The 1,153,433-nt window shown below is 41.5% G+C and overlaps 2 protein-coding genes and 1 long non-coding RNA gene across 23 annotated transcripts; all 3 read right to left on the bottom strand.

The window, feature by feature from the left end:
• Positions 1-14,277: 14,277 nt before the first annotated feature.
• LOC140464920 (uncharacterized) lies at positions 14,278-121,653 on the bottom strand. 4 transcript variants are annotated; one of them, XR_011955018.1, is made up of 5 exons: positions 121,287-121,653; positions 37,486-37,575; positions 36,779-36,957; positions 33,092-33,186; positions 14,278-18,563 (listed from the first exon to the last, which is right to left on the bottom strand). It is a non-coding gene; the product is annotated as an uncharacterized lncRNA (long non-coding RNA). The 4 variants fall into 4 exon arrangements; XR_011955020.1 differs by lacking the exon at positions 37,486-37,575 and adding an exon at positions 39,853-39,960; XR_011955021.1 differs by lacking the exon at positions 37,486-37,575 and adding an exon at positions 98,455-98,528.
• A 59,860-nt stretch (positions 121,654-181,513) lies between these two features.
• Positions 181,514-794,270, bottom strand: fhod3b (formin homology 2 domain containing 3b). 17 transcript variants are annotated; one of them, XM_072560537.1, is made up of 30 exons: positions 793,735-794,270; positions 744,705-744,811; positions 725,011-725,075; positions 503,405-503,472; positions 481,073-481,178; positions 424,964-425,058; positions 370,372-370,483; positions 355,078-355,172; positions 350,369-350,512; positions 342,643-342,890; positions 341,259-341,354; positions 320,192-320,296; positions 319,317-319,745; positions 315,804-315,875; positions 307,890-308,015; positions 294,785-294,919; positions 288,140-288,190; positions 284,350-284,561; positions 267,604-267,891; positions 264,150-265,033; positions 236,670-236,828; positions 231,877-232,059; positions 230,766-230,885; positions 225,742-225,903; positions 221,662-221,852; positions 214,701-214,893; positions 203,090-203,113; positions 194,160-194,340; positions 191,906-192,067; positions 181,514-188,636 (listed from the first exon to the last, which is right to left on the bottom strand). In XM_072560537.1, exons 1-30 carry the CDS (start codon positions 793,897-793,899, stop codon positions 188,554-188,556), a joined length of 5,061 nt encoding a protein of 1,686 aa, XP_072416638.1. In that variant the 5' UTR covers positions 793,900-794,270; the 3' UTR covers positions 181,514-188,553. The 17 variants fall into 17 exon arrangements, with proteins under 17 accessions (XP_072416638.1, XP_072416643.1, XP_072416641.1 ...); XM_072560542.1 differs by lacking the exon at positions 307,890-308,015; XM_072560540.1 differs by lacking the exon at positions 315,804-315,875 and having other exon boundaries at positions 793,735-794,269.
• A 74,037-nt stretch (positions 794,271-868,307) lies between these two features.
• Positions 868,308-877,840, bottom strand: vstm2a (V-set and transmembrane domain containing 2A). 2 transcript variants are annotated; one of them, XM_072560555.1, is made up of 5 exons: positions 877,547-877,840; positions 876,255-876,424; positions 873,065-873,115; positions 871,113-871,479; positions 868,308-869,196 (listed from the first exon to the last, which is right to left on the bottom strand). In XM_072560555.1, exons 1-5 carry the CDS (start codon positions 877,623-877,625, stop codon positions 869,111-869,113), a joined length of 753 nt encoding a protein of 250 aa, XP_072416656.1. In that variant the 5' UTR covers positions 877,626-877,840; the 3' UTR covers positions 868,308-869,110. The 2 variants fall into 2 exon arrangements, with proteins under 2 accessions (XP_072416656.1, XP_072416657.1); XM_072560556.1 differs by having other exon boundaries at positions 868,308-869,315; positions 877,547-877,839.
• Between the last annotated feature and the right edge of the window lie 275,593 nt (positions 877,841-1,153,433).

The raw sequence follows: 1,153,433 nt of genomic DNA on the forward strand, positions 1-1,153,433 counted from the left end.
TCCAACCCACCAACCTCCACACAAACTGCATCATCCGCTGATATTTCCGCCACTTACAAATGGACCCCACCTCCAGGGATATATTTCCCTCCCTACTCCTTTCCGCTTTCCATGAATACTGTTCTCTCTGTGACTACCTGTTCAGGTCCATGCCCCCCTACAACCCACCCTCCCCTATTGGCACCTTCCCCTGCTACCACAGGAATTGCAAAACCTGCGCCCACACCTCTCCCCTCACCTACATCCAAGGCTCCAAATTGAGGGATACAAGGTAATGAAAGACATGGATAGATTCAATAGCCAGAGACTTTTCCCCAGGGCAGGATTGACTGGCACGAGGGGTCATAGTTTTAAGATATTAGGAGAAAAGTAAAGAGGGGATGTCAGAGGAAGGTTCTTTACGCAGAGAGCTGTGAATGCATGGAATGCGTTGCCAGCAGTGGTGGTAGAAGCAGAGCCATTAGGGACATTTAAATGACTGCTGGACATTCACATGGATAGCAGTGAATTGAGGTGTGTATAGGTTAAGTTATTTTATTTCACATTAGGATTAAGCCTCGATACACCATCGTGGGCCAAAGGGCCTGTTCTGTGCTAGTGAAACTGAACAGGTCAAGCTGCAACTAACGGTTCACTAATGTCCTTTAGGGAAGAAAACTGCCATCTTTACCTGGTCTGGCCTACATGTGACTCCAGACCCACAACAATGTGGTTGACTCTTAACTGCCCTCTGTGAAACTGGGGATGGGCAGTAAATATTGTCTAGCAAGCGATGCCTTCATCCTGTGAATGAATAAAGAATAAAGATCTGTCGAGAGAAAGCAGAATTAACGTTTTGGATCCCGTGACTCTTCTTCAGACCCTACTTTGAGAGGTTAGTAACAAAATTGACTGCACCAACAGACTGAATGCAGCTAAAACACTCATAGATTCAGCTCAGGGAGTCCTGTGTTTGAGATGACAGAATATAGGTGGGAAACAAACTCTAAAGTGTGTTATTTGTTTTGAAAGTCATATGAAACAAGGGTCAAAAGGGACACATGCAAAAATAATCAAGTAGTTTGAAACTTGAAAACATATTCTTGCAATTTGTTTTACTGAACATTCATACTTCTCCAAATAGCTGTGCGCTTTATTACGTTAAGAGATAAATTTGGATAGATCTGATCACACATTGAAAGTTTTTTGGGTTGAAGGCAAAAAGACTAAATATTTGAAAAACTGACTTAGAAATGATTCAGTTTCTCTGAGCTTGCCAGTATCTTCCTAATGTTTCACAACTGACCTCATTGAATGCATCTATTTTGTATGTTGTATCATGTGTGACCATTTTTTATGTTTTGCTTGTACATAGTATATCTTTATTTTATTGCATTTTTTAAAAACCATGACATATTCTAAATTAAAAGAAATGGCAGGTCAATCACACTGGGACAAATTCCTACATATTTTCCTGGCCAGCTTCAAACAGCACTGTTAACCTGCAGTTAATGTTGAATGAAGCAGAAGAGGAAGAGAACAACAAAAACAAATTAATATGACTAATGTCTTTCATTAAATTACACATCTTAAATTTCTGGGATGAATGTACAAACCAGTATAGGCATTGGATAATGCACAAGACTATTGATACCCACAATAGCATTTGTTATATAATGTTACAGCTCAGTTGGTTGGACAGCAGGTTTGTGAAATAGTGATGCTAACAGTGTGAATTCAATTCGTACGCTGGCTGAAGTTACCCTGAAGGACTCCCCTTTCCAACCTCTTCCATAGTCAGAGGCATGGTGACCCACTAGTTAAATCACCCCTAGTTCTGTCTCTTTCTCTTTTTAATGAGAGAGCAGACTGATGGTTTGAGTTTGATAACTTTACCGTTTTGCACTAAGTTGTGGAAATGACATCAGTATTTGCTCCAAGATGTTGCCAGTGATATGTATATACTGGAGGCCGTACTGGTGAGGAGCTTAGTGCACAGATATTGCATTGCCACCAGAAGTATGTGAAGTCGGCTGATCATATAGACAATTGATGGGAAGAGGCAACCCCAGTCCCCAAACAAAAATTAACAAAATAAAAGTAATGTCAGTTAATTGTTGTTTGATTGTTCAGATTTGCACCAACTATAACTGCAACCTCACAGTTTGAGGAGGACTGCATTGGCAGTAATTGCGAAAGTGACCATGTCAATAAGCTTCTACGTGTCTGGTTCCTTCCAATCTGGAAGTGCAGATGTTTCCACAGTCTCACAATATGGCATGAACTGCTGCATAAGAGAGGTGACTGAGGTTTTTGATTTACTGACAGCTGATTGCATTTCATTCAATTCAGATAGAGAGGGACAAACACTGTAATTCCATTGCTGTGTCTAGAATACAGGGATCCCCATTGCTCAGAGTGCCATAGACTTAATGTACATTATGTTGTGGGTGTTCTATTTTAGCTCTGCACTTTAGCAGAACAGAAAAGGATTATGCTCTCCCAATGCTAAGTGTAATATCCTTGGCCTCATTGTGCTGTTAAAGAATACTTATGGAGTCTGCTGATGTAAGGAAACATTATTTAATGAGCTTTTAAGTTAGAGAAGAATCTTACTCATGACAAGGCTGCAAACCTGCAAAATTATGAGGTGTTTCATCACTTCCTATGATAATGATGTATACCATGTCTCATTAGCATATCACACAATTACATTTAACCCCTAATACTACATCCAGCTGCTGAATGGCTTTTGGCAGAAAATCATTCCAGTAAATGCTGTAACTTGGTAGCTCTCTTGATTCTTGCATTCTGCAGCCCTCTGATGCATCATCTGTACTTGAACCAGAACATCAAACCAGAGGAAGCCTACAGGGAGGCTGTTGATTCAGGTGTGCAACCCGTGCACACATACATCAAATATAGACAATGAAAGCTGTCACATGAAGTAGGATAGGGGTATCTGCCCGGGGGGTTGGAACTATGCTCCTACTGTCTCTGGAGGAGTTCTTAAGTACTCAGAAGGGCAGATATCTAAATCTGCCTGCTGCACAATTTCACCATCACATGGGAACAGGTCTTAATAGTGTTCAATTGAGGAGCTGGTGGTGGAGCAACAGGAAGCAGAACGGATGTGGTATCTTAAACAGACCCTTTCTACCTGAGTAACTCATCCAAGTACAACTGCAATTAGCATGACCCCAATTCTCCATTCATCAAGTCTCCTAGCTTATATTCCCTCTGCCACTGCCCTTAAAAACATCCACTTGACCACAATGCAAAAATAAAAAAATTCCAGCATAAAATAAACATTCCAAACTGAATTCACAAAATGGGATCCTGCCATATTTCATGGAAAAGTCAGTAATTATTCCATTCCAGCCTGTTTTCTGTGTGCATTTGCCTGTCTTACAGCTCCTACACTGTACTGCCTCAGCGGATGCTATGTGGCTAATGGAAGGTTGCTGGAGTTCCATGAGGGAGACTGTAGCTGACATTGGAGGATGACACTGACCAACCCTGCAAGTATAACTGGGCTTAGAATAATTAGCTGCTTGTTTTTTGAATGGTGCAGACCCAAGAGACCGAAGTGTCTTCTTCCGAGCTAAAGACTTCTACTCTACAAGAAGGCTTAGCTTCAACTGCTCCCCATCTCAGCGTGGACATGTCAGCAGGCAACAGTGAGGGCACTGGCAGAGTCTAAAGCATGGGCAGATGAATGCTGCCATGCTGAGAAAGGACTGCAGGTTTGTGATCCATGGAACCACTGCAGCCTTTCCTTAGGGTGGCACCTCAGAATTTTGAGGCAGCTGTTGGAGCTTGCTGGAAGGCTGTGAAAGCTTTTGTGAGCCCTGATTGCATAGCAGCTAGACAGCAATCTGAGCTGCAGGGGCACCACTGAGATGCTGCCTGCACTGCAACAGGACCCCAGCATTCAGTCAAAGCATCACTGATGGACAATAGGAATTGGCCGCCACTTCTGAGTTCTGTGCAAAACCCAGTGTCGAGCTCTTCCTAGTCCTCTCCACGCTGCTTGACTAGGTTTCCTGGCAGGTGTACCACTGTAACATACATTCTGAGTTATGGTGCATGCTGTCCCATGTCATCTAAGTCCAGCACAGTAAAATATATGTGTGACCTCTCCTTTCAATGAGTTGGTACCTTTGCTGTCTTTGGCCCTGCAAGTGTTGCAGGTCACTTGTGCCCTCAGCCTTCTATACACACATGTACTGTCTCTATTGGGAAAATGGAAACGTTAAACCCATTGGTTTTGGTTCCTGCCACAAACCTCCTCCCTCACCTCCTTTTCCATTCCATTCCTTCAATTTTTTAGTTAAGACTGTTCTCAGCCTCAGCGCTATATTTTACCCTGAGGTAAACTTAAATTCACATATCCCTGCCAATACTACACTCGCTTATTTCCACCATTTTTATGTTACATGTGTAATGTTGCTATTCCACCAATCAATGCCTTGGTTACATCCAGACTCAACTATTCTCATTCACACCCACGTTTATCACACCTCATGTTTATCTTCAATAAACATGAGGTCACCCAAAGCTCTGCTACCAATTTCCTGCTGCCTTTCACCAGCTGTCTTCATGCTCACTAATCTAATCTGTCTCCCAGTCAAATAAATGTCCCAGTTTTAAAATCCACACCTTTCAAATGTTCCCATGGCCTAACCCCTTCTTACCTGTAACTTCTTCCAGCGCTACAACCCTCTGAAATTTTCACTCTCATTAAATTCAGGCCTCTTTTGTTATCCCGGAGTTTAATTGCTTCAAATTTGGTGGCCCTTCCTCCAGTTGCTTAGGCCCTAAGCTGCAGAATTCTCTCCGACACATCTTCCTTTCTCTACCTCACATTTTTCCCTAAGATGGTGCTTCGAACCTCACTGACTAAACCTTTGGTCACCTGCCCTAATATTTCGCTCTGTGGTTTTGTGACATGTTTCGTTTTGGAATACCTCAGTAAAATGCCTCGGAGGTTGAAATAAGAATTATAAAATATGATGTGGAGGTGCCAGTGTTGGACTGGGGTGGACAAAGTCACATGACTAGGTTATAGTCCAACAGGTTTATTTGAAATCACAAGCTTTTGAAGCACTGCTCCTTCACCAGGTGAAGTGACTTCACCTGACAATGGATCAGCGCTCCGAAAGCTTGTGATTTTAAATCAAGCTGTTGGGCTATAACCTGGTGCCATGTGATTTCTAACTATAACATAATTTTGAATAAATCAGTAAGGACTTCAGATGAAGCATCTTTATCCATGATTGGTTACATCATGGAACTTGCCACCATATGCTGAAGTTGCGGAACAGTAATGTATCCCAGTGGAAGTTGGTAAACTGATGAGGATGGTACAAGTGAAGGTGTATTCAGATATGTTTAGATGAATGGGTGGAAGGAGGATTTAATGGAGCAAAAACATTGGTATAAGATAGACCTGCTGGTCAGAATAGTCTGCTTCTCTGTCGTAAGTATTATATAATTCTGTGCTTCTTTAAATTCCAATGCATGTTATCATTTGAGGTTAGGAGAGGTTGCATTTATTTTTGTGTAAGAACAATACCAGAAAAAGGTGTAGACTCAGAGACAACCTATTGTGTAAATTGCTTTCTCCCCAATTCCTTTGCCTTTGCTCTCACCTGGCGACTCTGACATGGATAATATTTTGTTAGTTTCCATATATTGATTGGTAATGCACAAGGTCTTTTAATATTTTCTAACGAATCTGTTCAGTGATTTTGCACACCTCTGGAGCAGGTGGGACTTGAACCCGGGCCTCCTACATCAGATTTAGGAACACTGCCACTGAACGCAAGAGTCTTTCACAAGACATTTCACAACCCCTAAATTGATTTAGATTCGAAGGTTTCCAATTAATGAAGTTTTCAATTATGTACAGCTGGCATTGTTACCAATCCAATGTTATTTTAGATACCTCTGCTTTTCACCCCTTCGCTCACACTATGCTTCCCTGTTGTAATGCTAAGGAAGTGCCCAATTCATATTCATGTAGCCTTGGTACCGAATGGAAAATGCACTCGTAATATAAATGCAAGTGATCTGACTTCACATTCATTAAACAAATAAAAACAAATAACTGTGGATGCTGGAAATCAGAAACAAGAAACAGAAATTGTTGGCAAAACTTAGCAGATCTGGCAGTATCTGTGGAGAGGAAGCACAGAGGGATCATTGGACCCAAAACCTTAATATGGCTTTCTCTCCACGGAGGCTGCCAAACCCAGAGTCATACAGCATGAAAATAGACCCTTCAGTCCAACTCATCCATGCTGACCAGACATCTGATCTCATCCCATTTGCCAGCATATGGCCCGTTTAAATTCTTCCTATTCATATACCCATCCAGATGCCTTTTAAATGTCATAATTGTACCCACCTCTACCAGTCCCTCTGGCAGCTTGTTCCAGACATGTACAACCCTTTGTGTGAAAAAATTACCTCCCAGGTCCTTTTTAAATCTTTCCCCTCTCACCTTAAACCTATATCATATAGTTTTGGACTCCCTTACACTAAGAAAAAGACCTTGGCTATTCACCTTGTCCATGCCTCTCACGATTTTATAAACCTCTATAAGGTCACCCCTCATTCTCCAATGCTCCAGGGAAGAAACCACAGCCTATTCAATCTCTCCCTATAGCTCAAACTCCCCCAGTCCTGGCAACATCCTTGTTAATCTTTTCTACACCCTCCCAAGTTTAACAACATACTTCCTAAAGAAGGGCAACCAGAACTGTATACAGTATTCCAAAAGTAGCCTCACCATTGTATAGCCACAACATGACACCACAATCCTATACTCAATGTTGTGATCAATGAAGCAAGTGTGCCAAGTGCCTTCACCACCCCGTCTACCTGTGATCCACTTTCAAGCAACTATGCACCCGTAACCCTAGGACTCTTTATTCAGAAATACTCCCCGGGGCCCTACTTACTGCATAAGTTCTGCCCTGATTTGCCCTACCAAAATGAACCACTTCACATTTATCTAAATTAAACTCCACCTGCCAATCCTTGACCCACTGGCCCATCTGATTAAGGTCTAATTGTACCCTGAGATAATAATCTTCACTGTCCACTACACCACCTATTTTGGTATCATCCACAAACTTACCAACAATACCTGTAGTCACATCCAAATCATTTATATAAATGACGAAAAGCAGTGACCCCAGCACCATTCCTTGTGGCATTCCATTTGTCACAGGTCTCCAGTTTGAAAAACACCTCTCCACCACAACCCTCTGTCTCCTACCTTCAAGCTAATTTTGTATTCAATTGGCTAGCTCCATCTGGACCCCATGTGATCTGACCTTACTAACCAGACTACCATGCAGAACGTTGTTGAACATTTTACTGGAGTCGCTGAGTCCATGCTGAATTTTGTCAGCAATTTCTGTTTCTGTTTCCTATCCATTTTGGTCAGTTCATTTGTGGAGCCAAACACAGTACCTGCTCAGCCCTATAACCTATAAGTGATGTCATGGGATGCATAGATTATGGACAGAAAAATGGAGGATGAGTTAATCCTGGTAGAATTCCCAGCCTCTGACCTGCTGTCCCAGCCACTGTAATTATATGGATGATCAGTTAAGTTTCTGGTCAATGGTAACCCTCAAGATGTTCGTTTAAGAAAGTTTGTAAGGAGAACTATAGACTTGTAAGTCTGACTTCAGTTGTCAGAGGTGATTATAAAGGACAGGATTTATGGACATTTAGAAAGGCAAGAATTGAATAGGAATAGTTAGTGTGGTATTGTGTAAGAAAATTGTGTCTCATGAACTTGATTAAGTTTTTTAAGGAAGTTACTGAAAAGGTTGATGAAGGCAGAGCAGTAGACATTGTGTACTTGGACTTTAGTAAAGACTTTGACAAGGTTCCACATGGTAGACTAACTTGTAAAGTTGGGTCACATGGGATTCAGGGTGAGCTTGCCAATTGGATCCATAATTGGTTTAATGGCAGGAGACAGAGAGTGGTTGTGGAGAGTTGCTTTTCGGACTGGAGCTCTGTCACCAGCGGTGTTCCACAGGGATTGGTTCTGGGTCCTCTTTTGTTTCTCATATATATAAATGATTTAGATAAGAATATAGAAGGCATGGTTAGTAAGTTTGCAGATGACACCAAAATTGGTGGCATCGTGGACAGTAAAGGTTTTCTAAGTTTACAAAGGGACCTTGATCAAATGGGTCAATAGGCTGAAAAATGGCAGATGGAGTTCAATCTGGATAAACATGAAGTACTGCATTTTGGTATAACAAGCAAGGGCAGGACTTACAAAATTAATGATAGGGCCTTGGGAACTGTTATAGAACAGACGGATCCAAGGGTTCAGGTACATAATTCTTTAAAGTTTGTGTCATGTGTAGACAGGATGGTTAAAAAACGACATTTGGCATATTTGCATTCATTGCTCAGCCCTTTCGGGACATTGTGTTGAGGTTGTAGAGGGCATTGATGAGGCCCCTTCCAGAGTACTGTGTCCAATTCTGTTCACCCAGTGATAGGAAGGATATTATCAAGCTGGAGTGGGTTCAGAAGAGATTTACCAGGATGGGTATGGAAGTTTTGAGTTATAAAGAAAGATTGGATAGGTTGGGACTTTTTTCACTGTAGTTTAGGAGGTCAAAAGGTGACCTGAAAAAAAATTCATAAAGTAATATGAGGTATAGATGGAGTTGATGGTAGTTGCCTTTTCCCTAGGATGGGGAATTTCAAGACTTGAGTGAGAGGAGAGAGTTTTAAAAAGTCATACAAGGCACAATTTTTAAACAAAAGGTGGTTTGCTTGTGGAATGAACTTCCTGAGGAAGTGGTGGATGCGGGTTCAATTACAAAGTTGAAAAGACATTTGGATAGATACATGAATTGGAAAGGTTTGCATGGATATGGGCCAAGAGTTGGCAGGTGGAACTTGTTTAGTTTAGGATTATGTTTGGTATGGACTAGTTGGCCAAAAGGTCAGTTTCCATGCTGTATGACTATGAATATGACTGTATGTTAATGCTGAGGAATTCAGTGCTGTCAATTATATTAATGAGAAGGGCAGACTGCTAGATTATTGAAGATGATTGTTGCCTGTAACTTGTGTGGACAGAATGTTACTTCTTCTTCATCAGTGCAAACCCGAATCTTGCTGGATATGGATTGTTCAGAGGCTTGGTGGTTGTTAATAGTGACACTATGTGACCATCAGTAGTTAAACTTATGATGGAGAAACATTGAAGAAGTGGCTAAAGATGGTGCCCCTAGTACACAATCCTATATAACTCCTGTTGCAATGTCTGCAGTTTGAGATATTTGGTGGCCAGCAGTCACATATTCCTTTATGCTAGGTGTGACAGTAACCAAAGAAGAATTTTATATTGCCTCTCATTGACTCCAGTATTGGTAGGGCTGCTTCAGGTCACACTGAAACAAATGCTAACTCAATTTCAATGGTAATCTCTCACCTCACTTAAGCAGGCAGCGTTGTATTAACCTCCTGTCATATATGGTGCTTGATATTCTATTCTCTGGGAATCAATAAATATTATTGGGAAAGCCTAAAGGGTGATCTCACTGATACAACTAATTATATATGAAGCCCAGGATGAATATTCTACTAAAAAAAAGGCTATATTTATGGGTATGTAACAGCAGTCCTCCAGTACCTCCATCAATCTCAACATACTGGCAGATATTCAATAATGGAAAACATCACAAGCAAATGGCACCACAGTCCCTTTCCTTTCCTTGCCTCATGTAACCTTCACACCAGGCACCACTGGAGAGTGAGCTCTTGCCTAGGTCTAGCACAGTGAAACCAACAGCTACTTTCTAATCGAACTCCTCTTCATGACGTTGTTTGGAGCAGGTGCAACATGAACCAAGGCTACCTGGCTCCTAGGTAAGGACACTACTACTACACTGTAAGAGCCCTTTTTTAGCCAACTGCTATGCTTTTTATAATTAATTCAAGAGAGGTCAGCATTTAATGAGGGTGACCCACCATGACTAGATTCATGATCAATTATGTATGGAATGACCAAATACAACTGGAGAAAAATGTACGAGAAAGTTAACAAAGTATACTGCATTTTTTAAATTACCGGAATTGATGGAATGTCATTTTTCGCACATCTTAACTTCTGATGGAATCTTCAGGATAACACTCAAAGTGTCTTTTTGATTTAAAAAAACTGCAAAAGCAGTAACAATTATAATAATTTTTTAAAAGACATTTTTCCTTCTTCCATAGACCTGTGTGATGCATTGCACAACACTGGACAGTGCCTCAGTGGATATCATATGTTGAATGCAGTTTTACACTTAGGGTGTAAGAATGCTAATGACAATTTATTCTATTTCCTAATCTTTGAATATTTATTTGACTCCGGAAACACTGTTAATGACGTTTATTGACAAAATGATATCTTACTGATGTCATCCCAAAACTCTTATCACATCACATTAGGAAAATACTTAGGCTCCACATAGCTTTGAATTTACATTGTTACACCATTAAAAAAAAAGCAACTGAAGATGAGGCATAAAAAATGACTTTTGGTATTTAATCTAACAATCACATTGAACACTCTTGCTTTTAAATATTGAAGTGGCCTGGTGGCAGCAGTTTTGAATCCTGAAGGCATGTAATTGTGTGTTGGTGTCAAGTAATGCAAGCTGTTAAGGACAATCTTAGCATTTGGTTTTCCAACTCTGAGATGGATTACCAGCTCCTGCAACACTATCACAGGAGAAAGGAGGAATAGACTCTGCAAAAGATTTTACATAGCACCAAAATGGACCCTTATTATGGTTATAGAAAATCTTAATGAGTACTCAGATCATCAAAATATAGAGTTGATTAAAAGCAGAGATGAAGCAGTGAATAAAGCATTGAAAAAAAACACTTCATATTGGGAATTCAAGTAGTTATTTACTGGGAATATTGAAACATTGGCCAATGATGTTAATGTAATGTTGTTCACATCCAGAAGAAAATGATCATTGAGCTTTGTTTAATGATATTGGTATCACGCAAAACCTTGCTGCAGTATACAGAAGAAAATACGCATGCTCACAAGATGTTCTGGTGTGTAATATTGCAAGTGTGTGTCATTAACCCTTTGAAATCTATAATTTGCATAAACAGAACAAATTTAATTTAAACTTAATCACCAGATGTTGGTAACATGTAGAGACATGAATCTTTGCTATTTTAAGGTAACTAAAGGAACAGATTAATGCTGAATACAGTGTGTTATATTCAGATCTGTAGTCAACTTAAAACTGTTTAAACTGTTTTTGTGGGAGAAAAAAAACATTCAACTGTTGTCCGTTGTTACCACAGTCCTGAATGTCTAGTTTTCAACGAAACTGTCTAAATTTAAAAAATCATTTAAAAAGAGTAAACAGAAAATGTGTACTGTTAGCCAATAAATTACTTCCAATTGGCAGAGCAGACTTAGTGCATTCATGCAACATCCCTTTGTCCATATTTTAATGTCAATTTTAATCATTTTGTCTTAAATGAGTTAGCATAGTCATTGAAGCAATTGACAAAAGAACATCAAATGAATACCAAAGTGTTTAGTTTACTAAGAGTAATTTTTATCCTAATGTCTGAAGCATGAAGTGATTCCTTAAAAAGAAAAATGAGAAATTTAACCTGATCAAAGTGAAAGAAAAAAGCATTGAGTGTAAGTTGTGAACTCTAAAGTGTTACACTTCAAGTGAAGCATATTCCAGGGATAGAATTTAAGTTAGTTCTTAAGGCTGTAGGAGCAAATCCTTGTTTGATTTTGCAATCTTCGAATTAATATTGCCCAATGTTGAATTGCTATTCCACAGCACTATTTAAGGTGGGAAAATCCTGGTTAAAAATAAAGTAGTTCTGAGGTGACTGTAACAATGTGTAGCCCCTTCTATTACTCTGGTATTTTCCAGACAACAAAATGGTGCTGGAAATTTGTTTGCACCGTCTGTACTGAGTTGAATTTACTGTGTTTTCCATGAAAGCGTACCACAAAGAGCCACTGAGGTAGATTTTCAACTTGCCACCTAGTCAGTAAATTGGGCTTGCGGATCAGCCGCCCATTATAGAAACTGCCCTATTCTCATTTCTATTGATTTCAATAGAAGCAAGTGGTTTCTATGAAGGGCAATCAATCCACAAAGCCAGAAAATAAAATCTTGCTCATTGAAGTTACTTTACTTTATACATCACAGCATATGAAACATACTAGCACTCTTCCAACTGTAACTTAGGAGTATAATATAGACATATTCAATTGGTACTGTCACAAAGCTGGTCCCTTTTTCTAAAAGCTGTTTCTTTTCTCAAGGATAGTGTCCTTGACTTTTTTTAGAGGGGTCGTAAATGGGCCAGGCTCCAATTAGACTAGTTTTTTTACAGAGATGAAAGGATTTTGAGAGGCCTTTTGATTTTCAGTAAACAGATTAGCTTCAGGCCAAAGTGGTCATGTTTTAGAAGTGACCTATATAATGAAAGAGAGTGGTCAGCTCTCTAGCTTTTTTTTTAACTGACCTGGACTGCACAAGGCTGTAGTTAAATTTTGCCAGACATATCATACATGTCAGCTAATTGCGGGCAATACTAAAACCTGCATCTTTAAAATCTATTCCAGCATTTGAGGAACCTTTCACAAGATTCTTGACTGATTGCATAGGTCCGCTACCTCAAACAAAAAGTGGGAATATTTATTAACAATAATGGATGTGTCAACAAGATTTCCAGAGGCAATCCCATTATGCATTATTACAGCAAAAAGAGTTGTAGAAGAATCACTTAAATTTTTTACTAGATATGGACTACCAATAGAGATCCAGTCAGATCAAGGTTCAAACTTTGCATCCAACCAATTCAACAAGGTTTGGATAACTTGGGAATAAAGCAATTCAAATCTACTGCATACCATGCTGAATCACAGAGAACGATGAAGAAATGTCATCAAACATTAAAGACCATGTTGAGGGCTTATAGTCAGGATTATCCAGATGATTGGAATTTGTACTTCTTGCCATCAGAGATGGTCTGAATGAATCGACCAAATTCAGTCCATTTGAATTAATTTTTCGCCATAATGTAAAAGAGCTGTTAAAATTGATTAAGTCAGAATTCAGAGACCACCCATTTGGACAATGTGTCAAATTTTAGAGAACAATTAAACAGAGCTGGAGGTTTGGCTGGACAGTATTTAAAAGCATACAATGAAACAAGAAGCGGGAAAAAAAATCACAAATTTGCAATTTTGCAACGGGGATAAGGTATTGGTGTTACTTCCAATGAGAGGTGAACCTTTAAAAGCCAGGTCTAGTGGACCTGATCAAATTGAGAGGAAATTGAGTGAGGTGATAAGGATTCCAGACAGGAAGAAATCTCACAGAGTGTATCAAAAAGTATACTCAATATGCTCAAAAAGTATTTTGATAGGGAAGGAAAGTAAGAGGAGGTGTCCATGATTACAGCACAGAAGGAAGAACCATATTCAGAGGAATCTGAATTGGACATTCCTCAAATCAAATTGGACAATGAGGAAGTTCTCAAAAATTGGGATAAATTACTGAGCTACCTTCCACAAGAAAATCAAAATGACCTGAAAGAGTTATTGCTATCACATGGGGAAATATGTGGAAATAAACTGGGAAGTACTAACCCAATTGTGCATGATGTTGAGATGTTGTTCTGACTAAGCAACATCCTTATTGGCATATCCCTCTAAAGTTGGCACAGGTTCAGAAAAAGAGAGTGCATGCTGCAAGATGACATAATTGAAGTGAGTTACAGTGACTGAGCTCACCCATAGTCATGGTGCCAAAGTCAATGCCATTACAAAGACTGATGCATATCCAATTTCCATGGTTGAAGGACTGTGTTGAAAAAGTGGGACAAGCAACTTACATTTCTCAGTTGGCTTTGTTACTGGGGAATTTCCCATACTGTTGATGCAAAAAGCAGTACTACGGTTCCTTGGATTGAGTGGATTTTACCGAAAGTTTGTGCCGAACATTGGCAGTGTGGCTGCTCCACTCACCAAATTACTAAAAAAAGGGCAAGAAATTTCAGTGGACAGCGGACTGTCAAAAGGCATTTGACAGCCTAAAGACTGTGTTAACCACTGCTCTAGTATTAGCCATACCAGATTACATGAAGCCTTTCAAGATTGTTATTGATGCCAGTGATGTGGGTGTGGGTGTGGGTGTGGGTGTGGGTGCGGTGCTCCTGCAGGAGGATGACGAGGGAATAGAAAGACACATCAGGTATTTTTCCATGGAGTTGAACATTCATTAACAGAAATATTGAACCGTGGAGAACGAGACTTTAAGCTTGGTGTTGACATTACAACATTTCAGTGTTTATATTACCAGCAATGCATCTGAGACAATTGTATACACTGATCACAACCCATTGACATTTGTGGACAAAATTAAGGACAAAAATGCCAGACTGTTTAGATGGAGCTCGTTGTTGCAGCCACTCAATTTGACAATTGTGCACGTGACAGGTCGCGAAAACGTGATTGCCGATGTGTCGTCAAGGCTCAAATGAGATACAAAGGCATTCTGTGGCGGGTGTATCACGGCCTGAACTTGCATGTGGTTGTGCATGTTTGCACGTGTACAGTTAGTATAGTGTATATGTGTGTTTAGACTACTAACCGAGTTTTTGAAGGGTTTTAAAAATGAAGCCATGTTTTGATATTGATGGTTCATCTTTTTTAAGGGGTGAGATGCCACAAAGCTGATCCCTTTTTACTAGATTAGAGTGGTGCTGGAAAAGCACAGCAGTTCAGGCAGCATCCGAGAAGCAGTAAAATCAACATTTCGGGCAAAAGCTCTTCATCAGGATGATCCCTTTTTACTAAAAGCTGGTCCTTTTCTCAAGGATACTGTGCCCATGATTTTTTTTCAGAGGAGTCGTAAATGGGCCGGGCTCCAATTAGAATAGTTTTTACAGAGATGAAAAGGATTTTGAGAGGCTTTTTGTTTATATATAAACAGATGAGACTTCAGGCCTAAGTGGTCATGTTTTAGAAGTGACCTATATAATGAAAGGGAAGTGGTCAGTTCTCTAGCTGAACAGTTCCGTCCAGAACTAGTTAGGAGTTCAACAGTGAGCTGTGTGGAAACCCTCTCTCTCTCCTTCTTCCCTTCTAACTTCAACCTGTGAGCATTTGTTCCCTTAGTACTGTATTTTAAAGGGGGTTTGCTTATTGGGACTATTGTATATACTTGGAACAGCATAATTAAGTCTGGTTTGGACAGAGTGAGTTCTGTACGGGTTCTTTATGTTTCACTGTGTAATTTTGTGAATAAATTTTTGTCTGTTTTAAAACCTGGTAGTCAACCTTGCTATCTTACTCCTGCGAATTTTCATTGTACACTTACTGAAACAAATTACAAAGTTATGCTCTGGGCTGCCTGCTTAAGAATGTTTAGAGTGGTCTGGCCTAGTCCATAACAATACCTAAGATGTAGATCAGTACAAGATGTGCCAAAACACATTTGGCACAATTGGGAAGGATAAACCAAAAAAAAAATCAACCATTTTGCATAGATACTAGTAAAGCCTAATTTGAACAAAAAGATATCTTGAACCATACTATTCAATGCCATCTCAACGTTTCTTGACTGCTATGCGGTGGAACTGTCCTATATTCAATAATACATTTGCTTATTGCCATTTGTTGAGTAATGTTACATTTGCAAGTTCTACGTTACATTCGCTTCTTGCCCTGTGCTTAGTAATGTTTCATTTACTTATTGCACTTCCAGTCAAGTAACATTTTCATTAACTACCACAAAGTTTATATTTGCACATTCTATTAGACCAAATATAGTTGATTAGCACATCTTGAATATTGCATCAATTATTAGGAACTGAATCTAACAAGTAAAGCTACAATTCTGAGTCTAATGTGCCTGTTATGTAACACACACACATTTAGAGTAAGGTTAAATAACTTTAAATTTTAGTGAGGAACAGGTTTGTTAGGCTGTGCAAAGTTTAACATAAACATCATGCTCAGTGATGCCTGGAATCAGAAAATTCTGACTGCATACTCCAGTTTAGCACACCACTAAAAGCCAGGTAACGCCTTTATAATTGGTGTTGTACTTTGAATGAGAGGCTAAACTAATGTCTATTCTATCTTAGTGTTCTTCCAGTGTCCCCACTCAACTTTCCTCCCTCAACAAATAAAAGCAGATTAAGGGTTCATGCAGATTTGACTGGATCCTGCAGTGCACAAAGATACATACACTTGTGTTTGCACATGTAATAAACGTTGTATTGTGAAATAATTCTCTGTGTGTGTGTGTGAGTGAGAGAGAGAGAGAGAGAGAAAGAAGCGGGGAAAAACATGCCAGGAAATTGCAATCGTGGACAGAAAGAATATGCTGGATTCTTCATATTCAGAGTTAGTAGTGAGTTATAGAGTCATAGAGGTGTACAGCGTGGCAGCAGACCTTTGGTCCAATCCGTCCATTAAATAAGAAGACTATTTCAAGTGAGATTAGGAAGATCTTTTCTGGCAAAGGTTCCCCAAACAAAGGTCCTAAAAGTGAGTTTAAACTGACACAACTGTGGAAATCCAAATAGACCAATATATTTTTATATCAATATGGATCATTCCCTGAAAAAAATGTAGCATCAAATTTTATGTTTGTATTGATGATGTGTCATGGTTCTGGAATGAAAGCTAGTCAATTTGGTTTATTAAAATAATAGACTTGACTGTTCTTCATTCATTTCTGTGTTCTTCATGCTAAGGTTAGCTGAGGATAAAGAGCTCTTTGGGTCATCCAATGCCATCAGCCAATCCCAGATCAAGAACCGTCCAAACAAAATGAAATATCCAAAGTCAGAAGTGTTCCTCCTCATGCATCACTGTTAATATTTTCTCTGTTTCACATCAGCTGTTTGTGTACTGGGAGAAATATTGCAAAATTTGTGTTCAGGCATGTTTTGTGCTGTCAACAACTCATTAAGAACTGAATTAATAAATATCATTGGACTTGGGATCCTTACCAAGTAACAGACAGCAGGATTCCATTTAAACCAAAAGTATGGACCTGCAACAGTACCAGTAAATCTCGAGTTTGCCAAATTTTGTTTCTTTCTTATATACTGCTGACAGGCAATGTTACAAGTAAATGTACCTGCTGATATTTACCATCCATTTGTACAAACGTAAACTTTTTTTGAACTTTTGCGATCAGGATTTATTGTGATTTAATCTTACACAGCAGTCAGTGAAGTGAAACAAAAAAAAGTTTCGTTTCTTTCTTGAGTGTTTCATTCGCTTTGTAAAGACTGAATGTTCTTAGTAATGTTTTGTGTGGTTTTCTCGTTTATATTTGTTTCTGCAAGTTCCTGAATAACAAGTATGATAAATTATTGAAACCTGTTGACTGTTGCTCGGCATAAAATGACATAGTTCAATTCATTCCATTAAACATCAAGATTCAATGACTATATTGAACTCTGGAGCTTAATCATCATGGCCTGATATTCTGTTCATATCCCTTTAAAAACATTACAGCTTGATCAACTTCACTGGCAATTAATGATTTTGTCTTGAATTGCAAACTGCCACAGACACTGTTTAGTAAAGCAGCTCCAGTTTCACTGAGAAGCTATAGAGCTTTAAATCTTTAACAACAAATACACTATATTCTCCACAATGCTCACTTCTATTTGAATCCAGTAGCCATCTCATTGGAACAAATGTTCAGTGAAGTTTTAAATTATTATGAGCTGTTATCTTGTGAAATTCCTTCAAAATCTCATACGAATTATTGCAAATATTGAAATTAAATCAAGGTATTGAGGTAGGTTCTAATGCAAAGGTGGAGGCCAACTTGTAAATATATTTGAGGGTCAATGTTTTGAGCATAAGCTCTTCATCAGGCTCTACATTCCTGATGAAGAGCTTACTCGAAATGTCAACTCTCCTGCTCCTCGGATGCTGCCCAACTGGCTGTGCTTTTCCAGCACCACACTTATTCACTCTGATCTCCAGCATCTGCAGTCCTCGCTTTCTCCTAAATATATTTGAGGCCCTATTTTGACAGTTTGGTACACAAGTTGTCATAAGTCAAGAGAATTTTGACATGTGTTGACCATGTTTTAAAATGTAATGTTTTATGAAGCGTTCTCACAATTACAATATGTTGGACACTATTTTAAAACCACAAGTACTTTTTGCCTGAGACATGGGGGTAATATGTGTAACTTTATTTTTCCAATAGTGGTAGAGCATGAATTTACTGAGCAACAGATTTAAGGATTGACATCAGACTTCCCCAAATAGCCAAGCTGGCTAATATATCTGATGCTGTTAAGTGCAGAGTTTAAATAATTAATATTTAAATCATTTTGTCCTGTTGGTGATATCCCATCTTCAATTTACAGATTGAAGTAATCTTTCATGTTTGCGTTCCTTTGGTGTCATCTCTTGCCTTTGCTGCAATTTATTAGGTCTTTGACAATTCCTTCATCTGTTAAATAGTCCCACACCATGATCTCTCAAGGCATTTCTCCACCTGCACAGACAGAACAGCTTGTTAGAAAGTAAACGTAAACTTGCGTCACAAAATGGAATGAACAATCTCAGCTTCTGACTTTGACATCCCACAAAGTGTGGTACTCAGAAGCAGCAGAGTATAAAGCAAGGTGAACTGTAAATGTAGGAGAAAACAACAAAAATGCGATCACAGCAGGTTAGGCAGCCTCCATGGAAAGAGAGAGCAAGCTAACATTTCGAGTCTAGACCACTCTTCATCAGAGCTGCTCACTATGAAGTTCAATGTGGTAAAACATAGAAATTATTGATACCTGTTAAGTATGTCTATTTATTGAAAATGAAATGACCCTACTTCTTGATGTCAAATTCCTACATGAACACAATACCAAAAAAGTGTTACCTCAGCAGCCTTATGAAGGTCACTGGACCAGAAATGCTAACACTGCTTTCTCTCCATAGATGTTGACAGAGCTGCTGAGTGTTTCCTATAATTTTTGTTTTTGTGAGTGCTATGAACACCTTTGGCACTTCAGGATACAGTTCGCATGGTCAGATAAGTGTATTTGGGCAGCTGTTTTATTTTTGAAAGCATTTAAGTAGATTAAGTTGAAATAAACACATCAATGTGATAGTTATTAATATATATGGAGGAAAGACTTGGTTAGTATCATGATTTTGTCAACCACTGGATGTCCCAAAATATTTTGTAGACAATAATGTGCTTCTTGATGTGAGATCACAATCGTAATGGAAGCATGGGCAACCAATTTGTATGCAGTGAACTCCAACAATTAGCAATGTGATAATTATCAGATCAACTTGTTGACGGCAGGGTAAATATTGGCCAGGACAATGGGATAATCTTAGTAATAGTGCTATGGGATCATTGTATCTACTCAAGTAACCAGCTGAGTCCAGAATGTAATGTCTCACCGAGGCAATGACAACACTGAAGGTGCAGCATTCAGTCAATACAACACTAGAGGGCTTTGCCTTTTTCACTAAAGCTTGGGACAGAATATAACAGTTAGGGAGTGAATGGTTTGCGCCCGCAAATCCAACCCCACCCACCCTTAAACAACAATTCAAAAGACATGTAGTCTGCCAGCAATCGAGAAGAAACCTGTCTCACAGACACACAGCAGGGAAGGTGACCTAATCTGTTTGGGAGTGGGATTTCTGACATTCAGTGGCAGAATATCCTACCCTTTGGGACAGTTTCACCAGTCCTAGCAGTGTAGAATTTGGTAGAGGATGTATACGGGTCTACAATCGCTCCAAAAGAAGGCCCAATGCGTCCTAGACCAAAGCACTGCCAAGGAGGATGTGCCCACCTTAGAGAACAGTTGGTGCAAGGACAAAGGGAGAGAGATGCTATCTTTTTTGTTGGAGGTGGTGGGTTTCCCCCTACTGCACAAAAAACAACCTTCTACAATATCTACAAAAGAAAAAAATGGGTCTCTCGCTCTTGTTTTCCTGCCCAAGCGAATGGTATGATGGTGCCAATGGATAACACATTGGGGTCAACTGAGCTTTTCACATGCTCAAATATAATGAGTTACTTACATATGGTGGGCATGCTGCTGATTCTGACACTCATCCATTATGGGGCTGACCTCCCAATCAGACAGACAGAGCAGGGACTCACAAAATGTGGGCGGCACGGTGGCACAGTGGTTAGCACTGCTGCCTCACAGTGCCAGAGACCCGGGTTCAATTCCCGCCTCAGGCGACTGACTGTGTGGAGTTTGCACATTCTCCCCATGTCTGCGTGGGTTTCCTTCGGGTGCTCCGGTTTCCTCCCACAGTCCAAAGATGTGCAGGTCAGGTGAATTGGCCATGCTAAATTGCCCTTAGTGTTAGGTAAGGGGTAGATATAGGGGTATGAGTGGGTTGCGCTTCGGCGGGGTGGTGTGGACTTGTTGGGCCGAAGGGCCTGTTTCCACACTGTAAGTAATCTAATCTAATCTAAAAAAAAAATCAGCCTTGAACTCAGACAAAAGGGTGGTACCAGCTGGGCCAGGCTGTGGGCACCAATCCGAGTCACACCTCCCATCCAGCTTCCTTGTGGCAGGTAAGAGACTACAACTAGCTCTGTGTGAATCCAAAGACTTTCGTGTTGGTGCCTAAAGGATTAAACAATGAGAAGGTTGCACAGATTGGGTTCTGTTCCCTTGAATTCAGAAGGTCAGGGGTGATACAACTGTGGTATTTAAAATTCTGCAGGTATTTTAGGGGTAGCAATAGAGAAGTATTTTCTTTTCGTAGGGAATTCCAGAACAAGGAAGCATTATGTGAAAAAAGAAACAAGGAAATTTAGGGATGGAATTAGAAGCCCGTTTTTACACAAAAGGTAATGGAAAACAAATATTCCCTCCCCGCAATGCTGCAGATGCTGAGTCAACTGGAAGTTTGTATTATCAAAGTTTCTTCTCAGATTTATCCTTCCTTTAACATCTTGCTATGTTGTCGGCTTCTATTTTAGACAATTGGTCAGTAATTTTGTGAATGGTAATCATTTATTTTTTATTCCCCCACATACTCTAAACTCAAAAAAAGTGGAGAGGAAAGCAAGACAAATCAAACACAAAGTGATCAATTTAAAAAGTCCTTGAAAGAATGCAAGGATCCATAACTGCCACTCATCTCTCTCCACGACCGAAACACAATTGGTTTTGTATAGTTTGTGGGGAACCACCCCACACACATGGAGTAAGGTGGGGAGGCAGGCTTTCACGAACACCACAGCCAGTATAAAGACTGAATCAGGCTGTTGGCTTTTATTTTACACTCTAGTCATCCAGCCAATTGAGGTACCTGATCAAACTGATCCCACTAATCCAGGTATACAAAACTGGAGACATTTTGACAAATGAACCGCAATAATATGAGACTATGAAATTCCTCAAGTGTTTTATTTCTTATCACACTATTTGACGTGCTGTTTCTGGCATTAAAGTTTATGGAACCATGGGGACATGCCCATTTAGGCACAAGTGATCATTCTTTTACCTTTTGGGTTTCCCTTAGTTTTATTTGTACAAGTATCCCATGGATCATAAAAATAATAGCAGCGCTGCAATTATTTATCATAATACAACGATCAAAAATCTGGGGCTTGAAGTGTTCTCTTCCATATGAGAAAATGATGGTTTAAAAGTATTCACTTTTCCTGGTGCATGAGCACAATGCTACTGTGACGAAGCTGCTGGAATGCACACGTGAGGCAAGAAATTATTAGCAATGCCTTTCCTGTTTTAATCATTGTTCTGGTTAGAAAATCACACAGAGGCACTTGTAGGAAAGCCAGCTCCGAAATCCATCATATTTACTCAGTTAGATGAGAAACCACTAGCAAAGAAATTCTTCTTAAATGAAAGATAAGATAATGGAATTTCCTGCTTCTGTCCTTGCAAGTCCATGGGCTGAAACAGCCAGGTAATGAGAGGATAAGCAAAAAAGCCAACCAACTTTTTATTCTGCATCCACAATCCATATCATTAAACTGAACCTGGCTTTTACAAAGCACTTCATCAACCCCCCTGAGAGACATAACAAAGAGCTTTTCATAGTTCGGGAGGTATTTTATATGACACCCCCAACTCCCTTCAAACCCTTCCTCCCCCCGACCATGGCAAGCTGGAAAGTTGCAAGTTGACAGTGGAGGAGAGGTGGTGTGGTGGGGGAAACATAAAAGCAGTTAAGGTCCAGTCAAGTAGAGGTGGGCTCACTCCCTGGCTTGCGAGCCAGAGTCTAGGGCCATCACAACTGATTAAAATCCTTTAAAAGTCATAGTTGTTGTTAAGGACACCAAGGATTACAGTCATTTTTCAAGCACTAAACAAAACTGGCACAAATAACCAGTTCAGAGAAACGCAAATTCCTGCAGATATTGGATATCTGAAATAAAAACAGAAAGTCTTGGAGAATCTCTGCAGGTCCAACAGCAGCTGTGGAGACAGAAATAGAGCGAATCTTCTGAATCTAATATGACACTACGTTGGGACCGATCTGAAGACACTCTCCACAGGTGCTATCAGAGCTACTGAATATACATTCTCTGAATAACAAAACTTTTCTTGGTGGTACTATATAGATGAGAAATATCAAAAACAATAGCCCTGTTGTTTAAGTTCTGCCATAAAATCTTTTGTGTCCACTGATATGATAGGAACAGTTATACTGGAGCTTGGTTTAATGTCTCATCAGATCTCCACTACCGAGGTAAAAACAATGACTGCAGATGCTGGAAACCAGATTCTGGATTAGTGGTGCTGGAAGAGCACAGCAGTTCAGGCAGCATCCAAGTAGCTTCGAAATCGACGTTTTGGGCAAAAGCCCTTCATCAGGAATAAAGGCAGTGAGCCTGAAGCGTGGAGAGATAAGCTAGAGGACGGTGGGGGTGGGGAGAAAGTAGCATAGAGTACAATGGGTGAGTGGGGGAGGGGATGAAGGTGATAGGTCAAGGAGGAGAGGGTGGAGTGGATAGATGGAAAAGGAGATAGACAGGTAGGACAAGTCCGGACAAGTCATAGGGACAGTTACTAAGCTGGAAGTTTAGAACAAGGGTGAGGTGGGGGAAGGGGAAATGAGGAAACTGTTGAAGTCCACATTGATGCCCTGGGGTTGAAGTGTTCCAAGGCGGAAGATGAGGCGTTCTTCCTCCAGGTGTCTGGTGGTGAGGGAGTGGCAGTGAAGGAGGCCCAGGGCCTCCATGTCCTCGGCAGAGTGGGAGGGGGAGTTGAAATGTTGGGCCACAGGGTGGTGTGGTTGATTGGTGCGGGTGTCCCGGAGATGTTCCCTAAAGCGCTCTGCTAGGAGGCGCCCAGTCTCCCCAATGTAGAGGAGACCGCATCGGTAGCAACGGATACATTAAATGATATTAGTGGATGTGCAAGTAAAACTTTGATGGATGTGGAAGGCTCCTTTAGGGCCTTGGATAGAGGTGAGGGAGGAGGTGTGGGCGCAGGTTTTACAGTTCCTGCGGTGGCAGGGGAAATTTAACAGTCATTCCCTCCACAACTGAAGCATAGTGGCAGAAGTGTTGCAGTATTTACAAGATGCACTACAGCAACTCACCAAGGCTCCTCTAAAGGCACCTTTGAAACCCATGATCTCTACTACCTCAGAAGGACAAGGGTAGCTGTACACGGGGGAACTAGCCTCTGCAAGCTCTAGTCCAAGCTACTCATCCTCCTGACTTGGAAATGTAATGTCATTCCTTCACAGTTGCTGGGTCAAAATCCTGGAACTCCCACACTATCAGCAATGTGGACATCCTTACATCTCAAGAACTGCACCAGTTCAAGAAGGCAGCTCATCACCACGTTCGCCAATGGAATCAGGGATGGGCAATAAATATTGGCCTAGCCAGTGATATCCACATTCCCCAAATCATTTTTTTTTAAAAAAACTACATTTCAGAGAATACAGCACTCTATCAGTACTACAGCATCAGTCAAATTATATATTTATGACCAGGAAGGGGACTGAATCCACAAGTTTCTGACTCCGAGGCAAAAAATGTTACCAACTGGTACGCAATTACATACAATCGTAACTCCTGGATTTTTTTGTAAATTTGTTCGTGGGAAGTGGGCATCTCTGGCTGGCCAGCATTTATTGCCCGTCCCTAGCTGACCTTGAACTGAGAATATTTCAGAGGACAATTGAGAGTCAACCACATTGTTATGGAGCTGGAGTCACGTGTAAGCCAGACTAAGTGTGAATGGCAGATGTCCTTCCCTAAAGGGCATTAGGGAACTAGATGGGTTTTTCCAACAGTCAGCAATGGCTTCATGGTGATCAGTAGATTCATTATTCCAAACTATTTTCCCTTTACAATTGAAATCAAAATTCCACTATCTGCCTCGATGGGACTCAAACCCAGGTCCCCAGAACATTAGCTGAGTTTCTGGATTAATGGTCTAGCGATGATACCACTAGGCCTTCACCTCTGCTCAATTTCCCAACATTAGTTGAGAGATTTCATCATCATTTCTTATTTGAGGAACAGTGTAAGGCAGAACCTGAATTATTGTCAGTCCATGAAGGCCACTATTTGCCAACTTGCACACTGCAGTGCACAAAGCAGCCGTAAATCGAAGAAGATATTTGTGATTAAGTTCAATACTAGCTTTGAGCTATTTGACATAGTTATAGTTTGCTATTTATGTATATGAAGATGGAAAAAGCAGATTTTGAGAATTATGAATAGCAAAAATGTGAAAAAATTGAGGTTTTAGTTCCCTGTCTAATATTAAGTATTAACCAAAAATAGTCGGCTGTAAGGCATGGGGTTTCACCTGCAACCAAAAGCAGTTGCCCACCCCCACATGGTAATCTCCCTTTGACCTTCAATTACCCCTATCAGGGGTTTCTAACAGATACAGTTGAAGTACAGAACAACGATAATCCAAGAAATCTGAATCCATTTCTGACACATTTATATGGATGGTTGAGATTACTTCAGTCTCAGTGCTCAGTTTGGTTGTGTTGTTTTGGAACCAGGCATTGTCATAATTCTCAGCACTCCTCCAGTTTTACTTCATAATTCAACTGAGCAACTAGTTTTATTATGCAAAGTACATTCCAATTTAATTATATTCCTCACCGAGAAGAATATTTATATTTTGCTCCTGATCAATACTTCTCTAAAAACAAAACTTTAACTACGCAATCTTTCTATTCCAAACCTCTTATCAGAAATTGAAACAATTATTCTCAGTTCATTCTGAATGTTACATGTATGAACTGAAATTGAAATTCACCAACTACTTCTCATTTAAAACTTAAAATAAACAAATGAGGCTGCTTTTACAAGTCCATGGAAAGAAATAAAGTCATCTGGGACATCTGAAGTGTCCATATGAATTCCCTCCCTCATTAAAGATGCAGTATGTCACAAATCAGGTGAAAGGTCATTAAATAATGCTTAATGGATTTCTAAATTGACATACTCAGTGCCTTAGAAAAATTGAAACAAAAAAGAAATCTCGTCAAAGTAAGTCAAAACCAATTTGTTTGTTTGTCTCACTTTATTGTTATTACCTAGCATATATTAGACATTAACTATGAAATAAATTCATTAATAAATTACTCTATCCCAATCCAGACACAGCTATCTCTTTAAAAAAGTTAACACTACATAGATGGAAATTTTTTTTAAAAATCTGATCTGTGAGCATGACATTCATTTGGAGATAATTTTTGCTATATCAGTCAGACGACAAAGTTAGAAACCATGTGCTGAAATTTCCTGAGGGTTTATGGTACCAGCAGGTGGCTTGGTGGAAAAGCACAATGGAAATTCAAGGGAGTCAACATCTGGGAAGAATATGACACAGATGAATAAATCAGTCAGATCTACAGGATAAAGTTAAATAAAATAGGAAGTGATAGCAACATCATGGTAACGAAAGTTTTCAGTAAATTGAAATTTCCATTATTTCAATTTGTATGTATTAATTAATAACATTTCAGTTAAATGCTCTGTAAAATAAGTTGACTTTTGCGCAAGAAAAATCGCTAATTATTGAGTAAAAACTGAAAGAACTGTGGATGCTGTAAATCAGAAACAAAAACAGAAACTGCTGTAAAAGCTCAGCAGGTCTGGCAGCATCTGTGGAGAGAAATCAGAGTGACCCTTCCTCAAAGCCAAATGTTAAGTAGCTGATTGGTTTTTATTTATTTAAGCTGGTAGATCATTAGTCTAACAAACAGAAGCATGGCAAAGCAGCTCAGACTTGTGAAATGTGTATCATATTCCATGTGGGATCCTTACATGGGCAATAAAGATATCAGCTGCAGCAGCTTAACTTCTGGGTTTCAGAGTCTGAGTAGGAACTGGAGACACTGTGGCTCAGTCACAAGAACGATGCTTATCGATACATACTGCATATAATAGTAAAGGTTGATCTCATGTAAAATTTGACCCCCTATTTTTGGCCAAATAACCTGGAATTTTCCATATATCACATGTAAAAATCGACCCTAGTTCTTCGCAGATAACAGATCAATGTTTATGACTCAGTGCGCCGACGATCATGTCCCACTCCAGCTTTCCAGTCTGCCGGTTATTCCATGCTGCTCCCAGTCTTCCAGTCCACTGGCGGTTGTATTCTGCTCCAGCTGTTTGGATTTACCATAATTCATTTTTTTTGTTCCTTTATTCGTTTAGAAATTAGTTGGGCTTCCGCTAATAATACGGTATTAATTTTGATGGGCCTGGTTTTCAGCCTCTCAGAAGTAGTTTCCATGTAATAGTCAAACTAATAAATTTAATTTTAAAAAGTAGTCAAAAAATTTGACTATTACTCAAGTGTGTACAGTAAACACATGCCAACCAAAGGACTGCCAGACACTCAAGAAAGACCAGGCAGCTAGTGCAGGATTCCATTGAATCTCAAACTGGTTCAGAATACCAATTGCTCCTCTGGGAGTGCAGCAAAAGCCATGTACAAAATACCATTTTTGACTTTGCTGAGCAAAGGGTAGGAGGAAAACTGAGAAAGCAACAGTGATAAGACATTCTATAGATAGGGAGCAGGCAAGCCTTGCTGCAGTGGCAGGCGTAAGTCAATGATGCACACTGCCTCCCTGATGCCAAGGTCAAGAATATCACTGAATGATGACACAAGTGTCCCTGGCCCATTTCAGTAACAAGGTCCTATCTAGAAAGTGAGATGATGTCCTGCAAGTAATGCTTAGGGAACTAGGAAAGAAACTAGCCAGTAGACCTCAAAGTTAGTAATCTCTAGCATTGTACTCAATGAAGTATATAAATAGAAGGATAATTCACATTAACAATAATCATGAAGCTGCCAGACTGCTGTTAAAAACAAACATGGAGGGCCTCTTATGGCATAGTGGTAGAGTCTCTACCTCTGATTTAGGAAGCTCAGGTTCACATCCCACCTGCTCCAGAGGTGTATAAGGCCATCTCTGAACAGGTCGATTAGAAAATAGATTTGGAATCACATGACCTAATTGGTAATGTTCACCAGATTTATTGCTTCAAACATGTCATATCTGCTCTTCTATTTTTTTCATGCTATTCAATGTTCTAACAGCACAAGCGTTCCCCAGGTTTAAGACTGGATTGGGCTCAAGGCCCCATGGGAAATGATGGAAGAAAAACTCACTTGTATATATTGGAAACTTTCTGATAAACAGAGTCATAAAGTACTGAATTATAGGTAAATCAATACCAGGACCAAAAGGCCTGGAATGTAGCAATAATGACTGTATTTATTCCTGACAGAAATAAGCACTGCATTTTGAAAGAAAAACAAAACATTCTAAATATAGCTATTCAAAACAGCAAGAATGGCCTGAAAGAAAATGGGTGCTATACTTCCTTCCTTAGATACCTCAGAACCATTTCTGTATCTTTAACGAGTTGACAGGAAGATTGCTTGAAATTATGATCATCCAAATTCGAAACACTGCAGATCGATATGCTACCTTCTTATGAGCGTCCTATCATTTCAGCAATGAAGAAAGTTAATTTCAATTCTTGTGGGAATTTCACAGGAAAGCCTGGGTGCAGCTCTTAGTTTTACTTCTATTTTGTGAAAGTTAGCAGAAAATTAATTTACAGTACAGAAACATAAATAAAGTGCGTTTAAATGCAACAATTCCACCCCGAATAGTGAACATAGCTTACAGATCTTAAAACACTTCACAACTCACTTGCTTCCATTAGAGTCTGTGTTCTTTTTGCACTGAAAAAGCAGATATTCCTTGAAACTGCATGTAATTAGTGAAGTTTACTGGAGCATAGAGATTTGCAGCTAGTTCTATATCACTGCCTTCATATTCTCCATTGCTGTTTCCTGTTCTGAATATTAAGCCACAGATTAAACATGTGATTTGGTACACAATAGTAGCTGATGAAATATAGTAATGCTGAAGTTTCCTCCTTCATATGGATATTTGGAAACACTACAGAAATAAAACTGGGGAAGAGTATGTCACCAAGGCAGGCACAAGCAAACTGACTGGAAAAACTCAGCAAACCCAGTGCAAACCTTTCTTGCAAATAGTTATTGCTGAGCATTGATAACAGTGATGTATTGGTATTACAAAATGGAGCATTCTTAGAAGACAAACATCAGTCCGATAAAATGTAAAGCATTTTCAATGCAATCTTCAGCATCACTAGATTAAACTCAACGATGTGGCTTCCAACAACCACCTGATGAAGGAGCAGCGCTCCGAAAACTAGTGCTTCTAAATAAACCTGTTGGACTATAACCTGATGTTGTGTGATTTTTTTGTTTATTATCAATTTAGATCCAATTCACAGAATCATAGAATCTGCAGAACAAGAGACCCTTTGGCCGACTGAGTCTATACAATCAAAAATACACCACTACTTACATCAGTACCACTTTCCCAAACTAGCCCTGTAGCCTTGCATAATATGACAATCAAGGTCGTGTTCTTGTTGTGCTGAACCTACCAACAGTAAGTGTCAACAGCTAGATCAGGAGCTAGAGTTACATTATCTGCTCAGATCAACATCAATCATGTATGGCAGAGCACGTGAAGCATTTGTATTCAAATTCACTCACACAACAATGCTTACCACTAACCACAATTATTTTCACAGCTTATAGGGCAATCAATTCATTTTAAGTAGGCAACTGGAAGAGTTATTCAAGAGGATTCTTCAATTTCCAAATTCTTTTTAAAAATGTTTGAAGTCAGTCTACATAGGAGCGGGAGCAGGCATTCCATTCAATAAGATGATAGCTGATCTTCCTCAACATTCCTGCATTGTGTTGCATAAGATAATGGTCCTGAAGCAGTTAATGTTGGAGACTGCATTAAGCTCCACCAATCTGAAGATGTCATAAATATCTAGTTGGGGAAAGGGAACTTATCTTAGGACCTTGTAGAGTAAAGCCCTTTTTCCTGGGTCTTCTCAGTCCCACCAACAGTGCCTAATTTACTGATATAACTTGTACTTGATTGCCATCATGCAATAAACGCATAAGCCTCTTCTTAAGTCATACTACTGGCTTTCCTGTACCACTGTAAACCTAGAGATAAATTTATCTCTCCATCCTGGAGGCTTCCTGCCTCTATTCCTGATGAAGGGCTTTTGCCCGAAACGTTGGTTTTCCTGCTCCTCGGATGCTGCCTGACCTGCTGTGCTTTTCCAGCACCACTCTGATCTAAACTCTGGTTTCCTGCATCTGCAGTCCTCACTTTTGCCCACTGTAAACCTAGTCAGTCCGTAGACCCAAATTAGTAAATGACTGTATATTTCTAAGAGGCATCATGATACCAACTCCTACAGCTTAAACCTCAGTAATTGACACTACTAATAGAAACTGTACAGATTTGAATGATGTTACAAATATAGAAGGTGCTCTGATATTATTTCTTGGTAAAAGGTAATGCTAGGAAATAATCTGAATTCTTGTTGCTTTGCTCTTACCTTTTAATTTGGTGAATAACTAAAGTATGTAAGTCAACTCAAATGAACATTATCTTAGTGTATCAATTGCAGATCCTTTGCACAGAAGAACATCTTGCCCTGCCCATGTGTCCTGGGTGGGTGTTCGCTAAGGCTTGAGAATTGACTTGTTCTGTCACATGAAGAGTCATAGCAGAAAACTGGGACTCTGAGGAGAGGTCTCCCAAAAATCAAGGGACAATGGATAAATAACAGCATTAAAAGAATGCCAAATCTAATATAAAGCATATAATGATTTTGTATAACCAGGTAATGGGTCTAGTAGAATGTATGAAACAGTCATGCATTTCATTGCCTTGAATTATGTTATTTATTCCTATTTATTATTGGTTGTCATTAGCAAATATTAAGTTAGTGAACCAGGCATCATGTAGTTGGCAGTTACTGTGGTTAACTACAGATTCAGTTTTGATTTGGGTGTTTTCAGTATAACCAAGAAAAAAAGTAACATGACTGTTCTGTTTTCAATTGTGTTTCTAGATTCTCGCTACTTCATACCCTCAATCCATCAAGTTCTTTCCTTTCACTGGCACAATCTGCCATTCAGAACTCATCAAATTACCTGTTACCCGGTTTATCTCCAGCATTTGTTGGTACCATTTTCGTTGAAGTGGGTGGACTCAGGGAGGAAAAGTGAAATGGAATTGCATCAAAATTAAAAATTATGGACATTATCCCTGCATTGGTACTGTTCAAATAAAACTAGCCAAAATATGCTGGTGCCAAACAGAAGTATTTCCTTTTAGGATATCTGGTCGGCATGGACGGGTTGGACCGAAGGGTCTGTTTCCATGCTGTACAGCTCTATGACTCTATGACTCTACCCTCGAGCAAAACGAGAGCGTTAGTGTTTTCGATTGGTTAATTATTTTGTCTTTAGGTTGGATCAGAGAAGATGTTTGCTGTCTTGTGAGGTTCCGAATAACTGAATTTGACGGGTCTTCAATATGTTATTCACTCATTAAAGGTGACAGTTTTCTAAGTTAAGATGATTTTGTTGCTACTCTTGGCCTCACAAAGGATTATTTTTCTACCTGGACAACTACTTTGTCTTTCTCAGGAGTTGCTAACTTACTTCAGCTAGTCACCCTTAGTTAGCATTTCAACAGGATTTGATATCACAGGAACCTGATGAGCAATTATGCATGATGCTCCTGCTCAATTCCAGTGAGCAACCCATGTAATGACGTTACAAGTTAGAAATTAGCAGGAATGGGTGGGAAATGGATCTATTCCATTTTAATTGCGCGAACAAGGAGGAGTTATTTCCCCCACGCTGTGTGGTGAGATACTAGAACAGGAATTCAAGTGGTTTGGTCAGGAAACATTGGTTGAGTTTAGATTTTTGGTATGGCGTAGATACCAAGTTCACAAATCTGAGCTGCAGATTTTGGATATGCAGTACATACAGTTTTGGGGTTACAGCTGCTGCGTTGAGTGCAAAGTGGGCAACATACTGCATACACACATGTCCCATACAGCCTGTGACATCATGTTGGTGAAGCTGTTAGTACAAGAATTAGGAGCACACTTTGGACTATGCAAAGTAGGCAACTTGTGAGTTCAGTCCATGTGTAACCCTGATGACTCGAGAAGAGTCATTTTTGTCCTCAATGCTCCAACTAAGGCCTCTCTATTAGCTTTGCTAATGGGTCACAGACCTGAAATTCTAATTCTGCTTCTCTCTCCATAGACGCTGACAGACCTGCTGACTTTCTGTTTTTATGTGCAGGTTAGTTTTTCACTGTGGTAAGGGGATTACTTAGCTCAGTTGGTTGGATGGCTGGTTTACAATGTAGAGTGACATCAACAGCATGGGCTCAATTTCCACACCAGCTGAGGTTACCATGAAGAACCTGCCCTCTCAAACTCCGCCCTTCGCTTGAGGTGTGGTAACTCTCAGGTTTAAACCACCACTAGTTGTCTCAGTCAAATGAGAGAGCAGTCCTGCAGTCTAGTAGGCAATGGTCACTGTAACTTCACCATGAGTTTCTCGTTGATATCTACCAGCCCCTGTTGAAGTGCTGAAAGGTAAGTTGGTGAAATCTGCAGGGAGTGTTGCAAGCAAAGACAGTATGGTTGGTCAGTGGTTAGCACTGCTGCCTCACAGCACCAGGGTTCGATTCCATCTTGGCCTCCATGTGTCTGCATGGGTTTCCTCTAGGTGCTCCGGTTTCTTCCCACGTCCAAAGATGTGTGGGTTAGGTGGATTGGCAATGGTAAATTGCCCATAGTATCCAGGGATGTGAAGGCTAGGTAGATTAGCCATGGGAAATACAGGGCTGTAGGGCTAGGGTAGGGGTTTGAGTGTCAGTGGGAAGCTCTTCACAGGGTTAGCGTGGACTCAATGGGCCGAATGGCCTGCTTCCACACTGTAGGGATTCTATGATGTCTTGGTCCAGATTTCTCCAGGGTTGATTCAGAACATTTGCTCCCAGCCATGTGTACTGACCTTGCCATCCTCCTTCACCTGCAGGTCAGAAAGACTGAGAAGAAATTGGAAAGAGGAGGACAACCTGTTTTCAGAGGGAGATAGAACAAAGGTAGAAAGGCTCTCAGCCGGAGGTGTTATCATTTGAGCGTCTTTAAGGAGTAATTCACTTATATGAAGCTCAGTGAGGAGTAAAGCATGCAAGTATTTCCTGAAATTTGCTGGTGTTGGCAGGCAACCTTTCAGCTCTAGAACAGTAAAGCGAGTAGCTGTGAAGGTGAGCTGTGCCAACATTCAATAACACGCTTAGCACCAGATCCACAATACGATCATATTAAGCAACCAGCAAGAAATACAGTAGCGCCTCGACTTACGAACTTAATCCGTTCCGGGATCCAGTTCGCGAACCGAAAAGTTCGCGAACTAAATCAATGTTTCCCATTGCTCGGATAGCATAAGAATGCTTGGACGTAGCAACAAACGCTGTTCACAGCACACGCGCCAAAGACGAACTGAATGAGATACGCGGGGCCAGAGATGCTTTGCGTTCAACAAGTGCGCAGCAAAGCAGAACAATGAAACCACGTGGTCGCACACGGGCATTTTGCGTTTGTACCTTTGTTCGTACCTTGAATTTTGTACGTACGTTGAAGCAAACTTTTACATACAATCCTGTTCGTAAACTGGTTTGTTCGTGAACGGGGTCGTTTGTATGTCCATTGCCTTAAAACATGAAAAAGGTACATGTTAATCACACATTGCAATCTGCATACCTAGTTTAAGGTCTTAGGCAATTTCCTCCCTTTGTATCTACACACACAATAACAAGTACTAGTATGGTGCCTTTGCATTATCACACAGAATTTGGTACTGAGTCATATGAAGAGATAATGGGGCAAGTGACCAAAAATTTAGTCGGAAAAATAGGTATAATTTTAGCATCTTAGAGTGGGGAAGAAATGGAGCTGCCAGTGTTTAGGGAGTGAGTCCCAGCGCTTCAGGCCTTGGCAGTCAACGCATGTCCAATAATGGTAAATCAATTCAAGAAGCCTGAATGGGATAAATGCAGGGATCATGTCAAGGCTGGAATACAAAATGTCAATTCAGAGAAATCAAAGGGTCAATTTTTGAAAACAAGGCTGCAATGTTTAAAATGGAGCCATTGTTTAACTTGAAAGTCATTTTAGACTGTTGAGCGTGTGGATGATAAGTGAATGATTGACCTCAAATTTTAAAGGTTTGAGTTTGGGAGGAAAGTTAGGATTGCAGATGAATTGGTTTCGGGCATAAGTCAGGTGAATTGGCCATGTTAAATTGCCCATAGTGTTAGGTGCGTTAGTCAGAGGGGAAATGGGTCTGGATGGGTAATTCGGCTTATGCCCGAAACGTCGATTCTCCTGCTCCTCGGATGCTGCCTGACCGGCTGTACCTTTCCAGCTCCACACATTTAGACTCTGATCTCCAGCATCTGCAATGCTCACTTTCTCCTTGCTTTGAGACAGTCAAGCCTGGAGGTCTCAAACATCGGACGGCAGATTTTAGCAGAAGGAAAATAGTGGTTGGGGTTACTATCAGATGGTGTTAGAGAGGTGAATTGATGGCACAGATATTGGTGAGAAGCTCATCGTAGGGTCAAAACTGACCAATGTTGCAAACAACTTGACTCACCTCTGACAGCTGTCGAGTTGGAGGATCATGTCGGTTGACAGGGAATGGAATTTAAGGCAAGGGACAAAAGATAATGGCTTCACTCTTCCTAATATTTTGATGGAGGAAGTTGCTGCTCATCAATGGATACTGGACAAGAAGTCTGATAATTTAAAGACATTAAAAAGGCTTACAGAGCTGGTGGGGACATAGAACTGTTGTTGATGGACTGATGTTTGGAGTGATTTCACCGGGGGCTAAATGCAGCTGAGAAATAAGAGAGGGGCAAAAATTGATCTTTGGGATCACAAAAAAGAATGGTGTGGGAATGGGAACAGAAACCATCGGAGGGAGTTTTGATTGCAATTGAATCGATACAATTGAAACCAGGTGATAACAGTCTCACTCAGTTGGATGTTGGTAAAGAGACGTTGGAGAGAGATGACGTAGTTAACCATGTCAAAGGCTATAGCCAGTTGAGATGGATGAAGGAGGATAGACTACCTTCATAATCACATAGGATATCATTCATGACTACTGCTTAGGCACTTCCAAACAAATCTTTATAGTGGCCCAGAATTTATTGATAAAGTAACATTAAACGTAATGTATACACTATCCTCGATGCTTAAGTAACTAGGCAATGTGGGATGAGGAAGGAAACCCTCTGAGTTGCAAACTATACAAATTCAGTAATTTCACTATGAAATTCATGATCAATGTCATGCAATGGGGGGAAAGGGGAGTCAAGGTTGCTAGAAAATTAAGCCTCATTAACTATATCAAGCAAATCAGTGTTGACTGTACACTGAGTTCTGACAATTTGCTAATATTGCATTAGTCATATTTTCATGACCATAGGCCCCTGAGGAGCCTTTAGGAAGTTCCATTAAAAGTGCTATACAAATAAAAGTTGTTGTTGCTGCTGCTGGGCGTAAATGATCATCTGGGGTCAGTCCATGGGGCAAATTCAGGTAAGCAGACCTGCACACATGTAATTTAACCTGTTTGACTTAATCCATGAAACAGAAGTGGAACAAAAATATTAGGCAAGCTTGGTTTTGTGTATGTGATCCTCTGCTCTGATGTCTATTCATGCTTTATGCATGTGATTTCTATACATGTCTGAAATATAAGACAGACAGATAACTGCTCAACAAATGGCACAAAAGAAAATAAGTTGACAGAAAGCAAAAGAAAAACAAACTGCCAAAGAATACTGAGTCATCACCTGCATTTGAAAACACTTTCTTCAATACTTTAAATTCTCTTTTGCTATTTTCTTAGCAATCCGATTATAAATTAGTGCAAATGAGGTGGTTATGATGGATAATTAGATTAGATTCCCTACAGTGTGGAAACAGGCCCTTCAGCCCAACCAGCCCTCCAAAGAGTAACCCACCCAGACCCATTTCCCCTCTGACTAATGCACCTAACACTATGGGCAATTTAACATGGCCCATTCACCTGACCTGCACATCTTTGTCCCGTGGAGGAAACCAGAGCAAACCCACGCAGACACAGGGAGAATGTACAAACTCCACACAGACAGTCGCCTGAGGCTAGAATCGAACCTGGGACCTTGGTTCTGTGAGACAGCAGTGCTAACCTCTGAGCCACCATGCCGCCACAATGATGGGACTTCTTACATCATTAAACATTGGCAACTCTTTTCACTGGCTGTTAAGAAATTAGGTGGCTATTAAAGTGGGCAGGGGTATCTCACTCTTATCACATTACCATCTACCTGAATAGCATGACCTAATCAGGCAGGCAACTGCTGTAGGCTTTGAAAGAAAAACAGAAATTGCTGGAAAAGCTCAGCTGGTCTGGCAGTATCTGTGGAGAGAAATCAGAGTTAACATCTGAGTTAGCTCAGCTGGTCGAGCAACATCCGTGGAGGGAAATCACAATTAAGATTGGAGTTAACTCTGAATTCTTTCCACAGATGCTGCTAGAGCTGCTGAGCTTTCCCAGCAAATTCTGATTTCCAGCATCTGTAGTCCTTTTGTTTTTTTAGCTGTAGGCTTAGATTTTCTTTGTGAAACAGCATAACTGGGACTTGGAAAAATGGTCACATAGTTTAAACAAATGTAGGGAACTTCAAACAATCAAGGGAACCTGATCAGGAAAGAGCCATTAAATGGATGAGTAGGTAGTAGTACACTCCAAAGATCGAGAAATGTTTTTTTTTTGTCATCCATATAGCTGCATGGTAATGTTGTGACCATTTTGATGATGGTAGATGATATAATTACTTGTTGCTGGCATTTTCTTCTCTGTCCCAACACCTGTTATTCCTTTTTGGACATGCTATCAAAAATAATACAGGAGGCTGACATGTTGTGCATGTCTCAAAAGGTAACAATCTGCAGACACACAGCAAGAAATTACTGGAGAAACTCAGTGGCTTTGGCAGCAGCTGTGGAGCGAAAGCACAGTTGACATGTTGAATACATTGGTACTTTTCAGAACAAGAACTCAGGTCTCTGGACGTGAAATATTAACTCTGCTTCCTCTCCAAAGATGCTGCCAGACCTGTTGAGTTTCTCCAATAACTTCTGTTTTTGTTTCATATCTTCAGCATCCTTTCAGCATTCTTTGTTTTATGAAATTCTCATATCTTCCCAATAAATCTTATGCAAACTTTGTACAAATAAATCAATACCTTAAATGGTACTTTGTATGTCTGATGAAGTCTGAAGAGTCATTTAGACTCAAAATGCTAGGTTGCTTTCTCTGCATGGATGCTGCCTGATCCTCTGTGACCTTCAGCATTTTGGTTTTCAGTCATTCCTACCATTGATTTGGGGATTTCAAACAGCTGCCAGGGTCAAAGACTGTAATCTATGGAAGAGAACAAAGCATTAACTACATAAACTCTGCCTCTTACTTTGTCTCCCTTTACTTTCCTTGTTTTGTATTGTTACTTTGTTTTCAGATGACATTTCCGATTCTGCCATTCACACTTCCTTTTGACACTTCCTTTCTTTTTGTACCTGTTCTACCACCACTACCTTTTGCCTTGCTTACAGTTTTGCTGCTTACTTTCTCTCTTTTTGTCTTCTATCTTCTATCACCCTTTTGGCCTGTTTTCCACATCTGCATTATCCAGCCTCTGCACCTCACTGGCCAAGTGCGACTTTCTCACAGACACCTGGGAATCACTAGAGCAAAACCGTCCAAAGTGGAAGAGCAGCATTTGAGAAGACATCAAACACCTTGAGACTTGCTATCAGGAAGAAAGCAAAGCCAGGCGAAAACAGGGAAAGGAGCATGCTGCCCCACCCACCCCTTCCCATAACTACCACCTGCCCCAAGTGTAACAGAGCCTCCAGTAGCCACAATAGTCTACACAGCCACCTAAGCACTCACCCCGAAAATGGAAGAGAGTCATCCTTGTCTGTGAGGGACTGCTGAGGATGACTTGCTTACAACTTGAAGTCTTCCTAAAATCTCACAACCCTGATGGAAAAAATCACACAGTTGAAATTTTGGGATGAATCTTCCTGACTTATTGGCAATGGTTTGGGAGGTGGGAGAAAAGGTGAAATGATGAAAGGAAGGAGTGGGAGGGGGTGGTATCTGGAAAGAAGGATGACATCTTCCAGTGGTCATACCATACTGCTAGGGGCAGGTAACGTGGTAGGTGATAGGCAGGAAATATGGCGACATGTGGTTACTCATGCAGTTTAAGATGCTTAAAGGATAAATAAGTGCAAAAGTCTGATTTGGCTTTATTTTCACCAAGGGATATTAATTTGGGCAAGTCGGTGGTGCTGTTTGGTCCCTTGAAGTTATGTGACATAAAAGGCAGCTAAAATAACATTACAACGACATTTATAAACAATTTAGGATTTGGAAATTATATGTTGTTCCATCATTCATTGACCTATACAGCAAGACACTTTTGAGTTTAAAAGACTAATGATATCTCTCAAATGGTCAGTGTTTTTGATGAAAGATGACCCACATTGCTTAAGCAATTAGTATCAGACACATAACAGGGTAGTGTGACATACTCCATGAAAGCAGTAGGGTTTTCCCTTGTTTTTTTTCTTGCTTCTCCCTGAAGTATACATAGTGTGAGGGTGAGTAGGAGTTGGGAGGATGGAAGAAATGCGTAATCATAATGCTAGTCGTTTTTCTGGACATTCGTTTCTCCATGTTCGTTTCGCACATTGTTCAGTATGCAGAGGAGAATCTGTTAATTGGTGTGACTAACACAAACAAAGTATGATCTGGCTATAATATTTGTTGAGATTATTTTTAAAAAAAAACTGGCAGGTACTGGAAATGTGGAGCAGATAAAAGTTTTGGAAATACATTGGCATATATAGATTACATCTTTTGTTCAGAGTCATATAGCACGGAAACAGACCTTCAGTCCAACTGATCCAAGCCAACGAAGCTAGTACCATTTGCCTGATTTTATTGAATTCAAATTCTGCCATAATGGCATTTGAACCCTGGTCCCAGGACTTTACCTGAGTCTCTGAACATAAGAATATAACAATATAAGAACTAGGAGCAGTAGCAAGCCATCTGGTCCTTTGAGTCGCAAGTGTGGTGCTGGAAATGCACAGCAGGTCAGGCAGCATCCAAGGAGCAGGAGAGTCGACGTTTCGGGCAAAAGTCCTTCAAGGTATGCCTATCTTGAAGAAGTTCCTCTTCTGCTCCTCAGATGCTACCTGACCGGCTGTGCTTTTCCAGCACCACACTCTCGACTCTGATCTTCAGCATCTGCAGTCTTCACTTTCACCCATCTGGTCCTTGACGTCTGCTCCACCGTTCAATAAGATCATGGCTGATCTTTTTGTGGACTCAGATCCACTTACCTCACTCTGACCATATCCCGTATTCCTTTATTGTGCAAAAAAAATCTACCTTAGCTTTAAAAAAAGTTTACTGAAGTAGTGTCAACTACTTCACTGGGCAGGGAATTTCATAGATTAACAACCCTCTGGGTGAAGAAGGTCCTTCTCAATTCAGTCCTAAATCAGCCCCCTCTAATCTTGAGGCCATGCCCTCTTGTCTTGATTTTACCTGTCAGTGGAAACATCCTCTCTACTTCTATCTTATCTATTCCCTTCATAATTTTATATGTTTCTATAAGATCCCCCCTTAATCTTCTGAATTCCAATGAATATAATCCCAGTCTACTCAGCCTCTCCTCATAAACCAACATCCTCAACTCCGGAATCAACCTAGTGAACCTCCTCTGTGAACCAGAATAGCACTAATTTATCCCCACTGTTAGCTTCTTGTCAGTCAAACACTCCTCTATCCATGCTAAAACTTTACCCCTAACAACATGCATCCTTATCTTATGCAGCAGCCTCTTGTGTGGCACCTTGTTAAAATCTAGATAAACCACATCCACTGGGTCCACTTTGTCAATCTTGCTTGTAATGTCTTCATAGAATTCCAAAAGATTTGTCAAGCATGGCCTGCATTTCATGAACCCATACTGTGTCTGCCCCACAGGACAATTTCTATTAAGATGCCTTGTTAATTCTTCCTTGATAATTGACTCAGGCATCTTCCCCACTACAGAGATTAAGCTAACTGGTCTCTAATTCCCCATCTTTTGTCTACCTCCCTTTTTAAACTGTTTTCCAATCTGCTGGGACTGCCCCAGACTGCAGTGAATTTTGGAAAATTACCGCCAGTGCACCTGCTATTTCTCCTGCCATTTCTTTAGCACCCTAGGATGCATTCCATCAGGGCCAGGAGACTTACCAATCCTTAGCTCCATTAGCTTGCCCAACACTATCTCTTCTTTAATAATGATGGTTTCCAGTTCCTCATTGTCTTTGTCAATTCCTGGCACATTATTAGTGTCCTCCACTGTAAAGACCAATACAAAATACTGTTCAATGCCTCGGCAATTTCATCATATCTCATAACTAAACTCCCCTTCTCATCCTCTAAAGGTCCAATGCTTACTTTAGTCACTGTTTTTTATTTTATATATTTATAGAAACTTTTGCTATCTGTCTTTAATATAAACTTTTGTTATCCATCTTTAATAGAAACATTTGCTATCTGTCTTTATCTTAACTTGTGCTATCTCTAGAATAGTAGCCCAGAGATAATATTACCAGGCCATTGCCTCTTCATGTGTGATGGTACAGGCAGCATTGAAGTTACTTTTAGATTTTGTATGAATGTCCAGGAGGGTATCTTGAATCATAGACATCTCAGGTTGACTGAGTGGAGTCATAACTCTCTAATCTACAAGTTTAGCAGCTCCTGGGCTTGCGGCAAGTTCCAAAAAGCATTTGTGCAAAGCAGATATGGATTTTTAAAAAATCTACATTGGGTAAGAAAAACAATCTCATGAAGTTCAATTGAAATTCCTTTTAAAGGTTTTTTAAATATATTAACACATTTAGGAGAGATTTGTTTACTGAGAGCAACAAGAATTTTTTTTATTTGTTAACAGGATGAGGCCATAAATGGTCAGGTCAGTTTTTATTACCTATCCCTGAGGGCAGTTAAGAGTCAACCACATTGTTGTGGGTCTGGAGTTATGTGTATCCCAGACCAGGTAAGGATTCCCTGAAAGACATTAGCAAACCAGAGTTTACATGGAGGCCTTGCAATTGTATTATTAGATATTAAAAGGCAATGTCAACTGTACAGAATCAATGGGACTCAATGCCTCCTTGACGATGTATTGTACTGTGGACATAAAGTTACTGCAAAGCACTCGACGTTCTTGCATAATTCCTCTCTTTGCCTGCTGGTGCTCTTGCACCTCAAAACTACTGTCACCCTAAGATAATCAGAGACCAGCAGTGGCCCATTGAATTCATGAGCAGAAACTTAAAGTGGTCTGGATGACGTTGACTCTGGCAAAATTTGTGACAGAACTGGATGAGAAGGGTGAGGCTGAAGTCAGGACCATCTTATTTTATCTTTTATACTTTTGACAAGCGATGCAGTGAGTTTCTTGTTGGGAAGCAGGGAGTTGCCAATTAAGGGCAATTGCTGCTTGTTAAATGCCTTGTAAACAGCCCCCTTTGCCTCATTAATATTTAGTTCCTATTGTCCAAAATGTACAAGACAAGCTAGATGTCAATAGGGAAATCAGCTTGCCATTGCTCTGAAGGACCTCCCAATTGTACATCACCAATCAAATCTCAGGGCATGCTCCTTGGTCACAGACCACGCATGAAGCCTATGTCCACCAACCCTGACATCCAACGTTCCAGTCTCTAAGAACCTTCATGGCACATCTCTGATGCACTTATAGGCTTCTGCACTTCAATACTGCACCTTGGCTGAACTGGCAACCAGCAACCCCTCTGGAGCAACTACACAAACCCAGCAGTCAATGCCGTAGTCAGTGTGTTAATGCCAATCATGCGTGGAATCTTGGAGCGGCTATGCAGCTTCAAGGGATCATTGCTGACAACTATAATTGTAATGCTGCAGCAGGCTTGTTGTGCATTCAGGAACACATACTCAGCTCAGGAACTGAAACAGGGTGTATCTCCCAGCTCTTCACTCACTCACTTTCATAGCATTCACTTGCTCTGAACATACCCAGATACTCAGTAGTCTTACCCTGCCTTACCTTTTAGTGCTTTGACCACCCCCCATCTTAGCCAAAGATATCAGGCTCATAATGCTTCTGTCATTCCTTGCCATTTCGTACTGGCACAAAGCCAAGAAGTTTGATATCAAAGTCAACAGAGATAGTCTTCGGTCAGGGGTTCAGGCACAGTAAGTCAAGAGCAGCCATCATTAGCAGTGCAGGGGCTCGGAAACCATCACTCGGCTACTTGTGGTGGTTAGAGTCAGGATGCTCTCCACATAATGGACGAGGTGCCAAACATTGGGCAGTGTACACCTGTCCTAACTCCTCCTGCTCTGCTGCCAGCCGTTTTTCTACTGGAATGAGGGGCAGGCAGGTACTATAGGAGGTGAAAGTGAGTGGAACAGCTATTACTTTTGATGCACGTTGGCCCAAGCAAGTGATCAAGGCCGTGCAGAGGGCAGACACGGTTAGTGGCGGCAGGAGTCAAGCAGAGAACCTAGGCAGGTAACAGCGAGCGAGGAAAGATACTGCAGGCAATAATGAGAGTGGGGAGCCTTACCTTTTGTAGGAAGTGCATACAGTAGCAGAGTGAGGCATTAGAAAGACATACCCTGCCATGTGAGCTTCTTCCCATAGTACTGGGCATCTCCCCTAAGACACCAGAAACTGGGTGGCAACCTCAGACCAGTTTGGAATTGTGACCTCCACCTGCTGGTCCCAGGACACGAGGAAGGTCTTTGTTTACACCTCTTCATCCAAAAGGAAGTCCAGGCCTCCACAATAAAATGGGGCATCAAAATTCCCATGTCTTCCAAGTCCAGAGCAAATATCAGGAACCATGCAGCCTGCTCCAGACTGACACTGCTTGGCCAGATGGACAACAGGTCAGATGGACAACAGGCCAGGTGGACAACAGGCTCTTAAAGATGGTCAGACATAAGGGATGCTGAATACAGGGATATCAACTGGGTGGTGGCCTGTCTGGGAACGGATTGTGGTAAAACTGGACCAGAATTAGACGTGAGAGACACCATTGTGCTGGGATAGGTACTTGATGAGGTTAGTTTGGTAAGACATAGCAAGAGACTTGCAAGGCTTAAATACAAAAAAAAACTTGATGGGTCTGGGATTTTATAAAAAGGTATGATTCAGCCCCATGAAAATATATCATTGGGCCTCTACTGATTACCACCTTTGTGTCTCTGATGTCTGGGGTCTGCACACCAATCATCACTGCCAGTTGCAATATTAAAATGATTTCAGGCAATAGATGAGGGGCCACCTCAAAGCAACATTCTTATGCAGTCCTATCAACCTTCTGTGATTATTGTACGTCATTGTAGCAACGCCCAATATTCTCGTGGAGTTGCTCATTTTTATGATTAGGTGGTTAAAGACTTTAAACAATTGGGGTTGGAAGCGACATGTACAATGTTGTTGATCAACAGAGCCAACACATTCATAAAATAAGAGGGTTGAGATTTCTAAAATAGTAGACACGAATTTTACGCAAATGGATTCCTGCATTTCTAAGTAGTATCACAGAAGATACTAGCCTTAGTGTTAAAGTCACTGGGCTAATAATTCAGAACTACAGATTAATGTGCTCTGGAGGCATGGGTTTGAATCCTGCCCACTGCAAATGGTGAAATTTTAATTGTAACCATTGTCCATTGTTGTTCAAATATCCTTTAGGGAAGGAAACCCGCCATCTTTGTCTGGTCTCACCCACATGTGACTCCAGATCTACACCAATGCGGTTGGCTTTTAACTGCCATCTGGGGTAATGTATGCTGGCCTAGCCAGTGATGCCTAAATCCTGTGAGTGACTTTTAAAATGTTAATGCAACATTTATTTTCTTGCAAGTATAATAATCCATTCACAACAACCTGCTCAGCAGCTTTCTGTGTGATGAGGAGAAAGAACTAAGGGAATTCCGTGCAGCAATCACGTGAACAAAATATCTGAAAATTGTACTACCACCTATTTTGCGAATTAAACATTGAAATCGGTTCTTTATTTTTGTTGAAACAGAAGTTCTTCTAACAGGTCCTCGTTCTACCCACACAAATTATTGCAGAAAGCCTACACTTGATTTGTAAAAAAAGGAAGTTGTGCTAATCTTCCAACATACAGTGTAATGACATCATATTTGATAAACTACAGTAAGGGCAGCAACAGGAAACAAAAAAAGTGACTTTTAATCCAATGCTGAGCACTTGATCATAATTAACTCAAAACCTGAGAGGTATATTTTTTTCAGTGCTACGATAGAATATGCAGGTACTAAAAACCAGAAAGGAACAATACACCATCGCTCTATCTTTTTTCCATCCCAGGATAATTGAAAGAATAGTGGGGTTCGGGGTGGTTAGTCCTGGTGGGAGCAAAGCAGGCATTTTTTTAACGACAGTAAAAGCAATCAAGCGACAACTGTGCCAAATTGTCTGTGGACCGCAAAAGGGTGGAGCACAGAAGAAAATGAACAGATAAACAAACAAAGTCTGAGGCAGAACCAGCAGAAACATACTGAATGACGGGCAAGCTGCAGATAACAATGGTTTAGTTAACAGTTCATGAACTCAAAAGGGGTAGCTCCTGCCTGATCAACACCCACAAACTTTTTGAGGAACTGGCTACCCGATTACAACTTTGGAAATCCCTGTGACGTGGTGCACCTTAACTTCAAAACGCCCTTTTTAATGTTCCAAATGAATGAATATTAAGTCAAACCTTTGGGAATTCAGGGTAATCCCTGGGAATAGATGAGAGAGTGTCTAAAGGACACAATACAATGCGTTTGTTTGAGGAGTTATTGGAGGTTGTTGAGGTTTCTGTGGGATGGAGAGGAGGGACGGTGTTCTTGAGTTATAGATAGGAGATGGAGGATGTGGGATATTGGGGTGTGGGGGTGGGCGTGAGGCGCTTGTTCTGCAACCTCTATTGTTTCTAACTTACATCAACGATCTGGGCTGAGAAGCCAAACTGTTAAACTTTTAAAAAATGTTAAACAATGGAATAGGAAGAGGTAGACCAGAAGTTAGTGCAAGTTTGACAAAATATGATGACAGTGGCAGTGAAATCAGAGAATAGATATATTCTGTGAAAAGTGATTGATGACAAAGAAGAACACAATGAGACCCGTTCAGGTTATTGTCCATTACATTGCCTATTCATGGGAAATCAAGGAAGATCTATATATCGGTGAAATGTTCTTAATAGATCTATAAAAATCTGCAGTTATTAGCTTTAAAGTTCTTTGCAAAATCTTTAATTCCTTCTTTCACTTCTTATTTATTTGCACCCTTACGTTTTGTAGCTTGCTCCGTTACTGTCTCTCACAACATTTGTTGACTATGGCTGCTTAACTACACAAGTGAAAGAGTTGGGCATGACTTTATCATAGGTTTTGGGACTTTTGTTATGTGCTGCCCTAAACTGTGTATTTCCAAATTACATCATTCCGATCAGGAGATCTGTACACACTCTGACTCATCTTGCATCTTTTGTTGTTCCAAAATATGTCACTAGATTGGCAGGCTATTTACCACATACATATCTACTCCACCTGCCATCATTGCACTGTGGCTGCAGTGTGTCCCATAGGTAGAATGCACTGCAGTATCTACGAAGGCTTAATATCTATCCCAAACCCCATTCTCCACATTCTAAAAGATCAAGGCCAGCAAGAGAAAAGGAACCTTATCAAAGGCTTTACCGAAGTCCATGTATACCACGTCAACTACCCTACCCTTATCTACATGCTTGGTCACCTTCTCAAAAAACTCAATGAGGTTTGTGAGACACGACCTGCCCTTGACGAAACCATCTTGACTATCTGAAATCAAATTGTTGCTTGCTAGATGATCTTCTAAACAATATGGAAGAACTTCCATAGCTGCAATGTCCTTTTTTATCAAACAGGACAGTAATTTCAAGAAGGTAGCAATCCTGTAACACATAGGCACATGGTTTGCAAATTCCACACCCTAATTACTAATTCCAGCCTCCATTCCCACAGTTGTCTTAACAGGATCAAACTCAATGTAACACTCAGCTTTGAGCTGGCCCATCCCTACTTCCTGCACCTCTCCTCTGCCTGTTGCTACTGCAGCCTTCAGTCCTTCAGTCTTTCAGTGCCCTCCATATTTCACTGTTCAAATGCTACTGTGATTTGTTTCCAGCTACTTCCTTTGTAAACGCAAACATATTCAGAATTCTGCTTCTCCATGAATCCTGGCTATTTAAGGGTTCCTGGCCCCCAGTGGCTCAATGTTTATCCTCTGTGTTTAAATATCTCTAATATCCTGACTCCATTCATCTCGGTAATTTCCTTCGCCTCCCCAGAATACCCTGTTCCTCTAACTCTTGTCTTTTGCATATCCTCTATTCACTCTATAATTATCCTCTTATTCAGTGCAGTTTCCAATATCATGCCTCCATCTTTGAGTGGGTCTCATATGAGGGTCCTTTCTCAAGTACCACTTTCAGACACAACTTCAATGTTTGGCTGAACACAGTTGATAAGTCTCAAGGAACCTGAATGAAATATTCCCACTATTATCTGTGAATCTGTCAGGCTCTCCTGACATATCAGGACCTGATCCCCCCCAGCCTCTTCAGTGGATTGGGGAACCATTCTCTCATCCACTCATGTTAGGACAGGATCTTTCTGCATCTGTCTTCCATCCCCACCTCTGGTATCAAAACTTGTTTGGAGCTGGGCTATCCGCACACTGGAGATCCTGTCCACTAACAGAGAAAAGTGCTGGGCTCTCGGTCTGTTGATGAGTCCACTTGCTTAGCGCACTGCCACTATTTGTCTGCCATTTCCTGCTCTCCAATGCCAATTGATCCCTATGTTTGATCTCAGAAGCAGTCAGGTCAGAAACGTAACTCACACTTATTACATGACAAGACTTAATTTCATCATTTCGCAAGCTCCCACTTTTAACATTCAGTTTTTCAGAAGCACATCATGTGCAGTAATTAAAGTAACCAGATATTGGTAGCAGTGTTTTTTTAACCTGGTTAGGTTCCAACTTCTGGAATTTCTTCCTGAAACCCTCTCATTTTCCTTCTTTAAGATATTCGAAACCCATATCCTTATACCTCTTAATGTCTACTTCTTTGTAGTTTGCTGTCTGTTCCTCCTCTGAACTTGCATCAACTTCCATCACTCCATTTCTTATACCTTTCAGGTAGCTAGGGACATTTCTTGACCTTAAAAATGCTGAACAAATGCTCAATTTTTTCCATGGTGGTTTTCATGTTGTTGTATTTGAATGGCGATCTAAAACTTGATAAATTCTTAGAGGGCCAGGCAACAAAAGCAGCATTCAACGAGACACTGGAAGGACTGCAGAGTTGGGCTCAAAAAGCTGGTATTAGAGAGGTGAAAGTCTGCAGGACAATTAACCTACTTCACATCCACTGTTGGCCCTGGGATAGTTGCTGTGCAGAATGTCCAATGCAAAGGTCTGAGGGCAGCCAACACTGGCTTCCAAGTCTCACTCATATTACTTGAGTGAACGGCCAATAGCTTTCATAGCTCCAAAGGCAAATTGCTGATTTTAATACAGTCAGGACTAGGAAGTCTGTGGACAGTAATCTCACCTCTTGTCTCCCCAAAACCTGTCCACAAGGTACAATGGAATATTCTCAACTTGCCTGAATTAGTGCAGCTCCAGAAACACTTAAATTGCTCAACACCATCCAGGACAAAGCAGCCCATTTGGCAAGCATACTATCTGCCATCTTCAAAATTCACTCCCGCTACCATAGCTCACTGCAGCAGCTGCATCTCACATTTCGTGTAAAGTGCACTACAACAACTCGCCAAAACCATTTTCAAAAACTGGTGACCTCTAAAACCTAGAGGGCAACAGGAACACTACCAGCCATATGTTTCCCTCTAAGTCTCACATCATCCTGACTTGGAACTCTATTGCTGTGTCCTCAGTGTCACTGGGTTAAAATCCTGGAGCGGCCTTCTCAACTGCACTGTGGATTTTCTGGGAACAGATGGACTATGGTCACTGAAGAAGGCAACTCCCCAGCACCTTCTCAAGAGCAATTAGGAATGGGCAACAAAAGTTGGTCTTGCCAACAATACACACATCCTGAGAAAGCATTTTTAAAAATGGTGCTATTTGCTTTACTGGCAACAATGTTACGGTATGTGCCAGAGTGGGGAGTTTGTGAGAGACAAATGGGATGGAGACAGTCTTCAGATCCTCCTGGATCCACAGTTTGTAGACAGAAAGAAAAAATTAAACTGTCTTTTTGGTGACCTCCACTTCATGGCATGCTGCACAATTTTGTAACTCAGAGGACACCACCTGGGCAGGAAAAGTGGAGGAGGAGAAGGAAGAGGAAGAGCAGCAGGAAGAGAGGGGGCAGCACACCCACCTGTCCCCTTAGCTGCTAAATTTCTCAACGACTCATCAAAGAGGGTTTCACCTAAAACAGCCCCCTCATCTCCCTTACACCAGCCATCTGCCCATAGAACAACTGTCCTCTTACTCACCACTCACGCACGCTCACATTTCTAGTCTTATTTACACTAGCACCAAGCTCAGATGAAAAACAATTGCGAGAACTCATTTCCTATTTGGTACCAGTCAACATGCAGAATTATGAATCATTTTGTTGCTCATTAAACTTTTCTTGTGCTACTATGAAGTGTTTGATCAGGAGACAGAATCTAATCATCTCCCGTTGACATTCAATGGCATGACCATAAATCCTCCACTATCTATATGACTGGGAATTAACATTGACCAGAACTTGAGCTGGACCAGTTTTATAAATACTAAAGCCACAAGGGCAGGTCAACTTTTGAGAAATCTGGATTTATAATTAATCTTCTGTCTCTCCAAAGCTTGCCCATCACCTAAAAGTTACAAATCGACAGTGTGATGAAGTACTCTCCACTCCCCAGGCTAGATGCATCTACAACGGAACTCAAGAGGCATGACATCATCCAGGGAGAAAGAAGCTTGCTTCAATTGCACTCCTTTCTGCTTCCAATACCAATGTACTGGAGAGAGATATCAGTGTGTACTATCTACAAAATGCACTGAACAAATTTACCAAGGCTCCTTTCTCAGCACATACCAAACTCTAAAATCTCCCACAAGCAGGACAAGGACAGCAGCAGTATGGGAACATGACACCACCCTACAAGTTCCCCTCCAAGTCACACATCATCCTGACTTGGAAGAATACTGCTATTGCTTATTGTCACCGGGACAAAAAGTACTGGAACTCCCACCCAAACAGCGCAGTGGATGTAATTCCACCTGTGGAGTGCAGCAGAAGGTATAATTACACCTCGATAGAGTGCAGAAGTGGGTATAATTACACCCCGATAGTGTGCAGAAGTGGGTATAATTACACCCCGATAGTGTGCAGTGGTGGGTATAATTACACCTCGATAGAGTGCAGCAGTGGGTATATAATTACACCCTGATACAGTGCAGCGGTGGGTATAATTACACTCCGCAGAGTGCAGTGGTGGGTATAATTACACCTCGATAGAGTGCAGCAGTGAGTGTACTTACACACCGATAGAGTGCAGCAGTGGGTATAATTACACCACGATACAGTGCAGCAGTGGGTATAATTACACCACGATAGAGTGCAGCGGTGGGTATAATTACACCCCGATAGAGTGCAGCAGTGGGTATAATTACACCCCGATAGAGTGCAGCAGTGGGTATATAATTACACCCTGATACAGTGCAGCGGTGGGTATAATTACATTCGGCGGAGTGCAGTGGTGGGTATAATTACACCTCGATAGAGTGCAGCAGTGGGTGTACTTACACCCCGATAGAGTGCAGCAGTGGTTATAATTACGCCCCGAGAGAGTGCGGCGGTGGGTATAATTACACCACAATAGAGTGCAGCAGTGGGTATAATTACGCCCCGATAGAGTGCAGCAGTTGGTATAATTAGACCCCGATAGAGTGCGGCGGTGGGTATAATTACACCCCGATAGAGTGCAGCGGTGGATGTAATTACACCTCAGTAGAGTGCTGCAGTGGGTATAATTACACCTCGATAGAGTGCAGCAGTGGGTATATAATTACAGCCCCGATACAGTGCAGCGGTGGGCATAATTACACCCCAATAGAGTGCAGCGGTGGGTATAATTACACCTTGATAGAGTGCTGCAGTGGGTGTAATTACACCCCGATAGAATGCACCAGAGGGTGTACTTACACCCCAATAGATTGCAGCGGTGGGTATAATTACACCTCGATAGAGTGCAGCGGAGGGTGTACTTACACCACAATAGAGTGCAGCGGTGGGTATAATTACACCTCGATAGAGTGCTGCAGTGGGTGTAATTACACCCCGATAGAATGCACCAGAGGGTGTACTTACACCCCAATAGATTGCAGCGGTGGGTATAATTACACCTCGATAGAGTGCAGCGGAGGGTGTACTTACACCACAATAGAGTGCAGCGGTGGGTATAATTACACCTCGATAGAGTGCAGCAGTGGGTATAATTACACCTCGATAGAGTGCAGCGCTGGGTATAATTACACCCCGATAGAGTGCAGCAGTGGGTATAATTACACCCCAATAGAGTGCAGCGGTGGGTATAATTACACCCTGCAGAGTGCAGCAGTGGGTATAATTACACCCCGATAGAGTGCAGCGGTGGGTATAATTACACCCCGATAGAGTGCAGCGGTGGGTATAATTACACCCCGATAGAGTGCGGCGGTGGGTAAAATTACACCCCGACAGAGTGCAGCAGTGGGTATAACTATACCCAAATAGAGTGCAGCGGTGGGTATAATTACACCTCGATAGAGTGCAGCAGTGGGTATAATTAGACCTCGATAGAGTGCAGCGGTGGGCATAATTACACCTCGTTGGAGTGCAGCAGTGGGTATATAATTAAACCCCGATACATTGCAGCATTGGGTATAATTACACCTTGATAGAGGGCTGCAGTGGGTAGAATTACACCTCGATGGAGTGCAGCAGGGGGTATATAATTGCACCCCAATAGAGTGCAGCGGTAGGTATAATTACACCCCGATAGAGTGCAGTGGTGGGTATAATTACACCCCGATAGAGTGCGGCGGTGGGTAAAATTACACCCCGATAGAGTGCAGCAGTAGGTATAACTATACCCCAATAGAGTGCAGCGGTGGGTATAATTACACCCTGATACAGTGCAGCAGTGGGTATAATTACACCCCGATAGAGTGCAGCGGTGGGTATAACTATACCCCAATAGAGTGCAGCGGTGGGTATAATTACACCTCGATAGAGTGCAGCAGTGGGTGTACTTACACACCGATAGAGTGCAGCAGTGGGTATAATTACACCACGATAGAGTGCAGCAGTGGGTATAATTACACCACGATAGAGTGCAGCAGTGGGTATAATTACACCACGATAGAGTGCAGCGGTGGGTATAATTACACCCCGATAGAGTGCAGCAGTGGGTATATAATTACACCCTGATACAGTGCAGCGGTGGGTATAATTACATTCGGCGGAGTGCAGTGGTGGGTATAATTACACCTCGATAGAGTGCAGCAGTGGGTGTACTTACACCCCGATAGAGTGCAGCAGTGGTTATAATTACGCCCCGAGAGAGTGCGGCGGTGGGTATAATTACACCACAGTAGAGTGCAGCAGTGGGTATAATTACACCACAATAGAGTGCAGCAGTGGGTATAATTACGCCCCGATAGAGTGCAGCAGTGGGTATAATTAGACCCCGATAGAGTGCGGGGTGGGTATAATAACACCCCGATAGACTGCAGCAGTGGGTATAGTTACACCCCGATAGAGTGCAGCGGTGGGTGTAATTACACTCCGATAGAGTGCAGCAGTGGGTATAATTACACCTCAGTAGAGTGCTGCAGTGGGTATAATTACACCTCAGTAGAGTGCTGCAGTGGGTATAATTACACCTCGATAGAGTGCAGCAGTGGGTATATAATTACAGCCCCGATACAGTGCAGCGGTGGGCATAATTACACCCCGGGGAGTGCAGCGGTGGGTATAATTACACCTCGATAGAGTGTTGCAGTGGATGTAATTACACCCCGATAGAATGCAGCAGAGGGTGTACTTACACCCCAATAGATTGCAGCGGTGGGTATAATTACACCTCGATAGAGTGCAGCGGAGGGTGTACTTACACCACAATAGAGTGCAGCGGTGGGTATAATTACACCTCGATAGAGTGCAGCAGTGGGTATAATTACACCTCGATAGAGTGCAGCGGTGGGTATAATTACACCTCGATGGAGTGCAGCAGGGGGTATATAATTACACCCCGATAGAGTGCAGCAGTGAGTATAATTACACCCCGATAGAGTGCAGCGGTAGGTATAATTATACCCCGATAGAGTGCAGCGGTGGGTAAAATTACACCCCGATAGATTGCGGCAGTGGGTATAATTACACCCCGATAGAGTGCGGCAGTGGGTATAATTACACCCCGATAGAGTGCAGCAGTGGGTATAATTACACCCTGCGGAGTGCAGCAGTAGGTATAATTACACTCTGATAGAGTGCAGCAGTGGGTACAATTACACCCCGATAGAGTGCAGCAGTGGGTGTACTTACACCCCGATAGAATGCAGCTCTGGGTATAATTACACCTTGATAGAGTGCAGCAGCGGGTATAATTACACTCTGCGGAGTGCAGCATTGGGTACAATTACACCCCGATAGAGTGCATTGCTGAGTATAATTACACCCCGATAGAGAGCAGCAGTGGGTATAATTACACCTCGATAGACTGCAGCAGTGGGTATAATTACACCTCGATAGACTGCAGCAGTGGGTGTACTTACACCCCGATAGAATGCAGCTCTGGGTATAATTACAGCTCGATAGAGTGCTGCAGTGGGTATAATTCACCCCGATAGAGACCTGCGGTGGGTATAATTACACCCCGATAGACTGCAGCAGTGGGTATAATTACACCTCGATACAGTGCAGCAGTGGGTATAATTACACTCCAATAGAATGCAGCAGTGGGTATAATTACACCCCGATAGAGTGCAGCAGTGGGTATAATTACACCCTGCGGAGTGCAACAGTGGGTATAATTACACCCCGATAGAGTGCAGCAGTGGGTATAATTACACCCTGCGGAGTGCAACAGTGTGTATAAGTACACCCCGATAGAGTGCAGCGGTGGGTATAATTACACCCCGATAGAGTGCAGCGGTGGGTATAATTACACCCCGATAGAGAGCAGCAGTGGGTATAATTACACCTCGATAGAGTGCAGCAGTGGGTATAATTACACTCCAATAGAATGCAGCAGTGGGTATAATTACACCTCGATAGACTGCAGCAGTGGGTATAATTACACCTCGATAGACTGCAGCAGTGGGTGTACTTACACCCCGATAGAATGCAGCTCTGGGTATAATTACAGCTCGATAGAGTGCTGCAGTGGGTATAATTCACCCCGATAGAGTGCAGCGGTGGGTATAATTACACCCCGATAGAGAGCAGCAGTGGGTATAATTACACCCCGATAGAGTGCAGCAGTGGGTATAATTACACCCTGCGGAGTGCAACAGTGGGTATAATTACACCCCGATAGAGTGCAGCAGTGGGTATAATTACACCCTGCGGAGTGCAACAGTGTGTATAAGTACACCCCGATAGAGTGCAGCGGTGGGTATAATTACACCCCGATAGAGTGCAGCGGTGGGTATAATTACACCCCGATAGAGTGCAGCGGTGGTTATGATTACACCTCGATAGACTGCAGCAGTGGGTATAATTACACCCTGCGGAGTGCAACAGTGGGTATAATTACACCCCGATAGAGTGCAGCGGTGGGTATAATTACACCCCGATAGAGTGCAGTGGTGGGTATAATTACAACCTGCGGAGTGCAGCAGTGGGTATAATTACACCCCGATAGAGTGCAGCAGTGGGTATAATTACACCCCGATAGAGTGCAGCAGTGGGTATAATTACACTCCAATAGAATGCAGCAGTGGGTATATTAACACCCCGATAGAGTGCAGCAGTGGGTATAATTACACCCCGATAGAGTGCAGCAGTGGGTACAATTACACCCCGATAGAGTGCAGCAGTGGGTATAATTACATCCCGATAGAGTGCAGCGGTGGGTATAATTACACCCCGATAGAGTGCAGCAGTGGGTACAAGTACACCTCGATAGAGTGCAGTGGTGGGTATAATTACACCCCGATAGAGTGCAGCGGTGGGTATAATTACACCCCGATAGACTGCAGCAGTGGGTATAATTACACCCCGATAGAGTGCAGCAGTGGGTATAATTACACTCCAATAGAATGCAGCAGTGGGTATAATTACACCCCAATAGAGTGCAGCGGTGTGTATCATTTCACTCCGATAGAGTTCAGCAGTGGGTATAATTACACCCCGATAGAGTGCAGCAGTGGGTATAATTACACCCTGCGGAGTGCAGCAGTGGGTATAATTACACCCCGATAGAGTCAGCGGTGGGTATAATTACACCCCGATAGAGTGCAGCAGTGGGTATAATTACACCCCGATAGAGTGCAGCGGTGGGTATAATTACACCCCAATAGAGTGCAGCAGTGGGTATAATTACACCCCGATAGAGTGCAGCGGTGCGTATAATTACACCCCGATAGAGTGCAGCGGTGCGTATAATTACACCCCGATAGAGTGCAGCGGTGGGTATAATTACACCCTGATAGAGTGCAGCGGTAGGTATAATTACACCCCGATAGAGTGCAGCGGTGCGTATAATTACACCCCGATAGAGTGCAGCAGTGGGTATAATTACACCCCGATAGACTGCAGCAGTGGGTATAATTACACTCCAATAGAATGCAGCGGTGGGTATAATTACACCCCGATAGAGTGCAGCGGTGGGTATAATTACACCCCGATAGACTGCAGCAGTTGGTATAATTACACCCTGCGGAGTGCAGCAGTGGGTATAATTACACCCCGATAGACTGCAGCAGTTGGTATAATTACACCCCGATAGAGTGCAGCAGTGGGTATAATTACACCCTGCGGAGTGCAGCAGTGGGTATAATTACACCCCGATAGAGTGCAGCAGTGGGTATAATTACACCCTGCGGAGTGCAGCAGTGGGTATAATTACACCCCGATAGAGTGCAGCAGTGGGTATAATTACACCCCGACAGAATGCGGCATTGGGTATAATTACACCCCGATAGACTGCAGCAGTTGGTATAATTACACCCCAATAGAGTGCGGCGGTGGGTATAATTACACCCCGATAGAGTGCAGCAGTGGGTATAATTACACCCTGCGGAGTGCAGCAGTGGGTATAATTACACCCCGATAGAGTGCAGCGGTAGGTATAATTACACCCCGATAGAGTGCAGCAGTGGGTATAATTACACCCCGACAGAATGCGGCATTGGGTATAATTCCACCCCGATAGAGTGCAGCAGTGGGTATAATTACACCCTACGGAGTGGTGCAGCAGTGGGTATAATTCCACCCCGATAGAGTGCAGCAGTGGGTATAATTACACTCCAATAGAATGCAGCAGTGGGTATAATTACACCCTACGGAGTGGTGCAGCAGTGGGTATAATTACACCCCGATAGACTGCAGCAGTGGGTATAATTACACTCCAATAGAATGCAGCGGTGGGTATAATTACACCCCGATAGAGTGCAGCAGTGGGTATAATTACACTCCAATCGAATGCAGCGGTGGGTATAATTACACCCCGACAGAATGCGGCATTGGGTATAATTACACCCCGATAGACTGCAGCAGTTGGTATAATTACACCCCAATAGAGTGCGGCGGTGGGTATAATTACACCCCGATAGAGTGCAGCAGTGGGTATAATTACACCCTGCGGAGTGCAGCAGTGGGTATAATTACACCCCGATAGAGTGCAGCGGTAGGTATAATTACACCCCGATAGAGTGCAGCAGTGGGTATAATTACACCCCGACAGAATGCGGCATTGGGTATAATTCCACCCCGATAGAGTGCAGCAGTGGGTATAATTACACCCTACGGAGTGGTGCAGCAGTGGGTATAATTCCACCCCGATAGAGTGCAGCAGTGGGTATAATTACACTCCAATAGAATGCAGCAGTGGGTATAATTACACCCTACGGAGTGGTGCAGCAGTGGGTATAATTACACCCCGATAGACTGCAGCAGTGGGTATAATTACACTCCAATAGAATGCAGCGGTGGGTATAATTACACCCCGATAGAGTGCAGCAGTGGGTATAATTACACTCCAATCGAATGCAGCGGTGGGTATAATTACACCCCGATAGACTGCAGCAGTGGGTATAATTACACTCCAATAGAATGCAGCGGTGGGTATAATTACACCCCGATAGTGTGCAGCAGTGGGTATAATTACACTCTGCGGACTGCAGCAGTGGGTACAATTACACCCCAATAGAGTGCAGCAGTGGGTATAATTACACCCCGATAGAGTGCAGCAGTGGGTATAATTACACCCTACGGAGTGGTGCTGCAGTGGGTATAATTACACCCCAATAGAGTGCAGCGGTGGGTATAATTACACCCCGATAGAGTGCGGCATTGGGTATAATTACGCCCGGATAGAGTGCAGCAGTGGGTATAATTACACCCCGATAGAGTGCAGCGGTGGGTACAATTACACCCCGATAGAGTGCAGCAGTTCTGGAAAGCAGCCCATCACTACCTATCCAGTGCAACTATGGATGGTCGATAAACGCTGGCCAAACCAGCAATGGCCACATGCCATGAACGAATAAAACAAAATCTTCTTACGACTAACTGAAGACTGGCCTCAATTAACAAAGCATGTACGATTCATAATGGATTACTCCGAAGTTACGACAGTTCAAGGTAGGCCCATACGCCTGCCGCCAACAATATTGTGGGAGTTCCCATTTCTCTGCATCAGAGAACTAGATACTCATTTCTCCCAATAGATTCTGGAGCTGCATTTGGTGGACCCTCCCCCACCCTCACATTTGGGTTTTCCACATTAATTTGTTTGCGGTGTTCATCTTTTGAGTGGCTGTGCTCTACCCAGTCAGTTCGATCTCTCCAGTCCCCAAGGAGGTGCGTGGGGTGGAGGTGGGTGAAGCAGGACCAAGTCAGAGAGGCAAGGGGTAGTCGGATACGTGACTTCCAAATAGGTATGCTCTGAATATCCATACTCCCTTAGCGGGTATGGTTGTACGTGAGGATAACAAAGGACAAAACCACAGCTTGATAACTAGACGTGGGATTAAACTTTGAAAAGACCCATTTTAAATGCCTGGTTTCCTGTTGATAGTGCAGTGACTTACATGAATACTGCTGCACTCTTTTGCATGCTGCTCTGTGCTCAGGGGTCACTGCCAAACTTTTGACCCGTTTAGACCAGATAACATCTAAGAACTGTCCCCGGTGGGAGTTTATAAAAAGAGATAGTATGCCGCATGAGTATCATAACCACATGCTTGGCAGTTGTATTTGTTAATCTCTGTTTAAAGGGGCACTGTTTTCAATAAAATCAGTTGGCAAACAATTTTTATTTAGCCATGAGGAACTGTTTGGTTCTCTCCATGACCGCATTTTGTTCTGAGTCAAAAACCTGGAATTCCTTCCCTAGCAGCACTGTAGGTCTACCTCCAGCACATGGACTGCAGCGGTTGAAGAAGGTGGCTCACCACCACCTTCTCCAGGGCAATAAGGGACAGGTAATAAACGCTGGCCCAGGCAAAGACATGCACATCTCACAAGTGAATTTTGAAAATGTGAAAATGGCGAGCAAATGTGTTTTGGCACAACAAAAACCAAAAGAATCATCGATGCTGCAAATCAGAAACAAGAACAAAAATTGTTGGGAAAACTCAGCAGGCCTGACAGCATCTGGGGAGAGAAAGCAGAGTTAATGTTTCGGTTTCAATGACCCTTCTGCAGAACAGTACATGTTGATATAATTTGCGTGTTGTGCCTGAAAATAAAGCAAGACCTACTAAACATTGCTATAAACAATGTGCTCCTTTAAATTTTGCAGACTGGAAATGAGGCACTAAATGCAGTCAGCACATTAACAACATCTAAAAGCAACATACTTCATAATCATCAGATCTCTCATAACATTGGTCATAAAATAGGAGACAAACAGTCCAGACCCAGCAGTGTGCAATTTACACATACCAGTGCAATACCTCTTTTGTTCCTCAGCCATCTCCTGGGACAGTCAGAAAAAATCCTGAGGAAAAAACCTTTTAGCAATTTCAGAAGAAAGAACACAGGGAAATTCCTTTCTGAACTACGATGGCAATTAAGTTCATGCCAGAAGATAACTGTGACATTATTGACAGAGCTACCCATCTAAAGCTTGAGAGATTCATCATTCTCAGAATCTCATCTAGCTTTTTCACAGTGAATGGGAGGATATGCTCTTTCATAACAAGATCATTAAATCCTGCTGTAGCCATTGTATTTATTATATTATATCACTGATCACTTTGTTCAAAGAGGGATTTCAATCAAGTCACCTTTTCCCTGCTGCTTTCTGGCTGAGATTTCTGCCCTCCCTCATTGAGAGATATTTTTGTGAACAAGGAGAGGGGAGTGAGCTGCATCTTCTGACCTCACGGCCATTTGAATCAGCGGCTGGCTTAAAGATTAGATTAGATTAGATTGCTTACAGTGTGGATTACTTCAGCCCAACAAGTCCACACCGACCCGCCGAAGCGCAACCCACCCATTCCCCTACATTGACCCCCCCTACATAACACTATGGGCAATTTAACATGGCCAATTCACCTGACCTGCACATCTTTGGACTGTGGGAGGAAACCGGAGCACCCGGAGGAAACCCACGCAGACACGGGGAGAACGTGCAAACTCCACACAGTCAGTCGCCTGAGTCAGGAATTGAACCCGGGTGTCTGGCGCTGTGAGGTAGCAGTGCTAACCAAAGGAGGTAGGGGTATTCTGAAATCAGAAGTGTGTTGATTTTTGCTAATTGTATAGTGCTCATTCCTATTTGCAATTTTTTAGATAACAAAACCATCTTGTACCCATGTGCAGTAAGCTTTGGATAAGAAGCAAGCTTGTGCTGCAAAGTGGTTATTAATACTGCACACGAGCACCAGTCAATGACCATCTCCAACAAAGGAGAGAATCTCACCACCTCCCCTTGACATTACCATCACCAAATTCTCCACCATTAGCATCCTAATGGTCACCACTGGCCAGAAACTGAGCAGGACCAGCCATTTAATATTGCAGTGAGACCTTTTATGGTAGTGTCCCTCCCTTTGGGTTTCTGGCCTGAGTGCAATTCCCACCTGCTCCAGACATATCTTATCATGTCTGCACAGTGAGCTTAGAAACACCTACAAATACTGCAGATCTAGAAGTGGACCAGAGATTGGATAGAACACAGCATGTGGATAATCTTGTCAAAGCCTTTTGTACCACCTCGAAGGCACAAGGCATGAGTATGGTGGAACATTCTCCACTTGCCTGGACTTGCGCAGCTCCAACAACACTCAAGAATTCAGCATTGGACAGGACAAAGCAACCTGTCTGACTGTCACCCCACTAACTAGCTCACTTACTCCACTGCAGTCTTACGATTGACAAGATATAAATTGTCAAGGCTTCTTCATCTGGATCTCCCAAACCTACAAATTTTACCAGCTTGAAGGACAGGGCAGCAGATTCAGAACAATGGACAGAACACAGGTTGCCACGACGTGATATATAAATATATTACTGATTCTTCAACATTGACGAATTAAAATCTTAGAATCCTTCCTCAAAGCACTGTTGGCTAACCTACAACAATATATGGCAGTGGTTCAAAAAGGTAGCTCACTGTCACCTTCTTAAAGACAATTCGGGATGGGCAATATATGGTGGGCTTGCCGCAATGCCCATATTGCAGAAATGAATTTTAAGAAAGTATAATCTTAACTGAGCCTATCCATTTGAGAGCAACAGTTATCTATTATAAACTACATATGAGACGGAAAAATTCAAAAGGCAAATATGTATTTTTTTTGTATATGTTTAGATTCTGACTCATTGTTGCTGAATTAATGCACTTTGAAGTGAAAACTGTTAGAAGCATAATTGGATCAGAGGACTGAGAACTGACCTGATAATTCTTATGACAGAAAATCAATCCATCCTTTAACTTAGATTGGTTTTCACTTGTCAAGAAAAATAGTGCAGTTATCACCAGTGAATACCACCATGGTTGAAATGTAAATATCTGACAAGATGGATGCAGAAAGGGTGTCCCTCTCTAGAACTAGGGGAGCATATATTTAAAATTAGAGTTCACCCTTTCAGGCCAGGTGTGAGAAAAATTTCTTTCTTAGCTACTTTGGAACTCTCTGCTTCAAAAGGTGGTGGAGGTGTGGGTCACTGAGCATTTTTGCAAGAGAGACGGATAGATTCTTGTTCAGCAGGAGAATTTGGGGTTACCAGAAGTAAGTGGAAATGTGGAATTCAAAGCACAAGCAAATCTTATTGAATAGCAGAGTGGCCTTAAGGGTCCAAATGGTCCACTTCTGCTCCCATTTCATAAGCTTTAGAGTTATGTTGACAAGAGTGTTCATACTAACAATTTTGGAAATTAAAGTAAAGAAACAAGCATTGTGGCATTAATTTGACCAACTTCAAATCTCTGGGATTAAACACGATTAAATTCCAGTGAAAAACTATGCCTGCAAAGAGCTGTGTTCAGATTATTTTCATTAAAACCATTGCTTGGACCATGTAGGTGCCTGCTCACAGTGCTGTCTGATCTGTGAGTTGAGCTATGTTTGTGTAGGAGCTGATGAAACACAAATGCATACTTTCCTCGGTCTTTCGATAATGCCATCACTTAAGGGACTTAAATATACACATGGAGCCAACATGATTTTGCATTAGTGCAGCAATGAAATCTGTAGTGTAAAGATTATATAAAAGAGTATTCAAGGTCTATGATTAGATTCCTCACAGTGTGGAAACAGGCCCTTCGGCCCAACCAGTCCACACTGACCCTCCGAAGAGTAACCCACCCAGAACCATTTCCCACCTAACACTAACACTAGTGGGCAATTTAGCATGGCCAATTCACCTGACCTGCACATCTTTGGATTATGGGAGGAAACCCACAGGGAGAATGTGCAAACTCCACACAGGCAGTCACCCGAGGCTGGAGTTGAACCTAGGACCCTGGTGTTGTGTGGCAGCAGTGCTAACCACTGAACCACTGTGCTGTCCAATGACCTTGTAACCAAAAGTTTAGTCCAGGAGGTAGTTTTTAAAGAGTGACTCAATTGTAAAAGAAGTTATAGAGTCATAGAATCATACAGCATAGAAACAGACCCTTCAGTCCAACCAGTCCACACTGACCATGCTCCCAAACTAAACTAGTCATACTTGTGTGCATTTGGCCCATGTCCCTCTGAAACCTTTCCTATTTATGTACCTGCCCAATTGTCTTTCAAATGTTGTAACTGTACCTGTATCTACCACTTTGTGTGGCAGTTCGTTCCACATATGGTTAGAGAGGTAGAGACATTCAGAAAGAGAATGCCAGCCTTAAGGCCTAGACAGTCAAAAGCATGGCTGTTAACGGTGGGCAAAAGGAAACTGGGGATGTGTAAGAGGCCGCAGTCAGAGGACTGCAGTGCTTTGAACTGTCAAAAGTTTGCGAGTGGTTTGAGGCCTAATAGTTCTTACAAAGCTTCTCTATAACTACAAACCTTTTTTTGTTGCATCCACTAATTTTTCCCTAATTTTAAAATAACCCATTTTTTGACAAGTGATCTGTCCACAAGCCAATGATTGATCTAACCACCTTGAGCCAGATGTGTGACTCGCCCACTGATTCACTGAACTATCCAGGAAGCACCTGGCATTATTCAGCAAATTTCCAGCCTGAATGATGTGGAGGTGACAGACAACTTCAGTGTGCTACCTATTCTGTTAGCCTGGCTTATTTCCCTTAACCTTTGATCTAGACAAGAACTCTGGTGAACTGGGAAGGAGGAGCACTGGGAAAGAATATACAAGCCTATTAAGTATTTCCTCAGAATTATGCTAATTGAATGTAGCTGCATCAAATAATTCTTATAAGAGGAAATACATGGCTTCCTCAAGCTGTATAAACAAGCTATTTTTTCTGGTAGCTGTGTCATGTTTTCTTAATGATGAACACATATTCAATGGTGAGTCAAGTGATTCATTCATGCTTTAGTCAGCATAGCCTATAGCAACTTTCCACATACGTTTTGAACAATTCAGTATTTGATTCTCTTATCTCTGTCAGCCACATTTTCTCCCAACACTAACCTGTCAGAATACATGCAATTTCTAAGCATAAGGATTTCAAGATGTCTACAATCCAGTGCTAATCGCAAAGTTTGAGGCTACCCAGGTCTTTTTTATTACTGGATTAGCGGGTTCAACAGTTCTGTCTTTTCCCAAGTCAACTTTCCCAGCAGCAATGTTCTGATCACTAGTTCTACTGAGGTGATTTATCCCACATCATCAACTTCCCAAAGCTACTGGTCTCTTCGGAATTTAGGCATGGCAGGAGACTCTAAGAAGGACAGTGGAAATGGTTTGAGGACTGTCGTTAAAGCTTCCTTGAAAGAAATCAAACATCCCTACTGGGTCATGGGACACTGTGGCTTAAGACTGACCAAAATGGAAAAGGCTCATCCAGGAAGATTGCTAACACATCAAGGCTTTTTTGCTAACATGTGGAGGCCTGACTAAACTGTCTCCCAAATACTTTAACCATCCTTGTCACCCGTGGTGCAGGCTGCAGATTCTGCTTTGGATTTGTCAGCTTTCTCGGATCCTATTGAACCAGAATGAAGGTAAGTCATTCACGGCATCCAAAGAGAAATTACACAGAGGAATTACTGCCACAGCTTTTGATTTTAAGCAATTCAGATGGAGCGTAAACAGTGGTGTGGGCCAGTTGGAACAAACAGCTTATTTCTATGCTGTATATTCAATGGGATTCTAGACAAAAACATTGATTCCCAAAGGACAGGCAGTAATTTCAAAGCTACTTTGAAAGAAACAGACGCATGTGAAGCTGGAAATTCATCTCAGGCACTGACATGGAACAGACAGCAATGGATCAGCTGCCTGGCATTCAGTAAATATTCAGTGCCTGATATTCAGTCCCACTGACTGCAGTGGGGCAAAGGAAAGAGAGTGGACAAGTGTGAAGGAATGGGAAGCGTTGTTGTCTACAGTAAGCAGTGACTAGGAGCTTAGGACTTGGGTGGGGGGAATGAAATCATGGTGAATGAGAACCTAGGAGAAAGGTAGACCATGACATGGATGTTTATGCAATGTGCAAAAGGCCAGTTTTATATTTTGGACTGTGGTCTAAAAAAAGGGGAAAAGATATTGCTTCAAACCAACACAGTTAAAAATCACACAACACCAGGTTATCATCCAGATAGCTTCCCCTGATGAAAGACCAGTACTCTGAAATTTAGAACTTCCAAATAAACCCATTGGACTATAACCTGGTGTAATGTGATTTTTAAACTTTGCCCACCCCAGTCCAACAACGGGACCTCCACATTATTAAACCAACACAACTTCGGAAAACGATGTTTGCAATTGTAAAATGAGTCACTGGTACACATTATGAATTGTATCTATAATGTTACCTTATTCAAGCAGTAAGGGAAAATTCCAGGTAGAATGGCACTGCCTGTCTAAATGCAGTGCAGTTCTGCCCAGAGACAGTCTTTTGATTGGTGCTTCAATTCTGTGCAGTGACTGTAGCCTATGTGCATTAATAAGCAGATGCTTCCAGTCTGCATAGAGGACACACTTAAACCTCTCTCTCTCTCTCTCTCTCTCTCTCTCTCCCCTTCCTGTGTGGAGAAGTAACAGACAATCTCTGGTTAGCTTTTCCCACTCCGCATTTTTCTGTGAACTATTATCTCTGCCAAGTTTCCTTGTTTAAGGTAAAGGGGGAATAAACACCTTTGGAATAAATGAAAGAGAGAATCCTAAACCAGTAAATGAATCAACAAGAACTGATATATCCACAGCCACATGTCATTAGCAAAGTCGGGGAAGGAATCAAAAGAAAGGTTTATTTTTTAATCATTGTTTTAAAACAGCTTGATACAATAGATAGTTTCTTGATTATGTAAATAAAAACATGGTGTGTATAATCTTTTAATCCAAATTAGAGCTGGCAAAATTATAATATAACCATTATATTATAATGCCTTGCATTATTCACAACCTGGTAGTTTAGATTAGATTACTTACATTGTGGAAACAGGCCCTTCGGCCCAACAAGTCCACACCGCCCCGCCGAAGTGTAACCCACCCATACCCCTACATCTACATCTACCCCTTACCTACACTACGGACAATTTAGCATGGCCAATTCACCTGACCTGCACATCTTTGGACTGTGGGAGGAAACCGGAGCACCCAGAGGAAACCCACGCAGACACGGGGAGAATGTGCAAACTCCACACAGTCAGTCGCCTGAGGCAGGAATTGAACCCGGGTCTCTGGCGCTGTGAGGCAGCAGTGCTAACCACTGTGCCACCGTGCTGCCCAAAAATAAAAGTTCTTACAAATAAAGCAGAGTAGGCAATCAGAATAAGGGCAATAGCTCAAAGGAAAACAGCACAGATTAATTGGAATCTGTAGCTGGGATTTGAAGCAACAACTGTAGATAAGGTTCCCACATACCATTCAAAAACAGAAACAGTGATCACAAAAGAATGTGATTTTTCCATCCAATGTGAAACTCTGCCAACTATCAGCTCAACTGAAACAGATTGCAGGAGCCTAAGAAAAGAGCCTGTCCTAGTGACTGTGACATGAATATGGAATCAAAGTAAGAGTTACAGTCTCGTTAGTGTGAAAGCTTCCAGGGGGAAAAAAAAAGCTTTCAGATGCAAGTTAGCAATCTTTTCATTTCTTTTTAAACAGTGAACATATAGCAGAACATATGGAGTGTTTGTAGGTCTGCATGCTTAAGAATATTGGTCTAATAGGTAGGTGTTTAAGAAGAAATTTCAATCTAATAAGCAATTGGATAATATTATATAATACTTCTACAGATTACATATGATTTCTGCAACAGGAATAGACATTAATGAAGTCTTGTAAAAACACACTCAATATAGGTAGAACATTATTGTGATGTATATGTTTATAAGTGGTCTATACTTTTTTAATCACTTAGAAATGGAGTACCAAATTAATATTCTATTGCACTGACCACTGTCTATATGTATCTATGAGCAACATGCCAGCTCATTTCATCCTCACTAATTCCTACAAATTATGTAATAATTATCACAAATGACTTTGAGGACAGAAATATTTTTAAACTTGGGGTTAACCCCCACATTGAATTTACTGAACAGAATGCAAATAGCATATAACTGGACACCTGGCAAAAATCTTACGAAAGCTTAACACAGTTTAAACCAAAACCACACTTGATCTGACTGCCCTGTTCAACTTTACAAAGTATTTTTTTAGGCCAAGGGTTTTTTCAGTGAAAATCTATAAATGGGAGCGGTCAGCAGAACGGATTTTTCGTTTCTTTGGTGGCTGAGGATATCCTGACAGCTTGTTTAGGGCAAGCCTGCTGTTAACATCTACAACCAACATGATTGGTATTACAACACATTACACAGCAATGACTCATTTCACGCTTCCATTTACCTTAAATTGCCAACCAATTTCTGTGCCTGTTCTCTCCCATTAGAAATAAGCACAAATGTAACAAACTTAGCAACTTTTTTTTGCAAAATGAAAATGCCGTTGAACAGAACTTTGCACGATATGTATATTTTAAGAATTAATCTTTGCAGCAATTGCCAAGGCAAAACTAATTTTCAATTACATTGACAACTTAAAATAAAGTTTGTACGTGTTTAAATTGTATCAATAAGAAGTATTTGCAAAAATGTTATTTAGCAGAAAATTATTAACATAGACATTTCAGTTTTTGGCATTAAGGAAATATTGTTGATCCTGGAAGTAATGGAACTGCATCTGTTACACAGTAGCTATCAGGATGCCCCCAGACACCCTGAACCTCTGCCTCATTATGATTCAAATGGATCAGTTTTCTTTTGTATTTTCCTTACATTTATTACTTATATTTAATTGTCTGCCCATGAAATTCAGTTATATAACTGCCCTGGAGATAAATTTATTATACGCAGGATTTTTTTGTCACTTACGTTTCCTTTTACATTATTTATTCAGTTAAAATTAGTTTGTACAAACCACTTGATATTGTACTTTGGATATTACTTAAACTTATTGTAAAATCCACTTTGTGGAACAATTTAGCATAAATGCTTCTAATGAATTTGGGGTAGCACTGTAGCTGAGGTGGAACAGCGGCTCAGTGGTTAGCACTGCTGCCTCATAGTACCAGGGGCCCAGGTTCAATTCCAGCTTTGAATGATTGCCAATGTAGAGTTTGAAGGTTCTCCCCGTGTAAACATGAATCCTTCCGGGCGCTCCGGTTTCCCCAAAAGTGTAAAGATGTGAGAGATAGGTGAATTGGCTGAGCTAAATTGTCCATACTGTCCAGGTGATGTGCAGGATAAGGAAATGCAGGGACAGGGATGGGGTGAGTCTGGGAGAGATGCTCTTCAGAGGAACAGTGTGGATTCAATGGGCCAAATGGTCTGCTTCCACACTCTAGGGATTCTATGATATTGACAAAGAGGATACTTATGGCTGACAGGTCAGTGTAACGAAAGTAGCTACCAGCAGAAAACTAATAGGTTCTACACAATACAGCAAATTAGGTGCATTCATCGTGTCTACATGCATTGACGAATTACTGAAACCACTTATATGCTTGTCACCTAATATAGACAGTGATAAGGAGAAATCAATTAGAATAGGAAAATATCTTGAAATCTGAAACATTGATAAAGTTTCTGTTATGAAATTGCATAGCCATTTGTACTGCACAGTATTGTTTCATTACCGCAACTGCACCAAAGTACATTCTTTTGGAGGTTACGAAAAGGATATAGAAACGGAGAACAAAACACTCTCTACCGAGAGATATATCTGGATTCTTTCAGTTGTGATCATGAGAAAGTTAGGATACACAACATCAAAAGCAACTGCAACCCAGATTATTCTAAAGTTACAATATTCTGCAAATCTCAATTTCAGCCATTTCAGAGAATACATTGTAACTGATCCTACTTCACTGAATACAAAATAATGTGGAATGCTATAAAATTGGAGACATTCATCAAACATGTTTTATCAAATATACATAACAATTTCATTATTAGTAGTAAAGTTTCATCAATTATTATCCTTTGTTGTTACTTAGTACCATATATTCTTTAATTTAATTGTTATTCTTGGTGTGTTAACTATTGAAAACTAATTGTTAATCTATAAATCACAGGAATATTGAGTCTTTGAAAGCACCAACTATTACATCCCCACATTCAGCTTATAAATTTTTAACATCTGTTCATACAATTTACAGTCATGGTGTTATTGTAATAATTCCAATCTTGTAGATTAAATTTTACAAAGCTTACCCAGTTCTTAATAAAATCAAAACATTTAAAATGAACGTTAACCAAATACTACTTCTGCTATCTTTGACTACTCAATCTGTCAATCCTGTCTTCTGCTTACTATAATCACCGACATTTTTAGCACTTCAGTACAATGACTCAGCTTTTTGTTCGATCACAAATATAAAACATATGATCTAATTAGTTGTGAACAACAATGTAGACATATAAATATAAGATTTTGAAATAATAATGCCTCTCTCTACTATGACTGAATTGGAAAAAAACATTAAATATTTACAACACTTTATTGGAATTAAGTGCACTTGCTTGGAATCATATTGCAGATTTTCAAATACGGATGCTTGCTAAGAGCATATTTGTAAAGTTAGTACAGGTGCAGTAAAAAAAAATCTAACGTGTAAACTACAGTTCAAAGCAGAACAGTTACTGAATCTGAGACAGTCTTTAGAACTATTTTCAATCATAAAAACACTTTACATACCATAAAGTTTTGCAGCTGAGAAAAATATAATCACATAAATATCAAAATTATAGTAAGCAACAGATTTACATTTATTCCCAACTTAAATATTTGTGTTAGTTTAACAGAAAACTTGAATATTTTTTAAAAATTGAAAATAATGGAGTATCAGCAATTTGGACAAAATCTACATTTCACAATATTTTGATTGCAATGCTTTCAATACAAATTTATTGTTACAACAATTGTGGAAACATAACTTTTGCAAACTGTTTATATGTTATTTGAGTTCCTAACTCACTCAGAATGAAATATTTTGGATTTTCAAGTTGCAAATTTAGAGAAATTTGGGGATTTAACTTACAAGCAAATAACTTTGCAGGCAACCACATTCAAGTTTACATTTTGACGTTCACTAAATCTCATGAAAGAAAGAAAAATAATTTCCTCTATCGAAAATATTTTAATTGATCTTAATTATGTTTTATTTAGCTATTTACCCTTCTTACAGAAATTGCCTACAGCAATCCTGGATAAGATGAAACAGAAGTGATTCAGAATTCATCAAATACACCAAAAACTAGTAGCAGTTTATTGAATAATTATTGATGAGATAATCAATGTACAGGTAGACAACCCTTTATGTGGGCGGCACGGTGGCACAGTGGTTAGCACTGCTGCCTCGCAGCGCCGGAGACCCGGGTTCAATTCCCGCCTCAGGCGACTGACTGTGTGGAGTTTGCACGTTCTCCCCGTGTCTGCGTGGGTTTCCTCCGGGTGCTCCGGTTTCCTCCCACAGTCCAAAGATGTGCAGGTCAGGTGAATTGGCCATGCTAAATTGTCCCTAGTGTTAGGTAAGGGGTAGATGTAGATGTAGGGGTATGGGTGGGTTACGCTTCGGCGGGGCGGTGTGGACTTGTTGGGCCGAAGGGCCTGTTTCCACACTGTAAGTAATCTAATCTAATCCCAAAATCCGTAAAGCTCCAAAGTCCGAAGGTCTTTTTGTGAAGTTTTTTCCTCATTAACAAGGTTGTTTAGCATGAACACAATTAACCCAACTCCACATCCACTCGATGCGTGTCAGTCAGATGCGACATGAGGGAGCATGGCCTCGCACTGGCAGGCCTCAGTTCTGTCTCAAGGCCCACGTTACTCAGTGAGTCTGCTCCTCCAGTAAGATTTTTTAAAAATGTCACCATCTAACTGTCACCTATTCTGAAATTCGAAAAATTCTGAATTCTGAAAACCAGCTGGTCCAAATCATTTCGGATAAAGGATTGTGCACCTACATTGACTTGCATTGAACACAAGAATACCCACACAGCAAAGGGCTACATTGAACTATTTAAATGTCCCATTTTTAGCTAGAGAGAGGTTCATTGATGTTGCATTTTCAATTATTATTTAAAGGGTATTTTTGTTTTTAATTGCTAGATTTATTGGCACTTGTTCTACAAATCCAGCAAGTTCTGAAAAGTAACTAGGAGTTTAGGGAAGGGATGACCTTGGAGCTTTACAACAAGACAGTGATAGTAAAACAATGAGCAGTTTTTGGAGATATGCAGCTTCTTGCACATCTCTCAATTACCCTGCACAAACTGAATAATTTTCTCTATAATAATGGTGTAATAGTTGTGTCCAGAGAAACTTGTCCCTACAAACATATGTTGTCTATTGGCACTACGCATCAGTGATGGCAACAATTCTATGATGAGAGATGGCTTTCAGATTTGGCATATTGCACCAGTACTTCGGATTCACTCAACTAAATAATCAATATGTGACTACATTAATTATTATAGATTTGAATATTCAGTATCTACATGGGATATCTCAATGGGCTTTACCTTGTCTAATAAAATGACCTTGTAGCACAGTGGTGGTATTGCTCCATCTGAGCCACGAGGCTTGGGTTCAAGTCCCACCTACTCCAGAGGTGCGTCGGGGAACATGTCTAACAGATTGATTAAAAATATTAAGTGTTAGAGAACTAATTGTTGAACTATTTTGATGACTACTAGTGTTCAGAAACACTGCACAAGTTGGGACTCTATTCCCCAGGAAGGCAGATTCTGAGTTGGGATTAATAGAGGTCTTTAAAATTGTGAAGTACAAGAGAGATATTGTTGAGTCCAAAACTAGGAATCATTAATTTAAGATCATCACTAATACATCCAAAAAATGAATTCTGGAGAAAACTCTTACCCAGATTGGTTAGAATGTGGAGCTTGCTGCCAAGTAAGTTATTTTGGCAAATAAAGAACAAGAAGAACAGTACATCAGAGGAACAGACCCTTCAGCCCACTAGTCTGTGCCAACACAGAATGCCTTTCTAAACTAAAAAACTTTTGCCTTTACGCTGTCCATTTCCCTCTATTCCTTGCCTATTCATGTCTCTCAAGAGGTCTCTTAAACGTTGCTATTGCATCCACCTCCAACATCTCCTCTGGTTACAGGCACTTCCCACCCTCTCTGCAAAACACCATGCCTCTCACATGTCCTTTAAGCTTACTCTATTTTACTTACACCTATGTTCCCTAGTAATTGACATGTCTAGTCTCAGAAAAAGACACAAACTATCCATTTTATCCATTCCTCTCATCATTTTGTAAGCTTCTATAAGTTGTCCCTCTCTCCTCACAGCTAATATCCTCCAAAGCGGGAAACATCCTGGTAAACCATTTCTGTCCCCTCTCCAAAGCCTCCACAGCTTTCTGGCAGCATGACGACCATAACTGTACACAATATTCCAAATCCGGCCTTACCACAGCCTCAACATGACTTGAAAATGTGTTGCTGGAAAAACGCAGCAGGTCAGGCAGCATCCAAGGAGCAGGAGAATCGACGTTTCGGGCATGAGCCCTTCTTCAGGAAATTTTCAACATGACTTGCCAATTTTTATACTCTATGCCTTGACTGATGAAGACAGCATGCCATATGCCTTCTTGACTACCTTATCCACTCGTGTTGCCACTTTCAGGAAAGAGTGGGCCTGTACGCCTAGATCTCTCTGTATTTTGATGCTATTAAGGGTTGTGCCATTTACTGTATACTTCCTTTGTGCATTAGATCTCCCAAAATACATCAACACACATTTCTCCACCCAAGTCTCCAGTCTACCTATATCCTGCTATACCTCTGTCAATTTTCCTCACTATCTGTAGCTCCACAATCTTTGTGTTGCCTGCAAACATACTAATCCGACTACCTACATTCTCCCCCATATTATAAAGAACAAGGGTCCCAGGATTGATCTTGTGGATCACCACTGGTCACAGATCTCCAACCTGAAAAATACCCTTCCATCACTACTCTCTGCCTTCTCTAACTAAGACAGTTCTATATTGTGACAATGCTAATATTTTAAGAGGTGTATTTGGACCTTTCTTTTAAATAAAGGTTGAGACAGAGGCACTCATCAGTCTGCTCAAGGCCAATAAAGTAAACAGCTTGAGAGACCTTGGGCTTTTGTTTAGAAAAGTTAGAACGATAGAAGCAGCCTGAATGCCCAGAGAACCAGGATTTTCAGCTTTCAGCAGTTGCTGGAGTCTTCAAGCTGGAAGTGGAATCTCTTTTTCCTCTCTCTGTTACAGCTAAACCTGGGGTTCTCATCCTGCTGTGAGAGTTGCATATGAGAATTTTTACTGACTTTGCCTTTGCTTTTGGGAACATACTACATTGGAAAGTAATGAGTAGTCTATTACTTTGTGAAGTATTTCAATAGAATTATATTTAAACCATTTTATCCTTGATTTCAATTTTGTATTTTAACTATAGTGTATGAATAAAATGTGTTTTGCTTCAATTGGTAGTTTGACCAATTGAATTGTATCCACAAGGCAATTCCTACAAAATAAGAAAATGTTCGGATCCAGGCTATCTTCCTAATATATTTGGTGGTGGGGGGGGGGCATTGTGTGGTCCATAATAAATTGAGGATTCTTTCAGGATCAAAATCTCTAAGTCCAGGTTGGGTCTAGGATTTTTGGATTCAAAGGCAGTCAAAAGAGTGGGGAAAGTTGGTGTTGTTTTTTGGGTGTTGCATTCCGTTGGTTTAAACAGGGTTTGTCTTGTATAATAATGGGCTCTTTCAGTTGTTCAGAATTTCCTGGCGGTGCAAGAAGTCACTTCGGGTGTTTTACAGAAAATTGATCAATGCAAAACTTTCAGAATTGGCAAACATGTTAAAGTTGGAGTTGCCTGCGCCTGTGAGGGCAAGGGAAATACCTGCAGTAATAGCTCTGCATTTACAACAATTGCCAGGAGTGTAATCAGAATCATTGGGAATTTCTAAACTTCACTTGCAAATGAAGCAGCTTGAGTTAGAGGCAATGGCGTGGAAAAGGAAAAAGAATGCATAGCCATCGCCGAACAGAAAGAGAAAAGGAAATGAAGCAGTTTAAATTATGATTAAAAGCAGAGGAGAAAGAAGACGAAAATATAGCCCATGGCAGATGAAAAAAGGAGAAAGAAAGACACAGTTTTTAAACTTCAGAGGTTGTAAGTGAAAACTTAAAGTCAGCTTAAAATGGTAGAGGTAGAGGTGAAAGGTAGGAATAGTGATGGGGACGGTGATAGAGAGAAATCCCATTATAGCCAAAGGCCTGGTGGGAATCTATTTAAATATATCCAAGCGTTGCCTAACTTCAATGGGAAAGATGAAGAAGCCTTTTTCATTTCATTTCAGAAAATGGCTAAACAAATGAAATGGTTGGTGACTGTATGGGTATTGTTGATCCAAATGACCTTGTCAGGTAGAGCAAATGAGGTATTCCCATCACTATCAGAGGACATATCTGGGGAATGTGATGAGCTGAAGTGCATATGAGCTAGCACTAGAAACCTACAGACAATCTTAGGAATCTCAGGATGGGAAAGTGATCAAACATACAAAGCATTTGAAAAGATCAAATAAGTAATTTTAATAGGTGGATAAGGGCATTGCAAATAGATCAAATATATAATGCTCTTAGGGAGCATTGTTTTGGAGTTCAAAAATTCACTTCCTGAAGTAATGAGAACTCGTGGAAGAGCAGAGACCGCAAGATTAGCAGTGGAAATCACAGACGACTATGACTGGATTCAAAAATCAAAGTTTGGCTTCTGACATCAATTTCAATCTATGATGGATAGAAATTGTGGAGAAGAGAAATCTTCAGACAGTGAGGGAAAAGGAGATCTGTTATGACAAAGCAGTGAACTCTTCTGCTAGTTAAACCAAACACTCAGAATGGCTCACCTCGCCTCATAATCTGTTAAAGTCTGAGGGACTGACAACTCCCAACTTCCACTATTTAAAGAATAAATATCAATGTATTCTTTAACTCAAAAACTGAACATTAAACAACAGCTAAGCCTCCTTTCTCTTAAAGGTTTATTATCTACCTCCAACTCTAAAACAATATACTGTTCCAATAAACGTCTCCACTTAAATTACAGCAACTTAATTTTCAAAACCTGACAGGTGCTGTTGTCTCCAGTGTCTGTCTTCCTCTGGCTGTAGATCTCCCTGGGTCATCTTCGGTCTTTTACTGCAAAGATGTTTCATATGAAAAGGTGAAAAGGTTTTTAATAGAGAGTGTTTTACTCACAGTTAGTTGCTTTCTCTGGCTAACTCCCAAAATGCTACTTCTTTATACTCCAAACATCAGGTCGTCTCATTGGTTCGATGTTGTCAAAACATTAAATTCAAATTCGATTGGGTTGTAGTATCTTGGGGTATAATTTAAACTGGTTGGTTACTCCAGTATTTGTTTCACAGCCAAAATGTTAGCATATTTTCAATTTTCCATTATACTCTGAGATTGCTGGTCAGTCACATGACATGAGTCTGCAAGCTCTCAGTGCAAAACAACTTTCACTCTTTCTTAAAGGTACAGTAGTCTTTCAACTTCATAACAGATCTTATTGAAGATAATAAAGATGGTTTATCATAGGGTAAAAAGAAAACCCATGAAAGGGAAAGAAAAGTAAAAAAGCTCAGGTATTTTCACTGCAACAAAGTAAGCCACATGAGGTCGCAGTATTGGTGGTTTAGAAAAAGCACTGGGAAGACAGAAGCAGGAGAAGCTGTTGAGCTTTATTGAAGTGGTAAAGGAAAGCACAGTGGAAGCTAAAAAGCTGCAAAAGGATTTTCAACCTAATCAGGAGTTGGTTGAGAAGAAAGTGCCATTTGCTTTTAAAGAATTGACTTGCATCGGTAAGTTTTACTCATATATGCAGGAGGTGTAGGTAAGAAATTAAGAAATGAAGCTAGTCAATCTTTGACGGTGAGAGATGAGGAGATATGTAAATCAAAAGGAGTACTGCCAGAAAAAAATGTGGAAAAATGTGGAAATCATGGGCAGAAGAACAGGGATCCATTACTCAAAGCGAGGTTGGAGAGAAGGTGAAAAGTGGTGAACTGGTGGTAGGAGTATTCGGGAAATTCTCAGTTCCAGAAATACAGTTTATCCTTTGTAATGATTCAGCTGGATCACAGGTGGGAGATCTGTGGTTGAAAAGCCAGTGGGAACTCAAGCAACTTGGGGTGTTATTGGAAGTATCCTAGGATCTTTCCTAACTGTATAGTAACAAGATCACAAAGCCACAGTTTGAAGCAGAAGGAGAAATCAAGGAGTAACGATAAGGAAGTTAAATTCAATTATCAGAAACAGTGTTTGCTTAAATGGATGAGAGGGAAAAAAAAACAAGAACAGGCAGAGGACAAAGTGGATATTTTTTAGTTCACAGAAATTAGCTGAATCACAATGGAAAGAAGAAAAACTTAAACAGTTGTATCAAACAGTATATACAGAAGAATCAGAGGATATCCAAATGTTACGATCTGAAAAATGAAGTCTCAATGAGGAAAAGAAACCATCACATATTCAGGTGGAAGGGAAATGGGCAGAAGTTCATCAAGCTATATTACCGTTCAGTTATAGAAAGATGATGTTGCGGTTAGCATATGAATTAACAGTAGGAGATCATTTGGGAGTGAGGAAAGTCAAATTAAAACATTTTTTTATTGGCCTGGACTGCATAAGGATGTGGTTGAATTTTGCTGGATGTGTCATACATGTCAGGTCATTGGAAAAGGCAGTGATAAAAATGGCACCTTTAATATCCATTCCCACATTTGAGGAACCCTTTACAAGAGTCCTAATTGATGCATAAGACCGCTACCTAAAAAATGAGAATCATAATGGATGTGTCTACTCGATTTCCAGTCCATTTTGCAGTAATGAGGATTGTAGAAGAGTTACTTTTTTTTACTTGATAGGGACTCCTCACAGATACAAATGAGGTATAATGAACTATAATGGTCAAATTTTAATCAACGTTATTCAAGGAAGTTATGGATAGCATAGGAATAAAACAACTCAAATGCACTGCAACTGTACAAGGTATTGGTGAGACCATACCTGGAGTAGTGTGCGCAGTTTCTGTCCCCTTATTTGAGGGGAGGAGTACTGGCATTGGAGGCAGTTCAGAGGAGGTTCACTAGAATGATCCCAGAGGTGAGGAGTCTGTCATATGAAGAGAGATTGAACAGTTTAGGCCTAGAAGAATGAGGGGGAGATCAAATTAAGATATTCAAGTTGATAAAAGGTATGATTAAAATAGACATGGAACAGCTGCTTCCTCTTGTGGGGCATTCTTGGAAGAAAGTTCATAGTCTTAGGATAAGGGGTAGCAAATTTAAGTTGAGGAGAAACTACTCTCAAAGAGTTGTGAATCTATGGAATTTGCTACCCCAAAGTGCAGTGGATGCTGGGAAAGTGAGTAAATTTAAAGAGGAGTTAGACAGATTTTGAATTGGTAATGGGTTGAAGGGATATAGAGAGAAGGCAGGAAAATGGGGGTGAGGAGCATAACAGCCATAATTGAATGGCAAAGCAAATGCAGTGGGCCGAATGGCTTAATTCTGCTGCTATATCTTATGAACACTGTGTACCATCTAGAATTGCAGGGAGCATTAGAATGGTGGCATCAGACTATAAAGATCATTTGAGGGCTTGTAGTCAAGACTATCCAGAGGATTGGGATAGGGGAATTCCATTTGTATTTTTTGCAATTAGGAATGCCCCAAATGAATTTACCAAATTCAGTCCATTTGAATTCATTTTTGGGCTTGAGGTGAGAGTACCATTGAAACTAATTAAGGAAAAATTGGCGAGTCAGAATTCAGAGATTATATATTTGGACTATGTGTCGAATTTTAGGGAAAGATGAAATAGACCAGGTGATTTGTCTAGACAGCATTTGAAAGTAGCATAGCATGTGATAAAACAGGAAGCAGACAACAAAAAATTGTAATTTTGCTTGTGGAGATAAAGTGCTACTCCCAGTGGTAGATGAACCTTTAAAAGCAAGGTTTAGTGGGCCTATCCCTATCACAATTGCATCCACCTATCACCTTCCCCACCCAAGCCCCGGCCTTCCTAATTATCTCTCAGCTTCCTTCCCCCTCCTCATTCCTGATGAAGGGCTGATGCCCGAAATGTCGACTTTCCTGCTCCTTGGATGCTGCCTGACCTGCTGTGCTTTTTCAGCGCCACACTTTTCACCTCTGACTTTCCAGCATCTGCAGTCCTCACTTTCTCTTTATCAAATCAAAAATAAATTGAGTGAAGTGAATGACTTGATAAGAATGCCAGACAGAAAGGCATCTTACAGATTATGTCATGTGGATATGCTCAAAAGGTATTTTGATAAGGGAAGAAACCTGAAGCAGAATATGTTACTTGTGACAACACTGAGTGAAAAATAAGTTCAGAGGATTCTGAATTGGACATTCCTCAAATGAAATTGGACAATAAGTAACTTCTCAAAAATTGGGATAAATTATTGAGTTACCTTCCAGAGGAAAATCGCAGTGATCTGACAGAGTTATTATAATCACATCGGGAGACATATGAGAATAAGCTGGGAAGTACTAATCTAATTAAACATGATGTAGATACAGGAAATGCTGTTCTGATTAAACAACATCCTTATAGGCACAACCCTCTAAAGTTGGCACAGGTTCAAAGAGATTGAAAACATGCTCAAAGATAAAATAATCAAAATGAGTTGCACGAATGGAGCACACCCGTAGTATTGGTGTCAAAACAATATGGTACTCAATGATTACATGTGGACTATCACAAAGTCAATGCAGTTACAAGATCTGATTCATATCCTATTCCACATTTGGAAGACTGTATTGAGAAGGTGGGATAAGCACGGTAAGGAAATTTCGGCTTTCATGACACTGAACAGAATGTACCAGTTTAAAATCATTTTGTTTTGTATGAAAAATGCACCAGTCACATTTCAAACAATAACCAATAAACTCATTTTGGAATTACACCATTGTGTGGTGATTTTTAGTAAGATGTGGCAGGAACATTTAGAGCATCTATCAGAATTGTTTGATTGACTTCAGGAGGCAGGCTTGGTGATAAACCTGGTTAAGACTGAGTTCACAAAAGCCCAACTCATGTTCCTGGGTAATATTATTTGACATGGACAGACAGCCCCACAGGCTATGAAAACAAAGGTTACTGGGGAGTTTCCTATACCATTGACAAACAGGGAAGTACTCCAATTCCTGGGACTGAATGTTTTGTATTGGATATTTGGACTGAATTTTAGCAGTGTAATTGCTCCACTGACTGATTTGTTGAAGAAGTGCAGAAAATTTCAGTGGAAGGAGGAACATCAAGAAGGCATTTGACAACTTGAAAGCTTTGTTGATCACTGCCCCAATATTAGCCACAGTGAATTACGCAAAGCCATTCAAAGCGGTTATTGTTGCAAGTGATGTGGATGTCGGTGCTGGACTCCTGTAAGAAGACAGATAGTTAGCATTTTTCCAAAACATTGAATGATCGTCAGCAAAAATGTTCCACATTTGAGAAGGAGACATTGAGTTTGGTGTTGGCATTGCAATATCTTAACCTTTATATTTCCATTAATGTGTCTTAAAGTTTTTGGAAGAATTTAAGGATAAAAAGTCCAGACTGTTTAGGTGGAGCTTATTATTGCAGCCATTCAATTTGAAAATTATACATGTAGCAGGACAAGAGAACTTAATTGCCAACATGTTGTCATGACTTTGATGAAGAAAGACGGAGGTATTCAGTGGTGGGAAAAAAAAGGACTGAAATGGACTGTAGTAGTGACTGTTTGCATATTTAGAATCAATGTAATGCACATGTATACTAACAGCATAAGGCTAATGGGTTATAAAAATGAAGCCAACTTTATATATTGATTGTTTTTGTTTGAAAGGGAGTACATATGACAATACAGTTTCTTTAAGGGGTGCATTTTGTCCTTTTTTTCAAAATGAAGAAGAATTGTTACAGAGGTATCGAGCAGTTTGTTCAAAGCTAATGCAGTAAACAGCTTGAGAGGCCTTGAATTTGTTTAAGTTGGAACAACTGAAGCAGCCTGAATGGGTGGGGTCAAGCTCCCACAGAACCAGGATTTTTAGTTTTAGCTTTTAGCAGTTGTTAAAGTCTTGAAGCTAGATGTGGAAGCTCTTATTCCTCTCTCCGTTACAGCTAAAAGGCTAAAAGCTCTTCCTGCTGCTAGAAATGCATGTGAGGCAAACTATTTTACTGAATTTGCCTTTGCCAAGGGTGTGTTTATGGGATGTTACTATTTTGGAACAGTTAATAAATATTATTCCATTAAGCATTTTAATAGAGTTAAAGTTTAGCCAATTTTTTTCTTTTATTTTATTTTGTCATATTTTAACTGCAGTGTAATAATAAAGCGTGGTTTGCTTAAAGCCGATAGTTTGACCAATCGAATTGCATCTGGAACGCAATGCCTTACACTTACCTTTAAAATAAGAAAAAGTTAGGGTTTAGACTTTCTATTTAATATATTTTGAGGGGGTTTGTGTTGGTCCATAACAGTATCTATCTTACCAGCTCACCACAGATCCCATGTCACATCACCTTTTGTACCAACCTGCCATGAGGAACGTCTTAAAGATCTTGCTAAAGTCTAACCTTTATCGCCCAACCCTCAATCATCTTTGTTACTTCTTCAAAAAACACAATTGAGTTTGTGAGACATGACCTTCCCTGGAGAGAATTATACTGCCTATCGCTAATAAGTTCATATTTTCCCAAATGTGAGTAAATTCAATCTCCTCAAATCTCCTCCAATAATTTCTCTACACAAATACATTGAAGGGAAAGATAGAAAAGTACCTGAGGATGAAAAGAATTGCAGGATATCCACATAAGGTTAAATGAAGTAGGAAGCTCATATGGAACATTAACAAATGGAGCCAAATTGTCTGTTTCTGTATTGTAAATTCTACATAATGTTCTGTATTCAACAATCCACTGCTAACAGGAAATACAGATAATATTAACAACAAAGATGCTTCTGTATATGCACACAGAATACTGTTTTAAAGTAAAAGGCTGCACATAATCAGGTACATTTAGAAAAATATTACACACTTGAAGGCATAACTTCACACATGCATATGCACAATTTTTGAAGAGTTGTTTTGGGGCCTATAAACAGATTTCTAACTGGCAGGGTGGAACCTCTCTCATTCTATTTCTAGTTCCCATGTGGATTACAATTAAAAACGTGAAGTGCTGGGAGAGATGGGAGAGATATGTAATCACACAGACAGGGGAAGCTTTTCAGGAATGACCCAATGTCAGCTGACCATGGAGCAGGAGAAGACGGGCTGTAAAAGAGACTCCTGGAAAAATAGGGAGGACTGTTTACCAGGGTAAAAACAATGACTGCAGAAGCTGAAAACCAAATACTGGATTAATGGTGCTGGAAGAGCACAGCAGTTCAGGCAGCATCCAACGAGCAGCGAAATCGACGTTTCGGGCAAAAGCCCTTCATCAGGAATAAAGGCAGTGAGCCTGAAGCGTGGAGAGATAAGCTAGAGGAGGGTGGGGGTGGGGAGAGAGTAGCATAGAGTCCACCCTCTCCTCCTTGACCTATCACCTTCATCTCCTCCCCCACTCACCCATTGTACTCTACGCTACTCTCTCCCCACCCCCACCCTCCTCTAGCTTATCTCTCCACGCTTCAGGCTCACTGCCTTTATTCCTGATGAAGGGCTTTTGCCTGAAACGTCGATTTCGCTGCTCGTTGGATGCTGCCTGAACTGCTGTGCTCTTCCAGCACCACTAATCCAGGACTGTTTACCAGTCCACCTCCATTCGCATCAACAAGACTTTTTCAGAGCATGAAGGTCATATGAATATTTTTCAAACTTGAACTGCAATTGTAAATACTTCACATTATGTTGATTCATTTTATTCATGTGTGCAACATTGTAATTTACTGAGAGTAGTTTCACCAGGCAGCTCAAATAACTGGCCTTGCCTTATGGTTGGTATACATTGATGGATACAGGGAATTTGGGGGCAATTCCTTTATTACTGAAGAAGTGATGTTGTGCTTTTGCATTACTCTTTGCTAAATGTTCATGTTGGTTTCCATTGGTGTAATCTCCACTCTATGGGTGGAATATGTAGGCCAGCTGGCCTCACCTTATACAGATGACAAAGTCCAAAAACAACTGAAACAAAGCCCTGTAAGGATTCTACCAGTTAACATCCTGAGATGGATGCAGTTTTGGACAATACTGACACCACCTTTAGGCCCTAACCTTCATACCTTGACTGACTGTCCCTACCAAAGCTCCATCATACTCAGTATGTCAGACCTTTGTCAATTGACTCCTCCATGTGTCTGATTCCTTTGTCCTCCACTCCTCCATGTCCCCAATCTCAGCCAGCCTTGCTGTCAACCACTAACTGGTATTGAGACTCCATGCAAACTTCGTGAAATCCTTCACACTCATGTGTAACAAATGCCCCAATCTAATGAAATTGTCATTGTGTTAAACAGAACATTGTCACAGATGTAGTTGGAATGCATGACATGAGCAACCAGAGCAATTGCTTCCTTCATAGTTAAAATCTTGCCATAGATATGCAGGCCAACAGAAAATGGTTTAATAGAATCAAGTCTGACAATTAGAATGAAACTATCAATGGGAGTGCACAATATATACAGCACAATATCCATTTTATCCCATTCTCTTTCATTTTTAAACATACATATATAGTTTTGATTTTACTGACAGCTTAGTCAAAGTAGAATACGATAACAATCTAACACAAGCCTACACAGCTGCCACCAGAAGAATGAAGACATTTTTATTCACCGCATGTGAATAATTATGTGGGCAATATAATGAACTTCAATGACGTTTTTCACTTTTGTACATTTATAACTAAACTTTAAATCTTAAACTTTAGATCTTAGAAGATGCCCTAACATGATGAATAGATGGAGAAATTAAAAGTAAATTCCTTATTATAATGATTGCTAAAAGTGCAATCTCAAAGTTGATAGCAACTTCAATATTATATTCAATGTGAACCCTTAGTTTATTTTTCACTTGGTTTTCAATAAATCTTCCATTAATTGAACTTATAATGGGTCTGTTATAAAGCAATTACAATATTATCTTCTAGTGTAAGAGTAAAACAATATAATTAAATGGTTCATAAGTTTTAAGTTGCGATAGTGAAGTTTGATTACTTCAAATAGGGTCATTTAAAAATAGACACCAGCTTTGAAAGAATTTCCTGACACTTTTTTCTCGAAGTTACATGCATGGAAATGTGAGAAGGCTGTTAATCTTTTGTGCTGCCAGTTTATATCGAAATATCAAAAAATATTCAAGAGAAGCCAATGTCCCGTGATATTGTGATGTTGCCAGACTGCAGTAATTTATTATCAGTATTTTTTTGTACCTCATGTTAACAGAAAGGCAGCAATGTAAATACATTCAACAGCAAAATGACCATGCAATTTTTGAAAATGAAAGTCAGATTTTTGTCAGCACAAACTGGCAAGAATAGTTGGTACTTAAAGCAGTTAGTCACAATAATGCTCAAGGGTAACTGGATCTATCAGACACTAAGAGATAATTGCGATTCTACCTTCTGACCTCATAGGATAAACTCAGCAGCAGCTAAACCAACAATTCCCAAAGGGTAGAATCTGTTCATATCAAAATAGCGATCTTTTAGGCAACTTAAGACATGGCAGAACAGGAATAACTAAGATCCTGATTCAGATATTAAGAATTACATAAGACAATTGTTAAAATTTCAAAACCAATTTTATCCAAAACTCTTCCTATTTCATTTTTATATAAAGTCAATGTTTGCCATTAACTTTCCATACGTATAAAAGTCATTTTTCTATCAACAAATTATTCTTTGTGCAATACAAATGACAGCAGAGTGAAAGACGAATCTTTAGAACTAATTTTGCTGATTTCGTTCAGCGGGGGTGTGGGAAATTTAATCACAGGTTTGCTTTTATGCAGACTTATTACCAGAAACTTTAAAGCTCTGGAGACTAATTGTTCTTGAGGGGACTTAACCAATGTCATTGAGGCACCACATGAAACTTGCTTCTTTTAAGTATTTCTTGATGAGTTAAATACATATTTTGCATGTAATTTTATCAATTACTTTTTTTTCTGGCAATAATAAACATGTTTTTCCTCTCATATTTTAGCAGACTAATATCTCCCATTTTAATGCTTTTTTAGAACCAATATAATGTGCCTGATTAAATTAGCAAAAAACAAATTTTGTAGAAGAAATGCCACTGAAAAGAGACCATGAAATATAAATATAGAACACCATTTTCTATCTCAACACTGAAGGCAAGAGGGAACATCAAAAAAAAAAGAAATAAGTACAGTGAAGCCAAAAAGAGATAAAGGCGAGATACACTTGGAAATGTGAGACATCGGTGCATTTATAACAACAAAGATATGTTGAGATAAATTTGAGCTAGAAGAAATAAGTCTTTCCAGCAACCAAACCTAGAGAATGGCAGCTGTTTTAGATTCAATTTATAGCCAGTTATGCAAGACCCACACTTCTGTAGTATGGCTGCATCGAAACAAATCTCATTACATAATACTTCATTAAGTCAAAATTCTAACAGCATGCTGGGATGCCTTTGCTCTTTTCTGCAGGATTTTGAGACTCCACACTGAAACTCACAATGTTTTGATCAAAAAAGAATTTTTTTTTTGATAGTAGCCTTCAAAGTGAATGCCTTCTCCTTTACAAAAATCATCAGTAATTTTAATATTTCTGGTGGAGGTATTTTTGGTCAGTCAGTCAGATTTCTGGATTGTCAAGAATGATAATTCAGGCCTGAAATGCATTCTTCCAACAAAAAATGGCTAAAATAAGTGAGATTTAGTTTTACCTGCATTTCTAGGTTTAGCAAAGTCAATAGATAGTAGGAATGCATATATTTAATGTCATTTTCAGCATAAGCATTTATTTCTGTGGATAGATTCAATAAGAAATACCAAAATCTAATTATTTGGTATTAATAGATCCAATATATATAAATATTTTTGCCTGAAAGCTTATATTTAGGCACCTGCACCATTAACCTGAAACCTGTACTGAAAACTTTACCGGAAAAAACAACCGGATGGTCTTTACTCCTAAAACAGAATTCATGTCCATATTTGCAAGAAAAACCAATACCATTGAAACCCCATGTGTACTTGCCTTCCTAAATAAGGCAACAAGATTTGAACATACTCATTCAGACTTATTATTAGTCCAGTGCAAAGTGGCACATTGTACAAGGTGGCTGATTGAAAGATATCCCATAAAGGGCAGGTTTCAGTAAGACTATAATCAGAGCAATGGACTCTAACTATTTTTTTCTTGAATGCTGCTCTTACTAATACATCTGCTGATCACCTTTTCTTTATGCAAGTCAATTTGCGGAATATTATCCAGACTGTGCTTGAGTTTGATTTTATTTATTGTAGAAGTTGCATCAGTGAACTACACTGGAGCATAAAAAAATTCATTTTCCTAACTTTAAATATAATGCGATTCTTCCTGAAAATATAGCTATGTTCACTTGTGGTGGACATTTCTGAAACAAGGCCTTTCGTTATGAAATCTTGTGCTGCAGCACATGAAACACACAATAGAAAACTTTTATACTTTCACCTACTCCGGTACCTAGGACTTCAGTGTTTCCCAACTCCGGTCACGAGCCAATCAAAGCATTGGTTTTGATACTTGCATGCCAAATCTCAAAAGCAGAGAACACTGTGGCACTCAGAACAGAAGGCAAATCTTACCCTCATGATTCAGAAATAATACTTGCATTTAAATAAAATCAAACATCTCAAAGTACTCAACTCAAGGAATTGCCAAACCATGAGCTATGACCATCTCTGTAAGAGCAAACACCAATGTTCCATAAATAACAACAGGATTAGCAGTCAGTTCATTTCATTTTAAGTTGCATTGGTTGAGGACTGTGACTGCATTTAGAGAGATACAAACAGAAACAACAGACTTGCATTTATATAACGCCGTTCATAACCACAGAACTTCCCAAAATCCTTTACAGTAAAAAAACTTTTGAAATGTAATCACTGTTGTAATATATGATACACAGCACCAATGTGCACAAAGCAAACTCTCGTAAACAGCAACATTATTGACCAGATAATCTGTTTGCTTAACTATATTTAATGAAAGATAAATGTGATCCTGAACTCTCCTTCTCTTCTTCAACACAGTGAGATAGAGTGCTTTCATGTCCACCTGAGTAAGAACATGGGCTCTCATAGCTTTTTTTGCTATCTCATTTGAAAGAATGTTCTCCATCAGTACTGAACTGGCGTGTCAGCTTAGGAGTCTCTGAAATCAATTTAACCTACAATCCTCTGATTCTATTCAGACTCCTACCCCATCCCATTATTCCAGCTATTACACAGCCTATTCAGGCTCACTGTGCTACAGTCCAGAATGCAGACCCACACTCTTAAGAATATTTTGTGAAACAAAGAAGAAAAGGAGCATTAACCAACTGATGTAAACCAACAGGCATATCAGATAACACTGTAATATAACATACAACACTATCAAGGGACCACAACCAATCTTAAACTCTGACACAACTGCTACAATCAAAATAGAAATGATTAAGGGCAAATATGATTTGCAATTCTACTTACTGAAATCAATACAATTTTAATTCACCTGAAAAACCACCACTGCACCCAGAAACATTGACCACAAGACCAACACATCAGGAAATAATTGAGAGTTTAAATAATTAAGTAACACATTTATTCAACAAGAATAATGCAAACGTAAAGACACAAAAACATCAGAGGCAACTGCTTCAGATTGGATTTATAAAAGCATTAAATTTGCAGTCTGCACATCCAGCCTTTCACATCTGGAGTAAAGTTCACAATTCAAGGCAGAATAGACCAAAATAAACCATACCAACAAACTAAAGCAGTCCATACATTGTAAAGTGGCATTGTACAGACAAATAAATGACCAATGCACCCATACAATCACACAGATATTGCTGAAACAGCTTAAGAAGATTCCCACCTGATCAACGACACCTCACATGGAAATTAAAACAGCCAGATTTAAAACTGGGCTTGGTCTCAAGGTGAAACTCACTTGCAGCTAAACTTTGGCACTCTCAATTTTTACTGCTTATTCAATCCCATTGAAACTTTTTGCTGCGATGTTATGATTTCAAGATTCCGTTTGTTAAAAATGTGACAGCAGCCACTGTACCCTCTATTTTCTGACACTCCAAGATACACGCAGCCTTTCTGCACACTGCAATCACCAAGTGCCACGTGACTGTCCCACAGTACAGAAATACTGTAGTGCCCAGTACAAAACAATCTGATGAGACAGTAAATCTCCTCCGAATACAGCTAAGGCAAAATGTTTTTAAGTCTTTGAAAATCAACTGAGTGACAAGGATAAGGATTCATGGACCAGATTTGATTCTGCACCAAAGCCTAAAACATCATTTTATCATTCAATCTTCAGGACAAATTTAAGAGGCTATTTGTCCCTGTGCTTCATGCCTGCCATATGACTGTCCAGCTACAAAACAATGGAGAAATGGAGTGGCAAACCTTGATGTTAGATCTCCACCTCCATTAGGCTGCTTGTGTAGTTCCGGGGATGGAACATTTGTACTCATAGCAGGAGCAAAACACATAATAACATGCTAATGAAGCAGGAGTGACGTTGCCATAACATCTGCTTCTTTTACCTGGGCCTTCACTCAGTGCAGGTCTAAACAGCAATGAGAACTAGTATGCCTTGATGCAATACCTAGGTTCCATCAGAAAAATCAGTCCAGCGCACAAAGGCTTTGTTGAAGTGCATCATGACAACTCAATAGTAGATGCTTCCCTTCAACAGGATTCAATGTCCCCAAAAAATGCAGTCAGAGAATCATTGACCATTATGAATAGCTCAAAACATGGAAATCAGAGTGACTTTCAATACATAGCATGACCTGTGCCTCCAGTGGAGGCAGAAGGAAGGCCATCCCTACAAATTCTGCAGTTTCACCAAATTTATAGCATATGTACATGAAGTACTGCAAAAATTCAGCAGGTCAGCCAGCATCTGTGGAAAGAGAAGCAGAGTTAATGTTTCTCATGTTGGTATGAGACAGGCTTGCAACATATAGAAAACTATTTTCCTCTGCCTTTGTAATATTCACGTGACCATTTCCCAGGTTAGGAGGCCTGTGGGTGGAAAATGCCCAGATACAGCATCCAAGGTTCCGAATGTGAGAACCACAAGAAAATTGCAATTTTTCCCTCATATTGTTTTGTTTCATCTTGTAGATTTTGCAAGCACCAGAATAAATGGGTTGCCTTCGAGAGTTTGGGGCCACTGAGGGAATTGTCCTGAGGAGTCCAGAACATTCTGACAGATAAGTGTTACATGTATTGACATTTTCAAACGCTGCAGTTAGATGCTGTTTGTAAAGTAGTTGTAATTTATTGTGATGATTCATCATTAGTTTCTGCCCTACATTAGCCAACTTTGTATAGCTATTGAGATTCATAACAATACTTTTTCAATTTCAGAAAGTATCATGATGTGTTCAAAAATGTAGAAAAATAGGTCAGTAAACATTTTTGCCATGCTTGGTATCATAATTTAAATGCACATGCAGCTCTGACTTTGAAAACGTTTAATAAAAATCTATGTACCTGCTTTCATCCATTAATTATGAGCATAATGCTTTAAAATGAGAATGTATTGATTACTTCCTGTACTATGCAGTTTCAGGGTACTGCATCTTGCAAATGTGACAGCTATGACCACTATGAAGACATGGTAAAAACAATGACTGCAGATGCTGAAAACTAAATACTGGATTAGTGGTGCTGGAAGAGCACAGCAGTTCAGGCAGCATCCAACGAGCAGCGAAATCGACGTTTCGGGCAAAAGCCTTTCATCAGGGCTCGTTGGATGCTTTTGCTCGAAACGTCGATTTCGCTGCTCGTTGGATGCTGCCTGAACTGCTGTGCTCTTCCAGCACCACTAATCCACTATGAAGACATGGCTGTGTTTCAAATATTTGATGGTCTGAGCTCAGCAGGTCTATTGACACAGCTGCTTAGGAGAATTATTGGCAATTTTAAGAGATTGTAATAACAATTTGCCTTTTATGTGGTTTCGAGTTATATAATTGCATCTTTCACAATATGGTACCACTCAAAGGATCTAATTTCATCAATAATGCAAAGATGGTTCTTCAGAAAAAATAACTTGTTTTTAAGTGAGTTTTATTAGATTAGCACAGGTTTAAATGCTTCAAACTGCATTTAAATTAAGATGCTTTACTTCCTGCATTGCTCTAAATTACTGTGCCAAGCAAATTCTGGTTCAGAGACTCTGCCAGGACCTGGGAGAATCTGAAGGCTCAAGGAGGGGGCATGGATGGATGAGGGTGTGAGATTCTGTCAGCTTTTAAATGATATTTGGAGCTGGGCTCCTGTCTCCAAGAACTGGGGCAAGCCTTCTAACCAGCCTTCTAACCAGTCCCTTCCCTCAACCCAGCACAACTCTGAACCCATTGTGAAAACATCAAAAATCCCAGCAAAGTCAGTCATGCGTTGACCCTGTATTTCGAAAATAGGGAAGAGCGGAACTGGCATTTCCAACACCTAATTCAAAAATCCAATCCAAAGTTTGAATTTGATGGTAATCACTCAGCTGAATGGTTAACCTTATTCTCTCCTCTCGGATTTCCATCACTATCAATTTACAACATCTGCACTGTTTTGCCTCGATGACAATGTATGATCTAATTCACTAAATTAGTGAATTGGAATAATTGAAACAAGGTCAGTCAGGTGAACATCATAGAATGAATTCCGTCATTGGGGCTGTTAACCTGGTCCAATCAGAGAGTCCTGCATTATTTCCCCCTCCAACTCTATTTTGATTTAATCCCTGCCCTCCCCTTCACTGTCTGATCACACAGCATTGCCCTTTGATGTGAAGGGCACTGCTTGTCATTGGCCACTCGGGTGTTTACTTTCTTCCTGGTGGTGGAAACAGAATAAAGATTTGTGCACCTTGTGTCTTTCACTATGTCTCACACCTGCACACACACATAGGTGCTGGGGAAAAAATAAGCACTACCGCAGTTAGGCGGTAGTGTGGGGGTTAAAAAAAATAAACAGGAGGGGGGGATTTGAGGCTTGTTCTCATTTCCCTGTAAACTGGTTGAACAGTAGGGTTTGGGGCCTGGCTTTGCTGCTCTTTTCCCTTGTAAAATTGCTGCTTCGTTGTATACAGCTGTAAATGTTAGCTGGTTTTTGTAAACTGTTTTGTAATTGTTTAATAAAATAAAAAAAAACAGGAGGGTTCCAACTCTATTTTGATTTAGTCTCCTCCCTCCCCTTCACTGTTTGATCACGCAGCATTGCCCTCTGAGAAGGGAACTGCTCTTCACTGGCCACTCGGATGTTTCCTTTCTTCTTGGTAGTGGAACATAAATAAGGAATTACACACTTGTTGTTTTCACTGTGAAAAAGAAGAAAAAAAGAGAGAAAAAGAGAAAGAAGAAAAAAATACACAGGAGGGTCAGTAGTTCTGCTCACTCTAGTTCTGCTCTGAGCTAGCCGGGTCAGCATCATGTACCGTGCATGTGTAAATAATGGGTGACTTGGTGATGAGTTACTGGCCTTAGAGGAGTTTCTTCAGTCACCTTCATGGCGAATATATTCCCACCAGGTCATGCTGTGATTTGTTTTATTTTTGAGTTGGCGATTGGGATGAACAGTAGATACAGTAAAAATACAGTAGAAATAAACAAATCAAAAAATTATAATTAATTACTTGATCCTGCAAAAAATAAAATTTCACTGGGCTGAATCTTACAATATTTCGGCTCAGTGTCAATTTCATTAAGCTTCACAAGATGTTTCTCTCGAGGCCCAGTGAGATTTCTTGCCATAGCATCACTCTGCTCCAACCGCACCTCTCTCGTTCGATGGTATCTGGATTTTACCATCTCACTGTAGTTGGAAGAGCTCACCAATACTGAGATATTCTGGATTAGACCAGCTTTCTGGATCCTGTGACATCTTTAAAAAGCCATGTGCTCTTGGTCAAGCACCGTCAGTCCCGAGTTGCCCTGTACAGATTGGGGCATTCACTCTGGACTTGCCAGATAAAGGGAAAGTTGGCACTCTGCTTTCGGAGCAGGTACCTGGAGGTCCAGAGAAGCTAGCAGTGAGCTGGATTTGCCCAGTAACCGCCCTGACTTTCATGTCAGGAAGTGCTCGTGTCTAGTTCCCTCGTGTTGGGAAAGGAAGTGATGTTTGCAATTAAAGAGGCTGACAACAGACACTGGTCCCTATTAACATACATCTTTCTGCTCCTGAATGAGAATTGTGTCTTGGTGTCTGGAACTCTGTTTGAAATTGGAAGCAGTTGCTCCTGACTTTGAGAAAAGGATTCACCCAACATCTCATGCAATTCTCTCAGATTTCTGACCATAGCCCACCTCATTCAGACCTCTATAAAAGATCCAGTCCATGATGTGTAAGGGACAATCTGAAGAAAACACTGATTCTCAAGTCTTTTAATATTTAATCTTTGTGTCAAATCAGACTAATCTCTTACTAAGCACTAGCTGGCCATCAGTGCCATAGATATTTGTAATCAATTTGTTCTGGCATTTTTATGCTTGTCTGGGCAGGTGGGGCTTAAACCCAGATCTTTTAGTCCAGAGGTAGAGGCACTACCACTGTGCCATTAGATTCTTAAGCCAGCTGTGCTGTAAACAGAGACTTAATTGCTGATGTTAATATAGGGTCTGCACTCGATAGCATTTATAAGGAAGGGGGGATAACTCATTAAAACTTAGAAAATACTAAGAGACCTGGATAGAGTGGATGTGGAGAAGATGTTTCCACTAGTAGGACAGACTAGGGCCCAAGGGCACAGCCTCAGAGTGAAGAGACAACCCTTCAGAACTGAGATAAGGGGGAATTTCTTCAGTCACAGAGTGGTTAATCTGTGGAATTCATTGCTGCAGAATGCGATGGAGGCCAAGTCATTGAGTGTCTTTAAGTAGAGATAGATAGGTTATTGATTAGTAAGGGGATCAAGAGTTACGGGGAGAAGGCAGGATAACGGGGCTGAGGAACATATCAACCATGATTGATGGGCCGAATGTTCTAATTCTACTCCTGTATCATGTGGTCAAAACTGCTAAAAGCAACAAGTGGAACCACAGTACATTTACAAGCAATCCAACAGAAAAATGGAAGGGGTTATTGCTTATTAGTATCATTCTCTATGTGGAAACATATCTTCAGCATATAAGCTGCAGAAGCTTGGTTGTCCCCTGCTGGTAGGTGATTAGTCAACAGCTGAAGATCTTCAAGTTATAACACAGGAGTTCATGACCTGAGCGGTGGCCTGGCAGATGTCTTTCAAGATAATCAAAGCGTTTGATCGAACTGTTGTGGAGATAATTCCCCTGGCAGGGGAGGCAGTAGTCTAGTGGTATTATTATGGGACTGTTAATCCAGAGACCCAGATAATGTTCTGGGGACCCAAGTTCAAAGCTTGCCATGGCAGATGGTGGAATTTGAATTCAATAAATATCTGTCTAATGTTGACCAAGAAGCCATTTGCAATTGTCGGATAAATCCATCTCGTTCACTAATGTCCTTCAGGGACGGAGACTGCCATCTTACTTGATCTGGCCAACGACTTCAGAACCATAGCAATGTGGTTGACACTTAACTGCCCTCTGGGTAGTTACGGATGGGCAATAAATGCTGACCTAGCCAGAGATACCTTCATCTCATGAATGAATTAAAAAAAAAGGTGAGACCAGAATCAGGGCACATAAGCCACAGCTACTGACATATCCAGTAGGGAATTCAAAAGAAAGTTCTTTATCTACAGAGTAGACAGAATGTGGAACTTGTTATAATAAGGGTTGGTTGAGATGAATAGCATTAATGTGTTCGAGGAGAAGCTAGATACACATGAGGGTGAAAGGAATAGAAGGACAAATAGGCAGTGTTAGAAAGAGGACAGTAGGTTAGTATACCAACATAGACTTGTTGGGCTGAATGGCCTGTTTCCGTGCTTTAAATTCTATGTTAAGACTATGCCAATGGAAACTCAGCAGAGGACTCAAATCTCAAAGGAAAGCTAAGCCATTTTTATATACTCTTATTATAAGCTATTGGCAATGTAGAAAATATTAGCAGCAATGTCTTAATCACACAGTCAAAGAAATTCACAGACAACTCACTTAAGGGCTGTCCCCTATTTCATCTCAAGGTTTTCCCTTGGGGCCAGATTATTTAGCATGACATACAAGCTGTGCCTTTGTACTCAGGGCGCCACTTGCTGGATTAGTTCTACTTCCACACTGTAGGGAATCTAATCTAATCTAATCTAATCTAATATACTTGGTATTGTGATGATCCAGTAGGAATGAGTGAACAATTTTTTTTAAAGATTAAACTTTCTCATAATCCTATCTCACTTTGAGCCTTGCATTATCACTTTTATTTCTAGAACACTAACAGCCGAAAGAAAATGTTTGAATGACATAAGACATTTGTTTCATAATTACAAACATCCAGATGAGTAATGAAGTTTTGGAAGCTGACAGGTTTATAATAGTTCACTTCAATTAATACATGATTTACATAGGTTCAGTTTTCCTCAACTCAACTGCTTCTGAATATTGTGCTCCACAGTTTTGAGACTTTCATCTAATATAGCAAAACTGCAAGTGGTTCAAATTCCCCTCTAGCTATGTTGCTATCTCAGTAGTAAACTTGTGTCATCTTCACCAGCATGGGCAGAACATCACTTCAAGAAACAGTCTAGCTGCTCTCTGCTCTGTAATGTAACGTTTGTTATCAGTGCTTTCTGACGCATCTTCAGGCTGCCTAAACATTGTTAGACATAATTGACCAGCATTGCTGCAGAGGTAACAATGAATTCTCAGTGCCTGGCAGCTATTAATGTGTAAAAATAAATTAAATTTCTGACAAAACAAGATACATCATGAGTTGCTTTTAGTTATTCTATGAGGTGGTCAATTTGAGGATTTTCTCTGTTAGGCTCATAAAAATGGATCTTGTCCTCAATCTTTTCATGAATAGGGTCATAGAGATCTATAGCACGGAATTGCTGGATTTATGTCTTAGATATAAATGGACATTGCCACAGATAATTGAGATTGTTATTGCATGTTTGGAAGACCCTGTTAATCAAATGAATTCTGATCCTGACATGAAACCAAAGCCATGGTGGCCCAGAAAGAGATCAGCTGAAACCACGGAGTTTCATTCCTGCACGGAGTAAATTGTTCACAGAAGTTTAACTCAATTTATATCTTGTTTCTCATCTTTCTTTTATCTTTTTCTCTAAACCTAGCTAATCATTCTTTCCCTTTCTTTCCTTCTCTCTGCACTTCTTTTTGACTTAAGTTCATGCTATTTCCTGCACAGTCATTCAGTTGACTTCCTTTGTTACTGTGATATTTAACTAATCACAGACCCAACACTCAACATTTTTATCATATACCCAGCTGATGTTGCTGCGTTAGTATCAATCCTCATTAACATGCAGAGCAAAAACAAAATTGTAAAACAAAGGGCGAGGTTAAAATAAATCTAACCCCGATTACATTTAGATAATGCCTCTAATGTACTCAAACGTCCTGAACACTTCACAGGAACTTAATTGGGCAAGATGTAACAGATTCAGATAAGGTGATATCGAGGAGTTGTGGAGGAATGTCTTGAGCAATGTGAAGCAGACAGGTTGAAAGAGGCTTCGGGCCTTGTTAGCAGAAGGCAGAGCAGCGAGTGATGAAGCAATTAAAATCAAGGATTGGCAAGATGCCAGAACTGGAGTAGTGCAGGTGTTACAGATTTGTTGCAGGGCTGGAGAAGGTTTCAGAGGTTGCCCTCTTGTGGTGCGGTGGTAGTGTCTCTACCGCTAGACTGGGAGGCCTGGGTACAAGTCCCACTTTCTCCAGAGATGTGTAATAATATCTCTGAATAGGGTGATTAGAAAAATAACTTTAAAAATGAGAGGTTTCAAAAATAAAAAGGAGCTAAGCTATGGGAGGATTTGAATTTAATGATGTGAATGTTAAAACCGAACCATTTCTAACCTGGGGGCAAGCGTAGGGTGGAAGTGGTGAATGAATTTGATGAGATTTACGATGTAGACAGCAGAGCTTCAGATCAATTTATGTTTACAGAAGATGAGCTCCTTGCACAAAGTGGTAAATTTCTTGTGTGAAAATGGCCACAGAATCAATTCCTACACTATGTGAGAAACGGCTGCATTCCCCAATGATCATTTCAATCCTTTGACAGTCAAACTATTGCAAAAGGTTCCCTCCCATTTTCATGTCTCATTGATAACTGCTGTGTTAAAAATTCTGTTACAAAGACAGATCAACGCTGCTGAGATTGGTCTGCCAACTGAATCTGATGCTGAAATCTTCCAAGCTTTTAAAAGGCACAGGAAGCCACCCAAATTGTAATAACCCAAAGCAAGTCCATGCACTACAAATGGTGCATCTCTCAATTCAGAGAAAGTTCACCAGGGTGATCCCAGACTAGAGAGATTGTCTTCTGAGCAAAGGCTGAACAGGTTGAGACTCATTGGATTTAGAAGAATGAGAGATTGTCATTGAAACATACAGTATTCTTAAGGGGCTTGACTGGGTAAAAACTGACATGATGTCTCCCTTCATGGGAGTATCTTGGACCACAGCATATAGTCTCTGAATTATGGGACACCAATTAAAGATTGAGTGTATTTGGAACAGCTTCCCACAGAGAGCTGCAGGGAAAAAGTCCTTGTGTACATTTAAGGCTGAAATTGATTCTTGGTCAGAAGGGAATCAGGTTTCTGGGGGAAGGACAAAAAAGTAGATATGAGGAACGTCAGATCAGCCATGATCCTTTTGGATAATACAGCAGGCTCGAGGGGCCAAATAGCCTACTCCTGTTATAGAGTCACACAGCACAGAAACAATTCCTTCGCCCAACCAGTCCAAGTCGAATACAACGCCAAACTAAACTAGTCCCCCTTACCCGCTCCTGGACCATGTCCCTCCAAACCTATCCTATTCATGTACTTATCCAAATGTCTTTTAAACATCGTAATTGTATCCACATCCACCACGTCCTTAGGAAGTTAATTCTACATGGAATCCACCCTCTGTGTAAAACATTTTCCCCTAATGTCTTTAAAATCTCTCTCTTCTCACCTTAAAAATGTGCCCCCCGTCTTGAAATCCTCCACCCTAGAGAAAAGACAACTATCATTAACCTTATCTATACGCCTCATTATTTTTAAAAAATCTGTAAGGTCACCTCTCAACCTCATATGCTCCAGCTAATGAAGTCCCAGCCTATTCCATTCCCAGCAACATCCTGGTAAATCTCTTCTGAACCCTCTCCAGCTTAATAATATCCTTCCTATAACTGGGCAACTAGAACAGGACACAGTATTCCAGAAGAGGCCCCATCATGTCCTGTACAACCTCAGAGGACTTCTTAACTCTGCTAATCCCGCAAAGTCCTCCTTACTTTGGCTAATGCTAAAATTGGGAGAGCTCTCTCAGACTCGCCAATCCACAGCCTGGCATACTCAAAACAAAAGCACACTTACAGACAATATTCCAGGCACCCTATCCCTGGGTATCTTGTCCTGGGGCAGGACAGACTCAGCAGGGGTGTTGGCTTTGTGGTTTGCACTCAGGAGTGAGTTGCCCTGGGAGTCCTCAGCATTGACTTTGTACCTCATGAAGTCTCTTGGCATGAGCTTAAACACAGGAAAGGAATCGTCTCGCTGATTACCACCTCCCCATCCCCACACCTACACTTGGCTCATGGATTAGTACATTTTCATGTTCAAATCACTTGCAAACAACACTGAGTTGGTAAGGCACTGCAATGTACTCTGGAGAGTGTACCTCAACATCCATCACAAAAAGGAGCACAGCAGCAGCAGCAGAGACTAAGCTATTCAAGTGCTAAATGACATAGGTCCAAGACTGAGTCTGCATGGTGAGGGAACTAATAAGAGGGGCAGACACGCTTGACCTCATCCTCACCAATTTACCTGCTGCAGATGCATCTATCCATGACAGAACTTTTAGGAGTAACAACCACATCATCGTGGTGGAAGCTGTGGCTTGTTTCCACACTAAGCACTAGCCATGTAGTGTTGCATGATGCTAACACCATTGCTCAATGGGATAGTTTTCAAACAGATCTAGCATCCGTATGGTACCATAGGCTATCTGCAGTAACATACAAGCATGGTAGACTGGTTAGTAAAGTTAGATCACGTGGGAGTCAGGGAGAGATTGCCAGTTAGATACAAAATTGGCTTGACAGTAGGAGACAGATGGTGTTGGTGAAGGAGTCATTTTTCGGACTGGAAACCTGTTATCAGTGGTGTTCCACAGGGATCAGATATGATTAGCAAGTTTGTGGATGACAAAAAAAAGGTGGCAGATTAGACAATGAAGAAGGTATCTAAGATTACAAAGGGATCTTGAACAATTGGGCCAATGGGCTAAGGAGTGGCAGATAGAGTTTATTTTAGATAACTGCGAGGTATTGCATTTTGCTAAGATGAACAAAGGCAGGATTTAACTGTAAATGACAGGGCACTGAGCAGCGTTGTAGAACAGAGAGATCGAAGGGTGCAAGTACATAGTTTCTTGAAAGTTGCATCACAGGTTAAGGTGGCATTTAGTGTATTTGCCTTCATTGTTGAGACCCTTGAGTGTGTAGGTTGGGATGTCGTGTTGCAGTTGAGAGGCCACTTTTGGAGTATTGTGTACAGTTCTGGTCTCCCCGCTATAGGAAGGATATTATTAAATTGGAGAGGGTGCAGAAAAGATTTAAAAGATTGTTACTGGAACTGGAGGGTTTGAGTTCCAAGGAGCAGCTGGATAAGATGGAATTCTTTTCCATTGGAGAGCAGGGGGTTGAGGGGTCACCTTGTAGTGGTTTATAAAATCATGAGGGGCACAGGTAAAGCAAACAGCAAAGGTCTTTACCCTAATGTAGGGGAGTTCAAAACTAAAGGACACAGGTTAAAAGTGAGAGGAGAACAATTTAAAAGGGAGCTGAAGGGCAACCTTTTTTCACACACAGGGTGGTTTGTATATGGAATGAACTGCCAGAGGAAGTGGTAAATGAAGGTACAGTTTCAATGGTTAAAAAACACTTGGACAGGTAAATGAATAGGAAAGGTTAGAAGGATAGGGGCCAAATGCAGGCAAATGGAACTAGGTTTAGTTTGGGAGAATTGGTCGGCATGGACAAGTTGGATTCAAGGGGCTGTTTCGGTGCTGTATGACTCTGTCAACAACCTCATGGTCCACTACATCCCCCAGTCTACCCTTACCATCAAGCCAGCAGATCAACTTTGGTTCAATGAAGAGTGCAGGAGAGGCATGCCAGGAGAAGCAACAGGCATAAATAAAAATGAAGTGTAATCCTGCTAAAGCTACATCACAGGGCTGATGGTGTGCCAAATAGCACAAGCAGCAAGTGATAGCACAACAAACCAATCAAATCTAAGGTCTGCAGCCCTGCGACATCTCAGACATGAACAGTGATGAGCAGTTGATCAACTTATAATAGGAGGAGCCTCCAAAGCTATCCAAAGCTTCATAGATGGAGGAGGCCAGCACATTAGTATGGATGATGAAGCAGAGGAATTTGTAATGATCATCAGTCAAAAGATGCCGATCTTCAGCCAATTTGATTCACCTCGTGTGATACCAAGAATAGACTGGAGACACTGGATACTGTAAAGGCCAAGGCTCTGACAACATTTTGCAATATACCCCAGAACTTGCCACACCCCAGCCAAGCTGTTCCAGTATAGTGACAACACTGGCATCTATCTGGCAATGACAAAAATTGCCCAGCTATATCTAGTACACAAAAAGCAGGACAAATCCCACTTTGCCAAATACTGTACCATTAATCTACTCTCAATCATCAGTAAAGTGAGGTGTCATCAACAAATCAAGTAGCATTTGCTCAGCAACAACCCACTCAGCAATGCCCAGTTTGGTGCCGCCAGGGTCACTTAGTACCTGACCTCATTATGACTGTGGTCCAAACATAAAAAGCATGTTAAACTCCAGAGGTGAGGTGAAAGTGATGCTGTCTAGACCTTTCAGACACAGGTTGCCTCAGCAGCTAAGGAGTTGTACATCCCAACTTCTGACCTGATGATGGATGGACGATCATTGATGACTAGGTCCCTCCTGCAGCAACACATTGGATCTGACATGACCAAAAAGATCTTCCTTTGTACCTAGAATGTCTCCAACTTCTGGAGAGATTTCTTCCTGATACCCACCAACTTCAATCTTTCTTGGGTTTCTAAGGCCACACAGAGTCAAATGTTGCTTTGATTTCAAGGGCAGTCACTCTAATCGTGCCACTGGACTTTGTTCAGTTTTAAGCAAGTTTGGGCCAAGGCTGCAGTGAAGTCTGGAGCCAATACCACACTGGAATGCAAAATAGATGGCAATGGGCAGCTTATTCCAGTGTATCACTCTCCTTAAACCTCTTTGCTGATGATTAAGAGTAGATTGACAGGGTAGTAATTTGGTGAATTGCATTTGTTCTGCTTAGATTTGTCTTACTTTTGAAGGTGATTGCAGGTGATTCAGACTTGCTGTGTTTTGCTTTTATTGAGGATATGAACTTCGTAGAATGACCAGTTTAAAATTGTCCAACAACATTCTTTTCTGGATGAGGCAGGACTCTGGAGGTGTGATATGATCTGTAGGCTTTGAAATTGTTTAGCTGTCTATGCTATTTCTGCTGTCTACCATGCATTGGTTCCTGTATTGTAGCTTCATCAAATGGCATCTCATCTTAGGTACTTTGGATGATGCTCCTGTGTGTCTCTCAATGAATTGCATTTGGGATTGGAGAGAGTGCCAGGTGACAAGGTTATAGCTTGTGGTTGCAGCTGATGGCCCACAGTGAGCTGCAAATCTATTCCCATTTAGCATGGTGGTAAGTGCAGACAAAGCTTTGTCTCCACAAAAATTACACAATGGTCACTCCTATCAATATTGTCATGGACAGATTCATCTGTGACAGGTAGATTAGTGAGGATGAGGTAAAGTAAATCTTTCCCTCTGATTGAAATCTCTCGCCCTATGTTCCCCGCCATTTTTTGTTTTGTTGGGTTGACCTCCAAGATCCAATCATGACAGTAGCTTATGCAACCAAGCCTAAACTTAACCCATCAGAATGTTAACTGGCATGCACAGAAACTCTGAGCAGTAACACTGCACTCACCCAAAGTACATTCTGTTCTCTTGCTTCCCTGTGCTGAAGTGCTGAATGTGGAATTCCAAGTACAGATTCACCAGCTGAGGAAGGATAATACATGGCAATTAGCAGGAGGTTTCCTCCCACATTATGATCGGATTCCTTTAGACTTCCTTGGGTCCACAGCCATTGTGGAGGAACTCAAGGATCACTTCCTCACAACTGGTCATTGTGTTGTAAGTGCATCTGAACAATAAAGCAACCTTATAATGACACCAGGAGCTGCACATCCTTGAGGATAAATACCACAGTGTGAGGAGAGTTAGATTGCCCTAGAAGGAACACCCTGGAAGAAGTCCACAACACTATCGACTCTAGAACAATGGACTGAATCAGGCTACATCATGGATGCCATATGTAAACATAAGATTGGAGCCTTGTAAATCTGATTATCATGAACAGCAGTAGCTTGAGAATTAATATGTAATAAAGTAAGCCCGAATACAGTCCTTGACTTTGCCTCTTCCTCAACAAGGCTCAAAAGAATCAAAACTCATGGAATCGCATCAAGCCAAATGATAAAAAGCTTTGTCACTGTGCCAGTAACTCTATTGAGTCTGTTTTGTTGGTGGATTGGCCAGTAAGGTATTAATCACTGAGTATGACCAAGTTAGGGTGCTACTTGACCAATCTGGAGATACCTCTCCTATATTTGGCACAAGCCCCAGTTGTTAGTGACAAGAACTTAGTTCAACTGGGCAGAGGGAGTGCCTTTGCAATTGATCCAGTTTTGTTCTTTCTTAGCTTTTCTGTAACAGTTCTGCCTTCAATTGTAAATAAAAGCAGCAAGTGCTGGAGAAACTCAGCAGGTCTGGCAACATTCATGCAGAAAGAAAGATAGTTAACATTTGAAGTCCAGTATGACTCTTCGTCAGAACTTGCATTTCTCCAGCACTTCCTGATTTTATTTCAGATTTCCAACATTTACAGTATTTTGCTTTTGATTGACTGTATTCAACCACATGGTTGAGAGGCTGAAGTCACATTGAGGCTACTTTGGGACAGCAGATTACCTTCCCTGAAGAGCATTATTAAAACAAATGGACTTTTATGAGAAACTGATTTACTTATTAAATTTCTCCAGCAGCTGTGGTGAGTTTTAAATTCTTGCCTGTGGAGCAATAGTTCAAAGTGCCTGATGACTATTGGATCAAAGGGTGTGTTTCCGTGCTGTACATCTCTATAACTAGATGACTAGCCCAATAACATTACCACTACATCACTATACCTGGGACGTGGTTGGAAGAGGCTAGAAAAATGGTTTGGATGTATTATTAAGATAGGAAACAATGTTGTCACACACCATTAGGTACAGACTTAATCTAATGGTTAGAAATAAGATTATGATCACAAAAACAAATTGTTGGAAAAACTCAGCAGATCTGGCAGCATCTGTGGCGAGAAATCAGAGTTAACATTTTGGACTCTGTGACCCATCCTCAGAACTGGGTCACTCTGGGCAAAACATGTTAATGGTGTATTAAATTGCATGATTAAGATTAGGGATACACAGACTAAGAGTGGTGAATGACTAAGTATTGCAACTACAGATATTAGTGCTCTGAGATGCAGTGATGGTGTCACTACCTCTGTGCTAGGTCACCCAGATTCAAGTCCCACCAGCTCCAGAGGTGTGTAATAACATCACTGAACAGGCTAATGTATAAAAAAAGTCCCAAAGACATATAGACGGCTCTTGCAGCATAGTGGCAGTTTAAGTGCTCACTGCCCTTGATGTATGTAATGTCTGAGCATGTTGATTAAAATGTCAATTTCAAGCACACATAAAAAGGTCACCTGTAGGGTATTGCATGTTGCAGTCCCACCGAAGGTGAAAGTACTTGGCTTACTATCCCTGTTTTCTTCTCAGAGGGGCCTGCTTTGTACTTTTGTTTTGGTTTTGCTTCAGCTCCAAAACGTCTAAATGTTGGCTGCGCAGTGCAGTGTCGGGCAGCAAAATCAAAGGACCTCCTTGTGGGCCTGCTCCTGGGTCTGGCCACTGTGGCTACAAATAGGTCCAGGCAACAGACTGAGCAGGGAGTGGTTATACCTGACTGCCTACTTCCCTTTTTTGGTTATGACTGTACCGTGCTGGCCGCGGAGAGGGAGCCCACGGTGTCCATTAGTCCACATCAGGCCTTCCACACCGAGTTTGTCTTTTACAATCTAAGTGTTAGTGCCACATTAAAGGTCTGTCACAAGTCAATTTTATTTATTTCACGTTTTTTTTCCATTTGGTTTGTAGAAGGGTTTAAAAAGGAGAGATTTTCCAAAATCACAATTTTAATTTAAGTTAACAAGTTTCTGTTGAAGTTGTCTTTGATGTTTTGAAGAGGCTTTCTGCTGAATATCACCTCCAGTGTCCCACTGTTCCACCTCGGCAAATGATTCAGTGCTTCCCCATGTTAAACATCACTTGGAGGTATCTCTGAGGGCGGCAAAAGCACAAGTACTCTGGGTGTGGGGTGGCGGGGTCGGGGTCGGAGGGAGGGGTGTGGAATCTTCAATGTCTGTCACAAAGGCTGACACAGCAACACCATTATTGGCCAAACTTACTGGGTCCTTGAGTATGCACTGCTTGATTAATGATTGCTGTCAATGACACGTGGATATGAAGCCAACAATCTACTTGACCTCATCCTCGCCAATGTATTGTCAAAGATAAAACCATTTGTGAAACTATCGGTAGAAGTGACCACTGCACACAGTCATTATGGAGACAAAATTTTGTCTTCACATTGAAGATACCCTCCCATCATGCTAGGTTGCACTGCTACCATGGTGAATGGCATAGACGTCAAACAGAGCTAACAACTCAAAATTGGGCATACATGAGCACTGTTGGCCATCAGCAACAGCAGAATTGTATTTGCCCACAATCTGTAACCTCATAGCCCACTATATCCCTCACTCTACCATTACCATCAAGCCAGGAGATCAACCCTGGTTCAATAAAATGTGGAGGAGGCCATGCCAGTTCTTCTACCAGCCATACACACAGGTGAGGTGCCAATCTGCAGCAGCTACAGCATAGGACTACTACTTGCACATCAAATAACAGAAGCAGCATGGGTTAAATGATCCTACAATGGATCAGTTCTAAGCTCTGCAGACCTGTTACATCCAAACAGGAATGGTGGTAACAATTAAATGATTTGCAGAAAGTTAAGGCTCTACAAATATCTTGCTTTAAATGACTGGAGAGCTGAGAATATCAATCAGCTGTGCAAAGAAATGCTTCAATGGGTTGCAGATGCAAATGTCTCAAACATGTGACCTAATATTGGAAGCATTCAAGGAGTAGGAGATTAGTGCTCATTCCACTCTAGTATTTTTATAATGGTAACTGACAAAGATTTGATCAAGAGTTGGCCAACAGCTAGTCCCTTTGCAATACCATGGTTATACGTGGGTCGAAGAATGTGGTGCTGGAAAAGCACAGCTGGTCAGGCAGCAAGCGAGGAGCAGGAGAATCGATGTTTCGAGCATAAACTGTTCATCAGGAATGAACATGTGGCTTAAAGGTGCTGACAGATAAATGGGGGGGGGGGGGGGGAGAGGGGGGTAGCTGGGAATGTGATAGGTGGAGGAAGGTGTGGGGGCAGGTGATAGGTCACAGAGGAGTGTGGAGCAGATAGGTGGGAAGGACGATGCAGGGGTAGGACAGTTCAAGAAGGCGATGCCGAGTTGAAAGGTTAGATCTGGGATAAGGTTGGGGTGGGGGTAGCGGAGGGGTATGGTGGCGTAAGATGAGGAAACTGGTGAAATCCACATTGATCCCATGTGGTTGGAAGGATCAATGTGGATTTCACCAGTTTCCTCATTTCCTCTCTCCCCACCTTATCCCAGATCCAACCCTCCAACTTGTCACCACCCTCTTAAACTGTCCTACCTGTCCATCTTCCTTCCCACCTATCTGTTCCACCTTCCACTCCGACCTATCACTATCACTTCCCCCCACCCGCATCTACCTATTGCGCTCTCAGCTACCTTCTCCCCAGCTCCCCACATGCCCCCATTTACCTCTTGGCCCCCTGAGGCCACTAGCCTCATTCCTGATGAACAGCTTATGCTTGAAGTGTCGATTCTCCTGCTCCTCAGATGCTGCCTGACCGGCTGTGCTTTCCCAGCACCACACTCTTTGACTCTGATCTCCAGCCTCTGAAGTCCTCACTATCTGCATGGTCATACAGGGCGTTGTTGAAACAGAAGTCAATTGTGTGAGTTGCCAAGTTTGTGAGCCCAATGAAAATGGATTCAAAGATCGACAGCACATTTTAGATCATCACCATATAATGATATAATGCAAATATCTAAAGCTTCCTCAAATGGTTTATTGAGGAATTGGCTGACAAAGTCAAACATTTGCATAGATATGCTGTTGCTGTCAAAATGTAGGTCTTGGGTACTCTTTGCGAAAGGGAAGGAATCCTCTTATCACAGATGGAAAACTCAATTAATACCAGTTGCATAGCTCACTCAACTGTTTGGCCAAATCATACAGTGCAGAATCAGTCATGGATAAAATAGTGCAGAAAGGGACATTGCTTTTGTGTCTTAGGCAGCACATGAATACAGTAATCCATGAGGACAGATTCTGTCATATATCATCAGGCAGGTCACCACGTCTACACAAGTCCAACAAACACTTCTGCAACTTGCCTTTGAGTGTGGTTTTGCAGTTGTGTACAATGGCAGATCTTATTGGTATCATCATCAAACCATCATTGAGGATAGCATTTCTTCAATGTAGTCATGTTTGTTGAGTATGACTACTTCAGTCACTTGTTGGTTTTCCAGGTAGTATTTTCCTTAAGCTTACTCAACACCACCAGGCATTCATGCTGCATATGAACATCTGCCAAGTTGGTGTTTGTTCCACAATATGCACATATTTGATTTACTAGGCACACTATCACTGTTTAACATCAGCAATGAACACTAGCTTGTGGTGAGACAATTGATAATAAAAGAGATATAACTCAGCAAATATCTTGGCCTGTTGAGGTGATTCTGCTATTGGACAACATTTATTAAATAATCCTGACCGAACTAAGAATTACGCCAGTCTAAGATTAGCAGTCAGGTTAGCCATTTTCATTTGTACACACTAGGAACTACATAAATTCACACATCAAATCTGTCCAAATGTTGGAGCTTTATCTTTGAGCAAAGGATCATGAAGACTATCCATCTCGGTTGCTGTCTATCTTCTTGGTAAGAGTTTAAAAGCTAACAAAGATTGACAGTTAACAGTTCCTGCTGCATTTCCATACCAACCTTGGTCTAACCAATTACCAGCCTCTTGTCATGTTGTATAAATTGTTGTTGTCTTTATAAGTTGGTTTCCTTTGTTTCAGTCCTAATAACAGCAAGATGGTAGTGTGGTGGAACAGAGGGTCCGAGAGATTCAGGTATATAATTCTTCAAACGCTTGCCTTCTGCTCAGTCCTTTGAGTATAGAAGTTGGAAAAACATGTTGAGGTTGTACACGACACTGGTGAGGCTCTTCAGCAGAAGTGCGTCCAGTTATAGGAAGCATATTATTAAGCTAGAAAGGGTTCAGAAGAGATACACCAGGATGTTGCCAGGCATGGAAGGTTTGAGTTATAAAGAAAGGCTGGATAGGCTGGGAGTTTTTTCACTGGAAATTAGGAGGTTGAGTGGCAACCTGATAGAGTTTTATAAAATCATGACGGATATAGATAGGGTTAATGGTATCTTTTCCCTAAGCTGGGGCAAATGAAGATTTGGGGGCATATTTTTAAAACATGTGAGGGGAGAGATTAAAAAAAGACATAAGCAGAAATTTTCTTTATACAGAAAGTAGTTCATGTATGGAAAGAACTTCCTGAGGAAGTGGTGGACGTGGACACAGTTACAACATTTAAAAGACACTTAAATAAGTACATGAATAGGAAAGGTTTGGAGGGATATGGACCAGGAGCAGGCAGGTGGGACTAGTTTAGTTTGGGATTATGTTTGGCACAGACTGTAGGGTGTGTTTCCATGCTGTAGGACTCTATGAAAAGCAGATGTAAATTATTCCAAATACAACATTTTTTTAAACAGGACCACAAACAGCAAAAAAGCCACTTTTCACATGTTCTTTTTTTAAAAAAGATAAAAGCCTTGATTTTATTTTAAACTTCCATTCACAATGACACCCCCACCCCCTTCCTGCTGATGTTCTTAGATTTAACTTGTCCATGGCTTAAATATCTTACCTCTCACTGTGTTCTTCCTCCAATACTCCAATCATTTTCACTGTTATCTGACCAATCTCACATATTGCAATGGGTTTCTACTTTCTTTTTGCAAACAAATTTATAGAAAGAACATGGAGGAATTGGGGGCAGGCGGGGGAGGGACTTTGACTGTTTGCACTCAGCTTTCATGCAATTGGCAGAAAAGATCATTGAATTTACAACAGAGGTGAATGCTATCCACTTTTCTGATTGTGTACACTGGCTCAAGATTCAGTTCACTCAAACTGGGCCCATGCCCACAAATTCATGACAAAATTGCTAGATTTTTATGATAACACTGATCTTGGAAGACACTTCAAATTAAGCTTTGTTTTTGAATGCACAAGCACAAGTAGGCTTTAAGACATTTTTGTATCAAAAGATATTTACAATGAAAATTAATATGCCAATAAAATGCTAAAATGGTTTGATACGATTTTATATGATATATGATCTTCAATAACCTTATTGGCAGGTGGTGGACTGGGCATCTTTCTGATTCTAAACTCTTATCTTTGAAGACAATTTGCTCCTGCATTTCTTAAACTGCATTAAGGAACGTTTCTTAATGAAATGAAAACTAAATGACTATGTTCTAGAATTTTTCCAAATTCTATTTTATGGAATATTTTACCATTGTAATTATGCAAACACATTTTAGCAAAAACTTAAAGCAAAACATGTTGAGTACAATTTCAGTTGCATTTCAAATTGTGCGCAAAGTGGAAACTCTACTCCCAAATGTTTTATCTGGTGTACCATACATGTTAGAAAACATGTTCACATCTGTAGAATTATCAGAAAATCCAACAAATGTTTAAAGTATTTCCAGAGCACCTACAGTGAGGTCTTGTGGCATACTGTTACCACTTTGCATCTGGGCCAAAACTTGTAGCTTTAAGTCCCACACTAGAACATGTTGGCCATGAAAGATGCATTTGTAGCATGGTGAACATAATGACAGGCTGTCTGCATATCCTTCCTATCTGCCTAATGACAGGTCGTAAGAGCAGGAGTCTGCTGGTTAGCCATCTTGCATAGAAATAACTCCAAATTGCTGCAGTGGTTTACCCTGAGGGATCAATTTAATGGAAGTCTTCTGCTCAATTGTTGAAAGTGAGAGTAGGAGAAAAGATAGACAGAACCTGCATGCAACACAGATGCCAAGGCTACTTCCTTTATCAATGCTTAAGGTGATCAATGGGTTCTCCTAAGTACACAACACAACAAATGCTTTTAAGAAAAGGAGGAAAAAAAACTAATTTGTGTAAAAGGTCTTTGTAAGAACAACTAATTTTGTCCCACTTCTAGCATTTTACCCTGCAGTCCTACAAAATATTTTTTCTTCATAAATGAACCAAGCTTCTCAATTTTATTCAATTGTTTCTTGAATCTATTTGTACTACTTGCCTTAATATGTTTTGAGGACATATAACTGCTTGGAGAGAGGGCTGTTTGATAGGAAACAGTTAGACTAAAAATGGAGATTGCGCACCCCAGGGGTCTATGTTGGGCTCACTTCAGTGCTCAACATTTATCAATTATCAATATTATCCACACGGAATCTAAACCTTACTGATGATTAAAAAAAAGCTGGAAGTTTACTAGAGTATGTACTGCAAAAATATTGAGGAATTCTCAGATAAAGTGCTCCAGCCTGTTCATTCTTTCCCTTTCTTTATCCTCTAAATTGTGGTATCATCCTTTCAAAACTTTTTTTTTACAATTTCACCAGTGCTTTTAATTCTATTTCACGCCACGGATACTAATTATGTCACTGCAATAAAAGTGTAGTCTAACCATGTTCCTATGTAGCACCAACATATTTTCTCTGCTTTCAAACTCGGTTCGCTGGAAATGAACCACATTGGTTTATACAGTCATACAGTTATACAGCACAGAAACAGTCTCTTCGGTCCAACCAGTCCATGTCGACCATAATCCCAAACTAAACTATTCCCACCTGCCTGCTACTGGCCCATATCCCTTCAAACCTTTCTTACTCATGTACTTATCCAAATGCCTTTTAAACATTGTATCTGTGCCCGCATCCACCACTTCCTCAGGAAGTTCATTTTACACATGAACCACCCTGTGTAAACAATTTGCCCCCGTGCCTTTTTAAAAATCTCTCTCCTCTCACCTTAAAAATGTGCCCCCTAGTCTTGAAACCCCCCCATCCTCGGGAAAAGACACTTACCATTAACCCTTATCTATACCCCTGATGATTTTATAAACCTCTATAAGATGGTCTCCCAACCTCCTACACTCCAGTGAGAAAAGATCCAGCCTATCCAGCCTTTTTTTAATATCTCAAACCCTCCATAATCGGCAACATCCTGGTAAATCTCTTCTGAACCCGCTCGGGCTTAATAATATCCTTCCTATAACTGGATGACAAGAACTGGAAATAGTATTCCAGAGGAGACCTCGCCAATGTCCTGTACAACCTCAACATGACTTCCCAACTCAGAGACTCAAAGCAATAAAGGTAAGCGTTCTAAACGCCTTTTTAATCACCCCTCTACATGTGACACAAACTTTATGGATTGGCTAAGCCACATAGTTTAGTGCTAAATAATACTGTATTGTGAATCTGTTCCTGAGATCCCTTTGTACCTGCAACCCTTTAGACTCACTGGGATATAAAGAAGTGATGTGGGGGAGTAGGGAGAAAATGAGTAGGGGAGAAGGACCAATTGGGGAAAGGCAACTAAAGGAAGTTGGTGAGAGATTTCAGAAGAAGTAGTGGAGTGAACAAAAAGTGGGAAGTGGCAGATGAAGGGGCAATACTGGAAGGGATTAGAGTTGGAGCGGGTGCATCACATGTTTAAAATATGATAGAAGTAGTGAAAACAGGATCCTTCAAATCTGTCTTCAAGGTTGACTGTATTTTATATCGCACTGGCAGCTCAACAACACGATGGACCCACTACATATCATGAGTTAGATCCCACTCAGTGTCATATAACATTACATTCACTAGCCCCATTGTCTCCCGGGGCAAGTTGACAGGCCAGTGGGAGGGGAGGGGATAAGAAGATTGGGGGCTGTGGCAGCAAAGAAACCCTAAGCTTTCCTTTCATTATGGATCATGGAGGCTTTCTGTTTCTACAGACCCAACTGCGGCAGAGGGATACCACTGGGGATAGAGATCTGTTGGGAGAAGTGCGTACTGCAGACACTGGAGATCAGAATCTAGATTAGAGTGGTGTTGGAAAAGCACAGCAGGCCAGGCAGCATCTGAGGAGCGGGAAAATCGACGTTTTGGGCAAAAGCCCTTCATCAGAGCTTCCACCAAGTTGATTTTAACCTTACTCTGAATCCTCTTCCAAGGATGCCTACCTTGACGTTCTCCCCCTGTCTCTACAATTCCTAATGAAGGGCTTTTGCCCAAAACGTCGATTCTCCTGCTCCTCGGATGCTGCCTGACCTGTTGTGCTTTTCCAGTACCACTCTAATCTTGAGTCTAGAGAGCTGTTGGCCAGTTGATTGCTTGGGACTTCCATTTAGATGGAAGCAGAGATCTCTCATTGAGTCAGTCAATCAGTGACCCAATGGTCATTAAAGTGCTGTAGGGCTTCCCAACCAGGCAGAGATGGGTTTGCACTTGACTTTTCAACTGGGGGAGGGGTCAAGGCCACTGTCACTACGTAACTTCTGACAACAGAATCTGACATGGGTACACTAAAATTAGAACTTCGTGGCCGACTTTTGTTTTATGTAAATTACGTCATTGAAGTTCTTCCTAGCCATCCTATCAATGATGGATTTAAAAGTGAACATTACTTTCATGTCCTGAATCTATGCTGCCATTTGAAAGGGTGAGTGTCAACCTTTATTTCCCCTTAGACCATATGAGTTTCAACTTTTTTTTGTTTAAACATTTATTCATGCATGCATGGGAGTGGTACGTATCTAAAAATGTCTTACAGCTCAAACCTCTATTGCAAGAACAAAGATTTTACACTTTTTTTAAACAGATAATAAACTTCCAATCGGCTATTCCTACAGATATTATTTTCCAATCAAAAGATTATATATTTACTCACCTCTATCTCTAACCAATCGTGTTCACATAGTTTACATTCCAGATGTAGTGATTGGAAAACGGTTGGTCTGACACTTGTAACCCTGACACCTTATACGTGACCAGTGCAGAGTTCAATAAAAATGCACCAAGAGCTGAACTCTGCATTAACTAACATGGCCAGTTCAGTAGGCTGCAGACATGTGCACAAATGGAAGGTGTAAAAGCGACATGCTACATCTATGGTCATATTATAGATACAGTATATCCATCATCAGCAAACAAGCAAGTTATCCTGAGCAACCCGATCCCAGGAGGCAGGGCCACAACTTGCCTCAGTGCCTGTGAATTAGAAACATAGGGGAAAGAAGAAAATCAGCCAAAGTTCTCATTTCTGATGCCTATGTTACAAAAGAAAAAATGTTTAATGTCAAATGTGGAAAAAGGCAGGATCAAGTTTCATCGTAATAGCATCATTTCCACATTAGGGGTTGAAAACAAATGCAGTTTATTTTTACTCCCAGTGTAACACCCACCAAAGAGTAAATCCTTGTGGACAGAAATGATATGGAGAAAATTGGCAGAGTAATCTGAAGAAATGTGTTTTAAGAGAAATGTATTAGTATTAGATAGAAAGGAATTAACAAACGAAATAATATTTCATTGTTCATTAATTAGATGTTACCAGTGTGAAACGGTTGTGGTTGAGATTGATCAAATACATCTTAACAGCAATTGATTATAAGAAGGATTGTTTTATGTTTACCATAACCCACGGTGGTGCTAACCATTGAACAACAATCTGCATTTACATTATACCTTTAATACTGAAAATATGACAAGGTACTTTAAAGAGGAGAAACAGATGTTGACATGCCATTGTTCAAAGAGACGATCAAAAAAATGGTCAAAACTTAATGACACAAGAGAAAGAAGTTCAGTGATAAGGGAGGGAGCCTAAACTGTAGGGCCAAGGGAACTAAAGACTTCGCAACCACTCAACCAGTACAGAGACAATAAGGACATCAATTGTCATATTGACAGAATCTGTAGTGGTTAATGATGTTAATGTCCACCTTTAAGAATAGATTACTTTGTAACTGAACAAGCATAATCAAAATGACCTAAATGCTCACCTTACATAAAAAGACATTAGAATATAGTGAGCGAGGCTGAGATTGAATTAGCAGTTAGAAAGCAAGTCAGTCAGAGGAAGCATGGGATAGATAAGAACAAAGTAAGTTGAGCAAGGCTAAATAGAATATAGTTTAATCCAAGGAATCTGAGGAATAAGACAGATGAATTTATGGCACAGACATATGTGAGTATGTTATCATACAATGACCAAGACTTGGCTGAAAGATGGGCTGGTTTGAGAGATCAACATTCCTGGTTTTTAGGATATTCAGTCGAGATAGGATGACGATAGAAGAGAGGAAGAGGCACTGAAATATTGCTGAAAGAATTATAGCAGTGAGGAGGGATGAAATCTTGGAACGATAATAAAATGTGGCCAACTGGATAGAAGTAAAAGACACAAAAGGGGCAAACATGTTGATGGGTGTGTTCTCGAAACTCCCAAACAATAAAAGGAAGAGAGAAAGGATCAGAACATGTAATCAAAGTTCCAAGGAGTACAATAATAAGGCAGTAATTGTAGGGGAGTGTTCCCAAATATTAAATGGGAGATGCGAGGCAGGGGCCAGGAATAAAAATTCTAAGCTGGGGAAGGGCTAATTTTGTGAGGATATGATTTAACCCAAGTGGACTGGGAGAAGTTTACAGACAAATCAGTGTCAAAGCAGTGGGAGGCACTCAAGAAGAAAATACTGATAGCGCAGAGTTAATATGTTCCTGTAATGACAAGTTATTATATGTGGAGCCAAAACTAGAGAACCGGGTAAGTTAAGGGATTGTTAAAATCTATAAATAGGAGAATACTAAGGAGAGAATAGAATGCATTCGGGACAACAGAAGTAAACTGTGTGTGGACTCAGAAGTGATGGGCTTAATGTTCAATGAATGCTTTGTATCAGCTTTCACAATGGAAAACAACACAGTGTAGACATCAGGGGAGCAAAATGAAATATGATAAGAAATTAACATATATAGAGAGAGCAGTACCAGCAGGTTACACAATCTTAAAAGATGTTAAATTCACAAGCTCAGATGAGGCATTGAGGGAGGACATACCAGGACCCGAGTGGTAATTGTCAAATCCTCTTCAGCCACTGGGGATGTGTCCAAGGACTGCTAACGTTGTACCATTATTAAAATAGTGAGAAAGGGATAGACCAGGAAATTATGGGCCAGTCAGCATAATAATGTAAGGACATTATTAGAAAGAATTGTGAGGGACAGAATATATCTGCAGTTGAAGAGACACGTTTTAAGCAGGTATGGTATGAAAGGATTTGTTAAGGGAAGCTCACATTGGAAAATCCTGATCATAATTTTCTTCTGAGGTGTTAACAGTGAGTGTTGATGAGAATTTGCATTTGATTGGTCTACATACATTTTAGTAAGTATTTTTGATAAGGTTCCTTGTGGCAGATTGGTGAAGAAAGCAAAAGCCCATGGGATCCAAGGCAAAGTGAAACGCAGGATCCAAAATTGGCTGAGGGGCAGGAAGCAGTGGGTGATGATACAGGGATGGTTTTTGTGACTAGAAGTGTATTTTCAGTGAGGGTCAACAGGATTCAGTACTGGGGCCCTTGCTGTTTAGACATTAATCATTTTGACTTAATTTCGCTGATAGCACAAAATCTAGTAAGGTGCTAAATGGTGAGAAGAACAGCCATAAACTGCAGAAGGACATGAAAGAATTGATCAGATGAGCAGAGTTGTGGCAAATGGAACTTCCTTCCAGAGAAACCTGAGATACTGTACCTGGGAAGGGCTTCCTAAGCAATGGATTACTCTGAATGATGGGTCCGTGGAAAACACTGAAAATCAGAGAGATCCTCAGTGTACATTATGGTGTGCACATCCTCAGATCCCTGAAGGTAGATGAGCTGTTGATTAGATGGTTAAGGTAAAAAAATGACTGCAGATGCTGAAAACGAAATACTGGATTAGTGGTGCTGGAAGAGCACAGCAGTTCAGGCAGCATCCAATGAGCAGCGAAATCGACGTTTCGGGCAAAAGCCCTTCATCAGTAATAAAGGCAGTGAGCCTGAAGCTTGGAGAGATAAGCTAGAGGAGGGTGGGGGTGGGGAGAGAGTAGCATAGAGTACAATGGGTGAGTGGGGGAGGAGATGAAGGTGATAGGTCAAGGAGGAGAGGGTGGAGTGGATAGGTGGAAAAGAAGATAGGCAGGTCGGACAAGTCAAGGAGACAGTAACTGAGCTGGAAGTTTGAAACTAGGATGAGGTGGGGGAAGGGGAAATGAGGAAGCTGTTGAAGTCCACATTGATGCCCTGGGGTTGAAGTGTTCCGAGGCGGAAGATGAGGCGTTCTTCCTCCAGGCGTCTGGTGGTGAGGGAGTGGCGGTGAAGGAGGCCCAGGACCTCCATGTCCTCGGCAGAGTGGGAGGGGGAGTTGAAATGTTGGGCCACGGGGCGGTTTGGTTGATTGGTGAGGGTGTCTCGGAGATGTTCCCTAAAGCGCTCTGCTAGGAGGCGCCCAGTCTCCCCAATGTAGAGGAGACCACATCGGGAGCAACGGATACAATAAATGATATTGGTGGATGTGCAGGTGAAACTTTGATGGATGTGGAAGGCTCCTTTAGGGCCTTGGATAGAGGTGAGGGAGGAGGTGTGGGCACAGGTTTTACAGTTCCTGCGGTGGCAGGGGAAAGTGCCAGAATGGGAGGGTGGGTCGTAGGCGGGTGTGGACCTGACCAGGTAGTCACGGAGGGAACGGTCTTTGCGGAAGGCGGAAAGGGGTGGGGAGGGAATTATATCCCTGGTGGTGGGGTCTTTTTGGAGGTGGCGGAAATGTCGGTGGATGATTTGGTTGATGCGAAGGTTTGTAGGGTGGAAGGTGAGCACCAGGGGCGTTCTGTCCTTGTTACGGTTGGAGGGGTGGGGTCTGAGGGCGGAGGTGCGGGATGTGGACGAGATGCGTTGGAGGGCATCTTTAACTACGTGGGAAGGGAAATTGCGGTCTCTAAAGAAGGAGGCCATCTGGTGTGTCCTATGGTGGAACTGGTCCTCCTGGGAGCAGATACGGCGGAGGCGGAGAAATTGGGAATACGGGATGGCATTTTTGCAAGAGATAGGGTGGGAAGAGGTGTAATCCAGGTAGCAATGGGAGTCGGTGGGTTTGTAAAAAATGTCAGTGTCAAGTCGGTCGTCACTAATGGAGATGGAGAGGTCCAGGAAGGGGAGCGAGGTGTCAGAGATAGTCCAGGTAAATTTAAGGTCAGGGTGGAATGTGTTGGTGAAGTTGATGAATTGCTCAACCTCCTCGCGGGAGCACGAGGTGGCGCCAATGCAGTCATCAATGTAGCGGAGGAAGAGGTGGGGAGTGGTGCCGGTGTAATTACGGAAGATCAACTGTTCTACATAGCCAACAAAGAGACAGGCATAGCTGGGGCCCATACGTGTGCCCATGGCTACGCCTTTGGTCTGGAGGAAGTGGGAGGATTCAAAGGAGAAATTGTTAAGGGTGAGGACCAGTTCGGCCAAACGAATGAGAGTGTCAGTGGAAGGGTACTGTTGGGGACGTCTGGAGAGGAAAAAACGGAGGGCTTGGAGGCCCTGGTCATGGCGAATGGAGGTGTAGAGGGATTGGATATCCATGGTGAAGATGAGGCGTTGGGGGCCGGGGAAACGGAAGTCTTGGATGAGGTGGAGGGCGTGGGTGGTGTCTCGAACGTATGTGGGGAGTTCCTGGACTAGGGGGGATAGGACAGTGTCAAGGTAGATAGAGATGAGTTCAGTGGGGCAGGAGCATGCTGAGACAATGGGTCGGCCAGGGTGGTCAGGCTTATGGATCTTGGGAAGGAGGTAGAACCGGACAGTGCGGGGTTCCCGGACTATGAGGTTGGAAGCTGTGGGTGGGAGATCTCCTGAGGTGATGATCTGGTCCTCACCCTTAACAATTTCTCCTTTGAATCCTCCCACTTCCTCCAGACCAAAGGCGTAGCCATGGGCACACGTATGGGCCCCAGCTATGCCTGTCTCTTTGTTGGCTATGTAGAACAGTTGATCTTCCGTAATTACACCGGCACCACTCCCCACCTCTTCCTCCGCTACATTGATGACTGCATTGGCGCCACCTCGTGCTCCCGCGAGGAGGTTGAGCAATTCATCAACTTCACCAACACATTCCACCCTGACCTTAAATTTACCTGGACTATCTCTGACACCTCGCTCCCCTTCCTGGATCTCTCCATCTCCATTAGTGACGACCGACTTGACACTGACATTTTTTACAAACCCACCGACTCCCATAGCTACCTGGATTACACCTCTTCCCACCCTATCTCTTGCAAAAATGCCATCCCGTATTCCCAATTTCTCCGCCTCCGCCATATCTGCTCCCAGGAGGACCAGTTCCACCATAGGACACACCAGATGGCCTCCTTCTTTAGAGACCGCAATTTCCCTTCCCACGTGGTTAAAGATGCCCTCCAATGCATCTCGTCTACATCCCGCACCTCCGCCCTCAGACCCCACCCCTCCAACGTAACAAGTACAGAACGCCCCTGGTGCTCACCTTCCACCCTACAAACCTTCGCATCAACCAAATCATCCACCGACATTTCCGCCGCCTCCAAAAAGACCCCACCACCAGGGATATATTTCCCTCCCCACCCCTTTCCGCCTTCCGCAAAGACCGTTCCCTCCGTGACTACCCGGTCAGGTCCACACCCCCCTACGACCCACCCTCCCATTCTGGCACTTTCCCCTGCCACCGCAGGAACTGTAAACCTGTGCCCACACCTCCTCCCTCACCTCTATCCAAGGCCCTAAAGGAGCCTTCCACATCCATCAAAGTTTCACCTGCACATCCACCAATATCATTTATTGTATCCGTTGCTCCTGATGTGGTCTCCTCTACATTGGGGAGACTGGGCGCCTCCTAGCAGAGCGCTTTAGGGAACATCTCCGAGACACCCGCACCAATCAACCAAACCGCCCCGTGGCCCAACATTTCAACTCCCCCTCCCACTCTGCCGAGGACATGGAGGTCCTGGGCCTCCTTCACCGCCACTCCCTCACCACCAGACGCCTGGAGGAAGAACGCCTCATCTTCCGCCTCGGAACACTTCAACCCCAGGGCATCAATGTGGACTTCAACAGCTTCCGCATTTCCCCTTCCCCCACCTCATCCTAGTTTCAAACTTCCAGCTCAGTTACTATCTCCTTGACTTGTCCGACCTGCCTATCTTCTTTTCCACCTATCCACTCCACCCTCTCCTCCTTGACCTATCACCTTCATCTCCTCCCCCACTCACCCATTGTACTCTATGCTACTCTCTCCCCACCCCCACCCTCCTCTAGCTTATCTCTCCATGCTTCAGGCTCACTGCCTTTATTCCTGATGAAGGGCTTTTGCCCGAAACGTCGATTTCGCTGCTCGTTGGATGCTGCCTGAACTGCTCTGCTCTTCCAGCACCACTAATCCAGGATTAGATGGTTAAGGCCACATACAGAATACTTGCTTTTATTCGCTGAGGCATAGAATACAAGAGCAGGGAGATTATGTTGGAACTGTATAAAACAATGGCTAGGCCACAACCGAAGTACGGCGTGCAGTTCCGGTCACCACATCATAAGAAGGATGTAATTGCATTCGAGAGGGTGTAAAAGATATTTATCAGACTGCTACCTGGGTTGGAGGGTGGGAGCTATGAGGATAGGTTGGGAATTGATTTAAGTTTCATTGTCACGTGTACTCAAATATGGAAGTACCGGAATACAGTGAAAAGTATACAATGTTGGTGTCATCTTAGATAGAAAGGTATCTATTTACAAACTTTGGAGCAAGTAGTAACATAGAGAAGCAAAGTTAAAAGTAAAGCATTACCATTGTTCTTAGTATAAAGTAGAAAAATAAATAAATTGCAGCGAAGGTTGAGAGGGGGCCTGATAGTGGTTTATAAGAATATGAGGGGCATAGCTTTAAGGAAGGGGTCGAAAGTTATGGGGAGACGTGAGGACAAGTGTTTTCACCCAGTCTGGAGGAAGTTTCTGGAACTTTCTGCCTGAAAGAGTGGCTGAGTCAGAAATCCTCATAACTTTTTAGTAGTATATAGATATTCACCTGCAATTTCCAGGGTAATGAGCCAAGAATTCGAAAATGGGATTAGTATAGTCCAATCTGCAGACTCATGGGCCGAACTGTGATTTTCTGTGCTACGTATATCTATCAGGCTGTAATATTTCCTCCACTGATTTTGAATTAAGAGAACATCCTTTTATTCAAGCTAACATTGTTTAATTTTCAAAAACAATCGTTTGACGATTTAGATATTTTTGACCTATCGAGAGTTAGAGCATTTAGCATCCCTCATCCTGCCTCCATATCTTTAAATCTAGATCAAGATGACTGCAGCTCACCGTTTGAACAATGTTATGGTAATGTGTTGTTGTTTTCTTTTAGAAAACAAAATTGTTTTGTGAATTTATTTTGATCTGAAACAGATATTCTTGTGAAACCTATTTCCTTTCCTTGTTGTAGCATCTGTTTGAAGTTTCCTCATTTGTCCGCAAGCTGTTCACAGCTAGTCCCAGTGCATATGGTAAACTGGCAGAAAATTCATAATTGTCAAAAACATAAATGTAACAACTCTTGCTTAATCTAAACCCTTTCTCTAGATCAAGGAATGACTTCTGTTTTTAAAGAAAAGACTCGTGACCTGAAACAATGCATTTAAAACAATACAATTACTGTGGTAATGGAGATAATTCTCAAACACTTAAGTGCTATTGCAATGCATAGACCTAAATGGGATTTGCAATACATATATCTGTAACCAAACATAACATGACTCAAGAAACATGCAAATTTTACTGCATTAGACAAAAGATAAACACCAATGTATTTTCTTTAATAGAACTGAAACACTATAAGGCCCACTTTCTGAATGTTCATCTCTGGCCTGAAGACAATGGGACATAATTTGGGGAACTCACAGCTGTGCTGTCTGCAATTTTCACTACTTATCTTCTGGGTTCCACTTGTTGCGGTTTCACAATTGAAACGTATACTCAGAAAATCAGTCTTACAGATGATGGTGCAGCAGGTAAATGCAGGGTATGCTATAATACTGTGCCGCACAGATTGAATCCCTCGTCTAGGCTACTTTGGCTGATTTTAGCCAACATCACTGCCCCTATACCAAAGGTACTAAAGAGCAATCTGAAAATGACCCTCCGGCTGGCAAATGGGCAAATATCAATCACATTAATCTCTCAGGTTTGATATCATCTAAAATTGACCAAACTAGTGACACAAACCAGTAAACATGGAGAATCGCTGATTATTACACAATCATCCTTGATGGGAAGTACACACACACAGATGTCGGATGTGGTGAGCATTAGGATCGGTGATGATTGCCAAAGAGCTTGCTGTGATTTACTTGTCGAGAGGCACTCATGAATCAAACTTCACGATCAGCCAGTGGTCTTGGGACATGAGGGTAGATAAAGATACCTTGTTACCGATGGTGACAATATTTCAGTAACTCGGTCAAATGATAATTTCCAGAACAGGAAGAAATGAACCATTTCAAATCCACTCTGAATGAGATTTGGAAAGACCTTATATGCTATTGTTAACCTGATCACTTTCATTCAGTCTCACTGACTGCCATGATGCTGCAGATTTCCCGGAGATCAAAATTTCGAAAGTTACACGTGCTTTCAGAGTCATAATAGCACAGAAAAACACCATTCAGCTCATCATGTCTGTGCCGGTCATCAAAGATCTATCTATTCTGATTCCATTTTCCAGTAGTTGGTCTGTAGCCATTGTATGCTATGGCATTTCAAGTGCTCACCTAAATAGTTCTTAAAATATTTTCAGGGTTGGGAGTTGCAGAGATCCAGTTCCAGCCCTCTGAGTGAAAGGATTTTTCATCAAATCCCCTCTAAACCTTACCTTAAAACTCCGCTCCCTCGTTACTGACCCCTCTACTAAGGGGAAAAGCTTCTCCATCTCTACCCTGTCAATGCCCCTTGAAACTTTGTGCCCCTCAATCAGACCCACCCCTCAGCCTTCTCCGCTCTGACGCAAACAATTCCAGCCTATCACGTATATTATATAGATATGTCTATGATAGAGGTTCCACCTTACTGTCCATCACATGCCTGACCAGGAAGCTTCCACTCTTACTGCCTGCCACTGGTATGCGGTAGAAGGTTTATCAATCTGATTGACCATGCTATGAACACACCTTGTTAAGCTTCCAGTTCTTGCAATTGACACTTCATGGTTAGCATAGGTTATCTATCTAATATTAGGGACTGAGGGCAGGTGAATGAAGTTGTGGTACAGATTAACCATGATCAAAATTGAGGCCTTTTGTCGTGCAGTGGTAGTGTCCCTAACTCTAGAACAAGAGGTCTCGGTTCAAGTCCCACCTATTCCAGAGGTGTGTCATAAGATGTCCGAATAAGTTAATTTAAAAAAAAGATCTAATTAAACAGCATAAAAGGCTCAAGGGAATGAATGGCCTATTCTTATTTCTGCATTCCCCAGTGACTCAGTCAATCCCTAAGTTCAAACCATGGTACAGAATTGGTTCAACCTGATTTAACAGATCTGATTTCTGGTCCACACTGAGTGTTCCAGTTGCAACAAGGTTAGCAATGAAAATGTAAAACTTGGACTCAACTAGGAGAAAGGAAAATTAAAACCAGAACTAACTTTGTTGATTATTAACTAATGAATGTTTGTTATAGAATGCACTGATGTGAACGTTGAGGGAGAAAAGGATGAAACTTAACATTGACAACTCACAACAAAAGAGACTATTGATCCAGATTAGAGGATTTCTGCCATTTATGAATCTTGCCCCAGAAATGTTTAGCCCCTGCCTTCCAGAACAAAAGGTCAAACAGTCAAAATCAAAAAGGAAAAAATCTGTAATTACTGCCATTCAAACTCAAGGCCTATAAGTCCTGGAATGGCTGCATTCGCTAATTGTTTATAGTTAATGGCGACAATGCAGGCCCAGACAGGGCATACTCAACATTGCCTTTTCTACAGGTGGTAGAATACAAGCCAGATATAAAAGAAATAAACAGCAGGTCAGTCATGTCTCCAACTGGACTGCTGTCAACCATCCAGCCCCTTGAAATGACAGCCACTTATTGTCATGACCTACCAGAGAGTTGGGAAATAAACAAACAGGAAACATTCTGAAGATCATATCATTTCTTTTAGCAAAGCAATGATAACAACTTATTCTAATGAGAAGCAATCCCTTCATTTGTCAAGATCATTGGTTCATTCCATGTTTGTCATCATATTGGAAAACTATTTGTTGCCACATTTGTACTTCAAACTGGGCAAGTGTTTGTTCTAATTCATCCAAGGAATATCAGGATGGTTTGGAAGGGGAACTTGCAGATGGTGATGTCCCCATGTATCTGCTGCCCTTATCCTCCTGGGTGGTCACGCGTTTCGATCATGGGGCCTTCTGTTGATGGGTTATTACAGTGCACCTTGCAGATGGTAGTCACTGCTGCCACTGTGGGCCGAGTTAATGTTGAAGGTGGAAGACAAGGTGCCAGTCAAGTGGGCTGTTTTATTCTGGATGGTGATGAGCTTGAGTGTTATCAGAGCTGCACTCAGCCAGGCAAGTGGAGAGTATACTATCACATACGCATGGATGAGAGGAATATATCACTATCAGAGACCATGTCACACATTTAATTTTGTTACTTGATTTAATGTCCAGGGATGGAGTTGATCTCATGTATTTTATTCTCTTCTTTGTCCCCTCACCACCTCCCCTCCTATCCCTAAATATACATCCATCTCACTGATATGTTAGTCATTGCTCAGGGGTAATACAACTGCCTCGAGACTGGATTCGAGACTGAAGTTCTGCTCCAGGGTTTCTGCTATTCCACTGCAGTACTGAGGGAGTGCTACACTGCCTGAGGTGTTGTCTTTTGGATAAGACATTAAACTGTGGCCCTACCTGCCTGCTCAGGTAGATATACAACCTTCCGAAAGATGAACAAGTACTGTTCAATATTTATCAAATCACAAAAACAGATTATCCATTTATTAACAAGTTGCTGTTAGCAGGTGTTTGTCAATTGGTTGTCATGTTTCATGGAACACAAGGCACACTATGAGTTTCCTTCTCAACCTCTCACCTCCCCTGAGGCATGGTGACCCTCAGGTTAAACCATCAACACTTCCTCGCAGCCCTATGGTCCCAGGCACAATGGCAACTTTGCCTTTACCTTTTCATACATCAATTGTCTTTAATCAGCTGAAATGCACTGGGAATATCCAGAGATTATGAAAATATAAATGCAACCAACAATCCTTGGTTTGTTACCCCTTCCCACCTCTTTTAACACTAAATAGATAATTCTGCGGCTACTTTTTGCACAGGGTGAGATCCAGCAATAAAGGGCGTTTATGGTGCAAAGGTGGTGTCGCTACCTCTGAACATGGAGGCCTGAGTTCAAGTCTCACCTACTCCAGAAGAATATAATAATATCTCTGTACAGGTTGATCAGGAAAATATCTACAGTACATTAGCTAAGATACTAAATATCTATTACAAAACAAGCTTAGCTGCGTGGTACTAACAATGTTTTTGTTTAAAAATCAACAACTTGTGGACCAGAAAGGATTGATAAAGAGTCAAATTATTCACAATAATGTAATCGGGGAACTGGTTAATTGGGTTCACACACAATCCGGTCCCATGCCATCAGCAATTAATCTTAACCGAGTGTGGGTTTCGTGTTACCTTTCGTATTTAATGTGGCCGAGAAGGAAGTATTTATTTTCACCCTTCAATACGCTTGATCAATTTGATCAAACGCGTGAGTGTTAAAAGCAAGGCCAGCAACATTGAATATAGGAGAGGGGATTCGAGCTCTGAGCAAGTCTACTATTGCTCACATTAACTACTTCTTATCAATAACAAAAAAAATCAGTTTAAACAAGCCCCGAGTCTGCCTTCCAATTCCTTGCTCATCAACGACTCTTATTATTTACAAAAGACTGAAAACACACGACCAGACGATAACACAAAGTATGTCAAATAGTTGGGGAGCTGATGTTCGAAGCAAAAGAAAATTGATATTTTGATCTTCGAATAATAACCTGCAAGGATGTGCAAACATTAGAAATTAGAGGCGATCGGAATCAGAAAATATCCCCTTTATGTTAAAAAAAACTTCCATGACACCTCTACACAAGAAAAACAAAACACTAGGAAACGCTTCAGCAACTGACTCCGGCAAGGAGCATTTATTCCAGTTCACACTTCAGATACTCACAAACAACAAAAGTGCATTTACATTTTTCCCTCTGGCTTGACGTGACTACATGAATCCAGTAAATGTGTACAAAACAAACGGATTCCTCACCTTGTTTCAAGCGCTGTCCATTTGTTCCTGTGGTAATGCTTGCGTCAACGTAGAGACGAAGGGGATTTTTCTCTCACTCGCTCTCTCTCTCTCTCTCTCCACGGCCTCAAACCCTTTCTTGTTTTTGTATCCTGAGTGAGCCGTTTTTTCCGCTCGGCTGCCTCTGCCCTGAACTGCACTGACGTGCACCTCCGCCCTGCCTCGTTTCTCGCCTTTCTTCTCCGCCTCTGCAGACTTGGTCAGGGAGATACAGTTAACAACATCATCTTTTACTGGTAGCTTGTCCCTCCTTCACGGCCAAAATACCCCGACAGAAACTGTCCAGCCCATTCTCTCTGGGCTGGAGAAGGTCAGCACACAGACTGTCACAAAGCCCCCACTGGACACATTAGATGTTGCAAGGCAAAACAAGTGATTTTCTAGTGTGGCATCTGCCTCTGCATTGATCTTGCTGGTGTTTACACCTAGATTCATAGTCATAGAGATGTACAGCATGGAAACAGACCCTTCGGTCCAACCCGTCCATGCCGACCAGATATCTCAACCCAATTTAGTCCCACCTGCCAGCACCCAGCCCATATCCCTCCAAACCCTTCCTATTCATATACCCATCCAAATGCCTCTTAAATGTTGCAATTGCACCAGCCTCCACCACATCCTCTGGGAGCTCATTCCCACGCTCGGGGAGCGTTCAATAAGGTACCCCATGACAGGCTAATGCAAAAACTACGGAGGTATGGCATTGAGGGTGCATTAGAGGTTTGGATTAGGAATTGGCTGGCTGGAAGGAGACAGAGGGTAGTAGTTGATGGTATAGGTTCATCTTGGAGCGCAGTTACTATCGGTGTTCCACAAGGATCTGTTTTGGGACCATTGCTGTTTGTCATTTTTATAAATGACCTGGAGGAGGGGCTTGAAGGCTGGGTGAGCAAGTTTGCGGATGACACGAAAGTCGGTGGAGTTGTGGACAGCGAAGAAGGATATGACAGGTTACAGCGTGATATAGATAAGTTGCAGAGCTGGGCAGTAAGGTGGCAAATGGAATTCAATGTAGCTAAGTGTGAAGTCATTCACTTTGGTAGGAGTAACAAGAAGATGGATTACTGGGCTAATGGTAGACTACTTGGTAGTGTGGATGAGCAGAGGGATCTTGGTGTCCATGTACACAGATCTTTGAAAGTTGCCACCCAGGTAAATAGTGCTGTGAAGAAGGCATATGGTGTACTGGGCTTTATTGGTAGAGGAATTGAGTTCTGGAGTCCTGAGGTCATGTTGCAGTTGTATAAGACTCTGGTGCGGCCTCATCTGGAGTATTGTGTGCAGTTTTGGTCGCCATACTATAGGAAGGATGTTGAGGCATTGGAACGAGTGCAGAGGAGGTTTACCAGGATGTTGCCTGGCATGGCAGGAAGATCGTATGAGGAAAGGCTGAGGCACTTGGGACTTTTCTCATTGGAGAAAAGAAGGTTTAGGGGAGATTTGATAGAGGTGTACAAGATGATTGGGGTTTAGATAGGGTTGACAGTGAGAACCTTTTTCCGCGTATGGAGTCAGCTGTTACTAGGGGACACAGCTTTAAATTAAGGGGTGGTAGGTATAGGACAGATGTTAGGGGTAGATTTTTTACTCAGCGGGTTGTGAGTTCATGGAATGCCCTGCCAGTAGCAGTGGTGGACTCTCCCTCTTTATGGTCATTTAAGCGGGCATTGGACAAGCATATGGAGGTTATTGGGCTAGTGTAGGTTCGGTAGGCTTCAGTCGGCACAACATCGAGGGCCGAAGGGCCTGTACTGCGCTGTATTTTTCTATGTTCTATGTTCCATACACGTACCACCCTCTGCATGAAAAAGTTGCCCCTTAGGTCTCTTATATCTTCTCCCTCTCACCCTAAACCTATGCCCTCCAGTTCTGGACTCTCCAACCCCAGGGAAAAGACTTTGCATATTTATCCTATCCATGCCCCTCATAATTTTGTAAACCTCTATAAGGTCACCCCTCAGCCTCCAACGCTCCAGGGAAAACAGCCCCAGCCTGTTCAGCTTCTCCCTGTAACTCAGATCCTCCAACCCTGGCAACATCCTTGTAAATCTTTTCTGAACCCTTTCAAGTTTCACAACATCTTTCCGATGGGAAGGAGACCAGAATTGCACGCAATATTCCAACAGTGGCCTAACCAATGTCCTGTACAGCCGCAACCTGACCTCCCAACTCGTGTACTCAATACTCTGACCAATAAAGGAAAGCATACCAAACGCCTTCTTCACTATCCCATCTACCTGCAACTCCATTTTCAAGGAGCTATGAACCTGTACTCCAAGATCTCTTTGTTCAGTAACACTCCCTAGGACCTTACCATTAAGTGGATAAGTCCTGCTAAGATTTGCTTTCCCAAAGTGCAGCACCTCGCATTTATCTTAAATAAACTCCATCTGCCACTTCTCAGCCCATTGGCCCATCTGGTCAAGATCCTGTTGTAATCTGAGGTAACTCTCTTCGCTGTCCACTACACCTCCAATTTTGGTGTCATCTGCAAACTTACTAACTGTATCTCTTATGCTCGCATCCAAATCATTTATGTAAATGACAAAAAGTAGAGGGCCCAGAACCGATCCTTGTGGCACTCCACTGGTCACAGGCCTCCAGTCTGAAAAACAACCCTTCACCACCACCCTCTGTCTTCTACCTTTGAGCCAGTTCTGTATCCAAATGGCTAGTTCTCCCTGTATTCCATGAGATCTAACCTTGCTAATCAGTCTCCCATGGGGAACCTTGTCGAACGCCTTACTGAAGTCACTGTCAGCACTAATTATTCCTGATATCTCTCATAATGGTGTGAAAATCATTTAAAACTTACCCTCATTGAGATGATTTAAAATTATGATTGCAAGTTTCTGAATTTACCCCAAGTTCAATATCTCCATCGCCTCTGTAGTCATTAACTTACATTTGGCTCCGAGTCAAGCGACGTCTTGATTCACCTTGTTTTCAACACCCTTAACCCTTCACTGTCATCTCCAGCTCAGATTCCTCTGGGATATATGCTCTCCAGTAATACTGGCTTTTTGAACACTTCTCATAATTGTTCCATCTTTGATGGCCCTACCTTTAGATGCTGTGGTCTCAAGCTCTAGAAATCCTGCCCCTACACCTCAATCTCCTCCTTGAAGCCATCTTTAAACCAACGTCATTATCAAAGTTTTGGTCAGCTGAGCTAACATCTTTACGTGGCTCTTAATTTTTTTCTGTTTTATAGCTCTCACGTGAAACATTTGTGATGCTTTGTTGCATTAGTGTTTATATATACATAAATATAATCCATTGTCATTGTTTTGACAAACTTGCTACATTGTCCATCAAAAGCATCTTTTTCTGCACATCTTCCAATGGAATGCCACACTCCGTAAAATTTTTGTAAAATATAAAAATACAGAAATTCAAAAATTATAGATAAAATATAAAATTCACATCATTAAAGACAGGGTGTGATTGCCTTACAGAATTTAAAAGTTGCAATAAAGGACACAGGAGATTATGAAATCCAGATAACAATTTTACAATTACCTGAAAGTGGCAGGAACAACAGGGAGAAACTGTACAATTCCTTTGTTATCTGCTCAGCATCATGTCTTTCTCATTCACTCTTAAGATGAAATGTACAGGCTAATAGATATGATTAGAATTGTTGGACTACTTTAGTCTAATTATACATAATTAAAGAAAAGTCAGTACTTCATTTTGTTAAGTCATCTTGCATAACTTATCAGAACAACTGTTCCAAGTCTGGAAAAGAACAATCAAGGGGTAAACTTTACAGTGAAAATTCTGACAAAATGAAAATATGCAGTTACACAATTCAGACGTTCCCATTGAGATGTACTGCTTCACTTTAAGATGTATTGGAATAGCATTACAATGTTTAATTCTCCATTCAAAAACATCAAACTTTGCATCTTTTCACGCACTGGCACCATGGACATTGTCTGAACTCACCACTGTATGTCATTTAGTCTAAATAACTTTTTAATGATTTATTAATGCTTAATTGCTGCCAAAACTTTTGATGCTGAAAATTAATTTTGAGTGAGTGTGGAGTTCCTTTCTTTTGATTTTACAAAAGTCAAAAGTGTTTTCTTTACATTTCTCATTCTGTCTCTTTTGTTTCTATCAATCTAATCATTCTCCCTCTTGTGTTATATGATTAGACATTGAACTCATCATTCTAGCTGAGATTTCCTGGATCAGTTTTGCTCATTAATCATTCCTCAATCTATTTGATGAAGGAGCTATCCAATGCCTTACCTGTTCTCAAAGATCCCAGATACCATATAGGAAAGTAATTTGGATGTTTGGCTGACAGTAGCTGGCCAGACAACAATCTGAGAAACGTCTCCAGCCAAGTGCAAATCATTGCTGCTCGTGGCAAAATCCAGTCCAATGGATATATGGTGTTCATGCGTTATGGAGGAAAGCCATCAAGTTACTACAGTTCAGTCGCTAAGAAATCTAACTTCAAGTTAGCATTTCAACCACGCTTTATCTTTTTCTGGACTGCCGAAAGCATTGTGGTCCTTTATCATCTAAAAAAAGTGGAAAAATGGAAAAGGCATCTGGATGGGTATATGAATGAGAAGGGTTTAGAGAGATATGGGCCAAACGTTGGCAAATGGGTCTAGATTAATTTAGGATATCTCATCAGTATAGATGAGTTGAACTGCAGGGTCTGTTTCCATGCTGTACATCTCTATGACTCTGTCACTCCAAATTGCAATGACATTGAAAACGTGATATGGCTATTTTAAAAACAAGCAAGAATATTTGATATTGATAAGAAAATTACAAGAAGAGCCAAAATTGTCAACTTGAAGTCCCCATTGTCATACCAGATCAGAGGGCTGCTCTCTCATCGGAGAGAATTAGCTGATGGTAGTTCAACCTGAGGGTTACCATGTCTCAGGCGAGGGGAGAAGTTGAGAAGGACACTCTTTCAAAGTAACGTCAATCACTGCAGGAATTGTTGCTATTATTCTGCATTGCAAACTAATCATCCAACCAACTGTGCTAACTGTTCCCCATCATTGACTTATCATACCTGTGCTAACTGAAGTTAGAGAGACAAGGGATTGAGGGTATAGGTTCACAGGATAGAGAGCAGAAAGCACCAAAATAGTGACAAGGGCAAGGAAATTATGATAGCCTAGCAAGCACAAGGGAGGAAAGCCAGAGACAACAGTTATTGAATATTAGAGAAAGTAGAGACTATAACTACAAAGTCACCATTTGCTAATGCACTTTGGATGTTTTAACCTAATGCAGCAGGGGGATGGGAATGTGAAGTGTAGTTCCAGTGTACAGGAGGTTGAGGGTAGTGAGGTCAGGGATAGGTTTACAAGGTCGCGAGAGGGCACCGGCAATCAGGACGTTCATTTGAAATGTGTGTACTTCAATGCCAGGAATAACGTGGGTGAACTTGCAGCATGGGTTGGTACCTGGGATTTCGATGTTGTGGCCATTTCAGAGACATGGCTAGAGGAGGGACAGGAATGGTTGTTGCAGATTCCAGGATTTAGATGTTTCAGCAAGAACAGAGAAAATGGTAAAAGAGGTGGGGGTGTGGCATCGTTAATCAAGGGTGGTATTACAGCAGCTGAGATAACATTTGAGGACTCATCCACTGAGGTAGTTTGGGCCGTGGTTAGAAACAGGAAAGGAGAGATCACCCTGTTGGGAGTTTTCTCCAGGTCTCCCAAATTGTTCCAGGGATGTAGAAGAAAGTTTGGCAAAGATGATTCGCGATAGGAGCAAGAGTAACAGGGTAGTTATTATGGTGGACTTTTACTTCCCCAATATTGACTGGGAATACTATAGTTCAAGTAGTTTAGCTGAGTTAGTTTTTGTTCAATGTGTGTGGGAAGGTTTTCTGACACAGTATGTAGACAGGCCAACAAGGGGCGATGCCATATTAGATTTGGTACTGGGGAATGAACCTGGTCAGGTGTTAGATTTGGAGGTAGGTGAGCACTTTGGCAATGGTGACCATAATTTGGTTATGTTTACAATAGCAAATGGCAGGCAAGGGTATATACCACAGGGAAAGAGGTATAACTGAGGGAAAGACAATTATGATGCGATTAGGCAAGATTTAGGATGCACAGGATGGGGAAGGAAACTGCAGAGGATGGACACTCTTGAAATGTGGAGCTTAGTCAAGGAACAGCTACTGTGGGTCCTTGATAAGTATAAGCCTATTAGGCACAGAGGTAGTTGTTGAGAGAGGGAGCCATGGTTTACTAAAGAAGTTGGAGCTTTTGTCAAAGAGGAAGAGGAAGGCTAATGTGAGGATGAGGCATGAAGGCTCAGTCAGGGGTCTTGAGAGTTATAAGTTTGCCAGAAAAGATCTAAAGAGAGGGCTAAGAAGAGCCAGGAGGGGACATAAGGTGATGTTGGCTGATAGAATCAAGAAAGGCCTAAGGCCTTCTATCGGTATATCAGAAATAAAAGAATGACTAGAGTAAGAGTAGGCCTATCAAAGATAGTAGTGGAAAGTTGTGTGTGGAATCTGAGGACATAGAGGAAGTGCTTAATAAATATTTTTCATCAGTATTCAGATTGGAAAAGGACACTTTTAGTGAGAATACAGAGATACAGGCTACAAGATTAGATGGGATTGAGGTTGACAAAGAGGAAGGTTTAGCAATTTTGGAAGATCTGAAAATAGATAAGACCCCGGGGCCAGATGGTATTTATCCTCAGATTCTCTGGGAAGCCAGGGAGGAGATTGCAGTGCCTTTGGCTTCGATCTTTATGTCATCATTGTCATGTACCAGAATAGTACCAGAAGACTGGAGAATAGCAAATGTTGTTCACTTGTTTAGGAAGGGGAGTTGGGACAACCCTATTAATTATATGCCAGTGAGCCTTACTTCGGTTGCGGGTAAAGTGTTGGAAAAGGTTATAAGAGATAGGATTTACAATCATCTGGAAAGGAATAATTTGATTAGGGATAGTCAACATGGTTTTGTGAAGGGTAGATCATGTCTCACTAACCTTATTGAGTTCTTCGAGAAGGTGACAAAACAGGTGGATGAAGGTAAGGTGGTTGATGTGGTTTATATGAACTTCAATAAGGCATCTGATAAGGTTCCACACAGAAGGCTATTGTATGAAATAAGGAGTTTCAGAATTGAAGGTGATTTAGTGGTTTGGATCAGAAATTAGCTAGCTGAACAATGACAGAGGATGGTGGTTTATGGTAAATATTCATCCTGGAGCTCAGTTACCAGTGGTGTGCTACAAGGATCTGTTTTGGGGCCACTGCTGTTTGTCATTTTTATAAATGATCTGGAGGTGGGCGTAGAAGGATGGGTTAGTAAATTTGCAGATGACACTAAGGTAGGCAGAGTTGTGGATAGTGCCGACGGATGTTGTGGGTTACAGAGTGACATAGGTAAGATGCAGAGCTGGGCTGAGATGTGGCAAATGGAGTTTGATGCACAAAAGTGTGAGGTAGTTCACTTCAGAGGAAGTAACAGGAATGCAGAGTACTGGGCTAATGGTAAAATTCTTGGCAGCATAGATGAACAGAGAGATCTCGGTTTCCAGGTGCATAAATACCTGAAAGTTGCCACTCGGATTGATAGGATTGTTAAGAAGGCATATGATGTGTTAGCAGTTATTGGTAGGAGGATTGAGTTTCGGAGCCACGATGCCATGCTTCAGCTGTACAAGACACTGGTAAGGCTGCACCTAGTCACTGCATTATAGGAAGGAGTGGAAGCTTTGGAAAGGGTTCAGAGGAGATTTACTAGGATGTTGCTTGGTATAGAAGGAAGATCTTATCAGGAAAGGTTAAGGGAACTGAGGCTGTTTTCATTGGAGAAAAGAAGGTTGACAGGTGACTTAATTGAGACATATAGATAATCAGAGGGTTAGATAGGGTGGACAATGAGAGCGTTTTTCCTCAGATGGTGAAGAGTAACATAAGGGGACATAACTTTAAATTGAAGGATGATTGACATAGGACAGATATCAGGGGTAGTTTCTTTACTCAGAGAGTAATAGGGACATGGAAAGGCCTGCCTGCAACAGTAGTAGCCTCGCCAACGTTAAGGGCATTTAAATGGGCATTGGACATACATATGGATAATAATGGGACTGTGTAGGTTAGATGGGCATCAGACTAATTTCTCAGGTCAGCACAAAATTGAGGGCTGAAGGGCCTGTACTGCACTGTAACAGTCTATGTTCTATGTCATCAGTACGAAAGGTATAGATGACAATGTGTTACATTACAAAATGTGAAATTAGGAAACTTAACATAGTTACAATCATAGAGACTCATAGCATGGTTATTGCACAGAAGGAGATAGATCCATAGATATGCAGATATTGAGGAAATCACAGAATTTGTGGATAATGCAGGAAAATGTGGCTGAGATTGGAGATCAGACATGATCTAGTTGAATAGTGGAACAGGCCCAAGGGACCAATGGCCTGTTTGTGCTCTGATTGCCTATGTTTCTAGGCCAATTTGTTCATCATAGTCTGCAAGAGTCTCCTACCTTTTTCAGAAATGAGGAGGACAGTAGCGTAGTGGTAATGTTATTGAACTAGCATCCCAGAATCTCAGGCTAGTGTTCTGAGGACATGGATTCAAATCTCAACAGTGGAGGTGGTGAAATTTGAATTTAATAAAAATCCAATAGAGAGACCTTGCAACCTAATACTAACCAAAAGAATTGAGAATGGTGTTTGATAATCAGTATATAAGATGGTTGAAAAAGTCTGTGAAAAAAACTTGGGAGGATGTGGAAAGTGGTTCAGCTAAGGATTAGGAAACAGGAATACCTTCCGGCCAAAACTGGGACTGAGGAAGGATTTTTTGGGAGCTTAGCAATGTGGTATAAAGGAGACAAAAAAGTTATTTGTAAAGCTCTGTAGAAGAAATTTAAAAACTGTAAAACTTAACTTCTATACCTTTGCTGACCCGTGGAGGTTTGGGTGGAATAGTGGCTCAGTGGTTAACACTGCTACCTCACAGCACCAGGGATCCAGGTTCAATTAACGTATGGGTCACTGTCTGTGTGGAGCTTGCAGATTCTTCACATATCTGCATGGGTTCTGTCTGTGTGTTCCAGTCCAAAGATGTGCAAGTTAGACAAATTTGGCTATGCTAACTTATCCATAGTGTGTAGGCGAGGTGAATTAGCCATGGTAAATCTGCTCCACCACCCATTCAACCATCCCCACTCAGACCTTGTGATGAAATTGCAGATTGAGTCTCAATCTACTAAATTAATGGCTAACCCCACTTCTTTCCTGCTGGCTTTCTGCAAGATCAAAGCGAGTAAGTGGCTCATCATATTGCAGTAGGCCAGGTTCCCAGTTTGCCTGTGGTGAAGAGAGTTGAAAGGTGGCCTACATTTCAGCAAACTTCAAACATGGAAGGAAACATTGCTGAGGCTATCTTTGTTCTCACACAACATCTGTGCAAATGTTTTTCTGTGTCTTAGACATTGTGTTAAAGGATGCATTTATGATGCATTCACAATAAGATGTTCTTTCTATTTCTCAAAATTAATCAAACATTGTGTAAAATGCTGAAGCCAGGTTTACATAGGTTTCTTAAGCATGTAATGTGTGTGGTTATACTTAACCATACGCTTAAAATAAAACCAACAACCACATCAGATTTTTGTCATATATAACGCCAAAGTCTGGAACTAAAAATTTAGGCTAATGGGATCCTTTGAGTCTAAATGTTCATTACTATTGGTCACTTCGTAATTCCTCTTTCAAGTTAAGTGAATTTTTCATTTCTCTTGCCCCTGGTTTGTAACCCTTATTATTACATAGTTACATCAAAAAAATTGTACTTATCAATACTCAAATAAACTACCGTTCTTACTGATAAGCTTTTTGACCATTAAGCTAAATAATTAGGTTAACTCCTTTTCTGTTGGGCATTTCTTTGCAGTGCATTTAATTTAAGTTTTAAAAAGTGAAATTATCAGTACTAAAGGTGTTTTTGATTCTGCATCATTCGAATTTGGATTGCTTCAAAACCCTCAGTGAAATCACTTGATTTTGTGCTTCCACTGTCACCCTGTTTGAGATCAGTAAGCTGCAAGTACAACTAAACCTGAAGGAAAGGATTTACACAAAAAAACAGACCTCAGGCTGGCTTAGAGAACTTTCTAGCCAATGAAGTACTTTTTGTAATCCAGCCACGATTATGATTTAGAAGATAATACAGCCAAACTGTGCATCATAAGCTCCTACAAATAGGAATGAGACAGCAGTCAGATCTGGTGGGACTTTGGTTGCCTGTCCCCATATTTCTTTGTTTGGCTCAGTGTCAAATTTTGTCATATAATGCTCTTATGCACCAACTTGGGATGTTTTATTAGGGTGATGTTTTTAATGAAATACAGGTTTCCTGTGCTTGATTAATAGTGGCGGCTAGAAAGCCCTGGAGAACCCCCCTTTTTTTTAGTATGGTGTCATGGTGTCTTTCTTGTCCATCTGAGAAGGCAAACAGAACCTGAGTTTAGCATCCTCCGTGTGACGAAAATCACTGCCTTATTTATGAGAGTGCCCATCTAGTGTTGCATTCACAGTCATAAGTGATTAGATCAGTGAACTGATAAGTTAATTCAGGGTAGTGACTGGCATAGAACCCTTGACAGTCACAAAGAGAAATCTCTTTGAAAAGAACAAATGGCAGAATTAATGAGGAATTGTACGTTTTTGTGGTTTTGTTCACCTCTCAGGCTGAGATTCCTATTTGCATTTTATCCTCTTTGCAAAGAGCAGTTACGCCTATGGAAGTTTCCACAGACCACTTCAAAGTGTTAGGTTTCACCGGTGTGGAAAAGAATCCTTCCTCAATCTCTTCTCTCCTCCAGACGGCCACACAAGACTTAAAAACGTACCCCTTAGGGAAAGTCCAAGTTTAAGCACCAACGGATATTGGAAACTACTTTCAGATCGCCTAGCAGAGATTAGCACCTTATCATAAGAATTGCACTTAATAATATTAATAAATGTTAATGCACATTAAGAGAAAATGTGTTATACTGAACAACAGGTCAGAGGAACAATATTTTACTGAAGTAAATATAAATTTCAAAGAATACATGAGAGAATAGAACATAATTTTATTGGAAATGTGAGTCAATATCCCCGCTGTCTTGAAAACTGAGTCAGAAAGTTTGTATTATCCCCATTGATTCATGGAAATCTCTAACCCAGTTGGAAAAGGAGAATCTGTGAAGCATTCAATCAATCTATGCGTCATTGACAGACACTGCTGAAGGCCAAGTGCAAACAGCAGAAGGAGCAGGTGGAAAGTCAAGCATCCCATCCGCCTGCTTCAGCAAACACCACTCCCTCTTCCAGTGGCACAGTTTGTGAATCCAGTATTGTCACTGCTTAGTTGCTGCAGGACCCATAATACAGAAATGAAAGTATGTCAACCCCAATCCCAAGGGACTGCCTAGGTGAGAACCAAGACAAGACTTAAATTAAAAGGACATGTCATGAAGGTAAATGGTAAAGAAGAGGGTTTTATTGCTTGAAAAAAGAGAATTAAAATGGTGTTTAATTAAGTTGTTTAAGATAATTAAATGATTTGATAAGGTAAATCAAGAAAACCCTCAGAGTCTAGAGCAAAAGGGGATAATCTTAGATCTAGAACTTGACTGTTCACAGAATATGCAAGAAAGCACTTCTCCACACAAAGCTCAATGGGATTCTTACCTCCAGTCAGCTGTTGAAGAAAGGCTTCAAAGTAGAAAGCAGAACATTTTAATAGGCAAGTGTATCAAGAGTTGGAGAACCAATGGAGTGCCCACAGGCCATTTCCTTCTGGTAGAAATTTATTTCAGGAAACACAGTAGTGGAACAGACAAGCAGCTTTAATGCAACAATAGATTACCAACCAGGAAAGTGGACTTGGAACCTCCATTTTGTGCAAAAAATGGAGAGTTTTCCAGCTCAGATGAGTTTGGTGACTGAAGGGTCCATTACTAATAGGGAAATCGGGAAGAAAGGACAGGTCGCAGATCAAAGTTGTAACAAATGGATGCTGTGAGCTCAAAATAGGGAGAAGATTGTACATATATTGAAAATTTAAGACATGAGAGGATTTGAAGATGGGAATAAAGATTTTGAAATTAATGTGCAGGGGCAGTTGGAGACTGGCAGGGTTAGCGGTGATGGTGGTGTTGGGACTTCATGTGATGTGGGTTACAGATTATGGCATTTTAGGTAAAAGTTGCACAGTAGTCCCTAACGTATTGTACTAGAGGGAGGGGCTAATGAAAATTATATTCAACATATCCAGAATTTTGGTAATAAGTGTTTAAGGGGATAAGATGCAATGTGACAATTGCAATTGAGTAGGTTTCAATGGAATGGACTGCACTATGACGAGGTGAATAGGAGAGTTGGGTGAGATGTTCAGTCAATCTCAACGTTGAGATCACCTTGTGGCATCTTGTTCATCCTTCACAAGCAGTGTGGCAAGAACCCTGTGAGGAGAAGCCAGTTCCCAATTGATGCTAATCATTGCTTGTTAAACACCCCTCCCTAGCTCACAATGCTGGGGAGAATGGCTGCAGAGGGACTCACAATGGGCAGGATAAGTGAGGCAACTCATGTGGGAGGAGGCTGCACCAGCAACCAGTCACTGGCCATTCGCACGGGCACAACATTATCCTTCAACACGTACTATCCAGGCAACACAGTCATGCAGGCCTCCCCATTCCCAGCTGTCCTGTAGCATCAGCCTTCTCAGTTGAACCTCCCTGTCATCATCACTGCTGGTGAAGGTATGCTGGTGCATTTCCATCCACCTGCACACACAACCAAATAAACAGTAGGCAATAATGGAAGGGTCTTAGGTTGTCGTAGTAAGCTAATCCATGCACATGCGTTGCTACCCTACTCCCGCATGCACCTCCAAAATCGCACCTCATTAATGGCCTGGAAATGACCCTGCAAGGAGCCAAAACAGAGATGGAGACAGCAGTATGAATAATGAAATATCAAGGTTCATGAGGGCTCAGTGGTTAGCACTGCTGCTTCACAGCACCAGGGTCTCAGGTTCGATTCCAGCCTCGGGCGACTGTCTGTGTGGAGTTTGCACATTCTCCCCGTGTCTGCATGGGTTTCCTCCGGGTGCTCCAGTTTCCTCCCACAGTTCAAAGATGTGCAGGTTAGGTGAATTGGCCGTGCTAAATTGCCCATAGTGCTAGGTACACAGGTCAGAGGGAAATGGGTCTGGGTGGATTGCTCTTCAGAGGGTCGGTATGGACTTGTTGGGCCTAAGAGCCTGTTTCCACACTGTTGGTAGTCTAATAAAAACAATTCAAATAACCATTGTTTAAAAACTATACTTACAAATGATGTTGCTTGCAAAACAAACTGTTTTATATGTTTAACAAACTATTTACATCACATCGTTTGGTGAACTAGTTATTTACAAGATTTTTCCCACCATTGCCCACATAGTCCATCAATGAAATAGAAATCTTTCTTTGGTGCTCTGCACTGAGCTCTCCTGTTCAAAAGATTGGATGGAGGAAGCCTGGGGCGGATTTGTGTCTGGGTAAGCCATGCTTGCTGAAGGTTGGCCCCACTTGACTGGAACTCCCAGCAATCAGAGGGGAATAGGAAGGGGTTATCTGGAGAGTTCAGCCACCTTCGTGGTCTCATGAGTGGATATTGTGGAAGGGCCTGTGTATAGCTGCTCTGCTGGGTTCTTCAGTCATTGCCCTGACTCCGTGAGAGTGGGGTGTTGGGGGTGGGGTGGGGGCATCCAGGCTCCCCATCCCACACTCACCCTGCCTTTGGTCCTGAGAACAAACATAAGTGGTGATGGAGTGCCTGTCCAGCAGCCCTTTACTGTTGCAGCCATTGGTTAGCAGTGGTGTTCGATTCCTGGTGAATATGACCATTAAAGGGGAATGACAAGTTTTATATACTTAAGGATTGGGACATGGAGCATTCCACATCCCCACAGGAGCAGTCTCTGTCTTCTCCTGCCAGATCAAGAATCTTTCCTTTGAGGGGTAAGGACACAGATTTCTGGCAACCTTACCTGGACGCTTTATGGGATATCTTCTCCTGTAATGACCTAAAGCAGCAAATTAGCAAGTCATAACTGAGTGGCCCAGCTGTAAGGGATGGTACATGTCAGAGAAAAGTGTTGAGGTATTCCCAGGGATTGGGGAGACCATGCAAAGGTCCTGCACACTCAGTGGTGTGGGAGCATAAGGGTAGCAACAGCAACTTTGGAAAGGTCTTACAGGCAAATGAGGTGGAGTTAGAGAATAAACATTGATGGGATCAGTGGCAGAGATAACTGCAAGGTAGCAGAGCACAACATATTGCACATACCCTGGTGAAGCAGAGAACATTATTGACATTCTTCCTGTACTGCTGCCCAGTCCTCCTTAGCTTGGAGATGGCATTGACCAGTGGGCGATGTCTGACCAGGCTGGAATGATATGCCAACATGGCCTCCTCTGCCAGTCCTCTCTCATCCAGTGCTCCATCCTCAAGGACTTCCAGGATCCTTTTTGAACAGCATGGTTCCCATATCCAATTCTCTGGCACCTCTCTTCACTCATTCCACAAGCCGAGCAGCACATTCTGCATGTGCTTTGGAAGATGATGCAGCCTGCAAGAGATGATCATCTTAGGAAGGACCTCTGCTGAGTGGCAAGCTGCCCCAAGAATGTTGTGTAGTTAAGGTAGGGTAGAAATAAGTTGTGATTCTTGCTGTAACAGCTTAAGAGACAATCAATGTGGTGAGTTGATAAGACACAGTGGGAAAACTGTTTCAACCTCACAGCAAGAATCACTCCACAGTCAATGACATGACTTGGACTGAGCAAAAATAAGGTAAGATTTAGATGAATAATACCTGATAACTGTGGCATTGTTTAAAAGCAAAACCACTTCAGAACAATATTAAAATTATTTTGTAAGAAACACTTTGTCACTTCTTAAGCTTTATTCTCTCAATTTATTGCATCATCATTTGAAAACTTCAATTGGATTACTACCTTTAATTCTTTTACTTGTTATGCACATTGTTTGGGTTGGGTATCTGTTGTAATGTTCAAATTGAGACTCATAACAGATTTAAGGTCCACAATTTACCATTAACTCTTTCATTTGTGACTTACCCACAGTTTCTATTTTAGTGTTGTGTACTTTTTTGACCCATTTCACCTCCGGCAGTTTTGACCAAGTTTTGGAAAAGAAGCACAGGTTGGTCTTATGTCTTACTAGTCAAGTTTCATGCTTCAAAGTTCAATTTGTAGTTTCATTTGTAACTATCATTGTAAACAGAGGGGGTGTTATAAGAAACTAGAAGGAATTTCTATAACATTAAAAGGAATAATTCTTTGAACTAGTGCACAACGACATCCTACTTGTAAAAATAGCTGCTATTTACCAGTTTGTAAGTGTTATCACCTCTTTCTTGTAATTTCCCTTTTAAGAATGAGAGCAAAAATAGAAACTATCTCATAGCTGAACAAACAGTTTTCATGTAAATATGAATGATGAATGAAAAGAGAAACTGAGGGTGCAAGAAATACAAATTTGTAAAATTAATTTAATTGTGGCTGCCACTCAGCGAGTAGGTGGTTTATTCAAAATTGATTGTTGTGATAATTTTTTGGCCACGTCTTGCTATATTTCACCTTCCATAACAAACTCAAATCTCCATGTTTAAGTTAATCTTGATAGGCACACGTCTCATAAATGTAAAACAACTTTGCTGAGAAACGTTTTACTTAACTGGCGATTTTGTGTTTTCTTTACCCCTGAATGTATCAGAGTCGACTTTGATTGTTGGCTATAGTTCAGCTGGGAGCACTTTTACCTCCAAGTCGCTGCGTTGACTTGGCTTGAGCATGAAAACCAAGACTGGCTCTCCAGTCCAGGTCCGTGGGAGCACACCCTGTTGCAGGTGCTATTTTTTTTGGATGGAACAGAATTTGTAAGACCTCACGGCCTGCTCAGGTGGATGTAAGAGATCTCATGTCACTATTTTGAAGGAAAGCAGTAGAGTTATCGTTGGCATCCAGGCTAATATTTATCCTTCAAACATCATCGCAACAACAGATTATTTTGTCTTCATCGCACTGATTAAAATTCATGTTTGAAATGGAACAGTCAAATGAGCTTCTTTTCCTCAATATTCAAGTTGAGGGTTCTCTACTATCATAAAAGAAAGAATGGCACATGCTGGGAGATCTGAAACAAAAAGAAAAAAGGATGGAGAAATTCAACAGATATGGCCCACCTGTGGAGAGGAAAATAGAGTTAACAGTTCAAAGCCACTCATCCTTCTTCAGATCCTTCTGACACTAGATTCGAAATGTTAACTCTATTTCTCTCTCCAAAGATGCTGCCAGATTTGCTGTGATTTTCCAGGCCTTTCTGTTTTTGGTTCTCTAATAATGTCTCTTGCAAACCTACCTTCATTGGTCAGTATACATGGTGGGATTTCTGCAGTTCTAATGCTATAAGATTACCCTTATTGGCAAGCTAGTGATTAGGGGCTGAGACAAAAAAGTGCAGATGCTGGAATCCAAGGTAGACAAGCAAGAGTCTTGATGAACACAGCAAGCCAGGCAGCATCAGGAAGTGGAAAATTCAAGGTTTGGGTGTAACCCTTCTTCAAGACTAATTCAGGACTGAGCTATTTGCAAATTTTGATGCTGAAACATGGTGGATCAAAGCCATCCTGCAGAATATTGCCTATCCTGATCAGATTATTTCTCACGGTATATCGTGCAAACTGATGGAAGGTACCAAGGTGGTCACTTCTGGTCCTGAAAAATGCTCAGACTATCTCGGATACTTTGGAAGTACCTCAAAAGTTAGAGCAACATCTGTTTTACACTGTCGTTATTCACCATAACAGGATGCTGCCAACATGTCAGAAAAGATGTTCTGCATTTCACATAAATGAGTAATGTGGTATGTGAATTTCAGTGCTTGTACATGGGTCATACATCACAACGAATGGCAGATTATATCAATCAGCATGCCCAGTTTGCAACAAGCAACATGTTCTCTATTTCCAACCAATCCATGTTTGCAAAACTTGCAATACTCTCTCGAACAGAAGATCCAATTCTGCAACTGGGCAACATTTGCTGGATAATCCTGAGTTTCATGAGGTTCATGCTGACAATTAATTTACGATTGTCAGTTGGGCTCAGAGTGTGGAAAACCAGCTATTTGGATACAAAACTGGCTGGAAGGTAGGAGACAGAGGGTGGTGATGGAAGGTTGTTTTTCAGACTGGAGGTCTGTGACCAGTGGAGTGCCACAAGGATCGGTGCTAGGTCCACTGCTCTTTGTCATTTATATACATGATTTGGATGTGAGCATAAGAGGTATAGTTAATAAGTTTGCAAATGATACCAAAATTGGAGGTGTAGTGAACAGTAAAGAAGATTACCCCAGATTACAATGGGATCTTGATCGGATGGGCCAATGGGCTGATAGGTGGCAGATGGAATTTGATTTAGACATACGTGAGGTGCTGCATTTTGGGAAATCAAGTCTTAGCAGGACTTATACACTTAATGGTAAGGTCCTAGGGAGTGTTGCTGAATAAAGAGATCTTGGAGTGCAGGTTCATAGCTCCTTGAAAGTAGAGTCACAGATAGATAGGATGGTGAAGAAGACATTTGGTATGCTTTCCTTTATTGGTTTGAGTATTGAGTACAGGAGTTGGGAGGTCATGTTGTGGCTGTACAGGATATTGATTAGGCCACTTTTGGAATACTGTGTTCAATTCTAGTCTCCTTCTCATTGGAAGGATGTTGTGAAACTTGAAAGGGTTCAGAAAAGATTTACAAGGATGTTGCCAAAGTTGGAGGATTTGAGCTATACGGAGAGGTTGAATAGGCTGGGCTGCTTTCCCTGGAGTGTCAGAGGCGGAGGGGTGACCTTATAGAGGATTATAAAATCATGACGGGCATGAATAGGATATATAGACAAGCTCTTTTCCCTGGGGTGGGGGAGTCTAGAACTAGATGGCGCAGATTTAGGGTGAATGGGGAAAGATATAAAAAAGACCTAAGGGGCAACTTTTTCACGCAAGGAGTGGGACATGTATGGAATGAACTGCCAGAGGAAGTGGTGGAGATTGGTACAATTGCAATATTTAAAAGGCATCTGGATGTGTATATGAGTACAAGGGTTTGGAGTGGTATGGGCCGGGTGCTGGCAAGTGGGACTAGATTTGAAACGAAGGGTCTGTTTCCATGCTATACATTTCTATGACTCTATGACTTGCATGTTTTGAAAACTTTCGGTATTAATACAAACTTTAGGTATTAATACTTTTTTTCAGCTGTAAGGAGCATGTACACATAATACACCTGTTTCATCTCATTCAAAAAAGTGACAACCATTCTCTGGGACATTTTTCAGGGCAATGCCCTGATTAGTCAAAGTCAACCTCCCTGGTTTAAAATTTAACAAAACCTGGCCGTTATCTGCCAAACAGAATTAATGGGTGCATTCACCATGAAAATGCTTCTACCAATCAGAATCACTTGCCAGGCAGTCAACAGTCTCCTCTCATGCAGTATAAATGGTGGGTTTTTCCACTGAATTTGCATTCTTGCAAAATGTCCCGATACGCACAAGGCAACAAGCCTTGAGAAAATGAGTCTTTTTCCAACAATTTTAAAGATACCCTATACTTTGTGTTGAAATAGTAATTGAACATCAATTTGAATGTGAAGAGCCTCATGATAAAGAAAAAGGATGCTACTGCCCATTTTAATATACTTTTCTTTATAAATATTATTATCCATTCAGAAATGTAATAGCCTGAGATATAAAAGACCAGAGTGTATTTGGGGATGTGGCAGAATGAAAAATTAATTCTGGTAGATGCTGATAAGCATAACGTGCAATCCAATAACATCAGGAATCCAACTTGAAGAATCTATTGGAATTTCCTGACCTACTATGAATGAGGAGTAGATTTGTCCATCCTTTGGTAGCCTGCCACATGGAAAAATGATACGAGAGCTAGGATCACACTACCGCATTGGAACTTACATTGTTCCTATCTCCACTACTCCAAACAAAATGAACAACGGCAAGATACCAGAGCCCAGTTGAGTGGTGCAAGACCGTCAGACACATTGTGTGTCAAATTCCTGAATATAAATGATTGCTCAAATGAAACCTTTAGCTTGATGCTACGCCAATGAACCAACTTTGATCACAGCAGCATTGTCAGTGTGCCATACCATCAGCATGTGCTTGCCGATAGTGTAAGATGTTGAGGATATTTGTCTTCAGGATTCTGAGGCTGGCTGTTGTCCACACTCCTTGGGAGACATGCTTTCTTTGGGTAGATTATACTGGGGACTTGAGAATGGATTTTGTGTGGTCCTGGGAGAATCCGACTCGCATACTTTCACACCTTCCAAACAATCTCTTTGTGACTTTGTCCCGGAATCTTGTCTTTTCACGTGAGTGTTAGGTTTGCATTGCAACTTGTGAACCACAATGTTGAGCGTGATGAGTGTGGGTTTCAGTGCAGGTCTGTTTGAAGGCCCAACTCTATACTCCAACACGGCACACCAGCATGGGGATCCGCTGGAATGCTGGTGGTAGCTTCCCCTTATCTTCTTTAGGGAATGCCTGGCTGGTTAAGTGTTCTTGTCGCACATTTAACTGGGGAAGATGAATGAAGGCAAACAGAACCCCACCCCATCCCAAACCCAGCCAGTTTCTCACTTATTAAAAACACCAATTCCACTATAGAAGAGGACATTTAAAATTCCACCAAGGACCTGCCAAAAGATCACATGAAAATGACAAAGGGAAATTGTTTCTCCACTGAAAAAAATCCACGTTGAGCATTTGCACATCAGTTGGCACCTTCATTACAGTCAAAACTCCAAGTTCTGCCGTTTAGAAGTCAGTAACCAGACAGTGCATCCAGACAGTAGAAAGTTAGCAAAATAGCCCAAGGTGATTATCTTTCCTTTTCGTGGTGGGGGGGGAAGCACCTGATCTCTGCTTGGGTGCCTCCCCACGTTATAGTGGTTGATATCAGGTAGAACAATCAAAGGCTGAGTCATCCCATTTTATTTTACTGACTGACTACAGAGGAACATTCACACAGCCTTGCATTCTCAGGCCCTTGATTGGTGTGTAACATCAAAAAGTGGGCAATATCACAAATGCGGCCTTGTAGAAAATGGAATTAAAGCAAATGTTGGGTAATCTTTTAATCAACTATTAAGTTTATAAATTACTGAATCATTGGAGGACTAAATCTCTGACTTGCTTCCAAATTGAAAATAATGAAAAGGAAAACGTGAAAGTGATGAAAAAACTCCCCAACTGTTGGAACTGTAAACACAATTGAAATTTTTGATGGAAAGAGCAGATACCTTTTGCCAAAGTTTTGTGACTTGAACCTATTTTCAACTGAGTTCTTGCAGTAATTTCTAGGGCTGAGGGAAACAACACCGGAACTGCCTTGTTGCAGAGCTGGAGGCATTTAGTCATCAGACAGCAGCAGCTCCTCCCCCGTGTGCTATTTTTAAAAAATGTTTGTTCCCCCTCAAAATCAAAGGGTGTCTGAGACACTTACTGGCAGTCTTGGTTTTTATAAAAATACATCAGTGCATGAATTTGCCAGAATAACAACACAATCAGGATGCAGATCAATATTATATCAAAGTCTGCTGACACATGCATCTCGTAATATGTAATCACGTGTAGTAATGTATGCCACACCAGAAATAAAATCACCATTTAACAAATGTACACATTGAAAATAGCCAGCACAGCGGCTCAGTGGTTAGCACTGCTGCCTCACAGCACCAGGACCCAGGTTCAATTCCGGCCTCGGGCAACTGTCTGTGTGGAGTTTGCACATTCCCCCTGTGCCTACATAGGTTTCCTCCGGGTGCTCCGGTTTCCTCTCACAGTCCGAAGATGTGCCATTTAAAATTGCCCATTTAGTGTGTTAGTCAGAGGGAAAAGGGTCTGGTTGGGTTACTCTTAGGAGGGTTGGTGTGGACTTGTTGGACCAAAGGGTCTGTTTCCACACTGTAGGGAATCTAATCGATAACATCTCTGTGCTGGAATCAGGCAAATTTGAGTACTAAATAAATGCTATTTTGAAGCATCTTTAAGTTTGTTCCCATGGTAATTGTGATGAGCTATATGACCAAAGAAATCTCACATTGTTATGACTTATGATTGTAGCCATTGAGATGACAGGATAATTATTGAATTCTTTTTTAACATAAAAAAGATAGACTTTCCTCTGTCTCATTATGCTGGATTCTTCCCATTATATCCACAACTCTGACAAAACTGTGGAAAATATGTCATTAAAATTAATGTAAATATGACAACTTTTCCATCATCAGTGCCTCCATTGCACTGAACATGAATCTTAACACAATAAAATTAATACAAACAGGGTTTTTGACAATAAGAGGAGGGTATAGGTTTAAAGTGCCATGGCAGACAACTTCTAAACTTGTTTTGTAAACTATTTTTCTTTCATTCCTTTGCATTGTGGACACCTTTGTGTCTGTTCATTTTGGAGAGAGGAAGAGAACCAAAACAGAACAAGCTTCCTGGGCACCATCAGAGGTAGATGACATTTACTCACCTGAATACATTGATCAAGGCTTCAACTAACCCAGTTTCTGTAGGCAGCTAACTGACAAAAGTACCCATGGTCCTGAATCTTTACGTGGACATTAATATGAGAACATCAGAACTATTAGTCAGCTCTGTCAAGTAAATATGTAGCAGCCTGAAAGAGCACAGCCATCATTATTGCTTTGACCCCTGTAGGGACCTGCAAAAACAGTCTGAATTTCCAATTTAAAAGAATCACAATTTAAAATGCCAAGGATTAGGATTATTACTGCAACAAATAAACTGAAATCAACAACAACTAAACATTACTTAGTAAGTAATTAATATCCAATCTGCAGAAATGATAATCCTTATTAATGTCTTAATGTGACAAGAAAATCCTACACTGTCCATACTTTATAGCACATCTTCTGCAAAACTGTTTCCTTTTCAGGAACAGCCCAAAATCACTCCCAGCTTCCAAGAAGTTTACTTCTCTGAATTTCACCAAGTTGTAATGTCCAGCAATCATTGAATGTCCTTTCCCTCAGTCTTCAGAGACATTCTGAACCAACCTGTTGCAGGGTGGCTCACTCCGCTGATTCCTTTACCCCAGTCATGCTGGAATAAGGGTCCAAAAATTCCCATAGCTTTGTCTCTTTAACCTGAGAACCTCTTCTCACTAAGGTTTGGAAGCCAGCAGTGAACACAAGCCTTTGACCCTCTGCTGACTGCCATAGTTGCTTCCTCTCTCTCCTTCTCTAGGACACGATCTCTCTGTTTGAGGCTGTGAGACTACACCTAAGATCTGCAATAGCAAAAGCATCTATTGCTCTCATTGTGTTTAACTACTAAACTACTACTAACTACTAAACTACTACTAACTACTGAACTTCAATAGCATTTGATCTAGGTTCCTGTTCCCCATGGTAACTAGTCCAGTCAATGGGCAGAACCTGGCTGAGATCACATGTCTCTTCATCACCTCATTTTACCTGAAATTAAAAAGACATTTCAAAGCATAATCTTCTTATAAACCATTTTTCAAAAGTAAATCTCAAATATGGGCATTATTATACTGTATATGGTGTTAAAGTTCATGTTGCATTGGCTCCATCCATTCTACTGATGCCAATTACAAGACTGTGAGAGGAATTTGACTTCAGTTTATGGAGGGAACAATATATCTGTACCACCTCTTTAAGGTCCAAATAATTATGCCCCAACAAACATAGTTCTACTTATTGCTTTCATACAATAAACCTTTTTTGTTTAAGAACAGTACCTCTTCTGTCAATACTCTATGGTATCCTCTTCCACCAGTGATGAGGTCTGCCCAAGAAAAAGCAAAGCTTTCTGGGAAATTGCTTGGGCATCAATTTAAGATCAATAGTTATTAGCTGGAAGTTAGGTTTGAACCAACGGAAAGCAGATTGAAAATGTTTATGAGCAGACAGATTTGCTTAAATCATAATTGACTAAAATTGACTGGTGTGAGTAGATGAGATTGGGCCTTCCCCTCGGACCATATCAGTTCATGTGGTGAAGGTGTCCACAGATTTCTGCTAAATAATGGTTTCCAGGATGTTGACACCCACGCAGAGTGGGAACTCCCCACATGGGTGCGTTTCAATGTAAGGTTAGGAGTAATATAATTGACTTTTAATTAGATCAACATTCCCATCTCCAGTCAATTTTCCCCAAGGTAGGTCATTACTGAAAAAGTCTACCTGTCTAGCAGTCGATTTGTATATTGGTAGAGTCCTCTGTTGGGATATTCCCAACAGTGGATTGGCCCATTTTTTACTGAAGAACATGCCTGGCATGTGGCTGGAGGCATTTTGCTGTTGATGGTGGGTGAGTGTGGTGGGTGGGAGTGATTGAACTGTAAACATCAGCCTTGCAAATGCAGCCAATATTTACTTAATTATTTGGGCCTGACATCTTATGGTCCTGCCTGCGAACCCTAAATGGATGTCAATTCTGGAAGGTGGAAGGTGGTGAAGTTGATTGCATCTAGAAAGACTCTACAGAACCCCATCATTCAAATTGGGCCCATGTTCTGAAGGAAGAGATTCCACCCAATTGGGGCATGCAATATGGATCCAAGCTGAAAGTGTGTTGCTGGAAAAGCGCAGCAGGTCAGGCAGCATCCAAGGAACAGGAGAATCGACGTTTCGGGCATCAGCCCTTCTTCAGGAATCTTCAGGAATATGGATCCAAGTCAGGATGGTGTGCGAGACCTTGGACGGAGGTTTTGAGACTATGGTGCTCCTAATTATTTGCTGGTATTCGTGATGGTGAAGGTCATGGATTTTGGAGGTGGCACTGAGGGAGCTTTGTGGAGTTGCTGCAGTGCTACTATAGGAAATATTGCAGTTATGGTACTGCCATTATTTAGGTTTATGGTGAATGGGGTGCCAATCAGGGGCATTGATTTGTTCTTGGGTGGTGTCAAGCTTGTTGAGTGTTGGTATTGCTGCACTCATGCAGTCAGAAAATGCATTCACTTGGTGATATGTACTCACTTCATCAACCCCCACCCTCTACATCAAATGAACTCAGTTCCATTCAATCAATGTTTATTACTGGCTGTTATGCCAGCAAGGATATGCTTTCCTGCATTTTCAGACAATTTGCATTGGCCAATCGTTTTCAAACAGAAAAAGCAAGCACCTGCGTGGTTTTGAAGAACATTAAATGAACACAAAGCAAAATTCTGTTTACCAATTAATTTCAGAGCATATTCTTAGAATTTTGAATTCAAGGGCATGAATTGGTCTGGTGTCACTTTGCAATTCCACTGGCTTGCTTTCAATGATGGTGATGGTGAGCTGAAGGCTGCACAAGTGTTTCCTTAAAAAAAAAGATATTACCCCAAATGAGGGTGAGAAGGCTACCAAATGTCACAATTCAATCAGGCGGCCAAGTTGCATTAACATAAAGAAGAGTTAGATGTCTTCCTATTCCTCATTTACACCAGTTTAGTAGAGGAGACATTAGCTTGGCTATCATATCTACCCAAGGCATCAATGGTCCTGTATTGGTTGAAGTAAGATATTAAGAGAAATCTCTGCTCTTGATTAAGAAGCACCAAGGATCTTTAATATCCACGTAAGCAGAAGGACTGAGTGTCATCATTTAAAGTCTCATTAAAGGTTAATATGAATGGGTATTGCTGTACTCCAGTAGTACTGGAGTTTCAACCTTGATTACATGTTTAAATCTTGCTGCTGAGTGCGTGTGTTGTTTCATTTGTTCTGAGTCATCTGCAGTTCCTTCCTCCACTTCTGCAGTTTCATTTCCCCATCCTCCTTCTCAAGAAGAGTTGGTGGAATCCTTAAAAGATACCCAGAGTGAAGGTCAAGCTGCCTCAGTCCTAGAAGATGGCTAAGAACAAAGAGTTCACATTTGAAACAAATACAAAAAGACTACTCTATTTCACAGTAAAATCAAACATTTCACAAACAAAGAAAACAAGAAAAAGAAAATACATACGCACAGACATCAGGCAAGAAACAAATCCAGTTGAGTCAGAAAAGAAGAAAAAGAGGTTGCCGCAGTTGCAATACCTACCAGTGCCTACCATTTTAGTTTATTCTGGTACTCGAGGCTAACACTGCGCTAGTGACAGAAAGTAAACTAATCCCCAGCACAATCTTCAAATACCTTTGGAATGTCTTGACATATATTAAAAAATAGTTTGCAGCATGAAGCAAGATAAGAATCTTTGTCCCTGGCGTGCAGACATAGCACAAAAAAGGTCACCTGTGTGGAAATCAATGGTTGGAACAGTCTGCTGTCTCTTCACTGTTTTCTTTATTGGATTTATTGTTGATTATCTTACATCAATGCTTCCTATTTTCATACTCAAGATCAATCATATTATCTATATCAATCCTATCAAATCTCTTCATAATTCTGAAGACTGCTTTTAAGTCACCTCTCAGCTAATCTTTCCTTGAGATGGTCTATTCAAATTTTCCTGATAGTTGCAGCCTCATATTTTGGTCCTGACATCACCATTATAAACCTTTTGTTCACTACAATGGCTGGAAGCTGAACAGAGAAGATTCACTAGATTAATTCTAGAGATGAAAGGTGTTTCTAATGAGGAGAGATTAAGCAGTTTTGGCCTCTAGTTGCTAGTGTTTAGAAGGATGAGGGAAGACCTAGTTGAGGTGTAACAGAGATTGATAAAGCAGACATAAAGAGGATGACACGGTGGCACAGTGGTTAGCACTGCTGCCTCACAGCGCCAGAGACCTGGGTTCAATTCCTGCCTCAGGTGACTGACTGTGTGGAGTTTGCACGTTCTCCCCATGTCTGTGTGGGTTTCCTCCCACAGTCCAAAGATGTGCAGGTCAGGTGAATTGGCCATGTTAAATTGCCTATAGTGTTAGGTAAGGGGTAAATGCAGGGATATGGGTGGATTGCGGGTCGGTGTGGACTTGTTGGGCCGAAGGGCCTGTTTCCACACTGTAATGTAATCTAATCTAATCAGGATGTTTCCACTTTTGGGGCAATTGAGAATTGTAGCTTTAGGAGAAGGGGTGACAGATTTAAAACAGAGATGAGGAGAAATTACTTCTCCCAAATAGTCGTGAATCTGTGAAATTCACTGCCCCAGAGTGCAGAGGACACTGTGACACTGAATACATTTAGAGAGGAGATAGACAGATTTTTAAATTAGTAACATTTGAAGAGTGGGCAGGAGAGTGGAGTTGAGGCCAAGATGAGATCAGCCATGAATGTATTACATGGTGGAGCAGGCCTAAGGGTCTGAATTGCTGACTCCTAATTCTAATGCTCTTATGTTCTTTCCCCAGAGTACAGCATTCCTTCTAATGTTCATCCTGGCAGCACAGGCCTCCAAAGATCATGTGCAGCAACAATGTCTGGAACCAGAGGTCAATGCCATGTTCAACATATGGTGCATGGAACATCAGAGCCACTGCACATGCAGCTTAGAGGGAACATTGCCAGTGCCTGCTACATTCAATTTATAATGAAGAGCTTCGCACAATGCCCCCAGAGTAGTTTAACCCTCGGTTCTACGCAAGTTTATATAAACTCTTTAATTTATTTCTACTCTGCTAGAAATTCTTCTGTGTAACCTATCAAAAGGAGTGGTGCTGGAAAAGCACAGCTGCTTAGGCAGTATCCGAGGAACAGGAGAGTCGACAGTTTGGGCATAAGATCTTCATTATGAATGTCCTGATGAAAAGCTTATGCTTGAAATGTTGACTCTCCTGCTCCTCGGATGCTGCCTGACCAGCTGTGCTTTTCCAGCACCACACCTTTTGACTCTGATCTCCAGCATTTGCAGTTCTCACTTTCTGCCTGTGTAATCTATCATATATTTAATAGTCTTAATTTCAAAAGTATCACTCTTTTACTCTTTAGTATTCAGGAAGTGCCACCTATCCTTAAATTAATCTTTTTTAGCTTAGGATCTTGCAGGTAAAGCTGCAATACACCCTCTCCAAGGCCAATTTCTGAGATGCAACACACAGAAGTGAATCATACTACCGCTTCCTATAAAGGTACTGTAATTTCCACACTTTCATATTCCAATCCTCTTAAGTGGCTGTTGATTCTAAATGCTTATATTTCATTGCCTTTCAAATTATTTTTCGTGTTAGTCCACCAGCTAAAAATGATATCTGTGCATGGATCGCTAAATCCTCCAGTTCCTCCTTAGTATGCAGCTTCTCACTGTTTAGAAAATGCTGTTTTTCTTAAGTGCCAGGTGGATGACTTCACACTTTCCCACAGAGAACTCAATCTGTTATAATTCTGCCCATTCATTTAATCCAGATATACAATCAAATGTTACAGATAACATTACCAGCTGCTTCAGTTTTGACTTGTTGCATATTTTGTGTTAACAAGTCAAAGCCGGTTTAGAAATATATATTTAGATCAATCTGCCACGTTTCAAAATATAATGCCAGAAAAATGATTTTTGTTTCCATATTTAGAGTTTTCTATGGAAAATGGAGGCAACTGTAGGTTTGCTGGAAGTAAGTGAAGCAGATTAGGCAAATTAATGTTTGCCACAAATTTCAGGGTCAGAACAAAGTGACCTATGCTAGCTTCCAGTGCTGTAACTGTTTTCCAATAGAAGCGACAAAGAGAGAAGTGTAATTTTCATCAGAAGGAGTTAACTACCTCAGGGAGACTTCAGGGAGACTTCCAGACTAACGGATCAGAAAACGTCCACGCATACAACCTCAACATCTTCAGATGTGTTACTTTCCCAGCACGCATTTGTCGACTTCTAGGTGACTCAGTGCTAATAGCTATTTTACCCCCTTGGTTATTGCGATATGACTCTGCAAATATTTTGCAATTTAACCAAAGTTTGATTGAAAATAACGTCTTGGCTTTTGTATGCAAACTGAGTTGGAGCCACAGTTAATGAAAATGATGTCCCTGATATCTGAATTAAGTCATCTCATCCTGCTTTAATGGCAGCTGCCAACTGTTGATGTATTACAATTGTGTAGCCTGCCTGAGTAACGAACAGCAGTGAATAAGCCCATAACAAGTGCTCTGCAAAGGTTCTTCATGAATCTGTTTTTCACTTCTTCATTTTAATCCTCTTCTTTGTTTTTATCTTTTTTTAATTGCTCTTGATTTCATTTTTAGTTCAGTAACTGTTAACCAATTTTAAAAATTTTACCGAATCATCTTGTGGGAGGGGGTATTTTTGAACTGTTGATAAATTTTATCACAACTTGGCGACATCAGAGACAGTGTTAAGATACATGAACACATTACTAATGAGGAGTCATACTTTCCAACATACTTTTAATGTTAGATTCTTTCCTTTAGTTGAAAAATACCAACTGAGCCGATTATTAGATATTTGATTGACTGATGTGCTGTTTTTAAGAGTTATATAACATTAAGAAATTGCCAGAAACAGCGCACTAAGGCGAAAGTGTCAAGACTATGGGCTCATGTAAAGGGTGCATGGGAAACCATTGATCAATTGCTCGCTTGAGGTCCAGGCAATTTTTACTCATGGGCGTATTTCAAGCATTGATGAGCTGCCAATGTCATCTCCATGCAATTTCCAGATGGGTTTGCAAGCCCTGTTTAATTCAGGAACTAACTTCCTGAGGCATTTTTTTCTACTTTATGTGCTTGTTGCAAATTTACAAGAAGGCTGAGGTAGAAGAATGAATAGCTGGGCAACTCTCAGTTTTTTGTTTTGGATGCCTCCCAGCGATCCTGGTAAAGGAGACCGAGGAGGGACTTATTAGGCTCAGAGCGATCAAGGCCATCCCCAGCTGGTTCTAGACAGAGATCATTGATGGAACCCAACTTCCTTGAATGAATCGGCTTTATCATTGAACCATAGAATAGTCTCAGTGCATAAAGAAGCCATTCAGTGCATCCTGTCCATCCCACCTCTCAGCAAATGCAACTTAACTGCATCAGTCTGCTGTCCCTTCCCTTAACATACAACATGAGCTTCCTGTTCAGGTGCTAACTGTATTCCAGAATGAACGCCACAATTGAATCTGTCTCCATCTCTTTCTCCGGCAATGTATTGATTGATTGGTTTGTAAGAGAAACTAACTGCTTAATGTTAAAAAAAAAGTTCTGCATGTATCCATTGCCTTTTTTTTGCCAAGCAACATGTTTCTTGACCTGTTTCCCAATGAAAACAGTTTCTCCCCATCTACTGTATGGAAATACCTCATGATTTTAACAGCTCAAACAAATCTCCAGTCAGCCTTCTGCTGTTTTGAGGAAAACAGACAGTCTTATTTTGTCCAATTTAACAACACAAAGTTTCTCGTCCCTGTATGTATTCACATATATTCTCTCTAAAGCCTTCCAAATGTTGCAGGTCCAGAATTGGACACACTTTTCCAGATGAACTTGGTTTAATGTTTTATGAAGACTGATAACATCTTGATATCATTTCATTTTTTTTTACCCACCTTTGCTCCCTATGAGCTGTTCCCTGAAATACAGTTCATTTGTGAATTCCATTGTTTAGTGGGTTTTTTTTCCAGAGCTGGATGATCTGCAGGTGACTTTTTTCCCAATGTGTAAATTCAATAAAGATATTCAATTGGGAGATACAGATCTGACTTTTAGTGGTTTTGGAAATTATGTAAATTTTGGCTCAGGTTAATCTTTGTTTCATGACAGTTTTATGAAGTTGTCTCAACTTGGACTGGGGTGGCACAGTGGTTCAGTGGTCAACACTGTTGCCTCACAGTGCCAGGGACCCGTGTTGATTCCAGCCTTGGGGGACTGGCTGTGTGGAGTTTGCACATTCTCCCCGTATCTGCATGGGCTTCCTTCCACAATCCAAAGATGTGCAGGTCAAGTGAATTGGTTATGCTAAATTGTCCATAGTGTTAGGAGCATTCGTCAGAGAGAAATGGGTCTGGGTGGCTAACTCTTTGGAGGGTTGGTGTGGACGTGTTGGGCTGAAGGGCCTGTTTCCACACTTCTGGTCAGCAACCATTGCACCTTTACGAAAAGTCACTTTCGTCCATGAAGTTGAATGTTGATGGTGTATGATTACCATCATCGTAAAATTTTTATAGAGAATGGAAGTCCTAGATCCACTTTGTGTCTCTTAACAACATTTCTCTGAGAACGATGTCGAAAAACAGTCACTATTCTTCTGTGAGCAAATAGTACCTCCAAATTCCATGTATTAAGATCCCACTGTTGGCAAAGAAATGAAGAAACGGTTAATGCGTTATCACTAGTGGTTGCTAAGGGAGAAACGTTGGCCAGGATAAAAAGAGAATTATTTTCTTTCACTACTGCAGAAGATTTTTGGTAGCCACCAACACGGCCACAATAAGCAAGTCAATCCTTGGTTTAATGATGCATTCAAAAAACTGTTCTTCAATTGCATTTGTTCAGTATTTCTCCCATAACACGCTAGTGTGTCAGTTGAGTGTCATAACATGGACTGGGGCTTAAAGGACATCTTTCAGACCAAGAGGTAAGAGATCTATCATCTGAACAAAACTATTAAGCATTGACTTTGTAAGTGTGCCTTAAAATGGACACACAGAAAATCAGAAGGCCAACAAAAAGGAAGAATTTTAAGTTGAAACCATGTGATGGGAAAGATGAAGGAATATGCCTGGGATAAAACAACAAATCACAATTCATGTAAAAGCACAACTGCAACACAAAACATAATGAGTAAAATCATTGTGTAAAGTATTGGCTCTAAAGGGACTAAAAATTAATTTAAAAAATTAATTCACAGGATGTGAGCATTACTGGACAGGCCAACATTTATTGCCTGTTCCTAAATGCTGAGGGGTCAGTTAAGAGTCAACTGCATCACTGTGGGTCTGGAGTCACATGTAGGCCAGACCAGGTAAGGGTAGTTTTCTTTCTTAAAGGACATGAGTGAACGAGATGGATTATTCCTGACAATGGTTCCATCGGTCATCATTAGACTCTTGATTCCAGATATTTATTAGATTCAAATTCCACAATATGGATTTGAACCTGGGTTGCCAGAACATTACTGGCATCTCTGGACTAATAGTCGAGCGATAATATCAGTAGGCTACTATCTCCCCACAATGTTCATTACATTGGCCCCAACCATTCTATTGAGGTTATACCACTCTCAGATTTCAGCAGAGCACTAGACTTTTACGACAATAACAAGACATCGTGGTATGTTATGCAGTAGCATAAAAGGCCTCCATATTACTTTCGGCAGAAATGCTTCCATATTACTTTCAGCTGTCAGTCTGATCAATTGGTACAGTTCAATTTAATTAGTCAACTATGAATATAATTTAATAGTAATCAAAGTAAGATTGGTACCCAGACTGTGTAGGTGAGTCTGAGACATCATGTCAATGCACATAGTTCGTGTTGTTAATAAACTTCAAGATAACTGTTTAAACAAATATCCAATCTATCTGCTGTATGCTATTTATTTATTCATGGAATGTGGGTTTTTCTGGCTAAGTCAGCGTTTCTTGGCCATTATTGTTATTACCTATCCCTAATTGCAGTCAAGAGTCAACCAGAAATTTTGCTGTGGGTCTAGAGTAACATATAGGCCAGACTAGGTAAGGATGGCAGATTTACTTCTGTAAAGTGAATTAATGAAGCAGTTGGGCTTTCACATCAACGGTTATATGGTCATTATTAGGCGAGTTTTTAACTCCAGGTATTTTAAAAATCTAAATCTCACCATTTGGATTTAAACCTATGACCCCAGAACATTAGCCTGGAGTTCTGGATCACTATTCTCATAACATTGTATTACACCACCGTCTCTTCATATAATGTGAACGGGACAGACTACGTGAATGACTCGTGAAATTCAACATAAAGACTGACAGCAGCAAGGGAGTCAGTTTAGAGGAAATGGAGGTTTTAATATTCCCATGTATTTGAGGCTAGACGCTGGACAAACAGTCTGGCACTAAAGCTCCCAGTTATAAAAAAGGCCATCATGTGACAAGAACCAAAATACTTTTCTTGGTTTTCTTGTTTATTTAAATAAAACAAAGTAATACGTTATGTTGAAGTTTCGTTGATATAGATTATGTTTCTCTTCTTCTACAAAAAGGATGATCAGTGAGCAACTGAAATCTGGAATACAGTAAATAAGGTTCACACCTTGAGCATTTGTGTTTTATATTGGTTACTGAAGTTATTTTCTCTTTAGAAACAGTAGTCACTGGAAACTACTCTTGTAAAAGTGATAACTTTCTCTCTCTTTTCCTGCTAGCACAACTTACAGGCTCCCTCTAGTGCACAGAAAAATAAACTGCAGCACACCGTAAAATGAGAAGGTGCTCGGTCAGCAAGGAGGTTTTGTTAGAAAGAGCAGAACTTCCTGCATGTCAACATGTGGGTGATTCCCACAATAGTGAAAACATGATACACTAAATAACACCACTATCATTGTGTGGGACAGACTGAGCCTCCATGGACAAAGCGAAAATCAACTACAGCTGGAATATTGTGAATAGTTTTGGTCCCCTTAACTAAGGAAAGATATACTGGCAGAGAAGGCTCACTCGGTTGATCCCCAGTTTGGAGGGATTTTCTGATGAGGAGAGGTTGAGTTGGGTTTGATTGTACCATTGGAAATCTAAGAGGAGAACATACTGAAACATTTAAAACTCTCAGGAGCTTAACGGGGTAGATGTTGAAATAACTCCACGGAGGTCAAAATCCCATCATCAAGTCTTCTTTTATTTACTGGTGCTGAGTACCTCACACTGGTCCAGCTTTTTCAGAACCAGCTCTCAGTGTGACCAGAATCTCTGTCATTCCAGTTCTTTTTATTCTCTTTTTTTTTCTTTTGTCCCCTTTTTTCTTTTACTCTGACACTCCTATTTCTGACATTCCTATTTATTTATTTATTTATTTATTTATTTCATATTCTCCCCCCCCCCCCCACACACACACACACACTACCGTCTAACTGTGGTAGTGTATATTTCTTCCCCAGCCCCCATGATCATTCTACTTTATATCTGTCAGCCAGGGATCCCTGATGGACCAGGTTAACAGCCCCAAATAGGGAATTCATAATCTATGAGGTCCACAGGGCTGACCTTGTTATAATTGCTATATCCCTCCCCTTCTATGTCCAGAGATGTAGGCCTCTTCTTCCTGTTGTAGCTTTTGCTGAGGTGTTTTCGCACTAGGGCCCATTCCTCTGACTCAGTTACGGCCGGCGTGTACCCGACTTTAGCCCATCCCTTGAGCCCGGAGTGTCTCAGGAGAAACTCATCCTTTCCTTCAGACAGTAAAGGCATCGAGCCCATTGGCTTGTTCATCTCGGACTCAGATTTCTTCAGCACTAGATGGAGGGGAAGAACCCAGGAGTCCCGAGAGCTTGTGCGACAGCTGTTCTGAGGGGTCAGGTATGTTTTGCTCCTGTCTTGTTAGCAAGGTTACAGATTTCACATGGCTGTTCAGGACCGCCTCACCTTTCCGAACTTTGTTTGTTCTGGGACTTGACCTTGCATCAGCCATGTATCTTACCAATTCAGGACCATTTCTATGCTTTCGGCATCAGACTCCATTCCCTGATATAAACTGTCTCTCTCGCTTAGCAGAGTCTTGTGTTCAGCACTGGCATTTCTCATGCCGCTTCACCCTCTCCTCTTAGGTCTGGGAAGATCAGATTTAACCTGATGCAGAGTTTTCTCCCTGTTAGCAATTCTGCTGGAGCTATCTCTAAAGTTTTGAGAGAGGTGGGGCTGATAATCAAATAGGAACCAGGACAGTTTGATATATAGGCTGCTTCTTTAAGTCTGCCTTCAAAATGTGGACTGCTGTTTCCACAGACTATTGGACCATGGATGGTATGGAGCTGGATGGTATATTCGGCCTATATGCCGAATGCCATTCGACTTTAGGAAATATTTGAATTCCCTGCTGGTAACTGATGGCCTTTTGTCTGTGATCAACACTTCCGAGAGCCCGTGTCTTGCAAAAGCTGCTCGGAACTGTTCTTTCATGTTTGATGAATGAACTCGATGCACTTCTAACCACTTTGAGTGGGTGGCCACAATGACTAAGAGCATTGAGCCCATGAAAGGACCTGTATAGTCGATGTGAAACTGAGTCCAGAGTTTACCCGGCCATTTCCACAAATGAGGGGGAAGCTGCTGACGGTAACCTTTGTTCTTGCTGGCACGCTGGGCACTGCCCCATCAATGCAGCTACATCTGTATCCAGTCCTGCTCAAGAGACATAACTTCTCGCCAACATCTTCATTTTGGAAACCCCTGGATGACCCTGGTGGAGTTCAGCCAGTATCTGGCAGTGATGTTTGCTCAGGACAATCACTCTTGCTCCCCATATAAAATGCCACCCTCTATGGTGATCTGGTCTCACTGGGCCCAGAAAGACTTCCATTCGGATGGCCCTTTTGTTTCCCCCATCACCACCAGATGTTTTAGTTTTTCCAGAACCGGATTGTTTTGGGTCCACATTCTGCTCTTGTCAGTGGTGATCGAAAGGGTGTCCCAAAAGTTTCAAACCAGGATGGACGTACATCTCTATGACTCTATGACTCTTCCAGCAGTGGTTGTGATTTGGATGTCAATGAGCAATTGAACTGCTCCAAGCCAAATATAGATGGGCTTTCCAGGGTGCGCACTCTCCTGGATATTGGCCCACGAGTTCTCTTACTCAATTCAGGCCTGGCAGCACTCTTTTTTTTCTGTCTTGAGTCGGCACACTAGCAGCAACTGCAATGACTTGTCTGCCTGGATTCTGAAGAAAATATTAAACATTTGACTGAGGGTTGGCTTTCTTCAGGGTTTTGTTGTGGGCTGACCTAGAGTCCCTCTGTTCAGGATATGTCCTGAGTGAAGCTATGCAATTGCATTCACTCATGTGGTGTCTCCCAAGCTTAGTCAGCATGGCAAGGGTGTCCATTTCATCAGCATACTCTCTAACCCATATATTCCACTTGCCGTATTTTCTAAAGACAAAGTTAGTTGTAGTGCTTGTTTGAAGTCCAGTTGGGCTTCAGCTACCAAGTGCTTTTGCATCATCACATCATTAATCCCACATATCAATTGGTCTCTCAGCATCTCATTGGTTTAACCCTTAAAGTCACATGCGTCTGCCAGTTGTCTTAACTTTGTCAAAAATCCCGACAAGGATTCACATGGTTCTCAAACTGCTAAGTAAAACAGATAGTGTCTCAGAATTAGAGGAGGCTTGGGATCATAATATTCCTTAATCAAATCCATTAACTCTTCAAAGGTTTTAGTATCTGATGCTTCAGGAAAGGTTAGGCTTCTAATAACCAAAAAAGCTGAGGGTCTATAAGCTGTCAGGAGAATTCCTCGTAAAAAATAAATGCTCAGCCCTGGTGCCAGGGCTTGTGGGTGAGATAGGGTTCACCAATAATTATAAACTTTGTGTAAGTATTACCTACTCTGTCATAAACCAGCACTAACCTTTTCAGATATTTGTGGTGTGGAACTGTTAGACAGTACAAGTTCAAACGCCTCATTTATTTGAGCATCAAGACCTGTGGGAGGAGCAAGATATTCAATAGCAACCACTGAGTTTCACATTTATCTGGACAAGTGTGAACACTGGAAATTGCTTTTTGATTTACCTCAGAATATTGACAAATTACGTCCACCATCAAAACAGGATCATTTGTTGTTCTATTGTGTAAAAGAAGTTGCACCTTCATGAAATGATACAAAATCCTTTTGCTTAGATAAAAGCAAAAATCAGGTAATGATGCATAAATACTGGACAAATTTGAATTAAATCCAATTTTTCAATATACAAATTCAATTAATGTATTGCAAAATAAATGCATATCGCACACAATGTGCAACAATGTTTAAAAAGCAAGTTAATGAGCTGATATTCTAAGTGTTAAACCTCTTTTGCCAGGAGGTGGTGATGGCCCTAATGGCATTCTCACTAGTTTACGAACTGGGGATCAGGGTTCACATCCCACCAGAATAGATGGTGGAATTTGAATTCAGTGGGGTGGGGGATAAAAATGCCTGGACTTAAGGGTGAAATAATTGTTGGGAATAAACATCTGATTTGCTAATGTTTTTCAGGAAAGATAGCTGTCATCCTTACCTGGTCTGATGTGACTCCAGACCCATAACAATATGATTGACTCGTAACAACCCTCTAGGTGATTAAAGGTGGCAATAAATGCAGGTCTGGCCAACAGTGCTCATGTCCATGAGTGTTTGTGTTTTAAATACAAACTTGAGCACTCACCAAACTTTTGATACCATTTCCTGGAGGGTGAAGCAGCTCCATGTAAAGGGTTGGAGTCAGAAAGTCATGCCTCAAGAAGCACATAGGAAGCCAGTAAATGAATGCTCCACTACAAATAGTGAGTAAACAAGCTGGCCAGTTTCGCTTGGCAACTTCAGGTGGGCCAAGATTCGGACGTGGCAGTATGGACTCCAGTAAAGACCTATCTTGACCTGTTTTGTGCACAAGCCACAAGTACATTGCTGTAGCCACTACAAAAGGCACTGGGTCACAAACACCTGAACACTTACCATATCACAACCAACATGCCCAATTGTTTAAATGTCATTCGGAGATGGCAAGTGATCAAAGCAATAGTTGGGAGGTGTCGATCAAATGTACTGTCAACAAAAAACAGGTTGATAGAGGTCGACAGGCTAATATTCAAGACATAATTACTGAAGAGACAGTGGGCTTGTCTCAATACCACTGGCCAACATTAAAATGATGCAGATCCAGCTTTACTAAGGGAAAAGTATTTATTAAAAACTATAAGGTCTACTGGAGTAGAGTGGGATTAAACCACAGCATATAATGAAAGTAATAATTACAGCAGAATTACCTTTCTAGCAAAATAGATCACTCCACATAGTGTCTGGAGCTCCACAGCAACAATGAATCCTGCAAACGGATGCTTCAAGGCATTAATTGATTTGATATATTTGCACTGGGTAGTGCTTTTCAACATCACCACTCCATTGCACCTATTTGATATTTTTCTTTCTCGTCATGGTCCTGCTACGAGAAGATCATGAAGTACGATCAAAAACACGTCCTCACAAAGGAGGCTACATTGGTCTCAGAGTTAGAACAAAAATGTACATAGCAGATGTAACATTTGATCTAGACATACACGGTATAAATCACTGGCTATCATAGTCACAGAGTCAGACAGCATGGAATCATATCTTTCAGTCCAATCAGTCCACGCCAACCAACATCCCAAACTAAACTAGTTCCACTTGCCTGCATTTAGTCCATATCCTTCCAAACATTTCTTATTCCTGATCTTATCCAAATGTATTTCAAACATTGTAACTGTACCCACATCCGCTATCTCCTCTAGACATTCATTTCACACATGAACCGTGCTCTGTGTAAAGAATGTTGCCCCACATGTCTGTTTAAAATCTTTCTCCTCTCACCTTTGAAAATATGCCCCCAGTCTTGAAATCCTCCACCCTAGAGGAAAAAAAACACTTGCCCTTCATCTTATGATTTTATAAACCTCTATATGGTGACCCGTCAACCTTCTATGTTCCAGTAAAAAAAGTCACAGCCTATCCAGCCTCTCCTTATAAGTCAAACCCCCCATTCCTGGCAAATCCTGGTAAATCTTTTCTGAAATTTCTCTGCTTAATCATATCTTTCCTTTAACAGAGTAACCAGAACTGGACACACTACTCATATCATAATTATCAAAGTTGGCACATCTGAAAATGTACTCACAGAGGTATTGGATCTTAGAAATGTCAATCATGGAGTGCGCTTTCTTGAGGTAAACCTTAACACTTTCCAGTTGATGGGGGCGGGAAATCAAATCAAAACATCTGATTGCTTACGATAAGCAACATTCACATTTGAACGTGCTGTGCCTCCAAAATGTTATTTTGTTGCCTTATTTATCTCTTCATTCCACAAACCATTCCCCAGTCAAGAGGAAAGCAATTTGCCTTGGATAAGTTAGCATGGACTACTATGAGATCCTGCAATCCCACATTAATAGGAACTTGTGTCTCCAATAGCAAGAAGCTACACAAGACTGTCAACAATGCTCAAAGCCCTGGACACACAAAAGTCATAAACACAGACTTGCATCCTGCCCATCATCTCAGATCTAAGCACTACACCCCCATTCAACAGATGTCATGTTTTCTACATTAGTCACACTACAATACTTACATTATGAGTGCAAACATTTCTGTGGAAAACTTACCTAATTCTGAATCCTTAGATTAAGATTGCTAATACCTCTATTAAAGTTCCCAATAGGTAACAAAATAAGATGCAAACTATTTTACTGCAATATTATTATTTTGAAACTCTTACAATTAAATACACCTGCAACTTTAAGGAGTCCTAGTTTTATTAAAACATACATCATGATAGCTGCTACTGGCTCACTGATGGTGATCTATCTGTTCTTCAAATCATTCCTCAGTTCTCTCAGGATTTATACAAGTATTAAAAATTCACAATTTTCCCAGAAAACAAAACCATACTGCTCCCACTGCAACATACTGGATACATGAAGTCCACCAGGGTGCACAAATTGGGCTAATTTGAACATTTTATTTAAATTCCCTGAATACATTTCATTTGGAGAGGAAGTGCTAAATAATCTAGTAGGAGAACAATACAAATTGCAATAGCTCTGAACATCCCAAAAATTTTGCTATGTAATAGTTATTTTTCAGACGTTCATTGGCCCCGAAGTTTCCAATATAGTTGGCAGGAAGTGCAAGTTTATTGCAAGTTGCAAGTGTGCCACTAACCATATGGGCAAAACAAAACTGCTTTGTGTAGCAAGTTACTTAACAGTTGTTGAAATCTATTGTCCAGTGATGGTTTGCTTTGAGGTAGCTAGTGCTGGAAAACCACGTCTGCATATGGTTTAGCAGGTGGCCCTTGGAGGAAGTAGCTAACAAGGTAAAATGTGTTTATATATATGTGGAACATCCCAATTTCACAATAGAGGTACATCGGCTGCTGACATCGGGTGACCAACCAATGTCAATCATCATTGCTAACTCCCACCACCCGATTGCCACTGCTAACCTCCCCTTTGCCTCCTGACTACTATCACTTTCCAGAACCAACACATGAATCAACTGCTCCTTTTACCAAATTGCTTGAGGACAACTCAATCCTCAATTTCTCTTTCCCCTTATCTGGCAAGAACATCAGAACATAAAATCATTTAAAAACAGGAACAGGAGCACCCCACTTTGTGGTTGGGTCTTTATACCTTTATGCCCATGATTGATCTTCTGCCTCAAATTTATTTTGTGCCCCCTTCCCATATCTATTTATTCCCTTGAACGTTAAAAAAATTGTCTTTTGCAGCCACAAATACAGGAAATGATGGCGCCTCCACAACTCTCTACAGTGGAGAATTTCAAAGGTTTATAATTCTCAAAATGAAGAAAATTATTCTCAAATCAAACACAAACACAAATTGACCTATATCTATGCTCCCCTGTCGGCAAAACTTAGTGTCTACCTTGTTGAGCCTCCCTCCAGCATCTTGTTTCAAAGAGATAGTCTCATCTCATTCTTTTAGACTGCAGAGCAGCACTGCTGCCTCACAGCACCAGGGTGTGGAGTTTGCACATTCTCCCAGTGTCTCTGTGGGTTTCCTCCGGGTGCTCTAGTTTCCTCCCACAATCCAAAGATGTGCAGGTCAGGTTAATTGGCCATGCTAAATTGCCCACTCGTGTTAGCGTTAGGAGGGAAATAGTTCTGGGTGGTTACTCTTCGGAGGGTCGGTTGGGCCGAAGGGCCTGTTTCCGCACTGTAAGGAATCTAATCTAATCTAATCGGTAAAGAGGATAGGCCCAATTTACTCAGCCTCTCATTGTTGGTCAATGTTTACATCCCAGGAACCAATCTAGGGAATCTTAGCTGTATTGTGTACAATGCACGTCTATGTCTCCTTAGCAGTGGAGACTAAGATCTGTACACAATGTTTCCGTTGAGGTCTTACCGAAGCCCCATATAAATGCTGCAAGACGTAGTTATACTCAATACGTCAGATCCACTGAAATAGAGATCAATGTGTTGTTTGACTTCCTAATTACTGGCTGTTCCTGCTTGCTAACTTCTTGTGATCATATCTGTCAGTGTCTGTCTTACAACTTATATTCCTGCACATATTATTCTCTGTTTCAATTGCCAAGCCATGAGCATAGGTTAGTATGGATCTTTGTGACACTCACTAGTCGCAGCAGCACTTCTCAAATGTTTTCTCCTTGTGACGCTATTTGGGCACTTCAAAGTTGATATGACACAGATGCCAACAGAAGTCTGTATTTCGAATTGCTGGATGAGCCAAAATGGCTATGAATTTTCCAACTCCTTGTGCTATGGCAATGAAAGGTGAAATAAGACACAATTGGAAATTGAAGTCTCAATGGCCAACTTATGAAATAGCACCATTGAATAGAGCAGTAGTATCACTAAAGTGTGGAAGCAGGCCATTTGGCCCATTGAGTCCACACCAAGCCTCTGAAGAGTATCCCACCCAGATCCCCTCCCCACCCCCTCCACCAATCCCGTAAGCCTGCATTACCTATGGCTAATCCACCTAGTTTATATACTACGGGTAATTTATCATGGCCAATCCACCTAAACTGCACATCTTTGGATTATTAAAAGCTTGTGCTGAATTTTTCCTTTTGCAAATATTATTTGTGCTGAAACCTAGAATTCTGTGAAAATGATAAAATTGTAAATTTCAGGGGGTATGGAGAGCTCCAGGGCTAGTAAATTTTCAACATCCAAGAAAGGGGCTTCATGCAATGCTTTTAATATGTCACCCAGGATTGTTATGGGGTCAATGAAAAGCAGTTCCAAGAGTACAGTTTAGTGTAAGAAAGAGACTCTATGTCAGGAGTAATGATTCTTAGCTGCTCTGAAAGGCAGGAATAGTTCTGTGCTATTGGAATTAACTCAGGCAGCTGTCAGAATCAGAACTCAGAAGTCGTGCTGAGGAACTGGAAATGTGGGAGGGTTGCTGACTCTATATTGGGGAAGCTATGAAGGGTTCAGAAGAAGCTTGTAGGGATTAATATTTCAGAGCAGCTAAGAGAGTGGGATTGAAAAGTTACAATAGTGTCTGCTCAAGTAAGATGGGAGCTAAAAACACAAGGGGAAAGATTTAGCTTTGTGAAGTGAGCTGTGGGTGGAAATCTGTCATCATGCGTGTGAATGATCGCTGGAATGCAATTTCAGAGTACAGAGGAGGGTAAATCCTGAAAAGGGAGGGTGATCAACCAAAATGTGAGCAGTCATTGAGGCAGCCCATGATTTTAAGAGTGGCTTTTGAAACAGAAGTTCAAGGATAGATTGAGGAAGGGGAAGAATTGTGATCTCATATGATGTTTAACGTTTTTTGGCGATCCATCATTTCGTAATGTCTGGGGGTGAGTTGCTGAGAAATCTGTGAGATCTATCTTGACCACTTGACGTGTGCTATGGGTGTTCAAGTACAATATATTACCCATGTGTACTATGTTAATTCTGTGCTCTAGAAATAAGTTGTACATATATTGTAGATTGTAACCTATATACTGAAGTATTTGTGTTTGTTCAAAACCATGGAAACTTGTGGCTTTATTCTCTTAGCAAGTCTCTTGAACCTTATCTTTTGGGCTGAATCTTACCAGAAATGGGCCAAGTGTCATTTTTTTTGTCGCATTTCATGATCTCTCCATGAAGACTAATGAGTTTTCTCATATGATCATTCCAAACATACCTCATCAGTTACCTGGTCCTGTGGTGCCCCTCTCATCTGAAGCTCTCAGTTGCAATAGCCAGAAGTATTCAACACTGGCTGAATGGCCCCAGATCCCTGTTGCTGAATTATCTTCGAGACTCTTCTGTTAAACGTTAGCAGCGTGGAGCTACCCTTCATTGTAGGGGCACTGCAGCTTCTCATCGCACATAGTAGCAAGCTGACACTTTCTTGTACAAACATCTGCACATTCCTACCCTGTCCACAGTGTAAGCACTAGGGCACACAGTTCACTTGTCTTTGGCTACATCCCATCTTCCATTCCTCTCTTTCTCCAGTGCCTAATGTAGCCCAGCATATTATCAGTGTGCAATGTGGGACAATCACAACAGGAAAGCCTTCTGCCAACTTTAAAATATTTACAAAGACCAAAAGTGAACAGAAATCCAATAAACGGATGATGCCTTTGTCTCTTGAAACACAAATGAACTGCTTGCCTGTTGAGTGCCAATAAGTTTACAGTCAACGATCGATCACTGCACCCTGCTCTCACCTACTGGAATCCAGCATATCCATGTGGTTTGTAACCCCTGACACTGGGGCAGTCCATCATACAGAAGGTAATGTTCTATCTGCTCGCTTTCCTCTTCCTGCACCTCCTCAGAGGATTGCTTGCGCATTCCCAATTTGTCAGCAGCCAGCATCCATCAGATGTCCTCATTGTCTGACCTAATTGTGCACAGTACAGCATCCTCAGATTATACAGCACACTGTCTGGAGTACATTGCAAGACCCCACTTGTCCGATCCAAGTAGCAGAACCCTGCACCCTGGGTAGACTAGCTATGTGAATGAAACCTACTGTCCAGGCTGCACCACTGACCCAGTCACAGGCAATGAAACAGTGGTGAAGTGACATAGATGGCATAGGCAACAGTCTTGATACATTCGTAGGATGACAGTTGAGATATGGGAATGCCATGCAGGTCACCATTGGAGAGGTGTCAGACAACGAATCCAATGAATCAGTCTACATCATCCAACAGGTTGATTTGGTCAGGTCCAAAGGTGATAAATGTCTTGTGACAGAATGATGACTGAATGAGGAGAGCATCAAGTCAGTGGGAAGTGCCAGATGGATAGCTGTGCTTCATATAAAATCATGAGCTCCCCAAACCTGCACAAAGTGGTACAGATGGTGGAGCTCTTGAAAATAAAGTTGAACCATTCTGACGGGACACTACCCATCCCAAGCTGAGAGGCCAATGTAATTGGAAGAACATGAGAGGCATTGTTAAGGCGAATAGCCAAGATGTTTTCCCCAGGGTAGGGGAGCCCAAAACTAGAGGGCATAGGCTTAAGGTGAGAGGGGAAATATTTAAAAGGGACCCAAGGGTCAACCTTTTTCACACAGTGGATGTATAATATATGGAACTAGCTGCTTGACGAGGTGGTAGAGGCATGCACAATTATAACATTTTAAAGGCATTTGGACAGGTACAAATATAGGACAAGTTTCAAAGGAACATGGGCCAAATGCAGGCAAATGGAACTAGTTCAGTTTAGGAAACCTGATCAGGAAGGATGTTGGGCCAAATGGTCTGTTTCTGTGCTGTAATATGGAATTCTATAACATAGATCTACACTTCCAAGAAAGTAGACATTAAGTAAAGTCTCTTGTCTCAACTGAATCAAGTCTATTACTTGGATTGGTAATCCCACACATGCCGGAATGTATTAGTCCCATCTCCCAGGTCACTTATCACTGACTGCTGAACAGATCCTAAAATATTACAAAGATTTCTTTTTAAAGTTATGAGGTATCTTTCTGATGAATATCATATCGAAACAGTATCTGCCAAGAACAGTTCCAAAGTCTTCTGGTCCATCCTGAAATAGAAGTTATGAAAGATGCAAAAGAAGGGTGCAATCAAAATAGTGCCACTTCCTATATACTGGATTAACACCATGGTTAGAGTGAAAAATCCTGGAAAACTGGGTGTAATAGATAAAGTGGACCTCAGTAAAGCTTTGAAGAGATCTTACTACCTTGTGCAATCCATTGAAGAAGTGCTGCAATCTATGGACTGAATTGGTTTAGGATCTCTGGTCAGCATGGATGAGTTGGACTGAACGGTCTGTTTCCATGCTGTACAACTCTATGACCATATATGGGAAAGGCCAAGATCTTCTTCATCCTTGATACAGTGCTCAATAAATGCATGTGGTTTCCTAAGATCTCTAAATGGTCTCAAAATGCTACTTTAGCTTATTTGGCTTCAAGCCCTCACAAGACAGCACTTATGAATATTTGGGCATTTTGTCCTTTCTTCAGATTTGGCTAAAACATTTGTGAACCCACACTCAAAAAAAGCCTCATCGCACTTATGAACATACTCCTTACCTTCTTATTTTTGATTTGCATGGAATCAGAAGATTGGCTACTAGTACAGTTTCCCATAAAAATGTATCCATGTTGACAGTATCAAATTACTGTTAATTATCATAATGTCTCTCAGCATACTCAGTTCAAGATTTGAGAAGCACCGTGTAAGTGGGGAGTTCTGAAACCTTCTACACACAGGTTTGCCTTTTTGGCTCCACCCCCTCACTCCTACCCTCCAATTGCAGCACATCCTCCCTCCTCCACTCACAAAACTTCAAATTTGTGACCTTGTCAAGCCAGGATCATCGTGCCAAGAGTACTGTATCTTCACCCCACAGCAAACTGAAGGCCAGAAACAAAGTCACCTGGGACCCCATTCTCTTTCCTCCGGTGTCAGGGAACTGGACCCAAATAAAAAGCCATATAAATATCAAACCTACAGCTCAGCGAGCAAACCTACACCCTAAGTTGTACAAATGCATAGAGTTGGGTTTCAGAATGGTTCCAGGACTATTCTCAGATATTGCAATTGCTGCCTCAAGCTCACAATCCTAGTTGTCCATCCTGGTGGGGGCCCAACTCCATAGTTTAGAAATTCCTAAGTTACTGCTTGCCAATTTGAAAATACCTCATACCCTGATACTGTTTGCTTCCCTCCCTTCGTTTAGGCTAACTTCGGTGAACTCTCATCTTGTGTGTTAACCTTCTGTGCAGCACCTTAATGAATGTATACCACTTCGACTGGCTCCCCTTTATCTGTCTTAATTATATCTTCAAACAACTCTCACGTGGCTTCCTTTTGAAAAACCATTTTGACTTTGATCAAATTTTGACTTTCTAAGCATCCATATGAATACATTCCAGCAATTTTCTGATGATTGGTGTCAGGCTATCTGGCTTGTTTCCTCTCTCCCTCATTTCCTGAATAGTGGTGTTACGTATACATACCTCCAGTCAGGTGGGGCCATTCTACAAGGTGAAGAATTTTGGGGAAATTATAGCTAGTCTATATGTTGTCTCTGCATCATTACCCCTGCTCCATCAATTCCTTGGGATTTGCATACTTTTCACTCTTAGGAGCTCCTTAAGTGAGACATGAGGTTTAAAAGTAGCCTGGCTTGAATGTCTGCATAATTTGTTTTTTTATATATCATAACTTAGAGAGTTATAACTAAGGCATGTTGAATCTAAGAAACATTGGTCTTTCTTGACATCAGTCTCATTTGGGATGTATCCTATTTATCACTGCTTCTATAATATGCACATCACCATTTCTCTTTCCTCTATACAATATTGGAATTATTTATATTGATTCTCAAACATATGAACTAGGAGCAGGGATGACCATTCTGTTCCTCAATCCTGCTCTATTCAATAAGATCATGACTGGTTTGATGTGGCTTCAACTCTACATTTTCACCTACCTCTGAAAACCTTAGATTCACAACTATCAGGAGAGTCAATCTACATAAAAACTGAAAGAATGGTGGATGCTGTAAATCAGAAACAAAACCAGAAATTGCTGGAAAAGCTCACAGGTCTGGCAGCATCTGTGGAGTGAAATCAGAGTTAATGTTTCGGGTTGAGTGACCCTAGCTCAGAACTATTGTGAGAAAGGGTCACTCAACCCGAATTTTTAATCTGATTTCTCTCCACAGATGCTGCCAGACCAGCTGAGCTTTTCCAGCAATTCTATGACTCTACCTACCTCTGCCGTAAAAATATTCAATGACCCCCACCTCTACCATTTTCAGCGGAAGAGAGTTCCCAAGGCACATGGGCTTCTCAGAGAGAAAAGAAAATTCCCCTCTTTCTTCACTTTAATGGCATACTCCTTACTTTAAAAGGGTGTCCGTTATTTGTTTCATTCATGTATTTTATTTTACCAAACTTTAATTACTAGGAGAAAGTGAGGATTGCAGCTGCTGGAGATTAGAATTGAAAAGTGTGGCACTAGAAAAGCCCCACAGGGCCTCTGCCCAAAACTTCAACTCTCCTGTTCCTCGGATGCTGCCTGACCTGTTGTGCTTTTCCTACTTTAATGTCTGCCCTGTTCAATTACCCCAACTCTCCTTGTTTGGAGCTGATGGTTAGTAATAAATGTAGACTAACCCTTGGACCCTGTGCTGTGGTCAGCCCATTGCTCATCTTCTACTGTGTTTTGCCATAGCTAACCCCCTGATATTTTCCAAATGAAAGGTTTAGGGTTTGCTTTCCATTAAGGTCAGCGCATTTTTAAAATACATAAGAACATGAGGAAAATGTGCAGGAGTATGGCCTATTAAGCCTGGTCTGCCTTTCAACAAGATCATGGCTGATCTTTTCGTGGACTCAGCTCCACGACCCTTAATTCCTTTACTGCTCAAAAATCTATTTATCTTTGCCATAAAATCATTCAACGAGGTAACCTCAACTGCTTTCCTGGGCAGGCAATTCCATAGTTCCACACCCTTTTGGGTGAAGTCGTTCCTCCTCGACTCGGTCCTAAATCTGCTTCCATTTATTTTGAGGCTATGCCTCCTAGTTTCACCCACCAGTGGAAACAACCTCCCTGCTTCTATCTTATCTAATAGAAACATAATTTTATATGTTTCTATCGGATCCCATCTCATTCCTCTAAATTCCAAACAGTATAGTCCCAGGCTACTCAATATGTATCCAATTGAATTCGTACATGAGTAATTACCTCCAACAGACAACAATGTCTTCATCTTCAAACAGCATTTGAGGAATTGTGACAGAGAAGATTTAATTGATAAATGCAATCATTTAAGTTGATTTTACTGTAGTGGAGAAATTTTTGAAACAAGCAGAAAATACTTTAAAATCAAAGACATATTAGTTAGAAATTAAATAGTTTCAAGTCAAGATCATGTGTGGTTGGAGGGAGACTTGCAAGTGGTGATGTTCTCTTGCCTCTACAGATCTGTCCTTTTAGATAGTAGAGGTTGCAGATGTGGAAGCTGCTGTCTAAGGAGCCTAGGTGAGTTGTTGTAGAGTATTTCATTGTCTACAATTCATTGTGCTGTCTATGTGTCAGTTAATATTGAAGGAGTTAGCTGAGTTCCAAACTGTTTTTCATCGTGGATGGTGTTGAGCTTCTTGAGTGCTGTTGGAACTGCATTCATCGAGGGAAGATAGAAGTTGTGACTCACTTCAAGACAGCCAGACTCTGACCTCTCTTGCAACCATTTATATGATATGAATGATACTTGCTACATGTCAGCCATAGTCTAAATTCTGTTCAGGTCTTTGCATTAGGACATGGACTGCTTCAGTATCTAAGAGGTTACAAATGGTACTGCACAATAATCAGAAAACATCCCCACTTCTAACCTTATGATGGAGGAAGATCATTGGTGGAGTAGAAAAGAATATTAAACCTAGGACACAGCCTGAGGGGCTCTTGCAGACATGTCTTGTGGCTGAGACAACTGGCCTCCAACAATCATAACCATCTTCCTTTGGTAATGGGTAATGACTCCAAGCAGCAGAGAGTATTCTGCTTGATTTCCATTGCCTCCAGTTTGGTCAGGCTTTCTTGATGGGACAATTGGTCAAATACCAATTAATAACACTGTCAATGATACCTTCCAACAATCAGCTGATGTCTAAGAGTAGAGTGATCGGGCGGTAATTGGCTGGATTGGATTTATCCTACTTTTTGAGACCAAGACATAGAGGGCCATTTTCTGCAATCCAGGTAGATGCCAGTATTGTAGCTTGGCTAGGAGTAGGGCCAGCTATGGAGAACAAGTCTTCAATCCTATTATCAGTCTATTGTCAGTGCCCATTGCCTTTGCATATAATAATTCCAAGCTGTAGTTTAGGAAGATTCAGCTAGGGGCCCTCTTGTGGCACAATGGTAGTGCTCCCAACCCTGGGCTCGGAGGCCTGGATTCAAGTCGCACCGGCACCAGAGGTGTATAGTTGTTGTGGTTCTGTTCGCCGAGCTGGGAATTTGTCTTGCAAACATTTCGTCCCCTGTCTAGGTGACATACTCAGTACTTGGGAGCCTCCTGAGAAGCGCTTCTGTGCTGTTTCCTCCGGCATTTATAGTGGTTTGTCTCTGCTGCTTCAGGTGGTCAGTTCGAGCTGTCCGCTGTAGTGGCCGGTATATTGGGTCCAGGTCAATGTGTTTGTTGATAGAGTCTGTGGATGAGTGCCATTGATCCACAGACTCTATCAACAAACACATCGACCTGGACCCAATATACCAGCCACTGCAGCGGACAGTTCAAACTGACAACCTGAAGCGGCAGAGATAAACCACTATAAATGCCGGAGGAAACAGCACAGAAGCGCTTCACAGGAGGCTCCCAAGCACTGAGGATGTCACCTAGACAGGGGACGAAACGTTTGCAAGACAAATTCCCAGCTCGGCGAACAGAACCACAACAACGAGCACCCGAGCTACAAATCTTCTCCCAAACTTTGAAGGTGTATAGTAAACATAGGTGTATAGAAAATTAGATTGATAAAAGAAGAGGTAAGATCCAGTTTCATGAACATGTCTGTGTTGTGCTGGATGATTTACATCAGGTGATTCCCATCCTGACTTTGGATGGGGAAAGTCAATAACAGGGTTCTGATCCTTGATAACGCCTGTGAAAGTACACACCCGACAGTCCGATATGGATGGCACCATACTTAAAGGCCAACATAGTTAAATATCTCATTCACAGTCACTTCTCAGGGACAGTAGTTAGGCCATTTTTTCTGCACATTCGATCAGCTCACGTGATCAAAAGATTGAACTTGCTCTGGCCCAAGATTGCTTCAACTGAGTTCAGAACTGACTAAACTCCGAAGTTCCTAGCTGGGAATTACTTTTCAAATTTACACTAGAAAAAATGTGACTAATATCGAAGAATCCCTCCTGTGGGGAAGCAGGCCATTCAGCCCATCGAGTCCACACTGACCCTCTGAAGAACCTTGCATCCAGACACATCCCCTTATGCTATTCCTGTAACCCTGCACTTACCATGGCTAATCCACTTAACCCATACATCCCTGGATACAATGGGCAATTTTAGCATGGCCAATCCATCTAACCAGCACGTCTTTAGTCAGAAATACAGAGTAACAATGTTCAGTTTAACTTCTATACAAATCTCTCCAATGTTGTATGGTACCAACTTGAAGAAAATCCTCAGGAATGAACTTGTGAAGTCAGTAAGTAACAACCTACTAATTGTTGTAAACCAGCAATGTCTGTTTACTGTTGTTGTTTCATACTTATCTCATAAATCTTTAGCCAGCTACTGGCATTTAGATTTACTGGATTCCATAAAATTTGTGACAACATTACAATGCAATTGCAGAGAATATGTTATCAGTGTATGTGGCTTATGTTGACGCATCTGTGGCATAGCCCTTTTCCAGTAACACTGGGCAGCTTAAAGGTCGTCTGAAAGATAGGGAGAAAAATCCCCTTTATTTGTCAATGAAGAATGTTTAGACAGTACTGTTCATTTGCAAAATGTAGCTAGGTGGTAACATTTGTAAGCAAAGTGCAGGAACCAGAGTGGAGGAGGGAGTGGGGGTCACAGATCTTGCAGCTATTTATTCTGCCTGCTGCAGGAAACAGTGGTGAAACGTGCAGTCTGCTTTGTGGTAAATATAAGTCACAGTATTTGCAACTGTGAGAAACAAGAGAGAAACACTGTGTTAAGCAATACTCAGGTGGGTGCTCAGATCTGGGGGTGTGGGTATCCCAGCCCACATTACAGAAGCACTTGAGAAATTTATTTCCATTTAACTTAATTGTACACATCTAAGTGTCACATGAGTGAGGCAACTTTGGGATTTTCAGAGGAGTATTTTCACAAATAAATATCATGGTGTGCATTGTGCCTTTTGCTGTGTATTATGACAATTGAACAAACTTTTCAAACTATAATTTAAATGCAAACATGGGTGCACCACTGGAAGAAGTATGGTCGGACAGTGAACCTTGACACTGATCTCATTCCTAAATCCCAGGGACAGCACTGCAACCCCATTTCATTTTGCAGTTGATTCTCTCATTGTTTTGATGAGTGAAGTGACAAATTGTTGACTTGACCCTGAATGACATCCTAACATAAGTTAGGATGCACATGGGTTCAGAATGTAGTGCTGGAAAAGCACAGCAGGTCAGGCAGCATCCGAGGAGCAGGAGAATTGACGTTTCGATGATGAAGAGCTTATGCCCAACACGTCGATTTTCCTGCTCCTCGGATGCTGCCTGACCCACTGTGCTTTTCCAGCATCACACTCTGGACTCTGATCTCCAACATCTGCAGTCCTCATTGTCTCATAATAGATGCTCAAGGCTTTCTCTTCTGCCCTGGCTGTGAGCGGACAATGCTGACTTGAAGGCTACCTTCCAAAATAACATTTGACGTAGCTGGATATGAAACAGCACATGACTGAAACTTGTGCAATATTTGATAATCATAACCTTAAGCATAAGAACAAACATGGCCCCTGTTTTTGGATAATCCTCTAAAGTGAAATAATTTATCTTTGTCAGTACATATGTCTTGCTCATAATGGAACTGCAAAACCTTTTCCACCCTTCAGTTTCATAAGCTTGTATGTTCAATTATGGGTGAGTGAGAGGAGAGGTGCAGCCCTTGACATCAAGGAGCCTGAGCAAAACTGGAATCAATGGGAATTCAGTGGTCAAACTCTCCACCGGTTGCTGTCATATCTCCTCCACGGGAAGGTTGATTTAGTTGTTGGAGCTCAGTCATCTCAGTGTTCAGCACCATTCATCACTCCTCAAATACTGAAGTTGTCCATGTTGAAATACAACAAATAAAACAATCCCCTGGTGAGGGCTCGACACCTGAAGCGAAGCAGCTGAGGGCCAAAATGGGGACAGTTGTTGGACTGGGGACCAGTGTGGGTCATCAGACCACATCTGGAAGGCCCCTGTGCTAATGTACTGCAACATAATGTTTATCTGTAATTTGTTTATCTGACTGTAATGTGTAAACCTTAACTTTACATTTCATTACAGTGATTCATAACATAAGTTAGAAAATAGGAAGTAACCTTTTTTCCCCCTTTATTTCGCTATTTTATATCTAAGATTTGTACCTAGGTACAGAGGAACCTCAATTATCCAAAGGCAGGAAGTATTTTGTCGTATAATTGAATGCTAGATAATCAAATGCTGGATAACAAAGTTTAGCAAGGCATTGGGACCTTGCGATCTTGTTCGGATAATCCTTAATTTGGATAATTGAATGCAGGAAAATCGATGTTCCTCTGTACTTGTACCTAAGATAGTGCTGAGGGGTGATGTTATAGACTTTTCACTGTACTCCTGTACTTGACTACACATGACAATAAACCTAATTCTAGTACGAACAATGTCCAGACTTGCGCTAACAGGTGGCAAGTAACATTCATGCCATATAATGACCATCTCCAATTACAGATCATCCAATTACAGCCCCTTGACAGTCAGTGTCATTACCATCATTGAATCTCCCACTATCAGCATTCTTGGGGTTACCTTTCAGAGTTCAATGGGACTTATCGCATAAACACAGTGACAAGAGTGGGTTAGAAGCTAAGAATACTGCAGCACGTAACTCACCTCTCAACTTCTCAAAACTTGTTTACAATTTACAAGACACAAGTCCGGAGTGTGATAGAATACTCCCCAGTTGCCTGGATGGGTGCAGCTCCAACAATACTCAAGAGGCTTGACATCATCTAAGATAACGCAGCCCTCTTGATTGGCCACATCCACAAGCAGCCACTCCCTCCACCACTAGTGCTCAGTAGCAGCTATGTGTACCATCGACAAGAGGAACTGCAGAAATTCAAAGATCCTTAGACAGCACTTTTCAAACCCATGAACACTTGCCTCTAGAAAGACAAGGGCAGCAGTTACATGGTAACACCACCACCTGCAAGTTCCCTTCTCAGCCACTCCGCATCGAGACTTGGAAATATATTGCTGTTCCTTCACCGTATCTGGGTCAAAATCTTGGAATTCCTTCCCTCAAAGTATTGTGAATCAACTAAAGCACCTGGACTGCCACAGTTCAAGAAGGTAGTTCTCAAGGGCAACTATGGCAATTAATACTGGCCAGCCAGCAACACCAATGTCCTATGAATGAATTTTTAAAAAAATGTAATGTATTGCTTCCTCTCTAGCCCTGATGAATGGTACATCATTTTGAGAATTCTTTCATGGCAAAGCCACCATTGATTGCCCATTGATCCCTAATTACCCTTGAACTGAATGGTTTACTAAGGTGTTAGGAGTCACATGTAGGCCAGACTGGGTGCAAGTGGCAGATTTCCTTCACAAAAGGTATTCATGGGTTTATACAACAATGATATTTCATGCTCAATATTAGCAAGACAAGCTTTATTCTCATTTTAGTAACTGAATTTATGTCCCAACAATCACTTGGGCAGAATTTGAACTATGAATATTTCACCAAAGCTTTAGTCTGGGCCCCTGGTTTACCATGTTGCACCCCACCCTGGCCCCAGTATATAATTCATACCTCAAGCTCAATTTGGTACAGTGCTGATAGTCAAAAACAACTTGCACCTGTATAACGTATTCAAATTTTAAAAAAGTCTTTGCAGAACAATTATCAGATGAAGTATAACATCATTAGCAGTGATGAGTTAACATGCCATCTAAGCAGTGTGTTTTCAAAGACTTCACATGAGAGTGGTAAAAGGCAGTTATTTTGGGAAGGATAGAATATGAGCAGAAGTGCTTCACATGCACTGAATTTTACATGGGGCAGATGAGAGAGGAAATTATGCATGTGCTCTCATGTCAAGCTACTCCACCCACCAAAAACACATCACTTCCACTTTTAACTTCCCATTGAAGCTTGACAGGAAATTTCCACTTTAATCTGTGTGAAACCTGGGTTTCCTGGATGAATTATGTACCGAGTAAACCATCTGTCCGATCTGGTGCAGTAGCTTTTGTTTACACCGGTCATGTGAACTGCCTTTTTGATGCCCTTCACCATCCAAGGAGAAAGGCTTGCTTTCAGCAATCATATCCTATTGCAACCTTGCACAGAAATATGGGACACCAAAGCAAAAGCGAGGTCATGGAAGCACTTTCTGGAAAGCCTTAACACTTCTGTAACATCCAGATTCTTAGCGGAATCCAATCAATTTGTGAAAGTTTTGAAAATTCTTTATTGGTTTGAAGTGAAAAAAGTTTAAAAGGAGAGTCCAGAAATGTAACATACCAGAAAAGTTTTGCCATTACGCCACTTCCCAGGATAGAATAAAAGATTCCTGGCTCGACAAAGGCTTTAATGGAACTTTAATGTGTTTGTGGCAGCTTCTAATATTTTCCAGTGAGCGATTCAAATGCTTCATACCAAGCTTTGTGTTTGATGCAACAGTTCACTGGAGCTATTTCAAAAGAAGAAGCCCTAATCTAGGTTTGCAATCATTCATTCTGATAAATGTTTTTTTTTCATGAAAGGCTATTAGCAAACGGCCTCACAGTCTTATCCAGGAGCCAACTTTAGTGAAAATACTTATTGGCACATACCTGGTGGCATAGTTTAACAGAATGACTCATAATAATTCAAAAAACGTGGCTAACTCAAAAATAAATGTAGGTTAAGCTCTGCTAAGACCAATCATTTTTGGTAGGTGTTATGAATTACACATGGAATTTCAGGGAGGAATTCTTGATCATTAAATCAGAAGACCATGCAAAATTCAGCATTTCTTTTGTATATGGATTGGTTTAGACTCATCATCAGAGGGTTTTAAGTTTAGTTGAAGATATATATTGTGCTCCGCAGCAGTACATTAGTTAATGTTCCTCAAAACATCAGTTCGTCTCATGCCAATGATAAGAAGTTGATTTCCTCCTGTTCCTTTCAGTGCCTTCATGTGAGAGAGCTTTAGCTGTGGACTTTAAACCCTTTGATATCTCCCTGCTGGAATCCAGCCTCTCAACAATTCAGCTTCACCAAGGCAGTGTCAAATCAGCCCTTGGAACTGTCCACAGAAACCCCTTACCTCCTCAGCTACATCAATCAGTGAGCCCCTTCTGGAAGAATAGCAACTTATATTCACTAGCTAGCAAGTATAAGTGGGTGGATGCTGTGAGAAGATGCAATTGTGTCTGAACTATTTAAAATTAATAAGGGTTCATAATGAATCCACCAAGATAAACACGGTGACCACGTAATCTTAACAGTGCATGTACACAGTTGTGAGATTGAGTTGACTGATGAAAATTGGAACTTTTTTAAAATTTTGAAAGAGACCTTCAGCTGTTTTAGAAATAGGAGTTTTACAGAACTTCGGCTCAGTTGGGTGGAGGGGAGAGAATCCAGGAAGCATGAACATTTTTAATTGATATTTTAACAGGTAATGACTTAGAGTTGGAATTGTTACTGTTGCCTTTCTCTAACTACAGACTAGGAGAAAGTGAGGACTGCAGATGCTGGAGATCAGAGTTGAGAGTGTGGTGCTGGAAAAGCACAGCAGGTCAGGCAGCATCCGAGGAGCAAGAAAATTGACTTTTTGGGCATAAACCCTTCATCAGGAATCCTGCTTTGCTTTTCCAGCATCAGCACAGGCTGGTGGCTCTCACTCCATCTTCTCTCTTCTGCAAGGTATTTTTCGAGACTCGTTACAGCAGATATTATGGATTTTCACACATTAAAAGTTTCATGACCACTTTCTGGTTAGTAGGCATGGATATATAGAATCAGATGATGGGTATCACATATACTAGCTGCGTGTTAATATGAGACATGGCATGTCAAAGGCAATTTTCAAAGTCACCTGTGTGCTGTTAATTGCCAACTGATTGTATACTTAAGAAATAATATTACATACTTTTTTTTGTACATTCAATTCCAAATCTAAAAAAACTCTATAAATGTGCTCACATCGTAGGCTTCATTATTAAGGCGAGCTCCAAACTCCTACAACGCGAGTCATCCAAATCGGCCTGGAAGTGCAGTTTTGGACATTTCAAGGGCTGAGATATTTAAAGACCTCTAAGACTGGAACAGGTATTAATATATTTCAGATGAATACCTTCCCTTAGTTTTCCCATCTCACCACTTCATTTTCTTCAGCCAATATCATAGGAAGAAAGTTTCAATTAGGAAGTCAATATCCTTACTTAAAATTAAGTCACTTGTCCTGCTCTAGTATGTAAATCACATGACAACTGTCCAAGCAAGTTCTAGAACTCCAAGAAGCTATTATTGTTCCAGTAAGTTCTACAGATATGCAGCAAATTCTGAAACAATGGTTGGTATTAACAATCTGCAGAAAACTCCTATTATTCACATGGCATTAGATAAGATATAAAAATTGGAAGGAACAAAGATAACTTAGTTATGCTGATTGAAGTTTTGGTGGCCATTCTTTTGATATAGGGCTGCGATGGTAAACCACAACACCCAATCTCCTGGATTCTCCTGCAGTTTTGCACAGAGATGAACTTAATTCAGAGGGAAGTGGAAAATGGGATTGTGGGTCAGCCTATAGCAGATAGACTGCAGTAGTTCAAGGCGGCAGCTCACCACCATCTTCTCAGGGCAACTAGAGACGAGCAATAAATGCTGGCCCAGCCAGAGACACCCACATCGCCTGAGTGAATGAGAAAAAGGCAGAATTTTCCCAGCATCTGAATGATATGATCAATGCAGGTAAGTTGGGTCAGAATGAAATACTGAAATACTCAACACCAAGAAACAAAATCCAATATTCCATTAAGGTTTATTGGAACCTTAATGGAATACTGGGTTGAGGATATTGCTCAATATTCTCAATATTGAGAATTGCTAGTAAATAGAGTAGGCCTTATTTGCATACATTAACACACCATTATTACCTAATCTAACCTCATTTATATGCAGGTTGTTGTTCCTCCAGGTACTAGTTAGAAACTGGTTGGTTCTAATTCCAGACTTGAAGCTGCAGCTCACCAGCTTCTTACTTGTGCCTCCATGTTGGCCCACGTTTTCCAACATCTCAAGGGACAATCTCTGGGCAGTGATTGCCTGCACCTTCAATCCAGAGAAGTCATCACGGGCAAAACACTGCATCATTTTCAATAGGACCCTTTGGAGTTCACTGACATTTTATGGTGCAATGTGGCTGCCAGGCTACTTTGCCTGTATGGATAAACACCCATCTTAGGCTTCAGAACACGCTGCATCACACTCGCACCACACACACTGATGTTCACAGCATCACTGCCGTGCCTTTTTACAAATTTCTACTTCATCCAGGACTCAGATTCGCAGAGGTTCTGTCTTGCCCTTCTTTTCAATGCTGTCAGACAGCCACTCAACTGGTCATATTTGCCAGCACTGAAGTGTCAAGAATTCAAATGTTAATAATCTGCTACTTCAATAACCAATCTACAGCAATGTGCCAGCAACTTATGTGGCAAACATGTTGCATATGCTCCAACCAAGTGGCCATATCTGAAAGGCTAAAGGGACAGATCCTTCGCATAGTCAATGGATGCCACCAGAGTCAGGTAAGGGCATTATCTAATCCCTCATCCATCACTGGCCAGGAAAGGTGGTAAATGCCTGGATCAAGTGAGCAGGAAGTGTTCGCTTGTGAGAGAACCACTGAGGGAAGTTACTGCATGCCCTGTAGAGTGTGGTAGGCTATGAGCCTTGGTGGGAGCTGGGTGCCGTAGCAGGGTTAGAGCAAGTGTGAGGCAGCAGAGATATGGTAGCACTTAACCTTGCAGAGTGCAGAAGGTCATTAGCTTTCTCGTATCATTGCTGCATGTCCCTAAGTCTGTGGTCACTGCACTGAACTGGGTGGCTCAGAATAGGCTGAGGACGTCTGGTACTTCCCAGGTGCCTGCAGGCAAAGCAAGATGCCAACCTGCTTCTCTCATCTATGTCATTTGGAATTACACAGCAACACAGAGGGCAGTTCCTAGTTTGCAGAGTTTGAAATGGTGTGCAACTGCAGATGAAGTATGGCACTCATGGTGAGAAAGTCACAAGTTCTCTGCTCTGTCAACTATTACTATCCAGTGCAAGATAGCATGAGAATGGTGCTGTGGAGGCAGGATGTATAATTAATGGAGGCAAGAGACAGAGAATTACGCCAGAAATCTTGCTGGGGCTTGGGGGGGGGGGGGAAGGGGGAGTCCCTCCAATAAACTCCCCAAAATTGACACTTGGCCAAACCGTGGGAAGATATTTATATTCTCAATATTTATAATGGAGGAAATTTCTGCTCATCCAATACAGGATGTCAGAGATAAGCAATGACATAATTAAAACCAATACAAATGATGCTGAGCAGGAGCTAGAGGTCATCAGCTTAGGAGTCTCGTGAGATCAAGTCCAAAGTATTATATTCAGTTTTGGTTAACACCACCTTAGGAGGGTGCAGCTAGCGTAACAGTTTAACAACTTGACACCGTTCAGAACAAAGCAGCCCACTTGATTGGCACCACATCTACAAATATTCACACTCCCGACCACTGATTATCAGTAGCAGCACTGTGCATCAACTGCAAGGCACATTGAATTTCTGCACAAAGACCCCTTCGAAAGCACCTTCCAAACCCCAGAATGCTTCTACCTAGAAGGCCAAGGGCAGCAGATACATGAGAACATGACCACTATCAGGTTCTCCTCCAAGCCACACACCATCCTGACCTGGAAGTATATTGATATTCCTTCACTTGCAACTGGATTCAAATCCTGTAACTCTCTCCCGCATAGCATTGTAGGCCTACCTAAACCAAATGGATTGTAGCGAATCAAAAAGATAGGTCCACCTTCTCCAAGGTAACTGGGGCTGGGGAAATATATGTTTCCCCAGCTAGCAATGCCCACATCCCCTGAATGAATAATAAAAAAAACAACATTCGGGTGAAGCAGCATAATAGCAGGATTTAGGTGGTTAATTCATGAATTTAACTTGCCTTCATGAATGTCAACCACAGATGGAGGACCAAGATCACAGAAGTACTAAAGTAACACATTAATTGAAATCAAGTGGTAGTGGTTTCAACAAATAAAATAAGTTGAGGTACAAGTTACTTCTCAAGTCAAACTAATTTCATATAAAACCTTGGCCTACACAAGGATTGGAAGATCTCACTGGACTCAAATGGAAACTGTTTTGTGAACCATTGTTCATTTTGAGATTTTTCAATGTTCATTTATGAAATGTGGTGAAAATATCCCCAGTAGCTTCTATAATTAGCCCCAGTTCTTCCAATATATTATTCAAGTTCCTCCTAAACATTACCCTTTTAGTTTTGCCATCTGTTAATTCCAATTATTGACTCTGTTCTTTCCATAAATTACCCATGTTCTATGAAAGAGTTCGAACTCCTCCTGCAAATTACCCTTTGAAGTGGTGGTGGCAGCCTGCAATTTTAAACTACTCCTATCCACGTTCATAGGTCGGGACTTCCAAGATTAGTTGTGGCCCAGCGTCAATGAAGTAATCAACTTCCAAGTCAAAGACGTCATACATCATCTTGGAGGCAGACCTTTGAAAATGATGATGTGCCAATGAACCCACTGCTCTGACCTTCTAGGTAAGAGAGGCTGAGTAGTGTTTTCAAAGAATTGTTGTACAGTCACTACAGTGCATCTTGTGGATTGCAGACAATGCAGCATACATTACAGTGGTAACTGATGGTCCTTCATCTATGGTTGACTGTTATGAAGGCAAGTTATATTCATGAATATAAAGATGGTCTAGGATTTCAAAATTTAAGGTGGCAGATGGGTGCTTTGTGCTGGATGGTGTTGAGCTTTGTGAGTGCTATTGAAGCTGCACCCACTTAGTCAAGTGGAAAGCATTCTATTGCATTGCTGACTTGTGCCTTGCAGGTGGTGGAAAGACACTGGGGGAGGTAGATGAAATTATCTAGCCTCTGATTTGCTCTTGGTAAAGTTTATGGTCAAAGGCGACCTCCCCAAATCTTGCTCCTCCCAAAACGTGGTGATGAGGAATTCAGTGAAGATGGTGCCACTGACCTTCAAGGAGTGCTGGTTACATTTACTCTTGTTGGAGACTGTCATTGCTTGGCATTTATGACCCAAATGAATTTACCACCTATCAGATCAAACTCAATGTTGTCCGGTTGCAAATAGAATTGTTTTCATTGAAAAAAATCGTTCAATTAAATTGAACATTTTGAAATCATCAGCAAACATTCTTACTTATGACCTTGTAATGGAGTGTGGGTCATTGATGAAGCAGCTGAAGATGGTAGAGCCTAGGGCACTATCCCGGGGAGCTCCTGCAGAGATGTCCTTGGGTTGAGATGACTAACCTATAAATAAGCATAACCATCTTTGAATTGAGAATTCCAACATCCACCATCAACTTGCATTTCCCCAAGATCAATAGGGTTCCTTAACTCTACACTCGATTAAAGGTTGCATTAAAAGGCCAGTCACCCTGACTTCACCTCTAGAGTTCAAACTTTCTGTCCATGTGTGAATCAAGATGGTAAACAACAGTTAGATCTGAGCACTCAAAACAGATACCAAAATTATGAGGGAGACAATTTTTTCAGAACATTCAAATCAAATCAAATCATTCAGACAAACAGATCAAAATAAATGACTGACATTTCAGACTGAAAAGAACAACGAACAGCAGGAGCACAGGAACACGATTTTCAGATCTCCAAGCCTATGCTAACACTCCTCCTACAAGCTACACTCAAATGGGATGGTTAGAGATGAACTTCCAATATTGTAGCCAAATCAGGGTTCTGCTAGAGATCTGTTGGGAATGCCGGATTGTAGAAACATCACGTTAGGTCAGAAAAAGTAACAATATTTAGAAGTTAACTGCAGATCCAGTCCTGGAAAATTCAATGCTACAGGATTACACTAGCCTCTGAATATTTCATTTATTGAGCTTGACAAAACACAGGACACAGGCAAAGTATGCTTAATAAAGCTTTATTTCCATATGTTTGTACACTTTACTGTTGCTGCAAGCTATTGAACTGTGAGGGTTGTGATGAAAGTTAAAATGCAGGGTTTTGCAGCTCGTTTCACAGGTTTACTTTGAATGGCACTGGAAGTTAGTCAGAGAATATTGCAGTACTAGTTGAGCAGGGAGTAGGGCAAATGGACGGAAAGATGGATAAAGTAGACAGACTTTCCTTCCCACTAGTATTAGTGAATGCAGCAACAAGGCTTCCTAAGGCTGTATATATGTTGGCTGTGGAGTGAATGGTTTAATAACAGTAGTTTCATGTCCTTAAAATAAAATTGACACAACAAATGTAGTTTCAGACACACAAAAGTAACAGATAACAAACTCCCTTATCTATAATGAGCAATTTGTGAAGTAAATAATTGACCATGCATGGCTTTTTAAATTACAATTCACAGATTAACACTGCATTCAGCATGTCTGATTTATTTTACACTATGCTACACACAAAAAAAATATGAATAGCGACATTTACACAACTGTACAGCATTGCCCTTCTTTTATTCTTATTGTTCTTAGAAACTTGCCCTTTCTACTTTACAAGTCCTTTTAAAAAAAACTGTTTATTCTCTTTACAATTCCCAGTTCTCAAAACAAAAGGTGTTAATTATTGTGAAGACTGTTTCAAATTAAATGAGAATTGATGAACTTTTGTTTTTATCCTTTAATTAGAAAGTGGAGATGACGATTTGTGTGGCCTCGCTACAGTGTTAAAGCTTTGCGTATATTCATACCAGGGAACCAAAAGGCTGTGAAGCTTGTACTGGCAGCCCTTTGCAAGGGCTAGTAAACTATAAGGTCTGATATTCAGCTCTACTGTCATCAGTAAAAGTGCAGAGTTTATGACGAAGCCTGGCTTCAGGTTGCAAAGGATTGCAAATGGATAGTTTCTTTTTGAAAGAATGCATTTGCTTTCCTTTTCTAAAAAAAACACAAAAAGCAAGTAAGAGTCAGTTTTATCCAAATACTCCAGGAAGCTTCATTACACAGTTTGTAACCTTTCCAGAATCCAACATTCATGTTGCCAGTGTAATGTAGCCACCTTATGCAATCCAGGTAAGTTTAAGAGACAGGTGCTATGCTGCAGGCCAAGGCAAAAATAAAATCTCAAACTATTGAAGGAAAGTGATTAGGCTTACCCCGTATTAGAGCTGTAACCAGATGAGAGAGAAGTGATCACCAATTAGGGTTATATTCAGAAATCACATGTAAAGCAGACTTTGAGAAAACTAAAGTTGGCTTTCCTTATTCAAACACAGGGGTTTTACCAACACCAAAATGAACATATTGCAATGCTGATTAATCTGAAAATGGCATTATTGAGCACTGGTATAATTTGGCAATTTTAAATGAAAAATTACTGAGACCAGAAGCCTAAGGTCAAAACAGGCAGGGAAAGTGTCTGTGAAGTCACAGCGGCCAAAAGCATCTTCTTTTTAAATCAAAAATACAAAACTGGTAAAAAAAAGAACATGCTTTTCCCAGAATACATCAGCCTCTCCAAAACAAAAACTACAAAGTAATATCGTTTGTATTTCTGCAATGTAGACTTACCTAAATGCTGGCAACCTGCCTCTAAGACCAGGAGCAAACTGCATTTTTCACCTTCCAATGTTCAACTGAGATATAAAGGAAATTAGATATAGCAGTTGGGATGTTACGACGAGAGACTTGTGGAATAACCCCTACGGTTACTGAAAGAGTTTGGAGCATTCAGTTAGAACAGACAACTTTCCTGTGGTTAAGTAATTTTAATCCCATATGTTGGATATGAGAGGAAGGGAGGGAGCAGCTGTGATGGTGGAGAGTATCTGGAATGGTAGGATGGCTGCTTTTGAGCTGAGGAAACCAAACTCCTTAATGCCCCGCTGTCTTCATTTTTTCTCTGCAGGTTTATTATCTGCAGCTTCCTGACTGAGAAGCCTGGTGTTTCTTAGGTGGGAAAGCTTGTAGAACAAACCTATGACTGAGTGCCCTGAGATTAGTTGGTCTGTAAGGGTGTGAAGTTGGTAGATTTGAAAATAAAGTTATACTGAGCCTTATGTTACACTGGATTGGACTAGGGTAGAATATTGCACCAATCTGGACAGTATACTTAAGGAATGACACAAAAGCTTTGGAGAGGATGCTGAAAAGATTCATGAAAATTGTTCCAGGAATGAGACACTTTGGTTACATGGATAGATTGACAAAGCTGGCATTATAAGGATTGAGGTTGCCAAAAACAAGAGAGGCCTGGATAGAGAAGATAAGGAGAATCTATTTCCATTGGCGAAAGAGTTGAGAATCAAAGAGTGACAATTCAAAGTGAATTGCAAAAGATCCAAAGGCAACGTTGTAGAAAAAATACAACCAGTTGTGAGCATTGGAATGAACTGCCAGAGTTGGTGGTGGAGGTATTTTCAAATATGGCTTTGAAAGGGAACTTAGTAATGTGAAGAAAATTGATTTCAGGACTATGATAAAATGTCAAGGATTGGGAAGAGCAGAGATGCATTTACAGCCATCAGTTATAGTTACGATGGACTGAGGGACCTCAGTCTGTGCTGCAATCAGTCTACAATTCTATTTCGTTAAATCACGATGCTGTACAATTGCATGATCATAAGAAATAAAGGAGCAAATTAAGAAACATATTCAATGAATAATGAAGAGACAGATGTTGAACTATTAAAGTGCACAATGCTTTTTGTTGGCTTTAAATTTGTAGTTCCTCATGTAACTGCTTTATACTTCTAAAGTATATCCTCCATAACATGCTGCAGCTGGTGACCCTGCGCTACACTAGAACAAACTGTTTTCATAATAGTAATCCTTTCAAAGAGGTAATTATAAATAACACCTAAATGCACAATTGTTAAGTGTTATTGATTTCGGTTCGTCAACTTCTGTCTTAGCTCATTGTTGACCAGTTTTACTACTTTCACGTCAAAAACACTATACTTTAGAACAAAAGTTAATGGCCAGACTTAAAACATTGCAATAAGTGAGACACAATGCTAGGTGATGAGACTCGCAGAACTAAAGTTCAAGTTTTATGTCATCAGTGTTAAAAGAAAAGCAATAGACCATACTTCAGGACTTAAGTATTGCTTCCTACAGATTAAAACATGGCTGATCCCATTCTTCATTCACATGTTAATTTAAAATATTCTAAAATTGGATTCCAACTTGAGATCTTTTTGGTCAGCAATTGAAATCAAACTTTAAGCTGCTTCATCTAAAGCAGACTGCGCTGTTTAAATGAGCCCACTATTTCAGAGCTCATGTATATATACTAATTGGTCTTTTACACATTTTAAAATAATACCTACATTCTGGCTTCAAGGCCAGAATATCATTTTCATTGCCTTTTTCTCTAGAGCTCCACTAGTGCCATCAGTTAGCAGGAAGGACTGCCTGAAGTCAATTATTAGTTTCAATGTTGGAAGGTTTGTATCACTCTGAGAGTTAGCGGACAACTGACCAAAGTCTGAACTGTGTGAACACCAGAATACGAAACAGCATCCAACATCTGATTGCAAACCCACCATGGGCATCACAACTGCGCACAATGAGACACTCGAGGAAATGAGTACAATCTTCAACACTTCATAATCAATAATCACTGAGCAACTCTGGATGGAAAAAGGCATGAAAATCTAGTGGGTGTTGAGTCAGGAATTTGCCATGATATCAAAACAAACAAAACATTTTTTAAAAAAAAGGAAAGGAACACTTTCACATCTGGACCTTCCCTCACTAAGTCCAAATCCAAGTAGCGATTCACTAATTTTGATTTCCTTATATCTTGGAAGTGGTCTGTGTTTAGAATCATGCACATGTTCAGATTTTTGGCCTTGCCACATAACTGCAGATTATTCTAACGCTCCTGAAACCAATAAATCTACAAAAGGTTTCTTCTGTTCTTAAAGTTAGATTAAGAGTAATAAATTAAGAGTTAAAATAATTCAGAGTGATGCTGGATTTAGTCAGTACCAGAAATACCCTTTCCTCTTCAGTAAGATTGAACACAGGCTTCTAAAACAAAGTGACTTAATCAGCATCTAACACCATGAAAACACATGGAGATTTAAAAATGTCCAATTCTGGACAGATACTGAAAAGTGGGATTCTTTGATGTGTTGTTAAGACAATAACATAGCCAGAAACAATGCACGTGTAAAAAATAAAATAAAAAAACCTTTTGGATCTGCCACCTTGGTCCAAGGGCTGATTAATTCATTCCTGGGTTCTACAAAGCACATTAGTTAAATAATTCAGAATTTTTTCAAGTTTAAAGAATAAATGGTACATAGGGACAGGACAGTAAAAAAGCAGCAACACAATTATGGGCCTCAGGTGACCTTTAACCGCATTGAATCTTGCTTGAATTCCTTTATAATGTTACTTGCCACTGATTATACAGGAGCTTGATATACTTTCTGATATTAAGTGTACTTTATATATTCTTACCATCAATTTAAAAAAAGCTCTTTATCTACCCTACCCCCCAAGCCTTGTCACAGCAACTCAATCTCAGCAAATTTTAACCTGCGTCTTTTTATAAGTATTTTATTATGATTATTGCCTCCCTAGTTATGGGGACATTGGGGTGGGCTTTAATTAGCCCAATAAGGATTTTAGCAACAGTTGCAGAATCAGCAGGGAACCCCTGCAAAAGGATCAACACAACTAAGTGCCCTTCAGACATATAAATGGCTACCATGGAGTCTGTCTTGGGATTAAATATGCTGATGACAGATGTTCTGCCTTCCAGAAGCCAGAAGCTCCCCTCACGACAGTCAGCTGGGGACAAATGTGTTCAGTGGAGGCCCAGGTTGCTAATGGAGCCCAGGCCAGAGGTGAGGGAGGGCAGGATGCAATATGGGGCTGTAGGGAGGGTTTGGCAACTTTCATTGCCACCAACCTTCTTGAAGACAGGTCCCTTGATCGAACACAGAATGCCTGTTAACCAGAATGACAGGGTTATCCAGGTTGCCTTCAAGAAAAGCTAAGCAGCCTCCACTAAATCCCACAGAATTACATGCACTTTAATGTTGCCGAGAGACTTCTGTGGGATCTCTCCTGGATTAAATGGATCCGGCTGATATGTAACCCAACTAATTAAATTCAGCCCATTTAATCATAAGCTCATAACTAAGCAAGATTGAGCCCAAGTATATAGAAATTACTGGTGCACTGAATTGAAATGGATAGAACACCCTTAAAATAATTAAAAGCATCTTCAAAACATGGTCAACCACAACACGAAACATTTTGACTTTGGATTTCAAACTTGACTGATAATGTCCCCGAATGATTGAGAACATCCTCACTTGTCACATTCAAAAGACATTCTTGTGGTCTATTTCACGCATACAACCACTTCTGCTTTCATAATAACATTTCAACATATCCTATACTCTGGTGAAGTACAGTAGCATTGCTTTGGTTAACGGTCAATAAATCACCTTCAAGTTTGAAGTGAATTTACAGAAACAGCAGATTTTTGACTCGCTCCTCACTCAGCCAGCACTAACGATACTTGCCTCATCTCAAGGACTTCAATCCTCCAGAAGGACACATCCCATAGCTCAAAACACACCATTTTTCAATTTCAGGAACCTAGTCCCCCTATTAACTGGGTAGCAGGAAGAAAAATGACCAGTACTATACCATTAAGGATTGCTTACTGAATTTCAGAATTCAAAATGTCTGTCATTTTGATTCCCACTCTTGGATGTAACGCACATATACATTATTACTAAAGTATGTGACAATGCCAAGTTTAGTATAATGCAAGGCCAGTGCCTTTGGAAACTTTCTGCTTCTGAAAAAATTCACACCGCTTCATGTCACTGAGATTCGTGAGCATCCAGCGGTGAATGAATGGTGGGGTTAGACACTGAGTCCAAATTCTGCATTACTCCATTAACTGCAAACCGGAAACTATGGTCAGCACAGGGTCTGGGGAAAAACTGTTCCAGATGCTACATGCAGTAATGTCTTAAATGCATTCTGAAAGCCCTTCAAACATGAACAATCAATAATGAACAATCAAGGCCAATCTTCATCTAATAGGCGCATAAGCTAAAGTCAAACTTCTGTTCTTCAGCCAGTATAGAATCACTCATACACAACAAAAAACTACTGTCTGACCTTCTCTGAACAAAGCAAGTCAAGAAAATTTTACTGCAACATGACTTCAAGAAAAAATGCAAAGCTATTAATAGAGAGGTCAATTTAATCTCGTGCTATACAGACCCACCACTTTTAGCCATTATTGGTTACACTGAGTGAATAAGGGAATATCGGTTACCTCTTTTAGGCCCTTCTCTACCAGTATTTCATAATACTTAAAATGAACATTTTAAAATATTGAATGTGCATCAGTGGCAGTAGTATTCTGGTGGAAGGGTTGGGGGTGCGAGGGCGGAATCCTTTGCCATCACCAAAGAGGCTTACAAAAATAACACATCACAGAATTGAAGGGCTGATGTTAAAAGCATCTTAGATTCATTTTGGAAGAAAGTTACACAACTGCCATAAGAAAATTTTAACAGACAGTAAGGGTCGTTGGCCTGTCAACATCAGCACACTGTCTCTTTAAGACCCGGTATTCTCACTGATACGGTGAATGTTCCTGCTACATAAGTAGGCCACAAGTAAAGCCAACGTAAACATATCACGTACAACAGCTTACTCAATAAATCTTTCTAATCACTTCAATTAGATACGAAAACAAAAAAAAAGCAATACTTTTACCTAGGTATAAATACTTCTGAACAATCCTGATTTTAAATTTTAAGAAAGCTGTCAGAACTTTAGTGCCAATACACGACATCTCTTTCTAGCTCTTGCTTCTCATAGGCGTCGTATGATGACCAGAGCTGGGGGATTGCTGGATGTCAAGAGCAGCAGTTGGTTGCCAGTTGATGTTTCTAGCTGTGCCTTGTCCAAACTTTAGCGGTGTCTCCTGCCTCAGTTCATGCTCAAGTCACCTCACACCTGCATCTCCGAGGTGGAGAGTAAACCCAATGCTTTGGCCTCTTCTGGCGTCAGGCCACTCTTTAATGTTCTTCTTACTGTAAAAGAGGATACATTCAAACGTATCAATAAGGTCTCACTTGTAACCTGCCTTTTTCCAGCACTTGGGGGAGAAAAAAAAACCTTGCACTCTTCAGAATGCAGAGTTGAATCCCCCTCATGCCAGACACATTTACTGAGCAGTTCTAAGGATCTGAACTGGCCAGAGAGAAGTAGACCAATCTAAGTTAATACAAGATATCTATGAACCAATGGAGAACACAAAAACAAAATTAATAACATTGATATAAAATACTTCATCTAATTTATCTCTGCCCTGGAATGGTGAGCCAGCATCTGTATTTTATTGAACATTAGATTTTTAAATATTCACTCAGCATTTATTGCCCTTCTCTAGTTGCCCTTGAGCACCTTATTTCAGCATTTTTAAAAAATACTGGGAAGGTAACAACAAATTAATGAGAATTCTGAGTTCTGATCATTAGTCAGACCACACACCTAGGAGTATTGTAAACAGTTTTATAATCATACAGGACAAAAGAGCCCCTTTGGCCCAATGAGTCTGTACTGCTAAAACAATGCTAAATCTACAATAGTCCCACTTTCCAGCACTGGGCTTGAATGTTATGACATTTCAAGTGGTCGTCCGGACACTGTCTAAAGGTTGAGAGGTTACTCACCTCTACATCCCTCCCTGGCAGTGCATTCTAGATCCAACACCACTCTCTGGGTGAAATGCTTTTCATGACATCCCCTCAAAACCTCCAATTTTCACCTTAAAATTATGCCGCCTTGGTTTTGGTCCCCCTGTCTGAGGGGAAATACACTGGCACTGGATACAGTCCAGAGAAGGTTCACAACATGGAGTGGCACGGTGGCTCCGTGGTTAGCACTGCTGCCTCACAGCACCAGGGACCCAGCTTCAATTCCTGCCTCGGGCAACTGTCTGTGTGGATTTTAATTTTTTTTTGTGGGTGGCTCAGTGGTTAGCACCGCTGCCTCACAGCGCCAGGGTCCCAGGTTTGATTCCAGCCTCAGGAAACTGTCTGTGTGGAGTTTGCACATTCTCCCAGTGTCTGCGTAGGTTTCCTCCGAGTGCTCCAGTTTCCTCCCACAGTCCAAAGATGTGAAGATCAGGTGAATTGGCTGTGCTAAATTGCCCATAGTGTTGGATGTATTATTCAGATAGGAATAGGTCTGGGTGGGTTACTCTTCGGAAGGTCAGTATGGACTGGTTGGGCCAAAGGGCCTGCTTCCACACTGTAGGGAATTTAATCTAATCTAAATGACATTCATTCTGGGTATCAACAGTAAGGGAATTCAGGGTGACAGAGAAAGCAGGAAAGTGGAGTTGAGGATAATCAGATTAGCCACAATCTCAGCCACAAGCAGACTTGTGGGCCAAATAGCAGAAAATGAGGAATGTAGATGCTGGAGAGTTGGAGTCAAAATGTGTGGTGCTAGAAAAACACAGGTCAGGTGGATGTGCCAAATAGCTAAACGGCCCCCAAAAGCCTTATGGTCCAATATCCCAGACTCCTCTTCAGCTGGAATGTCTATATCAACCTTCATCCTTGTCAGGATGAAGCAAAGTAGTTAATAAGAACCAAGCCTACATCTTCCACATCCATGAACAAATTTCTAAGTTTCTGATAGACCATAATCTCCTCTTCACCATCCTCTTTGCTGTTAATATACCGATAAAACACATTTGGGTTTTCTTGATTGTACTTGCTAATTTTTCTTGCATCCTCTCTTTCATCTTGATTTCCTCCTGTTTACTTAAACTCTAGTGCTCCAGCTCATATACACTGGCTAGCTCAGTATGGGTGGATTGCAATGTGGAGTGATGCCAACAGCATAGGTTCAATTCCCGCACTGGCTGAGGTTACCGTGAGAGTCCCACAATGTCAAATTCTCTCTTTGCTTGAGGTGTGGTGACCCTCACAGGCTAAATAACTATCATCTATCTCTCCCTAATGAGAATGTGGTCATATGATCTGCTAGGATAATAGTGACTTTATTTTACTATAATTCTGCAGGCCTATGACAGTCACAAAAATTTAATACTGTAGCAAGCTTTATTTTTCTGCTGCATCTTAATCTGTATGTTTCTGGACAACCAGCGGCTCTAGACTTGGCAGTACCACCCTTTTCTTTAAGGTTGGGGCATGCCGACATTTTACCCATAGAATCCCACTTTCAAATGCTTCCTGTTGACTTGTCACCAATTTTCCTTCAAGTAGCTGTATACGGTCCATTTTTACAGACCATCCCTCAGTTTCGGAACTCTTTTTTTAAACCACAAATTAAAGCTCCTATTCTTCTTCTACCTTTGTCTTTTCCCACGATGTTCAATAACCACAATCTTTCAAATAATCACCCATCAATATTTCTTCCACTCGTCCAGCTTCACTTCCCAAGACAATATCAAGACGACCACCCCCACACTGAGGTGCACTCCATGTGTTTGCGATCTATTTTCTCAAGGCTAAGAGCTTCCAGTGTCACAGTTACTGTAAGGCCAAGCCACCTCTGTTTGCTGTATGAGTTGCTGCTCATAGAGAGGATTGCTGCCATCATCCTTTAAGTGCTGGAAACTACAATGTGCACTTGGCTTAATGTGACAGAGGAAAACCACAAAAGTAGTTTCCTGCAGTTAACAAGATAAATAAACATCAGCACGAGAGACATTATTACACAGACTATGAGAATGGCCAGACTCTAGGTCTCAATACTTTGAGCCGTTTTGCCTTCAATCGATATGAGATCATGATAGGGGCTGGTGCGTTTGGCACTCCTCAGTATTAATCCACTCACAACTAAATACAACCACCATAAGGAGACAAAAGAGAAACTGAATAGAATAAGGACTAGGCACAGGAACGGGATCTGCCTTCCAATCCAGAGGTGGTTGGAGCAGGAGGGATGGGTCCATCAGGGAAGGTGGTGAGCTGGAGACCCAGGGAGAAGCACCACAACTTCTCCTAGCCCACTGAGCAGAGCTTATTTGCATGAAAAATAAGCCCGAAGCTCAAGCAACAAAACAAAGCCCTTTAAAATCTAATTCACACGGGAGTTCAGTAGCATGACTGGATTGGGGAAGAGATGAAGCAGAAAGCTGGAAAACACGTCAAAAGAAACAAACCTAAATATTGCAGGGGATAGAAACTTGAAAGACTGCTGGGGACAGCGGGTCAAGGTACCTGAGAACATTACATGGTCAGGAATGTGATCTTTCCTCAGAATTATTGCTATGCGTACTGCAGTAACAGACAGAGTGGATTTGGGAACACAGGCCACTTACAAGACTTCCTGTTTGCACGCGATCTTTTCCTCTCTCTAGGCACAGCTCGCTGATTTGGCACCTGAGTAGCTGACTTGACAATCCGATCCATTATTTCGTCTGCGGCATCGTCTGTGGCATTTGGGGAATCATCGTTGCCTGCAGTCCACGACCCAACACGGCCTGGATGGAACGAAAGCCATGGAACACAATGAGCGAGCTACAATTTGCAGCTCTATGGCTAAAATAGTGACGCAGAGCATCAGGCACTAACATTGACGGGAGGCAGCCATGGGGAAAGTCGCAGTGACAAGAAAAGAGGAGCCCAACCCGATGAGAGAACCTGTGGCCTTCTGGGCCAGTGTGTGTGGCCTTTTGAATGAATCCAAATTTTGCAGAACAAATCTTTTATTTTTTATTAATATGTTTTTTCGTCCTTTATTATTTTCATTTTAATCTTAAAATGAATGTATTTAAAATACCAGAGAGTTACAGAAAATTCAACGAAATAATCCTCACGGACTGAACACCACAATTAAAAAATTGGTAAGTCATGAGGGCTATTTCGATACCTGCAATGCTCATGATTTAGTTATTTTAGTTAGTTAGTACATATTACAAAATAATGTGAATTTTGAAGAATATATAATTGAAGTTTCTTGGATGTGGCCTTATTAGATTACGACTAAAATAATGTGGCCTTCCAACATGAAAAGGTTCCCCACCTCTGACCTAGCACATTCAAATACCTTTGGACAGTCCTCTGACTGACACAATGGAGTGGAGAGTGGTCGACCAGGAGATAGGTGGCTGGATTTCTGGGCTGTAACTAGAGTTACACAAGGGAGAAGCTTCCATACGAGGCTTCCTGATCCAAAATAATAATTCTGAAAGGAGTTGCTCTTAAAAACTTGGCATCTGTTGCCTCAGATCTGATGCTATTGCCAGGGCACAAGACCTCGGAGTATTACTTGGGCTGACTCCTACCCTGTGCAGAGAAATCTCTGCAGGTGGCTTAGCTTTAGCCAAAAATTGAACGGGTGGGAATGGGTTCAGCTTATCTAGCCCTGATATTTTAAACCTCCGCTCTGCTCGCTTGACCTTATCCCACCTGTTTAAGTAACCCAGACAACGAATAAAAGTAGAATTATATTACTGCCGAGCTCTTTCCATGAAAAGTCAATTACTAAGTTGGATTCGAGCGAACTAAATTGAGAAGGGTAGACCATTCCACTGCTTCTTAGGCTGATGTCCAAGAATGCTCAGACACTGACAGGCAGACTGCCAGTTCACTGCCATTAAAAACACTGCTTTTGATTCCCTTTTGTTTGAAATAGGCGCTTCACATCTACATACATCTGGTGATCTGGACACTGTTGTGGAACCTACTTTATTAGGGAATATCAGTCAGCAAGGTGAACTAATGAGACTCTTTCATGCTTTCCTCAGTGCTGTGTTGTCTTTTTATTGAACGATTTGTGAGAAAGCAGAGGTGTGTATTTGTAGTTGTCATAGACAAAGGGTAAATAATGATGACTTTCTTGTTTAGATCGGAGTGAGGATTCATCGTAATCCAAGCCCTTGGATTGATTTTCTTTACCCAGTTCAAATGCTGGGGCTGTCCATTGTCAAGGGGAGCCCCTCCCTGTACTGATCTCAGATACAGACTTCAAAAATTCAAGGCAAGTGCTTAAAGAATGGGAAGAGGCTCATGCATAGCTCTCAGCCAAGACAGTTTCAGTATTGTTGCAGATTTTTCTATCTGCAAAACAAATCAAATACACAAATCACGTCATTCTATTGGCAGCTTATGGGGTGGCACAGTGGCTCAGTGGTTAGCATTGCTGGCTCACGGAGTCAGGGATCTAAGTTCAATCCCATCCTCAGGGGATTGTGTGGAGTTTGCATGTCCTCCCTGTGTCTGTGGGAGTTTCCTCCAGTTTCCTCCCCAGTCCAAAGATGGATAGGTTAGGTGGATTGGCCATGCTGAATTGCCCATAGTATCCAGGGCTGTGCAGGCTAGGGGGAGTTAGCTGTGGAAAGTACAGAGATAAGGTAGGGACGGTGGAATGCTCTTTGGAAGGTCTCTATGGACTCGATGGGCCAAATGGCCTGCTTCCACACTGTAGAGATTCTATGATTTTATAGGGAGTTTAAATACTAGCATGGACCTGTTGCACCAAAAAGCTTTTTTTCTGTATTGTGCCGTAAATACTAGATAGTACTTTGCAACTGAGGCATCAGATGAGTTACCAGTGTAAACAGGGCCATTTACCTCTGCTGGCCCTTGTTCGGGTCCGCACCCCTGGCACAGCAGTGGTGACTTCGCCACATGGTGCGGAGGTTTTCAGAACTGCTTTCATGTTTTCATGTTCTGCTGCCTCTTCTGCAGACTGCAATCCGTGCGGCTGGCTCTCACCCGAGACAGTTTCTGTGTTGCTGGAGAACTTTCCTGTCTGCATAACAAATCACATACACAAATCACATCATTCCTTTGGCAGCCCGTGGGGCTATATTCTTTCACATCTTAGACGTACACACACTGCATGTCTATGAAAACACGTACGTAAGCAGGAGCACTATCCGAGATCCCACAAGAAGCAACTTTGAAATTACTTTTGTCTGGGTGACAAAGGATGTTTCACAGCTCAAGTGGCTGCACTGATTGCTTTTGGACAAATCTCTATTTTCTTTCGCTATTTTTCCCTCACCTTTTTAGCAGGTTGGATATGCTTAAAGTGTAAAATACAGGCCTGTCCCTGCTGAGGTCAGCTGCCCCATTGTAAATGGGGGTGGTGAGCAAATGTCACATTTTCTCTTGTACAAAACATTCACCTGGTGGTGTGAGGGTTTTGGAAGTCCATTAAATGCACACAAAGTTCAAGAGCTTGTGAAGAAAATGGAAAACCCGCAGAAGAATTGGGAACATTCTGAAAATGTTTTGACACCATTAAATGTCACGATGAGGTTCTGTCCTCTTAAGATAAATTCGTCCTTTACATTGACCAACACAGTCAAAGTGTTCACTGCAGTAAGAACATTTCCAATGGACAAAGTACCATGACGTATTAAAAGGTACAAAGTAAGACTTCTGTTATAATGTTCTTATGCTCTGGCTTAACTGGATTTCCAAATCTGGCTGTCTTTCAAAAATCAAATACTTCTAAAGCTAGGAGATATGGTCTGCACTTACTCCCCTGTCACTGACTGACAAAACATCCTGTATGGAAATAGAAGTGGATATTTGTTCGGTCAGTACAGCTGGAAGTTTTTGTTACAATAGATATTCTATTGTGAATGCTTGGCTGGGTTTCAAAATCTTCAGCTCAGCAGGTGGTCTTATTGATCTATTGAAACTTCGGAGCCTATAATAAACAAATTATATCTTTGATGCAATTTCTTGTTTGTTTCCAAACCTAATATGTTCTTAAATTATTCCAATATTTTTTCTTCCCCTTGGGATTTCTGTTTAATAACAACGTGTGCCTGAATTCAGGTTTGTTTTAAACAAAGATCGTTACAAGTTTAATGATTTTAAAATAATTCCCATTACTACTGCAGGTTTCTCAAGAACTGGGCACAGTGCAAAGTAAGTATGCAGTTATGGAGGATAGATACATGGAGGAATATGTTCTTGGGAAGGGCGAAGGTAGTGTCATTGAGAGGTTTGAGGGAATCTGGAGGGGGCAGGAAAGTTTATCAGAGAATTTGAAGCAGCACAGGTTATAAGAGTTGAGGAAAGAGTGTGTTAGGGGACCAATAATGCGAACTAAGGCAGTCCCCTAACTGTCCCACCTCTGCAGCCACACTCCTCACACTGTGAATCTGATCAATGTGAAGGGATAGGAATCCTCAGTAAAGTCACACAAGGGTCAAGTGTGAATTTTGAGATCCACACAAGTGCGCAAGTCTGGGTTTACTGAGCTCAGATAAAAACGAAACCCAAATTGTCAACGTCAAACCTGAAAACGTGACCTATATTCTATAATACCATCTTGCCCTTTGGAATGATCATGAATTTATTTCTAAAACTATAAGCAACATTTAGAGTCTAACTGCGATCAGAGGAGTGTTGCAAATTAGCACTTTTTCATGAAAAGATATTATCCATTTAATGGTGCCTAAAGAATTGTAAATTTCAATGTGAAAACTGAGTTTTCCGAGCTCATCAGAACCAGGGTATGAAGGTTTGCAAGGACGAAAGTGAGTACTGCAGATAATGAAGATCAGAGTCTAGATTAGAGTGGTGCTAGAAAAGCACAGCAGGTCAAGCAGCATCCAAAGAGCAGGAAAATCGCGTTTCGGGCAAAAGCCATTCCTGATAAAGGGCTTTTGCCCGAAATGTCAATTTTCCTGTTCCTCGGATGCTGCCTGACTTGCTGTGCTTTTCCAGCACCATTCTAATCTAGACTATGAAAGTTTGCAGCAGAGTTTTGGTCGACTCTTAAGCTGAAGTAGTTGCTGACTGGGCCATAATACATACAATGCAATTTTAACCTCCAGCCTCAAAAGGCTAGTGAAGGCCTATGTGAGTAAGACATGAGAAACCATTGGAACACTGGACCTCATCTGCCTTTAACACCAACAAGTTTCTTGCATCTGATTGTCCACTTCCGGAACATCATTATTCTTTTCAAACACAGACACAAAACATGGTGCTGCTGACAAGACCAGCATTAGTTGTACATCACAATTTGTCCTAATAAAAACAATGGTAGGCTGTCTTTTTCAACTATTACTTGCCTTGTATGTACATCCCAGGGACGGGCATTTGGGATTTTAACACAGCAGGATTGAAGAAATAGTGATTCGCTTGCAAGTCAGTGGGTGAGACTTGTGGAGGAAATTGCAGATGGTAGCTTTTCCATGAATGGAACATGGAACAGTACAGGCCCTTCTTTCCTACTCTAAGATCAACTGTTCTTGTAATTCCAGATGGTGGTTTTAAAAGCGCCGTAGAGATTCCTCTTGTAAATGGATCATGCTGCAGCCAACGTGTGATGGGAATAAACACTTTGGGAGGGGCTAGCAGGCTGCTTTGAAATGTGTGGTGTCAGACTTAGAGTTGTTGGAGTTGCACCAATACAGTGGTGCCAAATGGAGAGCATTCCATCACCCTCCTGACTTGCGCTTTGTGAATAGTGGAAATGGTTGAGAGTGGCAGAGTGAGTTACTCACTGCCCAACCTCTGACCTGCACTCATAGCCACAGTATGTGTGCGCACGTGTTGGTCTAGCTATCTACCTCATTAACTGGGACCTGCATAATGTTAATGATGGGGGAATTCAGTGGTTTGCACACAGGAATAAATCCAGTCCTGAAAAGGAGATGAGAGTTGTACCTCCACCGGCTCTTCAAACAAGCATCATTACCCAGTGCGAACCGCCTGATTTTACTGGCAGATTTTTAAAATCCCAAGGAGACTCTGATACAATCTATTGGAAGGAACATACTGCAAAGTTTATTCACCAAGATGAACAAATTAAGGTGAGTGAGTGATTTAATGTCTGAAAGGTGGTGAGTAGGAGAGCATGGACATGCATCAAATAAGTGGCTTTATCATGCAGCTGAGCTGCTGAAGGCCACTATGCAGCAAGGGACAACCAGCTGAGAGAGTGCATATGGGGTGGTGGGCATGAGTGCATGCGGGGCTGAGGGGGAAGAGTGTATATGTTGGAGGCTGAAGTTGGGGACTTGGAGGTTGTGGTGGAATGGGGGTTGGAGGACTTTGGAGGAGTGCAGTGTTTGTGTACTTACAAGGAGAAATTGCAGATGAGTGTTCTCAGTTCAACAAAGACTCTGAAACTGTTATGTTCCAAAAGGCAACTCTAGCCTAAATGCTCCTCTTGGTCCGAAATACTCTTGAGTAAAGCAATCCACCTTCTCTGAAATCCTGCTGCTGAGATTGAGCTAATCTTCAACTATGCTATCACCATTTAGCCCCATGTAGCTGTAAGTAAGACTAACATGAAACATGTTATAAGATGGAATGAGGCAGACAAGCAACTTAAACTTCTAGTTGTCAAGCACTTTGTTACCTTTCGATTTTAAAAGTGACTGATATTTTGCTTTAGCTATAGAATCATAGAGATGTATAGCACGGAAACAGGCCCTTTGGTAGCACTTGTCCATGCCGACCAGATATCCCACCAATTTGCCAGCACTTGGCCCAGATCTCTCTAAACCCTTCCTATTCATATATCCATCCAGATGCCTTTTAAATATTGCAATTCAACCAGCCTTCACCACTTCCTCTGGTAGCTCATTCCACACACACACCACCCTCTGCGTGAAACAGTTGCCCCTTAGGTCCCTTTTATATTGTTCCCCTTTCACCCTAAACCTATGCCCTCTAGTTCTGGACTCCCCCAAAAAGGGAAAAGACCTTGTCTATTTACCCTATCCATGCCCTTCATGATTTTATAAATCTCGATAAGGTCACCCCTCAGCCAGAGAAAACACCCCTCCAGGGAAAACAGCCCCAGCCTATTCAACCTCTCCCTATAGCTCAAATCCTCCAACCCTGGCAACATCCTTGTAAATCTTTTCTGAACCCTTTCAAGTTGCACATCATCTTTCTGATAGGAAGACCAGAATTGCATGCAATATTCCAACAGTGACCTAACCAACATCCTGTATAGCCGCAACATGACCTTCCAACTCGTATACTCAATGCTCTGGCCAAAAAAAGAAAGCATACCAAACTCATTCTTCACTATCCTATCTACCCGCGACTCTACTTTCAAGGAACTATGAACCTGCACTCCAAGGTCTCTTGGTTCAGCAACACTCCCTTGGAACTTCCCATTATTGCAACAAGAAAGTTTTTTTTCCCACTTGCTTGCAAGAAGCAGAATTTAGTACAAGAACAGTGTGGATATTTGCTGCTCAAAGTTATTTTATGCAGAAATCTGAAAAGTTTCAGGCTAATGATATGCAGTTACATAGAACATAACAGTGCAGTACAGGCCTGTCGGCCCTTGATGTTGCGCCGACCTGTCATACCAATCTGAAGCCCATCTAACCTACACTATTCCATGTATGTCCATATGCTTGTCCAACAACGACTTAAATGCACTTAAAGTTGGCGAATCTACTACCGTTGCAGGCAAAGCATTCCATACCCTTACTACTCTGAGTAAAGAAACTACATCTGACATCTGTCCTATATCTATCACCCCTCAATTTAAAGCTATGCCCCCTCGTGGAAAAAGGATCTCCCTGTCCACCCTATCAAACTCTGATTATTTTGTATGTCTCTATTAAGTCACCTCTCGACCTTCTTCTCTCTAATGAAAACAGCCTCAAGTCCCTCAGCCTTTCCTCACAAGTCCTTCCCCCCATACCAGGCAACACGCTAGTAAATCTGCTCTGCACCCTTTCCAAAGCTTCCACATCCTTCTTATAATGCGGTGACCAGAACTGCACCAGAATGTTTTACAGCTGTAGCATAACCTCATGGTTCCGGAACTCTATCCCGCTATTAATAAACGCTAAAACACTGTATGCCTTCTTAACAACCCTGTCAACCTGGGTGGCAACTTTCAAGGATCTGTGTACCTGACATCTCTGCTCATCTCTCTGCTCATCTACACTACCAAGAATCTTACCATTAGCCCAGTACTTTGCATTCCGGTTACTCCGACCAAAGTGAATCACCTCACACTTGTCCGCATTAAACTCCATTTGCCACCTCTCAGCCCAGCTCTGCAGCTTATCTATGTCTCTCTGTAACTTACAACATCCTTCGTCATGATCTACAACTCCACCGACCTTAATGTCGTCTGAAAATTTACTAACCCACCCTTCTACGCCCTCATCCAGGTCGTTTATAAAAATGACGAACAGCAGTGGACCCAACACTGACCCTTGCGGTACACCACTGGTAACTGGACTCCAGGATTAACATTTCCCATCAACCACCACCCTCTGTCATCTTTCAGCAAGCCAATTACTGATCCAAACTGCTATATCTCCCACAATCCCATTCCTCCACAATTTATACAATAGCCTACTGTGGGGAACCTTATCGAACGTATTGCTGAAATCCATATACACCACATCAACTGGTTTACTCTCATCTACCTGTTTGGTCACCTTCTCAAAGAACTCAATTAGGTTTGTGAGGCACGACCTACTCTTCACAAAACTGTGCTGACTATCCCTAATAAAATTATTCTATTCTAGATGATTATAAATCCTCTCTCTTATAACTTTTTCTAACACTTTACCAACAACTGAAGTAAAGCTCACTGGTCTATAATTACCAGGATTGTCTCTACTCCCCTTCTTGAACAGGAGAACCACATTTGCTATCCTCCAGTCTTCTGGCACTATTCCTGTAAACAATGACGATTTAAAGATTAATGCCAAAAGCTTGGTAATCTCCTCCCTGATTTCCCAGAGGATCCTAGGATAAATCCCATCCAGCCCAGGGGACTTATGTGTTTTCACACTCTGCAGGATTTCTAATACCTCTTCCTTGTGAACCTTAATTACACCTAGTCTAGTAGCCTGTATCTCAGTAATCTCCTTGACAACATTGTCGTTTTCTAGAGTGAATACTGTCAAAAAATATTCATTTTGTGTTTCCCCTATCTCCTCTGACTCCACACACAACTTCCCACTACTATCCTTGATTGGCCCCAGTCTTACTCTTGTCATTCTTTTCTTAAATACCTATAGAAAGCCTTAGGGTTTACCCTGATCCCAGCCGCCAACAACTTTTCGTGCCTCCTCCTGGCTCTTCTGAGCTCTGTGTTTAGGTCTTTTCTGGCGACTTTGTAACCCTCAAGTGCCCTAACGGAGCCTTCACATCTCATCCTAACATAAGCTGCCTTCTTTTTCTTGACCAGAGACTCCACTTCCTTTGTAAACCAAAGCTCCTGCGCTTGACCGCTTCCTCCCTGCCTGACAGGTACATACTTATCTAGGACACACAGTAGCTTTTCCTTGAATAAGCTCCACATTTCTCATGTGCCTATCCCCTGCAGTTTCCTTTCCCATCTTATGCTTTCTAGATCTTGTCTAATCGCATTGTAATTGCCTTTCCCCCAGCTGTAACTCTTGCCTAGTGGTATACAACTATCCCTTTCTATCACTAAAGTAAACATAACAGAATTGTGATCACTATCACCAAAGTGCTCACCTACTTCCAAGTCTCACAGCTGCCCGGGCTCATTACCCAGTACCAAATCTAATGTGGCCTCGCCCCTTGTTGGCCTGTCTACATACTGTGTCAGGAAGCCCTCCTGCGCACACTGGACAAAAACAGACCCATCTATAGTACTCATACTATAGTATTCCCAGTCAATACTTGGAAAGTTGAAGTTCCCCATGACAACTACCCTGTCTCGCTCACTCCTATCGAGAATCACCTTTCCTCTACATCTCTGGAACTATTCGGAGGCCTATAGAAAACTCCCAACAGGGTGACCTCTCCTTTCTTGTTTCTAACTTCAGTTAAATAAGCAAATCTGAAAATCCTCCATGCGCTGCTCCTATTCACAAAAACAGCACTGCATCTTCTGGCCAACCCAATTCAAACATCACGGATAATGTAATGCCCTTGTATGAACATTTTAAATACAGAGTAAAAACCTCAAAAATGTTAGGCCTTCTCCATTTCAGACTAAGTGGAAAGTCTTAAATGACAAAATAAAAATTAGAGGATTTGAAAATTGAGTTTTACAAGTGTGGAGACTCATTGCCACAGATTTTAATAGTTGCGGATTTTTTTTCAAATTCAGTTTTGGAACTTTTTGCTCATCTTGATTGTCTCTGTCTTAATCCAATCCAATTTGCATTCCTTGCTCAAGGCTCTGTATTCTATATTAACCTGATAGATTGAAGAATTGATTGGGACATTCACAGTTGCTTGTACAGTTCACAAAGTCACCACATGCCATGTAGAAGGCACCACATGAATTTCATCTCCCACTTTCTGCAAATGCTCACATAGGTGGGGAAGCACAAACCTAACGACAGGTGGGCACTGTCCTTTGTTGGACTGCAGCCAATTCTGGCTCAGTGTAGTTAAATTCATCATTAAACTCAACTAAAATTGCATGATATACAGTGCTGGAACGGGATCAGGGAAGGAGCTCAATAGAGATAAAGTTTGGATTTCTTTAACAAAGAGATGGTACAGAGAGTCGACTGAACAATCTCCTTCTGCACTCGAAGCTTTTAAACCTTTTAACCAACACTTTTCTTTCATCAAGATAAATGTATGGGAGGGATCAGTGGAATATCAGTGTACTATTCATCCAAAACAGCCAAGCAAGCTGATCACCATCAGTCATACCCAAGTCACATTTTAGTGGGTGTCTTGTAATTTCACACATTTGGTTATTGTTCACAGACCACATTAAAGACAAGACCTTCATTTATAATAAATGAAAATTAAGAGAAAGTATATACTTTTAATCATGACGTGAAAACAGATTTGAGTTTTTGAAGATGAAAGCATTGTTTGAGATATTGCGAATCCTTCATCCCATTAACTGTATGCTTTGTGAAACCACAATCCATATAAAAAAAATGTCAGCCTGTTTCTAAACATCATTCTTTTCTCAGGTAGCACCAGATCAACAGGACCACTTACAGAATTGTGTTTTTTAATAACAGATTATCTACTTAGCATTGAGTATCTTCTTGCTGCATAAATATGGAAATACAACAAGCATAACGCCAGTCAGATATTCAGAGAGATTTAGTTGGGGAATTTATTGTTTTGAAGTACTGAGGAAAGAATTCTCTCAAAGAATTGATATGCAACAAGAAAGAAAATAGTGGAAAACTTAACCAAGTAACATCTTATGCAAAGGAATTCCACACACAGATATCTGAATATGCATTACCAGTTTAAACAAGGACATGGAAAGTTTATATTGAACACAGGCATCTGAAAAGAGATTGAGGAAATTCTGTTACACCTACATCTGGACAGAATCGAAACCAACAAATTTGTGCATCAGAAGCTCCCCAGACATTAAGACATGTGAAATTACACTGTCAAAACACTCGAGCACACGACCATAGGTTAATGCTATTTGAAGAAACGCGATTCAACATGAGGGCCTGGTTTGCCATTGGCTCATGTTAGCCGTGCACTATGATAACAACAGTTAGAATCAACACGATATTAGTAAGAATCTGTGCCCACAAGACAGTGGTCACTGCAATCGCACACAGCTGCCATACCTCACCATCATCTTCGTCATCAGTCTGAAAGAGAGATGGGAGGAGGAAAAGGTGGTGAAGAGGAATGTCATAATACACAGGAATAAAAATCAACAATTAGAAACATAGCAAAAAAAAAAAAATTGTAAATTTGCAAACTGGCCTGAAATACAAAGAATGGATGGAAACACATAACCCATATTACATGATGGCAGTCAGTACTGATTGGTGCTGGCTAAGCTATAAGCTGATAACTGAATAAAGTTCATCACTTTACTTCTTGCATTTACTTTTTGACAATAAAAAATACAATTCAGCAAAAAGAGTAGCTCAGATGCCTGTTCAGTCAGGGCTCACTAAACACCTATCAGTCTCCATCTGAACTTACCTAATTTTGTTTTGTGCTGAGCTGAAATTAGTGATTCTGTAGCAAACTATGATAATACTGTGTAACTATAGACATAATTTTTTAAAAAAACAAATTAAGAAGATTATTTAAGATATCCCATAGTTTTTATACATCAAATACATCAGCAGTGAATTGGAGGTTTTAAGATAAAAAGTACATGCGGCTTACAATGACTGAAATGGAAAGAGCTCCTAGTACAAAGCGTCCGACAGAAATAGCAAAGGTAATTCAGCAAACTACAAAAATGTTTAAACTGGCAATGGGTCAAGTTAATTATACAAGTTTATAAATATGAGGGACGACTTCAAAAAGAAAATTACTGAAATCCTACACATGCATGCAAAGAGAGTGGCTGAAAGCATTGCTGGCAAGATCAGTGTTCATTGTCCATTCTTAATTGGCCTGAAGAAGATGATAATAAGCCATTTTTTTGGAACCACTGCAGTCCATGTGGTGTAGGACCATCTGCACTGCTGATGCACTTCAAGAACAAATTAAATAGTGCAGCTCTGCTCTGGATGATGGTTGAGAAGAGAAACTCGTATTCATGATAAATTTGTGCTTAAGTCTGGGTGGTAATGCAGCTGATAGTGGTTGGTCTAACTTAGAACAAATCTGTTTTTAAGAAAGAAAACAAACTGGCATTCACATAACACCTTTCATGATCTCAGGGCATCTCAAAGTACTTTCCAACTAAGGAAATAATGTAATTCGGCAAGTATAGTTATCATACATAAACTAGGGTATCAATAAAGCAAGCTAACAATTAGATCCTAAACACATTGGCGATAAGATGTAAAACTGAACATATACAATTTTAAAATATGCACATGTATGAGATGATGATCAGTAAAGTAACCTTCAACTGAAGCAATTCAAAATAGCAGTAACTGAAGCTCATGGTCTCAATTTGCAAACCACAGAATGAAGGCTGAAGGAATAACATCCAATTCATAAACAATTTGCACACAATGAACAGTATTCATTTCAACAAATAAATGTAATAAAGCATCAGATAACTAAAAAGGCTGGCACTTCTATGCTGACGAACTATAGATATTTTTGTGTATACAAATTCTGCCCTTTGAGCGGGCAAGGAATATTTATCCCTTCACCAACACTTAAAAGCCAAATGATCTGATCCATCGTCTTGTTGCTGTTGTGGAATGTTGCAGTAAGCAAACTGGGGCCCAAATTTTGCACACTTTGAAACGGTACTTAATTGACCGTAAAATGCTTTGTAACATTCGGAGGCTGTTTTCAATACAGATACAATACTTGTTTTTGTTCAAAACATTCTTCAGTTCCAAATGTTAAACTGGAGCCATGTTTGCCTATTTGGGTGAATCTTAAAGATCCCATGGCGTTATATGAAGGGGAGCAGGGATTTCACTCAATTTTTGTTCAGTGATCTGATCAACATTTACCTTTAAGCAACAATATTTGAAATGATTTAAATGCCCAATTAATTCATTGTTCTTTGCAGCATCTTAGAAAATATGTACTGGTTGCACTAATTATCTCTAACTTCAATGCTTCCTGCGGCACTTAATTGAAGCAATCCATTTGAGCACAAAAATTATACAATTAGATTTTTTTTCAAATAATCAATCCAAAGAGGACATTTAGTTGAACGGTGAAGAAATTAACATCCAATCAATTCTCCCTTTTGAAAAATTAGCTTCAACAGTGATTGTTGGATTATTTAAATATCATTCAAAGTGGATCATTTAAAGATCTGTGTATGAATCTATACTTACTACCATAAACAAGGACAGCTATAACAGTTAAAAGTGTTTTTTAAAAAAACTACCCTTTTGAGGATTTATTTAATTGTAAGGTATTTTCCTTTCATTGTTGAAAACACTGCTAGAGATTGATAATCTCAGAATCATTAGAAATATAGCAAGCAGAGGTTAATACTATTCAATACCTGTAGATCTATATCTGGCTTGATACATTTTAAAACAGTCCTTTAAAAATATTGATACAGAATAGTACTTTGCTATATAAAATAGCTATTACCCTTTCTCGAGTTAGAAGGCACTAGATCTCTTTTACATGATGAAAAAGCATCACTGTTTTGGCTAACAATTATTATTTTGTCTGCAGGTAAATTCAAAAGATAAAGCAAAACTCTATCATAGATCATTAAAAAGAGGAGGGGGGTAAGTATGGTGTAACCCCCTACTGGGTTTATATCCATGGTGAGGAAAATACTAAAGATCATAATCAAAGTCAATATTAATTCTCTCTTCTAAATCTGATAAATTATTAAATTAAAGCTAACACCAATTCTTCAAAGGTAAATTGCAGTTGGTTATCAGAGTTCTTCAAAGAAACAATGCTTTATGTTTTGCACATGGACCTTTTCAATACGGTTCAATCAAATGCAACAGAATGAATTGTTAGAAATCCTGATGTCAAGGGATTAAAGGGGCAGTGATAGCATCGATACAAAATTAAGTATGGAACACGAAGTATAGCATGATGATTATAAAGTGCTCTTTAGGACAGCATGGTGACTCACAGCACCAGAAACCCAGGTTCAATTCCACCCTCAGGCGACTGTCTGCGTTGAGTGTGCACATTCTCTCTTTGTCTACCTGAGTTTCCTCCGTGTGCTCCAGTTTCCTCCCATAATCCAAAAACCTGCAGATTAGGTTAATCATGGGAAATTACACATAGTACCAGTGGTGTGGCAGGCTAGGTGAATTGGCCATGGGAAATGCAGGGTTAAAGGGATAGGGTATGGATGGGATGCTCTTTTCAGGGTTGGTATGGACTCAATGGGCTGAATAGCCTGCTTCCACACTGTAGGGATTCTATGATGAATGATTACTTTTCAGGCCGGAGAGACATATATAGTGATGTGGTCCAGGTGACTGCATTTAGAGCACTGTATACTTTATGACCTGGACAAGGGTGGAGGGGGCATACAGTCAATGTTTTGCACATGATACAAAACTTGGAATAAAGACAGGGGTGGCGAGGATACCAGCTGACTTTAGGGGGTCGTTGATTGCTGAATCATTGACTGCTGAAATGGGCTGACTCATGGCAAATTTAACTTGGAGGAATGTGAAGTGAGCCATTTCACACAAAAGAACAGAGACGGAGGCAACATAAACAATATGGTACCATCTTAACATGGGTGCAGGAACTGCACGAGCAGGTCACATACTTTTGAATCTCATGGGACAAGTTGATAATGTTGTAAAAATTCATAGGAAATCCTCCGCTTTGTAAATCACGACACAGTCCAAAAGCAAAGGAAGCATGCCGAACATCCACTGATTAGGCTTCAGGTGGAATAGCTACGCCAATCCTTTACACCACAGAGTAGCAGAAAAAAGCAAGAGCTAGGAATGAAAATTAATGAGCTTAAAGGGAATGTGGGCTTCAGTAACCTGGAGAGCAAACGGAGGCTGGAATCATGCCTTTTAATGATGTGTACATTTAATGGTGCTGTCAAAAATTAAATAGTAAATAAGGGAGAAATGACAGTACTGTTAGTGACCAGAGGAGACAGCTTTAGAAATGATAAACAATTGCCTTGAGAGAAGGAAATTATCAAATTTAGAGAAGATTTGTAGCTCAGGTCGAGGTTCTGGATGTAGGTTTGCTCGCTGAGCTGGAAGGTTCATTTTCAGATGTTTCGCAACCATACTAGCGACCATCTTCAGTGAGCTTCGTCTGGAGGCTCACTGAAGATGTTACCTAGTATGGTGACAGAACTTCTGAAAATGAATCTTCCAGCTCAGTGAGCAAACCTACATCCATAAGGAAATTATTTTTATGATAGCATCTCTACAGCTCAGAGAGATGCCATTCAGTCCATCAGGTCCGTACCAACCCTCCGAACAGCATCCCATCCAGACCCAGCCCACACCCTATCCCGGTAGCCCCCACATTTCCCATAGCTAAACCACCTAGCCTGCACGTCCCTGGATAATTTAGCTCGGCCAATCCATCAAACATCTTTCTTGGGGAGGAAACCAAAGCACCCGGAAGAAAACTACACAGACACAGGGAGAACGTGCAAACTCCACACAGACAGTCAGCCAAGGCTGGAGTCACTCAGGTCCCTGGTGCTGTGAGGAAGTGGTGCTCACCACTGCGCAACAAGTTTTTCAATGAATGGACTGACGAATGGAAAACAGATTAATGGTGAGTGAAAGGGCAATGAGACATTTGCATGAATATAGAGGTTCACTTGATTGTAGGAGCATGGGGAGGCAACAAGGGTATGGCTTGACTTGGATAGTTTACACTATCGCCTGGTTTAAGAAGGCTGAATTCTACAATCCTGTAGCACTGAAATATTTTAAGAAGATTTTCACTCAAGTTGAGGATCTAAGGGAAAGCAAGTGAAACAAATGCAGATCTTGTAGACTCAATGATTTGGGTTCGATCGTGAGGGTCATGACCTCATACTGTATGTGGTAATATTGTACGACACATCTTGGTAAGGGTTGTGCAAAGTGTGGGCTCTTCCTCTGTAGGGATCAGACGTTGATGCAAAAGTTCTGCAGACTGGTCTGCACGTACAGAATGTTGCCCATCACTTCAGTAATCTAACCATGAAGAGAAACAGGTCAGCTCAGCTCAGCTCAGTTGAAATCAGTAGAAACTGAAGAATGCAGCTTGACAAAAAGAAATGTCCTTATTAGATTATTGGTTCACATTCCTGGTTAATAGTAACATTCTCAAAACAAGTGTGCGATGGCAGTCTTTGACTGGCTGGAGGGAAAGAACATTCCAGTCAAGTTAAGAATCACATTTCTGGATAAGGTGGAGGCTTGCAGATCTCTGCAGACTGGTGGTGCACACAGCTGATGACACCGCTTTAATGTAGATGGGGGCAGAGATTGCTGGAATGGGTATCAGTAGGAGGGAGGCTTATGCACCAGTTACCTTTCTGCAGTATTTTTGATGCACAACATGTTAAGACTTGACTATCTTTCTAACTGAAGAACAGGCATCCTCTGTAACCTCAAATAATGGCTAACCATGTAATATGGGCGGCACGGTGGCACAGTGGTTAGCACTGCTGCCTCACAGCACCAGAGACCCGGGTTCAATTCCCGCCTCAGGCGACTGACTGTGTGGGGTTTGCACATTCTCCCCGTGTCTGCGTGGGTTTCCTCCGGGTGCTCCGGTTTCCTCCCACACTCCAAAGATGTGCAGGTCAGGTGAATTGGCCATGCTAAATTGCCCGTAAGGGGTAGATGTAGGGGTATGGGTGGGTTGCGCTTCGGCGGGGCGGTGTGGACTTGTTGGGCCGAAGGGCCTGTTTCCACACTGTAAGTAATCTAATCTAATAAATCTAATCTAATAGCTCAGAGAATACAGTTCCTTATAAATGGGCATTGTTTCAGTATACCGTCAAAAGATCTGGAATGATACTTCTGTGGCTGAGTTACTCCCAAGAGTCACTTTAGCATCTGTAGGTAGCAGAATAGCTCAGTTAGCTTGGCTCTGTAGCAATAATTCACCACTTAAGTGAACATCTGTTTTCATGCTCTGATATATTGTGAAAGATGCGTCATGCAAAGTTTCTTCATTGCTTTTGATTGTATCTGTCTATCTCTTTCCTTCTGTATATATCATGAAAAACAGACGATAAATAAGTGACATTACATCATTTCCTAGTGATAACCATTAATTTATGTATTAGGGAGCAGATTAATCATGTGATTTAGAACCTGAAACTCCAACACCAATTGCAGATTAAAGGAATCATATAGAGAGTGGTATGTGAATCATTATGCAGTAATAACGTTTATGCTTAATCCTACATCTCAATGACTTATTTTGATATTGGACAAAAGATTTCAAAGTGGTGGGAGGGCTGGGGAGAGAAATCATGGACTCTGCTCTTTTGCCACGACCCCCACTGCACCTCCACTCCCTTCCCCTCCTCTCCATTTATACCCAGCTTTGTCAAACAATTACACGTGGCTTGATCATTCATAACAAATAACCAGCTCCTTTCCTTTGAATCTGGCCCTATGCAATAGCTGGACAGCAACATCTAAAAGGTTTTTAAACAAGAAAATATTGACTGGTAAATGTTTTCTTAATTTGCCTTGAAACTAACCAAATTTATAAAGTCTTGGATAGTCATATGGTGTAAATCCTAAATGTAGACAAAATGCAGCATCAATGGAGAGAGGAAAAGAGTCAATGCTTTAGGTCCACAATTGGCACGAGTTCTGACAAAAAGGTATTGGACTCTGCATGAATGCTGTCAGATCCGCTCTGCATTTCCAAAATTTCCTGTTTCTAGTTGAGCAAAAATAACTCCTTTTGTTGGTCTTCAAAAAAAACTTCTAACCTTCTTATTCCCTTTCAGCAAGAAAGCCAACATCAGATACCCGAGACATGGTTTGATACCACATTGAAAGTCAATTTTAAACAAAATGTTAAGATAGAAAGAAAACAAAACAACCTGCTGACCAGAACAAATGTCAAAATCAATAATTGGATAATTTGACAGAATGAGCAATTAATAAAAATATCCACTAAAAAATGCCAAGCAGCAGAACTTGCTAATAAAATCTTCTTGCTCAAGAAACACAGCTAAAGGGAAAAAAAGCACAGGCCCAAATCCTAGCCACTAGGAAAGGAATGAGGGCCTGAGCCAAGCAAAGAAATCTGGTTCAATTGTATTCACCTCCAGTGGCACACAATTCAAGTTGGCTGCTGTGGAACTCATATGAACGTAGGTGTTAGAAGCAAGGTGCCTTCAGTCTGGGGATTTCTCCTCAACTGGCCCACTATGTGGATGGATTCTGAAGAGGCTAGAACTGGGGAAGGCTGTGTGCATATCTCACTTACTCCAAAGTCTTAGAGCTTTGTCTCACACCCGCACCATCACCCATCCTCACACCATACCATCAAGAGGGAGGAGATTGGCTTGGGAAGTGGGGCAGGATGGAGTCATCAACCACCTCCATTTGGAGAGCAGTGACACGTGAAGGATCTATCTGCAATGGCGCATCAAAGAAAGGAGATAGAGAGAGAGAGAGAGAGCGGGAGGTGGCCAGATCAGGATGTAAGTATCCACCAAAGTATGCATGTAAGGAGTTGTGGAGGTTTAGAGAAAGAAGTAATTTGCAACAGTAGAGGGGAGGGAGGTTGGGGCTGGATGTGGAACATGGGAGGGGTCATCTGCCATGCGACCTCTTAACGGGATAGAGGCCAGAGCTAGGATAGTTCTCACAGAGCTGAGGCATTGTTAAGTCCTTCAGTTTACCTCAGTGTTCCAGCAGTGTCGAGTCAGATTCTATTGACCAGTTCATGAGTCACTACAGGAGGACAGAAAGCCAAGTCTTTGGGCTTCCCTCCCTCTGTTTCCCCAGCTCTTAGTACAAAACAAACTTAAAATAAAAACAAACAGAAACAAAAAAAGAAACAAAACAAAAAAAAACTGAACTACTGGTAAAAGTGTCTTTAGCTGCCTAAACCCACAGCCTGGGAACTATCTTCCTAAACATCTCTACTTCTCAGAGCTCCCTTCAAGATACTCCTTAAACCTACTTCTTTGACCATTGTTTTGATCATCAATCTTTATACGTGCCTGGGAGTCATGGATCAGGTTTGATAAGGTTTCTCTGGAGAGCTATGGGATGCTTTACCATATTAACCATGCTACATAAATGAAAGGTTCTGTTGTAGTGGTCAAGCCTGCAATTTCCATCAATGAGACAATAAAAGCACCCAGGCATAAGGAAAGCTCTAATGGAGCAGTGGCTTCGGGAACCTTTCGCCTCGCAAGTATGCTTCACATTCCAAATTTCAAAATCCCTCAAAAGCTTGTATACCAGAACCTCTTTCTATGAGGCATAAATGTGGAATACCTATGTTCTCTCTTCAAAAATGACCACGTGCTTCCAGTTGCCTTCCACTTGAAAACACTACTGTGTTCCCTGGCCAGTATTTTTGCCTCAGGCCCTGCCACATTGAGGATCAGTGCAAGCTGGAACAGCAGTACATCATTTTGTGCTTGGGGACCCTGCAGACTTCAGGATTCAATATAGAGTTCAATAATTTTCTTCTTCTTTGTTCTATGTCTTTTACCCATCCCAACACCCAGGCCTTATCACTGTATGACTTTCAGCACAGACCACCCATTTTCACATCCAGAAGGTCTCCATTAGCAGCTTATCTTTCTCCCTGTTTTACCATCATCTATCCTTTTGTCTGCTTGTCCTCCTCCCCCACCCCTGGCTCTGTCTCCACCTACTGCTTGCCCCTTTACTCCTCCCCGCCACCCAATTTTGTCCTCAGTATACATACTAACATTTCCTAGCTATAATCAGTTGCTAGGAAGGGTCACTGGACCCAAAACGTTAACTCAGCTTTTTCCATGCACTCCAAACCTGGTGAGTTCCTGCTGCAATATCTGTTTTTATTAGAGATTTTGAGCACTGTAGTTGTTTGTTCTTTAATCCAATTAGAAGATGTTGACATCACAGTTCTAGAAACACAGCAGTCTTTCAAGTAAATAGTTAACAGAATTGAGCCTGAAATTGTTACACAGGGACTTAGTGTTTGACCAACAGTGAGAGTGTAAGAAAAGAAGTGTTCCCTTCTTCTGAGGGAGCTGAACTCCTAAAACCTAACAGAGTCATAGAGCTTTATAGCACAGAATGGGATTTTTAAGGTCATCGTGTCTACACTGGCCATCAAGCACTAATCCATTCTAGCTTGGTATTCCAGCATCTGGTCCATAACCCTATGTTATGGTGCTTTTAAGTGTTCAGCAAAACACTTCTTAAATGTTGTAATGGCTCCTGCCTCTAACACACTGAGGCAGTGAATTCCAGATATCCAACACCATCTGGGTGAAAGAAATCTTCCTTAAGTCACCTCTAAAACTCCTGCTCCTTAGTTTAACTCTGTTATTAATCACTAAGTGGAGAAGTTTATGCTTTTATTTTAAGACCACAATCAAGTACCCCCTCAGCTGTCCTGCCCCATGGAAAACAACCCCAGCCTATCCAATCTCTCCTCATAACTGAAATGCTCCAGTACAGACAATATTTTGGTGTATCTCATCTGCATCCCCTCTAGTGCGATCACATCCATCCCATAGTTTGGCAACTAAAACTGCACACATAACTCCAGCTGTGGCCTAACTAACATTGTACACAGCTCTATCATATCCTCCTGGTTCTTGTATGCAATGCCTTGACTAAGTAGGCACGTATCCCATGGGCCTTCTTAACCACATTATCTACCTATCCTGTTGCCTTCAAGGATCTATGGACAAGCACACCAAGGGCCCTCTGATTCTCTGTACTTCCCAGGTCTTACAATTCATTGTGTACTCCCTTGCCTCATTAGTCGTCCCAAAATGCAAAGCCACACACTTCAGGATTAAATTCTATTTGCCATTGTTCTGACCAATATTGTCTGCAATCTAAGGCTTTCATCTTCACTATTTACCACATCACCAATTTTTTTTGTCACATACAAACTTCCAGATCAGACATCCTACATCTGTGCCTAGATCATTATCGTACACTACAACAGCAAAGAACCCAGCATCTCTGCATGTCACAGGATTCCAATCACAAAAACAGATGCATCTTATGGGTTCAATGCAAAGTTCAGAGGGACCTTTTGTTCCAATGTTACAGAAAAACTAAACTTTTTTTCAAAGTCTGTACATCCTCCTTGGATAAGTAAAAGACATTTTGCAATAATTAACGCAGAGTAACATTTTTTTGATGCTATTAATTAAAATTCACAGTTTGTATGACAATTTGTTCCATTCTGGATGAGATACTACTGGTAAATAAACTAAAATTTAAAAAAATTATAATTTTAACACAATGGGGATTATTGGGACAGGACAAAGCAGGATCATGTACTTGCTGTTCTTGAGCTGTAACTAAGTCAGAGTCATAGAGATGTACAGCACGGAAACGATCTTTTGGTCCAACCTGTCCATGCCGACCAAATATCCCAACCCAATCTATTCCCACCTGCCAGCACCAGGCCCATATCCCTCCAAACCCTTCCTATTCATATACCCATCCAAATGCCTCTTAAATGTTGCAATGGTATCAGCCTCCACCACTTCCTTTGGCAGCTCATTCCATGCACATACCACCCTGTGTGTGGAAAAAGTTGCCCCGTAGGTCTCTTTTATATCTTTCCCCCAAGACAAGCACAGATCACAGTAGCAGTAATGTGGAGAAAGAGTGGAATGATTTCAAGGGAGAGTGGGACAGGAGGCTTGAAGTAAATTTATGGAAAGACAGGGGTCTCTTGGGCAATAAGATTTTACCTGCCTCCTGCCCAAAGCCCTGCAGAGATGCTATAAGAGTTTGCAAAATATGGGTGCAGTAGTCACATTTTTGACTGGGTTTTTAGCTCTACAGCAAACAGAGGAAGGGATGCATTAGAGAAAGGAAGAGGGTGGAACCTAAGGTTAGAAGAAGTTAGCAATGACTAGATTTGCAAGGTTCAAAATCAGCAGTTTTTACTGATTTGATATTTTATTAATTGCCTCTGAAGGTGCCAGAATGTTCAACCAGCTGCGTGACTTAATTCATCCATAGTTTTCACGCCAACAAAATAAATTTCATAACTCTCAAAACTCAAATGTAAAACATCCTGTGGGATTTTGCTTTTGGTTAAGAGAGAAGGTTAACTTTTCTGAGGCAGATTCATTTCAGTATGACCAAGCAGAAGGCCATCGATATAGAGAGAATTCCAGAGTTTGTGACATTTAAATTTAGGGATGACTGGAGAACCTCATCCTCAAAATATGAACAAACACCATCAAAATGTCACTATTATTAAAGGCCTTTATTGTTTTACTTCCAGCCCTTTAAAATCCCTGAAGCATTCCTGGGATCTCTCATCCTCCAGAAAGAATTGAAACCTGTCTCAGGGGTTTTGTGTATGCTTTCCATTGGGATTGAATTACAATTCACTGCTTATAGCAATGGTGAATGACAGGAAGAGTATTCCAGCAATTTTCATCACAGAACCACAGCTCATGTACAAAGAAATATTCCATTATTGCCTTGTTCTGAAGTATTCTGGAACACCGATTTATCTGACCGTTGTTACCCATGGCTCCCCGGAAGCATGTTGAAGGACGATTGAAGCTCCAACTGAATGGACAGCAGTAAATGCCCACTATCTCCCACTCTCCATCTTCCCTAATGAATATTGAAAACAAAACATGCTTCTACTTACATCTGTAATCATTTTGCCTCTGGTCTTGTTTCTTTCTCGGTGATTGGCCCGTTTCTGCTTCTGCTGTAACACTCGTTCTCTCGTGGTGCGGTACTCGAGAGCAAACTCACTGATGATCTTACAGAATTTGTGAATGTTCACGTCTTTCACTGCATGTGGAGGATGTCCCATGAAGAGTAGAAAAGCGTGGAATCTATAAAACAAATTTGGGGAGAAGGAACGTAGAGTTTATAATAATCTGTTCAGCCATTGCACATGCGAATATCTGATCACCAGACCAAATCTTGCATGCATGACAATTACTGCACAAAATCCTTTACAAGACAAACAGTGATCGAATTACAAACACTTAATAATGGGATGTTATAAGGGTAGGGTTCCTCACAGAAGCATTTCCACAGACTTGATTGTTTCCCCATTGTATATGGGCTTGTAGTCATGAGTTATTTTGAGAAAATGTATTGTAAAAATCATATAATTTCACTTATCCAAGAATCCCATTGAACACACTTCAGATGTACTTATCCGGGAGTTCTCTTGACTATGTTTCATGCATACTGCAGTAATTTTGTCGAACTGCAAGACCAACTGATTTTAATTTTGGTTCTCTCATTCAAACTTTGGTGTTTGGGTCCACAAGCATGGTTTAAATGCCTAAGTGCAGTTTCATTATTGTTCAAAGGACCAACAAGACAGCGTCACTGTTATGCAGAATTGTAGAATGAGCAACAGATGGAACAACTATAAGCCTAAAATGCTTCAACAGAACCCACTTCAAATACTCAGTGAAATAATACACAAGTGGAAACTTCAAACACATCGAACAAAACTGAGGGGTAGATTTGGGGAAAATTAAATTCCAACGGCACCTACGGTGAATGTCTGGGTCCAAGTTTGCACAGTGCCCTTGAGGCACACTTCAGGAGATTCTACAACTTCTGCCTTCTGCTGGATTATTCCAGCTGGCACTGGGGAAAACCACAGAATGGCACCTGAGAAAATTTTAGACATTGAAAATGATCACATCTGGCCCAAAGGCAGATTGTAGGAAAGCACAACCACAGAAGAGTGAGGATTAGTTTTTCAATGTTTAACATAGTGTGGTTTTTTTGACCAAGGTGAAGACTCTCAGGAAGCCTCCGTTGACTTTTCACTCACCCTCTTCCCACAGCTCATCATGAGTAATTGAGATCCAGAGTTTGTCAGTCAATCAAAAAGCAAAACAGCAGAGGGATTGATGGGAGTGGCTGGAGGGTGTGGAGGACCCAGAAGCAGCAACACCCCTGACTATTCTTGGGAGAAATTCTCCTGATCTTCCTAGCCTCACAAAACTGTAGACCCTCTAAGAGTGCTAACACTATGGCAGTATGCCTACAACCCCCATTGAGGCTACCTCTGCCTAATGTCAATTTAGACTAATTAAAATCAACACCAGTGCCTTTCAAAATGCTGCTTGGCAAAAAGACTTCAAGGGTCCTGGATTTTTCCCCAAGTCCTTCCAGAGGAAATAACGGTCAGGAAAACCTTGACTGCTTTGTGCCTCTCCTCACCTTTGCTCATCACAAAAATCAACGACAAATTGCACTGGCAAACTGATACAATACTCCAAAAACCTTCACAGAAAAAATAATCAAATATTTGACACCATAATACTTTGAAATATCAGGATACAATCTAATCATTTTTAAGGATTAATACAAAGGAGAGAAGAGAGGTAGAGAGGCTTGTGTGGGAATTTGCAGAATTTAGGGCTCCACAAGATTATGGTTGAGTGATTATAAATCAGGGATACTCAAGGGGCAATAAAGGCTTGGATAAGTGTTTCTGCAGCAGATAAACTAACAGAGTGTTCGGGGCAATGCACACCCCATCATCCACCAGCACTCAACTTCCACTCTTATTTAAATATACCTACACAGAATAAGACTACACTGAAGTCCAAACAAGGAACAAAAATAAGAGGAAGTTTTGGTGAGAGGTGGGTCAATGTCGCAGAGATAGAAGTTAGCCGTTTTCAGAATGGATTGGATACGTGGTCGCAAGACCATCTCAGAGTGAAGAAAGATTCCAAGGTTCTAAAAGAGAATGGTAATGACTGAGACTGTGACGAAAGAATGGGCTGTGGGGAAGGGACTGGAGATAGTGGCTGCAGAAAATTCCTGCTCCAACAGTATTGAAAGCAAGACAAAAATAACAAATCAGAGATAGTAAAGGAGTAGCAAGGTAGAGCTGGGGTTTCAGAAGGTGTGAGGAACCTGATGGATTTTTAGACGATGTCTCTAAGGGCTAGTTTGCGGCCAAGGAAGTCTAGCCGTTAGTGTGCGCCAGTCCCTTCAGCCATTAACGTGTACCAGAAATTCAGCAGTCTATATCCACCTTGGAGCTGGGTTGAGAGCAGTGCATCTAACGGACAATAGACAATAGGTGCAGAAGTAGGCCATTCTGCCCTTTGAGCCTGCACCACCATTCAATATGATCATGGCTGATCATCCTTAATCCATATCCTGTTCCTGCCTTATCTCCATAACCTTTGATTCCACTATCCTTGAGAGCTCTATCCAACTCTTTCTTAAATGAATCCAGAGACTGGGCCTCCACTGCCCTCTGAGGAAGAGCATTCTACACAGCCACCACTCTCTGGGTGAAGAAGTTTCTCCTCATCTCTGTCCTAAATGGTCTACCCCGTATTTTTAAGCTGTGTCCTCTGGTTCGGCACTCACCTATCAGCGGAAACATGTTTCTTGCCTCCAGAGTGTCCAATCCTTTATTAATCTTATATGTCTCAATCAGATCCCCTCTCAGTCTTCTAAACTCAAGGGTATACAAGCCCAGTCGCTCCAGTATTTCAGTGTAAGGTAATCCTGCCATTCCAGGAATTGACCTCGTGAACCTACGCTGCACTCCCTCAATAGCCAGAATGTCTTTCCTCAGATTTGGAGACCAGAACTGCACACAGTACTCCAGGTGTGGTCTCACCAGGGCCCTGTACAGCTGCAGAAGAACCTCTTTGCTTCTATACTCAATCCCTCTTGTTATGAAGGCCAGCATGCTATTAGCCTTCTTCACTACCTGTTGTACCTGCATGCTTACCTTCATTGACTGGTGTACAAGAACATCCAGATCTCTCTGTACTGCCCCTTTACCTAAATTGATTCCATTGAGGTAGTAATCTGCCTTCCTGTTCTTGCCACCAAAGTGGATAACCATACATTTATCCACATTAAACTGCATCTGCCATGCATCTGACCACTCACCTAACTTGTCCAGGTCACCCTGTAATCTCCTAACATCCTCATCACATTTCACCCTGAGGGAGGTTAACACTCTTGTCCATAGACAAGCTGGCGAATGAGTGAACAATGGCAGACAAAATTCAATGCATTAAAGTACGTGATTGTGTGTTTTGAGCAGAACAATGAGGCCAACCAATGAAAAACCTGGTATAATTTAAACTAATCAAGGAGATGCCTTGGATGTTTGCATAAATCTTTGAAGGCAGCAAGACAAGTTAACAAAGCAACTAAAGGACATCAATTTTATCACAAGTATGATGTACAAAAGCCATAATAACATGCAAAACCCATGCAAAATAATAGTACTAGCACCACACTTTGGAAAGAATGCAAAGGCTTGCGAGAGGACACAGAAGGGGTCTATGTTGAAGGATTACAACTGTATGGATAGACTGATGAAGCTGAGGTAGCTCTTTTTGGAGCAGAGAAGGAGAGATTAGGGTTGGTTGAGGAGTCATAAATGATGAAGGGTTCAGATAGAACAAAGATAAACTTGCTTCCAATGGCTAAAGGAGCAATAATCAAAAGGTGCAAAGGAGGCAATGTGAAAAAAAGACAAGGTGGGTAGGATTTGGAATGCACTGGCTGGTCAAATAGTGAATGTAGATTCAATAGTAGCTTTCAACAGTGAATTGGATAAATGCAAGAGGAGAACAAATTTGCAGGGATGTGGGGAAGAGCAAAGGAATGGGACTAACTGTGAAATGGTCTGAATAGACTTGAAGTGCTAGAAGCTTTTCTCTTGTTCTGCTCAAGTCTATGCCTGCATCATTCACATTAAGTCTATGACTGTAACAAATCATTCTAATTTAGTTTTCATGGTAACAGATGGCAAGTAAAGGTTTGAAAAATAAAGAATCATGGCATGCAGTTACAATTAATGTCAATATTCTCAAACATTTTTCTGTCTTAATTTTAGACTTTATTGGAATACTTTACCTAGTGCGACATTAATGCTTTCACAGGAGACACTGACTGGGAACAGTTAGGAGTTTGACACTGGAACAAATTTCACCTCCAAAAGAAAAATCACGAACCACTTCATGAGTATCAGTAGTGACTCAGGTGATGGCCCTATTGCTTCAGTGTCCAAAAATAGTGGGTTCTCGGCCAGTTGTGAATCTCTTTCCCAGGGATCGATACAGCCAGAGTTGATGAACATTTTTCAAATGAGAGAAAGTCAAAGGTTAAAGAGAACTGGCAGTAAAGTGAGATTGAGGCCACAATCAGATCACCCATGAGGGACTGAATGCCTATTCCTGGTCCTATAGGTTTGTATGTACTCATGAATTGTGTGAACCAAGACCCATGCTGATGTTCCTGGCGTTGAGGAAATGATGCCATCTCTAGTGTTGAGGAGGTGCCATCTTTCAGATGAGGCAATGATTGGAAGCCTCAACAGCCCTTTTTGGTGAGTGTAAGAGATCCCATAGTGGATGCAAAAGGAACCTTGGCACTACTTTGAAGAGGATCAGAGATGTTTCTCCCCATGTCGACATTAATACCCATCCATCTGGCCAATAAAGATGGGCTGGGATTTCTTTGCAAGGTGATGATTCCTGGCCCACTAGTCATATACTCAGTGGAGAAGGTACTAGCACTATTTCTGGCTGCACTGTAGCCATTCAGGGCTCCACAGTTCACTGATCACCCACTCCTTGATCAGCCATCCTCTGATCCTAGTTGTGGAAGGTGTTGCACTGGATAGTGCTCGGTTGACGGGTGACTACAGAACAAGGAGCAGAATCCAGTAACCGAGTAGAGAGGGGTTTCAGGATATGGATGGATGGGTTGTGGGTGCCAATGGAGAGATGGATGGGATGGTAGAGGGACTACCTGCAGGGGAAGACCTTGTTAAGTGATGGTGGGGAGGGGAATGTCACTTGTATTAAAGGGAGTCAGTTGATGAAGGCACCTTCTGCCTCCTTCCTACCCAAGGCCTCAGCAGGATCACTTTCTGGGCTTCCCTGTTGCTGCTGATCTCTTCCAGCCAAACTGAAAACGGAGGCTGGGGTGGGAAATTCTCTTCGTCATTCATTGGCAACTTAAGAGTCTCATTCAGCACTGAGGTGCATGTTCTGACCCTAGGCTGCCCTATTCCAAGACTGAGAGGATGGTCAGGATGGGAGAGAGGCCAGTGGGATGGCCCATCAACATGCCCCTCCTAAAATTCCCACAAACTCTGCTTGTTCATCAGTGGGTGTGGACAGAGGGGAGAGGACAGCACTGTAAAACTCCATTTGTGATGTAGCCTTTCATTTAATGAAGGTGGGAGCTTGCTGTGCATCGATTAGCTGCCACACATCCAATAACACAGAAGTGCAACACTTCAACAGTATTTCAGAAGTCACACAGGGCTATGGGACATTCTTAGGGCACGAAAGGGTGAATTAAAAATGTCAGACATCATTTATTTATAAGCAGCACATTTGTAACTTATTACATCCAAAATGTTCTGCTACTCAGAGTGGGTAGAGCAGGAACCAATTTCACAAGTCTATCCTGCCAGGGTAAATTGGGATTTTAGACACACACTGGCCAACATCATCAGATGAAATGGTTAGAAAACTATAAGCTTAGATCGTCAACTGTAGTCTTGACAGGCCAGGCAGAGTCCTGAACATTTTGGAAAAATAGAAATATATCAATTCCTTTTCCAACTCTGTTTGATTCCACTTTTGACTTGATGCTGAAGATGAGAGACGGGCTAACTTCTGATTTACCACTACTTTCTCCCAAGAAAACATCACCTGGTGATGACTGACTAAGATCAGGAAGTCAGTTTAAAGAGCAGTACTAAGAAAGGGATGGAATTAAGCTTGGCTTATGTTTTTGCACACTACTTCTGATCCATAACTCACTCATAACCCCCTCCCCCCCCAGAGTATCTACTTATCTAAGATGTAATTTCATTCATACTTCATTTTGACCAATTTCTTTAATCTTCCAATGCAAAGGCTCTTGTGATGTAGTGGGTCTCTACATCTGAGGCAGGAGGCCTGGATTCACCTGCTCCAGTGGTGTGTAATAACATCTCTGAAAAATTGATTAAAAAGCTCTTCCCTATTTCTTTTGTTTCTCTCACGCTCAGAAATTCCTCCCTATGACAGACTGTTGAGACATTCTCATGCGAGATGACCATTGTATAAGTAAGTGTGATTTGTTACTATGGGCCACCCTGGCACTTAGCCCAAATTCAAAAGCTGTTGTATTTCATAAACTAATCCTCTATTCTCCCCCACCATATTACAGGAAAGTGTGCACATTTGAAAAGCACTATTTTCAATCTGCACAAGGATGAACATATTATGAGAAGTCAGAATAAAGGAATATTAGAGTTAGACATAATTCTCTAAATTTGGATTTTACTAATACATCCTTTTATTAAAAACAAACTCAATTGCACGACGCCACTAACTCCTGATTCATTTCACATCTTCTCCTGCATTTTACTCCCAATTCTGGAAGGGTCTCAGCCACTTTTGCCAAGCTTTTCAGATGGAAACCAAAAATTCTGAAAACAAAATTAAGCCCTTTGCCTACCTTTCCTGTATTTTTTTTTAAAACATCCAGAACCAAAACTATGAAAAAAGAAGTTTAACTTACAAACAAAAAAAAGAGAATGAGACAACAGAGCTCATTTGGGAATAGGTTTTCAGATCTTGTACCTGTTCATTACTCTTCTGTGAACGATCTTTAAAATGATGATCCTTTCAGCACAATCCTTCAGAAACTCAGACATTTTCTGCTTCAGGCTGGATTTGATTTCGTGCTTTGCAATAGCCTTTAGATGATCCCATGAGGCTTTGCACCTCCGCTCCAACTGGCAAAGGTTTTCTTGAAGCTGGTCAAAGTCAACCTGAGGACAAGAGTTTCAAAAAACAAAATCAATCCTGGTTTCTTTTCACAATCCTTTTTGTGAGCTTAACTCGGATTTACTCCCATTTCAGATATCAGTGTCATATGTACAGGCAGCCAAGGTGCAGAACAGGAAGGTTTGCAGTGCCAACAAAACACAGATCATTCCAGAATGAGCTAATCAATCGATCAAGAGCCATGTCTCAGCTGAACTTTGTGGAGATTGGGCAGCTGGAGAGGATATGACTTTTCTTTTTCCATGAAACGTCTTAATGCTCAATGCTAACTGTGCTCCACTCCTGACTTGCTGAAAGTTTCCAGTCTCTTCTGTTTTTATTAACTTTTTTACTTCTTAGATTTGAATATGACTCAAACAAATAGAACAATTATTGCCTGTTAAAAAGTACTCAGCATAATAAATTGAATTGTCTTGATTCTATTACATTAAAGCCAGTAGGATCACTGGAATGGGACATCAGACTAGCACAGTATAGGGGTTAAGCATGCTTTGAGAGGCAGAATGAGATTGATCTGTGGAGGTTTTCTGACAGTAATACAGTGCAATCAAAATGCAGTAGTGTTCCATTCACCAACCTGAGAGGATATCTCTATGCTGACACAAACACTTGTTAGAATAACATGTTTCTTTTGTAGCCACTTCATTTACTTTGGTGCATTTTCTCTGTTGGGATCAGCAGTAACAACCCCAATGGCTGAGTAGTAGAGGGAGCGAGAGGCAGAAATGTCATGAAGCAATGGGTCTCAAAGGAGCATTCCATAATAACTGGTCAAGAATAGAGTACAACCCTTTGGAATGCACAGCATATTGCCCAGAAGAAAAATTAAAGAATCTTGCTCGAGGTAATTTCAGAAAAACTTGCATTGATTTTTAAATTGAAATGAGGTTGTTACTCACCTTAGGACTGTCCAGTGCAAATAGGCAGAGAAGGAGCAGAGATTGAGCAATTACAATCACTGTCCGATTTCATGGACTCTAATTGCCCATTCTGTGCCCCTGCCAGGTGTTGCATAGCACAGAAATTCTACCCTTAGTTTGTTTAATCTATGGCTAGATCAGTGATTTCCAAATGAAAACCATAATGAAAGATGATACCTATTGTGTTGGACTGACTTATTTTACACTAAACACCAGCAATCAGCAAAATTCTTGGAGGTCTCCCTCTCAGGTGGTAAAATGGTTAACAGTTTCAAGACAAAGAACCTCAGGGATTCCATGGAGCTCCTGTGCACAATAAAGTCATTAGTTTAACAAATGCTAACTCCGAACTGTTCCCGGTGTTTGATTTATGACAAATAGAGCTGCTCCAGTGAGGAAGAGTCTCTAGCAGCGCAAATCCCAAAAGGTCAGGCTGGATCGTAAACCTGTCTTTACACAGCTGACAGCAGCATTTGCAAAACTCCCCTTAGTGGCCAAGGTTAGATTGATTAGGCCAGCAGATTCTCGTGCTGGTGGTAATAAGCCCAAGAAACAAAATGCATGCCTGCTCTAATCTCATGAAGAAATTGAAGTGCAAGGAAATGAAGAGCTGTGTTTCTAAAAAGAAAATGTAAAAATTGCTTGTTAAGTTTTAGAGATGGAATTGCATTTTCAAGCAAATTTAAACAATATCAAAAAGTCCAATGAAGTTTTTACTTTCAGTTTCACACTTTTAATGTGTTTTCTTTAGCAATTGATGTTGACAGTTCTAGCATCAGGGAATCAGTAGCCGATAAGGAGCAACTGTTGAGTTCAGCAACATGAAGGAAGCAAATAATCCCACAAGTTAAAATGGTTATAGTTAGCTTAACTCACTCCCTCCATAGTGTCAGGCAACTATTTTGTGCTATCTAGTCACCAATAGTCGGAACTTTGTATGTGTTCTGAAGTCAAAACTTAAGTAATTACCTTAATATGTTTATACGGTCATAAACTCAACCATTTCAAGGTTATATCCTTTAAAACTACAGAATTTGTCCCAGGCAAAATCACTGAAGTTACACATCTTAGAATTGTTATATTTAGGTCGCTGCCCAGATGACTTCCTAGATTTTTTTAAAAATTGTTTTCACAAAATGGACTCATATCCATCTGCCTCTATTTCGAAATCCAGAACCCGAAATAGAATAAATACATTCATATACCTTTTGTCACATCAAGGATTGTTATTCATTTTTAATAACAAATCAGACAGAAATTAAAGCAATCAGTTCTGCCAGTCAGCGAATGCACAAAATACTCCCTACATGTCACTCATTGTTCACTTGGTAGCACACACACCCTTATGTCATAAGGTTGTTGGTTTAGGTCTCATTATTGGGACATTGCACTGTCCAAACCTGAGAAGGTGCCTCTTTGCCCTGTCACAGTACCGACCTTCAGGCAACATGATAAATTATGACCTAGTCTTGTTGAATCAGGTAGATGCAAAAGACTGGTACAAGACTGGACAAGATTATCACTCTGGGGGAGAAAATTTATTCACTAAAGTAACAAATTTTCTGCTCATTGATGTTTGCAGGAGCTTTCGGTGTTCAAATTTTCCTCCATTACAACAGTTACTATTCTGACCTTGTCCACTCCAGTCCAACACTGGCACCTCCATATCATGGCTATATCAAAGGCTGAATAATAGAAGGAAAAGAGACCTAGGAAAGTAAATCTGTCACAGAGTCAGAGACAGTGCACAGCATTTTGAGCTCAAAGAGAGGGTAGGATGCTGCATAAACACCTGTGCTTCACTCTCATTACTGCTTTTCTGGTTATAAAGCCATTCACCTTCAAGCAGCTCCTTCCTGAGGAATTTACAATTGTTGAAATAGATTGATACAAGTAACAACTCTCACACAGAACATGCTACTGTTTGTTTCACACTGGTCCTTTTGTCCAGGTACAAGAGACTGAGGAGCTTGCATTGTGTAACTGAGGCTGAAGGGTAATAGTGGTTTGTCTTAAAAAAATGAAAGAAAATGTTGAGGTGGCGATTTAGCAACAGACAGAATGCTTTACAGTTGAGCTAGAAAGTCAGCCAGGTTTATGTCAAATGGGGGAGCAGGGTGAAGGGCTGTAAGATTGACCCACTGCTTTTAATTCTTCTGTTGCCTGGGAAATGGAAGCAGCAGTCATGGAATTTGTTTTCTCTTTTTTCTATGATTGCCTGTCATCCCCCTTGTGCAGTTTAGTCTGTTACCTACTTCCATGGCGTGGAGAGCGGGCGGAGAGGGCGTGGAGAGCGGGCGGAGAGGGCGTGGAGAGCGTGGAGAGCAGGCAGAGACAGCAGGCGAAGATGCAAGCAATACTGCTTCTGAAATGAAGATGTTTAGTTGTCAGCCTTGGTAATCTGTGTTATACAGGAATTGTGGAACAGATTGGTATTTTTACATAGATAGTATTGCAGAACTACTAATCTCTAGGGTTCCACATGTGCCTTGGATGAATGACATCGTGAGTCTTCATATTTCCTAATTCCAAATAAAATCATATTCAATTGTTTCAGCTAATACTACCACTTTGATTTGAATTGTTATTATCACATGTCCTGAGATACAATCAAAAGTATTGTTTTGTGTGCTATCCAGGCAAATCGGACCTTATGCAAGTACAACAGGGTAATACAACAAAATGCAGAATATAGTGTTACAGCTACAGAGAAACTTATTTGAATGCTCCATTTGTAAGTCTGATATTGGAAATCAGGGTGAAGTTAGCTGATTCCTTAAAATTCCATTTTAATGCAGTGGACAAGTGAAGGCTTCTAAAATGCCACAAAACTCAATTTGAAAAGTTTTTGAGTGAAATGCAGAACAGTATTTTGTTACCTTCTGGCCTGGCTGGAAAATACAGCTGCAACATCTGGATAATAGACAGACAGAATTTTTTTTCACTGACATACCTTGGCTGACCTCGTGATGGCCCCAATCTCCGAATACAGGTCCGAACTATCTGGAAATTTTTCCACCACAATAGTCGCGATGTGATGCAGCAGGGATTGCTTATGCACTGTGTCTTTTACTTCTGGAACTTTCTCCAAGTACCCCAGCTCAAAACCTTTCGCCTGCCAGGAGAAGGGGGAGAAAAGTACTTACTCCACAAAGCCAAATATTCAGCACTGACAGCACATCATTCTGCTTGCAAAAACAGAACTTAATCACATATAAAGTAAAATTATACAATTAAAGGTGATCTTATTGCTAGCAATAACGTTAAATGTTTAAAATTCATTGCTGTAATATAAAACAGAAATAGGAGACGACACTAAATGGATAGGCATTACAATTGAACATGTTGGTTGAAAATGTAAACAATCCTGCTCACCATCAAGTGCCCGTGTGAGTGCTTTTTGGTCAAGGAGAGTATTGACTCAGGGGCCAGCCCAAATAAGTGGCCAACAATTATTGGATTTATTCTTTGCAGCCTACATCCAACAACACTAGTATTTGTTGTCCATCCCCAAATGCCCAAGGATTGAGTCGCTTTCTCAAACATTTTAGAGGGAAGTTAAGAGTCAACTATATCGGACCAGAAGAGAGGAGGGTGGAAAACTCCTTACGTAAAAAGGACATTCATGAACCAGATGGCTTCCTTTTGGACAAGTGTTGATAGCTTCAAGGTCACCATTATGGAGATTAAAATTCAATCTGGAATTGAAAACTAATTGAATTTAAATACAGAAGCTTAATGCAGTGGGATTTGAATCCACTGTCCCCTGGAACACCCTGGATTACAAAGGCCAACTATATTACCACTATCCTATCATCACCTGAAGCAGCTGATTGGAGGGCTGCTAACCATATCCCCACATGAGTCCATGTCTTTGGGTGAGGATGACAGAAAGTTGAGGGAGGGAGTACATGAAAAGGCTCACTGTAAAAGTTTACGTTTATTGCAAAATCTTCTGAGTAAAGTTTCTTCTGCCGACAACCATAACCTGTTAAGAATGTTGCAGTTCAAGAAGCCAAGTCTGACCAACAACTCCCTAATATCTTCATATGGTCCTTTTTAAAACCTTGGACCAACATCAAAATTCCTTAAAACACAAGAAAAAAATGTGAACTGCAGTCAGATTAAAAAGGCACATTTAATCACTATCTATATGTGAACTACTTAAATGGGTTACTTTAAGCTGAGTAAACTGCACAACTAAAGCTAGTTAAAAATTCATGCTTCGAGGAAGGTTTCCCACTCTCTTCTCCTAATGTAGGTGTGATTTGTTTTTTTTTAAAAAAGTCACATTCTCAATATTAGCATATAAGGCAACTTAATTCTCTATAGTTTTAGCCATTGAATAGAAGCTTTTATATACAGTTTCAGCAGCTACGAAGATGTCAGTCTCAATGAGTAAAGAGATACACACTTCCAACCTAAGTTGGAAACTGATCCCAGTGACTCGGATTCATAACTTTTTTTCCTGTTGCTTAACAATAATTCTGTTGGCACTTGGCATTGGGTTTCATTATGTCCTCTACTGTTTAAAAATTTAATTTCAATTCAGTAAACTCCAACCCTATTTACTCTATATTGACTTAAATATAGGTTTCCTTGTGGCTGATTTTTGAAACTAACTTCCTGCTTTGTCAAAATGACAAAATTAACTTAATAAATCTGAACATTCCATACTGCTCAACACAGTCTTGCCTAGATGCGTCTTTCATTGGCCCATATTTACCTTGACCATTGCATCTCAGTACCATAAAATGTTGCTCTTAGCATGGTTTTCCTTTTTGCACCTCATGACATTCCTCTGTATTCCTTTGCTGCTTTATAATCCAGTCTAGATTTCCAGTTTCTTCACATTTCTATAAGCCTTTTACTTTACCTTGCCGCAGTATTTCATTTAATTTATTGAACATGGTTGCTTATTACTCAAGTAAACTTTTGCCTTTTAGTGATGTATGTCAATTTTATACCAAAGCAAAAATGGACAGGAGCTTTTGTCCTGTTCATAGATTTACACACAAAACAGTTTAATAGCTTGCACTGCAGGTAATGTAACGTTCCTTCCAGTTGAATGATGCTCAACTTATAATTTTAAACCAGTCTTTGACATTTCTTTCTCCATTTTTCTGCAACTCAATATTAAATTTAATTATATTATGGTAATTATTACAAAACATTTTACCTTGCCTATATTTTAACCACCAGCTTCCATATTCAATAAATCATTCAGCATCACGTCTCTTCATAAATACACTTTTATCTCCCCTATACTTTCAGCATTCAAAAGGAGACTGTCCACTTGCACACACACTCTTTCCCAAAACCCCACGCAAATGCAAGAGATTTAGCACTTGCTATTTCATCCCCTTTCACCCAACCACCGTAGGTCCCAAACATTATCAAAAACTAAAACAGTTTTCAATGTTGTCTGCTGTACCTTTGGTTAACAAGTAGTCTTCTGTAGATTCAGGAGACCCCCAAATACAAACAGGGTGATAGCTTTCCTGAATAACTTCATATAAGCTGAAATCATGACCTGAGCTTCTAGTAATGTGATACTAATTCTTCACTTTACTTACTCTAGGGGCTCAGCCTCCTGCATTAACCTGATGGAAGGTGGTGTGAATTATTCCCTGGAGTGTGGGGCTTCCTATCAGAACAAAATCTAAGGATTGATCTATGTCCAAGATTCTATCCATCTATCTTTCAGAGTCATGCAGTAGGAACAGGTCCTTTGGCAAACCATGTCTTTGCTCATCACTAAACACAAAACTACACTAACCCCATTTACTTGCACTTGGCCCACAGCCTATTGTGCCCCAGCATTTTAAGTTTCATTCAGATGCTTCTTAAATGTTGCAAGAGAATGTGCTTCCACCACTCAATCAGGTAGCACATTCTACCTATCAACTACCATCTGGATGACTTTTCTTTCCTCAGATCTCCTTGAAAGCACTGGCTCCTCACCTTAAGGTTACACCCTCTGGTATTAGACACGGTTGCTATTGGAAAGAGAATCTCATGAACTACTCTGTCTATAGTTAAAAATCACACAACACCAGGTTATAGTCCAACAGGTTTAATTGGAAGCACACTAGCTTTCGGAGCATCGCTCTGTCTATGCCTCTCATAATTTTGTTTGCCTCAGTCAGATCCTCCTCAGTCTCCTCTGCTCCAAAAAAAACAAACCCAGCCTCGCCAGTCTTTCCTCACAACTGAAGCTTTATATCCTATGCAACATCCTGGCAAATCTCTTCTGCACCCTCTCCAGTGCAATCACGCTCTTCTGAGAGTGTGGCGACCAGAACTGTACACAGTATTCCATCTGTGGCCTAATCAATATTTCATAAAGTAGCAGCCAGATTTCCTTGCTCATATATTCTGCACAACAGCTAATGAAGGCAAGCATCCTCTATGTCTTCTTCACCGTGCTGACATCATCGGAGTTCTAAGGAATTGTCCACTAAGGTTCCTTTATTTCTAAGCACTTGCTAAGAACCTGTCATTCAAGTCTGGAATGCCCTGCTAAGACGATCTGCTCAGCCTGTCCATTTACCTGTTCTATTGTAACCACTTACCATTTAGGTTTCCTCGAGTCCCATGTTTGGTTCCTTTACTTATCCCACTACCAGCCCAGAAAGTATTATTCCATTTTCCCTTTTGTTATTTAATCACATAGCCATTCATTAAACATCTTTCTCTCTCTTTTCCCTTGCTATCCTGACTTAGAGTGTCTTAGAACTTAGACTTAGAACATCTCCTGTTCCTTGGATGCTGCCTGACCTGCTGCGCTTTTCCAGCAACACATTTTCAGCTGAGAGTGTTTCCAGGCATTTTTACTTCAGACTGTTAGCTCGAAAGGTTATTAGAGCCGAGATTTCTTTTCCATGATGTCTTTTATCTAGTTCAATTCCATTTTCACCCTTGTTACTTAGAGATTCTACCCCCAAGGTCCCTCAGCTAGTGTGCTAATCCATGATGTGCACAGCTGAACCGTGTCTTTTTTTAGCTATTCATTGATACATGATAACATTATCTCATCATCAGGGCAGATTATTTAAAACTAAATCATTTATTCCCAAATCCATTACGCAAGTAACATGATGAGCAATGTTGATAACTGGAAAATGGATAAGCTGTTCATAAATCAGACTTGTACACTCAGTTTATTGATAAACCTTTCATTGAATGAGCTCCATGTCAAGAGCAAATCCCCAATATTCCCTTGCATCATCTTTCCCATGATCAAATTTTCTTGTACATGATATAATTCAATATATTGACATTTGTAGTCATTTAAGATCAATCAGGCTCAAATAATGCTGTACAAAATTGTGCCTACTCATGTGCAAAGGAGGAATAAATAACCTTTTGCTGAAAGTCTTTGGGTGTTGTTCTCTTTTGACCCATACAAATCTACTCATTTGTTTGTTTATTGGCATACGTCAAATTAGTACAAATTTAGTCAACAGCCTTGAATTTCTGAAAATGACCAACTCATAGTTTCTTTATCTGGCATCTAAAGGAGTCATGGGATAGCAGCAGCCTATGCAGCAAAGTGGCTAAAACAAAGAAAGCAGAGAGTAAACTGGAAAACTGTCGTTAATCAGACTTGAGGGAAACACATTAGTGTCACACAAGGGTCACTATTAAGACGACTGCCTGGTTTGATATTTGCTTTGGTTGTTGGAGCAGAATTCCAAAGCTTGTAAATGAGACAAAACTAGGATGGGTAAATGCTTTTGTTAAGCGGGGCAGGGATGGTGAGGTATGAAAGATTTTTAGGGGTAAGCAGAAATGCAGATTTGAGGCTACGTTTGGATCAACCATCATCATATTGAACAACGGAGCAGACTGGCCTATTCCTAGTTCATACAGATGCATGAATGAATGAAGCAGGAAGCACAAAAGTAAATAGCTCAGCTCAGCCATTATAAATTAAGAATATACAAACCAGAGGAAGAAGACACTCAAACTTACATTTGATGCATTTAGGAAGTTCCCTATTGCCAGCAATGTTGCTAGGATGTATCTTAAAGTTTTATTGTTCTCTAACTGGTCCATGCCTTCTTTCAGGTCCTGTAGAGGCTCTGCAACTTCCTGTAAGTGAAATATAAGCATATCACACCAACAAGGTCACAAGCATTTGTCACATTATGCACAGTATAACATTAAAAAAAAATCCTTTATGATTGTCATTCGCTGCACCACCTCTTATTATACATCTCTAGTTGCCCTCGACAAGGTGGTGGCAAGCCGCTGATGTATGTTCATCCAAACATCAACTTAATCTCTTATCCAGTTCTGAGGAAGGGTCACCAGACCCAAAACTTTAACTTTGATTTCTCATTACAGATGCTGCCAGACCTGCTCAGCTTTTTCAGCAACTTCTGTTTTTGTTTCAGATTTACAGCACCTGTGGTTCCTTCAGTTTTTAATCAGCTTATCTATGATCCTTCAATAAAGCTAAATGCCATTTATACGTTCAAATCCCTCAAGCTACATTCCACCAAGAAATTCATGTTCATGAAAAAAGGCAGCTCGCGAATGTTAGTTCCGTAAATTCCTTGCTCGAATACCATAAACACATCCGACAAAAAAAAATCACTATATAGCCATGGTATCTTATCAAATGATAGAATATTAGCCTCAATCTCACTTGCAGTTCCTTACAGTTCAGATTCATTGCAGCATCAGCTGTTCAGTACTGAACAGGGAACAATACTCAGAGGCCTTGCAAAATATCACCTTTCAGTTGCATTGTTGACACACTATCAAACATTGTACCTTCATTAACCATCCCCTTAGCAACCAATAAACATGAAACGGATTAAATTGAACTAAAATCACTCCTGCAATTATTGTCTTGCTCAAGAATACACATCTCGACACTTACTCCCTCACCATAATTGCACCTATTATCAGTGAGAAAACATCACTTCATTAATATCCATAACCGGTAGCAAGTCATAACTCCTGTAAGCAAAAGGATATTATTTAGCTATCCATTGAAGTGGACATCAGAAGGCCATGCTGTTGATCAAATATTGCACATACAAACAAATCATGTTTTTTTCTAGGTTGCAGTTACCTTCTCTACTGTCTCATAGTCTAGCTTGAAGGCCCAGAGTTGGAGTCTGGCTGAGAGTTCACTAATAGAAGACAAAGTTAGAAGAAACTGCTCTGCAGAACCCAAAGGAATGTCGGGATTCAGCAACTGGGCCTCCTGGATCTTCTGCTTTTCCTCTTCACTGGGAATCATGGTCAGGATTTTCTAAAACAAAATCAGATACATGAAAGCCATTTCATTATTAATTGCCTGCAGGATCTGGGATTTTATTTTTCTCGGGTTTGTGCATTTTACTTTGGAGAGTGACTATTCTACACAGGACAGTCCCCTGGTTCTACAATTAAGATGAGTCACTCTTCTTTTCCAGTGTTGGAGATGATGAGCAGGAGAGGGTCTGAATCATCAAACCCTTGATGTTAATTTGTCTAACGTCATGTCGGGTAAAGATGTGCATGGTGACATACAATCCTTCTGACTTGTGAATGCCTGAATGTGCAGTATATCAAATCTTAGGGTGAACATCGAAAGGAAATTCTGGCCAACTCTCAAATCAGTTAGATTCTACAAGAATGTATCTTCCTTACAGGTGGACCTTGGGGACTTTGTCAGACATGACAAACACTAGTCCTATAATAGATAAAAATTTGAAAAAAATCTGCTAAGATAAAGGAAAGTACATTAGAGATACTAAATATGAAACTAGATGCTACATCATCAGACATGATGGCCAAAGGCCTTTTCTCTCACTTCTTCGTTAACTGCTCAGTGACAGTAACGTCGGACTAGGAAAGTCATGGCTTCAAGTTATACTCCAGCGATAGGAGCATGTAATCCAGGTGAACAATGCAATGCAGTGCTAAGGAAGGGACTAAACATTAAACTTTGACCCTGTCTGCTCTCCCAGGCCATTTAATAGACCCCGTGGCATTACTTTGAATAACAGCAAGGAAACCTTTGATGTTCTGACCAATAGCTTTCCCTCAATCAATAGCTCAACATAGAAAATTACCTAGTTATTTATCATGCTGCTGTTTTTGGGATATCACTGCATGTTAATTGCTGGCCATGTTATCTACCTTACAATTGTGACACCACATCAAGTGGATGTTTTGCATGTCCTGAGCCACGAAAGGTGCTATGTAGATGCATTTTTTTGTTACATAAGTGAGTAGTAACTAGAGAGAACTGGCTGCATTTATTTTGTTATTGTTTTCTTCTGATCTAACTTCCGGGAACATTTGGGAGAGTCCAGGGTGGGCTGAGGTGGGGGCTTTGCTGGTGTTGAGGAGGAGAGCTGAGATCCCTGACATTTGTGGCAATACTGAACACGATATTCAGGAAATATGGCCCTCCAGATGTGCCAATTTATTTTGATCATCCACAGTTCAGTCTTCTTGCAAGCAAATTGAAAACCTGAACTAAACCAACGGATAGCTGCTCTAATTTAGAGTACAGCAAAGGAACCACACACTTTGCTGTTAAACCTTCATTAAGTTTAAATTTATTTTCTCCCACTTGTTTGCCACTAATCGTGTCTATTTCAGGGCCTCTGGCAAGTCAGCCACCAAGTTATAAATCACAAAACACCAGTTTATAGTCCAAAAGGTTCATGTGGAAGGAGCAGTGCTCTGAAAGCTAGTGCTTCCAAATAAACTTGTTGGACTCTAACCTGCTGTTGTGAGATGTTTAAACTTTGTCCACCTCAGTCCAACACTGGCTGCTCCAAATCAGCCACCAGGAACACATCCAACAGTAGCTTTGGGTAAATTCCTGCCAGTTTCCTCCCGGTGCCGAGGGTTGGTTTAAGCTGGATTTGAGATTGGACATGACACTGAGAGGAAAGGGAAGTGGTGGTTGGAGGGGAGAGGAGTGCACTAAGAACTGTACTGCACGTCAGGCTCAGCACATCAATCCTAGTCACGTTTGCAGATTATTACTGCATTAAGAGCCACACTAAAGGCTAATTCAGAAGGAAGTTTGGAGTTTTCCCAGTCAACCTCTGGGAAAAGATCAACTCTCTGGTGGTGGGCATCTCCCTGCTGTTTGGGTGGGAATACAACCAAAGAACGCCCTGTGGAACGGGAATGGTGGCCCTGTCAGCAATGCTGCTTCTGATAAGGTTAACCAAACCAGATCAAGGATACAATTATCCAAAGCAATGACATGGAAACACAAACATTCAAATCGGCATGAGGGCAAAGGTTGACCATGATGTGTATCAGAAGCCAAGAGCAGCAAAACAAATGCTTGTACACAATGAGAGTGTGAACTTTAAAAAAAGATTGCCACAGAATGAACTTGAAATCCTTACTTTCCCTCTATTTAGTTGATACACTTTAAAAATTGCAATGCTGTCAAGGTGCATTGCTTAATGATAAACATAGCAGCACAAGGAAGAATACTCCATATTATGTTCAACAATATAATTGCTAAGGTGTTATTAGTTTTTACATTTCAGAGCATGTTTACAGACACTCATTAGGTCTGTGATTAATTTTTGTTCTTGGTCAGGGTGTGGGGATGGGGTTTCATGTTTCCTGTTAGAAATATCTAATTGATACAATAAACAAGACAAAATGAAGGGAATCATGTGATCTGTTCTAAGTTTGCATGACAGCAAGCAGTAGCGGTTTTCGGTCTTTTGTCACAGTTTGAATATAAAATTGTTGTTTACTGGGAGTTTTGCACTTGGAGACAATGGCAGCAGCCTGAGCGAATAGCGGATAGAGTAAATACTGGGTTTATAAACAGTTCTATAAACTGCCCATAAGATAAAAGACAATTGTAAAGAATAGCTACTCAACATTTCTACCAGGATACAAGACCTGCATGACTCACACTGACAAGGAGATGGACTTTGATGAGATCTTTTCTGGAGATCTGAGCCTCCCAGATTGGCAGCCGGAGAGTTCCTGGGAGACAGAAAACAGCTCGAGGCTGTACAGGTTTGTAAGTGGGAAGCTTGTGCTCAGACTGGAAAGACCAAATTGGTGAGGAGTTAGAGAAAGGCTGGAGCATTTGCCTGGATAGATAAAGAAGTCAATGGGGAAGCTTACACTGTGAAAGACCAGTGAATTAAAACATTTCTAAGAATAGATCAAAAGCAAGCACTAGGGAGGCAAGAATCATTTTGGTCTGGTTCCAGGAGAATTGAATATCTATAAACTAGATAGTGAGTTTTCACTTGTGTTATATATTCTGTTCCGTAATTAAAAGTATGGAGTGTCTACAAAAATAATGTTAGTCTATAGCGCTTACAGCTTGTTAGTTACAATAAATGTCTCAAAATGTGAAACTGTGTTGTTTCATTCTCTCCGTCTTGAATTGGGAGTTTGAAATTCTTTTAAAAAGCTTTTTTTAAAGAAAGAAAGAATTGGAAGGCTTTTTGAACATGGTTTACAATTTCAATCTAGCTGTGCAAACAGAGGAATTTTACCTTGCACAATCACTCAGGAACACTATTTTCTCTAAGTTCACAGTCAACATTTCAGCTCCAATCTCTGCATTATTATAGATTTTCTCACTGACTTTAGGGGCCACCAGTTTTAACTGATCAAATCAGAAAGTGGAGCAGCAACTTGTTAGAATCAGACAGATTGGAAGACAGCACTGGAATAAGGTATTACTTTCTTCTCCTGGTTTATGGAGTCTGAAGTCAGGGTAGAACATTTTTAATTGACCTGCTTGTTTTGGGGAGTCACAGTGGTGAGTATACTCATTTAATATTTCTCCCAAAACATCCACATGAAACAAGCTGCAAAAATATGCAGTTTCATCCAAATAGATTTCAGTGTAAAATGTATCTCTTGTCACACAAGATGTATTTTCTTCACACTACCTGCTACTGCTGTTTCAGATATGGTGCAACTTAACGAACTTATGAACCGAAATAACCTGATGACGTCACTCATTGTATTTAGAGAGTTGTGAAGGGGAGTAATTGAAATAGGAAGTTCCATCAGGGAGGTAATCATTGGCATTCACTTATATTTTGGCCCACATTGTGAATTACAGAAATTTCAATACCCTACAATATACTAAAAATCAGCTGAGAAAATTCTGTTTCCAATGAAAAATGTTATCTTTGGAAATCACAAGCCCTCACAGTAATGTTTGAATCACCACTATTGCTGATTTGGATATTTTTTAAAAAATGATACAATGTTGGTTAGATCTTCAGCACACAGTGCTATGCCTAACCTGGTCGATTTGATGCTAATTGTTAACACACAAAATCTCCCATAATTGATCAACAAAATTCATTGCCTAAATAAGTGGCTTACACAGGAAGATGGGCAGAAGTTTACATCAACAGAATGTACGTTTCTACCTGTTACTTGACCTATCTGACTCAAGGTAATTCAATTCCCACAATTCCAAGTGGAGGCCTGCAACTTTGACCTTTGCCCCTTGGCAGCAGGATTGAGGTGAAAAATGTGTTGCTGGAAAAGCGCTGCAGGTCAGGCAGCATCCAAGGAGCAGGAGAATCGACGTTTCGGGCATAAGCCCTTCTTCAGAAACGTTGATTCTCTTGCCCCTTGGATGCTGTCTGACTTGCTGCGCTTTTCCAGCAACAGATTTTTCAGCTCTGATCTCCAGCATCTGCAGTCCTCACTTTCTCCTAGCAGGATTGAGGTGTAGGGAATGTTCAGGATATCAAGAGTAAGTTGGTTCACTTGCACGTAAACTGAGATTGTAAGATTTTTGTTGTTCAAAACATGTTGCTTCACCATTTGTTTTAATACCAACGGAGGCTTCTCCTGACTGATTCCATTCCCCTATTGGACAGTGAGAAAATCCACAGAAATGCTTACCTCTATACCTTCTTTGTTCAAGGCATATTCATCAAAGTTCAGAATTGCAGTTTTGATTGTTCTTGGGGGTGGTAATACGGTCAGTCCGATGTTAATGGCGTTGCTCCGCTTTGAGTCTAACACAATGACTTCCTGTCTCTTCCCATCTGCAGCTGTCTTCTGAGAAATGAAATTACATATTCACACAGAATTAGACTATGCACATAAAACAGCTTTTGAGTTCTCAGAATGGTGGCTATAGGTTTAGGACAGACCACATTGCTAAGAAATACTAGGATGCAAAGGACAGGAGAATGCTTTTCTGGAGCATATATGCTTTCACATGTATTTATTTTCAAAGAAAGAGGTAAGGAGCTAGGAGCACTACCTCTGCTAACCTACAATATGCTCATTGCTCTGATCACCAGAACCTTAGTAGAAACCACAGGCTTGACAATCCATGGGAGCACACTGATCTCCCATAGTAACCCCATCTGAAGATCAGGAAAACCAAATTACTCCATACCAAAAGAGCACGGACGAAGTGTATGGGGTCCAGGAGTTAACTGCATGCCACATGAACACAGGCGTACTATTTCTCTACCATTACCAATTCATAAGGGATAGGATCAGAAGTTACATATTTGGCTCATTGAGTCTGCTTCACCAATGAGATTTTGACTGATCTGATAATTCTCAACTCCACTTTTCTGTCTTTCTCCCCTTAATTCCCTGTATCATAGAACAGAATCTGTACAGTGTGGAAACAGGCCATTCAGCCCATTGAGTCCACACCAACCTTCCAAAAAGGTATCCTACCCAGACCCATGCCCCTCCCTATCCATGTAACCTTGCATTTCCCATGGTTAATCCATCTAGCCTACATATCCCTGGACAACATAGGCAATTTAGCATGGCCAAATCACCTAACCTGCACATCTTTGGACTGTAGGAGGAAACTAGACAGAGCACCTAAAGGAAACCCACGCAGACACTGGGAGAACTTGCAAACTCCACATAGACAGTCCCTTCTGCTATGAGGCAGCAGTGCTAACCACTGAGCCACTGTGCTGCCCAACCTTGAGAGTGACTGCTACATCAATACTCAAAGTTCACATACTTCCCTTGAAGATTTTTGCATCCCACACAAAAGCACACCAAGTCATGTTCTTTACGATAAAAAATAAAGGAAGGAAGCAATATTTGGGTTTTGTAGATGATTCGACCTTTGTGCAAATATTCTCCTCGGCCACTGGTTGCTAGATCAACTACGCTGCACAAGTAGAAGAATACTTGGAGCTAAACCCAGTTATCCAATCAGTAGCTGTGGACCAGTTCGCAGCAATCCCAACTCTGAATCACAAACTTCTGGGTTCAATATCTATTTGAGCCCTGGAGCTCAAAAATTACTGCTAAATGTAATGAATTTCTGAAAGAGTACTGCTCTACTGAAGGTCACACCTTATGGATAAGTACCTGCTGGTCCAAATGGATAAAGATCCCATTGATAATTTTGAACAATAGTAAGAGAATTATATCTGATGACTAAACCAACAAGCATGAGCATGTAATGGTCATCACTTACATATAGTGGGAGAAAAATGGGAAAGAAGTAATGTCAAAATATGAAGCAATAGAATACAGAACGATAGACCTGTCAACTCAGACTAACACTGTATCTTGTCCAGAGAAACAGCTTCAAAAATAACTTGAGGGGAAAACACTACTCAAAAGAAGATGGATAAGAATGTGCACTCTTCACGTATGAATGAACACAAAGGATCTCATGACCTTACAGGAACCATTCACTTATTAAGAAAACAGTTTTCAAAATGAAAACATACATGCATTTCCAATAAAATAACATCTGTAGGAATGATTTCCTGGTAATTCCACCTGCAGAATATTATAAAGTAGAATGGCTGGAATGCACAAAACCCCACAGACTCTCATTTCAGAGAATATTGTAGGAGAGAAAAGAAAACCCAAAGCAAACACACACTGGCCTTTGAGTGCCATGGGAGTCTTTCAAGACTGAAATGGAAGACTGCAGTTTTTTTGGTTCATTGCGACAGTTGTTGACTCTATCCTTCTGCTTCCCTGCTCACTTCAAATGTACGTTCTCTGCCTGGAAGCAGCAGGAGCTTTGCTTTAGAACACAGAAAAAAGGCTGTCAAAGACCTGATAGGAATGAGGTTGACATGGAATTGACGAGGGGTGCGACAATAGGACTAACCAGGAATTTCTACCTGACTAACACAACCCACCTGCATTAGGACTGTGCACTTTCCAACACTGAAGATATTGAATCATGCTGGGGCACATGGCTGCTTACCTTTTAATGTCTTGCCAAAGTAACCATTTATCCCAATGGATTAGCAAAGACCTTGAGTGCTTGGGGTTTTACAGCACAGCTTGACTGCGTCATCAGCCACCATCTGTAAATTTACACTTTCCAGCAGGAGTCTGAGTCTATTTATGTTCCATGGTGGAAAGGACAATTGCTGTATTGCCTAGTCCAGTCAAGGTCAATTTAATCAGCTTGGATGAAGGTCTGACTCCAAAAGGAACTGTCTTGTCTATATAACCTCATTTCCCATGTCAGGCTATGAATTTCCAAATTAACTATCAGGGAAACCCAGCAACAAAATTCAGAACAGAAATTTTTAAGAGTTATATTTGTCTAGAAATAGACTCCATGTTGACTGTGCCAAGCCACCCTTTCTTTTCAACAGATGCTAATTGAATGCCGTTTATTAGAGTTGAGAGGTGACCTTATAGAGGTTCATACAGGTTTTCCCTGGGTTATGAACGCCCTACCTACGAAAGCCCATACTTATGAACTGACCTCTGTACAGCCTATTATTTTTTTAAAAATGGAGTTGGACTAACGAATGGGCGGACTACTTTGTGCAACACTCAAAAGATTGCGTGTTTTCACTGACCAATTAGGACCTTATGAAGCTGAAGCAGATGACAGCATTTGAGGAAGGTGGCCAGTTATAATGAGAAAAAGAAAACCTAGCCTTGATGTTTACTTTAAGAAACTGACTTTAGAAGTAAACCCTCATTCTCCAGCAGCAGAGTCAAACCCTGACCCGGCCCATCCTCTCCAGCACCAGGCCCATCCTCCAATTAATAAAATCCTCTTAATTAATAATTAATACCCCTTCCGGTATGAAAGACATCGATTGGAATGAGTGGAAGTGTTAACCTTTAATCATTATCTTTTCTAACAATTTAAGAAATGTTTCTTTAATTTTTTATATACCTATATACATACATACACACACACACACATTCTTTTGCAATTATAAATACTGTACTATTGATAAATTAACTATAATTACTGTATTATTATACTTAAGATGTTTTAGGTAAAATATATACTATATACTAAGATAAACGTTTGACTAATTGATGCTAGTGTGAACTGTACATAATTGTTCTGACTTACTTACAAATTCGACTTACGAACAGACTTAAAAACGGACCTCATTCGTAACCCGGGAACTTCCTGCACAATCATGAGAGGTATAGATAGGGTTAACGGTTGGTGTCGTTTCCCTAGGATGGGAGAATTTCAAGACTAGGGGACATATTTTTAAGATGTGAGAAGACAGACTTATAAAAAGACATGAGGGGTCAACTTTTTTTTTTAAACACAGTGTGGAACAAACTTTCTGGTGAATTGGTGGATGTTGGCACAGTTACCAAGTGTCTTCTAAATGGTGTAAGTACATGAATAGGAGGGACATGAGCCAGGAACAGGTAGGTGGGACTAGTTTGGGATCATGGACTGGTTGGATCGAAGGGTCTGCTTCAGTGTGTATGAGACTATGACATTATTCAATGCCTTACAGAAATAGCGGACATGCTGTTTTAAGTCAGTGAATGGAGGGATCAAATTGACTGCAGCGCTAACTTTCCATCATTTGGGACTGTAGAAAAATATATTACTAACAGCAGACCAATGACTGCATCCCCTTCCACCTGTCATAATTATACAAGACTAAGGACAAACAAGTCCCCATAAAAGTTAAAAAAAGCTAATCTTAATCAGGCCAGTCAGACAGCCAAATGAAGATGTTGCCATTTTACTGGAGAGGGTTAATGGTTCCAGTTCACTATAAATGTCTCCAGCCCATATCTGCATTTTCCCCAGAGGTACATTTTAACACTTCAAACCTTGCTTCAGCATGAATGTACTCAGGAAAATATGCTCCTCGCATTGCTGCGACTATGTTGGCAAGGCTAGAGTCTGTGCTTATTTAGAACAGGTGGCTTTTATTGGAAGTAAAATCCAGCACTTACTGGGGATCTGAAATCAGAACAGAAAATGCTGGAAAAGCCCAGCAGCTCTGGCAACATCTGTGGTGACAGAAACAGAGCTAATGCTTCAAGACCAACCTAACTCTTCTTGGGAACTTAAAGAAGAGTTCGAAAATTGATGATTTTGGTAGAGTAGAATAAAGTGCGGGAGAAGTAAGTGGAGCAGAAGGAAAACTCAGAGGGCAAAGTGGATTAGAGATCACTGGAGTCACAGTGGGCTGGGAGGAAAGACAGACCGTGTGGTGGGTGGGGGGGGAAGAGTAAGAGGAAGAAAGAGGGAGAGGGAGGAGGCAGCGACATGGGAGAGGAAGATGGTGTGGGGGGGGGGGGGGGGGGAGAGAGAGAGAGGAGAGAGGGGGGGGAAGAGAGAGGGGGGGGGGGAGAGAGAGAGAGAGAGGAGAGAGGGGGGGGGAAGAGAGAGAGAGAGGAGGGGGAGAGAGAGAGAGAGAGGAGGGGGGGAGAGAGAGAGAGGAGGGGGAGAGAGAGAGAGGAGGGGGAGAGAGAGAGGGGGGGAGAGAGAGAGGGGGGGAGAGAGAGAGGGGGGGAGAGAGAGAGGGGGGGGGAGAGAGAGAGGGGGGGAGAGAGAGAGAGGGGGGGGAAGAGAGAGAGAGAGAGAGAGAGAGAGAGAGGGGGGGAAGAGAGAGAGAGAGAGAGAGAGAGGGGGGGAGAGAGAGAGGGGGGGAGAGAGAGAGAGAGAGAGGGGGGAGAGAGAGAAGGGGGGAGAGAGAGAGAGAGGGGGGGGAGAGAGAGAGAGGGGGGGAAGAGAGAGAGAGGGGGGGGGGGAGAGAGAGGCGGGGGAGAGAGACGGACAGAGAAGAAGGAGAGCAAGTGAGAGAGTAAGAGGGAGGCAGTGGTAGAGGGAGGTGGATACGGAGAGGGAGGCGGAGTGAGAGAGAGAAGCAGAGTGAGAGAGGAGGGCGGAGTGAGAGAGGGAGGCGGAGTGAAAGGGGAAGAGAGAGAGGGATAGGGAGTAGGAGTGGGCAGTACACATATTAATAGGAGAATTTAAGATTTTTTCTGGTGGTGTGGGTGAATACAGAAGAGAGTGACACAAATCAAAAAAGGACACAGTTCATGGTTTGAAATTGTTAAACTTCATGTCAAGTCCAGAGGCTGTAAAGTTTCTAAAATAGAAAATGAGGCACTGTTCTTCTACCTTTCATTGAGCTTCACGAACTCTTGGACAGAATTGTGAACATGAAAACTGGATGGTGTATTGAAATGAAAATCACAGGAGGGACTTGGGATCATGCTTGGGATCAATAGAGGTGACCTGCAAAGTGGTTATCCCGTCTTCTGGTGAAGCCCAACACAAGCAGGAGTTGTCGTCGTCGTTTGCATTTTGGCATTTTACAGCATTTGAGATTCAATATTCAACAACTTCAGACCATGAATGTCAAGCTCCATTGTGTTTTCTTCACCTTTCTCTCTTTGTCTGGATCCTGCTTCCCCCCCCACCACCGCCCCCCACCCCCTCCTGAAGTGTGATTCTCTTGCAGACCTGACCAACATTCTGCACGACTCTGGAACTATCCCCTCTACACCATTACCACTCGCTTTTGCTTTTTGCCCTGTGACACCCATGATCTCTAATCTACCTTACTTTCTAGTCTTCCCTTCTGCTCTACTTGCTTCTCCCCATTGTTGTCCACAGTAGAAAACCCATATTTTCTCTTCATTTCTGAAGGGGAGTCATCACACACTGAAACATTAAATGTGTTTCCCTACCACAGCTACTGCCAGACCTGCTGAATTTTTCCAGCATTCCCTTTTCATTATGGCTTTTACTGTACCCATATATAAATGATGGCAACACTCCTGTGTTCATTTTTAGTACACTTCAGTTGACTGCTCCTCTTCATGAGAGAGAGTCAGAGCACAATCCAGCTTCAAATGAAGCAGAACAAGAGGAATTGTCCTCATCTTGGGCCAACACTTAGACTTCAACACCAATGTGACTCTGTTCTGGAGACACTTAAAATTAAGCTGCCACTAATTTAAAGGTTTATACAAGGACTCGCCCTGCTCAAAAGGTTTAAAACTTGAAACAGCTGAGACACCATCCATACAGTGAAATCACAATTTCTGCCAGAATATGACCTGCACCATCTTGTTATTTGTGAAATCGAAATAAAATAAAGGTGCTGGAAAAACACAGCAGTTCAGGCAGCATCCGAGGAGCAGGATGCTGCCTGAACTGCTGTGCTTTTCCAGCACCACTCTAATCCAGAATCTGGTTTCCAGCATCTGCAGTTATTGTTTTTAACTCGTTAATATTACTCATGGCAAGCCTTCTCATATTGACCCCATTTAACCACTGCAGCATCCTCGATTTTGCACTGAAAAAACTGATAGTTGTCACAGAGTTCACAGGCATTTGTCTTAAATGTAGCTGTAAGATTGACAGCTTTTTACTTTTAATGTAAAAAGTCTCGATGAGCAGAAAAGCACAAATGGCTAAACAAGGACTATCAGACCGTTAACGACCAACATAACAGAGAGAGGATAGGAAGGGCAAGATTAGTGAACTGTGGATGACAGGAGACTAGCCAAGAGGAAAAGGGAAGCGTACGTAAGGTCTAGGTAACTAAGAACAGAATGGGCCTTGGAGGAATATCGGAAGGGTAGGACAAGTCTTAAAACAAGGAATCAAGTGGGCTAAAAGGGGTCATGAAATAGCTTTAGCAAGCAGAATGAAGGAAAATCCCAAAGCATTTTATTCTTATATAAGAAGCAACCGGGTAACTAGAGAAAGGATTGGTCCACTAAAAGATAAAGGAAGGAAGGCTGTGTGCTGAACCTGAGAGAATGGGTGAGATTCTGAATGATTACTTTGCATCAGTGTTTACTGAGGAGTGATGCATGATGCATGTTGAGATTAGAGATAGAAGTTTGATTAGTCTGGATTATGTTGGCATAAGTAGGGAAGATGTGTTGGGTGTGCTAGAGGTTATTAAGGTGGACAAATCCCCAGGACTGGATGGGATCTATCCCAGGTTGCTGAGGGAGGAGAGAGAGGAAATAGCTGGGGCCCTGACAGATATCATTGTGGCATCCTTAAATACAGGTGAGGTGCCGGAGGACTGGAAGGTTGCTCATGTTGTGCCCCTGTACAAGAAGGGTAGTAGGGATATTCCGGGTAACTACAGACCAGTGAGCCTTATGTTGGGAGTGGGTAAGTTGCTGGAGAGGGTACTAAGAGATAGGGTCTATTTATATTTAGAAAAGAATGAGCTTATCAGTGATAGGCAACATGGTTTTGTGTGGGGGAGATCGTGCCTTACCAACTTAATAGAGTTCTTTAAGGAAGTGACCAAGTTGTTAGATGAAGGAAGGGCTGTTGATGTCATATACATGGACTTTAGTCAGGCGTTTGATAAGGTTCCCCATTGTAGACTAATGGAGAAAGTGAAGTCACATGGTGTGCAAGGTGTTCTAGCTAGGTGGATAAAGAACTGGTTGAGCAACAGGAGACAGAGAAGTAGTTGAAGGGAGTTTCTCAAAATGGAGAAAGGTGACCAGTGGTGTTCCACAGGGATCAGTGCTGGGGCCACTGTTGCTGGTGATATACATAAATGATCTAGAAGAGGGCACTGTTGATTAGCAAGTTTGATTAGCAAGTTTGCAGATGACACAAAGATTGGTGGAGTAGCAGAAAGCATAAGGGACTGTCAGGGAATACAGGAGGATATAGATAGACTGGAGAGTTGGGCGGAAAAGTGGCGGATTGCTTTCAATCCAGACAAATGAGACGTGATGTATTTAGGCAAGTCTAGTTCTAGAGCGAATGATACAATGAATGGAAGAGCTTTGGGAAAAGTTGATGGGCAGAGAGATCTGGGAGTGCAGGTCCATTGTATCCTGAAGGTTACTGCACAGGTGGATAGAGTGGTCAAGAAGGCATATATAGTATGCTTGCCTTCATTGGATGGGGGATTGAATATAAGAGCTGGCAAGTCATGTTAAAATTTTACAAGACATTGGTTTGGCCGCATTTGGAATACTGTGTATAGTTCTGGTCACTACATTACCAAAAAGGGTGTGGACGCTTTGGAGAGGGTGCAAAGAAGGTTTACGAGGATGTTGCCTGGTATGGAAGGTGCTAGCTATGAAGAGAGGTTGAGTAGGTTAGGGTTATTTTCACTAGAAAAAAAAAGGAGATTGAGGGGGGACCTGATTGAGGTTTACAAAATCATGAAGGGTAAAGACAGGGTGAATAGAGACAAGCTTTTTCCCAGGATGAAGGATTCAATAACGAGGTGCTATCAGGTGAGAGGTGGAAAGTTTAAGGGGATACATATGGCAAGTACTTCACACAGAGGGTGGTAGGCGTTTGGAACTCATTGCCAGCAGAGGTGGTAGAGGCAGGCATGATAGATTCATTTAAAATGTATCTGGACAGATGCATGAGTAGGTGGGGAGCAGAGGGATACAAATGCTTAGGAATTGACCGACAGGGTTAGACAGTACATTTGGATAGGCTCAGGCGGAGAGGGCTGAAGGGCCTGTTCCTGGGCTGTAAATTTTCTTTGTTCTAGAACGTGATCAACACTGATGAATGGATAATTAGAGTTAAACAGTTGTACAGCACAGAAGACCCTTTGGTCAAACTCGTCTGCGCTAACTAGATATCCTAAATCAATCTATTCCAATTTGCCAGCATTTGGCTCATATCCCTCTAAGCTCTTCCTATTCATGTACCCATCCAGGTGCCTTTTAAACATTGTAATTGTACCAGCGTCCACCAGTTCCTCTGGCAGCTCATTCCATATACGCACCATCCTTTGCGTGAAAAAGTTGCCCTTAGGTCCCTTTTATATCATTCCCCCCTTACCTTAAACCTATGCCCTTTAGTTTTGGATTCCCCTACCTTGGCGAAAAGACCTTGGCTATTCACCCTATCCATGCCCCTCATGATTTTAAAAACCTCTACAATGTCACCCCTCAGTCTCTGACAGTAAATGCAAACATCCCAAACAGCTTTTTCACCACCCTGTCTACTTGGGACTCCACCTTCAAGGAACTATGACCCTGCACACCAAGGTCTCTTGGTTCAGCAACACTTACCAAGTCCTTGCCATTAATTGTATAAGTCCTGCCTTGATTTGCCTTATCAAAATGCAACATCTCACATTTATCTAAATTAAACTGCATTTGCCACACCTCAGCCCATCTGATCAAGATCCTATTTAACTTTGAGATAACTTCTTCATTGTCCACGACATCACCAATTTTGGTGTCATCTGTAAACTTACTAACCATTGTTTCCTATATTCACATACAAATCATTTATTTCAATTGATGAAAAAGGTATGAAACAGTCAATTGCTCAACTTACTTGGAGCTGTATGTCCTGCTAATGGTCAACTCACTAAGAAAGCAAAGATAGGAACTAGAAAACTCAGTAGACATTTCTTTTGCTTCTCCAAACTCTGGAAGAGGAAGAATATACACCCCCACACAAAACAAGACTGGACAATGCTACAATCCTCCCTACACCACTGTAGCACCTGAAGACAACAGGAAGCTGGACATAAACTGGATTTATCAGTACTCTAAGCTCATCCAGTGTAAAAAAAAAGTCACAAATTGCATGCTGGTATTCCTGCAAATTGGCCTGATAGGTGCCAGATAAAAATACTTGCACAAAATTGTGTTTTTTTCCCAGCAATTCTCCAATAGACTCGCTCATAAAGTATCTAAAGATGCTTTTGGAGTGATTGATTAATTGATAAGGATAAGTTACCTTAACAAAGATGCAATCACCTGATAGATACGAACAAGGAGCTATGTTCAGCTCATGGTACTGTCAGTGACAGATACCCAGGATGCATTAGCCTCACCTCCAGTTTAGGGGAACAGGATGCAAGGGGGATCAAGCCAGACGATGATTGGGAAGAATGCTGCCACCATAGAGACAACTTAAGATGTCAAACATCTTGCCTTAAGTAGACAGAAATAGGTTACAGCATGTACCGTGAAGCAATGAACTGAATAAAATTGGCTGGCACCAGAGCGGATTTTTAACTGTACTTCAAAATGAATTAAAACATTTTGTTCTATACTTTTGCTACATTCTGATTAAGCCAGTATAAAATATCTCCGTGCAATTCTTAAAGTAAGGAGTAGTCACTGAGAGTGAATAAGGTTTGTCACCCACTATCCGTAGTGACGTTTAGTAAGGCAAATGTGGCAGCAGTCTTAATACACTTAATGAGACAGTGATCATAGCTGTGCTGAACTGCTTCTCCACTCATCAGCACTAATAGGAGGTTGGATTTAAAGAAAATAAAAATTCATGTTGTGAAGACAGTGTTTTGATTTTGGAGGCAGGAACAGTTAATGAAAACAGTTAGTGAGAAATGCAATTATAACAGATTGTTGACTGAATATTGACTGAAAAATCAAAATATTCTTGAGGCATCTCATGCCCCTATCGAGTACCCTTTCCACCATGCTGCTGTAATTCTGTTACGTGGATTCAAAAACGTGCAAGGGACACAATGCAAGTTTGACAAAATCTGATATTTACAGTCCAGGAAACTGCATTGCACCATCGGATTAAATGTTCCACTGCAATAGAAGGATGGCATTTTTGGTATCACAATGACAGAAACCATCTGTTGAGGTGAAAATGTCATACCAATGTGCGATGCGCATAGCAACAACAACTACTTGGATTTATGTAGCACCATGAGCAGAGTAAGAGGTTCCTCAGCAAATGACAGGATAATGAAATAAAATTTGGCACAGTCTCACAGATGGATGAACAAAAGTTCCATCAACTCGGCGTGAGGAGTATGTTGAGGGGAGACAAGAGGCAGAGATTTTCAGAGCCTAGGTCATCAAAAATACAGGGATTAAATTTGGACTGACAGGAGGCCAAAAATGAGGGCATGCAGAGTACTTGGAGAAGGAGAAAAGATTTTGGAGAGGGGTCAAGTCATAGGATTTGAAAATACAGGGAGAATTTTAACATTCAGGCATTGTTACACTGGGAAGTAGAGGGGTGAGGTATACATTAAAACATAGCACAGAATGGCTACTTAAACTACAACGAGACTAAATTTTCACCAAGGTTTTCCCAGACAGCAAAGTGTTGATTTCAGATGTACGATGAGGAAGAAAGGAACAGTGTTAAGGAGAACATGATAGGGAAGGCACTATTTGGTATGCTTACCTTAATACTATTGGTCAATGCATTGAGGATAGGAGTTGGGAGATCATGTTGTGGTTGTACAGGACATTGGTTAGGCCACTTTTGGAATACGGTACTTAATTCTTGTCTCCCTGCTGTGGGAAGGATGTTGTGAAACTTGAAAGGGTAAAAAAAAAACTGCAAGGATGTTGCCAAGTTTGTTGGGTTGAGCTACAGTGAAAAGCTGAATAGACTAGGGATATTTTTGCCTGGAACAACAGAGACTGAGGGGTGACCTCATTGAAGTTTGTAAAATCATGAGGGGCATAGATAGGGTCAGCAAACAAGGGCTTTTCCCCAGTGTTGGTGGGGGGGGGGGGGGGGAAAGGAGGAGGGTCCAAAACTAGTGGCCATAGGTTTAAGGTGAGAGTGGAAATATTTAAAAGGCATGTCAGGGACAACCTTTTCAAATGGAGGGTGATGTCGGTATGGAATGAGCTGCCAGGGCAAGTGGTAGAGGTGAATACAATTACAACATTTAAAAGGCATCTGGATGGGTATATAAAGAGGAATGGTTTAGAGGGATATGGGCCAACTGCTGGCAAATGGGACTCGATTAATTTAGGGTATCTGGTCAGCATGGACAAGTTGAACCAAAGGGCTCTGCTTCCATGCTATGCAGCTCTACTTTAAGCCCATGAAATTCCAAGATTGGCAGTCAGAAACTCACCCCAGGAAAGTCTTCCATAGCATCTAGTCATGGGTCAGGGGTTTTATACCACAAATTCATTTGAGTGCAGGTTATGTTTTAAGAGTATAAAAAGAAATTTTATAGTCTGGTGTTAAGAGTAAAGTTAATTACATTTGAAAATTTTTAATTAGAAACCTGTGAAGCTTTGGAACTTAATATTGAACATCATTGTAAAGGTAAATCACCTAGACTGAAACAGCAAATGTATATAGCTGAAAAAAATTTGCAACAAACTCACTTTTAATGACCTTTTATTCCCAGTTATAGACAACAAACCACAGGAATTTTGCCGTCTGTGCTAGGTTCGTTAGAGCTACCTTTGAAATAGTTGCCAATATATTTCAATGTATCAGATGTGTTCATTGCACACATGTCTAACAATTGTTTGGCGTTACAAAAGAAAACTGTTGTCTGCTCTACATCATGTGGAACCATTTTATTATTTTATTTAACTCAAACCCATGCTGTGGGTTGTGACTATAACAATGTTCCTTCATTTTTATTGTTCTGGATATGCCTCTTGAGGAGTAATAAACACATTCTCTCAGAATATAGGAATATTACTGTGCAGATGCTGGTCTATACCAATACTGTATCAAAAATGAACTTTAAAGGGAGAAAAATGACTCCATGCTATGAGGAAAGCATTTGAAAAGCTATTTATTGTAGGTGCTCATTTTTAAATTGAGCAAAAGGCTCTTTAAAGTTAGCAATAAAACGGCATGCTTAGAACAGTAATTTGTACAACTCATCGTTGAAGGCTGTTAATGATATCAGGTTGGTTGCAGCTGTACAGCTTCACACAACTCTGGAAATTTGATTTTGAAAGGTGTCAGTCCCATCTGCCTCTGCATCTTTCACTGTTGCGTCTCTCCAAACAAAGACATATTCTATCAGACTTGTTTTTCAAATATTCTTCATTCCTAGTAGTATTTTTTTTTCTACAAATAAGTTGGCCAAACTTGGCTGCAGGAATAATGGTGACAATAATAGAGGTAAACAAAGCTCACTGCTATTTATGCACAAATCAGACAGCAAGCTCTACCAATATAGTAGTTGGATACAAACATACAACTGTCCCAGATGTATGAAAACAACATATTCTGGTTTTCCATTCAAACGTATGGAATTGTGCAATATTCTTGTATTGACATTGGAGGTATGAAACAAATTCATCATTAAAAACATTAGGGCTTGTTCATTCTAGCACAAGTGTCCTTTTAATAGGAGGGAGGCAATGGCCTGTAATATTATCGCTGGACTGTTAATCTAGAGACTCAGATAATGTTCTGGGGACCCGGGTTCAAATTCCTCCATGGCAGATGGCGAATTTGAATTCAATTTAAAAAGAAGTCTGTAACTAAATGTTTTATGATGACCATGAATCCATGGTTGATTGCTAGAATGACCTAGTTGGTTCACTAATGTCCTTTAGAAAAGGAAACTGCCATCCTTACCTAGTCTGGCCTACATGTGACTCTAGACCCACAGCAATGTGGTTGTCTATTAACCACCCTCTGGACAATTAGGGATGAACAACAGATGCTGGCCTAGTCAACAACAGCCTCATCTCATGAATGAATAAAAAAAAACAAATTTTTTGGGCACTTATCTTCACCACATGAAATGTCATTCCTTTATATTTTAATGTTACCAAGATTTGGAAGATACTTCACAAACATTTTCTTTGTCTCCTACCTCTCTCAAATCAATCTTAGTTTGCTTCTCCATTGCGTGTCATTTTTATACCTATTTTTGCATTTATGGACTATTCTAACTTGCTGATTCATCCGCTGATCAATAATTTTTCAATTTGGTTGGTTGGTTCAGAATAAACAAGAGTTACTGGCTTGTTTATAGAATCCAGATGCTTGCAGAAGGCACCAAGCTGTTTGGCTGACAGTATCATGCCATGCAAAAACCCATTGAAAGTTTACAGGCAAATGCAGGTTCAATGAACAGCTAGCACGCTTTGTTCATTGCTTCCAATAACATCTGACTTGATGCATGTAGGTACATGCAGAGGGGTCAGTTTAGCTTAGTTGACTTGGTGCCTGGTCTACGAAGCAGAGTGATGCCAACAGAGTGGGTTCCAGTCCTATACTGGCTGAGGTTACCGTGAAGAATTCTCCTTCCCAACCTCTCGTGAGGTATGGTGTCCTTCAGGTTAAACCACCATCAGATGTCTGTCTCACATAAGTGCACAGCCCTAAGGTCTGTTAAGGCAATGACTACTTTTACCTTTGCAACCATGTGATGGGACAGGAAGCTGAGTGCAGGAATTGGGAGAACAGAAAATTGAGAGAATAAAATAAGGTAACCTTTCAGCATAAGACCCAAGACCGTAAGATGTAGGAACAAAAATTAGGCTACTTGGCCATCAAAATCTCTCCAACATTCAATTCGATCATGGCTGGTCTGTTAATGCTCCATTCCATTTTTCTGTCTTTTCCCCAGAACCTTTGATTGCCTTACTTATTAAAATTCTCTATCTCTTAATCTTGAATATATTTAAGTGCCAGGCTCAACTGTGCTCAGTGGTAAAGAATTCCACAGATTCACGACCCTGGAAAAAGTAGTTCCTTGTCATCTCTATCCTAATTGGATACTCCTTACTCAGGGATTATGCCCTCTGGTCCTAGACTCTCACATAATGGGGGAACAACCTTTTGCCACCTGTACAGTCAAGTCCCTGAAGAATCTTACATATTGCAATGAGGTTATCTCTAGTTCTTCTATATTCTAATGAGCACAGCAGTTCAGGCAGCATCCAAGGAGCAGCAAAATCGACGTTTTGGGCAAAAGCCCTTCATCAGGAATAAATCTGGTTTCCAGCATCTGCAGTCATTGTTTTTACCTCGTTGATTTTAACCCTACTGCAAATCCTCTTGCAAGGATGCCTGCCTTGAAGAAGTTTTCCTCCTCTCTCTACAAGAATCTCAGGGAGTCCCTCTCCCACTGCAACTCCCAGGTCATTTCCTCTGCCCTGAAGCTCTTCAACCATGTCCTGAAACAAACTCGCTACCACAGCCATATTTGCTTCCTCAGTGTCTACCTCCGTACCCAACTCATCCCACACGGACTCCGGGCCACCTTTAAACCAGCAGAATTCCGACCCAAACAGGACAAACCGTACAGACTACAGATTAAAAAACACCAGGAACAGTTCTCCTTCAATATCCTCCGCTCCACGCTTGCAGCAATGCGCCGGCACCTAACATCTCTACAGTCAGCCCTGCCTCAGCTGAGGGCCACACTCTCTCAGAATTGCAAAGGACCCACTCTGTACTACATCCTCAGGAGAATTCATACTCTCAACAAACAGTATTTCAATTCCATCTCAAATATCAAAAACTGTAAGTACAACAAACTTTTATCTATCCACCTCCATAACCAGCGCTACTCAAACATTCCAGAAGATTCCCCTGGCCTCGGAAACTACTCAGACATCATTAGCCATGCGGCTGATGCAGCTGCCACCCCACTCTGATTGATGATGTCACTTCCGCCCCCATCATGACCACTCCCACAACCACTTCCACCCCTCATAATTCCTCATGCATCACATGTGACATCACTTCCGCCCTTCACATCATCGCTGATGCCACACGCTCAGTGACTTCTGCCACCCCTACTGCCGTGGTCGCCACCACTTCCGCCCCAACCAGCGCCACTCACCAGCATTCTGCTGACACGCCCCCCACAGACTCCACTGTCACTATCCCTACCCCCAGAACCCCAAGGGGAACACTACCCCTGCTCATGACTCCACCCCAATTCCCCCCACCACCACACCCACTCCAGTTACAGGTTCTGCCGCCACTCCCAGCTCCACACCCACACCAGATCCCAGCTTTCAGCCCTGCCGAGTTTTTACCATCCCTCCAGACCTCCCCCTCACTGAGGACGAACGATCAGTCCTCAGCAAAGGACTCACCTTCGTCCCCCTCCGTCCACGCATCAATGAATTTAATACACGCCGTGACATCAAACAATTCTTCCGTCGCCTCCACCTCATAGCTTACTTTCACAATCATGATTCCCACCCACCTTCCGAGGATGCCTTCGCCCACCTCCGACACACTGCATCCACCTGGACACCCCACGCTGGCCTATTACCTGCCCTCGACCTCTTCATTTCCAACAGCCGCCGGGACATTAACCGCCTCAATCTGTCTACACCCCTCCCCCACTCCAACCTCTCACCCTCAATGCGCATCCCTCCAATCCCTCCCTCACCATCAAGCCAGCAGATAAAGGGGGCGCAGTGGTAGTCTGGCGCACTGACCTCTACATCGCTGAAGCCAAACGCCAACTCGAGGACACCTCTTCCTACTGCCCCCTCGACCATGACCCCACCCTCTATCACCAAACCATCATCTCCCAGACCATACAGAACCTCATCACCTCAGGAGATGTCCCACTCACAGCTTCTAACCTCATAGTCCGGGAACCCCGCACTGCCCGGTTCTACCTCCTTCCCAAGATCCACAAGCCTGACCACCCTGGCCGACCCATTGTCTCAGCATGCTCCTGCCCCACTGAACTCATCTCTACCTACTTCGACACTGTCCTATCCCCCCTAGTCCAGGAACTCCCCACATACGTTCGAGACACCACCCACGCCTTCCACCTCCTCCAAGACTTCCGTTTCCCCGGCCCCCAACGCCTCATCTTCACCATGGATATCCAATCCCTCTACACCTTCATCTGCCGTGACCAGGGCCTCCAAGCCCTCCATTTTTTCCTCTCCCGACGTCCCCAACAGTACCCTTCCACCGACACTCTCATTCGTTTGGCCGAACTGGTCCTCACCCTAAACAATTTCTCCTTCGAATCTTCCCACTTCCTCCAGACCAAAGGGGTAGCCATGGGCACACGTATGGGCCCCAGCTATGCCTGTCTTTGTTGGCTATGTAGAACAGTTGATCTTCCGTAATTACACCAGCACCACTCCCCACCTCTTCCTCCGCTACATTGATAACTGCATTGGCGCCACCTCGTGCTCCCGCAAGGTGGTTGAGCAATTCATCAATGTTACCAACACATTGATGACCTTAAAATTTACCTGGACCATCTCTGACACCTCCGTCCCCTTCCTGGACCTCTCCATGTCCATTAATGACAACCGACTTGACACTGACAGCTTTTTTCCTGATGAAGGGCTTTTGCCCGAAACGTTGATTTCACTGCTCCTTGGATGCTGCCTGAACTGCTGTGCTCTTTCAGCACCACTAATCCGGAATCTGGTTTCCAGCATCTGCAGTTATTGTTTTTACCTCTATATTCTAATGAGTACAGGCCCCATCTACTCAATATCTCCTCATAAGACAGTTTCGCCATATTTGGTATCAGCTGAGTGAACCTAATCTGCCTCGTTGGCAGGATATCTTTCCCTGGATAAAGGACCAATTACAGACACCAGCTGTGGTCGGATTAGTATCTTGTATAGCTTTAGTTTGAGGAAGCTACTGGAATCTGTTATTTGGACAGAATGCCTAGGCACACGGAAATAGTTGATTAGAACAGTCAGCACACTTTGTGAAATTCTCTTCCTTGATTACGCCTGATGAATCTAGCTTTCATTTCTTGAAGGGATTTCCAACGGGGCAACAACTAATTGGTTTCATTAAGTTATCTTGGCATTGCTAGCAAAGATTTTTGCAAGCATTTTTTGCCTTTCCAAAGTTTGCCTTGGACAGGTGATGAAGAGCTGCCTTTTTGAACAGTTGGGAGTCTGTGCTAAATTGATAGCAATCACTGGTGAGAGATTAACTGGAACTTGTCGTCCAATTCTGAACACCAGACATTAGAAAAGATGTCAAGTAGTTTTTGTCGAACAGTATCAGGGATAAGGGTTTTCAGTAATCTGGAGAAAGCAGAAAAGTTAGATTGTTCTCCTTAGAGTGGCATTTTGGAGTATTTAGGGAAAAAAAAACAAATTCTACTGGTAGTCAGTCAGTAACAGAGGGCACGGTATTAAAAAAGTTTGGAAAAAGCAGCCAGCAGGGAGATGAGAATTTTTTTTCTTTCAACCAACAACTAATGATATGGAATGCCCTGCCTGAAAAAGGGTGACAGAAGTGGATTCATAAGGAACTTCCCTAAGGAATTTGGATCTCGACTTGAAGAGGAAACTTTACAGGGCTCATTTGTATGTCCTTTAGAGAACTGGGACAGAAACAAAAAAATGAACCAAGCGACCTTCTTGTGTGCTGATAGTTGACCTTCATATATTAACTACATGCTACCTTGATACAATCTTTCACCCTGCATAAAACTTGTGCTCATCCAAAACTAGAACCACAGAAACGTTACAGCACACAAAGAAGCTACTCGGCCCATCATTCCCACACCCACGCTGAATAAACTAGCCACTTATTCTAATTTCACCTTCCAGTGCTTGTAGGTTACAGAACATCAGGTGCAGATTCGGGTTCCCTTTCTACGGATTTGGGTCTCTACCTCAACTACCAAACTAAACAGCAGATTCCAGGCACCCACTATACCCTGGGGGAAACATGTTACTCATGTCCTCTCAACACCTTCTACCAATCATCTTAAACCTGTGCAGCCCGGTAAAAGACCTCTCCATAAGAGGAAATGGGTCTTCCCTGCCTCCATATCTAAGCTTCTCATTATTTTGTAACCTCAACTAGATCACCCCTCAGCCTCCTCTGTTCTGAAGAAAACAAAGCTAGCCTGCCCAATCTTTCTTCATAGCTGGAATTTTCAAGTCCTGGCAACATGCTTGTAAAATCTCCTTTGTACTCGCTCAAATAACCGTGTCTTTCCTGTAATATGGCGATCAGAACTGTAGCCTGAATTCCAGCTGTGGTCTAACTGGTGTCTTACATGGTTTCACAATTACAACCTTTTGCTCTTGTATTCAAGAGCACGCTTAATGAACAAAACATCCACATGCCTTCTTTACCACCATATCTACCTGCACTGCCACCTTCAGGGACCTTTTAACATTTACATCAAGGTCTCTCACTTCCTCTACTGCTCTCAATACTTCCCTGATTTATTGTGCATTCCCTTGTCTTCTTTGCATTCTCCGAATTGTATCGCTCCAAATCTCATCTACCCTTGCTGGTTGTTGACTTTCACTGACTCCTGGTCAGGTAGTCTCCAAATTATCAACCTTGTTTAATTAAATTCCTCTGTGATTTTCCCCCTCTTGATCTGTGCTTCATTCTCTAGCTCTGCATGTCTTGGTATCCCCGCAATATTAGCTTCCTGCACATTGCTCGTCTGTTTTTAGCCACATTGATCCTAAGCATTCAAACCTTATGGAAAGCTTTCCACTTCCTACATCTCTCTTCTGTTTTCTCTTTCAGCATCCTCCTAAAAATTCTCTCTTTGATCAAGCTTTTTAGTCAGGCTTCTTTACTTCAGTATCAAGAAATAGCAAAAACAAAATGATTGGTGTTGTTGTTAAGCACCTTGGGGCATTTTACTATGCTAAGTGTGCTATATAATGAAAGTAGTCAAAGTATTATGATGGACTTTAAGATGTTGCTGTTTTGAGTATTGCTAAATGAGTAACCTTCAAGACAGATATGACATTATTTCCTGCATAAATCCCAAGCAAACATAGATGTACACTGAGAATGGCAAGAAATGGGAAATAAATACATTATAAGTCTTCAGCTTTGAACTTGCAGAGATGTGGCAGCCAATACACAAAATATAAAATGCAGCTTAACGACAAAACATTAACTTCATAATTAATCGGCAGTTTTCTGACCCCACTATATCACTTTATATTGCAGAGGCAGAGTACAATATTTTACAAAGAAATTTGAGAACTGAACAGATTTATTCTCAGTCTGTGCACCAGTATCAGTTGTTAAATTCTAACATCTTCATGCCAGCACTGTGATGAATCTATCAAATCAGGAATAACAGTTACAGAATCACTGAATTATTAGGGAGACCATTCAGCTTATCCTGTCTGCACCAAGTTTCTGAGCATTTTAACTTCATGCTAACCTCCTGACTTTTTCCTGTAATCCTGCACAGTGTTTCAACTTAAATTTATGCCCTTTTGAATACCTCAATGAATCTGTCTCCACAACCAGTGCAATAAAGACCCAAATTTCCCACCATGTGAAAAAAAGCATTCTCATTGCCTCGAATGCAAAACACTAAAAACTATGCCCCTAGTTTTCAATCCTGAACAAGCAGCAGTTTGGTCCCCCATCTATTTAGGCCAGATCCCTTTGAGCTGGAAAATCTCTACCAAATCTCCTCTTCACCATCTCCTTCCTAAGGATTCCCAACTTCTTGAACCTTCTCTCATACTCTTTAGTATTCTTGGAAAACTCTTCTGCATTTTCTCCAATGCCTCTTTCCTATATAGTGTAGCACTAACAGGGCACAGTCCTCCAACTGAGGTGTAACCAGTCTAGATATCCAATGTTTCAAATGAACCTCTACTGAGTTTCCTGTAAAACAAATTATGACAGGGAGCATTGACCGGGATAATACACAATAATGCTAAAGTTTTTCATAGAGATCATGGCACTTGCTGATAATGTCAAAGCTTTTCGAAATCTCAGGTAAGAATCTCGGACGGATTCTCCACATCTTGCAGGTGCAGGTTAGGTGAATTGGCCATGCTAAATTGCCTGTAGTGTTAAGTGAAGGGGTTAATGAATGGGTCTGGGTGGGGTTGCTCTTCGGAGGGTCGGTGTGGACTTGTTGGGCCAAGGGGCCTGTTTCCACACTAAGAAATCTAAATCTTAGCCCAAGTTTACAAAATGTCAATGATATTCACTGCCAGTAAACTTCGAGAGGAAAAATGTCCAAGCAAGAGTGTTCATCACAAATTGCAAGTTGATTTGTGCAGCTCCACCCTTAGCTTTGTTAACATTGTATCCCCCTGTTAACCTTTAACTTCCATAGGGAATTGAGTATAGAATTTGGGAAGTTACGTTGCAATTGTAAGGACGTTAGTGAAGCAACACTTGGAGTATTGTGTTCAGTTTTGGTCACCTTGCTATAGGAAGGATGTTATTAAAGTGGAAAGAATGCAAAAGAAATTTACAAGGATATTGCCAGGACTCAACAGTATAGGAAGAGGTTGGACAAGCTAAGACTTTTTTCTTTAGAGCATTGGAGACTGAGGGCGGGTGGGGGGTGGGGGTTCTAACACAAGTGTATAAGATCACGTGAAGCATGGATAGGGTGAATGCATTCAGTCCTTTTCCCAGAGAATCAAGGATTAGAGGGCATCAGTTTATGGTAAGAGGGGAAAGAATAAAAGGGAATCTGAATGGCAACATTTTTTTTTAACACAGAGAGTGGTACACATATGGAATGAACTGCCCAGTGGAAGTGGTTGAGGTGGATACATTAACAACATTTAAGAGGCATTTGGACAAATACATGGCTAGGAAAAGTTTAGAAGGGTATGGACTAAGTGCAGGGAAATGGGATTAGCGTGGACGGACATTTTGGTTGGCATGGATCAGTTTGGGCTGATGGTCCTGTCTCCGTGCAGTAGGACTGTATGACTCTATAACCACCTCATTTTTTTTCACGGACTTGCAATTTAATCCTGCATTAAACCCACCACAGGGAGTTCAGTGTAGTGATCAGAAACATAGCTATCATTTTAATAATGCGAAAAGTGTTAGTGATTACCGACCTCTCATGCACAGAAAGAGAACAGTTTCTAAGTGCGCAGTTGCATTTCTCAGGTCGAGTTGTTGCTGGAGATTATAAAACAAAGTAACACGTTAATTTTTAAAAACTGTTTTACTTGCCTTGCCTGTTTCATTTATTCTCTCTCTCCCCCCATGCCATTTTTCTTTCCCTCCCTACTTTTTTTTGGTACCTGATTTGACATTGCATTCATACACATTTTAATTCACCTCGTCCTCAGTTGTTTCTCCATTTTAACCTCCATGCTTTAGTTCCAATACTTAAAAGCATCGTTGATTCAATTGTTCACCATGGTCCCAGTGCCCTGTCATCCTCACTTAAAGCATTCACAACCTAAACATGTAGAAACAATTCTAACAAGCATTGATGAGCTTACAGTCCTCAAACCAATTTGGTCCATAATTTCTAAAACTCGTGTAATTATAAAGATGATTGCATGATGGGTATTTAAACTTGTTTTGCTGAGGGGGGGGAAATGAAAATAGGTAATTTAGAAGGGTTCCTACTGGAGACAACTAAACCCTGTCTTTTGTATTGAAGGTCTAGAGGTTGGATAAGTTGAAAGACTGAAATGATTATTTGCCATCTTGATTCTATTATGGTTAACTAGGCTAAGTGTTCTTCTATATATTTATCTCTGCAATAAAGCCATGCTCCCACTGTGACAGCCTGAGGGATTAATGTAATACATGAAGGAGCTTCATGTTCAGTTAGGTTTTAAAGCGAAAACCGCAAATGCTCAGCAGGTCTAGGCAGCGTCTGTTGAGAGAGAGATAGAATTACTGTTTCAGGTGGATGCCTGCTCACATCAGCTCACCGATCCAAAACTTTAATTCTGTCTCTTTTTCGTTTACAGATGCTACTGGATGAAATCAGCATTTCCCTCATTTTTTGATTTTATTGCTGACTTCCAACATCGAGAGCATTTCGATTTTAGGTTTTAAATGTGAGAATAAACTTTATTCGAAACTATTTAGAATGGTCATTGTGCTCGTCAAAAGGGGGAAACATAGTCAGTGCCACAAAATGAAGCATTAATCTACTTTCATATCTAGTTAGTAGCTAAACATCTCAAGGGCTTATCGTATGGATTATTTGAAAATTAAACCTGCTTGGCTTGTCCCAAACATGGAGTTCAACGCCAATCTCAAGAGCCTTTTCTTTTCCTTTTTCTGTATCAGCTGTCCTCTGCAGGACAAGTGAATGGCTCCAAATTTCCTCAAGTGTCATAAACCACAAATCAAAATGAAGTTTGCACCCATCTCAGGTTTGGACAAAATTTGCTGTGAATTTCACTGGCGTAAGGTTATGCTCGAGAATCTATAAATGCAAGGTATTTTATGTATGACAATCAAACACAGGTACCTGAACACAGCAAGGAGAGTTTGGGATTCAACATTAAAATAGCTAAATTCTGTCAATCATTTACACTGAAAATTAGCATGCCACTGTGTGCTTTCAGGAATACATTGTTGTATTAGTGTGAATTAGCACTGAATAAATTATGCTTTTGGCACAAGGACTTACCTTGCATCAAAAATGTGTCATTTACAATGCCATCAAGAGACACTTATACAGCAGCACTAACCTGCTCACTAATGCTTGGTTTGGAATTCATCAGGGCAACCCAATTCATGACCTTATTACAGCCTTGCTACAAACACTGACAAACAAGCTGAAAACAAGAGATGAGGTGAGACTGGCTGCCCTCAACATCAATGCAGCAATTGCTCGAGTTTGGAATCAAGGCTCAGTAGCAAATTTGAAGCCAGTAGTACTGGGGAAACTTTCCCCACTAGCTGGGGCCATACCAAGCTCACAAGATGATTATTGTGATGGCTGGAGGTCAATCATCTCAGTCATAGAACATCACTGTAGGAGTTCCTCAGTGTAGGGTCCTAAGCTCAAACATCTTCAGTTGCTTCAATCCCTTTCTCTCCATTATAAAGTCAGAAGTGAGGATGCTTGAAGATTACACAATGTTTTGTAGCATTTGCAACTCCTCAGAAACAGTCCAAGTCAAAATGCAACAAGACATGGATAACATTCAGACTTGGGCTGGCATCAAGCAAGTAACATTCATACCACATGAATGCCAGGAATTAACCAATCGCCAACAAGAATCTAACCATTTCTCTTGACATTTAATGGCATTACTATGGAATTCCTCATGAAAATCATTTTAGGGTTTATTATTGACCAGAAACTTAAAACAGAATAGTCATAAATGATGTGGTCACAAGAGTAAATCAGAGACTGGGACTTCTGTGGTGAGCAACTCACCACCTGATTTCCAAAGCTGGTCCAACATCGACAAGGCACAAGTTAGGAGTGAGATGGAATACTCACTAGATTGGATCAGTGTGGATTCAACAACATTCAAGGAGCTCAATACATTCCTGAAGAAAGCATCCTGCTTAATTGGCATCCCATCCACTACCTTCAGCATGCACTCACTCCAATCTAAGGTAGCACCAGTGTAAACCATCTGCAAGATCACCTCAATATCTAATCAAGGCTCCTTCAGCATTAACTTTCAAACCAATACCTGCCACCATCTAGAAGGGCAGCAGGTCTTTGGATTCACTTGCTCATGGAGGGTAGAACACAGGAAGTAAGTCACAAGAACATTAACCAGTCAAGTCTCAGGAGGTAACAAAGGTATGGGTGAGGGTTTCAGCAGCCAATGAGCCGAGGAAGGGTTGGATCCATGTTGTAGAGACAGATGTACAGCACAGAAACAGACCCTTCGGTCCAACTTGTCCATGCCGACCAGATATCCCAACCTAATCTAATCCCACCTGCCAGCACCTGGCCCACATCCCTCCAAACCCTCCCTATTCATAAATCCATCCAGATGGGTTTTAAATGCTGCAATTGTACCAGTCTCCACCACTTCCTCTGGCAGCTCATTCCATACATGTATCACCGTCTGTGTGAAAAAGTTGCCCCTTAGGTCTCTTTTATATCTTTCCCCTCTCACGGTAAACTTATGCCGTCTACTTCTGGACTCTATGTTCAAGAGGGGAACATAATCAGTCTTTGCGCTGGTACATTCACTTAGTTAAAAATTTATCTAGTTGTCATGAGGTCCACTGACACCTTGAAAACATGGGTAATTTTATAATGCTTAGAGAAAGGAGACACTCATTTGTCCCCAGGTTTATCTGTCTGAGGAGTGTAGCTACATGCAACTCTCCATATACCCATTCAATAGAGTCCCTTTGTTCCAAACTCAGTGCCACAATATACTTTGCAGTACAACTCCCATTTTTGAGTTATGCATCACAGTGATACTGACAGGAACCCAGTTACTGTGCTGCAACTTCAGCATTACTGCTAACCATTAAATATTATAGCACAGAAACAGATTGTTCAGCTCATTGTGCTGCTGTCAGCTCTTCACAGCCCCTCACAGCCCCACTCACTTGCACTTTCCCCGATGTTATAAATTGCCCCAATTCAAATTGAGAAAAATATTACCGAATCTGCTTCCACTTTCCCATTCTTACATTGTACTTTAAATCATCATATCTCTCACCATAAAGACAAAACTGAAATCTCCTCTGCCTCTTTTCTGAATTACTTCAAATCTATGCCCTCTGATAGAATTGCTTCTGCCATGTCAGCAGTCAATCCTGCAAAAAATTTCAATACCTTTATAAAACCTTCCCATTATCTTCTCTGCTTTTAGATTAATTCTGTCATCATTCATATTTTCATGGAACTGGAATGCCTGATCCTCAATGTCATCCCAGAAAATCTCTGCACTCTCAGCAAGAACTTGCCAACCTTCCTGAAGTGCAGTACCCAGAAATGGACATGATACTTAAGCTGATGTTCAGCCAATAATTTATAAAAGATTTATAACATGCGCCTGTATAACATTACATAGATATTCAAGAATGGATCACTGCAGCTATTATGTCTGACACAAGACATTGAAAGCAAACAGGCAGGAGGTTGGAAGAACACAGCAAGCCAGGCAGCATCAGGTGATGGAGAAGTCAACGTTTCGGGTGTGGGGGGAGCTGCAGATAAAGGGGGAGGTGGGGGCAGGATGGTGAAGTGGGGATAGATGAAGACAGGCAGAGGGTATGACCTGGTTGGTCAATGGGATGAATGAATCTGGTTGGTGACAGGAAGCAGTGGCAGTGGGGGGATGGGGCTAGGAAGAGAGTCAGGGGTTGGGGAGGGAGGTTAATTGAAATTGGAGAACTCAAAGCTTCGGGTGCTGGAAAGACATGCCTGTTGATTGACACAGCAAATTGGAAAGGTTTCTGTTCACCATGGGGCTCTGGATTTAAATCTAATCCAAAGAGGTGGCATGCATCACTGCTGCAATACAATTCAAGGTCTAATGCAGATTTATTTGGATAGGTTATTCACACTGTTCCTGAAGCTCCAAAATTGCTAGCAATTAATGATTACTACTCTCCTTCGCTTCGTAGAACCACGGTGCTGGGAGGTATAGACAGTAGAGATATCAGGAAGATCCAAGCTTGATGTTTTTCTAACTATCAGAACCTGTCCCCCCAACTTTTCTTTGAAGGGAAATGGATTAAATATTAAACCTTGGAATGAATGTCAAAGATTCACCAGGGTTTCACGGGCTAGGCTGTTTGGAATCATTGCAAACATTGGAATTGCATTCCCTGGAGTATAGAAGGTTAGAGGGTGACTGCATCTTCCCTAACTCTTTCAAGTACTATTCCCCAGTGCTTCTACACCATTTCTCTAATGTACAGTCCAGCGAAAGATCATTCTACTAATTAGTGGGATGTAGGATTCATCCCAGGAGAAAAAGGTTGGGCAGGTTGTCCTGTATCATTAAGTTTAAAACATTGAGAAGTCATTCCATTAAGGTTTACAAGATCCTGAAAGGTGAGGACAAAGCAAATTTGAAAAGGTTGCTTCCTCATGTGAGATAGACCAGAACTAGATGCTACAGTTTGAAATTTAAAAAAGAGAGTTTCATTTCAGATAAATGAGGGGAACATTTTTTTCTGAGGTTTGAGTGTCTGTGGAATTCTTTTCCTCAGAAAAAGTGTTGGAAGCAGGACTGTTGAATATTCTTAAGCACAGTTAAACAGATTCTTCATTAACAAATAACTCAAAAGGGTGGGTATAGGGACTAAGGAGCAAAATGGAGCTGAGGCCATATTAGATCAGCCATGATCGAGCAGGCTCGAGGGGCCACTTGGCCTTCTCTCACTTTGAATTCACACATTCGTAATATGGTGAACAGAGGTGTACACAGCAGTCCAAGTATGGCATAACTGAGGTCATACACAAGTTTAACTTCACATCTCTACTTTTGAATTTTATTCCACTCAAAAATGAACCCCAATGGGTTTTTGTGCTTTAATTGATTAACATGCGTTGCCCCCTTTAACAATTTGCATCATTATCTCCAAATCCCTTCACACCTCAGTCCTATTTAGACCCACTTATCAAAAAGGTTATTCTTCACATTGAAAACTAACACCTTACACGATCCATTTGAAATCAATATTATTTATATAAGCATTATTCAGGATTGTTGACAGCTTTTCCCTTCGTGTCCCCTAAAAGAATTTTCTAATGTCTTACATCTGCTCATTACCTTAGTGACTGGCGATTCCTTGGATTTCGATTCAAACAGATGCTCCAGTTTGGATACATCCAACTTTACCGGCTCCAGGCGAGTCCAGAGGGGTTCTCTGCATCGCTTGTGGTTTTTGTATTGCCAATCAATCGGTCGGACTTCATTCCAGAATAGCCTGATAGTTTTCTTCTTCTTGATAAATGTTGGCTCACTCCTGGACAAATGGGGTGACCCCATGGCTTGGTGAGGGCCAAAAGGTGGAGGTGGAGGTGTGGTCATTCCAAGTGCTGGAGGAGGAGGTGGGCAGTACAGTAAAGGTGGTGGGGGAGGGGGAGGCAAGCCCACAAAAGAAAGCGGTGGAGGGGGCGGAGGCGGAAGTATTGAGTCTCCAGAATTAAGTAAGTTCTCCATGTCCAACACATCCACATCGTCATCCTCCTCCAAGTCTGTGAAGTCTATATCTTTGATCTTTAGCTCCCTCGGATTGGCCATGAGTTGATCCCAAATGTAATCGGATTCTTTTTTTGGCTGTGCAGTCACTTTATCCACAGGCTTCGCGCTCACTTCAGAATCAGACAGTGGGTGCCCTTTACCCAGCTCCCCGCTGTTAAATTTGTCAGTAAAAGCTTTCACACTGCCATGGTTCTCCAGATGGTCAATCTCCATTTTTTTCACTTTGTCCTCACAAGCCTGCTTGCTGGCTTGGAGAATGCTGATGCGGCTGGCCAGAGTGGCCAGGGACTCTTGTTTCTCCTCCTCTTTTCTCTCGAGCTCTGTTTCCTCACCATCGTCTGTCTTTTTGTTCTGCGCATACAACATGTCCAGCATGAACCGTTTGTTATTGAGAATGTTGCTGCACTGCTCATTTACACTGACTTCCTTAATGCTTTGCGTCCATTTACCTGTTGTCCAAATTAAAAAAAAGATATGAGTGTTAGAATTCAGCAGAGATCTTCAGTGGCTTTCCCATAAAGTGGAGCTAGAAATCCAACTGTTTCCTAATCCAATGTGAAGCTAGCACATTAAGCTGAATATAAGTGAAGCCAATTTGTTTTGATTTCTTTACTGTAGGAATCATTGGAATTCTTAACCTCTTCTTTTTCCAGGAGTGTAATCCATTATCTTAAGCTACATTATAAATCTATTGTATTTTAAAAAGAAAATGATAAGTTACAGCAATGCATTAACAAAGGAAAGGTGAGAGTGTCCAGCTGTTGAGAGTTCTCAGACGTGCGGGCTTGGAGACAGATATATCTTGCATATAATAAAAAAGAAACAGAACTAGTAGAAATTAATATTGAGCATTTTACTGTTCCCTGAGTGACAAATGATTTTGCAATTAAATTTTAGCACCACACTCCTTTAATCTCAATGTGGCTTTGTAGTCTTTCAAATAAAATGGACATTTTAAGTTGCTAATGATATGGCATAGAACAAAAAATCCCCCTGGGTTTCTGTGCATGTGCAGAGAACATTGTATCACAAGTACATTGAATTACTCGTTCCTTTAAACTTTGTAAAGTGTTTGCATTTAAACGGGGGTTGATCATAACAAAAATATTTTTATGGCCATTGCAAGGATTACCGAATGCATTGAAAACACACTAAGATCATCGGAGGCATGTTGATTTTTACATTGGTGGATTCATCAAGTATTTTATATGTTTTGCATATATATCCTTTCCCACCTATGGGAATCCTAGTTGGAGTCCATACCAGACTGACAGAATTCTTTTTTTTTGAAACAAGAGTGTGGTGGAATCACGTAAGTGAGCCCAGGCAACTTCAATCCTATTCCTGGTAGACAGGATACTACAGAACTAAATGACACACAATTTGAAATGAATAGATCCCAAATTGTGTCTCATTTAGTTCTATGGTGTTTAAATATTAAGTGGGGAGGAAGAATTATTATTTATGTAGCTCACTTGCTTCAGAAAACATTGTAGTACTTCTCAGCTGCTATAACTGGTTGCATATGCTTCTTCCATCAGCTATCAGAAACTGCCTTCAGCTCTGCTTCTGAATTACTATCCTTAATGGATGGACTCCATGCTGTGACTGCTCTTTTGAACCACACAGGTTGCTGGATTGCATTGAGTAACTGCACGAGATGCAGTGTTACTGAGTACGCACCATACAGAGGAGAAACAAATAGAATGAGATATTCCCTCGCTACAAGGAGGGTGCAAATCAAGATGTTTTTCGTGCACCCTATAGATTCTCTGACTCGCCCTGTCATTTTCCTAATAAAAATCACTATGTACACACAGACTTAAAGTATGAAGGCACAAGAAGGGACACAAACTGCAGTGAGTGAACATTAATCACTGACAGCTCACAACCTCCTCATTTCAAATACTCTATTTCCAAGGGAAATGAATGATGGCAGAGGCTGCGGTGCTGGTACAAGTAGCATGAGGCACATCAGCTGATCTGGCAAGGTCAGAAGTAATGAGAGTAATTAATCCATGAACTGAAGCAACATGGAGAGCACCTAATTCTGCAATATTGATGATTTTGAAAACCACTTATCAAATTGCCTCATACACAATTTCATTTTATTCTGCCTGGAGTCTACATTTTTGGCTCCACTCTGGTCAACTACATTTGCACCCCTTCGAATTACTTCACCAAATGTACTGCACAAGTCTGCAAATAATACTCTTTTGCGGTCTAACTAACGTGCCAAAGATTTAGCACAACCTCTTTGCTTATGTATCGGATGCCTTCAATTTTGAATGATGTGAAGGTGCCTGGGGGGGGGGGGGTGGGGAACAGAGTCAGAAGTCAAATGGCGTCAGGTTAAAGTCTAACAGGTTTATTTGAAGTCACAAGCTTTTGGAAGATCGCACTGCTCCGAAAGCTTGTGATTTCAAATAAAACCCCATTGGACTATAACCTTTAGCGTTTGAGCTTGTGATGTCTGACTTTGAATTATGAAGCCAATGATCCCAAAAATCTTTTTTGCAGCCTGCTCAGCTTACCCTCCCACTACAACGGAGGGAGGGAACTGTATGTCTCCCTTCCACACCTCTTGGGGCTTTCACCTCCCTAGATGCTACGAAACTGAATTATTGTTTTTGACACATTAGTATGTTTTGGTCAGGATCAAAACCACTGATTTATCATTTAGGACCCTTAGTCCGTTCAGTCGTCAGAATAAACACAGGTTTCATACATTTAGTTGGAAGAAAAAGAGAGAGATTAACAGAATCAAACACAAAGAAAATATTAACAAAGAATCCTTCAGAAAATGTTTACTCTATGGGAAACTTGCACGTTATTCACAGTTACTAATCTGATTCAATGAAAGTTGGTATATAATTATGTTGAGACATATTCTGTGTGGTGCAGCATAGTAAGTTATCTATTTTAGTACAACACAGCAACCTGCAATTACTAATTGTTGCACAGAACTGTTTAACACAGTGCAGTAGTATGACAGATGCACAGAAAATGTGGTTGTTACCAGTTTCATTGTCGCTGGTTAGTTTGTCTTCCCTTTCTTCTCTTTCTAAAGTGCTGCTGGCTGATGAGATGCTGGACGCTGAGCAGTTATCTTTCTCATTCACTTCTTCATTCTGCCTCTCCTTCTCGCTCAGGATTGCATTTTCTTCAGGCTCACGGTCAGCTCCCTGCTGAGTCTCTAGCTCTGAAGGTCCTGACTCATTGACCACCTCTGTTTCTTGTTCGATTTCTGATTCGGGCTCTCGTTCAGGCTCAGGATCAGGCTCCGGCTCTTGCTCACTGGCAGAGACTAACAGGAACAGAAGGAGGAGGGATTCTTAGATACTGTTAAAGCCACATTACTTCACAGTGTCAGTTTTGTATGTTTCAGCATCTGTTTTACTGCCACAAGAGAAAGAAAACCATCAGTTTTTCTCTGCAAAGGCCGTGCTCTTTAAAAGTATTTTCTAATTAACGGAAAGCATTAACCTCAAAACCTTTGGAACTATCAAGCATGACTTGTTGGGAATGAGACTAAACCAAAGCTGCTGATAAAGGCAAACTCTTTTAATATCTCTTTCTTGAGTGTGCAAGACAGATCCCAATGAATTTGCAACCTGCTTCACTGTCAACTAGCTCTGCACTAGCATTAGTGTTAACACACCAGTATTTCGATTACATAGCTTTGTCACTTACTTTCCTGTTGTGGTGAATTAACTTTTCCCTTTTTTTTAAAAAAAACCTGTTTTTCAAAACGTTCAGGCCCACTTGCAGTCCAGTTCCCAAACCTCCCTCGATATCATATAAGCACCATTCAGTCACAGATCCTTTGGCTGTTGTGCAAACCCCCCCCACACCTCCACATGGGTTCCGAGATTCTAAATCCAATGTGCGTGGGAGTGTGGCACAAACCTTCAACTTGCTATCTGCGCACAATGCAATGAAACTCTTTGTGTCAGTTAACCTTTTGCACTAGCGGCTCCATTAACACCGGATGAATGTTGCACGCGATGGATACAATTTTCTTTCTGGCACAGTTTAGCTGATGAACGTTCTTATCAAGGACAGCAGGAATGGTTTTGTTACTGTGACTGATAAGAACAGAAATGAACAATTTTTCCTTTATAACGTGATAAATTGCGTGTAAAATCCCAACTTTACTGCACACACCTGGCAATGGGTCTCCAGTGCATTGTACTCAAATAGATGGGTGAAGTGCAGCTCTCAGTCCACACAGGACAGATTTACAACTTCTCATACCCATAGGGAGCAGACCTGTCGCTCCTGCAACTCTTCCTAACTGGAGGTTGTAGAATTGCAACAGATCGACTTCATGGAGCAGGAAGACTAACAACTTGCTAATTGTTACTTCTGCTGTGACTGGGAAGATTGTGGCTTTGCAAGTCCTTATTGTTACAACCATTGTACACAGGAAGGGCTACATAGTTGATTGCAGTTACAGTTTGGAGACTGCAGGATGGACTGAACTCAGATTGCAGAGGTGTTTGTTCTCCTCAGTGCCTGACAAGTTAAATTTGTTAATTTCAATTTTAAAAAACCTCTTATACATCACCAGGTCCTGTTAAAATCACACAAGGACCTTGTGTTAAATTATCTTTCACCCATTAATCTGATCCCATTCCCTTATCCTGTTCTGAAGATGTTCACTCAGTATCCACATATAAACATAACAAGGAGAGATTGTGACTTGAGCAGGAACTTTTGCTGTTTATTTGTCTTTTCTAACTAACCTAAATGAATTGCTGAAATAAAGGACAAAAATCAAAGTTGTAAAACTGGAAGAACTGCAGAGGCTGTAAATTTGAAATGAAATTAGGAAGTGTTGGAAAATCTCAGATCTAGCAGCATCCGTGGAGAGAAAACAGGGTTTAATGTTTCGGGTCCAGTGACCCTTCTTCATAACTGGGAGCAAGAATGCTAACAACTCCCTCATAGTTTCTCCTGCCTGTGACTGCAGAGATTGTGGCTTTGCAAGCCCTTATCCTTCCAGCCATTGTACACGGGAAGGGCTACATATTGGATTTTAAATTTTACTGGAGCTGAAATGTTAACCCTAGAGCAAAGCTGAGACCTTCTTGGTCCATATGAGTAACTACACATTGAACTCAGAGTCATAGAGATGGATAGCACGGAAACAGACCCTTTGATCCAACTCCTCTTGCTGCATTGTCCATGAAAAAAGAGACAGAGAGAAAATTGTGAGGATGCTCTTGTCTTACTTTGAACACTTCTGTGCCACAGACTCAACACAAGACAATGTAGACTGCTGACTGAACCATCAATGAGGCAGGATAACAACTGACTGAACTCCCTGCTGTTTCTTCCCCATAAACACAGTTATTTACTTACTCCCAGATGGAGATAACCTGAACTTTTATGCTGCATTTCATAAGGCAATCTATTCTGTGGAAACACAGCACCACTGGCATGGATGCATTCAACAAAATTTACAATGCACCACTTACAAAGCCTTGTCAAGACTTTATTAACTGACAGGTTGCCAATATGATGAGAAAAAGGAGTTGCCAGAAGATTCTTCTGCAGGCTGATGTTACATTCTACTATTAGATTCAGAAACAATTTGGTTCATCAACAATCCAGTGATAGATAAATACCAAGTCAGGAGATTTGGAAACACAACTGAAAACAATGCAATTGATGATATAATAATGTTTACATTTTACTATGAAAAATTTTCATGGTTGTCAAATCTGTCCTTTGAGACATCCTTTCTGTCGATAGTCACAACCCCTAAAAACCATATGCAATCTTTCCACAAGGGTGATATTCAACTTTCTAACAATTACACGGAGGAGGTGCTGGTGTTAGATTAGGGTGGACAAAGTTAAAAACCAGCCACACCAGGTTATAGTCAAACAGGTTTATTTGGAAACACTAGCTTTCGGATCGCTGTTCCTTCTTCAGGTGGTTGTGGAATATAAGATCATAAGACAGAATTTATAGCAAAGGTTTACAGTGTGATGCAACTGAAATTAAATATTGAAAAAGATCTGGATTGTTTGTTAAGTCTCCCATCTTTTAGAATGGGCATGTTGGTTTCAATTCTTTCATATGTAAATCGCAGAACTTTTTAACAGTTCCATTCTCAAATGAACAATAGGTGCCACTTTGGCCCAGATAATGCATTGATGATATGAGATGCCCTGGGTGAGACTGTGCCACAATGCTCTGACTGATTCTAATCCAAAAAATGGATTTACAGATTCTCATATGGATTAATGCAGCTTTCGAGCAAAGTAAAATGTAATTCTGCAAACAAATTCACCACACAAACTTTTTTGCATGTGCATGTGAGTGTGTATTGGTGTGGGGGGATGGTTATGAGTGTCTGTGGCTGGGTGTGTGTATGTGTGTGAGAGTAAAGGAGTATAAATCTGTTGGAGGGTGCGTGTGTGCATGGGAGTGTATGTGTGAGCATATGAAAGAGGGCTTGTGTATGACAGAAGGTCTGCGTGTGTGGGATAAACATCCGAGAAATTGGTAGATTTGGGCACAGTTACAACTTTAAAAGACATTTGGATAAGTACATGAATAGGAAAGGTGTGGAGGGGTGTGGGCCAGGAGCAGGCAGGTGGGACTAGTTTAATTGGGATTAGGTTAAGCATGGACTGGTTGAACTGAAGGGTCTGTTTCCCTGTGGATGACTCTGTGAACATTTAATCATCCCATTTTTAACTAAACTGAGGGACATGAGAGATTTGGTTCTTAGTTTTTCCACTAACTAAAGTGAATCTTTGGCGACTGGGGTGTTCCTAAGGAGTCGATCAAATGACTGAATATTTTTGTACACTTATTCAAAATAAAGTTACAATTTGGAAAAGGGTGCAAAATAATCCTGCAATAATTGGCTCAGATTTTGCTGTTGGCAACAATAGAAAGGTACTCATCGTTCATTAAAGTAAAAGAAATCTGCAGGCTTTGGGTGGTGATTTATGGTCATCAGGCGTACAATAAAGTTATCCCGATTTATTCCCAGGAAAACAGTGTACTAAATGAAAGCAAGGTAAACAAAAATGATCTTACTGTTAGAAAACTCTTAACAAGAGTGGGTGCTGCAAGGATTCATGTGGTTAGTGGTTAGCACGGCTGCCTCACAGCGCCAGAGACACGGGTTCAATTCCTGCATCAGGCAACTGTCTATGTGGAGTTTGCACATTCTAACAGTGTCTGGGTGGGTTTCCTCTGGGTGCTCCGGTTTCCTCCCAGTCCAAAAATGTGTAGGTTAGGTGAATTGGCCATGGTAAACTGCCCATAGTGTTAGTTGAGGGGGTAAATGTAGGGGAGTGGGTATGGGTGGGTTGCTCTTTGGAGGGTCGGTGTGGACTTGTTGGGCCGAAGGGCCTGTTTCCACACTAAGTAGTTTAAGTCTAAGTCACCATGGGGTCTACCCTGTGGTTGAGTTCCTTGACCCATGAAAGCCACCAGAGCTGGAGGGAAATGGCCATTTCTGACCTCATAGCACCCAGAGACTTGGGATCATTGTGGAGGAGGGGGCCAGACTAATAGAGGTGAGTGAGGTTGTAATAAAGATTTTGAAGATGATATCATCAGGAGAGGAAGGTAGTGTGGTGCTGGGTGGCCAGAGGTATGCCAGGGGCTGGTTTTCAGCAGGCACCACACCCTCCAGTTCCCCTGAAACCTTTACCCTTTGAATCTTGGTGCCTTGAGCAGGTGCAGAGTACCAGACCACAAGGGGAAGCCCCCGCCTCCTCTTTCACCTCACTTCAGGCGGCCAGAAGTCAGGCTTCTGAGGTGGAGAGAAAACCTTGGGACTCCTACTAAGTCTGAAGTGTCAGCAAGCTGCAGTGGTCGCAGGGATAATGGATGTCAACGAGCTCATGAATTAAACCGGCATCCCACCACTAACTGCTGAACGCCTGCGTCTGCCACTTCTGTCCACTGACTTCAATCACGAGGAGGTTTGCTACCCCAGGGGAACACATGCAGGACCTCTCCCGTCTATCCAGAGGGCTCAGCTGCCATGTTCCCTTTGGCATTGGGCCACATTGCGCACAACCTTGTGCAATGTGCCGCTGGCTGGGTCAGGAGAACGACAGAGAAGGTGAAGTCACTGGCAGGGTACCCAATCCAGCAGGATCAAAATGGAAGTTAACAGTAGATGTTAGGGCAAAGTCACCTCTCACTAGGACGAGTGGGAATATTTCACCCGATGAAGGAGCGGCGCGGCGCTCTGAAAGCTAGTGCTTCCAAATAAACCTGTTGGACTATAACCTGGTGTTGTGTGATTTTTAACTAACAAGAGGGAGACAGTGTTGAGAAAATGTGGAGCTGGGGAAAGTACAGCAGTTCAGGCAACATCAGAGCAGCAGGAGAGTCAATGTTTCAGACAGGACCCTTCCTCAGGACTAGTAGGGAGCAGGAATGGGAGCTATCTTTCAAAAAGATTCCAAAGGCAACGCAAAGAACTACCACTTATTTCAAGTGTGGAGGGAAGGCTTTGCACGGCAAAAGTTTAATGACCTTACCGTACAAACAGTTGTACTTCTAAAAACCACAAGAAAGAGAGGAAGACAATGTTCTTCAGTACAGACTGCAACTAAAATACAGGAAATCTGCCACTAGGATACCTGCCCCCAGCAGACTCCAACAACTTCAAACCTTTTATGCACTTACAAAAACTGAAGGTTCTGGCACGAATGGCCAGCGGCACCATTTATTAATATAACCACAGGAGCAGCCTGCCAGTCTGTTCAGGCTCACCTCCAAGCTGCACTGAAAACTGGCATCATGACTGTCACTTTTACTTGCTAAAGTTCCTTATATGAAAGTTGCTTGAAATGAAAATCATTCAACAGCACTCTGGGAATCCTTCATTAGAAATGCAACAAGATGCCTCTTCAACCAACTATATTTAAGATATTTTCCTGAAGTATACAGAGTAAACTAAGTATGTTTAACTGCACAGGACAAAACAAGGAGGAAAATAAAGGTGAGATGAGCAGAGATTAGAAGGGTCAGTGTGTTCAAAAAGTTATTTACTTTTCCAAAAATCTCCAATAATTAAAACAATAAAAAATGACACTCCAAGCTTGTAAATGTTTCAGTCAGTAAGCTAATATTTATCATAGCTTATCATAAATTTCTGCTACATTTATATATCTAGTGCAAAGGTATCGTGGATTTGATAGTCAAATCTTTGAGGTACTGGCGCAGTGAAACCTGTGGAGGAGCAGGGTTGTTCTGATTGGAACGCCCTGATCTCTGCATCTTTGGATACCTGAAGCTGTCGGATTTAAACAATGACAATTGAGAGTAATGATAGCTTTACCATTACATTGTCGACTGTATCTGGTCCACTAGGACACAATTATGTGGCCAATCCAATGGATGAGCTTTTGTTTTGCTCCTAGCATAATTCTTGCAACAGATGCTTTACAAGGTCCCAGGGCAGCTTCCAATTCTTACAATCCACAGACATCAAGCATAATTGGACAGAACACATTACACATGCATCAGGGAGTTAAAATTTTTAAGGTTCCATCCACAAACCACTCTTGCTCTTGTCAATGTCATCTGGAGCTATATGTCTGTGCAATTACCTTGTGTTCTTTATTAATTAATTACATTTATTCCAATGTCCTTGTGTATGCGCGTACATATATACATACTATTTGGTGATGCAGGAGACTGCAGAAAAAGGGTTACTGTTGTTAATGAGTAGTCTTTCATAGTTTTTATTGACTGCTACAAGGTTCAGCTGTAGGAAAGCGGGGGAGCATGGGTGGCGGGGGGTGGAAACAGGAATGGGAGATGTCTTTTAAAAAGATTCCAAAGGCATTGGAAAGGACTACCACTTATTTCAGTGTGGAGGGAAGGCTTTGCACGGTAAGAGTTTAATGACCTTACCATACAAATAGTTGTACTTCTAAAAACCACAAGAGAGAGGAACACAGTGTTTTTAGGTACAGACTGCAACTAGAATACAGGAAATCTGCCACTAGGATACCTGCCCCCAGCAGACTCCAAAAACTCCAAGCCTTTTGTACACTTACAAAAACTGAAGGTTCTGGCACAATTGCCCAGCGGCAGAATTTATTAATCTCTTCATCAGGTAATTATGTCTGATGGCTAGTGTTCAACTTGATCTATTTTATAAACTGACCCATACGTATATTAAATTGCTTGCATTAATTTCAGGCTAAGTGAAAACAGATTCTCTTCGAGCTGGTGCAGACGCGAAGTCTGCTTCACATACAGCCCATGCTGCAGAAAGAAAAAAAAATATCATTCCAACGCGTTGGATGTATAAAGCACAAGTAGCTCAATTCTCTGGCACACTGGTCACCTGCAGAAAACAGCGGTAAGATAAACAGCTGCATAATTAAACTAGAGCTCCACAGCATGTGACAAGCTTTCAAATTCATTTCACTCACTCACCCACCTGGTAATTCCTTACCCTAGAGTGACAGGTCTGCAGCAATGCCACAGTGGACTGTTAGAATTTATCATAACTCCACAGCCAGGACTGAGGGCAGCTACCAGTTCTGTGACTGGAATCTGGAGTTCATTATGGCAACTTGATTTTTATATACATCTTAAATGTTAGATTATAGGGTAGAAGTCCTGATCAATGCTGAATGTACTTTTTGTATATTCCTGCTTGTGCCATTTTTGTACCAATGTATCTGGTAGTCTACTTTACAGGTTAACCAGAAATTCTTTACATTTTTGCATTGTGTAAACATTGAATAAAAATGCAGCTGTGCTGTAGTCTCGGAATAACCAAGACAAACTGATTGAAAGACTGGGAGAGGTGCCCGGAAACTGTGAACTGGATCTAAAACTTTAGCTTGGCAATTGCTTCACAGTTGGCCCCCTCTCCACTTAGTTACAACTCAACCTCCATCTTCAAACATATCAAATGTTTAGGGGGTGGGCACTCTCTGCAAGATGGGCAAAATCAGAAGGTCTGGTTCAGAACGTGCAGTAATTTTCCAACTCTGGGAACAATGTTCGAGGCAACAGCCTGTTAAAAGGACAGGCAGAGTAGCTCAAGCAGCCTGGGAACTCAGCAGGGGGGCAAAATGGACACAGGCTCTCTGTACATTGACATGGAAGGGAATGGGGGAGGGTCACATGGGCTGTTTGGAGTGAACACTGCCTGAGGTTGTGGGGACAGGAAGTTGGCTGTGCAGAACATGGTATCACAGTAGAGACAGCAACTTATTTCGATTGGATCAATTACAGCTCATGAGATCCCTGGGAATCTCCATCTCCAAAATTTTAATTATGTTGTCTATCTAGCTGGATTTTTTGCGTTATAAAGCTCCACCTGATACTCCAATAAATTTGATCAGTTATTTTATCATGTGGAATAGCTGATAAGATTCAAACAAGTATTTCATTAAGATTTTGGAAGTTAATCCAACAATTTTCTTCTGTGGCTTAGAGTCTGTGGCCGTTCAGGTTCGTGGAGGAAGAGGGAAAGCCAGACTTTATGGGCTGTCACAATCAGGCTGATTCACTAAACCAAATAAAAACCGAAAGAACTGTGGATGCTGCAAATCAGAAGCAAACGCAAAAATTGTTGGAAAAGCTCAGCAGGTCTGGCACCACTATGAGGAGAAATCAGAGTTAATGTCTTTGTTCAGGTGACCCTTCCTCAGAAGACCCTCTTCATGGAGGGAGGGTCACCACAGCCGAAACGTTAACTGATTTCTCCTCACAGACACCGTCAGACCTACCGAGCTTTTCCAACAACTTCTGATTCACTGCACCAACTGGTCTTTTCCTCTTTCGGGATATATATTCGCCAATTAAGGTGAATTTGTGAGCAATATAAGAATGGCAGTGTCATGAGTGGAATCATTGTGAAGTCCCAGCAACGTCCACACTGCAGGGTAGTAACAGCAACACCAGGTTCCATTTCGGAGTTTTAGAAAATTCTCATCTGGATTGGCTGATGGCAAAGGACCCATTAACAAGCACAAAGCTAAAGAAAATAGCAAATGTGATAACTTGTACTGTTTTGACTGGAACTGGCACAGTTGTGTCCAATATTGTTCTTTCACCATTGGACCGTGAATTTGAATCCAGCCCAGGTTGATCATCTCCCTTTTCTGCTGGCGATTGTAATCCTGAGTTAAACGTATCTGCAAAGGCCTAGCCTAGCACAGCACACAGTGAGAACAGGCCCCAGCACAAAATTAACCAAGAATATTGGGCAATTTCCATGAACTTGTACTCCAGGTAGACAGCCGCTCTTTCAAGGAAACACATGCTATAGTCACGTTTTTAATCCATACTCCCATTCACCTGGCTCCTCTTCTGATGGAGATCTGGTGAACTGATCTTTTTAATCCAAATCAAACAGGATATAGGAGACAGCTGCTGCAAGGAAATTAAACAGTACAATCATGAAGCTGGGCCAAGTACCTGAACTATATGCTGAGGTTGACTAATAACAGACCTCTTTCAAACATAACGCAGATTAAATCTAATTGGGGAATATTTGATAGTATCAGAGGACAATATTCTTTTTTTCCATACAGTCGTCGTGTTATGTTTTGCACATTGAAATATTCAAAGAAACCTAAAAAGACACAGGATCAGGAATAGACCATTTGAACCTGCTCTGCCTTTCAATATGATCATGGCTGATCATCAAGCTCAATGCCCTAACCCAACCGTCCCTCTGTATCTCTTTAGCCACAAAATATATATCTACCTTCTTGAAAATACAATGTTTTGGCCTCAAACATTTTCTGTGGTATTGAGTTCCATCACTCTCTAGCCAAAGAGATTTCCCGTCATCTTCTCAGTCCTACACAGTTTCACCCTTGGTTCTTAAACAATGATCTCTGGTTCTAGATTCCCCACCATCGGGAACATCCTTCCTGCATCTAACCTGTCCAGTTCTGGGAGAAATTTATGCATTTCTATGAGATCCCCTTCATTTTTCTAAACTCCAGTGATCCTAATGACTTATTACTCTTCATACATCAGTCCCTCCAATGTAGTAATCAGCTTGGTAACCTTCGCTGCATTCTCTCTAGAGTAAGAGCAACTTCCTCAGATTAGGAGACCAAAACTGCATCACAATATTCCAAGTGTGGCCTCACCAGTGCCCTGTACAATTGTGGCGAGATAGCTTTGTTGATGTACTTGAATTCTCACACTTCAACATACAATTTCCCTCCTTTATCGCCTGCTGCACATGGGCACTGGTGCACAAGGATACCCAGGTCATATTGAACATTCTCCCCTCTAAATGTATTGCCAAAGAATAATCCGCCTTGCTACTTTTGCTCCCAAAGTGGATAACCTCACATTTACCCACACTATTACTGCATCTGCCATGCATTTGCCTACTGAGTCAGCCTGTCCAAATCAGGCTGCAGCATCTCCGTATCCTCCTCACAGCTCGCCTCTCCACCTAGCTTTGTCTGATCTGCAAAGTTTGGACAGTTCCCTCATCTAAATCATTAACATAGATTGCAAGTAATGTTCCCTATGGCAACCCACTAGTTACTGCCAGCCATTCAGAAAAAGACCCATTTATTCCTAATGTTTCCAATCTGTTAACCAGTTTTCTGTTCATCTCCATACACTATCTCTAATACCATGCACTTTAATTTTACATATTGAATCTCTTTGTCGTAAGTCCAAACAAACCATATCGTTTGCTTCCTCAATCAACTCAAGAACTCCAGTAGATTTGTCAAGCATGATTTCCATTTTGTAAATCTATGCTGACTATGCTCGATTCTACCACTGTTTTCTAAGTGGTCTGCTGTGAAATCCTTGCTATCGGACTCTAACATCTCTTGGTGTCCTAGATAAGGCGGTGGTGAGCCTTCTATTTACAAAGCTAGAGCTTGGTGAAAGTATTCTCACAGTTGTATTAGATAGGGTGTTTTAACTTAACAATGACAAAAAAATATATAATTGCAAGTAGGATGGATTGGCATTGATTCATCTGCTTCTGTTGTCCTTCTCAGTGATAGAAGTTAGAGACTTAGAAGATGCTGCTGAATAATCTTTTAAGTGTTACTGCAATACAACCTTCAAATTGCAGCCACTGAATGAAGTGATGGAGAGAGGATCAATCAAGCAAATTGCCCTGTCCTTGATGGAATGAATTCATGAGTACTATGGGAGCTGGATCCATGCGAGAAGCTGGACAGTATTCCAACACACTCCGACATTGTAGCTGGCAAAGGGACCATGGGAGTCAGGAGATGAGTCAGCCAATGTTCAAATTGTTTTGGTAGCCACATGTGACTGGTCCAGTTGAATATCTGGTTAATGGCACCTCCTGGGTTAATGGTGACAGGGAATTTGGCAATGACAATGCCATTAAATGTCAAGTGCAGATAGTTTGCCTCTACCTTGATGAAGGAGGTCACTGTGTGCCTAACTTTGATGGTTTTCTTTTTCAGATTTTCTAGAACATTGCCACTGACAGCTTGGAATTCTGAATGAAGTCTCCAATAACCACAATCATCTGGCATTTCATTGAACATCTGAGTACAGAAACATTATTTCAGCTTGCAGGACATAAAGCTTTTCAAGCTTTTATTCTTGTAAAAATATTTTCTCTCAGCTATTGACAAATATTAATTCTAATAATAGAGATAATGTATAAAATTCTAAAAATGTTCATTTTTGTTTTGGTTAGTACTGGCAACTTAGAAGGTTAGATCTTTGTTATTCGACTGCTATTAAAGTTCCTAAGGGGGTTCAGAGCAAGCACGTTTCTTAAATTCGAGCATACAGTTATCCATTTCTTGCAATTCACTGCAGTCAGACATTGTTTCACTTCGGTCATGACATTTTATGAGCGAATGCTGCCATTGTGCAAAATATATTTAAACTCTTGACATCTCATTTTAAGGAAAACCAACACCTGCAATGATGAAAATGAATTATCCACCATCAGTCTTGTGAAACAGCCTGCTGTGCATTTGCAGTCCACACGAGGCGTTTAATTTGTGAAGACAAATAGCACTCCGTTCACAAGTTATGGACTGTACAGAAATGAGAACGGCTCAAGTGTCTTGCAAATAATCGCTATATCTAGCATATCCAGACTTCTGGTGCTATATTTCAAGCCAAGTTATAATCCTGTTGTGTTTCATGGTTTAACTCTCTCTCTCCTGAAAATTCACTGCAGAGAGTCGCATTGATTCCAAGGTCTAAGAAAACTATATTTAGCAATGAAACAGGAATTCTATGCAGTAAAAAAAACTTCATTCATATAGTGTCCCCTATGACTTCAGGGCATCCTAAAGCACCTCACAGCAAACTGAAGTTGTTTGGAATTGAAATCACTACTATACTGCAGGCAAGGGAACTAGTGAACTTGTACACAGCAAACTTCTACTAACAACATAAACATCCATTTACATGATCTACCATCAGAAATTGCTGGAAACACACGCAGATGAGACTGTCAGAGGAGAGCTCAAGGCCTTTCATCAGAACTGAGGAAACATAGGAATTGAAGAGGTTCTGAGCAAGCCTACAACAGGATGTGGACAAATGGGCAAAGCTGGGGCAGACAGATTTTAATTCAAGCAAGTGTCATCTATTTTGGAATGAAGAGAGGATAGATTAAGATTTTTTTTTAAAGAAGGCACCAAGTTAAACACAATGGCTGAAAAATAAGGTTTGAGGGTTCAGGTGCATAGCTCTTTAAATTGCCATGCGCAGCTACAGAAAATATAGTCAAGACAGCTAATGAAACACTGGTGTCTATATCTAAAAGGGTTGGAGTATACAGATGCAGACATTATGCTGCTGTTATACAAAACACTAGTCAAACCCCACTTAGAGTATTGTGAGCAGACCTGGTCACCACACCTCAGGATGGATGTTTTGGCCTTTGAGGGACTTCAATACAGGTTTACAAGGATGATAGCTGGACTTCAGGGGTTCAGTAAGGAGGATTGATTGGACAAATTAGATCTTTATTCTCGAGAAAGTAGAAGGTCAAGAGGGGTCTATCGAGGTCTTCAGGATATCAACAAGGACAGACAGGGTAGATAAAGATAAACTAATTCCACTTCTTAAAATTATAGAAGAGCGAGGACCTAACAATGAGGGCCAGGCCATCAGGAATTATGTTAAAAAGTACTTCTCCATACAAAGAGTAATGGAGGTTTGGAACTCTCTTCCTCAAACGGTGGTCAATGTCAATTCATATGTTAAACTAAAATCCGAGACTGACAAATCTTTATTAAGCACGATATCAATGAATGTGGGCCCAAGGCAGGCATAGAGAGTCAGGCCCCTGGTCAGCCATGATCTTATTGAATGGCAAAACAAGCTGAAGAAGCTGAATAGCCTACTCCTGTTCCTACGTTCCAAGCAGAAGGGAGGGAGGAGGAAAAATATAAGGGAAGGCCTGTGATAGGGTAGGAAAGACAAAAGATTTGACAAAAGATTTCAATCTAAAGAAGAATAAAGCAAAGAATGAACAGGTGAAGAGAAACTGAATAAATTAAATAAAAAGCAATAAAACAAAAAAAGGAAGAAGCTACTGTCTAAACAATTGATCTCTGTTCTGTTTCATGTTTCACTGAACTGGCTTTTCTTATTTTTTCTTCACTTGTTCACTTTGCATTCAGACTTCTAATATCCAGCCGTTCACACATTAATTGGACATGTCTTTTGTTTCCTTATTAAGCTCTCTTTAGGTCAACCTATCCTTAATTTATGAACATATACACCCAGGTATCTCTGCTCCTGCAGAGAATATTTGGAATATCCTTTAATTTACACACTCAGTGCTTTGTTTCAAAGTGTATTATTCCCATGCCTTTTCACATTGATCATCTATTATCTATCCACCAACTATGGCAAATTGTCAATGCCCTTTTGAACTCCACACTGTGCCCCTGACTGTTTACATTTCTCCTAAGTTTTGTGCTGTTGACAAACTTTGCAATTGTCCTCTGCATTACAAGACCTAGATCATTTACACATATCAGGAAAACCAATGGCCTCAATTCTGACCCTGGGAACCTCAATACGAAACTTCCTCTCGCCTTAAAAATCCTAACTAATCATTACTCTCTGTTCTGAGGAAGGGTCTCTTGACCTGAAAAGTTAATTCTGATTTCTCTCCATAGATGTTACAAGTTCTGTTGTTGTTGTTGTTTCTGCTTTACAGCATCTCCAGTTTTTTTCGGCTTTTGATTACTCTCTATTCCCAACTACTGATCCAATTTTGCATTCATTTTGCTTCTGCCCCATTTATCATGTAACCTATAACTTGCATCACAATCTGTGTATGTGGCACTGTATTGAATGCATTTTGAAATCACAGCACTTCAAACAGCCTTACCTTGATCTCTTATGTTATGTCTTTGCCTTATGTTATCTCTTCAGAACACTCCAGTTTAGTCATAAGACCATAGAAATGGGAACAGGAGGCTGCCATTCGGCCCCTTGAGCCTGCTTTGCCATTCAATAGGATTATGATTGATCCATCATTCCTCACATCCACTTTGCTGTGTTTTCCCACTAACCACTGATGAAGAATCTATCTCAGCCTTAAATATAGTTAGACACAATTTTTACCCTTAACAAATTTATGTTGAATCTTTCAAATCAACACCATTTTTCAATGCATCTATCAATTATGCACTGAATAACTGTTTCTGGAACTTTGCCAGCTACTGAGGTTAAACTGACTGGTCCTCAATTGCTGAACCTACCTTTACAATTTTTTTTGAACAAGTGCATGATATTTACAATTCTCCAGTTTTGTGGCACCACCTTCAAATCCATGGAAGGCTGAAAGATCATTGCCAGTCCCTCTGCAATTTACATCTTCACTTCCTAAATATCCCTGGAAGCATCTAACTGGTCCTGTTGCTGTATGAATTTTAAGCAGTACAGTTTATTCAACACCTCTGCTTTATCCATTTTAAACCCTTCTAGTATATGAGTTTCCTCCTAAGTCACAATGGCCTGGACAGCGTCTGACTCATAGTTAAAGACAGACGCAAAACATTAATTTTCAGCTATGCTGCTTGCTCCTTCTTTTGGTCTCTAATCAACCTTTTTCCTCTTTTCAATATGATTTTATGATCAATGTATTCAAAGACTTTGGGATTTCCCTTTGTTAACTGTAAATCTTTTCCTTTAACATTATACCTCTGCTTCTCATGTATACTTTTTTCACAACCCTTCTGAATGTTCAGTATTCAGTTTGGCTCCTTATATACTTACCTAAAAGTTGTTGCATTTGTCAAATTGAAATGAAATGAATAAATGAATCACACACAGAGCCTACTTTACTACAGGATTAATGGTTAGATGGGGACTGAATGATTAGAAAGATCACTGGTCTTAATGTTTCTGTGCTTTGCTGAATGCACATGCGTGTAAATGGAGCATTGTAAACTCAGCCATGATTAAAAAAAAAACTGTCAGTGTCTCAGATGAAGTTCTGTTCTAAACAGATCAGGTCATCAGATGTGATGATGTAACTGTCAGCTAAACAGGGAGTGCTTGATCACAGAATCATATTGTGTACTGATATTCTCCACAGTGCACAAAGAGGCCACTCAGCCCATCAAGTCTGCATTGACCAAAGGGCATCGCATCGAGACCCACCCGTCCCTTTAAATCCCACATTTCCCAGGGCTAATCCAATCAACCCTATCACCAAGCAGTGGTTGATGATATGGTTGATTGGATGGCATAAAGGTGGTGACATGGAGACAGCAAGGATTGTAGATGCCGTAAGTTAGAGTCACCCTGTTGAAGGGTTTCAGCCCGAAAGGTTGACTCTCCTGCTCATCAGGTGCTGTCTGACCTGCTGTGCTTTTCCAGCTTCACATCTATTGGCTATAAAAGTGATGACAGCCTGAGTAAGCTAAGGCAGAGGTCAAAGGTTTTTTTGAAAAAAAAGAGATAAACCTCTTTCTAGAGAAAACAAGCAAGTCTTAATGGATAACTTTCTACCTAACACCTTTCATATTTTCATTTTTAACTTGATTTCTACTTCCTGAGAGGTCAGATCAGGCTCTTGTTCACGATTGTAATTCAGTTTGAGTCTCACTAGATTATAAATAATGTACATAAACCCGAGAGACTGTGAATAAAGCCAACAAGTTACGCTAGGCTGTAGCTTCCTTGATCATACAAACTCTAGTGGCAAGCTCTGATAACTAAGGTCAAACTCTAGTGGCAAGCTCTGATAATTAAGGTCACATTCCATTGGCAACGAATAGCAAATCAATAGAAAATGAAAGGGAGGACAATAAACACAGCCATTTATTTTGGATGCAACTTTCCTCTGTATTTTGCTCAGAGGTTAATGCATTTTTAAGTTTAATGAAGCACTAAATCCAGTACCATATCTTACTGAGCAAATGTAGCAACAAGATCATCCAATCTCCCCCATTAGAATGGAGTGGAATGTGCACACTGCCACATTCACATTTGCACTATATGCTCGCACTGTACAAAGCTCTCCTAATTGCATATTTAGCGCAGCTGTTTTATCATTTATAATAAATTGTTAATGACGCCTAAATCACTGCAAACACATTCTGCTAGTGCATACTGTCCCCGACACACTGAAGAATCAGTACACTTACAGCCTTTGCACTGTCTCTCTGCCTGTTGCAATGGATCCACAGGGCTCTCAGGTCTCAAATAGATCATCCCCTCTGCCTGGCTGATTTCTGGACTGCTGAAAACCCATTTGCACACATAGGCAGAAAGCAAGTGCTCCCTGGGTACTCACGTTCTGTAGGCTGCAGTGATTCGCACAGTCCAGATGGAGGCTCAGGCTCCTCTTGAGGCTTTGCAGGTGAGGGAGTCCTGCAAGTCGTGACGGGGGAGGATGGAGCTGCAGGTGAACTCAGGCTGAGGGATAGGTCGCTCCGTGCCCGGGGCACTCGATTCCTGGCTTCCTTCTCATATTCCTCCGCCGCTAGTTTTTCCAGGTATTTATATCTGGAAAAGAAGCCCATGTAAGCTTCAGCTAGTAGTGCATTGCGTGCATTACACTGCAGACTCTCTCTCTCTCTCTCACTCTCACATCCCAAGCCAGAAACGCTGCCAAAATAAACGACTAAACTACACTGAGAGAAAATCGAAGGAAAGATTAAATAGCTGCAGCTCGGGTGTTACCTGCAGACAGACTGCAAGAAAGCTTAAGCACATCAATGGAGAGTTTTTGTTTAAAAAGTCAGTGGGGTCTCTTCCAGTCCTTTTAAGATCCTTGATGCAAAGTGACACAGAAGCTTTCACCACCTTCTAAACGCTGCCTCGCCTCCCTGAACCTGCATCCATTCCAACAATGTGGAACTTTACGTCATGTTGGGTCTAGTCATCAAAAGCTGCTTAGGAATAGAAAAATACATCTGTTTTGCATTTACTTGGACAGTGCTTCTGAACTGTTTATTGCTGTGTGCTACCAATCATACTCTTCAGACTTTAAAACATTGGCATCAAGTCGAAGTCCCGGTACTCCCAAGCCAGACATCTTTCGATTTATTTTTACTCAATTCTTTTGCCGATAATCATTTGCACTAAAATTAAAGGCGTTTCTGTAAAATAGGTTGATTATAATCAACAGCACTGAAAAACACTCCAACAAAAAACAAAACAGACCACAAATCCAGCATCACATTGGTAGCAATTCTCTCTGTGGCCAAGGTTCAAATTCAGCCCAGATGGATGGGGTAAAAAAAAGACTTCACCACTTTGACAGCTGTCAAATCCTTGAGTCTAGATAGTCTGGAAGGTGAAACATCACTTGTTGATATTGAATGCCACTAAAATTTGCAAGAACAATAGAAGACATACTGTTTTTAAAGACATGCCACTGGTATCTATGTATGCAATGGTTATCCAAAACATAAGATATTTCCTTTGCAAAAGGCAAGGTGATACCTGGGCAATAGAGAACTGGCCCCAGGGATGAGCAGAGACAGCTGGAGTCTGTATCTGGCAGTACCTGACACTGAATCCTGGTTTGGGTTCAGTGAATTTATAAGCAGGCAGGATTCAAAGACAACCATGTACCTGGCTTTGATAATAGTGAGTAACGGAGAATGGCGCCCGATAAATTCCAAAGCAGGTCAGTGCATGTCAATTTACAAAGCAAGATGAAGATGGGTCAGATGGGTGCGTTCTTAATAATGGAAAGGGGAGGGAACAATCACACAGTATGAGTGGAACATCTGCCCATCGCTTTGTTCATTAAACAACATTTCGAATTCGCAGAAGAAATGACACAGTATATTGCAGGAGTGTCAAAGGTTTGAAACAGTAAGTTATAGTTTCTCAGCGGTTAGAGCAGGGGGAGGTTTAACGAGAGAGAATGGGGCAGGTGGGAGAACAGTCAAAGCTTGCTCAATAAGTTCAAGAGTTCCAAACTGCTTGCTGATTGATAGGCCTTCGATTCAAATATTAATGTCAAGATGTTCTTGCAGAGAGCTGACAGACGTGGTGGACTTCTCCTAATCTACAACCAGCTTATGATTCTGGAAAAGGGCCCCAGATCAGTAACCTTCAGTTCAGGCATATTATAGTCTGATATAATAATTAATGTTTAAGTTAATGGCAAATACTCAGTGGTCATTGCCACAACTGCAACTGGAATTCAAGAATGTAGTCAACTGGTGGCAGAGATTGGTGATCTAATTTCTGACTTTCATTGCTTAAAGCTGGTTGTAATCTGGAGGTTAACCCTATATATTTTCTGTCAGTACCATGTTGCAATTAGGTTTTTAAAATTATAATTCTTTGCATTTTATAGCTTTAAATTTAGGATAAATAAAGGTGGTGATGTGACTAGCTCTTGCAGAGTGTCTGAATACACATTTGGCTGGTTTGATTGTTAGAAATCAAAGGAGGGCTTAGATCGTCTTTCCTGAGAAGGTGGTACACAATACTTGTATTTGGAGACAATGCCAGCAGTCTTTGTGTTTGCAATGAGTAGATCTCTGAATCTCCCAAAGTCCCACAAAGGCGTCAAAGATATTGGCTTGTAAACAGTGTGCTGCAGTTGGTCCATTTACTTCTGAGACGAGAGAGAGTTAGACCGTCATGCAGCTAGTTAGCCATTCTACCTGTATACAAGGTTAATGTGTTTCAGGTAGTCATGGGGAAAAGAGGGCACTGGATACCATTTTACAGATTAGGTTACAGGGTTCCTGATAAAAAAAATCAACAAATCTCTCTGACTTTATGTACAATGGCTGATCCAAGAAATCCTCCAATAAGTGAGGAAGGCACAACATGGTTCTTCTAAGTTGGTGAATGAAACAGGAAAACAAGACATCAAAAGCTGGGAGCAATCAGAGTCACACAGCACTGATCCAACCCTTCGATCCAACCAGTTCATGCTGACCATAATCCCAAACTAAACTATCCCCACCTGCCTGAGTTTAGACAATATGCATTTATCCAAATATCTTTTAAACATTGTAACTGCACCCACATCCACTACTTCCTCAGGAAGTTCATTCCACACACAAACCTCTGTGTCAAAAAAAATTTCCTCGTCTTTTTAAAATCTTTCTCATCCCACCTTAAAAATATGCCTCCTAGTCTTGAATTCTCCACCCTTGGGGAAAATATATTTGCCATTCAGCTTATCAATACCCCTCAATTTTATAAACTGCTAAAAGGTCACCAAACAACCTTCTTATGTTCCAGTGAAAAAAGCCCCAGCCTATCCAGCCTCCCCTCATAACTCAAACCCTCCAATCCTGTTGGGGATTGCTTGAGAAAAAAAAATCTCATTCCACAGTGTGTGCACTAAATACAAAATAAGGCTGTTATTTTCTGTCATTAAAAGTTGCCTATGAAATAAAAATAGCTTTTTGTCATTTTAAAATAAAAATTAGAAGGTGGAATCTTGTCTCACTGTTCCAGCTAGAAGTTTCAAAGCAATTATTATCTATTGATCACAATACCTGCATGCACGCGACAGTCTACTTTTCAAAGTGTCACTGTGTGATAGATCATCATTAATGAAGATGAATGGGATAAATGATAGGTTTAGTTAGTACAACGGTGAGAGCAGTGCGAGGGTTAGTCCTCAGCAGTTCCGAAGTCAGAAATGTTCACTCTTTGTGGCAGCCTAAAGCACAACCATGTTACAAAATTACACCGGCTTGGAATTTCCTTCGAAATGGTCCAAAATCCCCAATACACCTTTGGCAAAAATACAAGGGAAATTTTGTTATCACTTAGCACAGCAATTTTTGGGACAGTTAGCTTAATACAACTCAACGTTTGATGCAATCAGGAGACACAAAAGTGATTTGCCTTATTTATTATATGAATATCAAAAGAAGCTACAAGTTATTGAATTTCAGAGGCATTCCTTAATCCAGTCAATGTGAAGGCATCCCTAGTAAACAGTTTTGGAATGACACTAGGATGTTAATCAAAAACAACCACAAAGATTATGGAAAAAATGTTAACTGCCGATAAAGTTGATTAGTTTCACCAAACCATAATCACTACTTCCCAAGTGAACAAATAGTTTGCGTGCACTTCTACTAGAACAGGCAAACCTTTCTTCTCTTGCCAGTCTTTGTTCTTCTCGTTTTTCTATATATCCTCGACTAAAAGGGCAGAACAGAGACAGAAACACAAATAAATTAAGTAACAGATAAGTTAAAGCAGAGAGGGAGAAGAGAGAGAGGGAGAAGAGAGAGAGATAGGGGAGGAAGAGAGAGAGAGAGACTGGGGGGAGAGAGACGGGGGGGTGCGGAGGGGAGAGACGGTGGAGAGGGGGGCGGAGGGGAGAAAGACGGGGGGGCGGAGGGGAGAGAGACGGGGGGGCGGAGGGGAGAGAGACGGGGGGGAGGGGGGAAGAGAGACACGGGGGGGGGGGGAAGAGAGACACGGGGGGGGGGAAGAGAGACACGGGGGGGGGGGAAGAGAGACACGGGGGGGGGGAAGAGAGACACGGGGGGGGGGAAGAGAGACACGGGGGGGGGGGGAGAGAGACACGGGGGGGGGGGAAGAGAGACACGGGGGGGGGGAAGAGAGACACGGGGGGGGGAGAAGAGAGACACGGGGGGGGGAGAAGAGAGACACGGGGGGGGGAGAAGAGAGACACGGGGGGGGGAGAAGAGAGACACGGGGGGGGGAGAAGAGAGACACGGGGGGGGGGGGAAAGAGAGACACGGGGGGGGGGGGGAAGAGAGACACGGGGGGGGGAAGAGAGACACGGGGGGGGGAAGAGAGACACGGGGGGGGGGGAAGAGAGACACGGGGAGGGGGGAAGAGAGACACGGGGAGGGGGGAAGAGAGACACGGGGAGGGGGGAAGAGAGACACGGGGAGGGGGGAAGAGAGACACGGGGAGGGGGGAAGAGAGACACGGGGAGGGGGGAAGAGAGACACGGGGGGGGGAAGAGAGACACGGAGGGGGGAAGAGAGACGGGGTGGGAAAAAAGAGACGGGGCGGAGGGGGGAAGAGAGACGGGGTGGAGGGGGGGAAGAGAGACGGGGTGGGAAAAAAAGACGGGGCGGAGGGGGGAAGAGAGACGGGGTGGGAAAAAAAGAGACGGGGCGGAGGGGGGAAGAGAGACGGGGTGGAGGGGGGGGAAGAGAGACGGGGTGGAGGGGGGGGGGGGGAAGAGAGACGGGGTGGAGGGGGGGGAAGAGAGATGGGGTGGGAAAAAAAGAGACGGGGCGGAGGGGGGGGAAGAGAGACGGGGCGGAGGGGGGAAGAGAGACGGGGCGGAGGGGGGGGAAGAGAGACGGGGCGGAGGGGGGAAGAGAGACGGGGCGGAGGGGGGAAGAGAGACGGGGCGGAGGGGGGAAGAGAGACGGGGCGGAGGGGGGAAGAGAGACGGGGCGGGGGGGGGGGGAAGAGAGACGGGGCGGGGGGGGGGGGAAGAGAGACGGGGCGGGGGAGGGGAAGAGAGACGGGGCGGGGGGGGGAAGAGAGACGGGGCGGGGGGGGAAGAGAGACGGGGCGGGGGGGGGAAGAGAGACGGGGCGGGGGGGGGGGGAAGAGAGACAGGGCGGAGGGGGGGAAGAGAGACAGGGCGGGGGGGGGGGGAAGAGAGACGGGGCGGGGGGGGGAAGAAGAGAGACGGGGCGGGGGGGGGAAGAGAGACGGGGCGGGGGGGGAAGAGAGACGGGGCGGGGGGGGAAGAGAGACGGGGCGGGGGGGGGAAGAGAGACGGGGCGGGGGGGGAAGAGAGACGGGGCGGGGGGGGGAAGAGAGACGGGGCGGGGGGGGGGGAAGAGAGACAGGGCGGAGGGGGGGAAGAGAGACAGGGCGGGGGGGGGGGGGAAGAGAGACGGGGCGGGGGGGGGAAGAAGAGAGACGGGGCGGGGGGGGGAAGAGAGACGGGGCGGGGGGGGAAGAGAGACGGGGCGGGGGGGGGGAGACGGTGCGGAGAGAGACGTGGGGGGGAAAGAGAGACGTGGGTGGGGGGAAAGAGAGACACGGGGGGGAAGAGAGACACGGGGGGGGGGGGGAAGAGAGACGTGGGTGGGGGGGGAAGAGAGACACGGGGGGGGGGGAAAGAGAGACACGGGGGGGGGGGAAGAGAGACACGGGGGGGGGGGGGGAAGAGAGACACGGGGGGGGGGGAAGAGAGACACGGGGGGGGGGGGGAAGAGAGACACGTGGGGGGGAAGAGAGACACGGGGGGGGGGAAGAGAGACACGGGGGGGGGAAGAGAGACACGGGGGGGGGAAGAGAGACACGGGGGGGGGGAAGAGAGACACGGGGGGGGGGGGGGAAGAGAGACACGGGGGGGGGGAAGAGAGACACGGGGGGGGGAAGAGAGACACGGGGGGGGGGGGAAGAGAGACACGGGGGGGTGGGAAGAGAGACACGGGGGGGTGGGAAGAGAGACACGGGGGGGGGGAGAAAGAGAGACACGGGGGGGGGGGGAAGAGAGACACGGGGGGGGGGAAGAGAGACACGGGGGGGGGGAAGAGAGACACGGGGGGGGGGGGAAGAGAGACACGGGGGGGGGGGAAGAGAGACACGGGGGGGGGGGGAAGAGAGACACGGGGGGGGGGGAAGAGAGACACGGGGGGGGGGGGGAGAGAGACACGGGGGGGGGGAAAGAGAGACACGGGGGGGGGGAAAGAGAGACGGGGGGGGGGGGAAGAGAGACACGGGGGGGGGGGAAGAGAGACACGGGGGGGGGGGAAGAGAGACACGGGGGGGGGGGGAAGAGAGACACGGGGGGGGGGGAAGAGAGACACGGGGGGGGGGAAGAGAGACACGGGGGGGGGGGAAAGAGAGACACGGGGAGAGAGAGAGAGAGAGAGAGAGAGAGAGAGAGAGAGAGAGAGAGAGAGAGAGAGAGAGAGAGAGAGAGAGAGAGAGACACGGGGGGGGAAAAGAGAGAGAGACGGGGGGGTGAAAAGAGAGAGAGAGACGGAGGGGGGGGAAGAGAGAGAGAGACGGGGGTGGAAGTGGGGGGGGAAGAGAGAGACGGGGGTGTAGGGGAAGAGAGAGACGGGGAGAGAGAGAGAGAGAGAGAGAGACACGGGGGGGGAGAAAAGAGAGAGATGGAGGGGGGGAAAAGAGAGAGAGACGGAGGGGGGGGAAGAGAGAGAGAGAGAGAGAGAGAGAGAGAGAGAGAGAGAGAGAGAGAGAGAGAGAGAGAGAGAGACGGGGGGGGGGGAAGAGAGAGACAGCGGGGGGGAGGAGGGAGAGGAGAGAGACGGGGGGGGTGGAAGAGAGAGACGGGGGGGGGGTAGGGTAGGGGAGAGAGACAGGGGGAGGGAGGTGAGAGACAGGGGGTAGGGGAGAGATGGGGACGCGGGGAAGAGCCGGGGGAGCGGGGGAAGAGCCGGGGGAGCGGGGGGGTGCAGGAGGGAGGGAGAGGGAGGGAAGGAGGTGAGAGGGAGAAGTGGAGAGAGAGAAGTTAGCAGATATTTATTTCCAGCTACTTGTTCAAAGTCAGAATTCTGCCGAGAAAACGTTCAGGATTAAAAGTGATGTGAAGAATTCTTTGCAGCAAAACACAGGCAGGATTTTTATACAAAAGATGATGGGCTGTCAGGAGCGTGCAGCAGAAGCACTATTATCCTCAAACACAGCAAATTAATTCCAAGATGACATAGGTCTGTACCTTCGTCAGGTACCAGACTTACATTTGTACAATGCTCTGTAAGTAAAATAAACTAGGTCATATGAATTAATAAGGCAGATTGAAGATAGTATGGACCATGATGTTGACAGCAAGAATGAAATCAGCAAAGCAACACAGTTTAACTGAAGGATGCTGAAGGTCAGGAAATAATGGTAAATCTAAGCCATTGATTAGTCCGATGAAACTGGAATGAGCAGTATTTCAGCAAACAGATATTTGTGTCGAAATGAGAGGCTGGAGCAAGACACTTAATATGCTACAGCAAAACAATATAGTGATTTGAGAACCAGAATAGTGACTAATTTAATTAGCAATAACAGAGTGGTGGGACATGGGATAATTAAAGGCTGTCGGATTCTGAATTAATTGATGTCTGTGGAGGATTGTGAAGCACAGAGAAGTCAATTCAACTGCTGGATGAAACAGGTTATTTTATCAGCCTCAGAAGGATGCAGGAGCACAAGTGGGAGATATTCTGGAGAGATATGGAAGTGACTCTTATTACAAACATCACAGGTCAAACAGCTGGAGCTAACTGGCAAATCAAACAACAGGGAGAGCGAGGCAACTCTCAGACTATTTACCCAATGCAACACTTTTGCAAAGCTTTGATTATCACTTTGAAGGAATTCATGTTAGTCGTAAGTGGAATTTTGGCCCTGATTTTGACCAAGATAGGGTGGATTCACAGCAAATGGAAAACAGACCAATTCAACAATAAGGTCTTGGTTGTTTTAACTCCCAGGCCTTATTGAAAGACAGAGGGCAGGCTTGTGACCTGGAATAGCAGAAAAAATTAAAATGGCCTCTAGGTTGCTCCTTGACACCAGTTGTTGGTTTTGTAGACAGCATTTTGTAGGGGCCTCACATTCATGAGGGCAAAGCTGCAGCTGGGGAGCAGTTCTTGGGGCTTGGATTACCTCTCCACACTGGAAAAATATCAGTAGAAGTGTTAAGGACACTTCAAGCACCAGCTCTCTGCCATCTTCACCTGGCTGCTTAGTGGTTTCAACAGTGCAGGTCGTTAGTTAACATTCAAGACCCTTCCAATGATATCATCAGGATTCCACATATACATCTAAGACCCCACACACTTTGGGCAACTTCCCTACTTGCCTGTTCAAAATATAGGATTAATTTTGGATTGCTAAGCCTCTGGCAGTTTTGCGGATTTTTTTTTGTGCTGCAGTTCATTTTCTGCTCAGGTTCAAATTGTAACCCGGTGGCTGCTAAAGACTAATGTGCACCCTGCAAACTGGCTGCTAAAGACTAAAGACTAAAGACTAATGTGCACCCCGCAAACTATGTTTGGATTCAACAGCACAATGTTTCTTTCAAATTTATCATGAAGTTGTGAAAGTTTTAGGCTTTATTGTAAGGAAATCTCTTTGTTGCTTGTTAACGGCATGAAATCAGGCTTGGGTTGGAGTGGAACAATGATGGGGGTGGTGATTATGGTGTGCTGCGTTCCAACTATCAAAGAATTCATACCCTCCCAGTTTATGATGTTTCCCTGCAGAAATAATACTCTATCTGTCCTATGGAATCATTTTAAAATACCTCAATTAGATAAGCTATCAATGCTCAAGGTTCCTAGTAACTTTGGGCAGCAATTTCTGTTTGGATTGGGACCCTGGAGTTGGGATCAGATGTTGTGCTCACGGTCAGTAGCCCTCTGGCATCGATTTTGGATGGGCCACTGAAACAAAAGCCAGTAAAACTGGCAAATGGGACCTACTGCTCGGACTTGCCTCCTATACCACATGGTGGAGGAGCTGTAAAACGAGTGTGTTCACTTCCAGGTATCACTGTTATCTTTGTGCTGGTTTGACCAGAGACCATGCTCCCCAGTTAATTAAGGAAGGCAGACTGTGCTGGAAAAGTCAACTTGAGAGCCTTCAGTCCTGAAGGTGTTGCGGACTGTTGTCTCGTAGTACCTCAAAACATTTCACTTTAAAAGAAGGCTAGACTTGCCAACACATGGATGTGGAGGAGAAACCTATTCGTAGAGCAGGCAGTGGGTGCAGCTTTGGCGATGCAGGCAGAATGGGGGTGCAATGGACATCCTGATTGGCCATGTCCAGGCACTCAAGCCTTGCAGGTAGTTAGCCATTCCACATCAATCTGGTCTTCCCAAAACTGGATTGATGGCAGGACAGTGGCAGACACCTGTATACTCCCTGGCAACATAAAATTATGCACCTACTGCCTCAAATCCCATCCCTTCTGGATTACGAGAAAATCCTATGTCTGGTCTTTCTCCCCCCAGTGATGGAAGGCAGATTGTAAATCTTTCCAGTCCAACACCACAATTCCTGTGTCAAGCACTTTGCAAGATTATTACCAATGCAGCTGCAAGTTTCTCACCTCCTCCTTTTATTATCCTGCGGTTGAAACCATAAGGTCTGGGGATTGGTCTATCTTCTATCTTATTGCAGTTTTCGTGAACATTTTTAAAAACTTTTAGTAAATCTAATGCATTCTTCCCCTCATTTTATCTCTCTGGTGCTGTCGATCTTTTAAGCCTCTTCCTCTGTGAAGATGTACATGAGTACATTTAACAAGTCTGTTATTGTTGACTACGTTATCATCCAGGATTTTCTTACTGGACCCACATTTCCCTTAGCCATCCTCCTCCTCTTAATATGTTTAAAGATTTTACGGCTGGATTTGATATCCTTTTCAAGTTTTTATCATATTTTTGCAGCTCTTAATACTTTCCTTGTGTTCATTTGTTGCCTTTTATAGAGCTTAGAGTCTGCAAGATTTGTACTTTGCGTAGTGTTTGTCTATGCTTAGTACATTCTTAACATAGAGCCCAAGCCAATTGTTCCTTCCTCCCATAAGCTAGTCACTTTATCTTTGTTCAAACCCTTGCTAAGACTGGCAACTCACCACCTGGAAGACAGCCAAGAGTCTCAGCTATAGTGGGGATTTCAAAAACAGAAGTGTAGTGTGCAAATGCCACTTTCCTGCAAATCGACACGCGCTTTGAAAATTATGTAGCATTATCATGCAAAAGAGACAAAGCTGTGTTCAATGATTCCAAACTCCTCTGCCTGCCCACCGTGTCCCATCTTACTTGAATCTGTTTCTTTCTTCACGTTCTATCCGTTGTAGTCTCTCTTCCCTCTCCTGACGTCGTTTCTCTCGCTCTGCTGCCAGTGACTCTTGATGTTGTCTGTAGGAAGAGGAGAGAAGACCTCCCAGCACTGGCCTGTGGATCAAATAGACAGAAGAAGCTGCGTACAGTATAGTCTCACTTTTTTCCCCCCACTTGCTGTGAATTTTTTTAAAAAGTTAATCTATAATTGCTCACTTTACTAATTTTCTGTTATAATCCCACAAAAAGCTACTGTACAAACATCACTTCCCAAACCAAGCAGATTGTTGCAAAATTCTGGCTATTGTGTAGATATCAAGGGTTGATTAGATTTTCTGCTGTAGCATTAAAAAACAGTCTTGGATAACCAGCTTACACAGCAACTAAAAGAACAAAGTCTCTGCTTTTGGCATCAACTCTAAGTGCAACATCAGAGCAGACTGCTGGGGTTAAATACCTGCTGCAACAATATTTCTGCTCCCATTTGGGATGACCTAAAGCTTTGAATTGAAATCCACACATTGACGCTCACATCAACATTATTTATGAGGAACTGAAGCACAAAAACTTCAGGTGGGCGTTTTAACAGAATCAAACAGAATGGAAACAGTCCCTTTGGTCCAACAGTCCATACCGAACGTAATCGCAAACTAAACTAATCCCACCTGCCTGCTCCTGGCCCAAATCGTTCCAAATCTGACCAATTCATGGACTTATCCAAATGTCTTTTAAACATTGTAATTGTACCTACATCCATCATTTCCTCAGGAAGTTCATCCCACATGCAAATCACTCTTTCCGTAAAAGATTTGCCCCTCATGTCTTTTTAAAATCTCTCTCCTCTCACCTTAAAAGTGTGCTCATTAGTCTTGAAATCCCCCACCCTAGGGAAGGGACAACTATCATTAACCCTATCTATATCCCTCATGATTTTATAAACTTCTGTAAGGTCACCTCTGAACCTCCTAAGCTCCAGTGAAAAAAGTCCCAGCCTATCCAGCTTTTCTTTGCAACTCAAGCCTTCCATTCCCAGCAACATCCTGGTAAATCTCATCTGAATCTTCTCCAGCTTAAATGATATCCTTCCTATAACTGGGCGACCAGAACTGGACATTGTACTCCAAAACAGGCCTCATCAACATCCTGTACAACCTTTACACAACTTCCCAACTCCTATATTCAAAAGGTTTGAGCAATGAAACCAAGTGTGCTAAACTCTTTTATAACCATCCTACTACATACGACATAGAACAATACACAGGCCCTTTAGCCCTGGATGTTGCACCAACCTGTGAAACCAATCTGTAGCCCAGCTAACCTACACTATTCCATTTTCATCCATGTATCTATCCAATGGCCATTTAAGTGCCCTTAAAGTTGGCGAATCTAGCACTGTTGCAGGCGGTGTGTTCCAAGCCCCTACTACTCTGAGTAATATGTGACGTAAACTTCTGTAAACTCTTCAAAACACACCCTGTTCCATAATGTTGAATCTCAAATACCGAGCCTTTAATGAGCTCTAGCTCCAACATTTGGACATGTTTTTCTACAGTGAATGTTGGACATGTTCTTGCAAAGGTTCTTCAGAGGGTTGGGGCCAAAATAAAAAACGCTGTCAACCACAGGTGAAATATTAGGAAGGTAAGCAATAGTTTAGGCAAGAAGTGGGAAATGGAGGAGTGAAGGATTTTAGGAAGGCAATTTCAGGGTATGACCCTGAGAGGCAAAAAACAAACCTTTCAATTAACAAGGTGAATGCAGCATGCAGAAAGCTCAAGTGATGGGGGCTCTAGCGGCACAGTATAGTTTCCTCCCCTCCAGACCAGGGGGCAGATGCCATTTGCCATGAGGTGTAGCTTTACACATCTGAACAGGCCAATTAAAAATAATTAAAACTTGAATCAGAATAGTCAAGAGCTTTCAGGTGATGCACAAACTGGAGATTCTTAGAGAGAGGGGAAAGGGAACAACATGAACGTAGAACACAGAACAGGCCCTTTGGCCCACGATGTTGTGCCGAACATTTGTCCTAGCTTAAGCACCCATCCATGTACCTATCCAATTGCCGCTTAAAGGTCACCAATGATTCTGACTCTGCCACTCCCACAGGCAGCGCATTCCATGCCCCCACCACTCTCTGGGTAAAGAACCTACCCCTGACATCCCCCCCTATACCTTCCACCCTTCACCTTAAATTTATGTCCCCTTGTAACACTCTGTTGTACCCGGGGAAAAAAAGTTTCTGACTGTCTACTCTATCTATTCCTTTGATCATCTTATAAACCTCTATCAAGTCACCCCTCATCCTTCGCCGTTCCAATGAGAAAAGGCCTAGCACTCTCAACCTATCCTCCATTCCAGGCAACATCCTGGTAAATCTTCTCTGCACCCTCTCCAAAGCTTCCACATCTTTCCTAAAGTGAGGTGACCAGAATTGCACACAGTACTCCAAATGTGGCCTAACTAAGGTCCTGTACAGCTGCAACATCACCTCACGACTCTTGAATTCAATCCCTCTGCTAATGAACGCTAATACACCATAGGCCTTCTTACAAGCTCTATCCACCTGAGTGGCAACTTTCAAAGATCTATGAACATGGACCCCAAGATCCCTCTGCTCCTCCACCTTATTAAGAACCCTAATGTTAACCCTGTATTCTGCATTCTTATTTGTCCTTCCAAAATGGACAACCTCACACTTGACAGGGTTGAACTCCATCTGCCACTCCTCAGCCCAGCTCTGCATCATATCTAAGTCCCTTTGCAGCCGACAACAGCCCTCCTCACTGTCCACAACCCCACCAATCTTGGTATCGTCTGCAAATTTAGTGACCCACCCTCTGACTCCCTCTTCCAAGTCATAAATAAGATTTTAAAGAATAGAATGAGATTACAAAAATTGTAGAGACTCAGTGGAGAAAGTAGCATATGACATAAAGGGGTACCTTTGCACTGACTGATCTTTACTGAAAGTGGTAAACAGGAGACCAGCCAGATGATTATAGGAATAGTGGAGTCTGGAATGAGTATGGTTGAGGAGTGGAGCGGAACAGTGATAGAGGGGAATGTTACAGAGCTGGTCTTTACAGTGGACAGCATACAGGGATGGACACTTGACTCAAACATAAAGAGGTCACAAACAGCGCACTCAACGGTTGAGCCCAAGACAGAGCTGGGCATGGGTTAATGGACCAAAAAGGAGAGAAGTGTAAGCCAGTTTTTAAAAACAAAAGCATGAACTGCTTCCAAGCTCGTGAAACCACCTCACTCACCCCAGAAAGAGTAGTCACTGACTTGGATTTTGACTGGGGAGCCATCTTAATTGACATGGAGGCAAGTTCACTGCCTAATTAGGTGCAGTGGATGGGCTCTTGAATCTGAAGGGCCAATTGCATTCCAGCTTGATATGCAGCAAAAGGTGTGATTTTGCATTTTTGCAACCAAGTGTGATGTATTTGCCACCCCAACTCCAAGATAATTCAACCAATCACACAGCAATCATTTCGAAGAAAGCCCGAGTTTAGGCATATTTTACAGTCTATCACAGACCTCAACACTGGTCCCCTGGGTCACCAGATGTTGTGTGCCAACTGAAATGCTCATTTTAGTTGATGCTTAATCCGAAGGGATCCAGTTATTGAAATCTTAAATTCATCATCTGCTCGTCATTTCGGGGTGGGTTTGGTAAGGGGAGGTTTTCGGAGGCCACCCTCGTTATTCATGTCTCCAATGTGCCCAAACTGGGCAAACACAGATCCTTCCCAACCTGGCAGGCAGGTCACACTTGCTTTTCCAGAAGCTTCTTTGTTGGCTGGCAGGTAATGAAGGTGGCGGTGAATTAAGGTCCTTCAGTGATCACTAACTGACCATTCATGGACTTAACTGCTTGCAGGCAAGGTGGTCTCAACTGGATCTTTCTTATCAGAACATAAAGGATGAAGTGGTGAGGAGGGAATGAGTATTTCACCAAGGTCAACTCACCCAATTTGTATTACTTCCCTATCACTTCCAGCAATCTTTCACATGTGGGCGGCACGGTGGCACAGTGGTTAGCACTGCTGCCTCACAGCGCCAGAGACCCGGGTTCAATTCCCACCTCAGGCGACTGACTGTGTGGAGTTTGCATGTTCTCCCCGTGTCTGCTTGGGTTTCCTCCGGGTGCTCCGGTTTCCTCCCACAGTCCAAAGATGTGCAGGTCAGGTGAATTGGCCATGCTAAATTGCCCGTAGTGTTAGGTAAGAGGTAGATGTATGGGTGGGTTGCGCTTCAGCGGGGTGGTGTGGACTTGTTGGGCTGAAGGGCCTGTTTCCACACTAAGTAATCTAAAATAAAAATGCCCTGTCACTGATTGTCTTTGTTTTAAATTTGAAAAATAGGTTTCATCACCATGATAGGTCACATCACTATGGTGAAGAGGGAAGTGAACAATCTCTCTAAAGACAGAAAGTTGATTCCCCACATCATGTTAAGATACAGTCTACATGCCTTTTGATGCTTCTCTGTCTGATGCTGGGTTCCTGACTCTAAGCAATTGGACTGCTCTCCAAGAAATTGCAAGAACTCTTCTGTCAATGGCTTAACAAGGTTTTTAGTGAATGTAATTTATTGGAATGGATCTTCAGAACCTTCTAGAGGAGGGTCACCTAACTCAAATACTGACTGTTTTCTTGCCACAAATGCTGCCAGACTTGCTGAGTTTCTCCAGCAATTTCTGTTTTTGATCTCCAGCATCTGCAGTTCTTCATTTTTAATTTTCTTCCAACCTCAGGTGCCAACCTAGGTAACCTTTGCATCACAGCCTTCAATGTAAACACACTCTGCTCTAAATATGAAAAGAAAACAGCACTCAAATTTCCAAATGCGAAAGGACAAACAGAGGTGCTGGTGGACAAGTCAACTGGAGATGTGGAAGTCTACAGGAAATTGCCAACAGGCATGCTGATGAACAAGGAAGGTAGCAAGAATGGTTAGGTAGGGACTCCTGAGGTTACAATGGGATACTGGCAAGAGATTCCATAGCTGTGATCAAACAGGTGACTTTTTAAATGAGAAAGTGAGGACTGCAGATGCTGGAGATCAGAATCAAGAGTGTGGTGCTGGAAAAGCACAGCAGATCTGGTAGCATCCGAGGAGCAGGAGAATCAATGTTTCGGGCATAATTCTGATGAAGGATTTATGCCTGAATCGTTGATTCTCCTGCTCCTCGGATGCTGCCTGACCTGCTGTGCTTTCCCAGCACTACACTCTCAACGGGTGACTTTTTAAAGGAAGCAGTGTTCTTGTGATGTTGGCATGATGGGCAAGGCCAATGTTTATTGCCCATCCCTGAATTAAAGAAGCGAAAGCCAAGTGAGCTAGGGAAACAGAGGGCAGGTATCAACTGAGGAAGATATGAAGAAAATCAAAGAGGGGAAAGTGCACTGGGGCAACAGTTAGAATGTAGTTTGGAAGTGGTTATGGCTGGTTAGATGATAGGGAAGGAGCAGGATCTTAACTGGATGCATTTAGACGGGGTGATGTGGGAGCGATAGGCAGTAGTATGTTCAAAAGCTCAAGAGGAGAGGAAAGGTGAAATGGCAGTAATTTTCCAAGGATTGAAAAGCTAAGGTGGTAGTTTTGAGAGAATGGGATGGGATGAGGAGAGGGTCAGTGACTGAAGTGGTTTTGAACAGAAGTTAGTTGAGTGTGCAATGAAGAAAAAACATTTAGTGCCAGCTATTGAGAGGCACAAAATGAAGTTGCACGGTTCAAGTGGACAGGGACAGTGTTAAGGTCAACTTGTTCTGAGGAAATAAAGACTCCATGCTAAAGGATCTGACACAGTTCTTTTTTAAAAAGAAAAGCAGACAAGACTGGGATGTTTCCAAGTTGACCAATGTAGTTTACTGGAAGTCCTACTTTCACACAAATTAGAAGCCCAGCCAAAATCACCCCCTCAACGATACAATTATAGCTGCAGTCTGCATTACCGTGCCATTAACAAGCATCATAACCATGGGGAAATTCTTACACGACTCCTTTCTCCCGCTCCCTTGCTCCTCAGGAAAGCGGTTTACATTAGAAGACATTACTCCTTTAGCACAGAAGAACGTAGTCAATCTCAGTGGGTTGACGTGATTTCTGAAGCTAAATAGATAAGACTGTGCGTCATTTTGCAACTTTATCACATCTCACTGAAGTAACCAAATACAGCTTATTATCAGTTTGTTTTAATGTTACTTTAAAGGGAGTACTGGGTGGCTCTAACTAAAACGAAGGCTATCTCTATTCCAGCTTCAGAACCACCAAGGGGGATGTGCTGGATGCATCTTTGAGCAGTGATGTTGAAATATATTTTAGTTAAAATAAATCTTAAGTCAGAGGAGGAGAATGTTGGCAGTGTTAATTTGGCAGCTGCATGTGATTGTTATCCTTTTTACTGAGTGTGAAAACATGTCAAAAATAATGTAAAAAAAATGCCTCATGCTGTACTCTTGCAGATTGTGTGCAGCATCCTGAAGAGTATCATATGGGAGGTTGCTCACTGAATGTTTACTGCAGTAAATTCACCAGCTATTGCTCAAGTGGTTCAAGTAGCTATTTTGTATTGCCTCAAAGAGAAGTGATACCATGCTGATAAAAACCTCAGTTGTACTGGGAAGAAAAGTAGGTAAAACTATTGTTACTTTCTAGTCAAACAAAATGTTTATCTTGGTGCTAATCACCAACAGGTACCCATGAAAGGAAATTACTTCAGTTAATGACTGAGTCATCAGCCATCACATGAGGCACTGAAACAACAATACTTAACGTGATCCTGGAAGCTAAATCCCAGGATGTCCAGGATAGAAATTGTACTTTTTAACATTAAAAAAAAATCACTTTACAATATTTGCTGAAAACCTCTACCAGCAAAATTACAACATATGAACTTGAAAATATGCTAATGTATTGAGATGGTAATAAGCATGCAGAATGTAGGTGCTGCTGGCTAAATATGATATACCTGCATTCACTCACATTTAATGAAGAATGATTGATTGCACACTGCCCACTGTATCATCACTTATTGCAATTTGTATCTAAAGTTAGAACCAGGGGTAATTTGAATATTTTACAGACTATGAATTACACTGGGAACAAAGCCAACATCATCTTCAGTAGCAAGGCAGCTGAAAGGAATCTGTTTTGTTTTAATTTGTATTGTGGGAGGAAGGGTAATGTTGGAGGGAAATCATTTTCATGAAAAGACTGTGACAACCCCAATAAACACTGCCAAGTGAGATGAGCACAATCGCTTGTTACTGTGACTCCTCATACTGCTTTTATTAGACAGCAAAACGTTTGAGTTTAAGCATCTAAATGTTTGCCTTTCCCTTCTACAGTAGCCTGCAGGAGAGCCAGAAGTGGGTGTCAGAAACAACCTGCTACCTTTGAAGATCCCCAGACGGCATGAGAAGTGGTAGCCCAAAGACACATATAAAAAGAAAATTAGACAAAGGAATGAAGCTTCTATTTAAAGCACACTTCAGGAAGGGAGACCCATTCCTTCCTATGAGTTGTTATTTCTGACAGGGCATTGACTGTCTGGTATGTTTTAAGTCAAATGGAAAGAGATTTGCGATGGGACTACTTTGGGACAATAGCCTTGAAAGTCAATTTTCTTTATCCCTTAATGATTGCCATAAATATATGTTTTAGAAATGTGTGAAGCCATTGCACATTTTGAAAATTAATTATTGATGTAGTTCAAGACGACTGCTTTCACAGACATATTTTACATTGTTTGACTGATTTGGCTTAACTGATAAGAGTTGGGAGAGAAGGACAATGTTCAGAGTAGACAACCCAGACAAATGCACTGAACTTCATGGCGACTCACACTTACACTGCCAATTAAAATGGTACTTGGACAGGAAAGTTAGCCAAAACATTAAAAGCACGGGTTCCAAAGGGGCCAGCCACAAGTTATACCTGGTTCTGTGGTCAGACCTGAAAGCTTGAACTTGTAGACCACTGGGCTCTTCTAAGTAATAAACTGACAAATCTGTTAGTCTACAGAGCACAAATGCTTTTGTTTGCCTGTGGTGCTAATTTTATCTGTGATGCCATGCAACAGGAGAGGTCTGCAGCCATTCACAATTTAGACTACAAGATCATGCGTGGCACGCTGGCTCAGTGGTTAGCACTGCTGCCTCACAGCACCAGGGACCCGGGTTCGATCCCAGCCTCGGGTGGCTGCCTGTGTGGAGTTTGCATTCTCCCAGAGTCTACGTGAGTTTCCTCTGGATGCTCCAGTTTCCTCCCACAATCCAAAGATGTGCAGGTCAGGTGAATTAGCCATGCTAAATTGCCCAAATTGTTAGGTGCATTATTCAGGGGTAAATATAAGGGGGTGGGGGGGTGGGGAAGAGAAACGAGTCTGGATGGATTACTCTTCGGAGAGTCGGTGTGGACTTGTTGGGCCTGTTTCCATACTGTAGGGAATCTAATCTAATCACCCGTCTTTATTGACAGGTTGCAAGTCACAACTAGTGACTTCTCATTCATGAACACAACTGGGACATAACTGGAGCTACAACAGGTGTTCCCTCCAAAAAGTACTTCGTTGTGACTGTAATGTTTATTCTTTTAACTGTGTCTTATTTCTAATTTATACTATGAATCACTAAGGTAATGCAACTTTCCTTTTTGTATCTAAGATTTATACCAAGGTACTTTGTACTTAAGGTGGTGCCATAAGAGGTGACATTGTAAACTTTTCACTGTCCTCCTGTACTTCAGTACATGTGGCAATAAAGGATATTCTATTCTAAAGTGCTCAGAGCTCAATACTACAAGGTTCAAGAATTTGAAGAGGCACCGTAAATTTAAATATTCCAAGCAGCAAACATTGTCTATGCATTAAGTTGCAGACCTGGAATATGGAAAGTTTATTTCGTAACTTATCAAAGGCATCATTTATTCTTGGAAAATTCTAAAGATGGAAAAGTGCATAATTATTGAATAATTTATAATCTTTGCATTTAAAAATAGATTAGATTAGATTAGATTACAGTGTGGAAACAGGCCCTTCAGCCCAACAAGTCCACACCGACCCGCCGAAGCGCAACTCACCCATACCCCTACATTTACCCCTTACCTAACACTACGGGCAATTTAGCAATGGCCAATTCACCTGACTTGCACATTTTTCGGACTGTGGGAGGAAACCGGAGCACCCGGAGGAAACCCACGCAGACACGGGGAGAACGTGCAAACTCCACACAGTCAGTCGCCTGAGGCAGGAATTGAACCCGGGTCTCTGGCGCTGTGAGGCAGCAGTGCTAACCACTGTGCCACCGTGCCGCCCAAATAGCTTAATTTTGGATGATTTTGTGAGGAAGTCAGATTGATACTAAATATTTTAATTCTGTTTTTGTTTTTGACAAGTCATTACACTTGCAGCTGCCCCTAGTTGTCCATCGCTGTTGTCCTGAAACCTGATGCTGGGTCTTCCCCTTCAGGTGCTACTATTCTGACCTTTATGATGTTTACCTGGCACAGGGAATTTCTGGATTTTGATCCAGTAATCATGAAGGAATGATGATATAGTCACTAAACTCAAGGCCAAATGTGAACTGGAAAGGAACTTGAATGTAAGGATATCCTGAATCTCCAAAAGTTAATTCTCATTCCCCAGTGCAGAGTGTTTGGAAATGTTGGAGTGTGTCATTATGAATATAGAATCTTTCTTCTCTATGAGTACTCTTTGACTAGGAATATAGTCTGCACTTGTCTATTTCTTGCCTTCTCAGTTATGGTGGAGAAATTGTAATTTCCTTTTGCATATCAAATGATATCATCTTTGGCACCTGACAAAGCAACCAGTACTAATGAAAGACATTCTAGTAATTGAAACAAAGTGAAAAAAGCCAAGTTCCAAGGTTTAGCTGCAAATCACCAAGTCCAACAACACTTTACAGCATTACAGGGGCAACATGGTGGCACAGTGATCAGCACTGCTGTCTCACACAGTGCCACAGACCCAGGTTCGATTCCAGCCTTGGGTGACTGAGTGGAGTTTACACATTCCCTTCATGTCTGCATGGATTTCCTCTGGGTGGTCCAGTTTCCTTCCACAGTCTAAAAGATGTTGGTAGAATAGCCATGGTGAATCACCCTGTAGTGTCCCGGGATGTGTCGGCAAGGTGGGTTAACAATGATAAAGTGTTGGGGGTCACAGGGATGGGAACTTGGGACTGGATGGGTGGTCTTTGGAGGGTCAGTGAAAACTCGATGGGCCAAATGGCCAATTTCTGCACAGCAGGGATTCTACGAACTTAGTTTTGCACTATCATACTTTCAGATTCCTGCTGCTTATTCAGCAGAAAGTGATAGGTTTGAACCTGTGAATGTCACACAGCATGGAACATGAACCAGAATGCAACAAAAGGCCATTCATCAACACAAAGCTTAAAACATTAAGGATTGCACCGGAGCAATTTGCATTCTCCTCTGCTCACCGGGTTGGGAAGAAAATGGGACTTTTTAAAAAAAATTAGGATCTCTCCACCTGATCATTAGTCTAATAATTTTGCAACTTTATACTGCATTTTTAAAGCATTGGATTATTGTTTCTTTAAAACTCTTATTAAAACTATGCCACTCTTTTCCCGGCCTCTTTGGGGTGGCAACAGGAAAAGCTTAGCAATCCAAGTCATGTAGTGTGCACTTAATTTGTGGCTACTCACTCATTTGAAGGCTGTGCCCAATCTGAATTCTCAAATTATGTTACTTTTGGAAGCAACGTGAGTATCTACTGACTGTGTAAACAAGGTTATTGTGTAACGACATGTTTGCTAACAACTAGTCATTTACTTGCCATCAATGACAAAGCACTCTCTCATTGCTATTAAGTTCACAAGTTTAGAAATGCGTCAAAATGCTTAGGCTAGTAGGCACAATTCAGACAGAGCAAAATGACGTAGGATTGGAAAAATTCTCATGAAGCATAAACTACAACACACACTAAAATGATCTATTTCTGTACCATGTACAGCCTCAGCTGCAGCATTCCGTCCAGTTTGAGGTGACGCATTTTAGGGTGAAAGGGGAGGCATTAGTAGAATGTGAAAAAAGATCCACAGAAATGCTATGATACTTCTGCAAGAAATATCCAGGATGATGGTACAGCAGACAAGTTAGGACGATTTTCCTTATAAAAGGGAAGGCAGAGGAAACTTCAAAATCATGAAGGGTTTGGACAGAGAATAAAAGGGCAAATTGTTCTCAGCCAGGAAAAATGGAGAATGAAGGGTGACTGACTGAAATTACTGAGGCTGGTACAATTGCAACATTTAAAAGGCATTTGGATGGGTATATGAATGGGAAGGGTTTGGAGGGATATGGGCCGGGTGCTGGCAAGTTGCACTAGATTGGGTTGGGATATCTGGTTGGCATGGACGGGTTGGACTGAAGGGTCTGTTTCCATGCTGTACATCTCTATGACTTTATGACTTGGTAAAAGCACAAAAAAAAATGGGAGAAAGCTTTTTCTAGCAGTAAGTGGTTAAGATCTGGAATGCACTACCAGAGTGTGGCTGATGGAGACAGGTTTAACTGAAGCATTCAAAAGACAATTGGAAAGTAAGAATGTGCAACATTACTGGAAATAAGGCAAGAGAATGGCACTTTGGAGGGCTGGTGCAGATAAGGGCTGAACAGATACTTCTGAGCTGTAACAGTTGAGACTTATAAATTTTTTGTAATTTCAAATCAATAAATTTAATAGCTTTTCTAAATGGACATGCTGACAGTTCAAAAATACTGAATTCATCAATATTTGGCAAACTTACTAATTTGCTTTCAGAGCCCTATACAACAGCACCGTGTAAATTCTCCAAATTCCAGTCATTGCGACTTAGCAAACAAGAACACTTAGCGAATAAGGAAGTGTGTATTTATAATAGATGAGTGGTAAATGCAGACCTCCTTCTCTCAAGGGTACTGATGAACCAGTGTTGTAAGCTGCAAACGCTGGAAATTGTGATTAAAATGGATGGCGAGTTAATACAGCTGGTACAGACATGATAGACTGAATGGCCTCTTTCTGTGCCATAACATTTCTACTATTCTGTGCAATCTGGTGTGTTTTTACAACTGTCTTGTTAATGTCTGGTCACTACTACTATTTACATTTAGTTCCTAATTCTCCAGAGATTGAGATAAAAACGATCAAGATTATTTGTTCATGTATCTGGATTGCTAATCATATAACAAAACTATTCTGTTCTGATATCCCTGTAAAAGGTAAAGATAAAGTTGCCGTAGTCCTACCGGACTATACAGCTGCACTGTCACTGGATGATGAGAGGTGGTTTAACGAGCAGGTCACCACAGCTCAGGCAAGAGGAGATATTCAGGAGAGTCTTTCATGGTGACCTTAGCAAGTACAGGAACTGAACCCATGATTTTGCTATCACTCTGCACTGCAAACCAGCAATTCAGCCAACTGAGCTAATTGACACCACCCTCACCAATCTCACTGTATCCAGTACATTACATCTGAATCCTGTAAATACAGAATGTGAATAACTTTTAAAAAAGCATGATTGCTAATGAACTGTGATACAATTTAGTGTATATTCTTAAAGTGCATGAAAAAAAATCGCTCCATACTTCTGTTAACCTTTTGAATCTTTTAAGGTAATCTTTTATCAAATATTCGATGCAAGGGCCATAGAACAATTACTGACAGCTTTTTAAAAAATGTTTGCAAAGATCACATAATCCAATACTGATCCTGCCTGATTATCAGGCTGAAATGTGCTTTGGATGAACATCTACAAAGCAAACAGAGGAGAGAGGCAGCAAAGACATGAACATTGGGAGGGAAATGTATTTTGAAGGAAAATGGAAAGCTGCAAATTCTGAAATTAAATCATGGCATGTTTGAAATGCCCAGAAGTGAGCATTTTAAAAGAAAATCTGTCATTTCTCATGAGTAGGTATTGAAAACAAAGTACAAATGATTATTTTAATTTGGACAGATCTGCTGTGTTTCCAAAAATGGCTTCTGCTTGAGCTATGAGGACTAATTCCAGGCGGCAGTATTTCCACAAACCTGTCAGATTTTGCCTCAGGAGCAGGTGAGAGAGAGGTCCTGTAGCGAGAGGCAGAGGCGGTGGGGGAAGCAAGCCCAGAGTAAGATCGAGATCCCGTGAAGGCACTGCTGCCATAGCTGCTGTATCTGCAGAGTACGTGAGACAGGAAAGGCACGGAGAGAGAGAAAAAAAAAGACAGAAGGGCAACAGTTAGCAGGCAAGCATGCTCAGAGCAACATCACACAGTGCAACAGAAAGAAGCAGACAAGAGACAGTTATGACTCTACCAGACAAAAAAGAAAAGCAGCAGAACATGTATGCAGAACAACAGTGCATGGAACAGTCATTGTGATGGTACTTTCTGAGCTGGCTGGTTTACCTTAAAATTCAGTATCTGTGCTTCTATCGACTATCCTAAGCTGGTCCTTATCGACAGCATCAGTTTTGCAACAATATTGCTAAACATTTTACACCATCCATGCGGTCAATGCAGATGAATAAAGCTGACACTGCACTAAGCATGTGGCCCAGATAGAGTGGACATGCCACATGCTTATGCATCATACATATACACACAATAGTTTTAACAACAGTATGGCGTGATCAATATTAATGTAACTGCATCCATTTGTTCAAACATACTGTTTAATTAAGGATGTCATGTTACAGCGCCTTGCAATTTTATATTGTTCATTCATACTTAACAATCACCGATCACGGTAAGGCACATTAAATGAAAGGACCAAAAGGATACAAGTTCCTTCCAATGTATCAGTCAGTGAAGGCTATTCCTTAGGCTAACATGTATCGAGGCTGTTATTAACGTGGGTTAAGCTGATACATGCATAAAATGCTAAGTGTGAACTTGAGGAAATGTTTTCTCAGAAGAATGGCAAGAGAAACGGTTGCTTTTGGTTGAGGCATTTCATCAGATTGTGGCTACACTAATTTTCTGTAAGGTCATGGTTGGTGAACCGATTTGGCAATGTCACAGTCAAGGTGCTTGATTTACAAACCAGAAGTGTGTTTGGTTTATGAGCATTAAATCTGGCACCCCCATTTTTGATGGCTTTATGAACCCACAGCTGAAATGCCAAAGAGGAAACGCCACAATGTCTTAGCTCCCCAAGTGGCTGATCACATACCAAATAAGATATTGCACCCAGGGGTCTATTAAGCCTCCAATTTCATAGTACAATATCAGAGTTCAACTGTTTCGAATAAAAACTATGTGCATTTCACTACTTCAGATTTTTACAAAAATGTTAAGCTCAAACAACCTAAAATACACATAATCTATAACACAAGGCGGCAAATGGATTGTGTTCGGTGCAGTTTAGATCACATAACTATTGCACCATTTGACAATAACACATTATGAAGGAAGAGTTTCCAACATCCTTTCAGCATCAGAAGGAACCTTTGTCAAGCTCCTCATATTCCTTTAATGGAACAATTGATTAGAGGAATAATACTGAAGACTATTATGAAATAAAAGTGATAGATGATCACAGGAAGAATACATCTGATCTGAGAAATACTGCCTGCTTTCTGAGACAGTTATTTCATGCCAATTGTTTTCTTTGTGAACTTATTAATCTTTTTACAGACTGCTAAATTCCGTGCATTGCTTTGAATTTAAACAAAATTCCCATAATTGAGAAAATCACTTGTAAATGGATACTGCTGTTTTTCATCTGGGGTTAATATTGAATTATATAATCAGGTAAACCTAATGAAATATAATGCAGAAATCACAAAAAATGTAAACATTAATGGAATGCTCAACCAATCCAAACTAAGCAAACATCATTTTGTTTCTGAAGTGAGGCGGGGGCTTACAGACTTTGTCTGATGAGATCATGGCCTACATTTCTCTGTGGTACAAGATTCTTTGCGTTTTACAATTCTGTCACAAAACAAAGCAAGTCATTCAGGTCCCCAAACTTTCAATCGATCTTAAAAGAATAAAAACCTCTTATAACAAATGCACACACAATTGAATTCAGCATCTTGCATTATTTCATCAACATAGCTCCCAACAATCCATCCTGCAATTGGAAGGCAAACATCAGCAGGAAGATTTCTCCTTGGCATCTCCAGCTAATTTTTTGGCCCAGCCAACACGGAGGCTGATTCAAATTATGGGTTTTATGTGCACAAGGTAAGGAGCCACATTTCAACTCCTACACTTTATTGCTTTCACAGAAAGCATATGGAAGCCACATTTGCACAGTGCGGCTAAGTGCTGCAGAATAGAACCTTCTACTAATATCTACAGTTCACAGACACATTGCAATTACAAGGTCTGATGGTATGATTGAGCTGCAGGAAGAGGGTGCACAGAATCACAGTTTAACAGATCTGAGTACCAAAATACTGCATGTAAAAGGATGTAGTTGTAAGCTGAACTTGGGCACTAAGACTTCAAGGACTACAACATGTTGTCGACGGAAGACAATTTCCGGCTGTCCCTACTTCACAGTCTTTGAAATATTTCCCTTGTAACAACAACAATCATGGGGAAGAAATGACTAGTTTATGGTAGGAACACTGCATCAGGTACATCACAACCAGGTGGAGTGGAGATTCAACAGTCAGCCTTGACCCTACTCAGAAGTTATCGCATCAAAGCAGCCCTTCACCTGAAGTGTGGCAGTCCAGGGATCCCACAGTGTTGTTAGAAGGGGAATCAAAGATTTCAATTAAGTAACAGTGAAAAAACGCAGCAATACAGTTTAAAGTCTTGATGGTGAGTGGCTTGGAGGGGCACTTGTAGTTGCTGGTGTACCCATGCATCTGCTGCTCTCGTCCTTCTGTGTGAGACAACAGTTTGGAAGCTTATGTCAAGGATAGCTTGGTGGGATGCTGCTGTGCCCCTTTTAGACAGTGAAAATGGCTGCCGCTCAAGGATGCAGTGAGTGCTTAAGGTGGTGAATGGGCTGCCAGTCGAAGGTGGAGAGCTTCTAGTTTTTCTGGAGCTGCACTCATTTAGACAAATGAAGATTATTCCATCACACTTGTGCCTTGTAGATGTGGACAGACATTGGAGAATCTGGGTGGTGAATTAGTTTCTGGAAGATTCTTAGCCTCTAACCTGCACTTGTAGCCATAGTAACTATAATAGCTAGTCCAGTTCGGTTTCTGGTCAATGGTAACCCCCTCTCCCAGAATGTTGATAATGATGCAGTCAGTGATAGTGATGCCATTGAATGTCAAGGGGCGATGGTTAGAATCTCTGTTAGTGGAGAGAGTCATTGCTTGGCACTTCTGTGGCACAAGTATTACTTGCCACTTACCAGGCCACATCTGGATATTATCTAGGTATTGCTGCATTTGGGCATAAACTGCTTCAGTATCTGAGGAGCTTTGAAAGCTGATGAATATTGCTGAGTAAGTCATCAGCACATAGCCCTACATCTAACCTTATAGAAGGAAGGTCATTGATGAAGCAGCTGAAGATGGTTGGCCCTAGAATACTACCCTGAGAAATCCTGCAGAGATGCCCTGAGATGACTGACCTCCAACAATCACAACCACTTTCCTTTATGCTAGGTATGACTAACATTATTGGAGAGTTGCCTCCCCCCCCCCCCCCTCCATTTCCATCAATATTAGTGTTGTGAGGGCTTCTCAGTTGAATGTGGTCTTGATGTCAAGAGCTGTCACTCTCACCGCATCTCTGGAATTCAGTCTGTGCATCGACCAAGTCTCTGATGAGGTCAGAACCTCAGTGGCCCAGGCAGAACTCAAAGCTACTTGATAGTACTGTTTATGCCATCTTCCATTTTCTTTACTGATGGTCAAGAGTAACTTACTGGGGTTGTAAATGACCAGCTTGAATACATCCTATTGTGGGATTCTGTACCCCTGAAGGTGTAGAAATTCAGTCGGAGTATGGTTAAAGTAGAGGTTGAATGATTTTTGATTATCAATAATGTTACGGGTTATGAGGATAGCTATGAGGCGTTTAAGTGTTCAAAATGTCAAGTTTGTATAAAATGGCAGAGCAGGCTCAAAGGGCTGAATGGCCTACTCTTGTTCCTATAACTTAAAATGAAGAACAGATGATCCACAAAACTCCCTCAAATTGAACAAGTTGGTCAACCATTTGCAGTTTGCCAAAATTTGCTGAACGCATTTTTCTTTCTACTCAATAGGACTCTGACAAGGACCATTATCAGCTCAGAACTTACACAGAAGCTAAGCTATTTTAAATACCATAACTGTCTGTAATGTAATGACCAAGGCAGCTTTGGACAGCATAGCTATCAGACAGCCTGCAGGTGTTGCATGTGGAAATGACACTGCTTCATTCAACTAATGCAATTTGCACTCTTAAATCTGGCTTCTTAAATCATTAGATTTGGAGTAGCGTATTTTGTAAACCTGATCCTCACCCACAAGAAAGGGAAGTAGATGAAAGGGAATTTGATTAGCAGAATACACAATCAGATTGCATTGTGTGTGCTTCAGACACCTAGCAATGTTGGAATAATATGAGTTTATGCCCATAAAAACCTCCTTAAATTGTAGGGCAGCAAAATGAACAAATTTCTAAGGTGCATATCTACAATATGGGAACAATGAAGGAGAGAGCACAGCTGAAGACAACATAGTTATACACATCTCTCTCTTTTGGAAAGTTACAAAGGTTAAATATTGTACAGAATGTTATCATACAACAACGGTAGAGGGCTGTAGACTCATGGATTGTTCCAGTGAAACCCTCATTGACAATCACACAAACTCCATTTTTGGAAAAAGAGTGAACGCGATTGTGTTAGTTGGTGGAGAACCTTCATAGGTTGAAGGAGATGATGCTTAGGTAGTTAATCAAGGGACAGTGCTGTACATAAACCTTCTTTGATATTGGCTGTGAATTTCATGATATATTACGCTTGAAGAGTGCAATGCAGATTAACGAGAATGCTGAGGTGGTTGAAAGTGTTAAATTACGAGGACACTTTGTACAGACCAGGCTTGCGGTCCCCTCGATATACATAGAACAATACAGCACAGTACAGGCTCTTTGGCCCTCTATGTTGTGCCAACCTTTTATCTGACTTAAAATTAGACTAACCTATGTACGCTTCATTGTACTATCATCCATGTGCCTATCCAAGAGTCGCTTAAATGTCCCTAATGTATCTCACTCTACTGCCACCACTGGCAGTGCATTCCACGCACCTACCACTCTTTGTGTAAAGAATCTCTGACATTTTCCCTAGACCTTCCTCCATTCATCTTAAAATTATGCCCCCTCATGATAGATATTTCCACCCTGGGAAAAAAGTACCTGGCTATCCACTCTATCTATGCCTCTCATCATCTTGTACACCTCTATCAAGTCACCCCTCATCCTTCTTTGTCCAAATGAGAAAAGCCCTCGCTCCCTCACCCTTTCTTCATAAGACAGTCCAAGCAGCATCCTGGTAAATCTCCTCTGCACCTTCTCTAAAGCTTCCAATCCTTCCTATAAATGAGGCGACCAGAACTTAACTCAATATCCCAAGTGTGGTTTAACCAGGGCTCTATAGAGCTGCAGCATAACCTCACGACTCAAACTCAATTCCCCCCCACCCCCACCTCCAGCTCCAGCTCACAAAAGCCAACAAACCATGCACCTTCTTGACAACTCCATCAACCTGCATGGAAACTTTGAGGGATCTAGGGACATGAACCCCAAGATCCCTCTGTTCCTCCACACTGCCAAGAATCCTGCCCTTAACTCTGCATTCTGAATTTCAATTTGACCTTCCAAAGTGAATCACTTTGCACTTTTTCAGGTTGAATTCCATCTGCCACCTGTCAACCCAGTTCTGCATCCTGTCAATGCCCCTTTGCAACCTAAAACAACCCTCCACACTAACCACAACTCCACCAACCTTTGTGTCGTTGGCAAACTTACTAACCCACCATTCCACTTTCTCATCCAACTCATTTATAAAAACCACAAAGCGCAGAGGTCCCAGTACTGATCCACCACTGGTCACCAAGTTCCATGCTGAACACTTTCCATCTATCACCACCCTCTGTCTATGGGCCAGTCTGTACCCAGACAGCCAGATTTACAATTGGATGTATCCAATGCATCCTTACTTTCTGAATGAGTCTTCCATGGGGAACCTTAACAAACACCTCGCTAAAATCCACGTACACTACAGTTATGCTGTACCTTTATCAATGTGTTTTGTCACACCCTCAAAGAATTCAATAAGGTTTGTGAGGCATGACTTGCCCCTCACAAAGCCATGCTATCACAAATAAAACTACGGCTTTCCAAATAATCATAAATCCTGTCTCAGAATCCTCTCCGATACTTTATCCACCACAGATGTGAGACTGACTGGCCTGTAATTCCCAAGGTTATTCCTATTCCCTTTCTTGAACAAGGGAATAACAGTTGCCACCCTCCAATCATCTGAAACTATTCCAGTGGACAGTGAGGAGGCAAAGATGACCAAAGGCGCAGCAATCTGTTCCCTTGCTTCCTGTAGTAACCTAGGGTATATCTCACCTGGCCCAGTGGATTTATCTACTTCCATGATTTTCTAAATTTTCAGCACATCTTCCTTCTTAACATCAACCTGTTTCATGCTGACCTCAGGAATGTCAAGGTCCCTCTCAGTGGTGAATACTGAAGCAAAGTATTCATTAAAAGGACCTCCCCTACCTCCTCCAACTCCAGGTGCAAGTTCCCTCCACTATCCCTGATCAGCCCTACCCTCACACTGGCCATCCTGTTGCTCCTTGACTTTAAACATTCTATATTCTATACATGATCTTCATGAACCAGTAGTTCAAGATAACCAAAAGGAGTTGACAGTGGTTAGAGAGAAAGAAAACATTTCCTCTGGTGATGGAAATCCAGAAAAATGGGCTGTAACCTTACAATTTTAGAATGAAGAAGTTCAGAGGTGATTTAGGCAGTACTTTTTCTCACAGTGGGTAGTGAACTTGGTACTTGCTCTCCAGAAAAGACTGCAAAGTGTAGGTCAATTGAAGATTTCAAATTTGAGAATAGCAGAAACAAGATGGGCAAATGGAATTAAGTTGCAGATCTGCAGATGTGACATTGCAATTGAGATGTGAAGGTTTTAATGGCGTACTCTTGTTACTCCATGGATATTTCCCATCATGCATATGGTTCCCAAATGCCAACTCATCAACACTTACTAGTAGTCATGACCACAGACCTTTGCTCCTTCCCAAAAACGCAAAGTTCGTATTAACTCCGACTGCTATGTACAAAGTATAAAAGGCTTCATTATCATTATTTACAACAGCACCAGGAAACATTCACACTACACAGCATGATTCAAACCCAGTAAATGGTGTCACTGCAAAGCTTGGACACTCCAACTGGACACATTGAAAATGGCAAATTCAATCTGCTTAAGTAATAGCAAAGTTAAAAATGGATGAAAACAACCACTCCAATTTCAGAACATGAATTATGCTAAATCTCACACTTATTGTCAAGAAATCAGAGTGAATATTTGCTTTTTTTCCTCTCTCTCACATATTTGCAAACATTTTTGCTTGGGCAACTTCTTTTGGGAGCCTTTAGCATTCATGAAATCGCAATTGTGTCGTTATAAGACAGGCATTAAGTTGTTAACCTTGGTGTTCTTAAGTCTGCTTCCAAATCATACAGAAAAATTTGATACTCAATGTAAAACTATGCCCATTCCAAATTGCTCCTTTTAGCAGCTGATTATGCTCATTTATATTATTAAGAGCAACATCATTCAAAAAGGGAGTTTTACACTGTGATAATGGACAATTAAATCCATAAGTACAAACCTAGGAGCCCACCTCAAACACAATTTTATCAGTTCAGAGAGAAGCACTGTAGACTGTGTAGCTTCCAATGATAGCAACATGCTGCTTTTTTCCAAATGAAAGGAAGAGATATTTTGAAGACCCACCTATTAGAAGACCTGGAGGTATAAGGTTCAAAGGTATCAGTGTATTTGTTCATGTAGGAAGATTCCAGCTGACTGTAAACAGAAACAGAGAAGCTGAAAGTGAATAAAGAGGAGAAATTTCAACAGTAGAACAACAATAAAACTGAGGCATGTGAAAGGATAGTTGTGAAGTAATGTTTTCTATTGCTTCAGGCCTCCTTCAAAGCATAATAAACTTGATCTCAATTTCAATATTGACCTAAGCATTCAAATTAATAAGGCTCAAGTGGATCAGTTGCCATATTTGATTTGGTATTGAATAGTAGAAAAAGGGACATGTATAAACAAAGTATAAATTAAAAGAGGCCAGATTTAGGCAGGATAAAGGGGTGTTTCAGACCTCTGAAAAAAGATAAAGCAGCCTCTTTAATTGGCACATGATCTATTATCATAAACATTTACTCCCTTCATCACCAACACATATAACATGGTATATCATAAACAAGATACAACAGTTAGCTTTGACAGCATCTTCCAAACCTGTAACCTCCATCACTTAAATGAACAAGCCTAGCAGGTGCAGGCATCATCATCATTTGCAAGTTCCCCTCAAAGCCATACTATCCTGACTTGCAACTATGTCTCTGTTTCTGCACTGTTGCTGGGTCAAAATTCTGGAAGCCCCACTCTAACCCCAATGAGTGCATCTATACCAAAAGTACTGAAGTTGTTCAAAATGTTGGCTGACCATCACGTTCATCTTCCACCTGGGCAGCCTACAGCCCAGACAACGCAACACTGGAGAATTCAATTTCAAATAATCTCCCTTCCCCCTACACCCTTCCACTCCTCCCAGCCACCTACCAGATTTGTTCCTCCCATTGACCGACCAAGTTGTACCTTCTGCCTGTCTTCACCAATCTCCAATTTACCACCCTGCCCCCCACCCCCCATCCCAACAGGCAGTGCCACCCAAAACTTCAACTTCTCCTCCTCCTGATGCTGCCGGGCTTGCTGTGTTCTTCTAGCCTAATGCTTGTCCATAATGTTCCCAAGGGCAATTATGGATGGGCTTTTAATGTTGGTCTTGCCAACAATGTTTATATCCCTTGAACACACTGGTAAAAGTAGTCATATTAGGAATGGTTTACCAAGCTCAAGGGCAAGGAACATCTGTAATTGTAATGCCAATTTTCAGTTATATCTTGAAGAAATACATCGTCAGACCGAACTGCTGGAAAAGGAGGATCATCATCAAAGACTGATCAGTCACCTTTTTGTTAACCATGAGATTTTCTACATTTGAAACTCATTCAACATTGTTACAAGAATGACTCAATCCTTGTATCTTCAAAAGTATCAAGACAAAGTACAGCAACTAAGGCAAATGTCAGATGTCAGTCATTTGTCATCATGTTGGAAGGAAAAGCCATACAATGACATACTAAATATCAAGACGAAGAAATTGACCATTTCACTTTGCACTTTACAATGTAAAAAGGACCAACACCTCAACTAGACCATCAACATATCAAAGACAAAACATATCAGTTAGCTTCATTACCTTGGGCAGTATATTGAATGGGCTCAGGATATTTTAAGCATTTAGAACTTAATGCTGTTTGAATCAACACATCATCAAACACCACCAATACCATCTTTAGAATTCTTCAAGAGTCCTCATTTAAGTTGTTGATATTATTATTGAGACTACTTACATTACTGGTGGGCAGAAACCATTTACATTGGTATGGAGAAACTAAATACAATCAATCAATCGTCTGCACTGATATGTTGTGATGTATAACAGTCTTTCTAAAGGATTATGTAGGCTTAACCAAAATTGCTTGAACAAAACGAGACTCAATAGCATTGTAGCATTTTCACTTGATTCCCACATCATGTACTTGTTTGGAACTTTGCTGATAGAATGGTAACATTAAGTCACATTTATGCAGCGGTTCAAAACCAAATTAGTCCGATCTTGTCAAAGCGTGTTTCGATGCAAGATCATCATTCTGAAAATTAATTTCTGTCCACAGATGCTGCCTGATCTGTTGAGTACTATTAGCATTTTCCCCCGAGTTGAGATTTCCAGCACAGAGTCATAGAGTTGTGCAGAAGCCGACCCTCCAGTCTAACCCATGCATGATAAACAGATATTCTAAATTAATCTAAAAATTCGCTAGCACTTGGCCCATATTCCACTAAACCTTTCCTATTCATATATCCATCCAGATGCCTTTTAAATGTTGTAATTGTACCAGCCTCCACCACACCCTTTGGCATCTCTTTCTATACACGCACCACCCTCTGCATGAAAGAATTGCCTCTCAGGTCCCATTTTATCTTTCCCATCCCACTTTAAATCTATACTGTCTGGTTTTAGACGCTTCTACCCCCTGGGGAAAAGACCTTGGCTATTCATAGTATCCATGCCCCTCATAATTTTATAAACTTCTAGAAGGTCACCCCTCAACCCCGGACATTCCAGGGAAAATAGCCGCAGCTTATTCAACCTTTGCCTATAGCTCAAACTCTCCAACCCTGGCAACATCCTTGTAAATCTTTTCAGCATCTTTCATGTTTAACATCAACATTTGTTTAGGGGGGGATATGATTTGGATTTGAAACACAATTTTTTTCAATAAGTTTTGAGGAAGTTTAATATTTGTAATACAAATTGTATATGCTAAAATAAAAGCAGAATTATGAAAATGCTGGAAATCTGAAACATAAATGAGAAGTGTCAGAAAACATTCTGCAGATCAAGCATCATCTCTTGTGTGTGAAACAGTGAAGCTATCCACTTGGTAGGAAAATACCTCAAAACTTTACAGGACTTAAAGATTTAGGGACGAAAACACATTTGCGAGCATTGAAGGTCATAAACTGTAATAATTTCAAATAGAGATAAAATAGCAAAACAAATTCACTTCAAAATTGACCACTGGGTCACCAAGAGTCATCTAAGTTTCTGTTCCTTTTATACATGGAAACAAGGATATAACTTGTGATCCCATCCAACACTGTTCGCATTTGTTAACTTTTTATTTTATAGATTTTCCTTCTCAAATGCTACTAAGTATCGTAAGCTCAAGCCCACAGTTTCACTGAGGAACGGAACGTAGTTATCCCTTTGTTTTACAGGTATTGCTGAGATTGCACCTCGAAGTCAAACATGCTGGGAACAGAAACTTTGTGTACTCTCAAATTTACACTGATCATCAGGTCCCTTGGATGAACAGCTCCTTCCCCCAATTCCTGAGCATGCACCTTTACCTCCGAAAGGCATGGATGCATCCGCATTCAAAGAGCAGTCATGAAATAAAAGGTGGGGAGGGAATTTAATACAGCAGGGATTGGAAAGTACCATGTAAACACAAATTTGACCAAGCTGGTGTTTGGTGGTCAGGTAGTTAGCAAACTGACAAAACACCTAAGCCATTGACTAAAAACTAGTACAACTTAAGAACACGCTTCGAAAAAAAATTAACAAATTAGAACACACACAAAACAAAAAGGCTAATCTACCTGCTTTCCCTCATTTCTGCTTCTTTGTCTTTAACTCTTTTAGGAGTTTCACCCAGATCGTAAGAAAACAGGTGGAAAGGTGTATGGATGAGATACGGCAACTTCTCAACACTTGGAGATAAAGCTGGAGTAACATTTGCTGATGAATCTTGAGAACTGTTTTGTGAAACAGCTGATGATTGATGGATGACAATAGATGATGATGGTGATGAAGAAGAAGAAAATGATGACGGTTGCAAATGAGGTTGGTAATCGTTGAGAGAGATACGTGACTGAGGAGAGCAGCTAGATGGCAGGCTGTTTAGTTCAGGAGTCTGGAAATGGCTGGAAGATCCTTCCCCTTCAGGCACAGGGATAAAGCTCGCTACATACTTTGAACTCTGGAAACTACTTTCTGAATGTTCAATTTCTGCATCTGGCTTCAACTCACTGGGAGGAGAAAGGGATGAAGAGATAGGAAGGATGGAAAGATTAGAGTAGAAACAAAATTTAAAAAAAAGAATATTTGAAAATTGAATTAAAAATGCAGTTGAAAACATTAAAGCAATCTTTTGAAGATGTAAGCATTTTAAATACAATCTGCGTTATTTCATAATTAACCTTATTTTATTTGCAGTTTGAAGTAAATTGTAACTATCAAATTACATGATACCAGAGGTCATGTTCCTTCATTTTGAGAAGGCCTCACAAGATCTAAATGCTTTATATTAACAGTGAAGTCTTTGGTGGTAGGCAGTTTTATCCAAAAACATTTGATGCAAGGACTTGTGAAATCAAGTCATCTATCCACCAGATGGTTACAATTATCGGATATTAAACATACACCAAACTCCATGGTTAAATCTGATAGGAATCATCAAATTTAGTCCTAATACCTTTCCTGACCCTGACAAGAGGGATCATCTTCCCTCTCATCCTCAGTATTAGATTCAGTAACTGGCTGCTCTTCTTCAGGTTCTTCCTCTTCGTATTCCTCGTCTCTGTTTATGGAATGAGGCAGAGGAAAACAAATGATGCAGAGAGACAGTAAGAATGAGTAAGTGAAAAGGATTAAGGCAGAATGACAGTAACACATACAGGCAAACGACAATGAATTGAAAGGAACATGAGGCACTCCAAACAGTGCTGAGCAATGGAACTACTTGCATTGCATTCTGTGCGATGGCCTTAAAAGGGCTAAACATTGATAAAGCATGTAGAAAAAGAATTGAGCGCCCAGAGTGAGTTTACATGGAAGAATGAGCCGTAAGTGAAAACGTTGATAACTGTTGCCTACCTCATCATTTAATGCAAAGTTGATGTTATCTTCCTGAAATCATTTTGATATCCCATTAACAGCATATTGGATTGTCACAGGAAATAAGTGACAAGACAGTTATTAAAACTGAAGGAATCCTGAGTTTTACAATCTGCAAGAGTAACAGCTAAAGTGCCACATGAACCTCAGATTAATTACAGCTTTGCAATTTCTCTGCTGCAATTTTTAATCTTGTGTGCATACATGGGATTAAAACATGACGTTTATTGCTCACTGGCCAGTACTGAATGATAAAAACAGCTGTGGCTTTTCATGTCCATAAATGACAAAAATATTTTAATCATGCTGTATACAATGATCATCTCCTCTGTGTACCAACAACATTTAAGAACATCAGTGAAGCTAATTTATCAATCTTTTTAAAAAAAAAATCTTGCATGTGCACTTGTGCATTGCGTATAATGAGAATGTCATCTAAACAACCGGTCATGGGAGGCACCAGAGTCAAAGCAAACCTTGACCCAAGAGCACTTTCTTGCAGAAATTGCTGCATTATGAAGGATATTCCCTTTCTTTCCCTGATTATTTGAGCTGAAACTGGGTCTCCCCAGCCTGTATGGGGCATACAAGGTGGGAGTGGGAGGAGGGAAGGGAGGGAGTGAGGATGAGGAAAAGCAAATTACTAATGGTTATATTAGGGGGGAATCTCACAATAACATTCAGTATTTAATGAAACCCCTTTTCCAAATTTCTATGAGATGCAGCAATACATTTTCAGATCAGGACAGCACAGTGGCTAGCACAGCTACTTCACAGCGCTAGGGACCCATGTTCGATACCATCCTTGGGTGAATGTTACTGTAGAGTTTGCACATTTCCCCTGTGTCTGCATGGAGCTCCAGTTTCTTTTCACAATCCAAAGATGTGCAGGCTAGGTGGATTGGCCATGGGAAATGCAGGATTACAGGGATGGAGTTGGGTCTGGCTGGGATGGTCTTTGGAGGGTCGGTGTTGACTCAATGGGCCAAATGGCCTGCTTCCACACTGTAGGGTTCTATGATTCAATGATACCTGGCTCTAAGTTTACATTCACCATCCAGTACAATACCTGCAAAGGTTATCTGGACAGTTTAAAGAAAACCCTCTTCTTTTTAATGCTGTATAGCAATTGGAAATTAACGACGTAAAATTAAACCTGCGTTATCACAAATCAGAAACCTCACTTATTTAAGCAGATTCAACAATCCAAGCTCACACAAGCAATTATAATAATAGAGCTAATAAAGCACTACAGTCAATGCAAAGAGAGTACTGGAATTTCTCTTCAATTCAAGCTGGCATCTGTTTCTCTGCAGGCCTATGAAAACCAAAAGCTAGCCCATGGCTAGTAGGCAGCATGCATTCATTCTCTCTAGTGTCTTTTTTTACTAGCTCTGAGGTTCCACAGGATGAGTTGTGCTGTTTTTGCATATGTCTATCGGAGGTCATGTAGTATAAATCTTGCATAAAACCCAGAGTACAGTTTTTGGGGAAGACAGAGATTGGGGTGTTGTTTTTAAAAAGAAGTCTGCCTGAAGTCTAGGGAGCAGTGTACAGTTTGAAAATTTGGAATTAGAATTAGCTTTACTGGCACATACATTCACCTGAATACAGTGAAAAGTCTTCAAGTCACCACTTAGGATACCAGCTTAGATACAAAAGATACCTCGGTACAGATTCTGAAGTTCAAATTCTTGGGAAAAAATTAGAAAAATAAAGGAACAAAAAAATCCAGCATTACAGACCTTTATGCCATTTTGGAAATAAATGTACAAAATCAGAAGAATAAATTTGACAAAGAAATAAAAAGCTCAGGATAACAGTCCTTCCAACCCAGTCCACAGAAGGCTTCATCTTGAGGGTCTCAAGGGTGCACGGAGCAAAACGTCATGTCATACTTTAGCCTACTTTCTCTTTTTTAAAAACAATAAGATCGACTAGCGCCATAGAGATGTACAGCATGGAAACAAACCCTTTGGTCCAACTCATCTATACCAATCAGATATCTTAATCTAATCTAGTCCCATTTGCCAGCACTTGACCCACATCCCCCTAAACCCTTCCTATTCATTTACCCATTCAAATGTCTTTTAATTGTTGCAATTGTAACAGCGTCCATCACTTCCTTCTGACAGCTCATTCCATACACACACCACCCTCTGCGTGAAAACGTTGCTCGTTGGGTCACTTTAAAATTTTTCCGCTCTCACTCTAAACCTATGCCTTCTAGTTCTGGACTCCCCCTATTTACCCTGTCCATGCTCCTCATAATTTTATAAACTTCTGTAAAGGTCACTCTTCGGCCTCCGAGGCTCCAGGGAAAACAGCCCCAGCCTATTCAGCCTCTCCCTATAGCTCAAACCTTCAACCCTTGCAACATCCTTGTAAATCTTTCTGAATCCTTTCAAGTTTCACAACATCCTTCTGATAGAAAGGGAGACCAGAATTGCACACAATGGTTCAGCCATTACTGCAATAATGTCTTGTACAGCTGCAACATGACCTCCAACTCCTATACTTGATGCCCTGCCCAATAAAGGAAAGCATTCCAAACACCACATTCGCTATCCTATCTATATGCAACCAGGAGTGGGGTTTTCTATCTAACAGAGAGGAATGGTAGGAGCTCTGGCCTCTCGTGTACACTTCCAATGCTTCATGGAATTCTAGAATGCACTGAACAACATTGCAGGTTATGGTGAAACAGGGGGTAGTTCACCGATGAGGAGGTGGCTTTTGTACCTGATATTGACAATGCACCAGTGTTGGAGAAAATGCATTCAGTAACAGTGAGGGAAGTGACAGCAGAATTTGTAGATGAATTGACTGTAGTTTTTCTGTCTTTTCTGGACTCAAGGGTAGTGAGAGGGATTTAAAATGTTATTCCCTCATTCAATAAGCACGCAAAGGTACACTGACCAACAACTGGCCAATCAGCTTAATCTTGGTAATGGTGAAAAACTTTGAAAATCACAGGAACAAGAGTAGGCCATTTAACCTCTCAAGCCCGTTCCACCATTCAGAGAGATCAGAGTTGCTCTGTGGCCTAGGATCCATGTGCTTGTCTTTGACCCTTATCCTTTAATACCTTTGCTTAAGAAAAATGTATCAACCTCAGATTTAACTGATCTAGCATCTACTACTCTTTGTGGTGGACAGTTCCAGACATCATTGCATATAGAAGTATTTCCTACTATTGCTCTTGAACAGCCTGGCCTTAGTTTTTAAGACTATGGCCTCTGGTTCTAGGATTGCCAACCACTAGAAGTAGTTTCTCTTTATCTACCCTGTCTTTTCTTGTTAATATTTTGAAGGCTTCAATCAATTCACTCTGTAATTTCTAAATTCTCAAGAAAACAGGCCTAATTTGTATAATCTCTCCTTAGAAGTGCACCCTAAAAGCCCAGGCATCAGTCGAGTAATGTTTGAACTCTCTCCAAGGCCAATATTTTCTTCTTAAGGTGTGATGTCCAGTTCTGCTCACAGTACTCCAAGTGAAAGTTTCTGGAAATAATCATTTGAAAGAACTGAATAGACACTTGGGTAATAATATTGGTTCATTAAAGAAATCCAGCAGAGATTTGTTGAGGTCATATGATATTTAACTAAGTGACTTGTGATTTTTTTTTGAGGGTAATGACATTAATAGCATACGTGGCCTTTAAAAGAGTTGGTAAAGTGTCAAATAACTGACTTTTGAGCAAAGTTAAAGTTTGTAGGATAAAAGGGACAGGAGCAATTTGGATACAGAATTTGCTGAGTGACAGCCAACAGAGAAAATGCATAGTTAATACATGTTTTTTGGGCTGGAGGCTTCCAGCAGAGTTTCTCAGGAGTTGAAATTGGGACCTCTTTTCTTCCCAATTGACAGAGACCTTGGTGTAGGGAGCACAATTTTAAAACTTGCTGATGTTAGCATTCACTAGACAAAACTCCATTGTCTGCTCTGAATGCAGCATTATTCCCAAAGCAAACAGGGGAATTTCCCTGGCTTCATGACCAATATCTATACTTTAATTACTAAGATGGTAATTTGCTGTTTCGAAAGAGCTAGCTGTGCACAAATTTCAGAGCAGGGAAACGCTGCACACGATGTCTTCATTAGCCGCAAATTGCTTTGTGACATCCTGAGAACTTGAAAGGGTGCTGTATAAATGCAGGTCTTTATTTCCTGGTATGAGCCAAGGTGGCCCTAAGTGTTACTTTCAGGAATCACTCTTGAAGCTATTCCCCACGTACCAGAATGCATCTGAAAAGGTGCCTCCGCATACCAGAAAAGAAAATGACACGTAAGCTTTCAAAAGTTTTTGTCCTTTGTTATTTTGATTTCCAAGTGTCAGGTTGACAGGCTGGGTACATTAGAAATTCAGGTTTGTGGCACTTTTGATTTTACCTCTATTTGAATTAAGCAGTGTTACCATTTTATTTAAAACAGATGAAATTGCAGGATCTCAGTAAAAGTAATCCACTCCCAAAATTGCCCCCTCATTCCACTTTATTCAATTTACAATGGAAGGACTGGTACATTACCCAGACACCAGCTCCCTAGCCACATTTAAATATTGGCTGCATATTAACTATCAACAGCATAATTATCAGTTGACCCTTCTGGCTACAGCACACATCACGTGCACAGTATTTCCAAAATTTACAGGCAACATTGGCTCACATTTGGGGGACACCTACTTATGAATGAGGCAATTGGTTCATAGCAGAAAGTCAGAAAATGATCTCTACAAATTAAGAATGATCAAATTCGGTTAATATAGAGAACTATGCTGGCTACTAAAGACCCAATGGTCCACTATAATCTATGTTATACAGGACATTACATTACAACGGCATTCAGAATACAGTTACTCAGCACTCAGGATTGCATCCATCTCTGAATATTTGATATACAGAAGTTTTGGTTCACTTGCAACACATTTGACAGACTAATATCTCATCTACCAGCGTTCAAGGTCTATCTAGCAGTAAAAATGGATATTTGTTGAGGTACCGTAGCTTGGAAACTGCATCTCAGCATGAGCCGCACAGTTGAGGAGAGAAGAGAATTATCTGGTGTGTATATAATTTAAGAAAAATTTTTTGTCCTCAACATTCATCATAAAGAACATTACTGCAAATGTACATAATTCTGAATGCCAAATTCCTCGTTTGCAGCTAGCCAGCAGCACAAGGGACATTTGCTCACATAGGACGACATTCAAATATCTGCACAGGCTATGAAATCTGACACACACTCCATTATTTTTGGTCAGTGCCAAAGTGCCATGGAGACAGGTCATAATTAGAAGCACATTGTCCAGGGCTAGTGATCAAATCTCATCGTGGGGGAGACTTTCTGGCCTTAATAATCCAGATGCCACAAGACAGACGTAACCAAAGCAGCAGCCGATCCAAAATACGCTACAAGGCAATAGATGGCAAGACCGTGCTATAATAGATCATCACCCCACATTATGAAGAATTTGAGTCAGAATCTCACCACATATTCATTAAGGATTCACTCATTTTTCCAACAAGCTGAGTAGCTATGACTGACAGTTAAGATCCAGCCTTCTGATTTCAAAATGAATAGCTTCTACTGGTGAACTGGAATAGGCAAAAGGCCAGAGAGTCAATCAATAATGCCTGTATAATATAAATTGTCTCATATGCAAATACAAGGTAGGGTTGTCAGAGTCATACAGCACTGACACAGAGCCTTTACTCCATCTATGTATATTCAAATATCAGACCACCACTTGTGCATGCAGCACACAGATGTACTGGGTCCAGTCATGTATGTACAAACTCATAGGTCTGCTACTCATGCATGTAATCTGTTATAGACCAGGCCAGACCCCCTCAAAACATTTCAAGAACATAGCCCAGACCCTAACTTTGCTAGTTGTTTTAAGCAGGTGTAAAGTGGATATTCCAGGAGGGATGCAGCTGGCCCAACCATTTAGTTTTAAACAAAACAGAATTTATTTGCAAGATTACTGAATGAAACAAACAAAACAGGAAAAGAAATTGGATTAACTGAACCTATCTGAAAACCCAACAGATCATCCCAACTTAATGATGCTGTTCCCAACATGTGCGACAATCCTCAAACACCCTTGTCATAAAAAGTAAAAATCAAGCGCAGGATCTTACACGAGATATGTCAGAGCGATTCAGCATGGAGCACCTTCTTTCACGTTTCTTGGACCTGCAGCCTCAAAACTGTCTGACTAGCAGCTCTGAACCCAACCCAACCCAAACCAGAGAAAAAGCTGAGCTGGGAGAACTGACCACTTTCCTTTCATTGGACAAGTTTTTAAAAAAAACTTGAAAGTGTTCTCAAGTAGTTAAACCCAAACATTTTTGAATCGCTGCTTTTACAACCTCTGAAAGAAAAAAATCCTAAGGACAGCGTAACCTTGTTAATCGCCACAAATCACAAGGCAAGTCAATTCAGGAATGCACGGATGCAAGCAGCTAATTTCACATGTCCACACATCACTTTTCAAAACAGGCGAGTTGGGTCAACATTTTTTGTCACTGCGTGACTTGATTTCTACAATCAAAAAGTGTCCGAAAAACAGATGGATTGATAGACATTTAAGGTGTTTTACAGTGGCCTCTGTATGAGTTTTTCTCTTACATGAATAACTCATCAGCAAAGCCAATGAAAACACAAATGGCCTCATAAGGGAAAACAAATTAGATGAATGTAATATTTCATGAGGCTCTCTATGCTACTTGCTTTATATTTTTCATTAAGAAATGAATTTTGCCATCTTTGTTGTAAATGAGGGAGCATTAATTGAACAGTCAACCCCAGGATTTTATTAGTGATTGATTGTGATGATATACTTGCGAAAATGTAATTTTGGTTGCCACAGTTCAAAGGTTGTCAAAGTAATCTGCTGTGACCAGCAGAGTGCAGTAATTATGTTCAGAGGATGGTGGCAAAAATCTACAGCACGCATCAATGTGTCAGCACCATCCTGTCCCTGGACTATGCTGGAGAGGATATTTGCGCTCCTCCAACCGCCCCCCCCCCCCCCCCGCCACCCCGAAACATCTGAAAAAAGGACAGCTGTATGGAGGTGGTCTCCCTACAGCAGTCTGGGCATTGAGTGCTCCTGACAGGCTATAACGCCCTGCTTACTGACCACACCGTGGAGGTGCTCTGCCTAATGACGATGACCCAGCTGCTAAGACATCCCCTGACGAAGGGCTTATGCCAGAAACATTGACTGTCTTGCTCCTTGGATGCTGCCTGACCTGCTGTGTTTTTCCAGCACCACCCTTTTCGACTCTGGATTCTTAACTTCAAGTCTTTTGTAACCCATGGCCCAATTTGAAACAAAGTCTTAGTCCAAAGTTTGTACCTTCCATTCCATCACCTGGCAACCTATCCTTGTACAACATGAGCCATCTATAACGGCATTGCTACCAGCCTGACAACAAAATCGCAGACAACCCCATGTCAGTAACTTATTTACAAATAAACAATTAAAGTGCGAACTTGCTTTGGAATATATGAAACAACAGTTAATTTGCTGACTGACATATCCCACAGATAGCAAAGTAAAAATGACCAGATCATCTGTATTAATATGGCAGTTGTGGCATAAAGGTTGACCAAAATACTTGGAAAGAATGGGCAGCATAGTTGTTCAGTGGTTAACACTGCTGCCTCACAAATCTGGGACCCAGGGTCGATTCCAGCTTCGGGCGATTGCTTAACATAGGAGGATTGTTTGAGGACTCTGGGTCTATACTCGATGGAATTTAGAAGGATGAGGGGGGTATAATTGAAACTTACTGAATACTGAAAGGCCTAGATAGAATGGATGTTTCCATTGACAGGAGACACTAGGACCTGAGGGCACAGCCTTAGTGTAAATGGAAGATGTTTTAGAACAGAGATAAGGAGAAACATCTTCAGCCAGAGACTGGTGAATCTATGGAATTCACTGCCATAGAAGGCTGTGAAGACCAAGTCAGTGAGCATATTTAAGACTGAGATAGTTAGGTTCTTGAGTGTTAAAGGAATTTAGGGTTATGGGGAGAAAGCAGGAGAAAACGGGATAATGGGGTTGAGAAACTTATCGGCCATGACTGAATGGTAGAGCAGATTTGTTGGGCTGAATGGCCACATTTCTGCTCCTCTGTCTTACAGCCTTAGACTGTCTGTGTGAAGATGCATGTTCTCCCCACATCAGTGTGGGTTTCCTGTGGATGCTCTGGTTTCCTCCCACAGTCCAAAGATGTGCAGATTAGCTGGAATGGCCATGGTAAATTGCCTATGGTATATTGGGATGTGTAGGTCAGATGGATTAGCCATGGGGAGTGTAGCATTACAGGAGTAGGTCTTCAGAGGGTCAGTGTGAACTTGATGGGCTGAATAGCCTGCTTCCATGCTGTTGGGGTTCGCTGACACAGTGACGTCTTATCCATCTGAGGGAGCAGGCAGCATCTTCATTTAACATTTCATCTGAGACACAGCACTCTGTACTGCACTAGACTGCTGAAGCTTTAGCATGGAATGTGGACCCACTGATTCCAGAGGTGAGCGCGCTACCAACTCAGCTGTGGGCTGACATGCCTGAAGTAAACCAATAGAACATAATGAGGATAGCTTACGACAAGCTTGGATTCCCCTGGAAGAGTCCCAATGTATCGATATAATGATTCAATTATACATTTTAAACATTAAAGTATGTTCTAAAATATTTTCGTACTCTATATCTGTATCTCCTCAAGCAAACAGACACTTCTTGTTTTAGCAGTGACCCCAATGGACTCCAAGTAAATATGGTAGCTTCACGTAACTATATGACAGATTTATAACTGCCCAGCTTAAAGAGGGAGGCTTTATTCAGCCAGGAACACGCAGGCTAACATCCTTAATATCAAAAATAAGTATTCTGCAGCTGTCCCATCATTTTCCAAGTAGAATATTTAAACCTTCTCTATTACTGTTGTGGTTCTGTTCGCCGAGCTGGGAATTTGTCTTGCAAACGTTTCGTCCCCTGTCTAGGTGACATCCTCAGTGCTTGGGAGCCTCCTGTGAAGCTATTACTGTATGGAATCAGGGCTGAGAAGCTTGGATTTATGGGAACTCCCCGAACTTTATCCAATCTGGGTATTTGGAAGACCTGGAAAGGAGGTGAAATTGACATTTTCTGACATCATTTCACCTCAAACAGATCTAAAGAAGATTTGCAGTGTTTCATTAAACCTTAAGTCGTAAAACAGATCGTTCAGTCTGACACAGCGTGATCCACAGGATGGAAGAGATTAAAGATAAAAAGGTGGAGTAAGGGATACAGAAAAACAGAACAAAAGGAGAGAGAAAGCAGGGGATAAACCAGAATGATTGGGAGAAAATGTGAAAAGCAATTGCAAATTATATATGCAATGACACTGCCTCTTAATTAGATGCACAAATTAAGGTTCTTAAAAGTAACATTAGAATTGTTGCAGAGATCATTTAAATCTATAAATAGCAGATAAGTTGCTTTAAGTAATAAAGGTTAGGATTGTTTCATACTTGATCTGTAAGCATCATTAGAATGTGACCATTTGAGATGCTGTGGGGAAGGTTGCCATTCCAGATCTATACTCCATTTCTTCTCCATAGCCCATCCTGGATAGAGTGCAGAGGTTCTCTGAACTAATTTCTAAGATAAGGGAGTGTCCTCTCAGGAAAAAAAAAGATTATTAACACCAAGTCTGCAGTTCCTCAGACAGAAGAATGAACAATAACCTCACAAACATGTAAAATTCCTCATGGGTTCCAACAAGGAGATAGTTGGACTGCATTGCCCCAGAATGGGGAGTCTAGAACCAGGTGATTCAGAATAAAAGGATGGATGTTTAGGGCTTAACAAAGGGGAATTATTATTAATCAGAAGGATTTTATTTTTTGCAATTCTCTCCTGCAGATATTCAATAATTGAGCATGCTCAAGTCAAAGACTGATGCGTTTAGAATCCAAGAGCATCAAACTCTATGGGGACAGTGCAGGGAAAAGTGACTGAGGTAGAAGATCTCAGTCTTCTCATTCCAACTCTCATTCCTATTCATGTGTTTACTTCCACCTAGTAAATGCAACTGCTCAGTCTTAAGAGTTCAATATGCAAGTTGTTTTTTTCTAAAATATAGAAAGCCTAAATGCTTTCTGATAATGTGCTCCAAACAGGGGAGTAAATTTGACAGAAATCAGCGAGCAAAGCGATCAGCACAGTGAGTACATATGTAATAGATCCCAAGTGAAATGGCAAATCTGAATCTTTTGTTAGTTTAGGATAAAATAGTGCCAGAAATTTCAGCTGATCTGAATGTAGTTAATGTGACCCCCAGAATACAGATAATGGTTAGATTCACTTTAGAACTGGATGCTTTTGAGGGAAAAGCAAACTGCAATCTTGATCTATTTTATTGCAGTACAGAAATTCTTCAGATTAAAAGAAATGTTTGAAAGACATCCCCAGCATTTGGATCAATTTTCCAAAACCCAAATTGCTGTTTTAAAGACATATTTTTCCAATATTTTAAGTTTAAAAAAGTTAAAGGCTTTTTTAAAAGCAAAACAGGACAAGGTGTACTACATTTACTGATAAGATTCCACTTATTTGCATTATTTGATTTGTTCTTACATTTTGTATTATTATTCAGTGCATGATTACCACTATCAAAGCTCCCTGCCTGTCAGGGAATCTGAGGCATTCACTGAGCCAATCAGACCAAAAATATCTTCAAAGTTCTGCTAAGCTGATTCCAGACAAAATCACCAAATTTATATCAAAATTTAGCTAGAGTCCAGTAACCTTTTGTTCAAAGTATACAAAGTTCGAAATCCCAAGTGTTTAGCAAATGAATAAACCTCACTAGATAAAATTAGGAAAGTGAAATGATCTACAATAGACATACAACTTATAGTCCAACATTCAGAATTAAGAAAAGGTAAAGAAAATTTAGAAGTATGGTCTGACACCTTATGGAGTTCAACAAATAGCAGATGCAAAAGGACAAAGTCCAAGTATTTAGAATTAGAGTTATACAGCAAGGAAACAGACCATTCAGTTCAACTCGTCCATGCTGACCAGGTATCCTAAATAAATCTAGTCCTATTTGCCAGCATTTAGCCCATATCCCTCTAAACCCTTCCTATTCATATACTCAGCCAGATGTCTTTGGACTTGTTGGGCTGAAGGGCTTGTTTCCACACTAAGTAATCTAATCTAAAAAGAAATCTAATCTAAAAAAAAAGTCATAATTGTGCCAGCCTCCACGACTTCCTCTGTCAGCTCGTTGCACATAAGCATCACCCTCTGTGTGAAAAAGTTGTTCCTCAGATGACTTTTAAGTCTCTCCTTTATCACATTAAACCTTGTCATCTCGCTTTGGGATCTGCTACACTGGGGAAAACACTTTGGCTATTCACTCTACTTATTCCCTTCATGATTTTATAAACCTCAATAAAGATCACTTCTCAGCTTCTGACACTGTAGGGAAAATAGTCCCAGCCTATTCAATCTCTGAGTCGCGCTCAAAACCTGGCAACAACCTTGTAAATCTTTTCAGAAGTTTTTCAAGTTTCACAACACCCTTCATAAGCAGGGAGCCCAGAATTGCATGCAGTATCCCATAAGTAGCCTAGCCAATGTTCTGTACCGCAGCAAGAAGACCTCCCAATTCCTATACTCAATGCACTGAATAAAGGCTTGCATATCAAATGCCTTCTTCACTATCCTGTCTGCCTGGGGCTCTCCCTTAAAGGAACAATGAACATGTGTTACAAGGTCTCTTTGTTTACTGGCACTCCCCAGGACCTTACTATGGAGTGTTTAAATCCTGCTCTGATCTGCCTTTCCAAAATGTAGCACCTCACGTTAATCTAAATTAAACTCCATCTGCCACCCCTCAGCCCAGTGGTCCATCGGATTTAGGACCCGTTGTAATCTTGAGGCAATCTTCTTCGCTGTCCGCTGTACCTCCAATTTTGATGTCATCTGCAAACATACTAACCATACTTCATATGTCTCCATCCAAAGCTTTGATATAAATGACAAAAAGCAGTGGGCCCAGCACCAATCCTTGTGGCATACCACAGGTCATAGGTCTCCAGCTTGCAAAGCAACCCTTCACCACCACCCTGTGTCTTCTAGCTGGAAGTCAATCCTCAAGATTTTTCATCAATCGATCCAGATGATACTGTTAATGAGACTCACCAAATCTCATTAAACATTGCCACATTCACTGGGAAATCCAATTCTTCACTTGCAACAATCAAGTCTCCGAACTCTCTCAAAAGTATCCCACCTTCCAGTCAAGGCCGAGAAGGGCAGATTTTTAATGACTAAGGAAGTAAAGTGTCATGGGGAAGAAAGGCAGGAAAGTGGAGTTGAGGATTATTAGGTAAAAACAAGGACTGCAAATGCTGGAAATCAGAGTCTAGATTAGAGTGGTGCTGGAAAAGCACAGCAGGTCAGGCAGCATCCGAGGAGCAGAAACATCGATTTTCCTGCTCCTCGGATGCTGCCTAACCTGCTGTGCTTTTCCAGCACCACTCTAATCTAGACTCTTGAGGATTATTAGATTAGGCCTGAACTCATGAAATGGAGGAGTGGATTCAATGAGCTTAACAACATACTTTTGTTCCCATATATTTTTGGCTCTTCTCTCCATTTTGGACGGGACAATCCAGGGCAGTAGGAATGTTTGACCTCTTCAGGGATGCTTTCAGAACATCCCTAAGATGGATTCCTGCCATTCAGTTCCAAGTAGAGCAGCTGCAGCAATGGACAGTAAACCAAAAACAAATTCTCCATTCTATTTCAAGCTATTTACTTCTCCAGTTACTGTATACAAAGACACAACAGATTCAGAAGGCTCTAATGTTATAAAGGTGACCGCAAAATGTGCCCATGCTGGGGTCTGCAGGCTTTTGCATTTTATTGTGATCAGGTCAATCTGATCAGACCTCACCTATCTCTTCTCTTTCAACATCATTTGCCATTTGATTTTGAACTTAAACTTGCTATCCCATCTCATTTTCCATCATAACTTGTCCTTCCCTGGACCACCATGGACAGACAGGAAGCTGGAAGAACAAAGCAAGCCAGATAGCATCAGGAGGTGGAGAATTCAACCTTTTGGGCATAACCCTTCTTCAGGACTGGGGTTGGGTATTCGGGGAGCTGCAGATAAAGGGAGTGGCGGGGGGGCAGGGTGGTGAAGTGGGGTAGGTGAAGTCAGGTAGAGGGCATCTGCAGTTTGTTTGTTCTCTTCCCTAGACCACTGGCACTCATCTCAAACACCTCTTCAGATATTAACTGAAAGTCGGAACTGCTTCAACCAGAACCTTTGGAAAGCACTGATTATTGTCTTTGGTTTGGCTCTTCTCAAGGTTCATTGGTTATTTTTACTTCAACTTCTATTCCCTAGTGATTGGAGCACAACTACAACATTCTATTGCAAAATATTGGGAATGTATCGCACTGTTTATTTTGACTGCTGTTTTCCCTTTTCACAATTTGTCAATATTTCTTCAGAATTCCAAAATAATAAGAGTCTTAACATCATTATCAAACTTTGGGAACTGAACTTTGCCTAACCACATCAATGCAACTTACTGATTTATTTTGGCAATCATGCCATGTTTTTAAAGGAACTTAAAACTTTCCCCGTCTTTAGAGATATTTCCACTCTGTCACAATGTAGTATGTGAATTCAAACCGTGTGACAAATCAAAACACCTTGATGCTGCTCAATTCAAATAATTGAATGCTCCCCCATTCAATCGCCCCTCCACACATAAATATTACTGAAGAATTAACGCTCAGTTATATAACGTTTACAGTTAGATATTCACAGCATGGAAACAGGTCCTTTGGTCCAACTCATCCATGCTGACCAGATATCCTAAATTAATCTCATCCCATTTGCCAGCATTTGGTCCACATCCCTCTAAATCCTTCCTATTCATATACCCATTCAGATGTCTTTTAAATGATGAAATTGTACCAGTCTCCACCACTTCATCTGGCAGTTCCTTTCATACATGCACCACCCCAACTTGAAAACGTTTCCTTAGGTCCCTTTTAAATCTTTCCCTTTTCACCTTAACCTGTGCTCCCTAGTTTTGTACTCCCCTATTCTGGGGAAAAAACCTTGGCTATTCACCCTATCCATGCCCCTCATGATTTTATAACCCTCTATAAAGGTCAATCCCTTAGCCTCCAATGTTCCAGGGTAAACAGCCCAGCCGAAACAGAATCTCCCACTAGCTCAAACATTCTAACCCTGGCAATGTCCTTGCAAATTTTTTCCGAACTCTTTCAAGTTTAACATCTTTCCTAAAGCAGTGAGACCAGAATTGAATGCGTTTATGCAAGACTGGCCTAACTAAAGCCCTGCACAGCCTCAACATGACATCCAAACTCCTATACTCAATGCATTGACCAATAAAGGCAAGCATAACAAATGCCTTCTTCACTATCGTGTCTACCCGTGTCTCCACTTTCAAGGAACTATAAACCTGCACCCAAAGGTCTCTTTGTTCGGCAACATTCCCCAGGACCTTACCATTAAGTGTATAAATCCTGTTATGATTAGCCTTACCAAAATACAGTACCTTATTTATCTAAATTAAATTCTGTCAATTCCATTGGCCCATCTGATCAAGTTCCTGATATCTTCCGAGATAACCTTCACTGTCCACTACACGACCAATTTAGGTGTTATCTGCAAAATTACTAACCCATTCTTCATATATTCACATCCAAGTCATTTATACAAATAACAAAAAGCAGTTGACCCAGTACTGATCCTTTTGGCACACCAGTGGTCACAGGCCTCCAGTCCGAAAAGCAATCCTCCACCACCACCCTCTGTTTCCTACCTTCAAGCCAATTTTGTATATAAAATTGCGAGCTCTCCCTGTTTAGGTCATTACCAAGCAGCAAGTCATTACATTTGCAATATGGGATGACATGGATGTTTGCTTAACAATGTGCTCTGCACTATTTTAGCATAGTAAATTAATTTGAAAAGTTGATCTAAAATTAAATAACTTATCACATACCAATATTGTAATTTCAGTGTCCAACCTCTTGGTAATTTAAACAAAAGGGGAAAATTGCGCTTAATTAATACTTTTATCTTTCGAGTATTCTCAAGTCTGACTGAATTTTCAAATTTGTATTAAATCTCATTTGAATCCTTTAAATAAAGAATACAAAGAGATTTCCATTTTATAAAAAAACATGTATAAATGTCAGTTTTATTGCAAAAAATTAGTTTTGTAAACACTGACCTTCCCACACAAAACACAGGAGTCACTGCTACATTTCTTTTGAACAAACAACAATTATATCTTACCCTTGCTGAATTTCATCCAACAACCAGCAAGCTCACGATTGTTACTCTAACTTATAGGACAGTTACACCCTCTCTCCAAACTCACCCAAGTAGCAGCGTTTAAATATTCTTGGGTTTGTTTGACTTGGTGCAGAAGAGAGAGAGAGAGAGAGAGAGAGAGAGAGAGAGAGAGAGAGAGAGAGAATCACATCCTGTGTTTCTTGTAGCATTGTAAGAACACCACTCTCAGTTCTGGAAGTTAAAAGTTCCCAGCTGATGCTATAACCCTGCCCCCAATCATCTGTTCCTGTCATCACTTTATTGACAAGAGAGAGGGAGAAACAGAGTGATGCTACACTCTAAAGATTGTGGTTAAAAGCAAAATGCAGCCTAAATTTACAACCATTACTTCAAACTTGATGACAGGAATGACTGAAAAGTCAAGTCATCCGATCATGCCAGTGTGTTAATTACTAGCTTGGCATTCAATATGCAGTTATAGCAACCAAATTTATGAGGATGACTGTCATTTCAAATATTCTTACAAACCTAACAAGTGATTGAGATGACATAAATGTAGGTTACCGAACACTGTATCCTTCTTGAGGTGCATTTATGACCATGCTTGGGTATGGAGAAAGAAAGTACATATTGTCCTTGTGCAGCTGGATCAAGGTTGCAGAAGAGGTTCATTTTAGAATCTGATGTATTTATAGGGCATTTTAAACACAGATGTTAAACTGCACTCAAGTTACGTACCACTTGACAGCACAGAGCACTGCAAAGATGTTAAGTTGAAGATGGCAGATCTGGCTGTCCTTCTGCATTACACTGTTTTGCTGATCTAGATTTTTGTCTCCAAGTTCGTAGGAAGAGGGGGGTAAATCTGAATCTCAACTTCACTCAGTCAAATGTGTTACCAGCTGAGCCACAGCTGACATGGCAAAGGATTAGAGCCTGCCATAGTCAGTAAATGGCAGAGTGGACTCGATGGGCCAAATGGCCTGACCTCCACTCCTATGTCTTATGGTCTTATAGTAAGGAGTGCGAGTATTGATCATGATCTACTTTGTATGAAGACAGACTGGAAATGAAGCATCTCTGAAAGATGTTTAGAACTTAGACTTGACATACGTGGTTATAAGTGCAATATTGTGCAGCTGAAGGGATATTTCAAATATCAATTACTCAAACTTAGCAGTCAGTGGAAAGTGTTTTAACAGATTGAATCCTCAAGAGTCTGGAGACTAGATTTATCAGACCTTGCATTTACTCTCTAAAGTAATATCCACAATGGAGAACTTGGGAGTGTTGAATTAAGGGATCTTTTGGCAGTTTTGTTAAAAATGCTGTATTAAATTCTAATAAGACAAACAAATCACGGAAATATTTTTGATTCTGTAAATAATTATACTGTCTTTTGTACTAAATTTGGATGAAAGCAAAGATGATTTTCCTCAGCCTTGGTGGTCCATTGTAGACAGGTGGTCCCTTAGTGCAGCAATATGGTGTTATGCTGAAGCATATATAAAGCAAATAGCTAATATCCGGCAATTAGAGCAATCAAAGGACCCAGACCATCAATATTTGGATAAGCAGCATTTCACTGAAAAGAAACCGCTTTATCCAAGCATTCTGTTTGATCTTGCTGTAAGCTTTAAAACCTTCTGCCTTAAGATTTATGCTTTCATACTGTACAAACGACCATTGAAAATGGGCTTTTTATTCTGTTTCAAGCACTCAATAATATTTAATTTTTAACAGTTTAATTCAGGAGTAGGATCTTTTAATGCTAGCTGCTCAGATTTCTCAAATCAAATGCATTTAGGGGATTCGTGCTTAATCTAGTTATTGTAACTTCTCCATTGAATGGAACTAGTCAAAATTCAACTTCACATTTTCAAACCATCTTTGTGACATCTTTGTCCCCTTGCCCCTCATCTTCATGCAACACCAGTGAGCATTTTTTGGTTCAACATGTTTAGGGCTATCGAGAACACACAATAAAAACCTCACTGAGGCATACAGCGTCATGGAAATATACAACTTTCCCATTCTTCCCACCAACAATTGTACATTGAGAGTAGAAGACCATCAACAACCAGACCTTGTTCATTCTGCTGGTTCTTCCCGGCTTGTAAGACTTACCAATTGTCTTGCCTTTGTCTAGGAGTGTGCCTCATCAACAATTTGCCCACAGGCAATTAACCATAACCTTGACTAACTGTGGAAAAGTGAGGACTACCTGCCCACATTTTGAAGGGAAAGGATTAACATTTCAGTTCTGAAGTGCAGGGATGCCCAGGTCTCATTCATAGCAGTTTATTCTCTCAGTATATTGCTGATCATGTCATCCATAAATGCTCATTTGATGTCAACGACAAAGGAAGATTTGCCAATTTATTTCCAAATAATCAAAAGTTCACCACAAAACCTAAATTAAGCAATTCTGCACTCTCAGCAGCCACCTAGAAACAGCCACAAGGCAACGTTCCATCAGCATCAACCACTGCAGATTCCATCTCTGTCCATACATAGTAACCTCAGCCAGTGCAGGAACATTGAAAGTTTCTCCTTCTCAACCTTGCCTGATGCATGGTGACGCTCTGGTTAAACTCACCGCCAGGCTAAGACAGACAGCAACCCTATGGACCTCAGATTATGCAGATTTGGCTCTTCCACCAAGTTCTGAGTTCCAACCGTGTCACACATGGCAAACGCTCAGACAAGTGAAAGACAGCAAATCTAAATATCTACCATTCCATGCACTCAATGGTTGAATACGTTTTGGGGAAGTGCTGGAGCATATTATCCATTTTAACCAGAGCCAGTGGCTACAGCGTACGGAAGACAATAAACAAACTAATTCACTCTTATGCTAAATCTTATTCCAAATTATTAACTAATAGATTTGCTTTAATATACAGACACTCATTTCAGTATGCTTCTGTTAGCTTGAGGGGGAGAGATTCAAATTACTGGCCAAGTCAAATTGCCGTGTGCCAAACAATGGCTGGATTAGCCACATGTCAGAAATCGTGTGACATGCATTTCGCTTACAGTGATAGCAAAGTAATTACATCAAACAATTCATTCAAGGGTGTGACCATCACACACAACCTTTAAGGGAATCCAGTGTTATGGAGAAAAGGCAGCAAGTGGAATTATCAGATCAGTCACGATCTCATTGAATGGTACAGCTGACTTGATGGGCTGAATAGTCAACTTTTGCTCCTATGCCTTATAATCTTGTCTGCGCTCAGAGGTATTGGTTTAGGGAGGACTGTAGACCATGAGAGTGAGATCTTCCATGCTTCAAAAACGCTGGGTGCCTCTTGCATGTATCCACACAGGCAGATCTTGGTTTAACATGATGTGGAGGAGCCAGTGTGGGACTGGGGTGGGGGTGGACAAAGTTAAAAATCACAACACCACGTTATAGACCGACAGGTTTATTAAGTACTACTAGCTTTCAGAGCGCTGCTCCTTCATCAGTAATCTGCTCAGCTACCTAATCAGATAAAGAAGGAGCAGTGCTCTGACAGCTGGTGCTTTCAAATAAATCTGTTGGGCTATAACCTGGTGCTCTGAGATTTTTAACTTAGTTTAACATTACATAGAAAGTATTGCACCTCTAATAGTACAGCACCTTATCAACAAAGCTTACCATCTTCATTATTGTTCATACAGAACACACCACATGGAAATTCAGTTCTGTTACCTTGCTTATTTTAAAAAAATACAAGCAATGACAAAGGAAAACTTTGCACAGCAACCTAGCTTCAAGCAAAATGTGCACTAATATTAATTCAGTTTAATTTCAATATTCAATTAGGGAGAACAGAATCTCATCTATACTGTAAAGATTGGGTTTAATGAATGCACAGATAAGCCTTTGAATTGAATTGAATTTATTGTCACGTGTGCCGAAGCACAGTGAAAAGCTTTGTCTTGTGAGCAATACAGACAGATCACATAGGTAAGTAGCATAGATAAGTAAATAGTAGATGAACAGTGGCAAAAACAAAAAAAAAACAAGTATAGGCGAATGCTAAGAGTTTGCGAGTCCATTCAGTATTCTAATAACAGTAGGGTAGAAACTGTTTCAAAACTGGCTGGTGCGTGTGTTCAGGCTTCTGTACCTTCTCCTCAATTGTAGAGATTGTAAAAAAAGCATGGCCAGAGTGGGATGGATCTTTGAGAATGCTGGCTGATTTTCCTTGACAGCTGGCATGGTGGATGGATTCTCTAGATGGGAGGTTGGCCTTTGTGATCGTCCGGGTCAAGTTCAGGTATTCAGGCTGAGATGTGACTGTGAACACAGTGGCCATACAATAGTGCTCTGCTTGAAGTGTAGCCTTGCTACGATGTACAGATCCTCAATAAGCATTGATTCTAAGTAATGGAGAAGTCCACCTGATTTTGTGAAAACCAGTCCAAAACACAACAGGTCCTGTTAAAATTTCTTGTGGACACCACCAATGTGTTCAGGAGCCAAATGACCTGCATCTGAGGGAACGCAGCCAGTTTTCTGAAGTCATCCAACAGTAATACTCACACAAGAGTGACCAAACTATTCACTCTGTGGTTATCTCAAAATCAAGTCAGCTCCATTATCACCTCACCAGCTCACCAAACAGCATTCCTGCCTGCTTCAGTGATCTCTGCACCCTTAAAAAAAATCGCCACGTCCACAGCGGAGGTTTAACACACGAGAATGGGCCAAATTGATAACCTGAAGGAAAATCTCATGCAAAGTGTCGAAGAGGTTGTTGTCTTGATGAGTGCAAGTGTGGTGATCAAAACTGAAATAAACTGATGTCTCTTGGATTAAGGAGTGAAAAATTAGGGAAAGGGTAGACTATAGAAAAGAAGAAATGGGGTAAAGAAGGTCTCAAAGAGGGTTCTTGCTACTGCACATTGACATGCTGTGACCATTATAACTCAGTGTTTGGATAATGACCTCCGCTTATTAGCTTTTGTGAATGCATTCTTCCATATTAAGATGTCAAAAAAAAGTGCCATAATTTTTACAAAGATAACAAACTTGGTCAAAACTACATTTTTGTCTCAACAATTTGAGAGTTCTGTCTGTGCTTTCAAGAGTGTAAAGTGGGCTCACAAAGAACAGATGTTACAAACAAATAAAAATCCATACCAATATACAGACGCAGCACGTCCAGCAAGGAAAGCTTTTCACAAGAGCGTTCCCATCCCCAGAGAAGTGAAGCACAAGGAGCAGAAGAGTGTCCCAAGCTGCAGTCATGCAATTTAATGCAGCCCCTTGTACTTACGCATTGCATTCTGAGAGATTTGCCTCAAATACATCATCAGACTGGGTTGGTTCATCGGCATGGCGGATCACGTAGTGCAGCTGAGGCTTGTCTTTGCTGAACAGAGTAAATTTGACGTCAAAAACAGGAATGAAGGTGATGAGATTAAAACTGGACTACTGCATTCAGGGAGACATGAGAAGGTATTGGCTCAAACCTGCACCGTGCAGCAGCCAACCAAGAGTTGGGATTCTGCATTTTAGTGGATAAGGGTAAGGCCCTTATTTTGCTGCTGTTCAAGGATTTAGGTTCAGGTGCAAATTAACATCAGACAAGAACATTGACTTGAATAAGTAAACTTCAAATTCAATTATCAAGGAATCTAAGAACTTACTTTTATTTATGACAGCCATGGCATACATTTCAAATCTTAGATACAGCAATCTTGGTTACTGTACACTATGAAACACAACAGACCTGATTTTGCACAAATGTTGTGCACAAAACAAGTTGCAACTGGTCAAAGCCCAAGTCTGATCTTACTGTGGGCATGAAGTTGGACATATGGTTGTGACAGGCATCATTATATTTGTGAAGTGAAGTGAATTGAATAGCTGCTTCTTGACGGTCACCCATGTCTCAATACTACTGAGAGAGGAGAGTGCAAACAGCACATCCCTGAAGAGCTGATTATAATTTATTAGTTTACACTGATCTTCAGTGTTGTGATTCAAGTTGACTTAACTGGAACTCTAAGTATTATCAGCATCAAAATAAATTCTCAATCTACACCTCCAGTCATTAGGAGCCATAGTGCTGACACAGTTCAACCTACTACATCTATAGTTTACACATTGCGGGTCCAATATCTTCTCTTGAATGAAACATTCATTGTCATTTGCAAAAGTAACACGCTATTTTCATTCAGTTGTCATTTGTGCGTACAAGTGCATTATTACTTGTACACCTCACCATCTTCTAGATTACTTCACAATTAAAAACATTCCCATTGCTGGGATAAAATTTCAACTTTATGTGCATGTGAAATAGGTGTATTCCTCTTTAGCAGTTTTCTGTTGTACATATCAATGAATGCGTACAGTTCCATCAGGATGTGTGAACTAGGTGCAATTTGGACAAAATCAGATGATGCTTTTGAGCCTCTGCTACACTATCAATGTTTATTGATGATAGGTTTTCGAGTTCTTTTTGCTCTTTACAGCCAAACCTTGGCTGAGCCACAATTTATCTGTGATGTGATAACTAATACAAGATGATATGATAGGATTAAAAAGTAACTTTCATGCAACATTGACTGGAGGGAGTAAAGGATAACACCACCTCACAAAAGGATCTCCAGTTAACATGGTTTCCGCACGGTGTTCAATTTTTGGCAATCACTTACTTTTCGATGAGATCTTCATGCATCTGGCCATTGGACGTGAGGTAATGTGGGCTTAAATGGCCAGGCAGGGCACTGCATGGACTGGCAGGGGCAGACAAGGAGCTCTTGATATTCTGCACTGAATGCCTTCGACTCCTCCTTCGTTCTAAACCACGTCGCTCATTCACACCAAGACTTGATCTCCGCCGGTCCTTGCGTCCACTCAAAGTAACATTATCATCATCACCATCTTCATGCTTCAGGCTCATCTTTACAAGAGGAAAACAGGATTTGCATGACTATGTTAATGCGAAAATTCACTTTCAGTTTAATTTGCTCACCCAAGTGTAAACATTGCGTTAGTTTTTTTTTTCTCCCCATCGCTGACAAGACATGCATTTACCACCCAGCTCGAACTGCCCAGAGGTGGGGTGCTAAAAGCTGTTCCAGACCACATATTGAAGCTGCCATCATGAAACTGTGTTGACTGAATGATCAATTGAAGAATTAACAACATCAGCAGGACTGAGGGAGTTAAGTTGTTATGTTAGCTCTTTCAGCATGGCAACCTTGAGCTAAATCGGTCAGCTATGACCTTGGTTCTGGATGTAGGTTTACTCGCTGAGCTGGAAGGTTCATTTTCAGATGTTTTGTCACCATACTAGGTAACATCTTCAGTGAGCTGCCAGGTAAAGTTTGCTGGTGTTTCCTGCTTTCTATTTATATGTTTGGGTTTCCTTGGGTTGGTGATGTAATTTCCTATGGTGACATCATTTCCTATGGTTTCTTGGCTATTGACCATAACATTAAAAGAAATAGGAGGAGTAGGCTGTTCAGCCTATTGGATCTGCTCTGCCATTCACTGATAATCCTCAAATCTACTTTCCTACCTTTTTCCCATTAACCTACATTTCGATCCTAATTAAAGCTTATCTCAGCTTTATCTCAGGTTTATCTCAGCATTGAATATGCTTAATGATAAAGCCTGTACAGTCCTTTGCAATAACAATTCCAGAGTCACTAGCCAGAGAGAAGAAATTCCTTCTCACCTCTGTTTTAAATGGGCCAATATCTGAGTCAATCTTGATAATGGTGTGATGAATGTCACCATTATTATTTGGGAATTTGGATTCATTAACAGAGAGAAATGTGTTTTTATTCTTTAATTCTGGGAAGGTTTTTGTTATATAAAAAGGGCCAGAAAGTCATTTGGAACAGTGAACTAAGGATAGCCTTCCCAATAGATCATTCGGAGGTAGGCTAAATGATTCAACAGACTACCTAGTGAGGTAACTGCTGCCTAGTCTCACTTGTGTTTTTACAAACAGAGAAGTGAAGGCTCGGGGCCAAAAGGAGGAGACTGGTTTCTTAGGTCTAAAAGGGATCAAAGGACAAGGAGAGAAAGTGGGAATAGGGCACTGAATTGGATGATAAACCATGATTATATTGAATGGTGGAGCTGGCACAAATGACCAAAAAGCCTACTCCTGTGCGGGTTTAGATTTCTCAGTGTGAGTTCAGACATGAAGGAGTGGCGCTCCAAAAGCTACTGCTTCCAATTAAACCTGTTGGACTATAACCTGGTGTTGTGTGATTTTAAACTGAGTTCAGAACAACATCTCTATCCCAGCACAACCATTTAATTCTGACAGTCTACAGGCTGCCAGAGCTGGAAGGTAGTCTTAAGTTGTTTTAGCAGCCTTTATATTTTTTCCTTAGGACTCAGAGGAACAACCAGTGAGTTAGCCTCACTGGGGTAGATCATTGCATCATTGTATTGAGCAGAAAAACAGAAGCAGTTGGAAAAACTCAGCAGAGCTGACAGCATCTATGGAGACAAGGTATAGTGACCCTTCTTCAGAACTGTCTGCAGCCAGGAAAAGGCTGGTTTAACTGCTGAAGGGGGGTTAGGGGAAGGGGAAGGGGTAGGAGTAAATAACTGGTGCAGATGGAGGCTAGAAAGGAAACAGCAATTAGACATATAAAGGGATTGTGGAGGTCAATCTGGTACAATGAGTAGCTGCTAATTGGGACCATTAGTGGCTAAAAGTGGGTTGGTTGTGGTAGCAGCCTATGTGACGACAAGGCCTGGTGTGCAAGAGTTGGAGTAAGGACATGGGATAAGGTGCTCAAGTCCCTAAATTATTGCAAGACAGAGACAATGACCCTGGGCTTCCTGTTGGCTTCTACTGCAACATGTTGTGCTCATAGATCAACATCTCTGTCTGAGTCTTGCTGCAGTTCTCCAGTGAAGCTCGGAGCAAGCTGGAAGAAGAGCACCTCATTTTCTGCTTAGCGACCCTGCAACCTTCCGGACTCCATATCAAGTCAATTAACTTTTCGGCCTCAGCACCTTCTCCCATGTCCTGGCCCTGTCATCACATGGGCTTTTACCATAATCAACCCATTGTTAGCTACTAATGGTCCCCATTAGCAGTTATTGATGACCCCAGGCTGAGTTTTATCCCTTCCTTTGTCTGCACCATTGCTGCTCTGTCTCCATCTACTATTTAATCCTCCCCTCTCCCCCCTTCTTTAGCATGGGGAGCTCAAAATTAGAGGGCACAGGTTTAAGAAGAGAGGGGAAAATTTGAGAGACACCAAGGGGAAAATTTTGCACACAGAGGACGATGAGTGTATGGAGCTGCCAGAGGAAGTGCTGAAGGCAGGTACAATTGCAACATTTAAAAAACATCTGGATGGGCACATGAACAGAAAGGTTTTAGATGTATATGTGCCAAACGCTGGCAAGTGGGACTAGAGCAGTTTAGGATATCTGGTCGACATGGATGAGTTGAACCGAAGGCCCTATTTTCGTGCTGTACAACTCTACGATATATATATTGCAGAGATATATCTATTTGTATATATCAACCTTTTCCTAGTTACAATCAGTTCTGAAGATGGGTCAGATGGACACAAAAGGTTAACCCTACTTTCTCATCACAAGTACTGCCAGACTTGCTGAGTTTTTCTACTAATTTCAGTTATTGTTTCTGATTTCCAGCATCCATTGTTATTCGGGTTTTTTTGGATTGGTTAGGGGCAGTCCATTAACAAGTGGTGCTAGACTGGAGTCACCTGTAGGCAAAACTGAGTACTGCAGATGCTGGAGATTAAGAGTCGAGAGTGTGGTGCTGGAAAAGCACAGCAGGTCAGGCAACATTTGAGGAGCAGGAAAATCGACATTTCGGGCAAAAACTCTTCATCTGGAATGGAGTCATCTGTAGCCCAGTCAAGTTTGGCAAATTTCCTTCTTGAAAGTACATTATTAAATTAGTTAGATTTCAAATAACCACCTGGCAGCTTTCTTGTCACTTTTAGCAATGTCACCTTTTCTCCCCCCAAATTTACTTACTTATTTTCTTTCAACTGTCTTTAAGATTACAAACTACCTTGATGGCATGTGAACTACAATTATTGCGAACATGACGACAATACTGCAGTGCCAACGCCAAACTTGGGAAGGCAAGTTAGTTCTGAAGGCCAAACAAACTCAAAAATCAAGAATAAGGCTCCCTATTCCAGGGACTATCACGCTATGTGCTTGATGTCAGTTCAGGCCATTGCATTATACTGATAGGTTGATTTGTTGTTGTTACTTTTACTCAGATATAGTGAACAGGGTTGTTTTGCATGCTATACGGGCAGATCATCACATACATAGGTGATTTAGAGTTTGGGACCCAATATAGTGGGCCAAAATTCGTAGATGACACCAAAATGAGTGGCAGAACAAAGTGTGCAAAGGACTCAAAGTCTGAAGAGGGCTGTATACATGTTAAGTGAGTAGGCAAGGGTCTGGCAGATGGTGTACAATGTTGGTAAATGTGAAGTCATTCATCTTGGTAGGAACAGCAGCAAAATGGAACATTATTAAAGTGGTGAAAAATTGTAGCACACTGCTGTGCAGAGGGACCAGAGTGTCCTTGTGTAGGATTCACAAAAGGTTGGTGTGCAGGTTCAGCAGGCAATTAAGGCGGCAAATACTGTAGCTGTATAGGGTGGTGGTGATGTCACACCTGGAGTACTGCGTGTAGTTTTGGTCTCCTTACTTGAGAAAGGACGCACTGGTACTGGAGGGAGTGCAGAGGAGGTTCACTAGGTTGAATCTGGAATTGAGAAGGCTGCCTCATGGGGAAAGGTCAAGGAGACTGGGATTATACTCAATCGAATTTAGAAGAATGAGGGGGCATCTTGTAGAAACATAAAATTATGAAGGGAATAGATAGGATAGAAGCAGGGAGGTGGATTTCACTGGCAGGTGAAATTAGAACTAGGGGCTATAGACTCAAAATAAGAGGGAACAGATTTAGGGCTGCGTTAAGGAGGAACTTCTTCACCCAAAGGGTTGTGAATCTGTGAAACTCTCTGCCCAGTGAAGCAGTTGAGGCTACCTTGCTGAATGTTTTTAAGTCAAAAATCGATAGTTTTTTGACAGTGAAGGAATTAAGAGTTATGATAAACAGGCAGCTAAGTCAAACGGAGTTCATGAAAAGATCAGCCATGATTTTATTGAATGGTGGAGCAGGGTCAATGGGCCAAATGGCCCACTCCTGCTCCTAGTTCTTATGTTGATATGTAGAAAGTGCATATGGTTGGCACAGCAGAGTGCAGAATATAGTGTGTTATGGCCACAGAGAAGGTGCAGAGAAAGAGAGATTAAAATTAATATTTGTGAGAGATTCATTCAAAATTCTGATAAGAGGGAATGAAGCTGTTCTTGAATCTATTCATGCATGTATTCAAACTTCTTCAAGCATTCCAAAACCACTGCATCCATGCTGAAGCTGGGCTGTAAATATATCCGTAGGCCATCTCTAGAACCTGGGCTATGGAAAGAACCTAAATGCTAATCCACTAACTTGATAGCAAATTACATTTCAAAGATCATATCAGAAAGCATACAATTGCGATCCTACAGCATTGACCAGAACCAACTGACAGAAGTAATATGTGACAAGACAACACGTAAGGGGAGAAACATAATGAGAAAAAGATTAAAGTGAATTCTATACTGGGTACAGGCATTGAAACAGGCCATTCAGCCCAATCAGTGTTGGTGAGTATTCTCCAATCAAGCCTCCTTCCATCTTTCCTCATCTAAATCCACCATGGCAACCCATCTCTCTCTTTGCCCCCAAAAGGCTTGCCTGTGCTCTCCTTAACTGCATCTATATTATCACTCCAACCTCTGCCTGTGGTAGTGAATTCCACATTTTCGCTACTCTTTCAAAAAATAACCACCTTCTACATTTTGTTTTGGAGTTTTTGGTGACCCTCTTATATCGATGGCTTGCAGTTTCTCTTCCCAACAAATGGAGGCACTCCTGTGAAGCGTAAAGGCAAAATGGCCAAAACGTTTTTGTGACACAAGAGGGGATTACAAATATTGCAATAGTGTCGGGATTTAGACGAACAAATAAATTGGATTGAGCATTGTCAAATATTGACACTACAGTTAGGAACTATGAATAACTTCAAATTTAACTTTTGTATTTCCTGCATGGAACAATGGCAGACACGTTTTTAATTCACTTTTAGAGTGATTGTCGTAAACACAGTAATGAGGTGTCTGGAGGATTGTTTGTTTCCTTGCATTCTTAATGAGGATTCATAACCCTTGAAGGGAAGGGGAGATGGGAGCAACAAGCCTCTGTGTGAAGAGAATGGCAAAAGTGTCACTTGGATTTGGTATTTTTGAAAGCACATCAGTGGGATAAAAGGACTAGCCCAACTGTGAGTCCTTTTCCATTGTTCATAATGAAATCTCTCCAACTTTTCTGTCCAGAGTAACAAAGTTCATACATCTCCTTGCTTAATAAACATTTTATTTTGTGTGTGAAAACTACACTAGCAGACTCTTGTAACCGTGATCAGTAACTTACTTCTGCAGGAAGTAATATAAAAACAAAGTGAATGTCTATTAAGCCACGTTTCAATCTGGGACTTGTCCTGTGCAATATTAACAATGTGGGATCTTAATACCTGTAAAACAGAAGCTAACCTGTCAAAATTAACAGGATTGGATTTGAAATATTGGTTAATAGACTGTAGAACAACCTGTGCATATGACTGTGGTAAACAAAAACAATCCAGATTCAAGGCTAAGCTGGAGAGGAAATTAGGTCATAAACAGAAAGTCTACCAGGCTTTGGAAAAAGGGATAACATCAGTCATCAAATAACTGAGCTAAAAGTTAAAATGAAGGGGAACAAAAAAGATCCAATAGATTCATTGTACAGAGAGAAGGGGTATGCAGGAGATTAGATAGAAACTGTGCAGACAATAACAAGGACTGGATTAGTGGTGCTGGAAGAGCACAGCAGTTCAGGCAGCATCCAACGAGCAGCGAAATCGACGTTTCGGGCAAAAGCCCTTCATCAGGATTCCTGATGAAGGGCTTTTGCCCGAAACGTCGATTTCGCTGCTCGTTGGATACTGCCTGAACTGCTGTGCTCTTCCAGCACCACTAATCCAGTATTTGCTTTCCAGCATCTGCAGTCATTGTTTTTACCTCAATAACAAGGACTGTCCATGTTTTATATATAATATATTATAAATATACAATTAATATTACATTTGATATATTTATATGACATTATACATTGCATATAATGGAGATCACTTATGTGTGCTGTATTAATTGATTTATTTAAAACAAACTGCAACAAGATTTAGAGCTATAATTTTCAACGTATTTTACCATTTTTGGAGCAAAACTCTCATTTCTTTCTATTACAATGATGCTTTCTAGACAAAAAAGTGCCAGAAACAACACGAGTAAAACAAAAAGAATTGGCACATCTAAAGACTTGAAATAAACAGATGAGTCAGTACCCATGAAACAAAAATTTAATTATTTTTCATGTGTACCTGTCAGAGTATTAACCCATCTTTTCTCAGTCAAATGTTGACTTTGTGCGTTTGCATTACAAATGTAATCCTTATTGTTGTTTCTCAATCCTCATTCACAGTGGTGCCTTTGGCAGTAATTCCTCCATGCATTTGGTTGCCAATCTCTGCATTCAAGATCCAGAATCTCGGCAGAGAAATTTCAGTAATGATATTTCTCTCATCTATTTGTTGCATCTCAAATGTACCGTCATCACAGCATGCATGTATTATTCTAATTTACTGGAGAATTACATTAGCACAAGTGTTGCAAATGACAGGGTTTTGAGGGACTATTTAGGAGAGTGAAAACCAGCCATGATTCCAGAGACTGACTGCTATCTCGTGACGCCTCTGTAAAATTATATAGTGGACGCCAACAGTGAGATTAACTGTGCTGTCCTCAATCAAGGCTCAATATTTTGCTGACACTCCTAAGCTCACATCTGAACAATCACTTGAGTGAGCTATTGCCAAGATGGATTATTGCAGTAGCATAAGATACGAGGGGATTGGAGGAGGGGGTGGGGGGTGATGAGGAGGAGGAGAAAAGTACTAGTTTGTATATTTTCATACATCTGACCTGACTGCCAGAGTCTAAAGCTTTTTGCTACTTGTCTCAGTCCAATAATGTTGCCTTTCTCAATTGCATAAATTATCAGCCTACATCAAAGCTCAACAGAAGACTCATGAAATCTTGCATCCTTTAATAAAAGGCTAACTCTGCTCAAGTTGCTTACTGGAGCTTACAGATTCTGCAGTTTCACAATTTTCATAAACCTCATCCTCCCCCAACATCTTTTTAAAAACAATGTAATTGTGCTCAGATTAACGTGGGAGTGTGAAACATTACCTCATAAATATTGAATTGTTCGAGCAGATCCAAATCAGTTCCTTTTTTGTTCAAGTGCCTCTGGGAAATGGCTTCCATCCCCTGTTCTTCCAGACAGTCCACTACATCATAGAAGGAATCTTGATCGGGCAAACCTGCCAACGTCTGGGAATTCCAACAAAGCACATGAATACATTCATTTCACGAAGAGAGAGAAACTGTTAAACACGCAGATGAAAAATGCATCCATTAAAAAAAAAGCTAAAGGAGTTTTGTAGTCAGCATTTCTCACTGCCCCAGGAAATCAGTTCGACCAAATTTAGACAGTTGAACATTCTCACTTTTGTTCTATTGTGCAAGAGCTGGAATCGTACAGCATACAAAAACTTTGTAATAAGTGTTTAGAAATTGAGCGCATACATTTTTTGCATTTGTGTGGGATTTCTTTGTTCATTAGTTTAAACAGGTCACTTAGCCCTTCAATCAGGACTCATTGTTCTTCCATTAAAATATCACAAAGGAAATTATATGAAAAAAATTAACTATTAATGGAGAAACATCATTTCAAGGCAAACATTTATTTCAAAGCTGACCAAACGGTGCAGTTGGATGAATTGTGAGATGCTGCCAGTATACTGTCATCAACTTACCATCATCTGCCATCCACCATCTTTCTCATCACTGCGTCCCTCCACTCATTCTCCACAGTTTATTATAAAATGTGAAGTATGAATGAAAACAATGTTGAAGTGGCTAAAATGATCAAAGTGCTGAGGTAATGGAAACAGTTGTACCCTTCAGCTTCATATCAAGCTCCCTTGTCCTTGTTCGAATAGGAGTGGCAACAAAAGAGTAGAGGACACAGATGTCAGTGAAATGAGAAATTATTGATAACTTTGAAATTTGGTGCAGAGGGACAGGGTTAGCTGCTTTATAATCCTTTCTTCCAGTCTCCATTAGTTGATAAGTATTCAAAAGCATTAGTTAATTGAGCAGATAAAATTTTAATATTAGGTAATAATTTGGTGTTATTTCTAAACAGGAAACCTAGTATGTTAAGCAATACACAATTAAGTTGACAAGGTGAATGATGTGTTGCAGCTGTAGCATATGGGAGCTGGAGGATGTCATCATATCTGCAGAAGGTGTCAAGGAGCCCTGGCTTAGTTATTAATTTGGAAAGGGGGAAGGTGCCTAGCTATTTTCTTTCAAGAGACATTCACACCGCTTAGGACAGCAACTTCAGACCTGGTTCATGATCAGGTCAGTAAGGTGTGATTACATGTGAGGTAGACATAGGGGCCCAGAAAGTGGGAATGGAGAAGTCTTACTTGCTGCCATTATCCAACTAAATAACGATTCTTATAGTTTGTGTTGACAAGAGCAGAGAATACAGAACAGATGAGTAAATTGACCAGGGCAAGGAGCAGGGAGTCAGAAAAGTGAAAGTAGTTCTGGTAGGGGACAGTATAGTTAAGGGAATATATATACTACTTCCTGTAGCCACAAATGTGCATTCCAAAAGCTGTGCTCAATGCCAAGGTTAAGACATCTCTTTCAGGCTGGACAGGAACTTGGAGTAGCTGAGGAAGAATCCAGTCATCATATTTCACATGGATCCAATTAAAAAAAGCTCTGCTGAGGAAACATAAGCAACTAAGGGCTAAACTTAAAAGCAGAACTAAAAAAGCAAAAGCTTCTACATTATTACATGAGCCAGAAGAACTGGTATGCAGTAAATAAGATTGGAGTTGAATGTACGATTCAAAAGATTGGTTTTGGAGAAATGATTTTGATTCTGAGGTACTGGCATACGCGGTACCATTAGGGCAGTATTCACCTGAACAATACTGAGGCCAGAGAAGTGTCAGTCTTTCAATGAGAGCTATACAGCAGGTTTCAAACTAAAAATTGGGGTGGGGGGGGGGGGGGGTGTGCATGTGGGTGTGGTTTACACGATGGGAAACTTCGCGAGTTAAACAAAAAGGACAAGATAATACTTCAGGGTAGCAATGTAAGGCATTGTTAACGAGAGTGAAACAGGAAAGGATAGAGTGTTAGAACTCAAGAGTGCACCAACATGGTTAGAGTAGGTTAAAATGGTTTTAAACTAACAGGAGGGTTTACATGGTCCAAAGATAAGGTTGAATCAGCAGAAAACGTTTTGGTGTGGATAAAGCCAGGGTCAGCATTTAAAATATAGCATAAAAATAACATTGAAGTCACTTTATTTGATTGTGATTAGTACCCACATAAGATAGATGAACTCATGGTCCAAACATAAAGAAGTGCCTGAGGGGTGCAAGTGCACCTGAATATATCGGAGGGTGAGATGGATTTGTTGCCTCGAAGGTATATGGGGAGAATAAGCCAAAGATCATCGTCTCATTAAATGGTGGAGCAGGGTCAATGGGCTGAATCATCATCTTCTGCTTTTACATACATGCTCCCAACCCTGTAGCTTCACCTTCAATAGACTTCAACAAGATCTTTACTTTTAAACCTGCAGGGAAAGGAGCCTAAATCTGAAAACAAAAGTATAAAAAGCTACAAAATTAATTTGGTTAAAATGTTAAGTAGCTGGTTGGGGCAGGAAAAAGTCAGGTTTATTCTTGAATGATTCTTGTAATGGTCATGGACAGGTAAGTGTCATCTATATAATGGAATAATGGGTGATGAAATCAGTACTGCAACAATGCACAGAACGTGCAGAGCATAATGGTACAGGGTTTTGATGAGGTTACACCAGTTGCACCTACTTGAATACAGAAATACCCTTTGAAATATAATCGAGTAACCACAGATGATGTTTAAATATTACCGGCCCTGGATAACGAAAGTGCAAAGCTATAAAAGTACCAGCTGCCAGGTTGGATATAAGCAAACTGCAAAGTCCAGCAAAGATGATTCAGTTGCTTAAGCTGCTTAATACTTTAATATATTAACTTCACCTATGACAATTTTATTTGCAAGTGGTATGATATTGCATAGTTTTGTCCTTCATTGAAGTAGAGAACATAATTATAAATCATGAGCCTCTCAATTTGAATCTTGCTGAAAAAAGACAACGTATCAAAGCATTTTAATTGCACTCATCAGAACATTTTGCAACAATACCAATGGAAAGGGGAACAATTTATTACATGAGAAAAAAGTGCTAACTCATTTACAGACAGACAGACATTAATTGTGTACCCAGCATGACTTTTTCAACTTCAAAAACTTGATGCCAGTCATTCTGTCTCAGTCCTCAGGGTAATGCCTTGACGAGTTAGTCAACTTGTCCGGAATAAATTAAAACAAGATGGCAGTTAACTGCCAGTCATCATGTAACTGGAATACTTTACATGGCAAAGCCTCTACCAATTAGAGGCCTCTTGCCAATCAATTAGCACACGCTATCTACAGTTCAAAACATCCTTTATATTGGTGCCCTTGCAAATGTCCTGATGAATACAAGGCAAAAGCATTGATAAAAGTCTTTGATATTACTCAAAGTTATGTACTACCAAATGAATGCAGGCTCTCAATTCCTATTCTTGGATTTCTGTTAGTATTTCAGGAGTTTTGTCTGTTTTTAGTTTTTCCATCCATGTGGGTATTGCAAATAGGCACAATATTTATTGTCCAATTCACTCTCTTTGAGCAATACATCACATTCCAGCTGCCCACAGGCAAACAAGCTATTCCCAAGTCTCTTTCAAAGCTCCTCGAGAACAATCTCCTCTCGATGTAATGTTCATAGCAAATTTTTTTAAACTACTCTTCGTCTTGTCTCTCAAACAGTACCTTCCAATTCCCCTCCAATCACCTCAACATGCCCAAGATTAGAAAAGAGTTGTGAGGCATCTTAGATACACTATGTAGGTCATACTACCCTGTGCAGAGCCAAGGTCAGTTATCTCTGATTCTATTTGAAAGGGAACATTTCTAAATTTTAAAGTAGTAGTTTTGGATAATAGCTGTAACTTTATCAACATTCATTTAAAAAAAGTTAACAGAACAAAGAGAAGCATTAAACAGGTTTCCCTATGTTGTAACCCGATCACCTTTATTGCTAGGCAATAGAAATTAGATTAGATTAGATTACTTACAGCGTGGAAACAGGCCCTTCGGCCCAACAAGTCCACACCGACCCGCCGAAGTGCAACCCACGCAGACCCATTCCCCTACATTTACACCTTCACCTAGCACTACGGGCAATTAAGCATGGCCAATTCACCTGCACATCTTTGGACTGTGGGAGGAAACCGGAGCACCCGGAGGAAACCCACGCAGACATGGGGAGAATGTCTGTGTGGAGTTTGCACAGTCACCTGAGGCGGGAATTGAACCCAGGTGTCTGGCGCTATGAGGCAGCAGTGCTAACCACTATGTTATTAAAAGCAAGATCAAATCACTAACTGCTCTGATTTCCCTTTCAGAATTGGTGAGGTGCACAGACATGAACCATTGAGGTTCTAAGTGTTTTAGAACAAACTACCAAGGTGATGATGAAAATTGAGAATATAAGAATTTCCAAATTCTATCAAATGCAATTACAATAGGGCCTGCATTAACCCAAATGTAGGGCTGCTTCAAAACTCAGCACAATTGAACAGCCAACTAAACCTGCAGGAATGCATCTCAATAGAAAATACAGTCAAATGCCAACTTGTCACTTGGTGGCAGATTGTTCATGGCATCATTTGACATCAGGCTCTCAAACTTCAAACAAATACTGCACAAACCTTATTTATTAAAGTCATTGCATAAACGAGAAGCTCAGTGTCAATCCCATCTTTTTCATCCAGTATTTCCATAATGTTTGACCATGCTCGCTCACCTGAAGAGAAAGATTAAAACAACACGTTAACCCAATGTCTGGTTCCATGAGCTGGAGACCCTGCTCCATTAATTCATGCAAACCAAGTGCAAAGGACCTTTCTTGACAGCTTATTTACAATGTCGTGTATTACATACATCTGCCTCCTACCTACCAACCGCAGCAACCCTGCAGCCTTTACACACTTGATCGACAGGCAAATTTACATTAAACCAAATTAACACATAATGACACTTAAAAGGGAAACGATAACAACAATCAAATACTCAAGACAAAATTAAGTTTCAAATGTTGTTTGATAGAAGACACCCTGGTGGTTGACATCACATATTGGGGAATCAATGGCTAAAAGTGGCTCTTTGCAATAATGACTTGCCTTAGAATTTTGAAATGGCAGCTGCAGTCACAGTGGTGATGAGAACACGAATTATAAGAATTACCTTGGAGATGTTCCTGTATATGTTTTGTCTCAGTACTAGGACTAGGCGGTTTTAATTTTAATCAATAGAATATTGTTAACTGCCTTGCTTTTTCTACTTTTTACTTATGAGAACAGCATTTAAGTCAATAGCTTTGAACAGCACTAGCTGTAGTTACATTTAAATAAGCTGCTTTGCTTATCTAAGTTTGACTTATGAGAACTCTACTAGAAGTAATAACATTAAATCAAGTGGGAATGAGAAAACGTGAATTAGCCACGCACATAAAGATTATAAAATATACTGCTTTCATGCTAGAGATCAGAGATCTGTTAATAGTCCTCCAAGAGATAGCTTGATTGCTACTCTGGGGTGTCAACCACCGATCTCTCACCAGCTTAAAATAAAGTGTGTGTTGACCAAAGTTTTTTGAGTCAACACATGGCCATAGATAGGATCGGTTTCCATGCTGTGTGACTGTTGGATCCAATTAACCCATGGCGACCAAGTTTCCCAAATTAAACGGTCCCATTTGCCTGCATTTAGTCCACATGTCTCTGAACACTTACCTTTCCAAATGCCCTTTGAATGTTTTAATTATATCTGTATCTACCACTTCCTCTGGCAGTTTATCCCACATATGAACCACCCTGAGAGAAAATATTGCCCCTAGTTTCAAACTCTCCCACACTAGTGAAAAAACCTTTGCTATTCACATTAAGTATTCACCTTATTACAAATAAATAGACTCATGATTTTATAAACATCTATAAGGGCACCCTTCAACCTTCTACACTCCAGTGAAAGTCCCAATCTATCCTTATAATTCAAACCCTCCAGTACCAGCAATATCCTGTCAAATCCTTTCTGAACCCTCTCCAATTTAATAAGATCCTTCTTGTAGCAGGGCAACCAGAACTGTCCAGGACATTCTGGGAAGTGAGAAAAGAAATTCTGGGGCCTCCAGTAGAGATATTTATATCAACTACAGCTAAGGGTGAGGTGCCAAAAGGACTGGCGGGTGGCTAGTACTGTGCCTTTATTTTGGAAAGGTTGTAAGGAGAAGCCTGGGAATTACAGACCTGAGAGTTTGACATTAGTAGTGGGTAAGTTGTTCGAAGGGATTCTGACAATATAGGATTAACATGTATTTGATTAGGCAAGGACTGATTGGGAATAGTCAGCACGGCTTTGTGTGTGGGATATCATATCATATCTTAAAAACTCAACTGAGTTTTTTTTTTGAGGATAGACCCAGAAAGACGAAGGAGGGCAGAACAGTTGGATATTGCCTACATGGATCTTATAAAAGCCTTTGACAAGGTTCTGCATGGCAGATTAATCAGTAAAGTTAGATCACGTGGGATTCAGAGAGCGCTTATCAACTGAATACACAACTGACTTTACATTAGGAGTCAATTGTTTTCTTTTAAAGAGTGGAAAGCAATGACCAGCAGTGTTCCACATGGATCGGTGCTGGGTCCACTTTTGTCTTTCATTTATATAAATGATTCAGATGAGAATATAGGCCACATGATTAATCAGTTTGTGGATGACACCAAAATTGGTGATATAGTCGATAGTGAAAGGAGTTATCTAAGCCTGCAAGGGGATCTTGATCAATTGGGCCAAAGGGCTGAGGAGTTTAATTTAAATAAATGCGAGGTATTTCATTTTGGTAAAACAAACAAGGACAGGGCCCGGAGTAGTGTTGTCAAACTGAGAGGAGTTGAAAAGTGTGGTGCTGGAAAAGCGCAGCAGACCAGACAGCATCCGAGGAGCAGGAGAATCGACATTTCGGGCATAAGCCCTTCTTCAGGAATGAAGCTGGTGTGCCAAGTGGGCTGAGATAAAAGGTGGGGAGGTGGTGGGGGGGGGGGGGGGGGGGCTGGGAATACGATAGGTGGAAGGTGAGGGTGATAGGCCAGAGAGGGGATGGAGGTGGAGAAATGATTGCAGGTCAAGAGGGCAGTGCTGAATCCGGGGGCTGGGATGGAGATAAGGTGGAAGGAGGGGAAATGAGGAAGCTGGAGAAATCTACATTCATCCAGTGTGGTTAGAGAGTTCCTAGGCGGAAGATGAGGCACTCATCCTCCAGGCTTCATGTGGCCAGGGTCTGGCGATGGAGGCAGCCAAAGATCTGCACGTCCTTGGCGGAGTGGGAGGGGGAGTTAAAGTGTTCAGCCACAGGGCAGTTGGGTTGGTTGGTGCGGGTGTCCCAGAGGTGTTCCCTGAAACGTTCCGCAAGTAGGCGACTTGTCTCCCCAATGTAGAGGAGACCACATCGGGTGCAGCGGATACAGTAAATGATGTGTGTGAGGTGCAGGTGAATTTGTGACGGATATGGAAAGATCCATTGGGGCCTTGGAGGGAGGTGAGGGCGCAAATTTTGTACTTCTTACGGTTGCAGGGGAAGGTGCCGGGAGTGGAGGTTGGGTTGGTGGGGGGGGGTGTGGATCTGACGAGGGAGTCGCGGAGGGAGTGGAGAGGCCTAGGAGTTCAGGTAAACAGTTCTTGGAAAGTTGCGTCACAGGTAGATAGGATGATTTAGAAGGCACTTAGCATGTTTCCCTTCATTGCTCAGACCTTTGAGTACAGGAGTTAAGATGTCATATTGAGGTTGTACAGGATGTTGGTGAGGCCACTTATGTCTCTGCAAGGACTCCTGGGCACAGATGGAATCCTCTGAGCCCCTCCTCAGCCCCATTGCACAGGCCTATTACTGACTACCTAGACCAGGCTCACAAGGAGGGCCGACAATCCATCCATATGAAGGGTTAAACATCCATCCACCTGTTTGACCCTTCCATACTGGGTGGGTCAAACATGTGGAGCATGGGCCTGGAGAGCAAAGAAAACTTGAACAGAAACCCCCTTAAGTTGTTAAACGGGGCTATACCTCTCATAGCCTGTGCGCATGCAGAACACTGATTCAAGGCCTTGATAAGCACATATAGCATGAATCTCTTATTGTATAGGACTGGTGCATGCAACATGCTCCCTGTAAAATCCCTGAGAGTTAAAAGGGAGGACCCCATCCAGAAAGCCCTGCTATCTCCAGGCAGCAAGATGGAATATCATGGCATGTCTGGACAGTTGGAGATTTGTACAAGTGCAAAATCTTTAGCCTCACTCACTTGGCACCAAATGCCTGGGTCTGAGGTTACAGACCATACTTCTCACGTCTCACTACAATAGTGCACTGGACATCAGGCCCCATTATTCCTGGGGTCATCACAAAAGTTGAAAGTGTTATGAGAGTATACAAAATTTACTTGTCCTTTTGAATCCTGATTGACAGAAAGTACAGACCATGAGTCTGCACTTAACAATAATCACAATTTATTACAAATAAATAGACTCTAGCTACAAGTAAACAATATGAACTAGTGATATACAGCTCTACTCATTAAAATTCCAACGGCATTATAAACACCACCCTGCACATGCATGGACAGATCCAAAAAGACCCAATACAAAATGGATGTCACCAGTGGAAGGAAAGACTAGAAGGCAGTTCAATGCTCAGTGCTTAAAAGGTTCACCAAGCTGAACCTTTTCCTGGTTAAAATTTGTTGTGCCTCAGTTTTCACTCCAGATATTTCCTCCAGGTGTTTTCACTCGCTTGCAAGAGACTCAGTGACAGATTCACATGTTATAAAGTGCCTGACACATTGGTTAAGAGCTACAGCTTACAGCAACTGGGGGGGGGGGGGGGGGGGCGGGAGAATAAAACGGCAATGGCATTCAAGCTGAAAGTCCAATGGCTTCTGACCAAATGTTCACCCCCACAAGCTGTTCAGCTCCCTAGAGTTAACAACATGGTTGTTGGTGGGTAGAACAATTGGTCACCATTCCACAGAACAATCAGCTGCTTGGTGCTGGCTCCATTTCCATTCAGACAGACTCCCTAGTTCCATCTTGTCTGCGTCCAAACAACTCTCATTGTTTATACTGCAATTGTTCAAGCAGACACTTACAATGAGTGTTGGTAACTTGCTTTTAAAGAAGGGCAGTATTCTTTCTACAAGCTTTGGTTTTTAAAAGTAATTTTGTAATTTCGGTCCAAACAAAAGTACAATAATAAAAAGATGTCATATATGTGCACTTCATAATTAGAAACTGTCCTGAAAAGGGTGGAATTTATCTATATTCTTTACTGGAACAACTATAATCAATCATTGTTTTAATTTCAACTTCTTTTTCCTAGATCTTTACTACCAGAAACTGCCTTGGAAATTATTTAAAAAATCAAGGGTTTCTCATTGCCTTGAAGTTTCCCTCAGAGTCCGATACCAGTCAGTTTGCATTTCAGTGTCATGCTAGCTACAGGCCCTCATGTTCTCATACAAGGCCACAGTCAGCATGGTGTAGCTCGACACACATTTATACTCAATTACCTCACTTTCTTTCCTATTTCCTCCCAATCAGGTGCATCGTTAACATCAACACCAAGTGAGGAGCTCATTCCAAAGGCATTCTGGAATCAACTGTTCAGAGGTGAGGACAAGGCAGGATCAGGCTGCTGGGTTTCTCAGTTTCCCCTGCCTGACAACAGAAGCATCTATCCTCTGTGTGACAGCAGGCAAAAATAAAATGACCACAATCAGTGAACCGACTGCATTGGGTACACATGTTGTATAACACTGTCCCAACTTGCCCTGTAATTAATATCCAAAAGGGATACTTTTTTTTACAGAATATCACGAAATGTTACAGTATGGACACACTACAGAGCCACTACTTTTGGGGATTTCAGCCTTGGAAGTCAAGTACTGCCTCCACCAGTGTCCATTTCTCAAACAGTCAGCATCCTCTTCTCATTCGCTAAAGATTATTGCTCCACTTAAACTTGGTATTCTTGAGATTCTGTCCTGAGGAGTGCACGATGAAGAGCTCTGACAGTATGCTTTTTATTTGCCTCAGCAGAACTCACTTTTTTTTTCTCTGATAAAAATATTGGCTCTTGACACCATCAGCGCAGAAAGGAAGCAAAAGGGTAAAAGGGAACAAATGAGAGGTTAGAAAGGAAAGCAGAATGCCATACATTTATGTACCATCATTAAGAACTATCAGACATGAACCACAATATGAGCTTCAAAGCCAATGTGATAATTTTTACTGTTAAAGTCACAGTTGCAATTCAGGAATTGTAGTAACTAAGTTGCATACGACAACTTCCTAAAAACAGCAAAGTGATAACGATCAGTTAAACTGCTTGCATTATGTTGACTAAGGAATGAATATTGGTTAGGACAAGGATAACACCTCTGATCTTCACAAATACAGTGCCACAGGATCTCTCATGGCCACCTGACAAGGGAGTTCGGGCAATGGTTTAACATCATGTCTGAAAGATGGCACCTCTGACAGTGCAACACTCAGTGCAAACTGACAGAGCTTTAAAAAAAAAGGAGTTGGAGAGACACTAGAGAAAGTTAAGGGGAGCTATGGTGGAGTGATTCAGAATTTGGAGGGGTTTTGATAAAGTGAATAGGAATGCAGAGGAACCTCAATTATCCTGCATTCAATAATCCGAATATCGGATTATCTGGCAAGATTGACGTTCGGCTAAACTGTGTTATCTGGCATTCGATTAACCGAACAAAATACTCCCTACCCGTGTCCTTTGGATAATTGAGGCTCCTGTGTACACAGTTTCCAGGGCAGGAGAGCTGGTAATCATGTGACACAAAATTCTTGTCAATGGTAGGAGGAAAACACTTCTTGTGCACTGAGTTTTAATGTTCGGGAATACACTGCTGGTGGTGGTGGATAAATACTTAAGGTCAACTAAGGGTAAGGAGCAGCTGTTTTTCTATGAGCTGTTACAAACAGTGGGCCAAATGGCTTCCTTCTGACCTGCATTAGTCCATATTTCCAAAAAGAGTTAAGAAAATTCACAGCCAATGGTTTTTAAATACATTTTTGTATGTGCATGTAACACTGCTGAGAAGAACAAGTCTCATTCCTAGATTCATCCGTGGTCAGTGGATGTGACACTGGGTGGCATGAACCCTTACAGTGACCACTAAAGCCTTTTGGTCACCACACAGGGGGTTAGCACCCTGCTGAAGAATAACGCTGCAGTGGTGTGGAACACCCTGCCGAGTGGAACAAGACAACGTCATTACCAAATGGTTGCAGATGTACTGCAGAACCGGGGCCTGCTACCCACAAACATGTACTCTCCTGGGCCTTTGAGGTCAGTTGGATTGCTGCACCAGAGTCAAGAATTCTGCAGAAATGTCATTATCTGCTCCAATTTAGTCCAACAATAGCCACAATTGTAGAAATGCTCTGTTGGTTTCCGCACGTTTACTGAAACCTATTTCATCATCTTAGAATAGCTTTGGTTTGGCAGGCATTGCACACAAAGATGTGCATTTTTGGAGGGAAAGCGAGAAGGAGAGGGAGCAGGAGCAAGAGGGGGAGGAAGGAGAGGGACAGTGTGGGAGGGAGAGAGAGAGCAGGAGGGAAAATGAGAAAAAGGAAAAAAAAAGAGTAGAAAGGCCAGAAAGCAAATGTTAATGATTGTAGCTGAAAGCCACATCAATAGAATGCCAGCTCATTTAAATGCTCCACAGAAAGAGTATAGTTACGTCATCAGCAATCTTTGAGTCAATTTGCAGCAACCTCAAATCCACATGACTGTTCAAGGTGAAACAGACAAGTGATGTTTTAAAAACAGCACTTTGCAGCTGTGTATCAAAGGCTTCAAGCATTCACAATCCAAGATTGTCATCCCAAACTTTTTTTTGAAGACATAAATGACTGCCTGCATCAAAGACTATCACCAAAGGTGCTGGGAGACATTCCAAACTTTTTGGGTCTCTACATTAAAAATATATTCAAACATTCAATTACAGATTGCTGGGTGGATTAAACAGACATGTGGAACAGATTCTTCCAGTCCAGAAGTGGAGGTAAATGCTCAGTTGGAAATACTGCCTCACAAGAGATTTATTTTCTTGAAATCAAAGTCAGACATGGGGTTGAGGACGGCAACAGAGAAAGACAGACAGAAAGACAGAGAGAGAGAGAGACAGAGAGAGAGAGAGAGAGAGAGAGAGAGAGAGAGAGAGAGAGAGAGAGAGAGAGAGACACACACACTGAGAGAGAGACAGAGAGAACATTAGCTAGAGAGAATGAGCAAGAGTGAAGGACATCAGGTTGTGAGCAGAAGGCTTCCTGCTATGCTGTTTGCCACGTGAACAGATGGGAATCGAATGTTATCAAGCCTTTTGAAGCACTGCCTCATCTCAGTAAAACATCCTGCAAACATCCTTTCTTCATCAACACAGAACCTTGAAATTATCTGATCAGCAACATAATTAACATTGTCTCTTGCTGTTAACATACTTGATGAAGGACTTATACCCGAAACGTCGATTCTCCTGCTCCTTGGATGCTGCCTGACCTGCTGTGCTTTTCCAGAGCCACACCTTTCAACTCTGATCTCCAGTCCCCACTTTCTCCTTGATTTTATATTTTCCCAAACAATGCATATTACAGCCAACATTTGTCCTCCCATTCCTCTTGTATAAGATAGTGGGTCTGTGGATACACCTTTCCATTCAGTTATGTGACACTTTTCAAAAAAAGCATTTATTGTTCATCCCTAGTTATCTTCACAAATGAGTTAGTATAAAATCTTTATTAACCACTGCAAGTGGTAGTTGAATTCATTCTTGTCAAAGGTACTAATTGTGTGGTGCTTGTGGAGACTTGAATGCTAATTCTCATTCGTCAGGCCAAGACCAAGTGTTGTCCAGATTTTACTGCAGGGGTGCCATGGAATGTCTCATCCAATTAGTTGTGAAATGGAACTGAATGCTGCACAACCACGAGTGAACAAGGCCACTGACCAGTGTGTAAAGATGTGTGGGCCGAGGATGCTGTCCTGAGAAAATCTGTCACTGATCTCCTGGGCTGATGTAATTAGCCTCCAAAATGGATCTTAGCTGGATTCCAACTAAATGAAGAATTTTCTCCAGTTATCAGCAAATTAATTTTACATGGCTTTCTCGATGCTGCACTTTGTCAAATGATGGGCAAGTGCAATCTTGCACGTCTTGCCTTTGGAATCCAGCTGTTTTGACAGCATGTGGGACTAAGGCCGTTATAAGGTTTGGAACTTTGCTGAACCCAAACTGAGCACTGGTGACCATGGTATTACTGATGGAGTGCCTGCAGTTAGAATTGTCCAGGACCCATGTCACCGCTTCACAGATGATGCAACTGCATCTTTGGGATGCAAATACACCACCCTCATGGCATCTAGTGACAGATTGACTCAAGTTAGAACATCAACAACCACCTTGCTGAACAGTGGAGATGGTTTGAAGGCCCAAGTGGACTTCTTCAGTTCCTATTTCTTAAGTATGCATGATAAACAAATTCATGTGCTTCTCTGAGCCCCAAGACCTCTGAAATGAAGCAGCAAACTTATTGGAATGCCATCACCTTTAGGTTTCCTTCCAAGTTACACATCATTCTTGAAAACTTCATGCTTCCTCCAGCATTCTGGCTGAAATCTTGGAATTAACATAATCAGGGGAACATGGTCATCATAACATAGTGCGTCAAGAAAAAAATCCGATTCATCTTCTCCCAAGGACAAGCAGCATGCCCTTGCCAGCGTCATTACATCCTGTTAAAAATGCAGATTCTTTAGGCCAATTTAGTCACAGAGACTCACCTCAACACCTTTGCTCAGCCCTGAGAACAATTTTGAGCTGGTTTCTGGGCGACCCATTCTCTCTCTCTCTTTCTATGCTGAACGAGGGACTATTTGCAGAATGGTTGCCATTCATGAGTAGAACAAATAGAGAGTGAAAGTACAAGAGAGCTTTAAACCCCACTGCCTTGCTTCTTTCATCGAGCAGTACAAAACGTAGACCTGATACCCCACATGCTTCCCATAGTCCTACAACTTCCTCGGTTTCCAACGATCATCCAATTTTGCCTTAAAATGCAATGTTCTTTGCCTTAACTAACCACTATGGCAGAGGATTTCATTACTACAGGAAAAAATTACTCCTAACCTTTTTCCTCAACATTTTCGTGAGCATGTTAAATCCATGAGTCCCTACCTCTGTCTCCACAGCCAGAGGAAACAATCTTTTTTCCTGATTTGCCCCCAAACACATCCTTAATAATTAAATTCCAATCAAATTGTTTCTTAGTTTTTTAAAGTGGAAAGGGGGCTAGTCACTCCAGTTTTTGACTTATTATTAGAGTTTTGATTCGTTATTGACTCAAATAGAGTAACATTTCTCTTGGAAGCTACAATGTACCTTCAAAAGTTTTAATGGTCTAAAATGAGCTATTTAAAAGTCTCTCTACAGTTCTGGGGTTTCCAGCTGGTACTCCTTTATACTCAGCTGAAGAATCGTATACAGTCGAGGGCACTGCATTATAGGAAAGACGTGAATGCACTGGAGAGTATGAAGAAATTATTTATAAGAATGGTTCCAGGAATGAGAAACTTCAGTTGTGAGGTCAGACTGAAGAGGTTAGGATGGTGGTGCTTGGACAGGAGAAGGCGGAGAGGAGATTTGATAGAGACTTTCAATACCATGAACAGGCAGGATAGTGTAGATAAGGAGAGGCTGTTCCCACTTGTGCTAAAAAACCACAGGAGGGTGTAGATTTGAAATGATGTGCAAATGATGGGCGATGTTACACAGAGCTTTCACAGAGCTAATAGTTAGGGTGTGGAATTCACTGCTGGGAATGTGGTGGTGGAAGGTTCTATGGAGGCATTTAAAAGGACATTGAATGATTACTTAGATAGAAAGGGTGTGCAGGCAGATGGGGAAAGGGAGGAGATTGGCACTAGGGAATAGAAGCTGTGCACGATGAGCTGAATGGCTTCTTTTTATGGTAACAATTCTGTGATTATGTCCTCTTATGGGACCTATCCAAATGCTATTAGTTCCACATGGTATTTTGTATTGTGAGGAAATGTGGATGGCTACTTATGGTCTCAACACAAATCCTAAAGGACCTTGTGCATCATCGATGTAGAGGTAGCAGCAGACTCTTGCTGAACAACTGCTCATCTGTACAATATGGTTACATGTGACAGAATGGTGCATTGGCGTCAACACAGGCAAATATTATAAAGGTAGACAGTCTGAGACAAATTAAGTCAATGACACCCATGAAAGTATCTGGTGTTAAAGCAACAAGGGAGTGGGGTAGTAAAGTAAAAGGCTTCCACAGAGCCAAGGGCGATTATCAAATTGTTAACATCACTCTACAAATGCTCACTGACCTGCAGCAGCATTTCACAGAGCAGCCATATTCCTTATATTAATTCATAGGATGAGGGCATCGCTGGTTGGGCCAGCATTTATTGCCCAGAGAGCAGTTAAGAGTCAACCATGTCGCTGTGTGCATGGAGCCACATGTGGGTCAGACCAGTTAAGGATAGCAGTTTCCTTCCCTAAAGACAGATAGGATAGTGAAGGCGGCGTTTGATATGCTTTCCTTTATTGGGCAGAGTATTGAGTACAGGAGTTGGAAGGTCATGCTGCGGCTGTACAGGATGTTGGTTAGGCCACTGTTGGAATATTGCATGCAATTCTAGTCTCCATCCTATCAGAAAGATATGGTGAAACTAGAAAGGGTTCAGAAAACGATTTACAAGGATGTTGCCAGGGTTGGAGGATTTGAACTATAGGGAGAGGCTGAATCGACTGGGTTGTTTTCCCTGGAGCATCGGAGGCTGAGGGGTGACCTTATAGAGGTTTATAAAATCATGAGGAGCATGGATAGGATAAATAGACAAAGTCTTTTCCTTGGGGGGTTGGGGGGAGTCCAGAACTAGAGGGCATAGGTTTAAGGTGAAGGGAAAGATATAAAAGAGATCTAAGAGGCAACTTTTTCACGCAGAGGGTGGTATGTGTATGGAACAAGCTGCCAGAGGAAGTGGTGGAGGCTAGAATAATTGCAACATTTATAAGGCATTTGGATGGGTACATGAATAGGAGTTTGGAGGGATATGGGCCAGGTGCTGGCAGGTGGGACTAGATTGGCTTGGGATATCTGGTTGGCATGGACGGGTTGAACCAAAAGGGTCTGTTTCCGTGCTGTACATCCCTATGACTCTATAACATTAGTGAACAATATAGGTTTTTCTGACAAAAAAAAAACAATGGATTTATGGGCATCATTTGATGCTTAATTCCAGATTCTTCTTGAATGCAAATTCCACCATCTGCTGTGGCAGATTCGAACCCAGCTCCCCAAAATATTACCTGGGTCTCTGGATTAACAGTCCAGCAACAGTACCACTGGCTATTACCTCCCCGAATGGAAGCAACAGTTATCAGACACAAACCTTAGATTGCCTTAACCTCAATTAGAACGAGAGAACAAATTGCAGCCACTACAAACTTCAGGCCTCCACTGAAACTTTCTGAAATTCATGCATCACAGGTGAGTTGCAATCTTCTACCAGAGAAAATCAGCTATCGAAATCATGGACTCTTTTATAAGGGTGAAGAGATTATGTCATAGAAGCCTTTAAAATCCTAACAAGATGAGACAGGAAGGATGTTCCCAATTATCAGGGAATCCAGAAGCAGGGGTTACAGTCTGAGGATATGGGGTAGGCCACCAAATGAAGAGAAATTCCTTCACCAACAGAGTGTGGCGAACCTATGGAATTCTCTGCTACGTAAAGCAATTGAGATCAAAATATTGAATGTTTTCAAGAAGTAGTTAGACAGAATTCTTCAGGCTGAAGAGATCAAAGGTTATGGGGGGAAAGTGGGTATAGTATAGTGATTTGGAGAAATAGCCATAATAATATCGAACAGTGTAGCAAGCTGAACGGCCTACTTCTCTTCCTATTTTTAAATGTGATTTGGACTGAGCACATCTGAGGATTCAGGCAAGAGCTGAGGTTCACCTGACAACTGATCCTGTGCAATCATGGAGTAATGATTCTTTTTGCACTGATGCCTGAGCAACATGTGGAATCAATCAATCAAGAATCCCCAGCAATCTTATAGCACAGCAGGAAGTCATACAGTCCATCATGCACGCTCTTTGAATAAGCCTTTCACTCCACACTTTTGCATCATGGGAGAGTGGAGGAAAATGGCATTAAGTAGAATATCAGCTACAATCTAGTTTTTTAAAATTATTCATTCACAGACTGAGGGCATCATTAGCTAGGCCAGCATTTATTGCCCATCCCCAGTTGCCCAGAGGGCAGTTAAGAGTCAACCATATTGCTGTGGGTCTGGAGTCACATGTGGGCCAGATCAGGTAAGGATGGCAATTCCCTTCTCTAAAAGGGCATTTATGAACCATATGGGGTTTTTCCTAACAATCATAACCATCATTAGTCTCTTAATTCCTGACTTTTTCCCCCCAATTAATTTTAAATTCCATCACCTGTCATGGCAGGATAATAATCCAGCAATAATAACACTAGGCCATTGCCTCCCCTAGTGGAAGTAACAGTAATCAGCAGAGCTCGCTGGACGGCTGAATGACCTACTCCTGCTCGTATTACTGGAGTTTTTCTTTGCCCTGGTCTCTCTCTACACGAAAGCACACTCGGTGCCTGAAGCATTGCTACTGGAAGAAGGATCTTCCATCTGAAGACAAAGCTGTGCACAGGTCACACTTTCTCCAAATGGCAGGTTGGCAACAAACTTGGACCAGGCAGGGAGTGAGCACTCAAAACTGCCAGTAACCCAGCAATGCTACTACTGTTGGGTGTGGTGCCCAGAGTAAATTACAGGTTGGAAAGGTTTAGATCGACGTGCCAAATAACCCAAGCTACTGAAATGAACCATCCCTGGAGTTCAGAGTGAAGACTTCTTCACCAATGAGATAGCAGGACATAAACAAAGCTGACCTGAAGCCCCTGGGTCCTAAATTCTACCAGGATAAACCAGAAAGATTAAGAACCATAAACTCTGGGAGATTATCAGACATTGGCCAGGGAACCACTAAAAAGATGTGCCACCTCTAACATGGTAAAATGTTCACAGCACTTCACAGGAGTATCATAAAACAAAATGGAGCATCAAGCCACATAAAGTACCTATTGGTCAAGTAACCAAAGGAACGTGCCAAAGAGGTAGTGCTTTTTTTTAAAGATAATTCCTTAAAGACCAAAAGAACAGGACCAAGCCAGATTCTATTCAAGAGTGAATGCCAGAGCTTGGGGCTGAGGCAGCTGAAGTAACTGTTGCCAAAGGTGGCAAGAGAAAAGGGCAAGGACGGACAAGAAGGTGGAATTGGGGAACTCAGAGACCTGAGGGCTGCAGGAGGAAACAGGGAGGGGTGAGACCATGAAGGCAGATGAATAATTTAAAAATTCTCACATACAGAGAGAAGCACTTCTGTTTAGAGTCAACAGCCTTTAACATAGCAATTGCAGGAGTTACAAAAAAAAAGTTTGCGAAATTGTTTGTGTTCTGTATGCGCTTATGACACCACTAGAAAATTTTACCAGCTCCTTTCTCTCCATTGAAGTCAGAGGATCTGTAGTAGTATGGCTATATCAAAAGGCCATCTCTCCCACTGACAATACTTGTGAGGAGGAACTGGAACAGCAAATGACAATGGAGGGGAGTGTGAACTGGTTATTTCAGAAATATACAACCACAGTATTACACATCATCGAGCATTCCAACTGGATCTTTGTGAGAAATTCTGAAAAAAAAGGTACTTAATTGAAGAGACCGACAAGCGAGGTGTCCCACTGCAGGATGATGTACAGCCACAATCACAGCTATAACTTGTAATACATCACCTTTAGTCCAACATAATATCCCAAGCATTAGCATTGTGTAACATGCATGTCCTGCACTCAGAATGACACAATCATTAAAGATAAACATGAAAAAGTCTTAAAGTAGTTTAATACTAATTAAATCAATTTTGCAATTGCTGCACCTAGCAAAGGGGAAACTGTTCAGATTATGTATTCAACATTTTAAATACAGTGAAGCAGAGCAAATATATTATACTGCTTACAGGATAGAACCTAAAGAATGGCAATGCAGGCACGCATGGGGGAACGAGTTGCTAGAGCTGGTTCTCTCATGGGTTGTCTCATTGTAAGGGGAATAAAAAGGTCTGGGCTCGATAACATCTACAAGGTGGCGATGTCAGCATCTGGAGCAATAGTGGCTCCAATACACAGGCCATGCTGCTTGAATCCAGTCTCTAAATTTAATCCGCCTCTTAATTTTGTAAGAATGAGAATCAGAGCATTGGGATAAGCAAACAGTGCCCTCAGCCTATCTAAACATGGAGAATTTGTAACTAGCTTAAAAGATAACAGAGACAAATTTCCACAGGTCAGTGGATACATTTGTCCCCTGTGTGGTTCTTTGTTCACATCGTGTTACAATCCTGTACACTAGTGACAATGTTTTAAATAAGAACCTCATTGTATTTGACAATGAAAGTCTCAGCAGCAATAACACGATTTCTGAACAGAATGGAGATGATTGGGTAACTTCCCTGTCAATGAGGTGTGGAGACAATGCTGTAAGGACCTACAATTTTAGGAATGGGCAATTTATTCCATTTAAATAGATACCATAGACTTCTGCAATACGGTGTTTAAACAGACTAATGTGCTGAATAAACACAAGTTGTATGATTCATTGAGCAAACATGATTTTGTCAGTGGACTGTGTTTGAAAGGGATTTGACAAAGAACAGAACATGGTTGCAAATAATTAGGACAGTTGTGATGTCAAATGACTGAGCGAGTAAAATAAAACAATGGCACTCACCCCTCTTGTGGTCCACTTTAGTGACAGCCTGGATAAGAAGCGGTGCATTTGATTCAGTGTACTCCACAAACACTAGCAGCAGCTTCAGGGCGGTCTTCACCACCAGGCGGAACTACATAACAAATAGAGACCAAGAGAAATGTTGCTCCAGCTTCAAAATGGGTGAAAGAATTTCAATATCCTTCCATGCACAAATAACGTCAATAGAGATCAGTCTGCATTCACACAAAGTCCAATCACAGTCATCAGCACTACCTTATAGAACCCCAAAAGCAAAGCATCTGATAAGACGACATAAAAAAAAGGTTACTGCCCAAGTTAAGAATTCATGGTGTTATGTGGTGGGGGTTTCTTAGCTCACGAAAGGAAGTTGTCTGAATAAATGGATCAATTATGTTGGGCAAACGATAACTAGTGGAGTGCCACATGGCTCAGCATTGGAGTCTCAATTATTTACAATCCATATTAATGATCTCGATGAAAAGGCTGATTGTGCGATCAGATTTGGCTGCAGTACAAAGGTGCATAGGTAAGCAAGCTGTGGGAAGGATGCAAAGGGAAATGGGCTGAGAGTTGAGCAGAAATTTGGCTTCAACTTCACAAAGGGTGAAAGGACTACATTTTACTTTGCTCAAACAACCTCCCAGACGTCAGTCTGAATTCACGGAAGGTACCCATCAACACTGACTGATCATATCTCAACATTGTCCAAATGAAATATTGGCTTTTTTTAAAAATTTAAACCAACTCTGCACCCCACCCCCCCCACCCCAAATCCCTGACAAGGGAGGAGAAGTATAGAAGTTTTGATATTATTGAATTGAAGCCTCCCTGGAGTACTGTGCACAGTTCTGGGTCTTATGTACTTATACTGGTATTGGAAGCAGTTCAGAGAAAGCTCAAAGATTGATCCCTGGGGTGAAAAGTTTTTGCGAAAGCATTTAGCAAGCTGGGCCTGTATTCATGTGAGGTTAGAAGAATGATACATGATCTTATTAAAACATGTAAGATTGAGAGGGGGAGAGCACATTCTGAAAGGGAAGATGCTGCAAATAAATGCTTCCTCTTCTGGAGAATCTAGAACTCGGGCACAGATTAAAGATGAAGGGTCTCCCATTTAAGAAGAGGGGGGGGGGGGAATTTCCTCTCTCCAAATGTCATAATTATTGAGAATTCTCTTCCAGAGGTAGCAGTGGAAACTAGGCTATTGAAAAATTGAATCTCTTCATAGAATTGTACAATCCCTATGGTGTGGAAGCAGGCCATTCAACCCATCAAGTCCACACTGACTCTCCAAAGAGCATTCTCCCCCACCCACCACACCCATCCCTGTAACCCTGCATTTCCCATTGCTGATCCACCTAACCTACACATCCCTGGACACGATAGGCAATTTAATATGGCCAGTCCACTTAACCTCATCTTTAGACTGTTCAAGGCTGGGTTTGATAGAGAAGAAAACGAAATATTATTGGAGACAGGCTGAATAGCATGCTGAGGACATGAATAAGATCAGCTATGACATCTTGAATGGTGAAGCAGGCATAAATGGGCCAATCAGCCTGTTCCTATTCTCTTGGAGAAAGTGAGGACTTCAGATGCTAGAGATCACAGTCAAAAAGTGTGGCGGTGGAAAAGCAGGTCAGGCAGCATCCGAGGAGCAGGGGAATCAATGTTTTGAGCATAAGCCCTTCATTAGGAATTTGGTGGGTGGGGGGGTGGGGGGGGGGGAGGAGGAGGAAAGAGGAGATGTGGAGAAGGAGGGTGTGGGTGGGGTTGGGGGATAAGGTAGCTGGGGAAGGAGATAGGTTGATACAGATGGAGGGTGATTGTGACAAGTTGGAGTGGAGGGTGGAGCAGATAGGTGGCAAGGAGGATGGACAGGTAGGAAAGTTCAAGTGAGCAGTGACAAGTTGGAGGATTGGATCTGGGGAGAGGTTGGGGGGGGTGGTGGTGGGGAGCGTAGGTGGTGGTTGAGATAAGGAAACTGGTGAAGTCGACATTGATGCCGTGTGGTTGAGAGCCCCAAGGTGGAAGATGACTCATTCTTCCTCTAGGCATTGGATGCTTTGGACTTGGTGGTCCATAGCGGAGTGGGAGGGGGGAGTTAAAGTTGTTGGCCATGGGGAGGTGGGGTTGTTTGGTGCATATCCCAGAGATGTTCCCTGAAATGTTCTACTAATTGGTGTCCTGTCTCCCTAATGTAGAGCAGACCACATCAAGAGCAACGGACACAGTAGATGGTGTTTAGATGTGCAGAAAAATCTCTGCCAGACGTGGAAGGATTCTTTGCTGTCTTGGATGGAGGAGAGGGGGAGGTGTGGGCACAGGTTTTACATCTCTTACAGCAGCAAGGGAAGGTGACAGGAGTGGAGGGTGGGTTGGTCAAGTTCCTATTCTCTAAGAAAAATACTTCATTTTTGTGAAATGGAAGGACTGCGGAAGCTGAAGACCTGAAATATTTTAAAAAGTTGAGAAACTCAGCAAATCAGTAGCATCTGAGGAGAGGGAAACTGAGTTGGACTCGAAATATTAACTTTATATTTTACCTTTAAAGCTGAAAGAAAGGTGTCTTTTCTCATGGCAGTGCTATCAAATGTCTAAACAATTCAGTACATTTTGAAAGATGCCTTAAAGAAGGGAACAGATGTACAGGAGACACTGAGGTTTAAGGTACAAATTCCAGGATTTAGGGTCCAAGTAAATGAAGGTACAGCTGCCAATAGCAGACTGATTAAAAGTGAAGGTGTTCAACAGATCAGAATCGGAACAGTGCAGAGATTGCAGACACATAGGAAACTGAAGGAGACTCCAGACAGAGAGAGCAGTTTGAAAGAAAAAGGCTGAGAGTTTTAAAATTGAGGCACTGCTTAACCAGGAACCAATGGAGGTTATTGAGAACGGAGTGATGGTAGAACAAAAGTTGGTGCAATTTAGGGCACAGACTTCAAATTTCTGGAGGATGGAAGGGCCAGGAGGTGTGGTCTAAAAAGACAAGCAAAAACCCTATGAAGTAAAAGGGAAGTCGACAGGAGAAACTATCTTCCTAGTACTTCCCTTAAACAGGATTCCCTAACCCCCCCAGGATTGCTAAACAGGCCTCCCCTTAAAGGATCTCTGATGTTTCAATTGCTCATTGTTCTGAACTCCAGTGGGCATAACCTGTTCAACTTCCTTCACAGGCTAAATCAGCCATTCTAAGAATTAATCTCTCTCTAATAAATAGCTTTCTATTCTTCTTGTTAACATCACATTTCCCACATTATACTGCATCTGTCACATTTTTGCCCACTCACTTAACTTCCTATATCCTTATGTAGATTCTCCACTTCCTCTTGACAATCTACTTTCCTACCTGCCTTTGTGCCATCAGCAAATTTAGCAACACACATCATACATTTGTCCCTCTCATTCAAGTCATGTAAATAGCCATTAAAATTGTTGAGGTCCCAGCACTGACCTGTGCCACTCCATTAGACGCATCTTGCCAAATGTAAAAAGATCTATTTATCCCAGTTCTCGGATTGTTAAACATGATCTGCCTCTTACAAAGCTATATTAGCTCTATCTGATCTCATTGTGAATTTCTAAGTATCCTCCCATAACGTCCTTATGAATGTATTCTAGGCACAATGGCTCAGTGGTTAGCACTGCTGCCTCACAGCACCAGGGACACAGGTTCAATTCCAGCCTTGGGCGTTGGTCTGTGTGGAGTTTGCAAATTCACCCAGCGCCTGCATGGGTTTCCTCTGGGGGCTCCAGTTACCTCCCACAATCCAAAGACATGTAGGTTAGGTGGATTGGCAATGCTAAACTGCCCACAGTGTTCAGGGATGAGCAGGCTAGGTGGATTGGCCATAGAAAACGAAGGGTTACAGGTATAATCTAACGGTTCGGTTAAGCCTGGGTGGGATGCTGTTCAGAGGGTTGCTGTGGACTCGATGGGCCGAATGGCCTGCTTCCACACTATAAGGATGCTATGTCCATTTAGCCTTGTGCCTGTCTGTAGTTTCCTTCCTCTCTCCTTTCTTGTATAAAGATGCTTTATTTGTAGTACTTCAATCCATTGGGAGTGTTCCAAAATCTAAGCAATTTTACAAATGATAATCAATGCATCTACTACCTCTGCTGCCACTTCTAAGACCCTAGAATGAAGGCGATCCAGCCTTAGAACTTGTCAACTTTTAAGTCCAGTCAGTTTCATTGCCTCTGATCCCTGGAGGTGATCACCATTATATATTGAACTCGCGCCAGTGCCTCCTGATTTTCAATTATCTTTGGGAAATTTATAAGTATTCTACCTTGAAGACAGACCCAAAATACCTGTTGCATATACCTACATAAGTATCTTCACACAAACAATGTATCATTCTCATTACAAGTGTTATGTACATTTAGACATGGGGCCTTAAATTCTGGTTTTTACACTATTGTTCATAATCTTTGGTTTCATCTGCTAGTGCACGCAAAGGTTTTATACGCTGTCCTTTTTTGTCTCATATTGGCAATTATTACCAAATTTCTCCTCTGCTCTATTATTTTGCTGTTTTTTTTTCATTTTGATGAATCGCCCCTCACTTGATACCTCTCGTCCATTATTTTATTTTAAATTTTGTTCTATTGTCCTAGTTGTACGATACAGGTCCCAGCTCAGTTCAGGTGTAGGGTCCCCCATTGCTGCCATGTTCGGTAATGTTGCTGCCAACACCCCATGTGTGGACCTGTGTGTATGTGTGCAGAGGTCAATGAAGGTGACACAACAGGTAGAAAACGCTGCTAATAAAAACAAACATGCAATGTGCTTGGCTTCATAAGTGGGAGCACAGAGTACAAAAGCAAGGAGGTGATGCTGAACTTGTACAAGATACTTGTTAGAACTCAGTATTGTGCTCAGTTGTGGGTACTACATTATGGAACATTACAGCACAGTACAGGCCCTTTAGCCACTGATGTTGCGCCAATGTGTGGAACCAATTTGAAGTCCATCTGACCTACATTACCCCATTCCCATCCATATACCTATCCAATGACTATTTACATGCCCTTAAAGTTGGCGAGTTTACAGTGGCAGTGCGTTCCACGCCTCTACTACTCTCCAAGTAAAGAAACTACCTCCAACATCTGTCCTCTACCTATTATAGGAAAGATTGCAGAAGCAATTTGCAAGACTGGCTCTAGGAAAGCAATACTTCAGTTATGAGGATTGATTGAAATTGGAATTGTTCTCCTTGGAGAGGAGGCGGCTGAATGGAGATTTGATAGAGGATTTCACAGTTAAGTGCAGGCTAGATACAGAAGACAGGTAGAAGCTGATCCCAGTCTTAAAATGAAGAAGAATACAAGGGCACAAATTTAAAATGCTGTGCAAAAGTAGTGAGGAGAAAAAAAACACTTAGGGGATGGAATGCAATACGTGGAAATGTCAATGTAGGTTCATTTGGGATTGGATAATTATTTGCATAGTAAAAGGTGTTCAGGGAAAGGCAGGAGATTGTCACTCGGGAATACAACCAGTGCAGTCACGAAGGGCCGAATGGCCTCCTCCTGTACTGAACCAACTCGGTGAGAAATGCCTACCTGCTTCTCAAATGTCCATTAGGGAAGGAAATCTTTAACCAGTGTGGACACACATGGGATTCCAGACCCACAGAACATAGCTGGCTCTCAGCTGCAATGACCTAAGTGGGGATGGCTTTGCCAATGCTGCCCAGATCCCTTGAATAAATAAATGCAGTCCAAAGCAGAATTAGGGTCCTTAAATCCACTGGATCTCTTTAGAACAAGTCAGAAAAATTATTTTTTGCCTCCATTGACTTCCCCAACAACTTCATCATGCTGTTTATCATAAAGGCTGACAGTTCACCAAAACACCACTGAATATTTACATGAAGTATAAATAATGTTTAAAGCAGGAATTTATATCACATACACCAATCCAAGGATCCTTCAATAAATTTACATCCAGCCCACGCATCAACTGGCTTGGAAAATGTGCTGTGCACTTATCATTTGTGGTCAAGATTTCTTAAAGGAGAATGCCACTTATGGAGGAACGTAAACATTTCTATATCTCAAATGAAAACAGGAGTGTTGGAGAAACTCAACAGGTCTGGCTTCATCTGTGAAGAGAGAAACAGGTAACATCAAATTCTCTTGTTCAGAACTGAAATGAGTTGGAAAACTGTTTCTGCCGCAGAGGGGGAGCAAGTGGAACGGATTGTAAGGGTACTCAGAACGAAAGACAAAAAGGCTGCTCATGATGGAGAAATGGTAGAAATGTAAAGTGTATCTCAATTGAAGGTGTGACAAGAAAATACATTTGAATTAAAATTGCGGATCTATTGAGGGGGAACCTCAGTGGAGAGGTGAGAACTGCAAACTGGAAAAACATCATTCTAGGGTCTTAAAGCCACCAAACAACTAGCCTTATATATTCTAAGCTTCAGGGTTCCTCTGGAGTATCCTTCACTTTTGCTTTTTAAATGGGTCATCTTAACAGATTAAACAAAATAATCGTCACAGTCAGTATCTATATATACCTATACATTATAAATGTGCACATAAAATGAAGCTTCGTAAAAGGGTGTGAAGATGAATTTTATTTGTTAAACATCATGTCAAAGCAAGGTCTCTAATTTACTTAAAATTACAGGTTCAGAAATTCATAAACAGGCTTATTATTCATAATACAGAATAATATGAGCTCAGTGCATGTAATGAGTGACTTTCAACAGTAGATGGCGATCACAGTATTGTAGCCAAATAAAATTCAGTCCATTGACTGATATTATACATAATAATGCCCAGAAACCTGCATTGCAATCTTCACCTTTCTTCCTTTCCTTACACCTGTCAACATTTAGATTAGTTACTTCTACACTTAAGTGCTCAGTAGGGAAACAGAATAAAAGGTGTTAAGCGATAAGAACAGAGATTAAGACGACTGCCCTCAAGATAAAATACTATTGTATAATCTAAGTGATCTAAACAGCAAACTCTAAAAAGGAGTAAAGTGTAAAGTACTTCTGACACTTCTTTTGCAAATGTGTTATAACAGGAGCACAGTGTCATTATCAATGTAAACTGTGTGCAGTATCCAAAGGTACAAGTGGTGTAAACCTTGATTGGGTGAAAGATTTTTGGGTAGCTGGGGAGGTGGGTGGAGAAGAGATATTGAGAAGACCCAGTGAAACAGCTCATAGAAGATAGCCGAATTATAAAACAGCAATTAATGATAAACAACTGAAAGGTAAGTGGGGGTGTAGTCAGGCACATCCTCAGGTCTTTGGATTGTGGGAGGAAACTGGAGTTCCCAGAGGAAACCCATGTGTGCATGTTGAATCCCATTCGGCCCATCGAGTCCACATCAACCCTCTGAACAGCATTCCTTCCAGCCCCACTCCCCTACCCTATCCCTGTAACCTACACATCCTGGAGACTATGGGCCATTTAGGATAGCCAATCCATCCACCTGCACATCATTGGACTGTGGGAAGAAACTGGAGCACCCAGAGGAAACCCACGGAGACATAGGGAGAACATGCAAACTCCAGAGAGAGAGAGACACCCAAAAGTGGAACTGAGACCAGGTTTCTGACACTGTGAGGAAACAGTGCTAACGACTGAGCCACTGTGCTGCCCAGATATCTTCTATTGTAATTCACTCTCATATGCTGCAATTATGTACACAGGTGTACAGCATTAGCAAAGGCAAAGCCAGTTACTGCCTGGTGGCCAATGTTTCAAAGAGACTCCTCTGTAGGCCAAAGGAAGTGCTCAGTTTGAGAGAGTTCTTGTCCCCTGGGAGACCACCAGGACTTACTGGTAGACCAATTGACCACTCCAGAAGCTCAATTAGCTCCTGGGCAACAGGACAATTACTATTTTCTACATGCCCCACTGCCAAGAGATGCTGAAACTTAGTGAGGAAATGTGGCCCAGGCTCCAAGAATCTAAAGCAAGGAGGTTTCAATTGGACAAACAAAAGGAAAGTGCAATGCAAGCAGTCAGGACGGGGATTTGCATGCACTGTTGACTGAAGATAATTTTCAATATTATGGTTAAAATGGTTAAAACAAAAATCACACTCAGATATTAAAGTCCAAATGTGCGACACAACAATAATGTAAAATTTGGCCAGTTTTAAAAACAAATCATTTGGTAACAATGAATGAGACAGCATTGGGTAGACACTGGATCTTGGTATGTTTGCTTTTCAGGTGGAGGTTGGGGGCAGTGCCCCAATTTCCTAAGGGCTGGTTAGCTCAATTGGCAGGTTGTAATACACACAGTGATGCTAACAGTGCAGGTTCAAATATTTCAGCAGTTGAGGTTACCATTGAAGGACTGTCCTCAACCTTTGCCTGAGGTATGGTGACCCTCAGGTTAAACCACCACCAGTTATCTCTCTCCCCCCCTCTCTAATGGGAGTGCAGGTCTATAGTCTGGTAAAGCTGTGGTGACTTTAACTCCAAATGCACCTGAAACATATCTGGCACCATATTTTAATCAGGCTGTTCTCAGAAATTACCTCATTCACATTTTCAAGGATCGTAACACGTACTTTGGATGTTTGATTTTTGCAAAAAAACTGCCAGAATTAAAAATACATTTCTGACAAGGTAGAGAAAGCTTACAAGTGACAGGGGAAAGCTTGCAGATTTTGTCCTTGTTTGGTTTCCTGTATGTGTGCCTGAGTTCATGTAAACATAGAAAGATGGAACCTGAGTGATTCATGCAGGTGGGTCACACGAAGTTTTCTTTAAGAATAATGTACATTAAAATAATATTCAGATAATATGAAAAAGGAGGAATAAATCATATGTACACTCAAAACAGTATTAAATTTTTTTTAAAAATTCACTAGTGGGATGTGAGCACTCTTAAATGAGCCAGGTTTTATTGCATGTCCATGGTTGTCATTGAGAAGATGGTGCTGAGCTGCCTTCTTGAACACTGCAGGCAGTCCCAGAAATGCAGTCAGGGAGGGAATTTCAGGATTCCAACCCAGTGACACTCAAGGAACCCAATGATATTTTTCTAAGTCAGACCAGTGAATGGCTTGGAGGGGAACTTGCAAGTGGTGTTGTTTCCATGTAGCTGCTTCCCTTCTAGATGGAAGTTGTCATGGGTTTGGGAGTTGATGTCGAGTTGGGAGTTGATGTCACCTTGGTGAATTTCTGGAGTATTAATTATCAGAGATTAACTGGTCAGAAATTACCCAAATGCCATAGAGACAGAGAGTCACTGTGCATGGAAACAGCCCTTTCTTGCTGACTCGTCCACACCAACCAGATATCCTAAACTGACCTAGTCCCTTTTGCCAGCATTTGGCCCATATCGCTCTAAACCCTTCCTATTCACTTACCAGATGCCTTTTAAACATTGTAATTATTATAATCATTGTTGAATTTCTACAGTGCATGACACACAGTTGTCACATTATTAACAGATCAACTGTATGCCTTGGTTCAATTACTAAGTCTTTCTCAATTGAGCTGGATAAATGACTATTTGAATAAATTGGCTAAGGACTCTCATAATTGGCCAATTTCTAGTCACCTTGGCCTTACCTACTCTGGAAATTGTGACTTGGTTCCTATTCTATCTTATGACACAGCTCGCAAAACTGGATGCTTAGCACGTTGGCCAAAGGTAAGGATGGAGTGTGGTTGATAAGGCCACCTCCCCTCCCTATTTACACTTGGGCAGCATGCTCACAATGGCCACCTAAACACTCTCCCAAGCAACAGCTGTCCAAAAAAAAAACAACAACTTCTGGACAAGTTAACAAACTGCACTTCACAATTAGCACTGCATAAGACACAAATTCCCAGAGGAAAGCGAGCTGTGAGCCCTCGAGAGATGCAGGAAGAAATTAGAAACGGTTCCACATGGCGATATCGTTGTGACTTTACCACACAATAGTAAATATGAACACTCCAAATCGCTTAGCCACAGACCAGCAGTGACAAACAAAATGTCAATATATGAATTGCGCACATTAGGTTTATGAATAACTGAGCAAAATGTTTCAACTCCAGGATAACAATTTCACATATGTTTTGTGTAACATACTTCCAGGTCAAGAGATAGCTCTTGAGTTCAGTACCTCACAGCCTGAATTGATATATGCACAGGAACCTAACATTTTGGTGTACTACAGATGAACTCTCTTTCCCCCCCCCCTCCACCCTACCAAACCTCTCTCTGTTTGGAAACACCTGGGTCAACAGAGAGATGGCCTACGGCAGACTACTGCATGAAAGTGTATTACAGGGATATACCATCATCGATTTATCCCACGTGCAGGTCACCTGGAATTACTACCATGCAATAAATCACATGTCAGAGTGATTTAGAGGGCTGCAGTAAGGGGTAATCATCATCACAGACCTCTCTTAAAAATACAGGGAAAAAAAAACCACAAACAGCTGCAGAATAGCACTTAAGGTGCCTTGTCCAACAGGTCTTGGGCAAGGCAAAAACCGTCTCCTATCAACTTAAATCTGAAAATGACAGCCAATATTAGCCTGGGGACCAACCAAACAGCTACTTCTTCAAAGCTGCGTTCAATTAATGTCACTGTTTTGAAAGGAATTAATTCAGGGACAGAGTGGAATTTGGTTGACTGTTGGCTGTATAATTGTAAAATAATTTTGGGGAATATGAGGAAAAAAGAAACATCTAGTACACGTGATAAAGTAACAGACTACTTTGTGAAAGTGAAATGGAGTTACTAAGAGTGGCAAAGACTTCTGTCAGCACTTTTTATTTCTGGACCAAATGCCTTTATTTCATGTGGAACTGTCATTTTCTTCCCCCCCAACATCCAATACTGTGGAATTTAATTAAAGTTAAAGGCACTCCACCACTTTCTGGATCAAGTATGGAGCTCAAAAAATTTGAGACAGCATTTTACCATTTTACTGTCCACCATTTTACTTCTTTTCGTTTTGCTTGTTTTATTTCTTTCTTTTACACATCGTTGGTCAAAGTGTGTTTATTTGTTCTTTTTCCCTGCCCATCTTCATTTGTCAATTTGGCTGTCAGTCATGCAATCTGTCCTCTCACAGACCTTTGCCCTTGTCTCACCCACCACTTGGTCAAAAGCTAATTGTGATGGGAAGATCAAAGAGATCCAAAACTTTTAGCCTGTTCCCTTCTCTACAGATGGTGCTAGCCCTGCTGATTTTTACTTTCCCCAGCATTTTGTTTTGTTTTAAATAAATGTGCAGAGGAGTGGAAACAGTCAGCAAGAATCTAAAGCTGCCTGAAGTGGAACAACTGACTTGCAATTGAAAATATTCCGAAACCAAAGAGAGAGTCCACAAACCAAGAGAGAGTTGCATTAACAGCAGACCCGTTCATTGTGGTGATAGGTCTAAGTGGTGACTCAGAATGTGATCCTTTTCCTTAAGTAACAGGATCAGAAATTGTTGGGAAATGCTCAGGTCTGGAAGAATCCGTTCAGGGGGAAGCTGGAGTAAGCTTTTTAATCAACGACCTTGTGAAAGCACTAACTTTCTCTCTCTCCACATGCAGACCTGCCGAGTATTTCCAACATTTTCTTGAATTTCAGATTTCCTGCTTCTACAGTGCTTTACAAATGAACATACAAATGAGGAACTGGCCATTCAGCTCTTTGAACCTGGTCTATATGTAAGAAGATCATGGTTAATCAGATTAGAATCTCAAAGCTGCAGATTTTTAAAATTCTGTTACAATGGACAATGTCACATTTCCCACATTATTATCTATTTAACACATCAATGCCCAATCACTTATAGTTTGGTTTTGTGTCTTCTTCACAACTTTCCCAACTATTTTTGGGACATCAGCAATTTACATCAGCAATTTGGTGATCATAACTTGACTGAAGGGAAAGAAGGTATCAAATTCATTTATGTAAATTGTCAACAGTTGAGGCTCCAAGACAGTTTCTGTGGAACACCATTAGTTAGACCAAGCCAAGTTACAAATGACCCAATTTCACCTATTCTCTATTTCCTGTTAGCCAGCCAATCTTCCATTCATGCAAATAAACTGGATTGTACACAATGAACCTTTATTTCCTGTAATGTCCTTTGATTTGGCACCTTACCAAATGTCTTTATCCACAGTAACTCCTCAAAAATCTACGATGGATTCACAAACATAATTTCTCCATGATAAAACCATGCTGACTGTGATTGCTTTGATCTAATTCATGTGCCTTGCTTTAATGATAGCTTCTAACATATGCCCTATAAATGAGGTTAAGCTAACTGGCCTGTAGTTTCCTGCTTTCAGTCTTCCTCCCTTTTTGAATAAGGGAGTTCCATTGGCTATGTTACAATCTAATGGGACTGCACCCAAACCAAGGGGGTTTTAGAAAGCTAAAACCACTGCATAGATTATTTCATTAGCCATTTCTTTTGAGACATGAAAATGAAGTCCATTAAAGACTCAGGCATGTGTCGGCCCACCACGCCAACAATTCACTCTCAATCACTACAGAAGTGGTACTAATTTTCCTGAGCTCCTCCGTCCCCTCAGTTTCCTGATTTATTCCTGTTTCTGGGATATTAGCTGTATCGTCTGTGGTGACGACTGATGCAAAATACCTATTGAATCTGCCATTTCCTCCTTCTCCAATATTAAATTTCCAGTCTCATTTCCCATAGGGCCAATACTTTAAGGTTTTTCTTTAGAAATATATTTGTATTGTTTTTATATTAGTGGCTAGATCTCTCATGCATTTTTAACTTTTCCCTCAATTTTATGGTCATACTGTGTTTTTTTACATTCCGGCCAATCTTCTGAACTTGCCATCTATCTTTGCACAATTACATGCTCTTTAAGTTTGATATTATCTTTAACATTTCTAGTTAACCACAGATGGTGGGTCTATCCTTGGGAATTTTTCTTATTGTTTGGAACGTGTGTATGCTGAAACATTTCCGTAAATGTCTGGTGCTGCATCTCTATTGACAGCTCCCTTAACCTAACTTGCTCATTCACTTCAGCCTGAGGTACCCTAATCATGCCCTTTATTTATTGATTTATTTTCTCAAAAAGGTAGCCTTGACCATACTTCTCTTTCTCTCAAACAGAATGAAAAATTCAATCATATAATAGTCACTGCTACCCAGGTACACTTTCACTATAGTATTATGAATCAATTCTATCTAGTTGCACTATACCATGTCTAGTATAGTTAGCTGTGTGTTAGGCTCCAGATCATACTGCTCTAAGAAACTAGCCTAAAACATTTTATGAAATTCTTATCTAGCTTTTCTTTGCCAACTTGACCTTTTTAGTCAATATACAGATTAAAATCTCTCGTTATCATCATTGTGCCTTTCTGACAAGTTCATTATTTCTTCATGTTCCACCATACCATGTAGTTACAGATGCCTGTACACTACTCTCTCAAGTGACGTTTTGCCTTTTACGATTCTCAACTTTCAAAACTATTTCTACATCTTGGTCATCACTTTCCATTGTGCTAATACCATTATTCACACAAAGCGCCACCATTTCCTAGGTTTCAGCCTTTCAAAATGCTCTAAAACCCTTAAAGGTTCAGGTCTCAACCTCACATCATCCTGAGGCATAATCGCTACATTTCTACTTTTTTTAAGTATTAGCTTTGCTTAGTCATCTAGTACTGGTCCTGGGTTATTTATAAAGTTTCTAATCAGAAATGTATCAGCAGCTGAGATAATAAATCTTCATTTTGTGCATCTGCCTGGCCTACATATGGGGAGATGATGGCTTAGTGGTATTATCGCTGGCCTGTTAATCCTGACACCCAGGTCATGTTCTGGGGACCCAGGTTCAAATCCTAAATGTGATACCGTTAACTCTTAACTAGTCTGGGCAATAAACACCGGCCGGACCAGCAACGCCCTCATCCCATGCATGAATATATGGACTGACTGACTAGGCTCTCCACAAATTTATTCTCACTAGAAGAAAAGTTTCCTGAGAGTCAGAGTCTTGCAGCATGGAAACAGACCCTTCGATCCAACTTGCCCGTGCAAATGAAGTTTCCCCAAAAGCTAAACTAGTCCCATTTGCCTACATTTGACCCCTATCTCTCTAAACCTTTCCTATTCATGAACCTGTCCGAATGACTTTTTAAATGTTCTAACAATTCAGTCCACATGCAAACCACCCTCTGTGTGAAAACGTTGCCCCACAAGTCCCTTTTATATCTTCCTCCTCTCACCTTAAAATTATGCTCTCCAGTTTTGAACTCCCCTACCCTATGGAAAAAAAGATCTTTGCTATTCACCTTATCTGTACTCATGATTTTACAAACCTTTATAAAGTCGCCCCTCAATCTCCTTTGCTCCAGTGAAAAAAAAATCCCAACCTCACCAAACTCTCCCTGTAACTCAAACCCTCCCGTCCTGGTAAACATTATCAATTCATTTGGATCTGGCAAGCTCCAAGCCAAACCTTATGAACAGTGATCAGTTGATCATGGTAACCTCCAAACCGATGCTTAAAGCTCCTACTTTCTTGTGACTGAGCCCTGATTGTTGGTTTAAGGCACCAACAGTTGGTACATTTTCTTTATTATTCTCAATAAAAGAGCTCTTGAGGCTAACGTTCATTAACTGAAGAGTGTCCTTGTACACAAAGATACACACAAGTACACATTTTAATGACAAATCTAATAATTGAGAATGATGGGTCACAGTTTTAGGATAAGAGGTAGGAGATTCAAAATTGAGATGAGCAGAAATTACTTACATCAAAAGGTTGTGAATCAGAGTATGGCTGATGCTGGGACACTAAGTAAATTTAAGATGACAGATCATCAGTAATGGGTTGAAAGGTTTTGGAGAACGGGAAGGAAAATGGAGTTGTGCCCAAGATGAGATCAGCCCTGACCATATCAGATAGTGGTGAAAATGTGTTGCTGGAAAAGCGCAGCAGGTCAGGCAGCATCCAATGAGCAGGAGAATAGACATTTCGGGCATAAGCCCTTCTTCAGGATTCCTGAAGAAGGGCTCATGCCCGAAACGTCGATTCTCCTGCTCCTTGGATGCTGCCTGACCTGCTGCGCTTTTCCAGCAACACATTTTCAGCTCTGATCTCCAGCATCTGCAGTCCTCACTTTCTCCCATATCAAATAGTGGAGTAGGCTGGAGCAGCTGAATTGCCTACTCCTGCTCCCAGTTCTTACACTGATATGTTCAGATTATATTTTCATATTATATAAATGTTCTCATATTCTATAAAAATTGGAATCCTTTAGAGATGGATAAATAAAACATACTGACAGAGTGAAACTAAAATTGGTGGTTTGACATGATTGATGGCAAAGTCATTTATCATTTTAACCATTGATACATTTTCTATTTATCTTTCCCCAGATAATGTTGAGTCACCTTTGTCATTGCTTCACCTCACCCCCCACCAACTGCACTGCAGAGCATTAAAAAGGCTATGAGACATTACAGTCAGTGGCTTGTATCCAAAGCCCAGCTGAGTCAGTGAAAGCTTCTGGTGATAAAACAGAGACCCAATCCCCCCCCTAATGGGGTCCGGAGGAGGGGTTTAGGGACCTGGGGCAGGAAGCGGGGAAAATTCAAAGGAGACGGAATACAGCAGTGTCAAAAGTTTCAAATCTACAGAGAGGTGGCCTGTTCTGCACCAGTTGTTACAGCTTTCATCACTTCGGTTTTTGGAAAAGCACTGCCCTGCCTGACTGATACCAAGACACTCTTTAAAAAAAATAGGTTAACGGAGCAGGAGATTACCAACAGGAAGCTATGTTTTATGGCAGTTCCGATTAATTGATTTGAAACTGATCTCTGAAAAGAAGTTGAACACAATATTCCTGGCAACGGTGGCTCAGTGGTTAGCACTGCTGCCCCACAGCGCCAGAGACCTAGGTTCAATTCCTACCTCGGGCAACTGCTTGTGTGGTGTTTACACATTCTCCCAGTGTTTCCCCCCACCGTCCAAAGATGTGCAGGTTAGGTGAATTGGCCATACTTAATTGCCCATAGTGTTAGGTGCATTAGTTAGGGGAAAGGGTCTGGGTGGGTTACTCTTCGGAGGGTTGGTGTAGACTTGTTGGGCCGAAAGGCCTGTTTCCACACTGTAGGGAATCTAATTATCTCACTTCTGCTATTAAATTAGGTGGTCATTAAGATAATTAAATCTCAACTGTATTATGAAACCAAATATTCAAAAACATATAACAGAAATTAATCTCCGGGTCAAACAGGATAGGTATAAGCACTCTGTTTCCACTCATTCACTCTCCTATATATAATCTGTTTTATTCTGATCTCACGACAGCGTTAGAAATTGGGATCATTGGTTGGGGTGTAAGCATTGAGAATTTATATCCACCTAGCGTCAACATCAAATCTGGTCAGGAATGGGACTCCTGTGGGGGAGAGAAAAAGTTTCTCTCATTCTGCAATACATCCAGTGGTGCCCACTGCCCAGGGTACTTGCCTTACTGTCACCAAGTTAGTATAACATGAGCGACTCTCCTTTGGCATTGACTCAACACTGTCCAAACAGAATTCACATGGGAACTTGACAATCAGCAGAGAGAGAAGACTTTCTTACAGTTGGTGTGCTCAGGAGCAAAAGAATATTTTGGAATATGGTTTGAGTGCAATTGAAGACATGTCTTATGGAAATTATGACATTCTTAGGAGGTGACCTTGGACCGATGGTTCCCAAAACTCTCCACTTCTGGGGGTTTCTCTTTGCCTTAGGTCTGGGTCTGTTCTAGACTAACTGATGGAGACCGATTGGCATGATTCATCAAAAAAAAACTCCATTACTGCAAGATTATATGACTACAGGATTGTGTATGAACCAGATGGACTTCTGTCCTTTTTCTGCTTAAGTCCCTTATCCAAAATACCATTTTAAGTAATCCACCTAGCATTCACTTGAAGGATTTAGCTGTCTTCCAACATTTGGCTGCCCAGAATTTGAGTATATTCTTGTTAAGTTATAACCAATGATTTATAAAAGGTTTAGTAATAACTTCTTTCCTTTTACACTCTTTGCCCTTACAACAGCAAGAATCCCATTTTGTTTTGTAATAGTTCCATGAGCTAGCTTTGACACGCTGAAAAGATTATTTTTGCATCCATTTCAAAATTATAAGCTATCCTGAACATTCCAATCAAACCTAATAGTTTACACCTTTCTCCATTAAATTTCACCTGTCAACCTTTTGCAAATTTCACCAGGTCATACCTTCAAATTTGTTACTGCTCTACTCACTGAACTACATATCCTAACTTATTGTCAGCTGATAATTTTGTAGTAGTTTGCATCATATTAAATATTGAAATTGTAGCCTGTTTTATGCACTCAAGTACAGATGATTAATATAGATCAAACAGGATTGATCCTAATACCAAGATTAAAAAAAAAAGTAACAGCATTTTCCAATAAGACAGCTCAGAAGGTTCGTCAATATCTGTGGAGGGAAAAACAGATGATCATCTTTCATCAGAACTATCCTAACACTGACACCTGGCTGTATACTTCAGCCTAGAACACAACCAATCATCAAGCATTCACTATCGAGCTCTGCTTCTTCTCATTATTTTCGGATGGAATAAAGGTGTCACTGGCAAATTCAACATTTATGAAGGGCCTGTTTCCACACGTAAGTAATCTCATCTAATCTAGTCTAATTTCCCATCTCTCATTCTCTTCGAGAGTAGTTAAAAGACAATGACATCCAGAATCATACATAGGTAATAATGGCAAATTTCCTTCCCTAAAGGCTATCAGTGAATCGGATTGGATTTTTTTTTTGTTTTGCTACACTTATAGTTTAAGCTTTACCATTACTGAGACAATATCCCTTTAATGGTTCAGGCTTAAAGTTCACTAACAGTTTGAGAGATAATTTATCAAAACTCTTTATAAAGTGCAGATACAAATGAACATATTTCCTGCATTAACATTTCCATTAAATTCGTCAATTAACTCTAATTAATTTAGTGAGGTGAGGGGAGTGTGACAGCCCTTGAGTCAAGGCTGCATGAGACTTAGCATAGCGTCAAGGAGCCCTATCGGGTGAAGACTCTCCACCAGTTGGAGTCATACCTGGCACATGGGGAGATGGTTGTGGTTGTAGGAAATCAGCTATCTCTCAGGATAATATCTTAGACCTAACTGTCTTCTACTGCTTCGATGACCTCCAACATAAGGTCGGAAGTGGTAATGTTCACCGATGATTGCACAATGTTCGGCACCATTCACAACTCCTCAGATACTGAAGCAGTCCATGTCCTAAATCTGATAAAACCTGGACAATACCTAGGCTTGGGCTGACAAGTAGTAAGTAGCATGTGTGCCACACAAATGCCAGGCAATGATTACTTCCAAAAAGAAACAAACAATCTAATCTGACATTCAATGGCATTACCATTACTGAACTCCCACTATCAAAATCCTGGGGGTTACCACTGACCAAAAAACTCAACTAGAGTCACCATATAAACAGTGGCTACAAAAGCAGGTCAGCGGCGAACAACTCACCATCTGCCTCACTGAAGCCTGTGCACTATTTAGAAGGCACAAGTCACAAATATTACGGAATATTCCCCAGTACTGATGGAATTGTTTGAATGCAGCCCCAACACTCAAGGAATGTGTCATCATTGAGGACAAAGCAACTGGCTTGATTGGCACCACATCAACAATCATCCTCTCCCTCTACCACCAACATTCAGTAGCAGCAGTGGGTAGTATCTACAAGACACACTGCAGAAATTCACCAAAGATCCTTAGACAACACCTTCTAAACCCCATGACCACTTCTACCGAGAAGGACAAGGGCAGCAGAAACATGGGAACATCATCACCTGAAAGTTCCCCTTCAAGCCATTCACCATTCTGACTTGGAAATATATCATCGTTCCTTCACTGTCACTGGGTCAAAATCCTGCAATTTCCTCATAAGGGCATTTGTTTCTACTTATACCACATGGACTGCAGTGGTTCAAAAAGGCAGTTCACCACCACCTTCTCAAGGGAAACTAGGAACGGGCAATAAAAATCCCAGCACTGCCAGTGACATTCATGTAGCAGGAGTGAATTTTAAAAAAATTTCATTTACAGTTTAGCACTGATTGTCACTTAACTACCCATATCTTTTTACCCCCACCCCAAGTGATAACTAATTTGCCTCAGTTTATTATCTTTACACATATTTCCTCAGAAATGATGGCTATAATTAAAGAATGAAATTGCTGGAAAGATTTAGGTTGGGCAGTGACCATGGAGAAAGGAACAGAGTTAACACTCCGAGTTGAAGACGTTTCTTCAAAACTGGTCATCAGATGTTGGACTGACAGGTCTATAGTTTTTTTTCTTTTAACAAGATTCTGATCATTACAATTGTCCAGTCCCCTGGCAACATTCTTATACTGGAGGAGGAGGATTGGAAGATTGTGGACAAATCATTACTGGTTCCACCCTTATTTTCTTCAACAAAATGCATTTCCTGGCTGGTCCTGGTGACTTTTCTATTTCGAGCACAGCCAACCTTTTAAGTACCTCCTTTTTAACAATTTATATCCTGTTCAATTTCTCCACCACCTCCTACTGCGTTGTGATATTGGCAGCATCCTCTTCTTCTGAAGACAGATTTAAAGTACTCATTTCGGACATAATAGGTACTATCACAAGGAGATATCTTTATTGGTTCCTTACCAGCCACATGTTGACTATTCCTTTGCTATTTATATCCTCCTAAAAGGCTTTATGTAAATGTTCCATTTTTCTGGCACCCACAAACTTTTTCTCACACTATTTTGCCCCATTCATTCCTTTTCCTCAGAAATCTGCTCTGCTCTCTCTATTATTTTGCTTTCAAGTACAACATTGCACTCAACGAAAAAAAAAGTTAGTCATGCCAGTTTTATGCTTGCTTGGCTCATTCAGAAAAAGTGACACTTATTCAACCAAAAATGACTCAACTTTACCTGTGCTGAATTGCAAGTGAATTATAAATTCAATACAAACAAAACGCAGTTGGATTCATACAGTATGAATGAATCACATCAGCAGCTCAGGGATAAATGTAATGAGTTTGTACTATATGTGTGAGTAAATAATAGCTTCAAGGTCAAAACAAGTGTGACCAAGACAGCACCTTTGTTCCCAACCTCTGAGTCAGATTGGCCACTTGCCACTGCCCCACTGCATGGATTAATTACAATTCATGCAGACAGTTTGCTGTTGGTGGGAAGGTGAACAAATCAATCTCCAAACCAATGCTTCTCGCAGGACAGAATATACTAGAAGATTAACGTGGCATTAAGGAAAGTGTGCCAAACCAGACTACTGTTTGGAAGCTCATTAAAAACTCTGTCTAACATCTACTCATTGCTCCTTCTCCAGGGTACCACACCAACCACTACAAGGGATTTCTGGAAATAGTTTCCGATGATTGAGTTCCTTAGTTAAATAGGTTTAATCCAAGAATATCATTCGTATCTGGATTACTGCCCTGACGTTCATACCCAGGTATTACTGTCGTATAGCCATATAATCACACAGTAACTGGTTACTTAACTAAATGCAGCTCAAAAAGCAAAGTCAAGGGGAAAAGAAAGGATGTAATCCTGTTCTCAGGGCCTCCTGTAAGGCAGCACTGGGAAACGTGTAGAAATTAAACCATTTATGTGTAAACACAAGAATTAAAGAGTAACAAAACTAGTGTATTATTTCATGCACTCAGCAAACCAGATTTACAAATAGACAGCACGAGTCAGATTACCACATGATGAATGGGTCAGTTAGAGTTCCAGCTTTATACCTTTCCCCATCCAGTTCTAAGTGCTAACGTGTGCAAGAAATCAAAAGTATTATTTAGATTGTGGAAGTCCAAAGCTACAACATTAACTTCTTTGATCTTTCCAGAGTCCTTCTGGCTTTTTTGCAGCTTTCCATCATCTTCAGCGATTTACATTGTTTTTGTTCGCATTTTTGAGGGGATAATTTATACATCGAGTCTGTCTACTGTCATCTGTCCGATGGATGTGCACAAGTTCCTAAGGAAGACAGCTTAAATAGCTGTAATAAACATTCCAATTAATTGCTGTAGATGTTAACTATTCCATGTGTCATAAACGGCTGTTCCAGAGACTTTCTGACATTGATTTAAATGGATATGGTTAATGTCACTGGGCAAAACTAGACAATAAAGTCAGTCACTAAAGAGAGGAATGCCCTCAGTTTCAGATTATAGTCTGAAAATATTATAATGGACTAAACTGTAGCCAGAGATCTGCTCCTGATGCTGTCCATGCTTACCTACTTAAGACATGGATGTATTCTACAGACTACAATGATTGGGGAGATAGATACCAGTTTCTACAAGGTACTTGTTAGGCAACCATCCCTCAGATAGATTAGATGGTACTGTAAACCAGACCATGCAGTGTGACCAATGTCAACAAATATTGACAAATCCTCAATAGATTGCTACCAGATCACCAAAGACTGAGGACAACCACAAGGGATTGAAATTGCAGATCAAATCACCAATGCTCTTGGATATAAACAAATGCAGACATGATGCAATGTGGGTTTTCCAACTTAACTCCAAACTTTCTTGCATTTGTTGACAGTTGCATAAATCTGAGTTGTACGCTAAGTCACAGAATGCTGCAGAATGAGAAATCTCCCTAGATTAGATTAGATTACTTAGTGTGGACACAGGCCCTTCGGTCCAACGAGTCCACACCGACCCGCCGAAGCACACCCACCCAGACCCCTACATTTACCCCTGCACATAACACTACGGGCAGTTTAGCATGACCAATTCACCTAACATGAACATTTTTGGACTGTGGGAGGAAACCGGAGTACCCGGAGGAAACCCACACAGACATGGGGAGTATGTGCCTGAGGCGGGAATTGAACCCGGGTCTCTGGCGCGGTGAGACAGCAATGCTAACCACTGTGCCACCGTGACGCCCACTTACGGTCTGCATCACCTGTCAAACTGGATACAGGGCACCATTATTTGAAAAATCTAATGAAACTTTCCAGGGAGGCACTGCAACCTTAGATACAGGGAAATCCATGCAGTGAAAGTAGCTTGCTGTCACCAGGACAAATTCACAGTGGGAGCAGCAATTCACAATCTAGTCATAGGTCAATAACTAAATTTTACATTAGCTGCAAGTTGGAGACTCCAATAAGTGGGTCCCATTTATCACAAAATCAGTGTTGAAGTGACGAGCTAAGTGGTGGGTTGTGAAGAGGGGAACTAGCAACATAAGGAGTGAATAAGGTAAAAAGTCACAAATATTCATGTGCAGTTCCCATGTTATTGCAAGCTAGCTGACCTGAATAATAACTTGTCAAGCCCTCAGCTCCTGTTAATTATAGATTCAGAAACTGAAACCACAAAGGGGCAGGAAACTACATTTCATTCATGGTTTATTTTCAGCCTCTGTAATTGAACCATTTTTCTAATAAAATAATTTTAAAATATAACTATTATTTGGAAAACTATAAATTTGATCTGGTAAAGTGTAACTATGTTCTACTGTCCAATACTTCCAGCTCCAATCTGTACATTAGCTGTGCAAATTACAATGCAAGATAGCCATCTATATGTTATATGTCTGATAAAATCCATTTCTTTTTCTCGGTTCTTGTACGCTAAGTAAACTGGCAGCCTATGAAGATTCTAGTATTTAAGTGCAGGTTTTGCCATTCCTAGTTACGTTCATAAGACTAAGCCATAGGACCAGAAACTAGACCATTCAGCCCATCGAGTCTGCTCCACCATTCAATCATGGCTGATAAGTTTCTCAAGTCCATTCCCCCACTTTTTCCTAGTATCCCTTGATCCCCTTGACAATCAAGAACCTATCTATCTCAGTCTTAAATATACTCAATGACCTGGCCTCCACAGCCTCCTGTGGCAATGAATTCCATTGATTCCCCAATCTCTGGCTGAAGTAGTTTCTCCTTCCCTTCGTTCTAAAAGGTCTTCCCTTTACTCTAAGGCTGTGCCCTCAGGTCCAAGTCTCTCCTGCCAATGGAAACATCTTCCCAACATCCACTCCATCCAAGCCATTCAGTATTCTGTAAGTTTCAATTAGATCCCCCCTTATCCTTCTAAACTCAAGAGCACAGACCTAGAGTCCTCAAATGCTCCCCATACGTTAAGCGTTCTTTTCTGGGACCATTCTCAAGAAACTCTTCTGAACATGCTCCAGGGTCAGGACATCCTTCCTGAGATATGGAGCCCAAAACTCCAAATTTGGCCTGAGCAGAGCCTCAAACAGCCTCAGAAGCACATCCCTGCTTTTATATTCAAGTCCTCTCAACATAAATGCCATCATTGCATTTGCTTTCTGAACTACTGACTCAACCTACAAGTTTATCTTGAGAGAATTCTGGACTAGAACTCCCTAATCTCTTTGCACTTCAGACTTCTGAATTTTCTCACCATTTAGAAAATAGCCCATGCCTCTATTCTTCCTATCAGGGTGCATGACCTCACACTTTCCCACGTTGCACTCCATCTGCCACTTCTTTGCCCACTCTCCTAACCTGTCTAAATCCTTCTGCAGCCTCCCTGCCTCCTCAATGCTACTTGTCCCTCTACCTATCTTTGTATCATTTGCAAACTTAGCTAGAATGCTCTCAGTTGCTTTATCTAGATCATTATGTATAAAGTGAAAACTTGGGGTCCCAACACAGCCCCATGGAACACCATTTGCCACCGGCTGCCACCCTGAGAAGGACCCTTTTATTCCCACTCTCTGCTTTCTGCCAAACAGCCAAGCTTCTAGCCATGATAGCACCTTGCATCTAACATCTTGGGCCCTTATCTTACTCAGTAACCTCCTGTGGAGCACCTTTTCGAAGTCCAGGTAGATAACTTCCATTATTGGTGCTGGAAGAGCACAGCAGTTCAGGCAGATCTAAGGAGCTTCGAAATCGACGTTTCAGGCAAAAGCCCTTCATCAGGAATAAAGGCAGAGAGCCTGAAGCGTGGAGAGATAAGCTAGAGGAGGGTGGGGGTGGGGACAGCACTTCCGCCCCTCACATCATCGCTGATGCCACATGCTCAGTGACTTCCGCCCCCCTACTGCCGTGGTCACCACCACTTCCGCCCCCACCAGCGCAGTGGTAGTCTGGCGCACTGACCTCGACACTGCTGAAGCCAAACGCCAACTCGAGGACACCTCTTCCTACTGCCCCCTCCACCATGACCCCACCCCCCATCACCAAACCATCATCTCCCAGACCATACAGAACCTCATCATCTCAGCAGATCTCCCACCCGTAGCTTCTAACCTCATAGTCCAGGAACCCCGCACTGCCCGGTTCTACCTCCTTCCCAAGATCCACAAGCCTGACCACCCTGGCCGACCCATTGTCTCAGCATGCTCCGGCCCCACTGAACTCATCTCTACCTACTTCGACACTGTCCTATCCCCCCTTGTCCAGGAACTCCCCACATACGTTCGAGACACCACCGACTTGACACTGACATTTTTTACAAACCCACCGACTCCCACAGCTACCTGGATTACACCTCTTCCCACCCTCCCTCTTGCAAAAATGCCATCCCGTATTCCCAACTCGTCCGCCTCTGCTCCCAGGAGGACCAGTTCCACCACAGAACACCACAGATGTCCTCCTTCTTTAGAGACAGCAATTTCCCTTCCCACGTGGTTAAAGATGCCCTCCAATGCATCGCGTCTACCTCCCGCACCTCCGCCCTCAGACCCCACCTCCCCAACCATACCAAGGACAGAATGCCTCTGGAGCTCACCTTCCACCTTACCAACCTTCACATAAACCAAATCATCCGCCGACATTTCCGCCACCTCCAAACAGACCTCACCACCAGGGATATATTTCCCTCCCCACCCCTTTCCGCCTTCCGCAAAGACCGTTCCCTCCGTGACTACCTGGTCAGGTCCACGTCCCCCTACAACCCACCCTCCCATCCTAGCACTTTCCCCTGCCACTGCAGGAAGTGTAAAACCTGCGCCCACACCTCCTCCCTCACCTCTATCCAAGGCCCTAAAGGAGCCTTCCACATCCAAAGTTTTACTTGCACATCCGCTAATATCATTTATTGTATCCGTTGCTCCCGATGCGGTCTCCTCTACATTGGGGAGACTGGGCGCCTCCTAGCAGAGCAGTTCAGGGAAAATCTCCGGGACACCCGCACCAATCAACCACACCGCTCCGTGGCCCAACATTTCAACTCCCCCTCCCACTCTGCCGAGGACATGGAGGTCCTGGGCCTCCTTCACCGCCGCTCCCTCGCCACCAGACGCCTGGAGGAAGAACGCCTCATCTTCCGCCTCAGAACACTTCAACCCCAGGGCATCAATGTGGACTTCAACAGATTCCTCATTTCCCCTTCCCTCATCTCACCCTAGTTCCAAAACGTCCAGGTCAGCACTGTTCCCATGACTTGTCCGGACTTGTCCTACCTGCCTATCTCCTTTTCCACCTATCCACTCCACCCTCTCCTCCCTGACCTATCACCTTCATCCCCTCCCCCACTCCCCATTGTACTCTATGCTACTTTCTCCCCACCCCCATCCTCCTCTAGCTGATCTCTCCACACTTCAGGCTCACTGCCTTTATTCTTGATGAAGGGCTTTTGCCCGAAACGTCGATTTTGAAGCTCCTCGGATGCTGCGTGAACTGCTGTGTTCTTCCAGCACCACTAATCCAGAATCTGGCTTCCAGCATCTGCAGTCATTGCTTTTACCACCAAGATAACTTCCATTGGTTCTCCTTGGTCTAACCTGCTCATTACTTCCTCGAAGAATTCAAGTAGATTTGTCAGGCATGACTGACCCTGAGCACATAGAACATTACAGTGCAGTACAGGCCCTTTGGCTCTCGATGTTGCGCCAACCTGCGAAATCCATCTGAAGCCCATCTAACCTCCACTATTCCATTGTCGTCCATACGCCTATCCAATGACCATTTAATTGCTCTTAAAGTTGGCGAGTTGACTCCTGTTGCAGGCAGTGCGTTCTACACCCCTACTACTCGGAGGAAAGAAACTTCCTCTGACATCCTAGAATAAATCCCATCTGGCCCAGCAGACTTATCTAATTTTGCCAGAATTACTAACACCTCCTCAGGAACCTCAATCCCATCTAGTCTAGTAGCCTGTATCTCAGTATTCTCCTCGACCACATTGTCTTTTTCCAGTGTGAATATGATGAAAAATATTCATTTAGCGCGTCACCTCTCTCCACTGACTCCACGCACAACTTCCTACTGCTATCTTTGATTGGCCCTCATCTTTCTCTCACCATTCTTTTATTCCTTACGTACCTATAGAAAGCTTTAGGGTTTTCCTCGATCCTATCTGCCAATGACTTCTCATGTCCCCTCTTGGCTCTTCTTAGCTCTCTCTATAGGTCTTTCCTGGCTAACTTGTAACTCTCTAGTTGTAACCTTGTTGAAACCATGCTGACTCTGCCTTTTTCTACCATACACTTACAAGTGTTCAGAAACCTCATCTGTTACATTGGATTCTAGGATCTCACCCACAACAGAAGTTAGGCTATTTGGTCTGTAAGTTTGTCTTCTGCCTTACTCCCTTTTTAAAGAGGAATGCTACGTTAGCAATTTTCCAGTCCTCTGGGGCCCCTCCTAATTCTAGTGATTCCTGCAAGATGACAACACTAATGCCTCCACACTACGTCTTCAGTTATTCCCTTAATTCCCTAATACAATTCTGCTTTGTAATAAAGCAGCATACTCTGGGAGTGTTTGGCGAAGTCAAATATTTTCTCAAATTTGTTCAGAGATGTTAATACACACCTCTGAAGCAGGTGGGACTTGAACCTAAGCCTCTTTGGTCCAAATGTAGGGACACTACCACTGCACCACACGGGCCCCAAGTGAGTAACAGAGAGCTCAGGTTGTTTGTTGGAGATTTATTGAAGATTGGGTGAAGAAGCTCCATGTCTCAGCTGGTTTCTGCTCTATACAGCTGAGGAGCTTCGATCTCATTGAAGTCCTAGGAGCTGTTTGGTAGCTCCATACAACTCAGAGCCTACGGCTTAAGGAAATCCATAAGCAGTATTTGTTTGGTGCAGCTCAGGAGACGGATTTCAGCTAAACACAGGAGCAATGCCAACTCAACTAAAAGTGAAGTCCTGCAGATGCTGAAGCTCTGAAATAAGAAAATGGAGAAACTCAGTTGGTCTGGCAACATCTATAGGGAGAGAAAAGCATAATTAACAGAGTCCAATAGGACGTTTCGGTGTCAATTCAGTGAAGCTAGCTGTCTGTGAAAGATCCAGAATTGTGCTGCAGATTAAAGGCTGGAGAGCAGCTTTGAAGCAGATCAATGACACACTGAGCAGCCTAGATTGAGCAGCTCGGCAGTCACTGGGGCAATCCAAGCTGAAGTCCTGTTGCCTGGTAACTAGAAGCAGTAGGAAGTCATTCCAGGTGAACAGGTGTTGTTGTTGAGGGGGTTCCAATGGTCAACTTTTCAAAATGTGAGGAATTCAAATACCTTATAACGGATACAAGGCTGCGATGAGATTTGGCGACCACAGCGACACAAATGTCTGGCTGGGTTGTTGAGAATAATCCGGGATTCTCGCTTGCCTGCTACAGGAAGGATGTTGTGAAACTTGAAAGGCTTCAGAAAAGATTTACAAGGATGTTGCCAGGGTTGGAGGGTTTGAGCTGTAGGGAGCTGCTGAATAGGCTAGGGCTATTTTCCCTGGCATGTCAGAGGCTGAGGGGTGGCCTTATAGAGTTTTACAAAATCATGAGGGGCATGGATAGTGTGAATAGCCAAGATCTTTTCCCCAGGATAGGGGGTGTCTAAAGCTCCATGGCATAGGTTTAAAGTAAGGTGGGAAAGATATAAAAGGGACCCAAAGGGCAATTCTTTCATGCAGAGGGTGGCACGTGGATGGAATGAGATGCCAGAGAAAGTGGCAGAGACTGGTACAATCACAACATTTAAGAGGCATCTGGATGGGTATATGAGTAGGAGGGGTTTAGAGGGATATGGGTCAAATGCAGGCAAATGAGACTAGATTAGGTTAGGATATCTGGTCGGCGTGGACGAATTGAACCGAAGGGTCTGTTTCTGTGCTGAAAGACTCTGACTGCTTTTGCCATGCTCGGTGGGATGTTCCACCTCAGTTTATCTGTTATACTTTCTTTATCACGTGTTAACTCTGGATGTTAGAATATAAATTGTACATATAGTAGATTCTATTCCTTTTCTAATTTTGCATCTTTTTGCTCAAACTGGTGGAATCTTGCCATGTCATTCTCTTACTCAGGTACTGGGATTTCAAATTTTGTCATCCTTAAAACAAATAAACTTAATGGCTCCTACCCAGATTGTAACACTAAGTTAGTAGGTTTATCCAGGATTATAATGCATTTTTAAATTCTATTTAATTATTGGTATGAAGACCTCATGGATGTAGAAACCTGTTAGGCCCAGTCCCCAGATGAGGTTCTCCAATTCAATATAGTTCTCCATGGGATATTTCAAACATTAAGCCCAAGTGAGGAGGGGTGAGGAGAATGAGTTGATCACCTGCTTCCTCAGTTGGTTGTGGCAAGGTACATTTTAAAATGGATCCCTTCCCTTGTAGGTATCCAACTCCCAGACTCAAATGAACTTACATTTTAAGAGGAGCCATTTTAACCAGGCTTTCTTGAATTAACAGGAGGATTGAGTTTATTAATCACTAAAAACGGAAATTGGTAGCCTGATTAAACATCACATACTTGCATCATTTGGGCTGAAAAAAATGTGTAAATTTGAAATACACACCTTGATTATTGCCTCTGACATTCTTGTAATTACTCGAGCTATTTTTTCATATGCAGTGAAAAAAATTGATTAAGAGTCAAAGTTACTTTGTTTTGTTCTAATGTTGAAGTGCTTGTGCAATTCATTGTGCTTGGCTTTGTTCTGTCCAGATATATTTCATTCAGCTGCCTCACTGAAATCTGCTGAGCAGTGAGCGGTTCACCTTGCACTGCTGACACCTGGACTCAAATACTGGTCAAACAGATGAGATCAAAGTCTTCTTTTGCTGTTGCTTGTGTTTTGGGCAAGTTCAATACACAGTGCCAAGAGAGTGGCCACTCTGAAGCACTTCACAATCAACCAATTTATTTTTGAAACGTAGTCACTGTTGCAAGATAGGATCTTGCACCCAGTAAATTGCTACAAATAGCAATCTAATATTGGTTTGATTTATTTTTTAAGATAATGATAATTTTTTCTCATAGGGTTGATTGAGGGCTCAACGCTGTACCATTGCCCATCTCAGCGTTGACATCATCTCTTTCTCAGAATAGTACAATCAAATCTTTAGAATCGGAGGTGGAATCCAGACAGAACCTCATGGAATCCCTATGGTGTGGAAACAAGCCATTCGGCCCATCAAGTCCATACTGATGCTCCAAATAGCATCCCACCCTTCTATCCGATCCCTGTAACCCCCAATTTCCTATGGCTATTCCACCAGCCTGCACATCCCTGGACACTATGGGCAATTTACCATGGCCAATCCACCAAACCTGCATACCTTTGGACTGTGGGAGGAAACCAGAGCACCTGCAGGAAACCCACGCAGATACAGGGAGACAAGCAAACTCCAGACGGACAGTCACCCGAATGTGGAATTGAACCCTGGTCCCTGGCTGTGGGGCCGGAGAGCTAACTTCTGGGTTAGGTTGAATTTTGTGCTCAGGTCTCTGAAGTGTGACTTGAATCCACAACTTTCTATCTTAGAGGCATACACGATTGGTACCAGCTCAGTCACAGCTGACACTGTGGATAGGATTGATCAGGCTCGTGAAATCTTTAAAGGCAAAAGTTCAGATTAAACTGTGTACTGACAAGTGAGCAGTCACTTAATTGAATGATAATAATTGTATCAATAGAAAAGCAGCAGAGATCAAAGAGGTACATATGAAAAATCAGTTATCATAACAAACCAAATTGTAAGTTGAAAAATATTATTCAACTTTCTGTAACAAACTTAAATCTCTCTCTGGCCCTGGGACATAGTTCTAAAATGTATATTCCTTCGCCAAACAAGTGGATTTTAAAAGAATAAACATCTCAAAAAAAAAATTCAGTTCCTTCTGATTTGCTGCAAATCACACTGATCTCTCAATCTGTTCCTTTGTTCAGACCTTAATGCCTTTAATGGTGCAGCATTTCTTACATTACTCACCTGTCCCAAGTGATAAAACTTAAATTATGAGTGCCAGAACACGCTAATGTCATATTGTGCAAGGACTCCCAGGATCCAAGAACCTGCCCTTGTTAAATGTAGAAACATGTGCTGCAGAGTGGTGGGAAAAAAGCAACCAAAGCCTTTGTCAGAGAGTGGAATGTTAGAAAGGGTCTTTGTAGTGAGCTGTTGGACTGGAAAGGAGGGAACTTCAGAGAAGTGCTACTTTGGAGTTGGACAGACAGCTCCAACATGGCCTGTAGGTGCTTTTCATTCTGCATTATGTGCAGTTTTATGCTTTGGTGCCATCAATTAGAGTGCATTTACTCCTTTAGCCAAGTCCTAGAGGTTAAAGAACACAGAGGTCATTGAACTTCCACAGCATCTCACATCTCGTGATAAATATCCCGCTATTAAAAAGAGCCGGGAAGAATGCAAAGGCTTGGGTACCAGCTTATTAAAATTCTATCAACACCTCCAAGATGGAATGCATGGGGTGTTTTAACGGAAGTTGCCGTGAGAGAGCCCTCCTCTAGCTTATCTCTCCACGCTTCAGGCTCTCTGCCTTTATTCTTGGTGAAGGGCTTTTGCCTGAAACATCGATTTTACTGCTCCTTGGATGCTGCCTGAACTGCTGTGCTCTTCCAGCACCACTAATCCAGAATCCATTTAAGATACCATCTTTGTTCATATTTACAGACTACAGAAATCTAAAGCATCTGTGCTATAACAAACATATTACAAACATTAAACATTCCTAATAGATGGTAACCTTTCCAAGGTCAAGGGAGATTATCAAAATACAGATGCAAAAGTTTCAATAAAAATTCCCATGTACTTTCACTTACAAGTTATCACTTATCACCAGTGTGACAGATTCAGTTCATTTGCAACTTTGAATATGTGCCTAAAAGCTCCCTCCCAAAAAAATCTCTTTAGCTTGAGTGAGAAAATATCCACAAACTATAGGAAGAGTATTATTTAATTGAAGAGGGTTCAGAAAGGATTTACCAGAATGTTGCCAAGACTGGAGGGTTTGTGTTCTAAGGAGAGGCTGGGAATTTTTTCACTGGAGTTTAGGAGATTGAGTGATGACCCTGTAGAGGTTTATAATATCATGAGGGGCATTGTTAAGCCAAAGAGCAAAAGGTCTCACCCCAAGGGTGGGAGAGTTCAAAACGGGGGGTGGGTGGGGGGGGTGGACATAGGTTTAAGGTGAGGGGAGAAAGGTTTAAGAAGGACCTGAGGGGTAGTGTTTTCACACTGAAGGTAGTTTATCTGTGGAATGAACTGGTAGAGGAAGCGGTAAATGCAGATACTGTTATAACATTTAAAAAGGAAATTGGACAGGTTCATGAACAGGAAAGGTTTACAGGGGCATGGGCCAAATGCAGAAAAAAGTGAGATTAGTTTGGTTTGGGAAACTTGGTTGGCATGGACGAGTTGGACTCAAGGGTCTGTTTCCATGATGGATGACTCTTTGACAAAATTCAAATTCGTGGCCCATCTAAAATGAAAAAGCTGTTCAATACTTGTTCACTACATATGCATTATAAAGTTATGACCAGTTTATGAGTCAAATATTATTGGCCAGCTTAAGTTGCGGGAGAAGTGGCACATTTTAGAATTCAGAGTGACCAATTACTTCAATTCTTCCTAGCTCATATGTTTTTGTAGAAAGAAGTTCCACAACAGTGAAAATTTCCTTAAGATCCTGAATCAAGTATAACTGCTCGGGTTTAAAGATGTGCACGGACCTCCATTCCTCCTCTCTGGGAGAGGATGGTGCAGACTCCTCCTGCCCATCCATTGCCACTTGCACTGGGATCTTTCCTCCTGTCTATCCATCTCTAATACTTGGGGAGGGAAACCCTACTTTAGTCTGTAAAGTAGCGATGATTTTTTTCTCTCAAATAGGTCAGTTGAGATGTGATCAAATACAAGAGTTTGAACAAAACTCTTCAAAGAGGAGTGTGGGGTTGGCTACCACTACAGGAATGTGGGACTAGGCTAGGAGATGGATCAATCACCCCTTGTCTATACTGCATCTGGAGTCTGTCTCCTCATGTATTAGGGACCAGACCACTGGCAAATCCAAACAGAAGAACATTTGTCTTCAGTAACAAAGTGTTTTTTTTTCCTTCAAATCTGGTTATACTTTTTTTTTGCCAAACAGCAGTAGCGCTCATTTCTCCCCAGCACCCCTATTGTCTGTGTGTAGGTGTAGGATACAGTGAAGAAACAACAAATGCAGAAAACATAATTCATATTCCAACACCAGGAAGAAAAAAGCACCTGAATGGCCAGTGATAAGCAGTGCTCTTCTCTTCAAGGACAATGCCAACATGATCGAAAAAGTGAAGGGAAGGATAGGAATTAAATCAAAATAGAATCGGGGGGGGGGGGGGGGGGGGAGGGGGGGGAGGAGGCGGGGGAATAAAACACTTCACACCCTGCAGTGCCCAACTCTCCCTGCAAACCTCAAGGGTGTTGTTGGACAACACATGCTCCTTCTCCAGGGTACCTAGGCTCGGACATAACCACAGAAAAGGGGCAGGCAATTGGCCCTAATGACCTCCTCCATGGCTCGCTGCCTGGACTGGTTTATGGCCAGGCCTAGGAGCAGGTCCCATGAGGAGATTCTCTGACCTACCCTCTCCCCTCACCACCAGGTGCCCAAAGATCAGGAGCGTTGGGCTGAAGTGCAACCAATAACATAAAGATGATCTTTAAGAAAACTAAAAGAGGAAATGCAGACACCCAAACCCCATATATGTCCCACAGACTCCACAGCACTATAGAACAAACAGTTGGGCTGGGAGTCCATGAACCACTGCAATCTGCAGTTGCAGGGACTGCTGCATGCAACACCCTCCACCCCAGATCCCAGAGAGAAAGAGGAAGGACTCCCACACAGAGACCCCTCCACTGGGAAACAAAGTGGCTTTTTGAGTGACAGCAATAAATACACCTTACATTGCTGGTCAGGGATAATTACCAAGGACTTCAGGAAGCTGTACAAAATACACCAGATCCCTACAACAAGTTAATGTAGAACCCAACTGCCTCCAAGCAAACTGTGGGTCATCAGATTGACTGGAGCCAATAAACCTTCAAAATCAATTCTTTCTGACCTATTACCTTACATAACAACAAGGAAGAGCGAGAGGTAGAATAGGGTGGGAGAAATGGAGAGTGGGAGAGGATTGGGAGCAATCATAAACTTGTCTATTCAAAAGTTCACAGCCTAAGAGGCCATTCAGCCTGACATAACTGGGCTGATTCTTTACAAAAGTCAACTAACTTCCTCCCTATTCTTTCTCAAGTTAAAATATTGACTTCATTTTCCCCTCAAAAGTTGTAGTTTCCGTTTCACAAATGCTGAGTTAATCTAGCTGCTTACTCTCACCGTTTCAAATGGTTAATTTGAAGAGGAATGCTCCAACTGAAAGAAACAATTTACAAACAAGTGGAGGACACAAACATAAGTTATTTGAATCCTAATCTTACATAAGATTATCTTAGTTTAGATTAGATTCCCTATGGTGTGGAAACAGGCCCTTTGACCAAACCAGTCCACACTGACCCTCCGAACAGTAACCCACCCAGACCCATTTCCCTCTGACTATTGCAGCTAACACTATGGGCAATTTATCATGGCCAATTCACCTGACCTGCACACCTTTGGACTGTGGGAGGAAACCGGAGCACCCGGAGGAAACCCACGCAGACACAGGGAGAATGTAAAAACTCCACACAGACAGTTGCCAGAAGCTGGAATCGAACCTGGGACCCTGGTGCTGTGAGGCAGTAGTGCTAACCACTGAGCCACCATGGTCAAAAGTTACATGACAGGAAGACTTCATCTGACAAAGGAGCAGTACTCCGAAAGCTTGTGATTTTAAATAAACCTGTTGGACTATAACTTAGTGTTGTGTGACTTCTGACTTTGTCTACCCCAGTCCAACACCAGCATCTTCACTTCATGGCTTACATATATTGGTTTATCAAAATTTCCTTTCTTCTCTGATCCTCAAAAGGTGTAATAGCTTTGTCTAGTGAACAACTCATTCCAACAGTGACTTGACACTTGGCAAACATCTTGGGCTAGAAAAAGTGGGGGAAAAAAAAACCCACAAAGTTTACTCCAGGCTGTCCATCTCCTACTGGTATGTGAATGGTTATTGTGAAGTGTCAGGATGGGACTCTATTTGTTGCTTTTCCTGACATTGTTTTTGATATTTTTGCAAAACACTTTAAAACATGTGCCATCTGGTTACATCTCACTCCGAAACATCCTGACAACACTTATGTGGGGGTGCATGTACAGGGGTGTACATCTTTGTGAATACGTGATCAGTCCTGCCTTTATCAACAGACCTCTTGTTGGTTTGATACATAGTTTAATTGCTGAAAAGCTAGGACTATCCGAATTCAAACATTGCAACATGCACTGTTCACTACTCCAGATTCCAAGATACAAGATTCCTCTCTTGTCTGCATCTCAGAACATTAAAAAAAACCCGAATAAACACAGCCAGAATATGCCCACGGCATCGGAGCGTGGTATACAACTGATTAAGCAACACAACATAGGGTTACGGGCAGACTAGTCAAAACACACGGCCCTTAACCTGCAAGTTCAAATGGTGGAATGCTCCGTAAATATCTGATTAAAGACTTGGCGAGGCACTTTATCCATAATCAGCAGCCAAGTAAAGCCTCCAGGTGCAGCACATTTCATCAGATGGAATTCCAACGCAGTGACGACGTAGAATTTGTAACTTGTTCAGTGACATGCCAAGGTAACACTGTGTCACACTGCCTTTTGTCACTGTGCAGATTCAACTTTGGAGTCTGTCCACAGCAGCAAGCGCAACTAATCCAGCAGTAACTGGAGAATTACCACATGGCCTTCTGTTCCGAATGGCTCAGTTACAACATCAAAGGGCAACTGAGACTCAAAACAAGACAGAGTAACAAAAGAAATTGAGAATGCATATTAAGATAAGGTCTATCAGTGACTGAACTTTAAACTTTGTCAAAGGCAGAGGATGTATAAAAGAATTTCTTCGGCAAGACTTAAGCTCAGTTCTATGCAATCTGATGTCACGGTGGATAATTCCTTACCAACATACTCAGTAGCTCTTCTCAAAGTAAATGTGAATTTAACCCTTTAATGCACAGGTATGAAATGACAGGGTCAGAGAAAGCAGAGAATATAAAAAAGGTCAGAGGTAGATGAGGCCAGGGGATAGAGTTATGAATTTCAGATGAACTGAAGAGGGCTTTGAGCAAGATGACAGTGAAGTGCAATGGCTTACCACCAATCAGAAACCACAGGGAGGGGAGAGACATTGAAAGCAGAGCTGGAATATAGAGAGGGACAATTATTTTTCAATGCATTTTTCACACACCAGCTCTGGGTTTTGATTTCCTCCAGTACTTTTCATATTTAATATCTTTTAATTCTATTTTAACATTCTCCTTCTAGCTTTTTTAAAACAAAACTTGACTAGGGTACCAATCAGTAAATATATTTTGGTTATTTTACCCCTCCTTTGAGCTGAATTTTCAAGGTGCATGCAATTTATATGAAAAGTGGATTGTTTTTGGGTTCTTGCAAAAATAAAGTGTAAAAGGTTTTAACAGCCAAGGCAGTGCAACCATTGATGTTTGCAATGGTTCCATCAATTGGTAGTGTATGTAGGCATGGTGAGAAGGAAGATCAAGTGATTAAATGTAGCCCCAGCACTGACTACATTTGTCAAAACCCAGAACATTGGGTGACTGCAGTTTAAAAACCGTCACCGCTGGCAGCTGCTACTGTATATAAATTCCAAACAGAAAGTACACAAATTAGTACCACATTTTCAAGTCACTTTGGGAGAGGCTGTTAGAAATGCAATGATTATTCCAGATGACTGCTCTGGCATTAATGAAAGACCCCATGTTAAAAAGACCAGAGGGCAGATTTTTGTCGTATTACAACTTCACACCCTTTATTCCAATCTTCATTTCCTGAGACTGCATGCTGCCAATGCAGGGCCATTGGCTGTGCAAATGAGTTATCCTTCCATTCATTGTGGGGGTTAAAAATGGCCCTGAACTTGCTGTCCTCCCACTCTTCAAATGTAGCGTACACTCTGAACATGAAACACCACACTGGAGTGTAAATTCATCAAAACCTATCTTCAGCAGCAAACTACTAATTGCAGAATAGATCAGCACATTGATGTTTGCAATGGTTCCATTAATTGTTAGTATATGTAGGCACATTGATGCTGCATACTTATATACATCGTTACTGACTTAAATTTGAAGCTACTTTCAGTTCAAAACAGACAATACTAGGGGGAGCTTAAAAGTGCGGTGCTAGAAAAGCACAGCAGGTCAGGCAGCATCCGAGGAGCAGGAGAGTCGACGTTTTGCGCATAAGTCCAGGACAGGTCAGGCAGCATTTGAAGCAAAAAGGGGCTTGGTTAACCACTTAAATATTCTTCCAGCTCATTAACTTGGTATTTTTCACCACCAATGCTGCCCGACCTGCTGAGCATTTCCAGGAACCATATGCTTTCATTCCAGGAAGGAATTTGCTCTTATATTAAGCATTATTTTGAAAAATACTAATGTTAAGTAGGGCGCACTTGGAGTGCGAAGACTGCACCAGCCTTCGGGATAGCAACTTTCCTTTCACATTTCTTCCCTGATCCTTTCTTGTAAGTGTCCTCTGATGATCACGACAGGTTGGATTCATAGGTTATGCACTGACAAAAGATTTTTCCATCCACAATACTCACCCAGTTGCTGAAGTTGCTGCTTCGTCATGCACAGACATGTTTTGTCACAGCTATGTGAACAGGAGCACCCACACAGCAGTTAACAGAATCTAGTCTGGCTGAGCTAGTCTGAGCAACTGTGGCATTCCCTAATGATGAGAGGGAGAGCAGAGACTGAAGGAAAGGCCAAGAACAGGACAGATGTTACCCGTTGCAGGGGAACTGGCTATCGGGCACATGAGGATCTGGAAGCTGAGAGACACAAACACTCAAAAATGTTGGCATGCACAGGATGGAGATTACTTTCCGCTCAATAGGCATTTGGTTTTACAAAAGGTGTCACCTCAGCCTGTAGGACATTAATCTGAGAAGTGAGCCAAGGAACGATCAACAATTTTCTAGGAATGCATCAAGTCAACAATCACAAAGCAAGCATCCAGGACGATTTGCATTTTGTGCTTCAAAGTCCTGCAAAATTTCCAAAACAGTATTAGAGAACTCAAGGATGTTAGCAGGACTGGAGAGTTCGAGCCATAAGGATAGGCTGGGACTTTTCTCCCCAGAGCATAGGAGGTTATGGGGTGACCTTATAGAGGTTTTAAAATCACGAGGGTCATAAGTAAGGTGAATAGCAAAGGTCTTTTCCCTGGACCAGGGGAGTTCAGGACTAGAGAGCATAATTTTAAGATAAGGTGGGTAAGTTTTAAAAGGGGCCAGGGGAGTAACATTTTCCCCACAGAGGGTGGTGCAGATATGGAATGAACTGGCAGAGGAGGTGGTAGGTGCAGGTACAGTTACAACATTTAAAAGACATTTGGACAGGTACGTGAAGAGAGGGGCATGGGCCAGACATAGACAAATGGCACTGGTTTTAGTTTGGAAAACTGGATCGCTATGGACGCGTTAGGCTGAAGGGTCTGTATGCCTCGGAATCTTGAGCAACAGCCACCATATACATTTTTAATAAAAATTAAACCACCACAATCCTATCAGACCACAGGGCTGCTCTCTGATTAGACAGTGAATACTGGCGGTGAGCTTACCTTGAGGGTCACCAAGTCTCAGGCAAGGGAAGAGGTTGAGCAGGACAATGCTTCATGGTAACCCCAGCTGGTGTGGGAATTGAACCCATTCTATTGGCATCACTTAATCATAAACCAGCTTTCCAGCCAACTGAGCTAACCAACCACCAAGTACAAAATACTTAATCTGCAATTCAACCTTTGATCTCTTTCATTAATCTTTATTCATTATATGCAATGTAATTAGCATTTGCAAAAGACACATATGAACAACATTTTGAGAGGATGGAAATTTTTATCATGAAGTTTACCACAGTCACCTTCTTACAAAACTAGGTAGTGAACTCCGATGCGATAGGATGACATTAACTCATCGGTGCACTTCCATTTACTCTGTAAATATTTTTGTGCAAATATTTGATGCTGATGGCTGTACATCTTGTTACATGTTTTCTAATTTGCTAATCACATTTGCTAATGTTAGGTGATAAAGTCATACCTAGTGCAATGAACTTGCAGGTGCTTAAGCTCTGGCTAGCTTTTTGCTACTCACCCAACATATAATCCTACATGTCATAATTACCTGAAGATGCACATGACTAATTCAGAACCAGTGCTCAGATTAAATTCTAAACTCATTGGAATCGACAAAATGAACAGAGCTACTTTCTAAAAAACAGATGGCTCTTCTCTATCACAGATCTCTTGCCGGCTGTCTTGTTAGATATCTTACAGGACAGAAAGACGTCAAGAGCTGCAAGTCTATGGGAAGTGTTGTTGCTACAAGTTTTAGGATTCTGCCATCTACATCAAACGGGATCAGATGCCCGAATTACAAGAAACAAACCAAGTCACCTGGCTGTGCTTTTCCCTAAGTCACTCAATTAATGGCTACAGGACAGGGTTACAAAACTGGAGAGGATATTGCCTGAGGGCTGGACAGGCAGCAAGTTGTCTTTTCACTGAAAAAAAGGGGAGGAGGAATTGCCCCACCTAGAATGCATCTATTTTCCAACATTTTTTAAAGTAATTGTCTCAATAGCTGGCCCACTGTTGTGGAGAGGGAGATAAACTGCTCACCTCTTTGGAGCCTCTAATTCCAGCTTTTCGTCAGGATTCAAACTTACATGATAGCTTTCAACAGAAGGCTGGTTACTAGCTGGATTTAATTACATAGACATATTTAGTACATATATTCATTCTGAGGGGCATTCTAATTGGACAAAATGTATTTCCAACATACTTCCCTCGATCTTGCAGCAAAGAATGAATGACATGGATTAAAGGCTCTCCTGTTTAATTATGGGATGCATTTCCATGGATCCAATAACTTTACCAGATTTCAGCATTTTACATAATCTCTAGCTTCCCTTCAAATGATTCTGTGCAAACAGCTTCCAACAAGATGTGAACCTCAGGCCTATAAGTACAGGAGGTCAGGAGGGCAGGCTCCACACTTATCCCTGCAGTGCTAGACTCAGACAGGGGATAAGAAATAGAAATTAAAACAATATGTGCGATATAAATCTTTAATCAACCTTGTTGTATCAACCTCGTCCTGACATTCCACTCAGTCTTTGGAGATTAGTCAACAGCTCTTTGAAAATGGATTAGTTTCCACTAAAAGTGATGCCGTTTGGGAACTGAGAGTAGGTTAAAGACTCAGAGGAGAAAATTTTACAGTTAACAAAAGATTACAGACATGAAAATGTTAGAAGCCTGGCCTTTCTTCTTTATAGCTTTTGGCCAGGCTTGTGTTGACTATGTACTTCAATCTCAGTTACTCGTCCCATCAGAAAACAAACGGCAGCAACCGTACAGCAAATGTCAAAAGCATGCCGACAGCGATTCACCACTGTGGTTGTACAGCTTAACCCAGAAACATTGGCTGTAGAGCGACTGACTGATTACAGGCATGCAACACAGAGCAGTGCCTGAACAAAAGTCTAACGCCTCAGGATCGGGCGTTTATAGGTCTGGGGTGAACAGCCACTAAAGAACGTTTGAAAACTTCAGACTCTCTCAATGTGCTGAGGATAAACAGCTTGTGGTGGCACGGTGGCTCAGTGGTTAGCACTGCTGCCTCTCAGCACCAGGGACCCGGGTTCAATTCTCGCCTCTGGCAACTGTCTGTGTGGAGTTTGCACATTCTCCCTGTGTCTGCGTGGGTTTCCTCCGGGTGCTCCGGTTTCCTCCCATAGTCCAAAGATGCGCAGGTTAGATGAACTGGCCATGATAAATTGCCTGTAGTGTTGGATGCATTCATCAGGGGTGAATATAGGAGAGTAGGTCTGGGTGTTTTGCTCTTTAGAGGGTCGTTGTGGACTTGTTGGGCGGAAGGGCCTGTTTCCACACTGTAGCGAATCTAATATAGGACTTTTAAACATCGAAAAGTGTCACAAAAGGGGCTACAGATGGAATCAGATCATACTCAACCGAAGGTCACAAAGAACTTGGTTGAAGGGTTGGGTTTTAATTGTGAGCTGGAGGCGAAGAGAGGGGAAAATAAGCGAGGGATTTAGGAAGAAAATTCTAGAATGTGGGGCTCAGGCTGTTAGGAGGTGCAGCCATCAATTGTTGAGGCGGTGAGAGGATCTGTTTGAAAGACAAAGTTGTTCCAATAAAATTGCAAAAAAAAAAGAACAAGAACTTTGACTAGATTATAGTACTGGAGATGGTCGGAAAAAAATGATTATTGGCTTGGGTAAGAATGTTTTCCCCCCTTTGGGGCAAGCACAGAATCAAGTCGGAACAGATGCGGTCAAGAGAGAGAAGGGAGCTGCTGGAGTTGTGAATGAGACAATTGAAATATATGTAGCATCTAGGGAGTGACCATGAACAAAGGTCCAAGAGTTTGCACAGAGTGGGGTGGGGGGGGGGTGGAGAAGGGGAACAGAGATGGGGGTGGCTGAATTACCAATGGCAAGGAGTTATCCAGGCAGAGACCACGGGAAGAAAGGAAAGATAAATTCAATGTCGGGGGTTGCTGAATGGATCTTAAAGGAGAGGTGAAAAGGGATGGATGTGAGCCAGTTCAAGAATTAGGGAGAAGACGTGAGGTAAGATTTGGTAATAGTCACCAAACCACACCATCAATATGAGCAGTGAGGTGGTGGAAAGTATGGTCAGTCAAGCAAACTAGTAAGGGTAATTACTACCACTGCCCATGAGACACATTTCATAAAGGTCAGGACATCAATGCAATCGGCCCCAATTCAAAAAAAGATTAGAAGAGTTTTGATCAGTAACATGGGGATGGGTGGCAAGTAATGGCGATTATTGATGGCCTGGCAGAGTCCAAGGGGTAAATGAGACTGACAAAAGGTTATGCACCCAAGTGAATAAGAGATCAGACATTTAAGACAGAGAAGCATTTCTTCTGAGGCTGTGAATCAGTGGAATCCATTATCACGAAGAGTCTTAAAGTTTGGTCAGTAAGTACATTTAAGACTGAGATAGACAGACGGTCAATTAGTAAGGACATAGAGGGTTAAGGGGGAAAATGGCAGGAAAGCAGAGTTGAAAGATTATCAGATCAGCCATGATCTTGTTGAATGGAGGAGAGCTGTGTAGAGTGAGAAAGCAGAGGAACTGTATGAGTGGGACCACTGCGAGTGCTTCACATGAAGAGCAAAGACAAGTGCTACATTAGGCACAGGGGAAAACAGAGGATACCTCCAAGTTTGGGACACTAGTAGGAGTGGAGTTGGGCTAGGATTGGACAGCCAGGGGCTAGAAATATGACCCAAAAGTGAAAATGAGAACACAAATAGGTGACAGTAAGGGGAGGAAACAGAATGACCAAAAAGCAGGCAAATGGAGAAAAAGGGAGAGAGAAGTAATGGTTCCAAATTGTAAGACACAGAAGTGTTTTCTTTTACATCAGCCACACAGAGTACCCCAATGTGAGAAAGTAACCTTTCACTAGTTGAGAGAGAAAAAAAATGTTTAATACATTCAGATGCACATGTTGAAAATATTATCACTCTTGCTCTGTGTAACTTAGGCAGACTGCAATGAATGCTTCCATACCACATTTCTCAAAACACTAACAGAAAACTCATGGTTTAACTGCAGAGTGAAGTCACTGACCAAGCAATGAGAATGTTAGCTGGAAGTGCAAGACCAACTCAAGAAGGTAGCCTGATGATACTTGGTTTCATTGAGTGGCAACTTCAGAATATTCCCAGGCAGCAACTTCAGACATTCATCTTTAAGTTTCATATGCTGCTCATTTTTTGAATGCATTTGAAATGTATATGCCTTTCAAATGGTAGCTAGTGGAGTTGTTGGTAAACATCATTCACCTCCAAGTTATGCAAGTTTACATCCAGGTATAAGACAGCGAGTTTTGAGAAGATTTGTAGCTCAGGTTGAGGTTCTGGATGTAGGTTTGCTCGCTGAGCTGGAAGGTTCGTTTTCAGACATTTCGCGATCATACTAGGTAATATCATCAGTGAGCCTCTGATGAAGCACTGGTGTTATCACCCACTTTTTACTTGTGCATTTATGTTCTCTTGGGTCAGTGATGTCGTTTCTTGTGGTGACATCACCACAGGAAATGGCATCACCACAGGAAACCCAAACACAAGTAAAAAGTGGGCAATACCACCTGTGCTTCATCAGAGGCTCACTGATGATATTACCTAGTATGGCGACAACATGTCTGAAAGCGAACCTTCCACCTCAGGAAGAAAACATACATCCAGGTATAAGACACTCTGGGTATTGCCATTTCCAGTGCAGCCCATATTAAAGGTTGGCAATTCCAAAGCATGAAGATTTCACTGAGATGATGGATTTGCAATTGGTTTTCACAATGTACTACGGTCATCAAGTATTTAACCAATAATTATTCCCATTCTCCTTGCAAAAAAAAAACCACAATGCTGCTAAAGTGACTATTGCAAGGAAAAATAATGCATTACCCGTAGCAATGAGAGCTTCAAAAGTAACCTTTTTACTCCCAAGGTCGAGAGAGATTACACTTATTTTACGAACAGGCATGTACACCATTGAGTCGAACCCCGAACTTCCTGCAGATGGCTTAACTGGCAAGTTAATTTGCAAACACAGGAATTTCTTGAGATGCGTAGGGAGGTTAAGGACAAGCTGTCATGTCGACAAGCCTAACAAGAGAATGGTGCAAATTATTCAGCAACTTGCAGCAATTCACAAAGCTCTGGGCATCTCTTCACAAGTTATTACCCAATCTATGTTAATAATGACAAGGGACATTAATCTTACTATTATTTTGTCAGCAAAGTCAGGGTCGTTATTTTTCCTCCTTCACCCAGGCTTGCAGGACAGTATTGATAGGAACTGAAATAGGCTGGCTATATTAACACTGCAGAGGTGGGAAATCTGAAACAAACACAGAATGCTGGAGAACCTCGCTTTCTCTCTCCACATTAGTGAAGAAAGAGACAGCATTAATGGTTCGAGTCTAGTATGACTCTGCATCAGAACTGAAATGTACATATTGCTACTTTTGAGATGTGGAGGAGCAGCAAGGGGACAGGGGATTCCCAGTACAGAAGACAAAGAGATTGTCGATAGTGGTAAATGAGAAGAGAGCTGCAAAATGGGTATGAATTAAAGTGCAAAAGGGTGAGAATAGGCAGTCTAAACTAAGAGCCAAGTAAATAAGACACAAACAGGACAATGTTGTGGCTGTTGGGGAAGGGAATAGTGGAGAATGTAACAAAAATGAAGAACACAGTGCAGTCAGTTTCTGAAGTTACAGAATTCAACATTGAGACTGCGAGACTGTGAAGTGCCCAAACAGAAAACAAGATGCTGTTTCTCCAGCTTGCATTGTGTGTCAGTGGTACATTGCAACAAGCCCAGGACAGAAACATTAACACAACAGCAAGGGGTTTATTGAACTGTGGGGTCAAGGTCATTCCTACGGACAGAGCGAAGGAGCTCCAGCTATGTTAGATTGGTATCCGTACCATAAATTCCATTAGCTTTAGGAGTCATAAATTAAGCTGAAGCTTTTATTTCTGAAGTTTCAGCATCAACTATTCACTGTCCTTCATACTAAATAAGGTCAGCTTAGAATTCGTAATGTGCATTGTCAGAACAGTAATGAGTCTGATGCACCAAATAGCACTTGAATTTTCAAATTCATGTCACTGGTAGCAGTAGGAGTTAAGAATTGAGGGGGACTGAAGTTGTGTTTGTAAGAGAGAGGCTCCGATTTATGATTTGCCCTTTTATTGGTCTGTGTTTTATTTCAAAACTAGTCAAGAACATAAGCCTTGAAGGTCCAACATCCCTTTCTGATTACTTGTACAACCCAAACGATTCTGATCGCAACAGAAGACATTCACCTTAGGCACTGTAAGCTCAGTATTTTGTTTCTCTCTACAAATCAGGAAGGATCAGAGAACAGACGGTTTGTTGAAACTGCAGCAGCGCAAGCTAATTTTATACATGCAAGTTGTCTGTTTCTCTGAACTCTGTGAAATGGAGGCACAAATCTAAATATTCTTCACCCAATTCTTTCCACAATGAGTAAAATTGGCAGCTTTGTTAACGTATGAAGATGGACTGATAGACTCCTCTCCCAGTTGAGCAGAAGTCCTGCCTTAGGGAGCTGTAGGCCAATTTCATTCGCTCCCTGCCCTGTAGTTGCACCAGCAGCCAAGACTGGGATCAGAAGCAGACCTCAGAATCCAGGGAGCTACACAGCCAGAGCTAGAGCTAGGAGTCATGTGATGGGGAGGAAAGTTGAGGCCAAGAGGGTTAGTGGGAGATGGGAGAGGTGGAGGGAAAAACAGGCATTTGGAAAAGGAGTACCCACCATGGAACTAACTTTAGTGAGTATCTCACTGTAGATGGTCTTTTTTTGTGTGTGGTTTTATGCCAACATTGAAAGGTTTGGGTTCATGACAGACTGGTCCAGAACGCAAGGTCAAAAGCCACCTTCAATCTTGGGCTGTTGATAATATTTTAAGATGCAACATTACAATATACAGTATTCAGAAGTATAGCAGATTCAACCTTATTGACAGATTATTGAAAGGAAATGGACGAACTGGTGGACTAGGCAGATGAATTTCAATGCAGTGATGGTATCACCAAAAGACAATACGCCAGAGTAAACGGGAGCCCCAGCCTAACCACATGAACACAAACCAACTGTAGCAAGGCTTGCACAATACGATGGGCTACAAAGCAAAGTCGAATAGAATCGCTGACAAAACAATGTATCTCTCCCCGATGAGCTCGATGCTCATTTTGAACAGGTCAGTGAAATGATGTCACCTGCCCTGACAGCCTCAGGTACACCTCAGTCACCACCACAGACATCAGGTCGGTCTTGGAGAGTGAACCTACAGAAAGCGACTGGTTCTAGATGTAAACCCAAGCCGGCCACTCAGATCCTGCATGGACCAGCCGGCAAGAGTATTTGCAGATATTTTTAACCACTCCTTACTACAATTTGAGGGTCTCACCTACTTCAAGATGACCACCATCATCCCAAGAAAAATCAGACAACATACCCCAATAACTACCGCCCAGTGACTCTGACATCCACCATTATGAGGTTAGTAATGGCACACATCCACTTCAGCTTCCCAGGTTGCCTCGATACACACAACTTGTCCACCATTATAACAGACACCATCGCCCTGGTCCTACACTCATCCCTGGATAATCTGGATAACAAGAACACCTACATCAAGCTCCTATTTATTGACTTGAGCTCCACCTTCAACACCATAATTCCAAGAAAATCCATCTCCAAACTCTGAGACCTTGGATTCTGCCGCCCTCTGCAACTGGATCCTTGACTTCCTGATCCACAGACCGCAACCAGTAAGGATAGGTGACAACACCTCCTCCACAACAATCCTCAACTCTGGTGCCACACAACGCTGTGTACTCAGCCTTTTACCTACACCTTATACACTTAAATCATGTCTCACAAACTTGATTGAGTTTTTTTTGAAAAAGTAACAGAGGATTAATGAGGGCAGAGCGGTAGATGTGATCGATGTGGAGTTCAGTAAGGCATTCGACAAGGTTCCCCATGGGAGACTGGTTAGCAAGGTTAGATCTCATGGAATACAGGGAGAACTAGCTGGATACAGAACTGGCTCAAAGGTAAAAGACAGAGGGGTGGTGGTGGAGGGCTGTCTTTCAGACTGGAGGCCTGTGACCAGTGGAGTGCCGCAAGGATCGGTGCTTGGTCCTCTACTTTTTGTCATTTACATAAATAATTTGGATGTGAGCATAAGAGGTATAGTTAGTAAGTTTGCAGATGTTGCCAAAATTGGAGGTGTAGGGGACAGCGAAGAGGGTTACCTCAGATTACAACTGGATCTTGATCAGATGGCCAATGAGCAGGACTTATACACTTAAGGGAGTGCTGCTGAACAAAGAGACCTTGGAGTGCAGGTTCATAGCTCCTTGAAAGTGGAGTTGCAGGTAGACAAGATAATGAAGGCAGTGTTTGGTATGCTTTCCTTTATTGGTCAGTGTATTGAGTACAGGAGTTGGGAGGTCACGTTGCAGCTATACAGGACGTTGGTTAGGCTACTGTTAGAATGTTGCGTGCAATTCCTGTCTCCTTCCTATCGGAAAGATGTTGTGAAACTTGAAAGGGTTCAGAAAAAATTTACAAGGATGTTACCAGGGTTGGAGGATTTGAGCTATTGGGAGAAGTTGAATTGGTCAGGGCTGTTTTCCCTGGAGCGTCAGAGGCTGAGAAGTGATCTTGTAGAGTTTTGTAAAATCATGAGGGGCATGGATAGAGTAATTAGACACAGTATTTTCCCTAGGTTGGGAGAGTCCAGAACTAGAGGGCATAGGTTTAGGGTGAGAGGGGAAAGATATAAAAGAGACCTAAGGGGCAACCTTTTCACACAGAGGGTAGTACATGTGTTGAATGTGCTGCTAGAGGCTGGTACAATTACAACATTTAAAAGGCATCTGGATGGATATATGAATAGGAAGGGTTTGGAGGGATATGGGCCAAATGCTGGAAAATGGGGCTGGATTACTTTTGGATATCTCAGCATGGACGTGTTGGACCAAAGGGTCTGTTTCCGTGCTGTACATCTCTATGACTTATAACACTGTGGCCAAATTCAGCTAAAACTACATTTATATATTTGCTGATGACACCACTGTAGTGGGTCAGATTTCAGACAATGATGACTCGGTACAGGATAAAGAGGTTGAGACCTTAATGGCACGGTGTAAAGGCAACAATCTCTCTCTCAATAGTCAGCAAAACAAAGGAGCTGGTCATCAACTTCAGGAAGTGGAGTAGAGGACACACCCTGGTCTGTATCAATGGTACTGAGGTGGAGGAGGGTGAAAGCTTCAAGTTCCTCAGAGTAAATATCACCAACAATCTGGCCTAGTCCATCCACTTCAACACTATGGTCAAGAAAGCATACCAGCGCCTCCATTTCCTCAGAAGGCTAAGGAAATTCGACATATCCACAACGACTCTTACCAATTTTTAAAAATGCACCATAAAAACCATCCCATCTGGATAAATCACAACTGTTGGTGCTGCCACTTCTCTGCCCAAGACCGTAAAACATTAGAGTTGTGAATATAGCCCAGTCCATCATGAAAATCAGACTCATCCATTGACTCGATCTACACTTCCTGTTGTCTTTGAAAAGTAGCCAACATAATCGAAGAGTCTTCCCACCCCAGTTATTCACTTTCACTCTCTTTCATTAGGCACAAGACATAACAATTTGAAAACACGTACCAACAAATTGAGGAACAGCTTCTTCCCTACTGTTAACAGACTTATGAATGGATCCCTCATACAATGGAATTGAACTTTCTGCAACTTCCCTGTAGCTGTAATACTATATCCTGCATTCTGTTCTATTACTCTAATGTATTGCAGTATGATTTTCCTGGTTAGCATGCAAAACAGTACCTTTCACTGTATCTCAGTACATGTGAGAATAAAAAAAAAATCAAAATATACATTTTGGCATGAAGAATACTGAAAGATTGTCTAAAAACAAAGGATAGCATTCTGAAGGCTGTATACAAGCAAATAGACCTACATGTATGTGTGCACAAGTAACTAAAAAGGTGTCAGGACAGGTAGAGAGAACGGTTAATAAAGCATACAGTTAATTTGCTCCATTAACAGTAATATAGGTAAAAAAGCAGGGAGTTTACGCTGATCTTTAATAGGACTCTGGCTAGACCTCAGCTGTAACAGTATGTGCAGTTCTGGGCAACACATTTTAGGAAGAATGAATTCATGTGGAAGAAGTTTAGCAGAATGGTTCCAGGGATGAAAAACTTCAGTTATGGGTCAGATTGAAGAAACTGGGACTGTCTTCCTTGGAGGAAAGGAAAAAAACAAAGCGTGATTTGACTGATGTTTTTTCAAAAATCACACTAGATCTGGGCAGAGTAGCAAGGCAGAAACTGTTCCGGCACATAAAAGGGTCAAGAACCAGAGGGCATATTTTAAAACTGTTTTGCAAAGCAGTAAATGTAAGATGAGAGTGAGCATTTTCACAATGAGTGGTTAGGGTCTGGGAATGCACTCCCTGGAAGTGTAGTGGAGGTAGGTTCAATTGAGGCATTCAAGAGGGCATTGTTTTGATTTAAATAACCATTCAAATTGCAAGGGTATGGAGGAATGACAGGAAATTTGCAGTAAATCAAAATACTTACAGTTTGTGTAGGCACGATGGGTCAAATGGCTTCATTCTGTAATGCAAAAACTATTTGACTCTGTGCAGAACCAATCAATAAACTCTCCCAGCTAATGCTAATCAATAGTTGTGCTGATTAGTAATGCCCATGTGTTTCTGACACGCACACGGTTAAGACTTCAGATGTCCCAACAATTCACCGCACAATTTTCTTTCTCCTCAGCCCACCCATAGTATTTACACCCAGTGAACAGCAGCTTCATGACATCATCATAAGGTTTCTCCAGGGCCCTGAAGTCCTTGCACTTTCAAGCTTTTTATTCCCTGGTCATTAATCTGATTTTCATACGCTGATCTAGATTACTTATTAAAACAAACATTTACTGCACATTATAGCTCACACTGCCCCCAAGTCTTTTATGTGATTCACCTATATTGACAGGTGAGTAATGAAAGTCAGTGACAAGGTATGGAAATTGCAGAGGTGAAGTTGCTTTCTTTAAATTCTTTCACAGGATGAGGGCATCACTGGCGAGGCCAGCATTTATTGCCCATCCCTAACGGCCCAGATGCAATTAAGAGTTAATCATGTTGTTGTGGGTCTGGAGTTACATGTAGGCCACACCAGGTAAGGATGACAGTTTCCTTCCTCAAAAGGACATCAGTGAACCAGATGGGGTTTTTTTTTCAGACAGCCAGCAATAGTTTCATGACCATTTGACTCTTGATTCCAATTTTTTATTAAATTCACATTCCACCATGTGCCATGGCAGGATTCAAACCCAGGCCCCTAGAGTATTACCCGAGTGATGTGTTAGTCTGCTGGCTTGCATTAGATCAGCAGCGCTTGCTCAAGTGTCTTGCGTTGATGCAGAAATGTATGGAATAATTTGGTTGTTACATTTTTTAAAAATTAGAAGATATGGGCATCACAGGCTAGGCCAACATTTATTACCTATCCTTAATTGCCTGGAGGGCAGTTAAGTGTCAATCGTACGGTTGTGATCTGGAATCACATGCAGGCCAGATGAGGTAAGGATATCAGTGAATCAGATAGCTTTTTCTGACAAAGCGCTTCATTGTCACTTACATCTGGATCACATGATGGTACAATTTCGATGAGAAAAGAGTGATGTTGCTTGTCCACAGGTAACTGTTTCCTGTATAAAAAAAACTTGCTTCGCTTTAGCACTGGCCTTTCCTTCAAGTTTCTTAAACAAGGCATGAATATACAAGTCAGCTCGGAAATTATTTGGCTTGATGTGGAGTATATTCTTTAAACCTTTGCTTAACCGCTAGATGTGATCTCTTCTGCCACAATGATTACATTTTTGGATTATAGGTGGACAACTTTGGTTTCACTGAGATGAGGTTTTGAAACCACACCTGTGCTGAGATTGCCTCAGATTCTGTATTGATGGTTTCACACATACAATCATTTTCAGGTGAGAGATTGCTCTTCTTCTGTCAAATGCTCTATTATGCTTTAAATAGTAACCATTCTATAGAATATTCTGCATTTAATAGAACTTTTGCTGTACCATGCTTCTTGAACAATCTTCTGGACTCCTTATTCACCGCTACTTGGATAGCTCATCCTTGAGCTAGATCCTGTTTTGTCTAATTCATCAGCGGCTGATTTATCCAAACATCAATGACAACTTGGGTTGCAAGAGAGCTCTGGATGTAGGTTTCCAGAGCTTCATGGCTCAGACAGCTTCATTAATATCTCCAGACTGTTTTTGGAGTTAGCATCTGCTGTTGAAGACTGTCCTTATACTGTCCAATTTGTTCTCAAAATGAAATATTGATTAAAATCTAGTCGGTGGTTGTCAAACATAACTGGTTTCTCATCGAGCTGTTGTCTGTGTAACACATGATCTAATGTTCTTCTCATAGACGGGGCCCTGTTGTGGCTCAGTCCTAATGCCCCTATCCCTAAACCGGGAGGCCAAGGTTCAGGTCCCACCTGCTCAAGAGGTGTGTAATAACATCTCTGAACAGGTCGATTGGAAAACAGGCAGTCTATTTTTAAAAAGCAGAAAAGTGTGCTAATCTGTTGCGCACTTGATTTGGTATCCAATCCTGAAGCTACTTGAAATCTTCAGAATTGTGCTTTCCTATTTGCCGATTTACCATACGGTTCTAATAGCTTGAAGTTTTCTGGTGGAAAGACAAAACAGGTACACTTTGTTATAATGCCCGATTGTTGATATGTACTTGAAGCTATTGATTATTTTTGATCTGCATGATAAATTGTTACTAATCTGATTACATTGGACTACGCTCATTTTGTTGCCTTGATTTCTTAGTTGATTACAATTGTTGTTAAATCTTTGTTATTCTAAATATTGTTGTAGTAGTGCTAAAAAGTTTCTGCTAGTCTATTTTTGTTCTCAACATAAGGTTGGGCTCCCTTTATCGAATGGTTGGAGAACATCTGAAAGGTTTATGGTAGAAACTCCCAAAATGATGTCAATTAATAAGAATCAATGAATATTTAATTAGATCAAAGATGGCTGCTTTGACCTCAGTCACACTGATTTTCTTGGTATCGGAGGTATTTTCAAGCCACATTCCAAACTGTGAGATTAGATTCATACTCCCATTCTTTATCTTCAACTTGTTTTTAAAGCAATTAAGATTTGGTGAAAATGCTTAGTTGCTGATTAATACTTGCATTTCTCATTCAAACTGTCAAATTAATAAATAAAAGACTGAAATAAAAGGAAGGACTGCTAATGCTGTAAATCAGAAATAAAAATGGAAACACTAAACTACACCATTGGGGCTCCTTAAACTTTGAATTCCAAAAATAAACTTGGAGTCAACAGCAAAATATTGTGATCGCTGGAAATCTGAAATGAAAACAAAATACTGGAGAAGCCCCTGCAGGTCTGGCAGCATCTGGAGAGAGAAACAAAGATAACATTTCAACTCCAGTATGATTCCCCTTCCAAAGTCTTCAGGTTCCAAACACTGGAGTTGAAATCTTAACATTTGCTGCCAGAAACTGCTGGATTTCTCCAGCATTTTCTGTTCTTAAAACTATTTTTATTCCCTTTTTTTCTTTGATTTATTTTAAGCCTGTCTGAAGAATGTTTTTTTCACTTGCTTGCTTTTAACTGTCACCAAGTAAGTTGTTTAGCAATTGTGAAAGATGGTTAGAACATGGGATGGAAGCAAAAACATTTTCTTTTCTCGGAGGATCAGATCGGATTTGGGAGCCCGGTCATCGGCCTCTTTTCATGGGTCATCAACCCAGATTTCTCTCTCTGGTTACTAATGCACTTTTAAGTGATCTCACTGCTTTGCTCATTTTCCCTATTGCCAGTTGTAAAAATGCACTCTCTGAAATACAGCGGATTGTGGTAATTTCTCTGCAGAGGTTTCTGTTTAGAAAATTTTTCTCCACAGCAGCTGTGGCTTTTCTGGCTGCTAGTTCTTTTTAAAGCTGTCCCAACAAATATTTGGAGGGGAAAAATAAAATCTGATTTTTTTTTTAGTGCAAATGATTTGAGGCCTGTTTCCTGATCTTCATGCCTGCAACTGCTTTCCAGGCAGTGAATCCAATCGCCACCATTATCTTTGGTTGTGAGATTTGTTGCCCACATCCATGAGCTAGGGCTCAAGATGACTTAGCGATCTTGCTTTTTCAAGAACTGGTTTCAGGTTTGAGCTTCTTTATTATAGTTAGACCCAAATACAACAATACAATGGTATTCAGAGGGATACCAGGCACTAATCTTACTGTTACATTATTGAAAGACCATCCCATAAACTTTACTGCCTAATGTTAGTCAGTCTGCTCCATAGGCTTCACTTTTTAGTAATACTAACGTTCACATGGCTAGGACAACCTAGCTGTGTTCCTCCCTTTTTCCTCTTAATTCTGCTTACACTGCACGAGTTATGTCCAGTGAGGAGCAGCTCCTTAACATTGCAAGATTGTTTCATTGCCCGAAAGCCCTGGCACAACAGAGGGGAAAATCTTGAGGGAGTCATTCTTCAACCCATCACATCGAATGCCTGAGACAGGTGCCCTATAAGGCTTCCCAGAAATCATTGAAACATGGAGGTAGGATAGAAAGAAGCTTCAGATAATAAGCTGTTGGTCGTTAAAGGGTGTCAACTGGGCAGGTATAAAATTACAGATTGGACAGGAGTAGGTGGGAAGGCAATGTGGGAGTTTATGGACAATGGAATTTAAAATGTAGTTTGACTGTGGATTTCAAACTGGTTTTATTCAGTGTAGATGTTGAACGCGCTCATAGACAGCTGGCTTTCCTTTACCACTGACAAGACATGTCCACTTTACAACTCTCCAAGCAACCACACTGCTACCATCGATCAAAAAGATCCCAACTCTTCAATTAAACTTGATTATAAACTTGTTCTCATCAAATCCAGACTCCGGCATTCATATTAGTGCAGATGCCAGCCCATCAATATTTCTTGTACTAAAATTAGCCTTCCTGAATCTGATGGCAGACTTGCATTCTTTGTATTTGTTTTTGGGATATGCTGTCAAAGAAAAAGCAAGCTGGGTTTACCGATGCAAACACAATGAGCCGACTTGCACATTCAAGTCTCCTGGAATCTGATCCAAGTAAACAGGGCAATAATGCAATCACCTCAATTGCAGCAATGAAAGTACTAACTGTTCAATGCTCTGCAAGAGCATCACATCATCCAAGTGCAGAGCAGGTCTATACAATCTTTCCAGAAACCTATCAACGGATACTAATTAGTGTTTATTTTACACTACAGCCTTAACCCATTGTTAAATCGAAAGTAGGCAACTTCTTTCAGATATACACCAACGACTTCTGCAATTTTCACAGCTGCACGCAACCAAGAAAAAATGTTTGTATTGCCGAAGAGTGGAGAAGAAAAGCATCAAACTTGGAGAATTATCAGCTCTGCCTTAGGAGTTTGGTCTTTAAAAAGACAAGTTAATAGGCTAAAATATTTCAAATTGCAGTCGGAGTAGGCTGTGACCCATTCCAAACATAGCCACGATTCTGACAGCTTTCTCTCTGCTGTTTCTGGTTTACCACCCTTAACTGCTGATTCAGAGTGGTTTGACCAATTCTGTTTAGTTGACAAACTATATTCACTAAAAAGTCAAAATCTTGTTGGCTATGAACCCAGTATAACAACCGTTGCTTGTACAATGTTCCATTATATCTGCCTAATGGAGGCAAACTATAATAAATGGAGTTCAGAGGACATTTCCTGTATTTGATTCATCTTTCAAGTACCTTTCTTTCATGTAGGAACAAATTATTGTAGATGCTGCAATCTGTACTGATAACAACCAATGCTGGAATTCACAGGTCAGACAGCACCCATGGAGAAAGACCAAGCTAACAGAGTCTGGATGACTTGAGCTCTGATGAAGCTAAATCGACTAGAGAGGTTAGCTTGCTCTTTCTCAGTGGATGCTGTGAATTCCAACATTGGTTGTTATCAGCACCTTTCTTTCATTATGCTGTATTGAGGGAGAGGGTGAAGATGATCGTTCCATGTTATTGGTGCTGTATGTACAGAGGAAGCCTCTTGTTCTTTATCTTCAGTCTTTTCAGTCAGTGGTTGTGCTCAGCGCTATCTTACCACAGGAATTTGCTGAGAGCACTAATACTGGTTTGGAAAATCATTAATGCATACAACAATAACTCCATCATTGTGCAAAGCCAAATATACAAGACAAATTGTTGTGGGAGAGCAAATGCTATATAATTCACAAACCTACCCAACTTGCACATTCAAGTCTCCTGGAATCTGATCTAAGTAAACAGGACACATACTGCAATCACCTCGATTGCAGCAATGAAAGTACTAACTGTTCAATACTCTGCTGTGGGTTTTACTGAACTCTTATTGCATCTTACCTTTGACCCTATGAGTGTGTAGAGCCATTGGATGGTTTCACTGTGGTCAATCACCCCATTCATTCCATCCACATACAGCATAATCTGGCCAAGAGCTGCAGAAACAAAAGCAATTGCATTTATTTAAGATCCAGAGCGGGTCATGGTGAAGCATAAACAGCTGGTATCTCAGAAACATAACTGCAACGGTTGTCAAATATTGAAGCAACATTATTTAATCTATTCTCGGGTGGTCACACATTCTGACGTTTATTCAAGTATGTGAATGGTCATCTAACAATAAATCAGATTTTAAGAATATTTAGATTTCTGGATCACAACCTTCCATAACAGTTTAGATTACATTACAAAAAGTCATCTATGCTGCACCAATAACTGAGCAGTCACATGGTTATGCAACAAGTAATGTAGATCCGTAAATGGCTGAACTATGGCACGTGACTTTTGGTGAATTTCTTTTGCTTCGAACACAACAGTAATTAACATTTAGTTAGTTTCAGGGCAGTAGCATTAGAGGCATTTAATCTTAAACCTCATGTGAATACCTACACAATGTCAACTGGAGAGAGTATAACCCAAGACCCAACCTTAACTTATATTAGAATAAGCTGATCTACAGAATTATCTTGGACTTGGGATCCAGATGAAACGCTCCCTTTCATGGCTGAAGTAAATTCTAGAAATTTCTGTCCTACTTCTTCATAGAAGACAATCACAGGACAGCCTTGATAATCAAGTCAAGTTGCCTTAGTCTCACCATACCATAGGGCTGCACTCTCATTAGAGACACACAATTGGTGGCGATTTAACCAGAAGGTCAAAACACTCAGGCAAGAGGAAGGAGGTTGAGAAGGAGAGTCCTTCATGGTAACTTCAGGCACTGTGGAGATTGAAACCACACTGTCAGCATCACACTGCTTCGCAAACCAGCCATGCAGCCAACTGAGCTAAACTGACCCCCAGTCTTGAGAATTAGGCACAGACCAGTTATTGGAATGGTCTTGAGACTGAAGTCTCTCACTGCTTTCCTTTACGAAAGTTGGAGTGCAAGAGTGAAACTTAAACTTCTCCGGTTGAAAGAACTGGAGAAAGATGCCCAATTCCTCAAGGCAATGTGACTGTTCCAAGAGGCTTTTTCAGGGCAGGGGCAACGTCCCTACTTCTGAATCAGGAGCCCTTGGTTCAAGTTAATCCTGCTCCACAGGTGTGCAATAACATCGCGGAACAGGTTCATTAGAAAATATCTATGTGACTTTTCCATCTGGGCAAGCAACTTATGGCTCTAAAAGTAGAGAGAGATGTATGCATCCAGTCAATCATCCTCTAATACACACACACACACACGTTTACACTACAGATAAAGCCACTTGAACTTAGAGAAGTCTTAAATTGAAGGTTCACAGCTTATAACAAAGAAACCTTCAGAAGTAAAAGGAATGCAAATTAAGACCAGATCATTTTATTTTAAAAAAATAATGTGTTGCTTTCCAAAGTGCGCAAGTTGTGGAAGAGAGACAGCCAGCTAAGGACTTCAGTTTTAAGGGAAGGGATCAAAAGCCCTGAGTACTGTATAGGCAGCGCACTGCATAGAATGGAACATTGGGAATGGAGAGAAAGATTTGAAACAGCAACCATATTATTACAGACTTTTCTCAACCAACCTGCCCTTACAGAATCCCAAAACAGAACATCTACCAATCAGCATGATTCTGTGATTGGACAAGACTACTCGAACAGTGTTCACTATAGAAAATGAAAATGTTGGCGAGGAAGATGCAGAGATACTTGCATCTAGACTAGAAGAGATGGAGGTTCACAAGGAAGAGGTATTAGAAATATTGCACAGTGTGAAAATAGACAAGTCCCCTGGGCCGGATGGGATCTATACTAGGATCCTCTGGGAAGCAAGGGAAGAGATTGCTGAGCCTTTGGCATTGATCTTCAAATCATCATTAACTACAGGAATACTGCCTGAGAACTGGAGGATAGCAAATGTGGTTCCCTTGTTCAAAAAGGGTAGTAGAGACAACCCTGGTAATTACAGACCAGCGAGTCTCACTTCAGTTGTTGGTAAAGTGTTGGAATAGGTTATAAGAGATAGGATTTATAACCATCTAGAAAAGAATAATCTGATCAGGGACAGTCAGCATGGTTTTGTGAAGGGTAGGTCGTGCAAAACAAATCTTATTGAGTTTTTTGACAAAGTGACCAAACAGGTAGATGAGAGTAAACCAGTTGATGTGGTGTATATGGATTTCAGCAAGGCATTCGATAAGGTTCTCCACAGTAGGCTATTATACAAAATGCAGAGGAATGGGATTGTGGGAGACATAGCAGTTTGGATCAGTAATTGGTTTGCTGAAAGAAAACAGAGGGTTGTAGTTGATGGAACATACTCATCTTGGTGTCCAGTTACTAGCGGCGTACCGCAAGGGCCGATATTGGGTCCACTGCTGTTCGTCATTTTTACAAGTGACCTGGATGAGGGCTTAGATGGGTGGGTTAGTAAATTTGTGGACGACACGAAGGTCGGTGGAGTTGTGGATAGTGACGAAGGATGTAGTAGGTTGCAGAGAGATGCAGAGCTGGGTTGACAGGTGGCAAATGGAGTTTAATGTGGACAAGTGGGAGGTGATACACTTTGGCCGGAGTAATCGGAATGCAATGTACTGGGCTAATGGTAGGATTCTTGGGAGTGCAGATGAGCAGAGAGATCTCAGTGTCCATGTACACAGATCCCTGAAAGTTGCCACCCAGGTTGACAGGGTTGTTAAGACGACATACAGTGTTTTGGCCTTTATTAATAGAGGGATTGAATTCCGGAACCAGGAGGTTATGCTGCAGCTGTACAAACTCTGGTACGGCCACACTTGAAATATCGTGTACAGTTCTGGTCACCGCATTATAAGGAGGATATGGAAGCTTTGGAAAGGGTGCAAAGGAGATTTACTAGGATGCTGCCTGGTATGGAAGGAATGTCTTACGAGGAAAGGCTGAGGGCCTAGAGGCTGTTCTCGTTAGAGAGAAGAAGGTTGAGAGGTGACTTAGTAGAGACATACAAGATAATCAGAGGGTTAGATAGGGTGGACAGGGAGAGCCTTTTTCCAAGTATGGGGACAGCAAACATGTGGGGACACAACTTTAAAGTGAGGGGAGATAGGTATAAGACAGATGCCAGAGGTAGCTTCTTTACTCAGAGTAGTAAGGGTATGGAATGCTTTGCCTGCAACGGTAGTAGATTCGCCAACTTTAAGTGCATTTTAGTCGCCATTGGACAGGCACATGAACATACATGGAATAGTGTAGGTTAGATGGGCTTCAGATTAGTACGACAGGGCAGCGCAACATCGAGGGCCGAAGGGCCTATACTGCGCTGTAATGCTCTATGTTCTATGAACAATCCTGAAGGAGATTACAATTAGATTGGTTATCGTCTTGTCTAATAGCAGAGCAGGTTTGAGGTAAAGAATGATCTTTTCCTGCTCTGAATTCAGATTTCTGTGTATGTTTGGTTGATGGGTGTGCTAACTGCTATATTAACAACCAGTTTAAGAAGTCAAGCTTGTAACGTGTCTCAATTTACATAGGAGATAAGCAATGTACATACACACATAAAAAGGTATATATTGAAGGCTCACAGCTTTTTTTGAACAGCCAAGAGCTTCAGGAGCCTACAGTTCCCTATTGCTTTAACCAATACCAAGCAATCAACATCTATTTCCTCCTATAGTATAAATTGTGGGTGCCTGTTTATAATTTGACATTCTGGTGTTTGTCCTGCTAACTGCAATTAAAGGAACTTCAGCCAAATATCTCTCTTTTTAGCAATATTCAATTAAACTCATGACAATAACAAGTTGGAAACATGCTTTCTTCTTGAATCAATGTTTGTCTTTTGAGAAAAAAAAATGCAAAACATATTTGATATCAGCTGCAGTAGAGGATGGGATGTATGTACTTTAGTTCAAGAGTGTGCAGTGATCGCCTCAGCAATCGAACAATTGACTCTGCAGCTGTACACACTGAGCATTCAGAAACAAAGAACTTCAATTTTGACATATGCTGCGTTAAGAAGAAAAATACAGTGTCGAAATCTCAAGTTATAGGAAAAAAATCCACAAGGAATATACATAATCTTAAAAAATACAACAGATATTATGCAGAAGAGTGTTTTAGGCCAAGAGGGAGATGAATATAAATGCACATCTGTTCACCAAACCATTTGTAATCATCTATTCATACTGGAACACTTAAAAGGTAATAAAGTTCTCTTGGTTAAACCCAATCTTGATAGGTCAAATAGTTTCTGCCAAAATCATTGATAGCTGATGCCAATCTCTAAATGGTAACATTTTTTAACCTTTTACGTCCAGTGTTAGCTTTTGATAATTAGGGGCATCAAACGGAGATTCCAAGGATTTGTCCAATGATCCTGATCGTTTAGATCAGGAAGAATATTCCGTTTACCTTTAATGTTTTTAGTTGCCAGGAAGAACAATGAAATGTCCTCCATTTGAGACCCTGAACAGAGACTAGTAGAGTATGTCCAAGGCGAATATCGATAAACCTTTAGCACTCAATGGGTGACATTACTCTGCAGAAAGAAATCTTGGCTTATTCTGGGGAGTTGTAGGAAAATAATATTTAAACCGAGAAACCTAAGCAAGGAAGCCTCCCTAAATTACTGTAAGAAGCAAAAATCGAAAACTCGAGGAGCTGCAAGGAAGATTTCCCTTCAACCTGCACAGTATCTTTGTTGAGAACCATTACTCATTGAATTAGAGAGAGTAACCCTGTGATAACTGGGTTGGTTCCCTCTAACAGAGGCAGGAATGCATATCATCCTGAAGGAGAATACATTTGCCACTTGCTTGCTCATCAGTTCCTTCACTCCTTCCCCCCTCTATCATTTGCTCTCCTTTCCCCTTTGTTGTCTCCTCCCCTCTAGGATATGCATGTGAAACCTTTCACCTTCAGTATGCAGGAGCCAGAATATAGGAGTTTTGAATAAGGGTGATGGTGAAAAAGAGAGAAAAAAGCAAGCAATCATTCACCCTATTAACTCTCTTCCACCATTCAATTTGACAAGAGTGGTTTCCTGCATTAAATGGTTCGCACCAGTGAAGGGGGGGGGACGTGAGTGGGAGTGGGTCATGACCTGACCAATGATAACTCTAGATCACAAATCTATATATACAGATGGGCAACGTGCATAGAGTTAAAAACAATGACTGCAGATGCTGGAAACCAGATTCTGGATTAGTGGTGCTGGAAGAGCACAGCAGTTCAGGCAGCATCCAAGGAGCACCGAAATCGACGTTTCGGGCAAACGCCCTTCATCAGGAATAAAGACAAAGACAAAGAGCCTGAAGCGTGGAGAGATAAGCTAGAGGAGGGTGGTGGTGGGGAGAAAGTAGCATAGAGTACAATAGGTGAGTGGGGGAGGGGATGAAGGTGATAGGTCAGGGAGGAGAGGGTGGAGTGGATAGGTGGAAAAGGAGATAGGCAGGTAGGACAAGTCCGGACAAGTCACGGGGACAGTTACTGAGCTGGAAGTTTGGAACTAGGGGGAGGTGGGGGAAGGGGAAATGAGGAAACTGTTGAAGTCCACATTGATGCCCTGGGGTTGAAGTGTTCCAAGGTGGAAGATGAGGCGTTCTTCCTCCAGGCGTCTGGTGGTGAGGGAGCGGCGGTGAAGGAGGCCCAGGGCCTCCATGTCCTCGGCAGAGTGGGAGGGGGAGTTGAAATCTTGGGCCACGGGGCGGTGTGGTTGATTGTTGTGGGTGTCCCTGAGATGTTCCCTAAAACGCTCTGCTAGGAGGCGCCCAGTCTCCCCAATGTAGAGGAGACCACATCGGGAGCAACGGATACAATAAATGATATTAGTGGATGTGCAAGTAAAACTTTGGATGTGGAAAGCTCCTTTATGGCCTTGGATAGAGGTGAGGGAGGAGGTGTGGGCGCAGGTTTTACAGTTCCTGCGGTGGCAGGGGAAGGTGCCAGGACGGGAGGGTGGGTTGTAGGGGGGGGCGTGGACCTGACCAGGTAGTCACGGAGGGAATGGTCTTTGCGGAAGGCGGAAAGGGGTGGGGATGGAAATATATCCCTGGTGGTGGGGTCTGTTTGGAGGTGGCGGAAATGCCAGCGGATGATTAAAAGGGGTGCTGTTCCCTCCGTGACTACCTGATCAGGTCCACGCCCCCCTACAACCCACCCTCCCATACTGGCACCTTCCCCTGCCACCGCAGAAACTGTAAAACCTGCACCCACACCTCCTCCCTCACCTCTACCCAATGCCCTAAAGGAGCCTTCCACATCCAAAGTTTTACCTGCACATCCACTAATATCATTTATTGTATCCGTTGCTCCCGATGCGGTCTCCTCTACATTGGGGAGACTGGGCACCTCCTAGCAGAGCACTTTAGGGAACATCTCAGGGACACCAGCACCAATCAACCACACCACCCCGTGGCCCAACATTTCAACTCCCCCTCCCACTCTACCGAGGACATGGAGGTCCTGGGCCTCCTTCACTGCTGCTCCCTCACCACCAGACGCCTGGAGGAAGAATGCCTCACCTTCTGCCTCGGAACACTTCAACCCCAGGGCATCAATGTGGACTTCAACAGCTTCCGCATTTCCCCTTCCCCCACCTCACCCTCATTCCAAACTTCCAGCTCAGTAACTGTCCCCATGACTTGCCCGGACTTGTCCTAACTGCCTATCTCCTTTTCCACCTATCCACTCCACCCTCTCCTCCCTGACCTATCACCTTCATCCCCTCCCCCACTCACCCATTGTACTCTATGCTACATTCTCCCCATCCCCACCCTCCTCTAGCTTATCTCTCCACGCTTCAGGCTCTCTGCCTTTATTCCTGATGAAGGGCTTTTGCCCGAAACGTCGATTTCGGTGCTCCTTGGATGCTGCCTGAACTGCTGTGCTCTTCCAGCACCACTAATCCAGAACGTGCATAGAGCTCCTATCCCACTCTGATACTTGGAAACCTTCGAATACAAGTTTAAAAAGTGACAAATTTCAAGGTATTGATAGAATCTGGACATATTTCAGAATAACATTTACACCAAATGATACAATTCAGGCAAGTCAGCTGAGTAAAGAGAATTGTGTGCACACTAAAATTTGGGCCACTGTGATTTGCAGCATCTGAATCACAGTTACTGTACAAAATGTTCTTTGCTAAGTGACAGGTAAGCAATCCTTCATATTCCTGGCAAAGCTATTCTTTTCGCCTGCCCTATTCCCTCATCTTTCCTAAGTTTTTGAGCCTTCCCTTGTCACGCATCACATGGGCAATAGCTCTGGTTCTGCTTATTCTTTCGATAAACAACAGCAGAGCTGCTTTAGAGGAAGCAGTTTATCTCAAGAGCACTTGTCTATTCCATTCCATATCATTTCTAGTTAGTGAAACAGTGAAGGATCTTTCCTTTTCTGTAACAGCTCGGAGCACTCATAACTACCCTTTTAAGGAGTTGCTTGGTCAAACAACTTCTTTCTGGCCAAGCACTCAGTAGTATCACTGAAGAGATCCAAGAGTTAGCATTTTGAGAGAGATCGACCAGGCCCCACTGAAACCTCAGCAGCTCATAAAACTGTGATGAATCTTTGGTATTTGTCTTGAAAGTCGGACATAATAAACCCTGTGTTGTTTAAACAAAACCCTTCAGTTTGAACTTGCCCTAAACTCTTAAATCTCAATAATAAATTGTGTGCCATTATGATGTTTCGTGGTGGGGGATGGCAGGGGGGTTTTGAAAAACAATAGCTGCCCTTCAGAGCTTGCTCCAGCTCAGTTTTTGAAAAAAATTACAGAACTATGAGCAGATGATAAATAACGATATATAACTCACAGCTCATTTAAAGATGCATTCCAGAACCGCTTCTTGCTTTTCCTCAGTTGTAAATAGATTGCAAACATCTTCGGACACGTGGACAGATCTTCATGAAGCATGAAGTGTTTATATTTATTCAATACAGAAGCTCAGAGTTTCAAAGCGAATAAGCAGACACTTTCTTTCAGTTTGGAGAAAGTGAGGACTGCAGATGCTGGAGTTCAGAGCTGAAAAATGTGTTGCTGGAAAAGCGCAGCAGGTCAGGCAGCATCCTTGGATCACTTTCTTTTAGTTTAACTAGACTTGAAGTAAACCATTTTAAATTGTCTTGACAGAACATGTTGCTACAAAATTCTAAGCAAATGGCCAAACTCCTCAGCCATTGCCATGCTCTTCTGAATTTGGTTTCTCCTCGAGCTTCTACTGTCCTGGCCAGACCTTTCATCATGTACTGATCCACAGGCCACTTCACTTCACGAGCAAGACAAAGTTACTTCTTTATAGCTATAGTTAAACAAACCCCTGGATACTGGATTAGTGGTGCAGGAAGAGCGCAGCAGTTCAGGCAGCATCCAAGGAGCAGCGAAATCGACGTTTCGGGCAAAAGCCCTTCATCAGGAATAAAGACAGAGAGCCTGAAGCGTGGAGAGATAAGCTAGAGGAGGGTGGGGGTGGGGAGAAAGTAGCATAGATTACAATGGGTGAGTGGGGGAGGGGATGAAGGCGATAGGTCAAGGAGGAGAGGATAGGTGGAAAAGGTGATAGGCAGGTAGGACAAGCCTGGACAAGTCACGGGGACAGTGCTGAGCTGGAAGTTTGGAACTAGGGTGAGGTGGGGGAAGGGGAAATGAGGAAACTGTTGAAGTCCACATATATGTCCTGGGGTTGAAGTGTTCCAAGGCGGAAGATGAGGCGTTCTTCCTTCAGGCGTCTGGTGGTGAGGGAGCGGCGGTGAAGGAGGCCCAGGACCTCCATGTCCTTGGCAGAGTGGGAGGGGGAGTTGAAATGTTGGGCCACGGGGTGGTGTGGTTGATTGGTGCGGGTGGTAGGGTCCGTTTGGAGGTGGCGAAAATGTCAGTGGATGATTTGGTTTATGTGAAGTTTGGTAGGGTGGAAGGTGAGCACAAGGGGCGGTCTGTCCTGGTTACGGTTGGAGGGGTGGGGTCTGAGGGCGGAGGTATGGGATGTGGGCGAGATGCATTGGAGAGCGTCTTTAACCACGTGGGAAGGGAAATTGCGGTCTCTAAAGAAGGAGGCCATCTGGTGTGTTCTATGGTGGAACTGGTCCTCCTGGGAGCAGATAGGGCGGAGCCGACGAATTGGGAATACGGGTTGGCATTTTTGCAAGAGATAGGGTGGGAAGGTGTAATCCAGGTAGCTGTGGGAGTCGGTGGGTTTGTAAAAACGGTCAGTGTCAAGTCGGTTGTCATTAATGGAGATGGAGAGGTCCAGGAAGGGGAGGGAGGTGTCAGAGATGGTCCAGGTAAATTTAAGGTCAGGGTGGAATGTGTTGGTGAAGTTGATGAATTGCTGAACCTCCTTGCGGGAGCATGAGGTGGCATCAATGCAGTCATCAATGTTGCGGAGGAAGAGGTGGGGAGTGGTGCCGGTGTAATTACGGAAGATCAACTGCTCTACGTAGCCAACAAAGAGACAGGCATAGCTGGGGCCCATACGTGTGCCCATGGCTACGCCTTTGGTCTGGAGGAAGTGGGAGGATTCAAAGGAGAAATTGTTAAGGGTGAGGACCAGTTCGGCCAAACGAATGAGAGTGTCGGTGGAAGGGTACTGTTGGGGACGTCTGGAGAGGAAAAAATGGAGGGCTTGGAGGCCCTGGTCATGGCGGATAGAGGTGTAGATGGATTGGATATCCATGGTGAAGATGAGGTGTTGGGGGTGGGGAAATGGAAGTCTTGGAGGAGGTGGAGGGTGTGGGTGGTGTCTCGAACGTATGTGGGGAGTTCCTGGACTAGGGGGGATAGGACAGTGTCGAGGTAGATAGAAATGAGTTCAGTGGGGCTGGACCATGCTGAGACAATGGGTCGGCCAGGGTGGTCAGGCTTGTGGATCTTGGGAAGGAGGTAGAACCGGGCAGTGCGGGGTTCCCGGACTATGAGGTTGGAAGCTGTGGGTGGGAGATCTCCTGAGGTGATGAGGTTCTGTATGGCCTGGGAGATGATGGTTTGGTGATGGGGGGTGGGGTCATGGTCGAGGGGGCAGTAGGAAGAGGTGTCCTCGAGTTGGCGTTTGGCTTCAGCGGTGTAGAGGTCAGTGCGCCAGACTACCACTGCGCCCCCTTTATCCGCTGGCTTGATGGTGAGGTTGGGATTGGAGCAGAGGGATTGGAGGGCTGCGCGTTGTGAGGGTGAGAGGCTGGTGTGGGGCAGACAGGTTGAGGCGGTTAATGTCCCGGCGGCAGTTGGAAATGAAGAGGTCAAGGGCAGGTATTAGGCCAGCGCAGGCTGTGTCCAGGTGGATGCAGTGTGTTGGAGGTGGGCAGGATCACATCTGGACCACATCTGTGGATAGCACTGGGGATCCTATCTTTTACAGTTATCTTGGTCCTGGAAGGAATACCGTGTAGCGTTAGCACAATGTCACCAGGGTCTACTTTTACTTGTCATTTATATAAATGACTTAGATGAGAATGTAGTAGGCTTGCAGATGACACCACAATTTGGGTATAGTGGACAGTGAAGAAGATTATCTAAAATTTCAAAAAGATTTTGATCAATTGGATCAACGGGCTGAGGACTGGTAGTTGGAGTTTAATTTGGATAAAAGCAAGGTATTGCATTTTGTGAAAAATGAACAAGGGCCAATTAATGTACAATTAATGTTAGGGCACTGGGCAGTGTTGCAGAACAGAGACCCAAGGATTCAGGTAGATAATTCCTTTAAATTTGTGTCACATGGAGAAATGGTGGTTAAGAATGGACTTAGCATGCTTGCCTTCATTGCTCTGACCTTTGAGTTAGGAAGTCATATTGAGATTGCACAGGATGCGGGTGAGGCCTCTTCTGGAGTAATGTTTCCACTTTTGGTCATATATAGGAAAGATATTATAAAGCTGGAGAGAGTTCAGAAATTATTTAATTAGGAGGTTGCCAGGAATGGCAGGTTTGAATCATAAATGACAGACTTGGTCTTTTTTCAATGGAGAGTGGGGTGCTGGAAAAGCACAACAGGTCAGGCAGCATCCGAGGAGCAGGACAATCGGCGTTTCAGGCAAGGGCCCATCATTGGCTCTTGCCCAAAATGCTGATTCTCCTGCTCCTCAGATACTGCTGTGCTTTCCAGCACCCCGTTCTCCACTGTAATGTCTAGCATCTGCAGTCCTCACTTTCTCCTTGGACTTTTCTCACTGGAGCATAGGACGTGGAGAGGTTGACCTTATAGAGGTTTATAAGGTCATGAGGTGTATAGATAAGGTGAATGACAGGTGTATTTTTCCTAGGATGGGGGATTTCAAGACTAGGGGGCATTTTCTAAGGTGGAGGATGGATAGATTTAAAAAAAGAACACAAGGGACATTTTTTTTCAAAAACAGAGTGATTTACAACATATAAAAGACATTTTGATAATACATGAATAAGAAATGCTTCGGAGGATATGGGCCAAGCACAGGCAGGTGGGACTTTAGTTTGGGATTATGGTCAGCATGGACTGGTTGGACCAAAGGGTCTGTTTCTGTGCTGTATGACTCGGTGATAGCCAAGTCACATAAATTAAGCTTAATTTTGTCTTTTCCAGAGAGGGATGATTCCAATGAGGGTTTCAGGATTTTGTAAAGAATGGACAGATTGTGAGAAAAATGCTTCAGATGGTGTCCATTCCAAGACAATAGGAACATATAGTTTTAAAATCAGACCCAGGGCACAGAAGAGAGCAGCTAGAATTCAATACCAGTAATCACAAAAACAGATTATCTGCTTTTTAATTAAAATGCTGCTTTTGGGACCTTATTGTGCTCAGATTTGCTGTCATATTTTTCAACATTACAACAGTGACTGCACTTCATGGCTAAGGTTGTGGTGAAAGGCATTCTATGAAGTAACACATTTCTTTGCAACTTATACAAGATGACATTGGAGACACATTTCCCTATTTCCCACGTTGACTCTCAGATTCAGCACTCCTCCGAGTCAACGGTTTATTGTTTGAGGAATGGTGGAACCCATCCAAGCAAGACAAATGTCAGGCACATCACAAACTCCTGGGTAATTACTTGAGTCAGAGATATTGTTTCCTCTTGTTTATACAAGAGGATATACAAGGTATATCCCCTTGTTTCCTCATCCAGTTCCCTCATCAAATTAAAACCTCATGGTTAGAACTATTGACAATTTGTGCAATTTCTTCCCGCAAAATGAAAAAAAAAGTGAATACAGTACTCTGTAAAACCACATCTTTTGCAAAACTGCCTACATCAGGATTTGTGGCCACGATGGTATTCTAATGTTGCCTCTCCCTTTCTGACACTGAAATTATAACAATTGAATCAAACCAACAGCTTGGCACACAAACAATGATACTTTGGTCTCTTTTTCCCCCAACTGTGGAAACCCATCTTCCACACCACTCCACTCCACCCACGGTTAAAAATGCTCTCATTACTATCAAATTCTTGAACCACTACTACCTCACGATGGCCATATGCTGAGACTCAAATCACAGGGATAATTATCTTGTTGGCACATTGGTAGATCAAGTGTATTGATTCACGAATGCACAAATTAAACTATTCTTTCTCTTTAATGCATCAATGTGGCAATATTCTCAACAGGGCATTTGCTGCAAAATTATTTCCTGGCATATAGAAAGAATAAACCGCATCATGCCATTTTTCAGGCTTAAAAAGACATCAAGTCTTGCACAATCTTATGACTTAGTTACAACAGGCAATCGTCTATCTATCTGATGATGATGATAGGTCCACAAAATAACGTTTACAGTTGGTTAACTGAACAAAATAGAAAAACGCTCTGGGGAAATTAGATTCATACATTTCCAATGGTTGAACCCAATACATACTTATGACTGTGAGATATCTCTTTCTCAGACTCTGCATCAAGGTATCTTGTCTATGTATAAATAGTTTACAGACTACTTACTGTCTCATTTTACTTGAGGAGAGCGACTATGTTCGATATTTGGCAAAACTTCAAGCTATCTTTTACTTTGTGCATAGGTGCACTTTTCAACAAAATTGCTGTAGGTAAATAAATTCTAGTGAAATGTTAGCCACTTCATTTTGGAAAACTGACCACATGTGGCAACCCCACAGCCAAATTTGGATGCTTAAAAGAAATGCTTAATATCACTCCACATTCTTGTGAAAGCTAGGTGGACCACTCATGTTTAATTCTGTAACCTACAGGAAAAATCCATACTAAATCCTTTATTTTTAGCTACAGCCAAGTTCAGCTCAGTCACAGAATTTGCACCTTGTCTGTTTTCATCCTACACTGACTTTAAATGGAGGCACAAAATCAGGCAGGCTATGTGAAATGGACATTCAACCACAATACATTCCCTTTCCACTAGGCACTTTAAATTAAAATCAGACCTCAGTATTTTAATGGATCAAAAGATATTTAGCATTCACTGACCTCAGCCATGTATAATCCAGCTCTTTCTTCGTATGATGAGAAAGGTGTAAAGATGGAATAGGAACATAAAAAATACTGGGTCGCCACTCCTAACCTAAATTCTTAACCAAACTGTGTACACACAGCTCAAGTAACTACCAGGATTCAAAGGTATCAATCAAATTGATAAACAAACATTGCAGCTGCTGTATATTTTTGCTGATAATATAACTTGAAACATTAATTATAATTGAACAAGTATCTGAAGTCACCTGATTATAGTTTGGAGCTTCAGAAGGAACAAGGGAAAAGTGATGCAGGATTTTGGCAAGCAATGTTGTCGACATTTAATGTGTGGCTGCCCCACCAGAAATTTGTAGTTTGACTGCTATATTTATTCTGGATAAACTCCCTCCTACAACGCCCTCACTTGTGGAAGTTCATGACGGCAGAACTGCAATGTTGGATTTTCACTACTTTAAACAACTCTTAAAGACATCCATTTGAAATGAACATTTGAGAAGGGGCTGAAGCTGTGATATGCGGTGATTCGGACAGTACAAGGCCACGTGTATGTAACACCCCTAGAGGTCCTGACATGCGCAGTGAGGCAATAGGAAGTTGCCCTGTTTGGCACCAAAGGTCATCCATCCCAATGAAAACTCAGGTGGGTTGGCTTCAGCTGTAGTGAGCAGAGGATAAGAGCTAATAAAACACTACCCAGAAACTTGCTTTATCCAGAATTAGTCCCAAGTCCATGTGATTAGATTCCCTACAGTATGGAAACAGGCCCTTCGGCCCAACAAGTCCATACCGACCCTCTGAAGAGTAACCCATCCAGACCCATTCTCCATATTCACCCCTGACTATGGGCAATTTAGCATGACCAATTCACCTAACCCGCACATCTTTGGATGGTGGGAGGAAATGAGGACCCCCGGAGGAAACCCACGCAGACATGGGGAGAATGTGCAAACTCCACACAGACAGTCGCCTAAGGCAAGAATTGAACCTGGCTCCCTGGCGATGAGAGGCAGCAGTGTTAACCACTGTGCCACCCCAGTGCCACAAAGCACACTGCCAGAGCCTCCCACTCCTGAAGTCAATCAAGAATAACTTAAAGAACAATATAACACAGAAACAGACCTTTTGGCCCATCAAGACTGCACAGATAGGATTCTTTCCTGCACTAAAAACCATTTGCCTCTGTGCTCTCTGTATCCCTCTGTATCCCTCTATTCCCTACCTATTCATATATCTGGTAAGGTGCCTCTTAAATGTTTTTCTTGTGTCCGCCTCTCCTGGCAGTGCATTCCAAACACTTGCATCTTCTTTAAAAATTTACTCCCTTTTACCTTGAACTTACATCCCCCACTGATTATCCATTTCTCTCAATTTTGAGAACTATCAGGTAGCCCCTCATCCTTTGATGTTCAAGTGAAAAAAACAACTTTGTTCAATCTCCCCTCATGGCTCCAAAGACAACAGCATCCTGGTAAATAGATTCTGTACCCCCTCAAAAGCCTCCAATTCTTCTGATAAAGGGGCAACCAGAACTGTACGCAATATTCTAAATGAGGCGTAAGTATAGTTCTATATCGCTGCAACTTCTAAGTTTACAGCTCGTTAACTCTTCTTGACAGTGACAAACTTTGGCATTGTTCACATAAAGTTTGTGATTTATCTCAAAACCATCACCTTGAAATCGCAGAAAACAAAAAATGCTCTTAAACACCCCCGACTGCACAGTTTACACTTAGTTAGCGCAGAACAGAATGGGATGAAGATTAGGAACAAAACTGTATTTCCTCCTCAACTTTGCGTCTCAAGGTGAGTTCTCCATTCGCAAGGTTAAAACGACCCATCATCAAAGAGACCAGGCTTTAATTGGAGTAGGATAAAATGAACCTTGAAATTCCTAACTGCTCCCGAAAAGGCATTGAACAGGAGAAGCAACAGGTTGAGGGAATGTAGGAGGTCAACAAACAAGTTAAGGGCTGGCTGTATGTGCTGTTACCTATTATTGAGTAAGAGAATAAAGAGAAAACTCTTATATACAATATACTTATTGAAGCTGCCTCTAAAGCCAGCACTATATCTTTTATTAGACTCGAAGACCAGTTAGTGGTTCACAGCATTGCATTTCATTTCATTACTGTTGGTACTCTCCAGAATCATCAGCCACATCACAGACAATAAAGAAATAGTAATACTTGGAAATTAATCAGCTGGTCTTATTGGGGCACTGTTCTGAGATGTACAAAACAAGTTGGACCACCATGCATCCAATCACGCATTTTACTGTTTGTTTTCTAGGGTGTAGGTTTGCTCGCTGAGCTGTAGGTTTGATATCCAGACGTTTCATTACCTGGCTAGGTAACATCATCAGTGGCGACCTCCAAGTGAAGCGAAGCTGTTGTCTCCTGCTTTCTATTTATATCTTTCTCCTGGATGGGATTCCTGGAGTTTGTGGTGATGTCATTTCCTGTTCGTTTTCTGAGGGGGTGATAGATGGTATCTAGATCTATGTGTTTGTTTATGGCGTTGTGGTTGGAGTGCCAGGCCTCTAGGAATTCTCTGGCATGTCTTTGCTTAGCCTGTCCCAGGTGTTTGTTTTCTATTGGGGACAACTTAAAATGACTTCAGCTGTCACTGGGTGGGCTAAAGAAAGCATTTGAAGAGGGGAAAGATGACACAGATGGATTGAATTGGTCACATCAATGGACTGAAATCACCATGTAATCTGGTAACTGTTCTTTATGTGCAATGTTTTAGGTCCCATCCCTGACACTGTACCTTCACCAACTTCAATAAAACTTTTTTAAAAATCCAAAGCTGACTTCTGCCTATAGGTGGAGGTAGCAAGATTGAAAAAACCAAAATCAGTAAACAAAATGTAGTAATACAGACCTGTTTATTTAGATTATCAGCCCAGTCCTGGGTTTAGGACGGGAGAACCTGCTGGATTTAGGAGGGAGACAAATTGAAATATTCAAAACAGAGGACAATCAATGTTGATACTTCCATAATCCTGGCAAAGCTGGGAGAAGATCAGAGATTGATGTACTCAAGAGCATTGAGCCTTAAAAGGTTTCCCTTTGGTATATTATCGCACTGCAGTGAATGCTCCTTAGACTCCCTCAACATGTTGCTCTGTTGAATTTCGCAAAGCTTTCTGCCCTGATTCTGTAGAGTGCTCCTACACATCCGTGAACAGTATCTGGTGATCTCCCCCTTAAAAGCTGAGTTGACGCTAAGCTCTAACCTTATAAGCACTAATCTGTTCCTGAAACTCTCAGAGGGAAAGAAACATTTACATTCCTTTGTCACTGTACAGGATTTCAGGATATTTCAAAGTGTTTTACAGTAAAATATATGGTTTTTTGAAACACCATCACTATATTAATATTGAAGCAGAGACTGTCAGTTTGTTCACAGTGCACTCCCATAAACCGTCCTGCCACAATGACCAATGAATCTGTTTTTGGAGTGCTGATTGAAGGATAAACATTGGCTAGGATACGAGGGGTTATTCCCCTGATCATCTTCAAAACAGAGCTACAGCACTTTGAGAGCAGAGGGAGCAGTGATTGATCTCATTTCAAAGATAGCACTGTGTTCCATCAGCACTGCACGGGACTGTCAGCGTAGACTTTTATGCTCAGATCTCTAGAATGAGACTTGAATACACAACTGTCGTTCTTAAAAGACTAGGTGGCTTGAATAGCGAAGCACAGCTGATAACTGTCATCCAGACACAATGCTTTTTTTCCCCGGTCAATCTCCCATCTTCCACTTTTCACAAACTAGCTCATCCAAATCTATTACCTGAATCCTAATCTCCCCAAAAATAAAAATCAATCACCATTCCATCCTATGTGCACTAAGCCTTATTTGCTCTTGGTTTAGCAATGTCTCACAGTTAAAGTTCAGCTTGTGTTCGCATACCTCCTTCACATCACAGCTGCCCATTTCCCTAAACTTCCCCGACCCAAGTGTCTTCAGAATCGCTTATTCTTCCGACTATGACATCCCAGGCTTCCATCTACCCTCCACCGCCTGCTGAAGTCCTAAACTTTCAACTTGTTGTGACCTCTTCCCTCCTTTGCTCCTTGAAACTGACAGTTTTGACCAAGCATTTGGGGAGCTGTCCTTTAGGTGGATCAGCATCATCTGATATTGGACCACTGTAAATGGCTTCAGGTGGGCGGAGCAGTCAGCCTTTCTCCCATCACCACTCCTACCTTATCTATGCTCCAGACCAAAGTCAAAGTCAATGCCATTCAGCACTGACTTGCAGGTGCCACCTCTCGGATAACATGGCAAGATAACAGTCCCATGAATGCAAATCAAGGTCTGTAGTATATGACAAACATATTAATCCACAACAAATAAGTTACCTACATAGTAAATCCATAGTGATAACAGAACGATCAGTAAACCTTCAGTCAGCACAGCTCAAAGTCCACTGTACAAATAGCAAGACTCCAAAGAAACTGAATATCACGTGATCAATCCTTTTCCGCCGTGTCAACACATATTGCAGGAGCCAACTCTCAGCAAACATTGTAACATTCAGGGATACAGACAGTTCAGAGGATGCAACATTTGGCTGATTCAAAAATTTTAGCACATTCAGTTCTGATTGGCTGTAGCAGTAGGACTCCTGCTCCTTGGACGCTGCCTGACCGGCTGTGCTTTTCCAGCACCACACTCTTCGACTGATCTCCAGCATCTACCGTCCTCATTTTCTCCCATCCCCAATGATGGGACAACACAACACATCACATGCGGAAGTTAAGGCTGAAGCATTTACACCAAACTTCAGCCCGCAGTACCAAGTGGATGATCCATCCCAGCATCCTCTGGAGGGTCCCAGCATCACTGATTCCAGTTTTCAGCCAATTCGATTCAGTCCATGTGATATCAAGAAATGGTTTGAAAACACTGGACACTGCCAGGCTATGGGCCCTGACAACATTCTGTCAATAGAACTTAAGTATGCTCCAAAACATATTCTATCCTCACCATGTTGCTCCAATAAAGCTGCAACCCTGGCATGTATTTAATAATGTGAAGAAATTGCTCAGGTATATCTCATACACAAAAATCAGCAAAACTCAACCCAGTCAATTACTGCCCTAACAGTCTGCTCTTATCATCAGAAGAGAACATTGGAAGGTGCCATCAACACCACTGTCAAAGAGCACACTGAGTAAAACCTGCTCACTGATACCCAGTTTGCATTCTGACAGGGTCACTCGACTCCTGGTCTCATTAGTCTTGGTTCAAACATGGATAGAAGAGCTGAATTTCAGAGGTGACAGCACTTGACATCAAGCCAGCATTTCACAGTGTGGTTTCAAGAAGCCCTAGCAAAACCAAAGTCAATAAGAATGAGGGGAAAACTTCTCTGCTGGTTGCAGTCATGCACAGCACAAATCAAAATCGTCGTGTTTGTTGGAGTTCAGTCATCACACCTCCAGGATATCACTTAGGAGCTCCACAGGCTACTGTCCTCAGTCCATCCATCATCATCTGCTTCATCAGTGAACGTCCACTGACCAGAAACTGAACTGTTAACTAGTCACACAAATACAGTGGCTGTGAGGGCAGTTCAGAGGTTGGGAACTCTTTTAGATCCTTTTTTTACAAGGGTCTCAAATTTCGTAACAGATAAAAGGACAGTCAAATTAGATTTGAATACAATTTAAATCTTTATTAGTAACTCTAGTCCTTAGCAAGCACACAATCAACACATTATTCAATGATTTGACGGGAATGTAGCTCGAACCATGCATGATGAACTGGCCAGGTTCACTCAAAAGAATCATTAGGAGTTCAGAATTCAGTCTCTTCTTCATGATGGCTGGCCAAAATGTTGGTGTTGATGTGCCTTCTTATACATGAGTTACTTCCCCAATCTTCAGGATTGTTCAATGTCCTGCTCCTTTGTCCAAGAGTTGCAAAAACAGCAGCCATCTTTGGGGCGGTACAGTGGCTCAGTGGTTAGCACTGCTGCCTCAGTACCAGGGACCCGGGTTCAATTTCAGCCTTCCACATTCTCCCCGTGTCTGCGTGGGTTTCCTCCGGGTGCTCCGGTTTCCTCCCACAGTCCAAAGATGTGCAGGTATGTGAATTGGCCCTGCTAAATTGAGCAGTGTTAGGTGCATTAGTCAGGGGCAAATCTAGGGAAAGGAATCCGGGTGGGTTACTCTTCTGAGGGTCAGTGTGGACTTGTTGGGCTGAAGGGACTGCTTCCACACTGTCGGGAATCTAATCTTACCACTTCCTGCAACCACAGAGGTTGAATATCCTTTCGCATCAGCCATTTGCCCCTGTCAATCTGATTTTACTAATTCCTTTCACAGCAAGCTGATGCAAAGTTGGCATTATCTCCCATCATGCATGTTGGACTTCAATGCTGTTAGCTGAAAATGTGTTGCTGGAAAAGTGCAGCAGGTCAGGCAGCATCCAAGGAACAAGAGAATCGACATTTTGGGCAGAAGCCCTTCTTCAGGAATGAGGAAAGTGTGTCCAGCAGGCTAAGATAAAAGGTAGGGAGGAGGGACTTGGGGGAGGGGCGTTGGAAATGCGATAGGTGGAAGGAAGGCAAGGTGAGGGTGATAGGCCGGAGTGGGGTGGGGGCGGAGAGGTCAGGAAGATGATTGGAGGTTAGGAAGGTGGTGCTGAGTTCGAGGGATTTGACTGAGACAAGGTGTGGGGAGGGGAAATGAGGAAACTGGAGAAATCTGAGTTCATCCCTTGTGGTTGGAGGGTTCCTAGGCGGAAGATGAGGTCCTCTTCCTCCAATCATCGTGTTGCTATGGTCTGGCGATGGAGGAGTCCAAGGACTTGCATGTCCTTGGTGGAGTGGGAGGGGGAGTTGAAGTGTTAAGCCACAGGGTGGTTGGGTTGGTTGGTCCGGCTGTCCCAGAGGTGTTCTCTGAAACATTCCGCAAGTAGGCGGCTTGTCTCCCCAATATAGAGGAGGCCACATCGGGTGCAGTAAATGATGTGTGTGGAGGTGCAGATGAATTTGTGGCAGATATGGAAGTATCCCTTGGGGCCTTGGAGGGAAGTAAGGGGGGAGGTGTGGGCACAAGTTTTGCATTTCTTGCAGTTGCAGGGGAAGGTGCCAGGAGTGGAGGTTGGATTGGTGGGGGGTGTGGATCTAACAAGGGAGTCACGGAGGGAGTGGTCTTTTCGGAACGCTGATAGAGGAGGGGAGGGAAATATATCCCTGGTTCGTTTGGAGGTGGTGGAAATGACGGCGGATGATACGCTGTATATGGAGGTTGGTGGGGTGGTAGGTGAGGACCAGTGGGGTTCTGTCCTGGTGGCGGTTGGAGGGGCGGGGCTCAAGGGCAGAGGAGCGGGAAGTGGAGATGATGTGGTGGAGGGCATCGTCGACCACGTCTGGGGGGAAATTGCGGTCTTTGAAGAAGGAGGCCATCTGGGTTGTACGGTATTGGAACTGGTCCTCCTGGGAGCTGATGCGGCGGAGACGAAGGAATTGGGAATATGGGATGGCGTTTTTACAGGAGGCAGGGTGGGAGGAGGTGTAGTCTAGGTAGCTGTGGGAGTCGGTCGGTTTATAGTAAATGTCCGTGTTGATTCGGTCGCCCGAGATAGAAATGGAAAGGAAACGTCGATTCTCCTGCTCCTTGGATGCTGCCTGACCTGCTGTGCTTTTCCAACAACACATTTTCAGCTCTGATCTCCAGCATCTGCAGTCCTCACTTTCTCTTCAATGCTGTTAGCCATAGGGTCACACAGTTACCTATTAGATCACACTCTGCATCGAGAAACTAACCTCTTGACTCACCAAAGGCTGGCCACAGCCATGCAAAAAGTCAGAAGCGTGATGGGATACTTCACAGTTGCTTGGATGAGTGTAGCCCCAAGAACATTCATAAACCACCAAACCATCCAGGACAAAAGAGCCTGCTCGAATGGTGTCACGTCCACAAACATTCATTTCCTCCACCACTAATGCTCAGTAACAGCAGTGCACACCACCCATAAGGTACAGAACATCATTTCATCAATGTTAGAAAAACTCAGCAGGTCTGACAACATCCGAGGAGAGAAATCAGTCTTAACATTTCGGATCCGGTGACCCTTCCTCAGAACAGACCAGTTCTGAGGAAGAGTCACACGATCTGAAACATTAATCCTTCCAAACTAGTGATCAGTATCATCTACAAGGAGAAGGGCAGCAGACGCTTGAGAAAGCCACCACTGCAAGTTCCACTCTAAGTCACAATATCCTGACTTGGAAATATGTCATTGTTCCTTCGCAGTCACTGAGTCAAACTGAAACGCGCGCTCTCTCAGGACTGAGGGGGTACTTTACACCCAACTGGACAGCATGGGCCAACAAGGCAGCTCAGCACCACCTTCTCAAGGGCAACTCAGGATAGACAATAAATATTGGCCCAGCCAGTGAAGCTCATCCTGTGAAAGAATAAAAAATAAATCCCTAGGAATCTTGGAGGGCTTAAAAGAAGCCTGTACAAAATTAATTGCTATCGATCAAACCATGCAGGTTTTATTTAACAGGATTTGAGTGAGGTCCCAGAGACATTGTAAAGCTCTGTTTAATGAGAGCTCATGAACGTTCTAGGTGCTGTGAAGGGCTCAGAATGACTTGAGCCACTAATGATTCAGCACAGCTGAATGTGGAGGCTTGAAGCACACACACCAACATTTGCTTTGTGCCACTGAGTGGGATTAGGGCTCAGGGAACCAGTCTGCAGCGGGGTTTAGAACTAGCTTTGATGAAGCTGACTTTTGTGAAAGGCTGGAGTTGTACTCGAGTGTAAGTGCTAGAATGCAGTTTCCAAGAATCCAGAGGAGCACATTCCAAGGAAAGGATGGAGCAGTCATACAGGCAGTTCATGATGAAGTAGTCTGAGGCTGTTTCAAGGCCAGGTTGTTCAAAATGAAAAACTGCAATCTCAGGTACTTTGTATTAAAATTGGGTGACCTGGAGCATCACAAATGTCCTGGTTGGGGGGGGGGGGCACTGAGAAACCTGTGGAATCTATTTCATTTCATTTCTTACATAATGGATTATGTGCAATGACCATCATCTGTCTGTTGCCCATTTTCTAGAACATCCCAAAATTGTCAAAAAAACACAGGAGAATCGACGTTTTGGGCATAAGCCCCTCACCTGGAAGGGCTTATGCCCAAAACGCGATTCCCCTGCTCCTCGGATGCTGCCTGACCAGCTGTGCTTTTCTGATGCCACACTCAGACTCTGATCTCCAGCATTCACAGTCCTCACTTTCTCCTTATCACAAAAAAAACAATTCATATCCATCTTACAAGTCTAAATTAGTTTCTGGCAATAAATATGGCATAGTTCTTCAAATAAATTTTATTTGTAATAATCTACCTAGCCTTCTTTGAAGACAGAAACCTGGCTAAGAAGTTTCCAATGCGAAACCAGAAACAGACTACAGCTTATGAAATTAACCATGTCATCAAACTCATGAATTGGGAAATCTGTCCTGACCAATGGAGGAATGGGACTGGAAAGGAACTTGTGTGACCTTTCAGCATCAGTCATTACACATTTGATTAAAATGTGACCTTTACATTCTCTTGAAACCAGCTGGCCTCAAACCACTCGCACACTCCCAGAATTTCAGGTCATCCAAATTCCAGGATCAGATAGCTGTCTTGGAATCCTTCCCAGGTAGCCATTACTTTCTGCACTACTCAGGATGTTTATCTTTGCAAAATTACCACCAAGAATGATCCTCAATTTACAGTAAAAACTAGAACTCAGAATCCTTCTTTTACTACCTAGGGCTTCTCGGCATCCTTGCTGCACTGACCACCTACAGACAGAAGGATATTAGGAGAATAACCCTCCATTAGCTCAAGCCTGCACCAAAGCACTTACTGTGAGATTTGTCTCACTGCTCCACAAAAGGACTCTACGGTTTCCTGTGGCAAAACTGGAATTCATTTCCCACCATTCTTATTTCCATTTACTCTGAAAATCGCCAGGGTTAAAATAGAGGCAGGGCATTGTTGAGATGTTTGTATAATTGACACAATTCAAAGCAAAACAGTTGTTCCCATTTCATGTATTCCTTTGAATTAGCAATGAGTGTCGTGTGTTTTTTGGTCAAGAATTATTAACTCAATTTAAATCAATTACTAATTAAGTTAAAATTTGCTTTGAAGCAGATATATGTGAAACTTGACAAGTCTGTATTGTGTTTTGAAATTATTTGAAGTGCCAAATACTGGTCATATTAATTTCAAACAATTCTAGCTCCGAATTGTAAATATTATGGCACCGTTCAAACATCGTTTGAGGGTGCTGCCCAATCTTCCAAAAGGCATAATGTGCAATAAATCATGCTCTGTATTAGGGTTTGGTTTACTTTCTCATGCTACATAAATGTATATTTTGGGCAGCACGGTGGCACAGTGGTTAGCACTGCTGCCTCACAGCGCCAGAGACCTGAGTTCAATTCCCGCCTCAGGCGACTGACTGTGTGGAGTTTGCACGTTCTCCCTGTGTCTGCGTGGGTTTCCTCCGGGTGCTCCGGTTTCCTCCCACAGTCCAAAGATGTGCAGGTCAGGTGAATTGGCCATGCTAAATTGCCCGTAGTGTTAGGTAAGGGGTAGATGTAGGGGTATGGGTGGGTTGCGTTTCGGCGGGGCGGTGTGGACTCGTTGGGCCGAAGGGCCTGTTTCCACACTGTAAGTAATCTAAAATCTAATCTAATCTATATTACGTTCCATATAGTATAAGCAACTCTTATTTTGATTCAGTCAGAGATGAGTTTATCGACTTGAGATGTTAGCACAGTGTTTCTTTCCAGAGAAAGGCCAGATATATTTTATCACAATTTCAGTTTGTGTTTCAGATTCACCAATAAGCAATTTTAAATGCTCACTTACATTTGCTAGATTTTAGTAACATGCATTTTATATTTTGTTAAAAGGTAAATACTTGATGAATTTTGCTGCACCCACAGCACTGACCAAAATTATTATTTAATGGCTGACCATAATTAAGTCAAATGAAAGACAAACAACTTGCATTTATATTGCACCTCACTGTCAAGATGTTCCTAAGAGTTTCACGGCCAGCCAATTGTAAACTATAAAGTTGTAAAACCTAGAGAGGAAATGCGGTAACGAAGGAATGCACAATCCCACAAACAATGGTGAGCAAAATCAGAATGTGTTATTTTTGGGGCTATTGACTTAGGGGTAACTGTTTGCTGGGACATTGGGACAACTCCTTTACTGTTCAAATTGTGCCACATGACCCTTTGTATCCCACAGAGAACATTTTGCTCGAATATATTATCTGCAAAGTGACAACAAATGCAGGGCCGCATTAACTTGGCAGTGCATTGGAATAGAGCACAGACCTGTGGCCCCCTCAGTCAAAGGGAGAGAGTGTTTTGCAGGAAGCAAGGCTGAAAGCACGAGATGAACCCATAACTGGAGAAGAACAGTGCGTTCCTTAATTTTATCTTATCCAGTGGAGATAAGTTGCCTTGTTCGAATCAAGTGAATTTGATGTTAACTATAGGCTTGTACATTCACTTAATTGTCAAACGAACAGCTTACGTGTTTAAAATGAATGCTTGCCTAATCTCTCATTCACTCACTCGCCATGTATTTTTCCAATTTCTCTGAAGGCAAACAGAAGCCATAGATATCCAGCATGTGCCATAAGGATGGATGGGGTGTGAAAGATGGAAGCTTCTTGTTATACTGTCTTCACAGAGTTGCTTGTGGCGTGTTCAATTCTCATCACAGACAAAACACTCGGGAGAGATAGTTGTCATATTAATGAAATTGACTAATAACGAAATCACTCCTCAGGGATTAACTCAGTTATTTTATTTCAAACAGTAAAATACAAGTAATGAAACAAAAATTAGAGCAAATTAAACTGAATCCCCACAGTGGACTAACTGGCAGGACTGCAGTATTGAACACAAATAGCAAATGAAATTCTTTACCTGAACTCTCTTATAGGCAAGGTGCACATACAACGTGGAACCAATGAGTCATATGACATATGAATTTCAGTGCCAATGTGATGCCAGTCACACACCCTTTGGCTGTTCACAACAGCCAGCATACTGACTGCACTCAGCTAACATGTGCTTATAAATCTCATGTCAGCATTAGATGCAATTGGAAAAGACTTGCTAAACAATGCTGATTGTGGCAAGAATTATACAACCAATTTCAGACGATCACTTGGCCTCATTGTGCAGTTCACTTCTGCTTGTTAAATTTACACATGTACACACAACGCTGACCTCTTCAAATACAGAAGGATATGCTCATACATCATGCCTTTGTCAACAACAAACTGTGGGACAGCCATTTCCTGGCCTATTCTCCATAGCGATGCCCATGAGGTCATGAACACCGCCAAATTTCTTGGTATCCATCTGGCAGAGAATCTCCCTTGGTCCCTCAAATCCAGCTCCATAGCCATGAAAGCCCAGCAGTGTCTCTACTTTCTGCGCAGGCTGAGGAAAGCCCATCTCCCATCCTCCACCCTCACCACATTCTACAGTAGGTTTATTGAGAGTAACCCGAGCTGCTGAGTCACTCACTGCCTGGTTCGGGAATTGCACCGTCTCAGATTGTAAGACCCCACAACGGATAGTGAGGACAGCGAAGAAGATCATCGGGGTCTCTCTTCCCTCCATTACAGACATTTACATCACGCGCTGCATCCGAAAGGCTAAGAGCATTGTGGAAGACCATACACACTCCTCACTCAAACTCTTCTCCCTCCTGCCACCGGAGTATTCTCTCACGGCCAGACTGTGCAACAGATTCTTCCCCCAAGCCATCAGACTCCTTAACACTATCATTGGACTCTTTTTCCATCTGAAATTCTTTGCACGACTTCAAATTGCTGCTAGAATACAGTGTCTATTAATTATCATTGTTTTATTTGCCTGTTTTGCACTTCTTATGCACGTTATGCTGCTCTTTGTATGATCATGCGGTTTGGGCTGTCCATGTAGTACCTTGGTCCTGGAGGAACACGGTTTCATTTTTAACTATAATCAGTTGGATATGGTAGAAACGATAAATTAAAAGTGACTCTCCATACCAGAGTTGACTTTCCTGGTCTGAATAACAAAATTTCTATCAGTTCAATATGTTGACTACCGAAAATTAAATTTCTTACCATAGGCAAGGGTTTTTTTTTCCCACTTGTACAGTTTCCTTTTGCTTAGTAAATAAGAAAAGCCTTGCGTGCAAACTCAAATACAAACAGACCCCTCCTCTACCAAATAATTGCCTGTTAATTGCAGCCTTTTTGCAACAGACAAGTGACGGTCAGAAAGCACTGTTGCCAGTTTGTGTGTGTTTCAATGCACATGCAGCAGAATGCTTTAACATTCAAATATATTGCCCCTTGAGCTGGTCGTTAACTGGGATTTAAAGTTAAATTTCAGTGCAATAGAAACCAGAGAGATACTCTACATGGGTTGGATGGCAAACATGTTTATGATCAGACAATGAATACCTCAGGAACAGAGTGCATTTCAAAAGAGAGTCTGCAGCTGCTACATTCAGAAAATCTGTGTACATAGCAAGTGCAATAAAGGTTTCTAAGCCATTAGCAGACCTGTGGTAGCATTACAGATGGAGCACCTCACGAAGGACTCCAGACAGAAAGTTTTTTTAGCCCTGTCAACCAAATAGAAGTCATTTAACATCACTTATATTTTTTAGCAACACAAAAAAAAGTGAAATTGTCTAATTTGCCATGTAGTGGCAAAAAATGTAACCACCAAACAAATTCAGAAATAGCTGGAGAAATTCAGCAGGTCTGGCAGCATCTGTAGAGAGAAAGCAGAGTCAACATTTTGGGTCCAATGACTCTTCTACAGAACTTGCAAATGCAATTAACAACCTTGGACAAATCTCAGGAAAATGATTTATAGGAAAAACATGAGTCAACCATTGTTAACTTCACACATCAAGACTGATTTAAAATGGCCAAAAAAGGAAACATTCCCTCGTAAAACTGCAGAAAGTCCATCTGATTAATATAGCCAGTTAAAGCTGGCCAGGTACAATTCTGTAACAGTTGATCATGCAATCCAATCCATAAAAGGAAGGCAAAAGGAAATACTGTAGAAAAGATACCAGTACATGAGAACAAACAAATTCAACTAGAACTTAAAGAACCAGAACAGGGCAGTTACAGCACAGAAGGTGGCCTTTCAACCCATCGAGTATGTGCCATTCCCCACACTTTCCCCCACCTCTGCAATTTCTTCACTTTTCAGCTAATGACACAATTCCATTTTGAAGGATTTAACTGAACCCATCTCCACTGCACTCTTTGCGCATTCCAGAGACTAACCACGGTGGCACAGTGGTTAGCACTGCTGCCTCACAGCGCCAGAGACCTGGGTTCAATTCCCGACTCAGGCGACTGACTGTGTGGAGTTTGCACGTTCTCCCCGTGTCTGCGTGGGTTTCCTCCGGGTGCTCCGGTTTCCTCCCACAGTCCAAAGATGTGCAGGGTCAGGTGAATTGACCACGCTAAATTGCCCATAGTGTTAGGTAAGGGGTAAATGTAGGGGTATGGTTGGGTTGCGCTTCGGCGGGGCGGTGTGGACTTGTTGGACCGAAGGGCCTGTTTCCACACTGTAAGTAATCTAATCTAATCTAAACTAGTTTTATTGTCACACGTGACAGCATAAATAGAGTGAAAAGTTTACAAGTCGCCACTTTTGGAGCCATCTTAGGTACTAAAGTACAGACTCTTGCTGCATTAATTGGTCTCTCTTTCCTCCACCCACAACACCACTATTGCTTTTTGGCCAATTGTCTCAAATCTGTGTCCCCAGTGGGAAGGAATTTATATATATTTGAATACATTAGCCACCCCTAATAACTCTTGATAAGTAGTGAGCTGGCTGGAAACCAGCAATTTTTATTTGAAGTCAACAAGTCAGCAATCCAGGGAACTTAAGAAAATAAAAGCGCAAGACACCACAGTTTTGAGAAAACACAATAACTTTACTATACAGTATTACAACAGTAATACAATTCATAATATATGTAGCTTATTGCTAAAATACAAATTTAGCATGTTGTAAATATGAGTAAAAGGTGGTAGTCAAATAACCCACAACGCATGTCAAATGACAAATGCAATCAAGACAAATCCCACAAATGTCTCACTAATTCCCCTAGATGGGAAAGACACAGGGCTGTGCCATGATTTGTGAACCTTTGTGCTTAGTTTTCCAAACCATGGAGGTTTGCTGACGAAAGATTTATGGACACTTAGTTTGTAGGTACAAATTGACACTGCAATGTATCGGCCATAGAACAGATTCAACACTTATGCACAAGAGCTTGCAAAGTTCTTGTTAGGATTATAAGGAGAGGGCGAACTGCATAACCTATTTCCAGCATTCTGTCATGTGATCTTCATGCTCAATTCCAAGGGTGACTCATTTGACTGTTTCCAAATGACATGACTATAAAATATGCCCAACAATAAGGGAGGTTGACCTGTAAGATTTTCAGTACAGCACTCAGGTCAGCTTGGGGCCACCTGAAAAGTTCAAAGGCTACAGGGAGCAAGACTGTCATATAATTGGAAAAGCAGACAGGGACAAAGATCTTGTGTTAGGGAGTACTGCTGTTAACTGTACTGCTAATCGACACAATCTTTGAACAACGAGGACCTGAAGCCCGACAGCAGTTGACTAGCCCTGTTTAGTGAGTGTTCAGGGACATTTGGCTGTGGGAGCGCAAAAGAAACCATGAGTGATTGGTACCTGAGTCGCGAGTCAGGACAAGTGCGTGCTGAATGCAAACTGAACAAGGTTAGAGCTCAGAAAAGTCCAGCAATAGGAATCAATTGGTTAAGCTCACTATGGCTAATAAGCTGAAATCCTGTCTGTGAATGAGTACCAGAGTGCAGTTATAGTCTAGGGAACCCTGGAGAAAGAGGGTGGTCATTGCCAGAAAGAGGGTGCCAGAAAGGCAGTGGTCATTGAGGCAGCCCACGATGGTGTGGCTCCAGTGGGAGTGTTAAGACCACATCAGAAGTCAACAATTGTAATTAACACTCTGGTAATCATTCACTGACAGAATTATATCAGAGTCCAGGTTACCGAGGTGACTAAAATTTATCAGCCACAGCTCTTCACTGCCACACAAGCTTCAGGGATGTAACTGTACAGGCATCAGACAAGAGTGATATTTCCAGAACTGTGGACTGTATCATGCAAATTTGCAGTCATTCAGCAGAGGAAGGGAAAAAAAAAATCAAGTGAAATAATGGAGTCATTGAGGTCAATAGGATATTTAGCTCCTGGGTTATAATGCATGCGATATCTGCTTACCAAATAGCCACAAAAGGCAAGATTGTTTCATCGGGACTCTGAGTTGAGGTCAGTAGAAAACACAATGTTTTACTTTGGCTTTGTTTCATTGTAGAAAATGTTAATGTTTAGTCTCCGGAGCATCAGTTTGTGCCCTTTTAGGCAAATGTTATGTCAGGTTCTGGTTGAGGAAATCATGTTGACCAAGTGTAATGACAATTGCTTACGCTTACCACTGAAGCAGGTAGAATGTTAGTTTAAGGATTAGAACTTTTACAAAGCAGCACCTCATTAATAATTCACTAGAGGACAGCGTAGATTATACAGTTCGGTCTCCTACACTCAACTTGAATTTAGAACTCAATTATCAGGCTGGAATGCACTGCTTGAAAAGGCAGTAGGAGCAATTTCAATAATAACTTTCAAAAGGGAACTGGATAAATAATTAAAAAGAAGAAATTTGCAAGGCAATGGGCAAGAGCAGTAGATAGGGATGTATCAGAACAGATTCTTTCATTGAGCCAGCATAGACTCAGTGATCTGATTGGGCTCCTCCTTCTCCAGAAATCTATTTGTATAGTGCCTATTAAGAATATGGCCTGTTGCTCCCATTCAGACAGTACAGATATTTCCAAACATGCCATTATATTTGGCACACACAGTTATTGTGGATCTAAACCTCATCCTGCCAGGACAGTATATATATCACTATCACTTTCCTCAGTACAGGATTATCAAAAATCTCAAACAAATGCCTCATCCTGAAGGTACAGCATTGTCTAGAGTTTCAAGCAGTTGAACAGAACTGATCATTTTCAGAGCTGAAAGTGTGTTGCTGGAAAAGCGCAGCAGGTCAGGCAGCATCCAAGGAACAGGAGAATCGACGTTTCGGGCTTATTCCTGAAAACGTCGATTCTCCTGTTCCTTGGATGCTGCCTGACCTGCTGCGCTTTTCCAGCAACACATTTTCAGCTCTGATCTCCAGCATCTGCAGTCCTCACTTTCTCCTTGATCATTTTCAGACTCCTGCATGCTGTCCTGAACCAAATCTGGTCAGACACAATCAGGCAGACATGCCAGGCTTGTGGTATTGTTTGCCCTTCCTGTGATGGAAATGATAAAGCCTGTTTATATGGACCAGCTCTGTGATGAAAATATGGGATATTACGGTCACAGAATTTCCTCCCCTGGATACAATAAACTAAGTTAAAATCAGCAGATTAGCATCAATTGTACAGCTTTTAAGAGACAGAGGCTGGTCGTAAAGAGCTATTTTTCAGACTGGAGGCCAGTGATCAGTGGTGTGCCACAAGGATCAGTACTGGGTCCACTTTTTTTTGTTATTTACATAAATGATTTGGATGTGAACATAGAAGATATGGTTAATAAGTTTGCCAATGACAAAAATAGGTGGTGTAGTGGACAGTGAAGGTTAGCTCAGAATATGTTGTTAAAAATCACATAACACTAGGTTATAGTCCAACAGGTTTATTTGCAAGTACCAGCTTTCAGAGTGCTGTTCCTTCATCAGGTACTCAGAGTACAACAGGGCCTTGAGCAGATGAGCCAGTGGGCCGAGGAATGGCAGACAGAGTTTAAATTTAGATAAATGTGAGGTGTTGCATTTTCATAAGGCAAAACAGGTCAGGACTTGTACAATGAATGGGAGGATCCTGGGGAGCGTTGCCGAACAAAGAGTCCTCAGGGTGTAGGTGCATAGTTCCTTGAAAGTGGACAGGTAGACAGGGTGGCGAATGTGATATTTGGCATGCTTGCCTTTATTGGTCAGTACGAGTATAGGAGTTGGAAGGTCACGTAGCAGCCGTATGGGACATTGGTGAGGACACTTTTAGAATACTGCATTCAGTTCTGGGCTCCCTGCTATAGGAAAGATGTTGTGAAACTTGAAAAGGCTCAGAAAAGATTTACAAGGCTGTTGCCGGGTTTGAGCTGGAAGAATTGGCTGAATAGGTTGGGTTCTTTTCTCCCCCCTGGAGTTTCAGAGGCTGAGAGGTGGGGTCTCAGAGGTTTATAAAATCATGAGGGGTATAGATAATGTGAATAGCCAAGTTCTTTTCCCCAGGGTGTGAGGGGAGTCTAAAGAGAACATGGGAGAGGGCAAAAGTTTAAGGTGAGAGAGGAAAGATATTAAAGGGATCTAAGGAGCAACTTTTTCAGGCAGAGGGTAGTGTGCATAGGGAATGAGCTGCCAGAGGAAGCAATGAAGTTGGGTACAATTATAACCTTTAAAAGGAATCTCCATGTTACATGAATAAGAAAAGTTTAGAGGGATATGGGTCAAATGCTGGCAAACGGGACTTGATCAGGTTAGGCTATTTGGGGGGTATGAACGAGTTAGACCAAAAGGTCTATTTCAGTGTTGTGCAACTCTACTACATGATTGGCATATACAGCTCTTCCCTCATTACCTTGAGCTGAGTGACTATCTAAACACCTTCAGAGACAGGGTAAGAGGCAAAACCACATTTCTATTGGTCTGGAGTCACATGTAGGTCAAACCAGGAAAGATGGCTGCATTGTGAAAGGATATTAATGAACCAGATGATAGTCTTATGGCCATTATAACTGACCAGCATTTTGTTAGAGAATCAACTGAAATAAATTATCCCTGTAGTGAAATTGGAACCTCTGTCCCTGAAGAGTCTGACTAATCTAGTGACATTGTGTTATTCTCTCCCTTACTTACTCCTTAGTTTCGTTGTAAGTTTGCCAATTTTTACCATCTCAGCCATCAGCTTTTCAGCCGATAAAATACGTTGCTTAAAATTGCACACACTCCTCTCTCAAGGAGATCAAGAGAGAACAGAATATTAATCTTGGTTAAGCTTTCCAATCTTTCAAGAGGTCTAAATTAAACAAAACAAAAACAAGCTGACAAGTTTCCTTAATCCTGTTAGCATCCACAACTTTTAACATGAAATTAATCTCAGTGTCATACCTGTTTTAATCACAGAGTGTAATATCACTTTCACGTAAGACATGTGAATTGACCACCAAGCCTAAACAGAAAATATTGAACAAAGAAACATGTACCAAAATAAGAAAGAATAACATTCTGAAATATGGTCCGAAGGCAACAAACAGTCCCGGGTTGAGATGACTTTGATAAACATGTCTAGCATCACTCTTATGGTTTATGGTATTATTTCATACTTCTGTACATGGCAACTAGAACATGCCATAGCCACTCTGCACTTAGTTACCGGACCTCTGAAGAAGATGCTACAATGTCAAGATATAACGTGACTTTTTTTTCTTGTAAAACAGTAATTTTTGTTGCATTCTCCAAAATGTTGTCAGAGTAAAAAGACATTATTCAATACTTGTTTTACAAATGGGAAGTAGCAATTTTGTAAAGGTCAGCCAGAAAATACACAATTATTTAGTTGGCAACTATTAATGAAGTTAAAGTTAAACTAACATTGGGCAACTTGACACTGTAGGTGAGGATAATGAAAGCAAGATAAAGTATAGCTAACCTTTTTTCAGCAGGGTTTACCAAATTCCCTTTTGGCTTCAACCCGGCCTCTCTCTAACATCCTTCAGCTCTCCAACCCTCCCACTATCTGTAGCTTCCTTCCTTCAACTCTGGACTCCTAGGTCTCAGTTTTCACAAAGATCCTGCCTACACAGAGTGAGATCCTCTGTCTAAATCTCTCTGCCTCCCATCAAAATGCTCATTAAAGATTACCACTGACCAAACCTTTGGCTCTCTATTCTGCTACCCTTTTTCTGGGGCCCAGTGTCAAATCTTCACTCAGTGCTTATCTCAAACGCCCTGAGCCATTTTGCTGTGTTGCAGGCACGTGCAACTTGCTATTAAAGGTTCCATACAAATACAACATTTTGTTGTCTTCTCATTCTTTCTGGTGGCCTGAAAAAAAGTGGGGTTCACACTATACAAAATACTTTGGTGGTTTAGAGAATGCACAGAGTCAATTTTATGGGAAACTGTCTAAGCTAAGAAAAGAAATGAACAAAAGTGACAGTTTCTCATTTGAGCAATGCAGATTACAGAACAATAATACACAAGTATTTTATCATAGGGTGACAGGGTTGATATTGATGGATTGTTTTGATTGATTGATACTTGAAGAAAAAGATGTGGGAATAGTGTGGTTAAAACCTGCAGTTACTAAACATTTATCTTTATTGCCAACCTCCAACATCTTAATTGCTCTTCTACCACTCAAAATGATAATTAAAAGTTAATGAACAGATTTCGCACCGCCACACAGAATTATCCAAATTCTTTCCTCCGATTTACTCCGAAATACTTGTGTCATTTAACAGAAAATCATTCAATGATTTTTATGGAACACATTTAACATTGAGTGCTGCCAAAAAAGACACATTTTGTAGAAGCTTTTGACCTTGCACTCATCTAGACATTCTGCAAGAAATAACATTATCGAGGGAAACAACATTTAAATGGAGAATGCTGGCAGGTTGACAAGTGGACTCTGATTGGTGGGACCATTCCCACAGGGAATGACTACTGTGAAATCACGAAAATCACACCCCCAGGATTCCTCTTTAAATGACTAACTTGGGAAATCCAAGTGCATATACTCACCTATTTCATGGATGGGAGATTTTCCTGTTCATTTTTGACTGGGAAAGATTTCTGGAAAACCTATGTTCTGTCAAAATGTTGTTTCGGGCAAGGGTTTTGGAGAGCTCACTTCCATTACACTGGGCAATTCCAATTTAGAACTGTTGAAGCTAAAAAAGCCATATGTAATTTTACTGCAAAGGACCCAGTTACCTCATAGTTCAAAAGAAATGGCAATTTGACACAATGAATACAGAGTTACTTCCATTGATTGTGTAGAAAAGTGTGGAACATAGACTCCGTGAGGGCAAGCTACCAACAAACAGGGTTCAAGTACCACATTTTCATATGAATTACCAATTTATATATCATCCTTGTTATGGAATTAGAAATCTTGGATTACGATCAAGATTAATTACAGTAAGGGATGTGTTCAAATCCCACTATGGCAACTGGAAAACTCCGATTTAAATAAAATCGGAAATAAAAAGCTAGTTGCCAGTCGTAGTGACTAAGACGACACCAGATTGTTGTGAAACTCCATCAGATCCACTCATTCAATTTGGAGAGGGTAATCTGCTATTCTTATTCAGTCTGGTTCATACACAACTCCAGATGCTCAGTAGTAGTGTGGCTAGCTCTTAGTACATTCCAAAGGGTGGTTAAGAAGCCACTTACTTGTACTAGAGGTAATGCTTATGGACAATTACACTTACTAGTTGTACCAATAACTTTGAATAACCTATTGACAAATCCTTCCCTCATTTGACACTTTTATCCCAACTCTCCAGGATATATCCTACACTCTCATGTGAGCAAATAATCTTCCAGTCAGGGGTCGCACTGCCAGAAGTAGTCAAAAGGAGCAAGGCAAAAATCACCAAAGTTTCTGAGATTCTTAAAGAGAAGCTCATCAATGCTGCTTGTTCTTCCAGCAACAATAATAGGTAGATATCAAACTTGATCCTGGATGTGCTTCTACTCATCCTGTAGAATTATAATTCTGTACTACAATGCTTTAATCCATAAAAGGCACTGATCTCACATTTCAGTCACACAATCACAAAGCAATTTGGTACAGGGAAGACAGCCTGGATATTCGCCTTACGTCCTCAGAAAAGCAGTTCAATGAAAAGCATTCTAAATTCTTGTGATTGTTTGCAAAAGGTATTTTTGTGCAGATTAGTGATTAAAACCTAACACTTAATGACCATTTTAATCAATAACAAACTTACCAGTAATCTGCCTGGGCTGTGCAAAAGGTTTAGAATTACTGAATGGGACATGCATGAGTGCATCTGATCTCGTCACTTACCAACTCTGAAACATGTTCTTCAGTGCTGGGCAAGTTAAGGCAACTTCTTCCTGCCTTTGCTTTTGTTTTACACATTTCTTTGATCTCTGACAGGTTAACTGGGCTTTGATTCAATAAATAAATTGACGGTGTTATGTAGCAAACAATGTGTTTTCATCAAATAATCCTGTTATGGCAATCAAGACACAATAATAGTAAACGTAGGGGAATGGGTTTGAGCAGGATACTCTTCGGAGGATCGGTGCGAACTTGTTGGGCCGAAGGGCCTGTTTCCACACAGTAGGGATTCTAATTCTAAACAATGGATACAGTCCATTAACTTGCTGACAGAATCATATACAGTGCAACCTCGATTATCCGAATGACACGGGCGGGAAGTACTTTGTTCAGATAATCGAATGTTCAAATATCTCAATTTATCCAAGCATCGGGATCTTGAGCTCTTGTTCGGATAATCTGAAATTTGGATAATCGATGTTCGGATAACCAAGGTTGTTCTGTATCTTACATATAAATGTAGCAGTCAAGTTTTGAGGATAAAATATTTAGTCAAAAAGGACTTGACTTTTAGAGGAGTAAAATCTTGGTGAGACTAAACTCCAGCTTCTCCCTTTGCTTCATTGTTGCTGAGCTGCCAGGTCAGACACTTTCCCTGAAATGAGGGCATCCCTGGTTATTTCCTAATCCGACTCACCCAGACGGCAGTTAACAGTCAATTACATTGCTATGGAAACCAGGAGAGGATGGTGGATTTTCTTACCTACAAAAAGGATGTTAGTAACTAAGATGGGTCATTAGAAAATTAGGCGACATTTTTCTTCCAGACTTTTATTTAATTTAAATCTCACCATCTGCTGCGATAGGATTTGAACCCATGCCACCTGAACGTTCTACTGAGGCTCTGGATTATTCATCCAGTGATATAACCATGAAGCCACGACCTACCCTGCCCTCAAATGTAGCTGAAAGAAGCCCAAAGGCTTTTTGACATCTTAAGCTGAGCCAGGCAGAAAGGAGGAGCTGAACAGGTGAGTTATGCTGTGCTTCTATCAAGGAGGTTTGCACAAGGACAAGCCTGACTTCAGCATTAGGTAAGGACAAGGTTTGGATTTTCTTGACCATTGTCAGAGTCAACCTATATGAAAAATGACTTAAATCTTGGCCAGAGTAAATTAATATACAGGCTAAATTGTGAATAAGTTCCATTCTGGAGTCTGTTTGGAAGCCAAATTGCACGCAAGGTGAAACACAACGCAGGACAATGGAAAGCAAGTACAGGAAACTTTCAAATGTCAGATATTTAAAATTACAACCACGTATTGGATTGCACCCATAAGTACAAACACTTATACATCAGCCGCTCATAAATTGTGGACCCTTGTAACATATGTCACTAAGGGAAGAAGTGCTACAGCAACTAATGGGATTAGAGACTGATTAGTCGCCAGGACAGAGTACATCCAAGGATACAAAAGGAATTGGCTACAGAAATAATAGATAATCAAATAGTAATCTTCCAAGAATCCTTAGAATCTAGAAAAATTCCACAGAAGGGGGAACACTGCCAATGTAACACTTCTGTTTAGAAAATGAGGAAACAATAAACAACTAACTTTGGTCGGCTCGTTTCACAATCTCTCTCGCCCACATCCAATTTCCTCGGTGCTACGCATGACTCCAACCAGTAAAGTGCTTTCCCTCAATTTTCATTTTGTTACTGCTCCCTGTTGCTGGAGCTAGTCCTCCTCCAGTGAATAGTTTAATTACCCACCATCATTCACAACTGGACAAGGGAGAACTGCAGAGTCGGAGGTCCACTGAGAACCATCTATCACTTGCTGCTTATGTTGTTGGTTATGCCACAAATTGGCCAGGTTGACACTCACTTTTACGTGCTCATGGCCTGTCCTCCTAAACTCTTAATTGAGCCACACTTGAGCCCCTGGCTCGATAAAATGATGGCATGGGATATACACCAGGCCACAAGGTTGCTGATTATTTTTTAATTCTGTTCTGATGCCAATGGCCTGCTGCACCTCACTGGATTCCCAGTCAAAAATGACTGATTGTGTTTGAAATCCATCCCATTTAGCATGGTGAGAATGGCAACACAACTAAGGGCACTGTCATGGTTTCATTTTATAAGGAAAACTTCTTTCATTGGTCTCAGTGTGTCAAGTACAACAAATTATTAGAGGCCAGGGCTGGATCACATGCTGATCCCACCAGATTAGCGTAATAGCAGGATGTGCAGGCAGAGTCAGAGTTATAGAGATGTACAGCACAGAAACAGACCCTTCGGTCCAACTCAACCATACTGACTAGATATCCTAAATTAGTCTAGTCCCATTTGCCAACACATGGCCTATATCCCTCTAAACCTTTCCTGTTCAGATACCTTTTAAATGTTGTAATTGTACCAGCCTCCATCACTTCCTCTGGCAGCTCATTCCATACACGCACCACACTCTTCAAGAAAAAGTTGCCCCTTAGGTCCTTTTCAAATTTTTCCCCTCTCACCTTAAATCTACGGCCTCTAGTTCTGGACTCCCCCACCCCAGAGAAAAGACTTTGTTGATTTGCCCTATCCATGCCCCTCATGGTTTTCTCAGCTTCTAAGGTCACCCCCCAGCCTCCGAGGTTCCAGAGAAAACAACCCCAGCCTATTCCGCCTCTCCCTGTAGCTCAAATCCTCCAACACTGGCAACATTCTTGGAAAACGTTTCTGAACCCTTTCAAGTTTCACATCTTTCCTATTGTGGCAAGACCAGAATCGTACACTATTCCTCAAGTGGCCTCACCAGTGTCCTGCACAGCTACAATATGACCTCCCAACTCCTGTGCTCAATGGACTGACCAATAAAAGCAAGCATACCAAAACCCTTCTCATCATTCCTGCCTACCTGCATTTACACTTTCAAGGAACTCTGAACCTGGTTCATCAGCCAAATAGCCGATTTGTCACACTGTCGCTCCGTTAACTGATCACAGATGTGAGGCAGTAAAGTTTTGAGGTAAACTGATGAGTAATTATGTCAGCCCAAAACAATGTGGTTTTTTAACATTTGCTCTTTGACAGGATTTTACACAATGAATAAACTGTTGATGTGCCATTATAAAAACGTCTTCATTTCTTTGGAAGAGGTAGTAATAGGGTACTCTGAGGTACTTTATCATTTTAAATTCAAACCTATTTTGTTCAATTGGGTTTTCTTTTTTGAGAAAGTAGATCAAAAATAGGAACAGGAGCAAACCATTTGGTTTCCCATAATCCTCAATTCCTCAGCTGATCAAAAATCTCTCTCAAACTTCAATGTACACAAGGACTTTGGCCCCTTAACTCTCTGTGGCAAGGAGTTCCAAAGTCATTCAACCCTCAGAAGAAATTCCTCCTCATCTCAGTCTTAAATTGGCACCTTAATTCTGAGAAAGTGCCCTCGGGGCCTCGACTCTCTTATGAGGGGAAGCATCCTCTCAGCTTTTACTCTGTCAAGCCCTTCAAGAATTCTATATGTTTCAATGAGATCATCTCATTCTTCTAAACTCCAGTGAGTAAAATCCCAATCGGTTTAATCTTTCCTCATATGACAATCTCTCCAACCCAGGCAATGTCCTAGTGAACCTTCTCTGAACTGCCTCCAATAAAATATCTTTTCTTAAATAAGGGGACCAAAACTGCACACAGTACTCTATGTAGTACAGTTGCAGTAAGATCTTCCTGCTCTTATATTCCAATCCCCTCAAAATAAGGGGCAATGTTCCATTTGCCTTCCTGATTAACTGCTGGACCTGCGTGCTAGCTTTCCTTGAACAAGTACCACTAAGTCTCTTTATGTTGCAGCATTCTGCAGTTTTTCTCCATTTAAATGTAGATGCTTTATTTACGAGTAAAGTTTTAATTGAAAATCCCTAGCAATGGCAATTTCAGGGCGGGGGCATTTGGACAAGTAAACAAAGAATGCAGGTTGGAGCTCTAGCTCGTAGATATAGCAAAGACAGTCAAATCATTAAAGCGCTTTTGTGTTGTGATGTCACAGGGAGAGCAAACCAAATCAGACACACCAACACTTCATTCACAACACAGTGAAATCAAAATATTCAATGACCTTCAAAATTGCTCAATTGATCCTAATCAGAATTAAGAATAAGATATCAGACATCAAGTTAATAACTTAAAAAATAATCATCAATATTGCAACTTCAGCAAAGCAAAGCTAAACAAGTTAACTTAGCTAAGGTCTATGTTTTAATCCCAATGTTCTTCAATCCTAACCCCTATTCTCTCTCAGACAGACATAGGAAAGGGAAACATTAAAAAGAAAGTTAAAAATCACAACACCAGGTTATAGTCCAACAGGACTAATTGGAAGCACACTAGCTTTCGGAGCATTGCTCCTTCATCAGGTGATAGTGGAGGGCTCAATCCTAACACACAGAATTTACAGCAAAATTTACAGTGTGATGTTACTGAAATTATACATTGAAAAACTGATCATCAGTTGAGTCTTTCGTCTGTTTGAATACCATGATATTTTCACTTCTTTCATGTGTAAATCACAAAACCTTTTTTTAAAAAGTTGCACATCACACTGTAAATTTTTGCTATAAATGCTGTGTTAGGATTGAGCCCTCCATATTCACCTGATGGAGTGACACTCCGAAAGCTAGTGTGCTTCCAATTAAACCTGTTGGACTATAACCTGGTGTTGTGCAATTATTAACTTTGTACACCTCAGTCCAACACCGGCATCTGCAAATCATTAAAAAGAAAAGTTGTCATTTCCCAGTTCAATAACCATTCAACCATGAATGCTGAGACTTTATGGAATCCTCAACTGATTTGTTGTATTACAGGCAAATGGGATTGTATCCTTGCTTGGATTCAGAAATCACCAGTCCACGCAAACAGCTCCAGCAGACTCCAACAAATATTCATTTATTTCTTATAAATTGGGATCTTTTCCACAGAACTTACAATCTTTATTTAACTGAATATAGAACTAGTGGGGGGGGGGGGGGGGGGGGGGCGGCACGGTGGCACAGTGGTTAGCACTGCTGCCTCATAGCACCAGAGACCCGGGTTCAATTCCCACCTCGGGCGACTGTCTGAGTGGAGTTTGCACATTCTCCCAGTGTCTGCGCGGGTTTCCTCCGGGTGCTCCGGTTTCCTCCCACAGTCCAAAGATGTGCAGGCCAGGTGAATTGGCCACGCTAAATTGCCCGTAGTGTTAGGTAAGGGGTAAATGTAGGGGTATGGGTGGGTTGCGCTTTGGCAGGGCGGAGTGGACTTGTTGGGCCGAAGGGCCTGTTTCCACACTAAGTAATCTAATCTAAAAAAAAAATCTAATCTAGTGTATAAAACTCAAATAGAGATTCCAAATCCAATGGCTTCTGAGCATGCAGCCTGCGGCCAGAGCCCAGTCAAAAGCAGTTTCATTTACGGCTTCTTTCTCTTGGTCAACACTGTGACTGGTTGGCCAGTACAGGCCAGTGATTGACAAATGCAACATTCAATCAGCTGCCAGTTTCTGAGCATAATAAATCCTGGTGCTGAAACATCTTAGAATAAAGATTAACTTGCAATTATCTTCCCAAATGCAAACTGTATTTTGTTTTCCTTTCTTTGAAAACAAACTGCTGTGCAAAATTTAAAACTTGATTCTCAACTTCAGCTCACCGTTCAAAACCAAAAATAAGAAATAAATAAAGAGGAACAGTGAAGATCTCAACAGTGTTCATCTGATACTTGTCCCGCCAAGTAACGTGAGGTACATTTTTAAAAAAAAATAGTCTGAAAGCTACAGCATGGTTATCATTCAAAAGAGGCAAGATGACAGATTAATGTCAGGTTCTGTTTCATCAACTCCCTACTGAAGCTATTTGAAACCAAGAATATTTAATTATAGTTAGATTAGCTTGACCTCAATCTTCATTAACCTACTGCTTGCCTGTCATTAGGTATGAGACATGAGTTGTTGCAATACTGAGTACATGTTTTGTCAAGTCGACATAAAATGTGCTGCTGGTTGGAGTTGCTGTATGTGCATGTTGTGAAGAGTTCAGTTCATAAATTAACATGAATATATTCTTGAGTTATATTCCCAATGAAAGGAACTAATCCTTTACAGTTGTAATGAGGTCCCTAAAATCCTCCATATTAAAATGATTTGCAACTCCTTGAGGAGAAATTATTTTTGGCTTTGATTGCATTTACCAATAAATTGGAAAATATGCAAGTCCTTGGACTCAGATAGTATATCTCGTTGTCAACTGGCACACCACACAGCCGCCTCAATGACTTCTAAACCATCATTGTGTAGAGCAAGTGGTGGGAGAAATGTTGTATTCCAGGAGACTTCTGTTGTATGCTCAGATCTAAAGGTTGTACCCCAAGAAGACGAACTTGCCCACTGCAAAGCAACAACTTGGGTTCTGTGGTCTGAGTTGCATGCAACACTATAGCGGCTGATGTTGTTTCTTGGGGATCCAAAACAATTTGGCAATGTAACACGGTGACTTTATTCACCGAGCCCGGAATCAAAGCAGAGTGAAGAAACGTGTCTTTGTGTCTGCATTCTTCAGAAGGTGATAAAATGCATGTGCGGAATTATAGCAGAACTTGGATTGCAGACTTGAACAGCCTCATGAACTCAGTTGCCCCATAAAGTCAGAGATGCAGAAATGCTAAACAATAATGAAATGACTTCATCGCTCCTCCAAGAATCAGAAATAGACTGCCGAGTAATTGAGACTGTGTAATAAGGTTTCTGAATTCCTTCATATTAAAATGATTTGCAACTCAGAGGAGGATTTACATTTAGTTCAAAATGCACAAGTAATTGAGCAGCTCATACATTGGAAACTGCGGCAGCAGGCTTTGTGATTCAAAGATACAATATCCTCTTTTAACATTACCACCCGAGCCCCACTCCCTTTGTGAATGGAGATTCTGGGCACAGGTATAGATGGTGGCACATTAAATAACCAAATATAGGGAGGGTGCCCAAAATATTCTGTGTGTTTCAATGGATTGTGTATAATTGGCTAGCAAATTGATTTGCCATTTGACAGAAGTACTTCACACATTGCGACCAATATTACTGTCCATTGCATCCATTTATAATGAATACAGCCAGTGCTGTAACATTCCTCCAATGCCAAACTGCAGGCCATGTGGTGCGAAAGGAGCAAGAATGAGATTTGCTGCAAAGGTGATGAACCAAAGGAGTGATGCATTAGTGAAGGATCCATCAGTGGTGTGCAGTGTATCACAGCCATCCAGCAACCACAAGCAGCTCATACTATTTTGATAAGAGCTTGGAATGTAAACATTGATCCTCTGTATCACTACATTGCATAATTACCTTCTTCATTAATTTATCCAGAAAGATCACTCTTCCTCTCATTTCCCTTCCTTTCAATCATTCCTCCTTCAATTGAAACACTTGTCCACTATTTAAATCAAACGCTGTCTAGACTTTAATGAGCTGGAAAGTCTAAGTGACCACTGGGACATCAGTGTACTGGGGAAATCAAATTTTACTATGAACTAGTAGTATAATCTGCATCAAAGTCAAGGGGTACCAAACTGAAATTTATGAAGCAAAAGGACTGAGGAACAGCAGGAGCCATCAAATTATATCAGGCATCTGATGTACTCTAAGGCACACAATCATTTAGTTTACATCATACTGAATTCCTGGAGGTCTTGTCAGCTTTACCTCTATTTATGTTTTATCCAATTTTCTCTGCTGTAAACTCTAGAAGGCAATTAAATAATGTCACTTAATGATTAATGTTGCTGGACAAACTATTTTTTGTTTTCCAAAAAGGATCAAGAAACTTAAGAACAGGCAAAACAAACGCTCACTGTAAATAATCATCTTAATGCAAAACCAACCTGTTCAGCACTGGAAGGGAAATCCAGTTGACTAGATCAGGCTTATTTCAATTCTTTGAGCAAAGGTGAACTTTGCTTTACATGAACTCAAATACCAAAAGCCAAAAAGTAATTGCCAAAAAGTGCACAAAGTGCAGAGGTTTTGGTGAAATGTGCCATTCTGTGAAAACATCACCATATTGTGTTAATTAATGAAATCCAGAGATTCGTTAAAAGCAACTCACTTGATAAACTTAAATAATTTATTTGAAGAGGAAAGAGATGACAAAGCAGAGTCATGGTTATAATTCAGACAGAAAAGAATTGCTTGAAATGGCACACACACAACTGGTGGTCCTGAGGGATTAGCATTAGGAATAGTACATATTGTGGTCTACATCAATAAGCTGGACTTAGATAGACATGGAATCTGAACATTCGCAGATGACAGGAAATAATAAGGAACATAGTAGCAAACTTCCAGAGAACTTAACCAGATTGGTGAAATAGTCAGGACAGAATATAGCCAGAGAGATACCAACTACGTGGCCCTAGTGGTCAACCCTGATATTCACACCCGACACAATCCCTCTTCCGATTTTAATGATCTCTTCCTACTCTGTCCTGATATCTGATACTAATTTATCCTTGTATGCACCAAGCCTTCCCTGTTAAAACATGAATGTTAGCAGCCTCCAGTATGGCATATTCTTAATCAGGTCCCCACTCAGTCTTCTCTTCCAAGGTAAACAACCCCAGCCTATCCAATCTCTCTAGTTTAGTTTTGGCACATGGTCGGCATGGACTAGTTGGACCGAAGGGTCTGGTTACATACTTATGACTCTCTTCACAACCAAGTTGCTCCAGTCCTGGCAACATCCTTGCCCTAATGAAATTCGAGTTGACCACTATGAGATTTCAACATTAGATCTGACAGCTTGACAAAGCAAAGGCATAATTAGACAGTAGGTCAAAAGACAGAATCAAAGCATGCTAAAAGGGCTGCCCTCTGTTCTGTACACTGATCTCTAGGTGTGTGGCAAAACAGAATAACCTTGCTCCCCCAAAATTAGTTGAAGAATGACTAAAAGGTGCAAAGGAATCAGGTTTTGCATTTTGTTAAATGCTGCCTCAAAGCTTTACATTTTCTCAACATAAAACTAACCTAGTAAAGAGCTGCTGTCTAGAGTTATAGAGCTATAAAAACCTGATGAACTGTTGCCCCAGGAAAACATTAGTGCTCAGTCACTTTCATGCAGCCTTTAGGTATTGTGTGTGCGTGTAAACGATATTGGAAGTAACCTATTTTAGAAACCAAATTCTATTACAAATGTTAACTAATTGTCACCCTTACACCAGTGCTATGCTCAGGAAGGCTGCAGTCTATTTGTTATGGCTAGTCTGGCACAGCTCAATTTCTCTCCTTTGAGAAAATAACCACAGCAAGCAGACACACTCTACTGGAGATGAGCGACACTCAGAATTCCAAGGCAAATAAACCCGGGCTTCAAGAGGTTGTTTTAATTTCCTAGATTTCACTTCATTTTATAAAGAAACACTGCAAGACAAATACTTATGGGCCCTCTCGAGACATGTTCCAAACATAACCCTTTCAGCTATTTCAAGATCTAAAGTGATAGTTCAACAAACTTATTAAATACAGATAGTCTTCAATTAAGACAGGCAGGAAAATAAAGTCTACCACAGCCCAAGACAGAGGGAAATGCCCAGGAGAAAGTGAGGACTGCAGATGCTGGAGATCAGAGTCAAGAGCGTGGTGCTGGAAAAGCTCAGCAGGTCAGGGAAATGTGTGCAGCTCTGAGCTAGCTCTATCCAGTGCAGGAGTATGCAAATGTAAAAGTGGAAAGCACCTTCCAGTCTTTTGAATTATTCTGGAGTCTTTCAGGATCCATTCCTTTCTCAGACTTATTAAAAGATGAAACGCATTAAAATTTCTTTTAACCAGAGACACTCAACTTTGATAAGATATTTCTTCCCTTGTGTTTGAAAGCTGAAAAGTAGTAATTGGCACAAAATAACTTCTCCAGTGAATTCCTTCCATTCAGGTGTTGAATCCTTCTATGCATCCACAATGGCCAATGAATTTTCAACAGGATTTAAATCACTGTGATAATCCAACCAACCAGACCGTGCTTCCACTCAATGTCTAAACACAAGTAATAATAAACAAATGCTTCTAGCGAGTGATTTGGAACAGGAAGTGTGGACGTTTCTAAGCTCACAGACAGTGACAATCATTGTGACCTGACTGGACCTCTGCAGCCATATTTGCAGGTTCAAGATTGAAACTGAGGGCCCTCTTTCGAAGCAGAATTTTACAGTACAGAAGGAGGTCATTTAACCTATTATGTCTGGAGCATTTTTTTTTTAAGATTAGATTACTTACAGTGAGAGAGCAAGGCGGTTCATTGAAATGGCAAGTGGAAGGTTGGGGTCATTCCTACAGACAGAGCAGATGTGCTCTGCACAACGGTCACTCAGTCTGCACCTGCTTCCTCCAACATTAACTCTGTTTCTCTGTCAGAAATGCTGCAAGACCTGCTGAGGTTTTCCAGCATTTTCCAGTTTCAGATTTCCAGCATCTCCACTTTTATAATGACCAAATCATCAGTCCCAATAATGTCATTTGAAAGATGAATGTTTGACCAGGAGACTACGATGAATACTCCTACTCTTCTTTGAGTAGTGTTACAAAACATTTACATTCGCCTGAAAGGCAAAGACTGGGTCTCAGTTTAAATGCCTCATCAGAAAACAGCATATCTGGTAGTGCAGCACACCCCTCAGTACTGTGCTGGAATATCAGCCTACATTATCAACCTTGAATTATCAACCTTTGACTCAAAGGCAAAACATACTCAAAGCATGAGCCAAGCATGACACCCATACCAACCTTTATTTCTCCCCTTTCACAATTCCTGCCAGCTGTACACTTTCTACCCTTCCCAGATTGCAAACCAGCCCTTCTGCTTGACAAACTAAATACTTGGGCCTTCTCACCAAGATGGTAGCCCCTTTGCCCATTTACAAAACCTGGGCTGGATGATTTCAATAACACAACACGTCGTTAAAAGCTCAAGAATTCAATCTCATACTATGGATTCCAAGAATTTAACTGCAGCTGATGTTCAACCGATTGGCTTATTAGGGAGAAGCGATAAGGATGGGAGTGTGTGGAGTAGGATGGAGTCAATATACACCCCATTTTGCAACATAATAAATCATCAACTCATGCACCTTTATGGATCGACTGAGAAGCATTGACAGATTGCAGCAAGAATGTTTATATTTTAACCACTAGTTAGCAGATTAAGTGCTCTACTGTATATTAAAAAAAATCCATTGCTAAAGTGGCAGTGAAAGAATTGTTACAGGTTTGTTGAGCACAACCGGTCTTCAAATCCATTGTAATATGTTAAACACAAACTGGGGCATGAGGCAATCTTTTAGACTGGAGCACATTTAATACATATTATATAACACAAACTTGCCAAAATCTGTGGGGTATCACAGCCAGCAGCTTCCAAATGGAATTCTTTGCAAACTGTCTACTGATTGAAAAGAGAAACTACTTGAGTCTGTGAGACGGTAAAAATTAATTTTAAAAACGCTGCTCTAGGCTAAATAGACAAAGTCTTTTCCCTGGGATCAAGGAGTCCAGAACTAGAGGGCATAGGTTTAGGGTGAGAGGGGAAAGATATAAAAGAGACCTAAGGGGCAACTTTTTCACACACAGGGTGGTACGCGTATGGAATGAGCTGCCAGAGGTAGTGGTGGAGGCTGGTACAATTGCAATATTTAAGAGGCATTTGGATGGGTATATGAATAGGAAGGGTTTGGAGGGATATGGGCTGGGGGCTGGCAGGTGGGACTAGATTGGGTTGGGATATCTGGTCGGCATGGACGGGTTGGACTGAAGGGTCTGTTTCCATGTGTACATCTCTATGACTATGTAGATATTAATGATTCCAAATGGCAGTTATCATAAAAGTACAATCTGTATTTATAGCGTATGTGGGAAAAGAAATAAAACAAATACCTTCCTTGGAAAACAGTTCAAGATGACTTCAACGATATAATTTAATGGACATAAATGTTGCACAACCCAGCTGCAAAATAACACAAATACCTACAGAGATTGCACTGATCAACTCCCAATACAATCCTGGCTCGGCTCAACTCAACTCATCTCATCATCTTAAGGCTTATAGCTGACCACAGTTTGACATTCCTACGTAGGTGTAGTGGTTATAATATAGACAGACTGAATTCATAGATGGGTGATTCCATGATAGAAATCAACATGATTGTGACTGAACTTTATGCCTTCTGAAATAGTCAGCACTTGATAAAGCATCTTCATGTTAGTTGCAGGTAGGAAAAGATGACTTCACACTGCAGGAAACCTCCAAATCACCCTTCACCTACCTCTGTTCTTTATTATCTATAAATAATGAAGAGAAGGAGACCATTCAGCACCAGTCTGCTTTCACCATTTAAAGTAACTCAAATGTAATATTCCCATTTCTCTTGATTTCTTCAGGAACCAAAAATACAAACACGTTTAGGATATACTCAATGAAGGAGCACTATAGATTAGATTAAGATTATATTCCCTACAGTGTGGAAACAGGCCCTTCGGCTCAACCAGTCCAGACTGACCCTCGAAAGAGTAACCCATGCAGACCCAATTCCCTCTGACTAATGCACCGAACACGATGGGCGATTTAACATGGCCAATTCACCTGACCTGCACATCTTTGGACTGTGGGAGGAAATCAGAGCACCCAGCAGAAATGGGGAGAATGTGCAAACTCCACACAGACAGATGCCAGAGGCTGGAATCGAACCTGAGACCTGTGCTGTGAGGCAGCAGTGCTAACCATTTCGATGGTGGAGCATTACAAAAAAAATCACAATTAAGTGAAGTACTCTACAGTTGGTTCTGCTATAACGCGCATCTTCAACACAAATTGGTTAAAACGTGATTGAAGAGTTTAGACTATTATTTGCAGAATGCGAGCTTTCCTTACCTGTATTGGCTATAATGCAATTCCGGTCCCATAATGTAGGATTGCACGGGAACAGGACTATGACCTTATCTAAGAACAGACTGTATCTCCAATGTAAATGACATTGTGGCTCAGTGGTTAGCACTGTGGCCTCAACACCAGGGACTGGGGTGACTGTGTGGAGTTCGCACATTCTCCCGGTGTCTCAGTGCGTTTCCACCAGATACACCAGTTTCCTCCCATATTCCAAAGATGTGTAGGCTAAGTGGATTGATCATGGTAAATTACCCATAGTGTCCAGGGATGTGCAAGTTAGATGAATTGGCTACGTGAATTGCAAGGTTACAGGATAGAGTAAGAGTGCTGGTCTGGATGGGGTGCTCTTCAGAAAGTCAATGTGGACTCAGTGGGCTAAATGGCCTGATCCCGCAACGTAGGGATTCTATGATTCTTATTCTAAAGCTGTGACCCTTAATTTAGATATCCTGGACAGGAGAAATGTCTTCTCACCATTTAACTCGTCGAGTCTGAAAAGGATTTTTATGTCTTTTATTAGACTAGCTCTTAAATCTTCTAAATTTAGCAGACAGAGCCCCAGTCTACTCAATCTATCATCCGGACAATTCTCATTTTGGCTGTTATCGTTACAACTTTCCAATATTTATTTGAAATTGTACAGAATAAGCATTTTTAAACTGCAAATTCTAAGAAACCTGGGTGTTTGGCACTTAATTATCTGTATCTTCCTACCTACTAGTAACTCTAACCTAAATCGCAAGAAAAACCACAAACAATGGACCTACATTTACACTCAATATTCCAGTTGTCATGGAGACAGACTAACAACTGCTGTTTTGTCAATTTGCCCATTTGTAAATAGTTAAAGTAAAACTTGCAGCATTTGAAGAGTTCTAGACCTTTTTTACAAAAAGACATGCCCAAAAGTAGCTCAAACCTTTCTTGCAATTAATGTTGCAATAAGTGCAGTCTGCAATGTACAGTAAGCTGGCCCACTATTCTGTGGGATCATGGACATTTTTTGTATTCAGCATGCCATCTACCATCAGATGGTCAGTAAAACTGTACTACTCTGGACTTTAACAGTTTCCTCATTTCCCCTTCCCCCACCTCACCCTAGTTCCAAACTTCCAGCTCAGCACTGTCCCCATGACTTGTCTGACCTGCCTATCTCCTTTTCCACCTATCCACTCCACCCTGACCTATCACCTTCATCCCCCTCCCCCACTCACCTATTGTACTCCATGCTACTTTCTCCCCACCCCCACCCTCCTCTAGCTTATCTCTCCACGCTTCAGGCTCACTGCCTTTATTCCTGATGAAGGGATTTTGCCCGAAACGTCGATTTCGAAGCTACTTGGATGCTGCCTGAACTGCTGTGCTCTTCCAGCACCGCTAATCCCTAATCCAAGGTAGTTCACTGGCAACATACAATTCCTCTACAATATTTTGATAGCTTGTGTGCCAGACCTTTTTATTTTTGACATATTTTAAGGAGACACTCATTTATAAAAGTAAAAACTGGAAGAACTGCAGATGCTGTAAATCAGAAATGAAAACAGATATTGCTGGAATAGCTCAACAGGTCTGGCAGCATCTTTGGACAGAAATCAGAGTCAACGTTGCCAGTCAAGTGACCGTTCCTCAGAACTGAAAGGGTTCTAAAGAAGGGTCACTTGATCAGTCATGTTAACTCTGATTTCTCTTCACAGATGCTGCCAGACCTACCTAGCTTTTCCAGCAGTTTCTGCTTTTGTGTTATTTATAAAGTGCCCTTCATGACTAGATGTCCCAAAGCATTTTTTGGCCTTTGAAATTATGTTTGTAGTGCCTATAGATTGTTAACCCATATTCCCAAGCCATATGTAAATATGCAGGAATGTTTTTTCTCTACTAACTCCAAGAAATCCTATGCCTTGCAGGCAGAAGTAACATTAAGATGGGATGCAGCATTGGGAAGGGGAGTAAGAGGAGTTCGACAAATCCGACACCCGATTAACAAAATGGTGTGACAAATAATGAAGGGGCTGGTGGAAAGAAATTTTGGAAACGATAGTGATGGTTTGTGACCCAGAGGTTTGACCAATGCTACACGGATTGAAATGGTACAGCATTTGACAGAAGAGGACACAGATTGGGCAAACAGAAGGGAGGCTACAAAAGAGCTACTGACAGAAAGTTTGAACAAAACAAATTGGCAAGGCTCCGATCAAATTGTGGAATTGTGGGAGACCTTTTCATCAACATATGTGATCCAGTATGCCCAAAACAAGATAAATTAGATAACTTAAGAATCTAAGGATCAATCTTCTAAATTGATCACTAGCACTAAGTTTTCTTGTAAGTTAGGTAGAAAAGGGGTTTGCTAACAGGGGCAGATACCCAACCTTGAAGGTAACGGACATCTGCACCAAACATTTGCTTCAAATTTTGTGGAATGTCTCAGTTGGAAATACCACCCAATTCCTTTAAAAGCTCATTATATAATTCCAAGTACAAGTAACAGTTGGCCTTGCAAGAAGCCGAACTGAAGTCTAGACCACTCAATTCAACCCAGCATCTTTTCGTTCAAGATCCACACTGAAAGTAACAGTATTTCCCAGAAACATGTAGATAGGATACAAGGGAATTGAAAAAGTTGTAAACAGATTAACGGTGGCAGATGTTGGCAATGGGATTTAACCTTGATACATGCGAGGTGAAGCACTTTGGAGGAAGTAACAAACCAAGGGCATACTCAATGAATGGAAAGACACTAGCAAGCTCAGAGGAATACCGGGATCTTGGGTGTGCTTGTCCGCAGATGCCGGAGGTGGCAGGACATATTAATAGGTAGGTAAGACAGCATACATGGCAGTCATGGCACAGATTATAAAAGCAGGAAGTCATGCTGCATTTGTACAGAAGTTTGATTAACCGACAGCTGGAGTAGTGTGTGCAGTTCTAGTTACCACACTGTGGGAAGGATGTGATCGCAGTGCAGGGGGTGCAACGCAGACTCACTAGGTGGTTGCCTCGGATACTGCATTTCAGCTATCATGGGAAGGTCCAGGTACAACATTCCGGCTTGGCAGCAATTTAAAGACCCTTAAGTAGACAATTAATGGCCATTTATAAGCCTCAACTCACCACCTCCCCAATCACCTGCTTACCTGGCAAGCAAGCTGAAGAACTTCCATCGTGGGAAACCTTGGTAACTGCAGCCCACCTGTAGGTGAGTGGGTTGCATTTGTCCCAATTTGTGGATAATAGGAGGCCCGGATAGCAGGCAAGAGGTGGTCTCCGAAAGCAGCCCTCTTGCCTTTGGGTCCAATCTTTTGACTCCAGTCTTTTCTTGACCCCAGCCTTTGACTGGCTAGCAGCTTCTGGTGCCCCAGATCATTAATGCCAAAACAGTGATCAGGAGAGCTGCTTGCCATTGCTCCCGCCTGTTAACTGTTTGTAACTAGGTTGCCAGTCAAATCAGCTGAGGGTGACATGTTAGTTACCCCCCATACTTAAAACTGTATGGGAAATTCTGCCCTCCTCTGCACTCCAGGTGTGGTTAGGATGCTGCTGCATTTCCAGTGTTCTTGGGAGAACAGAACAGATCATTAATTGGCCAGGGAGAGGGGGGGTGGGGGCAATGCGGTTGCAAACCATCAGGTAAAACATCAGCTCTGATTGTGTCACTGAAATGGTGTTTTTCTTGACTTGTTTTTACTAATCAAGTTGTTAATAGTAGATTTGGAATATTAGAATCATGTTTCTGTCAGTAATATCAAAGAATGGAACAGATCTCCTTTCATACATTAGATAAATCAGGTTATCAGAGATCATAGAATCCCAACAGTGTGGAACAGGCCATTCAACCCAACAAGTCCACACTGTTCCTCCGAAGAGGATTCCACCCAGACCCATTCTATTAATCTACATTATCATTGACTGACGCATGTAACCTACACATCCCTGAACACTATGGCAATTCAGCATGGCTGATTCACCTAACCTGTACATCTTTGGATTGTGGGAGGAAACCAGAGCACCCGGAGGAAACCCATGCAAACACAGGGAGAATGTGCAAACCCTAACAGACATTCGCCTGAGGCTGGAATCAAACCTGGGTCCCGAGTGCTGTGAGGCAACAGTGCTAATCACTGAGCCACCGTGCTGCCCCAATAAACAAATCATTGGGCATTATGCCACAGGTATGAAGAATAGCTTTAGTGCTAGTCCCAAGGGACTTGCGTAGTTGGACATGGCCAGGTACCCACGATTTCAGAGTCAGATCATCAGAACTTGGTTAGAGCATAGTATCAACTCATGGTCTTCACTTTGCTCTTTAAAAGGAAGGAATACTGCACACCAAGCAAACACTGAAAAGACCATACACTTACTGAAGGCAATGGAGGGTTTTGCCTGCTTGTTGGAGAGCCAGCCGAGAGCCCCATGTCACTTATCAGAAAGGCCCTCCAAAATGAGTGCCAAATAGGCACTTAACTGGGCAGTGGGAAGTCTCTCCCAGAATCAAGGATGCCAAGGTGAGGGGCTAACCGACAGATCTACAGAGAATCAGCGAGTTTTGAGAAGATTTGTAGCTCAGGTTGAGGTTCTGGATGTCTGTTTGCTAGCTGAGCTGGAAGGTTCATTTTCAGATGTTTCGTCATCATATTAGGTAACACCTTCAGTGAACCTCTGGACGAAGGTGTTATCTGGTATGGTGACGAAATATCTGAAAATGAACCTTCCAGCTCAGTGAGCAAACCAACATCCAGCTACAAAGAGTCAGTTAGAGGGAAGTGATGGTATGAGTGGAGTGATGGGTTTTTGGAGTGTGGTGGGAGGAGGAGGAGATGAAGTGCTAGTGGAAAAAGTGTGGGGGGAAAGAGGGTGGGAAGGAGGAGGAGAAGTTGTGTCATTAGCAAAAGCAGGAAGTAGCTTTTAGCAGACCTACCCCTTCCCGCTGCTGGCTCCTTGGATTGGACAGTAAGTGCCTTTGAGCAAGGGAAACCCCGACAGGGTTTATACTTTTCAGGCTTCCTGCATTGATAGGTCACATCCTCCACTGGGTCAATACCAGGAGGCAATGGGAACCTCTTAACTGGGTGCCCACATCAGAGCCTCAGTTAGTGGTAAGGTAGGAAAACCATCCAGGGTCCTTCCAGCCACTGGCTTGAGAGAAATTATGGAAGGCACTGGGGTCCACATCTCTCCAATTAAATAGGCCCCACCCCACCATAGGGTTGGGTATCAAATTCCACCATGGAATATATGACAAGACTGCAACGAGGAAAAGGATAACTTTTTAAAAACTAAGATACTAACCTCAAGGACACCTCAAGGTGCTGTGGAACGCCAATTGGTCTTCTTTCCTTAACCCGGAGAGGAAGGATGGGATGACTTTATACATTTCTTTTCACAGTTTAACAGCTCATTATAATACAGGGGGAAAACGTGAGGGTAGTGGAGGGAAGGGTATGCCAGTCACCCTACCTTGCTTAGTAACTAAAACGACAGAATATCCTAACAATACAGGAAGGTCAACAAGAAAATGTAATTCACTTTATGGTCAGCACTTAAATCGAATCCGTGGATTGAAGAGAAGGGAAATAATTTCCATCACAACAACTTTCCCACAGAACAGCAGTCCATACATTTATCACAAATTTCCAGGAACTGATCTCCAAGAGTTATCCAATCTTGTAGCTCTGTTATTGTTCAGAATGGCTCATGTGGCTCAGGATAGCATCATAATCTCTAGATGTCCTTCCTTGAAGCTCTGACAGGCATCTAGTAATTTATATTAATGTCAGCATTCCAGGAGCAAAGACTTACTTCAGATGAACACAACGCTTTTCCAGCCACACAGAGCCGATAAAACAAACAATAACCAGAGGCATTGCAGACCGAATATAAATAAAAAAACTCTGGAACAAGGATAAATCATACAATTGGCAGCACACAATGCGGATCTTTTGGTCAGCTTTTTCCCTTCAAATGTAGCCCACACACCACACTGTTACAACTCATCACTCATTTAATGCCTGTAAGAGCTCTTTCGTTCTACAGCTTGACCCTGCTTCACCCTCCACAATCTCCTCAGACTTGTAAGGGATAGAAGAAAGTTATAGAGGGGGAGAGCAGTCACAACACAGGCACGAGTGGTTTATAAAATCAACACAATAACTTCTGTTTGCATGGAGCCTAAAATAAAGCAATATGTTTAAAAAAAGTGTTAAGAAAGATAAAAGGGGCCTGAGGGGCAACTTCTTCACAGAGGGTGGATTGTACGTGGAATGAACTGTCAGAGGAAAATGGTAGAGGCAGATACAGTTAAAACGTTTAAAAGATATTTGGACAGGTACTTGAATAGGAAAGATTTAAAGAGATGTGGGTCAAACACAGGCAAGTAGGACTAGATTAGCTTGGGAAACTTGATCAGCATGGACGAGTTGGACCATAATGTCTGTTTCCATGGTGTATGACTCGAAGACTCTAAATGTGGTACCAACTTTTGGTATTGAGCTCCAGGAGGAGACATCGGAACAAGTGACCATAAACTGTGTCTGAAAGGTAATTTTCAAGGCACATCTTAAGAAAAGTGGAGCATCCAAGACAGTTACAGAAGGAAAAACAGCTAATGACAAAAATTACACTAGTGTACCAATCACAGCCTAGGATCCCAACAAGACCAAAATTTTAAGAATGATGAAATTTCAAAGGCCTTTTGTTGGAGGAGGTTAGAGAGATGAGGTGGGGAATCCATGTAGGGATTTGGAAATGAGATAGTGTGTGGATTTTAAAACTGATGCTGAGATTTTTTAACATGTGGATGTCCATCTGCCATGTCGAAGATTAAGATTCTCCTACAGAAAATCACAAAGTATCAAATAACCTCCAGGTTCATCCCTGCAGTACACAATATCATTTGTGTTGTTCAACTTCAAAGAGATTTGTATGTCATCACAAGAGATTCAGTACAAGATAGATGTACAATATGGGACATTGCTGCTCAATCGTCATAATGCTTTGTATTGGTTAACAGCAGTAAAAAATTCTGATGGATGGACATTCATGATAGCCCCAAGAAGATCAAAACTGAAATAATTTTGTGGAATAACATTTTATCATTCCAGTGTCCAAGATAGATGCTCTTCCTGTTGGAACAGGACGGGATAGATGGAAACCTTTCTGTAATAAAGCCATTGCAGCTCAGGGTCAGTCTTAAATATTCCTCTTATACAACCTATGTAGAGGTAGCCAGTGAAAAACTGCAAAGCTTCTATTAACTAAGCTGGCTACAGAGAGAGAGACTACCATACCTAATAGGTCAACTCTAACCACAGATGTCTCATTTCAAACCTTGTTAAAACTGTCAATGGAAGCCACCAGACAGTGAGGTCTGTACATGCTCTGGTGCACAGTAAAAAGAAATAAACCATGTGTTCTTTTTGGAAAGCACCGAGACAGGAGAGAATGCATTGCTTACCTCTCAGGATGTAATTCTGGTAGTTCTGGTCTGCTTCTGCTCCTACTTTTATCAAACATGTCAAACCCTCAGCAACGACAAACTCATGAACCAAATCCTTGTCATCCTAATGGGATTAAAGCACAGTTCCAAGGGTTAATACGTTAGGAAGATACTTATAATTGCATTGTACAAACAGCAACAGAAATATTTCTGTATTCTACTTTGTATATGGGGAGTTAACAAATGGAAATGAATGAATGAAAAGAAAGAAACAAACAATAATAGCAACAGCAGCAAAACCAAATTCGCATCTTAGAAGGAGAATGCCCTCTACATTAGCACTTACACTTTGTATTTTTAACACTAGTCCACATTTCCAAAAGTGACCATGAATCAATCTTCTTTTTCATTTATTCTAAGGGTGTCTATTGATAACCTTGCTAATTAATGCCAAATTATGGCCAACAAAATCATCCCTTCTAAATATAGAGTTGAGTGTGCCAATTATTTTATTTCTCAAAGTACCCCCAAGAGTTAGCAAAAGGGGAGGAGACTTTTACACAATAACGACTGGCATGTAGTGCCCTTACAGTGGTTATCAGCACCAGTGACCTGGGTTCGATTCCAGTCCTGGGTTTGCATGCTCTCCCCATATTGGAGTGGGCTTCTTCCGGGTGTTCCAGTTTCCTCCCACAGTACAACAATGGGCAGGTTAGAAGGATTGGCCATGCTAAATGGCCCACAGTGTCCAAGGATGTTTAGATTAAGTGGATTCATCAAGGTAAAATCCCCACATGGAGTTATGGGGATGGGATGGGGCAAGTCTAAGTGCGATGCACTGTAGAGGGTCAGTGCAGACTCAATGGGTTGAATGGCCTCTTTCTGCACTAAAGGGATTCAATGGTCAATTAACCCAAGTGCTTCACAAGCGCATTATGAAACAAAAACAAAAACCAAATCACACTGGGAGATATTAGCACAGATGGCCAAACCTTTGCTCAGAGATAGGGTTTAAGGAATGCCTCTCTTTGCTCCTTCGAGGCTGAGGGGTTTAGGGAAGGATTTCCAATCACAGGGATTCTGCATGACCATCAGCAGTGGAGTGGTTATATGCTTGTGTCTAAGAGGGTTGAATTGGAGGAATGCACTGTTTCATTAAAACAGAGATACAATTTCAGACCTTAAAAACAAGAGAAAAAAAAAACTGTTTTGTACAGAAGACCTTGGTGAATCTAAACAGAGGCATTATTTATTGAATTAATAATTATTGCTGTCTGTTTATTGTATCCCACTTATATCCTGTTTTAACATGGCTTTTCATTGTTGAAAATCACCATGCAATGCTTTAGACTTAACCTTATGGTCTAATAAACTAGAACAACACTGCAACAGAGCATCAATTCAGCATTCAATATTCTAGCCACTCTCTCCTATTTCTAGACTGCATTCCTATCTATATCTTTTCTCCTCTCATGCAGTTGGGGTCCGAAATGCTGCCCTTGTCTTTTACGGAAACTTACAGCATCGCACATTTATTAGTGCAACAATTCCAGTTCATGGAGCAACTTCCAATGTTGAATGCGGGTTATGATCAACTACACAGAATATTAAACTCAATATCTGTACATCAATATCTGTACAGTATACAAACACAAAACATCTTACAGAAACTTTCTTCAAAAATCCTTGTTAGTACAAGTCTCACTTCTCTAAAAGTAAAATGACAGCATCTCATCAAGTGCTGACAGTTTGAGGTGGGAGGGGAGGCAGGGGGGGATGGGTCATGGATGTCATGAGCTCTCAGGAACAGTCACAAACAATAAACACAGTGAAGGGCCCAGTGATGGTTCAGAACAGAGTGGAAACAACGGCTGTAAACCATTATCCCAGCCCACGGATTCCATAGAGGCTTTATAATCAACCCAGTGCCCAAATCATTTCTTAAACAAAATACAACTCCCATTTTCAATTGGTTTTAATTTGCTTTTAGAACTAATATTGCAATTTGGCAATGATCTGCAGAGCGAACGGTGTTTACACTAATCATAAATGATCTGCAATCAATAACAGGAACTCTCAAGTCATATTCCATCATAACTTTCTCCTTATCCATCATAATTATAAAATCATTCGTTTTGAAACTCTGCCTTAGAATCCAATAAATTCCCAAGAGGAGAAATAGTTTCAGAATCTCTCTTTTCAATTCCCATTAAATTATATTACATGGTCAGTTGGATAACCAGCCTCAGCTCCCTCCAACATTCATTTCAGCTCCAGTGAAGACAAGCCTAAACTGCACGATCCAATTCCCTCATATGATAAACCATTCTTCCCAAAATTCAACCCTTGGGAACATTCCTGAACCAGACAAGCAAGTACATCCCTCCCTGTGTAAGGAAACAAAAACTGAACAATACAGTCTTGCAAATATGTTGCACAGCTAAAAGACAGAGAGATCTAGGGATTCAGGTACATAGTTCTTTGAAGTTTGCATCACATATAGACAGAATGGTTAAAAAGGTGTTTAACACACTTGCCATCATTGTTCAGTCTTTCGAATATAGGAGTTGAGACGTCATGTTGAGGTTGTACTGAACACTAGTGAAGCCATTTTTTGGAATATTGCGTCCCGTTCCGGTCACCCTGCTGCAGGAAGATTACTAACCCGGAGAGGGTTCAGAAGAGATTTACCAGTATGTTGCCAGGTATGGAAGGTTTGAGTTATAAAGGCAGGCTGGTTAGACTGGGACATTTTCCACTGGAGTGTGGGAAAGTGGGAGGTTACACAAATTGGGAGGAAGAATAGAGGCTTTGACTATTTTCTCAATGGGGAAAGGGTTCAGAAATCTGAAGCATAAGGGGCTTGGAGGTCCGAGTTCAGGATTGTTTTAACCTTAACAAGGTAAATGCAATGTTAGCTTTCATTTCAAGAGGGCTGGAATACAACAGCAGAGATGTACTATTGAGGCTGGATAAGACTCTGGTCAGACTGCATCTGGGAGTACTGTGTTACTTTGGGCACTGTACCAAAGAAAGGATGTCCTGCTTTGAGAGTCAGATGTACAGCAGAAACAGACCCTTTGGTCCAACCTGTCCGTGCTAGCTAGATATCCGAACCCAATCTAGTCCCACCAGCACCCAGCCCATATCCCTCCAAACCCTTCCTATTCCTATACCCATTCAGATACCTTTTAAATGTTGCAATTGTACAAGCCTCCAACACTTCCTCTGACAGCTCATTCCATACACGCAACACCCTCTACGTGAAAATGCTGCCCCGTAGGTCTCTTTTATATCTTTCCCCCCTCACCCTAAACCTATGCCCTCTAGTTCTGGACTCCCCCACCCCAGGGAAATGACCTTGTCTATTTATCCTATCCATACCCCTCATGATTTTATAAACCTCTATAAAGGTCACCTTTCAGCCTCCGATGCTCCAGGGGAAACAGCCCCAGCCTATTCAGCCTCTCCCTATAGCTCAAACCCTTCAACCCTGGCAACATCCTCTGAACCCTTTCAACTTTCACAACAGCCTTCCAATAAGGAGGCAGCCAGAACAACAGACAATATTCCAAAAGTGACCTAATCAATGTCCTGTACAGCTGCAACATGACCTCCCAACTCCTATACTCAATGCTCTGGCCAATAAAGGAAAGCATACCAAACGCCTTCTTCACTAATCTTATCTACCTATGACTCTACTTTCAAGGAACTATGAACCTGCACTGAAAGTCTCTGGCATTCTACACGACGTTTACAAGAATGATCGCAGGGATGAAGGCCTGATATAGGAGGAGTGGTTCAGGACTCTGGGCATGTATCCAGTGGAGTTTAAAAGGATGAGGGGGATCTCATTGAAACTTAGAGAAGACAGAGAGACTTGGATACAGTGGATATGGAGAAGATGCTTCCACTCATAGCAAGAGTGTTGCTGGAAAAGCACAGCAGGTCAGGCAGCATCAGAGAAGCATGAGAATCAACGTTTCGCGCCGGAGCCCTTCCTGATGAAAAGTCCATTCTCCTGCTCCTCGGATGCTGCCTAACCTGCTGTGCTTTTCCAGTAACACACTCTCGACTCTGATCTCCAGCATCTGCAGACCACACTTTCTCCTAGTTGCTTCCACTAGTAGGAGAAACTAGGACCCAAGGGCATAGCCTCAGAGAGAAAAGAGATAACCCTTTAGAATGGAGATGGTTGGGGGGGGGATTTCTTCAGCCAGAAGGTGGTGAATCTGTCGAGCCAATTGCTGCAGCGAGCTGTGGAGGCGTAGTCATTGAGTGTCACATATTTAGGTAAAGGGATCAAGGATTACAGGGAGAAGGCAGTAGAATGGGGTTGAGAAACATATCAGTCATGATTGAATGGAGCATTCAATGGGCTAAAAGGCTTAATTCTGCTCCTATATATGGTGGTTATCTTCACTAGTTACCTCGGTATCTCTTGGCCTGTTTTGGAACTGTCCTTAGATTACTGATAAGCAATCATTTCAAATTAAAAGCTTTTTTTCGAACCATGGAAACAATATGAACTCAAAGCTAGGTTCAAATCCGATATTTCTGGTAGAGATTTGAAAATCCTTCGATTTGCTTTCTGATGAGCCTGACTTCTCTGGCCTTTGTATCACCCATGTCTAAGACCAGCTATGTAGGCTACTGATAGACATTGGGCAGCGTACTGCCCTAGACACTAGGGTTGCCTTGAGCAAATTGGATACACAAACAGCTCTTTGGGAATCTTAACTTCTGAAAGATATTTGCCACATAAACCATCTAAACAACAGAGTTATTTATGATTCATCTATATTACATAAATCTCTTTAGAGATTATTTTTATCACAGATGTAATGTACACACACTTATGCAGACATTGTATTTTGGTATATACTTTGTTGAAATAACTGTAGTTAACTCAGTTCCCACAGAAATCTGCTAAGAAATCCAGTGGCCTCTGGATGTATGGAAGTTATTTCTTCCATTGCCCTGCAGTGTGATCATTCACTGATCTCCTCCAGTGGTTATGGCCATAACTTCAGCCACTGAGAAGGACACACAAGGCCAACGGATGAAGCAACTGTTGATCTGCTTTCCAATCTCACTTGCCTTCGATCACAACAGAGCTTCAGGAGGTTGACAATCCTGGTGACAGGGAGAAACTGCTTACCCAAATTTGCAACACATTGTTAGAAGGGTGAAAGGAAAATGTTAAACGTTAGCATCATTTGCAAAGTGGCATGATGAACAGCACCACAAAGTTTAGCCGACTATATTTATCCAAATCTACTCATCAAAACTACATTAAAAAAATTTAAATTCTAGGGAGTCACATTGAACAAAATAACAGTCCTTGATTCAAAGTATTAATACTAAATTTAATTTAGGTAATAAACAGTTGTTCCACCAATCTGTCTCACTTCATATTAACCCTGTGTGCAATTCATCGCGAATATTCTTAAACAGGCTTTAACAATATTTGATTGCAGATTGAAGATACCAAAATGGCTATGATTTGCATTCCACTCAGATCCACGCATCAAAAGTCATCTGACAAAGAGATACGTGCGGATTTCACCAGTTTTCAACAATACCTTGGACACGTTTAAATTAAACCTAGTAGCCACAGCATGCACAGTCCCAAGACAGAGCCCCATTACACTGGAACTTCAATCCTTCAGTACTGAAGCTCTCTGCACACTCTTGCTCACGCTTTAATTCCTCCCAGAAGTTAAACTTTAAACGTTTAGGCTGCATCAGTCTTGGCTAAACATCAAAATTAATTGCAGGTAGCTTGAAAGTGCCCAGGGATTTCAGAGGAAGATTGCACAGAGGTTGTACTGTGATCCTTGCCACAAGCACTATAAGGCTGGTTCAGAATTTCTCTGAAATCCAGTCTCACATGAAATATGAATCCAAATTTTTGAACTATTCAGTCTCAGTATGTGGCTATAGCTGGCATTTATTGCCAACCTAACTGCCTGACAGCAAGTGTTAAGGGTCTAGATTAGAGTGGTGCTGGAAAAGCACAGGTCAGGCAGCATCCAAGGAGCAGGAAAATCGACATTTCGGGCAAAAGCCCTTCATCAGGAATAGCTCTATTCCTGATGAAGGGCTTTTGCCCAAAACGTCGATCTTCCTGCTATGCTTTTCCAGCACCACTCTAATCTAGACTCTGGCTTCCAGCATCTGCAGTCCTTGTTTTTACCTTGCAAATGTTAAGGACTTAACAGAACCACACCACTACCCCTTAACCCACCAGTTTTCTCAAAATTCTCACCCACCTTTTACTGAATGAGCAGAATTTTTTTCCAGCTAAATATTGGGAAATGCAATTCCATTGTTCATTCCCTACCCTCCAAACTCCATCTTTCTTCCTGGCAACCGAAAATGCTGAACCAAATTGTGCACAGCTTCAGTGTTCTGTTTGATATCAAAATAACCTTCTGCCAATCTGCAACACGAGTGAGGCTGCCTACTGCTGAAACACGAAGTGCCAGCCTCTGCCACGGTCTCAACCGAGGAAGCACCCACCGAAAGCTTTGCTATCTCCAATGGTGTTCTGGCCAACCTCCAATTCCAACATATGTTCAACTGATCTGACGCTCTACTCTAGCATACCAGTTTCCTCTAACACATCATTTCTGTCTCCAACATTGGCACCCTTTCTGGTAAGACCTTAATTTAAAATTCTCACCATACTTTTCAACACCAACCGTAGCCTCACCCTTCTAAAGTTCTGTAACTGATTCCCAGCTGTTTGTGATCTCTGCACTTTTTTTTCCTCTTTTTCTTTTTTAACAACTCCAGGGTGTTGGTGGATTCCCCTGTGTTTTTTTCTTTCACTAACTGCAGTAGTGCTTATTTTTTCCCCAGCACCCATGGTGTGTGTGTGGAGGTTTGAGACACAGTGAAAGACACAAAGTGCACGAATCTTTATTCAATTTCCACCGCCAGGAAGATAGGAAAACATCCGAGTGGCCAGTGACAAGCAGTGCCCTTCACATCAAAGGGCAATGCTGTGTGATCAAAACAGTGAAGGGAAGGGTAGGGACTAAATCAAAATAGAGTTGAAGGGGGAAATAATGCACTCCACTCCCTGCGGCGCCCACCTCTCCCTGACCAACTCCAGGGTGTTGGTGGACACCGCGCAGTCCTTCTCTGCGCTTCTTCAATGCTGGTATCCCATGTATCCTTGATTAAAAACGACTCCCACATTAGTGGCCTAGTTGGACCAATCACCTTACCAGCTCCCAAGTTCTTTAATGCCCTCACTAAAAACTTCTGCCTTTTTACCTCTCTCCCCTTTTAAATACTCCTTCCAATCTGCTAATCACAAAAGTATCATGTCTGAATTTCCACTCTAAATAGCAGCCTCTCCAACAATGTTAATTTCCCCTAAATTTTAAATGGTGTATCCCTGTTCTCAGAATATTATTCAGTAACAGTTATTGAAAAGTAATTGTTTTATTCCTTTTTTCCAAATTAATTGGGGATTCTTTTTTTTTTGAGGCTATGAAATAGCTGTAGGAGCTTAAAGGATTCTTAAGGTGGATTGGCCCTTCACATGCCTGTCTCCCAAGTTAAATGGTTATTGACCTAAACCTGGCTTTGAATTGGCTATTATCTGCCATTAGATTGAGCTCCCTGTGTTATGGTGAATGCAGGACTGGGAAAGATGGTTGTTCAGGGTGATGAGAGCAGATAAAAATGCTCCTTAGCCATTAAGATAAGAGCTGGGTAGCTGATTTCTATTTCAGTTGGCTAGTCTGCCTGAGGACCTCCAAAATCTGAATGTTTCTTATTCAAAGTTGAGGTTTGAATTGAAAGTTTAGCCTTTTTTTTGAAGGGTCCTGGTTGTTTCCAAGCTCTCTTCAATGAGCATGTTTTGCACTCACTGTAATAGGTGCAGAAGCATTTGGATTTAATGTTTTACAGTTATTGACTTAATGTTTTAGAGTTATGTAACACCAAGCCACGTGGGATGTTAGGCCACATGACCTAAAGCCTTGCCAAAGGGGTAGATTGGAAGGAGTATTTAAAAGGGGAGAGCGGTAAAAAGGCAGAAGTTTTTAGTGAGGGGATTAAAGAACTTGGGAGCTGGTAAGGTGATTGGTCCAACTAGGCCACTAATGTGGGAGTCGTTTTTAATCAAGGATACATGGGATGCCAGCATTGAAGAAGTGCAGAGATCACAAACAGCTGGGAATCAGTTACAGAACTTTTGTGATTAACCAAGTGGGGAATTAAACTTTCAATTAACAAGGGTGCTGACGAATATTGGCAATGACAACAAGGTCAAAAGTTTAACCCTGTCCAGGATATCCAGTGGTCAGATTGTTAAAATGGACACGTCGAAACCTACTGCCCTCTCCAGGTTGCAGAGGTTAAGACAGTTTGCTGCCAAACTTGGCCTTCCTCCATTTAATTCGCTGCGAGAGTTAAAATGGTCCCTGCAATGGAACACATTAAGTTTCTAAACATATGACTGGTCTGTTTAGAGATGCAAACTCTCATCAGACCATAATTCCATTTTCAGATTAAGCCTAGAAATGACTACTAATTTCTTGACACGCAAAATAAATGCAACAAAAGAGTCTGCCCACAAACTCGGTCAGGTTTTTAAAAATATATACTTTTAAAGGATGTGGATAGTTGCTGGCTAGGCCAACATTTACTGCTCCATCCCCAATTATCCTCGTAAGCCACTATTTTGAAGCACTGCAGTCTACATGGTGTAGAGAGACTCAGTATTGTCAAGAGTTCCAGGATTTAGATCCAGTGACATGGAAAGGATATCAACAAAGCTCAAAACCAGAATAGCATGTGGTGTCAGAGGGCAAACATATTGTTATATTTCACCGCATTTATTCTGTCTCCTGAAGATCTTAGACTTCCAAATTCCAGCTCTTTCTGGCCTCAATGACTGTCAGAGCTGCTTGCATGGTAAAGATCCAAGTAACTTTTTTTCTGCACAGGCCATGAAAAAACATTTCCAAACTGCTTAGATGGCTTCCACAAAAACGACTCCAAATTAACAAGAATCTATCATTTAACTACATGTCATAATTAAGGCAATAAAAATGTGAAGGTCAAGAACATCGAGGCAATTGTCATAAGTTCACATTGATTCATCCCTTCTGCGCTTTGATTCTGGATTGGGGAATCTCTTTGTAGGAGATTCGCACAATGTCCCTATTCTTATTCTGCTTCACACCTATTTGCACAGGCGCTTGGTTTTGCAACCCTCAAGGTTTAAAGCAGTTGACTGCAACAACCAGGCATCCCACCCCCCCCCCTGCAGTTACTTTTCAAAATTCCAGAGGGCGATATAACCTTTGCGTTCAGTCTGTCTGCCACAAACTATTGTAAGCAGGCTTCAGTTACTCATTCGCCTCTTGCTATTGGGCAGCATTTAATATTAAATTTGAGGGAGCTCCCATCAGACCCAAAAAACACCTCAGAACGAGTAGGTAAATTGCTTTGGTTCACCCACTAACCAAAGCAAAACACTTCAGTAATCATAGCCAAATATACCTCAGGACCAGTATCAGAAGTTGGAAAAAGACCCATTTTAGTTCGTAAACCCTCTCAGCAACTGTGAAATTGTGCAGCATCCCAGTTTCTGAATACAATTCACCAACCTCCACAGGAATTCAGATATATGTATATAGGGGAAGTGTTGGTAATGTCACTCAATTAGTAATCTAGAACTCCAGGCTAATGATCTGGGGATAAGAGCTTGAATCCTACCATGGCAGATGGTAAAACTGGAGTTCAAGACAAAGCTGGGATAATAAGCTGCCAAAAACACACACACACACACACACACACACACACACACACCTGGCCCACTAACACCTCCTAACATCGCTGGTATCTTTTAGGGAAGGGAACCAGCCATGATCTGGTGTACAAGAGACTCCAGATCCACAGTAATGTCACAGACTCTTAACTACTCCAGGATGATTAGGAATGGGCAGTAAACTGTGGCCAAGCCAGCAGAATGATATGATATATATATTTTTTTAAAAAAACCATTGCTGAAGCTCACGCAGCGTTGGGCTAGTTCACAGGCATCAGCTTGAAAATGCCACACAAAAAAACACTGTAGAAGTTGCCTACACAGGCTCAACATAAAACATTCAGTTCCTCACTTGAAAAGGGCCCTTTTGGGTTTAGGTTCTGCAGGTTACAATGGAGCAACTGGAATTGGAAAAAGCAATTACCGCTATTAAAACTGACCCAGCATGGGCCAACATGTTGGCTCAGCAGTTAGCATTGCTGACTCAGTGCCAGGGACCTGGGTTCAATTCCACCTTCAGGCAACTGTGCAAACTCCAGACAGACATTCTCCGTGTCTGCAGGACTTTCCTCTTTTTGCTCCAGTTCCCCATCACCCACCCCGCCCCCCCCCAACCCCATAGTCCAGGGATGTGCTAGTCAGGTGGATTGGCCATACTAAATTGTTCAGTGTCCAGGGATGTGTAGGTTAGGTCGGCTAGCCATGGGAAATGCAGGGTTACAGGGATGGGGCAGTGGGTGTGGGTCTGGGTGGGATGGTCTTTAGAGGATTGGTGTGGACTTGATTGTCCAAATGGCTTGGTTCCAGAGTGTGGGGATTTTATGATTCTACAAACAGTTTAAACTGGGGCTAGTCTTTCAGGGTAATAGGATCTCTCACTGAACATGCTGTTGCAAGGATCTAACTGGTCTTTAGATGGGAGAAAAGATTCCTTTACCAAGTTTCTAATTGGGTGCCTGTTCATTTGAGTGGAGGCCTCGCTATTCAGCATCAAAAGATGCCATAGAGAGATTTCTGCCCATATTCGGTACAGCTCTATTTCACATACTCTCATTCAGCACTCAACAGTGGAAAGACATCTCAAATGCCCTGCACACGGAGAATGTCTGTCTGGAGCTTGCACAGTTGCCTGAAGGTGGAATTGAACCCAGAAGACCTTTGCTTCATCACATCTCAATGCTTAATCAAATTGTCTCTGCACTCCAAAATCATATTATTTATTAAAAGGTGTGCAAATCACAGACCCACATCAAAGCCCAGGCCCATGGCAAATGTGCTGAGTGTGTTCACCCATGGAGAATAGCCAGAGAAAATGCCCATAGTGCTTTATTACTGACATACTTGCAAGAGTCTCATGAGATCTTTACAAAATCAATTAATTCTGGAGACACTATAATTTTAGAGAGTTGGCATCTCCAAAAATGGTCACAAGGTTCAATGCCTAATAACAACATTTAAGACAGTATACATTATCTGGAAGCTCCTTTTGTATAGTGGGTGGTGTCCCAATCTCTAAGCTAGAGGCTGTAGGTACACATCCCACCCCAGGATTAATGGCCCAGGAAGCAGTGTTCACCGTGGGCGGCACGGTGGCACAGTGGTTAGCACTGCTGCCTCACAGCGCCAGAGATCCGGGTTCAATTCCCGCCTCAGGCGACTAACTGTGTGGAGTTTGCACGTTCTCCCTGTGTCTGCGTGGGTTTCCTCCAGGTGCTCCGGTTTCCTCCCACAGTCCAAAGATGTGCAGGTCAGGTGAATTGGCCATGCTAAATTGCCCGTAGTGTTAGGTAAGGGGTAACGGTAGGGGTATGGGTGGGTTGCGCTTTGGCGGGGCAGTGTGGACTTGTTGGGCCGAAGAGCCTGTTTCCACACTGTAAGTAATCTAATCTAATCATGTGACCAAACTAGGTAGTGTATCCGCTTATTAATCTTTCCAGGATGTACCAATAATAGGTAAGAGGGACAGACACTCCGAGTCTACCATGTATTGCAACAAAAGTTGAAGCCTCCACCAGCATTGTCTACAGCTTCAAAGTACATGTACGCAAGAAGCATATGTTGTCACATTAGTTTGGACCTTATGAACTGAAACACCCAAAAGGCTCTGCATAGGTCTAAAAATAAATCTGTTCAATGAAGCTTAGCCAAAATGGAGTCTAATCATCATCGACAAGGTTGTAGTATCACTATACAGAGGATGGACACTGATTACAAACTAACCTGGACCACCCATAAATCAACACTGTCGCTACAAGGGGAGTTCAGATATTGTATTCTGTTGGGAATTCTCTTCCCACTTGCCAATGCCCATTTGTTACCAAAGGCACAAGTCAGGAATATAATGGAATATTCCCCAATTGGCATGTCAAATGAGATTCCATCAACACTCAAGCAGCTTGACAGGATCCAGGACAAAGCAGGCCACTTGACTGGCACCACATTCAACCCCTCCATCACTGTCCCACAGCTGTAACAGTATGGACCAATCAAAAGGTGTACTACAACTCACCAAGGCTCCTTCAACAGCACCTTCTAAACCACAGCCCTCAGCCACCAACAAGAACAAAAAGTAGCAGAAGCATGGGAACACCACCATTTGCAATTCTCCTCTAAGCCACACACACCATCCAAGTTTGGAAGTACAATCATCATTCATCCACTTACGTGGGTTCAAAATCCTGGGAATCTCCCAGCAGCGCTGTGCTGCACCCATCTCACCACGATCTATAGGACACTTGGGGGATGGGCGTTCGATGTTGAGCGAGCCAGCAACACCAGCATTCCACGGAATGATAGCAATCTGAAATTTGCACAGATCTCCCTAATTATAGAATGACACATCCCAAAAACATTACAATCTGGTTCTTCATGTCCTCCTTATCATGTACTGGAAACATATGGGACAATGATAATTAACAAAAGCATTGGCAGTACCCAGAGCTGCTAATTCCTGAGAAACTATGGCCCTCTAACTTGTCCATTCACCCATACTTACAGTACCCAATGCAATAGAAATGTTTTCACAAATCTCTGCACTCCTTTCAAATTCCACTGCTGCTCAGCCTCATACTTAGACAGAGTGCACTCTGATCCTGAGCACTCTTCCTGGGGCTCGCTGACACAAGTCAGGTGTTACCCATAATTCTTACAGACCACCTGTGTATGCCTGACAGCACAATACAACTTCATTCAAAGCAGGATATCCTCAGCACAAGATCAGGCCAATCTGACAAAACAAGTACTCAAGTAGTAGTGGTTTGTGACCAAATCATACAAGGTAAACAACATAGCGATTGTATAACTCAGCTTGTGGAACACCCCAGTTTGTATGCAACTTGGAGATCATGAGGTGGGAGATGGAAAGGTCAGCAACGAGAGATAGGTGGCTTTTCCAACCAACTAGCATCATTGTAGAGTTTGGCAGGGGCATGTAAAAGTACACACCTGTTGCTCCTGGTGTTTTCTGCTGGAAGGATTTTGAGATGTATTTGTGTGAATATTGATAAGGTGTCACATTGTTCAAGTAAAAATAATGTTTCATTAACCATCCATGCTTTATATCTTAGCAACAGTGCAAGGATATGTTTAAGTGCAAGCATCCAGCCAAGGAAAGGGGCACCTTTAGCTTTAATGTTTCTGAGGGATGGCTCATTGATTCATTTAACTGCCCCATCCGTGTAATACAAATTTCAGAAAACCTTTCACACGGCCCATGGCCGCAGCTGTTCTGTACCACCATGAAACAAATGGACAATGCAATCTGGTGCAAGGTCTTGTAGAAAAGGAGTTCTCATCTGTGAGATTCCACCTTGTTGGTTGAGAAGTTCCACATTGTAGACCATTGCCAAATTAATAATTCCTGGCCTGCACATCAGATTGCAGAACATTGTCGTCCAAAATTATCCTCGAAGCCCCTGACTTTGACTCATATTTTCACCGCCCCTTGACCACCCCACTTCAATAGCCCCTTTAACTGTACCCTCACACTCAGTAGACATGGTTCTGTCCAACAGCTACAGCAATGAAAAATGTGCAAGCCTGCTCAAACTCTTAATTTAAATTATTCAGTTAAGAGTTTGAAAACAATGGAAGACATCAAGCCACTGTTCCTCATTTTAGATCTTCCCAAAACTAGTCCCTAAGTGTTGTGATTCACATTTGGTAGCAGCTCCTTGTAACATATCTATCAAAGTGATTTGCGTGACATCGATAAACTCTAGTAATATTTTCAATTGTGTCTAACAAAAGGAACAGATGTCTTATCTTAATCACAGGTTTGGCTCATCTTGCAGTCGACTCTTGGCCTAACAGGCCCAGACAGACAGAGTGCCCTATGCTCCAAGGGAACTGATGTAAAATATGTCTTTCCATGAGAGGCACTTAAAACAATTTTAAAAAAAGGGCAGTTATCTTCAAAAGGGAATAAATTCCTGAACCGTTTAAATATGCAAAGGACAATTATAAAGCCTAAATCTGTCAGTTGCTGACAACTTGATTTGTTTGAAACAATAAATAACTCATCAAATCGCACAACGGTATCCCGTAAAGAGCTGGGTTTGCCTTCTGTATGGTGCACGCAAACAGTGTCAGAACACCCACCTGTTTGGCAAGTGCCGGTCTCGCACATAAGGAACGGAAATGCCAAGGCTGTGCCTGGCACCGTAAACAGCTTGAAAATAAGCATGCATACAGCACGACATGGAACATTAAGGTCATATGCTGCTGGTTAGATCTTGCTGTGATTTTGGATGCAAGTTTCTAAACCTCTGCAGATTTACTTCTTATGAAACACACACATACACACACACCTCTGTATGGATCGATGGAGAAGCAGAGGGGTTGAAGTTGTACAAATCTGGTTGCCAGCCAGCAGATTATTCAATGCCATTTGGAAAGGCTGCAGTTGGAAAGCACTGCACTACAGAGAAAAATACACGCACCCCTTTCATTTTAGCCTCCTCAGTATTTCAGCCGACATCTAGATTTCTTTGTAAACGATAGGATCTGTATTCCGGTCCATTGTTTTTTTGGACAGTAAACTGCTCCAGGCAAACAAAACTGCATTGTCCATCAGGAAGCCTGCATGTTTTAAATGGAAACCTCAAGACACAGCAGATGCAGCTTTACACTGCACCTGAAAAGGAGATTCCTGGGAGAGCACTGTTCTGTATGATTACAGCACAGTCTCACGTACAGTTGGCTCTGAACTGATTTTTAAAAAAAAAAAGACAGGTTCACTGTTGTGCATTGCATCGGATCACCAAAAGGTCAGACAGAAGATCCATGAATTTCTGACCTGCTGCAGCTGCATGCAAGGCTGGAGTTATCCAAAATGTAATCGCAGAATTGGGAATTTCAGTGACGGGTGCTATCAATTTCCTCAATTTAATGTGTGTTATTCTTATTTCCATAATCCACCATGGCTCTTGCCTCTGCCCATCTTCCTAAACTCTTCTGGTCTTCAATCCCCCTATTTCTTACATGAACTTTCAATGCTAGTCTCTTTAACATTCCTGACTTTCTTGGCTCTGCCATTGGAATTAGTCCTTCAATGGTTGAAGCCCCCAAAACTTTGGAATTCTTGCCAAAAACCTGTTTGCTCCTCAGTCCTTCTTTTAAAATCATGACTGCACACTTATTTCCCAATTCCTTCCCACCTGGCCCCATTTTATTGCCTCAGATGGTGTGTGACCCCAGGTCGAGAATACAGTGGGCTGACTGGAGTGGGGCGGGGATTTAAACAGCTGAGTGTGCATAAGACAAAAATGAACAGGGAACTTTTGAGAGCTTGTGGTTGAAGTAATGATCAGGTTTCAGTGCTCTGCCCAACGAGTGAGGAAAACAAAAACGTACACAAATATGTAAGGGTCTCGTAGCTGTGAAATGTGTGTCAGGATTCCACAGCCACCAATTTTGTCTCAGACAGGGCAACCACAAAATCGTGCTCCACAGCCCCACTGGAAGGTCATGGCCCACAATTTGGAAATGACCAACTTCAAACCCATTTCATTGACTGATCTTCTGGTCACGATCAATTTGGATGTAACAGAGTTAAACCAAGGCATAAAAGCACAATTGTGCAGATGCTGGAAGCATGAAACAAACACAGAATGCTCAAGAAACTCAGCAGCTGTGGACAGAGAAAAACAGGAGTTAATATTTCAAGTTTAGTGTCATGAAGAAAGAGGAGCCCTTTTTCCACAATAAGGATTCTAAAGTGGTATAATTTTCAGACTTTATTGTGGCCGATCCAGTAAACTTCAACACCACTTGCCTGCTTTCCTTCCATAAGGGGGTGGCATGGTGGCTCAGTGGTTAGCATTGCTGCCTCACAGCGCCAGGGACCTGGGTTTAATTCCAGTCTCGGCCGAGTGTCTGTCTGGAGTTTGCACACTCTCCCAGTGTCTGCATGAATTTCCTCCAGGTGCTCTGGTTTCCTTCCACAGTCCAAAGATGTGCAGATTAGGTGCATTGGCCAAGCTAAATAGTATTCTGGAACGTGTAGGCCAAGTGCATTAGTCAGAGGAAGGGTATGGGAATGGGTCTGGGTGGGATACTCTTTGGAAGTCAGTGTGGACTTGTTGGGCCAAATGGCCTGTTTCCACAGTGTAGGTATTCTATAATTCTACCTCCACAGATGCTGCCAGACCTGCTGAGTTTCTCTTGTGTTGTTGATGCTAGTTTCAGAAAATTTGACACATTTCAACGTGGATAGGATTTATTAACTCCTCCACCTTAATTTAAAATGGGGGAAAAAAAGTAACCTATTTTTTCCTAATCAACCTATTCAGAGACGTTAACACATCTCTGGAACAGGTGGGACTACCCAGGTCTCTCGACCAGGGGTAGGGACACCAACGTACCCCAACAGGACCCCTTATATTCAGTCTCTTTTTAAAATCTATTTGTCCAATCAACCTGTTCAGAGATGTTAATACACATCTCTTGAGCAGGGAACTGAACCCCAGCCTCCTGGTTCATGAGTAGGGACACTACCACCGCACCACAGGGGGGGCCATATTACTCATTCTTACAGTTTCTGTCAATACTGGTCCTATTATGCATCCCTTAGATTGTCCCAGTTAATTAATTAATTAGCTCCAATCACCTGATTTACTACCAGAGCAGTCACGTGTCCCTTTACACCGTTGCGCCTTGGTGCTGGAGTTTGTTTATAAATGTTCCCGTGAAGCACCTTGGGATACCTAGGTGCTAAATAAATTCAAGTTACAGTTGGCTTCACTGTGATGTACATCGAAACTTGCAGAAAACAATGAAACTAATCCATCCCCCCACCACGGCTTTTATAATAGACTTTTTTTAAAAAAAAAAGCTCTCCAGGTCAACAGACTCTGTAGCATACTCCAGTCAAATACGGTTTTAAAAACATCCGAGCACAAATTTCTGCATTTAACCAGGACATCACATCACTGACACAGGAAACCCCTACAATTCATTTTGAACATCTGAATCAATATAAATCACAATCTAATTAGATTTAGGAACAGACTTGAACACAGGAAGAACACTGTGATGCAAGACCTGAGCACCACTTTTCCCATGTGATGTCTGAATTTGAAACAAAAGAAATTTAAATCATCTGCTTGTTCAGAAGCACTAAAGGAGGTCCTAATGAGAAATGCACAATTAACAAAACAACCATACTCAAAATTTTAAATTCTTAAATAATTCTGAGCAAAAACGTCTTGTAATGATTAACCTATCATCTCATAACAATGTTCATATTTAAAATCATAGAAAGATTGTGGCAGAGCCTTTGCCAATTCCTCTCGGACTTCCTTTAATAGGTGAAGGTGACTGATTCACTGAGTTCTGTTCAGTTTGTTTTCAGAAGCAATAGCTTTCCTCCAGTTATCTCCAACAAATTTTATGTACTCATCCAGTAACACTTGCAGTCTCATATCCACCTTGATCTTGGAAAACAAAACCCCAGCTGATTACAAAAATTGATTTCATTTCTCTGGAAACAGTCCCTTTCCTTTACCAGGAGTGTTTTGTTCCCTCAATATTTGTATCACAAACGCATTGCGTTCACTAGTTACTTTGCTCCCTTGTTGAACTACCAACATTATCAGGGATCTATTCGTCACAATACCCATGATTCCCTTTGGTCACATGCATTACCACCACCCAGCCAATTCTGGAAAGAATACAAATTCCCTTCCATCACTGCCCGGTTTTTTTGTTCAAAATACACAACTTCTCAACTATCTGTGGCTCTCATTCACCCTTTCTCTCAACTACGTCAGTCAATTAGAATTCAGTGTCAAGGGCAGTCCCCATTCCCCAACTCCAAAACTGTCCTAACAGTTTTTCCACCCCAACTCTCCTGAAAATATGTTGACTAGGAATATTCACTTCCCAGTCAGAAATTTCAAGTCAAACCCAAGCCATGTCCTCATTCTGAGCTGCTAGATAATATCCCTTACTTGTTTTAGTTTAAAAAATGTTTGCAATTCTTTTTGGACAATTTGTCCATTGATACTTGTGCATTCATAACCAGTGAGCCTATAAATCTATCATGGTGTGGATAAAACAGGTCCGGCTTCAGTTGACGTCATAATTTAAAAAGGTGAGAAAGGCTCTAGATGGAGAGTACTGGGCAACGGACGACTACAACTTAACCCTATCTTATTTGACAGATTTACAGCAGTAGGAACTTATTCATATCTTGAATGGTATAGTAGGAAGTGTAACAATAATAATTCTAGTCAAAATTGTAAGCTTGAGAGATGGCAGGAGAGGCCAGCTGGATGGAACACGTAGCTTGTCAGATATGGGGAATCCTAGATGTGGCCAGTGTCTCAGATGACCACACATGCAGGAAGTGCTCCCAGCTGTAGAAGTTCCAGGTCTTAGAGCTCGAGTACCTTGTGGCACATCAGCGAGGCTAACAGTTATGTGGATAGCACGTTTAGAGAGTGGGTCACATTGCAATTTAAGGGACTAGAGGAAAGAAGGGAAATGGGTGACCAGACAGTCCAGAAAGAGGAGGCAGTCCCCTGATGCCCTACTCACTAACCAGTATTCCATTTTGGAAGCTCAGGAGGGTACTGGTACCTTGGCAGAATTCAGTCAGAGCCAAGCTTTTAGCACAAGTGGTTTGACTGAACCAGGGCTGGTGGTGGTGGTGACGAGAAAGGAAAAGCAATAGTGATAGGGGGATTCTTTAAATCGGGAAACACTGGCATTTCGATGCCAAAGACGTAACTCCAGGATGGTGTGTTCCCTCCCTAGTGCCAAGGTCAGGGATATCACTGAACGGCTGCAGGACATCTTGAAAGGAGAGGGTGATGAGCCAGGGGCAAATTGGGGAATGATATGGGCAAATTGGGGAATGGAGGCTTGCCTCAAGAATTCAGGGAGCTAGACACTAGATTAAAAAGCAATGGTTGTAATCTCTGGGTCACTCCTGGTGCCACATGCGAGCGAGTTTAGAAATATGAAAGGAGGACAGATGAATGCATGGCTTAAGAGTTGGTGCAAGAGGGAATGTCTTAGATTCCTGGATCACTGGGTCAATTTTGGGGGAAGGTGGGCCATGTACTTTCTGCACCTGAACCACATTGGGACAAACATCCTTAAGGTAGGTGTGCGAGTGCAATTTAAATCTTTATTAGTAACTCTAGTTCTCAGCAAGCACACAATTAACACACTATCCAACGATTTGATGAGAATCTAGCCTTTATCCATGATTAACTGGCCAGGTTCACGCGAATGAATCATTGAGTTCAGAATTCAGTCTCCTCTCCGTGATGGCTGGTCGTTGTTGGTGTTGATGTGCCTTCTTATACAGGAGCTTTATCCCCCAGGTCTTTCAAATTGCTCAATGTCCTGCTCCTTTGTCCAAGAGTTGCAAAAACAGAAGCTATCTTTGGGGCGGCACGGTGGCTCAGTGGTTTGCACTGCTGCCTCACAGCACCAGGGACCCAGGTTCAATTCCAGCCTCGGGCAACTGTCTGTGTGGAGTTTGCACATTCTCCCAGTGTCTGCGTGGGTTTCACCCGGGTGCTCCGGTTTCCTCCCACCATCCAAAAGATATGCAGGCCAAGTGAACTGGCCATACTAAATTGCCCATAGTAAAAGATGCATTAGTCAGGGATAAACATAGGGGAATTGGTCTGGGTGGGTTGCTCTTCGGAAGGTCAACGTGGACTTGTTGGGTCGAAGGGACTGTTTCCACACTGTAGGTAATCCAATCCATCGCCCCAGTGCAGAGAAGACCACAGCGAGAGCAACAGACCCAGGAGATGATGTGTTTGGAGTTGCAGGAAAATCTCTGCCGGATGTGGAAGGATCCTTTGGGGCCTTGGATGGAGGTGCGGGTGGCAGGGGCAGGTGCCGGGAGTGGAGGGTGTAGACCTAACGAGGGAGTCGCGGAGGGAATGGCTTCTGCAAAATGCCGAAAGGGTTGGGGAGGGAAATATATCTCTGGTGGTTGGGTCTGACTGTAGGTGGCGGAAATGGAGGAGGATCGCCATTTCAGGAAACACTTTAATGGAACAATTACCTTCAACTGAGAGATTACAGCAATTTTACTAAAAACAACCTCAACAAGTCATTCTGCAGTAGAGGAGTAGTAATAGTCTCATGATTTACAACAAAATTCTATATCATTATAATTTTTCCCCCTTCATGCCACTGGGTCAGCAGCACAAAGTTTGTGCATGCTTCAAACACCTGCATTTTGTTTTATTCCTTGCAAACATGCCTGATAATTAAAATTCTTAGCCAAAAGTAAAATCTTAATTAGTAATTTCTTTTGATTTGTCCTTTTTTTAAAAATTTCCGTATTTGTCTGATCCCTTGCAAAGCACACACCCTGAAAAGTTATCCTCTAATTGAATATTATGGAGGCAGGCCAACATGAACTGTGGAAATTTGCTGAAAACTCATTATTGTCCAACCCCTGCAGAAAGACTGCCACAAAACACTCAAAGGTAAAGCTTGAATGAAGGCAGCAACTGTTAAAATATTTACATCAGGAACATTTTGAGGACACAAATACACGTCAGCAAGTTGATAGCAAGCAAACTGGAGCTGAAAATAGCAGGGTTATTCAAAGTGAGTATTGCATGCAGCAATTGAAGAATGAATGGATTGCAGCTAGGAAAGAGTTTCCACTCGTCAACTCTGTGCGTCAATCCCACTGTCTTTATGTTTAAAGACAAAGCTGGCACATAATAGTAGCTCATGGGCCAAATACACTTGCTATCATCAGCAATGATGCTCATCTCACCTGTTGGGAGCTGTCATGCTGAGTAGCTCAGATCAGGGATCACTGTTTTTCCTTTTTCATGGGGTGTGTAGCAGGACCAGCATTTGTTGTCCATCCCTAAATACCCTTGAGCTAAATAGCTTGCCATATTATTTCAGAGGGCAGTTAATAAACAAACATATTTCTGCAAGACTGAGATGTGTATTCCAGGTCAGATAAGGATGACAGATTTCCTTCCCTGATAAAAGGACTTTCCTGAACCCAACGGGCTTTTCCCAATAATGGCCCCTGTTACAGAGGCTAGTTTTTATGCTTCCCTTTCGTTAATAGAAGACATTTGAACCCATGTCCCTACAGCATTAGCTTCAGTCTCTGGATTGTTAGTCTATTGGATATTATCATGGCGTCACCAGGTCCCTGCCATATACAACAAGATCATTGTAGAAAAGGAAATCACTAAACATAGATGCTTAAAGCTTAGGAAAAAAGTCACAGTCTAGAATGGTAGGCACACTAATTTTGAGTTTAAACAAACAAAGTGTCACCATTTGGAACTAAAACACAGCCTGCTTCTGGGTGTAATATCCGTTCTTGCAAGGTCATCACTCACTTCAGCTGTGTACACTTTCTTACCTGCTAATCACAAAGTCACTCAGTCCTTAATTATATGATACCAATACTTCCTGCATAATTGCTCTTTCATTTTGGCATATCAACAAGTAACTTTCATTTTGCTGGCAGGTTGCCTACATTAAGAGCCCTAGAGATACATTATAATTTAACTCCTCTCTATAGAGTTCCTCGCAAGTCATCTTGCTTTATTAGTCTGGTCTTTGTATCTTTATGAAATTAGTCATACGCCAGACGTTTGGACTCTCCTCCTCTCTCTCCCCCAAGTCACCCCACCAATAACTTCTTTCCTGTTCTGAAGACATGAACTCTTTCCCACAAACAACTGCACAGGCAGTGATAAAACTCTGGATGTTGATCAAAATTGCACTCAGTGCATTAGGCTTAAGCATCAAACACCAACAGGCAGATTCACAACCACGCCTCGTGCTGCTGTTAACAGGCATCTAGTCTCATCCAGTTCCCATTCAGAGTTAATGAACTAGCAAGGAGGAGCAAGAATCTTGGCCAATTCATCTCTTTGTCAATTTGGTGACATCAACGGCAATGTTGCCTGCGTGCAGATCGGTCAAATCCAGAGACTGAATTTGAAGATTTCCATTTCTAAACATCTCGAGACTACAACAGACCATTAAGTGGGAAATAAAACACATTTTTAAGATGAGAGGCAGCCATCAGTACCAACCTGGAAGATCTGCTTGAGTGAAAACAGGGCTCTTCTCAGCTCCCGGCCACAAGAATTGTAGAGTTTCTCTGCATAAAACAGAAAGAAAAGAGCTTTGTTGAAAAAAAAAACAATGCTGACTAGAGGTAGAGCAAAAAGATTGGAACTCCATCAGAATATCAAAATCTGAGAAGGTACGTGACTGTACGTTTGACTGACAACCCACCAGTATAACCCCCACAAAGGCCACACTCCTGGTTGAAGCACCAATCCAAAAACATGAAAGCTACCATCTTCTCTACACAAGAAAATATTTGCATTAGTCTGTGCCTGACTGGATGATCCCAAATTAACTGAAAGCTAATATCTATTATCTTCGGATTTAATCAGCAGGCATTTGCTTTATAAAGCCTTCACACAAGGCCTTTCGCCCTCCCAAAAAAAATCATTCCATGCCACAGATAATTACAGACCTTTGATTTAAATACTTAAATTGGTATTTATAGGGAGATGATACTACATCTTGGGGGTCAAAGGCTTCAGATTTTATTTGCAAGGGACATTATTATTAAGAACGATATTAAACTGGATTAGATTAGATTAGATTACTTACAGTGTGGAAACAGGCCCTTCGGCCCAACAAGTCCACACCGCCCCGCCGAAGCGTAACCCACCCTTACCCCTACATCTACATCTACATCTACCCCTTACCTAACACTACGGGCAATTTAGCATGGCCAATTCACCTGACCTGCACATCTTTGGAGTGTGGGAGGAAACCGGAGCACCCGGAGGAAACCCACGCAGACACGGGGAGAACGCGCAAACTCCACACAGTCAGTCGCCTGAGGCGGGAATTGAACCCGGGTCTCTGGCGCTGTGAGGCAGCAGTGCTAACCACTGTGCCACCGTGCCACCCACTGATCACTGACGATTTTCCTTAAGGCAACCATAAATACTTGACAATATTTACAACTGTTGGATGTGGAGAATGGATAAGAGTTTTTAATTAAATAATTTACACATTGTAACTTTCCACTTTGAGGTGTAACAGTTTGTTTAGGGAATTAAGTTTAATTATATCCAAGCAAACCTTTTTGCTCCATTAATGTTATAGCATCCTCTGTTTACAATTTACTTGGCACCTTCCGACCGGCCAGCTTCTTTCTCCCTTCCCCTTACCCCGGTCAGACAAAAGGTGAAGTGGGAATGATTAAGAGAGAATCTGCAAATCTGACAGTGCCAATGAATCTTATTCATCTTGCTTATCCTTCCAAGTAAGATCACACCGATTACTGTGATAACATCTCATTTCAGTTATTGTGATTTTTAAATTAAAAAAAACTCAAATGGCAAGTTAGATCCTGTCAATTTAAATGCATTGCCTGAAGGTATTTGCAATCCTGTAATAATCACATTAGTATTCAAAGACTCCAAGTAATGAAAGCCACCCATATTAATTGAAGCAAGCAGTTGTAATTTTCATTTCAACCCAGTGCTGTCTGCCACAGTGTTACTTCCATCATCAAAACGAGCCTCTGACCTAAGTGCTGTGATTCTTTCCCATACTTAGCTTCTCTGATAAATGTATCTGGTAAATATGTGGCTGTATACCATTGTAGGCAATCTGACACTTGCCCTATCCTAAATTAAAACCTCAGTTTACCCACAATGAATGCATATTTGGTTCCTCACAAAACAGCCTGGAAAACCTTTAAGAGACTTCATTAAGATGCAGCTCCCTACAAATAACACTCAGTCTCGTGCTCAACATTACAATACTGAGAAACTCAAAGCTGTACATACACATTAGCACGGCAGAAGTTTGAGTTTGACTCGGAGGGTGGCTATTTTGCTGGGCTAGTAACTCACTGATGAGAGTTCAAATCCACCAAGACAGCTGACGAACTTATATTAAATTCGTTGGATAAATCGGAAACTAGAAAGCATCAGTAACGATGACAACGAAAGCAGATTGCCATTAAAAAAAAACCCTATTTGGTTCACTGATGCCCTTTTAGCAAGAGTAGTGAACTAGATAGGGTTTTTCTGTATGGTTTTGGTTACTTGCTAAAGGGCATCTGCTGTCCTTGCCACTCTGACCTGTGTGTGACATCAATCCTAAATCAACCTGACAGACTTTTAACTGCCCTCAAAGACGGTCTCCAAAGCCACTCAATTGTAATCAATTACAAAAAGGGAGAACCAAAAAATAAAATCTGACTGACAACAGACCGACAAAAAAAAGTGTCTCTCTTTCGAATCAAAACACCAGCCTAACAAAGTGTAATTCTGAGATTATGATTTTCAGACAAAATCTCAAACTCCTCCCCTATCACTGTCCCAGTGCCTGTCTTGTCCCATTAGGAAGAAACTTTTTACTGTAATGTTGGCACAGTGGTACACACACACAGGATAGAATCTCAGAGTCCTCAATGTCAATATGAAGTCACATGATACCAGGTGAAAATTTGGCTACGAGTTACATCTCCTGCTGATTTCCACCTTCCTCCTTTAGCTCATCTATGTAGTGAACATGGCTTGGAAGAAGCTTTTCACATAGCTAAGGCACAGATGTACTTCATATTAATCACTGAGTGCCACTAACACCACGATTGACCGGGCTAGTTGTGTGCTGAAGGACATCTGCCTGACTACAGTTAAAGCAAGTGGTACTGGAATCATAAGAGATTAGCAACATCCTCACCAATTTACCTGTTGTAAATGCATATCCCATGCATGTATAGGGCAGACTACATCAAAGCCCTTGCAACAATAAACCTTCCGTTTAAAATTAAAGGACACTTTCTAAATTGTAAGGCACTACATTCATTCTAAATGCTATACATTCAGGACTGATCTAGTAGCTCAAAATGAGATATCCGTGGAGCTACTGCATGCCAAAAATGCCAAAATTTTATTGCACACAACCTGTAAACTCATGGCCTGGCATTTCCCTCTCTCTTGCTCATTCATCAGTCCCAAGTTGGAGGACCAATACTAGTTTAGTAAGGAGTGAGCAAGAAAATATACCAGGTACAGCACAAAGTAGACCTGGAAATGAGATACAACCTGGTTAACCTACAATGCAGGACTGCATACATTGTAGACAATGAAGTCAGCACATTATTCAGAGAAATATGTTTGCACAACAAAAGCATCCGATCAACACTCAGCAGTCCATTACAAGTCATTTTAGACAATTAAGGAACTAACAGGCAAAGGAGACTTCATAAACATCCACATTTTCAATGCCAGGTTAGACATAAGAGCTGTGTCATTGAGTAAGATCATGGCTACTCTAATTACGGTTCAGATCCACTTTTCTGCCTGGCCGAATGCCACAACACTGCGTAACTTTCAACTTCCTTGCAGATTAAACATCAGTCTACTTGCCTTGAATATAGTCAATGGTGCACCCTCCACTGTTCTCAGGGGTACAGTGTTCTAAAGACTCTCTGATAAAGTTCTTTTGGTCTCTAACTTAAATGGGAGAGCCTCAATTCTGAATCGGAGGCTCCTGATCAGAGGTTCCTAATCAGAGGTTCATCCGTGATAGAAACATTCTTTCTGCACCCACCCAAAGGCTCGCTGCATTTCCCAATGTTTGGAACCTCAGGAGAAATTTGCTTTGCTGGAAATGTTTTTGCATGTAGCTCTAGTACCAAAGACAGTAAAATCATTGCAAGTTACATTCAATCTGACATAACTGACAAAACTGAAACATTTATGTTCACAATACACGGATTCTGAATAAAAGTTCATGAAACTTTAATTGTTAAAATAAATCACCAAAAGCCTACAAATTAGTTGTGTTCAATAGGATAGAAAGTGGTTCATTATATTACCTTATGTCAGTTATATTTATTTTTTCACTCAGACGTTTAAACAACAGGTACACATGAAAGTTTAGTATGTACAAAACAAAATCACTCACTCAGTCTTCTCTTTTGGGTGACCATTTACCAGGAAAAAAAGTCTTGTAACTTTGAAAAGACAGATGGACTTACATTTATAACATGACCTTGCGACTTCAGTTTTACAACCCATTAAAGTTTCTGAATTACACAGTCACTGTTGTAACTGTAAAATTTCCACAATGATACTAAAAACATAGCACACTAAATTCTAACTTCTATAATAAAGAGGTGACCCAAAAAGGTCAATGTTCAAACACGAGGATTCGACTTTGGGGTTGAATAGCTGGGTGGTATATTTCAGGTGGTGAACAATCGATCAAATTAAACATCAATTGGCAGCATATTCATGCTAATTACATGATGTTCAGGTTTTGGAGAAGATTTAGAATTTGAGTCCAGAATCTTGTGTATTTGTATTATAATCACAGGAGCAGCTTTGTCTAATGTTTTATATTGGTAGAGCAACATGCTAAATCAAATCGGTCATGATGGCATATGTTATCAATCAGCATTGCATGATGCACTCAATTTCACTCATTGTTCATTCATCGTAACAACTTTGGATATATTCTGGCCCTTATAATTCCTACTTTCGTAGAAAATGTAAACAATATCGAAGCTTCAAAGTACCCCATCTCAGGGCTGAGCCAAACAGAGCCAGCCTGAAAAATTACATTGTCTGCAGCGCCTTTGTCAATTATAAAACACATTCAGAATGGAATTGAATGCCTGTTTGGAGATGGGGAGGGCACATGTTTGGCTTGGGGAGAACTTGCTCTCCCACAGTAAGAATACACTGAATTATTGCTGGTATTTAACTCAATCGGCAGGGACTTTGACATGCAGGCAAGTCACCAGGTAAAGGGAAGACATGTACTTGACTAAATTCTAACTGCCCTCCCCCCATCTCCTTGTGGGAGCGTTCACTCTCAGCCACAGTAATAACTGGGCTCTCTGAGTTCACCTCAGGGCTTCCCTTGCCGACGTCTGCCTGAGTTTCTTGCAGCGAAAGTAGTGGACAGAGCTCCCACTGGTACTGGAGACCTGCACGTCACCAAGTAGTCCTTGGTTTTCAGAAACAGAACATCGCACCCCTCACTAAGATTTTCCCAACAAATTCCTTTCAGTGGAACTAAGGAGTGCAATGACAGAAATGTCAGGAGCCCATCAGGATCCAATCCTGTTAAATCTTCCCAAAATTGGCTGTGGCAGGATTGCTGCAGGTGGCGGATGGGCTCTCTGCAGCAGTCACCAAGTTGTATCTTGAACATAGATTAGATTACTTAGAGTGTGGAAACAGGCCCTTCGGCCCAACAAGTCCACACTGATCCACCGATGCGCAACCCACCCAAATCCGTTCCCCCTACATTTACCCCTTCACCTAACACTACGGGCAATTTAGCCTGGCCAATTCATGTAACCTGCACATTTTTGGACTGTGGGAGGAAACCGGAGCACCCGGAGGAAACCCACGCAGACACGAGGAGAATGTGCAAACTCCACACAGACCATCGCCCGAGGCGGGAATTGAACCCGGGGTCTCTGGCGCTGTGAGGCAGCAGTGCTAAACACTGTGCCGCCCATTGAAACAGGGAGTAGGCCATTCAACCAACATGAAACTGCTCTGCCATTCATTAAAATCATGACTGATCTGTGACATAACTCCATTTGCCCACCTTGGACCTATTTCAACTTAAACTTCCCATTGCTGAACTTACTGGAGTATGCTGAGCTGTTGTTTATTTTTTTCACGATGAATATAGACTGAAATGCACACTACTTGAGATGAGGAGGATGTTCCCTTGTGTCAATTATTCAACTACCCTTCCATCACTAAATTAAAGCAAGTACCATGGCTTGGAAACAAGATGGAGAACAATTGGATGGGAAATCATGTCTCACAAACTTGATTGAGTTTTTTGAAGTAGTAACAAATAGGATTGATGAGGGCAGAGTGGTAGATGTGATCTACATGGACTTCAGTAAGGCGTTCGACAAGGTTCCCCATGGGAGACTGATTAGCAAGGTTAGATTTCATGGAATACAGGGAGAACTAGCCATTTGGATACAGAACTGGCTCAAAAGGTAGAAGACAGAGTGTGGTAGTGGAGGGTTGTTTTTCAGACTGGAGGCCTGAGACCAGTGGAGTGCCACAAGGATCGGTGCTAGGTCCACTACTTTTCAACATTTATATAAATGATTTCGAAGAGAGCATAAGAGGTATAGTTAGTATGTTTGCAGATTACACCAAAATTGGAGGTGTCGTGAACAGCGAAGAAGGTTACCTCAGATTACAACAAGTTCTTGATCAGATGAGCCAATGGGCTGAGAAGTGGCAGATGGAGTTTAATTTAGATACATGCGAGGTGCTGCATTTTGGGAAAGCAAGTCTTAGCAGGACTTATACACTTAAAGGTAAGGTTCTAGGGAGTGTTGCTGAACAAAGAGACCTTGGAGTGCAGGTTCATAGCTCCTTGAAAGTGGAGTCACAGGTAGACAGAATAGTGAAGGTGGTGTTTAGTATGCTTTCATTTATTGGTCAGAGTATTGAGTACAGGAGTCGGGAGGTCATGTTGCAGCTGTACAGGACATTGGTTAGGCCACTGTTGGAATATTGCATGCAATTCTGTTCTCCTTTCTATTGGAAAGATGTTGTGAAACTTGAAAGGGTTCAGAGAATATTTACAAGGATGTTGCCAGGGTTGCAGGATTTGAGCTAAAGGGAGAGGTTGAATAAGCTAGGACTGTTTTCCCTGAAACATCAGAGGCTGAGGGGTGACCTTATAGAGGTTTACAAAATTATGAGGGACATGGATAGAGTAAATAGACAAGATTTTTTTCCTTGGGTTGGGGGAATCCAGAACGAGAGAGCAGAGGTTTAGGGTGTGAGGAGAAAGATATAAAAGAGACCTAAGGGGCAACGTTTTCATGCAGAGGGTGGTATGTGTATGGAATGAGCTGCCAGAGGAAGTGGAGGATGATGGTACAATTGCAACATTTAAAAGGTATATGAATAGGAAGAGTTTGGAGGGATATAGGTCAGGTGCTGGCAGGTGGGACTAGATTGGATGAGTTGGACCGAAGGGTCTGTTTCCATGCTGTACATCTCTATGACTCTGATCATTTTTATTTAAATTTAACATGTTGCTATGAAGTTTACACTAAAGTAGTTGCAATATTCAAATAAGCACATCTGAGAGGATGGCAGAAAATGAGACCGCATACCTCCCGAGTGAGGGAATAAACCACAGTTCTTCAGTAATCTCATTTCCTTTCAGCAATTCCTAAACTCATCCACCGTCATCCTGTTGTGCACTATAATAAAAGTGACAGCAGGCAGACTGGTAACGTCGCCGTTTACAGAAGGTAAATCACATGATCCACAACAATTGCAGTGCCATTGCTCGTTTTCCTGAGTCAACATCCACATTCGGATTTATTTCTGAGCAGGCACTGCATTGGAATGGTTTGGCTGCTGTTTGGTTCCTTTGTGGATTCCCTACACAATCAAACATGTGGGAGAAGATATTTCCCTTGACATTGAGCCATTACTTATTAGCTGTTCTGTTTACCTGCCTTCTAATGTCAAAAGACAGGATGTCTTTTTTTTACAGGTTTCATGTGCTGCCCATAAGTAATAAGCAATCTGCTGCCTTAAGGAACATGGGAACATGAATGATAAAGCTCAACATGACTTCCCCCTTTGAAGATGGGACCAAATTTTTTTTAAAAGCAGCAATATGCAGGCCATTACTAGGTTGGTTTATATAGTTTTCTAAGTTACTGCCAAGTTGGCAACAAAGATAAAGCCCAGAGCTAATCCTAATACTTCCTTTTTGCAATTAGGCCTTTCTGGAGCATACTCTGAATTAACTGCACCTGATGCAGATGGAAGCCTTTAAAATAACTGCAATCAAATAATGAAAAGTCAAATTGACATGCAAGACCACAAACAGCTGGGAGACGGTTCAAACTTGGCAGGCATACAGCAGCCTGGTGTCCAGGATTGTCAGTGTATCTCCTGCATTATACAGCATCTTTGAGGGGCAAGTGAAAGCTAATACAATTGCTCCTCAACATTCAAATCACTACAATAAAAGTAAAAGCTTCTTCTATTTAAAGCAATCCAAGTCACCAGACAGCTCTCTTCTTCCACTTCAAGCATATAGTTCACTCCCATTGATTTTTGATGCATCTTCAAATGGGGAAGTAATATGAAGCAGTGTGCGAACGGGACAGTGAATGGGTTCACTTTAGGAGTATGACCTCCCATTGGAGAGGGGTGGATTGGATGTATGAGGCAGTCAGAAGATAGAACAAGTCTAATATTCACTGAAAACCTTGAGAACTTTAAACTGATATCTCAATGCTGAAAGTAACTGGAAATTTATTCAGGAAGTTTTTTTTTGTGGACATTTAAATTCATTAGAAAGAAAAACAATTCTCTCAGCTGCCAAGGATTTGGACAAGTATCCCCACAGCACCAACCTAGATCTCTTGATTCTTTGTCCAGTGACATTTTAGCTACACTATCGGCTCCCCCAGGATTCCAACATCATTCACAAAAAACTGGACTATGAGCAAATGGCTAACAGTGCAGCCTTTTGGAAGGAATATTTATCTCCCTTGAAAGCCCAAACATTACAAAATCTCCCCCTTTTGCTTGAACAGTCCAAATTTTACAGGAACAGAAAAAGTGTGTGGTCTTGTCAAGTGACTGGAAGAATGTGATATACTGAAAAAAATGCACTATTTTATTCCTTTATAATATTCTTGTATACATTACATGTCAGTTGCTGAAAATATACTGCAAGTGGGGAAAAAAAATCATATAATGCTTAAATCAGCACCATTATTTACTATTTTGGGAAGGGTGGGAGGAAGAAAGAGATACTATTGCTTTAAAGGAGGGAAGATTATTGTGTAGGATCACTGCTTATAGCGTCAGTGAGTCAAACTCCTGGAAATCCCTTTCTAATGACATAGTGTGTCTTCCTACAGCGAATGGACTGTAGTAGTTTAAAAAAAACCCCAAAACCACCTTCTGAAGGGCATCGAGAAGTGGGCAACACGTGCTGGCCCAGATAGTGATACTTGCATCCTGCTACTACATTTACAATATGCTAACACAGAGGTGCTGTTGAAACACTATAACACCAAAGATTCTGGATTGATTCACCAACCCTTTCCACAGGAAATTCTGTTCTCAGAATTGGAGAGATCACAGAGGGGTTTAAGACGAACAGAAGTGAATGGGTTCTGTGCAGACAATGAAAGTGGACGAGGCCAGGACAGAAACTGATCCTCTCAGGGTAAATAAAAAAGTTATTATTGGCATGCATCGTCATTGTACATTGTATTCATGTATTGGTTACTCTGAAACTGTTATTTGAACAGTGCCATAGCCGAGTCACATGCTTTCCTTCTTACTTTCAAATAGTTTTGAGGTATAATGCAATTTGAGATATAATGCTCTGTGCCCAAGTTAAGGAAAAAGGTTAATATTCAGTACTTAAATGTGGTTAAGAAAGGCACAAAAGAGAGAGATGACAAAGTGGAACATTAGAATGTGAAACTGGTCCAATTACCCACCTTCCAATTTAGTCTTGCTACATATCCTTAACTTTGTGTATAAAATTGAGAGCAGGGCAACACTCTATTGCTAAAACTACCTTTTGTAGACTTCAAGTAATTGTGTGTCCTGCTAGCTGGCAAAAACCCAGATATTTAAAGAGTTGCTGTACTCAGAGGACTAGAGAGATTTCAGACACCAGATGGTGGATTGAAAGGAGGCATCAAAATCAGTTAACACTGATCAAATTATTTAAATACAGCACAGTGGTTTTGTGTCAGTTAAATGGGAAATTGTCAGATAATACATGCTTTAAATCAGATTCAGCAATTAAGGGAATGGACAAAATATGAAACCGGATGTTTTAGGAGGTACAGCTTTCAAGAACATGACTACCTTTTCAAAATAAAATTCAAACAGTTTAACAATTTGACCCTTAACTTGGTGAACTTGAACCAGGTTCACTAAAGATTGAGCCCAGCCTTCCTGTTGCTACTGGAAAGCTAAAAATATCAACTCTGAAAACATGCCTCAGTAATTCTGTGCTATCTGTTGATATAGGATTACATTGCCAGGTCTGGCTACAATAAAGAAAACAGTCTATGACACCGCAGAGTGAAAATGGTTTATTTTGTTAAAGCATGATTGCTGTGTTATACTTAACTTCTCAAACAAAGTGGATGGAGGTGAAGGGAGATATGTTGCATGCTTCATCTCTGGAGAGTGGAGTTCAAATCTGGTCTAAAGCTTGCAGGTCATATCCACTTAAAAGCTGTTGCAGACAGTAAATTCCCACATGGCACAGTAGCCAATACAATTATTGTGAAGCATTTAGGTAAATATTTACTCCACTCTGGATCAAGACTGTCTAGACCTGCCAAGCTTTGTGGAATTTGATGGGCACTCAGTTATGGAAATGTAAATTCCTGACTTTCTTTCTAAAACTGAGAGGAGGACATTTTCAACTTGCGTTTCATTTATATTGCTTCGAGGGCACCAGGTTTACACAACCCAGTCAACTGATGAAGGACGTTCTCTTCACATTATCACAACTGTTACATACTTTAGAAAGCTTACGTGCAGCAGAGGTATGCATTGAATCTGCAAGGAGTTTTCTTTTTAATAGACTGCATAGTTTTACCCATATGTCAACAACAAAATGCTATTGATAATGTTAAAGATAACTAGATTCAAATCAATCTATCCAGGTCATTTAGAGCTTTCGGAATAAAGAGTAACAAAGAATTTTCGATGTGACCCAGGCTACCAAGTGTTTTGGAGTTGCAGGAGAGCCAGTGTGGGGGGGGAAAAAAAAAGTCATCTTAAATCATAGAGAGACAAAGAGAGGCTCTGAACATTGAGACTCTTCTCATCAACTTTTAGTAATCAACTAGAAATATTACAGTATTTAATTTGTCCACATTTAATGGAGTTAACCTCAAATCACAAACAACTTTGGGATGCAATGATGTGCTAATTCATGAGAAGGGATTTTTCAGTTGAGTTAAAACACAAAACCCCTGGTCTCTCCAAGCTAGGTATTCATGGACTGCTAGGATTATTGCATTGTAGTTGTAATGCAATGATAGGGTCCTTACCTCTGAGTCAGGAGGCCCAGTATCTAGTCCCATGTGCCTTTAAATGAGCATCATAACTTGTCAAAGCAGGTAGACTAAAATAACTATCTTCCCATAATTCAATTTCTTTCTTTTGGTTCTTCATCTAGGTTGATTCCAATTGGCTTTTGTATTAGACCAGAAGACAGGAGCAGAAATTACTCCAATCAGCCCAAGCCTACTCCGCCATTCAATTGTGGCTGATCGGTTTTTCAATCCCATTCTCCCGCTTTCTCCCTGTGACCTTTGATCCCCTTGGCAATCAAGAACCTAGCTATCTCGATTTTAAATATACTCAATGACCAGGCTTCCACAGCCTTCCATGACAATGAATTCCACAGATTCACCACTCGCTGACTGACGAAGCTTCTCCTTATCTCCATTCTAAAGGATGTTCCCTTTACTCTAAGGCTGTGTCCTCAGTTACTCATCTCTCCTACAAATGGAAACATCTTCCCAACATTCATTCTTTATTCTGTAAGTTTCAACTAAATCCCCTTCTAAACTGAGTATAGATCCAGAGTCCTCAAACCTTTCTCATATGTTAAGCTTTTCATTCCTTGGGTCATTCTCGTGAAACTCCTCTGGACCTGCTCCAGTGCCAGAACATCAGCCCTGGGGCTTGGGGCCCAAAATTGCTCTCAATACTCCAAATGTCGTCTGACCAGAGCTTTAAAAGCCTTAGACGTACATCCCTGCTTTTATATTCTAGACCTCTCAATGAATGACAACATTGTATTTTGCCTTCTTAACTACTGACTCAACCTGCAAGGTTATCTTGAGAGAAACCTGGAAAGGGACTCCCAAATCCCTTTGCACTTCAGATTTCTGAATTTTCTCCCTATTATTTTGAAAATAGTGCATGCCTTTATTCTTCCTACCAAAGTGCATGACCTCACACTTTGCCACATTGTATTTCATCTGCCACTTCTTTACCCTCTCTCCTAACCTGTCTAAGTCTTTCTGCAGCCTCCCTGCCTCCTCAATCTTACCTGCCCTTCTACCTATTTTTCTATAATCTATAAATTTAGCCAGAGCACCCCTAGTTCCTTCATCCAGATCATTAACATATAAAAAGTGAAGTTGTGGTCCTATCACAGCCTTGTGGAACACCACTAGTCAATGTGCTTCCACCCTGAGAAGGACTCTTTTATTCCCACTCTCTGCCTTCTACCAGACAGTCAATCATCTATCCATGCTAGTACCTTGCCTCAAACACCATGGATCCTTATCTTACTCAGTAGCCTCTTGTGCAGCACCTTATCAAAGGCGTTCGAGTTAGAAGTTATATTCACTAGACAAAAAAAAATTACAGACAATTTCAAATGATATCTCATTATTTTCCACAATACAAAAGCCTATGTACAAGGAGAAGCAGGGTTACAGTAGGCAGAGAGAATTTGCCCTCGTAGTGTTTAGTGGGGACAGAGTAAGGTGAACAAACCACCTGACATTCACGATGGTAGCCTAGAACCCTGGCAGTTAAACATCTAAATAAATCTGTGAAGGTGGTCACTGGACCGGAAATGTTAACTTTGCTTTCTCTCCATTGATGTTCCAAACCTGCTGAGTTTTTCAAGCAATTTCTGTCATGATGTTGATTTGAAAGCCTTCCAGAGTGAGTGGTTTTAGACAAATCTTTAATGCATTGTCCCTGGCTCCTCTGCACTTTGATCTCTTTTGGATTGAGATCAGCAGGCTAATTGCTGCAAAACCTGGTAAATATTCCACTGAGTTACATGAGCTTGTACTCATTTACATACCTTTGAGCAGTCTTTAGTGCAAAGAATAAAGCAGCAAAAGGTACAACACTAACTGTAGTCATATACAAAACTATTGTTTCAGGTCAGGTACATCAACAGCAGAAAAACCATTCCTGGTAATAAGTATTTCTATTTCATCAGGATTCCTGACTTTAGCATGGAAAAACCAAAAGGGTCCTTCACAGACAAGCACACCATAAAAACAGTTTTAAAATTGCTGAATTTATATAAAAAAAAGAACATTTTCACATTCACATACGATGTAGCTGGATTAATGTCTATTATAATTCACTGTGTATTGCATTTTGGCCTAATTTCTTTTATAATGCACACCTACCTGATTTTCAAAAACAAACCAAGATCTAATTCTAGATTGGACAACAAATACCCAGTCTATTAGCAGGCCATGTCTATTACTCTGCCAATAACATAAACCCTGTCTCTGCACAATAGTATTTTGCAATAAATCATAACATAATCCCCTCACACATGGCTTGTAGCACAGACCTGGAGAATAAGCAGGCCAACTAAATGACAAGACCACCAAAACAATCTGCCTCTGTTTCCTAGTACAATGTGGTCAGTAAAAGGTCTCCCACATAGTGAATTCAGAACTCAATATTAAAATGTCTGGGTGATCCAGGATTATATGCCATAACATTCTAGGGTTTTGTTGGGCAGTTTAAGTTAGCCTGCTGAGGTAAGAAAAATATTAAATTTAAGAAACACATTAATATGACTTCATAGAACCATAAAGAAAGGGGCTATACAGTCCATCATCTGCACAGACTGAATAAAATAGACACCCGTTCTAATCCCACTTTCCAGTACTTGGTCCATAGGTTACAGTATTTCACGTGCAGATCCAGATGTCTTGGAAATGTGTTGAGGATCTTAATCTCAACCACCAAATAAGACAGCATATTCCACAAACCCAAACCCTCTGGAGAAAAAGACTTTTTCCTCATGTCCTCTCTAATCTTTCTAACAATCATCTTATACCTGTACCCCAGTTAATTTAGCTCGGAAGGTAAGGGAAGCCTTTTCTATCTTCTCAAGTTCCTCGTTATTTTGCGCACCTCAATTAAGACACTCCTCAGCCGCCTCCTCAGCTCTGTAATAACAATCACAATTTCCAAAATGGTCACCCACCGCTACTGTATCCATGTGCCCAGATTCATTCCAAGTCTAACACTAGAATCATCACCTTTTTTTGCTGAGTTAGTGATGTGCTGGCTATAAACCTGGCCTTGAATGCAGTTTAAGAAATTTATGCTCTCCGCCCAATTCACAGTTTTTATATCCCAGTCGATATTTGAATAGCTGAAGACCCCAATTATTGTCCTATCATTTAAACATTCAAATTTACCCATATATTTGCGTCTCTAACTATTGCCCATTATTTGGAGAGCAGCCACCTAGCTGTGCGGCTGCCCAGTCTTTGTTTCTTGGCTCAACCCACATGACCTCATTTGATGCATCTTTGTATAGCATCTCTCTACGCACCTGGAATTGACTCCTTAAACAATGAGGAAAACACCTCCACCTTTTTAACAATCCTTTTCTCAATCTAGCCTCAATACTCAATATCCAGGGATGCTGAGCTGGCATCCATGTCCCTCAAAAGCCAACTTTTCAAAGGTGATGCCATACTGCAACGTGTCTCTCTGTGGCTTTGCTCATTGGCTTTTTGAATACTACTGCAATTACATTTTTCACCCATAAGATGTGGGAATCACTGGTTCGGCCAGCAGTGCCCTTCAGAAAGCAGGGATGAGCTGCCTTCAGCTGCTGGGGTCCGGAACACTGGCAATGTGGTTAGGATTTGGCAATTCCAGTGTTGGACTGGGGTGGACAAAGTTAAAAATCACAACACCAGGTTATAGTCCAACAGGTTTAATTGGAAGCACTAGATTTCTGGATGCTACTCCTTCATCAGGTGGTTGTGGAGTACTGATGAAGAGCTTATGTCTGAAATGTCGATTCTCCTGCTCCTTGAATGCTGCCTGACCTGCTCTGCTTTTCCAGCACCACACTCCCAATTCTGACCTCCAGTATCTGCAGTCCTCGTGTTCTCCTATAAAACCTAAATGCCCATAATCAAAACTTTAGTCCAGCAACAACTGGACTTCTGCTGGTGAATATTTCCCACCACAGCACCACTTTCAATAGTATACAGGAACTGTTTTATCACCATCTCAGAAGATCCAGAAAATTATTAGATTAGATTAGATTACTTACAGTGTGGAAACAGGCCCTTCGGCCCAACAAGTCCACACCGCCCCGCCGAAGCGCAACCCACCCATACCCCTACATCTACATCTACCCCTTACCTAACACTACAGGCAATTTAGCATGGCCAATTCACCTGACCTGCACATCTTTGGACTGTGGGAGGAAACTGGAGCACCTGGAGGAACCCCACGCAGACACGGGGAGAACGTGCAAACTCCACATAGTCAGTCGCCTGAGGCAGGAATTGAACCCGGGTCTCTGGCACTGTGCACATTACTCAAAAAATCCACTACTGTCCCAGCAATATACTGCATTAGAGAATACTGAAGTACTCTCATTAGGAAGACCACCCAAATCTATAACTCCCCCACCCACTAGGTGAGTTCATATCTATAATACCCACTTCCACCCACATGTTGAGATCAAACATCTACCTCCTTTAGATTGGCACTGACCATTTTCTACATGTCTTGCCAGTATCTTGCAACATATAAACCTTAGACAGAAACAAAACTAGTGCTTGCAGTGCAGAATTTACCATCAGCTAGGATTACTATTAAGTTCCTTCCTGAACTGTTAACCTGCTTAAAGCAAATGGGCTGAAGTTGCTATGTCATAGTGTTAAGAAGAATGTGATAAGAGCCTGTTCTAGAGAACGTGATGAAGAAAACATGGGACAAAAATGTTTTGCAACATTTTAATGGCAGAAGTTATTCAACATGCCCACTATGAGAGTTTGAGCTGGTTTTCCTAACACTCAGCCCCAAACTTGACTTCCATTAGCTAGGCTGTACACTTTCTTAATAAAGCAAAGTGGATCATGTGTACAATGTGAATCGGCTAGCATGTAGCAAGACTGACAGCAGAGCTGTATCTTACCAGACATTGGTCAAGTATCATTTTTGTTAAGTTTCACAGACAGTTTCTCTACTCTCTCACCCTATCATTCAAATCTTGCCTCATTACCTTGCGTTACATTCCTAAAAACGCTTCTTTGACGGATGCTGACAGAATCCTCCCATTAGCTGTGGGCACGGAGGATGTCACCGAGACAGGGGACGAAACATCTGCACACAAATTCCCAGCTCGGCAAACAGAACCACAACAATGAGCACCCGAGCTACAAATCTTCTCACAAACACTGAATGACTCCCCAATGCTGGAAGCTCTGGATCCTTAGCGCTAGGGTCAGATTTAAGAGGCTGCTGTGCATCTGGTCAAGTGCTGGCAGTCCAGAGCTGCCCTGCACAACACATGACATTTGCCCAGACGTGGTAGATATAGGGGCATTTGGTGAGTTGCTTTTTAGACATGGAGAGATTGAGGGATGGAGGCTGCAGAGGTGGGAAGTTCTCTTCCCCCAGGACTTGCTGACCTGGTATAGATTGCCACCCAGCTCATTGCATCCAGAGGGATGCTCCTGCAATGCCACAGAGGCATCAAGAGCTTTCCCCCTTTGCCAGACCAAGTTCCACCATTTCTCACACGTCCCTCTATCTCAGCTACAGGAAGAAAGGCCTCACTCAACATCTTGCCCAATTTTCCCAGGATATTTGGTCAGAGGCTGGGGAGTTTCTGCACACAGCCATAAATTTCAGTCATCAGCGAAGGAACGATTTTCCATCCACCGTGGTGACCGAGAAAGCTCCTCAGTGGAGGTTCCCAATAATCCAGTGCACTTCCCTCTACACGGAATCAGAGTCACCTTTTTACAGGGAAAGGGATAGTAAGGCACTTTGAAGCAACCAGAATGCCCCCAGTTCACACGGACAGGGATTTCTATAGCAAGTCTCTTGTTGACATTAACTCTGAAAGAGAAAGGCTATCAGAGTCTGGACTTCTGCACATGCTTGGATACCAGAGGATGAAGTCATTAATAAGCCCTCTGCTCCAACAGCCTTACAATTACTATTGCAGCAAAACTCCAAGTCAGTGAACTATTTGAAGAGAAAATAGGCTTTGAGCATATTCCCCATTGAAGATGCTCGTATTGTTTTGACTCATTATAATTAATAACCTGCAAACAAGGCTGCAATGACATCCGGGAACTGGGCACCTTGTTTAGATATGGCCTTTAAAACACCTTTTCACCTCTCAAGTCTTGTGTAAATAAGATATCTCGGAAGCTATCTGGTTCAAATTTTACTCCTGCAAGGCACATGCAAATGAACTCAGTGGATAGGAAATTCACCAAAGCTTAAAGTGAATGGCTAAAAACCTCATTGAGCCGGTTTTTCCTTTTCTCTCCAAATTAGGATGTAGCCAAAGGTGATGATTTCTCACGGAGTGTGATGGAAACCTTTATGAATGGGACATAACCAGACTTTATAAAGGCAAAGCTCTCTGGACAGACAGGAGATAAATGACAGAATATATGTCTGATCAGCTTTAGGAATAACAGTCTTACTTGGTGGCCAGGCTTTGTACTTCAACAGCTGATGTCTTGGGATAATTCTGCATTCAGCCAAGATGATGAAAAAAATATAAATCCTATGCAGCCTTGGCATTATATTTAAATTAAAGCGTGTCTTGAGCTTCTGACATATTCATACAGTATAAAAGATTCTTAGAACTTGAAACCAGACATATCAATCTTCACTATGTCCTCCTAGCTGTTCTGGGATAATTTTGTTTAAAAAGCCATCATAGGAGTCAAAAAGTCCCTTTTCAACCTATCCATCATAGTAGCAAAGACAATTATCTCTAATCTTATGGAGTATGTTGACAGAACATTATCTGAAATCCACCTCTGACAAAATACTAATGTGAAGCAAAAAAAAACTTCAAACACCTCATTAAGCAAATCTTTCATCACAACATAAAGAAAAAAAAGAAACCATAGACCAAAAGAAATGTTCCATTAAGCCTTTTATTCCCAAAAGGTTACATATAACCGAGTCCATCATTCAAAGATCAGAGTTGAAGTGGTTGCGTATGAAGGCACTTATGGAGGTGACAGACAGGGGAGATGTAGCTGAGTGCTGCATTTCTTAAAGAGTTTTCTCAACCTCTTTTGGAGGTAAAGGACTATTTATTCAGTGCTCTCTCCTGGAGAGATATGGTGGTGAAATAACTGTACAGAAGCCAGTACCCCATCACCAACTCACCCTTTCTTAACATGCACACATTACACTGACTCTCACCAGCTGACTCAAAGCTAGTCCCTAGACTGAGGAGACCTTCGGAATCTCCTTTTTATGTCAGCCAGGGCTCCCCAATTTGCCCAGGTTAATAACCCCAATCAAGGATCTCAGTTACTGAGATCCATCTGGCACTGATTCCAATCATTACACTGGGAAAGACAGATCTGGACTTGCATCAAGTGCCAACACATCTCAAATCTCCTAAAAGGACCTGAAATAAAATGTGCCATTTTGAAATGCACCAATTGGTGCAACTGTTTATGTGGCTTCAGTGTGGCAGCCAATTCGCTCAACATGTCATCACAAGTGGCAATGGATCAAGGAATAACTAGCTCATCATCCTTATTTTAAAAGAAAAATTATGTTGGCAGATGTTGAGTCAGGAATACCAGACAAACCTCCTGCTCCTTTGAATGTCATTTGCCAACCAAATGACTAGAAGCATCTATTCCAAAGAATAGAACATCCAAAAGCCTAACACTCCTGTACTTCAGTGGGGTGTTAGCGTAAAGTATATGCTCAAGTCCCCAGTGGAGAGTTGAATCATGACTCCTGACTAAGAAATGACAGTGTTAGAAATGGAGACATACAGGCCACAGTAGCAGAGCGCGGGCATGAGATGTTTGGGGTAGGATAAGAAAAAAGGAGGGAGAGAGAGAAGAAATAAGAGTTCTATTTCAGCCTGGCTCAAATAATTTTAATCAACCTATTCAGATTTGTGACACACCCTTTAGGGCAGATGGGACTTCAATCTGGGGCTTCTGCTCCAGAGAGAAGGGCATTCCACTTTTGCTACTTAATTCAGCTCTCAAGTAAAATCACAGGACTTGGTGATGTAGTGTAATGAGAATAACCTCTCTCTCAACATTAGCAAAACTAAAGAATGATCACCGACTTCAGAAAGAAAGGAGAACATGCGCCCATCTACCTTCGCGAAGAGGAGGCTGAGGGGATGGACAGCGTCAAGTTCCTCGGAGTGCCAATAACAGAAAACCTGCCCTTAAAGTCCCATGTAGATGAGGCAGACAAAAAGGCACAACACCACCTCTATTTCCTCAGGCGGTTCAGGAAATAAGGATCCTCACCGCAGATGCGCCATTGAAAGTACACAGTTCAGGAGTACAACAGCCTGGTACGACAACTGCTCTGCCCAGGACAGTAAAAAACTAAAAAAGGTGCTGGGCACAGTCCAAACCATCAAGGAAACCACCCTTCCTTCGATGGACTCCATTTACATGGCTCACTGCCACGGAAACGCTGCCAACATTATCAAAGCCCATCACACCCTGGTAATGACAATCTCTTCCATCAAGCAGAAGATGGAAGCCTGAACACACACTGCAGCAGGTTCAGCAACAGCTTCTTCCCAGCCATTGTTAGACTGATGAATGGATTCTCTAGCCTCAAATAATGCTGATCTTGTTAAATGTTGGTCTCACCTAGCACACACCCTGTGCAAAGTAATGTGCATGCCTCTGTCTTTTTGCAACCGCTGATCTGTACATCCTTGCTTACTTTGATCTGCCAGTACTGCTCATAAACAAAGCTTTTCACTGTACTTTGGTACACATGATGATAAAATCAATTGTTAAGCTTATGGTTGGTCATTCAGGTCAGTGTACATTTTGCTCTGTTCCAAAGTAAAAACTAAAGTTGATTTGTAAATATTGACTTTGGATTTGTTTGAGATTACAGAATGCGTCAGCACTGCTAGTTGGGTTTTATTTGATACTTTCAAAGGTAAATCAGCCATAGTGCACACAGGACTCAGCCATTAGGGAGAGATCTCTCATTTTAGGGAGAGAAAAACAAGTTTTTCATATTGCTTATGGGGCACAACTCCACATCAAGAATGGGACAAGGTAAAGAAGAAGGCTTCCATCGCAATACGGGTGATGAACCAGTGCCATTGGCATTATACAGCCCCAGCACGAGCCACCTCACCAACTGCTGTCCCACATCCAATCCTTAAGGTTTTGATTTAATTTGATTTATTATTGTCACATGTACTGAGATAAAGTGAACAGTATTGCTTTGCGTGCTGATTAGACAAATCATATCTTACATAATCACATCAGGATAACAGAACAGAATGCAGAATATAGTGTTACAGCTACAGAGGAGACGCAGAGCAGGATCAACTCTAATATGAGACTTGTTCATAAGTCTGATAACAGCAGGGAAGAAGCGGTTCTTAAATCTGTTTTCAAACTTGTGTCTTCTGCCCAATGGAAGAGGGTGAAAGAGAGTATAACCAGGATGGGAGGGGTCTTTGATTACATTGGTTGCTTTCCTAAGGCAGTAGGAAGTATAGATGGAGTCAAGTGGAAGGAAGACTGGTTTTCATGATGGACTGGGCTGCATTCACAACTCTCTAATTTATTGCGGTCTTGGGCAGAGCAGTTACCTTACCAGACTGTGATGGTTTTGATGGTGCATCTATAAAAATTGATAAAATTCATGGTGAACGTGTTGAATTTCTTTAGCCTTCTGAGGAAGTAGAGGCATTGGTACTTTCTTGATCATAGCGATGATATGGATGGATCAGAACAGATTGTTGGGTGATATTTACTCTGAGGAACTTGAAACTCTCACCCACCTCCACCTCAGCACCATTGATACAGACCAGGGGTGTGTCCTCCACTCCGCCTCCTGAAGTTCCTTCACTTAGCTGACCATTGAGGGAGAGATTGAAGTCTTTACACTATGCCATTAAGCTGTCTTGCTCTTTCCTATACTGTCTCATCATTGTTTGAGATCTGATCCATTACACTAGAGTTACAGCTGAATGTGGCCACACAGTCATAAGCATATAATGAGAATAGTAAAGAGCTGAGTATAGAACCTTGCAGGGCTCTGGTGTTGAGAATTGTTGTGGAGGAGGTACATTTCCACCTATCCTTACTGATTGTAGTCTGCCGGTCAGTAAGTTTCAGATCCTTTTGCAGAGGTGGAAGCAGAGTCCGAAGACTCAAGTTTGGTTGGAATTATGGTGTTGAAGGTGGAGCTAATGTTAATAAATAGGAGCTTGACGTAGGCACCCTTGTTACCCCTGGAACAACTGGATGAGCGTAGGCCCAGGGAGATGGTGCCTGCCAAGGACCTATCATGGCAGTAGACAAACTGTCATGGATTGTGACAAACTGAGAGGCTGGAGTTGATGTGTGCTCATTGCTAATCTCTTGAAGCATTTAAATAATGGATGTCAGAGCCACCAGGCAGAAGTCACTAAGGCATACTGCCTGATTTTCCTTTGGCACCAGGATGATGGTAGTCTTCTTGAAGTAGGTGAGAACTTCACATTTGTAGTAAGGGGAGGTTAAAGATGTCTGCAGATACTCTCGCTGACTGGTCCACACAGGATCGGAGTGCCCGGCCGGGGACACCATGTGGACCAGTCGCTTTCTGTGGGTTCACGCTCGGGAAGGCCAGTCTGCCCTGCGGCAGTGACTGAGGGTGGAGGTGTACCTGAGGCTGTTGGGGCAGGTGACATCATTTCACTGACCTGTTCAAAATGAGCACAGAATGCATTGAGCTCATCCCTCCACATGCATGGTTGTTAGTGATTCTAATCAACTTTGCTATATCCTCCATTTTAGTTATTCTGTGGCCTGAACAAACAGGCAAAATCAAAAACCATGTGGTTTCTTTTACAATGCCCAACATCTCTGGTCAGGTTAACTCCAGCAGCATCATGAGTGTTTAAACACAGGCTGAGAAAATGCCCTGGTCAAACATATAAAGCACTAAAACACACAAAAATAAAGACAATTAAATCCACAATGCGACGAGGTTATATTTCAAGTCTTCACTTTTGACGTGCTGGCAGAAAAAGCAAACTTTGGGCAGTCTAAGTGCGAATAAAATTCTTGAAATAATTGACTTGTGTTTTGATAACTGAAGCCTCAAACTGCTTGGCATGAAGCATTTTCAAAAAAAACCTCATAGGACACGGCAAGTGAAGAACCGCACTGGCAAAATTCACAAGCATTTTTGATGGTTTGAATTTTAAAAAAAAGAGTTAACCATTTTCCTGGCAAATTTGAGGCCTGAGGCTAAGCAAGAGTTTCCAATTGGACATACCACAGAAGAATCTTTCTTGAAATTAAGTGGGATTAAACTAAATTAAATGAGAAAACTGTGAAATCGCTTTCCAAAACAGCATGTCCTGCAGGTGTGGAGGGAGTGACAAAGCTTGAAACAGTACTTTAGAGTAAGTAGACAAAAATCTGAAATGTTTGCCAAATTAAATACCTGCAGATGTGATGATTCAAATGCAGGGCACTTATATTAAGATATTTGCAGAAAAAAATCCCCGAATGAAAATATTCTTCAACAAGTTTTACTGTTAACAGGTGCATTGTAGAGATTTGCTGCTGCCATCTTTTCAAATTTTTTAGATTAGATTACTTACAGTGTGGAAACAGGCCCTTCGGCCCAACAAGTCCACATCAACCCACTGAAGAACAACCCACCCAGACCCATTCCCCTACATTTACCCCTTCGCCTAACACTACGGGCAATTTAGCATGGCCAATTCACCTAACCTGCACATCTTTAGGACTGTGGGAGGAAACCGGAGCACCCGGAGGAAACCCAGGCAGACACGGGGAGAATGTGCAAACTCCACACAGACAGTTGCCTGAGGCAGGAATTGAACCCAGGTCCCTGGCGCTGTGAGGCAGCAGTGCTAACCACTGTGCCACCGTGCCACCCCATTTGCCTTCCAAAACATGATTTCATTGGGATATATGGCTTTGCAGTTTTGTGAAATCTTGTGAAGGATTGTATAATTTTGTTTAATTTTTTGATTGGATATGGGCCTCACTGACAGGGTCAGCATTTGTTACACATGCCACATTTCTCCGAGTGGCTTACTGGGCTACTTCAGAGGATAGAGTCAAGAGTGTAGTGCTGAAAAAGCACAGCAGGTCAGGCAGCATCCGAGGATCAGGAGAATTGATGTTGCGGGCAGATTCCCTTCATCAGGAAACCTGATGAAGGGGTCATGCCCGAAACGTCGACTCCCCTGCTCCTCGGATGCTGCCTGACCGGCTGTGCTTTTCCAGTACCACACTCTCAACTCTGATTTCCAGTATCTGCAGCCCTCACTTTCTCCCACTTCAGAGGGCAGCTAAATGTCAACTATGAGATTACAACAGGATCTTGATCAGACAGGCTAATGGGCTAAGAAGCGGCAGATGGCATTTAATTTAGATAAGTGTGAGGTGCTGCATTTTGGGAAAGCAAGTCTTAGCAGGACTTATACATTTAATGGTAAGGGAGTGTTGCTGAACAAAGAGAACTTGGGGTGCAGGTTCATAGATCCTTGAAAGTAGAGTCGCAGGTAGCTAGGATAGTGAAGAAGGTGCTTGGTATGCTTTCCTTTATTGATCAGAGTTGGGGCATCATGGTGCAGCTGTACAGGACATTTGTTAGGTCACTTTTGGAATATTTCATGCAATTCCAGTCTCCCTCCTATCAGGAGGATGCAGTGAAACTTGAAAGGGTTCAGAAAAGATTTTTTGATTAGATTCCCTACAGTGAAGAAATATGCCTTTCCACCCAACAAGTCCATACTGACCCTCCGAAGAGTAACCCACCCAGACCCATTCCCCTACCCTATATTTACCCTGATTAATGCACCTAACATGATGGGCAATTTAGCCTGGCCAATTCACCTGACCTACACATCTTTGGATTGTGGGAGGAAACCAGAACATCTGGAGGAAACCCACACAGACAGGGAGAATATGCAAAGTCCACATAGACAGACAGTCACCCACGGCGGGAATCAAACCCGGGTCCCTGGCACTATGAGGCAGTAGTGCTATCCACTGAGCCACCGTGCCACCCTTAATTTACAAGGATGTTGCCAGGGTTGGAGGATTTAAGGCATAGGGAGAATATGAATAGGCTGGGGCTATTTTCCCTAGTCAGAGGCGGAGGGTGTGACCTTATAGAGGAAACAATGACTGCAGATGCTGGAAGCCAGATTCTGGATTAGTGGTGCTGGAAGAGCACAGCAGTTCAGGCAGCATCCGAGGAGCAGTAAAAATCGACGTTTCGAGCAAAAGCCCTTCATCAGGAATAAAGGCAGAGAGCCTGAAACGTGGACAGATAAGCTAGAGGAGGGTGGGGGTGGGGAGAAAGTAGCATAGAGTACAATAGGTGAGTGGGGGAGGGGATGAAGGTGATAGGTCAGGGAGGAGAGGGTGAAGTGGATAGGTGGATTCTTGTAGAGAGAGGAGGAAACCTTCAAGGCAGGCATCCTTGCAAGAGGATTCGCAGTAGGGTACAAGGATGCCTGCCTTGAAGAAGGTTTCCTCCTCTCTCTACAAGAATCCACCTATCCACTCCACCCTCTCCTCCCTGACCTATCACCTTCAACCCCTCCCCCACTCACCTATTGTACTCTTTGCTACTTTCTCCCCACCCCCACCCTCCTCTAGCTTATCTCTTTACGCTTCAGTCTCTCTGCCTTTATTCCTGATGAAGGGCTTTTGCACGAAACGTCGATTTTACTGCTCCTCGGATGCTGCCTGAACTGCTGTGCTCTTCCAGCACCACTAATCTAGAAAGTGACCTTATAGAGATCATGAGGGGCATGGATAGGACAAAGAGACAATGTCTCTTCCCAGGGGTCAGGGAGTCCAGAACTAGAGGGCATAGGTTTAGGGTGAGAGGGGAAAGGTACGGAAGAGACCTAAGGGGCAACTTTTTCACATAGAGGGTGGTACGTGTATGGAATGAGCTGCCAGAGGAAGTGGTGGAGGCTGGTACAGTTGCAACATTTAAGAGGCATTTGGATGGGTATATGAATAGGAAGGGTTTGGAGGGATATGGGCCGGGTGCTGGCAAGTGGGACTAAATTGGGTTGGGATATCTGGTTGGCATGGACGAGTTGGATCGAAGGGTCCATTTCCATGCTGTACATCTCCATGACTCTTTATTACTGTGTGGTCTGGAGCCAAATGAAGGGTAGGACCAGGGAAAAAACAGAAAATTTCCTGACCTACAAAGGTTTTAACATACCAGGTCAGTGATCAACATTTATCAAATGATAGTTTCATGGCAATCTAGAGTCATAGAGATGTAAAGCACAGAACCAAACCCTTTGCTCCAATACATCCATGCCGGCCAGATGTTCTAAATGAATCTTGTCCCATTTGCCAGCATTTGGCCCATATGCCTCTAAACCCTTCCTTTTTAAAATGTTAAAACTGCACACCAGCCCCCACTTCCTCTGGCAACACATTCCATACACGCACTATCCTATGCATGAAAAACATTGCCCCTCAGGTCCATTTTAAATTTTCCCCCTCTCACCTTAAACTCCCCCATCCCAGGAAAAAAAAATCACCTATACACCCTATTTATGCCCCTCAAGATTTCATAAACCTTTATAAAGGTAACCACTCAGCCTCGCTCTAGGGAAAATAGCCCCAGCCTATTCCGCCCCTCTCTATAGCACAAAGCTTCCAACCCTGGCAACATTGTTGTAAATCTTTTCAAGTTTCACAACATCTTTCCTATAGTAGAGTGACCAGAATTGAATATTCCAAAAGTGGCCTAACTAATGTCCTGTACAGTTGTGACATGACCTCCCAACTCCTTTACTCAATGCTCTGACCAGTAAACAAAAAAGGTGAACAAAACACCTTCTTATACCTGCAATATTGAGACTAGCTTTCCATTCCAGATTTTTATTTTGAAAACGGAATTTAAAATTTCACTGGCTGCCATGGAGAATATTAGCCTCAGGCTCTGGGTTACTCATCCAGTGTCATAACCACCATGCTCTTGTCTTTCTCTCCATAACAGTGCTTCTCACTGTGACCCCCAATTAAAGGCTTGAAAATGGTGACAGCCCCTCAAATGAGGAAAGACAAAGATAGCGAGCAAAGGACTGTTAGGGAGGGGTCGCTGGTATAATTCAGTACTCCATGACAGCCATTGCTGTCTCAGAGTTCATGACGCCAAACTTTCACTGATCATCTCACTGCACCACTCCCCCACCCGCAACCCTCTTCCTCCACTTGGTATACCTCCAGTCAGTGAAGTCAGAATGATGGCCATGTTCCAGGATGCTTTTGTTAAACTCTAGGACAGTCAGCACCAGTATCGCATTCCCAATTTTCTGCATGGAAACACTTTATGGCAGATAGAATTTTGTGGAACTTGGAAACAGCCGTCAGCCAGGCTCAGACTGAAACTGTCCTGAGTGAAGAGGAAAAATCTTGCAGGCATCTGAGTTTATATCTCCCTTACTCAACTTTCTGCTGTTGTCTTTTACAGATGTTTGGTATCCCTTGACAAAGAAGAACTCCTTTGCTCAGTAAACAATACCATCTTCCACACTACACTAGGCTGAATATACCCAAATTAACAAACATTCTGATTGTTAAAAAATCATCCTGGCTACTTTAATTCCTACAAAAGCCTCCAACTGAATTTTGCCCATTAAAAGCTCACGTTCCTTGCTTAAAACCCATTTTGATCACATTCACTTCATTCCTAATATGCGTAAGATTACAAAAGAAGCTTGATTAGGTGAGCCGTTAAGATGCATTGTATAAAATTGCAAGGGGGCATTCAACGAATTTAAATTCCAGTAAAATCTATTCTTATAGTACTGAATTGAATGGGTTACTGTAAAACTACTTAAGTCAAGATTTCTGACATGTTATGGTTCATTCAGGTAGTTGAATTAGTTAGCATTTCTGAAATAAATAGATCAACTGCTTAGAAGCAGACTTCAATTCTTTAGTGTTTAGCATTTTGAAAGAAGAAAATACCTCTCCTAATTGAGGCTTTTAGTTACAAATTGGTCTTGCACATTGACTCAGTCACTTCACCGAACTTCAAAAAAGATTTTCTTTCTAGCTCAGCTGGAGGCAATATTCACTTCCTGGATAACAAAGCAAAATAGTGCAGCTGCTAGTTCTAATTGATATGAAAGGTTAATTTAGTTTTTCTTCACAGATGCTGCTTGACTTGCTGTGTACTTTCTGCATTTTCAGCTTTCATTTTGGTGTTAAATAGCTGTGTGCTTTGCAAAATACTTTAGATTAAATGTTCAGATGTGAAGTGGCGAAGAAAACGTCTTTCTTGGATTAGTTGAGCCAAAAAAAGTCTTCAAATTTTGCGGAGAATATAATTAGGGCAATTATTTGATGTAATCAAATTCAATTTTGTTACAATCACTGGCAACCCTAGCCAAGTCTAGCCACCTACTTCTGCAGCGAGGTTTTATGTTAAAAGTTTGTGACAAGGTTGTTGAAGCTGTATCAAAATTCCACAAAAAAAAACAGCATCTCAAAAATTAGGTAATCACAAACTGGCAAAATTATTTCATTTAAATTTTGAGTGACAACCATGCAGGAGCATCTCACATTTCATCTTATACTGTATATCATTATCAATAAGGTGTGTTTGCAAAGATTCTGGCAATCTGCCCCCAAGGTTTGATTGGAGTGTCCAAATGAACAGCACATTAATGCTAGCAACTTAAATAAGCCAAAACATATCATGATGGAACAGTTGTCACTTATTTCTATGCCACAGCTACAAACACACACCAGTGTTCCCATATATCTGGATTTGATCACAGTTGTAATGCAAGATCAGTGTTAAAGTCAGTAACAGGCCATCGAAAAGATTACATCGTTCATTCCAGAGGCCTGAGTTATAACATCTTGGCTCGGAGTTTCAACCAAACTCTGCCTGTTAGGAAGAATGCCTACTCTCTCTCGGGTCACCACAAAACTTCATTAACAGTGCCTGACTGAATTTGTACTTGTTAGAAGTAGGTAAAACCAATCAAATCAGATCATTCAATCTGTTGGGAACTTCAGAAGCCACATAGGTTGCTGGTATGACAAGGGATAATATATATCCTCGAGCGCTATGGGACTTCCTGCTGAGATAAAATGTAACATGCGACATTTGGTCATAAAAGGAAGTTTCGCTCAACACTTTATCAATGCCAAACCAATCCTGAGGTTACATAATGCTGGTATCAATTAGTGGAAGAGTCTTTTATTTCCTCTTGATAAACCTCAAGAAAAAAAAAACACAGCAACAATTGTCAACACCAATTCAGTCACGGTTTTCAAGTTCAACATTCAAAATTCATCATCCAAGACTGTCTAACATTAAAATTTGAACAATCTTCCATATACTGCAGTGACTAAAGCGATATTTACCTTGTGAAAGCTCAATGTGATGTGGTGATTGATCCCACTTTACAAGTTTGTGACCTGAATTAGATGACACGTCATCATGCTTTATGATAAAGGAAACAAAGCATGCTGGAATTTCAAAAGCATTTTGTATTATGTGCCCTAAACTTCACAATGAAAATCTACCCCTGCCCTAACAAAGCAGAATAATGGCCATCTTTCTCATTTTATACTTTCATTCAATAAACAGAGCCAGTCATGGTCTAGATATAAAAACTGAAGTGTCCTTCATCACCACCTCTCCCTGTGCAACCAAAGCATTCCTGCTGCAAACTTATTCAATGGACACAAAATGAGAAGCAAAAGAATCATGACAACTATTTACTAAACTGAAAATACGTTTTGCTGATTACAAAATACTTTGGAATGAGAGAAATACTTTGCAAATACAAAATAGCTTTCTTAAATTGGCAGCATTTAATTCCAAACTTAGGTCAAGATACCTGGGCAACATGGTCCGAGTTATTGCAGAGTACGGCCGAAGACCACAAAACAAAGACGCAAATACAATAAAGTCTGTGGTACTTAGCATGGACTGGGAATGGATGGTGCCAGTACAGTTAACAAGTTTGTCCCATTCAGAGGCTGACATGGCTACTAGTTAAGGTGGAATGATTTGAAGTCTGAAGACAAAGCGTCAGGATATTTAAAATGTGAATTTTAAATATGTTAAGTTTTAAATATGTGAACTATGCATCACAATGGACAGCGAGAAAAGTGACACTGAAAGAACCAATCAGAAATCCTGGTTACTAGAGAATTCTAGTTGGTTCGGTGTTGGATAATACAAATGCCTGTGAATTAACATTAATAGTATTGATTACTGCATTTAGGTGACTGTTCTACAATGAAACTTGCTGAATAACTCCAGAAGGAAGAACTTCGATGCTTTAAAAAGGTGAAGTTATTCCTAATAAGTTTAGAACTGGCTCCAGATTGAGAAACGCTGCTTGCTGTCTCTGTTAGTTCTGCAGTGCGGTCTGAAGAAAATATTTCAGATTGTTATGTTAAAAAGAAAACACTTTCATTGCTCCTCAGTTTTAGTTCTTTCCATAAGCTAACTCCAGCAGCACACAAAAGTGGCATCTAGCCCAGGGCATCATCCAGGGCCAAGTAATTATCCTCACTTGGAACAGCACCAGTTGTAAAAATGATCAAGAACAGAAATGTGTAATTTCTGTGAAATTTAAGACCCTCGCCCTCATGGAGAGTTTGGTGGCAAGGACCATTTAAGTCAGACAGATGTAGCAGTGATTAGATTAGATTAGATTACTTACAGTGTGGAAACAGGCCCTTCGGCCCAACAAGTCCACACCGCCCCGCCGAAGCGTAACCCACCCTTACCCCTACATCTACATCTACATCTACCCCTTACCTAACACTACGGGCAATTTAGCATGGCCAATTCACCTGACCTGCACATCTTTGGAGTGTGGGAGGAAACCGGAGGACCCGGAGGAAACCCACGCAGACACAGGGAGAACGTGCAAACTCCACACAGTCAGTCGCCTGAGGCGGGAATTGAACCCGGGTCTCTGGCGCTGTGAGGCAGCAGTGCTAACCACTGTGCCACCGTGCCGCCCAGTGAGGGCAAAGGGCAACTCCACCACCTTCCTGCTTTTGCTCTGATTATCTTATTGTCTTGATTAAGTCACTCCTCAACCTTCTCTCTCATGAAAACAGCCTCAGTTCCCTCAGTCGTTCCTCGTAAAACCTTCCTTCCATACCAGCTGAAAATGTGTTGCTGGAAAAGCGCAGGTCAGGCAGCATCCAAGGAGCAGAAGAATCAACGTTTCAGGCATGAGCCCTTCTTCAGGAATATTCTTGAATTCCTGAAGAAGGGCTCATGCCCGAAACGTTGATTCTCCTGCTCCTTGGATGCTGCCTGACCTGCTGCGCTTTTCCAGCAACACATTTTCAGCTCTGATTTCCAGCATCTGCAGTCCTCACTTTCTCCTTCCTTCCATACCTGGCAACATGCTAGTAAAATTTCCTCTCAACCCCTTCCAAAGATTCCACATCTTTCCTATATGCGGTGATCAGAACTGTACACAATACTCCCGGTGCGGCCGCACCAGTGCCTTGCACAGCTGAAGCATGACTTGTAGGCTCCAAAACTCAATCCCCCTGTCTGTAAATACCAACACACCATTTGCCTTCTTAACAATCCTATCAACTTGGGTGGCAACTTTCAGGGATTTACGCACATGGACATTGAGATATCTCTGTTCATCTACATTGCCAAGAATTTTACCATTAGCCCAGTATGCTGCATTCTTGTTACTTCTTCTGAAGTGAACTACCTCACACTTTTCCGCATCAAACTCATTTGCCACTTCTCAGCCCAGCTCTGCGTCTTATCTATGTCCCTCTGTAACCCACAACATCCTTCGGCACTACCCACAACTCTGCCTACCTTAGTGTCAACTGCAAATTTACTAAGCCATCCTTCTACGCCCACATCCTGATCACTTAGAACTAGAGATATACAGTATGGAAACAGACCCTTCTGTCCATGCTGACAAGATATCCCAACCCAATCTAGTCCCACCTGCCAGCACCCGGCCCATATCCCTCCAAACCCTTCCTATTCATATACCTATCCAGATGCCTTTTAAATGTTGCAATTGTACCAGCGTCCACCACTTCCTTTGGCAGCTCATTCCATACACATACCACTCTCTGCGTGAAAAAGTTGCCCCTTAGATCTCTTTATATCTTTCCCCATCACCCTAAACCTATGCCCTCTAGTTCTAGACTCCCCCACCCCAGGGAAAATACCTTGTCTATTTATCCCATCCATGCCCCTCATGATTTCATAAACCTCTATAAGGTCACCCCTCAGCCTCTGACGCTCCAGGGAAAACAGCCCCAGCCTGTTCAACCTCTCCCTCTCACTCAAATCCTCCAACCTGGCAACATCTTTGTAAATCTTTTCTGAACCCTTTCAAGTTTCGCAATATCCTTCCGATAGGAAGGAGACCAGAACTGCACACAATATTCCAAACGCAGCCTAAACAATGTCCTGTATAGCTGCAACATGATCTCCCAACTCCTGTACTCAATATCCTGACCAATAAAGAAAGCCTTCTTCACTATCCTACCTACCTGCGACTCTACTTTCAAGGAGTATGAACCTGCACTCCAAGGTCTCTGTTACAAAAATGGCAAACAGCAGTGGCCCCAAAACAGATCATTGTGGCACACCACTGGTCACGGAGCTCCAGGATGAAAACTTTCCATCAACCACCACCTGTCTTCTTTCAGCAGACCAATTTCTGATCCAAAGAGCTAAATCACCTTCAATCCCGAAACTCCGCATTTTGTGCGATAGCCTATTGCATGGAACCTTATCAAACGCCTTACTGAAGGTGGCTGACACTCATCGATGGAGATCTGTAAGTGCCTAAAGGACTCATCCTGACTCAGTTGGCATTCTCCCAGTATAGAACATAGAAACATACAGCACAGAACAGGCCCTTTGGCCCACGATGTTGTGCCGAGATTTAATCCTAATGTCAAATATAGTAACTAAACCTACGCACCCCTCAACTCACTGCTATCCATGTGCATATCCAACAGTCACTTAAATGTCCCCAATGACTCTGCTTCCACCACCACAGCTGGCAACGCATTCCATGCATTCACAACTCTCTGTGTAAAGAGCCTACCTCGGACGTCTCCTTCCTCCCAGTATCTTCAAACTATGATTTATCGTACCAGTCAATCCTGCCCTGGGGAAAAGTCTCTGGCTATTGACACTACCTATTCCACTCATTAATTTTGTACACCTCGATCAGGTCTCCTCTCTTCCTCCATCTCTCCAGAGAGAAAAGTCTGAGCTTATTCAACCTTTCTTCATAAAGCAAGCCCTCCAGTGCAGGCAGCATCCTGGTAAACCTTCTTTACACCCTCTCCAAAGCCTCTATCTTTCCTATAGTAGGGCGACCAGAACTGGACGCAATATTCCAAGTGTGGTCTCACCGAGGATTTGTAGAGCTGCAGTAAAACCTCGCAGCTCTTAAACTCGATCCCCCTGTTAATGAAAGCCAAAACGCCGTGTGCTTTCTTAACAACCCTATCCACTTGGGTGGCAACTTTGAGGGATCTATCTACTTGCACACCCAGATCCCTCTGTTCCTCCACACTGCCAAGATTCCTGTCTTTAATCCCATATTCAGTATTCGAGTTCAACCTTCCAAAATGCATCACTTCGCATTTATCCAGGTTGCGCTCCCTCTGCCATTTCTCAGCCCAGCTCTGCATCCTGTCTATGTCGCGCTGCAGCCTGCAGTAGCTCTCTATACTATCGACGACATCTCCGTCATTTATGTCATCTGCGAATTTACTAACCCACCCATCAACATCCTCAAAAGGTCATTTATAAAAACTACAAAGAGCAGAGGCCCAAGAACAGAGCCCTGTGGGACCCCACTCAACACTGACCTCCAGGCAGAATACTTCCCATCTACAACCACACTCTGCCTTCTGTCAGCCAGCCAATTCTGAATCCAGATAGCCTAATCTCCCTGTATCCCATACTTCCTGATTAGTATGATTAGTTCCACCTCTGAACACTTCAATCCCAGGGCCTCAAAGTGGACTTCACCAGTTTCCTCATTTTCCCTCCCCCACCATACCCCAGTTCCAACCTTCCAGCTCAGCACTATCCTCATGACCTGTCCTACCTGCCAATTTCCCTTCCCAACTACCCGTTCCACCCTCCTCCTCTCTGACCTATCACCGCCATCCCCACCCATATTTACTGACTGTACTCTTTGCTACCTTCTCCCCAGCCACCGCCACTGCCCCGCCCTCCCCCCTGATTTTCTTGCTCCTCGGATGCTGCCTGACCTGCTGTGCTTTTCCAGTACCACTTTAATCTAAAGTCTGGTTTCCAACATCTGTAGTCCTCGCTTCTGCCTATTCTCCCAGTATGGGGAGCAGCTCACCATTAAACTTTAAAAAAAATCATACATCCCTTCAGTGTTGCTCATGGGCTGAGCAGGCTACTTCATTGAAAGGCATTCAATAACCGGTTGAAAATCCCAAAGGTGAGGGAGGGCTGTGGAGAACCACTCGCCCTCCCACTCATCACATGCATCTGGGTCCATCAGTGAACAGGGTGCGAAGTTGAGTGCAATACTGGCAGCAACCTCCCTGGTGGCGCTGCTGAGCAACAAAGAGGCTTTGATTGGAGATGGGACCAATGGCTCTTGGTGGGCTGTAGCTCTGCCTCTAAGGACCCTGTTAAACGCTCAGCTCACCATTTATGTGATCGGCCTGCCCAAAAGAGGCGGCACAGGAATCCTGTGCATTGCAGCTGCTGGGATAATCCCATCACCTCATTTCTCAACATCAATAAGCATTTTGTTCACTCTTGGCAAAACAGAGTGAAAGAGTGATCAAAATGCACACGACATGCAATCAGAAACAGGCCTGCAAACATGGCAATAACTCTTAGCAACTAAATTTACTGCCGCTGATTCTTTGTCACTCTCATGTTGAAGGCATGAGCCCGCTTCTGACAATGGTCTACACTAAAGCTCACGTGAGACATTTTAAATGCAAGTTGTGAGTGAATGATTACCAGTTTGACAAGGTGAAGTTGGGTCACAATCACAATGTTATGATGGTTTTTAAAGAAAACCTAGATCCTCGAATCTGCTTGAAAAATCTGGAAAAGCTTTACGCCCTCAATAAAATATCAGGCAGAGAGCTCTTTCTTGAAAAGGCATTGACATGTTTGAACTAATACCTTCCACAGATATTTTGCTCGATGTTTCTATGTTCCACTTGGCTCCATACACACTGAGTATACTACTTTGGTTTCTGTGATGTTCGCAGATAATGAGATTTTATTGGATTTTCAATAAACCTTGAAATGAATCCTTTATCTCATTCCAGCAAAAAAGAAATTAGCTACAAATTTATGAGCTGAAAACGTTAAAAGTCACTGTGAATGTTTAATCAAGTTTAGTTCAATGATTGTCCAACCCTTTAACGGCTGCTCTCTGCCTTGTTTGAGGCTAAAGAATAGACAATAGGACCGTCGGATTGTTCTTAAATAAACGACCTCCAACTTCGAAGTGCATAGTGCACACATTCAGCTTCCTTGCTTTGGGGAGGATTCCCAGGTTGAAGGCATATTTCACACATATGAGAGAGCTCTCACTGTGCATCAGCACTGCAAGTATCTATATGGTCAGCACCATTTAAAATGATGAGGCAGCAGCAACATGAGACATATACTGGCATCAGAAAGCATTTGGCAGCATATCCCTATGCTAAACAGTACAGTATTGCTGGCTTTAAGGTTAACTGTTTCTTGTTTGACAGACTGCTGAACTTCTCCAGCTCATTGCTAATTTGAGATTTCCAGCATCCACAGCATTCTGCGTATATTTCAGTATTGCTGGGCTTTGAAATCCAGTGTAATTGTGGTTTGTTCAATTCGCCTCAACACTACAAGCAGCAACAGTTACATTGATGCAGTGATCATGAATAGAAACAAGTTTAATAAAGAACATCAAGTGATTATACTTTATTGCCAAAGCCTTTATCAGCACCTCCAATCAAATCTTTCCCTTTGAAGATACCATTCCTCATGCACCAAATTACTAAACAAAAAGATGGCCTGCTCATTTGATTTTTACTCCAATTTTCTTCTGTACTTTCCAAAAGGCAATTCATCATTTCAATAGTGACCCTTTTGTGCTGGCAATTCAATCAAGGAGGGGAAATAATAAGCCAGTTCTGTTCCTACATATCCCCATTAATAGCAGTCAATTTACAGATAGCAGCTGAAATAGGACTTTTATTTCCGCTGTCCCAATTTATAGCAAAACCATTGTTGTTCTTGGTGAAACCTGATAACTCTCAACAGCTAATTATCAAGTGGACCAGTGTGATACAACACAGAAGACACATGGATCTAAACCTAACTCAGCATAATGGTGTACAGTCAGTTGGGAGGTAAGTATTTTTTTTGCTAAAATCGCTGTCCAATAGCTACTTATACTTGCATAGAGCCTTCCACATACTCAGGGAGCCTTCAGACCACCACCACTTCAGGTTTGTCCACGTGAATGCAGCAACACGTCCCACAGCACTAAGATTACGAAGGACATGGATAGGGTAAACAGCCAAGCTCATTTTTCTCCTCCCAGAGGTAGCAGAGTCCAATACTAGAGGGCATAGGTTTAGGGTGAGGGGAAGATTTAAAAGGGACCGGAGAGGCAACTTTTTCACAGACGGTGATGTGTGTATAGAATGAGCTGCCAGAGAAAGTGGTGGAGGCTGGTACAATTACAGCATTTAAAAGGCATCTGGATGGGTATATGAATAGGAAGGGTTTAGAGGGATATGGGCCAAGTGCTGGCAAATGGGACAAGATTAGTGTCAGATATCTGGTTGGTATGGATGAGTTCCGTGCCGTACACTTCCATGACTGTAAAACAGAGTCATTAGCCAAGTCGGCATTTAACATCTTTCAACAGTAACAGCCGAGAGGAAAATGTTGACCAGGACACCAGGAAGACCAGCCACTCTCTTTACTGAAATCGGGCAGTGTGACCCTTTATATTCACCTGGTGACAGATAGGACAGTGATTCAAAAAGTCTTAAGTTGGGAAACTCCTCCTATCTTGCCCTCTGCCCTGAACCTCCACAAGCAACCTCAAAGCATTGCCACATCTTTCCTTCCTTGAATGATGCTTCTTAAATACTAGTCGGAGATCAAGCTTTCCATCACCCCTCTAATCACTTTCTCAGAGGACGTGACTCCAAGCCAGTCAAGTACATTGCATCGCTTACGATTCTAAATCAATACCAGTTGAAGTTATATCTGATCTAAATGATGGAACTCTGATCACACAACACCATCTCAGTTGCGCACTGCAGCACCAGTCCAAAGTGCCGAGAGTGTGACTTAAACCAAGAACCTACTGATCCAAGCTGACACTAATGTGCAATTCACAATCAGAGGGCACAGGATGGTTTGAATAGGAAGTCAGAAACGAATTTCACTGTGCTGCTGGCTCGATGTGATGTTAAGCAGGGCAGCACAGTGGCTCAATGGTCAGCACTGCTGCCTGACGACATCAGGGATCTGGGTTCGATTCCATCCTTGGTCGACTGTGTGTGGAGCTTGCACATTCTCCCAGTGTCTGTGTGGGTTCCCCCCTGGGTACTCTGGTTTCCCCTACAATGCAAAGATGCACACTTTAGGTGGATTGTCCATGCTAAATTACCCACCGTATCCAGGGATGTGCAGGCTGGGTGGATTAGCCATGGGAAGTGCAGGATTACCGGGATAGGATCGAGGGGTGCATCTGCTCTTTGGAGGGGGCAGTGTGGGCTCAATGGTCTGCTTCCATACTGTAGGGATTCTATAAAATCAATGGATTATCAGCACTGTGGTCAGAAACACAAAGCTCTACCAAGTTCTCATTTACAGTATGGGCATGATATCACTTTAGAAGCAGTCACATGTCCACACTATGATGGGGGTAGCGTATTTATGCTTGCAGCACGAACCTATTGTGGAGTAAAAGGTAAAAGAATAAGGATAGCTACTGAGCACGTGAAAAGGGATTTTATCAATGATGCCAGATCACAGGACACCAAAGGTTACAGGGAAGATAACTACTTACAGGGCATGGTAAAAGAGGTCATGTACAATGAAGCCTGTTAATGTTCAAAGTTGGATCTATGGCCTCTGATTTCCCACCCACCATGTGAAAACCATTCTCATTTTACTTTCTCTCATCGTTAATACCTCCAAATTTCCCTTGAATCGCTGTAGTCTAGTTATTTATGAGCAGAATGGGTTACAAGGCTGATTTTACTTGGAAACAGGTACAAAAGCTATATTTCTTATTTGAGAATCAAGGTGAATCTCAGCCAACATCACTGCTTGAAGTGGCTCACTGCCTGAAGTAACATTTCTAACTAGCAAAGACATGCAGAAAAAAAAGGTGAAAAAAACACTGCAAATCCAAAAACCAGACACACAGAAAAAAGGAAAATATATGACAGAAATGGTCTAACGTTTCAAATCTTACATTGGTCGGCTCAGTGGTTAGCACTGCTACCTCACAGCGTCAGGGACCCAGGTTTGATTCCACCCTCAGGCAACTGTTTGTGTGGAGTTTGCACATTCTCAGTGTCTGCGTGGGCTTCCACTTGGTGCTCTGGTTTCCTCCCACATTTGAAAGATGTGCACTTTAGGTGGATTGGCCACACTGTCCAGGGATGGGCAGGCTGGGTGGATTGGCCATGAGAATTGCAGGGATAGCGTAAAGGTGAGGGATCTGGATGGGATGTTCTTCAGAAGGGCGGTATGGGCTCAGTGTTCTGAATGGTCTGCTTCCATTCAGTAGGGATTCTATATACAGAATGTGAATTTTAATTTAAGGGGCTGAATCTGATGAGTTCTGCACTCAGCCCTGCAACATCTGGACAACAACGACACCCACATCAGACTCCTGCTCATTGAAGGCAGAACTGTAGTCAACACCATTATCCTCATGTAGACTGATCTCAAAAGTCTGTAACCTCTATGTCGGCTCTACCCTCTGCAACTAGATTCTCGGCTTCCTCACCCACAGACCGCAATCAATGAAAATAGGTAACTGCACTTCCTCCTCAGGGATACATCCTTTGCCCCACCACGGTCCTCCCTGTACACCCATGATTGTGTAGCCAAATCCTGAATGAACACTATCTACAAGTTCACTGATGACACCACCACAGTGGGCTGCATATCAAACAATGGCATATCAAAATACAGAAGGGAGAGGGGGGGGGCTTGGTGATTTGGTGCAATGAGAACAATCTCTCTCTAAACATCAGCAAAACCAAAAAGAACTGACCATTGACTTCAGAAGGAAGGGAGGAGAACACGCTTCCATCTACATCAATGGAGCTGGGGTGGAGAGCATCAAGTACTTCTGAGTGACGTAGATGCAACGGACAAGACGGCACAACAATGCCTCCTCTTCCTCAGATGGCTCAGGAAATTTGGCATGTCTATAAGGACCCTCACCAACCTTTACAGATGCATCACTGAAAGCATACTATCCAATGACCTGGTATGGCAACTGCTCTGGTCAGGATCGCAAGCTTGTCTGCTCCATCCATTTCCACTTTATTTTCACCTCTTCTCTTTCCTTCACCTTTCTTCTCCCAGCCTCTACGTCAGCGTAGACCCAGCAAGGCAGACTCTCAGCCCAGAGTGGCCTCTGCGTGAACTTCTGGTCTCGAGGTGATACCTTGAAGTGCAGTCCCACCACAGCTAAGCACTTAAGTCAGACTTTCAGCTTTATTTCCTACTTAAAAATAAGAAGGTCTGCAGCGTGTGACTTTCAACCTTACTTGCTATGTTTTTCACTTTACTATTATTACTGCAATGTTTAACTTTTAAATTTGTTCTTTCTTTCGACCTTGTTCTTAAGATTCTGTACGTAGGTCCCTGTACTTAAGTACATGAGACAGTAACATCAAATCGAGTCCACAGGTGAAGTGACAAAGGGGCTATGCTCCGAAAGTTTGTGATTTCAAATAAACTTATTGGACCACAATTCTGTGTTGTGTTCTGACTTTTCACATTGAGTTAGTTGATTCTACAACAACTTGGGGGCTAACAATGGCTGCACACAAAGCAGAGCCAGTTTTGATTAACAAAAAAAAGAGTATGTTCCGTTTTGGCCTCCTCTACAACAAGTGCAGTACTAGAGCATTCCCATAAAGACCAGCTCCCACAGATAAATGCAACTCAAACTCTGTCTCCAGGATTGGGAAGAATGCAAGTCACGAGGGTGTTAATATTGATAGATCTGTCGCAAATAAATCACAACATGCTGCTGCATTTTCCAAAGCAGCTCACCACCCTTCAGCTGTAGCACATTCATTGAAATTATTGTACAGAGCACAACATGGCTATTGCTATGATGAATCACTGTTGAGTATTAGCGTGCAGTTATTCAATGTGCAACAGCACAAAGTGAGGCAATGTCACTCTTTTCTGAATTCTAACATTCTTACTCATTTTTCTAATTGCAGGATAGCGGTTATTCATACCATTGTAGAGAGGATTGAAGCTACACATCACAATAGAAGGTTGGCTTGGATTAAAACAGCTTGTGACCTGGATTCCAGCATTCCTTGTTCATCATATTATTGCTTTTAATGCAAAGTCACCTATCCATCAGTTAAGCACAATACTTCACAAGTTTATTTTTCCTGCAGTGACTCAGTTTTCACGCCTTAGACTTTGTACAACCCAGCGTGAAAACTGTTGTTGAAATTGCATGTGTGCGCAGATGTGTGCACATGGTGGGAGAGGTTAAGAATTAAAATTGCTGGGTTTGTCCTGAGCAACAAGATGACACTTTTTTTCCTGAAACCTGTTAAGACATATTGCAATACAAGTCAAGGGTAGGATGGTTCTTGAACCTGGACCTCCTATCCCAGTGGGAGGTACACTGCCACCAAATCACAAGAGCTCCCCTAGCTTCTTACAGGCCTGAAAGAAGCAAATGATTCCACATGTCTGAGACAAAAAGAGTGAACATTAAGAAAGGAGTACCACAGCCACTAAAACACAGCCTGAGACCCAGGGCAGTGCTGGCTTGAGCTTCCAATGGCAAAATCTCAACTCCCAAAGTGACCCCCAAAATATGGGAACCCCTGATTTATATCAGCACAACTGAAATATTTTACCCTGCCTCATATCTTTTCCAGGGAGCAAGTTGAAAAGTGTAGCAGAAAGATGCTGGGATGCCAACGGCGACAGCATGTCATAGCAACAGCCAGGACTCACTTCCCTTGCACATCTCATCCAAGGTCAGCAGGTCAGGTTGAGATACACGAATGACAAGCAGCAGGCAGCTGAAGATCCAGAATCGGCTGGGTTAAGTAGCAGGACAATACAGGAAATACGTATGGAATAATGGCACATGGATGCTAAATTGATTGGGCCTAATGCAGAAGGATGTTGCTTAAAACAATAGAGCATTTTCCAGCCCTGTCAGAATGCACGCTGCACCATTTGATACAATTATGACAAGGATGTTGCGAAGCAGGCCAGTACAATAACATGGAGTAAGTTATCAACTAGAACATAGAACATGATCGTGTCTAGATTAGACACGTGTTGGAAAACCACAGCAGGTCAGGCAGCATCCGAGGAGCAGGAAAAGGAACAAAGGCAGGGAGCCTCTGGGGTGGAGAGATAAATGGGAGGGGGTGGGGCTAGGGCATGACAGAGCAGTACAGGCCCTTCGGCCCTCTATGTTGCACTGACCTGTGAAACCAACCTGATGCCCATCTCACCTACACTATTCCATTCTCATCCAAATGCCTATCCAATGACTACTTAAATGCCTGTAAAGTTGGCAAGTCTATTACTATTGCAAGCAGCGTATACTACACCCCCACTACTGAGTAAAGAAACTACCTCTGGCATTGGTCCTAAATCTATCATCCTTCAATTTAAAGCAATGTCCCCTTGTTCCATCCATCGCCATTAGAGGAAAAAAGGTTCTCACTGTCCAACCTATCTAACCCTCTGATTATTTAATGTCTCACACTTGGCAGTTTGGAGGAACAGAGGGATCTGAGTGTGCAAGTATATAGATCCCTCAAGGTTGCCACCCAAGTGGATAGGGTTGTTAAGAAAGCACACGGCGTTTTGGCTTTCATTAACAGGGGGATCGAGTTTAAGAGCTGCGAGGTTTTACTGCAGTTCTACAAGTCGCCGGTGAGACCACACTTGGAATATTGTGTCCAGTTCTGGTCCCCCTACTATAGGAAAGATACAGAGGCTTTGGAGAGGGTGCAAAGAAAGTTTACCAGGATGCTGCCTGCACTGGAGAGCTTGCCTTATGAAGAAAGGTTGAATAAGCTCAGACTTTTCTCTCTGGAGAGATGGAGGAAGAGAGGAGACCTGATCAAGGTGTACAAAATTAATGAGTGGAATAGATAGTGTCAATAGCCAGAGACTTTTCCCCAGGGCAGGATTGTTTGGTATGAGAAGTCATAGTTTGAAGATATTAAGAGGAAGGTATAAAGGAGACGTCAGAGGTAGGTTCTTTACGCAGAGTGTTGTGAATGCATGGAATGTGTTGCCAGCTGTGGTGGTGGAAGCAGAGTCATTGGGGACATTTAAGCAACTGCTGGACATGCACATGGATAGCAGTGAGTTGAGGGGTGCGTAGGTTAAGTTACTATATTTGACATTAGGATTAAACCTCAGCACAACATCATGGGCCAAAGGGCCTGTTCTGTGCTGTACTTTTCTATGTTCTAAATTTCCTCTGAACCCTTTCCAAAGCTTCCATTTTCTTCCTATAATGCGGTGACTAGAACTGTATGCAATATGCCAAATGTGGCTGCACCAGAGTTTTGTACAGCTGCAGCATAATCTCATGGTTCTGAAACTCAATCCCTCTACCAATACAAGCTAACACACCGTATGCCTTCATAACAACCCTATCAACCTGGGTGGCAACTTTCAAGGATCTATGTACCTGTACACAGAGATCCCTCTGCTCATCTACACTACCAAGGACCTTACCATTAACCCAGCACTCTGCATTCCTGTTACTCCTTCCAAAATGAATCACCTCACACCTTTTCATGAGGAAACTAAACTCCAAATCTGTCCAGATGGATATCTGGGCGATTGGAAAAGCTTCACAAAGACTAGCAAAAGTTTTTTTAAATATAAAGAACACTGGAAGACACTAACTGAAAGAAACCCGACAGGCGAGTTGCACAGCAATGAAAGAACCTGCACTTTGCGTTCCATTCACTGTTGCAAAAACCTTGCTCTTTCTTCACTCCTTTCCCCATCGAACACTGGCTTCACTCTGAGGGACATCAGTCAGAATGCAAAGAAATTCGCTGAACCAATTTTGAGCTCTGCATGAATGACACTTTGCTCTTTAAAAGGTTTTGCACATAGCTATGCTGAATAATCAATTTAGCATGATGGCTCTCCGAATTGTAAAAGGTGCCAAAGCAGGTAAAACGAGTTGATGAATTTTTCTTACTCCATGCCTTTATGTCAGCTCAGCAATTCAAGAGATCATGGACAGCAATATATGTACTACAGCATACATGTAGTAATGGTGAGCAAGCGTGCCCAGTACAAATAGCAAACATTTTTACATCAAATATTATGTGGTTCAAGCTGTAGGACCATGACCTTAATTGGTTTGAAAACAGGCATCGTACCATGCAAAATATTCCCCGGATTTGCAGACAACTTTAATGATTATATTCTGGTGTGCAGACACGGCTGAGAGCCAACCATAGTTAAAATGGCAATTAACCACAAATCTGTCAACTGCTGTGAACAGTCAGTAGCTCTGTGGTGACAAAAACAATATCCGATCACAACAAAGAGACCAAGAATTTCAAACCCACTCGCACCTCCCAACATGAAATACAAGAATAGTCAAAAGGAGCAACCCGCAACCATCCCACACGCATCTGCTTCTGGAACCTCAACAATCCCAGTGTTCCTTAGAGTGCGCACACAAACTTGTGCCAGCACAATTTAGTGGGCTTAGTTACTTCAAATGGAGTAAAAACAATGACTGCAGATGCTGGAAAGCAAATACTGGATTATTGGTGCTGGAAGAGCACAGCAGTTCAGGCAGCATCCAACGAGCAGCAAAATTGACGTTTCGGACAAAAGCCTGAAGGGCTTTTGCCCGAAACGTCGATTTCGCTGCTCGTTGGATGCTGCCTGAACTGCTGTGCTCTTACTTCAAATGGAGTCTAATGATGCTTATGTTTTAAAGAAATGATTATTATTTGACTTCAGCTTTGAGAAACTGTGTCTGGTTAAATCTAAAAATGATGTATTTGTGCAAGCTTTTAAGAATTAATAATGGAACATTTAGATGTCATTTTAAATGATAGGTTTAAATTAGATATGACCTTTTAAAATATACAAGAAAACACTAGGGTTGGGCTTACAGAACCCAAATCATCCTCTTGTTCAAATTACAGAGTGAGGTATTTCAGTAAAGGTGGCACTGAATGACCAAAAGCTTTTAGATACACAGAGTCAGAAATCACACAATACTGAGTTATAATCCAACAGATTTATTTGAAATCACAAGCTTTCAAGGTGCTGCTCCTTCATCAGGTGAAGTGACTTCAGCTGATGAAGCACTGCTCTAAAAGCTTACAATTTCAAATAAACCTGCTGGACTATAACCTAATGTTGTGCGCCTTCTGACCTTGTCCGCTCCAGTCCAACACAGGCACTTCCACATCATTGTGCTGTGCAGAGTGTTTTGTGCCTAGTTTGGACTAAGAGGGGCAATATAGAATTTCACAGATGTTTTCTAAACAATTCTTTAAACTGAGTTTTCTGTGAGTGAGCTAAATAACAACCAGTTGCTTCATGACTGGGAGGTCAGATTCTCTCAACAGTCATGATTCAGAAATCAGTCAAGTTGAATAAGTCTGCTGGCAAAGTTATTACTTCCATTACACTTCTCTTTTTACAAAAAGGACCATTAAAATTCATAAAAATTGCTTTTTAAAAATCAAATGTGGAAAGGAAAAAGCTTTGCTGCACTATATAGACGGATGCACAGTATAGAGATTCAGGAACACAAAAATGGCTCAAATATCCTTTATTAGTTTCCGTTGTAGTATTAGAGGATCAGCATTGATGTCACAACTCAATAAAAAGCACCACCTTATTTGATACTCAAAACAAGCTCAGCTTTTCACCATACACTTTGGTTTTTCTTGCTATTACGAAGAACACCCAACCACGCCGTCCTCCGTGCTTCTGTTGACATGACCTGTGCCTGTCTTTACCTGCTCATTGGATGCTGCCTGAACTGCTGTGCTCTTCCAGCACCACTAATCCAGTACCTGTCTTTACCATGTCCGGACTCCGCATTCCCCAAGTACTTCTGACTGTTCTTTCAGCTTCCACCCATCAAACTGCACTGACTACAAAACGGAGGGAACATCCTTGACAGCTGTAGCACAGTTTAGATCGCTTCCATATAAACGTGTTGGACTAAAACCTGGTGTTGTGTGATTTTTAACTGGATTGATTCAGTTTGAATGTAAAAATTGTTTGAGTTTGCAGAGTATATTACCAGCCAGTAGTGGAATAAGGACATACTAACCAGACCTTTGGAAAATGTGTTGTGTAGATGGTGGTGGGAAGCTGCTTTTCTGGTCCATTCCCAGTTACTTTGAACAGTTGGAAGAGCTGTTCACAAGATCAATGGGCTTATTGTAGTAACAGTACACCCACAACATCACTAGTGAATTTTGTATTGTTTTACAGTTCACTCTTAGGACATTGGCTTACAAACCCAGCATTTAGCTTCTCTAGAGAACGTGATGGGTGAACACTGCCGTAGCAGCTTGATGCACTCGTGATATGCTCGGTCACTTCAGTCAGGTGAACCACTAACAGTGATTCTAACACCAATAGGCTAGATAGTGTAAAGACAAGAGGTGTCCTTCCCTAAAGGATACTTGCGAACAGGTTGGTTTTCTACAGCAATCTGGTAGTTACCATTATTTTTAGTGACACTAAATATTTGTGGAATTTTGGGTCACCAGACCAGCAATATACCACTTCCCCGTGTGCTGTCCAAACAATCATGAGGGAAAATGAATCTGTGTCCAAAGTAACATAACAAGTACTTTGCTTCAGTTCTTTTGCAAAAGGAACTTATTTATTACTGAATACTAAGTAGAAAGATGTGGCATATGGTCAATATAGCATGCTTAGGAGGGAACAAGTGTATTCAGACTTCTTGTTCCAAACTCTCTATAGCATGGTGAGATTGCCTCACTTCATTTTGGAGACTTATACATTGATTGACAGAAGAATTGGAGAATTTTCTTTTGATATGGCTGGTCAATAACTATTATTGTTGCAGCCAGGATAGGCCCCAAATCAATGGTTTTGCAGTTGCTATGCTTTTGTGAAAGTATGAGTAAAGTTGGTTAAACTGAAAAGGAGGACAAAGTGCTGGTTGACACATCCATACATCATGGAGGAAAGTGGGTGGGAAGAAATTGGAGAACATTTTCGGGTTCCAACGAGGATGGTTGTGTATGTGCTGCAAGGGCTAAATCTGATTCAGGCACAAGGCATCAAAGCTGGCATGGCCCTGGCCCCAAGGGGGGCAAATTCAGAAAAGTTCCTGGTTTTGGATCAGGCAGGTCAAGTCATAGGGTAATTCTAGTCAAACAGAGGTCAGCTGGGGTGAATGGACACTTCAAACATGGGTTGGCGTGGCACAAGTAGTAAAGCCAATACTTTCAAGCCACAATATCCCAATGCAAATTGAGGTAATTATTTTGTAATTTTGCATTCAAGAGGGCATTGGGTGATTATTTGATCAGAAATACAGTGTTCAACAAAATAAAGGTAGTAGTAGGAGACACCAGTGCAGCCACAACCTGTCAAGCAGCCACTTTTGACACTGACAATTTAACAATTTGAAGTATTCTACCTACAGCTATTTTCAATGAGATGAGACAAAAGCTACTGAGCAATTAGACTTGTCAGTTTAACAACTGTGCAGGGAAAACCATGAGAGCTTTAATGATAAAATCCAAAAGATACATCTCTCATAAATCAGCCAAGAATTTCAGAAAGATGGCAATGAATAAACCCAATAATAGAGTTCTTCGAGACAATGGTAGACATGATAGATGGGGGGGAATAATGCAGTGGATGTGGTGTACATGGCTATTTAGGAGCCCCTCAGCAGGTTAGCACGCAGAAGGCTATTTTAGACAATTAATACAGAAGGGAGCATATTAGATGTAAACCATCTAGGAGATAGGAAGCAGCAATTAAGCGTTGAAAGGTAGTTTCTCAGTAGTAGAAGTGGTTATGACGGATGTCAGAAGAGATTCCGCTCAGCAATGATCCATGTTTCAGATGTGAGCAGCTGAATCAGGTCCTCCATTAGAAGACGTAGATGACATTTAAAATGAAGGAGGAATGGATTCAAATCAGGTACAATGAAGTAGTTGATGGACCGGAAAAGGAAGGCAGCAAATGCACATTAAACGGAAGAGCTTTAAATCAGAATGGCTAAAAATAAGACAGACACAATGGAATTAACCTTCAGGTTTGTGGTGGATGCAGAAAGTAATTCAACATTCAAATTTACATGGGATAGATGGAAGAAAAGGGCTGAATGGATGTGAGGAGGACATTTGATCCCTTGGGAGGGGAAATTTTATACCTTTTACGATAAATTACAACACAGATCTGGAATCTGGGGCTTGCCATGAAAAATCCACCTGCTTTCTATATTCTGCAAATAAAACATGTTGAGATTGGATAGATCAAGGTGGGTGGGGGAGAATGCAGAAACAACTAAATTAATTAATTTTTTCTATTCAGGCCTCACCCTCTCAGTGAAGAGCAATGAATAGCCAGTGACATTCCTGAATTTGATGAGTTTTAGTATCTCTTGATTAGAAACTTCAGTAACGCACAGCTGTTTTATAATTATTTGGGAAACATAGGCAGTGTTTAGTAGATATCATTGCCAACCAGATGGGGAGTTTGCCAAGTGACAATTGAAAATTAAATTCTTAGACTCGCAAAGACTGGTATGCATGCTCCCATCTGGCAGTTAAAACATCACACAGGTGTTCAGAAAGACAAAGACTTCCTTCCTCAGGATTTCACAGCTGCCAAACAGTTGCATGCCACAGCAGTGCTCAAGTAGGTAGACTGCAAATAAAAGGCAACTTTCAAATGGATTGTACTTCATTATTCACACACTGAAAGCCCGCTATTAACATAACTGAATGCCATTTATTTTACATTAATCTGTTGCTACAATGTCAAGCATTGCAGCCTCTAGAAAGACCTTCCAGGTTCTGAACTGGAAGGACATTTTTAAGACAAAACTATGCCCACCCATGGGTTTTACTGCCACCCATATGTTTGATGAAATATACATTTCTAATTTAAATTAGCATCAAGATGGCATGCAAAACATTAGCAGCTGGAGCATCTTGTAAGGTCTCAGCACTTCAGTATATTGTCCTCTCCATGTTGGGAAAATGTAAATGAATTTAAGTAAATATCAAGCACACACTGGTTTTAAAGAGTAATACACAATGAAAGGTTAATAATATATTTGGGGTGGCATTTTCTTCTACAATTCATATAGGAAATGAAGGGAGTGTAGGAGGCTTGGGGGGGAGCTTATAGAAGTTTATAAACATTAATAAGGTGAATAGACAAGGTAGGGGAGTCTAAAAGTAGAGGTATAAGTTTGATGTGAGGGGGGGAAAAGATTTAAAAAGGGAATTGAGGGGCAATGTTCTTACATAGATCGCGGTGCATGTATGGAATGAACTGCCAGAGGAAGTGGGGTTTAGATCAGAGTGGTGCTGGAAAAGCACAGCAGGTCAGGCAGCATCCAAGGAGCAGGAAAAAAATCGACACTTCGGGCAAAAGCCCTTCGTCTATTCCTGCTGTGGTTTTCCAGCACCACTCTGATCTAAACTGTGATTTAAACTCTGATTTCCAGCATCTGCCGTCCTCACTTTTGCCTGCCAGAGGAAGTGTTAGATGTCGGTACAAATGTAACATTTGAAAGACATTTGGACAGCTACATGGTTGGGAAAGGTTTAAAGGGATATGGGCGAAGAGCAGGCATTTGGGATTAGCTCAGTTTAGGAAACCTGGTTGGCACGGACAAGTTGCATCCAAGGGTCTGTTTCTATGCTCTATGACTATAACTTTGTGACACTTTTGAGCTCAAATTTGAGAAAGCATGAACAGTGTGAAACATTTTTCCTAAGTGCGTACTTAGTGAATCAGTATGGTACATGATGGAAAAAGGGACACTAAAGAAATATTTGGTTCATATCTGGCTGGAGGTAAGCCAGACACGATAAGTAAAATAGACACGAGGATGTAAGTTTTCCTCACCACAATGAAGCCAGCAGAAACAGACCCTTGGATGTAATTTGTCCGTGCCACCCAGGTTTCCTAAATGTCTTTCAAATACTACATTCTGCTTTTGAGATTGTGTCAAGCCAATATTGCCCACAAAAATCCCAAAATCTTGGTAATACCAAGAAACAACTTGCATGTAAAGGGCTACATTCCTCAAAAGAAAGCAGTTTCCAAGTGATGCTTGTTTATACATTCCTAAATTAAAGAAACACTGTGGTTATGTAATAAACTTAGACTTTATAGACAGGAGGCCTAAAGAATAAAATACAGGCTGCTTTTTTTTTTAAACAGAGGGAAATGAAACGGAAATGGAGGGTGAGATACAGAAAATGGCCACAGACACAGAAATGGCAAAGAAAGGCAAATTGCAAACAAGTTCTTCTCCTGAGCTGGCAGAGTATACAAACAAGTTAAGTCAGAAACCTGAATGGTACTGTCACCACATTAGCTGTTAGACATTTAAATGCTGCATTTCCATTCGAAGTGTGGGAAAACTGGTGGCATCCAGAAAAGATGCAGGAGCGAGCAAACATTAAAGCACTTGGTCACGGGATGCATTGTAGCAGATCTAAAGCTAATTCAGGAGTCTGGAAGTCCTCAAATGCCAATGTCACATGATGTATAATTAAGGAGCAGGAATATCAAGAGCTGTGCTCAACCAGCCAGCAAGAATAACTACACAGGGAATGAGTAATAAGCCTGAAGGTAGAACTCTAACACCCACTATAGAAATGAAAGTCAGAGATTCACAAGTTTCTCTCATCATTGATGCACTGGCACCCATTTTTCATCTCCGAGGGAGTGAACTAAGTCAGTCTTAAAGTCACACTCCATCATATAAAATAGCAATTCCAAGAAATATTTCAATGTCAGCTGAAGTCAACATTAGACTAGATTAAGATTCTGCATCCTATTTATTGTCAATGATAGTTAGTAGAGGAGAACAAACTCTCCCCAATGGAAAGAAAATGGAAGAAAATAAAGGTTACACTGCACCAAAATGCTTTATAGTAGGGTTAAAAAAAAGGAGAGTATAGTTGTCATTACGGACATTCTGAGTGTGCAAAAAGCGGTCAAAGAGCAAAGACGACCAAATGATAAAAATTAGTCATTGCTAAGATATTGAATATTGCATCCTTGCTCTGAAGTCTTGCAATGCTTAGTAATCATAAATGGCAAGCCAAAAAGTGTAGTAAGAAACTAGCACTATTTCAGGTATAAAAATAAAAAGTGACTACTTCAGGAACAATTCACTCTTGCATGGATAGGACATCGCTAAATTGTCATGGAACAGAAAAGGTTTCAGCACAAAATTTAGATGCACCCAGTTTTGCTTTGGAAACATGTGCGAGGGACATTAGGAGGCAGCATGACATGGGCTCGCTGGGTCACACAAACATTTTGAAAACAACTCTATTCAGAAGCAGTAGCGTTGAATTTGAACACTGCAGGATCAGTGCAATGTGAAAACAAAAAGCCCAGTGGCACTTCCAGAGCTGAATTTAAGCTGCATGTTGATGCCAGCTCCTCAGGCTATAGTTTATACTATGGCTGGGTAAAAAGTGCGTGTGTGTTTAACACAAACATTGCAGCTGAGTGACACATGATAGGGGCAACAGAGATTTAGATGAACTAAAGTCTTATAAAGAGTGAGAGACTGGCCAAGAAATTATTGGTAGAATCGAGTTTGCAGGTGACAAACTATTTCTATTGAACGTCTTCGAGGTGCATAGAGTACCATAAGCAGGATGGACCATTCTTAAAAAAGGTACAAGTCAGTGTTCAAGAGCATCACATCAAGATCCTCCTGGGGCTATGACAACTAGGCTATAGGAGGGAAAACAGTATTATAAATGCACATTTTTAGGCAAACATACAGTAGCTACAGCAGATCAGTCAATAAAACTGTTGAACTTTTGGTTCCGAACAACATTTCATAGGCAAGAAAATTACAGTAAAATTAAAAATTACTTCACCCACTGATTTAAATTTCAGTGCATGGATGTTGTTAAAAAAAAATCAAAATTTAGGGGCGGCACAGTGGTTCAGTATTTAGTGTTTAGTGTTCATGCCAGGGACCCATATTCAATTCCAACCTCGGGTGACTGTGTGGAGTTTGCACATTCTCCCAGTGCCTGCGTGGGTTTCCTCCGGGTGCTCTGGTTTCCTCCCACAGTCCAAAGATGTGCAGGCTAGGTGAAATGGCCATGCTAAATTGCCCATAGTGTGTAGGGATGTGTAGGTTAGGTACATTAGTCAGGGGTAAATATAGGAGAATGGGTCTGGATGGGTTACTCTTCAGAGGGTCGGTGTGGACTTGTTGGGCCGAAGGGCCTGTCTCCACACTGGAGGAACTTTATGAATTTCTGTGTCAATAGGGTTTGGTATGAAAGCCCAAAAGACAATTTTTTATTACCTCACTTCAGATTTCCAAATGCATTGGTATGTAATTTGACAAGAATTTGAAGTCAGTGCTTTACGAACAACAAAAAATGAAATCAGGAGAATCAGTGCATGAGGAATCAGACCAATTAAACCAAGAAAATTAGTTAACTACTGATAGTCAGAAAGGATTTCAACTTAATCTTAACAGTGGCTTTGTTTAAAATCTTGTTGCAACCTGACAACAAACAGTTTTCTCTTCAACCATCAGGTTGCGAATAGTCTTGGTGGGAACAAGGGGAGGAAAAGTTGGATTATCAGTTATGAAGCAGAAGAAACAATCAAAAGAAAATTCTAAGATAGTCACAATGCATATGCTTTCCTTCTCAAAAATAGTGCCTGGACAGACATCAGGTGCTAACTCATAGTGGCCTGGAAGACAATGGTGCTGTGGAAGTTTAAGGTGCAAATTTCAACTGATACTTTTTAAAAAAATTCAAACTGCATGCCTCATTTGTGAGCAACAGGCAAGCTCAGCATGGCGCATGGTTCAGAAGAAAAATTATTGGCCATAACTTGCCTGTCAAACAGACATTACTCATTCTTGGGGGAAAAGAAAAGGACATTCAGATGGGACCACTGGAGAGAAAGCAAACCTTTGCTAACATGTTTTGCATTTTACTTTTTTTTTTGATGGGGAATACTTTGGCGAGATTCCCTTTTTACTTTCTTCCTTGGGAATCCAGAGGGAGATGGAGGTCAGGTGCCGAGTCAACCCCCAGGCTGACACCATAAACTCTCCAGCACATTTAGCAAAGATTTCTCAGAATCTCGTCTAGGTCTGTCTGCTGTGAAGTAACAGCTTCCATTCAAGGCTTGCACATTGCCAGCATGAAAGGGAACACAGCTCAAACCTGTACCAGTTCTTCAGGGGGCCTGAAAGCAATCTTTTGCTCTATTTTCTCCAAATACTTCAAACAGCAACTTAAAAATTCTTGGATAAATACAACTGAAGAACAAGATAGCTTTATTTTGCAGTGAGCTGGCCAATCCTCCCATTAAAAGGAAGTTTACAGCAAATGATATTTGAGAAGTAAAACATTCTGCTTGAAGCATGTTGGGTTACTGAAGAACACCAGGAAGTTGTGCAATTGGAACCTAACAAAGGAGTGAATACCTGTACTGCAATGTGTATTTTGGAGAAAATTAAAAAAGCATTGGCCATCAGTGCCCAATTCCCTTTTAGAAATACAGGTCAGGTACCACATAGCCTACTGTAACTTGCCGAGACAACCACAGAAACTGAAATCCCTTCACTGAATGCATCACTGTCTGGTAGACGGTTGCTCAAACCAGACTCCAGGAAACCCCTCGGTTTTTACCACGAATGAGTAATAGCTACAATCCTTTGATAGTGTCTGACTCACAGAATGCTAAAAAAAGGTGGAAGATGAGAACCTAATATTTTGCTCAAAAGTCAAGGTGAATCACATTCCCTGAAGTCCAAATCTCGACAGCTTTTATTCAGAAACATTTCACCAAGAGGAGACCATTTAACCCCATGTAGTTAGACCAGACAGCACAGCTGATCAATTTTCTACTACCAGTGAGAGACCAAGACCAGGAAGTGTGTGGGCATGTTCACCCATGTTGGGAATGGAGGTGGGAGTACTTGCTTAGATTTTTAGGTAGAAAGACAAATTAGCATTTGCTTCCAAATCCCTACAGACAAGTTACTAACAGTTTCCTTAAAATGGAAGATTTTCAGAATATTTGGTCATTTCAACGCTACAAATTTGCAAAGGGTTCATGGTCAACATCCTCATTTAGATGCTGCTGGATTGGGTCCAAGACAAGCAAGCAAGGGCAGAATTGATGGGTAAATGCAACATGGGAATGGGGAGAAGGAGACACCACAGTTTTGGCCAACGTAAGAAACCAATGGCCCCTCGGGTAATGACATTTCACCAACTCACAGCAATTTAGGATTCCCAAAAAAAAATGTATCATTGGATGCTACCTACCCTAAAATGCCAAGAGATTAGTTAAGAGTCAACCATATTCCTGAAGGTCTGCAGTCACACATAGGCCAGACCAGGCAAGAATGGCAGATTTCCTTCCCTAAAAAAAAAAGGACCTTGGAGAAACAGATAGGTTTTTATGGTAGTGAATAAAGGCTGCCGTTAGGGTAACGTTTTATGAAATTCAAATCCACATGCGAGGAACATTTCCTTGGGATCTGGATTATTGCCCAACAACATTACTATTAAAATCACTGCCTTCCCTAATATTTTGAAGAGTGCTTCCTGGGCCTTGAGATATCAATCTTAAACACAAACAAACAGCGTATTCCCACACAAGCCTTTAATTTGTAACCAAAAGAATCAGAATATCTAATTCCGAATAAAGTAGAAGATGGTTAGTCCATTTGTATGGGGGAGTGTGCGGGGAGGGGAAGAGAGATAGATAGAATGTGACTAATAAATTAGTTTGGTTTGAGATATAAAAACAATTTTGTGTGCTTAGTCAGATATGGAGTGTTGATGATATCAGGTAGATTTTTGTCTTTGTGGCGAGAATGTACTACATTCTTTGTGGTGTCCGCTTGATCTTCATGGTATTGCAAGTACTGGCTTGTCAATGCCTCAGTCACCCAGTTACAGTTCAAGACCCAATCCAGAGCACTAAACAGGTCTATGTATCACCTTAATACAGTACTGAGGAAGCATTGTATGGTCAAGAGGTGCCTCTTTTTAGGCTGGCATATTAGATAAAGGATACTTGCTTTTTACCTCTATCTAAGAGGGTAGGCTCATCAAACAGTGCCTGGCAATACAAGTCATTGCTGTTTGTTGGATCTTGCTGTACATGTAAACTATTAAATCGACAAAACAACTTGGGAAGAAAAATCAGAAACACAGTCTATATAAAACAAAAGCTCATGTGACCAATTGCAAAAAAGGTACAGTTTATTCATGATAACCTACTTTCAAAATCAGATATAATGCAAATAGTATTTGCAGGGGAGATGGCAGCCTGGTGGCATTACCACGCAACTATTAGACCAGAGACCCAGATAATGTTCTGGGGACCAGGGCTCAAATCCCAACAAGGCAGATGGCAGAATTTGAATCCAATACAAATCTGGGATTCAGAGTCCAATGATGACCTTGAAGCCATTGCCTATTGTCAGGAAAAACCCATCTTGTTCACCAATGTCCTTCACTAATGCCACCTTCATCCTTATTTGGCCTAAATGAGACCCCAAACACACAGGTTGACTCTAAACTGCCATCTGGGCAAGTTGGGGACAGACAATAAATACTAGTCTTGCCAGTAATGTCCACGTCCCTTGAATGATTGAGAAAAGAAAGAGCAATGATAAAAACACTGGCTGACAGTGAGATATTTCTGACGAAGGCTCATTGATCAGAAATGTAAATGACATTATTCCCTTCATAGCCACTGCCAATCCTGCTGGGCATTTCCAGCCTGCATGAATCACAAAAATATTAATCCAAAAAAAAGTTAATAAATTAGAGCCATCTTGTGGCCGACTATCCAACAAATAATGTAATCAAAAGCTAATGAGCTTTTTACTAAAACTCTCTTGGGTATCTAATGAGTTAATTGCTTGGGTTGGTCTGTGATGGGGCCAGAAGAAAAAGGGCCCAGAAGTTCCTCACACTACAAACATTTCCAGTCTCCTCAGGAGCTGCGGAACAAAGACTAGGTGGTTTCCCAGGTGGTGAAACCGATCAGGGCTCATCACGGTCATTCATTTCCTGGCAGCTTGTAGGAATGACCTTGAGTTATTCTGCTTGGCTATGTGCCCCAGTCAACAAAATACACAGCAGCTCAAGAATTGCCCTGTGCAAGGCATTGGCCCCAGGTCTGAAATCACAAAGTCAATATTTGTAAAAAATTTATTCCTGTATCATGGGTGTCACTGGCACGGTCACCATTCATGGAGCTTCCCCTGTTGTCAGAGATATGTCACCTCCTAGTACCACTGCAATCTACATGGTGATGGTTTTATGGAGTTCCAGGATGTTGACTGTACGGCAATGGAGGCATGACAAACCGTGGCAATGCCAGGACTGCGCTCTTTGAGGCTAACAGTGATGTCAGTGTCTCGAGCGGTCAACAGGATCACAGATCTGAAAAAGAACGCGTGAAGGAAGTCACAATCAGGTTGCTATGGCTTGGCTGTAGATAGTAGGCACTGCAGCCCCTGCACAATGATGGCAGGAGGGTTGCTGCTAGTACTGATAGATGGATTGTCAATATAGCAAAATCCTTTGGCATTGGACTCTGCAGAGTTAAGTACTGCAGTGTGATCCCATCCATACAGGCAGCTGCAGAGCATCATTCCAGTGCACCCCTGTTTTGTGCCCCGTTCATGTTGCAGAAGCACGGAATAGTGCTTCCAAAACTTTTTCTCTTTACTCTGACTTTCATCTCAAGGCTTCAAAAATTGTTGTCTCCCCTCAGTGAGAGTGGACTGTGTTGGGGTGGGGTTTGCGCTGAGAGTATTGGTCTACTAGACTGGGAGAACTACTGTTATAACTTGATTGCAGTTCCATTGTCGCCATTGCTCCCAGTACGTGAAACCCCAGCCCCAGCTCTCGGGAGCCTTCCACTGGAGAATCAGGAGCTCGTGTCAGAAGACGCAACCTCCGACCTGCTCTGGCATTCGTGCAACCACCCCTCGAACGCTCGTGAGGATTGGGAGGACACCCATGACTGCAATGGCATATTGGACACCGAAGTAAAAACTGATTAGACTCCCCCATTATAGATGAAGCCAAAAATAAAACTTGACAATAAATCTCCTCAAACGTTTAATTCAAAAGCTTTCTCCATGTTGTGTTCCATTTGTTCAGGGAAAGAAAAAGCTAATCCATACTGTCGTAGCCCAAGGGAAAAAAATATGTTCGGAGTTTCACACCAAGAATAATAAATCTGAATGCCAATGGTTGCTTTGAACTCTAAACAATAACTTGTTTACCCATTTAAATAATATTTAACCTAAAAACAAAAATGTTCATTTCTCAAAAGAACAAAGGGAAATTCATGAGTTGCCTCTCTCACTCCTAAACCATATGGCTTCACACACGCTACACAAATTAAAGCAATGAAGGAAGACCAATTTCATTGTGACCAGCTGTTTTCCGCATTCGCCTCTGTCTTACTGAAGGTATGCTTCCACAGCTGCCAAGATATAACATTCTCGTTGACGTGGGGCAACGACAAAACTAACTCACATTGGAGAACATCTCAGTCAATGCAATCCCATTCCCACCAATATTACTGTGGTACCCAGTTTCATCAGGAATCTGTGGATGACAATTTCAACAAAGATCCTTAGACAGCACCTTTCAAACCTGCAACCACTTCCACCTAAGAAGGCAAGCAGACACTTGGGAGCACCACCACCTGCAAGTTCCCCTCCAAGTCACTCACCATCCTGACTTCAAAATGTATCGCCATTCCTTCACTGTCACTGGGTCAAAGTTCTGGAATTCCTGCCCTCATGCCATTATTGGTCAACCCCACAGTAAGCAGACTGCAGCAGTTCAAGGAGGTAGCTCACCACCACCTTCTCAAGGGCAACTAGGGACAGGCAATAAATGTTGACCATCCAGCAATGCCCACAACCCACAAATAAAAGAAAAATTGGGAAGCTGCAAAATAAAAAAACTGTTATTTGTGCTTATAGTAGGAATTTTCATTCTTTTTAACTGGATGGTTCACAGTCATGTAGCATCGAAACACATACTGCGATCCAACCAGTCCATGCAACCATGTTCCCAAACTGAGCTAGTCCCACCTGCCTGTTCCTGGTCTCATATCCCGCCACACCTCAGATGTGTCCATATTCTTGAGGGGGTGGCATGGTGGCTGAGTGGTTAGCACTGCTGCCTCACAGCACCAGGGTCCCAGGTTCAACTCCAGCCTTGGGTGACTGTGCAAACTCCACACAGACATTCTCCCCGTGCCGGCATGGGTTTCCTCCGGGTGCTCCGGTTTCCTCCCACAGTCCAAAGATGTGCAGGTTAGGTGAATCGACGATGCTAAATTGCCCGTGGTGTTAGGTGCATTAGTCAGAGGGAAATGGGTCTGGATGGGTTACTCTTTGGAGGGTTGGCGTGGACATGTTGGGCCAAAGGGCCTGTTTCCATACTGTAGGGAATCTAATCTAATCTAATCATAAACCATAGGAGAAGGTCATTAAGTCCATCAAGTCTCTCACCAATGATATCATGGCTGATATGAGAATCCTCAACTCCACTTTCCCACCTCTCCTGGATTCCCTTTTGGATTTGAAATCTGTCTATCCCATCTTCGAATACATGTCATGAGCCCTCTGAAGTAAAGAAATCCATAGATTTACAATCTTTAGGAGAAACTCTTCCTCACATTAGACTTAAGTGGGCGACCCCTCATTCTAAGACAATGCTCTCTACTTCAGACCTTCTGTGAATCTCTGCCATCCTGCTTTAAAAGAAATTTGAACTTTAAGCTTCGATTCAGAGAAAAGAAATACTGGCGTTTTATTCTATTGTTTGACCTACCCCATGCTGTGACCAAAGCTAGTTAACCATTAACGCACAGCAGTTAACAGCAACTCTGGATTCAGTTGTGCATTAACAAAAGCACATCCATAGCAAGCATAAGATTGCATGAATTATGTAGGTTTTCATTTTCCATCAGGTCAGATAAACATTGAAATGAAAGGCACTGGCATAGTCACAAAGATTATGTCTGCCAAATTAGTTTTAAATTTTGTTCCAGTTTTCAAACAAATGCAGTGCTTTAGATTATTGAATTAGGATTTCTTGCCAGTATGCAATATTAGACAAGATGGAACAGTCAAACACTGTTCCATATTTGAAGTTTGGCGGGGGTGGAGGGGGGGGGGAAATGACATGTGAAAAGTAGCTGCCCAGGAATTCAAGTGTTCTTACAAAAGTTTAAAGAGGCTGAAAGATAGGGAGCGATGAGGTCATTAAAATGATTTGAAAGCAAAGAGGAGAATTTTAAAATTAGTCAAGTTAGGGGTCTAGGAAGTGAAGGAGGTCAGACAGCAGATATGATGTGCAAGTAGGGCTTGGTGCAAGTAGGGCTTGGTGCAAGTAGGGCTTGAAGATGGGATAGACAGATTTCAAATCCAAAAGTGAATCCAGGAGAGGCGGGAAAAGGAAGTTGAGGATTATCATATCAACCATCATTGGTGAGAGATTTGATGGAATGACCTTCTCCTATGGTTTAAGAGCTGCAAAAGTTTGCATTGAAGGTTACAGAAGTTGGACAACAGATAGTCAATCAGAAGAGCTCTAGAACAGCAGAGCCTGATGTCAGCAATGGTCTGGTGAGTTACAACCAAGGAACGGAGACTGACAATATTGGTGTTGCATGACAAAATGTTGAATAGAGAGAGCATAAGAGGTTAGAATAGAAACGTGTTAAATAGGACAGAGATTGTGAACCATCAAGTTCAACCTGAGTCTGCAGCCAGAGAGAAGGGTGCTATTGGTGGCTGAAATCTTTACCAGAGGGAGATCCAACACCGGACACCGGGCAAACAGCCGGAGGTAGAAGAAGAGTGACATGAGTGCTCAATAAATAGCTAATGCTCATATCTACTGACAGATGTGAAAGTGGGAGCACTCAGGTACGACTACCAACTGTGGATGAACATACTCCTGATGACAAAATTATAAAGTTGTTGGAAAAGCTCAGCAGGTCTGGCAGCACCTGTGCAGAGAAATCAGAGTTAATGTTTTGGGTCCTCAGAGCTGCTGATGTTCTCATGTGACTGGACCCCATGCTGTAGACATTTGTCCACCCACATATCCAGCTTGGTGACACACTGCCCTCAATTGTCATCTGGAGAGCAAATGAGTCATTATCCAACTAGATGCTGCTCAACTGTCAACTTAAAAAGCCCTTATTTAAAAATAAAACACAAATTTTGTGTATCCTACATACCTGGTCAAGAAAAAATGTTCAAAGAGGGTAACAAAGAGAGAAAGAAATTCAATCTCCCTTTGTTAGTGCAATCGTGGAGATCGTGGGACTCCAGCACAGGTTGGAAACCAAACACTGAAGGCTGGGGGCATTCCCCTGAAGTAATATTCCAAGGCCAGGAGGACAGACGCCATTGGCTGAAGAAACCCCAAATGCAAAGAGATGGTCAAGAGTGGAAGAAAACAATAGTCACCTCATTGAGCTGGAGCACACAGGCAATTTATAAGAGGGGATGGCCAACAGTGTCAGTGTCAAAGGCTCCAGAAGGGTGGAGGTTAGTCACAGATGCCATTGAAGATATTGAACAAGATCAATTTATATGGATTTGATGCTATTAACTAGTTTTATTTTTGAAAATATTTTATGGAGATTCAAACAAATATAGACTGAAGAAATAGATATGCTAAATTATTAAAATATTTAATTGGCCAGGAATATTGCTTTAGGCACACAGTAAATGTTTGCATGCTTCAAGTCACAAGGCGAGACCACCCAGCTTTCTATTTTCAATTATCCCCTTATAGCACATCTGAGCTGCCAGAGGCTGGTACAATTGCAACATTTGAGGGACATTTGGATGGGTATATGAATAGGAAGGGTTGGGAGGGATATGGGCCAGGTGCTGGCAAGTGGGACTAGACGGGGTTGGAATATCTGGTCGGCATGGACGGGTTGGACCGAAAGGTTTGTTGCCATGCTGTGCATCTCTTTAACTCTATGACTATGATCTTGTCCCACTTTGTGGCTCTCAAAAGTACTCCTGAAATGGTAATGCTTTCAATTTTCACTTAAATTGAACAGCCAAGATTTAGAAATTATTTCAACACCCATTCACAGCAACCTTTGGGACAAAAATTAGATACAGAGAACGCAGGGAAAAAGAATACATACTTGGCACAATACTGATGACCCCAACTGATCTGAGTGTACAGTACTAAGTGCACTGATGAAATTGGATGACTGAATTTCAATAGACCAACATTTTGTTTCTTAGTTTGTTCACATACAACTCCAATTTGCACACCTTGAATTCATTCTGTATTGTCCAGTATTCAATTAACTGTCTATGGCAAGAACACTCAAAGCTTGACAATACTAGATTTCTTCAGTTTTAATGCCAAGAGACACAACTGCTCTGTGCCGGAATAATAACTGAATTCATAGCAGAAAAGCAGTAACATTAAATCATGACTACTACATGCGTTTTCTCCTTTGACATGGAGAAAGCCAATTTTTAAATCCATTATTTTTCAAATCTTCAGCAAACAAACAGAAACGAAGGCACGTGTACTTTCTTCATCTGTCCGTCTGTGCAGGGTTCATCGTACCACAACTTTCTTAGTCTAGTTTCTCACCACCCATCACCTTCAGTCAAAACAGCAGCTGGAGCACATAACCTGATGCAGTCTGTCCAGCAGAACGCCTCTGATCCAGACCAGACATTGTTTCACAGGCACTGGAATCAACTAAAGCCTCAAAGCTGAGCCTTTGATCCTCTGCACTGCCCTTTGCGTACATCTTGTCTTTCATCTGGACTGGTGCAGCCTTAGATATTTTGGCCCCATCACTGATTAAGAGCAGCAACTTCACAACTCCTCCACATGAAATCAGATTTGGTGCCACAGACAGGATTTTATGGTCTACACGCAAAGATGGCAATCACCCATTGCTCTCAAAAGAGATACAATCCAGAAAAAGAAAACTAAAGTTTGGAACCTCTGGAGCTTTTGGACAGAAAGCTGGCTGGACATCAAATTCTTCTATGTTGAAGAGAGCTGTGAAAATGCCCATGTAATAAAAGATTTTGGAAAAGCGGTTTTGCTCTAGAGAGATATTTAATGTTTCACGCATTATTCTGGACATTGTTACAATGTTATACCTGCTGGCATAAGTATACATTGTAACTTTTAAAGGTTATTATGTAACTTTACTAAATAGTTACTATTCCTTTCTAAGATCGCATATCTACTGTTTTAACAGCATCATTGATCAGCTTATTAACAAGGGATTCAGTGAAATGACAAAATGTAATATCGCCCAAATGTGTTAAGGCTTTGGATGATAATTTTCTAATTTCCAAGTTCACATTTCCTGTACTATAGCACAAGCCAAAACAAAAGTCACAATTTGTAATTAAATAATGACTTAAGTTGACTTAGAAAGCAACCAAAACTGAACATGAGCATTAATGGTAATCACTCCACTTATAATTAGAAAATAAATCATTTGCAGAAATTGTTACTATTGATGGCAAATATCCAATAAACCAATAAAAAAAGAAATGTTTTGTAATTCCTAAATGATCACAAAAGGAGAGCATGCACTTCAATACTGAGCTCAAAGCTGGATGTATTTCTATATCAAAGACAGCATGGGATGCTGGCAATTTTCACTTTTATTTGGTATTTGCAACATATTGTGTTTTGCGTCCAGTTCCATGAAAGTAAAACTGTACTTGACGCCCAATGGTGCGGAGTACATATCCGAAACTCATTATAACTCAAACTCAGTAAACCTGGTTATTAAAATATTTTTTAAAAACTAACACCCTACATCAAACGTATGCTGAACAGGATGCTCATTATAAAAAGGCAATTGTTGAACGTAATATTTAACCAATAACTGGATGACCTGTGTTTTTAAAATGGATTTCTTCAAAAGCTCCAAGAATAAAAGCCAAAGCGTCTTTTTTTTTAAAAAAAAATCTGACAATTGGTGGCTCAGCCTTCCTGTAGTTGTCAAGACTGTAGACATCGCCAAAACTCCAATCATTTGTGGTGAAAAAGATGCTGTGTTTTTGAAGCCAAGAGGCACTGATCGAGTTGTCACAGCTTCAAATTGTAAGATAATATGGCACAGTAGCTGAAGTAGGCCATTTAGCACCAAGTCCGCTCTGCCATTTAATGAGATCATTGCTGATCAGATAATCCGCAACTCCACTTTCCCACCTTTTCCGCATAACCCAGGATTCTGGAGGATTAAAAATCCTTCAGCTTTGTATTTACTCTCTCAGGAACTGAAGACCTTTAAGAATTATGTGGTACAACCACAACCAGTGATGAGCATTATGATCTTGTTTCGTATCTGTGAATTACAACCCATATTCATGCTGTCACTAAGATTAAGTGCATGGAACAGTACATCGAAATTCAACGTCTCACTCTCCCTCAGACAAGCAATTAAGGCAAAGGTGATTAATTCCTTCTAAAGAAAAAGTGCACAAAAAAAATCTCCCAGGACAGAAGCTTGCAGGTATATAAAAAAATAAATCAAGTGCACGGTGCTGGTTTGTTTGCAGCAGGGAGCAAGTCAAATAAATGGAGACAATTAAATATTTGGCCTGTGTGCTCCATGACTTTTGGGATTTCGGGGTATTAGCGCCTTACATTTCCCTCTGAAAATGAAGTGAGTAGAGACAATTCTCAGAGATCATGCTTGCAAACACAAAGGAAGCAAGGTGAATAGGTGAGATAGTTATCCCATCTCGTCCGCCTGTGTTTTAAAAATGTTGATATTTTTCTTCATTTCTTTAAAAGTCTCGGAGTGGGCACTGTGCAGAACAGCTGATGAAGATGGTGACACTGGCCCAGTAAAAAGGGAGCAATGCCAGAATGAAGCAGATATAGCTGCACCACAGTCACAGTCAGAGGCCTCCCAGCAAGCAAGGAGCAGATCCCAGGCTTCAGCTTCTGGTCAAGGCTCCCAGGCTGAGCTGAGGCTCGAGGCCAACACCTAGGCCCGGGCTACCAGACATCGGCTAGTTTGGTTCCAAGCACAGGATTCCATGGCACCAACAGCAGCTGCAAATGGTGAGATTGGCCCTACGTAAACTCTTTTGATTCACTATTGTCACATGTCCCCATATACAGTGAAAAGTTATGTTTTGCAAGCAGCATGGGCAAATCATGCCATAAAACGATCAGAGGAAGGTTCAAACAGAGTGAGCAATGCAAAGAAGCTGCACAAAAAAAAAACCAGGATCACCACTAGATTTGAAATTTGAGAGGTCCGTTCATAAGTCTGATAACAACGGGAAAGAAGCTTGAACCTGATGGGATGCGCATTTAAGCTTTTGGATCTTCTTCCTGATGGAAGAGGTTGGAAGAGATTGTAACCAAGGTAGGAGAGGCCTTTGATGATGTTGGCTGCCTTTCTGAGGAAGTGTAGGTGAAGTCAATGGATGGAAGGATGGCTTGCTTGATGAACTAGGCTCTGAAAAACTACAGAAATTTGTAAACAGAGTCCGGGGCAGAGCAGCTGCCGTACCAAGCCTTGATGCATTCAGATACACCACAGAAAGCAGTCTGTCAAGGTCAGTGAGGGTCCTTATGGACAGGCTGAAGTTACCTTTGTAGTGATGGTGTTGAAGGCAATTTGGCACTGGAGGGGAAGTGACATTTTGTTCTGGTGGCAGCCAATGGGGAAGCTTGGTTGAAGCAGAGACTCAAGGCAACGGGGTGGAGGCGATGAGCAGTTAGAAGCTGTTCCATAAGTCCACCTAAATTTATTGAGATAAGACTATAGGATGAGCTTTGTTTTATTTTTCTGGCTTTATATTCTGTATTTTGGTTTATTTTCTGTGTTTTAAAATAGTGCCAGAGAGTGGCAACACTTTTCACTGTTAATTGTAATAAGTACACACAAGTTAAAAAAAAAGTCATTACACAACAGTAGTCCTTTGCGAGTTTTGTTGCTGTTGTATAGATAGCTTCAGTTGTTCTGCTGAGGTGGCTCATTAATTCTAGTGAACAAGTTGATCCTGGAGGAGTTTAACATTACATCTATGAAGGGTGCAGCTGAAGAACGTTCAGTCAGATTCTAGTCTTATATAGGAAAATGAAGAAAAACATTCTGCGCGTGAAAAAGTAGCACACAGGAAGTATGAACTTGAATAGCCTTTCTTGCTATTAGGTTCTTCCAAGAGTTAAGTCTCTTGAAGTATTTATAAACAGCTGGATCAGCTACACAGCTGTTTCTGGACCACCACTGAGACAGTGTTGTCACTCTCACACCTGGTTACTGGATCACTGTCAATATCACTGTTTACCCTGGTTATTACAAATACAGCCAAGATCAATCCTGCACCTGGTTACAATACTATCAATATCATTCTCAAATCTAGTCATTAAGTAATCATTCATTTCACTGGGGTTTTTATGACCTGCTATGGGCAAAACATGTGCCAAACCTTCTGAAAATCCTGAACTTGCTCCAAAATAGAATAAGAGAGACCGAAGAGTGGGTTCTGCACATGCAAAGACACCCTTTGTAGCTGGTGTCCAATCTAGGGACTCAGTTTAACAAAGTTACTTCCAATTGGTCTCATGGTACAGCAACAGTACCCAGTCCAAGCAAGTGTATCCTAATTGGTGTTCCACTTCAAACCTCGGAAAGTCAGAGTGATAGAGATACACAGCACGGAAACAGGCCCATCAGCCCAACAAGTCTACACATACCCTCCGAAGAGTAACCCATTCACCTACCCTATTATCCTTTATTTACCCCTGAGTAATGCACCTAACCACCACATCTCTGAACATGATGGACAATTTAGCCTGGCCAATCCACCTGACCTGCACATCTTTGGATTGTGGGAGGAAACCGGAGCACCCGGAGGAACCCCACACAGACAGTGGGAGAATGCGCAAATGCCACACAGGCAGTCACCCGAGACTGGAATCAAACCTGGGTCCTGGAGCCATGAGGCAGCCCATTGAGCCACCGCGCTGCATTCTTTTGGATTAATTTGTAGTTTTGCAGCATAAGAATATTGGATTTAACCTGCTGAGATACTTCTAGTGCCACATCAAAAGCTCTCCATTTGATTTTAACATGGAACTTGAATAAAGCACTCAGCTTCTTGCACTGTAATCAAAATCATTATAACTTATGTCTGGACTGTTTAGCCTAAGACACTCCTACAGAAGCAATCCAATATCACTTTCCCAAAAGCCCACTAGGCTTATTTTCAAAGGCCTATCAAGAATCCTTTCATACTCAATCATCTTCCAGGCAGTCACTTCCAAGTTATCACTACTTGCCGTATTAAAAAGAAAGCTTTTCCTCCTATATCCATACATTTCTTGCTCAAAACCTTAAAGTAATGTCCCTGAGGTTCGTGTGCCAACATGTAACAAGACAGACTTTCTTCACCTACCTCCCTGATCTGTCAATGCTGTGGACATCTCTTAACTCATCCGTCAATTGTTTTTGGTCCAAGGAGAATCAGTTCCTTCACCACCTGGACCGGAAAGATAGATTATGCTGGACCAAGGCCGGTGTAAGTGCGTTGTTTGCCCTTGGTTCATGGGTAAGTATGACAGACAGGATTCCTTACAAATCGGGAAATGATTAACTATCAGCCAAGTAATAAAGAGTTGCTAAATATACAACACATAACAGCGTATGGACTCCTCAATATAACCTTCAGTCACTGTTCTTTAATACAGAAGCCACATGGATGTGCAAAATTGAAGTTTTGACTCCCAAAAGATCAAGCATAGTAAAGACATTCATTTAATGCTCTGCTAGTATTACCATCTTCTGCTCAAGATGTTAACCTGGCACAGTTAGGTCTGCCATTCAATTCTTGAACAGAGACAAAAAAAACCTCTAATTCAAAGTAGACAAGGAGGCTGGAAGAACAGAGCAAGCCAGGCAGCAATTCTTGCACAGTATAGTCAATACAACACTTTGTTTGTATATCTGATTGTATCCTGATGCACCTGCTCAATCTAAGTGGGCAGGTCCACAGAAGTTGTTGTTTAAGGAATAAGCTGTAACATTTTTTTTTAAAAAAAATCATTGAACCGGAGTTAGACAGTAATCACTCTAGTCTGAATGGTCAGAATTCCCTTACCTGTCATCTCAAGAGCCCTGCTTTCCTGATACAGACAATAAATGCTGCCCCATCCACACTTCACATCAGCTCTGAAGTGTCATCTAAACTTGAATCATTAGCTCACTCTCGCTCCATGAAGGCTGCCTGACCCAGTGACTTCCAGCATGTTTTGTTTTCAGTCTAGATTCCAGCATCTGCAGTAATTTGCATCTACAGACCCAATAGTCCCAGCCATAGCAAGTGGCAGGCTTACAAAGCTTCACTTCAACAGCTCTCTTTTGTCTATTTCCCCTGCTGTACATTCCTCACTCTTTAGCAGAGATTTTGTTTGCACAACGCATAACATAGTAAACAAAAAGATAGAACTTGGAGAGGGGATCTCATTTCTGGATGTAGAGTGGAACCAGACATGTCCACCATTGTTGAACGAGGCAAAGCAGCACCAGTCTTTTTGTCTGCCCTCAACCCAAGCAGGTCTCGTAACATTTCCCCCCATGTTTAAGGGGCTGCCTCTCCAAATGCTGCCTTTGAAACCAATAGTTTTTACAACTTGATCTACTCATTGTTCAAGCAAAACCTAGCTTAAATGGTGAGGAACACACAGCAATGGTGGTGAAATGGACCAGAGAAAGAAAACACGAAAGAGGATTTCAGCATGATAAAATTGTAACTTCCTTCACCAGCCAGGGCTAATGGGGTCAATTGCAATCGATTTACCATATGTTTCAAAAGCTTTTAACAGAGTTGATTTTCAAAGCAATGTTCATTACAAATTTTGACAATAGTTTGTCAATTTGAAGTCGATGTCAATACTGATTGGCAACAAGTTACTTAAATGCAAGATATCAAAAGAGGATTTTTCCCCCCCTATCCCACCCATCTAAAATAATTAGTAGCAAGTTTGTCTACATTGTTTAGGAGCCAAGAGAGAGTAGTAGAATTGGAGAGAGTGGAAGAAGGGGGTGGAGAAAATAGGAGGGGAGGCTGGTTTAAAGATACCAAAGGGACTGAGTTACAAGCAGCCTGAGGAACAAGCTTTAGGAAGCAGCTCAGGGAAAATTGTAGTGACTTATGGGAAGGTCAATGGGTCACTGGAGGAGGTGTTAAGCAAACAGTACATAGACAAATAAAGGCTCTAACTTCCATCGTCAAATATTGTTCAGGTCACAAGAGTCAAAACTGACATGGCAACTCAAATTTATGCTTTCCTCCAAACTCAGTATGGTCATATCCACCAAACTGTGGACCAATCTAAAGAACCCAGGACATTAGTCCTCAATAAAGACAGCTTGTGTGCTGTTGCAAAATAGAATGAGCGTATGAGAGAGGGAGAGATGGAGAGATGGAACAAGCAAAATGAACATAAGAAAGAAATGTTAAAGAAGGAGTGAATGGATTGATAAAGCATTGGAGGATGCTGGAGCTGGACATTCTCAAGCCACCTTTATCATGGCTTCATTTGCACCATCAGGCAGCACATTCTTACACTTGGACTGAAGGGTCAGAAATCACAAATTAAGACTTTATTGAAAAAAAAAATGAAGGATCAAGTTGTCAACAGCCACAAATTATTTGTACACTGGAAATATTTAATGATATAAATTGCAGTGAAAACATCAAGTGAGCAAGTTAGAGAGTTGTACAGCATGGAAACAGACCCTTCTATCCAACTCATCCATGCCTATCTAGACCCATTTGCCAACATTTGGCCCAAATCCCTCTAAACCCTTCCTATTCATATACCTATCCAGATGCCTTTTAAATGTTGTAATTGCCCCAGGCTCCACCACTTCCTCTGGCAGCTCATTCCACACACGCACCATCCCCTGTGTGGAAAAAGATGCCCCTTTGGTCCCTTTTAACTCCTTCTCCACTTACCTTGAACTTTTGCCTTCTAGTTCTGGACTCCCTTACCCCAGGAAAAAGGCCTGTAATTATCCTATTAATGCCCCTCAATTTTATAAAATCTCTATAAAGTCACTCCTCCGCCTCCAATGTTCCAGGGAAATAGCCCCAACCTATTCAGCCTCTCCCTATAGCTCAAACCCTCTAAACCAGATAACATCCTTGTAAATCTTTTCTGAACCCTTTCAAGGTTCTCACCTTTACTATAGCAGGGAGACCAGAATCGAACACAGCATTCCAAAAAGTAGCCTAACCAATGTTGTGTATGGTTGCAACGTGACCTCAACTCCATACAAGATGCACTGAGCAATAAAAGTGTACCCATTACCTCCTTCACTACCTTGTCTGTTATGCAAAAAACTTAACTTCATAAGTGAATTACGTTAATTGGAGCTCTATTCTAATACTTCCATTGTTTTCTTTTCTGCACGGAAAAAAATTGATATATTTATGGAGTGCTACTCTGGCACAGGTTTACAAATATAGCTGATCACAAAAGTTAATCACAAAAACAAAAATCAGCATTTTTAAAGCACAGTCTAGTCCACTATCTGAGAGTAACTAGATTTTAAACAACTTCGAAAAATTATTCAAAACCTTTACTAGTTACATTGGTACACAGAACAAGTAGTTTTCCCAATAAATTAAAACTCTTGAATATTTAAACACTTCTTACTCCCTCTGCACTGAATAATGCTCAATTTTAAGAAACCCTACAAAAGATACAGTTAGTGGAAGCTTGAGAGAGGATTAACTGGGTGGTAATGTCAAAAGTTAGTGTACAAGATAGATAGATAAAGTTCTATTCACGTTGAATCAATTAGGCTTCCAGAATTCTATAATATTTTGTGACCAATTTCTGGTGAATTGCACCAGCAGAAAGAAACACTAATTGCATTTTCAAAGGTGGTAGCACATTTATTGCTTGCAAACTGGTGCTTTAGTGTAGATACATCAATCTTATAGTGTGGGCACTCCTCTTGGACATGAATGACCTGAACTCTCAAAAACAGATGACCTGTGGTGGTTTTGTTTTCCCCAGACAGATTCCAATACCACAGAGGCTGGAACATGTGTAGCTCTTTGCCGGATGCCATATTTCTTTCCCAGCACCAAAGTTCAGCCTAAAGTAAGCAATGGGGATATACTTTTGCTTCCAGTAGAGAGGCTCCAAATATAATGTTCCACAGCATATCAGAGCACCAAGGTAAAGAATCATTATTAGTCACTATCATGTGCATAAAAGCTGTGTAAAATCAGGTCAAGAGCTACGTGTCCAAGTTAATTTATTTTTCTGCACCATTAGGATTTTAAAAATAGAATTAATTAAAATTCCTACAGAATTCCGAAAGTGCACATGTAGGCTATTTGGCCCATCGGGTCCACACTAACCTTTCAGTAAACTAACCTCCTGCTTACCATGGCTAATGCACCAAGCCTACACATCCCTGAATGCTATGGATAATTTCAATATGGCCAATCCAGCTAAACTGCACAGCTTTGGACTATGGGAGGAAACCCATGCAGACATTGAGAGAATGTGAAGACCCCATGCAGCCTGACACCCGGGTTTGGAATCAAATCTGTCTCTCTGATACTGAGGGGTAGCTGTGCTAGCCAAAGAACCACCATACTGCCCATGACCATTTACTAGTGGACAATTGCTAAAGAAAAAAAAACAGATCCTCTTAAATACCAAGCAATTTTGCCCAGTGCAGGCGATAACAGCTATTTCCTTTAGCTTCAAATTACAAGGCATGGGGCAGGATGGATTTAAATCAATTAAATGTTTTTTTCCCCTAGTTGCACAATTCGTTCGTTCAGAAACATCCAGCACTGACACCTGACTACAGCTTTGGCATTCTTATATCCACTTGTTGGAAACATCTTGCATCCTGACCAGAGGCTCCTTTTTCTTCAAATGTTTAACTGTGTCACTCAACCTGATCGACCACATTGCACCAGTTACACATAACATTTGAGTGTTGTGTTCTACTGTTGTGTCGAGATCCCTTACTAACCTGATATGATCTCACCAACACTTGTGGGAAAAAAACCGTACAACAACTTCAGTTTTTTCCACTTGATACAAATCCTTTCTAATCAAAGCAAAGGGGTTTCTGACAAAATGAAGCATACCATTGGTTGCTTGCCCAGAGTCACCCATTACAGTGGTTTGGTCAGAGTCCAAATAATCCAGGAAAGGGTATTTGATATGGATAATGTTTACCAGTTTAATAATAGCACAATAACAATCTCATTTTTTTTTAAAACAAAGTGATGCAGAAGAATAGCAATAGAATTCCTGGTCTTTCTCATTATTTTCTTTTTAAGTAGACCCACAGAAGAGACATTCACAGCAGTGCTTTCACTTTCTCTCAGGATTGGATTCTGGATAATTAGCCAATGTTGACATTAAAAATGTATTTATTTCTTCAGTTCCTTCACTCCCTTACAAATACAACAAGACAAAAAAAAAAGAGTAACTTGGGAGAGAACAGAGCCCCTCAAAGATCAGTAAGACCATCTGTGTGTGGAACCGCAGGAGATGGGGGAAGATACTAAATGAGTATTTTGCATCAGTGCTTCCTGTGGAGGAGGACATGGAAGATAGAGAATGTGGGGAAATAAATAGAGACATCTTGAAAAATGTCCACATTACAGAGGGGGAAGTACTGGGCATTTTAAAATGCAATGAGGATAAATCCCCAGGACCTGATCGGGTGTACCATAGAACCCTGTGGGAAGCTGGGGAACTGATTGCAGGGCTCCTCGCTGAAGAATTTGTATCATCGATAGTCACAGGTGAGGTGCTGAAAGACTAAGGTTGGCTAATATGGTGCCACTATTTAAGAAGGATGGTAAGAAAGTGCGAGGGAACTATAGATTAATGAGCTGACATGAGTAGTGGGCAAGTTGTTGCAGGGAATCCTGAAGGACAGGATGTACATGTATTTGGAAAGACAAGGACTGATTAGAGGACAGTCAACATAGTTTTTCCCCACGAACAAAGCTGTCTCTTTGATGTGTGAGAGTTTTTTGAAGTAGTAAAAAAGAGGATTGATGAGGACAGAGTGGTGGACGTGATTTATATGGAACTCAGTAAGGCTTTCGACAAGGCTCCTCATGGTATACTAGTTAGCAAGGTCAGATGTCATGGAATACAGGGAGAACTAGCCCTTCAGATACAGAATTAGCTCGAAGGTAGAAGACAGAGGGTGGTGGTGGAGGGTTGCTTTTCAGACTGGAGGCCTGTGACCAGTGGTGTGCTGCAAGGATCGGCGCTGGGACCACTGATTTTTGTCATTGATATCAATAACTTAGATGTGAACATAGGAGATATAGTTAGTAAGTTTGCAGACGATATCAAAATTGAAGTTGTAGTGGACAGCAAAAGGAGGTTACCTCAGAATACGAGACCTTGATCAGACAGGCCAATGGGCTGGCGAGTGGCAGATGGAGCTTAACTTAGATAAATTTGAGGTGCTGCATTTTGTACAGGCAGGACTTATACATTTAATGGTAAGGTTCTGGGGAGTGTTGCTGAACAAACTTCCTTGAACGTGAAGTTCCAGGCAGACAGGTTAGTGAAGACAGTGTTTTGTTTGCTGGCTTTTATGGGTCAGTGCATAAGCATCATGGATAGGTTAAATAGACAGGTCTTTTCCCTGGGATGGGGGGATAGAACTAGAGGGCATAGGTTTAGGGTGAGAGGGAAAAGATTCAAGAGACCCCTGGAAGAGCAACATTTTCATGCAAAAGGTGATTAGTGTGTGGAATGAGCTGCCAGAGGGTGTAGTGGAGGCTGGTACAATTATAACATTTAAAAAGGCATCCAGATGGGTATATGAATAGAAAGGGCTTAGAGGGATATGGGCGAAATGCTGTCAAATGGTGACTTGATTAAGTTAGGATATCTAGTCTGCACTGACAAGTTAGACCAAAGGATCTATTTCCATGCTGGACAGCTCTACGACCGTGATTATGGGCAAACACCCAAATTTTCACAGTAATTAAGTGCTTTTCTCCTTTGCAACAAGCTGCTGATTCTGCACTCTTGGCTTAAGAGTCTCAGTAAAACTGTCTGGCACTAAGAACTGAATCAAATGTTTCACAAAGTATATTATAGTATATTACACTATTTAGAAAATAATGTTAACTGCTTATTGTTTTATTTCTTCCTTCCTTACATTTTAGAGAATGATGTATTCTCCATATATCCACATCCTACATTGTTCTATCCAAATGAGCAATTGCTCCAATTATTCATTTCTTCTTTCACAGTATATTGGTTCCCACTTGACTATCCCACTAACCCCCTTACATCTTCCTGAAGTCTTTTACAGTTTCCCTCAATGTTCGTATCAAACTCAGAGGCAAAACATCACCACATCATCTACTTCATTCCCACATGAATTCAGTCTGTTGTAACTGATGTTAATGCACAGCCCACAGCAAAATTATAGATATGCTATCTAGCTAGAGTTGTGTCTGAGGTAACCAGAGTTCCACTTACTTCCTTGGAACTTCCTCATTCGTAGTGATTCCATTACCACTAACTGGCCCTCTTACTGCACACACATCTTTTAGTGTCAGTTATGGCTCAGTTAGAAGGGTCTAAAATCCTGGTTTTAATCCAGGATTTCAGGACAATTAAGACAACAAATACAGTGCAGTAATGAGTGAGTTATTTTTTGGATGAGGTATTAAATGGAGGCCCTTCTGTTTTCATACATAATCATGACACTATTCCATAGCAAAGCAGATGACCATTCAGTGGTGTCCTGATCAATATTTTTCCCTTAATTATAAAACAAAACCTGATCATCATGTTTCTGTGGGAACTTGCTATGCACAAACTGACTACTGCATTTCCCAGATTGCAACGGCAATTGTTCTTCAAAAGTACTTAATTTGCCAAAAACATAAATGTCCAAATGCATGATAGAGCTAGGAGTAAAACAGTTCCCTTTTTTAAAATTCTGCCTTTTTTTCAGATCATGCCTTCTGCTGCCATATTTTACATGAGTGAGGAGTTTGTGCTGACAGGGAATGAAAGTTTTAGCAATAATGAACTGCCTGACAAAATACAGAAATTCTAGCCCCAAAGGTTTGAGAGGTACTGTATAATAAACAAGTTTTTTAAAAAAAATTCCTTTCCCATCAACTTTGAATTTTACAAGACCTTGCAGTCAGCTTGGAGCCTTGTTCATCAGGAAAGCACACTGGGGATTTGGATGTCTTTCCTGTCCTCTGTCTTCTCGCCAATCATTTCAACAAGTGAATAGGTTTGATAGTCTGCTGATTTGGATTACAGTTAAACCTCTATTTTTGGGAGGAATTTTCTTGGTCCCCTTTGTTTTGCATTTGTGTGGCTGTCAAGTTTATATTTTGAGCTATCATGGTACCCCTGCCATACCAACAGCCCAAGCTCTCACTTGACAATAGCCCACGCCTCTCAGTAGCGAAAAAAAAAGAAGAATGAAGCCTCAAGTCACTATGCTTTAAAGGAAAAATATATTCCAAAACTTCATTTATTTCTCCTGCTCCAGAAATAAGGAGGGCTGTTTAGACATTTGCAAATTGCACCCAACTCAAAATCCAACAGATTTGGGGGTGCTGAATCCCTTACTTTGAGAAAGAGATGATAAAAAAAATGCTCAGAGGCTTGCACTTGAAGTCTGTATGCTCTTTGAAAAAAAATAACCATTCCAGCTCTTTTGAGCTACAAAAAAAAAATTCCATGCTACATAATGGAACATATTATGCAAGCTTGACATTTTCATGCATAATTGATATTGAATATTACAGTTGATTAAGGTTTAAAAAGTATGTTTATTTGGGAACTTGGCTTTGAGACAAATGGGTTTTCAGCTTACAATTCTGTGATGGTAACCTTTTTAAAAAGAAAACAGACTTTCCAAGAAACAATTGCAATTTAAAGCAAATATCCAAACACGACACCTTCAGATAATTAAGTGTTTGCTAATTTAAGATTTATGACCCACAGACAGATAAATGGAGAGAAGCCCTAATCAGGTCCAGATGAGGGGATAAAGATCCATACCAGATGAAGGGCAGTTTAGTGTTGGCAGTTTCAGGACTAGAGCTGGAAAAATGTCTTAAGCATTTGTAATGGTCCATGTAGACAAGTCTAGGAAAAGCCTAGCCTTGAAGTTCAGGGAAGTAACATGTGCCTCAGGGTGAAGCTAAGAATCAAATCTCATGAATGTGCAGAAATTTACCAAGTAAAACAGTTGCAGGTTCTTCAGTAGACTAAGAAATCGGAGCAAAGAAGTGATACTTCACTGGGGTTGAGTATCTATAAAGGATATTACTGGGAAAAAGGTTTGAATCCTTCTACAGTTTAAGATATTGCCAAATTGTCTTTTTATATATTCTCTCCATCCCTGCCTCTTCTCTCCACCCCCATATGATTTTCAACTAAAAATATACAAATTTATTGGGCACATCATAATTGGCAGCTCTTTGCAAATATGTTCATTGCTTGGCTACCATGGCAACCAATTGCAACAAAAGTTTTAAAAAAAACATATCCATCATCTCAGGTTTTTCTCTGGGATCTTAATTTTTCACTATTTTCATTAACTGGGATCACTGCATAATATTCACTAGAATCCCACTAGCTGATGTTGGCCCCAAGTACAGTTACAGGTTGACTGTGTCATTTTGTCACAGCCAAGTATTCCAAAATGAAGTGCAATAAAGCCTTACAACCCATTAACCACACTCTTGTTTTTGTATTACCTTCAAAATAAGCATGGTACTTTCCTCTAAATAGATATCAGATGACAACCTTCAAGGTTTAGAATGGAGGATTGGGAGGGGAATCCATTATAGAAATAAAATTAGCTGGATAGATAGCAAGATATCAATTAATATCACTATTATGGGACTAAAGCAACAAGATGCACTCCACATTTGCAGCTTTAACAGGTGTCTTTACCATTATAATATTGAACTAGAAGATTCCTTAATATCTTTTTGATACAAGATGAAGCCGATATTCAGTTTCTACAGTCTGCCTTGGTAGCATCAGCTTGAACATTCTGCTCTGGCTGTTTTTGTGAGGAATCTATAAAAATCTCCTGTTGGATCTCAGGGATGAACCGCTTAGTATACATCTTATTCTTGCTTCAGTCACCTCAATCCTCCAACTATAACATCAGATTAAGTACCACAGTCAGAATCAAATCTTCCAGTAGTGTTATAATTGCTGAGTGGTAGACTATAATTGTTAACCTGTTTCAAAATAGGAGTTTACTCAACCAAATGCCTCTATTTAAAATATGCTGGATGACTCCACTGAGTTAGTATTACACAGTGGAGAACTAGTTGCAATTCTATAGCATTTTTCATCTGCAGGAATTTTAGTGCAATTCAACTGTGTGAGTGGGAACTGCACTGGGCACAAAAAGGTAAGCAGGTAGGAGACTAGCCAAGTTCTGATATTTATATCCAAAATCTCTAATCAGCAATTTCAAATATCAATTCTCTCATAAAACATGAAGCACTTTTTAAATGTTCCATTGTTGATTCTGAAATAGATCTTACTTCCAGAGCTTAATGTCTTGAGTTGCCCATACAATTGCTAAGAGGTATATTTTTAAAAGAACATTTGGAGGACAGTGATTGCTCATTCGATTTGACTTTGTTAGAGCCAATTTCGAAATTAAAAACCCTATTCTGAAAAAGAATCTTGTTTTTGCTGAAAGGGATCAGCATATGAAAACTTAAAACTCTACAATGCAAAATACAAAGAAATGGCAATTGTGCAATCATTTTAATTCACTAAAACCTATTGGATACAAAACACCTGATATACTTGCATCAAATCACATATCGGATAATTGTATGCTTAATATTTAGCATTTAATTTGTGACATGCAGACTTTCAGTGAATCACACAGCCCAAGTTGAGTTTGTATGTGTACAAATGCATTCCTAAGATTAAACACCCACAGGACTGACTACTTTCAGGCAGATAAACAACTGTTTGGTACCATGTACATAATTAGTCAGACAAAGGTCATTTTGCCACAGCCACTGACTAAACAGTAATCACAAGTAAGTGGTCAGTCTCTCAGTGACTTTTGTATTAGAGAATAACTGAAATCTCTGTACGATCATCCATTATGTCGTCCAAAGGGTTAATTTCCACATAAATGTGGCCAACATAAAGAGATCAGACTGGAACCATAACTTTAACTTAAAATCCACCTGGGTACTGTAAACCCAAACTTTTGGCAAGTCATCTATTATTTCAATTTCACTGCCAAAATCTTTACATTATATTTATGGCAAAATAATTTGTCACACAGGAGCATGCATATGCATACATGCACACACATTTTGGAATGTAATAAATATTCAATTTTTAAAAAACAAACAGAGCCATGGAGGCATGGACAAATTGACCATTGGCAGTCGTGTAGCAAGTGCACAAAGAATTTCCCCTCAGCAGTGATTTTATTTGAGGAAACCATAATGCCGAGCTTGCTGTTAAATACGATATTCTGCCACAAAACAGAAAGGTAAATGCGCATTACAGTTACAGCCAGTGCATTAGTGATGCGGCTTCTATTGCAAAGGAAATGTTTGAATGAATGTCACTCCCCTTCGAAGGCATACTTAATGTCAAAATAACAGTAACTGAGTATTCCCACTTCTGGAAAATCCCACATAAGGTACTTCTTAGATAAAAGCCGGAACACCTGTTAATGCGGATTAATATAGACTGACTCAGCAAACTGTTAACATAGTTATCTAGAAAGTGAAGGTCAGGTATTTCTCAGTCATAACCAGCTTCAGCAAGGCCCCAGTTCATACATTTGAAGCTAAAGAGCTGGTTCCATGTTCCTGAATGGTTCCAAATTATTTTCCCCCAGAACCTTGAAAGACATGTTCCGCAGCAAACTCACCCTTTTGCCAATTGTGAACTCCTGTATGCAGTGCATTCGCTTCAGAATGTTGTTAATTAATGCCAGGACACAAAACGGACTGTTTATACAAACCTGACTTGCTGAGGGGGGACACAGTCTTTTTAAAAAAGGCGCAAACTTTCAAAAGTGAGACGTGAAACCATCTTGTTATCTCCAGAGATTGAAATGTGTAGAATTAATAGTATTCCAGCAAATATTTATCACTTAGTCCACACTTTCATCCATTGGAATACTAATTGTGGAATTTACATGTGCTTATGCCAAGAACAGAAACAGAATAATGAAAAGAGCAATAACTTGTCATCAACTGCCAATTCTGAACCCAGGGGATAATTGTAGCATCACTGAACCTACCCTTCTGTGGGCAGCTTGTTAAACCCAGACTAGAGACCGAGGATGGAATTTGATTTGCACAGCTCAGCTATTAACTAGATAACCATGTTAAAGACAATCAAATCATTCACCTGAATTCCAAGCTCTCTCAATTTCCATCCCCAAGATTACTGCTAATTCGAATTGAGATTATCTAGACTGCTCCCACCTTTCAACCCCATCCTCAATCTTTGCCTGAGGGACATCATGAATCTCAATTATCTGGAGTGACACTTATTTGGGTGAAAACTGAACAGCTACGATCAATGGTGTGTAAAATATTGCTGCTTCCTCTAACATATGAGGTGCAGCAGCTTGCATTCCTCATCCCAGGATGGAACAGATGCCAACTCATATAGTTAGAGGAGTCAACATCGCAAGTGTGACTCCATGAGGAGCTGCAAGTTTGCTGTGGAAACATTAGGCGTACAGCACAGATGTAGACCCTTTGGTCCAACTCATTTTTTCAACGTGATCACAATCCAAGCTGATAGAGTTGAGTGTGGGATTCAGAAGGTGTGTGTGGTTTCAGATAAGTTATACAGAACACTTGCATCTTCATCTGATCACCACTGCACATACACCACTGCAGCAGTTCAACACCACCTTCAGAAATGAGAAATAAATGCTTCCATTCTCAGTAATGTTGACATCCAAAGAACAAAGAAATTAAGAAAGAACATTGGGGAGGAGCAGGAGTGCAGTGACATTGAGCAGTCTGGTCATGTTCTAGCTATTGGTGAGCAGAGAGGGATGATCGGTGTCACTCCAAGAGTTTCCTATCCCAGCCAATATCTAAATGCCCCTGCATATCTATTTTAAACAGGTCTGTTGTAGGCACTGTCATGCAGTGAGGGAAAACAGGGATTTAACTGGCCTGCCATGTGCAATTAGTGTAATCTGTGACAACACTCCAGCATTGCATTATAAACAGGTCATTTCCTACTGTTGATTTCCCTGCCTGGGGCCAGAATGATTGTACGTCCCTTAGTGATCACTTGCTGATCGTCAATAGCAAAAAGATCCTGTTTCACATTTCTTAGAGTTGTTTTAAATCAACCCCAAGCAGGCTTAGTTTTTCCTTTTCCTCCATATTTTATCCTTCATGTATAGTTTCTGCTCCAAGCTTCACCCTGAACATTTTCTTTTCTCCCAGTAATTTTGCTTCATCTGAGCACTTCAATTTGGTTTTGAAACCTTCATCAAGACAGCCAACCGTTTACAAAAGCTGCAGTAATACATATTCAAGATTGTGCATGGCCACTCCCTGCCGTCCAAGGTCAAAGGGCGTGGTGCTCCAAAGGATCAAGTGAAAATCAACAAAAGATTCTGCTCAACATTTCCATGCATTCAGACAGACTTGCAGCAGACTTCACATTGGATTAGATGAACAGATAATGTTCAGCACTGGACATATAAGGTTTAAATATTTTGTGCCAGCTCACAGCACATTTTTTTCTAAACAGGGCCCTGTTACTGAAGTATTGTTCCAGGAAGTGTAAGCTTTTCTCTGATCTAATTTGTCAAAAGCTCCTCATTACCATCCAGCTTCTGCTAGCTGGAAAATTCCACAAATTCACATCTTGGCTACAGCTCAGGCAATACTGGGAAAACTAAAATAGTTACTTTTCTGAACCAACTTAACATTAAATAATAATGTGCAATTTTATATAATACAGACAGATCATATTCCTTTTAAAAATATATCTTAAGTAAAAAATAAAGGGAAGGAAGGGGTGTCGTACATTTCAGGGGGATGGGGATTAAGAATCTGTCAATTATTGGTGACCAGACTCAAAACTCAATCTCTCAGGTACAAGGTCTCCCACCCTGCAACTTGAGCCCCCTATGGCATGCTTCAACCTTTCGGGATTCCACGCAAAGTGATCTCTTATCCGCAGTACTCCTCTTTAAATCGACACCTCCTGAACAAGAAAATAGATTGGTCACATCTCTCACCATGAGCCATTTTCCTTACAGCAACCTTTCTGCTAGATTTAAACCAAGATGCTGAATGGAGGGCAATTGGCTCAACCCATAACTGGGCATTCTCTAGTCTCAAATCCTTCACTGTTAAAATGATGGTATACATACCACCGACACCATTCTGTGAATGCTTTGTGAACAAGTAATTTTAAATGGATTAATATCTGCAGCAATACATGCCGAGGAATTTAGTGGAAATTTAAGTATTCACACAGGAGTTGTATACAAGCAGTAGCTAATTATTTCGAGCTGATAGAATCTAGCTGGACCAAGTATCCAGCAAGTGCCTAAACAAGATCCAACATCCATCATTGATAATGAAGAAATTAATTTACATGCACAATATTTAATAAGGGTTTCTCCAACATGCCCATATAATACACCCACTGACTAAACACCAACTGCATTTCAACAAATTATACAAGGTAAGCTTATTGGTGGAAATAATGATGATTATAAATTCAAATGAGAGAAATAGACTATTCATAATTTTGTCTAGCCTGGAGCAATTTTGGCACTGCCCCAATAATATTTTCTATCAGTGAATGGAATACTCAGTGCAGAGCTTTGGATTCATGCTGTTAGCACCAGAGCTCTCTGCTCTATCCTGTCTCTAACGTCCCAAAGGCACTGCACACACTGTGCAAAACAAAAACCCACTTCAAGGGGCTTGCTGATAAAGTGCAACTTCTGGTCTAGATTTTGAGATTGTGCCTGCTTTCAATGCACTATGTTTATGCTGACAGTATATCAGTTTCAAACTAATTCCTACTTTGCAAAAACAACAAATCACATTGCCTCCTATATTTTACCGCTCAACATACTTTTAACAAATGGCCTGTTTCCACACTTTAGGGATTCTACGACCTGAGTTCAAGTTCAGTCCACAATCTCTGTCCCCCCCTTTTCCTTCTCTATTTTCCCTCTACGCTTCTAACATTAGATTTAACTGGTTTTATTTGCTTTTCTACAACAGTTTTTCTTCAGCCGGCCATTCAACACTTCCTCTAGTCACAACTTTGTTGATTCATTTTATTTGTGTCTCACTGGGATCTTGGAAAAACCAAACATTGTTGGATGCAGGCAATTGGCACAGTTCAGAGCCATCTTTGGACACTTACATCCACCTTTCAGACACGTTCTCAGTGGTGATGATGCACCCCTTCAGATCCTGGATTTGTTTTTAAAACAAAAAAGAGTTGTGCTGTACATATTTTTAATCAACTTGTTCATAAACATGATTTGGAAATACCAGCATTGGACTGGGATGTACAAAGTTAAAAATCACAACACCAGGTTATAGTCCAACAGGTTTAATTGGAAGCACTAGCTTTTGGAACGCTGCTCCTTCATCAGATGATGAAGCAGCAGTGCTTCGAAAGCTAGTGTGCTTCCAATTAAACCTGTTGGACTATAACCTGGTGTTGTGATTTTTAAACTTTGTTCATAAACATTATGACATACCTCTGCAACAAGTGGGATTTGAAACCAGGCCTTTTAGCTCAGAAGTAGGAGCACTACCACTGTGCCTCTGGAACTTGTGGTCTTCTTTTCAACTCTTAAAATAAAAAAACTTTAAAATCAGGTTAGCCAACCTGGGACACGAACAAAAGCAAATCAACAGTCAACAGAAACTTAGAACTGGAATGGAAACTTATCAAAGCCAAATCAAAATATTATCCAGGACCAAAAGGCCCAATCCTTCTTGATGCCAATCTAATTATCAGTGGCAAAGGATTTACCACCAGACAGTTTAACATGAGAAAGGCACTTGTCTTATGTAACCATGGGTAGTTAATTGTACCCATTGCTATTGTACAATAAACATTAAGTACCTAGGCATAATTACAACTAACCAGAGCCAGGTATTTCATGTATGAGTTTCCAGTGGAACCAGACAAGACTAATTGGTTCGCCACCAAAAACTAATGTCCATTTGGGTAGAGCTAATGCAACTTCAGAATCAAATCTTTCAGGACCATTTCCTTTCAGAACAATTAGCATTTAATTTGATACTGCACCACAAACATTTTTCTCCTTTCATTTCTCCTGCAGGCTACTCTATTCGAGACATTTTTCTTTCCCTCCCATAAGCTGCTCTGCCCTTAAACCTATTCAGTTTAATTTCTCTCAATTCATCAACCTGAAATTTGAATTCCATTGCTCTCCTCAGACACTCTGACTGGCTGAATATGACCAATTCTGTTTTCCTTTCAAGTCAAGCAAGGTCTGAAAGTCACTATAAGACACAGCCAGTCTGCACTATTAGTACCCAAATTGGTCCAGCTTCTGACAGGCCCAATTACCTTAGTAATGATTCTTATCGTGCTCGATCATCCTATCAGTTTTAAAAGAGGTTCACCTTCTGTAAACTGAGATCAATTAGCATGTTAACAGGCAAATGCTTCAGTAATATCTACCATGGCACTTGAACAGACTTACTTGATGAATTCAGACAAGTTAGTCTTAAAATTGTTGGAATATTACATTCATTTACTACTACATTGTCTTAATCCTTGCAAACATTTCAAGATTTGTTTGCATACTACCTTGGCCTTACACTATGTAATGAGCATTGTAGACAATGGGAAAGCACCGACATTACTTCAGATAGTACTTGAAGAGATAGCAGAGAATAAATGTTCAAAATCAGATGCTTTTCTTGCGGTGAGGAACAAGTCTGCACAGTTTAACCCCTTTGCCTTGCTCTCAATTGTTCAACATCAGAAACAAAGTGTCCCTTCCATATCCTTTCTTGATGTATGTAACTGCCACTGTTATCAGTTGACAACAAATGGGATGATTGGAAAAGTGTTTTTGTTTATTAAAGAACTTATGAATCGCCCTGGTCATGTCATCTCATCTCTGCTACAAGCCGATTTCATTTTTGAATGAATACATTATATGAAACAGGATGTCAAGTCTGTCCAGCTGAAACAAGGTAGATTTCAGAGTGTAAGACAGCCAACTAGACCACATTTGGAGTATTGTATGCAGTTTTGGGCCCCATATCTCAGGAAGGATGCAGTGGCCCTGGAGCTTGTTCAGAGGAAGTTCACGAGAATGGTCCCAGAAATGAAAAGCTTAACAGATGAGGAACATTTGAGCACTCTGGTTTATACTCAATGGAGTTTGGAAAGATGGGGGGGGGGGATCTGCTTGAAACTTACAGAATACTGATTGGCCTGGACAGAGTGGATGTTGGGAAAATGTTTCTATTGGTAGGAGAGGCTAAAACCTGAGGGCACAGCCTTATAGCAAAATGAAGACCTTTTAGAATGAAGGAGAAACTTCTTCAGCCAGAGAGTGGTGAATCTGTGGAATTCATTGGCACAGAAGACCTAATTTCTGCTCCTATGTCTTATGATCTAAATTATGAGGTGAGTCAAGATGGCTATGAACTTCCTATGAGACATAGAATTGGAATTACTTCCAGTCTCAGTGGCATAACTGAAGTAGTTAAAGAACTGATATAGTAGCCTGATCAAAAAAGCACAGCAAGAAAGTATGTGTGTTTTTCAACACAAAAAGCTAATAAACACATCTGAACATGGTATGGGTGGCTGCATAAATAGAATTATCTTTTTCCTCATTTCCTTGCATAAGCAGATAAAGTTCCCAGTAACTCAAACTATAGCAGGACTATTCTTGGTGCTCGAGCCAAGTATATTTTAATTGCTTAGTTTATGACAGAGGAATCAAAACTACATCCAATTCTGTGATCATTTAGCATCTGCAGAAGCACACCTTCCTGCAAACGGTCAAAAATCTGGACTGAAAAGAATGACCAATTTTTATTCCAATTTTCAGATGGGTAAAGAAGAAAAATATATCATCTCAATATCAACTCCAGATAACGCCAGTAACTCAATGCCGTGGAATGACAGGAGGGATGTAGAAATAACAAATTAACAATATCATGCAACAGTAAATTGTATTGCTATGAAACGCATGCACCGACTGTATTTTCAATGACACGGCTGTTGTAGCTGTTTGACTGTTGATTTAGAAGCACCTCTCAGCCCAGTTCTACTGGGTGTTAAGTAATTACCAGTCGATTCTGTTTTGTGCCTGAGAGTAGGAGTACCCAAAGGGTTCTCCTGATCATATATCAAGTTGAATGTGACATACTGTAGCAATGAGAGACTTCCCTTCAATCGTAGCTATGAAATAAATGTCTGAAGGGAATTGTTCATCAGTTACTGGCCGACCGGAAGATTCTTGCTCAGTTTAAAACTTTAGGGCCTTAGGAACTTCTGTTTAAGTGGACTTTTCTTCTGGGACTGAACAAACAGATGTGCCACCACACTGTTTTGCATTAATCATTTGTTCGTGGCGGACTTCCCTTCCCAATCTGTAATGATAACTTCTGAATTATCACACTTTTCTGGCTTCCTGCCCAGCAACACCAGAAGTAGGGATCTCCAAAAGGTTTTATAAAAAACACACAAAACTGAATCACTATTTTAACTTGAAGTGAAGAAATACTCTGAAATAAACTGTCTATGAGTCCAGTCATTCTTGTCGCCGCTGACAGGTTGTGGAGGTCAAGTGGATGCGCTAGCACAAAACAGAAGTGGGCTGTGAACCGCATTCCAGGCAAAGTAGTGAGAATCAAGTTCTATTTGTTTAATTTGACCTTAATTATGTGACATCGATCTTTGGAAAAAGGGGCCCTGAGATTCCTGTGAGAGGCAGAGACAAGGGGCCAGCAGCCCACTAGCCTGAAAACAAAGAACTCATGTTCCAAGAGGCTTTGTTGCATGCAAGCAGACAGTGCTTTTGAATTTTCTTTGGATTTTTTCTTGCTAAATTGAAACATACCTTCATTCAGTCAATCATTTTGAGAGTTCAGGAATTCTTGCCTTTAGAGAGAGTTTCATTTGTATAGTGCGGCAGCTGTTTTCGGTGTTGTCAAACCTAACCCTAGCAACCCACTGGGAGGCTTGTATGCTACCAGTGTCCTTGAACTGGGAGTTTCTACACAGCCAATTTGGTCCAGTCTGGTGGGGGAAAACAACTATTGTTTTGAGTAAGACATAGTTTATCCCATTTCAGGTACAAGCTACGGGTTACATCAGGCACAAGTCACAGGTTACATCAGGCACATGACAGACTTGGAGGAGAACCTGGATGTTGTTCAGTCTGATTCATTCAGGATCCAAACAGGAGGGGCAAAGGGGGAAGGAAATAAGCGAACAAAACTGTAGCAGCATTAGGATGAACATTAACAACTTCGGGATGCCAGAAACCCGAACTAAAGTAAAAATCAAAATAAAATCTGAAATATTCATGCCCGATAGCATCTGCAAGAGGGCTTCTCCCCAGGATCAGCTGAATTATTTCCAACGTTGGCATTAACTTGGCAGATTAGGGTGGCAGATGGCTCAGTGGTTAGCACTGCTGCCTCTCAGCGTCAGGGATGCGGGTTCAATTCCGGCCTCGGGCAACTGTCTGTGTGGAGTTTGCGCATTCTCCCAGTGTCTGCGTGGGTGTTCCGGTTTCCTCCCACAGTCTAAACATGTGCAGGTCAGGTGAATTTGGCCATGCTAAATTGTCCATAGTGTTAGGCCGAGGGGAATGGGTCTGGGTGGATTGCTCTTCAGAGGGTCGGTGTGGACTTGTTGGTCCGAAGGGCCTGTTTCCACACTGTAGGGAATCTAATCTAATTAGAGAAAGCTAAATGCTTGGGATCAGAGGACAGTTAGGTTTCCAGACACCTCAGTTTTCAGGATCTATGGAATTATCCAATTATTTCAGTTGACTGCCTACTGGAATTACTCAAATAAGCCTTGTTTCCATAGCTTATGTTTTTTAACCTGTTGGCTAGTAGCACTCTCGATTCTGATAATTAAGGACAGTGACAACCAGCAGGCAATTAGTGCATTACGCCTTTAAAATAAAGGCATTCACAAATCAATTCAACCTGTGGGTAGAGATTTGCTGAACAGTTGATCTGTGGCTATGGGGTGACAGAATTACCTCCATTTCAGACACTCTTCCTGACTCCCGATCCCCAAATTCCCACATAGAATTTCCTCACCTCATATTTAAGTACATGTTATCTATGGCAGTCATGTCAGCTAAGGGGCTTGCTTTTCAGCCAGTGGGAAAAATCAAGAGGTAAATGGAATTACTGGAAGTGCCATAATAGTGATACACAGTTGCAAGGGGACATAGGCTGGAAGGAGAGAGATAGTCTGGGGCACTTGGCATTGAAAAATGGAAATAGAAATCACCATGATTTTAAAGAATGCTGATAAACATAAGAAACCATTTGCCGAAAATCAGAAGGTAGATTCAGTACAAATGGAAATTAGGGAAAATAAGGGTCAGAAAATCCTGTTGCAAATAATTAAAATGCTCCCTAAAAGTTGTTGCACTGCTAGACAGAGCCGTAGATTTTTTAACAAATGGCACTTTGAACAAAGGCAATTTAGTAATCTTTGGATACTTCAATTTGGAACAGCCAACCAGCAATCTATTTTTGTCCTGTGCAGCACGGTGGATCAGTGGTTAGTGCGGTGAAGCATAGTGCCACGAACCCAGCTTCAATTCCAGCCTCAGGCAACTGTCGGTATGGAGTCTGCATATTCTCCCTTCGTCTGTGTGGATGTGTTCCGGTTTTCTCCCACAGTCCAAAGATGTGGGGGTTAGGAGGATTTTATATGCTAAATTGCCCCAGAGTGTGCAGGGATATGCAGGCTAGGAGATTTAACCATGGGCAATGCAGGGTTACAGGGATAGGTTGGGGTGTGGTGGTGGTGGTGGTGGTGGTGGTGGGGTGTAGGGTGGAGGAATGGTGGGTCTTGTTGGTATGATCTTCAGAGGGTCAGTGTGGACTCAATGGACTGAATAGCCTGCTTCCACTTTGTAGAGATTCTATTTTATGAATTAAGACTTGATTTGCTAACCACCAAATGGTGAAAGGTCCTCGAGCTAAGTGAGATCATAACATTGAACATGAAAAACGTAGGTCTAAAATTAGTGTCTCAAACCAAAATAAAGAGAATGCAGCTAAGATGACAGAGTTGATTACAGTGAACTGGTTAAATGTATTAAAAAAGGTAAGGCTGCAGAGAAGCGATGGCAGGCAGATAAGGATAGATTTCCTAACTCTTGTTAAAAGGTTATTTCCATGGAGAGATTAGAAAAATGTACCATCCATGGCTAACTCAATATCAAGGACAGTTTCAGGTTGAAAGAAATATACCATGCTTCAAAAATTAGAAGTGGGGCTGAAGATTGGGATAATTAAAAAAAAAGTTAAAGTGAGGTACAAGAGAAAGCCAACGAGAAATGTAAAAAAAAATTGCCAGTTTTAAATGTATGAAAAGGAAAAAGAAAGCAGCAAAAAGAAAGCTCTGGAAACAGTCAGATCTAGCAGCGTCTGTGGATAGAGAGCAAGAAAAACAGAGTTAAATCTGAAGTGAGTATCGGCACCCTCAAGATTCCAACTAGGGGATTAATAAGGGAGGCAAGGTGATAGAGTACCTGCTATCTTCAGAGAATATAATGCGCTCACAAAACAGTAGAAAAAGTAGAGGCAGAGCAGAGAGAGAATGCAAGATAATCACTGCTCAAATGTAGCAAGATGATTATGGAAATAATAGCTGACGAATCCCCTGGAACCGATGACATACCTCCAAGGGTTTGAAAAGAATATCACTGCAGAGATCATTGATTATGATGCTGCTCCTTTAACAAGGTTATTCTGCTCGTTTTCTTTAACCCCGAGAAGGGTCGTAAAGGCAGAGGTGCCGATATGTCTGAACTGGCTACTTTAACAATGGCCACCAGATATTACCTAAATCCACAAACAGTTGTACAATGAAAAGGGGAGTGGCCAGTTCTCCCAGCTCAGGTCCCCCGCGCCCCCACCCCCCCACCCCCATTAGTTTTTTACAATTAGCTGGGGATTCTAAGAAGCTGCTGGGGAAAAAAGAAATCCCATGTTTCAGCCAATGATCCCTGGCTGATTCTCTGTAGTCTCCCTCTCCTGTAAGAACCAGTGTTTGGATTTACCTTTTTTTGCCAAGGGGTGTGTTTAAGGGGATGTTGCAGGAAATCAGAACAGGCTATTGTTAAGTTGTGGGGGATATCTTGTCGGTTGGGTTTTCAAATAGCTGTTATTCTAAATTCTGGTTTCTTTCATTTGATGTTTCATTCTGCAGTTTGCAAATAAATTAATTCTTTGTTGTTTCAAATGGAGTGGTTTGACCAGCTGGATCACTGCTGGAATATCCACCTTGTACCTGCTTAAAACAACTAGAAAAGTTAGGGTCTAGGCTACATTCTTGAAACGTTTTGGAGGGGTCTGGCCTGGTCCATAATAAGATGCATTTATTGCCACGTCCAAACTTCCCTTGACTCTGGTAATGTTCCAGTGAATTAGAAAACTACTGATATAACATCCCTAACTTGCTTTTAAAACATTGGAAATGATAAGCAATGATTGGAAAATTGCTCAAAAACGATTTGACAGTGGATTTGTGAAAAGGAATTAGTGAACAACAGGTTAAAATCCAGGATATAACTAGTAGGGGAGATAAAACACTCTCAGTTGTTGTAACACCTGGATTTCCAAGAGGCATTTGATAATAATGCCACACAAAACGATTAATGGGCAAGGTAACTATTGGTGGAGTTGGGGGGCCGGGGGGGGGGGAGGAATATACTAATAAGGATGGATGAATGAATAACAAACAGAACCACGGAGAGGGGATCAATGAGGCATTTACAAGTTGGCAGGCTGGAACTAACGGAGCACTGTAGGATCAATGCTGGAACCTTAGTTATTTACAGTCCATATTCATCACTTAGATGAACTAATATAACCAAAGCTGATGCTATAAAGTTACACTGGGAATGTCAGGTGTAAAGAGCACATGAAGGAAGCTGTAAAACAATTACGACAAGTGAGTTGACAACAAGATGGAAGATTAACACTTAAAGTTGGGGAAAATATATCATCGATGGAGGGATAGTCATCAGCCAGAAACATCGAGTATAGATGAACAAGGCATTTATAAGTTGGCAAGCTGCAGGAAAGAGCACTGCAGGATCAGCACTAAAGCCATTCCATTCTCCTCATTCCTGTGTCCATCACATCTATTCTGATAATGCCACAATCTGCAGGGGGTTCTCAAATATTTATCTCTTCCTCAACAGCGTCCCAGCCACTTCTAGAACTGCTGACCTCCCCCATTCTCTTTCCTGCCACAATATCGATAGGGTCCAATGGCCCTCACTATCTACCCCACTAGCCATCCATTTCAAAAGGATCACAAGTTTCCATTTCCACCAGACACATATTCCCTTCCCCTCCCTAGTCTTCCTGCCAGAGACGGTTCCTTGCCAGACACCTTGGTCCACACTCCGCCTCTACTCCCAACACACTCCGAGCATCTTCCCATGCAGCTACAAAAGGTGCAACACCTGCCATTACTTCCTCCCTCTTCACTATCCAAGGCCCCAGACATCTTCCAGATGAAGCAGCAATTTACCTGCACGTCACTCAATTTCGTCTTCTGTATTCACAATATGATTTCCTCTACATTGGGATTACAAAATGCACACTGGGCAACCAATCTGCAGAAAACGTACATTCTGTATGTAAACATGACCCCAAGTTTCCGGTTACTTCAAAACACTACCTAGCAAATATTTATGTCTCAGGCTTGCTGCAATGTTCCAGGGAAGCTTAGTGCAAGCAGAAACAGCAGCATCTCATCTTCCGCTTGGGAACCTAAAGCCTTCAATACTCAATATAGAGTTCAACAATTTTGGGGCCTCAACACTTCTCCCATGTCCTTCACTCACCGCCACACCCCAGGCTGTGTCATGACATGGACTGCTTTCATCACAGCCAACCTATTTTTACCTGCTGATTACCCTTGCTAGCAGCTTTGCTTTCTACCTGGCTGAAAATACGTTGCTGGAAAAGCGCAGCAGGTCAGGCAGCATCCAAGGAGCAGGAGAATCGACGTTTCGGACATAAGCCCTTCTTCGGCTCATGCCCGAAACGTCGATTCTCCTGCTCCTTGGATGCTGCCTGACCCGCTGTGCTTTTCCAGCAACGCATTTTCAGCTCTGATCTCCAGCATCTGCAGTCCTCACTTTCTCCTAGAAGATTTCTACCTGGCTCACCATTATCCACACTGTTGTCTACCCAATCTACTGCTCTCTCTCTCTGGGCTTCAATGCCATCTACCATTCACTGCCTCCTCCTCCCCTCAGCATAAATACCACCTTTTCCTGGCTGCAAGTAATTCTGAAGAAGGGTCACTGAACCCTTGACTGATTTCTCTCCACAAGTGCTGCCAGACTTGCTGAGTTTCCTCAGCTATTTCAGTTTTCCAGCATCTGCAATCAGTTCTTTTCCCTGTGTTTTGCTGTGTGAAGTAAAGTTTATGTAGAGGAAGAGTGAAGTTATTCAGTTTGGGAAGAAGAACAAAAAAAAATTAATGTCAACATTCAGAGAGACAAAGATGTTCTTGTACAAGCAATACAATTAGGAAGGCAAATAGGATGGTGCCATATAAAGAGGATTGGAGTTCAGAAGTAAGGAAGGGTTGCTATAATAGTACAGGGCAGTGGAAAAAACTAGTTTTTGTACTTTTAGTACCTAACCTAGGAGGATATACTTGCTTTGACACAGAACAAATATTTATCAAACTGGTGGTCGCTGGGACGACAGTACAGACTTGTCAGAGGCCAAATAAACTGGGCCTTCGCTTGGAAATTTTCAAATATTGAATGAGATGCAATCTCATTGACACACTGGGCATTTGGAGGATGGTGGTAGGTTAGCCACTGAAATTATTCAACTCCACTGGTGAATCTAGAGCTCAGAGAAAGTCAGGATACACAGTTGGTTTGCAGGTAGAACAAGTAAATGGAACTTTGTCCTTCACTGCTGAAGGGGTTGAGTTTAAAAGCAGAGGGGTAATGTTACAGTTGTACAAAGTGCTGGAGAGGCCACACCTGGAGTAGTGTGTGCAGATTTGGTCTCCTTACGTAAGGATGTGCCGGCACTGGAGGGGGTGCAGAGGAAGTTCACTAGGTTGATTCCAGAGATCAGGGGGTTGGTTTATGAGGAAACACTGGAGGAGATTGGGATAATATTCATTGGGATTTAGAAGTATTGGGGGGGGGGATCTTATAGAAACTTAAATTTATGAAAGGAACTGATAAAATAGAAATAGAGAGGATGTTTCCACTGGTGGGGGAGACTAGGACAAGACGGCATGGCCACAAGATTAGAGGGAGCAGGTTTAGAACTGAATTGAGAAAGAACTTCTTCACCCAGAGGGTTGTTAATCTATGGAATTCCTTGTCCAGGGAAGTACTTGGCGCTACTTCAGTAATCACTTTTAAAGGTAGATACTTTTTTGAAAAATAAAGGAACTAAAGGATATGGTGAAAACACAGGTAAGTGGAGCCGAGTCCACTTTAAGATTAGCTATGACCTCATTGAGTGATGGAGCAGGCTCGAAGGGCTGAGTGGCCTACTGCTGCTTCTAGTTCTTATGTTCTTACAATCTTTTAGGACAAATGGAGAAATTCTCTCACTTGGAAGGTGGAGAATTTGAGGAACACTAGCTCAGACAGTTGAGGACTTGTCATTGTTGAATATATTTTTGGTCTGTCAGGGTCAGAGGGTTGTGGGGGAGCAGGTAAGGAAACAAAAGTGGTTCTGAGAGAGAAGAGCAGACTTTAGGAATCATATGATTCACCATTATTCCTGATAGCCTCCTGTAGATAAAACAAATTGCTGAAAATATAAATTCTACTAAAAGCATAGCATGTCAAGACAGATTCTTTGGGATGAAGAATGTTTTTATGTATATTTAATTACTAAAATGTTTAATTGTAACTTAGCTTGGGGGAATTCATTTATGTGCAGGCTTTCTGATTTTGGAATTTTGCTGTATAATGATCCCAAACAGTTTGATTTACTCTCAATAAACCTCAAGACCAAAGGATATTCTGCACTGCATCACTGATCCAGGTGACCATGTTAACCCTGAAGCAAAATCATTAATTTGCTTTTTGCAATTAAATTCAAAGAAAGCTATTTATGCACCGATAAAGTGATGTTTGGAATGTTTTTGAGCCTTAAAAATGTTTGGAACCATTAAGTAATGAGAATTCAAATATTTTTTATTGAGTTTTACCACCAAATGCATGATACTTCTTGTATTGCCAACACATTCATGGCATCTTGCTGTCCAAGTATTTTTTGATATACCTGACACACTTACATGAAGGGAACATTTCATGGAAAAAAACATCTGTTTAGTAAAGATCTTGAACATCTGCATCACTTATACTTTGATAGAATAATGCAGAAATATTTGGTCTTTTCGGAACTTAAGGAACAGGAGAAACACATTTACTGCTAGCCTTAGCTAACACTATGTGGTCATGATGGACTTTAACTGAATTCAACATATCCATCTTTGCCTCATATCCCCCTCAACCTTGGGTAAACAAAATCCAGCTAATTGGAAACATACAATTGGCCCTGCATCAATTCCAGCCTGAAAACATCATTGTTTTCTACTTGGAACTACTTAGCAATTTCACACCTTAAAAAGGTTTGAATCCAAAGTTTAGAATGTATGTTCCATCATGTTAGATTCCCCAACCAGTTGCAATAATCTCTTGATCCCATTGATTTGCCAGAATATCTTAAATCTTTGATCAAAACACCTCAACCTTCAAATTCTACCTTCAGTTGTAGTTTGATCCTTCTGGTTCAGACACCTTTCATAGCAAAAGATGGCAGATGCTTGTATGAAATAAAAACAGACGTGCTGAATAAAATTGTAGCATATGTATAGAGAAGCAGTTAACATGGAATCCAACATTCTTCACTGAAAAAGCTCTCAACATTCTAGCAATTCTATGCTGCAATCTCTCTAACACTCATACACCATTTCTAACGTGTAGTGTTCAGAACCGAACACAGCCTTCAGGTTTCAGTTAACGAGAGAGCTTGACAGTTGGGAGTATGCACAGTGACACTGGTCCTCCACAAAGTTTAGCGTGCAATTAGCTGCCTTGGTTATATTTTGTACCTGCCTATGACAACTTAATGCCTCATGCATGTGGATCTTCAAGTCTTTGGAAATCTTCATTGCCCACACTCAATAATGGCCTCCTATCTCAGGGACCGCAATTTCCCTTCCCACATGACCATCAATACCCTCCAGTGCATCTCCTCCATTTCACGCACCTTCACCCTTGAACCTCACCCCTCCAAATCACAAGTATAGAAACCGCCCCCCTACACCCCAGTCCTCACCTTCCACCCCACAAATCTGCAGATACAGCACATTATCCTCCTCTATTTCTGCTGCCTACAGACAGATCCCACCACCAAGGACATATCTCCCTCCTGTTATAGACTAGGCCAGACCCCTCAAAACATTTTAAGCAGGTAGCCTAGACCATAACTTTGCTATTTGTTTAGCTAGGTGTATAGTGGATATTCCCGGTGTAAATTAGCTGGGTCAACTGCCAACTTCTAAACAAAAGTTTTATTGACAAAAATTATGGAATGAAACACAAGGAACAGAAAACTGAATACCGGGTAACTTACCCTATCCAAACCAGACTTACTGATGCTGTTCCGAAAATACTTGCAACAGTCCCAATACACACATCCCTTAGCACAAACAGTAAACAATGACATATGATTTCAAACTGCAAGCTGCCCAAGGGCAGAAGGACAGAGAGAAGGCTTCCAGTTTCCCGGGTGACTCTTACTCAACTCACTCCTGAACTGAATTGGACTGCACAGCTAGCAAGCTGGCCACGCTCCCTTAACCTTTTTCAAAAGGCCTTTCAAGCTTTTGGCCTGAAGCACTGACTGTTAGGGTAAACAACAAGGCCCCAATGAACCATTCAAACTTCAGGCATGATAGAGCCTGGCCCATTACAACCCCCCACCTCCAAAAAAAACTCAAGGACACAGTAACCGTGCACTAGACCAGCATTGTGACACTCCACAACCCTGTGTGTTCAACAGAGACCATTCCTTCAGTGATTCTCTCGTTAAGTCCATGCCCCCCCCCCTCCACAAACCCACCCTCCACACACAGCACCTTCCCTTGCTGCCACAAGTGGTGCAAACTCTATGCCCACACCTCCCCCCTCACCTCTGTCCAAGGCCCCAAAGGACCCTTCCACATCTGGCAGAGATTTTCCTGCACATCCACCCACCTCATCTACAGTATGTGTTGCTCTGTGTGGTCTTCTCTACAATCTGGGAGACAGGTCGCAAACTCGCAGAGTGTTTCAGGGAGTTCTGCGAGACACATGCACCAAAAAATTGCACTGCCTGAAGGCTGATCGCTTCAGCTCCCCCTCCCACTCACTCATGGGCATACAAGTTCTGGGCCTCCTCCACTGTCAAATCAAAGCTACCTGCCAAGTGGAGAAGGAATACCTCATCTTTCACCTTGGAACCCTTCAACCACACTACATCAACATCGCCTTGACTAATTTCCTAATCTCCCCTCTCCCCACCTCATCCCAGAATCAACCCTCAACTTGGCACCAATCTCAAACTATCCATCTTCCTTCTTACCCATCTGCTCCACCCTCCAGACTGACCTATCACAATTTACCCCCACCTGCATTTCCCTATAACCATCCCATCTACTTTACCCCCAGCCCCACTTGTATTTCTCTCTCATCTCCCTTCCCATTCCTAATAAAGGGCTTATGCCGGAAATGTCGGCTCTCCTGCTCAGAGGATGCTGTCTGACCTGCTGTGCTTTTCCAGCACCACACATTTTGACTGACTCTCCAGCATCTGTAGTCCTCACTTTCTCCCATACTCAGTAAATGGCTTAACAGAGGGATTCTATAATTCTATGATAGAGGCAAATGATGAGAAACACATTAGAAGAGTCCTTTAAGTTCACACTAGACGATTACCAATAAGGGATCGAAGACACTAACATATCAGACAATGCCAAGCAAACTGAAACAATTCTCACCGGGTTAGATTGCTGGTTTGTGATGTATAGTGATGCGAGCAATGTGGGTTCAATTCAAACACCAGCCATGGTCACCTGGAGGTCCTTGATAAAATATGAAGCTGGAACGGTACAGCAAGTCAGGCAGCGTCGGAGGAGCAGGACCTAACCCTTCATCAGAACCCGACCCAAAACATCAACTCTCCTGCTCCTCCAAAGCTGCCTGACCTGCTGTCCCTTTCCAGTGTGACGTTTCATGGACTCTGGACTTCCTGCAGTTCTTACTATCTCCAGCTACATGCCCTGCCTCTTGTCCAAGGTGTGATGACCCTCAGATTAAACCATCACCAGTGGTCAGTGTTTGTCTCGCTCTAAGTGAGAGCACAGCCGCATTGCCCTCTGGGACTATGGTGACTTCACTACACCTCATTGCAGACAATGAATTTTGGATGAACAGCACCAATAGCAACAAAGGTTGATTGTGCAAATGTGGACAGTAAAATTAAATGAACAATCTGCACTTATTTGTATTGTGAGCACAACTTTTCCTTCAAGGATTCAAAAGGAAGCTAATAAGTCATTGCCTATGGCTCCTGTCACTAGGTTCAATGTAGAGTTTGTGATTAATGTTACCGTGGTCTCCTAGAACTTGCTCCAATTGCCTTCAAGGGTTGGATATGAATTTCATAAAAATTCTCTTTTTCAAGTCTCAGTTGGCTTGTGGTTATTTTCACTTTTGTTTGCACTTCCAAGGAATTAAGGGCAGTGGCAGTTCCAGCTATCACAATGCATACTGTAAATGTGACCGACAACAGGAACTATAACAGGAAAACTGGACGTTTTTATTCACCCACTTTTTGTCGTCAGAAAGCCCAGGTTTTTCCTTCAAATACTACTCATCTAGAGCTATATAGTTCGACACTACATCAGTGGTGAGTAAGTTGTTGGAAAGGATTAAGATAGGATTTAAATTCATTTGGAGAGACAAGGACTGATTAGGGATAGTCAACATGGCCTTGTACTTGGGAAATTGTGTCTCACTAAATTAAACTTTTTTTTTGAGGATGAAACCAAAATGATTAGTAACAGCAGAGAGGTAAACATTATCTACATGGACTTCGGTAAGGCCTTCGACATGGTCGACTGATCAGTAAAGTTAGATCACATGAAATTCAGGAAGAGCTTGTCCATTGGATACAAAATTGGGTTGATGATAGGAAGCAGAAGGTGGTGGAGGAGGATTGTTTTTCGAACTGGAGGCCTGTGACCAGCGATGCTCAGCAGGGATTGGAGAGGAGTCCACTGTTGTTTATCATTTATAGAAATGATTTCTAAGAGAATTTAGGAGACATGGTAAGTTAGTTTATGGATGACACCAAAATTGGCGGTATAGTCGACAGTGAAGTAGGGTTAAGATTACAAAGGCAATTTAAACAATTGGGTCATATGGGCTGAGGTTTGGCAGATGGAGTTTAATTTGGCCAAATGTGAGATATTGCATTTTGAGAAAATTAACTCTATAAATCCCAATGTGTTTATGGTAAGGCCCTGGGTAGTGTTGTTGAAGGTGCTTAGCAGACTTGCCTTCATTACTCAGATCACTGAATGTAAGCGTTAGGACGTCATTGTGAGGATGTACAGGATGCTAGGGCACTTTTGGAGTACTGTGTACAGTTCTGGTTGCTATGCCACGGGAAGATTATTATTAGATTGTACAGGGTTCTTAAAAGATTTACCAAGATGTTGCTGGGACTGAAGGGTTTGAATTATAAAGGAGGTTGAAACTTGTGTTAGGGGTTGAGGAGTGACTTTAATGGACATTTATATAATCATGAGGGGCATAGATAAGGAGAATAGAAAGGGTCTTTTCCTTAGGGTAGTCACAAACAAGAGAAAGATTTTCAAGGAGCGAGGGGCAACTTTCTCCAAAGGGGGTAGTTTAGATGTGGAATGAACTGCCATAGGAAGTGGTCAACACAGCCACCCTCACAATATTGAAAGCAAGATTTGAACAGATACATGGATAGGAAAGGTTTAGAATTATGGGCCAAATACAGGCAGGTGGGACTGGTTTAATTTGGGGAACGTGATCAGCATGGACAAGTTGGGCTGAAGGGTCTGGTTCTGTGTTTTGAGACTCCCATCAAAAAGAGATAAATGCAATTCAGACAATAACCATCCCAAAAGTCAATTCCATATAGGATGTAAATGCATTTTTTAGACTGTCCTTAGGAGAATTATGGGTGGAAAATATAAAAAGGGAGTAAATTAAGAATTTCTTTTTAGTTGGAATGTTTGAATAAATCAGGACCCAAAAGGTGACTCTTGCAGGTTCCAGTGAACCTGTTGTGACTGAGGTTTGGAGATCTCTGAGCAAGAATAGGGATACTAGAGGGGGATATGGGGTGTGAAAAGGAGGAGAGGCTGGAGTCAGGGCAAGCTTCAACATTACCAGTATACATTTGTAAGATGGCCCTTACGTAAAAGCATATTGTGCCCCTCGACTAAAATTAAATGAAGAATAGAAACATGAGGAATCTTGAAGCAAATTGTAGCATGCAGTCATGGGAGAACAAGGTTTTACTTGGCTGTGTGTTGAGGACAAAGAATTGAAACTGTGCCAGGCTCATGTCACAACGGATATGTGGGGAGGCAAAAAGGATTAGTTCAGCATTAGCGCTCAAGAATAGGCAAATAAGTGGTGAAACAAAGAAAATAAAGTGAAATACTGGAACAGAATCAGTGTAGGGGATTAGAAGCACTGATCAACTCAAACATAAGCCAATTGGTCAGTTTTAATTTCAATGCAATTTATGCAATGGCACATTGACCCTTTTATACTACACGCAAAAAAATCAAAGGATCCATGCCTCATTCCTCAAAAAAGAGCCCGTCAACCTTAAAATTACTACTCAAACATAATTTATGCTAAAGATTCGGATTGCAAACAGTGAAAGATTTACTAAACATTTATTCATCAAGACAGCCATTCACTTCAGTGAGCTCCTGCAGCTTTAATCAGGTCTTCGAATTTTCTTTTCCTGATGAGGTCTGAATTTTGTCCTTCTTCAACTGCCAAGTGTTCCTCACCTATCCTCCAATGGCTCTTTGACTCAGTAACCTGCAATATTCCAGGCGGACAGCACAGCTTCAATGTGTTTTAACTTGTCTCCAAAAAAAAAAAAGAAGTTATCTTGTGCAAGCCAAACGCTCCCAGACAAAATTATTAACATCAAGGCCCGCCATGTGGCATGATTCCAATGTCTTCAGACTTGGCTCTGAATAACGCAAAGTATTAGTGTTTTCAAGGCAGAATTAAAAAATTGTAACAGTTGCACAGAATGTCTGACTCATCTCATTATCTTTCTGGAAGCTGGAGGGTCAAGAAAAAAAAAGAAGAAAATCAATTCCCCCTACCATGTAGCCTTCAGACGTAGTATTGGAGCACTGTGAAAGGTGAAGGATTAGCAAAAATGCACCAAGAATCCCACTTTCATGCCATCTTTGCTCAAATAGACTTGTATTCCAGCAGTGTCAGCACAACTTGACATGTTAGGTTTAAGATATACAAGAGGCTATTCAGCCCATTGACTCTGCTTCACTATCCAAAGAGACCACGGGTGATCATAAAATTCTCAATTCCATTTTCCACATAAGCCTCAAATTACATCACTGATTTATAAAAAAAATCAGTGAAGATATTTAATGACCCAGACTCAACAGCCCTATGCAAGATAGAATTCAATAGGCTCACTACCCTCAAAAGAACTTCCTCATCCATTTTCATTCCAATAACCAAAGAGAGCATGACCTAACAACATTTTTGCCACTCTCCCCCTATATTCAATATCATAAACTCAATTTCATGGAAGGAAAGATTAAAAAATAAGCAACTTAACATGGATGACAAGGGGGCAACATAGTGATTAGCAGTGCTGAGATACCAGCGTTCAATTCCACCCTCATGTGATTGTCTGTGTGGAGTTTGCACACATTCTTCCCATTTCTGCATGGATTTCCTCTGGTTTCCTCCCACAACCCAAAGATGTGCAGGTTAGGGTGGATTAGCCAAGGGAAAGGCAGGGTTATGGGGATAGGGTAGTGGGGTGGGCTGGCTGGGATGTTCTTTGGAGGGTCGGTGTGGACTCAATGGGCTGAATGGCCTGCTTCCATGCTGTAGGGATTCTATGATCATAATATAGTATTTGTCCAAAACTCTATGTGCAGAAACAACCATTTAACCATTTATTAATTATATCTATTACAAATAGCTTACAATTATCTCTTGACTTCTTCAAAATGAGTAGACCAATATAAAAACAGAAGGGGTGCGAGGAAGAGAGAAGTGCTATTGCTTGCAATTCTATGGTACTGAGAGGCCTTCACTCAGTAATGTTTTGTGCAGCAAGCTAAATTCTTCATCTCCAACCACAGTCTCTTGCCTAGTCACTCCACATCCACGTTCAGCAATTTGCCTCATTCCATTACACTTCCCACATCAAGTCCCAGTAGTGTGCACTGTTATTGAAAACACAGCTGCCAGACTCCAAGTCTGCTATGCTCCCACATTTCCAAAAGGTTGGTAAGGGGCCAGTAGAGTAAGCGGAGGAGCGAGGGGATGATTGTATCATTGGGCAGATCGGTGGTGGTCAATGGTATCCGTGGTGTGCTGTGTCTAGTGAGATGGTATAACAAGCAGTCATGACCGTTAGGAACAATGTCCAGTGTTTTTGTGTCGTCTGTGGGTTGAGTAAGTTGATTATTGAGTAACTTCTGCGAACACTTGCATTGTTCAACTATGCAAAACAGCCACTCTGAAGTCGATACAGGCTGACCTTTTCCTCTCCTGAACCCAAGATGTTGGAGTTGAATAGAGAACTCAACCTCTTCAGCCAAAATGCCAATTTCAATATTGCCTGGGGAGAAAAGTCTAAATTCTCACTGAAAACTCCCAATCTCTCACGCATTGAGTAGTTACAAATTTGAATCAGAGCTGTTTTGGAGTACACACTAGGGTGTCATAAAAACTATAGAAAGATCATTTTTGGACAGATGCTATCCTGAGGTCTGATACAAGGCTGAGAGTTTAGCCGAGACTTTGGCCAAGTAGGTGCAAAAGACAGTTCAAAGTTAGCATACAGCATCAACTTCCCATTACAATGTTAAGCACTCCAATTAAAATTGGGCCTTAATTTCTACAAATTTCTCCCGTCACATTTGATCACTGCAATTCAATAACAGGTATTTTAAGATGAAAATCAGAAAGTAAGCACATGAACAGCTGTATTGTGGGAAAGAAAGTTACTATAACTTCCTAAAGATAAGCCTCCAAGGATAGATTACTACTTGCCATAGATTAGCTTGCTAACAAGAAAATAAGCAATTCATCTGACACCTTAGTCTGCAGTTTACAATTACATTGTATCCAGCAGGAGGAAATAGCCAAGGAGATGGTGATTATTTCACTGTCACCCACATCTCGGTCAGTAGCACAGATAGTGAATGGAGTACATCAAGGATGGAGGCCTTTGTACAAGGAGATTATCTTCATTGCATGATGCACTTGTGATTTCTGAGAATTTATTTTGCCGAAAATCGATACCAACAGCTATTCTGATAGCCAAGTTGGCTTGGGGGTGAAGGAGGACTGGATTGGCTGAAAGGAGGGAGAATGAAATGTTCTTGTTATTATGTGCTAAGCAGGGAGATGGTTGCATTGTGGCGACATTATTGGACTAGTAACCCAGAGGCTCAGGTTAATGCTTTGGGCCATGGGTTCAAACTTCAACGTGGTGAAATTTAAACTGAATTAATACATCTGTAATTGAAAAGGTAGTCGGTGGATTTGATCATGAAAGTATCGACAAGTGAACGAGATGGATTTTTACACACGTCTTTTCGGGGTGGGATTCTGCTGTCTGTAGTAGATGACAGTACATTTGGATTTGGATCGGCTCAGGCTTAAAGGGCCTGTTCCTGGGCTGTAAATTTTCTTTGTTCTTTGCAGCAACACTTGCTTTCTGTCCATCTCCTTGGACTAAACAAATGAATCCAGACACTGTCTTAGTCAAGGGGGAAATAACTGCTGACCTTATTTGTGACACTCATGAAAGAGAAAAACATACAACAACCATAATTTCTCAGTACAAACACCACAACAATTCTTCCTGTTAGTTGTAGTTTTGATCCGAATGATCAATGATTGCTGGGAAATGGGGAGCAGGATGAGCAGAGTGGCTCTTGCAGAGAGCCAAAACAGATCAGATTGGCTGAATGGCCTCTTTGTGAGCATATAAACCTTGTGTAATTACATGCAGAATGGTGTAGGTGAGTCAACTGGCAGGGTTTTAACAATGTCTCAGAGGGTCAAATGAGTGAAATCAATATTGCACAGTGCTGTGGCATACTAGTCAAAATAAATTAGAGACGGAGGCAATCTCAAATAGGGAAAGGAAATCTGATCAAGGCAAACGTTGCCTGCTGCTATGAGAGCTCTTTAGTGCACATGGCACAAATCCACATTCCTTCGGACATAGACACCAACTCTTGTGACTCCCCATCCTGCTCATACTCTGGGGATGGTTGGAGAGGGGGAGCAGCGGGGGGGAAATAATGATGATGATGATCTCATCTTTGTATGACGTAGTGCTTTCCCCTGCTTCCCAAAACCAGTTGTGGTTACATTAGTCCGGAACATGGAATTTTGAATGGCACTGGTTGTTATCCGAGGTCCGTCAAATGGGAGAAATCACTCTAGACAGGCCAACAGTAATTCTCCCTGTAAATTCCCTCCACACAGCTGACAGCAACCATGGGAAAGCTTTCTTGTAGAGGACGATAGCACCACTGTAACAAAGGTCAGCTAAGCTTCAGGCCCAGCACCAGCTGTGTTTTTTCTTAATACTTCACTGACTTTCCACAGAACCCCTGCAATGCCTCAGGAACAGATTCATTCCAAATATTAAATAGCTGTGACAGTTACACAAGGAGAATCTTCTCAGTAATGGTGACAGAGCAGCATGTGTAAATGGATTCATACCCTCAGAGTACTCAAAAAAGTGAATCAGTGACTTGAAACAGCAAATTTACCACATCCCGATACTAACACAAACTAGCTGAGCAGTACTTTCTTGCTCTTCAAACTTGCAATATTTAAGCATGCACTCAAAATGAAGCCAAGTCAGCATCTGCAGTGAGATCTGTGCGCTTTCTGGGTGGGGCGGTAACAGTACATGGCTTCATTATCTTATTCAGTTGGATCCTTTTCAACTCGTTGAGCTCTGTACGATAATACTGAAGAAAAACACAAGTTTTTACAATCTTTCAACTTGGTAAAGTAAATCCTAAGGGCAACAGGGAAATTCTAAATCATACATGTAAAATTCAACAATCACACCCAATTAGTCAAAATGTAACGACTGTATTAGATGAGCTCTGACAAGTGTAGCCAAGGAACAAGCCCTGAAACGTCATCCTACACCTGGCCAAGGGAGTTTTACATGGCAATAACATGCTATCAAGCTATAAATACTTACATAAACTACAAATACAGTGTTTGAGATTTAAAACCGTGTTAGGGTTCAGCACATGCTTTTGTCCTGCAGGATATTCTCACAATTAATAACAGATCTCCAATGACATTGGCAACGGCAACAAGTTGGGAGTGAATATTGCATGCATATTATCAAGCTGTTTAAGGAATAAGTGCTTTTACAAAAAATTGTTTGCGCAAGATTTAATATTTTAAACATCCCATGTAATATAGAAGATCTTCCTTGGCTTTGCTCAAAATGGTTAGAAGTACAGAGTCACCGGGATTATGCACCACATGCAAGACTTAAAATTATTTATGTACAGATGTATAAACTTCTGACTTTTGTTTGAACAGTGTGCGTTATCAGAGTGAAAAACACCTAGGACTGTCACTCCAAATCCAAGTTCTGTCAGTCATTCAGCTTTGCTATTTCAACTCTGAACAAAAAAATAAAAAGCACTCTTTTAATGGTTAACTCTGGTGTATTTATAAAATGTAAATAGTTCAACACTTTATGGCAAAGAGTGGAATAGGCATCTATGCTCTGGAAGAAACATGTTCTGCTAGGGAGTTGGTGGATAGTGTTCAGTCCAAGATAGAAACACATTACTGAGAAAGGTTGTATTCTCTCCACCATTCAATTTTATCTTTGAAACAAAAGCATACGTATTGTCCTTTGTTTTATTTTCCCTCCAGCTTAACAATTTTGTACCATTTGATGGTGTCTGAAAACTCTACTATCCAGAGCATTTCAGCTTCACATTATGAATTGGACCCTGTTTATACAGCAACCTGACATGGCAGGTGGCACCGAGTTTTGATTAGAAGTGTTCAAAGAAACGTCTGTGCCTTACAAACATGATTCATGCCCTAAAGAATGCAATAGGGTGTTGCAAGATTCTTGAATTAATTGCAAACTATTTTGTGCCAGGTTCTCGTATGACAGCATTGTGCTCTATTGATCAGAATCCATTAAATTAATACAGCGGTGCTGACTTTACATATTCGGAATGAGATTAGAGCATTTCCTTCATAAAATAGCATTCCGATGTTTCTCCAAATCTGGCACTTTGCCCACGTGGAGTTCCTCAAATCCAACCTAGCAATGACATCTACGTCAGGTCAACAAGCTCCATGTAAACACCCACCTCAAGTGGAATACATCCGATGTTGATAAAAAGGGCATCTGAATCATCAAGTGAAATTTGGAGGGGCATTTTCTTTTCCAAACTGTTACCGGTGGTAATGAAAACAAACTTTGCCTCTGTCCACCCCCTTGACTTTGATCCTGGAATCCCCTTTAAAGGGCAAAACTGTATCTGCTTCTAGTTATGGCTGTGCACCCTGTTCCATCAGCAATGTTCAGACCTCCATGTCCAGTGCATTATGCCTTATCGAGTGAACTCTCATTGGTTCCTTGACATTTATTTGGGTGGGGGGTGGGGGAAGAGAAAGAGAAATAGACAGAGATAGAGAACAGGTGGTGAACTACACCACAATCACCACTACAGCTTTAAAAAGCATCAAATATCTACCCTTGCAGCATCTTTGGAAGGCTCCTCTGTCTCCTCTCTACTGCACTGCAAGAAGGATGTGACTGCAGTAACTAGAATTTTATGCACAACCCCTTTAATTTGCAATGTTAGCAGTAACTAGTATTTTGTACCTGTTTACACTTGTGAAGCACATTGGTGGACGAAACACTCCCATAAGAAATAATCTTGGTCAAACCGTCTTCCTCTTGTCAGATTAAGAGTTTTCCATTGTGTAAGAGAATAATTAATCAACCTCTTCATTCAACTGACACTTGGCATTCAAATTATTTAATCTGCAAGACTCGCGAATGTGCTGTGACCTTGCAGGAGCTTTGCTTCCAACCGTTAGTGTGACTTTTACTTGTTCCCCCAACTCCACACAGTAATGTCACTGCCCACCTACACCTATGGGGGATTAGGCTGGTTCAGCTGCTGTTCTTCTCTCAGGACTCCCTTCTCCTCCAAATAATAAAATCTTTCAAACATAACTTTGAATTTCTTGAAGACCACTTCACACTCCCAACTCTCCCCATCTAACAAAACACTCAACTCATTCTACTCCAGCGTAGTCAAATACAACCAGACCTTCTTTCTCATCTATTTGACCATTAAGATGATAACATTTAACCACTATTTAGAGCTGGTGAAACCCTCTCTCTATACTGCAAACACTCATGCATTTGGTGAGGGACTTTATTTAGGGAACTTGCAACAAAAATTTGATCTGCCTGTTGATTATAGTGCCAAATGAGAAGTAAAATATATTTTCCAGTTGGAACTTTGACAAGTACATCATAATGTAATCCTGACTTAATTATAAGGTAGCAGAGCCAATTGGAATGTGATGCCTTGATTGTCCCAGAACATGGTGTCAAAGGGTTGTTGGTGTATTAAGTCCTTATGCCACTTGTTGGTCTGCTGTTGAACCTTGCTCAACATCTCAATGCGGATACATTGAGCGCATTTCTTAACTTTCTACAATATGTTGTTTCTTGGAAACGGGCAAGAGTGATAAGTTATGTACTCCCCTTCCCTGAAAAATTATGTGCACAATTTGAGCAACTGGAGTCCTTTTTTTTTAAAGCAACATACAGTCACTTATTAACAGTGGGACTTTAGCTATAGGACGAGACCAGCAGCTTCAAGGTCAAGAATTCAAACCATCCATTAAAATTGCCAGCTTCAATTCAACAAATCATTGAATTTATCCATGACAAAAATGAAACCAGTTCAATTGTCAAGCTAAATTAGTTCAAATCCTCTTCAGGGAATGAAACCCCATACCATGTAGTATTACTTAATGTCCTCCTTGTAATGTTAAAAGATTAAATTGTACTTTCTCTCTGGAGATGATATTAATGTTAAAAAGGGTTAAACTTTCTCCAAGAAGCTGAACGTTCTGGAAGTGGGTGTGGGTGGCAATCATGCAGGAATATGGATAGCTATCCGTTGTAATTCGTACTTCTTTTGGGCAGCCATTCTACTGCTATTATCAAATTAAATTCTCATTCAGTCCCTTCCACTCAAAAACGCTTTCATAGCCATCCCCCGGCTAATCAAATTTGTTTGCATGATCATCCCCTGATACTGAAGCATATCACATCTACATTGTCTTGGGGAACCATGGAGTCAGGAAATTGTTTGCATAACGATTCCCCAAGAATGAGGCATTTAGATCATCTCAGAAGACAACCTCGTCCTGCCATTGTATCTGGGATAACGTGCGGTTATTGTTGGGGGGGGGGGGGGGGGGGGGGGGGGGGAAGAGAGAAGAGAGCAGTTGGTGCATGCAAATTGCAGATTATGTTGAGACACCTCGGGAAAAGAACCTAACATCCTAACCACTAGATGAGGACAGTTAGTGCTGTTTTGTCAACATTAGCTTCATTCCAAAAACAAAAAAAATGACTCACTTGGACTTTAGGACAAAAGTGGAGGAGTAATATGGACAGCAAGGAACGATGTCAAAAGAATACAGCCATTTGGAAGGTTGGGCAGAGAAATTGCAAATAGAATTTAATCCAGACAAGTGCAAAGTGATGCGTTTTGGTAGGTCAAAAGCAATAGGAAAGTGTACAGCAAATGGCAGGGGCCTTTGGAGAACTGATATACAGAGGGATGCCAGAGTGTAAGTCCATAGCTCCCTGACAGTGGCAACACAAATAGATAAAAAGGTGGTAAAGATAGCATGCTTGCCTTAGTCAATGGGGCACGGAGTACAAAAGTTGGCAAGTCACATTGCAGTTGCATACAAGTTCAATTCATAGAGTCATACAGCACAGAAAGAGACCCTTTGGCCTAACTTATCCGTGCTGACCAAGTTTCTGAACCTGAACTATTTTCATTTGCCTGCATTTGGCCAATATGCCTCTAAACCTTTCTTATTCATGTACCTCGCCAAATTGTCTGAAATGTTGCTATCGTGCTCACCTCCACCACTTCCTCTGGCACCTCATCTGGGCTATATATGCACCAAGCTTTATGTGGAAAAACCTGCCCCTCAGGTCCCTTTTGAATCTTGCCACCATCCCCCCCCCCCCCCCCCCCCCCCCCCCCCCATCACCTTAAACCAATGCCCTGGAGTTTTGAACTCCCCTGCCCTGGGAGAGACACTCTGGCTTTTCACCTTATCTATGCCCCTCATGGTTTTATAAACCTCTATAAAAAGGTCATCCCACAGTCTTCAACATTCCAAAGATTTTTTTTTAAAAAGTCCCAGCCTATTCAGATCTCCTTATAACTCAAACCTTCCAGTCTCAGTAATATTGTAGTCAGTCATTCTTTTTTGCATCCTTTTCCAGTTTAACAACATCCTTCCTATAGCAGGATGACCAGAATTGTAAGCAATAATCCAAATATGGCCTTACCAATGTCATATATGGCCAGAACATGGCATCCTATCTCTCCTATTCAATGCTCTGAACAAAGGCAAGCGTGTAAAATACCTTCTTTACAGCCCTGTCCACCTGTGAACGCCACTTTCAAGGAACTATGTACATGCACCCATAGGTCTCTTTGTTCTGCAAAACTCCCAAGGCCCTACCATTTACTGTGCAAATCCTGCCTCGGTTTGCCTTACCAAAACATAACACCTTGCATTTATCTAAATTAAACTCCATTTGCCATTCCTCAATCCACCTGCCCATTAGTTAGTTCCCATTTGGAGCACTGTTTGCAGTTCTGGTCACAACACTAAGAGGAATGGAGGTTTGGACAGGAGGCAAAATGTTGACCAGGATGCTGCAAGGATTGCAGTATATTCGCGACAAAGGAGAGGTTGGGCAAACTTGGATTGTTTTTGCTACAGCATTGGAGGCAGAGGGGTGACCTGCTCGGAGGGGCATGGATAGTCATATCTTTAGCCCAGGTGGAAACATCAAGTATTAGGAGGAAATATCAAAATATTAAAAAAGGTGAGAGAGAGAACGTTTAAGGAGACGTGAGAGGCAAATCTTTTTAAAGAAAAAAAGGGAGATAGGTGCCTGGAACACAATGCCAGGGGGGAGGTGGTAGAAACAGATATGATAACAATGCTTAAGAAGCATTTTTGACGGATACAAGCACAAACAGGGAAGAGGGGGATATGGACCACGGACAGGAAAATGGGATTTGTTTAGAATGACATCATATTTGGCACAGACACGGTGGGCCGAAGGACCTGTTCCCATGTGGTACTGTTCTATGTTCGACCATGCACTACACAGCAAGCAAGGGTGGTGAGAAACACTTTACCCAGTCCCTTCAAATGAAATAAAAGGTTCTCCCTGAAAATGAAGCGTATTTCATTCTAGAACGGTATAGATATGATTGCATCAGGGCCCATGCTTGAATTAGAGTTCAAAACTGATTGCAGACAAGAAATAAATATGACCCAGTTCTGTTTCCTGAACTATCTTTGCTGTTTCCCAAGAGATAGTTCAGCCACCCTGGATTGATTAAATCTGAGCAATGAAAAGGAAAGTAAATCAGACCACTATCGCTTTGTGGAACTTAAGGATCCGGGGAACTTTAGTGCATAACCATTAAATGTTCAATTAACTTCATGGAGAAGACTTAAAGGCTTTGCAAGAGATCAGTTATTGCTCTCCAGAAATGGAATTCGGCCTGTTGCAAATTGCAATCTAAAATAAGGGGTTACATATTTTTTTGGTGCTCACAACCCACTGCTGGCATTTGACTAACAGTTAAATATTGTCAAAAATCATTCTCAACTGAAACATCATGAGGCATTTACAGTCTTCCGGTTACCAACAATCAGAGCTCTTTTAACTTTGCTTCTTCATTTGAAGTAAACTTAAAATGCTCATTTCAGTACATCAACTTAACTATTTTTAGAATTACTTGCAACTATTTCAGTTAGTGCAGCCAATGCCTACTGCACAAAATAGGAGCAGAGAGCCTTTTATTCAACAGCTAATCTGATATATTACACTCAGGAGCATTCACGTCTGTTATCATTACAATCCAAAATGTCTCTTGCATTTATACCTGTTGCCTTTTGGCTCGACTATTCCAAATGAATGTCAACCAGCCATATGTTCTTTTACCCTCTAACCTAGAGGTCAACCAAACTCTAGCTTCATTGTCCTTAAGTCACATGCAGTCCCATTCACCCATCAGCTCCGCCCTCAGAGATTTAAAATGGCTTCAAGCCAACCAATGACTCCTTTTAAAAAGTCTTACCGTGGTCTTCACACCTCTGAATAGCCACAACTGCCTCCAACACCCAATTTCCACAATCTCCTGCAGTTCTGCAATCCTCAAATCTCTGCTCTCGTTTCATACTGATCACTGAACATTTAAAGTTTAATTTCTCCACCTCATGTGGCTTTCTGCTGCTTGTATTTGGAGCTCTGGAATTCCCTTTGTAAACCCATCAGGTTCTTGGTCTAGTCTTCCTCCAAGATACTTCTTAAGACCTACATTTTCAAACAAGCTTGTGCCGTTCTGAATAAAATCTCATGGCTTGGTGTCAAGCTTTGTTTTGCAACTCTCCTGTCATTACAGTACATGCATTACATAACATAATATCATTGCTATAATGTTCACTTCGATTGAAGTATAAATCATCAAAAACAGTTTATACACAATCTTTCATGTGAAGGACCATGTTAATAAACAGACTGGAAGTCAAACAAAGCAATTCAACTTGAGTTTAAGCATCAAAACTTAAAGTATTCAAAAGATTGTTCAAATCTCTAGAAATACATTTCACTTGGCAGCACACATAACAGACACCAAGATAATAGTTCAACAGTCAAACATTCTGGGAGCTCTTTGGATGCCATTGTAAACTGAAGTTCAAAACAGTTGAAGGCAAGGTCACAGGAACCAGTAGTTGCATCAAAATATGCAACAACAGCTATTCCCAATGACAGTCTGTAATAGTATCTGGAACAGATAGCTTTGACACTCAACATTTCAGTTGTGCATGCGAATGTGAATGAAGGCAGACTAAATTATTAGATCAATTCCACAGTGGAACTTCAATGGAGCCCCTAGCACGGAACACAGGTCCTGGCACAAAAAAACAGCCAACCAATACTGTATATTTTTCACGATTGAGTGAGCCCTATGTTTTGATTGGGCTTACAAGTCTTTCTGCTTTTTATCTTCCCCAGCCAAGACTGAAGAGAGGTATTAACTGATACCAGGGAAATGCTATGCATATTCAATGTTGGACTAGACCAACAGCAGTGGAAGAGAATCATCAAACAGCTCCTCATTCCAGATATCAGTATTTGACTGTCCATCTTCCAGAGAAATGCAAATAACTTTTAACAAAGTCTTTGCTGCTCCAGTTTGCCTCAACACAAAGCCAATAGAACTTTGTGGTTCCAAAAGCAGAAGAGCATCAAGGTGATCACAAGTTCCATCATTCAATTGGGGCGGCACAGTGGCATGCACTGCTACCTCACAGCGCCAGGGACCCAGGTTCAATTCCCACCTCGGGCAACTGTCTGTGAGGAGTTTGCACATTCTCCCAGTGTCTGCGTTGGTTTCCTCTGGGTGCTCTGGTTTTCTCCCATAGCCCAAAGATGTGCAGGTGAGGTGAACTGGTCATGCTAAATTGCCCATAGTGTTAGGTGAAGGGGTAAATGTAGGGGAATGGATCTGGATGGGTTGTTCTTTGGAGGGTTGGTGTGAACTTGTTGGGCCGAAGGGCCTGTTTCCACACCAAGTAATCGAATCTAAAAAAAAAACCTTGCTGTACAGACCATGTGCGCCACAACATTATTTCCCTGTCTTTACTTTGTGTCCATCAGTCTCCTTACATCTTTACCAAAACTGATGGGTCACATTTTGAAAGCTCCAAATCTCAGCATCCACAGCTAATTTAGGATCAAGATTTTTTTCTGACTTGGGGTGAAATGTAAAAATTGCTGGTTTCATTCTTTAAATTATCCCTACCACATCGCTCCAGCCTTTGACCTCCAAAATATAAGCAGGCTCCAGGAGAAAGTGAGGACTGCAGATACTGGAGAGTCAGAGTCGAGAAGTGTGGTGCTGGAAAAGCACAGCCGGTCAGACAGCAACAGAGCAGTAGGACAGCTGACCTTTCAGGCATGAGCCTTTCATCAGGAATGTCAGATGTGTACAGCCAGTCCTCACATAGCTTTTGAAAGATCTTCTTCCTTGTGAATCCATAAGGCACTTATTTCACAATCCCCTTGGATTTTTTATTCATTTCAGCCTGTTTTTTTTGGATATAATAAAGCAGTTCACATTGGAAGAATGCTTCCAAGTCGTTCTCATGACATTAAATTGTAATATTTATTCTGAAAACCTATTGAAGATAGGTGGTCAATTGGAAGAATTAGTTTTGCTTTCACCATCTAGTAAACTACACAAATTCAAGGTGCAGTGAAAGACAACTTGGACAAGCTTAGAGATCGCAAAATAGATTTATGGATAGAACACCAAGACCCAAGTAATTTGCAATTTCAATTGCCAATTGTGCAACAGAATTGAGCCAACCAGTTTTCAGAAAGTGGAGTTCAATAAATGCAGTGTGGGCTGTGCAATAAGCAATTCTATGCCAAAAAAGTCTCAAGGTCACCGTTTTATACGGAGTTGACCATCTTAGGAGAGACAATACTTGAAGTACCAGACTTGATATTAGTACCGTCACCTTGAGAACAGGGAAAAAAAGTGAAATGAGTTATCCTCTTTGTGACTATCTGAAAGCAACCTCTGATCAGACCTGATAAGTACTTGGGTTCAGAGATTCCATACTGGATGCAATCAACATTCCAGGCACAAACAACATCCAACGTTGTGCTAGTTTTGCAATGGATGAGTCACTCATTTTCCTGTGCAACTTGGCTTACTTTTTATCAAATGTGCTCTTCTGTGAGCAACATTGACAGAATTCCCTAACAGTATTGTGAGTATACCTACAGCAAAACGAACTGCAGCAGTCAATAAACCAGCGCACCACCATTTTCAAGGGTAAGTATGGACAGGGCAAGAAAATGCTGGCTCAGCTAGCACAGTTGACTCCCTAGAAAATTGCACATTGGAAGTTTCAACTATCTGGCATTGGGAAGCATTTGCTATCCTTGGATTTAAAGATACCAGAGGATTCTGACTGAATTAGTCGAATAATTACCCAGGAAGTGTCAGAAGAATTGAAACCTGATTTAACTCTGGAGGTGCTGAACAGCTATGAAACTGAAGCATCCCGATTGACAAGTCCTCATCTTCTACCCAACTGGCCAATGGATGCTCTTCCCCTTCAACGTGACCCTACAACCCCCCTTCCTGCTACGTTTCACAAATTTGCACTGGATGAAATTTACTCAAATTCTGATTTTTCACAATAGGCAAACATTAGACAAACATAACAGCATAACCTTATGAAAACCCCCTCAGCATCTATGACCACACTGATTGGCCAATCAAACAGGATACCAGAGGACGAACAATATTCATCAAGTGGTCAGCTCAACATCATGACCTCCTAGCAGAGTAGAAATTCAACTCTAAACAACAAATTGAGCCAAGCATTTCAATTCCTTCTGATGTGAGAACTGCCTTTGGATCAGCTGAATACAATTCAATTTAAATCATGGAGAGATTACACAAATTGGTACAGTGCACACTTGGAGGAATTTTGAAGATCAGAGGATTGATTAAAGGGTTGATTTTGGTGTGGCCAAATAGGTTTGAAGGAGATAGAGAAATCCCCTACTGTCATACAGCCCCTACCTCTGGACCAGAAGACTGAGGTTCAAGTCTCATCTGCTCCAGAGTGGAGGCATAAAGTGATTTGATTAAAAGTACCTGCAATCAGCCTTGATGAAATTAACTAAGGCTGGAATCGAATAAGCGGGCCTACCAACCATTCTCGACCTCAACATAATTTACAGTTGGGTTACATCACTGCATGCTCTTAAGTAAACAAGATAGAAGCAGAAGTAGGCCATTCAGCCCATCGATCCTGCTCCACTATCCAATGAGGTCATGGCTTATCCGATAATCCTCAACACCACTTTCTTGCTTTTGCCCCATAACCATAGATTCCCTCAGGAATAAATATTTGCTGGCTCCTCTCTTTCCCAATGAGACACTAACATTATCTCCAGTCAACATTTAAAAAAAAAGACCTTGTTACATAGCAATAGGTCAGCTATTTCTACAGGACCCAGTCACTAAACTGGGCTGTCAATTAACCAAGAACAGAAATTTTTTCAAAATATTTAAAACGAAAACATAATCCCAACAATTAGTTCACAATGAGAGTGGCTAACTGCTTGAAAAGACATCATGGGTTAATTATTTGCTTCATATGCTGCAATCAGAAGTTTGTCATTTAATAATCAACCACCATTGACAGGTGTTTAAAAGAAAAACAAAAAGGGGAATACTGAAAATAAGTTTTGATTTGAGATCTGTTGGCATCTCTCAAGTAGAAAAGAGTTGTATTAAACTCAACTATATATAAAAAAAAATCTTCGCCAACCATGCATCAGTTGCTTAGAAACAAAGCAACTTGGGCACACAATGGAGTTCCTTTGAGGAGTACAGTAATACTATTAATATATTGTTCCAACCATCCTCGCAGAAAGCCTCAGTCTGGGCACACTTGAAATATTCTTCAGCTGCTACTACTGTAGGTGACTGGCATCTCCAGCCTGCTGAACTGCATTAATTAAATATTACATGGAAATGCTGAGACCGCTACGTCACCTATTCGCCCGAACACTGCTCGGATGACTCCAAGGTTTGGTGGGAAAGTAAGGTCTTGGGGTGAGGTGTAGCGGAGAGCAGAGCACAGGGAGTGACCATGCACAAAGGTGAGCGCTCAAAAATCATTGATGTTACCCTATTCCTTCCAACATCAAAGTACTTCAGGGACTGTGGATCAAGGTAGGAATACAATGAATGATGTGTTGACAGAATTTATAGTGGAGAGACAGGCCATTCAGACCAACCAGTCAACAACAGAATTAATGCTCCACATAAACCGCTTTCTAAATTTTATCCCCTCTCCATTTATTCTATCCCCTCCCCACCCCACTTCACTTCATGAATCAATCCAGTTTCCCCCACTAAAAGGCATCCATTTTGGTTACCTCTAACCATGCCATGTGGCAGCTGACTTCACTTTTCAGTTAAACTATTCATAGTTTCTCTAGAGCTTTAGTGGATTGATTAGTGACTTAGATTCGTGATTTCTGGTCTTGGGACTCTACCTGTCAACTTTTTATAGAAGAAAAATAAACTGTTTCTTTCTTCAGCATCTGCAATAAAGTACTGGAAACACTCCGGACTGTCACATGTACTCAAATGGAGTACTGTGAAAAGTTTATAAGTCGCCAACTACAGTGCCATCTTTGGTACAAAATGTATTCACGCACACAGATTGTAACTAATCTTGTAACTGAAGAACTAACAATATCACCAACACCACACCATCTGAGGTACAGAGTACCTGGGTACATGGAGTAAGAGGAAAAAAAAGTTAAAGCTTTGATTGAACACAATTTCTTTGTAACAGAGGAATGAGCTCACATTCTGAAGAAGAGAGTCACTGGACTCAATCCATCATCTGTGTTTTCTCTGCATAGGAGCCATCAGACCTGTTGAGTTTCTCCAGCAATTGGTTCGTTCCAGATCTCCAGCATCCAAAATTCTTTGTTTCATGGGAGGTATATGTGTGACAGGCTGTGTCATTTCGAGAGAGAAGAGGAAGAACAAAAAAAAGATGATCTGGGATAGGTGAGAGGGTAGGAGAGATTAAACAAACCTGTCAAGGAACAAATGGCAAAAGGAGATTGATAATGGTTTTTGTAAAAGGGGGAAAAAAAACATTTACTGAAAATAGGTGCAAATGGCAGAGCAAATGAGCAACTCAGTCTAAAAGTAAAAGATGAATCATTGATTCATATCAGCATGTGGCAAAGGTGAAAAATAAAATTGAAGCTGGAGTTGATGGTTTGAAATGTTGAATTCAATGGAGTCCTGAATACTGTAAATGCCCAAATGGATGCTGCCCCTCCTGAGGCTTGCAATAAGTTGGACCGAAGTCCCAAGAAACTCTTTTACAGTTCTTTGATCCAAGTTTAACAAATACAACACAGTCAATTTGTAGGCAATGTAGAGGTGATGACACACAACATCCCAATAACAGTCTTCTCTCCATGTCCTCGATTCTGATTGTGATACAGATACCACTGTTGGAATAATATTCTCTTAGCACATATCAACTTAGAAGTCAGAAAAAAAAACAAACTTCTACATTACAATAAGCTATAGTTGCTGAACATCCTGCACAATCATAACTACATTTAACCCTTCATCAAGCATGACATATCATAGGGCTTCCCAAAGTGAGACAGGGGGCCCAGGTGGAGCCATATACTGAAGAAACAATGGCTGGCATGGAAGTCTGACCAAAATATAACTGTTGCACCTCGTCTAACAGCCCCTGCATTCAACACCCAAGGCCCACCATTCCTTACTTTCACCAAGAGATCATAACAAATGTGAGACCCCCTTTTGAGGCTTCAATGTACATAAGTTTGTAAAGTACTCTTCTATCATAAAGTCCCACCACATTCCAATCTATCTTCTGTGCAGCCTCAGGATCAGGATGACTTGCTGGCTTATGAACTTGTTGGTAGCAATATTACTAGATTTGTTGGCAGTTAGGATAGGGGCCAGTAATCCTATAACATATCTTTTGTGAAGAATTACCTCCTTGTTCGATAAAACAACTTTATTCCCACTTCAAATAGTAATAGTTCCATGGTCTAACAACAGTTAGTCAAATCCACTGGAGTCAAGGAATTTGCATGTCAGAGAGAGGTAACCCACTATTCTGTCTGTCTGTTTTAGTATTGCAAATCATAAAATAAAAATGAATGCAAAGACCACACTCCATCAAAACATTACAGCTTCAAAACAGCAGGCCTCAGGCCAAATGTTAAAACTGGAGAGAAAATCTATTGCATTTTGCTTCATACCACCATACACCAACACTATATACCACACAAACTTGCTGATACTGCATTTGAGCGCTACATTGTTTCCAGCCTGGTGTACAAAGCATCTCTACTCAATGCAACTTTGTATAAAGCCAAATTGTAAGCGCAGTGTGTGTGTGGCTACTTGTTGAGCGATTCAAATAAATCAGGGCACACTAAAAGTAATTATTCAATACACAGGTGGGAGAGATTCAAACCTATTGACTGAAACTGTACCATGACACACCCAGGACAGGTGTAACACAAAATATCCTCTTTCTAATTGTATGGTTCCTTCATTTGTCACTACACAATTTGGATTACAATTGCTGCCTTACATAAAAGAGTACAAAAGCTGTCACATTCTTTTTTAAGACAGACATGAAACTTTGGAGTTGGAAACAGACAGGTAAAAGGGCCAAGAATATAATCTAAAACACAGCAGTAGGTAACATTAGGATATGGAATTGGTATAGGATATCATCATTGCAGAGGTCTGTCATTTATTCTGTCCAGGGTGCAAAATTTACAAGAATGGGCTGATAAAGGAAAAGATGCAAGTTTGAGATGCACACAAAAGTGAATGCAAAAACTTTTTCAAAAAAAAATAACCAAAAGCCTTGAGCATCTGGTTTGTATTTTGGAACTTTCCACAGCCCAATTCCAGCACTGGACTGCTAGTCCAAAACCAGCACCCCGGCTGAAAAACATTGCAATAGCATTTCCAAATGACAAAGCACATGTTGAAATGTGAAGGCAGACAGTATCATTGAAGAGTTATGAGCTGGGTGTCAATAATCTCAGACTGAGCTGGTTTCAAAAAGGTCCTGCACTCACTCAGAGCATTGCACAGAAAAGCTTACAATAGACCTAGAGTTTAACCCCTGGCATTGGGAGGTGGAAAAAAATCTGCCTACAAAGTGGCTTGGTTTTGAAAGCAGACATTTTCGATGATATGTGCCTTTTAAACCCCAGCATACTTGCTTTACCAATGACCCTCGCTTTCCAATTTGAAGGACTGATTGGTTTAAACATCTCAAAAGGAGATCCTTCAGAAAGCTGCAAGACTTGGCCTTCTTTTATTAACCTAATTTTTAAAAAGATCAACCTGTTCAGAGACATTATTTATACACTTCTGGAGCAGGTGGGACTTGAACCCGGGTCTCTCAGTCCGTCACTGCAGCACAAGAGCCTCTAACTTAACTGTTAGAAACGGGATCACTATGCTTGCTGTATTGAGCTTCTGTTTGATGCCAATGATCAATTTACAACCTTCAGGACTCAACCCGCAGTTTAACAAATTTACAGCAGAAACAAACACTGAGCTGTTTTTATTGCACCCCCTTTCTTCCACCCACATTACTCGTCTGGGCTTGCTCTCAGTTCTGACTATCCACTGCTACCAATAATACCAATTTTACATCAAGATCCATTCTTTACTATCATTCAGAGTCCCTTTTTTTTATTCTTGGCACCCTGACCATCTGTCCCAGTAACTCCTCATCCCAGTTTGTCAAATCATCATTCCCAGCCCTGTTCAGTTACTAAATAGTGCCACAGAATATGAAACACCAACGGTTTCTCCCCACAGATGTTGCCAGAACAGTTGAGTTTCTTCATCACTTTCTGCTTTTCCAGACCTCCAGTGTCTACAGTACTTTGCTTTTAATCAGTTTAAAGAGTTTTGAATGATGGGCTCATTATCCCAAAATATACATTTTTCTGTAATGAGATACAAGGAGCAGTGTTGGGCAATTTGCAAAGTGATCCTTTCACATTACTGCTGCCTAGCTTGGAGCAAGAGGAGTTCACACAGATCTTCCAGTCAAGTGAAAAAGGATCGGATCAGTTCTATTGCTGGGACAGAATCCAGGTTTTGTATTTGCTCACGAGACAGACAAAACCTTTTGTCACCAAAACATCATCTTGCAGTACACAAACCGAATGTTACACCGTGAAGACTGCCAGGTTTAATCTGATCTGTGACACTACAGCAAGGGACATGTCCGAAATGTATCGGATCAATCTGTTGGGCATGGTAGCTTTGCAAATTTATTAACAATTAATTTCAGCTAACTGATTCTTCAGGGGACTTTAGTGACTTGCTTAGATTAATCAGGAATTCAGAGTTGGAAATAATTAAATTCTACAGAAAACAATTACTGAATAGGCTTTAATTTTACAAAGTCCAAGTGCTATTAGGTAAACATTGTGTCAGACCGGAGTTTAGGTAATTATATTTCAGGTTGGTTCTAAACCTCAGTACTTTCCATGAACTATAATGCGTTATTACATTGGATTTTTGTGCAAGGCACAAGCAGAAACTAGATATTCCAGCTCTGCTGGCAAAAATGTCTTTTTTAAATTTTTAAACAGTTACTTCTTAAGTTAATTCCTTTGCTTGATAAATTGTGTCAAAACAATTGCAGCATGACAGACAACTGATCTCTTGTTGACATGAATGGCATTCTGTTTTAAAGCAGGGATCTGTGTCAGATTATGGATAATATGGTGGCTTAGATGGTTAGCACTGCGGCTGCACAGCGCCAGGGATCTGGGTTCAATACCAGCCTCGGATGAATGCTTGTGTGGAGTTTGCATATTCTCCCAGTGTCTGTGGGTTTTCTCCAGTCTCCTCCCACAATCCAAAGATGTGCAGGTTAGGTGAATTGGCCATGATAAATTGCCCATAGTGTTCAGGGATGTGTAGGTCAGGTGCATTAGTCAGGGGTAAATGTAGGGGAATGGGTTTGGATGAAATACTCTAAGGGTTGGCGTGGACTTGTTGGGCCGAAGGGCCTGCTTCCACAATGTTTGGATTCTAGGAATTGTATCACTGGTTTAAAGTGGCAGCATCTGGGAAAAATACCACACTCATTACTTATTTCCTCATCGTAAACCAATACATGAATAACAGAGTATGCTGCACTATTCCTTACAACCATGGATAAAATTATTATGGCTTGCACTCCAGTTTTCATCTATGTCCATTACTCTCACCACCCTTTTGTTAAAAAAGAAAATCAAACTGAAGCTTAAATATATTCAACGATCAGCCTCCATTTTCTCTTTGGGGATTAAAAAAGGCAAATGAATCCTTCAAAAAAAGGTGAAAAATTCTAATTCTGGTTTTTAATGGGAAACCATTAAATGTCTACTTTGGTTAGAAACCCACTGGAAAAGGAAAGTACTCTCATCTTCCACTATGTTTTTAAAACAGAACAGCAAGCTTCTCCTTTTGACAGGCCAGTCTCTACATACAAATTCTCATCCCATCTCCAAAGACCACTCTGGTAACTCATTCCAAGTTCTTGGAATCCTCCAAGTCTTCTAATAGAATAAATTCATATCTCTAGCATTAGGCCCATCTGTAGATGAGCACTTTCCCACAGAAGACAATTGATCTCTCAGCCTGACCGATTCCACATATCAAGAATCAGCCAGCTACAAAAGCTAACATATGCCTCTGGATTCATACAGCAACAGTGCTGAATCAAACACCAAAATTGGACCCGATTTCAAATATTGGAACTGCAATGGTATGGAAGAGACATGTGTGGCACCAGTCAAGAATCAAGTTTATTCTACTGTCCCGAATTCTGGGGGATGAAAACCCAAAGTAAAAACAGATAAATACTGGTAAACACTCAGGCAGGTCAGACATTATCCATAGAAAGAAAAGAACAATTCATGATTTCAGGGGAACTAACTCATATTTGGTCAAGGGCAAGTTAGTATTCAGACTCAAAATTTCTTTCCTTTCTTTACCTCTCCACTGAATGCTGAGCTATTGAGGCCAACATTTCTTCTCCATCCTTAATCATCAAATAATTGGTTGCCATTTACTTCAAGACTGGTCTTCAAACAGTAAGTGGGACACAGGACAGCCAGATTATGCCATATCCTAGAAACAGGAGGAGCAGAACACTGCAGACAGTGTATTTCCCATCCTCCTGTGTTAACTGGATGCTTTCATTTTGCCAGCTTCTCTTCAGAACCAAAAGTAGCTGCCTCATGACAATTTGAAGATATTTGATTTGGGATATGGTCAATTATATTTTTAATTTAAAACATCTTGCACAGAAATATACATGCCCTTACAAGTTTCTTTGGAACATTAATGCAATTCTTTTATAATAAAATGTTCTTGGTCTTTCCTTTAAATAGTCTCCATAATAGCTTGCTGCCTGACAAGGTTACAGTACAGCTGACTCACTCAATTTTGGCAATGACAGCAGGCAGTTTCAGAAGGAAAAAAGTGTTGATGGACCAGCAACAGGAGGATCCAGCTCTACACTCTTCAAATTCTCATGCAAAGCCGGTTCTTTCTGATTTACCGACACTCAACACAAGGCTCAATAATGAGTACATTGAGCAATAAATATTTAAGTACAGATGCCAAATCTTCAGGTTTTGGCAGATACCTATGCTCAATAGAACTGTGTTACAAATCAAAATTGTACTTCAAAAAGTAGGGATCACCCTAGCCTTAGGCTGATAATCCATTACATTATGTCATTAAATAATGGCCTGGTGCTGGGAGCACAAAACAAGGATGCAGCACATGTTTAGATGCTCAGTGTACACAAACATTGGTGATTTCCCCATCTTTTTCCTCATTTTCACTTAAAAAAATTCTCACCCTCCAATCTCCATTCAGGCAGCTATATGCAGCATCCGGACGATAAATGTTCATGGAGTTTGTTTCTTAATAAGAAGCGATTGCCAATTCACTGCAGCTTGAGCTGACTGAAGCATCAGCTCGTTTCTGCCAGCAGTGTTTTAACACATGATGTAGGCAGTCGCTACCATAGAACCAGTCTGATAGAGCAGCACTCTATCAGGGACTGCCATTTTTGGGACACAATATTTACTAGGAGGCTACTGGACGTTTTCCGATAGAATGACAAAACACCCGGAAGTGCTCTTCAAGAAAGAAGAGCAATAACATTTTGTTATTGCTTGGTCAGTTTTTTTTTCCCCTCTCTCTCTCTCTCTCTCTCTCTTCTCCACCCCTCCACAACCACTGCTGTATATTTGTTTACAGGATCTTACTGCAGTAAATGAGTTGCAGTGTTTGCCTCCACAACATTAGCTGCAAATTGTGCTGGGAAATTGGGAAATGCAAGGTCCCACATAAACTTCCTTTTCTCCAGTATCGCTCTTTCCAAAAGCATATTACAACTATCATGGTGATAAACAACATCACAATCACTTAACACCAATACAGCTAGATTTGTTGTTACTCAGACACTAATACTGCAGTTGCTATCACACACTGGAATCTTAAATTTTTCCAAAGCTCTCCATCCTGACTATTTCTATGCAGGGGAACACAATGCAACAGGATTAAGATAATGAACACACTAGCATCACACACAAGGTCTAGCTATTTGCATAAAACTGGGAATTAAACTTATGCGAATTAAATGAACTCAAATGATTGAAACACCCTGAAGTAATTTGAAGACAACAATTTAATCTCTACATTCAGATGATAGATATGAAACACTTTCATACATATTCTAAAAACTTTTGAAGAGCACAGCATGCCAATCAGTAGTTTGATCTTTCATCTCAATATCCATGCAGTTGCAGATTTTATAATCTCCTCTTTGTAAAAGACGACTTGCCCTGTTCGCAAACAGCATTCCAGACAAAGAATGAAAGGAAAACATTTTTAGAAATTGACAAGTCACATCAAGAATGTTTGACAAGCTATGCCAAGGTTGTCATACCCACAGCAACAGAAATGAATGGGGAAAATAACAGTATCTCAGTGGTAGAGTTTTGGTTGAAAAACCTGCTCAGAGAAATCTTTCCCAAGGGATTACTCTAACTGGCCAAATGACCCCATTACTGCCCTCTGAATTACAACACTACCAGAGGCAGATTCTAACAGTGTGAGAAGCTCACTATGTTTAAAGTAGCAGGAAGAATCTGGTGTCCATAGAGATGGCAAGGTAGAAAGTGTACTTAATTAGGCACGATGGAATACCTAATCCCACCCCCAACATTGTTTCCCTGCCAGAATTAAATTCTGCCTGGGGAGGTTCCATGGTTAATCTCTGCCCCACCAGCAGTTTGAGGACCTGTAACTGCCCAATTAAGAAATATTTAAAGGGCTCTTCTCACCTGCTGGGTGATCAAGTACTACATCGGTAGTGTCCCTACCTCTGAGCCAGAGTACTCAGGTTCAAGTGGGTGCTTCAGGGAAGCTATAACGTACCTAAAAAGATTCATTAAAAACACATCCCCACCATTTCTGGGATTAGTGCAGAGCAGACGCATCCCCCAACATAGGGCAGTTTGAGAAGCAAAGAAAGTGTAGGCTCTATAATTTTGGAAGGTGAGTACTTCATCCAAGGCACTCAGCGTCTTGAGGGCCAGGACTAAAAAACAAAGAGGGTTTTTTTTAAAACTACAACAGGTTATTTTCTTGGTTTGGTACACTTTGCTGTGTGTAGAGAGCCTCAGCTGCATCTCAGCCTTTGATGATAACGTCATACTTGCATCATGATTTGCTCCTTTAGCTTCACTGAAAGATCATGGTTCACATTGATAGAGAAACAATAATTAACATAATAATAATCTGATAGTTCCTCTCTGGACAGGTCATACTCATGCCCTCTGTGTAGCAGCTTTTGATAAAATGGCAGAATGAACAGCCTTGGCAGAAGCCTGTTGGTGTAAAACATGCTTCTTTAAATAGTTTTTAAAAGCTGTAACTCATTTTAGGGGAGCACTGCTTGAAGGATCATTTAATTGCCGTTTACTTAAAAAAAACTGCAGTTGCAATTTTGTTTAAAGAAAGACCGTGAACTCGCTGGTCCAGGGTTCGATTCTTTGTTTTTGTTTGTATTTGGTAACTTCAGCCTTTTCTTTTTAAAAAAAAAGTGACAAGACTGAAGTTTATTTACCTTAAAAAAAACATTTTTCAAAATAAATGAAAGTTTTATTTTTAAAAGCCAGTCATGAGATGTGAATGTCACTAAATGGGCAAGCGTTTTGTGAAAGCGTTTAACTGTTCAGGATAATAAAAGTCCTAGGGTGAAGGAATGTGCACAGTGCTTTTAGAAAGGGAGATCAAGGATCCTGACCGAGCAACATTGAAAGGAGTGGCAGTAAGTTTCAAGTTAGAAAGTTACAGGATTTGTAGCTGATGTTTCTGTGCATGTGCTGCCCATGTCATTTACTGGTGACGGCCCTGGCTTGGAAGGTCTGGAGAAGTCCTGATGAGCTATTGCAGTATATCCTTTAGGTGACACATACAGCAGCCACTGTGCATTGGTGAAGTGAATGAGTATATAGGGATCTGAAGCCAACCAAATGGGTTGCTTGGTTTTGGACTACCAGTTTCTGGTCAATGCTAAACCCCAGGATGTTGATAGTAGGGGGTTTCATAATAGTATGACTGTTGAATGTCAAGGGGCAATGGTCAGATTTTCACTAGAAATGGTTACTGCTTGGCAATTTTGTGACAGGACTTCTACTTATCATTTCATCAGCCTTCATCTGGATTCATCATGGTCTTACTGAAACAGTGACCATGTGTCACAAATTGTGGTAAAAATCTTTTAGCAAATATCCTATTTATGATGAACGGAAGGTCATTGATGTAACAGTTAAAGATGTCTGGGCCTAGGACACTATACTGAGAGACTCTTGCAGCAATATACTGGACAACACCCCTACAGGTGTGTATGGCTGTCAATACTCAACAGATGCTGTTGATTGCCTCAATTCGTTGAAGTTCAAGGCTGGTGGTCAGTTGGCCTTTTGGTTTTCCAAGACATCGCTGCCAAGATCATGGAGTTTTTACTTTAAGTAGACAGTCACCGCTTCTGACTGCAATGCTGGTTTTGCCTTCATCAGGATACTTTAAATGGTGTGACAATGCTTACATTATCCCTCATAAGATAAGATGGTTAAATATGGTTAATGTGGCATTGAAGAATCCTGCAGTTCATTTTGCTTCCATTGTGGAGTCAGGCTTCAAATGTCCCACAGTAAGACAGCATCAGAAATCTTTATCCTCTCAGGTCCAATGTTTCATTGTGATATCACGACCATGTCTCATAAAAGGTATACTGACAATGAGACAGGGCCATCTCCACATTTGGTCTTCAATTGTGCCCTTTATCACAACTAAAATAAAGTTACTCACCTAGCCCCTTCTCCATCCCCATTCTCAATCCCCCACCCAAAGAACATCACTTGGATTGCTTCTGGCATTCCAAATGTTGCTGTCCCAGCAGCTTCTCCATGACATTACGAAATGCAAGACCTCGGACAGGTGGGTCCATCCCAGTTATGAAGGGAGGCCTGATTGACAGATGATATGATGGGCTTTTGAGAAGGTGCAGTGTGACCCTCTTGTCCAGCTCACCATCTGGCAACCAAAAGACCCACCACTAACAGCTCCAGAGGCTATGAACAGGGTGAGCTCAGGTAATCTAGGTTAGAAAACAAGAGGACTTCTCGATTGGTTCTTCAGACAGTAGCTTATGCTGCAATTAACAGTTTTGGGTTTGCATATCATGGTCACATAGTCAGTCATATACTGTAGTGGCCTGAGAACCAGAAGAGAATTTGAGAGCACTGTAATCTCAAGCTACTAAACAAAGCAACAGCTTCACATGATACAGAATAAAATTGTGTGGTAACCAGTGTAATTCACAAACAGTAAAGATGAAATTTCATTATATGAGGTAGCATGCTCCCCATATTCTTGCGCCTGACATGTCATTCTCACAATGACAAATGGCTGTTGCATTGCATGTATCAGCAGTGCACAATACTTAGACACCTGCTACTGGCACAACACTGCATGCACAAAATTGTCTCAATAATCCCACATTAAATTGTCCCACACTTACCACAGGGCCTGAAGCAATCCAAAGCCAATAATTTCAGATGATGTGCAGAAGCAGCTCGTTTTGCTCTCTTGCTTTGCAGTGCCATTTTAAACAAAATTTCCTTCCTTGCAATTACTTTGAGGTATGCAAAGTTCAGTTTATACAATTTCATAATCACAATATTGTTCAGAAATGCAGAAGCTCATGCTGTAAGGAAAGGTCTATTCATGCCAGTACTTGTAGTTCCTTCCTTGTAACTATCTCCAAATACTAGTCCAAATCAGGGTAACCACCAAATCATAACTAGCATTGGCAAAGAGAGGGTCAGATGTTCCCATCTGAACCAACACTGATGCTTTACTGCGTTTCAATAAATTCTGAAAGTCTATCACCTGGATAAAAATAAAAGTAATTCTCTTCTGCTCCCTATTATGCTGGAACTGCATTAAAAAAAAACATTGGTTAGGTCACAGCTGGGGTAGAGTATTGTGCGCAGTTCTGAAATCCACATTGCTGGAGGAGTGTGATAGCACTAGAGAAGGTGCAGAGAAGATTTACCTGGATGCTGCCTGGGCTGGAGAGTTTCAGTCAGGAAGAGGGAGATTGGACAGACTGAGATGGTTTTCTTAACAGCAGAGGAGATTGAGATGTATAAAATTATGAGGGAGATGGGGGGAGGGGAGGTGATGCCTTAGTGGTATTACTGCTGGACTGTTAATCCAGAGAACCGATACCATGTTCTAGGACCCCAGTTAAAATCCCACAGTGGTGGAACGTGAATAAAGAGTCCGATGATAACTATGAATCCATGTTTCTTTTTCTAATAAATCAGCAATCTGGTTCAATAATGTCCTTTAGGGAAGGAACTGCCTTCAAGTGGCTCTAGACCCACCGCAATGTAGTTGAGAATAAAGGATGAAGAACAAAAGCTGGCCCAGCTATCGACATCCTCATCCTGTGAATGAATAAAAGAAACAAGAAAGGCAGAAATGAACCCTTCCCCTGGAGGGATTAATGATCAGGCAGTATGGACTTAAAAAGGTATGAGGCAGAAGGTTTCGTGGGGATATAATGAAAACATTTCTCATCTAGAATTTGGAACACATTGCCTGTAAAGGGGGGATTGAGGCAGAAACCTTCACAACTTTTAGTATTTAGATGTACACTTGTGAAGCCAAAGGCATACAAGACTATGGGCCAGGAGCTGGAAATGGGATTAAAATACAGAACAACCTCGATTATCTGAACTATCTGATTACCGGGCAGTATTTTGTTTGGATCACTGATCTGCTCATAAACAAAGGAAGCCCTACTAAACATAATTACATAAAAAAGCAAGTTTACAGAGTTTTTATTTCATTCAAATCAATAAAATGTGTACAAACACTGGATATGGTTTAAAAATGCATGATATTTTTAAAATAAAATCACTTGTTAGAGTCATAGAGATGTACAGCATGGAAACAGACCCTTCGGTCCAACCCATCCATGCCGACCAGATATCCCACCAATCTAGTCCCACCTACCAGCACCCGGCCCATATCCCTCCAAACGCCTCTTCGATGTCGCAATTGTACCAGCCTCCACCTTGTGTAAATAAAGTTCAAGGAGGTGGAAGCTGGTGACTATTTTCAAAGAAAACATCCAGTCGCTGTTGCTTGAGGTCCTTGTGTTTTAATCATTGTAAACAAAAGACACGATTGTCACACCAGTGCAGGTAACACCTCTTTAACGTAACATTTTTACAGGACCTGGAGATTATCCACGTTTGGATAACCGGGTTGTTCTGTAGTTAGGTTGTTGTTTTTTGACCAGCATGGGTGCGAATGGCCAAAAGGGCCTCTCAAAGTCATAGAGATACTGTATACAGCACAATGTTAGGTAACAACTGCATGTCCATGCCTCACACCTTCAATTCACACACTGCCTCCTGGGGTGCAGCAGGATGGTGCAAGGCTTGCTGTTTGGATTAAGAAAAGGAGCTGTGCTAGACCAAAACACTAACTTGCTCAGGACAATACCAAAGCTATCCTTGACTCAGTCTCACAGTTACTTAGAGTGAAACATTGCAAGCCTCCCTAACTCAACCACACATTTTTATGAAGTGGTTGAACTATTTTTAATAGAGACATATGGTTATTATTTAAGAACAAAAAGAAGTTCCTTTATGATACTGCAAATAATCACAAATCAAACAATTTTCAATTAAAGTTTCATGTCGGATGAGGGATAAGCTGCAGCTGAGCCCCTAGCAGCACCCAACGATCACAAAAGGAGTAATATTTGAACGTACACTTGAGAAACTCCAACTAAATTTCACTGAAATTTTTTATCAACCCTTACTTGATAACCAAGTTTTGAAAATAATGCTTAAACATTGCCCACAGCAGGGATGAGGAACACCACAACGCAGCACATTGATCCAATTGCTACCTCAGCGTATGACCTAAAGAGATTACAGGGTCTGTTCCCACAGTGTGAATTATTTGATCTTAGCTCAGGATTCTGTGTGCCACAGTAATCCTTTGTTGGACAGCCACTGTTCAATACTGGACTTGAACTGGAGACAGCTGAATGACCGAAATAGCAAAAAAACTTGTCACAAAAGGGTCATCTTAAAAAGGAAATAGAGAAGATAGAGTGGAAAGCAAAACAACGTGGGGCCAATCCTCCAGCACTCTCCTGGAATCTCCAAGATTTAAAAAGATCATCGCCAGAACACTTCTGCAAGCAATCCAGGAGGCAAATTGGAACAAGCAATAAAAAGCATTGGCAGAGTTATCCCCTCTATAGGGGCGACAAGGAAGGGAAATAGTTGGGTGAGCTGCCCTGGAGAGATCTATGCCCCCACCTCATCATTTCAATAATCAGGTTTCATGAATGACCTTTGACTCAAGGCTCTTAAGTGGTCAATTAATTGCCTGCAACTTGCCAAAAAGCTTGGTCAGGTCTTAAATCATCCCAAAGGTCACCTACACCAACATTTATTGTAGGGAACACTAAATCCATGCTTAATTTACAACTAATAGATATTCAAAAAACCGTGATCGATAAATACTTTACCAGTGAATCAAGGGCTACAGGGAAAAATGGGTGAGAAATGTCCAATCAGCCACAATCCCATTGGATGGTGCTGTAGGCCTGAGGATCCGAATTGCCTGCCCTATTTCTTCCTGGCAAGGAGCTTAGGAATCAATAGTAACAACATTAATACATCTGACTGTTCAAAGTACTGGAGCTGATCATTCCGAAATAAAGCATCCCCTTGAACTTTATTGAAGTTGACCTTAAGTTACAATGAAACCCAGTCTTCCACAAGATGAATGCTAGATTTAGTTGCCTCCATTAGCAGTTCACTTGATGAGCTCAGAATGGGGCAATGCCAGTGTGCGCTCTATTCTAGGGCTTTTGGTACTCATTTATGGCAAAGAAAAAGAGATAAAATAGCTCCCATCATTTACAGTTACATTTCAAAAGCTTTTCTTTAAAAAAAACATTTCATTGCCTTCAGATGATGAGAGTCAGCAATAAATAGCTTGTAGAAGAACCAGCTATGGCTGGCTTTAAGCTTTTCCAAGTAAGCTTAAAATTTGTTCAATAGACTCTGCACACAATATTTGATTCAATTCATTATGAATGAAGTTAACCCATTCCTACTAGGCCACAAATTAGATTCGCATGTGCCAGGATTTCAAAACACTGTTTTAACTAAGAATAATAAATGGCAGGAAGTCCAGAACCCTGAGAACTTGCAAACTCCTGTTAGTGATTACAGAGAATGTGTTTCAAATCGGAACCCATGATGCTCCTGAAGCCAGTTAAGGAACTCCTGGCAATGAAAAGCAGAGGCTAGCTACTGTCCTAAGTGAATCCAGGCCCAAGTACATTAGAAGGCCTTTTGTTTGTATTCAACTCCAAATGAAATCCAACATCTGACGGTCTCCCTCTTTGCCCGGCCCACAGGGTTGTGCCCACCTATCACGTTGAATGCAATCATCTGTTTTTAAGAACGCGAGCTTAGTGCAAGGGGCACCGAGACAGCAGCTAGCCTCCGCAAGCCTGGGCCATGGGTTATACTGCAGCACGACAACCACAGACCTGTGGCTCCATTCATTTGTACAATGATACTAACCCTGAACACAAAGTCCCAAAGCGGTGGAAATAACCCTAAAAATGCAGAAAGTAAAGTCAACATTTCAGCTGAACTCAGTTGGTCTGATGTGACTAGTGCGATGTATTGCACGGAAACAGATCTTTCGGTCCAACTCACCCATGCTGACCAGATATGGTAAGCTAATCTAATCCCATTTGCGAGCTTTTGGCCCATTTCCCTCTAAACCCTTCCAATTCAAATACCCAACCAGATGCCTTTTAAATGTTGTAATTATACCAGCTTCCACCACTTCCTCTGGCAGCTCATTCCAGACACTCACCCTCCAGGAAAAGATTGCCCTTTCGGTCCCTTTTAAATCTTTCCCCTCACAATCTAAATCTCTGCCCTCTAATTACGGACTCCCCCCACTGCAGGGAAAAGACCTTGTCTATTTATCCTATCCATGCCCCTCAAGATTTTATAAGCCTCTATAAAGGTCACCCCTCTGCCTCCGCTCTCCAGGAAAGCAGCCACAGCCTATTCAGCCTCTCCCTAGATCTCTAACCCTCCAACCATCCTATAAGCAGCAGAATGAGGACAAATTACTTGAATGGCAGTGGGGGAAGATCAACCAGATGGACTGTTGTAGGGAAGTGATTGAATTTTTAAAAATGCAAAAATAACCATTTCTCCTGGTGAATGAAAACAACATAATTTACAAAAGATGGCGGAGCAAAACCTAAGATTGGGCTATGCAGATGGGAAATGTGTTTGTTTTGTCAGCCTGTAACAATCAAGTATTTCATTTGAACAAAGCACTTGGATATGGTTATTGCCAAACCGGCTTCCAGGTTCAATGGCTACTGGGACAGCTCAATTCATGGTGTAGGCAAAAGTGAGGACTGCAGATGCTGGAAACCAGAGTTTAGATCAGAGTGGTGCTGGAGAAAACACAGGAGGTCAGGCAGCATCCGGGAAGCAGGAAAATTGACGTTTCGGGCAAAAGCCCTTCAGGAATAGAGACAGGAAGCCTCCAGGATGGAGAGATAAATGGGACGGGTTTAACAGTTTCCTTATTTCCCCTCCCCCCGCCATACCCCAATTCCAACCTTCTAGCTCAGCACTGTCCTCATGACCTGTCCTACCCGTCAATCTCCCTTCCCACCTATTCACTCCACCCTCTTCTCTGACCTATCACCTCCATCCCCCACATTGTACTCTTTGCTTCCTTCCCCCCTCCACTTCCCCCAACCATTCCTGCCTCTATTCCTGAAGGGCTTTTGACCGAAACAGCGATTTTCCTGCTCCTCGGATGCTGCCTGACCTGCTGCGTTTTTCCAGCACCACTCTGATCTAAACTCAATTCACAGTGCCAGCATTTCTCAATTTAGGAAAGGAAATCTCTAAACTGTGCCAACGTAACATCACATTTCAGGGATTGGCATTTCATTGAAGTGGGAACTTTGAGCTCATCGAGAAAGCTGGAGGCAGGAACATGACAAAACAGCATCAATTTTGGCAGTAAAATCCTCAGATTAGCTCCCATTAGGAGACCATCATGGATGTTTAGCCTGCAATGGGGGGGGGGGAAGGGGGGGGTGAATATTGATAGAATTTTTTTTGGTGGGGAGGACACACAATTCTAAGGGAAGGGAGGAGGACTGACGGTTGCTAAGTCAATGCCAGGCTCATTAGTGCCATCAATTGACAACTTGACCAAATTCAACATAACTGAACACGGAGAAACCTTGGCAAGAAAATGCACGTGCTCAGTGACTCAGACCTCTTCACTGAACTACTGCTCAGCAATCAGCAACATGTTTCACATGGAGAAAAGCAAAAGACGCTTAACTTTATAACCGAGCGAATGGGACATGGTTGTCACTAGCTGGTCAGCATTTGCCTGGTCCTAGCTGCCCTTTAGGTGGTAGTGGTGAGCTGCTTTCTTGAACTGCTGCAGTCCTTGTGCTGTAGGTTTACCCAGAATGCCCTTGGAGGAAGGAAATTCCAGAATTTCGACCCAGTGACAGAGAAGGAATGGCAATCTATTTCCAAGTCAGGATGGTGAGTGGCTTGGAGGGGCACTTACAGATGGTAGTGTTCCCATGTATCTGGATCATGAGGTTTCCAGAACAACGTTTAACCTGAAATCAAGTGACTCCATAATGTCCAGGCCGAATGTGAGGACTCATCAGCAGGACATATCCAGGGAAGGTGAGGCTGTGTCGGAGACATTGTAAGGCATGGTTCTGTGAGTATGACCACGTCAGGCTGTTGCTTGACTAGTCAGAGAGACAGTAGTGCCAAATTTGCTGTCTTCCCCCCACCCCACCCAGATCTTAAGGATTACTTGTGGGTTGACTGGGCTGTTCTTGCCATTGTATCTTCTGGTGCCCATTTCAATGCCAGGTGATCCACCTGGTTTCCGTGTGTTGAGATTTTGTCGTGACTGATACAACGGAATGGCTTGCTCAGCCATTTCAGATGGCAGTTGAGAGTCAACCATATTACTGTGGGTCTGGAGTCACATGTAAACCAGAACAGGATAGCAAATATCCTTCCCCAGAAGGGATTCATGAACCAGAAGGGGTTTCCAATAATCAACAGCTTCATGGTCATGTTCTTAATACCAGATTAAAACCCCACCATCTGCCATGATGGACCCGAGTCCCCAGAAGATTAGCAGAATTTCTCAATTAATAGTCTAACAATAACTCACTATCCACAAAATGTTACTAAAGTCCCAGGGCACCATGAAGGTCCTGTCTTATTGTCACCCAAGGTGTAAAAATCTTCAGATTGAACTCACCACTTCGTGAGTGTGTAGCACCTTTAATGATGAGTGCAGCTGGTACAGGGATTTAACCCACGTTGTGGCATCACTCAGCACTGCAAACCAATTGAACTGACTGAGCTTAAAAAGCACCACAAATGGTCATGTATCACAGGGCCAAGGTAGAATCTTGTTCAGAGGTCAGAAACAAACTTGTTGCAGACCTCGGAAGTTTGATAAAGCTTCATTCAGTCTAATAACTATTGAGTTCAGCTTCAATAGAGTGGGAATAGAAGGTACTGTAACATGCTTCTTTGAACAGCTTTTAATATGAAAGACAACGTTACCCATTATCGCCAGGAAGACACCAACCTAACAAAAGAACAATGGGTCACGTGTTGCCAAGTATCAAGCACTCAATTATCTTCCCATATTCTTGCCGACATGTCTATTGACAAGTCATTTCTATAGTCTAATAGAAAAGGGGCCAATGAGCATCGAAACCTTGTGACCCGTGTATTGAAGCTGGAAGAGCATTTGAAACACCAGGGTACTTGACATTAAAAGGCCCTTCGAAAGGGACTACGCCTGCCCTAGGCTGAAAATTAGCATGTGAAACAAATTTTTTTTAAAAAAGCAAAGAGATCTCCATGTTGCAAAATTAAGTTACCACTCAGACAGTATAAGATCTCAGTGCCACAACGAATGACTCAGATCACTCACCACAGTCCAACCACTAGGTCTGCGCATCAAAACCTAGAAGGCATCATCACAGCACTGCACTGCACTGCTATCAGACTGGACAATCCCAATTCAGTCCTTTTCTTAAAAGAAAGACTGTGCTAATGCTATCACAATTCCTCGACTGCTGTGATCACAGAGTGATGGTAAAAGAAATGCAAGTTGAGAACAATTATATCCTTTCAGGGAAAAAAAAACACACCTTGCACAATCACAGGCGTGGAACAATTTCCTGAATTTGAACTCGGCTCAGATTCTTCCAGTTCTCGAAGAACAAAGAAATATAAAGTTTAGTTGGAGGCCATTTGACCCATCATCTCCAATGCCAGCCAAAGCCCCATTCCACATTTCAGTTCTTGGTTTGTAACATTGTGGATTTACGGCACATCAAGTACACAGTCAAACATCCTCATTCCAACCCCCCACCACACCCCATCCCCCATCCCCCTGTGCACTAAGCATATCTACCTCTAACCCCATTTCAGGCAGTGAGGTCCACCCTCCGTGAAAGTGGATTCACCTCTAAATCATTCATGCAAATGTCACTCCGGTTGATGAACTGTCCACAGGAAATAGGCTATTCATATATGCATTACAGACATCCCTCATTTTGCACACCTCAATTAAATCTCACCTCCCCCCCCCCTCCCACCCAACTTACTCTGTTCCAAGGAAAACAAACTCAGCCTTATCTAATCCATTGCTGGTAACGCCCTCAAATCTTGGTACCTTCCCTAGTGTGCTCACATCATTCTTCAAAATGCAGTGACCAGAACTGTACTTCATAAAATGAAAAAAAATGTGTACCTTTCTGTTCCAAAATCTAGAATTTATTCTCTATGTCCGTCGCCTTGTTTTCCTGAAGTCCTGCAAATCCCAGAACTTTAGAAAGTTTTTTAAAAAAAATTTATGTATGAAAGAACTGAAACCAACATGGTCATTCTAAAAGATGAGAGACTTAAACACTCCAGGCCTTTTTCAATATACAATTTCAATATATATCAATATACAATATAGATTTGCTGAGGGGTGCAAGGGAGGAGTGAAGGACTTCTGGGAAGTCATATGTTTGTGTGGTTGCATTACCTGAAACACTATTCAGGTAGCATCTTTCACCCATCCTCCTCCTCTCACCAAAAAAAGGTTCTGTGCACCAGATTGGTGAGGTAACAAGTTTATATTTTATTCCTTATTTTTCAACAGTCCCTTTGGGAATTTAGAATAATGGGAATGAAGGTTAGGGCAGTTGAATGTCCCTCCTGCAGAATGTGGGAGGTAAGGGTCACCACTAGTGCCCTTGCTGACTACATCTGCAGGAAGTGCACCCAACTCCAGCTCCTCGAAAACCGCGTTAGGGAACTGGAGCTAGAGCTGGATGAACTTCAGATCATTCGGGAGGCAGAGGGGGTTATTGAGAGGAGTTACAGGGAGGTAATCACTCCTTAGGTACAAGAAAAAGGCAGATGGGTTACAGTCAGGCAACGAAAAGGGAACCGGCAGAAAGTGCAGGGATCCCGTGGCCATTCCCCACAACAATTGTTTTGGATACTATTTTGGGGAGGGGGGAGTGGAAAACAGACTTACCAGGGGAAAGCAGTGGGGCACAGGGCTCTGGCACAGAGTCTGTCCCTGCTACTCAAAAGGGAAAAAAGGGGAAGAGGAGCACAGCATTCATTACTGGGGACTCCAGGAGTTAGGGGGATAGATAGGAGGTTCTGTGTGGACAAGAGAGACTCACGGTTGGTGTGTTGCCTCCCAGGTGCCAGGGTTCATGATGCCTCTGATCGTGTTTTTGGGATCCTTAAAGGGGGAGGGGGAGCAGCCCCAAGTCATGGTCCACATAGGCACCAATGACATAGGTAGGAAGAGAAATGGGGATTTAAGGCAGAAATTCAGGAAGCTTAGAGCTAGGACGAACAGAGTTGTTGTCTCTGGTTTGTTGTCTGTGCCACGTGCTAGTGAGGCGAGGAATAGGGAGAGAGGGGAGTTGAACACACGGCTACAGGGATGTGCAGGAGGGAGGGTTTTGGATTCTTGGACAATTGGGGCTCTTTCTGGGGTAGGTGGGACCTCTACAAGCAGGATGGCCTTCATCTGAACCAGAGGGGTACCAATATCCTGAGGGGTGTGGGGGGGGGTGGGGGAAGAAAGAATTCACTCAGGCTATTGGAGTGGGTTTAAACTAATCCAGCAGGTGGATGGGAACCAAAATTGTAGTTCGAGTATAGAAAAGGTTGAGAGTAGGGAGGTCAGAAATCACGTTTCAGGGACACAAGATGGCACCGGCAAGCAAGAAGTTGGTTTGAAGTGTGTCTACTTCAACACCAGGAACATCCGGAATAAGGTGGGTGAACTTGCAGCATGGGTAGGTACCTGGGACTTCGAGGTTATGGCCATTCCAGAGACATGGATAGAGCAGGGACAGGAATGGTTGTTGCGGGTTCCAGGATTTAGATATTTCAGTAAGAACAGAGAAGATGGTAAAAGAGGGGGAGGTGTGGCATTGTTGGTCAAGGACAGTATTACAGATGCAGAAAGGATGTTTGGGGACTCGTCAACTGAGGTAGTATGGGCAGAGGTTAGAAACAGGAAAGGAGAGGTCACCCTGTTGGGAGTTTTCTATAGGCCTCCAAATAGTTCCAGTGATGTAGAGGAAAGGATAGCAAAGATGATTCTCGATAGGAGTGAGAGAGACAGGGTAGTTGTCATGGGGAACTTCAACTTTCCAAGTATTGACTGGGAATACTATAGTATGAGTACTATAGATGGGTCTGTTTTTGTCCAGTGTGTGCAGGAGGGCTTCCTGACACAGTATGCAGACAAGCCAACAAGGGGCGAAGCCACATTAGATTTGGTACTAGGTAATGAGCCCGGCCAGGTGTTAGAATTTGAACTAGGTGAGCACTTTGGCGATAGCGATCACAATTCTGTTATGTTTACTTTAGTGATAGAAAGGGATAGGTATATACCACTGGGCAAGAGTTAAAGTTGGGGGAAAAGCAATTAGGCAAGATTTAGGAAGCATAGGATGGGGGGAAGGAAACTGCAGGGGATGGGCACATTAGAAATGTGGAGCTTATTCAAGGAAAAGCTACTGTGTGTGTCCTAGATAAGTATGTACCTGTCAGGCAGGGAGGAAGCTGTAGAGCACGGGAGCCATGATTTATACAGGAAGTGGAATCTCTTTACAAAGGAAGTGCATCTGCAATCCTCACTTTCTCCAAGTGGAATCTCTAGTCAAGAGGAAGGTGACAGCCGAGGTTAGGATGAGATACAGGCTACTAGACTAGATGTGATTGAAGTTCACAAGGAAGAGGTATTAGAAATCCTGCAGAGTGTGAAAACAGATAAGTCCCCTGGGCCAGATGGAATTTATCCTAGGATCCTCTGGGAAGCCAGGGAGGAGATTGCCGAGCCTTTGGCATTGATCTTTATATCGTCATTGTCTATAGGAATAGTGCCAGAAGACTGGACGATAGCAAATGTGGTTCCCCTGTTCAAGAAGGGGAGTAGAGACAACCCTGGTAATTATAGACCAGTGAGCCTTACTTCAGTTGTTGGTAAGGTGTTGGAAAAGGTTATAAGAGAGAGGATTTATAATCAAAGAATAATTTGATTACGGATAGTCAGCACGGTTTTGTGAAAGGTAGGTCATGCCTCACAAACCTCGAGTTCTTTGAGAAGGTGACCAAACAGGTAGATGAGAGTAAACCGTTTGAAGTGGTATATATGGATGTCAGCAAAGCATTTGATAAGGTTCCCCACAGTAGGCTTTGTACAAAATGTGGAGGAATGGGATTGTGGGAGATATAGCATTGGATCAATAATTGGCTAGCTGAAAGATGACAGAGGGTGGTGCTTGATGGGAAATGTTCATCCTGGAGTCCAGTTACTAGTGGTGTACCGCAAGGGTCGGTGTTGGGTCCACTGCTGTTCGTCATTTTTATAAACGACCTGGATGAGGGTGTAGAAGGGTGGGTTAGTAAATTTGCAGATGACACTAAGGTCGGTGGAGTTGTGGATAGTGATGAAGGATGTTGTAGGATACAGGGAGACATAGAAAAGCTGCAGAGTTGGGCTGAGAGGTGGCAAATGGAGTTTAATGCGGACAAGTGTGAGGTGATTCACTTTGGACGGAGTAACCAGAATGCAAAGTACTGGGCTAATGGTAAGATTCTTGGTAGTGTAGATGAGCAGAGAGATCTGTGTCCATGTACACAGATCCTTGAAAGTTGCCACCAGGTTGCTAAGGCATACAGTGTTTTAGCTTTTATTAACAGAGGGATCGAGTTCCAGAACCATGAGGTTATGTGGCAGCTGTACAAATTTCTGGTGCGGCCACATTTGAAGTATTGTGTGCAGTTCTGGTCACCACGTTATGAGGAGGATGTGGAAGCTTTGGAAAGGGTGCAGAGGAGATTTACTAGGGTGTTGCCTGGTATGGAGGGAAGGTCTTGCGAGGAAAGGCTGATGGACTGGAGGCTGTTTTCATTAGAGAGAAGAAGGTCGAGAGGTGACTTAATAGAGACATACAAAATAATCAGAGGGTTAGATAGGGTGGATAGGGAGAGCCTTTTTCCAAGTATGTGTGTCTAACCATGGTGACAGTGAGCACAAGGGGGCATGGCTTTAAATTGAGGGGTGATAGATATAGGACAGATGTCAGACGTAGTTTCTTTACTCAGAGTAGTAAGGGTATGGAATGCTTTGCCTGCAACAGTAGTAGATTCATCAACTTTAAGTTGTCATTGGACAAGCATATGGACGTACATGGAAGAGTGTAGGTTAGATGGGCTGCAGATTGGTATGACAGGTCGGCACAACATCGACGGCCGAAGGGCCTGTACTGCGCTGTAATTCTATGTTCTATAATTTCAGTTACATCACACTGTAAACTTTTGCTATAAAATTGTGTGTCTTACGATCTTATACACCAAAACCATCTGATGAAGGAGCAGGGCTCCAAAAGCTAGTGAATCCAACTAAACCTGTTGGACTATACCCTGGTGTTGTATCATTTGTAACTTTGAAGAATAAGGTGCGATAGTTCATCCTATCCAGCTTTCCAGAAACAATAGCTTTAAGTTGCTTTGGGACTATCAAAGATGGAATGAACCAAATTCTTACTGTTTTCCGAGCAAGGAAATTTGACAAACCAACAACCCTGAAAACATTTATCTTTAAAGCAAGTGTCCCTTAAAAAGGCGAAAATACCCTCTTAGCATCTATCCTGCTAAACCCTTTCACTCTTTCTATGATTCATTCTGAAGTCCCATTGGCATAGATCCAATTTTATAAAGATGAGTCTTTGGCCCAAGAATGAATCAAGTGAACCCACTGAGCTACTAACACAATTACATCCTTTTTAAATAAAAAGGAGACCAAAGGTTTACACAATTCTCCAGATGTGGTTTCACCAAGTCCTGTGCAGCTGCAGTACTTTTCTATTCCCCTGATAATAAACACCAAATATTCCATTTATCCTCCTAACCACTCACTGTAACTTCAGTCTAACTTGTGATTCTTGTAATCAGCCTCTACACCAATGAAGTCTGCAATCTCTCCCCTTTTAATAATATACTGCTTTTCTATCACTTCCTGAAGCGGCCAAATTCCAATTTTCCCACATTAACCTCCATCTATTTTTTTTCTGCCAAATCAATTAATGTATCTATATCCATGAGTAAGCTCTCCACCTTCTCTTGACAACTTACTTCCATCGCAAATGTCATTACCATACACAGGATCATCATCAACAAGTTTATGGATACACAAATAACCGAGAATCCTAGGGCAGGTCAGAGATACTGCACCAGTTACAACTTACTGACCTGAAAAAAGGATCAAATTTAAAAATCGCTGCTCCCTGTTAAGTAACTAATCTTTCATTGATGCTAATGTTATCCTTTACACAGGGGGCCATTTTGGTGAAGAGAAGTGTCTTTACACCTTCTATTTCAGCTATTAATAGAAATATTTAGCATGAAATAAGGTGTATTGCTGGTCTCCATGATTTTAAAGGGGGAAACAATATTGACATGTGATTGCTCACAGACATGGTTTACAGTAGAACCAAATTAATGGGAAATTCTAAATGTCAACAATGAGACTGGGGATACACTGCTGAAGTTGGAGTCATATTAGAGTAACAATACAAGCTTTAATTTCAAGCTGTAGTTCTCTCCCTTGCATAGCACCAATAAAAACCATCTGGATAAGCAGCAACTAACCCTTATTATTCATGACAATAAAATAAGGGTGTGGAATTGTTTGACCAAAAAACTTTCCTGGTTTTACACAGCAATCCATTGATTCCTGTTAAAAAGAGGAGAAAACCAAATGCATTTCAACGGAAGAGAACCCACCAAACTCCACTGGACAAGTTAACTTAGAGAAACACCCGTTAATGCCAACAGGAGGATGGCAAGCAGGGGAAAAAAACTCAATCGACAGGAAGAAAAAGCAGGGAATTAATTTTATCCAACAAGTCCCAATCACCACTCATACTTGGGGCAGAGATTTAAAGGTGAAAGGGAGAAAGTTTAAAAAGATACACTAGTCAATTTTTTTAAGAAAAAGAAATACAGGGTGGCTGCAGCCAGAGGACAAAGAAGCAGATATGACTGCATGTTTGAGAGGCACTTAGACAGCCACATGAATAGACAAGGGAACAGAGGGATATGGACTACGTGCAGGCACGTGGGGCAGTACAGACATGGTGGGCCAATGGGCCTGTTCTTGTGCTGCACTGTTCTATGTTCAAGCTAAATACCAGAACTTTCAGGTAGCCAGAAGTGAAAATACATGACATAGGTTTACAGAAATATAACGAGGCTCAGTCATTTACAAAGGTCCCAAATAAAAATAATTTGTTCAATTGCAATCCAACTTCCAGTGAATGAATACCTAATAGTCACAATTCAATACAAGTTGGCAAAGCTTCTCAATGGCACATATAGGATAGTGGTTTGACATGTGGGTTTAACTGTGAGAAAAGTTAAGCCCCTGGATGAAGTGATATAGAAAATAGTCCCTCACGAGCTCACATTACATGGGTTGACGAGGGAAAACTTAAACTGCATACTCATTCCTGATGAAGAGCATTTGCTTGAAACTTTGATTCTCTTGCTCCTCGGATGCTGCCTGACCAGCTGTGCTTTTCCAGCACCACCACACTCTTCGACTCAGATATCCAGCATCTGCAGTGCTCACTTTCTCCCTGGATACTAATCCTGCCTGCCATCTTAAAAACCATTTTATTTTGTCAGTAAAAAAGCTATAAGTCTGAATAAATCCATAAATTTGCAACTGAGCAATACTTAAAACATCTCATACGCCATTCACGTTTGTATAACTGCATGTAAAAATGTATTTCATTAAAACAAGCGGGAAACGATTCAACAATTGCTGAAGGACTAAACAATTAGGAAGGCAAGAACATTTCAGGGTTGGGATCAAGTGAAATTGGTCTATCACAGACCAAGCACAGTCACATCAGGCTACATAGCTTGATGCACATGCTATGATTTCATGCATCTTAAGGGGAAGCCAGGCAGTTGCAAGAGGCAGAAATGATAGGAGGGGTATCTTAAGTGGGATAAATAATGTAGGAAGAGTGCTTTGGTGAATAAGCATCAGTTGCTAAATCTGTTTGAATGACCTTTCTGGTGTAATTTCTATGTGATTCAATGTAAGTATTTGTACACGCTTTAGGTTCTTAAGAAAAAAAATACTTCAGACAGTTTCTCAGAATTTTGGACAAGTTAAGGCTGGTGATATTTCTCTAGCTTGTTGGACTGTTTGCTACACATGGTCTATGCATCCAATGCTTACAGGAGGCCAGGTACCAGTGTTCGTGGTTTGCTGCGTTTGAAGTTTTTGTCATCTAAGCATTAGTGGCCAGAAGCCAACAGTGCACTGGTACACTGGTCGCAGTGTTGACTTTCATGGTCAACCACTGCTTCACTCAGAGAAAGCTGCCAAAGTCGGAGAATCTATCCTCACTGTTAGACAGGGACATGTTACACAGCAGCAGACTGGTAAAAGACTTTTGTTTTCAGAGCTTTGGCCCCAGGCCTGAAGTATACAAGACACATTAGCAGTGGGTTTTAAAGAAGGGACCGAGTGCAGATGTGACTGCTGCAAGTAACAACTATTTTGCAGCAGGACTTCAAGACCTCTGCTATTAGCAGGGGAACTGGTAACATTTTGAGCAGGGCTCATTTTACTCAAGTTGGGCCAGAGCAGTTGGTGAAATGGTCAACTCATATCAAAGCAATCTATTTTGAGATTTGTCATCAGTTTAACTACTAGACAAAAATCCCAAGTCATTGGAATAATCAGAAAAAATTAAAAAGTATAAATTGATGAACATCACAAACCGTTTTGGCAAAAAGCTCAAAATCAGAGCAGGAAAGTTAGTTGCAAACTATTTGACAGCAGATGAGCTGCAAATAGACACCTTAATGTAAATAGGGCTATTGAAGGAAACAAATCTACAGGCAGTCTGAAATAGTTATCTGTTAAGAGATAATATTCACAGAGGGAGAGAACATGATTTTAGCTGACAGATTATCTGTAATTAGCAGAAGTAAAGATAGATCATGATGGACAAATGGCCTTTACGCTGGCTGAATTGGACTCAGCAGAGGTTTATCAGATTGCCAAATACAGCAGCTCAGTCCACTGCAAGCGAAAAGGACATGCCAGGAAAAGACATTGCAAGGGGTGTGCACAACGAAGCAAAGGGAAATAAACCAAATGCTTAGTGCTTTTTAACAGTCAGAGCTAAAACTATCTAAAAAAGGATTGCCAAGGGTTAACAGATTAAGGAAAGAACATTTTAAAGCAAAAAAACACAAATAAACAATCGTAATCAAGCAAATATGATGCAACATTAAGAATCAAAATAAGCAGGCTGCAAGACAAGGTGAGCTCTGAAAACAAATGAGAGGTTGAAGAGAGATTAGTCTACTCTGGGAGGCACAATGCAATAAGGCAATTCCTGCAGTGCCAATCCAAGGTTTGTATGGAGGAGCATGTTGCAGCTATTTATTTCTCATCATTAAAGATTCAGCACTTTGTTAATTACAGTTATGTACAGGTTCAATGCAATCCTTAACTCATCTACACAGCTTTTATTTGATGGTTAAAGAAAATAGAAGGATTACACTTGATAGAAGCATAAGTACCTGTCATTGAAAGCTAACTATTGCTATCTAAAATAGATCAATTATAAGCACTCAATCTTAAATTTAAATACGTTCTGATTAAAAAAGTTTTGTCCATGTTTAGAATTAAAACTACCTGTGCAAACCTACCACACTGCAATTACATTCTCTTCCTAAAAATGCACTATTGCATCTTCACCATTCACTGCCCCACTGCTCTATCTACATCAGAAAAACCCTTACACTTTGACCATCTCCGGTTCCAAAGTAAAGCAATGTTTTACAAACTATGAGTACTAAACCAAAATATGGTCCAGGAATGAGGATGGGATGTACTAATTTAAAAGTAGGAACTGAATAACACTGCAAAAGTCTATTAACTCAATTATGCAACATTTATAACAGATACACACAGGCTGAGTATGTGAAGGATCTTTCATGTGGCAACATTACATTTTTTTCTTCCCATTTATGGCATAATTTGAAACCTCTCCATATGTTGCTAGCTTGTAACACACTCCAGCCCCTGTCTTATCCTATAGAGGGTGGAAGGGTTTGATTAGGCTAGTTTTGGCACGTGGCCAACAGTCTCATGGGACCTCTGCCTAAGGTAATAACAGTACTCAAGGAGATGAACTTAAACACAGCAGTTAAAAAGTGGGAACTAAAGGTGGTGTGACTTGGACTGGCAGTGGATTGATTTCAAATGACTGAAGTCACTATAGAAACTAATCATCAAAAACAGGGATTCCTTCAGTTTTCATTTACATGAGGAATCTTGAAAGCTCCCCTCTATCTGGCTCAAGAAAGATGTTATCCTCTTGGAAATAATTATTGACTTTTGCAGAATTGGCAACAGTTATCAAAAGGCACAAAATAGAGACATATTGAAAAATGTTAAGAAAAACATTAGACAGCCAAGTACTCCTTTTATGGCATAGTTTTTTTGAATACAGGTTTGATTCCAAAACCATGTCAAATCATTTTCCTCCCCTTGTCAAATCTGTTGACTTTTTCAAAGCTGTTGACTCTGTTCAGAGTTACGGTTGTAAGGGTACTAGCTGCTGTCCAGTACTTTTGTTCAAAGTGTAATTAAACATGCAAGCTTGGCCAGGCATTGAACAATTCAAATCACAGGATACATGACAGTCTCACTCAGTCTTGTTCAAAACTAGTAGCCATACATTCACGTAGCTAGTGATCAGAAGAACGCTCCCAATTTCCCTTGCCTCCCCTCACCCAAGGATCCCTCGGCTAACTGATACATTTCCCTTGGCTGACCCCTCAGCCAACCTATCCTGAATGACTCAACTGAGCTTTAGGACAGTACATTACCCAGACATAATATAAAGTAGATGCTTTGATGTAGAAAGAAGGCTGGCTTTGATTTGCAACATCTCGCCTCCCAGGCCCCACATTGACAAAGAACGAGTCGATCAATTTGAAGGAATTAAGCCAAGGATGAGTCATAATGCTGAAAAACATAAGAGTCCTGTAAAATTGTAGAAACTCTGGGTACTTCCAACTCAACATGCACACACTCTTTCTGCCCCTGCTTTCTGCACTCTTTCAAGTACTGAAAATTGTGGGGATGGGAATTGAACATTTCAACACTGGACAAGGGCAGCACTAAGATCACAGCAAGGTCCACCGAACAGTCAAAGAACATACACCATCATACATGAAGACTTAACATTCGGAATGAGTCAATGACGATGGCGGAACTGTACCTAGCATGCATCAGTGCCTGAAGCAACTAAAAGAATCAAAAAAGAACCACTGCTTTAGATATCTGTTTGGGCAGCAAACTCCTTCAACAGAATTATCCCCGCACTAAATTGAACCAGCACTTGCTCTGAAGTTTAGCACAGCTTGCCTTGATTCTCTGCAGAAAGTGGGGATAAAACATGCAGCTTGGCCTTTCGAAAACCTGCTGACAATTAAAACCAGGGGCCTGTCAATAATTAATTTGGAATAACTTTCATCCTTCAGAGCATGGGGAAGAAACAAAAAGAAATCATGACTAATAGTTACCAGAGGCCAAAGAATCTTTCAGAGAATTATTTTATTATGCTGTTTTGTGCCAAACTTATCCGGAATAAAAGGATGTGGGAGGGAGTGGAGAGAAACAAAAAGTAAGCTTCATATTAGCCTTCCAGGAATTCAGGAACAGAGGGTAAATAGTTGAGGATTTGAGAAAAGCATGTGAATCTCAGACAAAGCTGTGTGTCTAACCATGTGCTAGAAGCTATTACTGATTATTACTTGTATCAGACAGGGATGGAAATGGAGCGGTCCTATTATTGTAGCATTTATCTCAAAATAAATTATTCCTATCAAACCATCTTGAATGAGATACTTATTTCACAAAAGACAGAACTGTAAGATCCAAAACTTGCAACACTTCATCTTCATAAACCTTTTGCCTGGGTGGTTCTAATGAGAACAGGATGTGTTAAAATTAAACTCCAGACATAAACAACAAGGTGTGTGGGGTTATATCCTTCTCTATATTAAAGAGGAAATGTCAGACCTTTTCTACATTTAACCAATGGAATGTGATGATGCAATCAATGCTCCTTGATGCCTTTGAGATGAAAATGAGGGGCCCTTTGCTCACCCAGCTGTAGCCCTTACTAAGAAGTTTGGCAAGTGCTTTTTCATGAACCCAACAGCTCTTCAAATCAGGCTTGGGCTGATGACATTAAAATAATTGGCAAGTGCAGCCTTCTTTGTGGAGTCCGATTTATAACACTAAGACCCTGGTGGGGGGTGTGACTAGCTCAGGCTGTTCAAGGTAAAGTGGAGCTCTTTGCAAACAATGATATAATAGACCTTGACTGACAGGGAGCAGTGCAGCAAACAGTCTTATTTGCAAGATGCTTCAGCTATGCATCCAAGTCAGTTGTTTTTCTGAATATAAAAGAATGTCTAACCTAATGCTTTGCTCAAGTCACTGGGTTTTAAATTTTTTTTAAAACTTTATGGTCAGACTTTTACTTTTGTACAGCAAACATTTCAACTAACAAACCAAAAGATAAAAGTTGAGGAGCCTTTATTGCTCATGGAGGGAAGTGATCAGAACATCGCTCAGAAACTGGCTGTCACAAGGATTCTCTGAGCAATGAATATGACTAATTGTATTAACATGCAGCATTGCAATTCAGCAATGATTCCCCATCCCACTGTTTCCACTCCTCAGCCCTGATATTAAGCAAGCTTGATTAACCCTGTGGGGTGGAGTTAATCGAGGAGAGTGGTAAAATGGAACTGGGTGGGAACACAGAAGAAAGCAGACTCCTCTCTCAACTGTCTTTTCAGCCAGTGAACAGATGTGTAGACCAGAAACACCAAGGACTGAAGAGAGATGGGGGCAGGCAGAGACAGATCTTAAACTTTCAAAACCAAAAACTGGAAAATATGAATGTAAAAATTAGATTGTGCAAATTCTTCAAAAAAAACTTGAATTTTTTTGAAAACGAAACTTACACTTTATTCATTACATCATTGGTACACATTGCAGGTCATCAGAAAACACCTATTTTTAATAAACTCCTTTAGGTGAATGCAGAAACAATTCAGCACACAAACCAGGATGACCAATGTATCACTTGATCCAGCTTCTCAAGGCTCTGCCTAATCCACTTGATCACTGTCTGAATTAGATAACAAATAACAGTCGTACAATCACAGAATCCCTACAGTGTGGGAGCTGGCCCCTTTGGCTCATTGAGTCCACACAGACGCTCCAAACAGCAATCCATCCGGACCCATTCCCCCTACCCCATCCCTGCAACCCGGCATTTCCCATGGCTAGTCCTCCTAGCTTGCACACTATGGGGCAGTTTAGCATGGCCAATCTACCTAACTGCAGATCTTTAAATTGTGGGAGGAATCTGGAGCACTTGGAGGAAGCCCACGCAGACATGGGGAGAATGTACAAACTCCACACAGACAGTAACCAGAGGCTGGAATTGAACCCAGGCCCGTGGTGCTGTGAAGCTGCAGTGCTAACCACAGAGCCTCTGTTCTGGCCTATATTATCCTTCCAAATCAATTGCCATGCTCCCCCAGGTCTCAAGCTCAGCCAGCACATTAATCAATATTCATCTTTGGTTCCTTTCTCATTCTTCAAAAAAAAATTCTACCACAACTCCTAAGAAATTCCTCCTCCTGTCTTAAATGTGCAACCCCCTTCATCTGAGCTTTTGGCCTCTTGCCCAAGGGATAATAACCTTTCTTTGGGTCTACCCGGTCAAGTCCCCCAAGAATCTTGCTTGTTTCAATAAGGTTGTCTCTTATCCTTTTATATTCCAACGAGTACAGGCCCAAATTACTTAATCTCTCCTCATAAGACAGTTCCTCAATACCAGGAGTCAATTCAGTCAACCTTCTCTCAACTGTGCCGAATGCCAGTATACATTTCCTTAGGTAAGGGGACCCAAAACTGTTCAGTTTTCCAGCTGTGGTCTGACTACTCTCTCGTCTAGATTTTTAGGAAGAACTGCCTACTTGTGGCAGTTTTTTATTCCCTTTGACATAAAAGGTCAACGTTCCATTTGCCTTCCCCATTACCTGCTAAACTTGGATGCTAGCTTTTAGTGATTCATGATTAGGACTCCCACATTCCCTGGATCTGTAACATTCTGCAGTCATGCTTGATTTTAATAATATTTAGCTCCTGTACTCTTCCTGCCAAAGTGCATGAACACATATTTCCCCACATTATATTCCATCTGCCAAGTTGTTGCCCACTGATTTAACTGACTATATCTCACTGCAGACTCTTTGTACCATCCTCATCACTTACCCTCCCAACTATTTTTTCGTCTCTTCTCAAATTTGGCAAGAATACACGCACTTTCTTCAACCAAATCACTTGCTTAGTAGATAACTGTGCTCACAGCACTGATCCCTATGGCACACCACTAGTTGAGGTTTCCATAATGAAATTCCTTCCCCCCCCCCTCCCCACCCTATTCCCAACTCTCCATCTTCTGTTAGTTAGCTGAAAGTCTATGGTTGCTAAATATATACCTCCAACACCATGGGCTCTTATCTTGTTCAACAGTCTAATGTGACATTTTATCAAACATCTTCTGAAAATCCCAATTGTTACCACATTAAAGGAATTCTTGTAAACCGGTCAGGCATGATTTCCCCTTCAGGGAGCCATACTGGCTAACTGATCATATTGTTCATTTCCCAATACTTGGCAATGACATACTTTTTTGCACATTCCAACATTTTCCCAGTAGCAAATGTTAAATCTAACTGGCCTTCAGTAACCAACCTTCTGTTTTTAAACATAAGCGTTTTCTAAACTTGAGACACTAAAGAATTCTTGGAAGAATACAATACTACATCCACTCTCTTTGCAAGTACTTTCTCAATATTGAAGGATAATCTGATCTGGTCCAGAGGATGTACTGGTCTTTTGGTCCGTTAGTTTCCCTTTTTCATTCCCTCTTCTCCTTGTGCCTCTTGAATATCTGGTAGTTTTCGCTTGCTAATAGTATCTTCCCAGTAGACGACCGCTGCTAAGCGTTTATTCACCTTCACCGGTTTTCCATTCTTATTCCCCCAACTTCAAATCTCTCAAGGGCCTATGTTCACATTGGCTTTGCTTCCTTTTCTTTAATATTTAAGGTGCTCATCTTGAAGTTACTTGCAAGTGTACACAGTTTATTATCTTTCTCTTTTTTTTTAAAAATTGACTTTTGGTTACTTTTTTTTTAAAAAGTTTCACAATCTTCTGCCTTACAACTAATCACAGCAAGCCAGGCAGCATCAGGAGGTGGAGAAGTTGAGGTTTTGAGCATAACCCTTCTTCAATTCTGAAGAAAGCTTACACCTGAAATGTCGACTTCTCCACCTCCTGATGTTGCCGGGCTTGCTGCATTCTTCCAGCCTCCTGCCTGTCTATTTTGGATTCCAGCATCTGCAGTTTTTTTAAACAAAAACGCCTCTTACGACTAATCACAGCATTTGTTTCTTTCAATTGGATGCTATCCTCAAATTCCCAGATTAACCATGATCAGCTTATCCCCTTCCCACAATCCTCCTTGCTCATTGAATAGGTCTTTTCTGTGACCCATTAAGTATTTTCTTAAAATGTCTGCTATTGTTCCTCAGCTGCTAAATTCCTTCTCTGGTTATCTCCAGCCAGCTCTGCTCCTATTCCTCTGAAATTACACTCTTTCTTCAGCTTAGTACACTTGCCTCAGCACCCTAATTCCTGCCTTTAAAATAGAATGCTAAATTCTACTATATTACGTTCACCATTTCAGACGTGATCTTTTAAGTAAAAGGTCTATCGAGCATGTCTCGTTACACATCACTAGATCAAAAATAACCTGATCCCTAGTTGGATTCACAAGAGATTGTTCTGGGAAACTGTGCCCATCCATGGGCATTTCGCCATTCCTGGGAGGAAAAAAAAAAGTGAGCGAGCTGCCTGTTCCATGATGGAGAACCAGCTCACTGAGCCTAACTGAATCACATTTCTGTACATTTTCACACTTCATTTACAACGGATGATAAAAAATATGAACAAAAACAAGTGGATGATTTCATCTAAGCCAGCTCACCAATTCCAAATCTTATGCACACAGAGGTGATTAAATAACATGTACTTTTATAAGAGAGCAACTCTTGTGGTTCTAAGCATTTTGCTGCATTATCCCTTGAATCTATACTTTGTATGCATATCATCACCAGAATTGTCAGCTGACACCACAAGATTTTTTTGCCCATAGCCTGGCATAAAACAGCAAGTACGAGAGACCATTCCATCGCTCCCCCAGTTACGTGAAGTGAGTTGAATGAAGATAGTGTAAACTGGAGTTTACATATGTACACCTCTAGCATCACCAGAAACACACACAGTTAAGTGTAGCTCTACTTTACGATGACATCCCAAGCTACTCGATGACATGTGTTAAGGTAATCATCAATGCTAAAAACAAATGATGCAATCTCTTGTTGATACAGCCAAGTAACTGAAAGCATTCCCACTTTTCATGGGAGGGATGACCAGGAAAATCTCCATACTGGCTGGAAGGGCAAACAGTACATCGGACATCCGCTTTACGAGGGAGGGACGGCGAAGGAAAGTCGCCAGGGCAGTTATCAATGCATTTGATTTGGGCAAGCAAGCGAGATGGCATATTACAGAGAAAAGAGGAGTTAATCATTGAGCCCTTTGAAACTGCTCCACCATTCAACATGATCGTCCAACTCAGGACCCGGTTCCCATTTTCTTTTCATACTTTTTTATCTATGCTCGATGTGGATAAATCAATGATGTGCAGGCCAAGCAGGTGGTAAGTGAACAAAGTAATACACCAGGAGGTTTGTTCACTCATCCAAGACGTACCTTCCCAGAATCTTTCCATTGTTGAAAGAGTCAACTTCCCACTCATCAGTCACGGTTGCCAAAAGTGTTAGTGGTGCCATCTCACACCTGAAACAAGATTGCTCAAACACTCCAAAAGCTGTCCTGCAGCTCCAAATGATTTGACAGTTGCAAGCTCCATTCCAATCCTCACTTTCTCCCCTTCCCCCACCCCATTTGGGAATGTGCGACTGCCCCAGGACTACTGCTTGAACCCAATAGAAGGGTCTTTTTTTGTTGAAATTTTGTGCCTTTTCATCAACTCCACCCCCCCCCCAACCATCGACTGGATTCCCGGATTCCCCTTCCTTGTCAAGGGTTAAAAGCCCTCAACAATTCAAGCTGCCACCTACTCCTGCTCAACAGGTCGCAAAACACTTCTCCCCTCCCCCAACACCCTCCGCCTCCCCCCACCTCACTCAAATGTTCACTCTGGGATCACAAAGTCCGAGGCATTAAAATGGAATCACACTGGCAAAAGATTTAGGAAGCACAAATAATCATTATTGATAGGTGGTCACCAAATGCTTGAAGGATGTATCAGTTGCTCTCAGATAAGAAATTTTGGTCATAACCTGCAGAGTTGGCCGTGGGATTGAAAGGAGGAGGGCCCTACTAATTGAAATTTATCAAAAAAAAGTGATCGTTTTTCAACTTTTAGAAATATTAATTTATTTTTAAAAAAACCACACTAGGAAACTCTAGCCATGCAATGATTTGGTACGTTACTGTTCAAAATGTTATATGTCGAAATATGGGGAGTTACATTCCCAACAGGATTCATTCTGTATCTCTTCAAATTCCTACAGAAGTGCAGAAAAAAAGTCTTTGGAAGGGGAACATTCATGCATTCATTTCAGCAACAGTTCTGTTGAATTTACCACAAATGGAATTTTAACTAGTTTCGAAAGTTAATGCACGCTCCCTCTCCTCCTACCTGCCTCCCCACCTCCTGAAGATGTCAACATGAAATGAAGTAGAGTTAGAGCTACCCATTTTGGGAAAGGTGCAGAAATGGCATTTCAACTCCACAACAGCACAAGTGAGAGGCACATGCCTGTATGGAGGATGGGGCTGGTGACAAAACACTGTTCATGTACCTTCCAGATACATGTGACAACAAAAATCATTAAAAACCATTAAGGGCGGGAGTTAGTCAAAGTGACGAGAAAATAGAGATTGCAACTGGTAATTACAGTCTGATACTACAAACGTAAACTAGCTGCCTTCGATCAAGAATAGGATAGGAAGAGACGACCCGCCAGAGGCTTGGAGAGCTGAAGGTCCTGTCCCTGTACTATATTGTTCTTTATTCTAAGGGACTTTAGGAAGCACAAAGCAGGAACTAGAGAAGTTCAGCGATTACTGCCATTCGCTACAATAAGCGAATATTTATTGTAGGAGAAACAAAGTCTGATGATATCAATTAATCAGTTACATAAATCAGTAACTGTCGGATATACAATCATAAATATTAAAGGCGGCATGTTATATATTCACTGTCCACTCAATGGTGTAGATAGGAAGGTTCTGACTTTAGTAAAGAGACACTTTCTTAAAATTCCAAAATGGATCACTACAGTTGATGCTTTCCTTCACTCATTGTGCATAGTGACTTCACGAACATAGGAAGTACAGTTAAGTAAGTTTGCAGATGACAAAGTTGGAGGTGTAGTGAATATTGAAGGAGGTTACCTCACAGTCCAACAGGATCTTGATCAGATGGGCCGATAGGTTGAGGAGTTACAGATGGAGTTTAAACTTAGATAAATAAGATTAGATTCCCTACAGTGTGGAAACAGGTCCTCTGGCCCAACAGGTCCACATTACCCCTCAGAAGAGAAACCCACCCAAACCCATTCCCCGACCCTATATTTACCCCTGACTAATGCACCTAATATTGTGGGCAATTTAGCATGGCCAGTTCACCTGACCTGCACATCTTTGGATTGTGGGAGGAAACCTGAGCACCCGTGGAAACCTGCACAGACACAGGGAGAATGTGCAAACTCCACACACAGACAGGCAGGAATTCAACCCAGGACCATGCAGCTGTACTAAACATTGTAATCCAAACATGGCCGAACCAATGTGCAATTCTGGCCTCCCTGCTTTGGAAGGATGTTGTGAAACTTGGAAATGGTTCAGAAAAGATTTACAAGGATGTTGCTAGGGTTGGAGGATTTGAGCTTTAGAAAGTGGCTGAATAGATTAGATTACTTACAGTGTGGAAACAGGCCCTTCGGCCCAACAAGTCCACACCGATCCTCCGAAGAGCGACCCACCCAGACCCACTCCCCTACATTTACCCCCTTCACCCAACACAACGGGCAATTTAGCATAGCCAATTCACCTAACCTGCACATCTATAGACTGTGGGAGGAAACCGGAGCACCCGGAGGAAACCCATGCAGGCACGGTGAGAATGTGCAAACTCCACACAGAGTTGCTTGAGATGGGATTTGAACCTGGTCTCTGGCACTGAGAGGCAGCAGTGCTAACCAGGCTGGGGCTATTTTCCCTGGAGCGTCAGAGACGGAGGGGTGACATTAAAGGAGTTTATAGGGTGATGAGGGGCATGGATAGGGTGAATGAACAAAGTCTTTTCTGAGGTGTGGGAAATTCAAAACTAGAGGATGTGGGTTGAAGGTGAGAGGGGAAAGATTTAAAAAGGGACCTAAAAGGGACATTTTCACAGAGGATGGCGCATGTATGAAATGAGCTGCCAGAGGAAATGGAGGCTGGTAAATTGCAGCATTCAAAAGGCATCTGGATGGGTACATGAATAGGAATAGTTTAGCAGGATATGGGCCAAGTGCTGGAAAATGGGACGAGGTCAGATTGGGATGTCTGGTCAGCATGGACAAGTTAGACGAAAGAGAGAGAGTTTCCATACAGTGTGAGCCTACGCTGTGACAAAGGTATCAAGACTGCTGCCATAATGATCTCCCTGGTTCAGTATCACAACACAACCCAACCTTACGCTTCAGTGGTCACAAGTGCCCTCTTTCATACTGATCTAATGGAGATTTCCATTCAGCCATCTCACACTGGGTGTGGTTCTGGAAGGCCCAAGTGGAAGATCACAAAAAGTCACCAGCTTCTCAGAACAATGAGCTTCCCTTAAATGACAGGCAGCTGCATTGCCAGCTAATAACAAACCCATCTTCACCCATCAGAGCCTCCCAGGAATGCAGCCTCTGCTAGGTATGCAAATGAGCCTCCTGGTTAAATTTTAATGAATAAACACAATAGACTCTGCGAGTGCACTTTCCTTCAATCTCCAGTTTAAGTGCAGTCAGCATTGAGCACATATGACGGTACAGCATTAGTTCCAGCAGAACCAAGACTACAGCTGTACCAGACGACTGCCTTTGACACACTAGTCAACTCTTCATAAACTACAAGCAGTTGAATGCTTTCATCTGTGATAACAACAACTTGTTGAACCCTGAAGCTTCCCCTCCAGCGGGGTATTTTATCAAAAATTCTTACACTACCACTCATAACATGAGACTGGGCACAGATATCATGGTACTGAACAATCCAACTGGCATTTATTTCAATTCATTATTATGCTTCACAGGTTGGGTGTCTGGGCTAACATTAAACTACTACACTATCTATTTTGCCTTGATTTCTTCATTAATCATAATCATCTTTAAAATGACTTTTAAAAGCTGGAAGTATGCTCACCAGGTGGAGTTTAGCTGTTAAAAATCAGTTATTCTATACTTATTTGTTCTGAATTTTCAATGCCACATTTTCAAAACTCATCTGACAGGAGAATGTGGAAAATCCGAAGATCAACATAGATCAAGATTAGTTTTGTGACCACTTTCCATCAACGGTCAACACAAATCCCAGCAACCACTTGGAGACAGCAAGTCTGATTGGCAGGTCAACCAATCCCAGATTTCACTGGACGAATTATAAATAAAAAAACAGCCTCCTCCGTTCTGCTTTAGAAGCCAACAAAAATAGGGCTGGATATCCATACTGCTCAATGCCTTCATTTGAGATCAGCGCACCTTCATACATCTGGGAATGAGAAATGTTGCTTCAAATGGTAAGATTTTAAAATAGCTAAAAAGATCAAACACACAAAAGTCAACCGTTCAAGCACAAAAGGCCCGAAAGCCAGGGACCTTTATCAGTGAAACATATCTCTACATATCTCCGTGTGGACTTGTTGGGCTGAAGTGCCAGTTTCCACACTGCAGGGGTTTTACTGTCTACAATACACTGAGTTAACTCACATTTGTAATCATTTGTCATGGGTTCCCATAACTGATAGAGAATATAGAAGCAATAGATGCAGCATAAAAAGTCAGTCGAGTGTCATATTACATGGATTAAGGGATTCCAGACCAACATGAGACTTTAAAAGATCCCGGCCACCAAAAAAAAGAGTCAAGGAGGAAGTGGGGTGACCTATGGCATAAACAAAGCTCTGTTGGATTCTGGCATAAATTCCAGACCAAAGTCCCATAACCTTATGAGAGTTCCATGATATTGACAGTCATCATCTTAGTATAGTGAGCTACCAGTTTGTCTTCAGTCTCTCTCACTTTGCAATGGAGTCAGTGTAGTCAATTGGCTAATGTATGCCATGTGCAGCAACATCAGTAAACACATGATCCAGGTTGGTGCAAGTCTATGATATTGTAACCATGTAAACTGTGCTATTAGCAAGTCTCAAGACATTTGTCTCAACAGGAACCCCATGGTGTAGGGAGTATAAAAAGTTGAAAACCAAAAAGCAGAACAGGCTCTAACCAGTCAGTAGCATTAGAATTTGTCAACTGGTCATGAAGGATGTAGGGAGTAAGCCATGTTCAGTAGATGGGCTGGAAAGGCAGGTTGTCCATCCTGTTCTTTAAATCCACCTGCTGAACTGCTATAGATATGATGTTTGTACACAATCACAAGAGAAGTGAAAATGTTAGAACATGCAATTTTAGATCACAAAATGTTGCTAAAATCAGCGTGAATTATTTTAAGAAGGAAATTCATCCTTTTAAAGGGTTAAGACATTGGATCAGAATTAGGCCATTTAGTCCACTGGGTCTGTTTCACCAATGAGCTCATAGCTGTTCAGAGAACCCTCAACTCTACTTTCTAACCTCCCCCTCCCCACCCAAACTCTCAGTTTCCTTACTAGTTAAAAAAAAATCTGTGTCCTGGCCTTGAATGTACTTAAAATGACCCAGCTCAACAGCCCTCTGTGATAAAGAATTCCATAGAATGGTGGATGAAGTCAAGTGTGGACTCTTCCTGATTTTAATCCAGTAACCTATAAGCCACATGCCAACAGTATATTCGCCTTGAACTGTGGACAGTTCAGTTATTACAGGAATGTGATGGTCAGCTGTAGAACGCAACAAGTGTCAACACTTTCAAGCAACGACAAAAGAACATTTGAAAATCAGTTGGGGTTGTGAAGTGAGGGAGGGGTGGGGGGGAAAAAAACAGATAACAAAAATGTTTAAATGCACTTCAAACTGTCGTCATTACCAGTCGCCAGACTGGAGGGAGCACGTTTGTTGATGTGCTCCAGAGGTTTAGTTCATAGGTCGAGTGTGCTTGAAATTTTACCAGCTCTTTTGCAGGTTCCATTTACAGAAATGACAACTGTCTCCCCATTTAGCTCCCCTCAACAGACTAAGACATGCAGCCACATTCTCGAGCTGAGGGACACTGACTTTTCAGTCAATTGACAGCACCAGTCTAAGAATAAAAATGAGAGCCCATGTGTTCCTGTCAAGTCAACACTTTCCAAAGATAACAGCCCCTTGGAGTTATGCCCAGTGTAACTGAGCTGCCTGATAAGATTGCTAAAATTAAACTGCAGACGGACATGTTAAAAGCTGCAATAGAGTTTCTTTGACCACAGGCCCAGAAACGGATAAAACACAGCATAATGAAGCAACAGCTTGAATTTATATATTCAGTGTAAAATCTCCCAAGTCTCTATAAGACAGCAGTCAAATTTACACCTGTATTAAGTCACAGAGAACCAGGCAACTGTCCAAAACCTTCGTCAAAGGGATAAGTTTTAAGCAGCATCTTAGAGGGGCAGTTAGACAGTTGAAGACATGGCTGAACGATGGATTGATGTAAAGTAAGAATGCACTGGAGGCCAGAACAGGAGGAGTGCGGTGCTCAAAAGGGGACACAAGATCGGAGGTTAGTCATAGTAGAGAGGCAAGCAAGTGAAAATTTCATTTCAATCGTGCAACTTTACACAATAAAAGGTATTGTTGGAACAGTAGACAGACCTAATGGTACACAGAGGGATAGTACGCAAAGGGAATGTGTGTAAGTTAGAACACAGCAGATAAAAATTGAGAATACAGCCAGGAAGGTACTACAACAAATCAAGCCCAGAGATGGCAAAAGCATTGACGGTTTCAGGAGCAGGTGAGTGGAAAGGGAGGTGAAGATAGGGAACACAAGTTGGGAGATGTAAACAGTATTAGAAGGCTTCTTAGAGTCAGATGCTCAAGTCTAATTTTAAGAAAGCCAAAACTCAAAAGGGTAGCGTTCCGAATTTTCTTCCTGAACCATCGATTATGGACGCGAGCCCAATGTCAATCACAAACTCAAATCCAATTAAAAACAGAAAAATTCTGGAGGAGTCACTCAGCCAGTCTGGCCACATGTGTGGAAAGAGAAACCAGCAAACAAAAACTCTTTGGTTTTGGTTTGGTGACCTTTCATCAGGAAAATTCCTCCTGTCTGCAATACTGTCAGATCCTAGTGTTTCCAACATGTTCTGTTCTTTCAGTTGACAAATAATGTGGACATCGCCTCCAGATTTTCTCATTCTTATTTCAGAGAAGTATTTCAACTGACTTGGCACATTACCTTTTAGTAAAACATCTGAATGTTCATACATTGAATAAACATTAGTTAATGCAAACCAGAGTCATAGCATTATACAGCATGGAAACAGACCCTTCAGTTCAACTCATCCTTTGGACTCCCCTACGCTGGGGGGGAGGGGGGGGGGGGAAGGCCTTGGCTATTTACCCTTTCCATGCCTCTCATGTTTTTATAAACCTTTATAAACCTGAATATCACTCCTCAACCTCAGACTGTCCAGTGAAAAACAGCCCCAGCCTATTCAGCTCTTCCGAAAGCTCAAATCCTCCAGTCCCAATAAGATGCTCAAATGGGTTCAAAAAAGATTTACAAGTTTAACCATATCTTTCCTATTGCATGGAGACCAGAATTGAATGTGGTATTCTAAAATAGGGGCTAAACAATGTCCTGTATAGCTGCAACATGACATTCCAACTCCTATACTCTATACACTGACCAATAAAGGAATTGTGCCAAATGCCTTCTTCACCACCCTGTCTACCTGTGACTCTACTTTCAAGGAACTTTGCACCTGCACCCCTTAGTCTCTGGTTTGTCTTACCAAAATGAAACACTTCACATATTTTAATTAAACTCCATCTACCACTCCTCTGCTCATTAGCCCATCTGATCAAGGTCCTGGTTTATTCGGAGACAGTTTTCTTCACTGTCCACTACACCACCAATTTTGGCATCATCTGCAAACTTACTAACCCTACCTCCTATGTTCACATCTAAATCATTGATACAAGTGATGAAAAGGAGTGGACCCAGCACCAAACCTTGCAGCCCACCAATTATTACAGGCCTCCAGTCTGATGAGCAACCGCTCCACCCTCTGTCCGCCCTACTTTTAAGCCAAATTTTGTATCCAATTGAATGGCTCCCCCAGGTTCCATGTGATCTCACCTTGCTAATCATGCAGAACCTTGCTGAATTCCATACAGACACCACCCACTGCTCGGACTTCAATCCTCTTCATTTCTTTAAGAAAAAAAAAACTCACTCAAGTGCGTGAGACATAACTTCCCATGCACAAAGCCATGTTGACTATCCAATTCAGCCCTTGCCTTCCCAAATACATGTAAACCCTGTCCCTCAGGATCCCCTTCATCAGCATAGTCACCACCAGGCAAGGCTCACTGGTCGACAGTGACCTGGCTTTTCTTAAATAATAGCACCCCATATTAGCCAACCTCCAGTCTCCTGGAACCTCACCTGTGGCTACGATAGAAATATCTCAGTAAGGGGCCCAATCACTTGCCTAGCTTTCCACAAAGTTCTGGGATATATCTGATCAGGTCCTGAGGATTTATCCACCTCTACGAATTTTAAGTAGTATAGCATCTCCTCTTCTGTAATATGGGACAATTTAATAAAGATATCACGATTCATTCCTCCAAGTTCTCTAGCTTTCATGTCCTTCTCCACAGGAAATACTTACATGAAATATCGGTCTAGTATCTCACCCAGTTCTTGTGGTTTCACACAGACAGCCTTGTTGATCTTTAAGGGGCCCTATTCTTTCCTAGTTATGTTTTTCCCTTAAAATGTATATTTCCCAAATACTAGAACATTAGAAATATACTAGAGCTACATTCCCCCTGCATATTCTGGCTGCTGCATGGACCTTCAAAGTCTAAGCATGGTAGCAACTTCCAGAACGGGATAGCAAAGTGTTTCTGCACCAGTCAGCATGCAGGGTCCTTTGCAGAGACTGTGCAGTTTAGGGGAATGTAATCATCATCATTGTGCAAGAAAGACAATGTGCCCATCCATCAGGAGGAGAATTAAATGTTTAATTGACAAGATGTAATACCGAGGCAGATCAGCTTAGACCTGGGGTGAATGGCAGAATGACCAACTCCCAATTCTTTGAGTCCATACCCCCACTTAATCACAGAGTTCAAGAACTGAATAACAGGAGAAATTACGCTGCTGCTCTCCCATTCCATTGTGCCATTTCTTGAAGTTCCAATACAAGGTTCCGTTAAAAACAGACCTTTAAAATAAAGTCATTATTAAAACAAAAAGTTATTAAAAGCAGACTGAAAAGGACATGCAACATCCAGACGGCATGCAAATCAGCAAGCAGTTTTAAAACACAAGGAACAGGTAGTACAGCCAAGTGTGAGCAAATAGTGTGGTAAAATGAGAAGTCAGTCCATAAGCCCTATTACTCAGATGATGCAGTGTCATTTTTTTTTTTAATACTTCACTTCAGCTTGAATAAATGTCAAGAACACATGATTTATAGACAAACATTACTTTGCGACTCTTCACTCTGGGTGCCTTTTTTGCTTCACTAGCTGCTTTTTAATCACTCAGTGATATCAGAGCCAAGGAGCAATCAAGGAATCAGCTATACTGAAAAGAAATTTGAACATATCACCTTCTTCCATTACATTATTTGTTTAATTACCCTCTTTGTTACTGAAGGAGTTTCAAGATGCAGACCTTTCTCTGTCTGACGATCATAAAGACCCGCACACAAAGACCACAGGGGAAATCAAGGCTTTGTAGAACCAGGCATCCTGCCCTCAATATAACTGGAGGTCATATAGAACATAGATAGATTGAGCCACAAAAAAGTGGAAAGGGGTCTTTAAGAGTAACAGTACCCATTACATCCATCATGACAATCCCTCCACCACTTCTCTCCCACATAAAACTGTACGATGATTAAGAAGGATCACTGCTAAAACTCAAGTCGACGAAGGCTAATAAATCATTATAATCAACATGCATCTCCAGTAGCTACAGCAAATTAAAAGTTGAGACTATTCTGAGGGGCAAAATGAAACAGACAAGAGGAAAATAAAAAAAGGAGCCAGATACTGGCAGCATCTTCAACATTAGTTGGACATTGATGTATCTGGTCTATATGAACTACTCAGGCAGTTGATCGTTTGAACACTGGGTGGCTGGTAGGAGCAGTGGAAATAGACATTAATCTTGGCAGTTTAACAAGCAGGAAGACAAAATGGTGAGACAAAAATGGGCTGCTTCGTCTTACAGTCGAGAGCGTAGTGCTGGAAGAGCACAGCTGGTCAGGCAGCATCCAAGGAGCAGGAGAACTGACGCTTTGGGCAAGAGTCCTTCATCAGGAAACCTGATGCTGCCTGACCTGCTGTGCTTTTCCAGCACCACACTCGACTGATTTCTCACTTTCTCCCTACTTAGTCTTACAACTGACCACCTACCAGTACTACAAAACTAGAGTAAAAATCTGCCATCACCTCTGCTGCAGTAGGTACAGAATCTGAAGCAGGAACATTTTCAGTCCCATGCAACTAACTGCACAATGTTTGTGAATCAGACCATTTTTAGCTGACAGATCAATAGGAAATCGAAAAACCTAAATAGCATTATGGGTCAACCCACAGCAGGTGGACTGCAACAGTTCAAGAAGGCATCTCACCACCACCTTCTCAAGGGCAACTAAGGATAGGTAATAAAACGCTGACCCAATCAGTTATGCCCATTTCCCACAAATAAATAAAAACAAAAAACTTGTACACGATATGCAAAAGAAAAGATACACTGAAAAGTCTTTAGAGTAGAGAGCGTAATAGGCAATTCCAAAAAAAAGGTGGTGGGAAATATGTTTAAATGCAGCAATAGAGTGGAAGTTCACTCAGTGCTGAGGACAAGAGGAAAGTTGAGGGACATTAGAAGCAGCCTGTCCCACCTGCCAATCCTCCTTTCCACCTAACCGCCCTATCACCTTCATCCCCACCTCCATCCACCTATTGTACTCTTGGTTACCTTCTCCCCAGCCCCAACCAACCCCCCCTATTTATCTCTCCACCCCAGAGGCTCCCTGCCTTCATTCTTGATGAAGGGCTTTTGCTTGAAACGTCGATTTTCCTGCTCCTCGAATGCTGCCTGACCTGCTGTGCTTTTCCAGTACCACTCTAACCTAGACTCTGATCTCCAGCATCTGCAGTCCTCACTTTTGCCTATTAGAAGCAGCATTACGGATGGATTCATTGATGCTTTCTCTCAAAATATTTTTGAGTTAAGATATAATAAAAAACAATTGAATTTATATCGCACATTTTTAAAATCATTTGATGGGATATGGATGTCTCCAGAAAGACTGTTGCACATGCCTAACTGGCTTCCAATTGAATGGAATATTCGGCCACAGTGGACAGTTTATCAAGTGCATTACTGTGGGTCTAGAGTCACATGACAGCTCAGTAAGGAAGGCTGGATTACTTCACTGCAGGACGTTAGTGTAGTAAGTTTAACCTGTTTCGAACCAGCTTCATCATCACTATCACAGGGACTGGTAATTTTACATTTTGTTAAGTGAATTTAAATTCTATCATGGCAGCCAGTGAAATTTAAGTCCAATGTCCCAAAGCAAGACCCTTGGTCTCTGGTGCTAAAGTGGCCCTCAATGATTCACAGGAGTATTACCAGACAAATTTGGCATGGAGTCACACAAAAAAAAACAATACTAAGACATGTGACCAAGTTTAGTCAAATGAATTGGTTTGATGAGCCAATACAAAACCTATATAAAACGCACGGTGGCTCAGTGATTAGTATTGCTGCCTCACAGCGCCAGGCACTCAGGTTTGATTCCAGCCTTGGGTGAGTGTCTATGTGGAGTTTGCACATTCTCCTTGTGTCTGCGTGGGTGTTCTCCAGGTGCTCCGGTTTCCTCCCACAATCCAAAGATGTGCAGGTCAGGCGAATTGACAACGCTAAGTTGCCCATTGTGTTAGACAATAGACAATAGACAATAGACAATAGATGCAGGAGTAGGCCATTCTGCCCTTCGAGCCTGCACCGCCATTCAATATGATCATGGCTGATCATTCCTAATTAGTATCCTGTTCCAGCCTTATCTCCATACCCCTTGACTCCACTATCTTTAAGAGCTCTATCCAATTCTTTCTTAAAAGAATCCAGAGACTGGGCCTCCACTGCCCTCTGGGGCAGAGCATTCCACACAGCCACCACTCTCTGGGTGAAGTAGTTTCTCCTCATCTCTGTCCTAAATGGTCTACCCCGTATTTTTAAGTTGTGTCCTCTGGTTCGGCACTCCCCCATCAACGGAAATATGTTCCCTCCTGCCAGAGTGTCCAGTCCTTTCATAAGCCTATACGTTTCAATCAGATCCCCTCTCAGTCTTCTAAACTCAAGGGTATACAAGCCCAGTCGCTTCAGTCTTTCCGTGTAAGGCAATCCTGCCATTCCAGGAATTGACCTCGTGAACCTACGCTGCACTCCCTCAATAGCCAGAATGTCTTTCCTCAAATTTGGAGACCAGAACTGTACACAGTACTCCAGGTGTGGTCTCACCAGGGCCCTGTACAGCTGCAGAAACACCTCTTTGCTTCTATACTCAATCCCTCTTGTTATGAAGGCCAGCATACTATTAGCCTTCTTCACGACCTGCTGTACCTGCATGCTTGCCTTCATTGACTGGTGGACAAGAACACCCAGATCTCTCTGAACAGCCCCTTTACCTAATTTGATACCATTGAGGTAGTAATCTGCCTTCCTGTTCTTGCCACCAAAGTGGATAACCAGACATTTATCCACATTAAACTGCATCTGCCATGCATCTGCCCACTCACCTAACTTGTCCAGGTCACCCTGTAATCCCCTAACATCCTCATCACATTTCACCCTACCACCTAGCTTTGTGTCATCAGCAAATTTGCTAATGTTATTGCTGATACCATCTTCTATATCATTTACATATATTGTAAAAAGCTGCGGTCCCAGCACGGATCCCTGCGGTACCCCACTGGTCACTGCCTGCCATTTCGAAATGGAGCCGTTAATCACTACCCTTTGTTTCCTATTAGCCAACCAATTCTCTATCCAATCTAGTACTTTGCCCCCAATCCCGTGCGCCCTAATTTTACTCACTAACCTCTTGTGTGGGACTTTATCAAAAGCTTTCTGAAAGTCCAGGTACACTACATCCACTGGATCTCCCTCGTCCATCTTCCGAGTTACATCCTCAAAAAATTCAAGAAGATTAGTCAAGCATGATTTCCCCTTCATAAATCCATGCTGACTCTGTCCTATCCTGTTACTATTATCCAGATGTGCCGTAATTTCATCCTTTATAATAGACTCCAGCATCTTTCCCACCACTGAGGTCAGACTAACTGGTCTATAATTTCCTGCTTTCTCCCGCCCACCCTTCTTAAAAAGTGGCACAACATTAGCCGCCCTCCAATCCTCAGGAACCAACCCCGATTCTATTGAACTCTGGAAAATAATCACCAGCGCATCCACGATTTCCCGAGCCACCTCCTTCAGTACCCTGGGATGCAGGCCATCAGGTCCCGGAGACTTATCAACCTTCAGACCTAACAGTCTCTCCAACACCAAATCCTGGCAAATAGAAATTCCCTTAAGTTCAGGTCCTTCAGCCACTGTTACCTCAGGGAGATTGCTTGTGTCTTCCCCAGTGAACACAGATCTGAAGTACCCATTTAATTCCTCTGCCATTTCTTCGTTCCCAGTAATATATTCCCCTGCTTCTGTCTTCAAGGGCCCAATTTTTGTCCTAACCATTTTTTTGCCTTGGACATACCTAAAAAAGCTTTTACTATCCTCCTTTATATTCTTGGCCAGTTTACCTTCGTACCTCATTTTTTCTCTGCGTATTTCCTTCTTACTAATCCTCTGTTGTTCTTTAAAAGCTTCCCAGTCCTCCGTTTTCCCGTTAGGTGCATTAGTCAGAGGGAGCTGGGTCTGGGTGGGTTATTCTTCAGAGGGATGGTGTGGACTTGTTGGGCCAAAAGGCTTGTTTCCACACTATAGGGAATCTAAACCTCTCTGCTAGAGTTTTATCTGCTGGCATTCCACTCCACAATACAAGAACGATACTCTAGGACAGAGAGAGGGTATAGCCCTTCTGGATTGATCAGGAGTCTCCAGCAGTGAAAGATTAATCTCCAAGCACCATAGCCAGCAATCCACGTGTAAAAGATGAATTTACATATCAGAGTTCACACTGGTGGTTCGCACTGTGACTTTCTTTATGTCCTCTTGGGTGGCCTCAAGATGCTCAAAACCTCTTGTGTAACAGCTGCCAAATCCATAGGCACAGATCTCCAAATCACTACAGATGACAACGGTATTGACACTTGTAAACTGCAGGCAAGTGCTAGGTGATCAAATCTTCAGGGATATTTTCGATCAGTGACTGCAACTCTGTTTCTTCACGTAGAGTTATAAATAGGTTGATATGACAGGAAGGTATCTTTCAGCAAAAAGAGCTTTAAAAGGTGGGGGTTGGGAGGAAGACAAAAGGGAGCAATGAAAAAGGGACAAATTGAACATTGAAAAGTTGTAAAAAAAAAGTTCATTACCACCTGCCCAAGAAAAAGGCTTGTTTTTTTTTTGATGCCGCCTTGGGAAGTGCAAACCTCATAGGATATCAAAGTTCAATGCACAATGCTTTCTTGCTTCTTTTGGGAGTTGGATATCTTGTGGTTCTGCTAGGTCAGATATTGATATGGCTCCCACTTTCAGCTCTGCAGTGGGACAAAGCTGCTCCCTTCTTTCCCACAGTCTGCTGTGACTCTGGTGGCGAGGCCTTTTCACGCCCAGCTTTAGAACTTCGCAGTCCCCGTCTTACATGTAAATACTATCAAAGACCTGTCAGTCAGAGATCAGCTATGGAAGATAAAAAGAGCTCTGCCTCAAAAAGGCCTGAAAAACAATTCAGGATTCTCATTCCAAGTTACTTCAGAACTATATGAAATCCTTTCGTAATTTATTAGATTACAGAATGAATAATAATTTAACATTGCAAGAATCAAAACCTGATAAAATACTAAAAACATTATCTAAATGCACAACTGACCTTTAATAATGGACCTAAAATTGATTTGGTGAAGTAACTGGTACAAACAATTTTAAAGGTTAACATATTTGACAAAAAATGCATGCATTTAAGTGTACATGCCAATATTTCAATACACACTTCATTGACATATTTCTCTGCAATACTCAGGAATGAATACGCTCCTTGGTTTTGCCACTTTTGCCATGCAGAATCCCATGAGCAAACTAAAACAAAAAAAAGGCTATTTATAAACTGGTCAACAGCTGCAGAAAATCATTAGGTGCCTGGACAAACTTCAATCCATTCAGCAAACAACAGGGCTCATGTGAAGAACAATCAAAAGCCTCCCTCCATTCCAGCTCACTTACAAGTAGCTGGAGTTGTAAAATGTTACTTTGCATTAATACCCGATAACAGTAGAAGGTGGTTGGGGTTAAAAACACAAAATTAGACAACAATGCCAAGAGGAGTCCCTTGCCATTCCCTTGTGTCCCAATCCATGCAGCAAACAGAAATAAGGGAATCCTTCAGAATAAGTGTTTTGATCTGCATATGCAGGTGTTCAAAAATTAAAATGTAAGTAATAGAGGTGTTTAGCAATAGTACCACGGGTACTACCCAACCTGAAAACTTAAGACTTCCTGCCTAGAGATGAAATTTCATCACCATAAAAAATATTGCTTTAATTGGCCGAACTGTGGCACACATGTGCCTTAGGCCTGGATGTTTCACTGTTAGTCAATCCCAAGTTACACTCCAACAAACTGGGACACAAAGATTGACTGAAATATAAGCTCCAAGACAGGATGACAATTTAATCACGCAGTTAAAACCTGCAGTTGTCTGCCGCTTAAACATAATGGCAAGGGGGGAAAATACAAAGTTCAAATGTCAAGTTTTCAAACACTTTGAAATATTTTGTGTCAAGATTACTGCCGTAAGCCAACTCCCTCCTCCGTATTAGACTTGGAAATGGATGCCACCTTGGAGACTTAATGTAAATTAACACTTGGCGAAAGGTTTGCACAGTTTTAACCCTTCCCCTTCAAACAGCGATTTCAATACTGCCTTGGAATGTCCAGTGTCTTTTGTCACTCCACAAGTAGATTTCCCATGATGCTGGTACAAAAATCAAATGTTTTGTCATCTGTCTCTCAAAGTAAGCAGTAGAATTGTGAGGGGAATGGAGGGGCCTAGTCTGACCTCATCCAACTTCCCCAGTGGTGGCTGTGCCTTCGCTATTTTGGCTCTAAACTCCAATCCCATCCCTATACCTCTCCACTGCTTTTCCTTTCAGATCTGAGCCAGCTTTTAGTTATTCAAAATATCTTGTGTGGCTCTGTTTGAAAATTTGTCGAACAATGCTGGTGTCGAGCACTTTGCAATAACAGTACTTTAAAAAGGCATGAGATAAATGCATTTATTTATCATGTTAAAATGTGCAGCACCACCTCTCTCGTTTGGGCTGTTCAAGTTCAGATTTCAGAGGCCAATGTCAACTGAGGCTTTTATGCCAACTCTGGTCCAATTGGCCTAACTGTTTTAAAGTAAATAAACCTGTAGTTCCCATACTCTTGGCCAAAAGTTGAAAATTTGCTCATGGCCATGTTAAATTGCCCGTAGTGTTAGGTGCATTAGTCAGAGGGAAATGGGTCTGGGTGGGTTACTCTTCAGAGGGTCTGTGTGGACTTGTTGGGCCTAAGGGCCTGTTTCCACACTGTTGGGAATCTAATCTAACCTAGACACAGTGTAAGCATTGGAATCACTGACTCCAACAGGAAGCTTTTTAACCTTGCAAATCCAATTGTTGGTTTGGAGGGGAAGTAACGACCTATCGGTACAACACTTAATACAAGAATTCAGGTAATCAGCTAGGTTCAAATCCCACTATGGCAGATGGTGGGATTTGAAATCAATAAAAATCCAGTATTAAAGAGTCTTAAGACCATCCAATGTCGATTGTCAGGGAAAAAAAAAAATCTGGTTCACTAATGTCCTTTAGGGAAGGAAACTAACATCTTTACCTGGTCTGGCATACATGTGACTTTCCAATGCCCCCAGCACCACAGATGCTGATGTGGTTTACTCAATGAGATTTAAGAAACAGCTAAAGACTCCTAGTACTGTAAAAGGCCATGGGCCCTGACAATTCAGTTCCTGTTCTTAATTATCTGTATCCCAAGCAGAGCTCTTTGAGTACAGCCACAACACTGACATCTATCTGATGATATGGACAATTCCTTAGGTATGTCCTATCCAGAAAGAAATCAGGACAAGTCCAATCTAGTAAATTACTGGTCTAACATGCCACAAAGTGATGGAAGGGGTCATCATCAGGACTATCAAGTGGCACTTGCCCAGTGATATCAAGATGCTCAGCGTGGGATCAGTCACAGCCAACCACCTCCAAAACACTCACTAAAGGGGTGAACTCCAGAGATGAGGGACAAGCTACCACTCTTGACATCAAAGCAGCCTCTGACAGGATGACATCAAGCTGCCCGAGCTAAGGGAGGCAGTGACAATGGGAATCAGAGAATTCTCCTACTGGTTCGAGTCATATCTAACAAATATAGTTGCGAATGCTAGACAGTTCTGTCCCAAGGACATCTCAGTGGAAGCTCCTCAGCGTAATGTCCTTGGTCCAACTACCTTCAATTGCTTCAAGCATGATCATCCTTTGGAGATTTTAAATGATGATTTCACAATGTTCAACAACATTTGCAACTGCTTGGATACTGAAGTCCATATCCAAAAGCAACAAGACCTGGACAAAATGCAAACTTGGGTCTATAAGTAGCCATTACTGCACCACACAAGTATCAAGCAATTACTATCTCCAGCAAGAGCATCTAAATCACTGAACATTATGGCATGCCCATTACGGAATCCTTCTCCTGCCTGCTCCTCCCCACACTTCCCCATAAACTTTACTGATGCCTGCAGACTGAACAGGTTCACAAGTAGTGTGGCTACATGAACTGTGCAGAGACGAGGAATCTGCAGGGAGTTACTCATCTGACTCTTGTAGGAGTAATTCACCTCCTTCAAGCTAAGGATTAAATTCTGGCCTAGCCAGTGACACCAATATCAGATTGTCAATGTTAAAAAAATTTCCTGACTCAGACTCAGGGCAGATGATAGCGTACAACAGACCGCCTTCAAGACTCTTGAAGCTGTATATTTAATTGGTCCCTATTCTCAGAGTCAGGAAAACTTTGTGGTTCACTAAGTGACCACCCATCCCCACCTAACTTGCCTTAGCAACATGCAACCCTTTTTTCTCCCAACCCCATCTGCATTGGTTAGTAAAATTCATGCATTTGAAGAAAATGCTTCCAGTATTATGTACCTTGGTTTCCTACACTAACATTCTGGGAGATGTTTTCTGACTGAGTATTGCTAACCCAATTTAGTTGTCAATGTTCGGTCATACAGTTGTACATCATAAAAGCAAAATGCTAAAGACAATGAAATCTGGACTGGATTCCAACTGTTTTCCTATTAAGACACAAACTAGCTGCTTCATTACACTTATTACCAGTGACCATTTATCAATGGCAGAGTGACTGCCATTGTTTGTAAAAGTATACAAATGTTCCATGAAACTGCAACGAAGACCCAGAGAGTTTGAAAATGTGGTGAATGTTGTTCAAAGGTGCATCTTTCATCAGGATGCAAGTTGGATACGCAACTGAAGCAAGGAGAGCTAATTAATCCAACCTCAAAATAGACAACTACGAATTGTTACTTTTAGAAAAAAAATGGAATCCAATCCAAACTCATGAGTTTTAATAGCTCTTTTCATCACAAATTGTAACTCTACAAAATTTGCTATGATCAGTTACTAAAATTAAGACAGACTTCCAAATGCAAGTCATTGTAAAACATGAGCATTTGGAATTTAAAAGGAACATTTCGATATGAAAATAAGAGAGACCATTGCAAAAAAGGAGATAGATTTTGTAAACTTCTTGGGCATGACATAACCCCAAGTAGCAGTGTTGGTTAAGCAGACATGTTCAATTCTCTAGGAGGAACAGCAGGAGGAATGCACTCTTCTACCAAAGACTGGAATATCTGACTTTCAATGTTTTTACATTAGTTTTGATGTGGTATGAAACCAACCAAAAATCTGGCACCATTAGTAAATGAGATAGTGCTTCACTTGGAAATGAAAATGATCCATTGTTTCAATCCCTCTCCTTCAGAACCTCCATCCACTTAAGTGGCCAAGTTTCTGAAGGGCATCTTTGTTGACTGGGGTGATCAAACACTAATTTCTGCAGTATATTTGAACTTTGCTGAGGCATCAGATCTGGAGCTAACAAAAGGCATTGTGTGGAGGAGAAACAAAGCAACTGTCTTGCTAGAAATGTGCAGACTCACACTTATGATCATTTGAAGCAACGATATCAGTATGTCTGCTGTTACATGTTGTAAGCAGGGAATGGAAAAAAACAGATTAGTAAAAGTGGAGAAAACCAATAACCAAATCAAATCATGGAGGAGCCATAAACTGCAGCAACAGCACAACATAACTATGAACTTCACAATCAACACAGCATAAACCTTCTGCTCAAAAGATAGACTTTCTTGAGCACTTTTCACTACTTCGGTAAATCCCAAAGTCACTATTTCAATAAATAATGAAGGGAGATGGAGAAGAAAGGATGGTTAGCTCAGTTGGCTGTATGGCTGGTTTGTATGCAGTGTGACTAGAACAGCATGGGCTCAATTCCCACACTAGCTGTGGTTACATGACTATCCTCTGGCTCGATGGCCACTTCATCTTTACTGTTGTAGGAAACAGTAAGAATGTCTGCTTGGTGTGTGATTACTACCAAGTTCATGTAAAAGCACTAATTATTCACATGATATGTAGCCTGCACATGCATTCGTGCCATTAGATGTAAAATGATAACCTTTCAATGTACCAGTGGTTTTGGAACTCCGGTGGCTTGTGAATTTTGATTATTGGATTGAGCCCTCTTACACCATAGTAACTCCTTTCAAGGATAAAGGGGAATCTAGTAGGACAGCTATAAGAAGCTGTTTAGCTTCTAATCAGATTTAAATTCCCTTCACAACCTAAAGACAATTCAAATGATTTCAAGTCAACTAAACTCAATGGCAGCAAGTCTGCCAGAATCACATTTGTTGGGGGGGGGGGGGGTGCCATTTTCTTTTATATATAAGCATTAAAAGGTTGGCGAAATAATTATGGGTTCTTTATTTTAAAGACAGACAATATTTTATTTGATTAATTATTGTCACGTGTACCAAGGTACAGTGAAAATTGTTGTTGTGTGCACAGTACAGGCTCTTCATACCATACAAACTGTATTAGGGTAAATAAAAGAGCAAGGAATGCAAATGTTACTGCTGCAGAGAAGGTTCACTGAAAGAAATCAACATTTAAATTTAAAAGTTTGAGAGGTCCATTCAGAAGTCTGATAACAGCAGGGAAGAAGCTGTTCTGGAGTCTGTTGAGAAATGTGTTTCAGCTTTTATATCATCTGCCTGGTGAAAGAGGTTGGAAGAGACCATATCAAGGTTGGAAGGGGTCTTTGATGATGTTAGTTGCCTTCCTGAGGCAGCCAGTAGTATAGATGGAGTCAATGGATGGAAGACTGGCTTGAGTAATGTGTTTATGATGGGCTAATGTTCACAGTTCCCTGCGGTTTCTTACAATCCTGGACAGAGCAGTTGTCATACCAAGCCATGATGCATTCACAGAATGGTTTCTATGGTGAGTGTCTTTATGGATATACAGATAAAGTGCAGTGGGAGCTAAAGTATCACATACCTAGTCTCTGCCACCACTTTACCCAACAGGTCATAATATTAATTGATTACCATCAATACTGTAAGATACCACTCCTTTATAACAGGAACAGTAGGTTAGAAATCAAAGTGTTCCCCCTTTATTCTTCCCCATTCTTAGATACCTGCATCAATGGAGTTAAAAATCACAACACCAGGTTATTGTCTAACCTGTTTATTTGGAAGCACTAGCTTTTGGAATGGTGCTATAAATTCTGTGTCCTACAATCTTATACTCCACGACGACCTGATGAAGGAGCAGGGCATTGGTTGAAGGTGAGAAGGGAAAGATTTTAAAAAGGAACCTAAAGGGCAACTTTTTCACTCAGAGGGTGGTATGTATACGGAATGAGCTGCCAGAGGAAATGGTGGAGGCTAGTACAATTGCAACATGTAAAAGGCATCTGGATGGGTATATGAATAGGAAGGGTTTAGAGGGATATGGGCCAAATGCTGGAAAATGGGACTAGATCAATTTTGGACATCTGGTCAGCATGGAGGAGTTGGATGAAGGGGCTGTTTCCATGCTGTTCATCCATGACTGTGACACAGGTTAAATTGCAACACAATCTAACATGGGCAGATTTCCACAACATTGAGTTATGATGCTCTGATATCCCAGTTTTGCTTGTTGAAACAGAAAGGTTAGTTTAGAACTTAACTTTTTTTTTAAAGACCCTGGCATACCATCAAGAATCACTAATCAAGCAGGCTGACTGAATACCAACTTCAAATGGCTGAGTTTTTTTCATTGACAAAAACCAAAAAAAACCTTCAATCTTATCAAGCCACGGAGAGAATTCAGTTCACATTAATCACAGTCAATACAAACAGTTGTGGTTGGCTAGCAACTGAACATAAACACCATTGACTCAACTAAATCAAGATTGGGAAAAAAAATACTTAAGCACAGGTAAGCAAGAGGCTATGGGAAACAATGCACACTATTCTTACGGCCTTAGCAACTACACACACTAATGCACCTTGCACAGGGATAAAGCAACAAAAAAACACTTAACATAATACACCAACAAAGAAAGAAATTAAAATCTAAAATGATTGAATCACTTGGCTCTGATTTACCTCCATTAATGTGATTTCTAAACAAATTTTTTTGGCAGTCTATTTTAATAGATCTCATTTAGACAAGTACTTTCAAACCAACATAAAATGAATAGATTTAGCATAAGTGTAGTTAAGAGAGCTTCATAAATCATGGATGTCCAACAAGACTGACCAAACTCCTCAACATCCCTTCATGTTTTCTTGATGTGGAATCTTTTCCATATTCTAGATTCTGGCAGGCAGGAGTCATTTTAGTTTAAAGCATGGTTCACATTTAACATACATTTTTCAGTTCAATATGTTTTTCCTTTGGTGTAAGCTGTGATCTCAGTTATTGGGAGCATTCTCGCCAGAGTCATTGAGAGACTTTAAAGTTCCCGTCCGGAGACTGAACACTAAACACTGGCTATCACTTCAGCCTGTACTGTCAGAAGATTCCATCTTTTGGATGGGTCATCCTAGGAGTACCTTTATGCAGACTGTAAACCTTTCAAAAGTAGCAGTCCAATTCTTCAAGAGAGACTGGATATGGGCAATAAAACTTGCTTTGCTGATGACAACATCCCAATGAAAATTCCTACCATTTATTGTTAAGTTGGTAACAAAAAGTTCAAACAAAAAAGATTGCATTTTTTTTTAAAAGAAGAAGAGATACAATTAACAGTCTTAACCCATTTGCAATCTGGTGCCTATAATGGGGATGAGGTTGATACCATTGCACTTGCAAAAGTATGGATGACAACAGTCAAAGAAAAAGCAATTCTAACCTGTACCATTGCTCAAAGCTTTGTGCATTGGTATATAAACACTCCACCCAAAACCAAGCAATTAATCTTCTGGAAGAGACATTAAATATTTAACTAGTCTAAAAGTAATTTGGGGGAAGTAAATTTCCAGCTTTCAGGCAGTTAAAACCTGTGTGGGGAGATTACCACCAGAGGATACCTACCTGTTCAACAAACTCAACAAAACAATGGTTGCTGCACAAGCCAGCTTCCCTACTTTGAGAGAATATGTTGAGATATCTAACCAAAAAACTGTGCTGTTCCTTGCTAATCCATTCAGTTCAAAAATCAGTCCATGCAATCTAGTCCCTTCCTCCAAATCTCCAACAGATCACAACTTCAGGCTTATCTATCTGGCCAACAGTTACCATGGAGGGAGGCACAGAAAGCTCAACACCAATTACAGAAACGGTTAACTTTTTAGTTGCATTCCTTCAAGCAATTTAGTTACGATCTTCCAAAGGTCTTCAGAATCTTCACTGAAACATCCAGAAAAATAATAAAGACTGCCATTCACAAGGTATTGGCAGCACTGATACACTAATTGGTTTCACCTCAGAACAACAGAGATCCTATTTCCATGCCACAAAACTGATTACTGCTTAGCAGTGCTAACGCTCAACAAGGGTCACATCTCAGTCAATTGCCTAGATATGTAATACTGTATAATCTTGTCAGGCACAGATTCCAGAAATTGTAACCGAACATGAAATCTGCTGATGTAGAATTTAAGTAAATATCGAGCAGTGGCACAATTAGTACAGAGGTTTATTTGGTTTACACATCTTGCGCGTCAGCAGAAGCACTGGATTTTTCTTAATGATTCATTATTCATGTAATTCCCAGATTATTTTCGACACTTACAAATCAGAGTTTACAATCCTACAAAGTTCGCAAAAAGGTCACACAGTAAAATGCAAGAACATGGCAGCATTTCATGGAAGTCCAAATGCCCTACAGAATCCTGGAAAGATTACATTAAAATGGTACAGCAAATTCCATTTGGATTTGCAGTTCACCCACAGGAATCTTGCAGATTGTCGCAGAAGAGATTTCAGGAGCTTTTCCATTATTTGAAAAATCTCATGCTCAGCAAGATAGATTGCCAACAGCAAAAAAAAAGTGCCTTCCTTCCCGAGAGAAATCTAGTAAAATCTGGCAATGACAAGCCGCTTTGACTTGACTTGTATGCCTCAAAGGATCAACATGACCAGTCATTTCCAGGTATTACTGTTTTCCAGGTTTTACACATTTTGGAAAACATGATATTTTCCAACCTGAAGGCTCCAGTGGTGCTATAACTTTCCCACACAAGCATCGCAATGTGCAACCAACCAGTTATAAAGCAAACAATGATTTTACAGTTTTACTTGCTTTAAAGAGCTAATTACCTTACTTCCTGCTCAGAGAAGGGAAGAAAGCAAGCTTTTTTCTGAAAGTAATCGGATTGACATCCAAACTAACTGACCTCTTCTGAGGAGGCTGTGTATTAAGTCAGCTTGAGAGGAGCAGGTTGAGAGAATGCGGGAGAGAGAGTGAGGAGGTGGACAGAGAGAAGCAGAGCAAGAAGTAGACAGGGAGAAAGAGCGCGAGAGGTGGAGAGTAGCAGGGATGATTTTAAGAGTGAGAAAGATAGAGTGCAAAGGTAACTTTCAGCAGTATGATTCCAAAACAAAAAGCAGGTCAGTGATGTAAGCAGTGTGGACTAAATCCTTAACTTTGAGAAGATATTCTGAACCAAAAGCACATTACAACAAACTCATTCTCATCCTGTCGATGGTTTCATGAAAGGTCACCTGAGGAAATTATTTCAAAAACTGCACTACTCCAGCCTTAATTATAAAGTGAGCTTCTAAGTCTATAATAAACATCCCTGCTCCATTTTTCTTGTACTAGAGTATTACATAAATGGTAACCTTTGTATTAATCATAATTTTTGTTTTAAAAACATCCTTTAATTTCTAAAGGGACAGCATATAAATAGATTTGCTGGTGTAACAGATTCCAGAAAGTTTTCTGTTAGATAATGGATGCCGTCCAATGTCACTCACAGAAAAATGGAGGCAAAGCACTTGATGTGGGCTGGGACTTGCAGGCAACACAGTCTCAACAGCAATTAACTTCCCATCAATCCCTGGCCCACATCACAGGATCCATGTTGGTAAGGGTATTAGAGTGGGACCGAACCTGTGGAACTACAAGACAATGATTCCAAGAGCTAGGGTGAGGGGTGGGGAGCAAAGAAAATTGGAGGGAAACACTGCAGAGGAGAGTAAGCGACTGTCAAGGCAACAGCAAGAAAAATTTGGCTCCCAAACCAGATTTCTGTTCTTTCTGTCTAACACCACATTTAGCCTTGTTACATCTCTCTGCAATAGCACATTGGAAGTTAAGTCCCACTATTCATGAAGTCATCACAAAAGTCATGTCAAATATTTTATAGGTATGTAAGATTCCCTGAAACATACCCGTCTTTTAGGCCCAAGGTGGACAACACAGATTTCTGTAGTTCACTATAATTACATACACGGTTAGCATTGTATCTGCAGTTTCAGTGACCTGCAGTCTACCGTGGCCTGGATATATTACATGGAACATTCCAGAGCCAGAGACCAGGGGCTGCTGGGGAGGTAAATTTCCCATTTAAAATGAATGGGTTCACTATCTGGGTTTCGGACATCTGTGGCAGGTTTTGGAACGTATCCCCCACAGGTAAGGTGGTGGGAGGTGGGGGTTGTTGGGAACGCTTCTTGATTACAAATAAAAAGACAAACAACCATTATGATTGCAAGGAACACTAGAAAAAACACAGTTCAATGGTGCCTGTTGGTAAGATTTGTTAAGATAGTTCTTCTGTTCAATGCTTCAGTTTGCCTCCTTCTGATGCTTCCATCGACTTGCAAGAGACAGGGTGGCTGGTTCACTCATTTAAAAAAGTTGAAATAGTCACAGCTAATAACTGGAGAAAAAAAAAAGCCTGAAGCCAGGTTGAAGTTGGTATTCACCGCAAAGAACAGAAACAGCTTCTGAACTGGAGGAGATATGAAGGGTTCGCAGCATATTGTCCACAGCCGCAAGTTGTTCATCTACTAAAGAACCAGGCAGAAGGCATTATCAACAATCACTGGTCACTAGGCCACACATCAGATCAGTTACTTGTATCAACCAAAAGCCCATCTCTACTCCACTCTAGCTCATCTGACCACATCCCAATGACTTTAGGGTGTAGGTTTGCTCGCTGAGCTGTAGGTTTCATTACCTGGCTAGGTAACATCAGTGGCGGCCTCCAAGTGAAGCGAAGCTGTTGTCTCCTGCTTTCTATTTATACGTTTGTCCTGGATGGGGCTCCTGGGGTGTGTGGTGATGTCATTTCCTGTTCATTTTCTGAGGGGTTGATAGATGGTATCTAGATCTATGTGTTTGTCTATGGCGTTGTGGTTGGAGTGCCAGGCCTCTAGGAATTCCCTGGCATGTATTTGCTTAGCCTGTCCCAGCCGAAATGGTGGCCCCAGTCGAATTGGTGGCGAGCAAACCCACATCCTAAACCTCAACCTGAGCTACAAACCTTCACAAACCTTGCAATTCCATTGACTGGTTCACAATGAGTATCAAGTTATTGTTTCTGAAACATACGGCAATCCTCCAATCCTTGGTTTGAAGGTGTTTTCTTCTCATTTCAGCTCAAGTAAAGTGTGTTTTGGCATCCTGCATTGCAGTTTTAAAATCAAACAGTCAACCTCATACAACAGCCAAAATGGGGTGCTTTGTGTTTAAAGTCTGTGCCAGCTCCTTTAAGTCGCTATTCAGAAAAGAAAAACTAAAGTTGAATAAATGATAAACATTTCAACAGGAAAAGTGAAACAAAAATCAAGATATTAATGGTGATATTAGTGCAGTAAGACCAATCTGAACCCAAGTTCAGCATCATTATTCACAAAACAAAATGGACAAGTCTTGCTGATTAAAGTGGAGAGCTCTCATTAATTCACCGTGTCATGAATTGTTTTGCAGGATATAAATCCTCATTCAGCCTATTAAAAACACAGACCAAATGGACCTGCAGGTTCTGTAATCCCAGCTGTTAAAAACTGACTGGGGTGATTTCCCTTCAGGCATAGATGTGGCTGCTGCCACAATAACAGTGAGCAATGCATTTTCAATCAATTATCTCCAGAAAAAGCACTTTAGTTATTAATAAGATAAAACTATTATTCCAAACAAACAAGCAGTGCAATTAAGGCACTAATCACAACAAAGATTCACAAATATTTCAAGGAGGAAGTGAGCTGAAATACTACCTAGTTCCCAAACTGCATTCTGTTCTTCTACTTGCATTTGTCTAACCTCCAATTCCATCCAAACTGATAATCAGTCAAAGACGTTGTCAAAGAAAATAAACATAAATCCAGAATTTATGGTAATTGAACAGCCATTATATATTAGTTCTTCTGGGTGGCATGTATGAAAAAGAATTTAAGAAACAGGAGCAATGCATTGAAAGAGTTTACAGTCAATACATTAGAGAACTAAAAACTGATTTCATTCAGCAGGTATTGGTCACCTTGTACAAATTAGAGGCGGCTATAAAGTTCTGAAATAACTAGTTTTAGCAATTGCACATCTCTGGAACCAGAGCTCTGATATGAATCAACTCAAACGTTACACAAGAAGTGTTGAGACACTGGAAAAATACACAATTTAAACATTTCATTTTTCTAATCAGTGCTTCCCAAGCTTTTGGATTAGTGGTACTGGAAGAGCACAGCAGTTCAGGCAGCATCCAAGGAGCAGCGAAATCGACGTTTCGGGCAAAAGCCCTTCATCATTCCTGAAGAAGGGCTTTTGCCCGAAACGTCAATTTCGCTGCTCCTCGGATGCTGCCTGAACTGCTGTGCTCTTCCAGCACCACTAATCCAGAATCTGGTTTCCAGCATCTGCAGTCATTGTTTTTACCTAGTTGCTTCCCAAGCTTTTCCCTAGTGTAATCCCATTTTAAACATCAGACTTGTTAAGCACGGTGAATTGGCCTTCAGTTGGGAACACGAGCTACAGGGAGTCTGGGTTTTGGTGCTATCAAGAAACCATCACTATTTCATTATTAGAACATACGTATGCTGAAAACTTCTTCAAAGGATCAAAAAAAAAGATAACTTTCGGAGCCTACTCTGCCTTTGGATATGGTCACATCAAATCCTCACCTTAGCTCCATTTTCCTATCTACTCTACTCATCACCAATATTTTAAAACCAAAAATCATTCTCTTTCTCAAAAACGTATTTCAGTAATGGAGCATTCCTAGCAGTGTGTGGTACAGAACTTCAAAAGATTCACAATAATGCATCATCTCCATCCTAAATTATTATATGTCTCTACCCCTATATTCTAGATTCTCCAGCTCCGGTTTCCTAGTGCTCATCTCATCAATCCTCTTTAGATCCTGGTATAATTTAATGAGGTCCCCTTGAGAGGGGGAACAGCTAGCAAGGACTGACTGAAAGCAGAGAAGGGCTTTTGCCCAAAACGTCGATTTTACTGCTCCTCAGATGCTGCCTGAACTGCTGTGCTTTTCCAGCACCACTCTAATTTAAACTCCAGTTTCCAGCATCTGCAGTCATTGTTTTTACCTAGTTGATTCTAACCCTACTGTGAATCCTCTTGCAAGGATGCCTGCCTTGAAGAAGTTTTCCTCCTCTCTCTACAAGAATCTCGGAGACCCTCTCCCACTGCAACTCCCAGGTCATTTCCTACCTGCCTATCTTCCTTTCCACCTATCCTTTCCACACTCCTCCCTGACCTTTCATCCCCTCCCCCACTCACCTATTGTACTCTATGCTACTTTCTCCCCACCCCCACACTCATTTATCTTTCCACCCTTCAGGCACTGCCTGTATTCCTGATGAAGGGCTTTTACCCGAAACGTCGATTCTACTGCTCCTGGGATGCTGCCTGAACTGCTGTGCTTTTCCAGCACCATTCTAATCTAAACTCTGGTTTCCAGCATCTGCAGTCATTGTTCAGGGCACTAGGTAAAAACAAAGTAAAAATATAACACTTGATTGAAACAAATAGTGGAGTTGCACTGCCATGGTACAAAAACTGATTGGATCTTGATATCTGGGGCATAATTTAAACAAATTCAAGTTCAGCCAATTAAATTTGAACTTAGTGTTTTTTGACATCAAACCAATGACATGATCTGATGTATTGGGGTATAAAACCAAACATTTTGAACAGTTTGGAGGAGAACTGCCCAGAAAAACAAGTACAGACTGCTAGCCGAATAGATGTTTGAAAAGGTTCCTGTTCATATGAAAGGCCTGTAAAGCAAAATACTGAAGAAAAGTCAGGAAAATCTATAGAGGAAGATAGAAAGAGAAGATTTGATAGCTGGCTGGTTTTGAAATGTGAATTTTTTTTTGTAAATCTTAAAGCGGGGATTTTGAATCAGACCAGTATTGTAGAGTGGGAGATAAAGGATAGTTGTTGGTTTTAATACTTTCTGTTGGACTTAAAAGATCGCTAGGTTCTGATGCTCGGCTAAACTCTTATCTGGCATTTGATTAACCAAATGAAATACTGCCCACCTATGCCTTTTGGATAAATAGCGTTTCCTCAATCTGATTTAAGGTACATCTTTGGAAAGCAATGGTCCCCTCCTGAAAAGCTGACTGTATTATTCTTCTTGGTAAAATCCTTTTCTTCTGGGTTTCCACAAGAGCTTAAAATATAAAAAAGACCAGAGTTTTCTCAACCATACGGCATATTTAACTGTGTTATTTAACAGTCCATCCAGTTTGCCCTAGTACCAGGTCTGTCAGTAGATCCTATTCCCTTCCATCAGGAGATCCCTATCCAACACCCTCAAAATTTCTTGATACAAATCAGCCCTGTCTGGACCACTTATTGATTATTGAAAAAACTCAGTTTGAACAGATACTGTGGAATGGTGGTTAGATCTTAAATGGAAGGAATAGCATTGAAATTTGCATATCTAAACTCCTTTCCTAGTTAAAACGAGCAACGCAAATTAATTTGACATTAAAAAGCAGAATCTAGTCAACTACACAGAGTGCTGATAAAACACACCAAGCTCCAAAGACCAGATTTTGGGAAGTTATATTCTAAACACAGTAAGGAAATACAAATTGCTCATACACATCTGCCAGAAGACTTTTTCAATGCATTGATGCAAACTCCATTTTAATCCAAATCTCGCCTCCCTGCTCCCCCATCCACCAACCCCCCCCCCCCCCCCCCCACCACCCTCCCCTAAGATGCATTAGATTTACCTAAATATACAGGTCGTGAACCATCCATTGATTTATTGGTCTAACTCCACACCAGCACGTGTACCGGGGCCTGTAATTTCAGGGCAATCATTTTTTTTTAAGCTGCTCAACAGTTTTTCTTAAAGTTTAAAATCCATGTATAACAAAAACTTTGGCTCATTGACTCTCCTTCCTAGTTGATCAGGTTTTTTTCCCTCATAAGTGGGAAGGATAAAAGATTTAAAGAAGTGTTCCTATTATGCCTTCCAATCACTGGACTGATGGTTTGTTATTTAAGACAGTGATGGGGATCATCAATAAAAAGTACAAAAGAAACTCTCCACTGTTAAAATGGACAGCAGTGCCTGGCTCTTGTTATGGAGATCTGGTTCAAAATGGGTCAGGTTCCTACATTGGTGAAATGTGAATGATCGATCTACCATGAAATGCAGAATGCCAGCCCAGCCGTTCCAACAAACTATGCCATGGAGTGGCAGAACAGTAGCATTTGCCTTCCATAAGTTAAGTCCTTCATCCTATCAGACAGCGCATTGCAAATTGTTGTTAAAGCCCTCTCAACTCCCCAAAAGAAGCAGTTACCGTCAAATTGATTAGATTAGGTGAGATTAGTTTAGAGATTTTATTGTCATGTTTACTCAAGTACAGGAGTACTTACAGGCCTGGAGGAAAACAAAACATCAATAACCTTCTCTCAAAAGGTGTGGAAAACTGTTTGCCCCTTATCAGGCATCCTAGATCTGGAGGTCAAGAAACAATCAATTCATGAGGGAATTCTGAAAAATCTTTACACTACAATAGTGGTGACAAAGGACATGAGAATATCAACAATGTAGAACTGAATGTCCTGTTTGTGTTCTTTGAAGTTGTCTCAGGGAAATTGGAAGAAAAATCATGAAAGTATTGACAACATTTTAAAATATTATCCAAACCCACCCATCATGGTTACCATATGGTTACCAAATTCACCATTTGATGGAAACAGCCAAGTGACTATCTTGTGAGCTCAGCTGTGTCAGCAAATCTGTATCACTATGACACCACATCTCCCTCAAACAATACTTAATGCATTACGACCACAAATGCAGGATAATGCTTCTTGATAGAAATTCTTATGGTCACTTCAAATTCCAGCAAGCTATACTCCCTGCTCTGATGATTACAGCAATGGTGTCAAAACCCCCTGTCTTAAGCCAATGGACCCTTCCATCATTCCTGGTTAGGGATAGCTCTATAGCCATGACTTTTATCACCTCCTTAAAACTTGGCATCATCAATAATGAAGTCATGTGACCTGCTCCAATTTCTGCTGGCAAACCTTGGTGACTTGGTTGTCAAGACTTAAAGTAGGGTGGGAAGACACAGCAAGAACTTCTTTTAGTGGAAAGTCAATGGAACATAATATGCACTTGGAAACAAGGACTACAGCACCATTCTGACAATGAATAGATAGTGGCTGAGAGTGTGGTGCTGATGAAGGACTTTTGCCTGAAACGTCAATTCTCCTGCTCCTTGGATGCTGCCTGACCTGCTGTGCTTTTCCAGCACCATACTCTTGACTAATTTCCAACATGTGCAGTCCTCATTTTCATCTGATGAATAGATTACCTCCCTGGGACTGGGACACAATGTTACCAGAGTCAGCTTTTATAATGCTTATTTACTTAAGACTTTGTAGAACCAAAGGGTAGTTAAATGTCATTTTTCCCTGTATACAAAGCCAATGTGGTTACTGTTACCACGAAGATGGGCTTTGAGTACTGAAAAGAGGTGGGGGGAAAAGAGAGAGAGAGAGAGAGAGAGAGAGACAGACAGACAGGTAGATTTGAGGATTTCCTAAAGATCTCACCCAGGCTCATATTAGTCCAGAATGACTAAATGAACAGGAGGGGCTAGGAGAATGTGAGCAGGAAGACTGCAAAGCAGGGTGTGTGGCACAAGATCATATTTAAAAACATGAGAGAACCTACTCTTGGATTGAAGGAACTGGGGCTTTGGGGGCTTAAATAAAGCTGAAAAATTTGCTAGATGAAGGATTCTCCAGGCTAACCTATAATGTAAAACTCAGCTTGGAAATCAGACGTTCTCTGACTGGAAATTCTAAAGTGATTCTTCACTCTCTTTTGACTGTTTCCTGAAGAATTAGCATCCACTTAACAGAATACAAACTGCAGAGGAGATTTACAATTTTCTAAGTTAAACAGGGGATTTTTTCCTTTTCCCTCTGAAGTACTTTTCCAGCAATGTTTATTTTAATTCAGATGCTAAGGAATAGTTTTATAAACTTGAAATCTTGCATGATCCTTTCAGCTGTTCACTAGAATGTTGAATGTCTTAAGTTCCGTCTCCATGGGGATCGCAACAAAGGGAAACATCGATTTACCCAAAATTCAGCACACAGACAACTGGAAATTCCATCAGTAAACTGACTTAATTTTCAAAAGGCCCCTGCAATATTCTTGGGCTTTGCCTAGACTGTGCAGAGGTACAGTTTAGCCCAATTACAGCCAAAGTGATTTTAGCTCTGCATATTTGACCCAATAGTAATTTTAATTAATCCTCTCAAGACCACCATTTGTGGTGATTAAAAATAAGTTCCAAGTATTGGTTCAGTTTATTATACCTACATGAGCTGCTGCAGTTAAAAACAATTTGTGTGTGTGTGTGTGTGTGTGTGTGTTCTAAAGCCAATGTTGCTCACTCTCCTGGCAATTCTATCCTCTCCCTCCCCCACAACTGACACTTAGAAAACTGCCACTAATTGCTGTATTTCTGTTCTCCCAACATGCCTTCAGCAGAGTTTACTGGAGGGCACTCAAACTTCATTCGCACATTCTTTGAGTGGGTTTCATAATTGAACAACTTTGGCATAAATGCTGCAATACACACACTTACTTGAGAAATTAATTCAATTCAAGGAATTTGACCATGCTCATTGGGTAATACAATAGGAATAAATCTTCCTTTTTAAAAAAAGGAAAGCAAGAAGGGTACAATGCAGCTGCTTCAAGTGGAAAAGCTAGACTGAAATCTCATTTTATTTCTATAGCATCTTTGAGAAGCTCTTATTTATTGATGTTCCACCATGAAAGATGCAAAAAAAAAGCAAATATGCAATAAATATCAAAAAAGTGGCACATGAAAGATAAATAATATTTCCCAACACTGCATATCTCTTATTTCTATCACGTGGAATGATAAGAATATAGCCAGGTCTTTCTATGAAGGAGCAGGGAGGGTAAAGGTCACGTCAGCTGTGCATCTGAATGATGGCATTGAAGAGAGAGACAGAAAACAAAACTGGGGAAGGGAAGGACAAACACAAACAGGGAGTGTGCAAGAAACAACATGTGAAAAAAAAAAGAGTCCTTACGCCAATCTAAAGTATAATTGAACAAAGGTATTTTGTTGCATCACTTGGACACCATTTGCCTAGACTTCATTTCAGAAACTGGGTAGGGAAGTCTCCAAATTGAATTTGGTTTGGTTTGGTTTGGGCTCTAATGCGCACCAAGTTAGATAAAAAGCTCATTAAATTAGTTTCAAGTTGCTTACATTGATGTTTATGTTTGTGGATCATAAATATTGGGACTTAGTCTTCACAATATTTAAACAGTCATCATCCTTAAATCTTAAAATTCTCATGTTTGTTATTCATCGCATTAAAACTCAAATATTTAATTTGAGCCTTGGTGATTTGGAGATACAAAGCTAAATACAGCAACATTTATAAGCAGTTGCCAAAAAAGTGTTAAGCAAGCATCTTTTATTGAAGCATCACATGTCTTATCATTAATAGACTATCACATGTTCCTGACGCTTTGATCCTGAACAGATTTGACAACCTCATTTCCTAATGCTCCAGTGCTTACAGAAGCAAAAATCTAGGATCAGTAATCAGGGTTAAAAGTGGCAAGCCCAAAACTTCCACAAATGTTAAATAAAACATCCAATTTTTAGATAAATGTAAGGTGACGACTATATTTAACCAACAGCTGATGGTGACCTCAGGAAACTTCAAAATCAGCTGTTTGCAATGTCAACTACAGAAGACAGTTGGCAAATGGAGACTCCTGACAGTTATAAAAATTAGCTAGGACATTAAAGAGATATAAATAAAAATTAAAACGATGCATAATGCTGCAAGACACTATTTTATACCTGACACCATATGGTTTGCTTTATAAAGGAGGTGCCCAAAGCAGCCATTCATTCAAGTTGAAAGGGACACCTCTGAGAAACAAATGGCATGTAACACTTTGAAATTAAGTCAATAGATAGGATAAGCACTGGCAAGGCAAAAAATACTTAATTATTGACTAAAATGCCAACTGGTATTTTCAGATATCCAGTCATTCGTACTAGCAAATGGAGCTCTGATATTCCCAAGTTCCCGTTTTTTGGAAAAAGAAAAAGAAACTTAGTTTGTGTTTGATTGAGAGATAAAACTAAACAGCAAACAATCATACAAGTATATTATACTGATGGCTATTTGACCCATCCTCATTGTGCTGGGTATAATGATTAACTAACCAATTTGTTCCATAGCCCTGAAAACTGAAAAATTTATCCAATTATATTTTGAATGTTGCTATTTAAATCTGTTTTGATCAAGTACTGTGTACAGATCATAACACCCTGAAATCAACAAAATGTCTGATCTCTACTTTGTAAAATAACCAAAAGTCATTGAATTTGGCTACTGACCTTTCTGCCACAACTGGTTCACACTTAGACTTTCAAAGAGCATTAATCCCTTTATTACATTGCCTTGTAACCACCACTATTCGTAAGACAGCAACTCCACCTTCTCTCAACAATCTACATAACTGAAGCTCTCAATGATCGTACTATTCCAGAAGAAGATCTCTTCTGTACATCAAGACCTTGAGATCCTTCCTAAAGTGCAATGCTTGGAATTAGACAATATTGGGGACGAATTGATGATCTGTCCTACTTTTTCTATTCCTTGCCACTTTACAGCCCTTTTCACTGCTCCTACCACCTCTAAAGATTGGTGTAAACGAACACCTACTGTTCCTCCTATTGGACATTTCACCAATCTACACCCCTCCTTAGCTTACTACATTCAATGTGCGTATCAACAACAAACCTCAAAATTATGCCCTGCCTTATACACTCACATTCAGCTGATTAGTAAACAGTTGTTCTCACATCACTGTGAAACACCCTCCAGACTCAAAATAAGCATTCACTACACCTCACTTCTATCTGCTCTTTAAACCAATCTTGTATTCACAATGGCATTAATACCAAGGGATTCAAAAGAGACAATTATCCACCCCCATTTTAACAAGTGGAAAGCTCTAGTCTCCTGGCAGTCCACCCATTTTGAAGGGAGATTCTACAATGGCACCCAGGCTGTGCACTAATTTCACCTTCACTTCCCACAGTTACCCAAGATGCATCCCACGGACTAACTGAGCATACAATTTTGAAAACCTAAATTGCTCTTCAATAGTTTCTCTCCAGTTCCTTTACTATGACCTAACAGAATTGCTTCATTCAAAGACAGATGCAAGATGCTCATTTAGTTGCTCAAACATGCCCTAAACTCTGCAAAGTCTTTGTTGGTTCGGAGATATTTGACCCATGCTTTCACTGGTGGCAACGGTTTTCCTAATCTTCTTCCTAATCTATTACCTACTTGGTATTTGATTTGGTTTTTGCCCTCTAATTTAGAGATTCTACCTACCAATCTTTGATTTCAATCTACATACAAATATCTGAAGAAGGAACAAGTGTAGGCCACTCATCCCTTTGAGTCTGATCCCCCATTCAATAAAAAGACTATGGCTAATCAGATTTCAACTTTATATTTTTTGCAAACCTCCAATAATCTTTGGTCATCAGGAATCGATCTTGGCCTAAAAAAATATTCTGCATCCATCGCCTTTTGAAGAGGAGAATTCCGAAGGCTCAATCTCAAAACAATGTTTCCTCATCTATCTTACATGGTGTCTCTCATTTTTAAATTCAGACACTCCATTCTAGATTCTCCTGAAAGAGAATGCATCCTTTCTACATCCATCCATTCAGCTTCCCCCATGTTCTTGTAGATTTCAAACAAGTCATCTCTGACTCTAAATTCCAGAGGATAGAGGCCTAACCCCAGTCTAGCTTTTCCTCAAAGCAATGCTCTCATTCTAGGGATGAGCCCAGCAAGCCTCCTCTGAAACGCCTCTAACACAATAACATCCTTCAGCATGTACAGTGATGAGAACTGTACACAGTAATCCAGATGCAGTCTCAATGTTTAACTGAAGAATGATCATCCTACTTTTAAAATATATCTCTTCAATAAGCCATAAATATCCTATTAGCTTTCCTCATTAATTGCTGCGTCTGCATACCAACCTTCTACGATTTATGCCCTAGAACAACCAGACCTTTCTGCATTTCAGCTTCTCACCATTTAGATAGGTTTTTTGTCCATTTAAGCAGAAAGAACAATTTCATACATCCCCACATAGTATTCCATTTGCCAGATCTTTGCCCACTCACTTGACCTGTCAATATTCTTTTTACAGACTTACGTCCTCTATACAGCTCACACAACCTTAGTCTTTCTTCTCCAAACACCTACTACTGTACTCTCCGACCTTGCATCAAATCATTTATGGAAAAAAAAATTGTTAAAAGAATTGAGAGGAGATCTTTGCCCAACTCCAATATTATCCATCCTCCAGTTAAGTGTTTGACTGACTGTTTCTGGTCCTTTACCAATCATGAGGCTTACACTAGAAATGGAACACTCAGGTTCTCAAACGCTTTACCACAGAAATTTGTGTCACTTGTCCCATTTGATTCCCCAGCGGGCTGGAAACAAACAGGTTAGGAAAGTTCTAAGCCACAATAAAACACTTCCCTCCAGTTGAGCTATTTGCATTCTGCTGAGCCGCTCTTCAAAGCTGGAGGGTTTTAAAGAGTCAATTTTGCTTGCCATCAAATGTAGACAATTCAGTTTTAATTACATTCATCTTTTATACAGTTCCAGCAGTAAGACCCAAGAAAAACAGCATGGTGATCATTTGTGACTATAGTAGTTGCTATGGTTTTCTTTGCAGATGCTGCCAACGATGAGCAATGTGAAGGACTGGGTCATGCACTTCACTGAAACACAGTGTCCTCATCACAGAGGCCATTCATGCATTAGATGGAGACAAACAGAATTGAAACCACTGCAAGATCTCAAGTTGAGAACAGGACCAGCCGTTCCTAGAATTGCTGCTGTAGATTCCCTTTGATGCTGTTTGTTCGGTTGACTTTCCAAGGTTCAGGGATTGGCATTTTGGGTTTTGAAGTGCTTTTTCTCCCTAGAATTCTGGTATTGCCATACAAAGAGCAGCTAGTATGGCATTCACAGGTGTAAACAATAGGCCTTCACCTTCAGTTGTGATGGCCTGTTCTTCAAGTAAAGATTTGATCTTGGAAAGATTTGGAGGGCAACTCTTGGCACAGTCCCAGTGCACTAAAAACTCAGTTCCACATGAAGGAAGCCTAAGAAACCTCATGTGCTATAGTCACCTTGGGTTTTTTTTTTTAACTACAGCTTTAAATTTTCATCTTGATCATTTAAGATCCAAATATTTGATATGTATTTATAAACTTTACAGCTAACAAAATGTCTGCACATTGAGATATAAATCCCAAATCATTTGAAGTTATGTATTTTTAAACCCATTACAAAATAGTTGTTATGTGACATCAACATAAAAGCAATAGATGGACTGGCAAATTGAAATCTCAGGACAATTGAGGAATAAAAATTGTACATCATCCTTATTGGGATTAATTTGTTTCTTTTTACTTAAACTCTTAGGACTTCAGAATTATAAAATTAATCAAAGTTACATTGTAAAAGGAAGAAACAGACATTTCCATTACTTCATTTAAATCAAACCTAACCTCTATTTGTATCGGTCTTATCAAATTCACGTTTTTGGATCTGGTTCAGATGATCAGATTTAAAATGAGTAGAAGAAAGGCTGAATGATATCCAATCAGATTCTTTCTCTGCTCCCCGCTCCCCCTATTTTGCCTGGAACAGTTTTTTTCCCCCTTAACTAAATGGGAGTATTCTATCAAAATTTGGGCATTCAAAATATCCATGCTCCAGCAAACAGCATAGATAGAATTGCTGCACCTCAACAAACCAGGTTCGTGAGTTTGAACTCGAGTCTTGAACTCCAATGTTCTGGCTGCCTTGTTCCTTTTTGAAGGCCTCCCACAGTCAGCATGTTTACCTTTCCTTTGGCGAGCAGAGCAAATTCTACATCCCAAATGTCTGCCCACTGACAATCTGATTTATAATAAGCTTTAGTAGAGGCCTTAATAAACCCAAAGCATGAAAAATATTGTAGCCTCAAGTGTTTGGTTATTTAGGTCACATGGCTTTGATCAGGTGTCAATCTAAAAAAAGGCACTTTTTGTAACAAATATAGATGGACAAGTCAAATGATGACAAAAATATCCAATTTGGATTGACAAATGGGACTTTGGCACCTTGGTCTGAATAAATAGCAACTCCAGATGCTTCGCACTCGAGCGAGGACTTGTGCTTAAAAGGTCACAATCAGATTTCCTTTTGCTTTCCTCTGCTGCCATTTCAAATTGCAGCATTCATCCATTTGTGCACATTTTTATTTAGTTAATCACAGAATACAATGAAGTGAGACATTTGCTATAATTGCCCAAGTTTTAGCCACAATAAAGGATTGCTCACTGATTCTGTACAGACTGTTTAAAGTACAGTACTGTACAGGCAGTGGTGCTCTGGCTGAAATTCTAGAATTTGAAGTTAGAACTCTACAATTTGATCAGTTCTCTGTCCACTATAAATGCTGCATTTGAAATTAAGTTTAAAAGAATTTAGGCACATACTGTATTCATGCAATTTTCCATGTGAAGTTGGGGTCATAAACAGGGAGCTACCACATGTAAATTCAAATACAAGAGGGCATATTCGTAAGTGCAAAACTATTTAAGAGTAATTTCCTGAAGCACTTTCACACAAATGGATAGATTTTCAGATTTCTATTCTAAAAGTGGGGAATCACTTTGCAAAAATGTTGACATTTCAAAAACTCAAAAAGAGGTCAGTTTCTGTTAGACAATGGTTGTTCAAGGGTTGGGAACAAAAGACTAGAGCAAGGAATCAAGGTTCAGATCATTTATGCTCTAGTTGAGCACAGTAATCAACTCAAGGGGCTGAATGGTTTAGATCAGATTCCCTACAGTGTGGAAACAGGCCCTTTGACCCAACAAGTCCACACCAATCCTCCAAAGAGTTACCAGCCAAACCCCTTTTCCCTCTGACTAATGCACACCTCCGTTCCTATATCTATTCAAGACACTGTACTTAATTATGCAAGACATTCAAATGTAGTTAAGCAGTTGGGGGAAAACACTTTCAGCTCATTTGATGGCCCCTGTTAGAAATCCCACTTTTTAAAAAAAAGTATTAGTAGTTTTCCCGCAAACGAAACACATCCCTGACTTTTTCCTCCCTTCCTGGCAGTCAATTCTAGCTAAATCACCCTGCTGCTGTGACCCAGACAGCCAACTAGAGTGTTTATTTTCCAAGTACCATTAATCACAAACACAGATTTGCGGTTTAAGAGAGAGCCAAACTTGGAATCTGTTGGCCTTCCTGCGTGAGTTTTGAATGACACTGGAGCAACCTTTGCTGTCCTTTGACCGGAAAATCATTTGTGTATTATTATGTTCACAATACGAATCCTCCAGAGATTCTTCAGTCCTGATGGAACATCTTCCTTGGATAATTACCTAGATGCATTGCATATTCATTGCGAACCACAATTAATTCTAACTTTTGATGAGCCAGCTGAAATAAAAATTCAACATTCCAGAAGAGCAAGGAAGGGGGAAGACTTTGTGACAGGCAGTCAACATCACCAAGAGGAGCAGGAAATGGAAGAACCATGTGTCAGGCAGTCAACATGAGAGACTGAAAAGACAGCACAAGAGGGGAGTCTGCAGTAGGACCTGCCTCTCACAACTGGCTCGGGCTTCGATATAGGGGAAGCAGCTAATCATAGAATAGTAGGAAAACCTAGCAATACTCTTCAAATTGCAGTAAATACAAAGTTTTAGAGTTGCAACGAGTCAGGTCAGCTCAGCCAAATGGAGTAGACATCCTGCAATATGTGCAAAGTCAGGGACCCACTGGCCACACAAGAACATGCCTGCAGGAAGTTTCACCAGCTGCACAGGCTTGAATTCCAGGCTTTGAAACACAAATGGCAGCCCAAGGCATTGTTGTGCAAGCGTGAGGCAAAGAGTTCAGTAACTAGCTTCGAGCAGGTCGAAGTGGACAGGCAGTGAGGAAATGGGTAACTGCCAACTTGTTGAAAGAGCCGGGGAGGGAGTGCAGGAGGAGTCGGAGGTATCCCGCCTGCTCATCCGTATTCCATTTTGGATACTACGGTTCCCCAGAAACATGCAGACAAAGTCAGATCTGTGGCACCACAGGTGGCTCAGCTGTCTCGGTGAGGGACGAAGAAGGGAACAGCAATAGTGACAGGAGATATTATAGTCTAGACATCAGACAGGAGTTTCTGCTGCCAACAATATGAATCCAGGTAGATGGCCCATCTGGTGCCAGGACAAAAAAGTGTGACAGAAAAGGACTGGAATAAAGAACATTGCTGCAGTGAAGGTTTAATGCAGGTTATCTTTTTAAAAGGAGAGGATTGATGCAGATATTTTGTTTATAGACAGTGTAAGATTAGATAAAGTAAACATACTGAACAGCAAAGTACCAGTGGGACTAACCCCCTTGAAAAGGTACATCAATCAACTGGGTCAAATAATAGTCTGACACGTGATTCAATGAAAGCAAGAGGGGAAATCACAGATACTCCAATGAATCATTTCCAATCCTCCCTAGATGTAGGCAATGTACTAAGCAACTGGTGATCTACAAATGTTGCACCAGTATTCAAAAAAAAAAGGCACTCGAGAGGCCAACTAATTGTATGCCAGTGCAACCTCAGTGTTCACCAAATTACTAGAATCAATAGCGAAAAATAGGATAAAGTGTTACTTGCAGAAGCATAGATTAAATCAGAGATAACTTGGTTAGGGAAAGGTCATAGCCTTAGAAACTTACTTGGATTTTGAGTAAGTAACAAAGGAGGATTGGTGATTGTATTGCACTAAACGCTATTTATGAGTTTAGTATCTGACAGGGTCCTACATGACACAGAGTTAAAAGTTAAAGCCCATGGAAAGAGAGAGGAATGAGGAGTTCAATCCAAAACAGACTCAGTGACAAATGTAAAGTTCAATAGATCGTTAGAAACTTTTTTTTTTACATTCGCAAAGACAATGTTCCGCAGGGATCAATTTTGGCTCCCTTACTGTTTGTGGTAGACATGAATAATTTATCCTTGAATGTGAGAAGCATGAATGGGGAATTTGCAAATAACAAAAAAATTAAGTGGGTAGTTGGGATTGTGGTAGGGGAGAGAGGGAGGGGGAGAGAGAGCTAGAGATAGAGAGAGAGAGAGGGAAGGAGGGAGGAAGGGAGGAAGGGAGAGAGAGAGAGAGAGGGAGCATTTGTTCAGAGAGAGCAACAAAACAAGGGAAGGTATTGAAAAGGGGAGAGGAAGTAAAGATCTTGGGGTACATAGCCACAGGTTCCCAAAATTGACAGGGTAGTCAGCAACGTGGAGAAAAGGGTTTAAGGGAAGCATCCCATATTTGGACACCAAGTCCAAGAACACAAATGCAGGGTTTGAACTATAGAAGGCACTGGGTTAGGCCATAGCTGCAGTATATATAGTTATGATTATTATATTTACAGAATGGACATAACTACCAATTTCCAAAGCTTGAAAATTGCAGGTACTAAGGAAAGATTGGTTTAGACTCTCCTCCAAACAGAGGAGGGTTATTTAATTAAGGTGCACAAAATAAAAAATGGACAGTAAGACTGGTTTCCTCTCACAGAAAGGTCAATTTGGGATTCCAATTTAAGGTAGAGATCAATAGGAGGATTAGAGGGGGACAGGAGGAAAACTTTTCACCATCAGGTGGTGGGCGACTGGAATTTGCTATCTGGTTTGGTGGTTTAAGTGGTAACCCTCAACTCGTGCATGGTCATGGAGCAGCTGCTGAGAAATGCAATTGCATGAGACTGCTAGTTTATTAAGCAGATGCTGACATAAATGGGGGGAGGGGGTGGGGATCAAATGATCTCTTGTGCTGTGATGTTTCTACTATTCCTCCATTACACTAGCATTAAATGCTTGCTCTTACATTAAAAACACAAAGCAATTTTATTGGTTTGAACTTCTGACAGGTTCCGCCCGATACAAAAGAAAATCAGTCAACCACCAGTCAGCCACTTTGCATTTTCTTCTGCCACGAATTGAAGATGAGGAAAAAAAAAGAAGAGGATTTTTGCACATTGCTGTGTCACAGCACCAGTAAAATCCCTAGATTTTCTACCAATGGGTTGTAGTCTCGAGCACTTGGATCAGTGATTCCAAATGCAAGATTAGTGTTTTACTTGTGGATGCTTTACAAGAGGGAATGTACAGCAGCTCATTTTCTCCCCCATCGTTGTACTGAAAACAATTATTTCAGAGTTCCCAGGCAGATAATTTGTCAAATTGCCAGCAATAACCTATTTCAGAGTCCCTCTCACTAGACTAATATAAAAATCAGACAAAACATGTATACAGTATTTGTATTCATTTTCAATGATCTTAAATTCAACCTGGACATAAATGGAAAGTAATTTGTATTTGAATATTTTTTGACAGCTATAAATACCACAGCCCATTATCCCTTATTTTCCCTCTTCTCTTCACTCCCATACCCCCGCACTAAGCTTTCAGACAATCACTAAGTGATGAAATCTCCAGAATGAGAGATTTTTGACAAAATGCGTGAATTGCATGTTTGACAATTCTACACATTAATTCCCCACATTTTCTCATCAATTCAACACCATTGCAACTCCACCCAAGCATAAAAAAAAACTTAAATGATCTTTACGAAAACACTTTGTTAAGTAATTACTTTGAGCTGTCTCGAGGACAGCAGTTGTTCCCCTCACACACTATGCTCACTCACTGAAACCTGCTCCCATCTCCACTTCGGTTTCCCCCTCTTAGCTAAAAAGAGCTGAATGTCATTGATTCTGAATTATCACTCTTACTCCCTTCCTTAGATTAGCCTGACCTTTGAACTTTACAGCCACATACACATTAATTGGAGGGCTTTAGGAACGTCAACCAGTAAGCCAAGAACACTAGGAGTTCTTGTCCTTTAACCCGATCCATACCTCCTTTATAGACGCCATCATCACAGACGAGAAATCTCAATTTTCCTAGTTTCTATCAAACAAAAGATGTGACATCAGGTCTTGTTATATAGTCTGGAACTTATGCTGGACTCATTTTCCCTCCTCCCCCACCCATACTCGACATTCTACTTTAAACATTTTGCCTGGAAATTTGCCCCCTCCAAAATATTCTTCAATGGAATATGGAATTTAAATTTCATGAGATCATCAATTGTGATTTTAGAATAGCAGGTAATTCCAATTTTTATTTCCCACAATCACCATTTCTGCAATATCTTTGTCAATTAGTGCCAAAATTATTGAAAATTGAACGTGTACTCTGAGCTGTTTGAAGATACACAAAATACAAACATGGGGAGTGACCATTTGGCTCAGACTGCCAGTTGGCATTGAACCCCAACACAAGCAAACAGTCTTAATCACACAGGACAAGTGAATGATGGATCATGAACAGACTGATTCACAAGCATGTGCAATTTCCGATTTCAATACTGACCTTGAAAATGATTTCAAACAACCTCAAATATGGAAAAAAGGTTTCTCCTGAGCTCTCAATTCAAAACATCTTGCACGTACGCTTAATTTGAGACCTGAACTCAAAAACAGCCTGCTTCAATTATCCTTTATAATCTTATTATAAAACCCCATACTACCCTTTAATCTATACTATTCTAATGAAAAAGCTCATTTTTCAGTGATCACCCCAAACTTCATAGCTGTAGTCACAGAAAGACCATCATCCATGAATCCTAGGAATAATTTAAACATAGGTGCTGTACTCTTCTATCTTATACATTGTCTTTATGGAAGTTGGGCCCATGGAAAGAGTCTCCTAGCCTACATGAACAAGTAATTCCTTCCCCAAACAGGAAGACTTCAAGCTCACATCCAATTTCCATCTGTCTTTTATAGAAAGGGAATAGTTGCAGCTCTACTGTTTCTCTGCAAGAGCAACTGTGCTGGTCCCACTCCAGTGTCTTTTACACATGGTCCTGCAAATTATTTCTCCAGCTTTTGTCCAATTCCTTTGAAGGTCACAAATCGAACCTGCCCTGAAATACTCTACCTTTCAGACTAACCATTTAGCCTAAATGTTTGACCCCTTACCATTGGGGAGAGATTCTTCCCAGTCTGTACAGATCTTTGATTCGGAGATTCCGGTGTTGGACTGGGGTTAAAAATCACACAACACCAGGTTATAGTCCAACAGGTTTAATTGGAAGCACACTAGCTTTCGGAGCGACGCTCTTTCATCAGGTGATTTGTGGACACCTGAAGCACAATCACCTGATGAAGGAGCGTCGCTCCGAAAGCTAGTGTGCTTCCAATTAAACCTGTTGGACTATAACCTGGTGTTGTGTGATTTTTAACTCAAGTCTTCAATGACAGTGTTGTCAATCAATATCTCCTCTCAACCTCCAAAAGCTCCAGTTTCTGTATTCCCTCCATATTTCAGTTTTCACCTCCAAGGTAGTGGCAAAGTTACAATACAGCGTGCGTGCTCATGCCCAGAGCAGATTGTCTGCTTTCACCTCTTCTTACTTCAGTGTTTTCTTTCCTTAATCTACTTACCTTCTGTGGACACAGAGGAGGGGGATAGTGAGGATGCCTCGGGGAAAGAGGAGGCCAACAGGTCAGCGTGGGAGGAGAACGAGACATGTGACGGCAGGCATCCTGATAAGCCCGGCATAGAGGGGATTGAACCCTCATGGGGAGTGAGAGCCCAGCATGGTTAAGCACTTAAAGACTGCGATGTTGAACTTCACTGTGTTTCCTTAAATTTCCTGCTCTGAATCTAAGAACCTTTGTAGCCAAGATGGAGCCAGGAATAGTGACATCGTACACTTTTCACTGTACTCTTGTGCACGTGACAATAAAATCAGACTCTAACTGCAGCTCCTAGTCTCTTGGGCCATCTTGATAAGTATTTTCTGCACCCCCATTCAGCACTTCACATCCTTCTTAGAAAGTGTCGTGCCTATTCTTGGCCACAGAAAATTACTTTAGTTGATTTCAAACCAATGTTTTATGTAAGGTTTGTCTCAACTTTCTTGTATGTTTGTTCTTCCTATTTTTAAGTAATCCAGGGTACCCTCTGCCTTTTAAACCCCCTCAACCTACTCCATCGCTTTTTTTTTAAATTTGTGCGCACACACGTGCAGGCACCTGCGCTCTTTTGCGCTCAGAATAATGCCCAGTGTTGAAACAGCTTAGTCATACCACCGAAACGAATCACTGTACACCTCTGACATTAAAATTTCATCAATCTACTATTTACATCAGCCTGTGCACCCCCTTGAAAAGGTTTCCACAATCCTCCTTGGTTGTTTCACACCTGAAAATTTTGAAATTGTAACCTGTTCACCGAGGTCCACTTATTAAATGAAAAGTAGCAGTCCTAGTACTGTCCTGCAGCACACCTTCCTTCGGTCTGCAAAAAGGAGCTATTCACCACTGTTGGTCACTCAGTCAACTCCACATCTGTAATATCACAGTTTTATACCATTGACTTAAAATTGCTAGAGTCATATTAGACTTCCTATCTGCATCATCATGACCAAACCACTGTTCAAATACAAAATCTCAGGCTAATTCACCTGAATTTGTCTTCAAATCTGCACTGGCTTTCCTTAGGAAATCTACTCACGCCCAAGTGTTATGATTGAGGGCAGATTGCATTTTATACTAATTTCACTCCTCCACAGGTTACACCTACATTTAAGTGCATCACCCAGTTACTGATATAGATAAAAGTACACAATTGGCCATCACAGTTTTTGAATACAGAAAAAAAGGAGTTCCTCACTGGGGTTATTTGAATAAACTAATTTGATTATAACAAGACTTAGACAAACATGCAAAGTTGATTGAAATAAAAACTGACTTTTAACCCAGGGCAAAGAAAAATAGATTCTCTATAAAAAGATTTTTTTTAGATAAGATAGATATTTTGACTAAATAATTAATTATTCAATAAAAAAAACCACTAAGAAGTGAAGTGTTCCAGATGGCTTTCAATCTGATCACCTCACTAGACATAAGTCCTTTCAAAGTTGCTCAGAAGAACAGCTACAAATATTTTCAACTCTCACATTTGATGCCCAAGAAGGGTTTTCTCAAAAAAGATTAATTGGGCAACGTCTTTGCAGGCTACACCTCAAATGCCCTTTCCAAATCATAATCGGAAACAAGCCAAAATTCCTACGTCCAGACATCATTTCTCTAAACAAATCCAAGTAGTTGTACAGTCTATAAACTCCAACTGTTCACTTAGCTTACTTGCCTCTTCCAGTGTCAAAAACGAATAGCCAAGTGTCCTTCGAATGACCTTCTGTTTAAAAAAGATCCAAGCAACTCATTGTTAAACTTAAAAAAAGATGGTTCATTTGAAATAATCTCAGTCAGGAGTTCTGAAAAATATTAATGGAAGCATATTTATTACAGTAGCTGTATACCAGTTTAAGTCATATCTAAAAACTTTGTCAGGATGTTAAATTCATTGGCTTACTGAATGCCTTTGTTGCACAAATGCCCTCAACTTCCTGCAGTAATCTAAGGTCAGCTCACGCTGAAGCAACATCATCTCTTTTCATGAGGCACTTAGACATCCAAATTCAACATTAGGTTCAAGAGTTTCAGACTGGAAACACTGGTGCCCTCTCCCCCATTCATTTGGTTTTCTTTGTAGCTTTTTGGGATGTTCCAATGGCAGTTCCAATTCCAATCCTGCCATTCACACTTCATCTTTTAATTTCTTTACTTGTCCAATAACCATTCACTCTTGCCTTGCACTGTTGTGTGATTTAATCTCTTGCTTGCCATCCCATCACAGACTTTCCACTGAAGATGACTGACCTAGTAGTAGTTCTTGCAAGTACAGAACATGGCAGCGCAGTAAAGACCCTTCGACCCTCTATGTTGCGCCGAACTGTGGAACCGATCTGAAGTCCATTTAAACTACACTGTTCCATTCTTGTCCACATGTCTAACCAGTGACCATTTAAATGTCCTTAAAGTTGGCGAGTCCACTACTGTTATAGGCAGGCCGTTCCAAGCCCCTACTAAGTAAAATAAACTACCTCGGACATCTACCTACATATATCAGCCCTCAATTTAAAGCTATGTCCCCTTGTGCTAGCCATCGCCATTAGAGGAAAACAACTCTCACTGTCCAATCTAACTAACCCTCTGATTATCTTAAGTCTCAATTAAATCACCTCTCAACCATCTTGTCTCCAATGAAAACAGCCTCGAGTCCTTCAGCCCTTTCACATAAAATTTTCCCGCGATACCAGGCAACATCCCAGTAAATCTCCTCTGAACCCTTTCCAAAGCTTCCACCATCCTTCCTATAATGTGGTGACCAGAACTGGACCCAATACTCCAGGTGCAGCCTTACCAGAGTTTTGTACAGCTGAAGCATGATCTCAAGGTTCCAAAACTCAATCTCTCTACCAATAAATGCTAACACACCATATGCCTTCTTAACAATCTTATCACCCTGGGTCTATGTACCCAGACAGATCTCTGCTCATCTACATTACCATTTGCCCAGTATTCTGCATTCCTGTTGCTCCTTCCAAAGTGAATCACCTCACTTTTCCACATTAAACTCCATTTGCCACCTCTCAGCCCAGCTCTGCAGCTTATCGATGTCTCTCTGCAACCTACAGCATTCTTTGTCACTATCTGCAAGTCTACAGACCTTAGTGTCATCCTACTATGCCCTCATCTGGGTCATTTATATAAATTACCAAGAATGGACCCAAAACAGATCCTTGCAATACACTGGACTCCTGGATGAATATTCCCCATCAACCACCACCCTCTGTCTTCTGTCAGCTAGCCAATTTCTGATCCAAACCGCTAAATCACCCTCAATCCCATGCCTCTATTTTGTGCAATAGCCCAACATAAGGAACTTTATCAAAACGCCTTACTGAAACCCATTTACACCACATCAACCACTTTACCCTCAACCAAATCAAACACCTAGCTGGGTTCATTCCCAGTACCAAATCTAATTAAATCACCTCTCAACCATCTTGTCTCCAATGAAAACAGCCTCTAGCCTCACCCCTAGTTGGCCTGTCTACATACTGCGTCATGATACACTACTGCACACATTGGACAAAAACTGACCCATCTGAAGTAATTTAATTCTAGTAACTTTCCAAATATTAACTGGGGATAAAGATCCCATAACAACTACTCGGTCACTCTCACTCCTGTAGAGGATCATCTTTGCTATCCTACCCTCTACATCTCTGGAAACATTTGGAGGCCTAGAGAAAACTCCCAACAGGGTAATCTCTCCTTTCTGGTTTCTTATCTCAGCCCACACTATCTCAATGGAGTCATCCTCAAACGTCCTTTCTGCAACTGTAATACTGTCCTTGACTAACAGTGCCACACCTCCCCCTCTCATCATTTTCTGTTCTTACTGAAAGATCCAAATCCCAGAATCTGCAGTCACCATTCCAGTCCCTGTTCTACCCACATCTCCGAAATGGTCACAACTTCAAAATCCCAAATACCAACCCATGCTGCAAGTTCACCCACCTTATTCTGGATGCTGCTGGTGTTGAAGTAGACACTTCAAACCAACTTCTTGCAATCTTGAAATCTTAGTTCTGACTTCATTACTCTCATCCTCCTGAACACAAGCTACAATTTAGGTTCCTATCACCCGGCTGAATTAATTTAAACCCACCCAAAGAGCATTAGCAAATTTACCCTTTCCTCCCAGTGTTTGTTGAAGTCCCACTAATCCCAGAAAGAGCCCCAATTATCCAGGAATCCAACACACTCCGCCCCCCCCCCCCCCACCAACACCATCCCCGTAGCCAGGTGTTCAACTCCTCTCTCGCTCCCTATTCCTCATTTCGCTAGCATTGTTGGAATATTGCATGCAATTCTGGTCTCCTTCCTATCAGAAAGATGTTGTGAAACTTGAAAGGGTTCAGAAAAGATTTACAAGGATGTTGCCAGGGTTGGAGGATTTAAACTATTGGAAGAGGCTGTTCGGGCTGGGGCTGTTTTCCCTGGAGTGTTGGAGGCTAAGGGGTGCCCTTATAGAGGTTTACAAAATTATGAGGGGCATGATTAGGATAAATAGACAGTCTTTTCTCTGTGGTGGGGGAAGTCCAGAACCAGAGGGCATAGATTTAGGGTGAGAGGGGAAAGATATATATTAAAAAAAAGACCTAAGGGGCAACATTTTCACACAGAGGGTGGTGCGTATATGAAATGAGCTGCCAGAGGATGTAGTGGAGGATGGTACAATTGCAACATTTAAGAGGCATTTGGGTGGGCATAGGAATAGGAAGGGTTTGGAGGGATATGGGCCGGGTGCTGGCAGGTGGGACTGGATTGGGTTGGGATATCTGGTCGGCGTGGACAGGTTGGACCAAAGGGTCTATTTCCATGCTGTACATCTCTATGAAGCACGGGCAACAAACCAGAGAGATGATAATTATTTGTTCTAGCTCTAAGCTTCCACCCTTGTCCCTGAATTTCTCCTTTAATCCCCATTTCTCTTCCTGTGTCGTTGGTGTCCATGTAGACCACGACTTGGGGCTGCATCCCCTCCCCCTCAAGGATCCCAAAAACATGATCAGAGACATCACGAACCCTGACACCTGGGAGGCAACACACCAACCGTGAGCGTCTCTAATTCCCACAGAACCTCCTATCTATCCCCCTAACTATGGAGTCCCCAAAACGGTATACTTGTTGAGGGGAACGGCCACAGGGGATCCCTGCACTGCCTGCCTGTTCCCTTTCCATCCCCTGACTATAACCATCTAACTTCCTTTACCAGAGGTATGACTACCTCCCTGCAACTCTTCTCAATAAACCCCTCTGCCTCCCAAATGATCAGAAGTTCATCCTGCTCCAACTCCAGATCTGAAATAAGCTAACACCACCACCACAATGAATAGATACAGCGCACTAATCAAATGTCAGTAGTTTGAATTTTTCTCCCTTTACCATAAAGGTCAATCAAGGAAATGTTCCTCAACCAACACCGATAAGGAGTGAAAGTAGGAACATAAATCAGGTGGTCATTCAATGTTGCAAGCCTGCAATGCCATTCTACATCATGGCTGACTATCCGTCTGAACATTATTTTCCCATGCTACCACCATCTCCCTTGATGTCAATTATCTATTCATTTTGAATGTACTCAATAACTGAATATGACTTGTGCTGATGATATTAATGGGTAAGATCAAACCTAGAATTAAAAAAGTTTTATTCTTCTTGTTTGTTTATTGTGGAGGTAAGTCATTAAATATTCAATGCAAAAACAAAAAATGTTTATTATACAAACAAGGAAAACAAACTTCCAGCTTTGTTGCATTATACCAGAATTATTGGAAACCATTTCATTACAAATATCAGAAAATGCATTCCTTTCACTCCAGCAGTAATCTTTACTATTCAAAACTTCAATGAATAGTCTACCTTCTTTGCCAATACTTGCTTTTAATTCAATTTCTGCTGTACATTTACTCATTGTTTTATGAATCTCTTCCCCCAGGGATCCTTAAAACAAGTTAACTCAGCTCATTGACAAAGGGTCAGTTAGACTTGAAAAGTCAGCTCTTTTCTCTCCTTACAGATGTTGCCAGACCTGCTGAGATTTTCCAGCATTTCTCTTTTGAGCTCAGCTCATTTATTGCTCAACATCAGTTTCCTAAATTCATGGCTTCAAATTTGTAAAATGTCTGTCAGACTTCTCACGGCATTCTGCTTTTTGAGCCTAAGCAACTCTACTTTTCTCCTAGCCCGGACTACTTTGAGACTACTAATAACCAACGCTTCTGCTGATATGGACCTCCTATCTGAACAGAATCAGCTTCTTACCCCTCAGTTGGAAAACACCACAATGATTCCTTCACCAGGTGGTACCCTTGTAATTTAAAAGAAATCACATGACTTCCAATTGTTGCTTTGAACTATATTTGAAATGACTTTCACGTTAAAAAAAAGGTTTATTTTTCACAGAACTAAGAAACAAATCCACATTCCTGTCTACTGCAGAGTATCTTAAAGCCTTGCCTGCCAAAATTCTCTTCACCTCTGCCTTCAAAATATTCAAAGACTCTGCTTCTGCTGCCTCTTTGGGAAGAGATGTGTTACAGCTTGTGGAACTTTGCAGTGGCTCTTTACTGCAGAATGGGCAACAGTCAAAACATTGTTGCTACAAAATACAAAAAAATTCAAGAAAAGCAGCATATAAATCCAAGTATTTCAGCTTATTGCTCCTTACAAATCAATAAATCTTGGAATGCATCATTGATTCACAGCCTGGCACAATTAAAGAGATTTCTATCTACCACTGTGTAGCAAAGGGCAACACAACCAAAGTGAATATCAGAATCTCCTCCTCACATTCCAGTGTGCAAGCAGCGTCTTATCTTGTAAATAACCAAAACAACTTAATCTTCACAATTATTATACCTTGGAAACTTTTTTTTACATCATTAAAACCAGCCCATGCGAACTTCGCTTACAAACAGATCCATTTCAAAAATGTCATATCAAGTCAGAAAAACAAAACATTTTTCCTAAGACAGCGTTGTATTTGTGTAGATGAAGAATCTACAGATGCTCATTTCTACAAATTAGGACAAGAGCTGCTCAACGGATAAGAGAATTGACAATGCGCCTCAGAGTGGCAGGGTATAGATCTGCATCGAATGTTTCTTAGACATGGACTTCCAGATATTGGTAATGCTGCTGAATGAATTTTCTGACTTAGCTCTCTCTTCAGGGTTAGCCAAAGGGAGTCATTCAACTAAATTCTCATGCATCTCCCATCAGTAAAGGTAAGAAAATGCCCATCACGACACAGTGGGAAACAATTTGAAAACATCCAATGAAAAATCCCAAGCTTGAGCAAACTCATGTGCTGCTAAACATTTTTTCCTACATCTCTTTGCAAGAAGAATCAATACTCAAACACCCAGTTTTAAGAAAGGGCTAATCAGATAACATAGTTCCTAATTGTAAATGAAACAGTGTCCCATCTCAATGCTTCATGTAATGCTTTACAGCTGAAATACAAGAGCAGAGACTTCAGCGTATAAAATCCTTTTGATCTAAGACACTACTGATGGTCAATATCCAAAGCAAACACATAGAAGGGAAAAATGGTTACATTTCAAGTCAGAGGGGATCTGGAGAACACTGGTGGTGAGAAAGAGAATTTTTCCTTGATGGAATCCAAAAGGAAAAAAAATTCCAGCCTGCTTTATCCCAGCCTATTTTAATTTACTGCCTTCAACAATAAACTGATCATTGTACCATGCCAATACCAGATTATATATATTGCAACAACAGAACATACCCAAACTCCTTTATAGCAAAAATCATTGAATATATGGGCTTGTTCAGTTCAGCTATTATTAGCAAACTTTAAAAAAAAAAGAAGTTTCTTGGTTTTATTATAAATTGGAGAATGGTCATGGAATTGCATTCGGATGTTTCTCAGTGTCTATTTGCAACGCTGTGCAGCAATCAAATATTATCTAATGACCTACGGTAGTATCGGGATTACAGTGTTTTAGAATTGCTTACTCTCCAGCAATACTTGCGCTGCCCTTTGTACATTACATGAGATAGGCCTGTTAGGCAGTGTGATGTGTGGGGAAAAAAAAGTGCTCCAAATATAATCACAGTTTAATCTTGCACTTGAATACCACTTCCTACTTATTCTCCTTATCTTTCTATTTCCCAACAAACCAAAAAGCTGTCTTACTCAACCTTTGATGACCTTCAATGATGGAGCATCCAAACTCTTTTGAGATATAGATTTCCAAATATGCAGTCTTTGACCGAAATACTTTCTCATCTTGGTCTGTACAATTAGACCCCTATCAGACAATTAATCCCACTTGCTCTATATTCCCAAACAGATAAATCTCTAAGTATCCATGCTGCAAAGACCCTTCATAATCTTGAACATTTCAATAAGATCACCAGTCATTTTAAATTTAAAAAAAAAAGAGTATAGGCCTAATTCACTCAGCCTCTTGCTGCTCACTGGATGAGACAGCTGTTATACAAATCTAGAGAATCTTCATCATACTGCCTCCAACAAAAACAGGCTTCCTTAAAATATGAAGGCTTCTCAAAAAAAAAAAATATATATCTTGGCATTGCCAGCAGGATCCAACCCAACTGCCTTTGAGATGGTAGCGGTGAGCCACTTGAACTGCTGCAGTCCATGTAGTACAGGTGTACAAGTGGTTTGAGGAAGGGATTCAGAGCACTCTGACCCAGTGATGGGGCAGGAACAGGATACATTTCCCTAAATCATCATTGTAGATGGCTCTCAACCATTGGTGTTCCTATGTACCCACTGGCAAGAGGAAGCAACGGGGAAAAAAAAAGTCAAAAAATTTCCTATTGACAGAGGACCGCACTTCACAGGGAGGTTCCACGGCACTAAGGATGTCACCTAGAAATAGGGATGAAACATCTGCAAACCAACTTCCCAGCTTGGCGAACACACCCACTGCCATAGTCATACAGCTGTACAGCATGGAAGCAGACCTTTTAGTCCAACTCACCCATGCTGACCAGACATCCTAAATTAATCTACTTCCATTTGCCAACAATTTGGCCCATATCCCTCTGAGCTATTCCTATTCATACACCCATCCAGATGCCTGTAATTGTACCAGCCTCCACCACTTCCTCTGACAGCTCATTCTATAAAAACACACTACCCTCTATGAGAGAGTATTGCCAGAGGTCCCTTTTTAAAATCCTCCCCCTCACGTTAAACCTATGCTCGCTCACGATTCCCCCACCCCGGGGAAAAGACCTTGGCTACACACCCAGCCCATGTCCCTCGTGATTTTATAAACCTCTATAAACATTACCCTCTGCCTCTGATGCTCCAAGGAAAATAGTCCCAGCCTATTCAGCTGCACCCTTTTACTAAAGCCCTCCAATCCTGGCAATATATAATTGTACGTCGTTTCTTGACCCTTTCAAGTTTCACAACACCATTCATGTAGCAGGGAGACCAGAAGTGAACACAGTATTTGAAAAGCGACCTAACCAATATCCTGTACAGCTGCAACATGACCTTCTAAACTCCTATAATCCATGCTCTGACCAAGAAAGTCAAGCATACCCAATGTTTCTTTCACGACCCTGTCTATCTGCAACTCCACTTCCAAGGGATTGTAAACCTCCACTCCAAGATCTTTGTCCAGTAACACTCCACAAGACCTTACATACCTTAAAGGTAAGTCCTGCCCCAATGTGCCATTCCAAAAGGCAGCCACATCACATTTATCTGAATTAAACTCCATCTGCCACTTCTTGGCCCACCGGCCCATCTGATCAATGTCCCATTGTACTGAGGTAACCTCATTCACTGTCCACCATACCACCAATTTTGGGTGTCATCTGCAAAACTTAACCATACCTCCCATGTTCCCATTCAAATCACTTATATGAAAATGACGAAAAGCATTGCATCCTGCACCGATCCTTGTGGTACACCACTGGTCACAGGCATCCAGTCTCAAAAGCAACCCTCCACCACCACCACCACCCTCTCGGTCTCTCACATTCAAGCCAGTTCCAAATCCAAGATGGCTGGTTCTCCCAGTATTCCACATGATCAAACCTTGTTAACCAGTGTATCACGTGGAACTTTGTTGAACGTCTTACTCAAGTCCATATATAGATCACATTTATCTTGTCCTTCTAGATGGTAGAGGACATGGGTGTGGAAGGTTCTGTATTCCGGCTGTGGCTTCACAGCCCTATAGAATGTAGCAAATTATTTCCAAACACACTACATGGATTATTTGCAATGCAACAGTGGGATGATGGTTCAAAATTACACTGTGTGAACTAAGTTTTGCAAATTGAGATACTGACATCTCTAAAGCTTAGAAAATGTCTTTCCAAAATAATTTGAGTTAGTCATCCTCTGGCAGTTCAATAGCTCTGTAAAAAAAAAATCAAAGAATATAAAATCAGAACAGATGTCAGATCTGGGGACAATAAAATAGTGAAAGAATGCACAAAATAATTCAGCCATAAATATCACACCATAATAAAAGCTTCATCAGTCATTTGAAACATTCACAATTGCACAGAGATCTATTTTAAAAATAGTGGTTGGATTTATTGGTTGTCACCCAATCTGTACAAGTATTTATAAACATCCCCTCTAATAAAATTACCACAGCAAAAATATAGGTAATGGAACATTGATTATTTAAAGAACTTATAAATTAAACTCCTCCTTCTAAGTACAAACTTGCTTACGAGTGGTTAGGACTTGGGAGAGACTGTGTGTTGTGCAGGTCAACTGGAAGGAATGATCAAATACTAATCATTGTCGTTTTGAAGAAGATGGTTCCGAAATGCTACAAAATTCCATTCTCAAACAAGGATCAAGGAAGATCCACCCACAAGGGGGAACTTATACCACAAAGTATCTCCTTTTTGCTACATAAAGCCACATAAGCATCCCTGAATTATCTCTTCACACATAGCTTATTCTCTACCAGTGTCCAACTGCATAAGTAGACAACTCTCCCGATTGTTGGTTCTTCATGGAAGAGAGCAAAACCTATCCACAGATCCCTCCTGCCCACCTCAGGATCAGATCTTCCATTGTAATGATCATTAAACTTCATAGTTGTTAATGGGCAGTCAAGCATTCAAGATATCCTGAGGTTGTGAACAATGGTACACAAATGACAGACTTTTCTTTTAGTTAGAAATTTTATTCATTGTATGATCTTTGTAATTTACATAACCAAAGTGAGTTTAAAAGAGGACACACGATCACCATCATATCCACTTGAAAAGTAAGGACAATTTCTTAAGTAGTCTTCAGTTTTGTTTTTCTGCACCTGCAGTCACTTGAAATGGAAACTGGCATGATCAATACTGAAATTGTACCTATCATGAGATCACCTGGCTTTCAAGTTTATAACTATGGGTATGAGATGTGATGCAGTAATGCAATGTGATCTTATAATCACAAGCTTCAAGCTGACCAAATGCATAAGCAGCAAGTTTTCCCTGCAGCTAATGAAATCTCTCTTTACAATCATGCAGCATTGGAACTGGATCGCTGTGGGTATTCTGGAGTAGAATAAGATAGAGCTGGGTGCAGTATCTATTGAAGAACAAACACTTATTTAACCTGAACCTTGGCTAACCAACGTACGTGAATTCACAAAACAGACTCTCCTCTACAAATAGGATGGGGATGAACTCCACCCAGAGGAACCTCGATTATCTGAATTTCAGATTATCCGAAAAGGATTTCAAGGTCCTGCAATAATGTTACATCAAGGAGGTAAGTGTATTCGATTTATCTGTACTGAAGAACATGTGACAATGCTGGCAAAAAACAAAGAAACACACAAATCAGCCCAAGCATTAGCAACTGGACACTTTCTAGGTAAGGATTGTTACACAGCCCTTTGCAAGGGTGTTTTACATGACTGTACAGATATTCCTGTCACTTTACCGGCCGTACATTACAAAAACAGTCGAGAATGTAAATGTATGCATGAGGCAGCACTTCAGTCTTTCTATCAAGAGACTGCATTCCTGGATACTGACAAATGCTGTTGCCATTGTAGAAGCTGTTTGGGACCTGGTTTAATATTGTATTCACCAGTTCATGCCAAATAGTAACTACTGCTGCATTTTAAAAATGTTTTCCCATATTACCATTGCTTTATTTTATTGTGAAATGCATCCTCTTGCCCTCAATACATTAAAATTACATAGATTTAAATAAATTCTCAGGTACAGCACATCATTAGATCAGCATGGCTTCCCTTGTTTCAGGTAAAACAAACAGATTATCCGAATAATCAATGACCCAAACGAAATAGTGCCCACCCATCTTGTTTGGATAAATCGAGGTTCCTCTGTACTGACTGAATGAGCTGAGTGAGCAAATGATCAGGAGCAAAGCCCTGAACTGCCACTTAATCCACTAAACGCTGCTTGCAACATTCCCAGGCACATTTCTCTGCATCTATATTTTAACAGTCTTTACAGGATGTCAATCTCCTCTTTGATCAGTGCTTTTGAATCCTGAAGATTTGACAGAACAGCACTTCAGTGTCCATGTAGTCTCCGATTACATGCTTCTCATACTGTTACACGATGTAAATTCCAAACTCAGTCAATGGCACTGTATAATTATGCTTGCTCTTCAGGACAAAACCAAAAGGAGATCAAGCTCCTGCCTGCATTAAGCTCAGGCAGATATTTTAATAAAAAAGACAACTGCACAACTTACAGAATAAAGACTCTGACCCAATCCAATACTTTTACCTTGACCAGGTGAGCATTAAAAACATTGTTACCAGTCCTATCCACAGGAAAGAGTGCTCATCTAACAAACCACCATATACAAAAGTAAATCAATCACAACGAAGCAATAGATTTTGACAAGTTATGGCAGAAACAACGATGTGCCCGATATTCAAGTACGACTAGCACATATTGGTTCAAGGTTAGGTTGAAATGGGGAACTCTGGAGAAACTGACACAAGCCTTTGACCTTATCCAAACAGGTGGATGATACTTGCAACAGGAGCTTCAAAAACAAAACAAAAAAAGGGGACACTTTGGTCATGTTATCAAGGCGCATGATGCAATTCAAGAGAAGGAAGTGTAATGATGGTAGGCAACAGGCTAGACAGACATCAGATTAGACAAATGTTCTCCACAGCAACAGCCTCCAACAGTCCAAAATGCTAGCTACAGACAACACTAGGTCTTTGATTGCAGAACTCAGGTCATATCCTACCAGAGACCTCGACATTTCTCAATTCACAATAGAGACTGAAGTGATGGGAGCCAAGGAACTGAAACTAAAATTAAAATTGGCTGACACCACAAAGATAAAGAAGGTAACATATTCTTGTGAAGAATGCACAGAAGTTGCAAACAGATAGGGCTAGGCCGAGTGAGCCAGCAAAAACATTAGCAAATGGGGTCTAGCACAAAGTTGTTCGCTTTGTCAGGAAGGGTGAAAAAGCAGACTATAACTTGGACGAAGAACGACTGCAGAATTCAGAGATGCGACATTCTAGTTCAGGAGTTACAAAAAGTTAGCATGCAGGTACAGCACAATCATAAAATCACTGGCTTCTGGTAATCCAAATGCAATATATCCAGAGGTTCCTCTTTATCCACACTGACACTGGATTACAATACAACAGGTTTAGTTGAAACCGCAAGCTTTTAGAGTCCCCACTCTTGCCTCAAGTAGCTGCCCGAGGAAGGGGTGGGGTTCTGAAAGCTTGAGGTTTCAAATAAACCTAGTGGACTATAACCCAGTGTCATGCGATTTTGACTTTTCCATCCCAATCCAACACTGGCAGCTCCACATGTCCATAATGCATGTCACTCCTTCAAAAAGGTACTCCAATAAATCGGTTAAAACATGATTGCACTTGATAATACTATGCTGATTCGTATCCATCACGTTTTTCTAAATAAAAGAAATAATTCACCACGAGACATGATAAACACTGACAGACACCAAATTAACTGACCAATAGCCAATCCAGTTTTTGACCTCATGTCCACAATGTGAACGACATCGTGACTTTGTGGATGACATTTGCTACTTCCAAGTCAATGGAACTTTTCTGGAATCTTGGGAATTTTGGAAAATTAAACACCAGTGCATCCACTAACTCATTAGAAACTTCTCTTAAGATCCTAAGATGAAGTCCCCCTGGATCCAAAGACTTCAGCCCACAGCTCCAGTTTGCCTGGTTCCATGTCTCTCGTGTTTTAAATCTTTCCCAATTCCTCTTGCCCCACCTCCTGGATTACAGCTTTTACTGGGATTTTGTTTTGCATCCTCTATAAAAGCTGGCTCCTATGTTTTCACATTTCCCTTTTACTATTGTTAACTCCCTTCCTCATTCTGTCTAATGTGAAGGTGCATACTTTGTTCAACATGCTCAAAATGCCATTTTGATACTGAAGTATTGGATGACCACAAAATTGTTTAAAAGCAAATATATAAAGAAAGTTATCAGGTGCTTAACACCAAATTTGATCAACTTCCCCCTTTATTCACTCAGCCCATTTAAATAACAGTCACTCTTGCTATATCTTTTCTAGCTAGCTTCTACTCCTAAATTTCTCTGCCACTCTTTCTATTATGACCAATCTGACCTACCAGTCATCTTTGCATAAATATATGCCTTCTCCATGTCTGAAGCTTTCCCATTAACCATGAATGACAAGCCACATTACTGGTGTGCTCATGCACACCAAAACTAGGACTGACTGACAAACAGAATTGAAATCAATTGGGAATTCAAGAGACTTTGCTTCACCTTAAAAGAAAACAAAAAGTGAATGGGCCTTTTGTGGAACTTGCCATCGCAAACTAAACAGTTGAGGAAAAGGGCAAAGTTGCATACTGAAGACACAGAAGCCATTCTGAGGGGGCTTTAACAGGGGGAAATAACTCCAGAGAATCCAGTATCATGACACCAAGCCACCCTTCATTTACACGTGGAGCAGCCTTTATGCTGATCCAGATTCCTCAGAGCTAGTTCTCAGAATTAACATGGCAGCAGACACTCCTGTTCTCGTGTCAGCCTGGGCTCCCTAATTGGACCAAATTAACATCTCCAATCAGGGAACTCAATCCATGAGGTCCATTTGGCTGAACTCATTACAATCACTTTGGGGAAAATACTGAAATGATGTTTCCCCTTGTGGGAGATACTAGAATGAGGGGATACAACTGGCCCGCTATTTAAGGTTGAGAGTTTCTTTTAAAAAAACTGTCACAAGTCTATGGAATTCTCTTCCACAACGGGAGTGCAGGAGAATTGAATATTTTTAGAATTGCCAAAACGTAGTTTAATAGTCTTGTTTGCCAAGGCCCTAGATTATACAGCGTAGGCAGGACAGGGGAAGGAGTTGAGGCAACAAAATCATTTAGCCATGATTTTATTGAATAGTGAGCAGGCCTGAGGGAACAAATGGCCGACTCTGCTCTTGGGCAGTACGTAAAAGCTAGCAAGTGCAAGGGAGAAAGGAATTGATGATTTTGAACATAGAACAGTACAGCACAGAACAGAACAGGTTGTGCCAACCACTGATCCTCATGTATGCACCCTCAAATTTCTGTGACCATATGCATGTCTAGGAGTCTCTTAAATGTCCCCAATGACCTCGCCTCCACAACTGCTGCTGGCAACGCATTCCATGCTCTCACAACTCTGTAAAGAACCTGCCTCTGACATCCCCTCTATACTTTCCTCCAACCAGCTTAAAACTATGACCCCTCGTGTTAGTCATTTCTGCCGTGGGAAAGAGAGTCGATAGTCAGAGACTATCTATGCCTCTCACTATCTTGTATACCTCAATTAGGTCCCCTCTCCTCCTCCTTTTCTCCAATGGAAAAAGTCAGAGCTCAGTCAACCTCTCTTCATAAGATAAGCCCTCCAATCCAGGCAGCATCCTGGTAAACCTCCTCTGAACCCTCTCCAAAGCAGCCACATCTTTCCTTATAATAGGGCAACCAGAACTTGATGCAGTATTCCAAGTGCGGTCTAACCAAAGTTTTATAGAGCTGCAACAAGATCTCATGACTCTTAAACTCAATCCCCCTGTTAATGAAAGCCAAAACACCATTTGCTTTCTTAACAACCCTGTCCACTTGGGTCGCCATTTTAAGGGATCTATGTATCTGCACACCAAGATCCCTCTGTTCCTCCACACTGCCAAGAATTCTATCCTTGATACTGTACTCAGCTTTCAAATTCGACCTTCCAAAATGCATCACCTCACATTTATCCAGGTTGAACTCCATCTGCCACCTCTCAGCCCATCTCTGATTAGATTACTTACAGTGTGGAAACAGGCCCTTCGGCCCAACAAGTCCACACCGCCCCGCCGAAGCATAACCCACCCATACCCCTACATCTACATCTACCCCTTAACTAACACTACGGGCAATTTAGCATGGCCAATTCACCTGACCTGCACACCAAGATCTTTGGACTGTGGGAGGAAACCGGAGCACCCGGAGGAAACCCACGCAGACACGGGGAGAACGTGCAAACTCCACACAGTCAGTCGCCTGAGGCGGGAATTGAACCCGGGTCTCTGGCGCTGTGAGGCAGCAGTGCTAACCACTGTGCCACCATGCTGCCTCTGCATCCTGTCAATGTCCCGCTGCAGCCTACAACAGCCCTCTATACGGTCAACGACACCTCCAACCTTTGTGTCGTCTGCAAACTTGCTGACCCATCCTTCAATCCCCTCATCCAAGTCATTAATAAAAATTACAAACAGTAGAGGCCCAAGGACAAAGCCATGTGGAACACCACTCACCACTGACTTCCAGGCAGAATATTTTCCTTCTACTACCACTTGCTGTCTTCTGTTGGCCAGCCAATTCTGTATCCAGACAGCTAAGTTCCCCTGTATCCCATTCCTCCTGACCTTCTGAATGAGCTTACCATGGGGAACCTTATCAAATGCCTTGCTGAAGTCCATATACACCACATCCACAGCTCGACCCTCAGCTTTTCTAGTCACATCCTCAAAGAACTCGATAAGGTTTCAGGGGCATAACCTGCCCCTCATTTTGATTTTGGTGGCAGAATCAAATGTGGTTCATACAGAGCACAAATGCTGTCAATCTATTTGGATCAGTTCAGTCTCTGGAACATAGATGTATGTTATAAGGTTCCGATTAAAACAAAAGATCAAACGGGACAAAAATTACATAGAAATGACTATTCAATAATTTAAATGAGTGTATAACCCCGTTAAAGCTACAGATGAGAATACCATTTTAAGCACTTCATTAAAATAGACCAAAGTCAGATGTTAAAGTCATCTCCAGGTCTGGCAGACGAGAGTCATCTTGTTTGTGTACATTGGCATTTTAACAGGCTAATAACCTCTTTTTAAATTAGAAAAAGGTAACTAAAAAGGGAAGAAACAAATGTTACAGTTTGAGTCCATAAACTAGCACCCACCCTTCATGCTATTCCTCTCTTATGGTGTAACTGTTTCAGTTTTACCTTCACTACTGGATGCAGCACATTAACACAAAAAGAGTTCACATGGAAATAATCAGCACTCAAGTTAACTATTATAGGAAAAGCTAAAGCACATGAGACAAGGAGCTATAATAAAACTAGTCATCTTGCTTTGCTGAACTAATCCCTCATTTTACCATAGCCATCTTTCACTGTATACGTCTGTGTTTTCAACCCTGCACATTAGACCTTCGAAAGGACAGGTGTGCCTTGAAATGCTTTGATCAGTCTTTCACAGATGAAAGTGTGTGGACTTAACATGGCTCATAGCTCAGATTTCAGCTTCCAGATCAGCCTGCCCCATGATATTTCCAAGGTGTAGGTAGGAGGAGAATCTCAGGTGTACAGGTCTGGGAATGCAACTACAGACTAAAATTGCCAGAGCATAGGAGAATTTCCCTGACAGCTGGCTGTCATCTTACTGAGAATCATCATTATCTGCTTAAAGGCTCAACTGTTCTATGTTTTCAGTGCAGTAAGACTGCTGGGTCAGATCGTTCTTTAGTTTCCTCCAACCTGGTTTACCCTAGAGCAGGAGAGAAACACAGCCAGCTTACAGCCTTTATATTACAATTGGAGGCTGGTTACAAAGAGATTTACTCAGACAAATAATTTCACTGTCTATTTCAATAGGTTAATTCTCCAGACGCAAGCGACAATGGCATTTAAAAATGCTTTCAAATTTGGTATCAAGCACCTGTTAAATTGAAATATATTAAAAGAAAGTTTAACCATCTTGTGGTCATCCAATATGCCAGTATAAAAATGATTTTTGGAGCATGTGAAACAAAGCATGCACCTTCATCAAATTAGATAAAGGTGTTCCTTGTCTTATAATTTTGAAGAGTGTTGTGCAAGTCTGAGACAAATTTTAGATAGTGTAATTGTATTAGCCAACAGAAACATTGTGAAAACCGTCATTGATATTTAAAGTTAACTGAACAACCCTTAGGTTAAAATGTTCAAAACCTTTGGTTGGACTAGTTTACTGGTACATAGTCATTTTGAGAGATTGATTTCATTGATAGAAGTTGTATGAAATATAGGCCACATTTTGAATTAAAAGCAAACATTACGAAACAAATCCTGGTTCAGAGAATAAACAGAACAATATTATAAACCACATGTTGAAAGTTGCTTTTCTTCTGGAGAAAACATGCAGCACAGAGTTTTATGTGAAATGCCATCCACATCTGGTAACACCTAGCTGGTCATGTTTTTAATACAAATTTCCCATTAACAAGAAGGTCCGTGGCTCAGTAGTTCTAGACTGACTACTAGATCAATCCAGACAGCAAATGTACCAACCTTCATCCAAACCCATTTTTACAGCTACAATTCTTTTTCTTCATTATTTTTAAATATTTAAAACCAGGGTTGTAATGATAGCCAAGTTCTACTCCAACATAATCTGCAACCTCGTGGCCCAACATGTTTCTCTACTCTCCAATTACCATCACATCAGGGGATCAACCCTGCTAGAGAAAAAAAAAAGTGTAAGAAGCCATGCACTAGGCATAGCTTAAAAAAAAATCAGGCATAAACTGGAGGCTACACAACAGGACTATTTGCATGCCAAGCAATTCCATAACCAGCCAGTGGATCAGATCCAAGTCTGCAGTTCTGCCACATCCAGTCATGAATGGTAGTAGACCCAACCTTAAATGATGGGGAGCACAGCACATCAGTGCAAAAGACAAGGCTGAAGTATTTACTTTTGGAAATAAGTGCTAAGTAAATGCTCCATCTCTGTTTCCTTCCAGGGGTTCTCAGCATCACAGATGCTAAGTCTTCAGCCAATTCAATTCAATTCAATTCAACCCACAAGTTGTCAAAGAAGGTGGTTGGAGGTACTGGATACTGCAAAGGCTACGGGCCCTGACAATATCCTAGCTTGCACACGGTACTTGCTCTACCAGTATAGCAGCACTGAAATCTACCCACCAGTATGGATAATGGCCCAAGTTCACCCTGGACACAAAACAGGACAAATCCAACCTGGCTAATTGCCATCCCAGCCTACTCCATCAGGAAAGTGATGGTAGGTGTTATCAGCAGCGTTTGCTCATTTTGGATTCTGCCAGGGCCACGATTCCTGATCTCGCTTCAGCTTTCATTAAAACTTGGACAAGGGAAAAGAATAACAAAAAGTTGAATTGCAAAGGAGATGGCGACTGCCCTGAATATTGAGGCTGCATATGATCAAAGGGTGTCATCAAGGAAACCCAGCAAAAATGGAATCCTTGAGTCCAAGGGGAATCTCTTTGCTCGGAGTCAGACCTGTCACAAAATTAAAAAAGATGGCGGTTGTGATTGTTGGAGCTTAGTCATCAAAACTCCAAGACAACTCTGCAGATGTACTTCAGGGTTGATACTGACCCAACCATTTTCAGCTTCCTCAATGACCTCTGCTCCATCATAATGTTAGAAATGGAGACATTAGCTGATTGTTACAGTGTTCAGCACCATTTGTGATGACCGATATACTGAAGCAGTCTGTCCAAATACAGCAAGACTTGGACAATATCCAGTTTTGGGCTTACAAGGGGCAAGGAACATTCATGCCAGGCAATGACTATTTTCAATAAGGGAGAATCTAACCATCACTCCTTGAAATTCAACAGCATTACTATTCTGGAATTCCCCCACTACCAACATCCTGCGATTGACCAGAAATTCATCTGGACTAGCCATACAAGTACCGTGACCAAAGCAGGTAAAAAACTCTGAATTTTTCAGCGACTAAGTGTGCGGAGTGGGCTGCCGGGGAAAGTGGTGGTGGAGGCTGGTGCAATTGCAGCATTTGTAAGGCATCTGGATAGGTAATATGAATCGGAAGGGTTTGGAGGGATATGGGCCGGGTGCTGGCAGGTGAGACTAGATTAGGTTGGGATATCTGGTTGGCATTGACAAATTGGGCCAAAGGGTCTGTTTCCATGCTGTACATCTCTATGACTAATCTCTAGGCTCCTTAAAGCCTGCCCATCTACAAAAACTCAACCGGTGTGGGTGATGGAATCCTCCTTGCCAATCTGGGTAAATGCAGCTCCAAAAAAAAAACCCATCCAGCTTGCTTCATTGACATCATATCCACAAAACATCCAGTCCCTGCGCTACTGACACACTGTACACTTCAGCTGCTACAATCTACAAGATGCAATGCAGAAATTCCCCAAGGCTCATGGGACAGCAGCTCCCATACCCATGACTAACTCCATTTAGAAGGAAAGAGGATAGCAGATGCAAGGGAACACCACCATCGGCAAAAGTTGTCTTCCAAGCCATACACCATCCTGACTTGGCAACGTATTGGCATTCCTTCAGTGTCACTGGGTCAGACGTCTCAAAACACTTCTTCCTGACAAATGCAAATAGACCGCAGCTATTCAGGGTTGCGGCTCACTGCCCACCTTTAACAGGACAGCTAGGAATGGGCATCAAATACTGGCCCAGCCAATGATACATACGTTGCCCTTGAACAAACGCTTTATAACAAAGTTGAATTTCACAATTGTTTAATGACTTCCTTCAGAAAATTATAAAGATTCCCGCAGAAGGCTTTAGCCTCTCCAAAGCCTAGGCTCCAGCTGGATATTTTTAGCCCAGTACTGAAGATCTTTCAATCACATGTCTGAGCATCTGCTGTTTACAGCATTTACCGGTATGTAAGCAGTACATTAAGAGCAGTTGACTGTTAATCAACTCCGTTCACTGTCAGACTGAACATTTATTTACATTTTCCCTCCAAAATGTTTAAGGAAACTGGAGCAAGCCATGCAATCAGAGCTATTATTTTAGGCAATAGATAAACTTCAATCAAGGTACAAGAATTCTGCTCTTCAATTTGAACTTCCCACATGAAAAAAACATGGGAATTAAAAAAAAAAGTTTTAATTTAAAAAAAATCACAATGTTACTAGGATTTACAAATAAATGTATTTTTAGTCACTTGGATACATGTTCAGTGGAGATTTAAAGTAATTTGAGGATGATTCCCCCCACCCCCCCAAACCAAAAAAAATTGAAAACCGCACAACCAACTAACATTTGAGCATTTTCTGGGGGTAGTGAGAGTGTTTCTGTATGGAACTTTATGCTTATTAAAGACTGCATCAATCAGCAAACTCAATAACTGTGCCAGCAGATCAGTCCCAGAAAGTCATGTATTCCCAAAAGCAGAAAATGGACAAATACTTGAAAAACTTGAACATAAAAGGCAGGGAGGGGCAGAATGAAGTCACATTCACAGCCACGTTGGCATGACTACCAATGTGCAGAAACTTTGGGATTGGAGTCCTTATAATTCAGAAGTGCCTTGTAGGCTTGGCAGGATTCTTCTGAGAGTTTTTAAAATGAAACAAATACCAGCCATTACTTCAACATTACATTACATTACAATGATTAGATTTACAAATGCTCACCACAGAGCTTGCCCCCAGAAGTTTAGTTTGAGAATTCAGGTGAGGGTCAGCCTTGCTCTTATATCTCAGATCCCCATTTTCCAACCATTATTTTTTAACTGTTCCTTTACTAAAGTGACCATAACCTAAAATGTTATGACAAAGCTATGAATGGACTATTGTTACCAAAAGAAACCTCAATTTCCAACTCACTGGCACCAAATTAAAAAGAAAGGGACTACATTAGATTTTTTGTTCTTAGAAAAGTGCTGCAAGTCTAGAAGCAAGAATTGGCATAGACATAATCATAAAAAAAACATAAGCAACCTACTCATTTCACAAACAAAAAAATCACATCTTCAGTTGCAGAATAGCAAGCTGTCATTTTGGAGGAGAGCTGAATTGTGAATAGGAGCCATTAGCTGCAACGCACACATCCAATAGGAGATTCAGACAGCAGTTTTTCACTACTGGCTGCACCAAGCAAAAAAAAATTGTCTACACAGTCTGAAGCAGGCCAACCCTGGTTACGATTATCCCTCCCCAATGGCCCAATCTCTGCCACTTGTGTTAAGTCATTTACCACATGTTGAACAGTCACCTTCTTGATCCCCAGTACCTAATTCTTCCAGAGGTGTAGGCTTGCATCTGGCTCTTCAAAAGAAACCCAACAGGCAAAGGCCAGTTGAGAACAATAGCTTGTATTTAAAAGAGAGTGGATATTGATGTTGTGTGAAGTGAATACAGGAACGGTTTTGATCACAATATCTTTCCAACCAATCATTTCTGCCAGACATCTGAAGGAACACAATAATCCAAAGGTAACCCCCACTCCTCTTTTCTTTTCCAGCTTAGGCTTAAACACAGCAGCAGACCTCCTCACAAATCCTCCAGGTACTTAAAAAAAATTAAAGTCAGATTCCTGTCAAACTGAACTGCTAACAGCATCCACATGTTCCCACTTGAGTGCTGGAGCGATTTTCTGTTCAAAATTCATTACTTCTGATGGGTAACGTATAAAATACTGCTCGTAACTTGATTCACGACTTTCAGCACGGCGCACCATCAATGACAGAATTATGATGCAGATACATTTGGTTACATTACTTCTCAATGCTTAAAATGAGTGGAATGATATATAGATTTTATATGGAGACTGATGCCACGTTTTTGAAAAAAAAAGGTAAAACATTGTTCACAAAAAAGTGACAAAAGGTCACCATGGAGGTTGCATGGAAAAAAAATCTTCTGGGGAAAAAAAAGTCTTCTTACACAGGCAGACATTTTGTAGTGCTTGTCACTAATGGGCACTTTATTTTAAACAGGCATATGTTATGTGGGCAAAATAAATCAGGCAGGATTATCTTGTATAGTTTGCTGCCTAGGTTCGCTGCCAATTGCGACATACCTGGAGGCTTTGGTGCAAGTTTTGGTGATGAGAAACGCCAAGATTTGTCATTAACTTCTGGGAGCTGCATTCCACATCAATAAGTCAGAAAGAGAACGAGAAAAATAGAGAAATGCTAACAATTTTGAGACTGTAGACTTTGCCCTTTTATTAAAAAAAAGGAGTCAGCATCCATGCTGAAGATTAACCATGTTTAAAAATATGTACCAATAAAACATCCTAACAGTGTGCATCCAGGCCATTTGGCCCATCAAGTCGACACCAACCCTTCGAAGAGCATCCCAAACATTCCCACTTCCTACCCTATCCTTGTAACCCTGATTTCCCATGGCTAACCCACCCAGCCTGCACATCCCTGGACAGTACAGAATTTAGCAAGGCCAATCCAAAAAAAAAGTGTCCAGCACATGAAACTCTTCCATTCCACTTTGACAAGATACCAAAATCAGAGTAGAAGTCTGCTATACACTTTGTTCAAAATATAATATTTTTTAAATGGACCAGTTCCTTATAATGCACTGAACAAAGTTCAGTGAGATAGGGGGACATCAGTCATTGAAGTCAGTAAAGTGTTTTCAAATCAGAGTGCATTTTTATCTACTGGAATTCTGAAGATTAAAAATCTGTCACATCTTAAGCTTTGCTCATTTTACAAGATGATTATCTGATTATAATTTTCCCCTTTCTTGCAATAGAATTAGTTCCGAGATACTTTCCCTACGCAGCTGCAGGCAAAAGCAGGAACATAGTCACCTTTAATACATTATACTTCATTACATCAGTTAAAAATATACTTTCAATTTGTACAAATTCCTCAGGGCAAACTCACTGATCTCTGATCAGAAAATCAAAAGAACATGGATCTGACTGACAGAAGATTCATTAAGCTGCAGCCTGGATAAACAAGCAAAACTAAACTGCCACTAAAGCTAATCCTAGTAATTCCAATGTTTAGCCAGTGACGCATCAATGCCTGTAACGGTGGAAACCTACATTCTTTTTGCAGTGCATTTATTCAAGTCACATCATTAAAAAACATGTTCCGATGGGACTGGAGAAGCTGCTGTGCATGAAGGTGAACCTGGAAAGTGGGAGTTATTGCTAGACTGCACTTGTGCATATCCTGCAGTTGGTCAGAGATACAGAACAGTACTGGTTCACAGCAGGAAGCTGAGAATCTGGGGCAAGTCATTGATCACTGCAGTTACAGGGCATTACCAATCATTTGAAGATTCACTTTTGGTTTATAAAAAGAAAGCTGAAGTATAAATTTATCTGGAGTCCCTTGGATTAGAAGATAACAATTCTAAATGATAAATTACACAGCTGCAAATGAGCTGTACAAATCACAGGAATGCAGAAGATAGATTTTATGTTAGAACTTACGTTAATAAGATTGAGCAGAGATTTGGGACAACTTCACCTCAGTAGGGAGTTGAAAACAAGGAACATGGCAAGTCAGGCAAGAGGGAAATAATGAAAAACCTTTATCGTTCCTGTCCTTCAGAAAAATTGGTATTATTTGTAGATGAAAATTCACCCAGTACTTTTACTCATTGGTTTCAAGTTGACCTCATGGTTGATCCAAGGAATAGTTCAGAAGATAAAAGAGACCTCCCTAAGCTAACTGCCATTTAACATGTCCTTTTACAGGAGGCATCCATCCGATCAGGCTTGATTTGTATCAGTGAAGAACTTGGTAAATATTCAAAGACCAGGCTTCTATCTACTCCCCGAGTGAGATTTCTATCGGTGAAGGACAGTGACAATGCACAAAGAAAAAGGAACATTTTACTGGGTGGCATATATGCAGATATCAAGTCAGGCTTGAAGCTTAAAACATGAGCAGACATCAAGCCCATTGATATAATGCATCATTTTATTAAACAGCCTTGAAAACTCAGCTCATTTTAAAAATTATTTCACTTTGTTCAACCAAGCAATGACCATGCAGTAATTTTGCTTTGCCCTCGACTTCATTATCTCATCTGCAATAGTCCAATGTGACTTACTCCAACAGGAGGGCTCTCACTGGTGTGAAATGCTATCTAGGAATCAGTAATCATATCACAAATATACAGAAATATTTTAGTGCACAATATTTAACAAGTGACAATTGAAATGTCAAGCTGCATAAAATAAGATGCCTTAGTTACATAATTTATACTCTCATGTTTGCAAATCCTAAAAGCTTGCAAGCAGATTTGGATTTATAAAAACTGGTCTTGAAAGTTCTCAACTTGCTTATGAGCCCTAAATCAGAGCAAAGTTTGTCCCTGGAGTTAATGCAGGCCTTAAAGTTTCAAGGTTTCAAATCAGATGTAAACTTCCAATCATTAATTTCAACTCCTATCAACAATTTTTTTTCAGAAAAGTTTAAACAAAAGGCACAAAATGGAGAAAGGCTCAAGATTGGAGAAAAGAGAAAAGGTGACAGGATAGCTGGGGAGAGAGAGAGAGAGAGAGAGAGAGAGAGAGAGAGAGAGAGAAAAAGAGAGAGTAGTTAAATGAAACATACAGTATTCTAGGCTTTATTCATAGGGGCACTGAGTACAAGATCATGGAGCTTATGTTGAACTTATAATAAGACCATTGGTGGAATTCAGTTTCGTGCACCACATGGATGTGAAGCACCCAAAAATAAAACCTGCAAAAAGAAAAAGAATAGTTTGAGGAATGTAAAACTTCAGTTACCAAGATTAATTGGAGAAATTGGGATGGTTTTCCTTGGGGGAAAAAGAGAGAAGTTTGCTAGAAACTTTCAAAATCTGAGGAGTCTGGACAGAGTGGGTAGGAAGAAATAACTCCCACTTGTGAAAAGCTTCAAAATAGAGGGCACAGATTTAAGTTATTTGCAAAAGCAGATAACATGATGCAAGAAGGAACAACTTTCACACAGTAATTAGAGTTTGGAATGCACTGCCTAGAAATATGTTGGAGAAGGTTCATTCAGAGGGCATGAGATTATTTGAACAGAAAAAGGATAGGAAAAGGCAGAAGAGTCATGTAGACACAATGGACTGAATGGTCTCTTTTTACACTAGCACACATTGATTCAGAAGTTGTTGCTCACTGATGTCTGGGAACTCAGCAGTGGGCCAGAAACTATACTACCCACACATTCACCCTTGTACGACCCAAATCTTCACCCTGACTTGACAGGAACACCCAGAACGGTCAGATTTCTATCCATCTCTCAATACATTACTGATCTTTCCTCTGGACTTTCTATGGCACCAAAATCAATTAGTTAAGGCAAGCTCCAATAATTATCCAAGGCACACAGTCTAAGTTTTCTATACAGCAGCTATGAAAGTAGATCAACTGAAAGCACGTTTACAAGATGTACATTTTGAAAACACTTTGAAAAATGTTGCAGTCAGTGGCAGGACAAGGCCAGGAATCACAAGACCTTCTGCTTGGACGAGGGAGCAGCACCACATCAGGGAACCTTCAACCCCAAGTCCCAGGTAGTTCTCAGCAACTAATGGACCTCCCAGATCTAGGCTCCCATACACACTTGGTCTAAATAAAACCTGATGGTTGCAACGCATCAAGTTCTCTTTTTAAAATAAGGAAACCTTCTAGTACCTCCAAATTTTTTTTTAAATTTCAAAAATATACTTTATTCACCAAAAGAAATCTTTGGTACATGTACAGTTGGTGAAGCTGTTCAGATGTACACTGTTTTCACTTTCCAAGAACAGATGGAGTCATTAATGTTCACAATTCTCTGTTTACGGTCAACCTCTTGGCATTTAGCAGAGGTGTCAGTGGGACCCAATTACTGAATGGAGCCCTGTTATACTTCAGCAGAGATACCTTACACAGTGGTGTTTCCCTACCACACCTTGGCGGCAGCTGCCCCAAAGCTTCAGTGCGTCCCTCAGCACTCAGCCCTGGACCTTGGAATGTGCCAGTCTGCAACACTCGGTCAGGGTAAACTCCTTCAGCTGGAAGGCCAACAGGTTTCAGGCAGACCAAAGAGCATCTTTCAATGAGCTGATGGTCCTCCAGGCATGTGTGATGTTAGTCAGTGTGCGTCCCGGGGAACAGACCATAGGAGTGTGGCGTCCCATGTCATGGAGCTGTTTGGTACGAGCCTAATCAATCACCTCTGCATTCCTCTTCCTTTGCATAGGCACATTCCAGAAGGTGGTGTGAGACAGTCTCATCCCCTCCACAGCTGCTTCAACGGCATCATGCGTGACACAGAGTCCAGGCATGCATAAAGGAGTTCACATGCAGTGCCCCTCTCATCACCAGCCAAGTGACGTCTTGGTGCTTGTTGGAAAGTTCTGGCGATGAGGCATTCTGCCAAATGACTTCGACAGTCTGCCCAGGGAACCGCTCGACAGGATCCGCCCTCCCCTTTCCCCAAAGGGTCTCAAGGAAACTACATGCTGACCGCTTCCTGATGAACTGGTGGTCAAAATGTGTTTCTCTTCACAAAGTTCACCAAGGAGGACAGGTGATATGGAACGGTCCAACTACTTGGAGTGTCCTGCGGCAGTGAGGCCAGGCCCATCCTTTGCAACACTGGGAACAGGTAGAACCTCAGTACGCAGTGACACTTGGTATTTGTATACCAGGGATGCACACAGCTTGATGCAGCCACACACGAAGATGGCCATCAGGGTGAAGGCAGCATTCCCCACCCCACTTTTGTTTAGATCTTTATGTACGGTGTCCCTTCAGATACACTTTGATCAGCACATGAAGTGGAAGATGGCCCAGGTGACTGAAGTGGCCGTAGGCCAGACCTGTGCCACGTACAACATTGAGTGTACTACTCACTTGATGACCAGCTTTTTTTTTTAAAAAAACTTCCCACAATGGAGTGTGACCAGTGCTCCCATCTGTCCAGTTTCTGCTTCACCTCAGTGACATGCTCCTCCCAAGACTTGGCGCCTGCCTAAGCCCCTCTGAACAAAATACCTAGCATTCAGGTGATCTTTCCTAATGATGGTGGAGAGGATAGAGGATTGGTTGGCCCAGTTTTCAGAGAGCATGGCCTCGCTCTTGCCTAGATGTACCTCAGCTCCCGTGGCCTGTTCAAACTGGTCACAGATGCACAGGAGTCTGTGCACGGACAGCAGATCAGAGCAGAAAGCCACAATGTCATCTGTGTACAGGGAGGTCTTAACTGCCAGGAATAGCCACCCCTCCTAGGCCTGCATCCTTCCTGATGGAATCAGCAAATGGCTCTATATAACACACAAAGAAGAGTGGGCAGACCTGACTGGAAAGCTTTCGGATTCCCACCCATTGATTGAGACTGCACTAACAATGTCTAGTGCCTCTAATTTATTTCCTTTACCTGAAAATAACATTCTGCTAAACTTCTAGTTTGGCAAGTTATATTCACCTCAAGGGATCCTGCACTTGAGCACCTTCCATTCAGTTTTTTGGGACTGATCACTCCCTTAGCGTATGACAAGGGTTTCTTGCATGTTCTCCTGTGTCCTTGTCAGAATTTTCAGAGAAGCTTCACTCTTCACAATCTGGTTGTCTAAGCTACATTTTTATATGTAAACTCAGGAATGCAAATGCAATGCTAAGGTGACCCGAAAAGGCACAGGCTGTGACGTAGAAGCAATCTTCCCTCACTTGAAACAATGAGCTGTATTCTCGAAGTGCCAAAGTCAACAGTACTACACTGAGCACTCATTTCTGCCTAGTTAGCTGTAGGCCTCCAGCTAGTCAAGTATTGGTATTAACTTCTGTGCTTGAATGCTATGAATGGAGCAAGCTGCAAAGATTTAACTCAATGTACAGCAGAATAAACTTAAGTTGTAGTCAAAAAGTTCCATTTTGCCTCGTGGATCATTAGGTACGATAGGATCACTTTTTAAAATGAAGGATTTTGTTTAAATATAGTGATGTGACTTAGCCATTGCATGATATGTTGCCACTATTTATTTTGGAGTTCTCTATACTTTCAGTATTTTTTAATCACAATCAAGTCCTGTGCACATGCAGCCGAGGAGTCACTAACACTCAGCTTGATCTAAACTCTTTAAATATGGTTATATATTCAAAATCAGTACAAGGCCAAGATATCTCAGGTATAACCAACCAAACACAACAAGTTTCATTTTCACTGTTCTTCAGTTGAAGCCCACTCACCTCCTCATTACTAGGCAAGTATTTGACTTACCAATACAAGCATGGACTCTGACGGAGAGCTGCGTACGCAGGATCATGCTGTGCTTCTTTCCTCTCCTGAAAAAGGGAAAAGGGAGTGTACTTAGGTGACAGCAAATAATGTTATATACATAAAGCTAAAGGCAGCATTCTATTTCATAAGGAAATGCTGTTAAGCTGATATTTGCTATCTCGACTCATTGTTCGGTAGTAGGTTAGCAATCTTATGCAACTCGAGAGGACAGAATAAGGAAGGTATTCAGTCCACAAAACAACTCAGTTGGAGTCCAACACCAATTCAGCTGCATGCAAAATTTCTCAGTGCAATCCCAGTCTTTCAAAAAGAATGCATTCCAGAAGCACACCCATTTAATTCTGCTATATTATATTCCAAAGACTGAGAAAATGTGGGGACTGCAGATGCTGGAGATCAGAGTCGAAAAGTGTGATTCTGGAAAAGCACAGCAGGTCAGGCAGTATCGGAGGAGAGTCGATGTTTCGGGCAAAAGCCCTTCATCAGGTTTGGGCTTATGCTGGAAACGTCGACTCTCCTGCTCCTCAGATGCTGTCTGACCCTGCTGTGCTTTTCCAGCATCACACTTTTTGACTATATTATATTTCAGTCAGTCACTGTCCTCAGTCTGCCATTCGTGTAGGAGTTTTTACTCAAACCATTTGACCACTTTTACCTGTGCTACCACCCCTCAATCTCACATATCCAGCAGGTTTATGTGGGGACATGGATGTGCACAGTGATGGGGACATACATACATCGACAACATCAGCACCAGCACTCCTAGTCTCCCACAACTGTATACCCTGCTAAAATGGCTATTTGTGTTGGATATAAGTGAAAGCAGGTGCTCTGCAGAGCTTCAATATTTCAGGTGAGGAAGGAGTGGGGAATTGCACCTTTAATTGGTTTGCAAATGGAAGAATGCTCACATCGATAATGAAAGCAATAACTTTGAAAACTAAGGTTGGTCATTTGTTTGGAAGCTGAACCACATGAAAGAAATAATATTTCAAAACCAATTGCTAAATTTATCAATATTAATCCATAAGCAATTGCGAATCAAAGATATATAGCAAGAAATTGGCAAAGGTATCATTGTCAGATGAATGGATTAGCAAGTTGCTTGGAGCTAGCTATTCGATGAAAAGCTACATCTATCCTTCAGAATTAAAATGGGCATGTAAAATACCTGGTGTTATCAGCTTATCTCAGAACCTTTCCATTAGGTTCCTACCTTGCCATAAACCTAGCTACCCAGTTCTCAAATTCTGCTTGTGAGGGAACAATGGTAGCATACAGACACCAATACAAAGCCTATAATTAAGCTACTAACCATGTTCTGTCGAGCTTCAAGTTATTTACTTGACGCAGGATTATATATCTTGCATGATTACAAGAGGGAGGCAAGAATATTTACACTTTGTTAACAACCATATTTTGCTATGGCAACTTTTTTACAAGACGACAGTTGAACAAGAACACTATAGTCTTATACAGACAGCTCTAAGAGACTTCAAGTGCTTTTAGTGTAGATACACCAGGCACATCCAAACATTCCAACACCAAAGTGAGAAACTAAAAATCATACCTGTTTGGTCAACTTCTAAATCACTGACAAATTTCATGTCAGTGCACCAAACCACCTCATTTCTGCCCCCATCTTCAGAAAACACAAACTCAAAAACCACTAACTTAAAAGGCATGTTCTGCTGTTAAAAGTTCCTCTCCATTTCCTTTTAAAATGAAACGGATAAACCCAATGGGTCTTGGTATGATCCCAAAAGATTCATCATGTCCTTGCAAGGTAAGATGCTTGATGATATTCACGGTCACAGACATCTACAAGTTTTACCTTACCAATAGCGGTCACAAGTGGTATATTGGGTATACATGTTTTTCAAAGCACAGCAGTTCAGGCAGCATCCTGAACTGCTGTGCTCTTCCAGCACCACTAATCCAGTATTTGGTTTTCAGCATCTGCAGTCATTGTTTTTACCATGTTTTTCAAAGCACCAAACTTATAGGGTGTCATTCTTTCAATGACCTTAAACATACAGATCATATTTCCTTTATCCCTCCAGATTTATCTTTATAACTCAAATCATGTCAGGCCAGGAATTTGTTTGAATCTTGCACCGGACCAGATTTCTTTCTGAAAGACTTGGAGGCAATTAAAAATAAGGGGGAATGTTGTTAGCATCTCCTAACCCTACACAATGCTAATGCCAGTTTCTCCACTGCTTCACAATCCTCAGAGGAATCATGAATCATTCTCTGCTTTTAGGGATCCTGCACACAAGGTCAAAGTCATACACCTGCACCCACCACAATGATCCCAAGTCAACTTATGACCTCTACTAACCCCAATGGGCACTCTTACATGCAGCGATCTCAGCAGCCCCACTGAGGCATTATACTTCCATACCTATTGTAAATTCCCTATGTATAGATTCAATAAACTTGGAAATAACAATGAGCAGAAAGTGATGACTGCAGATGCTGGAGATCAGAGTTGATTGTGGGGTGTTGGAAAAGTCCTGATGAAAGGACTAGTGTCTAAAATGTCAATTCTCCTGCTCCTTGGATGCTGCCTGGCCTGCTGTGCTTTTCTAGCACTACGCCCTCAACTTGGAAACAATAATGCTATTTGTTGAACTGCTCAAGTACACATTCAATTTTTTAAAAAATCCATTAACCTTACGAAAAGCATTAATCAACCAATAATTTGAAGTATCTCGAACAGAAGCTCTCTTCACTTGACTCCACTTTCTTATGCAAATAAACATTGTGCCATCGACAAAATAGCTCATCAATCTTCTCTGCACCGGTGTCAAAATCAAGGCTCTCATGGGAGAGATCTGTAATTAACGATACTATGAAAAATTATGAATGGATATTTTAGCTGTCCCACACTAAGGCATTTAAATAGTCATACGGATGAGAATAGTTTGAGTTAGATGGGCTTCAGATTGGTTCCACAGGTTGGCAGGACAGAGGGCTGAAGGGCCTGTATTGTTCGATGTTCTATCATTATAATAGAGCTGAGAGAGAGAGAGAGAGAGAGAGAGAGAGAGAGAGAGAGAGAGAGAGAGAGAGAGAGAGAGAGAGAGAGAGAGAGAGAGAGAGAATGAGTGAATATATTTAGAAGTGCTATGGAGTTGACATGGAATAATGGCTAATGAGCAGGAGGTAAAGATTGCCTAAAATATAAACAAGACCCAAGTAATGAAGATGAGCCTTCACCATGGTCCCCTCGTCATAGGCTCATCCAAGATTAAGGTGCATGGGATCCATAGGGATTTGGCAATGTGAATTCAAAATTGGTTTGCCCATAGAAGACAGAGGGTCATGGTGGAAGGGTGCTTTTCAGGTTGGAGGTCCATGACTGTTGGTGTTCTGCAGGGACCCATACTAGGACCTCTGCTATAGGAAATTTATATAAAGGAGCTAGGTGAAAATGTAAAAGTGTGGATTAATAAGCTTGCAGACAATAAAGATGGATGGAGTTGTGGAGTGTAGAAAGTCAAAGGACACAGTGGGATATAAGTTAATTGCAGATATGGACAGAGAAGTGGCAGATGGAACTTAAATCGGGCTATGTGTGAGGTGCTGCACTTCGGGAGATCACATGTTTTGGAACAGCATACAACAGCAGGACTCTGAATGGCATTGACGTACAGAAAGATTTTGGTTCAATTCCATAGCTCCCTGAAAGTGGCCATGCAAGTAGACAGGGTGGTAACAGCATCATATGGTATGCTTGCCTTTATTGTTCAGGAAATAGAGTACATGAGTCAGGATGTCATGTTGCAGCGTCGTAAGACTTTGACCCAGCATCAACCAATGGAAATTTTAACTGTGTAGGTTCCAATGCCTCCAGGCTTATGGAACAGTGTACTGTGGCTTAAATCAAGCATGATCTAACTGAATAATTAACAAATTTCTGGGCTGAATAGTCTAGCTCCATTATATTTTCCAGTCTCCCCACATAACTAAAGCCATTCATTGCTAGTACATCTCTATACCTTCAATGTCTCAACAGCTGACCTTAAATTAGCAATGACTCTGAATAAAAGTACCTGAAAGATCCACATGTTAATGTTTTTCAGCTACTGTGAGTAAAGTATACATTGAATGTTACAAATTCCTTTCATATGCTCAGCATACTCATTTACTGCCACATACTCAGAAGTGCAAGGAAGAAATAATGTTTAGCCAATTCATAGTTTTCAATACTGGTCGTCCAGAACAAACCAGTGAACCTTGCTTCCTGACCAGACACGAAAGATCATTTAGTTAAAAATCAGATAGCCATTGTTATAGAGTCAGAGATGTACAGCATGGAAACTGACCCTTCGGTCCAACCTGTCCATGCCAACCAGATATCCCAACCCAATCTAGTCCCACCTGCCAGCACCCGGCCCATATCCCTCCAAACCCTTCCTATTCATATACCCATCCAGATGCCTCTTAAAATGTTGCCATTGTACTAGCCTCCACCACTTCCTTTGGCAGCTCATTCCATACACGTACCACCCTCTATGTGAAAAAGATTCCCCCATAGGTCTCTTTTATATCTTTCCCCTCTCACCCTAAACCTATGCCCTCGAGTCCTGGACTCCCTGACTCCAGGGATAAAAAAAAAGACTATTTATCTTATCCATGCCCCTCAAATTTTGTAAACCTCTATAAAAAGGTCACCCCTCAGCCTCCGACACTCCAGGGAAATTGGCTCCAACTTGCTCAGCCACTCCCTATAGCTCAAATCCTCCAACCCTGGCAACATCCTTGTAAATCTTTTCTGAACCCTTCCAAGTTTCACAACATCTTTCCGATAGGAAGGAAACCAGAATTGCACACAATATTCTAACAGTGGCCTAACCAATGTCCGATACAGCCACAACATGACCTCCCAACTCCTGTACTCAATACTCTGACCAATAAAGGAAAGCATACCAAACGCCTTCTTCACTATCCTAACTACCTGCGACTTTCAAGGAGCTATGAACCTGCGCTCCAAGGTCTCTTTGTTCAGCAACACTCCCTAGGACCTTACCATTAAGGTGTATAAGTCCTGCTAAGATTTGCTTTCCCAAAATGCAGCACCTCACATTTATCTGAATTAAACTCCATCTGCAAGACAGACAGACACTTATCAGATTGAGTGGACCGGTTGGAGAGACAGATAGTAGCGATGAGGAATTAGGAAGGGTGGGGGGGGAAACGTCTCAGATACAGTCACATACATGGGTTAACTCCAGGAAGGGGGAAGAGGGGTAGGCACCTAGGGCAGGAGTCTTTTGTGGATCTACCCATTTCAAACAGGTATACTGTTTTGGAAAAATGTAGGGGGTGATGGATTCTCAGTGGAACATAGCACAAACAGCCAAGTTTCTGGATTGAGACTGGCTCTAATGCAACGAGGGGTACGTCAGCTTCCAAGAGATCAATTGTTAGGGGATTCTGTAGTCTGAGGTACAGACAGACGTTTCTGTGGTCAGCGGGGAAAAAGCAGAATGGTGTGTTGTTTCCCTGGCGCCAGGATCAAGGATGTCTCAGAGAGGGTGCAGAATGTCTCACGGGGGAGAGGGGCCAGCAGGAGATCATTGTCCACATTGGAACCAATGATATAGGAAGGGAAAAGGTTGAGATTCTTAAGGGCGATTAGAGAGAGTTTGGCAGAAATTTAAAAAAGGAGCTCCTCAAGGGTAGTAATATCTATATTACTCCCAGTGCCAAGAGCTAGTGAGGGCAGGAATAAGAGGATAGAACAGATGAATGCATGGCTGAGGAGTTGGTGTATGGGAGAAGGATTCACATTTTTGTATCATTGGAATCTCTTTTGGGGGAAAAAGTGACCTATACAAGGAGGACGGATTGCACCTAAATTGGAAGGGGACTAATATACTGGCAGGGAAATTTGCTAGAACTGCTTGGAAGGATTTAAACTAGTAAGGTTGGGGGTGGGTGGGGGAGGTTAGGTGGGACCCAGGGAGATAGTGAGGAAAGAGAGATCATTGTTGTAACTCTACTTTTAATAGCAAGTTTTACTAAAAGATCAAAAATACTGTCTCTCCATTTTTTTCCTCAATTCAGGGTAATTACTCAAAAAGGAGCTATGATATTGTTAAAGTGCTTTCTAAATGCTTTTTATACTTTGCAGACAATGACAAATATTGACATGCAATAGGATCACTTTTTTTAAAAAAGTGACTCATAGCCTCAGCTATCCAAAAAAGGAAAACATCACTGTTACAGCAGAAAACATCTTCAATAAATCAGTCTGATTTCCCATAATATTACACAGTTCAGTTCAGGTGAGCTCTCAAGTTGAAGTGCAATTAAAGATAGGTAAGAGTGAACTGATTGAGGGGGTTCAGAATAGTAAAGATAATTGGAGTAAAGAAACCGTTTCCTGTGGGAGAAGGATGTAGAAGCAAAACAAAAAAATATATAAAATTCATTCATTCAAGTTGGACCATCAGAACACATTTCCTCCACAAGGATAATGGAAACATGTTTTGGAAGAAGAGTTCCATTGGGATAAATCAGAAAACTGGAATTTTTAATAGTCAAGTCTTTGTCAGGTAAAGGTATCAAGGGAAAGAGTAAAGCACAACTCTATGATGATCAAATTGAATGGTGAACAGGCTCAATGAACTGAATGGTCTGAACTTTTAAGGAGTAAGCAGCTGTTTACAAAAATCACACATTCTGCCTTCATGTTTATATCTTCATGAATTAGAGGGCAGCACGATGGCTCAGTGGTTAGCACTGCTGCCTCACCCGCATTCAAGTCCCAGCTCGGGCACCTGTCTGTGTGGAGTTCGCACATTCTCCCAGTGTCTGCGTGGGTTTCCTCCCACAATCCAAAGATGTGCAGGCCAGGTGAATTGGCTGTGCTAAATTGCCCAGTGTTAGGTGCGCGAGTCAGGGGTAAATATAGGGTTGGGAAATGGGTCTGGGTGGGTTACTCTTCGAAGGGTCGGTGTGGACTGGTTGGTCTGAAGGGCCTGTCTCCATACTGCAGCTAATCTCATTAATTTATTTATTACAGGCAGAAGAGAAGTTGTGGAGATTATGTTGTGATATTTACACAGGGTGATTCCATATTAAATTTGGACATAGGAATCAGATTTTTAAAAACGTTGACAGGAAATGGGCTAGAGATTTGAAATGTTGATAGCTACACAAAAAATTCTATCCCTGCATATATTAAATGACAAAATAAATTGGCAACTCTAGCTATCAAACTTAAATACTAATTCCATTTTACCACTCCTGGATGAATGAAGGATTTGTGGTGGTTTAAAATACAGGACTGTATAAACAGAATCTATTCACACTAAGAGCATGAACATCCCTCCCTGTTTCAAGATGCCTTCTCTACATTAGATTATATGTTATGTAACATACTGGGAGATAGTGGTGTCATGGATTAGCAATCCAAAACAGGACATGAGTTTGTATTCAATCCAGACAGATATTGAAATCCAATAAACAAAAAACTGGAATTAAAAGCGAGCCTTTAAAGGGTAACCATAGTCACTTCTCACAAAATCCCATCCTGTTCACTAATTGCCTCAAGAAAAGAATTGACTGGAAGAGCTCAGCAGGTCTGACAGCATCAGAGAAGAAAAATCGGAGTTAAAGTCTCGGGTCCAGTGACTCTTCTGCAGAACTTCCTTACCACCTTATTTGGTCTAACCAGTGATTCCAGACCCAGAGCAATGTGGTCAACTCAACTGATGGCTGGGCAATTAGGAATGGGCAATAAATAGCTGTAAATGTCTCTTACAACTATGAATGAACTAAAAGGACGAGGGTGTTTATGGAGACAGGTATTTGGAAGTTTATGAAGTAAATGCATTCTAACATAACATGCATGCCAGGATAGAACCCAGACTATGTTACTATTAAATGAAAGACTAGTTAGAATCAATTGACTGCACAGCAAAGACCTTTTATACCAGTGATACATTGATAACGTCTTGCTGCCTTCAAAGTGGTGCTGAGATCTGTTCAACATTAACAGTCTCCATTCCTCATCCCCAGTTACTATTAATCTAAAAAGATGATATTTATTCATACATTTGGGATAATCTCCCACAAATGAATAAAACAACTCAATTCAGGATTTGTCCATTACGACCTCTAGGAAAAAGCATAATTAACCATAAAAGATTATGCAAATTAGCATGTGCAGGCTACGTAGGTGTTCAATGCAAGGCAGAACGGGCTTCAAGATCACAGCTCATCTGGTAACTCCAAATTGCCATCTACCTCCCATAACCTTTCACATACTTCTGCCTGAAAAATATCTGAAGGCTGTGCTCCCATTACTTCAGGCACGCAACCCTATCTGCACTCACTCACCATTGGAGGGGGAGGGGGAGGGGGAGGTAGAAAGAGGGAGATGAGGAGAGAGGGGGAGAAATCACTTCTCTATTCTTCCTGTTTTGGTCAATTTTACATTTTTCGCCACTTTATTCTCCAAGGCAGGTGGATATCCAGTATTGGAATAAAAGAGATAGTCTTCAACCAGGTGCCAATAACACCGACATTTGAAAGCAATATACAAGAAATTGACTTAGCTTTGAGGGAAAATGGGGAGGCATAACAGACTGACATCCCCAGTTTTGATACTGGATCATTCAACAATTTAACACAGTTAGTGTATTGGCTTTGAAAGCAGCCAGCACTGTGCATGATAAGAAAATTTAAGTGCAGGATTAAAGTGCAAACACAGGCAAAGAATTGCCCTTGAACAAAAAAAAGGGAAAAAAAAAGTTTCCTCGCTTGCCAAAGCCCTGTATGGTGGTCTTCACCATGGCAATGACCCTTGCTCCTCCTCTCAACATCTCAGGAATGAACTCTATTACATCCCACATGTTAATGGGCAATTAAAGTGCTTAACTAAATCAGTTCCTGGATGTACCAACAGACAGCAGCTTACCACTGGCATGAAAACAAAAGTAAACAAAAAAAAGGAGTGTTCATTTCCTTAGACACCTTCCACTCTGCAGGAAAATAGATCCCCATTTCTGTTGGAGAAGAACAAGAACTTGCTTTTCCAGTGAACCAACTGGAAGTTTGGCATACATTACTGCGACGGTAAAGTGGAGGTCAGTGCAGGGTTAAATCACATGCCTTCATCTTGTTTGAATCATTTACTCACGAGTTGAATTTAGTGAGCTCATCCTTTACTGTGGTGGACTTGCAAAAGAAATAAAAGGAGTATGAGACAGAGAGCGAGCAAGAGAGCATGAATAACAGGAACCCTCAAGGCTCAGATGGCTTTGTCTCACCAAACTTTCTCCCACTGATTGGAAAAAGATGGGGAGTCCCTAGAAGGAATAGACAGCCACCAATTTGCTAAGTACAGAAAGAAACCAGTGAAAATCCTGGAGGGATGCAACAGGCAGTAAGAGACAGTACTGCAAAGAAAAGTTTCATAAACAGTAAATTATGACAAGTCAGTAGTTACAGTTTAAATTCTTATTATACAATTCGGTACAAAATTATAGAAATGCAGTGTTAAAACTACTGGTAAATTAAGGGAACACTACAACACAGTAAAGAGTCTAACAAGCTATCTGTATTCAAATGTAAAGCAGCATTCGTAAATAAGTTTAAGAACTGACTAAAAGAATTATTGAAAGTGGTATTTTAGGTGGCACAGTGGCTCAGTCAGGTGGCACAGTGGTTAGCACTATTGCCTCACAGCACCAGGGACCCAGGTTCGATTCCAACTGTTTGTGTGGAGTTTGCACATTCTCCCGGTGTCTGTGTGGGTTTCCTCCCAGTCCAAAGATGTGCAGGTTAGGGGAATTGGCCATGCTAAATTGCCCATAGGTGTTAGGTGCATTAGTCAGGGTTAAATATAGGGTAAGGGAATGGGTCTGGGTGGGTTACTTTTCAGAGGGTCGGTATGAACTTGTTGGGCCAAATGGCTTGTTTCCACACTGCAGGGAACCTAATCTAAATTAAGATTTTAAGATTAATTAGCAGAGTGAAATAGAAATTGAACACAATGTCTTTCCCAGCAGGTTCGGATCAGATAAGGACCAGAGAACACAAATGATTGAACTTGATGGTATTGTAAGATATGACATTGTCTCAAAATTGAAAAACACTACAATGGAAGCTAGGTGAAAAAAGAGAGCAAATGCTAAAATAGTTGTGTATGCCTGTATTCCCTCAATTTGAAAGCAAAACATCACAAAAAAGCAATATTTAAAATGCTTCATCATCCAGGAAAACAAAGAAAGAGTTTTCATTAAGCACCTCCACAGATGTCAGAAAGACTGGGAGATGCCCAATGCTACACAAGGGCAACGGAATCTCTTTACATTTTCCAGGCAAGTCAAGACTTTTCCATCTCACTCCTGACTTGTTCCCTGTAGATGGTGGGCAGCTCTGGGGAGTTAGGAGGGCTGTTATCCATTGCAGAATTCCTAGCTGAGTTAAACTCTTGTTGCACACAGACTGCTTCAGCATTGGAGAAGTCACAAATGGTCCTGAACATTCCATTTCTTACTTTATGATGAAAGCAATATCATTGATGAAGCAGCTGAACTTGGTTTGGCCTGGGACACTGGGCCAAGGAACAGAGATAACTGGCATTCAACAACCACAACAACCTTCCTTGTGCTGGGCGAGACTAAACAGGTTACTCCATTTCCCATAGATTTGAGTTTTGCTAGGATCCCTTGAATATTATACTCTGAACTACTGCCTTGATGATGTCAAGGATAGTCACTCTCACCTTTAGAATTTAACTTTTTTTTTCCCCCTGCGGAAGCTGTGGAAGTCTAAACTCATGACAAATCAAGGAGGCTCAGATTCTCAAAGTGGGAATTGAGGATTTGACTTTGCTGTCTGGGAGACAAGAGAGAGGATTCTCTCTGCTGTTGGAGAATTGTAATGCGATGTCACAGGGATTAAGGAGATTGTTGCACAAAGAGTTTTGTTTATCCTAGTTAAAGGTCATTTCTTTTGCACAGTTTCAGTATCATTGTTTTAAACTGAATCTACAACATTGGGCAGCACAGTGGCTCAGTGGTTAGCACTGCTGCCTCACAGTACCAGGAACCCGGGTTCAATTTCAGCCTCGGGCAACTGCATGTGGAGCTTGCACATTCCTCTGGTTGCTCCGGTTTCCTCCCACAATCTAAAGACGTGGGATTGGGTGAGTTCCCATACATCGCCCATATAGTGTCCAGAATGTGTGGGTTAGGTGCATTAGTCAGAGGTAAATGTAGAGTAATAGATTAGGGGAACGGGTCTGGGAGGGTTACTCTTCGAAGCTTCTGTACCGACTTGTTGGGCCTTATGGCCTGCTTCCATACTGTAGGGATTCTGGGATTTGTGTGCTTGTTTCTCAGATAGGACTCCCTCAGAAGAACTGAAAAAAAAAATACAAAGTACAATCTATCAAGTCAGATTTCATTTTAGGATTAGATTTGCTCAGTGGTTACATCTGCTGAGATCATAGTCTGCTTTCCCTAGGAGCAAGTCAGGGCTGGAGATCGGAGTAGAGTGTGTGGTGCTGGAAAAGCACAGCAAGTCAGGCAGCAGAGGAGCAGGAGAGTCTATGTTTCAGGCATAAGCCCTTCATCAGAACTACTTTCCCCGGTTCACTTTCTGTACAGAGCCAGGGAGAAGAAATTAGTGGTTGGATGGCTATACACTATAAATACACAATATGTGAAATCTGGACATTGTATTTTAGAAGCTAAGATTGCATTGGGTGAAGGAACACTGCTCTCTTTGAAAGCTGCTTTGCTCAAATAAAAAACCTTCATTGTAATTAGTTACATGGCAAAACTGTGGACACCTAAAGCTGAACCCAGGGTGCATTCTCCTACTATTTCATAGATGGACGGCATTATCTCAGTAGTTGTAGTCTGCAAGGGGCAGTGAAATGAAGCCATCAAAAATCAACACAAGGGCAACAGCACTATGACATTTCTGCAGCTTTAAATCAAATCATTCAGCCAACTGCTCATTAAATTGGGATTTTAAAAGCAAACAGTTCCCATTTACGAAGCCGCTTCACGTATCGCATTGTCCATTTAAATGGAATCTCACCATATCCTGAAATCGTGGAAGACAGACAGGTGGCTACAATGGGGACAGGATGGCCTCAGGCTAACCATGCACTTCATTCACCCTACCTGCGCAAATGGTGTCAAGAGGTCAGCGTGCCTGTTCTCAGTTGGAATGTCAGACACAAAAAAGGGAATTGTCCAGTTTTGTCAGCTATTCGGTTTCCTCCTTCCCACAGCATGTGCAATTTCTACAGTGCTGCTCTCAAAACTGATTTCCCACACGACAGTACATCAGACTAAAAAGAACTTCAGATTTTGATTTATCACCACATTGCTAAACTTAGATTATTAGTTCCCTCAGTTTAGCATAGGGATGACGGTGAAGATACTCAAAAATAAGAACTTCTATACAGTGACAGATAGAATCACGAGACACTAAAAGATGTAGGCCATAGGACACCATTAGGATCTCTTTCATCAAAAGCTAAAATTATTAAAAAGTTAACAACAGCTTAGAAAGAACAGTCCCAAAAGTATCACTATTTAAACCAACATAAATAAAAACATGGGATTAACAGGCTACTGGCATGCGGTAGTGTATTTTCTTGGGCTGTTCAAGCACACATTTTTAAAATTATTTTGGCAAAGACTCCAACTGAAGATTTTCTTTTACCTCATCTGTTTGCATGGAAACAGAATCAGATAGCTCATCATAACTAAAGGACCGTTACAAAGTACTTTGAGCTTATCACGATTCCTGGAGAGAGAGAGAGGGAGAGAGGGAGAGAGAGATCAGGACCCAGACAATTCTCATTCTTTGAATTTTTCTACCCTCAACCTTGCTCAAAAAAAAAATGCCCTTCATGTCAAATACCTGCTCTCACCTTAAAATGCTCCCAGGCCTAATATACTGGTTCTGAAGTAATCACTTATGGCTCTCTTTACCACAGCCTATTACTGTCCGTCAACAATCAAACACTTACAGCCATTATTCTGCCAAACAGGCTCACATCAAAAGAGCAGATGATGACGTTACTTGGTCTCAATACCTATAAACATCGAACTTTCATTCCATTACTCTATAAGCTCAGACAATTAATCAGTCTGCTTTCTCCCCCTCAGGCAAAAAAATGTTCACAAATTGAGTACAAGTGCCCATGCTAAAAAAAAAGCATTCAGGGAATTCGAAGAGTAGATTCCAAGGGACGGGCAGACACACGCACACGCAGTTTATCTCGTGGATGGTTTTTTTATGAACAATGTTACAGACAATGCAGTGAACGCCTCCTCACACTCCAACTGGTTTACTCAAGACATCATCTTTTTAAAAAAACAACAAAATCTCAAGTTATCGAGAAGGTGACTTAGATGTAGTTCTGAGATTCACATATTAATGAACCAAAACCTGCAACCTGTTCTTAAAAAAAATTAAAGACTTAACAATCCAGATTTATTCAATGCATCATTTCAGTTGCATGACACTAATCTTTTGCCATAAATTCTGTATCTTAAGGGCTTATTCTCTATAACCACCTGATGAAGCTAGTGCTTCCAAATAAACCTGTTGGACCATAACCTGGTGCTGTGATTTTTAACCTTACTCAAGGCATCAAACCAGAAAGTCCAAAATTCACTAAAGCTGCACTTTTCCTTGCTAAATTTTTGATGCAGAGTTTGTGTACCAGTTGGATTTTGTACAAAACTGAAGAGGGGCTATTTTACAGGATAAAATGATGGCATACACAAAAAAAAATTAAAAACAGAAATTCACTGGTTTATTACCAATAAGAAGCAAACAAAAATGAAAAACGTTCGCATCAGCTGAGAATAGTTCAGACAAATTCAGAACTTGCAGTGATATTGTTATCAATACATGATAACCAACCATGTTGATTAATCATTATAGTACACTGGCTAGTTGGAAATGACTTTTGCACATAATTTTATTAGATTAGATTTCCTACAGCGTGGAAACAGACCGTTCGGCCCAACCAGTCCACACCGACCCTCTGAAGAGTAACCCACCCTGACCCACCTCCCTCTGAAAAATGCACCTAACACTATGGGCAATTTAGCATGGCCATAGTGTTAGGTGCATTTTTCAGAGGGAGGTGGGTCAGGGTGGGTTACTCTTCAGAGGGTCGGTGTGGACTGGTTGGGCCGAAGGGTCTGTTTCCACGCTGTAGGAAATCTAATCTAATAAAATTATGTGCAAAAGTCATTTCCAACTAGCCAGTGTACTATAATGATTAATCAACATGGTTGGTTATCATGTATTGATAACAATATCACTACGGTAGTACTCAAGCTAGAATCTAAATGTTCTGGACATGTAGGGGTTAAATTCCCACCAGAACAATGGTCAAGATTTGAATCCAGTAAGAATGTGGAATGAAAAGAGGGCATGATAGTGACCAGAATCACTAATTGTCAATAAAACTCAGCTGGTTTACATTAATACCCTTTAGTAAGGAAATCTGCCATCCTTACCATGTTTGGCCTACATGTGACTCCAGACCCATATAATGTATTTGGCTCTTAATTGCCTTCTGGGGAATTAGAACAGACAATAAGTTCTGACCTAACCTGCAATGCCCTCACCCATTGAAAGAATTTTTGAAAATTAAAAAAAAAAGGTCCCAGTCATATCCAACCCAAACACAAAACAGATTACTCTATCCATGTGAGGAAAAAAAACAAATTCCATACATCGGCCATTCAGCCCCTTGTGTATTTGTCACCCACACAATCAGCATTCTGATCCTACATGCCAGTTCACTTTCTTGGACACATTTGACAGGTTTGATTGCAACCAGTAACTCCAGCAAAGCAGTCAGTGAACTCAGAACAAATGCTCAGCACCAGATCTCTCCTTCCTTATTGTAGGTCATCACTAGATATTCTGCTCATCTTTTCTGGTCCTTCATATTTTTTGCGACGAGAGATTAAAAAAAACCCTGTAATTTAAAATCAGATCAGGGTGTAGTGAAGTCTTGAAGGTACAGCTCTGAAAGAGTTAATGTTCAGGTTCATTAGCTCCACCCAATGCGATGTCATCTCATTCTTTGGGTGGAAACAAGAAATTCTACACAAGCAGAATACTGGGAGATGTATTCTGTACAGCTGTCCATAGTAATTTGTACCTGACAAGCAATACATATGGTACTTATTGCTATTATGCAATAAACCAGAAACAAGTTCACCATCCATTTAAAGGAGATCAGCCACTCGTGAGTCATTTTTCAAATCAGATAAGACTTGAATAATCAAGAAAAAAAAAGTTGATAGCAGGAAACCACCTCAATACAATCCTGGCCCTGTGCCACATACTGGCAGAGATGATAGGCATCATTAGGCAGGAGTCAAGGGTCACGCAGGGAACCCACTTTCTCCTCAAAATGAGAAAAAAATTTCTAAAGTAGAGGAAAGTCTCTTTTGGAGGAGAGAATTTACCTCTGAGACAGTTAAGCAATTGTTATAATAATACAGGATTTAGAACAAAGCTAAGATCTGCACTCCATTTGACAACCCTTCATCAAGGAGCAGGTAAGACAACCAGGACCAAAGTATAGGGGCTAAGAAGGCAAAAAGCCAGCCACACTGAAAAACAACCACCTTAGCAAAAAGGAAACCCAACATGGACCAAGAGAAAACTCTGGGTGTCAAGTTAGATATTCTTTGGAGAAAAAAGGGGCAACTTAGCCCAAAAAATAAGCAAGCAAAAAAAAACTGTTTTTTTTTAAAGAAGGCAAGGCAGTGTAAAAGTCAGTTCTCTCAAATGAGCACTGTCACCATTGAGATTAGACCAGCACCCTCAAAAAGAGGTGGAGCTGCAAGGAACAGTCCAAGAGCCAGAAAAGTATGCTTTTTTTTTAAGAAACGAAAACAAAAAAAAAACAAAAGCAAAAGGACATTTTAAGCTGAAACACAGTAAATTTATAGAAATTTAATTAAGAAAAGGAAAGTGAGAGAAACCAAAAATTTAAAAAGATTGGGGACTCCCTAAATAAGCTCAGGCCATAGCTAGCAAACTTGCATAGAATTGGTGTGTGTCTTAGACAATGAAAAGCCAGGAAACAAAATGGCCACTTTGTATGGGAGCAAGTGGGAAATTCCATCATGTTGAAATCACAAAAAAAAATGCTGAAGGAGCCAAGAAAACCCTAAGTTCTTCCAAGGGTAGCAAGTTGCCTGACACAGTCACAGGTCAAGTACTAGAGACCAGTAGGCAAGTACGCTTGGCATCCAATTTTCTACCCCCTTCCCAAAACTGGCAATCCACTTCAAGCGAAGATGCAGAATTCTACTTGTATCTGAAACCACTTCCAACATTTGCACCTTTCTTCAGAAACTTCTTTGCAGAAACTTGCATTCAAAAGTAGTTTAAAAATGTCATTTAAAACTTGAAACAAAAACAAGGTGCCACGTGAACTACTTAGACGAGCAGATAAAACATAATCCATGTAAAAGGAGCTGGCAAGGACTTACTCTACCCCAAATCTCATCTCTGCCATAAGACAAAAAAGGAGAACAAACTTCATCCTACACAAAAAAAGGGAAGAACGAACTATAGTTCAAAGACAGAATCATCTCTCTAATCCTCAGATTGTTTTTTTTTAAAGCAAAGTTTAGGAAGATACCACCTTCCTATTAGCTCAGTCTCCAAAGTACACTCAGTACACAAGGGGAGAGAAAAAAATTAAAGTGTAAAGAAAATCAAGTGTATAGTTCAAAAGGATTCTTCTAAAGCAGGCTGAAAAAGCGTGGGGGGGGGGGGGGGGGGGGGGGGAAGAAAAAGTCTCATCTGCAGGGCGGCTGAATTCCCTAAATCAACTGTAAAATATTGCTTCAAGGAAGTCCGTTAAAAACTCACCTGAATTACAACTTCCTCCACTATTCTAGATTTGATTGAAAAAGCATTTAAACCTCTGCTCTCAAAGTGGTGTTTCCATTTCACATATTCCCACAGGAGGGGATACAGAGAGTGGGCATGCAGCCAAACAGGCTTCTGGAGTAATTCAACACCAAGGTACTTCATGCTCAGCACCCCTGAATAACCAACACCAAATTTTACCGTATACTGTGAATCCTTTTGCTTTTGCAGTCTTAAAACTTAATTAGAAAAAGATTCACTGCCTCATAAATTTAGGAACCTTATAAATTCAATACCTGCAGGTAGTTTTGGACTACATCCCATTGCTGGGAACCCAGATGGCAAACCAGCTTTAAAACATTAAAGTTTACACTTTTTCTTCCCCCGCTCGAAATGCAAAATGCTTGCGAAGCAACCCCAATAAAAATGTCTTTTCACCAGTTCTCAAGACCTTAAGGCTAACTTCACCTTCCTGTCAGAAGCTAGCCACTGAGCCAGAGTCACCTCTCCAAGTCCAGAGTAGTCTAGGTTCATGAAAGACTGCATACCTTCAGAACATGGCCAGTAGACTGCTGCAAGAAGTCCAGCAACTGTTTGATGCACTACAATGCTCTCTGTAGTCAAGTGATTTGGCATGTCTTAGCTATAAATGGAAAACTAGGTAAAAATGCCCAAACTCATGAAACTACACCCTCATGATGAGCCAACGTTTCAGGGTAAGGGTACTGTAACAAGCAACTTTCATTCGTTTGTAAAAACATTTTAGCAGGCATCAGAGCCATTAAAATATATAGAGTTAAGGAAAGCAGCAAGCATATTGCTATTTAAGCGTTATTAAATTTCGAGGAAAGAATACAAAGGATGAGTAAGCCTTTTGATCTATTCCAGCCAACAATGCCATTGAGATGAGGGCTGAATTGCTACACTATTTCCATATCGTATCCCTTGATTATCTTTAACACTCAAATCTAACAATCTCTTCATTCTTTTCATTTCAAACTGTATCCTCTTAACAAAGGAGCAGAAGTTTGACCTGTTCTTAGAATGATGGCCCTTCAGTTTTCAATTCAGCACCTAAAAAAAAAGGTGAAACCAAAACAAAAAGGCCAACTCATCTTCATAGAGACAATTCCTGGATACATATGCAATGTCAAATGAATAACCAAAATTTATTACACAAGAACTTAATGTTGCAATACAGCTTCTGCCACTAGAGTTCAGTGAGCCAAGCACAAAATCCTCTTCTGTTGCAAAACAAAGACTGCATTTAAAAAATTCACTCCACTAGTTCCCTCTCATTACCACAATTTCAAAATATAGCTCCCCACCCCCCCCAAAAAAAGGTTTAAACAACTTTTGCTTAAACTCCCCCTCATCTTCCCAAATTTGGGAAGCACTGCAGTCAAAAAGGTTGCAACAGTTCATTCACATTATACTACCTAAAATTGATTGAGTTTTTTTTAAATCTAGTTAGTCCCATTTCCTGTTCAAAGCAACACTCTTGGTTGACATCTGAAGTATCTTGTTAGGTGCACACCTTTTAAGCAACATTATTAGAAACAGCCAGTCACTGAAGTAGATTTTACAGTTGGGGCTGCAAAGCAAACCATTTATTTTGATGCATCAAGGAAAAGTGGTCTGTATAGAATTGAAAACACTATGCAAGGGAGACAGTGTGTTGAAGCAATAATACGCTATTAAACTACTTTGGGCACTGATTGGTATTAATCCAGGTCGTGAATGGAAGGTGACAGAGAGGAGGGTGGTGTTGGCCTTTTTACACAGCAAAATATACTTAAGACACCCAATTATTAAATAGGTGGTGAATATGCAGTTATCAGATTCAACAACAGCTTCTTCCATGCTGTTATCATACTTATGAATGGACCTCTCATATTAGTTGATCTTTCTCTGCACCTTCTCTATAGCTGGAACATTGTATTCTGTTCTATTACTTTGACAGATTTATGTGAGGTATGATTTCTGTAGTTAGCACACAAAACAAAGACTTTTTACTGTATTATGAAACTTGCCACAATAATGAAATCAAATCATTTAGTAAGGATATTATGGAAGGCAGAATCTATTTTCCAGGATTGTCATGCAAATCTACTGAGTCAAACATAGTTCTGTACAAATATGCAAGAAATGTTGCGAAGTTACAAAGGAGGAGTGTGGGGTACCGGTGTCTGTTCACCAATATCACTTGTTAAATGGACTCCTTGGTTCTTATTTTTCTTGACCAAGTTGCGTGCTCAGAGTAAACTCCATCACTAAGCAACAGACCAGAACAAAAACATTACACAGCCTCAAGTTGTAGGCTGAAGGAAAATGAAAAATCAAAAAGGACATTGATAACAGACCCAATTAACCACAGCAAACCAGTCACTTGATATAGAGCGGAGTAGAACCTGACCCAGAGGAATTTCTGAAAGAGCAGAATTAAAGTTGAAATTGACAACTGCAGAGACCTTTTATAGTTAATCCAACTTCTGTGCCTCAGCATTTCAAGTCAATTCACCCACTTATACAGTCATTGCTATCCAAGCTTAAAGTTCTAAGACGAAGATGTTCTTTTTAAGCACCTACTAGGTTTACGTGGTCCTTGCACACCACATACACGTTGAGTTTGTACAACAACTGTGCAAGTCAGTTTGCAACATCAGTAAGCTCAAGCTGTAATACAAGACCTAGTCAGGAATGGTCATGGATGTATTGAGAGACAGACAGACAGACATGTGGACATTTCCTACAAACATTCTTACCCAGGATCTTCCAAGAAGCCTTCCAATTCATCTTTCTGTTCAGCCAAGTTAGATTCCAAATCAAGATAGGTACCATTGTGGGACAGCTGCAGTGCACAGTCATCAAGCTACAAAAAAAAAAAGAGCAAATAATAAACTTAATTATTGTTTCCACAGTACACACACAAAAAAAAATCAACTCAATATTCTCCCACTTACTCAGCAATGGGGCTTGCCAGATGCAAGTACCTTAAACATGGAAATAGAAAATACTTCATTTCATTAATCTAATATCCATTCCCGACCCCATCTTATTTATTCAGATGTCAGATTTGGAAAGAAGTCAATGGGTTAACTTCTTACCAGTGTCAACCTTCAGGTATCAGAAAGTTTAGGGAAATGATTTCCATCCATTTCCTTTCAAAAAAAAAGCTACTTAATTGCACCTGGATTAAGTTACAATACTTTGTTGTCCAATTCCATAAGGCTATTCACTTACATGCAGTCAAAGCTGAAAAAACCTTCAGAACAGAACATTCTTGAAGAAGGAATTCTATAACTGCTGATAAAACTGCAACAGTGAAACTAAATCCATGATCAAATCAAATAGCCAGGAATACTGAAATAACAGTAGAAAGGAAGCTAGCTAGTAGCCTCATACAAAAGGATTATAAAATCAGTGGGGTCAGGGGTATAAATGAGGAGGAGGGGGAGGTGGTGGGGGGAGAAAAATTACAAAAATAAGTTTTTTTTTTGCAACCACATATTTCTAAACAGTGGTATGCACAGTCAAGCTGATCATTTTTGGAGCATATGTAGTGTCTGTACACCACTAAAATCCAGAATCCAGACTACTCCAGTAGTCAACATGCGCTTTTGCTTAGAAGTCCTGGTGTCGTACTAGATGGAGGACAATACCCATTGTGACCCTCCAATATAAATAGAAATAAAGGCAGTGCCCTCTGCTTTGGGGATTTCTTTCTCCTCACCTACTTCCAGGTATCTTAAGGTTACATGCAGGTAGTCCTAGACCAGGTCACTCAAAAATGCTACAAGCATGACCCTCAATATCCCACACCATCCTTCAAACTTCTGCCAAAATGCATGTGGCAACTTTTGTTTATTTACAAATAGGGAACTCTAGTGATAGTGACAGTGTCCCTACATCTAAACCAGGAGTCCTGCGTTCAAGTTCCACTTGCTCCTGAGCAGTATTGTAACCCTGAGCAGGTTAAAATCAGAAAATGTAAAGCAGAACCAGTATGCTCAATATCTTAGGGTTCAGTGCAGTGGTAGCATCTCTACCTTCAAACCAGGAGGCCCAGTCTCAAATCAACATGCTCCAGGAGGTGTTGTAACATCTGAACAGATTAATTAGGAAATATTTGCAGATACTGCTTGAAGGCAAATAGTGATGCACTGCCTAGAATATGCAGAAACCACATTTTTTAAAAAATTAACGCAGCCAATACTTCTGGCACATAAACAAGAAATTGTTTGCAAAACAGGCACTGCTGTTTAAAATGCAAACATGAACTTGTCTAAAACTTTGGAACAGTTTGAATTGACACTTTCAGCAACTGTTAATTTTTGACAAACAGTTCTATCAATTTAAAAACAGTGCAATAAAAAAAAAGACGTGTTTGATTCCATGCAGGAGAACTCAATGGCTACAAAACAATTTGAAGCAACATTATCGCCACATATCTATTTTTGCTTTTAGGCCTTTCATTGAAATAACTGAATTCTTTGATAGGAGTCCACAAACATGCAGAGTAACAACAGCTATATGCTTATCTGCAGTGAATAACTAAATTGAACTTAAAATCTACTTCCTCAAATACTTTTACAGGTCACTCTGCCACAATGCAACAATTGTCCCTCCACAACCTCATACTATAGAAAATTACACTATGGAAAACTGACAGACAATTGCTAAACCCATTCAGTAGAAAGTGGTTAGCCACACAACATCCAGAATTCATCAAATCGCATTATAGCTAATTTCAGGGTGGCACGATGGCTCAGTGGTTAGCACTACAGCCCCAACGCCAGGACCCGGGTTTGATTCCTGCTTCAGGCAACTATACAAACTCCACATAGACATTCTCCCTTTGTCTGTGTGGATTTCCTCCGGGTGCTCCAGTTTCCTCTCACGATCCAAAGATGTGCAGATGGCCATGCTAAATTGCCCGTAGTGTTAGGTGCATTAGTCAGAAGGTCTGGGTGGGTTTCTCTTTGGAGGGCAGTGTAGACTTGTTGGGTCAAATGGTCTGTTTCCACTCTGGAGAATTAAATCTGTAGGGAATCTCCTCACCATCTCTTGGAACATGACAAGTGGATATCAAGTTTTTGCTCAGCAACTGTGTACAGAATACACAGCATACATCTAGGAGCTTAACTTATTGCCAAATCAAAACATTCAAGTCTGTCTTTGTTCCTAGATGTACAGGGTGCACAGCTAGTTGCAGAATTGCATTAACAACAGTTTGCATGACAAGAAACTTTGGCTTAACAGAATAAAGCTCAAGTTAGCAATTTTATTTTGGATCTATGCAGTTCTTAACCAATTACAATTTTGGACATATTCTACTGACCAGGTTACTCCCTCCATGAAACATGCTGATAATTCAATTTTTAACATCCAGACAGACAAGTTTCTCAACTACTATGGAGAATGCATTTAGTTTAAAAGGACTCTTTAGTGAAGAAACAATGAGCAGTTTGCCTAAAACACTCCAGTGTGCTTGTGAGCAAGTCACATTATCTACCAGGAGAGCGACTTGGGTAGTGTAGCAGCTCCGTTCAAAATGCTGAAACACACAGGAACAATTTAAAAGGCAGTACTCAACCCTAAGAAAATTCCACCTCACGCACAGATTGAGAGCTGGGACGAATTGCTGCCAGCTTTACATTTTAATGTGCTGCAGTGAAATCCATGCCTATCCAAACACCCAATGCCAACCAGAAAATTAATCAGGAACACTGCTGTACATGTACTTGCAGATACAGAGCATCCATGCACAACACTTCTGGATACCTTTCCCAGTTGGAAGGAGGTATAGTAGAGATGGCTCATGATCTGAACCGAAGGCAAAAGATTCAGATCCTACTTTTCGCTTTATGTCAGTATTTCAGATTCTTGTCAGGACAGATGAGACACCAGTTAAAACGAGGAGTCATGACCATGCATCTCAACCTCAGCATAACAGGGCTGAAAGCATTACATTATATATAAACGCAAATCGTTGAATAGAGATAAAAACTCACTGGCTATCTAAAACACTTCACAGCTGATGAAGCACTTATTGAAAAGTCATCACTGCTGTAATACAGAAAACCACAGCTAATGCACACTCCGCAAACCCCCCAGAAAATAGCAATAGCAGTGGATGAATAAACAGGCCCAAGAAACAATGTTCACCAGGACATGGAATGGGGAGGGAGAGAGATTAGGAAGCAGAAAGAGAGAGAGAGCATAAGACAGAGAACACCCCAACCAGCATGCGTTATATGCTCCCCAAAGCCATCAGATTGGGTCTCAATTTAATATCTCTGAAAGTCAGCATCTTGGTGCAGTGTTCCTTCCTATAATATCAGGGACTGCATTTTTATTAAAAACACACAAACTGTATTATATATATTGTCTTCGCCCTGGCTCAGGGATCGACAGGACTGGCAGCTTAATGTTCCAGGAAGGATAGAAAGGGAAGAAAGAAGGGGGAGTGGAGTTTTTGATAAAGGGATAGCATTACAGCTGTACGGAGGGAGGATAGTCCTTGAAATACGTCCGGGGAAGTTACTTGGGTGGAACTGAGAAATAAGAAAGGGACGACCACCTTATTGGGATTGTACTATAATCCCCTTAATAGTCAGAGGGAAATTGAGAAACAAATTTGTAAGGAGGTCTCAGTTTTCAAGAATAATAGGGTGGTTATGGTGGGGGATTTAAGCTTTCCAAACAAACTGGGATTGTCAGTGTTAAGAGTTTAGATGGTTAAAAATCACATGTTTAATTGGAAGCACACTAGCTTTCGGAGCACCGTTCTTTCATCAAGTGAAAGTGGAGGGCTCAATCCTAACAGAATTTATAGCAAAAATTTAGTGTGATGTAACTGAAATTATAGATTGAAAAATTGATTGTCTGTTATGTCTTTCATCTGTTTGAATACCATGATATTTTCACATGTAAATCACAAAACCTTTTTAAAAAGTTGCATTCTCAGGTTAGCTGTTAACAATGGTGATAGCTAGACAATATGTTGAAGGTGTTAGCCCACTGTGCGTTCTGTCTATGCCATGATGCTTAGATTGATTCTAAGCTAAAAAGAGATAATGGAGTTTTATGTGAATTCATGCAGTTTTTGAATAAAGTACAATGTAACCCTGCAAGTACAAATTCACCCCACAAAATATGTGTGTGAATGTGGGTCTTTGTCTGTCTGGGTTGGGAGTTGAGTGTGTGAGAAAGTGTGTGTGTGTGTGTGTGTGTGTGTGGTGAGTGTAGAGTGTCTGAAGTCTGTGAGGGGGTCCATGTGAGAGTGTGGGAGTGGGTGTGTCTGTAAGGGTGTGTGGGTGTCTGTCTGCACATCTGTGTATAAGTGTGTCTGTGTGCCCATCCATGTGTATAGTGCAATGGTGGTCACCTGTAGTGTGACATGAACCCAAGGTCCTGGTTGAGGCCCTCCCTATGGGTATGGAACTTAGCTATCAGCCTCTGCTTGGCCACTTTTCGCTGCTGTCTGTCCCGAAGTCAGTCTTGGGGGATGGTCACCTGAAGGTCCAAGGTCGAATATCCTCAGTTTAGATGGAAGGGTCAGTGGGGGAGCACTTTGGGGCCAGCCACCATAATTCTATTAGTCTCAAAATAGGGATGGAAAAAGATAGACTAGATCGAAAAGTTGCAGTTCTAAATTGGAGAAAGGTTAATTTTGACAGGATTAGGCAACAACTTTCAAAAGCTGATTGGGGGCAGATGTTCGCAGGTAAAGGGACAGCTGGAAAATGGGAAGCCTTCAGAAGGGAGATAAAGAGAGTGCAAGGACAGTATATCCCTGTTAGGGTGAAAGGAAAGACTGGTAGGGAAACAGAATGTTGGATGACTAAAGAAATTGAGGGCTTGGTTAAGAAAAAAAGAAGGAAGCATATGTCAGGTATACAGTGGAACCTTGATTATCGAACTATCGGATGATCCAAAGATGATCAAGGTCCCGATAGAAACATTCCAAAGGAGGTATTACCAACATTGTAAGCAAAAGGTGCGATCAATGATCAAAAGTGAATTGAGCTTACTGAAATGCTGTTGAGAACAGTCCTGGACATCGATGGGAGCTCAGGCACTGTCTCAGTGATGGACTGACCCCCGACCCCCCCCACCACCTCCCCAACCCTTCCCCTGGAGTTCTATGCAGGGGTGTACCCTAACACCCCCAACCCTTCCCTCAGATTATCTCGACAACATTGCCCTGTGCAGGTCCAAGGTGGAACCTGTCAAAATGTTGCAGTAAAAAAGTTGCGCACGTGCTATTTGGAGACTCTTTTTTCCCACCCCCCACAAAGGCAGCAACAGTCCTGTTGTTGGTGTCTGGTCTGGCTGTCCTGCAGAGGGAGGGGGGGTTAGGGGAAGAGGGGGGCAGGGCAGTGTTGGACAGAGTTGGGGGCAGGTAGGGACTCGTGCGTGGTGTGCTGCTGCCTCGTCTCCTGAACAGGGAGTGGACTTAACAGAAAACGCTGAGCCCCACAGGAAAGGCATTGAATCAATTAACCAAATGATCAATTATCCAAATGAAATCGTGCCCACCCATCTCATTCGGATAATTGAGGTTTCTCTGTAAACAGAATAGATAAAATGAATCCTTAGGAAAGTATAAAAGGCAGGAGGAGTATACTTAAGAGGAGAAATCATAGGGCAAAAAGACACATGAGATAGCTTTGGCAAATACAGTTAAGGAGACTCCAAAGGGTTTTTACAAATACATTAAAGGACAAAAGGGTAACTAGGGAAAGAATAGGGCTCCTTAAAGGTCAGCAAGACAGCCTTTTGAGTGGAGCTGCAGGAGATGGCAGGGCAGGAAGAGGAGAAGAGAAAGAGACTAAATGAGTATTTTGCATCAGTGCTTACTGTGGAAAAGGACAGGGAAGATATAGAATATAGGGAAATAGATTGTTGCATCTTGAAGAATGTCCATGTTACAGAGGAGGAAGTGTTCTTTAAACACATCAAGGTGGACAAATCCCCAGGACCTGATCAGGTGTACCCTAGAACTCGGTGGGAAGCTAGGAAAGTGATTGCTGGGCCTCTTACTGAGATATTTGTATCATCGATAGTCACAGGGTGAGGTGTGAGAAGACTTGAGTTTGGCTAACATGGTGCCACTGTTTAAGAAGGGTGGTAAGGACAAACCAGGAAACTATAGACCAGTGACCCTGACATCGATGGCGGGCAAGTTGTTGGTAGGAATCAGAGGGACAGGATGTGTATCTATTTAGAAAAGGAAAGGACTGATTGAGGAAAGTCAACGTGGCTTTGTGCATGGGAAATCATGTGTCTCAAACTTGGTTGAGTTTTAAAAGAAGTAACAGAAAATTAAATGAGGGCAGAGCAGTAGAGGTGATCTATATGGATTGCAGCAAGGCATGTGACAAGGTTCCCCATGGGAGACTGGTTAGCAAGGTTAGACCTCACGGAATAAAGGGAGAACTAACCATTTGGATACAGAACTGACTCAAAAGGTAGAAGACAGAGGGTGATGGTGGAGGGTTATTTTTCCAGACTGGAGGCCTGTGACCAGTGGAGTGCCATAAGGATCGGTGCTGGGTCCTCTACTTTTCATCATTTCTATTAATTATTTGGATGCGAGCATAAGAGGTATAGTTAGTAAGATTGCAGATGACACCAAAATTGGAGGTGTAGTGGACAGCGAAGGAGGTTACCTCTGATTACAACAGGATCTTAATCAGATGGGGCAATGGGCTGAGGAGTGGCAGATGGAGTTTAATTTTGATAAATGAGAGGTGCTGCATTTTGGGAGAGCAAATCTTAGCAGGACTTATTCACTTAAATGGTAAGGTCCTAGAGAGTGTTGCTGAACAAAGAGTCCAGGATCATAGCTCCTTGAAAATAGAGTCATAGGTAGATAGGATAATGAAGGCAGTGTTTGGTAGGCTTTCTTTATTGGTCAGAGTATTGAGTACAGGAGGTGGGAGATCATGTTACGACTGTACAGGACATTGGTTAGGCCACTGTTGGAATATTGTGTGCAATTCTGGTCTCCTTCCTATCTGAAAGACGTTGTGAAACTTGAATGGTTTCAGAAAAGATTTACAAGGATGTTGCCAGGGTTGGAGGATTTGAACTATAGGGAAGAGGTTGAATAGGCAGAGGCTGTTTTCCCTGGAGCATCAGAGGCTGAGGGGTGACCTTTTAGACGTTTATAGACGATTGTGTAAACAGACAAAGTCTTTTCCCAGGGGTGGGAAAGTCCAGAATTAGAGGGCATAGGTTTAGGGTGAGAGGGGAAAGATTTAAAAAGAGACCCAAGGAGTAACGTTTTCATGCAGAGAGTGGTAAGTGTATGGAATGAGCTGCCAGAGGAAGAGGTGGCGGCTGGTACAATTACCACATTTAAAAAGGGTATATGAATAGGAAGGGTTTGGAGGCATATGGGCCAGGTGCTGACAGGTGGGACTAGATTGGGTTGGGATATCTGGTCGGCATGGACAGGTTGGACCGAAGGGTTTATCTTGGTGCTGTACATCTCTACGAATCTAACAGTTTCAGACATGTGATTAGCATCCAGCATTTATGCAGGGGGTGAAACAGATTCAGAATCTTACTTTTATAGTTGGACAAAACAAAAATAACAGGCAACTAAATTTTTTTTGCTGTAACTTTTTCCTATCTTACAAATTACTCGAATAAAACAAAAAGAAATATAATGTAATATAGCATAAAACCGGTCCCTCGACCCACCACATCTACACTGACATACAAACACTACACTAATAGTGATTTGGAGGTGCCGGTGTTGAACTGGGGTAGACAAAGTTTAAAAATCACAACACCAGGTTATAGTCCAAAAGGCGTATTTGGAAGCATTAGCTTTCAGAACACTGCTACAGGTGGTCGTTCCCCACCTGATAAAGCAGCATCGCTCCGAAAGCTAGTGTTTCCAAATACGCCTGTTGGACTATATCTGGTGGTGAGATCCTTAAACTTCGTACAGTTAATCTCATTTACCATTTTAGGCTAGGGCACAGTAGGCTATGGACCAAGTGCAGGTAGTGTAGATAAATAAAATGTAGACAGCAGCAGAAAAAAAAACTTACACTGAAAGTTTAAGAATGAGTAAGACCTTGTCAGACAGAGATTCATATGAAAATTGAACAGTTTCTACTTTAAAAATAAGAAAGTTAGAGTACTTTCTCAATAAAAAAGGAAACTATGAGGAAGCTGGCCAAGTACAAAAAAAAAATTAGTAGATACAAAAATTTTAGACATCCGATGGAAAATTGGCCTCAATAATCAAGTGAGTTGGAATAAAGATATGGCAGTTTTGTTACAGCCGTGATATAGCAATAATGCACATGGTTGAACACCATAACTCAGGCTACATCACATACACTGGAAATATTCCAAGGATAAAAGGAGGGTTATATTCAGAGTAAAGTTTGCGTATATTAGGCTTGTATCCTTCAAGTATCCAGAAACTTGAAACAACAAAAAAGGACTGGCCTACTAGCAGTACTGAAGAGGATTAAAATAGAGTGGACGGAATTGGATTGCCTTCATGGGAAGGTCAAAAATTAGGGTTCTGAGCTGCTCTAGGATGAAGCCACAAACACTTCAAATATGGAACACTCATTCTCAGTTACCACTGACTAATAATACCTGCATGAAAAGTCCAAAACAGTGATTTGATAGGAAAATGTAAGAGGTCCACAGAACTAAGGAGGAAAGAAAAGGAAATCAGAAATATGGAGCCAAGACCTTCATCAAATACCATCTGAATTGACTGGCAGAATAGCTAAAGTTGATAGTCGTGACTGTTTGCTAGTGACCATGATCTGCCAATAATTTGATTGCACATGCCATTATTTTATCATTCTGTGCATGTAATAAAGGCAAGTATTTTGAAGTTTAAAGTACATAGGTACACTTCTTAAAAGCGAAGCTGTCTACACATGAATCAAATCTACTGCATGTGCTCAAGTACCAGCAGACTCAGCCTTGCATTATACAATCACTGCTTATTCTCCCTTCCTGATCCTCAGTCAAGTGGCTCCACTGAGACATGAGAACTTTCAACTATTTCACCCATCCCATTGGGTTAGTACAGTGAAAAATCAGTACCTAGTATTCCCAGAGTCATAAAAATTAAAAAGATTCCATACAGTACACAACTTCAGATTTTCAGACCCTCATTGACGGTCTATGCTTTGTATGTTACTATACTTCAAGAATTACAATTTATTACAGGTAATTAGATTCCAACCACAGGTAAGCAATGAACCATCAGCACAAAAATGTAAGCAATACATGAAGGAAAGAACTGGGATCTCTGGTCACAGGATCTGTTGAAAATTGTTGTAGTCTTGACCAGAATGCTGCTACTTGGTTGTCCTACGCTGGAAGCTTCCAGTTGGTTGGCATGGTGGCTCAGTGGTTAGCACTGCTGCCTCAGTCAGGCACCTAGGTTGGATTCCAGCCTCAGGCAACTGTGTGGAGTTTGTACATTCTCCATGTCTGTGGGTTTCCTCCAGGCGCTCCGGGTTCCTCCCATGATCCAAAAGATGTGCAGGTCAGGTGAATTGGCTGTGCTAAATTGCCCATGGTGCTCTAGGATGTGTAGGTTAGGTGAATTGGCTGTGCTAAATTGCCCATGGTGCTCTAGGATGTGTAGGTTAGGTGCATTAATCAGGGGTAATGTAGGGGAATGCCTTTGGGTGGGTTACTCTTCCAAAGGGTCAGTGTGAACTTGCTGAGCCAAAATGGCCTGTTTCCACACTGTAGAGATTCTATGATGAGGTTCTATGATTTCAAAGAAGAATGGGGTAGCTGATTCACTTACTAAAAACTCTCCAACTTAACAGTTAAAAGATCAGGGCATACAACTATTAAAAAGAAGGAAAAACAAAATGCTATTTTAAGAAAATAAGCCTGTTCATATTGCCAAGAAAAGCAAGGTCCTTGTGATGCCTTAAGGCTTCTCACTTTTGTTCACAGCATCAACGTGTTCAGTTATCCAAGAACTAAAAATCACATAGCTGTTGGAAAGGTGGCCTTTGTCATAGATAACTAGCTCACAGAACTTTCAGCTGCTTGCTGCCACTTGAAATCTTCATCTGTACCAAGTCCTTGGCTTCAGCTCTTCTGCAAAACAAATCAACTACTGCTGGAACCATCAGCGGTGAGGTGGTGTTCACAAGGAGTGGCAAATTTCTTGCTTTCAATAACATTGAAATGTTTCAGCATTGGTATTAACAACAGTGCATTTCTCATTTCAGTTAGAACGCAAAGTACAGGGAAGGGAAAAAACCCACTGCCTTTATAAGCTAAAGAGCTGATCATCAACTTCAGGAAACCAGGAGGAGGGCAGTACACCTCTGTCTGCATCAATGGAGCAGAGGTAGAGATGGTCTAGAGCATCAAGTTCCTAGGAGTGACAATATCTAAATCTGTCCTGGATGATGCCGCAGTCAAGGCAGCACAAGACCTCTTCTTCCTCAGGATGCTAAGGAAATTCAACATGTCCGTCACAAACTATTACAGATGCATCATAGAAAATATTATATCTGGATGCATTATGGCTTGGCACAGCAACTGCTCTGCTCAGGACCATGAGAAACTAGAGTAGTGTACGCAGCCCAGTCCGTCACACAAGCCAACCTGCCATCCATTGACTCAATCAATACTTCTCACTGCCTCAAAGAGGCCTTTCCCACCCCTGCTATATTCTCTTTCAACCTCTTCCATCAGAAGATACAAAAGCTTAAAACACACACCAACAGGTTCAAGAGCGCCTTCCCTGCCGTTATTAAACTTCTGAATAGACTTCGCAAAATTTCAAATCTAATGTTGATCTTCCTTTTAGTACACCATTTGTGCAGCAGGAACAATGTATCCCTTGGTCTGTTCAATTATCCTACAATCATCATTATATGTTATGATCTGCCTGTACTACTTGGAAAACAAAAGCTTTTCACTGTACCTAGGTACAGCTGACAATAATAAAATCAAATCAAAATTTTAATCATTGATCAGGAAAGAATTCAGCAACCAAGTCTGAGCTCATCTGCACCCTTGATATTGGAGATCTTGTCTGAGATTAGACTCTTTGGCAAAAGGGTTAAATCTAACTACCTGCCATATAAAATAGTGTAGTAACTCTGGTGACTCAATCCAAGTTGCTACTTTGAAAATTTGGATTAGTGGTGCTGGAAGAGCACAGCAGTTCAGGCAGCATCTAACGAGCAGTTTTTCCTTGTTGATTTTACTTTGAAAATTTGCACTTGCCCCATTTTAGACACTTGACTGCATCAGTACAAGCTGCATGGTGGACAAGTTCAAATTCTCAGAAGACAGATTCCACTTTAGAAGTTGCTGCTTGCTGCCTCAGGAGGTCGGACACAACTTTTGAAGTGCAAGAGTTTCCTTTCTCAGTCTGAAACCAGTCTCCGAACTTTGGGAGTCCTTAAAAGGTGCTGAATTGTATAGGACAGAATTACAAATCTAATGCTTAAAAACTACTGAACTATGCAATTGTCAGGTACTTTTCACTGTTAAAGGGAGATCCCACAGACACTTTTAGAAGTCTTTTGCATTTAAAAATATTCCACACCATATGTAGGCTGCAATACACATTTATTAAGTATAACTTATTCAGCTATATGTCCCCACTTGATCCTTAATTAGATTAGATTACTCAGTGTGGAAACAGGCCCTTCGGCCCAACAAGTCCACACTGACCCGCCGAAGCGCAACCCACCCATTCCCCTACATTTACCCCTTTTACCTAACACTACGGGCAATTTAGCATGGCCAATTCACCTGACATGCACAGCTTTGGACTGTGGGAGGAAACCGAAGCACCTGGAGGAAACCCACGCAGACACAGGGAGAATGTGCAAACTCCACACAGTCAGTCGCCTGAGTCGGGAATTGAACCCGGGTCTCTGGCACTGTGAGACAGCAGTGTGCCACCGTGCCGCCCACAGTTTAATTAATTATTTATAAGCATACTTTCTCACACCAACTTTAAAACCAACTCTGAAATAAATAAAATAAAAATGAACAAACTGTATATTTGGCTCATCAGGCTGGCCCTTGCATAAGCTGAGCACAGTCTACTCAGTCATGCATTAAGTGCCACCAATTTAATCTACCAAGGGGAAAATAACTACTCCCTAAGCCACGAAAAGCAGCAAAAACCAAAAAAGTCTTTATCCCATGTTCACAATTCATTCCAGGTCAGCACCCTCACATGGTGGTTTCAAATATAAACATGTTGCAGTGAGCTGGTAGACACCAGTTTCCTCATTTCACCTCCCACCACCTTACCCCCATTCCAGCCTGCCAGCTCATCACCCTCATAACCGGTCAATCTTCTTTCCTCCCTCCCTATCCACTCCAACCTATCAAATCACTTTCATCCCCACCTCCATCCACCTACTGTATTCGTGGCTACCTTCGCTCCAGATCCACCCCCCTCCCATTTATCTCTCCACTCAGAGGCACCTTGCCTCATTCCTGATTAAAGGCTTTTGCCCGAAACGTCGATTTTTCTGCTCCTCAGATGCTGCCTGACCTGCTTTGCTTTTCCAGCACCACTAATCTGGCCTCTGATCTCCAGTTCTCACTTTCGCCTTGTAGACACCTCTACCTGTTCAGACCAGCTATTCCACACCTCTAGAGCAGATGGGATTTAAACCTGGACCTCCTGGTCCAGAGGTTTGGATACTACCACAGTTGCCACAAGATGGCCCTATACAGTGCAACCTTGATTACCTGAACAAGACCTCAAGGTCCCGATGCTTGGGTAAACTGTTATTTGGACATTAGAGTATCCGATCAAAATACTCCCTGCTCGTGTCAGATAATTGAGGTTGCCCTGTAGACTGCTCTCGTGAAGTTCACTTTGTGACATCAATTCTAATGAGGACAAGGCACGTTGCCAGGATTGACACATTTGATTTTCCATTGCAATACAAACAGTTCCCTAATGATTGTGGCAGTTGCATAGCAATGCAGTTCTTTATTAAAAAAAAAAGAGATACAGCAGGTAAAAATATGCCTTCACAACTAATTAAAAGCAGCAACACTTATTGCATAAACACCACAAGAAATATAGTAAGGCATTCTGCACAGGAAGCTTGGTACCCTTGCCCTCTTCATTCCAAATTGGTTAGATTCAAAGTGCCTTTGAATGACCAAAAACAAACTTTAAAAATGGATATATAGGTTGAATTGGGTTGAGGCATGATCAGTGTTTGCTAAAATTAAGAACACAGGTTCAAACTACCAATTCTCAATTTAACCAATAAACCGCCATATCTCCTGGTGAATTTGCAAGGCCTATTTATCCATCCTTTGATGTGATGCTTAATACAAGATAATACGCCAGATGAGGCCTGATAAAAAAAAAATTTTCAAGCAAAGTACAACTTCATTCCCTTCTTATTGTTCATCCACCACCCTACCATCAAAAAAACTTTCCTTCAGCTGCCATGAACTGTGACAGACAGCATCAAAGGTACTCTAGCACCAAGAGTACTAACTTCAAATATTCCTTAAAAACTTAAAGAAAAAGCTATGGTTAGGAAATCTTTTAAGCAAATCACTACTCTTCAGTATGAGCAACATGCTGCTGAAATCTTATGGATAAAGATATAATTGCTTGAAAGTACATGAAAAGGTATGCAAAGTAGCGAGAGGGTAATTTTTTAAAAAAACTGAAGGCATGGAAAACAATAAAACAACCACAGATCACCTATGGGCATAATGACCTCAAGATGAACAGATGTTCTTTCTGCCCACTCCAACAGGTTTGTTCTATGAACATCTGCTTATAGTCCAAAGAAAAAAGGAAAGGGACTTCTTACAGTTCTAACGTGAGAGAGAGAGAGAAAGCAGTTATGGTTTAGGTTTAGTTACCAATGGACTCAACCTTTGCTAACCCAAGAAACTGCTTAAACTGACTCCTGCTAATTGATTTCATCTGGGAGAACAGCATTTGCTAATGGAAAAGATCCTTGGCAAGTTTTTAAAAGGTTAGATTAGATTAGATTCCCTACAGTGCCCTTCAGCCCAACAAGTCCACACCAACCCTCTGGAGAGTCACCCACCCAGACCCATTTCCCCTACTCCCGATCACCATGGGCAATTTAGCATGGCCAATTCACCTGACCAGCACATCTTTGGACAGAGAGGAAACCCACACAGACATGGGGAAAATGTGCAAACTCCACACAGACAGTCGCCAGATGCTGGAATCAAACCCAAGTCCCTGGCACTGCAAGGCTGCATTGAGCTACCATGCAAACCTTATGGTGATCAACCAAGGGGATAGGAGAACAACAGAAGGTGGGAGAAGAGATGGACAAACTCATCTTGGGGCTTAACAATTTTAGATATTCAGTTAGAACAGAAATAAATCAGAGGAGCCTTACCAAAAGATAGATCATAAATAACATGACTTTAGTGAGAAGTTAATTTGAATTTTCAGATGGCATGCTTAATAAAACAATGCATATCCATAGATAAAAGTACAAAGTTATTAAAACCTAGGTGTACTGGGTGTTGTCTAGAATTGTGGGTTGGAGCAGGCTATGACATTTACCTTGTCTTTTAGAACATACACGCAATTGGAATTTTTGCTTTAAGGAACATAATTGGAATAATAATTTGTTAGCCAATCAGCAAGGAGTTTCAGGACGACCTTCAAATAAGAGAGATGCCAGATGTATCTGATGTGTGGCACAATATATTTGGGAGCACAAAAGTATATACTCAAGATAATGATGAAGAGTTTATTTTGTTCATTCATGGGAATGTGGGCACCACAGCTTAGGCCAGCAACTGCTAGCCTTGGCCCATCTGTATCTTGAGATGGAAGTGATGAACTGCCTTCTTGAGCCACTGCAGTCTGTGTGGTAAAAGGGACACAGTATACAATGCTGTCAGATTGGAAATGCCAGGATTGCAACTTAGTGACAGTGAAGGAAAGGTGATCACATTTCCACGTGTGAATGTGGAGTGGCTCAGAAAGGAACTTGTAGATGGTGCTGTCCCATGCATCTGGTGCCCTCGTTATGTCAATGGAGGTAGTGACCATGGGTTTGGAAGGTGTTGCCAAAGGGGGCTTGACAAAATGCTGCACTGTATCTTTGAGATGGTACACCCTGCTTTCATTAAACATTCTCCCTCTTACCAATGAATGCACAATGTGGTGGATAGGGTGCCAAATGAGAGATGTTTTGTCCCGAATGGAGCAGCTTATGGGAATGATTATTAAACCTGCATTCAGGGAAGCGAAAAGCTATCCAGCATGTTCCTGACTGGCACTTTATATGTATTAGTCTGGGATCTGGGAAGTTGGGAAGGTAAGCTATTCACCTTAGAATTCCCAGTCTCTAACATGACCATGAAGTCAACTTATTGTGAATGCTGATTGGTTAAGCTTTTGGTCCATTACAACCCCCCGGGTTTTGATAACAGGGGATTTCAATGAAAGTAACATTTAAAGGAAAATCAAAAAAGGGGAAGAGAGTGAGGTTTGTTTGCTGGATATCAACACTATTCTGGGAGAATTCCTGGCTGTGCTGAAACAACTTGCAATCCTTGCTGGTTGTGTTTATTTGAGACTAATTCCCAGGGCAATCTCCAGCCAGTGTTCTACATATGTCAAACCAGTGGAGAGTTTTCCCCACGTCTCCTGTATTCCCACTGACTTTACTTTTGCGGGAGCTCCTTAAATGTCTTGGGATGAAGAAAAAAAACCAAAATAAAAAAAATTGCTCACATCTCAAAGATAAGTTCCTTTCAGCTGTCAAAGGTGGTAGATGGTAAAACTAATGGAGAATCTTAGTACCTTCTAAAACATATGGCACTTGAGTTTTTACAGCAGACATTTGGCCACCCAGTTAGAGCACTGCATGGAGCTTTGATCACCATAAATGTAGAAAAGGCATTTTAAATAGTCACAGCATACATTCAGGAGAAATGGAAGCCATTTCTACTGGATCAGAGAAGGTAACAGACTAAAAAAGGTTTTTCTTCTGAGAAGATGAACTGGTCAATCTCATTGGGAGACCAGTGATAGACTAAAACAAAATAGGAACAGGAGTAGGCCATTTAGCCCCTTGATCCTGCTCCAATGAGGGGTAAATTATAACAATCATGTGTTGAGTACTGAGATGGATTGAGAAATATTCATGCAAAAAGTTATTGGAACATACAATAATTTACTATAGGTTAAAACGGATTGATATACTTGAGTGCAGAATGAGAAAAGTTTGAAATGGAACAAATTACATTGCTGAGACATGTGTAGGAATTGGATTGCTCTGGTGATGAGCAGCAGCTATAGTGGCCTCCTCTGATGCTGAAAGGTTTATGGGCTCTCCTCAGAGTACATACTTTAAACAAGAGATTTAGTGCTTTTAAAAAACAGCATCAACCAGCTACTTCTATTTGTTTTATTTATTTATTTATTGTACAAGGCAGGAAATATTTCAAAATTTGTCCTAAATATTTCCAACAGCAGGAAAAAGGGATGCAAAAATGAGAAGTGAGTTTTTCAAAATTCTTCAATGTTTGGATGTTAAAAAAAAGTCAATTGTTAGCTGTGTGACAAAATGATTCAGTAACTTGTGGTCAAGTAAGAGCGCAAAGAATGTCACTCGTATAAATGTTGCATCAGTGAGGAAGGAAGGGATAAGCCAACCACGATTAAAATCAGAGAAGTCAAGGATAGCACCAATTGAAGAGAAAAAAAAAATGGCAAAGATCACTGACAAGATAGAGGACTGGGAAAGTTTAAAAATAACAGCAAGAGGGAGAAAGTGAAATTGAGGGTAAAGTTAAGTAATACTCAAGACAGGCAGCATTAGCTTCTTTAAATATACAAAAGTCAAAGTGAACATAAGCTCCTTGGAGAATTAAGCTGGAAAACAGGAAATAGAGGAGTTGAACAAACATTTTGCAGTCTTCACAGTAGAAGACAATAATAGCATTCCAAAATTACTAGATAAATTAAGAGGAATTAAGAAAGGAAGTAATTACAATAACTATTTAGCAGTGAAGTAAGTGCCAAGGAAACTAACAGGGCTAAAGACTGACAGGTCTCCTTGATGTGATGGGATGCATCCTAGAATATTAAAAAGTAGTGAGTGCGCACACAAGACTATATTTTGGTTGTAGTCTTCCCAAAATAGTTAGGTTCTGGAAAAAGTCCCACAGCATTAGAAAACTGCCAAGGTACTAATCACTTTAAAAAAAAAGGAAAACAAAAAACCATAGGCCAGTTAGGTTAAATGTGCATTGTGAAACTGTTAGCATCCATTACATATTAAAAAAGTTAAAAATCACAACATCAGGTTATAGTGCAACAGGTTTAATTGGAAGCACACTAGCTTTTGGAGCGACGCTCCTTCATCAGGTGATTGTGGAGGGCTCGATCGTAACACAGAATTTATAGCAAAAATTTGCAGTGATGTAACTGAAATTATACATTGAAAAATTGATTGTCTGTTAAGCCTTTCATCTGTTAGAATACAGTGATAGTTTCACTCCTTTCATGTATAAATCACAAAACCCTTTTTTTAAAGGGTTTTGTGATTTACATATGAAAGGAGTGAAACTATCACTGTATTCTAAGTGATGAAAGGCTTAACAGACAATCAATTTTTCAATGTATAATTTCAGTTACATCACTGCAAATTTTTGCTATAAATTCTGTGTTACGATCGAGCCCTCCACAATCACCTGATGAAGGAGCGTCGCTCCAAAAGCTAGTGTGCTTCCAATTAAACCTGTTGCACTATAACCTGATGTTGTGTGATTTTGAACTTTGTACACCCCAGTCCAACACCAGCATCTCCAAATCATATTAAAAAAGGATTAACTTCAGAGCATTTAGAATTACATCAAGCAGAGCCAGGATGGTTTCATCAAATTTACTAAAAATTCTGATGTAACAAGCAAAATGGATAACAGGAAGGTAGTGGATATTACGTATTTGGACTGGAGGGCCTCCTGATCCAGAGGTAGGGACACCATCACAGCACAAGAGCCCCTCCATACAAAAACTCATTTTATAGCCACCTGGAATCAAAAGGACAACTGGAACTCCATTTTATGAACTCATTTGGGAACTGCCCAGTGAGAAAGAGCGATGTTTCAAAGTTTGATTGAAAACAAAAGGCAGGTGTAACAAATGTTTGCTTGTCGGAAGTCTTATTTTCGTGAAAAAACTGATGCGGAGAATCCAGGATCAAAATCAGAGTTGCAACGACCTCTGCAAATTTGAAAGTCATTAACCAGTGCCATTTGTTTCAGGGTACGGGTGTGTGGGTGTGTGTATTGGAGAGAGTGTTGGTGTACATGTGTCATGTACATGTTTCAGAGACAATACTCAAACTTGTTGGTTTAGAAAGATGAGCAGTTACCGATCTATCAAATACATCTCTGGGGACATGCAAGGTCATCAAATGTTAGAAAAATACATAATCTTTACAATCCTACTGCTTCTTTGTTTTTGTACGATTGAGCCAATTGTGGAACCTCTTCACATCATGCTTTCAGACCAGACGAAAAAGGTAGACACAGACACACTCTTGAAAACAGTATGTGTAACTAAAAAGTACAGAGTCAGCATTTAAACAGGATTTCCAGTGACACAATGGCCATCAGAAAAGGAGCACTTGTGTATGGTTCCCATATTGTACCAGGTGCAATATAATCAATTACTCTCCCTCATTTTAAAGAAAGAGAGATGACCTTTACCCTTGGCCAAGAAATTCAAACAAGCACACCCATTTCATAATAAAACACTGAAGCTTTCATTGCTATGCAACAATAAACCATGTGCTGCTCTGATTACCTGGCGGTCTGTGCTCCGTACAGTACTGAGTTATACTGGAAAAGAATGAGGGCAGAATGAATAAACACTCAACCAAGCAGTGACAGCAAGTTATCATAAACTTCAACTGTCACATTATAGCTGCTCTTTGTTTAAAATCTCAATCTAAGTAATCAAAAAGATATTCAACTGCCTCCCCAATGACTCTCTCCTGAAGCCTTCAAAACAATGCCTTAAAACTAGGAAATAGAAATGTTCCTCCCCCACTCCACCCCAGTAACTGCTGATCATGTTCAAAACGGGGCCCCAAGTCAATAGCTCACTTCAAGCTATGAGCTCCTGTGAGGGGCAGCCTTGGAGTTCTGGATCAAAATATCTGGGAATCTCTACCCAACAGCATTTCTGGAGCACTTTCAAATCACAAATGTAATCCATCTTAAATAAAACAAAACGAGGCAGCACATCACAGAAACAAAACTGTTAATGGGCAATACATTGCTAGCCAATACTATTTAAGAGGCCCTTCACAGCCTTTTCATCCTTTAGAACAAAACAAACAGGATAAATATAGTGGTAAGTAGGCAGTGAAAAACTGTTTCCAAACAGCCTATGGTTAGTAAAGAAAGTCACATGCCTACTCAAGAGAAGATCCAATGATGTTGGAGGAATGCAGGATATTTGTATAGAGAGGATTGCTAACTAATAGAAGGCAGTTGGTGCAGAGTGGCATTTTCAGGATAGCAACCTGCAATAGTGCTCTGGGGTCACAATTATTTACAATCTATTGATGACCTGGATGACAAAAGTGGACAGGAAGGCAAGACGTGAGGAGAGCAGTACACAGAAGGATATAGGGAGGTTGAGAGAGAAGGTAAAAAAATTTAGATGGGATACAATGAGAAAAATCAGACGTGGCACTTTGGCAGGAACAGAAGAGCCGAATATTATTTAAGTGGAGAAAGACTACAGAAAGCTATAGTAAAAAAAAAAGATTTAGGAGTCCTCAAAATCACAAACACCTAGAATCGGTGTTCAGTGGGGAGTGGGGAAGGCAAATGGAATGTTGGCCTTTATTTCAAAAGGGAATGGAATAGAAAAACAAGGAGGGCTTTGTGAAACTATACTAGACATTAAATAATAGCTGAAATACTGAACAATTTTAGGCACCTCATCTAAGGAAAGATACACTGGCACTGGGGAGTCTACGTTCTCGTGGTTGATCAAGTTGAACTTCGAATCATTAGAGTATAGAGGCGAATTAGAGAATTTGACAGGTTGATGCAGAAAGGGGTTTCCCCTTATGGGACAGTTAAAGCCCAGATGGCTGTGTCTCAGAATAAGAGGTCACCCATTGAAGACACATGGAGGAATTTCTGGAGGGCAGTGAATGTTTCAAATTCTTTACCTTAGAGGGTTGTCAAGGTTAAGTATATTCAAGGCTTTTTAAAATCAGAAACGTGATAAGGATATAGTGATAAGGCAAGAAAGAGAAGTTAAGATAGAAAAGGCTCTCTCTTAGATTACTTAGTGTGGAAACAGGCCCTTCGGCCCAACAAGTCCACACTGCCCCGCCGAAGCGCAACCCACCCATACATCTACCCCTTACCTAACACTACGGGCAATTTAGCGTGGCCAATTCACCTGACCTGCACCTCTTTGGACTGTGGGAGGAAACAGGAGCACCCGGAGGAAACCCACACAGACACGGGGAGAATGTGCAAACTCCACACAGTCAGTCAGTCGCGTGAGGTGGGAATTGAACCCAAATCTCTGGCGCTGTGAGGCAGCAGTGCTAACCACTGTGCCACCGTGTCCACCCTAAAGGAATATCATTTCAGGTATGACCCCACTAAACAGCAGATCAGACATACTGCCCCAGATGGCTTTTTTCTGCTCATCACACAGCAGCTCAGTGGTTAGCACTGCTGCCTCACAGCACCAGGGACCAGGGTTCAATTCCACCTTCGGGCAACTATGTGGAGTTTACATGTTCCCCCAGTGTCTGGGTGAGTGGGTTTCCCTCCACAGTCCAAAGATATGCAGGTTAGGTGGATTGTCATGAAAATTGTAGAGTCATTGGGTGAGGGGGGACCTGGGAGGGATGCTGGGAGGTCAGTTTGGACTCAATGGGCCATATGACCTACATCCACATAGGAGGAATTCAAATGATTCTATATGGTTAAACAACTGGTTCCATGGGGGTGGGTACAGCCACCAAGTCCCCTTCCTATGCTAGTCATAGGGGCTGTACCGTGATGAAGGACAGACTATTAGGTCTCAGTAGAAGAGGCTTACCTTTGCATTTATTTCATCTTAGTAACTTGCATCACTGTTACATTTACATATTGGCATATTACTAGAGGTTGGCAAGACATTGATTTGCCATGGAGGTGAATGCACCCAAATGCCACCTGTTCAAACTGCCTAAGACTCTACCCACTGTGCAGCACCATTATGTAGCAGAACGGGTGGAACTTCAGCTTGCCTCAGAATAACCTTTAGAACCATTACCTTATGCAAAATGAAGTACGATGTTTAAATGGTGCACTCCTCCCTCCTACCCCTGCTCCTAGTTTTAAAATACTTCCATCCTTCAGTCTCAACATAACTAGCCTCAAAGTATGAACTTTGTGAACATAAAGCAGTTCCACAGTGAATTTACCCATTTGTGACCAAATTTCCACAAGTCTATTTTATTGACTAACTGCACAGTGCAAAACACAGATAGCAAATAATAATGTAGATGCTGAATAGCTTTCCATTTGTTTCCTCAATCCATTTTTACTGCTCTCACCACAGAATATTACTGTGCTTTTCTAACAAGGAAAAATATTCAAAACATTTCATGATGAGGAACTGCAAGACTAGTCTGAAATTATATAGAAAGTCACTGGTGCAGCTTTGTGTTAGATATGAACAGGCAGTAATTTAGTAATATTAGGGGCAGCGCTGCCATGTTGCAAGCGCACAATATCCACAGGAGTGAGAGAGAGAGAAAGAAAGGGAGCAAGTGAGCGTGTACGAGAGGGGGGGAGATTGAGTGAACATACACTGGGGGGGGGGGGGGGGAAGAAAGAGAGTGAGTGAGCACGCACAAGAGGGAGGTAGAGCCTTGTCAGTTGTCCCTCACATTCATGGTGAAACGTTTGAAGTGTTAATATAGAGATGAGAATGAAGTACCCCTGATGAGAGTTATTGTCCTGCTTTTAATTCCCAGGAAGAGATGTGTTCAAGGCAGGCAGACACTGACAGCTCTGGTCCCACAGTTCTCAGTTTACAGCAGCAAGTGACTCATTTTCTGCTTGGCTCTACTCTCATCTTGGCTTACAGACCAAAGTTTGATCTCTAGTTTGACTTGGACTTGACCCTGAAAAAAATCCATGGCTCGCCCAACATTCAGCACACACACTGATTTGGAAAGAAATACACTGACTTGGGAGTCTGGCACAGAATCTACATTTGAAACATGCATCAGATCAAAATTGAAAAATTCTGTTTTGTCACCTTAACTCACTTGTACGTTCAAGAAGAAATTACCATCAGTGCCTGAAGGCTTTTGAAAAAAAAAGTGTTATTTTCGTCCCAAAATCACACATTGTGGTTAAACCAATTCCATAAGACAAAAACAAAAGGTTGCATGCGAATTTTTCAAATCTTGAGCACAAGCACCACACTTTTCAGAACATTACTGGTTATCAAATTAGATCAATAGAAAGTTTGCTAGGAGGCCATTGGTGAACAAAATTTACTAACCACAGCATACAAAATGGTGCTTTCAAATGTAGCTTCCAGGCAGTCACTGTCAGTCATGATGGCTAGAGTTTGTCAAATTCAAATAAGCGACAACCTGATTGTGGAGCAAATTTATGAAATTTGTAAGGAAACAGTTTTCAAGACACGTGAATCAGCAACTATACAGTGAAATGAGCTGATGGTTAGGAACACTACTGTTCACAAGATCTTTAGAAGGGATAGGAGCCCTGAAGTGCTTATGCCCAAAATGTCAATTCTCCTGCTCTCAGATGCTGCCTGACCTGATGTGCTTTTCCAGTGCCACACTCTCAACTGATCTCAGCATCAACAATCCTCACTTTCACCTGGGTGGTTAAAACAAGTCAGGTGACCAGTGAAAAAGTGAGGACTGCAGATGTTGGGGATCAGAGCTTAAAAATGTGTTGCTGGAAAAGCACAGCAGGTCAGGCAGCATCAAAAGGAGAAGGAGGATCGACGTTTCGGGCATAAGCCCTTCTTCAGGGATGAGGAGGGTGTGCCAAGCAGGCTAAGATAAAAGGTAGGGAGGAGGGACTTGGGGGAGGGGTGTTTGGAATGCGATAGGTGGAAGGAGGTCAAGGTCAGGGTGATAGGCAGGAGAGGTGGGGAAGATGATTGCAGGTCAAGGCGGCGGTGCTGAGTCAGAGGGTTGGGATTGAGAAAAGGTGGGGGGGGGGGGGGGTGCGAAATAAGGAAGCTGGAGAAATCTGTATTCATTCCTTGTGGTTGGAGGGTTCCTAGGCAGAAGATGAGTCGCTCTTCTTCCAGGTGTCGTGTTGCCATGGTCTGGTGATTGAGGAGTCCAAGGACCTGCATGTCCCTGGCGGAGTGGGAGGGGGAATTAAAGTGTTCAGCCACAGGGCGGTTGGGTTGGTTGGTGTGGGTGTCCCAGAGGTGTTCTCTGAAACGTTCTGCAAGTAGGCGGCCTGTCTTCCCAATGTATAGGAGACCACATCGGATGCAGTAAAATGTGTGTGGAGGTGCAGGTGAATTTCTGATGGATATTGAAGGATCCCTTGGGGCCTTGGAGGTTGGGGGTGGGGGGGGAAGAAAGGTGTGGGTGCAAGTTTTGCATATTGAGATCAAGGGCGGGTAAGAGGCCAGCACAGGGTGTCCAGGTGAATGGGATGTGTTGGAGTTGGGAGAAGGGGTCAGAGGGTGGGCGGGAGTCCTGGTCAGAGAAGTAGGCGCGGAGGCGAAGGCAGCAGACGAATTGTTCAACATCTCGCCGTGTGTTGAATTCGTTAATCAGGGAGCGTAGGGGGATGAATGTGAGGCCTCTGCTGAGGACTGATCTTTCATCCTCAGAGAGGGGGAGGTCTGGAGGGATGGTGAAAATACAGCAGGGCTGGGAGCTAGGACCTGGCGTGGGGGCGGGGTTAGGCACGGGGGCGGGGATTGGCACGGGGGCGGAGACACATTCAGCATGTAGGCGAGTAACATCACTGGGGCGGAAGTAGATGCTGCGACGGCAACTCCGGGGGCGGAAGTGGCTACGGCGAATGCAGAAACAGTGTTGTTCCCAGTGGCTGTGGACCCCGCGGAAGCTGCAAATCTGTCGGCGATGGTCTCCCTGGTGATCGTGGAGGTGGTTGTCTGGGCGGCGATCGCGGAGGTTGCATGGTCAGTGGGGGCGGAAGTGACAACATGGTTCGTAGCGGCAGTTGCTACAGCAACCGCGTGGTTAATGGCGCCCGAGCACTTCCCTCCAAGGCCCCAAGGGATCCTTCAATATCCATCAGAAATTCACCTGCACCTCCACACACATTTACTGCATCTGCTGCACCCAATGTGGCCGCCTATACATTGGGGAGATAGGCCGCCTACTTGCGGAACGTTTCAGAGAACACCTCTGGGACACCTGGACCAACCAACCTAACCACCCCGTGGCTGAGCACTAATTTCCCCCTCCCACTCCACCAAGGACATGCAGGTCCTTGGCCTCCTCCATCGCCAGACCATGGCAACACGACGCCTGGAGGAAGAGCGACTCATCTTCTGCCTAAGAACCCTCCAACCACAAGGGATGAATACAGATTTCTCCAGCTTCCTCATTTCCCCTCCCACAACCTTTTCTCAGTCCCAACCCTCAGATTCAGCACCACCTTCTTGACCTGCAATCTTCTTCCCGACCTCTCCGCCCCCACCCCCACTCCGGCCTATCACCCTCACCTTAACCTCCTTCCACCTATCGCATTCCCAACGCCCCTCCCCCAAGTCCCTCCTCCCTACCTTTTATCTTCGCCTGCTTGGCACACCCTCCTCATTCCTGAAGGGCTTATGCCCGAAATGTCGATTCTCCTTCGCCTTTGAGGCTGCCTGACCTGCTGCGCTTTTCCAGCAACACATTTTTAAGGTGACCAGTGATCAATGATACAAGCCAAAAAAAAAACACCACCTGTACACAAATGCATAGAGCAGATGATCAACTGTGTACAATTCAATTCTATTTTAAATTAAAAACACATGAAAACTTGCAGGAGCAAGCCAAACAGCTCCCAAACATGCAGAATGAGTGAATGGATAAGATGCAATTTTCCCATCCCTTGAGTTGGCAAGGGCAAATAATTAGGAGAGTTGGCACTGGACAGACCCCTCAAATCAAGTAGAGCACTAATGCCTGCCGTGTCATGGGAGCTCTATTCACCTGATCAGAAGGCCAAAGGATGGCTGCTAAATCCTTCTCTCCCTATGATACCCACCCCACAACAGTTTAAAAGAGAAAGTCCCACTTTTGCTGCTCAATTCCCAGCTACTAGGCCATCACTAATCTTCAGGATTTAGAAGCACTCATTCTCCCAAGATGAACATTCTCAAAATGTTGACTGTAATTGGTTACCACTTCAACAGAATGGAATTAGAACGGGTAAGCACTCATGGCCTGCAAAGTCAGTGATTACTGAATGTACCCACCAATAGGGACTGGAAATTTAAGGTTTTGTTTCAGTATCTGTAAAGGACATACATGGGGATGGAATTATCAGATGGTCATCAAGGGACAAGACGATTGGGGAAAGCATACAGAAGAAAGAAAGGTGACTGATGCAATGGACCAACCCCAGATGAAAAGGAGCTGAAGACATGAAACAAAAAAGTGTTGGAGAAACTCAGCAAATCAGCAAGCCCAGCAGCATCTGTGAAGCTGAAGACATCCTTGAAGCAGTTAACCTTTGATGTTCAGGGTAGGAAAGAAGGGAAATTTGTTAGGTACCCATCTTGAATAGACTCAGATTCTACTATCAACTCAATATTCAAGAATGGAGATGCAACTAACCCGCCAGGAGTTTACAATGTATTCGCAAGTAATTACTAAGCTGTTCTACATTCCAATAAGCAGTTCGATTTTACATTATTAATGATCAAATCAGTTGTTTGTTAGCTGTTTCTAACCAACAGCCTACACTTGGTGAGGATTTCCGAAAAGAACAAATTCCTAGTGTTGTTTTAAAGCAGTCCTGTTCAGACCATGCAAAGTAAAGCATAAAAGTAGAATGGATCTTATGTATGCCTCACACTCAAAGATGTGGCATCAATAACTTTCCCTATTACTATTTGTGGAGATAACAATAGAAGGATAGGATAAAAATAACTTGTACATGGTGTTGTGATAGATATTAACATTTGCTTGTTTGAACCAACTCATTCATTGCAAGGAAAGGACAAACAGTACTGCAGTTAAATCTAATAAGTTCACAGAAGATAGCAACAAATATACAAATCAGGTAGAACTGAACCAGTCAAGACTACAGGGGTCAGTGCAGCAAACAGTGGTAGCCATGGAGCAATGGGGCACTTTGACTGAACTACAAATCCCTGACATTCTCAGTGAGAGGCTTCTGGGTTATTCTTGAGGAGCTGGCTTCCATTTGGAGCCTTGTGGTCTAGTGGTTTCAAGACTGACCCTGCAACAAGTCATCTTGCAATCTCCCTCCAGAGGGCTGCAAGGTTTCTGTTACAGGTAAGTTCAAAATCCCAATTTTACATTGCTGCTGGATCTACAGACAGATTCATTTATTGGCAATATATACAAGTAGATAAGTATTCTAAAGTACAATCCAGGACAAAGAGTCACAGTCATAGAAATGTATAGCACTGAAACAGACCCTTCAGTCCAAACTGTCCATGCCGACCAGATATCTTAACCCAATCTAGTCCCACCTGCCAGCACCTGGCCCATATCCCTCCAAACCATTCCTCTTCATATACCCATCCAGATGCCTTCTAAAATGTTCCAACAGTACCAGCCTCCTCCACTTCCTCTAGCAGCTCATTCCATATACATACCACCTTCTGCATGAAAAAAAGTTGCCCCTTAGATCTCTATTATATCTTTCCCCTCTCACCCTAAACCTATGCCCTCTAGTTCTGGACTCTCCCAACCCAGGGAAAAGACTTTGTCTATTTACCCTATCTATACACCTCATGACTTTATAACCTCTAACGTCACCCCTCAGCCTCTAACACTCCAGGGAAAAACAGCCCCAGCCTATTCAACCTCTCCCTATAACTCAAATCCTCAATCCTGGCAACATCCTTGTAAAATCTTTTCTGAACCCTTTCAAGTTTCAGAACAACCTTCCGATAGGAAGGAGTCCAGAACTGCGCGCAATATTCCAACAGTGGCTGAACGGATGTCCTGTACAGTCGCAACATGACCTCCCAACTCCTGTACTCCATACTCTGACCAATAAAGGAAAGCATATCAAATACCTTCACTATCTTATGTACCTGAAACTCCATTTACAAGGAGCTATGAACCTGCATTCCAAGGTCTCTTTGTTCAGCATCACTCCCTAGGACCTTACCATTAAGTGTACAAGTCTTGCTAAGATTTGCTTTCCTAAAATGCTCATGTTTATCTAAATTAAACTCCACCTACCACTCCTCAGCCCACTGGCCTCTGATCAGGATCCCGTTGTAAATTGGAGGTAACCTTCTTTGCTGTCCACTGCACCTTCAATTTTGGTGTGATCTGCAAACTTACTAACTATACCCCTTATTCTCACATCCAAATCATTTATATAAATGAAGAAAAGTAGTTGACCCGGCAACACTGATCTTTGTGGCACACCACTGGTCAGAGGCCTCTAATCTGAAAAAAAAACAAACAACCCTCCACCACCACTCTGTCTTCTACCTTCGAGCCAGTTCTGCATCCAAATGGCTAGTTCTCCCTGTATTCCTGGAGATCTAACCTTGCCAGCCAGTCTCCCATGGGGAAACTTTGTCGAACGCCTTACTGAACTCCACATAGATAGCATCTACCACTCTGCCCTCATCAATTCTCTTTGTTACTTCTTCAAAAACACTCAACTAGAGAGTTACAGACATTTCCCACACACAAAGCCATGTTGACTATCCCTAATCAGTCCTTGTCTTTCCAAATACACATATATCCTGTCCGTCAGGATTCCCTCTAACAACTTGACCACCATTGACATCAGTCTCATTGGTCTATAATGCCTGGCTTGTTCTTACCACCTATCCAGTTACACAGTCTAGATAAGAGTGGTGCTGGAAAAGCACAGCAGTTCAGGCAGCATCTGAGGAGCCTCACCTATCCAATTAGTTTATGAAAAGGTTTGTGCTATCAGAATAGATATTTTGAACACTCCTGCTTTACAGCTGACCCTACAAACATCATGCACTGAACCATAACTTAATCCTTTTGGCGTTCCCACCACCAGCCTGTGACTGAATATTTTTCTCTGGATGTGGAAATTTGTAGCAATTCACAACTCACTAAGTGAGTAAGTCTCATCCTTTATCCAGGGAGCAAGGCCCGAGTTTTAGATTCACTAGCCAACAAGAAACTCAGTACCTACCTAGTCAAGCCTCCAAAAGGAGGAATTTGTTTCAGTGAATTCCCCTCTCCCAAATTTATTCTACTCCATATTTCTTCAAAATTCTGGATCCAAGCCAGTAAGCTGACAAATGAAATCTTGCGAACTTTTGGAGTAAGTGAAGGAAAATATAAACACCTTGGAGAGTTTCAAAAACTGTATACACTAATCCAGATTAGTTTATCAAACTCCAGTATAAATTAGAAGCCAGACTTTCTTATTCTAATACTCCGACCCACTTTCAAATGAAGGCCCAATGTATTAGGAGAAATTCCAATTGATACACGAACCTGTCAGAAACCCATTATTCACATCTCCTGCGTACCATACTGGTTATCTTTAAGCCCAAATCACTCAAGTCAGTCTATTTTAGAGACCACTTTATATTCTCAATTTATTTTCTACTCAAGTTTGTATCATTGATAAACTTCAACATCTTGCACTTTAATGCCCCATACAAGTCAGATTGAAATGGCTGAGACCCATCCATTAACTGGAGTGCCACATGAAACAGTTACAATCTACCCATCTGCAGCTGATCCCTTTTAATCCTGTTAGGTCTTTCATTTGGCCATCACACTGTGGATACTCTTCCTCAAGTTGAAATTCATTTATGTTTAAGAAGGAGCCAATTTAACCAGGTTGGAGTTGAATTAAGAGAAAATGAGGACAGCAGATGCTGGAGGTCAGAGTCAAAAAGTGTGGTGCTGGAAAGGCACAGGAGAGTCAACATTTAGAGCATAAGCTCTTCATCCTGATATAGAGCTTATGCACAAAACAGACTCTCCTGCACCTCAGATTCTGACTGACCGACTGTGCTTTTCCAGTACCACACGGAGTCGAATTAACAAGAGTGACTGTGTTACTTAACAAGACAAATATCTCAACATACATACAGAGGGTGAGTTCATAAAAAAGGATCAGGCCAAGTTGTTTGTGATTAATAGACAATGTTGCAGCCATCACAGCAAATTGTAGTGACAGCATTTTAAAATTTATAATTAAGTAGTCCTTTGAGATGCTTCGTTTTGCAAGTGGATTGAGATGTTGTCCTGGGTTCCTTTCAATGGTCACTGGCTGGTAGTAATCAGCAAAAGACCACTTTTTACTTGAACCTGCTGTCTGGGGGTGTTTAGTAGCCAAATTAGCTTTTGCAATACTTAAATCCACACAGTAACATGACAGGTCACCAAGAGACCAGAGTTGCATTCAGTTTTAAACCCTGATCTTGTAGATCCTTAGAAGGGATAAGCAAACATGTCTGCAGGCAATGGCTTCTGACTGACAATAGTCAGCATCTAGTTGTCTAGATTTATCGATTTGAAGTTTGGGATCTGTCAGTCAGTCAATAAATTTATATTCAGTGCTGACAAAGATATTAGAACAGAATTATTTTTTAAAAACTTGCCATTGTTCAGATATATCTTTTTCAGACACTCCAATTTGTTATGTGAAATATTCTCATCACAATAGTTGCAATGTAAAAATAAATTGTTTTTCCTCAATTACCTTGAAAACAAGAAACCCTAAATGTAAGTTTCTTGTTATGTTACAAAAGGATCCAAATATTAGAATTCTAAAACATTTTGTTTTTTTAAAAAAAAAATGAACTGGACTGCCATAGCCAAGGAAACTATGGCTCTAAACGCAGATTTCCTGGTAAAGTCTGTGTGAAGCCCATGGAATATCATACCTGTTATAAATGGTGAGGAAATGTCAAATAGAAGAGGCTTGAGAGATAAATTGTGCTAACAGTGAGGCTGAACATCCAGTTACTTACCCACACAACTTGACACCCCTCTCTCCAGACAAAAGGCTGCCTCCTATGGAGATGTCTGCTTTACTGTTCAGGAATATGCAGTTTCAAATCCCTTTCTTGTAACACTAGCCCGTGCACTAATTTCAGAGTAGAGTACTGTGCTGACAACACCCATTTAAAACACCCCTTCACTGCAGGTAAAGTCTATTTCTCCAGTGCTGGATTCACTGTCTAAAGAAATCAGACTAGAATTTCAGCCAACCTGTAAAACCAATCTCAGCATTGACCACAAATCAGCCAATATTAAAGTTACCATCAAACAAACTGCTACACAATCTTAGCTACTCTTCATGAGCAATTCAGAGATGAATTTTTTTAAAAATAAATCTCTTTTTGGACTTGCCTTATTCTTAACTTGTGCTGCATTACTAATCCTTCATGTTTAGCTATAAATAAATAAAAAGGAAGCCTGGTTAATTTGGCTCTTAAAAAAGTTAATTCAGATCTGAGGAGAATGAAAGTTGTACAAGCGAAACATGCTTCAAGTTAAAAATGTTGTGACCAACTGAGGGTGAGGATTTTGGAGAGGGGTCAGGCAAATAAAAAAAGGTGGTGGGTAAGTTAACAACTCAAGGGTATCTTGGCCAGAGCTCTGGGCAAGTTTTCCCAATTTGCTAATGTCTGGCTGGAGCATTTACATGCTCTGAAAGCTATTCAAATTTGCTACATATAACTGCTCACTGATAAGAACGTAGGCCAATGCTTTCTGAAGTGCCTAGTTTTAAAATTCTCAATTGTAACATTTCCCTCGACATTGCTAATCAGGCTAGCTGGCACACGAACCCCCATCTTCACTCTCCCTCTGAGCAGCAGGGTTATATTTGCTGCCCTCTAATCCAGAGATGGCACCAGAATCCAAAAGAATTCATGAATATCCAGGTCAACTCAATCTCTAAAGCCACCTCTAAACAGCTTCAGGATGCAAGCCAATCATCTCCAGAACATTTGCCAGCTTTCAGACCAATTACATTATCCAGTAACATTTCTGCCAATAACTACTTCAAAAAGCTCTTGCTTTCATTACACCCACACTTCACTCAAGGCTAAACAGTCATCCTGTTGGAAATTTTAGATTTATCTAAAGACATCTCAAACTTTCTGGCTCTCACTACTTGAAAAGAAATTAAATCAGAAGTCTTGTCAGTCACTTTTAAAGTGGAGGCAAAAACAAGGAGCTCAAATAGGCCATGCATCAACAATTTCCTGAATTTTTGAACAGAATTCCATCCCACAAGGTAGACTCCTACTTGCCACAAAGTGATCAAAAAATGTGCATGTTTCATTCAGCTACACATTTTAGCTTACCTTGTTTAGCTCTTTAATGCAGAAATTTACAAAAATAAAGTCTACAATTTGATTCAACCTTGTAAACCTCAGTGTAAATAATACAATTACATAGCATTTAAACAGCTTACATAGTTGTACCATCTTTAAGTGTTCCAAGATGCTTCACAGGAACACACTCAAAATAGGCCAAGTAACAGAAGGAGATGATTGGGGTTGCTCAACCCCAAAGGCTTGGTCAAAGAGGTAAGTTTTAGAATGAGGCATCTTAAAAAGGAGAAGCGGAGGATGGCTGTTTAGGGAGAGCATTCAAGGCTTGGACCCTAAACAAAAGATTAAAATTGAATGCTCAAGAGACTAAATGAGGTGAAGTTATGGAGCTGAAGGAACCTAGGGAGATAGAGGCCATGAACAAGGATATTAAAAAAAAAAACAGTTGCCTGGGAGCCAGTACAAGTTAGTGAACAATAGCAAAATACAAAATTAGGACTGAGGGGGGAGTTAAGACACGTCAAAAACCTTTTCATTTAGAGGGTGGTAGATATATGGAACACATTACCTGAGAGGGTGATGAGACAGGTGCTCTTTCAAATGTTTAAGCTGCATTTGGATGAGCAATTAAAATGCCTGGGCACAGTAAGGTATGGGATTAGTGGTGCTGGAAGAGCACAGCAGTTCAGGCAGCATCCAACGAGCAATGAAATCTACTGGATTAGTGGTGCTGGAAGAGCACAGCAGTTCAGGCAGCATCCAACGAGCCACAGTAAGGTATGGACTAAGTGTAGGTAAATGGGATTGGTCTAGTTTGGAGTTCACTGGTCGGTATAGACATGGTGACCCTGGAGACATTTTTCTATGCTGTGCGACTCAAATTGATGGAGGGTAAAATATTGGAGAACAGTCAGGAATGCTTTCAAAGAGTCAAGAGAAAAGATGAGAAAAGGCATGTACATTTCTACCTAAGATGAAGTGGTTGCCTCATTCATGCCATCACTGAAGATTACCACTAGATTGACTTAATCCAAGATTGAGAGAGCAGGATGCAGGTTCCTAGAGAACAAAATTTAGAATGAAAAAAAATGCCTTCAAATCTTCCCAGTAGTTCAGTACGCAGAGAAGTGCTTATCCAATATCTGAAGCAGCAGTATGGTAATTGAGCAACAGAAAAAGAGTTAAGAAGTTGTGTTGCATCTGGTGATTGGAGTGGCTGCACATGTGAAAAAACTATGGGTTTATGTCAGGGGACAAAGTTTTAAAAAAAAAGGTTTAGGAGTTGGGCTTGGAGGGTATAAACTCTCTAGCAAGGACTGAACCTATAGGGACACAACAGCACTGCAATATTCAAAATAGCAATAGGCCAGTAAGATCATTGCAGGGGGTGGGGAAGGAAAGAGTGAGCAAGAGTGGGGGTGGGGAAAATAAGACGGTGAGTGAGTATACTGTATACTAATCAAAATAAATCACAACACCAGGTTATAGTCCAACAGGTTTATTTGTAAGCACTAGCTTTCTGAAGTACTGTTCCTTCATCAGGTGGTGATCACCCTGATGAAGGAGCAGCGCGCCGAAAGCTAGTGCTTTCAAATAAACCTGTTGGGACTATAACCTGTTGTGGGATTTTTAACTTTGTACACCAGAGTCTGACATCAGCACCTCCAAAGCATACTAATCGGTTATAAAAACAGCATCGCAGATTTTCGGCACATTTCTATTTTTGTTTCAGGTACTCTAGTCCTTTTGAAAGCAAATACACTACTGTCCTCAACCACTTCATTTGATCGCATGTTCCACATTCAAAAAATTTCTTCAGTGGTTAGAATCATTGCACAGATTTGTTAGTTTGACTTACTTTTACAGCCCATTTTTTGGATTCGCAGGAGTTGAACCTTCTCTCCACATCTATTCTGCCCAATGCAGTCCAAGACAAAACCCTTTCGTCAGGTCTTCTCATCAAGAAAGGGAAACTGGTTCATCTTTCACAAAGAAAGAAACTTCGTGCAAAGTTTGTAATGTCTTTCATACTTCAGTGCAGCTTTATCTATTTTTATGGAGATTAAAACCATACACATGGACCAGTTTGATAATCTCAGGTGTTAGAAGTTCAGCATTAAAAAACCTTTTGCTATTTGGAGTTTGGTACTTCCAAAAATAATAATTCATTGCTTTCATTCTGCATTATAGTTTCAAGGTTTATATTATGACAAATTAGGTTCTATTAAAAAAAAGGAGGAAGAATGAATTTAAAGTATTTCTCAGTGAAAACCCAATTTTGAAAACAATATGGTTTTGATACAGGAATTCAAACATTGCCAAAAAGCCATGTGATTTTAGCTAAAATAGCCAGCAAGCCACGTGGAGACATTTTTTTTAACAAAATGTGGTAGCTGACTTGTGTAGGTAGTGCAAGTAAGCACACATGTTGGAGAAAAAAAATCAAGTGCAGGGTATCAGATTTTAAAAAGTAGATGAATCTGTTTATAAAATCAAAGATAAAAAAATACTGTGGATACCTGACATCTAAAATAAAACAGAGTGCTGAAGAACCTCAAGTCTGACATCTGAGGCAAGTGAAAAATGTTCATGTTGAGTCCAATCTCTTTATTCCAAGTTGCAACAATTCTTATATGGGGTAATGGGAGGTTTTTCCTGTGTAAAAGCTTGTGCTCATTAAAGCACATGTTGAAAGTACATGACAGCCTCAAATACATTGAATGACCCACTCCACAGTAAATTTATGTTCTATTACGCCAGATCTCACATGAGGATCAAATTACCCAAAAACTAACATCTGGGACCATAATCGATCAGTGCTTGGAAATCAACGTAAACCCCATTCAATTTTCCCACCAATCTTGATCTGATGCTGGCCTAGATTTAAATTGGGACATGGCTCCCAGAGGATCACTAGCCACCATTTCCACCAACAGACATATTCCCCTTCCCGTATCAACCTTACGTAATGACCACTGACTCCAGGACACCCTGGTCCTCTACTCCAAAACACCACCACCACCACTGTTTTCCCCACTCGCCCAAACAATACTTCCCTTTGCAACTACAGGAACTCCAAAGTGTAGTCATTCTTCACACCAGACACCAGATTAAGTTAGCATTCAAAGGCAATCACTCAGCACCTACACGTTAGTCATGGAGACCAAACAAAGGAGCATTAATTAACTTAGAACAGGCTTGCACCCATCAAAACTAGCCAAAGACTGATGAGTAATCTCTTGGCTAGGCCCACCAAGTTTTAGAGTACTCCTCAAAAGGGCACATTAACAAGTTTTGCACCAAACATGTCCAAGCCACTCTACTTTGATTTAAATGCTAAGAACAACATTTATGGAAACAATAGTGTAGTTTGCAATCACACCACATTTTCTTAGATCCAATGACTTAGTGAAATTACTTCACTGAGGGCTGCAAATATTTGGAATTCTTTACTACAGATGGTCGCTGAAGGGGTTCAAAAAAGTTTTGATTGATAGTCCCTTGATTTTCAGTGCCCAACCCAAGGATCAGATCAATGTGGATTTGCAGTTTAGGATTGTCCATTTTACGTAGACGGCCACACAGCTACTCAGACTTCTCTCAACTCAATTCACCCTCCTAGACCTGTACTTTGTCATTCCAACTTCCTTTGAATCCTCTTTCTCCAATTCCTCAGCAGATCCAGGATGGTAGATAAAACCCAAGTCTTTGTATTACTGAAGGCCAGAGGGCTAGACCTCTGATCCAGAACTGGATTAGTGGTGCTGGAAGAGCACAGCATTTCAGGCAGCATCCAGAACTGGCAATGCCAGCACCCCAAAAGACTCAAATGCCATCTGGCAAAATCTCCATAAAAGAGTTGGAGATGAATAAGGGCAGCACAGTGGTTAGTACTGCTGCCTCTCAGTGCCAGGGACCCAGGTTCAATTCCCACCTGGGGCAGCTGTCTGTGTGAAGTCTGCACATTCTCCCATGTCTGCGTGGGTTTCCTCTGGATGTTCCAGTTTCCTCCCACACTCCAAAGACGTGCAGGTTAGATGAATTGACCATGCCAAATTGCCCGTAGTGTTGTTAGGTGCAGGGGTAAGTGTTAGGGAATGGGTCTGCGTGGGTTGTTCTTCTGAGGGTTGGTGTGGACTTGTTGGGTTGAAGGGCCTGTTTCCACACTGTAGGGAATCTAAGGTAAAACAAAAGCAGGTTGACAGTCCAGAGTATAGTGCTGGAAAAGCATAGCAGGTCAGGCAGCATCTGAGGAGCAAGAGAATCAACATTTTGGGCATAAGCCTCATTCCAGATGAAGGGCTTATGGGCCAGGCAGGCTAAGAGATAAGTGTGTGTGTGTGTGTGTGTGTGTGTGTGTGTGTGTGTGTGGGGGGGGTGGGGGCGGGGAGGGGGGAAAGAGGGGAGGAAAGAAGGGAGAAAGGTAGATGAAGGTGGTGGGGAGTGGGGGTGGGGGAGTGATATGTCAGAGAAGGTGGAGCAGATAGATGGGAAGAAAGATGGCATCACCCTCTTGACTGGTCCGAGGTGGAGGCTTGGGACTGGGATATAAAAAAATGTGGGGGAGGGGAAATGAGGAAACTGGTGAAATCCACATTGATCCGGTGTGGTTGCAGGGTCCCATAGCAGAAGATGAAGCGTTCTTCTTCCAGGCGTCAAGTGGTTAGGAATTGGTGACTGAGGCAGCTCAGGGCCTGCATGTCCTTGGTGGAATGGGAGGGCAAGTTAAAAAAAAAGGTGTTCAGCCACACAGTGGTGGGGCAGTTCCTCCCTCACCTCTGTCTAAGGTCCCAAAGGATCCTTCCACAGATACAAATTTAACTGTACTTCCACTCACGTCATCTACTGTATCCATTGCACCAGATGTGGTCTCCTCTACAGACAGGAAGCCAACTTGTGGATCATTTCAGAGAACATCTCTGCAACACATGCACCAACCAACCTCACCGCCCCATGGCTGAACACTTTAGCTGCCCCTCCCACTCCACCAAGGACGTGCAGGTCCTGGGCCACCTCCTAACTACCAGAAGCTTGAAGGACAAAACACCTCATCTTCCACCTTGGGACCCTGCAACCCCACTGGATCAATGTTGATTTCACCCATTTTCTCAATTCTCCTCCCCCTCCAGCCACTCTTTCTCCCCCCCCCTCACATGATCCAGTCCCAAGCCTCCAACTCTGCTCCACCACTTTGATCGGTCTATGTTCCTTCCCACCTATCCACTCCACCCTCTTTGCTGACCTATCAACTTTTACACCCCCCCCCCCCTTCATCTACCATCACATTCCCAGCTAAACCCCACCTCCCCACCCCCACCATCCAGTGATTATCAGGAATAAAAAAGTGTACAACTACATATATCACACAAGCATCTTCCCTGGGACTTTCTGGAAAAGAATTGGTGTGGGTCCAAGATTGTCATCTTTCCCATTACAAGTCTTGTGCCTTACTGTTGCCTTCATTGTCAAATTATCCGGCTTTAAATCAAAAAATTTATTGGGATGACTTTTCAATTACAGAGCACTTTTAATTTTGGTTAATTGCGTTGTCAATGAAGCTACTGATGACAGCATCACATGGTCTTGCCAATATTATTCACACTGAACAGTTTATGGTTAGGATTATTAACATTGGGATAACTGGGTTATCCCTACACATGTCCCATTGTTTAGAGGTTTCTTTCATTAAATCTCTCAGGTTGGACAAGCAACTGTGGAAGAATCCCTGTCCTGGGCCATATATTCCTTCTTTCAAATGGAAGGACATTGGAGCAACTTCAGACATTGGCACAGGTGTATTCATTTTTGTAAGTGATTGAAGGAACATGGTGCATGCAAGGCAATTGCTAAAGCAAGCCACTCACAGTCAACGTGCTGCTCATCATACTCTTGATAAGTTATTTGTACAACCCTAGCATAACATTTAATAGCCAAGTTAAAAGTATTCAAATGCAGTTTAAGGACAGATTGGAGAGAGAGTTGCCAACAAGTAGGGGGTTGTTTTTTTTTTCAAATTTGACCTCATTATATTCCCTCTTGCCCTAAAACAATGTCATTCAAACATGCAAGTGAGTCATTGCTCTGAAGACTGAATCCAAGCCACAAGAGAACAAATATTTAGAAATAATATTTACAATGTATGACATGGTTGTCAAAAGCTGGCATTAGAAACAATTGCCTTTCTGTACTAATCTTAAACTCTTGAAGCAGTTGTGTGGAGAAGGTAGATTTTCACTGCAGGCAGCTTTTTCATTTTGCACATTAAAAGTGAAAATCTAGGCCAATATGTTACTGTATAAATGGCAGCTTTTTGACTAGACTTCATGACTCAATCTCATGGAACAAGGTACCAAAGTGATTGGGAATGGTATCGGTTGGAAAAGTTCGATTGGAAACAGCCTGATTAAGCATCAGGATTTTTATTCATAGAACATAACAGCACTGTACAGGCCCTTTGGCCCTCAATATTCCACTGACCCGTGGAGCCAATCTGAAATCTACCTATCCAACACTATACTGGATTAGTGGTGCTGGAAGAGCACAGCAGTTCAGGCAGCATCCAACGAGCAGCGAAATCGACGTTGCGGACAAAAGCCCTTCATCGGGAATAAAAATAAACTACACTATCCCATTTTCATCCACATATTATCCAATGACCATTTAAAAACCCTTAAACTTGGCAAGTCAGCTATTGTTGCAGGCAGTAAAGAAACTACTGCTGACATCTGTCCTATATCTATCGCCCCTCAATTTAAAGCTATGTCCCCTCATGCTAGCCAGAGGAAAAAGGCTGTCACTGTCCAACTGATCTAACCTTGATTAGATGTCTCAACTAAGTCACCTCTCAACCTCTAATGAGAGTGGGGCCAAGTCCCTCACAGCCTATCATAAGGCCTTCCCTCCATACCAGGCAACATCCTCAGAGGAGATTTATCTCCTCTGAACCCTTTCCAAAGCTTCCACATCCTCCCTATAATGCAGTGACCAGAACCATACACAATACTCCAAATGCGGCCGTACCGGATTCAGATCATGGTCAACTGCCACTGTTCACCTCAACTTATAGAATATTGGTTGTACTCCAACAAAACAACAGGAGTGGAGTCCCAGTCTTGGTCAGTGCCCTCCTTCACTGAAGACAATGCAAGACAATGAAATGGCATTGTGACAGCAATGCTCCAAACTCAGGAGAACAGTCTGCTATCATTCAGTACTTATTGAAGCCTAACAATGGATTCAACAATTGAGGATGGTAAGCAGAGCAGCCCACAAGTAATCAACACCTCGAGATTCTAGATGGCACTCTGTTCGATTCTTTGTGCACTATGTTGTAGTAGTGGAATACTTCAATTTTAGCGAGAACAAGCAGAAAATGCCTGTCTGCATTCCTCAGTCCCATCACAATGGAAAGGTCAGACAAGTAAATGCATGTTTAAAAAAAAAACTAAAACGTTCCCACCAGGGACTATCTACTGTGCTCCTCAAACTCCTTACCTGAACAATCTCATGTTTAAACAGTGCGCTTCAGGCATCTAAGGTGACCTTGTTGAATACAGTTGATTTAATGGGCTTTTCTCTGCAGCAGTTGTGCCCAGCATCATGATCACTTCCCTGCAGTGCTAAGCTGCCTCCCATCAAACTGAAAAGTTTTTCACCTCTTGATGAACCAAGAAATTACGAAGTGGTACTTTATTTTACCCTGTTCATGTTGGTCAAGTGAAGAGGTCAAACCTAGATCGCCTGTATTCAGATGGGTCAAATCATTGCTATACAATAATTCACTCCAACCTTCCCCGTTTTTATGTTCAAGTGCCCAACCCTTCTGCCATTTTACAGGTCCCAGCAGCACCTCTGGCACCAGTGATTGTTCAGGCAGGTGTTGAAAAGATGGTCATTCACAAAAGGCATTGCATGGACAGCACGGTAGCTCAATGGTTAGTACTGCTGCCTCAGTTGCCAGAGACTCTAGTTTGATTCCAACCTTGGGCAACATTCTCCCCGTATCTGCATGGGTTTCCTCCCACAATCCAAAGATGTGCAGCTCAGGTGAATTGGCCATTCTAAATTGCCCATAGTGTTAGATGCATTAGTCAGAGGGAAAGGAGTCTGGGTGGGTTACTCTTCGGAGGGCAAGTGTGGACTTGTTGGGCTGAAGGGCCCCTTTCCACCCCGCAGGGAACCTAATCTAATCACTCAATATGATGCTGACCGAATGTCAACAGACATTAGGAGACTACAACATTTGGACTGATATCATTTTCCACACCAGTGAAAGACAAGCCAACTCAGCAAAGCATGGCTACTACATTTGACGTCTTTGCTAACCAGCAATCAACATTAGCAATTATGTCAATGAGGCTGTGAACAATGTCTGACAGACCCAACAATTCTCACATTGGAGTTGGGTCACTTAAGATTGCAATCTTGTACCTGGGATTGGAGATCACTGTATTCTAGTAAACCTGGTCAGAGATGGCATGACACACCTCTGCTGCAGATGAGATTTTTGGGTGTAAACTACAATATCAAAATCCCGGAATACAAACAAAGAGCTCACAGCTCAAAGCATTAGTCAATTCAGATCCAAAATAGGAGGACCAAGCAAAGAAGTAGTTCCAGATTCAGTCCTGCTTTGGCTAATCTCAGATGAAGGTAGGATGGTGCCACTAAAAAAGGCCTCAGCACCTCATTTATAGGGGAAAAGAATGATTTACTGAATAGCTTTCCAATAACTCTTGCAGACAGGATGGAGAAGACATCAAGACTTCACCATTTCAATATATTCTTCAAAATGAGATTCGTTTGGGTCACATTCCAAGACACACACAGTCTCACTAAGATATACAGTGAGCCATTTGTGAAAAAGGAACATTTTAGCAAACCAAGGGGGAAAAAAAAACAACCTTCATTTCTAAGGACTTCCGATAACTATCGATGCCAAGATACCACTATAGACTCCATGCCTTCAAGAGAATAGGAAAGAAAAGCACAAGCACTACTTCAAAAGATGCAAAAAACAACAACAAACCCAAACAGAGCATGATCATAGAGTCAGTTATACAACATGGAAACAGGCCCTATGGACCAACACATCTGCACAGACATCTTAAACACTGGTCAAGTCCCATTTATCAGCATTAGGCTCATATCCCTCTAAACCTTTCCTATTCACATATCCATCAGATGACTTAAATACTATAATTGTATCAACCTCCACCATTCCCTCTGGCAGCTCATTCCATGCATGCAACACCAGGAGCAAACATGGCCCCTCAGGTCCCTTTTAAATCTTTCCCCTCTCACCTTAAACTTATACTGTCTCATTTTAGACTGCCCTACTCTGGCTGATAGGCCATTATTTATCCTACCCACAACCCTCCATTTTATAAACTTCTAAAAAGTTCACCCTTAATTTCCTGAGGTTCCCAGCAGGGAAAAAAAGCCCCAGCCTACACAGCACTCTCCCTATAGCTTAAACCCTCCAATCATGGCAACATCCTTGTAAAATCTTTCTGAACCCTTTCTAGTTTACCAACACTTTTCCTACAGCAGGAAGGCCAGAATTAAAACACAGTATTCCAAAGTGACCTCACCAATGTCCTGTACAGACAGCCTGACAACCCAACTTCTTCACTCAATGCACTGACCAATGTAGGCAAGCATGCCAAACACCTCCTTCACCATCCTGTCTACCTGTGACTCCACTCCACTCAATTGAGCTTCTATTGTCAATGCAGTTACTAGTGAACTGGAATTGTAATAGCTTCAATGGCTATACAGGTAAGAGTCCATTTTAACATTATGTACCAAAAAGCTCTCTACCATAACTAAAATTCAAAAGATCTTGGTTGCACTTCAGAATGTTTAGAAGAGTTGCTATGAAATGATAGTGAACTTTCTTGAACAAAATGGTTTCATTAATGGCTCAGTGCTCGATGATCATTTTGGGTAACAACTTTCCAGGACCACATTGCAATTCCTTCCTATCAATAGCCTGAACTCATCCTTCCTACCAGGTGTGTGCCACATACAGTAAACTAAAAAGATCACTAAATGACATTGTATGATTAAGTTACAGACAGGCACCCCATCAGTATATTTTGTACAACAAATATTGAGACGACACTTCTCGTAATCTAATACCTCAATCATAATTTGCCCTATAACTTCATAGGGTCAGATGTACAGCATGGTAACAGACCCTTCGGTCCAACCTGTCCATGCCAACCAGATATTCCAACCCATTCTAGTACCACCGACAGCACCCAGCCCATATTCCTCCAAACCCTTCCTATTCATATACCCATCCAAATGCCTCTTAAATGTTCCAACGGTATCAGCCTCCACAACATCCTCTGGCAGCTCATTCCATACAGGAGCCACCCTCTGCGTGAAAAAGTTGCCCCTTAGGTCTGTTTTATCTTTCCCCTCTTCCCCTAAACCTATGACCTCTAGTTCTGGACTCCCCAACCACAGGGAAGAGGTGGGGGGTGGTGTCAGGTATAGGTTTGCTCGCTGAGCTGTAGGTTTGATATCCAGACGTTTCATTACCAGGCTAGATAACATCAGTGGCAGCCTCCAAGTGAAGCGAAGCTGTTGTCTCCTGCTTTCTATTTATAGGTTTGTCCTGGATAAGGTTCCTGGGGTGTGTGGTGATGTCATTTCCTGTTCGTTTTCTGAGGGGTTGATAGATGGTATCTAGATCTGGTGTGGTTATTTATGGTGTTGTGGTTGGAGTGCCAGGCCTCTAGGAATTCTCTGGCATGTCTTTGCTTAGCCTGTCCCAGGATAGATGTGTTGTCCCAGTCGAACTGGTGGTTTTTTTCACCTGTGTATAGGGCTATGTGGGAGACAGGGTCGTGTCTTTTTGTGGCTAGCTGGTGTGTGTGTATCCTGGTGGCTAACTTTCTTCCTGTTTGTCCTACATAGTGTTTGTGGCAGTCCTTGCATGAAATTTTGTAGATGACGTTGGTTTTGTCCATGGGTTATACTGGGTCTTTTAAGTTTGTTAGTTTTTGTTTGAGAGTGTTGGTTGCTTTGTGTGCTATTAGGATTCCGAGGGGTCTTAGTAGTCTGGCTGTCATTTCTGAAACTTCTTTGATGTATGGTAAGGTGGTTAGGGTTTCTGGCTGTGTTTGGTCTGCTTGTCGTGGTTTGTTCTTGAAAAGACTTTGCTTATTCATCCTATCCATGTCCCTCAATTTTGTAAGCCTCTATAAGGTCACCCCTCAGCCTCCAATGCTCCAGGGAAAACAGCCCCAGTCTGTTCAGCCTCTCCCTATAGCTCAAATCCTCCAACCCCAGCAACATCATTGTAAATCTTTTCTGAACCCTTTCAAGTTTCACAACATCTTACTGATAGGAAGGAGACCAGAATTGCATGCAATATTCCAACAGTGGCCTAACCAATGTCCTGTACAGCCGCAACATGACCTCCCGACTCCTGTACTCAATACTCTGACCAATAAAAGGAAAGCATACCAAACGCCTTCTTCACTTTCCTATCTACCTGTGACTCCACTTTCAAGGAACTATGAACCTGCACTCCAAGTTCTCTTTGTTCATCAACACTCCCTAGAACCTTATCACTAAGTGTATAAGTCCTGCTAAAATTTGCTCTCCCAAAATGCAGCACCTTGCATTTATCGGAATTAAACTCCATCTGCCACTTCTCAGCCCATTAGCCCATCTGGTAAAGATCCTGTCGTAATCAGAGGTAACCCTCTTCGCTGTCCACTACACCTCCAATTTTAGTGTCATCTGCAAACTTACTAACAGTATGTCTTCTGCTCGCATCCAAATCATTTATGTAAATGACAAGTAGAGGACCCAGCACCGATCCTTGTGGCACTCCATTGGTCACAGGCCTCCAGTCTGAAAAACAACCCTCCACCACCACCCTCTATTTTTTTTTTAAAACATTTAAAAAAAAGAAAGAGAGATAAATTCAGCTAATGAGCATATAAAAAAGTGAAAGAGATAGTAGGTGAGAGTGACCTAAAGCCTGATTAAAAGGAGGGGTCTTAAAATGGAGACAAATGCAACACAAACAGATGTTTGAGTCAGAAAATAAAAACTTGTGGAACACAGAGTGAATAAGAAGATAGTAACATGCCTTGATTTGCATGATATCTCAAAACTGAATTTTTTCAAAGCACCAGTAATATTTAGATTTGTGAAGGCAGCATAAATCAGAACTCTCAGCATATATGCAATGGCAAAATACATTCAACAATGACATATGCCTGGCATACAGAGACCAATATCATATTATTCATTTCTCCCTTGTAAAGGAGAACTTGCTTTCAATGTAGGCTTTGAAGTGCCAATGCTTTTCTCAATTGCTCTTTCCCCTCAGAAAATCCTCATCAGAATATTCACAAGTTTTAGAATATCTGAGGCTCACGACAATGTTGCAAACAGCCTTTTAGATATTTACTTGCTTTAATTGGAAAAATGTGAACATTGCTCAGAGCACAATGTATTCCTTTTATTGTAAGCAAATAAAACTCTGGCAGAACATTACAAACCTGTTAAACATGGACTGGGAAGACGCATGGCCCAACCGTAGCTGATGCATTATCAGAGGCATTAAACATTCATTGGCTATCTTTTTTGGGCTTCACCATAGGCACATATTCTGCAATCTACCAATAATCTATAGAGATTGGGAACTGGAGACTCAATATAAATTAGATGCCAGCTATCATATTCGTCAAATCAATCTCAGGGAATCAGTTGGAACAGGACAGAATGTAGCCAACTTATACTAGCATGACTAACTAATTGGCATGATGTGAAATGCTAGTCTTGTAAATTCATACATTGTTCCGCATAGATACCAGTTTAATTTCCTTTTGAGCCAGTTTCCACCACACGCACAGTGCACTCTACACCTCAACCACCTGCTGAGAGCAAAGTTTGTTTTGCGTATTTTGCAAATTACTGTACTTGAAATCTGTATCCTTCCTCTTGAAGGTTTCACAAGTGGGAACTATTTCTCCCAGTCTATTCAAAATCACAAGGACCATCTCTATCAGATGATTTTCTTATCTCCAGCATCACGGTGTCACTTTCCAGCCAATACAATTCACTCCATGATAAAGAAACATAGAAGAGACACAATATTACAAATGCTAGAGGGTTCTCAACATATTCAAGCAATAAATACCAAAGATTTGCAGTCCAAAACAAGCCAGGCCCTTAACCAATCTGTTCTAGCCATGAGAAAAAATGCCTAAGTACACGGAGCAATTCCAGTCCAGCCAATTATAAACTCTTAGTTTGAGAGAGAGGTAGTGGTCATCACAGCTAACAAGCAGTCACTTACCAATAACTTATTCAACTGCACCCCACTTGAGTTCTGTCTGAGCCACACAACTCTTGACTTCCTTATAGCCTTAGACCAAAAAAAAGAAAGTGAGGGATGACAAAATGAGTGACTACCCTTTTCATTAAGGCACTATTGACCAAGCAGTGCATCAAGACACCATGGCAGGATGAGAGGCAAAAAGAGAACTCTTCAATGGTCAGAGCCAGATCCAGCACAAAAAGGAAGATGGTTGCTGGTGTTGGAGTTCATTCATCTCAGGGAGGAATTCCAGTGGGAGAAAGTGAATGCTAGAGGTCAGAGTCCAGAGGTGGAAAAGCACAGGTCAGGTAGCATCAGAGGAGCAGGAGAATCAAAGTTTTGGGCATAAGCCCTTCATCTAGAATGAGGCTTGTGGGCTGGGGGGGAAAAAAAAAAGAGCGCGGAGATAGAAATAGGTAGATGAACGTGAGGGAGAAAGTGATAGTTTGGAGACGGGGTGGCGGAATGGATATTTAGGAAAAAGGTGCTGGACAGCCCTACATTTCACAGGGTCATATTCTAGGCCTAAATCATCTTCAACTGCTTCAATGACCTGAATGATCACAATGTCCACACCATTCACCACACCTCAGATAGTGAGCTAGTCCATTTCCAATGCAACAAGGAATGGACAATACCCACACTTGGGCTGACATCTGCCAAGTAATAGTCATGTCACAAGTGTCAGACAATGACCATCTCCAGAAAGAGAATCTAGCAATTGTCCTTGACATTCAATGGCATTACCATAACCAATCCCCAACTGACAACATCCTAACTGTTGACCATTGACCAGACACTGAACCGGGCTAGTCTTATAAATACTGTGGCTACATGAGCAGGTTAAAAGCAAGTTGCTCACCAAAAATTTGCTAATCATCCACACAAGGTTCAAGCCAAGAATGTGATAGAATAGTTCCCACTTGCATAGATGAGTACAGTTCCAGCAAAACAAGAAACTGACACCATCCAGGACAAAGCAAGCCACTTTGATTGTAGATATCAGGCCAAAACAAACTTGGGTTATTCTCTCAAATGAAGCCTGACAACAGCCACCCCCTAATCCCCATCTGCTGCTTTCCCTAATCTTGTTATGTTTCATCTCACTGTCACTAGGGCAAATTTGTCAATTTTTTAAAAATTAAAAATAAAAACTGACAGCTCCTGTCTGTCCTGGGGCTGTGGACTACTTGAACGTTTATTGAAGATGTATATTTTTGTTCTCTTCAGCAAGGTGTGCATTTGCCCTATTAGTAGTGCACAGTACCAGTGTCTAGAAGATGCATTACAAAAAATTTATCAAGGCTCCTGAGACAGCATCACCTCTATCAAGAATGACAAGGTCAGCAGATATATGCCACCACCTGCAAGTTCCCCTCCAAGCCACTTCCCATCATAACTTGGAAATATCATATCATCAAATCTGTCCAGTGTGGAAAAAGGTATTTGGCCCAACATGTCCATACTGACCCTCCAAAGAGTAACTGACCAGATACCTACCCCATTACTCTACATTTCCCCTGACTAATGCACCTAACCTCCACATCCCTTAACACGATGACCAATTCACCTAACCTGCAGGTCTTTGGATTGTGGGAGGAAACCCATGCAGACAGGGGGAAGAATGTCTGTGTGGAGTTTGCACAGTCACCTGAGGCTGGAATCAAACCCAAGTCCCTTGGACTGCTGCCTCAGGTGCCAACCTTGCCATTCCTTCAATGGTACTGTGCCAATAAACTGGAATTTCTTCCTTAACATTTGGGGGGGGGGGGGGGGCAAAGAGAAAAAAGAACCTACACTAAACGGACTGCAGCAGTTCAAAAGGAGGCAACTCTCAGCAATTATCTGGAAGCTTTCCATAGCAATGAGCAGTGGTCCAGCCCTCCAGCATTTTGCCAGCCTCCAACTGATGCCCTCTTCATTTTAAAAAAAGAATATATTGGAGGAGTTATTTTCATAGCTTAAGTTCTTCATACCGGAGGTCATTCTTAGATAAAACCACGTAGTAACTCTACAGTGGGTACAACCCCACCAATCCATCCCCCAACTGTCACCCAGAAGAAGTCTGGCCAGTGGACTCTGATTCCCATCTCTCAGCCAGAGGGGACCCCTGTCTCCCCTCTTTTCTGGAGAGGTAGCAGATTCTCTCGAGCCGCTTTTAAAAAAAAAAGGTAAATCCCAAGCTTTCCCGGCCTGTGGAGAGGCACAACTCCAAATGGATGGCCAAGTGGAGTTACCTATTTAAGAAGTCAATCCCAAAACATTCGAGCGTGCGTATGCAATGCAGACTAACCAACATATCCTTTTAAAATAGAAAGTGCGGCGTATGAAAGTTACCAAGGCATGCAACTAAATTACAGATCTCGCCCACTGCAAACAATTAACAGGGGCCGTTCCAGCGCCGCCAGAATAATCCGTGAGTCCGCATTATAACTGGGCCGGTGCAGGAGGCATGCTTCCAAGAGACAGGTGCAGGCACAGAGCAGCTAAAGCGACGCTTCTCCAACTGCAGTTAAATGCTGCATCGCAATTAATAAGACGAATGCACACATCTTGCCGAAGGGAACAAAAATATACAGTTCCAACAGACGTTCAAGTTGCCCCCAGCCCCAGGACAGACAGGATCCGTCGAGGAGTTTCTATATATATAAAAAGTTGACAAACTTGCCCTAGCGTCAGTGAGATGAAACATAAGGTTAGGGGAAAGCAGCATGTGATGGGGATTAGGGGGCGGTCAGGCTTCATTCAAGAGAACAACCCGACTCACCGGCGATTAAAATCCTCAAAGTTTAACGTTGTTTTAAAGGGGAAAAAGGGAAAAGTAGATGGGAGGGAGCTGGAGGAGTCTTTCAGGGTCAGCTCAGCTGCTGGTGTGTGCAATGCGGTCAGGCGGTGGTGAGCTGAGAGTCCCGGGAGGGGAGGGCAATGCTCTTCCCTTTCCTCCATGGCCGGCTCTCAGAGAGAGAGAGAGAGAGAGAGAGAGAGGCGGTCAGCCCCCTGCCCAGGCCGTCCCCCGGTGCAGTGTAGCGGCCCGGGGTTCCCCTCAGTGCGACAAAGAGCAGCTCCCGCACTGCGGTACCCAGCACATACAGCTCGGCACGAACACATCGAGAGACCCTGGGTCCCAGCCCGGTCTCAGGAGACTGCCTGATATCCTCCATCCTAAATTCCAACCCCTCCCCCGCCGCCCCCAAGGTCAATCCATCACTCACTCTCCATCTCTGGTACCTCCACAGCAGAGAGAGACTTCCCCTTCCCCCCTAAAAAGCCCCACACATACCATTACAGTCCATTGCAACCCCTCCCCCCCCCCATTACATTAGTGACTCCCTAATGTTACCCACGGTCACTACAGCAGCCCACCCCCAAGTTACAGTCAGTCAGACAGCCCCTCGCACGCCAATACTCGCTCCCACACCACAATGTTACCCCCACAGCCACTTCAATCCCCCCTCTCAATGTTAGTCACACCCGCAGTGTTACAGTCACACACCCGCAGTCTCCCCTCAAAATATTAGTCACCCCCCCCCCACAATTTAGTCATACACCCCCATAGCCATTTTAGTTCTCCCTCTCAATGTCACACCCCCACAATGTTAGTTACACATCACAGCCTCTACAATTCCCCGCCACTTTGTAACATTCATACATCCCCACATATTAGTTACAGTCACACACCTCCACAATGTTACAGTCACACACCATACATAGCCACTACAATCCCCCCCATGTTACAGTCACACATACCCCTCTCACGGCTATTACAGCTTCTCCCCCACCCCAACCACGTTACAGCCCCGTACCCAAATCATTTACAGCACCTCCTGTAGCAGGTCAAAGCAGTTCTCCATCCATTCCGTTCCCCCCACCCGGTGCCCGGTTGTGGCCCCATTCCTTCCCACCGCTGCCCTACCTTGTGGGGAGCTTGAAGCAGTCGGTGCAGCCCCGGGATCTGATTGATGAGCGAGATGTCCTCTCGGAAAGTGTAGAGAGGGGGCCGGGTGGGCTCTGGGAAGTTGGTGCTGTTGAACGGATCGGTGTCGTCGAGGAACTGGACCCTGCAGACCAAGGTAGCCATGGCCTGTCCATAAACAGAGAGATAGAAAACAAAAGACAAAGAGAGAGAGAGAGAGAGGCGGTTACCCAGACGTTGCTCTCAAAGTCTGGAGTGCAAACCCAGGACGATTCCCCCCCAGCTTCTGGAAAGATGCAGCTTTCTCCAGCGCCCGCCTCAGCTGCTGTTACTCAGCTAGTCCCAGATCTAGAGAGAGATGGATAAAGAGCTCCCCCCTCCCTCCATCCAGCCAGCCTTCATATCCCTCTCTGCAGGAGAGCAGAGAGCAGCTTCTATACCGCCTGCCCAGCGCCCTCCAGCTGTGAACCCAGAGACTCAAATCTCAACCACATTATATACACCGTCTGGATGATCACAAATCACTTTACACCGGTACGTTTTTCCCTCAAAAGAAAACACTTTTGCTCGTATTCCCCTTCAGTCTCTTAGCTCTGCAATACAGAGGAGTTTTACTCTCGACTCAGGTCCAAGCTTGGGAAGGAGACTGACTTCTAAGTAGTGGTATAATTCATGTGGAGTTATTGGTCATCCCTTCGCAAGATCAGTCACTTGATTCAGGGCAACTCGATAATACCACCCTCAAGAATTAGATTGGAGATATTTCGAAAACTATTCACAGCGGGTTGGGATGACGATATAAAAGAGGTTGGGAAGATTGCACTTCACCTTCAAGTTTTTTTTTTAAAAATCCCTACCCCTCATTTGGTCATTTCAAATTGTTTGAAGTGTAATTGAGAAGACGGTAGAGGTTATGGGCTGCTGCTAAACTCCCCCGCAGATTGACTCGAGTTGTACTCAAAACAACTCTCTGCGAGGCAAGCTGGGGTGAATGGGTCAGGTCTTGCCCTAGCACCGTCAATTGTTGCAAGGAATCCCAGGCGAGGCAACGGGTGCAGGAAGAGAGGGGACAGTACTGGGACTTCCTCAACACTCGCTATTGTTTGCCATTGCCCAGTTAGCAATAACGCCAGTTTTTTTTAAAAAGGTGACCAGTTACCACACTGTTTGCACCATCTAGCGGCAGAGTGAAAGCACATACTACTATGACATGGAGTTGCCCTCCCTCTGACCCACTTAGTTTTACAGTGGCATTCACAAAAGAGAATTAGAGTAGTTTGGAACAGGGGGCCAGTTCAAAACTCACTTGCTTAGACGTGTATAAAATATAGAGTTGAAATCTCAAACAGTACTACCTTTTAAAAAAAAGGGTAGAGATGTGGATTCTGCTTCCCTCATTTGACTTCATCCCAACTCCTCCCCAAAGCACCCCATCAGGTGACACTCAGAAGCTTATTACCTTCAACTCTAAGCATGTCTGTCGTGCTCAAAATTTACCTCTTCATCCCAACCATCACAATTTCACAACATTTACAGCATAATCTGACCATTTATGCACAAAGACCCCATGTTGGGATGTGGAACCAAGAAATGTGGCACTGAAAAGGCACAGCAGGGTCAGGTAGCATCCGGGGAGGAGGAGGGTCGACATTTCTAACTAAGCCCTTCTTCAGGGATGTGGAGGGGAAGGGGGCTGAGAGATAAGGGATGGATGGGGGAGGGTAGGTGGGAAGGCATTAGGTGGATGCAGGCGCCCCCCCAATTATCTCTCCACCCTGGAGGCTCCCTGCCTCGATTCCAGATGAAGGGCTTTTGCCTGAAACATCAATTTTCCTGCTCCTTGGATGCTGCCTGACCTGCTGTGCTTTTCCAGCACCACACTGATCTAAACTCTGGTTTCCACATTTGCAGTCCTCACTTTTGTCTGGATGAAGGTGGGAGGCAATTGTGATAGGTCAGCGGGGGGGGGGGGGGAAGCAGATAGGCAGGAAAGAAGATGGACATGTCAAGAAAGTGGTGTGGAGTTGGGAGTTCCTGGTGAGATTCTCAGCTAACTGGAGATTTTCTGATGTACAGTATTAAGGCAAATGGAATTTTGACATTTATTGCCAAGGGAGTGGAGTATAAAAGTGGCAAAAAAAAAAGAAGTGTAACCATTACAGCAAGGCATGAATGAGACTGCACCACAGAGTCTTGGTGCCCTCACATGAGGTGGGATGTAGTTTCATTGGAGACAGTTCAATGACAAGACACTAGGCAGCTCACAAGAACAGGGATTTTGGAATATTTGTTCACACCTCCCAGAAAGTGGCTGGACAGGTTAATAGGGCAGTTAAGGCAGCATACTGGACATTTGCCTTCATCACTCAGTACAAATAAGAGCAAAGTTGTGTTGGAGTGCCACAGATGGAGTACAGTGTGCAGTTCTAGTCACTGCATGATGGGAAGGATGGGTTTTCACTGTAAGGGTTACAAAGGAGATTCACCAAGATGTTGTCCAACATGGAGCATTTCAGCTTTGAAGAGAGGCTGGTGTATTCTTTAGAACAGAGAAGGTGGGAAGGAGGGTGGGAGAGGGGTGGTGGGGTGCTGTATCCATTTTACCAGCTCACAATAGACCCCATGTGACTTCATTTTTTGGATCAACATTCCATGAGGAACCCGGTCAAAAAAAAAGTCTTGCTAAAAAGTCTATACAGACAAGATCCCCACCCTGCCTTCAATTATCTGTCATAATTTCCTCAAAAACCTCATGTTTGAGAGAGACAACTTTCCCCACACAAAGCCATGCTGCTTATCGCTAATAAGTCCATATTTTCCAAATGAGAGCAAATCCTATCCCCAATGATTTTCTCCAATAATTTCCCTACCATTGATACAAGATTTACTAGCCTGTAAAATCCCCAGATTATCCTTGTTGCTCTTCTTAAACAAAAAACACCACATTGGCTATTCTCCAGTCATTTGGGACCTCTCCTGAGACTGAAGAGGATACAAGGATTTTGTATAAGGCCCCAGCAATTCCCTCAGCATTTTGGGATAGATCCCATCAGGTCCTGGAAATTTGTTGGACTGGAGTACTTTTTAAAAATACAACACTTAATATGCACATGCCCCAGAATATAAACATCCTTGAGTCTCACCATCCAACATGTCCTTCTATGTGAATACTGATACAATATATTCATTAAAAGAACCTCACCCATTTCCTCAGGCTCCACAAATTCCCTCCTTTGTCTTTGGGTAGACCTACCCAAGCTATCCTCTCATGTATAAAACACCTTGCGATTTTCCTTAATTCTGTTTGTCAAAGAAATTTCATTGCCCCTTTTAGTCCTAATTCCTTGTTGGAATTCTTTCCTGCTATTTTTGTATTCGAGGGCTCTGCCTGGTCTTCAGTTTTCAAAACCCTCCTTTTACTTTTTGGCTCAAAACTATCAATTTCTCGTCAGCAAAGGCTCCCATATGTTGCCATCCATATCCTTCACAGGAACATGCTGGTCCTGAACACGGTGGCACAGTGGTTAGCACTGCTGCCTCACAGCGCCAGAGACCCAGGTTCAATTCCCACCTCAGGCAACTGACTGTGTGGAGTTTGCACGTTCTCCGTGTCTGTGTGGGTTTCCTCCGGGTGCTCCGGTTTCCCTCCCACAGTCCAAAGATGTGCAGGTCAGGTGAATTGGCCATGCTAAACTGCCTGTAGTGTTAGGTAAGGGGGAAATGTAGGGGTATGGGTGGGTTGCGCTTCGGTGGGTCGGTGTGGACTTGTTGGGCCGAAGGGCTTGTTTCCACACTGTAATGTAATCTAATCTAATCTAAACCATCTGGCCTTTAAACAGATTCCCACATGTGTGATCTGCATTTACCCTCAAACTGATGCTTCCAATCTACATTCCCTAGTTCCTGCCGATTATAGTAGTAAGCCTTCCCCCAGTTTCGTACTTTCACTCAGGACTACTCTTACTCTCATCCATAATCTCCTTAAAACTTATTGAATTTATATAAATGATTTGGATGTGAATGTAAGAGGTATGGTTAGTAAATTTACAGATGACATCAAAATTCAGAGGTATAACCACCAGCACAGAAGGTTACCTCCGATTACAATGGAATCTTGATCACATGGGTGAATGGGCTGAGGAGTGGCAGATGGAGTTTAAATTTAGATAAATGTGAGGTGTTGAATTTTGGAAAGGCAAATCAGGGCAGGTCTTATACACTAAATGTAAAGATCTTAGTGAGTGTTGATGAACAAAGACTTCAGAGTGCAGGTTCATAGCTCCCTGAAAGTAGGGCCTCAGATAGATAGGATAGTGAAGGTGGCGTTTGGTATGTTTTCCTTTATTGGTCAGAGCGTGGAGTACAGGTGTTTGAATGTCATGTTGCAGCTGTACAGCACATTGTACGCTGTATTCCAAAAGTGGCCTAACCAATGCTGGTCTTCCTGCATCGAAAGGATGTTGTGAAATTTGAAAGGGTTCAAAAAAGATTTACAAGAAGTTTGCCAGGTTTGGAGGGCTTAACCAGAGGGAGAGGGTGAATAGGCTGGGGCGGTTTTCCTTGGAGTGTTAGAGGCCGAGGGATGACTTTAGAGGTTGATAAAATCATGAGGGGCATGGATAGGGTAAATAGACGTGTTTTGTTTCCCCCCAAGGTAGGGGAGAGTCCAAAACTGGAGGGTACAGTTTAAAGTGACAGGGGAAGATTTAAAAGGGATCCAATGGGCAACCTTTTCACAGAGAGTGTTGCATGTATGGAATGAGTAGCCAGAGGAAATGGAGATGGGTACAATTACTAAGGAAGTGAGGTCTGCAGATTCTAGAGATCAGAGTCAGAGTCAGAGTCAAAAAAAAGTGTGGTGCTAGAAAAGCATAGCCAATCAGACATCATCTGAGGAGCAAATGGGTCAACATTTCAAGCATAAGCTCTTCCTCAGGAAGTACAATATGAAAAGGCATTTAGATGGGTATATGGATAGGAAGGGTTTACAGGAATATGGGCAAAACGGGACTAGATTTATTTAGGATATATCTGATCGGCATGGACAAATTGGACGGAAGGGTCTGTTTTTATTCTGTACATCTGACTCCCAATTATCGTCACTGTTCCCAAAACACATCCCCACTGAAACTTTGATCACTGGCCAGGCTCATTGCCCAGTACCATGTTTAGCATGGCCTCTTACATCAGATATTTCTTTATTGAAAACAAGTGTTTAAAAAAAAAAATCCATCCCCGACACTCAAAGATTCCCAACATGCTTGGCACGAAGCAAGTTCCAGTCAATGCATGGGGAAGCTAAAACATCATTCATCAAAACAACCCTGTTCTTTTTACATTTCTGTATAATCTATCCACGTATCTGTTCTATCCCCTACTAGTTGCTGTTAGGAGACCCGTAGTACAATCCCAAAGTGATTGCACCTTTCTTATTCCTGAGCTCTACCCATTTAGCCTTGCTGGATGAGCCCTCAAAAAAAGGTGTTTCCCTCAGTATAACAGTGATGTTCTCCTTTACCAATAACGCAACTCCCCCACCTCTTTTACATCCCTCTCTATCATGTCTGAAGCATCTAAATCCTGAGGAGAAGTAAAAGAATCAAATCCCATTCAGGCAAGATTACTGCTTAAAAAAGTTAACAGAGGCAATTTGTCCCACAAAAATCAAATTGATTAGTGTATTGGTCAGTTAAATTAATGCTTACAAAAATCACATTTGGGTATCCATTTCTCAAAGAGACTGCACAGCTTGACATATTATCTCCACTTGTTCAAAGCACAAGTTACTCATTTTTCCAATATATCCTAATAAGCTCAGTTCACTTTCTTAAACAAGATATTTGAAGGAAGATACTTCCTTTTTCTGTTCCATGCAACAACCTGCATCTATTAAAGACTGCTGGTAGTGCACAAAAGGAATTTATTACTGATCACTGAGAAAGAAGGTAACTTTGCTTTCACATATTGTGTACGCTACACATCACCAAAGTGAGGGGACATTACACTACTTCACTGGAGGGTGATCAAACATGCCGGTTGAGGAAGTACTTAGTTTCTCAAGTTAGGGTCGTGATATAGCTAGATGTTTACTAGATAGATACACTATGACCATTGTTAAAACTTCCATAAATTTAAAAGAAAAATCCAGTTAACTAAAAATGAATACACATCAAGAATTAAATGTTTTATGCAGAAACTGTTACTGTTTATAAAAAGGAGACAAAAAGCACTAAAACATTTTCTTGTTGGACAGCATTTTATTTCCATTTTTTCTTTAAAAAAAAAGGTGCAGGGTTGACAAATTTTCCTTGGTCTGTACCAATCTCATTTGTAGCCACAGGGGCAGGCAGGGGAAGGGAGGGTTGGTGTGGGGGAAGCAGGTCCAGAACTAGAGGGCATAGGTTTCAGGTGAGAGGAGAAGATATAAAGAAAAAGGGACTTAAGGGGCAACTTGTTCCATGCAGAGGGTGGTACATGCATGGAATAAGCTGCCAGAGGAAGTGGTGGAGGCTGGTATAACTGCAACATTTAAAAAAAAGGCATCTGGATGAATATTTGAATAGAAAATGTTTAGAGGGATATGGGCCAAGTGCTGGCAAATGTGACAAGATTAGGTTGGGATATCTGGTCAGCATGGACAAGTTGGACCGAAGAGTCTGTTTCCATGCTGTACATCTCTATATCTCTAAGTTTAACAAAATTTAGATACAGTATTCTAAAAATGCCCTAACTAATGTCCTGTACAGCCACAACATGACTTGTGTGGAGACTACATGAGCTAGGATTGTTCTCATTTGGCATTAAAAAAACGGTTGGGGAAGTTTAGTTGAACTATTTAAATAGCAGGTTGGGAAATGGAAATTTTTTTTTGTATTTTCTTTCAATAGACACTGACAACCAGAAAAGTGAAAGGCAAGAATGTAAAAGTTCTTTCTATACATTTGTATGAGAGATCTGGGATGCACTACAGAAAAACAAAACAGTGAAAGCAGATTAATAGCAACTTTACACAACAGGTTTTCATTCTGTAAATCTCATCTTATAATTTTTTAGTTAAATAATGGCCCATCACTTTGTAGCAACCAGCCTTATTACAGACCCGCGATATAACTATAGACACAAATCGGTCACCAGATTGTTGAGAGCGAATGCGAGAGCACGAGATCAGCAGTATAAAGGAACACAGACATTATTACGATATTTATATGACGGTAACTGGTACCTTCATTTTGAATAAATTTAAAAGGAGAGATGAGCAGGTGCACCTGCCTACCAGAAATATCCTTCACAAACAAAAAACAAATGAACCATTGGAGGGAAATGTGCCCAGTCACCACAAGAGCAGGCAACCTGGGACATGTATATATGCAGTAGTGAAAAGGAAATGTCCAGTTTACAAATTTAAAATTTTTAAAATGGCTGCCTGTTAGATTTGACTGTTACTTAGTGGTCATGCTGCCATCAGGGGATATTGCTCAGGGCAGCACCTCACAGCAAGGCTTGCTTCAGAAGGACACCTTTAGGATGACTCAGCAAGAGACAGTGGGGTACGCTTATTGAATTGCAACCCTGCGTGCACTGACCCACATTGGTTCCCAGTCCCTGAATATCTTTACTTGATAATTCTCATCTTGGGTGTTGAAATTCCTCCTGCAGTCTCAGCTGAACTCCTCCAGCAGTACAATGCCAGAACTCTATTCTGGCTACTTGGGTCTTCACCAACTTTATTTGGCTTTATCACTGGTGGCCATGCCTTAAGCCATCTGGGTCTGAAACTCTAACTCATGCTTTAACCTCCCCACCTCTTACTCCTTCAAAAAGATCTTAAAAATCTACCTCTTTGATCAGGCTTTTGGTTTATCAATCCTAATCCTGTTTTGGCTTTAATCCACACATCAAGCCAACTTTTGTAGTGAAAAGAAAGTTATTAAAGACTTCAATCCAACCACAAGTCAGGTTGCAATATTGTAGACTTATGTTTTTTTAAATATATGTAAACCTAACTTTTTGTTATTGCATACCTAAAAATTCTAGGGTTGAGCAGAGCATGCAAAGACCATTATATTCAAATCATAAGCCACTTTGTTTTTGCAGTGTAACAAACCAATTAGATGTTTAATAGCCTTGAGCAACAAGCTTAGGAGTAGTTATTTCAAATCAAAAAAGGTAAAAGGTTTAATTTTACAGAAAAAAAATTAAATGATTAAATATCTGAAGTTTCCCTTCCCTGGTAATTGCTTAAAATATTATATACAGACAGCTACAATCACTGCATGCATCGGTTTTTGCCACTACCACTAGCATGAAATACTAGTCAAGGTGGCTGAGTGGTTAGCACTGCTGAATCAGTACCAGGGATCCAGGTTCAATTCCTGCTTTGTGTGACTGTGTGGAATTTGCACAATCTCCCAGTGTCTGTTTTCTCTCCAGGTGCTCCAGTTTCCTCCTACAGTCCAAGAGATCTGTAGGCCAGGTGAATTGCCCATATATAATGTTAGGTACATCAGTCAGGGGCAAAATGTAGGGGAATGGGTCTGGGTGGGTTACTCCTCAAAGGGTCAGTATGGGCTTGTTGGGCCGAATGGCCTGTTTCAAACACTCTAGGGAATCTAAAAAAAGTTTTGGGTAGATCTTTGCCTCCAATCCATTTTGTGTCCTAGCATTTCTAGTAGGGATTATTGGTCAACGATACACTACAGTGCATCTTCAGTTGGTGTATTACACAACAGCAATAAAATTCCAACTATATTTGGTCAGGTATAATGAGGACTTTAGGGATTTGTACAGATAAAACTGCTCCCTTAGAAAGAAAAGAGTAGAACTGCCCTCTATCCACTCACCACACCTCCAAAGCTCCTGTCCATGGAAGCAACAGTTATTATACTCATATTTACCAAGCCTCTCCCTCTGACCACCAAACCTGGCCCTCAGCTGTATAAAGATGATCAATCAATATCGCCAATAGATCTAGGTTTATGTAATTTAGGAAGGGCCACCATGTTTTATAAAATTGCTCTGTTCTATGGTGCACCATATTTGTAAGATGGAGCTTGTCCACCAATACTATCACAATTCTCTGCCACCCCATAAGACCTGGGGGGGGGGGGGGGGGGTTCTGATATCCATTTCAATAGAATGTTCTTCCTTGTAGTGTGTAAGAATATTAAATAACCTCTTCCTGTGCTCACCCAGAGGGAGCAGATTCAGCAGTCCCAAAAGGAGGAATACCAGGTCCACCTTAACTTCCAATTTTCAGAATCCTCCCCAGTTCATTAACTATGGCATGTCAATATTCTCAAATCTTGTGACAGGACCAAAAGCCTTGCATAAGGGTGCCGGAGTTAAATTTTAAATTTGGGACATCCTGGAGAGAATCCTTTTATTAAAAACTTTGCTAACCTCTCTGGTGCCATATGGGCCCCGTGAACAATCTTCAATTGCATTTTGAAACTTTCTTCACATTCTCCCATATATCCGATGAGATTTCTCCTAGTTCCCGATTCCAGATCCATGGAGTCTTTCCCCATCTTTCAAAGCACTCCCTTTCTGCAAATGATATATGGTACTAACAGAGAGAGTGCCCCCACATCGGAGGACTCTCCTCTGTCCAACTTGTGGGGCTGAGCCAAGGACATGGTTTTCTTCTACCTGGGAATTTGTATATAATCTTTAACGTGAAAATAATCGGAGGAGATCTCCAAGAGATCTCATTTCTGACTTAACTGGTTAAAAGACATCAAGACCTCTTCTTCAAATAAATCTCCCATACAGGGGATTCCCTTACCCCTCTTCCCCCATGCTTTGAAGCCAGAATCCATTGACCCGGACCTAAATCCTGGGCCTCTCACTAATGGGGTGAACGGTGAGGTCTTAATCAAGTTGTCCTCTCCCTGCCACATTAATTCTCCATGCTTTCCATGTATTTAAGATCACTGGACTCCCACAAAGACCTCATCTTGTCCATACACAGTAGATTAAAACAAGGAGACACCTTGCCTGTGAGGTCTTGACAGCAAGCCATATCGACTTCTAGTCCTTACACACCCAGTCATGACAACAGTGCGCCATTTGGAATCTCCTCAGATCTAGAAGATTCACCCTCACCCCGACCACCACTACTCCACACACCCTGCAGGAGTTGCAGCTTAGTAAAATTTAATTAGGGGGCACTTACAGTGCCAAATAAAAGAAAAAGGACCCAAGCCAGCCAGTAAACTTCTATAGCACTTGTCTGGGCCGTCACAAAAGGGAGTATCCTCATCGGGTATAATAGCAGAGGAAGAACATGCATTTTCATCAGGGCTATGCAGCTGAGCCATGATATTGGTAGCCCCTCATATCCAACAACTACGCAAAGTCAGCTCCATACAGCCAGAGAAAACCTTTCTGCGATCACCGAAAAGGAAATGGTGTTCTATCCTCTTCCACCAATCCTCCCATAGGCAGGACTTCTAATTTTGAAATTTATCCTAGATCCCAAAAAACTGCCAAATAATTTAATAGTGTGTGTTAGCTGGGGTATGGACTTTGCTGGGTTAGCCAGAAACAGAAGGACATCACGTGCATCAAGTGTAATTTTGTGCTCCTCAATTCCGATGTTTGGTGCCACTATTCCAGGATCCTTCCAGACAGTCACCACCAGCGGCTCAATTACGAAGGTAAATAGCAGTGGCGAAAGAAGACACCCTTGTCGGCTGGCCCTCCCAACACTAAAATGATCCGATTAACATTGTCAGTGATGACTGCCGCCTTGGAAACACGGCCGTCCACAGAGCAAAAACTAGCCCCAAGACCAAAACAGAGGTACAACCATTCCAGCCAATTAAACGCCTTTTCTGCATTCAGGGAGACCAACATACCTGGAATCAATCTCTGCTGACATATTTTTACTATATTCAGCACCCTCCTGATATCATTGTAAAAAGCTCTGGCCCTTGATAAGACCAGTCCCTTTTTTTAAAAAGAAGTTCCCACTCACCTTAAACCTATGCCCACAAGATTTGGACTCCACCCCTCCCCACTCCAAGGAAAAGACTTTGGCTATTTATCCTGCCCATGTTCCTTGTTCACTGAAAACAAACAAAACAAATTCATTCCCCTTCTTCCTAACTAATTACACAAATTTATGGCAGATGAGAGGGAGCACAAGCTTCCAGTTTTGAAACATGCTGGTTTGTTGATTTTTAAAAATTGCAATTCTAAAGTATCTGTTTCATATTGTTGATTATGTTTAATCACAAACTATTGAAAAGTTGTTTTATAAACCAATTTAAGTAGAGAAAGTGATCTGCTTGCAGTTTGGACATCAGTTTTAAATCTTACCATCAGCAAAGACATTAATCCAATTTATGCTTACACGAACTGCCTCATACAAGAGGATAAAAGTATGGAAGCCGTGGCAAGACGTAACTCAAACTCCACACAGCCTGGTATTGCAAAATAAGGTGATCCTCATGCACAAAACTGCACTTTACGAGGAGTGATTAAGAATGAGTATTAACCAGTTTCAGGAGTTATGCAAGTCCTGATCTGGTGATCCATGCGGGTGATCTTAAGCTTAAGAAAACAAATCAGGTGGCAAAGTTAACATTTAATATTATGGAGAAAACCCTAATTTTAAAAAGCCGCTACATGGTAAATCAAAGAATAGTAACAAAGCAACAATTAATACCAAAAATATTCCCTTGTGACAACTTTTCAGCAGTGGAAGCTGAGATTGAAGCAATGGAGGCTTCAGCCCAAAGCCCAGAAGTTTAGTTTCCTCAGTTTCTAGTTGGAGTATTAAGATGATTAAAAACTTCAGTGTTAAATTGACAAGATAACTTAGTTGAATTTTTCAACTAAGTTTAAAAACTTTTTTGCTTTGGTCACTACCTGCAGGAAGCGACTGCCAAGAACACTCAGGCAGAGAAGACTTACTCCAATAGTGATGATGATTTTTTAAACAAATCAGGCAAAGTTAAATTTACCTTAACTCATTATTCAAATCCTTTCATTTTCCAGCAGCCTCGTCATCTAAATTACACTGATCTAGCCAGATTTTCCTGTTATGGTTTTGCTTCATGCTCAACTCCTTTTGGCTTTGAAACTAACTACCTTTGCCGCTTCCCTCCTCTACACACTGGCAAGATCTGAAGGCACCCTTCAGATTATACATGTACACTAGTGAGATTTGGTTCAGTCTCAGTGTGATCTATTTCAATCCCTTTACTGCCTTTTATTCGTCAAGCCACTCATCATCTATCCAATTCTGAATCAACCACAATTTCTGCCCCCCCAAAAAAATTTAAAAATCCATCAAATTCCCATACCTTGATCTGGGTGAAAAAAAAAGCTTCCTCACTACTGATACCATCCCACCTTCCATGTCAACTTTTCAGGTAGGATCCTGACTGTTTGCAATCTCAATCTCTATTCCTGATAAAGGCCTTTTGCCTGAAACATCGATTTTCTTGCTCCTCCGATGCTGCCTGACCTGCTGTGCTTTTCCAGCACCACTCTGATCTAGACTCTGGTTTCCAGCGTCCGCAGTCCTTGTTTTTACCCTGCAATCTCAAACAACCTTAGACCCAAACTTAATCTTGGGACCTCATATCTCCTCAAATTAGGAGGACTGCTCTCTTTGGTGTAAAAACTCTGCATTTTTAGTACCAGACTCACTATTCTAATGCCCTTCCGACTGACCATTTAATTTTTCCATCATTTTCAGCTCACCACAACAACTCTGGGCTATTGTGCACTGCCCTGTTCCTGAAGGCAACCATGTCTTCAGTTATCTAGAAATACACACATCTGCATACTTCAAAAAAGAGGGGACTGGTACATAATGTTTCCCAGTATTATGGTTTTCAGAGAAAAAAAAAGTTTCTGCAAACTCTCCTTCCTTTTAAAGGAAGGTCCTTAACGTACATCCTCAAATCTCTTTTTTAAACCAGAACAAATTCTTGTCAGGATCTCCTTGCTGTTTTTCTTGTCCACTGTGCTCTTAAGAGGTAGGAAAGAGCCCTGGGACATTTTTATACACAAAGGACTGTAAAAATGCCATTTCAAAACATACAAAGCACAACTTTTTTTCCATGCTTTTTTCTAGCTTGTCATTTGACATAGAAGGGGGGAAAAAAAGGAATTACAGCAGTATATTTTAATATGCTGAGCTAAGGAATGGCTCAGCAAAACTTCCAGTTGATGATTTTAATTTATTAGTTACCAGGAAAAACGGAGTTGGACTGTCAGACAAAAGTGAGAGCCTGCTGAGTGACAAGAGGAATGCAGGCACCAGTAGCTGACTGTTGAACGAGTACAAAGTGAGATGGTAGGCTCGAGAGAAAAATAAAAAACAAAAAAACTTATTTCAGTCAGAAAAGGAAGAAATAATGGGGGGAAAAAGTTGATTGATCCTTTTTAAAAATATCTAAAAAATGCTAGGAGCTGTCATTTGACTCCAGAACTGAAGAGACAAAATAAATCCATCTCAGACAGAAGGCAGCAAAGGCACTGGCGATGGAGGCTGTGGAATGTGGCATTACTTAAGGTAGAGACCATGTCAGAGTTAAAGAATGTGAGATAAATTAGTGCCTGCGAGGAAAAGGATATGGGAACAGTGGCGTTAGGATATTGTTCGTGGAAAGAATAAAAGATATCACAATGAACTAATGGGACTGAACAGCCAGTTGGTATTTTGTAATATCTACTCAAATCCAGTCTGAGAGAAGAATTAATCTGAGACTGCAGTTCTCTTATCCAAATAGTTATAGCTGGAACTTTAAACCCTAAAATATTCATAGTGGGAAAAGTCACAGCAACGTAGAGATTATAGTCAATGCAGATGAATTAGAGAAGGAATGAAAATTTGCATTTAAAAGTTTAATTTTAAAATTAATCTGGGAGGAACAAAACATTAATGCTGGAATAATCCACTCTGTGCCAAAGAAGTGATTGGTCAGCAATGTAAAATAGATAATACATTAATTACTTGCCACAAAAAAAATCACACAGTCAAAAATGAAAAGCCTTTAAAGTGCGCCATCTGTCGTCCAATGTGACAAATTGCAACAACGCCAAAAAAGTCACTCAAACAGGCTTAACAAATGAAACATTTCTGGTTTGTCCCCAAAATGAACAAAAAATAAAGTCGTATTTCAAGACTGTTCATCATCGAGATAAGTAGTGTACGAATAGACCAGAAAATGTAGTCAGACATTTTGCTCCAAAATAGGGAAAAAAAAATCAAAAATGGGACTCCTTTTTATGTTTGGATTTTTCCCCATTCGACAGCACAAGAAGAGGCCCCATCAATTATGAACCCTCCAAAATGGCACCCAGACCTACCCAATCCCCATAACCTCACATGGGCTTTACTCTGGCTAATCCACCTCGCCTACATATCCCTGGATAATATGAGGCAATTTTTAGCATGGCCAATCCACTTAATCTGCACATCTTTGGACTGTAGGAGGAAAGCAGAGTACCTGGAGGAAATCCATGCAGCCACAAGGAGGATTTGTAAACTCAAAGATAGTCACCCAAAAGTGCAATTTAACTGAAATCCCTAGTGCTGTGAAGCAGTAGTGCTAACCACTGTGTCACCCTTTGGCACAACAACTTTATTAGGAGGTGGTCACAGAAACTTAATAGGTAGCCATTTAACTAATTATGCAAAACACAGAGTCAATTATTTTCCCCAGGGTACATCAATCAATTATTAGGGTCATAGATTTAAGGTGATGGAGGAAATGTAAAAATTAGATGAGAGAGGCAAGCTTTTTTCCAAGTGCCTGGAATACACTGCTGGAGGTGGTAAAAGCAGATAAAAGTTGTATTGCAAGAGGCATCTTGGCAGATAGATGATTTGGCAAGTAAAAGAGGGATACAGACTGCATAGGAGGCAAAACAAAAAGACTTTGGTTTAGAAAGACAAATTTCAGTGCAGCCTTAGTGAACTGAACAGCCTGTTCCTGGACTTTAATATTCTTTAAGCTGGTTTTGGCATTTTGAGTTGATCAGACAAGTCCCATATATCCATTTTTGTTAGCTCTACAGGTTCCACCTTTTCAGGTAGCATCTTCAGTTTCACATCCACAATATCTGCCAATAATGCACACTTATGGAATTAGAGTTAGAGAGTTAATCAGGTTTTCTGGTCAACATTCCAGATCAAAAAGTCGCGAATGTTTCTTTTCCTTCAAATTTTTTTAAAGTGACCGATCTGTGTCACCTTCCTGGCCTGAAGGTACACACTTACTTTAATCAAGACCTCATCTTCAAAAGCCCTAGGTTACCTCAAAACAGTCTCCGCACCACAAGCGGTCCAACTTTTCCAACAACTTATTTCTGGGAAAGACACTCAAATCTCTACCTTGTTTTTAAAACAAGGTAAAGTCCACTTGTGCATTTGCTATAGCATAGCCTCAGTCCACACCAATCAGCATTTTCTTCTCAGGCAGCAAAGTTGTTCCTTTAATTGGTGATTTGTCCTGATAAGTACAGCACAAAGTTGGAACAGCATGACATTTTTTGGAAAAAAAAAAATCTGTAATATCATTTGACTGCTCCTACTCTTTCCACATTTAGAGTCAGAGTCAGATGTACAGCATGGGAAACAGACCCTTCAGTCCAACTGGTCCACGCCGACCAGATATCCGAAATTTACTCTAGTCCCATTTGCCAGCATTTGGCCCATATCCCTCAAAACCCTTCCTATACTTACATGCCTTTTTAATGTTGTAATTGTATCAGTACCCACCACTTCTGGCAGTTCATTCCTTACACGTACTACCCTCTTCATGAAAACGTTGCCCTGAAAGTCCCTTTTAAAGTCTTTCCCCACTCATCTTAAGCCTATGCCTTCTAGGTTTGGACTCCCCTACCCTGGAGAAAAGACCTTGGCTATTTACCTTATCCATGTGCCTAGTAATTTTATAAAAAATCTCTAAAAAAAAAAGTCACCCCTCAGCTGCTGATGATCCAGGGAAAATAACCTCAGGCTATTCAGCCACTTCCTATAGCTGAAACCTTCCAACCCTGGCAACATCCTTAGGAGGACTGAAGAGGAAGCCAAAAAAATGTTTTTTCCAACTTATCAAAATTAGTTTTCTGAAACTAAAGTCTTAGTTCTCTGCTACATATTTTACACACACAAGTTGCTGTATTTCCACAACTAGGAAAAAAAAAGAGTTAGATACTAACTAACCCTATTGTAAGCCCTTGTAGATGCTGTTCAATAAATACTTTAACAGTAATAATTTATTTTGCATAGCTGACCAACCAACTCTCTTGCAGTATTAATTATTCTAGAATTAATGTTTCATTTCTACTGTTTAATTTTTTAAAAAGTTCTTTTGATGCAAATTCCAATTTTCCAACCTTTCCCTTGCACCTTTAGTTCTGTGCAATTTGCTTGAACTTACTACAGCCCTTTCTTCAATTTCCTAATTCAAATTTTATTCGTTAAGGAAATACCATGTTCATTCATATCTCATGTCCCATTTTTCTCTGCTTGGGACAGGGGGGGGGGTGGGGGGGTGCACCCCAGGTTGTGGGGTGGTGGCGAGGGAGAGGAAGCAGGTAAAAAATGTTTTCTACTCTGGCCAGGTGCCCTCAGAATCTGTACATCTTTATTTTGAAAGACAAAAAAAGTGCCTGGTGTTTTTTGGAAAGCAACCCCAGCCTTTTCAATCATTCCAGTTGAATATCTCTTTAGCAACATTGTGCTCAAAAAATAACCTTTAGGCAGTATCAAACAGTTGCTTTCATATCTCATGTCACAGGAAACTGACTACTTTCAATTTAAAATTGACATTAGAACAACAACAAAAAAAAAATCCCACTTTAAAAGTATGAACACTATTCAGCTCAATGGCAGAATGGGGAAGACTAGACAAAAGAGTGAGGGCTGCAGATGCTGGAAATCAGAATCTAGATTAGAGTGGTGCTGGAAAAGCACAGCAGGTCAGGCAGCATCCGAGGAGCAGAGAGAAAAAAAAACAACAACATTTCAGGCAAAAGCCCTTCATCAAGAATGAAGGCAGGGAGCCTCCACCAGAGGCTCCAACCAAGACTCCCTGCCTTCATTCTTGATGAAGGGTTTTTGCCCGAAACGAAGATTTTCCTGCTCCTCAGAGGGGGCCTGACCTGCTGTGCTCTTCCCCCAGCACCACTCTAATCTAGAAAGAAGACTAACTGCTCATTTCTAATTCTGAAATAATTGGAGAATCCAGTATCGATTTGGAAACTGACCAAAGTTATATTTTGCCCAATATTGATACTTTTTACCTCTAATGAAAACAAAAATCTATTATGGTTACCCTCTTCCAGTCAGTAAGCATCTGTGACTTCTCAATATTGATTCAGAGAATTCCACTGGTTAAAATGATAGTTAAAGTTCAGAAAACATTGCCCTGAAAGTCCCTTTTAAAGTCTTTCCCCATTCATGTTTAGTAGCACACGAATGACTAACACCACAACATCTGACCCCCCCTCCTCCTGCACTGAAGCAAATTGCCCTTTAGCAATTTCTGAGTCTTATAAATACATGAGCATTTAAATCTACACCAACATGAGAGTAGTACAGAGGATACTCCACTGCTGTCAGTGATACTCCAAAAGGAGACATGGCATTAACTTAAGACCCCCATCCGTTCTGTTGGTTGAATAACAAAAGATCCTGGGACATAGTGAGAGGATCAACAGAAATCATTGTCATGACCTAAAATTTATCCTTCAACTGCAAGTTATTGGAGTATTGCGTTGTTCAGACGTATCAAGGCCCCACACAAAGAAAGTGATCCAGTAATTGGCAAACTTGATAGGAGCCAAAAGTTAAAAAAAACTTTATTTAAGTCAAAGTGTAGTGACCTTTCAAAGAAAAAAGGTGACCTGTAAGCTTATAGCATTTCTATTTTTAAAAAAAATCACCAATATGATCACTGGATAAATTTTCCATGTTACAAACATAACCCATACTTTTATTTTAAAACGTAACACTTTGGTCATCTTTATTCCATTTCAATGGGCTGGCCAAGGATTCCACGAATTCGTATGAAAAATTTCTTTTAAGCCAAGTACCCAAAAATTACATTGCAACTCAGGGTCACCCCACTGTTCCAAGTTATGGTTGCCACATTTTACAAGAAATTGCCTTGGGGCAGAATGTAATCTTCAAAAATCAGTCCACTGTCTGGAGCAGATGCCAACCTGAATGAGAAATACCAATACTGCCACCTACTGGAGCTGGTAGTGTGACACAGAAACTGTTTGGCTTCGGGCAGATCATGGCCTACACGTTAAAGCTAACTTTGATCACCCATTTGTGGAGCTGGGTATTGCTGCATGCCCAGCATTTAATATCCATTCCTAGTTGCTTTTGCAAAGGTTCATGAGCTACTTCCTTAAACTATTGCAGTAGCTTGACCCACTGTGGGTTTTCTTTTGGGGGTTGGAGGGGGGGGGGGGGGGGGGAGATGTTGAGGTGGAGGTGGGGGGGTGAATTTTTGCAATGCATCTTAGGAGGATTGTACACACTGAGCAACAGTTGGGGGTAGATTTTTGTGGAGGCAAACAAAAAACTAAAATCTATAAGCTTCTAAAAAGTCCAATAGGAAGTACTTTACAGGGAGTAGTATGAAAGTAAAAACTATATTCTGCATAAATTCAAGCATTCCAATCAAAATAAAAAAGGAAAATCAAGTCTTGAAACCACCACAGCAGGAGTTTACAAAAAAAACTCAGTTGCTGTGTGACTTTGAGAAAAGAGCCAATTACTGCATGCCCTCAGAAATTCAGTGTTGTTACCAAGCAACAAGTGAAATATTGTTCCTTTGACAAGTCTTTTTTAGGTGTACAGCAAACAATTTGGGTTGTGTCAAAATTTGGGTTGGGTCAGCAATTTGCAACAACAACTGGTGCTGCTGTCCTCAATGTCATTCTACATTTATGCATGACTTTAAAAAAGTTGAATATGACAATTGGACATTAAAATGCTCCTTATTTCATGTTGGGCAAAAACATTATGCTCTGAGCTAGCAACTTTTTCCTTTCACCACTTTACTGCAGGGGCTCAGAAACCCCAGCCCTGCCTGGATTAGGTGCTATTTTCCCAGCAAAGCACCACCTTTAACAAATTTGATTACGATCAAATCAATCATTCTTAAGGTTTTGAACCAAGTCAACCCTTATTCTAATTTAAGAAAATATCAATCTAGAAAATTTCTAAATTATTTCATCCTTGCATTTTTCCACAAGAGTCATTGCAATCATGTACAATGTTGATCATGAAAGACAGAAGCTTAAAATACAGATGGATAAATGCAAACAAACAGTCAGTAAATATTTGCTGTAGGAAATAAAAAACCTGTCTACTTCTGTTGTTAATACCTTGAAGGTTCACAGATAGAAAAAAACATTCATTCTAATAAGGAACATCAGAACCTCTCATTTCATTAGAGTTAAAAACAAAAAATAATTGGGAGAGGACTAGCAGCTTAAGATGTTCTAGGGTCGAGGTGCTTTAGGAAGGAGAGCAAGGGATGTGAGAGAGGAGGGGCAAGTGGTGTTTTTGCTTAGAGAGGACATAGACTGTACTTAGGGAGAATATTCCTTGGAGATCATCCAGTGAAGTGATTACCCTTATGGAATTGCACTTATTGGTTTCCCAACGTAGTCAGCAGGAAGTTGAGAAACAAACATGAAAAGGAGATATCAGAATAGTAGAGTTGTACCAGTAATGGTAGGAGATTTTAAATTCTCATACTGGGACTGTCATAGTGTTAAGGGGTTGGATGGGGAGGAATGTAAGTGTATACAAGAAAATTTTATTCAGTAGGTGGATGTGCCAAAAAGTGGAGCAACAATACATGACTTTCTGTCAGGAAGGAAGGAAGACAGGGCAAGTCACTGAGGTGTCGGGGGTGGGGGGTGAAAAAGTGTTTGGGGTAAGCGATCCTAATTCTATTAGTTTTAAAATAGTTAGGAAAAACTGATAGAACTTATATAAACAAAAAGTTAATTCTAAATTGGACCAAGGCCAATTTGGAGGGTATTGGACAGGAACTTTTGAAAGTTGATAGGGTAAGGCTATTTTCAGGTAAAGCAACAGTTAGTATGTAGGAGGCCTTCACAAATAGGATAAACGACAGTTCAAAGACAGTATGTTCCTGTTAAATGTGAACAGCAATGTAGGGAATGCTGAATGAGGAGAGAAATTGAGGCTCTGGTCAAGAAAACAGAGGTATGTATCTGGTACGGACAGCTGTGATTGGATGAATCTCTAGAGATTTACAAGGGTAGTCAGAGTATACTTCAGAGGGAAATCAGTTGGGGGATAAAGGGGGACATGAAATGGCTTTGGCCAATAGAGTGAAGGAGAATCCAAAGAGATTCCACAATACATTAAGGGCAAAATAAGAGAATAGGGCCCCTTAAATAGTGGCCATCTACTTTTTGAACCACTTAGCTGGTTATGAATCAAAACAAATTTTGTATCAGAACTTAGAGAAAAATGCTAGGAAACTTGGGGAAATAGTGATTTTTTGAAAAAAGGCATCCATATTACAGGTGGTGGTGCTGGAGGTTTTAAAACAAAAATGTAGATAAATCCCTGGCACCTTATCAGGTGTTTCCAAGAACTTTGTGGGAATCTAGGGAAGAGATTGCGGAGATGCTGGTGATATTATATCTATGGCTAATGTGCCAGAAATCTGGAGATTGGCTAACGTGGTGCCATTATCTAAGAAAGGTTGTAAGGAAAAGCTTGGGAACTATGGATTTCGTGGAAGCTTACAAGGTACTTAAAAAGGAATAGACAGGCAAGAGATTTCCACTGGTTGGAGAGTTTAGAACCAAGGGGCATAATTTATAACAAAGGGTTGCTATTTAGGACTGAAAGGAGTAGTATTCAAAGTTTGTGAGAAGATTTGTAGCTCGGGTGTTTGTTGTTGTGGTTCTGTTCGCCGAACTGGGAATTGGTGTTGCAGATGTTTCGTCCCCTGTCTAGGTGACATCCTCAGTGCTTGGGAGCCTCCTGTGAAGTGCTTCTGTGATGTTTCCTCCAGCATTTTAGTGGTTTGAATCTGTCACTTCCGGTTGTCAGTTCCGTTGCAGTGGCGGTATATTTCGTCCAGATCGAAACAGAACACACACTGGATCATCAAGGCCACACTCACAGGAATCCGATTCACTAGAGAGGAAGAAAAGGACAACCAACTCCCATTCCTAGATGTGATGGTACAAAGAACACCGAACGGAGAATTCACCACAAAGGTATACAGGAAAGCCACACACACAGACCAAGTCCTGAACTACGAAAGCAACCACCCCAACACACAAAAGAAGTTGCATCAAGACACTATTCAATAGGGCCACAACACACTGCAGTACACCAGAACTGCCAAAAAGAGGAAGAAGAACACCTATACAATGTATTCGCCAAAAAACGGATACCCCCGCAATTTCATCAACAGATGCCTAAGGGAAAGACAACGGAACGAGGACATGCCACAACCCAAAGGACTAGCCACACTACCATACATCAAGAGCATTTCTGAACTGACAGCCAGACTACTGCGACCACTAGGACTCATAACAGCACACAAACCAACAGTCACTCTCAGACAACAACTCACCAGAACGAAGGACCTGATACCCAGCATGAGCAAAACCAATGTAGTGTACAAAATCCCATGCAAGGGCTGCACAAAACACTACATAGGACAAACAGGAAGACAGCTAATGATCCACATCCATGAACACCAACTAGCCACGAAACGACACGACCAGCTATCCTTAGTAGCCACACACGCAGATGAGAAGCAACATGAATTCAACTGGGACAACAGTACTATTATAGGACAAGCCAAAACAGAACAGCCAGGGAATTCCTAGAGGCATGGCATTCATCCACAGATTCAATCAATCAGCACAATGATCTGAACCCAAAGTTTGGGAGAAGATTTGTAGCTCGGGTGCTCGTTGTTGTGGTTCTGTTCGCCGAGCTGGGAATTTGTCTTGCAAACGTTTCGTCCCCTGTCTAGGTGACATCCTCAATGCTTGGGAGCCTCCTGTGAAGCGCTTCTGTGCTGTTTCCTCCGGCATTTATAGTGGCCTGTCTCTGCCGCTTCCGGTTGTCAGTTCGAGCTGTCCGCTGTAGTGGCCGGTATATTGGATCCAGGTCGATGTGTTTGTTGATAGAATCTGTGGATGAGTACCATGCCTCTAGGAATTCCCTGGCTGTTCTGTTTGGCTTGCCCTATAATGGTAGTGTTGTCCCAGTTGAATTCATGTTGCTTGTCGTCAGTGTGTGTGGCTACTAAGGATAGCTGGTCGTGTCGTTTCGTGGCTAGTTGGTGTTCGTGTATACGGATCGTTAACTGTCTTCCTGTTTGTCCGATGTAGTGTTTTGTGCAGTCCTTGCATGGGATTTTGTACACATTAGTTTTGCTCATGTTGGGTATCGGGTCCTTTGTTCTGGTGAGTTGTTGTCTGAGCGTGGCTGTTGGTTTGTGTGCTGTTATGAGTCCTCGTGGTCGCAGTAGTCTGGCTGTCAGTTCAGAAATGCTCCTGATGTATGGTAGTGTGGCTAGTCCTTTGGGTTGTGGCATGTCCTCGTTCCATTGTCTCTCACTTAGGCATCTGTTGATGAAATTGCGAGGGTATGCGTTTTTGGCGAATACTTTGTATAGGTGTTCTTCTTCCTCTTTTTGTAGTTCTGGTGTACTGCAGTGTGTTGTGGCCCTTTTGAATAGTGTCCTGATGCAACTTAGTTTGTGTGTGTTGGGGTGGTTGCTTTCATAACATTGGGATCTGAACCCAATATACCAACCACTGCAGCGGACAGCTGGAAGCGACAGATTCAAACCACTATAAATGCCGGAGGAAACAGCACAGAAGCACTTCACAGGAGGCTCCCAAGCACTGAGAATGTCACCTAGACAGGGGATGAAACGTCTGCAACACAAATTCCCAGCTCAGCAAACAGAACCACAACAAGGAGTAGTATGTTTTCCAGTCCAAAAGGTAGTGGATCTTTGGAAGCCTGAGGGACGTGAAACGCAGTCTTGAAAATATTTAAAGTAGAGATCCAGAAAGGGGATTATAAACAATGTTGTTATGGTGACAATGTGAGCAAGAGACTTTGAAATGTTTTTTTTCTAAAAAAGCATTGGATTATTTTAATGGTCACTTATGAAAGCTGTTATGAAGGTGTAAGGGGTACTGTACTTTTAAGAGAATTAAAAGCTAGCAGAACACCTGACACAGCACCAAGTGTTCAGAACACGGTAACGTTTGATTGAACAGTTAGATTAGCTGGGTTGCATGGAGACAAAAAAAATCAAATTCAAGTTTGGCCAATCAGTTTAAATTATGCCCCAAAATGCCAAACTCTGATAAAGTTTGAATTTAGTTTTTTGACAATATAAATACCAATGAAGTGATCCGATGGTTTGGCATATAAAACCAAAAAAGAACAGTTGGAGGAGAACTGCCAAGCCACCAACATATTCAGACTGTCCGCAGAATAGGTCTCTTAAAAAAGGTACCTTTATTTATCAACAACCTGTTAAACAGAAATCACCAAGAGGAAGAAAAGATGACAGAGGAAAATACAAAGAAGATTAGACAGCTGGCTGGTTTTGAAATTTGAATTTTTTGGTAAATCTTAATTGGGGATTTTATTGAACCAGTATTATAGAAGAGAAAGTAAAAGATAGGTTAGAGAAAGGAGTTGTAAATAGTTGTTAATTATTCTGTTAGACTTTATAAAGTAGAGTTGTTAATTTTTACTTCAAATAGTGATTTTTGGGAATAGATCCTGGTCTCTCAAATTTCACAGATTACAGCACGAAGCTGAATCTTTTCTGTGTGTTGGGTTTAAATTAGTGGTTGGGGGGTTTTACTCCATGTCATAAAGCAAACAGTAGTTTCTTCTCCCGCCTTGTAAAATAAAGATGGGTCAACAGCCATAACTCAAATATTATCCAGAGCCAAGGATTGAGGTAGGTCATTTATGACAGAGAAGAGAATAAAATTTTTTCACACAAAGAGGGGTGACCTGGTGGAAGTCTCTGTCAGACAGTAATTAAGGGAAAACGTTAAAATGTTAAAATGTTCAATTGAAGTAAGAGAGAGTTTGCTGTTGTTCTTCAAAAGAATAAGGAAATAGGGAGAAAGCAGGAGGGTGCTGAGTTGCCGATCAGCTATGATCATACTAAATGTTAGCCAGCCTTGAAGAGCTGAATGACCTACTCCTATTTTTAAAAAGAGTTTCTCATTAATCCAGTAATGAATATCCTATTGTATTCTTGCAGTGACAAATAACTTAGACTTCTATTTTGAAGTTATGACAATTTACAGCTTGAACAATTTTGCTCATTACTAATGTGAAAAAAGGTGTGGTTTGTGCTTTATTCTATTTTAGTTAGACTATTGCAGTCAGTCACATAGTACCCAGTCTGGGAAACTGGAAAAATGGCTCATGCTGATAGTTCCCAACTCCCACCAATTCCCAACACTGCTATAGACTTTGGTATTTATCCCAATAGCATTTGTAAGTGTCACTGCACTTGGGATGGCTAAGAAACATCACTAGATGTCACAAGGAACCAGTCTGTCTCCAAATCATCAGGAGCATCAGATAATGTCCTTCCCTTCACCTTGGATCAGCAGCTGTGGGCAGGGACCAAAATTCAGAGTCATTTCAGACAGGCTGCTGGATCCATCATTCACAGGTCAACTGTGAAGTGGACATTCTGAAATTTTATTTGTCCTTCTACAATTTAAACCTCTAGTGGAACAACTTTTTCCCAGGTGGAATAGCTGCAATCTTTAGCAGAACGTATCAGAGAGCTGAGAGGCAAGGAATTCAGGGGATGGAGCAGAGTTGTCACTTAAATGACCTGTGAACTTCCACCCCTAGCTTCCTGTTCAACACCTACCATTAGTTGTACAGGTCCTGCCCTGGTTTACCTTACCAAAATACAACACTTTGCCTTTATCCAAATTAAACTCCAGCTGCTACTTCTTAGTCCATTGGCCCGTCTGATCAAATTTAGTATGAATCTGAAAAGTTTCAGGGTGAAACAGCAGCAGGCTGTTGGGGATGAGGTTAATAAAAACCTATTGACACCAGCAGGAGATGGTACTCAGATTTCATTCAAAAATACCTCTAACTATTCGATTGACTGAAGTATAACAGGACATGTCCATTCCACGGAACACATTACATTCCATGGAGAAATACCACAATGGCTGTCACATCCTGAACAATTACATGTACAGGAATTGTTGCACTGAAACATCTCAGGTTTTCAGTATTAGAGTTAGAGCAGCTATCATCTCTAGTGAGTATCCACGAAGTAGAGTGTTACAGGAATAGAATTTCCTGCAGACAATACTCCAGGGTGGCATCAGGGCTAATAACATCAATGAGTAGCTGCATTGCATGAGTGGAGAATAAGGCAAATAATTGAGTTTTGTGTTGGCACCAAGAGAATGAGAGAGAGAGGACAAAAGCAATTATGAGCTAATGTTCTGCAGTGAAAAGCAAGCACTGCAAGTGTGGATGTTATGTAATAATTACATAGTACTGGAGGAACTTGGCTGATTTAGTAGCATCTGTGTCATGAGTGGCAGGGTCCAAACTTAGTTTCAGGAGTTCCTTCAGAAAAGTGTCAGATCTGAATGTTTCCAGCACCTGCTTTTACTTTAGATATTTAGGCTGATTTCAGGCAGGGAGAAGAAAGACGTCCAATAATAGTGGTCTTTATGATCCTGTGCCATGTGAAAGCAGTACAGAATTAAATAGCTAAATTCATGACTACAGAAATGGCACAGGCAAAGGTTTTAGATTCCCAATATGTGGAGACTGTTTTTATAGATGTTATAATCTCAAAAGAATAGTTTCACATCACCATGTAATCAATTCTGCAGTGGTAGGAAAACTTTTGTAATTTTAGGAGGCAACAAAAATTCCCATTTAGGAAAGTGCACAGATTTATCTAGGGCAGTCAAATTTATTAAAAGTTTAAGGCAATTCTAAAGATGCAACAATGAGGGTAGTGCATTTGATTAACAAATCTCAATACCCTCACAGAATTAAAGACGAGAGAGAGACCCAAGGGAAAGTTGGATTCAAAATTTGACAGCAAGCAAGAGGTTAATGGGTGTTACTGAAAGATTTGCCAATGGGTTTTGCTATGCTCTTTACCTGGTTCCTTGTAGTTTGAGATTCTCAGTGTAGACTTAATGCAGGAGTCATGGTTAGCAAGTCTACACCTATGGAAATTAGATCAGTCACTGGGGAGGAAGAAGCTTCAAAACTATAGGCCTATTGTCTTTTAGAGGCAACCTCTTGGTGACAGCCTCCTACAATTAGGACTTCTGTTTTGATAAAATGAAAACAGAGAAATTTGCCATGTGTGGGGAAAGCATTATTCAGGGCATCAATATGAAAGGAATTTAAGAAGTGCAGTGGAAGATAGAGAAAAAAAATCTTTGCCCAGAGTGGGGGAAACATGGAGCTTACCAGAATAATGAACGGTTGAGGCAAATTGTACAGATGAATATTCAAGGGGAAAATGAGATAGACACAGGAGAGTGAGCGAGTGAGAGAGAGAGCGATACCTTTGAGTCATTTATTTATGGACAGCTACTAATCCAAACCTGTTGTGTCCTTCACTCTCCCATCAATTCAGTGATGGAATTTTACCTTCAGCGAGCTTCGTACATGTAGTGATATGCATGTCATCTCATGTGAGATGACAACAATACTAAAAGTTTCAATAGAGTATATTAGATAACAGGGACTACATATTACAAAATTAGAGCCTTAATGAGCTGAAACAAAGCAATTCTGATTTAAACTATAGCACATTTCCCCCTGGTGTCATGCTACATGTGCCATGATGTATAGTGACAATATCATGAGCATATTTACTGACTGTTCTATTACATAGTAGCTGCAATACAATTGCAGTAGAAGACTTCCATGAGAAATACCTGGGAAGGATGATTTGAGCAGAGAAAGAATGATCAGGTTGAGCTGAATGGACTATTTCTGTGCCCTATAAAAGAAAACAATGGAATTCAAATACATTGCAGAGGCTAAACAAGGAATTATAAAATAATTGAAGTTTGAAGCATATTCTAGATTCCTGAAGTTAGTGGGATAGAAAAGGTGAAAGGGCAGGTAGTTTTAAGGATCAGGAATTCCGCAGAAGGATGTAGGCTAGGAGAATGGGCAAAAAAGTAGTAGCAGATGAAATACAAAGAAAGGTTTTGCACCTTTGTAAGGTATATGCCTCTTTCTTTTTTCCTTTTTTTTCTAAACAGGGAAAGTCTTCAGAAGTCAGAAGCAAACAATTGAACATCCTAGTTAAGGATTCTCTTCATGTTAGCATGCAGGTTCAGCTGGCAGTTAGGAAGGCAAATGCAAGTGTTAGCATTAAATTTTAAAGAGGGCTAGAACACAAGAGCAGAGATATACATTTGAAGCTGTACAAGGCTCCAGTTAGATTACATTTAGAGTATCGAGAGCAGTTTTGTATCCTATATCTGAAGGATGTGCTGGTTTTGGAGGCAGTTTACAAGAATGATTCTGGTAATGAAGCACCTATGAGGAGCTGTTGAGGACTGTCTGTACTCAGTGGAGTTTAGAAGGATGAAAGGGGCATCTCTTGAAACTTAGAATACTGGGAGGCTCAGACACTGGATGCAACGATAATGTTGGCACTGGGAGAGATAAGAAACCAAGAGCACAGCTTCAGAGTGAAGAGACAACCCTTTATAGAGGCGAGATGAGGAGTATCTTCAGATAGAGGATGGTGAATCTGTGGAACCCATTGCTGCAGAGGCCAAGGCATTGAGTGCCTTTAAGCTCTGTATTAGAGGGGATTAAGGATTATAGGGAGAATGGAGGAGACACTTCAGCCATGATCAAGTGGCAGAGCAGACTTATTGGGCTAAGTAGCTGAACTGCTCCTTTAATCTTGTGGTTATGTTTTCTATTATTGTCAAATGTTTAGGAGTACAAAGGAAATTACTGGTACTGCATACAGCTCAAATCACCAAACCTTGTGATAAATCTTCAGGGTATCGGAGATTTAGGCATATGCGGTTAATTTAGAAATAAGGTAAAGATTACAGGCTGGAGTTGCTTTCTGCAGAAAGGAAACAGTAGCAATTTAAAAAGAGGTGTATAAAATAGATGGATTGACAGAAGATGAACAGGAACTACTAGTTTCAATAAACAGATTTATTGTAGTTAGTAGCATGTGGGGAGCAAATAGTAGTTGTCACCCAGAGAGTGGTTGGGATTCTGAAAACTGCTGAAAACGTGTTGCTGCCTTCCTATTCTGAAACCTGCTGCCTGATAAACCATAGTATGTTCAAATGTGGATCAATATTAAATAAAAAGAGTAGTCCATACTCATGTCAGTGAATATCAGCCATTTATTAATTAAAATTACATTCAGGAGATAGAGAATCTCTGAAACAGTAGGCACTGCACCCAGTTCCCACTACTGGATAATATGACAGTTTCTTTTCCATATGGTCAGTAATTATTCCTAGTTTTAAAAAAAGCTATCCTCTTACCCCACAGTAAAGGCAGAAGAATATTACAATGAAAATGTAATTGGATACGTACCTATGCTGCAAGAAGCAACAAGGCTATGGAATAGAGCTAGCATATAGGATTAGAGTAGAGGGGTTGTTTAGCAGCCAGAGTCCAAACCAAAAATGTTTTGTGCCATAACTGTTTCCTTGTAATCATTGGTAATACATCTATACAGTCAGGCACAAGCTTAGAGCTCAGAGAGACTGCTCAGTCTATTATGTTTGGAATGAAGACAACTAATGTTTGTCTATCAAGATCTATACAGATTGTCATAATGTTGCCTCTTTTAGTGGTAATCACTCATGTCCTGCTCAATAGCCCTCTGCCAATTTGACATTTCTCCCAATTTGATAGTAGTGAAGTTGATTTTCCCTCTTCAAACCCTCCAACTAGAAAGAATTCTTCCTTCCACCCCCATCAAAATTAAAATTGCTTTTAAACCAATTTGATTCCATTTCTGCAGCAGAAGACATTGCTTTCTACTGGAGGGAAAATAGCTCTTAAAACAAATTTTCCAAATAATGTCTGTTGTCACAATCTTCAAAATGCTATCATATTTAAATTGACTAATCCATAGGGGACAAAGTGCTGCACAAGATAATAGTTCTGAAGGAGTTAATCTTAGAATGGGTGGAAGATCTGAGAGCTCAGTCTGTGGAGAGGTTTTACTTTTGCTTTAAATAGTTGATATATTTGTACCAACTGTCAAACATGATCGTAATCATATCTGATCAAGCATAATTTATTGTGTTTGTTGCTGGTTCACAACAAACCCTTGCCCAAAGCCTCATATTACTGTGTTGGGGTGTGTGTGTCCGACACTTATCACTAGTTGAGCAAAACCAAAACAAGGAAGATAGGTGATAAAGTGCCTTACATAGATAAACATTGACAGCACCTGGAAGACCCACTCAAAGATGCTCTTTGGTCTTCCAGAACAAAGACTTAACCCCTAACCTAAAAATGTTACATATTGGCACTTTTCAGGATCAAGGACTGTGTGCTTAGGTAAGCATTCAACCTTGGAGCAGTTGCTGCCAAGGTTCAGGGGGAGAAAATACTGCTGTCTGAGGTTTTTCTGCCAAACAAAAAAAAGGCAGGACTGTTCTGTTATCATACTCTCCTGGTTCCTCAGTTGTATGTAAATTGAGTATTGTACAAGTATTCCATAAACAAATCAAAGCAATCTTAGTCATGCTCCAGTGTTGGTTTGTTTTCTTCAGATGCTACTATATAGAACTAAATTGCTTTAGTGACTTTGTATATGTTTGTTTTAAATTTCAACATTTTAGTTGAAAACAAATGTTTGTTAACCCTACCGAAAAGGCATTAGCAATAGTCACCTGTAAAATACCAGATAACTGTTGGCAAGATCACTTTTGTCGACTCAAAATAATCTTTTGAGAGAAAAAAAAAAGCGGAGCTTGATCACTTTGATAGCAAAGAAAGGAAATTCAGATCTTAACAGTAATCATGATAGAATAGCAATAAAAAAGGGTCAAATCAGAGTGGTGTGCCCAGAGGAAAGCATCAAGAACATTAAACAGTCTTATTCCTTCCTCAATGTCAGCCACATATATATAGGTCACCATAAGCAAGATCATAATAGAATATTCTTTCCTCAAACTCATTACATCAAAGATCAGGATCTAAAAGCATCTAGCAAAGTCACCTAATTCAGAGTAGAAACTAAACTGGAGACTTTGTTTTCCTTATCCCCAATCTTAAGAGGTCATCAACCCGAAATATTTAATCCTGCTCCCTCTGAACAGATACTGTTTGAGTATTTCTAACATTCCATTTTCAGTTTAGTTCAGGGCTGTCCTAGTCTGAAGCACCAAGGCAAACCCCACCCTACTATTATACACTAAACACAGATTCAAACAGCATTGCTACAACATTAATCATATTTGGAAGTGCAAGCAACTTACAGGCAAACATTTAACACAAAGTGGGCAGTTTTTTTCCTTGTATCTCCCTTCTTTCACATTGGTAGATTAAACATGGTTATTGAAAAAGTTAACATAAACCAGGAATCACAAATCCTTCCCAAATTCAGTCAATTACTCCCTACTAACTTTCTTACAATAGAAGGTACCAAACAATACTTATCACAAATCATAGAATTTACTGAAAGGCTTATAATGACTAGATCAATTAAAAAAGCAACAAGCAATATGCTTTTTTAATTAGGGTTTTTAAATTAACCTGCTTAGTCATTTTATAAAACACCTCCAGGTCAGTAGGAAACTTAGACCCAAACTATCTGACCCAGAAATGGGGAAACTAACACAGCACCACAAGAACCTGTAGCTTTCCACTTCAGCAACTTATTCAGATATGGTATTACCTTAAAAGCCAAGTATCACCAAACTATCTTTTTTTAAAAAAAGACTCAATTTATCATCACACAACAAATCTGCTCTATTTTAAATACCTTATTTCCATATCTAATCCAGCTGCAGACAAGTTTCCTCATTTAAAAGTACTGATGATCAAAGGTCAAAGTAATTAACTAATTTGTGTTTTCTCTAAAGTCCCTGATTCTCATTGTGAAATTTTAATTGAAATGCATTAGATCAGGCAAATCATCAAAAGCTCACCATTTTGAAGACTGAATGGATGATTCTAGCAACTTGATTTGTTTGTAAAATATATGCAATTATTCATTTAATCAATGTCCCAAATGACTCCTCCAATTTTTTTTTGTCTGAGTTACCTAAAGGCATATTTTTGCCACTGTACTATTTGTTAACTTTTATCCCTAATTCCAGTGAGAACTATTTTAGGTTATAGCCAGATGATAGCATCTGTCAGGTGACCTGGGCCGACCTCTGGGTGTATGACCCTTCTTCACTAATGTCTATCATGACTCATCATGTGTTTCCAGCAAGATCAGGGAAGTTTGGATTAATGTAGTTTGTTTAGCCCGCTGTTTAATTTGTCTGACTAAGCTTTAAGTAGACCAGCAATCATGTTTTTGTTTAAACAAGTTAAAAGTTAATTAACTATTATTGAAAGATCCTTAGGAATTATACAAGTTATTAACAAATCGATGACAAATATCAAGATTTAAACAAGTTCTTGTGTCACCATAGTCTTACCAGACCATTGGGGCTGCTCTCTCATTAGAGAGAGGTGACTGGTGGTGACTTTACCTGACCGCCACCAGACCTCAGATGAGGGAAGAGGTGGAGAAGGAGAGTCCTTCATGGTAACATCAAACCGGTGATTGGAGGTGAACCCACACTGCTCTGTAAACTAATAATCCAGCCAATTTAGCTAAACCAATTCCCTCTGAAACAAGTATAGACAAGACAACAAGAATATGTGCAATAAGGTCCCAATAAGTCTCTGTGCGATACTGTTGTGGTTTATTGCTGAGGTTCTTTCTTGCAGAGATGGAAAGGATAGCTCTAATGTCAGATCCAGTAGCTACAATTGCTTCTGTAGTGCTATAGAGTCATTGAGATGTACAGAAGGGAAACTGACCCTTCGATTCAACTCTTCCATGTCGACCAGATATCCCAACCCAATTTAGTCCCAGCTGCCAACACCTGACCCATATCCCCCCAAACCCTTCCTATTCATATACCCATCCAAATGCCTTTAAAATGTTGCAATTGTACCAGCTTCCACCACTTCCTCTGACAGCCCATTTCACACATACACCACACTCTGCATGAAAAAGTTGCCCCTTAGGTCTTTTTTATATCTTGCCCCTCTCACCCTGAATCTATGCCCTCGGGTTCTGAACTCCCCCACCTCAGGAAAAAGACATTGTCTATTTATCCTATCCATGCCCGTCATGATTTTATAAACCTCTATAACATCACCCCTCAACCTCTGATGCTCCAGGGAAAACAGCCCCAGCCTATTCAACCTCTCCCTATAGCTCAAATCCTCCAATCCTGGCAATATCCTTATAAATCTTTTCTGAACCCTTTTGAGTTTCACAACGTCCTTCCAATAGAAAGGAAACCAGAATTGCATGCAATATTCCAACAGTGGCCTAACCAACTCTTGTACTCAATACTCTGACCAATAAAGGAAAGGATATCAAATGCCACTTTCACTATCATGTGATTTTACTTTTGAGGAGCTATGAACCTTTACTCCAAGGTCTCTTCGTTTAGCAACACTCCCTAAGACCTTACCATTAAGTGTACAAATCCTGCTAAGATTTGCTTTCCCAAAATGTAGCACATCACATTTATCCAAATTAAGCTCCATCTGCCACCCATTGGCCCATCTGATCAAGATTCCATTGTAATCCGAGGTATCGCTGTCCATTACACCTCCAACTTTGGTATCATCTGTAAACTTACTAAATAATCAGTGCTCCAAAAAATATTCTTCCATGGGCTCTGGATTTTGCTGACAAGATCAGTGTTTTCCTTTGTCCATCCATTATTACGCTTGATCTGAATGGTTTGCTTGCCCAGTTCAGAGGACATTTAAGAGTCAATCATTTTGCCATGGGTCTGGATTCACATGTAGGCCAGAACAGGCGATGACCGCAGATTTTGTTTCCCTGAAGGGAACTAATTAACCAGATGGGTTTCACTCCATTCAATGATATTTTTATGGTCACTATTATTGAGATTAGCTTTCAATTCCAGATGGTATGGATTGAATTTAAATTTCACCAGTTCCATTTGAACCCATATTCCCCAAAGTGACAATCTCGGCCACTTGCTGCCTGGATTAATGACATTGCCACTACACACTGACCACCTTCTCTTGAGCATTTGGATTCATAAATTCAGATTTTGGGAGGGAGATAAGATTCCTTGTCCTTCACTAGTTCTATGTTTTTCACGTTGCCTTACTTTCCCTCAACAGAACAGCATTTAGATTAGATTACTTACAGTGTGGAAACAGGCCCTTCGGCCCAACAAGTCCACACCGCCCTGCCGTAGCGCAACCCACCCAGACCCATTCCCCTACATTTACCCCTGCACCTAACACTACGGGCAATTTAGCATGGCCAATTCACCTAACCTGCACATTTTTGGACTGTCGGAGGAAACTGGAGCACCCGGAGGAAACTCATGCAGACACGGGGAGAATGTGCAAACTCTACACAGCCATTCGCCTGAAGCGGGAATTGAACCCGGGTCTCTGGCGCTGTGAGGCAGAGGTTCTGTATGCTGCTCTCTTTTTTTTTCTCCCTTTTCTGACAGCTTTCTCATAAATGCAAGTTCTGCAACTTCTCTGTGCTCAGCAAGGATTTTTATGCAGTTCAAAGCTCAAATGGTGGTTTATTAGTTTTGAGGAATCATTCACTTGAAAAAGCAAAGACTTTAATTATACTGATTGAGTCCCTTAGACATCGTTTGTCCCCTTTACTCTTTTCAAAACTTAAATTCTCACATTTCCATTGGCAGTTTGCTGTAACATAAATGAAAGTTTGTTTCATGGGTTTGGGCCCATCCGCACTCCCTCATTAATTTCTGATCCTCAATCAATTATACCTCTAACACACAATTCTTTATTTTACTGATTGCCATTTTTGTTCTATGTCCCTTGATTGCATTTTCTTTTGCTAAATTCCATCCATCAGAAACAGAATGAGTGTGGGTCACTCACTCATATTGTATTACCTGTCTGATTTTACTCTCTGTTTGGAGCTAATTAGCTAGGTGAGGGTAAAATTCACATTGTCAGCTGTTGTTCAATGGGATCAGTCCTGTCTCTTGATCCTTTGAGCTCAAATCTCAAAACAGAGTCTTGAACATATGAACACTGACACTTGAGTGCTGTCACTCAAGTCATTTTTGTTGTTTCCACAGCCTTGAAGACCTGCTGGAGTTGTCTTGCTTCTTCTCTGACTCTATTCAAGCCCCCTCTCAGTCACCTCTCAATGTAACCCAATGTTTCTTTCTCTTTGCTGATCATCAATTTGTTCTTCAATTGTGGCCAGGACCAGGTCTTCCTTTCCACATGAACACATGCTTGTTTTATGAAGAGCAGTTGAGGACCCTTGGTCTGTACTCAATGGAGTTTAGAAGGACGAGGAGGGACCTCATTGAAATTTATGGAATACTGAGAGGCCTGGATAGAGTGGGTGTGAAGAAGGTGTTTCCACTAGTAGGGGAGACCAGAACCTGAGGGCACAGCCTCAGATGAAGGGATGACCCTTTAGAGTGGAGATGAGGAAGAATTTCTTTAGCCAGAAGATGGTGAATCTGTGGGACTCCTTCTGTTGCAGAAGGTTGTGGAGGCCAAGTGATTTAGTATTCTTAAGACAGAGATAGGTAAGTTCTTGACTAGTAAGAAGATCAAGATTTATGGGGAGAAGGCAAGAGAATGACATTGAGAAATATATCAGCCATGATCAAATGGCAGAGTAGACTTGATGGGCCAAATAGTCTAATTCTGTTCCTACATTTTATGGCCAATGTCCAAACTTGACTTTCTTTCTCTTTCTCTGACTGCCCTTAGCAACCTTTTCAATATTTGAACTTCTGCTCTTGATATAACTCATTCATTATATGGTAACGTCTCTACCCCTGGACTGGGAAGCGTGGTTCAAGTCCAAACTGCTCCATCTCTGAACAGGTTGATTTGAAAAATAGGTTAAATAAAAAGTTGTGACCCACTCATTTGTCCTTCTGTCCAGGGCTGATTCTGTGCATCCTTGGATTATTTTAAAAGTTGTTTTCATGGGTATTAATTGTCCACTTAACGGTCTCAATTGGCAACACGCAGAAAGGCAGTCAACTCGTACTCGCGGGTTCGAGTGGCTGTCGGAGGGGAGGGGGACCAGGGTCGGGGACGTGCTGGGTGCCGGGGGCCTGGGCTGGACGCTGCCGCAGGACATAGCGAGCAGGGCAGCGGTAGACGTCCGGTACGTGGCCACCGCCATCCGATGCCTTAAAACGGCGATGCTCGGACCCGACATAGTGCACCAGTTGGAGGACGCTCAGGTGTGCGGTGGGATCCCGTCCGCGCTCACCCCAGCCTGGACGGAATTTCATATTGGCCCCAAGGTCCCGTACTTCCCGCAGGAGCCTATGCCCCACAACCTGAGCCACGTCCGGAATTTTAATTTTGTTCCTTTCAAGGATATAAAAAGGAGGGCCCTGTATAGACTGCTGCTGCACACCATCCACCTCTTCTCCCTCATCCACCGTCCGGACACGCCTTGGCGTGCCCATTTGCCACCGGGCAGTGGGGATCCCCAGTGGAGGGCTCTCTACGCAGGAGTCCTCCCCCTTTCTCTCGGGGATCTGGGGTGGAGGGTGCTGCACGCAGCAGTCCCCTGCAACCGCAGATTGCGGTGGTTCATGGACTCCCAGCCCAACTGCTTGTTCTGTGGCGCTGTGGAGTCCGTGGACCATGTATATATTGGGTGTGGGCGTTTGCACTCCCTTTTTGATTTTCTTAAAAACCTCCTCCTCTGCTTTTGGTTGCACTTCAGTCCCACGCGCCTGATCTTCGGGCACCCGGTACGGAGGAGGGAGGGCAGGTCTGAAGACCTCCTCGTGGGTCTGCTCCTGGGCCTGGCCAAACTGGCCATCGACAGGTCCAGGCAGCGGGCCGTGGAAGGGGGTCGTTAGGGCCGACTGCCTGCCCCTCTTCCGGGGTTACGTTAGGGCCCGGGTGTCCTTGGAGAAGGAGCACGCGGTGTCCACCAACACCCTGGAGTCGTTCAGGGAGAGATGGGCGCCGCCGGGAGTGGAGTGTATTATTTCCCCCTCCAACTCTATTTTGATTTAGTCCCTACCCTCCCCATCACTGTTTTGATCACACAGCATTGCCCTTTGATGTGAAGGGCAGTGCTTGTCACTGGCCACTCGGGTGTTTTGCCTATCTTGAGAAATTGGATCAGTTAAAAAAAAGGCAGTCAACTCGTCTTCCCACCTGGATCTTATTGGGGTTTAGATGGGAAGGTCATGGAGTGTTGATCTGCTTTACCCCTCCCCGTCAGTTGTGTCCTGTGGAAGGGCAGAAAATGTAGTGAAGTTTCTAACTGCCCCACCAGTTGGATGTAAATAATGATAAGGAAATTACCATTTTGAAGGAGATGAAGGGTGATTTTCCTGTTGTCTTAGCTAATATTTATCCCTTATCTGACATCACTTTAAAAAAAATATCAGTTTCTCTCATTTATCTCAATGTTGTTTGTATAAACTCCTATGTGTAAATTTGCTTCTGTGCTTCCCTTCAATGACAACAATGATTGTTCTTCAGAAGGGAATTAATTAACTGTAAAATGCATTGCAGTGTCCTATGAATGTGCCATATATTTGTAGTTAAAAGCTAATACTTTATATTCCTTGCTAAACATGTTCAGAATTTTGGTTCAACCAGCTGTTCTGATATTTTCTCTGTGCTGCTTATTGTTCAGCTGTTTCTGCTGTCTGCGTTCAGTCTGTCAAAACTCCCATATCCCTACTTGCAAATATCAGTTTGCTTGTACTGTGTTGTTTTTGCATTTCAGAGGGTAGTTCCCACTGAAAAGATCAAAACATTCTTTTGTTCTGAAGTTCAAAGCAAGCTGTTTTCATCATCATTCAATGGGAAATGGTTAAGTCTGTTTGGAACCTCCACTAGCTAGTTTATTTTATGTGCTCATGAAATCCATTACAAAAAGTTTATTCAGATATCAAATAAGTTAAACAGGAGCCTCTAATATAAACACCTTGTAAAGGTTGGAGGAGATGTTCTCAATGACAGAAAACATACGCTATTGCATTCTATTATCAAGGATTCTGTTTATTAACATTGACATGCTTTGGGATGAATCATTTGAAAAGAAGAATAAATCTTCATAAATTTTATAGTTATTGCATCTGTGTCACATCGTTCATGGGTGCGTGACCATTTTCTTTCTGCTTCAATTTTCCATGTGAGTTTAAGTAATTATCATAGTTGCATTAGTTTGAGAATCCCTTGCCTGTTTCACATTTCATCAATTCACTGAAAGACATTGAAAAATAATTCAACGTTGTAATTGTACCCCTGCAAAATGGCTAATTACTGATTCTACAGGTCATGCACCTCGGCTTTGTGGTAAAATAAATATCTCCTACATTATAGGGGACTAGGCTTATTTGCAGTAACTGCTGTTTAACCTGTTTAAAGGGAACTTGTTCGATAAAATTCAAAGTTTTTAATTCACTTCTCTCTGTAGTTCTGTAATTGGTCCAGCTAGATCCAATAGACTTCTAAGGTGAATCAGGTGGCTTGCAACATTTTTTTTAGCATCAAGTTAAAATATGCCAAAAGTTGCAGAATAGCACATTTTTTTCATTTCAGTCATCTCCTGTCTTTGAACCATATAGATTTACTGCAAAGTGGGGCAAGGTGGAGAGCAACCAGTTCATTGTGTTGGCACTGGCTCTTTGAAGAACTCCAAAATAAATTCCACTCTTGGTTTTTTTTTGTCCTAGCATCCTGTTTCAAAGATTTCCATGGACTTCCATTTCTCCCATTATTCTGTATTGATCCAGTATTATTTCCTCAGCCCCATTCTCTCCCTTTGTTTAGACCTATCATTATCATACTGGTGATGTTGTTTCTGGATCAGTGTGGAACCTGGTTTGATAGATCATATTTTCTTTTCTTTCTGGTTTTAATGAAGTAGTCTTTAACTGCAACACAATCATGCAATGCTGCTCATTTACTTTTAATAATAAAACAGGGGTATTCTTGAAAAGTAAAGATAGAAATAAACTCATGGCAAGATAAAATCCCATTAATCCCAACAGCACAGTAAAGTGTTCATATCAGACATAATCTCCTTCTTATACATCCATAGGTCTTGGTTTAACTGTGGCTTCAAGTCCCTGATAGCCTCTTTATTGAATCTTTGTACAATTGAGCTTAGATCTTCTAACCTTCAAGAACCCTTTGGAGTTTTAACCAAACACTTCTGGTCTTGAATTAAACTAAAGAGACCTATTACTCATTAGTTCTAGATATTTAGTAATCAACCTGTTGAGTGATATTATTGCACACCTCTAGAGCAGGTAGGAATTGAAGCTGGCTCAGAGGTAGGAGCACTACCACTGTGCCACAAGAGCCATACTTGCTTGTCAGTTCTATTGCACCTACCTTTACCAGGAGCAGCTGTTTAACATGTCCAGTTTTAGCCAAAACTTCTGCACAACTGCCAAACTGAAATTGAAAATCTTTCCCAGCTATGGGTGTTTTGCCAAGCTACAAAAAGACATAATATCCAGAACCTGCTACACTGTTTGTTTCGCTTCTCAATAGTTTTCCTAATATAAACAAAATCACATTAGCCTCCAAGCTCCATCTCCCTCAGACTGTGTTTCTTTTAAAAATAAATTACCATGACTACCAAAATACTTGTAAGTTAATCACTAAACCCCTTCAGGATATGGACCGAAACCTACGTACCACTACCTCAAATCCAAACTTTAAAATTAATGATATTAAGCAATAGATACATCACATATTTTACATTACACTGTATTCATCCAAAGCAATGTTATCCAAAGGACACAATGATCTCAGTCTCCATTATTTTCTATAGCAAAGCATTCCATGTGCCAATTGTCCTCTATGAGAGGGGACAGTATTATCTGGATTTGTTTTGGGATATGATTTTTGTCTTTCATAACAGAAACATGTTATGAGCCCTTTATAATTTTATCAATTTGGCAGCAAAGAAGTCTGAAATTTTGGTTGCATCGTTGACCAGTGTGAAACCATCAGTTTGGACTAGATCTGAAGCTCTATTGCAGGAGTGAAAGATCAATGGAATTAAATAAATATATCATGCACCCTCCTTTTACTTTAAACACTAATTGTTTCCATTTAAAAAAATCCAACAGAGATTATGGAACTTGTACATTGGCTGTCTTTTGAAATGATGTTTGTATGTTCAGGTATTAGACTTTCTGAATGTGAAGGACATGTGTATCTTTGCCCTAGCTTATTCAATTTACTGGACCCAACAACTTTAATTAAAGAGAGCAAATGGAACAAATAAATTAAACTGGTTCTGGTAATGTTATTTCATACTAACAGATTTCAATTAGTCACACTGTAATTAAAGACTGTACTCTTGTGAATGTGCAATAAACAAGGACGTTTCATAGGTGTCAGAAAACACAGTGCTACTTTGAAATAAGGAGGTCAACCCACGATTCAATAAGCGTAGATTCCCCTGAGAAGTTAGTAGTGCTCTCATTTCTTAAATTGGTGCAGTTGCTGTAATGATGGCACTCCTTCATGTCTGTTGGACAAAGAGTTCCAGGATTTTGTCCCAGCAATTATGAAGGAACGTAGTTATACTTGTCCATTGAAGTTGCTGTGTGGCATGGTGGAGAAACTGGAGATGAGGATGTTTTTATCACATTGTTTCACTTGCCCTTCTATCAGGCAAAGGTCACAAGGCGTGGAGGGCTTGATAAAATAACTTTGAGTCACCAATCTGCATCCAGTGAATTATGCACACTGCAACCACAGTACGCTGATGATGATCATTCTTCCTGTTGCTAGTTTCATTGAAAATCTTTGGTGTGACAAACGAGATATTCTATTTTTAAACAAGGTTGAAAATCTTGGTGTGACCAGGAGATATTTTAGTTTTAAACAATGCCCAACTGTTTACGAGATCAAGTTCATCATTTTGTATTTGTACATCTTTTTCTTTAGACCTCCTTACATCAGCATACTGGAGGGTTCTGCCAATGCTGCTTTTGATCTAATTTCTAAGAATTGAATGACATCCAGTGAGGTGAAAAACTCACCTGCTGATCTTCTTAATGTTGTTCCGTGTCAGGAGTTCATGATGTGGAGGTGCTGACATTGAACTGGGGTTGGCAAAGTCAGAAATCACTCACTGGGTTATAGTCCAACAGGATTATTTAAAATCACAAGCTTTTGGAGCACTTTTGATTTTAAATAAACCTGTTGGACATTAACCTGGTGCATGTGACTTCTGACTAAGTCAGGAGATAGTTGGACATGGTCAGGTGCTTATTATTAATTTTATAATACAGATAGAGAACTCATTGTAATTGAATTTTGAAATTTTGAAATTGTATGTTGTCACTGTGCAACCTGCCTTAAATTCCTGCAGTCAAGTGACATACTAAATTTAGGAATTAGTCTCCAGATATTCATAAGAGAAAGTGAGGACTGCAGATGCTGGAGATCAGAGCTGAAAAATGTGTTGCTGGAAAAGCACAGCAGGTCAGGCAGCATCAAAGGAGCAGGAGAATTGATGTTTCGGACATAAGCCCTTCTTCAGGAATAAGGAGGGTGTGCCAAGCAGGCTAAGATAAAAGGTAGGGAGGAGGGACTTGGGGGAGGGGCGTTGGGAATACGATAGGTGGAAGGAGGTTAAGGTGAGGGTGATAGGCCGGAGAGGGGGTGGGGGCGGAGAGGTCAGGAAGAAGATTGCAGGTTAGGAAGGTGGTGCTGAGTCTGAGGGTTGGGACTGAGAAAAGGTGGGGGGAGGGGAAATGAGAAAGCTGGAGAAATCTGTATTCATCCCTTGTGGTTGGAGGGTTCCTAGGCGGAAGGCGAGGTGCTCTTCCTCCAGGCATCGTGTTGCTATGGTCTGGCGATGGAGGAGGCCAAGAACCTGCATGTCCTTGGCAGAGTGGGAGGGGGAGTTAAAGTGTTCAGCCACGGCCAACCCAATCGCCCCATGGCTGAACATATCCTTTTACATTTACGTGCGCAAACACTAATTCAATTTTTGAGTCCCTCTTTGAGTTAACAGTTTGGGTGGGTGTGTCTAGGTGGTTTTGATGTTTTACCTTTAATGCTGCTTATAGGACTTAGGTTCTGAAAAATTGTGGAAAATTGATTTATTGGAAACACGGGAAATGATTCCCTTAAAAGAGGTCATTGAAAGCTCACTGTGGACATCTGATTTTTTAAAAACGAGTATCTGGCTCAGTTGAAGAGAAACCTGCTAAGAACAGTTAAAGTGGAGGAAAGCTTGCAAAGAAGAAGCTGAGTTGGAAGAAAGCGTGCTAAACTGGTGTCTCTCTAATATGAAAAGACTGCCTTCTTGTTGAGTTCAGGGTGAAGTCTATTCATTCCTTTTGAAGAGTGATTGAAGAAACATCTCAACATTGCATTTCCAGAGCCAGTAGTGTCTGCAGAACTTCAGACACCACCATATGTGGTTAGTGGCTTGACCACACTGGTCAGAACATCAGACTTTGGAACTTCTTACACTTTTGTATTCAAGGGTGACCTACTGACAAAAGATTCTTTTCAGAAAGACAATTTATGCAGATATATCTCTGTTTTTATTTTTTTTTCTGAAGAATGTGTATGTTTCGAGAAGACAGAGGTATAAGCACTTATATATCTATATTATTGACGATGTATGTTAACCAATGGTTGCAATTTTATTGAATAAGTTTTGTTTTGGGCATTGACTAATAATTATGATTGTTAAAGGAAACTGGAGATCCTGTTGTTTAAAGCATGATATAAGCAAGGTATTTAATGTGCCATTTCAGCAACTGGAAAGAGTATGTTATTTTGTGTTGTGACCTGTGGAGTAGTAGGACTACTGTACACTCCCGAGCCTTTTCTCTAACAGGGAGAATATTAATTATCACTTGGAAGAGCATGGGTTAATAAAAGGCAGCCAATGTTAATTTATTAAAGGCAAATCTTCTCTGATAAATTTTGTTGAGTTCTTTGATGAAGTAGCAGAGAGTGTGACAAAGGTAACACTTTTGATCTATATATTATCTTCCAAATGACAGTTGACAAAGGACCACTTGTTCAGGAATCCGAAGTGTTCAGGGAGTGGCAGTGAGGATGTGAAATTCACTAACAGACAGAAAGCAGAGTAGACTGGAGTCAGACATATTCAATAGTCTTTGCTAGAGAATTGATATTAGACCATTATGCTTTTTGATGTGATTTAATAGCAAGGACCTGGGCACTAGAGACAAAAAAAAATCAAAGTTTGCAGATGACACATAAGTTGGAAATGGGGTAAACAGTGAGGACGATAGATTTCAAAAGGCCATAGGCTGGTGAAATGGGCAGATGTAAGGCACATTAAATTTAATGCAAAGAGGTGTGAAACTACTTGTTTTAAAGGGCATACAAGATGTGGTATTATGATGTTAATTGTACAATTTTAATGTGAATACAATTTGTAGGAAAGTTTTATAATTATTGGTTTGGCCTCACCTTGAGTATTGTGTACAATTCTGGGTGCTACACGTTAGGAAGAACATCATTGTCTGGGATAAGGTTCAAGGATTTGGCTTTTGACTTTTCAAAGGGAGGTGGGCATTATGGGAAAAGCCTGTCTTTATTGCTCTTCTCTAATTGCTTTGGGAGCTATTAAAATTTAAACTATGTTTGCAAATTGTGGCCTGGAAAGTTGAGTTTATCAAATATTACTTATTTAATGCTGAAAATGGAACATAGAATACAGGGAACACAAAATCGAGACAAGCGAATGAAATTATCAATCAGATTTTGCTTTGTGTTGTGATGTTGAAGTGTGGCTCTTGGATTCATTGTTAATGGGAGAAAAATCTGACTTCCAAGCAAGATAATTAAATAAATAAATAATTCAAATATCCTTCCTCCTCAAACAAAGATAATCACTTCATGGAAGTAAACATCTCTACTTCCATCGATTCATTAAATTGAACCACGATTTTTAACTATGATAAGATTGGAAAATAAAATCTTTTGTATGTAGGAACCCCATTTTTGAATTGCGCTGCAGTAATAGTTTAAATGTGAACAGCTGGTAGAAGGGTACTTGGCTAAATCTGACAGCATGAGAAAATCTTCTTTCAATGAAATTATATTTGATGTACGCACAGCTATGCAGCAGCTTTATAATAGGACAGGGCAAAGACAGGACAATGTGAGTTGTACATGACTAAATAATCCTTAACTCAGTTAATGCTCATTCAAAAAAATAATTTCAAATTTAGATTTAATAAATGACTGGGTTCCAGAAAATAACATGAGATGTTCCTCATTAAAAAGCATGTTTCTGGACTCTCTGCGCTGTTACAAGTCGCTGCTTGAAACTGCAAATGCTGTAAGTTGAATGATAATGAATGGAGAGCAATTGTAGAAATTAAGGTTTGATGCAGTTAAAGCTGGTGTAAAATCCATAACCTGCCAATCTTCCCCATCCTCTGTGATCCCAAACATCACAGATGTTAATTTTCAGTCAATTTGATTTGCTCCGCGTGACATTATGAGCTGGTTGAGGGCCCCAAATACAGAGATTACAGAGCACAGCAACATCCTATCTGAAGTGCCGAAGACCTGTGCTTCAGAATGAGCTGTTTTCTACTTACTTCTTGTGTGGAAGAAAAGTTCTTTCTTATGGCCCAAAGACTTCTTTTGTCAATCATCTTACAATTGTGCTGTCTGGCTACAAGCAACTGGAAACAAGTGGAAGTGGGTCAGCTGTATTTTTCTTAGAGGAAGCCTGCTTTCTGATTAGTAACTGATCTGTTATTTAGACAGAGATTTCATTTCAGAGAAAAGACTGCCATTGTGTTCCAAACCGCTTACTTGGGCCTTACTTTGTAGCAAATGGGTAAGATACATAGCTTGGATCCTGTAGTGTTGCCATGGTCATTACTGATTAGGGTGCCTCTTCAGAGGCTGGTGTAGACTAGATGGGCCAGACGGCCTACTTCTATATTGTAGAGCTTCCATAATTCTGTAATACCTGCTCATACTTCAAATGTGTTATCTTCAGTCAGGGAGTTACTTTCTTAAAAAAATGTCAAGGGATAAACTCTTCAGTACATTGTCTGAATCATCCCCCTTTATTTAATAGAGAAATATCTACGTTAACAGCTTTCATCATTGTCCCATACCCAGGGTTTCATGCTTTTCACTGCATAACTGATATGTTGATAGGATTAGAATTCTCATTCCTACATCTTTTCTCCCTTCCTTCAATATTTTCTCTGCTGCATCTTGTTGACAGAGTCTTCATTGAGTTGCCATGGCAGAGGGGTAGATGGTGCAGCTCCACACATTCTTTATGGGATACACCCTTCAAAAGGGGTGAAAGTGAGGACTGCAGATGCTGGAGATTAGAGTCGAGAGTGTGGTGCTGGCAAAGCACAGCAGGTCAGGCAGCATCCAAGGAGCAGGAAAATCGATGTTTCGGGCAAAAACCCTTCATCAGGAATCCTTTGGATTCAATTAGGACTGGAGGACATGTATTAGAATAGGAAACAGAAATATAAAACTTTGATTTTCCTGCTCTTCGGATGCTGCCTGACCTGCTGTGCTTTGCCAGCACCAGACTCTCGATTTTTCAAAGGGGACCTGTCTTGGGGCAAAATGCTTCTGTCACAGCCATCCACTACTCCCTCTGGTGGTGGAGCTGAGAACTAGTACAGCCCATCGGCTGGGACTGAACCTCATCCTTTGAAAGTGGGATTGCAGTGTGCAGCTGGTGTTGCCATTGGAGATTCAAGGCTGAGGGGGGTTGGTGTCCCCTGACTCCAGAATCATATGAGAATTGAAATCCAAGTGGAACCCACCTGACCTTGGAACTAGCAAGAACATCTTGGGAAACTGAACTCCATCTTGTTATTTTTGATTTGATTTATTATTGTCACATGTACCTAAGTACAGTGAAAAGTTTTGTTTTGCATGCAGTACAGCAGATCATCCCACACAAGGACATACAGATCATAGGGTGATTGAACAGAGCGAGGAATACAAAGTTACAGCTGCAAAGAAGGTGTCCGATTAGATTTGAAATTTGTGAGGTCTATTTACACATCCAGTAAAGGGATTAAGCACAATAGGTCTCACAAATTTCCTTGATTTTGCCCTTTTTTTCTTAAAATAATGAATAGGAGTGAATTGTCAACTTGCGTCTGCCCCTAATGTTCCTGTATCCATGTGCCTGTCAAATCCTAGGGCAGAATTTTACAGGATGTCTTGGGGTGGGAGTGGGCAGGGTTGGGGTGGGTTTGTGAGTCCACTGTATATGTCAGAGGTGAACTCCCTGTACTCCACTGGTCTGGTTCACTCCATCACACACTCAAACATTTTCTGACTATCAATTGAATTAAGAGGAGACATCAACTCCCATCTGGGGAGGAGATGGGTGAGGACAGAGGGGTCTTCATTGACCAGGCATTTCCTGCCACCAAGAGCTGCTGATGCATCGAAAGGGGATTGGTCCTTTTTTTTAATGGCACTGCAGCCAGCCCTGAAGAAGTTGTGCTGCCTTGAGCCTACACGTTAAGGTAAGTACAAGATCTTATTGTTGCCAGACCAGTGGAAGCCTGGCAAAGAGGGTGCACATCTGGATTGGTCAGAGTGAGAGGTTTGCAGGGAGGGGGAAATGCAGGAAGACCTTGTTTAGACTTCTGATGGGCACAGGGAGTCTTTCCAGGTGGCACCTTCCATCCCACCCTCTAGAAAGTGAGAGTAGAGAATTGATATTGGAACAGAAAGAGATGGCAGATAAATTGAACAGATATTTTGCATAAATCTTCACTACAAATGGTACAATTGACCCAGAAATAGTTGTAAGTTAGGAAATGGAGAAGAACTCAGGAAAATTACAAGTACCAAGGAAGTGGTACAGAGGAAATTGTTGGAGCTACTGATTGATAATATGCTAAGTCCTGACTGACACCATTCTAGAGTCTAGAACAAATTAATGAATAAGGTTGATGCATTGATTTTAATTTCACAAAATTCCCGAGATTTATGGAAGTTACTTTGGATTGAAAAATAACATATTTAACTCCTCTATTAAAGACAGGTTACAGAAAGCAGGAAGTTACTGGCAGTTCACTTGGCATTTGTAATAGAGAAGATATAAGATGCTATTATTAAAGATGCTATTCGAAGGTAGTTAGAACATGGTTTTGAGAAGGAAAATCATGTTTCACCAATTTGGTAGCGTTCTTTGAGAAAGCATCATATTCTATTGATAAGGAGGAACCAATGGATGCACTGAGCTTAGATTTCTAGACGTCATTTGTTAAGATGTTACATCAAAGGTTCTTGAATAAAGTAGAAGCTTGGGATGTTGGGGACATGTATTCCCTGGTAAGACTATTAGTTGGTTACAGGAAACTGAAAATAGGCATAAATGAATGATTTTATGTTTGGCAATTTCTAACAAATGGTGGGCCGCAGGGATCAATGCCGGGGATAAACATTTTTACAATTTATGCCATTGACTAAGTTGTAGGAATGGTGGGTAAATTTCTCACTATTTCAGCCTGGAATATCTCATATTTTAAATTTTCCCTTAGCCCATTGGACATTTGAAACTTTATTCACAGACCTTCCTGATGAAGGGCTTATGCCTGAAATGTCGATTTTTTTTTCTTACTCCTCAGATGCTGTCTGACCTGCTGTGCTTTTCCAGCACTGCACTCTCGACTTAGAGACCTTCTGTCAAATCACTTCTGAAATCCTACTCCAGAACATTCCCATTGACCATGATGCAGCCAGTATCTACTTTGGAGTTATTCATTGTCCTTTTCCAAGGATTTGCTAACCCTGTTGCAGTGCACTTCTTATCAGATCTGAAATGCTACCATTATGGGAGTAATCTTCATGTTTGAAGATTACCACAAGGGTTACTTCTGCAGAGTTTTTAAATCTTCTGACAAGACATGGACAACATCCAAACTTGAAAGGCAAGCTACATTTATGCTGACAATGCTGCAATGAGCAGATGACTTCAAGTGGAGTCCAAAAACCTCCGTTTGAATGCCATTATTTTAAAAAATATATTGATATGGGGTCACTGGCTAGGCACGCTATTTATTGCCCATCAGTAATTACCCTGAAGTAGGTGATGATGAGCTGCTTTCTTGAACTGTGGCAGTCCTTAGCATGTAGGGGCACATACAGTGCTATTAGGGATGGAGCGACCAGATTTTGACTAAACAACAGTGAAAGGATTGTGATACAGTTCCAAATCAGGATGGTATGTGGCCTTGGATGGGAACTTGGAAGTGGTGGTGTTCCCAAGTCCTTCCAGGTGGAAGAAGTTGAGAGTTTGGAGATTGCAGATGGAGAAAGCTTGGTAAGTCAGAGCAGTGCATCTTGTAAATGGTACACTCTGTTGCCAATGTGCATTGGTGATAAAAGAAATGAATGAGCAAGGTGGTGGAAATGAATGAACGAGATGGCGCATTGCCCTGGATGACAGTGAGCTTCTTAAATGTTTTAGATTTGCACCCAACAAGGCAAGTAGGGAATATTCATTACACTCCTGACTTGTATTTTGTGGACAGGTACTAGGAAGTCAGGAGGTGAGTTGTTCACCACAGATTTCCCGGTATCTTGTATCTGCAGTGTTTATATGCCTGGTCAGTTCAGTCTTTGGTCATTCCCAGAATGTTGATCATGGGGGATTTAGTGATGGTAATGCTGTTGAATATCAGTGGGTGATGGTCAGATTCTCTTTTGTTGGATATGGTTATTGCCAGGCACTTGTGTGGCATAAATATTACTTGCCATTCAAGCCTGAATGTCATCCATATGTTTCTCCAAATAGAAACCAGCTGTTTCAATCTCACAGGAGTCACAAATTATGCTGAACATTGTGGAATTATCGGTGAACATCCCCACTTCTGATGGAGGGAAGAAAATTGAAGATTGAGCTAAAGATGATTGGGTGTGGGTCGCTACCTGGAGGAGCTCCTGTAAAGATGTTCTTAAGGTGAGCTGACTGACCTCCAACAACTACAACCATCTTCCTTTGGACCAGATATGACACTAACCAGCAGACTCCTATTGACTCCAGTTTTGCAAAGGCTCCTTGATGTCAAAAGCAGTCACTCACACTTCACCATGTTTAATCCATGTTTGAATCAAGGCTGTTATAAGGTCAGGAGCTGAGTGGCCCTGACAGAGCACAGTTGAGCATCAGGTTATTGCTGAGCATGTGCCACTAGGTCTCACTGTTGATGATAATGATGATGATGATGTATGAGCAGTTAGATAAAATCCGCACCACCACCTACCATAGTGTGATGGGTATGCCAGTTCATTACACTGTCTGAGCTGCTGACGATGAGGTCTGTTGCCATCTCCCTCTGTAAAGTAAGGAAACTGTAGGATCCGCTTGGACTGATACCGCAGTGGGAAAATCATTCCTAGTCTAACCAGGAACTGTTCTTGTAGTTATGTACTAAGGCATGTTAGTAACTAGTTACAGGTCATGTTGATATGATAAACGTCATTAGAGAGACTTTGAGGAAGATCATATATTAGGTCTCACTCCTTTGAGGTCCTAAGCTAGTTTTGCTCACATGCTGATTTATAAAATCACGAGGGGCGTGGATAGGGTGAATAGCCAAGGTCACTTTCCCTGGGGCGGGGGAGTTCAAAAGTAGGGGGCATAGGTTTAAGATGAGAGGAGAAATATGTATAAAGGACCCGAGGTGTAACTTTTTCACCCAGAACATAGTGTGTGTATAGAATGAGCTGCCAGATCAAGTGACGGAGACGGGTACAAATTGAAATGTTTGAAAAGCACCTGTATGGGTGTAAGAAGAGGAAGGGTTTAGAGGGATATGGGCCAAATGCTGGCAAGAGGACTAGGTCAGATTGGGATGACTGGTCGGCATGGAGGAGATAGACCAAAGGGCCTGTTTCTATGCTGTACGACTTAATGACTCTAAGTCCATATAACATTATCATCATCGTAGTGAGTGATTCTTATGACATTCCTCAGTATGAACACTTTCAGGTTATTTCAAAAACAGGCAAAATAATTGTTACAGGGCCAAATGTATTATTAGGGAAGATTATGTGTGTGCAAGAGTGTGAAAGTGTATTTTGATGGCAAGTAGGGGATATTTCTGGGGGCCGGCTGACAATAAAATAAGGTTATGCAGAAAAATACCATTGTTTTATACAATAAACTTCCGAAAGAGGAATCGATTCCCAGAGACTAATTAAGTGCTACAATCCAGTGACATTCACAAATCAATCAAGCAGAGACCACAGCTCCTGAATTATGCAAATACCTCAAGACTGAATGGATATTGTGATAAATATGGCACTTCAGTTTACTGCTGGCACAAACTGAATGCTGTGTTAGAAAGCACATATTTACAAAGAGCTGTTCAATATTGTTGCATCAGTAGGACTAACAAGGTGATGTTTGCACAGAGCCACTTAAAGTCATAGAGTTGTACAGTGTGGAAACAGATCCGTTGTCCAACTCATCCATGCCGCCCAGATATTCGATATTAATGTAGTCCCATTTACCAGCATTTAACCCAAATCCCTCTAAACCCTTCCTTTTCATATAGGATTTCTTTTAAATTTGTAATTGTACCAGCCTTCATCACTTCCTCTGGCAGCTGATTCTCATCTTAAACCTATGCCCTTTAGTTTTGGAACTCCCTCACTCCAGAGAGAAGACCTTCTCTATTTACGCTATCATGATTTTATAAACCTCTATAAGATCACTCGTTAGCCCCTGCGTTTCAGGGAAAATAGCTCCAGTCTATTCAGCTTCTCCCTGTAGCTCAACTCCTCCAACCATGGCAACCTCCTTGCTAATCTTTTCTGAACCCTTTCAAGTTACACAACATCCTTCCAATAGCTGGGAGACCTGCATTCCCTTGCACAATTGAAGAAATCAGTTTCATTTTTGTCACTGTTATTAAAAATTGGTGTCTCAAAATGCAAGGGATTGTATAACATTTACCATTCTTGCTGTTTTAGCAATGTAATATAATCTTGCTGGCGTGCTGTATTGCATAGGTAGACAGAGGATGTTTTTTTGTCATCTTGTTCACTGGAGGGAACCTTGCTGCTGGGACTTAAAAGTTGGTCACAGTGTTGTGCATGATTTCATCATCATTGGTTGTCGCTCATGTACAAAGAGGTGCAAAGTTAGAAATGTATCTCTCCTGTAGAAATAGCTAAAGAGGAAGCAGAAAGGTATCTGGGAGGGTGACAAAATCTGCACTTGATGTTCCAAATTACCATGAGCCAATTAATGCATAATTCATATTATCAGATCACTTGAGTATTTTTCAGAAGATGCAATATTTCTCGTTATAATTGTTGACTGAGTTTCTCAGCAGTTCCAGCATTTGCAGGTATCTTTTGATACATAATTTGTATATGTGGATGTGTTAATTCGGACAAAATGGCTACAATAACCTCCTGGAGTTTATGTGAGGTGCTGCATTTTGGGTAAGCAAATCTTAGCAGGACTTATACACTTAATGGTAAGGTCCTAGGGAGTGTTGCTGAACGAAGAGACCTTGGAGTGCAGGTTCATAGCTCCTTGAAAGTGGAGTTGCAGGTAGATAGGATAGTGAAGAAGGTGTTTGGTATGCTTTCCTTTATTGGTCAGAGTATTGAGTACAGGAATTGGGAGGTCATGTTGCGGCTGTATTGAACATTGGTTAGGCCACTGTTGGAATATTGCATGCAATTCTGGTCTCCTTTCTATCAGAAAGATGTTGTGAAACTTGAAAGGGTTCAGAAAAGATTTACGAGGGTGTTGCCAGAATTGGAGGATTTGAGCTGTAGGGAGTGGCTGAACAGGCTGGGGCTGTTTTCCCTGGAGCATTGGAGGCTGAGGGGTTGACAAAATTATGCGAGGTATGGATAGGGCAAATAGGCAAGCTCTTTTCCCTGGGGTCAGGGAGTCCAGAACGAGAGGGCATAGGTTTAGGGTGAGAAGGGAAAGATATCAAAGAGATCTACGGGGCAACGTTTTCACACAGTGGGTGGTATGGGCATGGAATGAGCTGCCAAAGGAAGTGGTGAAGGCTGGTACAATTGCAACATTTAAGAGGCATTTGGATGGGTATATAAATAGGAGGGGTTTAGAGGGATATGGGCCGGCTGCTGGCAGGTGGGACTAGATTGGGTTGGGATATCTGGTCGGCATGGACAGGTTGGACCGAAGGGTCTGTTTCCATGCTGTACATCTCTATGACTCAATCTTGTAATCGTTTAAAGTATAATGTAATTTGTTTCTTCAAAGCTTTATCCTCTTTTAGTTGTTCAAGCGCTTAATCTGATATATTTCTGTTTCCTATTCTAATGCATGTCCTCCAGACCTAGTCGAATCCAAAGTAAATCCAATTTACTTTGGAATGCATTAGTGTTGTCAATATTTTAAACCAGGTGAAACAGTCCATAATTCTTGTGTCTGAAGTCCCAAGATTTACCCAAAATATGAAGTTCTGGCCAGGAGTGTTTCAGGGAATATTTGTACAAGAATGTAAATTTCTGAAAAAAGCTGCCACATTGTCACAGAATTCGAACTGACCCGTTAATGTTCTGCAGCAGAAAAAATTACTTTTGTTTATATATTGCCTTCAGTGTAATGAAACGTCCCACACGTTTGTGCAGGGAAGCAAAATTAAATAATAAGCCACTTAAAATATATTAGGGAAAATGGGCAAAATGATGGTCACAATGGTAGATTAAATGTTAGACTTCCTTCTTAAAGGAAGAGGTGCAGAATTGTGAAAATTTGAGAGAATTCCAGACCTCAGGGCATAGGCACCAGATGACCCAACCAAAGATGGAACAATTACAATCAGAAATTCTCAAGAGGACAGATTTAGACAATTGCAGATAATCTTGCTGTGAAACTAGAGGAGGTTGCAGAGAAAGGGGCAAAGCCATAGAGGAGGATGTGAAATTGAAAATCAAGTACTGTTTGATCAGGAGCCGATGGATTTAGGACAAGGAATTTGGGGCAGTTTGATTAATGCAGCTGAAGAAATGTTATCAAAAAAACTCTGAACTGCCCTCTGAAATGGCCCAACAAAGCCACTACACACCTTAGATTGGTAATAAATGTTGGTAATTGAATAAACACACATTATTCACTCATGGGATATGGGCATTGCTGCTTATGCCATAATTTACTGCCCATCCCTAATTTCCCTCGGAAAAGAGGTAATTAGTTGCCTCCTGAACTGCTGCAGTCCCTGGTGATTTCTGTATACTCACAATTCTTTTGGGGAGGGAGTTCCAAGATTTTGATCCAGTGCAAATGTAGGAGCAGTGTTATAGTTCCAAGTCAGGATGACGTGTGGTTTGGCTGGAAATTTGCAAATGGTAGCAATTCCTTGCATCTACTCTCCTTGACCTTCTAGGGGTGGAGGTCACGGATTTGAAGGTGCTGCCTAAGGAACCTTGGTGAGTTGTTGAAGTGCATCTTGTAGATGGCACACAATGCTGCTACTGAGCACCTGTGGTGAAGATAGGGAATGTTGTGTTATCTATTTCTGTGAGACAATAATACATATACAGATAAAGGTACAGTGGAGACACTTAGAGCTCAATAAAAGTCAATTAGTTTATTGAGTACTTAAATAATACACACTTTTTTTTAATCTATCAGATATATCTCAAGCATCATCTTTCACTCCCCTGGGTTCTGTACCTAAGCCCAGGTGTTCTTACCCGGAAGAGTTAGCAGCTGGCCAGGCTGGAATTCTTCTTGATGTCTTCACTACACCTCCTGAAGTAGGAAAACTCTTGCAGTGTTGATTCTCCAGAGTTCTGCTGATAAATCAGGGGTTTGTCAGTCTGCTTTACATACCAGTCTCTGTGCCAAGTGTGTATCTCATTTGAAGTTATGTGACCAATCCCAAATGTGTTGCCTTTATTTGGTAGAGACAGCAGTTGCTGATTTCCTTCAGTCCTAGCTCTCAGCAGACCTGAATGACTCAGCATAACTCTACTCACATAACAACCCGTTGTAAAGCTTCTTAGCAGTTCCTATATCTTCAGCCTTATCCAGCAGCTGAAACTGTGGATAGGGCCAGTCAAGTGAGCTGTTTTGTCCTGGATGATGTTGAGCTTAGTGTCATAGAGTCATGCAGCCTGGCCGTTCAGTTCAACCAGTCCAGGCCCATCATATTCCCAAACTAAACTACTCTCATTTGCCTGTGTTTGGCTCGTTTCCTTCCAAACCTTTTTTGTTCATGAACCTATCCATATGTTTTTTAAACATACCTGCATCCATCACTTTTTCTGGCCATTCATTCTACACAAGATCCACTCTATGTGTAAAACAGCGTTGCCCCATGTCCTTTTTAAATTTTCTCTTCTCACCTTAAAAATATGCCCCCTGGTTTTGAACTCCCCCACCCTAGTGACAAAAGACCTTTGTCAGTCACCTTATCCAAGCCCCTCATGATTTTATGAACCTCAATAAGATCACCCTTCAGCCTACCATTCTCCAGCCTTTCCAGTCTATTTTTACATCTCAAACCCTCCATTCCCAGCAACATCCTGGTAAATCTTTTCTGAACCCTCTGTCGTTTAACATCCGTTCTATAACAGGACGACCAGAGCTGCACACAGTGCTCCCAGAAGAGATTCCACCAACGTCCTGTACAACCTCAACAATGACATCGCAACTTCTATATTGTAAGGTCTGAACGATGAAGGCAAGGGTGCTAAAAACTTTCTTAACCATCCAGTCTACTTGTGAAGCAAATTTCAAAGGATTATGTCCCAGAACCCCTAGGTCTCTTGAGCGCCTTTCGGTGAGCTGTGTCTTTTACATGATAACTGAGCTTATTTTTTGTAAATGTTGGCTATTTTACTCACACCCTAATGAGATGTTACACAGCTGCAGAGAGAATTATAAATCCAAATATACATTTCAACCAGTTTATCTGTAGGATTCTGCAATGATACCAATATGATGTTGTGGTTCTGTTCGCCGAGCTGGGAATTTGTCTTGCAAAAGTTTCGTCCCCTGTCTAGGTGACATCCTCAGTGCTTGGGAGCCTCCTGTGAAGCGCTTCTGTGCTGTTTCCTCCGGCATTTATAGTGGCCTGTCTCTGCCGCTTCCGGTTGTCAGTTCGAGTTGTCCGCTGTAGTGGCCGGTATATTGGGTCCAGGTCGATGTGTTTGTTGATAGTCTATGGATGAGTGCCATGCCTCTCGGAATTCCCTGGCTGTTCTCTGTTTGGCTTGCCCTATAATGGTAGTGTTGTCCCAGTGGAATTCATGTTGCTTATGGTATGATTCCCAAAGTCATATTGGTATGATTTTGGGAAAATGTATTTAATTATTCCCATGTCCCTAAGAGTGATTGATTCTAGGGCACACCTCAATAGTAGCTCACAGATGACAATAGAACTGACCTGTCTGACTTGGAAATGAAAGAAAGCTCAAATCCAACCCTGGTGCTGACATTACAGAATCTGTTCTTCAATGATTTAATTCCTTACAAGTTGTCTGTTATTATTTTGACATCCGCTCTCAGCAAAACATTGAAGCCAATAGCTTCAACAGAAGTAAAACCAGGAAATATGGAAAGCAGGTTGCCAACTTACAGTCACATACTTTACTTTATTGCTCAACTTAAAGTGTCCTGAGCAAGTGGCAATTGGGAGGAGAAACCCTGAGTGATGTTTCCCTTGTCCTCATTTGGAATTGGCAGTGATTATAGAACCCTACCTTCTGCTATCCCAGTTGAAATTAATTCACACTGATCCATTCAGTTGAACCAATTCCCCATAGACTTACTAAGCACTGTATCTTAACTCACACCAAGCCCCATTCATCCATGCACTCAAAGACCTCCATTGGCTTTCAGTTCAGCATCCTAAGGAATGTGTGTTTCTCAGTCTTGTATTTAAACTCTGTTGCGACCATTACTCTGTCTAGCTCTGCAACCTCTACCCTATTCCTGTAACCATTAGAATTCCCTGTGCTTTTCCAATTTTGATCTTTTCTGTGTCCTCAGTTTCTTTGGCTCTACTGTTGTTGGTACCTTTACACTGCTTTGGTCCTAAACTCTGCCCTTTCCTTCCTAAATCCCTACCCCTTTCTATCACTTTTACCTTTAAAATACACCTAAAACTCCTGCTCCTTTTTGCTGAACCTTTATAATATCATGACCTGTGGGTTGGTGCCAGACGTTGATTCTCCTGCTCGTTGGATGCTGCCTGACATGCTGTGCTTTTCCAGCACCACATTCTCTCATCTCTGATATCCAGTATCTACAATTCTCACTTTCTCCTAGTTGTTGAGTGACATGCCTAAGAGGGGTCTTGGGACCTTCCATGACTTTAATTTTACTACATAAATGCAAGTTATTGTTAGTTTAAGCTATTGTGGAGGCAACCACTGCAGCCTTGGGTTCTGACTAGCCTCCTTGAACTTTAAATGCCGGAGGTCAGTTTGGGTTCTATATGAGAACCGGCTGCATCAGCAGTAGTTGCATGGGAAAGTTGAGCCCAAAGCAGACTCATAGTGGCTGTGGGATTGAGTTTGCGCTGGTGCAGTACCTGATGATATTGCTGGGGTCCAGCGAGGACTGACATTGGCTAGGGCATCGGTGGAGGCAACATGGCTCCAAAGAACAACGACCCTTGTTCCTGTGGTGGTGACGGAGACTCATGCCTTACCACTAGGCCCAAGGTCCATGACACAGCACTTAATAAGGATTGTAAAGTTAGACACTTCCTTGTTTCTTCATTTTTCTGCCTTTTGTGTTTTTTTTTCCCCTGTGTTTTAAGATGGCAACAGAGAGTGGCAATACTATATAACACTTATCACACTATTTTGTAACGAGATTCATGTGACAATAAATAAATCAAATATAAACTGTCCATCACATCTTGCGCCACATCTTGAATGAATTACTAATTAGCAAACAAAGTATCACAAAAAGGAGAAATTTTGTCATAAAACATTTCATCCTTGAAAATCAAAGCCTCAGATGAGGAATAGGCTAACCAACCATGCGTTGTAATAGTTTATTTATTTTTTTAAATTGACTCTTAATTCTTCAGTATTTTACTCAAACTTACAGATAAATAAACTTTAGCAATGTCTGAACGTAATGATCGAACAAGTGTGAGAACCTTTAATCTGTTTAATGCATTCAGCTCCAGCTAATTTTTAATCAACTCTCCATCTCTGTAATCCAGAATAAAACATATCAGAACAATTATTATAACTATTAATAGCATGTATCATACAATGTTATAATTATAATTCCATATTTGTAGTCTAATGAAATATTATGAATTGTTTATTATAGTGGTGTTGCAGGATTAATAATTACCGTGTGACAAGAATATTATTAAAGATTCATTCATTTTAATGATGGTGGGTTGATGCAAGTAAATTCTTATTTACAACAAATAATGATTTACATCTCTGTAACGCCTTTAATGTAACAAAATATCCTAAGTCACTGCACATAGTATTATAAAAACTAATTACGCAGAGTTACAGAATGTGATACAGGGCATTCTGGTACAATGTGACAGTTATGTTCCTCTGCAAACTTGTGCGATAGAAAATTGCTTTGGAAAACAGTTATAGAAAATCACGCTGTAAAAGATTGCTATAGGAAATTGCAGCAGTAAGTTTGTATTATCCAAACAGCACCTACAATACATCAATCGAATTATAGCTGGTTTGTGTTGACAAAACGCACATTATACCAGAAAGACCTGTATTAGGAAATAATTAATAGGAATTAAGTTTTAAGGAGCATCTTAGATTTAAGGTGGAAAGAATTGTGGACAGATTCTCAAGTTTGGAGATCTCAATGGCTTGTGCATTTATAAAAGGCTTTAAATGAAGCCTTAACTCTTGACTGAGATGCACTTTTGTGTGTGGCATCTATGTCCAAAACTATTGGCCATGAGTTGATGCAAAGTTTTGAAATTAGAAAAACAGTTACAGTAGCGCCTCGACATACAAACGACCCCGGTTATGAACAGGATTGTACGTAAAGTTTTGCTTCAACGTCCGTACGAAATTCAAAGTACGAGCGAAGGTACGAACGCAAAAAGCCCATGGTTTCATTGTCATTGTTCTGATTTGCTACATGTGCTTTGAATATCCGAACAATTGGAAAATTGATTCAGTTTGCGAACTGGTTCCCGGAACAGATTAAGTTCGTACATCGAGACGCTACTGTACTCTTCATCTTATCAACAGTCAAAAAGCTTTGATATCTTCCAGGAGAAAGCAATCTGTTTCATTGCCACACAATTCACAACCATCAGCATTCACTAACTTTACCGCCAACACACCGCGGCAATACTAAATGAAAGATGCACTGCAGTAACTCACCATCACTTTCCAAAATTGTAACCTCTATCACCTAAAAGGACAAAGAAGCAGGCCTCTAGGAACACCACCAACAATGAGTTCTCCTCAAAGTGGGACATCTTCCGAGCTTGGAACTATGTATGACCATTGCTTCACTGTTAAAATCCTGGAGCTTGATTCCTGACAGCACTGTGGGTGTCTCTACACCACAAGTACTGCAATGATTCAAGTAACTACTCAGCACCTTTTGCATGGCAATTAGTGATGGGCAATAAATACTGGCTAGTGACACTCATCTGCCATGAACAGATAATATAACTTTTTTTAAAGTTGCAAGGTTGATAACTAGTAATGTGACCTGAACAAGTAACCTTGTTAGAAGATGTATGCATGTGGATGTTGAACATGCCATTGTTAGAACGAGAGTGCAGTCAGTGAGTAAATGCTCTGTAAATGACAGGGGTATGTCTGAAAACGTCAATGACCATGATTTGCTTACGGGACTTGTGGAGAGCTGATGGTTTCCTCTGTACCTCTCTGCACTTGAACTTTTTTTCTGGTGATTGAATACAGCAGGGCTAGGGCAAGCACTCTGTAAACTGGGTGTTCCCACTCCTTGGCCTTGATGGGAGCACTGGCATTTCACTGGCATGCGTTGAATATTTTCCATCTCACAGCAACACCAGTATGACACACTTCAGATAGATGTGTGTAGGAAATTTATTTACAAGCGATTTAAAATGTTTCTCCAGTCACAAAATGTCTATGTTCATGCTGCAGCTTTAACTTCTGGTACCTTATACAGTCTGTTGATTTTTTTTTTCTCTGAGTCTATAGCTGAGCTTATAGCAATTAATCACAGCAAATAGACAACAGTCACACACAATCAAACACTGAAACAACTGAACAATTCAACTCAAGTGTTTCTTGTACAATCCATATCCTCATCCCCAGTGAAGAAAATAGAATGGAGAGGAAAGGAACAGAGGGTATATTCCACTTTTGTTTGTAGCCAGATGGTGTGAGAGTCTCAGGGACCTGAGAAGAGAAATAGAATGGGAGTTAGGGATGGTCTCTAAATGCCTTGCCAGGCACATTCACATCTCCTCAGTGGCTTAAAAAAAGGTCTCACTCGTAACAGTTCCGTTATTTCTATTCCTGATTTCCTCTTTTATCCTAAAGTCTCTTGCCTCACCTCATATATGCCAACCACCAAGCTGAAAGTGTAGTTTGTATTTCAATGTTGACCATTTTCCTTTTATAAAAATATTGCAGTAGAATGCCAAAAGGATCACGTTGACCCTGACTACACCTGAAGATATAGTTGCAATGCGGAGAGACAGCAGAGCAAGTGGACTTGAAGGATATTTCCAAAACACCATCAAGGACATGGTCAATTTTGTGGGTGCCTGAGATTTGTGGGTGTTGTCAGGTTTCTGGGCTTGATCTGATATGGATGGAAATTCTTTGAGATGGAGGAGTCAATGGTGGATGTTTAAGAGAGAGGAAACTTAGATTATTGTAATCATATCCGTAACTCACTTAACCAATGTTCCAAAATTACATAATTGGTTAGTGCTTAGATGATACAGGCCACTGTGTGAGATAGTGGAGGGAACTGCATGTCAAACTGCAGCTACTTACAAACCATGGAATTCCAAGTCAGACAGTCATAGAGCTCCACTCCACAGATACAAGACCCTTCAGCCCATCAAGCCTGTGCTTCCAGTCACAAAAATTGCTTTCGGATTTATCCACTGATGAGACTCTATCTGGACTCAATGTTCAAACAACAATCTGTTAAATTAGAAATAGAAGGACAAATAAGACTGAATTGTTTCAGGGGCTGAATTAGCAAAGTCTAAGAGTACAGTCAATCCACAGATCTACCTTTTGTGTTTAGTAATAGAAATATATATTTAAAGTAGCCATTATGGGAATTAAGAAACACTGAATAGGTCCATCAAAGTTCCTTTGCTCTGTTCATATTTAAAACATAGCTTGACTTGATGGTAGACTAGCAAGAGAAGCAAGAAAATACAGTACCCATAAAATGGCCTCTAAAAATCTTGCTTGATCCATCACTTTGCAGACTGCACCATTGTTACTTACTGTGATCACAAGATGGCAGCATTGAAAAGTTCATCATATTTTGTGATTGTTATTATCCAGACTGTGCTTTTACTGTTTAGCAACAGCAGAGGGAGAACCTTAGCAATGAAATTATGTTCCCATGGTAGAGTCATGCAATGCAAAGAGGCAATTAATCATACTCTGTTAAATAACATCGAATAAAAACCACTTAATAGATACATTCTGGTGGTGAGCAAAACATTCCCTTTACCCAATTACCCCAGTAGACCAAACTGATTGTATAGGATTGTACTAATGCCAAAGATGCATTTTTCCATGAGGAACAGTCCTCATACACTGTATGCTACCTATTCAGTGGACTGCATACATCAGTATCACCAAAGATCTACAGATGTAAGAGCATTTTACACAGGGAAGTATATAGTAATCAGTGATTTTCCTTTTCTCTCTGCACATTTATTCTAAATCACTGTGGCAATGTCACTTGAAAGTTTTGTAGGGAGCTGCCACACAATATACCAATCCATCCTCTGCTTGGAAAATGTTCTGACATTGAGTCGAGGTCAAAGCTTTCTGACCATTCTATTCTAGTAAAAGAATGTTCTTGCCCTCCTATACTTGTTCATTTTCTGTATTCACATGCTGTATTCATTGGTGGCATGGTGGCTCAGTGGTTCACACTGCTATCTCACAGGACCAGGGTTTGATTCCAGCCACTTAATTAGGGGAAATGTAGAGTGATGGGTCTGGGTGGGATACTCTTCGGAGGCTCGGTGTGGACCTGTTGGGCCAAATGGCCTGTTTTCACTCTGTTTCCACTTCTAATTCTAATATTATGAAATGGTTTGCCTTTCCTGATCCCATCTGTTGCTAATTGAATGTGACTTTTACTCTGCCCTACTGCTATCTATTAACATGAGGCGTATTTCTTTAATGGAAGAGAAAAGGACAGATTAGCACTTAAACTGACCCAACACATCTCTGATAAAAACGGCATCAGATTGAAGATAAAAGCCTACAGTCTGACTGGCCACTTCTTCATATTCTGTTCTTTAAGGGAGAAATGAATAAAACCTATAAAACATTTCTCCAGGCTCTTTGCCACTTTCCAATCATGAACTGACACTGCACTTTTAACTTCTTGCATAAATACTCTTTGACTTGAATCCTATTAGCAATCAAGAAAACATTGTTAGATCTAGAGTCACACAAGGAAAAGGTGGGTTACGGTTAGTTGTAAACATTAAACCCATCAAATGCTCCTTTGACTCAAGGAGCAAACTCCCCCAAGGTAGAAATACCTAATTCAACTGAAACTGCTGTTAATAAGGTTCCAAATTAAATCTAGTCATTTGGATGCAGAACTGACTTGAAGGTAGAAGAGGGGAATGGTGGAGTGTAGTTTTGCAGACTGGAGGCCTGTGACCAGTGGAGTGTCACAAGGTGCTGGGTCCACTACTTTTTGTCATTCATAGTAATGATTTGGATATGAACATAGGAGGTATAGTTAGTAAATTTGCAGATGACACCAAAATTGGAGGTGTAGTGGACAGTGAAGAAGATTACCTCAGATCACATGGGCCAATGGGCTGAGGAGTGGCAGATGGAGTTTAATTCAGATAAATGCGAGGTGCTGCATTTTGGGAAAGCAAATCTCAGCAGGACTTATACACTTAATGGTAAGGTCCTAGGGAGTGTTGCTGAACAAAGAGACCTTGGAGTGCAGGTTCATAGCTCCTTGAAAGTGGAGTCACAGGTAGATAGGATAGTTAAGAATATGTTTGGTATGCTTTCCTTTATTCGTCAGAGTATTGAGTACAGGAGTTGAGAGGTCATGTTGTGGCTGTACAGCCCACATTTGGAATGTTGCGTGCAAATCTGGTCTCCCTCTTATCGGAATGATGTGAAATTTGAAAGATTTCAGAAAAGATTTACAAGGATGTTGCCAGGATTTGAGCTGTAGGGAGAGGCTGAACAGGCTGGGGCTATGTTCCCTGGAGCCTTGGAGGCTAAAGGGTAACCTTATAGAAGTTTATAAAATCATGAGGGAGATGGATAAGATAAATAGACAAAGTATTTTCCCTGGGCTGTGGAGGTCTAGAACTAGAGGGCATAGGTTTAGGGTGAGAGGGGAAAGATATAAAGGGGACCTAAGGGGTAACATTTTCACGCAGAGTGTGGTGCATGTAAGGGATGAGCTGCCAGAAGAAGTGGTGGAGGCTGGTACAATTACAACATTTAAAAGGCATTTAGATGGGTATATGAATAGGAAGGGTTTAGAGGGCTTTGGGTCAAGTGCTGGCAAATGGGACTAGATTAGGTTGTGATATCTGGTCGGCTTGGATGAGTTGGACTGAAGGGTCTGCTTCTCTGCTGTATATCTCTATGACTCTATGAAGAAATTTATACAGGAAGAAGCATGCAGATGCAAAAAAAGATCCATGTGTCTGAGAACATCCTTGGAGACGCAGTTAATATTCAGTTCATTGCATTCCAGAGAAAGTAAGAATAATAATGCAACAATATAATTATAGGTTTAATATGACACTGATGCACTTCGCTCATACAGTGTCATGATGCAGTGAAGCGTGTAAAATATGATATAAGAATAATGCAGCTATAATCACACAGCATTCTTTGATAATTAAAAACAAAATGCTACCAGTGGTTTGCCCAGTGAAAGGGGGCATGTTTATCTTTTGTTACAGTTTTCTGAACTCTCTCTGTACATCCCAATCAGTAATTCTCTATTTTATCTGCATGACACCACTTTGCTTTCTTGGTACAGATGCATTTATCAGGGATTTGGTATTTATATTCTTTCTTTATGTTTAGCAACAGGAATCATTGACATATCAAGCGTTAGTTGACAAATGTGCTGCTCAGATTCAGGCTTTGAAAACATTATAATGCAGCCCTGGGAGTACACTGTTGATACCACAGCTGGGGCAATTACACCAAAAAGCACTATTTTCTTGTTAATGAGGATATGTATGAGGATCCTTCAGGATCTTGCATGGCTCCAAATTAGCAAAACAGTCAGACCTGTTGCTAAAATCTCTTTGCGCTAATGTTTCATGTATTTTATCTGCCTGCCTACAGTAGATATTGGAAAATCATTGGCATTTAACCTTCAGAATTAAACATACAAGTTCCTTTCTCCTCTAATCCTCATTGTTTGTGACCAGCATTTGTGGTGCAGCAGAAACGTGGAACTGTTCCAATCTTCAGTTTGGCATCAGTGATCAAATTGCAGAACTAAGCACAGAATGTAAAATTATTCAATTAAAAATCACCAATAAGTAAAGGTTATTAACCCCAACCTATTCAAAGATCACACTTAACATCTCTGCTCATTGATTCCAACAATCTATTTAATCTTCTGAGTAGTTCCAGAGGAGAAATACAAGTTTTGGTTTACGGCTCTTCGAGTAAGATGTCAAATCAAAGACTGTGAGTGTATCTTGATGGCACAGGCATTATTAAAGATGCTCTCAGAAAACAATGAAGATGATCAAGGTGTTCCTTTAGACAATATTTCTCCCAAAGAAAAATCACAAAGAAAACAGATGAACTTATTCTGTTGCTTGTAGAATCATGACATTGGCTGACTGGCTGATTGCATTATAAAGTTCAAAGTCATTTATTGCATGGCACACTGGGGCACTCTTAAGAGTTTTGGTATGGCATTTTGAAATTTCTACTTTTTTTGGGGAGAATTTTTTGCAAATATACCTCTGATGTCCAAATTTAATCAAAGAAATTATCTTGTATTTATGTTACACTTTATGCATCCCTATTCAATCCACACACTGGCTATGGTGATTCAATGTTACCCTCCATCTGCACGTAACCATATGTCTCTCTCTAAAGGAGAAAGGTGCCTGAGGTCTTTTGTGGACTGTGACTGCTCATAATATGTCCTCATAATATCACAAAATACCTCACAGCTAAAGAGTTACTGTTGAATAGCATGCATAAAATGTAACTGCCAATTTACATACAAGAGCCACAAACAGTACATGTATAAAGGAACAATCATGCAACCTTTGAGAATCTATTTTTGCATCAGAAAGATATGAATATCAAGTTCTAAAATTCTACCTGGTTCAACAAGGAAGCAAGACTTTCACATCTACACTGGATTCCCACATTAAGCAGCCAATACTTTGTGACCTAGAATTGTCTGTTGCAAAATGTATCATTTTCCTCTCAACTGGGGATGGGTCATTATTAGGTTGTCGCCAATGACATTAACATTCTCAGAATAGATTGAACAAAGAGTATTCTGCTCAATAATTGGTGTTTAATAGTTTTGCCTTTTCTGAGCAGCACTAATACAAATTAAAACTTTATGTCAAAATAAAAACAAAATACTATGGCTGTTGGAAATCTGACGTATAAACAGAAATTGCTGGAAATGTTCAGCAGGTGAGGTTCCCAAGAAAAGTCAATGTTGGACTTGACATATTAACTCTATTCTTTCCCTATGATACTGCCAATCCTACTGAGATTCTCCAGCATTTGCTGTTTCTATTATAACTTTACATCGGTCTATTAACTTCTCTAAATGCAACTTCACATTCAGAAGAACTAAAATATCATTGTTTTTGCACTTGTTCAGTTCTCATTAACATTAAAGAAAATTATTTTTGTAAGAATACATTTATAACTTTGTAATTTTAAATTTGATGCAGAGGGAAAACACCTTTTAACACTATATTAATCTTATTGATTTGCATTGTTGAAGCCCACAATTAATTGAATCATTATTTCATTTTAGTCTTCATTAGTATAGAGCTCTGCTAAATCATCTAAAGCATGGAAAAATTGCAGGATGGTGTTGCTTCAATTGTGTCCCACAATGATTGTTCTGTCTAATATAGCAAATTTAATTTCAAGGAGTGTTGCACTATGACAGTTTGAAGCTGAATGTGGACACCTATATCCAGTATAGAAAATAACTGGTGACTGTTGTAGCTCGTGCACTGGAAATTGGACATGGCAAATCTACAAATCTGAACAAAATCATAGAGAAACATTAACCTTTTAATTATCATAGTTGGCAGATTGGAACTTATCTATTACAAAGAATAATTAAAATTACAATTGATGACCTTTTATAATGGTAAGTCCAACTGAATAAATCTCAAAGTCTGGCAATGGCAACTGAGAACTAACATTTACAAACATCTGAGGAGCATAAAATGCTTTTCTTAATCTACACATCAGGAGAAGTAGCTGTACCAGGAAGGAAGAGAGCTTTTAACTTTCTCTTAAGATGATGACTAATGAGGGTGACACTCCTGTTCTCCCCCGATGAGGATTTGTTCACATTGAGCTCTGAGTCACATTTGGCAATAGTAACACTGAGCTGTTATTCTGTTTAAATTGCCAAAGAGGATTGTCAATAAAATGTTTGATTTTTTTTTAAAAAACAAATGATCATCATCTAGACTCTTGATTATTTAAGTTCAACATCTCAGATCTTTGCTGTTCCTGGCAAAGCAGACTTTCATTCTATTAAAAAAACACACAGAATGCTGGAGAAACTCAGTAGATTTTGGCAGCATCTGTGGAGAGAAACAGAGTTAATGATTTGAGTATGGTATGACTCTTCTGCATTAATGCCCTATGCTTGTGTGATGGGGTTCAGGTGCAATTGTAGGCCATCCTGAGGAAGGGTCTGCACTCTACAAAGATGGCTTGAAAGCTGTGACCATAGTTGACTTCTAAAAATTCTAAAGCCTTCAGAACATGTCTTGCAATGCCTTCATAGTCCAGCTACAATGGCAGTGCCCACTTTCCCCAGTGGAGACCCATTGACTTGACTGCTCGGCTTGTCTTCCCTGCTTGGAAGCTTACTCTGAAATTAGACAGGGTTGAATATCAAGTAGTCGTTTGACTACTCTTGTGATTGAGTGGAATTGACCGTATCCCTGGGCAAGATGAACCAGGTTTAAGTCCCCCTTGTTTTAGAGGTGTGTCATATCATATTTGAACAGGATGATTACAAATATATTTGTTAGGCAAAAGGACAGATCTCATTTTAAAATGTTGCCAGAGAATTTTTCCCAGGAAGTCCAGTGCATTAACAAAGTACCCATCCAGTTTCATAATCCAATTCACTGAAAAGAGTTCGGTAAATGAGGTTTGACTTGTTCACTTTTACCTTCATCTATAGCATCGCTTAATGGAGCCAATCAGATTGTGAAGTAAAAAAACAAGATTCTGATCTTTTCCTTAATTGGTAGGTTTATTTAAAAGACACAGCAATACAGATCGCAGTCTCCTAACTAGTAACCCAGTGTCCCAGCAGACTCGCCTTATATGGGCACACAGTCCTTAATCAAACAATGCTTCTTTTTTCTATTTACATTGATGAAACCAACTATTTTTAAAAAAGAATTATGCAACTGCCTATAAGTGTTATGTCTCAGCTAAGCAAAACAAACTGTTTCTCTCCTTAATATTTATGCTGCCCACCACATCTTGGTTTCAATACTTTGTGCTTGACATACTTTGACAAGGTCATGTTTGAATTACTGTGTGCAGTTCTATTCACCCTACTTTTAAAAAAAAGTATATTATTAAGCTAGAAAGAATGCAGAAAAGATTTACTAAGATGTACCTAGTCTGGAAGGTTTGAGTCATATGGAACAATTGGATAGGCTGAGACTTTTTTCCCTGCAGCGTAGGTGACTGAAGGGTGACCTTGTAGACATCTATAAAATCACAAGAGGCATAGATGAGATAGATAAGAAAGCCAACAACTTTTCCTCATGGTAGTGGAGTCTAAAACTAGAAGGTGTAGGTTTAAGGTGAAAAGAGAGATACAAATGGTCCAGAGGGATAGCTTTTTCACACATAAGGTGGTGAGAATCTGGAATGGGCTGCAAGAGGTCGTGGTGGAAGTGAGCACAATTTTGTCACTTAAGAAATATTTAGACAGGTACATGGATAGAGTAGGTATGGAGGGATGTGGACCAAACACAGGCAAGTGGGACTAGTTTATTTGTGAAAACTGGGTGGCATAGGCAATTTGGACCAAAGGGCCTGTTTCCCTGCTGTAGACCTCTAATACTCTATGATTCAATGACTCTATATGCAATCTGTCTCACTCAACATCGTTTGTTGAAACCAGCCCTGCCCTGGCATCACATAGTACAAGAATAATGCAATTTCTTCCAAAACGTAGGAACACTGGTACTGATACCCCAGAAAGGACTTTAGAAGTATGCTGCTATCAAAATGATATGACTGCTTTGCAGTAGACTTATTAAACGAAAGTAACTGAAATAACTGTGGGTGCTAGAAGTCAAAAACAAACCAGAAATTGCTGGAAAAACTCAGCAGGTTTGGCAGTATCTGTGGAGAGAAAGCAGAGTTAATGTCCAGGGCAAAAAGGGCTTATTTAAACTAGCAATAATAAAAACCAGTAATTGTAATGTGATGTGACGTGTGAGGTTTCTGTTATATTTGCCAAAATTTTCCAGTGAAATATAAAATGACTGAAAAGGAATAATGGTGCTGGAAAATTACAACAGTGATTCACTAAGACGCTTGGCCTGTGAATTATTTGAATAACTTTTTTTTCTCTCCCGGACTTTTATTTTAAACTTACATTTGTGTGGTTGACAGCAAGGCTCAGTTAGGATCAAGTCCTACCTCACAAAAAGGAACAGAAATGCTACCGTCTGGCACTTTCTGAAGGATTCAACGGATGGGGAATGCCTTCCGTCTATTTCGAGGTCACAGACATTGTGCTCTCATATAATTGTGCCATGAAATCAATAATTCACTTTATAAAACTAAGAGGTGCTAATCACTCGTTCGCTTGCATCCAGAGAAAGGGCCGCGTTTGAAAGGTGATGTTACTCTTGAGTATCTGGATGCTGTTCACGCAGCTATTTTCAAGCTGATTGAATCATCTGTTGAAAGTGCAGTCTGCGTGTTTGATTGCCATGGGAATAAATTGAGCTGGTAAGGCATCAACCGGCAATTCGCTTCCCGTTAGCATAGGGGACTTCAGTCGGAGTGAAAGCGTAACTGGGAGGGAGGGACAAGGGGCAATACTTATCCAGGACCCTCAAAGGAGACTTGAGGTAATCGGATGAGAAGCTGCAATTCTGGGTGTGTATTGGTCTGAAACTGACGGCGGTGCTGTGCAGTTTCTCAATCTGTTGCATTCTCGAACTGATGCTTTTCCTATCAGCCTTTAAAAAAAACCCTCACAAGTGCCCATTAGTTAATTCCGAAGGCCGAATTTCTCTGTTCCTTAAGAAGCAATTCGACGCGGTTCCCCGGGCTGTGTTGAAATGATCCGATCACTGTCTGTTACACAGACAATGTCTCGCTCTCCTTCGGGTCAGTCTTGTACAAAACAATAACATTCCAGTTGGAAGATGTCATCAGTCTCGACACAGGTATCGACAAGCATTTGGTGGCAAATGCGAAATGACATTTTATTTTATCTTTTTGGCGTAGCAAGTCAATCTTCGACAGAAATGGTTCAAATGATGCGAATATCTAACAGATAAAGGGGAGTGCACTCACTCACTGGCATTTGCGTCAGTCCTTCCACTGCCTCACAGCTGGGAGTAAAGAAACATGCGTAAATATATAAACATATATAAATAAAATATTTTAAATTATTTACACGTTCTAAGTAAGTGAAGCATTCGATTCAAGAAGCATCTTCCACCCCGCCCCCCACCTCCCCATCATCCACCCCCCGCCCCCCACCTCCCCCATCATCCACCCCCCGCCCCCCACCTCCCCCATCATCCACCCCTCGCCCCCCACCTCCCCCATCATCCACCCCTCGCCCCCACCTCCCCCATCATCCACCCCCCGCCCCCCACCTCCCCCATCATCCACCCCTCGCCCCCACCTCCCCCATCATCCATCTCCCGCCCCCCACCTCCCCCATCATCCATCCCCGCCCCCCACCTCCCCATCATTCACACCCCGCCCCCATCATTCATACCCCGCCCCCCACCTCCCCCCATCATCCACCCCCCGCCCCCCACCTCTCTCCATCATCCACCCCCCGCCCCCACCTCCCCATCATCCATCCCCCGCCCCCACCTCCCCATCATCCATCCCCCGCCCCCCACCTCCCCCCATCATTCACCCCCCGCCCCACACCTCCCCCCATCATCCACCCCCCGCCCCACACCTCCCCATCATCCATCCCCCGCCCCCCACTTCCCCCCATCATCCACCCCCGGCTCCACACCTCCCCCCATCATGCATCCCCCGCCCCCCACCTCCCCATCGTCCCCCGTCCCCCACCTCCCCCTATCTTCCGCCCCCCACTCCCCCATCACCCCCCCCCCCCCCCCCCCACCTCCTCCCATCTTCCGGCTCCACCTCCCCATCATCCACCCAATCCTCAGCTCCTCAAATGGCGTCACTGGTCAAATGTCCTGCCCGTTTCTGCGACTAACTGAATTCTTCCCTCAAACCCCACAAGGACCAGTAATGATAGGGTTACCGTCTCAAACGCTTAAGCGTTATGCTTATTCAACAGTTCAAGCGTCGCTATTCTGCAGAGACTGAATTCTTTTTTTGAAAAGGGAATTGCTGAATCCTTATGGCAGCTGGTCTTTCGATTCACCCACCAAAGGACATTCCATTCAACCCTTATAACCCTGCAGTTGCTATGGATAGCTCGCCGAACCTGCATATCTTTATACTGTGGAAAGAAACCAGAGGTTTACCCCGCTCAGACATGGGGGGAATGCACCAACTCCACACCCACAGTAGCACCCTAGCTAGAATCGTACTCATGTTCCTAACCCTCTGGGAAATAGTAGAGCTAACGACTAAGCTACCTTTCCCATTTAACTCAAATACCATCTCTCATTGCACATACTCTCTCTGCTTAATGTTTTAAAACTATTATAGTGATTAATGACGTTGCTATACATTCCTTCCCCCCTTTACTGGTTTAACTGATTTTTAATTCGTAATAAACTTGTTGAATTGTGTAGAACATTTAAGCTACCAGAGGAAGTGGCAGAGGCTGGTATAATTACAACATTTAAAAAGCATCTGGATGGGTATATGAATAGGAAGGGTTTAGAGGGATATTGGCCAAGTGCTTGTAAATGGGACTAGATTAGGTTACGATATCTGGCCGGCATGGACGAGTTGGACTGAAGAGTCTGTTTCCATGCTGTACATCTCTCTGACTCTATGGAGTGGGAGCATTTTCTCTCCACTGGTGCTGCCAGACTTGCTGAATTTCTCCAGCAATTTCTAGGGGTTTTCTTTTTGTTTGTTTCAAATCTCCAGCATCATCAGTTGTTCATTTTACTTCTTTAAGATGTACTTGGCCTGTGGGATTGGTGAAACTCAGTTAGCCGGTTTGCGAAACAGAGTGATACCAACAGTTTATGTTCAATTCTCCTTTGTAAAGTTAAGGTTAGATGAACTGAAAATGTAGACTCTGAGGTGGATGTATAGGATCAAGGTACTACAAGATCTGAGACCAAACTGTGCTTATGGACAAGTTAGAGGTCAGCAATTGAATGGGGGAAACAGTTTGGGGAACTATGTGATTCATTCCTATTCCTAGAATCTTTGCACCAAATATGTCAATCCTAAAGGCAGTATTTGACTGCTGTTGGCACAAGGAGAAGAATTAAAGCAGTAGATCCTAAATTGGTCAGTTCTATGCTGCCTTCTTTCTTTATTTTGTGAGAGAGTGAGAACCATAATTCTTTTTGTTTTGCCCTAAAAAGTAGGCTCATTAAATAAGGCTGGGGAGAAGGTGGGGCAGGGTTAGATTCAACACAAGAAAGAAATGGTTACTTTGGGTCACCTATGAGTTCTTCAGTTGTAGTATGAAGCTATTTTGAAAACCAAAATGAACTAAATCAGGGATTGCTATGAATAGATAAAATTTCCAAAGATTTGAAATTCAAAACAATTTGAAAATTACTAATTGTGGTACATCAGCAACTCTTGAAATTGTTTAACTTACTTTTTTTAAAAGAAAAGTTCTAGAAATTACCGAAATTTCATCTTAACAATGTTTATGTGGTGAATCTTTAATTGCACTTACAGTTTAGCCTCAGACAGCAGTTTGGGATTGAGCGTTCTCTCCCTACAGACACATAAAGTTATTGATGTTCAGACACTGTGTATGAAAGTGATCGAAACACATTCAGTACTGAATTTCAGAGAAAGAATCATATCTCTGCTTAAAAACGAAGAGCAAAACTGCAAAAAAGCTGCAACACAAAGTGGTCTGGGGATATTTGTACATGAAAAAGAGAAAGCTAGCACACAGTGCAGCAGATAATCTGGAAAGCTAATAAAATGTGGGCCACTTTTTTGAGGGGATTAGAGTATAAGAGTAAGGGAGTCTTACTGCAACTCTTAGTGAGACCATGTTAATGGTTTTGTCCCCCTTATTTGAGAAAGGATATGATTTCATTGTAGACACCTCAGAGGAGATTCACTAGGATGATTTGTAGTATGCAGGGAGTATCTTGTGAGAAAACAGGTTGGAACTCCACTCACTGGAATTTAGGAGAATGAGAGATGATCTGGTTGAAATATATTGGATTTTTAAGGGACTTGATAGAGTAAATGCCAGAGGATGTTCCCTCTCCTGGGACAGTCTAGGACCAGAGGGCATAGTCTCAGAATTAAGAAGCTTTTACTTAAAACTGTAATAAGGATAAGTCTTTGGAACTCCTTGACATAGAGAGCTCTAAGAACAGAGTCCTGGTGGATACTTCAGGCTGAGGTAGATAGATTCTTGATGAATATGGCAATCAAAGGTTCTGTGGAAACAGCAGGAAAGTGGACATGAGGAATGTCCAATCAGCCATGATCCTATTGATGGTAGAGCATTTGAGGGGGCCAAATGGGATACTCGTGTTCCTATTTCTTTTGGTCTTACATTGCAGGGCTTGAAGGTAAGAGGAGGAGAATGGAACCATTTGGTTAGTGATTTCAGGCAGTTACAGGTATGGTAGGCCGAATCCTTCAATGTTATTTGGTTCTATGATACTGCACTGGAGAAACATGCTGCTGTCTATACACTTATGCAATCTGCTGGGTCAATGACCCATAACTTCTTGTAAGTCATATTGGGTTTATTTCGGTGCATGACAGTAACACCTCAAGGATCTGGGTAAATTTAACTGCATTTGGCTTAGACCTGAGCAATGTGAAGTAAGTTTATTATCTATGCACAGCAGAAATTGCTTTCCATTGACCTTTTATTTAACTGTATCTTGAAACACATACCTACTTCTGAAAGAGAGTGGGGTGAGTGGGTGGGTGTGAGGACGGGCAGGGAAGGAAGGAACCGATCAATATGCCTAATTTCTAATCAATATCTTAAAATAAGTACATCACTAACCCATCGATTCGTTGCAACCAAAGTATCTGTATCTGATTAGAAATTTCACTTCAGGAAAACAGCTCAAAAGAGAGATATTCTCACTGGATCTGATGGACATTAGTACACAGAGGATTCTCAGATGAGGGATGTTCATCCTCTGTGAAGCTTGGCCTAAGACCTTTCTATAAGCACTCGAAAAACCAGCGGAGAGTCGGGCGTTACCTCGTTTCATTTAGCAACCGGCTTGAGTGGAAATATCAATGTTCCTGCCAGGAGTGAGGATTCAGATACAAAAGTATTGAAGACGGCGGTTGTCTGAAATTTAAACAGAAAGCGTGGAGATACTCATCAATTCGAGAAACATCATGTGTAAGGGGGTGGCAGCGAGGAAATGGAGTGAGTTCTGGTGAGAAGTCACTCTCAGGGGTCACCAGCTGATTTGAAGTGTGGATAAAGTGAGGGCTGCAGATGCTGGAGAGTCAGAGTCCAAAAGTGTGGCGCTGGAAAAGCACAACAGGTCAGGTAGCTTCCGAGGACCAGGAGAGTCGACGTTTCGGATAAAAGCCTTTCATCAGGGTTGTTTATCAAACTAAAATACAAGAGTCATAATTACAAGGCCAGCGGGTATGGGAGAAACGGTGGGCTTGTCCCTGCGGCTTATTTGCAGGGATTAACTCACAAATAGAAGGAAATGGTTTAGCAGGTTGTGTAAAGGAGGCCCTCAGTTTGTTTTTTTTAAAATATGTGTATACAAGCCAGCCCCATTCCTGATGAAGGGTTTATGTCCGCAACGTCGACTCTCCTGCTCCTCGGATACTGCCTGACCTGCTGTGCTTTTTCCAGCACCGCACTGTTGGACAGATGATTAAATATGGGAGAGCTTCTTCGCTTTTGATGGCGCTCTGATTCCAGCGGGCGATTTGGCCTTACCTGGCAAACTTGGCACGCTTACACCTACATTGATGAGCTGAAATGTCCTGAGACACTGAGGTCCAGCCAAACCCTGTCAGTACCTGAAGGCAAGCTCACTTCGCTGCTTTACTCGGTGAGTCATATCAAACAGGCAGAATGTCACCCAGCTGATGAAGGAGGCGTCACCTTCAGAAAGCCAGTTATTGTTTATCAGACTAAAATATAAGTGTCATAATTACAAGGCCAGCGGGTATGGGAGAAACTGTGGACTTGCCCCTACAGTTAATTTGCAGGGATTAACTCACAAATAGAAGGAAAGGGTTTGACAGTTCTTGTAAAGGAGGCTATCAATTTGTACTTTTTTAAAATTTACAGTATATGTAGGCCAACCCCACCACAAAGTATTCGCAAAGCGGTCGGACGTGCGGCCTCGCTCCGCGCCGGATTATTGGGACAAACCGGGCTTGCATTTACATAGCGCCTTTCGGCAAATGCGCAATGCCCCCCCAAAGACCTGTACAACCTGGTCACCGCTGTGACGCAGTTTGTGCACAGCAAGCTCCCACAAGTGGCAATGAGATGATGAGCAAGGAGGGAGTTTTTGTTTCCTCCCCCCACCCCGGTCATGTTGATTTGGGGTTTAGCGGGTGGAATCTTTTCCAGCCCCTCTCTGGGATAGTGCCAGTGGGTTGGAGCGGAGGCAGAGGCAACCCCATTAAGAAAACGGCAACCTCCACCCCCCCCCCAGCCCACCCAGCAGTGAGCCCTCCCAGCACCTCCTGGGGGGTGGGGGGGGGGGGTGCTGCTGGACTGCTTCAGCTCAATCTTACACCCCCCCCCCGCCAAAAGACATCGAGGCTCAGTGAACCTTTCCCAAAGGGATGTGCTGTCTTCTGCTCCAGTGTTTACCAGCTTCCTGACAATTTTCCTCAAGAACTAATGGCAGTCAAACCCTTACTTCAGCATACAACGCCTTCCACTCCTCCTAGCATCCCCACCCCCGACCTCAAATTGGGAATGAGTTGGGTTCAGAGTGTTGGATATTCCCCAGATCCTGTTGTGGTTTACTAAATGAGAAATTTAATTTGAGAAGCTGATATTGCATTAAGCTTATTGCACGCTTCTGCATCATTACAATTCCTTGAATATACTGGATCGGTGTCACCTCACCCATGAATATTTAATGCAACAGTTGAACTGACTCAACAGCTGTTCAAAACGTTCATAAAAACAGAAATTGCTGGAAAAGCTCAGCACCTGCAATTTCTGTTTTTGTTTGTGATTTACAGCATCCTCAGCTCTTTCGGGCTTTCTTTACTTGCAGTTGGAAATAAAGAGTGCAACAGAACACAACTTGTTAACCATATTTTCGTTCTTTGTCTTTGTTTAAGTCGATCTGCTTTAGCCTCTGCATAGGATTTCCAATCGGTACCTCGCGGTATCGTCATGTTGCGTTCGGATGATAAATAGATGACATTGGATTGGGACGAAATTAAAACAACATCAACACGCGATTCCTTACATTCTCTTGCTCTCTCTCTCTAACAAAAAAACACTCACAGGATACTGTCAATTTCTATTTTTTTTTGTATTGTTGACTCACAGACCGTACGAAAATTGGTTTAAATACACAACTTGCATCTCGATAAGCGATTGTCCAGAATCTTGAGTGAATACGTTAATAGGGGTGAAAAATAAAAGGGGGTGGTCACACAGTGTGGTATTATTAAAATTAGGATTCAGCCAGTTATTCAAAAAAGGTAAAATAAAACCATATTGGAGTCACACCGAGCATTGTAATGGTGGAAGGGACATTTAGGTCCAGGGAGGGAGGGGGAAGAGAAGGGGTTAACGACAGCACATTGAGAAGCAATAAAACATCCGGCTTTAGGTCGGCTCTGCACATACGGGAGGTTTCCAACGGGTTGATATATCAAACTAGTACAGGTAAAGTGAAACATCCAGGCGCTGAGGGCGAAACGTCGCACATGTCCTGAAGGTGTCTCTATTGCAACGAGAATCCTGCACACACTTACACAGAGGGTTATGGTGGAAATCAAGACCTTCAGAGAATGATCAGAGTGCCTTTAATGTGGAGACGGGGACAGTTAAAATCTTGCACCCACGCTGAGCTGACAGGCTCCGATGCACTTCAGGCAGGTCTATGGACACCGGTGGCCTCCTGGTGCCCGGTTTTTATTTTGTGTAAGAGAACGCCCCGAGAGCGGCAATCTCGCACACGAATTGCCCCCAGAGTGGTTCATTATCAATGTCAAAATCCATTTGCAGTGAATATCCTCGGCCACTGCCGCCAGTGGCGCTTTAGCTCGCTTGCTTTGCCGGCCTCGCTAAGGGCTCCCGTTTCTAGAGAATTACAGTGCATTGGGTGCAGAAAGGTGGGAGTTTAAAGTCGATTTTGCTGCCCAGTCCATGGATTTTACCATCCAATCGCTCTTTGCTTTAAGAGAAAGTGATAGTGGAAAAGTCAGCACTAAGACTATAGCAAAGCACCCTTCAAAAAGCCACAAAAAACCAGCAGCACACCTAGTCCGTCGCTTGCAGCTACGACCGTCGTACCTGCGGAAGAAGTTAAAACATTCGCTCATCTGGAAGATTATGTTTCCCAAAAATACCGTTGTTCATACACATGTTATTTCACAGTAACGCTGGCATTTGCTGTGACCGCCCGTCGCATGCATTTGCACAATATGACAACACAGGCTGACCCTGGTCCAAACCCAAGAGGGGGGGCCGAGGCAGCGAGTGGCCTTTGGTGAAGGAAGCAGCATTCTCAGAGGAAACATCGAGTTAGTGGAAGAACAAAACAGCGTGAAGGACGGCGGGTCTGTTGCACCATAACCACAAAACAGCCGGAGACTCCGTGGAGCAGCCGAGCACTTTGCAGTGTTTTTCATCGAGAGGTTGTTGGCTGCAGGAGCTCAATTCGATGGATCAAAGATGATTTTGAAACGACAGTACACTCTCAGAAAAGCGTAGGTAATAATGTACATGCAATAAACGGGTCTGATTACATATCAGAGTAATAATTACAGTACACAACAAGCTTATAAACGCCAAGTGTCGCCTTTTCACAATTAGACCAAATTTATTCCATTCAGCCTGCATAGGGAGACACGGTCCATCTCAATAGGGAGATAATATAATTGGGGACATAAAGGGCAACTGTATTTAATCCCATGCTTCAGATAGTAGATTAATAGTGTTTTATAATGTGGATGCAGCGATTGTAGAGTTGATGTGCTAGTGTTGGCCAATCCTTCCAATTACCCAGATTACCCTTGCGACTCGCATCACACCGTGACCTTTTGTTATTCGTTGAACCATGCCCTGCTCTAACACCATCCCAGATGATGATGTTGACTTACAAATACATCGTGCTCACAGGCCTTTGCCTCCTTGCCATCTGCTCACACTTGATTCTTATGGTCTGTGATGCTATTGGATTCAATTCCGTTCGCCTTCAGTAGTTACTTAAGACATTGTACACAGGTGTATATGCTTTCTGAACACAGATTACATAGAGAGATTAATGAGTAGATAGCTCTTTCTGTTAGCCTACATCTGAAAAAAATATATTACAGGTCCCGGTTTCCTGGTGAATACTCGCCCCTCAGGCAACATCGCTAACAATTATATGGCTGCTCTTTCATCTCCCCTAACCTTAGCCAGATGCTGCCTTTTTAAATCAGAAATGTGGCTGCTGCTTTTGCCTAAGCAACTTAAAACACACTCTTGTACTTGATTGGGAAATGCTTTCAAATTACCCGAGGTCTTGGTCAAAGTTGCAACTTAAAGGGAATGCTTTCTGTACCTCATTCGATCAAAACTGCCCAGTACAATCTTCCCTGTTGTCTAAACTAAGCAAATGCTTGCTAAGTACAATGGTTTATACATTATCAATGAATTATACAGAAACTTCATATCTGTGTGGGGCGAATGGCCTCCAACTGCACTGTAATCCTGTAAATATAGGAGCGAATTACTGCAGATGCTGGAATCTGAACGGGAAACAAAACAATGCTGGAGATTACAGTGGGCCAGGTAGCAACCATCTCTTCTGGATGACCAACTCTGATGGAGAGTCATCTAGACTCGGAACATTAGCTTGCTCTCTCTCCAGGGATGCTGCCTGACTCGCTGTGATCTCCAACATTTTGGTTTTCACGCCTGTTAAATTCGCAGAAGGGAGTGTAGGTTGGCGCTTTCAGATTATTCCTTACTTCCTGCCATTGATCCATGGCCGTGTGGGTTAGTAAAGTTGGCATACTGCATGCCCAGGCTGTGAGGGTGAGAAGTGAGTGTATGTGCCCAGGCTGACACTAACAGTGCTGCTGTAGTCTCCGCCTGCCTTACCTGATGTGGATGTGGCACTCTGCCTGAGGATTGTGGCCGCGGGTCTGGTCGTGGCTCCGGTCTGTCCCGTGTGCGCCACTCGGTTGCTGGGGGAGTGCCGGCCCGGTCGCTCGCTGGAAGGAGCCGCAGCCGGTCCGGCTGGTGCCCGCAGCCCCTTGCCATCGTGCAGCGGCAGAGGCGGCGCCTCCAGTGCCTGCAGGGCGCGGGCGTGGCTGGCGTTCACATACAGGTGCCCCTGAGCCTTGTACTCATGCAGCTCGCCGTTGTTGGCGTCGGTCACTCGGCACTCATACAGACCCTCGTCATCCTTCCGCACTTTGGAGATCTGCAGCTTGTGCGAGATGTCGCTGCCCATCACTTTGACGGTCTGCAAAAGGGGGAGGGGGGGTGAGTGGGTGGGTGGGGTGGGAGGGGAGGGCGGGGCAAGAGGCTCACAAACCAGACTCCAGCAATTTCCCCACATATACCACCCTCGTTCCCACCGACCTTCACCTCAATCTGTCAGAAATTCAAAAACAAAACCCAATCCTGAGCTGGTGGCAACAGGGCTCCAATGTCAAGTCTACGCCGCCCTAGTGTCAGAGTCTTGCCAAGATATAACAAGTGTCAGGTCACAGATAGATCGCAATATTGTAAACAGTGGGCCATTCGGTCTTCACAGTCAACAGGACTATGGCTGTTCCTGCTTTCTTCCAATATCTTTTGATCCCTTTTAGCCCTAAGAACCATATTTACACCTTTCTACAAGACCTTCAGTGCTCTGCTCTCAACAGTTTCCCGGTGCTAGAGCATCCCACACTCTGAGTGACGAAATGTCTGCTGATGGTCAGGTTACACCTTCCTGTATTGTGAGTGAATTGGACCTACCCTTTGTGCAGGAGAGGCCAATGTGCTGCAGAGGATTTGGATAAGCCTTTCACTCAGGTAATAATCACACAACACCAGGTTATAGTCCAACAGGTTTAATTGGAAGCACTAGCTTTCGGAGCGCTGCTCCTTCATCAGGTGGTTGTGACTTGTTGGACTATAATCTGGTGTTGTGTGATTTTTAACTTTGTACACAGCAGTCCAACACCGACATCTCCAAATCTTGATTCAGGTAGAAAGGGATGCACTGTCTGTCCCAGGTGCAAGGCCAGGTCCAATAGTGAGTGGAAAGTGTCCCCCACCCCTCCCCTCCGCCTTACACCAGTGGCGAGATTTAGTGGAATGGATAGGTCCTGGGGATGAAAATTAGAACGCTACTTTTGGGGGGTGGGGGGGACCTGGATATCCTCATATGGCGGTTTACTCCGAAGGGCACAAGAGAGGGCGATCAAATTTGCGGCTGCAAAACAGTTTATTGCACTTCTGATGGGAAATCCCGAGCGTGTCTTCCGTTCCACAATGTGACAGTGACCAATTAAAAGAGCGAGACTGTTAATTAACATTATCATCATCGCATCCACTCCATTAGGAATTAATCGAATTTAAATGAACTTCAATTGCGAGACTTGATTACACTCATATTTTTCTCCAAAAAAAAACACTTGCACTTTTTCCTTTAACACCGTCGCCTCTCACAGCCAGCAGGGGCAGCCACCAAACAGATTAATGTCTTAATTACAGTCCGATGTTGCTGGGGTCAAGATTTGCATAATTCCTACAGAGCATCCTTGTGTTCCTGCATCCGTGTTTGCGCTGACAGGCAGCAGCTGTGCTGTACAACCGGCCCTTACACCGATTCCTCGACCCCATTAAACCACTGCCCGCCCCTCAAATCTCTCCCCCCCCCTTCACACCCCGGGTCCAACTACTTCGGGACCGCGGGACTGACGCGTCGCGGAGATGCGATTGAGACCAGGAGACAGGTTCCATTCCCCTCCCTCTGGGGCTGCACTGCATTGCATGCGGGAGATACATTGCTGTCAAGTCCCTTTCACCCAGCCTCTAGTCAGACCCTTCTTACTCACACTGATCTTCGTCTCGTCGTTGATCATTTCGCTTTGTGGCAAAGTGTCCAACTGCATGAAGACAAAACAATTGAGCACAGCGTGAGGCCGAGACATCAACCAGGGAAACAAAACCTCTAACAAGGCTGGAGAAGAATCGCCCAACACACATACACACACTGATCTGACACGACCTCTCTCTCTCTGCCAATGGCTACGCACCAAAATGTTAAAATCTTGGATTTCCCCTTCTGCGTCTCGCTGTGAATTAAATAGCTTCCCTTCAAACCTTCCCGGTGTCTCTGGTGACAAAACGGGCGTGTTAATGGGGCAGTTTTATCTGTGTTCCCAGATGGGGCTCCATCTATGGTTACGCCTTGACGGTTAAACGCTTGGCTAACCTCCCCTGGGCGTCGATATCATTCTATAATCCAGCAACTGATGAATCACCAACTTTTCCCAATACGGATTGGAGCCTGTTATATATCGCCCCCATCCCCGTCCCTTCACCCCCACACTCCCAAAGTGGACGGGGACCCAGTCAGTGACAAAGCTGACCGGTTGGAGCGGCTTTGGAATGAGGAATGAGACAAGATGTATTATTCCCATCTCCTCCGCTTCACAGTACAGCAGTGCGGTAACTTCTCAGGACGAAGAATGACCCAACTCGATACTTTCATGTGGTCACGGTCTGCATTCGCCCTGACCTTTAAACAAGTGACTCAGAGCTCCGCCCTGCCTTCTATTTCTTGTATATTTAGACCGCAGTCCCCTCACTGTGTCCCCCCCACCAGCCCCAATAACACTCGCGGATAATTCTCTTGTCTAACATACAGGGTTTTTCCAAATGTTTTTGCAGCCGAGTTTTTGCTCGTGCATTTCACAAAGACCCCTCGATGGGAGAGAAGTGTCAGATGTTAACCCGGGCTGTGTGTTCTGTAAACAGTAAATCAGGTCACCTCCTCAAGTGGAGCTACACGCGTTCCCCGTCAAACTGCTCAACGCGTGGCGCGCCTTGTTTCCTGGACAATACTGCTCAATACCGCAGCGTTCCTAACTCTTTCACAGGCTCACAGCTACAAAATTGCGAAACACGCCGCAAAAAAAAGGGGCAGTGCAGTTCTAAACATCTTCCTACCGTACTCGGGTTTTCCTTGAGGTGTCTGAGTTTCTGTGGGGGGAGGGGGATGAGGTTAGCCTTAAGGGGATAGGACAGGATACACCACCGAGTAGATACATGCACCAACAAAAATCCAGCCAACCGCAAGGCTGCAATGGAATCACCGCGCAGGAATGAATGAGCCAAAGAAATTATCCAGATGGATGCAAAACTGGGATCGTTAAATAGTATAAAAGAAGGCGTGTGTGTGTGTGTGGGGTTGGGGGGGGAGGAGGGGGTGAGTGTATGTACTCATTGGTGAGGCTATATGTGTGTGTTAAAGCATTCGTGAGGGTGAGTATGGTAAAATGTGTGTGTGGGAGGGGAGTGTGAGTGTGTGCAAGTATAGATGAGGCAGTCTGAGAGTATGTGTGTGTAAGTACAGGTGAGGCAGTCTGTGAATGTGAGTAAGTATAGGTGAGGCAGTCTGTGAGTGTGAAAGAATGTAAGGTGGTGTGCAATAAGGTATGGCCTGTGTGAGGATGTGTGAAGTAACTTGAGTGGAGGGATGTCTGACAATTTGCCTGAATGAGTCTGGCATGGATGTATGCATGGGTGTTGTGCGAGGGAGTCAGTCAGAAGCTGAGAAAGTTTGAGATTATTTGAAAATATATGGCTGTTCAGGTGAGGATGTGTGAGAGAATTTGTGTGTTGAAGAGGATGTGTGTATATATAGTGTGTGTGTATGTACATGTGCACCTGCATGTTTTTGAAGGAGGGTGAGAGATGTTTGTGTAAGGAATTGTGTAGTCTCTAGAACTAAAGAAGTGTGGAAGTGTCAGAGACAGGGTATGTGTGCGCATAGGTTTGCTTGAAGTTGTGTGTAGGGGGTGACATATTATGGCTGTATGAAGCATTGTGTGAATATGTAAGAGATTGGGAATGTGTTTATGAATATGTTTGTTTCAGAACATGTATGCACCTGCTTATGTGTAAGGCTGATTGCATGTGTTGGTGAGTATGGATCTGTAATTATTATTATTAGGTCATATTCATATTTAGGGGAGTGTCTATATGTTTGTATGAGAGACTGTTTGTGAGGGATTGTATGTGTATGAGAGACTGTGTGTTGAGTATGTAAAACATTGCATGAAGGAATGTATCAAGGGTTTGAGTATGTGCCCTTGAGGAAGTGTGGTTCAGGATACATGTGTGAAGTTATATCAATGTGATAGAATATATGTGATGGATGGTACATATGTGCAAATATGTGTATGTATGTTTGTGGGAACTTTTGACTATAAGTATTTGTATGTGTTGGAGGGCAAATATTTTGGAATATGTGTTTGCATGTGTATACTTGGGTAAGAGTGACTGTGGGTGCTTAAAGATATGTATGTTAGAATATGTAGTAAAGGTGTGCATGCATATGCGTGACAGGGAGTGTTTGGCATGTGTTTGAAAAGGGTGTTGACATGAGGTAATTTGTATGTGTTTGTGTATGAAGCGTGAAATTTGAAGTGTGCCTGTGTTTTTCCACGTGTAGGTGTATGTCTGAGATAATGTATGAAGACATATGTGGAATGTATGTGTGTGCATGAGAGTGTGTATGAGTTAGGATATATGTGTGAGAGTGCATTAATAGTAAAAGGATGTATATACGTGAGAATGCATATGGAAGAGAGAGTATATGCACAGATATGTGAAAGATTTTGAATGCAAGGGAGAAAGGGGATTCATTTGAAGGTGTGAAGTGATTGTGTGATGGTGAATATGTATGAATACGTGTGTGTTAGAGAGAGTGCGTGAAATGTCTGCATGTGAGGGTGTGTGCAAGGGTTGTGTATGAAGAGTCTGTGTGTGTCAGTGTGTATATATGAGGGTGTGTGATTAGGGGGAGCTTGTACATAAGGGTGTGCGTATGTGAGGTGTGTGTGGAGGGAGTATATGAACAGTGTGCATGAGAGGGTTTGTTTGCAGGACGGAGTATGTGATGAGCTTGTATGTAAGGATGTCTGTGTGTGAGATGTGGCGCCTATATATTTGAAGGATACGTCGCCAAGTGTGAGAGAGAAGCCAGGCTGAACAAGTCTCCCCGGAACTGCCGAGTACCTGAATCTTGCTGGTCTCTGGACTGTATTCCTGCTCCGATGGAGCTCGGATGAACCACCACTGGATCTCTAAGTAATAGGACGGGGAACCGCTGCCCCTGAAAGCACAGGCCATTTCCACATTGTCCCCTTCTCTCGCTGTCACACTCTCGGGGAGCTCAGTGAACCGGGCTGTGAAAGAACAAGCGTTCGGAGTCGATCAACACGCGGACTAACTTCTGTCGCCAAAACAGGAGTGAAAACAAGAGGAAACCGAAAGGAAAGCTCTCACACCCCAATCCCTTCTCTACCTCCCCCCCCCCCCAACACACACACACCCTTCCAAGGCACGTACCGCTCTGGCGCGCAACAGCTGGACTCACTGTCTGTGTGTGTGTGTGTGTGTGTATAGGAGCTGGTGTTAATCTATTCATTCATCCAGCCCGCATTCTCTCGTCTCTTCCACTGCGCACGCATTAATGATTATTTATAATAATACTTTTTAAATGGCAAGTTGGATAGTGAATACAAATGAATCTAGAATCCGCAGATAATACAACCGTCTCACGTGGGGGACATAAGTAATCCCTCACATTAAGTCACTGACAGTAAATTTATCCTCCACTCTTCATTTCCTCGATCTCTCTCTCTCCTCCCTCCTACTTTCTACTTATTCTTTCCTTTCGCCCGGACTTTTCTTCCCAGTTATCCTTCATTTCACTGGATTTCTGTCTCTCGTTTTTCTTTACCCCAATTTCTTCCCGCTCTTTCCCGTTTCACATTGAATTCTTTATTCTTCCTGACTCGCCTGCGCTGTGCGACACCGTTGATTCGCAATCTTCTTGGGAGATGCTCCATCCAGACAGAGCCCCCACCGTCCCCCCAGCCCCCACCCCGGCCCGGAAAGCGCCCTCTCACACGAACGCATCCTTTCTGTTCTGTTGTGTTTATTTTGTTTTGCAGGAGACAGCGACGTATGTTTACCAGCTCGAATGCCTTCAATCGTCTCCCCTTTCACCTGAAAATAACGGACCCACTCCATCCCCTCGCCAGCAGCCCGGATCCCTGACCACCCCGCTATTTTTCTGCCTTCTCCTGATCCTGTACTTCGTTTTCCAGCAAAGATTTCGCACAGCAACAAAAAATAAAATGAGCAAACATATTTCAATAATCTCAATTATTAGCAAGGGTGCTTTTTTTAAAAAAAAGTAAACAACACGTAACCCCCTCTCTTTCTGTTTATTATCAATCCCTGGCAAGATTAGACATAAAAAAGGGGCTTTATTTATTTTTTAAAAAAAGGCTCAAGCTTACCTTGAGATGAGGAACCCAAATGAGCGCAAAACACAAAAAGACAACCGAATCCCAGAGAAAGAGGGAAGGTCCCCATCATTCCAAATAGACATCAACAGCGAAGTCCTGGTGAATTAACGAAACCGAACTGGAAATCTTCTTGGGAGCTGCTGTATTAAATGCTGCATTCTGCTCCCGCTTTGGTAGAGATGTGTGTGTGTGTGTGTGTATGTGCGCTGGAGATCAGTAGGGTTTTTTTTCTTGCGCTGAAGGTGAGCTATATTGCAGCTGGTGAGCCGAAAGCAGCCCCCCCACCCCCCCGCCACACCACAACAACCCCTCTAGCTCCGGAGTGCTGCTGTCGAGCTGAGCGAGCAAGTTGCTGCTGCTGCTGGTCTCGGTACCTGACTCCAGTACGTCAGTTACTTCTCCCCATTGCGTCTTCACCCTCATCACATTCTGTTGAGCAGCCCCGGGAAATATCCGCCCATCATCAGACCAATCATTTTCACACGCTGCAACTTGCAGTTCTCTCCCACAACCTCCCTCCCTCTGCGCTCTGCAAAAATACGGGGGGGGGGGAGAACCACATCTTCGCCCACTTTTTCAGCAAGAGGCGGATCAAACCAGGGCAATTCTTTGCACCGTGTCCCCGACCAATGGTCGCCACCCAACCGATGCCCCCCCCATGCATCCACTCCCCGCACGCTCAAAGTTAATTCCCACTCACTGGGACTAATGCAGTTTCGCCTTATTCTGGATCTCGCCCCAGACAGTGCTGTATTAATGCGGACCGTCTCTTATTTGGATACCGCAACTTTTCTACACCCACTCGTTCAATTCGACTGCGCCCAGCGAGGTGAAGGTGAACAGGTCGTTGGAAAATCTGGCCCCATTTTTTTTTGTTTTACTTTGAGGTTATGTTGTGGCGCAGTGTGTAATGTCCCTAAGCTAGATCCTCTCTGGGTTCAGTGTTCCACGCTAGCATCTTCACACTAGCGAGGAGGGTAACTGGTTAAGTCCTTGTGACGCGGTGCACAAGGCAATGACAGTGGTCAAGCAAAGTGGTGGATGGCAATTTGCCAACACTGCCCATAGCTGAAAATTACATGGTGCATCTTCTGTGGCTACAAGTGTTAACTGGGTAAGTTGGCTAAACTCCCACTGGACCCATAGGCTGCTCTCTCTCATTAGGGAGAGACCACTGGTTTAAGTCTAGATTAGAGTGGTGCTGGAAAAGCACAGCAGGTCAGGCAGCATCTGAGGAAAATTGACGTTTCGGATGCTGCCTGACCTGTGCTTTTCCAGCACCGGTCTAATCTGAACTCGGATTTCCATCACCTGCAGTCCTCACTTTGGCCTGACCTGCTGTGCTTTTCCAGCAACTGTCTAATCTTGACTTTAATCTCCAGCATCTGCAGTACCCACTTTCGCCAGGTGGTGGTTTAACCCAAAGGTCACTAGGCCTCAGGCAAAATTGAGAAAGAGAGTCCTTCCCAGTGACAGTGCAGGAATTGAACTCAGAGTGTTGGCATCATGCAGCTCCACATACCCTGCCAGCCAACAGGCTGCTTATCATCAGGATCAGAATGGAAATGTGAAATTAAAAGGGGCCAGGGCTAGCTCCTTAGGAGGGCACCTTGAGAGGAGCCATTACCAGTGATCTCCTTGCTCTGATTGGATAGCAATCAATGGAATGAGATGAGAGCAGCCCAATCCCAGCTGGACTGTGGTGGAAAGACATTGGGAGTGAACCCTGACATAGGCCGCAGATGATCAAGAAGGAGGAGGTGGGATAGCTCTCATTCGTTACCATCACACAGGATGTTATTTATTACTTAAGATCAATTTTGGCATTGTGGCAGGAGTGGCCCCTTTTATTCTTATGATCATGTGGTTGTGTTTGGCAAGGCCAGCATTCACGGCCTATTTCTAATTGCATTTGAACTAAGTGGTTCGCACTGCTGCCTCACAGCACCAGGTTTGATTCCAGCCTTGGGTGACTGTGTGGAGTTTGCACATTCTCACTGTATCTGCATGAGTTTCCTCTGGGTGATCCAGTTTCCTCCTGCAGTCCAAAGATTTGCAGGCTATTTGGATTGGCCATGCTAAATTGCCTGTAGCTTTCAGGAAAGCCATGGTGTGGAGGTGCTGGTGTCAGACTGGGATGGACAAAATTAGAAGTCACGTGGCAGTAGGTTATTGTCCTCCAGGTTTATTTAAATTCACAAGTTTTCAGAGAGCTGCTGCTCCCTTCCTCGGGTGACATGTGACTTCTGACTTTGTTCAGGGAAGTTTAGGCTAGGTGGATTAGCCATGGTAAATGCAGGATGGTGGGTTGGTTCTGGGTGGGATGCTCTTCAGAGGGTTGGTGTGGACTTGATGGGCCAAATGGCCTGATTCCTCATTGTGGGTATTCTATGATTCTGCGTTGTGAGACCATTTCAGAGAGCAGATAAGAGTCAATCACATTGCCATGCATCTGGAGTCACACATAGACCAGCCAGGTAAGGGTGGTAGATTTGCTTCCCGAAGGATCATTAGTGAATCATGACAATTGATGGTGGTTTCATTGAGACTATCCTTCTACTCAGAAATTCCAGATTTTATTCATTGAAATTAAATTCCATCAGCAGCCAGCCATTATCTCTAGCTCAGTAACATCACCATCAACATCAGAATTTAAGTATGAAGCTCTGGGAACGCTAGCTAAGCATTTGTGATACATCTGAAAATTGAAGCTCTTTGGGCAGGAAATTTGCATCACGGATAGGCTAACAATTGGTCATCAAGTAATACAGAATGGTACAGACCCTTTAGTCCAACCAGTCCACGCCGAACAAAATTGAAAACTAAACTGGTCCCAATTGCTTCCTTCTGGCCCATATACTTCCAAATCTTTCCTATTCATGTACATAACAAAGTGTCTTTTAAATGTTGTAACTATGCTCACATCCACCACGTCCTCAGGAAATTAATTCCAGATGTGAACCACCCTCTGTGCAAAAAATCTGTCCCTCATGTCTTTTTAAAATCTATCTCCTCTCACTTTTAAGTATGACCCTAGTCTTGAAATCCCCCATCCTAGGGAAAAGACACTTACCATTAACCTTCCAAATCAACAACATCCTGATAAACCTCTTCTGAATCCTCTCTAGCTTCATAATATACTTCCTATAAAAGGCAATCGGAACTGGACTCAGTACCCCAGAAGAGGCCTTACCAATCTCCTATACAACCTCAACATGACTTCCCAACTCCTATACTCAATGGATTGATCAATGAAAGCAAACATGCTAAATGCCTTTTTTTGTATTTTTAAGGAGCAATATTAGTGGAAGATTTGGAAGAGAAAGTGACATTATCTGAGGAGAAAGACTCTTAAGAGAATTAGCTTACACCGGTGCCAGGAAGGAAATTTGAAATATATCTTTCCACAGTAAAGAGGGTTTCCTTTAGTATATTAAGAAGATCCTTGTAGCATTTTGGCCCAATCTTAATCTAACTAAAACAGACTGCTTTTACAAGGAAGGTCACGTGATCTCTACACCTCAGGTACTTTTGTTGTCTATTCTCTGAATTCTGCTCATTGTGGCTATGATTCAAATAATACACAATAAGCATTTGCAGATAACCCTTTGCATTATAGAAAGGCCAGAGGTGGTGAATTAGTATCATTTGTGCAACAGCTTGTGAGTTCCAGGCTATGTTTCACTCCCCCAAATACCATATGCCACGTGGCCTGTGTCACATCCTGTACATGCTCCATTGCACTGCTTGTTAGTGACTGTGTACATTACTCAGAAATGACAATACATTCCCTATATGACAGAATGTATGTACAATACCTTCAAAGATCACTATTCAGGACTAATGCAATGAGCAATCGTGAAGAACATTTTGGGATTCATTCAGTTTATCATCCTTTGCTTTAGGAAGAACACAGCATGTTTCATTTTGATTCAGGCATGTTTTATTACCTTTAAATGGCGTTGTTTAGTTACATTCTGCTATCAATCATGTTTCTAAGTGTCACTATTGCCAACGGTAACACAAAAACTATTAAATCCAAATAAGATGCTCAGAATAAAACATTTCATGTCTATTCAGCATTCACCATTGGCAAAAATAAATGGGTAAGCAATAATATATATCAGTTTTACATTATAGAGTAAGCCCCTCATTACATAACCGTCTGGTAACTCACAAACCAATGTAATTTGCAGGCTGTGCATACCCCTTTCCCATCTGTCACAATGGTGTCTTTCTTTGCCATCTCTTAGCTTAACCTCTTTTTCTGCAATGTCTCCTCTTTCCCTCTGAAGTTTTTAATAATTTTTTGCTGCTGTTTCTGTTCTTCAATCTGTGTTTTTCCTTTATCTTATGAGTATTGCTTTCTCTATCCTCTCCAAGTATCCAAACCTTCTCAGGACTTCCTTCTCACCGATCCTTATCGATAATTCCCTCTCAACCTTTCTTTTTCTTTCTTTTGTTTTGTAGAAAACTTCCATATTTGCATGTCCATCTAATTAATGGTAGATACCATGACCATGACATAGCAGGTATTTTAGTATCAAAGGATTTAAAAGAGTGGATCTGTAACATGATTGCTTTATGAGCATTTCTGCTTTAAGAGTTGGGTGTGTTAATGAGTCAAAGACCAGGACGAAACCCCATGACCAACTGTCATATGCAGTCCAGCAGAGTTATGCATGCAGGAGATTGCAAATATAGTTATCTGTAACTGCAAGTGGTCATTTGAGCTGTTCAATAAACCTGCATGAGATTTTTAAGTAAACTGAAAGTTTGCCAATTACTCTGTTTTGCTTACCAGTAGCAGAAGAAATTCAACAGGTTCTACATCCAATTTTGTGCTCCAAACTTTAATTGCTAGTTGGCCTTACAATGATTATGTTAGAACCTACCAGATAACATGCTAATGCATGTGAATTGACTTACAGTAGCCAGACAGCCAATCTACCTATCATTGTTTCTCCAATGATGTGTCCGATTCTCATGTATCATAAGAAAATCAGTTTCTCGATTTCCCCTGTTTACTGACATTTTACAAAACACAGCTCCTGTGTCATCAGAATGTTTGACTCACTAGGTTATGATGTATTCCCTCACACATGGGATTCAGCAGAGCTCCCAGGTGCCAGCTGTCCTTTTCTTGCACATTTGGTATGGTATCTCATCATGTAAGTGGAAAAGAAGACAGTGACCTTTATATGTTCACAGCCTTGCCTTGCAGAATTGGCACCCCAAAGCTGTCCTTTGCAACATGTCCAACTCTTCAAGTCTGCCAAAAATTTATTTCACCAATAAAACTGAGCTATTTTACCTCAATCTTGCCTTAACTGTTCCATTTATATTGGTCGTACTTTACGTGATATCTAGGAATATTTTCATGATATTGTTAGTGCTACATGGATGCAAATCATTGTTGTTTCTTCTTTTGACATCATTTACATTTTGCAATGGCAGTGAAGCCAAATGTAAGAGATGGCTTTGTATTTCAGATGCCATATGCTAGGTAGGTACTTTCAGTTAGTGGTATGTTTCCAACTTCAAATCCCAAGGGGAAAACACAACAACAATGTGCTTGAAGACAATAGCACTTTGATACCACTTTGTTGCCAATTGTGTAACCAATATGTATTTGGCTTAAGAGGCCTACTTGTTAAGAGTTTGTTTGTCTATTTATGACAATTCTTTGGATATTATAATTAATTTTCCATTTAAAAATGCCAAATGTAGAAAACATACACCTCTCTTTGTTCTAGGACATTTCACATCCAATGAATTATTTCTGATTTCTGCTGGCAGGTAAATAGCCCATTAACAAAATCCTAGAAACTAAAGAAAAATCACAGGATGTGCATGTCACAGCAACAGTTATTGCTCATCCCTAGTTGCCCTTGAAAAGACAACGTTGAGCTGCCTTCTAGAATTGCTGCAGTCCATGCAATGTAGGTAGATCCACAATGCTATTAAGTAGGGAATTCTAGGATTTTGACTCAGTGATGCTGAGAATCATGGTTTATTTCCAAGTCAGGATGGTGAGTGGCTTGGAGGGAAAATTACAAGTGCTGCTTTTTCCATATACTCCTTGTCCTTCGAGATGGAAATTATTCTGGGTTTGGCAAGTGCTGTCCAAGGAGCCTTGGTTAATTTCTGGAGTGTATCTTTTGGAAAAGTATGCACTGCTGCTAACTGAATGTCATTGGTCCAGGGAATAGATGTTTGTGGATGTGGTGCTAAACAAGTGTCCGAGGTGGTGTCAAGCTAATTGAGTGTTGTTGGAGCTGCACTCATCCAGGCAACTGGGCTGTATTCCATCACTCTCCTGACTTGTGCCTTGTCGATGGTGTACAAGCTTTACAGAGTTGGAAGGTGAGTTACTTGCTGTAGAATTCCTACCTCTGACCTGCTGTCATGGCAACTGTGTTTATATGTAATGAGGTGGCTTGACAAAATTGTCTGTTTTACTGGCAAGGAATGTTAACTGTGCACTAGGTGATAATAGAAAATCACAGCAAAATATCTGCAATGGGAAACTAAGAAAGAAAGCAACAATGGACTATCATTGTGGCTGGAATGTACAGAAACATAGGAACTTCCAAAATAGGAGCAGGAGTACCATCCTCCACCTTTCAATTGTACAATGGCTGGTCCTCTATTTCAATGCCATCTTTTAGCTTTCCTTCCATATTCCTTGATTATTTTAAATTCTAGAAATGTACCTACCCCTTGAATATATTCACTGACTTGGCCTCCACAGTTTCCTGTGGTAGAGATTTCCGCAGGTTAAATATCCTCTGAGGAAAGAAATGTTTCCCCATCATAGTCCTAAATGGTCTACCTCATATCCTGAGACTGTGCCTCTGCATCTGGACTGTCTATCTTGTTGGCATTTTAGATATTTCAAACAGATTCTTTCTCATCCTTTTAAACTTTAGTGAATATCAGTCCAGTCAAACTCATTTCCCTGCATAAGACAGTTCTGCTATCCCCGATATCAACCTTGTGAAACTCTGCTGCAATCCCTTTATGGTAAGTATATCCTTTCTTAAGTAGGGAGACCAAACTGTGCATGATACCCTGGTTGGCATACAATACTCCAGCTGTGGTCACACTTCAGTAAAACATCCCTACTTCTGGATTCAAATCTTGCAATATTTGCATTCCTCGTTGCTTGCTACACCTGCCTGCCAACTTTCATTGACTGGTATACAAGGACACACAGATCCTTTTGTACATTCACGCTTCCTAATATATCAGCATTGAAATTATACTTTTTATTTCAGTTTATCACACCAAAAAGACCCTTCAGTTCAGCCACATTGCACTGCATCTGTCATAACTTGATGAAATCGTCTTGAAGGCTGCTTGCCCCCCTCCTCACAATTTGCAATCCCACCCAGTTTTATGTCATCCGCAAACTTAGAAATGTTGTATTTGGTTCCATTATCCAGATCATTTATATATCATGAATAGTTGAGGCCCAAGAACTTGCGTTCCCCTACTAGTCGCTGCCTGCCACCTTTGCCACTAGCTTTTTGCTGTCTGTCAACCAATTCTCAATCCATGCTAATACATTACTCCCATCTCGTCTGCTTTAACTTCGCTCACTAACATCTTCTGAAGGACCTTATCAAAAGCTATCTGAAATCCAAATACATCATAGTCACTGGTTCTCCCTAATCTATTCTATTAGTTACATCCTCAAAAAACTCCAGTAGATTTGTTAAACGTGATTTGCCTTTCATAAATACATGTAGCTTTGTCCAATACTGTTAATGCTTTTCACATGTCCTGTTATCATGTCTTTCAAAATAGACTCCGACATTTTCTCCGCTATTGATATTTGGTTCATAGTTTATATGGGCTCATGCTCGTACCTGATTGACAAAGTGTGTCACATGGTTACAAAGACACTGGTGTCTTAACTAAGCTAAAGTCCTCATTGTCCAAGTGGACCATAGGGCTGTTCTCTCATTAGAGAGACAACTGATGGTGGTTTAACCTGAAGGTCACCACTCCACAAGTGAGGGAAAAAGTTGAGAAGGAGAGTCCTTCATGGTAACCTCAGCTGATACAGGAATTGAACCAATGCTTTTGGTTTTACTATGCATTCCAAATCAGCCAACTGATCTAATCAAACCCCGAAGAATCTTATGACTGTGTTATTCTGATATTGTAGATTTTTAAGAAAAAAAGTTTAAAACATTTCTGATTAAAATCTGTACACTAAAACTTAAGTCAAAAAGTTATATTGGATGAGTTTGAAGTTATTGAAACTGTATTTCACTGCTTCAAATGCATAGGAAGACATTTAGAATTCATCAAATCTTGGGGAACACAATGTGTCCATTGAAGATGCAACAGCTCTCCCTGCCTTAAGAGACATCAAATTAGTAGCAATTCAAGTTGAATTGCTAAAGTATTTGAAAAGCTGATTGTCTCAGCTAAGAAGACAATGAATGAAACTGGCTTTGGAACCTGGGTTAATTAGCTATCAAAGTTGAAAAGGTGACTCAACAGCCTGCGACAGACTTCTGCAAATTGTATGAAAATGTATATAAAAAAAAATGCACATCTTTCATCTGTGCAGTACTCCATGAGGAAGGGCTGTGAGGAGATATCCTCACAGTGGTCAGGGTGCTGTGGGAACTGGTGATGATGGAAGTGTTTGTCCAGGGAGAGCAAGGTTTACAGAAACTGAATGTTGCTATGTTAAATGAAAGTCAGGCAGTTTGAAGTCACAAAATCACAGAACTAATGAAGAAGAAGGAATCTTGAATTCTTCCCAAAAGCTGCTGTTCTCTCAGTCTGCCTGTATAAGAAGACTTTGCAGCTACTGGATCTGTGTTTCTGCAAAACGTAATGTGCTGCAATGGTACATAATAGAGCTTTCTTGGAACTGACTCCTTAGAAGTATTCTTTGTCCTATCTGGATTTGTTTTAACCTTGGCATCTATAATTCATTTAGTTAATCACTTTACCTCTTTACTCGTAATGAACCATTAATAATAGGTAGAAGTATAATCCACCATAGTCCCAGAGGATGTGAACATAGAAGGTATTGTTAGTAAGTTTGCGGGTGACACCAAAATTGAAGGTGCAGTGGACAGCGAAGAAGGTTACTTCAGAGTACAATGGAATCTTGATCAAATGGGCAAATGAGCTGAAGAGTGGCAGATGGAGTTTAATTTAGATAACTTGAGGCGCTGAATTTTGGAAAGGTAAATCAGAGCAGGACTTATGCACTTAATGGTAAGGTCTTGGGGAGTGTTGCTGAACAAAAAGACCTTGAAGTGCAGGTTCATAGTTCCTTGGAAGTGAAGTCTTTGATAGATAGGATAGTGAAGAAGGCATTTGGTATGCTTTCCTTTATTGGATAGAGCACTGAGGATAGGAGTTGGGAAGTCATGTTGCAGCTGTACAGGACATTCGTTAGGCCACTTTTGAAATATTGTGTGCAATTCTGGTCTCCCTCCAATCGGAAGGATGTTGTGAAACATGAAAGGGTTCAGAAAAGGTTTACAAGGATGTTACCAGGGTTGGAAGATTTGCTCTATATTGGAGAGGTTGAATATGCTGGGGTTGGTTTCCTATATTGGAGAGGCTGAGAGGTGATCTTATAGAGGTTTATAAAATCATTAGGGGCAGAGATAGGATAAATAGACAAAGCCCTTTCCCTGGAGTGAGGGAGTCCAGAACTAGAGGACATCGGTTTAGGCTGAGAGGGGAATAATTTAACAGAGACCTAAGGGGCACCGTTTTCAAGCAGAGGCTGGTACGTGTATGGAATGAGTTGCCAGAGGAGGTGGTGGAGGCTGGAATATTTAAAAGGTATCTGGATGGGTATATGAATAGGAACGGTTTAGAAGATATGGGCCAGGAGCTGGCAAATGGGACTAGATTGGGTTGGGATATCTGGTCAGCATAGATGAGTTGGACCGAAGGGTCAGTTTCATGCTGTACATCTCTATGACTCTATATCTCTCACTAGAGAGGCAATTGATGGCAAGTTTAACCAAAAGGTCACCACACTTCAAGCAAAGGGGAACATTGAGAAGGTGGGACCATCATAGTAACCACAGTTGGTGTAGATATTAAGCCTGTCCTGTTGGTATTACTGTGCATTGCAAATCAGCTGTCTAGCTAACTGAGCTAACCAAATCCCACTCCAGCTTTCACTCTCACTCCTTTTCAGCAATAGCTTGGAATAAACTGACCATTAATCTGTTTGAACAAAAAAAATCTTGACACTGGTTTACTTCAAATGATATCATACAAATTATAATAAAGGAGCTAAAATAATTAATCCATAGTTTGTTGAGCATCTTAGGTTCAAACTTAGTGATTATGACAATTGATAGGAAACTGTGCACAATATTGATTGTTCATACATTTGTGAAGAATCTGGAATGACTAATCTTGTTGATCTTTGAAAGCAAAGATGAGAATTTTCATCATTTGCAGTGTTTGATGGGATATAACGATGAGAATTTTCATCATTTGCAGTGTTTGGTGGGATATAAAGGTGACTACTGAAGCTAATCTATACCCAGAAGGTTAGTTTGCAAACAGGACAGGATATTGCCAATGACTAAGTTTTGAATGAGTTACTGGCTCAGTATTTCCTCCTCTTGCATTATCTTCTTGCCTGTAATATGTACTTGCAGATAAAAGAGGTTTTACAAGGTACAGAGATTGTAGGCAAGCCACTCGCAAGACTCCAAACTACTCATAACTCCTAAATGAAGCCATCAATTTCCTTGTATCACCTTCTTTAAACACTGTGAGAGTGATCCCAAAGCTCACATTTTCAGTAGGTAAGGGAGGGTCAGGCATTGTGTCGACATCACCTGTCTAACTCAGTCAGCTGTGATACTCTCAGTATGGTGTAAATGATTGGCATGCATTCTAGCGCAGGTGAGCACCTCCATGCCTGGTATTTTCTCTTGCCATCCTATCATCCAAAGTTTCGGAAGACAGTGCACATGAAAGTAGTTCAGCTTCTGACTCTCGTATTCAGTCTGCATCTCACAAGCACAGCGCGGAGTGGACAGCACAGTTATTCTATTGGCATTCAGTTGGTAGGCAGATTTACTCCTCTTCTTTCCCAGACTGCTGTCAAATTCTGTTAATGATTGTACTTACTTTACCAGTTCTTGCAAGTATCTTGTCAGCACGGACAGCTTGAGAGAGTGTATTGCTGAGATAAGTGAACTTATGCACTACTGGCAGATTCTGGCCTTGGTCTCATCATGGAATGACTAATGAGCTATTGTGAATTACATGATACCTTCAAGGTAAAATCAGAGATATGAAATGTCCTTTATTTATTTGTAATCAGTGAGACCATTCGGGAGCATTCAGTGATAATATCAATCACTCCTATTTCAATGCAGTTATCAGACACCAACAAGTTGTCTGCACATTGCCCAGCTAATGTGCTCATCCCCAAGTTTCACTGACCATTGTGATATTCAATGTTTCCTCACTGGTCCCCTATCTTTCGTGAATGACTTTGTGCTAAATAGAAAAAAAGATACTGATCAATTGTATTGTGACTAGTTAAAATTGATTTCATGCTTTCTAGAGAGCTTTGATTTGCATACTGTTATCTCTATCAGGACCCTTACTCTTGGAGCACATCATAGATTCAGACTGCATGGCAATTATGATGAGACCCCTATGACACATAACAGGAGTAGTGAAAAAAATGCACGAAACAGTCTATTTGGACTTCTTTTTTTCCATATTCTGGCTATGGTTGATTACCTTACTAGTTGACTATCTTGCGTTGAATAGAATAGTATCAACATCAATTCAATTTTCCAAAAATCCTCAGCATAACTGAGAATGCTGATATGTGAATATAGAATTCAAATATCAAGTTTTAGTGTTTTTCAACCTTTTCTCCAAGCTGGCAAAATTAAATAATAGTATTTCCTAGCCTCATTGGCGTTGATACAAGTGAAACGGGTGACCCATGTATTCTAAAATAGATCCAAAATAGATCCATACTTTTAGCTATAATTTATAGGGTGAAATTTTACCAAGAAATCTTTTTTTAAAATTATGGAGCTATGAATGAGTGGAGTCTGACAGCCTCTCTAGTTTAGATGTATTGCATTTTACAAAATATTTATTGTTGATTAAGGGATTTTTGATTTATAAAATCGATTTGTTTTGACAGTTGAACATTTTTACAGCTAAAATCATGGAATGAACGCCCCCCATGGAAGTCTGTCCAAGCAACAATAGTTTGGGATCACTGGGAGATTTAAGCTTTGTTTATTAGGATGCTAATATGGAAGGGAAAACATTTTGGTGAAACCAGGCTTCTGATGTACTATTACAAAGCCGTCTCATTTCAGGATTTTGTTTTGAGGAATTGGGAGCAGAGAGGAAAGTGACATTTTCCAGTTTTGCTTTGACACTTGGGAATTCTGTAAGGTTTCAATTTTAGTCAGGGCAAATATGGTTAGTCAGGATTTTTTTAACAGTAAATAAAACCAGAGATTATGGCTGGTATTCAAATTTCAAGAAGGCACATCTTGTCCTTGACATTTGCTTTATTAAATATCTTGTGAGGGCTTGTATCACATATATCTTGTGAGGGCTTGTATCACATATATCTTGTGAGGGCTTGTATCACATATATCTTCCTTCCTGAAATCAAATAAGAAAGTAGAAATTGAAAGGTACCTCTTTCAAATTTGTTAAAAGGGAGTCTTCACCCAAAATGCAAAAGAAAATCTATACTTATACAGTGGTTTTCATGCACCACTGGATATCTCAAAGCACTTTACAATCAATGGAGTACTTTTGAATTGTAGTCACTGTGAACAATTCATTTCAGTAGTACTAATCGGCTAAATGCCTTTCAGGTGCTTCTCTTAAGCACCATTCGTGATATGAGGCAGAGCTCAGAAGTTACTCGGTGGCTTTTCACAATGAAAATGTGCAGTTATTGATTTATGTCAATGAAGCAAATGCTACCAACAATGTGGAACATTTCAGATCATCGTGACCATTGGCTGATTATATGATCTCTCAGCCAAGAATTACCATTCAGCATTAGGAAATAGGTGCTTAGTACCATTTTAGTTTTGTTTAGCATTTGATGCTTCTCACTCTCTTGTTCTTACTTTTTCTCACTTGCTTTGTTTTCTTTTCATTGCCTCATGCTGCATATCTTTACCAATGGCCCAGCATAACCAGCCACTGGGGGGCTCCTGGGAGCCACTGTGCTTCACACCAACTAGTTGCAAATATGGGAAAAGAAAGAGATTGCAGTTACAGAAATTAGCTTTCTAAAAATGCACACTTCTCCATTGGCAGTAGAAGAGAAGATGCTTTTTTTAGACTTGTATTCTGGTGTTGAAGATGCAGGACTCTGGTGTTATAGTCCACCAGTGGTTTGTTGGAAGGGGGCACTGTTGCAGCTATGATGCAACATGTCTTCACCATTAAATGAACTCTGGGCTTGTGACTGGATATGTTTGGGTCTTAGACACAGGTGGGGTTCCATTCCTACACACATGTACGAGTGCAGTAGACCCCAGTGGAATTCTGAGGACCAGGAATTTAGATGTCCATGAAGTTAAAACCATACACTAAATCTGCACAAATAAAATGTTGTAAGCTTTGCTACTAAGGGCTGAAGACAGGAATACAATGCTGCAATTGACAGTTTCAGCCTCCTTGTAAATTAGAGAATTCCAGCAAATATTTTCTGGCATATAAATAAAAGTGCCTATCTGCTGAAAATCGAAGAATCTGTTTACAGGTAGACCATTGAAGTTTGGAAACTACATCACAATGGCAACCATTTTACTGTAATAGGTTTGGTCCCTTTCATTTACATGTTTACTTTTCCATTTCCAGCATTGGTATGTTTCCTTTCAAATTCCTGCTTGATGTTCTGCATAATAATACTGGAGCATTGTGTGTCACTGGACTTTACTGATCTGTTAAGATTTGCATCAGGCTAGAATGGTTTAGAATTGATTTCCTGAATGACTGAAATCAGCTTCAATGGTCATTGCTCAATCCTGCTTTAGTGGATTCACTCATTCCTCTCCAGACCCATTGGCTCTCAACCACACACCCACCAGAACCGCTCTATGTTCAAAATATGAACAGAATACCTGTTGGATTTTCTTTATGAAAAGGACTGTAGCAGCTGACTGGTACACAGAGTTGGAATATCCAGCATTTTGCTGTAACCATAAACACTGTTCTGAAGAAGAGTCATATCAGACTCCAAATATTGATGTTATTTCCTTCTTCACAGTTGCTGTCAGACCCACTGAGTTTGTCTGGCACTTTCTGTTTCTATTTCAATGTTCCAGCGGTGTTTCACTTTTATCTTAGTAACCTGCATGTGGGTTTAGATCTCTAACACTTCTTCTTCAAATATGCAATAAGTAAAATGCCTGTCACTGCAGCCAAAGTAATCCCTACATCCAATTTGTCCTTACAGAGCCATGAAGGGCCACACAGCAGCCTATGGCATTGTAAATCTTCTTTAATAAGTAAAGTCACCATAGTCCTGGAGGACCATAGCGCTGCTCTCTCAGTAATGAGAAACAACCAATGGTGGACCAACCTAAGGGTCACCATGCCTCAGGTGAGGGGAGAGTTTGAGAAGGAGGGGCCTTCATAGTAACGTGAGCCAGTATGAAGTCCTTGTACAAGCAACATAGTAAACCAGTAAAATTACAACATAGTGTACTTCTGTCACTTATTTCTGTTTGTTGTCAATATCTCAAGGTGAACTTCAGGAAACTCTGCGGTTGCATTTCCTTTCTATATTGTATTCATGGCACTGCTTTCTAGTCTAACCAACAGTCTACAGTAGGCAAAGTAAATATGACACCAAAGTGTCACCTCCCTGTACAAGTGTAACATATTGTGGCCACCTGACAGAATAGTGTAATGCAATTGCCCTTTAACAAAATCAGGCAAGTTTTATGCCTTTTTCTAACTCATGATCAACAGACACCAACAGACACGATCACAAGTTCTCCAGTGTACACAAAATGCAAATAAAAAACAAGAAGATAAAGAAAATGCAATTAATGCAAAGATAATGCACTAGTGATTACTTGGCTCTATTTACTCACAGCTAGATGTGTCACCATTGGTGGAGAGAGAAAGTCAAATCATTCCAAGATCGAAATTAATTGGACAGACTTGAAATCAGTTGAAAACCTGAAAACATCGATTTCAGGCGATTGGCAAGAGAACAATAGTGATATATTGAAATATTTTCTCAAAGTGTGGGTACAGGCCATTCTGCTATATCAGTGCAAATTGCTATAATGTGATTGATGAATTGTGGATATTGTTTGGATATCACAAACTTTCTGCTGAAGGGGAAAACGGGGATTTTCTACAGTGCGAGGTCGCAGAGGAACACAACTGTTGCGGTATAGCAGAACAACATGTAATTACAATCTGAAATACACTGCCTGGAAGTGGGGTGGTCGAGGCAGATGCAATCATAGCTTTTAAAATGGAATCAGACAGGCATCTGAATGAATACATTTAAAGGGCAGGCGAATGGGACTGAATAAATTACTCTTACAGGGAGCCAGCTTGTCTGAACCTCCTTTGATGCTCATGTAGGTGACCATTTTATGATTTATGAGTCTATGATTTCATTCAGGTACAGGGATCTAACAAGCCCATATGTGGCTAATCCAAACTTCTTCCAGTTCAGGGAATCATTGAATGCCTACAGTGTGTAAGCAGGCCATTTGGCTCATTGAGTCCACACTGACCTTCTGAAGTGCATCCCAACAAGATCCAATCCCTATAACCCTGCATATTCCCTGGCTAATCCAACTAGCCTGCACATCCCCTGGACACTGTGGGCAATTTAGCTTGGCCACTTCACCTAACTTGCACACCTTTGGACTGTGGGAGGAAACCAGAGCACCTGGAGGAAACTCACACAGACACAGATAATTGCCCACTGGTGGCATTGAACTTGTGTCCCTGGCTCTGTGAGGCCTCAGTGTTAACCATTGAGCCACTGGGCCATCCCAAGATTAATGTTCTTCCTCTCCTCATCATATCTTTTTCAATTAATGCAGTGCAATTTGTTTAGGTACACATCAATAATTTATTTAATTTGATCCCTGGAGGAAGTGTGATTTTCTTTCAGAGTGCTAGTTTACCACCGCATTTCAACCAATATCAGCTTGGGTTCTGGCTGTGCTAAAGTTTTCCCTACCAGAAGTGGTGTCACAGTACGTGGATGGGCATCAGTGCATTTTTACCCTGACCTGGTATGATACCACAAATTAAGAGAAGTTAGTTGGAAATGTGGATAATTTAAAAAAGAGATTCATTTTTTTTATTTCAGGAGAGCTGAGCCTGCCTATATGCAGTATGAAGGTTAGAAATAAAACAGCTGTTTGAGGAACAGAGCAGTGTCTGTGAGCAGGCAGACACACACACTCCATTATGTGAATTTCCAACTTTACCCTGTACAGGAAAGGTACTAGTCTGAGAAGAGTATCTACAAGTAACAATAGACTAAATAACAGTGTTAATAACAAATAGGCCGTGGCAATGTTGTGGTTAAATTATTGAGTCAGCAATCAAGATTTCTGAACAAATGATCCAGAGTTCAAATCCCACTGTTGCTAATTGAGAACTTTAGATTAGTTCAAATAAAATTGGAAGATAAAATGCATATGTTAGTAAGTGTGTTGAAATGTTCTAAAAACCCTACTAATTGGCTAATACTCCTTCTGGGAGAAACCCACCATTCTTAGCTGGTGACTCCTTCTCTATGATGCAGCCTAACCAAAAGAAGATTAGAACAAACGCTGGTCTTCACCATAGAATACAGTCTTATCTAATAGCCATTTTCTTGAGCCATCTGCAGTTGATGTCTGAATGAAAATTAGATTAGAAATTTCCTTACCGGCAGTGCCTACAGACCAACAATGAATTAAAAAATGCGACAGCATTATATTTAAAGGAGCATCAGATTGCCTGTTAACAGTCTGTTCTTTTTAAGAAATTTTATAATAGAGAACACAATGTAACAGAAACAAACGAGGAAATGTATCAAAGGAAAGTGAATTCAATGAAAATAAAATTAAAATCCCTCTCTAAATCTCTGCTGCTTTCCTGTTATTCAGCTGAAAGATTCAAGGCTATATGTATCAAAAACTTTAAAGGCTGTGCTTAAGGCTTTGAAACATTTCTGACCACAATGGTACCTGCATATTATCAGAGCTTCTCAGAGGCTGCTTATTCTAATATAATCCTGAATCATTTCTGATTTATGTCAATCCAATATAATTCCTTTTGTTTTAAGATATAACATCGTCTGCTCAATGTAATGCATTAGAGCAACATCAATAGCTTGCAGCCACTGAATGTTAATAAGGAAAAACCAATCTGAAACCTTTTCATACCTGGTGAATCTAAGAATGGCTTTCTGATTAGTTTCATTAATACATTAACATATTAGCAACTTAATTGTGGAACTAATTCCTTCATCCTTTTTGGAACCACTTAGCAACATTTCAAAACTAGTCCTTCTGAACCTTTTCATATCTTTTTACCTTCACCTGGATACTTTTCCTGCTGTAAGTTTATGTCTTTATTTTGCTTCTTGTCCTGATTTTCTCCCCTGAATTCCATGACTCTTGCTTTGATAAGCCTTGTTTTGAGTTTGTCCAAGTGCTCAGTGATACCTTACCCAATATCTTTGAGATTTGCAGTCCAAATATTATGAAATATATTATCCATACACAGATTGAGACCCTTGTCCAAGCACTATGTGTTTCTTGTCCAAATATTCTGAGATGTCTTACCAAGTGCTTTGCATTACCTTGTCCACATGTTCTGAGATATCGCATCCAAGACCTGTGCAATACCTTTCCCTGGTGCTCTGAAATGCCTTATTTATGGATTAGGGTATCCATTTTCTACATGTAAAGCTCAGAAATTGAGTTTGAACAGGTAATGCCACCAATGAGAGTCAACACTACTGATCCTAATTTCACTCAACCTTCCTACTTGAGAAAAGATTATTGGAAAATGAGTAAAAATTGGAATGTTGACGTATCTTCCCCATCCAAAGCCCATTTTAACCCCACTATTATATTCTTCAGCTGATGCTGTCTCTGAAATTGCACAGTGGCACAAATTAAAAATCAAATGCACAGATCATCGCTCTCTATTGTTGCAACAGACGGTGTCTTCACTGTCCTCACAGTAAAACCTCAGTCATTTGCAGTACCATCAATCTCATACCGTTCACAGAACAGGCTAGAGGAATGAAATGACACAAGATGGAGGATTGTATCAATTTCTTTTTAGGAAAAGAAGGCAAAATAATCTTTGTCAGAGCTAGGATTTTGTCAACTTTGATGAAGGCTGGCAAATCACACAAACAGCAATAATACATATAACCTGTTCTGGTGTAGGTTGGGGACTAAATGTTGACCAGGACATTGAAAGTTCTTCCTTTTGATAGACTAATGGCACTGATTGGGGAGGGGAAGATGAAGTATCTTTTGCATCTACCTGAGTAAACAGATAGGATCTTAGCTTAAGACATCAGAATCTCCTAATAATATTGGATTTCCTTTGTACTGCACTGAGTGTCAGCCTTGTTTATGTGTTCTGTACAGTCTAGCATGTCATCACCATATGATATCTCTTATTCCCGAGAATGCCTTTAGGTTAGCATCAGGGTCCCATTATGAGTGGTTGAATGAGTGATGGAAATGCTCAGCAGGTCAGTACAGCATCCATGGAGAAAACAGAACTCAAATCTGCCTTTCTGGATGACTTGACATTAGCAGGAGACAAATTAAGAAAATGACAGATATACATGGAGCCCAGAGAGGACTGTGTTGTCATGATTATCTTTAACTAATTTGCAGGATGGTTGTGGCCACCAGAGAGAGGGATTCACCAATGTAACTAGCCCGTGTTCAGTGCTGCAATGATAGGCAATATGAGGAGGGTATCATATAGCAGCTTTAAGAATAGAGTAACACTCTCTTAATAGTTAACATGCAGTTCAACAGTAACTTTGCACAATCAGACAGTTCTGTAAACATGGCAGTAGTTTCTGTCTGAAACAAATGATCCTACAGAAATTCCAGCAAGTGAGATATGGCCCTAATTCAGGTATTTCAAAGTTGGTTACATGTCGTAATTTGAAAATTTCGAGCTTTGGTCATGTTATAGTTGACCATGAAACTGTCACCATGATCTAATTGAATTGCGGAACTGGTTCAAGATGCCCTTTTGATTATGTTACAGTGACAATGTGGGGAAATTCCACTGAAGTTGCTAACCAAAAGCAGATCTATTCAAATCATCTGGTCTGTATCAGCTCTCTAAAAGAACCATATGTAATGTCATTTCTCTGCACATTCCCCAGACATTTCTAAAAGTTTTCTTTGAGTATATCCATTCATGTCCTTTTTAAGATAAGCAGCATACAGTTGGATTAATCAACAGAAAACTGAAAGATTGCTGCAGATGAAAGGGAAAATGTACTAACTACATCAAACATAGAACAATACAGCACAGGAACAGGCCCTTTGGTTCATAATGTTGTGCTGAACATGGCGCCTAAGTGAGCTTAAACCCTTCTGCCTGCCCATGGTCCGTAGCCCTCCATTCCTTGCTTATTCATGTGCTTATCTAAAATTCCCTTTAACACCTCTATCGTTTCTGTTTCCTCCAGTACCCCTGGCAATATATTCCAGTCACTAACCACTCTCTGTGTACACTTCGAACATAAACCACAAGCACTGAAATACCTAATAGAATTAACCAGCTCTTAATGTAGACTGCAGTCTGTTATTCTTTTATTATATCAGTCAGAAGGTAGTGCTTGTATAAAACAATGAATGCAAAGATATGCTTAAAAAATAAATCGTGCACTCCTGTCATCCACACAACAAGTGGCAGGGCTAGAGAAACAGTGGAATTCAGTTTCTGAATGTCAATGATATTTGAAGGCAACAGGAATTAAAGCTAATGCTGGCATCCCTGGTAGGTTAAGTTGAGTGTGTCAAGCACTTGAACGAGGTACATAAGGACCAATTGTGCCCATCCACACCATTAAGATGGTTACGGTTTAAGGGCTACTGCATTTGGGATAGATGGCACAGCCACAGGCAATTCACCCCAACCTGTCCACATCAGTGTTCGTGCTACATTCAAGCCTTCTCTCAACTTCTCTCATTTAAATCTACAATTACAACTGTGTCTATCCCTTTCCCTCTGATTTCCTCAGCTAGTTTCCTATTAAATGCATCTATATGATTTATTTCAACCATCCCTTGTCATAGTGAATTACACATTACACTGGATTTTTAAGTGACTATCTTATACTGATAGTTTGTCGTTATTCTCTTCCTCACAAGCTGAAACATTTTCATAATCTGTGCTGACTTGTAACATACACTTGAGCTCAATTTTCTGAAATGTGGGTGGGGGAGGCAATTCATCTTGGATTCCTACTGCTGTGCCGAAGCTGCCAATAGAAAGGATACATACACGGACAGAATAGTCATTGTTATTATGTGATAACGAATGATTGAACATATTTATTATCAAACTCAAACGTAACTCTTTGGGCAACACACTGCAATTCTGCCGCTTGTGATGAAACCAGAGCCAGTATTGATCTATATATTTTGAAGAAGATAGTAAAGAATGACAATTTTGAATGTCAAACAAAACACAAATACGATACAATGCATGCATGAATGAGATGGGAACAGAGGGACATGGTAACTGAGTGGGAGTAGGTAAATAGAATGGGATGAGGTCTCTGTGAAGATTAAAAACTGGTGTGAGCCAGTTGAATACTGATTTCACTCCAGATTCTCAATAATGTTGGCTGTCTGTCTTATTCATGCCAATTGCAGAATTCCTTGTGAAATTATACAGAAAACCTGAAACGTAAGGATCTCTATTAAATTACTCAGGATTGACTTCCTTCACTGGCCTACATCATTTCTGGTTATGATTCTGGTGCAATATGAGATTACAATCATGCCTACATACATGGTGCGATCCTACATCACTAGAGATTAGATGTGGTGGGGGTGGAGGGAGATTGAAGAGTCAAAGAAGATGATCAAATGATTGGTTTTCTTAATGTTTTGCCATTTTTCTTAGTTTATAATCTTCTGAGACTTCAGTTTAAAATAGCACTTCTGCTATTCTCTGTGGTGATTTTCTGTATCACCACTGTCACTGATAATGGGTTTCCCAATGACAATCCCCTCTTCTGGTCTGCTGGAGGAAGAAGAGGAGTATTGATGACGGGATGCCAACCTGAATAGGCTACAATAGTGTTTGGCTATGTCCACAAGCACTGCTGAATGAATCTACTTCATTCATGCAGAGTATCTATCAATGTGAATATTCAATTTCCTGAAATTGGTGGTCAGGGCGTACTCAGTGATAGAGATACATGAAGGTTGATAAACCATAAGGTTATTCTTCAGAAACACCTCAATATTCTCGGTGAAGCAAATTGAAGTAGAGTATGCCAGTCTGAAGCCAGAATAATTTCAGCAGTGACTCAAGGATCAGCAAATCCTATTGGTCTACATAAATCAACACACCTCAGACTGTGATTGTACATGAAGAGTGTTCACTTGGGTTAGATGCCAGAAGGCTAGTTATTTCTGTTGAACTGTCTTCAGGTTTTATAAGAATGTTTCCATTGGTCTAGTATAAGGCAATGGTACAGAATTGTAGGACTCTAACCCCATTGATACCCAGCCTCCCATACCCAGGGACCTTGTCCTAAATCCTAAGGACTGGATTATCTGACAGGGAGGAAACTTGGCCCCTGTATATTTGGTCACCTTGGTCATCTCACTTCTGAAAACAATAATCATTGGATTTGAGTGCTTCAGCTGAGTGTAAATGATTACTGAATCGCTGAAGAATGTGGCCTCCCTCTTATTCCACCTCACATTTTCCTTGTTACTCATTTTCTGTTTTGTATTTTCTCTCCTCTCCAACCATCAGTTGTGGCTGCTTCTCTCATGCTGAGAGTTCAGCTGTCTAATCAGATGTATGATAAGGAGAGGCAACATAGTGGAGTTAGTATTTCAGTGCTGGATGAATTAGAAGATGAAGGAATTGGCAGAAAGTTTTCTAGTTCTTTGTGAATGTACAGAGGGGAACATGAGATGAGGAAGAGTAGAGATTACAATTGGCTACAGAGGCATATCTACTTGTCAGTTATAGTAAATGGAGTGACATAAATTTGCAGAAGCTTCCATCTGGATGATCTGAGTGTCCCTGTAGCACACAACAGGAAATCAATTGTTCTCCATAATGATGATATGGCTGACCTTTACTCTCTGATATCCCTGCCATCACCCTCAATGTTGGCCTTTCCGAGAGATACAAGACATCCCCTTCCCAGTACGCCAAAAAGCTAAGGTATCGCTTTTTAAGAAAAAAAAAGCTGATTAGGCATAAGATTGATACTAATGTATTAAAAGTGGAAATAGTACAATAAAGTGAAAGGAGTGGGAATTCTTCAAGTACAATGAAGGTAATCCAAGATGGAGGGCAGGAAAAATTTCTGGCTGTAACAGCTGCTCCTTTTTTTGAGGTATTTTAGGTGCTGAAGGTGGTTTCTTCGAATTCCAGGAGCAGCAATTACTGTTTTATATGCTGTTGCATTGTTTTAGCACTTTGAAAAAAAAAGTCAAAACAACAGCAGTTTTAAAAGAACAAACAAAGGAAGCACATGGTGAGGTCATTGCAGGACAGAGAGAGAGAGAACCTGCACAGTTACTGCCTTTGCTGTTTGATGGAATGAGCTGCCAGAGGAAGTGATGGAGGCTGGTACAACTGCAACATTTAAGAGGCATTTGGATGGGTATATGAATAGGAAGGGTTTGGAGGGATATGGGCCGGGTGCTGGCAGGTGGGAGTAGATTGGGTTGGGATATCTGGTCGCATGGACGGGTTGGACTGAAGGGTCTGTTTCCATGCTGTACATCTCTATGACTCTATGACTCAATGAGGATATTGGAGTGATGTTAATTAATTAATCATCAAATAAACTGCAACAGAGATGGCAGATTGGATGATGCATTGTAGTTTCAGCATGTGAGGATTGCTGGGCACCAAGGAGATCCATAGTGAAGACATCTCTAGCAAGTGTTTGTAGCTTGAGCAACTTCAGTTTTGAGTTCAGGATCTGGAATCTGAGCTGCAGAAATATTGCTGCATGAGGTAGGAACAAAGTTACCTGCATACTTTGCTCCAGAAGGCAGTCACACTCCTTAGATTAAATCATTTAAACTTGGCCTGTGATCAAACTCAGATGGGTGTGACTATAGCTGAGGAGGATAATGGAAACCCATCAGGCAGCTAAGGCCCTACAATTGTCCCACAGTAAAGAGGTTCTTGTAACTTAATTGAATGAGGTTACTGCAAGGAGGATGAATGACTTGACACTGTGGTACAGAAAACTATTCAAAAGAAGGGGGAAGAAATAAGAACATAATACTGATTGGGAACAGTATAATTAGGGGGCATTATAACATTATTTGCAGCTGTGGGCATGAGTCCTGAAGGTTGTATTGCGTTTCAATGCCAGGATTATGGATATCTCCTTGGGGCTGGAGGGGAACTTGGAGCCATAGGGGAGAGATCCAGTTGCTGTTGTCCCATGTTTATATTAACGATACTGATAAGAATGTAAAGGAGGTTCTGCTAAACCATTTTGAACATTATGAGCTAAACTAAAAAGCAGAATCTCCAAGGTGATAATTTCAGACATCCTACCTGAGTCCCAAGCAAATTGGCATAATGTACATAAAATTAAGGAGTTCAAGTAATGGCTTAAATATTGGAATGGGAGGATTTGGTTTTGGGTTATGGGTCATTGGCACTAGTACTGGGGTAGAATGGGGCTGTTCTGGGAGGCTGGGCTTCATTTGAAATTTGCTGGAACACATGTCCTGGTGAATCAGATAATGAGGGCTATAGAAGGGGCTTTTAACTAGAGAGGGAGAGCATTTGGAAGGGGTAAACTTAGACTTTTGATAAAAATGGTTATGATGGCATAGCAAGTTAACTGTTTTGACAATGTATCGAGAGTGAGACAGGAAGGGACAGAGTATATAAGCATTGAAAGAATAGAAAATAGAGACAAAGGGAAATTAAAAGGTTAAAAGGAAAAAAAAGTCACCTTTCTTAAATGCATATAGTATTCAGAACAAAATAAATGAAAAAATGGCACAAATAGAGTGATCTTATAGCTGCAATGGAAGCATGATTGCAAGGTGATTGAAGCTGGGAACTAGATGTTCAGGACTGATGACCTTTTGAAAGGCTAAGCAGGAAGCGAAGTCTGGGCAGGTATCTTTGTTAGTACAAGATGAAACAAGTTTATTCACAATAACTTATTTTGGATCGGAAGAATCCGTATTGGTAGAGGTAAGAAAGCCCAAGAGGAAGAAGACACTAATGGAAGTAATCTATAGGTCTCGTAACAATAGCTATTCTGCAGGACACAGAGTAGATCAGAAGATAATGATCTATCTTTATCATGGCAGTTCATTAATCATTGGTGATTTTTATCATCTCAGTTCAGGAAATCAAATTGGCAGATGTAGTCAGAAATAAGAGTTCATAGGATGCATTCAGAATATTTTCCCAGAACAATATGGTGTGAATCCCATCAGAGATCAAACTATTTTGGATCTGGTAGTGTGTAATGCGGCAGGTTTAGTAAATTATCCTAGAGTAAAAGATCTTCTACAAAATAATGACCATAAATTTTGCATTCAGTTTGAGACTGAGAAATTGGAAACAATTGTGCTGAATTAATTATGGATAATTAAATGGGACTGAAGGCAGAGTTCAGTGGAATTCGCTGGGAAAAGATTTTAGCATAGGAAGACATTTAAGAAAATAGTTCATGACACACAGCAATGATATATCCCAGTGAGGAGAAAGATTCAAGGAAAGAGATAAACTTACTATGGTTAACCAGCGCAATTAAGGGTAGTATCAAATTGAAAGAAAAAAAAATATACAATGTGGCAATGATTAATGGATCATCAGAATATTTGAAACATTTAAAAATCCATAAATGATAGCCACAAAGAGGGACAAAATAAAATATGAGGGCAAAACTAGAAAGGAACATAAAATGGACAGTAAGAGCTTCTTTAGATATTTAGAAAAGAAGAGAAAGGCAAATATGAACTTAAGCCCCTTAGAAAATGAGGCTGGTGAAATAATAGCACAGAGTCAGGAATTTGTAGGACAATTGAATAAAAACATTTCATCAGGTTTCATGGTAGAGGACACTATTGGAATTATAAAAGTAGGAAATACACAGGGGTCTAAAGTGGTGGGGGACATGGAAATATAAACACTGAACATAATTGGAGGAAATAAAGTACAAGGGAACAAAATAAGGCAACAGGCAGATAAGTCCCATGATGGTTTGCAACCAATGAATTTAAAGTAAGTAGCTGCAGATATTTTGGGTGCATTGATTGTAATCTTGTAAGAATCCTTAGATTATCAAAAAGGTCCCGGGGATTGAAAAACCATCAGGTATAACATGGTTATTCAAAAATGAAGGTAGACAAAAAAATAGGTTACTAGGAGCCAGGTAGTGTAAAATCTGTATTTCTGAAAATGATAGAACTTTTTATAAAAGGATGCAATAGCAGAGAATTTAACAATGATTAGGTAGAGTCAGGATATCAAACCTGACAAATTTATTAGTTCTTTGAGGAGGTAACAATCAGGGTAATTGAGAAGAAGTGGTTGTATTATATTTCTGATTTGGAGATGCTGGTGTTGGGCTGGGGTGTATGAAGTTAAAAGTCACACAACACCAGGTTATAGTCCAATAGGTTTAATTGGAAGCACTAGCTTTCGGTGCTCTGCTCCTTCATCAAATGGTTGTGAAGTATAAGGTTGTAAGAGACAGAATTTATAACAAAGGTTTACAGTGTGATGTAACTGAAATTATATATTGGAAAAAACCTGGATTGTTTGTTAAGTCTCTCATCTGTTAGAATGACCATGTTAGTTTCAGTTCTTTCATATGTAAATTGCAAAACATTTTTTAGAAGTTACATCCTCAAGTGAACTTTAACAATTGGCGTCTGTCAGCCCAGATAATGTATTTGAGGTGTGAGTTCCCCTGTGTGCTGCTGTCTGTGCCACAATGTTTAGACTGATTCTAATCTAAAAAATGATTTTACAGAATCTTACATGGATTCATGAAGTTTTTGAGCCAAGTAAAACGTAACTCTGCAAGTACAAATTCACCCCACAAACTTGTATGTGTGTGTGTGTGTGTATGTGTGTGTTGGGGGGAGGGGGTTTATATTTCAAATTCTGAAAGGCATTGGATAAGCTACCACACATTAGTATTCTTAATAAGAGACCATTAATATTCTTAAGAAGAGACCATGGGATAGAATATTAGCATGGATTGACTAACTAAAAGAAGATAGAAATTTGGGATAAAGGGATTTTCAGGATGGCAACTTGCAACTAGTGGAATGTCAGAGTGATCAGTATTGAAGCCACAAAGTATATATTAACTTAGATGATGGAAGTGAATGCACTCTCATTACGTTTGCAGATAACACAAATATAAACGTGCAATGGCAAATATTGAGGATGACACAAGGAGTCTGGAGGGATATGGGCAGGTTAGTTGAGTGGGCAAAAACAAGTAACTGGAATATAAGGTGGGAAAATATGAGCTTACACACTTTGTCAGGAGGAATAAGGTTATCTAAGATTGCAAAGATTTTGTGATCAATTGGGTCAATGGGCTGAGGAGTGGCAGATAGAGTTTACTTTGGATAAATGTGAGATATTGCATTTTGATAAAACAAACAAGGGCAGGACTCAAAAATTAATGGTAGGGCACTGTGTGGAGTTGAAGAATTGAGAAACCTAGGGGCTCAGTTCCTTTGAAATTTGCATCACAGGTAGACAGAATGGTTAAGAAGGCATTTAGCATGCTTGCCTTCATTGCTAAAACCTTTGAGTACAGGAATTGGAATGTACATGTTGAGGTTGTACAGGACATTGGTGAAGCCTTTTCTGAAGTACTGTGTGTGGTTCTGGTCACCCTGCTATAGGAAGGATATTATTAAATTGGAGAGCGTTCAGAAAAGATTTACCAGGATGTTGCCCAGAATGGAGGGTTTGCATTGCAAAAATAGGTTGATAGGTTGGGACTTCTTTCACTGGAGTATAGGAGGTTTAGGGGTGACTTAATTGAAGTTTATAAAATCATGAGAGACATAGATAAGGTTAATAGGAAAGGTCTTTCCCCAGGATGGGGGAGTTCAAAACAAGGGGACATATTTTTAAGGTGAGACGGGAAGATTTAAAAAGAGCATGATGGGCAACTTTTTACACAGAGAGTGATTTGTGTATGGAATGAACTACCAAGGGAAGTTATGGGGGCAGGCATGCTGACAATATTTAAAAGACATTTGGATAAATACATGAATAGGAAAGGTTGGGACGAATATGGGTTAAGCACAGGTAAGTGGAGCTAGTTTGTTTTGGGAACGTGGTCAAAATGGACTAGTTAGACCAAAAAGTTTGTTTTCATGCTGTATGACTTTATGACTCTATAATGGAAGGGCTGACTATTAGTTAAATGGGTAAAGACTGCAGAAGGCTGCAGCATAAATGGACATGCATGAATCACAAAAAACTATCATCTAAGTTCAGTTGTAATAGGGAAGGCAAAAGAAAATTTTGGTCTTTATTTCAAAAGGAATGGGGTACAAAAAGTGAGAGATCTTGTTAAAATATGGGATTAGTCAGAATATAGATAGAATACTGTGAACAGTTTTGATCCTTTAACTGAAGAAAAATATGTTGATATTTGAGGCAGTCTAGAGGTAGGTTGATCGCAGGCATGGAAGTTTTGTTTGGTGAAGAGAGGTTGAGTAGTTTGGGTCTGTGCTCATTCGAGTTTAGTTGAAGGAATGGAGACCTTATTGAAACAGGGTTTGACAGGGTACTTCTCAGAGTAGATGTGGAGAGATTGTTTCCTCATGTGGGAGACTCTTGGAGTAAAGTGTATAATCTCAAAAGCCAGGGGTCACCCATTTAAGGTAGAGATTAGGAGGATCTTTTTTCTCTGAGAGGGTGGTGAATCTGTGGAATTATTTATCATAGAGGGCTATCGAGGCTGTTAAGTATATTCAAGACTGAAATAGACTTCTCATCATGAAGGGGATCAAGAGTTATGGGGGTAAGGTAGGAAAGTGGAGTTGGAGATTAACAGGGTCTACTTCTCTTCTTAAGTCTTGTGGTCTTATGGATAGCCATCCTCTGCAGTGTGTTAAGATAACTTTTCCTGTAAGAGGATTGAAGATGGTGAAATAGATGTTTTGTTGTCCATGCAACCCAATGGATTTTAAACAGGCCTATATACTCTTGTAAATTCTGTGGAAAATGTTTGCTCTTAAATTCATTAAGGGAATGATCATTATCATTAGCTCATTACCTTCAGAACCGAAAAGATATCAGTCAGGCTAAGATCATCCCAGTGCCCTTGTATCTCCTGTTTGTCAAAAGCTAATGTTTGTATTTTATTGAAATGGTAGAATCACAGAATTTTCCTGTTCTCCTGTCAATGGTGCCACTCTGAGAAGAATAATGGCTGCCGTAAAAGAAGTCACAAGTTCTGAGGGTTCAAGTAAAACTTAATTGTTTCTGTGGCACATTATAAAGATATTAAACATTCTCCTGGTGTTTTGACCAGTATTCTTCCCATAGTCAATGCCAACAAAAACACAGTTTAACTCACGATTCTTCTGATGGCTAATTGAAACCTCCAGAAACTGCGTTGAGTTGCTAATTTACCAATTTTTCTTTTAGTATCTATGTAATTGTATTGGATGAACAGAGATTTCCTTCAACTAAATATTGGAAAGACCAAGATCACAGGATTCATCCATGTTACTGAGCTACCAACCCCACACCTTTCCTTGTCAACTGTCCAAAGCTGAGGCAGACTGCTGACAAACTTTTCTTAAAATTTGAGCCTGAACAGAACTGTCAAATATATATCCTCCACATTGCCAAAACTGCCTACTTTCATCTCTGTTTTAGCACCTGCCTCTGGACAACTGCTGCTGAAACCATTATGCTTTTGTTGTTTCTGGGTACGACTCCTCCAAAGCTCTTTGAGTCAGCCTCCCATCTTGAAACCTCCTGCAACCCAAGTTAATCCAGACTTTGCTACCTGCATCCTAACTTGCAGCAATTCCCACATCACCCCATGCTCTTTGATCCACCTTTTTTGCAGTTTCAATAACACCTTGATTTAAAAATTCTCAATCTTGTTTTCAAATCCTCCTATGGCCTCACCTTTTGAAACGTCTGCCAGCCTTACAACCCTCTGAAATCTCTGCATTTCTTGCACTCTTGTCTCTTGTGCACTCTTTTTTTTTTACATTCTGCCATTAGTAGCTGTGCTTTCAGCCATTTAGGTCCTAAGCTGACCAATTTCCTCCATATACCTCTCTGCCTGTCTACCACTCTCTCTTCATTCAGGATGTCCGTGAAAAATCTATTGCTTACCCAAGCATCAGATTATCACTGTCTCTGGCCCAGTGTCAAATTTTGCTTGATAATTGCAACTGTGAAAATTTCTTGGAAATGTTTTTACTACATTAAAAATGGGACATAAATGAAGGTGTTTAGTGTTGTACTCTGGATGGCTTTGCAACATTTTAAAAGCATAACGTGTAATGTAAACATAAATTGACTACAAGAATTGAAAAATCAGCTTGGCTACAATTGATTGGATCTATCCACAAAATTGTCGGATTTTAATGAACCATAATAGGCAAATCAGCTTTCCACTATTTGAAAACCGTGCAACTAAAGGGGAAGCCATCCAATCAGAATTTCTGCCCACGATTCACATAATACATGGTATCAGCCAAAGTTAAATCTCCCAACATACAAATAATTGCTGTTGTAATCTATTCATTTTCACATTGACTTTTCTTAATAAAATGCTATACAATCATCATCTGCAAATATCATACTTCATAACTGAATGATGAAACTTCAGATTGTTATTGAATGAATGAGATATTGAAACTACTTTATTTGTTCACAATAGGTCAATAAAATGAATTACAACTGATAAAAAATTAAGTGGAATTAAAATAGCTTTAGTACCTTACTGTTGATAAAGAGCATCTGTGTAGAATACAGGTAGTCCCTGATTTATGAACGTTTGATTTAAAAATGCACTTTGTTACAAACAAGATCCAAAATCAATATTAATTTTAAAGATCAGACTTTCGCATACTTGTGAATGGCTATTTTATATTGTATTGTAGTGTGTTCTGACTTGTATACAGATCGACTTACAAATATAGTCAAAAAAGGAACCCATTTGTAACCTGGGGATTGCTCTGATTATCTTAGTGAAAATTAGTCCAACAATGTGGCATGCAAATAGGAATACATGAATATGTGGAATACAATTCATTTCGAATATTTTTAAAAACCCTTCAGGTTGTTACTCACAGGTAGACACGAGTCTACAACATTGTTGCAATATTTGAATGTGAATCGAAAGATGATGAATCTGTACTTGACTGAGTAACTGTGTTTGTTCTCAGACTTAGTAAAATGACCACTGAGTTAAACTCTGAATTGCACAACAGCTTGGATTAATAAAGTGCCTTTAACTTGATAAAATGTCCAAGGCACTTTGCAGCAACATCATAAAGTAAAATTTGAAATTAGGCCACGTTAAATGACTTTAGGGCAGATGGCCAAATGTTTGCTCGAAGATGGAGGGTTTAAGGAGCATCTTAAGGGAGAAAGAAATGAGGTAGAGGGAGCAATGTTGCAGGTGAGGATTCTAGAGTTTGAGATCTAGGCATCTTAAGATGTGGCTTCTAACAATGGAGAAATGAAAATATGAGATATTAAAGAGGCCAGAATTAGAGTACAAGTATGCACTATAACCAAAGGTGGAGGTGTGCACTATTGCTCCACTTCCATTACCCTACAGGCCCATCTTAAAATATCAATACTTCTATCAGCCAACAAAATAGCCAATTAAATACCTTATTTATATCAATTTTAGATACTTTACAACTTTACAACTGCAAAGTTCCATCAACCAGGTTTCTTAAAAAAAATTATTATAAGTTTATTATCAAAACAATTTATTCAATGAAAAATCAATAATTGGTTAACAAACACAGTCATTAATATTGAACTATAAGCGTTTAGTCACCCAAATATCATGCAAAATCGTCAGCAAAAAGGGATAAAAGGATTTAGTGACAGAGATAGATTTTCTACAAAAAATACACAGTGGCCTCTTGAGGGCAAAAGGAAAAAGGATAGAATGTTCCAAAGTCTGTCAATCTGGTGTTCTGGTACTAATCAGGCATAATTGTCTTTTGGAGTCTTTCAGGCATAGCTTCGTCAGGAAAGACAATATTGAGAAGTTTCACCAATGAATCTTTCAGAAGTACAAGTAGGTTTAACTCTGAACTCAACAAAAATTTTGTTTAATTTTTCCAGAAATGGGAGAAATTGTCTTTGAAGACTGCTTGTAACCCTAACTGAAGAGCAAATAATAAAGTGCTCTCCATTCTCCATCCAGTCACTGTTCAAACAGTCCCAGAAATTGTTGACAACAAAGCAAACGGTTATCACCAGTCATGTGGTGGAAGCCTTGTTAAACAAAACCTCCAAAGGCCATAGTGATCACTCAATGACCTCTTTTTAAAGAATCCACTCTAGATATTTCCACAAAACTTGAAATACATCAATGTTTCTGCAATCCTTCAAATGCAAAGCTCTTCAAGAAATATGAAATGCTCGGGTCTTCTTAATATATGTCAGAACACAGTGTACATATGACTTGAAAATAATTTCAGGAAAATCAGTTTTCAACATTTCCATTTGTTAAAAAGAAGTCTTGGGTTACATGGTAGCAATGGCAGCAAAACTGTTAGCGTGTGCTGCTGTTAGTCCATGGAAACTGACAGCAAATTAGGGAATTAGTGCATGCGCGGATACGCAGAAATCTGAAATTATCTTTAGTGATTCTATATTCCTCTAGAGGGTGTACTATTCAGGCTCCTTCACAACAATTTACAATCCTGAAACAATCAATGAATTCACAAAATCTCCTCTGTACACTTTATTAGTGAGGGACTCTTGTGCTGCAGTCGAAGTGTCCATATCCTATGAGCCAGGAGGACTTTGTTCAAGTCTCACCTGCTCCAGGGGTATGTAATAACATGTCTGAACAGATTGATTAGAAAATATCTAAATTGTTAGTGACAGTGTAAAAGCCCTATGAAGAGTTATATCGTGCATACTGAGGTGTACCTAGGTTTTGAGTCATGCACTAAGATCATATGGACAAGCCATATAAATTCTGTGGCTACAAGAGCAGGTCAGAGATTCGGAATACTGCCTTGAGTAGCTCACTTCCCAATGTTTTCCCATTCCTTTCTGCCATTTAAAGTCAGGAATGTAATGCAATACTGTCAACTTGCCTGGATGAGTGCAGCACTCAACAATACTCAAGAAAGTTCGACACCACCAAGGACAAAGCAGCCCACTTGATTGTAATCCCATTTGTCCCCCTAAATATTCACTCCCTGATGCACTGCAATAATTCACCAAGTCTCCTCCAATATTTCAAACCCTCAACCTCTCGTCCCAGAAGGACAAGGTCAACAGGTGTAGGGAGATACCACACCTCCAAACCCCTACACTGCAAGGTCGTTCAAGAAGACCATCACATTCTCCAGGTCAATGGGGGATGGGCAATACATGATGGCCTAGCCATTCCCACATTCAACAATCATTTTGCTTTAAGTGCTAACTTCACATTAGAGGCAGGTCACATTTTTCTATATATTAAAACTTCCGCATAGATTTGAAATGCGCACTTTTTGCTTGTAATGGGTTGGTTTCTAGCTTAATATAATTGCATTCATTTATTTTGATATCTGAAATTTTTAACGAAAAGTGTTGGGATTAAAAGCTTTTCACTTCTTGGTTTGCTATCTGTGGGCATAGTTCAACATGATTGGTCCTAATCCTGTTTGCCAAAATTGTTACTGCTGGATGCCTGGAGATCCTATTGGCTGAGAACAAGATTTAAACTGCAGTCAGAAAAGAGTCAGTTTGTACCTCAGAGAGGTACGGACTGTAAAATACAGCTCTGATTGTGTTCATATCAATTCAGAGGGATTAGAAGGAAAAATTCAGTGGATAACAACATTCCCAAGTCGAAAAGTACATAATATTCATGGCATTATGCTTTGAATATAGCAATTAATGGAAAAATGAAAGTTTTTTTCCTTCAAAATGCAATGTAATTTCTATGAAATCTACAACTAATTGTGCAAATGGAAGGTTTTGTGCATCTCTGATTGCTCCATTCTGTTTAATGCTTTCCAGAATATTATTATAACTCCACTGAAAATGTAGAAAAAAAGAATGATGGTAAAAAGTCAGTTAGGATAAAAAAAGGGAAACCTGAATGTGGCTCTTTGACCACTAATCACTTTATTATGATCACAGACATGTAGCGATGTGATGAGATTCATCAATATTCTCTGCATATATTAATTATTGTAATGGATAAAGCTTAATATTTCAAAGGATGTATCAACTGACCTCAGTTAGTTCGGTTACTTTTAATTCAGTTTCAAAGACTTGATTTTATGAATATTAACATTTTGGGATGAAGGATACACCATTTTCTATTCATGATCTAATTAAGTGCAGAACAATTGATTTGTAGAATTAAATTAAATGAGCATTCATTAAGTTATTCTGTTTCCATAATTGATCATCTTGCTTATTTTTAAAGGTTTCACAAATTTACCTTATACCAGATTCTTTGCAAAGCTAGTTCAATTAATCATATGATATGTCAATGATTTTTAATTGCTGTTGTTGGAAATTCATTCAATACAGTAGGTATCCGTCAGATCAAATTGCTTTAATGACAGTAATCATCCAAAATCATTACTTTAACCTCATGACATTTTTCTCACACGATTTTAATCAGTTATATTATCTGTAATAAATCAAAGCCATGTTAAAATGATCATAAAGAGGGTAAGGTCAGTCAGGGAAAATAAAATTACTGTTTTGTGGTAGAAGTTTTGAATGTAAGAGATATTAAATTTTTTTAAAAATCATGGCAACTAATAATAGTAGCCATCAAAATATTTTTAGCAAAACCTTTGAGTTCAATTTTCCTGAGGGTATAGAATTGATAATGTACCAATAAAGTTAAAGATGTGAAAAAAAAGGCAGAAAGGTTGAGACCAGCTGCCCTAAATCTGCCCCACACTGACTGTTGTGACCTTTCAATGCTCCCCACTCACCCACCAGCCTGACAACTTTGTGAGGAGGGAGAAGGGTAAATTAAAAATAAGAGAACATTTCAGAGGGAAAAAAATGAAGAGCACTTTGTTTATAGCCAGTGTGGGCATTGTTAGGTACTGAATATTTTTGTGTAAGTACAGAGTGTGCTAACTAGCTTATTGTAGCCATGTAAAATCTACCTTTGCTGCTCATGCTTGTGGTGCCCATGAAACACTTTAATTGAAAAATGATGTCAGACATTTCCAACTGGGACTGAATGAATTTTCAGAGCTGCAAGAGAGCCAGTTACTATAAAAACAGAGACAAATTAAAACCACAACTTTTCAAATGCTATAAAAATGGCTTCTGCGTTATGCTGACAGCCACTCCAAGCTGTAACTGAGCAATGTGTTCGGGAAAAAAGAAGAAATATTTGCAGAAGTACTAGCTGAACAAAATCAAGGCCAGAGGTTAGGATGTAAATCTTATGGAGGACAGCAGTTAAACTTAAAGGAAGCTTGGGCAATACAATAGTCTAACTTCAAGAATAAGAACAAAGAGACCTTGGAATGTAGGTTCATATTTCCTTGAAAGTGGAGTCACAGGTAGATAGGGTAGTGAAGATGGTGTTTGGTATGCATGTCTTTATTGGTCAGTGCACTGAGTGTAGGAGTTGTGAGGCCATGTTGCAGCTGTACAGGACATTGGTAAGGCCACTACTGGAATATTGTGTGCAATTCTGGTCTCCCTGCTATATGGAAGATGTTGTGAAACTTAAAAGGGTTCAGAAAAGATTTATACAGATGTTGCTAGGGTTGGAGGATTTGAGCTATAAGGAGAGTCTGAATAGGCTGGGGCTGTTTTCCTTGGAGCTTTGGAGGCTGAGGGGTGACCTCATAGAAGCTTATAAATTCATGAGGGGCATGGGTGGGGTAAATAGACAAGGTCTTTTGCCTGGGGTGGGGGATTCCAAAGCTAGAGGGCATAGTTTTAAGATGAGAGGGGAAAGATTAAAAAAGGGACCTAAGGGGCAACTTTTTCACACAGACGGTGGTGTGTGCATGGAATGAGCTGCCAGAGGAAGTGGTAGAGGCTGGTACAATTACATAATTTAATAGGCATTTGTATGGGATATGAATAGAAAGGGTTTAGAGAGATATGGGCCAAGTGTTGGTAAATGGGACTCGATTAATTTAGGATATCTGATCAGCATGGATGAGTTGGACTAAAGGGTTTGTTTCCATGCTGTACATCTCTATAACGTAAAGACTGATTAGAGATAGTCAAGATGGCTTTGTGTGTGGGAAATCATGTTTTCCAAACTTGATTGAGTTTTTTGAAGAAGTAACAAAAAGGATTGATGAGGGCAGAGCGGTAGATGTGATCTAAATGGATTTCAGTAAGGCATTTGACAAGGTTCCCAATGGGAGACTAGTTAGCAAGGTTAGATCTCATGCAATACAGGGAGAAGTGGGCGGCACGGTGACACAGTGGTTAGCACTGCTGCCTCACAGCGCCAGAGACCCAGGTTCAATTCCCACCTCAGACGACTGACTGTGTGGAGTTTGCACGTTCTCCCCATGTCTGCGTGGGTTTTCTCCGGGTGCTCCGGTTTCCTCCCACAGTCCAAAGATGTGCAGGTCAGGTGAATTGGCCATGCTAAATTACCTGTAGTGTTAGGTTAGGGGTATAGGTGGGTTGTGCTTCGGTGGGTGGGTGTGCATTTGTTGGGCCGAAGAGATGTACAGCATGGAAACAAATCCTTTAGTCCAACTCATCCATGCTGATCAGATATCCTAAATTAATCGAGTCCCATTTACCAACACTTGGCCCATATCTCTCTAAACCCTTTCTATTCATATCCCATCCAAATGCCTATTAAATTATGTAATCTAATCTAAACTCACCATTTGGATGCAGAAATGGCTCAAAGGTAGAAGACAGAGGGTGATGGTGGAGGGTTGTTTTTCAGACTGGAGGCCTGTGACCAGTGGAGTGCCACAAGGATCATTGCTGGGTCCACTACCTTTCATCATTTATAAAAATGATTTGAATGTGAGCATAAGAGGTATAGTTAGTATGTTTGCAGGTGACACCAAAATTGAAGGTGTAGTGCATAGGAAAGGAGGTTACCTCAGATTACAATGAGATCTGGATCAGATGGGCCAATGGGCTGAAAGGGAGCAGATGGAGATTAATTTAGATACATGTGAGGTGCTGCATTTTGGGAAAGCAAATCTGAGCAGGATTTATACACTTAATGGTTAGGTCCTAGGGAGTGTTGCTGATCAAAGGTACCTTGGTGTGCAGGTTCATAGCTCCTTGAAAGTGGAGTTGCAGTTAGATAGGATAGTGAAGAAGGCATTTGGTATGCTTTCCTTTATTGGTCAGAATATTGAGTACAGGAGTTGGGAGATCATTTTGTGGCTGTAGAGGGCATTGGTTAGGCCACTTTTGGAATATTGCGTGCAATTCTTGTCTCCTTCCTTTTGGAAAGATGTTGTGAAACTTGGAAGGATTCAGAAAAGATTTACAAGGATGTTGCTATGGTTGGAGGATTTGAGATATAAGGAGATGTTTGATAGGCGAGGGCTGTTTTCCCTGGACCATCGGAAGCTGAGGGGTGACCTTATAGAGGTTTATAAAATCATGAGAGGCATGGATAGGATAAATTGACAAAGTCTTTTCCTTGAGGTGGGGGAGACCAGAATTAGAGGACATAGGTTTAGAGTGAGAGGGGAAAGTTATAAAATAGACTTAAGGGGCAACCTTTTCACACAGAGGGTGGTACGTGTATGGAATGAGCTGCCAGAGGAAGTGTACATCTGGAGGTTAGTACAATTGTAACATTTAAAAGGCATCTGGATGGGTATATGAATAGGTAGGGTTTGGAGGGATATGGGCTGGGTGCTTGCAGGTGGGACTAGATTGGTGGGATATCTGGTCGGCATGGACAAGTTGGATCAAAGGGTCTGTTTCCATGCTGTACATCTCTATGACTCTATGACTGAATGACATTATGACTCTAAGAAATTGAATCACCTAATTGTTTAGCTCGACAGAAGGAAACCAAGCTTTTCAAATTGCTGCTGGATAAATCTCAGCTGATGTTTCTGGCAAATCACACTATACAATTGGTTGGTATTGAGAGGTCCAAAGCTGATAAATAGTTTATGATGATTTGGATGATAGCTGCAGAAAGGGAGCATCAAGTTTATGTGGAGTTTTGATTACTCACTGATTCTTTATGCAACAAACCTTTACAAAGTGGCTCGAAAGAGATGCTCTTGAAGGAAAGTTGGGGCCATGTGATGGAGTGATGCTGAGAGCCCACTGCAATGGTAAACATTTTCATTTATATATGGTGAGCAAAATTCAATCATCTTGGCTAAAGGAAGTCTAAGGCTTGGTCTTTTAACATAGGCTCAGGTTACAGCATCTCTCAGGTCACTAAGCCATTGACTGCAGAACGGATCTGATAAGTTTCCAACAATGTTCTTACTCAACAATCCCTTTGTCTGCCTACCTTTTTCCCCACTATCTTTGTTCCAAGTGAGGACAAACGTAGCCAGGTGGAGGAGGATAATGATGGATGCGGATAGTTCAGTGCCTTCTTTTGAGAAAGACGTGGAGAGCCCTCACACCATCCTGATGGAGGATGGATATGTACAGAGATTGCATCTCCACGCTTAGATGGAGGAGACTGATGCCAGCAAACCGGAAATTTTGAAACTGACGCAAAGCATCAGAAGAATCACAAATGTAAATCAGATGGGACTGGATAAGAGAAGAAAAAACAATTAAATCAAGGTAGTGGGGGCAGCACGGTGGCTCAGTGGTTAGCACTGCTGCTTCATAGCACCAGGGACCCAGGTTCGATTTCTGCCTCAGGCAACTGTCTGTGTGGAGTTTGCACATTCTCCCTGTGTCTGTGTAGGTTTCCTCTGGGTGCTCAGGTTTCCTCCCACAATCCAAAGATGTGCAGGTCAGGTGTGTTGGCAGTGCTAAATTGCCCATAGTGGAAGGTGGCTTAGTCAGGGGTAAATGTAGGAGTCTGGGTGGGTTACTCTTTGGAGGATTGGTGTGGACTTGTTGGTCTGAAGGGCCTGTTTCCAAACTTTAGGTTCACTTATTGAGTAAGATATAAGTTCTATGGGCAGGAACAAGCTAAAACGTTGTGTAGAAATTGGCTGTGTGGGATTGATGGGCTCCAAGCTTGGGATATATCAGCCATGACTGAATGACGGAGCAGACTCAATGGGCTGAATGGCCTAATTTCTGCTCTTATGTTTTACGATCTTATGTTGTGGGTATGGGGGGAGATCCCCAGATGAGATGAGGTTAGTGATAGTCACAGACACAATAACACAATGTTCAATGGTGTATTCGTGGCTCAGGGTAGATCGGAGAAGGTGTCCGAGAGCTGACTCTCAACTTCCACAATGTCAAGGTCAGTCTGCCAGATAACAACAGCTTTACTCTTGTCAAAATCAGGATTGGATCTAAGAGTGTGAGGTACAGTTAATTCAGAAGGAGACAAGTCAGAATGTCTGAGGGGGAGTGGGACAGAGGAATTTAGGTGACCAATGTCACATTGAGAACTTTCGATGAACAGGTCAAGTGCAGGTAAGAGATCAGATGCAAGGGTTCAGGTGGAGGGAGAATCTTGGAAGCAGGTGGAGCAGTCTGTGGTCCAGGCTCAGGACTCTTTTTCAAAGAAATGAGTGTGGAGAATACAGAACAAGAGTTCAATGTAATATTGTGCCCGAAATTCACTGGGGTGTAGGCACAAATGAATATGCAAGCAGTTTGGTCCCATTGCAAGAGGCAAATGCAGCTTCTGTTTGCTTGATTTCTGTTTGGTTTCGGTGTTTGTAAACATAAGTGATGGTCTTGAAGTGGCTGAAGGCTTCCTTCATGTGATGGTCCTATTTTAAACAGTAAAATATTGGGTTACACTGGGAAATTGGGAAAGGAGTAACAGTGACTTAGACAGAATTGTAAGATGGGATGTAACTAAGAACAACAATGCTGTGTGACCTGGTCCTTATATAGTGATAGGTATAGGAATGTGCAATTGCATATGCAAGTGTCAGCTGTGCCACCTATATGACATGAGAAGCATTAGCTTGTGATTCTGGTCCAATATATACTCGGGAAGGACAACTCTAGGCTGCCAATGTTGACCAGATGCAAATTTCACAATTTCTGATAAAGTTAGAATATAGAACTACAACAAACTCTTTTATTCCATAGCTCATACACATTGCTGTATTCTCTTTCAAGTAGATGCTTAAAGGATGAAGTCCTCTTATTAGGTAAGGACCACTTTTAGGATAAAACAATATGTTGACTTGTTCTAGATTTGTAATTGTACACTGTTGGTGCTGTAAGGATAATTGTCAATGAAGAATTCTGATTAGCTGAAACCCAGACAAGTAAAATTTCAGGATGTACTTCAAACAGGACAACAATCTTCTATTGATAAACATTAGATATGCTTGCCTGCAAGACTGACACCAATTAGAATACTCACCTGCAGATAGAACACAAGCCACCATGGTGATAATCAATAAATACAGCTGTCAGCAACTGCATACAATGTTTAAAACATCAAACCAATGACCACAAGTGGGAGGTCTTGCTTTGAAGTCTAGAGGGGAATAGGAATCTTGGTTTATTGGTTTAAAGAGGACAGCAATTAATTTGAGATGTTTCTAAAACCATTAGAAATACATTTCCCTCCTTGAAAGTACATTTCGCTAAGTTATATATCAGTGTCTGTTCATAACATCTATTTTGTATAACGTATTGCTGAAAGCTGGCATGCAGCTGTTTGGGAGTCATGTAGTTTTTACAGCATATAAAAAGGCCATTTGACCCATCATATCTATACTGGTCTTCAAGCATTCTAACCCTATTTTCCAGCACTTGGCCTATAGCCTGTATGCAACGGTGTTTCAAGTGTTCATCTAAGTTGTTCTTAAATATTGTGATAGTTCCAGCCCCTACCCTGCTGGACAGTGACTTCCAGACATCCATCTCCTTTGGGTGCAAATATTTTCCTCAAATTCCCTCTGAATCTCTGCTCCTTCCCCTAAAACTGTATCTCCTGGTTCTTGATCTCTCTACGAAAGAGAAAGTTTTTGCCTACCTATCCTATCTATGCCTCTCATAACCTTTTACACCTGAATCCTGTCTCCCTTTAGCCTTCCCTACTCTTAGAAAAACGACCCTAGCCTGTCTAGTCTATGGGCCAAATGCGTACAGTTTACAAGCTACCATTTCGCTGCAGCTTTGTACATGTATACATGTTAAATGAGTGAGAAAAAGTTTGGCAGATAAATCAGTGCAATACAGGAAAATATGAGCTTGTCCACTTTGGTAGGAAGAACAGAGGGATATGGGATGCCTTGCATGTGAATCACAAAAAAGGCGAGCATGCAGATATAGCAAGTAATTCAGAAGGTAATTGGAACATTGACCAACCTTGCAATGGGCATGAAGTATAAATATAGGCAAGTTGTGCTAGGGCATTGATGAAAATACACTTGGACTATTGAGCGCAGTCATGGTCTCCTAACCTAAGGAAGGATATACTTGCTCAGGAAATAGTTCAGGGAAGGTTCAATAGTCTGATTCCTGAAATGAAGAGGTTGTCTTATTGAGCAATTTGGGCCTATACTCTTTGTAGTTTAGAAGAATGAACAATGATCCAATTGAAGCATGTGAGATTCTGAGGGGACTTTGAAAAGGTAGATGCTGAGAGGATGTTTCTTTTTGTGGGTGAATCCAGAACCAGGGATCAGAGTCTTCTGTTCTAAATCTCCTATGTTTATGATTTCTAAGTCTGGAATCCCAATCTTTGGAAGCAGTCAGCTTCTATCAGTCCTGCTCTCAGAATGAATGATTTTCAAGCTCCCTACATATCACCCCAGCATCTGCAGAATTCCAATGAAAACAGGCCCAATTTTTCAAATCTTTATTTACATTTATATTTGCATCTTTTCACAGCAGGTCACCCATGATAAAACGCCTCAATACCCTTCCTATTATTTGGAATCTAATACCACACATAGACAACACCTGAAACCAAAATCTTACAAATGTTTGATAGCAGCTGAGCATCACTTTTTGCTGTGATATTCACTACCCCTTGAGATAAAACAACAAATCTCTTTTAGATTGTTTACAGCATTTAATGTCCCATGAACCTGCATCCATATCATTCTTTTCTAAAGCACTTTGTTCCACTCAGAGCATTGCATCTACTGTAACTTGTTCACCAAAATGCACAGTCTCACTTTGGTCATGTTTTAGATGACTTTGCATGACTTTGGTCATGTTTTAGATGATTTCCTCATCTTAGCAATCACCTTTTTCAACTGTGTTTTGTCTGAATAAAAGCATGCCTGTTTCCCAGTCTGGAAGTGAATACCACAGCCCACTTTCAACCACATTGAAAATCTATCCTCAATTCAGAATTTCTCTGCTCTCCCATCCCAATTTGAACCCAATTTATAATTCTCCCACTAGTTGCGAGTTCAAATTTCTCTCCTTATCTCCTATTTAACTTTTTGTCAAAGATTTGTTGAGATAACTGAGGAAAGGCCATTAACCCATCATCATGTCACTTTTTATTGACTTTTGCATAGGACATGGGCTATGACCAGTCAGCTCAAAGCAAGTCCTTAGACTGAGGAGGCCTTTTGAATCTCCTGGTTCTTTTTTCCATGTAGTGTGTGTGCAGGTGTTGGACAGTGAAAAACAACAAGTGGGTAAATCTTTATTTATGTTCCACCACCAGGAAGAAAGGAAACACCTGAGTGGCCAGTGACAAGTAGTACCCTTCTCAAAGGGCAATGCCGTGTGATCAAACAGTGAAGAGGAGGGCAGGGATTAGATTAAAATAGATTTGGAGGGGGAAATAATGCAGTCCACTCCCTGCGGTGCCCGCCTCTCCCTGAACAGCTCAAGGGTGTTGGTGGCCAATGTGTGCTCCTTTGCCAGAGACATCCGGGCTCTAACGTGGAAGAGAGCAGGCAGTCGGCCCTAATGACCCCCTCCACGGCCCGCTGCCTGGACCTGCTTATGAACAAACCTCAGGTAACCTGAGGTGGAACATGAACCCACAATTCCTGGTTTAGGAAGCCAGCGCCTTATCGATTAGGCCACTGGGGCAATATGAGCAGGATTTTGTTTCACAACAGTGATGAAATGACAACTTCCATTCAGTTTCACTGAAAACAGTGAACAACACAACTTGCTTGGGATATGAGGCAGCAGTGCAGCTGCTTGAGCCTGGGACTTTGCATGTGGGAGGTGATTATGATCACGACAGCACAGACACTGACCCGATGGAGAGTCTGCAATCTCCCACATATCTCATCTCCTGTTTTTTTTTCCCCCATTGAAAAACCTTTATATTGATCCAGCTTCCTCAGAGCAGCTCTCAGAGTGAGCAGGATGCCTGAGATTCCTGTATTTTTAAAAAAATTAACCCCCACACTACCGCCTAACTGCGGTAGTGCTTATTTTTTCCCCAGCACCCATGTTGTGTGTGTGCAAGTGTGAGACACAGTGAAAGACACAAGGTGCACAAATCTTTATTCAACTTATCTCCTGTTTTTTTTTTGCTTTTCACAAAGTGCACGAATCTTTATTCAATTTCCACCACCAGGAAGAAAGGAAACACCCGAGTGGCCAGTGACAAGCACTGCCCTTCACACCAAAGGTCAATGCTGTGTGATCAAAACAGTGAAGAGAAGGGTAGGGACTAAATCAAAATAGATTTGGAGGGGGAAATAATGCACTCCACTCCCTGCGGCGCCCACCTCTCCCTGAACAACTCCAGGGTGTTGGTCGACACCGCATGCTCCTTTTCCAAGGACACCCGGGCCCTAATGGATCACCTATTTATTTTTTTTTCCTGTTTTTTTTTTCTCTTTTTTTTAAACCCCCCACACTACCTCCTAACTGCGGTAGTGCTTATTTTTCCCCAGCACCCATGGTGTGTGTGTGTGTGTAGGTGTGAGACACAGTGAGAAACACAAGGTGCACGAATCCTTTTTCAATTTCCACCACCAGGAAGATAGGAAAACACCCAAGTGGCCAGTGAATCTCCTTTTTGTTTATTAACCCCCATATTACCACCTAACTGTGGTAGTGCTTATTTTTTCCCCAGCACCCATGGTGTGTGTGTGTGCAGGTGTGAGACACAGTAAAAGACACAAAGTGCATGAATCTTTATTTAATCTCCACCACCAGGAAGATAGGAAATCACCCGAGTGGCCAGTGAATCTCCTGTTTATTTTATTTTATTTTTCTTTTTTTTTCTTTTTTTTCTTTTCTTTTTTTTTCTTTCTGATCCAATTTCTCCAGATCGGCAAAACACCCAAGTGGCCAGTCACAACTCCAGGGTGTTGGTAGACACCACGTGCTCCTAATCTCCTGTTTATTTTTTTTTAAGGGGACAAAATTACAGTCCTGTTTCCTTTTTTTTACACCGCGTGCTTCTTCTCCAGAGACACCCGGGCCCGAACGTAACATACTCCTGTTCTTTTTTTTTAGTGAAGGGGAACATCCCTATTTATTTGGTTTTTTTCCTTTTTTCCTTTAACCCCCACACTACCGCCTAACTGCGGTAGTGCTTATTTTTTCCCCAGCACCCATGGTGTGTGTGTACAGGTGTGAGACACAGTGAAAAGACACAAAGTGCACGAATCTTTATTCAATTTCCACCACCAGGAAGATATGAAAAACACCCGAGTGGCCAGTGACAAGCACTGCCCTTCACATCAAAGGGCAATGCTGTGTGAGCAAAACAGTGAAGGAGAGGGTAAGGACTAAATCAAAATAGAGTTGGAGGGAGAAATAATGCACTCCACTCCCTGTGGCGCCCACCTCTCCCTGAACGACTCCAGGGTGTTGGTGGACACCGCGTGCTCCTAATCTCCTGTTTATTTATTTATTTTCTTTTCTTTTCTTTTATGGTCCAATCTCTCCAGAAGGGAAGGAAACACACAAGTGGCCAGTCACAACTCCAGGGTGTCAGTGGACACTCGCGTGCTCCTTCTCCAAGGACACCCGGAGTTTTAAGGTTGTTTTTTTTTCTTCTTTTTTTTTCTTTTTTTTCTTAGTGCTTATTTTTATTCCCCAGCACCCATAGTGTGTGTGTGTGCAGGTGTGAGACACAGTGAAAAGACACAAAGTGCACGAATCTTTATTCAATTTCCACCACCAGGAAGATATGAATAACACCCGAGTGGCCAGTGACAAGCACTGCCCTTCAAACCACAGGGCAATGCTGTGTGAGCAAAACAGTGAAGGAGAGGGTAAGGACTAAATCAAAATAGAGTTGGAGGGAGAAATAATGCACTCCACTCCCTGTGGCGCCCACCTCTCCCTGAACGACTCCAGGGTGTTGGTGGACACCGCGTGCTCCTAATCTCCTGTTTATTTTTTTTTCTTTTTCTTTTTTTTTCTTTTTTCTTAACCCCCACACTACTGCCTAACTGCAGTAGTGCTTATTTTTAATCTCCTGTTTATATATTTTTTTTGTTTTTTTTTATTACACTACTGCCTAACTGCAGTAGTGCTTATTTTTAATCTCCTGTTTATATATATATATTTTTTTCTATTTTCTTTTTTTTTTAAATTTAACCCCCACACTACCGCCTAACTGCAGTAGTGCTTATTTTTAATCTCCTGTTTATTTTTTTTTCTTTTTTTTTATTTTTTTCTTTTTTTTTCTTTTTTTTATTAGTGCTTATTTTTATTCCCCAGCACCCATAGTGTGTGTGTGTGCAGGTGTGAGACACAGTGAAAAGACACAAAGCGCACGAATCTTTATTCAATTTCCACCACCAGGAAGATAGGAAAGACGCCTGAGTGGCCAGTGACAAGCACTGCCCTTCAAACCACAGGGCAATGCTGTGTGAGCAAAACAGTGAAGGGGAGGGTAGGGACTAAATCAAAATAGAGTTGGAGGGAGAAATAATGCACTCCACTCCCTGTGGCGCCCACCTCTCCCTGAACGACTCCAGGGTGTCGGTGGACACCGCGTGCTCCTAATCTCCTGTTTATTTTTTTTTATTTTTTTATTCAATTTCCACCACCAGGAAGATAGGAAAACCCCCGGGTGGTCAGTGACAAGCAGTGCCCTTCACAAAAGGGCAATACTGTGTGATCAACTCCTGTTTATTATTTTTTTAATTTTTTTTTTACACACCTAACTTTCACATGCCTGAACACTATGGGCAATTTAGCATGGCTTATCAACTCCTGTTTATTTTTGTTTTCCTTTTTTTTTCTTTTTTTTTCAGCTGTAAGACACAGTGAAAGACACAAAGTGCATGAATCTTTATTCAATTGCCACCACCAGGAAGATATGAAAAACACCCGAGTGGCCAGTGACAAGCACTGCCCTTCAAACCACAGGGCAATGCTGTGTGAGCAAAACAGTGAAGGGGAGGGTAGGGACTAAATCAAAATAGAGTTGGAGGGAGAAATGATGCACTCCACTCCCTGCGGCGCCCACCTCTCCCTGAACGACTCCAGGGTGTCGGTGGATACCGCGTGCTCCTTCTCCAAGGACACCCGGGCTCTAACGTAACCCCGGAAGAGGGGCAGGCAGTCGGCCCTAACGACCCCCTCCACGGCCCGCTGCCTGGACCTGTTGATGGCCAGTTTGGCCAGGCCCAGGAGCAGACCCACGAGGAGGTCCTCAGACCTGCCCTCCCTCCTCCGTACCGGGTGCCCGAAAATCAGGAGCGTGGGACTGAAGTGCAGCCAAAAGCAGAGGAGAAGGTTTTTAAGAAAATCAAAAAGGGAGTGCAAACGCCCACACCCAATATATACATGGTCCACGGACTCCACAGCGCCACAGAACAAGCAGTTGGGCTGGGAGTCCGTGAACCACCGCAATCTGCGGTTGCAGGGGACTGCTGCGTGCAGCACCCTCCACCCCAGATCCCCGAGAGAAAGGGGGAGGACTCCCGCGTAGAGAGCCCTCCATTGGGGATCTCCGCCGCCCGGTGGCAAATGGGCACGCCAAGGCGTGTCCGGACGGTGGATGAGGGAGAAGAGGTGGACGGTGTGCAGCAGCAGTCGATACAGGGCCCTCCTTTTTATGTCCCTAAAAGCAACAAAATTAAAATTCCGGAGGCGGCTCAGGTTGTGGGGCACAGGCTCCCGCGGGAAGTACGGGACCTTGGGGCCAATGTGAAATTCCGTCCGGGCCGGGGTGAGCGCGGACGGGATCCCACCGCACACCTGAGCGTCCTCCAACCGGTGCACTACGTCGGGTCCGAGCACCGCCGTTTTAAGGCGTCGGATGGCGGTGGCCACGTACCGGACGTCTACCGCTGCCCTGCTAGCTATGTCCTGCGGCAGCGTCCAGCCCAGGCCCCCGGCACCCAGCACGTCCCCGACCCTGGTCGCCCTCGCCGCCACGGCCCTCCCCTCCGACAGCCACTCGAACCCGCGAGTACGGAGGTGCGGATTCCTGAGCAACGGCTCCCTGACGACAGCCGCTACTCCAGCCGGAGGGTAGGCGCGACGCGATTCGACCATGTTCCAGACAGTGATCAGGTCCTGGTAAAAGACAGGCAGCACCTTGAGGGCGACCTCCAAACCGTCACGGTCGACGAACAGGAGCTGCGTGTCGTAGTTGAGGTTACGCACCTGGCGGAAAAAATACGTCGCCAGGGCGCACCACCTAGGAGGAGGCTCGACGTAAAGGTATCGCCGCAAGGTCTGAAGGCGGAACGTCGCGACCTGGGTGCGGACGCACACCAGCGACTGACCGCCCTCCTCGATAGGGAGACTCAGAACCTGCGCGGCGACCCAGTGCATCTTTTTGTCCCAGAAGAAGTCGACCAACGTTCTCTGGATGTCAGCGACAAAGCCAGGAGGAGGGACCAAAGTGACCAGCCGGTACCACAGCATGGCGGCCACCAGCTGGTTTATGACCAGCACTCGACTCCTGTAAGATAGCACTCGGAGCAGTCCTGTCCAGCGGCCTAGGCGAGCCGAGACTTTGGCCTCCAGCTCCTGCCAGTTGGCCGGCCAGGATTCCTCAGCCGGGCTGAGGTAGACCCCCAGGTAGAGGAGATGGGTGGTACTCCAGCTGAACCCCCGTAACTCCTCCGGCAGAGAGTCCACCCGCCACGGGCCGACCAGTAGTCCGGAACACTTGGCCCAGTTGATCCTGGCGGAAGACGCCGCAGAGTTCACGGCCTGGCACTCGCGCATCCTCCCCAGGTCAGCCGGGTCGGTGAAAGTGAGGAGCACGTCGTCGGCGTAGGCCGAGAGGACCACCCCCGTGCCCGCGCCGCGCAGAACCAGCCCCGACAACCTCCTCCGCAAGAGGCGCAGGAAAGGCTCCACGCACAGGGAATACAGCTGGCCGGACAGGGGGCAGCCTTGACGCACTCCTCTCCCGAAGCGAAGGGGCGCCGTCAGGGACCCGTTAACTTTAACCAGACACTCTGCGGCGGCGTACAAAAGTCGGATCCGGGCGACGAACCGCGTCCCGAACCCGAACGCCCGCAGAGTCCCGAGCAGGTACTCGTGATCGACCCTGTCGAACGCCTTCTCCTGGTCGAGAGACAGGAAGGCGCTCGGCAGACCAGCCCGTCGACAGAAATGGATCAGGTCCCGGACCAGGTGGACGTTGTCGTGTATCCTCCGGCCCGGGACCGTGTAGGACTGGTCCAGGTGAATCACGTGGGCCAGCACGGAAGCCAGGCGAGAAGACAACACCCTGGCGAAGATTTTGTAGTCCGTGCTGAGGAGGGAGACCGGACGCCAGTTCTTCAAAGAACGAAGGTCCCCCTTCTTCGGCAGCAGGACGATGACCGCCCTGCGCCAAGAAAGGGGCAGCTGTCCGGCATTTAGACACTCCCCCAGGACCTGTGCGTAGTCGTTCCCCAGGACGTCCCAGAACGCCCTGAAGAACTCCACAGTCAGCCCGTCCAGCCCCGGGGTTTTGCCCCTCGAGAGCCGGTCGAGGGCGCCGGTCAGCTCCTCTAAAGTGACGGGAGCGTCGAGCCTTCCGGCGTCCTCCGGGCCGAGCTGCGGCAGGTCCTCCCACAGAACTCTGCGAGCGTCCTCGCTGGACGGATCCGGAGAGAACAGAGCCGTGTAATAGTTTCGGACGTGGGCCCTGACGCCCTCCGGATCCGAGACGAGGGACCCGTCGTCGGCCAGCAGCACAAGGAGCTGCTGACGGGTGCCGCGCCTTTTTTCCAGCGAGTAGAAGAAGGGGGAGCCGCGGTCCAGGTCCTGCAGGAGCTGGATCCGCGACCTCACGTACGCACCCCGAGCCCCGACGAGCTGCAGGTCCCGGAGCGCGGCCTTCTTCTCTTCGTACACCCCGCGCAGGGCCGGGTCCGCGTCGGGCTGACCGAGGCGTGACTCCAGGTCGAGCATCTCCCTCTCCAACTCCACGATCCTGGATTTCCACCTCTTGGTCGACCCCCTCGCGTACTCCTGACAGAAGACGCGGACGTGAGCCTTGCCCACGTCCCACCATAGCCTCAGGGAGGGGAAGCTTCCCCGCTTCCTTCTCCAGCCGGCCCAGAAACGACGAAACGAGTCCCGGAACCGCTCGTCCTCCAGCAGCAGGTTGTTAAAGTGCCAGTACGCGGAGCCGAGCCTGGCGCCGAACGGAAGGAGTTCCGCCCACACCAGGTGATGGTCCGTGCACGACACCTGCCGCGTGGAGGCCTTCGGAAAACAGGAGGCGTACGCCCGCGAAACGTACAGGCGGTCGATTCTGGACGCTCTGACCCCAGGCCTCACGAAGGTGAAGGCGATGGAGTCGGGATGGAGAGTCCGCCAGACGTCCACCAGGTCGAAGGACTTGACCAAGTCCCCCAACCTCTTCCCCGACGCGCAGCCAGTGCGGGCACCGCCGTGGTCCCTGCCCTCGAGGACGCAGTTAAAATCTCCCCCGAGGACGACGCACTGGTTCTCGTCGATGGAAGCCAGATGAGCGGACAGTTCTTGAAAGAAGCTCGCTTGCCTCGGCCCGGCCAGGGGAGCGTATACGTTCACCAAGTGAAGCACCGCGCCCCCCAGCCGAACCGTCAGGTGAAGCAAACGGCCTGGCACCGGCTCCCTGACCCCCAAGATCTCGGGCTGAAAATGCGGGGCCAACAGGATAGTCACCCCGCCAGATCTGCGGGTGAGGTGACTCATGTAGACCCCCCTTCGCCACTCCAGGAGCCAGGTGGCTTCGTCTCCCGGGGTAGTGTGGGTTTCTTGCAGGAAGCACACCGCATACCTCCCGTCCCGAAGGACCGATAGGGTCTGGAATCTGCGCTGTGACTCCCTGCTGCCGTTGATGTTGAGGCTGGCTATAGTAGTCTCCATGTCGGAAGCGTTGTGCTACCACCACCAGTACAGTTATAAAACAAGTACAATTACTGGGAGGACGAGGGAGGGGCACAGGAGTCCCTCGCCCTCACCAGGAGTGCCCCCAGGAAGTTCCTGACTCGCTTTCGCTCGTTGACGTCGAGCCCAGGCGCCTGGCGAGCAGCGTGGGCCGACCAATAAACTTTCTCAAAAGAGCTCCAGCGGTCGAGCGCCAGTTGGGCTCTATCCCGGCGACCTCGAGTTTCCTCGACAAATTCCCGGAGTTCCTCGAGGGGGATGAGGGGGAGATCGGCGGGGGGCACCTGGGACTCAAAAACGTCACTGCAGACAGAGTCCGCGTCGTCCCCGGTGTCCGCCACCGACCCCGAACCCTCCTCCGGGAGGTCGCCCTCGGTCGCCGACCCCTCCCCCACCGAGAGGATGGGGGCTGGTCCGGCGCCGCCAACCGGCCTCCAACCCCCGGCGACCCCACCCCCAGGGTCACCGGCGGTACCTTCCTCGGCGCACCCCGTCCCGGAACGCCCCGAGTTCAGGTCGTCGGGCGGCGGAGGCTCGGGGCCCCGCTCTCCTCCCGACACCGGGACGCCTGGCTCCACGGGGAAAAGGTCATCCCCCAGGAAAAGGTCATCCCCCAGGGCCAAGGCTCCCGGAAAAACAGGCTGGGAGGGAGGAGCGGGGATAACACCTACCTCCCCTCCGCCGCTCGGCGACCCAGTAAAGGGTCCTTTGTCGACGCTCGCACCGCGGCCCTCGTTGTTGTTGTTATTGGGCAGGTCAGGCCGCGGTGCGGGATCGTTGGGGGGTCCCGTGGGCCCGCCCCCTGGAGAGGGGCAGCGCCGCCGGCGCGCTGCAGGACTGTCTCTCCCCTCCAAGGGCCAGCCCCTCTTCCCCAGAGAGACAGTGGGGGACTTATGGGCCTTTCCCTCCCCGCCCGCCTTGGTGGTCATGGGGCCTGAGGCCCCTCCCCCCAGCCTTTCCCGGAATACGATTGGCTAGGGGAAGGCAGGGGGCGTGGCCAGGGTGGGGAGGGTCAGCCGTGTCACTTCCTGCCCCGCCCCTGGTTTATCAGGTGATGGCGGGCGGGGCAGGGGCCCTGTTCCCTCTCCGGGGCCCGGAGACACGGTGGCTGCGGGAGATTGGGCAGCAGTGGTCCCCCCCAGGTTAGTGCCAGGGTGTGGCTGGGCGGGGCAGGGCTCGGGCTCGGGGTCCCCGGGGCCAGGTGTTGCAGGGCCTGGGGCAGGCGTCGCAGCCCCAGGGGTTTCTCCATCGGGGCGGGGGGTAGACGTGGGGTCAGGGTCGGGTACGGGTTCGGGGGTTTGGGGGTCAGGGTTCCCGCGCCGGGGCGACGCTGGCACGGCCGCAAGGGCATTGTCGTGCCGGGGCGGGGCAGGTCGTGGGCTGGGTGTGGGAGATGGGGATAGGGTGGTCTCCCCGTGGGCGGGCCTGACGCGTCGCGCCTTCCTGAGCGCCTTCCGGCCGGCTGGACGCTCACCCCCCTCCGTGCCGGAGGCTGGAGGATCGGAAGCCTCCGGCTCAGGCTCCGGTGCCGGGGCCTGTGGTGTTGACTTTGGGGGAGGGGGAGTGGGTGCGGCTGCACCACCGTCAGCCGTTGGCGAGGGCTGGGCGGCCTTCTGGGTGGGGCAGTTTCTCCTGATGTGCCCCACCTCGCGGCACAGGTGGCACCGCACGCCGTCTGCCGTCCAGAAGGCGCGGTAGGCCGCGCCCTCGTGGAGGAGGGTAAAGGAGCCCTCCGTGACCTCCTCCCGGGCCAGGCAAATAAACAGCTGGCGACGGAAGGAGTAGATGTGCCGGAGGGCGGGGTCCTTCAGACCGAGCAGGAGCGGCTGGATCCCTGACCGGATCTCCCCCAAGGTGGTGAGGTGGGGGAGAAGGAGCTCGCTGGCAATAAAGGGCGGGACGTTGGAGATCACGACCCTCTGGGCCGTGACCTCCAGAGGGTCGACGGGCAAATGCGTCCCGCCCACAGCGAGCCCCCTCTCCACGGCCAGGTGGACCGCCTGCTCGGTCCTCAGGAAAAATACGGCCTTCCCATACATCCGGGCCGCAGCGATGATGGCCAGTGGGCCGACCACACTAGCCATGGCCTTGCTGCAGGCCTCGATGGTCATATTGGGGTGGGGATAGGCCTTGACCCCCAGGCGTTTTGTGAGGTGCCTGAAGGGGGTGTGGTTTGCAGCCGGGGCTGGGCCAGCCGAGCCTAAGGCAGCGGCTACCCCGGCGTAGGTGCGGCTGGGCCCCGCGACCTTCGGGCTCGCCATCCTCTGCTGCCGGTGGTGGAGTCGTGCCTCTGGCAGTGGTGGAGGTCGCAGGGAGAGTCCCAGGCCGTGACGGTGGAGACCTGCCTCAGGTGACAACAGCGGTGGAGGCAGGCCTCAGGCGAGTCCCAGGTAGGCCCTCGGTCGCAGCGGTGTGGGGCAGACCTGTTGGGGAGGGTCCCCAAGGCAAGTCCCAGGCAGCCCCTAAATCGAGTCCCAGGCAGCAGATGTAGAGGCAGGCCTCAGGCAACAGCAGTGGTGGAAGGCAGGCCTCCGGCAAGTCCCAGGCAGTTCCTCCAGTCACAGCAGTGGGGGGCAGGCCTGTTGGGGAGGGTCCCTAAGGAAAGTCCCAGGCAGCCCCAAAACCGAGCCCAAGGCAGCAGTGGTGGAGGTGGGCCTCAGGCAACAGCAGCAGCGGTGGTGGTGGAGGTCCTGGGGAGGGGCCCCAAGGCGAGTCCCAGGCAGCAAAGGCGGAGGCAGGCCTCGGGCGGCAGCAGCAGTAGAGGCAGGCCTCTCTTCAGGCCACAGCAGCGGTGGTGGTGGTGGTGGTGGAGGAAGTCCTGGGGAGGGGCCCCAAGGCAAGCCCCAGGCAGCAGCAGGGAGGCAGGCCCCAAGCAGCAACAGGAACAGTCCTCGCACGGTCGCAGTCAGTCACAGAAATGGTCCAATCTCTCCAGAAGGGAAGGAAACACTCAAGTGGCCAGTCAGTCACAACTCCAGGGTGTTGGTGGACACCCGCGTGCTCCTAATCTCCTGTTTATTATTTTTTTATTTTTTATTTTATTAACCAAATTACAAAACACAGTTAACATTTACAGCTGTTTACAACAGCAATTTTACAAGGGAGAGGAGCAGCAAAGCTAGGCACCAAACCCTACCACTCAACCAGTTTACAGGGAGATGAGCACAAACCCCAAATCCCAGTTCCACATATAAAGGTCAGCGACAATGACATTTGTACATAAAAAGCCAACCCAGTTACATAAACAGTGTACAATACAGACCCAGCAAGTCCCCGTCCCTCCCACCTTCCGGCCACTCTAAGACAGCCCGCCCTATGTACCTTCCGGCTCTCGGTCCACCCCATGCCCCTTCCAGTTCTCGGTCTGCCCTGACACCTTTCGACCACCTCTGGGGCAGCCCGCCCTGGTACCTGCCCGGGGTGACAGCACTGAGGACGGCTACCCGCCTTCTGGCTCTCAGTCTGCCCCTATGTACCATTGGGCTCTCCCCCACCCCGATGTGCCATCCAGCCAGTGGCCTATCCTGGCACACCTTCCGGCCACCTCTAGGCCAGCCCGTCCCCTTCCCTGGGACGACAGCGTGCAGGGTAGCCCACAAGCCTTCCGGATCTCAGTCTGCCCCTCGGCTGGTCTGACACACCTTTCGACCACTTCTAGAACAGCCCGTCCCGATTACCCCTTCTCGGGACGACAGCGCTCAGAACAGCCTACCCACCATCTGGCTCTCAGGGTGACTGGCATCAGGGTGGCCTACCCACCCTCAAGCTTTCGGGACAGCCTACCAACCTTCAGGTTCACAGGATGGCCTAACCACCCTCCGGATCTCAGGGTGACAGCTTTCAGGACAACCCATGAGCCTCCCAGCTCACAGTAAGACCTGCCAGACCCAGAGACACGCAAGACAGTGCAGCTGATAGACCCAAACAACACAAAACAGTTAATTACATAAAAACAGAGTCCTTTCTGGTCCACAGTCCAAATATAGAGTCTTCAAATATAAAGTCCATTCCCAGGAATGGAGTCCACTCCATTTCACAAGGTGCATTGTCCAAAATGGAGTCCACTCCAAACTGCAGAGTCCACCGCTAGAAAAAAAAGGATCCACAACCAAGGGCAGAGTCGACTCCCGAAGGCAGCAAATACACACCCCACAGCACAGGTGTTCAGTCTCTGTGGAGTCCTGGCCCAGCCTTGGAAAACCAGGCCCACTCACAGGAACATAGTACATTGTATAGGTGCGGTTAACTCACAGGGGTTTGGTCCATTCCTGAAGGCAAGGTCTTCAACCAAACTCCAGGATACAGCAATTGCTCACCTCCCAGCACACACAGGTGTTCAATCTTCAGAGGCCCAGTCCCAGGGCTAGGCCTCCCCACAGGAACAGCTTCTCTAGTGAAATGTATTTCTTCCACAAGGGCTCAGTCCAACCACCAAAAACAGTGAAGACACTTACACGAAAAGCAAAGAAAACTAGAGTCCAAGGGCTAAGCCCTACCACAAAATGAACATTGTTCTTTTCTCAAAAAAAGAAAAGATGAGAAAAGAGTAACACAGGCTGTAACCAGCCAGGGAAACAACAACCCCCTAATGAGAACTGAGTTACACCTGAAACACATCATGGGCATCAGGAGTTTGAAAATCAGTCCTCACTAAAAGGAATGCCAGTTAACAAACTGGCTAAATGATTCAGCCAGTTCAGGAATCAGGTTTCCCCACACCAACAGTAACATACTGACTGTAGCACCAGCCAGCACAGTCAGTCCCCTAAACTGAAGAGACTCTGAATCTCCTGTTTATTTTTTTTTTTTTTTTTTATTTTATTAACCAAATTACAAAACACAGTTTACAAAAAACAGTTACATTTACAGCTGTTTACAACAGCAATTTTACAAGGGAGAGGAGCAGCAAAGCTAGGCACCAAACCCTACCATTCAAACAGTTTATAGGGAGAGGAGGACAAACCCCAAATCCCAGTTCCACATATAAAGGTCAGCGACAATGACATTTGTACATAAAAGCCAACCCAGTTACATAAACAGTGTACAATACAGACCCAGCAAGTCCCCGTCCCTCCCACCTTCCGGCCACTCTAAGACAGCCCGCCCTATGTACCTTCCGGCTCTCGGACCACCTCATGCCCCTTCCAGTTCTCGGTCTGCCCTGACACACCTTTCGACCACCTCTGGGGCAGCCCTCCCCGGTACCCGCCCGGGGTGACAGCGGTCAGGACGGCCTACCCACCTTCCGGCTTCACTAACCACCCTCAGCACCTTTCGACCACCTCTGGGGCAGCCCGCCCCGGTACCTGCCCGGGGTGACAGCGCTGAGGACGGCTACCTGCCTTCTGGCTCTCGGTCTGCCCCTACGTACCATTGGGCTCTCACCCACCCCGATGCGCCGTCCGGCCAGTGGGCTATCCTGGCACACCTTCTGGCCACCTCTAGGACAGCCCGTCCCCTTCCCTGGGACGACAGCGTGCAGGGTAGCCCACAAGCCTTCCGGATCTCAGTCTGCCCCTACGCGCCTTCTGGCTCTCGGCTGGTCTGACACACCTTTCGACCACCTCTAGGACAGCCCGTCCCGACTACCCCTTCTCGGGACGACAGCGCTCAGAACGGCCTACCCACCATCTGGCTCTCAGGGTGACTGGCATCAGAGTGGCCTACCCACCCTCAGGCCTTCAGGACAGCCTACCAACCTTCGGGTTCACAGGATAGCCTACCCACCCTCCGGATCTCAGGGTGACAGCTTTCAGGACAACCCATGAGCCTCCCAGCTCACAGTAAGACCTGCCAGACCCAGAGACACACAAGACAGTGCAGCTGATAGACCCAAACAACACAAAACAGTTAATTACATAAAAACAGAGTCCTTTCTGGTCCACAGTCCAAATATAGAGTCTTCAAATATAAAGTCCATTCCCAGGAATGGAGTCCACTCCATTTCACAAGGTGCATTGTCCAAAATGGAGTCCACTCCAAACTGCAGAATCCACCGCTAGAAAAAAAGGATCCACAACCAAGGGCAGAGTCGACTCCCGAAGGCAGCAAATACACACCCCACAGCACAGGTGTTCAGTCTCTGTGGAGTCCTGGCCCAGCCTTGGAAAACCAGGCCCACTCACAGGAACATAGTACATTGTACAGGTGCGGTTAACTCACAGGGGTTTGGTCCATTCCTGAAGGCAAGGTCTTCAACCAAACTCCAGGATACAGCAATTGCTCACCTCCCAGCACGCACACACAGGTGTTCAATCTTCAGAGGCCCAGTCCCAGGGCTAGGCCTCCCCACAGGAACAGCTTCTCTAGTGAAATGTATTTCTTCCACAAGGGCTCAGTCCAACCACCAAAAACAGTGAAGACACTTACACAAAAAACAAAGAAAACTAGAGTCCAAGGGCTAAGCCCTACCACAAAATGAACATTGTTATTTTCTCAAAAAAAAGAAAAAAGAGAAAAGAGAAACACACAGGCTGTAACCAGCCAGGGAAACAACAACCCCCTAATGAGAACTGAGTTACACCTGAAACACATCATGGGCATCAGGAGTTTGAAAATCAGTCCTCACTAAAAGGAATGCCAGTTAACAAACTGGCTAAATGATTCAGCCAGTTCAGGAATCAGGTTTCCCCACACCAACAGTAACATACTGACTGTAGCACCAGCCAGCACAGTCAGTCCCCTAAACTGAAGAGACTCTGAATCTCCTGTTTATATCTGTCAGCCAGGACTGTCTGATTGGTCCAGGTTAACAATCCCAATCAAGGATCTCACAGTCAATGAGATCCACCTGGCCATGGTTCCAATCACTACATTTGCCTAAAGTCCATGTACATTGCATCCACTGTTTCCTCCAGCTGCTGTGTGTTTCTTCCTCATGTATTTCTCTGAGGTTTGCGAAAGATAATTGCCCATTTACATGCTGGCTCCTTTTACTATTTTTGCTTTATCAGGACACATGTAAACTCATCATTAATTAAAGGCTCTAAAATGCTCCGTGTTTCTGCTTTTACACTGACTGGCATGTAATTACCAAGATTATCTTGTATCTCCATTTTTGGAAATGGGACTACAGTTTCCAGTCTTCAAGACACATTCCCTTTCAATAAGGCTCAAATAATAATTTCTGTGCTATTATTATTTTGTTCTCTCATTTCTTTGAATGTCATAGGATGTATCCCATAAGTCCCTAGTGCATTGTCTTCCTTCAGCCTCACACATTTGTCAAAGTCATCACTGTTTCCTTCAAAAACCTGCTCATCTCTTTCAACCACTTAAAGATTCACCTAATCTCTGACACCCTTCTCTTTAGTAAGAATCAATGCAAAGTACTTTGTAAAATCCACTCCTTTTTTTTATTATCTATAAACTGACAGCTGTCTCCTATCAATATGTCTGTTTCACTTTTAACATCCCTCCCACAATATATTTCTAAAATACTTTTCTGCTTATTTTGTATTATTTCCTCCTATACCCTCTTCACTTTCCTTAACCATTTCTTAACCTCTGTTTTTAAGGGTAAAGGACCCCCTTGTTGTATGGCTCCCATGAGACAAATAATTATACATGGAGTTATGAAGGTCAAATTCTTAAGGCAGCCTGTCTGGCCTTTGATTTGAGTTGAGTTGAGCTGGTGAAGGTTTGGAGGCAAGCTCATTTTGCAAAGTAACAAAGGACGCATAAGTCCTCTCCCTACTGAGAAAAAAGGAATACAATTGACAAAGTAAAACTACAATGATAGTAAACTGGAGAATAATGGTGTTGATACCGGGAGAGAACAAGTTCATAATTATTAGGTTAACCATACATGACAATCTGAAATATTCATTCTCCTGGTCCAATCATACCAGTCATGGAGCCAATTCATCCATCTCCTCATGCTGTATGTTATAAACAGAGGTAACTCATTCTTCTTTTGCATTGCAGCTTCATGAACTTTTCTTCTGTTAAATGCTGCAAACGTGTCATAATCTATACCTTAAGGTTAGTTTAAATTCACAAATCGAGGTGATCCCCTAAATATGAATGGGAATGAAGATGTGTTTCAATATTTACCTCTTACCAATGGACTGAAATAAAAGTTCACCCTCTATTTTAGTTATTTATTGTTGAGCCAGCTTAAATCTGTGGAAGGCTTAATATGAACTGTTAGCAACTAGTATAAGTCATGTGCTGCAGCTTTGCACCCTTTGGATCACAGAAACTGCACAATGTCAGATTTAATTGGAAAATACCTCTACGCGCTTTACAGTAAGGGTCTGATGTTAAATGTATACCTGAAATATTTACACTGCATGACAGATTATTAGAGTACAGATTGGAGTCACTGTTGAAGAGTAAAAACGTAATCACCACTTGTTCTACGATGCACATAACATGAACACTCTTGTTATCTTTGGCACTTACTGTTCTAGTCTCCTGGCAATGTTATAAGACATTTTCTTTGTTTGGAGTTGCTCTGTGTGACCTTGTTTTCAAGGTCAATTTCAGTGAAAGATGATAGCAGCTGATTTCAAAAGTACAAGAATATTAGCAAACATATACTTAGAAACATGTAGAGTGATCGATCATTAACTCTCAGAAACTGTCAGACAAAGGAAACTCTAAGCTACCCTGTTGGCTTATTGGTGGTTGCAACAATGAACATTTATTTTGCACAATATGGGAGGTGGGAGCATTTATGAGAAGTAGATACTTTCATAGAATCCATACAGTGTGGAAACAGGCAATTTGGCCCAACAAGTCCATGCCGACTCTCTGAAGAGTATCCCACCCAGACTCATTCCCCTACTCTATTACTGTGCATTTCCCCTGATGAACGCATCTAATATTCACATCACTGAATACTATGGGCAATTTAGCTTGGCCAACCCACCGAACCTGTCCATCACCAAGTCACCCTTCATTTACACATGCACAGTCCTCAACTTTTGTACTGTCTCATTCAGAGTCAGGAACCACAGTATCACAATTCTTGACACTCATCTATTTTTATATGTCATCCAGGGCTCCCTGATTAAACCAGATTAACAACCCCAATCAAAGATCTCACATTCTATGAGGTCCTGCTGGCTGACCTTGTTGTGGTCACAACACTTGTCAAGTTGTGGAGGGCATGGACCTCTTTTTAGTGTTCTTCTCTGCCACTCAATAAATTTAAATGTTTCTCTTTGCCCTCCATCCATATTTCTGAAATCCATCCTCTCCAACCCTCACTACTCACACACCTGGGCTGGGTCCTCCCAGACAGTATCTCAGACTTGACAAAGCACCACAACCCAACTTCATTTGCTTGAATCTAGCTCTGCTGTGGCTATGGAACTGCTGACCAATCAGCAAAGAGCAGAAGTAAAAGCAAATTTAAAGCTCTGTAGAGGGTCAACTGGGTACTAGACATTAGCCAGGATGTTGTCCTCTTTCATAAAGACCTAAAAATGCTGCCCATTTCTGAAGCAAATCCCAATGTACCCCAGTTTTCAGGTTACAAGAATGTTTCTTCAATAAAATGCCATTATTATTGTTAAAAGGATGGTCATTTTTGACACATTGCAGGATTGAGAACTTTGTTTGATCCCAACACCGAGGTTTGAGACCCAAGCAAAAATTCCAGTGTTTGCTGTCAACTTGAATGCTTCATAATTGAGGCACTTTGACCATTTGTGGTTGACACAGGAGTGGTGGTTGGCTGGGTAAGGGTGGAGGGAAGTTGTGGTGAGATTGGAGGAAAGGAACAAGGATAAGTGAAGGGTCAATGGATGATGGGGTTCAGTAGCCTTGGCCAGAGGATTAGTTGCTTTTCATAATCTTGTCTTATATTGATTTTGGTGTTGAGCTGCCAATTATAATCACTGATCTGATGGACAGCCTGCCATTGGGAGAAAATAGGATATGGAAAAGACTGTCCCCCTTCTAAAAGCCATACCTCAGTGTTGAAAGCTGAGAATTCAGTTTCAATTGCACTGTGGCAAAATTGATTTCCATAGTTTATGCAATGCAAAGGAATGAGGCAACCCAATTTGTGGATAGTGGAGGGTCTTATTGAGCAATTAAGTCAGGGCATGTTAGGCGCTCGTATCTCCCTCAGGAGCTGCATGAAAGAATCCAAAAACGTGGGAGAAATGACTGAACAAATCAATGCCAGCAGCATCATTCCCAGGACCTGATTGCAGAGCCAGAAACTTCCAATGGCTATATTCACCAAGCTCCTCAGATATTTTCATAAGATCCATTTGCATTGCTGGGAGCTCTTCCAACTGATGTAATCAATAGAACGCTCTGAAAACGTTCACTTGCGTGCAGGTGAGGAGGCCTCGAACATGGGTGAATGTGTGAATTTTGTGTGAATCTCAAAGCTCTACTCTATTTTGTTGGCTGTCCATGGGAATGAGTGAAATTATTTTGTGTACATGGCACATACTAAATGTAAACAGGAGCTGCAGATTGACTGAAATTGTGATTGGGATAAAACCAGAGACGGAGACGTTAAGGGCCTTGGGACTCTTGAATGCAAGAAGCAATACAGTGTCCATCTGGCAGTAAGCTGCAGGTCTTGCTGCAGGAGGTTATGTAAATCTGAGACGCCTTCTCTGCAGAAGCATTGTCTTCTTAGGCACTGTCTTCCATATTTAAATGCTTTACTTACAAGATATTTTCCCCCTGACTTTCTCCAGTCATACCATTCAATTTACAGCTGAGAAGGAAGTCTCAAGTTTGCTGAAATCTCATTCCAAAGGCAATTTTCTATCTAGTTAAGTACCTAAAGCTGAGTTACTCACATGTGGATAATCTCAATTCTGGTAATGGATCCAAGACCTCTAGTACACCTGTTATCGTTGATTCCAATGGAAATGAGAACCAGGGGAGGTACATAAAGGGCAGATGATTCCCAACTGCTCTCATTAGTTGAAATCCAAAATAAACAGGACCTTGTTACTTGCCTTTCAGGGCCTGGAGCACAATGAGTTGAACCATCCAGTTTTTAGGCAATTTAATCATGGTAGTCAAACTCATTTTGAGAATCTTAATGGTTAAAAGAACAGTGAGACGCGATGCTGAACCATGTATGCAGACTGGAAGTATCTGACCCTTACTTGCTGTAAAACATTTGAATCTGCTCACTCAATGAACGTATTGCTCAATGATGTGGTGCAGGTATATTGTAGACCTTTCATGTTTCTTCTTCTACAGCAAACCCTTTTAAAATGTTAACAGTTGACATCAATTCCTGCATGAAGAGAATGCTAAACCTCTGTTGCTTGATCTGACATTGAAAATAGTTATGGATCGGTCTAACTACAATTGACTTGGGACTTGGGTTCTTGTGCACTATGTGGTCAGCCCTTCAGATAGATTCTGTCTCACAATTTTGCATCCTCTATTTCATTTTAGAACCAAATAAGCCATGAAACATTTGAGGCATTGGACTCAAATGGTGCTAAGAATGATCTGATCCTGAAGGGACTTGAATATTTGATGCACTGATTTTGCTCTTGCTATTAGTTCTGTAAATTTCTCTCAAGTGAAAGAGGCGGCAATTACATCAGGTAAATGTGCGGATCATTTTGACAGACGGCATGAATTAACCATGACGATTAGGTTTTTTATTATTACAAATCCTTGCCAAAAGCAGAGCGATTTCCACAAGTATAATGCTTGGGGAGAAGTGTCTGTTCCTGATGTGTAACAATAGTATTTTTGTTGAGCAAATTGCAGAAAAATGTTTGTTAGGCTGAAACAACATCAGAAATCCAAAGGAGGCTAGTAAATGTCATGTTTTGCTTTTACCACACTCCCTATCTTCTTTTGCAACAACGTAATGTGAATGGTGAAGCCCCTTCAGTAATATATTACCTGGCATCAGCTAATCACTTGGGAGCTGTACAATGAGATTTCACCTAAATGTAATATTGAGCCGTAGAGTTGTGCAGCACAGAAACAGATCTTTCCGTCCAACCTGTCCATGCCAACCAGATATGCGAACTTAATCTCGTCCCATTCACCAGCATTTGGCCCACAGCTTCCTAAACCTTTCCTATTCATCTACCCATCCAGATACCTTTTAAATTCTGCAATTGTACCAGCTTCCATCACTTCCTCTGGCAGCTGATTTCATACACTCACTACCCTCTGCATGAAAATGTTGCCCCTCAGGACCATTCTAAATCTTTCCCCTCTCATGGTAAACACATGCCCTCTAGTTTTAGATTAGATTAGATTCCCTACAGTACGGAAACAGGCCCTTTGGTCCAACCAGTCCACACCGACCCTCCAAAGACTAACCCACCCAGACCCATTTCCCTCTGACTAATGCACCTAACACAACAGGCAATTTAGCATGGCCAATTCACCTAACCTGCACATCTTTGGACTGTGGGAGGAAACCGGAGCACCCGGAGGAAACCCACGCAGACACGGGGAGAATGTGCAAACTCCACACAGACAGTCGCCCGAGGCAGGAATCAAACTCGGGTGCCTGCTGCTGTGAGGCAGCAGTGCTAACCACTGAGCCACCATGCCACCCCTACCCTAGGAAAAAAAGACTTTGGCTATTCACCCCATCTGTGCCCCTCATAATTATGATAGGTCACCTCTCAGCCTCCGACACTCCAGTGAAAATAGCCCCAGTCTATTCAGCCTCTCTCTATAACTCAACCTGGGCAAGAACATTGCAAATGTTTACTGAACCCTTTCAAGTGTCACATCTTCTTTCCTATAGCAGGGATGCCAGAACTGAACTTCTTGACAGGTCTGAAACTTCTTGATAATTTTGATACTTCTTTATGGGTCTTGACAGGCTTCTCACGTTCTGACTGCTTTAACATTTCCTGATAGTGATTGACAGGTTTGGCACTTTTTAAATGACCTAGACAGGGCCTTCTATGGTTTGAAAGTTCCAAAGGGTTTCTGCAACTTTTACAAACAATTTTCCCACAGTTAACAATCCAGAGGGTGCCTGACCACTGCCTGTCTCTACCTGAGCCACAACAAAGGATGCTCAAACTGCCCTCCCCAAACGTAGCTGACCAACACCTGCCAGAAGCAGATCCACGGGGCTACCTGAACTCTCCAAAGAGGTGGCATGGCCATCCAAAAGGAGAAAAGCAATCCTGCTCTGGCCTGGACTGTTCTTTGGGGTTCCTGCATCGGGAATACCAAAATGTCACTTAAATGGTCAGCTGCCTCTGGGAACACCATGAAGCCAAAGCCAATGCCGATCCTGCCCAGCAAGATTGGTAAGTGTCATGTTTGGGAACTGGGCTCATGCTTTCAGTCCACTTTGTCAAAGTTTCACCAAGTATGGGAGGTTTTCGGATGTGATGAAACTCTGGGTCTCAGTCTGTATGGAGAGGCAAGCAACTCCCTCTGCTCATCATTGGCCTTTCCTGAACCTTCTCCCTCCATCAGTGTGGCCCGGTGAGCAGGGATATGAACTGTTGGACACTCTTTGACTGGGTGAATAACTGTTTATCTTTGTCCATGCAGTCACATTTTGTCCGTGATACAAATGGATTAGTCAGATAATCATTGAACCATCTCAAATGATAATGGCTTCGTTGCTAACATCGTGTCCTCAAAATCAGAACATTTTGGCTCATGCCGCCATAACTTAGGGAATGTCAGAGGTGCTATTCTTTGGATAAGGTGATACAACGAAGCCCATTTCCCCCTCTCATGAGTATAAAATACAGCATTTGAAGAAGAACTGGGGAATTGTCAAAATGTTCTGCCAACATTTATTTCTTGTTCAAAGCTATCAAAAAATATCATCTGCCATTTGTCTCATTGTTGTTCATGGGACCGTGCTGTGGTTTGTGGCTGTATTGTTAAATCACAATGATAATATTAAACATAAATTATGGACTGTAAAGCGCTTTGGGATATCTGAGTGTGTGAAAGGCACTATGTAAATGCTTGAGCTATCTGTCTACATAAATATAAGGCATACAGACAGCTCATTATTTTCTACATTAAGCATAGCATGTCCTGTTTAGTAATGCAAATTATTTCTATGTAACCGTGATTATAGTACAATTGTTCCTACTTCTGTATAAACTTCAACAGTGTAGGATGTGTGATGAAGTGTCATTACTCCCAGGTGCTGCCAGCTGAAATCCATTTTCACATAAAAACAAGGCAGTCTAAGCTGTGTTAAAATCAGCCTCAGTACCCCAGGTTGGATGCAAGAAAATCAATCATGGACTCCACCGTTGATTATTTTCTAATGGACCAACTTGGATGTTCATGCGTGACTGTGTGTGTTGAGGGATGGCTGGGGTGGAATGTGTGGATGTGTCTGCATATGTTCTCGTGTACATGCATGTGTGTGTGTGTGTGTACATTTTAGTACACGTGTGTTTGTGAGCGTGCACATCTGAGTGTGTATAGCTCTGAGTGTGTTTGTGTGTGTGAGAGAGAGGGGGAGAGAGAGAGAGAAAATATGTACAATAAATAAGGACACAAACAATAGATTGTAATAAAACCTTTAGTAAGTAAGCTTTGTTCCAGACATATTATCAACATTGACCATTGAGATGAATTATTAGGGTGTAACAATTATTAGGGTGAGCTTTGACAAAGGGTCAGTTAGACTCGAAACGTCAGCTCTTTTCTCTCCTTACAGATGCTGCCAGACCTGCTGAGATTTTCCAGCATTTCTCTTTTGGTTTTATTAGGGTGTAACAATTGCTTGTTAACTGGTAAGAAATATTGAACTGGAAAAGTGAATAACATTAAAAAGCACACAGAAAAGATCAATTTTAGTGCTGTCCTAGATAATCTTTTGCTGTACTGAACACGGGGAGTTAAGATCAAGTATGATCTTTGATCTGAGGTGAAAAGGTGAGATGTAATTGGACTGAGGTGCACAAATGTATTTCATTCCCTACTTGTAAGTCATAAACCCTATTGCTAAGCTAATATTTCTATGATAGATTCCTGTCACATTTTAATGGAAACTGCTTGTGTAAATTTGTCCCAATGTAATTACAGCCACAGACGCATTGCATTACCATTAAAGGGGTGGGGGACAGAGAAGTAACACTGGATGACAAGTCTATGTAGGCAGCTTTCTTTATAAAACTGAACGTGTGAATTTGGAACTTGGTGAAGTTGTCAGATCTAAGACTTCTAAATACATTTTTCAGTCTAATTTTCATGTTGGATAATAGAACTTACATAAAACTTTATTTCTTTATGCTTCAGTCAGGTTCCAAGCTGCAGAAATATGTTCCTGGAATCACTACCAGGTGGCCATGTTATGAATGGGCTTTGACATTAAAAGAATATCTGACAACAAATGTGGAAGATAGAGAATTGTGTCACTAGTTATCGAGTGGTAAATATCACACTATGTAACATCCATATATCTTATGAAACTTTAACTTGCACCATTTTTATTGTAATATGTATCATATTGCCTGCTCTCTGCAGGAATTGGCTGCTGAATGTCTGGAGGAAAATTTGTGAACAAGCATTATTTAAATTATTCACTAGGTCTATTGGAATATAGAGCAACCAGCTAGTAGTGAAATTTGAAGGCAGTGATTCAATCTTGGGATTTTACTGTTGCTCATTAACTGTTCAATCTTCACTTGTGTGGATTATGATGGCATCTGAACTGCTTGACAAACTTTCAGCTGCTTTATTCTCTGGCAGTCACTTGTCTTGTGTTTAGTTTCCATGCACAAGCATTACCTTTTCAGGTTCTAAGAGCAATAAGTGAAACTATAGAAAATAAATGTGGAATTGTTGTTTTATAGTTAATAACAGATAAAGCTCAGTCTCAGTTTCAGCTCGTACGCAATGAGGCTGGAACAAGCATCAGTATCATAATTTATATGAGAGTAGGTTAGTTGCAATTATATGAGCAATATTTGATAGATTTATTTAATTGTAATGAAAATTTTAAGCATTGAATAATATGGAATAACATGCTATGTGTAGGAATAGAGAGTTCCGATCAACCAATCCATGCCAGTGTTTATGCTCTACTCAAACTTCCTATTATCCTTTCTTACCTAATTTTATTAGTATAAAATATCATTAAGCATCAGAATCAACAAGTCACATAACAGAAATAATTACAAATTAAGAAGTGGAATGGAGGGAGCAACTCAAGAACATGACTATTGTAAAGACTGTGTCTTTTTATGTTTCCTGTATTTCTAACTGTGGATTGAAATGAGAAAATAACAAATGTAAAGACTAATGATGTCTGAATGATCACTGCACATTTGAAATCAATTGCCTGACAGTCATTGCAAGCATCATTTATGCAGCTGCTCCTGAACCAATAATTGACGTTTAATCCACAGATGAACTGCAACCAAACTATCATGTGGAAATGGAGTGTTGTTTGGTAACAAGTAGCGGTTGGGTTTGTAGACTAGTGATTAGTTACCAATGACAAAGATCTTCTGCTTCCTAACAGTTATGTGATTGGTTCTCTATTTTTAATCTTATTATGGTGTCATTAATAGACCTGCTCTGCAGTTTATGTATTGAGCCATAGTTTTCCAGATTGTTTATTGCATCAGTTTCTTTGGGAGATCACAAGAAGGCTCAGTACACATTTGGGAAGCTAAACAGAGTGATAAAGGTTTCTGTGCTTTCCCCACTACATTACCAGGTATTAGATATGTAAAGATATATTCTGGATTGTGCGATTTGAAAGCTTGCTTATTGAAGAGGTTCTTGGAACTCAGCAATTGTAGGGCTCCAGAAAAAGAACAGAGCACTGAGACTACTTTTGGACTGTTGCAATCAGGAGCTACAATTGGGATATTGGGCTTGAGTGTGCTTTTGTATTGGAAATTGATGGCCACGTTAGACTCCAGAGGCTGCTTTTGTGCCGAAATGACTGGGAAGAGTTTTTTCAGCTCAGAAACATGAGACTTACTCCTTTCATTGAAAACAAGATCAAGGCAAGATGTGATTCTGAATTTTCTGGCACATTCTCTGGGCTGGAAAAGTCAGCGCCCAGAGAATTTGATGAAAAAACCCGTCTCTAATTCGAAATCTTGTTTTCAAACATTATGAGGACAATATGTTTAAAATACATCCCCGCAGACTTTTAACAATGGTGAAGCAATTCTATTGTTTAATTTCCATCAGCTTTTCTTGCCCATTACCTATTCAGTTGGCCAGAGTCTCCTAAAATTATTTATAGATTCATAGAGCAAAAAGGAGAATCTATGCATTTATGGCATGAGACTAGCATTAGATTTTTAGCAAAGCTTGAAAGAGCTAAATAATAAATCTACTTCTGTACTTTTGTCAGCATAACTGCTAACAGTTTTGAATAATTTAAATTGATCACAAAAAAAAACTTAGATAAATATGGCAGAAACAAAGCTATAAGTATATGGTTACTAAGGTGACTCTCACAATGCAAAAACATCAAAGGTGCAGATATGTATTTGTGCATGTATCATAAGATAGCTTGATAAACTTGGTTGTTGGTTTCTTTATTTGTTTTGAAGAAAACTATTCCAAAAAGTTGCAAGTATGCTCCAGCATTATTTCTCAATGACTACAGTTTTACATTTTTCTGTAGTTTTTTTTCCCTTCCAAAAAAGAATGTGTCACTTTGAGCACCTGGTCTTCAGTAATCTCCTAGTTAGATTGCAGAATTTATTTTGCCTTTTCTTCCCTAAGAAATATATTACTGAATATTTGAGACTGGTCTTACCTAAACCTAAAGGGTTCATTTGAGTTGAAAATTGAAGCAGGTGAGTGTCAGTATCCAAGTGCTTGGTGCAATTGAATGCCTGCTAGAAAGCCAACACGTCAAACCCAGGAGTATGAAAGAGCTCATCACCAGCCTGTCACTGGGACATATGAAGTACTTGCAACCCATTCTTTCCAACATGAAATGGGTGACTAACTCCACCTGTAGTTGAACCAACTGTAGTTGATTTCCAAGGGATGAAACATTATCAGGGTTATGCACGAATGTAGAGCTGAGATTACAATCAGATCAGCTATCGAGCAGGCTCAAAGGGCTGAGTGGCCTACTGTTATTACATGCTCATATGCTCAGATACAGTACCTGATTTCTGATATCTCAGCATTCACTGCAGCCCAGCATTCAACCAATGTCTGTGTGCAATGGTGGAAGTTCATACCAGTATCATCCAATCTCAGCCTTTCATCAGGGAATCTCAAACTACAGTTATCTTTGAGTTTAAATCAGTACATAAAGGGGCTTCCAGGATGTTGAAGCATCCCAGCAATTTAATTTATTGTCAAGTTACTCCATTAAGATCCTTTATGATTAAAGTTTCCTGTAGAAAACCTTTCTCCTCCTCTTCTGGGCTTCCCCTTTTTACAAGCTTGTCCCACTCTGGGTGATCACCGCTCATTGTCCCAGTAATACTCAATGGCAAGAAGAAGTCCTACGAGATCACCCATGTCGAAATGGTTTGTGATGAAGACCTAAAGTCATCAGAAAAGAAAGTCAGAACCTTCCATGCCACTCTACATAGTCTGTTTAAACTTTATCTAATTATGGAAAATGCCAAACAATTTCAGCAACAACCAGAAGAAGTAAATTATCAACTTAGCTACAAATGAATAATTATCCCTTTAAATAGCACTGGGTAGGGTTTGGATAGAGGATTGGTGAGTATCTCTCTCTATAGTTAATGTTGTGTTCAACTGTGTGAGGTAATAGGAAGGTGCAGGCTTGATCATGAAGCTTGAAAGTGGGCGTTCTGGCATTATGGCAGCATGTACGCTGATGGAAGCTGTTGCAAATATTGAGTTCATGGTTTGTGTGTTTTAATACATAATTTTCAGTTTTTGGAATTAAAGCTTAATTATAGAAAACTGGATAAATGCAATTCAAGTAAGCTTAGGATGTATACACCAAAAGCAATGTTGCTTTGAGAGTTTATCAACCAGAGAAGTAAGATCATAAAATCGGTGGGCCAACTGAGCTAAATAGCTGGAGACAAGTTGTCTGCAATGCTTACAGAAGCAAGAGCATTGCAAAACATATTTGGGAGAACTAAATTCATTTAAAAGATTTCAGTAAGTCTAGAAAAGTTATAAAATTCATTAATGTCATCAGATCAATCGATAAATTATAAATGGGTAATAGTTACCTTGAAGATCAGTTTGAGGACATCCTGTACCTCATATGGAAATGGGTGAGTTTAGGAAAATTCTTTGGTTTCAATTTATCTATTTTTGTTTGCTGAGAGTTGGTTGCACTTTGGATCTGGTTTGCACCTCATAAAGGGATAGACTAAGTACAAGGTCCTGCAATGTAAGAAGAGCAAAAGAAAAAAAAACCCGACTAGTTTCATCATTAACTGTGTGGGTTGTGAATGAGGTTTACTCTCAGTTTAGATTTTGCGAGAGAAAACCAGTTTGAGGTTGTTTAGTTTTAAACTAGTGGAAGATTCTACAGTCTTCTTCCACAGAGTCTTGTGGTAGAGAAAACTATAAACAGGTCATCCAATATAAGAAAAAATAAATGGAAGTCTTACTTCTGAGAATAGCTTGAATTGAGGAGAAATCTTTAAAAGACTGTGGCGCACTTACGGTGATCTTTATAGAACAGATAACTTTATGTGTCTTATAAAGAAAATTGTTCGGGGAAGTTAGTGGTAAACCTGAGCATTCAACATATATCGTTATAAACCATGTTTTAAGTTAGTGGTGCTTGTCTCATGTAATCCCCTTGCAATGAAGTGTGTTTTGACAAAAAGGAAATAAAACCAAATGTGATAGTTCCCTCAGTCAAAGTGGCATGTTCAGATTTTGTTTTAAAAACTGTAATAGTTTCTAACTGAATTGCAACAATGTCATGCTCCAGCTGCTGCACGTTATGTGTGGGTGGCATGTTGGCACAGTGGTTAGCACTGCTGCCTCAGCACCAGAGATCTGGGTTCAATTCCCACCTCAGGCAACTGTCTGTGTGGAGTTTGCACATTCTCCCCGTGTCTGCGTGGGTGTGCTCCGGTTTCCTCCCACAGTCCAAAAATGTGCAGGTTGGGTGAATTTGCCAAGCTAAATTGCCCATAGTGTGAGGGGAATGGGTCTGGGTGGGTTGCTCTTCGGAGGGTCAGGGTGGACTTGTTGGGCTGAAGGGCCTGTTTCCACACTGTAAGGAATCTAATCCACTTAGCCCTTTATAAATATTGTGTCTGAGAGGTTGGCCATCTGCTATTTTATACAATCAAGAAGTCTCATAGGACCCAAAATAAAAAAAGGAACTTCTGAGCCAGAATTTGCCTTCATTGAGAGCCACCCTTGATTGAGTTGTACTTTCGTTTCTGATTCAATGATGCCCCATTGACGATTTGAATAAATAATCAGGCTTTCACTTCCATTAGTGAGGTTTGCTCCTTACGTGACTTCTTCAATCACCTTTACGAGTTTCTCTATTTCACAGGAAGATAACAGGACAGAATAGAGACCATTTGGAAGAGCTACTTGCCTAATGCAAGTTTCCCTGGAACACAGCAAATGTTTTCACTTCAGCCAATTCCCTTTCAAAAACTGCACCAGTGCATCTTCACATATTGCATGTTTCAGATCTTAACCAGTCTAAAAAACCCAAAAAAATGCATAATAATGAAGTGAGCAACACAAAACTGCATGAGAAATGTTGCCAGGGCTCACGGAGGAAACCTCCCATTAAATTCCCCAAAATTTACTGATTTTTGGGAAATTCAGCCTGGGAGTTAAGGGTAAATATCAGATGAAGACAAGGAACAGAGCTAACATTAAAAAGGCAGGGGACAAATGCGCTTGCAGAGGAAAAGGTCTAGAATGTCTGTTCAAAATAAAATGAGAGCAGTGACTACAACAACAAAGTAAATTGCCTATGAAGAAATATATACCACTTGTGAACTAAACCATGGGAACTGGAGGCAATAATACATTACAAGGAATGAGATTTAGTACACTAACTGAAACAGAAATCCCTTAAAAAACTGGCAATAAAATATTGCAGATTATGACATATTAAGAAAGAAGAAATGGGGGGTGGGGTATCTTTATTGCTTAGAGATATCAAGAAGATGAACCTTAGTCTCTAATTCCAGAATTTGACTTGAACCCTTAGAATGTAAATTAGTCGAGGCTCGGTACATTTTAATATTCTTTTAACTCTTTATGGATCATCTCGAAATGTAAATGTATGTTCAGTTTGGAGTTAAACAAAACTCATATATCCTTCCACTCTCTTTAAATTGGTGATCACTGGCTGGAGATTGTTTTCACCCCTACTGGTGGTCAGGCCTGTTCACAGTTCCCATGCAAGTTGCCTAAGTTTTGTATACTTCTTTCCATACAAAGACCAGGCCCATGACAATAGATTGATTGCACACACTTTGACTGCACCATCTTGATTTTGACATCTCCTCATTCTGGATTACTACTTTTTCTCACAACAAAATATTTTCATTTGGTATAAAGTGTAGCTAGTGGCACACAAAGTAATGATTTGCTGCAAAAAGACTGCTAGGCTTTATAGCATGTGGATAATTTAGTGAATGAGCATCATGGAGTCATACAGCACGGAAACAGAACATTCAGTTCAACTCACCCATGCCAACCGACATCCCAACCTGTTCTTGTCCAATTTGCTATTTGGTCCATATCCCTCTAAAGCCATTCATGTACTCAACCAGATGCCCATAACTGTTGTTATTGCATATTTCCCCAAAGTTTCCTCTGGCAGCTCATTCCATACAAGCACCACCCTCTGCATGAAAATGTTATCCCTTTGGTCTTTTTTTCAATCTTTCCTTTCTCATCTGTGCCCTTCAGTTTTGGATTCCCCCACCTCAGCAAAAAAGACAGGCTATTCACCCTGACCATGCCTGTCATGATTTTATAAACCTCTACAAGCGCTTCTGACCCTACAGGGAGAAAAGCCCCAGGCTATTAAATTTTAGTATTAATGTTTTCATAGGATGAAGGAACTGATCCAGACTTGGTGGAACCATGGTTTTTACTTGTCATACTGATTTGTAGATCTTGCAAACAGCCTAACCACAGGCGCTGAATGATCAAGGACAACCAGTTAAATTTAAACAAGCAAATGACATTTTGTAGCCTTCTCCAGCAATTTTCTTGGTTAATTTATTATGAAGTCCATCCATCATGTCTGTTTCTGAATGAATAATTATTTTTCAACTCACAGCTTGTTTTAAGAGTTCATTGCACAGTCTTGTTGATTTCTTAAAGGCTCTTTGGGATACTAAGCTGACTGAGCACATCAAGCTCTAATGGACAAAGCTGCTAGACTATGACAGATGGTGAGGGAACCAATGAAAGGAATTAACATTTTTGACCTTTTCCTCTCCACTTTGCTTGTCACAGATGCATCTGTCCATAACTGTATTGGTAAGAGTGACCACTGCTGTCTCTGTGAAGGTGAAATCTTGATTTCACACTGAGAATAACCTGACAAAAGGTTTATGGCACTAGCATAATGCAAGATGGAAAATAAATTAAACAGATCTTGCAACTCAAGACTGGCATCCATGATATCCTGTGGGCCATCAGCAGCAACAGAACTGTACTCCAACGCAATCTGTAACCACATGGCATTACATATCCTCCAATCTACCACCAAGTCAGGGGATCAACTCTGGTTTATTGTAGCAACATCAGGCTGATCTAAAAATGTGGTGTTAACCTGGTGAAGGTACAATAAAGGATTACTTGTGTGCCAAACAACATAAGCAGCAAGTTATAGACAGAGCAAAATGATTCCACAACGAACGAACGTATTTAAGCTCTGCAGTCCTGCCACATCCTGTCATGAATGGTGGTGGACAATTAGCTCACTGGATGAGGTGGCTCCACAACTCCCCCCCATCCTCAATGATGGTGGAGCCTAGAACATCAGTGCCTAGCAAAAGACAAGGCTGAAGCCTTTACAACAATCTTCAGCCAGAAGGGTCAAGTGGATGATCCATTGCTGCCTCCTCTAAGGTCCCCAGAATTACAGATGCCAGTCTTTGACTGATTAGACTCACTCCACATGATATCAAGAAAAGGCTAGAGGCACTGTATATTGGGCCCTGACAGCATTCTGGCAAAAGTCCTGAAGAATTATGCCCCCATACATGCTGCATCACTAGACAAGTTGTTCCAGTACAGCTACAACATTGGAATCTACTTGACAATGTGAAACATTGCCCAGGTATGGCCTGTACACAAAAAATAGGAAAAATCTAACCCGGCCAATTACTGCCACATCAGAATACTCTCGATCACTAGTAAAGTGATAAAAAGGTGTCATCAACAGTGTTATCAAACATCATCTTCTTAGCAAAAACTTGCTCACCGATGCTATGGCTTCCACCAGGGACACTTAGCTCCTGACCTCACTACAGCCTTGGTTCACACAGTGTTAAAAGAGCTGAATTTGAGAGGTGAGAGTGACTGCTCTTGACATCAAAGTTACATTCGACCAAGTGTGACGTTGTTGTTTGTACAGACATTAATTGCTGTGTTTTCTACTTCACAACACTTGATAGTGCAAGATACTAAGTATAGAAAGTCTAGAGGGCAAATGACTACAGAAATAATATATGTAAAGGCAGAACATGAGAAGAGATGTGCAGTCAAAATAACTGGAATATAAAAATCTGGCATGGAAATAATAGTGTAGTAAAAGGAGGACTAGGAATGATAAGGGAATAAAAAGTGTAATCAAACAACAGTAGTGATGACACTTGCTGTGATTGGATTGATTGAATGTACCATATATACAGTAGCACATGAAAGACTCTAACATGGAGAACCATAGAATGCCTTTACATGGAACTTTGACACAGGGACCTTATTCCACAAGTCATGCTGTGTTGAGATTGATAGAGCTGCAGGCTCCCTCAACCTGACTATCTACATCATCCAAGATGTATTAGAGCATGTTGGAGAATTCTTACAATTCAGGGTGAGAGGAAAACAACTCTGTGTCATTGTGCAGTTGGTGGAATCTTGGATTGTCTTTGTGAATTGTGGACAATGGGTGTCATGTTTAAGAATACTTGTGATTACTTCTACTTCATGGAGATGACTGTGATCTATCTGCAATGACCAATAATGTGGTCAAGATTGCTCATGACCGGGATTTGTGTTCCATACAATTGAAAACTACATGCATTTCATGTGCAGGGTGCTATGGTTCTTCAATCTTATACCTTCAACCTGCACAAAGCAACTGCCTATTAAAGGGCATCACATCACTCACAAGTGAAGCCCTTGAGCACAGACAGGAATAAAAACTTATTCCACTCACTCTGGGTATGCTTGCCATCATTTTATATTTCTGTTCTGCACTTATGGTTCACCAGATTATTGAAGGCAATGCAGATTGCGTTTGGCACATTGATTCATAAACTCACCTTGGCAATCAAGGACATCCCCCCCATCCAAAACATCCACGTTCCTTTTAACCTTGTATCCCTATTGAGCCCATTAATAATGAGCTTCCACATGTTCTCACACACTTCTTTGAATTTTGACTCATCTCCCAAGAATATTTCCTGTGCACAAAGATAACTGTCTTCAAATCTGCAATTTCTATTCTTAGTTCTTTAAACTACAGGACATGACATAAGAATTGCTGCATGAGTTATACTTCTGGAACCAAGCTTAAATCGGTAATTAGTTGAGTTACCAGTACATTTCAACTTGTTTTCTCCAATATCAGGGAATTGATTAATTGAAAAATTTGTCTACTTCATGATTATAAATACTCCATTCTACTGCTGAGTATAATTACATGATAATCATTTACAGTAAAAACTCTGTACCATCATTATTTCTTTGTTCCCAAGTCTTTTGTAGATTTCCAATTACCTTCTTACCGAATGTGAAATAACTTTTATTGAATATATCCCATACAAATCCCAATGGTATAATCTACCACAACATCCAAATATGAATCAGTTCTAAAAGAAGCTTAGTGATGCTGTACTCAGCCTAAAGGGGTAAAATGAACATCACTAAAACACATTAGCTGATCATTGTCATATTCCTGTTTGTTAGATCTTGCTATGCACAAACATGCTGCTGCTGTTCCTACATTCCATCAGAAATTACACTCCAAAATTCCTTAATTTCTTGTAGACAGTCTGAAAGTCACTATACATATGCAAGTCTTTCTTTCTTTCTGTTGAGAGTACAACTCACAAAACCAACTCAATAATGTTAATGTTATGATCAGTGTACTGTGTACTGGAAGCTCGGTATTATTGAATTTACCCTTGACACTTTCTCTCTCCTGAACTCAGACATAGTGTGCTTTATATGATTTTGTTCATGCTTGTCCAACAAGGTCTGTTCACATTTTAATGTGAGTTAACAGTCTTTGATGATGTGAAAGCCAAATCTTTTGCTGGACAATATGAAGGAACATGCAGATAGCAGCATTTAATATCGGTATGAAAGCAGATAAGATTGGAAACAGAAACATAAAAGGACCAGCAGAGTTGAGACTAAAACTAAAAGAAGAAAAGAAATAGAATTAGTGTCAATTTCTGATTAAATCTTGTTACTCTCATTCTTTTCAAGAAATTACAAAGCAAAGTGTCTGCTCTCACAATGATCGAGCTTTGCATTTTATTCTAGAGTTCAACAGGTTTGAGCTTGGCAATTCCATTCCTGACGTATGCAGGTTTACATTTTAAGTGGGCCACTATGCAGCGAGTATGAATGAGAGATGTGAGTCTTAAAACAGCTTTATTAAAGACCAAAGCCTTCAGAACATGATGTAGTAAAAAGGAATGTCCAAAGTCAATCCAACAGAAGCTCTCAGAGCTTTCACAGGCAGGTTATTTGGGTGAGAGAATGCGATAATTTAGCGCAGAAGTCTTAATCTAATGATTCAAGGAGATTCTCAGAACAATGGATGCTGATTTGAAAGTGATTAAAGGAATTTAATTCAGGCACACAATGAAGGAAATGCCAGATGAAATGATACAGGACTCGTGGTCAGGAGCCTGGGATCATTTGTGTAACAGCAACTGTGCAGGATATTCCAGTCTCATTGCTCAACTGTGAAAATTCTATGTGAAGAATTGAGCTACAGGATCGAACTGAACATTTATCTACACGAAAGTAATCACCACACTCCAAAAGTAATTCAGGGTGTGAAGTATTGTGAGCCATTTCAAAGTGATAGGATGAAATATAAAACTATGATTTATTTTCATACCAGCCTCAAAACAAAACTTCTGTATTTGTATTTGAACCAAATGTGGGACATTTATTGATATATTGATAGACATACACTCAATGCTCACTTTCCAGACGAAAAAAAAGTAACAGTGGAAGTTAGCAAATGAAGGTCAGCAACATTAGCACAAAAGGAAGACAATAGCAATGATTGATGCTCAAACATTTCAGCCCTAAGATATACCTCCAGCAAGTATTTCTCAGGTTAGTGTTCCAAGCTCACCTTTAGTTGCTTCTTTAATGATATCTTCCCTCCCTAATGATGAGGGCTTGCTTGCAATGCAAGAAAAGATACCAACTGCATGGGCTCTATTGTTATGCCAGAAGGCTTTTTGGAAGGTGTTTAATAGGATGCTGCATAAGCTTAATAAACAAAATTAAAGCACATGGAATTGGTGATAATATACTTACATTGATTGAAGGTTGTTTAACAGTCAGAAAACAGAGTATAGGACTGATGGGTCATTCTCAGGTTGGCAGACTGTGACCAGTGGACATCCCAATCAGTGATAGGACCTCAGTTGCTGACAGTCTGTATCAATGATTTGGATGTGGGGACCAACCATAATATTTCCAAGTTGGAAATGGGATTGTGAGTTGTGAGGAGGATGCAAAGACGACTTGGGGGTCTAGATGGCTGAGTGAGTGGGCAAAGGGCATAGTAGTTGGAGAAGAAGTGGATAAGTGTCAGATTCTCCACTTGACAGAAGAATAGAGTGTAAGAATACTTACTGAATGGTGAGAAGTTGGAATGGCTTGATGTCCAAAGGGACGTGGATGTCCTACTGCTAATAATCATTACTAACTATTGACATCAAAGGATAGGGAATAGGACAAGAATATGGTATTGAGTTACATGATCAGCAAAGAGCCAAAATGCCAGATCAGGCTCAACGGCCTAAGAGGCCGACTCCTGCTCCAATATTCCGATGTTCACATAATCTTAAGTGGGCATGTTTGTTCACAATCAGCAGGGTGTTGCAGATGTTTAGCCTGTTGAGTAGAGGGTTGGCAGCCCTCCCTTATCTTTATAGTCACAAGAGATCTCAGTCCAGTCTTCTGGAAGTTTCTTTAATACCTTGGGTGTTATGTTCCATCAATCCCAAGCAGAAGCTTTTTACAATCACAGCTATAGTCTTTGTATCAGTCCTCTTTAAAAATCGCATTTTAGAATTAACTGTTAAAAATGCCCTCAGAACATTAGGGTGATCATGACACCATCTTCAACAAAAAAATCTAAATCTAATTCTCTTTTTATGAATGACATACCTAAGTTTCCCTCCACTGACCACTTGAATAGTAGCATATCTGCTGGTTTGTGTGTGTGGACAATGGATAAGGAAGGAAATTGCAGTAACCTCTTTTACTGTCCCCACAGTCTACAAGAGCATACTGACTCAGTTTGAAATGAAGTGAATTCAGATGACATTTGTTTTTGATTTTCTTTTCAATCTACCTTTAACCCTTTAAAACTTTACCTAAACATGTTTGCAACAGGATGATTTTCAGGCATATGGATTTACACTACAGTTTGAAAGCATTGGGATTGATGGAAGGAAGTTGGGGGAGAGGGAGGGGAGGGCAGAAAATGGTTACAATGGGGGTAAAACACTGAGGCTGAAGGGAGGAAAATAAGACAAGGACATGGCTGGAAAGAAATTCTTAGGAAGGGAATGAATATACAGCAATGGGATAGTGAGGCCCCTTTTGAAATACTGTGTTCAATTCTGGTCTCCCTGCTGTAGGAAAGAAGTTGTGAAACTTGAAAGGGTTCAGAAAGGCTTTTCAAGAATGTTGCCAGGGCTGGAGTGTTACAGCTATTGGGAGAGTCTGAATAGGATGTGGCTATTTTCCCTTGAGCGCCAGAGGCTGAGGGGTGACCTTATAGGTTTTTATAAAATCATGAGGGTGGAGATAGGGTGAATAGCCAAGATCTTTTCTCCAGGGTTGGTGAGTCCAAAACTAAAAGCCAAAGGTTTAAGGTGAGGTGGAAAGATTTAAAAGGGACCAAAGAGGCAACCTTTTCACTCAGAGGGGGTTCCGTTTATGGAATGAGCTGCCAGAGGAAGTGGTGGAGGCTGGTACAATTACAAGATTTAAAAGGCATTTGGATGGGTATATGAATAAGAAGAGTGTAAAGGGATTTGGGCCAAATGCTAGCAAATGGGACTAGATTAGTTTAGGATATCTGGTCACCTTGGATGAGTTGGACCAAAGGGTCTGTTTCCGTGCTGCATATCTCCATGACTCTATGGCACTAAATACTGGGGAAAGGGAGTATACAGTATTCGGGTGGCTGGGAGAGAGCTTCCTTGGCTGATTGTAGAAATAAGAATTCCAGAAGCAGATTTTTGGAGAAAAAGTAATGAGCAGGAAGGCAAAAATATTAATTAATCTGGAAATCTTGAAGAACTTCTCAAAGCATCACCTTCAAACATTTAAGAATAAATTCTTGTAGCTCCCAGAGTTTAGGCTATTGTTAATTAACGTCATTTTTAATACTGTAAATAGAAGGCAGCATATCCAGTGTAATTGTAAGAAGAGAAAACACCAACCAGAAAGTCCTACTTTATATGGACCTGCTGAGTTTCTTCATTCACACAGTGCTATTAGCCCTTGCTTGACAGGTTCAACTTGAACTAGAATTACCACACACTGCTTTATGTGCGAAAAGAAACTCAATTATGTGCAATTTGATTATAACAGGGTTCATCTCATGGGAGTGGAAGCAGAGAGGAAATATACCAGCTGTAAGAGCAACATTGCACCAGGAAACCTTTTACAGAGCTGGAAATAAATCTGGCAGGTGCATGATTATTAGATAAATATATCGTTCCCAAAACAAATGTTTATTCAGATTTTTAAATAGCTCTAAATTTGGGTCGGATTAAACGTGTTCTGCATTTGATTTGTTTGCATAAGAAATCTTGTCATACTGAATGACTGAGGCCCATTTTGGAAAATCAATAACTTTTGTTAGGTTGCTTTATAAGAAGTCTATAGAAGTCTATATGCTCTATAGAAGTCAGGCTAACGATTTCTTCAATACCAGCATGTATAAAGCTATTTTTAATCAAATTTTTCATTTACGGTTAAAACACATTTACTACATCCATCTTGCTCAGCTCATCAACCCTACTTATTCATTCGCTGTATCATTCACTCATCCAACCTACCACACTATCTCTTCACTCATTCATCTATTCATTAACATTAACACATTATCCATTCACAATCATTAGTCCATGACCCATTCACTAATGTTGATCCATCACCAATTCACCAAGATTGAGCCATTACCCATTCACAGATGTTAGCCAATACCCATTCACTATCATTAACTCATTACTGTTCACTATCATTCACATGGGGCAGGTATGATGTTTCCATTGGTTGGGAATCCAAAACCAGGGGACACAATTTGCAAATAAGGGTGTGCCATTACGTCTGAAATGAATAGAAAGTATTTTACTCAGAGAGTTGTGAATCTTTGGAAATCTATCTCAAAAGAACTGTGGAGGCTCAGTCTTCGAGTATGTTTAAGGTGAAGATTTATAGAGTACTGATTATCATTGACATCGAGGGTTATGGGGATGGGGTGAGTAAAAGGAATGAAGTCTTCAATCAGCCATAATTCTTTTGAACGATAGGGCAGGCTTGTCAGACTGAATTGCCTACTTCTGTTCCTATGTTCTTGGTTCTTCTTCATCATGGGTCAGAGGTTCAGAACATATTAAATACATCCAGGTGGGGGATAGCTTGCTATCTGGCCAGCATTGGACTCAATGGTTCTGATGCAGTTTGGTTGACTTGGGTAATGCCTTTCAAAGCCTTTTGTCTTCCCACTGAACGAGTCCTAGTGAACACTGTCTGGGAGAAATTTGTTGGAAAAAGAAGCAGGAAGAATAGGTGAGAATAAAGTCAGGAACTTGTAACTCTGAGAAGTATTTAGTGAAGCGTGGGTTGTGGGGGTAGGGGTGGACTGATGGGGTAAAATCTTGTCAGAAAGGGAATATTTTCAGCAAGAATTAAAATGAACCTTCAGTTTTGAAGAATTATTTTTACGTAACGACTGTAACAACAATGCATGTACTAGTTAGGATGAGAAGCCAAGCCTGATGAAACACAGTTATATTTGGTAATTTTGTAATACCTAGAGTATAGTTACATGTAGTTTCATTTACTGTAGTGCAAGTTGGTTTTTCTCAGTGTTGGGTTTAAAGATGCTGAATAATTTGGAGACTTGAAGCAATCTTTAAAACAAAACTGTTAATGCCCAAGAGCCTCAGTTACAGATAATGATATTTTTCTGAAAATTATTTGAGATGCAGGCTGAAGATTAAACATTTTATAAATGTTTGTAGCACTACATAAACTAATGCTTCTAAAAAATGCTGGCAAATTCTTTCATAATGCTAATGTTGATTTTCCAAAATGGACCTCAGCCATTCAGTATGACAAGATTTCTGATGCATACAAATCAAAATAAACCGGCTGTAGGATAACCGTATGACATCATTCCAACCATCCTCCCACCTTGTTATTGAAGACTGGATTAAGGAAGTGGCAAGAATTCAGAATTAATTATTCTGCTTTGGAACTTCTGGGGAGGGTGCAGGGGACATGAGTCTACCCATTGGGAAGCTGTTGATTGCATTGGGTAGGAGCAGGGATGGACATGGGTGCATGAGGTGGGGTGATAATTTTTGTTTTTTTTTCCCTTATGACACTATTGTAAGAAAAATAAAGCAGTTTGAACAGACAGTATAGATCAGTGTTTATCCCTTAATTAATATTACTGAAGACCAGATGAGGAGTGGCCAGTGTTAGACTGGGGTAGACAAAGTTAACAATCACACAACACCAGGTTACAGTCCAATAGATTTATTTGGAAGTACTATCTTGCCATTATCTTATTGCTCCCTTTTGGTAACTAGCTGTGTACAAATTGATAGCAATAAGCTTTGATGTGTCCTGAGTTCAGGTAAATATAGAGTTAGGAGTGGGAGTAAGCCATTCCACCCTTTGACCCTTGGAGCCCACTCTGCTAGATCATGGCTGAACATCCAACTCTGTCCCCTGCTTTCTTCCTTTAATCCCTTTAGCTCTAAGAACGAAACTTAATTCTTCTCGAAAACATTCACTGTTTTGGCTTCACCACTTTCTGTTGCAAAGAATTCCATACCAGTTCACTCTCTGGGTGAAGAAATTTCTCCTCAACTCAGCCTATACCCTATATCCTTAAACTGTGACCCAGATTCTGTACTTCCCAGTCATTGGGAATGTTCTTCTTGCATTTATCCAGCGTAGTCCTGTTAGAATTTTACAAGTTTTTATGAGATCCCTTTCTTTCATTAGTCTCAAAGAAATTGGATATACTTTTGTAATTGATTCTGTTGGTCCGGCTATTAATTCCTGGCAATGATTTTATTATTAGTGTTTAGTCCTTCAAATACGTGTGACAATTGTAAAAATAAACAAGTTGATTTAGTTTTAACGATTTTTTTTTAGGTGAGAGATAGCTTTAAAGAGGTATTTGCTAGTGTGAAGTTTTCGCAGAATATATGCATTTTCTGAGAAGCTGGGGAGTGATATCTCAGCAACATAGCACACTCCATAGTGGTTATTATTGGTAAAGCTGTATGGACCATTAGAAACTTCTGAAAGTTCTCTCATGAAGAACTAAAAAGTCCTCCAGCTTCTTTGTCAATATCATTATTGGTTATTGCAAAAACTGAGAACTTTCATGGTGATATTATCCAAAGCTAATCCACAAGATCGAGTTTATTTCCTCAACTAGGAGGAGTGGTTTGTGTGAACTCAATTGCTAGGTTAAAGGTCCAGCATTGCTGTCACTAGGTTACCATTCCCCGTCCAGGAAAAGCATAAAAGTGGCAAGGCATGACTTACACCAGTGACCTTGCAGGATTGGAGTTAATATAACATTTAATATAGATGGCTCTGTGAGGTGCAATCACTCTGCTACACCAGCTGGCAAATATATAGGTTGTAACTGGCCATAGATAATGAGAGGTATGTTTCAAAGATGATAGGTTCTGTGGCAAATTTGGAATATAGATGGACGATCTACTGGCTCCTCGGATGAGCTGATTATATTCTTGAAGTAGTTTAGGATTATGCCTAAATCTGCCACAAAACTGCTCCAAGTATATTGAGAGGCAGATGGAAAAATTGTCTGTTTCCTTCACCATTTCACAATTTCTGTTACAGCCTGACCAGTACAGAAACTATGAACATGATTTTATTGAAGAAAACACCCCTTTGAAAAGTGATTCAACTCCAGCTAATTAGTAAAGTCATGATAACTTTAGGATATAGAAAATAATTACACAGTTACCAAAAAAGAATAGTTATATGTAGGATTTTGAAAAAAAAATCAGCTGAAGGGGAACAAAAATTGACAACCAGAAGAAAATATAAATTAGAGAAAACTAGCAAGCAATATAAGAACAGATGACATGAGCTTCTACAAGTATGGTAAAAGCAAAAAAATTAATGTTAGTTGGCATAGATTCCTTTGGCACAGAGATGGTATAAATACAGTGGGGAAGAAAGGAATATCAGAGACATTTAGCAATCTTTTTAGATCTGTCTTTGTAGCAGGAGAAACAAAGAACATATTAGAAATTGTGGTAAATGAGGAATTTAAAGTCATTAGTAATAGCAATGAAAGCACTGGAGCAAATAATATGACATAAAACTGATAAATCTCAAGGAATAGTTAGCATATTTCCTTTAGTCAGAGATTTGTGCATTTTTGAAATTCTCTGCCCTTGCTGGCTGTAGATGCTCAGTTATTTCGTTTTTCCAAGTCTCACAATAATAGATTTTAGAGCATAAAAAGAATCAAGGAGTATGGGCACAAAATGACAAAGTAGACCTGGTATAGAAAATCAGCAGTGATGTTTTTGAATTGCTGAGCAGGCTTGATGGAGATGCTTGGCACAAGTTCGCTTGTATTTTTTTCACATTTGTATGTGAATGGAATGCCTTATTATAGCCAGTAATGCTGTAGCAAGTGTAAGATACAATCTGAATGATGAATAATGGGTAACCTTAAGTTGCACGCTTCACTATTAGATTGGATTACTTACAGTGTGGAAACAGGCCCTTCGGCCCAACAAGTCCACACCGACCTGCTGAAGCACAACCCACCCAGACCCATTCCCCTACATTTATCCCTTCACCTAACACTATGGGCAATTTAGCATGGCCAATTCACCTAACCTGCACATTTTTGGACTGTGGGAGGAAACCCACGCAGACACGGGGAGAATATGCAAACTCCACACAGTCAGTCGCCTGAGGTGGGAATTGAACCCGGGTCTCTGGCGTTGTGAGGCAGCAGTACTAATCACTGTGCCACCATGCCGCCCACAAAAATAGTATCTCACCTTAACGGGGTGGCACGGTGGCTCAGTGGTTAACACTGCTGCTTCACAGTGCCAGGGACCTGGGTTTGATTCCTGCCTCAGGCAACTGTCTGTGTGGAGTTTGCACGTTCTCCCCGTGTCTGTGTGGGTTTCTTCCCTCAATCCAAAAGATGTGCAGGTTAGGTGAATTGGCCATGCTAAATTGCCCATTGTGTTAGATGCATTGGTCAGGAGTAAATATAAGATAGATGAATGGGCCTCGGTGGGTTAGTCTTCGGAGGGACGGTGTGGACTTGTTGGGCCGAAGAGTCTGTTTCCATATTGTAGGGAATCTAATCTAATCTAATCCAATCTTTAACTACCCCTTGAATTTCAAGACATTGTTGCAAGACAAATCTGGTGTTAAGAATGCCATGGCCTCAAAATGATATGATAATCATTAATGACTGTCAATCAACCTTTGTTGCCCAGTAAGTGAACAGTTGTAAGTGTGAAATCTCATTAGGTTGTCATTGGTTTTTGGAGCTCGAACAAATGTTACATTTCTGAAATCTTACTTAACTTTTTGCTCTTAATTCAGTCTTTCTTTGCCTCTTTATTTCTCTTCCTCCTAAAACCATAAGAAATAGGAACAGAAGTAGCTTGTTCGGCCTCCCGAGCCTGACCTGCCAATCAATAGGAATATGCCTCATCCGACATTCCTCAAGTTGACTTTCCTGCTTTTTCCTTGTTACCCTTGATTTGATTTGATTTTGTTAGTTCTTTAATTCACTCTGGGTTTTTACAATGGCCAGTTTTGTGAACCTGTATCATGGCCACATCATAAATTTCTTAATTAATGCCACAGACAAGTACATGTCACAGTCTCAATAGAGAATAAAGCAGCCTCCTAAAGCTTATTAGTTAAAAATCCAGTTGCCTCAGGTTAGGAGTCATTTGTTGAAAGAAAAAAAGTTAGCTCCCATTCCTACTTAACAGGAGAGCACAGAGGTTACCTATCACCTTGTCTCTCTAGGTGGCTAGTGGAAAGACAATGAAGAGCTACTTTATAAATGCTTCTCTATCAGCAAAGGGATTCCTATCTCAAAACGCCTTAGGCCTTTGTGCAAAAGGAGACTCCGAAAAGAGAATTTATTCCCTGGTGCTTGTTGTGTACCTTATGTGTGTAAGGATATGAAAATGTTAATGCCGGGAAATGCCTTCACTACCAGCCAATGATGGTATATGGACTTGGTGAGAGAACAGGTCAAGATCTTAAAGAAACAGGATCCATCATCTGGGTCTTCCTCACAGTCTTCATGACAATGTCAATCATGTTGATGTAACTTGTAAATAGTTGTCTTCATGCAAAAAGCTATGTGTTACTTGCGACAAAGAATGTCTTCTCCTTAAAATACCAATTGGATTTTCCTCAAACGCACTGAGCCAGGCAGGCCATGCAGAGCCCTACCCAGAAATAGGATGGTGGCGGCCAAGCTGCCAAGTAGTTCAACAATATGATGAGCAATGGTCAGGATTTATTTTACTACAGTACTTGCTTTAGAAAAGCCATTGAACATTAAGCGATTTCTGCTAAAGCACATATGAAATAACATAAAATAAACCATTAAATTATTCATCATTAAGCACAAGATGAAATGCTTTTCACATTTTGACAATATTATTTTTGTCTGAATTTCTGACAACTCCAATTGCGACAAGGGAAGGCATCAGCATATTAAGACTTTCATGCTTCATATTATTACAACTTTCTATGGAAACTTTTTCTGCATGATATGAGATTCTTCATTGTGACGCTGAGCAGAATTTGTATATCTAATATTTGCTTAACAGGTTGTCGATGAATGATGCTTTTGGATTGTCGAGTCTGTCATTGACATGTAATACTTTCTTACACATGGCCTAAGCTGTTGCCGACAAAACTCAAGAAGTAATTTTACCCAAATTCTTAAAGGTCCAAAGATATGCTGATGATCAAAGGTTCAATAGCATAAAGAATTCCTCACTGCATTACTGTCAGCAGAATTCCAGCATCTTAAATTTGAGTTACTGACAGTAACAGGCTACATAGTAAAATTAGAGTCAAAGAGTCATAGAGATGTACAGCGTGGAAACAAACCCTTTGATTCAACTCGTCCATGCTGACCAGATATCCTAAATTGATCTAGTTCCATTTGCAAGCATTTGGCCCATATCCCTCTAAACCCTTCCTATTCACATATCCACCCAGAAACCTTTTAAATGTTGTGATTGTACTAGCCTCACCACCTCATTCCATTCCTTACACACACCATTCTCTGCATGAAAAAGTTGCCCCTTAGGTCCCTTTTAAATCTTTCTGCTCTCACCTTAAATCTATGCCATCTAGTTTTGGACTCCTCAGCCCAGGTAAAAGACATTGTCTATTTACGCTATCCATGCCCCTCATGATTTTATAAACTTCTGTCATGTCACCCCTCAGCCTCTGATACTCGAAGGAAAACAGTCCCAGCCTATTTAGCCTCTTCCTATTGCTCAAACCCTCCAACCTTGGCAAAATCCTTGTCAATCTTTTCTGAACCCTTTCAAGTTTCACAACATCCTTCCTATAGCAGAGACCAGAGTTGAACGCAATATTCCAAAAATGGCCTAATCAACGTCCTGTACAGGCACCTCCCAACTCCTACACTCAATGCACTGACCAATAAAGGCAAGCATACCAAACACTGCCTCCACTGCAGTTACTTGAATATGTCTCTTTATCCAGTTCAAGTAGAAATGCCAATCCTCCAAGAAGATGAATGGTCGTATTATCTGAGGTCATGGTTTTGGCTTGATAAGTTAACAAAGGGAAACTGTAGTTTTCAGTAGTCTCAAGTATGAAGACCTAAAGGAGTAAGAATTTCAAAATCATATTTTGGTGAGTATGGTCCAATCAAACTGGAAGTAGATCGGACTTCTGCTCATGGGGTGTGCAGCCTGTCACATGTAATTCTGAGATGACTCGTCAGTGGGATATTCATGAAAGAAGGAACTGAAGAATGGACTTAGCAGAGCTAGAAGGGGGCATGAGAAAACCTTGTCAGGTAGGACTTAAGGAAAACCCCAAGGCACTCTACACTTACGTGAGGAACAAGAGAACAGCCAGAGTAATGGTAAGACCAATCAGGGATAGTGCAGGAGACTTGTGCCTGGAGTCAGAGGAGGTAGGAGAGGTCCTTAATGAATACTTTGCTTCAGTATTCACTAGTGAGAGGGACCTTGGCGTTTGAGAGGACAGTGTGAAACAGGCTGATACGCTCGATCAGATTGATGTTAAGAAGGAGAATGTGCTGAAAATTTTGAAAATTATGAGGATAGATAAGTCCCCTGGGCCAGACGAGGTATACTCAAGAATGCTGCGAGAGGCGAGGGAAGAGATTGTTGCACCTTTAGCAATGAAATTTGCATCCTCACTGTTCACTGGAGTAGTAACAGATGATTGGAGGGTAGCAAATGTTATTCCCTTGTTCAAGAAAGTGAACAGGGATAACTCTGGGAATTATAAACCAGTCAATCATACATCGATGGTGGGCAAATTATTGGAGAGGATTCTGAAGGACAGGATTTATGATTATTTGGAAAAGCAATGTTTGGTTAGAAATAGTCAGCATGGCTTTGTGAGGGGCAGGAGTTTTATTGGATGCTTTGAGGGTGTAACAAAACACATTGGTGAAGGTAGAGCTGTGGATGTGATGTGTATGGATTTTAGCAAGGCATTTGATAAGGTCCCCCATCGTTGGCTCATTGAGAAAGTAAGGAGGCATTGGATATAGGGAAATCTGGCTGTCTGGATACAGAATTGGCTGCCCCCTAGAAGACAGAGAGGATAGTAGATGGAAGGCATTCAGCCTGGAGCTTGATGACCAGTGGTGTTCTGCAGGGATCTGTTCTGGGACCCCTGCTCTTTGTGATTTTTATAAATGACTTGGATGAGGAAGTGGAAGGGTGGGTTAGTAGATTTGCCTATGACATGAAGGTTGGTGGAGCTGTGGATAGTGTGGAGGGCTGTGGGAGGTTGCAACAGGATGCAGAACTGGGCTGAGAAGTGTCAGATGGCATTCCACCTGGAAAAGTATGAAGTGATTCATTTTGGAAGGTTGAATTTGAATGCAGAATACAGAGTTAAAGGCAGGATTCTTGGCAGTGTGGAGGAGCAGGAGGATCTTGGGGTTCACATCATTAAGTCCCTCAAAGTTGCTACCCAAGTTGAAAGGTTTGTTAAGAAGGTGCATGGTGTGTTGACTTTCATTAGCAGAGGTATTGAGATAAGAGCTGCAAGGTTATGCTGCAGTTCTGTAAACCAGGGTTAGACCACACTTGGAATATTGTGTTCAGTTGTGGTTACCTCATTATCGAAAGGATGTGGAAGCTTTAGAGAGGCTGTGGAGGAGTTTTATCAGGACACTGCCTGAAGTGGAGGGTGTGTCTTATGAAGAAAGGTTGAGGGAGCTAGGCCTTTTCAAATTGGAGAGAAGAATGATGAGAGGTGATTTGATAGAAATGTACAAGATGATGAGGGGCATAGATCAAGTGGATAGCCAGATACTTCTTCACAGGGTGGAATTGGCTATCATGAGAGAGCATAATTTTAAGGTGATTGGAGGAAGGTTTATGGGAGATGTCAGAGGTACGTTCTTTACACAGAGAGTGGTGGGTGCATGGAGTGCACTGCCAGCGGTGCTTGTATAGTCAGATAGATACATTTAAGTGAATCTTGGATAGGCACATGAATGACAGTAAAATGAAGGGTACATAGGTTAGTATGATCTTAGAGTAGGATTAAAAAGGTCGGCACAACATTGAGGGCTGAAGGACCTGTATTGTGCTGTCCTGTTCTATGGTGCTGTGCTAATCGTGCAGCATGGCTAACAGAAAGTGACAACTCTGCTGTTACCTCTCTGCACTGAAGGACCAGGCACTATATTTAAAGGACATCAGGCAGGCATTTAATCCCTTCAATCCAGCATCTGGGTGTATGGCTGAGTGTCTTGAGACTACAGCTGACATTCGTAGCTTCTGATCTTTCTCCTCCGGTAAATTTCAACTGCTTCTACAACCTGGTATTCTGGAAATATGTCTTGGATCAGTCAATGGTGAGACTCCATGGCTTAGCAATCCTCCTTGCTGTTTCTCCTCCAAGGCAGTCAGAGATGTTGGGAGGGCCTTCTTCCTTTTCATGGCAGCAGGAAGCCTTTCTTTGATCAGTACGACCCTGAGCTCCTTGCATTGCAAGCAGGCAATTGCAAAGCATCAATGTCTCCCCTCCCATGGTCTAATAAAGCTCCATATCAAATAAAAGCAGCTTCTCCACAGATCAAATCCACCAGGAGATTGACTTCACTTGATACTTGCCATCTTTAACCAGTCATGAATCTGAAGGCACATGTTTCCTGTTCACTGCCAAGTTAAATTGCAAAAGTATCCTTTAAACTGGGGAAATGGTGTTTTAATATGTATGCATGGCATGCTAATACATTGCAAATGTGTTCCCTCTGCTTGTCATTGGGTGGCTTGATTTTCCTTCAATCTACCTCAGCATTAATTACCTACATTCAGAAAGCTGACATTTCGCCTCCTGCACAATTAAATGCACCCACCAGCTTGTTTCATGTTCTCCATAATATTCCAGCTGAAGTAATCATGTCAGAGTGTGCTCAAGTGAAGTGTAGAGAGAAATTCAGTGGTTGCTGAGACGGTTTTAAGAAGTGATAATACAACTAAATATATACGTGAGGAATGCAATGCAAGTTGGAAAGGAAAATGAACATGAAAGAAAATTACACCAAAACCTTCTCAGGCTTTCCCCAGACAATGGGATTATTGCTTCAAAGAGGGTGATGACCCTGTTTCAATACAATGTTTAAATTGCTATCTGATCAAGCAAAGCTGAACATTTTTATATTAACTTTGTACACAGTACACATTTCACTAGAATTGCTGTGTTACTTATGTACCCCTGAGAAGTGTCTTTGTCAAGTACATCCTGTGACTAACAAAACTGATTATTAATGTTACGATGTGCTGGAATTTAATTCTCTTTAAGCTCAATTTCAGATGGATAGAGGTGCTAACAGAGTAATTTAGTAATGACTTCATGTGGCAATGCTGACTTCATGGACCCTCAGGGTTAGAGAGAAGGATGCTCCCTAACTTAGTAAAGCATGTCCAACATCAATAAGGCACAGACAAGTCAGGAGTGTGATAACATAATTTCCAAATTCCGTGATGTGTGCAACACCATCAATGCTCAAGAGGTTTGACACCATTCTGAAGAAAGTAGTTTACTTGATTAGTAGCCCACTTTCAACATTCATTCCCTTCAGACCCAACAGAGTCACTGGAGTGCACCAAAAACAAATTGCACTGCAGCAAAACAAGACTCCTTTTTCAGAAGTTGCATGGGATCACCACCACTTGCCAATTCTCCTCCAAGTAACCCATTATCCTCCCTTGCAATTTTATCATTACTCCTTCGCTGTCAGTGGAGTCAAAAGCCTGGAACTCCATTATTATGAACACTGTGGGTGGACCTACTCCCAACAGACTGCAGCATTTCTAGATGGCAGCTCACCAACACCTTAGAATCCCTACAGTGGGAAACAAGCCATTTGGCCCAACAAATCCATACCTTCTCAAGGGTAATTAGGGAAGACCAACAAATACCGGTCTGACCAGCAATGCTCACATCCCATGAATTAAGTTTAAACAGAGACTATTGGGTGAAGGGAAGTGGACGAAGTGACCAAATCCTTGGTGCAAGAATTTACTTTTAAGGAGAGTGTTAAAGGAGGTGAAGGATATGGTGGTGTTTTGGAGAGCTAGTTTGAGGAAATGGGACTTAGAATGTTGAACAAAAAGGTTTTGCAATATACTAGCATATCTGAGAAATGTGGAACACTTTGAGATAATTGAAATGTTGTGGTTTATATAGGCAAGCATGCTAACCATTTTACAGGTGGCAAGCACAGATACTTGGGGAAAACGAACAGATGAGTTTCATCCCAACTGAGCAATAAGTAAAACACTTAAGTTATTCACTTGACTATGTAATTGCATTCTCAAATGGGTTTCTTTTTACTCCTGTGCACTTCTCTCTGATTCCTCAATATTTTATATTTTTAGATTTTTAGTGGAGTATATCTGTACCGTGGCATCAGTCAGACAAGATGCTATTCCTGACAGCCTTGAATAGCCTCCCTTGAGGTTGAACTGGAACTAACCCTAATGAGCAGATTATACAGAAGCTCATATCATCCGGCCTCTCCCTCACTACTTTACCTTACACTTGTGACTTTATTGCAGAAAGTTAGACATGTCACTCTTAAGAGTTTAGTCATTGGAAATTGGGAGACACCACTTTATCTGTTACTTACCACAGAAGTGTCTCATAGATATAGACCATTTGGCTCATTGTGTCTGCGCTGGTCAACAAAAATCTGATTGCACTAACCCTATTTTCCAGTTCATACTACATGCCTGCAATTGCAGGTAGATAGCAACATTTGTGAGAAGGTTTGTAGCTCAGGTTGATGATTAATATGTAAGTCAGCACATTGAGCCTGTAGGTTTGCTTTCAGGCATTTCGTCACCATACTAGGTAACATCATCAGTGAGAGTATCTCGTGAAGTGCTGATGGTATCTCCAACCTCTCTGTTTATAGGTCTTGGTTTCTTAAGGTGGGTGATGACATTTCTGGTTCTTTTTTTCAAGGGAAGGTAGATAGGGTCTAAATCGATAGCAGCGTACCCAAAGATTTGAAATATGACATTTGTAATGAAATTACCTTGAGATTATGTCATGGGATAATGACTGAGGTCATTTAATATTTTCCCTGAAGTGCCCATATCCTCTAGGTTATACAGGGTGAACCCACAGCCACAACACACATGGGACAGATGAGTTCTTGCTCATTATGAAACAGTTATTCTCTTCATTTGGGAATTATTGATTTGGCAATAATGCTGCTTATTCCCGTATTATGCACAGCAGTATATTCAGTGCACAGCTATCTACGTTTAGATCCAGTGTTATTTTCTCAAGCTAATTCTGAAAGTCCCCTGTGACTGATGGATCCTTGCTGATTCCTGTGACAGACGTGAAAGAAATAGGGGTTTGTGCCGAGATGTTGACTTTATTTTCACCCTGCAGATCTAAGACTGTTTCACATAAACTCCTATTAGATTATAGATTGTATGTTACCCCTTCACACAGTGCTTGTACATAACATGGAATGGTTGGAACTTTCAATTGATAGCTCCTGCCAAAAGGCAGCAGGTCAGAACTGACAGCTTTCAGTGAATTTTTCCTTGGCTCTTTAACTTGCATTAGCATTCAGCCAAGAGGTCCTCCCATCAAAGCTTACTGACCTACCAATTCTGCCAAAGGGAAGATTGTAAATTACAGATTGCATGTGGGTTTCTGAGGCTTCAGAAATGACAGGAATAGAAGTGAGAGCTGGGAAAGCTGCTTTCTGGTTCCAGGGCATGTATCCATGCTGTAAATCTCTCCGACTCTATGCCATTAGGGAAGGAATTCCAAGCCATGCTGAAAGCAGGGAGCAGGGAGTGCACCTTGTGGTGCATAACAAGTGATATTGCTTCCAAGAAGTTGGCAATCACCTGTCAAAGAAAGAAAGCACATTCTCAGAATTGTCATGAGCAGCCACTTCTCTCCGAGGTATGGCTGCAGGTCGTTAGTTTTAGTGTTCGAAGTTTACCTGTCTGTCAGTCCCACTGAAGAACGTCTCCTCACAGTGCTGTCACTTGGTTTACCCTGATACCTGAGGAAATAAGTGCGTTGACTGTTAAAGACAGAGGTGTGCATAAAATCTGCAGATTTGCATATGACTGTTACTCACCATACAATTCCAAAGGGATTTGTTACTCACCGTCAGAGTCATCAGGTAAAACCTAGAAGTGGATTAAATAATATCAAGTCCCAACCTGTCTTTTATAGATTTAATGCCTGCTGGTACACAAATCTCCCTTTCCCCTTGGCAGTTACAGTTTTGCCTAACCATGCGACTCTTGAAATTGCAACACTCTCTTGTAGGAATTTCTTCCCACCTCAATACTGCCCTCTGCCAACAATTTGCTGAGATCATGCGGTGAGGATGTTTTGCATCTACAACAAACCCCCATTCAAGCTGAGTGCACCTAGTTTTTATACTGTACAACTCTGGGCCTGTTATGAAAATCTCACCTAATTTTATAAAGACATGAAAATAAGTTTTAGTCAATTTTTGTTTAACTTAATATAAAATATTGCAGAGTGATTTTTTTTTCACTTACACAAAGCTCAGTAATGAAATATTTCATCGCATATAGTATTTCCAGAAAAAAAAAGTAGCTGCATAAAAATGAGAAACAACACTGCACAAACAGCAAACTTTTCTTTGCATATCTGATACCTACATGGTAATTGATCTGGTTGCAACTATATTCAGACAGATCTTTTCATTGATCAGGTAAATAATATCATTCTTAATGTGCAATCAATGCGAAAACCCATTAATCATGCTTAGCAGACGTCTCATTTCTGTCAAAGACTCAATTCATCTCCTTTTGATACGGGAAAGACATCGATACATAGAAAATAGGAGCAGGAGGAAACCACTTGGCCTTGAGTCTGTTCTGCCTTTCAACATGATCATGGCTGATCATCCAACTCACTACCTTATGCTCACATTCTCCTTAAATCCTTTGATCCCTTTAGCCTGAAGATCTATATCTGACCTCTTCTTCAAAATACTCAACGTTTTGACCTCAACCACTTTCTGTGGCAGGGAATTCCACAGACTCATCACTTTCTGTGTGAAGAAACCTCTCATCATCTCATTCCTCAATGGCCTATTCTGGATCCTCAGGTTGTGACTCTGGTTCTGGACTTCCCTTCCATTAGAAACATCCTTCATGTTATGTCTAATTTGGTTTGAAATTTCGAGATTTCAATGGGATCCCCCTTCATTCTTTAAACTCCAGTGAATATCATCCTAACTAATCCAGTTTCTCTTTATCCATCAGCCCTGCCATCCCAGGAATCAGTCTGTTAAATATTTTTTACACTTACTCCAGAGCCAGAACATCCCTCCTCAAATAAAGAGGCAAAACTGAACAGAATATTCTGGGTGTGGTCTCAGATTTGCCTCATACAATTGCAACAAGGCATTCACATTCCTGTACTTGAATCCTCACCCAATAAAGGACAACTTTCGATTTGCCTCCTTCATTGGCTATTGCACCAACATTCTTAATTTCAATAACTGGTGCACAAGGACACCCAAATCTTGTTGCACTTCTTCCTTTCTCAATCTGTCACCACTCAGGTAACAATCTTTTCTCCTATTTTTTCCTCACAAACTGGATTACCTCATATTTATTTATAGTATTCTTCATCTGCCATGCATTTGCCTACTCACTCAACTATCCAAATCACACTGAAACATTTCCTCATTCCCCTCACAGCTTTCCCTTCTGCCCAGCTGTATGTAATCTGCAAACTTGGAGATTTTACACTTAATTCTTTCATCTAAATTATTAAAATGTATAGTGAATAGCTGAGGTCCTCACCCTGATCCTTGTGGCACCCCACTAGCTATTGCCTGCCACTCAGAAGAATACCCATTAACTTTGTTCTTTGTTTCCTGTCTGCTAACCAGGTCTCCACCAATTTCAGTACTCTACACCCAACCCCTGTGTTTTAATGTTACATGCTAATCTCTGAAGTGGGACTTGATCATAAGTCTTCTGCAAGTCCAAGTAAACCACATCCACTGACTCTTCACTAGCAACTCTATTGGATACATGCTTGAAATAATTCAGTAGATTTGTCAAGCATGATTTCTGTTTTATAAATCCATTCTGACTCTATCTGATCCCTGTCACTTATTCCAAGTACTGTTATTAAATTTTCAATAACAAACTCTAGTATTTTCTTCACTGCCGATATCAGCCAACCAGTTTATAATTCCCACTTTTCTCTCTACGTCCTTTCGCAAATAATGAGCAACCCTCCAATCCACACAAACTGTTCCAGTATTTATAGATTCTTGAAAGATGATCACCGATGCATTCACTATTTCTAGGGCCGCTTCCTTAAGTATTTCAGAATGTAGATTGTTAACAAACTCAATAAACTATCAGCAAACTGCAGCAAAGTTTTGGTGGAACATCTTAGATATTGTGATCATGAACTGAAAATGTGTTGCTGGAAAAGTGCAGCAGGTCAGGCAGCATCCAAGGAGCAGGAGAATTGACGTTTCGGGCATGAGCCCTTCTTCAGGAATCATGCCCGAAACGTCGATTCTCCTGCTCCTTGGATGCTGCCTGACCTGCTACGCTTTTCCAGCAACGCATTTTCAGCTCTGATCTCCAACATCTGCAGTCCTCACTTTCTCCATTGTGATCATGAACCCTAAAATCAAAACTTTGATCCTAATTAGAGTTATTGTTACTGATAACTATTTGTTTGGCCAATATACAACCAAACTTAGTTATAGTTTTCTGCTGCATCTGATGGACATTAACTTACTGTTTTACTGTAATGTCAGAAATAAAAACGGCAGTCAGTCTAACTTGCTCTTCCTTTTATCTAGGTCCAGATAGAGAAGACAATCAGTATGTTTCCAATCATTTCCTTAGTGTCTGCTGAGTCCCAAAATGACTCTACTCCTGAATGCCTCAGCCAAGTTCAATTTCATGTATTTAGCAGCTACTATTTGAAGGGAGGTGTTTCTCTTGGGAAGTACTCAATCCTTCAGCAAGACTTTGGAAACAGTTTGTGATATTTCCTGTTTAAAAGGACAAAGCTTCAGTTAGGCCAATCTAAAAAAAGGAACTGTAGTTCTGCCAGGCCTTCTTGACCAGAAAAAGAGATATGTGACAGGTTCATTCCTAACAAGTTGCCATTCCTGATATCAGCTATCAGGACTGACATCTTTCCCAGGCCTTGGTATTGATCCCATTCTAACAACATTTGCCAATGACCAGGCAAGTCATTATCAGCCAAAAACTGGACTTGAAGGTTTTCTATAAGACTGCTTCCAGCTTGTCAATGCTGAGGGATGTTCTCCATCCAAGCGAAAAATACTTTGAATTTTTAAATCAGGTTTGCAAAATGCTCAACATTACTAAACATTAACAATATACTTTTCTAGAGAAGTGATGAAATGAGGTTTCATTATTTTTGAACATAATTACAAATATTTTTTCCAAATATTTCAATGCCTTTTTTATATATTCTGACAATATGTCTGTTGTATTGTTATGATGATAACAATACTTATAATATCTAAAAAATATTTTAAATTTCTGCTTGAGAGCTGAAAACCTTTTTAGATTTTAAGCTTAGTCATAGAATTATTGAACCCTACAGTGTGGAAGTGACTGTTCGGCTTATTGAGTTTACACTGACCCTCCAAAGAGCATCTTAGTTAGAACCACCCCCCTACCCTATCCCTGTAACCCTGCATTTCATAGAGTCATAGAGATGTACAGCATGGAAACAGACCCTTCAGTCCAACTCATCCCATGCCGACCAGATATCCCAACCCAATCTACTCTCACCTGCCAGCAGCCAGCCCATATCACTCCAAACACTTTCTATTCATAGACCCATCCAAATGCTTCTTAAATGTTGCAATTGTACCAGCCTCCACCACTTCCTCTGGCAGCTCATTCCATACACATCCCACTGTCTGTGTGAAAAAGTGGCCCTGTAGATCTCTTTTATATCTTTCCCCTCTCACCCTAAACCTATGCCCTCTAGTTCTGGACTTCCTAACCCCAGGGAAAAGACTTTGTCTATTTATCCTATCCATGCCCCTCATAATTTTGTAAACCTCTATAAGGTCACTCCTCAGCCTCTGACGCTCCAGGGAAAATAGCTCCAGCCTGTTCAGCCTCTCCCTATAGCTCAAATCCTCCAACCCTGGCAACATCCTTGTAAATCTTTTCTGAATCCTTTCAAGTTTCACAACAGCTTTCCAATAGGAAGGAGACCAGAATTGCACACAATATTCCAACAGTGGCCTAACTAATGTCCTGCACAGCTGCAACATGACCTTCCAACTCCTGTACTCAGTACTCTGACCAATAAAAGAAAGCATACCAAACGCCTTCTTCACTATCCTATCTACCTGTGACTCCACTTTCAAGGAGCTATGAACCTGCATTCCAAGGTCCCTTTGTTCAGCAACACTCCCTAGGACCTTACCATTAAGTGTATACGTCCTGTTAAGATTTGCTTTCCCAAAATGCAGCACCTTGCATTTATCTGAATTAAACTCCATCTGCCACTTCTCAGCCCATTGGCTCATCTGGTCAAGATCCTGTTGTAATCTGAGGTATCCCTCTTCACTGTCTACTACACCTCCAATTTTGGTGTCATCTGCAAACTTATTAACTGTTCCTCTTATGCTCGCATCCGAATCATTTATGTAAATGACAAAAAGTAGTGGACCCAACACCGATCCTTGTGGCACTCCACTGGTCACAGGCCTCCAGTCTGAAAAACAACTCTCCACCATCACCCTCTGTCTTCTACCTTTGAGACAGTTCTGTATCCAAATGGCTAGTTCTCCCTGTATTCTGTGAGATCTAACCTTGCTAATCAGTCTCCCATGGGGAACCTTGTCGAACGCCTTACCGAAGTCCATGTAGATCACATCTACTGCTCTGCCCTCATCAATCCTTTTTGTTACTTCTTCAAAAAATTCAATCAAGTTTGTGAGACATGATTTCCCCCACACAAAGTCACGTTGACTATCCATAATCAGTCCTTGCCTTTCCAAATACATGTACATCCTGTCCCTCAGGATTCCCTCCAACAACATGCCCACCACCGAGGTCATGCTCACTGGTCTATAGTTCCCTGGCTTATCCTTACCACCCTTCTTAAACAGTGGCACCACGTTTGCCAAACTCCAGTCCTCCGGCACCTCACCTGTGACTATCGATGATACAAATATCTCAACAAGAGGCCCAACAATCACTTCTCTAGCTTCCCACAGAGTTCTAGGGTACACCTGATCAGGTCCAGGGAATTTATCCACCTTTGCCTGTTCCAAGACATCCAGCACTTCCTCCTCTGTAATATGGACATTTTGTAAGGTGTCACCATCTATTTCCCTACAGTTTATATCTTCCATATCCTTTTCCACAGTGAATACTGATGCAAAATACTCATTGAGTATCTCTGCTATTTTCTGCGGCTCCACACAAAGGCCGCCTTGCTGATCTTTGTTTGCTATTCTCTCCATAGTTACCCTTTTGTCCTTAATGTATTTGTAAAAACCCTTTGGATTTTCCTTAACTCTATTTGCCAAAGCTATCCCATGTCCCCTTTTTGCCCTCCTGATTTTCCTCTTAAGTAAACTCCTACTGCCTTTATACTCTTCTAAGGATTCACTCGATGTATCCTGTTTATACCTGACATATACTTCCTTCTTTTCTTAACCAAACCCTCAATTTCTTTAGTCATCCAGCATTCCCTATTCCTACCAGCTTTTCCTTTCACCCTGACAGGAATATACTTTCTCTGGATTCTCGTTATCTCATTTCTGAAGGCTTCCCATTTTCCAACCGTCCCTTTACCTGCGAATATTTGACCCCAAATCAGCTTTGGAAAGTTCTTGCCTAATACCGTCAAAATTGGCCTTTCTCCAATTTAGAACTTCTACTTTTAGATCTGGTCTATCCTTTTCCATCATTATTTTAAATCTAATAGAATTATGGTCGCTGGCCCCAGAGTGCTCCCCCACTGACACCTCAGTCACCTGCCCTGCCTTATTTCTCAAGAGTAGTCAAGTTTTGCACCTTCTCTAGTAGGTACATCCACATGCTGAATCAGAAAATTTTCTTGTAAACACTTAACAAATTCCTCTCCATCTAAACCCTTATCACTATGGCAGTCCCAGTTTATGTTTGGAAAGTTAAAATCCTCTACCATAACCACCCTATTATTCTTACAGATAGCTGAGATCTCCTGACATGTTTGTTTCTCAATTTCCCTCTGACTATTAGGGGGTCTATAATACAATCCCTATAAGATGATCATCCCTTTCTTATTTCTCAGTTCCACCCAAATAACTTCCCTGGATGTATTTCCGGGAATATCCTCCCTCAGCACAGCTGTAATGCTATCCCTTATCAAAAATGCTACACCCCCTCCTCTCTTGCCTCCCTTTCTATCCTTCCTGTCGCATTTGTATCCTGGAACATTAAGCTGCCAGTCCTGCCCATCCCTGAGCCATGTTTCCATAATTGCTATGATATCCCAGTCCCATGTTCCTAAACATGCCCTGAGTTCATCTGCCTTCCCAGTTAGGCCCCTTGCATTGAAATAAATGCAGTTTAATTTATTAGTCTTACCTTGCCCCTGCCTGCCCTGACTGTTTAACTTGCTTCTGTTCTCAACTGTACCAGTCTCAGATTGACCTCTTTCCTCACTATCTCCCTGTGTCCCACCTCCCCCCCCCCCCCCACCTTACTAGTTTAAATCCTCCTCAGCAGCTCCTGCAAATTTTCCTGCCAGTAGATTATTCCCGTTCCAATTTAGGTGCAATCCGTCTTTCTTGTATAGGTCACTTCTACCCCAAAAGAGATTCCAATGATACAAAAATGTGAATCCTTCTCCCATACACTAACTCCTCAGCCATGCATTCATCTACTCTATCTTTCTATTCCTGCCCTCACTAGCTCGTAGCACTGGGAATAATCCAGATATTACTACTCTTGAGGACCTCTTTTTAAAATTCCTGCCTAACTCTGTATTTTCCCTTCAGAATCTCAATCTTTTCCCTTCCTATGTCATTGGTTCCAATGTGAACAGTGACCTCTTGCTGGCCCCTCTGCCCCTTGAGAACATCCTGCACCCTCTCTTAGACATCCTTGATCCTACCACCAGAGAAGCAATACACCATTTTGTTTTTTCACTGCTGGCCACAGAAACATCTGTCTGTACCTCGGACTAGAGAGTCCCCTAACAGAAGTGATCTCTTGGAACCCGACCTACCCCTCATTGCATTAGAGCCAGTCTCAATACCAGAAACTTGGATGTTTGTGCTACGTTTCCCTGAGAATCTATCACCCCCTATATTTTCCAAAACAGCATACCTATTTGAAATGGGTATAGCCATAAAAGACTCCTGCATTAACTGCCTACCTCTCTTACCTTTCCTGGAGTTAACCCATCTATGTGACTGTATCTGAGACTTGCCCCCCCCCCTTCCTCTAACTGCCATCCATCACATACTGTTGCTTTTGCAAATTCCTCATTGCTTCTAACTGTCTCTCCAACCGATCCACTCGACCTGATAAGATTTGCAACCAACAGCGTTTATGGCAGGTATAATCCACAGTAACCCTTAAACTCTCTTTAAACTCCCACATCTGACAAGAAGCACACATCACTCTACTAAAGGCCATTTTTGCTCCTTCACATTCTACAGCCCCAGAAAATATCACCGTCTTATTCCTCTACAAACACTGCCCCAGATTAAGTTAATAGTTATGGCTTATATTTTCAGTTTAATCAAGAGACATATCTCCAAAAACATATAATCAAGAAAGAACCCACTATACTCACTACTGCAGACTTTCTGTGGTCCACTTAAAATGATTAACTTATCTGATTCTGTGCTGTGAACTTCGCCCAACAGTTCTTCCAAGATCAGTTGCGAATTTTACTGTTTGTTAATTTTCCCAGATGCACTCTGATGTCCAGCTATACATGAATCCAAACAGCAAAGGCTGTGTCAGTTCCTTTCTCTCTCTCCTGCACTGACCTCACCATGTGTTTCCTTTGTCTGTTCTTCTCCCTTTTAAAACTGCTGTTGTTTTGACTTTTTTTTCCAAAGTTCCAAAACAATGTCACAGCACACTAAACTGTCATTGCTGTTCCTGGAATTCGAGGAAATCACCTCCAGCACCTAAAATGCCTCAAAAAAGGAGCAGCTGTTACAGCCAGAAATTTTTCCCATCCTCCATCTTGGATTATCCAGAATCCCCAGGGTATTTCCCATAGCTAATCCACCTAGCCTGCACATTCCTGGTCACTATGGGCAATTTAGCATGGCCAATCCACTTTACATGCACATCTCATTAGTGTAACAAGTTACGATAAAAATGTGATTGCCTAAAGCCTATTCTCTTTTTATAGGCAACTCATAATGTAAACCCACAAAGTGATGTTCCTCATTTATGCTTATCACCTCACACATACTTCCCATACAGAAACAGCCCTTTTAGCAAATCTGTTGCACACAGCTTCCAATTGGTTTCTGCTGATAAGTAGTAACTTGGAGTGACCACCTTTAGACACTTGCCTCAGTTTTTGGATAGTTCCTCAAATTCAAAACCAACAGTAATATCTGCTCAAATTAATCTTCTACTATGTCCCAACCCTCACCCATCCCCCACCTCCATGCCAGGACAAATCTGGAAAAAATTCTCTATGTCTTCAGGACTTGTCTCACTGACATAAGACTATTTTCCTTTTGCATCTGGCTGTGGTAGTTTACACAGCCAAGCAGACTACTCACTGCTGACCATTTAGAAAACTGCTGTCTACATGAACATATGAATTAGGAGCAGAATTAGTCTATTTGGCAACCTCAAGCCTGCTCCATCAGTCAATTAGATCAAGACTGATCTGTTTGTGTTCTGAATTCCACACTCAGCTACCCCAATAACCTTTAATTCCCTTGACTGACAAGAATCTAAGTAGATTGCTTTGAAAATATCCAATGTCCTGATCTCCACCATCTTCTGAGATAGAGAATTCCAATTTCACAGGACCCTTTTAGAGAAAACAAATTCCTCCACTTCTGTCCTAAAATGTCTCTCACACACTGGATTTCCACGAGCAGAAACATCTTCCCAACACTAATGTTGTCACGGCTTTTCAATGTCTTAAGTAGTTCAAACAAATCACCTCTCACTCTTCGAAACCTCAGGGAAAACACGCCCAGCCTGTTCCATCATAAGACAACATGCTCATCCTAGTTATCAACCTAGTAAACCTCCTTTGAACTGCTTCCAATGTATTTACATCATTCCTTTCAGTGGAGAACAAAACTACACACTGTAATCAAGATGTAGTTTCAACAATGCTTGACGTAACTACAAAAATACCTAATAACATCCTTACTTTTACATTCAATTCCTCTCACAACAAAGGATTGAATTCATTTGCCTTCTAACTTACTTGTTGCTATGTGGATACTGCGTTTTTGTGATTCGTGCATTGCAACACTTTTATACCTCAGAATTCTGCTGTCGGTCTCCATTTAACTAATGTTCTACTTCTTCATTCTTCATGTCAAAGTGAACAGTTTCACATTTTCTCATATTATACTCCATCTGTCAGTTTTTTCTCTCATTCACTGAATCTCTGTAGCTACCTGCATCAGTCTTGTGTTCACTTCATGACATACTTTGCTACTGATTTTTGTATGATCTGCAAATCTATCTGCCATGCCTTCCCGCTGCTCATCTCGGTTGTTCATATAAATTGTAAAAAGGTGAAATCCCAGCACAGATCCCTGTGGGATTCCACTCATTACATCCTGCCAATCAGACAAAGATGCATTTATGCACCCTTCCCTTTAACTGCCAGCCAGCCAATCTTCTAACCAGGCGAATGTATTATGCCCTACAGCATGAACACCTATTTTGCACAATAATCTTTTAAGTGGTGCCTTACCAAATGCTTTCTGGAACTCCAAGTACACTATATTCCCTTTATCCACAAAACATGTCACTTCAAGATGGGCGGCGGTGGAGTATGCTGTGTTTAGGCTCCTGTGCACAGACTTGTCCTGTCCGTCTGCTTTTGCTTTTGCTTTTCGCTTTCTTCCCTCCGTTCTTTCTCAGTTTTATTTAGTTTTCAGTCAAACGTACCTGATAAAGAGAGCTCTTCGCAGGAAGATGGCCTTGATGGGTTCTGGAGTGGTGGCGGCATCTTCAGGAGCAGTGTGGCTACAAAGTTGTCAGGCCTGTGAAGCCTGGAGTGGGAGTCTCACTTCCATGTGGTATGGTCCCCTAGCGTTGGCATGGCCTGGGCTGGTGTAGCCCAGAGTGGGAATCTAGCTGTGGCATGGCCTGGGCTGCTTGGAGATGTTATTGTGTTTCTCTGGAGCAAGTGGGTCTTGAGTCTAGACTCAGAAGTAGAACACTGACACTAAGCCTTCCCTCTATCCCATGTTACTCCTCTAAATGATTCTAATAAATTAGTTAAACATGACTTACCTTTCATGAAACCATGCTGACATTCCCTAATTATCATGAGTCTGTCTGAAAAAACAGCATACTGGTTGATTTGAATACTTTCCCTCCAAATGTCAATCGTATTAACTGACCCATTGTTTTCTGCTTCTCTGGAAAAGTTATACTTGTTGACTTGCAGACTGGTGGCTTGTTTCTGAAATCTAGCCAATTTTAGAAATTTAACAACACTAACTCTATACCTCGATATTCACCTTGTTCAATAACCTAAATTGAAGTCCATCAGGACTAAATATTCAATGATATACATCCCATCGAAAAGATAGACAAGTAAAGGAATTTGTGGAGTGTCTATGAGATGGCTTTTTGGAGCAGCTTGTGGTGGAGCCCACGATGGAACAAGCAATACTGAATTTGATGTTATGCAATGAGGCAGACTTGATAAGTGAGTTCAAGATGAAGGAACCCTTAGGAGGCAGTGATCATAATATGATTGGATTTACTGTGCTATTTGAGAAGGAGAAGATGGAATCAGAGATAACAGTATTATAGCTGAATAAAGGCAACTACAGAGGCAAGAGAGAGGAGCTGGGTAGAATTGACTGGGAGAGGAGCCTAGCAGTAAAAACAGTGGAACACTAATGGCAGGAGTTTCTGGGAGTAATTCAGGAGACGCAGCCGAGATTCATCCTGAGGAAAAAGAAGCAAGGTAAAGGGAGGATGAGGCAACCATAACTGACTAGGGGAGTCAGTGATAGCATAAAAGTAAAAGAGAAGCATATAATGTGGTGAAAGGCAGTGAGAAACCAGGGGATTGGAAAGCTTATTAAGACCATCAGAAGGCAACAAGAAAACATAAGGAGGGAGAAGATTAAATATGAGGATAAGTAGCCAGTAATATAAAGGAAGACTGTAAGACTTCCTTTAGATATATAAAGGGCAAAAATTAGGCAAAAGTGGATGTTGGGCAACTGGAAAATGACGCTAGAGAGATAATAGTACGGAACAAGGAAATGGCTAAGGAACTGAATAATTACTTCACGTCAGCCTTCACAGTGGAAGACACACATAACTTTCCAAAGGTTCAAGAGAGTGAGGGGGCAGAGCTGAGTATGGAATTTATCACCAAGGAGAAGATGCATGAAAAACGAAATGGCCTGAAGGTGGATAAATCATCTGGACCAGATGGACTACATCCTAGAGTTCAAAAGGCAATAGCTGAAGAGATAGTGGAAGACATTAGTGGTGATCTTTCAGGAATCACTAGAATCAGGGAGGGTCCCAGAGGATTGGAAAATTGCTAATGTGACATCACTGTTTAAAAAGGAAGCAAGGCAATAAACAAACAAATACAGACCAATTAGCCTAACTTCGGTTGTGGGTAAGATCCTGGAATCCATTGTGAAGAACGAGATTTATGAATACTTGGAAGTGTGTGGTAAAATGGGGCAAAGTCAACATGGTTTCATCAACGGGAGGTCATGCCTGACAAATCTGCTAAAATTCTTTGAAGAAGTAACAAGCAGGTTAAACCAAGGAGAGCCAATGGATGTTGAGTACCTGGACTTCAAGAAGGCCTTTGACAAGGTGCAGCACAGGAGGCTACTGAATAAGATAAGAGACCATGGTGTTATAATCTAGGTGCTAGCATGGATGGAAGCTTGGTTGTCTGGCTGGAAGCAGAGTGTGGGGATAAAAGATCTTTCTCAGGGTGGCAGCTGGTGACAAGTGGTGTTCTACAAGACTCAGTATTGGGACCACAGCTTTTCACTTCATACATTAGCGCTCTAGATGAAGGAACTGGAGGCATTCTGGCTAGGTTTGCAGATGATACAAAGATAGGAAGAGGGACAGGTAGCATTGAGGAGGCAGGGAGGCTGTAGAAGGATTTGGATAGGTTAGTAGAGTGGGCAAAGCTGGAATATAATGTGGGAAAGTGTGAGGTCATGCACTTTGGCAGAAAGAACGAAAGCATGGACTATTTTCTAAATGGGGAGAAAATCCTGTCTCTCTGACTTGCAAAGGGACTTGGGAATACTAGTCCAGGATTATCTCAAGGTGAACTTGCAGGTTGAGTCAGTAGTTGGGAAGGCAAATGCAATGATGGCATTTAATTTAACAACACTTGAATATAAAAGTAGGGATGTACTTCTGAGGGTCTATAAGGCTCTTGTTAGGCCACATCTGGAATATTGTATGCAGTTTGGGGCCCACATCTCAGGAAGGATATACTGACCCGAGAGCGTTCAGAGGACGTTCGTGAGAATGGTCTCAGGAATGAAAAGCTTAATGTATGGGGAATGTTTGAGGACTCTGGGTCTATACGCAATGGAGTTTAGAAGGATGAGGGGGGATCTAATTGAAACACACAGAATACTGAATGGCCTATACAGAGTAGATGTTGGGAAGAGGTTTCCATTGGTAGGAGAGACTGGGACCCAAGGACACTGACTTAGAGTAAAGGGAAGACCTTTTTGAATGGAGGTAAGGAGAAACTTCTTCATCCAGAGAGTGGTGAATCACTGCCACAGAAAGCTGTGGAGGTCAGGTCATTCAGTGTATTTAAGACTGAGATAGATAGATAGGTTCTTGAGTGTCAAGGGGATCAAGGGTTATGAGGAGAAGACAGGTGAATGGGGTTGAGAAACATATCAGCCATGATTGAATGGCAGAGCAGACTCGGTGGGCTGAGTGGCTTAATTTCTGCTCCTAATGGTGTTATGGACCCATGGACTTGCCAATATACCGTTCCATCAGCTTGCTCATTTCTAGAAGTATATAAATCGTGAAAATAGGAGCAGGATTAGGCCATCTGGCCATTTGAACCTGCTTTGCAATTCGTTATAATCATGGTTGATCATTCAACCGAAAAGCCTGTTCCTAGTTTTCTTTCACTTCCTTTGATCCCTTTAGCCCCAAATGCTATAAGCAAATCCTTCTTGAAATCAGACAATCTTTTGTCCTCAACCTCTTGCTGTGGCAGAGAAATACACAGGCTCACTATTCTCTGGGCGAAGACATTTCTCCTCATCTTAGTCCAAAATGGTTTATCCTGTATCCTTAGGCAGTGATCCCTGTGTTCTGGACTCTCCTACCATTGGGAACAAACTTCCTGTAACTACCCTAGCTAGTCCTGTTGAATTTTATGGGTTTCTATGAGATCTCCCCTCATTGTTCTGAACGCCAATTAATATAATCCAAACTGATACGATCTCTCCTGAAGCATCAGACCTGCCATTCAAAAAATCAGTTTAGTAAACCCTTGAATACACACCCTTTATAGCAAAATCATCCTTCCACATATAAGGAGACCAAAACTGCACATAATATTCCAACTGTGGTCTCACAATGGCTCTGTACAATTGCAGCAAGACTTCCTTGTTTCTGTACTCGAATCCTATTGTTGTGATGGCCAACATACCGTTTGCCTCTTTCACTGCCTGTTGCACCTGCGCACTTATTTTCGATGATTAGTGCACAAGGACATCCAAGTCTTGGTGCACGTCCTCCTTTCTCAATCTATCACTACGCAGGTAACAATCTGTCCTCCTGTTTTTGCTACCAAACTGCTTCTGCCATTACTTTCTTTATGACTGTAATTAGATAAAGTTCCATTTTCCTTTCCACTTCCTGATTTATAACTTTCAGTGGAGTGTTTTATTTTTGTATCCTCTATAGTGAAGAAGAAGCAAAAATATTGACTTAATAACCTACAATTAACACTAATTTGTGTCTCCAGAGGACTACCAATCACTTTCTTTTTTTTCATTTTGAAATACCTGTAGAAACTCTTGCATTTTTTTAAAGTTTCTTTTGTTTCCTCTCATACTTTAATTTCTTTTTCCTTGTTAATCATTTAGTTATTTGCTACCATTCTTTGTATTCTGACCAATCATCTGACTTACCCCTGACCTTTTGCACAATTGTCTACTTTTTTTCTTAAGTTTGCAACTTTCCTTATGTTCTTTAGTTAGCTATGCCCTCCAACTTTTTTTAATAGTAGCTGTTTGTTATTTCTGAATGTTCTGAAACATTCCCTTAACTGTCTGCCATTATTTCTCTTTTGATCTATAGTTCATTTTAGCTGGCTCAGCTTTCACTTACACAGTTGCACTTACCAACGCTTAAAATACTAGTCTTAGACCCATTCTTATTACTTTCAAACTGAATGTAAAATTATAATATGGTCTTTGATATCTAGAGGTGCCTACTCAGAGGTCATTAATTAATCATGTCACATTACATGATATCAAGTCTGGTATAACTTGCTCTCTAGTTGGTTCTGAGTGTGCTGCCCTTAAAATCTGTCTTGAAACCATCCAATGAACTCCTCACCTAGGCTAACCTTGCCAATCTGATTTTTTCACCCATAATTATTACAGTCCCTTTATTACAAGCCCTTAATAATTTCTGCATATTACATCCAGTACACCTCGTATAATGGGAGGGAATGGCCTAGTGTATTATTACTGGACTGTTAATCCAGACACCCAGGGAATGTTCTGGAGAGCTGGTTTCAAAACCCACCATGGCAATTGGTAAGATTTGTATTCAATAAATATCTTGAATTAAGAGTCAAGATTAGAGTGGTGCTGGAAAATAACAACAGGTCAGGCAGCATCCAAGGAGCAGGAAAAGCCCTTCATTAGGAAGGGCTTCTGGCTGAAACATTGATTTTCCTGCTCCCCGGATGCTGCCTGACCTGCTGTGCTTTTCCAGCACCACTCTAATCTTGACTCTGATCTCCAGTATCTGCAGTCCTCACTTTCATCTAGAATTAAAACTCTAATGATTGCCATGAATCCATTGTCAAATGTCAGAAAACCCCATTTAGTTCACTAATGTCCTTTTAGGGAAGGAAACTGGCATCCTTACTTGGTCTGCTAGCATCCAAGGAGCAGGAAAATCGACGTTTCGGGCATGAACCCTTCGTCAGGAATTCTTCGGGCATGAGCCCTCCTGAAGAAGGGCTCATGCCCGAAACGTCGATTCTCCTGCTCCTTGGATGCTGCCTGACCTGCTGCGCTTTTCCAGCATTTTCAGCTCTGATCTCCAGCATTTGCAGTTCTCACTTTCTCCTTACTTGGTCTGGCCTACATTGTGACTCCAGACCCACAGCAAATGTGATTGACTCTTAACTGTCCTCTGGGTAATTAGGGATGGGCAATAAATGCTAGCCTAGCTAGCGACGCCCTCAACTCGTGAATAAATAAAAGAAAAATCTCCAATATTGTGGTTACTGTTAGGGGGCCTATAGACCACTCCTACTGGTTATTTCATTCCCTGCTATTTCTTATCTCTACACAAGCTGATTTTACATCCTGATTTCCTGAATTAAGTTGCATCAGTGCCATCTTTGATTAACAGCACTGCCCCTCCACCTTTACCAGGCTTTCGATTTCTCTTGAATGTCATATACCACTGAATATTCAGGACCTAGTCCTTGTCATCATGCTGCCAATCTGGCTATCACTTATTTACTTCAATTCCCACTGTGTTCCTTCCATTACACGTAATGTTATCTTTTTTGTTTTCTTTGGATTACCTGGACTTATTTTTGATGCATGCTTAGATCTATTCTCTCTGTGCATTCTTGTCATTCTCTGATCTTCCTTTCCAATATTACTGATGTGTTCTTTTGCCTTGAGCCTACACCTTGATTTACTCCATCTACCTATGTTTAATCCCCACCCCACATTGTTTTGTTTAAAGCCCTTTCTATTTCCCTTGTGGTACAATTTATGAGAACACTGGAGCCAGCAAGGATCAGGTACAAACCCTCCCAGTGGGGCAGGTCCAACTTCCCCAATATGAATGTCATTGCATTACAAACTGGAACCTACTTTTCCAATATCTGTCTTTGAGACACATACTCATTTTACCAAAATTACATGCCCTCTGCCAATTGGCTGAGGTAAGATAATGATCCTTGAGATTTTACCTTTGAATTTTGTGTTGAACTCATATGTCAAAGCAGAATCTCTTTCTTCATTCTGTCCATCTCAACATGGGCCAAGAGATCTGGATAGTCCTTCTCCCACTCTAAGGTCTGTGTTGTTCATTGATTTGTAGAGAAGCTTCTAATTTAATAACCAAGATGGCTTCCCTGCCTTCTTCTCCGTCAGAACATCAAACACATTGGCCTTGCATCGAGGTATTCCACAACTGAAAACTCTTTTGTTAGTGCCAATTGTGCTCAGCAGTAGTTAATACTCAGAACCCTGCAATTACACCTGATGAAACAACTCACAACTGTTTACTGGGTTTCTGATGGTGATTTGCTGACAGAAAGGGAGACGTTTTCACCATTTCAACTGATTTCAACGACTACTCATTGTCGATATTACGGATACCATAGTCAGTGGCAGAGCAGTGAGTGACAGACTGCAACGTGAAGATTTTGCATGTTAATAATGCTAATAATGCCTATGTGCTAAATCTGGAAATCAAAGTCTAAGTCAGAGGAATAATGATGGCAATGACAGTTCACCGCAAAATGAGAACCATTAAATCCCACTTGCCATTTATGTTCCCATTTGCTAATATTATTTTAGCTCTCTATGATTGAAAGGCAGCTGCCGTTGAATATTTTGCAGAGTTTTACGTCACCTGTAAACTTCCAACTTAGAAGATCATGAATATATATTGAAAGCAAAGATATGTATTACTTCACAGTATTTTCCACATTGATTCATTTCTATCCAGAAAGAATTCCAGTAAATTCCATAGGCATGACCCACCCTTATGAAACTATTTTAGCTTTGATTATTTAGCCACACTCTAACTTGTATCCCTTGAACTGCTGCTGTTTCAAACAACAGAGATTGTTTCCTCATTAAGATGTCAGTCTAACAGCTCAGGAATAATGCATGGATTCTTTTTCAAGATTTCAATAACATGAGCTACAAAACTGACTTTCAGTGCAACCCCTATGTTCACTGAGCTATGTAATGTTTCTGCTACCACCCCCACTATTTCCAACCTCACTTATTTTAAGTATTGTTAAATACATTCTATGTGGCCCTGATGTTTTTAGAGTATTTAGAGCTCCATTTTTAAAAAATGACCATTTGAATACTTGTTCATTATTTATTCTAGGAAGTCAGATGCATTTCAGTCACATACTCAGAAACTCTCAGAATGATTCATTTCAATTAAAATCAATCATTGTCTCCTCCTACAATATTGTCCCATTATCTCTCAGTCATCCTCCTGAACTCACTGCAAAGAGGAGCCAGTTGACATTTTAAATCCTCTCCTCCTCTCAGAAGGAACATTCATTACAATGCAGGATCCCTCCCAATGCAGCAAAGAAAATGTTTCCACAAACTGGAACTTGTTCCATGCTCATGAAGTGAACAACAACAACCCATTGAAGACAGCGTCTAGAAATTTTGCGGTGGTCTGAAGGGGTTGGTTTCATCATTAGATTCAGAACTCCAGATTTCTGACCAAGTTCCAATGCTGTCATCTGCCACGGTGGGATTCAAACCCAGGAGTCCCTGGAACTGAGTTGAAGTTCTAGTCAATAATGGCACTCGGCTGTCGCTTCTTCAATCCCCCTGCGATGGCACGTGAACTCGCTGGTCCCTCTGCAGGTGGGAGGACTGGGTAAAGCCCTTCCCACATTGAGAGCAGGTGAATGGCCTCTCCCCGGTGTGAAGGGTGGAAGAATTCATGAACCCCTTCAGAATTAAGACTCTGTGGAACCTAAAACAGGGCTGGATCTGGAAATGCTGCTTCCATTTCTGATGGATTCTTTTTCACTTATAGGAGAATGTGACCGAGTAATAGTGCTGACCTCAAGCTGACCCCATTTATACTGAGGCAAGGGCATTCCCCTGCAGTCTGGGAGTCACAAGTGGGGAAAGAAGTAAATGCTTGTGAAGGAAGGATAAGGCATGCTCATGTAAAGTTGTGAAGTTATTTAAATCCCCAGCCTTTTAAAGAATGAAGGAAAAAAATTTCAGTCAGAAGTTCGAACATTTTTAATAGCTGTTTGTTAATATGACCCCAAGGGCTATCACTATATTATTATTAGTGGTTGGCTGTTTCTTGCAATGTACAAGTATCTCCACAATAGCTTTCTAAGTTTACAATTTGATTGACAGCTCAAATAGCTTATGAAAGGAATAGCTAGCTTTGCAATAGGGTAATAAATAAACATATTTAGTGGCTGCCAGGCTTTTAATTGTTTAAATGGGCTTTTGCCATTTTGAATGACTTTTACATTTTTGTGAAAATGACAGGAATGCACCTCCTGTGGATGACTCATGGTGGATACTGGGCATATTGTCATGGAAGCTGTAAGGGAAAAGGTTGGGGTTGGGGAGCCTACCTTGGCATGAGTTAATGAGGCATTAAGAGGCCTTGTCAGCATGGACTGACATGTACTGCTATTAAATTGGCATGGGGGTCAGTATCATAAAGAAACTTGCAATGGGGTTTTCAAATTATGCTACTTTCAGACATCAAAAAATATCTGAGTTTAACAAAAACAAAGTGCTAGAAAAGTTCAGCAGGTTCCTTACAAACTGTGGAGAAAGACACAGAGTTAATGTTTTGAGTTAATGATCCTTCAGCTGTAATGAAAGCAGCTGGAAAATAATATTATTTTTTCCAATGACAAATGTTGAGTTGGTGGAGGTGTGGTAGGAAGTCAAATAGATGGAGACAAATGCACGGAGAGAGAGGGATTGCTAACAGGAAGTGTGAATAGGTGAAAATGGGTTGATTGTGCTGGGAGCAATCCATGCAGAACAGGACCTAGGGGTGTGGGGACAGGTAACAAAGATGGACGAAGGCATTTGTACTCTGAAATTATTAAACTCAACATTGAGTCCTGAGTGCTGTAAGGTACTGGTCAGGAGATTTTGTGACTGGAATGCAAGTGAGCAACCAACTAAGCTACAACTGGCAGTTGAGTAAGGCTGTTAGTACTTGAAAGGGTTAACTAGCATAGCAAGATAAACTCCAACCATCGGAATATAATGGACTGTTCCTGGAAGCCACAATTGGTGCATGTGGCAGTGTGTAAAGATTTTATTTAATTTCCTCACTTGTTAGAAAAATGTTGAAGTCGCAGTATTGTGTACTTCCTTTTCGGTTGTACCTACTATCTCACAAGAGACTACTGTGTAACTGAGACATAAGTGACTAGCTATGAAGCAGGAGAGAATAAATCCATTCTGTTTAGTAAGACTGAGCTTATCTTTTGCCAAGTCTTTAAGTGGACATATTTTCACATGTGATAACTTAGACAAATAACAAGAAGAGGGATTGTTGGCAGTAAACTTATCCAAGGCATTGTATATGGCTGAACATCAGGAAATGCTGGAAAAGCTCAGCAGGTCAGGCAGCATCTGTGGAGATAAAGCAGAGTTGATGTTTCGAGTCAAGTGACCCTTCTTTAGGACCCTTCTTCAAAACTAAAGAACTGCAGATACTGGAAATCAGAAACAAAATCACAAATTTGCTGGAAAAACTTAGCAGGTCAGGCAGCATCTTCACAACACTGTCACAGGGTCACCTGACTCGAAACGTTAATTCTGCTTTCTTTGCGCAGATGCTACCTTACCTGCTGAGTTTTTCCAGCAATTTCTGATTTTGTTTCTGATTTCCAGTACCCACAGTTCTTTGTTTTTTTTTTGCATATGGCTCAAATGGACAACATCATTTTAAGACAGCACCAATGATAGTTGTCTGAAGATTCATTGAACTGCACCATTAAAAGTCTGGAAATGGTCCCATAGTCATAAAAAAGAAATCTGAAATCTTAGCATTTTGTTGAGTAACATTTAGTGAAATTCCAAAACTTATATGAACTATGGCTTTTATCCAGGAAAAAATGAGATATAAAAGCTACAAAAGGAAAGAAGCAGCTTTTATAGAATTTGATATGTATTTAAAAGCAAATTTTATCACTAAATATCAAAGATTATTAATAGTCAGGCAACTAATATGCTAACCATTCTGAACACTTACACAGATTAGTAGTGAAAAATGCTGTCTTTCAGTTGGAAGCTTTGTTTATTTCTGATTTGTGTCCCCCAGAGTAGCCATTCTCAATATGAGCTTAGATTGTCTTTCCTGTAATCATTAACTGAACTATTCCCTTCAAATAGAAGTCCTGTATTCTAGCTAATATCCAGATCAAGCAGTCTGCACACACATCAACCTGTGCATCTCCAATCATTAGATTAGACTCCCTACAGTGTGGAAACAGGCCCTTCGGCCCAACCAGTCCACACCGACCCTCCGAAGAGTAACCCACCCAGACCCATTTCCCTCTGACTAATGCACCTTAGAACTATGGGCAATTTAGCACGGCCAATTCACCTGACCTGCACATCTTTGAACTGTGGGAGGAAACAGGAGCATCCGGAAGAAACCCACGCAGACAAGGGGAGAATGTGCAAACTCCACACAGACAGTTGCCCAAGACTGGAATCAAATCTGGGTCCCTGGTGCTGTGAGGCAGCAGTGCAAACCACTGAACCACCCCCACAGGTAAAAAGCATGGAAGGTTGGTTCTAAAGAAGAATCTCAGGATCTGAAATGTTAACTGTCTGATTTTTTTTTCTCCACGGATGCTGCTGAGCTTTTCCAGGACGTTTTGTTTTTGTTTCTGATTTCCAGCATCTGCTGTTCTTTGGTGTTTTTTTTTAAATGGAAGGGTGACATTGACTTTCCATAATCCATCTTTATGTATCATTCTTTCAGTGGAAACTCTAGAGAAATGACAAAGGATCTGAGAAAGCCGTGGAAACAAAACCCCATAAGTTTTACTGCTTTGTTCACAGCCACTTTCTGAAAATATTTGCTCATGGGATGTGGGTTTCACTGGCGTAGCTGACAGTTATTGCCCATCATTAATTGCCCCATAAAATGGCAGTGAGCTGCCTTATTGATCTCCCTCCTTGAGATGAGCAGAGACCCACAGAGCTGGTCAGAAGGGAGTTCCATGATGACAATGTAAAAAGGAACAAAAATTGTTGTACCACCTCACATATATATAAAATTCCTGAATTGGGTTTTGAGCTGAACATGTATTTTTATATTATGAGAGAATCATATTGTGGTCGGACGGGGCTGCTCAAAATGATGGACTTACATAAAAAGGAACAATAATTGAGGCATGCTGGGACATTGAGACAAGCCTTGACCAAAAATGACTGTGCTCGAAGACGCTAGAATAAATAAGCTGCAGAATCCAGACAAGCTGCAGCTGCAGACAAATAGTATGCAACTGACCCAGCAGCTGCAGGTGATACAATATACACTTGAATTTGAATGGAATGGAATTGACCTGAATGCCATCCCCAGGACAATCGGAAACATTAGGTTCCTCACCAGATGAAGGAATGCCTCACACCCCTATTTGGAAAGGGCTACCTGACCTATGTGCACCTAACACCTCCAGGAATGGATGCCCAAGGACCATCCTGCCATTGACATGTCAACGCCTGGTAGGGTCCGATCGACTGGGGTGGTTGAGCACTGATTGAAGACCCTCTGAAAAGGGTGCAAAGACTTCAAAGTAAAAGAATCACCACAACACCACCCTGAGGAGCAGTAACTCGAGATCAACCCACCGTGAAGAAAAGGCAGCCCTGGGACCACTGGGAGAAGATGACCAGAGATCATTGCTACCTGGATCAAGGTCAAGATCTAGTGTGGTGACATATGATCATCCAGAGTTAAGTTCGAAGTAGAAGATAGCTGATTAGATTTATCGTGTAAATTGCTAGGTTGTAGTGTATTTTGTTGTTATACTAATTATGTTCAATCAATAAAAATAATTGTTTATTACTATTAAGAGTCAACCTGCAGTTCTTTGTTAGATATAAGAGTTAAAACACACTGTGTGGCAGGCACAACAATATTTTTAGGTAATAGGAATTAGATGCGCTGTTCTGGAATTTTCCAAGGTGTTAGGATCCCAAGTTTAGGAACAAAAAGGAGCTCAGTCTGCAGTTACCAGCAGTAGGTCTGGCAGCATAATCATTTGCAAGGGGGCCTAATAATTAGTTTCTTCTGTTTATTGTCCACTTAAAGATGATGGTCAGGTCATGAAGGCAGAAGACACAACTGGACAGACAACAACCTCACCAGGAGAGACATGTGCTGCAGAAGTAAGTTACAGATCACCCTACCTCATGCACTTCAATAGGCCATAGAGAGTCTTGTTCTTGTGACATTTAATCTACTCTCTTCCCACGACATGGTTGTGAGGGAGAAGGCTGCTTCTCCACCAGTATAACATCACCACAACAAATATCGCCCTAATCACTTGAGCAGTCTAAAAGGCAGATCATCTCTATGATGCCTGAGTCTTGGGAATGTTTGCTAACAGCAGGAATGCACGAACGAGCTTATCTAATACGATACCCCCTTTTCTCCAGCTGCCTTCAATCTCATTCCTCCACAGGCCCAAGAATATCCAACCCAGTGAAGTTCGTCATAACAGGAAAGTGCAATTGCTTTCTATTAGTACTGACACACTTTTGGATTTTTGCCAACTTACACTTGTAAATTAGGTTAATTGAAAATAAACTTATCCTCATAATTCAGGCAAGATTAATCATTTAAAAGACCGTGGTAAAACCGCTGTGCATTGGGGATGCATTATGACAGACAAATTGACCCCTTCATTTATCAGATTAATATTACAACTTCATAACAAAATACCAACCTGCAATTTCTGCTACATGACATATTTTCTGGTCTTTCTGAAGCGGCAAATCTAGAATACAAACTTATTTATTCCTAGACCCAGTTTATCACTCCTGGGTCTGGTGCAAACCCAAACTTATGGATAGGCCACCGAAGCATTATATGTTTGGTCCGAGGGTAGTGATATTGCCGAATGGTCATAAGCTGAATTAGAAGTCAGGGAAGATCAACCTGTAAGAATTGAGGACACTGCCAGCTGTCAAGGTGAACTGGGTGGATAGCTTTTCTCAGGGATCTGGCCCTGAGTCTAAAGCTTAAAAGGAAGTAAGAATGCATGAAATATTCTTTTAGTCCACACTCCTTACAACACACCCCAACACACAGCCCATGCCTCATCCTTCCCAGTCCATGCCACTGGATTCCCCCTTCCGCTCCTTGTCACACCACATGTCCCCATGACATGGTACACCCCAAAACAATTTCACCATAATAAATGCCAACTCACACCCGATGAACCCTCATATACTTCCTGCCAATGTATGTTTTTCAAAAGTCCCAATGGGCCTACTGTGCCAACCTATCATACCCTAATCATCCCATTCCCCTTTCATAGCTCCCATGACATACCACTATTGATTTGATGCAATATTTCACCCTGAAACCCCCTTTTCCCTGACATATACCATCTAGCCTACTATCTAGCATGGACAAACCTCAAGACCTAGCAGAAATGAGATACAATACATTTCTATTAAAGAATATTCTGATTGTCTATTGCATGCTATACCATGTTGAAAAACATTCATTCAGAAAAAAAAACTCACTGCACTTTGATTCCTTCAACGAAGTGAAGTATCACAGCAGTAATCCTCATTCAAGTGCGCAATCCTTTATAAGAACAACATTGAAATTCACTGAGCTAATTCAACTATTTTGTAAACAGTTTGGTCTGTCAAACTGTGAATTAGCAGGCACCCTACTGTGATATTGGATGGTTATGAAATCAGTCAGCAGCAACAGTCCAGAGGCTTTTAAGTCAACAAAGTAAAGTTGCAAACAATTATTTTTATTAAACTTTGCAGACATTTTGACATTTCCCTTTGATAGGTATTTTTGATTAGTTTCTTTGGCACCTTCGACAGGTCCATTTGACAATTCTCCTGTGACATTTTTGACCTGTCATCCATTTGATAAATCCTCTTGACACTTCTGAAAGATCCCTTTGAGAAGAGCTTTTGACAGTTGCTTCTGACAGGTCTGTCAATATTTCAGTGAGTTTGACAGGGATGAGTTAATGCAATTTTTCTGTACATTTATGCCTCCTTTTATTCATAATTCCATAGGGCATTTGACCTTCACTGAAGGGCAGCTTGTTTCCTTCAGAGATATCTGAAAACGCACAAAGTTTCGAACTGTTAAGATTCGATCTACTGTAAATACATCAGGTTTCATATTCCATGGGCTACCAGAATCTCACTTTGGTTGAGGCAACTGCTGATTTAAATGGCCAGGGGCCATAATGAACTGACTTTGTGAAAATCCCCACAGCCACAAATATGTGCTATGCTTGGATGGGGTGTTACTTCCAGTTTCTAGGATCATCCCTCAGTTTTACTGTGACAGTTTCTCCATTGTGTCGAAAATCCAGGCCTTCAGTTTTTAACTTGTTATAATTTGGTAGATTTTTGATTTAACCTTTATTCTGTGGCCAGTTATTGTGTGCATAATAAACAATAGTGTGTAACAAGGCAGAAAAATAATCACTTAAGATAAACAGAATATGGTTTAACATTCACTAGTGCATTTATTGCACAAATTGAGTTTTAGTTCAAAAGGTCCAGGACACGTAGAAAGTAGACAAATCTATTTCTGTCTAACTAACCTCTATGGTCAATGACATTTTCCTGCATTCTCTTAAACTTCTAATGTCTTTCTCTATACCTATAAGAATTATGAGCTGGAATGAAACTCATGACAAGGTCTTTACATTGCTGTTCTGTTGTTGTCGATGCTTGCCTCAAGGGATTGTAAGCCAGGACTTATGATATATTTGATCTGCAAATGAGCATTCTATCTACTTGTTTTGGCATCAGAGGGTATGGGGAAATAAAGGAATCATCAATTCTTCCATGGTAGTAGACAATCCTGCAAATAATTTTGTGTCTACAATAACAGACAAGGATGAATGGATGTGCATTTACATAACACATAAATTACCTCAGGATGTTATTTTAGGGCTGCACAGTGGCTCAAAGGTTTGGGCCCAGGCAACTGTCTGTGTGGAGCTTATACATTCTCTCTGTGTCTGTGTGAGTTTCCTCCAGGTGCTTTGGTTCCTCCCATGATCCAGAGATGTGGAGGTTAGGTGGATTGGCGATGCAAAATTGCCCATAATGCTCAGGGAGGTGTAATTTGTGTGGCTTAGCCATGGGAAAAACAGGGTTACAGGGACAGGATGGGATTCTCTTTGTAGGATCAGTGTGGACTTGATGGGCCAAATAGCCTGTTTCTACACTGTAGAAGTCCCAATTTGCTTTATAGCCACATTGTTGTAATCTAAAAAATGCAGCAGCCAATTTGCACATAATAAAGTCAATCAAAAAGCAATGAAATAATTAGTCAGATCATTCATTGTTAGGTAGTCATCATTAACATTAAGCAACAGGTGAAACTAACCATTGCATGCTTCTGCAACGCAGTAGCAACTTGAATGGAATTTTCCATTAACAAGATACCACTATCAAATCAAAAAAGGCATTCTGCCTCCCTCACAAATGAGTGATATAGCGAATGTATTGCAATACCTGCATGATGCCAGGATTATAGGCCATACCTCACCATGTCTCCTGGATCATATCAAACACCATGGCCATTTGATTGGTCACAATGGACAGAGCACAGTTTAAGATCAATAAACCAAAAGCTTAACAAGCCCGGAATGCAGTAGAATCATAATGGTGGAGTGATGAAAGTCCAGATGCGTAAGAGGCCAAATTTGGTCGGGCATTGTGATAAGAAGGTTTTGTGATGGAGGAAATTAAATAAACAGGGAGAGTGTTCAAACTAAAGATAAGAACTTCAGACTTCAGAGGTTGCTTGCCCAGAAGCCAATTTAATTCGGTGACTACAGGTGCAATGGATGATTGGAACTTTGCACGAATTACAATATAGAATGTACAATTTTGGTTAAATTCAAGTTTATAGAAGTTGAAAAATGGGAAGAAGTGTTGGATTAGTCAGGTCTGGTGATTACAAAGGTATGAGCGAGAGTTTCAACAGCAAATGAGCTGAGTAGAGGTGAAACCAAGAATGCTTAAGATTGGGTGATATTGCTCATATCAAACTGGGTTGTCATGGTGATGGAGAGGATATGTGATTGGATGTTGGTCTTGGATTTATGTATGACAGAATTATTGCAAATTGTCTGGTTCAACTATGGCCGGTTTCCAAGGAGAGAGATAGAGTTAAGGGCTTTGGAGCAGAATTTGTGCCAAGGACCAAAGCCAATAGCTTCTTCCTGTTTTGTCCTTCATACTTATGTAATTTACCACAGTAGTTACTTGTTATTAACTAGAAGCAGGAAGCTTGACTGATTCTTCTCCATAGCCTAGACAGACTTAGATCAATAATGGTGTGCATTATTGACAAAAGTGAAAACAAAATTTTTTTTCAACTGAACTTTGAGAACAAATATTCAATTCCACAAATGAAGTTTCTATCTCCCATAATGAAACAACTGATATGACAACTTTTAAATCATACATTTGTGAGCAGTTACATTTCTCATGAATATAGATTCAAAACTGTATAGATAGGTCAGCTTCACAGTATCACAACCTGTGACAACCTATTACTTGCAACATTGATGTTACCTCACATCTAACTTTGAGATAAACAGGTGGAGTATTTTATCAACCACCTGGTCTATCTCAGATGGGAGTTCATCCAGCAGAACCTATAAGTAACTAACATGAACAGCTGAAAATAACTGTTTAAATTATTGATCAGGTGCAATCCCCATAAACTTTCAGCTCAATGGTTTGTTTCAAGCCATATGGATTAGTGGTGTCCTAGGCTGATTCCTAGTCTGTGCTGACTTAGTTAGAATCCTTACAGTGAGGAAGCAGACCACTCAGCCCACTGACTCCACATTGACACTCCAAATAGTACTCCACCCAGACTCATCCCCCTTACCCTATCCCTGTATTTTGCTAATCCACCTAATCTGTACACTATAGGGGAGTTTAGCAAGGCTAATCCATCTAACCCACACACTTTGGTCTGTGGGAGGAAACCAGAGTACCCCGAAGAAACCCAAATAGACACAGGTAGAATGTGCAAACTGACAGTCAGCTGAGGTTAGAAATGAACCCAGGTCCCCAGCACTGTGAGACAGCAGTGCTAATCACTGAGCCACCCCAGTTGATCTCAACTGGCATAGTATAAGGAATATCTTCAATTACTTTGTCCCCTTTGGACATAGGATGAGTGCAACAGTCAAAGTTTTTGTGTCTGGTTTGGAGCTGGTGCCTCTGTTGAGAAGTGTATAAAGGTGAAGGTCAAGCCAGGAGGAATCTCAATTCAGTGATCTTTTCCTTGCCCTTGCTAGACTTACCTGTAGGTTCACACATAGGGAATGGATATTTAAGTGAAGGCAGCAGAGGATAATTGGTATCTGTGCATTTAAAATTTGAAATCACAATGGTTATGGTAAAAACAGACCACTGAGTTTTGATTTTATTGTGTGATTGCAGTGCCTGGGACGATTCACAGACTAAACAGGTTTTTAAAAAACAAACATTGATTTAGGATGGTCACAGTGATCATCTGACCACAGGTTGAGCCAGTTCATGAAGTCATTAATAAATTAGATACATTTTAATTTGAAATTAGCATGTCTTAAAAATGACTGAAACAAGTCATTCAGATCTGCAACCTCTGTTTGATTTATAACTTTCTGAAAGTTCCATACATTGCGATGAAAGTTACATCTGGTTTCCAGAAAAAAATTAACAAACCCAAGACTACACAAAGAAACTGTATTTCAGGCAACAGCTTTTGCATGTAGAGAGTGAATAAATGGGTTTATAGCAGTAGAACTGAAAGGCTTGCTCTTACTCTCCCTGATTCTGTCAGCCTCTTGAAAAACAGTACTCGGTGATTGAAGGAAACAGGAGAAACATTCGTTTACTGAGAACTCAAGGACATCTACAAATATTAACTTTGCTGAAGCTACAAGGTATAAATTAAACAATTGTATCAGGTCAAAAGCTATAAGGATGCTTTTAAAAATACTCTTCCTTTTCTTATAGGAGACTTTCTCTCCTCTTTTGGTTTTTATCCTGGAATTTGAGCTGCATTTATTGCTAACCCTTCATTGTCCAGAGTCAACTGTATTTCTGCAGATCTGGAGTCACATGCAGGCTAGAGCGGGTGGGTGCATTTCCTACACCAAAGAATATTGAAAAACCAGACCAGTTTTTTATGACAATTGTTGCATGATCACCATTCAGATCCTGTTACTGAATTAAAAATTCATCAGCTGCTCTCATGGGAGTTGACCCCTGCCCACAGAAACAGAATAGGATGCAGGATTACTAGCCCAGTGACAGTATTACTACACCACAACCTCTCCCACAACAGACCTTATATTTGTACTTCAAGCATGTGTTTGATATTGTGGTTTATTATCCTTTTATTCAGTTTGTAAATATTAAAATTCCTCTTTCTTCCACTCAAGAAAATCTTGTAATTGAATAATTAATTTTGAATAATGCAACATTTTAATTGAAGAATAGTACAGCTGCCTGCTAAAAGCAAAACCTATGTTGTCTGAACCTAGTGTGTTAGAAAGAGGAGATGCAATTGACCCCCCCACCCCCCACCCCCCTCACCTGGCGATAACAACACCTCTTGGAAGGTATGGTTAACTGGGCAGAATAACAAAATTACAAACAAATAGGATGACAGCCTAAACTGCACTGAAACTCTTCTCAATTACTTAAAACAAATTAAATGTCATTACACCATCAGAATTTAGAGTGTTATAAGAATTCATTTTGCGATTTAGCTGAATGTACAATCTGCTGGAGAAAGAATCATATGCAAATATTAATGAGCACCATTTGAAAAATTCCAAAATTGTTTATGTCACAAAACAGATGGTTGATGCAATTTGGAATTGAATACTTAATTTGTAAAGGCATGAGAAAGGACTGCATGTTTTTTAAAATAAAGCTTTCCATTGAACGCTAAAAAATCTTGGGTAGGCAAACAAACGTGCAGGAAGTTTTTGAGGCACTTTGATCCTATTTGTGTTGGGATCTTTATCATTGCCCAGGATTGGCAGATGGCACCTCACTTTGATGTCTTATCTGAAGCATGACAGCTTCAACATTGCATTATCCCTCAACCACTTCACAGACAAGTGTGAGTGTCAGAAACAAAATCACATGGTCCAAGCAGGCCTTGAAGCGACAACCTTCCGGAACCAAAAGAAAGAAGCCAGTAGCTGAGCCAGCTGGAGACAAATAAAGTACTTAGAGATTTGTTTTTCATCCTGATGGTGAGCTTTCCAAATATAACTCTTGGACATCTGGCAGGTAATTTTATAATTACCATGCCAGACTTTGAAATCACAGCCTCCACACATCTTATTGAAGAGTTTGGCATCCATCTCTCCTCTACACTTCCTGATTGCTCACTGAACAAGGAGCGGGAACAACCATAACCTCCGGTCCTGACTGGAACTCGGTCGAAGGCTGGATAATAATGCATTTTGTAGTGCTGGATAAGAGTGCAGTGCAGATGAGTTGTATGTGGGGTTGTTAAAGAAACTGAGGCCAATATCCTTGAGGTTGCACATATATGCACAAAATCTCTGTTGCATACCTACATAAGAGGAGGCAGAGGGTGATTTAATCACTTTAACTTCCAGATACTCCTCATGTGGGCTGCTATAGGTGGCAGCTGGAAGATAAAGAAGATTGAGATAGATTAGTTCATTTATTCCTGGGCTAAGAACAGGCTCATTCCCTACTATCAGGTACAGTGTGAATCCCTACTGTTGGATACAGTGTAATTCTCTATAACTTAGATTGAAGGTGGCTACTGAATTGCTTAGGACATGGAAATGGATATAAGGTAACTGAATGTCGAATGCCCACACCAATGCAAGGTGATGCTTGCATCATGCTTTCTAAGGGTGGCACAGTGACTCAGTGGGCAGCACTTATGCCTCACAATGCAAGGGAGCCAGGTTCGATTCCACTCTCGGGTGACTGTCTGTATGGATTTTGCACATTCTCCTTGTGTCTGTGTGGGTTTCCTTTGGATGCTCCAGTTTCCTCTCACAGTCCAAAGATGTGCAATTTAGGTGGATTGGTCATGCTAAATTGACCCATAGTGTCCAGGGACGTGTAGGCTAGATGGACTAGTCATGGGAAGTGCAGGGTTACATGAATGGGGTTGGTCTGAGGGGATGTACTTTGAAGTGTGGACTCAATGGACCAAATGGCTTGCTTCCACACTGTAGGGACTCTGTTCTATGTACTGCCTCCTCATTACCATGAGTGAAGCAGGGATACAGCATGAACTTTCTCGTTGACTGGTTGCAAGCTTTTGCAGATTGTCAAGGAGCTTGAGCTAAAGCTGACCTGCATTATTCGAAGCTTGTCCATACATCCTTGAGCACAGTGCGCTGTGGCTGGGCTTTGGGACAAATGGCCTTTCTGTGTTTCAAAAGTTTATATTCTCACTTCAGTCAATACAAACCCCCTCTCTTACTGTCCCCAACATCCCTCCTAATCACTCACCACCAGCCCCACTACCCAAAGCAAGTTGAAGTGAAAGCACACCAGTAACAGGGCCGCAACACTCGTACTTTGTCCCTAACTCACTTCCCCTTTTTGACTGTAGCTTCATTTGGAGATACTGGATAACTGACTTTACTCTCCAACACCGCTGAGGTAAACTGGGAGTTAATGGTATATTTAGCAGCATTGTGGCTAAGCTGTGTCTGCATCTTTTTAATTGAATCACTGCATCTGAAGCGATACCAGGCTTAAATTATATATCACATTATATCCCTGGACTTAAGACTCCAATTTCACCTCTACGGTAAGTGGCAGTTTTCTTTTGTTCTCTTGACACTTTGGTCTGCTGACGATTAGTTGTGGTGAGGGGAGCTGCAATGGAGACAATCAATACTCAATAGCCCATAACAGCTCTTTAATTTATTTTTAAGCTTCCATGGGTCAAGTACATGAATTGCATACTATATGTGTTAATTCATTTTATGGAACGTTTGTTGCACAGTATAGTGCATATTAATTATTCACATTTTGTATAATTATTCTTTGATCCATGACGATGAGTGGTAGAAATCTTGCTGAGATCTTCTGGTAAGAACCAGAAAATCTTCTTTTTGCTGAGAAAGTTGGAAATGTTGTTTTTAATTCTGCAATAATTTTCTCTGGCATGTCTCTTCACTCCTGAAGAAAGAGGCCCATGACTTCCAATACAATTTCATGATTACCCTTCCACATTCAAGCTAGTGCTTCCAATTAAACCTGTTGGACTATAACCTGATGCTGTGTGATTTTTAACTTTGTACACCCCAGTCCAACACCGGCACCTCCAAATCATGACTTCCACACTCAGATATTTTGCCCAAGTGGCTCCCATTTATGTGCAAGACCCAGATTTTGCAAAGAAAATGCAACTCATATACATTTCATTCAAACAGAAAGGCTCATCTGAAAAATTATTCTCCACAAAATTACCTCCCCCCGCAAACTTGACACGCGCCATCCTCCCTCATCTATCTCTATTAGCAGTGTTTCTATTCTCTTTTCCCTCATACAGATTCCCCTTCAATGCATCTAGACTTTTCATCTTAATTACCCCTATAACAGAGAGCTCCGCATTCACAGTGCTGTCTGGGTTAAAGGAAGGTTCTGATTTTTCTGGTCCTGGGACTGCAGGAGGAGAGGGTGCTGGGAAAATAAGAGAACGTTCTTGCCATTGAGGAAGATTCCCAGACTGAAGTTGCTAACAAGTTTGGATACCTGTTGCACAGAGGTTGGAAACCTATTAGGGATGTTTAAGGCCCTAATTTAGAGTGACTTTGTAACATCACTGGAACTTTCTTGCCAGTAACACAGTTCTGTTGCAGCATGTAGAGAGTACCAATTCAAATGAGGTGGCTTTCCTGAGGCTAGTTCAGGGGACCATTGGTTCTGAATGCTCTTTTCCCCAATTCCAACACCCCATGGATAAAAGGCCACTATCACAGCAGCAGGTGACCCCATGCAGCATTTTCCTTATCATTCTGATCTCCCTGCTGGCTTTGGGAATCTTCAATGCAAATCCTCTGTGTTGGCCGGCATGAGTTCCTCCACATTTTGGAGGTCTTACATGTGCCTCAGCTACAGAGAACCTTGCAGCAAGGCCTGGTTGATTTCTTTCACCCAATAAAACTGTGCTAATCCCAAACAATGGCCATAGAAATAGAGTGTCCAGCAGTTGGGATACTTATGGCGATGTGGTTTCTCAGAATGGAAAGGCATCTGAACCCCTCTTAACAATCCTTCATCCTATCACAGGGATCAAGTTTCATCTCCATCTCAAGCGCCTCTCATAGACAGCAGGTTAACGTTACCCACTGATATCCAGAATAACTTCAAGAGACACTGACACTCACAGGAATCGGAGAAGTGTGAACACATTGGATCTGGCATATTAAAATAATGTAGGCCTCCCAATAGGCTTGGTATACAGTGCTGTCAACTCTGATGTATCTCTTCTTGAAAGTTTTGTTACAAGACTTGCTTCAGCCAATAGTTGCCAATATGTCCGTTCCTGAGACGGACTGCCATCCTGCATCAATGAGAAGGTAAAAAGTCTCAGCACCCAATTGGTTGATGCTAGACTATTGGCCAAACAACCTTTTCTTTGTTCCCATTTTAAATGTTTCCATATCTGCAAAAGAAAGATGCTCAGAAGAAATGACAAAAAGAAATCTTTTTCAATGTCCCTGATAATTATTTTCCAAGTTCACGCATGAGTGTCCTTGAGATTGGGCTTTTAATTCCTGGAGACAGTTCTGTGCTTTTTTTTTGTCCTTGGAGTTTTGGTTCATTTCTTAGTGGCTGGCAGAAATTTGAGTTTTCAGCCGCTCAGCTAGGGCTGGAGGCAAATTAATGAAGAGCATGGGGCCAACAAGAATACGATCAGCTACTAATATCATAGACACAATTCCTAGACTCATGACAAACAACTGATTTCTCTTCTGCAGCCCCTTCAGGCTCCTTCTGCTCTTCATGCTGGTCAGCTTGCTTAGTTAAGAGTCTTTCTCCTTCAGGCTCTCAGTTCCTGGTGTCTTGTTGCAGGGCAGAGTTATAAAAGTTAAAACATGCTGCAGCAGTCTAGGCTTGCAAAGTATTGGGAAATCTAACCTCTCAAAACACTTAAGGAAAGGAAATGAGAATGGCTTAAATAGTAAGCATGGAATCTTCTTAAGCTGTCCTCTGCAGGCGCCATAGCCTGTAGCAACCCTGCACATCAGTAAACCATGTGGATGTTTAATTGATGTCTGGAGGTGTCCATCAATTTCTGCAGCATAAATAGGGGCCCGCGTGCTGAATAATTGGGGATTGATGCAATGGTTTATTCCTTGATTACTTTGGGAAAGTGGGAGTGCTTCCAAATTCCAAAACTGACTGTCAGTTGTCCGTTTCACTGCAGAATCCTATGACTGCTGAATTTGCCAATTCTGCCAGCTAACAACCAGAGGCATACAGGTATCAGACAGCAACTGCAAAATAGTCAAATGAGCTTTGTGCTGGAGAACCTTCTAGAAACAATAATTAACACTGACAAGGGCAAATACAGCTTAATTAAGAATGAATTTCAGAAGGAGAAATTGTGCTTAGTTAATTCCCTGCTGCTTTTTGAATGAATCTAATGAATGTAATGCTGTTGATGTGGGGTACACAGACATTTCCTACAATGTCACACAACAGAACTGGGAGCAACATTATGGAATAAAAGGGTCAGAAGCATCATAGATGCAAAACTGGCTGAGTTACAGGAAGCAGTGTGTGGTGATTCATGGGTGCCTTACAGGATTGGAGGAGCATTTGTAACTGCTTGCCCAGGAGTCAGTCTTGACAACCATGCTTTCTACTATGGCCTAGACATTAGTGTTCAGGGCACAGTTTCCAAGTTTGTGAATTGCATAAAACTCGAAAACATTATGTTCTGTGAGAGGGTAATGTGGTACTTCAAAAAGGCATAGATAAGTTTGTGGAATGAACAGACAGATGGCAGATGGAGCTTAATTCCGAGAAATTGATTTCAACATAATTATAGATATAGATATACAACCAAAGAATGATAGAAGCATTAGGGGAAAAACACTTAAATGTGGATGTGAAAGATACTTCTAAAATGGGTGGATGGACATAGAGATAGTATAAAATAAATGGTGCAACTCTAACGGGGATGCAAAAGCAGAGGGATCTGGTTGTATATGTGCACAAGTCAGCACAGGTAAACAGATGATTCATAGAATATATAGTGTCCTAGGTTTTATTAATAGGAGCATAGAGTATAAGAGCAAGGAACATATAGAGAAGGGAGATAAGACACTAGTTTGGCCTCATCTGGAATGTTGTATCCTGTTCTGTTCCCCACACTTTAGTAAGTTTGTGAAGGCTTAGGGAAGGTGCAGAAAAGATTCATGACAATGGTTTCAGTGTTGGGGAACTTCAAGTATGAAGATAGATTGGAGAAAATAGGACTGTTTCCCTTGGAGAAAGGAAGGCTGCAAAGAGTTTGATAAAAGTATTCAAAATCAAGAGGGATTTAGACCGAGTAAATGAGGAGAAATTATTCTCACTCATGAAAGGATCCAGAACATGAGGGCACAGATTTAAAGTAATTGGCACAAGAACCAAACACCATTAGGGAAACTGTAAGGGGTAACCATGTTTGAAAGACACAAAATGGCCGACAAGGGATAAACAGAATTAACAACCTTCTCCATCTTTAAGTGAAACATAATGGTACCTTTGAACAGGCAGCTCCAAGGTGAATAGGAGGTCCTACACAGCTATCCAAAGCAGTTTGATAAGAAGATGTATAAGGATAAATGCAAGTTCATTAAAACACGACAAGTGATTGATTACCTCCTCATTAATGAAAGGATGTTGTACCATTAAATGAACAATGCAGTTAGAACAAGATGTGTAATTCTCAGTTCATGAGACAGTCAGCCTAATTCATTACGCAACTATGAAAACAACAGCTAAAGTTATTTTGTAGTAATCACTTGTTTCTTTGAAGTTATTCACAATATTCAGGAATAGGTTCTAGGTAAAGATTCTTCAGATAATTGTAGAAATAGATTTCGACATAATTATAAGTACACATATATAACCAAAGGATGATAGAGGCATTAGAGGAAAATCACATTAGGATGTGAAAGTTAATTAGTCTCGGGAACCTCTTTCCTTATTTCTAAAAAAGATGTCTGGCATGTCCTGAATGGAAGAGATTGTTCACAACTTATTAGTTAAAAAGTGCTAACAGTAGAAATAGCTGTGATAGGAATTAATACTATGAATCTTATGACAGTTAGTAGAATCAATTGTCTTTAGTACTTTTTATATATGTAAATGTGACAGTGGAAAATATAAGACGAATAACAGAATTTGATAGAGATAGCACATGGATATAATAAATAACAGAATTCAAGCAGCCCTTCGAGATAGGTAAGTCTGGGATAGGTCCGAAGGAGATAACCAGTAACTTTAGAATGTGAAATAACTGGATGCATAGAAAGATCTCAAGACCTGGAGAATACAATGTCTGTTAAACAACATGAGATCATGGAAAGCTGGGGCTGTCCATAGGAATGCCCATCATTGATTAGGTGGTTCACCGGGTTGGGTGTATAGAATAATGGGAAGGACACAGTGACCAATTTATATGTGATAATTGTAACACAAAATGTAAAAAAATGCTGTATTACATTGTAAAAACTAGAGTGAGTTCTTGATTTCTTTCCTCTGATCTGAGTTGAAAATTAAGAGAACGACTTGGTTCTCATGTTGAGGCCAGATTCGCGAAAGATATTTGGACCTCTCCCTGCATTAACTGGTTTTGCTTGAATAAGAATAAAGTCTGCCACTTGCCTGAATCCTTCCAGCTGACTAAGACTATGTTCCCAGTTGGGAGTTACATTCCTACGAAAGCATTTTTACACAGTGAATGGCTGAGGCTTGGAATGCACTGCTTAAAAATGCCGTGGAGGCAGGTTAAACTGAAATGCTCAAAAGGTTATTGGATTGTTCCTTGGAAAGGAAGATTGTGCAGTTATCAGGAGAAGGCTGCAGAACAGAACTAAGTAAATTTTTCTTTTGGAGGGTTGGTACGGCATGATGGATCAAATGGCCTCCTTCTTTGCTGCATCAATTCTATTCTATGATTCTGTGAATACAGATAAGGGTGAAGTTTCCTGGTTCATTTATCATTGACAACTTTTCTCAGGCTATCCTACCTGACTCAGCTAGACCGAGACTAAAACCCTCGACCCTAGAGGTTTATACAACTCAGATAGCCATTGATCAATTAGAAACAGCCTTTACTGCAATTTTCAAAGGGGTGGTATGAAATTTCAAACAGTGCTATTTTGGATGAATATGTTTGAAGTGAGTCAGAATGCTGCCTTTCCTGCTTGAAGTTTAATCACTGGCTATTGCAGAGACTTCTCTTTTTGATACATGAATGCACAGAATGGATTTTAAAGGCTGCAATCACAGGTTGCACAGGTCAGTCAAAATTAATAAGGTACTCTGACATCTGATTATCATGAAGATGTGTTGTTAGGTAACTGAAATGCATTCTTCATGCTTTCCTGGGCTGACAGCTTGCTCTCAGCTGTCATAACACGGCAACAGCTCAGGCAGAGTTAAGGAGGAAGCTAAAGAATGGAATTCATTTGCCCGAAACATCATTTGATAAGCATCACTGTCCATGTCAGTGAGGACATGTTCGTCATTGATGAGCTGGAATATTACAGCAGTGGTTCTCTACTGCGATCTCACTCACGAGTGTTTCAGTGGATCAATGTCAGGGAAATTTTGCTCCATTTCATTTGTTACCCATGTTTTACTCCTGGGAACTCACATTCCATTATGTGTTCCATTATATGAGACATAAACGTTTATTTATTTTTAGATTTGGTATGCTGAAGTTATGGTATTTGGAGCTGAATATCAAACCCAGTCATTTTGGGAAGATTCATAGTGTTTGCTGTCAGGGACTGTGGTATTTCATTTAGCACTGGGCACTAACCACACATGCTTTGCAGTTGGTTTTGTTCACTACCATTGATTCTTCTTTCTACGTTACACTTAAGGGCATGTCTAATAAGCTGTAATAGAAAATAAATCACTAGACAGTCTTAACACGAAGTCTTAGACAACAGGATGTAGCTTATTCCAGCATACTAATTGATCTAAATAACAAAAACAGGTTAGGCATAAAAAGATCTTTTAGGATCCAGAAAGCTGACATGACCGTCTCCATCAGGATCTCACAATTGACAGTGTCACGTCATCAGATTGGGCTGAGGTAACACAGACTCAAGATGACCTTTTTCAGAACAATGACCATCTTACCTGAAACTTTTTCACCATAGTTCAAATTGAGATTTTTATTAAGTATTTGCCGTTTGAGAAACTTCAGATCTGAGTTGAGGAGCTGGTGTCTGAGCTGTAGATATTGCTTTCCATCAGAAAGCAGCAAAGTTACCTGGACAGGAGGTGGTTACACCCTTCTCATTAGATATTTCAAATTTGGGTGTTGATCAGGATTGGAGGCTGTTACTTCACCTAAGTCAGGTAGGAAGGGGCTGCTGCTGTTGCAGCTAAGCAACAGACACAAGGTTCTCATAAGATGTGTGAATGAGAGTGGACACAACAGAAAGGATGAGAGAATTGACCACAGCACAGCATGGAATATGAGCTCTTGAAATGGGAGAGGAAATGAGAATACAGTAGTGGTAGGGGAAAGAACAATTAGGAGGATAGATAGTGTTCCCAGAGTGCAAGTCGTGAAGGCTATGTTGCCTACTTGGTATCAGGTTTCAGACCACCTGCTCAGGCCTGGAAAAGAACTTGGAGTGGAGGAGAGGGATCCTATTGTAATCCAATATATACCAACAAAATGTCTTTTGTTGATTAGATTCCCTACAGTATGGAAAACGGCCATTTGGCCCAACAAGTCCACACCGACCCTCTGAAGAGTAACTTACCCAGACCCATTCCCCTCCCCTATATTTACCCCTGACTAATATACCTAACAAGATGGGCAAGTTAGCATGGCCAATTCACCTAACCTGTACTACTTTGGATTGTGGGAGGAAACCGGAGAATCTGGAGGAAACCCATGCAGACACGGGCAAATGTACAAACTCCACACAGACAGTCACCCGAGATGGGAATCAAACCCGGGCCCCTGGCGCTGTGAGGCAGCAGTGCTACCACTGAGGCTCTGTGCCACCCCAATTGATAGAACCAGAAAGGAAGTGCTGCTGAAAGAATTTTAACAGCTTGGAGTTAAATTACATATCAAAGGTAATAATCTCAGGATTATGATCAGAGCCAGGGAGACAGTAACACAGGAGAAATAAAGTCAAGAAGTTAAATGCATGGCTCAGAGATTGGTGTCATTTCATTTCATGAGATACTGGCACTAGCAATGTGGTAGCAAAGAGCTTTTATGATGGGATTGGCATCACTTGAGCTGTGCTGGGTCCAGCATCCTAATGAGCCAAATAAGTTCTGGAGAGGGGTAATGTCGGCTTATAAAGCAAAACAATATGGTGGGTATGGCAGGACAGCTATTAGGTAATGATATCCAGAGTGGGCAGGAAGGCTTAGTGTATACAAATGCAAAAACAAAAGTAACCATTACAGTCAAAGTGGAAAAAAAGATATGAAATCAAAGATAATGGTTCTTTGTTTAAATGCACTTCATATTTGGAACAACATAAATGAATTTCTGTTACAAACAGAGGTAAAGGTATGAGCAAGGTGATTGCCTCATGACATTGTCGCTGGGCTAGTACTCCAAATAAGGAGCATCCAGGGTGCAGGAGAATTGATGTTCGAGCATCAGCCCTTCATCAGGAATGAGGCTTGTGGCACAAGGGGGCTGAGAGGTAAATGGGAGGGGGGTGGGGCTGGGCAAAAGGTAGCTGAGAATGCAAAAGGTAGATGGAAGTGGGAGAGAAGGTGATAGGCCACAGAGGAAGATGGAGTGGATAGGTGGGAAAGAGGATGAATAGGTAAGACAGTTCAAGAGGGAGATGCCAAGTTGGAACTGAGATAAGGTGGAGGGAGGGGAAATGAGGAAACTGGTGAAATCCACATTGATATCATGCGGCTGCAGAGTTCCAAGGTGGAAGATGAGGCCTTCTTCCTCCAGGCATCGGGTGGTTAGGGTTTGACAGTGGAGGAGCTCTAGGAGTTGCATGTCCTTGGCGGAGTGGGAGGGGGAGTTAAAGTGTTCGGCCACCCAACAGTGGGGTTGTTTAGTGCATGTGTCCAAGAGATATTCCTTGAAATGTTCTGCAAGTTGGCGTCCTGTCTCCCAAATGTAGAGGAGACCACACCGGGAGCAACAGACACAATAGATGATGTGTGTGGAAGTGCAGGAAAATCTCTGTTGGGTGTGGAAGGATCCTTTAGGGCCTTGAATGGAGGCAAGGGGGTAGGTGTGGGCAAAGGTTTTGCACTTCTTGTGGTGGCAAGGAAGTTGCCGGGAGTGAAGGTTAAGTTGGTGGGGGCGTGGACATAACAAGGGAGTTGCAGAGTGAATGGTCTCTCCAGAATGCAGATAGGGATGGGAAATATATCCCTTGTGATGGGGTCTGTTTGTAGGTGACAGAAATGGTGGAGGATGATGCGATGTATCCGGAGGTTGATGGGTGGAAGGTAAGGACTGGGGGGGGGGGGGGGGGGGGTCTGTCCTTGTTGTGATTGAAGGGGATGGTTCAAGGGCATAGCTGCAAGAAGTGAAGGAGATGCGCTGGAGGGCATTGTTGACCACGTGTGAATGGAAATTGTGGTCTTTGAAGAAAGAGGCCATCTGGGATGTTCTATGATGGAATCAGCTGGCCTGGGAGTGAATGCAGGGAAGGCAGAGCAATTGGGAATAAGGGATAGCATTTTTACAGGAGGCAGGGTGGGAGGAGATGTAGTCCAGGTAGTTGTGAGAATAAGTGGGTTTGCAGTAGATGTTTGTGCTGAGTTGGTCACCAGAAATAGAGATGGAGAGGTCCAGGAAGGGGAGGTAGGTGTCTGAGATGGTGCAGGTGAACTTGAGGTCAGGGTGGAATGTAATGGTGAAGTTGATGAACCTCCTTGTGGGAGCATGAGGTGGCGCCGATACAATCATCAATGTAGTGAAGGAACAGGTGAGGAATGGTGCTGGTATAGCTACAGTGCATCTCCTCCACTTCTCGCACTTCTGCCCTTGAACCCCCACCCCTCCAATTGCAACAAGGACAGAACACCCCCCCAACCCCGGTCCTCATCTTTCACCCCACCAACCAGTGGATGCACCGCGTCATCCTTGCCATTTCTGCCACATACAAGCAGACCCCACCACCAGGGATATATTTCCCTCCCCATCCCTACCTTCGTTCCAGAGAGACTACTCCCTCTTAGGTCCACATCCCCCAACCAACCAACTCTCCTCACCCAGCACGTTCCCCTGCCACTGCAAGAGGTGTAAAACCTGCATTCACACTTCCCGCCTCACATCCGTCTGAGGCCCCAAAAGATCCTTCCACATCTGACAGAAATTTATTTGTACTTCCACCCACGAGATCTACTGTGTCCATTACTCCTGATGTGGTATCCTCTACATCAGGCTGCCAACTTGCGCAACATTTCAGAGAACATCTCTTGGACACACGCACTAAACAACTCCACAGCCCAGTGGCTGAACACTCTAACTCCTCCTCCCACTCCGTAACAGGACATGCAAGTCCTGAGCCTCCTCCACTGCCAAACCCTAGCCACCAGACGCCTGGAGGAAGAACACCTCATCTTCTGCCTTGGGACTCTCCAACCACATGGGATTAATGTGGATTTTGCCAGTTTCCTCATTTCCCCACCCCCCACCTTATCCCAGATCCAACCTTCCAACTGTGCACTGCCCACTTGAACTATCCTGCCTGGCCATCTTCCTTCTCACCTATCTGCTCCACCCTCCTCTCTGACCTTTCACCTTCATCCACACCTTCATCAACCTATTGCATTCCCAGCTACCTTCCCTCCAGCACCATCCCCTTCCCATTTATCTCTCAACTCTCCTGCTCCTCGGATGCTGTCTGACCAACTGTGCTTTTCCAACACCACACTCTTCGACTCTGAACCCCAGCATCTGCAATCCTTATTTTCTCCTAGTACTCCAGAAACTCAGGTATTGTTCTGGAGACCTGCTTTAGAATTCCATTATGGTGGATGGTAGAATATTAATTCAACAAAAATCTGGGTATGAGTGCTTGGATATCTGTAACACTTGTACTAGACAACCATGACCATCATATCCTGACAGATATGAATCCAACCAGTGGAGATTTTTCCCTCAACGCTCATTGATTCCTGTTTGGCGAAGTCTCTTTAATTACATACTCTGTCTTGATGCCAAAGACTGTCATCTCATGTCTCAATCTGCTCTTTTGTCTATGTTTGAAACAAGGCTGTAATGAGGTCAGTAGCTGAGTGGTCCTCATGGAACCCAAAACGGGTGTCACTGAGCAGTCATATCTTTGACATATTTATAATATATATTTGATTATGTGCGGAATAACAAAGTAATTTCCCAACATTCTTAATGTAATAAAACATATCTTTAATTTCATGTGAAAGTATTTTGCCGTGTCTTTATTTAAAAAAAGGAATCTCAAAAGTGGATTTTGGGGAAAATTCTTTGGCCTGCCTCAGTAAGGGTTGTGTGTGAAAAGAGAAATGGATAAAGCAAATAGTATCTCAGCACCTTAAGTCTAAGGTGGGAAAGGCAATCATAATATAAGTTCACCCTATTCTCCTTCTCTCTATGATTATTAGAATGGAATTAATTTCCACCAGTCCTGTAAGCTGTGCATTTTCCTTCCTTCTGACCATATGAAACAAATCTCTTTCACCAACATTGATAAAATCAATAGAGTCTTCCCTCTTTTTCAGTTCCACCATGAGTTTAGGAAGCCTATCAAAATTTCTACCGGTTGTCTGTGGACTGTTTAATGAACAACAGCTTGTTTCTGGACCAGTCGCTGCCGGGGAACTAGTCAAGAGTCTTAAGAGTTATCCTAGACTTAGAACATTAACTCTGTTTCTTCACAAATGCTGCTGAGTTTACCGGTGATTTCTGTTTTTATTTCTGCATCTCAAGAACTGTTTTCTCCAAGATGTTCAATCGTATATTCTATTTGGCTCATCTTTGGCATTGAATATTTTTGAAACGATTTTTTCTGTTATTTATTCAAATGTTTATTATTATTCCTTTAATACTATAATATTTCTTTACTGTTTGTAATCTGCAATATTCATGCTTATATTCTAATATCAAATCAATGCTTTTTAATTTAGTGTCTTAAATTTGAATATGTCTCTAATATATCAATGCTTCAGTATTTTCTTTGTAACTTTTAAATTCTCTATTATGATAGTTCTGTATGAAATTCTTCCAATAAAGCTCTAAATGTGATTGCCAGCAAATCAATATTATGTTACCTCCTTTAAAATTGAACCTATGTTAAATAACAATACTGTGTCTCCATACAGTATACTGGAGTGTTCCCATCTTTTCTAATAATCAAAGTTGTGTTTTACAACCTTCTACAACCAGGATGAGCTTTCTCAGTTCCTCACAGACAAACTGGATGTTTCCTGATTTTATTGGCCCAAAGCATAATATGTGTTCCACTGTCCATTACTAAACAGAAAAGCCTTTGTGTCTATAATGATATAAACTTTCCTGCTGAAATTGTGGTCTAAATGATGAGTGTCTTGATCTTCCAAAGTCTTAAAATTCTCTAACGTTCTTCTATTAGACTGTTCATTTAATTTTCTTTTTAATTTGCCTGTTCACCTCCAGAAATAAACTGAACTATGATTTCAGTATCAATTAATTTTCTGCTCCTTCTCTGTCTACTGTTGCTTCACCTTGTGGAAGCACCTCACAATGGTGGTGACTCTTGTTTTGAAAGGTAAGGATGCACTTTTCACTTCTATTTTTCCCAGCTTGATTTTTAGTGCTGGGATTGTGATGCTTTCTCCCCTTGCCCTCAGGGATCTATAGCCTTTCTCCCTTGAGTTACAAATTCTTCCCACAGTGCCTAAGAATTGTGTCTCCTCCCATTGTAGTTTGTTTTTACCTTTTCCTCATCCACACTGCTTTCCCTGCACTTCTTACCAGCTATGAGGTGAAGGTTTTCATTTGGAGTGCTTTCATTCTGTTCGTGCTCCCACAGATGCTCCTGATCATCTGTTTTCACATTGCACTGAATGACTGTCTGTGTCTTAAACTGATAATATTTTTAAATGCGCATATTCATTTCTGGTCTGATGATTTTCCCCATGGATAGAATAATTCTTTCCAATATTGTTAACTTCATATATTTCAACCACTGTATCCTTTCCTGATCATCATATCGATTAGACTAGATTAGATTAGATTAGATTTGATTCCCTACAGCATGGAAACAGGCCCTTCGGCCCAACAAGTCCACACCAACCCTCTGAAGAGAAACCCACCCAGACCCATTCCCCGTATTTACCCCTGACTAATGCACTTAACTCTATGGGCAATTTAGCACGGCCAATTCACCTAACCTGCACACCTTTGGACTTGGGCTCTTGATTACAACCATTAATGGCTTGTAGTTAAGTTAGTTGATTGCAGCTAATTGTTGGTGATAGAGGATAAACTCACCAGAGAGCCTTAATAAAACACATAGCTTGCACGGTGTAGTTTATGTCATGATAGGACTAGACTGGGTGGCACGGTGGCTCAGTGGTTAGCACTACTGCCTCACAGCACCAGGGACCTGGGTTTGATTCCAGCCTCAGGTGACTGTCTGTGTGGAGTTTGCACATTCTCCCCATTTATTCCCACAATCCAGAAATGTGCAGGTCAGGCGAATTGGTCATGCTAAATTGCCAAGTCAGGGGTAAATATAGGGTAGGGGAATGTGTCTGGGTGGGTTACTCTTTGGAGGGTTAGTGTGGACTTGTTAGGCTAAAGGGCCTGTTTCCATATTGTAGGAAATTTAATCTAATCATAAATAACATAATTAGAATTCTCCGATGATAGAGATGATATATCTGTCTTCACTCATACTGTATGCATGACTCTCCATCAGAGATTCAACAGATGGGGTAGAATTTAATGTAACTTCAATACTAACTCTTTCAGAACCATTATCTCTTACAACACACAACACATTCCTACTCTCCCATTCATATTAGTATTGAAAACAGTATGTATAGCTTGGGTTAAACCCTAGACCACCAAAATTACTTTGTCTGCCTAGCTGAGGACTGGCAAGATCTTCACTTTTGGGATGTTGTTTATCAGCAGTTGGAGGGTGAAGAGCTGTTGTAAGACTGTCAATATCAGGTACATTCAATGCCATTGAAATCTGAGGGGCAGAAACCATCCCCTGTCACTTGAAGACCATACCTGCCTGCAACCAAAACATGCTCTGTCAGGTTTCTCAGGTCGACTTCGTACATTTCAGAAACTTTCCTTGTCTTAATTCAAACCATAGAACATCCAGAATGCCAGTGACTCAGGCAGAGGCAACACTATTACTGAGCTACCTACAGATAAATCAGAAAATTTAAAGCGTTAACATGGACAGAGAATCATTTTTGTTCCTGTTACCTTGACTCGAACCGAGAAGCCACTCAATAAACCATTATCCAGTGTAAGATTTCATGCTCTTCCTTGAATTAAGGAAAGGTGCAAAAGCAAAAGTAAATAAACAAAACTGGACAGATTCGTTTTAAAAGCTTTTGCTGAGAAAATGACATGATTCTCAATAAAGTGATCTATTTACTTATTCAGTTATCAAAGTTCCCACTTGCAGGGAGGAGACATTTTCACTTACCTGTTATGCTGTGTTGTGCAATTTAAAAAAAATGTACATATAGAAAAGCAGCAACAAATCATTTTTTAAAAATTCACGAAGTGACGACATCACTGGCGAGGCCAGCATCTATTAATCATCCCTAATTGCCTAGAGGGCAGTTTAAGAGTCAACCACATTGCTGTGGGTCTAGAGTCACATGTAAGCCAGACCAGATAAGAACGGCAGTTTCGTTACTCTAAGAGACATTGGTGAACCAGATGGGGTTTTCTTTTGAGAAATTGCAATAGATTCATGGTCATCATTAGATTCTTAATGGCAGATTTCTCAAACTTTACCCTCTGCTGTGGCAGGATTTGAATCCCAGATCCTCAGAACATTATCTGGGTGTCTAGATTAAAAAACATAGCAATAATGCCACAAGACCATCACCTCCCCATTTTAATAGGTAAGCCTATGCATCAACTGTCCCCTGTTGTCTACTTGCTGAATGGCAATGTCTTATAAGGAATATTTCCTAACACTTTGCCGGAGCAAGTAGTTCTCAATACCATAGAGTCATAGAGACTGAAACAGACCCTTCAGTCCAACTTATCCATGCTGACTACATATCCTAAATTAATGTAATCCCATTTGCCACCATATCCCTCTCAACCCTTGTTATTTATGTACCCATTCAGATTACTTTTAAATGTTGTAATTGTACTAGCCTCCACCACTTCCTCTGGCAGCTCTTCCAGACACGCACCACACTCTGCGTGAAAAAGTTGGCCCCTTAGGTCCCTTTTAAATCTTTCCCCTCTCACTCTTTAGCTCTGTACTCTCCCACCCCAGGGAAAAGACGTTGTCTATTTACCCCATCCAAGCCCCTCATGATTTTATAAACCCCTCAGCCTCTGACTCTCCAGGGAAAACAGTCCCAGCCTCTTCAACTTTCCCCTATAGCTCAAACTCTCCAATCCTGGAAACATCCTTGTAAATTTTTTTCTGAGCCCTATCAAGTTTCACAACCTCCCTGAACCGGTTGTTTTGGTATCGAGCTGGTAGAGTCCCTGCTGCTGCCTTTAGAAGCTTATCTGACCGCTACTCGAAAGCTACTCAGGCTTTACAAAAATCATTGAATTCTCCTAGACTTTTGGTCAATGTTTAACCCAAATACAAGTCCCCCCAAAATCAACTGCTCTCACATGGAATTGTTAGGGAGAGCTTGCAGAACACAAATTTACTACCAAACATGCATACAAAGCAAACTGATTGCACGTTAAAAGTAACTCATTGCTTTTGAATTGCTGCATAATGTTTTGAGGATGTGATAGTGGTTACATAAATGCCAGACTTTTCCACTTTACTGCTGGGAGTTGACACAATGAGACGGGGGAGTTCAGAACATAAATAAATGCTGACAAATTATTATGAACAAAATTGTTGGACAAGGATGGATCTAGCTGGTCTATCATGATGGCTGGGAGACATCACTAAACATTTCCTCCCTCATTTTCCTCAATCCCCACAGCCATATCTGAGAATAGCTAAGCAAATGCAGAGAGACAAATCAGGGTTAATGACAGAAATAACAGTCTTCAACATACCCCTCAGAGAATAAAACCCAATCTGAGAGATCATACATATTATTTATAAAGAAACTTGCCTTCAGTATAATACAAGATCTGGCCCAGTGAAGAACTTGTCTTCCTCTCTTTTGAAGCCAATGCCGAATGTGTTCCAAAAAACGTGACTCAGCATGTGAAGGTAATTATGTACCCCATACACCACCAGGTGATATATTGCAAAGGCTTCTTACATGTTGGTAGGAATAGGACAGCTTAACACTCAATCTATTCCTGCTCTTAGATAGATTAGACCTGTATCAAGGATTGATGTGTCCCCAAAACTATAGGACTGGGATAACCCATGATGCTGTTTAGTTCTTTACCTATTTTCTAGACTCTATTATGTATCTGTACATCATTTTACTATTTCTTAAGCTGTCAAAGATGACACTACTGTCTACTTTCAATTTATCTTGCTATTCAATACAGAATACTGCCCCATGAGCACATAACAGGAACAGAAACATCATCTACAGTAACATAGACAGATGGAAAATAATCATTTGCCAGTTCTGCCATACCCTGTAAAATAGTTTGAATTCTTTAGCAGTTCTATATGGTGCCCTGATTTCTGATATAGCTCAAAAAGCTATTTCCATTTCTACAACAATTCTACTCAGCCTTCCTTTTCAGAGGTGATATGATTGCTTTACTGACTGCTTTGACCATATGTTGCCAGGCACGGCACAGATGGCTTTTTTTGTTTTAGTTGTAAACTTGTTGCAAACTACATTCCAGGCACAAATTACACCCAAATTTGTATTAGTTTTGAGATACACTTCTTTAAGCAAATTTTTAAGCCGTTTTTCCCTCTCAAATACAATGACATATTTAAAATTTCAGGATTTGTTTAAGAAAGCTAAACTTTAATGTATAGAAAGAGACAGCCAGTGAAGGCATGTCATATATCACATTGTGTGAGCTACAATTTTTGGAGCAATTATAAATGCTCATGAAAGATGGTTATGGCATGTAGAACTGTCATATTTTCAAGTAATTTGACCATTCTGCCAGAATAATAAAACTTTATTCCTTTGTCTGTGGAAATTTAAAGAATCTGTTCTATCAATTTCAAAGGCTGTTTGTTGATATCACCCAAAGTGCTATTGTTACAGCATCATTAATGCTTTTCACAAGCTATAATTATCTCAGTGGGGGCTGTAAGTTCAGTAGTCTGTTTCACAGCTTAAAGTGTATCGTAAAGTGTGACCTGTTTTTGATCTGCTGTCATAAATACAAATGTTTGTTTTTATAATGAAATAAGTACTTGATGAGCTTTAAATATGTTGAACAATCTTTCAGTGTTGTGAGATCTTTTATATAATGAAACCTGTAATGATCTTAAGAACTCTACTTTCTTACGCCTGTGCAAGACCATTGCCTATGATAGTTACTGGGTCAGCTGTCATGGGGGGGTAGAAGGGCAAAGTTAGTAAATGAGAATATGGGTTGGCATAACTTGGAAGTAAGTTGGCATATGGGTTGTAAGAGGGGATAGAATGGGTGAGGTAATGGGTTGACATGATTTAGGTTGTATGGGCATGGGAAGTGGTTAAGGGTGAGCCACTGTGAGGGGTAGTGCTTAGAGGGTCTAATGTTAATGAAAACAACTGGGATTAAATCCCAGAAAACTGAGATGACTCTTTTAACCAGCTCATCTCGCCACACTGCTACCCTGACACCATTTCCAGTTTGCGTCTGAGGTGGTGGGCCTATCTCTATCTGCTCACAACCTTCTCATCCCCGAAGGAATATCCCAATGTTTGGGACACTTTCTCCTCAAGTGAGTGCTCCAAACTGGGTAATCTCTCGACTCATCCCATCTGCCTAGGAGTGAAAATCCAGACAAGTGAGCAGGGTAAGTTCAATTGTGGTTGCCATATGTGATTTGTATGTACATTTAATGTAAGGTCATGACAGATACTCCTACCATGATCAATCTAGTAAGGCTATGATTTGTTTTGTGAGTTTCAAATGTATGCTGGAGTGTAAATGGCATTTACAATTGTGATCTACTTCTCCTGTATTCTCAAAAGATTCTTGGGCTCTTCAGGCAGTTGGGTTGAAATTTTATCATGTACCCAACTCCTCTTCAGCTAAATTCCACATCATCTCTCAGGAAATTGACTATTGTTTGGAAGTTCTACATTTCTAATGAGCAGCATAATTTGTGGTAAGTTTTCTGGTTTTCAAGGACTACTAAATGACTATCATTATAGTAATTTTAGCATTATAGGTTCTGCAGCTAGATACAACTTTGTGCTCTCCCTGCTCTCCAAACACCAGTGCTCCTCATCCTGTGTGCAGAACAGCAATAAAGTTGATCACATGAACAATTTACAGGGTTAGTATACCATACAGTGGATAGTGCAGCTTCCTGCACTAATGTCTCCTTCTGGTCAAATATGAGATCTTTTGATCCCAGAATAAAAAGAGCTAAAATAAGATTAAAGCATGCACTTCATTAATATGCTTAGCTCTGAACATGTGGAAAGGCAATGGTCTGACTGCAAAATATTGTTTTGAGAAAACAGAACTGAAACGAACATGAAGTAATAATCAAAGGTCTCAATACATGCCTGAGGATCAACACCTATTAAGACTGCATCATGTCCTCCACTATTCTACAAATAAGGTCGGTGCCAGTAATGGGATAGCTAGTGAACCTGGACTAAAATGGCCAAGGGAGGAAAGAAAAAGAGGAGGTGATGTACACCCACGTACATGGGATGTCATTTTATAATTAAAGCAACACTACTCAGTCATATTATAAGATTAAAGAAAACTTTCAGCTGATGTCTATGTATATTTGTAATGAAGCGGTTAAAGCTTTTCAAGCAGCATTATTTAAGCACTTTCAAAGTTCTTATGCCAAGAAAAAAATTGGCTGTGTTTTGAAAATATTAAATATCCTCTCTGGCTCTCTGATCACACAAAACATTTAGTACGTTTTATATAAATGTTCCCTGGAGTGTTATTGATTTTCTTGGGATTATATAACAAAGATTAGAAGGATGAAAGATCCAGAAAGCTGACTGACTGAGGTGAGGGATAGAGTTCTTCTTTGTTCATGCTTGCTATATTACCCTGCTGATGTTTAGAAAATTCAAGGACATTTTGAGGGAAGAAAACTAAATAGACACAGTCATCTGGGCGCAATGCTGCAGAAATGATGTTGAACGCCTTTCAGTACCATTGAACATGCACAGTTCTGAAGAAGAAAATACCTGCTCTGTAACGATTTTAAATTTGAGGTTTGTCTGATCTGGAATCTATGTCAGAATATAATAAAAATCACAGTAAAATTTAAGAAATCCAGGGAGGTTATTTTGGTGAAATATTAAGAAAAGGAGCTTTCTAAAGATGAGTAATTGGACTCAAAATGATAAGCTTATTCCTCTGTCCTTAGATGCTGCTAGACCTACTGGATATCTCCTGCACTTTGGGCTTCTATTTAAGATCTCCAGCATCCACAATATTTTGATTTTATGGAGAAAGGGGTTAAATGAGTGCATTGCTAACAAGGCAAAGTTGTGCATTTGATAATCGCACTGACTTTTATTTCGACAACCCCACTTCTGCTGAAGCTATTGAGTATGTTGCACTGAATGTGCTTGAATTATTAACCTTTGAGTATTGGACTTGAAGGTGGAGTGGAGTACGTAGAATGAGGAAGGTAGAAGGAAATTAGAAGACGTGTTGTCTTCCTGCTACAATGGCATTCCAGCAGTGGTGTGAAAGTTGGAGGACAACTCTCCCACCCAGGGGCTAGTTAACCTATTTAAATTGCCAATTAAGGACCTCTTCCTACTGTTTTTGTTTGACCAACAGCAGTTAGCCCAATGAGAACCTGACTGGTAAGGACTGGGGCTGAAAATGTGTTGCTGGAAAAGCGCAGCAGGTCAGGCAGCATCCAAGGAGCAGGAGGATCGACGTTTCGGGCATGAGCCCTTCTTCAGGAATCATGCCCGAAACGTCGATTCTCCTGCTCCTTGGATGCTGCCTGACCTGCTGTGCTTTTCCAGCAACACATTTTCAGCTCTGATCTCCAGCATCTGCAGTCCTCACTTTCTCCTGGTATGGACTGGACATATTATTTGGATGCTCTGTGGTCCATGTAAGATACTCTTGCAGCAATGGGCAATCTGGTGGCAAACCATTGTCCAACTTGCTTGGCCCCAGGCCCCACTTAGTTTTCCGGGAGAGTAACTTGTTCTTATAGCATTCTCATTCTTCAGGTGCAGTCCCAGCATTGTCTCAAATGACTAATGTGCTCTCCCTTTAAAGACACAGATGCGTTAATGACAACTAATTCATCAATATGCATTGCTCTGAAGATTTGGAAGGCGATGGTCTTACTGTAAAATATTTTTTGAGAAAACAGAACTGAAAAGAATGGCAAGTAATAATCAAAGGACTCGAGATGTGCCTGAGGCTCAGTACCTGTTAAGACTGCGCCACCTCCTCCAGTACTGTATAATTAAGTCAGTACCAAGGAAGCCAGTGAACCTGGACGAAAATGGCCAAGGGATGAAAGGAAGGGAAGTTATAAACATCCATTTTAATGCGAAGTAATTTTGTAATTAATGCAAAGCTATTCAGCATAATGTGGCCGGATGTTATGGCTGGAGGTCTGCCATTTGAGATGGGTTTGTCTGTGGATTTTGAACCCATCACTGGGTGTCCTTAGCATATTGATATAGTTCTTGTCTCAGGGACTATGTGATGGTCAGTTTGGGTGACCTGTTGGATTACATTAAAAGGAGAAAGAATGTCTTGTATCTTCAGGAGACAAGACGTCCAGTTGATCCTCTGGTTCCTCTCATTTATATCATAAATGTTTTTTTTATTTCCTGGTCAATTGTAATCTCCAGGATGTTGATAGTGGAGATTCAGTGTTGGCAACACCAGTGAACATCAAGATGCAGTTGTTAAACTGTATCATTAATTGGCATTTGTATGGCACGAATATAGCTTGCTACTTGTCAACCCAGGTCTTGTCCAGGTATTGCTGCAATTGACATGGACTGTTTCAGTATCTGAGGTGTCAAGAATGGTGCTGAACATTGTGCAATCATAGGCAAATGTCCCCACTTCTGACCTTATGTTGGGGGAAAGGTCATTGATGAAGCAGCTGAAGATGATTGGACCAAGGACACTACCATTTAGAAACTCCTGTAGAGATGTTCTGGAGCTGAGATGACTGACTTACAACCATCTCAATCATCTTCCTTTGTGCCAGATATGACTTCAACCAACGGAGAGTTTGCTACTGATTTCCAGTGAATTCAGTTTAGCTAAGGCTCCAATTATGCCTCACTAGGTTGGTGGTGGCATTAATGTCAAGGGCCTTCACTCCCCCCTCACTTCTGGAATTCAGCTCTTTTGTCCATGCTTGAACCAAGGCTATACTGAGGTCAAGGCTGAAAATGTGTTGCTGGAAAAGCGCAGCAGGTCAGGCAGCATCCAAGGAACAGGAGAATCGATGTTTCGGGCATCAGCCTTTCTTCCAGCAACACATTTTCAGCTCTGATCTCCAGCATCTGCAGTCCTCACTTTCTCCTATAGTGAGGTCAAGAGCTGAGTGACCCTGGCAGAGACCAAACTGAACTTCAGTGAGCAGATTACTGATTAGCAAGTGTTACTGGATAGGTTTGTTGATGGCACCTTTTTCACTTATTGATGGTCAAGATTAAGTTAATGATTTGGTAGTTGGTCAGGTTGGATTTGTCCTGCTATTTGTGTGTGGGATATATCTGGGCAATTTACCACTTTTTTAGATGCCAGTGTTGTAGCAGTATTGGAACAGCTTGGCCAGGGGTGTGGCACATTCTGGAGCATAAGTCTTCAGTACTATTGCTAAAATGTTATTAGGGTCTATAATCTTTACAGTATCCAGTGCCTCCAACTATTTCTTCAAATCATTCTTACTTCTTTATGTGGAATCTACAAATTCAGTCTTGATAAGCAGCCTAACGTTGTATGGTTTTGCATCAGGATCATTCAGTATCTGTATTCACTGAGTCTCATTAAATTTTGGGTAGTATTCAGATTAAATAATGGATTGATTAATAATATGAGTCAAGGTATAACAAACTTACAAAATGTTTAAACAAAATAACTTTTTATAGAAATACAAACCCAATCTTGGGAAACTATTTTTTATAATAATCAGCATTGAGCAAGTTGCAGTTCTTATATTAATAGATTCAGTTCTTGCATTAAAATCCAACCAGTCTTAAAGAGAACAATTCCTTTGAATAGTGATTTGGTACACAATACTTTCCCAAAATTACAGGAAAGGAGTTACAATTATAAAACGCCACACACGATCTGACGGCATCCCAAAACTTTTTCTAGCCACTTAAACACTTTAGAAGTGTAATTACTATAGTGATGTAGGGAAAAGTACCACTTTACATCTTAAACTGCCTTCACCGTAACATTATACAACAAGAACAGTTGAAAGAGAAACTGCAAATTAATTAATGAGCAATTGTTGCCTAGATTTATTGAGCAGGAGATGAAGTGAACAGCAAGACAAATGTTCAACTTCTCATTTATTGTTGCTTAATTAATGGGGTGAATACCAAATAAGAGAACCAAAACCAATTTTGTGAGGAGGGCCCATTCATCTTAATCTGCAGCTCAAAGGCACATTAACCAAGAGTGGTCATGTTTTATTTACAGTAGGCGTGGGATCTGCCTTGGTCATGTGCCCAGAAGTGGAGTCAAAGCAAAGTGAGAGTTTATATTGGAGATCAACATGTGTCCTTGAAATTAGTACAAATGAGCACGTTCCCTTACTCGAAGATGAATGAAGGAAATTTAAATAAAAGAATAAAAGATATACTCCTGACAACACTTCAAATTAAATGGGATAGAATGTTTGATTTTTAAAACGTAGATGTCATCGTTCAGTTAGTGCAAACAAAAGTATCTTGACAATGCCATGACAATGAGACTTAGAAAACTTACTTAATAAGTAATTGGAAATAAGCAGCATCTTCACAACATGCATTCATCCCAAAAGGCTTTTTCATAATTTATGTTGCATTGGGACTAAGGTATGACCTTTTGGAAGGGACGTGAGGACAAATGATGAAACACATACCACTTTGGGAAGCCAATCAGAAATAGAATAGAAATTGAGACTAAGAATAGACATCAAGGTGGTAAACCTTGACTCTGCCTGAACACACATTAGCAGGCTGTTTTACATTTCTCCTGAATGAATATCAAAATTCAAGAGAGATGTAAAAGGGGATGCCAGCTTGCTGTTCCTGTTCTACAGTGTCATTTAGAATCAGGATGTCGTCCTGGGTGTCTTACCCATACTAATTGTTGCAAATATCTACTCAATCATTTGTGTGTTTTTGAGCATAAAATCTCTTTTAAAGAATTAATGTTTAACTGTAGAAACTGGGATAATTACAATTTGAAGCACATGAACTTCTATGACACTTAAACGGTAATCATCATGTTCCTTTAAAAGGTTACAACTAGAAAGATAGATTCAAAACAGCAAGTGGGCCTGCTGAGCTGGACTTATGATGTCTGCACAGCTTGCAGCAATGACTGCCCAGAGAGTTTGTTTTGCAAGGTGAATCTAAATTATTTTTTTAAAAGCTTGTGAACTCCGAAAGACTGTAGAACACATTTACTTTATCAGCTGAAAAAGTAAACCATACAGGAGGGATGCTTAACCTAAAAGCCAAGTTAAGGATATCTGAAAAAGTTCTCTGGTTTTATTTTATCTGTGTATTTGCGGGGAGAGGAGTTAGTTGCAGTTTGGAGCTAGGAATGTGCTAAAACACAAGAAGCATTGGTGAAGCACTTGTGCTACTATTAATACACTCCAAACAATTAAGGTTCAAGTGAAAACCTGAGCAGTGGTGGCTCTGTGCTGCGGAGAAAGGTTAGAATTAAAAAGTAAGTGCAAGGGAACCGTTGACAGTTCTTTGTGAGATGAAGGAAGTCCACAAACAGCATTTACTTACCGGAGGTGAGAAAGGTGAGCATAGAGAAATTCAGTGTCAGCTTGGTGAAACTAGCTTTTTGATGACAGCTGAAATTTTGCCAATAATCAGAAGTTTAGCAATAATCTCAAGAGTCCTAGAGAACTCAGACTCAGGAGAAGAGATTGAACTGCAATGACATAAGCAGTCATTGAGAATGTTATGCGCCTATATATTTGAAAGTGAAAACTTGAAATCTCTTGTAAAAGAGGCAGACTTTTAAAGAGTTTGTGTGACCCACATTGTCATTAAGGTCTGTAGGGGATCCGTCTTGACTACTCCAGACATTTAAAGTGCGGAATATTTTGCTGTAGTTTGTCGGTTAACTCATGCATGCTTTAGGTTTATCCTGAATAAAAAAATCTAATTTGTATAGCTAGATATCTAACCCCTTTGGATTGAAAACCTCCAAATTGAGACCAGCATTCGATTGAAACCTTTGATTGTTTTCTGTTTATGATATTTTAATGATCTATATACATTGACTAAAAGTCTTTTTGGACTCCATTGCATTTAGCTTTTCTCTGTTTAATCAATCTCTATTTAACTCTTTTTAGTTCCAGGGTGGATGCCCCACACAACTATGTGGGCGGCACAGTGGCTAGCACTGCTGCCTCACAGCACCAGAGACCCGGGTTCAATTCCCGCCTCAGGCGACTGACTGTGTGGAGCTTGCACATTCTCCCTGTGTCTGCGTGGGTTTCCTCTGGGTGCTCCGGTTTCCTCCCACAGTCCAAAAATGTGCAGGTTAGGTGAATTGGCCATGTTAAATTGCCCGTAGTGTGAGGGGCAGGGGTAAATGTAGGAGAATGGGTCTGGGTGGGTTGCGCTTTGGCGGGCTAGTGTGGACTTGTTGGGCCGAAGGGCCTGTTTCCACACTGTAAGTAATCTAATCTAATATGTCTATGTAAAAATCCATTAGCTACAGTTTTGCCCATTAGCTTAATTGAGCAATAGTTCTTTGTAACTTTATGCTTCTGAGTATACTATTTACAATACTGTTACCGTTGTATCATTGATAAACTTAGAAATGTGTCTTTCTATCAAACTGCACGTATCATTTGTATATCTAGAGAATAATAACACTCTCAAAACAGATTCTTGTGGGCTACGTCTCATCACATGCTGCCAGTTAGAGGATCTGTCACTGTCCCTAAGCTTTACCTCTTGTTGTTTTTGTACCAAATCAATAATTTGTATTCGATTTGATAAGCTTCAACTTGAGTTATAAGTATTTATTGAAGCTCTTTATTAAATACTTTCCGAAGACCATAACAATTAACATCCATAGACATAAATTCGTCATCCCTTCAAAAATTCAATCATGATCATTAAGCATGACCCACCCTTTATAAATGCATATGGGTTTTCTACCGTCAGCTGATAAAATTCATTCGTCCTAGCCTTTATAATAGATTGAACTCAACCAGAAAATGTTGACATCAGGTTTGCTTTCATTGCTTTTACAAATGTCACTGTCAAAAGTTCTCATTTTGGATTGAATGGTAGCACTCATAGATATCAAAGATCTAGTGGGACAGTTAGGTATTGAATATACTCTCTCTGGTGTCAAAGGAGTGAAGCTCACAAAGATAACCACAAGCTTTCATTTAAGGCAATTTAACATTCTGAAAATTATTGAAATTAAGCTCAGGGAAGCTCTCAAAGCCATAGTTGAAACTCTCAAAGGTATCAATTAGTATCAAATGTAATCAGCAAGCCATGCATTAAAGAAGGCACAAAAACTCACAGTCGGGAAATTAATGGCAAGTAAGATCTGATTTTTACAAAAAATCATGTAGTGAAAAAAATCTAAATGGCTTAAAACCTAAAACATCATAAAACATTACAAACAAAAAAACTATAAAACAAAGTTACAAAAACAATAAATGTAATAAACTATTTTGACAATATAAACCATGAGACCCATAATAAAACATCTGACCAGATCCTCAGCAGTTATTTAGTAGCTGCACTCTACAATTATATGACTGAAATCAGTGTGCTGTATGGTGGGAAGCCATCTTGCATTTGCACAGCAGTTGTTGATGGTCAGGTTGAACTCTAACCCACGATTACAGGCAATCCATCTTTTTTGTGCTGCTACTTTACGCATTCTCAATCTTCCAACAATGGATGTGAAACTAACTGGCCTATAGTTCCCTGGCTTTTCCTTTTCTGAAAAGTGGTGCAACATTCCTGATTTTACGGTCTAACCAAGTGGTTCCCAAATTACGGGATTATTCGAAGGTTATAGTTAATCCAAGTAACGGTAAAAGTTGCTGCAAAGTTATGCAGTAGTCTGCTTCTGCTGTTAATTATTTATTTACATCTCTCCAAAGATATAATTTTCTTTTGTGGATGAGGCATGAGAATGCTGATAGAATCAGTTCGTCTTCATTCAAGTCATGATTATTTGACTTATGGGATAATATTTAATGTACATGATGGGATTCTTGCGTATTAGCAAGAGGTCCATATTACCTTTTCGCAGGACATCTGCTGCATTGACTCTCCATCAGGCACTAAGTGGTGTTGGGCCATCCCCTGAATCAAGGATCCCAGGCAGAAGACCCCATTGAGACTCCGCCCCCATACCCAAGAAGTCTCTTCCAATCAGAGGCTTGCTGAAGCCATGGCTGCAGCCAACAGTACTGGTAGGGAGAGGCTTAGAATCACCGGGGCCACAAGGTGTGCCAAATAAGTTGGGTACATGGGATGAGGATTAATATTGTGAAGGTCAAGAAGAGGGGAGTAAACGTCTGCACCAAGGACAGGTGCTACTGCTCCTAGAAGGACTATCCTTTCCCATGTTTGATACCTCAATCAGACACTGTTCTTTTGAATGAGGGACTAATGCACGTTGGAGACAGCCAGGGTAATAGCAGCTGCTCCATTCACAAATGCTATTCACAAATCCCACTCTCAGTGCTGCCTCCTAAACCAAGTCTGTGGGATCAGGAAGGTTCTGCCCGACTTTCTCTGCATCATATTGCTTATCAAAAACCCTTTGCTGGATGAGGTGAAAATTCTTCCATTTATATTTTTGGAAGACTGTTGCTTTCCATTCTGAACTCTGTCCCTCTCCTTGACGCTGAGGTAACTGTCTGTCTGCTACGCTATCAAGATTGCCTTCTGCCATCTTTTCATATCTCCTGCGGCCTGTCTATAAACCTTTCCTTGCAATTCTTAAACTGTTTAGGTGTAGGAGATGGAGTATTAGTAACATTGCTAGATTAGTAATCTGGTGACCCTGGTAATTTCAGTGTGGAATTAAACGTCTAATGATGCCCAAAAACCATTGTTAATAGTCAGAAAAATCTAATAACCTTTAAGGAAGGAAATTGCTGTTCACTCAGTTATAACAATTACATAAAAGTTTCCATATCACAGAGTCAGACAGCATGGAAACAGGGCCTTTGGTCTAACCAGTTCATGCTGACAATAATCCCAAACTAAACTAGTCCCACCTGCCTGAGCCTGGCCCATATCCCTCCAAATATTTCTTATTCGTGTACTTACCTAATGTCTTGAAGTTTATTCCACATGTGAACCACTTCCTGTGTAGCAAGTTGTCTCTCTTGTCTTTTTTGATTTTTCTCCTATTGCCTTAAAAAACGCTGCCTGGTCTTGAAATACCCCGCCCTCAGGAAAAACCATTCACCTTATCTATTTTAAAAACCTCTCCAAGGTCACCCCTCAACCTCCGACGTTCCAGTGAAAACGTCCCAGCCCATCCAGTGTCTCCCAATAACTCAAACCTTCCATTCCCTGTAACATCCTGGTAAGTCTTTTCTGACTTGTGGTCAAAGTCCTGGAACTCCCTCCCGACAGCACTGAAGGACGACTTACACCAAATTGTGTTAGAATTAGAGTTAGAGTTTATTACCACGTGTTCTCAAAACACGAGGACAGTGAAAAATGTACAAAGTCAGCATTCTTCGGTGTCATCTTGGTTGCAAAAGTGAAATAAAAAAAAACACAGCACAAATAAAAGAAAACCAAAAGATAAGAAAAAATGTCCAGATTTTAAAGTCTAAAGTCTAGGGCAACTCAGGACGGGCAATAAATGGTGGCCCACTGAGCGAGAACCACAATCCAGGAATGTTTTTTAAATTAAAAAATATACAACTTACAAAAAGATTGGGTAATTTGCTTTTAAAAAATGTGAAAATTCTTTCCACTTTCCATTTTATTTTTTAAAACAGCCTTTGTCTCATTTCAGTCCTCAATACAAAAAGATTAGATCTTTACAGGATTAATAAGTTACTTTGTGTAGACCGGAGCCGGGAAATTTATTGCTTGATCATAAAATAACTGGGGCAAAATCAAGAGTTATTCTTCTAAAGTATCTGAATTTTCCCCGGAGTTGGCCTTTCATATTTGGAGATTATTGAAGAGGACTTTGGTTTTTAATGTTGGTAGATGCTCCATTCATTTTCATTTTGCAGGCAAAAAATTGAATTTAGTTGAGAAATTGTAAAAGAAGGAAAAAAATTGCTTGGTCGCAGACAATGCTTTTCACCACCAGCAATTATTTCAAAGTGCTTTACAGTCAATGAAGTATTTTTGAAATTTGGTCACTTTTGCAAACCGCACCAGCCAAATTGCTACAACACATTCCCACAATCAGCACTATGATAATGATCAGATAATAGTGTTGTTGACTGAAGGATAGATGTTGACCAGGAAACCATAGTCTAGGTTCTTCTCTACTTCAATATATGGGATCTTTTACATACATCAGCCAAATGGGATGTTACAACATGTGGTAAACCCCGCCTGTTAATTTAAACTAGCAACGCAGAAATTATTTAACCTGTGCTGTAATCTGTTAAAATTTGAGAGGCCAAGAACTATCCCCAAGGTCATTATTTAAAGTACAAATTAACAACTTTTTAAAAAAAGTCTAACAGAGCATGATTAATTAATAACTATTTACAATTCCTTTCTCTAACCTGTCTTTTACTTTCCCTTCTATAATACTGGTCCGATAAAACCCCCGATTAAGATTTACCAAAAAATTCAAATTTCAAAACCAGGCTTCTGTCGAACCTTCTGTTTGTATCTTCCTCTGTCTTCTTTCCTTCTTCTTAGGGATTTCTGTTTCACAGGTCTATGAGAGATAAAGGTACCTTTAAGAAAGCTATTCTGCGGGCAGCCTGCATATGTTGGTGGCTTGGCAGTTCTCCTACAACTGTTCAATTTTTTTGGTTTAATACCACAAAACATGGGGTCATTTTATTGGTTTTAATATTGTCAAAATTCAAGCTTGACTGAAGTTTAGTATCTTGGGCATAATTTAAACTGATTGGCCGAATTTGAATTTGTTTTCGTCTCAGAGCAACCTAGGTACTGCTAGCTACTGAACTAAACGTTACATGGTAAATTCTCCCCCACTCTGTGTTTTTGCTAATTCCTTCAACTCTCTTAAAGGTACAGTACACCTCTTCACCTTCATAACAGGGACGAGGAAATAGTTTATCATCTCACCCAAAAGGCAGCATCTCCTAGCACTGCCCTGGAGTGCCACCCTTGATTCCTGTACTCAAATACTGGAGTGAGACTTGAACTAGAGATTCAAAGGCATGATTTGATTTGATTTGATTTATTATTATTATCACGTATACAGGGGAACCTCGATTATCTGAATGTCAATTATCTGAATATCAGATTGTCTGAAGTAGATCTCAAGGTCCCAATAGAAACATTACATGAAAGAGCTATTTCAACCCTGATCGCATTTTTGGTTTACACTGATTAAAAACAATCTCTGCCGAAAACAGGCCTGGACATAGAGAAGACCCCAGGCACCGTCCCCAAATGATTGACCTCTCGCTCTCTCTCCCTCTCCCCATGCTTTCTGGAGTTCTACATAGGGATGAGCCCTAAACCCACTTTCCCCACATATTGTCTCTAACATTTTCCTGTACAGGGCAGAGGTGGAATTTGTCAAAAAGTTGCAGTTAAAAAAGGTGTGTGTGTACGCATGTGAGCTATTTGGAGACTTACCCTAGAAAGGTAGCAGCACTCTTACTGTTGGTATCCGGTCCGGCTGCCCCAGAGAGGAAGGGGAGGTAGCTGGGGGTGGGGGCACATGGGGTGGGGTGCGGGGTAGCAGGGTGCAGGGTTCGAATGGTGGGTGGGGGTAGTGGGGGGGCAGTGTTGGATGGGGTTTTATGGGCGTTCGGGGGCGGTGTTGTGGGGTCAGGCCAGGGGTGATGTTAGATGGGGTTTTGGATGTGGGTGGAGAGAGCGGGGGCAGTGTTGGGGGGGGGGGTGCTGGCGGGGTGGTGTTGTTGGATGGAGTTTTGGGGTGGTGTGGTGTTGGGGTCCAGGCAGGGGTGGTGTTGGATGGGATTGGGAGTGGGTAGGGGCAAATGGGGTTTGGGGGTGGGCTGGGCCTCACGCATGGTGTGCTGCAGTCTCCTGAACAGGAAGCAGACTTAATACAAAACTCCTGAGATCCAGAGGAAAGGCATTGGATCAATTAACTGAATAATTAATTATTTGAATGAAATAGTGCCCGCCCATCTCTAGTTTGGATAATCGAGGTTTCTCTGTACCGAGGTAGAGTGAAATGTTTTGCTTTGCATGCAGTGCAGGCAGATCATGCCATACAAAGCACATTAGAATAATAGAACAGAATACAGTGTTGCAGTTTCAGAGAAGGTGCACAAGCAGCAAAATCAACATTCAAATTTCAATTTTAAATTTTAGACGTCCATTCAGCAGTCTGATAAGAAACTGTTCTTGAATTTATTGGTACGTGTGTTTCAGTTTTTGTATCTTGTGCCTGATGGAAGAGGTTGGAGGAGGTTATAACCAGGGTGGGAGGGGTCTTTGATGATGTTGGCTGACTTCCCAAGGCAGTGAGAAGTATAGATGGACTCAATGGATGGAAGGTTGCGTGATGGATTTGGCTGTGTTCATGCCTCTGTTGTTTCTTGTGGTCCTGGGCACACCAGTTGCCATACTAAGTTGTGATGCATCCAGATAGAATGTTTTCTGTGGTGCATCTATAAATATTATTGACAGTCTTTTATGCGGCATGCTTAATTTCCCTGGCCTGTTGAGGATATAGTGGCATTGTTGTGCTTTCTTGTTCGTGCCATCAACGTATATGGACAGGACAGATTGAGTGCTATCAACTGAGCCACAACTTTAGTCCAGGTTTCATCTGAGGGTAATAATTACAAATTTTATTTGTATGGGAAATGCTCTCCAAAGAGCTTTCGAAGCCCCCATCAACCAATCAATAGCACAAGGTACACAGAAGACTTGAATGAAATGATGGAATGTTATGGTTACTAAATTTGCTGATGACACAAAGATAGGGATGAAAGTAAAGTTGTGAATAGAACATAAGGAGGCGACAAAAGATTGTTGATTGGTCGAGTGAGCCTGTAAGGAGTATAGTAAAAGAAAGTGTAAACTTGTCATTTTTAGCAGGTGAAGTAAATAAGAAACATACTATCTAAATAGTGAGAAATTGCTGAGGGATCTGGATATCTTTGTTCATGAATCACATGCATGTACAGCAAGTAATTAGAAAAGCTGTCTTAACATTTATCGTGAGGAAAATTTAAGACTTCAGTAGAGGATGCATTGCAATTATATAGAGAACTGGTAAGATCATGTCTGGAATACTGTGTAGAGCATTATTCTCCTTATTTAATAACGGATGTAAATATGTTGAAACAGTTCAAAGAAGATTTACTAGACTAATATCTGGAATGGACAGGTTGTCCTAAGTGACAAGTTTGGGCAGGCCAGGCTTGTATTTGCTGGAATTCAGAAGAGTAGGATGTGACTTAGCTAAAAATTATATATGATCCTGATGATAATTGATAGAAAAGACATTTCCTCTTGTGAGGGAACCTAGAACTGGGTCACTATTTAACAAATAAAATAGTGTAAAACAGAGTTAAAAGGTTCTTTTTCCCCACAGACGGTTCTAAGTCTCTGTCTCAAAAAGGCAGTGAAAGCAGAGTCCTTAAGTATTTTCAATGTGGAAGTAGGCAGATTCTTGATAACAAAGGAGTGAGATGTTCGTGGGATTGTTGAGTAATCATTAGCAGATTGAATAGTGGAGCAGGCACAAAGATCTGACTGTCATAATTCTGATCCAAACTCATATATTCATATGTACGATTTGAAGGTGCTGGTGTTGGACTGGGGTGGACAATGTTAAAAATCACACGACATCAGGTTACAGTCCAAACGGTTTATTTGGAATCACTAACTTTTGAAGCACTGCTTCTTCATCAGGTGGTGAAGATTTCACCTGATGAAGAAGCAACGCTTCAAAAGCGCGTGCTTCCAAATAAACTGCTTGGACTATAACCTGGTATTGTGTGATTTTTAATTTTGTTCATATGTACAGATGTTTATATGTAAGCTTACAGTAAATTCTCTTCCAGTAATTGTATCAGCATTAATGTGCATTCAAAGTGGTTTAAAAACAACGCAATTTGTAATGGTAAGAAAATGTTTTATATAACATGCTGTATTTGCATATTTTTTCCATTCTGAATGATTGTACCAATAAGCCATTGATGTTCAGATATTGTTGCATACTAAATCACTACAACATAAGTTTTGTCAAGGCAATTTACATCAATGCAATACAGAGAACAGACTAATTTGCAAAATGTGGATGTTAAAATTGATGAGTATGAAATGAAACATATATATGGAGAATCCAAACCATATGTTTCATTGTGTTAATGAGGCTACTCTCCAAAGACAATACTTTTTCCCACTTGCCTTTCCTTGTAGTTTGTCCATCAAAACAAAATTCATTGTTAGATTCCCGTGCGGATTTTTGTATTTAACACAGAGCCAAAATCCCTGATTATGGATGGACAATGCAGGCCAGGTGTTTTGGGGATGCAGGGATGCAGTGAAGATGAAATGGAATTGGATGTGGAAAGTGGCTTTATTCTATCATTGAAAGCCAGCAGCATGTGTTGCCCATTCCTATCTGTCCTTGAATGAAGGGGTTTGCCAAGCCATTTATAAGAGAAGTTAGGGGTCAAGCTGTGGGTCAAGTCATATGTAGACCAGACCAGCTAAGGATGGCACGTTTCCTTTCTTAAAGGACATAGGTGAAGCAGATAGAGTTTTATTATAATTGATGATAGCTTCATGGTCATCGTTATGGAAACTGACTTTCAATTCCAGGTTCATTAATTGAACTTAAATTCCATCACCCTGCCAGAATGAAACTTGAAACCCTTGAGTCCAGAGCATTAGCTTGAACCTCTAGGTTGGAAATACATTGCAGCTCTTTCACTGTCCCTCCATCAAACTCATGAGGCTCTCTTTCCAACAGCATTGCAGATTATCCTGCATCAGATGGACTCTAGTATTCAAGAAGATGGTTCACCATTCCCTTCTCATAGGCAAATGGGGATATCTAAATGGCATTTACAAACCTCCAGCCAAACTTTGCTTCAGGAACTCCTAAAAATATCTATCAGAGGCTCGGAGCTGGATTGAAACTCCTACTATCGGAAAGATGTTGTGAAACTTGAAAGGGTTCAGAAAAGATTTACAAGGATGTTGCCAGGGTTGGAGGATCTGAGCTACAGGGAGAGGCTGAATAGGCTGGGGCTGTTTTCCCTGGAGCGTTGGAGGCTGAGGGGGTGACCTAATTGAGGCTTACAAAATTATGAGGGGCATGGATAGGATAAATAGACAAAGTCTTTTCCCTGGGATCAGGGAGTCCAGAACTAGAGGGCATAGGTTTAGGATGAGAGGGGAAAGATATAAAAGAGACCTAAGGGGCAACTTTTTCACACAGAGGATAGTACGTGTATGGAATGAGCTGCCAGAGGAAACGGTGGAGGCTGGTACAATTGCAACATTTAAGAGGCAATTGGATGTATATATGAATAGGAAGGGTTTGGAGGGATATGGGTCGGGTGCTGGCAGGTGGGACTAGATTGGGTTGGGATATCTGGTCGGCATGGACGGGTTGGACCGAAGGGTCTGTTTCCATGCTGTACATCTCTATGACTCTATGACTCTATGACTGTAGAGGAGATGGAAGGCGAAGGCTCATGGCAGTGACCAGCATACTGGTTTCTGACACTATCCTACCCTTGGGCTACTTTCCTGGTTGGTAGGATTTGTGACAGAAGGGTTAACTGCTGTCCTAGAGTCATAGAAATGTATAGCACCGAAACAGACCCTTTGATCCAACCTATCCATGCCAATCACATATCCTATATAAATCTGGTCCCATTTTCCAGCGCTGGCCCATATCACTCTAAACCCTTCCTATTCATATACCCATCCAGATGTCTTTTAAATATTGTAATTGTACCAGCCTTCACCACTTCCACCATATACGCACTACTCTTTGCATGAAAAAGTTGCCCCTTAGGTACCATTTATATCTTTTCCCTCTCACCCTAAACCTATGCCCTCTAGTTTTGCCCATTTATTCTATCCATGCCCCTCATGATTTTGTACATCTCTATAAGGTCACCCCTCACACTGAAACGCTTCAGGGTACATAGTCCTCTCCCCATAGCTCAAACTCTGGCAACATCCTTGTAGATCTTTTCTGAACCCTTTTGAGTTTCAAAATATCCTTCCTTTAGGAGGGAGACCAAAATTGCAGGCAATATTCCAAAAGTGGCCAAATCAATCTCCTGTACAGCCACAACATGACCTCCCAACTCCAAACTCAATGCACTGACCAGTAAAAGCAAGTGTACCATGTCGGTGGATTCAGGTTAGTCAAGCCTTTTGTTAGAAGCTGATTGGAATGTTCAAGATGATTTACCATGTCCAAATCATTGAAAATTATGCCACCTGCCTGGAGATGGGCACTACATCTCCAATAAGGCTTTGAGGCCTTCTCTACCTGGGAGAAAGTGAGGACTGCAGATGCTGGAGATCAGAGCTGAAAAATGTGTTGCTGGAAACGCACAGCAGGTCAGGCAACATCCAAGGAGCAGGACAATCAATGTTTTGGGCATAAGCCCTCCTTCAGAAGAAGGGCTTATGCCCGAAACGTCGATTCTCCTGCTCCTTGGATGCTGCCTAACCTGCTGCGCTTTTCCAGCAACACATTTTTCGGCCCTCTCTACCTGCCTGACTTGAGCTATGGCTGTATATCCATCTATGAAAAAGATTCTACTTCATAATGGAGGCCTAGCTCTGATACCTTTCTTTTAATAAAAAATTGAAATCTATTGAAATTTACAGAAAAGGAACCTCAAAATGAAGGCTTCCCCTCTTTTTACCTGAACTGTGGGAAAATGCTCCAGTTGTGTTGGAGGTCATCCTATTGACACTCCAGAATCAGGAATCTGCCCATTCTCCTTAACTGGGTGACCAACCCACTGTCAGGCCTGCAATAGATTAAATCGAAGAAAATCATAGCTTTGTGATTGGTTTGTACAGATTCCAGGGCCATGACCCCATGTGACTCCATCAACAACAGAGGAACTGGGGTTGTCTCATGGCAACTTGTTACAAAGCTGCCTGATTTTAATTTAATATTTAATAGATCTGAAAAACAAATATATTCTCTAATGGATGCAAGCCCCTAAGCACTGAGTTGGGAATCAACCTCATTCTTTTGATAGTAATTGTGGATCAATAGTGATATCATTTATACCTTAATCTTCACCATCAAAGAAGACATTTGTTGGAAATTTCCTCAAAACTTTGCTTGCTCTGCCAACATAATAGTTTCAGATGTTCAGTAAAAGAGAGGGAGAAGGTTCTTGGTGAAATAAATTCTGAGAAGAATATTCAATATATTACAGCAACAGCCTTTATTTGTGTAGTGCCTCATAAATTTTCCAAAGGTACTTCACACAAGTATTGTGGAACAAGGGATACTGAGAAACATGAAGGGATATTAGGTCAGATGTTCAGAAGCTTTGTCAAAGGCATTAGTTTTAAGGAGTGTCTGAAAAGAGACAAAATGCAATAGAGAAGCAGTCAAGTATGAAGATGACATTCCAGAGCTTAGGACTTAGGCAATTGAAGGGGTAGCGACCAATGTAAAAATTGTTGATGCACAAGAGGCTAGAATTGGAGGAACATCAATATCCCAGAGAATTCTGGCACTTGCAAGATAGGGATTGTAATTAAGGAGAGACAATAGAGTTCACCTCCTGGTCATTCGGGAGAAAATTTCTACCAGTTTAACAATGGAATTACAGTATTCTTATGAAATTAAATTGACTTAATTCAGGAGCCTATAGGAAAAAGTAGGCTGTTCAGCCTCTTGGGTCTGTTTGACCATGGTCTGTATCTTCAATTATCTGCCTTGGCTCTGTAAAATTTCAAGTTTGTGTCTAACAAAAGATGTTGAGATAAAGGTCAGCAGTCCACTAGCCTTTTTAATTGCCTCTTTTATATCTCGCATTAATTCAGAAATAAAACAACCAATTTCCACTGCTAATAAACACAGGCTTTGAGCTCAGTCTTTTCAAACACTATCTGTATTAAATATGTGTGATACAAATTATGAAATTGATGAGTTTTTTTTGAGGTTGTCTCCCAAATGCTCAAACACCAGTGAGTTTTGTGTTTGTGCTCAGCTGAAAATTGACTATGAGCAATATTCTGTGTGCATCCATAATGTGCTCAGATCAAATCCATTTGTTTAGTGGAGATGTTAGACCATTAAGAATGAATGCCATTGTACAAACCCCTTATGCACTCATGATAAATATCAACAGAAATTTCTAGCCTATTGTAACTTGCCTACTTGAGATCTAATTCACTATTAATTCTTTCCTGTCAATTTCATTTTAACTTGTTTAATTTTCTTTCTATTCATCAACCTTAACTTTACATGGGAATATTGACTCTGTCCACAGACAGTTCCACAGTCACCAACAATTCTACTCTTATGGTTAGCAGGTAATGATCAGAAAGTGCAGCAGTTGCCAATTTTATTGCACAGAAGTAAACTGAGAGCAATTGGGAATATGACAGCTGGAATCCATACTACTCTCTATCAGATCGAAACTTGGTAATGTGAAGTGGCAATCAATACTTTGACTTTGGCTTCAGTTCTGTTTCAAATTCAGTTTCAGGTCATGATCAGGAGTTTGCAGGAATGCAATTAATCTTGTTTATTATGTAAAACAGATGCTAGTGTATCAGGAGATAATTTCTGGAGAAAATGGGTGGGGTATGAAACTGACTGCTGTTTTCTCCCTGCTTCCCATTGACTTTAGCTGTGCCAGGATAGAAGTCAATGTTCTAAGGTAAAGTAAGGAATGATGAATAGAAGGCAAATGAAACAAAGCTAATGATATTGATAGGAAAACCTTTACAGTCAATAACTTAACTCAAGTAGACAAGTTATAATGGGCTAGAAATTTCAGTTAATATTTATTATGTGAGTGCATACATGGCTTGGACAATAGCATTCATTGTAAATAGCCGGTGGAGAGAGGGATTTTGCTAGGATTCTTTGAGACTACACTCTGTTGAATGTTGCCTTGATGTCAAAAGCAGTCACTCTCATTCACCTCTGCAGTTTTCATTTTGTCAATGTTTGTACCAGCTCTGATGAGGAGCTGACTGGTCCAGGGAAGGTACAAACTGAGCCTCAGTGAGTGTGTCATTCATTTGCAAGTGACAGTTGATAGCACTGTCGATTGAGACTAGGCTGATAAAGTGATCATTGGTTAAATTGTATTTGTGCTGCTTTTTGTGCAGAGGATATACCTGGGCAATTTTCCATCATATTGGTTAGGTGCCAGTGTTTAAATTGCAGTGGGAGAGCTTGGCTAGGGGCACATAGCTTGAGCTACAGCAAGGTCTTCAGTACTATTGCCAGAATGTTGTCAGGCAACTAGCTTTTGCTGTTTCCAGTGCCTTTAGTCATGTCTTGATATCACATGGAGTGAATCCAATTGGTTGAACAGTGACATCTGTGATGTTGCATCTGGAGGAAACTGAGAAGGATCGTACTTGTTACTTCAGGCTGAAGACTGATGTGAATGTTTCAACTTCATCTTTTGCACTGATTTAGTAGGCTCCCTTATCATTGTGTTTGAGGATTTTTGTGGACCCTCCTCCTCCAGTGGATTGTTCAATCATTCACCACTTTTCTTGATACAATATGGTGGGACTATAGAGCTTAGATATGATCCATTCAGAGACATAGAGTCATAGAGATGTATAGCATGGAAACAGACCCTTCGGCCCAACTCATCCAAGCCAACCAGATATCCTAATACTAGTCCCATTTGCCAACAGTTGGTCAATATCCCTCTAAACCCTCTCTATTCATATACCCATCAGATGCCACTTAAATGCTGCAATTATACCCACCTCTAACACTTCCTCTGACAGCTCATTCCATACATGCACAACTCTCTGCGTGAGAGTTGCCTCTTAAGTCCCTTGTAAATATTTCCCCTCTCACCTTAAACCTATGCCTCTAGTTCTGGACTCCCCCAACCCAGGGAAAAGACTTTCTAATTTTATTCTTTCAACGCCCCTCATGATTGTTCTGGAATTACTTAGTTATGGCTATCACTTGCTGGTCATGCTGTTTGACAAGTAGTCCTGTTACCAGGTTGAAGCCTCATTACTAAGTATGCCTGATAATGCTACTGGCACATCCTTTTGCAATCTTTATAAAAACGGAATTGAATTACCAGTCTGATATTAATGATAGAGTGGGAAATATACAGGGCCTAGAGGTTACAGATTGTGGTTGAATACAGTTCTGCTGTTGCTGATGGCCTACAGTGCCTCATGGATGCTGAATTTTGATTACTAGTTTTGTTCAGAACTGTTCTATTTAACATGCTGATAATGCCAGGCAAAACAAAAGACAATATTCTCAATCTGAAAACAAGACTTCATCTCTATAGGGACTGTGGGTAGTCACTCCAATTGGTACTGTCACGGATAGATGCAGCTGAGGCAAGAGTAGTGGTGAGACTGAGGTCAGGTGGGTTTCAATCCCTTGTTGGTTCCCTCACCATTTGGAACAGACGCAGGCTAGCAGCTATGTCCTTTAGGTAGTGATCACCTCAGAGGGTAGTTAAGTGTCAACCATAGTGATGTGGATCTGGAATCATATGTAGGCTAGAGCAGATCAGAATGGCAGAATCCTGCAAAGATATGAGTGAAACAGATGGGTTTTTGTAACAACTACTATTTGGTCTTCATTAGGCTAGTTTTACATTATTATTAGAATTATAATTATTTAGATTATTTATTGATTCAAAATTCATCATCTGCCATGGTGGGATTCAAACTCATGCCTCCAGAACATTAGCCTGTGCTGCTGTATTACGAGTTCAACAAAATTATGATTGAGAGGTAAGTCAATCCTACTTGCCCATTTTAAATCCCTATCTTTTGATGCCAAATAATCCTTCAATTTAGGCCTTGAATGTTCCAGTTGTGCTAGCATCCATATTGTGGAGAGTTCAAAAGTTTCCTATGCCCAATGCATGCTTCCTCATTTCACTCCGGAATGACCTAACATTAGTTTAACATGGTCTCTTGTTCTTGATTCTATTAGCAGAGACAATAGTTTCTACCTACTTAATGAATCTATTTGGTACATTAAACACAGTGATCAGATCATCTCTCGGCCCTCTAACCTGAGGAAGGCAGATGATGTACACGTAACGTATTGCCATAACTTAACTCTTTTGAACCCTTGCACACTTATGCCCTCTCCTGATGGTTTTCATCTTGAAGACTCTTGTGTCCTCCTTTTGCAATATTCATGAAGAAATTAGACTTCTCTCCACACTTTCTACAGCGTAGCCCCTTTGCTCCATGTTGGGCCTTTAGCATCTCTCTTGGCATTGTCTCGAAATTGATGCCTGATAAGATTAGATGGAGAGGGGACATCGGTTGCCCTCTTTATTACTCCTTCTTGGTCAGTCACAACAAATATTCTTAATTTTTTCTTTAACATGTAACTTTTGAACTTCAATTAAAATATAATTAAAATGAAGGTGAAATAACTCTTCAGAGGTCATGATGTGGAGGTGGTGGTGTTGGACTGGGTGGACAAAGTAAAACAAATTACATGGCACCAGGTTATAGTCCAACAGATTTGAAATTGCAAGCTTTCAGAGCCCCTGCTCCTTCCTCAAGCAGCTAGTGGGAGCGAGTACATCAGACACGGAATATATAAGTAAAAGATCAAGGGGTCATACAACTTATGTGAATGTATTGAACAAACGTAGATGGCTATTAAGTCTTTAATCAGTAAGAATGGAGATGCAGGTTTCAATTGATTAATAAGTAAATCCCAGAATTTCTTTCAAGTCACTGCCTCAAGATAACTTAAAGTGTTATCAGAATAAAGGTGACATCTCAGGTCAGACACTGCATTTTAAGTGTAAGGCCTTGTTTCAGAGGCTGGCATCCCAATGACCAATCATCCTTTATTTACAAATTCATAGCCTTTGCCAATAACACTGCCACTCACCACGCCAGGTGTTCAGCAGGCCCAATATCCCTGACATTTTATGTCAGCCAGGTCTCCCTAATTGGACCAAATTAATAGCCCCAATAAAGGAACTCACATTCTATCAGGTCCAGCTGGCTGACTTTGTTATAGTCATGACAGAAGGAGCCTTTTTATTCTCAAATGCAAGAAAGAGAAATTTTATTGCTTACTAACTCCCAAATATCAGACAAAGACAGCATCAAAGATATACATTGTGAAAGACGTAATAAGTTTTCAAAGAATAAAGAATGATATGGATAGGAACAATAGGCTGCATAGCTTTTTATGAAAAGAAAGGTCCTTTGAGATGTTAGAAAGTAAACTTGAGGCAAATGGGTTAATTGTTGACTGATATTCTACATCATTGGTAAAATTTGTAGATTGTGAGTTCTTGTTGAATGGCTGGTGTTCTAAGTTGCCTTTTTCACCCAGCACTGGATTTGGGGTTGAGTGATGGAAAGAGAGAGAGAAAGAATTCCAGCTTCTTGATGTTATCAATTCACATTTCTTTATCTCTCCTTGCTGCTCAAAGCAGCAGTTGATACTACTCCATTTGCACACTCCAGCTTCTGCTTCATTGTCCTTTGAACTGAATATTTCATGATATAACATTTAATCCCCCACTACGCAAGTGTGAATTAAACAAGGCAAATTTCTTGATGCTGACTCAGTTTTAGCTAAATTGGTAATCTCAGTTCTGCCAGTTTTGTTTATTCCTAGATTTGCTTCAACCTGTGCTCAACTATTTAGGTTAGTATTTATCCTTTTTTTGAAAGCCATTTTTAGTCCATGAAGTGTCCGACGTATTAAAAATAGCAGATGGACACTGAAAATGGATCGTCTGTTTTTACTATGATCATAACATCCCATATAGCATGGATTGCCAACTGAAAGCAAATTTCCAAATTTGTCTTAATTTGCTTGTGCCTTGAGCTGTATTAATTCAGCTAGGTCAGGAAAAAAAAATGCTTGGAGCCTGAATAAAAATCCATTAATGTTTTGTTAATGCCTGAACTGACTATTCATTAACTCAAACATAGTGCGCTTGCTAGCTTTAGTGCATGGAACAAATTCTGTCTTTAATTTTTCAAATTAGATTATGAAATCTCAAGTTCTTTACAGGCATGGCACCACTACTGTTTTAAAATCTCAAACAATAAAAGAAATGCAACAATGAAATTCACCAGGAAATTATATTAATTCAAGACTTTCAGAAAATACTTCAAAAGAGTTTGCATTTTTATTGGGCTTTTCTTCCCCTGGATGCTCCAAAGTACAAAGTAAGATCTCACAACCATCTGAGACTATGGACATTGGGTGAGGGCTCAATGGTGTCAGGATGCCTGAAGAGCTCCCTTGTCTCAGGTATTGCTAAAGGCAAAAGCTGATGTTTCCATGAAGATCCCACCTCTCAATCTCTCCCCTTGCCTAAGCATGGTGACCCTGCGATTAAACTATCACCAGTCACCTTCATCTAAGGAGAGAGCAGCCCCATGGTCTGTTCTGACCATAGTTTTACTGTTTACATTTACCTTATTGCTAAAGGATCTTTTGATCCTAACTGGTAAATGAGGTCTTTGCCGAAGATGAAAGGTAGCACTTTCAACAGAGCAGCACTGCCCCAGCATAGCGTGGTGGTTTCCCAGTCTGGCATGGCGTCTCTCGGCCTACTGTGGCACTTTCTTGGTGGCACATGGCAGTCCTTTGGCCTGGCATAGCCTCAGCGTGGATGTCTTGCCTCAAGGTGATTCCAGAGCGGTTTCCTGGTCTTGAGACCCTCGAGGTTAAGGCTGGTCTGGTCTGGAGACAAGGTCTGGCACAGACTGGAAGCTAGGTGCCAGGGTGGACTGGGTTGGAACGATTGTTAGTCTGAACTTTTTATAACTCTTGTTTTCTTAATTTGTTTATATAATCTGTAAGGCTGGGCTTTATTTTTCTAAGTTCTTTTCCGAAGAACTTGTACGGAAGAATCTGTACCTAGGTACCTTGTACCGAAGATGGCACCGTAAGTGGCGACATGCAAACTTTTCACTGTATATTTTGGAGTACATGTAATAATAAAGCTAATTCAATTCACTTCACAGAATACCAGCTGACAACACAACGATTTAGAGGCAGGATTTGAGCTAAATTGGCAATCTAGGCAATCTTTCATAGAATCAAATGAGAATGTTCTTCACAGAGATAAAAATAACAAGGACTTACCAAACAGAATATTAAAGGAATTAGGACCAAGTAAATCACTTTTAAAAATTGCAATGTTGTGAGCGGTTAGTGAGAGTAGTTAAACAAGCTGTCCAGTTCCCCAATCAACCTTTCATGATTTGGTCCCATCTTTGATATCAATTATGTTAAATCTGGACAATTTCAATGGTTCCATGCAAGCCCAATTGAACATAATTCTACAATAAAAACTGAAAGAACTGTAGATCCTGTAAACCTGCTCTGAGGAAGGGTCACCAGATCCGAAACATTAACTTTGATTTTTCTTCACAGATGGTACCAGACCTGCTGAGCATTCCCAGCAACTTCTGTTTTTGTTTACAATTTTACAATACTTGTTTTTAAATGCAGGTTTCGAGCTTGGCTTGGTTCCTTTGAATTATACTGTTCTTTTATGATTGTAAGTTCCAGCCTAAGTTTTTCACTGCTGAAGGATACCCTGTCATCCTTTTGGCATGGTAGGATGGATCTCTTGGCATCTGGTGCTGAACTGAAATGAGCACAAATTACTCAAGAATGAAGACCAAGAGCTGATTGGAGGAGAGCATAAGCAATTCATTATGTCATAACCGGGGGACATGATGTGGAGGTGCCAGTGTTGGACCGTTGTAGTGTCTGCTTAGTCTCACCAACATACCATGCCTCTGGGCATTCTTTCCTGCAGCGTATGAGATAGACAACACTGGCTGAGTCACATGAATACCTGCTGCATGTCTGTTGGGCAATGTCCCCTTGTGGGGAGTGTGGTTTGAGAGAACTGAAGACATAATGAGGGAATCTCAACAATTTTTGGTGCCATACAGGAATATTTCTATCACCTACAAAAACATTCCAGAACCAAGTCATGATGTTCAGAAAGTGAAGAGGGGTGCAAGGGTAAACTGAAGGGAAAAGCAGCAAGACATGAATATAAAATAAACCATCCGAGTTAAAACCCTGCACTTGCTGAATTAAATTAAACTGTTAGAACTTGAAAACTTCATTAGCAATTCGGTGTGGGATGAGACTAAGTTTCTGCTTTATCTCATGTCATTCGAATAACATTAACATATTAAAATCCTTGGGAATTATCTAACATGTCTAACAAGAGTATTCTTAATACTGCATGCAGGTTAAGTACTTATGTTGCTAAGTAAACAGATGCTGTGTATATTTTGCATTAGCAAAGATGCTGTAGAGGACAAATTGCTTTCACAGTTAATGGAAATCTTTAGAACTTTTCTGCAGTGACAGCTGTGAATCCGGCACTTTTTTTTCACTCGTGGTGTGTCTGTATTTGGGGTATTCAGAACCACTTGCCAGTATAGGCCAATAGCATAATATTGCAGGGGGTGGAAATCTGAAACAGATACAGAGAATGCTAGAGAAACTCAGCAGGTCTGACAGCATCTGTGGTGAGAGAAACAGCATTAAGATTTTGAATCCGGTATGATTCTTCTTCAGAATTCCAACAGCTGTTTAGCTGTTTTGGGCAGAATTTATGATGAGCAACTTTAATTATTTGGCTCCACTGCACTTGAGAGTTTGACATGTTGCGTTTGCTTGGGACTTGAAATAAGTAAGGCTCTTTCCTTCAATAATGTATACTGAATTACACTGATATAATACGGTGATCAATATTATCCTGATAATGGTTGAGTTGATTGTTTCCAATGTTGCCTACAATGTCTTTGATATTGTACAGAATGGCTCAAGAAGAGCCACTGCTATTCTTGTAAATTACATGTTTTTCCATCATTCATTATTTTTGGTTCCAGTAAATCTGCATTCATTAAAAGCACTTTTTAGCCCCCCTCTAATCTGGCATAATTTCAATGTGCAGCATGAGATGACTGTAATGAGCGTATACAGTTCCCAAATTTCACTCACTTTGGTTCCTGACAACAGAGAAGCATAAACTGCTCTGGGGTGCTAATGTGCTATCCATTGATTTCCTACAGTGCAATGCACGTCCCAGTGGCTCTGACTCGGCATGCGATAGTTAATACTGCTTTTGTACATCTGAATACTAATTTATAGAAATTCATATGCTAGGACAGTTTTAGTTTTACTTGCAGAAGAAAACAATAATCAACATAGCTCTCTACCACTATCCTTTCCCATGAACCCTTCCCCTGCTCTATCTGGTTTTGCTCTATTTGCTCATTTCTGGGGTATTTGGGGCAAAGTCTTTGAGGAGGAAATTCTGCAGTTTAAGTAAGTGTTCTGACTTCTGGAGAGTTAGATTTTGATGAAGTGTGAGTGAAGTTAGCTGTGGTGAAGATACTTGTCCAAAATAAATCAACATGTTCATTCTTGGGCATAATGGGTTTGGGCAACAGGTTTAACACCCGATTTTGTGGAGTGCTTTTAATAGTGGAAATATCATGCGGAGGCCCTTCAGCCCATTGAGTCCGCACCAACAAAACTACTTCAGGTTCGCACTAGTGTCACTTTCCAGAATTTGGCCCAAAGCTCGAATATCATCCGAGTGTTTTTTAAGGATTGTGAGATTTCCTATCTTAACTACCCTTCCAGGCAATATATTCCAGATTCACACCACCCTATGGGTGGAATTTGTTTCCACAAATTCCCTCTAAACTTCTTGCCTTTCACCTTAAAGTTATGCCCTCTCGTTTTTAACCCTTGGAAGAAGAAAGAGGGCACAAAGCCTGAGCAAAACAACAGACTTTAATACAGCTTCCAAAATCCAAACTTGGACATTTTGGGATGGCAGTGTTCCAATGGCTTTGTTATGCAGAAGCAGTCTTCCAATGTGAAACATGATGGGCAACCTTGTATATGAGAGTATGGTGCTGGAAAAGCACAGCAGATCAGGCAGCATCCAAGGAGCAGGAGGATTGATGTTACGGGCATAAGCCCTTCATCAGGAATCCCCAGAATCTGCAGTCCTCACTTTCTCCTAACCTTTTATATGATATGAGCTAACATGCATTCAGCTTCATTGGAAGTGTGCAGAGCATGTAGATCATCATGTGCAAAATTGCTTTCACACCAATCCTCCCGTTAAGAAATCTTACGGTCCGGCTGGTTCCTTCTCTTAATCTTGCACAGCTGAATGCACATAATGAAGTAGAAATGGACAACACTGTGGATAGGGATCATTAACTGCTGGCAGTTTTTCTGCTGAGTTATCTTTTCTGACAGTTTCTGACGATTCAACATGGTGGATGCACCTAAGTTACAAAACTTCACGGGGAAGATTTGATACCTGCTAAAGAAATTTTGCTGACTTTAAGACTTCTGCATAAATGAGTTGCTTTATGACGCGATTGTGTGAACAGGCCTTGCCCCAAGAATTGAACATGACTTGGAGAATGAGCAGAGGTCACAAAGGGCAGGTCAAGCTGTTCAAAGAGGGTAGAAGAGGAGGACAAAGAGGATAATTGGGCAAAGAGGATGTGCAGAGGGAAGAAGAGGGACCAGCATTGTAAACAGGAGACTCCCTTTTTGTCCAGGATATGCGGTATAGATTGGGTTAATGATGGTTATCTTTTCCCTAGGTTAGGGGATTTTAAGGCTACAGGACACAGTGTTAAGGTGAGAGGAGAGAGATTTTAAAAAGACATAAGAGGCAACTGTTTTATACAGAGGATGGTTCACGTGTGGAATGAACTTCCTGAGGAAGTGGTGGATGTGGGTGCAGTTACAACATTTAAAGACATTTGGACAGGTACATGAATAGGAAAATTTTGGCGGGATATGGACCAGGAGCAGGAAGGTGGGACTAGTTTAGTTTGGAATTATGTTCAGCATGGACTGGTTGGACCAAAGGGTTGGTTTCCATGCTATATGAGTCTATGCATATAAAAGAAAACCTAATTCAATTGAGAAAAACAGCAGCATCTATCCTAATGCCCCATTCACTGATAATATTGAATTCCTTCCTTCCTTTCTGTCTCTGACCCTTGCATCAGCAGTTTGGTCATGATATGTAAATATAAACCAACAGAAAAACTGCATTTCAAAACAATTTTGCCAGTTAAAACATTGCATACAGATTGAAACAAAACACATTTTTACACCTTTTTAGATTTTGTACTCTTTTCATCTTTACCTGTCTTAATGCTCGAATGCAATGCTAGTTCACTGACTGTAGCTTGAGAGTAGAAGGCTTCTGATGTTTAGTAGTAGAGATAATAGATAGATCTGGATGATGAGGTCAACTAGCTCCAGGGCAAAAAGACCTGGCTGCAGACTGCAGTATATCAAAGTGAGTGACAATAGTCTTGGCTAACTAGCTGGCAGACATTGGCAAGACAATGAAGAGATGGGTGGGAGGATGAATACTTTTATCTTCAGAGAAGGCAACTCCTCTTGAGTATTAGTATTCAGAGCATGATGACAACAGCCTGAGTTTCCAATGCAGTAGATTAGATTAGATTACTTACAGTGTGGAAACAGGCCCTTCGGCCCAACAAGTCCATACCGACCCTCCGAAGAGAAACCCACCCAGCCCCATTCCCCTACATTTACCCCTTCACCTAGCACTAAGGGCAATTTAGCATGCCCAATTCACCTAACCTGCGCATTTTTGGACTGTGGGAGGAAACCAGAGCACCCGGAGGATGGTGCTGTAATGGAGGCTGTGGTATCGACCATCACTGATTGGGTCCATAAGTCTGTTGATGGAATAGGTTACAGGTTTCACACTGTACGGGGTAGCTTCCAAGATCTTTACACGCCTTGACATTGAATGAGGGAATTCTGGCAGACTTCCCAAATTACTAAACACCTTGTTGTCTTTAGTTATCAGCTTTATTTTGGAGTGTAGCTGTAGAAGATCCTCATTTGAGTCCTCTATAGTGCAGTTAATGTGCAAACTTGCCAGTGAACTGACATCTGTACTAAGTTCTTTTTTGTGTGTTGCGTTTGTAGAACAGCTACGCTGAGTGTAACACTGTGTGTAGATCTGGCTTCTGGGCTGTCATGTAAGGAATATACAATGACTTATCTGAGCTAGTGACTGCACTGCATAGTTAAGTGACAGTATGTTTTCACCATCACCGATGTCTTAATTGCTTTATTCTATAAATTAGATTAATGCTGCTAATTGTATGGATAAATAGTTTAAAGATTTCTCCTTAGTATCTCTGAGCCGTTGGAGTTTACATGTACAATCTTATAGGCTGCTGGGTGCTTATCTTGGGGTAAAGTTCTTTCACTAGTCCAATGTGATAGTTCTCTTCTACTTACCTCTATACATTACAATTTATTGAGGACAGCTCTCACGTGTTGTTTAGGACCTCCCTCTTTGCATGAGTCTTTCTAATCTGGTCTTATCTTTCATTTCTTGAACTGCTGCAGTTCATATGCAGTAGGTACACCCACAATGCTGCTTAAAATGCACTTTCCAACCTGATTCACCATGTCCAAGAAGCATGTATATCATTTACACAGTTTGCGCTGGAAATTCACTATGGCTCTTGTCTTCCATGGCTCCACAGTGTTCTCATTATTGGTTTATATATCCCAGAAACATGACTGTAATTTTTGAGAATTGGCATTGTTCCTTAAGTGTAAAGACTGTGTTTTAATAGTAGTGCTAACACTCTTTGACGCTATGATCATGTCACTTTTTTGTGTGATTATGCACTAGGGTATCATCTATGTGGCAAACAGTTCCTTGTTTCCTTCCAATATTCTGAACATCACTCTCTGAAACATTTCTAGTGCAGATTCCAAATGGTAAATGCTAACACAATAGTGCCTGAACAATGTGATAAGTCAGCAATCATAACTCATTGTCTAGGAGTACCTTGTTTCTTGCTAATTTGGCTGGACTGTGACAAAATCAGATGGATTTCTATTTGAAATCCTTAGTGAGACCCAAACACAATCTTTATTCTCCATTTGTCCTGTCAAGTATTATTGTCCCTCAACACCATTGTGTTGGTTCGGTCACAAGCAATATGATGCTCTGTTTATCATGCTGGCTTAATGATCTTTCATCTTTTCCAATCAAGATGAAGAATTTCCCTTGGAGTATACAGGAAGTTGAGCTTAGTATCTTCTTGTAGATTGTGGTTTCGTGTTTTTGCTTTCCGATATGTGACTTTGGCTTCAAAATCTTCTGAGAATCTTTCTCATCTTCCAGAATCTTCTTGGTTTGCTGATTTGAGTACAAAGTTTTCCCAAGTTCCCTTCTGGCCTATGGAGAATTCTACTCTTCTGCTTTATGTTTAAAGTCTTCCGATATTCTGTTTTGATGCTTTGGAGTCTTCCCATTTTCTTGCAGTGTCTCTGCACTGTGGATCTTGGTTCTCACAGTTTCCCTTGCTGTTCACAACTTTATTCTATGCATTAGGCTAACACTAACATTGGTATAGTTAGAAGCATCTCCTTAGTATGTTTAGCCTGTAGGTATCTACCCAATCTCTCTTAGAGGCCCAAGCCTCCTTCACTCCTTCAGTACTGTAACATAGTATATTTCCATCTATCCATTATATGTTGCTGGATGCCTCTCCAATGCAATGTTTTCGCATCTCTCTTTACATGTTTCTTTCTCATGTGCTCTTCTGTTCTCGACTGCTGATATTAAAGTAAAATCAGCCATTGTATCATGCTTTGTAGATTCTATTACTATACATTGGACTTCATCACAAATGTAAAATGATAGAATAATTTGTCTTCAAGAGATGATAAGAGATTTTATAAAACTTGTACGAGACACAAGTAAGGATGATTGCATATCATCCCCATTTTGTATTGTCTCTGTGTTTCATTTCTCCTAAGGCTGAACGTAAGTAAAGACGATGGGTTGACTCTTGACATATTTTGGCAAAGTGTCGGTTTTTTAAAGTTTCATGGTGGTTTTCTCATGCTATCTTACCAAAGCCACCTCAATAACTACCTACTATGATCCGATACTGTGCATCTCATCTGATGCTAGCTGGTTGTGTCACTCACCATACCCTGATAAACTGACCAGTTCTTGAATTTCCTGGAATTCTCGGTATGGTCACCATCTTTAAAAGGACATTTTTAACCCGGACAAGCACTGTTCATTTGGAGCTGCCCTGATCATACCTAACATTTGCCATGGACATGATAGAGGAAGGGAATTAACACCCTACTTTGTGGACAGGCACCTGTCAAGACAAAAAATCATGTCTAGAGGGCCTTCCCTATGTACCCAAAAGATTATCTTCCAAATCACCTCCACTTCCTCCAAGGCCACTAATGCTGTGTGGAAAACCTTTGGAGCCCAATTCTCCAATGTTCAGTCATTGTTATTTATTTGACAGCACTATTCTGAATCCTCTCAGGATGTCCAGAAGATGTAATGCACCATCACTTAAGTAGTTCAGGCTAACTTTAAGTAACACAAGGAAGTAATGATGTTGGGCCCTGCTGGTGTGTGCAGATAACAACGCTAGTTGGATCCAGCCATCATTATAATGGACAAGCAGCACATAGGTTACCTGCTGCTTGTATCCCACTGAATGTATAATAATGCAGCACAGTCCCTGTGCCTATTTTCAAAGGCTATCCAGTTGTAGCGATACAGTTGTTTAGGAAGGGCACTGAGAGGAAAGGATTGTGGGTGATTGAGGTGCACAAAACTAGCTTGTGTCAATAGCCTGTCCAATCAACATTTGCCCCTAATGACTTTTTCAGACCAGGATGGCTTCTAATAGTTTGTGGGCGGCACAGTGGCACAGTGGTTAGCACTGCTGCCTCACAGCGCCAGAGACCCAGGTTCATTTCCCGCCTCAGGCGACTGACTGTGTGGAGTTTGCACGTTCTCCCCGTGTCTGCGTGGGTTTGCTCCGGTTTCCTCCCACAGTCCAAAGATGTGCAGGTCAGGTGAATTGGCCATGCTAAATTGCCCGTAGTGTTAGGTAAGGGGTATGGGAGGGTTGCACTTCGGCGGGGCGGTGTGGACTTGTTGGGCCAAAGGGCCTGTTTCCACTCTGTAAGTAATCTAATCTAGTATCCTGTTTCTGACCTTAACCATGTATGTTTGCTTTTATGTTGGACATTCATCTCCCTACCAGTCTACCATTACCCAGCCACTACCTATTCAGCTTTCCAAACTGTACATTCTACTCAATCACAAAACGCTATGTGTTCTATTGATGTTTATCATTTTGTTTTCCTGAGGTGGCCTTTTCAATAATTTATATCAGGTAGTAGCTGTGATGGATGCTTAGATTGTTTTTTCCTCCATTTCCTACTTTGCTGCTCCCATTACGCTCTGGAAGAATTGCTTTATTGGTTTGTTAATGTTGTTGGCAGCTGCTGAGGCCAAATTTCATGGAATCTTTCCTTTAAAGCTGAAGACTGTTAACTGATACACAGGTAAATGTTTATATTGGTGTCAGTGCGATTTCTGACAGACATTTACCAACCTCACTGTTTATGAAGAGAATGTAAAACATTTACTTTTCTGAACTTCATTTAAGCCTTTGATTTGCCAGAAAAAAATTGTTATAACATCCTTTGTATTAACTATAAAATGTGAATACTTATTTCATATTTAATATAAATAATACTTTAACTCTTTCTGAAATGCCATTATGCAAGGATGTTAAATGCCAGCCTAACTTATATTCCGAAATGATTAGAGAAATTAAAATGAAAATAGGAATATGAATGTTTACAATAGAAAACTTTTACCAATTGTTCAACAACTGCAAACATCAAGTTGATAGTTGGTACTTTCCAGTCCCTAGTCCCTATGTATTTCCTCTCGCCCATGTTTATCTCTTGTTTTAATTGTGCGTCATTGAGAATGTGATGATGTTCCTATGCATTTGTTGCCTTTGTCCTTCTAAGTTTAGAGGTTGCAGATTTGCAAGGTGCTTTGGAAGGAACTTTGGTGAGTTACTGTAGCACATCTTGTAGTTGGTGCACACTGCTACCACAGTACAACAGTGGTGAAGGGAGTGAATATTGAAGGTGGCCGAGGATAGGGTGTCAAAATAGATGGCTTTGTCCTAAACAGTGTTGAGGCTCTTGAGTGTTGTTGGAGTTGTACCCATTCAGCCAAATGAAGAATATTCCATCCTACCCCTGACTTATGCCTTGTAGATAGTGGACAAGCATTGACAAAACAGGAGATGAGTTATTCACCACAAAGTTCCTAGTCTCTAACTTGCTGTTCTAGTCATTGTGTTGACATGGCTGGTTCAGTTCAATTTCCAGTTGAATTGATCGTGGGAGATTGGCACTAGGGATACAATTGAATGTTATGTAACTTATTGGTAACGGCCATTGCCTGGCAGTTATGTCGTGTGAATATTTCTTATCACCTATCAACTCAAGTCTGGATATTGTCCAGGTGTTACTGCATATGGACATGGACAGCTTCAGTATCTGAGGAGTCATGAATGGTGCTAAACATTGTGTAACCTCATCAGTATGGAATCCCACTTCTACAATACATTAATGGTCATTGGTGAAGCAGCTGAAGATTGTTGGGCCTAGGATACTCACTGAGGAACTGGGGCAGAAATGTCCTGGATCTGAGATGATTGATCTCTCATGAGCAAAAAAAAGTCTTCCTTTGTGCTCAAAATATCTCCAACCAGCAAACAGCTTTTCCCTGATTCCTGCTTGAACCACTTTTGCAAAGGTTCCTTGATGCTACACTCAGTCAAATTTAATTGTGGGCGTCACTCACTGTGCTGGCATTTATTGCCCTGTCCCTAGTTAACCTTGATCAGGCAGTGGTGACCTGCTTTCTTGAATCCATATGCTACAGGTGGACCCATAATGTGGTGAGGGAGGAAATTCCAGGATTTTGATCCAGTGACAGTGAAGGACAGTCATAGAGACATATAGCATGAAAACAGACCCTTCAATCCAACTCCGTGTCGACCATGTTCCCAAACTAAACTAGTTCCACTTGCTTGCGTTAGCCCTCCAAACCTTTCCTGTTCATGTACTTAACCAAATGTCTTTTAAATGTTGTAACTGCTCCTGCATTCACCACTTCGTCTGGCAGTTTATTCCACATACGAACCAACCTTATGTCCTTTTAAAAACTCTCTTCTCTCACCTTAAAAATATGGCCCTTAGTTTTGAACTTCCCCACCCAAGGTAAAATACCTTTGTTATTCATCTTATCTATGCCTCTCATGATTTTATAAACCTCAAAAAGGTCTCCCTTCAACCTCCTATGGTCCAGTGAAAACCGTCTCAGTAAATCCCCATTCCTCGCCATATCCTGGTCAATCTTTTCTGCACCGTCTCCAATTTAATAATATCCTTCCTACAACAGGGTGACCAGAACTGCACACAGTACTCCAGAAGAGGCCTCAACAATGCCTTGTACAACTTCAACATGATATCCCAACTCTTTTACTCAAAGGTCTGAGATATGAAGGCAAGCATGCTAGCACCTTCTTATCCACCCTGTCTACCTGTGATGCAAATTCAAAGAATTATGTACCTGAACCTCTAGGTGTCTCTGTTCTACAACACTACCCAGGCACTCCCTCCTCATCTCTGGAATTCAGCTCTTTTGTCCATATTTGATATTACATATCCTTTACTGTGATCAGAAGCTGAGTGGTCCTGGTGGCATACAAACTGAGCCGCGGTGAACATATTAATCCTTTGCTAAGTGCTGCTTAACAGCATTGTCTTTGATCCCTCGTATCACTTTGCCAAGGTGCAAGAGTGGACTAATAGGGTGATAATTAGCCTGATGGGTATGTCCTTCATTTTCTGGACAGGATATACTTGGGCTATTTTCTACATTGTTGGCCAACTACCAGTGTTGTAGATATATTAGGATGGCTTGGTTAGGGGCATATACTGGATTAGTGGTGCTGGAAGAGCACAGCAGTTCAGGCAGCATCCAACGAGCATGGCGAGTCCTGGAGTACATGTCTGAAGTACTATCAGCTGTCAGGGCCCATAACCTTTGCAGCTACTTCTCGATCCCATGTGGAGTGAATCAAATTGGAGAAAGAACGGCGCCTGTGATGCAGTGAGCACAAGGAGGTGGCCGAATGAATCATCATCCATTTAGCACTTCTGGCTCTAAGTGGATGTAAATGCTTCAGCTTTTCTTTTGTGCTGATAGGGTCATAGAGATGTACAGACCCTTCAGTCCAACCCGTCCATGCCGACCAGATATCCCAACCCAATCTAGTCCCACCTACCAGCACTTGGCCCATATCCCTCCAAACCCTTCCTATTCGTATACACATCCAAATGCCTCTTAAATGTTGCAATTGTACCAGCCTCCACCACTTCCTCTGGCAGCTCATTCCATGCCCATACCACTCTCTGTGTAAAAAAGTTGCCCCGTTGGTCTCTTTTATATCTTTCCCCTCTCATCCTAAACCTATGCCCTCTAGTTCTGGACTCCCTGACCCCGGGGAAAAAGACTTTGCCTATTTATCCTATCCATGCCCCTCATAATTTTGTAAATCCCTATAAGGTTACCCCTCAGCCTCTGATGCTCCAGGGAAAACCATTCAACCCCAACCTGTTCAGCTCTCCCTATAGCTCAAATCCTCCAACCCTGGCAACATCCTTGTAAATCTTTTCTGAAACTGTGCTGAGCTCCCCTGTTCTTGAGAATGGGGACTTCCATGGTGCCTTCTTTTACTTGTTTAATTGCCCATTAGCATTCATTCCTAAATATGGCAGGACTGCAAAGCTTACATCTGATTTGTTGGTTGTAGGATCAGCGCAGCCAATCACACGCTGTTTCTATCCATCCTGTCCCATTCTTTCAGTTTTAAAGACTTCCTGTGTAATTCTCTGCAACTTGCATTTTTCAAACAAACACAGAAATCTTTTCTGACACATATATACCATCTAAACAATTATGGGTTGTTGTGAAGTGGAAAGCTCAATATTCCTGCAATAACATGGGGCCCAATGCTACACACAGTAAGTCTTGTGAAGACTTACATTGGCTCATCATTTCAAGAGGTTCTATACCTCTCTCACAGCCCCAAACATAAAAACAGGTGCTGCCTAAATTCCTCTTGTGTAACTAATCAATGTAAATTGTGCAATGGAGCAGAAACCTATTCCTGGTGAATGCAAGAAGCCCATTATATCGGAACCAGTCACCTCATCTATCTGACTGAGGTAGCTAATGTTACAGAATAACAGCTGCGATCTGAGTTGAAATATGTCCTCACTGGTGCTTCAGTTCTAAGATATCCTCTCTTTCCTTGAACTTTTCATATGTTTTTTGAGAAGTATTCTATGTTAGTCTTCTCATTAGAATTATCAAGAGGCCTAAAGCCTGTTTTAGAGAGTGTTTCAGTGTGCAAGTAGTCTGACGCCATAATGGCTCAGAAGTCTTTTTCACATTCTTGATTCATTGCTTGTTGGACATCGAAATTAGATGCCATGTTGAACATTTACGCCCGTAAGACAGTTCAATAGGAGCCGATTTGTACCCCAATATAGCAAACAGCAGTATTGTACCAAGTCTAGAGAAGTTGTTCCTGTCAATAGAATAATTAACTGTCAATGTAATTGTTCATCACTTGACTTGAGTTTTATGCCAGGACCTAACTGCCTGTGGTCTGGTGTGAAGCCAGTATAGAAAAGCTGCCAGTTGATACACTAGAACATCTTTGTAAATAGGTTGAAATTCTCAGGAAATCATTTGGTCATCGCACTGCTTGGATGTAGCTCATCAGGTTGGAAAATAATGAAACCCTAAAATATTCACTGAAAAATGCCAATAAAATTAGCCAAGTTTGTAATCTTCAGTATATTTTTTGCACGATTTGAACAATGGAAACCTCCCGTAAATATTCTATTGCAGATGAGGTGGTGACAATTTGGCGTCTATCAAGAGGTAATGTGTGTGTTCTATAATTCTTACACCTATAATAGTAAGTTCTGAAAGCAAGAAATGAGACTTAAACTGCCAGTAATTATGAACTATATTATTAAATAACTTTGACACAGGGAGTTCACAGACCCACTGCCTCTTGAATCTGACTTGTCTGATTTAAATAGTATGCTGAACCAATTTTGAGAATTGCCTTTTTTGCTGTTATATTAACCTTAAACTGTTAAGTAACGCATCTAAATGCAAAACATAATTGACATTTAGGGAGTGCTTTTCCAATCTCACTGTAATCATAGGAAACAATCAGCTTAGAAGCCACATGAACCCAGATTTCTAGAATGTTCAACAACATTTTACACAGCAAGTTATTGTGACCGGGAATCCATTGTCAGAAAGGCTGGTGGGAGCCAATTCAACAGTAGCATTTAAAAGCGAATTTGATGTCTATTTCAAAGTAAGGATCTGCAGGGCTGAGGCGAAAGAGCAGGAGGAATGAGACTAATTGGATAGCTCTTTCAAAAAATTGACACAAACTCGATGGAATAAATGGCCTCCTGCTGTACCAAATGATTGTGGTGCTAAAAAGATAAAACTACACAATGATCCTTTAAAATTTCCCCTCTGGCACATTTATTTAACCTTTAGTCTTTGTACCTTGTCTTTCTCAATTTTGACTTCTTTCTTTTTGACCTTTCAAACCTCTTTTGTATTAACCAAAAAAATCTTTCATTTTGGATGGTTAAAGTTTAAAATGCTACCCTTAACTTTTTCCTGTGTTGTGTCATGTCTCAGAGTCTGTGTATTAGTATACCTTTATGTAACATGTTTGTGATGTCATAATTGTGTTGTACCATGTGACCTGAGGGTATAAAGATATCATACTCCATCTTAACTTGTGAATCACTTGAAACGTGATGCTACTGGAAGCATGTTGTTCCCTCAAACCGACTAACTTAATCCTAGTTCATATAATGTTTTGAAGCTGACATAAGTTTGAGTTTCATTGCATTTTCTGGAAGGATTTCCATCATGAGGCCTCATGAGTTTTGTTGCCATATTTTACCAAACTCACTACATTAACTCTCTGTTCCATCCCGTCACTCATGTACAGTTCCAGCCCCATTTTATCAAGCACTATTCATAGAACAACTTATCTCATGGCAGATATCAGCTGAAGGACCCAAGGGAAGGTGATGGCCTTAGTGGTATTGTTGCTGGTTTCTTAGTCCAGGGACCTACATAGTGTTCTATGGACCTAGGTTCAAATCCTGCCATGGGTGATAGTTGAGTTTAATGAATATCTAGAATTATAAATCGAAGATTGACTATGAATCCAGTGTTGGAAAAACCCATCTGGTTCACTAATGTCCTTTAGGGTTTTTTTGACTCCAGACTCACAACAATATTGTTGACTATTAACTGCTCTCTGAGCAATTAGGGATGGGCAATAAATGCTGACCTTTTCAGCAATGCCCTCGCTCTGTGAATAAAAGAAAAACCATACTCCTTGCACACACATCATTTTTGCAAGGCCATGGCAATCTGGTGCTACCACTCACACCACCTTAATGGCTGAGCAATCACAAAGCCATTCCCTAACACGTTCAATCCCATTCACTCATCCTAGTCACTATTTAACCAGCATGCCACATACCTGTTCAAAGTTACATCTATTATGTCAGCACTAGTCTGTCCCCATGTCTGTTTGTCATTGTGCAGTTGGAGAGTATCACATACAGCCAAGCAATGCGACATATCCCAATGTGAGCTTTTATTTGCCTACACTAACAATGACTACTGGAGACTGAAGCTTGCCCTCACAGTGCAAATCAGATTTTGGCATCGCAACCAATGAATATTTTACAGCACTTGATGGCCTACTGCATGCAGTTCTCATCTTTGGAAATGGCGTCAGTGAGGTTCAGTCTTGTTTGAGGCACCCAATGCAGCTGAGCTCCATCATGGCCGGGAATGTTTTCGTCGTCCTCCTCAGAAGACTGCTCCCATTTCCCCCATTTCCACAGCATCCAGCACCTCACCTCGTTGTCTGCTCCAGCTATTCAGAACAGAGCACTGCAGGATGTTGTGGTTTACTCAGTTTGAACAATGGCAGAGGGCTCACACTAGACTGATCCAAGCAATCAATCAGCATCTTCAGTGGCCCTATATTTTGTCTCATAATGGCCCGTGTCAAGGTACTGGCAGCATTAGACTCACACTTTGCATCAGTCAAGATCTTGCTGAATGGTATCATGAGCTCTGGTAGCAATGAGTAGCCCTTGTATCCCAGTAATAGATTAGACTAGGTTCGCTACAGTGTGGAAACAGGCCCTTCTACCTGTCCACACCAACCCTCTGAAGAGTAACCCACCCAGACCCATTTCCCTCTGACTAATGCACCTAACACTATGGGCAACTTAGCATAACCAATTCACCTAACTGGCACATCTTTCGATTGTGGGAAGAAACCCATGCAGACAATGTACAAACTCCACAAAGACCGTCACCTGAGGCTGGAATTGAACCCAGGTCCATGGTGCTGTGAGGCAGCAGTGCTAGCCTCTGTGCCACCCCTTTGCTTTGTGAGGAAACTTGGACTCTCAAACACACCTGGCATATGGGAGTGCTCCAGACTGAATGGGTTGTGGCAGCTGCCGAGGTACTGGACGCACTCTTCCAGGAAATGGTAATGACAATTACAAATAGAATACCGATGAACTCTGTTGCATTGTGATATGACTCTCTCTCAGTATCACTTGTGTGCAGACATCCTGGACCTACGGAACCCAGCTACAAAATTGAATCCTACTGCCTGGGCTGCAGCACTGATGCCATCCTGGGGAAACAAAATGAACCAGTGTGGTTTTGCACATGGGATTGGTCATTGGCCTTTGTGGAGGCATGGTTGAGAGATCCCAGAGAAGCCACCTCTCCCTGCCTGGAAGAAGCCAATGTCTTAGAGGTTCAAAATGGCTGCCACCTTCATGGTCACCAGGAGAGGATGACCTGCTATTCCTACAGCTCTCAGGTCCCACTCCAGTGTCCAACATAGTTCTGTCACAATGTCCTGGGACATATGGACTTGGTTTAGGCCAAGCATCAGTCAACCCCAGGAAATGATTCAATTTGATTTATTATTGTCACATGTGCCTAAGTAGAGTGAAAAGCTTTGTTTTGCATGCACTACAGGCTCATCATAACTTACAAAGATCATAGAGTGATACAACAGAGCGAGAAGTACAAAGTTATGGCTGCAAAGAAGGTTCACAAAAGCAAGGTCAACATTGGATTTGAAATTTGAAAGGTCCATTCGGAAGTCTAAGACAATGTGCTTGAATCTGTTGTTCCGTGTGTTTATGCTTTTGTTATCTTTTTTGATGGAGGAGTTTGGAAGAGGTTACAACAGGGGTGGGAGGGGTCTTTGTTGTTGGCTGCTTTTCCATCGAGGGGCATCGAGAAGTTTAGATGAAGTTAGTGGATGGAAGGTTGGCTTGCGTGATGAACGAGGATGCGTTCCCAAGTTTCTGTAGTTTCTCATGATCCTGGGCAGAGCATTTGCTGTACCAAACAATGTTGCGTCCAGATAGAATGCTTTTTATAGAGCAACAATAGGAGTTGGTGAGAGTTCTTATCGAAATGTTAAATTTCCTTAGCCTTCTGAGGAGAAAGAGGTGTTGTTGTGTCTTCGTGACCATCGCATCAGCATGGGTGGTCCCGGACAGATTGTTGGTGATCGTGACTCCAAGGCTTTTGATGCTCTCGACCGTCTCCACCTCAGCTCCACTGATGCAGATAGGAGCATGTTCTCCTTGCTTTCTTAAGTCGATGATCAGCTCTTTAGTTTTGCTGACGCTGAGCGAGAGATTGTTCTATTTGCAGCACGCTACCAAGCACTCCATCTCCTTCCTCGATTCTGTCTGGTCATTGTTTGATGCTGCAGATGGAGAACTGTCGGCTTTCTGGGCACCCACTGCATCCTGAGGGGTCTTGAGGCTGTGACCTCCCCCAGGGCTGGTTGCTCCTGGTCTTCTGTGGCAGCCAGATGTTGCTCCTGGACTTGCCATCAGCCCTTGACCTCCTGCTTTTATAGTGCAACAATAGGAGTTGGTGAGCCCTTGACCTTTACCTTCTTAGGTAGACAACCACAGCCAGCAGAAGCAGGGCCCAGGGCTCTCAATGAAAACGGAAGAAAAGGAGCAAAAGGGATTGAAGGATCTCACAGCATCTATGAGTGCAAGACCTCGCAGATGAGGGCTGAGTATACTCCTCTGTACAGTGAGACACACTGCACCCTGATAACTGAGAGACCTATATCCATCATTCATCCACAGTTAGGCTCAGCATGTACATCATGTTAAATAAAAGGTTCAGCTAATTCGCCTGTGATGCCATGGTTGCATACCAGTGAAACCTCGGTTAATAGAAAATCACTTAATACAAATGATGGGGCCTTGGGGAAAAGTGGGGTTGGGGCAGATCAACAAAACATGTCACTCAGGGTTGCTCAAAAATCACCCATAAGTCTAACATAAACTACAGCACAGCCTGAATGAAGGTTGAAGTCATACTTATTAACAAAACAAAAAGTAAATTTAACACAGTACTTATAAAAAAAAGTAAGAAAGCTGATCTCTGTTCAGTACCTCTGACAGAAAGCTGCTCTATCAGCAGCTGATATTGGCACATGCGCAGGACAAAACACACGAACCAATTCCTGCTGGATTTGCAAACAGAGGTAAGCATTCTCGAAAATAACATTTCCTACTTCTTTGCGATGTTATCGCCAAATCGTGCTGCCGAAACATGTGTATTACAAGAACTACTGTCACACACAAAAGTAGGATTAAGATAAGGATGTGATGCTTTGCATGAGTTTACAATATTTAGAATTGGAAGAAAGGTAAAATGAAACTGGAATGGTATGCCTCAAATTTCTTAAGATGTTATTAGAAATGAAAAACTGGAGTTGAGGAAGGGAAATGAAAAGAATCGACTAAAGCGGGGTTGGGGCAGTAGTGAAAGCTCAGCAACGAAGGGGAGATCCGACAAGTAAACACAGGGGTGATGGGGGTAGTGGTCGAGGGCCAGGGGAGTGGGACACAATAAGAAGTGGAGATGAGTGAGGGGGTGGAACAGAGGTGGTGGTTAAAATCAGATGTGGATAGGGCTTCAGGGAAAACAACCTGGGAGGGGAAGTGGGAAGAAAAGGGGGAGAGCCTGACAAAGCCTGGTGGAGATGGGAAATAGAACAGGAAAGGAAAGGGGAAAAGAAATAGGAGCCGTGGGGAGAGATGGTGGGAGGGAAGAGAAAGAACGAAGGAAAGCGTGAAAGGGGGGGGGGGGGGGGGGAGGGAAGCAAAGAAGAAGGAGGGGGTAAGAGAAAGGGAAAGGTGAAACGAAGGGTGGGGACAAAAAGATGAAAGTGGGATAAAGGTTCAGGGAAGTAGAGATGAGAGGAAGGGAAGAAAAGCAGAAAGAGAAAGAAGGGGGCATAGGAAAAGTAAAGGGGAATTCAGATGTAGAAGTAAAAGGTCACAGGTCGGTGCAATATCAAGGGCCAAAGGGCCTGTTCTGCACTGTATTGTTCTATGTTCTATAAGAGAGAGAAAAACAGGAAAATAGACTTAAGAAAGCTTGAAATGGAGAAAGACAAAAACAAAAACAGAAGGAAAGAGAATTGAAAAGACTTGAACTCAGAAGAGATAGAGAAATTCAGAAATACAAGTTGGCCATGAAATAGCTCAGAGAAATGGCATTGACAATGTACTAGTTTTAGAGAACAGACAAATAAGAAATCAAAGGTTTAAAGAAAAAATGCTGGAACTGACAAGTGATGAAAAGAAACCAACATGCTTTCATTTCAAAATGACTGGAAATGCCTAAGCCAATTACTGGATATAAAATATAAAACCAAATGTAATCATAAGGAAGTCGAAGGAGTCTTCAGAAAAGATACAGTCAGGAACTGAAACAAGTACAAAAACTTAAGTAGTGGTACAAGGAGAACACATTTCCTTAGAACTTACTTAGGATGGAGAGAGAGTTCAGAATGTCATGACAATTCTTTCTGAAAATTGCTGAAGAAAATCAGACTGCTGGACTTTGAGCACTTTATCTGAAAAGGAGATATACTGCTATCCTAAGCTTCAAAATAAGAATCAAAATATTTAGATACAGGAGCACATCAATTGTTGATTCTGGCTAATGGTACTAGTTGATATCCAGGTGAGGTTGATGAAACAGAAAATATTAGTTAGAGTTATATATCTCCAGGCTACAAACTAACTTAATCTCATTGTCTGGAGTTTGTTTAATGAGTGACTTGGTAAATGGAGAAGTTGCAGTTAGAGTAATGAAACAAACTAATATAGAAGAAATTAACTCCCTTTTGAGAAATAACATTTTGTGTTTAAATATATTGGCATCACTAAGGATAGTCGAACAAATAATGAGGGTAAAAGAAACTGAAGTATTACAAAAAGAACATCTTGGATTGTTGTGGTTCTGTTTGCCAAGCTGGGAATTTGTGTTGCAGATGTTTCGTCCCCTGTCTAGGTGACATCCTCAGTGCTTGGGAGCCTCCTGTGAGGCGCTTCTGCGATGTTTCCTCCAGTATTTATAGTGGTTATCTCTGCCGCATCCAGTTGTCAGTTCCAGTTGTCCATTGCAGTGGTCGGTATATTGGGTCCAGGTTGATGTGCTTATTGATTGAATCTGTGGATGAGTGCCATGCCTCTAGGAATTCCCTGGCTGTTCTCTGTTTGGCTTGTCCTATGATAATAGTGTTGTCCCAGTCGAACTCATGTTGCTTGTCATAACAGGGGACGAAACGTCTGCAACACAAATTCCCAGCTGTTGGCGAACAGAACCACAACAATGAGCACCTGAGTTACAAATCTTCTCACATCTTGGATGTTTTCTGGCTGTGTTGTGACTAGATGTCAGGCCAATAGAATTAAACAGGGAGAAGAAAAATCTATGAAGCAGGAACATCATTTGGAATTCAGTTGTTGGATGCAAGTTTGAAAATGTAATAAAAGAAGTGAAGATAACGAGAATAAGGCTGATATGTTTAGTCCATCGTCTTCACTGAAAATGAAAGAAACAGATTTGGAATTGAAAGACTTATGCTAAACAGCCTTCAAAGAAATTGAATTACAAACAATACCTGGGAGTTGTTATTTGAAATCACAGTATTATTTAGGAAATGGAGACCACGTCAAATATCAGTCAAACAGTTGATGAGGAATTGGCAGTGGTCAGATAACTCTGTCATTGTACAGTGTGCAATGATGATTGGGTTGCTTTATTTGCCAGAGCTGAGAACGACATTTGCACCATTTCACTGAACTGTTTGATTGGTTATAAAATGTGATTTTGGCTGTAAATTTGACTGAGTGAATTTGTTAAGGCAAAGGTAACTAATTTAGACCACGCTGTGGGACAAAGCCAAGTAGCACAAAGAGATGCAAAATTATAGGCTATTTTAGATGTTCCTATGCTTACAATAAAATGGGAAATTTTACATTATGTTGGATTGAGTGGATGGTATTGCAGTTTGTTCTAAGCTTCAACAATGCTGTTGCATCGTTTAACTAACCTGTTGGCAAAAGGAAGAAAATTTGAATGGATGCAAGAATATCGAAGTGCCTTTAAAAAATTAAAATCTGTGCTGACAACTGCATCAGGTTTAGCTGTACTGAATTATGCAAAGCCACTCAAATTGGCTGTTCATGCCAATGACGCCAGTGTTCTACTGTAAGATGATGACACGGTGATTGAATGTCAGTTTTTTTGAAGAAATTGATAGCATGGTTACAAAGATTTTCAACCGTTGAAAAAGTGACATTGAGCCTTACACTGATTCCACATCATTTTGAAATACACAAAAGCAACAACATGCAATAAACTTATTGATATAGACTAGAATGTTACGAATATTTCAATGGCATTTAATTCTACAAATGTGTAGTTTAAAGTTGCTTGAGGTCCTGAAAAAAATCATTGTGAAAGCTTTATCAAGAGTGCATTTGCAAAAGACAGAATGGCACAATAGTGATTAATTCATGCAAGAATAATTGCTGTGCAACCCATCATATATTTAATGTTAACATGTTATTACTGTTAATATAACATAGAATTAGCGGTATGATAACTTTTGATGAATAATGAAAATGTCACTTTAAGATGCATATTGATTCTTCTTTTTGGAGAGGTGTCATATAAACTGTCAGATTTATATACATTTTTAATACTGTTTATTTTATCATTGGGTTTTTAACTTTGAGTTAGTAACCTATGGACTTACTGTGTGCCTGTAGTTAGTTATGAGCTATTAAGTATTTCTGTAGCCACCATGATCTTTTAAAATAGTTTGCAAGGGCTACTTTGGGACCCAACGCATCTTTGTTCAGTTTAGCATGACAAAGGTGGTCAATTATCCCTTAATACATTTCTGGGGAATGGGAGTTTAAGGGGGCATCCCATAGTAGAGATTTTGTTTCAGTTTTACTTTATTTTGCTCAGTTCTATGAAGTCCTTGCATGGACATAAATGGATAGGCAGAGTCATAGAATCATACAGCATGGAAATAGACATTATGGTCCAACTCATTCTCACCAACCATGTTCCCAAACTAAACTAGTCCCAAAATAAACTGGCAGTTCATTCCACACAAAGACCACTCTGTATAAAAGAGTTGCCCCTCATGTCCTTTTTACTGCTTTCTCCTCTCCCCTTGCAAATATGCCCCCTCAGTTTGAACTCCCCCTACTGTAGGGAAATACCTTTGCTATTCATGTTATCCCTGCCTCTTATGATTTTATGAACCTCTATAAGGTCACCCCTCAATTCCCTCTAGTGAAAACGTCTCAGTCTATCCAGCCTCTCCTCAAACCTCAAATCATCCATTCCTGGAAACATCCTAGTAAATCTCTTCTGAACTTTCTCCAATTTAATAATATCGGTGACCAGAACTGGACACAGTACTCCAGAAGAAGCCTCAATGTCTAGTATAACCTCAATATAACATTGCAAATCCTTTACCTAAAGGTCTGAGCAATGAAGGCAAGTGTGCTAAATGCCTTCTTAACCAGCCTGTCTACCTGTGATGCAAATTTCAAAGAATTATATATCCAAACCCTAAGATCTTTCTATTCTACAATACTACCCAGGGCTCTACCATTAACTGTATAAGTCCTGCCTTTGTTTGTTTTACCAAAATGCTATCTTTTGCATTTATCCAAATTAAACTCCATCTGCCATTCCTCAGCCCATTGACCAAAAATTAGGATCTCTTCGTAATCTTAGAAAACCTTCTTCACTATCCACTATACCACCGATTTTGGTGTCATCCAAAAGCTTTGGAGAAGGGTAAAATATAGGCAACTCAAATGCAATGAATTGAAAGTAAGGAAAAAGCACATTATGCTGATCATGTAGCATTGAATTGAGTGTGAAAGTGCAACAGATACAGAAAAATAAATCACTGTGAATAGTAGCCATTCTTGCAATCAATCAAAAAGTCAGTGAATCTTATTGATTGCCACCATTTTGAGAAATATTCGACCCACAGATCCTTTAGAAACTCTTTATATGTCTTTGTAAATCTCGTCAGCGGCTATCAGGTTGACAGGTGTATCTGGAGTTGAGTCAATACCAGCAGGGTGGGATGAGGTCCTTATAAGGTCATTAAGAGGTTATGTAAGGGCCTCTCTTGGTGGTGGGTCAGAAAGCTCAAGTATGGGGGCCCTCCTGTCAGAAGTTAACTCTGGTAGAGGTGGGAAGGTCATAAGGATCATTCAGCCTAATTCAATGATCTTGCCCTCTCCAAACCTGCTGCTGGAGAGACCTGTAGATTCTGCATATAGGTGAAGCAGAGATGTGTCAGAGAGGGTAGTGGATGGATAGGAGATGCTTTATGATAAAATACTGGCTAAATTGAGAGCTCCATTGATACCACAGCTCATATCCTTTACTCCTAAGCTCTGTGATGGACAATAGCATATTGGAGGGAAATCTTACAGCTCTGTGTTTTGGTGTAGAATGTCATCTATTCGGAATTCACAGACACATGGAATTGATTTGTATTCAGCTGATCAGGCTGCTAACTTCCAATCTGAAATGCTGGCACTGGTGCTCCTTACTTGAAACACAGGCATGGTAAAACTGACCCCCTGGAGCCTTGCTATATGTTGTCGGGAGTATGATATATCGGGCACTGCAATGCACCAAATGAACCCAAAACACAAAGTTACATTCCTTCATTGCAAACTTGAGTCTTACTGAATGTTAGAAAGGTTTCTTTGTAAGATATTCGGCACTGTGCAAATGATTTGCTGCCCATCTGTTGAATGAAACAACAGGAGATTTGCTCAAACGCTCCTCATTAGTAAGCCTTTAGGGTTATGTCATGCTGTGTCTTTATAACCTGCTACACACATATCTCAATTAATTACTCATTAGAACGTCATAAATTTCATTGTAGGACAAACATCGTTGCCAAGGTAACTGCAGAATGCTGACGGATGTGACAGCATTGTCATAGTTCAATGAAAACAAATCTGGTGAACTATTGTGTTAATCAAAGTGACCTTTAAGTCCTCTCATCAAATAGATTCACTGTAAGTTAATGGAATAATTAAGATATGTTCAAGCTGGTTAACCCAACTATCCCAGCTGTTGTGTAAAATCTTGATAAAATGTTCAGATGATTGCTGAACACTGCATTTTCGATTTTGATTCTGTCCTAAATGCACATAATTTAATAAACTGAACATATTATTCCGACTTAACAGTATTTGCAAGGAATTGAGAGTGATGTCATGCACAATTAATCAGTGGAACCAGTATATCGTTAAGACACAGACGCATAGTTACTGCCAATATCTTCAGCCCCAACTTTAACTGGGGGTGCATTGAGGACAAGAGGGAATCTTGAGCCTTATCTAAATATCTGTATTGCAATGGGCAGCACGGTGGCACAGTGGTTAGCACTGCTGCCTCACAGCGCCAGAGACCCGGGTTCAATCCCTACCTCGGGTGACTGTGTGGAGTTTGCGCATTCTCCCTGTGTCTGCATGGGTTTCCTCCAGGTGCTCCAGTTTCCTCCCACAATCCAAAAATACGCAGGTTAGGTGAATTGGTCATGCTAAATTGCTTGTAGTATTAGGTGTAGGGGGGTGGGTTGCGGGTCGGTGTGGACTTGTTGGGCCATAAGACCATAAGACATAGGAGTGGAAGTAAGGCCATTCAGCCCATCGATTCCACTCCGGCATTCAATCATGGCTGATGGGCATTTCAACTCCACTTACCCGCATTCTCCCCGTAGCCCTTAATTCCTCGAGACAACAAGAATCTATCAATCTCTGCCTTGAAGACATTTAGCGTCCCAGCCTCCACTGCACTCTGCAGCAATGAATTCCACAGGCCCACCACTCTCTGGCTGAAGAAATGTCTCCGCATTTCTGTTCTGAAATGACCCCCTCTAATTTTAAGGCTGTGTCCACGGATCCTAGTCTCCTCACCTAACGGAAACAATTTCCTAGCGTCCACCCTTTCCAAGCCATGTATTATCTTGTACGTCTCTATTAAGTCTCCCCTTAATCTTCTGAACTCCAATGAATACAATCCCAGGATCATCAGCCGTTCCTCATATGTTAGACCAACCATTCCAGGGATCATCCGTGTGAATCTCCACTGGACACGTCCCAGTGCCAGTATGTCTTTCCTGAGGTGTGGGGACCAAAACTGGACACAGTACTCCAAATGGGGCCTAACCAGAGCTTGATAAAGTCTCAGTAGCACAATGGTGCTTTTATATTCCAATCCTCTTGAGATAAGTGACAACATTGCATTCGCTTTCTTAATCACAGACTCAACCTGCATGTTGACCTTTAGAGAATCCTTGACTAGCACTCCCAGATCCCTTTGTACTTTGGCTTTACAAATTTTCTTACCGTTTAGAAAGTAGTCTATGCTTTTATTCTTTTTGCCAAAGTGCAAGATCTCGCATTTGTTCACGTTGAATTCCATCAGCCATTTCCTGGACCACTCTCCCAAACTGTCTAGATCCTTCTGTAGCCTCCCCACTTCCTCAGTACTACCTGCCTGTCCACCTAACTTCATATCATCTGCAAACTTCGCTAGAATACCCCAGTCCCTTCATCCAGATCATTAATATATAATGCGAACAGCTGTGGCCCCAACATTGAACCCTGCGGGACACCGCTCGTCACCGGCTACCATTCCGAAAAAGAACCTTTTATCCCAACTGTCTGCCTTCTGTCAGACAGCCAATCCTCAATCCATCCCAGTAGCTCACCTCGAACACCATGGGCCCTCACCTTTCTCAGCAGCCTCCTGTGTGGCACCTTATCAAAGGCCTTTTGGAAGTCTAGATAGACCACATCCACTGGGTTTCCCTGGTCTAAGCTACTTGTCATCTCTTCAAAGAATGCCAACAGGTTTGTCAGGCATGACCTCCCCTTACTAAATCCATGTTGACTTGTTCTAATCAGACTCTGCTCTTCTAAGAATTTAGAAACCTCATCCTTAATGATGGATTCTAGAATTTTACCAACAACCGAGGTTAGGCTAATTGGCCTATAATTTTCCATCTTTTGTCTTGATCCTTTCTTGAACAAGGGGGTTACAACAGCAATCTTCCAATCATCCGGGACTTTCCCTGACTCCAGTGACTCTTGAAAGATCTCAACCAATGCCTCCGCTATTTCCTCAGCCACCTCTCTCAGAACTCTAGGATGCATCCCATCAGGGCCAGGAGATTTATCAATTTTAAGACTTTTTAGCTTTTCTAACACTATCTCTTTTGTAATGGCAACCATACTCAACTCAGCCCGCTGACTCCCTTTAATTGTTGGGATATTACTCATGTCTTCCACTGTGAAAACTGATGCAAAGTACTTGTTAAGTTCTCCTGCTATTTCCTTATCTCCCATCACTAGGCTTCCAGCATCAGTTTGAAGTTGCCCAATGTCTACTTTTGCCTGTCATTTGTTTCTTATGTATTGAAAGAAACTTTTACTATCATTTCTAATATTACTGGCTATCCTACCTTCATATTTGATCCTCTCCTTTCGTATTAGTCTCTTTGTTATCGTCTGTTTGTTTTTGTAGCCTTCCCAATCTTCTGATTTCCCACTGCTCTTGGCCACTTTATAGGATCTCTCTTTTTCTTTAATACATTTCCTGACTTCCTTTGTTAGCCATGGCTGTCTAATCCCTCCCTGGATAATCTTTCTTTTCTTGGGGATGAACCTCTGTACAGTGTCCTCAATTATACCCACAAACTCCTGCCACTTTTGCTCTACTGTCTTCCCCGCTAGCCTTTGCTTTCAGTCTATTTTTGTCAGTTCCTCTCTCATGCCCTCATAATTGCCTTTATTTAACTGTAACACCATTACATCCGATTTTGCCTTCTCTCTTTCAAACTCCAGACTTAACTCTACCATATTATGATCACTGCTTCCTAAGGGTTCCCTTACTTTAAGATCTTTTATAAAGTCTGGTTCATTGCAAAGCACTAGGTCCAGAATAGCCTGCTTCCTTGTGGGCTCCATGACAAGCTGTTCCAAAAAGCCATCCTGTAAGCATTCCATGAATTCCCTTTCTTTGGATCCACTGGCAACATTATTTACTCAGTCCACCTGCATATTGAAGTCTCCCATGATCACCGTGATCTTGCCTTTCTGACATGCCTTCTCTATTTCCCAGTACATGTTGCACCCCTGGTCCTGACCACTGTTAGGAGGTCTGTACACAACTCCAATTATGTTTTTTTTGCCTTTGTGGTTCCTCAATTCCACCCACACAGACTCCACATCATCTGACGCTATGTCATTCAGTGCCATAGATTTAATTTTGTTCTTAACTAACAAGGCAATCCCACCCCCTCTGCCGACCTCCCTGTCTTTTCGATAAGGGCCTGTTTCCAGACTGTAGGTAATCTAAACAGTCAATGGATTGCAGCAGGAGGGAGTCAGAATAAGAATTGGGGTGCAAATGGAAACAGAGTTTGGAATTGTGCAGAATAAGGAATCGGAGCAGAAATCATGGTGGAAGTGGGAATTTTGTCTGGAATGAGAATGAGATCAGGGTGCTGCCATGTCCAAAAGGAAGTGATATACAGCCAGACAAGAGGAGTTTTTTTAGGTGGACAGAGAGCCCAGGGTAAAGGAAATCCCAGACTTTCTTTCTGTAGCTGGCGGCCTCTACATGGCACAAAACCACAGAATTAAAATGGGGCAGAGAAAATCAAAGGAAATACAATACAGTCCTCTGAACTGTTGGTCTAGATACCTGCTGGCCTGACTGTCGCTGAGTTTTCAGGAGTACAATCTGAACGTTCCTGTTTGTGTTGGTAACTGTGAGTCTGATGATTTCCTTCAGTAAAGTCAATGCTGTAACTGCTGTCTGCCATGAGACCATTCAGAGCCACAGATCAAACCATACAAAGTGACATCTTGTTAGGCAAGGATAACAACAAAGACAAAGTCACCATGGGGTGTTATCAGATCATAGGAATGTTCTCTCACTGAAGAAAGGTGGTGTTTAACCAGGGGGTCACTACACCTCAAGCAAGGGGAGAGGTTGAAAAGGAGAGTCCTTCATAGTGACCTTAGTACAGGCAGGAATTGAACCTGCACTGTCAGCATTACTCTACACAGTAAGCCAACCAATGAGCTAACCAATCCCTCAGGTGTCAACAGATACAATGAAAAATATTAAAAGAAGGAGCAACTTGTAAAAACAATAATAGAATTGTGACAAAGACCAGCCATGGATATGAACAAGACCTAGAGGCCAAAAGGACTCACTCTTGTTCCTATGTAACAGGTGCCAAAGTGTAACAATATTGCATGTTCTACCTGCCAATTCTTTCCATCCCAGCTTGACTGCAAAGCTTGTGAATGAGACATCATTTATAAAGGAGAGCTTCAAGGATCTTTAAAAAAAGAAAATGGTTTTGATTGGTCTTTGTGCAATAATCAAAGTAATTACAAAATAACAGAAATTTCTGGGAAAACCCAGCAGGTCTGGCAGCATCTGTGGAGAGAAAGAGAAAGCAGAGTTAATGTTTCAGGTCCTGTGACCCTTCTTTGGAACTGAACCTGGAACATTACCTCTGCTTTCACTCCACAAACATGCTGTAGTTTTTTCCAGCAATTTCTGTTACTGTTTCTGATTTCCAGCATCTGTAGTTCTTTGGTTTATTTTTCTCAAAAAATTAAGATGGGAGATGATATTGTTTGAATGAAATAAATGAATTAGCGTTTTCCAAAGTTTTACCAGTTAAAGAAAAGTTTGAAAACTAGCATTCACACTGAATTTTTTTCTGAAGATTTTGAAATATTTCTGGGAGCAGAAGTAGTTCATTTAGCCATTGACTCTGCTCCATTGTTCAACATGATGCTTCAACACAATACTCCAGTTCTCTCGCGCACCCTCTAGAAATCTATCTATTTCTTTGTGCAACTTTCTGTTGCTAAGAATTCTACAGGTTCATCACCCGATGAGGGAAGACATTTCACCTCAGTCCAAAATAAGACCGTGACCTCATGCTGTGAATATCCCCAACACTAGTCAGTGGAAACATCAGACCCGCTTTCAGTTTGTCCAGACCTGTCAGAATTTTATGTTTCAATGAATATCCCACTCCTTTTTCTAAACTTCAGTGAATACTGTCACAACACGGGGTGAAACCTTCTGCTAATTTAAACCAGACACAAAGAAAAGCTCACCTTGCCTCATATTCTGTTAAAGTATGAGTAACAAAGAATTACCAAATCCCATTATATAAAGAAAAAAATTAACAATTTATTCTTTAACTCCAAGTAAAGAAAAATTAAACAACAACTAACTACACTGTAATCCTCCTTTGTCTGATCAATTTATTTATCTCCCACTTGACAACACTATACTGATCCGATAAAACCCCCCGAATAAGTTTAACAAAAACTCAAATTTCAAAACCAGTCAGCTTTTGGTCTTCCCTTTGTTGGTTCCTCAGTAGATTTTCCTGGGTCTTTTCTTCGGTCTTCTGCTTCACAAATTTCACATGAACAGGTACCTTTCAGAGACTGATTCTGCAGGCAGACAACTTGTGCTCTTTGCTGTTCTGGCTAACTGTTCAAAATGCCCAAGTTTTATACCCCACAACATTGGATCATCTCATTGGTTTGATTTCGTCAAAATACTAAAATGCAAATTCAATTGGATTTTGCTAGCTTGGGGCATAATTTAAACTGATTGGACAAATTTGAATTTGTTGTGCAATAGCAATTCAGCTACAGCTATTTGTTTCACAGCCAAATGTTGCATTTTAAATTGTTCAGCACGCTATGTGCTAGTTAAATCCTTGCCAGCTTTCATTGCCTCTTGAAGATACAGTACATATCTACAACTTCATAACAACATAGGCCCAGTCAACCCACACTCTCTTGATATGTTTAACTTGCTATCTCAGGAATCAGACTGGTGAACCTTTCTCTGTGGCAAGTATATCTTTTCTGAGGTAAGGAGACCAAAACTGCACACAGTGCTTCTAAGTGTGGCCTCACCAAGGTACTATACAACTGTAGCATGGCATCCTTTATCCTCGACTCAAACCCTCTTGCATGGAGACCAATGTACCATTTGCCTTTCAAACTACTTGTCACACTATGTGTTTGCTTTCAGGGATTAGTGTACAAGGACCCTTGGACCACTTGTATGTCAACACATCTAAACTATTTAAATGATGCCATTTTTTTCTTATCAAAGTGAAGTTCACACTTATCCTTGTACCTGCCATGCATTTGCCAACTCCCTCATCTTGTCTAATTTCCACTGAATGCTTTTTATGTCCTTCTCATCGCTCACAACCCAATCTAGTTTGTGTCCTCAAGATACTCCCTGACAGACTAGTCAAATTTATTATCTCAACCCAACATCAATAGGGCAGTTTGCTCTTTGTGAGACCATTCTAAGTGCAAAGACACTGCCACAGATGTGTCAATTTACATAACTTTATTGTGAGAAATATGATTTTGGAGTACACTTCTTTGTTGTTATTCTTAAAATAACAAGGGTGGCATGGTGACACAGTGGTTAGCACTGCTGCCTCACAGCACCAGAGACCCGGGTTCAATTCCCGCCTCAGGCGACTGACTGTGTGGAGTTTGCATGTTCTCCCCGTGTCTGCGTGGATTTCCTCCGGGTGCTCCGGTTTCCTCCCACAGTCCAAAGATGTGCAGGTCAGGTGAATTAGCCATGCTAAATTGCCCATAGTGTTAGGTAAGGGGTAAATGTAGGGGTATGGGTGGGTTGTGTTTCGGCGGGGCGGTGTGGACTTGTTGGGCCGAAGGGCCTGTTTCCACACTGTAAGTAATCTAAAACTATTCAAAATGTTGTCAGATTGTGGCAGCAGCAGAAAAGCTATTCACTGTATTTTACGGCTTTTCTCACAGTCAGATGCACTGTGACAATAAAATAATTCACTCATTCGTTCATTCATTTGTAGAGTCATAGAGTTATACAGCAGGGAAACAGACCCATTGCTTCAACATGTCCATGCTGACCGGTTGTCCCAAACCAGACACATTTGCTTACATTTGGCCCAAATCCCTCTAAACTATTCCTGTTCATATACCTGTCTAAACATCTTTGAAATGTTGTAACTATACCTGCATTCACCACATTCTCTGGCAGTTCACTCCACAGATAAACCACCCTCTGTGTGAAAAAGCTGCTCCTCAGGACCCTTTTAAATCTTTCTCTTCTCACCTTAAAATTATGCCCTCTGGTTGTGAACTCTCCTACTCTTGGGAAAAGACCTTTGTTAACACCTTATGATTTTATAAACCTCCAGAAAGGTCACCAATCAACCTCCTATGCTCCAGTGAAAAAGGTGTCAGTCTTTCCAGCCTCTCTAATGTCACAAGCTGGCTGTATATTCCCAGGATTTTTGATGCAGAAGTCCTATCAGTCATTCCTGCATGCTCGAGTTCTGCATATGATTTCTGTTGGAGTCATAAACCATATCCATTCTGGCTGCCCAGTCACTGGCTCAAGATGGAAGCTTCTGTTTTGGGCAGTTTTGTGCCAGAACCATTCTGGGAGCTACACCCTCCACCTTCCTCACCCCGACAAGGGTCTGGACTGTGACCCAGATTTTGACCCTGTTGAATGTTTCTCATTTGGACTTGAACAGTCTTTGAACACCCAGCAAGTGCAATGCTGTCAGTGAATGCAGCATCTGGTGGCTGATGTTTTAAGCAATGCCATTGGAATACTGGCCTTTATAACAAGTGGAATAAAACTAGATGGAAGGGAGTTAGGCTGCAGCTATGCAAAACCCTATACACATAAAATACTTTGAGTGGTTCTCGGCACAATACCTAAAGAAGGATATATAGGTTTTGGAGTGAGTGTGGACTGGATTTACAAGATCCAATGTTTAAGGTGCAAAGAGAGATTGAACAAACAAAGGTTATATTCCCTAGAATAGCAAAGGTTATGGGGTGATGGGATTGAAGTATTCTAGTCATGAACTGAAACAGAAGGCGTGAATAGGGAGGAACTATTTCTGGTGATTGAGCAGTCTCTGCCTAGCAAGCAGAGTCTAAAAATTAGAGCCAAGTCTTTCAGGCTTGAATGAGGAAACAATTCTTCACACAAAGGGTTGTCGAAATTTGGGACTCCCTTCAGAACATTTTACAGTACAACCTTGGTTATCCGAACATCAATTATCCAAATTTTGGATTACTGAACAAGATCTCAAGGTCCTGTAAAAATGGCATTAGGCAACTCAGCATTCAATTATCACTTGAAAGGCATCATGGCATGCATTGCCGAATAACCGAGACATGTTTGATTTTCGGCACTCAAATTACCGCTTGTTTATGATCAGATCAGTTATCTGAATGATCAGTTATCTGAACAAAATACTTCCTGCCCGTCTCATTCAGATAATCGAGATTGTATTGTAATTGACTCTTGATCAGTTGTTAATTGCAAATCTGACATTGATAAATTTTTGTCAGTCAAACATAATAAGGAAAATGGGATAAAAGCAACTAAGCACAAACGAGTCGTGATCTTATTGGATGATGGTTGAATCGGCTCAACGGGATGAGTGGCTGACTCCTGTTTCAGTGTGTTCCCAATTGCCTGAGGGCAAGTTGTTGTTGTTTGATGATGGCTGTTAGGATACTGCTGGATTTGAAGTAATAGGGAAACAAGCAAATGCATTCAAAATGTATTTTGAGACAGAATGGCTTTGATGGGCCAAATGGCCTCTTCATGGTTCATAATGATTCCAAGACTCTATATCAGGATAGAAATACACTCAAATGAATTTAGAAATAACACAGAGATATAGACTAATAAATGGATAACTAACAGAGCAGCAAGCAATTACATATACAACTTGACAAAGGTATGCAAATACGTTATTCAATAACACACAAATAAAATAAACATGCACAGATAAGATCAAATGCTTATAAACTAATAAACAATAATATGCCAATGATTTTTTAAATAATGCACTGATTTAACTACATTGATAACAGAGACATTAGGACTCACCAAGTTATTAAAAATTAATTGTTACAGCCCAATTAACTTAAGTGTAAAAGAGATACATTGATCTAACCAATAAAATGGCACTCATAAATATATCATGAAATCTCTCATCTCCTTGCCCAGCATTCAGCAAATACAAGGGCTAGATTCTGCATCGCCTCCACCGATTTGCTGCAGATTTCTTGGCCTGCACACCTTTGGATCTTCCGGATCTTCCACACTTTCCACATCTTCCATAACAGAAGGATGTTGTGAAGCGTGAAAGGGTTCAGAAAAGATTTACAAGGATGTTGCTAGCTGGGGCTGTTTTCCCTGGAGTGTTGGAAGCTGAGGGGTGACATTATAGCGATTTATAATATCATGAAGGGCATGGATAGGATAAATAGACAAAGTCTTTTACCTGGGGTGGGGGAGTCCAGAACTAGAGGGCATAGGTTTAGGGTGAGAGGGGAAAGATATAAAAGGGACCTAAGGGGCAACTTTTTCACTCAGAGGGTGGTGCGTTTATAGAATGAGCTGCCAGAGGAAGTGGTGGAGGCTAGTACAATTGCAACATTTAAGAGGCATCTGGATGGGTACATGAATAGGAAGGGTTTGGAGGGATATAGGGCAGATGCTGGCAAGTGGAACTAGACTAGGTTGGCATATCTAGTTGGCATGGACAAGTTGGACTGAAAGGTGTGTTTTTGTGCTGTACATCTCTATGACGTCAAGGGAGGTCATAATCAAGCTGATAACAAGTGAGAAGACTTACTATGCCCTTAGGGAGGGAGTTTTAGGATTTTGACCCAGCAACAGTTATGGAAAGCTGATATATTTCCAGGTCAGGAGGGTGAGTGACTTGGAGGGAGCTTGCACGGTGTGGTGTTGCCATGTATCTCCTGCCCTTGCCCTTCTAGATGGAAGTGGTCATGTGTTTGGAAAGTGCTGTTTAAGGATCTGTATTGAATGTAAAGTTTATGGCATGCATACCCATCCTATGCTTTTGTTGCTGTGGCCAGACTCCTTACTGTCATTTGTTACCTGATTCTGTTGGACTATCGCAAATCTTGAAAATTCTGACGATGGCTTGGCAGAACTCGGGAGAAACACAGCTGCTTGACTTTCTAGCCCGAATGTTTTGATTTTCATGTGGGAAAAATTTTGATTCCATGACCCCAACTGACTGTGTGCACTTCCCAATTTTAGTCCTACGGTGTGCCAATTTGGGACTTAGTCTGAGAAATCCAGGAAGAATGAAAGCGATGGTTGATCTTCAAGGTAGGTTGGGTAGAAACTGGAAACTCCAGCTCTGTTTTCAAAGTTAACAAATAACAATTAAGCATCCATCCTACTCTAAGCCCCTCACTTTCCATGGACCATCCATGCTAAGTCATGTCAACCTGTGGCCTGTATCCCATGGCCCCTCATAATCACTGTGTCAAGCTGTGTCCTTGTTCTCACCCTGATGTGCCTTATATTCCATGCACCAACCTATGCCAATTGACTCATTCTTCTTAACCACATACCTTATAAGCCCCCCGTCATCCCCAAGGCCCTTCCTAGACACTATGATGATACAATGTCAACTCATAACCCAACTCGATATTCTTTGCCGTTATTGTTCCATGACTATGCAGCTATTATCCAACATGAACGTAACTCAGGAGCCATGTTGGCAGAAAATAAGGTTGTTAGCCTGTCAAATATGTCACTATCAGAAAAAATACACACTCTCACTGATACAAAAAAACATTGAAATTCCTTAAACCAATCCCTTATGAAAACAGAGATTTCATTTAAGTGCTCACTCCCAATCTAAACAAACATGTATAGGATGGGTTGGAATTATTGATGATATTCAACAGCTGCATGACCTTGAATAAGTCCTATGATGGGTGACTCACATTCCTGTATGTGCTGAAGGTGACACAATCACCTTGTTTTTTTCTGTACTTGCGGCTTGTTGTACTGTACACGAGAGAATTTTTCATTCGGAATCATTGGACTTCTCTCAGACCAGGATGGTAAGCAGTGCCAGGAATGAACCGAAGCTTCCAGACCAGCTGTTGATCAAGGAGTCCCTGATTGGCAGAAGGGCGTGAGATTTTTTTATTATCCTTTTTCATCTTTTGATTTACTTAATAAACGTTCATATTTAAGTAAATTTATGTCAAGTCTTCTCTTAACTATACTTAACTGAATCCGAAGAACCATTTGGATGCACTTTGTGATCCAAGACAAGCAGATTTTCATTCTCTCCAGTGAAATGTTCATTTGAGAGGTACCCCTTGTGAAAATGACAGCTTGCAAAATCAGTTGTACAGCACAAATCATGCAATGGCTTCTATGAACAGGCATGCTAAAACACCCATAACTTTCTTTAGATCCCCACTTCCTTTTTTCAATAACTCCTTTACAACTTATGCAGTCCCAATTATTTTATGCCATTTCATAATTACAAAGGGTGACTTATCACCACCAGAAGATAACTTACATCTCTCAAACCTTGCTATATATCCAGCAAAGGATGTCCTAGGACCAGTAACTTACCTCCCCAAAGATGGAAAATTGTAAAATATTCATTCAACCCTCAGCCCTCACACTTCCACACTTATTCTCACCTTGCCCCATACTCCACTCAAACCACCTCATGCAATTTAATGTCCTCAAAACATTGTACATAACCCCTTTGCCATCCTAAACTCCTCTACCCATCCCCATGACCCAACATTCTCCATGACAACACAGTGCCTATCTGCTATCATTCCTCCTCCATCTTCTTTGCCTAATCATTGAGTATTCACAAGTTCACATGCACAGAAAAGATATACAGTTTTGTGATAGACTTGCCTGATTTCTTATTGATTTTCTGTCTTTTCCTCACGCAGTGTAAGATGAAGAGAGAGAGAGATGTCTGCAGGCTCAGGATGATCTTTTTCCTCCGTTGCTCTTACAGCTTTTCAACGCTCCGCAACGCATTCAATCAAAAGGCTGTTGTTGAGCAGAATTTCCTTAACTCAAAAAAAATTTTGTGCTGCTCAGTTTCAAATACTCTTAATTCTTCCAAAAAGTACTGTTGTACTGCAAAATTCAACAGTACACAATGCTTACTTCCGAAGTTACAAAACTTTTCTGGAATTGCAGTGAAAACAATCCAACCATGCACACAAAATGAAACATACATGGTATCTTACAATATTTCACACTACAATCTATTGAGGAAAAGCTCTCTCATTCACAATAAAACACATTTTGACACCTTGCCAGTTCTTGATAGATTGACACTTGTTAACACCTCTCGACACTGCTTGTGAGATTTTGACAGTTCTTGACAGTTCATGGAAAGTTGAAATGTTTCAAGGTGTTTTTGTCCCTTTCACATAGATCTTCTCAGCAGGTCCATCAAAGGGGACTCCAAGTCCCAAAGGATAACTGATGCCCCCAAGAGATCCTTGATTTTCACCTCAAGGAACCCATATCCATAAGGTAAAAGAAAGATACACTGGGCATCCTTTCACAATTGCAATCCCCTCTGATTAACCTCCCTCTTGCCTTTTCGTAGAAGCACTCGCAGGATTGACTGTAGATTAGATTCCATTACTTACAGTGTGGAAACAGGCCCTTTGGCCCAACAAGTCCACACCGACCCACATACCACCCAGACCCATACTCCTACATTTACCCCTTCACCTAACACTACGGACAATTTAGCTTGGTCAATTCACCTAACCTGCACATTTTTGGATTGTGGGAGGAAACTGGAGCACCCGGAGGAAACCCACGCAGACATGGGGAGAATGTGCAAACTCCACACAGAGAGTCATCTGAGGCGGGAATTGAATCCAGGTCTCTGGTGCTGTGAGGCAGCAGTGCTAACCACTGTGCCACCGTGCCACCCACACTGTGTAGCCCATACCCTTAAGATACATGGCACTTAGTTCATCTGGAGTGATGAGTGACCGGACCCTGACTTATATCTGTACAGCTCTTCGACTGTGTTCCCGTCATTCCCTGGAATGATTGTGACCCACTCCATGTCCCAAGCAGCCAAGCCCCTAGATGAAATTGAAGGCTGCTCCTGATTTACTGTGTCTAAGCGCCTTGCCTGAACTGTGTCTTCCTGACTTTAGCTTAGGACTACTCCATTTAGACATTGAGACATGGCCATTTACTTGAAGCACATGGTGCAGGTGTAACACAGATGCAGCATGGTGTCAGACAGTGACATGTTCACTCTCTTTACTGATGACTGCTGACAGGCGTGATGAGCTACCTCAATGGTAAAAGGCTGCTGAAAGGGCAAAGCACCAAAACGCAAGGCAAAGGGTGGAATGCTGTCGGGGAAATGCTAGGACAGTGAGCAAACTGCCCTTAGAGGTATCCTGGTCCAGTGTGTGAACTGAGTGCCTGTCCCTGAAAGCAAGGTATCCTTGCAGCATTGCAATGAAAGATACCAATGTGCTTCCAAGTCCAGCACTAAATTTTAGAAACATTCGGTAAACAAACCAGCAATGTTACATGATGATGTGGAAATGCTGGAATATGTCTGATGCCAATGTTCTTGGACATGTAGTGTGTACGTTTGCTGCCTTTGGATTGTGCACTGGGATTATTTGATTTGATTTGATTTGTCACATTAACTAGTAAAGTGAAAAGTTTTGCTTTGCATGTGGTACAGGCAGATCATATGATACAAAATGCATTAAAGTAATAGAACAGAGTGAGGAGTACATTGTTACAGTGCAGAGAAGGTGCACAGAGAGTGAGATCAACATTAAATTTAAAATGTGAGAAGTCCATGCAGAAGTCTAATAACAGCAAGGAAGAAGGTGTTCTTGAATCTACATGTATGCAAACCTTTATATCTCCTGCCCAAAGGAAGCAGCTGGAAGAGAGTATAACCTGGGTGGGAGGGGTCTTGGATGGATGCTGGTGTCCGCTATCCAACATGAAGGTCCAGAGGAGCAAGCAGTGAGCTGGAGTCACCAGATTCCTTCTCTGACCTTCAAGGCAGGAATTCTTGGCATCTTGGTTCGATCCAGTGGATGACAGAATAGAAGCTTGCATATTAATGAGTCAAGATTAGGTAATAATGAAGGTGATAGATTGGAGTGGTGCTGGAAAAGCACAGCAAGTCAGGCGGCATCCGAGGAGCAGGTAAATTGACGTTTCGGGCAAAAGCCCTTCATCAGGAATGGAGATAGGGAGCCTACAGGGTGGAGAGATAAATGGGGTGGGGGGTGGAGGCGCTAGGGAGAAGATAGCAAATAATACAAAGGGTGAATGGGGCTGGGGATGGAGGTGATAGGTCAGAGAGGAGGGTTGGGGAAGGTAGCAAAGAGTACAACAGGTAAATGGGGGTGGGGGTGGGGATGGAGGTGATAGGTCAGAGAGGAGGGTTGGGGTAGGTAGCAAAGAGTACAACAGATGAATGGGGGTGGGGATGAAGGTGAGAGGTCCGAGAGGAGAGTGGAGCAGGTAGGTGGGAAGGGAGATTAGCCAGGTAGGACAGGTCATGAGGATGGTGCTGAGCTGGAAGTTTGGAATTGGGGTAAGGTGGGGGGAGAGGACATGGTGAAGTTCACGTTGATAATGAGTGATAATCTATGCTAATAGACCTTTCACTGCTCACAAGCAACAATCTTGTCTCAATGTCCAGTGATTGTTAGGATAAAATGACTTTTTGATCTTGATAGAGAGAAGAAGCTTGCTCATCATCCCATCCAATTTTCCAAAATTTCTTGTCATAGTAAAAATTACACTCCACTCTTAAACAGTATTGTTAGTTTAGGGATGTATCAAATAACCAATTTCCTCTTGAAGAGGACTAATATTTACTTTGAAATATAGTCTTTAGAAAGACAAATTAAAGCCCAATTTATTTCTTCTAAGAGAATGATTAGGATGCATGAGTAGAATACTTAGCATTCCTTAAATATCAAACAAGGCACAATCATTGAACTTCATTAACCCATAAAGGTTAACAATCACCTTGGCATATTCAAGTAGGCTGACTCAGGTATGATGACTATAACATTCCAGAACTTGTTAGTGAGAGCTTTCGGTTTGATGTCCAGGTGTGACCTTTGTAAAAGCACATCAGGAAAAATATCTTTACAGAGCTGTGGCTGATCTTTAAGCGCTGTGGCTAGCAGTGTGAGATTGTGAGGGAGAACCAGATATGTCGAGACAAAAAAAGCCCAATGCTCTTCTTGCAGTGAGAATCAACACATTTTATCTGATCTGGGGAGGGGGTTGGTACTGAAATTGTGATAGTAGTGCTGTTCAGCAAAAGAAAAACTTTTGCCCTTTGTAACTAAACCGTCACTGAAAGGCATTGAGTTCCAGAATGACATGAAGGAAGCTTTTTAACAATGTCGTAAATCCACCCATCTCTGGAGAAAAGAAATTAACGGCAGCTTACAGAACATGGCAATTAATAAGCATCCTGCTAATGAAAATGTTCATTGAAAAGGAACAATTGTACAGGCAATGATTCATGATTAGACAGCAAGCAGTTCGTTTAGATTGTTATTTATTTTGGGAAAGGGGACAACTTAATGAGGGAAATGACATTCTGCTGCTCCCGTGAAACATTGGGGATGTTGGAAATCTGAAATGAAAGCAGAAGATGCTCAGCACGTGAGATGACATCTGTGGCAGACGTAAGAGTGTTAACAGCTGGAATTACCAACATGTTGTAGTTTCTACCGTTGGGAACGAAAGTGGGGCGCACACGGGAGAACAGTGGGTCTGCGGAGTTTTGTCGCCTTGGCAGCATCATTGATGACAACGATCATTGTTGAAATTGCACGAGGAAGAAAAGGGAACCCTCCAATGTGGCTTCCTTCAAGGCCTGGTGGGAGATTTATTTTTTAACGCTGCGGGGCCAAGTAGAAAGACTGCTGTCGAAGATTGGAGAATGGGTGAACCAGCAAGCTGCTGGGAGGCCATTGGCTGCTGCTGGTAGTCTACTTACCAGGTAAGGAACAGCAATGATTCCAGTAAAATGTCAACAGGAAATTGCCATGAAGAGACCAGTTAATAACCATTGTTCTCCTGTGTCTGATCGGTTAAGGCCATTTTGTTACCATGTTTTTGCAGTAGCAGGATGATGGTGGCTTCACTCCCAATGCCTTCGAGTACTGTGATGGGATGATGCCTTTAAGAGAGATGTGTTCTGTGCTGTTTCTCTTGCAGAGAGGGGTTGCCACAGTAATGCCAGAATGTCTGCTTCAGAAAGGCATCGGGTAAATAGCTTTTGAGTTCTCCTTGGGTATTTCTTTTTAATGAGGCAAAAGAATCATGAGTGGATAGGGTCAGGGCTCACACAGACCCGGGAAGGTTTTCAGTTTTGTTTTGATTTAGTCAGTTGAAGATTTCTGCTGGCTGCAGAGCTAACCACTTGAATTCCTAACTGCTGGAGGAAGGTCTTTGACAAGAGAAATCCTCTTAAAAATCAAACAGGAAAGGTTGGTTTTCCCTTCCTGACTGGGGAGAGACAGCATGTGAGCACTAGAACTACTTTGCTGATTTGCATTTTTGCCAAAACTCCGCAGACCCAGTGTTCTCCCATGTGGGCCCCACTTTCGTTCCCAACGGTAGGAACTACAACATGTTGGTAATTCCAGCTGTTAACACTTTTACTTCTGCCATAGATGTGTTTATGGGATGCGTTTATGGGATGTTGCCTATATTGGGGCAGTTGATGATTAATGGTCAAATCATATGATACTTTGTTTACGTATTTCAATAGAACTTTGTCAGTTCTACTGAATGTGGGTTTGCTTGCTGAGCTGGAAGGTTCATTTCCAGACCTTTCATCATCCTACTAGGTAACATCGTCAGTGGGCCTCCGGCTGAAGCATTGCTGCTGACTTCTGCTTTCTATTTATTCTCTTTATGTCAGTTCTTCTTTTCGCTTGTGAAATGCCTGCATGGAGGCTGGTTTTTCGTCATCAAGTCACCCTTTATTTACATGTGGAGAGTTCTTGACTCTGATCCAGCTCCTTCAGAGCCAGCTCTCAAAGTGAGCAAGGTGTCTGATACTCCTGTTCCTAACTGTCAGCCAGAGTCCCTGATTGGACAAGATTCTACCAGCCCCAGTCAGGGCATGCATATTCCATGAGGTCCACCTGACTGACATCGTTGCAATCACTCGAGTTTGTATCTTAACTGTGTTGTAAGAATAAAATGTGTTTTGCCTGGCGGTAAACGAATTGAGTCAGATCTGGAACATAGCGCCTTACACTTACTCTTAACTAAATATAAAAGTTAGTGACTAGGCTTTCTTCTTACTGTATTTGGGGCCAGTCTGGTCTGGTCCAGAACAAGTACTATTTCACCAGTCCTTCTACCACCCAACTCATCTCCAGAGATGCTGGTGAAATACTGGTCAATGTTTCAGATCAGTAACTTTCTATCGGAATTGGAAAAATATGGGGATGGAATGAATTTCAAACAAACACAGAAGAACTGAAAGGTGGGTAGGGAAAGGAAATTGGGAATAGGAAATTGCTGAGGAAAGAGATCAGTGTGTGGCACTTTCCCTTTCGCGGGGAAGCTGCTGATTTCCACTTTTAAAAAATGTGCATCTCATCAGTACTTCAGTGTTAAATCTGCAGGTTTCTGGTTTATGAGCAACTTATGATAAACAGCTATCACAGTCAAAATTATGTGCTAAATCCAGACTTCCCAGCAACTTATTAACACTGCACCTATTAAAAGTATGTTTTCAGCCTTTGGCCAAAATAACCCACAACTTTATTCAAATTGTTTCTCCTCAGCTTCCTCATTTTACATTTTTAACAACAAAATAGAGTGGCACGGTGGCTCAGTGGTTAACACTGCTACCTTACAGCACCAGGGACCCAGGTTCGATCCCAGCCTTGGGCAACTGTCTGTGTGGAGTTTGTGCATTCTCCCTGTGTCTGTGCGAGTTTGCTCCGGTTTCCTCCCACAGTCACAAAGATTTGTAGGCCAGGTGATTTGGCCATGCTAAATTGCCCATTGTATTAGGTGGATTAGTCAGGGGTAAATGTAAGGGTCTGAGTGGGTTACTCTTCAGAGGGTTGGTGTGGGCTGGAGGGCCTGTTTCCACACTGTAGGAAATCTAACGCAGTGTTAGTCTGGTGCATGTTGTACTGTTTAAAATATTCAATATAAGAACTGAATTTTTCATAAAGGGCAAAAATGCCACTGTAACAAATATCTTTAAACAAATCTGCCTATTTTGAGAAATAAGTCTTTCTTAATCAGAAGTGTGAAAAATAGCAGCCACTCATCAATGTTTATCCTCACAAGAATTATCTCCTCAAATCAGTGATTCTCAATAAGTTGTTTCTACATTGTTAGCAATTTATTCTCAGGAATTCTCTCACTTTGAAAAAATTCAAAGAAAACATTTGCAGAAAGTTTTTATTTTTCCATGGAATACCACGGACATGTATTGATCACATAAAAATCAGTATTACTTACTCAATCGGTGATTTTGTCAATGAGATTGATGATTATAGATTATTAATATTATGTCTATATGTTTTATTTATTTTTCAGAAGGGAATATTTGAAACATTAGCTTCAGATATTAGGTATAAATATATCATTGGTGTTCTACATATATAGGAAATAATTAAAAATTACAATACCTGTTTTTTTTTCTGTCAGCATTTCATCCAAGCCATTGCTTTTATTGGTTGCACACTCATCAATGTTAAAGAAACATGCTAAGAAATTAATGGAAAAGAGAGATAGAGAGGTTCGTCAATGTTTGGCTGAGATTACAGCTTTGCTTCATCCATTTCCACGGGGATATGTATCAAAGATGAGGCAAAGGTGGAAATTCATTTGACACATCCTAATTCAAATACCCAGCAATAATTTATCATACTCCCATTTACAATGTGCTTTTTGTTCCGAGTTATAAAGTCATAGAGTCTTAGAGATGTACAGCGTGGAAACAGACCCTTCGGTCTAACCCGCCCATGCCGACCAGCTATCCCAACCCAATTTGGTCCCACCTGCCAGCACCCAGCCCATAACTCTCCAAACCCTTCCTATTCATATACCCATCAAAATGCCTTTTAAATGTTGTAATTGTACCAGCCTCCACCACTTTCTCTGGCAGCTCATTCCATACACATTTTGTCTCTTCTACTCTACTCGTTTGTCAATTTTTTAAAAGAGCCATTTACAAGATGTGGACGTTACTGGCTTGGCCAGCATTTATTATCCAGGGGGCAGTTAAAAGTCAACCAGATTGCTGTGAGTCTGAAGTCATATGTAAGCCAGACCAGTTAACGATGGCAGTTTCCTTCTCTAAAGGGTGTGAGTGAACCAGTTGAATTTTTACAACAATCAACTATGGTTAGAATCTGAATTCCAGAATTTATTGAATTCAAATTTGTTTGCCAATGTTGGGTTTTGAACCCAGGTGTCTAGAATTTTACCTGGGTCTCTGGAATAATAGTCCAGTGATAATACCATGAGCACATTGCCTCCCCATTCCACACAGGTGAAATCCAGCAAATGCTAGAGATCAGAGTCAAAAGGTGTGGTGCTGGAAAAGCACAGCCTGTCAGACAACATCTGAGGAGCAGGAGAGTTGATGTTTCAAGCACAAGTTCTTCATCATTCCTGATGAAGAGCTTATGCTTGAAACGTCAACTGTCCTGGTCCTCGGATGCTGCCTGACTGGCTGTGCTTTTCCCGCACCACACCTTTGACTCCCCATTCCACATGTTGATCAGATGCTGGCTGATGGGTTTCCCAATATCAATTATAAATTCACTTTATGCCATTTTGAACTGGTGACCCTGCTAGAAATTGCAGGTTAATCTCAGTCACATGTAAGTTCAATGACCTCCCTTATAGTTGAACTCAAAATCTCTGAAACAAAATCTACATGCTGTAGATGCTATCAGTCTGAAACGCAAGACAAAAAAAGGGGAAATTCTCAGTATATCAAGCAGCATTTGTGAAGCGGGAAACAGGCTGATGTTTGACTGAAATGACCTTTCTTCCGAATCTATAAAATTCAGGATTTCACCCTTAGTACTCTGTGTCTATATATAAAATGGACAAACACAAATGGATCCACTAATGCAATCCCTATAATATATGTTGTGATTTCTACTAAGGTGCTCCTGTGCAGGAATGTGTGATTGGTAAACACAAAAATAATATCTAATGTGAGAACAGTAAATAACAAATATAAAATTCTGATCTAAGAAATCTTTACAGAACTTCTTCTATAATGTTCTCCATAATAGGACATGTTGCACTTCGTTAAGTATAGGGTAAATGATGTTCATTTTGAGTCTTTTCTTGATAATCCACACTTAAATCCTCTGTGGGCGATATCTTTAATTTTACTCTTGGTACTGAGAAGTCCTCCACAACTTCAGTTGTAAAAGACTTCCAACATGAGTCTTATTCTTTTATTTTTCCCAGCCATAGAAAATTGAGGTCTTAGCTCTCACATCTTACTCAAGGGGAGCCAATAAGATAAGTCAAATACTTCCCATTCTGAAGAAGAGTCATTCGATTAAAAGAAACCAACTCTGTTTTTCCCTCTCCACAGATGTTGGTCGGTCTGCTGAGTATCTCCAGCACTTTCAGTTTTTAAATCAACATGTTCTGTATGAATTAATTGAGTCAAGCCTTGACTCAGATGCTATCATTCCTCCCTTTCAGTCAGAACGAGCCACGATTTATTGTTCTAAGCATAAAGTGCAGAGGAATGTCTTCAGTAGTAACTGTTTCCCCATCACCCCCTCTTCCACCGAGTAGAAGTGGTAGAAGCCTCAATCACTCACTCAGAGCTGACCATCTAGACTTTTGCTACATTGTGAGCCCTACCCTGCCAGAAGCTGCTGGGCAGTCAGTGGCTGGCCCAGGCTTCAAATGTTTCAAGAGCGGAAGATTACTTCATGGTCATGCAGGGTGTAGGTTGCAGGGTGAGGTGGATGTCAGAGGCCACCCCTTTACCTTTCTTGTCCCTGCCCTTGAATGGCTCCAACCTGGGGCAACTGGAGGTCACCATGTTGAACCCAGCAGACAAGTCACCCTGGTTTTCTAAATGGGAAACTGGCTACCATTCTCTGCTGCCAAAAAGACAGGTCATCAGGCCTATGGGAGATTAGGATCCTAACAATAGACAATAGACAATAGGTGCAGGAGTAGACCATTCTGCCCTTCGAGCCTACACCACCATTCGATATGATAATGGCTGATCATCTTTAATCAGTATCCTCATCCTACCTTATCTCCATAACCCTTGATTCCACTATCCTTGAGAGCTCTATCCAACTCTATCGTAAATGAATCCAGAGACTGGGCCTCCACCGCCCTCTGGGGAAGAGCATTCCACACAGCCACCACTCTCTGGGTGAAGAAGTGTCTCCTCATTTCTGTCTTAAATGGTCTACCCTGTATTTTTAAGCTGTGTCCTCTGGTTCCGCACTGACCCATCAGTGGAAACATGTTTCCTGCTGCCAGAGTGTCCAATCCTTTAATAACCTTATATGTCTCAATCAGATCCCCTCTCAGTCTTCTAAACTCAAGGATAGACAAGCCCAGTCGCTCCAGTCTTTCAGCGTAAGGTAATCCCACCATTCCAGGAATTGACCTTGTGAATCTACACTGCACTCCCTCAATAGCCAGAATGTCTTTCCTCAAGTTTGGAGACCAGAACTGCACACAATACTCCAGGTGTGGTCTCACCAGGGCCCTGTACACTGCAGAAGAACCCATTTGCTTCTATACGCAATCCCTCTTGTTATGAAGGCCAGCATGCTATTAGCCTTCTTCATGACCTGCTGTACCTGCATGCTTACCTTCATTGACTGGTGCACAAGAACACCAAGATCTCTTTGTACTGCCCCTTTACATAAATTGATTCCATTTAGGTAGTAATCTGCCTTCCTGTTCTTGCCACCAAAGTGGATAACCATACATTTATCCACATTAACCTGCATCTGCCACGCATCTGACCACTCACCTAACCTATTCAGGTCACCCTGTAATCTCCTAACATCCTCCTCACGTTTCACCCTGCCACTCAGCTTAGTATCATCAGCAAATTTGCTAATGTTATTACTAATACCATCTTCTATATCATTAACATATATTATAAAAAGCTGCGGTCCCAGCACTGATCCCTGCGGTGCCCCACTGGTCACTGCCTGCTATTCCGAAATGGAGCCATTTATCACTACTCTTTGTTTCCTGTCAGCCAACCAACTTTCAATCCAAGTTAGTACTTTTTCCCCAATACCATGCGCCCTAATTTTGCTCACTAACCTCCTATGTGGTACTTTATCAAAAGCTTTCTGAAAGTCCAGGTACACTACATCTACTGGATCTCCCTTGTCCATCTTCAGAGTTACATCCTCAAACTAACTTGCCATTAGTTGATCACTTAAGGGCTTTCACTGGTGATCAAAGATGCCCATTGAATTTTCTCATCTAGCATTTACTAACTGATTGGGCAAAAGGGGTGAATAAATCTTTCAAGGCAACTCTACCTAATTAATCGCCCTTTGTGCCTTCCAAGGAGGGAGTAATCATGTCCTGTGGGTTAAATTCCCACACCATGAGCACACAGAGAGGGGCTTAAGAATCAGCCACATTGTTGTGGGTCTGGAGTCACATGTAAACCAGACCAGATAAGGAAGGAAAAAAACACAATACTGTGGATACTGGAAATTTGAAACAAAAACAGACAAGACTGGAAATACCCAATGGACAGGAAGCATCTGTGGAGAGAGGAATCAAGTGAATATTTCAGCTCTGACTAGAATTAGACCAAGCACTGAAGTTGCAGTGGGAGTAAAATTGGATACAGCAATGAAGGTGCAGCCTGACCAGAATCCTGTACTGTTTAATAATTACTTGCTTTGACTTGTGTTAGACTGTATGGCTATGAGAACAACATTCTGCTCGTCATATTGATTGGTTTTGTCTAATATTTTAGATTTTGAGGCTCCAAGACACATAAATAGCTTCCCAAATTGCCTTCAGCTTTTCCGATATCATTTATGAAGGGCATGTTGTTACTTTTCCCTCTTGCGTGTGGATCTAAGACTTGACAGCATTAAATTTTACCTCAGATTATCCAGTTGACATCAATATTTTGCCTAAATCATTTAATAATTTCAGGGCTGCCTATTTTAGTCCTGCTGCCTCTTTTAGTTTGACAACAGCCACAAACTTGATCAGTTTGCATCTAGCTTCTGAGTTTGGCATGTTAATTAGAAACTGCAGTGATTCTAACACTGAGCCTTGGGGCATTTCATTCAGTGCTTCTTCCCATGCTGACATAATTCCTCTAACAATTGCTTATTATTTTCTACCCTGCCGTGTGCTGTTTCACTTCTGGAATGTAGAAATTGAAGTGCTGGTGGAGAAAGTAAGACCTAGGAAGTCTCACTTCGCAGTTGCAACCTTCAATTTAGGGTAGAAGATGTGAAGGATGGGGAATGCATGGATCAGGTGGTTAATGCATCTCCAAACAGAAATGCTAGCAGGTACGAGAGGCAGTCCAACAACAAATCGACACCCTCCTAATTTATAGATATGCCTGACTGGTTTTGTGGGCGCTTTGAAGAAAAATCCCAAGGCAAACAGTAGGGTGCAATATTAGTTCAGTTGAGTTGCACTGCTTTTGCACAAGCCTGACCCTCAATTAATTCATGATATGTTAGATTCTGTGAATACATTAGAATGTGTGCCACGAATCAGAAATGCTTTCCCTGGAAACTATTGAGGCTGGGTGGATTGAAAGTTTCAAAATTTTAAAGATGGTTTTAAGTGTACTATCTCCTTCAACATCTAAATGAAGATTATCTTTTCAGAGGAGGTTTCTTGACATTTTTGTCATCTTCTTCCCAAGTTACACTGACTGAACTGTGGTTCAGTTAAGCTAAGGTAAAGCTGATCCCAGCCAATATCAGTTTTGGTGTTGAAAAATCTGGATAAATGGCATCACTCTTGATTAATAAATTGTCAACTCAGTGCATATTATTGAATTTATCAGTTTCCAATCTGCAATGGAAATTTTACATCAGGCAATTAGTTGATAATCAACCCATTGTCTTCACTGGGATTGTTATGAAGTTATACTTACACTCACCTCATGCCTTCTTGCCTTTTGCTATTTCAGTATCTCAACTCATGGAGTTGGATATCTTTATTCACTGGGGCAATTACTGCGGTGAATTCAAGTGTCAGAAGGGAAGTGAAAACATTATAAGGCACTTTCTCAGCTTTGCAACCCATATAAGTCTCTGATTGTGGGTAAGGAAGAGACAGTAGCTGAAGAAGAATCAGATAATGATATGGTGTAGAAGGAGGCCATTCGACTATCATGCCTCTGCTAGCTTTTTGGTGACACTATCCAATTAATCCCTCATTATGCATCACCCTGTGAATCTTTTCCCACCTCTTATTTATCCAATTCTATTTGGATTATTCAGATTGAAAGTGCTTCCACCATCTTTTTAGGCAGTGCACTCCAATTCATAATAACTTGAGATTAAGAAAACTGTTTGCTCATGTCATTGCTATTTCTTTTGCCAATCATCTTACATTTGTTTTTAATTACTGATTCTTCTGCAACTGGAAACAGTTTCTCACTATTTCCTCATAACTTTGATTACTTCTAGTAAACTTTCTCTTAACCTTCTCTGAGATAAGGAGAATAATCCCTTCATTCTCTCCCATTAACTGAAATCAGAGAGTCATAGAGTTGTGTAGGACAGAAACAGACCTTTCAGTCCGACTTGTTCATGCTGACCAGATATCCTAAATTAATCTAGTTCCATTTGTCAGCATTTGGCCCATATCCCTCTAAACCCTTCCTATTCATGTACCCATCCAGATGCCTTTAAATGTTAAAGTTGTACCAGACTCCACCACTTCCTCTCGCAACTGATTCCATACACGCACGACACTCTGTATGAAAAAATTGCCCCTTAGGTCCCTTTTAACTCTTTCCCCTCTCACCTATGACCTCTAGTTTCGGACTACCCTAGCCTGGGAAAAAAATGATTTGGAGCGTTGATCCGAAAGCTAGCATGCTTCCAATTAAACCTGTTGGACTATAACCTGGTGTTGTGTGATTTTTAACTGGGAAAAAACAGACTTTGTCCATTTATCTTATCCATGCCCCTCATGATTTTATAAATCTCTATAAGGTTACCCCTCAGCCTCCGACACTCCAGTGAAAAACGGCCCCTGCCTATTCAGCCTCTCCGTATAGTTCAAACCTTGCAACCTTTTCTGAACCCTTTTAAGTTTCACAACATTCTTCCTATATCAGGGAGACCAGAATTGAATGCGGTATTCCAAAAGTGGCCTAACCAATATCTTTGTACAGCCGCAACATGACCTCCCAACTCCTATACTTAAAACACTAACTAATAAAGGCAAAGCATAGGGCGCCACGGTGGCACAGTGGTCAGCACTGCTGCTGCACAGCGTCAGAGACCTAGGTTCAATTCCTGCCTCAGGTGACTGTCTGTGTGGAGTTTGCACATTCTCCCCGCTTCTGCGTGGGTTTCCTCCAGATGCTCCGGTTTCCTCCCATAGTCTAGGTGAATTGCCCATAGTGTTAGGTGAAGGGGTAAATGTAGGGGAGTTGGTCTGGGTGGGTTGCTCTTCAGAGGGTCGGTGTGGACTTGTTGGGCCGAAGGGCCTGTTTCCACCCTGTAGGTAATCTAATCATACAAAACACCTTCTTCACTACTCTGTCTACCTATGACTAAGTCAATTAGCTTTGGTACATTATAGTAAATTGCTTGCGTTCGTTTCCAAGGCATTGCCATCATTATAAATTGATGTTTTGAATTGAATGTGATCCTCCCACCAGGGCTTAGCCAGTGGCTGATAACTTAGGAAAAATTCTTTAGCATAATGTCTTTGCTTTTATACTGAATGAAGGTGAAGTTGGGGAGAGGGCATGGAGGGATGTGTCATTCCAGGATAAGGATCCTGACAACTGGAGCACTTCCATGTCACAACAATCATTGCATCAGCAGCAGTTGAGCAATGCGATGCTTAAAGCAGCACCCACTCAATGGCTTGGCATCCAATTGGTGACAATGGAGAGGAGCTAGACACAGTGGTTAACTTTAAAGGTGAATGGTAGCCATGCCAATGCCCTTGGAAATGGATGAGAAGGGTATACTCAGGGCCAGCGATAGTTTGGGAAATTACTCTCAAGCAAACCCATATTTTTCTGATGCCTCCATTGATGCCCTGTTGGATAGTGTTCCAAACAGAAGAGTTGTAGTCCTCTGTCCACCTGGATAAAGAGCTCCAGTGAGCCAACCAAGCAGTAATGACTGAAAATAGCCATGAATGTCAGCTTCACCTTCCTCTTAAGAATCCAAACATTCTCTCCTCCTAAAACCAAGCCTCTCAGTTCTAGAAGAGGCACCTTTGTACCACCACGTGAATTTCTCTCAACCCTTTTATCCAAACTGTTCACATTGCGAGTAGGAGCACAAGTAGCTTTGCAACATACTCCCAACAATACCCTATGTGCTCTCAAACCTAAGCATGTTCTCAACCTTCTGTCTTCCCTGGTCCAGCCATATGAAAATTATTAATTGTCTTTTGCCATTATCTTAACACATTTTACAATGAGCCTGCTGAATACCTGATTTTCTAAGCTTGGCTGCATTTGAAGTCATTTCCATATATAATTATAGGTTCAGCCATATGCCTCTATTAATCAAATAAGGGATCCCTTGTGTTTTTATTTATAGCCTCCTGAACCCATCCTGTTACCTTAAACTATACGTTACCAGGTTCCCTTGTTACTGTGCGCCAGTTGAAAATTATACTATTTACCCATTTCACCCATTAACCTTCGTGAGCCAGAATCTGAGGGCTCCTGGACATTAGTGTGATGCACATCAAATATGTCAGCAGTAAAGGTTTGCAGTTTGAAATGTTTCAGTTCAGAGTTTACGAGCACTGCCACAGATCAGTCAGAGAAAAATTACCTCACCATTTTTTTTTCCAGGGGGTGCTCAGATTATCTAGATGGTGTGGTGTGCACAGTCTGTCACCAATCATGGAGAGTGTGACTGCAAGCAAGATAGGTAAAGGAACCCAAGCAATTGATCTGCCCACCCCTCTAAGCACCATGTACCTCATGTAAAAGTCTACAGGTTATGCATTCGATTTATCAGCCATTTCAGAACCCATTGACCCTGAGTGCAAGCAAGTCATTCTTGATCCCAAGGAACTGTTTAAGAAGAAAACTTTCAGCTCTGATGGAATGGCCAAAATGCTGATATTTTATTTTTTGCTTGTCACTTTTTGGACTTCTGTTTGCTCTTGCAATTTCAAACGCCTCTTCATTTGTTTTGCGGTGTGTATCTGGAATGTTTAGCATGCACATAAGTTAATTTCTCCAGGATAAGGGAGTCCAAAACAAGGGAGCATAGGTTTATGGTGGGAGGGGATCTGAGAGACAACTTTATCATGCAGGAGGTGGCACTTACATGGAAAGAGCTGACAGAGGAAGTGGTACATGTGAGTACAATTACAATATTTGAAAGATATTTGGACAGGTACATGAATAGGAAAGTTTTAAAGGGAGATGGGCCAAATACAGACAAATCGGACTAGTTCAACATGGACAGGTTGGGCTGAATGGTCTCTTTCTGTGGTGTGTGAATGTATAAGAATAGAATAGAATAGAATCGAAAATATCCTTTATTGACTCTATGAAAATGGCATTCTAAAGTTACCACAGATAGAATGGGAAGAGTCTGCACAAGGTGAGTTTGTAGATTATCTGCTGATGAAATAAACCCGATGGCCTGAATTCACTCTCTTCTTCGGTGTTCTATATTTTAAGGATGTACAAATATTGGATACTGATTACCAACATTTTTGTTTTCCATTATATACCCGATGACAGCACATTGAAGATATAAATATTGCATAACTTAGAAACATAAATCCCAGAAACAGCTTCAACAAAATTGAAATTTATATGAGTAGCACAAATTAACAAACTTCTTTGCAAAGGTTGTAATCTTCCTTGATGCTGCACAGTATCATTTGAACTGTCCAATCTGTGAATGGTCAATACTGTAATCTGATAATAGAAAGGTCCAATGAAAAGGGTGTTTTAAATTCAGGGAAGATCTTAATTCACTGTCATGAAGAATATCTGTGAAAGATGATTGTTTTAAATTCCTAAAGAATGAAATTTATTTCTACTAAGTAGTTTGAGAAAACGCAATTCTAACCAAATCATAAAATAATTATTTGAGGCCATGAATTGAATTTTTGACAGTCTATCATCTTCAATTAAGCTTCCAATGAAAACTGGTGCATCTTTGTTGCATTTGGACAGCTTAAGTGAAGCTTATGAGCCAACTGTGATTGCTACTGACTGGAAAATTGGACTGGATACAATCCAAAATCAATTCTATCTTCGGAGTTTGTATGCAAAAGTGCAGTGCGTTGGTCAGCAAGATGAAGATCTCAAGATAGTCAGTTATTTGCACTAGAAAGTCCTTCATATTCTAGCAACTTTTTTCAGCTATTTTGCGTTGGTTTTGACATGGAATTGTCAACCTAAGTGGGTTTTGAGACCAAATATTGCTTGCAGTTTAACTTATGACTAGACAGACCACCTAGACTCATTTTAATCTTAGTTAATTAATTTTTTGAAAACCTCAATCATGCAATTACACTGACACAACATTCCAAGTGTTTCCAAGCTTATTTGCCAGGCCAGTATCAATAGCACATTTGACAGATTTCATGGTATTGTTTCTTCTTGTGATCTTGCTTACATTCATTGGTGAAGTAAAGGAGCTGACAAGGAATTTTACAGCTGTTACAAGATAGAAAGAAACATTTTGTTATTGCAGAATTCAATAAAACATGCAACTCTAAAAAATGCTCTGCTTTCAGAATGCTTAAATTAAAATAACCTGCTATTTCAAAAGATCTGTTGGATTTCCTGCAACTTTAGATGAAATTCACATTATTGTTTTTCAAAGTGACTGAGATGAAGTGTGCTGAGATGCAGTTTATTGGAAAACTACTGTTTCAGTTCAAACAGAGTAGTTGGATGAAAATGGATTGACTGTTGGAGGATTACATGAAGTGTTTAAATGACTTCAATCTAATTTCTTCTACAATTAAGGAGGAGCTATAATTGCAGTCTTGTCAGAAGCAACTGAAATAACCCCACAGAGGTCAGAATCCCATCACCAAGTCACCCTTTATTTATACATTGGGAATTCTTGACAATGATTCAGCTGCCTCAGAGCTAGTTCTCAGAGTGAACAGGATATCTGAATCTCCTGATTATCTCTGTCAGCTAGGGCTCCCTGATTGGACTATTACAATATGGCACCAAGTGGACCAGCATGTGGCGATATATTCAATTCAGGGAACTCATATTCTGAGGTTCACTTAGCTGACCTCGTTACAATCTCCACACAACCATCTCATGAGAGTAAATATTTAAAAGAATGCAATTAGCTCAGCGACAATGAGCAGATTCAAATATTTGAAATTGGAATTCTTTATCCCAGAAGGTTATGGATGCTCCACCGTTGAATATATTTAAGACTGTGGTAGACAGATTTTTGGTTTCATAAGGAATAAATGGTTATGGAGAGCAGACAGGAGAGTGGTGTTGAAGCCCAAGATCAGCTTGTACTGACTGACGGAGCTAGCTTGATGGACAGTATAGTCGACTCTTGCTCCTATGTTTGTGTTTTTATGTTACTGTCAACCTTACTTCAATGTTGCCCCTTGCCTCTGTTGTAGAAAGCTGTGGGTTCAAGCCTTTTTCCAAACACTAAAACAGCTAATCCAAGCTGACATTTCAGTTTCTGGATCATTTTGAATTGAATATATCACCACATGCCAGTCCACTTGGTGCCATGTTGTAATTGTACCAAGTCACAGGGACTTAACATTACTTAACAATGATGTGCACAGTAAATATCAGACAAGATCTCCACAGAAATCTGCTGTGACTGATCACTGTCAGAGCTGGTCAAGGTGTCCCTACCTTCTACTTGCTGTTTATTATCGTGACAGATTATTTTGGATAAAGACCATGACTTTTTTCCATGCATCGTAAGAATTTGCATGATCTGAATCAGATCTGATCCCTAAAGTGTTAAACAGTGGAACTATCAGAATCTGAGGTTGAGATGGAGGTGACAAGAGGTGATATCTTTAAAGCACTGGGTTCTGCAAAGTTGAGCTATTAGGAAGGTGAGCACCAGTTAAACAATGTGTTTCTTTCCATGCACTTAGTGCATTTTGGCCCAACTGATGACTTGGATATTACTTGCTACTGATGGGTGTTTTTTTTTTGCCAGGATGACATAGGGTGGACTCCCAGCCCATCAACCCCCGAGTCAATGCCCATAATAAGCAAGTGTTTTGGCACCAAAATCAGCACTCCATCCACAATATTTAAATAAATAATTAAGGGTCAAGAGGAACAATTGAGCAATATAACCCAGCCACGCTATAATATGGTTGGCGTGTCAGGCAGGTGAGAGTGCAAAGTCCTTTCTCACACAAATTCTAAGAAGTGCAAACAGGAGTGGTGTACAATATGTGGAAGATGCTCTTGGAGAATGGGGATCACCCCAAAACTGCTTTAAAACCCACAGCTCCACTCCCCCTCCCCCCACCTCCCACCATGAAGCTCCTTAAGGTCAAACCCTCCCCATACAATCTTCTTTCTTTATTCAGGTTGTGGTAACATGGTGTCTTCATCCTGGACTTGCTGCAGTCTTGGCATTGCCCACTGTGGAGTTCAGGAAGTGCTTGGACTGTCGGAGCTGATGGTGGCACTTACTCCCACTAAAACAGAAGTCCCATTAGCTTAGCCCACTCACAGCAATACATAATACCTGTGGAACAGGCATTTTGGCTTTTTTTGACTTTCTGCCAACGTTACCTCTGGGCAGGATTTGAGCTGCCACTCCTCCCATGAACCTTCCCCTCCCCCCATCATTTTTTGCATTTTGTAATGAAGATGCTTCTGAACCAAAATGATCAATGAGTTTGTCAATAGACTGAAAATATCCCAGGGCTGACTAATTCTCTGCATTGTTTGCAGGGCATTTGAGCAAATTATCATTCCTCAATATTGTATAAACACTAGGAAAAGGATGGCGTGTTCATTATAATGCTCTCATAATCGAGGGATGAATTAACTCTATGGGTTAATATATTTAAAACAGTGAAACACGTAATATGTTATGAAGCTGGCATTTTCAGCAAACCAACTTGTTGTGTATGTGCAGCTTGCAAACCCAGAACAGATCACCTAGCAGGCAGAGTCATAACATTGCAGACATTTTTCTAATCAATCTGCTCAGCAACATTATTACACACCTCTAGAGCAGGTCGGACTTGAACCTAGATATCCTAACTCCGAGATGGGGACACTACCAATGTGTCACAAAACCCTTTCATATCATTGTAGACTCACAACACAGAGAGCCCTTAATGGAGAACTCTCTTAAAGGCAAGTTGCATATTCATCAAAGGATACAATTGCGTTAAACAGAGAATAGGTAGATGAATTAACTAAGTTAAAGCTCAGTTAAGTTCGTTAAATTTCAGTTGATTGTGTGGCATATATTAGAGTGATGACATTGGATTGTACTAGAATCCAAATAGGGTATAATTTTCTGATTTATTGCACAACTTCATGCAGCAGCAGTGCATAATGAGAATTTAAACAGAATATAAATTGAGCATTAGCTTTCCATAAGTAAATAAGCCGAGGGAAATCCAAAATGCTCAAGTATTGCAGGGTTCCTTTGAGATCACAAAAAGAACAAGTGACACTATTTTGAATCCTGTGGCAAGATTTTTCCATCCAGGCCTGGAATCGAAGTGCTCCTGTTGAACTCCTGTTGGGCCCAGAAACATTCCTATTAGCAGTAACAGAAGTTTTCAGCAGGCTTATTTTTAGTGGAATTTCTGGTAATGATCATTTATTTTGACAGATTTATGAATTTTACAAAGACTTTCCAATGTTTGTATTGGGCTCAGAATTCTTGTATCTAGTGTTACTGGTTGAGTAGGTTGGGAAGGAATGGGGGGATAAGAGAGGTGAGCGTTAGAGGACATCACAAATATCTCCAGACCTAGGCCAATGTCTTAGTTTAACCTGACTACATTAACATTGGCCCACTTCCATCTCCATTTCCACCAAATGGCATGATTTCTGGGTTGACTCCTTGCCTTGAAAAATAAGGTTAAAAATCACACAGCACCAGGTTATAGTCCAAAGGTTTATTTGGAAACATTAGATTTCAGAGAGCTACTTCTTCATCAGATGGTTGTGGAGAATAAGATTGTAAGACACAGAATTTATAGCAAAAGTTTACAGTGTGATGTAACTGAAATTATATATAGAAAAAAACATGGATTTTTGTTATGTCTCTCATCGTTTTTTAATGGCCACGTTGGTTTCAGATCTTTGATATGTAAATTGCAAAACATTTTTAAAAAGTTACATTCTCAAGTAAACTTTAACAATTGTTGTCATGTCGGCCCAGATAATGTATTGAAGGTGTGAGCTTCACTGTGTGAGGCTGTCTGTGCCACAACGGTTAGACTGATTCGAATATAAAAAATGGATTAACAGGATTTTATATGAGTTGTTGAGCAATGTAAAATGTAATTCTGCTCGTACGAATTCACCCCACAAACTTATGTGCACATGTGATTGTGTGTGTGTGTGTGGGGGGGGGGGTGTCTCTGAGAGAATGTATGCATGTGAGTGTGAATGTAAAGGCGTATAAGTCTGTGAGAGGTGTGCGCAGGAATGTATGCGTGAGCATACAAGAGAGGGTCTGCACAAGTGTATGTGTCTGTAGGAGTGTGTGTGTGTGTGTGTGTGTGTGTGTGTGTGTGTGTGTGTGTGTAGTGCAATGGGGTCACCTGTCGTGTGACATGATCCATGAAAGATTCTGTAAATCCGTTTTTTAGATTCGAATCAGTCTGACCATTGTGGTACAGACCGCTTCTCACAGGGAAGCTCATGCCTTCAACACATTGTCTGGGCAGACATGACACCAATTGTTCAAGTTCATTTGAGAATGTAAGTTTTAGAAAAATGTTTTGCGATTTACATCTGAAAGAACTGAAACCAACATGGTCATTCTAAAAGATGAGAGACTTAACAAACAATCCAGGTCTTTTTCAATATAAAATTTCAACTACATCACACTGTAAACACTTGCTATAACTTCTGTGTCTTACAATTTTATTCTCCACAACCACATGATGAAGGCGCAGCGCTCTGAAAGCTAGTGCTTCCAAATATACCTGTTGTGCTCTAACTTGGTGTTGTGTGAAAATCCAGCTTCTGGTGCTTCCCTGGTAGGATTTCTTTTACAATTTAAATTTTACATTTTAATCTAACAAATCAGCTCAACAGTGGGTTGACATCACCAGTGTTCTTTTGAATTTGCATGCCATGATCCAAAAGTTCCCACCCTCACTGCACACAAGATAACCTTATTAGATTAGATTAGATTCCCTATAGTGTGGAAACAGGTCCTTCGGCCCAACAAGTCCCTCCAAAGAGTAACCCACCCAGACCCATTTCCCTCTGACTAATGCACGTAACACTATGGGCAATTTAGCATGGCCAATTCACCTAACCTGCACATGTTTGGACTGTACATTTGCTGTACGTTCAAGGCCAGGCAAAGAAATGATTAAAGTGACCATGCATTTAAACAAAATTCTACTTCCACCCCAAAAAGACAACAGGAGGCAAAGGTGTGTACGAACGCATTGTTTGAATGAGTCTGAAATTGATCTGAATTTAACAATAATGCTATTGGAGAGTGTAAGCACTGCCTTGACTATGGAATAGAACTGCAGATGTTCGAAATCAGAAACAGAAACAGAAGTTGCTGGGAAAAGACTCAACAGGTCTGGCAGCATCTGCAGAGAGAAATCAGAGTTAACGTTTTGGGTCCAGTTCTGAGGAAGGGTCACTGGACCTGAAACATTAATTCTGATTTCTCTCCACAGATGCTGCCAAATCTGCTGAGCTTTTCTAGTAATTTCTATTTTTGTTGCTCCATGATTCTAGAACTTGCCTATCACTTTGTTTTCCAGGGAGAGATATGAAAAGTATCTTTTCCATTCAATATTCTTAATAACAGTGAGCAATATTCTTAAAAAATACAATCGGGAGTTTTGTTTACTCAGCACAGCCGAAGAAACAAGCGGAGGAATGTTGTTATTTAGTTTGAGGTTTTTACAAACCCATAGTTGACTGGAACATGCACTGGCTTTAAATTCTCTTTAGCAGTAATGTGGCCGGATCAGTGTCAGAAGCTGAACCCTCTTTGTGCTGCTCCTGCAACCAGCTCTCAATGCAGGAGGCAGAGAGAACTTGATTGTCTGACTTTCAACCTCCTCGAAATCTCTGAGAGAGAAGGGAAGACCTTTTTCTTAATGCTAAAATATTTCTTCCTTTACTGTCCCAGTTCTGGTAACAAAGAAGTGATGTAGTTGAAAAGGCCATTCATTCTCTGCTCATTGCATAGCTTAAAACATGTAACGAAAATTAAAGTTGAGGCTTTAATAATGAAATCATTTCTGAAATCAAAACAAATGGCTGTGGATACTGGAAACATCAAAATAAAACCAGGAAATGCTGAGAGTATTTTGTAGGCCAGGCAGTATCCCTGTAGAGACAGAAACAGAGTTATTGTTTTGAGTTAAATATGAATCTTTACAATTGAAAGATTTCTGATGTGATCATTATATTATTGAGTTTTTGACCTGTTAAAACAGATAACACCACAAGAGCATAAGACCATAAGATCTAGGAGCAGGCATTAGGCCATTTGGCCCATCAAGTCTGCTCCGGCATTTGATCATGGCTCTTACGTTTTTCAATCTCATTCTTCTGCCTTCTCCACGTAACCCTGACTAACCAAGAACCTATCCATCCCTGTCTTAAATACATTCAATGTATTGGCCTTCTGTGGCAATGAGTTTCACAGATTCACCACCCGCTGGGTGAAGAAATTCCTCCGCAACTTTGTTCTAAAAGGTCATCTCTTCATTCTGAGTTTGTGCTGTTAGGTCCTTATCTGTCCTACTACTGGAAACATCTTCCTCATGTTCACCTTATCCAGGCCTCTCAGTTATTCTATAAGTTTTGGTGAGATATTCACTCATACTTCTCAACTCCATCGAGTACAGACCCGGAGTACTCAATCATCCCTGAGATCATATTTGTAAACCTTCTCTGAACCTTCTCCAACATCAATTTATCCTCCCTGAGAAATGGGGCTCAAAACTGCTCAAAATGTTCCAAATACAGTCTGACCAGAATCATATACAGTCTCAGCAGTACATCCATGATCCTGTATGTAGACCTCTTGAAATGATTGCTAACATTGCATTTGCCTTCCTACCTACCTGTATGGTAACCTTAAGATCTTGATTATCCTGAATTGGGACTCCTAAGCCACTTTGTGCTTCAGATTTCCAAAGCCTATTTCCCTTTGGAAAATAGTCTACGCCTTTATTCGTCCTGCCAAGGTGCATGATGTCATACTTACCCACATTGTATTCTATCTGCTACTTCCTTGCCCGGCTTCCTAACCTGTCTGGGTCTAACTTTCTCTACAACTTTCCATCCAACTGAACCCATCCCCCCCATTATTTAGTTCTAATTAGAGAAACAAAATTAGACTATGATAGAAGACACTTGGCAGGCCAGACAATGGATAGATTATTCCAATTTGGAGTTAAAGTACAGGATCGATCGTGCTGGATGTTATATATCCACCATTCCCTGGGGATGGTAGAGTGATTTTCTCAGCTCAGTCTCTCTGCGAACATTATGTTAGCGCAGATTCATATGTTTACGCCATGGTCAGGATCTATTGGAGTTCTGTTATATTTAGGTAGACACCAGCTGGACACCACTTTGGATACCGCAAGGCAGGAGCATCTCTTCTGACTGTGATGGCTGCGCCTGGAAGCCTAGAAGTTCCAGCTGAGAAGGTTCCCTGTTTATTGCTGCTGTCCTGCAAATGCAGCTGGACAGGGTCACCAACTGAAACTGGAGAGAAAGGTTTACATTCCCACAACACGGATGATGGTACCAGGAGGCCATTCCAACAGACCCTTGCCCCCGAATAGGCTCGGCAAGCTCTACACAGGCAAAGTCAATGCTCTCCTGCAATCTGCGAGCTTGAATGTCACTATCTTCTCTCTGCTAATTTACATTAACAGGGTCAACTCTCAGAGGTAAAAACAATGACTGCAGATGCTGGAAACCAGATTCTGGACTAGTGGTGCTGGAAGAGCACAGTAGTTCAGGCAGCATCCAACGAGCAGCGAAATCAACGTTTTGGGCAAAAGCCCTTCATCAGGAATAAAGGCAGTGAGCCTGAAGCGTGGAGAGATAAGCAAGAGGAGCGTGGGGGTGGGGAGAGGGTAGCATAGAGTACAATGGGTGAGTGGGGGAGGAGATGAAGGTGATAGGTCAGGGAGGGGAGGGTGGAGTGGATAGGTGGAAAAGGAGCTAGGCAGGTCGGACAAGTCCGGACAAGTCAAGGGAACAGTGCTGAACTGGAAGTTTGAAACTAGGATGAGGTGGGGGAAGGGGAAATGAGGAAGCTGTTGAAGTCCACATTGATGCCCTGGGGTTGAAGTGTTCCGAGGTGGAAGATGAGGCGTTCTTCCTCCAGGCGTCTGGTGGTGAAGGAGTGGCGGTGAAGGAGGCCCAGGACCTCCATGTCCTCGGCAGAGTGGGAGGGGGAGTTGAAATGTTGGGCCACGGGGCGGTTTGGTTGATTGGTGCGGGTGTCTCGGAGATTTCCCTAAAGCACTTTGCTAGGAGGCGCCCAGTCTCCCCAATGTAGAGGAGACCACACCGGGAGCAACGGATACAATGAATGATATTAGTGGATGTGCAGGTAAAACTTTGATGGATGTGGAAGGCTCCTTTAGGGCCTTGGATAGAGGTGAGGGAGGAGGTGTGGGCATAGGTTTTACAGTTCCTGCGGTGGCAGGGAAAGTGCCAGAATGGGAGGGTGGGTCGTAGGGGGGTGTGGACCTGACCAGGTAGTCACGGAGGGAACGGTCTTTGCGGAAGGTGGAAAGGGGTGGGGAGGGAAGTATATCCCTGGTGGTGGGGTCTTTTTGGAAGTGGCGGAAATGTCGGCGGATGATTTGGTTTATGCAAAGGTTTATAGGGTGGAAGGTGAGCACCAGGGGCGTTCTGTCCTTGTTACGGTTGGAGGGGTGGGGTCTGAGGGTGGAGGTGCGGGATGTGGACGAGATGCGTTGGAGGGCATCTTTAACCACGTGGGAAGGGAAATTGCGGTCTCTAAAGAAGGCAGCCATCTGGTGTGTTCTATGGTGGAAATGGTCCTCCTGGGAGCAGATACGGCGGAGGTGGAGAAATTGGGAATACGGGATGGCATTTTTGCAAGAGATAGGGTGGGAAGAGGTGTAATCCAGGTAGTTATGGGAGTCGGTGGGTTTGTAAAAAATGTTAGTGTCAAGTCGGTTGTCACTAATGGAGATGGAGAGGTCCAGGAAGGGGAGGAAGGTGTCAGAGATGGTCCAGGTAAATTTAAGGTCAGGGTGGAATATGTTGGTGAAGTTGATGAATTGCTCAACCTCCTCGCGGGAGCACGAAGTGGCGCCAATGCAGTCATCAATGTAGCGGAGGAAGAGGTGGGGAGTGGTGCCGGTGTAATTACGGAAGATCAACTGTTTCTACATAGCCAACAAAGAGACAGGCATAGCTGGGGCCCATACGTGTGCCCATGGCTACCCCTTTGGTCTCCTTCCACTGCCCACTGCATTTCAGACTCCCTTGCTGGCGAAAGGTTCAGCAATCCACATAGTTGTGTCTAATCACAAACTGGTCCCTGGCACAAAGAAAAGCCATTGGAGACTAGGTACCTGCTGAGCCCCACACTGGAGATATGCCTCTGTGGGGCTTGTGACAAATAGTTTACTCTTTCACAATGCAAAATTGATTGGAGCACAATAGGTTTGGAGACTTGACTAGGTACAACACTGGAAGCAAAGGAAGAAACAGCAGGAGACATTCACCACGGAGTGGGAGAGTATTTGCATGCAACAGAATCTACTGGCTTAGGTGTAGCTATCTACAAATAACTGAGGGACAGTGTGGAAAATGACAATCTAAGGATGTCCTGAAGCATTGTGTCACATCTCTGACAGCTGCTGGATAATGGCATGAGTTTCCAGAGTTGGGCGGTTCCACAATCTTTCATTCCAGCCTACTGGAGACCTCTTCGTCATCTGTCTAATGTTGTTGTGCCTGGCCTTGCAATGTTGACAATGTTGTTTATGGCTCTAAACCTATTGCGCTCCAATTAATTTTACATTGTTGTGCATTGTGAAAGAAAGCAAGTGCTTGCCACAAAGATCACAGGTTTGTGCTACTGCAACATTCCTTTTAAGCCTGACCATACCTCAGGTCAACTTATAGATGCTAGATTTATTTAGCAGTGTTTGGATAGTAATTATAAATTTTCATTGAGAACAACCAGAATAACTCCTTAATTAGATTACTTACAGTGTGGAAACAGGCCCTTCGGCCCAACAAGTCCACACCGCCCCGCCGAAGCGTAACCCACCCATACCCCTACATCTACACCTTACCTAACACTATAGGCAATTTAGCATGGCCAATTCACCTGGCCTGCACATCTTTGGACTGTGGGAGGAAACCGGAGCACCCGGAGGAAACCCACGCAGACACGGGGAGAACGTGCAAACTCCACACAGTCAGTCGCCTGAGGCGGGAATTGAACCCGGGTCTCAGGCGCTGTGAGGCAGCAGTGCTAACCACTGTGCCACCGTGCCACCCACGTTCCTCCTTGGAAAAATAATTTCTGTTGTCCTCTGTTGCAGTATACTGTAATCTAGTATAATCTAGGCTTGGTGATCCTTGAATACTATCTTTCATATGTTGTCAACCATCATGAAATCTCTCCCTGTTCTACCTCTTGGTCAATGTTTCGTGTTGTCATCCAAGTACAGGCATGAAGATGTTGTAAATTTTAAAACAATATACTTTATAAAATGGAACTTGATGTACTGCTAAGATGGCTGGCAAGAAGTCAAGTTACCTTTACAAATTTAATTCAGAAAAATCAAGCTTCTCATAAGTTTTGAACTCTTTGATACTGGAATCTTATATCTCAAACCCTGGAAAAGGGAGCTGACAGTCCGGAGATCAACATTAACAATAGTACAGCTCCAGAAAAAGACTCTGTCATATTTGCCCTTCAAGAATTGCCAGGCTTAAAAGTCTTATAAAAATCTTCCCCAGTCTCATTCCAAAAAACATTCCAAGTTCACCATAAAGAAATTGTATCTCCAGTTCCAATAGCGACCATATCTATCTGCACCACATACTAAACAGTCTTCACTTTGAAGGAACACTGAAGTTAATCCAAATCTGGTCCTGGCCATCTAAACTTAGTTGAACTGTTAATCCTGCTGTTGTTTTAAAACTTGTAGAAGTGCACTACCTTCTTTGAAATATTCCTTTTGTGTGCAATGTGGGACTGATGTAGCATTGGGTCTTATAGGCACTGCTTTCTCATTTTTTTAAATCTGCAGAAGACTACTGGCGGTGACACTTAAATTGGCTACACAGTAACAGGAGTTTGGGAACTCACGCAGCTAACTTTTTCGAAATAAATCGCACTGACTATGGACAGGAGGGAAGGAATTTGGGTTTTAGTTTATTTCTCCTCCATCTTTAAAACAGCTGTCTAAACATTAGCAAGATAACCTGAGGAATGTTTTCCAAAAAGTTAATGACTAGGACAAATAAAATTTACTCATAGTTTTCTGCCACATTTACTCTGGTATAGGACAAGTGGCTGAACCAAGAGTAGGACCTATACTAGGATCCAGTAAAGGATTTGGTAGTAGGTCCAGGGAAAGGACAAGGGAGTGGGGGTTCAGAATGGGGATCCAGGAACAGCACTAGGAGACGGCAGCTGGAAAAGCACCATGAGTTATACCAGGAGAGGAGACCAATGGCACCAAACAGTACCAAGAACAGCTAGGAGAAGGTAAGGACTGCAGATGCTGGAGTTCAAACTCAAAAAGCGTGGTGTTTAAAAAGCATTGCAGGTCAGGCAGCATCTGAGAAGGAGGAGATTCGATGTTCCTGGCCTAAGCTCGTCATCAGGAATGTTGGGAGAAGGGTGCAAGAGCGCTGGGAGATAAATGGGAGGGGGGGTGGGGCTGGGGGGAAGGTAGCTAGAAATGTGATAGGTTGATGAAGGTGAGGGGTGATGGTGATAGGTCAGTGAGGAGGTTGGAGTGGATAGGTGGAAAGGAAGATGGACAGGTCAAGAGGGTAGTGCTGAGTTGGAAGGTTAGATCTGAGATAAGGTGGAGGGAGGGGAAATGAGGAAACCGACGAAATCAACATTGTTGTCACGTGGATGGAGGGTCCCAAAGAGGAAGATGAGGCATTCATCCTCCAGGCATCAGGTGCCTGGGATTTGGTGGTGGAGGAGGCTCAGGACCTGCATGTCCTTGGCGGAATGGGAGGGGGAGTTGAAGTGGTTGGCCACAGGGTGGTAGGATTGTTGGATGTGTGTGTCCCAGAGATGTTCCCTGAACCAGTCCGCAAGTTAGCGTCCTGTCTCCCACCTATGATTCAGGACTTGTGCTCAAGACCTGAACACACAAAATCAACCAACACTTCATAGCAGTGCTGCTGTACAGTCAGCAGTGAAGGTGTGCTCTCTATCAGGGTGTGCTGTTTGGCAGAGACCAGTCCTGAGCGTATTCCTGCAAGACAGGAGAGCTGTGGAGAAAATGCTACACTGGGTGACAGTCATCCTTTCTGATCTGTTTAGGGAAATACTGAGGAAATGCTGCTGTGTTGGAAAGGGAGGCCTAAGAGAATACCAGACTGCTAAAGAGGCAGTACTGATAGAGTGCTTCACTGTAGAAGGTTAGGTGTTGACAGAGGCCTGTAATGTTGGAGTGCCAGAATTGCAATGTCAGAGATACCATTTTTCCGATGAGGATATATGAGCAAATGCTCCTCGGGAGGATATACAAGATTTGATGAAAGTGTTACAGGAGTTCCTTGCTAATAATTATTCCTTAATCAACATATTTGGAACTGATTTTCAGTCATTTATTCCATTGATGTTCAAGAGGTCTTTCATTGTGAAAATTATCTGGCTCGCTTTCTTATGCTGCAGCTGTGAATACAATTGAAAAGTTGTCTTTTGGCTATAAAACATCGCAAGGTGGTGAAAAGTACAATGCAATGCCAGTTTTTTCTTTTTATATAATTGATTTGGGAATAGGCTTCTCAATTGCACGTTCCGGACAATATCTGGTGTAGAGTAAATCTGAAGTCCAGTGCACCCTTATCTCTGTCTTCCTATCACCAGGTGATGGTGTCCCTTGGGATAAAATATATGATGTTTTACAGCAAAGCAGACTCCAAGATATGTAAGCAAGACATTCTTTTTCAAGGACAAGAAGTCAAACTGCCCAATGAGGCAACTACAGCTTGGCATAAATAAGACTGTTACTTTGAGTAGTGTGCTTACATTCTTTCTCCTGACATCTTTTAGATGCTACGATTCGATTGTGCACTTCTCTGCCCAAGATTGCTGATATTGTTGGATAACTAAACTGGAGTGATAACTGCATACTCAGTACTTCACCTTAATTATTCATGACGAACTGTCAAGAAGAAATTCAATGGCACTCTCATTCTCTATATTCAGCAGATATATAACAGAATTAAGGGGAAAACTCCCTGCAAAGCTTGCAGTAAAGTCACAAATGCTGAAAATGGAGCAGCTGAAGAAGTTTGCCTCAAGCTGAATAGCTTCCAAGATTCAAATTGTGGTCAGTTGTAGAATAGCACACACTTTAACTTTGCAGTGAGCTTTAATAATGTTCACATGCTGTAATGGAACTGCTATTGACTTTTGTCGACACCAGTCAGGGCAAAGTGACCACTGCATCAAATCTTTCATTCACCATGATTCCCAGGGTCACATTACTGTGAACAGATGCCTCCTTTTGTGGATGAAGCTGTTCAATATTAGTGGACAACACAATCGCAGTGATACTCTGAGTATGCTGATTGTATCTGTGTCAGTATTCTAATTGACAAGATTTCTTGCTAATTTATGGGAACAATTAGTGGCCCACCTCAGTGGTTACATGATCCATGACTGATGGTTTTCACGCTAACACGATTGATGTGCACAGCTTCAGGGAATCAGAACTTTCTTCATCAGAGATGGGCAAGGAAGGTTAAACCATCTTTTTGCCTTCCATCCTATTTTCATTTCACCTCCCCCAATTATTACATTTTTAAAACTCTTTTTCCTTGGGTTTTAAGAGCAGCCGTGTAATAAAATGGGCATATGCCATCTAAAAATATTTACCAGACTCCTCTTTATGCAGTACTACAACAATATCAAAGGGTCATGTGGTGCAATGATATTATCTCAATTATCCAGAGGGTTAAACCAGTAATACTTGGGAATGAATGTACGGGTCTTCCATTTTGAAGTGGAGTTGGACTAATATTTTCATTCATCAGTTTCCCTGAATTTTTCCTTTTCCTTTCTGGGCTGGATATGATATTTACTAAGATGTGTCCATGCAATCCTTGTTTTTCCACAGAAGTGTCAACTTTTCAAAAGGATTGATTAAGGACATTGGGGCATTCTGAAACCTTAAAATATGCTACCTAAGTGAAGATTATTTTCTTTCCAGCTTGAACAATCCATTATCAGTAGTTTAAGACTGGACACGTAGCCTTTGATCTCCCTCCCACCCCTCCCACAACACCCCTTCCCCAATCATTCTTGCAGACCCAATACCTTCTTCTCTCTCACGCTTTCTTATGTGCAGCCTTTCCCCCTTCTCCTCCACAAAACTGGAGTCTTCCCATCATTGGGAAGTTGTCTCTTACTTTTTTCAACGAACACAAAAGACATAAATCAAGACTCAAATAAACAGCTTAAGTGCTGAAGCAAACTAAAAACCTTTATTACAAGAACGTTTATTGGCTTTTTATTTATTTTTTAGTTTCCTATGTTAAAGTTGCTAAATTTACTATGAGCGCCTGTCGCACATTGGAAAATATAATGCAATGGGACCTGCAAAAGTCTGTTAGGGACTGTGCATGCAATAGGATGGGATTATTAATTTACTAGTGCCTGATATTTCATTAATTTATTGATTTGTTGCTCCATTGGTTTGCTGGTGTACTTGCTACACAATTAATACATTATTTTATTGGCACCAACTATTTCTTTCACTCAATATTTGTGTTTCAACTTTAGTTCTACTTAATTTATGAATTTACTTTTTTTTGCTGGAACTCATTGTCATTTTTCTTAATTCATTGGTACTCACTACTCTATCAATTTATTGATTCACTGGCGGTTAATATTGTATTCATTTATTAGTGCAATGCTTCCTGCATGACTTTGTGATAAAAGCCATAGGAACCTTTCATTATTGTATCCACTGTATTCCATCATTCTCTGAGTGATGTGGGATTTCAGGTATGGAAGCCTTAAAGAATCTCGGATTGTTCTCCTCAAAGTAGGAAAGGGGAACAGAGATCAAGGACAGGTGGCCAAAATTCTGAGGTGATTGATAGAGCAAACAGGATCAAAATTATTCTGTTAAAGTAAAGATCAGCAGCCAGAGAACAAAGCTGACAGTTAAGTTGTGAAAAAGACAGAAAAAGGTTGAGGAGAATTTTCTTTCTTACACAGAGGTGTTATGATGTAGATTCGTTTTAATTATCTGTGCTCCGTGCTAACCTATTCTGTTAGATAATATTACTTAACTTGCTCAGACATGTAAGTAACACACCATCTAGATCAGATGCCCCTCTGTCCCAGAGGTAGGGATGCTACCACTGCACTACAAAACCCTGATACGATGCCAGGGAAGTTAGTATGATTTGGACTATTTGATCCCGTGAAGGGTAAACACTGACATCGAGTTGTGGGCCAAATGGCTGCTATTAAGTTGCAATATCTGTGTATTCTTGTCTTAATTAGCAACTGTGGCAAAATCCATATCAAACTGATCCTCAGCCAAGGAAATTAGCTGTTCCATTTGCACAGACTCCAGCTCAGTGGGTGAGCTAGTCCCTGCCTGGTTCTTTTAATTCAAGACAAAGGGAAAGTCTATCATTCTTCTCCTGAAAGTTCACTCAAATAGCCTGACCAAACTGAAGCAGATTTCTCAATAAAAATGAATGATTAGCAATGTTGTTCTCTTTTCTGTGTTGAAACACCCATCAGCCATGATTGAGTGGCAGAACGGACTTGATGGGCCGAAAGGCCTTACATCCACTCCTATGTCTTATGGTCTTATGGAAATGAAAAGAAAGTAGCAACTTCTCTTTGGATTCTGTGAATTTTAATGTTTTGCTTTTGCCATTGTTAGCACAAAACAAATCTGTAACATAATCTTTGCTCTCAACTAACCTGTGTTGCTTTGTGAACTCCATCGGTATGTTTTTTGCAGGCTCGAGGTTTCCATATGTTGTGCCAAAATTAAAATGAAGTAAATGGAGTTTTGTGCAGTGTGTTTTTGAGACATATATACATCCTGCCAGTGTAAACCTAGAGAAAAGGATCAGAGCTAAGGTGTAAAGATTACCTGAAGAAAATGAGTAGCTTCAGCTACTTGGTCAGTGATGGAGAGGTTGGAAATCCGGAAATCAAGAGATGGATTAACTCTTGTTAGAGTAACTAAAAGAAGTGCAGTGGGGTCAGTGTGTGAAAGAAAAACATTGCTGAAATTGAAAGGAAGAGTCTACAAGACAAGCCTTATTATATAGTACAGAAACTTGGGCAATATCAAGAAGAGAAGAGCAACAACTGGATACTAGTGAGATGTAGATGCTAAGAAAGATCAGCAGCAAATTGATTAAAAAGTCAGTGAAGTCCATGTAAGCATCAGAAGAATAAAATGCTACAGGCTTCAGCTGCGGAGAAGGAAGCACATATGGTGAGGCGTGTGATAGAGATGAGAATGCCAGGACAGAGAAGAAAGAAAGGCCTAACACCAGATGGGAAGTTGCAGTACTGAGGGATTAAATGCAGTGAGTTTGGAAGGGAAATGGGTGACTAACAGAAAGAGATGGAGATGGGAAAGTGGCCACTCCGAGCAAAACCAGAGATGGTGAGAAGCAGCGAAACCATTTAGTAGGGCTGTTTTAGTTCTTTTCTTCTGGAAATAAAACACCTAAGAATGTGATAACTTATGGTTTGAAGGTGACACCTAAATAGTTTCTTGTTATTTCACCCATCTTTCTCTGTACTCTTAATAATTGTATGGTAATCAAGTTCATGATGATTTTCAAAAAAACTCATGTACCTGCCATGGGTTTCACCAAAGGCATGTTATAGGAATTTTAGGAGGAGTCAGGTGAACGACAATTGTACAACGTTTTCTCACATAACATTTGCACACCACTCAAAGCTGGTCATTTTGAGGGATATTTATAATCAGTAATGTGTATAATTGATAGGCTGAAGTTAATTTATGGCATTGAGTGCGTTGGATGGCATCATATTGACTCACAGGGCAAAGTGAGGCCTGTAGATGCTGGAGATTAGAGTCGAGAGTGTGGTGCTGAAAAAGCACAGCAGGTCAGGCAGCATCCGAGGAGCAGGAAAATCGATGTATGTTGCCCGAAATGTGGATTCTCCTGCTCCTCGGATGCTGCCTGGCCTGCTGAGCTTTTCCAGCCACAGATCCTCGACTCATATTGACCATGCCCAGGGAAAATGATCTCATGTGATCATGCATTTCTTAGCTCAGTATCCATGCACGCGAGGTTTTAAATGAATCACTCAGCAAATCAAGTGAGTGAGCTGGGACTGGTCACTGGTGGGACCTCTCAGGGTCAAACTTTTTAAATTTCAAGGCTTCTGCTGCCGCGAGCCTGGAGTTTGTCCTCCGTCTCGGATGGCTGCACTCAGAAGCTCAGCAATGTCTCCCAAGAGATGAAGAGTAGCCACCCATATTCATCACTGCTGAACAAGGTCACTGACTGAAGGTCCTGAAGGAACAGACCGGAAGCTGTCGCACCAGAACCCTCCAGCTTAGGCAGAGATTGCGGTCTAAGTGAGTGCCACTCGTTCACACAAAAGGACTGGAAAGCAAACAGTGCAGGGAAGTTCACTAGGTTTGATGAGTCTGTACACTCCCAGCCCTCTGCCTGCAGAGATCGAGCCTGCACCTTGACGGTTGACTGGAGTGAAAGATGGAGTGACTTTGACCAGCAAAAGGGTGTGAGACTTTCCAGTTGCCACACCCTTGTTCCACCCTCACTACCTGCAAAGTGAGTAGCTGTATATAACCTCAACCATCAAGGAACCACACACATTTAAGCTAAAGATTGCAGTCAAGGCACTGCAGATACACTTGAGAGAAACAATAAAGTCTGGAAATGTCTGACTGGCAGATCCCACATATAAACCAATGCTGTGCAGTCAGGAGTCATTAAGTACAGGCACCAGGAGGCAAAGCACTGTCCCACATCTGGGATTCTCAACGACATGCTACAATATCTAAAGGTGTGAGGTAGGAAACTAGCAACTCATATGTAAATTTACCATCATCGTGGAGCTGAATGGAGGGAACAGGTTCACACTTTGCTACCCTTAGTCATCGAAACATTGTTAGTAAGGATGCTGAGGGATTGGAAGTGTGCAGTGAAGGCTCATTTCATTTTGCAGCACTGCAGGGAGAGTGAGGACGTCAAACACAGAAGGCACAGGGCGTTAAATAATTTGGGGGCATTCTAAGTTTTGTTTTAAATCATTCATTCAGGGGATGTGAGTGGTGCTGGCTGTCTGAGCCAACATTACTTGCTCATTCCCAGGTACCCTCGAGAAGGTGACGATGTGCTGCCTTCTTGAATCTGCTGCAGTCCATGTGACGTAGGTAAACACTCATAATGCTGTTCGGGAGCTTCACCAAGGTGACACCACATTTGTAGGAAATAAAAACAGAAATTTCTGGGGTAGTCTGCAGTTCCAGCTGCATCTATGGAGAGAAAGCAGAATTAGCATTTTGAGTGCAGATGACCCTTCTTCAGAACTGCAGAACTTCATTTATAGATATAACTCATGCTGTTTCTGGTTCCTTTATTATTCACTCATGGGATGTGGGCCTCAGTGGCTGGTCAGCACTTATTGCTCTCCTGTACTTTGCATTGAACCAGAGTTGAACTGGCTTGATGGTAATGTTAGAGACTGGACCATGAGGTTGTAGGTTGTATTGGAGAATGATGATCTACAGAGCCTTTTGGATGTCCAGTGTTGAATTGCTGGATCTGTTAGAAGTCTGTCCCAATTTTAAGAGTGATAGTGTCACACAGTGCAATGTCAGGTACTCTCAATGTGAAGGCAAGAATTCGACTCTACAAGGACTGTGCAGTGATCACTTCTCCTGAGACTATCATGGACAGATGTATCTGTAATGGGCAGATTATTAAGGATGACACCAAGTTTGTTCTTCCCTCTTGTTGGTTCCCTCATCACTTGCCACAGACCCAGTAAAGCAGCAATGTCCTTTGGAGCTCAACCACCTCAATCAGTAGTGCTTCTGCTGAGCCAGAGTTTGTGGTGGACATTGAAATCCCCATTCCAGTGTACATTTTATGCCTTTGCCACCCACAGTGCTGTTTCCAAGAGTTGTTCACCATGGTGGAGCGCTAATACATCAACTGACAGTGCATGGTAATGAGCAGGAGGTTTCTATGCCCATGTTTAACCTGGTGTCTTGAGGCTTCATAGAATCCAGAGTCATTGTTGAGGGCAGCTCCCTTCTGAACTTATACCACAGTTACCACCACCTCTGCTGGGCCTATCCTTCCGGTGGGACAGGACATATCCAAGGATGGTGATGGTACTGTCTGGGACATTGTCTGTAAAGTATGATTCCACAACTATGTCAAGCTGTTGCTTGACACTTCTGCCACTTTTGCCTAGTTTGTGAGACAGCTCTCCCAATTCTAGTACTAGACCACAGATGCTAGTAAGAAGGACTTTGCAGGGTTGATAAGGCTGAGTTTGTCATTGTAATTTCTGGTGCCTGGGTTGATACGTAGTAGTCTGTCCAGTGCCATTTCTTTTTTGAGACCTTCTAGTGGTAGGTTACAACTGAGTGGATTGCTTTGCCATTTCAGTTAAGAGACAACCAATTGCTATGGGTCTGGAGTCACATGTATGCCAGACAGGTTAGGGATGGCAGATTTTCTTCACTAAAAGAAAATAATGAAAAAGAGTCAATGGTTTCCCAGTCATCATTGGATTCTTAATTCCAGATTTGTACTGAATTAAAATTCGGTCATTTCCATAGTGAAATTCAAACTTGTGTCCCCAGAACATGACCTGGTTCCTGGTATTAATAATCAAGCAATAAAGCCCACCAGGCCACTGGTACAAGTGGACGCGTACTCACTGATGTGACTTGTCTTTGGTGCAGAGACCATCTTAGTGCAAACATCTAGCGTTGTGAGCCAGGAGAAATTTTCATTCCATCGCAACTGCTTTGGCTTTGGTCCAGGGTGAGGTTTGTTTGCACTTTACATTTTACAGAGGATGAGGCTATCAGAGCCACGTTTGGAAGGAAAAGTCAACATTTTATTGCTTTGATAAATCAAATAGAAAAACAACCCAATCCTTAAAGAATGTGAAATATGGCAAGCACAGGGCTGGCAGCCAACTTCTCAAAATAAATAATAACAGGAAAGTTTCAAATCCACTTAGTCATTCTGGACAATGGTGGCTGTAAGGTTCTCTTTGAGAGGGAGAGAGTGTGGGTGTTTGTATATGTGGGTGTGCACGTGGGTGTGTTCATGTTCTTTTTTTAGTGTAGATATTATATATACATTTGCATAATCCAAACTGTTTGTCAATAATCTCTACATGTTTGCTTGAGTAAGTTTGATTCTGGTAATAAATTAGTTATTTCTTGCTGACTGTAGAGAGCCGGCTGACTTGTTTTCAATACTGAACCTGTCAAGAGTCCGAGACCTCTATAATTGGGCATATCACCAGCTTGGTTCCATTTAAAGCTTACTGTGATCCGTAAAGGATTAACCTTGGAAAAGGAAAGAGCGATCCCTCCAATCTCGATTATCACTGGGATTGTATACAAAGGATGAAAGTCTGCAGGAAGATAGTTGACTTTTGCTGTTTCTGAAGTGCTGAGTAACTTAGTTGAGCAGTAACTTTTTTTCAGAAGGACAAGTTCATTCCAACAAATAGGACAATTAATGAGATGCAAAAGCACATATGTACGCTTCTGATTGTCTGATGGCGAGAAAGTAATCTCCCCATTTAAGAAGGAAGTCCTTCATTGTGGAAGGTTAATTTGAGGGGAGAATCTGAGTTTTGGACTCTGGCCCAATTAGGTCATAGTTAAAAATCACACAACACCAAGTTATAGTCCAACAGGTTTATTTGGAAGCACTAGCTTTCGGAGCGTCGCTCCTTCATCAGGTGGTTGTCAACTTCCAATTAAATTTATTGGATTATAATCTGGTGTTGTATGATTTTTAACTTTGTACACTCCAATCCAACACTGACATCTCCAAACCAATTAGGTCATGACTTTCATCTTTATTCTCAACACCATGGGAGGGAAATATTCTACCTGTAGAAAGAATGACTCAGCTTCTGTTTATCTGGCACCTTTCAAGTCACCAGCATGTCACAAAGATCATACACAGCCTCTGAATCACTTTTGAAATGTGTCAATCTCTTACATAAGCAAAGCATGCAGAGTTCAAACAATTGGTAGGTTGCACAACCTTTAATGAAATAAAATGAACATTTAATTGGCCTTGCTTATGCAAATTGAAGTTAAGTTTATTAGTGAAAGTCAACAAAGACAGTATCGAAGAGTTTGCAGGCTTTGCGGGATTGAGACTTGGGCTGTGGTACTCTGGATAAGTTGCCATTTTTGAACAAGCAAAGATCAAGCGTGTTAGAAGTGTGGGAAGATTAGGGTGGTTGACGTTATGGAGGTGAAAGAAGGAAACAGGCAAAAAAAAGAAGACTGTTGATATTGGGATCAAGTGGGAGGACATGGCCTGAGAGGACTGCTCAAAATAACAAGGTCATATCATTGCATCCGGAGCACAGATTGGAAATATATTCATTTTGCAAACGATTCAAGTTGAAGGGAAGTGAAATTTGGAAGGCCAATTAATCTTCATCAGCATTTTTAGTATGATTGTGATGTACATGCTTATATATAATATATTTTGATATCATTTATCTTTGAGTTTGAATTTTGTGTTAATGGTGTTTGGGTTTTATCTGTGTGCCTGAAGAAATTTCATATTTAACGTGTAAATATAGAAATGACAGACGGAGTTTAATGAGGTAAATGCGAGATGTTGCATTTTGGTAAGACAAACTAGATCAGAACTTATACAGTTAATGGTTGACCCCTGAGAGTGTTGTTGAAGAGAGGGACTTGGTGATGTAGGTACAGTTATTTCAAAGTGGTGGGAAAGATAAAGGGTAATGAAGAGGTGTTTGGCACACTTGCCTTCATCAGTCAGAGCATTGGGACATCATGTTACAATTGTACAGGACAATGGTAACACCACCTTTGTATACAATTCTGGTTATCCTGTTATAGGAAGGATGTTATTAGGAAATGGTGCAAGAACAATTTACAAAGTTGTCACTGAGTCTGGAAGATGTGAGTTCTACGGAGAGGCTGGATAAGCTGAGACTTCTTTTTTTCTGGAGCATAGGAGGTGGAGGGGTCAACTTATAGAAGTTTATAAAATCATGAGGGGCATAGATAAGGTGAATAGCTAAAAGTTTTTCTCCAGGGTAGGGAGTGTAAAACTCGAAGGCATAGATTTAAGGTGAGAGCAGAAAAATTTAAAAGACCCCCTGGGGACTACGCTTTCATACGGAGGGTGGGGCATGTATGGAACAAACTGCCAGAGGAAGTGATGGTTGCAGGTACAGTTACAACATTTAAAAGACATTTAAAAGATAGGTACATGAATAGGGGAGTTTTGCAGGGATATGAGTCAAACACAGGCAAATGGGATTCATTCAATTTCAGAAACCTGGTCAGTAGGGATAGGTTGGGCTGAAGAGCCTGTTTCTGTGCTATGTGAGTCTATGACTCTATGACTTTATTTCTGTAGCCATGGATTTTTTTTTTGAACAAAGCATTAGAGAGACACTTCCTGGACAGAAATGTTTTTTTTTACACTGAAAGAGTTTACAAACAAAATAAACAATGTTGCACCATGGACTTTCAGAGAAAAGATTCAGGAATGTTTTTGGGACTTTAAGGAAATACCTATAGCTTGAAAAAGTGCTCAGTTTTATAGAGGCCTGCCTGTCTCCTGAGAAAGGGAGGCAGTTTTAGACTGTTAAAAAGAGAATACCTCAGTGTAGGGAGTTTTAGAATTAGAATCCCTACAGTGTGGAAACAGGCCATTTGGCCCAACAAGTCCACATCGACCCTCCAAAGAGTATCCCACCCAAACCCATTAACTTAAAATTTACCCCTGACTAATACGCATAACTTACACCTCCCTGAACACAACGTGCAATTTAGCATGGCCAATTCACCTGACCTGCACATCTTTTGAATGTGCGTTGAACCAGAGTACCTGGAGGAAACCCACACAGACACAGGTAGAACATGCAAACTCCACACAGGCAGTCTCCCAAGGCTGGAATCGAGCCCAGGTCCCTGATGCTGTGAGGCAGCAGTGCTAACCACTGAGCCATTGTGCTGCCCCACAGTTTATCAGCTCCAGCTCAGAAGTATTTAGTAAAATCCTAATGAGTTTTAGTGAAGCCGGGAAAGTCTAGGCTCAATTATATGATAAAGCACGGAAGGGGCTATCCGATTCCCATGACCAGGAATTGAAGCCACACCTAAGTCTAACCCGATGTATAATAGAAAAGGGAATTTTCTCTGATGTTTGATTTCTATAATGGGATGCTGTTAGGATTAATTGATTGTATTTTTACCATGTGTTTCCAAATCCTTGTGTTCTATGTAAATTGCTTGGTTTATTGTATTGTGTTTTATTTTCACTTCTTTCATAAGACCAAAAAACATATGAACAGGCGTAAGTCATTCAGCCCATTAAATCTGCCCTCCCATTCAATGAGATTACGTGTGATCTGATAAGCCTCAACTCCACTTTCTTGCCTTTTCCCCTTGATTCCCTTCTTAATTAAGAATCTGTCTGTCTCAGCCTTGAATATGCTTACATAACCCAGCCTCAATGGCTCTCTGAGGTAAATAATTTCATAGATGTGTGACTTTGTCATTAGATTTTACATAATGAATTTTTGCTTTATTGTTGAAAACAAGTCTTCAACATTGTGTCCTTATCCCTCATTGAAAGACTACCCTGTTAAAATAAAAAATTCATCAAGCCAATTTCTGTTGGGATCTGACTTGTCCAGTAACAACATAACAGATAATTGGTTAGGAGGGTTCAAATGCTTCAGGCAACTTAAATATTTATTTGAAACACACTTGTTATTGCCAGACCATACCCAGACTATCTTCTCAGTAGAAGGGAGGGGTGAAAAATGAGGCAAATGTAGGCGCATTTACCCAGCTTTAACGATGGCCTGGGAATTCTGAAACGGTGAGGTAGAAAGAATGGGTGCCTTGGGCTAATACTGGAGGCCTTCGAGACTCGTTAACACTGAGGCTGAAAGCCAATGGGGAGGACGCCTCCTGGTAATTTCCATCATGAAGCACTTGGACATTGCGCGTTGTCACTGAGTAATCACAAGGGAAGAATGCTACTGTCACACACATGAGATGTTGACAACACTGGGATACAGGCTGTATACTCCATGGACCTTATGCAGCATTGGCCCAGACTGTGTGTGCTGCATTTTCCTGGAGCCATTGGTGCCCCACATGATGTCATTAGTACTCATTGTATAACCCCACCATAGCACATCCTTAGAGATTGATGCCTCAGGACACTATGAAGCTTACAGGCTCGATACAGAGATATGAACATCCACATGTATGGCATAAACGAACCTTTATCACAAATGTAAACTATGTACACCTTTGTGTTAGACACGGATTCCATGTGCCTGCACAAACCTTTCTTTCACTCTCATTTCCCTCCCACTGTGCCTCACTGAGCTGCCCTGGTATGTAGATGAGGTAGATGGAGCTGGGTTCATAGTGGAGCCTATCAGCCCACATTTGGTGGGGAGACCCCAGGTGTGTTTTAGTCAGCACGGATCAGACGTGTTGTAGACCTTCTTGCCCTCCTATCCTGAACCTCCAAGTATCAGAGGGAGGAAGGCAGCCTGGAGGTGGAGGGCCTGGCCAGCCATGCTACACAATACCCAGGGGACCGTGATTGGCTCCGCCTCTGGCTGGGTTTCTTCTGTCCCTACTGAAAACAACAAATGCTGGAGATGACAGCGGGTCAGACAGCATCCCTGGAAAGGGAACAAGCTAACATTTCAAGTCGAGACAAGAGCTCTGATGAAGAGTCATCTAGACTCAAAACATTAGCTTGCTCGCTCTCCAGGGATGGTGTCTGACCCAATGTAATCTCCAGCATTTGTTGTTTTCAGTACAGATTCCAGCATCTGCAGTAATTTGTTCTGACATCTACTCTGTCTCCATGGGAAGATGGCACACATAATCCCTGGTCAAGGCACATTGACAGTCCCCCACCCACTGCCACCTTCGCTTCAGTCCTGAGAGCCAATGCCTGGAATGATGGAGTGCACTTCAGTGTGACACTGCAGCAGAGCCTTTGAGTACTGGGCCTTCCTCTTCACTGTGTTGACGTGTTGATGGAAACAAATTGATGGGCACTGGAGTAGCTGCATTGTTGCAGCTTCTCAGCAGGGAGAGGTTGCAGGATTCCAAATGCCTCTCTGCCAATCCTGCTAGTCTCTGAACATATCCAGTGAGTCCCTCATCGCTGGGATTAGTGGGTCTTCCCTTGCCGTGGGCTCAGCGAATAACTGATCCTGGACTCTCCCCCAGTGGCCCGCAGCATCTCTCCCTCACCTGTCTGCACAACTCTGAGTGTGGAGTCATCAGCAGCCTCCCGTCCCACACTCTCTTTGCCTATCCAACCTACCAAGGTTTGGGTCTCGCCACTGGCAGGGCAGATTAGTGGGCATCTTGCCACCCCATGAATGCCTCTTCCTCTGAGGTTGAGGAGACTTGCTGTTGGAGGAGATGGCTGTTTCTCAACTGAGTGCAGCTGTAAGACACAAAAGACAGAAAGCATTGTGGTCCAAGTTTTTAGATGTGGTCTCTGATAAACACAGTGAATGTCAGCACATCTCCCCATGACAAGTACGACTTACTCAGTTGCTAAGTGTCTCTGCATTCCTGCAGGATCTGTATCAGTTCTTTTGGGTCAAGGCCAGTATTTGCTACTCGGCAGGGTAGGGTCTCTGACCTTCAGAGATCTCCCTCTCCTCCCTAACTGGTTCACCTTCATTCCATCCTATTGAAGGATGTCTTTTCCTGTAAAGAACTAAAGAGGTGAATGAGCTAGAAATGAATGAACAGCACTGCTCTTAGACCTTGGTGTATGAGGGGGAAAGGTGTTGAACTGTTTCAAGGGAATGAGAGGGTAGTGCATTAGAGATGTGGGGTTAGTGCTGTGGGAGGATAGAGTGTAAGAGGAGCGATGAAGGATGTTACATGGAACTCACAAGGAGTCAGAGCAGAAGTCTTGGTTGGAGGTGATTACAGTAGTACAGATAGTGAGCGTGGTAGCAGACAGCAAAGTATGGCATTGATATTAGAGGCACAGAGAAGGTAATTGACCTGCTTTCAGCTCAACCACCTGGTCTTCTGAACCCTGGACAGGACACTGACCCACATGGTGACCTTTGTCTGGGTAGACATTGTATGGTGGCACCACCTCCTCTGTCTGTACTCCAGGAAAAGGATAGTCCTTTTGTGCACAACCAGGATCTCCCAGTCCCTGGAGAAAGTGAGGACTGCAGATGCTGGAGTACCTTGGTGCCAATTTGGCCTTGTCAACAATCTCCATTCAGCAGGGCTGGTCTCAGGTGTCAGTGTCAATATGGGCACAGTGATTGAAATGCAAGGAGCAGCTTCGAGGGAGTGTTGGCCCGTGCTCTTCCAGGTTCACTCTATGCTCTCAAAGATAACAAGGCCACAAAGAATATTGGTCTTATGGCAGATATCAGGTGAGCATTTAGTTCATCCAATAACAGTACATGGAAGGAATAGACAGAGATATAACGTGATATTTACCACTGGGTCAGCGATGGCAACTAACACAGAACTTTTGAAGTACAGAGAGAAAACTTGCCTGACTTTGCAGTATGTTTCCCTCCATGAAATTTGATATGACTCTCCCTTATCCAAACCTCATTCTAGTTAGTGTGTTTAAGGGAGAAATATTTAAAGCATTGATAACGTTCCAACTCAATTGTCTGAACATCATTTTATTCTAGAAGCTAAGGCTGCTGTTAGAGTGTGAACATTGATGTGCACAATGAAGCACAACAATAATAAGGACAGATTGCCACTGGGCAATAACTTCATCCATTATTAGATCCAATTAACTGAAGTAACTGCCTATTCCAACATATCAAAAGCTTTGTGACATCAATGGCCTGACTTACGACTGGACCAGAATTTGTTACATTGACAACACATTCAATGTTGTTTTTCCATAGATGACAGAATTTCCAATCTGAAGTGAATATGTCAGCCTTGCTGATAGAATGTGTTTCAACATAAATCAATACTAATGAATTTCTCCACATTACTGCATTGTCCAATATTGGCAAATTCAAAGCTATTTGGATAACTGCATTGCTTATACTGTGAATAAAACAGATTTCTAAACATTGGTTTGTAAAAGCCAACTTTCACATTAACATCCTCAATGTCTACCTACATAAGTATGATAATAATCAAATCAAGATTTTCTAACTATTGCTAGAGAACTGGTAATGCTGGATTGTGCAGGATTTTGACCTTACTTTGAAAAAGGATTTGGTATCCTGGGAAGAGTACAAAGAAGGGTAGAGAAGACCTTGGAGTGAAGATTTTGAAATCTAAAGCAATAAAGAGAAATCTACAATAACATGTCGGCGTTCAGAAGAAATGCAATCAATTTTCAAGGCTTGGTCAATCCCAAACATGAATAACATTTTTCGTCATCAAAATCCATAGCATTCAATGTTTGTGCAAATTTTCTAATATCTCCGAAAATCAAGGAATTTAAAACCTGCAACAGAAGCTGTGGGTGGCACGGTGGTACAGTGGTTAGCACTGCTGCCTCACAGCGCCAGAGACCCGGGTTCAATTCCCGCCTTAGGCGACTGACTGTGTGGAGTTTGCACGTTCTCCCCGTGTCTGCTTGGGTTTCCTCCCACAGTCCAAAGATGTGCAGGTCAGGTGAATTGGCCATCCTAAATTGCCCGTAATGTAGGTAAGGGGTAGATGTAGGGATATGGGTGGGTTGCACTTCGGCAGGGCGGTGTGGACTTGTTGGGCCGAAGGGCCTGTTTCCACACCACTGTAAGTAATCTAATCTAAAAAAAGTTCATTTCTAGAATGTAGAAAATGCTTCAGCATCGGTCGATTAATCTTCCTCCCTGCTTCAATGTATCAGTTTGCCTTGCCAATGAAACTACTTCATTTTTTAAAGATCTTGTTGTGAATGTCACTTCATTAGAAAAAAGGATAAATGCAGTGCTTCTGAGTTTTTGTTTGAAAACCTGACTAAGAATGGGGTTATTAGCTTAGGGACAAATGTAAACTCGTAAGAAATAGAGAGATAGGTTGACAACCTTCAAAGTGAGATGTTAGCATTGAGATTATATCAAGACATGTTGAGCAATAGTTTATTGAAAAGTCTGATGAGCAATGGCTTCATTGATCCGAACTGTTCCAAAAGGCATCAGCTCTGATACATTTCACCAAAGTATCTATTGATGTAACTAATTAATTTTTTTATTATCTTAGTAAGCCTGAACGAGCTTCAACACAGTGGGAGAGGGTGAGGATATTTGAATCTTTGTAAGAGGTGTTGTTCACTGTGTACCTTAACCACCATTTGGGGCATCGTGATTATTGAAATGAAACCAAAACTGAGGTGTTGATAAAAACAAAAGATGGAAAGAAATTGGAGGAAAAAGTCTCCCCAGCCTGTCTTGTTATAAAATGATTTCTTTTTGAAAGAAAAACGAATACTGAAAGTGAAATTTATTTTCCAATTATGAGCTCCAAACTCTACTATCATGGCCTTGCAATTAGAAAAGAAACATTTCTGAAAACATCGAACATAGACGGCATGATGGCTCAACGGTTAGCACTGCTGCCTCACAGCGCCAGGGTGAGGGGCTTGGGTCCGATTCCAGCCTCGGGTGACTATGTGTGTGGAATTTGAACATTCTCCCTGTGTCTGTGTGGGTTTCCTCCTATAATCCAAAAATGTGCAGGTTAGATTAATTGGCCATGCTAAATTGCCCAAAGTATTCAGGGGGGTGTAGGCTAAGTGCACTTGTCATGGGAACTTTGGTGTAATGAGGTAGGGGAATGGAGCTGGGTGGGTTACTCTTCAGGGGTCAGTATGGGCTTGTTGGGAAAACAAGGTAAAAACAATGACTGCAGATGCTGAAAATCAAATACTGGATTAGTGGTGCTGGAAGAGCACAGCAGTTCAGGCAGCATCCAATGAGCAGCTTTTGCCCGAAACGTTGATTTCGCTGCTCGTTGGATGCTGCCTGAACTGCTGTGCTCTTCCAGCACCACTAATCCAGTTGTTGGGAAAACAGCCTGTTTCCACACTGTAGGGTTTCTAGATTCTAGAAAGACCACAAGCAGCAATATTCCTCTTTTCTGAAGGAGCATATCTCAATTTTCATGGCTTGGTAAATTCCAAACCTGAATGAAGTTTCTGTTCTTCGAAATCCATAGAGCTCAATGCTTCTGTTAAGCTTCCAATTGCTCTGACATTTTTGAAAACGTAAAACCTGCTTCAGAATTTATTTTCTGCAATGTAAAAAAATATGCTCTGGCATTGGTGGATTAACTTTCCTCCCTGCTTCAATGTATTAATGAAGATTATCACATTCATTCTCTTCCTGTTTACATTCAGAGACATTCCAGTGAGTCCGGGACTGCAATGATGCTATTTCAATCTATCATTATTGAAATAAAATTGTGAATACTGTGAAAGATTATTTTAAAATTACAATCCTCCTGCTGTCAACATTGAAAGGTTAGGATTTAAACTATGGCATTCAGAAAAGGTTTATGCTGGCAAAGTTAATTTTAAAAATACCAATCCTTTGATATCTAGAAGTGTGATATCTAATGAAGGTGGGAAAATTAAACTATTTAAAATGCAGTTTACTACGCTTGCTAATAAATACCAATGACATCTAAACAAACAGCATTTAAGAATTTACTTTATTTCCCTTTCATTTATAATTTATTCAATCTCAATTGCTAATCCGTTAATGATCTGCTGATGTTGTAAATTGTCAGTGCTGGGCTCAGTGGGTGGCATTCTTTCCTCTGCATCTGTAAACTGTGAGACCAAATCCTAGATTTGGGTTTCAGTTACTAATAGAAGTGCTAAGCTCTAAATTCCTTCCCTAAATCCTTCCTACCTTTTTTTTTGACTAGTTTTTTTTGTCATCTGCCCTTATATTTCACGTGGCTTGTTTTTAATTCTGTTTTGTAATGATCCCGTGAAGCAACTTGGGATTTTTGGTACATTAAAGACACTACAAAGGTAAAAAAAAACTGCAGTTGTGAATGAGAATGTTGTGTTGTTGAGGTTGTACAGGACAATGGTGAAGTCTCTTCTGGAGTACTGTGTCCACTTCTGGTCACCCAGTTACAGGAAGGATATTATCATGCTGGAGAAGATTTTAAAAAGGAGAAAGTGAGGACTGCAGATGCTGGAGATCAGAGCTGAAAATGTGTTGCTGGAAAAGCGCAGCAGGTCAGGCAGCATCCAAGGAACAGGAGAATCGACGTTTCGGGCATAAGCCCTTTTTCAGGAATGAGGAAAGTGTGTCCAGCAGGCTAAGCTAAAAGGTAGGGAGGAGGGACTTGGGGGAGGGGCGTTAGAAATGTGATAGGTGGAAGGAGGTCAAGGTGAGGGTGATAGGTCAGAGTGGGGTGGGGGCGGAGAGGTCAGGAAGAAGATTGCAGGTTAGGAAGGCGGTGCTGAGTTCGAGGGATTTGACTGAGACAAGGTGGGGGGAGGGGAAATGAGGAAACTGGAGAAATCTGAGTTCATCCCTTGTGGTTGGAGGGTTCCTAGGTGGAAGATGAGGTGCTCTTCCTCCTAGGAACCACCTAGGAACCCTCCAACCACAAGGGATGTTCTGCCCAGGAACCTTCCAACCACAAGAGATGGACCATAGCAACACGACGGATGGAGGAAGAACGCCTCATCTTCCGCCTAGGAACTCAGCACCGCCTTCCTAACCTGCAATCTTCTTCCTGACCTCTCCGCCCCCATCCCATTCTGGCCTATCACCCTCACCTTGACCTCCTTCCGCCTATCGCATTTCCAACGCCCCTCCCCCAAGTTCCTCCTCCCTACCTTTTATCTTAGCCTGCTGGACACAATTTCCTCATTCCTGAAGGAGAACTTATGCCCGAAACATCGATTCTCCTGCTCCTTGGATGCTGCCTGACCTGCTGCGCTTTTCCAGCAACACAAGATTAAAAAAAGACTTACCAGGATGTTGTTGGGAGTGGAAGGTTTGAGTTATTGGGAGAGGACAGATAGGCTGAGACTTTGTTCACAAAATTGCAGGAGGTTGAGGGGTGACTACAGATGTTTGTAAAATCATGAAGGGTATAGATAAGGTAAATGGTAGGTGCGTTTTTCCTAGGGTGGGAGATTTCAAAACTGGTGACATATTTTTAAGGTGAGCGAAGGAAGTTTTATAAATAATATGAGGGACAATGTTTTCACAGAGTGTGGTTTATGTGTGGAATGAACTTCTCGGGGAGGTGGTAGATGCAGGTACAGTTTCAACATTCAAAAGACATTTGGATAGGTAGATGAGTAAGAAAGCTTTGGAGAAATACAGGCCAAACGCAGGGAGCTGAGACTGGTTTACTTTTGGATTATGGTTGGCACGGATTGGTTGGACCAAAGGGTCTGTTTCTGCGTTAAATGACTCTACGACTGAAACTTTAGTACAGGTAAGTAGCACAGACTCAATGGACTGAAGGAGACTTTCATCATAGAATCCCTACAGTTTGGAAACAGGTCATTTGGCCCAACAAGTCCCTACAGACCCTCTGAAGAGTAACCCTCCAAGATCTATTCCCCTACCCTATTGCTTTACATTTACCCATGACTAATGAACTTAACCTACTCATCCCTGAACACTATGGTCAATTTAGCATGGCCGATTCACCTAACTTGCATATCTTTGGATTGTGGGGGCAAACCCACACAGAAACAGGGAGAACATGCAAACTCCACATAGCCTGAGGTTGGAATTGAACCTGGGTCCCTGTGAGGCAGCAATGCTAACCACTGAGCCACTATGCCACCCCTCTGCCTTCCTCTGTACAATTCTATGATGTCTGTTATGTGGATGTGAAGTTTCAATATTTGAGTAAGGGCTTTCAGTCTCCTAAATCCCTGAATAATGAAAATGTCTCAATGCTTCATATAGTGGTTGATTTTCAATATATAATTCAGGCACCAATGATTCATGTAAGACAATTCCCCACCCAATTAAAAGTTTTGAATAGTACAGAATGAACCAAAATAAACATTATAGCCTGTTTTGGCAGCAGTGGGGCCAAAACGCCCTGACGAAAGTAAGCTTTAATTCATATTTATGGGCTCAATAGATTACAGCAAGATATCAATGGACTGATCAGTCAGACAGAAAAGTGGCAAATAGAATTCTGTCTGGAGAAGCATGAGGTAATGTATTTGTGGAGGTCAAATGAGACAAGGAGATTCACAATAAATGGCACGATACCAAGAAATATAGATCAGCAGAGAAACACTACCGTGCATGTCCCATAGATCCTGAAAGGTACTAGACCCTTACTGGTAAGGGTTAACCAGCGTTAACCCTTCCTAATCGCTCTTGAGAATATGGTGATGAGCTGTCTCCTTGACAGTCATGTGGTGTAGGGGTGAGCACTGTCTTCCAATGGGAGACTGTTTCAGGATCCTGACTCCATAGCAATGAAGGAATGATTATATATGTCGAAGTAAAGATGGCGAGTGACTTGGAGGGGCATTTGCAGGTATTGGTGGCCCCAGGAGTCTGCTGCCCTTGTCTGTCTACGTCATAGAGATTTCTGATTTGGAACATTTAAGGAAAAACAAAGAACTATCGATGCTGGAAATCAGAAACAAAATCAGAACTTGCTGGATAAACTCAGAAGGTCAGCAAAAGCTGTGGAGATAAAGCAGAGTGAATGTTTCTGGTACAGTTCTGAAGACATGTCCCTGGACCCAAAATATTAATTCTGCTTTTTTTCCTGCAGATACTGTCAGACCTGCTGAGTTTTTCCAGCAATTTCTGATTTGGAACATATGCTATAGTGGGAGCATAGACGAGCTACTGCAGTGCATGTTGTAGGTTGTACACTCTTTTGCCACTGTGTACTAAAGGTATAGGGTGGGAATGGTGAATGTGTTGGGCAGGTGCCAATGATGAGGGCTGCTTTGTCCTGGATGAATCAAGCTTCTTGCATATTGTTGGATGGCTATTACCCACCCAGGCAATTGGAGAGGATTCCAACGGAGTCCTGACTTGTGTCTTTGAGGAGTCAGGAGGTGAGTTATTCACCTTAAAATTCCCAAGCTCTGACCTGCTTCAGTTACGCTATTTTTATGAATAGCCCAGTTCAGTTTCTGATCAGTGGTAACGCTCAGGACCTTTAAAGGACTGGGATTCAGTGAGGGCAATGCCATTGCCTGTCAAAGAGAAATCAACTAGGTAAAAACAAGGGCTGCAGATGCTGGAAACCAGATTCTAGATTAGAGTGATGCTGGAAAAGCACAGCAGTTCAGGCAGCATCCGAGGAGCAGGAAAATCGATGTTTCGGGCAAAAGCCCTTCATCAGGAAAAGAGGCAGAGTGCCTGCAGGGTGGAGAGATAAATGAGAGGAGGGTGGGGGTGGGTAGAAAGGAGCATAGAGTACAATAGGTGAGTGGGGGTGAGGATGGAGATGATAGGTCAGAGAGTATGGTGGAGTGGATAGGTGGAAAAGAAGATAGGCAGGTAGGACAAGTCATGGGGACAGTGCTGAGTTCAAAATTTGGAGCTGGGGTGAGGTGGGGGAAAGGGAAATGAGGAAACTGATGAAGTCCACATTGATGCCCGGGGGTTGAAGTGTTCTGAGGCGGAAGTGAGGCGTTTTTCCTCCAGGCGTCTGGTGGTGAGGGAATGACAGTGAAGGAGGCCCAGGGCCTCCATGTCCTTGGCAGAGTGGGAGGGTGAGTTGAAATGTTGGGCCACGGGACGGTTTGGTTGATTGGTGCGGGTGTCCCGGAGATGTTCCCTAAAGCTCTCTGCTAGGAGGCGCCTAGTCTCCCCAATGTAGAGGAGACTGCATCGGGAGCAACGAATACAATAAATGATATTGGTGGATGTGCAGGTGAAACTTTGATGGATGTGGAAGGCTCCTTTAGGGCCTTGGATAGGGGTGAGGGAGGAGGTGTGGGCGCAGGTTTTGCAATTCCTGTGGTGGCAAGGGAAAGTGCCAGGATGGGAGGGTGGGTTGTTGGGGGGCGTGGACCTGACCAGGTAGTCACAGAGGGAACGGTCTTTGTGGAAAGCGGAGAGGGGTGGGGAGGTAAATATATCCCTGGTGGTGGGGTCTTTTTGCAGGTGGTGGAAATGTCGTCGGATGATTTGGTTTATGCGAAGGTTGGTAGGGTGGAAGGTGAGCACCAGGAGCGTTCTGTCCTGGTTACGGTTGGAGGGGTGGGGTCTGAGGGCGGAGGTGCGGGATATGGACGAGATGCGTTGGAGGGCATCTTTAACCATGTGGGAAGGGAAATTGCGGTCTCTAAAGAAGAAGGCCATCTGGTGTGTTCTGTGGTGGAACTGGTCCTCCTGGGAGCAGATATGGCGGAGGGGGAGGAATTGGGAATACGGGATGGCATTTTTGCAGGAGGTAGGGTGGGAAGAGGTGTAATCCAGGTAGCTGTGGGAGTCAGTGGGTTTGTAAAAAATGTCAGTGTCAAGTTGGTCGTCATTAATGGAGATGGAGAAGTCCAGGAAGGGGAGGGAGGTGTCAGAGATAGTCCAGGTAAGTTTAAGGTCAGGGTGGAATGTGTTGGTGAAGTTAATGAATTGCTTAACCTCCTCGTGGGAGCATGAGGTGGCGCCAATGCAGTCATCAATGTAGCGGAGGAAGAGGTGGGGAGTGGTGCTGGTGTAACTATGGAAGATGGGCTGTTCTACGTAGCCGACAAAGAGACAGGCATAGCTGGGGCCCATACGGGTGTCCATGGCTATCCCTTTGGTCTAGAGGAAGTGGGAGGATTCAAAGGAGAAATTGTTGAGGGCTTGGATTCACTCTCATTGGAGATTATCATTGTGTGGTGAGAATGTTACTTGCCATCCATCAGCCCAAGTCTGATGATAATGGTAGCAATGGCAATCTGTTGATTAAATTCAGCTGAATATCTGAAGGGGAACAGAAATCCTTACTGCATTAAAAAGTACTTGGGTATGTCTTTGATATGGTATAACCTACAAGGCTATGGACCAAGGACAGGAAACTGAGATGAGGTTGGATATCTCTAACGTGAAGATAATGGGTCAAATTAAGCCATTCACTCTTCTTGTTACTCTTTTTTTGATTTCATGAAATGCTCACAGCTTATCACCATAGAACTACTCCTTCAAAAAAGTTGCCAGATGACAACTGGGCATGCGCGGCTGGAAGAACAGAGGTGGTCAGTTTGAGGTTAGGTCAGGGCTGTGAGGATGGGCTATTCTGAAGCCTGATTGGTTATTTAGACTTATTTTGAACCCTTCAAGTTTGGAAAATGTTTGACATTCTATCTTGCTGCATGAGTGAGCAGGAAACAAGATTCTAAGGACATCACAGCATCTGACGGGAGAGAGCACCAACATTCTGCTGAACCAATACGCATTAAATATTGAAAGGAAGGGGGAGGTGTTTGATACAAGTTAGAAAAGAAGATGAAATAAAGAGAGGAAAGTACAAACTGGAGGGAAAGGAACAAGGATGGAATTAAGAAATAGTTATTTCTTTAAATCTGACAGGACCACGCATTTGAGCAGCAAAATCATTCAAATTTATTGAAATAAAGAGTGATAAACCACCCCTCTCCAAAATGCTAAAAACATGAAAAAGGAGTAGGAATAAAATTTTCAACAAAATACAACTTTCTTTTTAACTTTTAATGATTGGTTTACAACATGCATGCATGTTCATAGGTTAAAAAAGCAGAGTGTGTATTATCAGTCAGCATTCATCATTGGATCTTCAATGTCAGCAGATATATCATTTTTAAAAATCTATTTTGAGAGATTACATGCAGGAATATAATTGTACAACTTTTTTTTTGGCCAGAAAGTTCATCGTCAACGTATTTACAGTAATTATTTAAGATAATCGTACTTGTGCTCTTAATTACCAGCCCTAAATTTCTGTGGAAAATTAAAAAGACAATGAAAGTCATGGAGACGCCAATTGTGAGATAATATTTCTGTGAAGTAAATAGCATCTTGGTCTAATTTAATCTGTGAAGTCTGATGATTCACTTATCTCTTAATTCCTTGAATCTGCTGGTTGATTTGTGCATTAATAATGGTTTGCATCCAGTGATATTCTGTCTATTACTACTCAAGAAATGTAAAAACAGATATACATTTCCTTTTTTTTTGTAGCTGTTGATCTCTTCTCACAATATGACAGAGATTCGATGGATTCCTGCAGCTGTCTATCTTTGATGCAGGTGGTGAGACATGGAATATAAGTGGATTAGGCCAAATATAGATGAATACTGTTCTCACTGTGATTTACTGATTAAATAATCTAATCAGTGAGTTATTATGGTTTATTATTGTCGAATTGTTAATTTTAAAAATTGAGATCTCAAAGATTAGTACAAATCTAACCCATTTAACACAGGCACAAGTCAGAAAATATTCTCTCTTCTGTAGTGAGCACGAAAAGTTAAGAGTTTAAAAGAGTTTGTTTTACCTCAGTATGCCGTCAATCATTTGTACTGGCATTGTGAAGGAAAAAGGAAAGCATTTCCTATTAAGTCAAGCTAATAGGTTCCTGTCAGCAAAAGAACCATTTCTTCATTCTACATGTCATAGGAAAGACCTTTGGAGATTTGAAATGTTTCCCATTAAGCAGTTCATTTACGACATGACTGCTTCTTTATTAAGCCAAGATCAACTTCAGTTAGACTTGCGTCTTATCATTCAGTTGTTGCTCCACACATTTTAAAGAGAAAGTTTCACAACCAGAATTTCTACTTAAATTAAAGAGTACTGATCATATTAACATCCTTTTTGATCTGTTTGTGCATCAGTGGCAACCCAAGTATGAACCAAAAGATGAAGTAGGATTAAAGGCATGTGCTAGAGCTCCGTGAGGATACTGGTTTTTAATCTCTGTGAATTCCTCCAGTCCTATAAACTTCTGAGAGGCATGTAGTGCACACTTCCAAAAGGCCAATTAAGCAAACTCCTTTTTGAATTAGGAATGAGAGTACACCTAACCCTGCTTTACCCTTACTTTTCTCCCTCAGTGCACAGTCTCTACTCTCTCACAAGCTGCAGATGGTGTAGGCACACACTTCAAACTTCCAAATCTTGTCTCATCACAATCCAACTCTTGCACCATTCATCATTTCAGACTCTCATGAACTGGAACCTTCCTCGTCAGAGGAGGAAGACAGAGAAATTGAAGAGGCAGGTCAATTGGGTGTCATCAAAAGGGTAAGATTTAAATACATGATTTAATAATTGGACATGGATTGGAATATGCAATTTTTGATGGGGACAGGTAAGGAATGTGAAATAATGGCTGGAAGCACACCGGGGTACACCCCTCCCATGCCAGATGATACCACATTCCTTTTCCTTCCATGTCATGTCTTTGTTAAACCATACCCCTCCTGTCCCTTGCGTCCTCCCTTCCTAAGATACTTAAAAGCTCCCTGTCCAAGTTATTTGGATCTAAGTCCTATTAGGTCTTTGCCTGTCTCTTTCTCGGCTACATGGAACAGTCTATCTTCTGTCCTTACACCGACACCATTCCCCACCTTTTTCTCCACTACATTGACGACCGCATCGCCATCACCTCGTGATCCCGCGAGGAGGTTGAACAGTTCATCAACTTCACCGATACATTGCACCCCAACCTTAAATTCACCTGGACCATCTCTGACACCTCCCTCCGATGGGCACAGTAAATGCCCATCCTGAATCTCTCCATCTCATTCAACGTCTACTTAACACTGACAAACTCACCGACTCCCACAGCTACCTGGATTATACTTCCTCCCAACCTGCCTCCTGCAAAAATGCTATCCCTTACTCCCAATTCCTCTGCCTCTGCTGTATCTGCTCCCAGGAAGACCAGATCCACCACAGAAAACACTCCTTCTTTAAAGACCAAACTTTCCCCACCCACGTGGTTGAAGATGCCCTCCAATGCATCTCGTCCACGTCCTGCACCTCCGCCTTCAAACCCCACCCCTCCAAACACAACAAGGACAGAACGCCACTGGTTCTCACCTTTACCCACCAACCTCCACATAAATCTCATCATCCACCGACTTTTCCGCCACCTACAAACGGACCCCACCACCAGAGATATATATCCCTCCCACCCCCATCTGCTTTCCGTAAAGACCATTCCCTCTGCGCATACCTCGTCAGGTCCCCAACAACCTACTCTCCCTTCCTGGCACCTTCCCCTGCCACCGCAGGAATTGCAAAATCTGCATCCACACCTCCCCCCTCACCTCCATCCAAGGCCCCAAAAGAGCCTTGCACATCCATCAAAGTTTCACCTGCACTTGCACATGTCATTTACTGTGCCCATATCTCCCAATGCGGTCTCCTTTACATTGGGGAGACAGGACGTCTACTCGCAGAGTGCTTCAGAGAACATCTCTGGGACACCTGCACCACCCCACCACCCATCCTGTGGCTGAACACTTCAACTCCCCCTCCTACTCTGCAGAGGACATGCAGATCCTGGGCCTCTTCCATCATCTCTCCCATACTACCCGACGCCTGGAGGAAGAACGCCTCATCTTCTGCCTCGGGATCCTCTAACCCCATGACATCAATGTGAATTTCACCAGTTTTCTCATGTCCCCTCCTCACACCTTACCCCAGTTCCAACCTTCCAGCTCAGCACCACCCTCATGACCAGTACCATCTGTCCATCTTCCTTCCCACCAACCTATCACCTTTATCACCACTTTCATCCACCTATTGCACTGTCAGCAACCAATGGGAGTTGGTTGTCCTTTTCTTCCTCTCTAGTGAATAACCAAGAACAACCAACTCCCATTCCTAGACGTGATGGTACAAAGAACACCGAACGGAGAATCCACTACAAAGGTTTACAGGAAAACCCCACACACAGACCAAGTCCTCAACTACGAAAGCAACCACCCCAACACACAAAATAAGTTGCATCAAGACACTATTCAAAAGGGCCACAACACAATGCAGTACACCAGAACTACAAAAAGAGGAAGAGGAACACCTATACAATGTATTCGCCAAAAATGGATACCCTCGCAATTTCCTCAACAGATGCCTAAGGGAAAGACAACGGAACGAGGACATGCCGCAACCCAAAGGACTAGCCACACTACCATACATCAAGAGCATTTTGAACTGACAGCCAGACTACTGCGACCACTAGGACTCATAACAGCACACAAACCAACAGCCACTCTCAGACAACAACTCACCAGAACGAAGGACCCAATACCCAACATGAGCAAAACCAATGTAGTGTACAAAATCCCATGCAAGGACTGCACAAAACACTACATAGGACAAACAGGAAGACAGCTAACGATCTACACCCATGAATACCAACTAGCCACGAAACGACACGACCAGCTATCCTTAGTAGCCACACACGCAGGCGACAAGCAACATGAATTCAACTGGGACAACACTACTATTATAGGACAAGCCAAACAGAGAACAGCCAGGGAATTCCTAGAGGCATGGCACTCATCCACAGATTCAATCAATAAGCACATTGACCTGGACCCAATATACCGACCACTGCAACGGACAGCTGGAACTGACAACCGGAAGTGGCAGACTCAAACCACTATAAATACCGGAGGAAAGATCACAGAAGCGCTTCACAGGAGGCTCCCAAGCACTGAGGATGTCACCTAGACAGGGGACGAAACGTTTGCAACACAAATTCCCAGCTTGGCGAACATACTGTCCTTGGATTTTCAAAACACATTTGATAAGTTTAAGGTTATTGCAAATAAAAAACGTCTGTTGCTGTAGAGCATAACCTATTGGCATGGGTAGGAGATTGGTGAACAGGAAGCAGAGAGGAAGTACAAATGGGTCTTTTTGGGTTGGCAAGATGTAGTGAGAGGTGTGCCACAGGTATCTATACTGCGGCCTCAACTCTTTATAATTTATACAATGACTTAGATAAAGAGAGAGAAGGATTATTCATCAAATTTACTGGCAACACAAAGATAGGTAGGGAAGTAAACTATAAAGAGGACACAGAGTTTATACAAATATATAGATAGGTTAGGTGAGTGGGCAAAGATGCAGCGAATGGAGTGTAATTTGAGAAAATGTGAAATTGTCCATTTTGATAGGAAGAATAAAAGAGAAGCATTTTTTTCACAATTTTGAGAGATTGCAGAGCTCTGAGAGCTAAGGGATGTGGATGTTCTCGTGCATGAATTGCACAATTACTGCAAGTAATGAGGAAAGCTAATAGATTGTTATTGTTAATAGCGAGGGGAATTAAATACAAAAATATGAAGGATATGCTTCAGTTATACAGTACGCTGGTGAGACCACGTCTGGAGAGTGATGCAGTTTCTGGAATTTCATTTATGGAAGAATGTAAAGATATTGGAGGGAACTCAGAGAAGGTTTCCTGGACAAATACATGGAATGTTGGGGTTGCCTTAGGGGGATAAGATGGATAGATTGGGTTTATATCATCTGGAGCTTAGAAAAGACCATTTGATAATCAAGGGAACATGAAGTTTGTTGAGTGGTCAGTTTGGGTAAATATGATCAGATATAGTCTTTTCTCCCTACTTAAATAATGTTTACGTGCAATATGGAGTCACACTGGCTATACGGGCTTTGGTAAAACATTAAAGGTCCTGTGGCGCAGTAGGTAGAGTCCCTATCTCTGGCCGAGAAGCTCCAGGTTCCACTTATACACTAGGAGATGTCAACCATGGAGGGTGCATTCAGAATGTGGTCGAACAGGTCAATTGTCAGCCTCCAAATCCTTCAAACATACCTGATGAAAGTGTGGGAGAGCCTCCTTGGTGGCACATTGACTTAGTGGTCAGCACTGCTGCCTCAAAGTGCCAGGGACCTGGGTTTGATTCCAGCCTTGGGCAGTTGTCTGTGTGGAGTTTACACATTCTCCTAGTATCTTTGTGGGTTTCCTTTGGGTGCTCCGGTTTCCTCCCATTGTCGAAGGATGTGCAGGTTAGGTGGACTGATCATGCTAAATTTCCCAGGCTAAGTGGTTTGCCATGGGAAATGCAGGGTTACAGGGATAGGGTGGAATGCTCTTTTGGGAGGAGGTTTGTGCAGACTTGATGGGCTGAATGGCCTCTATCTGAACTGTAAGGATTCTGTTCTATTCCTGGTCAGCCATCCCAGAAAAGACAACAGCAAAACACTACAGAATTTTGCCCGAAAGCATGGTTCTGTCCCATGGAGCTCCATGGCTTAGTGCTTGTGAGTTGAGAATGAGATGGGAAGTAAAGACAGAGCATTAAACAATAAGAGAATGCAAAACTCAGACAATGAAATTCCTTTATTCTTCACCTCTTCTAAAACTCATCTAAGGAAGAGGAGGTAAATATTCATGTTACATGCCCATCTACTGAAATCATTATGATTTTCTTGCTTTAAAGACCTTTGGGTTCCAACTTTGATTCCTGTTCCTGTTGTTTGAACTAAGTAAACTTGGTTTTCTTGTTTAATCTGCCCACTGTCATGGTCTACTGTTATGAAGATGTGGGTATACTTTAAGAGGGTTAAAAGCAGCAGATATACTGGACACAGCACCAAGTGTTCTCAATAAGGTAACAATGTAGCACTTGGTCAAACAATTCAATTAGCTGGTTGCCTGGTGACAAAAATAAATTCGAATTTGACCAATCAGTTAAATTATACCCTGAAAAAATACCAAACTCCAGTCCAGTTTGAATTTAGTATATTGACAACCTTAAAAACCTATGACACAATCCAATGCTTTGGGGGGGTATAAGACTGGAGAAAATTGAACAGTTGAGAGGAGGACTGCCAAGCCCTAGTGGGCAACAGACTGTTTGAAGAAATAGCTCTCTTAAAGGTACCTTTTCGATCAGTAACCCGTGACACAGAAATTCCTAAGAAGAAGAAAAGAAGACACAGGAAGATCTAAATAGAAGAACCGAAAGCTGCGTGGTTTTGAGATAAGAAGCTTTGTTTTGTAAATCTTAATTGGGAGTTTTATAGGATGAGTATTGTAGAAGGGAAGGTAAAAGGTAGGTTAGAGTAAGGACTTGTACATAGTTGTTAGTTAATTATTCTGTTATACTTTAAGAAATAAAGTTGTTAATTTTTACTTTAAATAGTTCTTGACCATTCAAATCTTTACATATTACTGCACAGGATAAATCTTTTCTGTGTTGCTGGTTTGAAATTTAAGCAGGAGGGTTTACCCCATGTCATAATAGTATGGGGGCTTATCCAGGATTTGAAATGGTTTAGACAGATTTGAATAGATTTGGGGGTATAAGAAATCCCAGCAGAGTTAAACACTTGCGGATTAGTGTCCTAGATCTCTAAGTAAAGCAAATTGTTTAATTTCTGTGACCTGTAGTTGATTAAATTAAAAGTGAGAGAAATGGCTCTTAAAATTGCTAAAGAGGTTCCAGGATTTGAAGATGATTCTCAAATTTGCCAATAAATTTTAGAAAGAAAGAAAAAGGCCATACTTTTAGAATTAACAAATAAGTTAGATATGGATTTAACCAAGGACAAAAGTAAAGCTGAAATTGTAAAAGGGTACTCAAACACTTAGGTTTGTCAGAGAAATAGACAAGTGTAGCACAGGCAGAAAAAAGAAGCTTAAAAGTACAATTGAGGAAAATGGAGTCAGAAGATAAACAAAGACAGAGAGAGGAAAGAGAGAGGGAGAGAGAAAGGGAAAGAGAAAGAAAGAGAGGAAAAAGAGAGAGAGAAGAAAGGAAGAAACATGAAGAGAAAGAATTTGAACTTGAGAAGTTGCGACTTAGTCAGCAAAGTCAAGTTAACAGGATGGAGATTAAAAAAGAAGTTAGTGATACATAAAAATATGTCAAAACTCTGCCACATCTTGATAAAAAAAGATATTGACGCCTTCTTTATTTCATTTGAAAAATTGGCTAGGCAGATGGAGTGGTCTGAGGATTTGTTCAGGCTAAACTGGTAAGCAGAGCTAGTGAGGTATTTGCCACACTGTCAGATGAGGGGGTCAAGAGATAACGAAGAGATTAACAAGTTACTTTAAGTGCTTCTGAATTGGTACCAGAAGCATATAGACAGTTGTTTAGAAACACAAAGAAGGAACCAGATCAGACATGTGTTAAGTTTGAAAGAATTAAACATTGTCATTTTGATCGATGGGTGCGTGCTTTGAAAATAGATCGGACATTTGGGGCTCTAAGAGACATTATTCTGCTGGAGGTGTTTAAAAACTCACTTCCAGAGATGGTAACAATTCACGTGGAGGAATAGAAAGTTCAGGAAGTGAGAAGGACAGCATAATTAGCAGATGAGTACATGCTGGTGCACAAGACAAGCTACCGGCCAGAATTTCATCCTGCGAGGGATAAAAGTTGGGAGAAGGGGAGAGCCTACACTACAAAACGAGTTATAAGCACTGTTAAGATTTTACCACAGGTTAAAGAAGGCCAGGAGGGTGGAAAGTAGATGAAAGGCCTCAGATGTTTTCACTGTAATGGAGTGGGACACAGAAAATTTCAGTATTAGTGATTTCAGAAGGGCGCTGGGAAAAGGTGTTTTCACTGCCAGAAGGTGGGACACATAAAGACACATTGCTGGTCGTTAAAGAAAGGCATTGTGGGAAAAGATGTGGTAAAATAAGCTAAGCCAGTGGCATTAGTAACGGAAACCCCAAGAAGAGCTGAGGAGCTGCAGGAGAATGCATAGCCTAGGTAGGGACTGGGTATGGAGTTGATATCTGATCTCTACAAAGAATTTGCCTCTCTGGATAAAGTTTGCTCAGACAGAATGGGGGAGAAGGACAAGAAGTTATAATTTTGAGAGATACAGCATCTAAGCAGTTACTGATCGTAAGGGATGAGTGAGTATGCACTATTTCTGATCACTTATCTGAAAGTGTGGTAATTTGTGGAAGAGATGGACAGAAATTTAGTGTTCCCCTATGTAAGATCAGGTTGGAGTGCCAATTCAAGACTGGGGATGTTACAGTGGGAGTGAATGACAGAGTGTCAGTTCCAGGAATTTAGTTTGTTCTTGGGAATGATTTGGCAGGACCCAAGGTGGAGGTGACAGCCCTTGTTGTGGACAAGCCCAAGGAAGACCAAGAAACTGAGGAAGGAAAACAGAAATATCCTGGTATTTTCCCAGATTGTGTGGTAACCAGATCCCACTATCATAAGTCACAACATGAAGCAAAAAGTAAAGAGAAAGATGAAGGAGCTGACGGTCAGTTAGCAGATACCCTGTTTGATGTAATGGTGCAGGAAAAACCTGAACAGGCAAAGGGTCAGACAGAAGTATTTAGTCCTGAAAGGCTAAGAGACTTGCAACAGCAAGACAAGAGAATAAAAAATATATATGTGAATGTTTACTCTGAAAAGGAAACAGAGAATATTCCAGAGGGTTATTTACTAAAAGATAAAATCCTAAGGTGGAAATGGAGACCACAGCAGGTCCAGAGGAGAAATGGGTTGAAGTGCACCAAATTGTATTGCCGGCAGCATACAGACAGGAGTTGAGACAGGTAGCACATGAACTACCTGTAGGAGGTCACCTAGGGGTACAAAAGACACAGGTTAAGGTACAAAAAACATTTTTATTGGTCTGGAATGCACAAGGATGTGGTTAACTTTTGCCATATGTGTCATACATGCCAAATGGTAGGGAAGCCACAGGTGGCAATAAAACCAGCATCTTTGTTGCCAATTCCTGCATTTGAAGAAACTTTTACGTGGGTTATAATTGATTGTGTGGGTCCCCTCCCGAGAACAAAAAAGTGGGAACCAGTACTCGTTAGCCATAATGGATGTGTCTGCCAGATTTCTGGAAGTAGTTCCTTTACAGAATATCTTGGCAAAAAGGATGGTAGAGGGGTTAGTGGCTTTCTTCACACGGAATGGGCTAACCAGAGAGATTCCGTCGGACCAAGGGTCTAATTTCATGTATAGGCTGTTTAAGGAGGTTATGGATAGCTTAGGTATACAGCACTTTAAATCCAGTGCGTATCATCCTGAATCTCAGGGAGCTTTAGAAAGGTGACAACAGACCTTGAAGACCATTTTATAAGCCTCCGCAAAGTTCCAGAAAGGTGGAGGAGAAGATTGGCAAATAGATTCTGGGTAGGAGTGAAAGAAACAGGGTGGTCATTATGGGAGACTTTAACTTCCCCAACATTGACTGTAAATGCTTTAGCTCCAGTACGTCAAATGGACCAGTATTTGTCCAATGTGTGCAGGACGGTTTCCTGACACAGCATGTTGAAGGGCCAACAAGTAGGGAGGCCCCACTGGATCTGGTACTTGAAAATGAACCAGGCTAGGTGCTTGATTTAGTGATAGGTGAGCACTTTGGAGAGAGTGACCATAATTCTGTTATACTTAATTTTAGCAATGCCACAGGGCAAGAATTATAGATGGGGGAAAGGCAATTATAATGCGTTTAGGCAAAACTTAGGAGGCATGGAATGCAGCAGTAAAATGCAGGGGATGGAGACAATCAAAATGTGGAGCTGGTTTAAGAAACAGATATTGCATGTCTTTGATAGGTATGTCCCTGTCAGGGAGGGAGAAAGCGATAAGGTAAGGGAACTGTGATTTACTAAAGAAATTTTATCTCTTGTTAAGTGGAAGAGGGAGGCTATGTGATATTGAGGCAAGATAGTTCAGATGAGGTGATGGAGAATTACAGAGTAGCTAGCAAGGATCAAAAGAAAGAGTTAAGAGGAGCAAAGAGGGACATGAGCAGTCTTCAGCAGGTAGAATAAAGAAGAACCCTAAAGGTTTCTATAGGTATGTGAGGAATAAAAGAATGACTAAGGTAGGAATAAGGCCTGTCAAAGATAGAAGTGAGAAGTTGTGTGTGGACCCTGTGGAGATCAGAGAGGTGCTATATGAATATTTCTCATCTGTTTTCTCTCAGCAAAAGGAAAAGATTGTAGAGGAAGAGATGAGATACAGGCTATTAGACTTGAAAGGATTGGAGTGAGTAAGGAGGAGATGTTTTAAATTCTAGAAAGTGTGCAAGTAGATAAGTCCCCTGGGCCAGATGGGATTTTTCTGAGAATTCGCTGGGAAGCTAGGGAGGAGATGGCAGACCCTTTGGCCATGATCATTGAGTCATCATTGTCTACAGGTTTAGTACCAGAGGACTGGAGGATTGCAAATGTTGTGCCCTTGTTTAAGAAGGGCAGCAGAGATGACCCAGGTAATTATAGACCAGTGAGCCTTATGTCTGCTGTAGGAAAAGTTTTGGAAAGGATTATAAGAGATAGGATTGATAATCATCTCGCAAGCAATAATTTGATTTGAAATAGTCAACATGATTTCGTCAAGAGCAGGTTGTGTCTCACAAACCTCATTGAGTTTTTTGAGAAGGCAATCACGCATGTAGGTGAGGGCAGGGCAATTGATGTGGTGTATATAGACTTCAGTGAAGCCTTTTATAAGGTCCCACAGGGTAGGCTACTGGAGAAAATGTGGAGACATGGGATTAAAGGTGATTTAGCAGTTTGGATTAGAAACTGGCTTTCTGTAAGAAGGCAACAAGTGGTGGTTGATGAAAAATATTCAGCCTGGTTTCCGGTTACTAGTGGTGTGGTACAAGGATCTGTTTTAGGACCATTGCTGTTTGTCATCTTTATAATGAATTGGACGCAGGCATAGATGAATGGTTTAGTGCGTTTGCAGATGATACTAAAGTCGGTGGAGTGGTGGACAGTGTGGAAGAATGTTGTAGGTTGCAGAGAGACTTGGAAAAACTGCAGAATTGGGCTGAAAGGTGGCAAATGGAGATCAATGCAGATAAATGAGAGGTGATTAACAGGAAGGCAGAATACTGGGTCAGTGGAAAGATTCTTGGTAGTGTGGATGTGAAGAGGGATCTTGGTGTCCATGTATACAAATCTCTGAAAGTTGCCACCCATGTTGATAGTGCTGTTCAGAAGGCATATGGTGTATTAGGTTTTATTGGTAGAGGGATTGAGTTCTGGAGCCCTGATGTCATGCTGCAACTGTACAAAATGCTAGTGTGGCTTCACTTGGAGTATTGTGAACAGTTCTGGTCATCCCATTACAGGAAGGATGTGGAAGCATTGGAAATAGTGCAGAGGAGATTTACCAGGATGTTGCGAAGGTCTTATGAGGAAAGGCTGAAGGACTTGGGTCTGGGGTGGGAAGAAGGCAAAGAGGAGATTTAACAGAGACACACAAGATGATCAAAGGCTTAGATAGGGTGGACAGTGAGAGTCTTTTTTCTTAGGAATGATGACATTGGCTTGTATGAGGGGGTATAGCTGCAAATTGAGGGGTGATAGATTTAAGGCAGATGTCAGAGGAAGGCTCTTTACTCAGAGAATGGTAAGGGCGTGGAATTCCCTGCCTGCCAATGTAGTTAACTCAGCCGGATTTAAACAGTCCTTGGATAAGCACATGGATGATGATGATGGGATAATGTAGGGTGATGGGCTTAGATTAGTTCATAAGTGGGCACAACATTGAGGGCCAAAGGGCCTTGTTCTTTGCTGTTTGTTCTATGTTCTGTGTCAGGATTACCTGAATGATTGGGATAAAGGTATCTCATTCGTATTGTTTGCCATTAGAGATGACCTAAACAAATCTACTCAGTTTACTCCCTTTGAGTTAATATTCAGGCATGAAGTGAGAGGCCCCTTGACATTAATTAAAGAAAAATTGACAGGACCAAAGTTGGAGATCTCACACTTAGATTATGTATTGGAGGTGAGGAAGAGATTAAACCAAGTAGGTGAGTTAGCTAAACAGCACATAAAGAGGGCACAGTGTAGAATGAAGCCGCTGGCAGATAAAAGCCCTAAGACTCGGACATTTTCCCGAGAGGATGACATGTTAATTGTTACCAGTGATAGGAGATCCCTTCAAAGCCAGGTTTAGTGGTCCCTTTCCAATTGAGAAAAAGTTGAGTCAGGTGAACTATTTAGTAAAGATGCCAGATAAAAAAAGGTATCAGTATGTTATGTGAACATGTTGAAACTGTATTATACTAGAGAGAAAGAACTAGAAATGGATGTTAGTTACTGCCCCACAGAGTGAAGAAAAAAATCCGGATGGTGTGGATTTCAATGTGCCTCAAAAAAGATTTAAAAATGAAGAAGTCCTTGAAGAGTGGGGTCGGTTAGAAAGCTATCTGTCTCAGGAGCATAGAATGCAGTTGAAAGATTTGTTACTGCAGTACAAGGACAGATGTAAGAATCAGATGGGGAGGACTAATGCTATTATATATGAAGTAGATGTAGGGAATACTGTTTCGATAAAACAACACCCCTATTGGCTTAATCCTCTTAAAGCCAGACAGGTCCAGATGGAGGTGGAGGCTATGCTCAACAAGGACATCATCGAACCAAGCCAAAGCGAGTGGAGTTCACCCATCGTCTTAGTTCCCAAACTATTTCAAAACCTTTTAAAGTCGCCATCAATGCTGGTGACATAGGAGTTGGAGCTACAGGAAGATGAAGATGGGAATGAACTGCCGGTTGGTTACTTTTTGAAGAAGATCAACATCCACCAGAGGAAATACTCCACAATCGAAAAGGAACTATGAGTTTGGTACTGGCCTTGCACTATTTTATGTGTATGTCATGAACAATGTATTGGGGATGGTTGAGTGCACGGATCATAATCCTCTTATATTCTTAGAACGTTTTAAAGATAAGAATATGAGACTATTTCATTGGAATCTTGCGTTACAGACTTTTACTTTAAAAATCATACACGTTGCAGTTTGGAAGAATGTAATCGTAGATGTGTTATCGCAGCTTTAACTCATAGAGTTTCAATGAGATTTGTCTTTATGTAATGTTAAATATATATACAGGTAAATGGGAAAACGCTAAGGTGAACTTATATTAAAGTTAACAGTATGTTAGGATAATGTGTTTAAAAAGTACAGAAAAAAAAGAAGCCATCTTTTCATTATGACAGATCATTTTCTCTTAAGTGGGGAGGTGTTATGAAGATATGGGTGGACTTCAAGAAAGTTAAAAGCAGCAGAACTACCGGACACAACGCCAAGTGTTCTCAATAATTTAACAATATGACACTTAGTCAAACAACTCGATTAGCTGATTGTCTGGTGACAAAAAAAAATTTGAATTTGGCCAATCAGTTTAAATGATATCCTGAAAAAAAACAAAAACCAATCTAGTTTGAATTTAGTACATTGACAATCTTAATAGCGAATGACACAATCCGATGCTTTGGGGGGTATAACATTGGGGAAAATTTAACAGTTGGGAGCAGAACTGCCAAGCCCCAGTGGTACCAGACTACTTGAAAAAATAGCTCTCTTAAAGGTACCTTTTTGATCAGTAATCCGTAATGCAGAAATTCCTAAGAAGAAGAAAGGAAGACACAGGAAGATCCAAATAGAAGAACTGAAAGCTGCCTGGTTTTGAGATAAGAAGTTTTGTTCTGAAAATCTTAATTGGGTGTTTTATAGAACTAGTATTACAGAAAGGAAGATAAAAGATAGGTTAGAGTAAAGACTTGTATGTAGTTAGTTAATTATACTCGAAGAAATAAAGTTGTTAATTTTTACTTTTAATAGCTCTTGACTACTCAAATTTTTACAGTTTATTGCACGGGATAAATCTTTTCTGTGTTGCTGGTTTTAAATTAAACAGGAGAGTTTACCCTGTGTCATAAAACTACTCAAAACAATTAAAAATCTACATGTCCAACTTCTGACTTTCAATGCAAGCTGCCAAGATACAGAACCTAGAACATTGGGTCTAAAATAATCCCCACCTCCCTTCATTAATCTGCACTGTAGCCCACTCGCCCATTAACAGAGGGAAATCAAGCTGAAACCATATCTATTGTATTGATATTGCAGATCAATTCCTATTCCAAATTCCTAATGCCTTCTAGCAACTCCATCCCTGATTCCCTAACCTATGGTTTCAAATGTGAACAAAGAGTCAAATAGGCTTCCCCAGTGGATGTCTTGAGACTGAATGTCCAACACATTCTCCACAGGATCCTCCTACATGTAGGCTCGCAACTGCTATTTAGTTCTGATGAATTTAAAACTGAGGCATACATAGCGAAACAATGTAATCTTGCTGTATAAAGGAAAGCTGTATGAAATCTAAGCAGCTCCATGTGAAACTTGGCAAATTCTGACAATTCGATCAATTCCTTGGTTTGGATTGGTATTTGTGTAATCTTCCTTGTGCGAATGTGTTTTTTTTTAATGAAGACTGCTGATGTTTTAGAATTACATTGTACATTAGGTTTCTTTGTAGAAAAGAATCCATTAAATTCAGGGTGTTGACTGTTCCAGTCCAGTGAAAGCTTATAACACCCAGCAGTGTTTTTCTTTTAAGGGAATGATGTGTGTATGAAGAAGATACAATTAGAGTCAGGATTAATTGAAAACAGAAACATGAGAGCGATAAGATGGGTGTTCATTTGTTTTCAGGTTATACAGCACATGATAAGTGCTCTCTACCAACACTGTAGTGAGTGAGCTTAGTGTATGTGGATATTAAACACAGACACCTTCATGGCCCTACTGTTCAGTGTGGTCAGCTGATTTTTCTTTACTTGTCCCTGAAAATCTGAATACTGCTTGGCCAATTAATCATCATGTCAAAAATTCAGGTAAGTATTTTTGGAAGAAAAAAATCTTATTTTTTGTTCCATTGTTCTGAGATTCGATTAAGTTGAAATAACAGCTTGGATAGACACATATGCAAACGTACTTAACGAACTGATGTCCCTCTCCAGAAAGACACAGTTCATGGTAAAGGAGACACATTATTTGTTCCATTGTTTACCAAAGCCATAGAAGGAGCTGAGTATAGGAGCTGGGTGCAGGCCCATATTGTGGCTGTACAGGTCATTAGTTAGGCCACTTTTGGAATATTGTGTGCAATTCTGGTATTCCACCTATTGGAAGGATGTTGTGAAACTTGAAAGGATTCAGAAAAGATTTACAAGGATGTTGTGTGGGTTGCTGGGTTTGAGCTATAGGGAGAGGCCGAATAGACTGGGGCTGTTTTTCCTGGAGCATCAGATGCTGAGTGGTGACCTTATAGAGGTTTATAAAATTATGAGGTGTCATGGATAGGGTAAATAGATACGGTCTTTTCCCTGGAGTTGGAGGAGTCCAGAACTCGAGGCTATAAGTTTAGGGTGAGAGGGGAAAAATTTGAAAGGGACCTGAGGAACAACTTTTTCCTGCAGAAGGTGGTGCACGTATGGAATAAGCTGCCAGAGGAAGTGGCTAGAGGCTAGTACAATTGCAATATTTAAAAGGCATCTGGATGGGCATGTGAACAGGAAGGATTCAGAGGGATATGGGCCAAGTGCTGGCAAATGGGACTGGATTAGGTTAAGGTGTCTGGTTGGCATGGATGAGTTGGACCGAAGGGTCTGTGTCCATGCTGTATATCTCTATGACTCTATGAGCTGTGTTGCTTTTGCTGTGATTCATACTCCCAGCATATTTGGGAGCAGAGCATATTTTGCCTGAATTTTGTTTGTGAATTCTCATAAAGCACAAAGGGAAATGTCTGACTCAGAGAAGATGGGGGCTATTACAATGGCTGTCATTTACTAATTTTGAGCCTTCTAGTTCTCCAAATATCATACAGTTGTACAGTCAAAAAGGCATGGAAACAGACCCTTTGGTCCATGTTGACCAGGTTTGCCAAGCTAAATGGGTTTCATTTGCCTGCATTTGGCCCATACTCATCTAAACCTTTCCTAGTCGTGTTCCTGTCCAAATGTCTTCTAAATGTTGGAACTGTACCTGCACCCACTGTTGCCTCTGGTAGTTTATTCCATACACACAACATCCTCTGTGAGAAAAAGTTTCCCCTCAGGTCCCTTTTAAATCTTTCTCTTCACCTTAAACCTATGCAGTCTAATTTTGAACTCCTCTACCTTGGGTAAGACCTTTGCTATTCACCTTATCTATGCCCCTCATGATTTTATAAATCTCTACAAAGTCACCCCTCAACTTCCTCTGCTCCGGGGAACAAAGTCCCAGCCTATCCAACCTCTCCTTATACCTCAAACCCTCCAGTCCCAGTAACATCCTTGTAAATGCTTTCTGTACCCTTTCCAATTTAATGACATAAGACCATAAGACCATAAGACATAGGAGTGGAAGTAAGGCCATTCGGCCCATCGAGTCCACTCCGCCATTCAATCATGGCTGATGCGCATTTCAGCTCCACTTACCAGCATTCTCCCCGTAGCCCTTAATTCCTCTAGACAACAAGAATCTATCAATCTCGGCCTTGAAGACATTTAGCGTCCCGGCTTCCACTGCACTCCGTGGCAATGAATTCCTTTCAATATCCTTTCAATAGCAGGATGAGCAGTACTCCAAAAGTGCCTGATGCTTTGAAGTACTACTTGTTGTTGTTCCTGATGATTACACACTTTTCCATTAAATAGCCCCTCACAGTCTACTGCTGACATCCATATTCAGATCAGTGAACTGCCTACAGTGGAGTGTGATTCATACTGTAGGCTTAGCATCCCCAGTATGATGAAGATCCCAGAGCACAAAGGATCTACACACTTGCTGAATTCAACTTATGAGCAATCATAGGTCCCTCACTGCTGAAACAACATGACTCCAAATGAATGTTAACTACATGGGTGGCATGGTGGCTCAGTGGTCTCACAGCGCCAAGGACCCAGTTTGTTCCCAGCCTTGGGTGACTGTGTTGTGTTTGCCTGTTCTCCCTGTATTTGAAAATGTGCAGGTTAGGGGGATTCGCCATACAGGGTTATGAAGTGGGTCAGGGTGGGATGCTCTTTGGAGGGCCAGTGTGGACTCGATGGGCTGAATGGCCTGCTTCCACTGTAGTTGATTCTATACTAAATTTGGGGGCTATACTGGATTATTTCAGCTGTCTTAAGGAAATTCTAACATCTTTAAGTTGTACCTGTTGTGGTCTGGAATGCTCTGAAACAGAATCAACAGGTTTGATTTTCAATTCAAGACCAGGAACCTGACACTCCCATCATTTCCAGGTCTTCTTCAAGAAGAGGAAGAAGGCTTATGTTAGGACAAAATGTGAAAACTCAGTTAGGGCGCTTGAGGGTTACAAGGAAGTCAGGAAAGACCTAAAAAGAGAGCTCAGAAGAGCCAGGAGGGGACATGAGAAGTTGTTGGCAGATAGGATCAGGGATAACCCGAAGGCTTTCCAGAGGTGTGTCAGGAAGAAAAGAATGACGAAAGTTAAATTAGGGCCAATCAAGGATAATAGTGGGAAGTTGTGTGTGGAGTCAGAGGAGACAGGGGAAGCACTAAATAAATATTTTTTGACAGTGTTCACTATAGAAAATGAAAATGTTGGCGAGGAAGATACAGAGATACTTGCATCTAGACTAGAAGAGATGGAGGTTCACAAGGAAGATGATTAGAAATACTGCAGAGTGTGAAAATAGACAAATCCCCTGGGCCAGATGGGATCTATCCTGGGATCCTCTGGGAAGCAGGGGAAGAGATTGCCAAGCCTTTGGCATTGATCTTGAAATAATCATTAACTACAGGAATAGTGCCTCAGAACTGGAGGATAGTAAATGTGGTTCCCTTGTACAAAAAGGGTAGACCAGTGAGTCTCACTTCAGTTGTTGGTAAAGTGTTGGAAAAGGTTATAAGAGATAGGATTTATAACCATCTAGAAAAGAATAATCTGATCAGGGACAGTCAGCATGGTTTTGTGAAGGGTAGGTCGTGCCTAACTAATCTTATTGAGTTTTTTGACAAAGTGACCAAACAGGTAGATGAGAGTAAACCAGTTGATGTGGTGTTTATGGATTTCAGCAAGGCATTCGATAAGGTTCCCCACAGTAGGCTATTATACAAAATGCGGAGGAATGGGATTGTGGGAGACATAGCAGTTTAGATCAGTAATTGGCTTGCTGAAAGAAAACAGAGGGTTGTAGTTGATGGAACATGTTCATCTTGGTGTCCAGTTACTAGTGACATCCGCAAGAGTCGGTGTTGGGTCCACTGCTGTTTGTCATTTTAATAAATTACCTGGATGAGGGCTTAGAAGGGTGGGTTAGTAAATTTGCGGACGACACTAAGGTCGGTGGAGTTGTGAATAGTGACGAAGGATCTAGTAGGTTGCAGAGAGATGCAGAGCTGGGTTGAGAGGTGGCAAATGGAGTTTAATGTGGACAAGTGTGAGGTGATACACTTTGGCCGGATTAATCGGAATGCAAAGTACTGGGCTAATGGTAGGATTCTTGGGAGTGCAGATGAGCAGAGAGATCTCGGTGTCCATGTACACAGATCACTGAAGGTTGCAACCCAGATTGACAGGGTTGTTAAGAAGGCATACAGTGTTTAGGCCTTTATTAATAGAGGGATTGAGTTCCAGAACCAGGAGGTTATGCTGCAGCTGTACAAAGCTCTGGTACAGCCACACTTGGAGTATTGTGTACAGTTCTGGTCACCGCATTATAAGAAGGATGTGGATGCTTTGGAAAGGGTGCAGAGGAAATTTACTAGGATGTTGCCTGGTAAGGAAGGAATGTCTTACGAGGAAAGGGTGAGGGCCTTGAGGCTGTTCTCATTAGAGAGAGGAAGGTTGAGAGGTGACCTAATAGAGACATACAAGATAATCAGAGGGTTAGATAGGGGAGACAGGGAGAGCCTTTTTCCAAGTATGGGGACACGAGGGGACACAACTTTAAAGTGAGGGGAGATAGGTATAAGACAGATGTCAGAGTTAGTTTCTCTACTCAGAGAGTAGTAAGGGTATGGAATGCTTTGCCTGCATCGGGAGTAGATTTGCCAAGTTTAAGTGCATTTAAGTCATCATTGGACAGGCATATGGACGGACATGGAATAGTGTGGGTGGGATGGGTTTCAGATTAGTAGGACAGGGCGGTGCAACATCGAGGGCCGAAGGGCCTGTACTGCGCTGTAATGTTCTATGTTCTATCCCCATTTGTCTTGCTTGTGTCATGCAATCTGCAAATCCAAAAGTTTGATTTGGACCAGTAGCAAAATTTCAGTTATCTGCTCTGAACATAACTGGTATGGAGGAACTGCCTGTAGTGTACAATCAGCAAGGGCAGACAGTAGCCATGGTATGGCCTGCTGCTGGCTTCCTGAAGAAGGAGGCAGCACATCAGAGGGATAGTAGCCTCACTCCACAAAAAAAATGGCCAAATGCCCAATCTGGAAAATCATTTTCCAAATTCACACACTACTCCAAACAGCACTCCAGACAGGGATTGAAGCAATTTCTGGAACTATTCGGGTAGCAGCTGATGTTGCAAAAGGGGTAGAATGCTCCTTGGAAACCTCCAGCGACTAGATCTGTTTGGTAATTTATGTTGGCAGCGATAACACTGAAAGAATCAAGAGCTTCAGGATACTGAATAAGTGAGAAAATCAGGTAGCTAGAATGGTTAGATTGTACAATTGTTTAAAGGATTTTAATGCATACAATTTTCTCAAACTGAATTCTGCTTGCAGGAGTCCACATTGAGCACAAAATAGGCAATCACAGGTTAAAATATTCTGTATGGAGCTGTCAAAGTGGGGCACTGTTACCCATTGGAGCTAGTTAATTGTAAATTGGTTAATCTCTTTGAAAAAGGGGTTAACTAGATAGTCATTTATAGCAAGGAACGAAGATGATATGGATACTCAGCATGTTAATTACTCTCTGCTGGCTATATTTCACTAATTCCAATGTAGTTGTGAGCATGTTCTCCATCTGATGTGTTTGGATAACATCAGTTATCAATTTTACTGTTTTATCATGATAAAATATATTGTATGATATTTGAGGGACTTTACCACCTTCCCTACCTGGACATCTCAGAAGCGAGGAGGAAAGCTGGAGAGGTTGGTGGTGAAGGGTTGACGGTGGAAAAAAAATCTCTCTTCCAGAGAGTTTGTTAAATAGAAAGTGATGGACCACTTTCGCTGAAGTGCAATCAAAAGGTCAGCAGCCTCAACAGCACCACTACCAGTGGTGACCATTGCTGAGGTCACATTAGTACCATGGCGGCTTGAAGGCTCATAGTTTCCATGGGCAAGCTGAGTCCAGGCAAGCAGGCCATGTTGATGGGAAGGGAAGTATACTGTTACTGTAGCAGCTCCTGTGGTGCAAGGGTGACACATATTAGGGCACATCCACTTGGGTCATGGAGTGGTCATTAAGGAGTGCACCACCATACCTCAAAATGCAAGCCTTTCCCTCCAGGATTCCACTTGGTTTTAGCTGGCTATGTGCTGATGGGCCCTTCTGGTGTGGACAAAATGCAAGTAGGAGGAGCAAAACATAGCATTTCCTCCGGCCCTTAAGTGGCTTAGCTGGCCACCAAGTGAGAAGCTCATGCTGTTGAGGTTTCCACTGCAAAATGATGGCAGGGAGACACTGGATTCATCTTCTGAAGCTTTCCCATACCACATTAAATGCCCTCCCACTTCCCAGACAGTCCCCAATGGTCTGAGGACATTCAACCCTGAGGCTTACGATAAACAAAATTGGCAAGTCGGAAATGACCAGCTGGTTCCTGAAGCTTGCTCCATATCAGGATGAACTGCATTTAATCACTGAACTTAGCAACCTCCCTCAGAAGCTCAAGATTAGAGGTGAGCACTGTAACAGAGGACAAGGAGAGCTGTCGGCTATCCACAAAGACGTTCTGATCTCCAATTTAGAACTAACATGAGAAACACCCATGTGCCAAACAAATGAAGGGAACTGTTGCACAGCATCAGTCAATCCTTGGTGGAATCTGCTTATCCACATTATGAGCATTTTAAGAACTCTAATGGCAGTTGGCTCTCGGGAAACTGACAAAACAACTTCAGTAAACTGAGCAATCATTCACACTGTGCGCTGTCACTCTACAAGTCAGATGAAGTAAACATTAAGCGCTTCTTGTAAACAAAGCTTTTTGAAGAGGCTTATTGTGTGTTCAGGTACCTAATCAAATACATGTCAAAATATGTTGGTGCAAAAACTGCGATGTGATGATCCAATAGAGAATATATTGGATATCAAACCACTGCACACAGCAAATTCTCCTTTGGAAATACAGCTGAATGAATTACAATGTATGAAGGCTAACTCATCCATGAATTCGCTCAAACTAGTACAATTGGCAAAAGTCAACATCATCTGTCTCAATACATTACCATTCCCCTATCTGATAGTGATATTCATTATAAAGTAAACCCTGGAGTAAATAAAGGTTTTTCAGTACAACTGAGAAAGAGAGCGCATTACTCTAAGTTAATGATAAACTAAGTATGCAAGGAACTTGGAAGAGTAGTAAGACAGTACAGACCCTGTAAGAGAGCATGTCTAGATGCCCAATACCACGGAGAAGCAAGACAGCATAGAATCTATGCAAGGCAACCAGCAGATGAGAGTCTGGGGAAGAAAGGCAATCCATTAACTTACCTGCAGCAGTCCAAAAATGATTACTGCAGAGTCCTCTCAAAAAACATTCCCCACACATGACCCTCATGATTGGCATCAGCAAAGCTTCTACACTGGTGGGTATCACTGCCAGACCCGAACCTTGAATTATTCTCATCATATATTCATGCAAGCAAATGTTCCAGCAATGTCTGCTGGATGGCAATTGGAAGCAGAAAATCTGACTAATGTTTTGTTTTAATTTAATAGCATCTCCTCATTGTGTAAAGGATTTGGGATCCTGGAATAGGATCTTTGAGATGCTCACTGCTCGCCATAAATAGCTCAGTGTGAGTGGGGCTATTTAGATCAATTGATAGATCAATAGGAGATTGATTGAAAGGAAGAAGATTATTTGATAGATAAAAGATGGAAGATATACAGTGTTCAGAGAATA

Source organism: Chiloscyllium punctatum, chromosome 41, assembly GCF_047496795.1.
Source record: "Chiloscyllium punctatum isolate Juve2018m chromosome 41, sChiPun1.3, whole genome shotgun sequence".
In the NCBI taxonomy this organism is placed as follows: domain Eukaryota; kingdom Metazoa; phylum Chordata; class Chondrichthyes; order Orectolobiformes; family Hemiscylliidae; genus Chiloscyllium; species Chiloscyllium punctatum.

Bases quoted from the DNA above. Each gene is read 5' to 3' on its own strand.
- fhod3b (XM_072560537.1), bottom strand. From the start codon at position 793,899: ATGGCTACCTTGGTCTGCAGGGTCCAGTTCCTCGACGACACCGATCCG. The intron at 725,076-744,704 runs GTAAGAATGTTT...TCCCTTTTTCAG, and splicing joins GGCTTCTTGGAAGATCCTGG to GAGAGGAAAGAAGCACAGCA. The intron at 308,016-315,803 runs GTGGGTCTTCAA...CGTACTCTGCAG, and splicing joins ACCTCCAGGTCTTCTAATAG to ATACAGCAGCTATGGCAGCA.
- vstm2a (XM_072560555.1), bottom strand. From the start codon at position 877,625: ATGATGGGGACCTTCCCTCTTTCTCTGGGATTCGGTTGTCTTTTTGTG. The intron at 876,425-877,546 runs GTAAGCTTGAGC...GTTCTTTCACAG, and splicing joins TTTGGGTTCCTCATCTCAAG to CCCGGTTCACTGAGCTCCCC. The intron at 873,116-876,254 runs GTACTCGGCAGT...GTCTTCATGCAG, and splicing joins CAGAGACCAGCAAGATTCAG to TTGGACACTTTGCCACAAAG.